Consider the following 1084676-nt stretch of genomic DNA (forward strand, 5'->3'; position numbering starts at 1 on the left):
CTGAATAATGAGAGATCAAGACTGGCCTAGTAATTTGCTACCACAAACAAGCATTTAGCAGAGTCACTGCTGCATGCTGCTCTCAGTGAGCTGAAGGCTGCAAAGACATCCTTAAATCAGAATTAAACCCAGGCTCTCTGTAGAAAGCTTCAATATAGGAATTTGTGGGCAAGCCTAATCGTGCCTCATCAATTATGCTAAGGTAAAATGTAGACACAAGCCATATCACAACAGAGTTCTGGATCTGGGTTTACTTTATCAAGAGATCTGGGACTTTTGTATTCCTCTGTTCAACGTTTCTCTCTGAAGTCTTTGCCACTTGTTTACAAACAGTAGATGTGTATTCATGGATTCATAGAATGGTTTAGGTTGGAAGGGACCTCAAAGATCATCTAGTTCCCTTCCCTCCAGCATGTCAACTGGACCACACAGCTTGGAGTCATCTGCAAACTTGCTGAGGGTGCCTCAGTGCCACTGTCTGTCACTGACAAAGACGTTCAACAGCACTGGTCCCAGTACTGACTCCTGAGGGACACCTCTTGTCACTTCATGTTGTCAGTAACCTGTGTTAGATAAGAACTGGGATATCATGGGTCCTTAGTTTTCTTTTCAAAACCAGTTTTAATTGAGACTATTCCTTCCTGGCTATTGCAGAAAGCACAATGCTTCCTTACAAAAAAAAAGAGGTGCTGTCTTTTTAACCAGATGAAGCACTCAGAGTCACCTCTTCTCATTGATACACTTTGCCTTTCTTTCAGTGCCTGTGGTGCTGGTGTCTCTTTCCACTACTTAGCTCAGTGGAATTCACTTTCATTTAATCATTCATCTGCAGCATGTCAGTGGAAAATCGGAGGCACCTGCCACTGAGTTGGAAAGGATTCTCAGAGACATTCAGCTCTTGCTATGTTTTATTTGCAAGAGAAGTCACCAAGAGGCTCCCAAAATAGCTATGTCAATAATTATGTCCTGTCTGATCTGAAAGTCTAGCTGGAACAGTAGCCTGTAAGGAATGGGCATGTAAAATGGTATTTTCTTTAAACACTGTTGTGGTCAGTGGGGTAATTCAGGACTCAAATAATGGCTGTAGAATGTATGTCATGTTCTTCTGCTGTTTTATGGCAGCTGTTGTTGGCAGTCTGTCTGAGTAGTTGAAGTTGTAGTCCTTTCTAAGGGATTGTCACGTTCCTGAGTGTTTGTATACTATGTTACATATGGAATTGCAGGACTGGAATCAAAGTAAGTTTGTTTTCAAACTGATACAGACTAGAATAAATGGAGGTGGAGAGAGGGGTACAATTCTCTTCTGTAGCTTAGGAAAAACTCCTTTTAGGTTAGTGAGGCAGTTATAATATAGCATTTCAGGAGTGTGGGGAATAAACAAGGCTTTACATTCAAATCAGGAAAGATCTTGCTCTAGCCATTTCTCTAAGAGACCTACTCTGTATTTTTAAAACATACTCCTGGTCAGCACTGAGTATTTTTTATATGAGGAGGTGGCAATTTATCTTCAGAGGTTCCTTCCAACTCCTACCATTCTAGTTTCCTACTTTAGGGGTATTTTTAATTGTTCTGCTTCAAAGGGTGATGGTGAGAAATCATTGCTGCCTTGAAGATACTGTTGTGTTGTATCTGCTGTTACAGTTACCAGAAACTGGTTACCTGTGGAGAGACCACAGGATTAGAAGGAGGTTGGCTTGCAGAACAAAGCTCTAAAGGGATGGTGAGAGAAGTGTAAGACTTTAGAGGCAGGATCTGGCATTTCTAGCTTCACTTCCCCAGTTGCCAAAAGCTTCATGGCTGAAAATATTTTCTGCTTTCAAAAATGCAGTCCAATTGGTTCTTCTTTATTTATACTAGTTGTCAGTAAAATCCATTACCCTCTAGGGTTAATGGCACTGTGTGAGTCTCTGCTATCAGAACAGCACCATTTCTGGACTATGTAAAAGTTACTGTTTGAAAAATTAAGAACACTCATTTAAAAGACCTGTAGTGACAAACTGTAAAGCACTGGTGGAATTTCCCAGACCTGTCTGTTCAAGGGAGGGAAATATTGTCCCCCTGAAACAGATTGAGGAATAGAAAAGGTAAATCACCCTGAAGTTTTCCTCTCTGACTGTTCTCTCTCCATGTGAGACATTTCTACCTACACATTTTCTTTAACGTTAAACTGCCTCCCATTCTCCCTCCAGTGTTTAGGTTTCTTTATCCTGTTATTTGGCTGCAGTTTGCTCACACTCACAAACCCAGCATTTGCTCATGCATGGGTGTTGGTATATGGTTACCTGCTTTGCAAATCCAGTGTGTGCTACTTCATGAACATGAAGAAGGGGAAGGGTATTGTTGTTTCAGCTGGTTCCGCTTGCAGCGTAGCTGTGTAAGTAGCTTGGCCAATATCAGTGCTAAGGACAGAGCAGTTAGAACAATAACGTGGATGACATAGCTTTTGTAGAGACTTTTCCTTGCTAAGGCCACGGAAATCTGACTCAGTCTTGCTAGCTCCCATTGTAGAGTATCCCCTCAGCAAGCTGAGCATAGCACGTGCTGTTGAAGGGAGGCTTTCCTGCTGTTGCATAGAAAACTGAGAAGGGAACCTGAAAAGGACTGAAAATGACAGGGTGAAGTACAAAAATAGAAAATAAAGCACTAACAGGAAAAGAGAGACTGAGGAACAATAGAGGGGGAGCAGTAAATCCCATTTGCCTTTCTAACTCAGGAAGGTGTCTTGGAATCTGTATTTCAGGGCACCCACTGGGTGGTCACCAGAGCTCTTTTGAGTGTGTGAAATGAAATGGAAAACAATAGCTCAGCAGCAATTGCTTTTTTTCCTCTGATGAGGTGTTCCTTGAATTGCCAGCACGACTCCTGCTTGATTTAGCAGTGAATACAGCCAGGCATTTCCTGAACCGACAGCGCTACATGGAGCTATTAGAAATGCTAAGTGAAAGGTTCTGCTGTGAATGAAGAAGGAAAGGGAATAGGATACGGGAGTGTGTCCCACTAAACTGTGTCTGCGGCAATAAAGGGAATGAAATGCAGCACAGCTGCACGGGGGTCATCTGCCCAGTCTGAAAATCCTCATCTCTTGGCACAAATGGATGATAGGAGCCTACAAGATATTTTAAGAAGAGATGTTTCTTTTTGGACTGGTTACAAGCTGATGCCAGCATTGTTTGTCTGCATAACTTCTGCACTATCTAATAAACTCTCACCTCTACACTTCTTCATGGGGATTTTTTTGCCAGTAGAAGTAGATATTTGTGCTCTTGGCTAGTGTCCCATTCTCACTAGTCTCCACGTATGTAGTTATCTGCTTATTCATCTGTTCCACTATCTCCACATAACCAATAAAAGTTTCCTTTCCAGAAAGGGTATCTTGTCTCAACCCTTGGGATATAGCAATACTGCACATGGTTCCAAGAGTACTGCATTGACTTGGCAGAAACTGCTGAAGAGTCACTCCTCCTCCTCCTCCCTGATTAGAGACTTCAGGAAAAAAATGTGATGAGCCCTCATTTTTTTGTTATTCAGCACATTTTTGTGGCCTTTTATTTCATTAAACCTCAAACTGTTTTTGTTTCCTCCTTGCCTCACATTCTCCCTTCAGGGTGGATGTTAAGAGAGTGCCTCTGTTTCAGATGGACAGGGAGACCCAAAAGGACATTCCTGAGACAGCTCAATTAATTATTAAGTTGTATTGAGTCTCATCAGATGCAATCTATATTTAGTAACTAGCGCTGGGTTTTGTTCAATGTCCAATCAATCATATTAGTTCTATCCTTTTGTTTTTAGACAAACCTTCCCCATTTTTACCTATAAAGGTGTTCTGTATGCTATTTTCTAGCCTATTTGTTAAAAGAAAACCCACCTTCCTATTTTACCTTCCACTTGGGAAATTCCAGGCTTTCTGAAACAGGTTAATTTTAGTCCTGCACTTACATCCTGAGTTGACTGAGCTCTTTAGCTTTTGCTTCTGCCCTGGATACATTAATTTCCATTTCCAAACTCTCATTTCCTTAACCATTTGTCAGTGTGCAACATCTGTATTTTCGCTGACACTTCAGGGAAAGGTTTCACTCAGTTTGGTCTCTACAGCAAGGTATTACCTTGCCCCACCTTTGCTCATTATAAAGCACTGAGAACTTTCATTATGGCTTTCCTTTTTCATTTATTCATCCGAGTTAAGATCCTTTTGTTTGACTCAAACTCACTTGCAAGGTCAAAAAGTGAAGTTTTACAGCAGTTTAAATACTCCTGCCCATGTTACTGTGTGGAGGAGTAGTGAGATGGTGGCTAGACAAAGGAAGCTATTGTGTATTTTTCTGCTGGGTTTGCTCTCAGCTAGCTTGGTCTCCTTAACTCCACTCCTCACATCATGTGTGCCAGTGCAAGGGAGGGGACTGAACCATGTAGCTGATCCATGACTAATCTGTAAAATACCTGTTCCATTGGGTTTCATCCTTTGTGTGCTTTGCTTGCTGTTTGGGCTTCTCTGAGCTGATTGTGCTTCAGTTCTGTCTGGAACCATTCTTGTGGTCCCAGATTTGAGGTGCCTGTCTGCACATGTATCTGAGATGTCCATCTCTGCACTTTCCTTATAGCAAGGACAAAACACACTATCAGGTCAGAACAGATCTAAGACATTTTGGTTCAGAAGGAGGATTGCAGTTTGCATTTCTCTTCATAATACAAATCCTTGTGTAGCAACAGGTAAGAAAACTGAAATTCTCAGTTCCACATTGTGGCATGGCTCAGACTTCAGTAATTCTGTTAAGGAATGAAAACATTGTCTTACAATTTGTTGCCCCTTACCACCTTTCCTTTCATATGGACTTGCTTTCTATACACCAGTAAATCTCAGTACTAGCATTGTAATCTAAGAAGGAACCGTTTCTGTAAGGCTAGGGATCCATTTTGCAGACAGCAACCAAGTTAAATCCACAATCCTGTGAGTAGCAAAAGACAAAGTATTCTTCCCACCACTGATGATCAGCCTCTGGGACAGATGGCAGTAACTGCTTCAGAGCATGAAATGAGCCTATACAGCTATCCAGGTAGGAAGACAAGGTTGCTGTGCTGAATTGAAAGTGCAGGTTAGAAAGAATGTAATCAGCTCTGGAAGAATCTGGGCAGGATGCCACAGATAATAGCTTTCTTTTTAGGAGGGACACTATAATGATGATATGGATATCTTAAATAGCTCTGTTCATTAATAACCCTGACCAGACAACCAGTCTCTTTTCCATCTTACCCAGACAGCAGCATTTTTCCCCTACACTCTTGGCTTCTGGGAAAATCCAGTATCAAGTGTTGCAGAACCAACAGTTTTAACAATGCCTCTGTTTAATTTCTTGCTATACCACCCAGTGGAACTGAATCTTCCTCTAAAATGGTGTTTGGTCCACATGGTTACATTATATTAAGATTGAGATATATATTAAGATATATAAGATTATATTCATGGGGAAACTATTTCCATGTATCTGAAAAGTTATTCTCATTGATGTGTCTTATAGAACCACCTTTTCCACTCTGTAAGCTGTGGGAGTTAGGACTGTTCTAAAATTGTTCTAACATTGAGTTGAGAAGTGTATTACAGACTCACTTTCTGGAAACCAATCTTGCCTTTATCTGACATGCTCATGTTTATTTGTAGAATGGAAGAGGAGATAAAAAACCTCAGTTTTTTATTGCAAATAATCTTCAAATAGAAATCAAGATGAATAACATCCTTTGTGGAACACCATTCTCTTTGTGAACTACTCAAGTTTGCAGCCACAAACTTGGACACATGTTTCATCTAAACATGAGGAGGAAGTTCTGTAATTTAAGGGTGGTAGAGCACTGAAACAGGTTGTCTAGAAAGGTGGTGGGGTCTCCATTTCTGGAGATATTCCAGACCCACCTGGACACATTCCTGTGTGACTTTCTCTAGGTGACCCTGCCTTGGCAGGGGGGTTGGACTTGATGATCTCCAGAGGTCACTTCCAACCCCTACCATTCTGTAACTGTGAAAACTGGCAGGTAACAGGGCACGTAGACATTGTCAGGTGGATAAGATAATGAAATTAGGGGAAAATGGGAGTGTTGAAGAATAACTTGGGGGCCCAAGAACATAATAGAATCCTAGAATCATAGAATCAACCAGGTTGGAAAAGACCTCAGAGATCATCAAGTCCAACCTATCACCCAACACCTCTTGACTAAGTAAACCATGGCTCCAAGTGCCACATCCAATCCCTTTTTGAACACCTCCAGGGATGTGGACTCCACTACCTCCCTGGGCAGCACATTCCAGTGAAAAATTCCTCTTTCTGGAAAGCATTTCTTCCTAACATCAGCCTAAACCTCCCCTGGCACAGCTTGAGACTGTGTCCTCTTGTTCTGGTGCTGGGTGCCTGGCAGAGGAGACCAACTCTCACCTGACTACAACCTCCCTTCAGGGAGTTGTAGAGAGCAAGAAGGTCTCCCCTGAGCCTCCTCTTCTCCAGGCTAAGCAACCCCAGCTCCCTCAGCCTCTCCTCACAGGGCTGTGCTCCAGACCTCTCCCCAGCCTCATTGCCCTTCTCTGGACACATTTGAGTGTCTCAATGTCCTTCTTAAATTGAGGGGCCCAGAACTGGACACAGTATCAAGGTATGGCCTAACCAGTGCTGAGTACATCAAACCAAACCCTCTGAATAGAATTCAGAGTTGATTTTACATTTTTAAACCTGTCTTGCAGGTCAACATTTTCAAATGTCAACAGTATAACAAAAATAAAGTAGATGTAAACAGTGGCAAGTATTATGTTGCTTTTATCTTGGCAGTAACCTCCAATGAAATAATAGCAGGAAATTATAGAGAAAAAAATATGATGAAATCATTCTGCAGTCATTGGGTATTCATGTGGGTCTTCTGTGTTGAGATAACACTTGGGTTTATTTGTACTACAGAATGAAAGATTGCTGTTATAATTGGAAACTGTTAAAGGTTTTGTAGCTCAGGCTAAAGGTTATCCAGGCTGCTGCAGCAGATAGCCTAATTCTAACAAAAGATATACAGTAAGGACAGAACGTTATAACTGAGAGAGTCGTCTAAAAATATACATAGCACAAGAATTCTGCCGTGCTAGGCACTCGCTAGAGCTGATAAGAGTTGTGATTGTTGGGTTTTTCCCCCCCAGTCCTTCAAATATGTGAAGTTATATTGAAACTGAATTGTAACATTGTGAGATTTCACATATGCTCTTGTCAAGCAGTACCTATTTTTCTTTCCTGAGAGATCTCTTTTGTTGCCCAAGCCTGAAGTCTCTTCAGGTTTAACCTTCTCTGGAAGTCTTTTGACTACAAATGTCATTATCACTAATGAGTTAGGTTTGAGTGTAACAGAGGGGAATTGAGACAGCTCAGAATGGTTGACCCACAGGTACCCATACATAGTTAGGTTGTTTGCCACAGTACCTGGCATGAGATCAAGATGAATGTCTCTCAGACTTCTGTCAGCTAACCTGGTTGGTTGAGACTTTAGGAACATAGGCAGCTGAAATCCAAAACGCATTTAACATTGTAAACTATTTTTGCTAGCAGATGGAAAATGCCATTGCAGGCTCTGGTTTTGTGCAGCCCCAGCTTTTGATGCATTTGAAAATCTTCTAATCATCTAAAAGAAGAACAAAAAATAATCCATGCCAGCACAGCTGCTGCTGTAGGGTGCTGACACCTGAAATTTGCATCCATGTAACTTACCCCATTGCAGGACTTAAAGTAAAGAGAGACCTTACATAGTCTCTGTTACAACTGGCATGGACTTCACAGTTTGCTCACTGGATCAGAGTCACTTTTGAGAGGGTTATTTATTGTTTGCCTGTAAAGATCAGCTACTCTAAATATTTTCTTCTGTTTTCCACTGTAAACAAACATGAACTGGCTGCATCACATCTGTTACATTTCTGTACACCAGAACACCTCTCTGTGCCATGCAAACTCTCTGCCTGGTTGGGGAAGCCCGGAGGATCCATGGGAAGATCATAGAATCACAGAAAGATCTGGGCCAGAAGGGACCTTCAAAAGTTATCTAGTCCAACCTCCCCACAGTCACAGCAGGGACATCCATCCCCAAGTAGATCAGGTTGCCCAGGGCTTCATCAAGTCTTACCTTGAATATCTCCAGGGAAGGAGCCTCAACCACCTCCCTGGGCAACCAGTTCCAGTGTTCCACCATCCTCACAGTAAACAACTTCCTCCTGATATCCAATCTAAATCTGCCTGTCTCTAGTTTGAAGCCATTGCCTCTCATCCTGTCACTGCAGGCCTTTGCAAACAGCCTCTCGCCATCCTTCCTGTAGGCCCCCTTCAGGTACTGGAAGGCTGCTATTAGTCTCCCCAGAGCCTCCTCTTCCAAGCTCCTTCAGCCTATCCTTGTAGCAGAGGTGCTCCAACCCCCTGATCATTTTCATGTCCCTGCTCTGGGCCCTCTCCATCAGGTCCATGTCCTTCCTATATTGAAGACTCCAGACCTGGATGCAGTACTCCAGGTGAGGTCTCACCTGGACTTGGAAGTGATGTGTGAGAAGGCATGGATCCACTACAATTGCTGTCCATATTAGCACTGAGGCACTTCAGTCTGCCTAAACTGAGCATATTTTTTCTGAAAGAAATAGTAGCTTTTGTGAACAATACCTCAGCTGATCATTTCTCACAAGTTGTTTGCAGTTTCTGTGGGATAGGCTTGGCACATCATATAGGTCTTGAGCACCTCAAGGTAACCAGCAACACAAACAGTAGGTGCTAGTTTGAGTGAAGCAAAGCTGTACCTCAGGCCAGCAGAAGAGGGGCTTGGGTGCAGCTGGAATCAAGCATGATGAGAAGATTGGCATGAGCCCTGGCTAGCTGCCTTTGACATAACACATGTGCTTCCACACAAAGCTCTACTACTTGCTGCTTTTCCTTGCCAGATTCTGGGTTGAAGCTACATGGTGAGCTGTGGAAGGAGGGGGAGGCTCAGTGTTGTAAATAAATTCCCAAAATGCAACAGACAAAGGACAGTGTTAAATTGATTCATGGCATAATGTCTCAATCTGTGTTTAAGAAAAGGAAAAGGTGAAGCAAGGTTTCTGTATCCAAGCAACCATGAAGTCTTCCCTGTTGCCATGGGAGGTTTTATCAATGACGCAGTGGTTGAAATTGTCCTTTTCTTATAACTGAAGGCTGGGGTAGGAAGAAGAAGGGATTTACTGGACAGAGAGCCTGTTCCTGCAAAGAGGCAGCAAGGAACAGTCTGAATCAGTCATACACAGAGGCATGGACAAAGGTCTGACCAAAATAAGAATGACAAAACTCAGTTCTAAACCAGAAGTATGAGGCTCCCTCGGGGCTCTGCTTTTGGAATGATTTATCCCATCACAATCAGGCTACAGGTAGAACAAATGCAATGTCTGACCTGAGAAAATAATTCATTTTTATCTCTTGATTAATCTAATAACAGCAGACATATGGGATGTGTCTTCCCAAGCAGACTTATCAAAGCAAACCTTCAGACATGTACTTCAGGATGTTTTTCTTTGGTATGCACAAAAAAAAAAGGAGGCATTTTGGGTGTCACCTGATGCTGAACACTGCATTAATATATTGCTGAATGTGTGCATCTATGTGATACTAAGGTATGGTGTGTAGCTCTGCCAGGCAGGATTCTCACTGAGCATTACAGATGCAAGGATCAGTTGAAGAAAGTAGGTTTAAGAGGCTGTTTACCTGCATTTGTAGTTTGAAGGATGGGCAAGGAAAGGAGGAAAAAAAAATAAATCCTTGCACAATATTTGATCAGGGGATAGATTTATAAACAAAAATCTGGAATTTCACTGGTTCCCCACCCCAGCAGTAAGATGTTTCAGTATATTCCAAAGAGCAGATGCCCCACAAACATCTTTTTGCAGGAAAAGGAAACATTTCCTTAAACATCCTGCAGCAGACGTGACTGATTGAGCTTCCTTTTCCCTCTGCCTGGTGCATTTCCCCTCTTTGCACAGACAGGATCTAACCAGATTTGCAGGGTATGAACTGCAGGTTACTTTCAAATTCATAACTATGAAATGGTTCGTTTAGCAGGACAAAGGCCAAGACCGCAGACACCCTTTTTCCAGCTCAGCATGTGCATAGCAATGGGAGGGTGGCAAGGAGCTTTTGTTAATCTCAACCCAGCTGGCAAGAATGCTGCAAAATGAAGTCTTTGAAGATGTTTTTTTCTTCATTTTTTAAAGCAACAGTTTGTTAAGAAAGCTTGAAAGTCTTGGGGGGGAGAAAGATAGTACAAAATATTGAAAGACCTCCCTGGCAGTCATCTAACACAGGCAAATTTCCCCACTAGCAATCTGCCTCTACAGTTTCCTTATGAGAGACATGTTTTTCACAGGTTCTGTTCTGCTGCATCTGTGAAAATGTTTTTCCCTAGCTTGAATGCACTTCTAAACTAAAACAAAAAAACCAAGTGGCAGAAAGGATTAGGGTATCAGGTCAGGTTGGGGCTGATCCAAGCTGCAGTGGGATTTTGTTCTTTTTTAGTTTAGACGTGTAGGAATTGAAAGCTTAAAAAGCTTCATACTTAGAGCTGTTCTCAAAATAGTTGGGACTCACACTCCACTTCCTAATGTGCTCGCATCACAAGACCAACAGCTGCTACTTGCTCTTTTGTCTGAGGCTTCAGTAGAAAGCTGAGATGCTGAGTGCTCTGCAAGGGAGGAGTCCCTCTTCCCCAGAAGTGACCCAGCTCTCCCCTCAAAGGTAGCCCAGGTGAAGGTTGCCCTTTGGACAGCGATGTTGCACCCCATCTTCCTGAGCCCAAACAATGTAATGCCTTTCACAAAAAAAAACACTACCCCTGTTCAGGGATTGGCTTAGATATTTTTATTTTTATGTGAAATCATAAATACAAAATAAAAATAGTAAACAAGTGCTAGAGATTATTTTTTTGTTCCCATTGGAATGAGGTTCAGACCTGCTCCTGAGCACTTCCAAGTCTTAAAAGTTCAGGACTTGGTCTTTGCTTGTGGAAAACAAAACATAGCAAACCCCACCTTAGACTCTTACCCTGAAGCCAGTGACATCAGTAACAGTGTTCTCTCAGGTTATTCTTTTAAAGCATAGCAACAAATAAGTATACTGGAGGATGAGATTAAATATAAACCTATTTTTTAAAATGGGCCCCACTTCCTGCTGGTATTGTTGGGAGCTGCCCCACTGACCTCAGTGAAACCATCTTACATCAGCAGTGACATGGGTTTGGGAAGATGATGCTGTGCTTCCTAGTACAGACACAGTTAGTGCTGGCTTCTTCCAAGAGGCTTTGTTGTGCAATTCTTTCGGATTTTGGTTATAAGAGGATCCAGCTCTGCCCCGACACAAAGTGACTTGTTAAGAAGTTTGGCTTGTTAACAAAAAGTCAGTTCTAAGGTGTGAGTTCCCCTCCCTCTCCTCTCCCCAAGCCACCAGTTTTGATTTGATTTTAAATGTTAGTGCAGCACTGCCCAGAAAGGTTTAATCTTCTTTTTAAACAAAGGCCAGATCCTGCAGCCCTTCAGAAGGGCTCAACAGCACAGATATGTGCAAGGGTGTCTGGTGGCAGGGGTTGGGGGTTAGTTCTTTAAAAGAGAGTGAGGTCCAGGATCTGGGCTAGTATCTGCTGACTCCTTTGAAGACACAAGAGAGATGAGTGAGGGTGTAGTGTGTCGGTGGGCTGGGTGACAACTACAGCTGGCCATTATCATTTAGCATAATACCAAAGTAATCACAAAACAAATCAAGGCACCAAACCACAATAACAAGCCAACTTTGGTTGATTTCTTGCAAAATACATGCACTTAAATACATTTACAGTTTACAAGGTTACAGTGTTTAAAAAAAAAAAAAGTTGCAATGATGAAATAAGGAATATTTCATTCTTGTACCAAAACTACATATCACATCATAACAACAGGATAGCTTTTACTTAAATGCAGGTGGTATAAGAGCTGCACCTCATTATAGAGCCAAACTACTTCTAGACATACTGCTCTGCTTTTGTGTTCCCTCATGGGCTCAGACCCTGCGATTTATCTGTTTAAACAAGAAAGCAATTCTCTTTAGAAGGGTAAACTGTGTGTTCAATATCCAACACCAAACCTTTCAGGGGCCAGGCTTCCGTCTTTTATTCAGGTCTGTGTATACATTGATATGATCAGGGGTTCACTTTACTAAGCAAGGCAAGAGCACAGCTGATGTAAGCCTGTTGCAAACGCACAGGTATGGTTAGTCCCTGGTCTCTGCGTTAGGACAGAGGTGTAAGAGTTAATGCTCAGGTTAGGTGTGTGCACTGTAGGGCTTTGTGGTTGTGAGGCACCCATGAGGTCGTAGCATTGTGCTCTGAGGAACATGTAAGCACATTTCCACACTAACTCTTGGCAGAAATACCCTTATGGCAATAGAGATCCTGCCACCATCTGTAGCAGAATTCTGCATTCATTTAAAAGCAGAAGTAATGCATGGAAGAGAGAATACTAATGGAAAAGTATCACACTGCTCCTTAACCCCTCCTCTAGAAAAGGTAATCTCTGCAGTGTAAAATGGAAGGTGTGTACTAATGTTCCAGGCTATGGTGAAGTTGAGCAGGTGTTGAGCTCAGAAAATGAGAGTTATGCTGCCCAGAGCATCCTCCTTCCAGCCTGCACAGTGTTACCAGGGCAATATGGAGGAGCTGAGAGCTGTGAGAGCTGTAACTTCACATCTCCTGATCAGCCAGCATAAAATCTCATTCAAGATACTTGGCAAAATTCTTCTAGCAATTTCTTTGTCCAATTTGGTAAATGAAGGAAAGCAAGTGTTAACAAAATTATGGTGGGGAGTCAACCAAATGCACATCCAACTGAACACACAACTCAAAATTGGCAGCAAGTGGAGCTTGGCAAGAAGGCCATGAAAGCCATCCATATAGAATACCCCAGCCATCAAAATCTGGGGCAGTTTTTAAGTTTCCAGCCTCCCGTAGTGCAGATGAGGATGGAGAGGGATGCACCACTGGAGCCAGGGCATACAAAGATCTCCTAGATCTCAGAGTCTAGTCCTCCAATAATTCTGGCAATGAATTCATATTCAAGTAAAAACAGAACGAAAGCTGGTGAAGGAGAAGGGATAAAGGATCTCAACAGGCAACCTACTGTAATCTTAGTCTCCATTAAATTACAGCAACTACCTGAATCTCTTTCAAAGGTCTCACAGATACACAGACCAATGCACTTCTCTGAGGGACTGAAACAAATTAAGAAAATAAAACACCTTTCTCCAAATAGTTTACTTGCCTGCAGGACTAAGGACCAAGGTTAGTTGCATGCTTTGGACGTTATCCCTAGTTTAGTTGCCCAAACAGAAGAAGAACAAAACCCCCGAACCAGTGGAAGTCCCACCGGCAACAGCCTGACGCAGGTTTCCAGGAGAGCATATGAAGAAAGGAAGCATCTCCTTGGTGACAGCGCACACCCGAGGTCCTGCTCCCACCAGCCGGCGGTGCCCCAAGAGGCGCCAGCAGCAAGAGCGGCCGGTGAAGTACTCACAAGTCTCTCACGGTAGCGCCGGGGAAGCGCCGGGAGCCGGGCGGGCAAGAGACGGAGCCCGGACGGGGCGTCCCGGCACATGCTGCCGCGGCTCTCCCGGGCTCGTCGGTGCCTCCAGCCGCCTCGGGCCGCGAAGATGCCGGGCCGGCTGCACTGTGCGGCCGGGGAGGGCTTTGCTCGTCTCGGCACAGCGGGCGGTCAGTACCGGGTCCACGGCGGCGCCGAGCGCGGCGCTGCCCGCAACGAAGCGGCTAGAGCCAACGAAGCTGCTAGAGCCACCGGTGCGCCGGGCGCTGCCCTGCCTACGGCTGCAGCTTTACGGGGTCCCGTTAAGAAGAGTCTCGAGGCAGGGGAGCGCTAGAGCTCGGCTCAGACTCTCCGGGCTCAGTGCCCCGTTCCAGCCCACGAGGCGGCCGGTGACAGTCCGTGTCCGTGTCCCCGTAGGGCCGGGGCCGCGGGGCAACCCCGCTCAAACGTAGTTCTTCTTGTCGTACTCGCCGTTGGAGGTGGGCCGCCGCGGCGCCGAGTACTTGACGGGGAAGGAAGTCTCGTCGCGCTGGGAGCAGGAGCAGCAGCAGATGAGGCAGCCCCCGAAGAGCAGCAGGGCCGTGGCCGCCCAGCCGATGTAGAGCGCGGCCCCCATCTCCCGCTTCTTGGACGGCGGCACGGTGGGGTCGTAGAAGTCGCTGATGACAATGTTGGCGAACCAGCAGAGCGGGATGAGAACCAGGACCCCGCAGAGGATGTAGATGGCCCCGCCGGCAATCACGATGCGGGACTTCATCTTGCCGGGCCGGATGCAATTGGTGCACTGGGCGCCTACCACGGTGACCATCAGGGCCACCAGCCCCAGCAGCGCCACGATAACAGTGAGCGCCCGGCCCGCCTGCACCTCGGGCGGCAGTGCCAGGATGGAGTCGTACACCTTGCACTGCATCTGCCCCGTGCTCTGCACCACGCAGTTCATCCACAGCCCTTCCCAGATGGTCTGCGCCACCACGATGTTCACGTCGATGAAGGCCGACACCTGCCACATGGGCAGCCCGCAGGCCAGGATTACTCCCACCCAGCCCAGGATGCCGAGCCCCAGCCCCAGAATCTCCACCGCCGCCGAAGTCATGCTGCCGCCGCTGCCTCACCGAAGCCTCCGTATAAAGGACGGCACGACAGGTCTGCACTACGGCTCCCGGACGGCTGCAGAGCCTGCTCTGAGCCGCCGCCGCCGGGCAGGGCTATATGAGGAGCCGCGGGGAGCCCTCCCACCGCCCGCCCTCCCGCCCGGCCCGGCCCGGCCCTTTCCCGCGTAAGGGGACTCGCACGGTCACGGGTGGGCGGCAGCACTGCCCACCGCCGGGGGAGCGCCGCGGGGCTGGGGGCACAGCGCTGCCACGCTGCTCACGGCTCCCTTCGGAGCCGAGAAAATGTCCCTCTGCTCGCCCTGGCACCCTGCTTAGGGAGGAGTCCGCAGGGATGCTGTTTCCTCGAGGGAAAGTGTGGGGCTGGAGAAATCCCTCAAGGAATTTGGCTGCTCAGGCTTTTGCCTTTTTTTGCCTTATTTGTTTGTTTGTTTGTTTTGTTGGGTTTGTTTTGTTTTGTTGGTTTGTTTTTGTTTTAGTGCCATTTTGTATGTATTTCCTATCACCTGACAAAGTCTGCAGCCAGACCTTTGGAGAGGTCTTGCCAGTGCCGGCACCCGGCAGTTCAGATGTTCCCATTATCAGAGCCTAACTGATCATTTCCCAAAGGCTGAGCACGCTGACCGACCTGAATATCACTTCTTGCACATTGTGACAGGCAAAAGTGTAGTCAAATACCATCAAACACCTTAGGAACCACACTGAAGATGGAAGAGCTTTGAATATGGGATCTGCACATCATCTGTCAATACCAGTAGACAGATTCTTAATTTGGTCCAGGAAGAATAAATGCTTTTATCTTACACCAGGCATGAAACTCTGTTTGGAGGCAAGAGCAAGGCAGTATATTTAAACATCTTGCATAAAGATTTCAAACTTCACTTTACTGTTTTAATTTGGTAAATATATTTCAAGGAGTTAAGTGCCTGTATCAAAAAGAGCATATCCACAAGAGGTTTCAGCAGCAGCTTGTCTAGATACTGCATCTGCTTCAGTCTCCTCATGGACCACCGATGTCTTGCATTGTTCTTGCAAACAAGCCTTGGTTCAGCTCATGCAGACCACCAGCAGCTCACAGCCCCCAGGCTGGCAGATGCAGCGAGCCTTTGTGGTGGCAATGATGCTGTTATAGCTGTAAGAGAAAGGGAACAGACCTCACCAGCTGCCTCACAGCGCTCATGGGGAGCTGTGCTTCAGTGGCTTTCCACTGGTTGCCCTGATAAAGACTTGTTTTGATTTATACCAGGACTGTTTTGGTTTATCATAAAGAAGTTTAAATGGTTTAGACAAAATTGAAAATTAAGTTCAGACCGATTTGAAATGATTATCTAGATTTGGGTTCAGTTAGCCCAAAGTGTCCTTCCAGAGCTGAAAAGAGCACATTTCCTGCCCCTGTGTGTTTTCTCTGTTGTACAGTAATTTACAACATGTATTACAGTATGCAGAGATTTGTGACAGAAATATTATGACTGATATGAATGCAGCATGAGTGGAAAAGTCCACGTGTGAAGCAAAAGCAGCAGAAGAAACAACAAGCAAAGGCTAAAGGAATCACATGCATTGACAACTGAGGACGTGACTGATGGCTTAACACTGAGTAATGCCCTGCTTACATCCTGACACTTGCTTTGATGAACCATCTGCAGAGGACCCAAGTGCTGGTAATAAGAGGATGGCAATGAGGTCACAACCCTCTGGATGTGCCCTTTCACTTCTTTTGTTTTTCCAGCCAGAAGACAAACTTTACCCACAAGACACCAAAAAAAACCAACAAACCAACATTAAAAAAAGCAGAACATCAGCAGCTTGTGGACCATCATGGGATGGACATGCTGACACATAACAACTGCAGCCCTCCCATTAAGAATCTCTGCCTGAGGAGCTGTAAACATTTCTAGCATGGAAAATGTCTTTCTAGCAGAGGCTGCCTGGTAAAGAGGAGTTATCTCCTTTTCAGGCTGTATATGAAATACATACAGTTTACCTCAATTATTTAAAACTGTAAATTCCAGTGTGCAAGTCCTGGAGGAATGTGTGACTGGGGCTGTGCAGTCTGTCAAACTGAGGCTGCTTACAATCACTCAGAAAAGTGTCAGGGAAAGGAGAATGTGCAAAAGAATCAGCCACAGAGACAGAGATATCTCAGAGGTGAACAGGAAGAAGCCCAGAACACAAGCTGAAAGTGAATAACAGCTGTATTTATGATGATAATAATGATTATACAGAAAACAGCACAGAAGAACAATTAAAAGGGGGGGAAGAAATGCCAGTTATCTTAGCCCATAAGCACAGGAAAGCCCCACCCTTGCCACTTGCCCAGGAGCACGGAACTCTGAATTTCCTCTGATAAATGGTCTGTGTGCTTCTGTGCCTGCCGGGAGGCACTCCTGGGGCCTGTGCAGCTGCCCGGGGCTTTGGGCTGAGAAGGGAAGCCAGTGCATAGCTTGTTTTACCTCTGCAGCCCTCACCCCACCTTCCCTTGCTACCTGTTACCGAGCAACTTACTCCTACAAATCACTTAATCCAAAGCAATTATTTCTCTGGGGAAAGACATGCTTAATAACAACAGGGCAAATGAACCTTTCTGCTTAGAGGCATTTCCATTCCTCATACTTCACCTTTGTCTCTTTGTTTCTTTCTCTTACCCCAGATATTTGCTTTTACCCTGTCTGCTGGCAACAACCTCCATTTTCAATTACTCTATTAAAAAGTAATCCTGAAAGTGAGTCTGTTGCACAGACTACCCCTAATGAGCCCATAGGTGCAAGGTGCTCACAGGACTGCTTACTTGACTTACTGGTAACTTGACTGATGCAACTTCTGGGGGCAGCCTGAGGACCCCATCAGCTTCAGCACATTGTGTCTTCTGCTGCTGTTGCTGTCACAACACCAAGAATTAATTCAATCCCACAAAATAAAAAGGTTCTGATGTCTGAAAAGGAAACACAACCCATCGTGATGTTTTACTTGGGATGTTAAGTGATGAAATCACTGCTTACAAATTAAATCTTTGCTGATAAAGTCTGGATGCCTTTAAATTCAAAAGTGTTTGTGCAGCAAAGTAACCCATTAACAAATGCCCATGAATGTCATCACATCTATTGCTGCTCCAGCTATGTGTTTATTAAATTATTCTGGGGGATGCAGAGGGGGGCTTTGCAGCCTGTGAAAATGGGTGGAAGTGGCATTCAAGCTGAGAACAATTGCACAGAAACCATACTATAGCAAGAGGGGCTTTGGGATTAGAGGCGATTGTGTTTTCCCTCTTTTCCTGACATAATCAGGACAAATACCAAGCACAGAGGTTCTGGGAGGGCTGCAAAGGGGGGTCCAGGCTCTCACCAGCTTTGCTTGTCCTGGCACGTGAGCATTGTACCATGGCACAGAAGAGCTGCTGTGCCCAACCCTTGAGTCTTGCTAGGGCTTAGCTCAGCCTTGAAGCATCCCACCAGCAATGTTTAGATTTGCCTTTTGGAACCTTAAATGTAGTCTCCACAGCATGCTTGGTTTATAACTTGTGGTGCATCCCTTATCTATGTGCTTCTGCTGCTTCTTGTCCCTAAAATGTTAAGCATCTGGAAGACAGAAAAGAAAATTACACTTGGTAGCAAGCTTATGCACAAAGCTTGTGTGAAAAAGCCAAAGGATGAGTCAAAAGATTAATTAAAAGCCCAGTAATCTCAAGACAGCTACCATAGCTATAGGATCAGACATATCAAAGGTCAAGAATCAGGAATCCTATTAGAGACAGATTTTGTACCACATTTTGTCTTTTAATTAGTGCTGAAATGAAGGCAAGGAAATTTACAGGTACAAGAGGATCTGCTCTTTTTTTAGAGAGCCTGAATTTTCTTAGTGAAGACTACTTCTGAGTTATCCTTTAAAGTGCCACTGTTTCTCCCAAGAGAAGAGACTTAGCTGGAGTGCATGTACTGTTTTCCACCGTAAGACAGACCTCCATGAAGCTGCTGCATGTCAGCAGTTCCAACACGTCTTCACACCAGTGGGACACATCAGAAGACTGGCACGTAGCAATGAGTCAACAACCTCAAGCAGGTTATTGCAAAATGAAAGTGCATGGTTTCACCATAGGATTTAACTCAGAATCATTTATTTTGGAAACAAGCTGAAGTGGTTAACATGAAATTGTCACTTCTTCTCTTAGTTCATCTTCTGAGCAAAGAGAAGCAATGACTAAAATGCCATACCAGAATTTTGCAAGGGGGACCAGTAATGCTCCATGATGTAGGATCCAACACCTTTTTTTAGTACAAGTGGTGCTGGTGCCCTTCAGGATTGAGAAATGGCTGCCCACACTACTCTTCCCCCTCAGCAGTGGTGTGACAGGACTTGTAAAAAAGAAAGGAAGGAAGCAGATATGTGTAGTTGGAAAACCAGTAAAAAAGGTTACAAATCTGCTTCCAGCCTTCATATATTTGCTGCTTTCCAAATGTCCCTTTCCAAATAAGCCCTAGCCCTGTATCACACTCTGCACTTTACAGGCACCCCCTCTGCTTGCACTCTTTCTTGTTGTGTGGACTGCCCACTGACACTAACAGGGAGTAGGGGGGGTCTGGCTGTCCTACACACGGTGGCAAGACTGGGACAGTGTTGTGAGCGGTCTCCTCATACAATGAGGAAATTAATTATGATGAACTATCATTAGAACCAAGTTTTACACCTCCCTGCTCAAATTCCTTTACGCAGAAACCTCTGGATCAGCATTTGAAACTTCCCCTTGGTTGGAATTGATCTTCATGTCTCTATGTCTTACTAAAGCACCCCTTGTAACAGGAATATTTCCAGTCTTCGCTGTCAGGGTCAGCTGGTTTGCTCTGGTGGGCCGCTGCACACCTAACACTTCAGCACCCTGATTTTGAATTTGGCTTTCAAGAGGATACACAGTGTCAGTGGACAGCCCTACCCTGTGTTAACAACATGTCAGGGCAGTTAACATGGTAAATGGTAGCTCTTTTCCAAAGCTTAGAATGCCCCATCTGTGGATGAGTATCTAAAGAGGCTGATCATCCCATTCAACAAGAGGTCACACTGAATACATGCTTAGGCCATGTTGCTTCAAATGCTTCAGTGCAATGGGCAGGTCTTGAGAATATACTAAAGCTTGAACAGGCCAGTGGGGGGAAGAGGGGAAGCTATACATTGTTTCGTGCCTCAGAGGCCATTCTACATCATGTTTCCTACCAGAAGTGTAGTTTAATTTTGTCCTCTTCCAAAGTTAGTCTCCTTCCACAGATTGTGGTGCCCCAGGATCCTGATAGCTCTCTTTCCCATGTAATTGTTGGGAAATCACATCAGATGTCATTTTGTAAAGAACAGCGTCAGCAGGGACAAATGCCATTGTTTTAAATATACATTGCAAAGGTTGAGAGCAATTAGTAGGGACATGACTGTGAAGTAACTGAAGGTTGTTCAGGGCTAGTGATGGGAAATGTACTACGTTTACCTGCTGTCCCAGGAAATTTGTGTTCCTGAGAATGTGAGCGGCCTGGGACACCTCTTCCGGCTATGAGAGTGAATAATTCTCAGCAGTGCTGACTCTGTTCTTAGTAAGTCTGAGACAACTCCGTCTTTGGGAATAATGTGGATCTGTTTTGTCAATCCTGATTCCCTTCTAAAAAGTGAAACTGGTTTCCAGTTAGAGGAAATTATGGCTGTTATTGGTGGAAAAGATGCAAAATGTCTCTTACTCCAGAGAAAAATGTTGAGATTTTTTGTTGCCACAGCAGGGCTTGTAAATGCAAAAGAAATACTTTCATTCCTCTGAGACTGCTATCATTCAAGCAATTGTTGTAGTGTGTCACTAAAAATGCCTTTCCACCACCCCCCCCCCCCCCAGCAAGGGAAAATACTTATCAGCTGCAGATTTTCTTAGGGCTTACTACATAACTTGTAAAGTAGCTTGTGTCAATAAATCCTGGTGCATCCACAGATACTGCCTTCCTGTTCTTACACTGCCAGAGCTCCAGCTCTGAGCTGCACACTTCAAAAGGGCTCAGCTGTCAGCAGATGTGACGTTTCCAATTCCTGATGCAGCAAGTCTGCAAAAACACAGGGATTTTGAGATGTTAGAATGACTCCACCCCATTGGTGATTCCACAGATAGAGCACTACACAGAAGAGTATCTTGATCAGCTCACCAGGTTACCAAATACTAACAGAGAATGGCAAGTTTGCCCTTTAATTTCTCTATCACCACACCCAAATAATAAAAATTAGCTCAGGGAATATCTAAATTCAGACCAGCTCTGTTCAAAGTACTTTTTTTCCTCTGCTAATCTTTTAGAAGGATGTCACCCTCAGTATGCAGCTTGTACATATTTGTTTCTAGAAGGCTTGGTCCTGAAGCCATGCACTAGAATTTAGCACAAACAGAAATATTCTGAGTCAAACACAAACTTAAATTGTATGGAAATGCAAAATTGTTTAATCAAGACTTGAGTAATTTTATCTCTGGAGAAGATGGGGAGAGTTGAAGATGCTCAGTATCTTACAGCAGTATCTCCATTATACATACACACACACACACATATATATATATGCACACACATATATATATACACATACATATATATACACACACACTCTCTTACAGTGCAGCTGTTACAGCAGTCACATCATTTTAGACTCAAGTTCCAAATATATTGAGCAACGTGAGGAACAGATTCAACTGAAAGGAAATCAAGTTAAAAGAGATCCCATAACTGAGAAGACACAGCTTTGTTTCATCTAAGCAGCTTATCTTCTCTTTTAAAAGATTTAATAGAAATCATGCCAAAGAATACGGAGTTAATTTATCTACCAAAACTCACTTTGGTTTTCAGTTATGTAGTAGTATTTTATTATAAGCAGCATCACACCACTTTCTCTGCTAAGGAGCAGAACGAAAGTGACAGAATGTCTTCTGCTGAATGGATGAGGTATTTCTAACTTGCTAAGACGTGACTCCCTACAGAGTTAAGGTTTGAAATCAAGGAAGGACTCTAATTGTACTTTGGATACTGTAAACCTAGATGTGTCAGGAACTTTTATAAAAGGCATTTGAGCTTGCAAGGGAAGAATAAAACAAAATTCTTTTAGAAATAATGATGGGAATGAATGCTTCACAGTCAGAGTGTTGACTGCATTAACACTTCCAGACTATTTAAGCACTCAGGAGGAAGAGCGTTCTTCAATACAATGATTTCTTCTCTTTGCACCTCTGTGAAAAACCAAGAAATATGCAGCATGTCTTTTGTGGGCATGCATTCTCTGTTGGTTTCTGTGATGCAGCATTCCTCAACCACATGCCCCAGACAGTTCCAGTTCTGCTGCATGGTGATCCTGCATGCTGCTGTTTCACAGGGAGTCTCATAAGAGGCTTCAAGAATAACAAAAGTACGTTTTCAGCAAGTGCGTAACACAGCATCAAATTCACTGTCACAGGATGCTCTCTAATACCAAACATTGAGATGGGTTCAAAAAGCAGCAAGAAAAAATCATGGAAAACTATCAAGCTAAAACTTCTGGCTCAGGAAGCTGCTGAGCTCCAGCTTGCCGGAAGCTGGGAGGATACACAGACACAGTGCTACTTTTATCTTTTCCTAAGCATCTGCTGCTGGGCACTGCAGAGGCTGGGCACTGACTAGAGCTGACCTTTATTCTTACCCGAAGTGCCCTTCCTTATGTTACTTTCTGACAAAATGGTACTGTTCTGGGAGGCTTGTGAGTTCCCTGAACTTTCTGTGTGACAGTTGGTCAGCCATGACCTTTCTGGGAGGCTTGTGAGTTCCCTGAACTTTCTGTGTGACAGATGGTCAGCCATGACCTGCAAAAATTGTTAAGTGTTCCTCAAAAATGGGTGTTGGAAATTTCTGGAGAATGTTTCATCTGTTGCACTAAACCCTGCCAAAGGAAAGGAGTGACAGTCACGGGAAAGCACTAACTTCCATGAGACTCTGTGTTGATCCCAGTCTGTATTTGGCATTGCTCCTGTTAATTTCTTGTAATTTCTTCAAGTGCTGAGCAGTTATTTGTAAGAGCAGGACAAGTGTGTAAAATATTGTGTGCATCATGGGGTTGTAACTTAGTGAAAGAATCACAGAATGTTACGGGTTGGAAGGGACCTCAGAAGACCATCCAGTGCAAGCCCCCTGCAAGAGCAGGATCACCTAGGGCAGGTCACACAGGAACACATCCAGGCAGGTTTTGAATATCTCCAGAGAAGGAAGTTCCACACCTCTCTGAGCAGCCTGCTCCAGGGCTCTGACACCCTTACAGTGAAAAAGTTTTTCCTTATGTTCTTGTGGAACTTCCTCTGCTCCAGTTTGCACCCATTGCCCCTTGTCCTGTCCTTGGACATCACTGAGCAGAGCCTGGCTCCATCCTGCTGTCACTGCCCTGCACATCTTTATCAACAGGAATGAGGTCACCGCTCAGGCTCTGCTTCTCCAAGCTAAAGAGCCCCAGCTCTCTCAGCCTTTTCTCACAAGGGAGATGTTCCACTCCCTTCAGCATCTTTGGGGCTCTGCACTGGACTCTTTGAAGCAGTTCCTTGAGGTCCTCCTTGAACTGAGCAGCTCAGAACTGGGGTGGCTTCACCAGAGCAGAGTAGAGAGGCAGAAGAACCTCTCTCGACCTACTAACCACACCCCTTCTAATCCACCCCAGTATACCATTAGCCTTGGCTACAAGGGCACACTGCTGGCTCATCATTATCCTTCTGTCCACCAGAATCCCTTGTCCCTTTCCCCTTTGTCACTGACAAACAGGTCAGTCCTCAACCTATACTGCCAAAGGTACTGTTGCCCCTTTGGCGATAATACAAAACATCTGTATGGATATTAATGGAAGAGTTTAAAATGAGACCTTAATTTCAAAAGAAGACCAAAATGCCATCTTTTAACTCCTCCAGGAAGGTTGTGTGTAACAGTTCTTTGTGTTATAACATTACACTGTGTCCTAGGAAACGGAACTTGGTTGCGCTTTCGTTGGCTTTTATGTTGTTCTTACTCAGATCACATCAATGCTCAGTTGATAATATGAGCACAATGTGAATTAGCAAATAATGCCAGTCTGCCTTCAGCAGCATTTGTTTCACTTCCACATTTTCCTGTTGTGAGCTGCAACGCTGTTTGCTTAACGGATGGAAATACAGACAAAACAGAAATGTTCTTCTTGGTATTCAAAATTTTAAGTCAAAACATTTGCTGCTAGGTCCCACACATGAACTGCCCTCTGCAAAATGTTCAGATGGATTACCTGGAACGTTCTCAAACCTGCTGCTTGCAACTTGGAGGCTGGAAAAAGTCTTCCTTGAACTTCTGCTGGTATTGCGGTTTAATCTCATCAGTGTTGTATTGAGTGTTTGAGCTACGTAACACTATTTCACCATGAGAAAGTGATCTGGATCTGTAATCTGACTACAGGTATCATTTACAGTCTATGCCTGTAAAAAGTCTGCTAAAGTCCCTGGTACCTCAGAGAACCTGCCAGTGAGAATCCCACACACCCTTTCACTGGTGATACTGACCAAGGCAGAACTGCTCTCACTTAGCCGGTGTGCTATGATGAAAGAGAAGATATCTATAGAGTAGGTGAAATAAATACATTGGGGTAATTTGCTTCATGTGTGGATGAGCAGCTGTAACCCAAACAGGTTTCTGTTACATACTGCATTACAATCGAACAGCATGAAGTTTTAAGATAGATTTCCCCCTGGCTATCACACCTGCCATACCAAAAGATTTTCCTCTTTGAGGAGGATCGCTAAACCCTACTTCAGGTGGAGGCAATCTCCAAGCTCACTGGTATTTGGCTAGGAAGTAGTAATCAAACAATTTGAGAAAGGGATATATTAAACAGAATGGACCCTAACTATGTTTCATTCTGGAAGGCCACTCGTGTATGTTGCTCCACAGCGAGCCCGTTTGTACAGACGGATGCCCAGTGTGCTGCTGGCTGGACGTGGAGGTAGGGTAGTAACACAAACCGGTATCATTTCAAGATCGTTAACTGCTGCAGCACTGACTACCGTGTCGTATGTGGGAGTGCAGTGACCCCCGGGAGCGGTGGCTCTGTCAGATAAGCCTTCCTCCACGTGTGTTATCGGGGGAGGACAGCAGACTCAAGAGACGCTCCATATTTTTGGGCAGGGCACTCAGGGCCAAAGCCGGGGACCAGCTTCGGGGGCTGGATGCAGAATCCTCGGGAGCACCGGCAGACTGCAGGGTGGTAGCACCGCTCCCTCCGGAGGGAATGAGGAGATAGGGAGCGTGAAGCGGAGTGGCTGCTTGGATCCGGGGAGGTGCTCGCCCGGCCCGTCCCGTGTCAGGCCTGTCCCAAAGGGACCACGGTCGCTGCCAATACCCAGGTACGCGGTGCCTCGGGAGAAAAGCATCCGCTGCTGAGCCGCTCCCATTCACCATAGCCCAGTGCCGGACCCACGCGTGAGCTCATGGCTCCCACACCGCATCCCGCCACGTCCCCTGCCGGAGTCGCCATGGCAACGCCCCGCCGGCACTCCCGCCACTGGCACTCAGGCACGCAGGCGGGGTGGGAGCGCCGCTCCGTCATTCCTCTCGCTCGTCCTGGAGCCGCGCCCCGCTGCTGGCCTGGGAAGCGCCCTAGACCATAGAGTCGAGCAGAAGGTAGGTAGGCGCTCGCCGCAGTGGCGTGTGGGATGCGGGAGGGCTCCTCGGTAGGAGGTGGCAGATTGCGGCCTGTCAGCCAGGCACCGGCGGAAGCGGCTGTAGGCTCAGGTAAGCGCCGGGGGTTGGGCCGCCTCCTCTGGCCGGTGGGTGGGCTCCTCCACCCCGCACACCACTGCGTCTGGTCACTGTCCGCGCCTGCCCTGCCCTACCCCGCCCCGCCCCGCCCTGCCCAACCCTGCCCAGCCTGCGCGCCCCCAGCAGGGCGGTGGTACCGGTTCGGCCCCGGCCCGGGCTCTGGAGCTCACCAGCGACGGCGTGTGCTCCGTGCACGGGCCCAGCGGCCTGCCGCTGGCCTCCCTCCTCTGCCCGGAAACGGGATTTCGAACCTGTTGTATGAGGAGGGGGGAAGCATATCGGGGCAGAAGCCCTCAAACCCCGCGGTCAGGCCGTGGTGCGTTGTAGGCACCCCTGTGTTTGTTGGTAAAGCAAGGCGTGCGTTACACTTGAGATGCGGACCGGGCCTCCCAGCTGCTGGGCTCTGCCCGGCATGCTGTAGCCGGAGATACGGGGCGAGGATGGAACAGGAAGTTCTGTCTCCATGGGGCATTCTTCGGATGCTTTTTAAATTGCAACACCAAGCGTCGTCAAGTGCTGGGGAGCAGGGGATGCTGCAGGAGAAATGCAGGGATCCGGCAGTAGACGGATCAAGTGATACACCTTTTTTATTTTAAGTCTGAAATTATTATTCACGTGCAGCTTGGAGGCTCCGTGGTATCATGGGATTTAAGCATGATTCGGGAGATTAAATGCTAATCTATCAATGCTTGCTGTGCATTGCCAGTATGTCCACAGTTACAGTTAAGCTTCATGGATGTGAGGTAGAGCTGCCTATGAGTGCCTGATGAGTGATCATGGCCAATATGTTTAGCTTTTTAATTAAAAAAAAGAAAAAGTATACATACTTTTCATGATTGCATGTTTGGTTTAAAGTAGTTTTCTTTGCTACAGTAGCTCTGGGAATATACTGTCAAAAGCTGCTTGTGTAGGTAGCATGCCACTGAAACTGATCATTAATGTGAATGGTAGCATTGCCTCCTGTAATGACATTATTCACTGAAATAACAGTGAGAAAGGAAGTTGTCTAATATGTTAACACTGAAACTGAACAAATAAAATATGTAGGATTAGCCCTCTAGATTTATGCATTGCATTTTCTAGGCCTTTTAAGAACAGTGCTCATATGTTCTTCTTTTTTACTTGTTGCCTCCTTTTGTTGTGCATGTGTGCTGCTAAGTCACAGAAGAGTTAAACGTTTTGATGCACAGCGATGCCTTCCCAGTAGTAATCTGTGTGGTGTGTCACTGGTTCATTATACATTTTCAAAATGAAGTCTGGGAAACATATGAATGCTGAATACTAATTAAAAGACAAAGCAGTGGTATAGACTTAGCTTGGTCTGTCTGCAAGTGCTGTAGTTGGGTTGTTGCATTTGCTCCTAAATACTGTATCTGGTTTAAGTGATGCAGTTGTTCGCCTGAGTAAGAGTAACACAGAAGTATTAGTCTGTAAAAAGGATTCCTTCAGCTGGTAACATCTGTTTCTACTGAGGAAAATCATCTGGGATTGTTGGTGTAGAGGAAGTGACATTGCTCCCTGGAAGCTTCTGGGAGGGGATTTCCAACCCCAGAGGTGAGGACTAGCTACAAACAAAGGATGATACAGGGAACAGGCTCTGTTGAACCTTTTGTTGTTTGGTGAAATTGGGTGACTCATACTATAATTTTGATAGCATAACCTACCAGAAGAAATGTTAACTGCTTAGTGTTGAATGCCCCTATATCCAGTTTGCAATGCAGTAAACTTTTCATTTTCACATAACTTCCCTGTTTGTCTGTATGCAAGACACCTGGAGAAGTTGTAATCATTAAAAATGTTATGTGCCTCAGTACTTTGATAATTCTATTTGAGTTTTTGTAGTTCTTCTTGTGAGGCACCACAAATATTGGTATTTTACTCACATATTCTTGGTGTTTCTCTATCTTCTTTAAGTCCAAAAATGTGACTTCATGTTGTTGAGACCATTTCCAGCACTTTAGTGCTTTCTGCAGTTCCCTGTTTGTCTATTAAGTACTTTAAAAGAAGTTTCAGAATTCTGGAATCACAGATGGAAAGAAAGAGGCCTCATTTGATAAATAAGACAGCTGTTCTGCTTGTAGAGATGGTTGTTAGGGTCAGTATGAAGGGATTGTTAGTATCCTTATATGGAAACACTCTTTTTCTTTGTGCTAGTTCCTATTAAGAAGCTCCCAGTCCGCCTGTTCCTAGCAGTTTACTTCTCACATCCTGACAGGAACAAAGGAAATGACCCATTTTCCTTCCCCTCTCTTTCTCTCTCACTGGAATACTGTTCTTATCAGAAGATGGTAGGATGCCATGTTCCAGGCCTCTGCATTTGTAGAGGAGGCAGCTATAGCTGAATTTAGTGCTCCCTTCAATTGCCAAACAGCACAGTGTCCAGGACAGAGATTTGCTGGGATCTGAAATGGAACTTGGTTATCCATTGTTCAAAACCTGATTTGGACATTTCTATACTGCAGCACAGTGTCCCTTTTTTTTTTTTTCTGCTAGACCTGCTAAATGGGGCTCACAGTTATTTACAAATAAAGTTTGACTGCTTTTTTTTTTTCAACTTAATGCAATTGGATCTTTCCTGTTCCTTTCTCTTTGACATATTTTGTATGTGCTGCTTTAATTATCTCATAATGACTGAAATTAGCCTTTAAAGATTTAAAGAATACTGAACAGCTGTGGCTTGCTCTGTTAATTGCAATTTCCAGATGTGAGACTATCCAGAGTGTTGTCAGATAATCAGCTGCATTTAGTTTTTAAGTTTGAGTCAGTTGTACACAGACTGATTTCAGCAGTCACTGGTGCATGGTGTAGCCTGCTTCCTGTTCAAGATATCACAGAAGTGCTGTAAGTGCTGCAGTAATTTGGAGCTGCAAGAAGATGCAGCAGAATATTTTGCTAATTTTAAAGTTCTGATCTGTAATGATAAAGCCTTCAGTAAGATGGCTTATGGTCATCTGGGGAAGTTGGTGAACTGAATAATTTTCTAGGGAACCTCATGAGGGCAGTATTATGAACTGCAAAATGTGTTGAGGCTGAGCACCTGAGGATTTGTTTGTACCTCAGTGCCTTATTTGGGTGTTATGGAACAGCAGTTTTATGGGTTTTTTTGTTTGTTTGTTTGTTAGGATATTTCTGTTTAACAAAATACAGTGGGAAATAGCTAACTGGATGCTTATACATGGAGGTTTAAGCATGCACTGCAGACAGAATCACATGGAGAAGGGGGCTGGGGTTAGGGGTTGGAAGAGACCTTGAAAGATCATCCAGTCCAAGTTCCCAGAGCAGGATCACCTAGGATAGGTCACACAGGAACACATCCAGGCAGGTTTTGAATGTCTCCAGAGAAGGAGGCTCCACAACCTCTCTGAGCAGCCTGCTCCAGGGCTCTGACACCCTCACAGTGAAAATGTTTTTCCTTCTGTTCCTGTGGAACTTCCTCTGCTCCAGTTTGCACCCATTGCCCCTTGTCCTGTCCTTGGACATCACTGAGCAGAGCCTGGCTCCATCCTGCTGTCACTGCCCTGCACATCTTTATCAACAGGAAAGAGATCACTGCTCAGGCTCTGCTTCTTCAAGCTACAGAGCCCCAGCTCTCTCAGCCTTTTCTCACAAGGGAGATGTTCTGCTCCCTTCACTGACTTTGTGGCTCTGCACTGGACTCTCTCAAGCTGTTCCTTGAGGTCCTTCTTGAACTGAGGGGCTCGGAACTGGACAGGCAGTCACGATGTGGTCAGAGCAGCTAGCCTGCAGCAACTTTTCAGTCAAAGACACAAGAGGAATGTTTGTCCAGTAAGAAACAGGCTTTGTAGATTGCTTGTGGAATGGTTTATTACAAGTTTGGCATTTTATCAGCTGACAGGCTAATTTTGAAGCCAGATGTGTCATAACAGTTGACAACAACTTTGATTCTTCTGCTTTTTAATCAAGTAGCTTGGCAATGATGGATGTGACTATGCAGTCATTTTAAAGCAGAAGTAATTAGAGAATTTGGTATACATGTTGAAATGGCAATTGTTCTCCCTTCTCACCCCTAACTATAGGCAGCTGCTCTGGGTGGCTTCTCATCTAGCATTACTGTGAGCAACGGGTCAGAAACTCTTATCTGTGTTAGTACCCAAACTGACAATTTGTGAACTTCTCTAAACCCTTGAATGATGTTGCTGATTTTTACAGGCAAGGTGACCACAGAAGTTTCCAAACACAGAAACAAGATGTGGAGCAATGAGTTACATCTGTCAGTGGGGCTGTGACTGTCTTTAAGGATCTGTGAACACTAGAATGAGCCCTTGCGTATTGGTCAAAGAAAAATAAGCTTTGTGGTTTTTTTTTCCAAACCCATTCTTAAGGGATGTTTCCCAGGCTGGTTGGAGGAATACCCAATTAGAGGCTGTCAGAAAATGGCTAGGACCAGGGCCTCCCTATTTTCCAGGCAGTGGATGTATTAGGCTTTCATTAGCAAGCAAATGAACTGGGTATGGGGATAGAAATAGTTGGAGGAAAAAATCCAAACCTTTCCTGGCTCTCAGGGTAGCTTATGTCTGCACAGCTGCCAGGATTTGAAATGCCTGCTTCAGGGCAAGTGAAATGCCATGTGAGCTGAGGACATACTTTCTTTAAAAGTCCCAGGTTGCACTTATGCTGACTTTGATTTTTCTTTTAGTCCAAAGCTTTAGCATGTCTGTGCTAGGATTTGACTGTCAAACTGCTGGTGTCAGAAGCTGGCCTGTATCCTGCTAAAACAAGTCCTGCTACCCAGCAGGAAAGCAGTTCTGTCTGGAAACACAGGTGCCTGCATAGGTCACTTCCCTGCTTTCCCAGGCCAAGAGCTGCCTTGTCAACAAACCAAGCTGTGAAGTGCTCCTGCCACTTCAGTGTTTCCTGTCAGTGCTCTCTGACCACACTAAATGAAAGGCCTCACTATTGCTGTGATAACTAATCTATAGCACAACTAACATCCTTGAGGAAAAAGATAAGGGCTTGCCAAAACTCAGCTGTTCTGGGTGTCTGAAACTGAAGAACAAATCTTTTTGATAGTCCTTTAGAGCAGGGTGAGTTTTCATCTCCAGCCTGGGTTAGCCAGATGCTGAGTTCTGCTGTGTTTGGTGTGGTGTTCACATTCAATGATAGTACTTTGAAGTAACTGAAAACAGTCATAGAATCATAGGGACCTCCAAAGGTCATCTAGTCCAACCCCACTGCAGTCAGCAGGGACATCCTCCACTATATCAAGTCGCTCAGAGCCTTGTGGAGCCTCACCTCGAATATCTCCAGGGGTGGGGCCCCAACTACCTCCCTAGGCAACCTGTTGCAGTGTTCCACCCCTTTCATGGTGAAGAACTTGTCACTAACATCCAATCTAAATCTCCTCACATTTCAAACCATTGTCCCTCATCCTAGCCCTACAGCTTGTTAGAAACAGTCCTTCTGCAGCCTTCCAGTAGCCCTCTTCAGGTACTGGAAGGCTGCTATTAGGTCTCCTGGGAGCCTTCTCCAGGTTGAACAACCCCAGCTCCCTATGTGACATTTCATTCTACTAGAATAAAGTATTATTATTTTGTGCAACATAGAAGTTCAAGTTTAATATCAATGTAGTCTCTAAGTGAACTAATATGCACTGTGGATTTTATTTTCCAGTGTCTGAAACTTGGAAGTGACGAGACATGTCTCAGTCAGGCGAAAAAGTGAAGGTAAAGAGATGGCTGCATAGCCAAAATTTTGTTTAGAACCTGTCTGACTTCTGAAAAAACAACTCTTGGCTTTGCTGAAGGGGTGAAATAGTGAAGCAATGATTGATACCTTGTTGCTTCAGTTGTGCTTTGTGAAGTTAAGTGGGAACAGAGCTTCCCTGTGCTTTTAGTATCGGACTTTTGGATGTTTGCCAAGCATTCGGTGTTTAGAATGGTGCCTTCACCTAGTGAAGTGGCATTTGATAAACCTTCTTTTCCAAAGGTTTTGCACATCTGGCTGAGTTTTAAAAGGATTGTTAGCAAATAACTAATTGCCTTTTAAGTGATTTCCCCTGTATCCCTTCCAACCTGCCCCACTGGAAGTATGGCATTGAATAAAAACTCTCCTCATCGTAAACTCATCTGTGTAGAATAGATTTGGTTCCAGCTAGCTCATAGGTCCCTAAATCAAATGTCTGATATTCTCGTTTAGGCTCCTACTAGGTTTTCAGTCAGTTGATAAGAGATGGTGAAGCAGACTGCCCTTTTTATAGCCCAAATCTCTTTGATAAGTTTTTCAGGCACACTTATTTTTCCTGCTTTTGTGTTAGAAGTCAAACATTGTGAAGATAGGTGAAGAACTCAGCAAGAAGACAGATCTCCGTGTGATTGTTTCTCGGTAATCTGTGTGTTACTATACAGCATTCCTCTTTCTCTACAGATGAGTTGATGCATTATTTTAATTGAAGATAGCAGCAGAAGATACCAAATTTGAACAGTTTACAGGTTAACAATACTGTGTTCTTGCAAGCTTGCAGATATTTTTAATTCAAGTCCAGACTCAAGGTACTTGACAGATTTCTATTCAGAGATCAGCCTGCTTGGTGAATTGCCCATTTCAAGGTCTGCCTTGCTAGAACAGCAAAACATGGTTTCATTATTTTTCCATGTGCTTTGTATATCTCTGCACTTCATTGTATAGAATCAAATGAACTCTGCTTCAACTTTTTAGGGGGAAGGGGATCTCAATTATACTCAACTTTTGTTTTCTTGGCAGTTCTCCGACTCAGCAGGCTATGTGGGGTTTGCTAATCTGCCCAACCAGGTTCACAGGAAATCTGTGAAGAAGGGCTTTGAATTCACATTGATGGTGGTTGGTAAGTGATTTGTTTAAGTGGTTTTGAGTGTTAAACAACAGCTAAATATATTTTTTTCACATAGGCATGCATGTCTTCCTATTTTGCAAGGGATTGTTAAAAAAAGGAAAGATCTTTAAACACATTCTCATTAAATCTCTTACTACTTTTTCATATTTGGTAGAAGGGAGTATTTGTAGTGATTAAAGATGATGACTTTGAGCCAGCAGGACATTCTTGTGTTCCTGACTCATCATCAGATGGAAGGGATAGTTGCTTAATCTTTCCTTGACTCCCATTTCCCCACTGAAGGCATGAGTGCACGTGGTGAATATCTTGCTGTTGAAATGGTGCTGCTGTTCTTGTGTTTTCTGCTGCTCTGTACTGACTCACTGGTATTTTGTCACTAAACTTTTAATTTGCCTGCTCTGTGAATGAGCACCTTTGATGGAAAGTCCTTCAGGCGCAAAGTTGTTTTCAGTGGCCTGTTGAATTATGCTTGCATTGAATCAATTTAATGTCATACGAGTGCAAAAGGAGTCCACAGTAGTTTCACCTTTCTGAGTAGTTACCTTCGAATTATGTGCTATTGAAAGATGAAAATGAGAAGAGATACATGACCCTGCTGCCTTATCTCTGTGCTCTGTAGTACCAGTTGAGATTATCTGGTGACAGAGCATTCAGCAGAGTCTGTACAATAAATAGGTAATTTATGGTAAGGTTAGTATCTCTTAGTTTTTAACGATAAATACAGATAACTTCATCATCTCTGAGACTGGGTTAGCAGCATCTAACATGAGAATTGCTCTAAACTCTGATTCCTTGCCTTAGGGAAAAAGTGACTTTTTGATATTCAGATTTAGTAATTACATTTGTAACATTGTTGGAGTCATAGAATCATTCAGGTTGGAAAAGACCTTTAAGATCATTGAGTCCAACAATAACCTAACTACCATGGTCACTAAACTACATCCTGAAGCACCACTTCTACAGCTTCTTGGACACCTCCAGGGATGGTAACTCCACCACCTCCCTGGGCAGCCTGTTCCAACCCCTTACCACTCTCTCAGTAAATAAGTTTTTCCTAATATCCAACCTAAACCTCCCCTAGCACAACTTAAACCCATTTCCTCTCATCCTGTCACTGGTTACCTGGGAGAAGAGACCAACTGCAGCATCACTGAAACCTCCTTTCAGGCAGTTGTAGAGAGCAATGAGATCTCCCCTCAGCCTTCTCCAGACTAAACAACCCCCAGCTCCCTCAGCCACTCCTCACATGACACCCTCCAAATCCCTCACCAGCCTCCTTGCTCTTCTCTGGACATGATTTTCTGTTCCATGTTTCATGACATGTGCCCTAACTAGAAGGGTGCAAAGTTCACATACTAGTTTGGGATCTCTTTATTCATTATCCTTCCTAACAGGTTCAATCTCTGCCTTAGGAAAACCATAAGCTCCCAGAAATTTCCAACAGGAGAGTTAAAGCTCCTGATTTTGTAGATTTAAATGAACAAACAGCAGCTTTTATTTCCTTGAAGTAACCTAACTATCTCTAGATCTGTAGTCAAAGTGCTGTGTGACCTTTCAGCTTTTATTGTGAAGTCTGTTAGAGTAAACTTAGCATTTTCATGGAACATTTGTAAAAACACTAGAGGCTTGTTTTTCCTGTGGATTTTAAATTGCTTAGCTGAACCTTTGATGTTTTTTAATCTCAAAACCTAGGGTGGATCCTGATGAACAAATTATTTTTCCTCAAAAATTGTGGGCTTGGGGAAAGAGGCTATGCTTTGAAAAGCCTGGAATAGAAAGGTGTGTGTGCTTAATAAGATGAATTTTGTTTCTTTTGCAGGTGAGTCTGGCTTGGGGAAATCCACATTAATTAACAGTCTGTTCTTGACTGATCTTTACCCAGAACGTTACATTCCCGGCGCTGCAGGTAAATGTGCTTCTGCAGTTTTGCTGTGACGTTTAATGTTCTTTCAGTTACTGTTGCTTAGTTCTGATAGCTTCACCCATGTGACCCTTTCTCTGTGCTGCCTAGGTGCATTTCAATTTTCCAAGTTATTTTTTATTTGTATTTCCTTTCAAAGGGTCAGCTGTTGTTGCTTATTCCTAAACTCTCATTATAAACCAAGCTCCCAAACCTTTTAGTTTGATTTAGTTTAGTTTAGTTGGGACCTCAGTCCCCATTTCCTCTGATATGTTTTTCCTGTAGAATCATAGAATGGCTCAGGTTGGAAGGGACCTCAGAGATCATCTGCTTCAACCTCCCCACCATGGGCAGGGACACCTCTCAACTAGATTTGGCTGCTCAAGGCCTCATCCAACCTGGCCCTGAACACCCCTGGGAAGGAGCCATCCAGAGCCTCCTTGGCAACCTGTTGCAGTGTCTTACCACCCTTGTACTGAAGAACTTCTCCCTAAGATCCAGTCTGGCCCTACTCTCCCTCAGCTTCAAACCATTCCCTCTTGTCCTGTCTCTGGACAACATCATGAAAACTCAGCCTTCCTGTAGGAGTCCTTCAGGTGTTGAAAGGCAGCTCTAATGTCCCCCCAGAGCCTTCTCTTGCCTAGGCTGAGGAAGCCCAGCTCACTCAGCCTGTCCTCATAGCAGAGGTACTCCAGTCCTTGGACCATTATTGTAGTCCTCCTCTGGACTCGCTCCAACAGATCTCCGTCCTTATGCTGGGGACACCAGAACTGGATGCAGTATTTGAGGTGGGGTCTCACAAGAGCAGAGTGAAGGGGCAGAATAACCTCCCTTGCCCTGCTGGCCACATTCTCGATGCAGGGTAGAACAGACTTGCCTTCTGGGCTGCATGGGTGCACTGCTGGCTCCTGTTTCTTCTCAATCAATACACTCAAACAATCACTACTCACAACATTGCTTCTTGTTTATGTACAGTAATGTGGTGTTCGGTTTTCGCTACCTGTCTTGGTTTTGATCTTTAAAATATTTTATGTCATGTTGCTTACAGTCTGTTTTAGATTGCATTTCCTGTTCTGTTGTTCTGTCCTGCAGGGGTTTCTGATAGGCATAATAACAATGCAAATGCTACTTTATTTTAGAGAAAATAGAGAGAACAGTTCAGATTGAAGCTTCTACTGTAGAGATCGAGGAGCGAGGGGTGAAACTGCGCCTTACAGTAGTTGACACACCAGGATATGGAGATGCCATTAACAGCCAGGACTGGTATGTATGGAAATTAGAATAAACAGGCACTAAGACTACACTTATGGCTTGAACAATCCAGTTAGAATAACCTTTATTAGAATAAACCTTTATTAGAATAAACCAAACCAGGTTGGAAGAGACCTTCAAGATCATCGTGTCCAACCCATCAACCAATCCAACCCACCCAAACAGCTAACCCATGGCACCAAGCACCCCATCAAGTCTCCTTCTGAACACCTTCAATGACGGCGACTCCACCACCTCCCCGGGCAGTCCATTCCATAGCGCAATCACTCTTTCTGTATAGAACTTCTTCCTAACATCCAACCTGAACCTCCCCTGGCGCAGCCTGAGACTGTGTCCTCTTGTTCTGGTACTGGGTGCCTGGGAGAAGAGACCATCATCCACCTGTCTACAACCTCCCTTCAGGTAGTTGTAGAGAGTGATAAGGTCACCCCTGAGTCTCCTCTTCTCCAGGCTGAGCAACCCCAGCTCCCTCAGCCTCTCCTCATAGGGCTTGTGTTCCAAACCCCTCACCAAGCAAATGCTTTGCTTGATAGTATTTCTGTCTTAAAAACTGCTCTGGTGTTTGTCTCTAACTGAAGTGATTCAGCTGGTGATCTGTGGATAACTTTGGTGCACTAAAAGGAAGCAATGTGTTCATTATTCTTAACGCTAATGCAGCATTTTCTTCAATTCATGGTAGAGGATTTTTTTCTGAGTCCTTGCAGTTAGACACAATTTTTCTAAACACACATTCTGGGTGCTCATCTTCATAATACCAGTGACATTTAGTTTAGGTGAGCTTTCAAAGCAGGGTTTCTCTTGTAATTCTGGCCTGCATTAGGAATAGTGTGGCCAGCAGGAGCTGGGCAGTCATTGTGCCCCTGTACTCTGCTTTGGTTAGGCCACACCTTGAGTACTGTGTCCAGTTCTGGGCCCCTCAGTTTAGGAAGGACATCGAAACACTTGAACGTGTCCAGAGAAGGGCAACAAGGCTGGGGAGAGGCCTTGAGCACAGCCCTGTGAGGAGAGGCTGAGGGAGCTGGGATTGTTTAGCCTGGAGAAGAGGAGGCTCAGGGGAGACCTTATTGCTGTCTACAACTACTTGAAGGATGGTTGTAGCCAGGAGGGGGTTGGTCTCTTCTCCCAAGCAACCAGCACCAGAACAAGGGGACACAGTCTCAAGCTGCACCAGGGGAGGTTTAGACTCGAGGTGAGGAGGAAGTTCTTCACTGAGCGAGTCATTCGTCATTGGAACAGGCTGCCCAGGGAGGTGGTTGAGTCATCGACCCTGGAGGCGTTCAAGAGGGGATTGGACGTGGCACTTGGTGCCATGGTCTAGTCATGGGGTCTGTGTTGATAGGTTGGACTCGATGATCCTTGAGGTCATTTCCAACCTTAGTTATACTGTAATTGTTGTCTCTAGTAAAACTGTGCTGCTTTGTGTAATTTCCTGCTTCAGTTTTCTATCTGCTTTATAAAGTTTTTAGAAGGTTTGGTTAGTAGCCTCCAGGCTGTCTGTCATTCTCCCCCCTAATCAATGGCCTGTTCTCCAGTAAGCTTGTCTGTGACAACTCCAAACAGCTTATCTCCATAGCTACTCTGATAGAATCATATCATAGAATAGCTTAGGTTGGAAGGGTCCTCAGAGATCATCTACTTCCACATCTACTTCGACCTCCCCGCCATGGGCAGGGACACCTCCTAACTAGACTTGGTTGCTCAAGGCCTCATCCAGCCTGGCCCTAACGCCAGGGAGGAAGCACCCACAACCTCCCTGGGCAACCTATTGCAAACTCTCAGCACCCTCATACTGAAGAACTTCTTCAGCTCCAGTCTAACCCTGCTCTCCCTCAGCTTCAAACTGTTCCCCCTTGTCTTATTGCTAGACACCCTCCTGAGGAGGTGAATAGCTGTTAAAGTAACCCTCTGTAATGCTGACAGAATCTTTTTGTCATCTTTTCTTGACAGAATCTGGAGAGTTCTGAAGAACATTGTTATCAGACATGTTTTTTCTCTTGTTCCTATGGTGTTCAGTAGAAACACAGGCAGTGAAGTTCTGTGATATTCTAAATGAAAGTTTGAAAGTGAAGGTGTAGAGGGATTTTTATTTTCCTCCCACTTTTCCTATTTTATGAAGTTAAAAATAGTCAAACTTTTAGACTTAGCACTAAGGCATCTTTCTGGACTGCAGCATGGTCCTGCTTATTTTGTTCACTGCTGACCAGAGCTTCCTTCCGTTGGAGCTAAGAGCTCTGCAGCCTGTCTATTGTCTTATGTAGAGCTCTTCCTGTTGATTGTGTTCTAATGCCCTTTGTTTATTCTCTTAAGATGTTTCTTAGAGACTTCTGTGTCCAGATTTTTCCCCTTTCTTTTTGAAGGCTTGCCGAACAGTGTGATTCAGTGTGATTCCATGGTGACTCAGACCCAGCAGAACAATTTACTGGTTTATACTTCATTTTCTGTGACAAATCTTAATCATCCAAATACATTATGGGAACAGATAGTACTTACATACTACACAATGAAAAGGTGTGCTTAGTTTTGCCTCACTCCGATCCCATTTTCTTGTGTCACGTAAAAAGACTTTGAGCCCTGATGAGTGTAATTCTGACTAAGGCTGTCAGCTTTTACAGGATGTGGTAGGGACTTGGATGGATAGACTCTTTGTTCCAAACTGCAGGCAAGATGAAGGCAGTGTAGTTACCTTCCTTCCTTCTTAGGGCAGAGGAAGCAGTAAGTTTGTGTTCTTAAGCTTCTGTTTGTTCAGGAGCATCTGCTGCAAGAGTGGTTAACCATTAGATGGGGTTGGTGTTGATCCAAGTTTTTATGAAGCATTATTCTGGGGGGAAGCTGTGACTTGAGCAGTCTACCTGGCTTTCAGAGTTAGAAATTTTATTGTGGTTATTTTTGAACAGAGCTAAATCAAAGTGGTACTGGAGTCTGTTTTATTGTGTTTTCTGTCATAAAGTGCTAGGAAGGATTGTCTGTTGTCAGGAGTTTGCCCAGTTAACTACAGTGATAATCTTTTAGATTCCATGAGAAGCTTCAGCTAGCTGGAGTTCTGTGTTCTAGAATCAAACTACACCTAGGAATGCTGTTGGCATCCTTCTTAGCATCCTTGGCTTTCTTTTTTGGAGAAGCAAAATCCTTTCTGGTGGGATGTTTGAAGCGCAGAATGGCTTCTTAAGGACGTGGTAAAATGCTGTGGTAAAATAGTGGAACAGGCTGCCCAGAGATATGGTTGAGGCCCTGTCCCTGGAGACATACAAAATTAAAATCAGTGTGGCCCTAGGCAGCCTGATCTAGTTGGAGATGTCCCTTCTGACTTCAGGGAGGGTTGGACAAGATGACCTTTGAAGGTCCTTTCCAACCCAATGGAATCTGTGACAGTGGGATCATGATGGAAGCGTGTTCTTAGGTAACCTTTCACCAGGCAAAAGAAAGGATCTAAGGAGAAATGAGAAAGAGGTTTGCTTCACACACAGATTTGGGATCCAATGTGGCATCAAAGGGGTGGTTGACAAAACCAGTACAGATAAACTTGATATTGCTGATCATGAGCCTCATTTCACCTTGTCTGCAGTGTCTCAGGTCATTCTTTGATGACTACTTTCTACCTGCTGCTAACTTTTTTATTTACTGGTTTATGCTAAGTTGCATTTGGTGGATTCTGGCAGCCTGGTAATGCTGTTCTTTTTCCCCCAGCTGCTTAAATGCAATGGTTGTGTTGTTTGCTGTTACAATACAGGATATCTCTTAAGTAATGGTAGCACGGTGGTATAAGCCAGGTGTTTCCCGGAAGCTAGGAGGTACAGGACACTAATGCCATATTTATAGGAAAAATTATAGCTGCTAGAACTAGGAAACTCCATGTAAACTAATTGAATTTCCAGGGAAATGTGTGATAGTTGCTTTCCCATTGTTAGTGCTTTGTTTGTGTTCTAATACTTGTATGTCTTCAGTCTCATTACCTTTCACCAGCTGAGAGTATTTGAGATCAACAGGAAGGTAAACCATGATGTCCTTTTCCACCAGGTATTAACGTGCTTGAACCAAACTAAGGCCAAACCTCAATAAATGCCTTGTTTCACTGTTTCATATTCTGCAGTATGGCTTGGAATGGTGCAAGTCTTGCAAAGATATCAGTGTGTATATATATATATTCTGCTATGGATTTTTTGCCTCATAGATACAAAAGCTTACTCAGCTTTTGAAAATCAAGTTAATTCCAGGATCTCTGCCATCGTTTTTGTTACTGGATTTCATTGTCTTCATTGCAGCCACCCAGCCCAGGTTTGAACTTCACTGCATATCATTGCATTTGCCACCACTCCATGTGTTCATTTTCCAGTTTACCTGGAAATTAATCAAATTTGTACTTTCTCAGCAACAGAAATAATATTTTTTTTTTCATATTAATCTTCCTGCTTAGTTTTTCCCTCAAGTAGTTTAAGATCTGTTCATGAGACACAATCATCTGCCTAATCTTATCTTCATCAGTGTGTTTATTTCCCTTCCCCTGCAGTACTTAATATAAAGTGTCCTTTTATATTAATGTTGTTTGCAGGTGTGTACATGCTCTGGAATATCTTAAAACAATCTTCTTAGTAATACATTGTGTTTTCTCCTTCTCTGTCGTCACTGCTCTTTGGATCTGATTATGTGATCAAACTTTGTGCCTCTCCTCTGGAGGGCATTTTTAAAATTGCCTTGAACTAAGTAGGAATTATTTTTCTTTGCCAGCAGAGAAGGATTCTGTAAGGTAACAAAAATAGCTTAATAAATCATGTGATGCTTTTGTGCATGACTTGCAAATGTATTTGCATTTCATTCAAACAGACTGGAATACCAGAATTTCCATAGGTAACTATAGAAACCTAGCCCCAGGGTCAGGGCTGTAAATCAAGAAGATATCCAGGATATGTCACTTGTCAGTTAGCTTAGAAACAAATCCTCACCCCCCCACCCCCAGAAAAAAACAATAGCAGAAAGATTCCAAGTTTTCTGTTCCTGTCTGTGTTGTCTTGGTACTGGATGCTCTTTTTTCCAAGCTTGCACTTGAACTTTTTATTCAGTGGACAGAGTAGCACTTGAAAGTAGCTCTAAGCAGAAATAGTCACTTAGTGGTTGCTATGAAAATATCTTTTTGCATTATCAAAATGCTTTTCCTCAGTAGTTGACACAATGCTAGGAAGTGAAACTTTTTGTAACAGAAGTGATTCTTCTCCTTCTGATCTTATGTTTTCATAATTCTCTTAAAATAATTTTAAAGCTAATGTAAGATGCCTCTCTTTCTTCCCTGCCCCACATCACAGCTTCAAAACAATTATCCAGTACATTGACAACCAGTTTGAAAGGTACCTTCATGATGAGAGTGGTCTGAACAGACGTCACATTATAGACAACAGAGTCCATTGCTGCTTTTACTTCATCTCTCCCTTTGGGCATGGGTAAGACAATCTCTTGAGCTCTTGTGTTTTAGGGTGTTGTATCCTGTTCTTAAGTGTATTCATTACTTGAACTGGAAACTTAACTTTAATGCTAATTGAGTTCCTTCTCATACTGTCAGCCAATGCAATTAAACTGGACTTTGGGAATGAATGCTCCCTAATTTGTCTCCTTTTTGGCATCTAATACTGTTTTGAAGCAGTCTGTATCATATTGTTTATCACTCAGAAACGTAACAGCTTTATAATATCCATAATACTCAATTTATCTAGAGTGACAGTTTTAATTGCCATTCAACCTTTATACAATCAAACTGATGAGCAAGTGCTCTGACTTATTTTATTTTGGAAATATTGTTTATGTAGATACCTGCAATAAATAATTTGTGATGTATTTGGTCTGGTAAAAAATACTTTTTGTTTTCTTTTCTTCCTCCTTGTCCCTCCTTCCTCCTTTTTTCCACTTGTTGGCAGGCTGAAACCTTTAGATGTAGAATTCATGAAGGCTCTGCACGGAAAAGTCAACATTGTCCCTGTGATTGCCAAGGCTGACACACTGACACTGAAGGAGAGAGAAAGGCTGAAGAGAAGAGTAGGTCTAACACTTGATCATGGGAACAGTGCAATCCATACAATGTTAAAGCCAAATACAAAGTAAATACTGACTTAAGAAGGATGATTGATATTGGCCAAGAACCTAATCTATGGGAATTATGAAGTGGGAAATCTTCAAAGAAGTCTAATGTGCTTTAGCAGTTAATGCTGCTGAGAATCTGGCCATTCTTGACTTCATCTGTCTTAGCAAGCAGTGCAGCCCAACAAAGCAGGTATTGAGCAGATGGGTTTGCAAGGAGGGCTCAAATCAGCCTGAAAGGCAGGTAGTGCAGCTGTAAATCAAACTAGCTCTCATGTAGTCCACTGTTCTGGATGCCTATCAGAAGTAGAGAGTGCATTAGATGTGTTCTTAGAGTGTATCTTTAGGTTTGGTTTCACTCCAAGGGGCTGGAACATCTCTGCTATAAGGGCAGGCTGAGGGAGCTGGGGTTCAGCCTTGAGAAAAGGCGGCTCTGGGGAGACCTAATAATGACCTTCAAGTACCTGAAGAGGGCTACAAGAAGGCTGCAGAGGGACTGTTTGCAAAGGCTTTCAGGGGTGGGACAAGGGGCAATGTTTTGAAATTAGAGAAGAGGAGATTTAGATTGGATGTTAGGAACAGATTCCTTCCTACAAAGGTAGTGGAACACTGGCACAGGTTGCCCAGGGAGATAGTTTGAGGCCCCATCCCTGGAGATCTTCAAGGTGAGGCTCAACAAGGCTCTGAGCAACCTGATCTAGTGGAGATGTACCTGCTGACTGCAAAGGGTTTGAATTAGAAGACCTTTGGAGGTCCCTTCCAACCTTGTCTGTTCTGTGATTCTATGTTCACTTCTGTGTGTTAACAGCAGATTTTAGCTGAAACATTGCAGCAGTGCAAGCAAGCTCGTGTCCCAGTGTGAACTGTGAATTGCTTGTTTTGCAGTGCAGTGATGCTAGATTGAGTGTTTATGATGCATGCTTACTGTGGAAGAAGAATCCCAGTTTACATACCCTGTGATGAAAGAGATTATAGGCATCCTCTCTTGACCATAACTAGTGCTGATTCATATCTGGCTCTTTCTAGTTTGAGCAGAGTTACCTTTAATTAAGTAATCTTTAAGACTGGACATCGCATAAATATATGGACAGCACATTTATGCCTTGGCTAAATGTAACAAGATGAATGCACTTCTGCTGCAGTCTAAGGGAGTGGTTAGGAAGCAGGTAAACAAGGGATTATTTTTGTACTGCTGGCAAAGGTCACTATACAATCTGAGTTTATACTAAGTCGAATGTATCATGTGGTTCCAAAGCTTTGAAAGTCTACCTACTGTATATTGTTCTAACTCAAAGCATCTTGGCTGACAGAATCTCTAATCTAGAGGAAGAATCAAAATCCTGCTTTGCTGATGCAGCTTGAAGTTGTTTTTTTTTTCAGATGTTTCTGCCATTTGGCCATCAATCTGAAGTAAAATGTTTTTGTTTTGCTGCTTTGGACCTAAGCAGCAAGTTTGTGGAGCTTGCAAAGGAAACCCAGCTTGGAGCAATTCCTGTTTGGTCTTTCTGGAATTCAAAGTTATGTTTTTGAAGCTCTTGAGTGGGAAGAAGTGCAAGGCAGTTTCACAAGCTGTGCCATGCAAGGCTGCTAAGGAAACCTGCTCAAAAGAATGACTTCATGAGAGGGAGAAACTAATATTTTGATTTTTTTTTTTTTTTTTTTTTTTATTTCCCATGGGAAGGCTAATCTTTAGGAACACAGAATCCTCTGAGGCCAATAAGATTCAGATTTGAAGAAGCAAAATGCTGTTTCATTGTTAGGACCATAAAATACAGTTTGTTTTTATTGCAATTCTTTTTCCTTTCAGGAAAGCACTAGGTTTAACAGCTGTAATATATTATTCTAGCACCCCTTGTTGTTGGCTTTCCCGTTATTGTTTCACTTGCATTTTATCTGGAAGATCTCAGCCAGGTTCAGTGTGGCTTCTTGCTTCATGAAGCTGCTTAAAGGCGTCGCACTGCAGCGCTGCCCCACCTATTCCAGCTGTGCAGCTTCTCTTGTCACCTGGGGACAGTTCAGTTACCTTCTGTTTTGCAAAACCAGCAACGCTGGGCATGGATTTAAGTTGTGTGGACGTGGCTGTTGGTTGCTTATTGGCCACATTTATCCCCAATTTTCTTTTTCATTTTCAAAATGTTGCTGGCTGTGGAGGTTCAAAACATCTTAATTCCTTGTGCACGCGTGTGTGAGTGCGGGGGATGTTAATGCACCTGGCAGGAAAGGCTGTAATGGGAATAGCTGTGCTTCATGCATGGTCATTCCTCTTCTAATGGCCTGAAGGACTGTTTTATTTTTAAACAGCTGTTTAGTAATCACCCCTGCTTGGACAGGTTTTATTTGTATGGTAGCTATTGGTCATAATCATGACAGAGGATCAAGGAACCCAACAGTATTATCATAGAATGGTTTGGGTCAGTAAGAACCTCCAAAGGTCATCTAGTCCAACCTCCTTGCATTCAGCAGGGATATCCTCCACTAGATCAGGTTGCTCAGAGCCTTGTGGAGCCTGACCTTGAATGTCTCCAGGGATAGGACCTGAACTATCTACCTGAGCAACCTGTGTCAGTGTTTCACCACCCTCATGGTAAAGAACTTGTTGCTAACATCCAATCTAAATCTCCTCTTCTCTAATTTCAATCACCCCTTGTCCTATCCCTGAAGGCCTTTGCAAACAGTCCCTCTGCAGCCTTCTTGCAGGTCCTCTTCAGGTACTGGAAGGCTGCTATTAGGTCTTCTTGGAACCTTCCTTTCTCCAGGCTGAAGAACCCCAGCTCCTTCAGCCTGTTCTTGTAGCAGAGGTCTTCCAGCCTTCCCACCCCTTGATTTTGGCCAGACTTTGTCTACCATGAGTTTGTCACTGCACCAGTGCTGGTGTGTACTTTATGTGTTGGTTGTGAGGTTGCAGTTGCAACTAGCTAGGAAATACTAGTCTAGGAGGGTTGCACAGTTAACCTTGCTCTGTTGAGATCTCCAAGATCCCTTTGAAGAGAGTTTCTGTGAAATTTCAGCATTCTTCATGGCTCTCCTCATACCACCACACTTTCTTCAGTGAGAAGTGCAGTTGGTAAGGTTTCTGACTTAAATATTTTTAATAGCATGGCAGTAGGAGCATTCCTTTCAGCTTTGAAGAAAGGATTGACTTGTACCACCTTTTGAAACTGCCAAAAGCCTGGAATTATGCTAGCTGCTTACCCCTGCAGTGATTTTATAAGGAAAAGAATGTGTAGAAGAATGAAGTTTTTTTTGTTGTTGTTAATCTCAGACACTAATGACAATAAACAAAACTGTTCAAGGATGGGTTTTCTCTCCAAGGATGATTTTTCTCTCCATGGATGGTTTTTCTCTCCATGGATGGTTTTTCTCTTAGTAGATTTTGAATTACTTTCTCCAGTTGAAGTAGATAATAAGCTTTTGTCTTTTGGATTCAAGAGACAATAGACACTGCCCTTTCAAATTCTGTACATGTCAAATAGAGGAACATACACTCTGACATGAGCTGCATGGCTTTGATGCTGTAACTAAGAAATCACTTCTCCAAATTCCTTGCTTTTACTTAATTCTTTTTTTCATGCTAACTTCACTTTAGTTTTGTCTACTTCTCTATAGTAAGAGTTTGTTTTTCCTTTTTTTGTAAACTTCAGGTTCTGGATGAGATTTCTGAGCATGGAATTAGGATTTATCAGCTCCCCGATGCAGATTCTGATGAAGATGAGGAGTTTAAAGAGCAAACCAGAGTTCTGAAGGCAAGTTTTGAGGCCCATTTATTATTTTGCTGCAGCAGTTCTTCAAGCCTACCATATGCTTAAAGATACTTTATGCTTTTATAATGTGTTGAAAACTCAAGTTTTCTTTGGATGTCTACTCCAAATAATTATGATCCTTTCTTTTCCAGCCTCTGCTTCATCTGAGTTCCAAATGCAGTGTTATAACTTTCTCCGCTTTTTTTAGCTGGGATTTACACTCTTGTTTTCTGACTCAAGGCTTTCAATGTGTGAGCAAAGAGAGGGAATGTGTTTATTATGGTTACTGTACTAATTAGCAATTTTCCTCTCGTTAGAGCAGATAGTAAAGGTTTTACTGAGGTCATTTCCTCTTTGTGCTGTGACAATTTCAAAGGTGCTTGAAGAATGCATCTGAAAATCTCCCTAGCTGCTTTAATCTGTATCTAAAAGAATGTTTCTGTTGGCTGTTTTCCATGCATGATGTGATGTCAGATGAGACATTATGCCCAAACTGTACTTCAACAGCAGTCAAGTGTTCCTAAAGCAAGGCGTCATTTCCTTTTCTGCCTCTGTTGAGACAAGCTGATCCTAACAAAGCTGCAGGTGTTGTACGTGAGGTACTGCATTGCCTGGAACAGCAGCTGGTGCTTTCCTGTTGCGCGGCTCGACCACCTCTCCGGTGAAGACAGGCTGAAAGAATTGGGGCTGTTCAGCCTGCAGAACAGAAGGGTCTTTGGAGACCACAGAGCTACATTTCAATATCTAAAGGGGACCTGCAGGAAGGGGAGGGACTGTTTAGAAGGGTCTACAGTGGTAGAATGAGGGGCAATGGTTTGAAACTGGAGCAGGGGAGATCTAGTGGTGAAATACTGGAACAAGTTGCCCAGGAATGTGGCTGATGCCCTGTTGCTTGAGATGGTCAAGCTCAGACTGGATGTGGCCCTGGGCAGCCTGATCTATTTGGAAGTGTCCCTGCTGGGGGTTGGACAAAATGATCTTTGAGGGTCCCTTGCAACCCTGTGAAAGGGTTTTAGTAGAGTGCATTTCTCAGCATTTCTTTTCCACCTTGCTGTTACTCAGAAGTTTTTGTGTCTTTATAAGAAAGACAAAACAAACCACAAAAGGAACCAGTCAAAAATCAAACCATAACTTGTTTTGCTCTATCTCAACTAGGCTAGCATCCCCTTTGCTGTTATTGGATCCAATCAACTTATTGAGGTGAAAGGGAAAAAAATCAGAGGCCGTCTGTATCCCTGGGGAGTTGTTGAAGTTGAAAACCCAGAGCACAACGATTTCCTTAAACTGCGCACAATGCTGGTGTGAGTAACGGTCAAGCTATCCCATCTCCTGTGCTGGCATCACCCTGCAGCCATGAGAGCCTTCCAACAGCATCAGGTCCTGAATCCAAAAGCAGCTCTGATGACAGCAGAGAGTGACTTTTAGCCCCCTCTAGCTGGTTTTGCTGCTGTAATCCCCCAACTTCTGACCTGAGATGAGGTTTTCTTTATTTCACGTCGCCAGATACCTGCCAGCTTTTGTGCCTTATATGAACTGAATTGATGGCTTTAGATATAAACTGAGGTGTTCTTTTAGGGCAGTGGGTAGGGCAGAGGTGCTTTTAAAATACTGCTGCAAGTGATTGATTAAACTGTGAAGAAAATCCTGAAGGCAAAGCTCAGTTTTTGCAGATATAAACTGCTGGGTACCGTATTTAACAGGATTTCCTATATGATTTTAGCAGATGCAGATGATCTGCCCATGTAGACACATTGGAGTAAATTTTTTGCTGCCTGCCCACCTTGCTTGCTTGGTGTTTGGGCTTTTTTGTTCATTTTGTTTTGTTTTGTGTGGTGTTTTTGTTGTTTGTGTGGGTTGCGTTTGCATGTTGGTGGCATGTTCATTTTTTTGTTTGTTTGGTTTTTTTCTCTTGCTGTTGTTCAATGACGTCTTGCTACTGTTGGAAATGAAACGCTGCTGGCCATTTCTGATTTCAGTGTCTCCTCTGGGCAAGGATTGCCCTCTGCTGGTCTTCGGTAGCAAGCATTTTTTAACTTCTTCCCGCAATCCCCCCCTTCCCCCCCGCCAGTCCCCGTTCCAGTTCTCAGTGTCAGCCGTTCCCTGAGCCAAGGAGCTCCACCTAGTTCTCAGTTACAAACCATAATTGATAGCACTTAAGAGTCAAAAAATACTTTAGGAATGAAAGTATCATTCTGAGTAACTGTCTTCACAAGGTTACTTTGGGTCTTTGAAGAACATAGATGAGGGGACGCTTAAGTATGAATTCAAGGCTAATAAACTTGAAAGCAACACTCTGACATTAGCTTTATGGCAATCTTAGTCTGTAACGTTTATTTTTCCAGTAAACACAGCCTGTATAAAAGTAGAAGACAAAAGAGTGTTTTTCTTCCCTTTGGAAAGAAGGACAAAGTGTTCATTATCTCTTTGCATCTTCCAGAACGCACATGCAGGACCTGCAGGAGGTGACCCAGGACTTGCACTATGAGAACTTCCGTTCAGAGAGGCTGAAACGAACTGGCAAGTAAGTGTGGGTGGGTGAGAGAGCGTGTGGGTGGGTGAGAGCGTGTGGGTGGGTGAGAGCGTGTGGGTGTGAGCGTCTGGGTGTGTACACCTTTGGGCTTTGCTGCTTTCCATTGGGACCCTGGGCTTGCTCTTCCTCCTGACTAATTCCACCTGTAACTAGATATTTCTCATGAGATTTCAATCTGTGGCATTACTGACACCAGTGTGAACCTCCTTCTTGAAGAGATCTAGTGAGGTGCTGTGCTTATGAACAGCTGTTCTTGGGGGTTTTATTCATTCCCTTTTCTCTTAATTGGTGTGTGCATAAAGAAGTACTGAGCTGGAAGCAAGATAGTTTTTTATTTAATGATGTCTACTTGGAAGAAATAAACTCTGGACACATTTAAGTAGACCCCAGCCTGTCTGATGAGGTAGGGTGTTGCTTCTCTAGTTATTGCAGGGCTGCCATGGTGTCTATTTTCTTGCTCCTTCATATAGAGGTAGAGAAGTTTAGACCAAACAATCTTTTTTTGGTAATGTATGTGAGAGTTTTTGTGGTGGGTTGGTTCAGGTTTTTTTGGCCTGTCCTTGGCAGCTTAAGGCAAAAAAAAATCTACATCTCCTTGTGCTGCATCTTTTTTGATAGTAACTTATTCTTGTCCCAATTTTGCTTGTTCTTTAAGTATTCAGCCAAGCATTCTGACCTTGAAGAAGAAAGAAATGGTTGATTTTTTGGTACCATATACAGACAGTGGAGGGAGTCTCTTGATTAGAGTAAATGGGAAAAAAAATCCCCATAGCCATAAAGAAATTTAATTTTAAGAAACAGAGAATGAATAAGGAGCCTATGAGGTAAAGAAGCATTTTACAAAAGGAAAGCATGGGCTTAAGAGTGTCCTAATTTCCCCTCCTTCAAAGAATGCAGGTTTTCTTCTTGTTACGTTACTTAAACACGAGCTGCTTGAATATGTTCTTGAAGATTTTTACTTCTGCATCTTAGACCATCAATGCATTCTTTTGTTTAATAGGCCTGTTGAAGAAGAAGTGGTCGATAAGGATAGAATCCTCCAGCAGAAAGAGGCTGAGGTAAGAGAGCTCTCCTGAAGCTGTAACATGCTGTGTTCCAGCTTCAGTATTCTGTCAGCTGCTGCCTATGGAGTGTAAGACTGGAGTTGTGAAAAATGACAGGTCTCATCTGAACACACAAATTGCTGACATGAAGTGTGCTGTTTGTAGTCACTTGCATGCTATGGGTGGTCTCTTGGTTGTGGGCAGGATATTTATCATTTTGTATGCTAATTTTCCAAAAGGATAGCTGCTATTTTTAAGTATTGAAATCAGTTTATGCCAGCAGGGCAAGAGAGGGGATTCTTCCCTTTTACTCTGCTCCTGTGAGACCCCCACCTTGAACACTGCGTCCATTTCTGGTATCCCCATCATAAGAGGGACACAAAGCTGTTGGAGCAAGTCCAGAGGAGGGACACAAAGATGATCCAAGGGCTGGAGCACTTCTGCTATGAGGACAGGCTGGGTGAGCTGGGATTGTTCAGCCTAGAGAAGACTCAGGGGGACCTTCCAGCACCTGAAGGGATCCTACAGGAAGGCTGCAGAGGGACTTTTCATGAGGATGTCTAGAGGCAGAACAAGGGGGAATGGTTTTAAGCCGAGGGAGAGCAGGTTTGTATTGGATCTTGGGAAGAAGCTCTTCAGTTTCAGTCTTCAGAAGCTCTCAGCTCAGTCAGCTGCGACTCTGTAACAGGCTGCCCAGGGAGGCTGTGGGTGCTTCCTCCCTGGTGGTGTTCAAGGCCAGGTTGGATGAAGCCTTGAGCAGCCAAGTCTCCCCATGGCAGGGAGGTTGGAGTAGATGATCTCTGAGGTCCCTTCCAACCTGAGCCATTCTATGTTACCCTGATTTAAACTTTTGGATAGGCTGCTGGTCTGATGTCATCTTGGATGTGCACTGCTTACTGCAAGCATGTTACCAGTCAGTTTCTTCTTAAGTCTTGTGACTGTGGAGCAGTAAAATGTTGTTGGGTGCTAAAAATCCAATTATATAATGAATGTGCATTTTTTTGCATCTTAATCTTGCCTTGCAGCCAAATTGATAGTATTTCTGTTGTACCTCAACATAGTGATTTGGTATTTTCAATCTCTGATTTCTGACTCTGGTTTCAGGTTCACATTTTTTTGCTAATGTTCAAAAGATTCAGAGGGTTTTAGCCTAGTGTTTAAATTCAAGCAGTACACTGCCAATGCAGTGTTGTGAAAGCTAAGACTTGCTGCTAGCTGGAAGATGCTGGCTTTGATGTTTATCCTTTTAACCAATTCAGCTTGGCTCCAAGTCCACAAACGGAGGAAGGCATGCTTTAAAAGATCAATGCATATATGCAGTGACTGGGAGTAAGCAATAAAAAACCTACAAGCACTTCTGTGTAGTACTGAGGTAAAAGATTCAGACTCCCATAGTTGAAAATTTTTGCAGAATAGTTACTTAGATCTGTGCATTTCCTTTTTCCTTTAGAGAATCCATACTTAAAAATAGCTAGCCCTGGTTAGCTGTTGGCTCATACTGGCATGTTGACAGGAATAGCTGAAGATTTTCCTAAAGGAATTGCAGCAGCAGCAGGTTACTACTATCACTAGTAGTTAATAATATGAACTGCTGGAGATTAAACCAGCTGCATCTTTAACACTTCATAACTTCATTTCAGCCACGTAACCGAGCTTGGTGGCCAAACGTGGCAGTGGAACTCCTGCAAGTATTCTGTACACAGATTAACTGCCTCCAATTTACTTCTGCATGTGAAACAACAGTCACCATCAGCTGCTTGCCAGGAGTACTACTTGCTGTGTAAATGTCAAGCATGTCAAGAGCATTCTTTGGAAATGCTTCATGGGGATTTGGGGTTTTTCTGGAGGTATTTTTTCTGTTATGGTGGTGGTGTTTGGTTTTGTTCTTTTTTTTTTTAACCTCCTTAATGCTTCCAAGATCAAGGGTTTCCAGGCTGGAAGAATTGGGGCTGTTCAGCCTGGAGAAGAGATGAAGGCTTTGGGGAGATGCTAGAGCTACATTTCAATATCTAAAGGGGACATACAGGAAGGCTGGGGAGGGACTGTTTAGAAGGGTTTGGGGTGACAGGGTGAGGTGCAATGGTTTGAAATTGGAGCGGGAGAGATTGAGGTTGGACATCAGGAGGAAGTTCAACACAATGAGAGTGACGAAACACTGGAACAGGTTGCTCAGGGATGCGGCTGAGGCCCTGTCCCTGGAGACATTCAAGATCAGACTTGATGTGGCCCTGTGCAGCCTGAACTAGATGGAGGTATCCCTACTGAGTACAGAGGGGTTGGGCAAGATGCCCTTTGAGGGTCCCTTCCAACTTGATGCAATCTTTGAATCTGTAAGATTCAGGCAGAAGACTTAGAGAATTTGTCATTACTGTTTCTCCTGTTATTTGCACTACATGAACTCTATGTTTTGCACTTAAGCAGAAACTTGGGTCCTTGAAGAATTCTTTGTCTTAAAATTTGTGTCTGAAAAAAATACCCTGTAACTAGTTCCCCTGGAAAATGTTGCTATGGCAGGCACATTACTCTAGCCTGCTCTATTCTGACCCCCCTCCTGTGAATGTATATATAGTACTTTTATTTATATATTTATGGTATTTCTTTTTCTTTATATAATATAGCTAAAGGCATGAAGTCTTGAATTTCTTTGAGGGCAGTCTCTGAAAGTTTCCTCTGGGAGTAATCATCTCTGAATAACTGCTGCTGAAGTTGCAAAGGCTTAGGTCAGAACTTGAAAAAACAAATAGATTTTTAACTTCTGCATTCTATTGTCCCAAAGAGATCAAGAGGCTTTACTGAATCTTCTGTAGATAAGCCACTATGAAATCCCTTCATCTCCATATCATCCCTAAGGTTCAGACTGGGAAAAGTATGGGGAGGAAAGAGGCACAGAGGAAATGGGCTTGCATTCCATGGCCTTTGCAGAGAAAACAAATATCCATTTCCCCTCCTATTTCGCATTCCCATCAGTAATGGTGCTTGAAGTTCTATTTACAGTCTGGTGAGGTTTATATAACCTTGGAAGGAATGAATGATTGGGCTGGTGCCAGGATCATCTTTAGCAAGGCATCACTTTTGCTAAATGATTTTGTATTATGCCAAAGTTCAGCAATTTGGAATTGCTAATCTGTCATTTTGAATTTCTTGCTCGGTCTGGTCATGCTTTTTGCTCATTTGCAAGTGGTGAGCTGTTTTTTCTGAGCTGGGAAGTGGAAATAAGAATGAAAGGACCCATGTTCCTCACTCCCCATCTGCTGCAGTCCAGCTGATTTTGATGTTGTAAGCACAAGCTTATGAAAGTTTGTAGTATTGTGCTACTCTCTTTATACTCTGAAAATATCTCATAATAAAAACCTTTCCAATTTTTGAGAGGCAATACTTGCAGAAAAATGTTAAGCCATGCTTACGTAATACAGCAAGGAACAAGCTTCCTGATGTTTTTTCCAGTGAGCTGCCCTGAGGCTTTGGACAATTCCCTTTGCACTGCTGTCTTCAGTGGGGTTGGGCAGCAGCAGGCTGAATATAGGAGAATAAATCGTGATGTTGAAATTCATTTCTGTCCTTCAGCTTTCTGAGTGTGTTTAACCCTTTGACCCTTTATCAGATGAGGTGAAGAATCCTGCTTCAGCGTGGGGGTCAGTGTGGGGGACAGCCTGCTGCTGTGTGGGGCTGCTAGTCAGGGGTCTAGCAACAGCCCTATGGGTAGGTGAGGATTTGATGTAACTGCCTGGTATGGCAGGTGTTTGTTTCTTGAAAGATATGGTGAGAACTTCCACATGGAGAGACAGTGTGACTGCTGATGGAGGCCTGCAGACCTGAGGGAATAAAAACTGCTCTGAGGTTTAATTTGTGTGGCAGGATGATGTTGCCTAGTGCCAGGGGAAGCAGGTGAGCTTTGTGCAGAATGCTTCCGTTTTCACCTGTGAAGAGAATCATAGAGGTGCAGTCTCAGTCCTGGGAGAACATCATCAGATGAAACCCTTAGTAAGCAATTAACAATGGGAATCCCTTGGGAGCTGAAATGAAGAACAACTCTTTTTTTTTTTCTTTAATTGCTTTTCTTTGTCCTTTTGAGTCGTTCTTTGAAGGAACAACTTTTGCTGCCTATGTAGACCGATGGCTGTGGCCAGAGTGACTTCTGCTATTTAAAACGTGTCCCATGAAAGACAAATGCCAAGATAAATACCTTGGTGGTAGCCCCTTTTCTAATAGAGTGACTTTGTCAGGAGGTTTTTTTCCCTCTCTTCAGTTAACAAGATTAATTGTACTCCTTGGTATTGGAAGTATTTTTAACCAGCAGAAACTGTCATGGGAACAGCCTGGTGTACTAGAAAATCTACTGTCTGCACTTCTCCATCCTGCCCTGTTCTTGCAGCCTCTTCCCATACAAACTTTGTGTGTAAAGGCAGGGGCAGAAATAATCGTACTTGGTGTGGGGAGGGGAAGCATGTCAGTGAGGTGTAGATATGGTTTGGGTTTTGATGTTTCTTATCCTGTGATAGCTGTAGGACTGCCACTGAAAAGCCACTCGCCTTGTTCAGACAGGAGCAGTGCTTGTTGGTGTTCTGGGCAAAATGTACTGCAGGTGTAGCCTTGAAGGTAGAACAAAGCTGTGTGTCTTGCTTTGGTAGTGATATGGAAGCTATTAGGAAGCTGTATGAGTCACTTTTAACTCTTTACCCTTAACTCTCATTTGAAATGTTTGTTTCTTTTCTATATTTCTGCAGTAGTTGTGTGGTCACTGCCCAGGACATAAGGGCTGACATAAATAAACTCAGTGGAGTTTACACCAAGGTTAGGTTTACTCTTTTGAATTTTTGGTATCTGGAAATTCACAGGAACTGTTTAACAGATTTGCAAACATTGTTTCCTAGCTTCCTTTTCACTGTGTGCACTGACCCTGCACTGTCCTGTAGTCTCCGTTCTTTAGGGGATGAGTGCAGAATACATTAGTGCTGCTCTTACAAGTGAGAGGGTCTACTGCTGAGCAAGATCAAAGTCATAATATGCCCTTGATGCTTATAATCCTCAGCAGCAAAGGGACCACAGATGTTGATATGACATCAATTTCAGTCCTTTGTGTGCTCTTTTACATTCAGCTGTCTTAAGGGGAAAGATGGTTTCTTTCTATGTAGTAGAAGGTAAAGTAAGGTGAAGCCATACAAGATGATTTTGGCTTGTATTGTAATGTGTAGGAGTGGTTTTTACATCCTGTCCTATACTTGAAGAGGAATTGTGGAAGAGATTGACACTTTGAGTATTGTACAGCCTGATTCTTCTTTTAGTTTTAATTTTACACTTGAGCTGACAGCACTCTTACTGTGCAAATCAACTTCTCTCCAAGATAATGGTGTGTACTCTCTCTAAGTTCAGTTATTACCTCTAACTTTAGCCCTGTAGTTATGCAGCCAGGGTGCAGTCTGTGGTATCGATCACTGCTCATGATAGACATAGGGGTGTTGATTGCAGCGAAGGTCAACATGACCAGGCAATGTGTGCTTGTGGCCCAGAGGGTCAACCATATCCTGGGCTGCATCAGGATAAGCAGGACCAGCAGGTTAAGGGAGGTGATTCTTCCCATCTCCCTTCTAGTGAGGCCCCACCTGGAGTATTGTGTCCAGCTCTGGGGTCCCCAGCGTAAGAAGGACATGAACCTGTTGGAGTAAGTTCATAGGAGGGCCACAAAGATCACTAAGGGCCTAGAGCACCTCTTCTATGAAGACAGGCTGAGGGGGTTCTTCAGCCTGGAGAAGAGAAGGTTCCAGGGAGACCTTAATAGGATCCATCCAGTACCTAAATGTGGCTTACAAGAAAGCTGGAAAGAACCTTTTTACAAGGGCACATGGTGACAAGGATAAGGGATAATGGCTTTAAACTGAGAGTGGGTTTAAATTAGGTGTAAGGAAGTTGTTCTTAACCATGAAGTTGGTAGGCATTGCAGCAGTTTACCCGGAGAAGTTGTGGATGCCCCATCCCTGGAAGTGTTTAAAGCCAGGCTGGATGGAGTTTGAACACCCTGGTCTAGTGGAAGGTGTCCCTGCCCACGGCAGGGAGTTGGAACTAGATCATTAAGGTCACTTCCAGCCCCAACCATTCTATGATTCTATAATGAATGAGATTAACACTCTACCTCTACTCTACTCTAGTAGATTTCCAAAACACCACCTGGAAATGGAGAGAGAAAATCTTACAGTCTTAATGTTAGAGCAGAGTAGCTCTCCTAGTGCTTTTACTCTACCTTACATTTGAGTCATGCAGCATCTGATTTCTTTTATGTTGTGGGCATATTTTTATCAATTAAGGTTAAGAAAATGTGAGACTCAAAGCTATAATAAGTCTTAAAATGTGCTATTGGCTATTAGCAGAGTGCTGTATTTGAGCAGTCACCATAATACATGTGCAGCAGTATCTCCCCCTGTGATTACTGAATGGTTTCTATTTTGGGAATGTTTCATGGCTCAGCTTTGAGTGCTCTTGGGAAAGCTCAAGTAGGCGAGCTTCCAAAAAAGCTACTTTTCTATTCTGATGGTAATTCTGCAGAGGCATTTCAAAAGACCAGGTGTTTTATATTTTTACAAGTTGGTCTTTTCTTGGACCGTGGAATAAATGCAACCCTCATTTCCAAGATGTTCTGCTTTTCTCCCCTCCTCCTTCCTGCAGCATTATGCTGTCTTTTGGATCAGAAGCTTTTTATCTGAAGTGTTTAGCAGAGCAATGTAGGTGGGTATGTAATGAACATTACAGACTTAGCTGCATCTCACACTGCTCCTGTGTGAATCTCTTTTTGTGGGAGTGTGTCAGTGCTGCAGTCACAGGAGCTGGAATTAGCCTCTGCTGAACCCTGTGAGGCTGCAGCAAGAGGATAAATACCTTAAGGGGGCCTACAAGAAGACCGCAGAGGGACTGTTTTCAAAGGCCTGTAGGGATAGGACAAGGGCTGATGGTTTGAAATTAGAGAGGAGAAGATTTAGATTGGATGTTAGGAACAAGTTCTGCACCATGAGGATGGTGGAACACTGGAATAGGTTGCCCAGGGAGGGAGTTGAGGCCCCATCCCTGGGGATATTCCAGGTCAGACTTGAGATGGCTCTGAGTAACCTGATCTAGTGGAGGATGTCCCTGCTGACTGCATTCATGACCTCCCTGGGCAACCTGTTCCAATGTCTCACCACCCTCACTGTAAAGATTTTCTTCCTAATCCCCAGTCTAAATCATGTTGTGTAAAAGTTGTGTATGTGGAGCTTCACCACTAGCATCTGGACGGAAACACCTAGTTATTTGTAAACCAAATTAGAGGCATTTGCATGTGCATTTTGAAAATCTCTTTTAGTGTTTCCTATTCTTTCTTAGAAACACTGGGTTTTGTGGTTTGGGTGGGGGTTTTTGTTTGTTTGGTTGGTTTGTTTTGGGTTTTTTTTCTGGTTATTTTTTTTGGAGAAGGAGGAGAGATTGTTGTATTCACTTGGCCTTTTCTGAGGAGGAAATTTAACTTATAGGAAAAAAGCCTTTAAAAGCCCCCTGTTATTTTCAGGAAGGTCATTGTTTAGATGTGAAAATATTGGTGCTTAATATGTTTAGTCTGTCTTTCCAAATTTTTGTAAACATTTTTGTGTTTGATGTAGGTTTTTTTTCCTTAAATTCTGCCTGCATGGTGCTTGGCTGTTAACTCTGCAAACTGTGGTTAACCAGATACTGCTGCTAAGAAGATGAGGATCCACACATGATAGCGTGCTTCGAGCGCTCGTGTCAGAGCAAAGCTGCGTCAGCTCACTCAAGCAGTGTTATTGCTGTCCATGTTTTCTTTGTTGTAGCTGAAATATTAAGACACAGGACTGCAAGCTTCAGCAGATTGGGATTTTATTGCTTGATTTTCATTCTAAGTGTTCTTCCAAGTCTTTTGGGAAAGTCAGATGTATTGCATTAAATAATCTGAGAGATGGGAAGAACAAAGTATTCAATCACGTGAATTATTCTAATGTTTCCAGTTTACAAAGGGGCAAATCAGATCTGTGTCCAACCATGCAAGGAAAAGATTAAGTTTTGGATTCCTCAGGAAATTGTTTGAAACATGTGGGTGTTTTTCTCTTACAGCTGCGCCGCATGCAGGAGATGATTGCACAGATGCAAGCCCAAATGAGAATGAAGCCTGGTGATGATTAAGGTGTTTAACATCTGGATGCATCAGGTATGACTTTTCTGGCTTGTTTACTTCTCTTATTTAAGATTTCTGAATTAGGCCTGAATTAGGAATAGTGTGGCCAGCAGGAGCAGGGAAGTCATTGTGCCCCTGTACTCTGCTTTGGTTAGGCCACACCTTGAGTACTGTGTCCAGTTCTGGGCCCCTCAGTTTAAGAAGGACATCGAGACACTTGAATGTGTCCAGAGAAAGGCAACAAGGCTGGGGAGAGGCCTTGAACACAAGCCCTATGAGGAGAGGCTGAGGGAGCTGGGATTGTTTAGCCTGGAGAAGAGGAGGCTCAGGGGTGACCTCATTGCCCTCTACAACTACCTGAAAGGTGGCTGTGGCCAGGAAGGAGTTGGCCTCTTCTCTCTAGCAACCAGCACCAGAACAAGGGGACACAGTCTCAAGCTGCACCAGGGGAGGTTTAGACTCGAGGTGAGGAGAAATTTCTTCATGGAGAGAGTCATTCGTCATTGGAACAGGCTGCCCAGGGAGGTGGTGGAGTCACCGTCCCTGGAGGTGTTCAAGAGGGGATTGGACGTGGCACTTGGTGCCATGATCTAGTCATGAGGTCTGTGGTGACAGATTGGACTCGATGATCCTTGAGGTCTCTTCCAACCTTGGTGATACTGTGATCTCTTCAGTGCTTTATTTTTGAATCATCCAAATTTGTTAACAAAAGCTACTCAGAAAATTGTTTGGAATATATGCAAACTAAAGTTAGAGTGTTTGAGGGCATGTAGGCTGCTGAACTTCGAGCAGGTTTTTCAAGGAACCAAACAAAATCTGAGACAAATTGTTACGCGTAGAGAGCACAGACTGCTTTGATGTCGTGTGTGATGTATTAGGTGGGACAGAGTGAGTGAAGAGCAAAATTCTTGGAGCAGGTATTCATGCTTTCTTCTGGCATAGTTTTTCTTTTAAAGCAAGAATAAAAAGTGGAAGACTGTGAGGAGTCTTGTTGCTTAATGCTTCAGCTTAATACTCTAGTTGTGATTGCTGGTCTTCTGGAATGTAAAGCTTGAATAAAATGGATTATATTATCCCTTATGACCTTGTGGCAATTGCCAACATTCCAAGCCTAAAATAAGGAGATTTCTTTTTTCTGTTGTTGCCTTTAGTTGAACCTTCAGTCTTCCTGTTTATATTGAAAAAACCAAAAAAGTCTCCTAAGGAATAAACTTATTTGTCTTTAAGCAGATGTTGATGGTTTTACTGGTATGTGCATGGTGATCTTTGAGTTAAGGAGAAAATAGTAATCCAAACTCAGGTTTCTTGTCACAGTTCCAAGTCTTGCAGATAGAGAAGTCTTCACATCATGTCTTCCAATTTCTGTACTAAGATACATTTTCCCAGAGCTGGAAATCTAAACACTGAGGATAATTTTGTGGCTGACCATGCAGTGTGTGCAATAGCAGTGTCTGACACAAGGCTCTCACTGGTAATTATACAGCCTGTTAAATATTTGAGTCTGAACTGGAGGTCCCAAATTTTCTTGATGACTTGGTTATCATGTGGCCAAACTGCTTGTGAAAATGGCTGTTTGATGCAGGCAACCTGATGTAGTGTAATGACTATTATTGGTTTTTGCAAAGGAGCTCAGTCCTTTCTGAGACTTACAAATCACGTTTGACATCCTTTAAAGGGATAGTAAGAAAAATTCACCCCCCCCAAAATCTAACAGAATTGTCCATAATTGTTGCTTCCAGAGCACAGGATGGCAAATGATATAAATCTAGTCTGAGCTCTTCACTTCCTAGATACTGGATTTGCTGTGAGTTCAACATGTGAGGGCTCGCAGGATGCAGTATTCCCACTAATGAGTAGCCAGTTATGGCACTAGAATTCACTGTGTTGCACAGCTTCTGGGAATACTGGGTATGGCATTTGTAAAAACAAATTGGAGCAGAGTTTGTGCCAGGCTGAATTTGCAGCCATGGATACATCAGCAAACAGTTGTGAGCATGCTCATGTGCAGCTTAGTAAAATGTTATTCTGTAGATACTTTACATTACTAATCTGGAATCCATTTTGGCCCCCAACACAAGAGACATGGAGCTGCCAGAGCAGGTCCAGAGGAGGGACACAAAGATGAACAGAGGGCTGGAGCACCTCTGCTATGAAGATACGGTTAAAGAACTGAGGCTGTTCAGCCTGGAGAAGAGAAGACTCCAGGGAGACCTTAGAGCAGCATTTCAGTGTCTGAAGGCTGGGGAGGGACTGTTTATAAGGGCTTGGCGTGACAGGATATGGGGCAATGGTTTGAAACTAGAGCAGGGGAGATTTAGGCTGGACATCAGGAGGAAGTTCTGCACAATGAGAGTGGTGAAATACTGAAACAGGTTGCCCAGGGATGTGGTTGAGGCCCCATCCCTGGAGACATTCAAGATCAGACTCAATGTGGCCCTGGGCAACCTGCTCTAGTTGGAAGTGTCCCTGCTGACTGCAGGGGAAGGTCAGATAAGATATCCTTTGTCACTTGCAACCTAATGCATTCTGTGAATCTGTCTGAAATATTGAATGTCTGAAATATCGAATATTTGAGAAGGATTTGAACAAGATCTTCCTGTATGGAGGTTCTGCTGTCCCTTTGGGCTCTGCTAAACTACCTTTCTGCAGCTGCTATGGAAATCATGTTGTTTGACAGGAAAGAAATTTGAACTTCTTTTGTGCTAGCCTTGAGTTATTGATTGATAGACCTTTAGTGTAATTTGTTGGCTGATGTGCACAGGCAGAATTGCAGCTGCAGTCCTGCTAAACCCCAGCATTGCTGTGTGATCCTGGCAGCCTGTTGAAGTGAATCCTCACTTAGAACTTGGCCTTAGGGAAGTTTCTCTTCTGCTTGTTAAGTGACTTTACAGTTTAGGAGGAATGATGGTTTCAACCTTTAGGATTCCTGTCAGATTTGTTTGCAGTATTTTTTTGCAAGGCAGTGTTTCCAGAGAAACCAGGAAACTTGTAATTAACACAGTAGGTAACAGAACCAAACTGGCAAGGAATTTCTATGTACTTGATAGCAATCTTTTTTGTTCTATTGAAGCTTATCTCAAACAGCTGTCAGATTCTAGTTTTACAGGGATCAGCTCTGCAAGTGAAAGCAGTCTCCTCTGTTTGCTCTTTTGACCCTTTTGGCTGAGAAAAATACACAACTTTATAGATGATTTATGTAAAAAAATAACTTTCACTCTTTGGATTAATGGAGGTTTTTTTTTTCCCTTTTTTTTCTCCTCTTTTATTAAAAAGTCCCTTTAAAATATTTCCCCCCTTCACAAAACATGGATATAAAGATGTTTGCAGATAGTTTGGGAAAAGAGAAGTAGGGTGTAAATACCTTCATAGGCGAGAGCTTGAGATTAAACAGGAGGATAATGAAATGTGGTAATACCCCAAAAAAGTGAGAAATACTTCTGATTTCAGATGTGTTTCAAGGTGGAGAGAAGGTTGTTGAATGCTTTTGGCATTTCTGGAAAGAGTCTGGCTTTGCATAATGATTAAGAAGTGCTAAAGTCAAATCCTTGCCAAAAAGGCTGACAAGTCTGTATTATCGTTATGGGATGACTGGAAGGGCTGGTTTGCCTGAGCTCTTTTGAATAGGGCATCTTGAAAGGTTTTATGGAAATAGCAAAGGAGAAGTTACTTCAGGTGGTTTCTTTTGACTTTCAAGGCTGGAGTGAGAGAAGCATAAAGGGAGTGTCAAAGGCAAAGCTTATACAAAGGGAATATGTTCAGAGTTTCCAAAGAGGATGGACAGATTGTTTAGGAGGCTCAGGGGAGACCTCATTGCTCTTCCAGCCTTGGTGATACTGTGATACTGTGGAGAAGCAGAAACCATAAAGGGAATGAAGAGGAGCACTAGTGGAGAATGGGTTAGAGGTAGGAAAGGAAGATAACTTTGGGAAGAGTAGTAACCAGTGTGCCACCTGCAGCTTTTGACAAAAGGCTGTGAGTAAACCTGTTCCAGGAGATGGTGGTGATGAAGAGCTTTTGAGAGCAGCCCTGGCAAAGATGTTGACTTACATTTTTTGTCCTTTCTTCCAATCATTTCATAGCCTCTGTGTACAAACAGGGGATGTGGAGGTGTTTGCAGCAGGCAGTGAGAGCACAGACTCTGGGAATACTCTAGGAATAAGCAGGAGTAATTGCATCTTTGTTTCACCCTAGATTTTGATATACTAATCTTACAAGTCCATGTGAAGCATGATAAAGACTTGAGGACAAGCTTGATGTTGTTCAGATCTTTTTTCTTCTACAATGCAAGACGCTGCTGTAAAGTGTAGGAGCTTAATGCTGCTCCTCCTTGACAGTTCAAATGAAGGATTGGAAAGGAAGGAGAGGGAGGGGTGGAGTAAGCTAACAAAAACTAAACCAGGTTTAGATTTAGCTTTATTTGGATACTCCAGAATGCTTGTGAAATACGCCTGCAGTAATCCCCACAGCATGTTTACCAATTCCTGAACTTGTCCATCTCAGAGGAACAATTATTGCAACAAGCTGCAAGTATTTTTTCAAATGAAGTGGTTATTGATGGGTGTTTCTTCCCTTTGTTTCTAAAAGTGTATCTCTGCAATCTGTTTTCCTCTTGTTATTCTTACAAATCTGGTTTGTCTGTCTCCCACTCAGCTTCAAGATCATACTGGGACAAACCAGTAACAGAAGCCAGCCTATGGAAAACAAACAGAGCCAGCTGGAAATGTAGCTATGGTTAGGGAAGTCTGCTCAGAAAAATTAAGCATCTTGCACTTAAAATATCTACAGGATGTTGAAAATTCTTTTAATATAGCTCATGGTTTCCATAGGTATTTGAAAGCCTCCTGAGTACACTACCACTGTTCTGATTCTTGGTAAGACCAGTACTAAAAGCACCAAAGAGCTGGTTCTTCCTGCCAATGAATTTACATCATTTAACAGAACAACAGAAAGCATTGTCATAGCAACCAGCCTGCTAAAAGGATGCTGCTGAATGCTGAATTGATCTGATGAGAAATGTCATCAGAGGAAGTGAAGATCCTGTTGTAGTTTTTGGCAGCTGAAATTGAGAGCCTAGAGAATGTGAAGCTTGGGCAAATTTGTAGTATTTGGAACAAGTGCCTGGCACTGCTAGTGGCTGTTTCTCTGGCTTAGAAGAGCACTCTTGTTCTCCAGCTCTTTCCAGCTCTCCTAGCTGTGGAGTGGTTGAGCAAACCCTGCATTGAAGGGCTATCACAAGGTTTTGTTTCCCTTAGATTAGACTTCTGTTAGAAATTTTTCCCTCTGCTACTGTACAGCTGAAGTGCTGGACTTGTGTGGCTCCATAGGACATTAGAGTTTCATAGAAAGGTCATAGCAGGGTCCTCAAGAGCCACGTCGTGTGGAGAGCTAGGCAGGCTTCAGGTGAGTCACATTATGGCTTCTAATCCTCGATGTGTAGGGCAGTAACACTTTCATATGACTTTGCTCATCTATAAATAGTACCTTACATCTCCCTGTTAAAACATACTGCTTTCAGTTGTGTTCCTGGATTGGAAAGGGAACGTAATAAAAGACAGTGTTGTACTTGGACTGGGACCTTCTCTGTTCCATGGCATCTCTGCCTGTGGCCTTGGATGGAAAATAAGTTGTGCAACTCTTCCCAAATGGAAAAAAGGTAGCACTATTAGTCAGATCTGTAAACCTCCTGTTCCTTGATATTGGCTGGCTTTTGGCTTTTAAAGAAGCTTGCTTGAGCCCCTCAGTTCAAGAAAGACTTCAGGGACAGCTTGAAAGAGTCCAGTGCAGAGCCCTAATGATGCTGAAGGGAGTGGAACATCTCCCTTGTGAGGACAGGCTGAGGGAGCTGGAGCTCTTCAGCTTGGAGCAGAGGAGCCTGAGGGGTGACCTCATTCATGTTGATAAAGATGTGCAGGGCAGTGTTGGGAGGCTGGAGCCAGGCTCTACTCAGGGATGTCCAATAATAAGACAAGGAGCAATGGGTGCAAGCTGGAGCAGAGGAGGTTCCTCATGAATGTAAGGAAAAACATTTTCTCTGTGAGCATGCCAGAGCCCTGCAACAGGCTGCACAGGGAGGTTGTGGAGTCTCCTTCTCTGGAGACATTCAAAACCTGTCTGGATGTGTTCCTGTGTGACCTACCCTAGGTGATCCTGCTCTACTAGGGTGTTGGACTGGATGGCCTTTTGAGGTCCTTTCCAACCCCTAGCATTCTGTGATTTTTATCTGTCTGCACCTTCTGTATGAAAATTATCTGGGTTTGTTAGGACCTATTCCTATAAGGAAAATGGTCTCCTAGCAGTAATGGTTCATCATTTCTAACACTGTAGGATTGATGCATCTAATAAAGTGTGTTCCCATTGAGACCAGTTTCCAGAACTGCTGTTCTTAGAGAGATGAGGAGAGAGAAATAGTCCCCAACACCTCCCAAAACAGTCTCTACCTTGCAAGCTTAAAAGAATTTCAAGGAATGACACAATGCTTGCAAAGCATAAAATGGAAAAGATTGGAACACCTGCTAGCAAGTCTTTGTGATATGTTCACATATCAGAACTAGCTAACAACGAGACGTAGCAGCAAATGCTCTCTTTTGGGAAAGATGCTGTTTCTCAAAGTTCTTGCTAATGATTGGACACTCAAAGGGCTGTAGCTACAGCATAAAAGTGGTGTTACCTGAAGAAAAAGAACTGATCAGTGAGAAAATGTAACTGTTTATAAGGAGTTTCTCTCTTTGGGAATTCAGAAGTGTACCTAAAGAGATGCTAAGCTCTGCCCTGCATTGTAGTGGTATTCTTAGAGACAGCTGAGGGGGAGGCAAACCCATGCCTTCCCAAAGCTTTCAAAACCTTTACAATCACAGGACTGTGTGAGATACCTGACCATGTGCATCAGGATGCAGGTGTACATAGTGCTGCTTACTGAGTACGTTTTGCTTTAATGACGTGCTGGAGAAATACATTGTCTGTCTGAAATGACTGTGAATTCACACTGCAGGTGGAGGTGATTATTAAAGCTGTGTCTGGATGAGCACGGTATGGTGGGAAGGTGTAGGGAGCCTCCAAGGTTTATGGACAAAACTGGAGATCAGATTTGTAAAGTATCATAGTATCAGTCAGGGTTGGAAGGGACCACAGGGATCATCTAGTTCCAACCCCCCTGCCATGGGCAGGGACACCCCACACTACATCAGGCTGGCCAGAGCCTCATCCAGCCTGGTCTTAAACACCTCCAGGGACGGCGCCCCAACCACCTCCCTGGACAACCCATTCCAGGGCTTCACCACTCTCATGGTGAAGAACTTCCTCCTCACATCCAGCCTGAATCTTCCCACCTCCAACTTCATTCCATTCCCCCTAGTCCTGTCACTACCTGAGATCCTGAGAAGTCCTTCCCCAGCCTTCCTGTAGGCCCCCTTCAGATACTGGAAGGCCACAATGAGATCACCTCGGAGCCTTCTCTTCTCCAGACTGAACAGCCCCAACTCCTTCAGTCTGTCCTCATAGGAGAGGTGCTCCAGCCCTCTGCTCATCCTCATGGCCCTTCTCTGGACACACTCCAGCACCTCCACATCCCTCTTGTAATAGGGGCTCCAGAACTGGAGGCAGTACTCCAGGTGGGGTCTCACCAGAGCTGAGTAGAGGGAGAGAATCACCTCCCTTGACCTGCTGGCCGCACTTCTCTTGATGCAGCCCAGGATCTGATTGGCTTTCCAGGCTGCAAGTGCACACTGAGAGCTCCTGTTGAGCTTCTTGTTCACCAGCACCCCCAAGTCTCTCTCCTCAGGGCTGCTTTCCAGCCAGTCACTGCCCAGCCTGGATTTGTGCCTGGGATTGCCTCAACCCAAATGCAGGACCCTGCACTTGGTCTTGTTGAACCTCATGAGATTGGCTTGTGCCCACCTCTCCAGCCTGTCAAGGTCCCTCTGGATCCCTTCCCTCCAGCGTGTCTGCTGCACCACACAGCTTGGTGTCATCAGCAAACTTGCTGAGGGTGCACTCAATACCACTGTCCATGTCACCCACAAAGATGTTGATCAAGACAGGTCCCAGGACTGATCCCTGAGGGACTCCGCTTGTCCCTGGCCTCCACTGGGACATGGAGCCATTGACAGCCACTCTTTGGGTGCGGCCATCAAGCCAGTTCCTTATCCATCTAGTGGTCCACCCATCAAACTCATGTGTCACCAGTTTGGAGACCAGGATGTGGTGTGGGACAGTGTTGAAGGCTTTGCTTTGAATGATGTCAACATAATGTATCATACATACTGTCTCAGGAGATTAGGAGGAAAGAGCAGTGAAACCACCTATGTTCTACAAGCATGTAAACAATCTTGTTGCCAGTGCTGGTAGCATCAGTGCATAGCTGTGCTTCCAACCTGAGCCTTTATGTTTATTGGAAATTCCAGCCTTTTTTGTGAGGCTGAAACCTCAGTTTCAATTTCCTCTTGAGGTATTTTCTCTAACAGAGTTAGGCAGGCAATGGCAGAAATTTAGTTTGTTTTTTATACTTGAAGTAGCAATGTAGCACAGCATTGTGAGTATGATTACTTGGTTTTGTTAGCAATGTAGGAATCTGGCTTTAAAGCCTTCGTGCTGGCCTGTTCTGGTTGGTATGGGAAGTGGTGGCCTCCTTCAAATGTGAAGTAATTGTGTGTTAAACAGAATGGCAAAGAGCAAAGGACCCTTTTGTCAGCTTTCCTTGTTCCTTATCCCCAGTGTAGTTAGGACAAGTGTTGCAGTGTTCCGTACCAATGTTTTCTAGGATGTTTCTATTTCCCCCCAGATTAATGTTTGATTATACTATTTTTCTCCTGTTGGGAGTGAGTGTTTTTGGGACTGGAGAATTTGAGGTATCTCCTGTGTTCCAAATCTGACACAGCCTCATAAGGCCAAAGTTTCAGGGAAGAGTGGAATTTGCTTTCTTTGTAGCAGCATTTTTGACAGGCAAGTAGCTGTAGAGCCATCAAAACCTGGGAGTTATGTTTGGAGTTGCAGAGCAGCACCCCTTCGTTCAGCCTTATAAATCCTGCTGTGTCAGTATCTGAAAAAATCTGTTAGATTTCCTGTTTTACCTAAGCAGTGTCATAACAGTTTGTGCATGGCATCAGATCTGCTGCTTTCTTTTAGCCCTGCTTAGATAAGTGGGTTTTATTTTCCTCACCAGAAGCAGGACTTGGTACGACAGGCTGACTGCTGTTGGTTTCTTGTGTGCATTGCCGTTGAGATGAGCTGTAATGCAGTTCTTGGGCTCTTGCAGACAGAGGGGGGAGAGCGTGCTTAAAGTATGTAGCTAAAAATAGATTCTCATTTATGTGCTCTTGTTAGACATTTGTGATAAATATTTGGGCCCAAACTGCATCTGACTCAGCTGCTGTAGTTCCAGTGCAGAAGCCCGTGATGCAGTGACTGAAATACGCTGTTGCTTGGCTTATGCTGCTTTGCTCAGAGGGGCTCCAGCTGCCTCAAAGGCTCTGACAGTGCTGAGAGTTTGTCCTTTCTAATGCTCTTTGTTTTCCGCTTCTGTTCACAGCAGCATACAGGTCTCTAAGTGGATGGGTGCAGTGCTTTCTTCGACCGAATGGTAATGTTGAAATGCAAAAGCCAGATGCCACAGCTCAAGACCTGCGTGAATCACACAAAGTCTGAAGATCGTGTTGTAAAACGCCTTGGCTTATATATTCCATGTTAATCAAGTATATTGTATCTCTTTTCTTTTGGTAACACTATCTTCATACTTATCAATGTGGGCTTATTATCCTTCCTCTACCCTTTTATACCAAAACTGATAGAGTACACTCTTTGGGCTAGTCGTCGTGCTGGGTTTGAGGAGTTAGTCGTGGATCTGCTAGGTCACTGTGAACAGTTTGTGATTAATACTGAAAGACTGGGTGGGCTGTTTACAGTAAACGTGTGTGTGTTTGCAGAAGTCACCTGCCCTTTGCAGTCATTGTGTATCATCATCAGTTTTTCCTAACTTTCTCTACGCTTTGGTTAGTTTTGAAGCTTCATCTCTGGTGGTTTCTATTTGTGTCAGCTATGAGAAAAGGTACAAACCACGGCTGGTTCACCAGCGATGCAAAGAAGCTGACTTTCCTAAATCATCGTGCCTTAACATGCCATAAACACTACACATGCCAACGGCTCCTGGGGGCACCTCTGAAGGTTTGTCTTCGGGTCTCCAGCATTGACTGCAAGAATCTGTGTCGCAGGCGTTTTTATCTGTCAGCTGAGTGGTGGCATGTGCTGAACTTTTTATATACCATGACACTAACTTTCATCGACGTTTTGTAATAAACTGTACGGATGTGGAAAACGCTGCATTTCAGGGTGGTTCTTGTAGTTCTTTGGGGAGTTCGGCTTTTTTAATCTAACCTGTGGGATGTTGTAGTGGCGTCATGTGGGGTGCACATTCACAGGACTTGGGATCTTCACCCTGGGGAAACAGAGGCATTTTCTAGGATGTCTACATGCAAACTGCTTTGATTTCAGTTCAAAACAACTTTTAAGGTGTTTTAACTGGGAGCTGGGCAGCAAGGCTTTGCATCCACTTTGTTCCACAGCTCATTAGGTACCTACTGACATACTTTAGGTGGGTAAATACCTTGGAAAATCAGATTGCTTAGTTTCTAAATTCATAGATGTTGCTGACTCCTTTATGTCTCTTCTGCATGCTCTTGTAGTCTTGTCTGTATTATACATGCATATGCTTAAATTATTTTGCAAGTATGGAATTGAGACACTTTGTCTTCTGTACTAAACTGAGGTGTCTTTCATGTAATGATTAGCCCTCATTTTGCTGTCTAGCAATGAGGGTTTAATCAGAGTAGCATCAACAAATTATTTCTACCACAGGGATGCTTATTTAGCTTGTCTTTGGAGGTGAGCTGCATAAAATGGGCATGACATTGTTATGTAATGATGTTGAAAGTGGCAGATTTGTCTTCATATAAAGTCTCATCAGGTTTGGTGAAGCTTTGAATTGTAAGCATGGCTGTCAAGAGGGCCAAGGTGAGAGATTTAACAGCAGACCTTTTCTCATTAGTTGTGTGCCATTATGAGCCCCTGTCTTGTTCTTTTTCTTCCAGGATTTTGCATCCTAATATGCATCTTGAAATGATGTGCTGTCCATTTGTGCTTGTGAAAGTCAAAACAGCCACCTCCCCCCGAGAAACCAAGACTTTGGTTACATACATTAGTTTCATACTGGATTAGCCCTCTGAACAAAGGTAACATGAAAGGAGCATCTCTATAAGCAAACTAGGACAATAGGGAAGCAGCCTTTCAAAACCATCTAGTCTAGTCCTTGTGTGGGAAGCCTCAGTGAACAGCTTTTTGCTAGTGGATAGTGGTTATTGATTGATAATATCTGCCTTTTTTCAGGCTTGTGGATTCCAGGTGGAGGACTTTGGCTGAAAATCTGAGATCTATTTAATAATTGTTCAAGAAGGGTTTGCAGTACTGCAGATACTATACCTGAGTTCTTTCAATGCAGGTTTAATTTTTGTCTTGTACTACTTCTTTGATGTTGTCTGATGTTAATCTTCAGTTACATTTACTTGGTTTTGTTAGAATACTTCACAGTATAATGGGAGATCATCTATTTAAGCCAAGTCTTTGCTGCTGTGAAGATCTCTGGAGAGAGGATCCTGGCTAGAGCCTGGTTTCTGACCTTGTGTTTCCACTCCTGTGAATGCTGGCAGTGCCAGGGCTGCAGAAGACAACCCTTTCTCTGAATTCCACCCCAGCCTTCTCTGGGCTGACACTGTCCAGCACCGGGACAAAGTGCCTACACATATCTATTTTAAGGGCTGTTCAGCAGGATCAAGGAGTGGCTGTCTGCAGTCCTTTCAGTCTTCCTGAGATTTAAAACACTGTGGCAGACTATAAAGCAACTCATGAAAGGCTTATTGGCTTGTTGGTACCTTTAATTGTGGTATAGAGGCTGTTAATGGTCTGTGGCTCCACAGCCTTTAAAAACAAGCAAATATGCTGATAATTACCTGATTTTTTTTTTCCCTGATGCTTTGAATCAATGGCTAAAAACTGAATTCAGGATGAGCTAATGGGTTTTAAAATACATTTGTCTGGGATTGCTAGCCCTTGTCTTGGTTTGTGATGTGAGAGATGTTTGGAATGAGAAGGTGGAAGAAATGGCAAGATAAATGCTGTGCTGACTACAAGAGTTGGAGAAGTTTTCACTGTGGCGTCAGTGTCAGTTTTGATATGAGAGAGGAGCATGTCCTTGCACTTGTACAGCCATCACCATGCTAAGCTTATCCCATCCTGTTTTCAGAAGAGTTTCAGGTCTGATTATTTACCTCTCCTTGAAATGTGGAAGATATGATCTTTCCCTGCAGTTCTGGAAGTTGGGGTGTCTTGAAACTTCACATCCCCTCTTCCCACTTCTTTACTGTTGAGGTTTCTGTGAGCTGTTCTTAAGTGCTACTCTACTGCCTTTGGAATGTTCACAACGGCGTCCTCTGCTTCCTTTCCTTAAAAAGTTATACTGACAGCTTTTGCCTAAAATAACTTCTATCATCTCTTTAAAATGGTTTAATGGAAGCAGAGCACACGTGCCTGCTTCCCTCAGTGTAGATGCAGCACGATTCTGGGCTTCCCACTGTACTTTGAGATGCTAAATCTGGAAGCACATTTCCTATTTATTCCATTTGTGTTTGAGGTTTTTTTTTACTGGTGTATTCCTTCTGCTGGGTGCTTGATTTCTGGCGGGGAGTAGGGAGGGCTTCTTTCTGCAGCGCTTGAGCCTGCAGCGAGCGGTACGGGACCCGGCTCCGGGGCTTAGTACGGCCTGGTGTCAAGTACCGGGCTGCGCTTGACAGCGGCGGGCGGGAACCGCCGTTCGTTGTGTCTGGCCGGTGAGCCATGGGGCAGCGCGGGTGGCTCCTCGCTCCTTGGGTCCGCCCGTCGCTCGGCGGGGGCGGGGCGGGCTGCCGGGATTGGCCGCCTGGGGCGGCTCCCGGCCCCTCGGCGGCGGCGCGGGGCGGCCGTCGCCGCGCTCGCACTCGGCCCCTCACACCCGGCGGTGCTGCGGGAAGGCAGGGCTGCCGCCGGCACCATGAGCACCGGCATGCGGTACAAGAGCAAGCTGGGCAACCCAGGTGAGGCGGCGGGGACGTGCGGCCGCTCCGCCCCGGCCTGCCGCATCCGTCACGCCTCACTCTCTCTTCTTTTCTCTCCCCGCTGCCGGTTCCCTCCGCGGGCATCCCGTCCTCGCTGACCCGCTCTGCAGAGGAGAAGCAGGTAGGTGGGCTGCCGCTCCCCCGCCGCGCCCGGCTCTCTGTAGCCGCCTGCGGCGCGGCCCGGCCCGGCCCTGCTCACCCGGAGCTCACCCGGAGCTCTTCCTGAGCTCTCCCGCGGTGATGCGGCTGCGGCTGGCGTGCCGCTACCTGGGCACAGCGGTGTTTCGGCCGTGCTGGCCCTTCTCTGGCTGGATTTAGCCGCGAAATCGGCGGCTTGCCTGCCTTACCTCCCTGGACTTTGGGTTGGGTTCCGCTTTTTTTGTGTGGTGCCTTTGGGTGTGTCGGGTAGGGCTGGATGGAGACAGGCAGAGCAAGGGCTGGCAAAGGCTTTTCAGTATTGGGAGCACGTCTGCCCATCGCGCCCTGCCCTCCGCAGCACAGATGCGCAGGCACAGCCCCGGTCCTGCCAGTCGCCACTCCTTGCTGGTGTGGCAGATCACCACCTCGCAGGCGGCCAGGACTTGGGCGTCAGGGAACATCTGTTCTGCTTTGCAAAGCAAATAGCTATTTGGAGATATGCCTTTGAGTCCCGGAGAGAGGCGATCGGGGGGTGTGGTGCAATCGGATGACATGGATGAGGCTTTTTTGTTCACTATTTGGTATTTATAGGGATTTTAGGTGTTTGACAGGAAGAGGAATTCTTCTCTACTGAGCTTTAATGCCTAGGTGGGGGGTTATCAGCAGAGTCCCGTGTGTTCTGTAGCAGTCATCATCATGTAGGCATTATCTGCTGTGTATGGAAGAGGTTTTCTGTCTCACAAAGGCGAGGATGGAGACAATGGTTAACACAACAGAGCAGTGCAGTGGGTCTCTGCAGTGGGAAGAAGTCCACCCATTCCCAGCCTGGCTTGCACTTGCCTTGCTTTTCCAGTCTTGCTCTGAGGCTCTAATTCCACATGCAGCAAATGCTATGTAACTGCTGAGACAGTGGCACTGCAGGAGGTGGTGTTTGCCTATATAGTGCTGACTTGGACACTGTGAAAAGACACCTGTGCATTTTTTGTGAGTTGTTGATTGCAGTGAACAAAGTAAATCCAGAAATAACATCTATGTAGAGTTTTGCTAGAATTTTGTAGTTATTCTTGAGTATTGCTGTTAATCCTTGTTTTATTTCTGGAGGAAACTGGTCCAGAAGATGTGTTGAAGTTGTAGAAGATCCAGTGTAAGCTGTGAACTGGAGAGGACCTTTGTGACCCCTGAGAGGCATGCTGTTGTTTAGTTCACTTGCTTTTCAATAAAGAGGGAAGGAGGTTATAAATCAAGGTAGAGATCAGAGTTGTAGATATGATCATAATTCCTGAAGGCCCTTGTCACGCTGCATAGGCAAGAGTGGGCTGGAGTCTGTACCCCAGTGAGTTTTGCCTGCAGGAGGGTGCAGTGTTCTGCCAGGACAAAGGAAGGCTTTCCTCAAGTGCCCAGGTGTGTGCATGGAACCGTGTGTCTTGTGCTGAGTGTGGAGAGGGTCTTGCATGACAGAGCATGGTTCAGGATGAATTTGTGCCAGCCCTGTTACTTGTGGATGGTGGAGGGAAACCAAGCCGTGAATACAAAGCAATCTGTTAAAATTCAAGTCAATGTACAAAAGCATCCTTTGTGATGAGGACTTTGTTCCAATCCGCTCACATCTGGCAGCAGGCACCAATTTAAATGTTTACTAAAGCTGTGATCCTTGCCTGAACTAATTTTTCAAAGTCTATGACAAAAAGAAAAAACATAAATAGTTGGGAAATGAAATGAGCTCCTGAGAGGGCAGTACAATAGGTTGCACATAAGTAGGGGAGCCTTCAGTAAAATCTTAATTATGATGACTTATTCAGTGGAAAAAAAGCTCCCAACAACCAACCAGAATTAATGTGGTGTCACACGATGTGCCTTCATCTTCCCTCATAGTGTAATCAGGGCTGATACATCGTCTGGTTCCACCTGACTCTGAATTTTAGCTTGGATCCCTAATTGCTACCATTTATGAAGAAAAAAATGGTGGTAAATTCTCTACCTCAACTATTTGCAAGGAATAACCTCTTGTTTGGTCTATTAGGCACGGAGCACAGGTGCCACTGAAGTCTGTGGAGGTTTGATACTGGTCTCTTGTGCGTCCAGTTTTCCAAGAGGAAGGGTTATGATTTAAGACCCAGGACTGTGGGGGGAATCAGTTTCTGTTCTGAAGCTCTACAGCAGCCTGGTGACACCAAACTCCTCAGTCTCTCTGTAGCTCAGTTCAGCACCTCTCCAAGAATGGTTTCTCCAGGAATTTATATACCACTGAAGTGCTGAGAGGGATTCTGGTGGTGAAGCAATGACTGCTGTCCTATGTGTTGAAGGCCAGGCCTCCTGTAAGGGAAACCTAGCAATTTGTCAAGAGTGTTGACTTGAGAAGCAAACAGTGCAAGTGCAGTGGATGGACACTCTGCCAAAGCCTGAGGTGTTGCTGTGGGAGGAGTACAGGTGAAACCTCCCAAATACCTAGTTAAACTGGAGTGTCCTGGTGCACTCCAGCAGAACATGCCTGCTAGCTTGTGTTGTTAGCTTGTGTTTGTCTGAGGTGTTATTTTGCCCTGTCTCTGAAGCTGGCTCCTGCTCATTCAGGTCCATGTTTCTAATGTTCTTTGAAGTCATTGTTTCTTTTTAAATCAGGAGGATGGGAACCTGTCATTCCCAAGCTGATTTCTCCCCACCCCATCTACTTGCAAGGTTGTTTGGGTGTGGGAGCAGAGACTATCTGGTGGATCCAGTTCTTTCAGTGGGTTTGAAATTACAGGGCTGTGCCTTTTGCGTTCAGCTTGGTCCTTTTTTTCTACTTCAGCATATTTTGAAGTGGTCTGCATATAAGTGAAAATATATATATAGGGGGTACTGTGTAGAGAGAAGATAGTGTGCAACAGGTGGTTTGACTGGAGGAATGGTTTCAGTGCAAGTCATTGCAAGGCACTGAGAACTCCTGATTCATTGCCTTTGTGTTTCAGTTGTTGACAATCTCAGGTTTATCTCTTAAGATCTTGTACTCAAACCCCTTTGCTTTTTTCTTTAAAAAAAAAAAAAAAAGAGAAAAAGGATGGAGAGAGTTCCATCATTCTTGGAACAGTAGATATTACAACAACAGCCATGTCTTCTATCTAAAATAGCATCTGTGCCAACAAAGAGCATCATTTTGAGGTCAGCCTTTGACCTTAGCTTCATCTACCAGGGGACACTGGCTGATGGAAGTCTCCCAGTTCCTTGTGACTGAGTGCTGAACTGCCTTTTCTCTACTGTGCTTATGGAGAGCCCAGGTGGGCTTAGAAGAAAGTGTACCCCCTGAAAAAGAGACACTTGTGTAGCATGGAGATACCCAAGATACTTGTAGATAATGCCCTTGACACACTGAGGGCAACTCTAGTGGAGTCAGCTATTGATGACAAAGAGCAGATTAAGAGGAGGGAGGAGTGGTGATTCCTGTGTCTTGAGCTGGTTGATGATGACCTTAAACTGACCTTCAGGTTCTGTGTGGGTACCTCTGTAGTGAAAATCAATCAGCTGAGTTCTGTGAAAGATGTAATGAGGAGTATCACCACTGGTGAGTTCCCTTGTGCAGCAATTGTGCTACAATGACCAGAAGCAGATCTTGGTAATTAGACAGCCCCCTCAGAGTCTGGAGGATTCCTATCTGCACTGTGTTTGTGGCATTGTCACCTTTCACCTAAGTGGCTTTTTGTACAAAAATGGCTCTTGCAGTCTTGTGGCTGGAGGAAAGTTCTGCTTGCTTGTGCAGGAAAGCACGGGGGCTGGGAGACCAACTTTTTGCATTTTCTCAGATTTAAACCAGTTGTTTTCTAGTTTTGATTCTTTGAGTCATTGGGAGTGGCAGTATGGTTCTGTGTTCCTGGGCTGTCTGTCATGCTCTGTATCAGTGCAGACTGGGTGGTTGTGGTGAGGGTTCTTGTTCTCGGAGAAAGCAAACGATGTTTGCAGCTGGCGAGTGGATATTTCACCACAGCTGGATAGTCTCTTACTGTGTCACATATCGCCCTGGGTGAGGCTGGTTCTGTTTGACTCCCCATCTTAATGTCTCTTCCAACCTCTCTGTTTTCCAATCCCAGTTTTGATGCCTGCCAGGAAGCGAGTAGCAAATTAGTCACAGAATCTGGAGGTCCGTACTGGAAACACTTTCAAAGCGGCACATCTCTGCTTGTTTTTCTGGTGTCCCAGTGTATCTTGGCCAGACGTAGCACAGGAGTGGAAGCTTTCACTTCTCTGTAAAAAGCCTTATGTAGTTCAGGAATTTTTTTTGGCCCATTTCAAAAGACAACATTGGTCTTTTGCCCTCCAAACTGAGCAAAGAGTCAGTGCTCAGAACAGTGTGTCTGGAGCAGGGTGGGACTACAGCAGGTCGGGGGGTTCAGCCCTGCCTGTCCTTCCACTGTGCATCTGTCTAAACAGTCCTACTGCAGGAGGCCTCTGTGTTGCACAGATGGGCTATTCTGGTCTGGGGAGGGAAGTCCATCTTGGACACTTCTTTCTTGTAGGTTTTTCCCCTTCTTTTTCTGCTTGGCTTCTTGAAAAAGGGCTCTAAAAAGAGGTCAGCACATGGCCTGCATGGTGAAACAGAGCTACTGGAGATCTGGGCACAGACCCTGTCTCCTGCTGCTGGTGGTGTCTCTCTTCAATTATTTATGCTCCAGATGGGTGAAATGATTGTTAGGGCAAGGCAGGGGAGAGGTTCAGCCCTCTCAGTGCAAGTAGCAAACTGTAGTTTATGAAAAGAAGAACTGTTTCCTGCACAGGGATTTTTCTCTCTTGAATTTCCACACATTTGTGTGAGTCCAAAACTGCTGCTCATGTGAACTGCACAGGACTGGCTTGGGCACGTTAGCCAGATCCGTAAGCGTGGCAGATGTTGCAGCTTCATCCTTGCTGATGCTTATGTAGGAGCCGCACTCATTTAACTCCAGGAGGTGCTTGTGACACTTGCTCAGCTGCTGGGTCACAGCTTGCTGGGGCATTACAAAAGGCAGCTCACAAGTGCAGAGATGAAAACACTGCTGCTATCTGAATGAAGGAGAAATCCAGTCCCTTGACACTTTCAGTCACCAAAGTCAAGGAGCCTCTTACAACTGCTTAACACCATCAAAAATGGTACTGACCTCACACTGATACCATTCTTCATTTGATTTTTATGGCAATAATTACAATATGACACTTCACTGCTAGAGTTTAAGAAAGGCAAGTCCTCCACAACTGGTGGAGTTCAGTACCTTCTAGAGCCCACACTTCCCACCCTCAGTTTCAGTCCACGTTGCTATTCTTTAAATACTCAACAAAATGGACAGTCTAGCAGAGATTCTACCTTCACCTAGCTGGCTGCTTGCTGTGCCAGGGTAGGTTGGGTCCCTGTTGCTTATCTTTAGATCTTTGCCAAATTAGTTTTAAATGCTCAATCCAAGAGGTTTCCCTAGCACCCATGGCCCACAGCGGTGGCTCCTATAACCATGCTGCAGCTGCTGCTCCTATGTGCTGAAACCAAACCTGGAGAGCTCTGCTTCATCTTTAATGCTTCAAGCACTTCTTGTTGAGCTGTCTCTTACCCAAGCCAAGAGAGCTCCTCTCCTGTTGTTTCTCTTCTAGTTCAAGTAGCTTGACTGGAGGGCACCTTCTTTGCTTACCTGTAGAGCTTTCTTGCCTGCCCAACACTTAAGACTTTGTCCCCTTCTTGCCAAAGGCAGAGATTTCCCAGAGACAGCCAAACCACACAGAACAATCCTCTAATACTCATGAAAGAAACATGTGGCATGTCTAAAACATTGGGTGACTCAGATTTTTGTGAAGTGTATGCAAGTTGTTTCATGGCATACTGGAATAATTCCTATATGGGCTGGATTTTGTCTGTGTGTGTCTACAGTGTGGTTAGCCTCCAAGCACAGGAAAAAATGCCTGCTGTTAGACATTCCTTTTCTCCCAGAGAATTATCCCTGGAGCTGTGAAGAGTTTTGCAGTCATCTTCTTCCCACAAGAACATTCAGGAGCTGAATTTGTGTGTGGTGCACCAGAAAAGCTGGGATCAGACCCCAGAACATGTGTTCCTCATCAGCATGTGTGCTGCTGTTCATCACTCAGTATCTCAGAAATACAGATTGCCATGAACAGTGGAAGGTGGCACTGAGTGTGTTGAGAGGAAAGGTTGTATATGCAGTACTATGCCAGGGGCTGGGCTGCAAGGACTGAGATCTTCTGTCACTCCTGACTCCAGAGTCCTTTCTGTTTTGAGGGCTGAGTGGGTTAATACTCTTCATTTCTTCTCACACCTGTATTTCCAGTACATTAATTACAATCTGTGACACCCTGCTAATATTCAGCTCTAGACTGCTGTGCCTTCACTCAGTCTGTAACTCCCAGCCCCTGGCCATGTGGCTGTTATGCCAGCAGTGTCACAGCAGCCACGTGCTGGAGGTGGCGGGGAAAGGAGCACACTGGAGGACTACAGGGACTGTCTTGGTGATGAGCAAAGCTTGGCTGAGTGTTGGGCAGGAGCTGAAGAGGAAGTGAAACCCTGCACAAGCATCTGCAAGGGTGCAGTGCCAAGAAAGGGAGGAGAATTGTTTAATTTCTGGCTTTAGTACAACTGTCCACTCCTGAAGTCAACATTAAAAAAGAGAAGCTGAGCCTGAAGTTCAGCTCTACAGGAGGGATGTAGCCCTGCTGTGCAGGGCAGCACACGGCAAGGCTGCTCAAGATGTCACAAACCGCCTGGATAAAGCTGTGCAGCCTTCAGATTGCATCAGCCATGTGGTGAGGGCTAGGGTAGGCTCAGGGCAAACGCTCAGCAGTGCAGCATGCTGGAGGATCTTGGGCTAGCTTAGGGCTCTGGGGGATCTCAGCCAGTGCAGGTCTAAATTGGTCGCAATGGGAAGCTGTTAACTGCACTCCAGCTTCTCACACCGCTCTGACATTTGGGCCTTTTTTCTGCACAGCTGACAGCAGTAAGTGCTCACCCTGCAGTCAGCTGATGGGGAGAGAGGGGCAGCACAGTGGCTGACCTGTTCCTGTCCCTGTGTGCCACAACGCTGACTCTGCTGTGGGACTGCTCAGAGCCAAGGAGCAGGAGAGCTGCGGTCCTTCTCTTGCCAGCTCTGTTCAGCTCAGCACTTTGCTCTTCCTGGGAAGGTTGGGAGTGCCCTGTTTATTTTGAAGCTTGTTATCAAGTGTGTCCAGGGTGTGTGTGTGGAGCTGGGATGGCCTGTCTCTGCCTGACCCCGCCTGGGGCAGCTGCTGCTGTTCTCCCAGAATGACTCCTGGCAGGGGAACAGGGATCTGGGAGTGCAGGCTGAGCAAGTAAACTGCAGGATTATGAGTGCTAGCTCCTGGAGACTGGCCATGGGGAGCAAGCCCATCCCACTGACCTATGGATATGTTCAGTGCAGAAGCAAGGGAGGGGAAAAAGATCCACGCGTCTTGTGGGAAAAGAGGCTTCACGGGCTTAGCGTCTTCCTTGTGCCTTCTGTGAGGCAAAGCCCCTGGTGGTGCAGATATGTTTTGGGCTCCTGTGACTGTTTCATTTTTTCATTCCCTGGTGTTTGGAGCTGTGGATGTACAGGAGAGCACAGGCCAGACTGTCTGCTGCTTTACTTTGTATTGCAGTTACTTTTAAGATCACACTTCAAGCAAGTCACTTCATTTTCAGCCTTTTACAATGTCTCCTGGCTATTTCCTCAGTGTAGGAACTCTTCTAATCCTGCCTGCTGCACTGAGCTCATGCTTGTTGTGATACATCCACATGTGAAGTCTCCTTAGATCCTGCAGTCTTACATCCACTTTTATTTTCAAATAAATTACATACTATGTTAATTATATATTTAGGTGAAATATGAATCACAAAGGCATCTGCTGTCTGCTTGCTCTGCATACATGGTCCCCTTGGCTGTGGGTTCTGTTGATTTTAAAGCTCTCCTGAGTGTCTGCATTGAATATTAAGTGATATGAAGTCCTGGAATTGTAGATAAGCAGTATTGGAAATGCCTATCCAGACCAGTAGTAATTTTCCTCTGCTCAAAGCCTGCCATAAAAAATGTCAGTCAGGTTTATGGCTTTTGGGATCCTATAAATCCTCAGAGGCTCCTGCTGCTCAGAGGAGCTGGTGCCAGCTGGGATCAGACAGTAATGGAAGAAGCATCACAGCCTTCAGGAGCTGATGTTTTCCCTGTTTTGTAGGCAGTGGGCTGAATCAAAGCAGCAGGGGTTAAACTTCAAGTGATGTGACTGGCCTGCAGCAAAGCCCTGCTGCTGTGACTGCACAGTGCTGAGATGAGCAAGAGTGTGTCATCAGGACAGCACAAGAGATGCTGTCCGAGATGATCTCTCATCTCCCCCTGCTTGTGCTTACAGTCCTGATGTTGCAGATGGTTTCTGCAACACAACTGAAGCAGTGCTCTGGAGCCTGGAGCTCACAGCAGGGCAGCTGCTGGTGTTTCACTCCCAAGACTGACACCTTTGTTCTTCCTCTGCTTAGTTCAAAGAGCTCTCCTCCAGTGAAAGGAGCCCTTGCCAAAGTCTGTATTTACAGGGAAAGTGGCTATCAGAGGACAGTTATTGGTGCTTTTACATGGCTGTTAATCCAGGCACATGCTTGGGAAGCACTCCAGGTCCACTGAGCAGCACAGCACTCTGGATGTGCTCTAGGCTGCAGGCAGCCCTGGGGCTGACACTTGAGAAGCTCAGAGCAGGCCCACATTGCTGAGCAGGTTAGAGGCATGTTTTCTGTGTACTCTCTTGTATTGTCACACCCATCTACTTGGGATCCTCCTAACCATCACCATGCAGCAGGGGTGAGTCCTCTTGTCACTTGGATAGGCCTCATCTGCCCTGCCCTTCCACACTCAGCTCCCCAGCTTCATGGCATTCATCTTCACAGCAGTTTAAACAAAACCTGAAGTGACTGGATGCAGCCCAGCATTTCTCTTCCTCAGTGCCTACTCTGTTCAGCACGCTGATGCTGGACCAGAGGCTGCATGTAATCTCATAGCTGTGTGATGGCTTTATTTCCAGCAGCTCTCATTAATATCAGTGAAAGCCTTTCTGTCTGAGGTGGTTGGGCTGGTCCTTAGCAGCTGCTCAGAGGTTCCAGCCAGTGCCAGGCCTTTTACTGCCCTGTTTGAAAGGCCAATGTCATCTGACCATCTCTGTGCTCCTCTTGTGGTGCCGCTGTCATGGGCAGGTGTCAGGCAATAGCAGAATTGTTCTCTTGGTAAACAAGGGATGGTGTGATTTGAGCTGCCTGTCATGCAGCAGCAGTACAGTGTGCATGGGATTGCTAACAAGGACATCTTGGGGCTCATTAGTCTGAAAGCCTAATGAACCATCTTGTATTTCTGTGCAGAGTGTGCATCTTTGACTCGTGTGTTTGGTACTGAAGTGTGGCCCTGCAAGTACAGCCCACAGCAGAGAGATGTGCTTTTGGAGGATTCAGATCCCCTCTATCAGGATATCAATGACAGTGGATGTCCAGGAAATGTCTGCATGAGACCCCTGCTCTCGCTCCCTCAGATGCCCTGTGTATGGCCAAGGACTGAGCTAATTTGTGACCCCAGTGAATCTGTGTGTATTAGGCACCTAGAGCTTCTCCCCTAGGGCTTTTCCCTCATGACAAATAACTATTTTTCATTCTTATTTTTCAAAAACTAAAATAATTAGGGCATCCACCCACCTCTTGGCTGGCATGCTGCAGTAATAGGCCAGCATGTGTTTTCTCCCACAGAGAAAAGCAGATCCTGCTTTGTATTTGTAAGGCAGTGGCTTATAAATGAGCCTTATGGCAGAATTACATCAGGAAGGAGTCCCATCAACATGTCTTAAAGCTGGGCTATGAGGTGGGAGGTGTGCAGGTTAGGGAGCAAGTTCCCTCTGACCATAAAACCAGACCTCTTCTATCCTTCCCTGTCCCTCAGCACTGGAGGTTAGAAATGCTCACATTGCAGATTTCTCCCCACCCTTCTTACCCCCTTGAGACTGGAGACAAGAAGGGAAAGAACTTGACTGCCTGTAGTCTGAGGGCACATGAAGGTACTCTGGGCAGCAGGGCAGCTGCATTGGGGACAGGACTACGTCTGCGGGTTAAGGTGGGTTTTGTGGGGTGTGGACTCAGTCTGCTGAGTCTGGCCAGTACTGTGTGACATTTAGCATGTTTGTGTGGGGATGGCATGTTGTGCCAGGCCTGCAAGAGACAGTGGCATTAGATCCCCCAGCAAAACACTAGAGAATAAATCCCAAGAGGTTGCTGTTAGGTCTTGCAGCCCAGACTGGGACTCCCTCTCCATTCTGTATGTGACACTGGCTGTGGGAGTTGCTTGAAGATTTGCTGGATAGCCTTGGATTTTTAAAAATGATAAAGCCAACCTCATGCTGTGCTACAGGTCCCAAGAGCTATTCATGGATATCTAATCTGATTTTGCACCCTGTTCTTCTTAAAGCGCTGTGAATGGCAAGTTACTCCTGGCCTGCTGTGGCTGTCACTTGAGCTGACATTGCTTGGCAGTGCTGGCTCTCTACTAACCCACTGACTGAGCTGAGTGTTCCCTGTCCTGCCTTGCTCTCCTGTCTTACCTATGTGGCTGTTTCCTTTGGGTTGCCTTGTAGAAACCCACTGTCTAGCAAATGCAATCTTTCCCCTCCATTGCTTCCAAGGTCTTTCAAATGTGGAACATTGCTATGCCTTGTGTATCCAACAGCTACAGAGTTTACAGTCAAATGACTTTCTGTCTTGTCTAATGGCCTCTTTACTCCAGTTTTGTTGCTCTGACTTCCAGAAATCCATTGCAGTCATTTCAAAGGTGACATTTTCTCAGGTCTTCCAGACTCTGCTCTTCCAGTGCTTTCTCTGTTAATGTCTCTGATCTTACATCTCACAGTGTTTGTTATTTTCAGGTGGAGCCCAGAAAAGGAAGAAATCAGCAATAGCACTAAAAAATCTGCAAGAGCAAGGAGTTTACCATTATCTGTTGCTTTGGGTCAGCACTGTATTAATGAGTCATCATTAGCATGTATTAATGAGTCATCATTTGCAGTTTGCTACAGGGCAAGAAGAGATGAATTGGTGACTCTGAATAGACTTTATAGTGGAAATCAAGACTGAAATAGCAGCAAGACCAGTGTCACAGCTGTGTTGTCTCCAAAGAAGAGATACTGTTGAGAACTCTTCAGTGTGATTTGGCTGTATCCCTAACCTTCTGTGGGTCACTAACCTTTCATGATTGCTTTCTCACTCAGTTTTTCAGGGGAGAAGTTATTTTAAGGTGGAAAGGATTTTAGGAGGAGTGGGGCAGTATTATTTAGAATGTGTCCTTTAATGACCTTCTGCAGAGTTTAGGGCTTTGGTCCCTGTCTCCTGCAAAATGTGAGCAGCCTTGCCACTGTTGTCTCCCCACCATCTCTCTGTCTGATTGAAATTTCTGTGTAGCAAGAGCTCTTGCCATCTCCTATGAGCAGGCTGCTGCAGAGGAGTTTACACACCTGGTGGCAGGCTTAGAGTTGTCTTTCATGTGCTGTGGTCCACAGATTAGGTCCAGGAAAAGGGCTGGTGAAGAAAAATACTGCAGGATGTAGGTGTCAGGTTGCTCTGAATGGCCCTTTCATCTCTGTCTCAAAAAATGAGTAAGAGCTGTAGCTCTGTGAAAATGGCTCTGAAAATATCACAGCTGTGCTCAGGAGTGATGGAGCCTCCTTGTAGGCTTCTGATTGCAAGCCCTTTGGGGCTAGGGTAGCCTATTTGCTCCAGTTCAGCACCCTGCACATGGGGATGTGCTCTCTGGGAGCATGTATCTGCACTCTGATCCCCAGATGACATATCTGACAAGCTAGGCAGTGCTTTGCCCAGAGACTGGATGCTTCTGCATCCCATATGCCTGTCTCTGCTTCACCTAGACTCTTCACAGCATGAAAAACTCACACAGACTTTGCTATTGCAGATCTCTCAACTTTTGTACTAGTGTTAACTGAGGCCATTCTTACTTGGCTGAACTCCTCCTATGCCTTGCTCTTTCTGGGTGTGCCAAGGACAGCAAGAGTAGCAGGGCAAAGAATTGGAGAGAAGTTCAGCAAAGCTTCTGTTTGCTATAGAAAGAACATCTGTATTGACTGGGCTTCCTGCAGTTTGGGGGTGGGTGCTTTCACCTTTAAAATCTAACTCTTTAGGCTCTTTCATGGGCAGTGAAATAGTGAAAGGAAAAGAGAATCCTCCTCATCCCTAGCTCTGCCAGGGCACTGATGTCCTTATGCCTGTGAAATTCCTTTTGCAGAGGGGAAGCCTGGTTTGCCTGGGAAGAGAGGTTTTTCTTTAATTAGGTTATTTTTTGTTGCTTATAATATACTAAATGATTTCACAGCATCTCTCCCCTGCCCTCGCATCTTGCTATCCAGGATATTCACCAGTCACTCAGTGGATCTTTCCAGCCAATTGTTTTGGAAATACAGGGTGTGGGTTTCAATGTTTACCTGTATCTTATCTGTGAGTTCCTCAAACACAGTGCAGCCTGGTTTTTATTAAGCTGCCCTGGGTGAAGCCTTTGCTCTCAGTCTGGATGGCTTTTATGTGGATATTGAGCAATTCAAACCCACAAATCAACAAAACAGAAAACCAACATCTCTGAAAACTCTGTGGGAGCATTAGTGCGTGCCTGTGCTCACTTGCAGCACTGTTCATGTAGGGCTGTTAGCACACAGAATGGTTGCCCACTCCTGCACACAAGGAGAAGCTGAGTGCTGGACAAGTGTGAAGTGTAGAGCGAGCAGTAGTCTCCTACAAACGGTGTTGGGGGGAGGGTTTGAGACAGAGAATGTGGCTCGGAGCTCTCCAGGGTGTCTGGGTGCAGAGCACAACCCTTCCTGAATGCCTTCTCTCCCGTGATCCTGGAGGGCTTGGCAGGCATCACTGTCCCAGCCAGGGCTGGCAGGGAGGCTGGTAATGAAGTTCTCCCCACTGCTGCTGTTGAGGTTGCAGAGCTGAAGCTCTGTTTGGAGGCATTTCTGTCTGGAGGCTGTGCTTTTTAGGAAGGATAGACAACAGCTACCTTGATGAAGGAGTGGCTCCACTCCTCGGTGAGTCACTCATGCCACAACTGAAGCTTTCCAGAGGTGTTTGAGCCTCAGGAATCCCCTTAGCCCAGCTTCAGACCTGTTGTTTCCATGCAGTGGTTGGTGTTTCTCAGGGGGGGCAGTTGAACCACACCCTGCTCATCTCATCTCTGTTGGGAGCTCACAGACACTGTGTGCTAGGGGGTTTGTGGCTTATCTCCCTGACAAGGCAACCTGTCTGCTGGACATTTGCTTCCCCACCAGGACCTCACTGTGCTGATGACTTCTGGTGGCATATTACCAACTTAGATGTGAAAACAGAATTAGCAGAAAGAAACTGGTGGGAAAGCAGCCAGGTAGTAAGAGCCTGCTGGTTCCTGTACTGAAACTTCTCTGTGCTGCAGCGTACTTATTCCTGGTCTGTGCTGAAGAGGAGCCGCCTGTACAGCTCAGATGTGCGTCAGGACTTAAGAGAGGTTCCTTTCTCTGGTGCTCACTGCTTCTAGAAGGTCTGAAACTCACATGGATGAAAGATCTTATCATAGTATCAGTCAGTGTTGCAAGGGACCACAAGGATCATCTAGTTCCAACCCCCCTGTCATGGGCAGGGACACCCCACACTAGATCAGGCTGGCCAGAGCCTCATCCAGCCTGGTCTTAAACACCTCCAGGGATGGGGCCCCGGTCTTGCTTTCATTGTGTTTTTAGCTGGTTGATATGCAGGGCTGGCCTCTGGAAAGAGGCTGAGGAGCAAAGGGCTCTCTGGAAGGAGTCATGCTACACTGCTCCCACTGTTCAGCCCCAGAGATGTTGTGTGATCAAGAGGAACTAGCACAGGGTCCTGAATGCCAGTTCTCCATCTGCTTCAAGGAAGGCCCTAGAAACATGCAGCATGTGATCCATAGCTGCTCACTCAAGCACACTCTGCCCCTTGCTTCTTTCTCTGTTGCATTTGCTGTAGCTCCCATTACTCACAGTATGGAGAAGGTGTAGTGCCCTGTGTTCTTTTGGCCACTTGCTTCTGTGGCACACATGAGGCCAAGACCCTGTGCATGGGCTGCAGTTGAGCTGAGTCCAGACAGCAGGTGGGTCAGCAGCTGTATTTGCTGCTGAAGTGACCCCATCCAATGGCTGTCATTGCAGTGAGACTGGGAGTTCTGGAAGAGACCCACAAAACCTCAGTGCCTTCCTGTGCAGAGCAGACTCAGGGGTGAGAGGAAAGAAACATGACCATGAAGGAGGGAACTGTGGGTGAGTGATGTGTCTTGGCTGTTACTGCTTGAGGCAGTGCTGGATACTGTGGTCAGTTTAGAGCTTCCAAGAAAGAAGCACTGATTCATCTGTGGTCAATGTGTTTTCAAAATGATGCCACTGAACTGTCAGTCTGGTTTCTTCTGGCCAAATGTGACCATTGCAAGGCTCTTTTCCTGAAGATTCCTCTGTGCTGCTGGTTTGAATTTCCATCCTCCTTGCTCAGCCTGGTCCCTCAGGCAGTGGGTTAAGTACTGCCTGATCCAGGTGGAAGAACTCACCTGGGCTAGTGTGGCCACCTGAGCAGTGGAGAATGAGGCTGTACTGAAGAGGCCACAGCACTGTGATGTTGGTGCTCAGTGCTGCATGAGTAGAACCAGTTACCATTGCAAACCATTTCCAGCACTGTGTGTGTGGGCAGAAAGAATTGGGCTCCTGCAGTGCAGGCATCTGAAGGCCAGTATCTGCAGCTGGGCACAAGGCAAAGTGGTGTGGCTGAGGTAGTCTGACAGCACCAAACTGTGATTTCTCCTCATGGCTCTGCTTGGATGCATTTGAGGAGCTGGGGATTGAGGCTAGTTCAGCTTGGGCCATACCCTGCTATTAGCTACAGACAGCTCCTGCCAGGTTGCTTCTTGCAAGGGCAGGAGGGGGAGTGGAGGGTTTGGATGGCAGGCAACTGTGAGGCAGAGATTAATGAAGTGTTGAGCTCTTAATGGGGAACATGCTCCACGGATTCGGGTTTCCCTCCCTACCCATCCCACACTTTTTAATCTGTGGCACAGTCTTGAGAGCAATTTGAGAATGGAAGTGATTGCAGACTGGGGATGACCTCATCCATCTCCAGCTCTGAGGTGGAGCAGCATCTGGAGCCGTGGCCACAGCTTATGCCACACTTCGAATGACGCAGGCGAGGGGCTGAGACTCCAGGGAGCCCTTGCTTCCCACTCAGTGGAGTGCTCTTGGCACCTACAGGGTAGGATCTCACTCCAAGGCCTCCTGCAGTCTGCCAGTCCCCTGAGTGTGGGTAGTGGAAAGACAGCTCCAGCCCTGGGAAATCCTGATGTCTCACCTCAGTTACTAGGATTGAGGGCTGCTTGGCAATGTCTAAGCTGTTGTGCTGCTCTCTCCAACAGTTGTGAACTCTGCAGAGAGAGGGCAGGGCAGGGAGTGTGATGTGGCCCCTTTTGTGCTGGTGGGGCCAATGTCCCCATGGAAGAACAGCAATAGTGCTGGGAACCAACCCTGTGTGAGGAAGGGTCATACTTGGGTGCTGGGCTGCAGTATGGTGCTCCCCAGCCCCACAGCTGAGGGGCAATATGGCTGTGCAAGGTGGATGTGGGGGCTTTATGTTCTCCTCTTTCTGCATGCTGGAGTGAGGGCGAAGTAGGAAGGAGAAAACAGAGCAAAGACCAAAAATCACAGCTGGAGAAGAGGCCTTTGAAGATGTGCTCAATGTGATCCTGTGTAGGTGCTGAAGGTATGGATGGAAGTGTCCCTGCTGGGATCTTTGTATCTGAGGCCCCTGTGAATCAGCTGAAAAGGTGATCAGAGCCCTCTCAGAGGCTTTGATTTCCAGGAGTGAAGATATCAGTGTGAGTGCCAAGGATCTGGAGCATGGGGTGGAAGGCAGCTGGGCTGTCAGCTTCAAGTCCCAGCCAGTGGCAGGGACCTTGGGAAACCAGAAGCAGCCATGCTGCTTGCAGAAATTACCAGAGAATTCTCCTTTCTGACATGGCAAAGGGCCCCTCTTTCTCCTGCCTTGATGTCTGCTGCTTTGAAATGGCCAAGATTTTCTCTTGCAGAGTTGGAGCCTGGAGTCCTTGGTCTCTGCCAGTGTCCAGCAAGCTCAGATCCAACCTGGCTTCTGGAGCTGCTCAGCCAGGCACAGCACTGGACTTGAGTAAATGCCTGTGTGCTCCAGGAAGGAGAGCCTCTAAGCACTGTCTCACAAGCTGTGTGGGGGAGTCCAGCCACTTCCCCTTCAGCCCAGTTGTCTTCTGGCTCAAGCTGAAGAGATGCTGAGCTGTGTTGGGCTATGGGTGGGAAAATAAAAGCAGTCTTTTCTCATGTCCCTGTGCATGTAGAGGAAAATCCCTGTATGGGGGGGGGGGTAAGTTCACTGGAGGAATTTGCTTTTCTCTTGGCCTCATCCCAGGTAGTATCAAGGCTCTTGCTTGGAGATAAATCCTCTCTCCCTACTGCTAAATGGGGAGAGTTTAACCATTTGTGAGATGTAGCCAAGAGACTTCTCTCATCCCTCCTGCCCCTCTTCCCTGTTGCACTGGGAGCAGGGACTGGAAACACATCCCCCATGATAACTGTCATGGTAGGGACAAGAGTTTACAGTCCCATTTTCCTCCTTCCTGCCTCAGAGTTGTCTCCAGGTCTGTACATGATGGAACAACATGAAAGTGCACAGACAAGCAGGAATTTTGCTTTTGTCCCTTCTGCTCAGCATCCTGCAGCAGTGCCTGCAGCACTGGCATGCAGTGGCAGGTGACTGTGGCTGGTTGGGTGACAGAGGAGCTCTGCCATGTCTGTGAAAGGGTTTGGGCCAGCAGAGCCCCAAAGGAGGCTTGTGCTGCTGTCAGTGGTGAAGGACACATGATGCCAGTGCTTGCTGCTTGGCAGGGCTCAGGACCTTGGCAGTGTCCTCCCATCTGCAGTCTCCTGTGTGTGAGCCCCAGCAGCATCCCAGAAAGGAGCCATTCAGCCCCGAGCTCTGCCTGTTGCTGGGGTCAGGAGGGCACAATAAAGAAGATGTGTTGGGGCAGCAGCCTGGAAGGGGCTCGTGTGTCAGAACAAATGAGCCTTTGTAGCAGGCACTGCTGACAGCAGGATGTTTGTCAGCTCTGGAGCTGGAATGGGGGCTCTGTGCCCAGCCCCCTGCACTGCTCAGAGCCTCCTCTGGCTCGGGGCTATCTGGGAGCCCAGTGGCAGAGTTGCTGTTTCTTCCTTCGCTGTGGGAGGTCTTTGGAGCAGGTCCTGCTTGCCCAAATACAGCTTTTCCTGGTGGGCTGAGTAGCTGCAGGAGGCAGGAGTCTCCTGGCCTCTCACATCCCAGTGCTCATCAGCATGGCTGCCCCATGCCCTGTGTGTGGTCTGAAGCTGTGTGCCCAGGCTGGGTGTGTGCCCTGCAATGAAGTGCCCAGCAGTGGCCTCGAGGTGACTGGAGCAGGGCTGTAATGGGCCAGGATGGCAGTGTCACTCTGTCTGGGGCTTTGAGGAGAGAACTATGTCTTGGAAAGAGTTCAGCAAAGTAGGGCTGAGAGGGACTGCTTGGCAATGTGTGACAGAAAAGTCAGGCTGTAGAAGTGAGGGAGGCCTCCGTGTGTGAATTGTGCACTATATATGCTGGTTCCAGGAGAGGCTTTGGAGAAAGCCTCTCTTTGCCAGAATGGGCTTGAGGTTTGGTTGCAGCATTGGTACTGCACTGGTGCAGAGCTGAGTGTGGCTGAGAGGGAGGTGCCTGCTGAGTGGTTCAGAGCTGCCCTCTCCAGAGCAATGTGGGTGGTGCTGGGGTGTGCAAAACCATAGATGGACTGTGAAGCTGGTGATGGGATTGGGGCAGTAGTAGAAGATCATGTTGGGAAGAATTCCTTCCATGAAGCTGTGGAGGATGCTCCAGGCTTTTGATTTTGTGGCAGTTTTGTCCAGCTGGCTGCTGCTGCATTTTGTCTATGGTATGTCCAAACATTTCATCCTTTCTCACCTAGGAGCACTATTCTCCAGGGAAACCAGGTTCATCTCTCTCCAAGCAAGTTGATGAAGATTTTGTTGGGAAGGAAAGGAGAACTTTGTGCACATTCTGCTATTCTCTGTCGTGGCTGTGAATCCACCACAGACACCAGCTCTTCAAAAGGGAGGAATCACTGAGAGGAGTGACAGGGCCTGGCTGCAGGCTGAGAGGAGCATAACAGCTCTTATGGCTCTGAAAAGCACTGTGTGTACCCAAGAAAGAAGCTGCAATCACAGGAAGAGGGTAGTTGCCGAACTCAAATTGCCAGGAATTAAGCAACCTGTTTCAAAGCACGAAGCCTCCTGTGGAGTGAGAGGACTGGTGTCCCTCCTGAGCCCGGTGTGGCCAGTGAAATGAGGCAGCAAAGTCCTGCAGTTCAGCTGCTAGACAGAGCCAGTACTTCCTTAGCCCTTTTCCCTTTCCTCCCTCTGCTACCATTTTCAGAAGCCACCTAGACACTGCCGTGCCACACACTGCTGTTTCTATCTCCCCTGTCTGCTCTGTGCTTTTGTGCTGACCAGGGCTCTGCAGGAAGCACCAGCACATCTTCCTCCTTTCTAGGGCAGGGGGTACATGGTTTCCCCAAGCAGCATGTAGATAAGAAAAAGCTGTGTAGGTAAAGATTTCTCTGTACAGTACAGAAAGAAAGAGGGCTGGGTAGCTGTTAATTCTGGGGTCCTGGCTCATCAGTGGCAGATTGCTTTAGGGGCTGGACCAAAGCAAAGGGAGGCTGCTGTGCCGACAGGGCACGCTGGCTTATGGCTCGGTGCTGTGGTGTCTCTCATCACCTCTCTGTTGCAGAAAAGCACTGCAACTATTGAGCTGAGCTCCCAGCCCAGTGCCCAGTTTCCTGTAGCAGACTCAGACAGGATGTTCCTCTGGGTACCGCAGAGACATCAGGACCTGTTAGTGTCCATCAGTCTTGGTTAAATAATCCATGTGGTCATCCTCTCTGTGAGTTCCAGTCCTTACATCATCACACCTGCGTTATGGAAGAGCATGAGTAGCTCTGCTATCCAGCATGGTCTCTGCTAAGACTGAGCCAGCTATTTCTCCATCCAAGATGGTCTTTTGCTCTCATTACAGACTCAGGCTAACTGTTCTCATTTTCCCCGTACTGGTCAACATCTTTGATGGGAGAAGCAACACAGCAGTTACTATTATTCTTAAGCTTGGAAGAAAGTTTCTTTCAATTCCCTTTGACAGCAGAATTTGATGTAGATCTTGAGTGGCATGGTGTTTTCTCCCATCATCATCACAGCATTTAACAAATGTGAAACTCCAGTCACACTGCAGGGCACAGAAAGGTGGTGACTTGCATAGCCAAGGTGTAACCAGGCTTGATGCTTGCTGGAGCAAGTAGATGGGGGAGAAGGGGAAAGGAAGGTGTTGGAGAGCATCTTTTTATTCCCTTTTTGATTATTCTGACAGCATAATCCCCAGCCATGGCCCCACTGTCAGCACGGGCAGGGTACAAGGAGCAGGTGTGAATGCTGGTCCCCAGCCTCTCTCTGCTGGCCTGAGCTGCATAAGCCTTGGGCTGTAAAAAAATGTTGACAGTCTTTGAAATGTAGGATGAGCACAGCTGTCTGCTGCCTTGCAGCCCTTACCTTTTCTCCTCCTTTCATGCAGTAAACTGCCAGGCTTTGTGTCTGCCTGGCTGGTCCCATAGCTATGTCTGTTGCCCACAACACAGCTGTGCCATGGAGCTCTTGGGGACAGCCAGGGCTGTGACACCCTTTGTGCCACACTGCTGCTGCTCTGATCCAGTGTGGTCACTGCTGTGCATGGTGTGCCAGGCCACAAGTGGTGGAAGAGGCACCGACTGCTCAATGGCTGCAGTGTCTTGGGCCTCATGGCCTGCCAGCAGCACAGCTGGGTAACACTCCGGCACTTGGTGGGTAGCCAGCAACAGGCTGGCATGGATCAGAGGAGAGGGAGTCTTCAGCAAGCTCTTGAAATCTTCCAAAAGTCTTTAGAAGCTCCCTTCATGGGGCAGGCAGCTGTCTGGGTTTTGCAGTGAGGTGGAGAGGAGAAACTACCCAGCCCAGGCAGCAGTGTGGAGCTGCTGGAGGCCTCAGTGGTTTGCATTAGAGGTCCGTGAGACCCACAGTGCTCTGCATGGGCTCAGGACATTGTCCATGGAGACATGCTGTGTTACGGTGTACAAGAGATCAGAACCAACAGATCATCTCTGAAAACTTCAGTCTCTGCATCTCTTGTGAAGAAGGATCAGCAGGATAACTCCTTTTCACCTGTCCTTCCAAGTGGAGCTGAAGCGTGTCTCTCTGTAGGGCCTGGGAATGCTTTTGCACCCATCAGAACTTCCCAGGAAGCCACTGTATAGTGGCAGTGGGGGAGGACAGGCAGCTTGTATGCTCAGTGAGGATCACTGCAGATGTTTCATCTGGGCACAGACTTCTCTATGTTGATTTACCCTGCTTTCATCGTTCCTCCCATCTGTTTCTCAAGTTTCCTGCAGGAGAGTGTTGTGAGCTCTTGCTGAGAGCACCTCACACCATTGCTGCTAGTCAGGTGTGATTTCTTTATTTTCAGGTCCTACCCAAAAGGGTTGTTTTACAGCACTGATCATAAACTGAAGTGTGCTAAAACCTCAGTGCAGCTCAGGGCTTATTCCTGCTGATAATTAGCTAATTGCTCCCCGTTGCCAACAACCTCACACTCACTTTAATCATGTGCATTTTCTGTGTCACCTGGGGAGAAGGAGCACGGTGCAGGTGTGGGAGGGAAAGTGACCTTTGCCAGCCTGAAAAGGACAAAAGCTTCTGCAACGAAACACTTCAAGTGTTGCACACTTTACTCTGCTGTTTATACTGAACCGAGAGCAACATCCAGGAGAGGAAAGGAGCAGAATTTCCCTCTGACTAATGCTGCTGGATTGTGCAGGGCTGCGGGGGAACTGCCAGCCAGAAAAACCATCAGGAGGAAGAAGGAAATGGAAAGGGAATCTAATTATCCATCTGCAAAGGCAGACTCTAGTCTCCACACAGGGCCCAGCCCTGGACAAGCTGATGTGGGCAGTGAGGTTTGTACAGACTGGTCATATGGCAGGGCTGGGAAATGGGCTCCCAGGGGTCTCCTCTGGGGTGGCAGATGGTCCAATGCACGTCACAGGGAGCTGAGATGGAAGCCACACAAATATGTTTGCTGGGGAGGCTGGCCTGTGCTAGGCTCCAAGGGGCAGCACTTTACATCTGTGTCATGTCTTGGTGAAGCAGTTACAAAGGGAGGAGGGTAAATGTCTGGCTGGCAGCCTCTCAGCAGGCTCATCTTGGTCAAATGGGCTGGTGGTGCAAGGTGAAGGAAGGAAGGGGAAGGTCCCTATGTGCCTCTACAATCTCTGTGAGCACACACAAGGACTGTGCTTCGTGTTAGTGCAGTGTGACTGCACAGGGACAGCTGATAGCAGGGATGGAAAGTGGGAGCTGGGGGTCTGAATACTTGAGGGAGACCTACAGGAGACTCCCTAGGATGGAGGAGGTGACTCTGTCTCCTTGTCATGGAAAGCACCAGTCTGGCCTTGGAAGGTGCAGTCTGCAGAGCTGTTTGGAGTTACACCTCACACAGACTGAGGCTGGCTTTCGTCTCCTTGGATGCCTCCCAGGACTGAAGGCTGCTTTTCAGAGCTGCCTTTTTCCCCTTAACTAATGGAATTAAAAAATAACCTGGTGAGCTAAGACTGGGCTTATTCTCCTCCCTGGTGGGCATCAGCTACTCCTAAACTTAAGTTAATTGTAGCTGGGAGATGCAGGCAGAGACTGGGAGCTGTCCCAGTACAGTTGGCTTTTGTTCTCCTAATGCTGTTTTCAGGAGCCTGCTGGGAGGACGGCAGGATTAGGAAAGACCTTGCAGAGCTGGGAGTGTCTGAGATGGGCATACTGGGGATGGACCAGGAGCACTCCTGCTTGAGTGGAGCATCCCTTTTCCAGCTTTGCTTGTCTGCTGCCTTGCTCTCCATGTTTGGTGCTTGGTGTGCTTTTTCAGGTGTGGGCTGTTTTCCCTGGCAATGCTCTTGGGCTAGCCCCTGCTGGACCAGGCATGAGTGTCTTGCAATGCTCAGAGGCCATGATGTCCTCTCCAGTTCAGGATTCATCTTTGGTAGAGAGGCCTGATCCTGCATCCCTTACTCACATGAGCAGTCGTCTCCATTTCAAAGGGACTACTCGGTGAGTAAGGATCGCAGGACTGGGACCACTACCTGTAACTTTAAAGTGGATCTTCTGTAGCATCCCATTCCCACCCTTTTTCTGTTCATGTGTGTTGATGTGCACCAAGAGCTTCCAACAGCTGCTGCTGTTCTTGTCATTTGGATGAAGACCTTGAGAGCTGGAGAAGCAGTGTCCTTCCATTTCAGAGGATAAATCGCCATTATCTTTCACCTTCTTCCACCAAACAGCTCCCAGCCAGCCAGCATCCGTGCCATGGAGTCACATGTACCTGTTCGTCTCCCAAGCATTCCTGTTCCCAGCTTCCTGGGGCTGGCAGGGCTCTGCTCTGGTTTGTGGTGAGAGGCAGGGAATCTGTTTAAGCCTGATTTGTGCTGCAGAGCTGGAGGATGAAGCAGAGGGAATATGATCAGTAGAATTGCTGAGAGACTGCTGCAGACTTTCCTGCACCACTTGATTTCTCCTTCTGTTTGAACCAGCTATTGGAATTTGGAAACCTTTCTTCTTCACCAAGGTTTTGAATGTGTTCACAACTGGAGGTGCCAGTGCCTGTCTCCCTGTGTGAGGGGGGGAAGCAGCGAGGGTTGCAAACTTAATCTGCCAATTGATTCTGCCTGGCCTTGGTCAGGGGATGCCCCCTGAGCTCAGCCCACTTGCTTGCAGGACCTGCTCTTCTGCAGGCCAGCTTCTCCCTCACGTGGAACGTGTCGGTACGGCACCAGGGCAGGCTGGCTGGAAGTGCCTCTGCAGAGAGGAGAGCGAGCAGGCGCTTTGTGGAAGAGCTCCAGCCAGCTCCACAGCTGCCCCATATGTTACATTTTGCAGTAATGGTGAGCAGAGGAGCTGGGTGTGATGAGAGCTGTCAGTTTGCTCCAGAGGGAGTCATGAGTTTAAACAGGCAGCAGGCAATTTATGGTCCTTGATCCTTTTTCAGAGCTGGAAGTGGAGGCATCTCATGAGTCATACTGTGCCTCTTTGCAAGCCTGAGGTACTTCAAGTGGAAGCAGGGAACACAAATACCATTAAAATGGAATCTGGTAGATTTCTGGAGGGATTATGTGACAAAGCAGCTGTGATCCGTGAGTGGAAAAGAAAGCTTGACTTGTGTGTCAAAGGATGGAGCCTAGCTCAAGTGTCAGGGCTCTGATGCTGCCAGTAACCATTTCCATAGATACTTGTTTGCCAATTCAAGGCTAAATTAATCTTCAGAGTTTAGATTAGCAAGGCATTTTCTCTTAGGTCAGGTCAGTAGGATCCTCAAGGTGACTGTATAGCTCTGCTGCTGATGCAGCAGACAGGTTGGTGACAGGTTGGACTCGATGATCCTCGAGGTCTCTTCCAACCTTAGTTATACTGTGATACTGTGATGCAGTGTCCAAACCTTGTGCAATTCATCTCTCTGAAGTCAGCACTGAATTTCTATGTAGTGGCAGAGAAGGCAGCAGGAGGAGAATGTGAGAACTGAGCTGTGGGTATTTCCAGCTGTGCACCTGCAGGGAGGATAGCCACAGCTCCTCAGCCTCCATTGCCCTGGCCCAAGCTGGGCATGGATTTACTGCCTGCTGCTGCTCCTATTCAACTTGAGCAAATGGTTCCTCTGGAACTGCCCTTCCTGTCCCAGCAGAAAACAGCCTGGAACCAAAGTTCCCTTCTGTGACAAATTCTGAAAATAGCTTTGTCTGCTTCAGAGTAAAACATAAACACTGTTGTGATGTGACTGAGTTGACCCTGCTGAGCCATGGATATACAGAGCTGCTCCAACCTGGCCAGAAGCATCACTGTTGGGACCCTATTCATTGACTTGGTGCTGCTCAAGAATGTCTGTCTGCACCAGGCTGAAGGTTTTCTTTCTGTGGGTGTTTACCAGGTCTGGAGGTTGAGCACTGCAGTCTTTAGGCCCTAGCACCTCTGCCAGAAACCATCTGCCCTGCAGGTGGAGGATCTCTCCTCTGAGCTGGCTGGGGCCTGTGTCCCTGCACTGTGCTTCGTCCCCTAGACACTCACTTTGATGAGGGGAGAGCTCTTCACACCTGGACCTCTGGATTTAGCTCCTGTTTGTAGTATCTCTGTTGCTCATTGCTGAGCTGATGCAAAAGCCCAGCGTGGAGGGTGCAGAGGAGAAAGCCCAGCTTTGATGGGAGCTGGGGCCTGCCAGGAGGAAGGTGTGTGTGGCTCTGATTTTTGTGGCTGAAGGGTGTATGTGTAACCAAGGACAGAATTTCCTCTCCCCATCTCTGATCTGCATCGGTTTCTCCCCACTCATCCTTGCGTCCTTGCTGCTTGTTGCTTGTCACCTCTGCATCTGCCCACTGCAGGGAGCTGTGTGGCAGTTCTTTGCCCCTTGCCACTGCCAGGTCCTGAGCACTGGCTGCTTTCCTCACTCGTGATGCAGCCCAGCCCTGGGTGTCTCTGTGCCTGCCCAGGGTGAGTGCTGCTGGTGAAGCAGATCTCCTTGTTCTTTGTTCCTGCGGCTGGTCTGGAGCACAGTGGGGAGTCTGCCCCTGCCTGCCATCCAAGGCTGATGCACTGCTCTGGGGAAACATTTCTGTGCTCCAGGCAGCTGCCCAGTGGTGCATTTTGCCTTCTGCTGAGTTTTTATCTAAAACCATGAAATCATGCATTTTCTCTTCTCTTTGTAAAGCCCACATCCAGCACAGCAGGCCAGAATTCCCTTATAACAAAGGGAAAAGTAGGACATTTCTTTGTTGCTGTTAATGTATAGTTACAGCTCTGCCCACATGTGCTGTCATCCCTGCCTAGAGCAGCTCTGGTCAGGGTTTGCCCCAAGCTGACTTTGATGAGCCAGAGGACAGAGATGTTGCAGAAGGGTGGGTTTGGCTCTGCCGTGGCCGTGTTGTTAGTGAGCAAGTGCTCGACACAGCAGCAGCATGAAAGAGCCAGGCTGTGCTAGACAGTGTTCACAGATTGCTTTTTGCCTTTCTTTTTTGCTGTCACAGTTTGACAAAGAAGAGCTGGTCTATGAGCTGGGATGGGCTTGGTGCACCCCAAGTCTGCATTTCCCTTGCTAGGTGGTCAGCAGGTTGGGACTGGGCAGAACTCTGCTCTGACAATCACAAACCTGAATTCTGCTGCCAGCTCCCCTCCTGAGCTGCTACTGCTGCTGGCACCTGCCTGGAGAGGAGCTTAGAGGTACAGGTGGGCCACAAGCCAGTGGATGCAAACACTTGGGTTTTGCTCTAGGTCTTGAATGAGTGAAGACATGCATTTCCTTGCTGCATACCATGTGAGACTTCCTGTGCACTATTTTTCTTCTCTAAAGGACGTCACACATCAGATTTCTTGTTGGAGAGGAGCAGGCCAGAGTTTACAGTGGGCATTTCCAGGGTCTGCATGGAAAGAGAGGGAGGCACTTAGAAAGGACAGGGGCAAAATAAGAGGTTGGGGTTGGGTTTTTTTTTTGGTGGTGGGTTTTGTGTTGTGGGTTTTGGTGGTGGTGGTTTTGTTTGTTTGGGTTTTTTGTGTCTGTCTCTGGCAAAGTTGCACACAGACCACTCTAAGCCAACAGCTCTGGGTGTGTCTGGGCACACCAGAGGCACACAAATGTGTCTTCTTGTTGGCTTGTCATTTCTGGTATAGTTACTCTTGATAGGAGAGGAGCCAAGATGAACATCTCTAGGAGAGGCAGAGGATCCTGAGTCTGGGACCAGTCCACCCTCCTTTAACATTTTTGAAAGCCACAGCACTGACAACTCAGCCTTCAGGTGCTCTGTAAGCAAGGCCAGCCCTTCTTGGTTTGTTCTTCAAAGCTGGTCTCTGTGTTCCCAGGCATGGTCTGCTGGCTGAGATTCCTCCCTGCCTGCCAGTCCTTAGAGCAGGTGTGATGTGTGAGAGCTCAAGGCACTCGGGAGGCAGTATCTCCTTGTTCCTTCCCACACTGTCAGCACAGCCCGAGACCATCAGCAACACTCTGGTTTTGTTGCAACCAAATCGTTGTTGACTTCATCTGTGATCCCAGCTCAGAAGAATGCTGTGATTTGGTGCAGTGGGCCAGTGGGCTTGTGGGGACACAACATGTCTCCATCTGCCCTTGGAAGATGCTTGTGGTTGGTGGCCATGTGGCCTGTAACCCTAAGACAAGGGTCTACTAAGGCATGAGAATTCATGGGGACTGGGAAAGGGTTTGCTCACTGCTCTCATGGTTTATGATGTGGAAGGACTGGTGAAACCTCTGTGCTATTTAAAGTAGGTTTGGATAATATTCCTCTTGCTGCTCAGTGCAGATAGTGTGGTACCCTCATTGTTCCTCAGTCGTGCACAAGCTGAACACCCTGGTGGCGGAGCCTTCCAGTCAGCAAAGTGATGATTAAGTAATGTGAATCTAGAAGGGGAAAAAAAAACCCTAATATTGTCATGAGGATGGCCTGACTGGGCTAGGAGGATGGTGTAGGGTTATTGGCTCCCTGAGGAATGGAGCAGAGCTGTAAAACATGGACTGAGCTGTCCAAAGGGGACATCCTCTGAGAGGTGGCAGTTCTTGCCACACTTGGATCTCAGTCCAAGCCTCCAGTTTGACTGCTGCACACAGAAACAATTGGGAACAAAACCCAATTTAAGGATGCTACTGGCAGACCAGGGTGGTTTGGGAAAGGGCTTTGTGCATGCAACGTGACAGCGGCTATACGGCAGCAGTTTTCCTGCTCTGGGAATGTTTCCCAGTTTCCCTTCATTTATTTTTCTCAGCCTTTAGGACCTTGCACCTGCAACATCTGAGGTTGCCTTCCCTCAGTGTGCAGGATGGTAGCATAGGTAAAACTTCTTTTCCTTTTTTTCTCAGCATGTGGTGTTTCCAAGATTTTTCCACTCTTACATCTGCCATGAGACTTCAGGCTACTGGAGACCTTGCAGTACCTTGGTACCTTGTAACAGAACCTGGTGTCAACCACACTTGGGGTGCATGATGGAGGCCCTGGGTTGCCCTGGGTTCTGTGGAGCCACTGCTGGAGACCTGTGGTTCCCAGAGCAGCAGCAGGAGCTCTGGCTGAGGGTGAGGCAGGACTGTGGCTGCAGAAAGTTGCCCAGGAACCTGTGTGGCAGGTGGCAGGTTCCTCAAGCACCACCAGTGCTGCTATCCTGTGTGATTTTATTATGCCTGCTGTGATATTAACCCCCCAGTTTCTGGAATCATGTGATTACATGAGATGATCAGCTTCTGTCTGTTTCAGACAAGTTCCTGTTCAGTTTCTATGGCTGCCTAGAAGAGCTGGGAAGCAGGTCTTAGACCTGGCTTCAGAACCCAAGCATGAGGTTTGAATGCCTTCCCTATTCATGCTAGGCTGGGTTCTTATGCTTAGCAAATGCACAGGTGGCACTTCAGAGCTTGGGTGGTTGCTGGAAGGTCTGGAATACATTAGCTGCTGTTCTAGCTGGGTTAAGAGATGAGGCTGCAATAGAGCCTGAACTAGACAACAGATGGACCTGCACTACGTGGAGGCAGATCCATGTCAATAAGGACTGGGGTCTGGGGCTAGGTTTGGACCCTGCTCTTGGTGGAGCTTTCCAGACCCATTAGACTTTTGCACACACAAACAGAAGTGCAGTACATTGTCACCAAGATGAGGCTTTCTGGCAGCAAACCTTTGTCTTGACCGTGTCTGTGGGGATCTCTAGGAAATCCTCCAGCTGAATAAGCCCATCTGACAAAGGGAGTTAGACTGGCGGCTGGGACAGCATCCGGTACGTGCACAGCCTCTCCGCAGGACACTGGCAGAGCGAGAGACGTTGCCTCTGGCCTGCGGCCGCGGTGGCTTTTGTCCTTGTCCTCGCTGGCAGGCTCCTCCCGCGGCACAGGCGGCGGCAGGAAATCCCGGGCAGCTGCCGGGAGCGCGTTCACCTCCGCTCGCCTTGCCGGGCCGCTGCGAGCTGAGCCAGCCCTGCCTGTGTGTGCATGCGTGTGGGCGGGGGGGGCTGCCGCATGGATTTAGTGAAGGCTGGGAGGGAACACATGGGGTGGGTGTTTTTTCCTTGGCCCGCCGTGGCTGTCCGTCCTGCCGGCCGCGCTCATGGATTCGATCATTATTCAGGAGCGCTTGGTGGAGCGGCTGCTTTCCCCGCGGACGCAGACACAGCGAAGCCACCCGGCCAAGCTGAAGGTACGGGGATGTATTTATAGCACTGTGCAAGCCAGGAGCAGCGGGGACAAGAGGGGGGAGGATGGTGCCTGAGAAGACGTGTGCGGCACAAGATGAGACCTCTGAGGAGCAGAGGAGCGGAAAGCCACCGGTAAGGGAGAGCTGGCGGGGACAGAAAGCAGGGCGGCAGCCCCTGCGGGCACAGGGCCGAGGGGCGCGTTGGACAGCTGGGAGATGCACGACGGTTTTGTGAGGTTATTTGATGCAGAGACTCTGTCTGAATGGCGTGCGGACGGGGGGGCCAGGGCAGGAGCTGGAGCCTGTGTGCCCGAACAGAGCCTGGTTTGTGTTAGTTAACGCTGGGGTTTGCTAGCCGGTTTTCCTTCTGTTGCAGCGAGCCGTAGGGGGCGAGTGGCTGCTGATACTCCCGTGGCCAGCCCCAGGCCCAAGGCAGCAGATGTCAGCGGGAGATGCCCCGGGGACTGCTGACGTTCTGAATTTATGCAGCTTTCTAGCAGTGAAAGGAAGCGAAGGGTCGGGTCTGCTCTCCTCTGGGACTGGGCTGTGCAGGCGCGGATGTGGCTGCTGTGCCTAGCGAGGGGGAAACGGCTGGAGGAAGGGCCGCCCGGGAGGGAGCTGGACAGCCTGTGCTGGAGCATGTAGCGCCAAGGCGCTCCTCCTGTAAAGTGGAAGCAAGGGCACCTGGATCCCAGCAAAAGCTTCATTTCTGGGGTTTGCTCCAGGCCTGTGGCAGGGGCTATTCTTCAGATTTTCTGTGGTGCCGTGATGTTTAATTTTAGCCCTTCTGAATATACCCAGCGAGGCCCCGTTTATCCCCAGGCTGAGTGGTGAAGTCACACGAGATCTGGATTGGTTTAAGCAGCAAATCCACCAGAGAGGCAAGGAGGGAATTGGGAAGGATGGGATCACTGGAGGCTGTGCTTTGTGCCCTGCCTTGGAGATACAGCTCTGTGGACACTTGCTACTAGGGATGGCTTCTCTGTGCACAGATCTCGAGTGTTTCTACCCTTGACAGGAACCACAGGAACAGGACTTGAATCCCTCAGTGCTTTGTTCCTTGGCTTGAACTCCCATGGAGAACACAGCCTGTCAGGGAGCCCTGGCCTCCTTGGCCAGGTAGTGGAGGATGTGAAGACAGGACACGTTACTGTGATGTCCAGTGAACCAGCAGGCATGTGCTGAGGGAAAGCACACACAGGTTTGGGTTGGCTTGGTGTGCTCTAGTTTGTAACAGGGCCTCAGAGGTCAACAACATCTCTTGGTAATCTCCACTGCAGTGCGTGGGGCACGTTCCCAGGCACGTGAGAGTGGGATGCCATTGGCAACAAAGGCACCACATGGAGGAGGTGGTTGGGAGAAGGGCTCGCTGTGCCAAAGCGCCACTGGCAGAGCAGGATGCCACTGGCTGAGCAGGATGCCACTGGCTCAGCTGGCCGAGGCCCCTTCCCGACAGCTGGGGCTGGTGAGGGAAGCAGAGAGCAGCGACCGAGCAGCTGTCCCAGCTTGTGTCAGCTTGATGGGAGCTGGCTTGTGAGGGTCAGGAGTGGGCAGAGTGGGGTTTGATCCAAGTCTCTCATCTAATTAATGGATTTTAGCTGTCTCCTTCAGTAGCCCTCTCAGCCCTGTATTCCCCCTTCAGCGTTTCGTATCCCATATATAGTTGCTCTGCAGATAGCATCTCTGTTGGGTCCTAGTGGAAATGGTGACATAGAGCTTTGAGCAAGGCAGACACTGTGCTTGGGCTCCTTAGGTGCCATGTTGCTGTTGTCACACTAGCAGAGATAGTGGCACATGGCTGTTGCAGTGCCCAAATGTGGGTGGGATGGAAGTGTACATTGGATGTCTCAAAGCCAAGATGTGGAACTGTGGGTCTAGGTTGGCTGTGGTGCAGGGACCACACCATTGTTCCTGAGAGAAGCCTGTTAGAAGAAAGAGAATCCTCCCCACAATTTCCCCTACATCTCTAGCCTTCACCTTTGAGTGACATGCTGCTCCTGGTAGGGTTCTGTAGTACATTATGGCTGGTCAGATGGGGGCATGACTGGGAACAGGGCATCTCCCCTTGTGACTCTGGTTGCCTGTCACTGCAAGGGATGCTCTTCGCTTGGTATTATGCTCAGCTCTGACCTTCCTCGCTGCAAGGGAAATTAACCACAAGCCATAGGTGAAGGACAGCATCCTGCACCAGCCAGGATTTACTCATTCCAAATGTGGTGATTCCCCTGAGCTGTGGGGAGGTAACCAGAGGCACAGTAAATCTAGGCTTCCTTGGTTGGGCTGAACAGAAACAAGAGATCAGGTTCAGCCAGTTATGCTTGGCTGAAGTAAGTGGAATTGCACCAGAGCTCAGCTCAGTGTCTCTGTTGTCATCCCTTAGTCATCCAGGTTACAACCCAGAGGAGACAGGAGAAACACACCCCAAGCCTCAGCTAGGGCTTTACTAGCACGTTACCAGGGCTATTTCACACGCCAAGTCACTGGAGAGAGCAGGTGATTGTTTTCTTTCCAAAGGCTGGTGAAGATTGGGGCAGGTCTCTTCCTGCTCCAACCCAAAGCTTGGCTGTAGGAGAAGCAGAAGGGGAAGGGCAGGTGTATGTTTGTGTCACTTGCTGAGCACTGGTGCATGCCCTGGGAGGTGCTGGCTTTGGTTGTGTTTTCCCGGAAAGGAAAGCAGCTAGGAGGTAGCCCTGGTACTAAAAGACACTGCCTGGGTGGGGCCGTTTTTCTTCTTGTCTTGAGCTCACCCTGCCTTGCACACCTCGTGTTTACCCTTTACTGAGCATTTTGGGTGGCAGTTGGCAGCGTCCCCTAGGCAGGTGCTGCTTTGCTGTATGCAGCTTGACAGAGCTGCCATCACTTCTCACCGTGATGTCTCTTCACTGCCTGCTGCACTGCTGTTTGGGCTGCCTCTGCCTTTCACCTCAGCCATTAGAGCTCCCAGTGGAGTAATTTGAGTGCTCTCTAATACTCCTTACTTCTCTCAATTTGCTCTGTCCCTTCCTGTCCTTCTGGACTGTGGGGTGGGTGAAACAGCAGTGGGGTGAGGTGAGGGAGACCAGACCTCATGGTGACTCTGTTAGGGCTAAAGTGACTGAGTTTGAGACCCAAACCAAACTTGAATTTCTGGAAGGTAGCAGAGTTATTGGCCCACAATGGCCATCAGCTGTGTCAGCCCCATCTGAGTGGGCAGCTTCAGATCAACTCTAAATTGGAAGGAGGAGGCTCTGTGCTCTCCCTGCTGTATGTACCCACCAGGACATTGCAGTTTGCATGGCTGTGGATGCCTGAGAGTGTTCACATGTGAACAGGCAGCCAGAGGCTGCAGAGGGCTGCTCAGGAGCTGTGTTGCCCACTTGCAGTATGGAAATAGGTGTGAGTCAGCACTGCCCTAAGCTAAATGTATTAGATTGTGATTTGTGTTTCTTTTGTGTGCATGTTCCAGGAATGGAGATAGTTCAGTTTAGAAACAGAGGTCTTCCCTGCTGTGTCTGGAGAACCAGCACCAGAGAGCTGCAGGGTGAGGACAGTTGTATGCTTGAAGGCTTCCAAGGCCAGGTGGGAGATAGGAGCTCCTCAAAACCAACCCTATCTCCATGGCTTTGCCTGTGGTGTGAATCCCAGGGGATGCTTATTTTTACTGATGTTGAAAAGTGGTGTGGATGTCTCTGGCTCAGGCATTTGTGAGTGACTGCTTCCCCTTGGGTCTAGCTTGGAAGGTGTGTGAGAAAAGAAGTGTTTGCCAAAGTCTCTGCAGTGGCCCTGGGAAGGGGAATGTACTGCTGCAGAGCTGTAGGCTGTGAAAGACCAGATGTGCTCAGTGGAAGGTGGATGGAGCGGCCAGGCTGGATGGTGCCTGAGCTGTGAGCACTGGACTGTGTTGAGCCCATCCTGAGGGCAGCACCTGGAGCAGGTCAGTGAAGCCTGCAGGTGAGCCATGTGCACCTTTCAGGATGCCCAGGGTGTGTGCCCCTGGGAGAGTGCTGGCTGCATGGTTGGTTGCTCCTGGCTGTGGCATGCACACCATGTGCTCCTGAAACCCACCGCTGCTCATGTTGCTCTTTGAGTGCACTTGGTGTACTTGTACACAGCATGTGCCACACTTGTGGGGTGGCTGTGGCTTTGGTGCTGCAAGAGAGCACTGAGTGACAGGAGGCTGTATCTAGGGGGTGGTTAGGCAGTAGCTAACACTCCAGTAGTGAAATGCCATCACCCAAAGAATCTCGCCTGTGTTATCAATACTTCGGCATCTTCCCACTAGCCATGCTCCTTGAACTTCTGGCTCTTCAGAAATAATACTGAGGGATTACTCAGGATTTCCTCTTACTCAGCCAGGAGTGGATGTGACACAGCAAGAAATAATCCCCACTTAGGTCAAGCAGGAGCCACTGCACCTTCCTCTAGTCACAGCTCAGGACCGCACAAACCCTGGAGCGCTAGTGACAGAGAGCTTTCTGTCTGTCACTCACAGCTCTGGAGGGAGGGATTTAGAAATGACTCTGAAAGACCTGGGGAGAAGTGGCATTTGGTGACCCTGCTTGTGAAGGGAGCCTGCAACCATGCAGGAGAAACAAAGAGTTAGGAAGGTTGTGTGTCAGTAGCAGGCCAGATGTACTTTCTGGTGGAAACAGCAGGATGTACCTCTGCTTTTCTGCTCTCTCTGCTGGGCCTTGTTGGCTGGTGAGAGCAGCTGAGCAGGGCTGTGCCTGGCAGCAGGTAGCCCTTGGTGTCCACCTGCAGGAAGGGCAGAAGTTCTTCAGCCTAGAGGAGATGTGTGCCCTGACCCACACCATTGCCAGGATAGGGACCAGCCTCTCTTCCAGCCCCTGGTTCTGCCTTGGGCTTTTTGAGTCCAGTTGCCTGATGCTGTGTGAGGCTTGAGGAAGAGGGGTGCCACACCTTGACCTGCTCCCATCCACCTCTGCCCTGCAGGACCATGAGAAGCAGTACGTGGGCTTTGCCACTCTGCCCAACCAGGTCCACCGGAAATCAGTGAAGAAGGGTTTCGACTTCACCCTGATGGTTGCAGGTGAGACTGCCCATGGATGGAGGGTGTTGGGCCATATGGGGGGCACATGGTTTTCCCTTAGTGGCTGGATCCTTCCCTCTCTCTCTTCTGGTCCTTGTCTCAGACCTTGCTTTGCTCCCCAGCCTATGTTGTCAACTGAGAGTTCCCCCAGGAGGAGTGGACCCCTCCTGAGCACTCCTAACCCAGTCCAGCATGCTTCTCCCAACAGAGTGGCTGGTCTGGGTGGTGAAGGCAGGGCCTGGCAGGGGCCAAGGGAAAGGAAGGAGAGAGAGCATAGAGGAGCCAAGAGATCACATTTCTGCAAGGATTGAGACATCTTGCAGCAGAAGTCCTCCCACTGCTGGAAAAATGCAATACCAATAAACAGCTCCTGACAGCTTGTCTCTCTCGCTTCCTCTGGCTCAGGATTCAAAGCCTTGTTCAGTTTCATTTGTAAGTCAATTAGTGGGTCTTGTTATGTGCTTTTCCCTCCTCCCCTTTGCACTCTGCCAATTAGGAGAGTCGGGTCTGGGCAAATCCACGCTGGTGAATAGCCTGTTCCTGACAGACCTCTACAAAGACAGAAAGCTCCTCAATGCAGAGGGTAAGTTGGGGACAAAGCAGGGTGAACAGTTCTGGTGTCTGCAGATCTAGACTGTGCTAAGCTCTAGTACTTTGGTTCCTTGCTTCAGTGGCAGCTACAGACTGGCTAGATCCCAGCACTGTTGTTTGGTGCTCTGCCCTCCTTCTCTGGCTGCAGAAGCACTAGTTAGTATTTGAGCAAAAAGGGTTTGGCTGTAGGACTTCTCTGTCCTGTGAAGGGAAGATGAGGCTACAGAGCAGTGCTAGCCCTTTGGGTTGAGGTGTTGAGCTTTGACTTTTGCTTTTGGGTGCTGGAGTCTGATAGGGATTTCCCTTCCCAAGTGATTTTGTCCCAAGTGGGCAAAATGCTCAGAACTGCTGGGCTCCAAGTACTTCAGAGGTCTGTATTCTGAGTCTGCCTGCTGCTGGCCTCCCATAGTACCACTCCCTTGGAGGATGATCAGAGGTTTTTGAAAGCCATGTTACTCCCTGTGCTCAGTGATAAGGAGGGAGCTGGCTTGTCATGGGTGTGAGAGGGCATCTCCAGTGGTACTGCCTGCTTTAACTCACATATTTCTGACAAAGAGAGAATCAACCAGACAGTGGAGATCGTCAAGCACACAGTGGACATCGAGGAGAAGGGCGTCAAGCTGAAGCTGACCATTGTGGACACACCAGGCTTTGGAGATGCTGTTAACAACACTGAGTGGTGAGCAAGCCACCGCTGCCTTCCTCCTAATCCATGGTCATGTCTTGTTTTCTGTGGGTGCTTCACCAGAAGGGGGTCGGGCAGTAGGAAGAGGATGATGCCTTCTCATAGCCACTTGGAGACACTGTCCTCTTAAACACGTGATTTTGTTTTCCCAGCTGGAAGCCCATCACTGACTACATTGACCAGCAGTTTGAGCAGTATTTCCGTGATGAGAGTGGCCTGAACCGGAAGAACATCCAGGACAACCGAGTGCATTGCTGCCTCTACTTCATCTCCCCCTTTGGGCATGGGTGAGAGCCCCCACTCCATGGCCAGGGTGGGACTTAGTCCCTAGGATTGCCCCACAGGGGCTTGTGTATTGGCAGGACTGCTAACACAGGAGAAGAGCTGTCTAGATGTTGTCCCTCAGCTGGGTGTCACCCCACCTCCCTGTCCCTTGCTGTGGTTGTGCAGAGTGACATCCCTCAGATCTTACAGCCTACTAGGGAACCAGGGAAATAATGCCACACAGATCTTGTGTCTTCCTACCTAGCTAAATCTGAATGATGGGTAGGAAAGGGAATTTGAAGCTGCCTTCAGTGCCTGGCCCTTGCTGACTCATGTGCCAGCCTGAGCAACTCGAGGGGCCATGTTGGCTGCCTTGCAGCAGAGGACAGCTGGAGGGAGACCCTGAGCTGTGGCTTGGGCTGTATTTGACCTGCAAGGGAACAAATACCCAGCCTTTGTCTGAGCCATTCAGCATCTAAAATCCAAGGTAGCTTTTCTGAAGATACTGCTCTAGCTGAGGACTGTCCCAGTGCTGCCCCGGGCTCTTGTGACATTGCTGTCCTTTTCCCTTTTTGCTGGGAAGGGGCTGGAGGGAGAACTGCCCAGTGCATCCTTGCTAATGGTGTCCTTCCTCATTCTTCCTGCAGGCTGAGGCCTGTGGATGTGGAGTTCATGAAGGCTCTGCATGAAAAGGTCAACATTGTGCCCCTGATTGCCAAAGCTGACTGCCTGATTCCTTCGGAGATCCGGAAGCTAAAAGAGAGGGTGAGATACAAATTCTCTGCAGTGGTGGCAGGGATGAGCTGAGGAGGGAGGGGAAGGAGAGGGTGGGTAGAGATAGATAGAATGTGGATGTATTTCTATGTATACGCATAGACAGTACCTGCAAATCTAATTGCAGCAGTTCTGTGCTGTGAGGAGGGAAGTGGTGCCTTCAGAGAGGCCAGCTCGAGAAGAAACTGCAAATCCTCTTACCCTGTGTAGGCTACAGCAATCCTGTGATCCTAGGGTGACACAAACAGGGAATAAACCCAGCTTCTGTGGTTTTCAGTGTTGTGTCCTTTTGGTTTTGTCTTGCATGGACTCAGATCCGGGAAGAGATTGACAAGTTTGGCATTAAAGTGTACCAGTTTCCCGAGTGTGATTCTGATGAAGATGAGGAGTTCAAGCAGCAAGACAGAGAGCTGAAGGTAAGCAACCTGCTCAGCAAGTTGCTGCAGAAGAAGCCAGAGCTGCCCTCTGTGTGCCAAAGACCTGCCTGAATTGGCTCGTGTGGTAGATGGCCAAGAGAAAGAGCTGATGTCCTTGTTGATGCCATGAAGTCAAGTGGAGCATGAGGACATGACACTTGTGCTCTCCCACCAGGCAGTGTCAGTTTTCCCTTGGTGTACCTCAGCCTGTATGTTTAAGATGAGGGCTGGGTTGTGCAGCATTTTTCAGCACTTATTTCTGAGCAATGCCATCAGCAAGGACAAGACATTCATGAGTTACGAGGCACCACTGTGGCATGAATTGCACAGGGGAAGACAATGTGGTCACATAGGCCTGTCCAGAGGCTCCAACAACCCAGGCCTCACCCTCTTCCAGGCTGAGCCAGACCTGTGTGTGCATGCAGTATGGCCTTCTTTCTTCTGTCAGAGAGCTGCATTGGGCTTTTATTCCTTCTGAGCAGCAGGGAGCATAGCCTGTACATCCCTGCCTGGGCAAGATCTTGGTGAACACTGTCCCACTTGCTCAGTGTCACAGCCTCTCTGCTCTGGCTTCTTTGTAGAAAAAGGGATGCAGGCACCTGCAGAGGCACAGTTTCCCTCAGGATGGCTGAGAAGGTCAGGCTGGGAATCAGGCTGCCAGCAGACCCCAGTGCCTTAGGCTTTTCTCTGCAACTGCATTGTGGTGTCCTGTGCTGTGGCATGTGTGGATGTCCCTGTGCCTATCCTACCAGCACCTTCCTGTTCTACTCTGCCTGAGCTTGGCCTTTGGAGGAGGGTTCTGTGTGCAGCCCCAGGCTGAGCTGGGCCCAGCAATGCCTCTCATTGCAGGAGAGTGCTCCCTTTGCAGTCATCGGCAGTAACACTGTGGTGGAGGCAAAAGGCCAGCGGGTCCGGGGACGGCTCTACCCCTGGGGCATTGTAGAGGGTAAGTGTGGTGCTGGGAGCTGGCACTGGGAGCAAGAGGCAGGCAGCCATGGGGAAAGGACAGGTAGGGAGGGTTGAGAGGAGAGAGCTTACCTCTGCACAGCTGTGACTGACTCTACCACCTCTGGCACATGGCAGGGCACAAGGTAGGATAGAGACAGAGGCACTGGGACTGGCTCAGGAGGTCTGTACTGGGGGCATAACAGTCAGCCAGCCTCTGAAGCCATGGCAGGCTGAAGAGAGGCTCTAGTGTGAATGGAAGAATGCACTTGGATTGGGGCTTCTTAAGAGGGGATGGTGGGCATTGCCAGTCTATTTTCTAGGAAGAAACCATTGCCCTCAGCCAAACTGAATCATAAACCGTCTTGCACCTGTGCCAGGGCCAGGGGGAGAGGCCTGAGCAGTAATGGGGAAGAGTGGAGGGAGGATAAGGAAAGGAGTCCTGGGTGGGAGAGTTTTAGTCCAGTGTGGGTAGTGGGAGGGCCGCTGAGGTGTGACGTCCAAGCACTCTCCTGTGGCTCTGCAGTGGAGAACCAGGCACACTGCGACTTCGTGAAGCTGCGCAACATGCTGATCCGGACACACATGCACGACCTGAAGGATGTCACTTGTGATGTCCACTACGAGAACTACCGAGCTCAGTGCATCCAGCAAATGACCAGGTGAGTCCTCAACCAGGTCAGGGATGTCAGTCTCTGGAGCAGCTCATCAGTCAAGAGGCTGTGGGTCTGCTGGAGACGTGCTGGGCTGCAGCCTAGGGAATGGCACCAGGAAGTATAGCAAATCCAAAGCATGTGGCCTGAACCCCTGGTGGAGATGCCTCCTGGCTGGGGATTCTCCATGCAGATCTTGGGAAACAGGCCAGGATATTCTTTTGAAGAGGTGTTCTTAGGACTTGGTGAAATACATCCAGCCTAATAAAACAAGGGATAACTATGTCTTGGATGGGTAATAGCTGTGTGCATTCTGAAGTTCTGTCCAGATGTCAGCATGACCCTTGGGATACTGCTGTTTCTCAGACAACAGAGCCCAGGCAATCAGCCAGGCTCTTAACACATCTCCAAAGATTTCTCTGCATTGTCTTCCTGTTGCATTTGATTCTCTGTGGTTTTAGTCACAGTGATCAGAAAACAGAAGACAGTGTACACACAGACGTCTCATTCAAAATTTCTTTTCTCCTGTCTCCTTTCCACGACTGAAATACTGGTCACAAATTTTAGTTTTAACTGGGTCTTGGCTCATCTGTTTTAAACCATCCCCTTTACTTCCTGCCTGAACTGGCAGGATAGCTCTGTACTGCCACGTTGCAGAGCAGAAATGGCTGTGCTGCAGCAAGGAAGAGTCTTGCATGCGTGCAGCCGTGCAGGTTAGCGCATTCTGCTCACACACAGAGTGCATCTCGCTATCTTTGCATGGCAGACAAGCCTGCCTCTTTCAACTGTGAGAACAGCGACTCCCAAAATAACTATGTTAAATGCTAGAGATCTGTGAGGAGTGTCACAGCTGCTAGTTAGGTAGGCTGTGTAGCTATTTAAAGAAGAGCACAATGAAGAAGCAACTGCTCAGCTTAAGAAAAGCTTGTGTTTGGTACTGTTTCTCATGCCATGACTAATTCCTTGCCAGTGAACAAGTCTCCTAAAACCAGAGTGTGGCCATTCCTAGCAGCAGGATAAGGGTCCTCTAGAGAGAGGTTTTGGGAAGAGATCCCAAGCTCCAGGACTAGAATTGACTCAATAATAAGTCAAGGGTGACTCCAAGTGGTGAATGCCTGCAAGTGACATCTTGAATTCCCAGTTTCAGCCCAGGCATCTTTGGCCACTGCCACCCCTTTGGTGTAAGCCTGCTTTGGATTTTCTGTTAGCTACCTGAAAACTTCTGTTTTGAAAACTTCTGTGACCTGACCTCATTCTAATCTGAGTGCCACCAATGCCAGCCAGCCCGAACCTCAACTGACTGCACTTCTGTGCTCCTTCTTTCTAGCAAGCTGACTCAGGACAACAGGATAGAAAGCCCTATCCCTATCCTGCCTCTCCCAACACCAGACACTGAGACAGAGAAGCTGATCAAAATGAAGGATGAGGAGGTGAGATACATTTCTGCCTGGGTCTCCTTGTTGTTGGGGCTGGAGTTTCTTCAGGATTGCCCTGTAGAGGCAGTCCTGTGGCTTCCCACTCTTGCCTCCCACCATCGTGGGCTCGTGATGTGGAGGACAGGGTGTGAAAGCTTGGGGATGCTTCTGTCAGGGAAACACAGCTCCATTCCACCCTAGATACAGATGCCTCTGTGCTCAGGCAGGAGTTAATACTCTGAGGAGATCCCTTTGTTAGCTCTGAGGGACTGTCTCCAGTCCCTTGGATCACCAGCTCCACAACAGATCCCTTTTTGACTACTGCTTCTCTCTCTTTGTCTCACGTAGCTACGGCGGATGCAAGAGATGCTGCAGAAGATGCAGCAGCAGATGCAGGATCAGTGAGAGGCAGGTCCTCAGAGGACAGAGGGAATTCCCCAGTGACCATCTGAGGCCTGGCAAGAGTTGTGGACGTTTAGAAAAGGTTTCCGGTTGTATAGAGACTTGTGGGCAAGAGCTGCACCCGCACCCTCTAATTTATTAGCAGTGCTGGCTTTGTGGTCAGCTGGATTGAGGAGGAGGCTGTTCACTTAACAGTTTACTGATGTGTATTTCTTTTTTAATAATTATTCTCTCCTTTCTTTTATCTCTCTTTTTTGTTTTGTTTTGTTTTTTAAGAAGCTAGCTTGGGAAGTCTCTAAGGCATCCTAAAGAAACAAAGAAAAGAAAAAGCTCTCTTTCCCATATACTAATCTGTTGTTTGGGAATGCTCTGGTATTTAAAGTCCTGGTTTCTCTGGTGTACAAACTTGAAGACTATCTGTGTCAATGCACGTCGATGTTTACTCCCAGAGGAGGTGCTGTGCCTCCCTCCCTGTTCCCCTTGTCTGGGGCCAGCATGAGCACTGTAAAGGCAGCTGTACCCTCCTGTGAGTTTGACCAACTTGGGCTCCTCAGCCTGGGGCTGGCTCTGGCCCAGACACTTGGGGCTGGGGGTTCCTCTGTGCACTGACCTGCTCAGGGGTCCTGATGGTTGCCTGGTTTCCTGCCCAGGTTTTTCTGGGTTTTATTTTGTTTAGTTGGTTGGTTTTGGTTTTCCTATCAAGAAACTCCAGGATCTTTGCACTGAGCATCAAGGGACTGAGTCTCTTGAGGCTGGTTAGAAGAAAACATCTTCTACTGCTCTCTGTTATGTCTTTCTGGCAGAGAGGGTGAGTTGTTGACTGTTGCCTGCAAGGAGGCGATGACAGGAGTGAGCACCTTCCCAGCTGTGGTTTCCTCCCATGGCATGCTGGAGGTGTTGGTAGAGGAACCCCAGGGCCCTGCAATATCTGGGTGAAGATATCTTGTGTTTTAGTTCTGGTCATCCAGCTGCAGTGTGTCACCAGTGTCTGCTCTGAAAAGCACCACGGTAGCCAGGGTGAAGAAGAAACCCCAGGGCTGAAATCCAACCCCAAATGCAGAGCTATGCCCTACCCCCAGGCTTTGTGGTCCCATAAGTGCATTGCTTGTGCTGAGCTTCTCCTGGAGAAAGGGACAGTTTTTGTAGGTTAGTACAGGAGATCTGCAAGGCACCTTTCCAGGCAGGTGTTGGGTGAGTGTGGCAGGACCGAGCTCAGCCCAGCACACTTGGCACTTGTTCCCCTGCCCCTTTCCCTGGGATTCAGCCTTTCTCTCCCCCTCAGTCTGATGCTTTTCCTGTCTCTGTGCTGGGAAGACTGGTAGGTCTGCTGAGCAGAGATAAGAGCACTCTTTGGGCAGCAGTTTCTGTCCTGTTCTTACTTCCTGTAGTATTTTTAACTTCAGCCAGAGCAGAGCCCTGCAGTGTGATGTGCCTGGCAGGGCAGGCCTCACCAGCAACACTGCCATGCTCACAGGAAGTTGGGGCTGTTGGAAGGAAGGACACCTGGCTCTTCCCTCCAGCTCCAGGGAGTTCTGCTCCTGTGTTTCCTGGCCCGGTTCCTCTGTTCCCTTTCTCCTTTTGTATCTGCTCCTCCATCTCTGGCTTTCCCCACTAGATCTCCCTGGGTAGGAAGCACATTGTTGGCCAGGAATAACCAGGCCCTAAATTCTGTTACTAGGTCTGATTCCCCCATGGGGCTTGAGAGTCCTGATCAGGGCTTGTCCAAGTGGTGAGTAGGTTGGCTGGTTCCAGTTATTCACTGTATGGATCTTCTGCTTAGCCATTACATGGGCTGTAGAGGCATAGAAGAGACCCTGGTGCAGTGTGGAAGGATAAAGTGAGAGTGGAAGCCCCTTGGCAGAAAGGTGCAAGGTGGGCAAGAGCAGTGGCCAACAATGGTGGATTTTTTTTCTTCCGTTCTTCCCTGTTATTAGGCTCATAAGTGACAGTGGCATTGCCAGCCTAGGAAAGGGGAAGGATTCTGCTTGTCTTCACTAATGTGCAGGACCAAGGTGCTTAAGGAGGACATGCAGCCTTTCTTAGTGTGATGTGCTTACCTGAGCAGTGGGCTAGCCTGACACAGGAGCTTCCTCCAGGTTTGTTGGAGCTGGCTTGCTGCTGTTTGAAGCAGGAGGACTGATGAGTTCTCAGTGTTATCTCTGCTAGTGCAAGGGGAGACACTCTACAGTACCTGTCTACTTTTTTCTCACCATGGTCCTGTCTGTGAGGAGGATGTTCTGTTGCACATGAGCCCTGTCCAGCTGGAGCTATTCCTCTTTCAAACCAATTCATTCCTAGAAGTAAAGGAGACTTTTACCTTTTAGCATGGATATGGAAGAGCTGACAGCTTTTATCTTGGGCTGGTTGTGGAAGTGCCATGTGCTGGTGAGAGCAGGCAGGATTGCTGAGGGTGAATCTTCCCCTGTACCTCTGGGTGAGGAAATATCCATCAGCTTAGTGCTCATGGCTTCTACATCCATAGTCACAAGTCTGTCCTCTGCAGAAAGCTGAGCCAGCTGGCAAAGATGATTCCAGTTGCACTTAGTAAAAAATATACAGCAGTGAGTACCAGAGATGGCTTCTGCAGATAGGCAGTGGTACTGCTGAAATCCATGTAGGAGTTTCCCTGTCCAGAGTTTGGGGGCTTCCTGGACTGAGATTAGAGACTGACTTTGGGGAGCACTAGGGATTCAAACTCTGGTCTGGGAGATGGCATCTGTTTGTGGAAGGAGGGGTGTTGTACTGCTGCCTGGAGCTGCACAGTAAGCAGAGAAGAGACTCCAGAACAAATGTGGCTTGGCCATGTGGCTCTGGCAGTGAGAATCATGGATGGGAAAGTAATTTAACACCACCCCTCATGCTACCCTACTCAGCCTCATCTGCGACCCCAACATCCCCAGGCACATTCCCATGCATCTGCCAAGCTTTGCCCTGCTGAATGCATCGCTGCAGGGATGGTGTCCTACTCCACAGAGCTATCCCAGGCTGCAGCTGGGGCTGTCAGTACATCTTGGACCCTGTGCCTGCCTGGGGAGGGAGCCATGGCATGAACTCCTGTGCTGCTGCTGTGCTGGTCCTGCCTGTGCAGTCCTGCTGCCTCCTGCATGCCTCCCCCCCAGAGAAGGAAGGGTCCCACTCTTCATGCTCTGCAATGGTGTTCCCTGCTCCTCCTCACCAACTCCGCTGTGCTTTAACGCTGGCTTGCTCTTGCCATGCAACTTCCTCACCCCCTGTTCCTTTCCTAGGCTGTTTCCTGTCCATCTGTTGGGTCATTATAATATATATATTTTTGGGGGGTAAATTTCTGTTTGAACATTTTGTCATTGTGAACAAAGAAAAATGAAACCTTTTAAAACATATCCATTTTATTAAATGATTATTGTTATTATTATTAATGTTTACTACCTGAATTGATCAGTGAAATAAATACATGCAAAACCCCAACCTCTTTCTGTTTAATTTCCAGTCCCCTCAGCCAGCATTGCTGATACATTGAGCAGAAGAGAGTGAAACTGACCCTGTTTCTCCTTTTATCTGATTCTATGGGTCCAGGCTCCAGGCAGGGCCTCCTGCATGGGATTTCTGGCCTGTTTACATCAGAAGTTAGACAAGATGATCTTGAAATTCTTCTGTCTTTAAGCTTCCCCTAGGAGCAGTGTCTAAGTCAGGTATGGGCAGCTGAGCAGGATCCAGTCCCAGGAAATCCATTTTGTACGTAACCAAAGGAGCACTGCTGAGTCTGTGCTGCATGCAGAGCCAAAAGGGGTCTGACTCTAGATTCAGCTCCATGCCACACCTGGCTTGACTACCTGCTTCTGGATAAAGGTGGCACCAAGTGAATGAGATGAGGTAAGTTTGCAGAGCAAATTTACCCTGTGGTAGTCAAGCTGTGCCCAAATGGGAAGCAGGCCCTGCAGGAAAAACTGGGTTGGTTTGTTAGCTTGAGAGTTGTTTCCCACTCTGCCTGCCTGCTCCAATGAAACAAATGGAATGATCTGTTCCAGCTTTCTAGTAATGTAAATCTCAATTGCCTTATTTAGAGCATGAGAGATTTTTTTTCCTATGGTTAAGGCCAAATTCTGCTGTTGTTTATACCCTAGATTATCTTGACATAAGCACATTCAGGACATTCATTGGTTTTGCTCTGTACAAGGTAATGGAGAGTTTGGCCCCATGGGGCAATGGTTGCAGTTGTGGTGGCCTTACTCTAAGGAGTGCTACCAATGCCTAAGGTCAGGGTGATGGCAAAAAAATGTCTGTGAAGGTACAGTGGCCTTGAGAAGACAAGATTCTGCCTAAATGTAGTTGTGACCCTTGGACTTAACCTGTTCCAGTATTTGTTTAACGTAACTTCCCAATAAAAGATGTGGTCAATCTTTTTCAGTAACTGCAAGCTGCACTTGTCGAGAGCTGCCAGCTCACTTGGCTATCAAAAGAGCAGTCCTTTGGAGCAACCTTTTTCCCAATCTGTTGTCCTTCCTGTGAAGCTATTACTTTGATGTAGACCACGAAACACCAAGAGTTCTATGTTAACAATAATGAGAGGACGCAAGTGCCAGGAAGGTTTTTCCTCTCGGTTTGGCTATTGACACCAGTGTGGTCACTGGAAGTCCATTTCTCTCAGCAGATCTTCCGCTGATAATTAAGAGTAGATTTGTGTTACTGCTGCAAGGGAAACCTCAGGGTCAGCACACTGCAAAGGGCTAAGTTTCACCACTCTGCCAAATACAGTCTTACTGATGAGGTGGGAAACCAAAGGCCACAGTGCTCAGGGAGTGTGGTACAAACCAGTCACATCACCTTCCAGGTTGAAGTGCATTTTGAGTCACTACTTTGCAGTTGAGGCTTTGAAATGTTTCTGTTGGGCTGAGCATGTGGGCCCAGAATCACAGTTATCAGTGCTGTCAGCATCTCTCCAGCAAACATGTTCTTGTGAGCAGTGCCAGCTCCTATTTCTTGGAAGACTTGCTCAGTGAAGCCCCAGCTTCCGGTGACATGCAGCAAACTTGCAGGAAGGCCTCATGTGGGAGGCGTCCCTGGGATGAGGCTGACCCTTATCTTGCCAGCCAGCTGCAAGAGGATTATCCAGGAGCTCAGCTATGCAGCTGCAAACACTCTTGCAGTGGCTGAACTGCCTTGAGACTTTCCTCTTGTGCTGTAAAGCCAGCAAGAAAGCAAGGACTGAACTACTCTGGTAAGTCAACAGAGCTGCCTTCTGGTCTTTGTTTTTTTTCTTTTCATTTGGTTGGTATTGCACAGGAAAGCACTGTGGGAGGTGTATGTAGTTGTTCTCCTAGAGAAGTTACAGCCGCTCGTGCTCAGTGATGGCATGAGACTGCAGGACGAAGAGAGTCCATTGACCCATGTCTGCTGGCATGGTCACAGCTCCAGAAGGAGATTATTCACCTGCAGGAGCAATATCTAGCACGAAAAACTCTTCTGATGTCTAGCCTCAGTGGTCAGCACCCTCTTCACTGGCCAAGAACTGTTTGTCACTTCTTTTCAAAACTGAAAATGCTGCTTTTCATTTGTGGTAACAGTACATTTATTTCTGAATCTCCTCTTGTAGTTTGCATGAACAAAGCTTTGCTCATGAATGCAATTCAGAGCTATGATAAGGCATGAGCAGTTTCATATTCTAATTTTTGATTCCTTGACACAAATTCCCTTGGCTAGCCTAGTAATGTGCCCCCAGTAATACTGAAAATACAGGCAGCTCCTGTACACTGCTGAGGACTGGTGAAAATGGATTTGATGGCTGCAGCTAAGCCTCCCAGTAGCCATCTGTTCATATCCCACCTCAAATCCATGGTTGGAAGACCTGGAACACTCTCTTTCCTGTAATGAGTCCCTATTTGTACACCACTTCTTTTAACTCTGTTCTTTCCAGAGTTCTCCCATCTCCTGTGAAGGACAGCAAAGTTACCCAGCTTTAGAAACTCATCCTCAGAACAAAGCAACGAAAGACCTGGGCTGTGGTGTCTGTCCTAGAGTGCGTGTGGTGTCTACTTACCCAGTCTCACCAGGGGAGCATTTACAAGTGAAGATGAATGGTGAAATTCTCTTCTTGTCCCTCCTTGGCTTCCTCCCACTTGTGATACCCACATGCCCTGTGCCATGTAAGTGTGCTACCAACATTATTGACTGCACATCAAAAGACCTCACTGTAGCAAAACTACCAGTTGCTTTCCGTCCTTCAGCTGAAGTTATCCACCTTGGTTACAACAAGCTCACCTCTATTCCCAATGGGCTCTTTGACAACCTAAGGAGCCTTCAAATAGTCTACTTGCAGGGCAACCCTTGGGAGTGCAACTGTGACATCCTCTACTTGCATTCCTGGCTCCAGTGGCAGCAGAACCGGACCTTATACAGGGATGTGAGATGTACGTCCCCAGCTCACCTTCAGGATCGTGTCATTGCCTATCTGACAGAAGATGAGATCATCTCCACATGCCAGTACTGGTACTGCAGCCTGGCTCTCCTCTCTCAGCTCTGCCTCTTCATTCTCCTTTTCCTCCAAGGTATCTTGGTGATCTTCATCATTGTCTATCTGCAGAAATTTCGGAGAATGACAGCTGAAGCCCGGAGCACCACCTAGGATCTACACCAGCGTGTAGATACCTGGGTATCTTCTTCAAGAAGTCCCTACAACAGTGATTAACATCACAAGACTGAAGGCCCTTCTTCTTCTTGGGTGATTCTGTGCTGAGGTCATGTGGCTTGTGATATTCAGAGGGGCCAGTTCACTGCAGCATCTAATCTGACTGCAGTCTGAAACAGGACTTGAACTAATCAAACATTTGCTGTATTTCCAAAGACTTGATCTTGTGGTTTCTTTTAGTGCTTTGAATTCTGTAGCGTGATCTTGATTGCTTTGCAGAGCTGGGAGAGGTTCTAGTTTGGTAGAATAAGGAAATCAAAAACTGCACCAACCAGAAGTGACTCAAACTGCTCATGAGCTCATTAGAGGCCTGCAGTCCTGAGTCCCTTCTATGTGAAGAGTATTTCTGTCATACTTTCTGTGATGCTTCTGCTTGCATTGGGTCAGGTGAGGGTAGAGGCAGACAGTGAACACTTAAGGTACTAGACTTGAACAGTGGAGAAATAGTTTCCTTGGTGCCGCCACAGATTGCCTTAGTAACTTTGAGTGCTTCTCCTCGCCCAGTGTGTCTTTTCCAGTGTTTGGGGGGAAGGGAATGAATGTTCAAAAACCTACCCCCTTCACCCTATCTTTCTTCCTTTAAATCTGCTTGTAGTTTAATACTGACTTCCACACATACTCAGTCATAGTGGCACCCTGAATCATTATGAGAAGTTCAACCTGAAGCCAAGAGTTGTGGAGACCAGAGGCTCTTTCTGACTGCTTGTGCAGCACCTGGCACAAGAGAGCTGTTTTTCTTTGGACCTTCACAACGCAACACCCACTCACATGCCCACAGCAGGTTCTGATGTTCCTTAATTATTTTTGGAATGAAGCAAAATTGAAATAAAATAATGATGCATGATGATGTAAGTGACTTTTTTTCCTGCTCTCCATTTGGTATCATGCATGTTCCTGTGCCCCCTCACACTCTGTGCCAAGCAGAGCAAATAGTGAAGGCTGTTACCAGAGGTGCACTACAGCGTTGAGCTATCGCGCTCCACAGTGGGCTATTCCCTTCTGGCTCCATGAAGCTGCTGCTTATTTTAGTGTGATGGGAGCTGGAGGGGAAGGGTAGCTCCTGCCACAGGAACACCTGGAGGGTGATCGCCCTGACAGCTGCTGGTGAACGCCCCGGTGCTCTCGGTCCGCAAGCACTGTTCGAGGGGTCCGGTTGTCCTCAGGCTTACACACGATTGGGGCTTGGCCACGAGACTGGCCGCTCAGCTGGCGACCGAGCGCGGGGGATGGGGCAGGGGGCGAGGGACCGGACCGGCGGGAAGCGGCGCTGCCTCGCGCCGCCGCGCGCCCCCTAGCGCTCGCGCCTGGAGCTAGCGGCCCTCACCTGGAGCCCGCGCGCTCCCTCAGGCGCGAAGCTGCAGGGAACCTGTGAGGGGGAGGAAGGGAGGAGGCGGAGGAAGGCGCTGGGCTAGGCCGGGCTCGGGGGCTGCTGAGGGGAAACGGAAGGTCCTGGCGCCTCTGCCACGGATTGCTTCCCTTCGCCTCAGCTCGTCCCAAAGGTCTGTGCCAGCCCCAGAAGTGTGAAGTACTGCAGTGAAATTTCCCCTGGCACCGGGGCAGAGGCTGAGGTGGGAAAGCGAGGCCCTCTGTGTGACGTGAATCCCCTCACTGTGCCGAGAGAGGGCTGGCTACTGCGCGGGGGGACCTCGAAAGACGTTCACCTTGCTGATGTGCCTGGGCCAGCTTGATGCGAAGTGACACAGCTCTGCCTCAGGAGCCAAAGGTATTGTTCACAGCTCTGTTCCAGGAGGCCTCTTTCCTCCCTTTTCTGTCTCTGGTCTCTATTCCTCCAACACTGCCTGTGGAGGTAGCCTGCCTGGATGTTGCAGTGTAGTACCTGAGGGAATGGAGTTCCAGCCCAGATTTGTTTTTAACTCCGAGGACTGCGCCTTGCTGGGCTTCGTAGCCAATGCTGCAATTCCTCTGCAGTGTCACCAGGAGTCCTCTAGGGGAGGCACAGCTCCTCGGGGAGCCTACTCTGCCGGGATGCCCAAACTGATGTTTCTGAAGCTCCTGTTGCTATTACATCTATAATTTTAAAGTATTAGCAAGTATTTATTTGTTCATTTTTCTCTGAGGAATAATCTTGCCACAGGAATAGCATGCCCGTTTTGTGGCTTCTTGTCCCCCAGTGTTCTTTTCTCACAATCAAGATACAGATGTGTAATGAAGAAGCACAACACACTCTCTTCCCTTCACCCTTTCCCTCTCATTTCTTTAGGTCACCTATACTGTTATTTTAGCTATTTTGTGCCTGTTATTGAAGTTTTTTTTCCTTTACTGGTACGTGCAAGGAATGTAAAAGGCCCTCTGCTTTCCCAGTGCTATTGCAAAGCACGTTAGTGTGGCAGAATGAATCCCTGGGTTTGCCTGCAGATTTTTAGCTGAGTTAAGAGGATGCTGCTAATGCACTGACAAACACTGCTACAGACACAGGCTCAGTTGCTGGGAGAGGCTGGACTGGGAGCAGGCACAACCCCAGTCCTGTCACTGCGGAGCTGCCTGCCTGTCAGCACTGCCATGGAGTGCTGGAAACCCTTAGGACTCAGTGTGCCCACGAAGAGCAACTGCTGACTTGGGTTTCACTTCCCTGGGGAGGCAGGAGGGGTCATGACTCTGCGTGGTTAAGTCTTGGCACTTGAAAGGTAAAAAGCCTTTTTGGCATCATTTGCACCTGTGAAGAATGTGACCAGCCATAGCAATGTGATAATGAATTACACCAAGCGCAGAGTGATTTGTATGCCGTGGCAGCACGTTTAACCCATAAATCTAGAGCCTGCATGTCTTGGCTGCTGCTGGCTCAGAAAGCTGCACGTCACAGATGCTTACTTGCTCCACTGACCTGCAGAGGATCTGCTGTGTTGCTGCTGAAGAGAAAATTGACTTTCTTTCTGAAGGGAGTGACTGTGCAAGGCTGTGCAGTGTTTTCAAAGAGAAAGCAGTGACGGAAATATGGCAAAGATAAATGCAAGCTATTAGGTTGCTTTGAGAATAACTTCCTAGTGTCATGCCCAGTCCAACAGGATTGGGCTTCCAGGCCAGCTGGACAGGCTGCTGAATTACCAAAGGCTCAAGGTGCATCCAAGCAGGTCCTTTCTCTGAAAGATACCAGATTAAAAAACCTTGGGAAACCACACCAAATTGTGTTTGCAACCTCCAACCTGCAGAGCTCCAAACCTGGGGTGTCTAAAAAGCAGGTCAGCACTTCCTTGGTGAAGTCCCAAATGTCTGGTAGATTATGAGGGGGGAAGAAGGCACATTGATTCTTTGTTCTTTCAAATGCCCTGGGTTTTAGGTATCTGTATGGTATTGTCACCTTGGATAAGTGCCTTGAGAGTAGCAGGCTGCAGTGTTAAAGTTTGCTCTGAAGACAGGATGTACATATGTACTGTATGTTTACATAGATCTATAAATTCCTTGGAAGGATAGACCACTGCTGGAGAGCATAAGATTTAAGTGGGTTTAGTCCAAAAAAACCCAAACCAAACAAACAAAAAAATCACCCTCTTAAATCCACAAGTAATTTTCTTCCTATTTCTGTACATGTCTCATGGCCTGCTGCTGCTCTGAAATGTTTGTGACTATTGACAAGAGAATATGCTAGGAGGTATTTCCACCAGAGAGTTCTGAAATCAAAATGCCAGGAATGTCCTCTATGGCTTGCCAATGCTTTGTGTTGTGTAGCTCTGATCTACCATCCTCATGTCCAGTAGCTGATGGTCCCTTCTAAGCTGCCCTGTTGCAGTGTTTGATGACACAGCAATATCATTTTGCACGGAGGCAGCTGTGCTCATTCTGGAGCCCTTACCCGCAGTGACACGTAATTTGAGTGTGCTCGGAAGAGGGCAGCAAATAGCTTCTCATCTCCTGTTTGCTTCCACTAGTGAAATCAACGTGAGATGTGGGCCTGTGGCAAGTGTGTCTGCCCAAACAGACTGACAGTGATGCAGCAGGCATCGCTTTTGGAACCTGTGACTCCTAGTTTGAACAGTCCTGTTCTTATTGGCATTCCAAAACATCAGACTGAAACTGAGAGGAGGAAAGGGGGCATTGTGTTGCTATGACCATGATGGAAATGTGTTGGTTCTCTGTGGGGTGTTTAGTCTGAGCTTTGGAGGGCTGAAATCCAGCCCTTGGCAAGTGGTGGTGAGAGCTGTGGGTTTCTGCTGATATGCCTGTTGGAGATGGGAAGGTGCTTGGAAGATGGGTGGGGGATACATGCTCAGAGAATACCTCAGGGCTTGGTAGGATGCAAGTGCAGAACAGAACAGAGTTATGTATGTTGGTTCTGAGTCCATGGAAGAGAAAATGCAGAGGCTGAACAGTCAAACATGGAGTAAATGCCCCTGCACTGGGAGGAGCTGTGGGATCTGAAGTACTGTGAAACTGACAACACCTCTTACAAATCATAGCACTTGGCTGTCTCTCATGGGATACAGTAAGGGTTGTGCCTGTGTTTGGGGAGCCTTTCTCAGCAGGGCTTTTACCTCCAGCATTCTCAAGCTCACCAAGAGATGGTGCGGGTGCCCACACTTGCTTTACATCTCCATTACCTGATCTTTCAACACAGTGTTAGCAAGCTAATGTTTTTTGGTGTGGGTTTTTTTTTTCCCAGGATGAGACTTTCATTCCCTCCCATTGATCGTGGCTAAAGAAGAGAGCTCAAATGGAGATTTTATTCCAGGAACAATGGCCCCCTTATGTGCTGTGTTGTGATCTTTATGAATGAACCTGTTGGTGAAATCAAGGCTTTTCCCCAGGCTGTTTTGTACCTTTCTCAGGTGAATCTTCATATTAGATCAACTGCCTGGATTCCTGTGGGGAGAGAGAAGAGAGGTTAAGCATGAAATCTTTGTTCTGTGGGGACATGAGACAAAATGATTGTCAGTGAGACTTGGGTTTCATATTTAGTCTCCATAAATCCCCATGTGCTGCAGTATTGTTGCCCACGTTAAAACTTATGAAGCAGAGGCCAGCTTCCCCGCACAGCTGCACATGTTTTTCTACCTTGTAATGATTCTCTCCAGGTCCAGTCTAAAGCCTCCACCCTGGCCTGGCTGCACACGTCAAACCAAAGCTGGCATCATCCTTCTTGCCTCATCCTCAGCTCTGCTGTGCTGTTGCCTTTTCTGTTGGTACCTGCTATTCTTCCCCACCCTTCCCAGTGCTGTCAGCATTTCTCAAGATGTGCATAAAATATAGCTTGCCACTTTCCCATGTTTGGTCCTTTGCTGGCTCAGCTGCACCAAAACCATCAAACTGATTAATTTGATGATCCAGGGCAGAAGGCTTTGAAGGCAAGACATTGATGTTCTTGATCACTTTCTCTCTTCTTGTCCCCATTGCCACTCTCTGTCAAAAATGGCATTTTGATGATCCCTTTGCTGCTTTTCCTCTTTGCCTGAGATTTACAAAAGTGCAAGAAGCAATGTGTTATTTCTGTTCTGTCTGCCCTAAACAAAGCAAAACTCCCTCCAAGTGCCTGTGCCTGAATTTCAGTGTGCAAATTCCCCTACAGTGCTTCAAGTAGAGTGGTTTGCATTTGTCCATTGGCGAGTCTCGGTCTGAGCAAAAAGAAAAAGAGACAGTTGAATTTTCTGTTTCCATGTTGAGTGAATGAGGCACACAGAGAGGAGGGAAAGAAATATGCTTATATAAGATGAAGGTGGAGAGAGAGAGAATTGCACTGTCTGTAATCTGAAAATATATCATGAGATGCATTGTCATGTGTGGATCTGGGAGAAGGCTCCACTTGAAGTGGTTTGATCTGTGTGGTAGCATTCACACTCTAGGAGAAGTCACACTTTGGGTAAGTTGCTGTGTGTTGCAATAAGCCAGTGCCCTAGTTTCTGTTCTAGACATGCAGAGAAAAAAAAACAACAATGTGGAGATGTAACTGCTGAAAACATGTCTGACTTGCAGGCCGTGGAGTGAAATCCTGGCCCTGCTCCATTCTATCATTGACTTCAATAAAGCCAGGGTTCACTGAAGGAGCCTTTGGAGCATGTGCTGGGCTGTGCACACAAACTGCCAAGATGAATTTCTTATTTAATGAGATCCAACACACAGCTGTGGGGCAAGGGCACTTGGTTGTGCGTGTCTTGGTAGTGTAACCTTAGTTATGTACAGTAAGGCAAGTATTTCTAAACTCACTGAAAGCATCTGAGTCCTGTCAAAATGAGAGGAAATTTGGATTACAATTGGGCACTATAACCCCTAAAATTGTTCCAGTAGTTAATTAGCTGTGGGAAAATTAGCATGTAATTTCAATCCCTGTTTGTCTGAGAGTCTCCAGGATTCCTACCTCGCCTTGCCTTTATCTGTAGATGTCTGTGGGGCCCCATGTACTAGGCACTCTACATTCCCAGGGATGGGTAATTGTGAAATCCATGTGGGATGGGAAATTATCTCAGATGTTTCCCATCTTAGATAGGGGGGGGAAGAGTGTCTTGGAAACATCTCAGATGAAGCCCAGGGCATACAACTGGTGCATACATTTCCATGTTCACCCTCTTGCCTACTAGCAACCCACTTGAATTTCTAATTGAAAAATTACCCTAATCCAAAACCTGAAATTTAGTATTTGTTAACTGGAAAGCAGGCATCTAAATATACATTTTATATATTTTTCATATCTATGTTCCAAAAACAGATGCTTATACCAACTGTTCTTTGGTCTTTAGGAACTGGGGGCTTCATTCTAAAATAATAATTCACTGAATGGTTTCCGCTAGCTTCATATCTGGCATGGCAAAGAGGATCTGTCTGCTGAAGTGTCTTTCATTGCATTGCTGAGATAGCAGAGGAACAGAAAGAGGAGGATGATCTTTGTTGGTAGGTAAATGATCTTTGTTGGTAGGACTGCCAGCCACCTCATGGCCTAGTGGCCTGCTGCTGTGGAGGGGAGGTGGCTTATTTGGAACCAAGCCTCTGTGGCATAGATCTTCCTGCAAGAGGCTGGATCCTGCTTAAGTTACAGCTTTATTTTTGATTTGCTGTGCAAGTGGATCCACCTGACAGAAGCCAAGCAGGACTGACAGCATTTGGGGTTTCTCCCCTGGAAAGCAGAAGAGTTCTGTTGCTCAGAGACTGAATGTTTATTAACCACAGCAATCCAGCAGGTTTTGGAAGGACTCCCAGGACCCCTGGAGGTGCTGAGCTGTGTGTGTTGACACACTGGGAGTCCAGTGCCTGCTGTGTTTCTCTTATTTCAAAGGAAATGTCAGTCAGAAAGGGAATATCTCCTGTTGGGAAGCAGCTGGAGTGCATATCAAACAGAAGCTTTTGCTGGAGTAGGAGGGCAGGGCAGGAGGCAGCCTCCAGTGGGAAAGGAACAGACAAGGATTGTGATGGCTCATCTGTACAGGGGTGGCTTGGCATTAATGCAGTCAAGGGCCTTGGGCTCCCTGCCCATGGCGAACAGGATGCAGCCCCAGAGATGTTGGGGTGATGACTCCTTGGGTTGTGCTTTGGCAGCTGGTGAGAGAAGTGGGTGGAATGTGAGAGAAGTGGGTAGGATGTAATACTGAGCTTGGGTGCTGCATAGCTAAGAGTTGCACCCAGCCAGGTATGGAGGTGGACATCAGCTCAGGACAAAAAGCATGTAAAGCTGTGTGGAACTGCTCTCCTTCCTGCTGTGACAGCCAGCAGGAGCCATGTGTAATTCACTTTTAATGACCACCCCTTCAAAGAGATAATTTACTACTGTGTGGGGCACTATTTTGTAGCCTTCTCTGAAGAACTTCTCCAGCATCCTTGGGCCATGAGCAGATACATCAGTACTCCCCGTATTGAATGAGACTGCCTGTTCTCCACCTGGCAGTTGCAGCACTGATGCAACAGGTTGTTCACCAGACTCACTGGAGGACATTGGGGCTGGGGCATCCTCACTAGCTGCCCAGGTTGGCCAGCTCTAATCCATGCTCAGAGGTCTTTTCCCTTGACTGCCCTGGTTGAAGAGTCTAGCATGGCAGGAAAGAGAAGCTCTTCTGTTGGAGTTACTGCACCCAAATCTGTCAAACTGTACATGAAATAAAACATGAAATACATTGGAGCTGCTGCACATAAGCTTGCAATGGAGAGAAAAGCAGTAGAACTTGTGGGCTACCATGAAACACCCTGTAGCTTTAGAGTAACACAGCTTTTGCAGGGACATTGTGAGCAGTTTGAAAATACTGAAGTGTATTTTGTTGAGTAGAGTTATCAAGAAACCTAATCTAGAAAGTTAAAATTAGAAGTATGTGAAATTTGAACATCTGTAAGTGCTTTGAGATTTGCCAGTGAAAAATGCTGGGCAGAAAGAGAAGATGTATCTGTGCTTCAAAGCAGATGCAAGGATACACCTCCTGCTACAGCCTGGCTATGCAACAACTTCTGAAAAACTATTTCTTTGCTTTTGAAATAAATTTGACTGCATTAAGTGGCATGGTGTTCTCAGAATGTTTTCCTTGGCTTGTCTAATGCCTCCTGGCCTCTATTCCTTCTCTTTTCCTACCATATTCTTTGCAAACAATTCTGTTTGAACCTTACTTTGCTTTGTTTAGGTTTTGTATGTCTCTCAAATATTTAAGGCTATGATGCTTATCTTGAGTAGCAAGCCAAGGAATCACAGAAATTCTGTGTTAATCCTACCCTCCTCTTGCTACGGAGAGACTTCCCCAAGCAGAGTTGTAAGCTTCTCAGCTGCTGTTTATTCCATACTAATGCAGCACAGAGGAATTGATCTGTTACCTTTTGGATGGTGGGACACTTTAATATGGTTCTAGGCACTGTTCATCCTTTCACCTACCTTGTGATCAACCTGCTTTTTTTGGAAGTGTGGAGAACATACTTAGTAAAATTAAAATATATCTCATAGATGCTTTTCATCAAAAGATCTCAGAGGGCTTTGCCAGGCTGGATATAGTTGTTGTATTAATTGCAAACATGGAGAAACTAAAGCAGGGAAATTTTTTTGATGTTCCTGCTCTCACAGAACACAGCAGCAGCAAAGCCAAGACTGAACACCCCTGCATCTTGCACCAGCTTCCTGGGACGTGAGAGGGAAGAATGATCAGCCCAACGTGGCTGTCCTGCATGTAGCCATTCCTGACTTTCTTCTCAATAATTTGCGCACTGCTGCAGAGGCACTTCTTCCTCTGCTCTTCATGGTTAATTTAATTGCCAAACTCCTCTAGAGTTCAGTAAGTCTGAGGCTGAAAAGGTTTGTGTTACAGGCTGACACCTGAGTCTTGGGGGCAGCCTGTCTCCAGGCCCTCTGCTTAGATGGGAAATGCTGCCATCTCACAGATGTCTTGTAAAATGCTACCATGAATCTTCTCTGAATATTAATACTCTGGGTGCTATAGAGATGGCAGAGAACAGGGTCATTTTTTGATGCATGCTGCCCTGGGAGGAGGTCTCTTCTACCTTTGGTCTTTATGAGCAGGAAATGTATTCTGCAGTCTGGCTAGCTGCAGAACTGGCAATGAGAACAGAGGTCTCCAGTCCCAAACACACTTAACTGAAGTGTGCACAGACATATGGGCCAGTGCCTCTTTTCGTTGGGCAAGGAAAGCCAAATACTGCTTTTATTGGGGCTGCTTAGCCTCAGAGTAATTTAATTTCTCTCTACTACACTACCATGATGCATTCTGCTCCCCTGCTTGTGAACCATCACATCCACTGAGAGTTGTGTCTTCAAGGTCCTTCAAGTCCTCAGCCATTGTTCCTGGATGTTGATACAAAGGCACCTATGATGCTTAGAGAAGAGAGAGCAGGGTGCATGCCTCTCCACCTACGCCTGGCATGGCTGTGTTTTTCTAGCTCTTTTGTGGTTTTGTTGTTCTCTCCTTGCACTTGCAAGACCCTGCTCTGGCTGTGGCAACTGGCTAACTATTTCTTATGTTCCTCCCACAGGACCCAGGCACAAGCTCAGCCAAGCTTTTCATACACGCCTGCAGATGGACCTTTGCCCCTATGGTTTTTGTGGCCCTCTCTTCACCCACGGACAGGCACTCCAGTGCATGAAGTGGACATTTTCCAGCCTTGAGCTGCCAGAGTTAATTAACCTCCTGCTATGGCCAGGCCAGTCTTTCTGGGAAACTAGATCCACTGGGTTGTGCATTCCACAAGCCTCTCTGCCTGGCGCCTTGTTTATCCGTACAGGAAAAATCCATTTCTTCCTCCATATACTTGTGTTTAGGGATTGGAGGTGGCAGAAGCCTGGGGAAGGGAGAAGGGATTGAGTTCCCCATGTCTCCCTGCTGTCAGCAACTGCCAGGAACTCACTGTGGGAGAAAACCAAGCCAAAGCTGCTGGAGATGCTGTGGCTCTTCCTGGGTGGAGGATGCACACAGCTCCTCTGAGAAAGAGCCAAGTCTCTTCTTCCTTGCAGCAGAGCTGTCTTAGCATAAGGCATGTGCCAAAGTTTTCTAGGAACTGTTTGGTGTGATAGGCATAATGTTGCTCTCCAGCTTAGCTCTTGTCCTCTCTCTTCCAGCGCTTTGAGAGGAAAGCACAAGATTTTCATCTGAAGTCTGTTTAACTTACATGTTACTACTGGTCAGACCTTGCAGAATCATATTCTTAATGTCATTACCCTTTAGGGCCATGGGACCCAATTCCCCTTGAATTTTCAGAAGTCCTTGAGATACCATTGTCCAAACAACCTGTGGAGACAGAGGTCAAGGATGGACTGGACTTTCTCTGAAACGTGCTGGGCTCCTGTAGTTGAGTTCTTGGGGCAAACTGTAGAGATGAGCGTTGAAGTCTTCCCTGGCTGATCTTTATCTTAAAGGAAAATACACCTTTTGCACTGTGCCCAGTGTATCTGTGTGTTTTCAGGCTCATACCGCCTGTGTCGCTGTGCTTCACCTTGTGATAGGTTAGTGCTGGTGCTGAAGGGAACAATTGCTGAGTTGTTCAGTCTCCTGACACATACCTGCCTGACTCCCATCGGTAACGTGCTGTTTAAGGCCATTTATCTCCTTCTCTGTGGGGCAAAATGCTCCCTTCCAAAAGGCCCTAATCAAGCAGAACGCTGGCCAGACCTCTTCCCACTAACTGAGCCTGTCTTTCCTTGTAAGAAAAAGAAGTTTAACCGTGCTGTCTTCCAAAAATAATAATTAAAAAGTAGAAGCTTGCATGAAAGTGTGTTATGCTCTGCAGAAAGAAAGATAGGGACCTTTTTGACTGGTGCTAGGGGAAGGATACAGAGAGTTGTTTGCTTAATATGAAAAAAACCAGAATTTACCTGTATGGTCCAGTTCTGTTTGGACAGAGGCTGCAAATCCCTTCCCCCCCTCCTCCATCTAGTACTGTGACTGAGTTGTAAGTTGCAGTAAATCAAACAAGCTGAGAGGGGGGGAATAGAGGTGGGTTGGGGTTTTTTTTGGTTTGGTTTTTTTTTTTAAGGGCCTTGATTGTCCAGCTATTTTTCTCCCTTGGTGCCACTTCACGCCATTTCTGACTTTGATTAATAGGTCTCTGAATAAAATGTTAATCTAACTAGGGGTTCTTGGCCCAGCCCCCCTGCCCTCCATGCTGTGCTCCAGAAATATCAGAGAAAACACACAGAGATTTTGTCTCCCTGCAGAGCACTTGTAGCTTTTGATTAATGGGTGGAAGGGCCCAGCTCCAGGTTTGTGGCATCTCTCCCGACTACAGAAAAATAAGCAAAAAGTCACCAAACATGACACAGAGAAGGAAAGTCCCAGGAGCTGCAATGAGAAGAAAGAAAGGAGAAAGAGCAGCTTATAACTCAAGATGTATCCCACTGTAAGCCTTGATATTTGTGAATCTGAGTTCAGACCTCATTTCCACTTTAACCTTTCTTTATAGCGAGCTCAGATCCCATTGCTGGATTCAGCACTTCCCAAGCTCTGAGATGTCTTAACTTCTAGTACCTGCATTGTGAACTACTCTGCACGTTGCCCTGGGCTGACACTTCATGTGCATGTGTTTAGAGTGGTTAAGATGGCTTAAAACAGGATATGTGTTTCCCCTCTTCCCCTTCCAACTCTGGCCCATTCTCTGAATCTGACTTCTTTTGGAGCTTCTGAAATGATCAGAACCACATGTTTCATTCCTGTTTTCAGGCCAGTACTGAACTGTGGAAAAAAAGTGGAAAGCAGACCTGCTGGAATTTTCTTCTTCCCTCATGGTGGATGATTTGGTGGAGCTACACACACAAGAAGCTATTCATGAGAGGGCTTGTCTACACGGGGCAATTAGGCTCAAGTGGGTCGGGGAGTCAAACTGAGCTACTCTGTTAGTCTGAAATAGGAGTATCCACTGAAGAGGCTCATCAAAGAAGCTATTCTTGAGACAGGCCTTAATTTGTGGTGTGGGATGCACATAAAGTGTGAAGGAGAGTGAAGACTGATGTGTACCACCTCTATGTTCCTCCATTTTGCAATGGAATAGCTAGAGCAAAGCTTGCATCACTTAGTTGCTGGTTACAGAGCTGGAGCATACAAGCTGGTGGAGTTTCTTGTGTATGTGCTCAGTGTACAACACTCTAACTAGGGAAAGGCTCACACCTTTGAGTAAAGAGGGGGGAAAAAATCCCTAAATATGTTGAACCTGAGGTTTTTGGTCAAAATATGTAAAGGACTCTAATTTGTGCAGCTGCAATACTCCCTTGTGCCAAGGAAAAGTCCTGCATCCTCAGCTACATGAGAAGTATTCCAATTCGAGAAGACTCAGCCTGCTAACCAGATTTACACTTTCTTTACCTGGGAGGAATCTGTGAAACAACATGGCCTTTCCTGGAACCTGTGTAGGATCTCGATGGTTGCTGTATGTTCTTTCTTCTCCTCTTGGCATCTCCCTGGAGGCCTTGTCAGTCCTTGAGGGGCCTGTCATCCAACTCTCTCGACAACTGACATGCCTGGAGGATGCAGCCGTCCCTGCTGACAACAGCTTTGTTTGCCATGTGATGGATGGCTTTGTGGCCCAAGCCTCTCCATTGTCCCCTCGACTGTGGCCTTACTTCAGTGATTCTTATCTCTGCCTTGGGTATCCACTCCCTGCAGTGAAGGTGAACAGTTGCCAGTGCTGCACCTTCTCCCTAGGTGCCTTTCCAGGACCAGGGTGGGGGGAAGGACAACGGGCATCCCCTCGAGACTGAGTGAAGCCCAGCTGTGCTGTTTACCTGTGCCTGTGTGGCATTTGGCTCTTATCGGCAAGGGGAAGGCAGATAGGAGGGATTCTTTTAGTTAGTCAAACAGTCAGTTGTATAGGCAGTGTGGAAGTCTGCTGTAATTACCATTCTCTGGCTCTCACACCCCTATCTTGTAAATCGCAGATCCATCACAGCCCTCCTCCTCCTATTGTTCTATAATTAACTGGACAAACTACAGGAGCATTGTCGTAGCTCCCCATTTACAGAAGAGGGACAAAGACTTGAAGGAAGATTTCAGTTCCCTTCAGCTTTTTTCTCCTCTCTTGAACTCTTTTTCTTCATATCTTCTCATCCATCGAATGACTAAAGATGTCTCACCTGCTTCTCTGAATGAGCACTTATTTGGAAACCTACAATCAACACAGAAGGAGTGGCCACAAAAGGACAGACCCAAAGATTTTAACCCTTCATATTCTACTACGGATGTGTGCACATGTGCTCACTCTCTAGAGCAAGGAGCAGCTCAGTTCTGAAAGAGTGCTGGACCGTCTGCTAATAAAAGTGAGCTACAGTTGCCTTATCCATTCCTTCATGAGATGCTGAGGATTTAGCTCCCAGCAAAGTCATTCACCAGGAGCTGGACACTCCCTGGGGCTGGATTAGGAGCTACAAGGGAGATGAAAGATTTCCAAAGAGTGTGGTAGTGCCCAGATGTGGGGAGTTACTGACCTGGGATGCTAGATAATATGTTTTAAGGTTCCATGTGGCTCTGAAGGATATAATAATGTTTGGTGTGGGTTCTGGGACATGGAGGGAACTGAAAGTCATTTGGGGTAGTGAAGCTGGTTTCTTTCCTGTGGACCAGATGAGTGGGGCTGCTATGTTTCTGAGCAGCATGGAGAGTTGGTTGAACTCTGCAGGAGATGGAGGCAGAACTTTTCCTAAGTTGGTCATCTTTGAAAGGCTGCTCTTGACAGCCTTTGGAAGGGCATATCCTGCTCCATCACCCAGTGAGAGAATACAGGGCCATGGGTGGATCAGGAGAACTGGACTAAAGCTCTGCTCTTTTTTCTTTATCTTCTTTCCCTCTTTTCTCTACAGGCTTTTACTACTTCAGAGCAGGATGTTTCTCTCACTTTGCCTTACAGCACCTGACATGCCATAGGCCTGTTTTCAGCTGGAAGCTTTAGGCACTGGAGTACTACAAATAACAATGTTTATAGTCCCTCTGTTCTCTTCCTCTGCAAACTTATAGAAAAGCTCACAGTTCTCACTGCTGCTGCTTTGACAGCAGAATTTAGTCCTCTGTGTTGTTAGTGTCATGCAGCCAACTTTGCTGACCCCATGGGCATCCCTTAGAGCAGATTTTGGCTCAGAGGCTGAAGATCTACTTTTCTTCCTTATTAGAGGTGTCAGGTGGGTCTGCTGGATGAAATGTATGCCTTTGTGTTCTGGTAGGCCAGGCCTAACAATAAAAGAAGAAAAAAAAAACATTGCTTATTTAACCTCCATCTCTAAAATCTTCTTTTCCAGCTCTTGTGAGCTGTAAATTAGACCTGTCTACCCCACAGGAACTCTGGAGAAGTGACCTGATGCTGACCTCCAAGCCATGGGGCACTTCTTAGTGCTACCTACATCCCAGTGACCAGGTCACCTGTATTAATATCTGAGCACATTGGAATCTCTCTTGTGAGGCCAGTGAAGCACAGGGTGTCTAAGCTACTCTTGGAAAAAGGCTTTGCCACTTCAGTACGTTTGAATGGAAAGGGGAAGACCTGTTCATGTTTATTTTGCAGCCTCTTTTATTGACTTGATTTATAGCCTGAGGCTGTGAGTTAATTGAGGTCTAGTCCAGGAGAGGGCACCTGGGAAGGGGAGGTGCTGCAGTGCCACTAAAGGCAAAACATGCAGGAAAGTGCTTTTTATAAAGCAAATGCAGGCTTTTGCTCTGTGACAGCAAGCCATGCTCTTGCCACCAGAACTGGTTCTTCTGGCTCAGGGAACGTCCTTAGCTCACTGTGGGTGGCAAGGACTGGGGGGGCAGAGGTTAACCAAGAGAAGGTGCCTTTTCTTGGTGTGCCCTTCATTAAAGCATCCTCCTGTCTCTTATGGGTGAAATTTAGTCACCTGTATAAGTGCGACTGTCATCGCCTTTTCTAATGGAGACCTGGTAGGGTTGTTCCCATGGCCTGAAAGCAGTTGCCTTTCAGTGTACACCTCCTGGGTCTTCAGAGCAGGTGCCAAAGCCAGCTCTGCTCTTTGGCACCTGAAGTGTGGGATGCAATGAATGATGCACATTCAGATGAGACAGGTAAGGAAGCGGAGCTCTTACCCAGGCCAGCTGGCTCCAAGATAGGTCTGGTAAAGTGATTCTGCAAGACAGTGCCATCCTAACAAAGAGGAGGCTGGAGGGTGGCAGATCCATCCTGAAGAGTTGGTTCACTCTTTTCTGTGTGGGTAACAGTGTTGGGACTGTGAGATTTTGCTTAGTGCTCTGAGCCTGCTGTGGATGCTTCTAAGCTCTGCCACTCTCTTTCCTTTCAGTTATTTACAGCATGTGTATATCATAGATAGTACTGTGCAGCTGCTGTGTGCTTCACAGGAAGACCCTTTCTTGCTCTGAGAAAGCCTTTTTACCTGGTTTATGCCAAGGAGGGCAAAGGGAGGAAAGATGCTGTCAGTTGAACTGCAAGGCTTCCTTCCCAGGCTTGTGTGGAGCAGGTACCGTGTCTTAGAATCATAGAATCATAGGATTGTTAAGGTTGGAAGGGACCTCAAGGATCATCTAGTTCCAACCCCCCTGCCATGAGCAGGGACTCCTCACACTAGGTCAGGTTGCTTGGAGCCACATCCAGCCTGGCCTTAAAAACTCCAGGGATGGGGCTTCTACCACCTCCCTGGGCAACCTCTTCCAGTATCTCACCACCCTCATGGTGAAAAACTTCTTCTTAACATCCAATTTGAATCTACCCATTTCTATTCTTGTTCTGTTCCCCCTAGTCCTATCACTCCCTGACACCCTGAAAAGCCCCTCAGCAGCTTTCTTGTAGGCCCCCTTAAGGTACCGGAAGGCCGCAATTAGGTCTCATTGGAGCCTTCTCTTCCCCAGACTGAATAGCCCCAACTCCCTCAGTCTGTCCTCATAGGAGAGGTGCTCCAGCCTCTAATCATCCTCTTGGCCCTTCTCTGGATGTGTTTCAGCACCTCCAGATCCTTCCTGTAACAAAGGCTCCAGAACTGGACACAGTACTCCAGGTGGGGTCTCACTAGAGTGGACTAGAGGGGAAGCTTCACCTCCCTCAACCTGCTGGCTATGCTTCTCTTGATGCAGCCCAGGATGTGGTTGACTTTCTGGACTGCAAGTGCACACTGCTGGCTCATGTTGCGCTTCTCATCTACCAGCACCCCCATGTCCTTTTCTTCAGGGCTGCTCCCAAGCCATTCACTGCCCAGCCTATATTGGTGCCTGGGATTGCCCTGACCCAGAAGCAGGACCTTGCATTTGGTCTTGTTGAACTGCATGAAGTTGTCATGGGCCCACCTCTGCAACCTGTCCAGGTCCCTCTGGATGGCATCCCTTCCCTCCAGCATGCCAGCTGCACCACACAGCTTGGTGTCATCAGCCAGCTTGCTGAGGGTGCACTCAATGCCACTGTCCATGTCACCAACAAAGATGTTAAACAAGACTGGTCCTAGTACTGATATTCCTGGTGCCTTTCATTCCTAGTGCCCAGTCACTCCTTGTGTGGTGGGTTCAGTATATCCTACCTAAATGGAACAGAGCAGCCTTCTGCTGCAGGTATGGAAATATAAAGAAGGTGAGCTTGTTGGGTTTTGGATGATGAATATCCCCATGCCCCAATATTATCAAAAGGGATCACTTAGCCCATCTTTCTCCTTCCACACAATGCTGTGCTAAAGCTTGGCAAGGGAGGCTGGGTTTCTAGAAAGAGGCAATACCCTTTTTCAGATACAGCCAGGAAAAGCAGAAAAGCTTTGGATGCATGTACCCTTCCTAAAATCTGAGTATGACCTCCGTAAGCTTATCCATCTGTAGGATGTGTGATCTCACTTCTGGGACACAGAGTTATAGTTTGGGGATTGCTTTCTGTACCTTGTACAAACTTGGTAGTGAGGACTGTGGATCAAATACCCTGTGCTCCAGAAAGCCTTGTCCTGAAGGAAGGCATATCTTGCAAGTGTCCTATGTCCTTTAGGTCCTAATTTAGCCTGAAGAAGAGGAGGCTCAGGGGAGACCTTATTGCTCTCTACAACTACCTGAAGGGAGGTTGTAGACAGGCAGAGGTTGGTCTCTTCTCCCAGGCAACCAGCACCAGAACAAGAGGACACAGTCTCAAGCTGCACCAGGGGAGGTTTAGGCTGGAGGTTAGGAAGAAATTCTACACAGTGAGAGTGATTGCCCATTGGAATGGGCTGCCTGGGGAGGTGGTAGAGTCACCATCACTGGAGGTGTTTAGAAGGAGACTTGATAGGGTGCTTGGCTGCATGGTTTAGTTGATTAGGTGATGTTGGATGATAGGTTGGACGTGATGATCTCGAAGGTCTCTTCCAACCTGGTCTATTCTATTCTATTCTATTCTATTCTAAACTAGATTTGAAGGGGGAAGGGGTTAATAGTCTCCTGCTGGCTGGTGACAAACAGAGGGGCAGCTCACCAGCAGTAGAGAGAAGGAGAGCTGGTAAGGGCTCTCAACTTGCTACCCTGAGGCAAGCCACGAATGATCCATCAGGACATTCTGTGGAAACCGAGGGGATTTGGCACAAGAGGAGGACAGGGCCAGCCCAGCTGAAGTGCTTCTATGCGAATGCGCGCAGCTTGGGCAACAAACAGGATGAGTTAAGGGCCACTGTGCTGCTGGGATGCCACGACATAGTGGCTGTTACTGAAACTTGGTGGGATGAATCCCATGACTGGGATGTAGGCATAGATGGGTATAAACTCTTTAGGAAGGATAGGCAGGGAAGGAGAGGAGGAGGTGTTGCCCTCTATGTCAATAGCCAGTTGGAATCAGTGGAGCTCCAACTGGGGAGGGATGATAAGCTAGTTGAGAGTGTATGGGTCAAAATTAAAGGCAGGACAGGGGAAGAAGATATTACTGTGGGGGTCTCCTACAGGCCACCTGACCAGCAGATCCAAGCAGATGAGGCCCTCCATAGGCAAATAGAAGCAGCTTCCAGGTCACAAGCCCTGGTCCTCATGGGTGATTTCAACCACCCAGATATCTGCTGGAGGGACAACACAGCAAGGCACCAGCAATCCAGGATGTTCCTGGACTGCATAGATGACAACTTCCTCCTCCAAATGGTGGAGGAACCAACAAGAAATGGTGCTATGCTGGACCTTGTTCTCACCAACAGGGAAGGGCTGGTAAGCAATGTGAGGCTCATAGACGGCCTTGGCTGCAGTGACCATGAAGCAGTTGAATTTAACATCCTCAGGGTAATCAGGAGGAAGTATACCAAGCTCACGACCCTAGACTTTAGGCATGCAGATTTTGATCGCTTCAGGGATCTGCTAGCCAAAGTGTCGTGGGACAAAGCCCTGGAGGGAAGAGGGACCCAGGACAGCTGGTCAGTATTCAAGGACCACCTCCTCTGTGTCCAGGAGCTCTGTGTACCAACAAAGAGAAAAGCAGGTAAGAATGCTAGGAGGCCTGCCTGGATGGGCAAGGAGCTACTGGACACACTATTACTTAAAAGGAAACTCTACAGGAAGTGGAGGGAAGGACAGGTAGAACAGGGGGAATACAAGGAAGCTGCCCGAGCAGCAAGAGTCCTGGTTAGGAAAGCCAAAGCAGAGTTTGAGTTGAATCTAGCCAGGGAGATTAAAGGGAATACTAAGAACTTTTACAGGTATATTAATGGGAAGAAGAAGACTAGGGAAGGTGTGGGCCCCCTCAGAAAGGAAAATGGTGACATGGTCACATGTGATGAGGAAAAGGCTGAGGTACTTAATAACTTCTTTACCTCAGTCTTCACTGCAAGGGCCTCTAGCCACACTCCTGATGTTATGGAAGTCAAAGCCAGGGACGGGGAGGAAGAACTGCCCATTGTAAGTGCAGATCAGGTTCGTGATCATCTGAAGAACCTGAAAGTGTTCAAGTCCATGGGACCCGACGGGATACACCCACGGGTACTGAGAGAACTGGCAGATGAGGTTGCTAAACCCCTCTCTATTATATTTCAAAAGTCCTGGCAGTCTGGTGAAGTCCCCACAGACTGGAAAAGGGGAAACATTGCCCCCATCTTCAAAAAGGGTAAGAAGGAGGAACCAGGGAACTACAGGCCAGTCAGTCTCACCTCTGTGCCTGGAAAGATCATGGAACAGATCCTCCTGGAGTCACTACTCGCTCAAAAGAATAGTGAAGAGGTGATTGGGAACAGTCAGCATGGCTTTGCCAAGGGCAAATCCTGCCTGACCAACCTGGTGGCCTTCTATGAGCAGGTGACAAAATTAATAGACGAGGGGCGAGCAACTGATGTCGTTTACCTGGACCTGAGCAAAGCCTTCGACACTGTCCCACACCACATCCTGGTCTCCAAACTGGTGACACATGGGTTTGATTGGTGGACCACTAGATGGATAAGGAACTGGCTTGATGGCCGCACCCAAAGAGTGGCTGTCAATGGCTCCATGTCCCAGTGGAGGCCAGTGACAAGTGGAGTCCCTCAGGGATCAGTCCTGGGACCTGTCTTATTCAACATCTTTGTGGGGGACATGGACAGTGGCATTGAGTGCACCCTCAGCAAGTTTGCTGATGACACCAAGCTGTGTGGTGCAGCAGACACGCTGGAGGGAAGGGAGGCCATCCAGAGGGACCTTGACAGGCTGGAGAGGTGGGCACAGGCCAACCTCATGAAGTTCAATAAGAGCAAGTGCAGGGTCCTGCATCTGGGTCGAGGCAATCCCAGGCACAAATACAGGCTGGGCAGTGACTGGCTGGAGGGTAGCCCTGAGGAGAGAGACTTGGGGGTGCTGGTGGACAAAAAGCTCAACATGAGCTCTCAGTGTGCACTTGCAGCCCGCAAAGCCAATCAGATCCTGGGCTGCATCAGGAGAAGTGTGGCTAGCAGGTCGAGGGAGGTGATCCTCCCCCTCTACTCAGCCCTGGTGAGACCCCACCTGGAGTACTGTGTCCAGTTCTGGAGCCCCTATTACAAGAGGGATGTGGAGGTGCTGGAACGTGTCCAGAGAAGGGCCACAAGGATGATCAGAGGGCTGGAGCACCTCTCCTATGAGGACAGACTGAGGGAGTTGGGGCTGTTCAGTCTGCAGAAGAGAAGGCTCCGAGGAGACCTAATTGTCGCCTTCCAGTATCTGAAGGGGGCCTACAGGAAGGCTGGGGAAGGACTTCTCAGGATATCAGGTAGTGATAGGACTAGGGGGAATGGAATGAAGCTGGAGGTGGGGAGATTCAGGCTAGATGTGAGGAGGAGGTTCTTCACCATGAGAGTGGTGAAACCCTGGAATGGGTTGTCCAGGGAGGTGGTCGAGGCCCCGTCCCTGGGGGTGTTTAAGAGCAGGCTGGATGAGGCTCTGTCCAGCCTGATCTAGTGTGGGGTGTCCCTGCCCATGGCAGGGGGGTTGGAACTAGATGATCCTTGTGGTCCCTTCCAACCCTGAATGAAACTATGAAACTATGAAACTATTCTATTCTATTCTATTCTATTCTATTCTATTCTATTCTATTCTATTCTATTCTATTCTATTCTATTCTATTCTATTCTATTCTATTCTATTCTATTCTATTCTATTCACAGTACAGCCCTGTGGTAAAGTTGTGCCTTGTTTGTTTGCGTGTTTGAAACTCCTTTACGCCACTCTTTGGAAGAGATTCTTTAGAAAGAGGTCTTGCTGGAAATGAGAACCAATTTTGTAACTTAGATTTTGTCTGAATGATGAAAAGAAATGTTGAAATCAGCCAGGCCGGAACAAGGAGAGCATATTGATCTTGGCATGTTGCTGCACAGGCCCTTTCCCTACTCCAGAGGAAAGGTTTGGAGTTCAAAGGCTAGCACACCTTTAGCAAAGAGCCCCTCTTCCTCTGTCTTCATCCCCTTCATCAGATGCCCTGCCAGTCACAGCAGCAGTTCCCAGACAGCTTCTGTTTCACCAGGCCTCCAGTCATACCACAAGCCCACAGACAGCTGCAGCAGGATGCTGCTGTCCCTGTGGAGCTGAATCTCCCAAATTCTCAAGCCTGCTGCTTGGCTCATGGGAGCTCTTCGGCAGAGATCCACGTTCCTAATTCATCAGCTTCTGACATGAGTAGGAAATAAAAAGGGCAATTTATCCTTCATTTCTTCTGTGCAATGAGCCCTTTTAAGCCATCAGCCCCTTTATTTTATGTCACCAGAGTGGCCGCAGTGCAGCCTCTTTCCTTCTGACTCTGCCATCACTTGAACTTTCAGGGTACCTGTTAGCCCCAATCAGATAATCCCCTCCTTCAGTGGGCAAACAGAACACTCCTGGGCTGTGCTGCTCCGCCCCTGTCCCACTGTAGTGCAGAGCGGAGAGGCTGATATGCAACAGTATGTGCTGAGAGGGCTGCTCCTTGTAGACAAACCCAGAGATGTTGGTGATTTTTGATGGCTGGATTGGGGCTGGGAGTGACTGAGATGCTGATGATCAGAATGACACGCACAGTCGTCCCATGTGCATGATTTTGTGGGAGCCACACTGTCCCTTTGCAGATGTGTGGCTGCATGGGGCTACCGGTCAAGCCGGCAAGAAGAATAAAGTTCCTATGCCAAAGGGAGGTCCCTACATTGTGTTTGACGCCTTCTCACGCTGGCAGAGGCCCGAGGTCTCCCGCTAGCCGCTCCCGTCGAGGGTCCTGCTGCCGCCGGTCGGCAGAGGGCACCGGTGGCTCGAGAGAGACCGGGGATGCACTTGCTCGGCAGAGCCGTGAGAGCAGGCCGGGAGGAAAGGGACCTCTTGCTTTTGGGGCAGCTTTCTCTGTCACTTGGATCTTCCCTCCAGTTGTTCACTCCACCCAGACAGCCTGGGGGAATGGCCCCAGGGGCTGTGCCCACGAGAAGATTCTCTAGATGTCGTCGCCTGCCCGCGGAGCTTGCACATACAGACATGACTCGGCCCTGCTCATCTCTGCTGCCAGTGGCTGAAGCAAATTTTGTTGACAGGGTCAGTGGCCAGATCAGAGTCTTCTGTTTTTTCTTTTACTTAATGCTTAAGGTGGTCTGGAATTGCTTTACAGGAAACACCCAACTGGATGTAATGTACTCTAGGTGATCCTGCTCTGGTAGGGGCGTTGGTCTGGATGATCATTAGAGGTCCCTCCCAACCCTTAACATTCTGTGATTATGGTGCAGCTCTTCTGCTTTTCCCCATTAGCTTGCTGGGTTTGTTTCTGAAGTCAGTTGTCCCAGAATTATGTAGTTCTTCATTACTGCTCTGATTTCTTTCATCTCCACACAGCTGTCACCGACTAGATCGCCTGTACTGTGGAAAGTTAAACAATAACCTAGCTTCATGCTTCGGATTTGGCTGGTGAAGAGAATGTGAGCTCAGAGCTGATGTTTTCTGTTGGCACCTGCTGTACATCCACATCTGGCTATTGCTAAAACTCTGACACAGGAAAGTGTTTTTGGTCTTTTGGGCTGGAGTCAATGTTTACAATGTTCCTGCTTCTTCTTCATGAAAAATCTTGGTGCAAGAAAATAGTTACAGGAAACTCTATTACTTCTAGTGCAACCTGGAAAAACACACTGCTATATTACCTTTGTGAAAACAGTGGTTCACTCCTAAGTGAGTCAGATTCTGCTATAGAAAGTGCCTTTTACAAGGTAAATACTTCCCAGGGCATGATGCTGTCGAATGTCGAATGTCCTTTGGACACCTGCACCAGGATCTTGTGAGATTTTTAGATTACTTTTTTTAAAATCACAGTTTAACACAAGGCCATAGAGAAAAGTCAAAGGAAGTTTTTGTTTAAGCATCATAATTTTAAATACCAAAGGTTGTCTTGATTTTATTACACTTGCAAAAGCTTGTTGGTTTAGATGGTTTAATTTGGCAAACTCAGGTTAAAGCCAAGGAGGGAGTAGTGATGTTCTCTTGCCATGCTGTTTGCACAAATGGCTTTACTAGGGATTGGATTTGTTACACAGGAAGAGCTAAGATACTGCATGTTCTGCAGAAATGAGAAACCAAAAAGGATGAATTCTTGTCTCCTTCACACGTGGTAGTGTGTCTTAGGGATAATCTTGGTTTGTATGTAGTCCAGTCTTGGAATGGTTATTTCAAAGCAGGAGTCAAAACCAGGTAAGGATGATGCTTTTTCTCCTGGTTCTGTGGAGCTGTGATCTGCCAGGTACCATAGACCCTGGGTTTCAGAGAGGTTTTGAATCAAATACTGTGAACCCTGTGGTTTTCTTGGAAGAAACGTCTTCTCTGGTGGCTCAGGGTTGAAGGGTTTGGGGTTGGTTTATGTCCAAGACAGAGATTTCCCTCTTCTGCTTTGTCCAATTTAAAATAATCCACATTTGTTTATATGATGCTGCCAAGAGAGGTTAGGGAATGAAGGGTGCTGGTTCAAAGAGAAACCCTGCAATGAGGGCACTGCCCCAAAGGGACTATGGGGAGTGAGGGCAGAGAGAGGGAAACAGCCCACACAGGTAATTGAAAGCGCATCTTCCCGTCAGTCATGGAGCTTGCCCATCAATCATTCTGGCACCAACAGGATCTGACATCAGTAGGGAATTAAATAAACTCCTCTCTCTTTAGGGACCTGCTGATGGAAACCCGTAGGGGGGAAGAGAGCAGAGGAGAGCAGGAAGTGTGTGCGTGGGGGAGGAACAGTCTCAGTGATCCCCTGGGATGGTGCAAGTCTGTGTCCTTCCTCTTTCTCACACCAGCATGTACAGACGAAGGGATTTTTCAGTGAGTCCCCACATGAGGTGAACTTAAAGCTGGTAACCAGGCTCACCTTGGTTTACATAAACAAACTGCTAAAACAGGATCCTAGAGTGAGCGCCTGGGGAAGCTAAGTGATGCTCTGCACAGCTGAAAAGAGCAGTTTACACTTTTGGGTGAAATTAGTGTTACTGGACTATGGTAACTGAGAGGACAGTCTGGATTAAAGTGTCAAAGTGAAACACTGGGAAGAGAAGTGCACTAAAGCAGAGAGTTAGAGGCTGAGAGCCTGTTTCCTATACTGTTGTGAATCTGTCTACGGTGGATTATGATGGGGTGTGAGTTAGTGTGTTACAAGACTGCACCTGGCTGAAATTGAAGATTCAGCGCAGATAATGTGCCTGGTATCTCTATTGGCAGGGCAATTGTCAGTCTGTCAGCTGGGGTAGGTGAGTGTCCGTCGGTGTGCATGCACGTGTGCCGGTGTGGAGGGCAGTGGAGCAGCTGGAAGCCATTCGGGCACTGACAAGTCCCCTGATGGACCTCTACTGATATGGAGCAGCTTTGGTTTCAGGAAAGCCAAAGGGAACCTGTCACTAATTAGACACACAGCTAATTAACGAGAAGCAAACAAAGAGCAGCAGCTTGTGTTTTGGGAAAGCTCAGCTTTAGTAGCCAAGGACGTCTGCTCCTCCCTTTCAAACCATTTCAAAAACAAACAAAGCGAGGAGACTTGCATTTCAAAGCAGTACAAACACAGCCAACCTCAGAAAGCCTTCCAAAAGGGATGGCCAGGAGTAGGATTTAGCAGTGAAAGGAAAAAGGGCTCTCCAGGTGTAATGAGACCTTCCCTGTCTCTAGACCAGTACCCTCTGAATCCCTAATGTGCATCTCTTATCCATTAGCTTTTAATTTTTCTTTCTCCAAATAAACATTCTTGTTAAAATTTTGGGTGGATCCATAAGAAAGAAAGGAAGGTGTGGAAACATAAGCTGCCATTTTGTGCTTTGCTGCTTCCCAGGCCTTACAGAAGTTTGTGCATTGTATTTGAATGCTGTTGTTTGCTGGTTTATATTGCAGGGTTGGCTAGAAGGGTAAGTCAGTAACATAAATAAGTAAAAATAAAATCAGTAAAATAAATCAGTAACTGAAGTAAAAATTACCATAGCTATAAACAGATGCTCTAGAGTGGATAAAGCTCTGTTTAAGTGCTAATATCTTTAATAAGAGAAGTGAGCTTTTAGGCCAGGAGGAATCCAAAGCTGCAATCCCAGTTATGAGTCCTCCAGTGACCCTGAGACAGCTTGCTCAGGGCCTGATCCTCCAATGAGCCTTGTCATGGTCCCAAGTCCTGCTCAGATCAATAATGTTTGACTGCCTCCAAATGCACTCCTGCCTACAGGATTCATTAACTGAGGTTTGCAAAGTGCTTTGAACATGAAGCACGGTAAGAATGCCAAGTTATGTGATATTTAGTGTATTTCCTAGAGCCATGCATGTAATTAAGGGAGAATCTCAGCTTTCAAAAACCAAGGCAGTTTCTAACCCTCCTTGTCATAGGAAAAAACCCCACAATATCTGGAAAACAGGACTCAAGAGTCAGATATTAGGAGGTAAATTTAAAAGAAGACAACTACCCACCAAGTTATGCTATCTTAATAATAATCTCATGGATTTGGGGACTAAATTGAATACTTGGGTTTGATACTGTGACTCTGTTTTAAATATTTATTAAAAGAAAATACATTATTAATCTTCTTGTGCACTCAATATAGAAATTAAGGTTTTGTCATCACTGTCTAATGTGGACACTTAGCACAACATTTGTCCTTAGATTAGCCTGTCAACATATCTTTGTCAATTTTCTTCTTTCACTTTGGTTAGGGAAAAGGCTGGGCTCAGTCCCAGTGCTGTCAATGGCTTCCTGGATGAGCATCCTGTGGTCCTGCTGGGATCAGAGTCCCCAGCCCCATAGGGGTAGGAGCAGGCATCAGCTCTCTAACAGACTGCAGAATGGAATAAAGGTTCCCTCCCTGCTTCCAAGGGATGCCACAGTGTTTAAATCATGAGTGTTTTTCAAAGAACTCCAACCTCCTTGACCAGGAGTCCTCAGAGCACCTGGTGTTACATTGCAGTAGTAGATCACCCCATGCACTTACATTGGGTATTTCTTTTCCAGCACTCATCTGGTTTTGCTGTTTTGTGACCTGATTTGAAATTGCCTTATACTCTGCTATCAGCATGGGTGTTTACTGCTGTCAAAGGACTTGTTCAAAGAATCAACAGAACCACAGCAGAATTCCTTCTAATATCATTTTGGCTCAGGTCTCAAAGATGTATGTACCAGTAATTAAAAAAAAAAAAAAAGAGAGAGAGAGAGAGAGGGAGAGAGAAAAGAAGGCAATGGCTTCAGGTTACAACAAGTAAGGAGCATATCAACTTTTCCAGACACAGATTGATTTCACTGTGCCTTTCCCCATGAATATCCTTAGCTTCTATGAAAAATCTGTTGGAGGCAAATACATGAAGCACTTCATAAAGAAAACATTGTGTCATTTCAGTTTCTCTTTCTGGGGTGGTACTTAGCTGTTTGATTATTGAGACACTGCAAAAATCCATCAAGGTACAAAGCAGGGAAGAAGATAATGAGAATTTGCTACCCAGCCGACACTGACTGAGGGCTGTTCCAGATGGCATCAGGTTTCTTTAGCCTACTCAGAGCTTGAAAATGTGCCCTTGATTTCAGCCCACAGGAACGTGGGCTTGTGCTGCCTTATTGTCTAATGGATCTTTCACTTGATCTCCTCATACAAACACGTTGAGCATGTGCTTGGGTCACTTAGAGAAAACTGAACCCCACTCATGTTCTTAGAGGGTAATCCCTTAATATTGATTACTGTGTTGCACAGGGGCAACAGGTAACAAAATCCATGTGGATTCAGACTGGCAGCTGATCGTCCCACACACGCACGGTTCAGCTGGTGAGCTCTTTGCAGTGTTGGGACTGCTTTGCCTAATCGCTTACCACTGATGTATGAAACTCATAAATATGTTGGAACAGAAATACCAGGCTGCAGCAGTTGTTCATATGAAGAGAACAGATGCAGTGGAGGATTTTACTATGGACTATGTTGCTCTCTACATTTATCTTGTAGGCGGCTCGTATTTATCTTTTGTCAGTTCATGTTAGACCATAGTAGGGGAACCTTTAAGCCAATGTATGAGAAAAGTATATTGTGAAATAAAGGCAAGCAACTAATTATATATATATATATATATATATATAAAATGTATAGGAGGGTGATCTAATTGTTTGTAAAAGTATCTTTCCAATGACCAGAGCAACTCTTTGATGGGATTTTACGTGTGGCTAGGGCTGTGTCTTCCATTTCCTGACACCTTTTTTTGTCTGTTTTTGTTTTGTTTTTTTTTACTTGATGGAAGCCTCATTTTATTTGTGGCTTCTGGGTACTATGTCATCTGCATTTGTAGTTGAAGTGATTTGTGGGAGATACATTATATACTTGGGTCTAAAGAGAGGTAGGAATCTCAAGAACTGTTTTAGCCTGAGGCTGATTTCTAAATATAAAGTATCCTGAGATGATCTGTAATGTTTGAGTGTCCCCTTGGTTCAGTTTAATGGAAGCTCAAATGCTGGAGGTTTGAAACACCGGAAAATGAGCCAATGGGAACCCTTACAAACACCTGAGTCAATATGAGTGACTGGTTAAAGGTATGGTCTAGTACTGGGAGATTGCTGGGCTATAAAGGGGCATCTTGTGGGGATAAGGAGGGAAGATGCCAACTGGCTTTCTACTCTGCCTCCAAATATAGCAAGTGCAGATTTTGCACCCAGATGGGCAGAGCTGCACATACAATACTGCTCATGTAATAACCATGCACTAGAATATGAAGACGCAATCTGGGGTACTCATGGGAAATGTGTCCCTTAAGACCAAGGTATCATGTTACACCCAACAGAAAAATAATTGGAGATACACATTTGGATTCATCTTACATGAAGCATTTGCCAGTTCTCTACTGCCTGATAATAAAGAATGTTTCTCTCAATAGTCCCACGTGCACCCCTTAAGTGAGCCTGTGATGTCTAGAAGCTGTGTTCCCAGCAAAATAACTCACATGATTTTGGCAGTCTAATTTCCCAGCTAGACACCCTGAGACTGGATTTTTTTCACAGCATTTTTATTTGGGGCTGTTTTGGCATGAATTTCAAACCTGAAAGCATCAGTATCCCCAGGCTATCTTGAGGATCTGATCTAATAGGCATCTTTACACTTACCCTGAAAGGTTGGAGACAGAATGTGCTGTCAGCTCTTTTAAGACCTACAGGTTTGTAATAGGCTTGCACTTACAGGTCACTGAGGATCCCTTACTAGCAAGTGAAAAAATGGCCTTGGCTGTAATGCCGATGCTGCTGAGAATCATTATATCCATCAGGGTACTCATGACTTGCACTTTGAAACTGTGGTTTTCTTTGGGATAACTGTGTTTGAAAATGATGGTAAGTGAAAAAAACATAGACATGGAATCATAGAAAGGTTTGGGTTGGAAGGGACCTCCAAAGGTCATCTAGTCTAACTCCCCTGAGGTCATCAGGGACATCCTCCACTAGATCACTTTGCTCAGAGCCTTATCAAGGCTGACCTTGAGTATCTCCAGGGATGGGACCTCAACTACTTGTCTGGGCAACCTGTGGCAGCGTTCCACCACCCTCATGGTAAAGATCTTGTTCCTAACATCCAATCTAAATCTGCTCTTCTCTAATTTCAAACCATTGCCCCTTGCCCTATCACTGCAGGCCTTCATAAACAGTCCCTCTACAGTCTTCTTGTAGCCCCCTTCAGGTACTGGAAGGCCACTATTAGATCTCCCTGGAGCCTTCTTTTCTCCAGGCTGGACAATCCCAGCTGAGTAATTACTATTAGAAACATGCATTTACAGAGGAGGGGATCCTTCACTTTCCTGGGTCAAAAGCTTTGTTAGTCTGGATTTATAGAGAGAAATTGTGTCACTTTTTACCATCTCCTGGGCAGAGCAAACACAGGAGAACATTCCATTGGATTTTCTCCTGACTGAGACATATTAAAGATAAATGTGCACTGGCCATGCTGCAAATGGAGGCTTTGCGTATCTCTACATATTCCCCTTCTCTCTACCCCTTTCAAGCTTGAACAGGTGTGATCAAACCAGGAGATTCAGTGTCTAAGTGACCTGGTTTATGCAAGAGGAGCCTTATCTCTGGACATTTGCAAACTCTTGTTTCTGAAGCTACACTCATATTTGGAGGCTGCTTTTTCAAAATTTGGCTCTCCAAATACTGTTTTTCATACTGTGTTCTAATAGCTGTAGTTAGGGCCACAGATTACAGGAATTTAAGCTGACACATTATAAAACATTAGAAGAGTCCAGTGGGACATTCAGAACATGAGTGAATTGGAGCCAGCTGGAAACAGAATGAAGGAGGTGGATTTTACTCTGGAGAGGAGCTCACAGTTCCTAGTAAAGATCAAAATGAAGCACAGCTGAATTGGTTTTGAATGGCTTCACATGAAGAGAATCTCTCTTCAGTCACAGCTTGACAGCAGGGGGATTTTTGCTTAGACTTGCTTTGTCCCATAGGGCAAGCAGAGCTCTGGGGAGGATCCCAAGAACATTTGGCAGCACAGTGCACGAGTGACCCTCTTCTGTGCTGGGGTAACCACTCCCGCACAGGAGTCAAATACTGCCTCAAAATTGCACTCTATTGCACCTTTGTGCCACATCAGCTTGCCTATGTCGCACCAAGACAACCTGGACATGAGGGTTAGAAGAATACTGCTCTGCTCTGCCTCCAGTCTTGCTTCTGAGCTCAGGGATCACAGCCCTGCTGTCAGATGAGCAGGCCAACAGCACTTTCTTTCCTCACTTTCTTGAAACTTAGGAGCCTTTAAAACATTTCTTGTTAGTTGTGATGTCTCTTGCTACCTACATTCATCCTATGACTTGAATCTTCTTGAGTTTTGTCATTTGCTACTCTTTTATGCTCATCAGCACTGCTCTGCCCTAGTACCTACCTTCTTTTTGCCACCCATGCCTGGAGGCAGGGATGCACCAGCCCTACAAGTTAGCAACAGATTAAAGCTGCAAACTCTGAGGCAGATGATTTTGCCCATTGGTGCAGGGGGTCAAGATCCTCACTCAAAGTCTGACAGCTAAAAATCTTGATTTGCTGGTAGAGCCAGCTCAGCAGTGTGCTTGGGCATGTGCTTACCTTTGGCATTGTCCTCAGAGGGCTTTAATCATATGCTAAAACACTTTTCTGAATTGATACTAAAGGGCACCACAAAAGATTGTACCACACACCCCAGTACATTAGATAAATGGTTTTACTAGATGGAGAGGGATGAAAAGTCTGCAAAATTTGAAATAAGTAACCAAAGCTCACTGGGTTACTTGTGAGTAAAGGGAGGAGGAGACTTTGTTTATCCTCACATGGGGTGCAAAGACAAGGAAGCCATTCCCCAGCAACTGCATTGCTCTGGGCTCAATCATTTTTCTTCCCTGTTACCCCCATCCCTAATGCATGTTGTACATGTCTACAGGATTGATTAACTACCTCCTCTTTGCATGCAGGGTGCCTCCAGGAGGCTGCAAACTGTGCAGGTGCTTTTTCTATATTTTATGTGCAAGTCTTGAATACATGATCCTCATCCAGCCTGGTCTGGAGGTGTTTAAGACCAGGCTGCATGAGGCTCTGGCCAGCCTGATCTAGTGTGGGGTGTCCCTGCCCATGGCAGGGGGGTTGGAACTAGATGATCCTTGTGGTCCCTTCCAACCCTGAATGATACTATGATACTATGATGCAAGAAGAACCATTTCCCTTTGCTGCTGCTTTTTCCCCTGTAGTGAACCTACTCTGCATCTGTGATGCCTCAGGATGATAGCAACTTCAGGTCTTTTTCTGATATGCTGAAATTCACTTTCCTCTCCCCATGGCCAGTTGGCTCTGAGCTTGATGGGGTAGATCCTATCAAAGAGATCATTGCAAGTCCTTTTATCCCATGCTATTCCATAATGCCTCTGTATTTTGCTAAACAGCCACTATGGCTTCTGCTCAACAAAACAGTCATTTAAAAAAGAATTTGCTAGAACTCAAGTTTTCCCTTCAGTAGTCTGATGAATGTCAGGCTACCACCTAGTGTTTCCATCCAGAATACCAGAGCACATGGGATGCTAGGGACAGGTTTCTTCTCCCTCAGTATTTTCTGTGTGGCAGACATTAGAGGTTATCAGAAGAAGTAAGCCTCTTTTCTTACACTTCAGCCACTTTCCTTCAAAGAATTAAAAGCTGCAGCCAGGCATGATTCAATGTAGCTCCTCATTTTGGCCAGCTTCCCAGTTTTGATCAGCTCACCTGAGTTTTATGTACATTCAGGTATATCCACGTCACCTGTTAGATTGGTTAATCGCAGAATTATAGAATGGTTTAGGTTTGAAGGAACCTCAGAGATCATCTACTCCAACCCCACTGCCATGGCAGGGACTTTTCTCTACTAGAGTTGATTGCCCAAGGCCTCATCCATTCTGGCTTTAAACACCTCCAGGGAGCAGGCATCCACAACCACAAATGCCAAGCACTTTTGTGTTTATTGTAATGTCTGGGTAATTTCTAAACCTTCAAGATACTTGACAATCATTTGGGTTATATTGGCACCCAGAAGCCTCAGAATCACATTGTTCTGCAGCAAAAAAACATATCACAACCTACCTGTCAAGTACAGCGCAGGCTGCACCATTGTACAGTTCCTAAGTACATACAGAGATCATCTGTTTGCTCATTGTACTGGGAAGTTTTGCTCAGTGTTGGCCCTTTCTAAAGCTAAAGGGAGAGTAGTTGTTTGTCTTTCCCAGAACAGGATCCCATTTTAAAGATGTAAGTTTTTCTGAGTTGCCAGTCTCCCTGTGAACTCTTTCAGGCAGTGTGATGTTTATGCGACAAGGAGGATTTCCATTTTTGTTGCAGAAGGCTTTTTGCCAAATTTTTAAAGCCTTAAGAGAAATTTTTTTGCAGGGGCTTGGTGAGAAAATGTTCTTTATTGTTTCAACATGTCTTGGGACAAATAGGAACAGGTCCTGAGGCAAGACAGTATTCAAAATTAAATTAATTCTCTTAAAAATGTTATTCCAAGATACCATGGATATTGATGTGTTTCCCAAAGCATGCACAGTACTGTTGGCTGTGCCCTCCTTTAATTGATGTTGCCTTATTCAGCTGATTGGAAATGAGAGTAGATTCATTTTACCTTAATTTTATTCCCTTCAGACAGCAACCCAGAGATAGCATATCCTATACACTGGGTATTTATTCTGCTGAGTATATTTTACAAACTTAAATTCACCCTGGCCCATGTACCCATACATGATTATTCACTAAGTGCATTACTGCAATTGGGCATGGCACAGTGGGTCCTAGGTTTTACCAGTGTGTGGGAAGAGACAGACTTTGCTCTCTGTGGATTGTATGCTCAAGATGGGCATCTTTGAAAAAAAAAATTATGGCTGCCTCCTTCTGCTCTCACTGTGGTGTCACAAGACCACATCCTTTTCCATGACAAGGGTGAAATTCCATGTCCACACTGGGACATGGGTTCACAAAGTCTGTAACTTGTCCATAATCTCAAAGGAAATCTACAAAGCGGAGATGAGACACAAGGTTGGAGCTTGTGCTTTAACCATGCTGCTTCAGGCTAGTCCAATAACTAAGGTGCAGAAGATCCTGAGATATTCTTGGCTAACCAAAAGAAGGAGGGGCAGGAAGAGATTAAAGGGCTCCCCAGTTTTGCCCGGTTTCCTGTGCTACACCGCCACCCGGGAAAGAGCATCTGTGGTACAGAAAAGCACCTGGGGCTTAGCATCTCTTGCTGGTTAATCTCTGCCCTGTGCATATGCAGCTGGATTCCTCAAAAGCACAAAGCACTGAGGAACCCAGGGCTCTGCCACTGTATGGAAGAGAAAAACACACAGATATTTGGGGAGAAGAGCTGTTTGTCTGGAGACACAAGAAGAGAGGCTGGGAAGTTTCCAGGAGGCAGTTCCAGGCTTGCTAACATATTCTCAAGTGTGCCAAATAGCTCTATAGATGTCTGTGGTTGCAGCAAGAGCTGCTAAAAGACGTGGCTTGTGGCTCTATTCACCTGTGATGCACAAATGTGGTACGAGGTGCTACTTTGTAAATTGGATTACAGGATTGGGAAGATTTGTTTATCACGTTTTGCCAGGTCCCAGCTGTTATCTCTGATTGCCTATAGCAAGGAAACTGCTCTGTGGGGACAGTGCAAGTCAGCTATGGGGGTGCTCATCACCACGAAGTGCAGAATCCTGACCCAGCTGCAGGTGACAGTCTGGCAGGATGAAGTCATGGGGAGGAGAAGGTTAGTAGCATGAGCGTGAAGGGACACAGCTCTCTGGACAGGCATTTGCAGTGCTGTGGAGGTAGATAAGCATCAGTGAAGATGAATAACGATGCCACACAAGGTGAAGGAAAACTGCTTCCAAGAATCTGAGTTGTAAGAAGAACACTGAAAAGAATGTCAGAAATAGTGTCTCTTCCAGCCCTGTAGGTATCTGGCAATAAAAATGTATTGATTAGCTGACATTCTTGCTAACAAATGCTAACAAAGAGAGTCTGTACTGGGCTGATTTTTTTTTTTATACTGAATCACAGCCTGTGCATTGGAGACTACTGGAAAGAAATTCCTTATGTTCATGTGGCTCTGCTCCCTTGCTGCAGCTGAGCCCCTCTTACCTGGAAGGGCAAATGGGAGTGGAAATTCCCTCTTTGCCACTCAAAAATAGTGATCTACTTTCTCCTCAGCAGATCTCTGTCTGCACTTCCCATTCTTGCTCTTATGTCTTTTGTAGCCTTTGTGGGTTATAGGTGCCTTGCCTCCTAAAGCTTGTGTCTTAAAGAAGGGCTGTTTCCTGGCACTTCCTCTGTTTGACCTGTTAATGTTAATTTCCTCTCAGGGATAATAAACCAGAGTGGCCTAATGTGTATCACATCATGCAGCAGAACAGAGAGCAAACACCTCAGGCAGTGAAGGATGGAGTGTGCACATAACTTCAGGAGCTGATGTATGTGTGAGGGCTGCATAATTTTATTATCTGTACCCAGTAGCTTAAATATGGATGAGGTTTTGGGACTTTTTATCAAAATGTGTTTGTACCTCAGAACACCAAGTTATTAGGCCAGAGAGACAGCACAGCCATTGAGATGGCTGCCACCCTGCCAAAGCCCTGTGTGTTGTGCTTTGGCTTAAGCTCATTGCAGACAAGAATCATGTAGCTTTTTGTTGCTCTGGGCCTCACTCAGCTCCATGCATCAAGAGAAGCAGGCCTTCTTCTCTGGGCACAGCTGGGGTTTTAGGAGAGATCAGAGAGGAAAAGTAGAAAGAAGGGGATTGAATCTTCCCTCCTGCCCTGTGGCTCACTGCAACCTGTTAGGTGTGTCATGCAGAAGTGACCATGCAGCTCCTTCTATTCACGTTTTGGGTGAGTACAGATAAAAAGCTCCAGTCCCCATCTTCTGTTCCATTTTTAGAGGTTCTTGGACTTCATTCATAGATAATTAGGAACTTGCTATTGAGACACAGTTTCTTGTCTAAACTCTGAATTTTGTGGCCAAATTCTGCAGTAGTTCTTCAAATTAAATCCCCAATGAAGTAATTTTTTAGTCAATCAAGTTGTAGAGAAATGGTTCACTCTAGTTTGTGGCAGCAGCAGTTCCTAATCCTGGCTGTTCAGCTGATATTAATGCCAGTCTTTCAGTAGCATTCAATAACATTTTTACTTTAATTCCTCTGAGGGGTCTGTCTCTTAGATGCCTGAAGTAAAAGCCCAATCTCTGTGTCAGGTGGGCTTCTGCTGTTTTGTGGGCTTGATAAGAAAAGCAGTTCTTTGTGGGGAGACAAGTAGAAGCTGTTTTCTTGCCAGGTGTAGATGAATTGAGTGGGTAGAGAAAAGTGGCTTTTTAATGGAGAGGCGTGTGTTAGCTTAAACAAACAAACAAGAAAAAGAACAACTAAATCTGGGCATGAATTATAGCCTGCTTCAGATTTCAGTGTGTCATGTTCTGAATTGAGCTGGAGTACTTTTGGCTTTTTTTTAAATTGCATTTGAACAAAGGTAAATACAAAGAGAAAGAAACCAGGACAGCAAAAGCCTGCAGGAAATTCCTCTACTGTAAACAAAGTCACCTTATGATTGATGTGAATGTACAGCCCCCTGTAAACATGTCTGTTTACTTGCAGGAAACCAGAAAGAACCCACATTGGGCACTGCTGATTTTATCTAGCTTTGCTTAAATGCTTTTGGCTTCCAGTAGTCACTCCAGAGGGAACACAGGAGTGATCCCTGGAAAACTAGAGTCTACTGTACTTTAAAATCTGTGCCAAATACTGCAGATGGGCAGAGCTGCATGGGAAAGATTGATCACAGAATTGGTGTCTCTCTTGAACTTCAGCATTGAAAGCTTATCAACAGTGGATGTGAAGCATTAATCCTTTATGAAGCAGCTCTAGTTCTTAGTGCATTCCATAAGGGAATTTTATATCTCTAAAAAGGTGATAATAACCCTGTGCCATGGTCTCGTCATGGGGTCTGTGTTGATAGGTTGACTCAATGATCCTCGAGGTCCTTTCCAACCTAAGTTATACTGTGATACTGTTCCGATACTCTGAGGTTCCTGTAGGCTCCTGTTGAAAACTCATTGTTCTGACATGCTGCTGAGATTGATTAAATTTTTTGTTGATAGAAAATGCTGTTATTGTTTGTGGAACAAGTTGTTTTTATTCAAAGGTTTGGTCATATCTGAGGGTGAAATCCTGGCTGTGTTGAAGTCAGTGGGAAATTGGTCATAGCCTTAAGGGGGGCTGCAAACCATGGCAAGCAAATCTGGATTTTTTTGTAATGGATATATCAGAGAAATGATGGGGAGCTATGAACTGTCTTCTGTTGAAGATGTGACATGCTACAGAGTAGCCTTACTTTATGGAGACAAAGCTAATTACTTGGGTGATAATTGGGGCTTGGTCTAGAAATACTCATTGCCAGGTGGTTGCAGTCTGTTTCCCAGGAGTGGCTGTGTTTCAGGGTTCCTCCTAAATACATTGCTCTGTATTCACATGGGCTGAGGTCTCACTGATTTCTGCATGCTGCAAACAATGACCACTAGGAAAGTGTACCAAAATTTGCAGAAAATATTACACCTGGGATTGTTCACAAAAATGTGGCTCTGGTTGTAAGCAGCCTTGCCACAGAGTGGTGTATAGAAGGGAATTATCTTTTTTTCCCTTTCTGCATACAGATTTGGAATTTGGAAGAAGCTCTTCAAATATTTCAGGCCAACAATCATTTAGTGTCACAAAGGATCTAACAGTGCATCGGTATCCTAGCTTTTGCTTATCTCATTTTTCAATGCAAAGTCTTTACATGCCTAGCAGTTTTCACAGGCAGTGTTAGTCACTGAGGCATTACCATGGCATGTTACCAACTAAGAACCAGTGCATGAAAGGGGACTCCTGCATTATCATCTTCTGAGCTGAGTAAAACCCAGAAGATGAAAGTAGGAAAAGGAGATTGAGAGAACAACAGGCAGAACTTGAGCCACAGGCTTAAGCATGCATTTAATTTCACCTTAAGAATGGTTCCCTAACTTGCCTGGTGAACTAGTAAATCACATTTGCCAGTTCATTACAGACCTCTCTGTATCTCCTCATACTGATCTCCTTTCCAGCTGAAAAGTCCTATCTCTTCAGTCTCACCTTAAATGGAAACTCTTTTCCTTGTTGCCATTTGCTGGGTCCCCTGAGTCTCTTTTGTCTTTTTAGAGGAAATGAACAGCACAGTGGGCAGTGGTCAAGTTTTCTATTCTGTTTTCTGTTCATTTCCTAACAATTTCTAATACTAGGGGGTTCTTTTTGGCCAAGGACAAGTACTGAGCTGATGTCTTCTGTGCACTATCCCCAGGGATTTCTAAATCTCTTTTTGTCCTCAGTAATACCTAACCCAGACATGTTAAAGGGTTTATGGACTTTGGATTTCTCCACATGCGCACTTGTAGTTAATGAAATGTAATTCAATCTGGTGCTCCCACAGCCTGGCAGTCAGTTTGTCGAGATCTCACTAACCCTCCTCAGCCTCAGTTTCAAATTTGATGATCTAGAATGATTTGGGAATCAATTGCAAATGTCATTTTCCTAAACACCCCTTTCCTGCATTGTTATGGATGAGTTGCACAGGACCGGTGCCAGGACAGACCTTTGCAACTGTGTCTCGGCAATGCTGTTCTGCTGTAAAAAACAAGTTTCCTTTCTTTTAACCAGTTACTATTTTGTAAGAGTTTGTTCCTTCTGACACCATGGCAACACTGGAATCTTTGGTAAGGGAGCCTCTTGAAAGTTTTTATTTTTAACAACCCCCCCACCCCCCCCCACCCCAGCAATATCAGCTAGATCATCCTTACCCATACATACATCAAGTTCTTCAGAGCACTCCAAGGGAGCAGGGCTACCATTATCACATATTGTGATTAACTCTCTTCCTTAGCATAGTTTCCACTAACTTCCTCAGTGCACAGACAAAATCTAAGTACTCAGATTCCAGGATCACCCATAATTATGTGTTTTAGTGAGCAGACATTTATGATGCCCAAAAATTTAGTTCTATGTCTTGATTAAATATGACAGTTACTCACTCTTTGTGAAGACAATCAGTCTCCCCCTACAATTATGCTTTCTATTTTTTCACTGTTTGAAAGTCTCAGAACATGTTATAATCAGAGTCATCATCTTGATGGGACAGACAGTTGAGAAGAGAGTCCTAATGGTTTCTGTGAGATAATAATCATGTTTATAGACTGAAGTTAGAGAAGAAGAAAACTGGCTTCACAGTTTTAACTTCATGAGGAAAGTTCAAATCTCTGAGACATCTGCCAGGCACAGGAGCCACGACAGCCATCTCTGGTTCCTTTCAGGGTAATGCCAGGCATGAAATCCTTGCACTGCTGAATCACTGATGTCAGTAAGAGTAATGAACTGAAAGTAAAAGGGGAATTTGGGCTAAATACAGGGAAAATTATGCATGTCACAATTCATATAGACAGACATACTTAGCTGAATAAATAGCTGTCTAGAGGCTGATGGAGATTTCGCTACTTCAGATGGAACTGAAATCAGGGCCTGTAGGTGTAATCTAAGTGTGCTTTCTGTGCTGAGGCAAACCCAGGTCCTTCGAGCAGTAGCACTGTGGTTCTGTGGCAGTGCTGTTCCAGAGACAGTGTTCTCAGTTAGAAGTGTGATGTTTTCTGACTACCAGCATTGCTGACCAACTTTTTGTGTCTTTAATCATGTGTTGTTTTGGTTTGTTAAGATGGAGAGGACAGAACAAGAGGAGAATTTATGCCAGACTGAGAACAAACATAGCTTCATGTGGGTGGTTTTATACCTAGGAGGCCAATCCCTCAGCTTTCTGACTTGTTTGCTCCTTTCCTTATTTCTGATAGGAAAACACCCCAGAAGGATGTAAATCAGGATGCAAGTCCCTCTACCCCATGTAAAAGTGAGAAACTGGAAGGGGCTGTTACATGCATACAAAGAGAGAGAAAGGGAGATGGCAGAATTAATTTCTTCTCAATAAATTTGACACAGTGGCTGGGAGCATGTTTATAAAACCCTAACTGAGAGCAGAAGAGGGTTTGTATCTTTGTTTTTTCAAAGTGCAAAATAAGGGCTGGTTTATTGGACTCGTGGGATTGGACAGTGTGTATAAGGCCACCCATCTGGAAACCAGCTGATCACTGCTGAAACTTTCTTCCCAGGCTTCCTTTGCCCTGACAAGGTGCTGGGGTTTTATGAGAGGCTGACAGCAAGCCTTTTACAGACCATAACTCCTTGTCTCAACAAAAATCGCTATAAATTAGCTGGAGAAAGGACCTGAGGGGATTGTCCCAATCTGGCTTGGGGTCTCAAGTCCAAAGTCAGCAATTCTAACAGGATAATCTGAGTTTTCAAATCAGTTGTGTCTGGAAACAACTTTATGGGAAATGGGCAAGTGGGAGGCAGAAGGAGAAAGTGAAAGGGAGGCACAGAGTGAGAGGAGTTTACTTCTCTACGGTGAAAGTGTTGACCATGTAAGCCTCTTTTCCACAATGGCTTTTTGGGGGGGTTACAAAAGAAATCAGCTAGTCTTTGGCTCCCCAGGAGTCCTTATTTCCTTCAGGCTGAAGGAAATATTTCTATATTTCTATATAGAAATATAGTTCTATATAGAACTTGGACTCATGCTCTAAGCCTGAGTACCCCAAATTTTCTAAATATTCAGAAACTGTGCTTGCCTATAACCTTTGCAGTGGATCCCACTTTCACAATGACCTAATCCTAATGCATCTTGGAAGACTTCATTCCTCCAAGTTTTCCTATCCAAATAACCAATCTACTTATGAGTTTATATCCATGAGTGGTTCAACAATAAACAGTTTCAGGATAGAAAGAGACTATCTTGAATTGTACAATGAATTAAGCTGAGCATTGTGTCTGTGTCAGCTTTGCATGAGGTATGGAATCAGTGGGATGATGCTACAGCAGAGAAATCAGAAAAAGCAGAGGTTCTGCTTTTCAAAACAAGTTAAATACAAGCTGAAACTTTGATAAGTACTAAAAATCTTTACTCAGAAAATGAAGTATTTTGATACCCTGTAGACAAGAAGTTACCCTATTATAAATACTCAAGTACTGTTTCCAGGTAAGCAGATTGGATACTTTCTAGTGAAAGCTGTTTATGCCTAAGTTAGTTTGGGAGCTTTTGAAAACATCACTGAAATAGAAGGGGGCGGGGGGAGGGATGGAATTGCCATTAAAAAGACTCAGAGAGCAATTTGCTTGGTTTAAACATAAAAAATGCCACAGCAAACCTTAGCTGAGTATTTTTGCATTTTATGGTAAACTGGTTGGCTTTTCTGTTGCACAGATGTGTTATGATCTTGATGTTTGCTTTTCAGAGTGGCTGAGTGACGAAGCCAAGTGACTGAGGAAGAGGATGGAAGCTCCTTGGACTTCTTATCTTGGAGGGAGAAGAGCATCTCTGAACAAATTGGGAAAATACTACTTGTAACCAGAGATAACTGCAAGAAGCACTTCTAAGCTGAAATGTCCTGGCAGAAAGATTAGCACAAAATTCTAGAGAACAAAATTTTCACCAACATCCACCAGCTGGAGCTGTTACTGTAGCTGCCAGTCTGCCTTGGTCCAGAAACTGCCTGCTGCTGGTTGATCTGTCGCACTGCTATGGTTGAAAGATAGAGTGAGAGGGAGCTCTTCAAGTTCTCAAAATGCATTCTGTGTGAAAACATTCAAATACACACTTAATTTAAAACAAAAGTGTTGAGAATCAGGGGGATTTGCTGTTTGCAGATGTGCCAAGAACTGTGCTTTCTCCTGCAATAGCTGTTCTATAACTTAGTTTGATGAGTGCTAGGCCACCTCCTATTAAAAGCTGTGGAAAACTGCTGGTGGAAACTGGATTGGGCTCATCTGGTGCTCTGCTGAAATTTGTGATGATATACCAAAGCAGAACAAAGATAACAGCCTCAGACTGTACATCCAGTGGGGCAGGGACTGTCTGTTTGTGTGTGTTGCATCGCGTTGAAGACATTTGTCGACACTTTAGAAATAATGACTAATGACGGTGTGAGGAGGAAATCTCTCCACTCAACCTTAGGTGTTTCTGCTGTTACATGTTGAAAGAGAAACACAGAGCTCTGAACTTTGAAGACTTGGCAGGTGAGGAGAAGGAAAAAGCTTTTTACTTCCCATTTAAATTTAAGCTTAATCTGCATTTGTTGGGCCTGAGAGAAATGGCTGAGATTTTAATTCAATGTTGTTGGTTTGGGGAAAGCTTCTTGGGATGCATGGCATGAAAACACCTGAGATATGTGACAAAGTTTTGATTTAATTTGTCCTTTCACCTGGTTTCCAGTACAAACCAGAGTAATTGAGGTAAAAGTCTGTGGCAAAAAGATAACTAGGCCAAGTGTGAATTTGGAATTTTTCTCTACAGTAACTGTAAGAATAGTCACCAGACAGGTTTCAAAAGGATTTAATATGGGAGGGAGCAAAGCTTCATGATCTTCCTAGTAGCAGTATTTCACTGGCACTATCAAGTTTTCAGAGCTCTCAAATTCAACCTATTCATATTTATTGAAAAGCTCCATTGCACACTTGAATTGCATTTGCTCCTATCTTAGAGGCTTCCAAATATCTAGCACGAGCTGGCATGTCTCTGGTGTTTGAAGTGCCCACCTCAACTGCCCACATTTTGCTGTTAAACAGCTGATTGATGGGTATGCACATGAATGAAAACTGCTTCTTAAAAAAAAGATTGAAAAAAAGAAGGAAGGAGGTGTTAAGAAGTACTTATAGAAGAAGAGGACTGAAGAGTCCCCTGGCATGGTTTCTCGACATGCTGTGTCCAGCAGTGTTTCGCCACGGATATATTGGCTGGGTTCCCATGCCTGGGCATTAGTGTGGTGGCTCAGTGTTATGCAGTGTGCAGTGTACTTATTTCCCCCTTCTCCCCTCTCCCAAACTGCATGAGCTATAAACCTGGCCACTGAATGATCTAATTTTAAAACAACACTCCTGTAATAGCACTATGGGAATGGGATAGAGCAGTGAAAGGCAAGGATATCTCCACTTCCAAGGACAGCATGCCATGAGTTTATTACCTCAGGGATACTTTTCTTTGGGTACCGCTGCAATTTTTATTTCAGATAGTGTCTTAAGGGGCAGTCACAGGACTTTGAGCTGCCATAAGGTCAGACTGGATTAAATGTCTCCACTACAAAAAGAACATTGGGGCTGTATTTGTGCTTTATTTGTGCTATTTTTTTTCGGTTGGTTGGTTGGTTTGGATTTTTTTGTTTGGTTGGTTGTTTTTTTTGTCAGAGAAATATTTGAATGTCATTTAGGAGAGCTATAGAGAAGTTGTCAGGGCATGTAGGAAGGCAACAAGGAAGGCCAAAGCCCTCCTGGAACTGAAACTGGCAAAGGAAGTAAAAGAGAATAAGAAGTGCTTCTTCAAATATATCAGTAGGAAAAGGAAGAATAGGGAAGGTGAGGGGCCACTGCTGAATCATAAGGCAGCCCTGATAGCTGAGGATGCAGAGAAGGCAGAGTTGCTGAATGCCTTCTTTGCTTCAGTCTTTACACCTAAGACTGAACTGCCTTATGGACTCCAGACCCTGGATGAAATCCTGGCAGAAAGGAGAGGTACCTGAGGACTGGAGGAGAGCCAATGTCACTGCAGTCTTCAAAAAGTGTAAGAAAGGGGTTTCTGGGAACTATTGACCAGTCAGCCTCACCTCCATCCCTGGAAAAATGATGGAGTGGCTCCTTCTGGAGGGCATCTCAAGGTACTTGGAAGAGAAGAGGCTTATCAGGAGTAGTCAGCATGGATTCACCAATGGGAAATCCTGCTTGACTAACCTGATAGCATTCTGTGAAGCCATAACTCAATGTGTAGATTCAGGGAGACCAGTGGATGTGGTCTACCTTGAACTTACCAAGGCCTTTGACACCATCTCCCATGACATCCTAGTAAGCAAGCTCAGGAAGTGTAGGATGGAAGAGCAGACAGTGAGGTGATTAGGAACTGGTAACAAGATAGAGTTCCAAGAGTGGTGATCAATGGTGCCAAGTCCAGCTGGAGAGCTGTAACTAGTGGAGGCCCCCAGGGATCAGTGCTGGGACCAGTGCTGTTCAACATCTTCATCAATGACATTGATGAGGGAACAGAGTGTCTGCTCAGCAAGTTTGCTGATGACACCAAATTGGGAGGCTTGGCTGATACAGCTGAAGGCTGTGTGGCCATCCAACAAGACTTGGACAGACTGGAGAGCTGGGCAGAGAGGAACCAAATGAGGTTCAACATGGACAAGTGCAGAGTCCTGCATCTAGGGAGGAATAATAAACTATGTCAGTACAGGCTGGGAGGTGATCTGATGGTGAGAAGCCCTGTGGAGAGAGACCTGGGAGTCCTTGTGGATAACAAGTTATCCATGGGACAGCAATGTGCCCTGCTGGCCAAGGAGGCCAATGGGATCCTGGGGTGTATTAAGAAGAGTGTGTCCAGCAGATCAAGAGAGCTTCTCCTCCCCCTCTACTCTGCCCTGGTGAGACCTCATCTTGAGTCTCACCAGTCTCACCTTGAGTCTTGAGTCCATCTCATGCTGGAGAGGGTCCAGCAGAGGGCAATGAGGATGATTAGGGGACTGGAGCACATGCCTTATGAGGAGAGGCTGAGGGACCTGGGGCTTTTCAGTCTGGAGAAGACTTAGAGAGGATTTAATAAATGTTTATAAATATCTGAGGGCTGGGTGTTGGGAGGGAGGGGCCAGGCTCTTCTCACTTGCTCACTTGCAATGGATGTAAGCTGCAGCACAAGAGGTTCCACCTCAACACAAGGGGGAACTTTTTTAAGGGTCACAGACTGCTGCAACAGGCTCCCCAGAGAGGTTGTGGAGTTTCCTCTGTAGGCTTTCAAGGCCCATCTGGATGCATTCCTCTGTGACCTGAGCTAGACTGTATGGTCCTGCTCTGGCAGAGGGTTTGGACTTGATGATCTGTTTGGGTCCCTTCCAACCCCTGACGTCCTGCAATCCTGTGAATGCACTTTTGCATGGAGGAAGATAAGGGAACTGAAAAATAAGAAACCTCTCAGGAATGTGTTATTTTGCTGTGATTTACCCCATGACAGACTTGCAGGGAAAGTGTTAGGGGACTGGGATAAGCTATCATTGATTGGGCAGTGTATGGGCATACACTCCTTGGAGTCACATCATCTGTATGTGGATTCAGTGTAGGGAGCTGGGCTACGGTCCTGCTTCCTTCAGGCACAGCAGATGCTAAAACCCCTGCTGTGAGACAGAGCTGAGGGACAGCTCAGTTTTCTCTTTTAGAAAACTCAAGTCTACCTAGTTTAGCTTTCTGGTTTGCTACAGCCAGTTTCATGATTTCTAGCCATTCATCCTAGCAATGTCTGCAACCTATAGCACAAAAAACCAAATTATTGATTCTACACATTTTTTAATGTAAGCAAATCTCTTTTTGGGAATCACCCTGTGAACACAGGCTCCTGTGCATTTAGTGATTGTCAGCTCCTGATACACTATTGTTCTGTACCTGTTGACATCAGTTGTGTAGCTGTTGAGAGAAGCAGGAAGGAAAATGAAATGCCAAGTGAATTTCAAAGTCGTTATCACCTTTTGGAAGACAGACAGTTGTCATGTGAAAAGCGACAGAATTGGCAGGACAGGATCTTGTGGCTTGGTATTTCTGAAACACCAAGTTAAAAACAAACAAGCTGTTAAACAAAGATGGAGAGAAATGGGGATGTCACATCTGCTGTGTGCAGGCTGAACTGGGAATCCAGGCTTCCAGGCTCACAATGGATGCTGCTGATTCTTTGAAAAAAAATATTTTCTGCATTTCACATAGAGAAACAGGCTCCTCTTTCTGTAGTCTGTTTGTGTTGTTCACTGAGCTTAATGTTGGCATGTTAAAAAAGCAATTACTGATCCTTACATAGTGGAAAGCTAAGTCTGAACTGTGAAGTGTGAATACTTCTGAGAGCACTTCCAAGACTTGAGATTCTATAATTCTAATGTTTTGGTCTGGGCCTGTCTCTTAACTGTATCTGAACAAAAACCTCCCCACTGTGAACTTCCTTTTACAATAGAATACAGAACCCTGAAGTACATAAGCCACACAGATTTCTGTGTGACCCAGCAAATTGTCATCAGGAGGTGATTCTGCACCCTTGGCCCTGGTTCTTGTATGGCTTGGATTTAAGTTCTGCCAGGAAAAAAAAAACAATTCTTTCTGGTAGCATATCCTGTATATCCTGAAGGACAGAGCCTCTCCTTTTGCTGGATGACACACCCCAGCTTTCCACAAAGTTAGTCCCCATACGATAGAGAACAACCCAATTCAGCAGTGAACTACGTCAGCTGGTGGAGTAAATCCTCTCTGTAGTGAATCTGTGATGATGCTGTGCTGGAATGTGTAGAAGAAGCCAAGAAACAGTTATGGGAGAGTAGAACTGCAGTGTTTGTTCTGGAGATGGGCAGAAGTGAAAAACACATGAAAGTAATCTATACATGTGTATGATAAAGCAGAATACTTTTTAGGCACGTGACACGTCTGAATACATTAAAAATTCTCATGTTTCCTTTTCTTGCCTTGCTTTTTATGTTGGGCAGTGTTCTTGTTCCTGGGATGAAGGATGTAGTTGGGGTGCTGGATCTCCAAGCTTTCTCCAGAACTGAACAGGCTGATCAGCTGCTTTTTCACTTGCTTCTAGGACAGCAGCATTCTTGTTTGTTTTTCTTGTTTGATTTATAGGATTACCTTTGGGGCAGGGAGCTCTTGGGACCTGACTGAACCAGGTTCTCTAAGAAAGAGATAAAGGCTAGAACTGTAGAGGAGATAAATGCTTTTTGGTCTTCAAGGCCATCTTGCCCTGATTGTAAGAGGTGAGTTATACATATCAGTTGTCAATAGAGATCTTCATCCTCTCCCCTTTTTCACCTGTGCAAAACAGGTAAATACCTGGTTCCATCCAAGCTGCTTGTTACTGATTTTGAAACCCTCTGCTGATTGCAGACCCTGCAGAGACAGGAGCTCTGCTCAGTAACATGATGTGCCTGATTCTGTGCCCTCTTCTGGGGCTCCACTTGTCAGCACAGAGGATGTGGCAAATTTTCTTGTTTCCACCCTCATGTGGAGAACTACTTGTGGTTAAAAAGATTTGCAAGTGTGGTGTTTTGTGGTTATGTTATTGCTTCCTCCTGTAATCCCACATGCTCTGGCACACAGGGTGTTTAACAGCATCCTCAGGTTGACTCCATGATGACTAATTTGTTCAGACCGCACAGACTGTTCATATCCTCTGGTAAGAAGCTCAGTGCTAAGGATCAGTCCTAGACCTTAGTGCAGGCTCCTGAAACAGTCTCCACTTTACAATAGGGTTAGTGTGTGAGAACAGACATCCTTCAGAGGGAAGCAGTGAAAGAGTTGGTCTGTGAAGAGCTAGTGGCTGACCCAGGCTGGTTTATGAGATGTGCAGATTGTCAGTTCTGTGCTTTTTGATTCTCCAAAGAGATTGTCTGTCAAGGATAATCATCACGCTGGCCATTCTCACCATCACAAAGACTGCTCCTCAGAGGGCATCCTGAAAACTGGCTGTAACAGCAGCCTGAACCAGCCCTCAGACCTTGTCATCCATGCTGCAAGTCCAGCAGCTTCTGCGGCTCTCTGGGCTGGTGCAATGGGTCTGGCACTAGTGAAATTTAAATAAAAAGGAGAGGAACACATGCTGGTACCAGTTCAGCTGCATCTGACATAGCCCATGTCTGCACTGGTCGACTACAGAAGTCAACCTGTGCACATAGGACCTGCCTCATGAAGCAAGTGCTTGTGACTTCCCCTGCTGTCCTGGGCTGGAAGAGATGCAGCTAGGCTTACTCCCCTCCAGCTCCACTCTCACAGCCTTTAGAGGCAGAGTGCAGGCACAAAGGCCACTTGTGTCTGCAGTTTTCCAAACGGCCAAGAATACACCATCCTTCAGCAGCCCCGCTAGAGTCCTTTCTCTCCCACTGGCAGATTGATAAGGAGGGACTTCTTCCACAACTAAGTGCTGCTCTGATTTACTGCAGCTCTTCCTTAAGCACTTCCGGAGGTCAGAGGGCTGCAGACATTAGCCCATAATGGAGGACCCGAGGTCATTTGTAACCAATACCAATGAACCTGGGTGCCATGCAGTGCAGCTGGGGGTAAATAAACCTGTCCCCTAGCTTGCTTTGTAAAACCTCTCACTAATGTGACACAGAGAGGAGCATGGAAAAATAATGGATGGTTCTCATCAGAAGAAATATAGTGCCCAGTGGCTTGTGAAGCATGTGTGTTTATCTATTATTCTTGTAGGACACTACCCTGCCATGCAGCTGTGCTCCCTGAGGAGGCTCTGATGGCCACACTGGAGACTGAGGGCTGCATTGCACATACCCAAGCAGTCTTTCCTCAGCCTGCCTTGCTCCAGCCTTGTTAATTACCATTTATAAAGGAAACTTAGAACATTTCTAATTAAAATATTATTTTTTGTTCAAAGAGCACTAAAAAAATCCTGCACTGCAGTATCACTAGACTAGACCTGGGATCATTCATAATCAATAAAAATTAACTTATGTTAGGCTGGCTATGATAGAATTGCTATTGGCAATTGGTTGTGTAATTGCCTCAGCGGTCCAAAAATCCTGTGAAAATTTATTTGGCTCAATTGTGCATGATTTTTACTTCTGAAAATGGGAACTTAAAAGACGGGAAACAGTCTTATTGAAACTCAGCCTTGTAAACAATGGTCGTGCTTAGCACCTCCATTCATCCAATAACCCCACAACAGGACCTGTCATCAAGTGGTACTCAGACCTCCTCGTGTCTACTCCGGCTTCATTACTGGAAATTAGGTCTATTTATACTGCTTTGAATGCTCCACGCAATTCAGGTCCCGAGGAGAAAGACAAACTCCCTAGCCGAAGCGCTGTTTGTTTGCCCGGCTTTGTCACTATCAGCAAAGGAAGCGATTTTCATAACCTGCGGGGAGCCCCTCCCGGCATGGCTGCTGATCGCTGCCGTGGCTGCACCTTGAGCGCCCCGTGGACCGCTCCGCACCTGAAGCCTGCCCTGGCGGCACCAAGGTGATGACAATAGGCCTCCAAGATAAACAAAACAACTGAATAAAAAGTGCTGAAAGCCAGCAGCAGGTGAACTGCTAAGAACAAACTCTGCATGCCCATCCCCCCGCCTGCGAGGCAGGCTGAGCTGTGGCTGAGCAGAGCTTATCACTTAGGTTAACACGGTCCTTTCCCCCCCCTTCTGCCTCAACACCTCCCTTCCCAACTTTCAACAATTGTTCGATTGAGAGAGAACATTATTAGTTGCCCCCCTTCCTCTTTCACAACAAAACAGAGAGGAAACTGCTCCACCGAGGCTTTGTAGAGCAGCCAGGTGGTGTTGGGTGGCTGGTCACTGCTCTCTTCAGGAAGGTAAATATTGGGCTAGAGATGATTAGATCTGTGTTCGGAGGAGCACCACACGGGCAGCAGCCTTCACGCTGTCATAAAACCCCGTGCTCTAGCATGCATTTGCATTTCTCCCACTGAACCAGCTCTTGTTGGTGCATCTTCAGCAGTAATTGGCTTAAGTCTCAAACAAACATTTGGCTCTGCTAGCTGGAGACATGGTGAACATGCAGAGGTACACTTTGTATGTACTGAGTGGTGTTTGTCCTTTGCTCCAGCCTGTTCAAAGGCAGCTGTGTCAGGAAGAGAGTAGACATCCAGCTGATACGGCCTGTGCTCCAAACCGCTGGTGTCACCAGCACTCTGTGCACTCCAGCAGTCTCTTGAGCATATTCCTCTCCTGCCATGTGCTGCCAATTGCTTGCTTTACTTCAGGTATAATTTCTAGGAAGAAAAATAGAATGAAGGAAACTGGATTTTCCCCCTAATACACTTCCTAAAACACCTCTTGTGTAAGACTCCAACAGCAGCTAACTGCAGAGGTGCTGGACTCCAGGAGGAGGCCTTTGTGAGGTGGAGGCAGTGATTACTAGGGAGACCAAATAAAATAGCAGAAAGGGAGTAAAGGCACAAAGAAGTGAAGCAACGTGGTCAAGGTCACAGAGCAGGTCAGAGCTGGGCCAGCCTCTGGGTCTGCTGGGTCCCAGGCTCATGCACTGTCTGGTGCAGCAGGCAGCCTTACACACTGTTTTGCATCAAACACAGGCACCCTCTGGGAAATAGTTTGTTGTTTTAACAGCTGCAAACTTTGTGCAGGATAGATTCAGGTTTCGTGATGCTTTCTTCCAGCTTTTTAGTAAGAAAATCAAAGTAGCATAATGGAAACTCTGGATCTTTTTGCAACAGCTTAGCATGGTGTTAAATCAGCTTTCTACTTGAGCAGCACTGTTCATGCAGTCTAGAATTTCATGAGAGCCCAGAGGGGCCACTGCATTGCAATCCCTTGTAGCTGCAGGAAGAAATGAGTAAATCTGGGACATACAGAGAATTCCAGGGGCTGCTGTCAATCCCAGTGGAGCTCAGCTGGTAAGGCAGGGAAATACTTTTATATTTTATCCCTGCCCCAGATACTTGGGTGGTATTGCCCAATGATGGGGAATAGAAGGGGATCCATTTATCAACTCTTCTATTTTCTCTTTTTATTTATTTTTCCTTTAAAAACATGTTAAAAAATTAATTCAGTGCTGAGGAAAGGTGACAGATTAACAGCCCCAGAGATTTCAGCCCTCTGTTTATCCTCTGTTGAACAAAGTGCTGTAAGCACATTCCCGGTGCTCCAGCACTGTGCCCCAGCCCTGACCTCAGGGACCAGCTCCTGAAAGAGCAGCTGCCCCATCCGTCCATCCCCTCCAACCCATCAGAGCTGCATCCCCTTGGATGGACCAAGGAGTGCTGTTTGGAGTGTGAGACTGTGCCAGGGACTCCTGCAAGTGAGGAATGGATGATGATCTGCCCCATACCTCTGTGTTATGATCCTGGTCTGATCTAGTGAGACGACTCAGCAGCAAGCTGTGTCTGCCAAGGCAGCCACACAGAACCATTGCTCCAAGTCCTCCAGGCCAGACAACACGCTTTGAGGTCTTGCTTCACTTTTCTTTCCAGTCTTCAGTCCTCTCCCTCCTAGGAGGGAAAAATGCTAATCCTTTAAGAGGACTGTAGAAAAATCCTTTGGGATGCCCGGGTGTCTGTGGATGGTGCTTTTCACCTCACCGAAGAGCAGAGTGGACAATGTTTTCATATCAACATATAGAATAAGACAACCGTGTAGCTATGGTGTGATTTGGACAGAGTTTGTTTGCAGCTCCTGCCAGCTTCCATAGATTTTTTAGATACTGTATAATAATATGGTTTTATTTAGGGAGTAAATGTGCTAAAGGGATCCTAGCACTAGGTCACCAACTTTGAAAAGGTAAACTTCATCCCCCATCACTCCAGCATTTCTCACAGACATACTTGGTTGGATTTTGTTTGATAATTCTCACTATGGGTCATTTCAGATTCCCACCATAAAGGCCTTGTGTAGCTACCTTTTCATCATCTCCGGTGTTTAGAATAACCCTTTGCAAATGAGGTACTTCCCTCTGCCATAAAGCTGGAGTGTTTGAGAGAAGAGAGGGGGGCATCCTTCACAAATGAGTCATCATGGGTCGACATGACAGTGGCACTGAGGGGGGTAAGGCTTCCTCACACACGAGTGATACCTCCTTGCAATTAGTAATGCTGCCGCTGCCCTCTCCTCTCACTCAAGAGGTGACATTCAAAGAGGTGTATTTGCTGTTTGAACTACCCTGTCTCCCAGACCTAAGGGACAGAGGCTGGGACAGCTCTGTGGGAGGCCTTGGTGTTGAACCCATTTGGCTGGTGTGCCCAAGGGGCCTTCAATCATCACTTGTCTCCATCAGAGTGCCAGCATCCACTGCACCTGGTGGTACCCAGGAATTTTATCCAGTGTGAGTTACTCAGGGAAGAACCCTCTCCTTTGCAGTTTCTGCCTGTGGTATCAGACAACCGACCCCTGACCCCCTTTTTGCTGAAGGGGCAGAAATTTGATAATAGCCATAATTATGTCTGAACATTAAATGAATGCTTTGGATCATCCCTGCTGTATCCACTTGTCCATAATTACCAGCAATGGACATGGTGGCTTCAAAGGCCACCCAGATATCATTTATGTTTACTATAAACACAGTGGCTGTTTTGGGTTATGAGGGTGGTCATTTTGCTGGAATTTGATGAGCCAGACCTTGAAATCCTTGCCTGACACCAGCTCCCTCCCTCTACTAGGAAAAAAAACTTCAGTACAGGAGTGCTCTATCCCACCTAAAGATGGGTGGGCTGTGCCTTGTATACTGTTGGGATGTCCAGTTTCCCCAAGTGCCCTCTGAATTCCAGGAGCTGTTCCATATCTGCTCATGCTGCCTGCCCCAGGACCCAGGAGTGTGAGCTGGTAGTGCTGGGGACAGCAAGAAAGCTTCATATGTTAACCAGGGTCTCTGCCTTGGCAGAGCTGCAAGCAGGGGTAGCCCTGATGGGGAGGATGCACCAAGATACTTTATACACAGCACTGCAGAATGGAGAGTTGTCTAGGGGTGAAGGAGTAATGGGACTGTCGGTTTTGGTTACAGCTATCTGCTCCTGTGGGGCAGTGCAACACCTCCCTGCAGGGATGGGCAGGACAGCATGGTGGAGGTGAGTGGGGGTCTGGACCCTCAGCAGTGGTAACCAAAGCATAAGCCCAGCAGCTGTTGCACTGTCTGGGGGTAGAGGATTCATTTCTCCTTCCCCAGGCTCCACAGACCCTCAAATTCTACAGCCTATTTATCATGCTGTGCACTGGGCCAGGACTCAGGACTCTGCCAAAGTCATCAAAAAACATACGCCTCTCTTACAGACCTGTATGGGCAAGTAGGAGTGTGACACCACAGGGCAGGGAAGGCTGTAGCTTCCAAGAAGTAGAAACCTGGTGAAACCGTGGCCTAGTGGATTCAGGGGGAGCATGGAGATTAATTTTTGTGGAAGCAGGGCTGTCCACCTTCCAGTGGAAGCTGGATCCCTTGCAACCTGACTCCAGGTAATGTGGTCTGATTCTGTTATTCATCTTCACTGAAAAGAGATGCTTCAGCTTATCTCTAACGGAAAGAGCAAATTGGCTGCTGTTTGTAGCAGATAACACCTATCAGAGTGATGTATTTATAAGGGGAGGAAAGAACAACACAGTGCCTGTTTATTTATTATGTTATGAATTACAAAGGCTAAATAGACTAAACACTCCTTAGCCCGGAAGAAACAGCATGCCAGTATGTGTGATTGCGAAATTCGCCCTCCAGTGAGGTTCAGACCATTGTAACATTCTCTTTCCAGTCAACAACTGAGATACTTCCCAGCCTCAAGTAAAAATATTAATGGAAAAGCCCTAGAGACAGGCTGCTACCAGTCCAGCCCTGTGGCAGAAAACCTTTCTGTAAGACATACCCATCGACAGGTAGCTGATGTTGTCATCCTGTGGCACGTGTGTGTTTTTTTCTGTATGTGTGGCATGTGGATTATCAGCAGTTTGTGGGTTGTCAATATTTGCAAGTGAATGTTTTGCACAAATTGAGACATCAAGAACTCTGCATCAGATCTCCTGCACCCTCCAAGGCTTTTTGGCTGTGCTCTAGGGCCAGTGACAATATTGTCATGTTGTCAAGGTGAAGATTTCAGCAAAGTCCCCATAGGACTAGAGAGGAGTAAAGAATGCAGTTCAAGGTGGATGAGGAATAGGGAATTGAAAGGATTGATTTGTAAATAAAATGTTACAAAAGCAAAAGAAAAAAGTGTCTAGCAGTACTGCACTGGGAAATGAACTTACAGTGGGGGGGAAACAGAAAGGAATAACGAGTTGCATAGAATATCACAGCAGGATACATGGAGATAATTCTCAAGGAGGAAATTTTAGCCTGCATATCAGGACATGTTCAATAAAGCAAGGTACAGGAGACTGGAAATCACAGTATCACAGTATCACCAAGGTTGGAAGAGACCTCAAAGATCATCGAGTCCAACCTGTCACCACAGACCTCATGACTAGACCATGGCACCAAGTGCCACATCCAATGCCCTCTTGAACACCTCCAGGGACAGTGACTCCACCACCTCTCTGGGCAGCACATTCTAATGACAAATGACTCTCTCTGTGAAGAACTTTCTCCTCACCTCGAGCCTAAACTTCCCTTGGCGCAGCTTGAGACTGTGTCCCCTTGTTCCAGTGCTGGTTGCCTGGGAGAAGAGACCAACCCCTTCCTGGCTACAACCACCTTTCAGGTAGTTGTAGAGGGCAATGAGGTCACCCCTGAGCCTCCTCTTCTCCAGGCTAAACAATCCCAGCGCCCTCAACCTCTCCTCATAGGGCTTGTGCTCAAGGCCTCTCACCAGCCTTGTTGCCCTTCGCTGGACACGACCAAGTGTCTCGTTATCCTTCCTAAGCTGAGGGCCTCAGAACTGGACACAGTACTCAAGATGTGGCTTAACCAATGCAGAGTACAGGGCACAATGACTTCCCTGCTCCTACTGGCCACACTATTCCTAATGCAGGCCACTAGGAAATGTATCAGAGGCATATTCTGCCTTGGCAGCATGAGAGAATGGTCACCCAAATATTTATGTTTTTTTCATTTTCAGCCTTTGCAACAGCAAAGAGCCATATCAGACAAATGAAATGTTATACGTGTTCTCAGGAGCTGGTCCACCTCCTCTTTAGCCATCAGCCTTTCAGCCCTGTCAAATTGTGAAGGACCAGCTGGAGCAGGTGTCAGCAGAGATGTATCAGCACAGAGTTTTCTGGGGTTTCTCAGAGCAAGTGGCAGGATCTCTTTTATCACGCTGAGCCTTCTCCTGTCAGCAACGCAGCCAGATGAAATTTCCTTCTCTGGAGACCACTCTCTGTTGCTGTGTAGCCAAAGGATTTTGTAGACTCCTTTACTGTCTTAATTCTCATCAGATTTGCATCATTATTCAGGCCTAGGAGGGAAAAAAAAAAGGCAACTTTAAAACAAAAATCTCTCCACAAAGACCTCACCAAGGACTTCTGACTTTGATGTGTTTGAAAATATTTTGGGATATTTTGCTTTTGAGCATTGGGAAAGTCTGGACTGAGCTGTTTGTACTTTTACAAATGCTAAACATCTGGCTCTGCTGACATTCCTTCAGGTATTAATTTTGAGTCATTTAGTGTAGCTTGAATTCATCAAGAGCAAAGGTGTTTTCTATATTTCAGTAGACATCCTTAAAATGCAGAACAGTGCCATGGGTCCAGATTTGGGATGCTCCGGGGAAAATCAGGGACTAGAGTTACATTTCATCCCTCTATAAAAAGCAGGCTCATTGGTAATTTTCAACCATGTTTAAGCTGGGGGGTTTTAATACTTTAATTTTGGGGTATTTTTGCCTGGATTGTCTTCATTTCCTACCCTTTGAGACTAGGTTGCCCAAGTGCCAAAATACATTAAACATGAGATTTAAATCCTTGCCCAGGAGCTTTGTTCTTTCTCTCAGGTGATTTGTACTTTCAGAATTTACATGGCAACAAAAATCCACATGTGGGAAGAATAATGAATTACGAAAAGACTTGGCAATCAGCTCTAGGGGGGCAATGAAGATGGCACAAAAGGCACAGAAATGGTACTTCTCAATTGCTTCTTTTTCCTAGGAGTGCTTTTCTGCAGTTCTTGTCATCATAAATTAAAGCAGATAGTTTGGGTTCATACTTCTTTACAGACATAGTTAAACGGCTTCAAGGCAAGAAAAGGATCATTTTGATCAGAACATAAAGCATCCCTGATGCCCTCTGGTCATTAGCTAGCAGGACCACCCTGTGTCAAGGCTATAAAAATAATTATGAGAACAGGAAGACTGAACTAGTGTTTCATGGATTCAGCTCTGCCATACTTGTCTGGGGATGCTGAATTGCAAACTTGTACTGCAGTGGTTGCTGAAATGTGCAACAAGGCATATTAGCTACCTGTGAGGGTGTCAGGCCTGGATAAGGAGTTCTCCTTACAAGAATGAGCAGAACTGGCACACACAGCTGAAAATATACATTGCAAGTCCAGATGTACATTTCTAGTTGCTGGCCACGCAGTCTTGCTCTAACACCACCAACATGTCATACAGTGTTTGTCTTGCATGTAGAGCCAGTACAGGGCAGGAACCCCAGAGGTATTCTATCTATAACGTATCTGGGCTGCAGCCATTCAATAGCCTTTGGTCCATAAAGGCCCAGTGGATCCTTCAAGGAAAGGGAGAACTAGGAGGAAGGCTGGGAGCTCCAGCTGACCACTCCTACCAGGAGGCAGGAATTGGCTTGTATTCGTTTGATTTATTGTCTTCTCTTTCATAAATTGAAGTTAGAAAATTCTTGCATGGATTTAAAACAAACTTTCTCTACTGAGTAGGAAATTCAGACTAGTTGAATTTCTGTCCAGAGCTAATATTCCAGGCAAAGAAATTGGTATTTGATGTGCAGGGGTGTTTATTAAACATTTCTGATAGCAAGAAGGAAATAATCAGCAACCTCTGTCTGTAAGAAAGAAAGGTTGCCCCACGGAAATCGTGACATGTTACGTAGAGGAACAGCCCCACAATCACCTTTGCAACCAAATGCCAGTGCAGTGAATGTCAGGGCTAATAACCTGGAGACTTCATAGAACCTTTTTGCTATCACTTTCAAAAAAAAAACCTTTGGATAGAGCAGGGACATAGGTGGAAGAAAGCAAGCAGTTAAAAATGAAAAAAAAAAAAAAAAAAAAAGCAGTAGTTTTAACTGAAGCATGAGATTGAGGTGTGTTTATTGGGCTGTGTGAGACCTGTCCAGCTGGAATCGGCATCAGCAGTGGCGCTGACGGCTGCTATTCAAGTGATGTCTCTATTCATGCGGGATTAGGCGGCTGTCTGCTGCGGGCTGAAAAATCATTATTTTTAGTGCCGTGTCCCTCTAGCTGGTTTTCAGTCTCCTTCTGACAACATGCAGTTGGGATACATTTTGTCTTCTTCCTCCCCTTGTACCAGGTTCTGAACAAATAGAATTCTCTCTGGTTGTTAAGCAGTTTTCTCTGGCCCTTTTTCCTTGTTTCCTACCAGTGATGGATTTGGTAATTTCTAAGGACCTTCCCAGCTGTTTTGGACATGGAGACAAAAAGAAGCTTGGAGAGATTCATCGATATTATGGCAGATTAGCCTGGGGGTTTAAGGATTTCTTTCAAAAAGAAAACTCTTTTTTCCAGTTTGATTCTCCCCTGGTGTGCATGACTAAAACACTCCTGATAGGGAATCAGTGCAAAGGCTGAGGCATCTAATCCTCAGCTGCTGTAAGCCAGCATTGCCCAGTAACATTCAGTACAAGCTCCCCAGGTTTACACCTGCTGGCAAACCACCCGAGACAGAGGCTCTGTGTCTGTTTGGGATGAGGTGACGCACAACATGGCATTCCCTCTCTGATTTTTCATCATGAGCCAGCAGTTAGGAAGAAGGCAACATATTTTCTTTGAGCTGGGGGTCTGACTGTGCCAGCTTATTGGTGACATTTGCCTTTCCTCTGTCCTCCCCATCCCGTGCTCCTTGAAGAGCCCAGCCAGCTCTCCCAGCAGCACTCAGTCTATGGTTGGAGGGCATAGCTGTCATTCCATTAGGCTTGGCTAGGCCTGCGTTAAAGCGTGTCATACAAATTGAGGGGATCCAGCATATTGACAGACAGATATTTAGCATGTAATTGCGCTGAAAGTGCAGCACAAAAGCTCTGGGAGGTAGGAGAATGGAGGATTTGAATTGCATGAGATCTAGTTGGAGTGAGGTTTGGACTTTTTTTTTTCTCCCGAGTGCATTTGAGCTCCATAACAACAGGTGTGATGGTAAGGCACAAATACATCATCCCCCAGCCACTGAAGCACTGTGTTAGTCCTCCTCCAGCCTTCCCTGTCCCCTTGAAGAAATCCTGTTTGAGGCAGTATCTGTTACAGCCAAGCAAAACCATCCCCTGGGCCAGTGCACAGCTCCTGCACACTCATACACAGATTAATTTCTCAAAGGAAGCTGAGCTACATGTCTCTGGCTGTGTCAAAACATGGCCTTCTGCCCCTTAGCCTCACCCATGCAGCAATGAATCCCAAATGCCTCATGCACCACAGGCTTTTTATCATAAAGATGGAACATAAATGTAACATATATTTGGCAGTATAGAAGGAGGATCATTTTAACTGGTGGGCTTTAGCACTGGTCATTAAGGACTAATTCCGTTTCTGCTGAAATTCCAGCTCCTCATTCCAAGAGCAATTGGGTTGTTTGTGGACTTCATACTCCTGGGACCAGTCTGGGCCCATCAGTCCTTTTAGGAGCCAAGGCTTCAGGCAGCGTCACTGGGTCTCAGAGTCCAAAATTCATCAGTGACTTTTACATAACAGCTTCTGTGACTTTTAAAATCTTTGCCCTGAGTGGCTGTCAGCCAGTGACATCGCTGGGACATGGGTCCCAGGTCTTCTGCTGGCCTAAGTGCTGCTCTCACCTGTGCCTGCCATTCCTCTCCTACAGGTGTTCTAAAGGATTGAGCATCAGTGTCACAGATTTTCTCAGGGTATAACAGAACTACTGAAGTGAAAGTCACAGGGTGTCTTCAGAGGAAGCATTTGAACTGGAACATACCCAATAAGAGAAGCAATCTCTGTCTGATAGGTCTTTGTAGTAGCACAGATTTAGATTCAAATGCTTATGTCAGCTAGTGGAGAAATAGGTGTAAACCCATTTCCCAGTGCTGGAGTCAGGACCGGTGGTGGGAAAACTTACAATGCTTTTGGGCTTCTCTGCACCATACCTCTGCTTACAGGCTTAGGTGGACTTTATCTAACAGTTCCTCAACTGGAGTTTCTAGAGAAAGCTATTAAAACAGGTTACTGAAATCTGATCTTAGTTTCTTTTGAGTATCCCTTGTGTTTGGAAGGTTGAAGTCTCTGGTTTTGCACCTGTTCAGAAAGCAGCAGGAGAAAGGTGCCAAAGGTGGAATGACTTCAGTTAACATTTAAATTGAAATTCAGTATATAATACTGTAAATGGACATTTAACACAGCCCTCAACTGACATTCAGGACATCCAGATTCTGTGGTTTCCAAGTTCTGCTGGAGACCTTGTGGAGTGTTTGCCCATTCTTCTTTCCCTTTTCTTTAGCTAAAGACTTTACTTCAGCTAAAGACTTTACTTCAGGGAACTGCCATTTGCTATGGTTCTGAAAACTTCAGGGATTATGACCAAGACAAGGAAATCCTAACTGATTTTGATCATTTTCATGAAGTGGTTCCTATCCTTAACTTCTACAAGCAGCTGAGCAAAGGCAGCATTCCCCAGTGGTCACACTCCAGGACTGGGTCTGGAGGTGTGCATTAGGTGTTGTACACACATGTAAGAGGGGAATGTTCCTGTCACCGTGCAGCCTATGTGGATGATATAATATTGCAAGGAGATGGGTGGAATGTAGCAACAAGCAGTGTGATTGATCATTGATGATAAGCTCTTGTCATGTTCACTTGATTTAGACTGTTTTAAGTGTATCATTTACCGATGTACCATTTACTGTCTCTGTGAGAGACAGACAGGAGGTTCCATGACCGAGGGTCTTTGGAAAAAAGGATGTTGTTTTGTGCCTCCATTTGTGAACACCCAAACTGAAAACATTTTCTACAGATACCAAGTTGTCTAAAACAGGGAGACATATTTGAGGATCTGAGTCTACAGATCTCTTTTGTGTTAAAGCACAGTTTCTCTGAAACTTGTGGAAGAACAGCAAGCGGAATAAGAGGTGCAGATAGCATGTGTCCATGTGGGCACATCCCAGAGAATAGGGAAGTCTAAGCAATATGGGACACACCTTGGTCCCAGCTTGTGCCAGGTGAGTGTACAGAAACTCTGTTAACTGGCATGGCAGGACTCAGCTTATTCTGGTTTAAGTGAGGCCAGAGGAGGACTGGAGGATTTCTCTGGTGCTTTGAGATCATCCAGAAAGAAAAGTGTTGAGTATGGCACAGGGACATTACTGATCAGGGGCTGTTGCTCCGCTGTTTGCAGCCACATGTTCTGTATGCTTCCTCTTTGTACAGCCTGGGTCCAGGTTGCTGTCAGGGAACATGATAAAGGAATAAATCTGCAAGTGGGATCACGTTTCCCTTCGCTCCTTGTGTGTATGTGTGTGTGTCTTTGTTTTTTCTGTGCTGTTGCTCAGGGGGACTCGTAAATCTTGGAGACGACTGTGGGGTTTTTTCTCTCCCCCTGTATGACTGATGGTGCGAATTTATGTGTGGTATTTCTCTCCCCCAACCTCACTCTGTTAAAATGAGACAGGAGGCCAGTAAATTTGCAGTGGGAGCTGTGCAGGGTTGTGGGTCCCTCACCCGCTCCTTTTTGCAGCCTGAGGGCCAGCTGTTCCTAAAAGATAATGATTTTGGGGTTTCAGAGGGTGGGATGCTGTTTGCATTGCTTTGTTTTGCTGAATGAGCATGCTTTGACCCTCTGCTTCAGCATCAGGTGGTGCTGAAGAGAAAGGTGCTGTCAGGGTAAAGACAGATTCTCCTAGGCTGGTATCCAAAATGGGGAAGGGGAACAGTTTCAGTGTTTCAAGAGTCTGTTGTGTTACAGGAGGGAGCAGGAGGTTTAAAAACTCTTCCAAAACTATGTCATAAAATTATTTGTGTCTGCTTCTAATTCCTGAAATATTTGTGAAAGGGGCTGTCCATTTGCCCCTTTCCCTAAAGTGTAGGGATGGCCTGCACACAATCAGTGTTCCCTGCCCTTCCTCCAGCTGGTTTCACCTCATTTAATCTCACAAAGCTCAAGCTGTGACTGGGAAATCCAGCCTGAAGTCTGCATGCCACCTTGCAATGGTCACTGGAGCTGGCTGCACTTGCTGCTGTATTTGAGCAGGTAATCTCAGATGCTTACTCCTTCCATGAACCATTTAATGCTACTAATGCAAGCTGCCTGGCTGGTTTATGCCTCTTCAGCTGCCTGGCATGGTCTTCTCCCATGCAAAGCAAGTCATCTGCATCCTTTCCCGTACAGAGGAGCCCCAGCTCCAACCTGAGCTTTAGGGAACCATCAATATGAGGATTCACAGACATACCTCTGATTTGTGTTTAATAACAAGAAGGTTAAATACATTCCATTAGCCTATTTTAAAAGTGTTTGGATTAAAAGATTTGGATGATTATGGGAATTATTTGTACCTCTCATACATCTGCACCTGTTGGCTCTGGCCTAGCCAATAAACCTGGAAATGTGTTTTTAAACAATCAATTTGTCTTACATTAATATACAATAAATATTTTATTACAACTAAACTGCTGTAAAGTTTTAGCTTACAGGTTACTCCGTTTCATGCCTAGTGCTTTCCCATCTCTAAAGATGCATTGCTAAAGACAAAAGAACTCAGGGACCTGGCTCAAAGATGAGGTTTAATCATTATTGTGCACTTTTTCCCACAAAGCATGATTTTTTAAAATCTTTATCAGCTCTCCTCTGGTCTCTGAGTACAAGAAACAATACAAAATAAGGAGGGTTAGAAGTGTTTGCTGTAGGGCTGCTGGCACTGTAGAGACAGAAGAGCAGAACAGCCCTAACACTACACCTTCCAAAAGCTCTTTCAGTGATGTAGAAGAATGATCCCTCAGCCACCTGATCTTCGTGTTCCCCTGATTGCAAGGCCTCGCCCAGACTCTGTGGTGGTTGTTGACCTGGCTGGGGGAATAAAGCACTTCTCTGGGGGATCACTCTCTTGCCTGTCCTCTGCAGAGGTGCCCCAGATGGGGTACAGGCTGAACCCAAGTATTCAGTACAGTCCTCCAGTCCCAAGCAGTGTATAAAGGATTTTCACATCAGTGCTTTCTAGGTTCTCCAAAGAGCTCAGACACCACAGCTTGGGAACTTAGCATTTCCCCCCTACAGGTCTCTAGGGGTCTTTGAGTTGATAGGCAGAATAATCATTTAAGGCCTTACCTCCACCTGAAGTCATAACCCATGTCACATGGTGTGGTGGGTTGAAGTGGCCCGGTTTAATCAGTTTAAAATGTCTTCAAAACAATCTGGGTTTAGCTAATCTTATTAAATGCACTCAGTGAACTCCATTTGCGGCACAGCAGAGCTGTTATGGGTTCTGCAGAGTTGAAGTGAGCCTGCACAGTGTCCCCCTGCATGCAGACTTCAGAGCTGTTTGTATAATCTGAGCTGGTTCCAGCCTGTACTGAACACAACCAAACTCTTGTGCTGCTACCCAATGCTCCAGCCCTGAGACAGCCAGGAGCTGGGTATGCTGGGTGGGACAGAAGAGACAAATGAGTACCTGGCCTGGGGCACTGGTAGCTGTCAGGTTTTATAAGGAGGTCAAATAACACTGCGCTACTTTGTTAATTTCATTTTTGTCTTTCTGATTTGAAAATAATAGGGGTTCAGGGCCTTGTTCCTCCTCTTAGGACACACCTCAAAACTGATTAAACAGACATGATGTTTTATATGATTACACCAGAATCAGAAATGTGGGCCATAGCCTCTCACAACTGTGTCTTGGTGTGAGCCCCATGTGTTGTGCCCATAAAAGCCTACAGGTCAGCTTCTTGTCTTCGCTCTGCCCTGGACCTGTAATCGGACTGTGGTCTGTCCCTAAGCCCTCTGGCTGACATTTTAAAAAGCACTCAATGGCCAACTGCAACTAAACCAGGGAGGAGTCACTCCCTCAGGCAGCTTTCATCTCAGAGCCTCAGCTGCCACACTCAAAGTATGCGGACTATATCGTTCTCCAGCCCAGCCAGACTGAGTGAACACATCTGAGCTCTGTTATCCTTCCAGAGCGTGAGGTTCACCTACCCAGGGCAGTATTTAGTTGCTGGAAGGACCATCCAGACACTCATAAATCTTTGGCGTAATTCTGAAGCAGTTTTGCTGACAAACTGGCACCCACCTCCCCCCTCCTCGCAACGTGACTCTTGCACTCAGGGCTGCTGAGAGCTATTTCAGGCCCCGGAACAAATGAAATATTCGTCTCCCCTTTGCCCTGGCTGTTGCCTCCATGCCACCCTTTCCCCTTCCCCCTGCACCCAGTGCTTTAGTGCAGAAACTCTAAGCCAGCAGTGGCAGCTGCGTAGAATGGGAACAGGCTGGATGAGGGCCACTCTCCAGCCCTTTAGTGTCACTGAGCCCTGCATGGACACCCTTCCTCTCTGTGTCCCCATGCTGCTTAGCAGCCCACCTACTGTTACTGCAGCCCTGGCCGAAAAGCTGGCCTCAGATTTCCCCTCTCCTTGCCATCATTCCCCATTAAGAAACCTTTCCTTTTGCATGGCACATGATCCAGAAATGTCTTGACTGCTCTTTGGGTCACTTCCCATTCATATTCACCAAGAGCTGAGGCACCCAGGGACTATCCTGTGACAGAAGGGAGGTACATTGGTAGAGGGGACCTAAAGAGCTACAAAATATGAGGAGTGTATATGTAATAGATGCACAGAGAAAGAGGACATTCTGTGTGGTCATTGTGATGTGCTGTTGTGACACACCAAATGTTGTATAGCTTGTGGAATAAAGACAGCAGACTGATTTTTGTTTAAAGCCTTTGCTTTGGCTATTTTTTTTTCCTTCTACTGTGCCAAAATGCTCTTAGACACACATCTGTCTTAAAAACAACAATCTCCCCTTCCATTAGCTCAGTGAAAGCTTTTCTGCAAGCTTTTCATTTTGAAAAGACAACGAAAACCAGAGAAAGAGCACAGGACAATCAGACATGTGGTTCTTGTGACAAAAACGTAAATTGAATTTTAGTCAAGAAATGTGAGAGATTTAGAACAATACACTTAAGTACTTAGTGAAATAGCTGCCTGACAAGCAGGTAAGACCAGGGTAATCCTCCATCAGTATGTAAAGCAGACACAGAACAAGAGCAAAGAAAATAGAGAGCAAGCTCTTTGTTTGACAGTTTAAATCCTAAGGGTACAATAGTGATATGGAGCAGAATCAAACACACAGCAGGAGCTGTGCCTGAGTGTACAATAACTTTCACCCTGGGCCATGGGTCTAACCTCTCTAACACCAGTCAGTGCCACAGTGGATGCGGCCATAAAACAAACTTCTCTGGCCAGTGCCATGGGCATGTCTTGTTATTGTGTGCCATCAGCTAAAGCTTTGGCAGACCTAGGGCATATTAAGCTTTGAAGACTGCTCTGCAAGAAGCTAGGAGTGTAACTTATGGTATTCACATTTCACCCCTTCTTCTGGAAGCAAGAGATGATTTGAAGAAACTGGGGGGGCTGCAACCCTCCATCCAGCTTCATATGCTGGAAAGCTCTGGTGTAAAAAGTCACTTGCAACAAAGATATTTGTTCTCACAGGAAGCTGTGTGTCAGGTGATAGCAGTATCACTACTGCCCTATGCAAAACCCATTAGCTACTGTAAAGCCAAAGAGTAGTAAAGAATTTCAGCTTCAAAGAATTAATGATACAGCCAGGCCAGCACAAGTTTATTTAGCAGAATATATTTGGTTTTGCAAAAGAAACACTGCATGGCTACAAGGCTTCTGAAAACTAGGTTCTCAAAAGGGGAACCCCACGCTAGCTCATAGACTAGCTTGTAATTGTCTCAGGTAGAATGATTTTCTGCACTTGCCAGTCATTTTAAGCCTCACATACGGCTGACTGCCTTTGTCTTCCAAGTGCCTGCTTGTACAATGAGAATTACCTGTTGTGTTATGACAGACAAGTGATTAACGTGAGAAAGACAAGTTGGATCTGGTGCTCAGCTTCCTGCATATCTCTCTTGCATGTCCTCACAGACGTTTCCTTGGAAGCAAAAGGAACTGTCTGTGCTCCTGGTTGCTCAGAGAAAAACATTTATGATGGAGTTTGACTCTTCCTGTGCTGCTCTTTCCAAAGGACTGAGATGTCCATGAGGGCCACATTAATACAACTCTATGAGCAAAAGTGCTCTCTGTCTCTATCCCTGCAGTGAAATGTAACTGAAACTCTTCTTTTCCTGGGAATGAAATACAATTTACGAGTCAGGTCATTTCAGTATAAGCTAGCTTTTTTATACAAGTGTGCAGGGCTCCTCATTGGGCAGGGTTTCTTTCCTGAACTGGGCATTAAACTGGACTTTTTGGTGGCCTGTTCAATGATTTTCCTGTTCAGATTATTTCTGCAAAGCCATCTGCTTTGATGAGTCCCACACTTTCCAAACCCTTCATGAAGATCCACTGGTACATTCTGTCTTTTACAACTTACTCTACTGTTTCCTTTTTCCCCCTGTTTGTAATGCTGTAAACCTTTTATCCAAGAATCTCTAGTAAATTGCATTTAGTTGTTTAATAAGCCAAAAATTAGCCCTGATGTACCTGATACCATGTGTCTTCTATTTTGTAAGAGCCTAGGAAGCAAAGAAAAACAAATTAAAAACTCAGCCACTACGACAATCATTCTTGACAAGAAGGATGATGTCACAGCCCTCCCAGGCACCCGCTGCCCATTGCAGTGCTGTCTGAGCCCCTGCAGAGATGCAGCTGTGATGGCACCTGTGCAGCTCGACAGTACATGGGCCCTGTGCAGCCCATGGCTCTCTTCCCTGGGACCTGTGGGATGCAGTAATGGAGTTATCGTTCACCATTAAAAACAAACAACAGGCTGTGGGAATAGGAGCAGCTTCCTTTTCCCTCCAGCCTTGTCAGGCCATTTTGGTGTCGGCTGAGCAGAGCAGTTGCACTGTGAGGAAGCACCGAGCAGCCCAGGGCTCCCAGGCACAGCACTGGCAGCCAGGGAGGATCAGGAAGTCAGGCAGGGGCAAGGTCACCTCTTGACCTCCCATTCGGCAAAGAATGCAATTTGCTGTCAGGCGCTAGGGAAGACTTTTCTTCTTTCTGCAGCTTAAGGTCCCCATGGCTGCTGATGGGAAGAAGCTTACAGCACAATTTTTGTTTTATTTTCTCAAGTGTTTTTTAAAAGGGTAGATGCCAAAGAAATAGTGTAATCACCAGAGAGCTTTGGAGAGCAGCTGTTCACTCAATGGGTAAGCAAGGGCAAAATGCTATGGCTGGTATTTCATTATGCTATATGAAGCACTGAAGTTCATTACTGCTCTTGGCATAATGTGACCATAATCTTTCAACTTAAAATCTTGTAGCAAGGGGAAATCTCTAAAACATTTCTAAGTATCAGTAACATCTCAAAAAATAGAAGTTGTGCTCTGCTTCTTCCTTAAAACTATGTAATTACATTGCCATGTGGGTTTCATACCCATATAAGCAAGAGCAAAGTCAGGTACCAGTGAGTAAGTGTTGGTTCTGCTTCTGCAGTTTGTTTGTGCCATCTTGTCTCTTGCCCTCTAGTTTGTCAAACCTGGCTGATGGGAGGGGAAAAGAGGAAGCATCTCAGCTCTCTCTGATTATAGTTTGAATATTGTTGCAAATCTGTCCATTGCAAATCTATCTTAACAGACATGCCAAGCTATCACCATGCCATTTCCAGAGACGGGGAAACTGAGGCTGAGATGTTTGTCATGACCTGTCTGGAATCACACAACTTCTTAGTCAGGGGTACAGTCCAGGGCCTCATTGTCCTCCTGCCTTCCTAGCTGGAGTTTTGCTGCCACTGTTGGGCAAAAACAGAGCTTTGTGTTTTGGATCTGCTGTTTGCTTTTTCTTAGTGAACCCACTGCCAGTCTTGGCTGGAGGAAAGCTCTGCAGTCAAGCCATTCTTCCCCAGTGACCCTCTATATCCCACTTTTTCACCTTTTATTGTCAAGAAGTTGTGACATAAGTAAAAGGATCTATTTCTAACTCCTTTTTCTGTAGAAAAAACTTCCCTCCAGGTCAGTATCCATTACTGTGGCACAGCTACAGAGCAGCATGGTCAGACTCATCTCTTCATGTACCTTGGAAATATCAGCCCATTTGAAAGTTCCCCTTTGAAGAAATACCTATGGCCAGGAGGCAAACAACCTGATTTAAATGAAAACCTGCTCAAGAACAAAGAGAAAGACATAGCAAGAGTCCCAGTTTGTGACCTGGATGCATAGCAAAGAGAACCTGGAAACTATCTTATAAATAGTCATCAGTTCGTTGAAAAGAAAACTGACTGGTGTTGGTATTGTCCTTTTTCCTGTGAGAAAGTCAAAATTAAGTATGTAGGCTCAGAAGTGCATTCTTCCTGATGCTGGTGTAAACCTAGAGAATATTGAACATGTTCATGGATTTGCTCTGAATTAAATCCACTGTAACTCTGAACAAGCTTTTGCCCTTGTCTAATTTAATTAGAGAGATTTTAAGGGCTTTGTAATTGCAGACCAAAGGTTTTCAGCTCTGGCAAGAAATCCAACAATATCTATGGACATGGCTCCTCTGCTCTGGTGCAGAAGGCTCTCCACTCCTACATTTAATCAGTGTGAGTGATGGAGAAACCATCTCTGTTCCAGTTGTGAATACTACTCACAATCAGAATGGAATGTCTTATTTCTCATATTAATTGAGAGCTTAAATATCCTGAGTTTCAGGTTGCTTTCTCCTGCAAGACTGTAAAGATAATCCAACTTGCTTCCAGATTTCTGGAGTTTTTTCCAGTGCTGGTATTACATTTTCTTCCAGGCTATTGAAAAACAATAATAGGAACCTTGTTGAACAAAAGGCACAAGCATGTATCTGCCCAGGATACTTCCAAAAACTCCCTCAATTCCTTCCTCTTAAAAAATTCTCTTTGCATTCTGTCTTTGAAGTGAATTCAGGCTATTTAATTCATCCTGCACAGATATTTGATAGTGTTATTTGTGCTCACAAGATCAGGAAGGACTCAATGTAATGCTTCTTAGCCATAGAGACGCCAATAAGGTGTCCACTGCTATAGCAGTGTGTTGCCCTGCTGTTGTCTCCCGCATGCCATAAAGAGTTGAGTGACATCTAGTAAGGGGTGTGAATCTCCCTTTACCTGGTGCTGCCTGATACCAGTGCTCACACCACTCCTAGTTCAGCTGCAAAAGCTTAGAGGGGTATGTCAGCAATTCTGATTTATTTAGGCTTGCTACCACCAGGAAAGGGGAGTAGTTCCACATTAAATGTTGAGCTAGCCTGAAATTAGAATATATTTTATTTGCATCAAAACAAGTTAAACTGCTTGATTGTAAAGTCAGAAGCATAGTTGTAAAAGAAAATCTTAACTAAGAAAATAAATTCTTAAAATACCTGAACCATAGAAGTGGTACAGTCAGAATTTGTGTAGTTTCCACAGGTGAAAAGCCAAAATCAGTGGCCTTCCACCTCCAGGGTACTGCACCCTAGAGCAGAGCAAGTTCTCAGGATCGCCCATGCTTTTCTCATACCAAAGGATTGCCAGTAGTGTTATGTCTAAATGACCCTTCATAGCAGCCATCCCCACCCACAGTCATTACTTTCTGCTGGTCAATTTAATGGCAAATTGACAAACTAGTAGCTTTGGCGCATGCTGCTTATTTGTGAGGAGGTGCAGCAAACTATTCACGTTTGTTTGGGGTTCTGAAGTAACTTTGCTCAGTCCAAACTTGTCCTTCTTCTGGTATCTAGGAGATTAACTCTGTATTCACTCCAGAAAGCATGATAGAGTTTGAACCATCTCACAATATTTTTCACTTTAGTTTCATTAAAGCTTTAAGGTAGATATGATCAGATGAGACAGTTCTTTTGTAAAGTTTTGGGAAAAGGCTGAGAGGGGATTTTCCAGGGTGACAGTCTTTGCCCTCAGGGAGGTAGGCCCAGAAGATCTGCCCCATCTTTTAACCATACAACAGAGATGGCTGAGTCAGGAACCCTGTCCCTGAAGGAGAGAGCTCCTCTAGTTGCAACTGCTTGAAAGTCCTCAGTTCCCCTTTGAATGTCTCAATTTCCCTTGCTGGTCTAGTGAGGATGACAGGAGTGGTTGGGCTGGGTGGATCTGCAGCTTTGATCCTCCGCTGGAGATTAGGAAGCGTTGTCCCTCCACTGGGCTGGGTGAGACATGCAGGTAGGCACAGCCCTGAACTTTGGGAAAGTTCATACCTGAACTTTGCATCCATAGCCAACCTGTCCTGTCCAGACGTGCTCCAGGAGAGAGTTTGGTCAGTGCCTGTAGGGCTTGGATGGGGGTGGGGGCAAGGAGCTCTTGAATAAAATGATGATGATTAATTATTATTTCATAATGAGGGATTATCACCAGGCTTTGCAACTACTTAGCAATTCTGTGCTGTGGCACTGTGCACGTTCAAAGTGCTGTACAAACAGCAACTAAATTACTGAAATGAAGAGATTATTTAATAGCCTGTGCCTTTGTATTTCTCAGGGAAGGGTGGGGAGTGTTTAGAAACTTGCCCTTGACATTGCCATGCAGTCACATTCCAAGATTGTGGCTCATGTTGCCTGCGATGCGCTTGTTTGGCTTTTATTTTGGGGAGCGAGCAGTTATGAAAATAAAAGACTTGCTGCGTACAAACGCTTCACAATCTTCCCCCTAGCCCTGCCATGCACAACTGGGTGGAAAACTCACAGAATGAGCTCTTTGGTCCAAGTGACACAAGACTCCTTTGACCCTCCAAACTTATTTTGACCCAGCACACCCCACTTGCTGTCCTGCAGAAACACCCTGCACTGCCAAATGGTATGTAATTGCTGTCTACAACTACATGAAGGGAGGTTGTAGCCAGGTGAGGGTTGGTCTCTTCTCCCAGGCAACCAGCACCACAAGAAGAGGACACAGTCTCAAAGCTGCGCCAGGGGAGATTTAGGCTGGATGTTGGGAAGAAGTTCTTCACAGAAAGAGAGATTTGCCTTTGGAATGTGCTGCCCAGGGAGGTGGTGGAGTCAGCATCACTGCAGGTGTTTAGGAAGAGACTGGATGGGGTGCTTGTGCCATGGTTTAGTTGATTAGATGGTGTTGGATGATAGGTTGGACTTGATGATCTTGAAGGCCTTTTCCAACCTGGTTAATTCTATTCTAATTATCTCCAGTGATAATATTTGGATTCCAACCCAGTGTCCCACTGCCTCTTCTGCAGTAGAGTTTTCTACAACTCTCATGGTGTTCATCTTTACAGACAACACTATTTATTATTCTTGGGTTTGTCTTATATTGCATTGCATTGCATTGCATTTCCAGTCTTCTTAGAGGGAAAAGTATTATGGCTTGGTTTGATTTTTGGTGTTTTTTTTAACCACTGCCTTGCTTGTTATAGCAACAGCATCTTCTCTTTTTAAATACAAAAACCTTAATGAGGAAGAAGAGGTTCAGGATATTTTGACAACAGCTGTAGATACTGTCTGCAGGCCCTATACTAGTGATGTGCATTTGTACAGGCACCCTTTTTCTCAGCCATCCTGGTCTACAAAGCTATTAATGGAAAAGAGCCTTCCAGTTCTGCAGCTCATTTGTTTCTAAGTCTATGAGCAGCCAGGAAAGTTTCTTATAGCTCAGTGGTTTTTTTGCCTGTCTTTGAAGTGTTTTGGTCAAGTCATATAGTATTTAGCCCTAAATTGTGCAGAAAACTATGGAATCAAAGCATGTTGAAATTTCATTTATGAAGTTTCTTGCACATCACCTAACTGGGGATGAGTACAGCAGGAAGAGCAGGAAGGCAAAGAATAAGCTCTACAGAGACCTTTGCAAAGTTGAATGTGTGATCAGCAAGAGCTTGCTCAGAAGAAACTTCTGTAAAAGGAAGCTATTAATGGATAAAAATCCATTAATAACATACTACCCCTTTGCTCCCTTCCTCCCAGACATCACATTATCAAAAATCTAGTAGACAATGAAACCTTCAGGCCCTCACAGAGCTGAGCAACACATTCTCTTCTTCAGCTCCTTCTCTTGTAGTTGTTCACCCTGTTATGTCATTAGCAGTTCTCCATGGATACTCTCAGGTGGCACTTCTCTTCAATACACAGTCATCATAAATAAGATTTTAAGGTCTGCTAGATGGCCCAAAGCATGATAGCTGCAGGCCAGGTGAGTAGGAGAGCATACTGCAGGGATACCTAAAGTAGTTAGATGTGATATGGTTGCATTAGCCTGATGAATCTGAGGGTTTGCTAGCTTGTATGCAGTGCTTAGCTCACCCAAACTGTGTACCATGGCACTGGAGGTGCTGGTTTGCCCTGAACCTACACTTTGTGTCTCTGTGGTCTTCAGTGTCTGTATCACAGTCCATTTCACAGGGCAAATGTGCCATCCACAGCTTAGGTGTGTGCTTGTTCTCTGTGTAAGCCTCCACTGCCTGGACTTCTCTGTCCTTAGCTGTGCTGCTACACTTCAGCTGCTCCGGCTGGTGTGGGGAGTGAGGTTCATCCATGCACAGTGCCTGCGGTAGCCGCTCCCACCATGCTGCAGCTGGCTGGGCTTGCACCTCCTTGGTATTATACCAGTTTGTGATCAGGATTTTGTCTGACACTAGCACAGCTAGTGTATTGACACAAAAATTGAAGTATTAACATAAAAGCATTACCATCATTTCCTACTTAATCCTGACAGTAACAGCTCATCAGAAAACGATTACTTCAATGCCCTTTTCCAGGGGATTTGGTGAGCAATTACAAGTGTTTTTTCTTTTTTCTTTCTTTTCTTTTCTTTTCTTTTCTTTTCTTTTCTTTTCTTTTCTTTTCTTTTCTTTTCTTTTCTTTTCTTTTCTTTTCTTTTCTTTTCTTTTCTTTTCTTTTCTTTTCTTTTCTTTTCTTTTCTTTTCTTTTCTTTTCTCTTCTCTTCTCTTCTCTTCTCTTCTCTTCTCTTCTCTTCTCTTCTCTTCTCTTCTCTTCTCTTCTCTTCTCTTCTCTTCTCTTCTCTTCTCTTCTCTTCTCTTCTCTTCTCTTCTCTTCTCTTCTCTTCTCTTCTCTTCTCTTCTCTCTCCTTCTCTCTTCTTTTTTCTTTTCTGCTGTTTTATCCTTCCCTTCCCTTCCCTTCCCTTCCCTTCCCTTCCCTTCCCTTCCCTTCCCTTCCCTTCCCTTCCCTTCCCTTCCCTTCCCTTCCCTTCCCTTCCCTTCCCTTCCCTTCCCTTCCCTTCCCTTCCCTTCCCTTCCCTTCCCTTCCCTTCCCTTCCCTTCCCTTCCCTTCCCTTCCCTTCCCTTCCCTTCCCTTCCCTCCCCTTCCCTCCCCTTCCCCTTTTTTTTTCCTAACAAGGCAAAAAGTGTTGGCTCATGGTATTTTTTCCCTATGGGAGAATGTATTTTTAAACTAATTTTTTAAAATCTTCTGAACTCAGCTAGTAAGTAAAAGTATTCATTGCTCTCTAATGAGTCTGATTGCTGTTGTAAGAGCACACCTAGGCACAACTCTTGTTGCCTGTTGGGGTGGGAATAAGCTGATAGGTGCTGACACAAAGGCTGGATGATTGTCTGAACTCCTGTGAGGTGTTAGGAAAAGTCCCATAGACGGTGATTTGGTGGGGTTTCAGACATTAATTCCATCTGCTTTTGGGCTTTCCAGAGGATTTGACTCTATTCAAGCTGCTTGGGAGAGAAAGATGAGGTTACACCTTAGCTCTGGGTGCTGATTGCCACAGCTCTGAATGGTTTCAGATGCTGTGAGACTTTGCAAGGCTGGGAAAATATTTCTCCACTCTGTCCAGTTGGTCCACATTGCACGGAAGCCCATGTCCTTGAGCCTGATCTGGATTTGCTGTGCTGGGGCTACTCAGTGGAGGGTCATACACCTACTGGGTGAGATCAGGCATCTGGACAGCTGATGCCTCCACCCAGGCACACTGTGAATTTGGGCAAATCCCTTAAGCCTCAGCTTCTTCATCTACCAAATATGTGTGTATATGTCAATGTCTAAGTCTAAGAGGAAAAATCACTTTATAAATGTTCATTATTTATTAAATGCAAGTCAAAGGTAGCACAGGGACTGTGGAAGATTTATATAGCCACAGGAAAAAACAAGGCATAGTTTTTCCAGGACAGTAAATGTACCATTTTAATTCTTAGAGAAATTTTTAACCCTCTCTGTAAGTAGCTTGAGAAGTCTCTTGGAGACAAGGCAAACTTCAGTTTCAGAGCTGGAGATTACTGCTGTATCAATATCTTTAGGAAAATCTGGCTCTCACTCTTGTGTAGACTTGATAATCTATGAAAAGTAAGAGGAAAATATGAGAAGCATAAATGTGGTCCTGTGGCTGGTGATAATTATTATTTTGTTTTGATTTATCGTTCACAGGAATTTTTTTATGAGAGCCTCACAGGCATAATTCTTTCTCCTGCATAGCTTATTTTTTGCCAAAACGACAAGAGGACAGGATATTTAGCAGAATATGTCTGATGGGTGGGTGGGGAACAGAGAGGATTTGGACTTGTGCCAAACATCAGGAAGGCAAAAGAATGAAAAGAACCCAACTTACTGCAATAGTATATTGCTCTTTATCTTGGAATGGGGTATTTGCCTGAAGTGGCACTCCTAAGTCATCATGGGATTTTATTACAGATATCAGTCTGTACTCCAGCTCAGTCACACCTTCAGCCATTTGCATAATTGCAAAACCTCCAGTGATCAAAATGTATGCAGCAGGCCAAAAAATCAAGACTTTAAACATATTATCTTCCTTTTGGCATCTGAGCCTTTAGGATATGTTTGCTTTGCATTTGTAGGTGTTTCCCAGCAGCGAGGTGCTCTGCTGTTCAGAGTCTTCAATCCAGCATCTGAGCTCTGTGATAGAAAAGAACAAATAATGTGATAGCTACAACAAGTCACCAGGGTTATCACCCAGCAGTTGGGCATGACAGAAAGTTGTAACTGAAGTGACAAAGAAGATTTTCAAAGGGGCACTGCTAGGTGCCAAGTTTTTTAGAAGGACTGTTCCTTATTTTGGCTATTCAAATAGAAGGTTCAAATGATGGGAGTGCTTTTGAAAATATTCCAGTTGCATTTTAGCAGCACGCAGTGCCTGCTGTCAAGAGCAAGAACTCATTAATAAGTTGTCCCAATGCCAGGTAAAGACTCAGCTTTCCAACAACAGCATTGTGGCTACAACTTCTCACCTTGAAAAGGTTTTAATCCTGTGTAGGAGATGCACAAGCAGTTATGGGATTTATGTATGCAAGAGAATCACGAGGCCTGCCCTTGCTTGCAAAAGGAGAAGAAAAACTATATGCTGAGCTCACCTCCTTCTTGATACCACAGTGACCTCAAATTACTGGAAAATGAACATGTTCATTAGAACCACCAACCTAGCCTTTTTCCTAAGGTAAAATCAGTTTGTGAGAGGGTCTGTGGAAAAATCAAGTTAGAGGAAAATAAGGAAACAAAGCAATGACTGTGTGAGGTTATTCTATTTCTGGTTGTTATTATCCTTAGTTTCAGTAGAAACAATTTTGGCATTTGGTTTCTATATGTTGTCCTGAAAACAATGCTGAAAGAGTGCAAAGATAGTTCATCCTGTGAAGTTTTATCAGCAATTGCTGTCATCCAAATGCCAGCAAATACTTCCCAGGATTTCCATCTCAAAGCCTGAATCTGGAGCACTTAGGGAGGCTGCAAGACTTGTTTCCCTCCCAGGGAGCCAACAGGAGCATGAGGAACAGCACTTGCCCAGAAGTGCAATCAGCTTGCTGCCAGCGGCAGGTGTGCTGAACATAGTCACCTTTGTGCCCAGATGGCACCTCCAGGCACAGCCCCTTGCATGCTTAGCTTCAGGAGGTCATTTTGCTCTGACTGACAGCTGATGGCCATAGACTGAGGCGCTGAGCACCTCAGTGCCCAGTGCCTCAATAAGGTGTGAAGGTGTTCAGATGAGCTCCAGACTGAGCCCTGGGGGGCCAAGGTTTCAGAGGTTCCAGTGCTGACCACCTGGAGGTACTTTCTGTGAATGTGGCTGTTCAAGGGATATTAATAAAATACTCTGCAGGAAATGAATTACATTTTGAGGCTGTTAGTAGCTTCTGTAGAATTTCCTCTATTGCTCCCATTGGAGACCCAAGGCCAGAGTCTGCCCAGCTCTTGTACACCTGACTCCAAAGCAGTTTTTGTCTTCACAAGAATAGTCTGGAGTGGGAAGTGTGTCCTGGGATGGCCTTAGGGTTCTCCTTGGACTCTGAAAAGGGATCAGCATGGAACTTCCAGGACAGGCTTTTGGCATGGTGTTACACTGTTGGGACTGATGCTAGGACCTGCTGGCTGGCCCATAGTTGGGGTTAGCTCCACACTTTTAAATGTGGAGGTGAGGAAAATGACAGGGTTCAAGGAAGACACAAAAGTGTTTCCAAGCTGAACAGCATGAAACAGCTCAGTCCATCTGCTTCACCAAAGCGAAGCCTGAGAGGTGACTCGGTTACAGTAGATGAGCAGCTTTTCAGGAAGAAAACACCAGGTGCTAAAGGCAGTTTAATCTGGAGTGGAAAGGCAGAACAAGAGTTAATGGCTGAAAGCTGAAGCCAGATAAACATAAAATTAGGCATTTCTTCTTTTTCTTCTTTTTTTTTTTTTTCAGCAGTGAGAATAGTGATCAGAACAAGGTTAGTTGTACATCTTTCTGCTTCTTGCTTCTACAATTCAAAAGGAAGTGCTTTTTCTGGAAGACGAACAGGGAGTGACTGAGCACATGGTGCTGAACACTGTGTAGAAATATCTAGATGAAATGCTGTAGTAGGGAAGCCTCTGATTGAACTGATTCTCTCTGACTGTATAAAATTGCCCTCTTCTGAAAGATCTCAGTGCTCCACAGCTGTATTTCAAGCAGTGCATGGATTTAAGGTGGAAAGAAATGCTGCTCAGCACCATGTTAGAGCTCAGAGCACTCTGCCTCGCAGCAATGAGAAGGCACTTGCACAGCTGTACAGCCTCAGAAATTCCTGGTGATTTTGCAGAGGTCAGTCCTTCACTCAAAAATGTGTTTCTGATTACATTCTGCCCCCTTGCAGATAACAATGCAGTCAGTGACAAATCTAAGGGAAGAGGGGCTTTCAGAGCAGCTACCATGCATTTGCCTTCCACTGGTCTTGACACAGCTCATCTGGTTCAACTTCAGCATGGCAGCCAGGCGCCAATCAAGCCTGGTGTGGCTTTCCTTGGAGAGTGCAGTTTGCTTCAAAAACAGTATGGCTGCCCCACCAGTGAAAGGATCTGCTCTCCTCTCACTGGTAGGACTATTACTTATAATGACTGATGTCTCGGTCAGACAGATAGGAGAGCTCTTTTGCAAATAAGCAATGCTTGTCCTCTGCAGCCAAATCACGTACTGTGAAATGGTTTTATCTCAGAGATCTCCATCGGATATTTCATAAAGCATGCCTGCGCCCTCTCAAATGGGGCAGAAAAGCTTGGCAAAGATGCATATGAAATGCAGCTGGGCTTAGTGAGTCATTTACCCTCTTTTCTGGGAGAAAACTCCTGTCCTGGACAGCTGTGGATGGAGGAATGGATGATCCAGCAATTAAGACCCTGGTTGAGGAACTATGTGACCTGAATTCAACAGGTCAGATCTTCTGTTTGGCCCCGGACTGGCTGCTGTGATTTGTTATGCCCTTGTTTTCCTGTTGAAAAATGGGGATGCATGATTAATTTGTCTGACACAGATATGGGATAGGTGATCCATGGTGCTGGGTCTTAAAATATTAAAACTGAAGAGCTTTCAGAAAAAGAAAGCTGCAGCCTCTGCTCCAGAGGCTTTTGAGTCCAAAACCCAGCTGATACAGGGAAATAGCCAGATAACAAGGCAGGGCTGGAAGGTCCCAGGTAGGCATCTCTGTCAGCAAGCCTGCTTGCTCCTTGCACTTGAGTAATGATACCAAACTATCAGGTAGGCACAGTTCAGGTGCCAGGCAGGTACCTTAGCTGCTCGCCTTGGCATCTAGGACAGGCACAGTACCCTAGGGTTTCTCCATGGCTTGTGGCTACAGGACAGTCTGGCAAACAGAGTGGCTGCCAAGACCCAGAGCTGCACTCCCTTTCTGCTTGAGTTTCAAAATGTTTTGGTTTTGCACTCAGTCCAAAACCTAATACCCAAATCCTCCATGGAGGTGCATTAGCATTCCCCCGCTGCTCTTCTAGCTCTTGATCAGCACTCAGATATATCATTTCCACTTTATACCATTCATTCTCTTTTATTTTTCATTCACAACCAATTTTATCTGGAGTTTAACCTCAGAAAGTTGCCAGTTTTGTTCTAATTACAGGTGACTCTGAGCCAAAGCCTCAGATACTATCATGTGTGAGCGGGTGGGAAAGAGCTGGGACAACAGCACGCAGGCTTCCTGGCCTCAGTGTCTCACCCAGGGCAGGCACATGGCTGGGAGTCAGGGGCTAGGCTCTAACCCCTGCTTCCTTCTGCCTGAACATGAGGCTGCAGAGCCAAGCACCCCTCTTGGTTTGGGGAACTTGTGTGATCACTGTGTTTTCATGTCTGTAGCTTGCACTCCAGGAAGAAAGTTCTTTGAAAGCAAGGCCTTAGATAGCCCTGTACCAAGTGCAGAGAGAAATGAAAGGCAGGAAGGTACAGGAGAGGCTGCAGGGAGCCAGATGTGATCAGGTCCCGCAATGTTTTTATATTGATACCCTATGGGTATTCTCTGTCCATTCCCACCTGTCTCATTTCCTAGAGAATTTTAGTTGGAGTTTGAAAATCCTCTTTTCTTTTTTTTTTAAATCTGCCCTACCTCTCTGCTAGAAGATCTTTCCTTGCCTTTGGTCAGGGATGCTGACAAAGCTCTCTGAGCCATGAGTTCCCTAGTCTTTTCCCTGCAAGATGACAAAAGGTGGTTGAAAGCACCAGGGTGGTTGATGCTGTTTTATTTTCAGCCTTCATTAGGGAAAGAAAAGAGCATGGAGAAGTGCATGAAGCGTGTCTGCAGTGGTGACTAATGACTATTAGACTCTTATTGCTGTCAGGTGAACTAGTAGCTGGGCCTCAGACATGTGGTCATTGTCAAGAGGAATTTTTGACTCCTCTCTTAGGAGCACCTCCTCCTCCCCTCCCTAGCCATTAATTACTTCCACCATCCTTCCAAACTGCCAAGGAGTGAGGAGCAGCAGAGCTGGAGATGAAAGGAAGCAGAGGCTGCCCCGGTTTCCAGGTCTTTCAAATAACCAGTCTGTAATAACTTCCACAGCCAAGGGAAATGGGCGAGTTGTGGGAGGAAGGTCAGCGCTGAGGGGAGGAAGGCTCTCGTGTAGCAATGATGTAGTGGCTCCTAATGGAAGAAACCTGTGGAATTAATCAAGCGCTGTGCCTCATTTGTTAATGACAACATGCCTGAAAAGTGCACCAGCCTCTCTTGTTGGTGGGTAGTTGGGACCCTGAAGTCCAGTCAGCCTGTCAAGCATGGGCACCAGGGTGTCAGTGCAATGAGCAAAGCCAGTGGCAGTGGACGTTAAGAGTGATGGGTACTGGGATGGAACATGGTTATCCATGTGCCTTGTCTCTCCAAGCCAGCTGCGAGGGAGCTCAGAGTGAGACTGGTGCTGACCTCCCATGCTTGGCTACCAGGCTGTCATGCGTGAAGTCGGTCACGCTCAGTTTCCCCCAGATTAGCGCAGGGTATTGAGATGATATTGTTCTGGCTTGCTCACTGCAGAAACCAACAGCTCCAACTGTGGAACCAGTTAAGGCAGTTTGGGCCCGTCTCCTCACCCCCTGCACATGCTCCAGAGTTTGGCCTTGATTTTATGGGCCAGAGATGAGGAAGAATCAAAGTGGAATAATTACTGCTAGTGCATGGGGGAAGTCCCCAGCCCCTCACTCCCAGTCTACCTCCACAGGCTGAGCACACAGACCAAGCCACCAAGGCAGCATGCAAGGAGAGCAGTTCTCTTTGCATCCTGGTGCAGGGTGCTGGCAGGCAGAACCCACCGCAACTTCTTGCTTTATGAGAGAAATTTTACTACCATGATTTTGGAGACTATTTGAGGTTTGCACCCTCCAAACACCACCTCTGCCAAGGTAAACCAGCAGAGGAGATATGTCTGAGCTACTGCACCCTCATGCCCTGCCTCACTGCTCCTGGCTGTGTTCTTACCTCTGGCAGTGAAAAACAGCTGAAAGTGTTGCTGAGGATGCTGGGGGACTGTTCTGCTCCTGATGAAGGCAAGCAGAGAAACAGAGACCAGTCCTGGCATCCTGCCGCTGGTCTTGCAGCACTGAGCTGCACTCTATGCTCCTTGGACAGAGATGAAGCTTTGGCCCTCCTTGTGTCTGATGTAGTTAACATATTAGGCCTTTGCAGCTCCACAGAGGATTGCAGATATGAATGGATAGCAAGTAATGACTCTTCTCAGATATTACAGTCTTCCTATGTATATAAAAAATAACATACAGTCTCCTTATAGGAAACATATGTGTCCTTTCTCCATAGGCTGGGCAGATTTCTGTTTGAAGAAATGACAGTCTGACCAAAATGCCAAGCCCCATTCAGTATCACATTACACCCAGGAGAGGGGCCGCCTTTGCTGAACCTAAGGCTCTTTTTAAGCTCCAGTCCCCTTCAAAGGAGTGCAGCTGCACATTGCCTGGTGGGGAAGGGTCTTCAAAATATCTGTGAGGTCACTGTCTGATCTTGGATTAGTCATTTACTGCCTCATCCATACCTCAACTTCTCTGCTGGTAAAATTGCAGTAACACCTCTTGACCTTTCAGTGGATTTTCAAGATCAATTACAGAAAATACTACAGGGCGAAAATACAGTGTAAGGAAATGTGAAAGGGTGTTTGCCAATAGTTCTGATTCCTTTTGAGGTAACCACATTGATTGATGCAGTGGATTACAGCTTGGAAAAGTCAAATGATTGGAAATAATTCCTCTGGAGGATTGGTGCATGTGGGACTCTTTCAGAAGTTGTAGTCAGAGGCTCCTTAAAGCTCACTTATTTGTGGCACAAATGTCACTATGTAATGCTGGCACACTTGAAAAGCTGTAAGTGAGATTCAGTTGCTTGGGTTCGTATTTCCCAGCCCCAAGAAATACCAAGAAGTTGATAAACATCCCGTCTGAGGAAGATGGGAGGTGCTGAGCTCTGAGCCTCATGAAGACTTGGCCTTTAAAAGCCATCCAAATGCCTTGCAGCATTCCTGTCTCTGCAATAACACTGAGCAGGGCTGGCCTGGTCTCTGCGATCTGTGGGCCATATGCCACTGATGGGGCATTTTCAGTCACACACTGCCCCGAAACGGCAGCTTGCAGGCTCAGAGCCTGGCCATTTGCAGGTGCACCAGAACACCTCCAGACTCATCTCTGAGCTTATATCACAGTGTGAGCTGGTTAGCCCAGAAACAGGCCTTCATCAGCTCAGAAAAAGCTCTTTGGAAAAAGGCAAAGGTACCACATTTCTTTTGGTGGGATGATCTTAACCTATGCTTATGCTTTAGGCAGGTAACATGGAAATGTGAACGACCACAGGTACCCCTTGTGCAGAGCGTGCTCTGACTGATGAACCTGACACCCCAGGATTCCTTCATAATTGGCTGCTGGGTGTATTTTGTCTCAAAAGAGCCCTTGTGATTTTTATTTTTTTTCCCCATTTTCAACTTAGTGATAAATTAAAGTCTTTAGTCCCATTAAAGTATTGAATTTTAGCTAAGTCCTTAATTATGCCCTCCTTGCTTTAATTAAAGCATTAAGATTTAACTAAAAGTTAACACATTGGAAAAATCTCCTTTCTCTTCTGCTCTAACTTCATCAGGGCAGGTTGTGGCCCCAGATGTCAGCTGATGCTATAAAATCAGGAGAAGCTTTCTGATGTTTTGCCCCATGTGCGTGAGCAGGTTGCAGAGCATGCCAGCACTTGTCAGCAGATCCTGGTCACCACAGATGAGCTTTCACAACGCAACAGGACACATGCAGTGCACTCAGCCTCCCCTCTGCCCTGTGAGGCAGAACCCACACGAGGCCGCACTGCAGGTAGCGTCCCCCAGGGCATTGTGTGGAGAAATCTACAGATGAACGTTTGCCCAGAGCCCACCTGGGCAGCCAGTGAGTGCACATTCCCAGCTTAGCCTTGTCTTCAGGGCCAGATTCTGCTTTCTGGACTGGCCAGGAAGAAAAGTTTCCAAGAAGAAGATTTTGAAACCAAAAGCTTTGTCCCCTTCAAACCCAGATTGTTGCTACATACCTGGATGCACTCAGGATCCTGGCTTTGCTTCAAGCCCCATAATATTGAGTACAATGTTTTATTTTAAATGGCATATTATAATCCAGGCTTTGGCAGTGACAAAGACCTGCACTGGATCAGGGAAGATTGGTCTTTCAGATGGTGCTAAGTGGTTTTGTGTGGCTCCCTCAGAGGTGTGCATGGGGAGCTCAGACTTAGAGGAAAATCCCACTCTTGGTATAACATTAAAATAAAAGCAGTAGAACTTTGAGCAGCAAAGGCATTAATTCTAAAAAGGGGCAAGCAGGTGTGAGAATCTGCCTTGTGTAAATAAATCCTCTACCTGAAAATGACAGTGAGTTACGAGACCTGAGATTGTCAGCCAGGGCTGGCTCAGTTCCAGGCTGGTCCAGCAAAATGCCCAGTGGGAGAATATGCTGAAGAATCCATCTGAGCAAACATACTCCATGTGCTCTCCTGGATTTGTTGGTGTCTTGCTGAAATCCAGCATGGGTTTCTTGATGCTTCAGTGCACCCTGCCTTGGTTGTTTCAAGAGGAGGTGAGGCACTTAGACATGGAAGGAGAAAAGCACTATGTTCTGCCTTAGTCTTTTAGTCATGTTTCACTTAAATCTTCCATCAAAATCTGCATACTCTGACTTGTCAAAACCAGCTCGTCCCAGCTGTCATTGCAAAAGCCCCTTTCCTTGAAGCAGAATAGAATTGGCAAGGAGAAAACTGTACTTTTAATAGATTGCATTTCTCCAGCACTTCTCTTCCAGGGACCTCAAAGATCTCTTGATGCTAATGACACCCTTGCAGGTCATATATTACAACCTTGTTTTCAAGTCAAGGAAGCCAAAGCACCTGGGTATAGCAATCCCCGACAGCTCCTCAGCATCACAAGTTTTAGATCCCAGTATCTCACGTTCTTGGGGACCCTGGCTGCTCCATTACAGAGCTGTACGTAAGGTCAGTGGCAGCAGCTGGCTCTCTCTGCCTGACTGCACACTTGGTGCACTGTGGCAAAAGAATCACAGGTCCTGGGGTTTGTGGCCTGATGTAGAGGTACAGTGCAAACCTGTGTGGCCTCTTCACAGGAGAACTCCTCAGCTCTCATGCAACACCCTGCACTATCTCTTTACTCAGTTTTATGAAGGAGAACAAATTTTACACCCCGGGTGTTTAGAACACGAGGCTATCCCAGGTCATCTGTGTTTTGGGCTCCTGCAACAATGACAGCTTCTTGAATAGTAGCTCTACAGCCTCTGCTTTTGACTTGAACATCTTCCTGCCCTTGGCCTTCTGCCCAGCTTGTTATGCTGCTGCCGGGGTTTGGGTACTCCCATGGGTAATGCACTTTGCTGCTGCAGTGCACAGATTAACAGCCTCAGCCTTTTCAATTTTAAGATGCTGGATCCAGCACAGCTTGGACCAGTGACTCCTGGGGCCAGTGCGGCTGGAGAGGGAACCTGGCACATCAAGTAGTCTCAGCTGCCAAACTCCACCTCAGCAGTGATTCTATGAAAGTTGTCATGTTTTACATTATCTTCCTATAGAACTGCCTTGAAGTCGTTGAAGGTTGTGATTGAACTAGTGCAGTATGGCAAGAGACTGGAACCAGAGCTGCAGCTCCGGCAGCTCATTGGCAACGGCTCTGCAAAGGGTCCCCAGGCCTGCCAGCACGGCGCTACACGAAGGGAGCGGCCAGCCCATGTGTGCCGTTCTCGGGCAGTTCCCGGATCGCTCCCGGGCCGCTCCGTTCCCGGTCTGGGCGTTGTTGCCGTGGGCACGGGGGAGCCGGCTGCTGCCGGCTCTGCCCGCCAGAGGGCTCCGTGTGCCGCGGGACGGCGGCAGGGACGGAGCGGGAACGGTAACGGCGGAGCAGTGTCCGCCGCTCTGACACACGGTAACGGCGGGCGGGCAGGTCAGAGGCTGCGGGCGCTTCCTGCAGAGTTAGGCCGGTAGGAGGTAAGCAGAGCCAGCATCAGGCCTCTGAGCAATGGGATGTGAGTTTATTTCTCTCCAAAATAAACTGGAATCCACACAGCAATGTATTTAAGTGCTGGCAGCACCCCTAGGAGCAGCAGTGGAAAGCAAATGAGCAAACAAGTAGCTATGAGCTACTTGTACAAGTAGCTATGAGAGAAAGAAATTAAACTGCCCAGCATGTTACTGGTGATCAACACCTCAGCAGTTTGTGTTCATCTTGTTCCAACATTTCTGCATCTTGGGATGGTACAAATGCCTGAAGAAACTCCTTTGCAGGTTGTCTCTGGTTTCATAAAGACAGGGATGGATAGAGCCACAATGGGAGAGAATTTCACAAGTCTCAGCAATCTGGGAAGAGCAGAGGGGCTGCGTGTGTGAGAAGGCTGGCAGCATGATCTGGGCACTCAGGCAGAGCTGGTCAGGCTGTGTTGGTGGCCCCACACCAGCTCTCACTGGGGTCCCAGCAGGGCCAGGGGAGATAATGAGATGCAAAGTGCTGCTGTTCTGGATGTGCATACACACACCAAGGTAAAAGCAGCACGATACAGAAGGTGGTGAATTCAGCCCAGATGCATTTTGACAACTGCTCCTGGAGGCAAGCTTAATGTTCAAACACACCTGTGCTTGCTCTAGAAAGAGGCTTAGAAACTCTGATATCTTTGTGCAGGAGCAAAGCTCACATGTGTGAGGCTGCCTTAGCCTGTACTGGCTTTCTCAGTGCTGCTAACTGCTAGGAATCTGGTCTCTTGCATAAACCTCGGAGCACCTCTCTGGAATCTCTTGAGTTTAATGTCACTTCTGAAAGGCTCATCCCTGTATTTTGTTGTGCCTCAGGCAGAGTTTGCCCCAAGGCTTCCAGGGACTCTCCAGCAGTGTCCCAGGTCAGAACAAGGGACTGCATACTGTGTAAGCACCTGCTTGTCATCCTGAGGTGTCTGGGCACTCAAAACAACTAAGAAGAAACCTGCACGTCTCTGCTCCCTCTTTCAATGGGATACATGTGATGATAGGAAGTGGGAAATTTGCCAGGGTATGAAAACATTTCATCCTTAAGGAAATAAGTCCCTGCAGGGAGCCATTCCTGAGGAGTGGGCAAGACAGCTTGGGAAGTGAGTCCAGGAATGTGGGATGCCTGCTTGCCAAGGAAGCACCGCATCTGCTGGCTCAAAAGGGAGGAATTACTGGAATGTTTGGGGGATCCAAGCTATGTCATTGTGAGATAGGAACCAACGGGATTAGGAATAAACCCTTAATGGAGAAACGTTACAAACTACCCCCCACTGGGTGATCATGGGAACTTGGCTGGCTCTGGAGGAGAAGAGCCAAGACTTACAAGTGGGCAGTTCGGTAAGTTGGGCACACAGCAGCATGTCTGCTTTAAAAGGCCTGAGCTGCATGATAGCACTCAGAAAAACCTAATGTTAGTCCCTCTGCTGAGGCTTACAGGAGTACCTCTCCCAGATAGTGGGGCTGTCATGCCTACTCTGCAGTGCTGGATGATGGACAGCACAGAGCCAAAAGAGCCCTTTTCTGATTGTTTATCTATAGTGAAGCTATGTTTTTTGCCAGCATGTCTATGTGATTTGTTTTCTTCGCATCCCAAACCAGTTCCTTGATGCTAGCACAATGTCCCAGGGCAGGCAAAGTCACAGCAGCTTTTGGGAAACACTTCCAGCTCCATAGTCAAAAGCTTTCATGGAACAATTGTATATCAAAACTGGTATTTTGCTTAGAAAGTACACCTTGAACCTTGGTTTGAAGAGTGGAGAAAGAAAAGAGAAGGATTCCTAGGATGAAGGGGAAAAGCTTTTCAGTTAGTAGGAGCAGGAGTTTACTGGGTCAGAGATGCATGTCAGTTCTGAGACAGACGAAGAGAAAAGGTCCCACCTGATTACTGGATATGAATGTGTTTAGCAAAGATTACTTTGCTCCTTTTTTCCTCTAGAATTAGCTGATTTTTCTAGGAGGTTGAGCCTGATTTCTCACCAGGTAAGATCTGTTCTAGGAAATATTCCTGGGGATATTGAGAGAGAATCTGGTCAGTGTGATGGTGAAGGTGGCTAAGGTGGCTTGTATTACAAGTTTGAGGATATCCACACAAATGGTAGCTCAGCCGTGGAACAATGGGGATTTCCTTTATTATTAATTAATATATCTCTCCTGGCTTCTCCCACCAGACACTTTGGATGTAGTCACTGACTTGCAGAACAAATTCCAAAGATCTGTGGGGATTAACATGATGCTGACAACCTAAACCAAATACTGAGGTGAAGGGTTGGTTTCAAAGAACCAAACCCCCAAATGTTTTGGAGCATTTAATATATGGCCAAGTACTAGGACAGCTGGCTGGTAAATTCCTTGGCGTTGGGGTACAGTTCTCAGAGCCTATTTTTCATGGAGTTGTGGTGTCTGCCTAATAGGCAACCTGTGGCACAGGTGGAATTTGAGCCAGGAGGCTTCATAGGACTTTGAATTACAGGGCACCAGATGCTAGGGAATGGGAACCACAGATACCAGCTTATAACGCACTCTCATGTTCATAGAAATTCCAACCCCTTGGCTTTTGAACTTATGTTGTACTCAGTTCAAAGACTGCCTATGGAAATTCAGAAGCACAGCATCCTGGGAGCAGAAAGGGAGAGATAGGTTGAGAAGGACGGGCTCTAGGAACACAGAGGAGAGAGGCAGAGACTGTCTTCTCTGAGAGCTATGAGCAGGAGTGAGTCTGGGAGATATTTGGAGTGCCAGGAGGCAGTCGGGCTCCTGCAATGCAGGATAATGCTGGGCAGAAGCAAAGAGAAAGCTGGGCATGGAAGAGTTGGAGGGGAAAATGGATGGGTTTCAGTGGGCTGAGAGTGCCAGGCTGCAAATATCTAGTTGGGAAAACAACCATAGGAAATTAAATTCCAGTGGCCAGCTTTATGCTGTAGATTCTGTGCTGCAAGCTCTGTAATTGCCTTGGTTTCCATAGCACACCTACCTTCTCCACTACTTGATGTCATCCTAGAGCACTTTACCAAGGAGATAGCAAAATTCCCAGACCTAAAGCAAACAGAAAATAAAGTGACTCATTTATGTTTCATCAGTGATCCTCCAGCAGGTGATGTGGGATGTGAATTCACAAACACAGAAATTTCATTGCATATATTAATTTTGTGTGTTAGCATAATTTAACAGAATGATTCTATACACCAATGACTATGGAGAGATACCCAAAATTATTTATTTTCATGAGGCTTTCAAAGAAGACTCTCTAGCAAAACTAAAGTCTAGACAGAATGATGTGACCTCTACTTAAGAAAGGTTCACCCAAAGACTAAGATTCTTCCAGTCATGGCCATCTTGAAGCTTGTAGGGAAGGGATAAGAGAATGGAGTTTGAAAGGAAAAAAAAAAGGCCCTGTTTGTTGGTTTTATTAGGAAGGCATTTTAATGATAATTTTCCCCTCTGTTCTTTCACAGAGTGATAAGAATCTCTTTTCTTCTTGTTTCTTGGAGGGCACTGGAAGGCATCATGGGTCAGCTAGACTGCCCTTTATCCTCTCCCATCCATCATGGTTCTGGCTGGTGATGGGTTCAAGGTGTTGCAGGTTTGAGATCCTAAGCAGTTCCTAATGCCTCCTCCACACTCTGAAGCCTGCATTGTTTTTTCAGTAATCCAACCTTTCCCCTTCACCCATGAGAGAGTTTAAAGCATCTGCTACCACAGCTTTCTGAAGAGAATGGGGAAACTGATAAAGAGTTTTTGTCGTGCCTTGATTTCCAGGGGAAAATGTCATCCTAGCAATAGTAGCACAGTGATGCATTTTTCTCAAAGGGTAAGAAGAAGGCATGAAAAATCCCAAGAAAATAACTTACAGCTGGTTTCAGTGCTATTATGCTGTTAGAAAGGACAAGCAGTGCACCCAAATGTTAGTTTGCAAGGTCATAAATAAGACATGGAAGCTAAATTCTACTTCGTGCAGCCCGACAACTTGAATGACTTCTGTATTGTCATGTCTTGATATAAACCAGGACTGCCTATATGTTTAGCTCAAGGTGTTTAGTTCAGTCCAAAGGGACTGAGAAGCAGCTGAGAATGACATTTTCAGCATGTTAGCACCCAGGTTGTGAAGCAAACCCCAAGGCTTCCAAATGCTACATCAAGATAATTGTTCACTTCGCAACCATGCATTGCTGTAACAGCACACGTGGTCTGATGTAGTACAAGGTGAGGGAGAGCAACAACAGGGGCACCTGGGAACGTTAGGGAGAGCATATCAACCCTAATTTGTTCAATGCTTAGCATCACACCCCTGCCATTATTTAACTTTACCTGATCTTTAACGGGATAATTGGTGTTTAACATCTGTATTATACATCCTTCTTGAGCATGGTGTTGACAGTGCTGCCTCTGACACAGCCTGAATGGTAGATACACTGTGGGTGCCCTGCCCAAGATAGAAATCTCTGATCTTTCCTCAAGCCAGACTTGCCTGTTTCCTCTCCGACTGAGGTGTAACTTCTGAGTGAGCTGTGAAACGATGGGGTTGCTGCCCTAAATGTGAACAGATAGAAACATGCAGATGTTAAGCAGGGAGAGCTTGCCAAATAGATCCTTGTGCCACTACTGTGAACTTAACAACAGTGAGACTACAAACCTGAGTACCCCAGAGTGCAGGGTAATTCTTTTGGGACAAGCATGCCACATCTGCATGAGCCTGGTCTCAGTGGATTTTTTTGAAACTCTGGTTGAAGCTATTAAATGCAAACCATCACAGGGGCAATGATGTCAAAACTCCTCCCTATTCCTTGAAACAGTCCCTAGACACCCTGCTGCAAACGGGCAGCTCTGGCAGGGTCTGAACCATGTGCTTGGAAAGGCTCCATAAATCTTTCTCGCACCTTTGGAGCACTCCTGGTCTCAGGCTGCAAAGGGAGCTTTATGCAGGATCCCTTTGTACAGAGTGAGCAGACAATGACATTTTTGTCTTGGTTTTCATTTCATATTATTGCACCAGTTGTCCTGGATAAGATCATAAACTTGTCCTCACTGGTAATGTGCTTTCACAATGTCTGGAGGAGGCAGGAGGAGTTTAAAATTCATGCACCTCCTAGCATGAAATTATTCATGGCTCAACACTTGTAATTACCAGAGCCAGTTTTAGGAAGCCCATAGTTATGAGGAATTTGATATTTTAAGACTTAAAACAAATGTTTTACCAGCTTTATCCTTTGCCCACTGCAGAATACATTATGGTCTGGCAAAATTGCAGTGTGTGTGTACCATCCCCAGCCATTCCCATCAGCTGATCACACCTGTCAGTCATTCATCACCAAATCATTGCCCCTTAGATAATAAAATTCAGCTGGGGGCGGAGGGAGGAGGTCAGCCCAGCCATTGTGCTAATTCCCCACCAAAGCCTCAGCTCCGGCAGGCCCAAGGCATCCTGTGCAAAGTTCAAAGCTCTTGGAAAAAGCAATCAGATCAGACCAATTAGGGCCTGTCTGCCTACACTGACAACTGTGTCAGGAGACCCATTCACCCCAACCCCTCCTGGACATGCCCTGACCACATTGCTGCCCTGGCTTCAGGCTCCTCTCACCATCCCAGACTTGTTCTGACATAACTCCATTGCAATTCCTGCTCATTCCTATTAATGCAGGAGCTGAATTTGGCCCCTGATGCCATTTTATAACAAAGGGACTGGCTGCAGAGTGAGTGGGGAGAAGGGCTTAATTCAATAGTGAATGCATGTTCTTAAATCATGTATCATATTACCACCTTTTAATTCCCTTTGTTACTCCATGATTTGTTATGTGTTCTGGGGACTCCCACACAACTCCTAAGTGCTTCTGCAGCTGAGACAAGGTTATTCTGCTTTCACTGGAGCCCAAAATACCACAGACCCACAGGGTTTCTATGGGTGCATTTTCACACCAAGACTTGCAGCTTCTTTGCCCTGTAGAGCTGGCAGCTGGCCTGACCAGTGCCCAAGCACCCATTACTGCTAGGTTCTTCTTTCACCAAGTGGTGCCACTCTGCTTTTCTCTCCTGTTTTGTTCAGTGAAAAGGGGTTTGGAGTTCACATTGTATTAAGAACTTGTAGAGTTGTATCACTATCAGGTAGATAAATACTTCTGACCTTGTTTAGCAGCTACAGCACACACATTTCACTTCAGATTTCCCCTTCACATTCTTCTTAGACTTTCAAACCTGGAAATGTATGAATGCAAATTTTGGACTTTATGTTCCAGGTTATCTGGACTTTTGGCAGTGGCTGAAAAAGCCCTCAAACTGCTTGGTGTGTCAGAGTTCATTTGCTTCGTGGTTGTGAAAAGGAAACATACCAGAGCTATTGTTTCTAATTGTTTGTCTTAGGGTCTTTGAGGGGATCTAGGAAGTTAGAGCAGAGGATTCCTTGGACTTCAGTGTTTTCATCAAATAGAAAATCTGGCTGGATTTATGTATTTTCAACCTGCACATACAATGTAAACTGTTACTGAATGACAACTAGGGCAGCTGATCGTTAGTGACTGCTATAGCATCCCAAGAGGTCCTCCAAAACATTCTGTGACATCTTCCTCTAATCTGGTCATAACCATTCATAAAAACCCTATTTATATGCATAAAATGCATGGGTTTAAGCATATAGACTCTCTTTAGAAGTCATTTATAAATTGGACTTTCATATGAAGCATAGCCAAAGTGAATCAGTATTACAGCATCACAAACCAGGCTAGTACTTATGAAGAAACCACATCCACTGACAAAGTTCAGATTTTGAGGGCTGCATGGGTTTTCTGGAAAGAAGAAGGAAAGAGATGGATTGCAGAGCACAGTGCCCAGGCACTTCCAGCCTCTTCCACAGACCAGCCTGGCTCTGCTCCTGGGGAAGGCCCATCCCTTTCTTGATATACAAAGGAGAAACTCATCTGATCAGGAAAAAAATAAATCTTGTTCTGTTCAGTTTGCCACAAGTATGGGACTCGCCCATGCTCTGTGATGTACCCAGATATCACCAAAAGAAGGATCATTAAAGCATATATTGGTGAAAATTCAGGAAAGCCCAACAATGTCTGAAGCCATTGGTTCCCAAATAAGCACAGTAATGCAACCTCTCACTGGGCTCTAAGCCCAGAGGCCAATGTACCAATGTGGCATACACAAGGCATTACACACCACAGAAGGGAAGGAATTAAAAATTATTTAAGACATGTCCTGCTTGGGCTGAGGTACTCTGAGGGCAGCCAAACAGCATCACTCAGAGATCTTTGCTATTCTAAGAAGGAGAGCTCCTGGAAATGGTGCATGTGACAGCCACAGGGCTAGACAAATACATTCACAGCCAGACATTTAGAAATAATGCCATGGCCCAGTGTTTGGATTTTAAAATCCCTGTCCCATTTTCAGGCTACCAGATGCCAACTCCCATCTTTCCAGGAGCAGAACTTGACCCTTCGTAGGAGGACCTGTCAAGATCTCTGCTTTAATCATCCCAAATGGCCAAAAGAAAAATCAATCTATCATACTGAGACAAAAAAACTTTTCAGATCACCCCTCAAGGAGGATTGCAAGTAATCCCTGTGCAAAGGCCTTGTAAAGTGATCTCTTTCAAAATCATATGTATGAAATTAGTTATAATCTGCATGGTAACGACCCAAATTTTCATCTTGATGTGCGTGGCATGATAAGGAGAATGCAGATGGCTCTGAAGTGTCTGGGGGGGTTTCTGCATACCTTTTAACTTGGCCATGTTGGGATCTTTTCTGCATCTAACAGGCTGCCCGATGAAAATGTGCACAATAAATTAAGGATGACTGTATTTTTCTGCTAGAGCCTGACCCTATGCCCTTTGCAACTAGTGACTAATCTCTCACTAATTTTAGTGGTACAGGATTAGCACTTCATAATTTAGGGCCTAATTTTTGTTTGCATGGAGGTGCTTTTGACATTCTAAGAGTCATGAACCCTAATGTCAAAAACAAAAAAGCCTACAGCAGGGACTGTTCAAGGAACGTGCCTTTGCAAGCAGGTCACCAGGGAGTTCTTTGATGCTTGCTGGATCTTTTAATTTTATGTAATTGTGGTGGGGTTTAATTAACCTTCAGTGTACTGCAGAGGGACAAAGTACAGTGTGATGGGGGTATGGCTTAAACAGGTCACCTTCAATGGAGGAATCATATTCCACTGCCACAGGGAGCAAGCAGCACAGCTCTGAGCTGTTCACAGAGGAAAACATGAGAGATTCAAGAAGAGGGATACTAATGAGAAAGAAGGAATTTACCAGACTATTCCACATGCACAGGGCCTGTGAATATCTGGACACAGAGGAGATGATCGTCAGGCTGCCTAGCAGCTGGATTTGCAAAGTTCTGGTCTCTAGGTCCAGTTCTCTGCCAGCTCACATCCCATTGCACATGGAGATGACAAGGAAAGGAGAGCTCGGTCTAACTGTGTACCTGCACAGCAGGAGCACACCTTCCTCTCCTGGGAAATCATCCCCAGAAATGCACAGAAGCTAAGTCATGATGTTTTTCTTTCCCAAATACACAGAAAGACTATATGATCAATGCTCATCAGATAAACATTGGGGTTTTGGATGGAGTGCAAACTGTCCCGTTTGGTGCTGCCACTGTTGAAAACCTATTTCCTAGAGCAGGATTTCTGTTGAAAGAGAGACAACAGGAGGCAAAAGTCTGTTAAAAAAAATGCAGTCAAAACAACTGGGATGAAGTGGATCTAAAATAGAAAAATTAAGCTACCAAACTGAGGACTTTAGAGGGAAAATCCACCAACTGGAAGAAGAAAAAAGCCAACCTGTTAAGAAAAGGGCAAGTGAAAAGAGTCTGTCTGTGAAAAATAAAATGCTATCAATTCTCTATATTATATTAACAGAAAATTTTAGTAGCGGTGAGGGAGCCTCCATAAAAGAACTGATATGATCAGTGGTCTATCTCCTCCGCTATCTGACTAGAGCACCACCGTTCCGTTATGTTTTTGCTAATTAGCCTTATCTCTTGGGCTCTAATGTCTCTGATAAGAGGCAAAGCAAATGCCCTGTTTTCTCCTCTTATGTTTGCAGAAGGCAAGCACCTTGCTAATTTTGTTCCCTGTTCTTCCACAGAACTCAAAGTGGGCATCTCCCCAAAAAGACTGGGGAGAGGTGGATGGCCAGGACAAGATGGTCAGGTCACAGGAGTAGGTCTTGGGACACCTGAGGACCTTTACCTGGTTCTGTCCCAGACTTACTGGATGACTTCAGCCAATTCTGTCCATCCCCTTGCACCTGTATTTCCCTTTAGTCTGTAGCAGAGACAGTTTCTGCAGTACCTGGCAGAGCAGGACTGGGGTTTTGCAAATAATACATCAGAGGAATACTTGGATATCGGAAGAGACCTTCTATGGGATAGCCCTCAAGGCAAGACTGCTACAGCCTTATCTATCTCGACCTGTTCAGCAACTGGAAAGAGAACCCAAGAGTCCTGCTTCTGAGTTCCTCACTCCTACAACACTAGAAATATTTTGTATGTAACCCCATTAATTGAGATTTTGCTAGGAGACACTTGAAATAAAGAAAACCAACACACACCTGCTGGGTCTAAAGACATTTTCTTCAGAGAAACTATTAGATCAACATACACTAAAACCTGGCCTGTAAATGTTTTGGCCTCAGGGCTTTCTCATAGTACATTAAAACAGAGTGTCAGCCCAAGTTAATCCTCCTTCTAACAGTTGGTAGATATGGTTTATCTGATCAAAACGACAGGACAAAGGGATTTTACTGACTTTATTTTCATTATCATTAAAGTAAATGTTTTCGCATCTCTGGAAAAAAAGTTATTGGGAAGTTATCTTGTGCTGTGGAATAGAAATTGTCCCATGCAAATCTTGATTCAATATTATTATACACTACTGTAAATAGCATAATGTTGATTCAGAGAGATGAAGGGGAAGGTATATTTCATTTAGTCTGTTCATTTGTTTCCAGTTCCTGCTGGGGCAGTTGAATCCAGCTGCTGGCTCTGCTGGTTATGCTCCCCTTTCCCTAAGCCTGCAGGTTCTAAGGTCAAGCAGCACTGCTAAGAACATTCCATATTTCATGACCCCATTTCTCCTGCCCCACAGTTTGTAATCCCACCACCTCCCACAGAAGAATACAGATGATGAGACAGTGAATCTCATCTACCTCATTTGTAGTAGACTGATCATGGAGTTGGTCCTAAGCATGAATTTAAATAGATACACTCAACCCTGTGCAGGTACATGAAGTAAACCACTCTGATAAACCTGTTCTCAAGAGTGCTGTTAGGTAAGGAAAGTTCTACACAACACTGAGCTTGCTAAACAGTTAACTCTCCACAATTTGCCCTCGTTAAGATAAAATTATATTATTAATGAATGAAAGGTAAAAATCCCATTAATTCCCAAAACAGGAAGGCAAGGCACCAGGCATCTCTTTTGGGAGGAGCCTGCTCGAGACAGTCTTGTATGTGATTCCACCTTGAGGTAGTTGCCCACTGCCTTGTCCTTGTCCACCCAGGGATCAAGATGTTCATCCTCTCTTCCCATTAGCACTGCCCAATGCTGAAGATATCTTCCAAGACCTGACAGGTGGCTGTGCAATATATCCCAGGGCAAGAGCCTAACTCTCTCTGCCACACAGCACTGCTAGGTAGAATAAGAAAAATGGTTTCATAAATCTCTGCAAAGCACAGGCACAAAGGGGAGAAATGGCCCCAGCCCTCCTTTTCATAGCACTGTTTCTTGGCCCATAAAGAGGGATCATTAACTAAAATCCCATGGCCTCCCAGGCTTATCTCTCTATATAGAGCTGTATTTAGTAGTAGAAATGGGATCTGGCAATTTTTAAAGATGCAGATTCCTTAATCATTCATGGTGGGAGAATGTCACTGGATGGGGATCCACGCATAAGCCCCCAAGATGGGAAAATACAGGGAGCTTTTGGTTGCTAAGGAATAAATGAGGTTAAACAGTGAATGTATCCTTTCCTCATGCAGTGCCTGTCTGGTGGAAATGAGAAGCCCTGAGTTTGGTATGCACTGGTGTGTTGGGTTGAGATTCCTCCCCCCCAGTGTTAACTTTGCCAGACCAACTCAGTTAAAAGCAAATGAAAGCTGTATTTACAAGCAAAACTACACTACAATGGAATGCAATGAATATGTACAAAATAGACAGTGTTTACAATCTTACACAGAGATTTACAATTCACAAATAACACAAACCCCACCTTGGTCAAAGAGAAGAGGGAAGCCATTCCACTGCCCCTCTCCCCTGCTCCCTGTCCCAGTAGAGAAAAGGAGCAGAGAGAAAGCAGTGGGTTAGACTTAACTAAAGAACACAGCCTAGCCAAGGTCAGCCAAAAAAGCAGGTTAATCTCTCCTGAGCACAGCAAGCAGAGGAGAGATCAGAAAATAATTGTTTTGGTACAGCCAATCTTACAGCAGATATTCCTCCAATGAATTTGTTTAGAATAATCTTGAGTTTTCCTTTTTACACCCAATAGTGCTTTATTTATATTTTTCTACTTTTCTGCTCAAAATCTGCAATTACATTTTAAAGGCATAGCCTAAAACCACCACAGCTGGTTTGGTGTCTCTAGAAGTGTCTGGATGGCAAGGCAGGAATACGACTTTGAGTATTGTTCTGCACATTTCTTGCTGCAAAGCTCTTTTTCCTCCCATCCACTCATTTCCCTCTCCACAAAAATATCTCTTCCTATGACATGATGGGGAATCCACCTTCCAATGTGTTCAGAGATTTATTTCTTAGCAGCTGTGACAGAGGTGTAGGTAGAACATACACATGTCATTAGAGGGTAACAGTGCCAAAAGAGCAGCTGCTCTGTACACACCTGCCACAGGGACAGGAAGAGGGGGGGCAGTGATTTATCTGCCATCATCAGTGTAAAAAAGCATGTACCAATCAGGCACAGCCTTCCTCCCTTATTTTCCAGATCCTCTGTGAAGGCTATTCCCATCTCCCCATCTCCCTCTTGCTTTTAGCCCATCGCAGTTGGGTTGTGCAGCCTGTGAATCCATACTCAGGTCTCTATGACAAAGGCCAAGATGTTTAATTCCAATAGAGGTATTCAGATCCCCTGCTGTGGAAGGCAGCTTCCTTCCCATGCCGATCTGGATACCAAACACCTGCAGTGCTATAGCAGGAATTTGGCCTGTTTGGAACCCAAATGTGCAGATCAGATTTCTGCTTAGAAATATCTAAATGCAGAGGAACAAGCCAAACATGGTGCTGTGGAAACAGGAGATGCAATACCATGGATGAAGGGGTTGATGAATTATTTTATAGGCAGCTAGAGGCTGTCTCCAGATCACCAGACCTTGTTCTTATGGGTGATTTTAACCTGCCTGATACCTGCTGGGAACTTAACACAGCAGAGAGGAGGCAGTCTGGAAGGTTCTTAGAGTGTGTGGAGGATACCTTCTTATCCCAGATGCTGTGTGAGCCTACCAGGGGTAAGGCTTTCCTTGATCTTCTTTCTACAAACAGAGAAGGGCTGGTGGGAGATGTGGTGGTTGGAGGCTGTCTGGGGTCCTGTGACCATGGAATAACTGAGTTTTCAATTTGCAGTCAAGCTAAGAGGGGCAGCAACAAAACCTCCACTCTGGACTTCAGGAGGGCAGACTTCAGATTACTTAAGGAACTAACTCAGGAGGTCCCTTGGGAAATAGCCTTTAAAAACAAAGGGGTCCAGGAGGGCTGGAACTACTTCAAGAAAGAATTCTTGAAGACGCAGGAACTGGCTGTGCCAATGTGCCAGAAGATGAGCCCTGGGGCAGACAGCCTGGATGGGCAAGGAGCTTCTGAATGAATTAAGGGGAAAAAAAGAGGGTGTACCATCTTTGGAAGAAAGGAGAGGTAACCCATGAAATGTTTAAGGATGTTGCTAGGTCATGTAGGAAAAAAGATTAGAAAGTCAGAGCCCATTCAGAGCTTAGACTGGTCACTGCTGTGAAGGACAACACAAAATCCTGTTACAAATATATGAATGGCAAAAGGAAGGGCAAGGACAGCCTCCACTCCTTAGTGGACATGGAGGGGAATATTGTAACTAAAGATGAGGAAAAAGCAGAGGTACTTAACACCTTCTTTGCCTCAATTTTTAATAACAAGATAGGTTGTCTTCCAGACAGCTGGTCTCCTGAGCTGGCAGATGGAGTCAGGGAGCAGTATAGTTCCCCTGTAATCCAGGAGGAAGTAGTTAGAGACCTGCTCAGCCACTTGGATCCCCACAATTCCATGGGACCTGATGGGATCCAACCCAGGGTGCTGAGAAAGCTGGCAGTTGAGCTGGCCAAGCCGCTCTCCGTCATTTACCACCATTCCTGGCTCACTGGAGAGGTCCCAGATGACTGGAAGCTGGTCAACATGATGCTCATCCACAAGAAGAGCCAGAAGGAGGAACCAGGCCTGTCAGCCTGACATCAGTGCCAGGCAAGATTATGGAACAGGTTATCTTGAGTGCAATCACACAGCACTTACAGGATGGCCAAGGGATCAGGCTCAGCCAGTGTGGATTTAGGAAGGGCAGGTCCTGCCTGACCAACCTGATCTCTTTCTATGAACAGGTGACTGCCTGCTGGATGTGGGAAGGCTGTGGATGTAGTCTACATGGACTTCAGGAGGGCCCTTGATACTGTCCCCCACAGCAAACTCCTGGCCAAGCTATCAGCCCCTGGCTTGGACAGCAGCACTCTGTGCTGGGTTAGGAACTGGCTGGAGGGCCAAGCCCAGAGAGTGGTGGTGAATGGTGCCACATCCAGCTGGCAGCCAGTCACTAGTGGTGTCCCCCAGGGATCAGTGCTGGGCTCTGTCCTGTTCAGTATCTTTATTGATGATCTGGATGAGGGGATTGAGTCCATCATCAGTAAATTTGTAGATAACACCAAGCTGGGGGCAGGTGTTGATCTATTAGAGGGTTGGAAAGCTCTGCAGAGGGACCTTGACAGGCTGGACAGATGGGCAGAGTCCAAGGGCATGAGATTTAACACATCTAAGTGCCAGGTTCTACACACTGGCCACAACAACCCCATGCAGTGCTACAGGCTGGGGTCAGAGCGGCTGGAGCGCAGCCAGGCAGAAAGGGACCTTGGGGTGCTGGTTGATAGTAGACTGAACATGAGCCAGCAGTGTGCCCAGGTGGCCAAGGAGGCCAATGGCATCCTGGCCTGTATCACGAATAGTGTGGCCAGCAGGAGAAGGGAAGTCATTCTGCCCCTGTACTCAACACTGGTTAGGCCACACCTTGAGTTCTGTGTCCAGTTCTGGGCCCCTCAGTTTAGGAAAGATGTTGAGTTGCTGGAATGTGTCCAGAGAAGGGCAACAAAGCTGAGGAGGGGTCTGGAGCACTAATCCTATGGGGAGAGGCCGAGGGAGCTGGAGTTGCTTAGCCTGGAGAAGAGGAGGCTCACAGGAGACCTTATTGCTGTCTACAACTACATGAAGGGAGGTTGTAGCCAGGAGGGGGTTGGTCTCTTCTCCCAGGCAACCAGCACCACAACAAGAGGACACAGTCTCAAGCTGCACCAGGGGAGGTTTAGGCTGGATGTTAGGAAGACGTTCTTCACAGAAAGAGTGATTGGCCATTGGAATGGGCTGCCCAGGGAGGTAGTGGAGTCACCGTCACTGGAGGTGTTTAAGAAGAGATTGAATGAGGCACTTGGTGCCATGGTTTAGTTGATTAGATGGTGTTGGGTAATAGGTTGGGCTTGATGATCTCAAAGGTCTTTTCCAAACTGGTTAATTCTGAATATAGAATCTGAATATAGAATCTGAATATAGAATCAACCAGGTTGAAAAAGATCTCAGAGGTCATCAAGTCCAACCTATTACCTAATACCTAACACCTCAGGACTAGCTAAACCATGGCTCCAAGTGCCATGTCCAATCTGTTTTTGAACACCTCCAGGGATGGTGACTCCACCACCTCCCTGGGCAGCACATTCCAATGGCCAATCTCTCTTTCTGGGAAGAACTTTCTCCTCAACTCCAGCCTAAACTTCCCCTGGCACAGCTTGAGATTGTGCTCTCTTGTTCTGTTGCTGGTTGTCTAGGAGAAGAGATCAACCCCCACCTGACTATTCTATTCTAAATGCTACACCACAGCACAGCCATCCTCAGGGCCTTCCCTTTAGTTTTCTCTAATAGGTTTGTCTCTCTGGTTGTTCCCTGGGTAATCTACAGCTGTCTGAGTCTAATGAGCTAAATGAGTGTATGAGCCTCACTTGGGTGTCCATTGGCTCAATAGTTACAGCTGCACACAGAGGAACTTCATCACATCCTGGGTTGGCTGGGCTGTGTATAAAGGGTGGCAGCTCTTTAACTGTGGGAAAGAGGTGTAGGGAGTGTGAGGCTGCCCAGACTTGTGGCACTGCAGAGAGGGACTCTTAGCACTACTAGCTATGTATTGTTAGTCTTCTTGAGAGCCTTCATATCCCCTATGCAGAGTTAAAAGTGGGTTAGACTTTCTTGGATACAGCATCAGCCGATACCAAGCTGTTCAGTGAATTGTAGCTGTTTGCCAGATTGTGGAAGAAACTGGGTGAAGTGAATGTGGAATCCAAGTGCAGGGTGAAAGCAAAATTTCTGGGAAATGGCTTGAGACTATTACAAGTGCTCATCCAGACTTTCAGAAACTGGGATTTACTCTTCAACAGGGAAATTCTGGTTTGCACTATTGCACAGAGTTCTCTGAATGCAGGATATTCTGTACACAGAGCGATGATGAAGCAGCAGCTTTAGTCAGCACAACTCCGTACACACAGGCAGCTTACCCAGTAGGAGTCAGGCAGGAAAATGGAAAGTAAATTTTATTAGAGAATGAATGATCTAGAACAAATCTTTCCATGGAGAGCAGGATCTAGTCTTCTCCCTTACAAGGCATGGGTGCAATTAAGAACAAGATTAAAAAAACCAATTTGGAACATGTATATAGAAGGACAGAAACATTAGACATAAAATACCTCAGCAATGCTTAAAGTACATGAACCAAAATAAGCCAAGTAGCAATGGTCTTAGTGATTCCAGAATGGCTACATCAGGAACCCTGTCATTTAATATGCTCCAAAAAGTAATTAGAGGGGGGCAAAAGGGCTCATTAAAAATCTGATTCTGTTTCCACATGCTTTAAAGGTCTGCTCTTATTTGAAAAACTGGAATAATAGCATTTGAAAATCTTTATGAGAAAGGGGATTTGTATCAAGAGCAAAAGGATTTTTCCATTTACAGCATCTTGCAACCATTTTACAGGACCTTGGAAATAACCAGAACTGAAGAGATCCTAATATTCCAGATAAGTTTTCATATCAGTGATTACTTTGCCTTAGCAAGGCCACATTTATAAGAACATGTAGGATTGTCTTGTAACCTAAGAATATAGTGTATGTGGAAAGGTTATGGTTGGAGGCTTTAATTGCTGCCTCCCCCCTGCTGCAGCTCAGCTGACAAACACTGAGGCAGCTAACAGAGGAGAACAGTGCTGATTGTTCAGTGTGTTCAAGAGCATGATCTGTATCAAAACACAAAAGGCTGGATGTTGCAGTATTTATTTTGGTGACTTTACGGTTTTACAAATGATGTCCAACCATTGGTACATAATGGTGCAGATGGATGGGGTTCTGTGTGCTCTGATAAAGTTTGCTCCTAATTATGATTTTTCAGTTAGGGGTCTTCTCCAGGATGCGGGAAAGGTGGCTCACTGGCATCAGTTCACTGTGTTATGTGGTGTACAGTCCCACAGAGAGATGTGGGGAGGGCTGCCAACCGAAAAGTGGTGAAAAGCACTGAGTGGGTTTAATAGGTATAAATACACTGCATCAGATCCATCATCAAATTTGATGCTTTTGGAGCAGTGTGTGTTCAACAGCAGCAATAAGAGCAATTCAGCAATACATATAGGGAAACAAATGATCTGCTGTAAACTGCAGTGGGAGGCAGAGTTGCACCAGATCTGAGCATATAGGTGAGCTGGTGTTTCACTAGGGAAAGGAACCACAGCAAACAGTGCAAATGGCAGTGCCAGTGCAAATTTACAACAAGCAGGTGGATGTCTATCCTAAGAAAAGTTATAAGGAGCATAAAAGACAGAGAATTGTCACAAAATCTTTACTATTTAACTGTAACTCAGTTTGAAGTTATCTATCAGCCAAATAAAAACTACAGATTCCTCAATATGCTTAGAAAAGAGAGGGGTTAAGGTGAGAGAGCAGCAGAAGCTCTCCCCACTTGTCCTTGAAAACAAACCAAAGCCAATTCAGAAATCCACCCAGAGATGGTTCTTCTATAAGCACCATTTCTCAAGCTCCAGAGAGGATGGCTCCAGTTACCTCATGGGAAGTGTTCTGAATGCTGAGTCAGCACTGCCACTTCTGGTAGCCCTGGGCTTTCTGCAGATGGTTCCTGTGGACTGAACAGGACTTATTTATCTGCTGCAGGCCAGCCCAGCGTGGCAGCGTTGCAGGCAACACGAAAAATAAATAGCGGATTCTAGCAGAATTTAGTCACTCAGGCCAGCCCAAACCCTGTAGAGCTGCTGCCAAGTTAGGTCACTTAAGCAAATACTTTGAACGGGTTTAAGAGACAGTTAGGCATTTTTATGAGGAGAAAGGAGATTTGCAGATGCAAAGACAAAGCAAGGAGGTGCGTTTGAGATAAACTTAAAGGGCCAGGCTCATTGGGCCAAGTGGCCATTTCCTGCCTTGCCGTTCTTGGCTTCCTCACATCTACTTACAGACAAGAGCCTGCTGTGGTCTACTGCATAGCCAGTGCTCTGAGACATGCCTGTTGCAGAGCACAGAGGGATCATTGTCAAGAAAAACACTTTTCATGGAGGATGTGGCAAAAATGGGCAGTAGAACAGTCCAGATTAATTCAAGGCTGCTCCTCAGAGTACATTTGGTTATCTCATGAGTCATTTAAGAATTCCTCATTTTCTGCACTAGAGCAAACAAGGACAAGATGGCTGGTAGGAACAAGTCACCAAACTAGTGAGCCCCTGGAGGGATCATTCCTCCTGGGACATACCCAGCTGGCATGAGAGAGAAAGCATTTCCTGGCATGGTGGAGGAAGAAATGATGACACTAACTGCCTGAAGCTGTGTAGCTCCATCGGGGCTCCAGAGTACATGGTAATGGCATTTTCTTTACTTCATGAAGTATCTCAGCTTTAGAAAATAAAATGAGCAATCAACCATCAAGTGTGTAAGCTTCCAAAGGCCTTTCCTGTGAAATCTGTCAGAGAACCAGGTCACAGAAGGAAGTGACATTCTTGCTACATTTGAATAAAGGAAGGAAATAACATGCAGAACTCAATTTCTTGGGACAGATTCTGTCAGTCATAACAGACTCTTGAGACTTGAGTCTCCCTTGCATGCTGAGCAGCATCTCTCCCTGCTACAAAGTGAATGGCATGTGTTTGTAAAGTGGGAAGGATTTTGGATGGTATTACCACTAAAGTAGGATTGTATTGTAAAGCTGGGACGTGACTGCATCCATCTTTCTCTTCTTCATAAAGAATGAAAAAGAAACACTTAAAATCAAAGGGGAAGCTTCTTCTAGGCAGAGTGGATATAAACTTTAATTACTGTAACTAGCTATTTAACTGCTGCAGCCTCATCTATCTGGAGACCAGTTCATATAGTATCCATGAAATGAAGGCCTCAGGCAAATGGTTTGCTGAGTGCATGTGCATGTGTCTCAGATGGAAACATACCATCATGAGACACAAAAAGCACAGAAAGCAGAAATGGATGTGTAGGGAAAGGGACAGATCTGCCAAGCCCCTGTCCCCCTCTTGTAAGCATCATTTCCCTTTGTAAAACTAAATACCCTTTTAATAACACCTACCCACACATGTTCTATAATGACTGAGTCCAGAGGAGTTTGGTAGGGAGGTAACGGCAGTCATCTGAATTTTCATTGCCTTTCATTCTCCCATGTGACCTTACTTGGGCTTTTCCAACCATCATAAATCCTCCTTTGCAGATCTGATGAAGCTGGGGCACTCATTAGCTGACATTTAAAGAGGATCACAGAGACTGTTTTTATTTCCTTGCAGAAGAAAAGTGATGGCTGATTATCTGCATCTCTTGTTCACATTTCAGTAATATGAACAACTGAAACAATAGCCCTGAAACAAAGTCTTTCACCTGACTTTGCAAGCCACCGTGTGCTACTGGTGGTGGTTTCACAGGGTAACAGCCCCCAAGGAAGGAGGAAGTTACTGGTGTCTTTGGGAAAAATGTCAAAAGGGGAATCTACTGCAAACTACAATCAGGTTTAGTGGTGAGGAACCACTGCTTCTGCTGACAAGATGGGTGCAGAGACATCCTTGCAGAAAGGGACTGCAGTAACAGAGCACTTTGCGGCTGTTTGAAACCATTCAGTCTCCACAGCTGGTCACGCTTGTAAAGGAGGAGCTGTAGCCAGATATAGCTGGGCAAAGAGCATTTCTTGGTAGACACTGTTTGTGCTCTAAGGGAGACTGGAGCTCAGTCTTTGGGGTTTTACCTTAAAACCATGAGCAGAGCTCCTGGCCTGGACAGCCTGGCTGCGCTCTACTGTATTCAGCCCAGATTTGTCCTGCCAACACTGAGTTAACTGGAATGCAGAAGGCAGATTTCTTCCAGTTGCCAGGAAGCTTCTCTCAGGGATGAACATTTAGTGGGCTGCCATTGTTGGTGGCTACTTCCCTGATCAGTGACTGGAGCCACCAGCAGCAGCTTTTGCAGCAGTGAGAACATCAGCCCTGTGTGCAGAGAAACACAGCAGAAACCCCAGCCAACTGAGCCTGGTGAACATTTAAACCAGATCTCTTTACAAATGAGATTAAGTTGTAAAATTCACTGTGAAACCTTAGTCCTAACTTCAGCTGTTAGTGACTTTAATGGCAGAAGTGCCCAGTCTTCATTATGGGAATCCTTTACTCCATTGTCTAATTCCCCAGGATACTGGGAGCATATTGATCCCATAGTAACACTTCAACAAGTAGCAGAGCAATAAAAAGGGGGGAGAAAGTAAGAAAAAAATCCCATGTGCTGAACAACAGCCATTCCTCTTCTGGCTTCAAGCACAGGCAGGTGCTTATGGGGTTTCCAAATCCCCTTTGTGGGAGCACTGCAGCAATGCTCTTCTTGGGATGTGCAGAGCCCTCAGCCAAAGGAGGACCTGCCTCTACCTGTAGAGAGGAAAATAATTCCTACTCCTCAGTGACAAGCCAAAATTCTTCACAAGTATGCACTAGGAATTAAAGGCCCAGCCCTATTAAGAGCAATAAATTTGTACCAGGGATGTTCTTGGCCCAGTCATGAGCGAAAATTGACACTTTCTGGTGCTGTAGCCTCCTGCCAAAGGCTAGGAAGAAGTAACCCAGGTAAAAGCAAAGTGATCTCAAAGAGGTGTTTTCTGCAGCTTGGCTTTCAGAATGAAAGCAAATTCTAGCTTTGCATGAGTCTCTCCAAAGTTTCTTGAAGCTAAAACGCTGTGCTTCATTTATTACAAGCTGTGTTTCTTGATCCAATATCAACACCCTCAGCAAGGAAGAGACACAAGGAGGGAGCAAAGAGCTGGAAGGGGCAGGCGTAAGCGGAGCGCACAGTGTACTGCATGGGCTGTGGTGGGGATTGCATGGAGCAGCTGAGAGGAAAGTGCCTTTCTCACCTACTGGGACTGAGCCAGCTGAAATGTGTTAACACGGAGTGTCAGGCTCACCGGCTGGGGGACAGGTCCAGTCCAGCTGATAGGTTTGTGCCGCACTGCGATCTCTCAAGTGTTAGCTGGAAGAGTACGTTCTGTCCATAACTGCTTGAAAAAATAGAGAGGCACCTACAAGTAGTGTGGGACTCATTTCACCTTCCTCATCTCCATGTGCTAGAAGAGGTCTCCACAGTGCTACATGTGCCTTATATTAATCTCCTGGTGTTTTGAGAAGGGGCTGTTCAAATATTTTGCCGGGAGCAGTTTTGCGGGTGTGAAAACACGCAGCTTGAGGAATGTGGCAGGGTGCTGAAGGTTGAGTGATGGACCAGCCTGCTGACAAGGGACTGGAGGAGGACTGGCAGGCCCTGTAGTCTGCAGCCTGCACAGGACTGGCAGACAGCACAGGGGAGCTAGCATCAGCATCCTCCTTTTGCGTAGGAGTTAAGGAAGCGGTGCTCCTTCAGCCTGTGCCTTCTCCAAATGGGTAGTATTTCAACTCCTTTTTCCAGAGAGATGAAGACTCATAGAGCCCCAGTAGCTGAAGAGCAGGCTCTGGCTCTGCCTCAAGAGCTTTGCAGCTCCAGGGTACTGCAAATGGACCTTTGGCTCTGTAAAGGAGAAATCTGGAAGGGATGAAGAGAATCTCTTAGTCTGGGACAGCTCCCTCTATCCCAGGTTGTGTCCAACACTGCCAACCCGCAGCCCAATGGGACATGCATGGGGTTGAAGCTAGTTGCTAGGTGTACACCAAGGAGGAGACAGGCTCTCACCCTGCTGAGCAGTGTGTCTGATTGTGCTCCCTCCTCAAGAGGATCACCAAAAAGTGATGGTGAGGCAAGTGTGGGGCTCCTCCTGTGAGAAACAAGCTGCTGCTGCTCCTTAGACTCTGTGTTAGCCAGAGCTGGGAGCCATAAGTGATGCCTGCCTGGTGCCTCCAAATCCTGCTGTTGAGGTTGGTGTTTCTAGCATCTCCCTTGAGGATACCAAAATGTTGGTAGCTTTGTTCTTGCTCCTTTTTTTCTGTCTGGGGCCAGATTTAGTATCAGCTTCTCCCAGCCATCCTCAGTGCATTCCTTTGCTCAGAGCTGAGAGCACTATGAACCCTTTCCATGCACAGAAAATCATTTCATGGCTCATGAAAAAACAGAATTTTAATGAGATAAAAGTGCTTTGTGAAAATGCCATGGATAGGAGCCAGCAGTTCCTGAGGGATAGAGATGCCTCTTCTACTTCCCTGCCTTCCCATGTGCTTGCTTTAAAAAGTATTTATAAACAAGTTCCTGAATTAATGGAATGTGTATGTGTAGTGCAGAGCACTATGGAGAGCTGCTGAAACCCTAACAGGTTCAGTCTCCTGTGCAGGTGGAGATGGAAGGTGAGGTTCTTTCCAAAAGGAGCTGTTTGTGTAGACTTGAGCAGTTCAGACCTTCTGCACCCAGCCAGGACAAATGAAGCTGTGACAGTTTTAGGATTGGTGCTCTGGCAAAGGGGGATGATTAAAGGCACAGCAGCCTTGCTGCTCTCCAGCAGGGCCCACACTGTGTCTGTAAGCAGTGCCATGTGTCTGGTGATGACCTTATCTGATCCAAGTGCATTGGAGACCCACATTTAGTTTTTCTTCCCTCCAGTGACATGGGCACTGCTGCACAAAGTACTGTAAATGAGAAAAGTCCCCTGCCCAGCTTGCATATACATCTGTGTCAACTTCTCACTGAATTCAACTCAGTGGCTTTCCTCCTGCCCTGAAAGGAGAACAGGCTCTTTAGGATTTCTCAGTACCTGCTGCACACTGGAGTCTGTGAAACAAGTTAGTTTGATAGCCAAGGGTCCAGCTCTTCACCTACAGATCTCAGAGCAAACTTACCTGGGAAACACGACGATGTTACAGGCTGATTCCCTCACTCAGTCTGGCCACATTGTGACGCTTGTTCCTTTGTGCAGAAGGCAAACCCATGGCATCGCTTACACCCTGGTATAAGTTAGTCAGGAAATAGCTGTTGTGAGGGTATCTTGCTGGGGTTTGGCATTCAGTGGGTGTGCAAAGCTCTCCCACACCCATGGAGATGCCGTGTGCTACAGGAAGAGCACTAAACTATATAAAGTGTGGCATCACCCTACAGCCATCCACCTCCACCTGAAGCCATCTTTGTGGCTTCCCAGAGGTCCTGCAGGCTCCTGGCTGGGGTCAGTTACACACTGCATTTCTGCCACATGCCAGACCGCAGCGCTTGGTCACTCACACCTGTTTTCTGACCAACACACACCCAATGTGTAACCCACACTGGGGTTTACATCACCTCTGAAGTTTCTCTATGGTGTCACATGTGTTCAATTTATCATCTACTGTCTGTGGAGCCAACAGGAGCAAATAGGGGAATCCACAACTCACTTCCCAGTGGCAAGAGAGTTTCCGTCACAGGAGCAGCAGGAATGAAAAGCATTCTTGATCCTGCCATAGCACTCTGCAGAGCTTCCCCAGCCTTCAGGCAGCTTCCCCTTGCAGGCATAGAAGCTGCCACCTTTCCGATGAGATCAGCACCATCCATCTCCCACCAAGGCTGTGCAGGCACTGGAAGGGCTCCAGGCTCTGGCATGCTGTGCATAGGTTTGCAGTCCTCTTCAAGGGTGAACAAGACACATCCTGTCCTCCTGTCTCCACACGAGGAACCTGTATGACCAAGAGATCAAGTCTCACACTGTGGGCTAAGAGCAAGCTTCTCTGAGAAGCTCTCTTTGTTAAAATGGTTGCTTTCTTCAGCTACAAATAACTTCATGCATGGGAGAGAGGGAGGGAGGTGGCGTGACCATATCCGACAGCCTCCATTCTCCTGTGCTGATTGGGACCTTAATCATCACTGTTTTGTGTGACTTCTTTCTCCTTTCTTGTTTGCTTCACTGGTGTGACTTTACCTTCTGTCTGAGCAAATATCACAGAGAAATCTCTTGTAAACAGGGAGACATGACGTTTTTACAAGCTGAGTTCAAGATGCATGCTTAGTTATTTGCTTTGGAGTTCATAGATAAACTAGGCAAGTTAGACAAACAGTGCATTACCCCACCCTGTGCCCCTGGAGGAAGCCATGCTCTATATGGCCTGGCCTGGGGCATGCAGTTTCAGCACTGACGTTATGTTGGCCCAGACCCTTCAGCTTTCCAGTAGCAGCACAGATTTTGTAGGAGCCACACAGCTCTGTGTCTGTGTGCAGTCAGATCAGCCCATCTGCCTTCCCGCTGTGATACAGCTTTCCCACCCAGTCAGATTCCTTATTCTGGTTGCAGACTCCTTGTGTGGATGAATCTCTGATACCATGTAAGGTGCTATGTGGGGATCTCATTACTTGATTGGGGTGGGAAGGTAATGCTTGGCATCCTGGCCTCACAGTTTCTTTCCCTGGCCATTCAATGGGTGACATGTTACTTTCATCACAACACTTTTCATCACACACTTTTGTGGGGCAATAGTGGCAAACTCTGCTTGTTAGATGTGGCTGCTCAAAGTGTACTTGGAACTCAGATAATAGCCTACAGCCCAGCCAAGCACCAGCCCTGCAGCTCCTCTGGGAACACATCAGCAAGAGAGGCTTTTTCTACCAGTTGTAGCTTTTCAGGACACTGGTCCTGGATTCCTTGGGTCTCACTCTTCCTGTCTCTGTTCCATCATGGGATTTAATGGTCATTTAAGAGGTTTCAAAACCAGATACTTTCATAGTGTGAATAATGATAGAGGGATTAGTGAGGAGCAGTGAGTAACATGCTGAACCAGGACTGCTGAACAGACAAGCTGCTCTGTGACCTTGAACCTCTTGCCACTGCTCTCTACTCTGACTGCCTCCCTTACTCATTATCCATCTTCCCTCTTTAGGGGTGAACTAGTTCCTATCAGAACGCTGAATAATGCCAGTGTAGTGATATAGAGACTTTCAGTAGGGCCTCGGTGTTACCAAAGCAATGACTTTTCAGTGTTATTGATGCTATTTGTTAGACTTGTATGTAAACCATCCACAGCAGCACTGGTTGTTTCTGGACTGCATTTAGGACAAATAAACACGCTTTGCTCTGCCGTGGGGCCTGCCAGCCCAGCCTCTGCAGTGCTTTCAAAGACCAAGTACCTTCAGCAGGGCTTGATGGAGGAGAAACCATTCCTTTGTCACCAATGTCATAACTCAACACAGTTGATTTATTGCTTCCTGAGTCCCTCTCTCCTGTTCCACAGTGTTAACATAGGCTGGTTGTGGTGTGTGCTCTCCAGCAGCATGACTTAAACCAGGAGCAGTTCCTGTCGTCTGCATCAAAAGGAACAAGATCAGGTTTTATGAGAAACAGCATGTGGACAGTCTGAGCAAAACCAGCATTACAAGCAAGCCTTTGCTGCTGCTGGCAGGGAGGATGAGGTGTGCAGCAATGGCTGGCATGCTGGGCAGCACACAGTGTCAGAGCCGGGCCGGTTCAGGGCACAGACTGGGATTACATGATGCTCAGCATTGTAAGTGAGTGGAGAGGGAGAGACAATCAAACACAGAACAGATCAAACATTTTACCTTCACGTTCCTTTAGTGGAAAATAGTATGCTTTCTCTCTACCTGGAAATTCCCAGAGGCAACATGCTATTTTTTTAATCATCAAAATTTCCCTTAAGAAGTATCTGCCTCTCTCCCATCACCGAAGAGAAATTAAATTACTTTTTAAGGCAAAGAAAGATTTTAAAGAAAATAGAAAAGTTGTTTTTTTTCTTGGACAGCAAATTAAGTTCCTAACAAATTCTAACCCAAATACTTGATAGTGTCACGATTTCCTCACAGGGCAGAGCCCATAAAGCACACTTGTGCAACAGCAGGAGTATCTTCTTGTGTGTCTGGGTGACAGTCAGTGCCAATGCAAGCAGAAAGCTCATCTGACAGCTTACTGATACCTATTGATCTCACTTTCACTGGGGTTTGGCTTTAGACTTTAGACTTCTCTTCTTGAGCAGACGGGTTTTCCTGATTGGGTGTGTAATGTGTATTTGTTGGTCCCACTGCCCCAGGGACTTTCGTTTTGGCAAGGAAAGAAAAGATGACGCCAGCAGACAGGAGAGGGTCTAAAACCACTCCTGGTAGATTGGAAGAGATGAGCAGCACGGTTAGTAAAGTTAAATGGTTTTGTATGACATGGTTGTCTGCGATTGCAGAGGGCTAGACCGAACATGCAGGTGATCTTTCCAGGCCTGGCTGCCAACCTGGGCATGTCATCTGGGTTTGGCTGTAAATGCAGCCTGGAGAGCCCCTCTCCACACTAGTGTCTACCACCAACCTGCTTGGGCAAGTCACTTTGCTGCTCGGAGATGCTCGAAGAGGAAGTTATATTGGCTTTGGTTGAACTTTCTTTTTATAAACTAGTGTGAGCTGCCGTGTTGACAGCTCTGTTTTCAACGTATTTCAGTGGAACCTGTTTCCCAGCAAAATCTACACAAGGGGCTGAGCCACTTTGACCTCAAGCATGCCTTAGGCTAAAGTGGCAATGATGGTGACAAACACTTCCATGTCAAATCTTCCCCACCTGGATGCTGAGCTGAGCCATGGTGTATGGGATAACACCCAGTGAGGCTCTGCCAGGCTTAGGCTTTCTCTAAACAGCTATTTTTAGGGTTGATACTATAAATCCCAGTCTCTCCCTCTTGCTGCTGCTTCTTATCTCCTTAAATCATGCATAGTAGCAGCTGCTTGGCTCTACCTCTGAATTCTCCCTCCAAAGGGAAGGGAAACTATTTTGAAATGTAATCCTTTTCCTCTTTTTTTGGCTGGGAAAGACCTGACCTGCAAAATGTGGGCCACTGAGTAACACCATCTTTCTGGTACCTCAAAACTCCAGCCCTGTCATGGGATGAGGGGGAGGATGGTAAGTTTTGCCACTCCTGGTAGGTCCCTGTGAAGTACAGCCGAGGCTGTGCTCATCTGGGCGCTCAGCCACATGGGCTGCCTGCCCTCCACAGCCCTGAGCACATGGTGCCAGGAGCAATGGCAGGAGGCAGCTATTCACCAGCTCTTCAAATTTACTGAATACAAGCAGGCTCCTTAGCTGGGACATGCTGTCCCAGCACCTTGCAGGCTAACTAGTTGGCTGCATTACAAGCATGCATGAAGGGTGCTCACTATGCTACCCAGCCTCGATTTCCTCACTTCTGCCCTGGTCCCTCCCAGAGCCCCAGGAGCAATGCAGGCTCAGCACAGGGACTCTCAGGCCAGATTGGGAGGGACTTGGTTTGATTGTTGAGGTTTGGAGAAGTTCTGGGGATTTGGAAGATTCACAGCACACGTCAGAGTTTGGCCTGCCACATCAAGCCCACTGTGTCACTCCAGATGTTGAGGCGGTTACTCAGGTGTTGGGCCACCAGGGCTGGCTCCTTTTGTATTATTTGTGATTCATGTGTTGCCATGACATCACTTTTCATTAAAAAGCTGGACTAGGGACCCAGCTCGTCTTCCACCAAAGCACCTGGCAAAGTGCCAGGCCATTTGTCTCCCCAGTGACCTGCATGCTGACAGTACAACTTGCCATCAGCCCCTTCCTCACGGGGCCCTCACAGCCCCATGTCCAGGGCCCTGGCTTGGACTAGTGGCTTGCAAGGGTGGCTCATGTGCCTTACAGTGCCTGATAGACTGAGAGAAGACACCACAGCTGGGTGGCTCTCAGAGCATGCCTGAGAAGCGGTTTGGGTGCCTCATGTGAGTGCAGTTGGTGTACAGAGTGTACAGGGTCCAGTGGTGGGTGGGAGTGTAGGTGCATTTCTGGAGCTCCCTCTGCTACTGTTTGTTCAGCTAACACAGTTGCTTTCACTCATGAGCTAAAGCACAAGGGAATAATTTGCAAATGGCAACTGTATGTTAAATACTAATTTGTATGTACATGTTTGTGTTCCTTTCCAAAGTCCATTTATCATCTCAGTCCCCCTGCATCTGCTTCTACAAGGCTTTCTGCCAGCTCAGCAGAATGGGAACTCCAGCTAACCCTGCTCACACTTGTCTTGCTCCCAGCACCTCCGGAAGGGAACTGAACGTGGCTGGGTCTGCCATGTGATGAGCCATACCAGTGTTTGGAGCAAGTTAGGGTTTCTATCCAACAGAAAATGCTAAACATGTAACGTTTATCTGGGCTTGCTGGAGTCCGTACCCATCTCCTATTGGCACTATTCTAAACCCGAAAAAGCAGCCCAGAAACTTTAGCTGATGGAAACCATGAATTTCTCAAGAATGCTAAACTTAGTACAAGTTCTGGATGTACAGAGAAGGCTGGTGTGAGACCCTCAGCCTGTGCCAGTACATGTTTGTGGATTTGCAGTTCTGCGTCTTTCCATCGGGGCTCCCACCTCATGCCACGTTGTCGACAGTGCAAGCCCAGAGGCAGCCACTCACATGGGGAGCTTGGGTGCTAAGTTATAACTGGACCAATATCTAATCTGCATAGGTCTAAAACTTAGCATTAGGAACAGCAGCCCTGCTATAAAACAGTTGAGGGGAATCTATTACTATTTCCTACAAATCATGCAGGAGCAAATCAGAACAACCCCTGCTGCCTGTGGGTGTGCAGGTGGTGAAATCACCAGCACCACAGTTGCACAAAAAAGATCAATACACTGAAGCCAGAGCCCATTTTCTGGGGAGACTGGCATTGTATGTGAACTGGAATTTCCTGTAAACCAGGCACTCCTGCAAGAGAAAGAAATGTCCAGGAAACAGCTGCACACATGCAAAGCACTTTTACTGCTTGCCTGATGTTTTGCTCAGCATCACGTTTTCATAATTTATTTTTTTAATGCTTAAATCCTGTGCAAACAAGCTTTTTTTTTCTTCTCTTTTTTTCATCAGCTTCCTGTATGACAGTAGCCAAGAGAAACAGCTTCATTTGGGGTGATCCATTTAAGCCACACACCATAATGTCTGGGAATAAGAGGACCAGGGATTATTCAGTGGAGGCTGAAAAACGTTAATATTTTATCAGCCACAGAGTAAACAGATAAAGCGGAAACTGCTTTATATTTTTCTGAAATGTTAATAATGGGCTGATAATCTCCAAAGCCTCCATACTTCCTGTGATTCAAAAGGGACTGCATGTACTCAACGTTCACAGTGCAGGCCCAGCGCAAGTTACACACCCTCTCCAAGAAAGGATGTTGTTGGTCTGGATGGGAACATGGCACAGTAACCAAAAAGCTGCTTTCTGCGGTTTCTTAATGGAAACTGGAGAGACACAGAGAAGAACAGATAAGGTGACCAGCAACCCCAGATACCTGCCTGGAGCCTCACGCACACATCTCCTTAGAGCTGGGACCTAGTAGCATTGGTCTGAGTCCTAGGAAGACTTGTAATCACCTTGGCACTTGCCTTTAATTATCTTTGATTATTGAATTCTGGAAGAACTTGAAAATATAGGTCCATCCTGAGTTATGAGAATGAGATTCACAATGAGGCCCAGCACACATCTGCTGCAGGACAGTTTTGTATCTTCCTCCTTAGTGCTGGGCCACTCCAGGATCTTGTATCAAAGACCCCATGCACCACTGGGCTGGAGCCAGCAAGCCGGCTTTGATGATGACTGGGTTTGGCATCTCTCACTTAGCCTGAACAGGGAGGCTGCTCCCTGACCACGTGAGAAGGTAGAAAATGCACAGATACCATCATAAGAATCTGGAGAGCAGTTGCATGGGGAGGACAAATCACAGGTCTCATTTGCCATGTGCATAAAGATGCTAGTTCTCCAGTACAAACATTCTAGATCCTGAAAGTCACATTAGCCTTCTCCCAAACATCAGTGATTATAGGTCTGTGCAGCCTTTAGATACATCTCCTAAAGGGGCTTCTGTTGGTGCTTATACGGTGCAGGGTGATCTCAGATGTAAAACATGACTCTCCATACCAAGAATTATTTCAGTTTTAGATTATACCCAGTCTCTGTAAAGGTAGTCAGCTCTTACACCCAGAGTGACTGTATTGAAATCAAAATTACATTCTTGTATTTGGTCTAGATACATCATTTCTCTGGCTTTGTATCTGCAACCCTGATGCTTTTTTGGCAGAAGTTGAAAGTTTCTGCCATTTACAGACCTGTGCAAAAACTGACAGGTATAAAATTCCTTTCTTGTGCCAACTTAATGCCATTTTTCTTTTGCAATCAAGAGTCTAAACACACACATATACACACACATATTTTCTGTAACTGCTGCCAAAGCCTGGGGGTGTTGCATTCTCCCCTTTCTGCAGGGTTTCACTGAGACTTGGCATTTTTTGACAAAGGTTAATGTCATACTGAAAGAGTAGAGCCAGAGCAGAACAAAGCCTGCAGCCCTAACTGGCAGCACAAGCTGACCTTTCTTTCAGGTTAGACTTTTCCTCAGGTCTCTGCATGTACATCCCTGTATCTTCATTCAGGATGTACCCATTGCCAAGTGCAACAGATAATAACTACCCTTCACTGTGTTGATGGCTCTTCCTCCAAATCACAGCTACATATCCCTCTTCCACTTTCAACAACCGAAACAAGAGGCTTCCCCTAATTTCTTGCTATTTATGAAGCAAATAATATTCCCTGGAGATCACAGCCACCATGTTTTCATTGTCTTTTTTTTCCTCAATTGAATATAACTCAAATATAAAGCAGAGTTTTCCCATGTCCTTTCATGTAATTACAATCCAGTCTTTTCCCAGTGGCATTTAAGTTTTATTATACTAGACATTTTTTTATATTACTCACTGAAACTTCATTTGTAACCATTTATAGTCTTATCAATGAAAGTCCTTTGAGTATTGTCTTCTTGTTGTTGCTGCTTTTCAGGGCAAGTTGCAAAAGAAAGGGAAGGTCAGGAGCTCCAGATCCCCATTGCCTCTTTGCTGCTGATGGGTGGAGAGATCCCTCCAGCACCACTCTGAGTCATATAACTTCGGGAACACTCTCAGAAGACACACAGTCCAAAAGCACCATGTGTGTTGCAGCAAGGCAGGGCAGACACTTAAGTTGATGTTGATGGTCACAGATCCTCTGTGTTGGCCTCCAGCATCTAATCTAAGAAGCCTTTGCATTCACGAGTTTGACCCTCTAGATATCACCCACCTGAAAGCAGAGGAGCTATGGAGAGGAACTGTGTCTATGAGTGAATGATAGTATATTCTTCCATGTCCAACCCAGAAAGCCTTATATTCCTGCATGTCTCTGGTCCTTGCTGTTCACACTCAGCCCTGATTCAGGTTCTAGGGTCAGGAAGGGAAGTGAACCCCTCCAAGAGGAGGTCAGGCTGTCCCACGAGCCCTGAACAGAAGGGGAGGTGGTTGAAAGCACCACAGCTGTGTTGCAGCATGAGGCCCATGTAGCTCTTCCAGAGAGCTGTGAAGGCACAGGAAATGCCTGATAGGGTTCTCAGGTGTTCTGGCTCCCACTCTTGCCCACAGTTTCAAGTAAACAGTTTGGTACCACTTTCCTTTTAAATTCCTGTTTCTCTTTGCAAGCACATGGGCCAAACAAACTCATGTTCCTGAGTCGAATGGGCAAACACAGCCAAATTGGTTGTTCCTTAAAATACTGCTCTCTGTTCCTTCCCTCCTCTTTATTCTTTCATTCCGTTTGCACGTGTGCTGCTGTTTCCACAGTAATGACTAAATATTGACATGCAACATTCACCCAACAAGAAAAACGAGCACATGAATAAATATGAACTGAAACACAAGGCTTTCCAATGGCAGAGCTCACTGGTCTGCTCCAAAACAGATGGTAGCCAGAAAGCACCTACCACTGGCCAGCCCTGCTTGGGACAGTGGTTCTGCCCAGACTGTCAATACACTAAATTCAAAGCTGGCTGCTGGCAGCATTATGTGTTTAATTCTGGGGATGCTACTGGGGCAAAGTGATCACCAGGGGAAAGCCTCTTCCCCTTTACCCCTAAGAATCCATGTGTAGAGTGTGAATTCACACTATTTGCAATGGTCTCCATCCATCCACTTGCCTGCAGTCTCCAGCAGATCTTTTCACTGAGTTACTTTTTAGAAAGCCAGAGTGCACCATCTGTTTTTCAACAAGATCTTGAGTTTTGCACAGTTCTGTGGCTGGGCAGGAGGCTGAGAGGGTTAAATGACTTGTTCAGGTTCAAAATGTTGGGCAGGGGCTTAGGTGGGATTAGAGCCCAGAATGCTCACAGCTTAGTCCTCATCTTCTCTAACTGTTTCTCAGCCTCCTTGGATGCATGGAGAAATTGTTTGTGACATCAGGGTGTGTCATTCTGTAGCTGCACGCACCAGCAAATGATTTGCCTAGAAAGAAACTTAATCAATCTCCAGTTAAAATTCAGCTTCATGTTACCCTTGGCATAGTATTTGTTAGAGTTGAGGATCACTGTGATGACAACAGCTCAGAGAGCAGGAGATCCATTTCATGAGAGTCAGGTTTTAAAATTTGGTTTCACTCCAAGTGAAAATGAACATAGAAAATGTTCCAGCTTTCCTCAAAGTCTGTTCTCAGCTTCTGCTCAATGAACTACATAGGTTACATTCCTTTCATTATCTGGCATAGTTTCCAAACCATGCTGCATTTAGATACATATTTCTGAGTGCACCCCAATATTTTACACATCCTTATGAAGGGTGGGTCCAGGAGCAGGGCAGAATATTCTTGCAGCAGTCTCTCTAATTCCTCAGGCAAAGATATTATCTACCTTTTTGAGTTCAAATGCTCTTAGCCATAGTTTTGTGATGATGCTTTGTGCTCCCCAGGTCCCTCCTAATGGTTTTAGGGCTTCACACCTCAGAAATGGGATCATCAGTTTCCCACTGGTTGGTTGGATTTTTTTCTTTGGTCATTTTAAGTGCATATTGATCAAATGAGCCAGAGCTCCATAGCAGTCCATGGAGGTGCTCCTCATCCTTGGTACCAACTACCACATGCAGTTGCTGAGCCAATTCTAGGTGTTATCCCTACTCACATTTACATTTAGTCTGTTATCCTTAAGAAAGAATCTGGCTAGTCACTTGTCAAGAGCAGAGTCTGCTAGGACACCAGGAGAAACAACCCCATTTCATCACAGTTCCTCATTTACATCTATTTTGTGTTCCATCAGTTCCCTAATTGTCATCAATTTACAAAATGTTCCAGTGCTTGCTATTGTCATCAGAATGTCTTGCAGGCAAACCTTATGCCTCATAGGAAACTCTCTGTATGACATCAACACCAGTATTTTCATTAATGAAGCTTGTCATTCCATCAAAAAGCAACAGAACATTACTTTGGCAAAAAGCTGTTTTCCACGACCCTATGCTGACTGGCACGAAATATGTTACCTTTAAATTCTTCAGTGCTTGTATCCAGTATCAGTCTTTCCACAACTGAGCCCAGAATCAATAGCAGATTAACTGATTTAATACCACCAGGGGGTTACCCACTTACCCTTCTTCAAATGTTGGCACAATTTGCAGTTCTTTTCAGCCTTGTGGAATTTCCCTTATATTCCAAAATTTCCTTAAAGCTGACAGGAGCAGGTCATACAGCTCCCACTTTTGCTGATCTTAAACATGTGGAAGTTCTCCCTGGTTTCTGATGGCCCAGAGAGGTTGCCATTATCACTGAAAGGCAAGAATATGCTACTTTTCTTTCTTTTCAAATTCACAACAGAAAGAAATATTTATGAGCACTCATACTTGCCTATAATGGGGTTCCTTACTTCTGGATATGTTTCTTAGTTTGCCATCACTATTCTTACTTTGAAAGGCATGTTTTAGTTTCCCTCTCACCCAAGTTAAGAGTGATTATGTTAGTAACTCCCATTAACTGCACTCTTAAGCACCATTAAACTGGGGTGAGTTAGTTTCCATTGCAGTTTGTCCCTAAGCATGTGCTTAAGGTCTGAATGATCTCTTAACTCCTAGACAGGACACCAGCAAGTGTGAAACTCTCCTGCAGAGCTACTTGGTTCTTCCTGCAGAACTTAATATGCAGTGTCTGTGCACAGTGTGACATTATATTATCCAATCACTGTTGTGCAAACCCCATCCATGGGCTTTGGGAGAGCCAGGAGGACTCCATGCTCCAATTGTCCTGCCTGACACAGAGCTTAATTTATATAGCAAATACTTTGTTTATATATGCCACTCCAAACTCTTCATTTCAGGTACAGATGCTTGTGAGTAAACATTTTGTCCCACTGCCAGATCTGTGGGTTTAGACAAGTATGAAGGGTTGTAAGCAAGATCTGGCTGACTCACAGAAATATTTTAGTCTGATAACCAACATGGAAGCCCAGTATTCAAACCAGGGTTCTGCTGAGTGCAGAGTAGTTTTCTGTAACAGGAAGTTATAGGTCTGCCAAGCCAAGGGAGCTATGTCAAGCTTATCTCATCTGTCTGGTTGTATTTTTCACTGAAAAAGGTGTGATTCTCCTTTGTCAGCTCATGCTAGGGCAGAGACACCCACAGAGGCTCTGAGCGATGCTTGTCAAAGTGAAGGGAGAGCATTAGGGCTCAATGCAGTTTTGTATCTGGGTTCAACACTGCTATAGGTGGTTCCTGCTGGGAACTCACCCAGGCTTTTCACCCTCTTCTTAATCTATTCCGAAGCAGAACTTTTGCCTCTCGCTGATGTTACCCAGACAAATCTTTGACTCTGGGCTATTTGCAAATGCCAGTGTGTGATTTGCCACCTTGTGCCCACAGGGGTGTTTTGCTCAGCTTGGCCAGTGGCATTGTTTTCAAAGGGAGGATATCAGAACTGTTTGCTAATAAAAGGCATTGATAATCATGTGTATAAAGTTCATTAATTTCCTGACACTTGCCAGTGTTTTCACATTAAGCCAGGGGCTGTCCAAATTCCTGTAAGTAATAAATCACATGCCTCACCCTCCACACAACAGCAGAGACAAGTTTATTGAATCAAATATTCACACGGTGCCTATTCACCTCCTTGTGGTTAGGACCCATTTGGGTGAGCACAGGCATCCAGTCAGTAGCTGGCATGCTGTTCGCTGGCTCAGGTGAAGGCAGCCTGGGGTTCCCACTTTGCCCTCTACAACTGCCTGAAGGGTGGTTGTAGCCAGGAGGGGGTTGGTCTTCTCTCCCAGGCAACCAGCACCGGAACAAGGGGACACAGTCTCAAGCTGCGCCAGGGGAAGTTTAGGCTCAAGGTGAGGAGAAAGTTCTTCACTGAGAGAGTCATTCGTCATCAGAATGTGCTGCCCAGGGAGGTGGTGGAGTCACTGTCCCTGGAGGTGTTCAAGAAGGGATTGGATGTGGCACTTGGTGCCATGGTCTAGTCATGAGGTCTGTGGTGACAGATTGGACTCGATGATCTTTGAGGTCTCTTCCAACCTTAGTGACACTGTGATACTGTACCCCCTGGTGCCCAAGTGGCAATGGTTTCCTTGATGCCTTTGAGAGTGGATTATGCACAGGGCAAAGAGAAGTCAGCAACCAATATAAAGCTGCTTTCTGAGCTTGCCAGAGGTGAAGTTAGTCCATTCCTCTGCTTGCAGAGGTGCTATCACCAGACCACTCATTTCAGGCTCCAAGTCCTCCAGTCCTTTTTGGGACTCTGTGTTCAAAGCAAACTGCCTGCTGCGCCCCAAAAAGCAGACTGTCACAATAAAGGTTTAACCAGAATATTATTTTTATTGGCTAGAAAGAAAGATGTTACCTAAATGATTGTTTTTCCTTGAGTATTTTAACAGAAGTTTCAGTTCAGTGTGAAGAGCAGCTTTGCCTCCTTTTATAAGAATTGGCAGGAAGAGGTAATATTTTAGCTGACGCGTAATCTATCTTGACTCTATTGCTTTTTTATTGTTTGTCAGAAAGGCCCTGGGGGTAAACATTATTTCTTTGTCTGTTTGGGCCCTGGCTTCATGCCAGGGACACATTTCTCACACCAAGCATGTTTCTGCATACCGGTGGGGGATAGACTGGGTGAGGACAAATTACCAACCCTGCACACAGGCCTCTCCGGTGCCATTTACACATCTGTGGAGAGGTCAGGGGAGTCAGAGACTGTGAGAGGGAACAGGCTGCAGGGAGCTTCCCAAGCTCCCCTGGAAGTTGTCAGCTGGCAATTTCAGTACAGCATCTCACACCTTGCTCCCAACGCTTGTGTCTGAAGAGCTGCAAACCTCTCAGCCAGCACTTACGGAGGCCAGCAGGCCAGGCAGATACTCTTGCTCTGTGTGTAGATGAGCCCAGGCAGTGAGTTAGCAATGATTTGCTGATTCAGGTGAAGCAATTTCTCTCTCTTGATCTGCTGCATCATTCAATAAAGAAAGAACTGACTTAGATTCTCAGCAAAGCTCTTGAGCTTTATAGTTTGGGAGGTCATTTCCCTAGGTACTAGCTCTGGAGTCAGTTTTCCTGGGATGCCAAACATGCAGCAATTGCCTAACACACTTGTTATCATCCACACCTAATAAATGCTCACAATTTTATGCCCTCTTCTCTCCCACAATCTCTCTTTCACCTCCTCTGTGAGCTGGTGAGATATTAAGTCTGTGCTTTTTGGCCTCTTCAGTCCCTGGAGCTTATATGAGTAGTCCTCTCTCTTTCATTGAGTGCAAACATTCCCAAGGCACAAGGTTCCCCTTCAGAAGATTACCACAGCTCTGATCCTGAAATCCAGCCCAGTTCTCATCTTTCTCTGCTCCTACCACTGAGGTAGAGATTATTTGGCCTGCTTTGACCAATGTAAATATTTCTCCTCTATGTGGTAAAACCAATTGCTCTTAGTCTTGCCTTTTGACTGTAAATGATTTCTTGACCAGGTTTGGTTTACACCTATTGCCAAAACCAGGTTAGTTCCTCATGTCATGCACTGGACTCATTGATATTAAAGGTCTTATGTTTGATCTCAACATTTTCTGTGCATGACACAGTATTGTGCAGATGTGGGCAGAAATCCCAGAGAACAAGTCTCCAAGAAGTTGCCAGTCACTCAGCCTTCTTTGTAGACAGTGGATCTCTGTACAGCAGAAGACCTATAGCAGAGGGCTGATCTTACTGAAATGTGGGATATGAACTGTTGATAGTTGTGGCCCTGGACTCTGCTTTTCAGAACTGAGCATAAAGGAAGCAATTAACAGCCAGGGGTTGTTAGTAAAATCCTGAGCTTTCAGCAGAGTGAAAGTCTTTCAGCCAGATCAGAGGTATCCACAGCCTCTCAATGTTTCTTTGCCAAGCAGTGAGAGACTTTTTGTTCAATGAGCAAAACAGAATTTGAAGCAGAGCCAGCCAAGGTATAGGAAAACCTAGCGAGTAACACATTCTTGAAAAGGAAAAGGAAAAAGAAGGAGGAAAAAAGGGACACTAGAGAAAATGGAAACACTGCCAGGTGCTGAGGTGTTCACCCAGCAGAGGATTGCCAGGGTCTGAACCACCTATCTCCATGGGATGCTTTTTCAGATGGGTTTGTCTCCCATCATCCAGAGCACAGCAACTCAAGTGCCCCCTTCCTCTTCACTGCTTTAGAAAGGTTTTTTTCTCTTGTCTGGAACCTTTCTGTCTTTCCTTTCACCAAGAGGACTGGAGATCTCATCTGGGTGTATCCAGCTTCCCAATTTGGCTCTCAAAATTTGTCTAGACTGACAACATGGAGGGACCCTAGAATGCTCCTCCTGATGAGCAAGGATCCATCAGCTCCATCTGGATCCTTCTGGGTGTATAGGTAAGAGAAGGATGCTTCCTATCTCTGCTGATTTTCCTCCAAGATGAGCAAGATCTCTGTGTTCAAACAGCTGAAAGAGGAAAACCAGAGGAGGAAGGAGCCCATGTGTCTGTACAGGATTGGTATTTCTTCACCAAACCAATCCCTGGCTGCTGACTGTGGATTGCTAGGAGCACTGGACACCTAACCTGGGATACTCTGCCAGAAGCTACTAAGAAACCTGACGGTCCTGAGTGTGAGATAGTGTTAGTTGGATTTAGGAGTAAATTACTTTTTCACATCAAATATCTTCTCAAATCCAACTCTTTGTGACTGCTGAGAGGCAAAGTGTAGAAAAGAACCCCAAACTCTTTTGCAAATGACTCAATCTTTTTTTCTTTTTTCAGCCTAAAGGGTGATGGCTCTTGGGAGTGGAGTGGTGTGTATAAGCCAAACCTTCTCTCCAGAAGTGAGGACAAAAGGCTCTGGGATATATTCCATAAAATATCATCACCTAAAAACCCTACATAAACTCACTAGAGTCTTGGTAAATAAGACATTTCTAGCATGCTTATGAGTATTTAGTACCAAATGTTAAGGGGTGAAAAAGCTCTCCAGTAATTACAAAGCTCACACCCCAGTCATGAATACTCTTCATGACTTCAGTTCTCTCAGAAGTCTTTCAAACCAAGTAATTTAGGAAAGTCCCTTTCTTTTCACAAGAAACAGCACCAGGCATTTTATTAGAATGAAGGTGAAGAATCAGGCATGTCTGCTGTGCAGAGCATAACCAGCCATCCTTCAGCCTTGAGTTCAGCTCCTGGCTTTGCCACAGACCACCTGGGTGAGTCACAAACTAACCTGGCCCTGTGCTTGTGTGTGTCTGTGGTGGCTATTGAGTCCAGCAGGTCATTGGGGAAGGCAGCTTAGGCAGCCAGCATGTGAGTAATATCTGCCCAGATCCACCTATCATCTGGTTAGAGGTCTCTGTCTCATGGGCACCCTGTGCTTTATGCTACTACACCTCATAGTAGTGAGCTAGCCTCAGAGCAGTCCCGCTTTACAAGTAGTGCTGTGTCCAACAACAGATTATGCATTCCTCATTGAAAGCAGGCAGTGATAAGAGTTAGCAGGAAATGTGACTTTAGATCAGGGGGGTTCCTTATATTTCTTTAACTACATCCATTACATTTGCTTCCCCCACATCTGGCATGTTGGGGCCTTCTAATCCTTAAATCAGCTATAACTGAAAGAATGGGGGGAAAAACCAAAATCACAAAGAGAATATGCTCAGAACTCCTGCTTTTGCAGGGGGAAAAGCAAAGAGAGAGAGATGGGAACAGGCTGATCTATTTGCTCTGTGAAGAATGGGTGCTGGGCTGTTGTTTTTGTTGAAAGCTCTGGGGGCAAAGAGGTTTTTGTCAATGTTTTACAAGTATCTGGATGACGGTTTGAAACTGCAGCAAGAAATGTGATTCCCAGCTTAGCAGACAGGTTCTGCAAGTCAAGCTTTCTGTTTATTTTAATATTTCAGGGATCCTTCAGTGTGTGTCACATGGGCAAAAAGAAAGGGGGAAACTCCTCCTCTTGCGTGAACAACACAGAATTGTCTTAAAGGTGCCGAGTTCCTGCGAGCCACATGCCAACACACACTGTCCACTTCCCACTCTGACCATCTCAGCAGGAAACTCCTGCTGGGCCAGCCCACATCCATCTATATGCTTGGCTCTGGACTGGTGCTAACACTTTGAGTATGCTCAAGATAAATAATAAATTAAAGCTAAAGGACATTCAACTAATGGGTTCTACATATCCTCCAAGGCAAGTGGAAGAAACCCCTTGACCAAGACATTTAAAAACATTGCTGATGCCAATTGCACAGAGGACTGTAAGGAAGAGTTCTGTACTGGGGGACTTGTGGGGACATCCAGGGAGTCTTCTCCACCTCTAATGTAGGTGATCAACTGAACTGAATCAACTACATAAAGACCCCAGAGCCAACTGTAGGAATGTAAAAACTCCTCTAGTTCTAAACACTTCTGGTTTTGATGGCTGTCACAGTATCACCAAGGTTGGAAGAGACCTCAAAGCTCATCAAGTCCAACCCGTCACCACAGACCTCATGACTAGACCATGGCTATCACTTGAAATTGCTGTGAGCAACCAGGAAGGCATTTACCAGGGATTTTACTACTTTGTTTGTGATTTATCCATATTTATGATTAAGTGATTAAATTAATTGACTCGTGAGCTTCTTCTGAAATTCTTCTGACTTTAAAATGGCTTTCAGATGTAGAAATGACAACTGGGCAGTCAGCTGTTGAGTCTGTGTTCCTATCAGAGCATATTTTCTGAGGAACTAGTTGATTTCTGTAAAGGAAGTGTCCCCAGCTCTAACGTGGCTTCTTGGGCTTATGCAATTTACTGCAGAGATCCAAGTCTCTTTTGCACCCCTTCTTTCCTTCCACATCATGATATCCAGTACACTTTGTGCTTCATCACTGAATTTTGAGCATATGGGGTAGGCTATGGACAATTTTCAAACAAAAGCAAAGGATGTGATGGCAGCCCATGTGATATAGCTGATACTACCTGAAATAGAGAGGGAGAATAGGGAAGTCATGTATCTTTCTCAAAGAAGAGCAAAAGTGAGGCACAGTCCAGTTAAGAGAGGAAAGATGTGCCAGTGAAATTATAATGCAGATTCCTTCACCTTCAAGTACCTTTGCCAGCTCTGAACATCTTGTTGCATCCCTGTGAAGGAGATTTCACTTCTGGGGTCCAAGCAATGGAAGGTACTACGGTGAGTCTAAAGAGAAGGAAGGTAGGTCTGAGTCAGAGGAAGCACAGGTATTGTCCCCGTCCCCCAGTCAAGCCCATTCCTCTATGGCAGGGAGTGATTGAGCAGCACCATGATAAGGACAGAGGGGAGCTGCAGTGTTTTGATAGCAAACGGAAATGCCTTTAGCCTTGATTAATCTGATCAGGTTCCCAGTTTTGAAAGGAACTGGAGGGCAGACCTGGGAATTTTAGTCAAATGAGGGGAAAAGGAATCCTTGTTTCCAACAGGTAATTAATTTAATTTTACAGGAATGTTGATACTTCGCACCTCAAAGTGCTCCTTCATAGCCCATAAAAACTTCCCAGGTGCACAGATGGTTTATTCTTAGAAAAACAAATGAAAATGTGGTCTGTTTGGTTAAAATGAGCTTCCCTATTGAGGGGAGTTACAGAACAACAGAGTAGAAATCTGCTAAACACATAATCTATAACCACTGAAAAGCAAGAAGTTAACAGAGCTTTGTCCAGTAATCTCTCTGTTACTGTGCGTCACACTGCCGTGTATGAACATCCTACCTAGAGGGAGCCATTGCCTTCAGTGGATTCCCAGATTTAGGGACAGCTCTAACATGAAGTCACTAGATACATCAGTGCTCCTTGTCTGGTCTTTGCAGGGAATTTGTGTGACCTGACAGCTCCCCAAAACAGAGGACAGATTAGTCTGGCATTGCCTATCTCCCTACAAATTCCTATGGAAAGTGCAGAGATCCAGCAAATTGTTTGCAGACTTCACAGCAAAGAGTTTTGCACATCAGCTTGTGGAAGAGGCTGCCAAGAACAACACTCTAGGTCTGGGATTTACATCCGTGTCAAACCATTTATAACACACCCCTGCGCAGATTAATAGTCTGCATATGAGCAAACGGGTGACAGGAGAGCAGGTACCACATCTGGTGCTCATGCTGGGGTTCTTCTAATGGCACCACAAAGAATTGGAGGTGTTTTGAGCAAACCTTGGATATCTGAGTAAGATCAAGAGAGGATATTTTAAGTCAGGAGAGGGCATGGGCCCTCCTGTGATACTAGATCAAGCTCAGGGGCTTGGCAGCCAGCATGGATTAGATCAGCCCAAAGGCTGCTCCAGTCGGTGTCAGAATCTGAGCAGTTTCTGCATCCTTTGAGGACTGGGACACACAAAACTGATCCAGCCACTTTGTGCTCCAGCTGCCCCAGATTTGCCAAGCCAGAGGCTCTGAGCTGCAGGACCAAGACACAGGCTGTCTAGACTGCACGTGCAGGATCAGAGGCTCTGATCTGGGAGCTGGATGACATTTCATAGAGGCAATATTATATTTTCTCTGTCGTCTAATAGCAACAGCTCCATGTGGGGAAGAACCTCGTAGGGGCAGCTGAATTCCTGTGGGAAAGCTGCTGAGCAACTCTGGGGGAGTCCCACAGCATGTGGGAGCTCAGAGGGCTGCCCAGAGCCTGGGACCCTGCAAGCACAACCCATCCATCAGCACACTGACCCATGTGTGAGTGCAATGGTTTTTCACCACCCTCACCCCTCTCCATCCCATGTTTATAACCACTGCTGGTACTCTAGGGTTACAGTGCAGAGCATCCTATGCAAATCAGGGCTGCTGGGGTCAGCCAATGAATTGATTACACCCCTGCCTTCCAAAACCAAAAATCATTGCATGCCATAGGAAACACAAATGCAGTGGAACCCATAAAGAGCTGAGTCACTCTTTTATTTTTTTCCCCCTAGCACAGCTTTGTCCTAAACAGCTGAGTTTCAGATGCAAGAATATGCTGGGTTGCAGTAAAATCATTTCAGGAAGTTTTCCTTGGTCTCACAGTTATGTCCCTCAAGTTTAACTCAAAAGATAAGGGCTGGGCTCCTGGTTTTGCACGTGCTGGCAGCACACCCACTGTATCATCTTACTTTGCTTTAGTTTCTCTCACCTATACTCTCTAGTAAGAGTAAAAAGCCCTTTTCCCAGGGATGGGCAGGCCACCTTCAATGCAAATATAGCATCCAGTGTCAGCAGAGTCCCAGCAATGCTGTTGCAATTAAAATGGAGGAAATTTTTGTTTCCTGAAGTTCTAGGAAACTAAGTGTTTAAGAAACATAATAACAAGTCACCATCTCCATCTCCCTCTCCTCTCACTTGTATTAAACATGACACATGGCCCTTGGGATGGTATCAAGATGTATTACCCATGCAGACCTCATCACATGGGTCACTACAACAGTCCCCAACTGAGAAGAAGAAGGTGCTGAACCTCAGCAGTTTCCTGGCTTCCCCTTAGGACTGGGGCTTGTAAGATTGTTCCCATTAGCAAAACTTACTGCTAAGGTCATGGATGCTATTTCTGTTGAGCTTTGCCATCACCCTCTTGTTCCTGCAGCTCTGGGTGAGTGAGCTCATGTCCCAGCTAGCTGCCTGGTGAGGACTGCCTCATCCCCCCAGCAGCTGGTGAGAGCTAAGAGAAAGGGGAGCCCTGAAGTAAACAGGGCCTGGCTACCAAAAGTGACGTGCAAGCCACCTGCTAAAGTGGCACACAAATACACCAGGATTCTGAAACCTTTCTGTGGCATCTGCCCCTTGCCATGGGCCTTGAACACATTTGCTCTGGGATCCCAGTGCTGATGGGCCCCTGGCTTACTGTCTTACTGCCCAGACAAACCTCAGTGTGACAGTGTGGGCAAAAGTCACCCCAAGGGTAACATGAGAGAGGCTACGTCCTGCTGCCAATGCAGGTCAAACAAGTTCCTGTATGACATTGTCCTACCAGAAAAGGCAGGAGGCACTGCTCAGGACACATTAAATGCAGGCTCCAGTTAATTCATGTGACCTGGCACGCTAAAAACTAATAAAACCAGTTTATACTTTCACTTGTACATGATTAATGGCAATGCTCTCTGTTGTGTAGCACAGACCGTGCCCTAGATGGGACAAAAATATACAGATTATGGGAGAAATTAGAAATTAGCAAAACAGCTGTTAGCTGAGCTAGAAATACTCTACCACAGTTCCATTATAAATCAGCAAATTGCTCTATGATGGGTCTCCCTGGCTTTTCATGTGCTGTGCCGGTTGGAGCAGGCTGAGAGCAATAGGATTCCTCTCTGTTAGATCTCAGGCTGGTGTCTGATCAGAGCAAGATATCCAAAGAGCTGTTCTTAAAGAGCTTGTGACCACAGCATAAAGAGACAATGGCACCAAGCTGGTGAACTTCTTTCCTGTATTGATGAGGCAGGCTGGTTTTCCCCTAGCTGGCAGTTTGGTGTGGAAATATCGGAGGGTAATTAATTTGCAGTAGTATTTTACTTTCTAATCTCTCCAACAACATAAAGAGAAGAAGCTTCCCCCTCCAGGATAGGCAGGATGCAAAGTGTAAAAGTCAGATTAAAAATGTTGTGGCAAAGGTCACTCCAGGAAGATGCAGGTTTCCAAGAGGGAAGGGGTGAGCTGCTAGGAGTCAGTGACCTGGAGTCACTCTGGATCACAACAGCCAGACTTGTGTGAACTCACATTCCCACAGTGCTTGGCTGACGCACCGTGCCCATCTCGCTGCAGATATTCCACACAGGCAGCATAATAAAAGTCTGCCTTCCTGCACTCTCCAAACAGGTTTGTTTCCTGACCAAGCAACATCACTGGGGTGGCAAGAACAGGCAAACAGGCACATCCTTTGCCTGATTCTCAGAGGGACAGAGGCAGACCTTGCCCAGCAGGATGTGAGGAGCCAGGGCACTGCAACTGGTCACCTGCCACCAGCAGAAACAAAACAAAAAAGATGCTTCACAATGGTGAAAAATAAAATAGAGAGTAACGAGGGTATTTATGTCATTTCCTGATGGGCTATCATAGAGCATGATAACAGGATGGGGTCCCACAGTCAGTTCCTGGATAGCTCAGGCTATTTCCCATAACCCCAGTGACCAAATAGTGCCATGAGAGGAGCCTGAAGCTATGATGCATCCTGCTTCCCCATGCAGATTTCCCCAGGCACCACAGATGACACCTGGTTTGTGCAGGAAGTGAGGAACCATCCCAGAGGTGTCGGATGCACCTTGGGAACCACAAGCCTTTCACCAACTCTGAAACTTTGAGTCAAGAGAAAACATCCAGCTTTGGGAGTATTTGCTGTGCAGAGTTGCCTGGAGACCCTGGTTGCTACTCACTACCCTCGCTGGTCAGTCCTGGCAAGGTGCAAGGACAAAACACTGAGTCCAACCACAGATCCACCAAAGCCCATCTCTTACCTCCATGCCTGGGGACAAGCATGCACCAGAAATGAACCTATTGCTCAGTAATCTGTGGAGGGGAGAGGGAGAGGGAGAGGGAGAGGGAGAGGGAAAGGGAGAGGGAGAGGGAGAGGGAGAGGGAGAGGGAGAGGGAGAGGGAGAGGGAGAGGGAGAGGGAGAGGGAGAGGGAGAGGGAGAGGAGAGGAGAGGAGAGGAGAGGAGAGGAGAGGAGAGGAGAGGAGAGGAGAGGAGAGGAGAGGAGAGGAGAGGAGAGGAGAGGAGAGGAGAGGAGAGGAGAGGAGAGGAGAAGACAGTTTATTTCTCTTTCAAAGTAAAGCCAGAGCATCAGACACATATTTTGTTCTGTGTCTTATGCTGCCAGCCAGCCACTGTGCAGAGAAGATGCTTTATTAACCTGACCCCCACCAGCAGCCCTGAGCCTGGCTCCTGTGGCAGCCCTGGCCCTACAAAACAATTTCCATCCCTTTGTGGGACAGACGTTTTTTGCCTTGTATATGATGTAAAATCAGTTTCATAATACAAGCAAAATCTATCATAATCTCTTCATGTGTGGTGCTTATTTCAGAGCCAGCTGCAGCTGTCACAGCCTAATACTCTCTGCTTAGGGTCCGTGTGTGCACAGCTGGCTCTGGCCCGAGCACCTGCCCTCAGCCCTCAGAAGCAAGCCGGTATCCCCCTGTTAGGTCTGGGCTCTGGTACTTAACTGCTGGTTTTATTTTGAAACCCCCCATTAAAAACATGCTGAGAGGAGGGTGCCCTATTCAGAGACAGACTGGTTGGATTATTTGGGCTTAGAGAGCAAAGTGTCAGGTTTGTGTTTAATGAATATCTCCATCAATCATCCTGGCTGCCCATGGCATAATTACCTTGCAGAGCCCACAGTGGCAGGTAAAGCACTTGGCCGAGGACACAGAGCAGGCTTTATTAGAAGCCTTGCTGTAACACTCACCATTATTATTGTTTGCCTTCAATTACGTTCATGGTTGGTGCTTTGCAATAGATGGCTATTTATTCCTTGTTGGGGGCTGCTTTAGCAGGTACCTTACATTCCTCTGGTGTCACAGCCCAGGGATGCTCACCCCAACCTCTGAGGCATATGAACCAAACTTGCCAGAGATGCAAGTTGTCTTCCTGCTGCATTTGGTGAAGTGCAAAGCAAAAGAACTTCAGGCTGGGATGACCTGAAGTCTTTTGTGCTCACATATCCACATGAAGATACAACTAGCTCTGGAAGTCTCTCAAGAGATGCTAGGGAGAGAAACTAGGCTAATTTTGTAAAGGCAATGGTTAAACAAAACCAGACTCATTCCTTGTGGAAGCTCCAGTGCCTGCAGTCATCTCAGCAATGAATCTGGACCCTTTCACCTCTGCTCTTGCTGGCCTTTATCCCTAAGCATCAGTAGGATGAAATGTCCAAACTATGGGCTTTAAAGGACTTTACAAGTTCAGTTTACAAGCTCCATAAAATTACAAATTCTCCCTCCCCACTGCAGGAGTACCTTGTAAAACATGTCCTGTATTGTTTCAGCCTGACAAGCCAGGCAGCAAAAGCAAGGCCACATCTGAGTGGCAGCAAGCAGAAGAGAGAGTGCATCTGGTACCAAGTGGAGTGTGACCAGGAGAGGAGAAAGGACAAGGTGGGCATGGGTGGCAGCAAGTCAAAAGAATTCTCTGCCTTTGCCTCATTGTATGGGAAAGTTTGAGGGCTAGTTCCACCCTCTCTCATTGAGCAAATATTCATAACATACATTTTGGTCAGTTTGCCTCAGGATGTGACATCCATAATCATCACTGCACACACTTTCATTCTGTTCTAGCCTCAGTGCCAAGAGCTGTACCACGGCTGAAACCCTGGAGAAAACTGCAGTGGCACTCCCCAGCAAATACCTGCCATTAACCTGGCACCAGAGCAGTAATCCACAAAGCCCCTTGCCCCATCTCAGGTAGTTCCTGCTGCTGATTGTATGCCAGAGGTCTGCAGAGGTCCTGTACTTCATCTTTCTGTGTTTCAGTTTGAGCAGCATCAGAAAATGAGCAGCAAAACACTTCCACAACCTACACAGATGTACACTAAGAAGTATTTGATGTCAGGCTGAGTACAATGAGTTATAACTCACCTTTTCACTGGAGCTGGAAAAAATACTCTGTATAGTGTCAGCACCATTGCCAATATTTTTAACACCAAGTCTGAGCTGAAGAAGAAAGCAAATAAGGTCCTCCCAGCATCAACTGAAAGACTGCCAGCAAAGCATGGAAAGAAAAATTCTGGGTTCTGCTGATGGCCTGTGCCAATCCATCATGTCCAGAAAAACACTCAAGGACCTGTCAGAATGGCTGGGCTGTGCCAGCACACAGTGAAGGTCAATCAGGGCCAGCAGTGGAGAGTGTGGAGGCATTGTGCCACCTGTGACAGTGGGAGAAGGCAGGCAGCAGAGGCATCTCTAGAGGGAAAAGCCTGGGGGAGCAAACACTGCCCCTGGAAAAAGCTGCAGCTCCATTTACTCAAATTACTCTGGGTACTCTGTCACTGGACACAGTTTTAAAGATGTCTCTTAAAATACACTTGTTCCCAGAAATGATGACAGGTAACAAAATCTCAGGGGCACCCTGAGAAGAAAAAGAAACAGAAAAAGCTCTGCCAACACAGATGGTCTGCAGATGCCCCCCAGCCCTATTGCACCCGGTGCTGTGGCTCTTCCTGAGGGTGACAAGCTCTGGCTGTCCTAGATTTGAGGTCTTATGCCAGGGCCACGTAGTTTCACAAAGCTCCACTTTTACACCAGCTCAGGTGTCTCCAGAGATCACTGTTGTGACAGTTTCACACGATGGGACTGAGCTCTCCCAGAGGCCAGATCGTTTCAGGCTGTATAGGAAAGCTAAAACCTTTCTAAGATCCAGAAATCCTTTATGTAATGACAAGACTTCCTTTTTCTCTCCATTATGGTGCAAGACATTTACAGACACTTTTTTTTGTGCCAGTTTTCTATTTCTGATACAAAATTCGGCTGATCTGAGCAGAGACTCATGGTGGAAAGGAGGACAGGGAGGGCTAGGGGTCTGTATCTTGTTTTCAAGGCTGGAGACTACCACAAGAGGCTTAGGAACATGGTTTCATGGCTTGGATTCAAGCCCAGCTTTATGCCACCCTACAGCTACCCAGGCCTTTCATAGAGAAACATCAGATTTTCCAGCGCTCATCACTCTCATCTTCCTCTGTGCTTAACCCATGCTGCAGCTTCTCAGCTCTGACTGCTCCTATCAGCCTCTGCCTCCTTCATTCCCCAGAAATCTCCTTCTGCTGGTCTCTACCTGGTCTCAGGCTCTGAGATGAATTTGAGTCTCCAGCAGGCAGGCATCTGACAGGGCTGCATCCCACAGCCCAGTCCTACCTGGCTGTGTCTGCAGGCAGAGGCAGGCATGGGCAGCTGCCTGATGGCTACTGGCCTTTTCAGCTGACTTCTTCCATCTGAATGGCAGTGCCAAGGTAGCTGCAACATTTTTCAGATGTTCAAGAGGGCAAAGTTGATATGTGATTCCCCTGCTCACCCCTCTGCTAACTTTGGATGCAAACTGTTTACAAACAGCTGTTGTAACATCCCTGAGATCCAAAGGAAAATACTCTGCTAGAGAGAAAAAGATCTTAGCATGGACTATGTCCAAGAATTTCATGAGCAGAGCCAGGAGCTTGTTCAGATGTTTCCCTTCTAGGCTGTGGGTTAACAGGGCCCATGGAGATGAGAGGGGTTATCGTTTGTAACAACTGTGACTGGAGTGGCACTGGGATACAGCTTGGAGTAGAGGACAGCCTTGAGGGATGATGGCCATGAGGGAGAGCAGCCATCAGCAGCCCAGTCCGGCTGCAGGGACTCCCATGGCAACAGTAGCCACCGCAACTTAGCCAAGACCCCATGGGATGCAGTGGCATCTCTGCTCCCACCATCAGCTGCTGAGGCAGGGGTGAGTGTGGCACATGGTCCCCAGGGTGTCACCAGGAATTCTGTGACCATCTCTCCTGGCAGCAAAACCTGGCTGGTCATGCTGAGCTGCACCAAGCTGCTGCCCCTTCGCTAGCAACTCTGCTATGCAGGCATGGACTGTGCCTGTGCTAGCCCTGTCCAGGGAAAGAGTGCTGCCCACATGATCCAAACACCAAGACCTCTGTGAAGGGAAAAGAGGTTTTCTTTCCCTGTGGAGGATAGACAAAGTCATCTGCCACTACCATCACTAAGCCTGCCCACCTGAGCCTTTGCTGCACAAGATTACTGCCTCCCTCCTCCCAGCATGCAGCACACTTACTCCTCAGGCTGCCACACCGTAGGGGTGTCATTCCTGCTGTATATGAAAGAGAAACCCTCTTGTCTTCTCATCCCTTTATTCCATAAATCTCCCCTCTCCTTGCCCCACTGCATTCACTTTCCACCAGCAGCACTGGCAGGAGGAGCTGCTTCCTCACCTAGAGAAAAGAGCTGCTCAGCCACACAAGGGGGAAAAAATAGCTTGTGGAAAAAAAAAATACAAAGAGGCAATCAGATCCCTTGAGCTAAAGTCAAGTTTTCTTTTAAAGAGTCCCCTTCTCTGGAAGCAGTTTCCTGCTTTTCTAATTGGTGTTTCTGAAGGAAGAGAAAGAGATCCCTGTTCCAGGGCTATTAAGCCCTTTAAAGATGCTTTAACTAACAAAGCAAAGATTAGAGAACACAGATCAGATGTTTTTCCTATCAAAGCCTTTTCTTTCCTTTCTTTCTTTTTTTCTTTTTCTTCCTTTTTTTTTCCCCACTGTGGATGTTTTGAGTCTCCTCTGGGCCGGGCTTCATTAAGGCTGTTAACTTCATAGTGCTGATGTCTCTTTGCCCAGCTCACAGTTTGGGTGGCCTGAACTAAAATCTCCCAAAGGGCTCATTACAGGTGGTAGGCAGACAGGGCTGGAGCCTGGGCCACACCACATATCCCTGAGAGAAATGTGTTTCCCTGACCAAAAAAGCACAATATTATATTCTTAAAACATTCCAGCCCCGTCTGGGTGTTCTCTGCATGCATTCCTGTACGTGGGATTATTATTGTAGAGAATTTATAAAGTCATTCATTTCTCTGGAAGTGTATGACATGGGTTTTGGTTGAATGGGCCCAGTGCAAACTTAGAGCCATGTGGTGCTATAAAAACACAACAGTAAATAAATCAGCAGGGAGAATTTACACTTCAGCCTTCTGATTGTTTTTACATTCGGAGGCTCAGACTCGGAGCCAGAGTGTAAAATAAATACCTGCAGCGCCGAAAATGCAGCGTCACACTCTCGCCTGCTAGCAATCAAACCGGGGCAGCCCAGAGCTCTGCAGAGCAAAGCTGTTTACAGCCAGCTTGCGGTGACCTTTTTTTTCTTTGGCTGCTTCCTATTTTTCTTGGTGATACCTCAGATCTTTATTATGGTATTGCCGGTCCTGGTGCTCCTGTGAGTGAAGGTTGCGTCAGGCCTCCAAGAGTTTGATTTTTATGGTTTTTTTTTTCCTTGGGGGTTATTTTTATCGCAGTTCTTTAGAGGAAAAAAAAAATTAACTAAGGAATTACTCCAGGATGAAACTTTCCAGCTCCTGGGTGTTCCCAGGAGGAAGCCACGCTTTTCATCTATGAAAAACAGAAATTGAAGGAGCCAGGAGATGGACATCCGGGCTCTGGGCTTTCATGGTCTTGCTCAGGGCGCCCAGAGTGGGAGAGCCGAGTCCTGGGAAGGAGCCGCATGAGTTGAGGGCCTTCTCAAACCTAACTTTGGTGGGACCTACATGAGGATCTTCTCACTCCTGCCACCTTCACACTGGCAAGGTGACCCTGCAATTTAGCACTCCTCAACAAGAGGAATTTCTGCTGTACTTGTCCCTGCACAGTGTGAGAATGTTGCTCAGCTGCAGTTTCACCCAAAAAGAGGTAAAGGGTGAAATGATCTCTGATGATATCAAATTGGCTTTGGATAACCAAAGCTGTTCTGAAATGGGTGGAACTTTTCTATACTGAAGTAAACCTTTGCCAGACACAAAAATGGATCACAAATCCTGCGAGTCAGTAAAACAAGCCCTGGATTAACCTTCTCCCTGGGAACCCCCCTGCATATCCCAGGTTGCTCCGGTCGAGTTCTCCTCTGCTGACCATTGCACAAAACCAGATTTTTGCTTTCCTGCCAGAACAGCACTAGGGTTATTTACCACCTCAGAGCTGGGGCCACTGCCAGTTCCGATGGACCATTGCTCATTAGCAAGTAGCATCTATCACACCACCAGGTGTAATATCTCCTCCAGGACCTATCTATCCATAAGAAGTCCTGATTTTCCCTGTCAGGTTGAAATCACCCCTTCCTACACAAAACTGATGCAGGGGACTGTGTCAGCATTGGGGTGATTCCAGGTGACCTGTGGCACTACAGGTGCTTTTGTAATTCTCTGGCTGCCTCTGTCCCACACTGAGGGACTCAGGGGCAGTCCCTCATGGGGTCACTAGCGGTGGCTCTGCTGAGCTTTCTTGCTTTAGGAGCTGGTGGAGGTATCTGAGAGCATAAGAGAATGTGGAATTTGGCTCACTTAAAGGAACATATTACTGGCATTTGCATTTTCCATATTTTCTTAGTAAAACAAATCTCTGGTCTAATAAAAGGATGGGAGTTAAGATAGTGTAGCTCCGTGCCTTTGGTAAAAAGAGCTTGTTAGACACATGCACCCCTCAACTGCTTGGCATATGCAAGGCTCTCCTCTTCAGGAAGGTTAAGACCTCAACAACTCTGTATTAGTGGCTAAGATCAAATTTAAGCCTGTATTTCAAATTCACATGCAAAAATGTGAAGCCAGGCTGTCTGCAGGAGAGCTTGTCCCCTCCATCAAGCAGATATTGTGGCTTTCAGTCTCTCTGAAGGTTTAGAAACTCTGAAAACTGGAAGCACATCAATCTCTGTGCATACATTACACAAGCCAGGTTCTTGTTATCGTTAATAAGGGGTTATTTTTGTTAGCCAGGCAGCAGTTATCGGATAGAAAAATGGAAGTATTTTCCTCTGGTGGGTCCCAGAACACCACCCTCCAGGAACAGCTGCCCCCCTCCTCCAAGCCCCATCCCCAAGATCGTCCTCCGCTGTGCATACACTTTTCATGGGTGAGGAAGATTTTGTTGAGTTTTTGGGTAATGGATCCTCTATGCTCACTTGCTCTCTGTTTGGATTGTGAAGGAGCCTTTCTAGCAAAGCAGTATTCAGTGGTGGTCTCCAGGAAAAGGCATTTCTTCCATTAAAAACAATAAAAGGCCCAATGTTTTACAGACAGATGTCCATCAGCAGCTGGCGCTGGAGTGGGAAGAGAACACCGGATCTTCTCCATCGTCACAGTGCTGGGGCTCTGCGTAGCCACTTGTTTATTTAACGAGCTACATTATTAAACTGGACTTGGGGTTGTGAGTGGAAGCTCAGCTCCCTGAAAAGGCACACAGATGCTTTGATCATTTATAAAGACCTACTTGAGAGACCCTGCACTTCACCAGGGCTGCAGGGAAGGAAAAGGGCAGAGGCTGCATTTCACCAGCTTTCACTAAGTTGGGCCATTGACTCAGCTTCTTTGACTCAGATGTCTTTGGGTTTGGTCTCATTTGCTCTATCAAAATCCTGCATCTGGGGCAGTGTGCTCTGCAAGGAGCACATGCACCCAGATGGGCAGAGGCCTCTCCCTGTTCAAAACCAAGAGCTCCACTGCTGACAATGGCCCTTTAGCCAGCCTTGCCCATCCTACTTGAACCTTTCTATCCCACCAGTTCCTTCTCAGCCAGGCACTGGGTCAGGCTATACCAAAGCCCAAAGAGGCCCTTGGGGCTCCCAGAAGGTGGGTAAGCCCTTGGCAGCACTGCCTCCTGCCACTGAGTACCTGGGCTCGGGCGGCTGGGTGCCACAAATATGTCAGTCCTCTATGTGCAGCAGCTGCCCCCTGACTTTGTCACAGCAGCTGTTTCCCAGGGCACAGCAACTCTTCCAGCTAGGAAGGGAACATTTTATCCATCTGAGACTGGCCAGCAGTTTAAATGGGGAAATGTAATTACCCACACTTAAATTTGGCCTTGACATGACATCTGATGTCTCTGTTTGCGGTGAGCACTGTCATGCTCCATGTCAGCCCTCCATTGCCAGGACACCTTGCTTGAGTGATGGGGACAGTGCAAGGACTTGGGAGGATAGTCTCATGTCCAGAGATGCCCTGATAATTTAAGGCAGCAGTAGCTAAGCCAAGACTTTCAGAAATATGCTGAAAAATCTGTCATTGCCTCAGGTTGTACCTATTCTCCCATCATCTGCAGAAAAAGACTTGTGGGGGAAGCACTGTGGGGACTACAGTGGGCCCTGTCCTGGGGCAGTGCTACCCTCCATGAAACCAGCATGAGGCTCCTGAATTTGGGCCCCATATTACTCCCATAAAGTCTTGCTCTCTTCAGTCACAGCCAGCTTTTGCTTGGGCTCTCATCCCCCAGATTTCTCTTGATTAAAGGGTCTCCAGGTAAGGCTGGGATCAGCTGAGCAGCTCTTTGCCATGCCCTCTCTGCCAGACCCTTGCCTTCAGAGGCACCTCTCCAGGAGCAAGGCAGGGTCTGCCCCCAATAAAAGCAGGCTCTTCCCTCTCTACACGATGGAGGTCGAAGTAGTCTGGATCAGTCCCCCGCCCCTGCCCTGCCCCGAGGCTGTGAATACCTGCCAGATGCCTAAAGAACTCACTAAGCCAAAAACCCTCTCTTGGTGGCAGTAGCTCCCAGAGCAGCCTGGCTCCCTAGCCAGGGCAGGCTGTTCCCCTAGGAATCTGACACTGACTGGATAGCATCAGTTCAGCCACCTACTAAAGCCCCCTCACTCCACAAACTGGGCAAGGCAGGCTGATGCCCCGACTGCCATGGGGACCAGGAGGGACTTTGTGGCAACCATGTGCCTTGGATAGAAGATTTTGCAAAGCACCAGAATTTCAGTGAAGAACCTTAGTTGCAGGGCTAAAGGGGGATGGGGGGTGGGGATGGGGGGCTGGGCTTCAAGCAAGTGTGCAGAAAAGCCCTTAAGCCAAGATCTCTGCTGTGTGCACTAAAAGCTGAGTGTGTTTTCCTGCCTCCTCTCTCCTCCAAAGCTGCTTGCCTTTCTGGCACAGCACAGTGCTTCCCCAGACCAGATCAAACTCCTGTAGGTTTGTCAGAGCATGAAATAAGGTGAAAATCATTAAAACCTGGAAATGGAAGTGCTCTCAGCACAGCAACACCAAGAAAAGCACAGTTTCTGTGGAGTATTTTGCAAAGGGTGCATGCTTGGATTGATTCAAAGGCATTTCACATTTAATTTATTTTCTAGGTAGCAAATTTATTCTTCGTCTGTGCTTTCAAGAAGTCTATAATCACTGCAGCACAGCACAGCCAGCTAAAAAACGTGATATTCCCAAAGCTGATGTGTAGTCCTAGGTATTTTGGACTCTACTCTTGACACAAGCAACAAAAACAAACGCTTGGAACAGATATGTAATGTTAACTAGAAGCCAGTCTAAGTTTTAGGACCATAAACAGCATAATCATTATGTATAGTTGAGTGTTTCTCTGAAACCTAGAAGTTTCTGTTGTGTCCTCACCAAGGCTGCCATTTCAGGTTGGCCACAATATGCTTCTGCTAAAGAAAGCAAATGGAAAAGAAGAGGCAGAATAATTCAGCGTTGGTTACAAAGGCTGTGTTTGCTCACTCTGAGCCTGAAGCTAATCCTGTTCCATACATACTGGAAAGGTTGCACTGGACAATTCACTTTATTGGATTAGCTTCGTGCATGAAGAGCCACCAGTCAGCTCCATTCTTGGCAAGTCCCATTGTTCAGCACTAGATCTGGCTGCACTTGCTTAGAATCCCATATTTCTCTTTCTATAGTTTTATTCTTCATGAACAACCCTCAGAATGTATTTGTTCTGTTGAGCAGCAGGCACTCAGCAGTGTTTCACCCCACATAGGCTCTCTCTGCTGGCAGCATGGACTTGGGGGGCAGGACAGCTTGGTGCGGAAAGGAGCTTCCCAGTAGCAAAAGGCTGAGAATAAGCATGGGGTCTGGCATAATCAATGCACAAATTACCTCACATCAGCTGAGCTGCTGGAGCTGCTTTTCACTCTTTAATCTGCACCTGGAAACAATGCAGTTGAGATGGACCCTGGAGAAATGCAGGCTTCTTGGCTGGTGTTTCCAGACCTGATTTAACAGCATAGATCCTACTGAGAGTCAGTGAGACTCAGGATGGTATTTTCAAGGGAGCACAAGCATTTTGGCAGCCTGCATCACATCTGCAGAACTGTATAAGGATTCCTATTTACTGCAGATAGTGCCTAGTGAAACTAATAAACCAGTCAAGAGGGCAGGACCACTAATGCTCTGATTTATTCATCCTTACTGGTCTTTGTTCTCTGTCTGGATACCTTTAGATGGCAAACCTGTGCATACTCAGCAAACATGCACTTAAGTACTTTCTCCCCTTTGAAAAGGGTGTTTCACATCCTAAATCACCAGGGTCCTGCTGGGAAGTAACCCATCATGTGTAGCAAGCAGAGTCCCTGCGCCTGCATGGAAATCAGTGGAGCCTCCCTGGCCCTTGACAGCTTCACCAATCTTCATCATCTGTCCCACATCATAAACAAGTAAATTATCAGCATTTCTGCTGTAAAACATTGAATGTCTCAGCCAGGCACATGGATCTGTGAGAGTTTGTCACTGCATGCTCTCTGCACACTCTTTCCTGTTTCAGGAGACCTTGCTGTACCTCTGAGAAGTGCCACTTCGGAGAGCTCTACGGTGTCAGTTGCTGCCATGAGGTGGGTTTGAGGCTTTCTCCAGAGGCTGAGCCGCTAACAGGGAAATCTCTTGGGCTTGGCCTCCCGGCAGACTCACATTTCCACCAGCAGACACAGGCTGCTGCGGGCTCCCCAAGGCTTTAGGCAGATTTTCCGTGTGCCGCTCAGCTCTCACATAGCATGGTGATGCCACACAGGGGTGCTAAAACTTCTTCTATAAAACATCTTATTGCAAACCCCATTGTTCGGCCATGGGAACCTGCCCCTCTGTCTGCAGGGCTGATCCAGCAAAGCCATTCTGGGGAGACTGCCCCGACCACCCAGGGGCTTGCCTTAGCCCCCACTCTGCAAAATGATCTGATACGTCCTAGACCACAAAAGTAGAAATAAGATGATTAGTGCTAAGGAGGGGGGTGGAGCAGCCTTAAAAGGGATGAAAGGGAATTTTCTGTTTATAGACAGATACAGCATTTTTAAAAAAGAAATGCACACTGTCTCCTGCTTGGTTTTCTCCTGAGGCTGTGCTTATCTGATGGGTTAGAGATTTCTTGGGATAAAAGTCGGTCAAAATGTGTGCTGAATACATGCAGATCTTCTGCAGTTATTTCAGAGGACAGACTCAAGCCAGACAGAGGATTTTTCTCTCTTAGAGCATTAATAATCCAACAGCAAGTGTTGTGGGGCTGTGAATAAGCCAGTGTACAATATTGTATGTTCAATAGGGAACACTCTAGTATTGCTCAGGGATACTTTATCTGGATCCCCTACTGTGAGAGCTGTATACTTCATTATCTTAAAGGGCAAATTCGTCTCCTCATGAAGGGGACCATGGGGACTATGTCACCCATCATGATGCTCCCGCTCATTGCCAGGGAGGGACCAATGTGTTTTCTCAGCCTTGCCTTGCTAGGAGAAGAGCTGGCCCGGAGGCCGCGCAGCCGCTGACCACTGCCTGAGCAGTAACACGAGCCCTGGTGATGGCTACAATCATAGAAAAATAGTAATAAATAAGCAGCAAAGCACTGTGACTTGACAAGTCTTGGGCATCCCTGGGGATTTGTAATGGGATATGGAAGTGTTCACCTCCTGGTCTCTGGTTCACATTTCAAATCCAGCCTGGCTCTGAAGTGACCAAAGGTCATTGCCAGGCTCAGTCGCCCATGTGAAGACATAAATGGCCTCATTTCTCTAATTCCTCAGGCAAGGCTGGGGGTAAGACTGGATTTGTTTGGGTTTCATGGTCCTGGTGGAACAGCCCAGCAGCAAGGCTATCTGCATGCCTCTCTGTTCGGTCCCTGTCCCAGCTGTATCTGGACACCTACATGGCAGCTCCCAGACACTGTGCCCAGCCCCAGCCCATACAGCACAGAGGGGCTGGCTTTGCTCTGACTGAATCCTGTGCCTTGTTTTACTTTTTCCATCCCCAAAGCTTGCACCAGACCTTTGCTGCAGCCCCTCCAGCCTGCACATTTCTCATATCGTACAGTGGGGTATAGGGTTCATTTTCCCCTTCACCAGACCTGCACAGGGCTGCAGACTGCTCTGGATTCCCAGGCACAGAGGTGTTTTATAAATATCCCCTATTATTACAGTGCTCTATTAATAACCACCTTGGGGAACAATGGGAGCACGCAACAGCTTTGGTCATCCGATGCCAACCAGCCAGGCCTCTGCAGGGCCATGGGACATTCCCAGAAAAGCATCTATTTGGGGAAGCATAGCATTTACAGACAAGCCCAGGGGATGCACAAGGCCCTGGAAGAGGCTGGGCTGTGATGCCTGCTCCTGGTGACGTGCTGCCTAGCAGCACAGATGCTCCTCACCATCCTGGGCCCTCCTCACAAAACATGGGGATGGAGCCAGGCCTGGCCTCTCTGTACCAGGGCTGTGACCTTGGGAGTCAGGTCCTGCCTTTCCTCTTCCCCAACCTGTGCCAGGTGGGCAGGGCAGGCAGGGAAGGAACATGACTACTGGTAACTTTGGTTCTTCTCTGACACTCTTGTGGTTGCAGCACTTACAAAATGTAATGAATGCTCCCAGGGACGTGTCCTGCACATTGGTCACAGCCACAATGTCTGCAAAGCCACAACGTCAGGCAGCCTTGCTGCTCAATTAAAAGGCATTTTGGGCATGAGATGGGAAGTTAAACAGGCTGATGGCATGACCTGGCATGTGTTCTTCTGCAAGCCACTGCTTCCACTTGGGCCAGAGATGGGGAGCTCACTGGGGACCTCCTGTCAGCCATTGTGGCTGCCCATGCCACCAGCATGCCCAAGCAGGGCCATGACATGGCAGCAGGGCCTAGCAAAGGAAGAAGAAAATGAAAGGAGGAAGCCCAGCTTTGTCTCCCTGTGAGAGGCAAAAGGGAGCCCCACTCCTGCCTGGTGTTACCATCCATGCTTGGGATCCTGCCAGGTTCACCAGGGAAAATGGTACCCTTTTTTCTTTCATATTGTTCCTGATGGCTGGGCACTTCCTGAGCCTTTCCAGCATCGTGGGGAAGGGGAGTGAGAGGAAAACGGAACCTTTTTTTGTTTTCCTTCCTTTGGCTCTTTCTCTGCGATCACAAAAAGCCATATTGCTGCTAATTTTCCTGCCTCCGTTCACATGGGCCTTTTGCAAGGGCACAGGAATTCCTCTGCTAAGAACATGGGCTCTTCTGATGGCCCTGCAACTGGCACTGTGCCCCACCATGCACCCCAAGTTGCCAGCTTATCAGTTTCCTGCACTCAGGAGCATGGGGTGCAACTCTGGCCTCCACATCCCACCTACTGCCCTGGCCTGTGGTGCCAAAGGCAGGGAGTGGAATCAGAGGTAAGTGCAGAGTCCATGGCCTGGAACATTCGCAGGAGCAGAAGTGGGAATTAAGGGAGGCAGCAGAGAGGCTGCACTGTAGGACTGTGACTCACCATGGGGCTGCTCTCCCTGTGAAGCTGGGAAACAGAATAGTGCTGAGAACTAACATAATTCACCACACACCACTTGCAGCTTCTGTAGCTGCAGATCTGCTATGTCACTGACAGCACTGATTTAGCCAGCTAAGGAAAGAGGTCTGAAAATGTGAAGGGAAATAACAATTGCAGAGTTTTGTGTGCTCTGTTGATGGCCAGGTCATTCAGCAAACCATATGAAGAAGTTGCAAAACTCAGCAGGTACCCAAGGGGGATTTCAGTGTGATATGAAGATGAGAAATCTTCCAGTTCATCACTTCTGGAAAAAAACAGAGCTTTTGCGTAACACAAATGTTTCCAGGGCCCCAGTGAGAGTGCAGCTCTACCCTCAGTGCAGGCAGGATGCAGCATGGATGCTCTTGCTTACAGCAGAGTATGTGGTGCCACGTTGTTTTCCTTTTGCCATGTTGCAGTTTAACAGTGAGGGAAAGCCAATAAGCCCTACAGTGTTTCAGCAGGTCTGGGCTGGGAACAGGCCTTCTTCTTGCCCTAAGCATGATCAGAGCCCTGAGTCAAGCAAGGGGACCCAGCTCTGAGCATCTAACACCCCTAATTCCTCCCCAGTTCAGCTTTCACTTGCTTTCCCTTAGTAAGGACATTCTTTTTCTCTTTACCAACTGCAAAGCTGGGGAAACCTAATGCCAGTATTAAGAAAAATACTTTTCAAATTATCCTTTAGTTCCAACAGCTTAATGTCCTTACACATGCTTAGTGTGGAGTTTCAGACTCATCCATCTGCAGCAGGACAGCCTGCCCCAGTTGGGAGCAGCAGAACCCCTTTCATGTCGACCTGTGGGTCCCCTCAGCCATCTGCAGGGAGAGGAGGCCACATGGAGTGTCAGGCCCTCCCAGGAGAAGACCCCTGAGGAGGGCTGAACACAAATAGTTGGTTAGGTTTTTAAGGTTGTGTGCACTCATGCTGGAAAAGATACAATAGGTGGAGTGATCCTTCTTTCACCTGAGTGGTGCTGAGCGGTTTTGCAGCCCCTGTGCTCTCATGTTGACGCTGAGAGCAGGACCTGGTGCCTGTGACTTCAGCATAGGCATGGCTGTGCTTCATGCCCTCTGTGTGTACAGCACTGAGTGCAGGGAAGGACTAACCCATGGCATGAACCTGGCTATAGGCTGTGCCATCATCCCCTTGAGGCGAGGATGTGAGTTATGTGCCAGATGAGCTGATGGAGAGCAGAATGGTCCAGGCAATGACATTCAGACATTCTTTTGTGTGGGCACAAAAGATACTTCCAAATAGGATAGACGGGAACAAGGCTGTAAGGTGGTCTGCTGCTGAGACCTTCCTACCTCCCTTCACCACTGGAGCCCAGAGGAAAGCAGCTTTAAGCTGGTGGGGGTGGCTGGCACTTTGTCAGGTGCTTCTCCAGTTGCAATGGTTGGAGCCTGCACCCTCAGACACATGCTGCCCTGCCTGTGCAGCTTCTCTGCATTGGCATGGCCATCCCGATTCCATACCCAGGGGTTTCTGGGTGAAGGAACATGTCACCCCAAAGCAGGGCTGCCCTCCACCCCTTCTCTGCTTCCCTTTCTCCTCCACAAATAAACAGTGAGGTGCTGACAGCTGCCAGGTTTGGCCAGAAGATTTTTGACAGAAAATTGAAGCCTCCACTGTGAGGAGGGTGAGCGAGGGGGGTAGCATGCTTGCAGGGCAGCCAGGAGTGCAGCCAGGCTGAGGAAACTGCATTGTTAAAACAAATTCAAACACCAGACTGATGCTCACCTGAGCAGAGAGAGCTGTGAAAGCCCAGCCCTATATTTAATTTCCTTTTCTCTCCCTTTTTTTGTTTTGCCTTGAAGTAACTCATACGTAACATCTGGCATTCATCTTTTCTTTCCTTCATAGGCACGACAGAAACCCTGGTGTGAGTCATGTCCATTTAAATATGGAAGCACATAATAAAACCTAATGGAGAGTCCAAGAGGTGAGCTTTTATGTGGTTAGAACTCATAGAGAGGTCAAGATTGTTTGGTTTAATCATGGGGGGTCATTCTGCTCATGAAGGTGGTCCTCTAAACCTTTAGAAAGCCTTGTTTGCTCAGGGCGAGAGCTCAGCTCAGCGCCCCGCCGTTTTACTGGCTGGCTCCCGACGGCTGCGACTGCTGCAGGGAACGGCTGCGGCACCGCAGCGCTCCCCGGCACCAGCGGAGGGAGAATATGGAGCGTGGGATGCATCCCATAGCCATGGGGAGCCCATGGCCTCGTGGAGGGGTCCCCAGCCAGCAGCAGGAGTGGGAATCGAGGCTATGCTGACGATGGGGTTTTGGGGTGGTAGCCTTGCTCACAGCTGGTCATGCTGCCTGTCTTACAAGACCAGAGGAGCTTTGTGTTTGCCCATCACCTTCAAAACCTGACATGTTTTATAGGACAGGGAAGAGTAGGAGTGTTAACAACTCATTTCTCCCCATTAAACTTCATTTTTGTTTTATTGACTCTGAAATTATTCTTGGTGACCATTTATTACTGCTTTATTGACTAGTTTATTGTGACTAAGCACACAATAAATCAAACCTTCTGGCTGGGGCTGGCATAAAGATACTGTTTGATCTCTGAATTCTTTTGCCTGGTGTACATTAGCTTAAGCTAAAACCAGGTATCCGCAGCCTATCTAGGGTCAGAGAGTCCCTGCCTGTCCCTGGGACAGAGTTTTGTCCCAGTGACAATCATTGCAATTGTCCTGAGTCCCAGCCCCGGGAAGCAAGAGCAGGACCTGCAACTCTGCTGCTGGAACTGACCAGCTCAAAGCTTCATGCTGCTCTTTGCAGATCCCCTGAACAGGGATGATTTGGGGCTGTAAGCAAACAAGTCAGCTGGGGTTATTAATCCTGGATTATACCAATGTGGGTGATTGGTGTAGCCAAAATCACATTTGACTCCCTCTTTAGTGCTGACTTGGCTGAGACAGGCACCAGAGTTGACCCATCCCGTGTCCTCAGACACCTGCTCTGAGCAGAGGCTGCAGATTTAGTATGCAATTAAAATAATGACAGCCAGGGGCAAAGTCTCTAACAACTTAGAGGCATTAAGCACTTAGGGTCTGCTCTGTCATCCTCTCTCCCTGCTGCCTTGTTTCCATTACCATAACAACATCTCTCACTACTGCTGGTGTGCCTGGTCATTTAATGCTGGTGTGAGGAGTATCTTGACTAATATAAGCCCCTTCCTCATCTGTCTTTTGGATTTTCCACTATTTAATCCCCAGTTGTCAAGTTGGCCCTGGGCTGAATGATAGTAGCCTGAATAGTCACCTCTGAGAGTAAAGGAGGAGATAACAGTCCCTGCTCAAGACTCTGGCTCTGCCTTAGTAATATATTGGCTGTGGGAGTCAGTGCAGTCAGGTTTTGGTGGGGGATCAGAGTTTCAAGAGATTCAAGGGGCAGTGGCTGGTCTTGATGGTGGTGGGGAACCTAGCAGGTAACAAATCAGCATATCCCACTCCTGACCCCAAAGTCTGAGGTCTGATCCACAGGACTGGACACCTTTCCTTCCCCCTGGGATCTTGAGTATGCTCTTCGTGCCTTCTACTCCCCTTCTGCAAATCCAAGGGACAAACATCTCATCTCATGCTGAGCTTCTCAGTGTACATTGCACTGTGTTTATCCATCACCTGCCAGGCTACTCTCGAGGAAAGCCAAGGGAAACTGGGTTCTGCACTCTGGCTCATCTGTGGCTTCTCCTCTGCTGAAGACTTTTAAGTGTTTGGGAGAAGGTGAGGTTTCATTTAACATAGCTCTGTCCTGTCACTCACTACTTCCTGTCAAGGAACTGTCAGTTCCAGCCAAGCTTCCCGTTTTCTTGTTCTTTGCCATATCATGAAGTCTGGGCTCAGTTTGTACCACCTATAATTGCAGAAAAACAAATCCATCCTACCCCTGCAGCCCAGGGCTGTGCCTGAATTTCCCTGGGCTCTGAGTTTGCTCCTCCAGTATTCATTCTCCACCAGCTTTGCCCCTGCTTGCTGCCAACATTTAGAGAAAATGGGATTGCACGATAATAAGCAATCCGGTTTGAGGTCTTGTTTGAACACAGTCAAAAATGGCCCCTGTCCAGCCTGACTTGCAGCCTTCTGCCTTGCCAAAGCTGAGAGAAATGGGGAAGAGTCTGTTAAACCTGGCAGCTTTTACACCCAGACATGCAGAAGGGATGCTGACATGCCCCTTTTTCTCCAGCTTCTCAGCAGGGCATGATGACAGGATTTATCTTGTTCCCTCAGCCCCATTTCCCTGTCACTGTCTCCCTCACTCCTTTTTCATTTTCAGGTACAAGATCTGCTAGTCTTTCCAAGGGGTTTCCATGCAGGTCTGGCCGAAACATTGCCATATGTTTTTCATTTTCAACTCCCCTGTGGTGTCTGTTATCACCCAAGTCTCTATTAAGATTTATTCCTGTTATTGTAGCAGTCATTTTCCCCAGTACATGTGCATTGTATTTGGAGAGAGTCATAACCACTCTCCACATCCAACAGATGCTATAGTCAGAGCGACTCCTGCTTCCATTTACCAGACCTTTTCGCTAATATGGGATTTCACCAATAACCACAAGTGCTGTTCGCTCCCCAAGATTTCTGCACTGTCATTTCTTGACTGCTTTAGCAACAGAACACTGATCAGAGATCCAGTCCCTCACAAAGCAAAGGTTTTGCTTGGCTGTGTTTTTCAGCCACTTTTCTGTAAAAAGCAGTAAGAGAGTCCTGCTCCTGATGGATGTAGGCCTGGGCAAAGACAGGTTTGAGAAGACACAGGGTAGGCAAGGGATGCTGCGAAAGGACCAAAAGGCTGGCTCTGCTTGCTTGTAAGATTGGATGAGAGCAGGTTGGGGAAGGGAATGGGAACTGAGGGACCTGGCATGTGGATTTAAGAAAAGGTCGAGGTGCCTTGCATGGGGCTGGACACATCCAGGAGGGGTTAGGCTTCTCTGGCATCAGCTGTGCCTCTTGGCAGGAGGTTATGAAAGAGACATCCCCTACCTATGGGCTGGCTGTGACCCTTGGCCCCACAGCTGCTTTGCTCCGGTCCCTATCACAGGCAGTAGTGCAACTTGGGCTCCCTAAGCGAAGCACACAACATCCACAGCCCCTTCTAATTTGCCCCTCTTTCATCCCATAGCAGCTTGGTCAGCTCCTACGGAAGAAAGGAGTTCCAAATGCTTTCCGGGCCTAATAATATCCATCAAAGCATTTCCAGGGCTGAGGCGAGGATATACACTGCAGCATGCAGAGCAGGAAATGGGCTCGGGTTTTCCAAAGCTGCCTCTTCCAGCCAGAGCAAACCACAAGATCACGGGAGGACAAGAGCGTGGCGCTTGTGGCTTTGTTTGCCCCAGAAGGAATTGATTTGATGAGAAAGGAAATTGGCTTTCTTTAATCTGTCCTTGTGCTAATTCCGTAGAGGAAGGCGTGAGCATTGGCAGTTCCCGAAACTGAACCACCCCTCGGTGCCAGTCGGCTCGTGCTATTTGCAGGGATGGTGGCATTTCCTAGGCCATGGCCCATGGGAAGTGCCCTCAGTGAGCCATGCATGGCAGAGGCAGAGAGCCCTGCCTCTAGGGCCAGTGGCAGCCGTGGGTCCCATAGAGCCAGTGGCCAACACAGCTTGGCCCCTGGATGTGTTATGGGTCACCTTACACATGTGTATTCCTCAGATGATGGGGGGTCCCACTAATGGCTTCACCAAGGCCAGATTTTCTCCGGTTAAAACTGTGAGGAAGAGGGCAGCTGTGCTGCTTCTAATCACTGGGAAGTCTACCTGAGCACCTTCAAATCTCTTTCCCAAGCCCTGTCTCTCAGCTCAGCAGGACAAGAAGGAGACTGTTCCTCATGCATATGCCGCATGTGTGAAAAGAGGTTAGATTCAAACACCCTTTGACATTAAAAATATTCTTTGAGAGAATCACAAGAGATGTAAAAAAATCCATGGGAATGTGAATTCCTGACCAGTTCCAGGCTGGCATTTCAAGCACAAAAGAGGAAATGGAATTAATGAGTAGGAAGAACAAGAATTAACTATGATACTGTCTGAGAAGGGCTAGAAATGGTGCAATGTTAATTTATACAACAAAACTTAAAAATACCATAAATAAATTACACAAAAAGCTAAGCCAAGATTATCCTGGACCCCTTTCAATGCCAAACAGCTTTTCCAAGGTGACTAAAAATCATCACTGTTGCTTTCACAGAAGGACACTGAGATGCAACTAGCAAAGGGATTTAAATGTGTCGAGCAACCCTGGGCACTGCATGTTGAATTTGCCTGAAGCATCAGAAAGGCAGGAGTGGGAGCACTGAGCTGTGTTCTGCTCTGCTCTGCTCCATTATGCTCTGTTTGATTAGTAACATGCCATTGTCCTTAGCAGGGCTTGTGCAGGGATGTGAAGCCTATACCCCTTCCTTTCAGTGAGATGCCCATTGTCTCCAGCCAGGGTGCCAGATCTCCACTCAGGACCCTGCAGGCAGGAGCACGCTAGGTGCAGAGTCTGTTGTGCATGTAGGCAGGGCTGCCCACCCAGCTGGCTGGTTTCTGTGCCTGGAAGGCCCTAGCTGCTATAGATGGCTGCTCCAGCAGCCTTGAACTCCAGCAGAGACAATCTGCCTGTCCCCAGCACCTGCAGCAAGGTATGTGACTGGGTTCATGGGTAATGGAAACAGGAGCCAGTACAGTGGCCTGCTGTTCTCACGTATCTTGTGCCCAGAGAGAGGGACGGGCTGTCAGTAATACAGGTGCAGGTCTGTAGGCATTCAGAAGGGACCACCAGTCCTCCTCCCCTGTCCCACCACAATGCTCTGAAAAATCCCCTAACAACAGCCACATCCACAAGTTGGTAAAGAGAATGGAGAAGAAGGAGGAGGAGGAGAAGAAGGAGGAGGAGGAGAAGAAGGAGGAGGAGGAGAAGAAGGAGGAGGAGGAGGAGAAGGAGAGAAAGAGCGAGGGAGAGACAGAATTAAATAAGGAAGGAGAAGAGAATGGAGTGGAACAGGTTGACAGAAGCAACAATGGGGGGGTTTCAGGAAAATAAGGAGTCAGGAAGTGTCTTTTTCTCATCTTCAGGTCAGGCGTCTGCTCTCAGAGACTGCACTGTCCCATATGACTTTAATGAGCACGAACTGTCCTTGGTGACTGTGCAGAGCCTGCTGCCTCTGCTGTGAACACTTTCCAGAGGGTATAGCTCCAACACTGACAAAAGAAAAATCTCCATGATGGATTTTATCAGGTTTTACATTGCATTGGGTTTGAAGAAGCAGCTGATGTCAGATGAAGCATCCATTCCTTATGGTGCTTAAGTTTGCAGAGTGTCTGATGAAATGCTCAGCAAGGCAGGAGTATTTATCCCAGTGGAAGCCTCACATTAACATGCCAAGCCCTGCCGTTTATTGTTTCTGTTAATTTTTTCATGAGCGGTGTTAGTGATTAATATGTAACATCATCTGCTACAATGTACCCCATGCAAACTTGCAAGCTCCAGAGGAAGTGATGTTGATCACTTCATTGCTGTGACAGAGGACAAGGTGGAACAACAAGGAATGTCAGGAGCCTTTTATTGGCCTAAGAGAAAACGGGGAAAAATCCTCACAAGGGAAAAAAAAAACTTACAGGACAGTCAAGAGCAACGGCAGAGGGGAAATGCCTCCCCTTCCCTCTAGTGACTTGGCTGCAAATGGGTAGCTTGAAATCGGCTCTTGCTCTGCAGACTCTCTCCAGAAGCAGAGAGGAGGCTGCTTTCCCTCTGGAGGCAGCACAGCAGGCGGTGTCCTCCTGCTCTCCGCCGGGCTCCTCGCGATCTTACCCAGACTTGTGCTGCGATAAGGAAACGCGCTTCAGCTGAGCCAGCTTTTGCACCTCAGTACTGGCGGGGGGAATCCTTCTTTCAAACTAAAAGTGCCTCCTTCTCCTGTAGCTACAGTCCCGGTTCCCGGTGCACCCAGTGCAAGAGCTTCCCCCTGCTCCCCGGAGCGTTAATGAACATTAATGAGGACAGGAGAGACAGAAAGTGGCTGTTTTTAAAGGCAGCTTCTGATGCTCTCAAAACCAGACAAAATGAAGTGGGCTTCTGGGGGAGCCCCAGGCAATGACCTCAACTGCCAGGTCCCCTTATTCAGGCCATTCCAGAGCTCCCAAGGGAGCTGTGCCCTCCAGGGCTGGGCAGGAGTCCCAAAATATGCAGCACCAAACCGTGGGCCACGGAGGGCAGCTGCACTGCAGGAAAGTATGAATATCTCGCTGGAGAAGCACGAGCAGTTGGCGGGGGCGGGGGAGAGGTGGGGTAGGGGTGGTAAGAAAAAGGGAAAAAGAGGGGGAACGCCGGCTGTGTGCTGGAGAAGAGCGGCTGACAGTTTTATTCCTGAGGATTTCCCCGTACGTGATCTCTACATTGGGATCTGCAGGGCAGTGCCCCCATAAAACCAGACCGAAATCCCAGGGTAAATAATGTGGAGCCAAGGCTGGCAAGCGGGAGGCAGTGGAAGCGCGAGATCCCAGCCCATCTCCCCTGGGCCCTGCACATCCCCGCGTCCAGCCGCGGACTCCCCGCCCTGCTCGTCTGCAGGGCCCCACGAACCCCACAAGCCCTCTCTTTCCCAAGCACGTCACTGTCCTTATCCAGGAAACAACTGTTGTTGTGAGGGTTGTGCTGGTTACAACAGTCATTAGTTGGTATTGGAAGCTTTCTTCCATGAGGTGTTTCTCTCTCCCTTTTCTTTCTTTCCTTTTTTTTTTCCCTTTCCTTCTTTTATTTTTTCTTCCTTTCCTTTTCTTTCTTTCCCTTTCCTTTTTTTCTTTCCCTTTTCTTTCTTTCCCTTTCTTTCCCTTCCTTTTCCCTTTCCCTTCCCTTTCCCTTTCCCTTTCCCTTCCCTTTCCCTTTCCCTTTCCCTTTCCCTTTCCCTTTCCCTTTCCCTTCCCTTCCCTTCCCTTCCCTTCCCTTCCCTTCCCTTCCCTTCCCTTCCCTTCCCTTCCCTTCCCTTCCCCTCCCTTCCCTTCCCTTCCCTTCCCTTCCCTTCCCTTCCCCTTCCCTTCCCTTCCCCTTCCCTTCCCCTTCCCTTCCCCTTCCCTTCCCCTTCCCTTCCCCTCCCCTCTCCCCTCCCCTCTCCCTCTCCTCTCCTCTCCTCTCCTCTCCTCTCCTCTCCTCTCCTCTCCTCTCCTCTCCTCTCCTCTCCTCTCCTCTCCTCTCCTCTCCTCTCCTCTCCTCTCCTCTCCCTCTCCCTCTCCCTCTCCCTTCCCTTCCCTTCCCTTCCCTTCCCTTCCCTTCCCTTCCCTTCCCTTCCCTTCCCTTCCCTTCCCTTCCCTTCCCTTCCCTTCCCCTCCCCTCTCCCTCTCCCTCTCCCTCTCCCTCTCCCTCTCCCTCTCCCTCTCCCTCTCCCTCTCCTTCTCCCTCTCCTTCTCCCTCTTCCTCCTTTTCCTTTCACTTTCCTATCACTTTCCTTTCCTTATTTCTTCTTCCCCAGCCCGACTTCGAAAACGCACCAAGGTGCGGAGCACAACACGGCTGCCGCGGGGAACCGTGGTCGTCGCCGTCAAGGGCAGGAGCCGCTCCTGGCGCGGCCTCAGGTGCCCGCTGCCGGCAATCCCGCCGCTGCCGCAGAGAGACGAGCCTCGGTCTCCGCGGAGCCGCGCACCTGCCGTGATGCCACCGGACGGAACGGCGTAGTTCAGATCCCCGCACAACACCAGCGGCGGGGCCGTGCGAAAGGAGGCTGCCGGGCCGGAACAGATCCGCCCGCTGCGGCTGCTTGAAGAGGTTCAACGGGGACGAGTGGAGTCGGTGAGCTCCGGGAAAACCAGCGAGATGCAGCGGCGGCGTCAGCCCCGACGAATGCCTGGGGACCCCCGCAGAACCCTGCACAGGGATGGAGCCTTGGTGCCGACACCCTGCTCGCCGTGCGGGAAAGCGGGTGGACAAAGCGGCCCCGTCGTGTGCTCGTCTTGCCCAGTTTTTCTCTCGGCTGCCCGCACCGCTCTGGCGATCTCTCCGATGTTCTTTACTGTATTTCTATTTTTCTTTCTCTTTCTGTCTTTGCCTTTTTTCTTTCTTTCGCTTTCTAAGCTTTTTTGTATTTTCTATTTTTCATTATCTTTTTCTTTTTTTCTTCTTCCTTTCTTTTTCTCTCTGGTTTTTTTTTTCCTAGTTTCATTTTTATTTCTTGTTGCCTGTCTTGCCCTACTTTCTGTCTTTCTGTCTCTCTTTCTCAGTATGACCTGGTTAACACATTTTGGGATTTGTTAGACGAATTCGTTAATTTCGCTTCCTTTAGTTCAAACGTCAGTTGCTAAATAATAGCCATAGTCGGAGTAATGAGGAGGGTATCTGTAGTTATAATAACAGCTCTCGTCGATAACGGTCTCAAATTAAATGCCAGGAAATCTCTGGTTTTCCCGGAACCCGCTGTATCTGCAGGCTTCTTTTACACTTTTTACAACGAATTCGTAAATACCCTGGACTCCCGTTAGCTGGACCTCTACCATTTATTATTGTATCGATGGCAGCAGCATCGCTACTGCCCGCGTTAGTCTTTCCAGTGCCGTGTTTCATCGCTCCGGGCGATGGGGCCGCGGCGGGCGGGGAAGCGGTGGGGCCGCGGGGTTCACCCTCGCCGGGTGGGAGGTGTGCGAAGAAATAAGCATTCACGGACGTGTGCACCGAGTGCAGTGCACTGCGTGGCCCAGTATCAGCTTGCTGCCGCTGTTCCTCCGTTAGTTATTTTCTACCCCACGGCTCAGAGGGGAGCCGGGACTGCCGTGCCAAGCCCAAGCCGGGCCGGGCCGGGCCGCCTCTAGCTCCCCTGAAGAGTCTAAGCGCCCCCCTGCAGCCCGGGCTCGCCGGGAGCCCATCGGGGGGCAGTGGTGTGGGGCGGGAGGGACGGCGGGACTGGGCAAGGGCCAGAGCAGCGGGCAGAAAGAAGGGATCGTGAGAGGGACGAGAGGAGAGATGCGAAGTGTGGACGGAGGGAAGGCGGCGGGGACGTGTCCCAGTGGGGCCCCGGCGTCGAGGGGAGAGCCCGTCAGTACCGGAGCGCACCTGCAGCTCAGCCCTGGGCTTAGCGTGCGTGGAGAAACCTGTCCTGGGGGATCTGGGCACCTCCGCAGCAAAAGGGCCGTGGTTCGGTATGAGCATGGCCCCAGCACTGGAGCGAAGCGTGACTGATAGCGCCCGGGGACACCTGACCCGGCCCACGGGGAGCAGTACCGGCGGGGAGACCCCTGCGAGGGAGGACGAAGGAAACAACTCGCGGTGTCCGCCCCGCCTGGAAGGTCTGGGGGGTTGCGAGGACGAAACGGGGAAGGGGGCGGCAGTGGATACCAGCTGCGGGGAGAAGCCTCGCCGAGGCTAGGGAAGGTAGTGGGGCAGAGGGCGGGCTGCGATGCTCGGGCCCCGAGGGCCGCACGGGAACTGGGGACTGACATCGCGGGGACGCGGGTGTCATTGGAAGGCGTTGCTTTTCCTCGGTGTCGCCACGGGTTTTTGCACCCAGAGCCCAAGCATCTCCGGGCGAAGCAGAGGGATGTCATTGGAGAAGGGCGATGGATGGGGCATGTTCTGCCTTTCTTCCCCGTGGAACTCTCAGATTTTTCTCAGCGCATAGCCTTTCCTGGTGGAGAGGCGGCGAGACATGCCCGACCTCCCCTCCCACCTGCTCGAGCGAGGTGTGAGCTGGGGGGACCAGACACCCTCCTCTCGCCCTCACCCTCCTCCGATAGCCTTCGGGCTCGATCCATTTCGACACACCCCACGACAGCCCAGAGCCGATTGCAGAGAGAGGGGCAGAGCAGCAAGGCTAACGTCGGGGTTAGCAACCCCTCGACGAGGCTGGACGCGCTTTCCTCAAGCGCTCACGAGGCTGGGCGAGGTGCCTGGCAAATGCGACCTTTCAATTTAGGCCCTTTTGGGGCTGCATGAAAAGAGACGACTCCGTTTGTATCACAGGTTCGTGTCACCCGCACCCCTTGATCGCTCTGCCGCATGTGGGTTTGCCCCCTGCCCGTCTCCTCAGCTCCGCCTGGCGCCGCTCCCGTGTGGGACCGACGGGCGGGATGCGGGGCCGGGGCGGCGAGGTCTCCCCTCTGGGATTTGGGGGTTCAGGGCCGCAGTCTCGCGGCTTGGCGGGCACGCGCCCGCTGCTGTTCGGGAGCAACGACTCCCGGCGTGTCCTGTACCCCCGGCAGACATCGCTTAGTCCGGATCCCGAGGGGCCGGTGAGCAGGCCAAGGGGTTGGTTCGCGTCAGGGCTGTTCCCGGCTTTCAGCTGAGGCTTTACCTAAAGAGCAAGGAATGGTGAGGCAAGCAAGACTCAGGCAGCAAACCCTAGCTCCCCAAATCTCCTGGGGCGCTGGATTCGAGGCTTTTGTTAATTTCAAGGGGGGGGAATATTCTCTTTTCTTCTGAGGCAGAGGCTGCTCAGAGCCGGGCACACCTGGAAGAAGCTGGTGTCCTGAATCCTTCTCTCATCAGCCCCTGGTTAACTCTCACCCGCGTCTCCTCGCTTTCCCCTGGCAGAGCGGCAATGTTGTTCCGTGGTGCCCTAATGCAAACCCTTCTTCTCCCTCTTGCATTACTGCCGGGTGAGCAGAGCGGGTTAGCACCGGGACACTCTTCGTAGTGTGTCCCTGAGGTCGAGGTAGACAATGTCCTGGCTGGGAACCGCGCTGCCATCAGCAGCGAAGAAACAAAACACCGACCGTGTCACGCACTGCCCTTATGCTGCTAGCTGCAGCAACATATGCTCAAATATGTAAGAGTAGTCTAGATTTTTCTCTGCAAATATTTTTACCACATCCAAAGATAATATTTCAACAGAAGAATCAAGCCCCGCAGGCTACAGACAGGGCAGCTATATATAACCCGCTTGCTCACTCCGGCTCTCCGCGCATCGCTTGGGTTATGCAACCCCGATCGCGGCGGTAGCCACCGGCGCGCCCCACGGCTCCGCCCGCCCCATCGGGGCATTTCCCCGGGATCTCGGTGCAGCGACCCGCCCAGTGGAACCAGCGCCGGGACCAGGGCTCGGCCGGGCCCAGCGGGACGGGCGCGCTGCCTCGCCCCGCGCCGATGCGGAGGAAGGGCCCAGGGGACGCCGCGGCGCTTCGAGGGGCCAGTGCCGGGCGGTGAGTAGCGTCTCGGCCTCGCCGAGACAGGTAGGGGAACGGGGCCGTCCGTCCCAGGTGATCAAGGGAGAGCAGGTGCTGCCGATGGAGCGGGCTGTCACGCCAGGCCAGGCAAGAGCTCGCCTGCCGCCCCGCTGGTTGCTTTACCTTTTTCAGCCTCTTTTTTTTTTATTATTTATTTTTTTGTTTGGTTGGTTTTGGCTAAGGAAAAGCTCGAACTCTGGCGGGTGCTTTGGGTTTTTTTCTTTCCGAGCTGGATGGGTCCCATTCCACTCCAGCGAGGTGGCCACCGGTACCTGCGACCTCAGCGCAGCCCGAAGAGGTCAGTCCCCCGGTCCCTGCCTGCCGTGGCAGCCCGCGCCCCGCAGTGGATGCGGGCTGGAGAAAAGGAGCAATCCTCCCTCTCCGTGCCGGACATCCGTAGCGTGACGCCGGGCTCAGCTCGGCTGCCCTGGGCTCTTCCCTTCCCTTCCCGTCGGCCGGCTTCTGGAGCCGTGATTGACACCGCCATCCCCTCCGCCCGCCCCGAAGCACATCCCATCCCTCCTCGCCGGCCGCTTGCCGTGCCCGGGAGGCGGGGAAGGGCCTCCCCAGCCCTTTGACACCGTCTCCGCAGGAGTTTCACTTCGCTTTCGCCGCCGCCGCTCCTGCAGGCAAACACCCCCGGCTTCCATGTGACGCCTCCCAGCCACTGAATAGGGGAAAGCGCCTATAAGGGAGACACTTTCCCTACGTGCAGAAGAAAAGGAGGGGACGGGGGGGCAGAAGCAGGAGGTGGTGGCTGCGGGGGAAGGGAAGAGAGAAAACAAATTAATAAATCGCAGGGAACGAAGTCAAGTGGAAAGAAACAGAGACCCTGGGAAAGAAATTAGTGGAGTTATTTATTTATTACTCCCCTCGGTCCCCTCTCGCTGACAGGGCTCGATCCGGCCGTTGAGGTGTTCGGCTCTAGCAGCGAAGGGTCCAGGGGAAATTTCTTGCTCCCCAACGCCCTTCCCGGGTGGGGTACAGAGGGTTTGAGTTGTTTTCTGTGGGGATTTGTTGTGGTGGTTTTTTTTTTTTAAGTTTCCCTCCCCCCTCCCTCCCCCGTCTGGAAGGAGGGGGGTCCTGCTCGCACCTCCCTGGATGGTGTGGTAGAAAGGAGGGGAGTGAAGGGGTAGGAGGGGAGTGAAGGGGTGGGAGGGGGGGCTCGTGGTGGGAGGCTGCCGCGGCTGCTGCTCCTGCATTGGTGTCTCCCCTATGGACGAAAACAGCCCTCTGTCTCCCAAAGCAAATGCTTTCAGTATCGCCTCTCTGATTTCAGTCGCCGCCGCCGCCGAGCACGCAGGGAAAGGAGCTCTGGAGGAGTGCAGCGGCGGCCGCAGCGCGCCCGCCCGCCCCGGCTGTCGCCCGCAGAAGATGCACTTCAGCACCGTCACCAGGGACATGGAAGGTGAGCGCCGCGCTCGGCCCCGCTGAGCTGAGGGGACGGGAGTCCCCGGCCACCGCCTCTCGAAGGGCTCTCACACGTCCCGGCCCGGCGGGGCCGGGGGCAATGCGCGAAATGCGGCCTGCCCGCGGGGCCGGCCGCAGGGGCCTTTGCGGTGCCCCTCACAGCCCTCCCTTGGAAAATAAGGCTCAGCCCGTACCCCTGTAGCGGCTTCCGACGGCTATGCCGCTTGGACCCACACCTCTTCAGAGGTGCTGGAGCATCCTCCGACAGAGCCGGCCTTGTCCAGGGCAGCAGCTGGCCGGAGCTCGGCTTCCGCCGGCTCTGCAGCCCCTGTCCGGCCTGGGAGCCGCTGCGGAGATAACTCAAGAGATCCTCAGGACTTCGAGGAGCCTTTCAGCATTGTAGAGGATCCGAAGGAGCCATCCGTTCTCCGGGGCGGCCTGTCATGTGCCACAGGGCCCGCTTGGTCCGGTGGCCGAGGGCCGCTCGGCCCTGGCTGTCCCAGTGCTCCTCAGTACGGACTCTGAGCTTTGCTCTGGTCGCCGTCTGTTCCCCCTCTTTCGGCCGGAGATGGAAAGAAGTGGGGATTGCCAAACCAGGTCCACCTTCCCCTGTCAGCCACTGCCCCGCCGCCACAGAGCGAGGGACGTTACCTGGAGCAGTGCAGCTACACGGAAATAAGAATTAGTTTCCCTCTTTGAGTTCCCCCCAGCTCCTCTTTTTTCTTTTTTACTTTTTTTGTTTGTTTTTTCTTTCGGGGAGGGGAGTGAGAGGAGGATAGGAGGGAAGTTTGCTTTGTCCCATATAGCGTACAGAGAGGGAGGACTTCTGCAGAGACAGCACAGGCTCTGCACCGCCGCGGCTCTTGGCAGATCTTTCGTGTTTGCAAAGAGGGGAAAAAAAAAAAAAAAGGAAAAAAAAAAGGGAAAAAAAAAAGAAGAAAAGAAAAGGAAAAAAAAAAAAAAAAAAGAAGAGCCCAGGCAGGCAGCAGGAGCAGCGAGCTCCCCGCCTGCCCCGGGGGGAGCGGGGCTGGGGCCAAGCAAAGCGGAAAGGGGGAGGCGCCCCGCTGGGCTGGGCGCGGGGCAGCAGAGGAGGCGGAGGGCACCGCGGAACCGGCGCGGAGGCGGGGGCCGCGCGGAGCGGCGCGGAGCTGGGGGGAAAGCGGGAGCCGGAGTGGAACCCTGACCGCCTGTTTTTGGAATGATTTCAGCTATCTCCAGCCCCTGGCTCACCCAGCTGTCCCATTTTTGCGATGTTGCAGCTTTCACGGCCAACAGCCTGAGCAGCCTGAACGCCTCCGGGGGGTACCACCTCTCCCCTTCCCCGGGGGACGCGTACGGACAGCATGAGCCTCCGCACTACGAGCCCTGCACGGCTCAGCAGCACCCGCCGCCCCAGCCCGGCTACCCCTTCGGCGGGGCGGCGGTGGCTGGGGCCAACCCACCGCCCCCAGGTCCCGAGCCGCCCGAGGGCGCCGGGGGAACCGCCGCGGGGCCGGCCGCCGTCTCGGGCTGCTCGGCGGGGGCGGCCGCAGCGGCCAAGGCGCCCGTGAAGAAGAACCCGAAGGTGGCTAACGTGAGCGTCCAGCTGGAGATGAAGGCGCTGTGGGACGAGTTCAACCAGCTGGGCACCGAGATGATCGTTACCAAGGCCGGCAGGTCAGTGCGGGCTCCCGAGCGGCCCCGGCTCTCCAGCCGCTCCCTGCGGGCGCGGGCACCAAGGCTAACCGGGGCCAGAGAGCCCAGCTGGAGGCGGTTGAATTCGCGGTCAGGGGGGAAATCAAGGCTGGCCAAGGGCGAGTGCGGAATGACCCGGCCCGGCCCGGCCCGATGGTTGCCGTCATTCGATCCTAACACTTTTCCCGGGGCGAAAGCTGCGAGTTTTTGCGGCTCGAAGGCTTCGGGTGTCGCGGGGAGGAACGCGTGGCTCCTGCGGGCTGGTGGAGAAGGCGTGCGGAGGACGGCGGGCAGGATGGCCCGGCCCGGCCTGCCCCGGAAAGCCGCGCCGTGCTCTCAGCCGCCGGGTTTCCCTCCCGGTGGAAAGGGCGCTGAGCTCCGCCGGGTGCCTTTGGCTTTTGGTTACTCCTCACGGGACCTGGGTTCGTGTTGGCGGAGGACGTTGTGTTCCTGGGGCAGGCAGCAATGGTGCAGGCCGGGAAGAAGCGACTAACAAACCCACCCGTGCAATACCTGTAACTAAATAAATTTTTAGCGCGGTCAGATATTTTCGTTCCGATGGGGACGCAGACAATAATTCTGCACCTTGAAATGTTCCCCATGACTGCTGCATTTCCTTACTGTCGAGTAACGAGCCCTGCTGAGCCCTGCTCTCCTCCGACCGCTGCTATGCGGTTCTGCTGGCGGGCCGGAGCCGAGACCGGGAACCCGCTTTGGCCAGGGGACAAAGGAAGCGGCTGATGCGAGCCTGTTAGAAACGAGAAAAATATGTTGGGGGAAAGAGGAGCCCCAGTTACGGTTGTTCATAACTACATTTAATTGCGATCTCTTGGAAGAGCCGTGGCCGCGGCGGCTTCGTCAGATCTGCGGAGCTTTCTCAGCGCAAGCTCTGGGGCAAACGCTGCCTTCGGGGAGTGAGCGAGCGCATTGTTCGGGCTCTGGTCTCGTCTCTTGACTTATATCGGTTCCGCGAGGTAAAGAAGGAAAAAAAAACCCGACGAATCGTGTGGTGCTTGTTCTCAGTTAGTCTCGGAGTAGGTTGCAGCGGCAGCAGCTGGAGCGCAGGGCACTGCCGCACTGACTGGGCTCCCTTCCGAAAAGGCCCAGCACAAGAAGTGACCGCGGCAGGAAGGTCCCGCTCTCCCCTCCAGTGGTTTTGAGGGTTCCGAAGATGCAACAAATTAAATAAATTTTTATTTACGCATTTGAATTTTTTTTTTAAATTCGAAGTTTAATAAAGGGGTTTTTTTGGGGGGTGTTTTTTTTGATTTTTAAATTTTTTTTTGGGGAGAGGGTGTTTTTTTGTGTGTGTTTTTGTTTTGTTTTGGTTTGGTTTGTTTGTTTTAATCCCCGCCGTGCCTGGCGTAAAAGCAGTGGGCAGCGGGACCGGCGCTGCGCTGCGGAACCCCGGACGTGATTTTTTTGCAGCCACTGCCTGCCGGTGCCGGGTCGCTCTGTCCTCCTGTCTCCGCCCGTGGCCGCTCAGCCCGGCGCCGGGCTCGGCACTGCTTTCCTTAGCGGAAAAGGTCGTTCAGGCTCCAGGCGGAGGCTCTCTGCAAACAAGAGCTCTTCGATCTGGCTTTCTTGCTCTCCCGGGAGAGAAAGGATTGGGAATAGCCCACTCCAAAAGGTCTCGAGAACGAACCAACTCGATCTGAATCAGAGCTTCCCCCCCCGCCTTTTTCCTTTATTTTATGACACCGACAAATCTTCAAATAGGCGGGTAAAAACCAGGAAAGCCCAGGGTAAAACCAGCAGGAAAAGGCTCAAGGAAGGCGCTGCGAAGTCTGTTCTCTCCCAGCGCCTCCGAGCTGGCCCTGCTGTTTGTCTAGGTGGGTCTTATCATCTCAGGTTGTTTGTTTTAAAATTAAGTTTTAAAACAAGAAACACCGGAACTGGAGCTAATGGGGGCTTTTACACTTTTAAAAATAATAATAACAGGGGGAGTGATTGGAAACGTCCTCCAGAGTTTGCTAAAGCATTACAAAGAGAGAGGCGCAGCTGCCCGATCCTGACACTGCCCAGCAGTGCTAGGCCCGGACTGGAAAGAGCTGCGGGGCCAGAGCCCCACTGCCCTATTGCCCTAGCCGCAGCCTTCCCTCGGCGGGAAACAGGCACACAACCAAACAAGCCCCGGGAAAAAACATAGCAGTTCCATCCCTGCCCCTCGAGAATGAGCCGGGCTGGGCTTTCCACGTCCAGGTTTTATCGGGTTGTTTTTTCATGGGGTGTTGGGAGTTTGGTTTTTCAATGGCTGCAAACCCCCTTCCCGAAATGTCGGCTGCTGTGGCTCGCTTCGTTTTCTATTTGGAAAAAAATAAACCGAAACCGAAGTCATAGTGAACCCCGGCCCAAGAGCGCATCTTCGTGGGAGAGCCGCGGACCTAGCCATGTCCCCGGTGTGTGCAGCGGGAAGGAGAAAGGGGACATGGGGCCTCCTCGGCCTCTTTCGTTAGCCCCCTCCAATTGCATTTACCCTACAGCCCTTCGAAGGAATTGTGCCCTCCCCGAGCGTGGGACCCGCGCCTCCGGCTTAGCCTGGGGTCCCCGTGGCCTGCGGGGAGCTGGAAGCAGAGCAGTGAGGACAGTCTCGGGCCGACCTGCCTTTCGCCCCACAAATGTGTGGGTATCGGGGTTCCGACTGGGCTCTGGCAACGAAACAGAGCCAGGAGCAGGCTCGCTGGGAGATCCCGTTTGCCCTCTAGTCCCTGCCCGCCGCGGGGGGTGCATTTGCCTCTCTGAGCAGCGGGAGGTCTCTCACTGGCCCCAGGGACCACACTGCTGCGGTAACGGCTGCACAGATTTGAAGTGCCAGAAGCTGTGAAAGTGGGAGCTCGGATCCCTCGCGTTACTCACAGGAGGTTCTAGACGCGTCCCCTCGGACTGGCCGAGTGTTACGGGGCTCTACCCTCGCCTCAGGTGTGGTTTTGAAGACCGTATAATGCCTTGTATCTGCCTCAAATCAGGTCATCTCGGACTATGGGGAAACCGTAGGGAGAAAATCCTTTTCACTTGTGTGCCTATGGCAAAGGTGGTGGTGGTAGCACTTGTTTCCTCTTAGCCCTTGTGTCCTGCCGCAGCAGGTTTTTTTTGGTGTCTAACACAAGTGGCCCTGCCGCTGTCGGTAGAGACGGAGCTGCCCAGCGCTGCCCCAGCTCATTCTTTCACATGCTGCTGGGTGGCATGGCATCTCCTCACCCTGAGCTGCCCGCCTGCATCTGCCTTTTCCTTCTATTCTGTTCGAAGGTTCTTGTGTACATCAGGGAGATGGAAGGGAAGAGCTGAAGGGGCTGAGGGGCTACCATACCTGGCCCCAAGCATCTCCTGCCCCCTCGGAGCTCCCCACATCCTCTCAACTCAGTTGTCCTTTCTCCTCTTTGTACCAGGCGCATGTTCCCCACCTTCCAGGTGAAGATATTTGGGATGGACCCTATGGCTGACTATATGCTCCTCATGGATTTTGTCCCTGTGGATGACAAGCGATACCGGCAAGTACCACGCTGCCCATGTCACGGTGCTCGGCTGGTGGGGTGCTGCCTGCCCCCTCTCTTCCCAGGATTCAGGGATGTGCCCTTGAGCCTGATACATGTCGGTGGGAGATGAGAAGGAGATGTGTGCTGTGGCTGCCCTGCCTCTGTTATGCATCCTTGCCATGAGTTTGGGGCTGGGAGCAGGATGTGGACCCACAGGAACCCCTCAGATTTCACACCATGTCCTCAGCAGCTGGGGCCACTGAGGCGAGACCTGCATGGGGCAGCAGGGCTGGTTCTGCCTAGGAAAGCCATCCCCATGCTACTGCTCCACATCTCCACCTGTCAAATGCCTATTCCTCTATAATAAAAATCCTTCCCATAACCCTCAACTGCTGTAGCCTCTCAGCTAGGGTAGGTGAGCTGGTGGTGCTGGCTTTGCCAGGTATCCTGGTGCTGTGCAGTGCCCACCAGAGAGCCTGCTGGGTGCTTGGGCAGAGAGAACTAGTTTTGTGCTCTGGAAATGCATTGACCAGCCAAGCCACAAACCCCTGCCCTTGTTTCCAGTGACAGTGCAGAAAGGCTTTGCAAACCAGCAACTTGCAAGGCAGCGATGTAGTCTGGCTTGGAACCCCTTTACTTTAAAGACAGTGAAAGGTGCATTATATATTTAGCTTCAGATCAGGATGCTGAGCAGGCAGCCCACATAGGAATTGCAGGGTCTCATATATAAATATTTAGACAGATATCCAAATTCTCAGGGCGTCCTAGAAATGTTTGCTTGTCAAGGGAAGTGGGATATATAACATCCAATTGAGTATATCTTTAAAAAGTAATGTTTCTGCTCAAGTCCAATGGTGTCTAATTCCCCCTGTGCAAACACTGGCTTTTAAAGTAAACACGTGTATAGAAGATTGGTTTCTCTGTTTTAAATGTTACTGTTGAATATGTACTTTGATAGAATGAAAGAAGGCTGCTAAACTCTGGATGTACTATTAATCTACACATAGCTTTCCACTCTTCACTTAAAGCCAGAGCATTACTGTATAGAGGGCCCACTTTCACCCATTTCTTTAGAAGAAGAGGGAGCTTTTGTAGCTTCTCTCCCAAATCTGTGCAGGTAGCTATACATTTCCTCTGTCCTGGAGATTTCTTGCCCACCAGCTCCATTGGTGACCTGATAAAATATCGGTTTTGCATTACAACGAGTCTGGCCGTGGAGAAGAGCTTATTGTTCTCATTACTTTAGGAAGCAGGAGTGATGGGGGTGACAGCAATGGGGGCAGCAGTGCTTATCCTTGCCGTGGCAGGGGGACCCTCCCAGGCCACATCCTGCAGGGCCATGGGGTGCTGCAGCTTGGGACAGTGAAGGATCGCCTGGGCTATGGCTGAGGGTGCTTTCCCTCCTGCAGGTACGCCTTCCACAGCTCCTCCTGGCTGGTAGCCGGCAAAGCTGACCCTGCCACCCCCGGGAGGGTGCACTACCACCCGGACTCCCCGGCAAAAGGGGCACAGTGGATGAAGCAGATTGTTTCCTTTGATAAGCTCAAACTGACCAACAATTTGCTGGATGACAATGGACATGTAAGTATTCCTGGGGAAAAGATGTCAAACATCGGGCTGTACTGGGGAGTACTTTTTGTGCTATGATCCCTGTGGGGTGCCCATGCCTCTTTCCAAGGACTCTGCACCCCTGTCCTGCCCCAGCCCTAGGCAGGGGAGCTGACGGGGCCGGCAGCTGCATTTGCCTCTCTCAATGCTCCATCTGGATCAGTTATTGTCTCCTTGCTCGTTTTATCATTCAGATCATTTTGAACTCCATGCACAGATACCAACCACGTTTTCATGTGGTCTACGTGGATCCCCGGAAAGACAGTGAGAAATATGCAGAGGAGAACTTTAAAACGTTTGTTTTTGAGGAGACCCGCTTCACAGCCGTGACTGCCTACCAGAACCACCGGGTGAGGCAGCAGCAGGGCCTGGGCAATGAAAAAGTGGGGTTTGAAGTTGCTCTGGGGGTACTGGGGGTAGAGGTATGCCTGCCTCCTGGGCTGAATGAAGGCTAGGCTGCGGGTGTCTGGCGGTGGTGGTGCTGCTGGAGGGGCTGTTTGGGGATACTCCTGCCTCCTCCTGCCCATCTGCTAAACCCATTCTGGGGCAGCATAAGGAACCCGATAGCTGGGGAGCTACACAGAGCTGCACCGCTGCATGCCGAGGAAGTGGTGTGAGCTTCAGCCCCATCAGCAGCTTCCCCTCACTCAGGGGGACCTCATTACCTATGTAAACCCGAGACCGGGGCTGGTTGGGAAACTACAGGCGCCCCGCTGTGAAACGTCACTCACAATTTGTTTGGATAAATCTGCAGTTTTACTTCTCTATGCTCGTAGTGGTCTGTTCCTACCCAGAATACAATTACACATTAAAAAAAACCAAACCCAACCAAACAAAAAACAACATAAGAAGGGCTCCCCCTCCCCCAAGGCTGCTGGGGATTTCTGAGCAGCAGATAATCCAATTGCTTCTTTAAATCTCATCAGTGTAATCTAAAGACCAGGAATTCCACGCACAAATATGATTTCATAGCAGGGGCTTTTCAGCACTGCTCCAAAATGCCTTGCTCCGTGCTGCTGCTGCAGTCCTTGCTGGAGCTGGATGGTGGGGCTGTGCCCAAGCAGTTGCTGGCAGTGCCACCCTCTGCAGTGGCTCCAAGCACATTGATCCGTGGTCCCCCGGGGATGCTGTGGTCTGTCCACACCCCGCTCCAGAGAGGCAGCGGGGCTGGAACAAGGCTGTGCCTTTAAGGGGCTCCGGAGTCTCTCCCTGGCTGGCATTTGCCTGATGGCTCCGGACAGCTGCTCTTTCTCTCCTGCTTTCTATCAGTTTGACCTCTAAGGCTGGAACTGTCACTGAGGGGCTTAAAGTTTGTTTTTCAACCCATTCCGGAAACTCACAATCACATACTTTATCCATGGATTTGCTTAAATATAGAAAATGTCCTGCCTTTTCCCCGGCGAATTAAATAAATACATAAGTAAGATTTATCCAGTGATTTGTCTTAGCTGCTCTGGTAGTGACCCATATAATGTGGCATTTTCTTACAAGTGCATTTACACAGCTTTTGCAGCCAACTCAGGCTGCCTCTCCCTTCACCTTGAACTCATATTAGCATACCAGCCTGCATTTTCTAATAGAAGGAAAGCATATGTTTGTGCTCTGTGGCAGAGTGTACCCCAGCTCCACTGGCCACGCAGGCTCTCTGCATTACACCAGTCACCACTGACTCCCACAGCCCACTCAGGGAGCACTTGCTGTCTGATCTGAGAGCCCTATGAATGCCACTTTGACACATTTCCCTGCTTCTTTTTACAGATCACACAGCTGAAGATAGCCAGCAACCCTTTTGCCAAGGGATTCCGAGACTGTGACCCCGAAGACTGGTAAGGCTATGTCTTTACTTACTTTCACTCCTAGTTTCACATATACCTGTGCAGCCTACATTTGCACAAAGATTGCATGGAGTTTGGGGAACATTGGGTTGGGCTCCATTTCCCAGCTGAAATGCTGCAAATGCTCATTCTGTGTGACTTTCAGGTCTGTATCAGTTCTCTTCTTGTTCTAGGCCTAGGAATCACAGGCCAGGGGCTCTTCCCCTCATGAGTGCTTTTGCCAGATCCCGGAATCCTGTCTCTTCCCCAGCCCACCAGAATGGGACAGAGAAAGGTGAGACCCTCAAACAGCTAGGCAAGCCTGTGACCCTAGCCCTGCTGGCCTGCACAGCTGGCCTCAGTGCATGCATGCTTGGGGCCAGCCTTGCTCATCACACTGGGGCACAGCTGCCTGCAGTGGGCACAGCTCCATTGCTAATGAGCTTTACGCTACCACTTACTTTTAAACAAAAATAGCTGCTTTCAGAACCTAATTCTTCCTAGGTCTAAACTACTAACTGTTGTTGCTGCTTTAAGAACACCTCCCTTTTCCTGTAGTGTCTCATTTTCGATTTTGCAGCAGAAAGTTTAGCCTTCCAGGTAGGGATGCAGCAAGGGCCACTGGCTCCTGCTCGTGTTGCCCCTTTAACCCACCCCAGCAGCAGAGTCAGGGCCGACCCATTCTCGTTCAAGAGCCTTGTCCAGCTGCAACAGCACTGTTGCCCATTGACTCCTTTTCCATTACGCAGAACAAACAATTGTAAAGACAACCCAGGGCCTTTCTTCCAGCACACTGCGGGCCTGCAAAATAAAGGGAAGTCTGTATTTGTTTAGTGTTACACAATTGCAAAAATGTCAGGCGTGTACCAGCTTGTCAGTCAAGTCAGTGCCATTTATCGCAGTCAGAAGGTCTTGTCCCACCAGCCCCGGGTCCTGCTGCCGCACGCTCCACTTGCAACCCCCGCGCCCCGCTTTCTGCTTTACGTGAATGTATTGTTTCAACTTGGGCCGCCGCGGCGGCGGTGATGACGCTCTGTGCCCCCGCAGATGCTGCCGAGAGCCGGCGGGAGTACGAGCGGGAGGCAGCCGGCGGGACGCCGCTGCACGCCGAAGCGGCGCACCAGCAGCTCATGTCCCGAGTGCTCAGCCCCGCGCTGCCGGGCGGTGGCAGCGGCCTGGTGCCGTTGGGCGGCGCAGGCGGCGGCCGGCCCAGTCCGCCCCACCACGAACTGCGCCTGGAGCCCGCCGCCTCGGAGCCCCTCCACCACCATCCCTACAAGTACCCGCCCGCGGCGGCCGCCGCCTACGACCACTACCTGGGGGCGAAGAGCCGGCCCGCCCCTTACCCCCCTCCCCAGCATCCGCGGACACGGCTACCATCACCACCACCACCATCACCACATGAACGCGGCAGCCGCAGCGGCGGCGGCAGCTGCCAACATGTACTCGTCGTCCGGCGCCCCCGGCAACTATGACTACGGGCCGCGGTAACGGCGCCACAGCCCCGCCGGGCCCTGACGGCGCGAGAGACTGGGCAGCGACTGGGCAGCGGCCGCGCGTGCCGCCAGCGCTGCCATTCTTCCCCTTCCCGCCTTTCCCTCTCTTCCCGCCTTACGAGTGAGCTGATAGGCCAGTTTGACCTGATCGACAATCGGAGAGCCCAGTCGCAGGAACCCGCAGCCTCCCGTCGCACTCCCCACCCATCGGCAAGCCGTGAAGGCGGGCGATGGCGGCCTGCGGCGAGGGAAGGGGGTGTTCCCTCTGCCTATTGCGGTGTGACCCGCAGCTGCACTTTGATAAACGAAGCCATATGTTGTTATCTCCCTTCTTCTTGCCCTGTATCTCCCTTCTTGCCGATGCCCCACTAGTGCGCGGGTGCCGTGGACGGTAGGGCCGCAGGGAAGCGGTGGCGGTGAGGTGATTTGTACTCTTCTTGGTCGCCCGCCGGGTCTTATGAGGGAGATTCGGTGTTGCCACCAATTTTGGCGGTGCCACGGGCTTTTCCCTGCCGAGTGGGGCGTGTAAAACTAATACCGAGTCAGGGAAGCTGCGGGGCTGGCCGTAGGTAGCGGCTGGCACCAGCCCCCAGCAGCGGCGGGCCCCAGGGACGGCGTATGGCTCCACATGTTGGTGTAAGTCGCTCTTCTACCTCGGGGACGCTTGGCTTCAGGTGAGACTATGAGAGGAAGCAGAGTTTAGCTTAAAGACATACTTTGAATCCTTAATGTCAGAAGGAATTGGCCACTCCTCTGAGCCTGGCCCGCTTCTGAATTTTGGGGTTCATTGAGGCGGCTTAATCGCAACAGCGTTTTGTGGAGCCGTTGAGAAAAGCCCACGGCCAAGAGCACAGCCGCGTACAGCTCCTTGTTTTCACAATAGATGCTAAGGGTTATAAACCAGCCTGGGGTGTGGGTGGGAATGCCTGCAGAGTTCAGGCTGTTTTCTCAGCAATAGTTTGTAAACTGGCTGCTTCCCAGGCAGCCTCGCAGTACTGCCTTCCTATGCCCTTTCCTGAGCTCTTGATGCTGTCCTGTTGAGAGGTGCCTTTTAGAGCAACTTCAGGGTTTTTTCCCCATAATGCCTCACCCCTTATATTTGGCTGACCCAAACTGTCCCAAAGCGCCTATTCTGCACCTACCTGCTTGCTGCATCTTCCCTTTAAATCTGGTAAGTACTTTAAGTTTATTTTTCTTTTATTTTCCCCCTTAATATCTTCCTTCAGTGGTCTTTCCTTAGCGTGGAAAAGATGGGCCTGTTCATCACAGTTTCTCCAGTGACATGTTTTGAATAGTTGGCTTGTGTTTTCTGTCAGATGCTCACTGAATTGCAGTCCTTTTGTGTTCAGAGAAGGTATTGAACAGCTCCTCAGCTGTGCTGGTATACAGTATTATGAACACTTGTCTGATTCTTCCATGTGACTCAATGAAAAGAAGTTTGGTTTTGGGGTTTTTTTTAAAGTCCTTTATTCATCCATGTTTGTGCATTTTCACTACAAACCTTGTGCAGGTGGCAGTGTTAACAGCAATGTTTATTCTTGTCTCTGGCAGTGGGCTTTGGGCTTCCAAAACTTTTTGGAAGGGTTTTAAGAAGGGATACAGGCTAACATGAATATTTTATGTATTATTTTTCTGTTATAAAAAAATATATCTGGATCCATGAAAGACTTGTGCAAGAAATATGTATTTTATTTGACACTTGCAGTGAATTGTGAGATTCTTAGTGTCTGACTGAACCATAATTGATGTTCTCCGAAAGGTTGATGTAAAATAGCCTTGTGCTTACTATTAGTCAGTGGGAAATGGCTCTTGGATGTGTGCTGTTGCTTTGCCGCTGTCATTTCAGAGTTTTCAGTATGATTTGTTACCTGTAAACTAATTAGTGCCAAAGCTTTGGTCTCAAACGTTTAATGAAGTTGTTATATTTATTATTTCTTTCAAAGATTATACATACTTTTTTTTCTCTTTGATAGTTGCAGCGTAGTAAAAAAGTGAAGACAACCAAAGAATCATACCTGCAAGCAGTGTAGATACCTGTAGATATTTGTAGATATATGTAGATAATCTTATTTCATTGAAATCCAAAAGACATTGGACAGTGACATTTATAAATGTTTTTCCTCTCCTTCCTTTCTTTCATTTCTTGTTTGATTATTTGTGAGTTTGTCTCCTCTGAAATCAAAGCCTCCCCGACAAAATGAGGTCATTTAAATAAGGAGGGACACTAAACTGGAGGTGTTTATTCTGAGCAAACTGAATCTCCGTGGGTGATTGCTCTCTTCCTTTTCTCTCCCTGGCTGCTGAAACTGCCCATGGTTGTAGTGCTCTGTCGTTACACAACCACTTGCAGGATTGTGGTCCCAGGTTGAAATGAATACAGTACACTTCCCTTTGTACTGATAAGCATCTATTTTCTTTAAACATATAGGGTGCTGCACTGGCTCTCAGTGCAGGCTGGTGGCACACCTTTTCAAACTTTACTGCACAAGAGGTGAGAGGACTGCGTGACCCAAGATTCCAGGACTAAACTGTGCTCTTACAGAAAGTGGCTCAAGGTTCTTGCCTTGACTGTAGGAATTTTAATTTATCTCCATTAGTAGAAAAATCCCAGAACTTCAGCCTCTGCCTGTGGGCAGTGCACCCCCAGGTAACTAGTCTGTTCTCTGTGCTAGACAAACCACTACAGAAATACTGTCTGAATGGGGAGGACACACCATACAGCAGTGTCAAGACTACAATGTAAATGATGAAATTGGTATTTCTAAGCTTCCTTTAGACCATCAACATGCAAGATGCTTACACATGCTAGCCTTGAATATGTTAGCAGTCCCTTTCATATCACGTGTTTGTCCTTAAACCAAGCTTCCTTAGGGCTTTAACTAGTGTTTCCTCCTTGCATAGCTATGTCTGTCTCACTGGATGGGAGTGTTCTAATAATGGAAAGCAAACAGAGTTATCTTTCTATCACAAAAAAAAAAATCCACTTTAAACAAACAAACCAACAAACCTGTAACACTGCACATTGACTGCCTTTGGGAAATCACATTCTGTAACACTTTAATTCCATGTTACCTGTCAGCCAGTTAGTCAAGATGTGTCATGTATAGGCCATGTCTTATTGCAGTTACATCTGAAAAATGGCTCTGTATGATTTGATTACACGTGTGTTTAAACATGCTGTCACCAATGTCCATGGCACATAATCAGAAAGAAGGCTGCAGCATTTCCAGACTGTACTTCCACTTGTGGTCACCTCAAGTCACACGTAATGCTGTGTATTTAAAAGCTGCTGGTGAAACAGGCCCAAGCACAGAGGTTACAAGCACCCTTTGTCTGTTCCAAACAAGGCTCGAGAATAAATTACCCCTGTGGCTCCATTTTCCAGAGGTACAGGTTGAGATTACTGATTGCTCCAAAGGTCTGAAAACTGTCACCTACCTCAGTAGATTAATACAGCACACACAGGTGAAACAAGGGAAGTCTTTGCTTGGTCACTTACCCCAAGCACTGGGAATAGCTCAGTTTTCAGGATTTTTGTTTGTTTTGGTTTCATTTTTTCCTTGCTAATGGATCTGATCTAAATTCAGTGTAGGATAGGAGCAAGGGGATGAGACTTCTGAATGCTTGAGCACTTCATGGATGTTCTTAGTAAGCTTTCCTCCTGTTCAGGGAGACCCTAAAACTGAAGGTGGTCTCCAGCAGATGCCTTTCAGTGTCCTGGGGTGTTGGCATCTCTTCAGTCAATCTCAAGCATGTGTGTGCACAGCCATTGGCAGGGGAGCAAATACTTTGGATGGCTTCATGCTATGGTCTGTGTAACAGTCACTTGCAATCCGGAGAATGGACCCAGAGACTGCAGTATGCATAAAAAAGCATTTTGCAGGCATCAGGCCACTGGGGGACAGTGTGGGTCTCCCATGAGTTAGGGGCTTCCCAGTGCACCCCTACAATGAGCCATAGACAGTGGGGCTACATCAGGGCGCTCTGTGCCCTCTGCCAAACGAACCTCATTCTCTCCAGCACATGGAATTCATCTTGTGATGCCTGGGTTCCTGCTCAAGGGGCAGTCCTAATTTGATCTAATCTGAAAGGATTAAGAAAAGCAGCTTCAGGTGTGCTGTGAACATTCTGGCTACCTAAAGGGTAGAGTGGAGGTAGAAGCAGAGCCCCGCTGCCCAGAGGTGCGCTGCAAGAGTCAAGGCAGCAGTACTTACAAGGCAAGGTTTAGCACCTTCCTCCGAGGAGCTAAAAACTTTGCGGTGAGCCTCATAAACATGGCTGGGGAAGAATGTGTCTGTGCACAGACGTGTTCTGATGCTTGTAGCTTTTCCTTCTGTTGTTTAGTTTCATGATGGGTTGAAAACCGACGCGGGTTTGCTGGCTGAGTGGAGGCTTGATGCAATCGTCCGAGTCGCCATTGGGGTGCCGCTGCCCGCGCAGGCAGGAGGGGCTGTGCTGCCCGGAGGCGCTGGGCTGCGGGTACCGCTGCTGCCTGCGGCCAGGATGCTGCAGATCGCAGCCTGGAGAGCAGGCTCCCTCCGGAGGGAGGAGCGGGCATCGCACCGGCGCTGGCATGCACGGGCCGAAAATCAAGCGGAGCTCGCAAATGTGCAGTCCGAGGGAAAAGTACAGCTTTGCTCCGCAAAGCAAAGATGTGATGTTTGAAGCACACGGACACAAATACGGAAGGGCAGTAATCTGTGAGTTAGAACTGGAGGATAATCAGCAATAGTTCAGCCGTGGCTACAAGATTATCAGGAGTCTAGTTTGCTGCTGTAGAAGCTTGTGTGAGTGAGTGTATGTATGGAAGTTTTTTCTAAGCGTGTGCAGGTTTTGTGTTGGTTGTTTTTTTTTTTTCATCTAATTATTCCTATTAATTGGATCAGTAAGATGTTTAATTTACACAACAAGATGAGAGCCCTGGTACCCAAAGATTTCTGATGCTGGCTATTACCCTGAGCACAATATGTGCTTATAAAATGAGCTCTCTTGATGTGAGACACTCATTGTCCGTTGGAATCTAGTTAGTTAGCATACCAGAGGGCTGCAGATTTCCAAGGGTAGTATTTCGTACCTTTTGTTCCCAGGTATGTTGTAAACACAAAGCAAGAGGTGATTTTGAAGATACACATTAAAGATGTGGACATACCTCACATACACTGTATATGTACATCTACCAGCCTGCTTTTCAAAGGCCCACTGCCCTTCACGAGGTCTGTGTGAAGTACTCTATGTGTTGCACATGCCAGAAAAATGCACTCATTCCCCCATTAACAGAAATGACCTATTATAAATTTACCAAAGATACCATAGTTTTATAAATTGGCCACATATGTCTGTGTAATATATTTATTATATCACATTTCATAGCATTTCTCTTTTATGAAACTCAGCCTTGAATATGTCACATATGTTTTGCATATATGTGCAATAGTCAGCCAAGTATATCTGAGTAAAGTATGATAAATGTGTTCTTTCCATATGGGAAATTAAATGTTTTTCCAGATTAAAAAAAAAAAGAGTTTATGAAGAGCAGCCTATACAGAATAATTATAATAAATCACTTGCTTCTAGTTAGGTTAAAATTGTAGATTTGAATTAGTAACAAAGAGATTAAGAACAAAAGTTAGAAAAGTCATATTTAGGAGCTAATTGTATGAGGAGATGGAGGAGATGGAGAACCTATGCATGTTAAGGCTAGCTGCTGCAGGGTGTAAAATCATGCAGGCTTGTACAGCAGCTTCCATTTTGTGCTGCCAGAGCGATTCTGTGCTGATAAAGGCCTCTCACCACCTCCATGTCTCATGGACAGAGCAAGTGCTCTTCAGTGTCTGGTCTAGCCTGAGTTCTACCTTGTAGTTCCTGTGTGACCAACTCTTAGTGGTCATTTGCTTTCCTGAAACCAAATGTGCTCTTCGTGAAGCTAGTCCTGGTGACTAACCCACTGGTTGGTGCAGCGGGCAGGCAGGACACTGTACCTGCCTGTGACAGGTTGATTGCACAAATGCCCAGGTGCTGAGACCCAGGCCCCTGGGCTGCAGCTATAAATTGCAAAAGGAAGTTTAAAAGAAATAAACATCACTTAAAACTTAGAGATGTCTGCATGACTAGGTTTTCCAGTGCTTTTAGTTTGGCTAATGGACAAGGGCTCTGTGCTTGTTTGTTTTTCTTTCACTCTGCTTGCCCAGTGCTCCCATTGTCCCTGTTTCTGGGGGGTAGAGGTTCCCCTGCTCCCTCAGTGCTCTCTCCTACTGGCTTTAGCCGCCCTTTGGCTGGGCTGTGAGCTCCAACAGCAGGCAGTCAGCACTGGCTCTCAGAGTGGAGAGGTTGCACACAAAGCTGTCCCATTCCAGTCATCTTAAAAGAGCAAAAGAGGGGTGGTGAGATGGGGGTGCAGCAGCCCTCCTCTCAGGCTGATTTTATTTGAGCACTGCCTTACATGTTTCTTTTATTTCAGCAAACATGAAGTGAGTCTTTCTTTCCTGCTTGTTGTCAACAACTTCAAACCAGATGGGCTCAAGAGATAAAACTATAAAGACCCAATGTCTCTATTTAGCATGATGCCAAGTCTGCATGCCATCAAAATATCTGAGGCAAAAAGCCCTGCAAGGATAATACTCACCATCAGTATTATGTTAAAAACAGCCTAGATGCTTTTCTGTGAACACAGACAATGTATCCATGAATCACTGAGATTTCATATCAGCAATTTTTTTAATTAGCATCAAGACAAATGCCATGTCCACATTCCCTGCCATGTTTAAAGTTATTACGTACACCCAACACACCAACCTTCCTCCTACCTATGTCAGAACATGTTTATAGCGAGCAGTGCCATGGCTGCCTGGAAAATGTACCTTTTGCATTCATGAGACACCAGAGCAGAGTAATGCCTCAGCATTTTAACATCCTCCCCAGATTCTCTGATCTGGACATAATCAGGATCAAAATCAACCCTGCAGCTGGTAGGAAAGAGAGATCATTGGTGTCCAGAAAGTGCCAAAGAGTTTCTGTAGCTTTTGCTGCACCAGCTTACTTAATCTGTGAATATAAATGAGGAGGAAACAGCATCCCACTATAACGTCAAAGTTACAGTTTTCTTCTCCCCCCCCCCCCTCCCCCCCCCCCCAGTTAAAACTTAAAATTGTAATAGATGGTTGTGAGAATTATTTTTTTTTTCATGGCCATGTGGCTCTCCTGTAAGGACATAGCCAGCACTGCTCTGGGATGGTTCTGCAGCACATGTGGCTGCTGAATTCAAGACCTCAGTCCCCCATGCTGCTGCCTCCAGTGACACTGTAACATTTGGCAATGCAACTGTTCATAGCAGAGAAATACTTAGACACTCCTTGGGGTGAGCACTGGCTCATGGAGAGGTGTAGGTTATGGTTTACAGGATTTCCTAGTCTTCCAACACCTTTAAAAGAGGATGCTGTGGAGATAAAAGCAAGTGCTTTTGGAAGTGAGCTGGTGTACAGCTTTAAAAATACACTGCTGTGGTCCCAGCTGTGTGGTGCAGTAATACATTGTAGTGTCAAAGTATTGGTCAGGGATTCTGTTGAAGGGGAATAAGACAGTAATAACTAAACCAAAATTTATCTCCTCCAATATGAGCATTAAATATATCTGGAGGTGTGTATCACTGCTAAATATATTCTGGGTGTGTCGCTGCTCAGGAACAAAATTCTTAGTAGGCTTTAGAAATGCACAGGGGAGCAGATGGCTCCGTCCAAACAGACCTGTTGCTTTGTAGTGTTTGATAAGGGGCAGTGGTACATAAAATCACACCCAGGAAGGGACTAACTAGCACAAGCTTCCACTACTGGTCTTGTCTTGACCAAAAAGGATGTGCAAAAGTCAGGGGACACAGAATTTGGTATCCAGAATGTGGCTACTTGCTCTCTGCCTACTTTGATCCTGTTGGGCAGATTCACAATCAGTGTGCTTCAGTCTATTAACAAAATTACATTTAGTGCAGACATGGGGTGTTTTTGTGTTTAGTTTCATATTGTGAGATCCTTAAATGAATGGCCAAAAGCTCCAGTACAATCTTAATTCTGGACAATCACATTACAAAACAAACCTGCAGCATGATCCAGAGGAGTAGGGCAGGGATTAAACACAGCCAGGTTTACTTGAAAAACCTACTGTAGGAAGGGGGACCGAGGTTGGCATTTCAGAATACTGCAAACAACAAAAGCCTCATGGCTTCTCCTCTAGGGCATCACCATCAGTTCCTTGGTAGTACACTGGTTATGCTTTGACATCAAACTGTGTCTCAGCATTGCTGTAACATTGTCTAATACTAATCCAGGCAGTCATGTGCCATGTTCTCTGCAATGATCCATACTTTCACACCCGACACACAGCCAGAAAAGGAAACACATTGATTTAGTGCTCAGTAATCCTTGTTTAATCCTCAGTCCTTTGGTTTACATCACTAACATGGCTCCTGCAGTAGTCAGTGTTCTATCTTTGTTCTTGGCAGACTGAATTAAAGGAAAGATTTATTAATTTGTATGTTGGCTTTGTAGATGCATCTTAAACGTGCTAAAATCCAAAGCCGTTCAGAAGCCAGTATTGTCTTAACTATAAAAATCTGCTATTTAAAGCTCAAATCTTTGCAACAATCCAAGTCAAGCTGCAGAGAGTAATTTATTGGCTTGCTACAGCACTACATTGTAAAGGGCTGAACTTAACAACTGTCTCATTGCAGGCCCTCAGCCTGCTTCCTTTTTCACTCATTACTACAAATACAGTTAATCTTCTTTTTCCTTGCTCATCTCTACATATGACTGCAATGCCTTATGGCTCATCTACTGATGTGAGGAAGGACTTGGAACTAATGGGTGAATTTGCAAAAAACATTTGAGGGTCAGAGATCACCACTCATTCCAGTGGTGATAAATATTCCATGTAATTGCTGCACAAACACTAGTGTTTGGGATTTATTTCTGTTAGTTTATGGATGCTGGTTGCCTTCTTCCCTCTCACAGTGCCAAAGACAGTGACTCGTGGGAGGAAGCCTTTTGTAGTAATTTAGCTGTTATCACCCTTACTCCTGAATCCTCTAGGCCAGGTACAGGCTAGCCCTGTTTCTGGCAGGTGAGATTCCAGAGCCAGCTCTAAAATTTAAGGTGGTTCTTAACTCACAATGTTTGAGTCAGCTGAAATTGCAGGTGATAACCATGCTTGCTAGAATTGTAAAGACCTTGACTTCTTTTTTTTTTCCTTCTCTCAGAAAAAAAGAACTGTTGATTTCCTAGATGCAATCAGGCAAGTGTATTTTACAGTCTCCAGCTATATATACTGCTCTTCCTTTCTACTCTGGGGAAGTCCAGGTTGGTTGTCTAAGTAAATAAACTTTCTGAAGACTGCAGCACACATTGAGACTATGGCATTGAGGCTCAACTTTGGATCAAACTAATGTACTCTGGTCGCTCATTTCAATGAAATCAGAAATTTGGGAAAAAAAGTAAAATCCCTTTACTCAGTGTTGAAATAAAATCAGCAGTGATGTAAAGTGTTAATTAATTGCATGAAAGTATCACATGGATTGGGCTTTGGGAATAGGAAGTAAATAAGGATGGGATAGGTCTGTTCTTGCAAGCAGCTCTGCAACACGTGTCCTTCCTCTGGAAGCTGATGAAACTCTGCCTACTAGTAGGATTTCAGCTGCAGTTCATGCCCTCATTTTCAATTTGTGCTTACATGGCTGAGTTTATTTTTAAATCTACCTAATCAGACAAACATAAATATTTAACCCCCAGAAAAGGGTGCCAAGTTAGCTCTGAGAGCACATAGTAATCTTCAGAGTATCTTCTGAGAGACCTCTTAGCAGATCTAAACATCCCTTGAATCTCTGTAATTACTTCAGACACCAATGTTGACAGTAAATGGCATTTTTCAGAGAGAATATACCTGAGTTCCTAACTTCTGGGCTCTGATCTAACAGCACTGGTGACAGATTGATAGCAGTAACAGAGGTGTTAATCTCTTCTTCTAGGGGACTGCCACTGTGCCAATACTAGAGTATTTGCATCAGACCTTGTTGCCTACAATGGATGTAAGGTGCATGGGCCTTCAGGAAAGATGTGGTTTGTGTCCTGCTTTGGGAGCTGAGGTCTAGAACTGTGTAGGGTGGCTGTGAGCCAGCCCATCAGCCAGGCTGCCAGCAGCAGTGCCACACTGCACCAAAGCCTTGGAATCTTACAGTGGCCCTGGAGCACCAGGTGCTCCTAACTGGCATTCAGAATAAGGGAGGTGCTGAGACTAGAGCTGCCCTGAAATGTTGGAGAGATTTCTAAGTCCTCACTCCAGTCCTGAAACTGGCTTCTCACTACTCTCAGTACTCTCTGGTGGCACAGCTGCCTTTTCCTGTCAAAAGGATGAGAGGAGAAAGCAATTACTACTTGGCCCTCCTCATTTCCTACCACCATTTGCCCAAGATGAATGGGCCCTGGATTTCCTTTCCTTTTCTGCTGGATGAACATTAAACCTACAGCTCAATTCTGGGGAAACTGCCCAACAGTGTAGGCTGTTATTTGCTGCCATGGAGAAGAGAGGAATGCTTGCACCCTCCAGGCCACTCCTCCACCCCAGGGCTACTGCAGAACAGCTCTCCAGTCCTTTGGGAAGAATGGGGGAAAATGAACTTTTCACAGAAGAGGTGCAGAGTTGAGAAAAGACACTAGGTGTGGGTTCACAGTGCAGGGACTGACCATATGGCTTGACAGTTGGGGTTGTTTGGGGTTTGGTTTGGGATTTATTTTGTTTTAATTTGATAAACTCAAAAGCATGTTGGCCTCCATCACCAAGCAACCCCATGCCTGTGGTACCAGGAGTCCCCAAAAAGTGTTCCTGGCTTTGATCCATGCAAAATGATGGTAGCAGCTGTGCCTCTAACTCTGTACTGCAGAGTTGAGGGGAGGATAACGTGCTGGTTTTTGACACAGGATGCATAGGTCCATTCTGGAGGAGATGCAGAGATGGTTTTTTTCACCTGCCAGGACAGTGCCCAACCACCAGCTTGACATGGCATGGGCCTTCATCAGCTCTCACTTCAAGGTTGTTGATTAAAAGGTGCACTGATTACACAGCTTAAAGCTCAGGGTAGGGCCCCCTCTGGAGAGGAGAAATGCCCAAGTTTCTATCCACTGGATTTTGTCTTTTTAAAAACTGAATGTGAAATTATCCCCCTACAACAGGTCACTAAGCTCTGTTTCAAGAGCACTACTCAAATGCGAGGCACCAATTCCTAGACTGCCAATGGGCTTCATATGTGGTATAGTATAAGACAGGACAGTCAAAAGGAAATCTCTTTGCAAACACCCTATTGCAAGTCCCTAGACCATAGATGACAATGGTTTCTGTATTTATTGTTCATTTTTTTATTTATGTCAATTCAGAGCTGCTTTAAGAAAGGGAATCAAAGAAAAACAGCAGGCTTGTGGAGAAGGGCCCTATCTTGTTCCAGCTCCAGGCTGCAGGCTGGAGCCTCTTGTATGGTGCAGATAGCTCCTCCTCTGTGTGAATGGTAGGTGGAGATGGAGCACTTAGCATCTATGCAGCTCTGTCTGGTAGATGTAATGAACACCAGCACTTCCCCTTAATTCAGGATTGCTCAAAATTAGTCTTTAGCTTCCAATTGCAATGTGATCCTGCATGCAGCTACTGAACAGTAAAGAAATAATCAAAGAAATGCATTATTTAAAGTGTCAGCACACTCCAATATGTGTGAGGCCACAAGCAGCCTGTGTCTGTGTTTTAATGGAAAGAACATCAGGCTTGGTGCTTGAGGCTTCTAGTCCAGCGTATTCTCTGCCTGTACAGCACAGCTGGAGAGCAGACCCAGGCCTTCACTTGCTTGTGTTTTCCCTGAAACACTTTCTAAGGGCTTTTGATGCTGGTGACTTTTTCTTTGATGTCCAGCTCGGTACAGAGGCAGAAACAAGTACTTCCAGTAAAGTATCAGCAGTGCACAGCCTGGACACAGACCACTTCAGCTTGTAAAGCTCCTTTTTAACAAACCAGTCCTTGTGAGCAGGCTGGTGTATGGCTAAGGGGCTTCCAAAGAATGCAAATACTGCTTCAGCATTCAAACAAAAATCCCTTCCTGAATGAATTTCAGCTTCCCCAGCCGTAGATGTGCCAAGTTAATGGAGCCATTTGCACAGTTGTCCATGCAGTTGCCTAAATGTTAATGGAAGCTGTGTAGCTGAATCCCAGACTTGGCCCTGCTGAAACTTACCCTTAACTCTCTAAGGAGAAGGGTGCTAATTGGATTGCTGAGTTTAAATCCTTCAGCTAGTCAGTCTATGGAAAGGATTTAGCACTGGCACTATAAAAGGCTTTACTTAGCTTTGCAGTGCAGGGGAAGATTTCTTTCTTTTTTTTCCTCTTTCTTTCTTGTGATTAATTGAGAGGCTGGAGGTGACAGGAGATGTAATGAAATTCATAAATGCCAAAGGCCGTCCCTAGTCACATTCCTGACTGTTGGTTTAAGTTAGAAACTGACAGAAGTGTGAACAAATCAAGGTTGTTCTGATAGCCTTTCAGTTATGGGGAAGAAAAAGTAACTGACAATGAGAAACCACTGGAGGTAGTGTAATGTGTATAAATTCCAACAAAGAGAGATATTTTACACTGGTTCAGATTCTTTGATACACAAATGACTTACAAACAGATGGATTCTGCCCCCCCCAGTCTGAAGGATTCCAGTCCTTTTTCACAAAAGAAGATATTGGTGCAGGCTTTTAAAGCAACCTGCCACAGAAAAGCTGTTACAAAGCCTGTAGCAGAAGTCACAGCGGCTTGTTCTGGGTCCTTGTTGGGAATTGTCAGAATCCATTTTCTTCTCTAGGAAACAAGCAGTTTGAACAAGTGTAAAAAGTAACTGAGGACTCTCACTTCACTCTGGAAATACATTCTACTGCGTTCCCACATCCACGTGTTAATTCCAGTGTAAAGAATTGCTTCACCAGTCCTGTTTTCTTAGTCCACAGCAGTGCAGAACACATCATGTCTGAGTATATATTGACCAGATACTGATGCGGTGATCTTTTGAGCCAGCTGCCATCAGTCTCTCACTGGGCTGGCTGTGATCTGAGAAGGACACACAATGGATGGTTGCTGTGTGGTAGGCCAAGACTGCTAGGGGCTTCATTTTTTTCCAGCCAAAGATCCTGATGCGATGATCCCACCCTGCTGTTGCTAAAATCTTCTTGTCTGGACGGATGGTGACATCAGATATGCCAGCATTGACAAGTCTGTGTGTTTTGTAAACCTGTGGGAGAAAGTAATAGATGAGCTCTAATTGTTTAAAACAGAAGGAAAAGGAATCTTTGGAGCTTTTAGAAGGTACAGAGCTCACCCATACACATTGGTGTCACACAGGTACTATGGAGCTTTTCACAACATGGTGGATGGTGCCTTAGTGAGAACAGTGTGACAGAGTAAGATGGAAAAGAGCTTAACTTGAGCCTCTCTTCAGCACCATTCTCCAAAAAGAAAATCATCCCTTATATGTTTTCAGTTTATATTTGCATTTAAAGCAATATTCTGTCACGTGCAAAGCTCTGAGTCAGGGTTTTGAGAACCAGACCACAACACAGCTTTGCTCTTCCAGCAAAGCCTGAACAACAACGTTCAGAACTATGGCTATATATATATATATATATAAAACAAATTTTCCCCCTGCTCCTGAAGTATTCCCATGCTGAGAGTCTGCTGATGTTTAAACTACCTGCTACTTATTTCTACTCATGTGGCCCCTCACAAAAACCCCAATAAGCTGTGGTAGCATTTACCGGAGTCTTGAGAAAGGAATGCTTCCAGGAATTAGGTTTCAATGTCAGGAAATCTGTATTTCTAGTACTTCTTCCCAAGAGACTTTTATTTACACCAAATTCCAAGAAGGGGATTATGACCAAGTTACTGATTTCAACCTTGGAAGCCTTTTGTTACTGTTTGGAGACTACTGGGGCACAAATTTCTAAGGGGCACAATGACAAGGAAAAACATCTAGCTTCTTCAGGAGGCACTGGGGCTGCCCAGCACATAGCCCTTGGAAGGAATAGTTTTCACTCTGCCAACGGGAGCTTCCCCTGGGGCACAGAACGAGAGCTCAGTGTAAAACACTTGCTCTGTTCTCACCTCAGGTAACGTGCATTAGTCAACAGCCTGCCTCTGAGCTCACAGCACAGGCACTCCAGTGTGACTGTGCGTGCAGCATGTTGAAACAGCCTGGGTTTTGTGGAAAACATCTTTTGAGTGTTTGCTGAACTTGGGGTGCTGTTATTTAAAAACACATCTGGAAATTGCACATTAATGCCACCCTCTACTTAATGCTGAAATCTGTAGCTGTCTTGTACCAAAGCATGTTTTAATATGCTATGTTTGCTGCTTTTCTGAGGTGGGAGTGGCAAGTGTATGACATCTGAGGAGCTTTCCTCCTTGAAGCACATTCCATGACACACAGGTAGTACAGGAGTGAAAATAATATATTAATTGCAGATAATTTAATGATAATGCTGGATGTGGAAAGCTGCAGCTCCAGAAATGCTGGTCAAAGTTGGTTTCAAAGGCAGTTGAAGGCATCTTGGAGTCTTACAGGCACAAAGCTATAAGCAATTATCGTTCAGCTGTGTAACAGCAACTTACTCAGACAGCAGGAGATGTGCAATCTGATGAGACAAAAGGCCAAATGAAACTTGTATGCTCCACACATTCCCCTATAAAAAAAAGACCTGACTACCATGTCTACAACTGAGAACATGGACAGCAAATTTTGCTTGAACAGTGGGAGGCTGCACATGGGCCTCTTGTGTGGCTGCTACTGTTAGAGCAGTGCTTTTTGCTAGTCCCCATCTTCTTCCAGACTCTCCAGTCAAGCTAATGCGACAAGGCTTCAGTGGGATTTTTGTTGGCATACGCACACTGGTGAGGAAAAGATTCATTACTTACATCACCAGCCTAGCAAATGTCAGATGGGCCTCACTCTGTAACTGATATTGTTAGCTAATGGCTATAACCAGTCCTGGGCGTGGTGCTTCCCATCATTACTGTCAATTATATGGGCAAGATCCATACAGCAAAATCAGGGCAACTGGGAGAAATCATATGTCATCAGCAAGTTACAACTTGAAAACGAAGCCTATAATGATGATGCCTTCTGGCTATGGAACATGAGGGAACAGGGGGCATTTGTGCGTGATCTGCAAATACAAGAGGTGAGAGAGAAAAGCAAAGTAGAACATCTTGCTCAATGTACATGCAGCTAGGTGAAATCCTAGCACCAGGATTTGTGCCATCCAGTCATTTATGGGCAACTACTGCAGTCAAATGCAAACGAGCATCATTTCCTAACCAGCAATCCTGCTTGTAACTAAGAAAACAGGGGAAAACAGTCGTGACCAGGGGCACTTGTGTCTATTACCAGATGCACTGAGAAATTTTGAGGTGCTGAGGCTAACAGATATTCCCCTTTGCTCGCTAACATGTGCTAGCTATGACTTTTCTCTCTCTTTTTAAATCTCCCTCTCCCACACTCAAATCATGTTGTCAGGTCCTGTTCCTATTAGAAAAGCAGTCAAGGTAGCAGCAGCCCTAAGCATTTGAGGGACAAACCTCAGCGATCCAACCACCAAAACGTGTGCTTGCTTGCATTACAGATTTTTTTTCTCTTCTCATATATAAAGAAGCTTCTGTGATTATCAGATTGCTTAGGTCTGCTTTGTTTATTCACTTGCAGAAGCTGTTTACCTCCTACCTTCTATCACAAACATCATCACATAATTGCACTATCTTGTCCAAATCAGAGGGCTCATAACCAATCCAGTCAGTTGCTGACAGTGATGATTTAAGCAACTTTTTGTAGAAGACAATACACCAAACTTTCCCCATAGCAATAAACTATGAAGTTGCCTTCATCATCTATTCATTGACACACTGGAACATTGCCACTCAAAACAGAGCTGAAGTAGCATCATTGCATCATTACTTCTCCAACAGCAGATAGCTGTGTGCCACATTTACTTATTAAAACCTTTTAGAATAAAAATAATGTGCCACTGAGTGGTTTTCCACCATCTACCATTACCTCAGGTACCTGGAATGTCAGGGTAAAAAAAATAAAAAATATCCCCATCTGTTTTATATTATTAATGCAATAGTGGAAAAACCCCTTAAATCTATGTCCTTGACAAGCTGGAGTGCTCCTGTGAAAGATTAGGGCATTCACACTGCACATGAAGCACAGAAACATTACTTAGAGTTTATTATGTTTGGTATTTAAATTTCTTCTGAGCGCAGCTTCTGCCCTTAGTGTGATGTGCTGAAGATGTAACTAATCCTACAGGCCTGGGAATGTGAATGCCCCATGCAAACCATACCTGGAATATTTGATGTGAACAACTGCTGGTTTTTCCTGTGAGTCCTACCTGTAACCCTCCATTACAGTTAAACTCAGGACTGAAATGTGCTGTAGGGAACAGTATTTTCTTTGAACTTAGGAACAAGCTTTGCTACAATTAATGTGAAGGAATAGCTTCCTCCCCAGCTCTGGAGTATTTGCAAGCTTTAAAAAGCTTATCATGATATCAGACTCCTAACACCTTGGCCTTGGAGAACTAGTTTTAATACCAAGTTTCTTCACTTGCTCACTTTCCTTCTACTTCTGTGAGCTAATGACACCACCTGTGTGTCAACAGTGACAGGAAAGGTGGGGCAGGGGGAGGGAAGGCAACCAAAACCCTCCTGAATCATGACAACTGTGTATCAGCTTTGGTTCATTTTTTCTTTATCACATTAGCTTAGAATGTCTTTGCTACTTACTCAGAGTCTAGAGTGCCTCTCTTACTTCATGCCATATTGCTTATTAAAGTTCAGATGTCCTCAGTGAGTGCTGTGGCCTCCAAACTTCACCTCAGCTGGATGCATTTACAGTACATGCACTGGTGTCCTAGGACCCTACCACTAGTTCTGTGGGGATGCCTAACACAGTATGTACCTTCACAGTGTCCCCCAGGTGATGAGTCACCACTGGATGAACAAGCACTTGCTTTTCTTCCTGCAACACTGTTCAGAAAACAGCATTAACTTACCACCCTACCAGAAGATCTCCACAAAAGCTGCAGGCTGGAAGAGTGAATTAGTGTATCCAGCAGCTCTTCTCAAGGATGATACAGGGGACACACAGGGACTGGCTCAGGCCCTATTTATTGTGTGTTCAGGGGACAACTGCCACTTTAAGCAGAGGCTGTACCTGGTCCATTTTAATTTTCACAAGCTTTTTATTTATGCACTTCATTTCCACACTTAGTTAAAACCTACTTAACCCCTTGACACTGTTGGAACACTTGCTAAAGTTGTCTAGATTAAACAGTATTTATTGCCATTCAGTAGCAGAGCCTGAAGTGGTGATTATGAGACCTCCTTCTAACCCAGCCCTTCCAGGTATGCGTAGCTCAGACGCCAACTGCTATCTCCAGTTAAGTTATTTTCCCTGTCTCCAGCTAGGGCTCTAAAGGCACCAAAGGACATTGGTCGCCTAAACCTCCTGTGCGTTTGGTGCGAGCTGGGCTACTCTTGCTCTTTTTGTTTGTGAAGTATTTAGTGGAGCATTTCTGCCTTTCCCACAGTGGAAAGAAAGCTCTCTCCATTCAAGCAGAACCTTTGGTAAAGCAATCCTTTGTTTCTCATTTTTATAAGTAATTTATAATGTTTAGGACATTCCGAGAGCTGGATACTACTAACATGATAAATGAAGATACAGAGGCAATGGCTTGAGTAATGCTAGGCTTGTGTGCCTGTTGCAACTTTGGTAAAACCAGAAACATGTGAGAGAAGTTTTTTTTTTTCCTTTTTTTTACATCCTCACCATCTTTTGCTAAGTCTAGTCACATAGCACAGACATTCTAACCAGTCTGTGATTAATTAGCTAGAGATCTGCAACAACTCCTCTTCATGACTAAGTATTTTTTCACTCTATCAAACTGTTAGTGCAAAGTGGGATAAATGACACTAGAGGGCCAATGATCCTGACCTGGAGGTTCTGTTGCTCATTGAGGCTCCAGATGCTAAGCACCTTTTCAGATGAGCCCGAGATCCCCTTGGTCCTCTCCGAGTCAAAGTCAAGGCTCATCACCGGCTCCTGGTGGCAAGCAAGTTGGCTCAATGCTTTTCCCATTGACAGATTCCAAAGGACCACTGATCCATCTTCATAGCCAGCCAGAAGCAAAGGTTGTGAACCACAGCTGACCTGATCAAGGGAAAAGTAAAATTGTTTGAGGAGTAAATAGTCTGTTAGGAAAATTATCACCCCCAGGCAGGTTTCAGTCCAAGCACCAAGAAAACAAATTAAAAGGTTGAGTGGTGTAGAAGTGAAAAGTTTGGAAGTCTGCATGTCACGTCTGGATAGTCCATCCACTGACAGAAAGAGCTCCTAGGTAACTGCTGATGTGCACTTATGGTTTTTACATACACATATAGCAACGTTCTCTCTGAAAAAACAGACCCTATGACATCTGAAAAAGACGCTGCCTGATGCTTTCAGAAGCTTCACTGCCTCAGTTTTGTTTGTGCTCCTTAAACGGAATCACTTAAAGCAGCTGAGTTACTGTGAAGCTACAGAAACCTGTATGGACACTGGAGGAGGTGCCGTTTTTAAAGATCCCAGTGTCACACTGCCAAGCGTGGGGTTACACGTGGGGGTCATTTACCCAAGTGCACCACAGTGCTTAAAGGTAAACACAGAACCTCTCCTCAGGAATCTCTGGGTGAGTCACCAACGGGTTAATGGGTGCCCAAGTCCCACTGTAACCAACTGAAAGCTATTTTGATTAATGATGTCACAGGTCAAAGGGCATGGCACCCTGGGCAGACACCTAATTTATTTAAGCCTCTGAAATAACTCAAAGAAGGGAACATTACTGGATTACATGTCACACTTAAGGAAAATATTCATCATTGCTCCAGCAAAAAGACTAATGACCCTGGCTGGAAGCAGTGACTGGCTGAGTGAAGATGCAAATCCCTAACCAAAAGCAACTAAAAGCCAGGCATCTGTTAGTGCCAGTTAGTGCTTTAGTAGGAGAAGAAACACCAAAGTAGGCATTGGGATTATGGCAATCTCATGCAGGCACATCTAAGAAATGTAGCCAGTGGGTTATTCAGCCCTTTCCAAATCCTGTCTGAGCCTACAGGATTTGTTCCTTTGGTATTCAGTTAAAAATAAAGGTGAAGTACACGTATAAAGAATTAATGTTTACTGGTATTGCATTATTAAACGATGGTTTTCAGACTTGCAGGCTGCCAATGTCATGATACAAACTTGCAGTGGCCAAAGCCTCACTGCCTCTGTGAATGGTCCAGACTATTATCCCACTGGTTATTATTTGTTCTAGGGGGAGTTAAACTAACAAGAGATGGGTGGTCTTGGTAATAAGACTGCTGAGTAACAGCTTCATGTTCTTACTCAGATTTATTCAGTCTAAAGAAGTGTTTAAATAAGGCATGGATTGCATGAGCAGGGAAGAAAATTGCCCATTAAAAGGAGGAAACCAGGGGAAATCCCCAACATCATCTTTCTGAACAGGGCTGTCCACACCTGGAATCGCAGGAGCCTCACTCCTTGCTTTAAGTTCCTCTTTCTTTTGGCAGGGTAGGGAACACACTCTAGCTAGAAAGGCCCACAAAGGCTCTCTGATAATGCTCAGAACTGTGCACAATCTTCCTGTCAAATTTGGGATTTCTTAAAATAATCTAACATTAGAGCCAAATACATGTGAATTAATGTCAGCCCATCTGCTGTTCTGGATGGAAAGTCCCTGGGAGAAGTTTAAAAACAATACTCCTGAAATGAGTATTTCTGGTTTCATTTATATTTAATAAAGGGTAAGACCTTTAAAGCAAAATGCAGCATTTCATAGGTACTTCCACTAAGTTTTGCAAAGCCTCTGTTTGTGCATAACCTCCACCCCCAGTTATTTGTACTGCTTTTCTCTGAGCACGACTCCTCCAGAGCCCTGGGGCTCTGAAGGAGATACAGCTGTCATCAGAGAAACAGGGCAGGGTGGGCTGCTCTGCCTGGCTCGGAGCTGGATGGCTAGATTTTCATAGGTGCTCATAGCCCTCATTAAGAAAAGAGAGACAGGTGAATGCTCAGCAACGTGGGAAACACCAAGCACAACCTTTTATTTGTGTGTGCTCTGGGCATCTCAGATTTGAAAAGCAGGAATTTGCAAGTGAGATCTAAGATTGCTCTCTTGTTTCTATGAAATGAAGGCTGCCATACTTCTTCCTGACTTTCCCTATCCAAGTGAAGTGTAGTATTTCAATGGGTACATGCAATTGAATGTAAATAAAAGCTTCTTAACAGATCAGGGGAGCTCTCAGCCTGACACCCACCCCACCAAGCCTGTTTATTTCAGTTCCTAATAACGGCCATTGCTGGTGAAAAGTCTTCACCATTCATGTTCTGTTTCAGGGGAAAAATTACATTATAAATCACTGCTCTTCCTAAGCTGAGTGTTTTGTTGTTGCATTTGGATAACTGTCAAGGAAGGAAGAAAAGGTGATCTGCTGTCAACTCAACAGGAATAATTGCTATAGTTTATATAAAGTAGTAACTCTGCATTTCCAGTTTCTACATGTATTATTCCTGTTGAATTATTTCGTTTGCACCATTACGCAACACGATGCCTTCCCCAGGGAGTGCAAAAAAATCTAAGGGAAGACTGTCCTTACTCCAGCAAATCCTACTCCACCCAATTAGTAATAGCAGGAAGGTGTGAAGCTGAAGGGACCATGCATTTAAGAATATGAACTTGCAAAAGGAAAACAGCCTCATTGAATTAACTAATACATTTAAGGAAAAAACCTCACTGAATTAACTAACATATTTAAGGAAAAACTCATTGAATTAACTAATACATGTAAGGTCAGATCTAGTAAAATGAGGGGGGAAATGCTTCAGAAAGACAAAGTGCTGCATGCTTTTTAATGCCTAGGAGAAGCCATCGAGGCTTAAATCTACAAGCCTCCATTTCCTTCTGCTCTCCAGTGAAGTTCCCAGTTCCTTCCGCTGCAGGTGAGGTGCACTGTTTCCCTGGGTCAGTTTTTTACTGGCATACAGAAAAATATGATGACACATGGCTGCAGCCCTCAGGCTGTGCTTGGACAACAACCCTGAGCATACTTCCTTCAGACCATTATGTAGTTCTCTCCATGTCAGCTTCTGTTTCAACTTGTTAACATTTACTGTGCCATAAGCAACCTCGAATAGTCTCTTAGGCAACATGCTGTCCATGAGCGCCGCGCTGGGAGTGCTCATCTCCTGGCTGGGTATTGCCCAATGCAGCAGTGTGCAGGGGAATCCTGGACGGCCTCTGCTCAGGAAGGGCTGCGCCTGGCTTAGCTCGTGTTCTGCTTTTATGCTTAGGGGGTTACTCATTGAGCTGCTTCCAGTGAAACCACAAAACAGAATGCAGAGCATCGATTTGGTACACCACATGTAATTATTTGCCCTTAAGAGAATCCTCCTCCCCATGCTTTTAAACCAAGTTGCACACATTTGTAAAAGAGCAAATACAGCTGTGAGACTAAGGGATTATCTATCCTTGCCTGCTGCAGTCTAGGAAGTTGTGGTGACTTCCCAAAGCCAGAATTTGCATGGAATAATTTACTTCTCCCAATTCCCCATACCCTGCTTTATCCCCACTTGCAACACAATTAAAAACAACATAAGATTAAGACTGCACCTGCTCTGCTTCCTAGAGGAATAGCAATATTAATGGATGTAGACAATATGGCAGGGACAGAGGACTTCTTATACCGGCAACAGAAATTTCAACACTGAACATTTCCTCAGTTATCTTCATCTCATTAAAAATGTCCAGGAGACAGACAGCCCTATTCATTTCCTGGAGCACTGAATACTGGTTGCATTTTTAGGAGAAACTTTCTGTTTAATAACAGTCTAATCAGTCTATTTAATTTTCCTTCTGATTTCTCCCCCCCAGGTTTTTAATTACAGCATGAGACTTGAACTGTGGCCTTTCCTACATTTGTCTGAAGTCAGCAACTGAATTCCTTTAGACCTCAGATTGTTCAGGACCTCGAGTGAAGACACTAAGACCTCAAATTCACAACTGACTGGTTACTTTTCCAGCTGAACTCAATACAAATGTTCAGATGACTCTGCAGGAATAATGTACTTGAAGTCAGCTCGGGTGGTACTGCAGACCTAGAACAGTATGTGGGTCAGGGGGTTAAACTGGGAATCAGTCTTGCCACCAGTTCTTTGGAGACTGAGAGCCAGCCACCTGAACTCCTTCCTCCCTCTACTGCCACCTTTTTGTATTACTTGTCTTTCACTGTTGGCATCCTATAAACGTGATTTGCTAGATACTCTGTAAATATGGGGTTTGTCATTAACTGCTTTTATTTACCTTTTTGTCCAAAGTCAACACCACCATAAGTATTTTGTTCCTATTGTGTGTCTGGAATAGAAATGTTCATAGAGTGCTTCCTTGTCCTGAAGGCATTGAGGTGAATGTAATCTGCCATTAAAATCACTGTTTTGAAGTAACCCAATCATTTCCCATCACTCGTAATGCAGCAAGAAATCCTATCAAACAACTGGCTTTGGTAAGTCACTCATTTTCCTCCTGACTGATGCAAACCCTATATCTGTCCTTAGGATACAAAGCTTTCCCTGAGCAAATCTTCCATTAAAGCTTGGAAAGCTCTGAAAGTTACATTAAGGATGTTCACAAATCTTTCCCCCCTTTAATAGTATAATTACTTGATTGGTTTGATAATAAATCAAAATCCAAGTGAGGAAAGATTCATGTGCTTCATATAAAATGAATCACAGGGAAAACATTTCACAATTAGCAGGCGCTCTTGCCTTACCTGCCATAACTTCAGACACATGGGCATGCCCAGCTTGGCACCCACCTCTGGCTTCAAGGTACAGACTGATGTCTTGGATGGCAGCTCCAAAACCTGAACCTGACATCAGGAAAACAAGAGTATTTGGTCAGGCTCCAGGTCCAAATTCTGCCGTTAAAAACACAAGTCTTTTCAGGTGGCTAAGGCTAATACAAGCTTTTCCAGTAAAAACTGTCTGAAGGAAACCGAGGAATGTATGTTAGGTTGGAGCTGTAGGGGAATGTACAGCTTTCTAAAGAAATGCATTGCTTTAGGAGAGAGTAGGCAAAGAACTCCTAGAATGAACTCATCCTCTTCTTCCAGTCTAGTATTTCATCTGCATTGCATGCAGCAGATGACTCTCTTCACAGACTGGATAATATTGCAGACTGCTGACCCTGAAAACACTTCTCTGCCTCTTCCCTCTCCCCCCTTTTCAATCTCTGTTGCTAATTTTTTTGTTACACTCACCTGTGGACACCTGCATCATCTCCTCCGTTCTGTCATGGCAACACAGGCAATGTATGTAACTGCAGTGGATTTATTTACTGGCTGACTGTGCTAACAAAGCGTAAACCCAGAATGACTTGCTAGTGCAGGCTGGAGCAGCGACGGCACACAGGTAATTCTAACACACTCGTCTGACCATCTTCAAAGCAGGTCAGTCAATACTGTGTTAAACACCTGCTCTCTGTCTATGGAGCAGAGTACTACATTGCTTGCGCTGTACTAAATTATGGACCTGATTATTATTATTTAGCATTGGGCAAGTCCTTCCTCTACTACGGAAGTAGCTCATTTTTCACCTTAGGGTGATGGCAGGTAAGATCAGGGGAGTCTGTCTTTGTGGTTTGCTGCTGGAAGATTTTGAGTCCCTTCAAGTGACACAGTAGTGCCTCACTCTGGGCTGATTCTCAAGCCTGGAACTATGGAGAAACAAGTTCTTAGGTATGAAAAACTTGATGCCAGGAACATTGTTGTTTCTCAGATGCATTCTTAAACATTAAGGTGATGCCATGGTTTGACCCCAGCCAGCAGCTAAGCACCACCCAGTTGCTTCCCCACAGTGGGATGGGGGAGATAATGAGAAGGGTAAGGTGAGGAAAACTCATGGATTGAGACAAGGACAGTTTAATGGGCAAAGCAAAAGCTGTGGACTGCAGCAAGCAAGGGATTCATTCGCCACTTCCCATTGGCCAGCAGGTGTTCAGCCATCTCCAGTAAAGCCAGGCTGCATCATGCAAAACTTGGGAAGACAAACACCACCACTCTGAACATCTCCCTTTCTTTCTCACCTCAGATTTGTATGACAATCTTAAAGGTCTTTTCCAGCCTAAATGACTCTGTGATTCTATGTTGTCTGGGATCAGCTGGGGTCAGCTGTGCCAGCTGTGTCCCCTCCCAGCTATTTGGACATCCCCTGCCTACTCACTGGTGGGGTGTGGAGCAGAAAAGTCCTTGCCTCTGTGTAAGCACCGCTCAGCTGCAATGGGAACATCCCTGTATCACTGACACTGTTTCCAGCACAAACCCAAACCACAGCTCCATACTGGCTACTGTGAAGAAAGTTAACTACCCCAGCCCAAACCAGCACAGGTGATCTTTCATTTTGATTAAAGAATGGTCTGCACCATCCTGTAAAAGTAAAGGGCTTCAGCCATTTGATAACTCCAGCACCACCAGCCATCCCAGGCTATTTCAGAATGTGTGAGAGCCTAGCAGTGCTGTTGGACAGCCCCAGTCATGCGAATTTCCTTAAGCATCTGAGATGAGCTATTACACAAATATGGCTCCTCTGGGAGCTATCAATCAAGACCACGGCAGCTGCGATGGCTTTCCAATCCCGTACCTTTAGTTCAAAGCTTGCCAGAACATCTTCCTATTTCTAGAGGTTGTCAGCTAGCCTGCCAACAGACAGCTGCGCTCCAGGACTGCGAGTTGACGCTGTGCTGAACACAATATACAGAACACTTTCCAAAGCCACTTAGCAATGGAGCAGGAAACTACTCTCCAGATTGGAGGAATGGAGACTATAGCACAGGGCCAGCCAGTACATAACCAAACCTAGGAACAGATCAGAGTTTGAGCTTCTGGGAATTCTGGTTCCTTGGAGCTACAATCTCAACAAAGGATGCTTTTCTCTTGGCAACTTCCTTGCTATTGACATAATGACCAACTTAACTGTTGCAGGAAATGTGCTAAAGCTGTGAAGGTGACCTGCTCTCATCTTCTGTCTTTCATCACGAGCTCTCCAAAATGGCAACTTTTACAGAATGAGGAGGGGTGAGTGCACTGTGGTAAATACTCTTCTGTAGGTTGAAAGGGAAAAGCCCAAATCTCCCTTGCTTTACCTTGATGAAAAACCAACAAACTGGTACAAGGGCTACAGCTGAGCTTGCACAGGACAAAGAAAACCACAGAGATGATTAAAGCTTTTTGCAGAAGGCAAGGAGGCATGAGCTGCTTTTGCTAGATTGACAATTGCAGAGACTGCCTGCATTAGAGGCAGCTGAGCCTCAGCAATAAATACTATTTCATGTACTTTGACAACTGTAACCTAAAACTTGAAGTTCTGTGTTTATATTGGTTTTGCTTAATAGGAGAAAGATTTGCCTTTGCCTGAGGTTAATAGTGTTCCTGGGTGGCTAAAACTGGCCACAAGGAAACACACCCTTTTTCTTTTTCACATTAATAAAGCTTTTAACATGTTTCTGGCAAATTGGCAAGAAGAGTGCATGTAACTCATAATTGGTGATTTAAATGCAATCATGAACAAATAAATGCCTGTTCAGATCTCATTATTTATGGACTGAACCTGTTTTAAGACAGAATTACTCTTTTTTTGGGCACTAGCCAAGCATAAACACTTATTAAGTCTTAATTTTAATCATAAGCTGCAAATGTACTGTGTCTCACACAGTGCTGCCTATCTGGAAGCACCATATATTATGGGAGCTTATGGGAATGTATTGAAACCCGACCCAGCTGTAATGCAGAGGTTCTTACACAGCATGGAATTCTTACCTCAGGAGACAGCAAATTGTTATCGCTTTGCAGGGCCCAGGCAACAAATGAAAATACAACAGAGTTGTAAGAGACACTGGAGTAAATGTCTGTTCTTTGGACCAGATGATTATTTAATTCTTCTTTACTACAGTGTGTGTGTGTTCCTTGCCTGACACAAAAACTCTTCTCCAGCTGACACAAGAATGCACTTGTCAGCTCTGTTTAACTTCAGTGTTATTGAGCACTGCTGTAGGATGGAGAGAGTTCACTGATCACAAGAAGGTACGGCGCTTAGAGTGGTTGTATTTGCTGGTGCAGTGGTTGTGTCTACAGGTTTGTTCAGTTCTGCAACAGGCTGAATGTTCTGGCTGTGAGCCAACAAAGTACTTAAACATGTACTTGACTTGTAAATAAGAAAACGCTCACATTCCCGTGCAATGCAGGTACCGTGCTCACTCGGTGCTTTGTATATCAAACATGCAGCTTTCCATTTCAAGATACACATCCTGCTGGCCAGAGAGCCTATGACCTTTTATGGCCAGGAACAGCTTGCAATTAGCTACAGTATTTCTTTCCATATTTCTGTCACTTCTTTTATTTCTTTCCCCACGTTTCTGGTATTTTTATGTCAAGTATTCTAAATTATTTTTTGTGTGATGTCCTCACATAGTCCTTCAAAGGGAAGAAAAGTAGGATTTCAGCAAAGCAGACAACAAAGCTGTCAGTCAGTGATTGCTGTGACAATGGGTATTAGGTGTGGACTTAGCCAGTAGCAACTGAAACAGACCCTACAATTATCTTACACTGAGCAAACCTCTAGCTGCCAATAGTCATTCAACTATTTCCAGCCAAAGTACCAGCTAAAGAATTAGCCTGAGGTGGAAGACCATGTACTGCATTACAAATCACCTGCACCTCCCCTTCTCTCACCAAACATGACTTTCAGCTTGAGATGGAGGATGAGTACCTCCAGCTGATGACAGACTTTCTGACTCCAGAAGGACTCTTGTACCCCTTAACAGTATTCAGCAGCACCAGAAGAGATTTCAAAACCCCTGCACATAACAGACAATCATCAGCTGCAAGCACTTAAATGTCAGACAAATCTTGGGGTGCTATCCTTGTTATTAGTTGTGCTGCCCCCTCTTGAGCATTTTGAGAGTGATGATGTTTAGCCTTCTGATCTCATTTCAAAACCAAAACAATCTCCCAAGCACCAGAACAAGAAACTTCCTACCTCTGCCAGGGCTTTGGAGGCCATGGCCATTAGCCAGCGTCCCTCTGCCATCTTTAACAGAGAGCACCTGCAGAATCCCACATTCTCTGTGAAGACAGAATCCATCACCGACGTCCGCCCCTCTGCTAAATCCCACAAGCAGATCCTCTGGTCACGACCCTGGCTGTCACAGAAAAACAAGTTGTCCATGAGCAAGCCAGGCTGAGCAGGTTCAGCTGAGCAAGCCCAGCTGAGCGAGCCAGGCTTCCTGCAGCTTAGACTCTCAAAGCTGGGTCCTTAACATGCAGCGAAGAACCAAGGGAGCTTAGTGCCAGCTACTGTTGGGGCATCAATTGGGTCTTTCAGGAAATGTGTGGGGAGACAGCATCACTGAGACCACCACCCTTCTACTAACTACAGAACTGGCCATTAGGTTCAAAAGTTACTAAGAGGAGGGAGGACCTGCGAGTCAGTCAGGTACACTGCAGTCACAGTTCATCACGGTTCTTTGTGCCTTAAGAGCCTTATCAAACAACCTGTCTGCCTGTGCGTGCACAGTTATGAGGTCTCAGCAGTGTTTGAGCATATTTGCAACAAGAATACTTGCATTTTGCCATTGATTAGATCCAATTTAAAAAGAAACAAGAGTATGCAGAGAGTAACACATTTAACACTCTTTCACCTTGGCAATGAAATAGAAATGTCAGGCAGGCTGTCAGCTGAAAGACAAATAGCAAGACAACAAAGACTGCATCAAAGATAAAGTTCTTCAGTGGTCCACTGCCTCATGGAGGGCACAGGAGACCATTAAAACTATGTATGTGGGGACACACAACAGGAGAGGCATTGGCAGTGCAGCGTGTAGCAGGAATGAAACCATGAAAAGCTGTGGTTAAAACAGCCACACCCAGAGAATCAATGGCTGTAGCATGCATGTACTGGTGCAGCTCAGGCAGAGACCCCTCTGCACATGTCTCTGTCCCACAGAAGTCAGACAGCAAGACCAAGGGGTGCAGAAAAAGACCACAGCATTAACTGCTACGTAATCCTGTGATCCCACTGGCTCTACAACAAAACTCCACCAGTCCACAAACTACAGGGTATGTGTCCTCACGTTATCACATGGGGCAAGGAGTCATCACAATCTCTCATCCAATTCTTATTTTAATCAGCAGTATCACCTGATGGAAGTATGAAACCACACCAGAGGTAGATACCAGAGGTAGATACACATCTACAAACTGTTGGGACTTCTTCAGCACCAATACAGAAACTCCCATCTGCTGCTCAGCTGAGTGACAAACTGTCAAAACATTTCTAGTGCCAGGCACACAATGCGGTACTGCAAGAAACTGATGGGATTTACCTTTTGAGCAGAGAAACAAAAAATACAGGTAACTGCTGTCCTAAAATGGCACAGCTGTGTGAACTTATAAATGCACAGCAAAAATAGAGGTATGGAAAAACCATGCTCATTCAGTATTTTATGGGGGAAAGCGTTGATAATTGTACTTAAGCAGATAACAAATATAAATGCTAATGAGTTCCACTGTATATTAGAAGAGATGTCTTCTCCAGATAAACATGTCAGAGCAGCTCCTAGTCATACAGACACTTTGGCATCCACACTAGATCACCTGTCTAATCCAAAGTACACAAATATTCCTTCCCTTGCTAACCAAGACCAGAAGATATTCTGTAACAAAGCAAAGGCTGCAACTCCCATTCTTGCTCATTTTTGGTCTTCCGTTCTCCACCTCCAATTCTTCACTTCCTTCCTTGCCTTTTCTCCTTCTCCTATTTATAAACTTCTATATCAGTTTTGATCTTCCCTGAAAACCAGTTATGAAACATTTGTCATCTTCCAATCTGATTTAATTCCTGTATCTGAAGACTTCACCTGATCTCAGTGCAGTACTAAAAGACACTATGGACCTCAAGCTGTTGTGATGTCCTCAACTATGTATCATAAAGAAATTAATTGTATCATTCTTTCCACTTTTTGTTCTACAGTTTTTCTGTATTTCTGTACATTGCCATATGTTTTGAAGAGACTTTCAGTGACCCCAGAAATGAGTGATTCCTTTTTGTTTGGTTGGTTTTTTTAACTCCAGAAATCACAGAAACAAGACTCATCTCCCAGTATTTGCCTGCTTTGCTAACCTGAGCAGTTTGTCTTTACTACCCATCGTCTCCACACAGTAGACAGAGTTTCTTCCGTGGCCGTCTAGTGCTGTGTCCACTCTGCGTGTTTTCAGGTTCCAGACATGGATAAGACCACTCTCAGACCTGGCAGTAAGAACAGATGCTTTTAGTGTGGCCACTGCAGAAAATCTGATAGGACAGTCTGGTACTTGCCTTTTTTTATTTGCAAAGTGAAGCTGTATGCACATTCCCCTCCCCAGCCCCCCTTCACCACCCAGGTGCTGTGTTGATTGACAATTTAGCTAAAGAATACGCTTTGGTTTACATGTCCCCACGATGCCCAGCTCAGCCAGAAATCCTGGTTTACTTACCCAGAGAAAAGAATGGGAACATCAGGTTCTTGGCCTCCACAGGAAAAGTGCAGCGTGTGGACTGCAGCACTGGTGCCTCTGAGCACAAACTGTGGGTCTGGAGGTGGCAGAGCCATACGAGCAATGAACTAGGGAGGGAGAAGGCACAGGCATCATAGATGGTAAGGCAGCTTAAAGTGAAATTACAGCTTTAAATGCATTTACTTTTCCTAGTCACTTTCTTCTTTGAATTCTCATTACTGGATGTTATTTCTCTTGGCCAGTGTGGCGTATTTCCTCCTAGCACTGGCTGATCAAGCAGCCTTCAAATCTGCTATTTGCTGCACTCCTTTTAAGCAAGGTACGTGTGGAGCTGGCCATGTGTACACACCTCTTGTGCACCTGGAAATACCAAATTGTTCAGCTCTTCTCCCTGCTGCAAAACTAAAAAGCTATAAAACACAAGAAACTGGATACCCATAATTTCAGTGGGCAAGCAATTTATCATTCCACTTAGCCCCTTGGCCAAGTCTTTCCCCTTCCTCCCCATAAAATACTACTTCTGTGCTTTCCACTCACAGTCAAATCATTGCTGGGAACATGCCAACCAAAAAGAATTTCAGGTGAGTGAAGACAATTTTTACACAACAATCTTATTACTCCCCAGTCCTGGAGTTTTTGGTTCCAAGCACAGTTACTTTACAAAACAGAACTGCAGGATTTCACACTAACTCAGTGACTACTGTGCTACCAGCTGTACTTCCCAAAGGATCAATAGAGAGGGACAGATGCTTGATGCTGTTGGTTCACATGTGGTCTGAGTCAGCAAAGAGCAGGACAAGTGTTTGGCAAACCAGGTGCTGTTGAACATGGGAAGTGTGACAGTGTGTGACCTGCTCAGGCACTCTCCTGCTGAGCTGCTCCTTCACCAAGTATTTCCCTCCACATTAACACCTCTGCAGGCAGCTCTGCACAAGCACCAAAGGACGAAGTTGACTCTTCTGTGTTCTGACCTGCTGTGACTGACCACCCAGACTTCAGCTTCAACTGTAGGTGCAGTTCATTGGCAAATAGATTCTAACATGCATTGCAATAAATATTTTACTGCTTTATTTGTGACATTACCAACTATGCTTGTATTTCTGATTCTCCTTTCTGACCTGGCCTCCCACAGAAAAGGACAGGTTTTGCCTCTGCAGAGGTCAGCTCTCCAAGCATGTATTACCTCAGAGTAGACAGAGAGTGTTCTAAATTCAGTGCAGGAAGCTCAGCAGGTGTTTTTTTGCCCTTTGGTTCACAGCAGAGGAATTACAGAGAATGGGAACAGAGCACTAGAGTTACAACTTACATGGTAAATTAAACCAGCTATACCTGCAATTGTCATCTCACCTCAGTGTCAGCTTTTGAGTGCTGTCTCATGGATGCACTTGCTGTTGCATCTCTGCCTTCTTTATAGATCAGTAATCACTATGGAATCTATGCGTCCTAATTAGACACAATTATCTTTTAGGACTAGTGATGAAATAGGATTCTTCAGCATAATGTGCAGTTCTCCCTCAATAGCACTGTGTAATTAGGTATGAAAATAATGAGCTCAGTGGCTAACCTCCACGTTTTAGTGCCCTGACTCATTTGTTTTATGATGTTGTCTGACTATCCAGACTCATGACAGGCTGGAGTAAATTTCCAGGTGATTACATGATGTACAGGTTCGCCCCCATGCTGAGATCCAGCTCCCTGAGATCCTGCCTGCCTGTAACATGCTTCACCTGTGTTACAAACCTGTTAGACTAAGGGTTTTGTCCCTAGAGGTCACCTCATTGGGACACCACAGCTGTATGCTGTTGTCCTCAAAATGACACTTTGTAGAATCATATAAATAAAATAGTAGCTGGGTGGCTTGTCAGGGGAGCAGGGTCCCTCTTCACAGTGGAACAATGCTGGGTTGCTGCACTGAGTAAGGAAGACAAAATAGAACTGAGTCAAGCCAGAGGCTATCTGGGATTACAAGGCAGGTTTTTAATAGCATTTTTCTAATTACTGAGACAGAAGTTTTTGCTGACAGACAGCAAGTGTGTGCGTGGCTGTGGGAAGGGTTTTACCTGGCACGAAACAGATGCTCTGGTGCATGTCTTTACAAGGACAGTATTTCAGAAAAATCCTCAGACTGGCTACAGCAAAGAAGAAGAAGGGAAAAAAAAGACAACAACTGAAAACACACTCTCAGGCTGTAAGCAAATGAAGTGACTTTTTGCTCCTTGGAGCCTGGTCCTTTGCTTCTTGTTTGCTGATCTAATACATGAATCTGTTGTTTTTTATTTGGTGTATGAGAGGACTCCTTATTACTTCCTATCATGACTCAGCAGATGAATGGCAGTGTGGAAGTATAAGCATCTCATTTTTCTTCCAACAAGTGCTGAACTACAAAATTGCATCTGTGCTGTCTTCTCCATCCATGGACTTGGACAAGTCACTTAAGACCAGAATGTAATTAAAAGTTCCTAGGTATCTAAATCAACAGAAAGTCCTATGAGGTCACAAAAAGATGAGAATTCAGTGCACAGATTCTAAGCAAGCATTCACCTGTTCCTGCTTCCTCAGAAAAAAAGACACGTAACATTCCACTCACCAGGTAGCTCAGTATCTCTGCTTTACTCACACACTGTGAGTAAAGCATACTGTTGCTGACAGACACTGGCTATATCCTACTTTGCTAAACAGGCAGCTACAAACATCTGAGTACAGTGACTGTGCGGTGGCTGAAGCTCCTGAGTAAACACTACACAAATGCCCAAGTGATTTAGAAGCCTAAGACTCATTTTTGTCTGAACTTTCAATCCTAAATCTCTAGGACTTTTTATAGTTTCACCCCATGTGTCTGAAAGTGAGTTCTCTAATTAACACAACATTTATTTTCTTGTTAACTCCATCTAGCCTCAGGGAGACCAATCTGTTCTTGTTAACTAGGGATATCTACACCATATTTAATTAAATTAATTTCCTTAGTATTTAGGCTGGTCTGAGAGCAAAATCTGGCTTAAGGGCTTGAACAAGCAAAGTGCAACCTGCAGAAGTTCATTTAAAGCATCTTGGGGCTAGACAATATGTTTGTCCCTCAGATATCCTCATACTGGGACTTCTGCCTCCTGAAAAGATACAAGTCCTTTTGCTGATGGCATTGCTTGCTTGCAAGGGGGCATTACCAGTAAGAGATGAAACACTTCACCATCTTGGTTTTTAAAAGATGCTCCACTGTTTATTTCTTCCAGCCTTCCCTCTGCTGGTAACAGCATCCTCCTTCAGGGGCTGAGCTACACTCCCATATGACACAGACAACTGGAAGTGCTTCTCACAAGGTGCACTGCAAACCCTTGGGCTCCTGCACGGAGCAAGGAGTGGGAAACCTAGTTGTGCAAATTAGTGTTGCAATTAGCAAACAGCTAAACACCACATATTAGGCACTAGAAAGGGCTTTGCCTAAAAAATTGCTTCTACTAAATGCCAGAACAATTGAATTTCCTTCAAAATGACGTTACTTTGAAGAACAATTCACTGTTAACATCCCTCACAAAACTTACTTTGTTCAGGTTGCAATTAGAATAATCTTCAAACCATTTGAATGTGTGTGCAGTGGTATTTTGGTATCATCACTTCAGCATTTGATATAAAAAAGTTAAGCTTTTATTTAATGAGAGTAATTTAAAATATGTAGATGTCAAAAGGATTACCTTAGAAAAACCTCTCAGAGAATTAAAAACATTAACAGATTCCCACAGGAAAAATTCCAGCAGAATTCAGAAACTCTCCTGTTCCCACTCCTGTCACTTGTATTTCTATCACACATTGAAGCAAAAACAAATTGCTATTAAAATATCATCCAAATGCCCTCCTCTCCCTACAGACTCCGCAGTTCAGTTTGAGATACCAAGGCTGAAGCAAAGACAAGGAAAAAAATCCTCCTCTTTGTTTTTCTTTAGGCTTATTTGGAATAGTAAAACTCAGTGGTAAAAGAGTTTTTTCAGGTATAAGAGAAATAAATCTCTCTAGGCATGTCTGGCAAACTGATTTGGGACTGAAACCAGCAGGTGTGCAGACAATTACTAAGGCAAAATATTCAACGCATCCAGGTGTGCTCACAAACAGATACATAAAACCCATGTTATTTTTTGAGAACTCCTGGCCTGCCAGGTGCCACCCTCCCAACAGAAAATTCAGAGCAAAGAATGAGTTGAGAAAGATGTGAATAAATGTTTCTTCCCCCTTTCCAGGCTGTTTCTTTCATTCATACAAAAGGCGTTTTCCAGCCTGTACTTCTGTGCCTACCTGCACTCATTCAAAAGCTTTGCCATACTCTGCCACGTTCTAGAGCATTGCTCTGTGCATGGTTGTGTTTCCCAAGTGGGTCACCAGCTGTAATAGCAGTCAGTGGAAGCAAAGGACTCCCTCAAATCAACAATGCAACACAATTTTGTGTATTCCAATACATTTACCATCTCCAGCATTAATATTCATTGGGCAGCCCCTGCAGTATGAGCCTTCCAAACACAGCATTCCCGTATTTCCAGCCTGCAAACCACTGCAGACAACTGTGTTTCATAGTGGAAGGTCATGAGGCTCTCAGCAGCACCCAATTCACCTCACTGAATGGTGCCAAAACACAGAGGGGTTTGAGAACATCTTAGACATCCCTGGTTGGTGCAAAATGCTGCCTGGCCATATGGCACTTCTAGGACATGGAGAGCAAGAGTTTAGGGCTGCAGGAACCCATTTAACGATAAACATTTCTCTATATAATGAAAAAAGATGCCAGACAGATCTGTACAAGTTGGATCAGTTAAAGTTCACCTCATCTGAGTTCAAAAGAGAGTTTTTCTAGGTTATTGACAACAAAAGGTCTGAAAGCAGGTATATGGTTTGGTAAACAATTCTGCAGACATGTTGTGGCAAATGTCTAAGCAAACTTTTAAGATTTTGCATGTACAAATCAAAAAATGGCAGAACACACTGAAACAGAAAAGCTGCCAATGGAAAAGGGACCTTGTGAGACAGTCCTCAGAAAAATCTCTTTGCACCTAAAGTGAAAAATAACTGACTGTACAAAGAAATACCTTTTTGTGTCCTGTTACAAGCTAACAGATAGAAGCCACACAGGTTAAGATCCGAAATTCCAAGCCAGGCAGCCTGCTTTTCATGTTCTTAGTCCCCTGAAATATATGGTATGTCTGTTGTGTGCAGACAGGAACATGCATGAGTGAAAGTAAAATCAATAGAAGATTGTACAGCAATTGCCTGCACAGATCAAGAGATGTGGGAGTGCTACACAAATAGTTGCAAAGGTCAGAGCCCCAGAATATATGAAAATTCACTCATCAGTCAACTAACACCACAGCTCTTGGTTTAAAACTCCCTTGCTATCTCTGGAGCCAAGTTGAGATATAAACTGTATTACACTTCTATGACTTCTTGGATGCTAATTAAAAAACCCAAAACCCAACACAACAAAACCCAACAACAGTCCCAAACACAACAACCAAACAACAATCAGACAAATGAAACACCAAAAAGCCTCCAACCCCTCAATTTATTTTGAGGTGGAAATTAGAAATCCATAGAATATTTTAAAACCAAGAAATTGATTTCAAGCAGAAATTAGGATTAGTACAAAGTTCTAATGTAACCAGCAAAATGTACTACTAGGGCACCCTCACATTTGCAGTAGTAAGGATAACCAAGTGCTTTCTCTTAACTAGGTTGTTTTTCATATTACTACATCCCTACAGCTACCAAAGAAGACTTTACTTCAAATGTGACTGCAACCCCCCCCAAACAAACAAAAATCCCACCACCAAAAAACACCACACCAAACTCAGAACAATGGGCTGGAAGCATACATTTGTGTGCCTGTGTTTGCACTGGAAAGTAGAGTGTCTAGATACTGCAGATGGATTTCTAGGGAGGATTCACTCGCTTGCAAAGCTGGTTAGCTAGAGCCACACCAATGACAAAGAGAATGCTATGATTTGAAGAAGCTATAAAGTCACCTGATATCACAGACTGTTGCCATACAGCCAGCATTATAACTGACCAGAGTCCTCCTTCTGTAAGTTGGGAACACTAAATGCTGTCACAGCCTTCATTCTAAATGCTCACCACATCATTTCTAACAACTAACCATGACTGCCTGCACAGAAAAACACTTCAAAAGTTTCATTTTGAGAAGTGCTGAGAGCCTCCATTTCCCATTGACTTCAAGGGAAGTTAGGAGCTCATCTTCTCCCAGGAGCTCCCCAAAATTACCTTCTCTCCTGACATTTCGACCATGAATGATGGAAATGTCCACATTTTAATTGTAATAGTCAAGGGACTGATAGCAAGCAAAATTGCCTATCAGCAGGTTGGTGATTCGCCAAGAAATCTTATGGGAGCAGAAAAGAAAATTACTAATAACCATTATGCAATGCAACACATTTTTAATGATTTCCTCTCAGTTACTGGCTCCTCACAGTGTTAGCACCATTTTTGTCTCCAAGCATCCCCTAAATGAATGAAGCTAAACCACATTATATTACCATTTTAAGTAAAGAAGTGTGAGAAAAATTTATATAAATGTCAGTGTGTAACCTCCAGGAATAGTGAGACCCAGGCCTGTGTCTTGAGGTTGACTTTCAAATACTTCCATCTGCAATCCTTAAAACAGTCACTGTACAATAATTATTTCCTATATGAAAACATGTATTCAGCATGGGAACAAAACTGAGAATGATTGTAATTATTTGAAAGACACTGGGTTAGCATATGGATCTCATTGCCACTTACACATTTTGGTCACTGAAACAAAAAGCTATTAATCAATATGTAAAAGCCATAAATTAACATAAACATTAATCATTCTAATACTCCCACTGTGGCGGGCTGATAATTTTTTTCCCCCTCTTTCATTCTGACACATTCGCCTTCAGCTATCAGCTGGTTGACCTTTTTAAACACAGTTAAACAGTTTGGGCATTGCAAATCTTACTGAAGTAAACATTTTGGAGACAGCCAAATAACATGGATAAGTTTATGCCAAAAAATATGGGGTCTGAAAATGTGAGTCCCTGCCTCACATGCCATTGTGCTAGCTTTTAATAAAGGGAATCTAAAATGCAGCATTGAAATACAGCTGAAACAGACGAAGTTCTGGTCTGTCATAAACAGGTTCATTTTGCAGACAAGGGGAAAGACACCCATCTGGTTTACTTTCTGAAACCATTAATTCCTTGGTAAAGTGTGATGATATAACTGCAGACAGCCTTGTTTGGAGAAAGGAAGCAAGCATAATAGCCAACAGTAGTTCAGAGCTGCAACACACCCTCCACAAAATGAATGGGGGGAGGGAGGAAAGGACGACAACAATGAATGCTTGACTTTGAAAAACTGAAGAGTATGAAAATGCAGAACGTCAGCAAAAAGTGTTTATACCACCAGACCCAAAATGAACACAAGTATGTACACTTGATAAATCGTTGTAATCTAGCAGAAAATTGATAAGCCAAGGGCCATCAAAAGATTGTTGTGAGTAGCCTCTCGTTCAGCCATGCATAGCAATCTGTCAGCCACAGGGCTCTGCCTGCCCATCCTCCTTAATTAGGGGTGCTGCTCAGTGCAGCATCAGCTACAAATCTTTCGGTTCCAAGAGCTAATAATGTCCTCAGATAGCGTGGGCTTAATTAAACATCTTCCAGATATTTTAGCAGACATTTCCTGCAATAATCTTGTTTAGTAACAAACTATTAAAAAGAATTGACAGAGAAGAAATATATCAAGTTGTTACAGCAACTGCAGTGTTTTGGTCCAGAATTATATGTCTGCAATTAAGGATTCTGTAACTCTGAGCAATTAAAATATCACTTTATTTGAAAACTAATTAATTCTAAACACATATTTTTCCCATGACAAACTTTTATGATCATTTAATTTATTTCATTTTAATTACACTTTAATTAATCTGCTCTTGTATAATAGTATACTGTTATTCTGGCATCTGACCAATGAAGACAATAAATTGATTGCAGTTCCGTTGTGCAAGAGCAGAAACTGTCATGCCAGTTTCAACACCACGTTTATTTATTTGTCTGTTCTATTACTTTGCTTTTCCTCCCACGGGGCATAGGAACACGAAGCACAGCACAAATCGGATGACATTTTGTCTTCCACCTTTTTTCCCTTTAAAGTGTGAAACATAACTGAAGAGTTTTCAGTGTTAAGGAACCGCCTATGTAACACGATATTACCTAGTAAAATATAACCTGTAGGAAATTAGCTTATCCTTCTGAAACACATCACACAATGATTTACCAGTTGCTTCCATGTCCAGAACAGCTAGAAACAGAGTTGTTTCCACTGACACTGAGCTCTGCTCAGGATCTGGCCTGATATGGTCAATAAGAAGGAAAAAAAAAAACTCAAACATTTTCCTGCTTACTTTTAAAAAGTATTCCAGGGCATTTTACAAGACACTGCATGTTAATTTTGCATCAAGTTACCTTAGATTTAACCAAACCAGAAGTATATAAATTCCTTTCTTACACTACACATTTGGACTAAATGCCAATCAAAGCAGTATACACAAATATTTTATCGCCCATGGAATCAGCACTGTTGTATTTCATTTCGCTTTCACCAGACTTGCAGTAAAAATGACTTGTTTACAGTCTGAACTCCAAGTTTCTTTGGATAGGAAGGACCCTGAAATTCACAGTTCTTGCAGGTCTGGTGGGAGGAGATACTGAGTGGTGACTCTCATGAAGACACAATGAAGCAATCCACTTTTCACGCACTTTTAATACTGCTCGCATTCTTGTCTATCTGCTTTTCCTCTGCTTATGAAATACTCCCCTGCTGCAAACACCTTACCAAGTATGAGATGTCTTGCAGAGGAGGTAGTTGAATTAAAATGCACTGCAACTAGAGCTCTGACAGGGCTTTTCAAAATCCTTCCATTTGCTTCAATCACACAGTTTAAGAGAATTTAAAAGGCAGTACAAAAAACATTCACAAAATACATATTCCTTAAAGGGCGGAGGGGGGGAAGATGCTGCCCACTACTGAACAGTCTGGGACTTAAGCAGCATGACCATAGTGGGAGATACATTTGTATCAGAGTGCTGTACCCACTTCCTATCCCCATGTTTGTGTTCTCAAAATTTGTTTAATAATAGTTTTTAAAATGTTTGAAATGGGATAAACTGATGCAAACCTAAGAAGGAATATTAAATAACTGAAGGAAATTCCTATCTGTGTCCAGCTCATGTTTCAAATTCCAAATTTTGGATCTGAACTACACCTGTCCAAACTGCTAGATGATATTGGTGAGACTGCTCAAACAAGGAAGGGTTTGCAGGATTCAGTCATCACTCCAGTATTTCATAAACCATTTTCTCTTTGGAAGGTTTCTACTTTCTTGCAAACTACAGCACATCTCTGAGACCAGAACTACTTTAGGTCGTTCTTTGCAGATGGATAAACTGAGGCAGGGATAATAAATGACCTCCCAAGATGACATAAACCCTAGAAGTGGGGTTAGGAGTCCAGGCACAGACAGCCCCATCCCGTTCAGATTCAGACGCCATGTGGTATTTTAAGGAACAAGGCACCGTGGACAGTGTTTTTATCTGCATCAATTCATTAGGCTAAAACTTTAAAGTTGTAATCAGGTGAACTCTCAAGGCCTTTCAGTAAAGACCCTAACACTTGCTGCAGACATTTTACTTTCTCCAAGAACTCCTTCAGTATTAACAAAAAACAAAACAAAACAAAACGAAGACGACAGTGTTGTGTTTATCTCCTTTAAATATAGGGGTCAAAGTCACAGATTGTGAAGTATTTCTATGCTATAAAATATCCCTCCAAATTCAAGCTTCATTATTAATAGTATCCATCATTTGTTTGTGAGGACTCCCATCCAATAGAGCTTAGGTATTTGGATAAGCCAAGTTATTGGAAAGCAATTTACTCCAAGAAACCTAATAAGGATCACTGTAATTCCAGTGCAAACAGGAATGACATTTACAAAGCAAATATTACCTGAATATCAAATTTATAAAAACAGTTTAACAGTTTAGGCTAAGCTTATGCTTTAGACACAAACCACAACTGTTCTTTCATGCCAGTTTGATCACCTAAGACTCTGCATAAGCAAGCAGGATGTATTGATTAAGTATGCTGATCTCGCAAGGCTCCGAGAGAAGAGTAACGCCACGTTAAACTGCTACGCTGCGACAGTGAGGGATATTAATAAAAGCTGGTCCTACATCTAACAGCACTGAATAATGATGCTGCTTAATTCCTACTTTCCATTACTGACTGTTTCCTCTGTCTGCCATGCTCTGAGCAGTTGTTTCTGTTTTAAGGAGTGACACTAGCTACCACTTAGCAAATAGAAATAAACCCAAAGTTACAGAATTACAGAGTTTACACACATAACTTCAAGCTTCCTGCTCGTCCACCACAGACTACTTCTGACCAAAACAAGTAGTGAAAAATGCAAAACTGTTTCACCACCTTAATTTGGAAGTTGAACAATCCTGCAGTACCTGAACTTGAACTCCCAGCCTTTGAATGTGTGCTGAACAGCCCCCCATTGTACCACAATTTTATGCTGGCAGGAACTGAAGTGTCACTCTTTCATCAGATAATCAGATTATGTCATGTTCTGACCAAATTCATTAGGAAAACTTTTACCAGTCCTATTATCTCAAACCAGAAAATCTAGATCAAAGTATAACCTATTTTACAGCACAATAAAACTGTTATAAATATTTAAACACTAATTAAAAGGGTTCTTTTGTTAAAAGTAAATAAATAATTGAAAGCTACCTCTTCTTATAAATGCTATTGAATGCAACTGTATTTATCTCATGCTTCTCAGAAAGACAGGACCTATATATGATGGGGAATGGGAAGAAATGCCCTTAAAAGCAGTCATTTGAGAAGATGGAGGGTTAGTAGACTTTTAAATCATTTGTGTAAAGTAACTTACACTGAGTACTCACTCTAGTGAGAAAGCATTAACCCCTGAAGGTCTTTGCTAACCCCATTCATCCTGGGTAGTCATATCTACTTACCTTATGCAGCTGGCTGGCTGGATGCTGCATCCAAAAGGAAGAAGAAACACTTTCTAAGGAAATGCTACAGCAGTGAGCAATTTCTCAGGAAATGCAATTATATGGTAATTTATTTTTCCTGCTATATGCATGATCTTGACTCCTAACAAGGTAAATAACGGTAATTAATTTTGGCAGATGTTTGTCCTGCTTTTGGGGCAGATAGGAGATCTGCATAAATGAACACTGAATGGGAGAGTACCAAAGATGGTCTCTTCTCCACTGCAGGTGGAGAGCAAGCATGGCATAAGAGGGAACCAAAGAATTCATATTAATATAATTAACAGCAAGAACCAGAGTTTAGACAAATCCATGAGCAGGAGCAGCGCCGACAACAAGAGGACAGTGATCAATATTGATTTCACATATTTTTCAGTACTAGAATCAGATTCTCCATCTGTAACTCAAACTTTAAAAGTATGATAGTTTACGGAAAGGAGATTAATTTAGCCATTTTGAGTCAAAGACCTATTTCATAGCTCCATCCCAAATCCTCTATATTGTTAGGATCCCTTTCCCCTTTGAAGACTTAGTGAATGATTGAAGCTTCTACTTTCTGAGAAACAGATAACACAAGACTAGTAATCTGACTCTAAGCCACTGGATAAAGGCAGTTTGTTTCCTCTTAGCCCATCTGTCAACACCTCTTCAGTAATTAGTCCTAATTATTACAAAGGGCTAGCCTCCCATTCGCATTATTAAATCAGAAATAGTATCATAGCCAGGTATCTTTCAACGCCTACCAGCCTGGCGACCTTCGATTTCATTGAATCTTCTATCAGTATCCGCCTTTGGAAGAGCCTCGGCAGTAATTTTAGCATCAGCTTCAAAGATGCAGATCCCACAGTGGAATTCCAGGGATGCATTCATATACACACCCACATCATGTGACAGGAGAGCAAGCAACACAATTGACCTTTGCATTGTTCTCTAAACTCCCGTGATATAAAACACACATCTCTGTTATATACAATACAACTGGGTTTTGCCAGCGTGCTCAGAAGTGCTCCTTTGAACTAAATGCTGAGAGGAAAAATTAGTGAAACTATGTCTATAAAGATGAAGGTCAGATCTTTGTTAAGAAAACAATACAGCTGGAAGACTTCTTATTTTTCAGGTCAAGACAAATTTGTGAGAAGTAAATAGTAACTAAAAATATGCATAAATGTATTTAAGTGTGAAGAAGATTTTAAAAGGTTCCTTTTGTTTATTTTTGTCCTCCAGTTGAAGCATGTCTGCAGAAACCTGGCAAAAAAGGACGGTGACATCAGAACTCTCACGGAACCAAAGCTCAATTAGCTGAGGCTTTAGTCAGACAGTTTAAAGCTCTTCATTTGTGTTAACATTTATTTAACTGAAACGAGAAAAAGAAAGATTCTCTTAAGAACCAAACACTCCATTTCTTTTGATTAAAAGCCAAATGTGTTTCCCGATAGCACATCTGAGACCACTGCTGAGGATTTGTTTACACTGGAATTCTCATCAACAGCAGAGCACCTCCAGTTTCCTCACACACACTGAGCTGACCTGAGCTGTACTGGTACAGTTTAAGGCTTGGGTAAGTACCTCTTAAAGCTGTGCCCAGACCAGAGGAGGTACATAATTATTCAGAAGTCTCTATGTGAACAAAGCTCACCTCCTCTAATTAAAACAGAGAATGTTTTTGTTGATATGCTTAATGTTTCAAAAAATAAAGTATCAAAAGGAAATTAAAACCAAAACAGAACAAAACTCAAACAACCCCCAAACCCTCACACTTTTCTGTGTCCTAGGTTGAAGTAAATTAGTGATTTTTACATCCTCTTTACAGGTCTCCACTAAATGCTGTACATGATGATAACAAAAAATATCTAAATAAATAAAGGATACAAATAACAGAAGAGCTGTCATATATATATATACATAGATATAGATATATATATATAAGGAGCAGTAACCCTAATATTTAGGGTTAAACTGAGGGATCGGGAGTTGAGCAGGCACTGAACAGGCTGCATGGGCAGGATGCCCTAACCTGCAGGCGTATCAGCTGCTGCTCTGTGGTGTCACTAAAGCCCAGTGCCTGGAACAGGGGCCACATCCCAAATTCTGGGCCCCTGTGATCTGTGGATGTGGTTGGCCCAAAGTCCCTCTTCTGTCTCATTCTCTCAACTTGGCCTACTTGGAACTAAGACAAAACTATCTCAGTAGCACAGTATGGAAGCACGAAGAAAACTCCAATTCAGCTTCCTGCATACTTGTCCTGCATACCTTCCTGCTAGAGTACTCATGGCACCATACAGCTTCACTGCACCTGGACAGCTTTTCAATTCAGAGATAACTAGAACTCACTGCCAAGAAAAATAAACATACAAACTTAAAGTTCATTTTCCAAGTTGTACATATTCCAAAAAGCTGCCGTCTCTGACTATCAGTGGATCAGACTTTAACACACATCCACATTTCAGGTAGCAACAATGCAGCACTGACATACTCGCTACCATTTTTTTCTTGATTATCCTTATGAGAATTCAGTGCACTAACAACAAGAACCTTTCAAAGGAAAACATTGTATGAGTCTAGTACTGCAGAAAAAAATGCCCTGCAGCATCAGGCAACTGGTCCTTCTAGCCTGATATCCTGTTTCCAGCAGTGGCATTTAGAAAATACAGAAGCCTGACTGCTTTTGCAGTCCATTCCCCCCACACGCCTCCACGCAGAACTTCTATCTTAATGATGTTACAGGGTAGATAACTTCACTGCCCATTTGTGGCTCCTGCTGTCTACAAAACTGTCTAATCCCTTTTGAACCTGCTGATACCATTGCCTCCACTACATCCTGTGGCAAACAAATTCACTATCTGAAATTTCAGAACATGAAGGAGCATTTTATGTGTTTTAAACTTGATCTCCCAGTAGCGTCATTGAGAGCCCTCTAGCTCTTGCACTGCAGGATTTGGAGGACAACAATTTCATATCTATCTTTTTCATCACTTTTATGATTTCCTGGAGCACCAGCCTGTTCAATACGATAGTTGTTCCATTTCCCCCCATCGTTTCAGTTGCCATTTTTCTGCACCATCTCTAAGTCCACCAAATCCATCTGGAAAAGCAGAGAAATGGAATGTAGTAGCACACATGAGTGCAGTGAGGTTTTCCTTAGTAGCAAAATGACATCCTTGAGGAGAAAAATCTTCACTGACCTCAAAAATAATTTCACTTTCGAAAGAGAAGTTATTTCTTTCTGCAACAGTTACAATTCCAACTAATACACCTGGCAAAGGAAGTCATCTTTGCTTTCAATAGGTTAGGATTTCTGCTGCAGGGCAAGCCAAGAGAGAAAAGGCTAAATGTAAGTGCACTGTCCAAGGATCTGCTTCCGGAAGAAAAAGCATAATATCTTAATAGCACTTCCTGAAACACCTAGACTTCCTGGAATTACTACTTAGAATCCCAGGGGAAATGATAATGTTCTTTGTCCATCCAAGTCAGGCAGAGTGCTTCCCTACACCAATGTGTATCTTTTGGGGAAGAATTTTAAAGGTCCTATCCACTCTACATCAGCGCTTGAGAGCTTTGGTTCATTTTTATAGCAGTAAGTCCTCTATCTTCTCTTGCTGACTTGGGCTCATTCTAGCAGCTGCTTCTTTCCATTCCCAGCTATATGCATTTAAGTGGCATATTTCACAGTACACCAGAACCTTCCCTGTTTTAAGATTGCTTTGTACTAAGCAGAACTGTCAGAATGGCAACAAGTTGCCTTTTTCCCTTTCTTGTCATTTGATGTAATTAACTTACATGAAAGTAAAAGTGTTTGGCAAAAAAAGATGTGACAATTATAAAAGCACATGTGCAGAATGTAATCTCAAAAGAAAAAATAAGTCAGACCGCAGAAAAAGGAACAAAAGGGAAATATATTTCTATTCCAGGTGTAAGGAGCCACCCAGGCACTGAGACGAGAGCTGAAATCTCCCCAAGACTGCACACAATGTTACTGCACTGCAACCATAGCCCTGCCTTGGCCTCATTTCTGCCACCACAAGTCTATCAGCAAGAATCTACCAGGACGTAGGAGTCACATCTCTCTATGGTCACCCAGAAAAGCCTTTCTCTCAAAATGGCAAGGAGATGAATGGATCCCATGGCCTTTTTCTGGCAGTTTTGCCCAACTGCAGAGAGGAAGATGGGGACACATGTTCCCAGTGCAATCCTTGCAGGAAATGAGATCTGGATTTCATGACATTGCTAGCAGAATACCTCTGCAAAGCAGATACTTGTTTTATACAGTGCACATTACAAGTTTTATATAAATGTACTTCTGCAGTTTTCTCAGTTCCCACTAAGGTCCAAAATACTTAGATATGCAAAGACTGCACCACTAAACTAACACTGAATTTAAGGAGGTTGCTCACACAGCGAAGATGTCTGCATACATCTGCAACATCCATGGAACACAGCAACTAGCTTTAACTCTCTCAGACACAAAAGTCCTCATAATGATGTATGCTGTATAAACCAGACTACAGTTTAACCTGCAAGTCTTTGGTGTGTTCAAGTCTGCAAGTACTAGTTTCAGGGAAGAAGCCTGTGCCAAAGTATATTATATCTATGGCAATAAATTCTTTGTGGATGAGGTTTTATACATAAATTACCTTCATTTGCAGTCTCTGAATGCTCTTCTAAATTTTATGAGATAATATGAGTTATGAGCATCCATGTATTTCTTGTAGGTATTACCTTCTACTACATGCAAAAGATTATGCAAGTGAGTTGTACTGTGCACCTCTCTCCCCAGCCTGTGCTGAACAAATGTGACAACAGAGACCAGCCAATTGCTCATAAGCCTGCTGTATGCATGCATCAATTAGGTCTATCCAGTATTACATATGAATCACTTGGTCAAACAAAAGCATTAGAAGTATCTGAAAGTTTTTTTCTAGACCTCATAAACTGAGATTTCTTAATCTGTTATTTCTTGGTTTAGTTATTGGTACATTTATGGTTTGGCAAAATGACTCCCTTTTTTTATATAAATTGTACATTTAAAGTGCACAATTTATATTTAATTGAAGCTATCACTGTAATCTCCACTAAACTTGGCATGATTTCAGTGGCTGGGCTGTAGATATTTTGGTGGTTCTGCCAGATTTCTAAAACCCCAGAGACCTGGGAATGGAATGAGTCTGGTCACTGTTACTATGAGTCTCTAGCAAACAGTGTTGGTGACCCACTGGAACCTAAACCTTAGCTATTCTCCATAGATCTGTTAAACACTGGGTGCTTTGGACTCAGTTCATACACACTTGCCTCAGAAGCAAAGTTCCAGGCTTCCACAGGAACTCTTAATTTCAGGAATCACTAGGAATGCAAAGTGGTGAACAGTACCCAGGGTCCAGTTCTGCAAATTGCTCTACCCCTACCATCTGAGTCAGCTTAGCAGTTTCAAAGGCTTCACTAGAACAGGAATTTTTCTGCAAGTATATATTCTTGTACTACACAGTAGCAACATTTCGAAATTCACCTACTGACAGCCACTGAAAGCAAGAGGTGAGACAGCAGGAATGGTACAGATGGTATGGGAACGCTTGCCCAGCTCCCATGACAGTGAGGGAAGGATCAGGCATGAAAGCTCATCAACAAGATCAGACAAAAGACAAAACACTGAATCATATTAAAGTAATTACCAGAAAATAAGACTTCTGTAAAATATTTGCAATCAGCTAGTTCAAGCCTTCAGGCTCAGTCTTGCATTGAGCTGCATGCAGCGGCACCACCCCAGGAGGTGCTCCAGGAAGAACGAGTGACTCAGAGTCACAGTTCCTCCCTGGCTCCCTTCCTCTCACATGGGAGAACAAATAATTTCACCCCTTCCTGAATGCAATGTACTCCCACATTATTCCTAGCTAACTTGATAGTACAAAAGCCATGTGCCTGCTCTCCCTGTATTTGTATGGCAGGGAAGGAAGGATCAGGCGTGAAGATTTCATTGTCTCTCCACTCCACTGTCCTTGCCTTCCCATCTCCCCACACTCAGAACTGCTCTCTAAACTGGCCATATGGGACACGTACTTCCCACTCCTGCCCCGAGGTGCTACTAGGGACAGGAATAATCTAGCATGGAATGGTATCAGCATCAAAGAGAAGAGAATCCTAGTTAGGAAGAACATATGTCATCACTAGATAATGATAACCACATTTAATGGGCACAAGCATGGAGGTATGCATTTCAGAGATTTTCCCTGTATTTTTTAAAAAAGGGGTTATTATAAAAATGACCAATTACATTGTCAGGCATTATACAACATTTATGGCATAAAATCACTATAATTAAATGTTAAGTGCTGATTTCAATTATTTAGCAGTGGAGCAGTAAAATAAGCAAGTGTCTTTAAAATATTATTTTTGCAGAGTAATCACAGAATATAAAAGGAACAAAAAAGAATGCCCTGTCAGGACCTTGGATGAGACATGAGATTTAAAGTGGGATGTTCCTCAGGCCTAGTGTCACAATTAAGCTCTCAGGTTCACTTTTTTGCCTTTTTTGGGGCTAAAAACCAGGCCTGGACAAATGGCAATAAAACCATCCAGCAAGAAGTCAAGCCCTGGTAAACCAAACATTGTACTATCCTTAATCAGGATGCAACACATGCTGTCCTGAGCAGGGATGCCTCTTGGTCAGGAAATGAAGGCCAACTGGACAGGACACCTTTCTCCATTCTTGCTGTAACTGATGTTGCTCAAAGGAAAGAGCTCCAGCACAGCTCCAGATTTCCAAAGCTGAAGTGCTGTCAGACTTACCCATACAGGATAAAATAATAAATGGATGTGGAGCTCCCAGACTGCCTTCACCTCACTTGTAAGGCTTTCAGAAGCTGGGATGCACAATACTGAAAAACGCTTCACATTTTCACATTTGGCATTATATGAAGTTTTTTTGGTAAAAAAATTAGAATGCAGCCCACTCCTGTTCATGTTTCTGACAAACTTTTGTTTCTCTAGGTATATGTTCAGCTAAACAAAAACTGAGCTGGAAATGTCCAGGTGAAACTAAATGTCCTTTAAACTACAGCTGACTATTTGCTTCCTTACACACTTCTCCTTTACCAAGAACAAAACACAACTAGTCAAAGGACATATTTTGAAGCAGGAACAACCACCATCCCCAACTCCACAGCTCCATGGTTTTTATAAGTAAAAAAAAAAAACCCTCAAAGGTCTTCCATTAGCTTTCATGGTTGGGATGGAGTGGGAAGAACACTGTGCTGAGCTGTAATGGAGGAAGTACATACGCCAAGTGGAAAAATGGACTATAAAAAACTTTTCTTACACAAACACAGGAGGAAGTAACCAACACCCTCAATTGTTGAAGTGAAAGGTGGAGGACCTAAGCACACAACTAGGAAAAGAAAAGGAAAAAAAATTTAGAAGTCCTGAATGTTTCACATGTTCCAAATTATTCTCAAATTTGAGAGCCTTTTTTGATAAGGTCAAACTTACCAACAGCAGGCCTGGCAAATATCACGCAAAGAGCATAAATGCTGTATATCAGTATCAGACAGAGCACCTTCAGCAGTGAAGACTGCGTATGACCTGTTTATGTGGCACCACACTACAGATTCTCCCTCTCTGCAACTTCAGGCACATCAGGTGGGGAGCCCTCTGCACCTAGATCAAGGGACAGAGTGCAAAAGCTGCATGTCAGGAACACATCCTCTCCAGTAACACAAGAACATGTTTGGCCAGCTAGGAATCAATGTGGCATCATCTGCTATGTCAGAGGAGTTCAAAGGGTTTAAGAATGCAGGTGCAAGAATTCAAAGTACAGCTTGCAATTGAGTAGGCCCATCACAGAAGAACATTTATTAGAGCAGATAGCTAAATACTGGCAGGCCTCATATTTTTCTGTTAAGATGAGTTTCCCTATCCCTGAAAATAAACAAACTCATGGTATTTAGCAAAATCACAATCTTCTAGTTACAGAGCTTGAACTTGTCAACAAATACTTAGTGAGTGCCATGGAGCTAGGTCAGAAAGTACATAGATAGTACAGAGGTTCTACTAATCTTTACTAAATCATTCCTTTTCCAGCCACCCACTGTATAGAAGGACATCAACCCAACCTCAAACAAGATACATGTTTGGCTTTGTCATGAACCTGTAGCTTCAAGGTCATTTCACTTAAAAATTTCTTACGTGGTCTTAAACATCCACCATGTATAAATGACTGCAGATTAAAATCAGAGAAGGTATCACACAATATTCAAGTAGAAGCAGATAGCCCTCATTCTCTCCTGCCCCCAGAGCAAGTCAGGATGTTTTGGAATTTCTGAAAATAATAATTAGAAACACACTAACTGTTTGGACAGCACAGACCTACCAATCTGGGAGAAAAAAAATATTCTTCTTCCTATGCTGCTTACATAGCAAAGATGTAAGCATTGCTTTGCCCAGGACAACAAAGATAGCAAGCTTTGGCATAGCTTAGCCATTCTCCCACCTGAACTCAACTTGAGAACCTACAGCTTTAGAGAGGTCTGTGCAGACATGGCTCTGAGCAATCTCACTCCTAGATGGCTCCTGTTATCTTACATTTATGTCTGCACTCACTTTACCACTTTGTCTCATTGTTTTGGGTGGATTTGTGGGTTGCTTTGTTTTGGTTTTGTGTTGTGTCCATGGGTTTCTCCACAGCTCACACTGGTACACCTCAAATCCTTGATATACTCGTTTGCAGCTCTATGTCTCCCACCTCCTAACACTAAGTAGGGTCTTGTTCCCCTCAAGTAGTTTCACCACAGGAAAAGTGGCACTGCAGGCTGCCAACTGATTCCTGACAATTTGTTTACATTTGTAGAGCATCATGCAACTCTATAATGTGAATTAAAACATATAAATCCTCAAATGCTTACACAGTTCTCAGGAAGTTGCTTTATTAGTATTCAAACTCAAATCCTGATGACAGAAACTTGCATTTTAAGGAGAGGCAAGCAGAAATTTCTCATCAACTGAACAAGCTGAGCTATGCTTCTGGGTAGGTATTACAATATCTTCTTCGCATCACACCTATTTTACTAAATATACAAAACACTGAGCAAGTGATAGTTTTGTCAGCCACCAGCTAATCAAATGAAAAATGATTAGGCTTAGAAAAATATTAAAAGCAGAAGCCAGCTGTGCATTTGTTGGATGAAAATCCCAGTGTCTCCCATGTTAGCTCATGTGTGTTTCAATTTCTGGGAAGAAAATAATGGGAGTTTCTCCACCCTTTCTCATGCGAGCCATAAAACAGATTTATTACCTAGGATATATTCTATCTTTTCTCCTGAGGAAAAAAGAAAGTGGGGGAACAAGTTCATTTTTTTCCCCTTCTACAACTAGGATTTTCTTTATAATAAACACAGAGCTTAATTTTGGTATCATATGGCCCTTCTATTTAATGCTCTGGTCACACTTTTTACCTTTCTAAATCTTGAATTGTAGCATTTTCATTTCATTGGGGAATCTACAGCTGCTCCAGCTGTCTGAGTGCAAAAAGTCTGTCCTAGGATTCCTATCTGGTATGTTTTAAAGCAAGTCCTGCCCGCCCCTAAATCAAAGCAATTTAGCTTCTACTGAAATTCTATGAAATAACTACAAAAAGCTAAACCTAAGTTTGTGTTTCTTTTCAAATAGTTTTTGTTCAGCCTTACCTTGCAACCAACAGTCACCCAGCAGCTCTGGGAAACTAGTCTGTACACTCAGAGGTTTAGGACAGGGTTGCACCTCATCTGGGAAGGTTTTCCTGTACAAATTACTATTTCTTTGACTGTAACATCCATCTTCTGACCTTTAAAAATAAATCATGAAAGAGAAAACTTGCTGACTAAAGGGTTTGGTTTTTTTTTTGCTCCTAAGACTCTTAATTTGCTTACAGTATGATGTTACAATTCTAAAGACCTGTGGTGGCAAATCCATTTATAGAAAAGGTCGTTTCCTCTGTAACTTAAGAGATGCAGAAGAGATTGATTCATCTTTTAAATGCTTCTGAATCATGATCTAGCTTGAATGCTCCAGTTTAAAGGCCTGGAAACTTTCAAGGCTAATATATGCCTTTTTAAAGGACATCTCATAATACCAATTTTTTAAAATCATTCTGTTGAGTCTATTACATATTGACTCAAAATATTTGTAGCTTAAGCATACTCTACAATCTGCTCTTGCTAATTAGCACCTATTGTTTTATGAGTCACTTTTCTCAACACAGCAAACCTGACATCTCTCAAAGTTCCAGTTCTCTCAAATAATCCTATGATATATGAGTGTTTACACCAAGTCATAAAAGCCACTGCAACACTTTTTCAAATGACAAGCTGTGTCATCATTAGCTGCATATTAATTAAAATGTACCATAGGAAGTGCATTCACTACAGTTGTGAAATTATTTTATTGCTTATGAACAGGAAAAAAATAAAAAGTCTACTTTTTATCATACAACTGCGCCAGCACAGAGCTCAAAAGGAAGCTGGCTTGAAGGGGCAAAAATTGTTTGGGCTTTTTTGTAGATTTATTTCTGTCTCATTGCTTTGTGATCACTTTTACTGCTCCACAGAGAACAATAATGTGAAAAAAAACCAAACCAACCACCAACCAACCCCCAGTAGCTAAAGCAGTTTTCAAGCTATTACTAATTCAAAACCTTTTATTTGTACTACCAAGTATATTCCAGTGCAGAGAAGCTGCATTCGTACAAAGAAAGCATAAATCTACCCACACAGGTATTTTGGGGATCACACCACTATTACTGCTACTAAACATACCTTTTTTTTCCTGTACAAAGGCACACACAAAACCACATAATACTGTGCTGAGGTTTCAAACTTGCACAAAAGTATTGTTGTCAATATTACAACTCAGAAGAGATGCCCAGACCCAAAGTCAATCTTGCCTTTTTCTCCCCCCCCAATCACTACTAAATTTGCCTTCCATTGTTAATTTCAATCATTACTGAATTTGTCTCCACAATCCCAGAAATCTCACTGTCATACACCTATAATCCAGCATAGCTACAACAAAATAATTTACTACAGAAGAGCAGTCATAGAATCATTAAGGCTGGAAGCTGTTTTCACCAATGAAGACAGTGCTTCATAGAATCTAATTCTGGAAAACCAGAATCTTCAGTGTTAGCTCTCCTGCATAAGGTAAGCAGCCACAACTGGCTTACAGTTCTTACTGCTCCAATGTTTTCATGGTCGAGCTCGCAGACAAACAGTAGCCAGACTAAAAAGAAAACATAATAAAGCCTGATGCACTACACGCTAGAAAGCCACAAAAGGTGTCTCTTTAGACAGCAGAACACAGACAGGTCAGTAGCTTTGCTTTACTTTGCAAAAAGAAATTCACAGTGTTCTAAAATGGTCAGCAGGGTCAGGAAAGAAGTAACGTGCTTAGGCAACAGACGTACTCCCTAACAGGACACGACTCTAATAATGCCATTCTGAAGCTTAGAGTAAGTCTCCACACCAATTAACCAAACCCAGACCATATGATACTAGAAACGGGTGCCTATTCCAGTGCATGCACCAACACAATTTCCATCTGCAGAGCTCTTTGCAATTGGTAATAACACATCCAAAGCCAGAACAAACAGCCTTAAGATTTCCTGATCACGGGATATTTTTACAAGAAAAAAACACCCTAATTTACCTGCAAATCAATAAAAATATTGATAGGAATCATTAAAAAAAAAAAACCACCACAACACTAAACCACCAAAACAAACAAAAAACCCCACCATCAAACAAGAGGTATCCCCAGTGGTTTCTTTAAAATGTAGTAATTTAGTTTTAAAAAAAATATAAATAAAATGTCCTTTACACTGCACGACACTTACAGAGACAGGGTAAATTAGTAACAAAAAAACCTTCCCGGTCACAAAGTCCCTCTCCAAAAGCCTCACAGAACTGCTGCTAAACCTGGAGGTTGGTGGAAGGCGCTCTGGAGGAGTGACAGGTCACAGAGAGACAAGCGTGGAGGAGTGCTTTCCAGAACGATTCCCCAGGTTACACAGACTTCCACTTCCCATGCCCCCTAGCTCTGCCAGAGTAAACACCGTGCCCCTTTTTCACCGCGTTTATTTCTAAGTGAAGCCACTGGACATTGGGTTATTTTCTACTCTCAAGCGGCCTGTGAAGTGGCATCTCCTCCACGTGGAACCACCCGTACTCCTCTGAAGAAAAACACACAACAAGCGAATCAGAACCTCAGGTAACAGTCCCCAGCTGTCATCCAAACGCTGCACGAGTACGTTCGGAATGCCAGCGAGATCCACGAAATGCCACCTAGATGCATAAATTGTCACCTAGCAAACACGGCCGGTGCCCCACAGCCCCGCCAAGTGCGCAAGGACCCAGCCGAACATGGCGGCCAGCAGAGGGAGCAACAGCAGCGACGCGACGCGACGCCACGCGCGCCCCGGAGCCCGCGCTGCCGCTCCGCGAGCCAGGGGCCGCCCGCCGCGCTGGGCTTCCAGGTACAAATGAGCGCACCTGGGCCTCTGCTTGCCCCTTCCACCGACCGCTCTGTTAGAAATCCGTTAAGCCAAGGTTTCCTTCCTTTTCTGATAGTAATCAAAGTAAACACCTAGCAACTTGAATAAATCTGTTGAAATGAGGCTAGTTTTGTAGACTTGCATAGGCTATATCTGGAGTTTGCATTATGAAATTACAGCGTGTGAATTGCAGCATCACAAGGTCACGCTGGATGAAAGGGACCTCAGGAGGTCTGCAGTCTGATCTCCAGCTCAAAGCTAGATCAGCTATGAGCTTGGACCAGGCTGATCTGAGCTTTATCCATCTGGTAACAGTACTTTTTTGTTTGTTTGTTTTGTTTTTCCATATTACTACATTATATGTATTATTACCAGTATGATGATTTACTTTTGTAAATGCTTTCAGTTAGAAGGTATTAAAGCACTTGTGAGCCTTCGTGAGGACTGCCACTGTAATTTTGCTGATGGGGGGAGGACAAGCAGAGGGCAAGCACCGACCCACCTGACGTTCCGCTTCCCAAGTCCAGATCTGGAGGCAGCTCCCTGCCTCACCTTGATCTCCCCAGGCAGTGTTTACATGAACTTGTGCACTATTGCTTAGTTTGAATACCTTAAAAACACTAATATCCGTTGGTCACAAAAGCAAAGCACTGGGATTATTATGGAAGGGTTGTAAAATTCGGTGCACCAGAATGCAAACTATTACTACGGGGTTTGCTGCTTACGGCTGGCAGCAAGTTATTTTATGGCGTGTATTCTTGCAGTCGGAAGCACAAGCATTAGTGTTGGAGCTATCAGAAAAGACCCTGAACGGAGACTCTCCAGACAAACTGCTCCAGAGCAGCTTAACTGCAATGACACAGGTGCAGGCTATAATCAAAAATATTACTTTCCTCTCGTAGAGGCCTCACATCAGCCACAGGCTACGCCTCCCTCAAGCATTCGTCCTAGCTTGGCCGTCTTCCCGGCCCGCTCGCTCCCCTGGAAGGGACAATCTCCGCGTACCTTTCCGGCGCTGGTCACGGCCAGGGGCAGGCGGGACAAGCCGAGCACCGCGGCTCGCAAGGCGGGTTAGGAAGCGTGACAGCGATCACTCGGCGATCTCCCGCTGTACCTAAGGCTGCCTGCCGGGAGCCAGGCGTACGCAGAGGAGCGCCGAGCGCCGGCGTAGCGCCCGCGCCGCTGTTCATGACGTCACGGGGGAAGCAGGAAGGCGCGCTCGCGCTGTCCGCGCCTGGCGGGCCCTGCGTTCCTGGCGGCGCGGTCCGTTTAGCTATGGAGCCTCGCTGCTTCCCGAGTAGCCACGGGGGCATCCGGTCGACAAGGGAGGCTCTTGTAGCCGCCGAAAAGCAGTGCGGCCCGTACTGCCGTGAGGGCCTTCGTGCTCGTCTGCTCTCGGCTTCACCCATCCCGTTACCCGTGAGGATCTTGTCTTCACCGGGAGGCAGGGCCAGGCCGGACTTAAAACGTGTCACTGCTTTGGAGAGCCAGACACGAACAGCAGGACACACGAAGGGCAAGATCTGGTAGAGAGTTTCAGCATCAACGAGGAGTGCTTGAAGCAGCTGGAGCCCCGGGGTAGGGCTCTGCTGCCATCCAGCAGGCATGGAGTCAGTTTGTGACTTAAAGCTTGGCTCGCCATAGTTGGTCGTGAAGTTTGATCAGGGGGGCGTGTGTGCCAGGCAGTGTTTTAGTCTCTCTTCCACTCTGAAGAGTGCACAATATTTGTTTGCCAGGAGGTCTGCTGAGCACTGTTTTTGCATGTTCTGAATTCACTTGTCTCTTCTGGCAACCACTGGCAGTCTGGATTTCTTCTGGGATAAAGAGAACCAAGTCTTTCGGTGCAACATAGCCAAACTTAGATCTCCAGATGCTTTCCTGCAGGAGAAGTTCTTTAAAGAAGAAAGTTATCACCTTAACTGATTCCAAATGGAAGTTAGTGGTTAGGCGTCATAATTGCACTAAATCAGGCAACAGTAACCTAGTATGTATTGTTGCTGCTAGAACAAAAGTACTGCTGTGGGATTGGAATTGTACCCTGCTTACATTCCCATCCACCCTCATTAGGTGATGGCAAGCTCAGTGCATGTACACATGACAGCACTGCAGAAAGGCATAGTCTCCCCGCTTAAGAGCCCCGTTACTCTCCAGCTACACCAAGATTTGCTCAAAGAAAGCAAACAAACCACCCTCATGTCACTAGGGGATAAAAGCTTTGCCATTTATGCAGCTTCAGAAGGTTATACTGCTGTAAATTCCAGCTAGAAAGACGGGTACATCATAAAACTAAGGCTTTTCAGTTTTCCTGCTATTTTTGCCTGCAGAGGCAGAGAGTCTCAAAATTACACCAGGAGTACCACAATGCTGTTAGATAAGTGCTGTGTTGTTCCACTTCTTGATGAAAAAATAAAGGCATGGAAATTCATTGTGTGTTGGTAAGGGTAAATATGGGACTTGCTTTTCTAGTTGGATCAAACCTCTCATCGGTAGGAAATTGGTTCCTCTGTATTTTCCTACATGTTTTGCTGAAATCAATTGAATTAAGATATCCATCGCAGCAGATCATTGCTATAAAATGCTCTGCATAGTGAAGCCACATGTGCAGTATACTTCCAGGTCTTTAATTTTTAAGAGCTAAATATTTATTAAGAATATGGTACAGTTAATAACTCCCTGCAGTCACCTTGAAAAGGAAGTCCCCCTTGCTCAAATAATGAGTTATGCAGCAAAATAAGGTGGTTACCAGAACTCAGGAACAAGAGAATCCAATTAATTTAACACAAATTAATGCAAGATCAAATTTAGTACAGTTGGATGCAGTTTGTAATTAAAGTTCCATTACAGAGCACGTTCTTGCATGTTATCTCCCATCGTGTAAAGTATCTCAGAAGCACAGATTCTCCATTTGGATGTAGCAATGTATTTATTGTACCACAAATCACTCTTCCCTCACGTGTTTGCTGTGAGGAACTTGAAACTAGCGTTTGATTAGATATTAGGAATAAATTCTTCACCATTATAGTGGTGAGGCACTAGAATGGGTTGCTTAGAGAAGTGGAGACTCCAACACTGAAACTGTTCAAAGCCAGGCCTGGATGGGGCCTTGAGCAACCTGGTGTAGTTGGAAATATCCCTGCCCATGGCAAGGGAGTTGGGACTATGATCTTTAAGGTCCCTTCCAACCTAAACTTTCTATGATTCTATGAACCAACAGCCAAGCTGTCTGTGCCCTTGCTCTTTCTCTTGGGGCCATGACTGAGGCTCAAAGAGAAACCTGGGCTTCATTTTCTGTGGCTCCTTTGCTGAGCTGTCCTTCCCTGCCTTGTTACTTGTTCATCCCTTTTCCCATTCTTCACTGTTGTAGTGGTCACCCCATTTTTTGTTTTGGGTTTTTTTTCTTTACATGGGAGGAATGAAATCAGTCCTCTAGTCAAATAAACCTTTCAAACTCCTATCTTCAAAATAAACACTTTTATTGTGGACAGTCCAAGCTCCTTAGGTAAAGCTTTAGGTCTCAAATCCAAAAGATACACTGTGTCCTTTTAATAATTTCATAGTGGAAAACCTTTATTTGCCCATTCCTTTGGTGTTACAGAGGTTTTCAATGATTCTGGTTTAGGTTTCGGGATTAGGTGAAACCAGAGTGCCTTAAACCTCTTTAGAGGTTTGGGATTAGGTCTGCATCAGGCCTAATATAGCCTTTCTGTGCAAGGCTAAATTAAATGGCAGGAATATTTGTTGTGCACTGATTCACAGGTGTTTGGCAAAATACCAGAAGACATAAAGGAACCACTGGAAGAATCATGAAGGCAAAGCCATCGAAACATGAGTATCAGCTAAGTACTGCAGTATCACTTGCAACTGTGGGGTCTTTCAGACTGCTAAGTGATTTTAAGCATGGATATTATTTTTATGTGTCTCTTTCACATGGATGTGAGTAAACTGAAGATCTGTCATGCAAATGGGTCATGGATTTTTATTTGGGTATCACATTCTGGTAATTGCTGCCTGGTTTATAGCAAATATATATTAAAATTCGTCAAACAGCTGATATTGCTGAAGCTCCATTATTTTATTGTACACATAAATTCTGCTTCTTCTCTGGGGTATGCATTGCCCTGAGAGAGCACAGGTCATGAGGAGAAAAGCACAATAGATTTATGCCTATTATTAAAACACCACCCTGTCTGGCCCAGGAGGCAGAGGCATTTGCCTCGTTGTTGACCATGTTCTAATGGGAGGAGACAGTTTCACTGTGTGGGCTGTCTACTGTAAGACTCCTCAGCACTTTTCACTAGTTTTTTTCTCTAGTAGGGCTATTTTTCCTCTATGTGCTCACCTCTAGTTCATAATACTGGCAGGGCCCGACTAACTGGCCATACCCCTAAGGTGTGTATGAGCTGAGTAGAGTTCATGAAGGAGAATGAAGAGCAGTGCAGTGCTATAGACTCAGGATTTCTGCAAACTGTGGCAGCTGGTTTGGCTGCATTTGAAGGGAGAAGCAGAGCTTCAGATGCTTGGCCCTGGTACATAGTTACAGGGAGGCAATGCGCAGAGCCCAGGGGTTAGTTCCCACAGCTGTCCAAAATCAGTTACTACCTGAGCATAACTATCTCCTCATACCAAAGCATTCCCTTCACTGATTGTGTATCTGTCAAACCTCTCCAGAACAGTGTATTTTGCATGCATTTATCTCCTCTGATTTCCATTTCAGTTGTAGACTTGCCTGTATTTAGGTCTACTACACCTCAGCATTGCAGGACTTTTCCATGCCAACAATCACCTCTCTTGCAGGCAAGCTTTTTTTGCATTCCTGCAGCAAGTCTTCCGATCAGCAATGCACACACACAGCCAGATCCTGTCTTCTCATGTCTGCTTGCAAAAGCAAAACAGAGATAGTTACAAGTTTCAGAAGACTATGTCCCCTCTAATCAGATGAGCTGTAAGAGGGAGGCTAACTAGAAGGATTTAATAATCTTAAAATCTGTATAAAACATTATTTATAGCTTAAGAGCTACATGAGGCTTGAGCCTGAAATGTAAGTTCTTTCCCTCTTTAATGGTGCATGTAAAGAAGAACAAGAGAGAAATGTTCCAGTCAAGGACAAAATCATAAAATAATGAGCAGAAGAAGAGTGAAATGAAAGTATAAGGGGCCAAGGGAGGCCGAGTGGGAGTTTGTCTTCATACATGATTGATCTAAACTTGAAAAAAAGATGCAGAAAGACTCCTTATCCTTAAATGAGACGATTACTTGAGCATAAATAACAGTCTCATGTCAAATATGCTGCTATTTCCAATGGAGTCTTTTCACTACAAAACCACAACATTCTCAGCCCTAATCTCCTCAGATAAAACAATACGGCTGGTGGCTGTGAATCAGCACTTTGAAACCGACCTTTGAAAACAGCAACACGTTCGGGGTGAAGAGAAATGGAGGAGACAAAGAGCTGCTGTTTATAGAGCTTTGCAAAGCGAGGCCCCACCTTGCTTGCCTGGAAACATGCTGTAACACCCGAGAATTGTTTTTCTGTCTGGGTGGGAAGTCCAGCTCCACATAGCTACCTCAAAGGACTGGAGCTATTGATGCATCTGTGTGTTTAGTCCCACGTCAGGCTTAGCTGTCACTGGAATCAGGATCAGCGAAACACCCAAATCCTCCTGCAGGTTTGAGCCTTGGATTATTTTACCTTTCAAAACAAGAAGGGGCTCTGACCAGAAATCTGCAGGGTTCCTGCATTTTTGGAGCTCATTGAAGGTGTGGGTGATCCCAAGCAGAGAGAGGGGGGAAAGGGGCTTGCCAACGTCAAATGGAGAATTGCTCAGCTCCAGCCTGGGGAGGAAGGGTGCGGTGAGAACAAACAGCTGGGCTCTCTGTGCCAAAACCAGCACTCCTCCTCTCCCAACCCATCTGCAGCCACATGGACACCTCCCCTCCCTCGTGCTGACCCTAGTACTCATCTGGGGAGCGTCAGGACTGATGCAAGGCAGAGGCATGGTGCCAGGAAAAGAGAGGGCCTGGGAGGGACTGCGATCACACTGGGAGAGATCTGCTCTGAGCAACAGCTCCAGAAGGAGTAGGCCTGCTGGGACACAAAGGTTTCCATCCAGTAAATGACACCTCACCTTAAGCAGGAAGCTCACTTCCCTCCACAGCCAGTAAGGGAAACCAGGCTTTTAACTACATGGGAAGATCCCCTCCACCGTTGTCCTGATTCCACAGTTTCCTAGTGTAATACCCTTAAACAAGCAGCTTTGAAATCCAGAGATGACATCCCATGGGAAGCAGAAGAAGACTTTGGCCTCAGCACAGTCCCCAGTACTGCTGTGCTCAGACTGGGAAGACCTTGCACTGGTGGCAGGGGTTGTCCTACAGCAATGACATCTGGAGCAGGACTAAATGGGGGAATACTGTGACATACACATTTTTGTGTGACTTTTAGGGGCACTGTCTGTAACTTGGGGATATTCTTTTAAGCCCATCCCCAAAAAATAGAAATGAACAGAACTCCTCAAAGCAATCATTGGAAAATGGCCTTTGGACCTGATCTGGAGACATCATCTGCACAGCCACCCCACCAATACTACTCTTGTAGCAAAGCTCCCGAGGCAGAGTCCAGATGGGAGTGAGATGCTGAGAGGATGCAAAATCCAAACCCTCTGGAACTAGCTAGAAAAGAGGACCAAGGGGCAAACCTATATCTGGGTGCAGCTGCAAAAGCCCATGCTTTTGTTAAGTCTGCACTAAGACCTTTGATCCAACCATCCCCACATGTTGGGGATTCCAAGCTCGAGTAAAAACACAGCAGTTTCACTCAGCTTGAAACACAGCCTCACACCTTTGATTTGTGAGGACAGATCATTTTTCCTGGTGTGGGGCACGTGGACAGCAACAGATACCTCATGTCTGGTTCAGACAGACCAACCAAAAGGCTTAAGTGGACACACACAGTACCAGCAGCATGTGATGGGATTTAGCTCAAGGAAATAAAACTCTCTGCCCCACCTCTTGAGTTTATCCTTTAAAGACCAGTCCTGTGCTCACAGCTGGAGTTTGTGTGAGTCCTGCCTTATTAATTAAGTGTAGCCAGTGCCTTTTCCCTCTGAATTCCAACAGAAGCAATTAGAAAGCAGATACTTCACACATAACAGCTGGTTCATTTAACACCCTCTCCATACTATTTGCTCCCCTCCCCCAGACGACTCATGCCCCCTTTTCTATGCTTTCATGTAATGGAGAAAGAGTGTAAAATCAAGGTGGCAAAACCAGGAGCAGCAGCTCACCATATTCTTATCAAAAATTGTGGTGTAATACTGAAATTGAACATTATTGAGAGCAAGCTTCTAAATAGGGAATTGTAACATTCACCTAACAGATGGGAAACAAGAACCTTAGCTCTCTACTGTGTCCTCCTTAAAAAGGGATCTGTATCAAAGTAGCAGCATATTTTCTTCACCACAGGCTGTTGATGTCATTAGAGCAAGTCTCATTTTTATTTAGTGTCAGAGTTAAGAGTCACATAAAATGGGCACAGGTGAAGGCACCAGGCCATTAAGTTGTGCAACGTGACTCTCTGGGAATTTTTCACGTGTTTATGCAACTCCAATTTATTTGTACTTGGGCAAGTCAGCCCCAGAGCCTCTCCTCCCTGTTTCCCAGTGTGAATACAGCCTCAATCTTGCCACCAGACATGCGAAAAACTCTCTCAGTCCGCTATATTTCCCCCATTCCCAGGGGAGATCCAGTCCTGCCTGCTCTGTAACATGCAGTACTGGGAAGATGCTATGGATGCAAAATTAAACCCATAGCCAAACCCACCCATCGTAACACCAAAAGTGAAAACTGCTCTTGCCAAACAACAGTGAGTGCATGTTCTTCTCCCAAACTGGTACTGTAGAGGCTGGCTCTTGATTTAAGGCAGGCAGAGCTTTTCAGAGGGAAACCATGGTAAGAGAAATAGGGATTAATTAGTCTCTGCAAAACACTTCTGAAGCAGGGAAGTGATCCAACGTGTTTGAGGCAATGGGATGTTCAAGAGTCACAACATTTCTTTTTCTAGCACAACTGGCTTTTTTTTAAAATGTAGAATTCATAAGTAAAATAGAAATCTGGTCCCACACAGGGCATCTGTCTGTGACACCAATAACCAGAGTAGACAGCCAAAGTACCCCAGTGCTGTAAGAAATGTCTGCTGGATGATTCCTCACTGATCCTGAAGTTAGGCAGCATCATGAAGACATTTCCAGTTATAAGATAAGGAAAATTTAGCTCCAGCTATAAACTTCCCATTTCCATCCTCAAAGAGATAGCTGTCTGAGAGGATGCTATTGCAGCCATCCATCCAGATGTTTGTCATCTTTATTACAAACTTTCAGGAATCTTACAACACTCACATACTCTACAGCTGCCTGATGAGGCAGCTAATACCTTTGTTACAGACAGGGAGAACAAGTTAGGAGGGATTAAATGATCTGCCCAGCTTCCCACAAGACAATGCAGGTATGACTAGAAATCAAAACTCTCAACTTCCAGTCTCTGCTGTGTTACACTAATCTGCTTTGCTGTGGAAAAACCACAAAATCATCGTGTCAGTAGTGTGTTTGTTGGTAACTAATATGGGCACTCCTGATCAAACAGAAAGATCAACATATTCTGGGAACTGTTAAAGTTAATTGCTTTGATGAAACACACCTCACCCCCTTTTTTTCCCCCCTCTAGATCTTTCTAGAAGGACAAATATAAAAGAGAAGGGCATCCCTTTATAACTGGGAGGGTTTCAGCTAATGAGAGCAGAAATCACATTTTATACTTTGGCAGTTAGTCGTAAACACTATTATTAAAGCTATAATAAGACCAGCTAATGTATGAAATATTAGTGATGTCTGAGCACAAAGAGCCCTCTTAAAATTACAAAATGATTAACAGCCCAATTAAAAACATTTTTGTTTCTGACATGATAAATTATACTTTATCTACCTATCTGTAGATATAATTGATTATTTTATCTGTTTGCTGTTGGCTGTCATTAAAAAAGAGAGATACCATGGCTTTCTGGCCTCTCTCCCGCTGAGAGAAAGAAGAAATCCTGCTATTAATGACAGACAGGATCATTATGAAGAAATTCCATTTGCCACTAGGCAACATAGCCTAGTTCCAGTAATTATTGTATTAGTCAAGCCGTTGAGAAGTTCCACAAAATTGAGAGAGTTTTTAAGGAGCATTCAACTTGATTTGGCAACTTTTATGATGTAACAATTAAAAACATGCTCCAGGCCCCAAAATGTGCAGGAGATTGCCAAAATCAGATAAAACCCTAGAGGGCCCCTGACTTGCAAAGGAAAAAAACACCAAAAAAACCCCAGAAAATCAAACTGTTTACTTTTCGGATCAGACATTCATCAACATTTGGCTTTTGTTTCAGCTAGTGTCAGATAATAACAGCACCAAGTTTTCAGTCAGCTTCTAACAAAATTCTATACAGTTTGATGTCAGGCCTCTGAAAGTTAGCTGGGGCTGACAACAGCCTTTCCTTGGGAGAGGGAAACCTCATGGGAGCTGATGCTACCAACCTTGCTTGGCAGATCAGATACCCAGGAGCACTGCACAGTACCTTTTGCAGTGAGTCACGTCTGTTCTCCACACCAGCAAACATCAGGAAATCGTGGGGCAGAAGTAAAAGGTATTTCTTCTTCTCACATCTAGGAGCCAGGCAACACCTCAAATTGTCAGCACTCCAGGGGATACAGCACAAGTGTCCTGTCCATGTACCCCATTAACCTGGCAAGGAGCCCCACATTTTAAAGCTGCTAAGGGAAATTGCTACTGAACCAATTTATGGCCAAGTTTATCACCTACCTACTTGTCTACTGCGTGGTGTTATGTACCAGAAATGAAGGTACAGTATCAGGTTTCTTCAGTGGAAGGTGAAGCTGGTCACAAAATACAGACCAGGTTTAACCTAATACAGACTACAGCAACCTCTTTGAGAGCACATTTATTTGAAAAGGAGTTCAGGTTCATCCCTTCCCAGAATAACGTGCTCAAGTCAGGAAGTCTCCATATATCAAATAACTGTGATGGGAGCAGTAGTTTCCAGGGCAAAGGGAGCTGGGATCTAAACACAGGACAAGGGGCCAGGATACTGCTGTTGTCACCAGGGAAAAGCAGTAGGGCAGGGTTTAGCGCTAGCATCCAGCCAGTCTCCACCTGGAACATGCCGTACCAAGTAGGACAGATAAAAAGATACACTGGAGCCTGCCATAATATAGCCTTTCATCACACAGCTTCCAGACTGGAGATGGCTGCCAACTGGTAGGGCCTGCTGACCTATTTAATAAAAACCCCAAACCCACAACCCTTAGCAATCCTAGCTTCTATCTGATTGAAATGGCAACAGCAGCACAGCACTACAGGGCAAGGGCCAGCCACCTGTGGTACATGGGCAGCTCCTGAACCACATCCTGTGTTGCCAAGGCAAAGGCAGCAGCTCAGACTTGTGAGAGAGAGGGTGTGTGAAGGCAAAGCTGCCACACTGTCCCAGCTCTGAGACTTATCTCGCTGCTATGCAAGGCAGGCATGCCTGAGCCCCACTAAGCTCAGGAATCAGCAAATGCTGGAAGCCACTGCCACGTTTTCCAACACATTTAACCTTGTTTGTGTCTGGCAGTTGCTGAGGTGTAGCGAGATGTGTGGCTGCAGAAGTGTAAAAGCCTCAATAACTCTCTGCTTTTTGTGAAACAGCATCGCCCTGCAGTTTTCTTCAACAGAGCTAGGGCACACACTGTGGTAGTATTCAATTAACTTGTGTTTGGAGCTGTCATCTAACGTGAAGCATCTTAGGTCAGCTCAAGAACTCAGTATCTGTCAGTGTGGAGAATGAATAACTTCAGCTCTTATTGAATTATATGAGTGTGCCAAATCTTCAACATATTAGACTAGTGGCAGCTGAAGGCTTAGGGAGTTTTTTTAATATATGTTCTTTATTAGCATGAAAACTTTTTATTATTAAAAGAGTTCTGTTACAACATAGATGCATAAGATCCATCTAAACTTAAAAGTCATCTCAAAAACCCCCTACATTCCAAGTATTTTTTTGTTAGTCTCATTGGCTTATAGCTCATGTGAGCCCTAAGTGAGGAAAACGCAAACCCCAGCACACAGCAAAGGGAACTCAGTGTCAAAAGCAGGGGAACAGAGCAGGGCAGATTGACAGAGTGTTATTTGTGGGTACCGCTGAGAACAAGACAAACTCACTGGCAAAACTGATCACTTTGTAGAGAAATTGTGAGGCCTTTGGATCAAAGGCCACGAAGAAGGGTAAACTCCCTGATTCAGCCAGCTCCCCTCAGACCACTCATGTAGTTCACCTGTGGAACAAGCCTGCACAATTCAACCACTTTCCACCTCAGCCTGGCTCTTCAACCTCCAGTTTGTAAGTGCCTGCATTTCCCCTCAGTTGTATCAGCTGACTGGTGCTTAAGCTAACCTGATTTCCAGATGCCTGCTCTTCATAGCTACTAATTAAAAAAAAAAAAGTAAAAGGTGACTTTATCACCTGCTAACACATGCCATGGTTGTCCCTCAGCACACAACAGACAGTCACAGACTTTTCCTCCATACCACCAGTATCCAGAATTAAAAAGATCAGCCCATCTGCTAAAGCCATCAGGCCCTTCGTGCTTTACTGTATCAATTCCTATTTATAGGATCCAGTGCCCTCTACTGAGCAGAGACAAAAAACCCTCTAATGTGTCCTGGGCCCCACAAAGTCATTGTTAAGGTACAGCAGTGCTAGAGATGAACAGTTGGAAGTTTGTCTCTCCTTGCCATGCCCACACATGCACCCATTGCCCCATCCACCACCAGTGTTTCCAGGTTATTGTAAAGCAACACATGGAAAGTATCGAGGAACTTGCCATGGCTGCAGAGCTGTCAGAAGAGTAACATGTCACTTTCTAGAAGGGGAAATCCATGTGGACATATGGTAGTCATGAAAGGAGCAGGGCTAGCAACCTTGGCAGGCTTGAGTTGAGCAGAAATGTTGCTGCTTTGCCTTGATCTTTATTTACAATAAAGGCCTGGGCTCCAGCTCAGTGTTTTATCTGGGAACAGCCGCCGGCGCTCCTGTGACCGTGTTCCGTCTCATTGCTGCACTGACATATTTACACGCAGGCCAGGGCCCGGGCAGCTGTGAAAAAGGGGCCATATATCAAGAGAGGAAAAAGGGATGCAAAGATGAATTTTATGAAATATTTTCCATTTTTCTTTGACTTGGTTGTGCATTTTGCTACGCCCCATTGGTAACTCACTCAGCACTTGGACGCTTTGCTCCATGCAGTCTCGCCTACATTTCTAATTGTGTCTACGTGCCAAGCCTAGCCCAGTACCTGAGGCAGCCCACAGGGAAATGGAGATTGGAAAGAAGAGAAAGTTGGGTGGAAGGGAAACTTCCTGCCCTTCAATGGCACATATCATGGGAAAGAGAACGAAGTCTTCTAAGTTACCAGTCTTTTCTGATTCCTGCAGGACACAGGCTGTTGCATTTCCACTACTTTGTGAAAGACAAATCAAGTCCCTTTTGCAATTCAAGGAGGTCACATAATCTTTGATTTCTTCTCTAGGCAATAGAAAGGGTTAATTCCTTACAGTGTTGACTTAATCCTTTCTTTTTTTTTCCCCCCTGTGGCTGACTAATAGGTTAGATGTGTTGACTCTGTTTGACCAGACAAGCTTTGGACATTAATATTAATGATATCGTATGTGCAATAACATTAGAAAACAAACACAGAGGCACCTGGGGAATCTGAAGGCATCTTCTAGCCTTTCTGGGCTGACAGCACAGAGTGGCCCTCCAACATTTCCATGTGCAAAAACACTGTCTAGCATGAGAGAGTTTACTTTGAGTGACCCTTTTGCCTTTCAAACAATGAGAAGTCAGGACCATTGTGAAGCTGAAAACTCATTTCATAAGAGCAGGTCATCGCTCAACCAGCTGAGGAGGGAAAAAGAATAAAAAAGGAACCCAGAGAAACAATTGGAATACAAAATCTGGATGTCTGAATGGAGTGACTGCTGGTGTCTTTCCTCTGCCATTGACATCCTAAGAAAGGCTGTGTGAGTTTATTCCTTTGTGTTTTTGCAAGGCAAAAATGGGAAGAGAGTCCTGTTTGTTGATTCATTTGTCTTAGAGCCCCACTAGCCCAAAAAAGTCACTTCCAACACCTACCCAAGGTTCATCCCGCTGGGATGCAAGAGCTGCGTGCTCCTTTGATAGCCTGTGTGAGATCCAAACTAGCATGTGGAAGTGCTTATTTCCCTTTTTTGTCTACTTAGTAGGCTTAGGGGAGAAAAGCACAATTCCAGTGAGGTCACCTTGGTATGGTCTGAATGCTTGGTTAGCCTAACTGATCACTTGTAGATACTATGTACCACAGATGTGTACAAGGCCTTGATACAAGTCTCACTTCAAAGACTTGTGAGGCTTTATGCAGGTGTCCCATCCTAAGTGTTACAGTACAGGCAAAATAAACTAGCTGCCGAACCATCGATTTTTCTTATGTGCTTAAATGGAGCTGAATCAAGGCAATCTCACCTTGGGTAAAGAGCCAACAGTTCCCAGGAGAAGATCTTTTCCACTGAGTAAAACATCTGTCAGTACTGCTGTCTCAGATAGTTCTCTGGAACTCTTCTCTGGACCATTTAATTATCTGCACGGGAGTAGCTGTGGAAATGAACACTGAAGGTCCTTAACCATGCCCGGAGCTCAGCAGGAGACTGGCAGGGGAAAAGAAGACAGTCATGCTTTAAGCTAAGACATGAGGATCATTTAGTGACTCACCCAAGATCACACAGATGGTGCTTACACCAAGAATTAGACTCATCAAGCTATCCAGCACCTCTGGATTGTTCACTGAGGATTAGAGTGCATTTAGGAGTCCATTTTAATCTATAAATGTAGGATTTGGAGCTATGATAGAATGGTAAATTAACTATGGAGTTTGTGACATCTCTGTTCAAAGCAGGCTAACATTTCATGTAAGGAATTACACGCTTCAGACAGTTGCAATCATCTTCTGCACAAATAATTTAAGCTTACTTCTTCTGTTGTATTTTGATTTCAATTTTTATTGGAAATATAAATACCTATGTCGGTCAGCAAACCAAATAAAACAAACATATTGAGTAGGGTCTATTATAGACTAATATGGAAACAAATAATCTCCAAGTCTGGTTTTATTTATAAGCTTATTTGAGTTTTTACTCTAGGCTCATATTAATCGGGTTTGTGGTTTCCACATCTGTACTGCTGATGCCCAGTGCAGACAGCATGCCAAGTCGGACCTGGGCATCCTCCAAGCTCTAAATGCAAAACACATGCTCCAGCTCTAGCTACCTCAAGACAAGCAGGGCAAGTAACCTAGCAAGGGTAACCACAGCGGGTGCAGCAGGCAGAGTAAAACTCTGGGGAGCTTTCTGAGGTGCCTTCTTGCAAGCTTCTTGCTTCTGACTTGCTCCAGGGGCAGCCAGGCTGCCGCCTGTATTGTATTTGCTCTTTCTGATGTTCAAGAGATACCAATTCCCTTCGCTGCCTCCCTTTTCCTCTAGCTATAGCTAGAAATTCCCAGACTGGACCAGTTAGTTCACAGTGTCAGCTAGTAATACATAATCTAGAGGAAGATGGAAGAACTCCTGCAGATGATGGCAATCCAATAAGAATTCTTTCCAGAACCCTTGATTATTTTTAATATTTATAAAAAGCATTCTGAGTGTTCACGAGAGCCATAAATATATATAAAAAAATGCCCATGCCCCTTGTCAAGCCAAAATGGATCCAGCTGTTCTGCGGTGCTGGCCTGATTGTGGAGAATCCCTGTATTAATGAAAGATGGATAAAGGGAATCCCAAACTAGAAACATGATCTCTGCTAAATATTGTTCAAATCAACTATTAGACAATATTTCAAGGCGGTGCGTGAATACAAAGCTGATTCTTAACACAGCTGAGATCTAGTCCTGGGAACCCGTCTCCATGAGGACATCTGTGCTACTTGCAGACTGTTTTCAGAGCAAGCTGCTTCCATACAAACTTTGCTTTGTGCTGATACCTCTCCAGAATTTTGTGCCAGTACGACTGCATCACTGCAAACTGAACCCCTAGGGCCCTGCAGAACCACAGCACAGTGTAAGTGCCAGACCCACTTCTTCCTTGAGCACAGGAGGGAGGCCAGTACGCAAGCTGTAGCAAAATGACTTAAATGACAGTAGTGAGAGAAAAGGAAGCAGTATTGCTGGCATAAACACTAGAAATTTGGCAAATATATTCCCTGTGCATGCTCTGATGGTCATCCAGCAGTCTCTTCCACCTGCAACAATCATCTCTTTCCTGACAGTTTTGACAAAGGTGATGCATAGCAGTGCCATAAAATTTGTTTTTTTTCTCAAGTTGCTATAGCACTGTCCCTGTGTGTTGTTCATAGAGCAACTCTATGATTCTGGCCTGCATTAGGAACAGTGTGGCCAGCAGGAGCAGGGAAGTCATTGTGCCCCTGTACTCTGCATTGGTTAGGCCACACCTTGAGTCCTGTGTCCAGTTCTGGGGCCCTCAATTTAGAAAGGACATCGAGACACTTGAACGTGTCCAGAGAAGGGCAACAAGGCTGGGGAGAGGCCTTGAGCACAAGCCCTATCAGGAGAGGCTGAGGGAGCTGGGATTGTTTAGCCTGGAGAAGAGGAGGCTCAGGGGTGACCTCATTGCCCTCTACAACTACCTGAAGGGTGGTTGTGGCCAGGAAGGGGTTGGTCTCTTCTCCCAGGCAACCAGCACCAGAACAAGGGGACACAGTCTCAAGCTGTGCCAGGGGAAGTTGAGGCTCAAGGTGAGGAGAAAGTTCTTCACTGAGAGAGTCATTCATCATTGGAATGTGCTGCCCAGGGAGGTGGTGGAGTCACCATCCCTGGAGGTGTTCAAGAGGGGATTGGACGTGGCACTTGGTGCCATGGTCTAGTCATGAGGTCTGTGTTGATAGGTTGGACTCGATGATCTTTGAGGTCTCTTCCAACCTTAGTGATACTGTGATTCGTTCTAAGAATTCAGAGCGGGGGAAGTGGGACTGTGGGGAAGATAACTAACACAACCACAGTGCCCTAGCTGTGTAGAAGGGAATCACTCTGTCATCCATTGTTCTCAGAGAACTAACTGCTTTGCCCAACGTGGCTGCTCCACTGGCTCCCAGGCACAGGCAACTGTTATGAAACTGAGATGGCAAAAGAGCAATGTCTGATAACAGAGGGGTAGATCTGTCATCAGCACAGAAGGCAGTCATTCCTTGTGAAAGTGGCTAGAGAAAAGAAGATGCAATTAATAATTAACTTTGGTAAGAGAAGACAAAACCCTTAAACCACAATTCCTACTACAGCAAACCAAGCCACAGATATAGGAATTAATGTTCAAAGTCTTGGTTTTCGCTTTGCTAGATACACTGTAAGATGAAAGAGAGTGAATTTCTCATGCCAGTTCATTCTGACTAGCTAAGAACTGGGGTTTAGCCATGCAAAAAGACCAACATTGCAATAATTAAAGGAAGTGAGAATAGCTGTTATTTTCAAACAAACCCAGCACACCTTCAGCTTTATATTCTAAGCACAACATTCAGGCTTCTCACCTCAGAAAACAAACTGGAAGCTTTTCAGTGGAGTTTCACTTTCCATCCTACCCTCACAGCTCCCCAGTTTCTGAAGTTAGAACCAAATTCACACAGAGTTCTTGGTGTGTTTGACAAGTTTGACCTCTGAGTTGCATTCTGCTTCTCCTGAACTTGCTTAATGGCCCTGGAAAAACATGGTCATTCTGGTTACACATAAACTTCAGGTTTATCTACATGCTTTCTTCTGTCATTATTCTGTTCTTCTAACTCCCTTAAATACTGCTGTGAGTGCAGCCCTGGCAACAACAGACCCAAGAAGCTGTGTCCCCAAGCAATGAGTTTAAACTATGCATGATTCAGAGGACATTATTCCTACATCTCAGGGATATTGTCAAGCACCGCCTTAGAAGGATGAACTGTAATCTCAGCTTAGAAATTCCAGCTATAATTTAGATCAATTCAACTTCATTTTCAGCAGAGACTAGATCCATGTAGTTCAGATTAGCAGTTCAGATTTTGACATCTTCCCCAAGACAGTACTTGAAGAAATGAAATTGCTCCCAGTTTTTTTTCCACACAATGTACCAAAGAAGTGTTTGATTTTTTTTTTCTATTTTTTATAGATAAAAGTCTGCATAACTTCACTATCAGTGTTGTCCACTTGACAGATGCAGCTGAGCCACACCTTGGCCTGCATTAATGGCCACAGCTGCAGATTTTCCTAGAGCACCTGTTTCCAGCCTTATGAGCATACTTCTGGTGGGGCCACATCTAGAGATGTGCAAGGAACACCATCAACTAATGTCTGCATAACAGCACTGTTTCTGGTGCAGCTGGGTGTCCTCTCCCTAAGACACCTTGGGTGTAGATTACTTAGAACTCTCACACCATGTTCAAGAACTACCTTGGTCTATGATTTCACAGTCCACAGGTGCAGGAGACCGAATCCAGCACAGCATGCAGGCCTAGCTCAACATCCTGTACAGCACTGCCAGCCATTCTTTTCTCCTTTCTTCTTGATCACTTTAGTTCTTTGTGCCCTACAATGATTTCCACTTCTATTCTGCAGCTTCTTTTTTTCCTTTTCTCCATAGCATACTACAAACTGCTATTGCAATGATTAATTTCACAACTCACACCTAATTTGACCCTTTGCCTGTGAAGTGGCAAAAGGGACAACTCCTTGTTGATCCAGACAACTTATCATCACATGAACATAATAAAAAGGCAGAGCTGGTTATCAACAGGGAGATGCCCATTAGTATTTTTACAGGCAGAATGTCAGGAGGTTCCTTATCAAGCAGGGAAAGAGTTGGCATGTACTCCAGGCAGGCAGGGGGGAGGCAGACTGCTTTAAGTCTGCAAGGCCACACAATAGGGGAAGTGGTCACTTGAAAGAGGAGTGGGAAGAACGACAGATGGTTTGTGCCTGTGCGTTTTTTCAGAGGACACCAGGTTTCTGCCATGGGAACAGCGTGGACAGTAAAGGCAGTGACTAGATGTGAAGAGTGACAAAGCAAGTCAGCCACGAAGGGCCCGTGGGAGGCCAGAGGAAATGCACCATTAGTCAAAGTTGGAGGAAAAATAAAATGCGATGACAACTGGACCATTCATGTGCTTCCCCTTCAAGGACTGACCAGACCCTTTGCAGCTCCAAAGACTCGAGTATCAGCTTCTTTTTCTCTTCAGCCAGGCTAATGTGCAGCAGCATAGTCTGAGAAACTCCCTTGCAACTTACATTAATTCTTATCTTATTGTTCTTGGCTCCACTTCAGTGAAGTACAGTGAGGGAGAACGCTTCAATCAATAATGTAGATCCAAGTGAGCACCCCCCTGGGCTGTTCTTAGGCATCAACTCCATAGCTTAAAGCAACTGTTCACCCAGCTTGTGAACTCTGGAAATATTATGGCTTCCAAAATAAGAGTGTAAGACAATGAGGTGGCCTCACAAAGATGTTTAAGCCTCAAACATGGACCATCTCATCACTCCAGGGTAGCTTTCTGCACTTCCATAATTTGATACTCCATTTGAAAAATGCAAGTCCTTAGAGCTCTCAGTAAGCACAGTCAAAGAGAAGGTGGCCTTGCATTTCACAAGAGATTCCATCAGATATTCCACATTGCCACTACTCTGAGGTGATGCTGTTGCAGCTCATGAATCTGATGCATTTTGTCGTTAAGGAAAGATGATGATCTTCAGAAGATCCAACTGCAAACACTCACAAATGATTGGTCTCTTATTCTTCACTGGGGACCTACACCACAGCTAAGGACTGGATTTATATAGAACTGCCACCTCTGGAGCTGTGGCAATTCCAGATTTGGAAAGTACAAGGCCACTCAGTTCAAGAAGGACCTCAGGGGACTGCTTGAAAGAGTCCAGCACAGAGCCCCAAAGATGCTGAAGGGAGTAAAACATCTCCCTATGGGAAAGCTGAGGGAGCTGGGGCTCCTCAGCTTGGAGGAGCCTAAGAGGTGCTCTCCTTCATGTTTATAAAGATGTGAAGGGCAGTACGGGGAGGATGGAGCCAGGCTCTGCTCAGTGATGTCCAGTGATAGGACAAGAGGCAATGGGTGCAATCTGGAGCAGAGGAGGTTCCAAACAAACATAAGGAAAAACTTTTTCACCATGAGAGCGCCAGAGCCCTGGTGCAGGCTGCCCAGAAAGGTTGTAGAGAATTTCAAAACCTGCCTGGATGCATCTCTGTGTGACCTGCCCGAGGTGATTCTGTTCGAGCATGGCATGGGGGTTGGACTGGATAATCTTTTGAGGTCCCTTCCAATCCCCAATAGTTTGTGATTCTGTGATTTATGCTGAAACAAGGGAGAACAAGCCTGATTCCCATGTTTCTTTAAAGTAAAGAGAAGAAGGATGGAAAAATCCCAACAGTCTCTCTGGTCTTCATATGATATGAAGACAAAGAATAGGTGAGTATCTTCACAGTTCATCTTTCATGGAGTATAAAGGGTTTCTTTAAATTATTATATTAATATGTTACATATTCTACCATAAACTGCTGATATTTGTACCTGGAAAAGTTCTGCACCCCATTCCACCCCCCTTAGAGATGCTGGTTCTGACAGGCTGCAATTCCCAATACCTCTACCTACCTAAAAATGCAAAGCACCTTGTTCAAACAAGACTGGTATCCATTCCACATTAACCCCCGGGGGATATCCACTTTTCTCTTCATACTGTATCTTTCCGACTGATGCAATCAGATTCTGGAAACCTGCCTTATTAGTTTATATTCCAGCCTCTTAGGGATGATGTTAATTTTCCATTGTAGGACCAGAAGATTTTAGATGTGCTAGATCTTGTCTGCAAGAAACAACAACAGAAAAAAAAATAGCATGCACAGTACCAGGCTTAGACATGGACTTCAGAGAACAGTGCTCTGTGCAAATAAAGTCAAGGGGCTACAGAAAGGATGCTCTCCTAACTCCAACAGTGCTTGAAATTACTAATTTTACAATTACACAAATATAAATTTTCTTACTTATAACCATAGAAACCATTCTATGATTCATTTTATGAATTTTCTTACTTATAATCATAGAATGGTTTGGGTAAGAAGGAACCTCCAAAGGTCATCCAGTCCAACTCCCCTGCAGCCAGCAGGGACATCCTCCACTAGATCAGGTTGCTCAGAGCCTTGTCTAGCCTGGCCTTGAATAGCCTCAATTACCACCCTGGGCAATCTGTTCCAGTGTTCCATCACCTTCATGGTAAAGAACTTGCTCCTAACATCCAGTCTAAATCTGTCCTTCTGTGTCATGAGATATTCTGCTTAATTTCTGCACCAGTTCACCTAGCTTTTTTGCTAGGCTGGTGGTTTAGTAGTAAGACTTCATACCAGAACAAGAGGACACAGTCTCAGGCTGCACCAGGGGAAGTTCAGGCTGGAGGTCAGGAGGAAGTTTTACACAGAGAGAGTGATTGCCCATTGGAATGGACTGCCCGGGGAGGTGGTGGAGTCGCCGTCACTGGAGGTGTTCAGGAGGAGACTTGACAGGGTGCTTGGTTACATGGGTTAGTTGGTTGGGTGGTGTTGGGTGATAGGTTGGACGCGATGATCTTGAAGGTCTCTTCCAACCTGGTTTATTCTATTCTATTCTACTGCCATGGCTAAAGTGTTCCATTACATCCATTCAAGATTAGATCATTTTCGTTTCCCACAGCAAATAGGATCCTGTTCACATCCCAAATAGAACATCAGTACTTGAAAAGGTGTTTTCTTAAGGTGCAGGTAAGATTAATGACTGAAATAAGATGCAGTGTTGCCACAGTATTTGTAATATGCATGTTTTCCATGGCAAGATGATTGACAAGAACTGCAGTAAGGTGCTGAAGGGGATATTTCACCTGGCCCATCAAAACTCCGTGTAGAGGATTAGAACTAAGAGCAGCTGACAATATTGACTTTGAGTGCCACAACAGAAGCATAATTAGCTCTTTGACATGTAGTGGACAGAAATACTCCATTAAAAAAAAAAAAAGAAAGAAAAGAAAAAATCAATTGAAGTAATGACAGTGTATCTGATGCATGCTACCCTGGGGGGAAAAAAAACCCTCTGCTCTGCTGGTTCCCCTCTTCCCAGTAAAACTCAAGTTTGGCACTAGAATAAATGCATGCAAACACAGCCTTTCTGCTGGAAGGACATCAGGAAAACTGTGCATAAAACTCAAAAACCTCTTTTAAAAAAGGGAGCACAGAGATCTGAAAGAATGAAAAAAGTCCATGAATTTTATACAAGTTTACTTATTGCAAAAGAAACTGTCTGCACTATGCTTATTAAAGGCATATTTCATTGCCTAATCATAGTTGTCTATTGTACCTTTTATGTTTTGAATCATAATTGCAGTCTGCTCCCCGACTGTAATAATGAAAGACATTTTGGCATGTAGCTTATATTGATTCCCCTTTAACAAAGCACTTAAGACACATACTTGCATCCCACTGAAATTAATGGCTAACCTTCATTTTGAGTACATTGATTTCACTGGGATTTAGACAGATGCCAATTTATACAGGCACAAAATTGCCTACTTTGTTGGATAGGCACAAGCCTCTGAAGAGAAGCCTTCAAACTCAAGTCTGTACAATGTGCAACTGTTTTGGTTTGAAATCCGTCGCACTGCGGCATCTCCGCTTTTAGCTGAATAACTACGCTAGCACAAAGAGTGCACGTGCTGCACCGAAATGTCTTTTCCAGTCCCCAGTCTGGAATAATGTAAACTGTAGAAATGTTTTCCAGTAGGTATAAACGACATACAGTGCATGGGAATGGGAAAAGTGACATGCAATGCAATGGGAAAAGCAAAACTTAATTGGACAGAATATTTTAGCGGAGAGAACAAGCAAACATTATATCATAACTAATGCAGGTCATTCAATTCCTAATTTATAAAGACTGTCTATATGCCTCTCTGTTATTCTTGTTTTGCTTCGAGACTAAGTGATAGATGAAAATGAGAAAAAAGCATGAAGAATTATGCTTAGGTTATTAGCCCTTTTTACAGCCACTGTTCCTGGCTATCCTAATAACTTAGAAGCTGTAATGAAACATTCCAAGAAGTAAAAACATTAAAAATGCAGAAATAATCCACAGTCTCCCTATGCAACTTATTCCAGAGTCTCACCACCCTTGTCCTGAAGAACTTCTTCCTAAGACCTAATCTAAATCTACTCACCCTCAGCTGGAAACCATCGCCCCTTGTCCTGTCTCTAGACACCCTTATGTAAAGTCCCTTTACAGCCTTTCTATAGGCTGCCTTCAGGTATTGGAAGGCAGCTCTAAGGTACCCCTGGAGTCTTCTCTAGGCTGAACAAGCCCAGATCCCTCAGCCTACCCTCATAGCAGAGGTGCTCCAGCCCTTGGATCATCTTTGTGGCCCTCCTCTGGACTTGCTCCAACAGCTCTGTGTCCTTCTTATGATGAGGACATCAGATTCCATCTACTTCTTCATTTTCTGGACACAAAACCTCAATGAAGAATAGCATCATTAAGATCAAAAAAGAAATCTTCTGTAAGCAGAAGTCATATGTACAAAATCAAACAAATACAATCCAACATTTTCTAGAAAAAAAACCTTTATTAATTAATTCACAACACAATAAATATTGGGATCATCCACATGATGGACCCAGCAATTCTCAGACTTGTTTGCACCATGGTGTGGTTTGACAAACAAGCCCTCATCAGCTGGCATCCTGAGGAGAAGCCTGACTATGTGAATTTTGTTTGCATTTTCACATGCAATCAGTAATCTGCAGAGCACATCAGTCATTTAAATTGCTGTCAGTCAGGCTGCTAAAAACAATTCTTAAAGACCATCCCTGGTGAATCCTTCAAGAAAGAAAAAAAAAAGCACAATCACAGTAGTTGTCATTGTTCTGTCTTGCTGTCGATTCTGATTAGGGCTAGGTGGGTATGAATGTATGCTTAGTTTTACTTCAGGCAGGGCAACAACATTTCCCACTAACTGAGGAACAGAACTAGGCTGCTGATCAAGACACAGCCTGAGTTTTCATGCAGTCCACTCAGCAATTCTAAAACCAAGAGAGCTCTATTACTTCTGAGAACATCACAGTTTAACAGCTCATATACTCTGAGGACACGTTTCCTTGAGATTTCTTTACTTCTCCCAAATCATCATTTTGAACTTTATGATGAATGAAATCAACTCATCTTTGATTTGTCTCGAGGGGCAGACAAGTCAGTGCTGGATGCATCGGTAGGACAGAAAAGAGAAGCAGCTTTCACATGGCTAAACGTCAATGTTTTCATTTATGGGAACAGAAGGAACTATCATAGGTAATAATTAAGGAAAAAAAAATCTTGCATGCATGCACATTACAGTTAAGTCAGAGGTGGGATGTTTCTCACAGCAAAACCTGAGGTGCTCAGTATCTCAGTGTTTGGAAATAAAATCTTTTTAAACCCCTCCATTTTACCATGACTTTTAAAAAACTAGCTGGGAAAATGTGAGTTTTTGGCTGTATCATACTCGTAAGACCTTTATTAAAGGAAGCAGGAACCTCTGAATGTGCAGGTATGCACATATTTATATGCAGATAAAAACTTTTCATCATTTCTTTTAAAGGCAGTTACAATATTCAGGCAGTGTTTCAACTACACTTGCACTCAAAGTATTGCTTTTCAACTACAAACGTATGGATGACTTCACAGATGAAAAATGGCATTAACAGATCTGACAGGGAATGCTGCTCACAGTCAAACTGTATCACTGCTTCCTCTTTCATGAACCACAAATACAGTCCAAAAATCAGGAAATTTTGTAAACAAAGCATTTAAGATTTGTTTTGTTGTTAACTCAGAACAAATAACTGAAAACTGAGTATTCCAGTATCAACGAGAGCATGGCAAATGCTACTACATCGTATTTTAGAAGGAAATTCTGATCACTGTTTAAGATTTTCTTTGACAGATGGCAAAAAAGATTGCACACTTGAAATAAACCAACCTCTTGTCTGTGTTGCATGCTGCAGCAGAAATAGCAATCAAACAAAACTAGCAAAGACATACATGATCATCAGGCTATTTTCAGGCAACAAGCGGAGGAGACAGCTATGAAAGTATCAAGCTCCACACAGAAAAACACTGATATAAATTAACTGCAAAAAAGATACACTTTGTTTCACCTCAAACTGATCTCTTTTCCTACTCTGCTGTAAAAGGTGCAATAAACTGCGTGACTCCACATAGCAAAACGTTGGCAACTGCAACTCGGATTGAAATTCAGTACTGTTTGGTTTATGTTTGCCTTTGTCAGGCTACCTGTTTAACAGCGCTCGGCAAAAGAAGCTTCACGATCAGATTACCGTTTCTTCACTGCTACAAATTAGACAGCATCTCCCCCTTCTGGTGAGCAGGAAAAGGAGCAGAAATTTGCAACACGTGAATGTTTTCTTACTCTGGCCAACACTGGGGGAAAAAAAACCCACAAAGGGGTTCTTTTCTATCTTAGTTCTGAGCAGGTCTATTTCTTTTCTAGACCACTGTTTAATACAGTTCCCTTTAGGAAAATATTTAATTAAAGCCCAATCTAAAGCCACTCTGATGTAGTATCCAGCTCATCAGTGAGAAAATCTTCAAAGCAAACCAACAAAATTCATCACTGTGTCAGCCAGATTTCCGCATTCTCTAAACCAGAAAACGCTGCCTGAGTTGGATTATTAAGTGGTTTTGATTCTACTTGTCAGCATTGCTTAATAGATGGTGTTCAAGTAGTAATTTATGAGATGTGTCAATTTAATTTGCACTGAACTGAATTAGACATTTCAAAAGCAGGGAGAGAAGTCATCGTAAAACTCAACTCCTTCTTTAGCACCTCTGAGCTCATTCTTTCTCAGCCATCACCATAATGTTATGACCAGGCTGCCAACTGATTAATCCATTGGGATTCATCCAGTAGAAGCACAGCCCCAGTGATATGTGATTTTCTATTAAATTCCTGTACATTTTAAAGAAAAGAAAAGAAAACAAAACACAATTCACAAACCCCAAAACAAACAACCCGACGACCAAAGATGACAGCTTACCCATTGTTAAACACTGGGAATTTGTTTCCACTAGTGAGTACACAGTCTCAGTGTTAAAGACTAGGATCAGCAATGAGTTATCCAAGTACTGAGGAGAAAGGATCATCACCAATATTTGAAGGGAGGCCCTGTCCAATTCCTAGCATCTGTATGAATATTATGCAGGATACTTCTGTTGGCGGTGAGTCATGCCAACTGAGAAACTCAGATGACAACTGTTCAATTTGTAGATGACCTCAGATGTCACTGGCTTCACTTATATAAAACTGTGATTATTCCCTAGCTCCCAGCAAAAGAAGAGATACAGGCCCTTTGAGAGATTTGTTACAGCAGGACTGCATTGGTTTTAGAACTGTGATGGTGTGAGGACAAGTTTTTTGTCTGTGAGAAAAAAAATCTACCTGCAGGGGAAGGAGAAAGATTCATGGAACTCAAGCCATTAAAGTTGTTTGAACCCTAAGTGTCCCTTTCCTTTACAAATCTATCTTGTGCTTTCTTTTTAATTTCTTTCTTTCCAGGGATGGTGTTTAACCTCAGCAGCCTGTGACTGTAGCATCCAAACCAGAACGCTTTGTGATGTGCAGCTTGGTAATTTCTTCAGCACAGGTAGGGTGAATGCCAACTGTCTTCATTAGCTGAGGATACGTAGCACCACATCTACAGAAAAAAAATAATAAAAGACCCACCAAGTCAAACTCTATTCACCTCCAGCAGCTATAATGTCCTAAATAAAAGAAACTCTGTTCTTGTTAATTTTATCAAGGAGGGGAGGTTCATTTATTTTTCAGACAATGCTGTCTATTATTTCTCAGGCACTGATGCAACATTTAAATGCCCAGCTTCACAACACCGTTCGGGAGGGAAGAATTGTCATAACAGTTGGGACAGAGAATGAAGCAATTCACCCTAAGTCCCAGATGAGTCTATGGTAAAAACATATGACAAAACTGCAGCCTTCAGCTTTTCTTGTACATACATGTGTGCTTTGCTAACTATGACTCCAGATGGAAAAACAGACACATACACACAGAGGAAGAAAATCTTAATTAGGATTGTTGGAAAGAATCTGCTGAAGGAAATAATACCAGAATATTCTTCCATGATCTTAGACAAAGTGTAGTGCTCACACTGGAATGATCAATGTTATAAGCAGGAGGAAAAATCCTCTCATTTGAAAACAAACCACCACCAAAACTCCCTTGCACTAAAATCCCACTTGCTTAATTCTTTTACTTGTCATAACGTTCTTACACTTGATTACTTTCCTTTGAGCTGTTGTAAGAATACTTGAAATGGCCCTAAATTTAAGAATTGTTTCAAGCTTTCTATGGAATAAATGTTCTCTCCCTCCACAAAATAAAGGAAGAGAGCCATAAATGTTTTCTGGTGTCCCCACCTATATCCAAAAAACCACTGACAAGCCAAAAAAAAAAAAAAAGCACACTGCTGAGGACAGCTGTTACTGGAGTGCTAAGTGGAGAGGGAAGATGGAAAAATCATCCTTTGGAGTGGCTGAAGTAAGACCTAATCTTTGACAAAAAATAACAGCAACTCTTATAGGGGGGTGTCCAACATTGAAAGCTCTGAATACAATACAAGAATCTGACCTGCTGAAAACCTCTTACTGTGGCTAACGTTTTAATTTCCCTCAGGCAAGGCAGAAAAGCACTCCAGGTCCACGTGCTTCCTTTTCTCTGGTTATTTTGGATAAAACTTCAAAACAATGACATCCTAAAAATGCAGTCCTAGAATCTATACCACTGGCAATTAATGGACTACAAACATATGTTGAAAATGTGTACCAAGGGTACACTGCAATCAGTGATTTCCAAGATATTCCTCGCATGATACTTGTGGTCCTGCCTTCTTAATCCTTTCTGCTTCTCATTTATGCTAGTCACTCACAATCTGAAGACTGGAGTAAAATAGTGATGATATTTAGGACAAGGAACTAACACCACAAATGGGGGTGATTTCTTCTGTCTCAGCCCACTTTCTTCAGAGAGGAGTTAAAAACTATAATTTAGTAATGTAAATACATAAATCAACATTTCTTAAGATGTGAATTAGCAGTAAGGAAATGCAAAAGAAATAAGAAATACTTGTGGCACACAAGAGGCACGGTAGGAATTCTCCACTTAAACCAGAATCATTCCTTACTTCTTCAAAGGTGGGACTTTTACAGGACTTCTGTTAGCGTTGGAGCAAAATCTTCGACGTGATCAGATTAAAGCTTTACTTGCTTGGGTAAATTTGCTATTATCAGATTGCTCCAGACAAAAATATCTCATCTCTCCTATCATCCTACAGAGGTTTCTTTCTTGCTTTATCATATTATGGTTAGTTTATACCTCAGAAATATAAAACACCATGCAAGTCCTTGCTGACCTCTTGAGGTGCAATAGCTGTGCACATTTAAAGATGAGATTAGGCAAGGAAATGCTTGGCCTAGGCAAAGACAGGTTTTTAGGAAAAGCACAAACATCCTTTTAAGGAAGTGGCTTGCAAAATGACAGTGGTTTCCTAAGATGTGCACAGAATGCAAAAGAATCTACACTCTGAGGAAACTAACATCAGTAAGTCAGTGTACCATATTATTTTCTGCTTTAACTGTATCAAGCCAACATTATATTTCCCTCAGTTCTTCATTACCTATACCCAGTGTTGCAGTAACTAAACCCAGTGCCTCTTAATGAAGAACTGCAGCATTTTCAGTGAAAAATGTGCAATACTACATAAAAGTAACAAAAAGCCTGAATTCTTTATAGTGCTGCCAAAACTAGGCAGCTATCTTTTATAATCTTACAATAACTTAAAAAGCAGGCTTTAGAAGCTAGAGACATTCTTTTGCACTTACTTGATTCCAAGAGCAAATCCTTGAATAACTTCGCCTGCATTTGGTCCAATGAAATGAAGGCCAAGTATTCGTTGCTCTCTCTCTCGTAAGCACACCATCTGAAAACAATACATTACATAGAGATCTTTTCTTAGAACATTTAAAGATAAAGCATGAAGTTGAATTAAATGAAACTAAATTGCCCCGAGATCCTAGTTCGGCTGTTTATTCCCCGTGTGCCAAGAACTTACGCACTTGTTTAACTCTTACTGACTTCAATGGGTCTTATGCTTGTCCTTAAGCACTTCCCGGTGTTGAAGCTTTATTAGTGCATTTCTTTCAGACTTCAGGGAGCCACTGACAACAACAATCTGTGGCAAATTGAATTCTTTGGGTTTTGTCATTTGTCTGAAATCCTCAAAATACCTTCTTGTAGTCTAGTAACCAGATCAGTGTTATTTTGACACTGAATGACCCCCTTTGCAATTCTCCAAGCTAGTGCAGCTACCCACCTCAGCTATCAGCTCCATTTCCAAGGATGATCACTACCAATTACGGGATAATTTGTGCCTCTGTGATACAGGCAGTAAACACAGCAGCATGTTCGGTGAGATACATTTACCACATCAGTCACACAACCTAAAAAGGAGTCAAGCCCTGGAAGCAGCCAAAGATGAGGGCAAGTTAATAAGCATTTGGGAGGGCCTGAGTCACTGCACGTTTAACTTTTATTAGAGAACTTAAAACTTTTAGTTCCTGCAAGATCACCGTCTTTATAATTATGAAAAGAACGTCAATCTCTCTCTCCTTGTGTCCTCCCATTAAATCATCACAGATGTAAGAGGTTCTGCTATGCAGTAAAGGTTTGCATTCTGTCATTACGAGTCTCAGGAGCAGCCGCAATCCTCACACAGAACTTTAAATACTGAGGTAACTGAATTTGAAACTCAAGTTTAATGTTTTTGGGAGTTTAGGAAGGACTATATTCAGTATCATTCAACAACTATCATGTAATTACTACTTCACCCTCAAATATTTACTTCCATTAACATAATTTAAAGGAAGCAACTAAAATGAAGGAGCACGAGCTTAGTTGTACTCATACTTGGGAGAGTTAAGGCAAGCTACCAAGTCACTTACACAAATGAGATGCAACAAAGTATAGTTAGAAAACACTGGCTGCAACTCTTGACAATGCATATTATTCACATAAAACAACAATAACAGCATAATGTGTGATGAACCTACAGAGGTTACTACATTTAGTGAAAAAGGAAAAAAAAGTTGCTCCCTGATACTGAGGAGAAAAAGAAAGAAAACTATGATATCTTCTACCAACAATAAACTTCACCTCATCTCAAATAAATAAGTGCATCAAAAGTCCTTTTTGACACTGAAGGATTTGGACTGCTCTAGGAAAGAACATACTACAAGTCCAACATTTGGGTCTAAACAAGGAGGTTTTTATTTTCATGAGTGCTTTAGTGTTGTAAGGCTTATGGTTGATTTTTCTGAAGGCAGCACGCTGTCCCCAAGAGATGGCAACTCAAATATTACATATAACTAGTTAAGAACTTTGCTAGGGGAAGCAGAGATTAATTTCTATAGCATTTGGAATATTTCCTAGGACCTTAAGAGCAGTACAAAGATGGTATCAATCAGCAGAATGTCAGCTCTGAAAAATGCTAATATCTGTAAAGCAATTTCAGGATGCAATGGGATACATAATGAATATTAAATATTTGGAGTTACACTACAGAAAGAACCCTGTCACCAAGAAACCAGCTCATTAATCTTGTGATTGGGTCTTTTTTTTTTGCCAAACAGTCCTCCTTAAAACTGGCTGCATCATATCTTTTGTTTCAAGTTAGAACCAAGATAAAAACCTCACAACACTCACTTTCATATAGCACTGAGTTGCATCTCTTTCAGCCACTGTAAACTCCAAAGGTTTATAATATGCGTGGTAGACCTGGTAGGGAAAACAACAACATTTTGTGTTATACCAAGTAGCATTATGTCCAAAACTGCTCTTTGGTATTATGGTGACTACTATTACTACACATTTATAAGGGCTTTGCAAAAATTGATTGATTTATAATATGTTCATTATTTTAAAAAGAAAACAGGGAAAAGACAGCAAGAATTCAGCACAAAGCTGTCTTAGAGAACCATTAAAAGCAAAACTGGAAAAAACCCAGCACAAATAATCATGTTATTCACACCAGTGCACCAAAATAAAAATGTTTTGCCTCTTTCAGCTCCTCTCAAAAGTTTAATACCTTGTTTAGTGAAAATAATGAAATCCATACCTATAATAATAATATATATATACATACACAAGACAATCCAAAATGTAGTTTCTGCATTCTGAATAGTAAATGCTTATTTTTTCATTCATGATTTTGCCTAAGACACCAAGCTGAACTTGGGTTCCAATATATACACAATAACAGCATTTTTTAACCACACATATAATTGTCTATCTTAATCAGATGAGAAAAATTTTCTTACAGTAATTTATATAATTCTAGATTCAGTGCTACCAACTGAGCCACCTTGATGATACTAGCAGTACTATCAACTATAAATTGTCAGGAGTATAAACTGTATTTCAAAAGCACAAAAGACCAATAAAATTAACTGACTGGACATGAGGTAGTGTGCTTGGCATTTCCACAGATTACTGAGTCATATGCTGACAGGCTTTTTGATGAGTGAATCAAGGTAGCACAACAGATCTCTGCAAGGGTGACTTGTCTGAATTTTTTCTTATTATCTAGTGATTATGAATTCATTCATCATATGAGAGGACTGGGTGTGAACATATAAAAGATTTTTTCCTCAATATGCAATGCCCAGGTATATTATATCATGACATTTTAGACTTACAGATGCCAGTTCTGTAAGTTCACACTTGCCAGTTTCTGTGAGTAATTCTGGGGACATCGCAAAAATGTAGACTGCAGAACTTGACCATCAGTTCTCAGAATTCAAAGGAACATGAATGTTAATTAAATGACGCTGCACAATGTAACTTCCTAGAACAGCAGCTATTTTAAAGCTGTCACACCCTAAGGATAATTTCAAGTCCACTAGGTAACAGTTTCCATTGAGCTGCTGCAATACTTTGCAAGTCATGACTTACTCTGAAGACACCAACTCCCATACTGCAAACAACAGTATTTTGTGGACCAAAAATTTTACTTGACACAACAGCAAAACTTCTGTCTTTTCACAGTGCAACTCTGACACCATATAAAATTCAAAATGCTTTCATACCTCAATATTATCTGATCCATAACATTGCACAGCTGCTTCTTCTGACAGTCCAACACAACCATATTCCAAAGGAGTGAAAACTGTAGTAGGTACCTGCTTGCAAGGAAACAGAAAGTGTTACTATTGAACCATATGGAACAGCTGCATAGCAGATACAGAAGATTTTTGCATGTCTGAGAAGTGTAACTATCTCACACATCTACTTTGGTCACTGTCAAAGCTGGATTCCAGATGACAAAATGCCATTCCTTCAGAAATTCTTAAAGAGAAAAACAACAAAAAAAGGAAAACCAAAACAAAAACACAACCCCCTGAACAAAACATCAAAAACAAACTAACAAACAAACCCCAGAAAACAAACCAACCAACCCCAAACCCATATGATTTGGGGTTTATTACTGAAAAAAGACATAACTCACATTGTCATAGTCCATCAGTTCTGATGACTTGCCAAAAAGCCGCTGAGCCAGCAGTTTTCCTGCAGCTATTGCTGTGGGTGTTAACTCAGGACGGCCCTAAGAAGAAAGCACAAAGTTTTGCTTTAAGAGAGAAGTGGCATCCAAGGATTTCCCCCGGGACAATGGTCAGAGGAAAGCCAAATCTTTGGAATTCCAGCCTAGTAGCCAGGGCTCCAAGGAGACAAGGCAGTCATAATTTCTGTCCAAACATGCTTTTAAGTCTTTGAGTTTAGTATCTGTCTTAAAAGCAAGGAACAAACACCAGGAATGTGTCGAAATCATGTGTCTTATTGTGTCACCTCTCGAAAAGCAGATGACATTCACATGGAATTAATTTACTTCTCCCTTTCTTTTCATATCAAGTCATCAAGACAGTTTTCAGAAGGTCTTTTTAAAGCAGGAAAAGCCTAATAAAGCAGCAGTGTTTTTATAATATCAGACCTTTTAAAAAAAGTTGTCCATCACAGTCTTACAGACCAGACACAAACTTAGCTATTTGTAGGCACTGTACTGACTTCCTACGTTGGTCTTAAGACTGGAGAAGTGGAACGCTATTTTGCTAGCACTGAAGGCTATAGGTTGAGTTGGTCCTTGTCTCAGACTCTGGTATTAAAGAGGGCCCTGAAAAAAGATTGCTTTTGGCAAATGCAAACTTCCTGCAAGTGAGAAATGGAATGATAGCAGGATATGACCAGGACATGCTCCATTTCAAGCCATGAGTCCTAGGTACTTTTTATATCCAAACAGGGCCATGCAGAGTGCCAGAGCCCTAATTTTAAGTGCTGGCACAATACCAATGCACCATCAGAACTCCAGTGCTAGTTTTAAGGAAACTGGAAGTTTCTGCAAATTAAAGGAAGGCATTTTCAAAGGAATTTTCTTGAAGTCTGAGGAAGAACAGTCCATGGAAGTTAACAAGAGCTAACAAACTTCATTAATCTAGTAAAAAAAGTTACTTAAGGGTTTGTCCAAGGCATATTATCAAGATGCTTGTCCAAGTTGAGGAAAAAGGTCACCAATCTAGAAGGAATGAAGTCATAGAGCTGTAGCTGAAACACACTTCTGTGAGACAACACAGAACACTTTATAAAATGTGTGAAGTTTTGATTCACACAGCTCCTATCGAGACACACTTGTCACAGTCCTTCAAAGTCCCAGCTGGAAGTAGCTGCATTAAATTCTCAAAGCTAGTTTTCAGCAGAAAATACAATAAGGATTCTCTACCACCCATGTTCAGGTTTTTCAAACCTTTTTTATTTTTTTTGCCCTGACCCTGAAGCTTTTAGCATTTACTGGAATTCATTCTTCTTTCCCAGCTTACCTTTCCTGTGTTGCTGGAGAGATTCTGAAGGCGGTATTATTTATCGTTTACTTCAGTACATGTACAGTATCAATTAGCTGCATATTAATATGCATTTATGCTTTTACCTGAGCTAATAACCCCTTAAGATAAAACTTCCACTGCAAAAAAACCCTCAAACATTAGGTCTAACTCAGTAACACAAACTGCAGTTCTTACTGTTAACAAAACCCAACCTTTTTCCCTACAGCTCATGACAAATCACAAAGCTGCAAGTTTATCTCTTTTTACCCCCTAAGGTTCATCAAGCCATGGTTTTCCAAATCTAACATTTTGACTTTCAAGTCTGTAAATGTCATTTACCAGATGAAATTTGCCATTTGCTTTTTCTTACACACACTTTGCCTGAAACGTGGCTGTCAATCATTTCTGTAGCAGGAAATACAGATGTTGTTTTGGCATTCCAGAAATGAATAGAAGATTGGAATGAGAGATAAAAATTTTGAAAGCACTGCCATGCATTCCATAAAACCCAACTAGTTACTAAACCATCCATGCAGATAAAGCCAAATCTCTCATAAATAATGACATAAAGACCTTCCCTGGTAAATATTTGAAAGGAACATTCACTTTTCAGTCATGTGTAGAACTACTCTGCTGATTATTATGGATATGAATTGTTCCTAAGAATCCTCCAATGTATTAGATATTTGAAGGAGATGGCTCCTAAGAGAGTTTAAAAAGCTTTGATGTAACGCGTATTTGTTCTAACACAATTCTATTTGGTCTTATTTCTATTCAAAGCAACATACTGCACATTCCACCTTCTCTACATATCTTTGTTAGAACACCCTTTGAAATATGACAGCTGTATAGCAGCACAACCATACAATAAACCTCCTCCTGAGAGAACTTCGTTATAGTGTATGCCATGCTTTTCGACGAGAATGCTATTGGAGGAAGAATTTTAACACAGAGTTTACATCAGCACTACATAAAAATTTAAGCTAAAAAATCCTGCTTGATCTTCCTTGTCCTTAATTCAGAAGATGAAAACACATAAATTTAATTTCACTTGTCAGTTGAATGTATTTTGCCAAAGCTTGAAAAACCTCCCTTGAGGACAGACAAACTGACTGACTGGGAGGGCTTTTCCCTTCACTTTTCTTCCAAATGAACAACTTAGATAACATTAAGATTCCATCTGCCATACAAGGGTGCAACAAGACACCCATGCACATAGTTTCCCATTTCTGCCAGCTGAGTATGACTCCCAAATGAAAACAGTCATTTTGAGCATATCAGGAAACCCTCTCTGGCCCTCTCTCACTCCCCTTCCAGCCAGGACACTGAATTTTAAAACAACAACAATAAAAAGTAGTTCTAGCTATTTGGTTGCAATTTAGTATCCACTCAGTGCAGCATGGTAAATGGAAGAGGCATGAGAAGCAGCATTTTATGGTAGCAAAGAGACTCTGACAAAGATAGAAGAGAGCAAAGAAAAATCCTGAGTAGGAGCACTGGAGAAAAATAAAATCTTATGAAGAATCACTGATGCTCATTCACAGCAAACAGAAGGCTCCTCCCTGAGCTCTTTTGGTAGGTCTCACCCAGAAAGTATTGCACCCTAAGCTCCACAGCTTCGTGTTTCTTAGCTGGATGCACTTGATTCTTCTGTGTTTATCCTTTGAGATGGGCACCAACAGAGAATTTTCTTTTGCTGCCAGTTCCCATGTCAGTGAAATTTATCATCCTAATTAATTCTGCTTTTAAAAAAGATAAAATTTAAGCATTCAAATAAAGCAAACTTTATTGCTTAGCAAGGGGAATTACATGGCTCATCTTGTATTGGAGTCAGACAAGATAGTGGCAATGATTCCTTCTCTCTTTAAACTCTGTAAGGGCATGAGTACTATATTGTGATTTAACTATATTGAGCCCATATGCAGATAAAAACTTAAGAAAATATTTCTACAGAGCACTGATTTAATCTTCCAGTTTTTCTCCAGTTGCACATGGACACAGTATAAAACTGTGTTGCTGTTTTTAATACTTCCATTTACAAGCGTCTACTGAGCAACTTGAGTCAAAAATCTGCACTAATAAGGAAAAAAGCAGGAAGAGGAAATCAAAATTTTAACAACAAAATGAAAATGGCAAGTAAATGAAGACCTGATTTTTTTGATCCAGAGTAGGAAAGAAGAGAGCATCCTGCCTCCAACTTTCTTACTTAACTAAATCCTCAAAGGGCAGAAGACACAAAGCACCTAAAAGGAAATGTCTTGCCTAAAATAATGCTGCAGACTGAGCAGCAAAATGAGCAACAGAATCTAAGGGCCTACCAGCTTTGCCTCTAGCAACCTTCTTGGATGAATTTTAAAGTTTGGGAAACAGGAGGCCCAACCAAGGCAAGTATCAGGGACAAGCAGGAGTAGGAGGTCGTTGTGAGCAAAAAGAGGACTTCAGGAAATATTCCAGAGCAAGAAGTAACAAACACAGACTGAACCTGTATGTGAAGTGAGAAGGAAGGAGATGAACTGTGCATAATCCCAAAGCTCAGAGTGACTGGACAGGACAGAGAAGATGTGAGAGTTAGGAAGGAAAAAAAAAAGGAAAAACAGTTGAGGAGGAAAGAGTTTTAACACACTTTCAAAGGAAGTGGCAAGTCATTTGCGTGACGATAGAGATAGACAGGAAGAAACACATCTCACAGAGGGGAAGAGGTCATGAATGGTCAGTAGATTTATGAGATTTCAGTATCTCTGGCAGTGACAGAGTCCAGTCAGAAATCTGCAAGGTTATTACCAAGACCTGTTAGATCCTTTCAAAAAATAGAGCACCTGTACAGTTCACAAACCTGAAAGGCCTTTAAGAGGCTTTAAACATGGGAGAATAAGAAACCTTTTAGAGGTGTCTCAAATTATCCTATCTATAGTGTTTGGCTATTGCTATTCATATTTACCAGACTTTTAAAATGGATGCCTTCACTCTATCAAAACCAATCTTGATAGGAAGGCATGTGCTCAGTTACATTAAACTCAGTAACAGGTGAAAGAATTCTGTACCTTGCAACACTCAGTCTCTGTATTCTACACATTGCCCAAATTTTTCGGGAACAGCAGATAGCTGATAAAAGAAATCCTTTTGTAACTGCACAGCTGAGAATGCAGACAAACTATTTATTTTTAAGAAGACAAAAGACTTGAAGATACCCAATTTACAGCACATAGACTCTGAGTCGTTCTGTGAACTGAAAATTGAGGGATTGAAAGTATTTGCGTGCACTTTGATCAAGATGAGACATTCTTGTCATAGAGAACTGCAGATCATCAATAGGACTAGACTAAGGCCACAGAATTCTGGCTTTGCACCTACAATAAGTAGATTATTTTGTTCAAGTTATAACAAAACAAACAAAGAAAGTAGCAAAACAATGGAACACCCACCTCATGTTCACCTGGCATAATTATTCACATCTCATGAACAAAAGTCAACTGCATTTAGTACTTGCAACAATTACGCTTTCTTATTTCAAAGGAAGACACTTTTGTCAGAAGCATTTTGTGTCAGGGAGCTGAAATGCTGTCTTGTGGCTAGTCTCAATTAAACCCCAAACCACAAAAAAACAGAATTACAAAACTTGATGTGGTCATTCCTAGCAAGTGTTTGCAACTGCAGAAGATTAAGATCTGCTTTCACTCAGCACTCACAGACAGTATAAGTGATAAAAACATTATTAGAAAGATAACCAAAGTGATAAAAATATTATTATTAGTCTCTGACCAATGAAGCATCCCCTGATAAACATCAGTAATAATGCTGAGATACTTCACAAGATTCATGTGAAGGAAATTACTGACCCAGGTGGCTGGCATAAACACCACAGCTCTGCAAAATGAAAAAGAGCAAAACACCAAGCTATATGCTAAAGCGTGACGACATCTGGGGACTAGTTATTAGTCAGGAACAAAGTTGGCTTCCTGTTATTGTAAAATAGTTTATGTAGACTCAGTACCTCTGTTATGTCTCCAATTGCATAAATGTGAGGAACAGAAGTAGCTTCACTGGCATCAACAATGATCTTTCCAGTTTCACCATTAGTTTTCACTCCAACTGCATCCAAATTGAGAGTTTTAGTGTCAGGAGCTCGGCCTTAAGGTAAAAAAAAATGGAAATTAAAGAAAGAACTATTGGGAGACTTCAGCAATGTTAATCTAAAAAGCTGGCATCCTCCACTGTGGGTTTCTAAGAACTTTGTGTTATTTGATAGTCCAAGTAGAAACATGACAAACCTTATACCAAAAAAGCTGTGAGGGTGGAAGGTATGGATATGAATTTCTTTGTGAAGTGAGCTCTATTACTATTGCCTTTGATCAGACTCAGTCAGAGGAAGTTATCCTTTAAAAATGTGCAGAACAACACCCACTGAAAAAAATGAAATGCAAACCCCCACATGGTTTAATATTTATTGCACACTCTTAAGTTCAGTTTCCTGATGTGGCATGAATCTAGGTCTAATAGAACTAATCAACTACACTGAAAATTTCCAGTAACTATTAACTGAATGGCACTCACTACTAACCACCTGTGAATACTTGGGGATAAAAAATTATTATGTTCAACACTAAACATTCCTGAAGTCCTCTCTTCTTGTTATCTGATACACTTAAAGTTTTCTTTGGTACCCTTGCTTGAATGAAAAAGTTTACCAGTTAGTTCTCAAGTCCTTACTGCTGTTATTTAGCTTAGATTCTGAATTTGAGCTGTTTCTGTAGAGTTTAGAAACACTATGTTAAATGGATTTAAAACCCAATGAGGCAAAATCTATACCAAGCCTGGATTTTATTACAGCTTCTCCCTCTAATGGTTTAAAATCCATCTCATCTTGTTAAAGATATTTTTGTGGTGTTTTCTGTATAGAGTTACCACTTAGACCACCAAAGTCTTGATAACATTACACTGTACAGAGTATCAATCAAATTCCTGACCCAGAATTTGGAATCTTACATTTGCAAAATTGGATAGGATGCATTTGAAGGGTAATAAGCATAGAGAAATTATAAGGTACTCCCCAGATTTGTAGGTTCATGTAAGATCACATGGAAATTACTACCTGAATCTATCCAAATTGAGGAAGTTTTATAACATTGTATCCATTTTTAAAGGCTCTAAATGAATGTGGGTATGTACATCTATAGGCCTCCCTTGAGTGAGTCATGATTTTGTTTGATGTTAATAAACAGCTATAGCAAAGCAAAGCAAAAAGGGAAATGTGCTTTCATTACAAAAACAAGCTCTTTGATGTTAATGTAGGAAATTATTAAACAAAAGGAAAACCTGGCTTGTCAATACAGACCTAATTATATGTAAACATATGATTCAGTGCTTTATACATCTGCCATATAGCCAGGCCCCCCAAACAATGTCACATCTGAATGCCTCTGTAAAGACTTCTGTGTATTAATTTCATCTGGTGAAACCAACACTTCCTCTGGGAGTACTGACTGAAGCTGTCGGCACTTGGCTATCTGTCTGTCTTCCCTTCTGTTGTCCCCATGGGATGTTGATCTGCTGTTCCTTCTCTGCCCCCTGCTCCCCAGTCCTGATGCTATCAGGCAACAAAAATAATAAACCTCCAGGACCTTATCTAGGCTCGGATGTGAAACAACTTCCTACCGTTGTATTTCTTTGTGTATTGAGAGTAAAGCCTGGATATTCTGCAAATGGACAACTAATGGGGTTTTCTAGTTTCCCCTTTTTCCTGCCAGGCAGAGCCAAGAGAAGGCTTAGCACGCAATGGCAGGCACTGAAAGAGGAAAAAAAGAAAAATTGTCAATAGAGTAATTTAAAGACCTGTGACAACAACAGCTGAGTTTATCAAATCTGCAGGATAACACTTAACCTTTCCATTCCAGTCTATTTTAACATGTGCACTGCTTGGTATTAATAGCTGACTTACAGAAAATGTGTTGCTACTCATAGTGAAGTCTCTCTCTCAACTTTTCTTGCCTAAATATTATTTCTGAAAGCAAACCCAAACCTTTAAAAACCTGAAGTTTTATTGGCCTTCAGCCCCACGCTGGCTTCCCTCCATAAACCAGAATTACAGTTACTGATCTTGCTTTACCTCAAATTCAGTAATTTAGGTTCATGATTATCCAATGTGTCTTGGTAAGCTTTAATGTCAAATTCAGGAAATTCTGCTATTTCCCAACATTCTTTTTCTTGTATTATAGAATCAGTTCTCACCATTTCTGAGAAATACCAAATCAGAAAGACACTTGTTTCACACCTATGACTCCTAAGCCTTTGCCATTCACAGCTTCAAGACAGTATGAGTTTACATCTTATTTCTAAGACTCAGAGGGCAATACAAAACTGTATCAAATCCTGCCAGGGACACAACACAGAGATGGTTGCCTCTCTTCCCTGCTTCCCCTAAAGCCAGCACACATGCTTTTAGTTTTAAAATGTCCACTGCCCTGAAACTGCCACAGAACAAGGAGTGTATGATTGAATAAGATACAAGACGAGATTTAGTTGTTATTCAGAACAGCAAGATATCATGCCAGACATCTAGAGGAAAAGCAGTAATTCAAATCTGACCTTTAAAATGCTTGCTTGCCTCTTGCACTTTTAATGTCACATCATAAGCTCATCTTTAACACAGTAACAACATAGATGTGAAAACCCCACAGATCTCTGCTTGCAGGGCCTGCACCCATTGACTTTTAACTGTAGAAGAACAAACAGTTTTCTGATCTGTTTTTGTAAAAGCTCTTAGCTTGCACAAATAATATTTTATGTGGCTTCCTAACCTTAGCTACAGAGAGAAGCAAGAGGCTGCTAGGGTGCTTATGCTGTGATTTTGCATTTCTGTCCCACTGTCTGCTAAGGGGCCTTGCAAATCACACCTGACAAAGGTGAAGGAAATCAGGCTGCTGTGACCTTCAGGTGCAGGACCTTTAATATGGGAGACTGAAACAGCTGAACTAAGAAGAAACCACAGGAAAAGGCATAGTCAAGTAAGTAGTAACAGCAAATGAGTGACAGCACTCTCTTGCATAACATAAGATTTCCCAAGGTGATAAAGGTGCAGCTGACAGCAGAATTTTATAATGGGTCTTCTGCAGTTTCATAACCACAAAGCTGGAATGCCTGTTTACTCTCCATCATTTGAACAATCCAAACTAGAGCCAACCAGGCATTTTATGATCAGGCATGACGCTGCAGATGGCTGCTGTGAGGACACTGCAAGTTGACAGGATGGTTCTTCTAGCACAAAACATGAGCCAGATAGTCTTCTACACTTCCTACCTATACACTGGTATTTTGACACAGTACTTCATAACTTTATCCATTCTGATCTCAGTTTGACCTTAATCAAAACCTCATTTGTGTTCCCAGTCTTGGAACTCTCTCTCATCTTGTTTTGGGTCCCTGACACTCCTCAAAATTAGCTTCAAGATCTTTCCTCATTCAAATCCCTCCTCAAAACCCACAGGGTGTTTGCTAAAATACAGCCAGCTGATGATGACTAATAAAGATCAATTCAGTGTGAGTAATGTTCAGATTACAAGAACATACTGACCAAACTAAGATTAACCGAGGTTAAAAAGTTCAGGACCCTTGCCACATTGATAGCTGTGTACACTGATTTTACAAGGTCATTTTTGAACATTTCAGTCATTACTGAAAACTTTCAGCATGCCTGCAACAATCTGAAAAACATCTGACCCTCAGTCAGTGCCAGGGTTGCAACTGGTGCTTTGCCAAGTTTGCTAAACTCTACTGTGTCCTGTAGCACTCACTAGTAATACTTAATATACAGAGAAGCCATCTCAGCACAAAGCTACTAGCAGACAGCGCAATCAGTAAACACCTGGCCATCACCAACCACTCGACATCTGGGAATGTGTTGCTTTGGTCCTACCCAAACAGCAGCATAAAGAAGCAACTCCAATTGTCATGCAACCAAATCAAAACTTTACAGTATAGGACAAACTTCTAACAGTCTTTTTTTTGTTGCTTTCAGTCCTGTATGACATATAGCAGGCTGGAAACATCTGAGAAGAAAGCTACAGTTCACCTTTACATTCATCCTCCCACACTAAGCTTGCTTTAACCAAAGATTTTGTACACCCTTAAAGGACAGCTCTGCAGTCTCAAAAATTAGTACACAGCCAATTCTAAGTGAGGTCTTCACTCCTCAGGTGAGAACTGAAGTCTTCTAAGTGAGCTTGAATCTCAGACATTTATGGGTGAACAGAACCTGCATTCTGTAGAAAATGTCACAGTAATTCTACTGATTTAATGAAATTACTTTGGAGTATTTTCCACCATTTAAAAATTAATTTAAGCCACCATTCAGGTAAAGACTAACCATCAGTGACCAGCTCAAACAGCACCTTAGTGCTGAAATTTATGTCTAGTATTAAAAGTCCATTGGTTTCATATTGAACAAAAAAATCTCAAAAGCTTATTGTTTCAGAAGAATCTTCACAAAAGTAGATGACAGAGCACTAGTAAAAGACAGGAAGACATTACAGGACTAGACAAGCAGAAGTGAATAAAGATTTGGAAAGAGCTGTTTCACTGATAACCATATAGTCACTCAGCAAATAGCACAGGTCCACAATGGTTACCTACAAAAGCTTTGGATTGAAACCTTTAAATTCCATTAAAAGTTACCAAACAGTTTGGGGTTTTTTAACTCCAAACATTTTGCTTGGTTAAAAAAAGCTGCTAGAAGAGCAAAGAGAGCATTGTGCCTGCTTTTATAGCCTTGCCCATACTATCAGAAGATATTCCAAGAGATAACCAAAAGTTTTCATAGAAACAGTGTAGTAGGTTTGTTGCTTGGTTTTTTTTCCCCTCCCCCAAAGGTTCTACATTAAGAGATAATACTGCAGCTTACAAAACTCAAATTATGCCCTACTGCCAATAAGTATTTTCAACATTACTCAAAATCCTACAAAAATGCCTCAATCTACTTACAAAAGTGAGGGAAATATCTGCTGTAATTCAGGCTACAATTAGTTAACAATAGCTGCTGCTTTTTAACTCTACAAGCTGACTTTCTTCAATCAGTATTGTAACTGGCACATCTGCAGACAGGAAATCCTCACCACTACTAAGTTTCCCAGCCTATTATCTGAGACACCTGGTGTGGGTGTGTTGATACAGAGCAAAACAATGAATCATGTGGACTGCACATCAATTAACTAGCTTTAACTGTTAATGTGTTTAATCCTTAAGGGTGGAGTGCCAATCTGAACACTAAAAAAAGGGGGGGGGGGGGGGAAGTCAACCCCCCCCAACCCCTCAAACTATTCATTTTGCAGTTTTTAAGCATGGATTGTAATTCAAATCCATGACAAAAACAATTACATGCAGTTCCTCTCTATCAAAAATAGTGAGCAGAGTCACATTACAAGTGAGTTGCCATAGTATATCATGCAATCTTATTCCATTATAACTACCACTAATCCAAGGTATTTTTTTTTCTTTTTATTTCAATTTAATGGCTTTTTTTCCCCCCATCTTTGGCAAAAGAAAACAAATTGACTTGACATTTCACAGGTGTGACTCCACCTCACTGCACTTTTACTAGGAAGCTTGAGCACAATCAAATATGGAATTTAGAGAAACCCACTTTTTGGAAACATTTTCATCTCACTTCATGAGTATTATGCTACAGTGTTCAGGATTGTCACGTCTCTGCAGAGCATGACCTTTTTTTCTCTTGGCAAGCACTAGTGCCTTTGATTGGCTCTTCTGAGCACACCCCATTATTACAGACTGTTGCCATAACTTATAGAAGCCCACTGCACTTCTAAGAGAACAGTGATCGTGACAAACAAAAGAAAATGTTTGTAACAACATAAAAATCTGCATTCTGCTTGGGGTATTGGGAAGATACAAAGCTGACTTAGCTAGGGGAAAAGAACAACAGGACAAGACAACAGAGTCAGTCCAATGGGCAAACTCCGAAGTGCTGTAAATGATTTGTTCCCATTTCCTGTAATGAATCTATTCTATGACCACAAGAATTCAACTTTATCAACAAATCAGAGAGTAATACTTCCCCCCTACTCTAAACCAGTTGTGTCAGATGAAAAGAATAGCATAAAAATGAAGCAAAAGAATTGCTAAATCTGCTAGTAAAACTGATAGCTCTTCTGCATCAAAACAGATTTCATGGGCACTAAATTCAAGCCTTTGTTCGCCAGATATGATCTTCTTGCAAAGTGTCACTACTAGCTGCAGCCATCCACTATTTATCTAGAATTCCAGATATTCACAAAGCTCTACAAACACAGAAAACAAGAATTCTCCTATTCTGGCAGGCTTGCTATCCATCTGAACCAATATAAGAACTGAGGGCTAACAACAAGAAGCAAGCAGCTTTAGTGAAGCAATGCAGTGTGTACTTTTGTTTCTGTGGGCTGGAGCCTTCTACCTCAGAGCATTTTGTGTGTTAATCCTTACAAGAAGTAGTGTTTCACTCAAAGGAGGAAAAAACCAGATTTAATTCCCATCTCTGGTGATTATGCCCATACCCATTTATCACAAAATTCTTTGAAACTGATTTACTCTGACTTAGGCATCCAATGTCTGTTTCAAGGAGCCTGAGATATATGATAGCTCCTAACCAGATTTCCAAAAGCTCAGGGTTCCCTGCAATAAGCTCAGATTTTCAGGAGCAGTTACTTCTTTCTTCAAATTTGATGATGGGTGAAACAACAAACTGAAGCAGCACAGCTTAGAAACATTCCTAGAAGAAACCTTCTTCTTGAACAGAAGGTGGTCAGGTGTCTGGATTTAAAGAACACTACCTGCACCACAGAGGTTGCTAGAATCCATGCCTTCACTCTCTAGTAAGTGTGAGGAACATTAAAATGTCTCCCAGTTATTGCAGCTCATGTAAAAGTAGTTACCACAGACTTTTTTCTATTCACTGTAGATTTCCTATGTTTTTTAGAGCAAGTCATGTGTGAAAGAAAATAATTTTAAAACTACTAACATTCAGGTCACTAAATATTTAATAAAAAAGAGGGGGTCTGTTTGTCCCTATATAATCCAAGTGCCAGGTTCTGCACATTGGCCACAACAACCCCATGAAGTGCTACAGGCTGGGGTCAGAGTGGCTGGAGAGCGGCCAGGCAGAGAGGGACCTAGGGGTGCTGGTTGATGGTAGGCTGAACATGAGCCTGCAGCGTGCCCAGGCAGCCAGGAGGGTCAATGGCATCATGGCCTGCATCAGGAACAGTATGGCCAGCAGGAGCATGGAGGTCATTCTGCCCCTGCACACTGCACTGGTTAGGCCACACCTTGAGTACTGTGTCCAGTTCTGGGCCCCTCAGTTTAGGAAGGATGTTGACTTGCTGGAATGAGTCCAGAGAAGGGCAACAAAGTTGGTGAGGGGTTTGGAACACAAGCCCTGTGAGGAGAGACTGAGGGAGCTGAGGTTGCTTAGCCTGGAGGAGATTCAGGGGTGACCTTATTGCTCTCTACAACTACCTGAAGGGAGGTTGTAGACAGGCAGAGGTTGGTCTCTTCTCCCAGGCAGCCAGCAGCAGAACAAGAGGACACAGTCTCAGGCTGCACCAGGGGAGGTTTAGGCTGGAGGTTAGGAGGAAGTTCTACACAGAGAGAATGATTGCCCATCGGAATGGGCTGCCCAGGGAGGTGGTGGAGTCACCATCACTGGAGGTGTTCAGGAGGACACTTAATAGGGTGCTTGGTTGCATGGTTTAGTTGATTAGGTGGTGTTGGACGATAGGTTGGACACGATGATCTTGAGGGTCTCTTCCAACCTGGTCTGGTCTATTCTATTCTATTCCATGAGAGGATTTAATTTGCAGAGCGGCAAGCATTGAAAATAAAGATTAATCAAGTTTACCTACTGCCCATATCACCGTGTCAAAGGAATCAGTTTCTTCTGTGCCCAGGTCAGTATTTTTCCAGGTGACTTGCAATCTGTTGCTCTCCAATTTTTCAACTTTGGTCGGGGAACATCTCTTCAAAAATGTTGTGCCATAAGATTCCATGTGGTCAGTTACTAAAGATGCCATTTGCTGTTGAGTAGGGGATATAAAATAATTGTTCATTCTTAGATATATGACTTTTTAAATATGAAATCCTCTTTCAGATGTCTTAATGAAAATCCAGTAATTACACTGTGCATTGCAAACATTCTTGAGCACTTGGTGACTGTGCATTATCAACATGATAATTTACTGAGCCACTATGACCTGCAACTCCATTCCAAGAGGCAGCTACATATAAATATCCAAGTTGTTGGAAAAGAAAAAAAAAGAAGAATAAAACAGATGCTTCTAAATAATTTGTTGCTTATACAGAAATAGCATCTTAAAGCAATTTAACATTCCCATAATTACCATTTTCTGGCAGCTTGTTGAGAATTAAATACTTTTATAAAGCTAAGGAAGAAAAATAATTTCCTTTTGCCATGACACCTGTCATTTCTCTGCAAGGACTATGAATCACCAAGCTTTCCTGGGAAGTTCTAATACAAAAAGGAAATAATGCTTTTGTCCAAAGAGCTTGTTTGAAACAATGCACACCACAGATATGTTGTGACATGTCACACTGATAGGTTTATCCAAAGGTGTCATTGTTCTTGACTGCAGTGATTCAGGTTGCACTTTGTCAAAGAACAACTCAAAGGATACTATCACAAAACCACTCACACAGAACAACTATGTGCAAACTCTCAGCTTATAAAACTTTGGTTTCAAAGTTGGTATTAACTAATACATGGGGTTTATCTCTTCAGAAACATGACAGCTCACTAGCTAGTTTCCATCAGATCCAATGTGGCTACAGACTGAACATAATTATCTCCATTAATATTTTCTTAACTTTGAAGTGTCCATTGTGCTTTTCCTGCCTACAAAGGATCAAGCTCTCAGAGAAAGCCCTACTGTGAGTGTCCTATGAAGTGCCACACACACACACTCTTAATACTATTCCCAGCTTGCTCAGATCTCACGCTGCTACAGGTGTAGATTTCTTCAGTCACTGCAAATCTGAAGACACACTTTTACACAGTATTTTGCAAGCTCTGGTACACACACCACTACTTTTAAGGAAGCCACTTCAAAGTGGAAGCAGCTGGCATGTAACCAGAAGTTGACACTACCCGCAGTGGTAGTTGTCAGTGTTGCTTCTCACAGCAATACTCCCTCCTCAAAAATGCTGCTACACATGAAAATATTTTTCTTACACAACGTATGTAAAAAGAACTTAAAAACCAGCTCATAGTTCTAGCCTTCTTTCATCAGCTTTGGCATGTAAATGTTTTGCACTATTGCAATTAAACATTTAAAACCCCCAATAATCCTAATTCATGATACCAGCAATATTAAATTGACATGCACCCATTCCCATTCTGAAAACACTATTTTCAGGTGATTAAGACGACAGAGTCTTCAATCTTGAGTCTTAACATTTTTCAAAGTTATTTTCCTGAGGAAAAAAAAAAAATATCAAACTTTGAAAACTTCAAAGAAAAAGTGAAACCCCAGGAACTCTTCCACTGCTTTAAGGGAATTGTAGAAACTATTCCTTCAAAGTGATATTAGCATCAAATCTCACAGGGACAGAGGATTCGCAATCACCTTTAACATACTCTCCATGCAGATCTGGAGATCAAAAGGACTACCAGGCTTCTTTAATCAGTTATACCTTTACACAAATCCTATATAAACCCTTTGTCATTGCTGCCTTTTCTCATTGTTTTTTCTAATTGCTTTTATTTTTCTTTTTATTCTGTAGAGTCCACACTCACCTGATCAAACCCACGAAGTGGGATACTTCTCATCATGACTGTAGTGTCCAAGCCAATACCCGTTAGAAAACCAGCACACTCAAGTGAAACATCTGGTGTAAAATGAGTTGAGGATATACCACCAACAATTTCATATCAATGCAATCTCAAAGGGTACCATAACAAGTGGGCTTTTTACCTAGAGCTGTCAGGTTTTTCCTCACACAGACAACATCTTTCATTTGCTTTTGTTGCGCTGAATAAAACTATAAAGCCTTAGAATATTGTCCTCACAGTTTTTAAGATCTTGAGAATTTATCCTCAACTGACCTTAACTCCCTTGATGCTACTATCAAGAAAACCGTTACCATTCTGGTACCCACTCAACTACAGGGTATGGAATTCTGAAAACTCAACTTTCCTTATAATTTATAATCATAAATCATCACAGTTTTTGCAAAGGATACAGCTAGCTCCAACAACCAACCTGTTAGGTGGAAACAAAAAAAGAATAAAAGCAGTGGAATGAGCATATGCTTTTTTCCTGCAGAAATAAACAATTCTTTCCTGAAGTATGTGTAGCTACAAAATTCTAGATTTGAGGAGTGGATCTGATGTTGTTTGGTGGGAAGAAAGAGCATGGCTTGTCAACTCCAACAAAGGCAACACTGTAACATGGATTTATTTTATTAACAAAATAAAAGAACAGTCTTATAAAACATAAGCAATTTGGTTTATACTGTAAAGTGACATTTAAACACATACTCTGACAGACCAAGTGAAGAAAGCCATGAAAACCTCAGAGAAATGCACAAGTATCACATAATTCCAGTTTCGCTGGAAACACATGGAGTAGACACTGACAGGTTTTGGTCACAGCACTTATTGCTACTGATGTCTCATCTTTACAGGGCATCTTGGCACCACTGCCTCTGAGACAGTAGGTGACATGTTTGACACACAAACATTCACCAGTCTTTTAAGAACTGAACTATATCCCAACATTTCTGGAGATATCTGAATTAGTAAAATGTATTTTTAGTTTTTCTTAAGAAAACACAATCAGAGTTAAGCACATTTGAAATTCATCATCTTCCCATCAAGCAGATTGCAGTGCCCAATATAAGATGTTATTCAGTGCTAAATTTCATTCTGCTTTTTAAGCATTGTATTTTTCAAAATGCTAAATATTTGCCCCTCCTGTCCTCAAAAGTTTGTGTACACAGTTATAAAAAATCCATTTAATGGACTTATTATTTAGCAAATATATCCATTTCAGATCCTAAATAAAACTACAGCTGCCATCTCTCCCCATGTCTCACTCCCTTTCAACCAAGAGTATCACTAAAATTGTCCATCAGCACTTAATTTAGGAGGTCTATCTGCTCTCCAGCACAGCAGTTTCCATGCCTGTCCCCAGATGCCCTATACCTGCAGCAGTCCCCTGTGTCTTCACCACACGCTCAGTTCCCTACACCTGCTGGGTACACAAAAGGCAGAATGTTCTGTCACTGTCCCAGAGGTTAAAGTGGGTCCAAGTGGCCAGTCACTGACACTCAGCTGGTGGGCAGACTGCACATCCCTTTGCTGCTCAGGTGTTCTGCAGATTTGTTAAGATCTCACCCCTTGGAGATGCATTCCACACTATTTCAACTTGCTACAAAGTTTTTTTGTAAAGTTTTTGAATTAGGAAAGAAAGCAATACTGCAAGGGAGAAGTAAGTCTTCATACAGTCTTTTCTCTGCTAAGAAAGCAAAGAAAAATTGTACATGAAATATTGGCCTGTGGCTTACAACTTGCCCTAAACCAGTCTGCATCATCTCCTAGTTCTAACAGAGATGCTTTTAAACTTCTGGAAAGTGCAGGCATGGGGGCTGCAGCTCCATAAGCCCCAGGGATTGGAGAGTCAGTACAACATGTCTTCTCACAAAGATCCTAGATAACAACTATCTATCCTATAGTAAAAACATACAAGTTCTGAAGGTGTACAGAAAACAGGTTGAGCTAAAGAGATTAAAATCTACTAGCCTGGGGTATATGCTTGCCAAACAATTTAACATAGTGGGAAATAAATTTTTCCAGCATTAGGGCATCTGATTCATCTGTGAATGGACAATCACCTCCTCTTTTAGCTCCTGAGATGTGCTGGAAAAGCCCACAAGCTCCCCATATAGAAATATCTACTGAAGATTCACAGGGAATAAAATGAGAATAGCTGCAATTTGGGCATAGGTTCTGTTTCATCAGATGAAAAAATGTGATGCCAGCTGGCATTCGTTCGTAGCATCAGCACCACATTATTCACAGTTTCTTCTACAAAGCAGAGGGTTCCTGGGCCTTGTCAATGTCTAATAGAAACATTAAGAAAGCTGAACCTAACCTCGTTCACACCTGCTCAATCTCTCACTCATTCTGAACATATTGCAAGGCATCTTTTCTAATTCACTCTGCCAAAACCCTTCATCTCAGCAGTGAGAGTTTCTTCACAGTGTTTGTATATCTAAAGGACTTTTAAGTTGGTTAATGCTTTACCTTTTTTTAAATATATAATTATGAATAACTGCAGGGCTGACAGTTCTACAACCCCCAAGCATGTCATTTGTAGCTGAGATGTGTACATTTGGAGAGGGAGAAAAGAGAGAATAAGCGCAACGCAGCTCAGACTGAAAACAAAAGGTGTTAAACTGAACCTTGGGAATATTTATAACAGCAACAAATCCAAGAGAAACCAACCTTTAACAACTCCTTCCTTCATTTGCTAGGACACAGCCTGATAAAGCACAGAAATGCTACTGTAGGCCCTGCAGGCTTATTTTGACTAAATCTCTGGAATGCAACATATAAACACTAGACTCCCACATTACACTGTTACAACTTGCATTAGCAGCAACTGGACAAAAGCCACATTTTCACAGAAACATCTTAGAGGGATAAATCTTATGTTTAGGGTGGTGGGGTGGAGTTGGTGGGGTTGGTTTGTTTTTAAAAAGAAAAAACACACCACAATTTCTTTACATAAATCATGCTCTCAAAATTTAAGAGGTGACTGATATGCTACAAACAACTTTGCAAATTTACTTTTCCTTTTTAAACGGTACCAAGAAGCTCTGTTTATCTACTTCATGTTTAACATAATGCATTTTTATATTAGAAAGTCACAGCAATGAATGGCATCTCTGTTTTCTTTCAAAACACCAGCATTATAGTTTCCAGTATCTTGCTTTTATATATATCTATATATATATATAGATATCTACTGCCTTTCTGAAACTGCTTAGGGAAAAAAAAAGTTATATCTGACCTTCATGCTAAAAAAAAAAAATGTACATTTCCTATCACAATTATCTGCATCAGGAAATTGCTCTGCAGTACAGTGTTGACTCAGAATCTCACTGTGCAAATCTGCTGTAAAACAAACAAAGACTATGGCATTTCAGTATTTCTATGAAAACCAATTTTTTAGTACTTCAGTTAAACAATAGCTCTCAAAGCATAAGAAAAAACAAAGGTAACCCAATTGTCTCATTGTATTTTCTTTTGTAAACACAACTGCAACCACTTAAGAAAATATATAATTATGTTGGGGTTTCTTTCCTAACTGCTGAGAAATTCCACACCACCCACAGCAAAGAGTAGGGGCAGTATAGCTCTCCTTTAAGTTTCTGCTGCCCTCTTGTGACTTCTGTCTATAATTGCTCCAGCAAATGCTACCCGAGATGGTGAAAATGTATATTTAATTTGATTTTAGAAGGGAATTTCATTGATGGAGGAGGGAAGAAAAACCATTAATTACTAATGAAGGTTGGTAGTGTGATGGTGATGCATAGCAAAATAAAATCTCAGATGGAAAAGAGAAGAATAGAAAAACTGCTCTGTAAGAAGCAGTTCTGAGCACTTTTTATCTTGCTATAAAGAAGGAATACCAAAATCTGTTAAAGCCATGAAAAGGTAACTTACGTTTTCCCAGGAGATTCTTTTAACCAGAACAAATCATCACTTGTGATTCCATACTCCAGTGCACCAGCAATCTATGATCACACAAGTAAGACCTTCAATCTATGATGAAAGACCTGGCAGCAAAAGTAGCTAACAGCTCTTTAGGCTGTATTAACCAGCAGGCCAAGAGAGATATATTTGGGGTTGCCCAGGTGTGTTATCCAGACTTCACTTTTGGAGGTTTTAAAAATCTGGGCTGCAAAATTCTCAGAGCAACATGATCTGACCTCACAGCTGACTCAGTACTCCATAGCTGACCCCAACTCCCTTGAGCAGGAGGGTGAACTGGATGACCACGAGAGATCCCTTCCAACCTGAATTACCCCACAGCTCTACGCAACATCAACACAGTCAATTGATACAAATTGTTTCCTGTGGCTAGGTTTGTTTTCTTTTAAAAAAACCCTGTGCTTTATATAAACAATATTTTTTTCACATGACACAAGTACAAGAATCTCTTGTCTGTTATATTTACATTCTTTATCCTCCAGAAACTCCTTATAATCTACAATCAAACCAGTAAAGCCGTTGGAGTTGATAGATGGCAAGCATAACTTACGTGTGCAGGATACTTTGGTCTTCCCCCAGTAGCAATAACAATATTTTCTGCAGTTACAACAGTCTACAAACAAAAAAATTGAAATCAAGGATTTGAAATTCTTTATCTGACTTTGGACTTTGATGTGCAAATGAGTGATAAGCAGGAATGCTGCCACTACCATCTGCTACTCATATGACAGAATAATGAGCAATGCATTAAAAAACAGGACAGAGATATTAACTAATGCATGCAAGAGTTTCTCCTACACATTCTCTATCAGTTTTTGGTTTAATATTAAGCTTATAATTGTTCCTATTGTGGACAAGATTCTGATGACTCCTTGGAAGAAGCAGTTGTGTACAAATGGCAGATTTAGAAAATCAATTTTTGCTTAGGACAAAACACACATCACACCAAGTCAATTTTGTCTCCAAGGCCTGAAGTTAAGCTACCTCAAAAGTAGCAGGTTTTTAGAAAACACTAGTCAGGTATTCCAATCAACTTTGGCTCTATCAAGCTGGTATTAACAGTAACATAATTAATTACCCTCAAAAAAGGCGTTAAAAACACATGCTCAGTCTCTTGTTCAATAGGCAGAAATGCTCACCATTCTGTTACGTGTTTGAAGCTGTGCATTCAGGGTAACTGTCTCCCACACAGTTTTGTGTTGGAAAGATAATCATTCTTACAGTTCTTCTGAAGGAGGAACACATCTCAGACTGATGCTTACATCTCTGTAAGCATCTATCAAAGCAGTACGACCACATACTGCACATAGAATCATAGAATCAGTCAGGGTTGGAAGGGACCACAAGGATCATCTAGTTCCAACCCCCCTGCCATGGGCAGGGACACCCCACACTAGATCAGGCTGGCCAGAGCCTCATCCAGCCTGGGCTTAAACACCTCCAGGGATGGGGCCTCAACCACCCTCCTGGACAACCCATTTCCAGGGCTTCACTGCTCTCACAGTGAAGAACTTCTTCCTCACATCCAGCCTGAATCTCCCCACCTCCGGCTTCATTCCATTCCCCCTAGTCCTATCACTCCCTGATAGGACCCTAAAAAGTCCCTCCCCAGCATTCTTGTAGGCCCCCTTCAGATACTGGAAGGTCACCTCGGAACCTTCTTTCCTCCAGACTGAACAGCCCCAACTCTTTCAGTCTGTCCTCACAGGAGAGGTGCTCCAGCCCTCTGATCATCCTCATGGCACATAGAGGTTAGGGATTCAGTAGGCAATGGTCAAGTACAAAAACATCTTCTCTAGGTGTAAAATGCAATTCTCCCTCACCAAACAATACAGAATACCTAAAGCAATCTACATCGTCCCTGGAGGCGTTCAAGAGGAGATTGGACATGGCACTTGGTGCCATGGTCTAGTCAGGGGGTCTGTGTTGATAGGTTGGACTCAATGATCCTCGAGGTCCTTTCCAACCTAAGTTATACTGTGATACTGTGAAAAGTGCAGTCTAGCTCCCAGCTGACCTGAAAACCAACAAATGAAGACCTGAAATGTCTGAAGTCGGTGATATTGCAGAAGTCAGCACAGCAGCTCACCTCTTTACCTGCTTTTGTTAAACCATGGACTGTATGCGGATCAGAAAAACTCCCTTTCATGTTGAAATACTTCACCTTCCTGTTTAGAAGGAAACAGCAACATAAATGGACACTTAAAAAACAGGACTGAAATACAATCACCTGCTTTTTTCCATATCTGAAGTGCTACAAAGGACAGCAAGAGGGCACAGAAAAGGAAGAAAAAAAAAAAGTCACAGAAATGTTTCCAGCACTGTCACATAACCTAAGTCACTTAATTCTTGTGTCACACTTAACTCCTCTATACAGTAGACTAACTAAAAAAACATCAGCTGGTCTAGTACAGTGTTATCTATGAGGTTGTAGGACATCCAGCTTTTGGTGAAGAAGATTGAAATTATACTGACTACTTCATGTTAAAACTTCTCCAGATTAAAGAGGGTAACCCCTGATTACTATGCTGTTAAAAGGCTTTCATGTATGCTTCCTTTCAATCATTATTTCCCAGGGGGGAAAAAAAACCAAACCAAACCATTTAAAATCACTGACAATGGCAAGGCCACTTACAGTTCTGAGCAGAAAGGATTTACAACTCAAAATACTATCTTTAATGCGAGACTCCAAAGGCAACTCAGCAATTCTACATGGAGCAGAAGAATTCCTTGACTACAGGAAGATGAATTTCAAAGTCTTATTTACTTGTCTTGTAGTTGCACTCTGTGTCCCCAGTTCAAGGATTTCACATAATTCTGAACAGCTTGTGCCATCACAGACCTATCACAATAAAAGAAACCGAGCATGAAGTCGTCACATTATAAATTCAGATTATGCTACTCAAAGACAGAAATCAGGAACATTCTACAGTACTTTTTGCCATAAATTATCAAGCATAAATCAAGCAGTCTAAGAAGCTTCATGCAAAATTCACTTCCCTAACTGTGCTTAAACAAACACCAACTGGGAAAAGCTGTCACACATTTGCAGCACACAGGAGCGGATTAGGGCAATAAACTTTACCAGGTATGATGAACAGGTTGGGCTATATTCCAGCCATAGTGTTGGGCATCTTTAAGGGCACTCCCTAAAAGGGCTGCTTGATGCATAAGCTTTTTAGGAATGCAGCCAACATTCACACAAGTTCCACCAAGTCCCCATTTGGTTCCTTGGGAGAAAAAGAGAAGAAAAAAAAGTCAGTGCTTCAGGTTAGTGTAACTTCATGCAGGTAGGCTCCTCAGAGAACTAGGTTGCTCATGCAATTAGTTTGAAAGCTCTGAAACCACAGTTTACTATCACCTACACGTGTCCAGATATTATTCTAGCATTTCTCTTCCATACCTTGTGGAGATGGTTCCACATAATCCAAAACAGCCACTTTCTTTCCAAACTGAGCAGCTTTAAAAAAAGAGCAAGAGGAGGTATTTACAGGAGGAAAAAATCCACAAAAGTAAACATTTTTAGTAGCACAAGTACAGACAAAGACCACAGGAGATGGTGGCTGGTGGTTTTTACTGTCCCACTCAAGATGCCAGACTGTCTCTGGAGTCAGATTCTCCAGAAGGCACTTAATAACCCATACTAGAGCCTCTAGCTTCCACTGACCCCAAAAATGCAGTATGACCCCAAATGAGATGTTTAAGAACCTTGTGGGTTTTTGAGCATGTTACACTGAGTTGAAAGGGGCAAGGTTCTCTATAGCCAGCAACCAGTTTTTAGAAGCAGTCTGAAAGGACTGTGGTTTTATCACACAAATAAGACACATTAATGTGAGACATGAAAAAAGTACTGTACCTATGGAGGCACTCAGAGTACTTCACAGTAACAGCAAAATAGAAGCCTATTAGATTTTTCCCATGACAAAAGTACTTTTTAAAAAGGTTAATGGGAAGTCAAACAAGATCACCCTGCCTGAGGGTGTTAACTAATCTGTAGATTAGCTGTATGGAGCTGGCTGAGTTAAAGATTAATGTACAGGGACTGAAGCACACTATGTTTCTTTAAAAACTTTTTCACTAATAGTACACTTAGTTTCCATAAACACCACTGAAGCTTAAACCAAACTTTTTTCCAGTCACTTAGATACACAAACCTTCTTTTGCACAAGCAAGGCCTCCAGAACCTCCCCCAATTACCAGAAGATCATACTCATTCTTTCCTGTGAAGAGAATGTGAAAAAGGGAAAAGAAACAGACAAAAAAGGAAAAGATGGAAGTAAGTAAGAAAGGAAATATCAACATGTATACTGAATTTCACAATTCACTATTGCTGGTTTTGGCAATAATTGATTACTGGGTTTTCCTTACTGGAGCACTGTTTTTCCAGTTTTCTTAACTATTCTCAAAATTGTTAAACTACCTAGTCTGGTTTTGTGAATGAAACATGGAAAACAATAAAAAATAGTGAGGACATAAATTAGTTTTTTTGTTTGGGTTGTTTGTTTTTTACTCAGTGTCCCAAGAAGCTCTTTTGCATGGTTAGTTACAACTGGAATCCAGTATAGATCTTCTATCTCTGCATTACAGGCAGAAAGCTCCATATGAAAGTTTTTCAGTGGAGACACCTTGTAAAGCTACAGCTGAAATACAGGCTTTGCAGGGTCGTGGTGGAGCACTCAGAAGGAAGTTGTCCCTTTTGCTACGTCAGCCTTCCCACACATCAACCGTCTCCTAGAGCAGTTTTGAAGTAGCAGGAGAAGCACACAGGTAAGAACTCGTTTCTTAGCAAAGGCATCGGGACAATCCCTGTCGAGAGAGCTGCCAGCGGTTCAGGGAAGGCAGACAGCTGTTCTGTTCAGTGGGGAGACTTTTCCTAGCAGTTCGGAGTGGCTAGGCAGACTGGGATGACTGATAGCCCCCAGTCGTTTGAGTCAAGCTTGGAGGAAAGGTTTGGCTGCCTCTCGGGCTGTCCCGGTACGTCTCCGGAGGGCCCCCACGCAGGGGCACAGGCGGCCTTGTCCTCTTCATAGCTACCTGCGACCCGGGACCCCCTAGAAACGTAGGGCGGAAAGACGGGCTCCTAGAAAGGTACTGAGGCGAAGGGCGCTCCGACAGCCGTTCCGGATGGCGGCAGCCCACTACCCTTCCCACTCCTAACCGCTCTGGGGAGAATGGTGCCCCCAGGGAGGGCTGCGATCTCTGATCCCCACAGCGGACGCGCAAGTAAGGCGCGCGCGGGCCTTTTCCCACCGTGCAGGTGGTGGGAAGGGCTCGGGATCCTCCCCTGACGCTTTTTGTGGGGGCTGGAGAGGACAGTCCGCTTCCCGCCAGGAAGGGCAGAGGCACGGCCCCCGCCAGGCCCGAGCCCAGCGGGCATCTTGTACCTGAGAGGGCTCGCACCGCATGGTACAGCCGCGACACTCCCTGGAGAGGCTCCCGCCTCCGCCACAGCGCCGCCATGCTGTACGGCACAGGACCTCCGCGCTGAGCCAGGACCCCTGCGAGGTGGCCGAGCAGCGCCTGACTGGAGGGCTACGACACACCGGGTCGGTGAGGGCTGAAGTCCCGTGAGGGCCGCGGGGTGGGGAGGCGCGAGGATTATCGCACGGCAGGTGCGGGCGCGATGCCCGCCCGGCGCGCGCGCTGTTGAGGGCGGCAGCCGCTGCGGGAGGCCTAGCACAGGCCTGGCGTTCGAGACGCGCGTTTGCGTTAAAATCAGACGTTTGGAAGGGGAAGGGGGGAAAAACCCCACGCTTTGTTTGACTGGCTTCCTCCCGAGATGCTGCTGCAAAAGGGGCTCGGGAAAAACCTTTTGGGAAAGAAGAGGAACGTGATGGTTGCTCAGAACCATTATCGATACTCAGAGCCCCGTTTATCCCCTGTGAAACCAAACATCCCCTTGTCACAGACAGGGTGAGGGATGCGCTGTCACAGACTGGAAGTTGAAAACCTCTGAGAAGGTGGTTTGAATAAAGCCTCTCCCTTCTGAGAGGTATTAGAGGCAGTACATGATGTTGCTCTGGATTCCTGTGGCCAAGATGGATTCAGCCTGGGGAGCTGGTGTTAGGGTATCAGAGAGAGGAGGAAGGCTGCCTCAGCTGAAAGGGTGGAGCTGGGCAGTGCTGCACAGGTCAGTGAGCAAGACCCACAGAAAGAGCTGTAACACCTGGTTTAACTGCTGTGGTACAGATACCTGCACGGGATGACCCGTTGGAGCACCTCTGATGCTTTGCAGCCTTCAGTAGTGTTTCCTATCCCTGTGCCTCCATTCATTAAAGAGGAGTGATGTTGCTGACTTACTTGGGATGAGAGTTGTGAGAGTTAATGCTCGTAATGTATTCTGGCATCTTAGGGTAAAAGGCCTTAGAGTAGGCATCGATCAAAACGAAGTGCTGGCTCTTGTGGCCTTTACTCAGGCATGGCAGTGACCCTGCCTGCAGCTGTACGTCGTGAGTCATCGTGTAACGAATACAACCATAGCCAGATCAGAGTCTGGGACAAAATCAGCTGCTTCTTCTTGGGGTCATGGAGCTGGGGACAGAAACTAGTTCCAGGCAGTCGCGGTTCGGCTGACTCCGCAGCAAGAAAGCAGCATCACCAGGGGGCAGCATCCAACCATTTGGTGTCGGAAACCATCCATTATCTGGGCCAGAGTCGAGGCGAGAAATGGCAGGAAATTAGAATGCTCCAAAGAAAAGTTTTGTGGAACTAACGTAACCTCCATTCTAGGTCTGATTAATTTTATTTAACAAGACTATTAATGTTTGAAAACACATGAATCAACAATCCCTTACTAGCACTTCAGTAAATGGATTGATGTCTCGCTTGTAGCCTCCTGCAGCACTAATCAGTAAATCACTAGAGTGCAGTGAGAGGCCTTTAATTAAAGAAACTTCAAACATATTCAGATGCTAATCATTTATGATTTTCAGGTATATGCACGCAAAGCTATTTTAGCTGTTCATTTTAGCCACTATCCCAGGCTGACTCAAGCAGCATTAGGCATATGCTGTTCACACAACATTTAGTTCAGACATGCGGGATCAAAGATAGAATTGAATCTTCCCAAACACAAAACAAGTTTATGTGAAGAGATGTTCCCTGCAGCATTATGGTATTTTGTAATAAGGAAAAGTCTTAAATATAACAATGCTGTTAGAAAACATTACCTTTAAACAGCACCTACTGTAGCAATTTAAGACTTGATAAATTTGGAGTGATGCTTCTCAGCTCTTGTAAGGGTAGGATCTTGGCCAAGTGCCCATATAACAGCCATTGATTGCTTTTATTATTTTAAAGCTCAGAGTCTAAGTGAACCACAGCCTATACAGCAGCGGTGAGATTTCAGTTTCTTTTAAACATTTGCACATCAGCACACACCCTCTCTTTTCTATCTCAAAAGTGATTCAGTTGGTTTCCCTTAGCATCCTACTTAAATCATCAAGGAACCATAACTATCCCTAGCTGCTGCAGTGCCACTGGCAAGCCATGTGAAGCTGGATGTCACCAGCCCTCTGGCTGTATCTCACAGCTAGTGATGAAGCACTGTGCATTCCCACAGGCTGGGGCTTTCCCATCAGAACTGCTATCTTCAGAAGAAAGTACAAAGGCAGTGTGTGTAATGCTGATCCACTTGCTCTTGTACATTCTCACAAGCCTGATTGAGTCTGGTAGAGGCAAATAATTAGCAGTGATGAGTAGGTTTTACCTGTGATAACAATATCAGTAAGTGGCTATCACATTAGCCACTCCCAGTTGGTGCAATCAGCATTGAGCAGGTGTGTCTTGCTGCACTTCAAAAGTCTTTCCTGGGGACCTGAGGCATATTCTGGTTATCAGGTGTGGTTTCTAATGTGTCTTTGGCTCATCTCCTATAGCTTTGTACTCTTTAATTATTTTGTGGTTAGTGGTATCTGAATAATTAGTGACAAATTTTATTTTAACATACATATCTTAATTTCTTTTAAGAATGCAAGCATTGAGTCCTTCAGTGGCAAATACAGTCTAGTATCAGGAATCATTTACATGAAGCATCATGGTGTTTCTGCAGTGAAAGCTTGTTTCTTCAAATCTTGGGATTAAAAACACCCTGCTTACAAGATAGCTATCAGAGTGAACAGCACATCTCCACAGAATTTTGTCAGGTTTAGCTAGTTGTGTTTAAAGTCATTAATTGACTTAGTGCCTTAGATGTGGTTTGGTTTACTTCCAGGGGGAGATGGTTATTCGATGCACTGTAAACAGGGTGGTATTAAAAGGACAAAGGAAACACCACTGTAGTGTGATTCAGAAATGTATGTAAATCCATTCAAGAGAAATAGGGGGTATGTGAGGCATTCATTAGTTCTGTCAAGGGGCAGATTTTCATCTTTTGAATTTATTGTAAGGACAGTTTGGAATTCTGTACTTTCCCTGTTCATCTGAAATGCTGTTTGTTACATTTGTCAATGGCTTATTTAAATTCTTCCTCTTGAGGACAACCAGGACCAAATACCTCCTCTACCTAACATTTTAGACATTTTGACTTTTCAAGCACATCTTCTTGTCTGTCCTGTTTGTCAGGCATGGTTTGCTTTGTGTCTTACATTCTCAGATTAGCAACCTAGAAGGGAAAGAAGAGACGTGTCAGGTAGATACTGTCTTGGAAGTCATCACAGTATTTCTGGTTCAGTGGGTGGGGTGGGAAATGGAATATGTCATAGGTTGTATTTTGTGGCATGACTTAATGAATAATTTATTAAGTGTCACTGAACTGTACTGGAGCAGTGGCAGTTCCAACTAAGAGCTCTCTGCATTAGGTAGGATATTTCGGTTTCTTACCAGCTCTCTTGTTGTTGATTGCACTTCTTTGGTTGTCGTTTTCCTTGTTCCTCTGCTAGTGTATAGTATAATGTTCTAAGTATGAAGGAGGGGGGAAATGAAGAGCATGTGGAAGAAAGGCATGCCAGGCAGTGAATACAAAAGTGGAAGTAGTGATACAGACCCTAGCAATTGAGAGAACTGTATCCCAGCACTACAGAGAGGACAGAATAAAGGGTAGCAGGGGAGGAGGGGTGGTTACCAGCTTTTTTTTCAAAGCAAGGTATAACACTCTTATAATTCAAATTGCTAGATATATGGGTAGTGTTCTAACTTGGGAGTTCTGCTGACAAGGACCCTTGTTTGAAGAGAGAGATCCTAGGTAAAGTAGAGAAGTATTTTTACCACTTCCATTTGAGGCTTCTTAACTGACTTGTCTAGCAAGAATTTGCTTATAGTACTTTTTGTTGGGCATAGGCATGAAGGAATCTGTGGCTGCTTGCTTACAGTCAAATTCTGTTGTATTTCTCTGCATTTTTGATATCTGCCTTTAAGAGCTTTGACCAATCAGTCTTGAGGAGTGTTAAGTCAAACTGATAAGAGAAGAAATGACTAATTTTGGTTTGTGAGATCAAGGTTGTGATCAGATTTCTATGTGAAGTCTAAAAAGTTTACAGTGTTTTGTTAAGTTGGGACAAATATATCCCATTAGCATAATTTCTGAGGCAAGGTCTGTAAGTGTATCTAAAAGAGAGGTAAGAAAAGTACACATCTCATAGACTAACTTTAAAATGGGTCATAATTTAAATGTAATTCTAAAATGTGATTCTAAGAGAAAAACAACCATTCTAATATTTGCCAAGTGCCCCCAAAGGACATCTTGTTACAAAGAACACACCCTTCAGATAGCTGCTTCCTCTGCTAGACATTTGTGCCTGAGTTCATAAACAAACAGAGACGGGTTCATAGTTCAGCTTTGTTGCTTTGTTTTTTTGCATTTTCAGGAATTTGTCTGAGAGGAAGACTTGCTGTTGTTTAGGATTTAATCTATGCTAGTTTATTCCTTCCTTAGCACACAATCTTCTGTTTATAGTTTGTCTCAAGCAGCTAATTGATTGCAAGTGAGGGAGAACCCAGCAGAAAGAGATGAAGCTTCAAGTAAAACCAATTTTTAATTTCATTAAAATGCTTCAACATATATTCCCAAAAAAGTGTGTGTGGGGGGGAGAAAAGACAGAAATGTTGCTAGACTTAAGAGAGCTGCAGAGTTTTCATGAGGAGTTAAAAGTCTTTGAAAGCAGGAAGTTTTGTTAGTCTATGTGATAACCTTTAAGATGCACAGTAAGCACAAAATAGTCTAACAGCTTGAATAATGTGTTAAATGTTAGAGCACAACTCTGCTGGCCATCTTTCTTCCCTTTTAGCTGTTTTCTATTTTAGATACCTCCAGGCAGTTTCCTGATTCATTTCTGCTTCCTTTCTTAAAATTCCTCTTTTGCATGTTTTACAGCAAGAGAAACTAATTTGACTGTTGAAACCAGCAAATTCACATAAAAGAAAATCCCTCCTGCTGTTCTGAAAATGCAAGCTCAAAAGAATTTTCTTCCACTCAGTGTTTCACATGATCTGTAGGGTTTATGGTAATGTGCTAGCTCTCCTGTCTCCCTTTGTTTAGGCTTTTAAAAACCAGACTTTGGCCAGGATTATTAGAAGAAGGGAATGCCATTTGTTGTTAGGCCAGGCATGGATTTACTGAGAAAGCTTTAGCTTCGTGCTAGGCACAGCAAGTGGGGATAGCACTGCCACAATGCATTATGTGAGTGCAGCTGTGGAGCCTCCATTCGAGACTGGGAGCTCTGTACATGAGCAAGGCTGCTCAACTTTGTGCAGGCAAATCTGAGCTTAATTCTGTATCTGTCAGAGTGAGTCAGTGAACTCGCCAGTTACCTTGACCCATTGCCATTCATGTGATGTTGCTCCCAAGCTAAGGCGTCCTGGCTCTACATCTTCCCACAGATGTGCCCTGTGAAAGCACTATCCTGATGTTCTGCAATACCAGAACCATCTGTTAAGATCTTGCCTCTACATACAAATTGTGTTACCCTAACACTTACTACAGTTCTCTAACCTGCATATGTTGATATTGGGGTAACATTTTACTATCCAGAGAAGGGTGAGTGATATGAATAGTGTATACAGGTGTACACTCTCGAATTTGCAGCATTCTTATTATGGCAGTAAAATCCACACCTAAATTGGCCCTGTCTTGAGCAAAAGGGTGCATTTAAGGAAGGGGTAAGCCAATGTCTAACAGCCTGCCAAGCCAACTGTTGCTTTGGAGGAAGAATATCCTGTAATAACATACTATAAGATCTTAGCTTTCTATTAATCTGGAAGCAATTTACAGAGACTAGACACTATCACACAGTCTGAGTGGCTTAACTAAGTGAATCTCTGACTTTATCTAATTTGCAGTTATTGCCATGCACCATTTTTACATGTGTAATGAAGTATCTAGGCAACAGAAAGGGTTACTTTACAGGCATAGCTTTTATTGTACAAGTAAACAGTTGTGGGCAGGCAGAAGCAAGTTTGCTCCTCCCATGCTTCTAGCCTGAAGAATATGATTCATCTCAAAGCTGGAAGTCCTTTAGAAATGTTGTCATGGGATGCTGCTCAAGCTGGTAAAACTTGGCGCTAATTTATGTTGCTAAGCAGAAGCTGGGCTGATTCCACCCACCATTTCACAACTAGCTGTAGTTAACTCCAAGGACTTCTCCAAAGGATAGCTGTATGCTTACAGAACCAGGTTAGTGCATAGAATGTTTTACTGTTTTAAGCTCTTTCCTCTACAGCCCACCAATAAAAGAAATTGTCAGCTAATTTTAACTGAGTGGTGTCAGGGGTCATACAGACACAGCCTGTCACAACCAGCTTGTGACCAGACAGGAAATTACTGTCAGGGAAGCTGGAGTGCTGTATTGCTTATTTCATTCTTTGTTCTGCTTGCTGTCTGGATTATAAGAAAATATTTGTTGAGCTTAAGCTCTGTTATACATAGGAGAGATACTTCAGAGTTACCCTGTATTGACATTAGGTACTGTGCTATATTGCAGGGTCTTAGTTATGTTTTGTTTGGAGTTACTAGAACCACTTTGATCTGCCCCTACCTACCTTTCTCTCCCCCCTCCCCCCCCCCCAATTCTTTATTCAATTCATCCACTTAAATGTTTTTATTCTTCTCTTGTCATGCTCTCATGTACTCCCTAATTTTTTCAAGGACCTCCCTGCTCATGTGACAAAGCCTGCTTTCAGTTCTTTCTGCCACTTTTGATACAAACCCTTTCTTTGATTCTCTACACAGTTTCAAACACTTGCAGACGAGGTAATGAGGCTACAGCAAAGAACTACTACCACATGGTTTGGATTTTGGTTTTTCTTATCTTTTGCAGTATAATTTAATTGCAGCTTGATTATATTGTTTCCACCTTGAAGGAAACAAGATAGACAGTCAAGCCAACAACAAGGTTTATTATAATAAGCCTCTCCTTTTATCTTAGAGCTATTTGTAGCAGAATATTTTTCCACCTAGAAGCCATAAGAATTCAAGTGTACTATATATAATGTATTGATTGCACCTCCTTCTGTAGTTGGTGTTAAGCAATTTGCTAGATGTACCTCCCCCCCCTTCCAGCAGCAAGCTATATTTAGTCCACATGCCTAGGTCTTGTTTCTGCAACTTCTGCACTGGCTGTAGCATGCCACGTCTGAGCTGAAAAAAGAAGTAAATCCCTTGGGCCAAATTCATTCCTGGAGTTGCTTGACTGAACAGAGTGCATTTACACTGAGCACAGATTTGGCTCATACCTGACTTTGTCAGCATTCACTGTGCTGTAACTAAGTAACAAGAACACTGTCATTAGGGGACAGATGAATAGCTTTCTCTAAGGTTATTAGAGCACTGAGCACCTTTAAGGAGTGCAGAAATCTGTGAAAGGAGGAGTTGGGGAAAAGGACACCGCTCCTTTTAGAGTCTGTGTGACAGAACTGATAAGCTATTCCTGTGATGTGATCGAATGTGACTGAATACTGCAGGCTCTTGGACTCTTATTCTGTAAAATCCACATCAGAGCAGCACAGGAAAAGATTGGAGAGAACAGCTTCTGCTGTACTGGGAAAGGTACACATTTATATTTTCTTATTTCTCAGACTTGACATGCTTTGTTAGCTTAGATAATGTCACTATTCTAAACAGTGGTGAATATGAAAGTGGTGTTTTCCACAGCCTGACTGGTATTCATTGTCACGAAGCCGGTCCGTGGGCAGCAGCAGCTTTCACAGAGAAAGAGTAGGACATGTTTGTGTGTAATGCATTTGTACTGTATTGTAAACCTTGACAGTTGAAAGAAGTGAGATGAGATAACCCCGACTGAATTGAAAATGTAATTTATAGTTGTAAGTATGCTGGAATTTGGGACTCATTTGTATTCAAGAAAAGGCTGAATGCAAGTCAAGCTTCAGTTCAGTCATATTTGACTGAATTGCTGCTTTTATAAATGCGTTGCCTGCAGCTGTATTTTATGGAGGTTTTCATTCTCGAGAGGGAGTTCTGCTACAGCAAAATGTCTGTGAAGAACACAGAAAAAGCTAGTACTTCAGCTTGCTAGCCCTGTTGCTACTTAGAGAGTACCTTTTTGACACCCTTTATGGACATTCCTTACCTTCTGTCCTTTAAAAACAACCTCCTGTTTACCAGAACTATCAACTGCATGCCATATCAGTGACCTCCATAAACAGCCTTTACTATGTCTCTGTGGTTAAGCTCACTTTTTGCTGCTTACTCAGCCACGGACTCCTCTAACAAAGCTCTCAGGTTGAGCCTCTCATGCATTTGCATGTTTAAACATTAAAAAAAGGAAAACTTTCCTGATGTACAACTTTAGTTTGCATCAGTGGAAAAAGAGTTTAACCACATTAACACTGCTAACAATTTACTTGTCGCTCGAGTTTAGCGATATTTCTTAGCAGCCCGCAGCTGGTATCGGGTTTGGCTCTGCCAGTCCCACAGTGTTGTCTTTTAGCATTCTTTCAGGATCACTGGAATTAGAACTGACTGGGAATTTTCTGAAAAAACATAATTTTGGCAGCACTTGTTGAAACCAGATATTAATGTGGGAGGCCATCTGTACCAGTTTTTCTAAACCTCTCTCAGGAGAGTTTTCACAGAAAGCAGTTTCTAGCTTAAGTAAGAGACCCTCTGTGCCCACTCCAGCTCCTTCTCTGGGGAAGACATTCACTCAGGATCTGAGACCAAGCTCTCATGTCCTGTTCTGTCTCAGTTAGGCTGCTTCTTCCCACACAATGCTTTGGTTGCCTGGTGTGCTGTGGTGGATCCCACTTTGCCAGGCCTGTTAGAGCTGTTCATTTCCATAGAAATAAGCCAACATTTCAGCAGTAATTTCCTTGCCACTCTTTCAGGTCCCTCAGTGGGTGTCCTTACAGCCAAGTTTTGGTGTGTGCTCCCCCAGCCTGAAGAGCAGCTTGTGGAGAACAGAAAGCTTTGCTGGGAGACAGACAGATTGATACTAGATCATCTGGTAGCCTGGGAAGCAGGGCAGGACCACACAGTGGGGATTTGGGACACCGAGGATTCGGCCCTTGATCTTTGTCGTACAAAACACAATGAAATAGGGTCTGTCACAGGTGATTATGCTGAGGACAACTAGCCATTTTGATCTATCTATTTCCCACCCTTTCTCTCTACCTCAAACTGGGACAAAATCATTCAACAGAAGCTTGTTTTACCTTCCTGGGGAACGTTAAAATTTCAGCTGAAAAAACTTCACAGCTCCTAGTGTGCTGACAGGGCAGAGCACTTTCTCCTTTTAGCATCCCAGGTGGGATTTGTACAATTCAGCTAAGCTATGCCAACCACTGGCCTCAAACACTAGTACAAATACTACAAAACCATCTAGAGTTCTGGAGTGGGAATAAGGACTATGAGAAAAGAATGCTTCCTGGGGGTACCTGAAAGGATTTTATTCCTGAAAAGCTGTCTGCTTGAGGCCTGGTAAAAGTGCATCTCTTATCCTTGAAGAATTCTCTTGCCTCAAACTTTCTCTTTAATCATTCAGCAGGCTCACTAGGCCAGTGTGGATGAGAACACTACAAGATCCACAGCCTGTGTGGCCATTTTATTGTAAACCACCTTCTTTAGGGGGCAAATAACCATTATATAAACCTTTGGCTGATAGCATGCAATACCACTTAGACGATGGCTACTGTGAAGCAAGTTTCAAGTGAGCATTAATTATCCTAATTGAAATCTTTCTGGGGAAAATGGATTAAAGCATCTGTATGAAGCTTAGTTGATGAGGCTCCCTAGTAGGCAAGAGGCACTCTTCTGTTCTTTTCCTTTTATTCAGGAAGAAACAACCTGTATTTGTTTCCTTTCAACTTGAGAAAAGGGAAGAAGAAAAGATAAAAGGCCTAGGGGATGGGTGGGAAATCATCAGAGCTCTGCTTTTATAGAAGTCTGAATTTTTATAGTCATGGTAATGAAGTGAAATTGTAGTAGTTTGAAAAAAAAAAAAACTAGGTAGAGGGAAATTGAGAGTTCATGCAAGAAATACTTAGTGAAAAATTACATAAAGTCTGTTCAGCTTGTTTTTATGATGTCAGTGGAAAATCTGAATGTCAAATTCCTGGGCTACGTTTCCACTGAAATACAAGTTCTTCACATTTGGCAGTATGCTGATTATTCTTGAGTCTTGCACATGTTTGAAAAAGCCTGATCAATAACAACAGAATAGGAGGTAAAAATAGTTGTGGAGTTTTTTTTTTAACCTTTAAAAGTACTAAAAGATGAAGCTGTTGGATTGTGTTGCCTGGAGCAATGGGGTAAAGTATGTGTGGCAGAATTTAGTTTAGCCTTTCTGACCAAAATACTCTGCCTTTCTTGGTCTGGGAAAAGATCAAGACAAACAAAATACCACAAACCAGAGATGGCCTCATTCAAGACAGCACAGGACAAAGAGCCAAGAGCCAGTCACAGTCATAGCACAATGCAGATCTTCTCTGGCTCAATGCAGAGCAAGAGGCATTGTTAAAATCATGTGTAAAAATGTGCTGACTCCTCTGCATTGTTTTTGCAGTGCTCCTTACACAGCTAATTTATCCTTACTAATAAGCAAATGATCTGCATTCTTTTAGTGCATGAAATACTTAAAGGCCTAATTTCAGCACAAGCTTTTAGAGTTTGGATTTTTTAACCCTGTTCTAAAAAGAGGGTACAACTACCTCCTTCAAACAGGAGGGTTTAGTCTGTTCACTTGTGTGGGCTTTGTAAAAACCTCTAGAAAACTGTTTTATTGCATTCTTCTCTCTGCAGACTTAGCAGCAGGGAGTGTCCCTTCAATGAGTTAGGCCTTGTTGTCCCCAGGCACTCTACTGCTGTAGACCATTTCTACCACCAGACCGTGGAGAGATTCTCCTGTGAAGAAAGGCTGAACGCTATAAATTTACCAAGCACTTCCCATTCACCAAGTTGTGTGAGCTAACAAAGTCTAAATTAGATTCTAAACCCTTTAACACCAGCATGCTAAAGTAGTGTTTGAATGGTTGGAGACTCAAAAGAAACTCTTAACCAACCAGTACTTGGAAGTTAGATTAAGTGAATGAAAAAGTGTAGCAAGATTGGGAGCGACATGGTCTTTCCTCAAAGGCCTGATGTGTCTTCAGACTAAAATCATGTAAGGAAAGTGTCTGAAGCACTATTTGTCTCTACATTTCCCCTGTTGGTCATAAACTGAAGAATAATAACATCACACAGGTGTTTGCTGTCTTGGTATCTCAAGATTGTTCTCTTCAGTTAATGCAGATAGAATCACTTTGCCTTTTCTCAGGTGTTATTCATCTACACATAGCAGGGACTTTCCTGACAAAGATGAACTCTGCTCCACACCACCTGGAAAGCAGCAGTAACTTAATCTTGTGGCATCAAAGGTGTGGGTAAGACAGGTCAGCCAAGATCAGATCAGAAAAATACTGCCAAAATGAGTCTCAAATGTAAATCTACTGGCTCAGGATCACAAGGTTTCACTTTTACTCCAGTCCTAGAGAATAGCAGTCCAATGTACCTGCTGTTTTTATAGAAGAGATTTTTTTTGTGTGTGACTGTGTTTGGGACCTCATTTTCACAGTATCACTAAGGTTGGAAGAGACCTCGAGGATCATCGAGTCCAACCTGTCACCCAGACCTCATGACTAGACCATGGCACCAAGTGCCATGTCCAATCTCCTCTTGAACGCCTCCAGGGTCGATGACTCCACCACCTCCCTGGGCAGCACATTCCAATGACAAATGACTCTCTCTGTGAAGAACTTTCTCCTCACCTCAAGCCTAAACTTCCCCTGGTGCAGCTTGAGACTGTGTCCCCTTGTTCTGGTGCTGGTTGCCTGGGAGAAGAGACCAACCCCTTCCTGGCTACAACCACCTTTCAGGTAGTTGTAGAGGGCAATGAGGTCACCCCTGAGCCTCCTCTTCTCCAGGCTAAGCAACCCCAGCTCCCTCAGCCTCTCCTCACAGGGCTGTGCTCAAGTCCTCTCCCCAGCCTCGTTGCCCTTCTCTGGACATGTTCAAGTGTCTTGATATCCTTCCTGACCTGAGGAGCCCAGAACTGGGCACAGTACTCCAGATGTGGCCTAACCAGTGCAGAGTACAGGGCAGAATTCCACCCCTGCTCCTGCTGGCCACACTCTTCCTGATGCAGGCCAGGATGTCCTTGGCCTTCTTGGCCACCTGGGCACACTGCTGGCTCATGTTCAGGCAGCTGTCAATCAGCACCCCCAGGTCCCTCTCTGTTTGGCAGCTCTCAGCCACTCTGACCCCAGCCTGTAGCTCTGCATGGGGTTGCCGTGGCCAAAGTGCAGCACTCGGCACTTGGACTTGTTGAATGCCATCCCATTGGACTCTGCCCATCTGTCCAGTTGGTCAAGGTCCCTCTGCAGAGTCTTTCTACCCTCTAACTGACCAACATCTGCTCCTAACTTGGTGTCATCTGCAAATTTGCTGATGACTGACTCAATCCCCTCATCCAGATCATCAATGAAGATATTAAAGAGGATGGGGCCCAGCACTGATCCCTGGGGGATGCCACTGCTGACTGGCTGTCATTACAAAGCAAAGCAATATCAGCTAAAATTTTAATGAGAGCTTCTGTAATTAGGCTTATAAGGATTTGCCTTGATCAGAACAATTTTCTATCCAACAGTTTTGAATCTCCCAAGTATTTTAATGTCTGTCACCTCTTATTTTTGCATCTGTAAGGAAATGAGGGTTTCTTAACTACTCATATCATAATGAACTCAGTTTCAGAATAGTTAAATAACAACATTTGATACTTTTTTAATCCCCTAAAAATCAACAAGGCATGTGGTTATTAAAACTCAGGAGCATTTAAAGGTGCTTCCTTTCATCGTGCTTTTTTTTTTTCTTCTCAGTAAATACCAATTTTTAGCAGAGGGAGGTTGTTTTGGAATCTGGGAGAGAAACAGTAGCAATCAGTAGTTTAAATCAAATCTCCATACACCTTCCTCTAACAATGTTATGACAACTTTCTCAGTGTTTCATAAAAACTCTATGAAAAATCTCAGTTTGAATTACTCTAGTTACTCAGAGTTACCTTAAAAATTGGTGTTACCAATTGTTTTCCTTTTCTTCACGCAGGGGAATTCTAGGACAAATTATTTTTTAACAGTATTTGGAAAAATTTACTTACTGAAGGATCCTTCCTGTAACCTTTGGTCAAATGTCTGGAGTCACCTGTGAAAGAATAAAGAACAGGGTCTATTGTTTCGTGCTCCATCCCATGGGCATTTTTGTTTTCAGAAAGGCTGGAGACCATATAATAGTAAGGGGGTGTTGAATCCTCAAATATGACAACTATTGGCACAATAATAAATCCCTAAGTCTGAGCCAGTCTCTTGAGGATTCTTTTATAGCCACTGGAATGCCTTAGGTATTTTATCTTCAAGGGCATATGAGTTGGGGCAGCAGATTCTCACCATTTGTGTTTGCTTCTTGGTTTGAAAGTGTCTTTTAAAATCTTTGTAGCTGAAACAAGTATACTCCCATTCCAGTGCTGATTGTTTGATTATGGTTTGCATCAGGGGAAAACTGCTGAACTGCATTACCAAGTTATGATCTGGTCTTATGAAACCTGCCAAAATGAGTAAGATGAGATGTGTAAGAAAATAACCCAGTGCTTTGGAACGGCTCTCATCAGTACTTTGACAGGTTTGGGCATGAAATTTTAATATGTTTTCTTTTAAACCCTGTCTTCTCAAAACCAGACTTAGTGATAGGTGTTATTCATTCCCTTCCACGGTGTTATCCCTCCAGTTTTCTCTTTATTCCATTGCTGAATTTTTCATTTTGCCTACTGTTTTCCACTTCAAATTTAACCTTTCAAAGAGAAGCCTCACTTTATCATGATGCTTCTAGCACACAGAGGAGGTTGCAGTGCTAACCTCAGTACCAGCATTAAATAACAAGAGTGCCTGCATGGTAATAAGTGGTTATGAGAAAGCTGGCTATGTGCAAGTTCAGTTTTATTTCATATTTAATGAGCCTCATGAATCCACATTAAAGCTAAAATTGCAGTTGCATTTTCTAAAGCTGTCATAACATGACTGTCTCTTTGGTAGTGGTAGTTTTAAATTGGTGGAATTATGCACTTAATTTTCATAACAAATATTTTCCAGCTAAGAATATGAAAGAAATTACCTGGTTTTGGTACAGACTTTTTCCCCCCTCTGGGTGCATGGCCATCACCGATGCATCTTGCTCTTGGCAGTATGCTTTTTCAGTCCACTGCTATCACTAGATTTATTTTCACATCTAAAAAGACAGAAAATAAGAGGGACAAACTTTGAAAAACCAAGTGTGTTTAAAAACTACATAAAAGAAGAAAAGAAGAAACCCAAGATATGTCTGATTTGCTCCTTTGAAAAGTTACCTTCTCTGGAAAGTGGTTTGAAGGATAATTGCCTCCTAAAGGAGCTTTTTTAAGAGCAGTCCATACTGTCACTTTAAGAGGGTGCTGGGTTGCTCTGCAGGAATAATAATACTACTCCCAAGAGTTAAAAGACATTCCTTGATGAAGCAAAAATAAGTTGACTTGTCTGGGAATAAAAAAACCCCAACCAAACAAAAAAACCACCAGCTTTTTGCTGCCTATGAGCAACCTCTAAGGATCTGTGGAGGCTCTGCTCCTACAGTGGAATTCATGTTAAGAAATAGCATTTCACAAGCTGCAGACAATGTAGATGCTGTTCTTCTTCAATACATGGGCATTTGAGCACATGATGGCTTGTAATTTTGGCGTCTAAAGCCATAGCAGCATGGGAAAATAAGACAATGGAAATCTGTTTTGCTGACACACCCTTTTATGCCTGGGAAGCAATGTGAAAATGAAGGAACAGGGCTTTACTGTCATAGAAACATAGAATGCTTTGGGTTGGAAAGGAACTTAAAGATCATCTATTTCCAACCCTCCTGCCATGGGCAGGGCCACCTCCTACTAGACCAGGTCAGTCAAGGCCTCCTCCAACCTGGCTTTGAACAATTCCAGAGTTGGAGACTCCACAGCTTCTCTGGGCAATCTGCTTCAGTGCCTCGCCACTCTCATGGTGAAGAATTTCTTTCTAATGTCTAATCTAAATGTGGCTTCTTCCAGTTTGAAGCCACTACTCCTTGTCCTGTCATTACATGCCTTTGTAGAGCAGGTCCTTTTTGTTAAGGCATGTGAAGAAGTCTTCACAGTCTGTTCCCTGTCTAAGAAGTCTCACCACTCCTGCAGGACAGGGGGTGGGGCTGTTTGCCTGCACGTGCTCTCTCTCCCTGTTTCTCAGACCAAATGGTCTCATATCTACACTAAGCAATAAAGGAGGAAAGCTGTTCTTTGGAAAATATGCTACCTACTTCATCCTGCAGCTATCATCCATTTTGGCTGCCCACCAGGTCTTTGAAGGGCAGCCCCAAACATATTGGCAGAATCTTGTAGTGCCAAGGCAGCAGCCTGTGGTAAGTTGTACTCAGAGGATGCCAAAGCATCCATTGTAACCAGAGGATTATGTCTAGCAGTAGTCTGAAATAATGCTGAATGCAAACAGTCTTCAGTTCTGGAGGGACCTGAATACAGCTGGAGTGGCACCAAGCGAGTCACGGGAATGCAGGCTCACATGGTTTTCCTTGTCCAGAGGCAGAAGGGTTAGTTAGATACCTGCTGCTCTCAGTAAATGGTTTCTTGGCTCTATCCATTCATTGCAGTGCAGAATAATTATTTCTCAACTGTGTCAGTAATGCAAATCTATCAACAAAGGCCATTCAATCAATAAGCTGTGAAAGCCAGGTGAAGACAGACCCAGTGAAGCCAGAGAAATATTTTTCAGTTAAACTAATGATATTTTCAGACCAGTTCAAGTTGTTAATGGACAGATAATGTGGAACATCCTAATGTAGAAGAACTAGAAAGAGCAGAAGCCCCATCTGGCCTGTCAGGACAATTGGGCCTTATGAGGACAACTACCAGGGCATAAAAGGAAAGAAGAAAAATTGACATCCAGGCCTACATGATCCTGTTGAGGCAAAGAAGCAGGTTCTTACTAGCTAAGAAACAAAATTCAGAAAGCCAAGAAGTCACTTTCTCATGTGCTAATGGTGGTGGAAATGTCTGGGGTCAGACTTTGCAAGGAAAGCATTAAAGGTAACTGTTAACATTGGTGACTACTTAATGGCAAGAGAAGCAGACTTTTACCTGCTCCAAAGTAATCATAGTTGCTGTGCAGCTGAGATAAGCAGATGGGTGAACACACAGAGGCTGTACTGTAGGTGAACATATCTCCATGGAAACTCAGTCATCTTCTGAACTCTCAATGTCTTCTGCATGATGATTCAATTTAAAGCAGTGGGATAGATTTTTCCCATGTGTAACGTGTGCATGCCGAGTCCCACTACCGCAGGAAGGTCTGACCACCCATAAAATTGAGTATTCTCCTGGGACAGTTTTGGGGGAAACAAACAAAAAGGGATGGAAGAGATGTGGGGGAGTATTTGCCTAATCATATAGCCCTTTTACCTCTGCTCTTGGGCAACTTAGGCAAAATATTGATAATGTATCTCCTGTTGAAGCAATGGTTTTGCTGACCTCCTAGTACATTAAGACAAGTGCAAGTGGAAGCTGTTCACCATTTTGAGCAATCTGGAAGAGAGAGAGAGAGAGAGACTTAATAAAAGATTTGGAGACAGAAAGAGTGTCTTGTTCTTTAAAAAGAACAGTTTAAAACCCATTGCAACTCAAGCCACCCTGCTGAGGTTTAGAAATTGGCTCAGAATCCTTTAGACTTGTATTCAAGTGTCTAATTAGACCTAAAAGCCAAATGAACTTGGCATTCATTCATCCCAATATTAACTGGAGCACATTGCAACCATGCTGTCCTCCTGGTGTGCAACTGTCAGCCCCTGTTTGTGGGAAGCAGAGGTAAAAAAGTCGTGTTGTTGTAAGCTGCACCATCAGAAATGAGGTGTGCTTTGAGCTGTGCAAGAGGAGCTTCACAGGCAGAGACTCCTCAGGAAAACCCAATGCTTAGTTTGGCATCCTCACACAGGCCAAATCAATTAATTACCTTTAAGAACCTTTTCTTTATCAGATCTTTTGTGCTGTGACTTCTGCATAGAAGAAGATGTACCTTCCTGTATCCTGGCTTGTCTGAAATCCATCAGAGTAAATGGCTTTGACAGGATTTATTGCTTGACCTCTATAGTGACATGCATCCCATCTGCTGAGCTTTAGGTTCAGATGCCCTAAACTCTCAGACAGAAACACACACCACCCACTCTGCACACCTGCAGACACTGCATTTCACCACCCACTCTACACACCTGCAGCCACTGCATCTCACCACCCACTCTGCACACCTGCAGCTGTGACGCTGAATTTCAGAGGCAGAATAAGCATAATCCCATCAGATAATTTGAACTGGCCCATGGAAGGAGCACAATGTGCCTTTTTGTTACATCTCTCACTGTCAAGAGCCTGGGCTCTTCTCTGATTCAGGGATTTGGTTTTATGCTTGTCTAAGCAGTGAGAAAGCAGTCCTACTTCATCAAATAAAAAGTATCTTTTGTTCTGAAAAGGAGCAAGTTGATGACTCACGTCAAAGGTTTTATGAGCTACTATAGGCTACTATCTCCTGTAAACCATTCTGATAGAGAGAGGGACGAGAACCTCAGTAGGTTTCACCTATTATGCTTTTATTGCAGCACTGGACTGATCAAATCCTGCTGGGACATCAAGCCCAGCTTCTCTGCCGATTGTGCAGGGAGATCAGGTGTTAGCAGAGGCCTGCATGCAAGGTAATAGCTTAGGACCAGCAGACTGATTTGAAACAGAGTGTTACCTATGGGCGCCCAGTGTCTGCTGATACTGTGCTCAAAACTAAAAGGCAAAGACGTTCCATATTTTGCTAGCAGGCCATCTTAGAAGTTTCCCAGTGCTCAAAAATTAGGAGAGCAGGATCACATACAGGCTCTGATTTAAGATTTAAAATCTTGTGACAAACGGTTAGAAGGGTTGTGATGCTGAGAGACTCCTTGTGCAAGTGGTGTGCTCGGAGCCAAGAGCCAGCAGCTGTGTGGGGGAAGGGACCAGAGCATTAAGTAAAGCTGCTCGTTGAGGGCCTGTAAAACTGGCTTCTAAAGGCAGTGCCGCAAAGCACCATCCATTACCAAGTGACAGAGAATCTTTTTCAGCTACTCTGGACAGTATCACAATAAACCTCTGCGTGTTCCTGTTCAGTATGGTGGGTTGTGAGTTATTCAGCTTAGTATTTATCAAAAGGATAGCTCTCTTCCGTGCCACCTTAACCCTGGGCTGTTTTTTTTCTTTCCTTCCAGATGCTGGAGAGCTCTTCAGTCCTTTTGTTCATTGTCTTCCTCCTGCTTTTCGTTTTGCTGCTTTTTGTGGTGCTCATCAGGAATAATGCAGCTGCTGCCCTTATCTGGCATGAAGTAATCCGGGAGAAAATAACCAATTTCATCATGAATCAGACCAAAGAACAGAGAATTTTAAATTTTGTGCTGCAGAATGCAGTCCGAGGAGACCCCTGCAGTGTGTTGGAGACTGTAGATAAGTACTGCTCCGAGAAGGAGTGGGCCATGCATGTCGGCAATGTGAAAGGTAATTGCAGCAAGGGTCAACACTTGAAAGATCCATAGTGCAGGACATTTTACTGTATTCATATGGTAACTTCTATCTGCTGAAGAAAAAAAATCCACAGCAGCCTTGTGGACAGTAGAGTAGTTGTGTAAAAGTAATGCATGCTTGTGCAGAGGTCTTTTGAGGAGTGGTATCCAGACAGTAATCCAGGAAATCAGAGGATCAGCACTGGGGCTGTGACCACTCATGGGAAAAATCTAGTGTTGTGTTAGACTGCAGCTCCTATACAGGGTGGCCTTAAGCCATAATACTTTAAGTACTTTCAGATCCCAAACTGAAAAATAGTAAACAGAAAAAGAAGCATTTAAAACTATACTCATTCTGTATAAGTTTCAAGTTACTGTTGAAGGGAGAAATCCCACCCATAGGACACAAAAGCAGCTTTCAGATATTGTTGCATCTTAGGAAGTAATTGTCCTATTCTTGCCTCCTAAAGGAAAATACCTGGACAAAACATATTTTTTTTGTAGCTGCAGGAAAGTGGCAATCTTTTCCCAAAACTGTAATGGCAAAACCTTAACATGTTCCCTTGTGAATCAGACAATGAAGTACCTCTTGCTGGGAAATTGCAGGGGGAAATTTGCCTCGTCTGGGATTAATACAGCTAATGAAATGCAGCTGGAAGCACTGTCATAAAAATGCTTCTCTGTCATGGGGACATTTTGTGAAACTAGCTCCTCTGCATACCCCTAAGCTGGGCTGCTTAAGGCCACAGAACAGTAGGTGGTGGCTGAGGAGTAATTCTTAAAGCTCTAAACATCAGTCATTTGGGATTATATTCTTAAAAATGTCACTCTGGTTTTGCTTGGACAAGATGGCTTTCCCTCAGGTAAGAGCCATCAAAGATAATGTGTCTTCAGTTCCTGAGATTCTGAGTGTGACCACACGACCTCAAGAGGCAAGCATCATCAGAAAACTATTCATAAACAAATTCTAGCCAGGAAAATATGACATAAAGAAATATATATCTACACTGAAAAAGTCTGTGGAGCTGAGTAAAATCCCTTCAGATACATTTTAAGATTAGTTAACTAGTTTGTAGCCATACGAGTGAGAGGAGACAATTTTCTCACAAATAAATCCTTCCTTCAGAAGGACTGAATACAGTAAACTGCCACTTCTGTTTGGGAACATTCTTTTGGGTGTTAATACTTGACTCAGGTTTTCCATCCCCTAAATTCATCTGGTGAATCCAAATGTTTAGCAGTTTTATAACTAGTCTTCTATATTTCCCTTTAAAAACAAGTGTCTAGGTATGAGAAGTTTTGTGTTGGACTACTGCATGTAACATTTACACTAAATATGAGCCAGCAGTGTGCCCAGATGGCCAAGAAGGCCAGCGGCATCCTGGCCTGCATCAAGAATAGTGTGGCCAGCAGGAACAGGGAAGTCATTGTGCCCTGTACTCAGCACTGGTTAGGCCACACCTTGAGTACTGTGTCCAGTTCTGGGCCCCTCCATTTAAGAAGGACATTGAGACACTTGAACATGTCCAGAGAAGGGCAACGAGGCTGGGGAGAGGCCTTGAGCACAGCCCTGTGAGGAGAGGCTGAGGGCGCTGGGGTTGTTTAGCCTGGAGAAGAGGAGGCTCAGGGGTGACCTTATTGCTGTCTACAGTTACCTGAAGGGCAGTTGTAGCCAGGAGGGGGTTGGTCCCTTCTTCCAGGCAGTCAGCACCAGAACAAGGGGACACAGTCTCAAGCTGCGCCAGGGGAGGTTTAGGCTTGAGGTGAGGAGAAAGTTCTTCACCGAGAGAGTCATTCGTCATTGGAATGTGCTGCCCAGGGAGGTGGTGGAGTCACCATCCCTGGAGGTGTTCAAGAGGAGGTTGGACGTGGCACGTGGTGTCATGGTTTAGTCATGAGGTCTGTGGTGACAGGTTGGACTCGATGATCTTTGAGGTCTCTTCCAACCTTAGTGATTCTGTGAAAATTCAGGAGTTAAATATTTCACACATATGGTTGTGTTTGCAGTAAGTTCTTGGAAAGAAGCATTGCATTTTCCCCTTGTAACACTATAAATATCACAGTATCACAGTATCTTGGTTAATTCAGGGCACTTCCTTACTCAGAAATGTTTATATTGTGAAAATAAGTAAGATTTTTTTTTTTTAGTTGAAAGTTTGCAATTTCAGACTTAGAATGTCCATGATTGGCTTGATCACAGATAAGCCAATCTGCAGAGGCTATGGAATATAGCTTGAAACAACCCTTAGTTGTTCTCCTGAGCAACTGAGTATGCAGCCTTGCTAAGTTTCTTCTCACTACCTTGCTCTTCTATATGGGAATCAGTTTGATTTTGTAAAAAATTAACCTATTTCTATTTTATTCAGGTTTAATTCTGGACAAGGCAGTGGAAGAGGTCAATCCATCAGTGGTACTGGAGCTGGGAACCTACTGTGGCTACTCAGCAGTTAGGATAGCTCGGCTGCTGAAGGCAGGAGCTCGTCTCTTCACTGTGGAGTTCAACCCAGAATTTGCTGCTATAGCTAAACAGATGATTGAGTTTGCTGGAGTACAAGATAAGGTAAATACCATTGGTGTCTGCTTGGTAAGAAGGGGCAATACATGGAGAGCAGGACTTCATCTGTACAAACAAGAAGTCTGTATTTGGTTTTCACTAGTCAAGCAAGTATGACAGCCTGGCTTTACAGCAAGGAAAAGCTAAGTGTCTGTTCTACATAGAGTGTAAGTTAGTTCTGTTGCATCAGTCAGGGGTCCAAATGTCATGCAGACCCAGCTGAGAGTCAGGGTAGAGTTTGAGGTTTGTCAAGATGTGTGTGACCAAATCAGTCAGGGCTGTTCTCTGAAGTTCTTTGCTATGTGAGTCAGGATGAAGATTCAGAGGGGCAAGACCAGAAACAATCACATGTACCCATATGTCCTTAACATTTTGAAAGGCTTCATCTTCCAGTGCAGTCTCCTCATTGTTCACTGGTTAGTATGGCAGACAGGCCATTTTGCCATTTGTTGAGAGCTGGTTTCAAACCCCACAGTGACTTGTAAGGATAACATAGGCCCTAGAAGGAGGTTCCAGAGTCAGTTATTTCACTTGTTATAGTTGCAGGACACCAGCACACACAGTGCTTTTCATAAAATTAGTAATCACTGCTGCAAAATTGGTTAGATTTACTGCCATTATTCACCTGCAGGACTGCCCTGCAGATTCCTTCTCCTGATAATCAGAAGCCTCTCTAGGATTCCATCAGGCATTTTTTCATTGATATTTTATTGGTGGTGGTTGTATTTTTTTTCACCCACAGTCATTAATTTAACGAGATCTCTGCCTAGCTACAGTCCCTGACCTCTCACAGCAGTACAGCTGAGGACTGTTCTATGTTACCTCTCAAAAGCTAGACCAGAATACTGGGTTTCTGTGCATAAACCAGTGTCAAGTCTGAGTACAACAGAAAAAATGAACCATTATCTAATTTGTGAAGGAAAGCTCACAAGAAACAGTTGCATTATGTGCAATGGACTGCAGATGAGATGTACTTACCCTCATCTAGATGGGCACACCTAAATTTTGTGCAATCTGAGGTGTCTTCTCTGTGCAGTTGGTTGAGGTGCAGGTATTTCCAGTCTATGATCCATCTCAGCCCAAGGCAGGAATCTACAGCAAGTGAGGAGATTCCTGTCTGAGAAGTGCCTGTCTCTGTGACTCCACAACTCATTTCAACACAGATAATAAAACTAGAGGAAGTAAATCCCACCATGAGATCTTTTCATGCATTTCTTAACTCCTTGAACAGAACCTGAAGTCCTGGTGACATCTAAAATTGCATTTTCCCCATTTGATTTAATCTGATCAGCCATGAGTCATAAACCAGACAAAGTTCCTTTCCACTTCTGTCCTTTGATCACAGTATATGGTGTTTGCTTAACAAATCAGTGTGCACCTGCTTCTTTCAGTTGAACAGTACCTATGCCAATAAACCTCTAAGGAAGATGTGGTAGCCTCTTGTCCTGCCTTCCTCCCTCTGCTGGCCATATCAATTTTACATGCTATAGCCACCTTCTCCCTGGGTTGTTTGTTTTTTTCTTTCCTTGGACTACAAAATTCAACTTGAGATGTAACTGAAAAAAAATAATTGAAAGTATTGTTTTCAAAAGGAGATTCACATGTTTCCAGTAAACAATCACACCATACAACACAAACAACAGGTCACCTTTTTTCTGCTGTTATTAAAAAGAACACAACCAAACCCCTACCCAAACCCACATTCAGGAACATAATTTAGTTGAAATAATTCAACTGAGGCAGTATTGAGCTCTAAACAGGATCACTGATGTCTGGCCAGGATTTAAAATGAGCTAGGGGCATATGTTTTTTTTCTTAGTGGTTCACAATTCATCAGATGGATTTGCATTTCAGGTGAAAATCCTCGAAGGCCCTTCAGACAAAATTATCCCCGAGCTGAAGAAAAAATACGAAGTGGATACTCTGGATTTTGTCTTCCTGGACCACTGGAAAGACAGATACAAACCTGACACCATTCAGATTCAGGTCAGTTTGCACAATTCCAGTCTTAAAAGTAGGAAATGCCTTGATTTCTGAGACCTGTAAAATGTCCTCTGTAAAATGAAGAATGGCAGCCCAAGTAGAATCCTTCCAAGAAAAAAAGGGATTTGGGGGACAGGATCCCAAACTTTTGCTAGGGACAGCTGCTGACACAACATAGCTCAGGACTTGGCAAATGCTGTTGAATCATTTTGTTTCCTGTACAAATATATCTGCAGTAAAAATCCCAGCTGGAGGAGTGCATGGTCTGGGTCACTAACCAGAACATCTGACCCCAAAACATCCTGACCACAGGAGCAGGTGAGACTTAGGACCTGCATATGCCAGTTCTACCTCTCTGTAATTTCCTCAGTATCCTTTTTGATGTGTCTGTGTGAGGCTCTGTGGTGCCAGCAGGTGCTATTGATGAAGTACTCTTTTGGTAGCACAGCTGGGTATCATCTTTCTGGGAGTCTTTATGCCATCTAAGTAACTGGCTGCAATGCAACCTTCAGAGGAGTGCAGACTGCCCCAGCCAGGCACTTGCTAGGGAAGCGCTGTCCAGCTCTTATCTCCAGCCCTGGATGTGTGAAAATCCAACCTGTTTCTTCCCAACCCTCCTTACCCATTAGTGACAGCACTGCAAAGCAGGCTGGCTGTAACAGCAGTAAGCAGTGACAGGTGAAGTAACTACAGCAGGACTTCTGGATAGGAATGTATTTTCAAGTGTTAAATAACAGAGATTCACAACATCTCTATCTGTCAGCACAGCTTGGAGCTGCAGGCTGATTAAATCTTCCACAATTGCCTAACTATTTGTACAGAAATGTCATTTTCCAGTTATTCTTTTCACAAACATTTTTTTTGAGGCTGCCTCTTACACTGAGAAACAGCCAACTACTTCCAGACTCTGGCTTGAGGACTATGATAGAATTTTCTTATCCAGGCTCCCCTGCTTTCTAATTTCAGCCCTGTCCCCCAGATGCCTGTTTGAAACAGAAATTTGTTTGGAGTTACAAACAGCCAGTACTGAATTTACCCAGCAACAGCTGAAGAAAATGGTCCCTCCCTATGCTTATTCTGTACCCAGTGAATGCTTTCTTCTAAACTGGCATTGTGAGGATGGCTGAGCTCTTTACACTGGGAAGAGCTAGCACATCCTTATTGGAGGTTGACCTTCACAACACAGCCAAAGCAAACAGGTAGTTTAGTTTCATCGTAGTGGTCAGTCTGATGCAACTGTGACCAAGTTGTTTTGCTTAAAAAGAACCTGAAAGAGTGGAACCATGAAGAAAAGATCCCCACGTTTTCTCAGGCATCACAAACCTCCTAACATCCAGTGTTGGCCTGTACTGCAATGTGAGCAGTGTATATGAAAGATGAATATTAAATATACATTGAAAGTGGTCCAGACAGCATTCCTTACGATGCACTTCTAGAGAATGCTGACTTGAAGAGCAGCTGAAATCCTGACGACCAGTGGAATATGCAGGATGTTGTCCCTTCCAGGTTTCCATAAGCTGCACAGCAGACTAGAGGACAGTTGCAATGGCTTTAAAATTGCTTCTACTGTGCTGACTGGTGTTCAGTCACCAGAGGCAAGAGCAGGAAGCTAGACAGTCTCTGCAGCATGCTCATCAATGGAGGACTTCTCTAATATACTGGGAGCAACAAAAACCACCCTGTATTTTGGCTCCTACTGCTGCCTGTAAACACAGGATAACAACCAGCCTCATTAACTTCACACTGTTTGAAAACAGCTGGCAAGCTCAGATAAGCAGCTTCTACTACTCAAAAGTACCAGTGAAAATGAGGTTTGTGGGTTAACTGAGGATAAATATTGCACTTGAAGTGAACACTGCAAGTTAATTATGCCTTATTGGAAATTTGTCCAGCTGATCTTCATTGTGCACAAACCCTGCTTCATGCCCAACACCTCAGGGATGCAGCAGAAAGTTGTAGAAGATGAAAGCATAAAGAAGTGCAGAAAATCTCTCTTACTCATTTAGCAGTTGTGGAGCTTGAGACTGGCCAAAGCAGACTGGTATGTGCCAGTCTCTCAGGTGAACCTTAGGAGCTACGACAACATTTTAATGTGGCATTGAAACAATTTCAAACATCAGGCATGAAAGCCAAAGCAAAACTATCTTAGTCATAATGTAGACAGAGTTAGGAACAATCTGAGCAACAAACTGCACATTTCTACTGCACTTGTGTTGCTGTTCAGAACCTGACCAACCCAAAGCATTATCAGCATCTCTAAGGCAAAGGCAGTGTATTAAGCACGACCGCAAAGAATCAGAGAGTTACTCAGCTTCTCCCATGGCTTTTCTTCTCTCCAAACCCAGAGTACGAAGGGGTTTTTGGAAGCAGGCATTTGAGTATGACATAGCTAACATGAAAGCACATTACAATCAAGCCAATGTCTGCCTAACAGCCACCATGAAGCCATTTCTCTTCTTTCTAGGAATGCAACTTGCTGAGGAAGGGCTCTGTTCTGCTGGCTGACAACGTCATCATCCCCGGAGCTCCAGACTTCCTTCAATACGTCCGCAACAACCCCCAGTTCCAATGCACTAACTACCCTGCTCGTCTGGAATACATGAAAGCGGGTGATGCCATGGAAAAGGCTGTGTTCTTGGGATAAAGGGAGCCATTAATACTCAACCGTTATTTTAATTGACATAAATGTAACTGCACAGGTTAATTTGTCCATGCTTTACATATGGGGGGGGTTGTATTTTGGAGCCTGTAGTTAAAGCAAGTGCTAGTGAGAGTCATTTTAGACCAGGTGAAAACCAAGGTCAGGAGTAAGTAGGGTAACTGCTTGTAGGGCTGTGCCATTGTTTCACATAATTCAGCAAGTCCAAGGTGATGCACATTGCCTTGCCTTCACCAGCACATCATCAAACAACACAGTTTGGCTTAGGGTGGGGTGCAGAAAGTTGCTGCAGCTTCTGAAAATGAGAGTCCCCAAGCTCAGCTGATTGTTACCAAGAAAAGACTATTTTGAGCCTTGATTTTGCTACATTACTAGCATGACTCAATACAGTGAAGGCTTACAGCATGGTATCAGACACATTTTTGCACAGTGACCACAAAATTATCTCAAGCTAAAGAAAAGGGCATGCACTGAAAGGAGGCTGACCCATGAAGTGACAAGAAAATAAATCAGAATTTTGCAAAAGACAAACATGTAAAATTTTGCCCAGGTAGAGGTGGGAAAACTGAAGTAGTCAATAGGTTAAAATAGTGACAGAAAACAGAAGGAGTAGGCTCTTTACAAAGCAACATCAAAACTACCTAATATCAGACACCTTAGGAAGATGCTGTTTATCCCCTCACATTTACTTATCCCTCATAGTATATATACATAGCTTATGCTTTTAGGGGCAGGGCAATTGCTTACTCTGAAGTGCTGTGTATGTTTAAGATGCTGTATAACAATAGAGACCAGAGAGAATGGGTCTGACCAGGTGGATCCTGCACATCCCAGTTAACTTCAGTGTTCTAAACACTGTATGGAGAGTGAGGCTTACCACTGAGAAGACACAAAGCCGAATCTGAAGTCTCTAACTTACCTAACATTGCAACAATCCACTGGCACTTCCTGTCCTGTCCTGCTGTGATTATAGGAAATTATGGTGGCATTTATAAATAAAAGTGAAAAATCAATGGAAGAGGCATGTGACTTCCTTTCTTCCCCTCCTCCCATGAATTCTGCTGTGTACTTGAGGTTTGCAGCCACAGGAAGATCCAGCTGCTGAAAAATCAGGCTGCAAATCAGGGATAACCATTCTCATCTTTCCCATTATGGAACCTTTCAGCCCTGGTCTCAACTACTTCTTCCTTTTATAGCCCTCCTTACTGAAGTGGTATCTACCCTGGCCTGTGTGCTACAGAAGGTTTACCTCCAGGACACCAACAATGAGCAAAGCAGAGAATTGTGCCACAGTATAGAAGAAAACTTAGAACAGGCTGTGGTGACAGAGGCAGTTTAGAAATGGACCAAGCAAACCATGGTGATCCAGCCAGCTTGTAACATGTGCGTTTCACCAGGATATGGAAAGCAACATTATTAGAATTTCTGTAACAGTTTAAACTGTCACACTGAGAGAGACACAAGATTTACTGTGCTGCTTAGACTGTGCAGAAGTAGCCCCTTGTTGTGACTCCCTTGTGCTGACCTGTGTAGGAGCAGACACTGAGACCTAACACTCATCTCGCCCTGTAAGCCCATGGTTTATTCTGTAGCGTTGCTTAGCAGCATGTTCCCTTAGAATTCAGGCTCAGTTCAAAGTCCCTGGGCCAATGTCCTTTGGGTGATTCCAAGCAATCTTTGCAATAAAACAATCTTCAAGCCAATAGAATAGAATAGACCAGACCAGACCAGGTTGGAAGAGACCCCCAAGATCACCGTGTCCAACCTGTCATCCAACACCACCCAATCAGCTAAACCATGCATCCAAGCACCCTATCAAGTCTCCTGAACACCTCCAATGGTGGTGACTCCACCACCTCCTCGGGCAGCCCATTCCAATGGGCAATCACTCTCTCTGTGTAGAACTTCCTCCTAACCTCCAGCCTAAACCTCCCCTGGCACAGCCTGAGACTGTGTCCTCTTGTTCTGGTGCTGGTTGCCTGGGAGAAGAGACCAACCTCTGCCTGTCTACAACATTCCTTAAGGTAGTTGTAGAGAGCAATAAGGTCACCCCTGAGTCTCCTCTTTTCCAGGCTAAGCAACCCCAGCTCCCTCAGTCTCTCCTCATAGGGCTTGTGTTCCAAACCCCTCACAACTTCGTTGCCCTTCTCTGGACATGCTCCAGCAAATCAACCTCCTTCCTAAACTGAGGGGCCCAGAACTGGACACAGGACTCAAGGTGTGGCCTAACCAGTGCAGTGTACAGGGGCAGAATGACCTCCCTGCTCCTGCTGGCCACACTGTTCTTGATGCAGGCCAGGATGCCATTGGCCCTCCTGGCTGCCTGGGCACACTGCAGGCTCATGTTCAGCCTACCATCGACCAGTACTCCCAGATCCCTCTCTGCCTGGCTGCTCTCCAGCCACTCTGACCCCAGCCTGTAGCACTGCATGGGGTTGCTGTGGCCAATGTGCACAACCTGGCACTTGGGTGTGTTAAATCTCATGCCATTGGATTCTGCCCATCTGTCCAGCCTGTCGAGGTCCCTCTGCAGAGCCTCTCTACCCTCCAGCAGATCAACTCCTGCCCCCAGCTTGGTGTCATCTGCAAATTTACTGATGATGGACTCAATGCCCTCATCCAGATCATCAATAAAGTTGTTAAAGAGCACAGGGCCCAGCACTGATCCTTGGGGCACACCACTAGTGACTGGCTGCCAGCTGGATGTGGCACCATTCACCACCACTCTCTGGGCTCGGCCATCTAGCCAGTTCCTAACCCATTGCAGTGTGCTCTGATCCAGGCCATGGGCTGATAGCTTGGCCAGGAGTTTGCTATGGGGGACAGTGTCAAAGGCCTTGCTGAAGTCCAGGTAGACTACATCCACAGGCCTCCCCACATCCACCAGGCAGTCACCTGATCATAAAAGGAGATCAGGTTGGTGAGGCAGGACCTGCCCTTCCTAAATCCATGCTGGCTGAGCCTGATCCCTTGGCCATCCTCTAAGTGCTGTGTTAATGCACTCAGGATGACCTGTTCCATGATCTTGCCTGGCACTGAGGTCAGGCTGACAGGCCTGTAATTCCCTGGCTCATCCAACCGGCCCTTCTTGTGGATGGGTACCACGTTGGCCAGCTTCCAGTCCTCTGGGACCTCGCCAGTGAGCCAGGACTGCTTAAAAATGATGGAGAGTGGCTTGGCCAACTCCTCTGACAGCTCTCTCAGCACTCTAGGATGGATCCTATCTGGTCCCATGGACTTGTGGGGAACCAAGCGGCTGAGGAGATCTCTAACTGGCCCCTCCTGGAACAGAGGGAAACTGTGCTGCTCCCTGGCTCCTTCTGCCAGCTCTGCAGGCCAGCTGTCTGGAAGACATTCCGTCCTGCTAGTAAAAATTGAGGCAAAGAAGGTGTTAAGTATCTCTGCCTTTTCCTCATCCTTTGTTACAATGTTCCCCTCCATGTCCACCAAGGAGTGGAGGTTGTCCTTGCCCTTCCTCTTGCTATTAAATATATTAATAGAAGGACTTTTTGTTGTCCTTCACAGCAGAGGCTAGTCTAAGCTCCAAGTGTGCTTTTGCCTCCCTAATTTTCTTCCTACAAGACCTAGCAACATCCTTAAACATTCCATGGGTTGCCTCACCTTTCTTCCAAAGATGACACACCCTCTTTTTTTCCCTTAGTTCTGTTAGAAGTTCATTGCCCATCCAGGCTGTCTGCCCCAGGGCTCATCTTCCAGCACATTGGCACAGCCTGTCCCTGTGCCTTCAACAGTTCTTCCTTGAAGCAGGTCCAGCTCTCCTGGACCCCTTTGTTTTTAAGGGCTGTTCCCCAAGGAACCTTCTGAGTTAGTTCCTTGAGTAGCCTGAAGTCTGCCCTCCGGCAGTCCAGAGTGGAGGTCTTCCTGCTGCCCCTCTTGGCTTGACCAAATACTGAGAATTCAATTATCTCGTGGTCACTGGCCCCCAAACACCCTCCGACCACCACATCCCCACCAGCCCTTCCCTGTTGGTGAAGAGGAGGTCATGGCCCCCAAACACCCTCTGACCACCACATCCCCACCAGCCCTTCCCTGTTGGTGAAGAGGAGGTCATGGCCCCCAAACACCCTCCGACCACCACATCCCCACCAGTCCTTCCCTGTTGGTGAAGAGGAGGTCATGGCCCCCAAACACCCTCCGACCACCACATCCCCACCAGTCCTTCCCTGTTGGTGAAGAGGAGGTCAAGCATAGCCTTGCCCCTGGTAGGCTCTCGCAGCACCTGGGATAAGAAGCTGTCCTCCATGCACTCTAAGAACCTCCTAGACTGTCTCCTCTCTGCTGTGTGGAGATCCTGGCAGATGTCAGGCAAGTTGAAGTTGCCCATGAGAACAAGGTCAGGCGATCTTGAGACAGCCCTAAGCTGCCTATAGAATGACTCATCAGCATCTTTCTCCTGGTTGGGTGGTCTATAACAGACTCCAACCAGGATGTCAGCCCTGCTGGTCTTCCCTCTAATTCTCACCCACAAGCACTCAACCCGATCATCCCTGATCTCCACCTCAATAGCATCTAGTGCCTCCCTGACATACAGGGCCACCCCTCCACCCCTCCTTCCTTGCCTGTCTCTCCTGAAGAGCCTGTAGCCGTCTATTGCAGCGCTCCAGTCATGTGAGTTGTCCCACCACGTCTCTGTGATGGCAACTACATCATAACTTTCCTGCTGCAGCAAGGCTTCCAGCTCCTCTTGTTTGTTGCCCATGCTTCATGCATTAGTGTACATGCACTTCAGCTGGGCTGCTGGTTTCACCCCTGACTCCAGCTTACCACCCTCAGACTCCTGTCTGGGGAGACTGGTTCCAGCCCCTTCCCCCTTCAAATCTAGTTTAAAGCCGTATCAATGAGACCTGCCAATTCCCTTCCTAGAATCTTTTGCCCTTTGAGGGGTAGGCCATTCTTGTACACTCTGATCTTTCCCCTCCTCTGGGACAGATGTGCTTCATCTGTTGGCAGCTGGCCTGGTGCAGTAGAAAGTTCTTCAAGATCGAAAACCCTGGAATTCTTTTGACTGCACCAGCCTCTAAGCCACTTCTTGACTACAGCTGCTGACCTGTTCCTTATGGTATCCCCTCCTGCAACTAAGGGTATAGATGAAAAAATTATTTGTGCACCTGACCCCTCAACCAGATCCCCCAGGGCCCTGAAGTCATTTTTTATAGCCCTGGGAGTTCTGGTTGCAACATCATCATTCCCTAACTGTGTAACTATTAAGGGATAGTAGCCAGAGGGCTATTAAGGGATACTATACAGAAGCTTCTGAAGCACACCAGAAAATAGGGATACATACAGTCAGCTGGGATTCTTTTTCTTTCCTGTACCCCTGAAGTCATGACTCCAAAGAATCCTCTTTTGTTTCTAGCTCTAAACACCTTTGTACCTAAGCAGCCACTCCTGCCATAGCAGGGCACTTGGCACATACTAGTACAAAGAAAAGTCTCTGATACTTGCTGAAGGATGTGTAGGAGTAAATAGGTAGAACTGTTCTGCACTTCTTAAGAGAGGATCCCCACTGCTAGGTAACAGCCAAAATGACCCTCTCAGAGACCTCAAGAAACTGAGAGAAGGAGAGAACCTGGATAGTTCAAAAGACATGTGAGTGAAGAATGCATGTGTAGTACATGTGCAAATCTAACAGCCACCTTTTAGCATATATAAAAGAAGAAAACTTCAATAGAAAGGATCTCCCACATGGCAAACTAAAAATGAACAGTGTGTGCATCATCAGCTTATTTACAGAATTCCATATGCAAGCAAAATCTTTCCATTCTGCCACACTTCTGAAATTGTCTTAATTATTTGTGGCAAGGAATGAAAAGGGGAAAGCCTGACTCAATTTGCATGACTGACAACTAGTAAAAAGGCTTTTGGTCAGTTGAGCATATATGATCTGGAACTACTGACACACAACTGTGAAATCTCCCAGGGAGAAGAGTTCCTTCTCAAAGTCAAGTCATGCTTTGAGTTCTGGGAGAAGCAAAAGGCAGACAAGGCTCTGCTAAATCAAACACAGTCTGAAAGCCTGCTGAGTGTTACTGCAACATCAGTTTGTTGTAGCTACAAGGCACAACCTATTCTGGTCCAAAACAAGGTATGCAACTGTGCAGCTGAGAGATGCCCGCTGAGGAGTGCACCACTGAGAGAAAGCTCCCAGTGGGAGAGGTCCCCAGGACAACACACAGCTTTCAGCAAATTCTCACAACTCATGTCACAAATGCTGTGGTGGTCCCACCAAATACTGGAAATTGAGGCTTGTTCTCCAAATGACAGCTACTCTCTTAGCAATTCAGGGGCAACACATCAAAGGGAATTCTGGTTTCTGCCTGATCCTTGCTCTTACCTCAAAGGGACATGATGTTGTCTTGCAAAATACTGAAATGGATACTTTAAATCAGTGTACAAGAGAAGAGGATTTATGAGGAAGTCAAACCCAGCATTAGTCCTTTTTGCTTCCTAATTCAGTAATGAATTGAGCTTAACAGTGTCACCTTAAAAATGAGGCCTTAAACCTGTCCCTCAACCTCACATTTCAAAAGACTTCAGCCTTGCATTTCAAAACCAAGTTTGTGTTTCCCATGAGCTCAGTCCCTGTTTTGAACTATCTAGAAAGATGCTCACAAGCTGTAGAGCAAGATGATTGCACATGCTGGTTTTGAGTTTTTCTTTGGTTAGTAAGTTAAACAGACAAGAAAGGGAGTTACGGTCTGAAGTGTGGGAATGGTTTTGTAAGGGGGCCCCCAGACTATCTGTGCGGGCACAGGTGTTCAAACACTTCTATGAGTCATACCCCATGAATTTAATGGGTAGGAGGAGTCACTGTGTTTGGTATGGGTGACTTTGTGAAAGCTCCTGTATAAATAACTGAAAACCTCAGCTCAGGGTCCCCTGGGGACTTCGGGAATGATCCCCCTGAGGGTGCTTATTTAGTGCTAAATGGAAATGCCGCTTCTTGGCTAAGAAGTTTTTTGACTCTGGCATGAGCAGCATCCATGGAACAATCCTTAAAGCAGCAATTACTCATCAGAGCAAACAGCAGTCAGCAGACATGGGTACAGGAGCTGGTGAAAAGCACCCCAACTGAAGAATGTTGAGCAAGTAGTCAACCATTAGATGCAGAGAACATAAAGAAACCTCTACAAGAGGGGCACGAGAGAGACCACCGAGATTCCAACTCTCCCACCAAAGGTACCATCACCAGGGCAGTCATGTGTGCTTATTTGGTTGAGTCAGTCATTAGGAATCAGTATGAATGACCCCCAGCTATGTCTGCTGTGCATGCAAGTTAACCATAGTAGAAGAGGTTTAGCCTTGCCCCTGTCTCTACAGCTCAGGTAACGATCCCATTATAAAACAACTGTGCACTGTAAAACCTCCCCTCTGCCAGCTCCTACCAGAATGAGATTCTGCCATTGCTGTGCTTTAGTTGCACACACACCTCACTGGAGAAGAGATCCACAAGGACAGAATATTCCCCCAAGACACCGCTGGAACCTGAAACAGAGAAGGGCTGTGATATTTCTTGCCAGTTGTTACCAGGTTAACCTTTCACCTGCAGGACTCACTGCTTCCATTTACCCAACCTGTGATAAGCTGGAAATGAAATCACTTTGACAGCTATAAAAGGTCAGTTGTGGAAACAACGTATTTGTTTTATTTCAGTACCTTACCTACAGAACCTGCTCTTCACTGCCATGTTAGTGCATCCACACAGGAAAACAATCAGGCTCTTCATTGTAGCAGAACACCCATATTACCTAGGAGCAAGATGCTAAGCCCAGGAGCCCATCTCTCACCACAGCAGTTGTCAAACTAGATCCTCCAGCTGCAAAAACACAATCTGGAAGTGATTTTACAAAACTCCTGGGGATGCAGTTCAGGACATCTGAAATAAGGAGGAAAGGCAGGCTGAAGAAGACCTTCCAAGTGCTGTGTACTGTAAATGGAACTTTACAGCGCTGTGAATGGCGCAATCAGGGATCGGCACACAGCAAACACTGGCAATGCTTCATCAGCCTTTCATCCACCGAAACCCTGACCTTCACTCTCTCTGTAACACCTGGCAGAACACTTCATGTTGAGATTTACTGGGCTCTGTCCTGCTTCGTGATGGCATGGCAGTAAGCATGTTGTATTTAGGTGCATCATCCTCCCTGCTGATCTTGCCAACACAGATGAATGTGCCAGGGAGAGGAAGTTCTCAAGAGAGTTTGCATCTGTATCTGGCTGTTATTTGAAATACATGGCTGGCTTTGCAAGCAGCAGGATTTTTTCTACCCCCTCAGCAACAAATGTAAATTGTTTGGCACATCCCCAGAACAACAACTCATGTCAACCAAACCTCATCCAATGAGCTGAACAACTTTCTGTTACTCTTACACACCTAGGAGAATGCTTGTACACATTTCAGGAATGGGAAATCTTTGCAAAGGTACACAGCCTTTGTGACTGAATTGGGAAAGGTTAATGACTTCCCAAATGGAAAAGCCATCAGCCATTTAGGCTTGTGGTCCCAAACGTGCAGGCCTTCGAACAGTGACACAGATGTCTTGCCCACAGAAACAGGCTTGTATATTAAAAAGGGGAAAAAAACCCCCATGATCTACAGCCCAGGGACCTTACAGGACCTCATGCTGCAACCCCAGCATATGGCACTGAATCAGAAATGATATTCCAATTGCCCTCATTACCACTGACCTTTTGCTAACAACCAGTGCTGACCTGAGCTTGGGTTCAGTAACCTCCCAGCACAGAAAACTGCTCTTGCAAAAGCCAAAGAATGTTTGAGATACCTGATGTAACAAAAAGATAACCAGGGGCACATGTATTCTTTCCAGGCATGGTTTATTGAAAACACACCAAATTGTTATCCTACATACCTGGTTTCTAACAAGCATTCTACTTGTCTGCGTTATGGAAAGGTCCTATTAGAATAATAATACATTCTGTCACGGTAACATTTGTTCTATGAAAAGCATAATCCACCTTTTTTTTCTCTCCCTCCCCCACCCCTCACCCCCCCCTTGTAAAATCAAACCATTCTAAGTGTTTCAGTTTATAGTACAGTGTAAATACAATGCAAAATCCCACCAGTCTAAACTACAGAGAATGTTGAGCAGTATTACAGAAAACACATTGTTGATTTTTTTTTTTCTCTTTTTATTTCTCCTACCATGAAAATTTTAAGGCACATGATAGTTACAAACACATTAGCTACTAATTACCAGTAAGCTTCTTAGTCTAGTTATTTTGTGTGGGGTTTTTTTTTTGTTTGTTTGTTTTTGAACAGCAAGAACCAGATTGGCAGGCCTTGTAGTATCTGCACTACCTTCCTCCTCACCTTGGGACTTTCACAACATCCTACCCTGATGTAAAACTTAAAAGAGGAAAAAAAGAAAAAAAGAGGTTTGTAATACCTCAAATGCACTAAGTTAGTTACTGCACCAATAGAGCAGAGAATTCCTCTGTTAAAGATAAGGAAACACCTGATTTTAGGGGCACCAAAACAAGGAAATTTTGCAAGAAAACTATGCCTATATAAACAACTTCAAAACCTGTGAGAGCACAACTCCACCCCAACAGCACGAAAACGCTGGCTGAAGTTATTGGCACACTGTAGCTTTCACTGAGTGGGCAGCGGGGCAGCAGAAGAGGCCATCACCACGCTCACGTGCCCGTTTGGCTTCTGAAGCTTTGCTTACTCAAAGGGTTTAAGATGTGCACCTCTCTCACAAGTAGCTGAGCCCATATGCTCAGCTTTAAGGCAAGTAACAGAAGGTAACTCACCACCCTCCATCTCCTGGAACTGCTCTAAGAGTGAAAACTGCATTGCCCTGCATAAGCCTTGCATGCTAGAAAGCATTACTGAAAACTGCTCCTCAGAGCTGGCAAGAACTTCCCAATCTGCTGTACCAAACGTGCCACCCCCTGCTTTCTGATGTGTCATTTACAGCAAGCCAACTCCCAGTCCCTAAGCCAGTCCCTTTGTCATGTCTTGGCAGCACAGAAAAGATTTGCTTTCCTGCTACAGCCACATTCAGGATCAGCACGTCTGAGTGGCACAAGAGCGGGACTAGGACAGGCAGGTGTTTTGCCCAGAAGACACTGAAGACCAGGACTCATGGCTGCCCAAGCTGTTCTCTGGGGAGCATTTCAATCTGTCAAAGTTACACTTATGGCTAAATTGCTACTTCAAGACAGAAACAGAATGTCCTAAAGCCTTGTCTTTCCACTCTCCTCCTCAGGTTCTGCAGACGACCCAACCTGGGAAGCTGCAAGCACAAGTACAATTGCTCACACACTCAACAACCAAACAATGCTTCTCCAAGGGAGTCTTGACAACACTATGTTTGTTTAAATCTCCACAACTTAGTGAAGATGCTTGGGAGATGGGCAACACATCTCCTTGGGAAGAAAGTTCTGCAGTAATCACATGCCGTCAGAAGCCTCCCTCTCTCAACTCAGCCCTCACTGGGCCATCTAATTTCCTCCTCTTCTTTAGCAGGAGTCTTGCAACGCCATCACTTCCTTCCACAACCATCCCTCCCACTAGAATTTCTGCAGGTAGGAATCTCTTCTACCCCAGCCCTTTGCAGGCAGATTCCCTCCAGTTTTTACAGCAGAAACAATAGGGCTGACATACCTGAGCCCTAAAAAGCACTGCCTGCCCTTCAGCAGGAGACTCTAGACCCTACTACAGCTTTAGTCACACACACTGCCGCTTTCCCTTCTTTACATACAGTCCTGCTGCCAAAGTACGACAGTTACAGGTTCATCCACCCACATCCCAGAACAGCTCAAACAGCCACACTTGTGCCAACAAGGGGAGAGGTAAGGACAGGTGTGGGCACACATCCCACCAGCAAGGACATTAGATCACCAGACCCACCTCAAAGTATCTCGCTTTGGATGTCAGCTGATGGGCTGATAACACAAGGCAGTCAGTCTCACATGCAAGTCACCCCCCAGTCCATTTTCCTTCCTCAACATCTAAACAGTTTGTTGAGAAGGCAAAACCCAGAGTGAAGGATGGGTTAGTGCCACATACTTGGGAATGAGTCACTACTGTAAGGCATGGGAAGGGCAGGGGTAAGACATACGATTCCCAGGGGAAGCCTTGGCCCATGGAGATTGGATTTCTGAAAATACCATCCTTGGCTTCTCTGCAGCAGTAAACCCACGTTGGCAGCTCACTGCTACACTGGCTGCCATGCATACTTACCCCCCAGGAAAGTGCTACAGTGACCCCGGGTAGCCAGCGCCATCTGACCTGACAGGGGGTTTGCTCATCACAGGATGCAGCATAACTACAAACAGGACTTCTGGGGGAAAGTGGGGTAGGGTCTGAATTTGCTTTGCAAATACTCCTGGCTGTTGTGAGCCCACTAATGACAGAGACCAAAGCAGATTCCAGTCTGGATTTTCAGGGTCCCTGTAGTGTCCCACTGAGAGCCATGGGATATCTGGAATAAGAGGTCACGGACCTAACTGGCCCCTAGTCACTTTCCTTCCCCCTACCTGCAGTTCTCTGTTAGCCTCTTGCTGGCTTTGAAACACCTGTACAGTAACTAAAGCACAAAGTCTTAGCAGAGACTCCTTTCAACAGTCAGGTTTTTATTTTCAGTGAACTTTTGCTCAGACTCCTTTGGTAGATATATGGTTTGAAGTAGATCAGGGACAGACTGACAGCACAGCCCTTCTCTTACGCTGTTCTCATCCACTACAAAGCAGGTTCCACTGCGCATCACGGAACGTGTTTAAAAAACTCCTTTCATATACAAAAAGAATACACCAAGTACATAACCCAAAGTGATAGAAAACTCTTCTGTGGAGCTTGGATAAAAGGGTCTCCGCGTATTGGCAGAACAAGTATGAAAAGAGCACCATTGATAGAATACAGTCAGACGATGTATCTGGGTTCGTTGCCACACTTTATGTCTACACACAGAGAGACGCCGCCCTGACACAGATAATCACAGATGTATCTCTTTGCTTCCCTTGATCCACTGAGCACCTTTGGCCCAAGAGGACTCTTCATGCAGGTAAAAACAAAAACAAAACCAAAAGAACCTACAATTCTGATTTATTAGTTTGCTCCAAGCAGCTTCACCTTCCCCAGGACCCAGAAGCGACCACTGCAACGTGCGTGGGAAGATGAGGGGCAGAAAGGGAGGGTGTGAAGGAGCGTGTGTCACCCAAATCACCGACAGCTTCTGGCACCAGTCTTTTTCCCTGAATCAACAAATGCTTTCCCTCTCCTGCAAACTATTTTACATGGTTTGGTTAACCTATCCTCTGCACAGCAATATATATATATATATATAGATATATAGATTTTATTTATTTATTTATATATATGTATTCATGTCAAATTTGTAATAGACTCAAGAAGATACAAAGCTCTTGGTACTTGCCTTTTTGCTTTGCTTTTTTTTTTTTTAAAGTTTTTAAATTTATTTTATATATATAAAAAAAAACAACTTAGCTGTTTACTCTTACAGCAGTATTTTGGGGGAGGTGAGGTCATTGGATATTTCCCCTCCTTAATTTACAAAGGAAACGGCAGGCACTGAAAACCTCAGGTGATGTCTTGCTGGGTTCGGAAATGTGCTTTCCAGTCACACCGTTTTTAGGAGCTTGCTTTAAACTAAATGTGGTGACCAAATAAGATCAGCAAAAGTCCTCTGATGCTACCTGGGAGACGCTTTGCTTCCTGGTCTCATCTGCTGCCTGCCCTGGATCAATGCCTGGAGAAAAATCAGTGATCGGGAGTCTTTTAGTTCACGGCATTACCAAATACCATATGCAGAGTTATGTTCTTCTGAGGTAAAAATTCCCCCTCATACAAAGCAGGCCTTGGCATCTTAGAGGAGAACTGCTGCACGTGGGTGATTCTCACACCAAATGAAATCTGTAAACCTCAAAACAAAACCAAAGGAACAAAGAAATCATGATGATGATGACGATGACTTAAAAAACGCCAAACCAGTTCCCTTTGCGGCGTTCTTCCTTAGGATCTGTAAGCCCAAAGCAAACATGGATCTGAGAGTGATAAATTTAGCATCAAATGTAAGTGACAGACCCATCTAAAACTTAGAGCATGATCAAAATAAGATATCCTACCAAAAAAAACCCCAAAACAACCAAAAGACATTCTTCCAATTTGCTAACAGCTATGGCAAAAGAAATTGTTGATCATCATCAGTGCCACACCGGCACATTTGAAATGTAAAAGCTCCTTGTTGCAGCCTCGGAGAACGAGAAAATCAAAAGCCAGCAATTCCACAGCAGAGATTGCTGCTGAACCAGGAGCACTTCAGTGAGCTGCTCCTCAATATGTGGAAATAAAACCAGAGCCATTACAGAATTCCAAAGGCAGAAGTATTGTACACCAGATTATAATGATAATACAGCACTGTGATTGATATAGCTTACTCTAAAAGCAGATTATACAGCTTGCATCAATTCTGTCCTCTACCCTCCAGTCCACTGGACTAGCGTTTAACAGTTTTTGTTCTGCATTTTCTCCCTTCATTGAAATCCAATAAACCCACTCAACATTCCTGCACTTTCTGTGGAAATAATAAAGAAAACCTAAACGTTGGGGTTTTTTTTTTTCCAAAGCCTTTAAAAATGTTAGATTCACAGTTCAAAGGAAATCCCCCAAACCAGAAAAACAAAACACATGAGCCCCAAACCAGGAAAGTGCTATTCTCATCTTCATGGCTACACCTATTGCTGCAAATATTCTGCAGTTTCATTTGTGAAGCTGTCTTTGCTGCTGCACGACCTTTTCTTCTCACACTTGGCACCATCCATACCTAAGAGGCACCCTAAGAATGCAGCCAGCTAGATGGAAGCTTGGATTCTCTTTTCTTGCTTGCTTGCTTCTTGCAGGAGTGGGAGGGAGGGGGAGGTGGTGGCTGTTTCTGGCGGGAATGTAACCGAGTTAAAAAACAAATTGTCTGGCTGTAAGGCATGGTGCTCCGGGGGTGGCAATTGCAGTCACTTGTGGTTTCTTTCTCCCCTCATCCTCCTGGAATCTGCAGCCTGGCCAGTGAGGCAGCGCCCTCCAAATCTGAATGGCAGTGGTGACTGATGAGATCCTCTGTGTCGATTCGATGTTTGTTTCTCCCCCTCGACTGAAAAAAATGTGGTTGGACTCTAGCCCTGTAAAATAAAGTCACAACTAATTAATACCAGCAATAACATGACCCTGGTGATCTCCATCACCCATATTGGACAGTGGTTGGGAACACCAACCTGTCCCAAATCTGTGGGTTCCTTGAAGGGTACGGCCAGGGGAAAGGGAGCACGGAATTCACTGTTCGAAGTCTGCACCCCACTTTGCAAGCCTTCGCTGCTCAGAGTGCAAGAAGGAAGCACATGGCCACAACACACATTTATCTCTGCTCTTTGGGCCAAGACTGACCACAGCTGTGGGAAACTCATGGTGCCAGAGTGCTGAAAGACTGCTCTGGACAGGTGCTTCCAACCCCGGAACAGAAAGAATCTGCAAATGCTTAGCACTTATACTGGACCCTTAACTGATAAAGGTGTGGGGGGGTGGGAAATGAATTAAAAAATCCAGCAACATCACCCAAACCCATACAGGAGCTGCCTCTCCTACTAATGCAATTGTTTTCCACGTAGAATTTTGGGAGCCAGTGTGGTTTGGGAATTGGGGCCTTAAAGGCCTATTGTCTGCTCTGATGGGAAAGTTGCCCAGTGCCTCCACAAGTCACTGAGATTCTCCTTTAGTCATAGCCAGGGGCACAAAACCTGCTGTTCCAAATGGAGTGTCACATCTGATGGAGTGCCAGAAGGTAAACCCAGGGTAGAGGGCTGTCTAGCAAGACGGCAGGAGACAGATTAGCAGTGGCAGGAGCAAAGAAAGGCTCAGTGACATTACCAAGAAACTTGGCACGGGGCAAAGGCAGAGAACTAGAAAGCGACAGAGGCGACAAAGAGGCACCACAAAGGCACCACAAGGGCACCTTGCTTCAGCAACAGGAAAACAGAACAAAGGGATGGAGGAGCTGGAGTTGTGGCTCTGTGTTTGTTGCATAACCAAAACCATCTCTCCTTCCAAAGTAGCTTGTGTACAACCAGCAGCTTTCCTGCAGATGGGCAGGGCTGTGCAATGCAGGGGAACCTCAGGGGACATCCATAAATAGTCAAGGATATGCTTTTCCTTAAGTCTCAGGCTAATCCTTATAATGAGCATAGAGGGGAGAAAAAAATGGTTTGGAACAGGAACACGCTATTGAAATTCATTCCTATGGCCTAACAGCAGAAATCTTTCACATTTCAGCTGACAACCAATCACTCAGGATATTAATTTGCTGTCTAGTTATTTGACAGGTTATTTTTTAATCAAACACTGGTGTTTGATTGCATTTCATTAAACCTACACCGAATAATACAAACAGCACTCTCTCTTTTTTTTTTTCCCCTCTCCCAAATGCATTTTCATTTGTCTGAAAGGACCCAGTTAGCAGTTAGCCTTGAAGAGATTCCACAGAGATACAGATCATGCATGAGACAAGTTAATCACTAGCAGCAATTACCATGAAAAGGACCTACCATGCATGCAAATTAGACCCAGGAGTCAACAGGCTGGGGTTTAATGTCACGGGCATCCACCAGATTCACCGAAGCCCTGTTACTCCTGTTAATGTTTTTCCTATTTGTGTCATTCTGCAGCACAGGGTGAGGAGTTAAAGGCAAAACAGAGCGGATTAATCAAACAAAACCACCAAACAAGTCAGCTTACTGGAGCACAAGGGAAAATTAGTGGTAGAGAAAGAAACAAGATCAGCAAAGGCACAATACTGACAAAAGCCAAAAGGCTGCACGCTTCCCTGCCGTCATTGTTCACCAGTTTTGTCCATTCCTGAGCCTCAGAGCCACAGTTCTCAAACAGTTCACAAGCCAGAAGACCCCATGGAAGACCCCACAGACGCATTTGTGTTTCACAACACAGTGAGAAGGGGGAATAGTAGCTACTAGGCTCTGCCCAAGTGCTGGCATGGCATACCTTTGATGTGAACAACAGGCTGAATTCAGGTTACCCTCTGTCCTTAAACCAAGAGGCAGCACAGAGTATGGGAGACACATTGTCGAGGTGAAATATTTTTTCTCTTTTCCTTGGGAAAGCAAATCAGCTACTCAGTTTACTCTGGGTTGTGCTTCACTTCAGACACACTGGAATTTGGGCTGCTTGATGTGACTTTAAGAGTTGTATCAGACCACTTAATGAGCTCTGAGTAGCAAAAATAACAAAGCATTTGTTAAATTTTCCTGCTGTAGCCTATTTTCCTTAAAGACATTTTCTGTTGAGCTCCTACTGATCAGCATTCTTCTGTCACTCAGTGCATCTGTTCCCACTGCAACCTTGCAGAACATCAGACCTGCAAGGAGAGAACTAGAAAGCTCATGTTGTTGACTCTGCTTCAAGCAGGGCCGCCTCTTGCCACACTGGAGCAGGGGGGAACGCTGCATGACTTAAATCATCAACTCAGTTTTATCATTTCCAAAACCAAATGAAGGAGCACAACCACCTCTACCACAAAGTCTAACTGGGCAACTTCCAACAGGCTGCAGCTAAACCTGGCCAGCTGAAGAGAGTAATCTGTGCTTAAAAACATGTCCAGCTGGGTTGAAGCCATTCTCCAGGGTGTACCTGCACAGAAAGGATGGACACAGCAGGAAACGGACGAGCAGGCAGGTTAACACAGGCAGGCTGATGCAGCAGGACAACCTCCTCATTCATGATCTATGAAAGTGTGTTTCTTCCCATCACATTTTTCATTTCTCTTGTTCAATAGTAGCAGGTTTTCCTTTCAACTGACTGAAGCTTAATTGTTGCCACTCAAAATGGATCACCTGGATTTTCTGGTATTATCAGCGATGTGCTGAAGGTTATTAAGGACAGTCCTCTGCAGACTAACAATGGTGCTTCCTACCACTGACTCTTGGCTCAATGAATTCTCCCCTTCCTCCTCAAAATTGCTTCCCCAAGGGAAAACACAAGCTTGTTTTGAGCCCAGGGAGAACTGATGGTCATAGCATTAATCAAACTTTTGAAAGGGCTACTGAAAAGGTATAGCAAGCCACATTTGCACACAGCCCACAGTACAGAGAGCTCTGGGAAGCAAGATCATCATTATTTTTAGTCAGAAAGTTGTCTAAATTTGTGTGGCACACAACTAACAGTGCATGTCTCTCCCACCCTCCCCATCTCCTTGGCCCATGCCTGCAGTCCAGGATCAGGACTGTGAATGAGCACTGTAGAAATGAACACGCTGCTTAGCACACTGCTGTACAGACACACGAGCTCCCACCTACCTCTCATGGTGAAAACAATAAAGCAGTCTGACAGTCTGAAGGGGATATTTTTAGAACAAAGTCTGAGCACAGCTATACACTTTGGGGCTAGGGAATGCTGCCTGGAAGAAGGTGACAGAACAAACACTTCCCATTTTTACAACCTCATCCACTGGCAAGAATACAGCAATTGCTTGCCTTTGCTCTGTGCTTTGCACTGAAAAGCAGCACTTTGGTTTTGCTTCTAGTCAATGCTGACTTACAAAATAATGCCTTTACCTAAAAAAACCCAAAACAACAAACCCCCCAAGCAGCTGTTTTCAGCCCCCTGGCGAGTGACTGCCCCATAACCCCATATTTGTTGCTAAGGACACCAGGCTTCCTTTCTTTTAAAGGCACCAACTAGCATTCAGCAGTAAGGAGAAGCTCACTTTTAAAGGTTCTTTCTCAGAGGCATCCCCTGTGCTATCACCGGTCTTGTATTTGCGCTCCTTGTCCCGGTGATCGATGGTGGAGTACCCATCTGAGGAGAAATAACACAACAGTCAGGTATGAAGCACAAATAAAAGCAGAAACAGAGCTGAAACAGGCAGAATTCTTTAGCAAAGGAACAGGAAAAGAAACAGTCCCAAACCAAAGATGCTGGCAGCCTCCTTTTCATATGTGCTTCAGCTCTGGAACGTCATTTTTGCCAGCTTCAAACAAACCCAGCAAAACTCTCTTTTCATCTCATTGCCAGATGCTGGCACTCATTAGCAAGCAGCACTGTTTTCATCCCAGCCTGCTGCAGGTTTCAGAGTGCCCAAGGAAAGCAGCAAGTTGTCATCTCACGCCCTGTGGCTAATGAGCTCCAAATTCAGCCTGTATCTTGTGTTCTTTGCTTAGTAGCCTGATTAATTGGCTGTGTTCCTTCTCTGAACACTCTGCAGCATGTGCCCACTCTTTCTGAGCCTGACTACTAGCAGGACACGACAACAATTTGGAAGAGACCCCTCCAGAGTGCAGAGGAAAAGGACCTGTTGAGTTGGGAGGAAATCTTGATGCGGCCCTTGCTGTGCTTGGCCTGTCTTTCATGACAAAGCAGCACCTGTTGGTACTTTTTTTCCTGCCAGCTAAGGAGCAATATAAAAGTGTGATGAACACAAGGCAGAAAAGTGTGAGAGGGTTTTATAAAGACATGGCTCTAATTATTTCAGAGCCTTTGCTTTGAATCATTGTCAGCCAATGCAAATCTTCATTTATTTTCCTGATGCACCAAATTTCCCTCATTATCAGTGACAAATAGATCCTCTCCTGCTCTGACAGCATTGTACATCTGAAGTAAATGACACTCAAATTTATAGCTCCCTGTAGGCTTTTGTTTTCCCCTGTGTAATTGAGGGATCATTAATGTTTTCATGTCCTGACAAACTGGGCTCTTAGAACACCACACAAAGGTTTTGTATAAACTATCAAAATGCTCCTCTCCTGGTTTATTGCTTGCCTGAGACAGGGGGTTAAGAAGGGGTCAGTTGTGTTTTGTGGAGTTCCTGTGACATGAGGAGGCACTGTTTGCCCACATGACTGAAGCTCACATGTCTACACTGACCTGGTCCATATGCAGTCACAGAGCAGGGCCATGAACACTGCTTGTGCTGGCCACAGCCAGGTTAGTTTTAGAAGAAATACAGGTCTCCTATACACCTCAAAATGCATGCAGACCTGCCCCAAGCACCTCAAGCAGCTTGTATTTATGACACTAGGGATACTAACATTATTTAGCTATGCTTCCTAAATACCACAGAATGGCTTAGGCTGGAAGAGACCTCAGAAATCATCTACTCCACCCTCCCTGCCAAGGGCTGGGACACCTCTCAACTAGACTCAGCTGCTCAAGGCCTCACTCCACCTGCCTTGAATGCCTCCAGGGAGGGGGCATCCACAACCTCCCTGGGCAGCCTGTTCCAGAGTCTCACCACCCTCATACGGAAGAACTTCTTCCTAAGATCCAGTCTAAACCTAAGAAGATTCTTTTAAACTCCATGTTTAGCCAGGACAGCAGCAGCAGGATCAAGCTGTTGCACAGTGCCAGCAAGCTAACAACAGTCAAGAACTTTGCTCTTCATAGCAAGTTCCAACATATTTTACAATTCATCCTGTCAGCCTTCTCTTGTGTGGTCTGCATGATAATGGTGCAATCACATCAGCACCTCTGGATGACGTGTTTCTAGAAACCACACACTGTGGTATGACTCTGTCGAGATAAGCAGCAGCAGAGATAAGGAAGTTAATGATTGGACCTAACAAAATGAGTAATATCTGGAAGGAGGTTGCACCAGAGAAGTAATACTTCTGCTACCTCTGCTCCAAGGACCAAAACTCTACAGAAATTAGAAACACTGCTTCTCCCATGCTTCAGATGAATTCTAAAAAGTGATCAGAATTAACTCTGCTTCCGTGGCATTAAGGAGACCTTTACAGACCTTACTGCTCCCAGGTATAAATGCATTCTTCTGAGCTAATACAATCCAGTGTAAAGACTAAAGTTGTATTGGTCAACAGAGGCACGCTCCCTCTTTGGCTTATTCTTCTCTCTCAACTTTCACAGAATGGTAGGAGCTGGAAGGGACCTGTGAAGATCCAACTCCAACTCCACTGCTAAAGCAGGTTTGCCTAGAAGAGGTTGCAAAAGAACATGCCCAAACAGGTTTTGAGAGTCTCCAGACGAGGAGACTCCACAGCCTCTTTGGGCAGCCAGCTCCAGTGCTTCAGCACCCTCAAAGTAATGAAGTTTTTCCTTAAGTTCTAGCAAAACCTCCTGTGTTCTAGTTTGTACTCATTACCCCTTGTCCTGTCACTGGCCAGGCCACCACTGAAAAGAGCCCAGCCCCATCCTCATCACCCCTACTCCTTAGATATTTGTATGCATGTATAAGATCCCCTCTCAGTCTATTCTTTTCCAGGCTAAAGGCCCCCAGGTCTCTCAGTCTCTCCTTGTAAGAGAGAGGCTCCAAGTCCCCTCATCACCTCTGTGGTCCCCCATTGGACTCTCTCCAGTCCCTCTGGAACTGAGGAGCCCCAAACTGGACACAATACTCCAGGTGCAGCCTCACCAGGCTAGAGCTGTAGGCTGTATTGCTGCACTGAGTATCTCCCATTCACTCTGCAGCAACGTTTTTATGCCATCATGCATTAGAGGCCCAAATGAATGTCAGTCCATCTGTGCCCTCACACAGCTCTCAACTTTTAAAGATCAAACTTCCAAACACCTCAAAAAAGAGAAGGAGAAAGGAAAAGTTATGCCTGAAGATGGGCATGTAGGACAGGGGCATTTGAACTATGTGTCTCTGCTCTGAACACCTCTCAGCTCACAGATGCTCTTGTCTGACTGACTGCAGGCTGAGGCACAGTGTCTTAGAGACCTCACAAATGTGTCACACAGCCTTGAGATCACAGTTCTGCTGTTCCTGCAGACAGCTCAGGGTCACAGCCACCCTCAGGCAGGACCATGACAATAAGTATTGATGATCTTCAGATTACTTGTGCAGAGCCACTTGCCTGGAGCTGATGAGGTCTGACAGACCTGAGCTATTTCTGTATTGGGCTGTCTAATGCATCCCACAGTAACTCATGAGATGTGTTTTCTTCCATCTCCCAGGACATCCACGCTCTCCCCAGGCCCTCCTATTGCTCCAACAACAGGAATCTCGTCCAGTAGAGTCTGCTGATGGGGAATGTATCTTTCTGCCTCCCAAGTTACACTATCTCCTTCACAGAGAGGGGTGACCCCCACAGGATTACCAAACAAGCTGAGATACCAACAGCAATTTTCTTTTGGCTATCTTGAACAAGAGTCAACATGGGTTAACAGGAGAGGCCAAAGCACCGAGACAGCTGAACCCTGACAAGAAGATGTGACAGATGATCCGCAGCCAGGTGGCGATGCCCCAGAACAAGCAGTCTTGTGCGCTGCAGGGGAGCAGAAGGAAGACTCTGCTGGAAGGACCTGGCTGAATAGGATGGGTACCTCCAACATGTGTGGCATGGAAATTCACTTTGTTCTCCACACCCTAATGTGTTTGGGGTTATCACAGTTCAGTACCAGAGCAGTGCAGCAGAAAGATAACTACGCAGCCTGGAAGTATCTTAATTAAATGAAAAGGACAATAGAAAGCTGGAGACAGATGACAATTCCTTAACAGATAGTGAATATAAAGTAGAAAGGTCTTAGGGCAAGCAAAGACAGAAAGAGAGAAAGGCAAGGGAAAAACACATAACTAAAAGCATGACACAGGACCTTCTGCAATACAAGATAAGCTGGGATGCCAAGCAGCTTTCTCTGGTGTTCTGTCATGCATTTTCTTGGCTAACATAACGGAGGTCAGAGTCTCCTGGAGGCTTGACAGACTGGTGTGGATGTGTGGGGATACTATTTCACTGTTTACTGGAGGTACAAACCCAGAGACAGCACACTGATGTTCCACTCCTCATATCTGCCAGGTATGAGTGGAAAAAAACCCACCGAGAACTCCTGAATACAGGAGTCCACAATGAAGTTAAAAATCAGAAATAGGCTCCAGCAGCAATTCATGTAAAGATGCCCATAGGACAAAAAACATGTGGCATCTGGAAGAGCCTGAAGGAAAGAGATTAAGTACCAAGTTGTTATTCCAGCTCCTTGACATTAAGGATAGTAAATTGGCTAATTAATTTAGTTGCTTCTCAACTGACCTCTGAGACAGAACAAAGTTACTGTCACACTGGAGTTAAAAAGCACTCAACAGCTGGGGTCAGGAAAGCTTGACAGATTTAATCTTCTAATAGTGATAAAGAGACTGAAGAACAGAATGGCCCAGAGAATCTGCCTGATGTTGTACACATGCTGTTAATTTGCACTTCATTTTGTACTCAGAGCTGTACCACTAACTCCTGGAAGCATACGACAACAATTAATATTGTGACTATAAACAGTCAGCACTGCCCATACTGCAGCACCTGCTAGCACACAGCTATCCTGCCAGGCAGTCTTCTCTGAAGTTATTTTCTTCCATTGTGAGAACAAATGTTTCAGTGTTCCCTCAGGCAATGTACATCTGGACAGTTGATTCATGGCAGGTGGCATCTCATTTTTCTGAGAACACAAAAGGTGATATATACCTCTCCTCTTAACTTCCGAGCAGGCTTGGCTTTCAGCTTGGTTCTGACTTGTTCTTTTTCCCAGCTACAGTCACAAACAGCAGTATATCAAACTGTTTGACTTGGAGGCATTAATAGAGGTATTTAAATAAAAATAATGGCACCTGGAAGAAGGAAAAGTAATTCCCAAGAGACCACACTGCACCTTTATCTATCTTGCTGAAATAAACCCAAAACCCTCTACAAGTCTTAAACTACAGCTATTACCAATCCCAAAGCCCTTCACTGGTGTTTGATGGCTGCTCTCCAGTCTATAAGAAAGGCCAGATGCAGCTACATGCAGATGAATGGAAGGTGGAGCCAGGATTATCTACACTAACTGATTTTTAGTGTTATCAACAGGAAAAAAAAAGGCAGGGTGGAGTCAAACACAAGTGTTATATTGAAGTTAATTTTCAACTCTTTTTCCTTTTGAATCCCCAGCCTTCCATATCTCTACCACAGAACACAGCTGCCTCAAGGGGCAGAGACTGGTATGAAAGCTAGGTCAGTAGATCTCCATTATATGCTTACAGAATTGGGGCTGGGGAGGGAAGCTGAAGACCCATTTTTTTGTAAGGTAATGTTCTGTTTTTAAATGTCAGCTTTATCCATCTGAAAGAATAGCACCTAGAGAAATAGTTGAACTTTCCTGTGAGTGGCAGTGTGCTCTATTGAAAGAGACAGAGGGTTTGCTCTGTGACTGAATTTACCTGGGCCAAGTTCATCCATAGGTATCATGTCCCGACTCCCAGCCTTCTTGTTATCTGGAAAACACAAACACAGGAACCACCTGAGCTACATTTGCCTTTCTCAGCACCTCCTCCTCAAATTAGTCACAGGACCAGAGAGGTCTATAAAGTAATAAACATAGAGACTATTGTAAAACAACTCCCAAACCATTCAACTGCTATCTATTCAGGAAGGGAAATCTAAGCTCTCCAGGGAGCACACGTAATCCTCGTATTTTCTGCTGTGACACTGGAATACACAATTCCTTCTCTCCCTGTGATAACACAAACCACAGCCCTGTTCTGAACTACCTACTGCTATTAACCAGCTTCTCTTTGGTCTCCCCAGAACAGAAGAGAAAGAAATTAAGTAAGGGTGCACACAATCCATGGTGTGCAGCCTGCTGAGCCAAGAGAAAGCTAACCCACAAAGCAAACAGTCAGCAAATGGATTCAAACCACCCTCTGTCTGCATTATGTGCAGGGCCTGATCAAAGACAGGGAAGGTGGAAACAGGCAAAGCAGTGTGGGGTTGTCTTTTCTACAGTTAGAGCAGATAAAGTACCACATGGCAAACTCTTGACTTAGGAGACAAAAGATTTCTGAAAAGAAATTTTTTTCTCTCCAAGTGTTAGAAACTAGAACCAGAGACAAAGCAATCACAATGGAACTGGAGCTACACCAGTGGTGGTGTGGCTGCATCAGGCCTGATGAAGAAGCACAGGGAGGTTCAGCTATAATTTGGATAAACCATCTCCAGTGAAAAACCTGCAGAGTGGAGCACGAAGCACTGCCAAAGCAGGCACTTGATTTAAAAACAGACAAGCCCTCACTCCTAAGGAGGGGTAAGGCCAAGCCCACTGCCCAGCTGAAGGCTGCATTTATTAGTGTGTGTGTACACATATATATATAAAAACGTATATATCACTGTCAAACAAGGCTCTTCTCATCTTCCAAAATTCTAACTCAGTCTATCCCAAACTCTCCCAGGTAGACTGAACTGATTATGCTGCATACAAGTTGAGAGGACAACAACAGTAATGTGCATTTCACAAGGGAAGGAATACTATCTGTATCCAGCTAATAGGACTGATCATTTTGGAACTGTGGGGTAGAAAGCATCACATAAATAATACATTTTTACCCCCTCATTCCTGGCCCTATCACTCCCATAACACAGATGTGGCAAATCCAGAAAGCAAGCAAAGAGAGCACAAGCAGAAACAGATAAAGAGAAGGACTGACCTTGACTTTTGTCCACTAGAGGCAAAGTGCTGTCGTCATAGCCAGACTTGCCAGCAGTACCTTTGGAACCCTTTGGAGCTGCAGAAACAGACTGGAAGACAAAAAATTACATAACTATAAAATTCCCACTCAAGAAAAATTAATAACAAACCCCCAACAGTCTACAGAGAGATTACAGACCACTGCTAGCCCCCTGGCTGTCGATGATGTGGCACTGGGGCATTTTTTATTCTCATTTTTCCTCTTCTCTAAATGGCAGCATTGTTGGTCTGTAAAAGGAGCTCAATCTTTTCACCAGGAAAGATGAGGAGGCTGCATGTCAGGAACAGGTGGCTGCCCTGCACTGCTAGGAATGCTTCAACCAAAAGATAACTGAGAAAAGCCCTGCTAGTACTTTCTCCAGAAAAGCATGGGCATTAGGCCTGTATGAGGTGACAAACCTCCAATCCCTGAAGAGCTACATTTCACAGACTGCTGGAAAACACACCCAGCAGTATGTGAGTGAACAAGTTGCAATACACTGTTCTATCACCTACAAGAACAGAACCAAGGTCCACAACAATCTAGCACAGTGCAGTATAAGACTAATTTAGAACAACTTCCACCCAGACTGAGTAGTTATGGCAATGCCTAAGATCCAGCATCATTACCTGGAAGTGTGATTTGTTCCACCCATCCTTCTGCAGGGCATTTCGTAGCTCTTTATAGCTCCAGATCATCTGAAGAACGTGAGATGCTGCTTTTGTTTCTCTGGGAGACTGGCTGATTTGCAAGGTGAAATTAAGAGCTTAAGTATCAAGCAGTGTAAGATCATTCAGATCACAGAATCACAGAATGTTAGGGGTTGAAAGGGACTTCGAAAGATCATCCAGTCCAACCCTCTGCCAGAGCAGGATCACCTAGGATCACCTAGGTCACACAGGAACACATCCAAGCAGGTTTTGAATGTCTCCAGAGAAGGAGACTCCACAACCTCTCTGGGCAGCCTGCTCCAGGGCTCTGGCACCCTCACAGTGAAAGAAAAAGTTTTTCCTCATGTTCATGTGGACCGTCCTCTGCTCCAGCTCGCATCCACTGCCCCTTTGTCCTACCACTGGGCATCACTGAGCAGAGCCTAGCTCTGTCCTCCTGATACTGCCCTGCACATCTTTATCAACATGAATTACTGTACCCCATTAACCATTTTACTTAAAAGAAACAGATTTCATCAGTGGCATTTTGGGAATGGAATGTTGCCACAGGAAAAAGGCCTCCCACACTAATAACTAAAGATGATAGTTTCACTGAAAATGATGCCTGCTAGATGCAAAGATGGTGCTAAGACGTATCTGACAAGAAGAGAGCATGTCCTAACGTGACTGAAGTGACTACTCAATTAGATTCTTTAATTAAGTCACCCTATTAAGGGTGCTGGCTGTTTTTACTGCGTCTATTTTAATTGCTCTGAAGGGTTAGGATTGTTGCCTAGTTTCACCAAGCAAAAGCTGCTGTTCACAGTGACATCTTCATGTTTCCAGTGAGTTCTTATGCATTTTGCCCTCAACTGTCACTTACCTTGACTTGCTGATAGCTACCAGCTTCTGAATGCCCTGTGTCTGGATCAGAGACCTTGCATTTTCTGAGCTGTCAGTAATGATTTCATGGATGGTATTCAATACTGCAACCACTGTATCCTCTTCCAGGTTCTTTGCAGATCTCTGCTGCCTGCTGGGCAAATTTCTTACCAGCTCACCCATAGCATAACTACCTAGATAAGAGGAAGAGATACCATTAGTCAGTCCTAATAAACATTTCAGCTTCCCATCCTAAATGATAAACCTCCAAGGTGTTTGCCATGTTGAAAAACTTTATGATACATGTGTTTTGAACCTCAAGACTGTAACTTTGCAATTTATCATTCACATCAAGGGGATTGAGAGTTGATACCCAAGAAAAAGTCCTCCGTGATGAATGGTAAAAGGTATTGAGGGGGGAAATAAAATAAATCTTTAGTGAGAATTTTACAGCCAACATCTATCATACTTTGCAATGCCTGAGGCAAAAAGCATCCAGTAGCTGCTGTTAATGCCACATATTCATGCTAATACACGCACATGGCTTACTCAACTTAGCCTTGTAATAGGCCTTCTGGGGCAAGGTGTGCAGACATGCATTTATTAACCTTCCCCCCACAAAAGTAAGATGATTTCCTCCTGGGTGCAGTTAGCCTTCTCAGTGTACAGTACTGGAGAAAAAACACAGAGTCCAGAGTTTATTACTCCCAGGTGCCTGTCTGTACCATTTGCCTAGCTACACCTCTGAACTATTGAAAAAGAAACTTGATATATTAAGACAGAATCCCACCTTGCTACTTGTTAGTATCAACTTTGATGATAGCCTTTAATGTGACACCAGTATTTCCTGGCCTGACAAGGTTACAGTTTAAACAAATACATCAACTAAGTACAGAAGCATCCAGAAGAAAACCCAACTCACAGTGGAATCTATCAATATTTCTGTGTGGGCAAATGCTTATTTAGCTCCTTGAAAAGAAGTCAGTGAGCAGAGTTTAAGAACTAACTGCAGGAAGAGTAAACAGTTTGGTGTCCAGCTTCTACAAGTACCTACCACACAAAATAACGAGAGGGGAAGGAAGAAGCGCAAAAAAGAGGCAACTTTAGAGCCTGATGTGCTTCCTCAGGTGAAAGTGCTACTCTAAATAGCAGGCCTAAGGAGCAATGTCTGTGTAATCACCACGTGTGACTAGGATGTACAGAATGCTAGGGGTTGGAGGTCATCTAGTCCACCACCCATGCCAATGCAGGGCCACAAATGCCATGCCAGTCAGAGCTAAAGTAAAGTCAAGAAACTTCTTAACCCACCCAATCCTGTGCACATCGACACATGCTCCCCCCTCCTGCAAAAATCTCCATCTGTTTTTACTCTCAGAGATTCTCCTCAAACCACAGCTTGTATGACTAGGCTGGAAAAACATTTTGAGATGACAGCTCTCCACTTGTGCCTACAGAGTAATCTTAGATAGCATGGATGGAAACAGGATACTAAAGGAATCTTCACCACAGATGACAGAAAATGAGGTCTCAAAGGCACCCAACATCCCAGCCAATGCAAAAGTGGAGAGGATACCTATAAGATCTTTATTGCGATGATCCATGGAAAGGTTTCTCAGGGCAATTGACACAGCCCTCACCACCTTGTCAGAGTCAGACTGGAGCAGCTCCACAAGCACTGGTAAGCCTCTCTCCTTCCGCACCGTCGCACGGATGTAGGTGGACCACTGATTGGAACACACAAGGGAGAGAAGAAACAAGACAAAGGATTGTGAGTTCATACCCTGCCCTCTCCTTGCCCATGGCGTTTCTTTCAGTGCTGTACTACGTTCATTTTCCCTGCAAAGGCTACTTAGGTTGTGTGCTGATGCATCTATAACTTAACCCATCATTCAAGTTCACCAAGCACCAAGGCAGAAGGGATGTAGAAGTTCATAGTAAAGCTCGGCAAGCCGCTGGGGAAAGTGGACAAAAACAGAAGGAAGGAGCATCATCTGCCAGCATCTGTTCTGTACACACCTCAGAGTGAAATACATCCCTCTGGGTTAGGAAAAAGGAGGTCATTTGAATGGAACAGGAAAGTATCCAAAGCATCTGTTATCTCTCCCCAACTCCAATTTCATGCTTTTATTCTGTTTCACAATTGGGTTTTTTAAGTAAACTGTATCCAAGACAGCTGTGGAACACCACCCTGCTGATCCTCAGGCTGCTGATCAGTCCCACTTTGCCACGTGGCTCTAGAAGCAGTCAGGCATACCTTTGGGAGAACTGCCTGATTAGTGCTGGGGATGCTTCAGAGAGGATATCAGAGGACACTCTGGAGTGCAGTTTCCTGAGCAATCTGACAATCCAATGAATTCAGGACACAATCATCTAACAACAGGCTTTTCTAGATGGACAAAGCAGTGGTTAAGTGGTTTAAGCAGAAAAACCTGCTCATGATTAAATTGTCATAAGCTCAGTGACACTTCCAGCATCTGTCCAGAAGATGCAAAGTATCTTAAGTGGGCAAATAAAATGGAAATAATTTCTTTGGAGCTCTCACCTCCCTTGTTTTTCAAGGAGATTTAAATGCACAAAGGAACAGCACGTATACATAATGGGACATAGCTTTGTTCTTTATTTACACAGAGGAAACAAAAGAGACTAAAGAGAAGACTGTACTCACTGTCCAGTTGCCAGCACTGAGATTCTGCAAAGCCCCTGCTGCAGCCTCCAGAGTGTTGAAGTTCTGACTTTCAGTAAGGATGGAGAGGTACAGTCGCACCACATCTGGCTGGTACAGTAATTCAAAGCCTGCAGGTGAGGAAGGAGAAAAATAAGAGCAAAAAGAAGCAGAGAAGGCAATGCCTAAATAAACACATAACATACCTTTATTTAATCACACACACAGCCAAGAAAAAGCTATACCACAGGCAGAAGGGCTTCTGCCATGTCCAGAACATTTTATTCACTGTTGAAAATGGTGCCCACAGGAACTCATGCACTGAACATTCAACCTGGGCTGAAGGTCCCTTTGCTTGTCTTCAAGTTGACAATTCCTTCTGAAATCTGTCCTATGCTGTACACTGCCTAGCAGGCTGAGTATACGAGTGCAATAACAAGGCTGTTGGAAACAATGTTTGATTTCTTAGTTTGCACCTCTAGATTCACCCTCCACTCCTGTGTTCATTCAAAACTACCTCAATACCATTCCAGACAAAAGCAGGGCCAAAAATAGCAAGCTACACAATCATATCTGCCACCCACTTCTCACATCTAGGTGACAACAGCCAGAGTCAAGTGTCAGAGTGACTAGAATCTCCAACTGGTATGTCAGGGAGAAATGCTGACTCCAGTTCAAATCCTAGATAAAGAAATACACCAGCATAGTAACACACTGAGAGCCTGGGACAGACACATATGGTAACTAAATATCTCCAGGGTCATTGTATCAGCTTTGCAGCTGAAGCACTGCAGGAACAAGAACTATTCTCAGCTCTGCCACGGATTTCCTTTTGTCATGTTGAATAACTGACAGCAGCATCCCGGCCTTCACTTCCTCATCCACTGGATTAGCATTTATCTGTCTACCCACATTAAAAAGAGGTCCCAGGCAAGAACTTCTTCATTCTGAGTTGCTGCATATTTGGAAGCAATTCTGATCCACCTTTCCTCACAAGCTGCATTGATGAGGGAAGAGTATGCAAGCATCCAGTCAAAGCACTTGCTAGACAAACATGATCTTCAAGATCATGGTGCTGATCAGATTATGGGAACACAAACCTAAATTCCCCAAAGTATTTTGGTGAGCACAGGAAGCCACAAGCAACCTATGGTCAACACAGACTCATCTGTAGTTACCGTAGCTAGAAGGTATTTCTGGCTTTGTGGCTTCTATGGTGTCTGCATAAGTTCAGTAGGCATGACTGAAGGAAAGGATTTCTGGAAAAAAACATGGCATGGGAACAAGCATAAAGGTGTGAATGAGCTAAGAGGAAATTTGAAGCTTGTTTGGAGCAGAATAATTGTAAAATATTATATATGCAAAGGAAAAAAAATGTTTTTCACAGGACAAGATGCTGTCCTAGAAGACTAGCATAATTCAAGGCAAGTTTTCCACTAACAAGAGAGGAAACCAGCAAATCACTTCCCATCTTCAGTCCTTTCTCTTCAAAATTACCCATCTCTCATACACACATTCCCATATCATGGATTACTGTTTCAGACACCTCAGCTCAAATCTGGAAGCACACAAACTGCACAATGCTCTCCTATCCTGTGCATATGCCATTGATATTTGCTTTTAAAAACTCTCTGCTGCTGAAGGCTTTCTGAAATGCAAGTCTTATGTTTAACAATCTAACACTCTCTCTGTATGTTTCATACTAGACATTGCTGTGGAGCTAGGCTAAGGTCTCAGATCTCTGGACTTTATACCGTGAATAATGCTACCATAAACACAGGCCACATGACTCCCCTGGATACACAGGGCTTATTTAGCCCATTGAAAGCAAGAAAACACTTCATCAGCCACGGGTTTCTTTGCTCCTTACCAAAAAGCTGATCTATACATGAGGATCCCTAAGCTGCCATGTGCTGGCTCACACTTTCCTTGCTCACCTCCTCACATGCACGCTATCACGCCTGCATTCTTCCCAACCCACCGGATAGTTAACCTGCTGCATGAGTCTGGGACTAGTTTTAATGCCACCACTTGCTTGCTATACGACACCCTACTGATATGTGCAAGCTGCAACAGATGGCAATCCCCAAAAGGCATCCTGCCAATCCATACCACTTACTTTTCTCTTCTCCAATGTCCTCTCCTTGAGTTGGGATCATTGCCCTCTATATTGAATGCTGAGAAAAACTATAGTTACTTAATACATGAAGCATGAACAGTTGTATAGCTTTGCTCCATTCCTCAAATAAGTTTGTTATTATGTGACTCCAGCATGACCTTCATATCACCTTCTTACTCTGCCACTTCACAAGGTGAATTGGCAATCTAAGAACTCCTGAAGAAAGACCCCTGCTGCCTGCTAAGTGTGCAGTATTCCTTTCCTGAACACTGATACTTGGAAAGTCTCTTAGGATAGCCTGCTGAGTTTGGACACTGTTATCTCTTAAGGAAGCCTTGCTGAAATGTAAATCAGAACAGCAAAAGATGAAGCTGGGGTCATCAGCAGATAATATCCATGCAGAACATTTATCACTTCTGCACTTCAGCTCAGCTTGGTCCGTGGTTGAATAGTAAGCAATCGCCCTGCGATGGCTTTGTTTTCAAGTGTCCAGCTACAATATTGGCATACTTGGGAACAGCCCAACAGGTTCATCCTCTCCTGTTCCTGAAGTGCAGTCTACAAAGTGCCCTTTCTGCCAGTCTGCACATTCCTTTTTGGCTGGACACTCTTCCTTCTCTGCATCTCCCCACATATGAATACTAAGATGCAACAACCCTCTCACCTCTGCTTACCTCCTGTGGACAGAGCTGCATTCCAGTCATGCACCTCCCACCCGCCTTCTGTCATGACTTCTCTTCATGCATGAGAGCCTCTCCCCTTCTTCCTACTTACTAATGTGAGAGCAGCTCAAAAATGTTTTCACCTTCTCTCTTCAATAAGGCACAGCATCTCCTCTACCAATTACCAGTACATTCCTGCTTTGGGGCATAACCCTCAGCCAGTCTGGTGGATGATTCCCACCTTGCTCCACGCATTCCCATTTCCCAACTACATTTGTGCTTCTGCCCTACTCGAGTTAGCAAATGCCATGCACCATATGTGAAATTCTGTCCTCTTTCACTTTTTCTCCCTGCTCTCCTCAACTGCTTCATCCTTCCAGCACTGCAGCACTTCTGTGTCATTTTGCCTATGCTAGCAAAAGGCAGGCAGGAGTAGCTAAAATAAAGTATTAAGAATGTCCCTCATGGATGGCTGCTCATTAGCAGAGATGAGAACCTAATAGCAAGAAAGTTCCTGCTGCACCGGAGGGTTTTTCCCTCATTGACAGCAAGCTGACACTTTTCATAAGCATTAGAGTCCCTTAAAAAGCAACAAACAAGTTTTGTATTTTCTCCATCTGCCTCCTGTCCTAATGAATCCAGCTCTGCTATTTATAGGATGCAATTTGTCTGAATTATTAAAACTTTCCTCCCAGTGTTGCGTGGAGGCCTTGCACGCTTCTCCATGAAGCACTTGGAGCACCTTGCTGGGAAGCACAGCTGGTCTCACCTCCATTAAGCACCTGCTTCTCTTCAAAACTGATTTCCTTAATTCCAAGATCATCTTCATTATTTTTTTCCCAGGTAATGTTACTTTTGTGCACTGCATGGCTAGTTGCTTATAGCCATGTTTTAAAATGGAAATGAGAGAAGAGGGTCACCAGTGACAGGCAGCACATCAATGGAGGAAAACAACTGCTGGTTTTGCCCTTTAAAAAGCTGGTTTGATTATAGCCCAGTTTCAGCACCGCCCTTAAAAAGACAATTTCTCCTGGAATAAATGAGACTTTTCCATCAGTTAGAGATTTGTGCTGAGTTGCAATCTACAGTGTTTCCTGCTGGAAAAGCATGGGGATAAGTCACTTATTGCTTTTTGTCATTGCAGAAAGCAAAGCAAACAAGTTCACTATATTAGCTTTTGCCTTTTAGAGGAACAGAAAATGCCTTGGACGCTGATGCCATTGTGAGTGTCAGACATTTTACAGCATCTAAGCATTCCTGCCAGCTACTGGCACCAACGTGCAGATGAAGGAAGATCTTCCACGTCAGACTCATCCTCACCAACAGGCTGTAGTCTTATCTTTCCAGATAAAAAAAAAAGAGGAGGGTGAGCTTCTTTGCAGCAGAGTTGCTCAAAATTGGCAAATGGATTTGTTCACACTGGCAGGAGATGCCAGGTGGATTATCCTTTATTTGCCCACAGACAGTGACAGCGCAGACAGCAATTTCAATCCTGAACGGGAAACACCTGAGGAATTAACGAGGGCTGATTAACCATCTCCATCCACTCAGCCCTCAGTCCCTGGGCTGAGAATGATGCAGCAATTTCTGTATTATCTCCTCCACAAACGTCTTTGCTCTCATCTTGGCAATGCAGATCCTGTACCTATACTTAGCTGCATTCTGGCAATAACACAGATTACTGCACCAGGTGCCTATCTCTGATACACTAGCTTCGTCTCAAATTCTGACAACTGTCTTTGCAGCAAGGCTGCCAAGTCTGTTCCACTTCACCCATTCCATTTAGGATCTATTCTCTCCCTACAGGCATGGGAAACTACACTCATGTGGATATTGGTCAGAGAGCTCTCCTACTGCTGTAGCAGAACTGTGCTGTCTCATTTCAAACAGAAACTCTGAGCTGCTGTTTGAAAAGAGAGACAAGTTTCCTAATAAGCTTCAAGGAGTCTGGCAGAAGTTGAGGAAAAATGAAAAAAACCCAAACCCTCAGCCCTAGGAAAAAATAATCATCACCAAAATGAACTCTGATAGCTACTCATTCTTGCAGGTCCAGAGGCATCAGGTTTTGCATTCAGGCCTCTTTGGAAGCAATTTAGTATCATAGTATCATTCAGGGTTGGAAGGGACCACAAGGATCATCTAGTTCCAACCCCCCTGCCATGGGCAGGGACACCCCACACTAGATTAGGCTGGACAGAGCCTCATCCAGCCTGGGCTTAAACACCCCCAGGGACGGGGCCTCGACCACCTCCCTGGACAACCCATTCCAGGGTTTCATCACTCTCATGGTGAAGAACCTCCTCCTCACATCTAGCCTGAATCTCCCCACCTCCAGCTTCATTCCATTCCCCCTAGTCCTATCACTACCTGAGATCCTGCACTTTAGTTCCCAATACAGAGAAGTCACAGCACCACCTGGAATTCTGGGATGACACTAAACCAAGAGGTGCCTTCCAGGACCACGGCGAGGGTGTGCCAGCCAGTTCAAGGGCTGAGCTGGCGCTGTGGTGGTCAATTTCAAGCGCAAGATGTGACAGCTACCGGCAGATGGAGCGAGAGGAGCCCAAACCGCAACTTCTCTGCAAGGTCATAGACTAAGAGAAGTGTAGGTTAAGAAAGCAGCTCCCTAAGCAACTGGGAAGGCATGAGCAAAAATAAAGACACTGGGGGGAGAGGGGGAAGAAAAGGAAAGAAAGAAATAAATTAAACAAAAACATCAGTAAAAGGAATGAACAATTTGCTTCTGCCAGAAGAGAAGCTCCACAGATTCTGGGCTCCTGCCCTCTGCTGACAACAGGCTGGTAACTTCATTACAGCCCCTCAGCCCCTGGAGTTAATTGTTTGCAAGCTGAACAGTTGTAAAAGAGAGGTCAGAATTATTTGCTGCAAAACCGTTTTCAGAACATGCAAGCAGCAATTCAGTCCAGCAGCTCAACACTCCCTTTCCAGGGGTGCCTCACCCTGCAGTATGGTTTTGTAGCAGCCCCCTAGGAGGCTGGGGGGAGCCAGCTGGTTACTTCAGAAAAACAGTAATCACATCCTTGGAAAAAAGACCCATCAGCTCCATTCCATCTGCATGCTGTGCTCCAGCACCCAGTGCACAAAACAGCTCGAATGCCAACATAAACTTGCAAGGTTCTTCTAATTGAAAGGCTTAACAGTAGAGGAAACATAGCCAGCTCCAACAGAGCCAAATGCTTGGCACAATCGATGGAGAATGCAGCTCGATGCAGATACATGTAGAATACTAAGTGTCATACAGCAGAGGCTGCCAACTCCTGCAACGAATGAAGGAGAAATAATAGGTGGAAAAGTTCTGAATAGTCCCTACAGCTTTCCCTTCAAGGTACAGCACGAGTCAGCACAGGTATTACGCTTACTGCGGGGATCCAATCATGAATGCAGCACCCACCACTGAGCAGGAGGCTCTGAAGACAGAACAGCCTTTGAATTGTATTGAAAAGAACCAGCAGAATAATATGGGACACACGAGACTCCAATCAGGCTTGAAGGAATGTTTCAGAGGAGTTTACCTATTTAAAGAATGAGCACCAGAGTGTGTGACCTTTCCAATTAATCTACTGAGTCACACCAATTCTAAATTTACATAAACTCTCCCCAGCTTACCACAATGAAAGAAGCCATGGCACACTAGTTAAAAAGGAAAGCAGACAACCCCCCACCCCACAGGATGGAACAGGAATGTCTCCAGCACTGCCAGGCATGGAGGTATGCAAAAAGACAACACAAGGAGCTTGGCTGACTGTAGGGAAGACAGAAAGGCAGCAAGGAAAGGAAATGGGAGGGCAAAGCAGTGCAGGAGAAATAAGGATGCCTGGGAAAGCAAGCTGTCTTTTGCTATTTCTATTACTCTTTACATTTCCCAAGCCCCACAAGCTGTCATCAAAGGAACTTCTCTTACAGAGAGTGCTTTGTAAGAGGTTGGTCATATTCCACTTCATATCCAAAGAATATGCAATTGAACAAAGAGGTGGCTCGATTAAACACAACCCATTCTGACCCTGTGTGAGTTCCAGCACTTCTGTTTTCTGTGAGCAGACATTTTAAAGCTAATACAGCTTTCCCTTTCCAGAGGACTTGCAAGCAGCATTCCTCCCAGCAGCGTTTGACAGGCTGCCCAATAACAAAAGCTTTTTCAAGTGTATGCAGCTAAGTCTCTTGGCAACTGGAGATGTTCCGTTAACAACCTTCTCTCCTCAGTTCGCTAATCAGCAGTGAAAGCTCTGGAGGACCAATACTTAATAAGTATCTGAAAGTTGCAGCAGATAACTAGAGCACTACCCAAGCTCCTAGTTCAAAAGGGGAATGTGCTGTCCCCGTGGACCCGTTACCGAAGGGCAGGAAATGCCTGGCAGCCAGGCTGAGAGACGTAGAGCTGCCAAAGGTCTCCACTGAAAGGTGAGGAGGCATGAGGGTGAGCAGCAGAACATCCAAGCATTTGTAAGTCACCTTTTGTTTGTTTGGTTTGGTTTTTTTTCTGTTTCTGAGAAACACCCTTGTTACAGGCAACAATTCTTCGGACCCAGAGTTAACATTTAGCCCTCTGGCTGCAAGATCAGAATGGATGGTTCATGTAAATAGCTGCCTTTACTCTAGTCCCAGAAGACTTACATCTGACCTTGGAGGCTTTAAGTATAGCACATTAAATGTTAACACTTGTTCTCTTGCCAGTTTCTCTGACCCAAAGTTATTTTTATTTACTTCACAGTGATAAAGGGAACAGGACAATGACATTCTATGATTCTGTTATTCCAAAAGCAAGTGTTTTGAAGTGCAATTAGTACCTAAAAATCAAACCTCAAATAACATTCACACCCTCTCTCACGCACAGAACACACACTGGCCTGGCTGCTTTGTGAGCTACACACCAAACACGGTATGCTCAAGTGCAGGTTCCCCTTGTCACCCTACCAGCTCCCAGAATGCACTCCAAGCCCTGCATCACCACTGCAAAATCTCAAAATGGGACTTGGTTCAACTCCTGGCTCACATACACAAGGGAACAGCAAACTAATTTGCACCAAAGGTCTGCCAGCTCTGCAGGGTTTCCCAGTGTGACATTGCTAGCTGTGCAAGGGTACTGCACTCCTGCTGGCTCAGCCACACCTGACTGTAAGCTACAGGTGAACACTTTCTTGCCTGGAGAAAAATTCCCTGTCTGCAGTACTCTTAGAGAGTAAGGGTTGTCCATTACTCTCAACCACTACAGTATTTTAGGACAAAAAACAGATGAAGCTTATCAGGCTGGTGATCTCTGTGTGACAGTGGATCAATATGTCAGGAGAGCAGCAATGCAGATGCTCCTAGATGTGGGCAATCCTGCCTGCTGCCTCCAGAGAAACTTGTTCCTGAAGTGTTCAGGTTAGGTTGATAACAAAAGGCCACTGGGCACAGTGATGATGTGCATTGCACTGGGGATTTCTTAAACAGGCAGCAGCTTGGCCCATGCCTACAGGATCAATACCAAGCGTGTCATCGATCATGTTATGTTTCCCTGGGAGGGAAAAGCTGAATTTCCAGATGCTGTCTGCTACATAACAGGAATATTAGACCAACAGTGGACAAGGTCAAATGTCCATACTTACTCTTTTAGAGATCAGTGCTGCTGCTACTATTGACTAGGGGTGCTTGTGACACACCTGTCTCTGTCTCTGAGAGGGCCCAGAAATACACGACTGACTTGTTTTCTTCCTCCTCTCTGAAGGGCCCCAGATGGTAGTGCTTGGTGACTGTTCACATGCCCTGAGGGGTGTCTCCTTGTGCCTGGCACCAAACAGCTCTATTTTTTCACCCCTCCTTTTCAGCCACAGACAGCAATTGCAAGGAGTGCACAATCTATGCACTGCCCAGCCTGGCTGCCTTGTCTGGCTCCAGGCGTTTGGGCCAGTTACACCAGTAGAAAATGTGGAAGCTCAAGGAGGTGTCAACTTAATGTCCTCAGAGTTACAAGCATGAGTCAAGAACATGCAGGTATGCTGCAATAACCCAAATCCATCTTTGGCTCTGCTATGTACAGCTCTGGAAATGTGCCAGTAAGAAGGTGCACTACAGAAAGCCAAATTTGGTAAAAGCAGGTGTGGAAATGGACCTCTCTTCTTAGAGGGAAAAGCTCTTCAGTGGAGGAACTCTAGGCTAGAACTTGCTTACTCTCTGCCTTGGTAGGGCTTGAATTCACAGTATCACAAAGGTTGGAAGAGACCTCAAAGATCATCGAGTCCAACCTGTCACCACAGACCTCATGACTAGACCATGGCACCAAGTGCCATGTCCAGTCCCCTCTTGAACACCTCCAGGGACGGTGACTCCACCACCTCCCTGGGCAGCACATTCCAATGACGAATGAAGAACTTTCTCCTCACCCTGAGCCTAAACTTCCCCTGGTGCAGCCTGAGACTGTCCTCTCTTGTTCTGGTGCTGGTTGCCTGGGAGAAGAGACCAACCCCTTCCTGGCTACAACCACCTTTCAGGTAGTTGTAGAGGGCCATAAGGTCACCCCTGAGCCTCCTCTTCTCCAGCCTAAACAATCCCAGCTCCCTCAACCCCTCCTCATAGGGCTGTGCTCAAGGCCTCTCCCCAGCCTTGTTGCCCTTCTCTGGACATATTCAAGTGTCTTGATGTCCTTCCTAAACTGAGGGGCCCAGAACTGGACACAGTACTCAAGGTGTGGCCTAACCAATGCAGAGTACAGGGGCACAATGACTTCTCTGCTCCTGCTGGCCACACTATTCCTAATGCAGGCCAGGATGCCATTGGCCTTCTTGGCCCCCTGGGCACACTGCTGGCTCATGCTTAGGCAGCAGTCAATCAGCACCCCCAGGTCCCTCTCTGTTTGGCAGCTCTCCAGCCACTCCAACCCCAGCCTGTAGCTCTGCATGGGGTTGCCGTGGCCAAAGTGCAGCACCTGGTACTTGGACTTGTTGAATGCCATCCCATTGGACTCCTTTATGGAGCACACTGCAAGCCTTTTCCATTTAGCTAAGCTTTCCCAAAGGCACAAAAGAAACAGAGATATGTCTGGCAAAACTAATGAGGACTGGGAACTTGAGGAAAATTATTACTTTTCACATGATATAAACAAGTGTTTTTACAACTGTACATTCATGTATGCATGCCAGGATGTCTGTGTTTTCAGGGGCTATTTTAAACTGAAAACCCCAAACCCAGGTAAAAACATTTTATTTACATCCCCCTCTCCCCCAGCTCAGTAATGCATGACACTGCTTCTCTGATCATAGCTGCCATGTGCTGCAGCTGAACAGACCTCAGATCTGAGACAGACTCTGATTACTGCTGTACCTAGTGCAGATGCCCAACTGTCAGAAGGTTTGAGCTTACTGTGTAAAATGTGTTTATTAAAGAGAGAGATACTGACTGATCCCCTGAAGGAAAGCCCATTAAAAAACCTATCAGCTATGTCCAGTAATGAGATGCAGTTTGTTAGTATCTTATCAACAAGTACAAGAGGTTCCTAACAGAAAAAAAACATCTCAGAATTAGACTCATCACTGAAAAGCAACAACACTGTTAAGGGACTCCTTCCTTCAACTCGTGGCTGCCCGGACCTACCATCTTCTTTCCTCTAGTCTTTTGTGTGTGTTTAGCTAAGGATCATGTGTTCCAAATCACTCTTTTTTGGCCTCAAGCCCCTGTAAAAATCAGCTCTGCAGTTCCAGATGCCAATCAGCTGCTTTGACTCCACGAAGCTAACGAGCTTTTAGCTTCCTCCCAGCTCAGTAGTAGAAACCTGTCTGCAGAGAAAGCTTATTGCCAAAGGAATCATGTATTGGTCCTTAGCTCCAGATGCCACTTCAGTACACTTCTTTTATTAAAAAGATTCTGACATTATTCAGAACTAGATATTGAAAACCTTCATAAACTTACTATCAGAAAACTCCAGCAAGTAGGGAAGCACTGAGAAGTGGAGAAAACACTACAGAAGACAGTTGCAAGGCAAAACTTACTTTGCTAAAACATCCACACTTCCTCAGACATTAAATACCAAGTTATGCAAGAAAGGTGGGAAAAGCACCAAACCCTTTCTCACCTCTGCAGACCTTGTGAGGATCTTCTTTCCTGTCTCCAAGAGAAGGCCATATGAAATGTACTGGATCATGAGACTGGGTGTAATCTCACTATTGCACTATATTGGACACTATACCACTGTATTTGACATAGCAGGCCAGGAGAGCTCATAAACGGTTGTGGAGTGCAAGAGAAGCCACAGTGCTACATAGTGCAAAGCTGTAAGGTTCAGCATCAGGTGGGAACCAGCTGTCAGACTGGAGAGCTCTTGGACTCCCCACCCCTGAAGTGGTACTGCAGAGCTGGCAGCTAAGAGAAGCAGCAGCCAGCAGTCTTGGCAGTCTGGCTTGTGTCAGGGAGAGTGACTGCAGCAAGCAGCCACTGCTTTGCCTGGATACAGCAGCCACACTCCTCCAGACCTCCATGGATACTATTCCTCCCCAGCAGGCCTGTGGTGAGGCAGGGTGTGGGGGGACCCAGAGCACTCTGTGGGACTAGCCCTTCTCTGCCTTCATGCACTGGAGTGCTGGCACTGAACCATCAGCAGTGAGGCAAAACCCAGTCCTCCATCACTCGGGAATTCGCAGGAACAGGACTGCTTTGTCAGGTGAGGGACTACAGGGGTTTCCACTGGCTGCACTTCAAAACACCGGCCTGCTGCTGAGGGACCTTCTGCTCTGCTTTGAAAGCCTGCAGGCTTCTGACAAGAGTTTGGATGTATCAGTAGTGGGCGCTGCTCAGAGCTGCAATGGACAAGAATCAACACACAGGGCTTCCACTTGGGCTGGCACCTGTCAGGTTCTCTGCATCCTGTCTTGAGTTTTACCTTCAGTGCCAAGGGAGAAACAACTTCAAGAATAACCCCTAATCTTTCAGAGCTCACACACACTGAACTACTCTTGGAAGCCAATTTCAAACCTTCTTTCTGGGTTACTCATGCTTCACCAAGCCTCCCCATACTCCTGCTTCTCATCGTGATTTCTATATAAAGTCTCATAACTGGTCATAAGCCATTACACAGGTATTTGGTTATTCAGATCACTTCAGCTGCTTGTTAGAGGCCAGTCAGCTTAAGGCAGTGAAGGGCAGCACAACTCTACAGCCTGAATCCCTTGAATAAGTAGGAAGAATAAATCTCTCTATTCTCTAGCGGATCTACCCTCACAAAAACATAGAACACTTCCCAGTAGGAAGAAAATATTTGGATATAAACAACTAAGCTCTTTTGGGGTAAATGTTACCATAACACAGGCTGAGAAGCAACTAGCAGGTCCAGTCTCAGGCTAGAGAAATGAAAGGTGAGTGATAGCCAGTCACCTAGCCTGATAAAGGCAGCCTGTTTGGTTCATTACAAGCAGAGTCCTGCAATCTTGCCTTTAGAAGCATTTTATAAGCAAGTGCCATATGGAAAGATTCCCTCGTGTTATTAAATAATTTATTATACTCCAACCCCAACACTTCCTCCAATCCTGTTTGTGTCCTCAAATTGCTAATTAATTCCTGCTACAGCTTCCAAAGTCTCTCTCCATTTCATGAAAGCTTCCACACGCACCCAAAGGCAGCCCAGCGCCTCTAATCTGTCTCAATTACAGTCACCATGCTGCTGTCAGGCAATTCAAGTATCTCCCAAGCATCCAAAAAAAGAACGTGATGTTTTCAATGTCAAATAAATGTCAGTGGAAGCAGCATGAAGAAAACGTTTCCTTCAACTTCTGTAACCAAAAAAATGAGACTTGCAGCCCAGGTTTGCAAAGTATAGTATTTGAGTACTTAATTCTCGTGGATTTCAGCATAAGCTAGAAATCTTAATGCCTTCAAGAACAGAGATTTTTCACCCACCCTCAAAGCACTGTATCCAGGCAGGGACTACAGATAAGGCATCATTTCACAGTATCACAAAGGTTGGAAGAGACCTCGAGGATCATCGAGTCCAACCTATCAACACAGACCTCATGACTAGACCATGGCACCAAGTGCCACGTCCAATCCCCTCTTGAATGCCTCCAGGGACGGTGACTCCACCACCTCCCTGGGCAGCCCATTCCAATGGCGAACGACTCGCTCGGTAAAGAACTTTCTCCTCACCTTGAGTCTAAACCTCCCCTGGCGCAGCTTGAGACTGTGTCCCCTTGTTCTGGTGCTGGTTGCCTGGGAGAAGAGACCAACCCCTTCCTGGCTACAACCACCTTTCAGGTAGTTGTAGAGGGCAATGAGGTCACCCCTGAGCCTCCTCTCTTGAATTGGGATGCACTGGGACACAGCACACTGAAGGCATGGAGTGAGGGGGTACCTTCCTCCTTTATGCCAGCCATTCTTTGCAGCTTATAGAAAACAAAGGAAGTTTCTGTTAGATGTGAACAATTCTGCTGCTCGATGCACTATCTGAGAAGCAGAACCTGACACCAAATCAGCTTTGTCCATAGAATTACAGCTTTCCTGGAAACAGACACCTTGCTATAAAACTTAAATTTGGACCAAAACCACGTGATAAGACACCATGATTTGGAGAGCAGTAGTTCTCTGAACTCAGCTGGCCAACCACACAAGCATTGTATAGCCACAAAGAAATCTATTTGCAAGTTTTAAAAAAAATAAGAAAAAAAGGAAAAGAAAAAAAGACTTGGGGCCCCAGAGTGCAGCAATGAACACAATACACAAATAAAGTTCAGTCTTCAAGAGGCAACAGGGGAACACTACACAGCGTCCGACTGCAGCCTGGCCCCAGCTTTACAGGAAAGTGGAGAGGGACTCTCCATAAGAGTGTTTAGTGACAAGGGGGAATGGTTTGAAGCTGAGGGAGAGTAGATTTAGACTAGATCTTAGGAAGAAGATCTTCAGTATGAGGGCAGTGAGACTCTGGAACAGGTTGTCCAGGGAACTCGTGGATGCTTCCTCCCAAGGGGTGTTCAAGGCCAGGCTGGATGAGGCCTTGAGCGGCTGAGTCTAGATGAGAGGTGTACCTGCCCATTGCAGGGAGGTTGGAGTAGACAATCTCTGAGGTCCCTTCCAACCCAAGCTATTCGGTGATTCTGATTCTATGATCCTGCAGGAATGGCTGCACCACAAACCACCAGAAAGTCCTATGAGAAATTTTACAACAAGCCCCAGCAGACACTACCTCAAAGCAGCTCTGATGGCTTCCTTGAAACAACTTCATCACCATTAAAATGGTACAAAGACCCCTAACCCAACAGCTGCTTTGTTTAAGACAATTTTCAATTTCAGTGAAGCTTTCCTCTGGTAATATTATGCAATTAAAAACTAAGCTTAAAACTACCCATGGAAAAGATTCTAATCAGAAGCTGACATTTACTGTGGAGGTTGTTCATGCCTATAGAAAACTCTGCAAAGGTCAATGTCAGTGTAAATAAAGGGAGATTCTTCCTCAAGAGTATCAGAACTTCCATCGTGTTACTACCTATATCCATACAGTGTTATGAATGCCCTGATGGCTTCTCAAGGGCCATCTGAGTCTGTGGCTGGATTTAGATACAGGCCTACAGACTGCAGTGAGAGGAGTGGCATCTAAATGTTTCAGGGAAGCTGGGATCTAGCCACAGAAAACTGCCAATACAATTTATTTTCCATGAATTTAATCTCAGCATTGTTTTCAGCATGCAGGATTTGGAAGGGACCTGCTTGTTAGGATTCAACTCTTGAGCAACACCTGACAGAAATGCCCAAATCCAGGTCATGCATACCTTTACCAAGGCTGAAGTTTCAAAGAGCAGCACTTACCTGAAGGGAAATACTTTCTGGGAATCAGCACTCAGGTAATTGAATAAATGGGATTAGGTCTCATGCTCCTTACATCCTCATTTTCTCATTCCTTAAGAAATCCCAAACACTGCAATGCAGCTAACACCTCACTCACCCTTGGCATTGCTCATCTCTCTCCTCTTACATTCACCTTTTGTGCTCTGCAGTGATCACACTTTACGACTTGATGTGCAAAGTATCCCCGGAAGGGGAATGGGAAACCTACTTCTGCAAGGAATACAACCTGCCGATTTCCCAAGTGCTTTAAAGGTCATAGGGGATGCTCTGGTTAGGTCTTTTGTCAAGATCTTACTCTTGTCCTCTCACACTTCAAATGAGTCTTTGGAGATGCTTTCTCTACTCATCACTTCTAAGCTCTTACCAGGACAAGATACCATGGCATGCGCACTTGTGATTACAGATTTGCTGGTTGCAATTTTAGAGGGCTCAAAACAAAACTCATTAGATGAAATAGTCTTCCTGGATTGATAGGAGAGGAAGAAGAACTGACATTTCCAAATGGAGTGTGCTTGTTAGCATGAGCCAGCAAGTAAGGAACCAGGTGCTTTAGGAACCAGGAAACCTCATCTCTGTTTTCAGGTCTGAAGTGCTGTGTAACTGCACAACTGACCTCAGCAGTCCATGTCTCCCTTCCCCTTCCCACACTAGCTCTATCTGACCTATCTAGACTTGGCCTGTGAAAGCAGACTGTCACAGTATGTCAGCTACTTACACACTACTAATGCTACTAGTTAAAGGAAATAAGAAGTTGCTCTACAAAAGCAGCAATATATTCAGTGAAAGGAGACTGCAAGGTGTGCAAAGTGTGACTGACCTGGACACGAGGTGGAAGGATTGCACTTCACACATCCTCCTTCCAGGTAAGCTTGAACCATGGTCTATTCCTACACAGACAAGCAACACTTCACACTGTTACAGGCATTCAGCCTTCCCTGTGGCCAAGATACTGAAAATCCAGAGCTGAAACTAATGGGCTGAGTGGCTGAAATAAAAATGCTCTCCTTTCTACCACATACTGCTCAACATTCACACTGATCACCAGAAAATGACTGGGTAAGCAATCAAGCTCTCAGTGGGCTCAGAGCAATGAACAGTTGGATTGACATGGCTTTCTAAACCATGAGAGGTAAGATTCCCCCCACCTCTAGTTGACAGGTAAGGGTCTGCATTACAAAGTAAAGTTCCTATCTCTATTCAAGGTTATTTTTCTTCAATTCACACTCAGAGGTACATGGCACATTAAGCTGTATCATTCCCTGTCACGTTGGAGAAGGGGGGGATTTTAAGGCTGTGCACAGCACTCAGGGTTACAGGAAGAAATATGCCTCTATATAGCAGCTTTCACATTCAAGGTATCTGAAAGTGGTTCACAGAGTAATGAGTCAGATAATAGGACTGCAGCAGCTGTGTAGTTAAACACGCTAGGAATTAATGCTGAGAAAACAGAAGTCTTAATTTTGGGGTTCTCTTTATTTGCCTTTCTGCAAAACATAAATGCAGTTCAGTCTGACTAATGAGCATCAGTGGCTTCTACAATTTAGAATGAACTGGTTCTCTGACATTCCAGCTTATTCTAATTTTCAGATTAACTCCATGATTAAAGCTCTCCATTAACTATAATGAATAGTGTTCAAGCTAGCCACCTTACCACACGTACCTCCCCTGCCCTGGCTGCATTATAAGGAAGGCCTCCTTGCCTGATCTCCAGTACCTTAATTTGTAATTAGTTCAGAATCACACAGCTATTTCATTTTTATTGCACTTTGTCTCCCCCATCATTAGCTGTTACAAGCAGACCCTTAAAGAATGATTAAGGAAGTGTTGCGAGGACTCCATGGTTTACTGTGCTGGTGTCAGAGAAAGACTGTATTAGAGTTAGAAAGATGTTTGTCTTTCAAAAAAGCCATACCTTGGGGGGGGTGTGGAAAAATAGCCATGAAAAAAACAATTAACCCGAGATCCACTGGTTAAGGTGCTCCTTTCCCAGGTTCCATGGGCAAATGGGCTCTCTCCTTCTTCTTCCCCTCTCAGTCACCTAGCCAGCTGTCACAGGAGTAAGATGTTTTGGAAAAACATTCTCTCTTGAACAACAACAACAAAAGTGCCTTTTTTTTTTCCCCCCCTTTCTTTTTGGCTGGCTTTGTAGTCAGTTAAGAGTCATACAGGGCAACTAGGTTGAAGCACAGGAGGTCACCCAAGCCAGCTTCTTGCTTGAAGCAGACTGAGTGCTGAATTTCAACCAAGTTATTTATGCCTTTGTCCACTCAGGTCTTGAAATGCTTCAGTGATAGAGAACCTTTCAAACCTCTCTGAGGAACCTGTTCTAATGGTTAATTACGGGGCATTAGCCTGCATTTTTGTGGGCAGAACACCAGACAGGATAGCCAGAGTATTCCAGACAGATGCTTTAAGTAAGACTGGAGAGATGTCTGTCTAGCAAGGCATGAGTCATGTAGGCCTCTGTGAAAGCTCTGCACAGTCCTATTACTCCTGGAGGCACAGCCTGAAGAACGGTCACCTGGAGCTGCAGCTACTTCCTTTCCTCATGCATACACTATTTCTGGAAATCTGGCAAGGGATTTAAAACAACATTAGACCATTTTTCTGCCTCAGCTGTTTTGAAACTTTCACTGTTCTCTTAACTTGTCAAGCAGCTTTGTCAGCAGAACTTCGCTGCGGTACTTTTGACGGACACTAGAGACAACCCTAACTTGGTGCAGCAAGGTTCCTGTAATTGATTTGGATGTGAGATTTCATCTCTAAATTCTGACAGAAGCCAAGCTCCTCTTCCTGGCATGTCATGATAATGCTAGCTAGGCAACAGGACAACTTTCTGATTTGCACACCTCTTCAAAGCATCACTCCTATGAGGACAGACTGAAGGAGTTGGGGCTGTTCAGTCTGGAGAAGAGAAGGCTCCGAGGTGACCTAACTGTGGCCTTCCAGTATCTGAAGGGGGCCTACAGGAAGGCTGGGGAAGGACTTCTCAGGATCTCAGGTAGTGATAGGACTAGGGGGAATGGAATGAAGCTGGAGGTGGGGAGATTCAGGCTAGATGTGAGGAGAAGGCTCTTCACCATGAGAGTGGTGAAGCCCTGGAATGGGTTGTCCAGGGAGGTGGTTGAGGCCCCGTCCCTGGAGGTGTTTAAGACCAGGCTGGATGCGGCTCTGGCCAGCATGATCTAGTGTGGGGTGTCCCTGCCCATGGCAGGGGGGTTGTAACTAGATGATCCTTGTGGTCCCTTCCAACCCTGAATGATACTATGATACCTCATTTTCTCACAACCATGCTGAAGGTGGGAGAAAGCATCTGAGCTTTCATGGTTGATTCTTAACTGAGTAAATGGCATGGCAGAAATCTGACATAATGCAACAGGCAGGGATGGATAGATGAATGGATGGAGTTTTTACTGCAGTGGCTAAGTCTCAGGACTGAGGCAGTTACTTATATGGCATAAACACCTTCCTGCCAACTCCTGCTTTTCTCCTGGCAGACTTGCTTGGCACATTCTCATTTTATAAACGGTCCTTGAGCAGCATCTGTATGATGAGCTATGCTCTGTAGTAACAGGCATTCTACTTTTGAGAGCAACAGTTAGAATTGCTTGTAGAACAGAAATGCTAAATGAGACATGCAAAAACATACACACCAATCAAAGGGTGGGGAAAAAAGAATATTAACTATTCTTAGCTGGGGCAACCAGCTAAAGGAAGGTTGTGAAAAGAATAAAATACAACTGACAGCTATCACATTCCAACATTAACTGTTTTATCATCAGAAATATTAGCCAAGTATAAAGGACATGAAAATCCAGTCAGTGGCTGAAAGGTTAAGATCTTGCATTGCCAGAGAGCACATATTGCTGTACCTGAAGTAAACATCTTAGCTGGGCTGTAAAACTTGCCAAGGCCTTTGAGTTATGTTTAGGTTTCTCTGTGTACCTGTTTATACACAGCATCATAAATAAGACAGCTGAAATTCTCCACAAAAATACAAAGTGTAACCATATGCATAGCAAGAACACAAAGCAATTCATAGCACTACAGACTTTCAAAGTCCTCTCTACAGCATGAACTCCTTGGTAATTTCACACAACATCCCTCTGGGGCCAGCCAGCACCATCCACCTTCAATAGAAATTAAGTTTTTATTTGATTGTTTTATCCTGTGGTGCTCACAGCAGTTGGGACACACAATACTCAGGCATAATTCTGCTTTTTTCACAAACATCTCATGTACACTCCATCTGCACTGGTTATCACAGCAGCAGTGAAAACACCAGGAATTATGCTGGTGAAGGCACTGGAAGCAGACACCTCATGAATGAGATCACTACAGCTCTGGCATCTGAATGCTATTAACTTGCCTGAGGCCATGCAGCAAATCAGTAGCCATGCTAGAATGTGAAAATGAGACTTTCTTACTTTCAGTTCTGTCCTTTGCCATTCCATCTCTTTAGTAGCTGCTGTAATTATCAGGTGCTTGACTGGAGTTCCTGCTGTTTAGTTTTTCATAGCCTACTTTATTATGCAGGTATATAGAGGCTGGTTTAGTTTAAGATGTTACAACCACATGCAGAAGTCTCATTTTCTGAGCATTTGTAACTTGGCCACAAATTCACATGAAGCTGGAAAGGGAATTCACCAGCTGGGATTCTTGTCTTCTGAAGACACTGCTGGTTATTGCAATGGATTGTAATTCTTAGGTGTCAGCCTCAGGCAAGGAGGAGCTGCAAGCTGATTAATGGAGTTATTTTACAGGCCCATGAGAAGGGCAGGTGAAAGGACCTAAAGGTGGAGAGGGAGGAGAATCTTGTCTCCAACCACCAGCTTTCCCCCTCCATATACTAAGGAAGGCTGAACGCTCAAGAATTCAAGAGAAGGATATAGAGGAGGAATGTAAGTGTTCTTTCACTTTTTGGTGTATGCACCTTAGGAGGTGAGTCAGAAGGAATAGCCTGAAACAATCCAGAAAGAAAGCTGTTTTCCTAACTCATCATGCATGTGACCTCTAGCCACTGAAAGAGAGGTAGAAGGCAAAGTGGAAAAGAGCAGCTCCACAGGCAAACAAATTACAGCAGAGCCAAGAAGTGATGGACAAGAGCCACCACCTTATGACTTTGTGAAGAGCTTCATGTTCTTAACTCTGAATATAGAGATGAATGTATTTCTCAGATCACTACAGTCAGTCCTGTTGTCTCACACCACCCCAGCAGTTATTCACCACTGTTCTCTCAGCTTAGATTTCAAAGCTGCATAATCTAAAACTGAAAAAGACAGTCACACCATGAAGTGTCCATATTGGGGGTGGACAGGCATTAGTGGCCTTTAGCTATCACAGCTAAATTTGTTCTCTGGTTTCCATTGGTTACATATCTTCCACGTAGCAGCACTATTCAAGCTCCCAAATCAAACCATTCCAACAGAAAAGTAAACCTCTTTTAACTGGGCCATTTATAGAAGAGTCACATAAACACTGAGCTTCCCCCTACTACAGCTGCAAGAATTCATCTGTTAGACTGATGTCATTTTACCTCTACCAGGAACCACGCCTGTCTCATCTGTAAATACCATTTTTGCCTGGATGTCCCTATGGACAAAACAAGGGACCAGAAAGCAGGGCTCAGAGCTGCAATGCTGAGGCCTTCTCAGAAGTGAGCAGTGATTTGACAAACATGGCAGCAACTACCAGAATGCAAAGCCAAAACTATTTTTCACATTCCTGAGCAGGCAGAGTAGGAGCTGGTCCTGTAACGGTCTCATATTCCTCTCACATGATTCAGAGGAATAACTAAATGCCACACAGCAGAGATGTGAGAGTCTCAGCAGCACTGCTGCACACCGTGCAGGGTTTCAGTCACAGCATTACTGTTTCTCATCAAAAAATGTTTACTTCCTTGTAGTCTCCAAAGCAAGTACATCTATGCAAGAAAGGAAGGATTCACAGCTGCCTGCTCTGGATTCCTCTCAGATGCTGGGAAAAAGGATAAGGTACCAGCCTCAAGAAAGTTTGGCAAGTGCAGGCTCCATATGGGAATCTCCCTGCTCAAGGTAATAAATGTTCCTTGACTCAGAGCATTGTAAGACAGATGAGAGATCTTTCACTGCTTTGTAAACTACTAAAAACACACAGGACCAAAATGAACACCCTGCTTAGTACAGCAACAGATGTGAGAGATACTTAATAACTCTGATAGAAATTCTCAACGTGCATGAAAAGCTTCATGTTAATACCAGAATGTGTTACTTGCTGTCACAGAGGAGATCTTCCCAGTCCCTCAATTTCCACTAGCAGGCACAGGAGGGGTGGGGATGGTTCCATTAATCAATCAGTTCTACTCACTTATTCACAATAGGACAATCAAAATTAATGATTGAAGGGAACTGGAAAGGGCAGGTGAGTGCTTGAGTCAACTTGTAAAGATTTAAAGAAAGGGAATTAAAACAACAGTGAAATGAGAACAGCAGCTAATCTTAATTACAAACCTGAAGTCAGAGGAAAGCTTCAGTGAAGTTTCTCTCTCCCCCCACATGTTGCCTTTAGCTGAAGATAAATTGCTGGCATTTTTGTAATCTACTAAGTTAAAGTCATTACCCTGACAGTGCAGGGAAGTCTAATTTCCTGGAGCAGTAACACAAAGATTTATAAGTGAATTTAAACACTTACCTTCTGGAAGAGAAAATCTATCATGGGCATCAGGCTACATGGAAAGCGGCTGAGAATTTCAGATAATGGAGAAGGAACAAATTCACCTGCTGACAAGTTCACCCCAAATCTCATTCCCTACCTATATAGGCTGCTGACCAGGGTAAGTGTGCACACAAAGCTGAGTTTTCAAATAAATTTTGCTTTTCTGTGAGGTCCCTGCTGCAACAAAACAGATTTGTTCAGCTAGAGGCAGCTTTAGCCCTAGTTCAGTATTTTTGCTTGGCTCTCTCCTCAACTTCTGTTCCCATTAAAAAGGAAAAAAGCTTAAAGAATTGAAATGGAAAAGATAAATTAATAACCACTTTAATAATTGATTTACAGGAGGGTGAGTTATCTCATCACCAGGTCTGAAATGTACCTGTACCTGTCATTTTATGGCTGAAAACATTCCACTCCCTAATGAGACAGCTGAACTTCACCACCCAAAGCACATTAGAGCTTTTATACACTAGATGTATGCGTGCAGAAACCAAACCCCGAGACTCGCTTAAACCAAACAGCACAGAGCTCTGGATTTAATTAGGAATAACCTGCTGATTCCACAGAAAAAGCTGGTCTGTTCTTCTGGACTTTCTCTTCCCATATTTCAGCACTGATGAACAGAGGTGGACAATCTAACACCTTCACATCAGGAGGATTAGATGTTACAACCTTTATAACATCTTCAGAGGGCTGACACAAATCAATGCTGATTCTTTTCAGAGAACCTTATCTCGGTCTGCCATCTGAGACACTGCTTTCCACTGCACAGGTATGATTAATCCTGATCTGCCCCCCAGTGCATCAGCCTCCTGTCACTGTTCCTGCTCAGAAATAAGGACTCTGTGAACAAAGCAAAGGAATTTACTATGCTACGTGTTTAATGTGTACACAGGAGAAATCACCATTCAGACTGTGGCGGTGCAGAAGAGAACACACTGCAGAGACAGCCAATACCACTATCAGTGACCTACTTTATACTAGGGAAAGGATTTCAGCCAGACTTTCCCCCTAAACCCTCACAGACTCCATTTTTGGAGGTACTAAATTTAGCAAGGTCCCAAGGACAGCATTCAAAATTTCTTGTCACTGCTGTCCCCCTTCTCATATGGCTCTATGCAAGCTCTCATTGCTTCCCCCCCAACATTTCTCCCCTCTCTCTTTGACTGCCAGAAAGAAATATGTTCCTTTCAACAAAGGGGAAAGAAGAAGCTTCTCTTCTGCAATCTTTCCTCATGAGGACAGCAGTGCTCTGGACACTGCCAGAGCATATATATTTATTTTTTAACATCAGATGAGACAGCTTCTGAAAGCACTGCAAGCTCTCCCCACTGACATTATCCAGTTTACCACAGATAACAACCCTGAACTGAAAGCCTTCCCCTGCCAGAATTTCTAGCACATAAAATTCTTAAGGCTTAGAAATGGTTTCAAGGCTGCTCAAATGCTGTGCTGCAGTGAAATCTGATTTCCATTAAAAACCAAGAGCAATTACAAGAAAAAGAGACTATCAATTTGAAAAACCAAAATGGTAAACACCAGAATTGCCTTCATTCATTCCTTCCTTCCTTTCCATAAAAACAAATTTCAAGAAAACACCTCAAATCAGGCAGTAACTCAGAAGACTCTTTGGAGTGTTCAGGATATGCAAGCGTTCCTAAGCTGGCCTGAACAAAGACTAAGAAAATCTCTGCCTTCCACATGGACAATAACCACCACCACCACCTCTCACTAGAAACTACAAAGGTTTTTGGGTTCTGGCTGCAGGATAGGCAGCCATTCCTGCCACTAAAGACACTTGGAGACCAGGTGAAATTTCCAGAGATGTTAGCAAATCAGTCTGCAGCAGATCACTGCTTCCACTTCATGATTCTCCAGGTGATCACAAGCACACAATCAGTTGAGCTCAGTGATCACACCTAACAATATTTCATAGGCAAATCCTGATGTCAAGTTCTTGAAACCTCCTTAGACCCACCGGATAAGCCCCATGGATGCTGACTCTAAGATTACAGGGAACTTAACAAGACTGCATCCCACTATTTGTTAACTACTACAATGTTCATTTGCTGCATTGCATGAACAAATCTCATTACTCCAGCTTCATTTGCCCACAAAGATTCCAACTGAAAACTAACTTTCATATGGCTTTAATAATACATGAAAGAGATTAATCTATAATTGTTGATTTTTGAAATAGCACTTCATTGTGTCACTCAAACTGAGTGCTTTTGATCATTAAAACTTGTGTGATTTTTTAAGTCTTAGTAACGAGGCTCTGCTTCAGCTGCGAGCTGATCTCATCAGAGCCAATTATCCTCCCTGGCACAGATCTGACCAGAGCTTTTAAGGGGTTTAAAAAAGGCAATTTTATTTTTCTTATCTTACTGAACAATTGAAAGACCTACCAATCCTGTTAGAACCTTTGGTATCCACAGGAACTCTGAGTAAACCAGAAGCCTAGCAGCATACTAGTAGTAAAGAAGAGAACAAACGTGCAATCACTGGATTTATTTTCCAGTCGTGGCACACATGAATAGTTTATGTCTTTTTCCTTGTCAAAGGGTTTCTTTTGCTGTGGGATTAATCTCCTGATGTAATCTAGCATGAGATATGCAGTCAGAGTAAAATCTGTTTGGCTTGTATTAAATGGGGGTATCTCAAACCTATCAAACCAAACCTTTTCAAGAGTATATGACCTCTAGCAGCCGAATAATGAGCTGTGTACGCTCATAGAGAAGTCTCCCATCCAATCTGCCACAACAGTTCTACCATTAACAGAGCCACAAGACACTTATTTGCAGAAATCCTTCACCTCCATCTCTTCCCTTTAGTGGCACCTACAATTAGAAAGGAACAAAAGTGTAGAACCCTTTGCTGTATTTTGTGTTCTGTTCTTTTTCTGCATCCTTAAGATATTTCCTTACCTTGCAATGTAATCACTGCACAGCCTAGACTGATGGCAAAGTGAAGGCTGGCTAGGAGAAGGTTCCTGCAGCTCTCAGAATAGGAGGGCAATGCACCTTGTAAGAGGTGCATTAGTATCTTGTGTAATAATGCATCAAATGGAAATTAATGTTTAGACATTAGCCTAGAAACTGCACCCATTGTAAATGGTGCCTGTAAATAGATTAGATCCATCTATATATTTGGATTACTTTGCATATCATCAATCACAGGGCCATGAATTCAAGGGGGAGTGAAGCACTTTACATGCACAATTATTATACCATTACTATCAGTATATCTCTAAGGATGTTAAACTAGGCTCTGTTGTTGCCCTCAGCTAACAGAGTAAGGAAACTGAAGCACAAGGTTGATTCAATTGAGGTCACAGAAGGAGCATAATTCAGGTATCCCAAGACCCAGGATCTCTCCCTTGAATCACACTGACTCTTCATACTCTGCAAAACAGGTGATGCAGGAAGAGTGTTAAGATTTTCCTGCTGAAGGTTACTCTGGTAGTTCACAGATCATTAGGGTGAGGGTGCTATGGGAGAGCTTCTCCTGCAAGGCTAGGCTGACAGGGCAGCACCACAGCAGTTGCCATGACGATGACTGGATCTTTGCAATGACACTGCACACAAGTCAAATGAAAACCTCTGCAAGCCTCTTAACGCCATCCAGAAGTCTGCTGAGCTCCCAAACCCTCTCCTAATCTCCAATTAAAAAGAGTCCCACCCATGCAGGACGGGAATGCAGAGTGTGTGTGAAAGATTTCACTTCTGCCAGAGCTGAAATATAAAAGTGCAGTACAGAAGAACTTTTCAGTAGAACTCCTGATTTTGGAAAACTACTCACTGCAGAGGGAGGAATACTGCATTCAGGAGAAGGGGGCTGTCAGAAAAGACCAAAAAATGGGATTCCTTCCCTGCCCTCACTCTCCAGGTCATTAACACACCAAAGAACTGCCAGGGAAGAGGCTGGTGCTAAGTACACATAAAGCACCTCACATCTAGTGCAGGTGATCTGCAATGGAGCTGTGAAGGAAGAGAGCAGGCATTCACCCCTCTGTGGAGTTACAATCACCTAAGACCAAATCAGATGGGCTTCTACAAGATCCCATCAATTCAGCAGCTCTCTATAAAAGCTGATTATACCCAGTATTAATGCTAGATAACAACAAGCACTGACATATCCATTATTTCAATTAACTGAGCACAAAAGGAAGATCAGCCAGATATGCTCACATCTCATGTCCCTTTAAGAGCCTTCAGCTCCCATGCTACTTGTTATTTCCAAAAGCACAAACATTAGCATTACCTTTTGCTGCTTCAGACCGCTTAGGCAAATCAAGTGTATCAAAATTCCTGTCCAAATCTCCATTCTTCTTTCCTGTGCAAAAAAAAGAAGGCAGAGGAAAAAGACTGTCAGCATACTGACAGGTGAGTTACTGTCAAGATGAGAGAAGATACAGACTCAGAATATAAATCACAGACCGTTACCTGTACTTGTACATCTGACTTGCAACCCAGCTGCACAGCTGTAGTTTTAGCACAAGCAACTTAGGGATAAAAATCTGTGCTGCTTTCAGGTTGATCCACAAACATGCTTAGCAGTAGCATTTCAGCAGGTCTTAAGAGTGCTTAAATATTTTGGACACTTGGGCCATTTCCTTTCTTGGCAAAGCCCCTCTTTCAGAAGCCCAGCATTGATATTTTCACAACTGGATCTGAAGCAGAAACCGAGCAGCCGAGCAAAAACCAGACTTGCTTTGCAGCCTCTACTCTACTATGACTATCAGGCAGGAAAGCCTAGATTAAATAACATCTTGTACAGACAGCAGCCAACAACTTAACCTTGAATTGCCCTTCAATCAATAAAGTGCCTATTGGACTATTTATTAGAAACTAACTTTGCTAGGAGACACTTTCAAGCCATTACATCAGCTTTAATTTATACAACCCTTCACAGAAAGCAGAACAAAACCTTGGACTTCAGTTTTAGTTAGGCTGGGAATTCAAGGTTATGTAAACATCTGGGGAGGGAGGACTCATTTTCATTCCTTTTTCTCCCCTCAAGGAGACACTGCCTTGGGTAAGCCTGCATGGATGCTGTGGGATAAGCAGGCACCTTAACATCACAGAAGTACAGCAGAGAGAGATTTGGGAGGAAGTGCAGGAATCTGCACAGCTTTTGAGGATAGCAGCATACGGTTTAGCTTTCCCCAATCACTTTGAGAGGGGAAAATCAAGTTGTTTATTCCCTCTCCCTCGAGAGCAGGGGAGGCAGGTGTGATGGGATGAATTCAGAACAACACAATTTAAGCTGCCAGAGGTGGCTTCTGAACAGGGACTCTACCATGTTGTTAAGGGAGGTTTAAGGGAAGGGCTGAAAGCTCCTCCAGTGAGGATGCCTAAAACCAAAAGGGAAAATGGTCCTTGGAAAACAGAACATGATTACTCTGACTCTTGACTGGGAACAGCTCACAAAATGGGAAAGACCAATCTCTGCCCTCCTACTGCAAGGAGCTGGAACAGCTTCTGCACAGTGAATTCAATGGACCACTCTACATTCCCTCTTGACAAGAGGATAAACACGTGCAGTACCACACAGAGAAGAAAGAGCTTTTAAATACCAATAGGAATATTTAGAAATAACATCAAGAGGGAAAAAACACAACTCAAGGAAGCATTCCATCCCCTCCCTTTCTTTGGGACTATCTCCACACACTTGTTTTGAAATCCCAACCAACTTTAACTGCTGTGCAGAACAAAACAGGCAGCTAGAAATTCTGTTCATCTCCAGTAACTGAATTCAAGTATGAAAAAGCCCATCTAAGCTGCCAAGAGGTCCTGCAGCCAGGTAGCATGCCACTGTTCTGGAACACATCTTTTCTAAAGGAAGGGACAGGAATTAGCTGCACTCTGCAGCTCTCTATCAAGTTGTTACTCCAGGAAAGAACTTGTTGCACAGGGAACCAAATGCCAGAAACAAAACTGCTGTGCATCACCAAAGGACACTGCATTTCATAATAGCAGCTGAACCCAGTTACTGGCTACAAACCCTTGTTGACCCTTAGAGCATTGACAGGAAAAAAGCAGAGCAACAGGAGGGGGAAAAACCCCACCAAAACACAGCACTGAAGGAAGCCAGCATTTAGGAAAGATTACAGACTCGAGGCAGACCAATAAATATGACTCCATCTTACCTCTAAGCAGGACAAACTGTTTTTTCACACGACCCTGAATTTCATGACTCTGGCATTAGCTAGTTCAAACCTCAGGACACGTATTTGGAAAGCCAGACCTTACTCAACACAACTACTCATTTCAGACGTTCTCTCTATACTTTAAAGGTTGAGGTTTGGTACTTCTATTACCCTGCAGAACTGAGATGGCACAGCAGGAGCTCCCTCCTTTGCAGAGCAGTGTTTAGCAAGCAGCGTGTATTTGTGCACTGCTTTTTTATGGAAGAGATTGTCCAGGAGGGCAGTGCTGGCTGCTACATCTTTTGAGCTAGCAATGCAGAAACAGCTGCCTATTTACTAAGCCATCTTTCATTAGGACAGCACATAACACCTGTGCTCTGATCTGCAGTCACTGCTTCACAGTTTCTGGGCCAGACTGCAAATACTGGCCATCTTCTGTGAAACCTTTGCTAGTCTGTCTCAGCCCTCTGAGAAACTAACCCATCTTGCAGGCAAACCCACTTCTGTTCAAACCCAGAGCTGCCAGCTGTTTGCAAATGGAAGCAATTCAGAGGACAAAGGGGATTTCAGCTCTAAAAACTACTTGCTTATTCAAATTCAGCAAAGGGCAGGTTCAGAAATACCCAAAGCACCTACACCCTCCAGGGCTTTCCTATTGAGAGAAGGGGACCAAGGTGTAAGAAGACTTGAGAGAAACCCATCTAGAAGGCAAGGGTCTCAATCTGCAGCCCAGCTGGTGTTTTTCCCATTTGATTTTCACAGGACCCACACACATTGGTCTGGAGTGTCTAAGAAGGTGACCAAATTTAGCAGGCTCAAAACCCCACCAATTACAAACCTGGCCTGACTGATACCATAGAAAAACCAACTTCACTGCTAGCTTCTACAGCTCTGAACTGTCCCTCAGACCTGTCAGTAACTTTAATACACATGAATGCTGAAATGACACCAGCAGCAGAGTTTAAGACCCTGGTTTTGTACATTCCATTTTCTGCCATTCTATGCATTTCCCTGCTCTCCATCTTTTCCAACTCAAGGTATGCCAGAGGGAAGATGATGCCATTGGATGAGAAGCATAGCTCCAAACTTTGCCAAGAGACAGACAGCCCAGAACATGCCTGCTGACAGGTCTGTTTTATGAGACCTGGCTGCAGGAATTGGCACAGAACTCTGGTTTGGGAAAAGTGCCTGACGTGAGACTTGTGTGTGTGAGATGCAATTTACAGTCTCTGCAACAGTGGGATTAAAATTCTTTCCCTCTCCCCTTCCCCCCCCTCACTTTTCATTATGTAAGAAACAACCAAAACATGACCTTCGGCATTTTCCATCTGTCAGAAACTCAGTGTGGACTTTGAAGTGTGACCCAGAATTATTAACCACTAATGTTGCTATTGATCTTCCTCAAATGTCGTTTTGCTTTACTGGATAATCAAAACAGCTCTTCAGCTAGACCTTCTTTTTTTTTTCCTGAAGGATTAATTCCCCAATGCTTTCTTTCTGGTTCAAAAATAAGAAAGTTGACGGGAAAGATTCTTCATAACAACCCCCCCTGCCAATACTGCGCTTGTTAGTATAGCCACTGAACCAGACTGCAGCACAGCCAGGAAAGCAAGGGCTGAGCTCTGCCTTGCCGACATGCCACAGGCTCACCACTCACGGCCTGAAAGCAGAATCTCACAGGCATCATTTGCTGGGTGGAGCAACTGGGGTGTTGGTGTTGGTTTTTCCCCCCACACTGTTCCTTAGTAGGCTCAACCCTCCAGAACCCCCTGATCTGAAGCAAGTGTCACAAATTGAAAATGACTTCACCTTTACCGGCACAAGTCAGTCTCGGTAACACCATGGAAATCCCCAGGGCACTCCCAGCCTAACAACTTCCCAGCTGAGGAGCGAGGGAGGCAAACTTTAGCCTCAGCCTCATGTATTCCAATGGCAATTTTACTTACAGTGCTGGGATGAGAAACTAAAGGGCACATCCCCCAAGGCACTTACTGGGGGTAGCTCCATCTAGCCAGTCTGAGTGCCAGTAATAAAGACTCAGCAGCCCAGGCATGCATGCTCATGCAGACAGAATCTGAAATACACATCCAAGCTGCTGAATTTTCACAGCTACTGCTACCCACACCAGCTAGCAAAGCTCTGTTTGGTGAGGCAACTTGCATACTTAGGTGTTCCCTCTCTCATGGGGTTATCAGGCCAGTTGCAAATCAATTCCCTTCCTGCACTTACAAGGAATGAATTAAACCTTGTCTTTTCTACTCTCCTTGTGAGAAGACCAAACTGCAAATGCTCACTCAACTTGAATATTTCCATGCCTACTGAAATGGATGGGAGGATGCACTGGGGAAGCAGAGGAGAAGGTGAATGAAGAAGACCTTGATCTCAGCTCTCAGCCTTGCACATAAAAGCTGAACAAAGCATATTATGGTGATGATGAAAAGAAAGTATTGCAAAGACTCACCTTGATTGAACCACTCCTCTAATTACCAGAAAAGCAGCAAAAGAAAAACAAAAATTTACAGGAAGGAAGAAAAGACAAAGGAACAGTCACAAAGAGGCAGAATTTCACAGCACAGGTTCAAAACCTGAGTACTACGAGAACACTACAGAACTTACACCAATTTAAAAGCCAAACCAAGGTATTCCACTTTCTCTCTTTTGTTTCTACTGAAACACCTCCCACCCCCTTCCTTTTCCTGCATAGCCTTTCTTTTCTTCATCTTTTCATGAAAAGAAAAGGTGCCCACAGAACTGAGGGGACAGAACGATGCCTAGCTTTTTGCAGAGGTGTTTGAAAGGCTGTGAGCAACGACCAGGAAATAAAATAAACACGAAAACACTGCAAGATCAAGTGAACAAAAAGGGGAGAGTATAGCTCTGTTTTAAGCTCCTAGACTGAGAAAAATCCAAGACAGGTTCAGACCAGGTATTCACATAAATTTAATAGTGAGAAAAGAAAGCTTTTCTTTGTAATTTTAAAAGCACCTTTTAAAATGGATTTTAGTTTTTATTTTTTAATACACAGCAGTTGCCTGTCCTCCTCTATCCTTCTGATCTACATACTACCAGCTGTGAGCTCAGCATTATTACCAGTTGATTTCCCTCTAGAGCACACTTTGAAAAGAGCACTGGAAAAAGGTAGAAAAAAAAAACCCATGTTGAAATATACTTTGGAAATTGTCATTTCCTGCTGAACAGGCAGAGCCAAACCCAAGCTGTCACTGAGTGCCGGCATTGCTCACTGAAATCTGTGGGGTTATCCTCAGTGTCAGATAATTTTGAGACCAATTTGTCCAAAAAGACAAGATCAGATGCTCTGGATGATAAACAGAAGCTATCAGGGCATGCAGACACAGAAGGTATCTCTAGGTCGGCCCCAGAGGAAAGCAGCAGACGCTTGACAAAAGCCAGCCACCTGAGAGCGCTCTCCTTTCACTGTCACCAAGAGGACGATGACAGTTCTCAATCAGCACACTCCCCTCCTCCCACAGTGCACACTTAGAGCTTTTATGTCTAAAAATGTTTCCATTGACTGTGTTGCTCTCGAGCAGCAAAACAACAGGGACTGCAAGTGGCAGGGAACAGGCTTGAGTCAGCACTCATTCAAGGATTCCAAAGGATAAGACACTGAAGGTTTAGTCATTCACTGAGAAAAGGCTGGCCAGGCAGGTAAAATTCTTTCTTCAGTTTCCCCTGCACTCATTAAAAGATTCCCTAACTTTTTTTCATTTGAAACATGGTTTAAATCAAGTGGATGACACTCAAGTCTGCAAAAGCAAGTTCACCTTGTGATGACTTCCCTAACACATGGGAACACAACACATTAATAACATGTACAGGTCAGATCATAGTAAGAGTTATGTGCTGTACACAGACTGTCAAGTTCAAACAATTCTATATAGGCTCTCCAGGACCAAAACCTCCTTAAACCTGGCTATAAATATTAACCTGGATGTGAGTACACATGAGTGAGGGGAATGGAGCCTACACAGCAAATGGAGTTAATTATCCCTAAATTCAGTCTATAATAGTAATTTCTTCAAAACAACAAAGAAAACAGATATAATTTGAGTGTCTCTTTCTAAAGGGAAGATGGAAGGGGAGTTACTGAGACTATTAATCCTCTCTTGTAATGAAATTCATTTGCAACACTCATGCCCCAGAGGAGAGAACAGGTCTAAAAGTGACTGACAATTAAAAGCTGTAAAATCATGTTTGCAATTTAAATTACTGAAAGAGTGACAGAACTGGGAGGTTGTATGTTTTGGTTGTGAGTGGGAGGGTAGGCATTAGCTTGTTTTCAAATGTGAGAGACTGGAGGCATGAAAGACACACAGACAGGGCTACCATGCATGGGCATGAACACATGCCAGCCTGGCTTCCAGGAGACGCATGCTATACAGCCTAACAAGTGGACTCAGCATAGAATTGACAGATGCAAGAAGACTGCAGCACAGAGGGGAGACATCTGCCTCTGTACAACAGCAGTGTCATCTGTCAGCATGCTCCACTCGAATTTAAAGCCAAACAAAAGTGTAGCAATTGCGGAAAACACTCCCAAATATCTAGCAGCAATGCAAGGAGAGAGACAAACACATGCCACAAGACTACAAACACAGACTGCATCATTCTATACCAGCATGATGAATGTGCTTGCAAGGGCAGCCTGTACAGCAAAATCTCCCCCCAAATCCATTTCCAGATCTGAGCTCTCTTCAACACATACCTTTAGCTTTTTTCCCCCCAAAACAACCAGCATCATCTTTCTTCTTCTTCTGAGAGCCTCCTGTGCTTGTAGTCTGATTGGCATCTAGTTCTTGGTACTTATCAGCTCCCGGGACCTCTTTGTGGACATGATAGGAAAGGTTCCTCATGATGCATACACAGTTCTCCACAGACTGTCACGGAAAAGTTTATGTTACAGTAACTCTTGCACTCTTGTATTTGCACATTATATAGTGGAGGATTTGGAGAAGTTTATAAAAAAGCCCACTTGCCCCAGGAAAAGAATGCAGCTTTTAAGGAAGATCCCTTAAATTAAGGTTCATTCTTGTTCTAAAGCCAATTTTATTCTGGCCAAAGTGAGGCGCTTCACAAATAGTATCCATTCAAAATGAAAGCTCTAATAAAAACTACTCCCTGGTCTTACATCAAGAGCACAATTCACCAGAAGATCAAAAACACGGTGGAGAATGATCATATAAGGATCTTATTTTAATATAAGCCTCTCTCTCATTCTTTCAACCTTTACAATCCCCAAGGGGCCCATTTTATTAAATTTTCTCTAGGTCAAAACCTAGGCCTAGTGAGGATTTCAATGAGAACACACGTTGTCCTGTAGAAATAGCTAATCCACAGCACATCAGGTTTTGACAAGAGCAGTGCTCTCTAGGTTGCAATGGAAACCACCAGGTGGTTACAAAATCCACTTGCAAAATTATCTGATTAAGTGACAGGGCTTTAGAATTCCCTCGTACAGTCCATCACATGGTGAGACTCAAAAGGAATAAGATAACAATGCTTTACAAGCCTTCTTGGTGTTGTAAAGCAACAGTATGCCTTTTCATTTTTAAACAGGTTAGATTTATGATATTCCTTATGCACAGAAATATGTCTTTAAGCACCACAGAAAGGGATGTTCACAAAAACAGATGAATCAAAACCCTGCATTAAAAAAATAAATAATCACAATGAAAGTCTGCAAGTCTGAAGAGATCTTAATGTCCAAACACTACAGTCTTTAGAGGTGGTGCTGAATCAAGTCTTTAAAATGGGAATTGACTCCTTGGCTGGTATTGTGCAGTTCTGATTTGGAGATGAAGCTCACAAATGTCAATTAAATAATACAGAACAGCAGCAATAATGTCACTGACAATAATAAAGGGCTCCTCTCCTCACCTAATCACAACTACTTGTCTTTGCTCACCCCATCAGACACACACAAAGTAACATAGCAGCTGCCCAGGGAGGTGGTGGAGTCACCGTCCCTGGAGGTGTTCAAGAGGGGATTGGACATGGCACTTGGTGCCATGGTCTGGTCATGAGGTCTGTGGTGACAGGTTGGACTCGATGATCCTCGAGGTCTCTTCCAACCTTAGTTACACTGTGATACTGACACCCCTATCAGTAGTACCGTGGATATTCTGACAGAGATGAGAGAAAGGTAATCACTGTATTTTCTGAAGCAAGCACAATCCCCTTCTGACAATAGCAAACAGAAGACAGATCCCTGTGCAGCAGCTCTGCCTAAGCAAATGGAAGCATGCATTAGGTTTTAATAGTCAAGCTCACCTTATTGTCTGTATCCTTCTTGCCAACTGCAGACTGTAGAGCATGAAGGAGAGCATCCACCAAGCCATCACATTCTCTTAGCCTTCTGCGTGCTTCTGCTCCATCTGAACTTACATTCCTAAAAGGAGAGATTTGAAAGAACATTTAACTCTCTAACTTTCACCATTGAAGTTGAAGTTGCATCCATTTATACTGCAATCACTGAAGAACTCATTATCTTGGACAAATAATTTGGAAGCAGAGTAGTCTGACAAGCCTACTAATTCTCACCAAATATAGGCAATGCCTATTAAATCTCACCAAATATAGGCAATGCCTACCTGCAGCTCCCTGAACCTGAACAAAAAGGGGAACACAGTCAGAGAAGTACCTAAAAACCCACTTTTGTATCTTGTTGGCGAGTCCAGTGGTCTGTCCAGGAGTTTTCAGAGCAAACAATAAACAAAATATTGAAGAAACAAATAAAAAAATTGAATTTCAAAGCCAGAATATTTACATGTGAAGTACTTTCACCACCTGAAGAAAAACATGCAAAATCACAAGACTGCTCAGCAGTATCCATGGCCACAGAAACTGGAAAATGAAAAAGATGAAACCCAGGTGTACAAGAAGCTGCGTTTTATTTGATCGACCTGTAGAGAAAATTCTTCTTCACTTTCTTTGGCCTCCTTCTGCTCCAAAGAAGTCAGATGGGAAGTCACCAGGTAGAACTACTGTCGGCTTTGTAGTTCAAAGGTTCTCCAAATCTTTTCTACATTCTCTAGCTTTCTGACTGGAAGTTATTGACAGCCAGTTTAAATCCAACATTTTGACATTTAAAGCTCACACTGTGTATGGCAGAGTCAGCACAAAGCCTGGATCAGTCACATTTAGAAAGCAAAAGACAACAGTCAGTATGTTTAGATGGCTTTAAATGTCTCAAAATTGCACAAAAGAATGACCTAGGCAGATGATGGGAGACAGAGCATTGAAAGGCTACTTGGAGTTGTTAAAGCTGTACAACCCAATGACTGCAGAAATGGTTGGAAGGGAGCCTCACTTGTCCAGGGTGCACACACACTGTGGGTTGAAGCCCCAGCCTTGCATAAGCAGCAACATATTGCCAAATAAATAAATGAAGTCAATTTTCCACTGTTGCCTTTTCTTCTCTCTCCCTTTTTTTTGGCAATTCTTATTTTTTGGGGTGGGAATGGAGTGACAAAATGATTCTTAACTGGCAAAACCTATACAGAAAGCTTTCTCAAAACTGAACTGCACTAATTTAGACAACAACCCAGCCAACCTTTAGGCTTTCAGGGCCTCTAAATTCCACAAACCCATGTACAGTTAGCTCGCAAAAGCTCAGGATACAATTATCACCTTCTGCTTTCACCGTCATGCAGCCAGTTTTAAACTAACTAGAGAGACTGCCAATCTCCCAATAATTAATCAATCAACCATGGTCCCTTCCCATGTCTCCCCATCACCTAGCCAGGCTGCTATGTTAATTGGATGGCCAGGCAAAAAATCCCCACATTTTCTCAGAGACCTCTCAAAATCTGGAGACACTTAATTGTGAGCTGGCTGCTGTAACAGCACATTAACTTTCAATTAAGAACACAAATGAAATACACAGATAAATGAATCCTTTCCCTAAATCCTAACACAGAGCCTCACCTCTAGCAATAGCTGATACAAGGTTGGTAATATGGATATTAAAACATGAGTCCAAAGGATATATGGAAGACAGACTTCTACACACTCTTTTTCCATCTCTGTTGTACTAATCCTTTCATATCAAAAGCCCAAAGATGAATTTTAATGTAAAGTCTTTATGGAACTGAAATTAGAATTCAAATCCTGCGTGATACCTTTCAGGAGTTCTAACAGACGATAGCAGCTCCACCTCCAAGCACATCTACTAAAGTGGAACATTATTTACTGAGCATGAGTGGGACAGAAATTCACTAAAAATGGACTTATCTGGAGCTCTGCATCATGCTGCTCATCACCACATTAAGCCTTAGAAACAATGAGCTAAAAGAGATAAGAAATGCAGCCTTAAAAAGAAATAAATATCAGGTTTTGCCAAAAGCTCCCAACCTTCACACCTTTCTTGCCCCAGTCCTAAAGGATTTTTTTTTTAGGGTCCATTTGTGCTAGAATAGAATAAACCAGGTTGGAAGAGACTTCCAAGATCATTGTGTCCAACCCATCAACCAATCCAACCCACCTAAACAACTAACCCATGGCACCAAGCACCCCATCAAGTTTCCTCCTGAACACCTCCAATGATGGTGACTCCACCACCTCCCCAGGCAGCCCATTCCAATGGGCAATCACTCTCTCTGTGTAAAACTTCTTCCTAACATCCAACCTGAACCTCCCCTGGCACAGCCTGAGACTATGTCCTCTTGTTCTGGTGCTGGCTGCCTGGGAGAAGAGACCAACATCTGCCTGTCTACAACCTCCCTTCAGGTAGTTGTAGAGAGTAATAAGGTCACCCCTGAGTCTCCTCTTCTCCAGGCTAAGCAACCCCAGCTCCCCCAGTCTCTCCTCATAGAGCTTGTGTTCCAAGCCCCTCACCAACTTTGTTGCTCTTCTCTGGACACACTCCAGCAAGTCAACATCCTTCCTAAACTGAGGGGCCCAGAACTGGACACAGGACTCGAGGTGTGGCCTAACCAGCGCAGTGTACAGGGGCAGAATGACCTCCCTGCTCCTGCTGGCCACACTGTTCTTGATGCAGGCCAGGATGCCATTGGCCCTCTTGGCTGCCTGGGCACACTGCAGGCTCATGTTCAGCCTACCATCGACCAGTACCCCCAGGTCCCTCTCTACCTGGCCACTCTCCAGCCACTCTGACCCCAGCCTGTAGCACTGCATGGGGTTGTTGTGGCCAATGTGCAGAACCTGGCACTTGGATGTGTTAAATCTCATGCTGTTGGACTCTGTCCATCTGTCCAGCCTGTCGAGGTCCCTCTGCAGAGCCTCTCTACCCTCCAGCAGATCAACTCCTGCCCCCAGCTTGGTGTCGTCCGCAAATTTACTGATGATCGACTCAGTGCCCTCATCCAGATCATCAATAAAGATATTAAAGAGAACACTTGTAGCACAGGATTTTGAACCTTGCTTTCTTATTTCTTGATCTGTATTAGGATTCAAGTAGACACTGACAAGGTCATAACTGAAAAAGAGAGCATAGAAGTGCATCAGTAAGTGTGGCTAACTGGTATCACTTGCTGCATCTTCAACTTACTGAAAATGAATGCCTGAAGTCAAAATTCCCACATATATATCAGATGTAAATGAGCATGAAAACTTTGCAGCATCAAATTAATAGCTAATTAATGCTATGAATAAGTTACCCAGACATCGAACTTTGCGGTTTTCATGTAACTAACAATTCAGAAAATGTATCCTTATGAGCATTTCATGCAGAAACATCTGCTCTATAAATACCCAGCACTCTTGGGACTCTGCTAGTCCTCCCTCTTTGGGTAATGCAGTTCCTGAGGCCCATGGGATTTATCTATCATGGAAGAACAAAACCAATTCTATGTCTGTAACTACAACCCAGCCCTACTGGAGAGCTCAGCTCACCTTCTCCACACAAGTCTAGCTAACAGATCTCAAGAGGACCAAAGCTCAGATAGATCAGCACCTCCTTCAGAGAGTCTGCTCTTCTTGCTGCTCCAACACTGCAAACTGCAGCAAAGATCTCCCCAGTCCCACAGGAATATTTGCCTTTCAGATACACCATAAGTATGCCAAACTAATCACTAAAGCAAAGGTGAGCAGGATGAAGATGAAGACAAGTGTGCTTTGAGCAAGTTCTCATCTGACAATCCCAGGAGAAGTGCTCCCAGGGTTGGTTTCCACAACCCAGAGCCATTTTCAAAAGCTCCTGCAACCCAGGAAAATACCAGATTGCCTTTCTTTATCTTAGAATGCTGAGACTCTACACTATCTATATCCTTGAAAAACATCACCTGGCAGTCATTGGTCAAATTCACATCTTGGATCTTCAGAAGGGGCTGTAGCATGGAGACAGAAGTGACCACATGTACAAGAGAGAGAGCTAGTACTGGTCACTGAAAAGGACAGAAATGCCATTGGAACAGCCAAGCTGGTATTGTCCTCCACTGGCTGGAGTCAGGAATAGTATGTTCTTATTTCCCATCTGCACTGGAATTGGTCTGGATGCATGTTATGGAATTGAGGATGTTACAAAATCATGTTCCAAAGGAAACTTTCAAAGTAAAAGGCAACAGATTGTAGCAGCCATAAACAGAGGATCTGCAGGGCAACTGCAGAGATCATACAGGGCAACACTCCACAGGAGGAATGCAAAGCCTCACCCAGGGCAAAAACTTCCTGAAGCTCATGCAACACAGATAGCAACATAAGGCATCCAGACTTGGATCAAGCTGGGGTTTGCTTCCCACTGAACTTCTCTGTGCATCAGACAAGCATCCTTTTATATCAGAAGAAATTCATTCTTTGGTGGATGGATTGTTTGATACCAGACACCAAACAGAATAGGAAGCCAAAACCCTGGCTGAGTACTTCTGAACTCTGTTAACTCTGTTGCCATGCAACAACTGGAACAGCACCAAGATCTTGGAATTAAACACTTTATCTCAGTGACTTGCCTGCTGGGGCAGTTTAATATCAAACCCCTCTACAGATGAAGATATGTTTGAGCAACTTGAAACAGGAACTCCACAGGGTTTTGGAGGCAGTGATGATGGGCAAAATGTTGTTATAAATGAAAATAAAGTTGACTGCCTGTTCAAATGGGTGGGAATGGGGTACTGCCTGATTACACAAACCAGGGATGCATGATACCTGCCATTCATCTCTGGTGCTCTGTACAGTCTACTTCCCTTGCCTTGTTTCTTCACCTCCTGCAGGCCTCTGCAGCTTCCTCTGCTATTCAATACTTGTCCAAGAGTCCATTAAATAACAAAAAATGTATTTTAAGAACAGCAGTAGTATCTTCCTCACATCACACTGCAAAGGGCAACAAAAAGCTTCCCAGTGTGCTCAAAAGCACAATTCTAGAAAAAAGTCATGGAATACCCATCCCTGTTACTCAAAGTACACAGGAAGGAAATCAACTGCATGACTGATTGTATATAAAAGAGTAAAGCACAAATCTCACTCTAGAGACTAAATCCCCACTCTTTAGCTGGAAAAAGCAACCTGCATTCTCCCTCAAATTCTTGGAGTTCAGACTGTAGATAGGACTAGTGGAAGAGGATTTGTAAGGCTGTTCAAATATATGCTTTTCCTGGGAAAACAAAACACAGGGGCACTGAGTAAACCTTAAATGAAGGTAAATACCTAGCAGCACAGAAACACATCAGGCTAGGAATCCAGTCTGGTGGCATTACAGGCTGCAGAAAATGGTGGGGAACGTGCTGAGAAATCTGTTCATACTGTACATCAGGTTATTAGCACCAAATAGTCTTCTTAATAAGATGCAAGTCTGAATGTAACATTTACATCTGCATAACAGAGTTGGTATTCATTACCTCCAGGATAGGAGAGCTGTGTGCCTGTGCCACACACCAAAATTATCCTCAAGAGAAAATATTTTAAAGTAATTAAATGCATGGCACTTAATTGTCACTACTTCAAAGCCAGTCATGTAGCAATGCCCCCAGTGTGCTCCCTCAAACAATCTGAAAGGCAATGTGGAGATGTGGAGAGTTTGGGGGGGTTGATACTTCCCTCTTCCCCCCCCCCAACAATAAAGAAACTTGAAAATACAAGCATCAAAAAGACATATTTTTTTCCTCTGAACATTAAAACTAGTATTTCCAAAGCTATTGCTGTTTGCCACCTGGCTGGAAAGGGCCATCAGCTGTTAGATCACAATGCTGCAGATGAAGCAGAGGTTATAGTACTATTGAACACTTAACCATCCTGCATCAGCTCAGGGGGTGTAAGCAGCACTTTGCTTAGAGATCCAGCTGGGGATGAAGACAACAGGTTGGGAGATTTTTTATATAAATAGAAGGCTGAACAAGAAATTTTAAAATATATTCTCCTAGAAACATTTCCATCTTTCTCTGGAAGAAGCATGGCGCAAAGCTGCAGCTGTGACAGCCTTGAGCACAAGCCCTATGAGGAGAGGCTGAGGGAGCCGGGATTGTTTAGCCTGGAGAAGAGGAGGCTCAGGGGAGACCTCATTGCTCTCTACAACTACCTGAAAGGTGGTTGTAGCCAGGAAGGGGTTGGTCTCTTCTCCCAGGCAACCAGCACCAGAACAAGACAACACAGTCTCAAGCTGCACCAGGGGAAGTTTAGGCTCGAGGTGAGGAGAAAGTTCTTCATGGAGAGAGTCATTTGCCATTGGAATGTGCTGCCCAGGGAGGTGGTGGAGTCACCGTCCCTGGAGGTGTTCAAGAGGGGATTGGATGTGGCACTTGGTGCCATGGTTTAGTCATGAGGTCTGTGGTGACAGGTTGGACTCGATGATCTTTGAGGCCTCTTCCAACCTTGGTGATACTGTGACAGCAACAAGGTCTTTCCAACAGCATCTTTGTGCACATTGCAGTGTCTCAGACTGCCCAACTGAATCTTACTTATCATTATAAACAACCTTCCAATGGCTACTTTTGTATTGCCAGGGTCAAAAGGAACTGGATCCTATATAGTTACAAGGTTCTCACAAGTCTAATTCAAATATATTAGTTGCTTCTATCCACCTGCTGTGAACCTTGGCTCTAAAGACACCCTTCCACACCAATCCTTTGTTTCACTATTAAGAAGTTTGGATGTCAACAAAAGGAGATTGATAAATAATATGGCAATAAGTGTATTCTATTTCTGAGCAGATTTCTCAGCACTGAATGTCCCAAAGCAAGAATGCACAGCATTAAAAAACTATTCCATTGTTTCATGAAGAAATAGAATGAATTCCATACTTCAGCTCAAATGAAATACCAGAAAGTTTAATTGGTATTAAGTTAATTGTTCTAAAAATAAGAGAAAAAGAAAGCAGCTGCCTTTGACACAAAGACAGCCTGATCAAGGCAGCACTGGTCAGACACCATACAACATAATGGGGTTTGGCAGCAGGCAGTTGAATCAGAAATCAAGCAGGAAATGTGGTAAAGAATCCATATAACATGAACAGAAAGACAGGGGAGCTCTGCTGATGATGACCTTAGGTAGGGAGCAGCTGTTCAGCTGAGAAAAAAGTGTATCAGGTCTGAGCAAATCCCACTGGAGATTTCTGCTCCACTTAAGCATCCAGATAGACCAAAGAGACAAGCAGTGAAGCATTGCCAGTTGCCTTGCATGTAAACCTCTTCCAGCTACTGGAATAAAGATTGGTTTTGTTTACTTGGTCAGATGCTCAAAAGAGGACCTACCAGGGTGGCTACCCCTGGAAAAAGGCTTCACAAGCTTAGTCTGTGCTCCAGTAACACTGGCACGGAGCAAGAGACTCACAAAGCAGAGTTACAGGTCTCATGTTCACATTGGCACTGCCTATAAGAGCTACCTGCAGTAAGCAGGGGCTCAATAGTCAGCAGTAGAGCTTAACAAACAAGGTACAGATTTCAAGTACATCCTTTGCTATTTGGGGCTTTCTACATCCAAAATATTGTGCAATACCTTTTCAGTAAAATTCTGACTGGCTACTTGGAGGGCCTGAGCTTGCTCTCCTGTAGTGCAAAATGATGCAGAAACACTACACATCCGAGATGCCCAGCAACTACTTAGCTTCCAAATGATTCCAGTCTCTGCTTGGAGGAAAGGCCTCTGCTTCCTTTGTCACACATTCTTGTTGCAATGCAAAAAAAGAATCATGAAATCACAAGAAGGAGTGGTATCTATCTAACAAAGGTTCATGGTCTACCTGCCTTCCAAGCAAACTATGCTCATTACAGTGACTGTAGTGAGCTTGCTTTCAGTCTTGCTCTTCATCCCACCACAATGACACATTTTTGTAGACTCCCTCCCTGACAGCCAAGGGAAAAGGGACCTAGATTCATTCCTAAGTAATGACAGAAGGCAATAAGCAAGTGCACAACTTTAAATTTATACTCCAGATTTGATTGTAAAGCATTAAGGTTGCATGTAAGTAGGTTATGTCTCTGCTGCTAAAATCTATGCATAATTTATTTATGTTACAAGCTAAACATCAGGAACTGTCAGGAGAAACCCTAACAGCTCCTTACTAGCACGAATTAAACGCTCTGCTCATCATATAAGCCCCAGGACAGCCATATGCTGTGATCCTGCACAGTATCAGTAAGCTAATTAAGAAACTGCCTTTGCTCACTCCTCTCTATTGTGTGGGTTTTTAATTTGAGTTGGTTTTTTTCCAGTCTGGGTTGGGCAGATAAGCTTCTCCCTTTTCCATCCTCCTTGCTGCCTCCAAAGTGAAGGTTTACCAGCAAATTTGTTTGGTTTTTATCTTTTTCTAAAGCTATTTCCCTGAAAAGTCCAGCTCAGAAGTACCTGTTGCACAAAAAAAGTACTGACAGTATCAATAGTTCCAGTTTCTGGAGCAGCAGACTCCCAAAAGCTGCACCCAGTATGAAAACAACCCGAGTGCAGTGCACCAGCCTCCAAGTGTGGTGTGTGGATGGACAGAGACAGCACCTTCCCCCACCTCCTCTGGTGCCACAGGAAAGCACTAAGCTTTGCTAGAAGTTCTCTCCAGCCTTCTGGTTAAACAACTGCCCTACAAAAGAACCTCTTGAACTGTGATAAGGGAGAACAGCTAAGAGGAGAAGTCAAATACAGGACTGACTTAGTCAAAGAATCCTTTTTGCAGTAGGGAAGAAATGCAGCTGCTGCACTGAGGGCTCCATACTAATGCCAGGCTCGTGAAGCTCAATTACTAATTTGCTGCCTCAAAAAAGGACAAAATAAAAAGCTGGCACCTGAAAACTCACATTAAGGTATCTTCTCTATTCTGCCATGCTTCAATAAGCAAAGTTCCCTTGAACACCAAAGGTAGCTTGGCTGGCAGCTCTGTAGCACAGTATCACCTGAACTTCACCTCCTGTGCTCCGCTCTTCACTAGACAGCGCTTCCAGGTCAAAGATTCCCACTTAAGTGCTTTCTTTCTTCAGTCCCTTGGAGATAAAGGCTGCCTCAAGTATATGAGAGTGCAGGTAGGACAAATATTATTTGACTGTCACCACATACCATTATCATGCCTACAGGATTTAAAGATGGATAGAGCTTGAAGGTAATTCACTTTGAACGCTCTAATTCCCAAGCACTTTTCTTCAGAGAAAAGCCACACATTAATCATTAATAAGAAAGGAGGGCACAACCACCTGCCTTTGACAGGCCTTTTCCCCATCCTCAAATTCAGCATGCAGAGATGTACAGAAAAAAAGGACACACCAGTATCACTCTGTCATTCATAGAGTAATTTCTGAGGTGCAAAGACAGAGAACCTTTCTGCCAAAACACCACAGATTGTGATCTTTACCTCCCTGTGCCTCAGCTGCACACACTCCAGCTCCAAACCAGGTGTGCTGTAGGTGTTTGCATGCACACACACATTCATAATGTATAAAGACACTTCCCTTATGCAGCATTAGGTATGACTGAAGCACTGCCAGTTACACCTGCAGCACAAGGTGTACATGCATGGATCTTAACTGTCCTCCTCAAAAGGAGGCTGAAAACATTCTCATACAAAACCTTTATTTGGTACACCCCAAGTGTTAATGATTTACCATCAAGTGCCTGCAGTCCTCTTTCCTTTGAAGTACATATCAGGAGCCTTCAGACACTTATCCATCATTTCTTATCCTGGTGGAGTATGTTTTCAGCTCTGAAACTACAGAGTTCTCATCTCATCTTCAATCATCGTATCTCACACTTATAACCCTTAGGTTTTGATTCCATGAGACCAAACTCTTAATTCATACCTAGAGGAGGTGCTTATCTTGGGTTGTTGTCTCTAGGATCAACCACTTCAACCTCCTTGAACTACTGGTATTTACCAACTTCAGGGGAAGGTAAGGACAGAGGTGCCAAATCCCACACTAAAGACAGAAGAGTGACGATCAGTGACTGAAATTCACATCCACTCAAGCACTTAGGAGCTCGAATCTCACCAAACCAGGAGGAGATAGGGCTATTAAAAAATTAGACCACAAAAAGGTTTGTATCATTAATCTTGTCTGTAATTGCCAGAATAGCAGCAGAACAGCAATTAAATCCCTACTTCTCAAGTCCCTTGTTACAGCTTTAACCACCAGGCTGTCCCTTCTCTTCTCAGGAGCTGATGTTGGACAAGCTGTTATGTGCAGCTCTGATCTGAAGAATGCATGTTTTTAGTGGAAGTCAAGTGGGTGCAGTTTGTTTGTGTTCGCACACCCATGGCCAGGTCTCTGAACCCTGGGGCTATTTGTGAATGTGAATTGCTGTGTACTTGGAGAACTGACAAGAAATGCTGCAGCTACAGATGGTACCCTGGAAAAAGGAGCACTTTGCATCTGTTTGCTATGCAAATTAATTCATTTAACATTTGTTGACAGCAGGTCAGTTTAGCACAGGAATCAGGCTAGAAAGTTGGCAATTTAGGAACCAAGTTCTACTCTGTCCTCTTAGAAGTGAAAAAATCCAAGGGAGAACTAAAAGTAATTAGGCAGAAAGCAGCAATTAAGCCCCAAATGAATTTTGGTTTTAAATCATTAAAATTCTTGCTGCTTCCAGAGAAGCAGAAATGATGGTGGATACCTACACAAACAAAACATGAAGTGACTGCAGCTGACTCACAGACATGGCCCTTCCCCTCTAAAACAGAGAAACACTTGAGAAGAAACCTGGGGAGAAATGAAGCCCCTGGCCATGCCAGGGTGCAAGTGAGGCAGCCTTAGCTCCATCAGTCCTGCAAGGGATTCGGTTTTTACTCTCCTCATAAAGCACCTTCATATGACTGGGTCAAAGCTGTAGGGAGGAATCATGAAATGGCCTTGCTAAGAAGCACCAAATGATGACATTATTTAAACTGGAAGAGAGTGCAATTTGAAAATGAATACTTCTGGAATGCAAATCCCAGCAGGGATTGAGGGGTTTAAAGAAATAAAAAGACAGTTACTAGAAGAGACATTCTCCACATACCTAAGAGAATAAAATTCAATGCAAAGACATGAAACTTGTACTCCAAATGAAATAAAGGAACATCTGCACATGGTTAATGATTCTCCTAGCAAATCTCTTTCTTACTTCTTCTCCAGTCCTACTTTTTCATGCTCAAAACCCCCACTTAATTTCAATAAATCAGTCTTTGCTTTGTCTTTTTACTGTTCCTTTTCAGATTTCCATTATATTTATTTCTCTCAGCAGGTTCACCTGAATATAAGAATATCTTTATTTCATAAAATTACACCCAGGGCAGCATCTATCCATTTTAAGCAGTAATTTTGTTACAGATACAGCAGATCCATCATATTGGGTCTGCCCCTAGAAATGGAACACAGCAGTGTAAGAGAAAACACCTTTTTCCTGATGTCAGGGTAAGAATGGAGACAAAATTATCACCACCTGCACTGTTTCTGAACACTTCAGTGTTTCTTGGTAAGGATTACAGAAAAAGCACCTCATGAATTTCATTATCAGATCATAGTTTGCAAATTGCCTGTGCTGTTAAATCTTTATTTTGCTAAAGGGAATACAGGATTCCAAAAGCATTTGTTCAAAGAGAGGTTTTGGCAAGCCAAGTACAGAGTGGGATGGCACACAGAGCACATTTTCCATGTTCCAGGTGATACCAGGATTTAGAAGATCCTTATAGCAGCCACAGACATGGGAGGAGTCCTTAAGGTAAACACTGGTCTGCAAAGCCAATCTCAAACTTAACCAGTTGCCTTTTCTTGTTTTAGAACCATAGAACTGTCTGGGCTAAAAGGGACCTCCAAAGGTCTAGTCTGACCTCCCTGCAGTCACCAGAGACATCCTCAACTAAACCAGGCTGCCTGGGGCCTGATTTTGATTCTTAGTGGCTATGTGTAGATTGTCAGCTAGCTGTGGTAGTTTGATATGGATGTAATTAAGTATCAAATGCAACTCCAGATTATTCAGCTCATGGTATAAGAGGGAGTATTTGAATGGCTTTCCTGAGGATAACAAACTCTGCACAAATTTTGCAGTTTCTCTGATTTCCAGATCCAGTGTTACTCAGTATCATGCACAGGACTTTCTCAAACAGTATCTCAGGTACATCCCTTCCTAAACAGCAGTCCTTTGGCCATACAAATTGAATTCCAGATCAAGCATCACAGATGGATTTTTGTTATTTCCAAAGGTGGGTAGGATGCAGGGCTATACAAAGTCAGTTAAGTACCTCAGCTACCTCAGGAAGGGGCAAGATGAGTGCATGAATCAGTTCTTACCCTGAAAAGTTAATTTCCAGAAGAACTAACTCTGGTGCAGGTATAGATGTCTGCTAAGACACTGCCCCCAGTTACTGACCCCTCTGATAAAGCATCCTTCCATCCCACACACACCTGCAGCACTGCACTATCTGCTAATACAGGAGAGGCTGAGGGAGCTGGGATTGTTTAGCCTGGAGAAGAGGAGGCTCAGGGGTGACCTTATTGCCCTCTACAACTACCTGAAGGGTGGTTGTAGCCAGGAGGGAGTTGGCCTCTTCTCCCAGGCAACCAGCACCAGAACAAGGGGACACAGTCTCAAGCTGCGCCAGGGGAGGTTCAGACTCGAGGTGAGGAGGAAGTTCTTCACCGAGCGAGTCATTCGGCATTGGAATGGGTTGCCCAGGGAGGTGGTTGAGTCATCGACCCTGGAGGCGTTCAAGGGGAGATTGGACGTGGCACTTGGTGCCATGGTCTAGTCATGGGGTCTGCGGTGTCAGGTTGGACTCGATGATCCTCGAGGTCCTTTCCAACCTAAGTGATACTGTGATACTGTGATACCAGACATTAATCCACCCACAGGCACAGGCAGGCTACCCTGACTATGTAGAATACAATTCACCCTGCCCTACTCAGACCTGGACATACACCAACACCTGAAATCCTAAAGGGAAACTTAAAAATAACACAGGGAGAAAAAAGGTGCCATTGACAGGATGGGACTGGAAAGGAATATGAGATTGATCAGGACTTAAAGAGGAGGTAGAAGCAAGTAAGTGTTGGGTGGTTGGGGTTTTTGTGGTTGGTTGGTTTGGGTGTTGGGGTGGTTTTGTGTATTATTTTTCTTTGCTTGTGGTTTTGTTTGGTTTGTTTTTTAATTACTTGTTTTCAATTATTTCAAAGTAAATGTTTCTAAGGCTCCACATTATCAAAGAAGAGACCTAGATTAAGAACAAAGTAAAGATGAGAAAGCGGGGCGGGGGGGCAGGGAGGAGCGAAAAGGCAAAATAATTAACTGGCTGTTCATGCTGTGAATCACTGAGTTTGAAACAAACTCATCCACATCTGTTGATAAACTTCATTAAGTGAAAGTATGATAGCAAAAGGAATTACATCCTGCATGCAGTGTGCATGTCTCCTGCTCAGGTATCTAAACTGCAAGAGTAGCTGAAAGTTCAGAGTTTCAAAGATTCTCTCAGATGCTAAGGAAGACAACACAGCACACACCTGAGGCTCACTTCCAAAGGGGACAAAGAAGGCTGGCACACCATCAGGAGGACCAACCTCCCAATTAACTATCAAATTGGTAAACTGTATGTAGTCTGCATTAAGCTCCATTCATGGAAAATTGAATTTCTAGGACCAGCTACCCTGTCAACAAGAGGAGAGTAGGAAAAGGAGTTTTTAAAACACTGATGTCTGTCAAGACAGATGGCTGCAGCAATTTGTTCTCTGCTGGTGTTAACTATCTTACCTTCCTGGTGCAAAGGACTTCAACAAACAATGCAAAATGATTTCCAACAGTGGTAGCAAAATTACTTTTGGCAAGTCCATTTTTATCTTGATATTACATACAAAAGGTATGTAGTATCAGCAGTGCTGTAACAAGAAGTAAATCAGTTCTAAGTTCATATCTCACCGACTCCTGCATCTTTGCCTGTTGGCCTGGACTCACTTTAACTCACTGCAGGAAGACACCAAGACAGTCCTGCACCATTCCTATGCAAGAGGATGCTCTCTCCAGGGCAAAATAAAAAGACATGGACCAATGACCTTTTTCAGATTACCTTTCCCTGCTATACCTCTCACCATTTACCTTAAGCAACTACTTTCAAGCAAGGAATCACCTTGTCCCACATCTGACTGAAGCTTCAAATTTTCCACAAGGAAGCAGATAGTCCTCCATGACTATGACAGCCAACCGCAGATGAAAGGAGTGAAATGCATTTCCCCTCTCCAAGAACAAAGGCACTCACCATTCACTGGCTGCTGTCCTGATGCACTTTTAATTACCTCAAATTCTAATTCCCTAACGTATCTCAGTACTACTTTACTTCACAACCCTCCATTAGCTTTAAAAATACAATGTCCAAAGTGGCACAAGCTTCTGAACCAGTATCTCACTTTAAAATGAAAAACCCTACCAGACAACAACCACCACCTCCACTCAAAGCTATCATGGAATGCAGAAGCTCAAGTGGATCCACATATACTAATAGAGATTAGGTTAGTCTACTAATGATCAATTTATTGTCTACACTTACTAGAGAATCTCATAACAGAACAAGAAGACACAGTCTCAGGCTGTGCCAGGGGAGGTTCAGGCTGGAGGTGAGGAGGAAGTTTTACACAGAGAGAGTGATTGCCCATTGGAATGGGCTGCCCGGGGAGGTGGTGGAGTCACCATCACTGGAGGTGTTCAGGAGGAGACTTGACAGGGTGCTTGGTTGCATGGGTTAGTTGATTAGGTGGTGTTGGATGATAGGTTGGACGCGATGATCTTGAAGGTCTCTTCCAACCTGGTTTATTCTATTCTATAATTCTTTTATTTCCCTCCTCCCCTCCCTAATTTACTCTTGCAGAACATTATTAGAATAGCAGACAACAGTAAGTAAAACCCTATGATGTCTGGAGCCTCCTTAAAGGACCTCAGGTTCCAGTGGGGCAGCAAATAATTTCGGTAATGGGCCCTTTCAGAACACTTTTCACTACGTTCTTCATTTGTCTACTTACTCAGGGGAATAGCTACTGCAATTTAGAGACCACAAGCTCAAGAAACCATTAGCTTAAACTACAAGTGTGCTCACTAAAGTGTGCCTCAAACTGGATCCACATTTCAGGCTCAGTGTAATTCCATGACACCAGTTCCCCACACTCTGCAAAAAGCTGCCTTTTGATAGAACAAGGCCCAGCCCCAAGAAGGGAGTAATTTGAAAACACACATTTCAAATAAAGCCAGCATCATCAAGGGAAGCAGTGTTTGTAGAATCAGCCCAGTGATCACAGTACAGCAGACAAATACAAGCATGATTCTCAGTACTTGGGGCTTTTTCTGTCCTCAGTCTGGCAGTTAGCCTTACCTGCATCACTCTCCATCATATTATCCACCACCCTATACAGATCCACTTCCCCCATCTCTTTGCACTGAACCCCCACTGGACAGACCTAAACTGACAAGTCCTACAAGAGAATTCATGGCAGGCCAGTACCTCCTGCTATTGTGGCTGCTGAAAGAGAAATGACACTTTATTTCCAACCAAAATCCTAAATGGAGGAGGTAGTGAACAGATAAACACTCCACAGCTCTGCCTTACCGCAAGCAACCAGAAGTGTTCTTGAAGACAGTTGTCCACTCAGCATCACGAGGCTTAGAGTCCTCATTGGGCTCACTCTCCCAACCTGAATGGGGTATAATCACCTCATTGGTAAGGGTCTGCAGTCCATGGTTGATGATGACCATCTTCAAGGGCTCATAGGAGGATAAGTTCCACAGGGTGCCTGCAAGACAAAGAGTGATTGTTAAACAACAAGAGAATAACCACTATCTAAAATCTTTGGATTAAATAGAATTCCTTGATTTGGAGAGAATCACTGGAAGGTTAAATCACAAAACTGAATGAAAAGGCAAGACCACTTGAGGAAATGCTGGACTAGCACATAACTCAGGGAAAGTTCCACTGTCAGTGCAAAGGAAGCATTTCTAAAAGCATGGAAGGACTTCCATCATGACATGGATATTTCTGAAGCTACCAGGTAATGTGCTGGTGGAGATCAATAGAGTTTTTCTGCTATATACAAATTCTAAGTCTAGCTATACCTCATAAAGTAAAAATTCATCCAGCGCAGTAGACAAGTATATTGAGCAAGTCTTAATACCAGGGGTGAATTTATGGAGGACCATTGATTTTATGCTGATCCTCTGGACAAGACAATATTTCATTCAAGACTCCTCTCTATTATTTACTTTCACATTTTCCTGTCACAGAAATTATCTGTGTTCAAATCACCTGGTGCCACAAGGAACCCAAGACTTCCCTGTCTTCTCATATTTATGAGCCAAAGCAGACAGAATTCAAACATCAGAACAACTAAAGAGTCCTACTTACTTTTGCTTAGCAGTAAAAATACCCAGTCTTGCATAAGTGATAACACTTCCCACAGAGCCCTACCAGTGTCCTGACAGTGACTGCTCGCCAGGTTAGGACTAAACCAGGACATTCACTTCAGAGATAATTTCTGCATAGGCCCAGCCTGGTGGCATTTGACAACTATCAGTAACAACACTTGGAGGGAGCCAGATAATCACTTTTGATCTCCAAGTTAAAATGCGAAGGAAGCAAAATTTCAGAGACCAATTGGAAAAGCTGGATTCCCCAGAGCATATAGGAAATCTTCCCTAAGTGGACAGAATATAAACCTGAGGAATCCTCTGTTTTACTACAACTGTGAGTTTGTGCAAATTGCAGATACTCATCCCCCTTACCATATATGTGTAAATCAAAACACAGAACAACAGGACAGGTGCATCTTCTATGTTTCAGTCCCTTTCAATCACTCCAAGATTCACAGACTGTATTAGGATGGAAGAGATCCTCAAAGGTCATCTTGCCCAAACCCACTACAGTGAGGAGGGGCACTTCCAACTAGATAAGGCTGACCAAGGCCATGAGTCTGATCTTGAACGTCTCCAAGGACAGGGTCAGTATTTCACCACTCTCACTGTGAAGAACTTCCTCCTGATGTCCAATCTGTATCTACCCTGCTCCAGTTTCAAACCACTGTCCCTTGTCCTGTCAAGGGGCATTAAAACATATGAAGTTGAAACACTTAAAAATCACTGGAGAAAGATTTTGGATCTGTTACTTTTGCATGGCCTAAGACACAGACTCTCTGGACCCCATCAAGGCAAAAGCTGCATGCAATAGAGAGAGAGGCCTGCAGTGCGTGGAGGGCAGCCAGAGCCACCACCCCTACCTCATGTGAGCCAAGGCTGCTATCTCGTGGGAACTCTCCTTCACACTCAGGCTCTCACTGCTAGAAGTTCCAAGTGTGAAATGCCAAAAGTCCTATTTTAATATCAGAGCATTATCCATATAGGGTCATGACGGGTACCAGGGACGGGAATTTTATCTCCATTTGAGTAGTGACTGCCACTTACACAACCACCTCCAAGGCTGATGATTAGCAGGGCCTCAGAAGTCAAATGCTGGGGTGTCGTCTATTCAAAGTGATCTTTACAAAATCCAGGCATCTGTTCAGACTTTGGAGACCATATTAACTAATAAAGAAACTCTGAGGCAGACAACAGAATGAACATCAATGTTTCCATCAGTCTTTTCCTAAACCCATACAAAAATACTGTGGGTTTTTTTGGCCTGTTGTCCTTCCCATTCACAGACAACACACTGGATGGTGTTTTTACAAGCCACTTTTTTTTTAGCTTTCAAACAAGACTGTATAGGTGAAATATGAATTCATTTTCTCTTTGTATCTTTTACAATAAGTCACCCTTTCTCACAGCAGAACACAAAAGAATGGCTACTGGGGGGGGAAAAATAATCTCAAAACTAAGCAGAAAGTGCTAATTGCTCCCATTTTGTTGTGGAAGAAAGCCTTTAGTTTTCCTAACAAACTGGCTCCAAAATACACATTTATGCAAGAAACAAACACAAACAACTGATACTAATAATAATTTTTTCCTGGAGGAGTGGCATAATGTCTGTATCTGGATAGTAAAACTACAAAGGCAAATTTTACTCCTTAAGAAGAATCAGGCAGACATATAATTAAAAAGCCAAAAATACCTAGCAAAAATATTCTGAGAACTCTGTTATGACAGGATTGTACTAAAGTTTCCCAGTGCTCAAATCTTTGTTTTAAGACTTAAAGACCTGTGTCTAGATTTCAGTAAATTCAATACCAATGTGTAAAATATAACCACCACCTCCAAGGGAAGTGAGTTACCTGTATTTTCCATGCACTTTCACTACAAATATTGGCCTTTTGGACCACAAATAGCATGAATTTTAGGACTAGAGAAAGAAGATGACCTACTGCTTTTCAGAAGATGATCACAATGATGATCTGCTCTGCTGAGATCCCACCTTGAATACTGCATCCAGTTCTGGTGCTAAAGAACTTTTTCCTAACATCTGATCTATATCTACTCTAATTTCAAAACATTGCTCCTCATACTATCACTACAGACCTTTGCAAACAGTCCCTCTCCAGTCTTCTTGTAGGCTCCCCCTTCAGGAACTGGAAGGTGGCTGTGTCATAGAATACACCATGAAGAGAGACCTTCTGAAAAGCCTTCTAATAGAAAATGCAAGGAGAATGCTCATCTGTAATCAGAAAATTTTAGAACAGCAGGGTGCTTCAAAGAGAAGTTAGCGTCTGATCAGCTGACAGCATCTTAGCATAGATAAATGCCCAGAAGGTGTGAATTCTGAGCAAGCTGATCAATCTGTGAGTTTCTATTATAGTATTAGATCAAAATATTTCCTCTGCAGAGCATTTTGAAGGTCAATAATTTTTCAATTAAAACCAGTTTGGCAACACAGAGCATCAGGAAAATCACGTTCTGCACCACTTAAAATCACTGCAATGTCATTAAACAACAAAATTACTTTCAATCTTCTCACAAAGAACAAAATTATTCATTAAAGCTACCAACTCCTGATTGCTTTTCAAAGAATGAGATAGAATTTTTGTCCTGCATATCTGATGCGAACATTTCCTTCAAAAAAACAACCCCACTCTCCTCATGACTCAAGATAAAACATTTGCAGCTTTCCCAATCAGAACAGATTTAATTCCTTATCAGCTTAATCCTCATTTATCTCCATTGCTCAAGAAAACGATCCACTGAAAGTTCAGCAGTACAGTTCCAAGGCTAATAAGGGATGCAAGGAATAGTTCTCATCACAGCTCTGTTCATGATTTGCTTATGGCAGCTAATGGTTAAATAGTTGGGGTGGGTTTTTTCCAATGCAGTAGATGGGAAACATTTCATAACCCCACACTTCAAAAAGCAAGAAAAATGAGATCTGTGGCATTTTATGAATGTACCTTGAGTTTTGAAGCTACTTTTCCATGCCTCACATGCCTTACCTTGAAAGACAGCATGCTTTAGTGCCATTTGCAGATTGGTGAAACAGAGGTGGCATTAACCCAGAGGTGGTTTTCAAATTGTGCTACAATTATTGCTATCTGCAAGTATAAAAGCAACAGCCTTTCTTTGTCTGGCAGCATTGTTGTATCAGTACACTCAGCCCACTTCCAAAAGTGCTTATCAATACCTTTTGGTTCTTCAAAACATGTATTCTGAGAAGCAGCCAAGTGAACACACTTCTGATACATCAAGTCTTGCTCATCCAGCATGGAGCATCACACACCTCATTCCTCCATCACACTCCCTGGCCACTGCATCTCTCCCTGATGTATTTTTTTATATATTGGTGTGGCTCTTGTCCCACCCCATTAACCCACAGACCAGACCCAGCTGGCTGGGGCCTGATTCATACAGTTCTGGACAGCTGTGGCTGCTGCCTCAGATCAAGTCAATCAGAGGTCATGGAGCTGTGTTAAAGCCAAGGGCTGACTCTCAAATTAGATGAGAATGATCCTCTCTTTTGCCAGAAAGCTTCCCCCTCCAGCTGCAAATAACAGGTCTTATAGGTATGCTTTCATGTACCTCCTGTTCTGCAGGCAATGTCCCACACCCAGAGAAAAAAAAGCTTCAGAAGTGCTCTTGAATTTAAATTTCTACAAATTACTTCAGTCTCTTGGGCAGGTGGAGTTATTTTGTCATTGGTCCACACCTGGGATGACCAGCTGATGGTTACTAGTCAATTTTCAAAAAGCAGCCAATATTGTGTTAAAGAAATAAAAAAGCAAACTCTGTATCTCATTATCTTTTCTTCCTTTTTCCTTCCTCCTCTCCTTTTATTTCTTGCTCCCTCCCTTTTTCTTTTCTTGCACTGCTGCAGAAGTCCCCAGAGAGACTAAGAAACTTTCATGGCAAAGGCAGACTTTGGTTTATAACTTGGGAAAAGTACCCAGATAGGAAGCCAAGAACCATCAGAAATGTGATCTAAATTTTTGAGGCTGCAAAAAAAAGTCCTTTTGTAGCTGCCCTGGATGAATGCTCCCTTTGCACTTCAAGCTGGCTCTTGTTTCTCTGATGACTTTTGAAGCTCTTTTTTCTAATGGACAATTCCACATTATCAGCTGAGGCTTTGAACCCTGACTGCAAGCCCACCAGCATCAGTCACAGAGGCATTGCTGAAATACTCTTCTCTTCTATGCTGATGCTTGAATGTCTCACACCGGATCTAGTGGTATCATTTTAGAAGTGGAATGAACTTATTCCTGGTTAGGTGGAGATTAAATGCACATCACCTGTTACTGGACATCTGTTTAGGTTAATGCCCTCAGTATTCCTGGTGTCTCTCAGTAAGGGGAAATAAAGACCTTTAAACAGCAACACCTAAAGTGCAATAAAAAGACTACATTTAATTAGCAGCAGCTACTGTCAAATAAAATGCACTGGAACTGTAAAAACAATTATCAATGGGAAATCAAAGAAATCACCATTTAGAGTGAGAAGTGAAAACATCCAGTTTGCTTTTGCCATCTCCAAAGTGACTGATTACAACTTAGCATTATAATGATATTCCTTCAGAGTAAATTATAGACTGGCTTCTCTTATCTTGCATCTAAATAAACAACTTCATTCCTTTTCAGCACTCTAGAGATGAGTTTTGAGTAAACCAGAACAGCAGATAAATAGATACTACTTAAAAATAAAGAAATAAGTGTAAACCAGCCATCACACTAAATGAGTGGAACAAGTGGACCTACAGAGCTTCCATGAATGAAGAGACAAAGCAAAGCCATCACATGCTCCTTACAGACTCTCTGACAAAACAGACAGCTCACTGGAAAATATCCTGCTAGTTTCTACATTGTATATTTAGATTGAGTTTGCTGAACATCCTATAATGCCTGGAGAAGAACAGTTGGAACACCCAAGGCACTGGTCATCTCAGAGAATTGTGATTACCAGTAAAAAGTTGGGAGAGCTGCTGTAATTGTTTTTGGAGAGGATTACAGAATTACGACGTTTACTTTTAATGGCTTAATCCATGTTTGCAATAGGGCCTTGCTGGAGAGTCCAGCACTGATAAAGCAGCTAAATGTTTAGTCCTGGACCCATTTCCACACTCACAAAACTTCCTGAAAAAAATCTGTTCTGGCACTGAAATTCATCGCAACTGACCTGGTCTCCCTCCAAACACCTCCAGCTGATTCTGAGAAGAGAAAGGGAAATCCATTTCACTCCTCACGAGTTATAGGAGACTGAAGAACAATCTATTTCTCCTTAGTTTAAGAGCTGACATCCTTTTCTACCCTCTTCCACTTAATGGCTGAACTCTGAAAGTTGGCATATACTTTATTGTTCTTTTTGGAAGATATCCAAGACTATGCTCAAATAAAAACCAGGTTGAATAATGGAGTTCTAAGTGATTGAAAAACCCCTGCAAAGTGTGTGCTAACTCAGTAACTTTAAAATGTAATTGTCCCTCTTCTGATTATTGCAGAAGCAAACCCCACACCTACAGCATCACAACAGCAACCTTCATACTGCTTAAGATCAGCCTGGAAGCACTGCAACTTTATATACAGCCCCAGAAACCTGAAACTGGGGCCTGAAAGTGTTCCTGAGGAGACTGACTGTTCTACCAATGTGAAGTGGTGTGGATGTGGCAGCAGGATTGTTCTCTAAGAGATTAACAAGACAAGCTATAGATTAGCATATTTTACCTCATGATTACAACATGCTGAGGGCAAATGCACAACAAATTACCTGTCAATGAAGTTGCTAAAACTCATTTAATCTTCAGTACCTCGACCACATGCAGTTACATGCTACATCCAAGAACCATCATCCATCTCTCAGCAGCCACTGAAACCTGAGTGCGCTACATACACAGATGATCTCCATTTCCCCCTGATAGGCACGTTTGCCTTTGGCTTTCTCACTCCTCAAACCTGGTGCAGCCAGAAACAGCTGCAGCCAGTGATCTCAATTCTCCTTCAATACTCTAATCTCCAGAAATTCTTCATTCCTGAGGCTGAAAGGATCACAGGATGTTAGGGGTTGGAAGGGATGTCAAGTCCAACCCCCCTGCCAGAGCAGGATCATAGGAGTCTAAAGAATAATCAATTAAAGAAACTACAGACACTGACCTGTAATTAGCTCTCTGACTTCCATGTCATTTGTTTTTCGCAATAATCTGATCAATGCAGGGATCCCATCACAGTTCTTTATAGCCACCTTGTTTTCATTGTCTTTCCCATAGGAGATGTTTCTGAGAGCCCCACAGGCTTTACGATGCACCTCTGGCTTTGGATGATCAAGCAGGCCCACCAAAATAGGAATCCCTTTAAGGTGCCTCACGTCCTTTTTGATTTTATCATTCTCATAGCACAAGTGCTGCAAGTAGGCTGCAGCATTGGACTTGACTGGGTCAATGGGGTGGCTGAGCATGGCAATGACTTCAGGGAGGTCGGGGTCCCTCCAGCGGGGGTCTTTACGAATGCTGTCAATGGAGGGAGAGCGCTTCCCCAGCCGGTCAATGCTGGCCATGCTTCCTCTCTCTGGCTGTGCCAGTGGTGCTGCGTAGCCACCATGAAGGTAAGGTATCCTCTCTTCAACCATCTCTGTCTCGACGGGGTCATCGTAGCCCCTGTAAGAAGCAACAGTCCCAAGAGAATGGGTGGGAGGGGAGAATAAAAAACAAAACAAAGAGCACATTTAAACACTGTGTGTCCCTGAGCCAGGGATTTCAGCTATGAGCAAACCTTCCACGATCACAAACATCATTAGGGACAGCATATTTATGCTTTCAAGTAATTTATTTGCAGTAACTTGAAAATTAACCATAGCTGGGTACTCAATGATGGGACTACAGCACAGTGTTTGTTTGGCTAGCAATGAAAGGATGACAGCAACTGCAAGTCATCAAACAGATTGCTTTCATTTTGGTCACTTAGCAAAACAATTATGATAGAGCTGGATTACATTTAGTAGGAAACATTGAGCTTCATTAATGCTGCTACTTCTGCAACAAACCCAATCTCTAATTAAAAGCACTCAAGGCTTGGGCAGAGAACACACTTTTCAACAAGTCTGCGAAGTTCCACTCTATTTCCATGTTAATGCTCACACAAGCATGCTGACCTCATCAGTGTGTGTAACAGTATCAAGTGTGGTGGAAAGTCTAAGTCCTGAAGTGCAGCTTGCACTGAATCATTCAGAACACAGGTAAGAACCTTTGGTCAAGAGAGCTGGCTCAAACTTTTAGCACCAGAGTAATCTGCTGGACATTCAAAACAAGTCCAGTACTCTGAGCTTTCCTGAGCAGTGACTAACCTGGATGTTAGACACTCTTAAGATCATTTACAACATTAAAATGAACGGCACCCATCTCCTTGAGCCATAATTGACTTGGTGTGACTGAAGTAAGATTGGTCATGACCAGTTAACATAGATAGTAAGGTGTTACTGTCTTTGTTCAAAGTTAGAAGCAACACACTTGAAACTATTCTACCACATCGTACTCTCACACTACAAATGCCCACATTCTAACACCACCACCACGCAACAGCAACATCAGCATTTGTGAAGCATTTTTCCTTTAACCACCACTGCTGCAACTATAATTCTCTAACCTCTAGAAGATCTCCCCCTCTGATCACTTTTCCCACTACTAGCTGGTAAGAGAGACTATTTCTGTAAGAGATTTGTAAGGAAAGGCATTTACAGCTTCAGCTAGTGAGGCGCACTGATAATACTTCACCCCTTATTCACAGGGAGACCTTGCACCCTCCAGAACATGCAGTCTTTGTAAGGGAGCTTCAGTGCACATGTGGTGCATCAGTGAGATAACACTTAAGTCCTTAGGAAAAATACAAAGGGAAATCAGAAGCTTGTGCACAATGACCCCACTGGTCACAGAGATGTCAATTTTATATGTGAGTAAAGTATTAACACATAAAATTGACAGGCTTTGCCCCAAAGGCTCTCCCCAACTCACTAACCTGGATGAGAAGATGATGAGCTGAGATAACCCATCGAGGAGCTCAATCAAAACTTCAACCAATCCCATTATTTTAAACCTCAAGTCTACAGAAGATTTTCCTTCTTCATCCTGTATTCACTCTAATATTACTTTTAACAGATGTTCAAATAAACTGACTTCTTATGTAATCTATTTTATAAAACAGTTGCAGCTCTTCGCCTTCCTGTTTTTCCCTGGCCAGAAAGCAAGTAGTTTGAAGTGCTGCAAAATGATTCTTAAAAACTCTCATTTTAAGCACTGACTGATGTTACTGAACAATTTCTGCTGCCATGCTGAAGGAAGTATAGACCATTAGAACTCAGAAAGAAAATGGAGCATGCTGTTATCCTAAAGCCACTGCTAATTAAACTAGACTCTGAGGAGCAGAGCAGCCGGAGGTGGAGACTGAACTTAGTCCTGCACAATTAATGCTTTTAATGTTAAAAGCACCTCTACTGACTTTAACTTGCTTTAATTGCTGTTCTAAACCATAAACTGAATGAAAGGATAAAACCGGGCCAATATCCAAAGCCCAGACTGAGTCTGAGGAAATCCTTTTATTGACGCAGTTATTTGTGTGTGTATAATTCAGTCCTTGCCCTACACAGCAATTTATAATGTCTGGACAGCCCTTGTGTTTTCTGCTTCAGAACAAAGCTGTTTCCATCATTCCAAGAAGAAAGTAGCAACAGTGAAAAGACTTACTTTTGTTCATACACACAGAGCAGAAGTAATAGAAAACCCCCTCTAAGTACTCCTCCAACACAATTCCTGGTCTTACATATGCAAATTTGGGACAACCAGCATTAAAACTACACCAAAACCTCATTTCTCAAACTCATCCTCATGCTAAATTCTCGTTGCTTGCATAAAAGAAAAGTAGCAGAAGATTCATTTTAGTAATTGCCCTCTGAACAGCTGTTGCTTGCTCGACTTGGTAACTTGCACCTGAGTCCCATGATCTGCCCGTGAGATAACTGCGCAGCACCTCAATTACACCTGCCCAGCTAGGCTTCTCTCTCCTCACCCATGCAAATACACAAAGATAATTATTGTCTTGGGATGCAGTTTGTTTGCATTCCTTCCACAAAGCCTTCCAAACAGAACCACACAGATAGGCCCATCTTCCTTATGCTGCATCCTCTCCCCCATGCCACACAAAGCTCCTTGTTTTCACTGCAGTTGCCCAAAATAAAACTTCAGAGTTAGGACTTGAAAGTGCAATGCTGCCTTGATAAGAGAGCACCACAGAGCTCTTGTGCCAACAATGCCAACTCTTAATTGCAAATGATTAGGTATGCAATATCAATCTGAAGACCTAAAGAATCAGTCATCAAAAGAAAAAGCAGCTCACATCCCAAGCTGCTACTTATTCCAACAATGTTTTTTTGAAAAAAGGTTTCCTCCTTCCATTGTTCTGAAACAAAGCTACTGATGCACTGGAGACAGCCAGGAGGCTTTGATGATCCTCCTTCTGCTGAAATCCCCAGGACACAGCTGGGCAGAACAGGACATGGGAAGATGCCGGTTTGTGCTGCAGGGAAAAGGCTGCATTCCAAAGTGCCAGTGGATATGAAGAGCTTCAGGTGCTTTAGGAGGAGTCATGGAGGTGGTGGTGGGGAGGGCAGCAGAATTTAGAACCCACCCACCTCCCCTCCTTTGACATGGGGCTTGGGTACCAGGGAGCAGACTAGGCAAAGAGTAGAGACGACAAAAGCAAGTATCTCTGACAGTGAAACACACCCAGTTTCTGAAGACAAATGAGTAAAATTAGCAACACAGTAAAGAAATCATCTTTCAGAGTCAGGCTGGTGGAGGCCAAATGCGATTTTTCACCTTCACGTCAGCTGAGCAGCTACATTGGAAAGGAAAGGCACTTGACACAGAAGAAAGACTACTGAGAGTTTCAGGAGATAAAATCACCCATGCTCAGGAGGCCAAGAGCTCTGTACTCTCAGGACTGGAGAGATTTGGTAGCATGCCAGAGTTGCTGACTGCAAGCATCTTGCCTTCCATCTGTTTGTAGCAAGGCAGCTGAGTTTTTAGGATGTCTTGGGTCTCACTAATCACCTGTCTCAGGGAATTGATCAAAACACATTCTAGCATAGATAAAAACTGGGAGAGAGCTCGTGGATTTATCATCTTCCTTGTGGCTTCAACATAAGAAGATCTGAGGAAACAGGTGAAGGATTTGCACATTTAATCCTCAAAAACTCATACAAGTGTTACATTCATTTCGCAGTTTGCAGCTGGTGTCTGCTTAGGATAAAAGGCCAGAAAGGCTTGGGATTTCAGTAAGGAACTTTGTGCCAATTGAAGAGGCACTCTAAAGACTTTGTAGAATGAGGTCTTGCTTTTGCCAGGCTCTGCTTCCCCTCAGGAGGACACACAAGAGGATTCAAAACTGGACTGAATCCTCTGCTGAGGCTGGTGATGACACAAGGAAGGCATAACAGATACTTATCTCTGTTGGAACAGGCAACGGATGGAAAGAACAATCTGTACTTGCAATCCCCTTGAGCATCCTCCCCTCTAAACACAGCTGAGTTGCCTCCTTATCATATAGGTTCACTACTACAGATTCAGATGAGAAACCTCCATTCAGTCCTCTCAGAACAGCATCAAAACTAAGAAGTGACAGTAAGGATCCTTAATTTACCTGTAAGTTACTAACAAATGAGGGCAGCACTTACTGGGGAGAAAATGAGAGAACAACTTAAATTCATACAGTGATTTAGCCACCAGAAGAATCCATTTCCACCATGATGGAAGACACCCAATCTGAATGCGCAGAAAAGCTTCCAGCAGTGTTATTATCCCTGCTCTAGACATACAACTTTAAAAATCAAAAGTGCTATCCATTTATCACATTTATTTAATCATTTTCACTAAGACCAAGTGATTTTAAAAATCCTAGAGAGGAATAATCAAGTAGTAATTACCTTCATCTAGTACAAAGCACCATTTGTAGTCTTTAGTTTCCTGCAGATCAGTGGCAGATCTGAAACGCAGGTTTATTGAACTGTTAAGTATTTGTTTGAAATGTCAAAAAGTAACTACTTGGGAAGAGGCCCCCATGCAATCTTCTGATGTTCTCACCAGCTAATGTTTGCTGTCACAGTCAGGCTAATTACTTGTCAAAACCTCTTGATCATACTAAATATAGAAAAGAAACTCACAACAAAAGAAGTGTAAAACAAAAATAGTGAATTGGTCCTACCCCATCTGCAAGGAGCAATAAATCAAAGGGATGCTTAAAAATCCAACAAACTTTAAAAATGCAAATAGTATGTTCTAAGAATACCTTTAATTATTCATCAGGCATGCAGTTGGAAACATTTTAATAAAAATTTAAAAGCACTGCTGCCTGGCTGTTATTAATGAGAACTGTAAACTTGCTTAGATACAGGGGAGCAACAATCAAAGCTGATGGACCCATGGGTATTTTGGCACCCACTGGCTGCAGGTATTCCCTATAGCCCCATAAAATGCTGATGTGGTTCTACTGGTTAGTAAGCTTGCAAGATCAAAGATGTCATGAGGGACTTAGAGGAGTTCTGAGAGATATGCTTTGAAAATTATCCCCTCCCCCCCTTTTCTTTTTCTCCAATACAGGTGTGAATTCACAGGTGCTTGACTCCATTTAGCTTTAACATGAACTTCCAGAAACGTGAAGGAAGATAGAGCCACAAACATATAAATGAAATGATAAATGACATAACATCTCCAAGAAGAATCACAGAATAGGTTGGAAGGGACCCCAGATGTCACCTACACCAACCTCCCCACCATGGGCAGGGAAGCCTCTCAACTAGATTCAGTTGCTCAAGGCCTCATACAGCCTGACCTTGAACACTCTCCCAGAGAGGAGGCATCCACAACCTCCCAGGTGACATTCCAGTGTCTCATTACCCTCATACTGAAGAACTTCTTCCTAAGACCTAGTCTAAACCTACTCTACTTCAGCTTCAAACCATTCCCCCTTGTCCTGCCTCTAGACCCTTTATGGAAAGTCCCTTTCAAGCCTTCCTGTAGGCTCCCTTCAGGCACTGGTCCCCCCAGAGTCTTCTCTAGGCTGAACAAGCCCAGCTACCTCAGCCTATCCTCATAGCAGAGGTGTTCCAGACCTTGGATCACCTTTGAAGAATGCCTACCTTTCAAGAGCCAAAAGTCCTACCCAAATTCCAACAACTACTGCTACTGAATTGAAGCCCTTGGTCAGAAATACTCAGTCTAAAGAGCTTCTGCAGACACAGGGGCAGGTGGGTTCCAGACTCTCTTTATGGCTCTAAATTAAAAAGGGTAAGAATGAGAACTAAACCCACATCAAAACATGAAACATGAGGGTATGACTTCATGTAGGCACATGGAAGTTTGTACACAAAACAGAACATATAAGGTTTTTCAGGTTCACACTCAGGCATTCCCAAGATTGGCTTATTTATTTTTTTCCTTCAAATGCAAGAGCTGATAGCTGCAAGCCCAGCAAACAACAACTAATATCAGAAAATTAGGCACAAAATAGAACACGCCTTGGAAAGGGGACCGAATCACGAGTAATTTGTGAGACTGGTCACTTCAGTTACATTAACTGCACCACAGATGCTCTTACCTCCTCTTTCTCTAGGCACAGAACAAAATAATGATCTGGTCTTACAAAATGCTGAAGTGCTTCACAGTGAGGTTCAGCACAACTTGGTCATGCAGCCTAGAGTGTGCAATTAGCGCAGGATCAGGAGTTGAGGTTGTCAAACACCTCACAAGACAGCTTTTATGTAACAAGGCATCCCTTCACTGCCAGGTAGCAGCTCGTCTGCAACCCCAGCCAGCTGTTCAAAGTATTTGTTTGGCAGATGTGCACATAACGAGACCTGCCAGAAGCCTCACAGATTACAAATCCCTCTTTTCACCTTGCTGGTGTGAGATGGCTCTAGGACAACACAATGTAGTCACAACTCTTTGTTTTAGGAAGAGAAAAAAAGTAGCTTAATCCTCATATACAAGATTACTGCTTTCTTTCTGAATTCAACCTAAATTATGCAGCTTTGAAACACAGTGAAAAGGCTCTTGAGCAGCACCCTCACTCTTGTGATTTTCATGTGCATTTGCAGTCATTTAGGAGCTAATGGAATGGGGGGGTTCCACCCATCTGTCAGTCAAACAACTCCAGAACTTACCAGACCCTTAAGAGCTCAAATAAGCAAAGCAGGCGCAGATTAGAATGATGAGAAACAAATGGGTTTTACCTTCCTTTGTGAGGTCTTCCTCTCTCTGGCACACCTGCAGATGTCCTCCGGTTCACAGTGGAGTAATCAGGATCCAGTTCATACCCTTCATCGTCTACTCCAAGGCTGCGGTTATCATCTTCCAGTCCATAGGGCTCTGGCTGGAAGCGTTCTGGCTGGGAGCGGTTCAAGTCAACATTGCTACCCACTGCCACCTGAGGCTGGGCAACAGGTCCATAGTTGTCCCTTCTGCTTGGCAAAGTGAAGCTACCATCATCAGGCCTGTAAGTGTTTCCTGGCATGTAGGCGTAGCGAGGCCGGTAGTTGACACCCCGAGACAAGCTGCCGTAGTTATCAGATAGCTCTCCATAGCCATCGTGGCTGACGTAGGGGCGGTACTGGCCTTCATGGCTCTCGGGGTAAGGATCACTGTAGTTGTTGTAAGACCTGGTTAAGGTGGATGATGCTTGTGGCGTGATATACCGCTCCCCGTTCTTCATGTACCTCCTGTCTATTGAATCCGTGTAGCTGCCCATGGGAGATGAGCCATCCATTGAGGGCAGGCCGTCGGGGCCGAGCGGCACCTGGCGCACTGTTCTTGTCGTGACTGTTTTGACCATTTTGGTAACCTGGGAAGAAATGGCAAATCATTATTTTCATTTTCTCCTTGCTGCACAGTGTGGTGAGACACATCAGGAGGTAGAACAGTGAAAGGGGGAGAGAGCATCACAAAGCATTCTACATAACATACCTTTTGAATGGAAGCACTGGTGTACTCACAAGCTTGTCTGCTAGGTTGGGATTCAATAACGGCAAAATATGTCTATTAAAAGCTAAAAGTACAGGTCATGGAGGCAGAGTCAAGTAATTATGGAGCTCTTAGTACCAAATCAAAACCACAGAATCAAAGGGACCACAGAGATCATCTACTCCAACCTCCCCACCACGGGGATGCCTCTCAAGTAGACTTGGCTGCTCAAGGTCTCATCCAGTATTGCCTTGAATACTGCCAGGGAGGAGGCATCCACAACTTCCCTAAGCATGCTATTCCAGGGTCTCATAACCCTTGGACTAGAACTTCTTCCCAAGATTCCATCTAAACCACATGACAGTGCATGCAAGCAAAGTTATCACACCAGTTCAGATTTACCCCAGATGTTTCCAGGAAGCATCTTGCCTAGAGTAGACTTTATGATGTTGAGGAGCCACAGCCTGGCCTCCCACAATTACAATACCACATCACATTTTCTGGTTTGACAGAAATACAGACTCCTGTACTGTAGGCTCCCACCTGCTCTGCATCAAGTTCGCACCATTGTGTAATTTGATGGAGCTCCCATTTGGCAGCAATATTTAGGAAACCAAGATCTCAAACACAAACATTTGGGGCTTCAAGCTTTTAGATGGGGTGAATACTTTCTCTTTTAAGACCTGCTTATGTCTGACCATCATCATAGACGCCAAACAGGTAGCTGTTGTCATTGCACCATTTCGGTGACTAACAAATGTGCAGTAATGAACACTAATGCCACACAGTTTCTGCAGCTCCCATGAGCACACCGGCATAGACAAGCTTGTGTAAAACATGAAAGGAAAATATGTACACAAATACAACTTTATCTTGTTTCCAGAAATCACATTTCAACAGATAGAATCAGACTATTTCCAGTAACTGACAAAAACTGGAAACTGTTAAGTGTCCAGAGGGCACTTGCGTTCAGGGTTCCTTGCTAAAGGGCAAGAACAAAAAGGCCTCAAGAGCTTCCAAGAATGTTCTGCCTCATGGGAAAGTTCTGGTAATCTGTGTAAGACAGTGTCAGACAAAAGCCACTACTATTTACAAACCAGCAAAAGACCTTCTATTTTGGTTGGTATCTGAGGTCTGTTAACTTCTGTACTGTCTTCCAGAGTGACCAGCAAAAGCTCCTTTGGGGAGAATACAAAGACAAGCAGAAGGCATAGAATCATGGAATTGTGAGGGTTGGAAGGCACCTCAAGGATCATACTTGTACAGTTATTCTTTTGCCTCAGCAGTGCCTCCAGGAGGATCTGCTCCATGATCTTACCAGACAGTTCTTTCTTCCAGTCCCTGCCATTATTTTCCATTATTCTGGAGTGTGCCTGGAACCCTTGCCAGTGAAAACTGAGGTAAAGAAGACATTGAGAACCTCAGCCTTCTCCATGTCACTCATCACCACCTCACCTGTTTCCTTTCTGAGGGGGCCCACACCTTCCCAAGTCTTCTTTTTACCATTAATATACCTGTAGAAATTTTTACTGTTCCCCTTGATCTCCCTGGCTAGATTTAATTCTAACTGAGCTTTAGCTTTTCTAACCAGGCCTCTTGTTGCTCAGGCAGCTTCCTCACATACCCCCCATTCCAGCTGTCTCCTTCCAGCTTCCACTCCTTGTAGAGTTTCTTCTTGTGTGCCAGCATGTCCAGAAGCTCCTTGCTCATCAAGGCAGGTCTCCTACCATTCTTTCCTGCTTTCCTCTTTGTGGGTATACTTTGCTCCTGGTCACAGAGAAGGTGATCCTTGAATACTGACCAGCTATCCTGGGCCTCTCTTCCCTCTAGGGCTTTGTCCCACAATACTTTGGCCAGAAAATCCCTGAAGTGATCAAAGTCTGCATGTCTAAAATCCAGGCTTGCAAGCTTGTGATACATCCTCCCAGTTGCCCTGAGGATCTTAAATTCTATTGCTTCGTGGTCACTGCAGCCAAGGTTATCCTTGACTCTCACACTGGTTACGAGCCCTTCCCTGTTGGAGAGAACAAGGTCCAGCATAGCACCTTTTCTCGTTGGTTCCTCTACCATTTGCAAGATGAAGTTGTCATCTATGCAGTCCAGGAACATCCTGGAATGCTGGTACCTAGCTGTGTTGTCCCTCCGGCAGAAGTCAGGGTGCTTGAAATCCCCCATGGAGACCAGGGCCTGTGAAGATAAAGCCACCTCTATTTGCCTGTGCAGTGCCTCATCTGCATGGTTTTGCTGGTCAGGGAGACTGTAGCAGACCCCTACAGTAACATCACCTTCCCCTGTCTTCCCCTTAATCTTCACCTATATGGTCTTAACCAGCTCATCATCCTTGACCAAGTGGAACTCCACTGATTCCAGCTAGTCACTGATAGAGAGAGCAACACCTCCTCCCCTGCCTGTCCTTCCTAAAGAGCTTATACCCATATATCCCTACATTACAGTTGTGGAAATCATCCCACCAAGTTCCAGTGGTAGCCACTATGTCATAGCATCCTAGTAGCACAGTGGCCCTTAATTCATCCTCTTTGTTGCCCAAGCTGCATGCATTTGCATAGAGGCACTTCAGCTGTGCTGGCCGTGCCACTCTCTTAGGTGAATCCCCCTTGATTCCCTTGGGGTGTCCCAGTGCTTTGTCCTTGGCTTGCCTCAGGGCAACAAGTGGACAGCCCTTGCTAGCATCCATTCCCCTGTCTCTGATGAGCTGCTCCAATGTTTGTCACAGGCAAGCATGAAATTAACAACCCCTTCCCCGTTCAAATATAGTTTAAAGCCCTATCAATGAGCCCTGCCAACTTCTGGCCTAGAATCCTTTTGCCCCGCTGGGACAGGTGCATCCCATTGGTTGCTTGCAGCTCTGGTAAACTGAGCTGTGATCCTAAAATCCAAACCCCTGTCAATGACACTAGTCCTGGGGCTATGAATTGACCTGTTGGCTCTTCCTAAATGTTGCCCACACCATCAATGTCAGAGGGATGGAGGAGAATACAGCTTGAGCTCCTGATCCCTTTAGCAGTTGCCCCAAGGTCCTGAAGTCCCTTTCAATTGATTGTGAGCTTCCCACTGCTGCATCATCACTGAAAAACCAGCAGTGAGTAATAGTCTGAAAGACTCACAAGGGTGGGAAGTTTACCTATGACATCCTTTACTCAGGCACTAGGGAGACAGCAGACCTCCCTATGAAGTGGGTCTGGTCTGCATATCAGGCCCTCTGCTCTCCTCAGCAGGGAGTCACCTACAATGACCGTTCAGTTTTTCTTTCCAGGGTCAGTTTTTGTGGCTGGCCTGGGGCAGGCCGCCCTTGGTGGTACCTATGGCCTTTGTGGCACTTTTGGCCTTCAGGAGTCCCCATCCTTGCTTGCAACCAGTTCCTCCTTCAGAGCCTCATACCTGTTCTGCAAGGATACTCTGGGTGGTGTGCTTCTTAAAGGAGCACATTTGCTCATTTTGTATTGTTTGTCTTGTTGGGTAGCTACCTGTTTCCATTGACCCTGCCTCTGTGAGATAATGCAGGAAGACTGGGGGATACCTGATGAGAGGATATAGAATCCTCTGCTCCACTAAGAGTTGACTTCTATTCTGTATTTGTAAAGATCAGTTTGTGAAAGTCACCCATTTTCTTCTCACTCTCCCTCATGCTTCTTAACCTACTGACCTCTTTCCTGAACTCCATCACTTTATCTTGGAGCTGTGACAAGCAGCTAAGCAGGTCAAAAACTTGCTCACACCTCACACACCCATAGTCGGTGTTGCCCCCTGTTGCCTGTAAAAGGCTGCAGCATTCCTCACAACCTGTGGCCTGGGTGCCAATATCCATTTTGGTAGGTGCAGAGAGCACAGTCTTCCTCCTCCAAGTAGCCACCGTTATGCCTTCAGTAAGACTGAAGCACCTTGTGTCCCACCCACACACCCTGCTCGTGCCAATTCAAAAGGAGCCCCTGGGATACTTCACAACCCACTCACTGGGTTCCAACTCAGCTAATTCAAAAGGAGCCCCTGGGGTAGACTGAGTCACTGTTTGCACTCCCTGTGCCTTTTAGCCTGCCTGCACCAACGGCCTGGTGCTCCCAGCTGTCTGACCACGGCCCTCCCTCTCCTGCCCCACTCCCTCTGTTGCAACTAGTGAGAAGGCTTCTGCCTCGCAGCTCGCAGCCCGAGAGCCTCTGCCGGTGTCACCGGGCTTTAAATTTCCCACGGCTTCTCCCGGAACGCCCCCAGCCATGTCGCCCTCTCAAGCAGCGAGAGCCTCCGAGTGGGGTCGGGTCGCCTCTCCTCTCCCTCTCTTTAGCTCTCGGTCTCCCTGTCTCCGGGAGCTCTTTCCTCTTCTAAAGATCTCGGCACAGCACGGAGCTAGCCGGTGCTGATGCAGTTGCCTCGCAGCTCGCAGTCAAACTAATCGTGGTTACCCTAACCCTAATACATTACTTTTGACAGGTTAAAGTTACCCTAACAGGAATACCTGCTGATTTTGTAAGAAAAAAAGCCCAAGCAACAAAACAAGACACCCATGAAGATGAGAGAGAGAATTATACACAGGGGCAGGAGGAACACAAACCAAAATTGTTAAGGGATATTTGGGATTTAAAAGTATTATAGAGGTAAAGGAAGCATCAATACATTATAGTTTTCTTCATGTAAATCGCAGAATGAAATGCATGCATCAGAAGAAGCACTAACTGTAACATGTATTCCTGGATCACCCAGTGTCTCTGAAGTCCAAATAGCTATTTTGACCTATAGCCTTGGATGTAAACATTTAGATTGGCACCAGATTACCCAAGTTGTTGCTAAAACAAAATAATTAGAATACATCTCTTGAAGCAGCTCCAGACATGTCCTCTAGCCAGATGTTTTCACACAGAAACCCTAAACAGAAAAAAAATCACCCAAACAGCATTTCTTTTCCTAGAGACATCTGTGAGCAAATGATACTTCAGCCTAATGAAGTAATGAAATCCTGCAATACTGAAAGCAGCACAAATGGCTCTCCACCACTGGCATCATTAAACAGCAGCACAATGCTGAATAAAGCATAGCCAGGTACCCCCATGACTGTAGTATCTAATCTGGGCCACAGAGGAAAGAATTTTCTTCAACCCAAAGGCATTTTCCTTAGCAAAGAACCATCAGGGAAGATGCTAGCTTCTGGATCTCCAAATTGAAGTGAACACTGTAATAATTAAAAGAAACTGGACACTAAGCATTTTTTTCATGACACAGACCCCAACAAGAGTTTTGGCTTATTACCTATACACATCACTTCTACTTTGCACTCAGCTCCCAGCATGAGAGCTGCCATGGCATTTACAGAAGTGGGCAGCAAAAGAGCTGGCATATCTGACAGTAGCTCTTTGTAAAGAGGACAGGCACAAGGCAACACAGCTCAGTATTTTCCTACTGAGGGCTGAAACAACAGTTTTATTCAATGGAGTATGTTCATAGGAGTAGAAAAAGCAGCATTTCTCAGGCCTGGAATATGCCAGCTTTGCAAAGTGCTGGGCTTGTGCATTCTTGAATTTGGGAAGCAGTAATGGGAATAACAGGATGCAAGGTGGTGTTTCGACAGCTTGGTGAATCAGAAATGGACACTTTTGCCTAGGAAGAAACAAGGAGACAGCTTCTAGGCGCCAAGAGCAGCACTCACATAACCTCATAAAGCTCATACTTGCAGCACCACTCAACAGGAGACAAATATTTTCAATCTAACTCCAAGTTGTGATTTTCAAGACCCATGTTGCCATGCATGCACCGTCTGTCAGATGTTAATTTTCCATACAGCTGTCAAGGTCAGACAATACAACAACCTAGTATACCACATCTGGCTGCAGCAACAAGTTCTGACCTGCAGGATCCTCAGACAAAGGCTTTGCTGCTGTGTTTTCACTTGGCATTCCAACTGTTGATTCTGGACTCTCGCTCATATTTTAGTTGGATTTTTTGTAAGAATCATCCTGTCAAACAGGATGAGGTAACACAACACAGGAATGTTATGGCAAGGACAATTGTCCACCAATATTCAGCACATGTACACAAAAAAGCCACAAGAATTACCGAATGCTGTGAAAATCAATTCCTAGACAATTTGTGCCCTACCAGACATGTAATGAATTTGTCACCACGCTCTCACAGAGTATTTACAAAGATCTGGGGGGTTTAACATGACCAAGACAGAATGCAGGGGATTCATTTGCAGTTTCTTCACAATTTGCCTTCTTTTCCTGTATCTGAGTGCAGCACTGACAAGTTTTCAATGGCTGTGACTAGTCAAAAAAGAATCAGTGCCAGCCAGCACATGTAAGAACAAGTTGACAATGTTAGCACAGTTTCACCTCTATTACTTTCTGAATGCTGCCCCTGTTAATGAGTGGAAAGAATCAACCCCCCCTTGTCAGACACGTAAAAAGGAACATTTCACTCAAGCAGTAAAGAAGACATTTCTCATAGCATAAAAGCAGTCAATAATGGTACAGGTGTTATGGTGGGGCAATCAAACTGAGTCTCTATTTCAAGAGAGTATTTCACTCATGCCTCATTTGTCAGGGTATAGGCATGGAGATATATGATTTATCATGTGATAAACAGACGTTGTTGCCTGCAGGACAATAAAAAGAAGCTTTTTGGAAGTAATTAGCACAGAGAGGAAGGTCTATTTATTTGGGGGGGGGGGGGAGGGGGGAACCAAAACAAACAACCCCCCCCCAACCAAAAATCACCCCACCCACCCATCTTTATTTCTGGAAATGCAGCTCAAGGGAATATTGTGTTTCTATTTCTTAAGAGAACAGCTGACAGCACAGCAATCTTCTCTCCAGCATTTTTTGTGGTTTCCTTGATACTGATGCATTAGCCAGAGAGAATGAAGCTATTCCAAATGGGAGTCCCACAGACTCTCTTACCTGAGGGACACCTGATCCTCCAGATGCGCCCCACCTGGAGGAAGATACATTAGCATGAACTCCTCACTACAGATAGGTTCTAGTGGAAAACTGAGAGATACAAGTTACTTTGAGAGAGTGTCATCTGACTTCCCATTTACTTTCCATCTCTAAAGAAAACCTATTTATAGGGGTTTTTTAGCTCAATTACAAATCAAAGGTGCTCAATTGTTTCAATGCTACAATCACAGAATACCAGGGGAACGCTTCAAATGTGACTCTTTATTCCCTGTAAAATATATTAAAGCTTCAACCACAGCAAAAAACGTTTCCATGTACCAACTTATTCAGGCCCTCTGCAACAAAGCCTGCAAGTTAGTGCTGTCATTGCTGCTCCCTTCACTCCAGCACAGAAGTACATTCCAGGTTTACTGACCTTATCCTTGCTCTCCCCTGAAGATAGTGGAATTATTTAACAACATAATTGCTGCAGGCCCCAAGATAATGTTTTCTCTAATTGTATTTCTGGAAGTCTATTTGCCAACAGAACACAAAAGGAGTATTTGTGGATTTGAAGCAGCTTCTGTATTTTTCTGTTCTTGAAGGGTGGGAGAACAAACATGAGAAGATCCAACAACTAGAATTACTGGGTGCATGTGCAGGTTGCACAAGTGTATCCCTCCAAGTGCACAGACAGAAGAGAAGGCAAGACAGTGCTGTGATGGCTGCTAAAGTGAACAGGTACCTATATTTTGTCTTTGCTCCAAGACTGGCAGCGCTCAAAGCCAGACTGGATGGGATCTTGAGCAAGCTGGTGTAGTAGGAGGTGTTGATGCCCATGGCAGGAGTCTGGGGATTTGATGATCTTTAAGGCCCCTTCCAACTCAAACCATTCTATCATTCTGTTATTGAGTTTGGTTTTGGTTTGCTTTTCTGTCTTTGTTTTTTTTTTTTTCCCCTTGATGAATTAAGTGCACTATGAAAGCTGACAGGGCTAAAAGTTTTGTTGAAACTATGTCATAAACCAAAAAAAAAAGGAAAAAAGAATGGGAGAGAATGCATGAGGATAAAAGCATTCTGACATTTCTGAGAGCTTGTTTTTCAGCTGCAGACTGCAGAAGTTAATCAACCCAAGCAGGTTGAAGCTATTACCTTTCTATTAAATGCTGTGTAAGAACTCACCCTGTTGGTTTTCAAAACATCAGCTCAAATTTCTCCCCTTCGACTTTAAGCTTGAGGTTTGGCATTTTGAAAGGGCTGTCAATTTCACCCATTCCTGCTCTATTACCTGATGCCTTTGAATTTTCTGCAAAGTTTCAGAGAGCTGCACCTCAGGGTACCTGGCACTGCCACAAGTGAAAAATTTCAGTCAGAAGCACTTTGCCGTTGCTGGCACTAGGAAGCGGAATCAGCAGTTAATGGCTCTTGGGGCAGATCTGGCCTTGCTGGGTGTTAGAAAGCACCAAGCAAAGGGACGGACTACAAATTAAACAACTTTGTACACAGATTGATTTCACAGTTCATTATCATAAACCATCATTTTCAATAAATAAGAGTGACCTAAATTGCTTCAATCTTTTAGCATTTCAAAGATAAAAGGTGCCTGAAGGAAGAAAAGAGTAAACACCACCACAAGCACACACACATCTAATTTGCTTTACCCAGCTCTCTTGAGCCACTTCCAAACAGGCTCCCTGTAACACATGGCAGAGATCCAGCTGACAGGCAAGAAGCAGCAGTCTCTCCCCAAGGTGACTTTCACTGTTTTAGCACGATAGGTATTTGGCTTCCAGACAGATTATAAAGTTGAAATGAAGTATTATCTGCTACATCTTTTGTGCAGTGAATGTTATGTAGGGACTTAGTACAGTACTAAGAGAATAACAGTTTGAGGAAAATGACTCTGAGGTATCTCATTTTGAAAAGGCAGATGTTCTCTATTTAAAACATGTCAAACAGTAAATTCTATTATGCCTTCTTCCTGCTTCACTGCTACAGGCAGCTTCAAAGATGTGGGGAAAAGCATAGCATAGAAGCTGTCAATGCTTCTAGATTAAGGTTGTTTACTTAATACGCTGCTGAAGAGAATAATCTCTGTAAATTTCACTTTTGAAACAATGGGGGTAGGGGGAATAAAGGAACAGCAGCACACAGGAGCCTTCACAGATACAGCTCTTGCTATGCTTCATTTCAGGAAGCATTTCAGAGGCATCGCTCTCCAGCAAGCTACAGATTCATACAATGTAGCAAAAATAAAGGAAAATTTGCTTTTGAAGAATCAAAAAAATGCACACTAAAGGGCATTAGGCTGACTAAGCCCCACATCAACCATCCAGCAAGGAAAGCTCACATTTGGAAAACATCTCTGCTCTCTTTGGCTCTCAAAAAAACATGACCTGTGTTATTTACTCAGTCACAGGAAGCACCCTGTGCTGCCAGCTCCTTTGCAAGACAAATACACATTACCTGTATTAAGTAACATATTAGTTATTACTGAAAACACATATGAGGATTCCCACCAAAGGAAATGTTTCTCTTTTACAAGCGTAAGTATGTGAACACTAAAAGCAAGGCTGTATTAGTCAGTGGGGTTTGGAAGGTTTGGGGGGTTTGGAAGGTTTGTGGGTTTTGTCTGTTTGGTGGTTTTGTGGTGAAGGGTTTTTTGGTGTGTGGTTGGTTGTTGGGTTTTGGTGTGTGTTTGTGTTTTGGTGTGGGGTTTTTCCCGTATGTGTGGTGTTTTGTGTGTGTGATTCAGAGTTTCTTTGTTAGTGTTTTGGCGTGGGCTTTCTGTTTGTTTGTTTGGGTTAAGGGGTTTTGGGTGTGATTTTTTTTTTTCCTTGTTGTTGTTCAGGTTTTATTCTGTCAGGGTGAGAACAGGCAAAGACACAGAACAACAGTTCCTGGGCTCAACAAAAATCCTACTACTGCACAGAGCATGCTCAGTGCATGTGCACCTCTCACCCTAGAGAAATGCCTTCCTTTGCTGTCCTCATCTGAGCATCAAGGTCAGAAATCTGCCACTGCACAGAGATCCCTTTCTCTGTAAGGCTCTCAACACAACAGTATGATTTATAACAGCACTATGATGGTACCTATTAGAAGTGATATTAAGTCAATTCCAATTAACTCCAGGACACTTGAGTACATACAGTGATGCTACTAAACCCCAGTGACGCATTTCACATTCCTTACCAAAATGAAAAGCAAACCAAAGACCAACGTGATTAAACCAAACAATAAAGTCTGATCCCAGATTCATGTCTAAGAGCTGTTAAACCCATGCCATGTTAGCACAGCACAAAACCCAAACCAAAACAAAGCCATTCCTGAGACAACCACCACCTTAGCAATGTCACAGCACCCCTTCTGGCAGAGTTAGGGCCAAGCCAACCATGACATTTCAGGATCACTTCACTCAACAAATTACTATTTTATTATTACTACCATAATTTTAAATTATTTTAAGAGTTGGTCTTTTTAGCAATGAAGTATGAGGACACATCTCCAGACAGCATGTTAAGTTGAAGTCAGTGGCATTATTTGAAACAACAAGAATGCAGAGCAAGGCAGCTATGTACACTCCCCCCCATTCTGGACACACTTTCGTGTCTGGAACGAACTCCAGTAACAGCAGCATGCCTTGCTCTTTGAATGGAACAGCAGCTCTGGGGTTGCTGCTTTTTCACTTCTCCCATATGCAGACACAATGCCTGTTTTGGAGGTGCCACTGTCTTTTTTCGTGGGAAGATGGAAAACCAGCAGGTACACCACACATAGGAGCAAATCTCACCTTTCAGGCCATGACAAACACGCAGGCCAGCGTTATCGGCGGCATGACTATTTCAGACAAACTATTTCATTCCCTGTGGCCCTGTTATCTAGGGCCTCTCCTCTATTTTTACAGTCATAGCTATTGTTTTATCCACTTGCATATCTACACTTATAGTCTCCTAAGACTATGCACTACTGTTAGTACATACAAAGAGGTGTCCATCCCCACTGTAATTTTATCACTTCCTTCCTGCAAGTAACAGTAGCTGTTGCTGCCACTAGAGAGAAACCAGCATTTCTTCCAAAGAAGTCACAAACTAAACAGCACAGCTGATAAGGACCAAAAGCAGACAGAGGTGAAACTGAAAAAGCCCTGAACTCAAGTTTGCTGGCAAATGGAACATTCAAAATCACCGCAGAGCACAACAGCATCATTATCACTGCTCATGCTGCTTTGTGCTACTTCCATTCTTTTTGATTGGATGGTGTTTTGCCATTTTCCTCATTGCTTATTCACCTCTCACCTTGGTTTCAGTTCTTCTTGTGGTTCCATCTTCAGAAGTGACAATAGACACATGGGAAGTGGGAGTGCCTGGGTCTTCCTCCACAGTGACTGTCTCTTCCACCATTTCTTGAGGCTCTTGCATCATTGCTATTGATGTCTGGTTACTGGGGCTTTGTTCCTAAAGCAGCAGGCAAAAAAAATAAATTAACTTTCTGCTTAACCATCATAGCATTAACTATTCTGTTCATTTGAACATTCTCAGTTGAAAAAAAAAAAACACCTTTTGCCCAACAACTTGCAAGTAGACATTCAGAGAAAGAAGTATTTACTCTCTCAAGAAAGCTGGGCTCAGCTCAGTCAGTGGAAATCATGTGAAGCATCTGTCAATACTTCAAATTTATAGGTCACTTACTACAGATTAACAAACATTCTAAACTTATATTTAAACCTGCTTTAAGCTTTCTCTTCAGTGCCCAGCGTAGGAGGAGTGGAATTTTTGCCTGTAGAAACATTCATTCTGTTCCACAGTGAACAGGACCATTGCCTTTCAGAGTAGTTAATCTTGCACACCATTACAAGTTTATTTCCATTTGGTAAAATGCAGCCAGCTGCAGACTACACAAGGCTATAAAACATCGAGACCTACCATTAAACTGACACCTTCCTCAAACTCTCCAAAGCAATGATAATTTGAAGAAATAGCTAAAGATTAATAGCTGAATCATGGGAAATGTTATCCTTCTGCCATCCTCCCTTCACCAAGTCTGGAACAGCTAACTGGGTATAAGTTTATTTAAAATTTATAACAGATAGACAACATAAAGAAACACTAAACAGAAAGCAGATCAAAGGCTGGTTCTGCCCAAAGGACATATTTCTGCTTCTCCCCAGCACTAATGCCTGTCCTTTCCTTTTTTCTTACCCAATTGTATCTCAGCACAGAAATCAGAGAAGCTCCCCTTTGGTAGATGAATGCATTTCAGAAGTTTCACAGCAAGAACTGGCTTGCATACCGAGAAGGAAGACTCTTCCCCAGCATTATGAATCCTCAGTTCCATAAAATGAAATGACAGACTGTTCATTTCATTATAAACCCTGAAGGTATCAGGCTACAGAGGCCTCAAAGCCAAAGCAGGGCTTTTGTTTGCACATCTTGTCAAACAGGAGCACAAGGAATATCCTTTATTAATGAATATCCACACACACAAAAATATCAGCACAACACTTATTTTCTGACCCAAATTGCAGGGTGAACACATTTTCCCTAAAGAAAACACCTTGGGTACATTCAGTATACCTGCCCACATCACAAGAAAACAAAAAGGTTGCATAAAGGTTTAAATATTCTCTGTGATCAGCTTCACCACCACAGAACTACCATCTTACATTCTGCACTATTTTATAGAGAAAAAATTGCACTTCATTCCAAAGATGAACTCTGGATGGCTCCTTTAGCTGAGCCATGTTTTATGCAAGCCCTGAAGGGCAGTATCTTCCCAAGTGACCTTACAGTACTGAGCAGGAGCAGGGTACTGAGGTGTCATTAAGCTTCACAGAGAAAAGTGTCATTTAATCCTTGCATGAGCCAGAATTTCATCTGAAACAAGCTGAGATGCCCCTGTTCTGTTTCCTTTTCTTACAGTTGTATTCTGACATCCTGAAACTTGGAAATACAGTAAGGAAGCCACTTCCCTTTTCAGCTAAGTGCTAATAATAACCAAGAAGACAACAATAAGCCTCAGGCAATCATCTCAGTCAAACTGCAACAAGGACAAGGACAGCCTTCAGAGATAACACACACTGGACCACCAGAGGTGATACAAGCAGGCACTACTTTCACTACCATTGAAACCACAGAATAACTCAGACTGCAAAATCAATCAATGGGAGTAAGGCTTCTGAAATTCTGGAGAAAAATCACTCCTTCCAGCCTGCAGTACTTCATTGTTATGGCCACAATCAAGATACACACTGAATACTGTATGGGAGAGCTCAGATGTCACATTATGTCTTCTGCCCACATCTTCAGAAGGAAACTAGCACCTGGGACAAATATATGAATCCCTTCACATTCTTCTTGAAGATACTATATTCTCACCCCAATTCCTGTCCCGCTCTAAACCACGACACCTCAGTCACAGTAAAACCTCCAATTAAACAGAAGAATTTATACTGTACTGCAATACAGTAAAGACGCAGAACTTCTATTCATCTTCACACAACCCCAGCCTTACCAACAGCAAAGAAACTAATTACACTGAGATTTTTTTTCCAACCTGTCCCTGTACACCACATCATCACCTCCAAGGCACGAAAATGCCAGAAGTGCTTCAAAGTAGGACCTTATCACTCCCTTCACAGGCATATGTGCAAACATACATCCATCATTCTAGTATCTAGCTGCATCTTGAGGTCATTGCATGAATTTACATCTCTTCTTTCCCTTCTGGATTATTCAGAGGCCAACTCCACTTTGTGATAACAAACCTGAGGAGATGGAAGGTGGAAAGGAATATTTTGCTCTTTGGGCTTTTGCAGAACTTTTTCATTATGAAAAAAATAAAGTCTCCCTTTGTGTTCAGACTGCCTGTAGGCAAAGGAAACCTTTAAATCTGGGCACTTAAACATAAGCAAATTGCAAAGTAGAGCATATTGACTTTAAATGAGCACTGTGCTGGTTTTTATCCTTTGGCTGCTTCTAAAATGAAGATTCAGGGAGATATATTACAGATCTGAATTCCTACAAGAGAAAACTATTGTTAGCAAGAGACTGTCCTAAGCATCAAAAAGAATAAAAGCTTGCAAAGTTCAAGGTAGATATCTCCACACAGACAACTATAGCCAGACTAATCTTGTTTCTTCCTTCTTACTTTGTGAGCTACTAAGGGATGTAGTGAGCAGAGAGGAGAGTATATCATCCAGTTTAGGCTCTGATTTAGTTTAAGGAGGTGATTCTTTGATCTCCAAACCCAGTACTTTCTCCACATGGCTAACCTGGAGTTTTCATGAGCTAACATTAATGGAGAAAAGATGCAAAGATTTTGTTATCTGTTTTTAGTTCCCATCATTAAGGATTTTAGGTCATCAGAAATTGTAGAAACTGGGACACATTACCCCTTTCAACTGTCTTCCTCTGTGCTCAGCTTCTGAGTCAGTATTTAGGACGCTCTTTTGCTAAACACATCTCAGCAACTCAGATTTCAAACATTTGGCAGGTAAGTCTAATTATTCAAAGTGAAACACAAGTTACCAGACAGTTGGAAGCTGACACCCCTAATGAATAATCCTACCAGTAAATCCCTGCCTACTAGAGGTAGGCAACTCCAGTTTGGAACAACACACATTCATTGACCTTGTTGGGGCCTTTCAAAGCAAAAGCAACCAGACAATTCCTCTTTTCCTGTAACTGGCCAAGACCATGTGGCCCTTCTCCTACTGTCACAAAGGGGGTGTTCCCCAGCACAAAAGGGATCTGCCATGCCACAGGAATCCCTGTCATCAACTGAGCATCTGGGAAGACCAAATCTAAAGGGAGCTTCCTTCCAGCCCTCTTTGATGGAAGATGGTCAGGATCCTTGATAATCCTGCAGGTTGGCTCTCTTCTCCTTCAAGGAGAACTGAAGGCACAACAGCCAAATTACAGAAATCCTGACACAGGGAGCTTCAATGGCCAGCAGCTCCCTAGAGGAGAGGAATCGTTTGGATGGCTAAGCAGGGGCCTATTTCCACAGCGGGTGAGGAGGGTGAGCAGGACCGACCTGGTATGGCAGTCAAGCTCAACCAAGAAGCAGTAACAAAGTGATGAGGGAGGCTCAAGGTCAGCCTTGGAAGCAAATCCTCAGGTCAGTGGTAGCCAGATAGGTCCACAGTGACAAGGCAGGCCTGAGGTCAGGCTGGGCAGTCAGTCTGCAGGTCTGGATCTGGATGACTAGGGTCCATGGCCAGGCACAGGCATAGCTGCAGCTCATCTGGAGACCAATTCTTCTACAGCATAGCCCAAGCATGAAGTGAGGGCTCAGGGCAGAGTTTAAATAAGTACAGTTCTCAGATCTCTGGGTGGAAGCTCCACATGAAGGTGGCCATGGCCACTGAGGTCCCTCAGTACCCTCAGAGCCTTGAGGGATCCCCCCCAACCCCTCTAAAAGGGCAGGACTTCTCTTGCAATAAACACACATTTCAAGGTGATATCCTCCCCAAAACTGTTAAGCATTACCCATGAGGTTCCTATCAATGACCTTTATCTCCCTCCAAGAAGATTCCAGAACACTACCAGATGATGAAGACATATTCCCATTCAGTTATTGGATCTGGTGTCAGTAGCTATGGCTTATTTCCCCTGCTTTTCTGAGTACCAAATGAATCCTATCCTGTTGATCTGTGCTTGCACCTCCAGTGTTCTTTACAAAACCCAAGCCATTTAAAAAGCAAAATAACAATCAATTTATCCCTAGCCTGTAAAAGTTAAGTGCAGATGAAACAGCTAAAGACCTTGTAAAAATAGGCAGGAATCATAAAATAACAGTAATTCTTGTTCTGTTACAAACCAGAATGATTTACCATTTAGGGCACATATCTCCTAGGGCTTATTTTGCATTAGAATACTACAGTTCCTATAATCATCACCATTCCAATTCCTAGGAGTTGTATTTCCATCAAAGTAGCTATTTTATATCTTTTTTTAATAAAAGAATAACCTCCCCCAGGAGGATTAGACATCCTACTTTAAGACAGTAAACAAAGTTCTTTATTCTCTGCCTATAAAACAATTTAAACCAGACTGGAAATAATATAAAATTGCAGGAGATTATTACTTCCACTACAACAGTCCCTCTCCAAACCCACTGAAAACATGTACATGGAATCATCATTCTCCCAGAGATACTCTTTGTTCAGTAGATTGCAATGCAGGCTATTCAGGCTACTGCTTACTCCAGGCTACTGTCAGACAGCAAATTTGAAGGGTTTTGCAAAGCACAAAGGCTGGATTCTACAACAGTGGACATACTTGTCCTCAGCCAACCTCTGCACAGACAAGGCTCAAGTGTATCAACTCCTGTGAAACTCATTACAAGCCTGGGCATAATTAATGACATTGGACAACAATGCTAATTGAATTAAATGAGGATTGTCTCTCCTCCTACTACTCTTTGTTTAAATTACTTATTAAAGCTTCAGTCTCTGCAAAGCATGAGATTATTTATAAGTGCAAAGCAGGCAAACATTGGTTTTGTCAAGGGTCAAGTCTGAGGCTGATGTTCTGCCCCACTGATCTCCTTCCAGCTTAGGTCTGCACTTCCAGTTCAGTCATGTCCTCAAGCTGTAATATGCTGAAGGCATGTGGAGGACAAAGGAGACAAAAAAGGCGAGTTTGCAGGAACACACCAACTGAAAAGTATATCCTGAGATCTGCATTAGCTTGGTATCCCAATGGGACATCAATGAGGAAGAAAAATCACTGGTGGGATTTGTTTAACTTGGTGCAGTTGTAGCAGATCTTTCTCCAGTAAAAGATCCATCTCCCCAGCAGTTAGAGACTCTCAAATCTGATTACCATCACATCTCCTGCCTTGGCAGGGCTGCCTTTCTTTCAGCACACCCAGAAGATCCCAGCCTGCTGTGCTCTCTGCCCTGCATTTGTCCAGAGAGCTTTCCGTGCATCTCAGTTGGAACCCAGGCTAACCAGAGCCTGTGCACATCACTGAGCCTCTACCATCTGACAGGAAGCCACACAGGACACCGTACAGGACTGCTTTTAGATGGTGCTTCGGGAACAGAGAAATAGGCAAGCCCTGACAAAGCACTGCTTGCACTACTGAGGCAGGACACCATCTGAAAAAACACAGAGCCTTATCTTCAAGATTTGCCACATACTGCACTCCTCCAATACAAACCACAGCGAGGTCCAAGTCTTCAGCACGAACAGCACAGGTCACACCTAACCAAGTTCTTCACCATTAGGGGAAACACTGCTGCATAGCTAGCATCAAATGATGACCCAGTGAGGCAAAAGGGCTCTGGAACAATGTGAAGCATAGGGAGCAGCCCACGCTGAAACCCAGGCAGGACACAACACTAGGTGGAGAGGTCGCAAGATACATAATGACTTCAAGGCAGGAATACATAAATATCTACTTTGCTGCATATAAACTGTTCTCCATTTAGTAAGTCTACTTCTCTGGTTAAACATCATGTAAAACAAAACATGTTTTATATATCTATATAAATACATAACTATGGCTATATATACAGTGGATTCAGCTCACTTCAGTGCAAACCCAAACACATTAACCTATGACAAGCTTCGAGCTCTCTGTTAGAGCTCTCACACAAGCTCTGCCCTAAGGCTGGTCCGTTCAGAACATAAGGAAAATGTTAGCCCCAAATGAAAGCAGGCAGTCCTGGCATGGGGCACCAGAATGAACTCAGCCACACACCACAATGCACCAACTGTTTCCTGAACACTTACACACTTCCTTTGTCCTTTAGAAACACACACGACAAGCGACTAACAAATAATGCCAAGAGCTTTTAAAGCACCAAGGTTAAAAAGGAACATTTCAGCAACTGGAAAAGAAAAACCTCAGCTACAGAAGTTTTGAAAAGCCACAAAGAGCAGCTTTTTTCCTGCAAGCAGGCATGGTAATTGACCATCTCATAGCATCACACCTTTCAGGGAAAGCAAGAGGCAGAGGTGAAGGAGAAGGAATCAAAACCCAGACAAGGCCTGCGGTAGCAATATTCATCCCTCAAGTGCTGCAAGACACACTGGGGTTCTGTTCAGCCACGCGGTAACTGCCCATCACAGGGAAATCCACAGTGCTTGCCCAACGGTCAACAAAGAGGGCTTTTATGCTGTTTTAAACAGATCTGAAGTGTCTCAGTTAATGGAAGACTGGGCAATTGGCCCTCAACTATTTCTAATTGACTGGAATGATGGATGAAGCTAAAGGGAAAGCTGACCCACTGAACTTTTCCATACAAAGCTGGAAAACTGAAGGAGATTGTAAACAGTTTATAAGAAAAAGAAGTGGGAGCGGCAGAATCCCAGAGGCTTTGCTCCTCTCAACCTGCTGTTGTTTCAGACTAAGGAAAACAAAGGGCTTCAACTCAGAGCAACAAACAACAAGAAATACAGGGGAAGGCCTAAACAAATAGAGTATTTTTCCCATGCTCCCCTCCCCTTTCTCCAGTAGCTACTTAGCTCTGCCATGCAAGCTGGTCCTTTGAATCAGAAAGGGCAATTTGTCACTTTGACAAGTAAGATGTCTCTCAGGGCTCTGTATTGCCTTGCCCTGCTTTCCAGATTGACTGGGTGTTAACCAGAGGTGTCAAGACATTACATCTCGGGCAGCTTCAACAGATGTGATAATATATACTTAAAACTTAGGTGTTAATCAGTCCCACTAAAGCTAATGCTCAGCGAATCAAGCATGCCCATTGATTTTTCAGAACAAAGCAATCACCAGCAGCTTTTGTACTGCAAAAGGGCAATACTGCTGCAGTGTGACAGAGCAGTCTGCTGACCTAAACAGCTCCTAGGAGAGACAAGTGTGGACACATCTTCCAGGCAGGAAAATGGATGCATAACAGAAATTCAAATTCACAGCAACTACCTTCATGCATCTCAGTGAGGTATCTAAATGCACAGTATCTTATTTATTCCATTTATTCAAAATGAAGACTAGGAGCTTCAGAACAGTTCAGATCTTGCACAGTCTAATCACCTCTTTGGACACACCCAGCTCTTGCCACTGGTTCTGCAGGTAAATGACATCAAGCACTTCAAGAAAGCATTAGAGGTGGAGGATGAGTCCAGGCCTCGGAGCCGCAAGATGTCAGAAGTCTGTGGTAGAACCCAGAACTGGAGAAGGGTATCACAATTCATCATTCTGTCCTTTAGCCACAAGCCCTTTTTCTCCCTCAGTGGTTCAGCAAGATAAAATAAAATATTAGCCATTATTTCCCAATATGAATGTGAGAAAAGAAAAAAGAACAAACAGCCGGCACACAGTGCTAGGCCTAGCCCAACTTCTTTTAGCTGTCGGCAGCATGGCTACTTCTTATCTGGAAAGTCTGCCCACTAGGAAACCGTACTAAATGAGCAGGAAATTACTGCTTCTCACCAAGATTTGTACAGACAGTTCACTCTGAGTTGCCAAGCTACCTCCCAAAGACAAACACAATGAAAATCTGCATAACTAATCTTTGACCAAACCCAGAAAGCATCTGACTTGCTTCCTCTCTGGAGTCTTTCAGATGAACAAACTAAGGCTAAACTAGGGAGAGTTTTGGTGAGATGAAGTTACACCATGGATTACAATTTTCCAGTAAGCTTTTTCTTTCATCTCCACCTGCTGCCTCTACAATGCTGGCATGAAGAGTGGTGTGGGATGACTCATTTGTACATTCCTTTCTGCAAGAGAGGCGTTCAGCTTTCATTCCTTTTTGGCCCCACGGAGTTTGGGTCATAAATTAAACGGATGCAAATACTGCTAGATACCAAGTCCACAAACTTCACATGCACATAGGAGTCAGGAAGCACAAGCTAGGGCCCTCATCTAAAACAAAAAAAGAGAGAGCTGTCAGTTTGGCAAATTACAGCAGCAAGTTTCTTTCCACTGTCTGTGTGTCCCAGGCTCTAGCTCAGCCACTTGAACATACCACTACTGCATTAAACCAAGACCTGCCAGAGCCAGCCCATCAATTCTAGGCTAACACAGCCAGGGCTACCTGCACGGCTCAAAAACTACCTTAGAGAATTGCTTTTGAACTTCAAGGCAGATGTAAACCATCTCTGCATTCTCTGAATTATGACCAAGACTGGAGTATTATTTGGGTGTTCCAGCAAGCAGATCAGATCAGTGTTAAATTTAACTGATCTTCTCACCCACCCACAATCTCGCCTGTAGATCTGAACTATGCAACAAAAATGCTTTTTGTGGCAAAACAAACTACCACAACACGAAACCCAAGCAAACCCACGCTTGGATAATCTTGAGGGACACAGAACAAATGGATCACTAATTATTTTTTAAGTCTGCATTCCAAGAAAGAGGTTTCTTACATAAATTATTTCTCATTCTAGGGAACACAAAAGGGATTGACAACATCTCCCACTATCAAGCACCACAGCAGGTTTGCTTGGCACCAAGACAGCAGGACTATTTCAATCCAATCAGCTCCCCAAGTGACTACCTCCTCCTTCATTCCGTATTTCACCTCCTTCCCCTTCCCAGCTCCACACTAGAGCCACCATCTGATGAACAAAACCTAGCAGGAAAAGTGCAAAGGGCTTCCAGCAGAGGCCAGGCTTTCAGCGTTACGTAACTGCAGAGAGCAGCAGGAAAGAAACTGTGCGGGAGGTCTCTGGATGACTACAAGTCCATTTGAACACCAAAAGACACAAACAAGCCAACAAAGCCAGAGGCCACTCCATCTGCTGTAAATCTTCCAAAAGGAAGAGATTCCAGCAGAAAGACAATTTCCCCAAGAGAGAGGCAGTTACTGTGCTATTTCAGCTACCCAAGGAAGTTCACCAATGGCTTTTTTTCTCCAGTAGTCTGTTTACTTCACACATTCTCTGTTTATTCTGTAAGACTGAGCTTACAATCCCCACTTGCACATGAACAGTCCTCACACAGACTGGGAAGACAGCAGGTAGACTTGCTAAGTCAGTGTTAAAATAGCAATAAACAGTAGAAAGAGAAGGGGAAAAAAAAGATACTGGGGAAAATGCTGACTATGAACATTTCATCATCTCTGTTTGGCTTCCACACAGTAACTGCTGGCACAACCTGTTCAGCTCTTGCATCCTCAGCTGTGGAAGGATGCAGATACACTGCAGAGGGCTCAGAGCACAACCACACTGAACAGCTGAGAAGGATCAAAGAACTCTCATCCAGCCTTAAGGTCCAAGCTATTCATCTTAAAGAGAAGGTCCAAGAGTGGATTGATTGCAGTTTAAATGCCTAAGGGTGTAATGGAAAGTTGATAGAGAAGCCTTCAGCCTCACAGGTAAAGGTTTAACTAGTCCCAATGTGAGGAAGCCAAGGGCTGACAAGACACACACACACATTTTAACTTTTCAGATAGCAAATGTGAGTGATGCAAAACTTAGTAACATTTTCCTAACCACTTAACAGGGCAGACCCTTTTCTTCTCAGGAAACCTGTTCCTATTTGATCAGAAACCCAACAATGGAGAAGTGCTTAAGTGCATGCACACAGCTATTACTTGATTGCAACACTGATGTGAAGACTTTTCCCACCAAGAACAAATTATTTAAAGCTTGTGAAGGATGGCCCTCAGCAAATTATACTTAAATGCAATAATTTTTATCAGCTAGGGAAGAGGCTAGGGAAGGTAGGCTGATCAGCAACAGTTTTGGCTTAAGGAGTTCCTTCCACTAGTGAGTGCTGGTGAATCCCCTTGCTAGGCAGGCCAGCAGTACTTCAAGTAAATCCAAGCTGTAAATCAGCACACTGTGTCAGATCAACTGAGAAGCCACCATCACCAAGCAATGACTGCCTGTCCCATGCTTCAACCTCTTCTATCTACAGCATAGCTCCCCAAACCAGTTTTGCCAGCATAACTGAGATGGCTGTGTAATAGTAGAAATCAGTAACTGAGGGAAAGGGTAAAAAAGAAGAGACGAAGACGATTTAGACAGGCACTATCACCCAGAAAACTCATGGAAACCCATGGGAGTCCATTCTGTGTATACTAAGAATGCTAACCCAGGCCACTGAGCAAGGACTGCTATTACCTCATGACGAGCATCAGCTCAGAAAGGAAAAGTCATTTAAGCTAAGGTGCTGGTTATTTGCCCAGAGGTAAAGATCTTCACTAGTAAAGTAAAACAAATTTCCATTTCTTAGTTAAATGAGTTTGGCTTTTCTTCATTTCCCATCAGTGGTGGCTAAAGCACTGAACATAGTTGCTGGAAATAAGCATCATTCTGTGACCACTCCTGCTGGCACTGTGCACACAGTCAGCACTTCTGGATTAAAGTATTTGAATTTTAAATCCAATCACATTTGCCAACAACCCAATTATTTACGTGGTATCTTTTTCATTATTAGTTCTGATGTGCTTTTGTTTGGCACTTGACAATGGAATTCAAATATGATAAAGATTAGGACAAGACACAGCCCTAGAGCCAGCAATCAAAGTCTCTTTCAAACAGGTTCTCGGAGGGCTTTTCAGAGAGCCATTTCTCAACTGAACACACAGAGATAACAACAAGGGATCACACCGGATGAAATTAAGGACTTGCTATGAAGGAGCATCAGTCAGAAAACTCAATTCATGCTCCAAGTGCTGTACCTCCCTGCAGCAGAAAAGCTGCAAGAATGCTATTTCAACCTAGGACAGTTGTGTTTCACTCCCACTCCTTGTTGTGGTTTTATGCCAGGAAAGGGAATCTTTAGTTTTTCCATAGAAGCCCTGCCAAGCTGAGGCTGCAAATAGGATATGGTGTGCAGTTTTTAGCCAGCTTACTCACACCCTGGCCAGAACTCATCAAAATGCCCAATTCCCTACACACACACTGGCAGCAGTGACTACTTCCCTTTCAGGCAGCCCAGCCTCCCGTGTTAAACAACTTTTTTTTTATTCAGGACCGTGCAGGATGGAGAAGAGGAGACTCAGGGGTGACCTTCTTGCTCTCTACAACTACCTTAAGGGAGGTTGTAGACAGGCAGAGGTTGGTCTCTTCTCCCAGGCAACCAGCACCAGAACAAGAGGACACAGTCTCAGGCTGCGCCAGGGGAGGTTTAGGCTGGAGGTTAGGAGGAAGTTCTACACAGAGAGAGTGATTGCCCATTGGAATGGGCTGCCCAGGGAGGTGGTGGAGTCACTGTCATTGGAGATGTTCAGGAGGAGACTTGATGGGGTGCTTGGCTGCATGGTTTAGTTGATTAGGTGGTGTTGGATGATAGGTTGGACATGATGATCTTGAAGGTCTCTTCCGGTCTGGTCTGGTCTATTCTATTCTCATCTGTTTTGGTAGAATACAGCAGCATCAAGGTACCCAGTCTTGCCTTCTGTCCTTTTTATATAAAAGGAACTGGTTCCATAAGACTTAACTCCACTAGAACAAATTTTGGTGGAAAAAAAAAAAAAAAAGCAGCTACTTTTTACAGTCCTACTCCTCTATGTGCATTAGAGGAACAAAGTTCTCCATAAAGCATTAGAAGTCCTTGTGTCATCTATGCACACAGCTGTCTTTCCCAGAGTTCAAATGAAAATGTTTTATTTTTCTTCCAGCTCTTTGCAAAGATTCCAAGAATAAACAGCCAGTCATCCCACCCACCTTTATTTTAAACAGCTGGACAGACTCAATCAGTAGAAGTTGAGCAGCAGCAAGCCCACCATCAGCGATGGACACCCTGCAATGAACAGGGTTCCTGCCTCCAGAACTCACCCTTAGCACAGCCCTGGAAACCTGCTCATAGAAACACACTAGCAGACCAGCTCCATTCTCCTCTGTTTTTCAGCTCTTGTGTTACCTTGTTTCTAAGGGGAAAATGGTGCCTTCTAATCATAGAATGCCTTAGGTTGGAAGGAACCTCAGAGATCATCTACTCCAACCTCCCTGCCATGGCCAGGGAAGCCTCTCAACTAGACTTGCTGCTCAAGGTATCATCCAACTCGGCCTTGAACACTTCCAGAGAGGAGGCATCCACAACCTCCCCTGGTAGCCTATTCCAGAGTCTCACCACCCTTGTATTGAAGAGCTTCTTCCCATGATCCAGTCCAACCCTACACTTCCTCAGCTTAAAACCATTCCCCCTTGCTCTACTGCTAGACACCCTTATGAAAAGTCCATCTCCAGCCTTCCTGTAGGATCCCTTCGGGTACTAGAAGGCTTCTTAGTCCCCAGCAGCACAGAATTGTTTCCAGAAGGTACTGCTGAATCCCTGAGTCAGGTTTGCTGATCTAGTCTAATATTCTTAAACGAAGATGTCCTCAAGAAGAGTCTAACAGAAATCTGTAATATTCCACAGTTCAGCTTGTGAGATCAGGGAGCACAACAGTTATCAACAGATAAAGCATAAGCGTGGAAGAGAGTAAGCTGGGCAGAAAGTTGCAAAAGTGACACTGGGAGCCAGAAGCACACCAGGAAAAGATGGACAAAGCAGAAAACTTAAAAAATGCACAAGTCTGTTCAAGGAGGGGAAAAAAACAAAACAAGGCATGGCAGGGAAAGGAGAAAGCAGAAAAAAAACCCTACTGAGGACAGAATCTACACCATGGGAAGTGTCATGTGAGAGCCAAATCAGTGGCTTTCACAAAGGAAAGAGGAAAAAAGTGGTAGGAAAAGGAGAGAAATATTTTAGTCCTAAATGTCATCATGCTAACACTGCTTTAGTTCACTGTATAAAGCTCGTGACAAGTAGTAGCTCTCTCCACACACTGCACTATATCAAGGCTCTTTTTTAAGGCTTCCCAGACAAGGCAGTGCCATTCCTGGGCTTTTTATGTGGTTTGCCTAGCCTGTGTTTTTGTTGCTATGCTCCCATTAGATGTGTATCTTGTACTGGTACTTTCTGACAAGGAAGAAAGCAGAAAATACAAGAAACCCAAACACAACCCCAGCATTCGATTTGACACAAGCAGCAGCACAGGGCTGTGCTTGTGGCTGGGGGATTCAGGATGAGCTGATTGTGCCTGAACTGTTCCATACCAGCACAACAGCACTTCATTAAGGAAATGACAGAAAGGGTCTTTTTGAGGCCCTCTGGGAGAGCATAACTGAAGATTCAACAGGACCCATCTCCCACACCACAAGCTCATGTAGCCACCCCATTTTCCAGCCTCCCTGCAGGCTGGCTCCCTGCGTCTGCCACATGCGCTCTGGATGGGGCAGCAGCACTGCCGCGAGCCACACACACCAGAGAAGTGCAAGAACACAACACAAAGACAGAGCCACATTAATAAATCCTGCTTACAAGGGATGACAGCAAGTCAAGAAGAGCAAATGTAACACTCTAGCTATTTGGGTGGAAGACAAAGGTTTCCATCCACAATGGCAAATGAACACCTCACACACCACAGGCAGAAACCCAATCTGATTCTACATTTAATCCAATTATCCATGTCAACAGTGACCAAACACAAGGGTATGTACACCTTTCCATCATTTATCAGTTCTCATATGCAGAAATTGTATCAGCTTCTGAGTAAGGAAGCATCAGCAACTCTGATCACAATGAAAACAAGAAGAAGAAGCAAAAAAAAGACAAGAAAACCTGGAAAACTTTTTTTGCCAAGAAGTTTAAACTAAGTACAGCTGCATTTCAAAAATGAAAGGGAACCTAAGGATAACTGTACCATTCACTTTAAAAAGCCACCCAACATATTATAACAGGCTCTTAGTATACATCTAAACTGTGTCTGGAAACCCAGAAAATATACCAGATAACGTGCTCTGTATACCCTTAGCAGCAGGCATTACAGCTATTCTTAATCCTAGCTTTGTAAACCTTGTAGACATAATTCACTGTGCTTTTGGATCCCTACTATTTTGCAAAGCACTGCAGTTCACTGGCTTATAAACGTACCCTGCCAGCTCGCTGGCTAGAAAGCTTTCTGCTGACTTCACGTGTCATTTCAGTTGCACTCATCAGGGATTAATAATTTCCCCTGCTAAGGATATAGGCTGCAAGTACTAAGTAGAAAAGGTTATGCATGTCTGAAAAAGACTGGTGACATTTTGATAGGTAAGATTTGACTGTACCAATAAAGACATTAAATATAAATTGTACTAATGAAAGCCATGGTCCTTCATTAGAAAGTGAAAAGCACATAAACAACCCAGAGGTGACTGAATACTGCACAGCAGTGCTTGGAGCACTGAATCATGCTCTGAAATAACCAACTGATTTCTTATTTACTATTCCCTATTTATAGGTGTATTCAGAGAGTTTTTCCTTGAGAGTGGGAAACAGCTTGTGGCAGCTGTTCTATCAGACTAATTTATACATGATCATAAATATTCAAACATTAATAAAAGATGCTCTATTTTCAACTAGTTTACTTTAAAAATCTCAAACTTTTTGACAAGCTGCTGAATTAAGTCCTTCTCTAACCCAGATACTACTGCTCTTTAGAAGATGAGACAATTCGACTCTATTTCCTTTGACCCGTGGTGAGCAGTTGTGATTGTACTAGCAATGGCACAACTTCAGAAAGTACCCTGGGGAAGACACAACGCAGCTACTACTGGGAAACAGACCTCTTCCAGTATTTGTGTCCTGCCCTACTGCCTCCATTCATTCTGACAGTAATCTGAATACAGGAAAGCAGTCCAATTCACAATGAATTTTATCTGCAAGAGAAGGTGAAGTTGTCCCTTGCTAATGATATTTTGAAAACCCCCAAAGAGCTGGAGCAGATGATCTCTAAGGTCCTTTCCAACCTTAAGCCATTCTATAATTCTATGAAAAGCTGACAGTAAAAGCCATATAAATACATACAACAAAGAAGTACTGAAGAAGCACTTCACTATTTCTTCCATGAAGTCCAAATAACATATTTAAATTCCAAGTATTTTGGGCATTGGACTGCTTTTCAGAAGATGCCAGTGATAAAAATAGCTTTGTCATCATAAATGCATTTTATACCCACACCTCTCTGAGAGGAAGCAAGATCATCAGACAAGCCTCTGTATTCTCTGCAGACCTTCATGAAGAAATTTCTCTTTTTCACATAGCTGCACACACACCACAAGGCCATTTTTCAGTGGAGAGCATTCTAATGAGAAGAACCTGAGAAACCATAAAGGGAGACTAACGCCAGCACTTCTGGTTCAATCCTCTAGCAGCAAGGTCACATCTCAGCACACTGTCAATTCTGAAGCAGTGCTGTATCGTGCAATAAGGTGGATTTTCCATCCTAGGGTGTTTGCATTCCTCTAATAGGTTTCTATCTGTCTGTGTGGCAGGACGCAAAGCAAATAGCAATACAAATCCACACAGTTAGTCAAATGGAATTGTACACAGATTAAAACCCCTTCAGAACAAATCACCGATCGAACTGCTCCAAGAACACTGCCTTCACACCTGCAGCAACACCCCAGCAGAAGGGATCATCAGTGAAGTCCCTTGCTTACAGCATTCAGCAGCATTTCACAGTTTGGGCAGTTAAGCAGGTTCAGGTGGTCAGTAGCAAATAGCTTTTGTAAACCATTTATATCTTATTACCACTAAAATGTTTCAGGAGAGAACTAATTTCTTATCAAGACCAGATGGAGAGGTTTTAACATCTTCACCATCAGTCACCACACTACAACACAAGCATTAGATTACTGGTCTCTCTTGGAGCTATATGATCCTGATGACAGACCAATGGGCTTTTTTTCTAAAAGAAGAGACATTAAAGGGAAGCCTGGAATTCAGCTGGCTTGCCCTGCAGTGTCTATTAACTATGCAGCCTGCTCTGCTCCTGTCAGCACAATACCACATGCAAACAAAGCTGTTTCATGTTAAGAGGAAGGCACAGACAATGCACTCTCCATTCATGCAATAGCTCTTTTCCACAAGTGTATGGATATGCTTCAGCACATAAAATAGCTATATTCAGAGCTGATCATTCCACACGCACACCACTGAAGTGTGTTTCTCAAAACAAAGAGACCATAGACTGCCTGGAGCTGGCCAGACTCAGCTAAGCAGTCCACAGGGCAATGGTGAAAACCGACATGTGTTGACATCAGCTAGATGTGAGAAGGCTGGTGGCTGAGAGACAGCTTCAGCATTAGCTGCAGTCTGCTCTTATAAAAGCCTGGCAGCAGTATTCTAGAGGAGGCAGTCCCCAGCCTATCAAGAGAAATAACAAGTGACAATTCAAGAAAGCATGTTTGCTATCCATTCATGCATGCATGCAACCCTGGGCCGAACAGCAACGTGCTAAAAGATTTTTCCCCAGAGGAAAAGTGTTTATTAATTAATATCTACTGAATTAATTGGTACCCCATATGCTTTGCTGTGCTTTTAAGACTGCAGCCCTATCAACATTATAGACAGGTGTCAGGTGTGGTGACTACCCAGAAAGTTCATCAGGATACTTCAATAAAAATAAAACAAACCCTACCCACAGTAAAGTATGTGGTTTTTTGTGCAACCAAATTCAAAGCGTCCATTATAGGTCCATATATGTAGAAGTCATGAAAAAAACCTTTCAAATCTCCAAACCATAGCCACTTAGCCAATACATGCTCTCACTGCAGACACAAGTGTGGCATCTAGCAGAAAAATAGAAGCTGATGTGAGGCCATCAGCTCATCTTCTGGCCCATTACCTGCAGTAACCCTGGTGCTCCTTTCATATGCTTGCTGTTACATTCCTTACATCAACCTGCTCCTATTAGCTGGTGTCCTTACCACCAAATGAATCTGTACATCCACCATATCCACTCCTCCTACTCCCTTCCATCACTGCAGGGGAGGTATTTTTGGATTCTGACTACACCTGGCACAACTCTGTACATGATGTGGTTTTTTCCAACATTATCAGTCTCATGGAGAGACTTTATCACACATCAATGTCAGCTGTCAGGGGCCACAACTCTACTTACTGATGGTATAGTAGTCATCTCTCACCAGCCTGCACAAGCTCAGGCTGTAGTAGCAGAAGAGGGAGAACAATGCCACAACCGTCCCCTTGTGAAAACCTAGCACAAGTTGTCCATTCTCACCAAGATGTTTCTCCACTACTGCACTGCCTCCTCTCCCAAATCCCCTGGATACACCTGCATAGGCCAGCAAACCTTTGTCAGATGAGGCTCTCTAGCATATTCAAAGGCTTTTGATGTTTATTTAGTTCAAGTCTCCAATTTCAGCAAGCCCTCACATATGCAATACCCACTTAATCCAATTCAGAAACCTGAACACCAACTGTAATTACCACACCCAGTAGAATTCAGACTGCAGCACCAGCATCTATGATGCAGACAAAGCTAGCTGCCCCAGCTCCCTGTCAGAAATATCCTCAAGTTGACATCTATTGTAGAAAAGCACTGTCCCAGCTAAATTATAGTCCTGTGCTCCCAGGTCTTCCTTCTGTACCACCAGTACAACACACACTGTCTGCTGCAAGCTCAACAGGCACAGGGACCAGTTATTTGACTGCTGCTTAGACAAACTGTTCTTGCAACATCAGAAATGTCTTGGGTGCAGCTTTGATACTATGCTGGAGATCTCAAGAAAATGAAGGTGAAAGTAGCCTACTTGTAGAATTTCAGCAGGATAGCTCTGCTTCAGAAAATGGTTAAAGCAGGCCATAAAGGCAACACCTACTGATGCACAGAGGTGTGACTGCAGCATGTTCAAAAGTGGCTTCCTACAGAGGTAGATGCTGCCAGGTCATGCTAGTAAAAAACAGAAAGGGCTGTAGAAAGGCTTAAAATCACATTCCTAAATCACAAGCCTTGGTAGCAATCATTTTTTAACAAGTACATAATAACCAGAACAAAAGGGAAAGCTGCCTTCAGAGAATAACATTTGCTGTGAAGCAGACAGCAAATGAGAGGCAGCAGGACCGGCACTGTCTGGCAGACACATTTTCATTTATATGGGGCACATGACAGGCAAGACTTTTGAAGTGATCCATATAAAACATTAGTGCACAATGCAGTGGTTAGTAATGCAGCAAATGAAAAAGGTGGGAAGATTCCTCCTGTCTGGGAGAGTTGTTGTGAAAGATTTGCAACATGCCATATGGAAGCAGGTACAGTACTTCATCTTTCTGAGAGCTGGCAAATCTCTCCTAAAGCTACGAACTGCTCCTCTTTAATTCAGAGGATCTGTCCCATCCAATGATTAAATCCTTTGACATTTCATTTAGGAGGAGGTATTTCTCTTCCAGATGCTAGACAACAAAAATGATAAATGCTCAGTTTCCAGCCCCTCTGATACAGTAAAAGGCTACATAAAGGATTTGAAGGAGCAATAACCACAGTACCCACATCACCGTGTCAATGCAACCACAGTAACCTCTTTGCATACTGACTGAGCTGTTCCTAGAGGCACCTATTCAAGGCTTGAGGGCATCTTTTCTACGCACTTCACTGTGTTTTGGCTCACTGGCCTGCATGCAAATATGAAAGACATGATATCATAACACATTTGTTGTCCACCTGGAAAACATTAATGATTAATTAGCAAGTAAATCAAACACAGACAGCTCTTGAGCCTTCCTCTGTTCCTTCACTGCTTGCTTGGAAAAAAAAAATGAAGAGAAACATCACATAAAATCCAGCTATAGGTATTTCTAAAATTGCAGTATTTGTAAGTCTAAGCACAATAGGTGGGGAATCAAAGGTTTTAATAAAAACATATGGATTAGGATAAATAATTTTAAGTACACAAAGTGTGTGCCAGATGAAATCTTGTCTTCTGCCACGTGAGGTGACCATTATACAATGGGCTAATTTGCAAACATTGGTTTATATAAAATCCAGTTAAAACAGACTAGGTGGAAGAACGTGAAGATGTGCTTTGTACTGCCAGCTTCAATCCTAGGAGCACAGCCACCAAGGAGCAAGTGACAACTTACAGGAGGTCCATGATGGAAGCGGCTCTGCACGTAGCCACAACTCAACTGGTGGTGAAAGATTAAATCCACCATGACTCCCTGCCCAGTCTTTTGAAAGATGTCATATTTGTTCTTTCATGTCTGCAATGCAGCTCTGGGGAATGGCTAAACATAGCCCAAAAGGCAGCTGACAAGGAGGAAGGAACACACGCTCACTTCATTAAGCACCAGTTCAGACCCTTACAGACAGCTCTTCCTCTAAAGGTATTTCTGAGCAGCTAACTTGAGCAGACCATGGGAAGCTAATGTACCTCCTCTGCCAGAGCCTGAAAGCATCTGACAAAGAGAGGGGAGAAATACCAATTAGGGAGTGGTAAAAAGGGAAAAAGCCACAGCTCCATGTTAATTACCTACAAACCCATAGTTTGTGCAGGCTGTGGAACAGAGCCATTTGATTTAGATTTACCTCACCTGTCAGTGCCTCTGCTCTTGAAAAGGAAAATACTGTTCAGGTTTTTCAAGACAGAGATGAAAGGAACCTCCTGCGAAGATCTCCCCAGACAAAAAGTGCCAACGACTTCTTGCAAGATATAAATATACCAAAATCTATCCAAAAGTTTCTGTCTCCAACTTTTGCTTTCACAGTACAGGTTGTCGGAAGAGCTCTTGATGTCTTTTGTAGTCGCACGTTACCTGGAGGCTGACTGTAGGAAAGATACAGCTACAACTTCTCAGAGTAACTCCTGATGCAAATACTCTGTCCTGAAGCAAAACCAATGCTCTTTTAAAATAAGGTTAAGCAGAGCAATTACTCTGGAGAAAAGCCACTTTTAATAATAACAACAATGAAATCCAAGCAAGGACAACTGCTTTGTATAAAAGTTACACTGCAATAGGCTACACAGAGCATCTATCCTGACTCATCTTTGTCCAAATTCACAGGACTTTTCCTTAGCATGAAGGCTTGCAATAGGAACTCAGGAGAATACATAGGTGACAATTTGCTATGTACAACACAGAAAACATCAAAATACAAAGAAAAATAAAACCAGGACACAACTTTCCTTCCCCTCCTCCCCACCCCACCTCCCTGCCTGAATTTTGCTCCCTGATGGAGCAATCTACAATGACAAACGACAATTCCTATCCAGATCTGTGAGATGTTCTGGGACCAATGGGAAGTAAGAGTCTCAGCTGGATGACAAGGGAATGCAAAGTACTAACTGGCTGGATTGCTTTAATAAGAAAAGGCCAGGTGAATATGCACACACCATGCAAAAGACAACAGAGAAATAAAATTGCCTGGATTGATCTGAATTAACATTGTTGAAAAACCTTTATTTAGAATAAACCAAACCAGGCTGGAAGAGACCTTCAAGATCATCACGTCCAACCCATCAACCAATCCAACCCACCCAAACAGCTAACCCATGGCACCAAGCGCCCCATCAAGTCTCCTCCTGAACACCTCCAATGACGGCGACTCCACCACCTCCCTGGGCAGCCCACTCCAATGCGCAATCACTCTCTCTGTATAGAACTTCTTCCTAATATCCAACCTGAACCTCCCCTGGCGCAGTCTGAGACTGTGTCCTCTTGTTCTGGTACTGGCTGCCTGGGAGCAGAGACCAACATCCGCCTGTCTACAACCTCCCTTCAGGTAGTTGTAGAGAGTGATAAGGTCACCCCTGAGTCTCCTCTTCCCCAGGCTAAGCAACCCCAGCTCCCTCAGTCTCTCCTCATAGGGCTTGTGTTCCAAGCCCCTCACCAACTTTGTTGCCCTTCTCTGGACTCGTTCCAGCAAGTCAACCTCCTTCCTAAACTGAGGGGCCCAGAACCGGACACAGTACTCAAGGTGTGGCCTAACCAGTGCAGTGTGCAGGGGCAGAATGACCTCCCTGCTCCTGCTGGCCACACTGTTCCTGATGCAGGCCAGGATGCCATTGGCCCTCTTGGCTGCCTGGGCACACTGCAGGCTCATGTTCAGCCTGCCATCGACCAGTACCCCCAGGTCCCTTTCTGCCTGGCCGCTCTCCAGCCACTCTGACCCCAGCCTGTAGCACTGCATGGGGTTGTTGTGGCCAATGTGCACAACCTGGCACTTGGATGTGTTAAATCTCATGCCCTTGGACTCTGCCCATCTGTCCAGCCTGTCAAGGTCTCTCTGCAAAGCCTCTCTACCCTCCAGCAGATCAACTCCTGCCCCCAGCTTGGTGTCGTCAGCAAATTTACTGATGATGGACTCAATGCCCTCATCCAGATCATCAATGAAGATGTTAAAGAGCACAGGGCCCAGCACTGATCCTTGGGGCACACCACTGGTGACTGGCCGCCAGCTGGATGTGGCACCATTCACCACCAACAATTCACAGCTCGGGATTTCTGAGTAACATCCTCCCAAGAAAGCTTTCACATGACAGCTCCAATGCCAACCTCTGCTAACATTTTCACAAAGAAAACCAAACCACAGCTGTAGTAATATGGTGATGGTGTTCAATCACCCTACAGCCACTACAAGCACAGCTTCTAGGCCAAGATGTTACCTGGGGAAGACGTTTATTATGTTGCACAGCAAGGTTATATACTCTTTTAGAAAGCATGTGTGTCACATCTTAATTGATTATTTTCTATTGGCATGTGTGTAATTGAGGCATACAATAGGTTAAAATAACAAAACAATAGTTCAATATGTCCAACCAAATTATGCCAAATCTTTCTCTTCAGTTACAAGATGCTTACATTCTTTTCTAAGTCAAAGATTAAACATAACCTTCTCTAACTCAAGCAAGGGAAAATCTTCCTTTACATTTCCCTCTTTCTTTCTCTCAGTTACTGATAAAGTGTGCATTCCTAACTCAAGGGCAAAACAGAGCTGTTCCAAAGCTATCTGAAAACAACCCTTCTCCTACACACAGCTCGAGCACCTATAGCAGCATCCACCCCCAGTACCGGTCTGTGCAGTCAACTTCCTCAGACTTTCCCCTGCTGTTCTTTAAACAAAAAAGAGGGGAGAAGATCTCATCTGTGACATACCTTGAAGTATCAGAACCTCGGTCAGCTTTTGCAGCAATGTGAATCACTACTGAACCAAACAGCTTAAGTCTTCTTAAACTAGCTGCACTGAGTAAGAATCATAAAAGTTATGCAACATAAAAGAAACTGTTAGGTTCAGTTAAGCTGACATACACTGATCAGGACAAGACATTAGAATACTGCCAGATTTCCAGTTTAGGATCCAGTCACCAGGTGTGAAGTATCTGAAGTGCTCTTGCTGACCAAGGGTTGCAAGAAGAATCTTTGAGGGTTCTAGTGTAAGCAGCTCTGCTGACTGATGGCTCAGCACTGAAAAATGGTTGAGGGAAAAGAAACAGCAGCCTAGAGAACAGCAAAAACGTAGACCAGCTTCTACATGTACTCTAGCAGTACCTGGAAAACTCTGTAACAGAATCTAATGAGTGCTATATATCAACATGTGATGAGCTGATTATCTTCACTGCTGAAGCAAAGAATGTGAGAACTTTTGGACATCTAACAAAACCAAGAAGGTACTTTCTGATTCTGCATGTGAGCCACCAACAGCCTCTGATGTTCCCCCTCTAAAGGAAGCAGTTGATGGTGCTGTCCTTCCAGTGAAAGCCACACTACATTTTTCTGACTGGGGTGTTTATACATTAAAAAGAAAATATTTTAAAAACCCAAACTCCCTTCTGCCTGGGCACAGCTCATGACAGAAAGCACTACCACATTCATCTAAATAAAGCCAGCTCTGAAGTCTGCAATAACCATTTTAGTGCCTAGTTTGTTAGTTATTTCACTGTTTATCTAAGTCATTATGAGCATCTAAATAATAAGCTCATTCAGCATAAGCTGAGATGAGAGACATTGAAAATACCTGTTTAGACTACTTAACTAGCTAACCTTCTCCTTATTCTGGGTCTGTCCTCTGCAGCCTCACCCAGCAGCTTTACAGTGTTTCAACCCCATTCCACAGCTCAATACCGCACAGCTTTATGAAGGCTTCTGCTGTCCCTTCCAACATCAGTTCCTCTGTAGCCTTTGGGTGAACTTTTGGGGTGGCTAGCTCCAATTTTATTTCAGGAAAAAAGGTTGCCTTCCAGAAAGGACAACACTCCCCAAAAGAGAGAACATCCACTTTCCCTTTCCCTCACCTGTTGCTTTTTAAAGCCTTATTTTGCATACAGCTGCAACAGCAACTGTTCCTCTGAAAATCAGGATCTGTATAAACACAGAGCAGAGTTCACTTAGGAAACAATAGCAGCACACCTCTGAGAAGGCACATGGGATTGCAGCTGCCCTGCATTATAGCCTCCATCCACTCCCATTCAAAAAGGCAGGGCACTTGTGATTTCCTTAAGAGAAAGGCAAAGTGCATTTCACCTTTCTGTTCTTCATTTCAGTTTGGCATTTGTATAGAAGATAATGACACCTTTTCTGGCAATTTTAACATATGATTAAGTTTGCCTCAAATTGGGGTGCTTTCACCTCATTAAGAGATGGTAATTGAAGTTAGGTACTGGCCTGAGAGGTTGTATTAGCAGGTCAAACACTGTTCTCCTCCATTCTTGAGGAGTGATCTAATCTTCAGGTACAGAGCAATAGCTGGAGCCTTGGAGAAAAATATAAACAAGGAAGTGACTTGGTGGACAAGCCCAGGACCACTTCAAGTGACAAATCACAACTGGAACAAATCAAAACAAAGCCCCAGCCATGTCTGAGTTCCTACTAAGGGAGTGGTGTTTTCCTCAGCTATTTCCAAACAGCAGTCAGTGTGGGTGGGTGCGGGGAGTCAAAGCCTTCAGTACAAACTGTTTATTTAAATAACCCCTTTTAATTGCCCTTCCTCACAGCAGTTTTTAGCCATGGACTCACTTGTGATGAGAAGAGGTGAACACAGACCTTTGTCACTGTAATTACTGCACAATTACTAACACCAATCTCTTAATTAAATAAAAGCTCTTAAGCAAATAATGAACTAAAGCATTTAAAAGCAGTGAAACTGATTTTCCATTTAGCAACGGTATAGAAGCTGCCAAAAGGTTTACTCCTGACTGTTGACTGAGCGCCTGAAACAATGCAGAGCATTTTATATCCAGCAAGCATCAGGGATGGGTACCTGAACATTAACACAGGAGGCAAAAACCCACTAGATGACAATCTAGCCAGAAAATGCAACTGTACATCTTTATATAAACCAGTATGCTCTCCTGAAAAATTACCATCATTTGGATGTGACAGAGTGAGAAGACTTAAATCCAGCCAAATATTGGTAGGACGAGTTTACTCAGCACAGCAAATGCCAATTAGAATTGGTAAAAGCAAACCATCTTGGCCTGTAAATGTTTGCCTCCCAAGCACTGTGTAGGCACATTATTTAGAGCAGCTGGGAAAAAAAATAAGTAAAAGCTCTTCTGTACACACACAGAGTTTTCTGCAGAACTTTGACCTTCCAGGGATGGACTAATAGGCCAGCAGAACCTACTTGACTACTGTCCCAGAGTTAGCACCACAAGAAAAATTTGTCTCCAGCATCATTCTGTTAAGTGAATGTGGCTAGATGCAAGTCAAGAGCCAAGTCTGGCTAACACAGCCAATGCACAATTAAGTATCAGAGGAGGAAAATGTTGGAAGGAAATTTCTCAGTTGGACGTTGTAAACTGGGAAAAATAGAACACAGTGGCATCTTTGAATTACAACTACATCAGAGTTAAGCCACAGATTCTCAGACACTCCATAAAACTGAGCAAAACTGCCATCGCTGCCGGTTTTGCAGGTGGGCTGCTGCCCACCAAATGCTACACCAGCACCTGCAGTTAGAGATTGGAGTTCAGCTCTTTCCTTTTGATCCCCTCCTGTGTCCCAGGGATTATTTTTACCTTTCCAGGAACTATTTTTTTTTACAAACTTGTTGGATTTAGTTTCAGTCTATTTCTTAACTTTTCCTTTAAAAGACCTTTTAGCAATCTCAGCCTGCCTAACTCAAGCCAATACCGCAGCAGCTACCCTACCAAAAAAAAAAAGCCCAGCCTGAGCAGAAAGCTTAGTGATGCAGGACACCTTTTATCAGCAAGTCTCATTTAGCTATCACCTACACTGGCATAGCAGTACCTGAAAGAGGCCTACAAGAAGGTTGCAGAGGGACTGTTTCCAAAAGCCTGTAGTGACGGGACAAGAGTAATGGTTTGAAATTAGGGAAGAGCAAATTTAGATTGGATGTTAGGAACAAGTTCTGCACCATGAGGGTGCTGCAACACTGGAACAAGTTGCTCAGGGAGGTAGTTGAGGCCCTATCCCTGGATATATTCAAGGTCAGGCTGGACAAGGCTCTGAGCAGCCTAATCTAGTGGAGGATGGCCCTGCTTACTGCCAGGGGGTTGGACTAGTTGACCTTTGGAGGTCCCTTCCAACCCAAACTACTCTACAATTCTATGATCTCAGGCACAGCTCTGCTAAATCCATCTCAGCAGTACAAATGAAGGAACACATTGGTTCTGCTAGAATAAAGCCATCGGAAGAAAACAAAAGCCAGAGGGGAGGGAAAAAAAAAATCCAACTGAAAGCTTTTATAATACATTCTTGAGTGTTATCCTGCTCTCTTCCACCTCTGAAATGGTTCAGGAACTCACACAAACACATTCAAAAACACGTATTTGAAGAGACAGAAGCATATAACAGAGTTTGTCCTGGAGGCACAAAACAGAACTGGGTTAGAAAATTGGGTAACATTTGACTTGCTCAGGCCAACACAATCAGGCAAAAAATGAAGTTTTGATTGGATTATGGCCATGCTGGCTTGAAGCAGTTATCTCCTACACTGACTTCAGTACTAAGTGCCTTGAGCAATGACACTATCACGTTCCACATTTTGAAGAGGATGTGCTTGGTTTCATCTCTTTATGTTTGCAGAACCACAGCATCCCTTCTACACCCACCAGCAAAAAGCAAAAACCTCTCATAACCTTTTCCTGAGCTTAACTAAAAATCACCTGGTACTTGTCAACAGAAGCAAGAGCAGAGCAGACAAATGCCATCTTAGAGCTGGCACTTGAACCTCCTCACCCTATGCAAGTATTGTCATTCCTGTTACACCGTGCAGTGAATATTAATGGAGCCCTGAACATCCTGATTCTCACCATTTAAATCAATTTTGAATACCACGAGTATCTTACTATGAGATAACTTCTAGAATGGTTAACTCTGCACTGTTTTCCCTATTCCAAAATTTACACTGCTTCTCTGCTGCTAGAATGAGTCCCAGGGGTAGAAATTTTCAGATCTGTTCCTGTCCATAATTTCTCTGTTATGGGCATTCTATTCCAGTCTCTCCTTTTTGTTACTTTTATTTTGAATTTATTTTTCTCTCCTATATAAAGACAAGATTTACTCCCCCCAAAATTGTTAAATCAAGACAGCTAAACACAAAAAAGAGGAAGCAGTGGGAGAGTAGCAGACATGGATAAACACTGAGGTGAAAGCGCAGGGGTGGAACCTTGCTGGGAGCCAGCGTAAGAGCTATTAACACCACGCAGTGCAAACCATATTTAGACAAACCCCGAGGATACACATCTGGATGGTATTGACAGAAGTGACCTTGCTCCGAAGTAGGGACAGGAACAACTCTCCAATGCTGCAGGAGGTGTCCCAAGCAAATAAAGGCCCTGTTTTCATTTGTATTGTATAACCTGAAATAATTTAACCACCTTCAAATAGTATTTTACAGTTCACAATCACCACCATCCCCTCATCCTGAGAAGTTCAAAACCAGCATTCATTTCAAAGGTTACTTATTTCAGAGAGAAGCAAACTGGGGCAGAGCATCAAGAGATTATTCTCCCGTGTTTCAATGCCCCCACTTCTGCTAAGTTCGTGACATCAGTTGTCAGTCACAGCAAGTCTCAAGCGTCTGACAAACACACTTCTGTCTCTCCCCTCAGTCAAAGAGAAGACTCCAATTCTTTAACTTTCCAGGCTACCCTAGAGTTAGACAGATCTGGGTTTTTTTTCCTGTTTGTGCATCATGTTTTGTGACATGTCCCCCAAATGGAAGGTTGCCTCTGGAACTCATTTACCAGGAATTTCAGCAATGCTCTACACAGATGTTATATATCACTTTAGGCTCCTGCTAAAATGCAAAATGTTGCTAGAAGGATTAACTCCGCTGCAGAACTCCCATGAACACTAAGTCCTTCTCATGGCAATGAGAATATGCCATCAGTACACGGTGAAACCACAGAAGTGAAAAACGATGCACCTGACTTGGGCCCTGAAACCTTTCCTTATCTCGTCCTCTTCCCCTCACAGTTTTATTTCCTTTCCTTTAAATACAATTCGAGTTATTTGTGCTGAGCTCTTCCTAAGCATTCTGCACGCCAAAAGCACTAGGTACTGAGGATAGCAAGTGTTATGGTGCGCTCCAAACCCCCTTCCCCCATCTCCATGAGCCGAGGTCTGAATAGAGAAAGACAAAGGCATGAAATTGCCTTCCAAGGTGCTAAATTGCCTGGGGACAGGTAATTAGTGCCCATTCTTCCTGCCAGGGAGGAGGTTCCTTCCCCATGGGGGAAGTCTTCTGGGTCTGGGAGCTATGATTAAGTGGGGTACTTCGCACCCATTACACATTGGCCTTGGACACATTGTCTAGAAATGCCTTAAATAGAGTGACCAGAAAGTGATTTGGGCTCTCACCATCCTCTTGCTCCTGTTCTTGCTCTTATCATCATCTTGCTCGCTCCACCCGGACCTGGCTTCGCCCCGGACCCTGCCTGCTGTGAAACCCGAGGCTTTCTTGCAGAGCTGCTGCTCACCAGTTTCCCCTCGTAGCAGCCATGTCTACGGACACTTTGATTCTGGTGGATCCTTTCCTTTGGATTGTGCTGCATTATAAAACCTGCATTTCCTGGAGCCTGACGCCAACGAGATACCTAGGGACCATCGCCAAATTCCTGCTCCGTCCTCATGAGTACAACCTAGTATTCTTATAGGCTTTCCCTAAGGTTCCTGGCTTGCCTCCGATTATAAGTGGGGTGAAGCTATTTTGTGGCTTAGCCTTTTCCATTTTCTGAATTCTCTAATTGTACTAAAGTTGCCCATAAGCATCCTAGTAGAATTCGTGACCAAATAGAAGCTGTAAATAATCAATTAAGTTTTATACCTAATTTTGGGGTGGGGGTTGTTGGGAGAAATGAAGATAACTGTATTTGTATAATTTCCACCTCATTAATTCAGCCCCTATCAAAACACCTAGTCAATATTCTTACTTTCTCAACATCAGCTACCCTTCTAATCTCATTCACTATATTCTAGCAGCCTTCTCCCCCTCTGCTTCTTCACTGCCCACCTTACCTTAGCATCTGATGCCCAACATCCATCTCCTTCAGTACATGCCTGAAGCCCTCAGCCTCCCATGTAGTAACTCTGAAAAGCCAGCCAGCTCTTCGGCCAACACATCACCATGAGCTATTTCTTCCTCCCTTTTCACAACCACCTTTTACAACCATCAAATACAAGTTGCAGGAGCTCTGTCTCAGAGTTTTTATTACCAGCCCTTTTCAATCAAAGGCACTGGGCCAAAATAAACCATCTCACTTATTAGTCCTGCAACATACTGTTCATCATAGCCATTCCTAGCATGCCTGGTTCTGCTTTGCACTGTGTTTCAGAGGTTGCTCATTTTAAGAGATGTGCAGGGAACAGGATACTCAAGTGGGACACCTGACTCCAGCAGTGGCATACTGGAGAGCCTGCAGAACCCGGATTTATAGCATCTAACCCAATGGCATCCAGCTATAAAGGCAAATAGACAGATAGGTGTATCTCCTTTACAAGAAGCTTTATGACCTGTGGCAGAATCATCTCCTGACCTGCTGGCCCCCCTTCTTTTGATGCAGCCCAGGATGCACACTTACAGGCTTCTCTCAAGTTCTTTTTGGAGCTCACCAGCTCACTCCTAATTTTACTTCTTAGGGCTCCTTCTGGAGAAAAAGGGGTTCTTTTTGTTCTTTGCTGCTGCTTTCTGTGTTAATGAATCAATAGATGTGGTTCACTCTAAGCAATCATTCCTTGTTACTACACGGCTCACCACGGCACTGGTCCCGCCATCTGCTGCACTGGTGAGGCTGGCTTGTACAACAGGATCTGCTGGCAGGCTGTAAGGCAGGCAGCCAAATAGCTGCTGGCCTAACAACATCATCATCCTTCTCTGTTAAAAATACCACATCCTTCTCCCACGAAAACAGAGCAACTCTTCTCCAACTGAGTCATGCAAATCACTCTGCTGCCTTTGTGCAAAGATACATCCCGAGCTTTGAAACAGAATGGGTTTGCATCTGAAGGATGTCAGGGGTTACATACAGAAACCTATCCAAATATCTCCCTGTGCTATTGGGAAACCAAGCACAGAACAGCAGTCAGTCTGACAGACAACAGGCCAGGACCAATTGTCTACAGCAAAGAGCCATTTGGTTGGTCAAGAGGGTGGTTTGACAATAAGTTATTTATACGGTGGTTGAATGACAGCCATAAAACTTGGATTTGATGCTAATTTGATGCAGACAAAATAAGTCACTAAATAGCCCCAGTTTTACTGGCTTGGTGTTTTTCAAGCTGTTGTTTGTTTGTTTCTAGTCTATTTTGCACATTTTTCAGAAGTACCCAGATTCTGTTAACACCCAGAATTATTCCCATCAGTGTAAGCCAAAGCGTATCTGGAAGCATTACAATTCTTTACAACAGCAAAGCATTAATTTGCTTGTAATAAGCAAAGAAATAAAACCTTACAGTAATGAAAGATTTCATCTCCCATGCACAGGAAAGCATAAACAGGGCAACCATGGTCTAAGGAGGTGACAAAAGATGGAGCAAAGTATTTTGGAACCAGCTTCCACAACAGCAGCCTATGTATGCACAAACAAATGTGTGGCTGGCACCCAGCAGTGTAAGAAAGGCTTGTGCTTCAGCCAGCTTCTGTATGAACATATCCAACCACTTACCAAAACACAATTAGCTTTTGCTGCTCTTAAGCCCAAAGGGGCCAGATTCTTCACCATGGTAATGCAGTAACAGAAGACAATTCCCTTAACATGGTTGCATCAAGGTGATACAGTATGAAACCCACAGCCCCTGGATGTTTCATCCTATAGTAACACCAAGTATTTTCCATCAGAATAAGGACAGTCTTTCAGTAGTAGAGTAAGATTTGGGGGGGGGGAGGAGGGGAGAAGCAGATATAAAAAACCACCCAAACCAATCTTTTCCAGTTTCTTAATAGAAAAAGGAAAAAAAAAAAGGCATTTACTGATATTCTGCCACTTTACTCTGCTCTACTGAGACCTCACCTGAACTACTGTGTCCAGCTCTGGAGCCCTCAACACAGGAAGGACATGGACCTGATGGAGCAGGTCCAGAGGAGGGCCATGAAAACGACCACGGGGCTGGAACACCTCTGCTACAAGGACAGGCTGAGGGAGCTGGGGTTATTCGGCCTAGAGGAGAGAAGGCTCCAGAGCGACCTAAGAGCAGCCTTCCAGTACCTGAAGAGGGCCTACAAGAAGCCTGCAGAGTGACTGTTTCCAAAGGCCTTTGGTGACAGGATGAGGGGCAATGGTTTGAAATCAGAGAAGAGTAGATTTAGGTTGGATGTTAGGAACAAGTTCTGCACCCTGAGAGAGGTGGAACACTGGAACAGGTTGTCCATGAAGGGAGCTGAAGCCCTACCTCTGGATTCTGGGTCAGGCTGGACAATGCTCTGAGCAACCTGATCTAGTGGAAGATGTCCCTGCTCACTGCAGGGGGGTTGGACTGGATCACCTTTGGAGGTCCCTTCCAAGCCAAACCATTCTGTGATTATATGACAGCCTTGCAGAACAGGACAATTGAGACCAATTCTGCTGTCTCTACTTCATGGACCAAGGAGATTTTGTAATTTCAAGACAAAGTCTACCCAGTCTATCATGGGGAAAGAAGAGGAAGGAAAGGGGGAAATAGTTTAATTTCCCTCGCTCATCTAACAGGCATCAAGTGAGTCTTTCAATAACCTCATAAAAATGTTTAAGGCAGACAGAAAGCAATTTAGGATGCACTTAGAATCTATTGACTTGACCTGGTCATACATTTGATAACATACCTTGCTGCTGGTATGGCAAGTGGGGAAAATAAAATTGGAGCTGATCTGTGGAAACTGGCAGGCTTACTTTAAAATGGCACTTAAACCTAACCCAAACCAAAACCACCCTCTTACCTCTCTTTGGAAAACACTCCTAAACACCTCAAAACTCTCTGTACTTTCTCTGAAGAAGTTTCTTAAACAAGAAATGGGCACAAGAAATGCAACAATTCATCCTTTCCCAAATCCTTCTTCGTCACACAGCCAGGATGCTGGCAACTTTCTCACCATGACTTCGCATAGCAAGAGACTGTGCCACTCGCCACCACTGAAAAGCTCTCCACACCTCCTGGGGAAGCTCAGAATAGAATAAACCAGGTTGGGAGAGACCTTCAAGATCACCCTGTCCAACCTATCAACTAATCCAACACCACCTAATCAACTAACCCATGCAACCAAGCACCCCATCAAGTCTCCAACTGAACACCTCCAATGATGGTGACTCCACCACCTCCTTGGGCAGCCCATTCCAATGGGCAATCACTCTCTCTGTATAGAACTTCTTCCTAACATCCAACTTAAACCTCCCCTGGCGCAGCCTGAGACTGTGTCCTCTTGTTCTGGTGCTGGCTGCCTGGGAGAAGAGACCAACATCCACCTGTCTACAACCTCCCTTCAGGTAGCTGTAGAGAGCAAGAAGGTCACCCCTGAGTCTCCTCTTCTCCAGGCTAAGCAGCCCCAGCTGCCTCAGCCACTCCTCATAGGGCTTGTGTTCCAAACCCCTCACCAACTTTGTTGCCCTTCTCTGGACACGCTCCAGCAAGTCAACATCCTTCCTAAGCTGAGGGGCCCAGAACTGGACACAGGACTCAAGGTGGGGCCTAACCAGTGCAGTGTGCAGGGGGAGAATCACCTCCCTGCTCCTGTTGGCCACACTGTTTCTGATGCAGGCCAGGATGCCACCAGGCCTCCCCACATCCATCATCCATCAGTATTCACTTGAATTACTTGGAACTCTGGTGGTTCTACAAAAGAGGTTAAAATCCAAAACCTTATGTTCTCTCAAGGCTGGAGTGCAGAAAGCATACTAAGAAACATAAGAGGCTTCCTTTTCCTTATGTTTTTGTTTGGTTGCTTGTTTTTCACTCTTCAAACATGCTAACTTCTCTTCTGGACCTGGGCCGTTTCTGAACCCCCAAGTTGTCAACAGCACACCAACCAACACACAACTGGAGAGAAGATAAGGGTACAAGACAACCCAGACATATTCTTCAGTCCCTCTAGCCCATGTCTGGAGCAAATTATCTGAATTTCATTGTGTTTCGAGAGAAACAAACTAGAACACTCTGGCTTTTGAAAAACTTTACTTTGGAATACTCTTGTGAGAAGAGTCTGGGGAAGAAGCTTCATGTTGCAATGGGAAGCCTTTTGCCTTCTAGCTAGAGAGAAAGCAACCAGCCATTTACAAAAACAAACACAGCAGAAAAGAAAAGCAGCCAAAAGCTCTTGAAACTGATTGAGCATAGTGTTACTTTGCACTCTACCTCTCGATTAAGGAAGAAGTTTAGGATGCTTCAAAGGGTACAGATTTTGATTGAAAAAGCCACCACCTCATCACAGACAACAGAACAGCAAAGCCTGCTCTGGGTTCAGTGCTGAAAGGCACCAATCTCAACAGCCTGTACCCAGAGGATTATCTTTGTAGCCTCCTATTCAATGCTGTTTAACAAGCCACAGCACACATTTTAGCTGCTAATTCAACTCTCCAGTCAAAACAAGCAAGAGAAGCAAATGGATCGTTTCTTCCCAGACCATGATTTTAAACCTACAATCATTTATTTATGCACAGCAGTGCTCACAGATTCATCCCCAGCAGCCTCTGAAACACAAAGCTCAGTAATCTGATACAGTTAGCATGAGTCTAGATGCACATACTGAAGTAGGGCCCATCTGAAGAAATAAAATAAGCCCCAATAAACTACAATGAAGATGATGATGCTGCTGCTTCAAGGCATGTAGCACATTTCTCCTAGTGATCATTACACCAGTTTTTCAACTGAGCCACAAGCGAAAAGCCAATTTAATAAACACCTCTCATTTCAACAAGCAGGACACCACCAGGCACCAAGAAATGTGGTGGCTCAGCAGAAAGCAAAGGCAGAGCTTGTTGTGTGGGTACAATAAAGGGATTATTTTACAATTACAGCAACAATGAAAAAAGCAATTTATAGAGTAACACACTGATGGACTGGCAAGCGCCCCTCCAAAGGGATTAAATAGAAGTCTGACACAGACCACAGACAGAAGAATGTCTTCAGCAAAAGGTTTATGAACTTCCCTAGACAGCCATATTTCTGTGCCATATCCCTTGAAGGCAGTGTTTTGCATTTAGATCCATTTTAGAGAAGAGGCACAATGCACAAACAAGAAAGAGCGAGCACTTACTGAATCCTTATTTAAGTAAAACCACGTACGGAGAGGGTATCACAGTATCACACTATCGCCAAGGTTGGAAGAGACCTCAAAGATCATCGAGCCCAACCTGTCACCACCGAGCCATGACTAGACCATGGCACCAAGCGCCACATCCAATCCCCGCTTGAACACCTCCAGGGACGGTGACTCCACCACCTCCCTGGGCAGCACATTCCAATGATGAACGACTCTCTCAGTGAAGAACTTTCTCCTCACCTCGAGCCTGAACTTCCCCTGGTGCAGCTTGAGACTGTGTCTTCTTGTTCTGGTCAATTCTTGTTGCTTCACAAGGCAAACTTCATCAGCCCCCCAAGTATCTTAATTTTTTGACTTAAAAATGGTCAAGGAATATCAGAGGGGACACTTGGTAGCTCTTAGGAAGTCACTGCTGCAGCAGTGGCTTTTATAAGAGTATCTCAGAAGCCCTTAGCAGGGAGTAAGAAGCAGCCATCATGAGAGAGGACAACTAGCCAGGAACACCATGTGGAGAGAAGGGTTCACAACACCCCATGTTGCCAAAGCAACTGAAAAACATCCACTTAACAGAAACAACTAGCAAGAATAACCTGCAGGTAGATCAGGCACCCTTTCAGAGCAGGGAAAATCCAACTGAGAGAAGAAAAACAAATGTGTTTCAGAAGAGAAATTCCAGTAGTTCAAAGGGAGGGCAGATGAACATTTTTACAAACCACAGAGCTTTTAGCTCTGGTTGATTTATTAAATGGGTCGTCCTCTTTTTACTATCACTTCAGGCAACAGTTGAATTATTCAATGAGCTCCAGTTGACTATGTTGTTTCTAAAAGACTTGGGCCACCTCTAGGGAAGGAAGACAGAAGGCAAAGGGGAATAAAAAACATGTTTAAAAGTTAAATTCTTTAACTGAAGTGGGTCCTATCAATTTATAAGAAGTCTCAAAAGCAGGGAGGGAATATATCTCTTAGCCTTCTACTAAGGCAAGTTGTACTACATAGGCACTGCCATGAACTGGAAGTGTGCAGCTCAGCTGTAAAGCTACCAAAAGGTAGACAGCCTTGCCTCCAGCACGAGCATGATAACGCTACTGCAGCTCCAACAGAAGAGGATACATGACTTCGACCTTAGGGACACCAGCCATGTGTCTCCATGTGTTTGGAAATAAAGATATGCTTTTCCCTCTGGAAGTTTCCCATGCCTAGAAGAACTGTCAGAAGAATTTCTCCTGCAGCCCAGCAGAATGAAAAGCTGTTGTCAGACACCCCTTTGAAGCTTAGAAAATGCAGCACTTTTTGTTGCCAACTCAAACCAGAGTGACCCTAACTGGACAGGAAGAATAAAGGTGAAGCCAGTCTCTAAGTGAGACAAATACCAAACCACTAGGCTAACTACATTCCTCTGAACACACAACTTCTGATGGGTCACCAGTTCCAGCACTCAACTTGATTGTGGTTCACAGTGGCATTTAATCACATGAGCATCACATACAGTGTTTTCAGTAATCAGTGGCTAGTTTCCAGATTTCAGAAGTAGCAGAAGTGACTGGTCATGAAGTGGTAGAATAGGTCCTTCTCTGCTAGGTTAGGAAGTTTTGCAGAGGCACTTGCTCTAGAGTAAAAAAGGAGCTTGCTAGAAGAAAGCCTGCTGACAGCAGAGAATCCTGCTGTCATTGAGGCCTAGTCAGTCATCAATCAGAGCTGGTTGTAGGAAACACCAGGAATCAATCAGCATGTCAAACCAAAATGAAATTAAGACATATATAAATAAATTAATACAATCAGTAATGTGAAGGGCCTGGCAGCAACTCACTGAAGCCAAAACCATGCACAGTCTGTCTTCAATGCGAGTTACTTAAGTCTGCAAATAATTACAATGCCAGGCAAAGATTTCCAAAAGTCAATGAAGGAAGCAGGTGTTTATGAAGATCATGTAAAAAATGGTCAAAGTCAGCAAAATTTAGTCAGAGACAAGGAACAGAGGCCCAGATCTGGACCCTACCAAGGACCAGAAGCTGGTTATTGAATTACCTTTCTCTTCCCTCAGGTTAGAGGAGGAAGAGCTGACACTGGATTTACCTTCCATGAAGAATTCCCATTGCTTTCCATTTCTGTCTTGAGCACTCCATACCCCACCTGCTGCATTTGGGGATTGTCTTGGGAATCTGATCTGCTTCTTCCTGGTATATCCTACATATTTCTATTTACAAGACAGGCAACATCCTTTTCTAGAAATCTTTTCATCTTTTCTTCCTGTGTCCTGATCTTATTACAAGTTTTTCCTTGGTAGCCATTTATCTTTTGTACAGATGAAGTTGATTAATTCCATCAAATCCCTGCTTTCTCATTACTGCAGAAATAGCATTGATGAAGGAACTTCAAAAATGTGGGTTTAGTCTGTGCATGCTCATTGGGATAACTATGAATGCAGGGCAAGAATTACTCATTACAATGATTTCAAAAGGATACTTTAATAGCCTCTATGTAAAAAAAAAAGAGAAAGAGAAAAAAAGTTTGCATTTCTGAATCACCCACCTTAAAAAAAAAGGCAGATTTGATTGTTTTAAATAAGAACTTAAGTCTTTTTGTTGATTCCAGTAAAGCTGCTTCATTGTAACCATGCATATGGCACAATAGCAATTTTCAGGCTCTAGTGTCACTGGGAAATTCTCACTTGAGTAGCTTCCATTCAGTCTCAGCCAAGAGCATTAGAATCTGTATTAAGCTGACATACCATTACCCAGAGAACAGCACCCTAACCAATTCATTCCAAACAATCAGTGAAGTTTATTATACAGACCCAAAATTCGATATTGAGCACACATCTTTGAAGTAATCCTGAATACAAGCACTGGGTGAAAAATACTCACTTTAGCCACTTGCTTTTGGGGTTATTTTTGCCCTTTTAAATAACTAAACAAAAGGATGAGTAGATCTGTGGTTCTGGGCTGCTTTTTCATCTGAGAGGGAAAGATCAATTTGGAGGAAGCAGGCAGGAGACCTTGCTTCTTGCTGCACAGCAGCATCACACATCTATCTACAAATTGATCTCATCTATTATTTTACCACCCAGCAGAAACAGGTCAGATGTCCAAGTAAGTGCAAACCCCCCATACATCTGTACTCTGTGGGCAGTGTTCACTACTCATGTTTCACTTGCCATGTCTTTTACCACCTAGTGAATACACAGGGATAAGCATCTGGAAGCATCACTGTTGCTGGCAACACAGATACAGCTACAAGTCCAATCTTGAGCCCCAGAGACATGCATCCTCCCTGGCACACCTCCTGCTTTCATCTAAGCTCACATGGGGCACACATTATTTACTTTCTCAAAACGTTCAGAGACATTTAACCTGCCCAAGGCCTGTCCACTTGCCTTCCTACAGGGAAGGAGACAGAAATTCATCATTATGAAGAAATACTCCTATAGCTCCTTTTTCTTTCTGCTCTGAGGGCTGTGCCTAGCTGAACAGATTACAGCAGAAAGAAATTCCCTGAGCCTTTAGAGGTAAAATAAAGTGAAGAGGGGGCTCTCATGATCTAGACCCCTGAATAGGGCGAGAGATGATAGCATGTGCAAATAGATCTTCATATTGTCACCTGCTTATCTGTGAGTTCTAGAACCTTATACAGGATTCAAACCAGCAGACTTAGTACTTTTATCATCTCAGACTTTGCACATCCAAATTTTGAGAATCTTGTCATTGGGTTAACTTTTCCTCATATTTTCTTTTCGCAGAGCCAGTTGATAAACACAGAGGATGTCAAATGCATAGAATGCTATGAAACATTAGTTCCCCCCAGTTGTGCTACATCACTTTTCTAGAAGTAACACACTAGAGCAGGGCTCCCCAAGACAAGATCCAGCACCAAAGCCTTCCTCAGCCTGGTGATGGGCTCTCAGAGCTTGTACTAACTCTGGGCAAGAGAAGCTCTACCCTTAAGTACATGTGGACTTCAATTATTGTTGTTTTTTTTTTCATGTAATTAAACAAGGCATAAACCATGGAAGATGGAAAGAGGAAGAACAACTCAGGATCTTTTTCTCAGATTCTTTCTTTACAAAAATACATTAAGCCAGGAAGTCTTATGGCATAAGAGGTTCTCAATGTTTCTGGTAGACTTTTCAAGTGCAAGAAAGGAAAACAAAGACATTAATCCAGGCAGCAGAAATGCCAATGGCCACATTCCAACAGCCCCAGTGCAGTTAAGGTACCTCACTGCTCCATCACCATCATGCTCTATCTTCATTGCAGATGAGAAACACGGAGTTAGAACTATTCAAGATCCCTGGAATGGAACTCTCACAACAATTGCATGAAAACACAGTAAAAATAATAATAACTTTAAAAAAAGGTCTTACTGTTTCTCCACTGGATTGGCATCTGTCATATTTAAAGGAAGACAAAGAGAACAACCAACCCAAACCCCTTCAGTCCCTTCAAGTCTGTAAGCTTCACAGGGAGCATTTCCCCAGCAATGATCCTCCTCGACTTGGCTAACCAGACTGCTGCCATTCCAACTGCCTCTGGAAACATCAGCAGGATCCACATACCACAATTAAAAGCTGGCCTGCACTCAACCACACTGCTGAACTACCAAATGTTTGTGCTGCAATTACTGTACAACAACTCCCTCTGCAAAAATGCCCCTCCAACACTGCAGTGGGCACTGGCAAGAGTCAGTTTGGGAAGTTTCCAATAGCTGTAGTTAGATGTACCACTTCCTAGAGAAAGTTTTTCTAGACATAGTGCCATCCATTTAGCTCTAACTCATAAAAGCTTTTTAAACCTGACTTCAAGGCTCTCCTGCCATTCCAACTAGCTTTTATTGGATAAAAGTAGATCTTAGGGACTTTAATTTATGTCCTTCTGATGCAACTGTATTCTGTCTTCATCTCCCACACTCAACCTGCTAGAGCAGACATTATCATTAGCTGAGGCCTCATTTTCAATCCAACCCACAGCATAAAATTGCAGAAATGGGTAACTCAGAAGATGGGGGGGAAGGGCTTGCACCACCACACATAGAATTTGTATCCAACACAGATGAGATATGGCAAAATAATGGTACACAAAGATGTTCAACCTTCTCTGCAGTGCTCTGCTGCTCCAGCTCATGGCTCATGAGCCTCATACAAAATGCCTCCTCTAGAGAGAGCAGAATGGGACTTTGGAAGAGGCGTCTAAAGGAACAAAAGTCAGCTACTTGTAGATCTTCAGCTATGCAGCAAGCACTGACAATGCACCACCACAGCAGAAGAGTCTTCTGCCTTCTATATTCTTGCTGTCCCCAACTCTTTTGTCTTACCCTTCTCCCAGGCAGCCAGTACCAGAACAAGAGGACACAGTCTCAGGCTGCGCCAGGGGAGGTTCAGGTTGGATATTAGGAAGAAGTTCTATACAGAGAGAGTGATTGCCCATTGGTATGGACTGCCTGGGGAGGTGGTGGAGTCGCCATCATTGGAGATGTTCAGGAGGAGACTTGATGGTGTACTTGGTGCCATGGGTTAGCTGTTTGGGTGGGTTGGATTGGTTGATGGGTTGGATGCGATGATCTTGAAGGTCTCTTCCAACCTGGTTTGGTTTATTCTAAATTCTAAATAAAGGCTCAGGAAATTTTATCACGATTCTAGAGATTTCACAAGAACCTGCTGTTATTCCTTTCCTCAGAAATCTTTAAATAAAAAGGTAACATATACTAATGACAAGGGAACAGAATCCTGCCTCTGTAAGCTTACAGCAATTCTGATTCAATTTCAGCTCTGCTTCATTTGAAACATTTCTGAACACAAAGAAAGACTGATCATTCAGAGTTGAGTTTCCAGCCTAAACTTTCCATACTGAGCCCATGGCTAAAGCACCCACACTGGCCTGAGAGGTCCTGCACTTCAATGAGGACCTATTAAATCCTGCTGAGGTGGGCCATGAAAAAGCCTGCTGAGGACAAAGCAGGCTCAATATGAAGTCCAAAACCATTAAAGATGGAATGAAAAACGTGACCTGGGCACTTTTTGGTTAAAACAACTGCCATCCTTCTCTCACTCAAAAAGTGTAACATATCCTACCAGACAGGTACAACACAAGGTTTTATCCCATGCTGAGGGCACACTGTCATTGTGTGAGAACAAAACTCCCCAGCATTTGGCTGTAAATCATGGCTCTCAGGGATTTGAACCAAACTCCTGATGTCAGTAATGGTAGTTCAGAGCCAAAAACTCAAGACTAATCTCTTAATTTTCACTGTCACTAAAAATAAAAGTAGCACTTAGCTTGAATTGTCTGCCTTTGCTTCCAAATCCACCTCACAACTCTGTTTTCCAGTCTGTTTTGGCAGAAGTGAATCTACATTCAAAATCCTTTTTATCATTTTCTAACAGGAGGTAAAACATTCAGCTTTAATTGGGAGGGAGGCAGTCCTGACATGGGCACATGCTGGTTATCCATACAGGAAGGAAAAAAAAATTAGTAATATTCCACATTAAGGCTTTAAGGTGCTGATGAGAAGTCACTCACTGATTACACTCACTGATCAAGAGTGAAGCACAAACCTTAGGAAGTACCCAGTTTCATTTTACTTGTCGCCTAGATGAAAGGCAGTGCAGTATGAGAAGGATGTCTCCATTTCACATCTTTGCCCTGGAAGTCCAAAGTGTTCAAAGCATCTCTTTCTTTCTCTGCTGCACTAGAAAAAAAATTCTGAAGTCCTACAAGAAATTATAATTAAAATCTCTCTCCTGCAGTTTTCTTCCAATTTAGGAACCTTGCTGCTCTTCCACACACCTACAAATAGTCACTGAGGTTTCACAAGACCCTGCATTCGTCATTCTCTCCCTAGTTGTACCATGCAGAGAAGAGAAAAAGAACACCAGGGTTATTTTGCCTCGTGCAGGTGCATGAGATGAGCAGGTGGAAAGCACAAGCATGCCCCTTCCAGCAACAGTAAGTCTTTGGGGTGCACAGAGCCTCAGAAGAGAGAGATTAATTGGCTCCTGGAGGTGTTTATTCCTTTCTGCTAGCCAAGAAGCCGCTCAAGGCTTCTCAAAAGACGTGAAACACCTACCCATCATTCAGAGGTTCCCAGTTCAGTGATTCAAGCTCCACTTACCCAGGTTTCTTTATAAACATGGAGTTTAAAATGTTGGTCCTTTTCTCTAAGTTCTGAAGTGCAGAAACAAAGATCTTTTGATGAATTTCAAAATGGATGTGCTAAAACTGAGGTTTGCTTGCAGTTTCTCTGGAAGATCCTTGTAACTGCATGAACCAAAGAACAAAACCCTACCCCCACTGCACAATCAATCTAGATCTCCCTGAACAAACAACATTGACATGGAAACCATAAGCAATCAGCTTCTGCTCAGCTCTAACATCTCCTAACAGTTTGAAACTTTTCTCCTTAGAGCTGGTCACTTCAACAGAGGGTTCTGGAAACAAACAGAATGCCATCAAAATCATATTCTGTTTGCTCCAAGCTGGGTGAATTAAACACAGATCCTTCCAAATCAGCAGATTGGTTTTAAAAGCATTGTCTGAGCTCAGGGTCTGTGCACCAGAGTTCTTTTGGTTTGTTTTTGTTGGTTTTTTAATAGGCAATGCCTGGACTTGTTCAGCATTTTGTTTGGCATGCCCACAGCATCGTTTTCCAGTGTTTCAGACCCAAAGGTATTGTTTAAAACCAGCATGTAAAGATATGCCAAAAGTGTTCTCACTTCAATGACTTTCACCTCAAATTTCACTTTCAGTTCAACAAGGTGAAGTGCAAAGTCCCACGAGCGGGGAGGAACAGCCCCAGACACCAATATATTCTGGGGCCAGCCAGCAGGAAAGCAACTTGGCAGAATGCTGGGGGCAGGGGGGGGCTGGCAGACAGCAAGTGGAATGTGGACCAGGAAAGGAGGAAGTGAATTCGAGAGATCTTATCAGTGCAGATAAATACCCGAGGGGAGGGTGCAGGGATGACAACAGAGCCAGGCTCTTTCTAGTGGTGCCCAGCGAGAGGACAAGAGGCAATGGGCACAAACTGAAACACAGGAAGTTCTGGCTGAACATCAGCAAAGATATTATTTTTTTTCCACTAGGAGGGTGACTAAATACCAGCACAAACTGCCCTGGGAGGTTGTGGAGTCTCCATCTTTGGACATATTCAAAAGCCATCTGGACAAGGTTCCGGGCAACCAGCTCTAGGTGGCCTTGCTTGAGCAGGTGGGTCCAAACAGAGAACATCCAGAGGTCTCTTGCCAATTTCAACCACTGGGTGATTCTATTGTTCCATTTTAGCCACAAAAATATATCCTGCTGGTTCTGAAATTCTAAATCTGCATTCCAGTTTCTCCCTAGACACTCCCCACCTAAAAGAAGCCAACAGGAAAGAAAACCTCAAAGCCTTTCGGAATCACCTCCCCCACATTCGGATCTGCAGCAGCTCTAAATGCATGCATAGTAATTATCTTCTTTACTTGGGGCTAAATAAACAGACTTCAGTCAGCACTGCTTACTTACTGTGACACAAAAGATCATGAGTTTCCTTTTGCTCATCAGACAGGCAAATGGATATAAAAATGGAACACTTTAGAACAGTTTGACTTCCACATCTCTACTCAATCCACAACATGTCTGTCCAAATCATTATGTTTATATGTGATAATTTGAAATGATAGACATTAGAACAAGGAATTCACCTAAACACCTGTTCAGCACAGTTTACCCCAGATCTCTACCTCCTTTCAGGTACAGTCTGGTCTGAAAGTCAAACTTCTCAAATGCCAGAAGTAGTAAGGTTTTTCCTCAGATAACCCCAAAGTTGCATTCCCTTCTCTCGTACATTGCATGGGGTTGGAAGGGACCCTCACAGGGCAGCTTGTCCAGTCCCCAGCAGTCAACAGGGACACCTCCAACTAGATCAAGCTGCCCAGGGTCACATGGAGTCTGGTCTTCAGCACCTCCAGGGACAGAGCCTCAACCACATCCATGAGAAACCTGTTCCAGTATTTTACCTCGCTCTTGCAGAGAGCTTCTTCCCTATGTCAAACCTAAATCTACCTTGCTCTAGTTTCAAATCATTGCCCCTCATCTTATCACCACAGGCCCCTTCTAAACAGTCCTCCAGCCTTTCTGTAGGTTTCCTTCAGATATTGAAGTTTAGCTCTAAGGTCTCCCCTGTTCAGGGTTCTCCTCTTCAGGCTGAACAGTCCCAACTCTTTCAGACGGTCCTCCTAGGAGAGGTGCCCTCCTCTGGACTCTCTCCAGCAGGTCCATGTGTCTCAGTGGATCCAGGAGCTGTAACACCCTTATCTTTGTCTCAAAGTGTTGACAATTCCTCCAGAAGTCATTAACTTGGGTGAAACACCAAAAGGATCTTTCAAAATTATCTTTAGCAGTTGACCAAGAAAGTGGAGATGTCTTTAATGCAGAGACGCATGATGACTGCCTGTTTTCATCTCCACTCCTCCCAGCTACATCAGATGGCCCGGCAAAGCTACGTCTGCACACCTTCAGGCACTGTCATCCTGCTAACATGATTGCTTTGAGGAGTCAAAGCATGCAAACATACACTCCATAATCTCTTTTAAAGAGCTCCTTAAAATCCAGCTCTGCAATCATCATTATAAACCCCTTCCACTCTCTGCCTGACTTAGAGAATAGGTTTCTGAAGTTCCCATCTTGCAAATAACCCCTTCAAATCAGGCACTTCAAATCAGATGGTCCCAGTTGAGGGCTGAGGCATGTCCTCATGTATGTTCTTTACATTTGCAATGTATTCTTACCAGTAGCACAAATACGTGCTGTCACATTTCTGTGCTTGCTTAACCTTTACATCATTGCTGCCTACAATTAATTTTATATCATTTCCAACAGGCTGTCTCCATGGTATTGACACATCACCCCATAACATTATACACTGACATTCACAGCCACTTCAGGAGCAAAAAGGTCCTTGATTAGATTCTAACTCAGCAGCCACCGCATGCTCTAATGCACCTCCCGCTAGATTGATCCTTGCTATCGTCAGACTCAAAAATGCAACTGATACACTGCACACAACCTCCATTCATCACATTTCAATTAAACTTCTACCAAGGAAAGATTGAATCCAAGACTGGCACCACTAGCACCAGATGGCTGAAAGTTCAACTCAGCACCAGCGAAAAATAACTTGCTGTGCCATCAACACCCTGCTTTTAACAGCCTCCAGCCCTTTTTTTGGTAGCAACTCACTGGCCCACAATGCAAAAGCTTCCAAAGATAACACAGAACCTGGATCTAGTCGGAGAGTTGGTAGCAGTTAAGCCTCCTACAAGGCCTTTTGGAGTGTAAAGCTATTCCTCAAAACATCCCATTCCTGAAAACACTCTAAACAGGTTTACCACATCCCTAGGGTGCTTCCGACATCATTTTCCACTCAGCAGTGACCTCAAAGTCTATCAAGTGGTGGTGGTTACCAATAGGTATCTACAGCAAAGTCCAGGAGCAAACTGGGGAAGGGCTTCTTTAAACACTAGAATATTAAGAGATATCTTGGCACTCCTACTGCTTTATTTGCATTTCAAAACCAACTCAGCAGGAGGTACAGCTGGCTCTCCAGAAGGGTCACACTACTGCCTGAGTCATTCCTCAGCCATCATCACTGAATCTGAGGGACAGCAGAGCCTCCAGGCCCCAGTGCTATGACGTACTTAGGTACTCTTGTAGATGACTTTCAGTTCTGGAAAACCATAAGGAAGGCTGAAATTTGCAAAAGCATATCCCAGTAAGGCAGGCATCCAGTAACTCCCAACTTTCTTTATAGTTGACAGACAGCTTTCTGCACTTCCATCAAGTTAAAGGCAGAAATATTTAGCTGCTTGCATTTTATTGTCCTTCCAAAACAAAGAGGATCAGACTATCATTTCTAAATCTTATATTACTTCAATAGACAGCTAAATATAGTAAATGGTGATTATTTAGCACCTCTTTAAAGGAACAATTTCCCTCTCAATTAATTTCCAGTTCCTCAGATTAATTATCTACTCGAATTTTCTTGATGTACACACCACAAGAAGCTGCATGCATTTCCCATCAATTAATTGCCTTCAGAGATAATGATGTTCCTAGAAGAACTTGGACTAAGCAGAGCATCAAAAATCCAGTCCATTGAATGCACCTGCCTGGGTAAAAGGCAAAACCCCATGTCTCTGGACAGTGAAACTCCAGAGGTTGAACCCACACAATAAGCCGCTTTCACTCGTCCTCAGGGAAGTGACCCTAATGTAACAACAAGAAGCAGGTCCTCCCTCACTGACCCAAATAGGAAAGAAACTCAAACAAAAAAAACCCAAACCAACCAACCAACCAAATAAACATAAGCCAAAAGCACAATCACAAAACCACTCAAACAGAAAGTAAAAAATAATAAATTACTATTGCTCACAACTTCAGCCACTGTGGACCTGTACTCAGAAGGCTGAATGTCCACTGAGCCTGCAGATGCTGCAGATCTGCTTCTGTCACATTCACTGGAAAATCTCCTGTAAATTCCTCTAATATCTGACTGGAAACTTCTAGAGAGAAGTGGAAAGCAGACCCTCTGTAGAGGCATTCTTCTCTATACCAGCCCAGAAGTACCAAAAGATCAGCTGCAACTGTACACTGCTGCACTCAGGAGCAGGAAGAAGGCAGCATGTAAGCTCTTCTCCACCCAGAGCCAGGAAGAGATTCTTTCAAACACATCTGTATCTTTTCTTGGCATTTACTCTCTTACTCTGTGCCCTGATCCTAGAAGGCACTGTGCTCCAAACTCCAAGGAACATAGCAAGAGTTGTCCAAATTCAGTACATGTAAAAATCCCTTCTCCAAGAACAGAAGCTGTATTAGAAATGTTTTGTGGAACAGAAATCACTCTCTTTCCAGGGAGGTGAAAAGCACCAGAGCCACTTCTCCATCTCAGTGCAGGAGAAAGGGAACAGAGCTCCCTGTGGCATTACAGAGGTGCCACCAACTCACTGCTGCAGTCTGCCCTATTCAAACTGCAAATGCAATCAGTTCCCCTGTCTAGTTTCTTATGATTCTTTCAGATTGTTTTGTTACTGTTGAGCGTTGGAGTCCAGTTCTAGTAATGCTTCAGACATATGACCACAGGATACACTGACTGCTGTGCAGAGACTTTCACAGGACGCACTCCTTGCCCAGCTGCGCCAGGACTCAGGTTGAAGCAGTGTTCAAAACCTGCCTTTGCACTTTATCCTGTTGACATGCTGGAGGCATGAGGAGACAGAAGGCACCCCTTACACATACAAGGTGACTCCAGCATCATACAGTTAGAAAATGAAGAAAAAGTCTCTTACTACTCAAAGCCGTGTCTTTTGAGCACAACAAAACAAACCAAACAAAGCATGTCTGAAATAAAATATCAGCTAAAAGCCTGCACACTTCAAGGCTGTGTAGATTACTAATGAGGTACAAGTGGAAATGCACAATCAGACAAGAGAAAAGGCAGGGTTAGTTACCACACTATACACTGATCTTAGGAAATATTTAGGCAAAGCATATGGCCAATAACAAGCACTTGGGCCAAACAATAGGCTGCACAAACAACTTTCTTTCCCAGGACCATTAGCATATAGGTATGGAAGGAAGAAAGTAAGTTAAAGAAAGGAAAAGACCAGTGTACATCCAGGGATACATTACAAATACTACAGTGTACATTTGGATTCTGATGCACACTGTAGTTTAGACACAGACACATGTACACACTAACAGGTTCTGAAGCCTTTAGAGTTTGTGGAGGAAACACATAAAAGAGGAGTGATTCTGTTGAGAACAAAGCTCTCCTACTTACCTTCAGTCAGCATCTTCAGCAGGCTGTGTTCTGCACTGGAGCTGGATAAAACCAATTCGTGTTTTAATAATTGATAAAGCCACCACCCCAGCTAAGGCAGTCAGTCAGCTGGGCAAGGGTACAAACACATTAATTTACAGCATTTTTAATTCAGCTGCTTGAAATTCAAAGAAAGAATGGCTTTTCAAAAGGAAGCAGAACACCAAAATACAGTGACCAGGTAACAGAACTAAATTTAGCTTTTCTTCTGGATCACACAGATTCACAGATTGCTTGGGTTGGAAGGGACCCCCAAAGATCCTCTTGTCTAACTCCCCCTGCAGTAAGCAGGGACATATTTCATCCAATCACAATTGGTTTTCAAGGAATGACCCACAGACAAAGCCCCCTTCCGCTCCAAACCCCAGACCAGAAGAAAAAAGAAGCCAGTAGTGACACTTCCTACTAAGGAACACCAGGTCAGAGATGCTGACTATCTGCACATCTTGCTATTATGCTAAACAGACTGAAATCAGGCAAAAGCAAGTTCTACAGGAGTTCATCCAGGACACTAGTTGCCTAACAGAAAGCAGTGGAGAGTCTGCACACAGGAAATATTCTAAGTATAGGTATGTGACAAATCAATAGAAAAGTGATGGAGACTGTAGGCTCTACAGTCATTATACAGGCATTATGAAATTAATGTAAGCTTAGGGACAGGCATTTCATAAGTAGGAAGCAGAAAAAGTGGCCAAGAACCACACTCTTGGAACACTGTATGGAACTGTACCAGCCTGACCCATCAGCTGCAAAGATAAAAATTAATTCAAACTCCGTTGAGGAATGAGAAACTCATGTTAAACCAGGCCCGAGTTTTCACTTGACGTTTCCCCCTGCCTCCAATAGAGTTGAAATATCCACACCACTATTTACACCACTAAAATGATTACTCTTCTGTTACTGAAATTGTATAGGACACCAAGGCAAGGGGCTAACACTGCCATGAAAGCATCACTTCTACCTGTTTTGACAGGCATGAGGGGAGTAGAGGAAAGAGAGAGAGGCAACGGAGGAAAAGGATCAGATCACTAAACTGAAATCCCAGGAGGTGGGCAACATCTTAGTTAGGGAGAAATTCATTCAAATTTCATAGACTTATTGAGTGAATAAGGAGAGTAGAAAGGATGCTGGTACCAAAAGGGAAATTAATGATGACCTGAATTTAAACCACAGAAACCGCCCACACAGAAACACTGCCTCACAAACATCTCTGCTGGAAGGATTCAGAAGAGAAGGTTGCATTCTGGGACATGTCAATTAAAATTAAGAATGGAATAACTCTGTGCAACGGTGCTGAATGGCATTTTCTCTCAAGAGACTACAAGTTCAAATAGAGATTTCAGCTGTGCAATCAGATTTCTATTCTTAACTCTTTCATTTCCAATGCAATTGATCAGCTCATGATGATCTTCACTGTCCTTCAATTCTCAGCTAAATCCACAGATATTTTGCAGAGACCTGTACGCTGGCCCAAAGTCCAAACTGGGACAGTGCTTCTACCAGAGTTAATGAGACAGGAGTTCTGCCAGAAAGCCATCTCTAAATTGCTACAAGCACAGCCAGAACCAAATCTAGATCTTGAGGGAGCAGCGAAAAAATGAAGCGGCACTGCGACAGCCCCTGAAGTGTTCTGCTCAACTAGTCCAACTGTGCAACAGCTCTGAGAAACTTCTCCCTAACAGTTGCCAGGATCAATATGTAGTTTATATTGTCCAATGGAGAAATCAACCTTCATCGTTCCACATTATTTCCACACACTAACCAGTCTGATCCCAGCAATGTTCACAACCTGTGTTCCTGGTGGGTGGAACCAGGAGCCCACAGGATCCTATGGGCATTCACACTGGATTCTCACCACCACTGTAGGAAACACAAGCCAGCAGAACCATAGAACAGTATTTCTGCTTGAGCTACACTACATGAAGCATCAAAGCTCAACAGTTTTCCTCAGGAGAACATGGAGTTGAATTTTAAGAGGGAGGAGAAATACCTTTTCTCCATTTGCTAGTCACCCAAAAAACCAATCTCTGTACTCCACAGGAAATATTCGAAGTCACTCTGGTCCACACGGTGCGTTTGTCACCGTACATTTGAAAGGTGTCTCTAGGAAAAGATTTATCTATAATTCTCCCTGTCTCTTTAAAAGAAAAATGTGGAATTTTTAGAAGACTAAAACAAAACACTTGAAGGAATCCTAAATACAGGAAGGAGGGATAAGAGCATGGGGAAAGAACCCAGCAGTGCTTATAAATATTTTTGCAACTCCAGTTGCCAAAACAGTATCCACATAACGCACCCAGGCCAAATCTGAACACAAGAACATTCAAAGAGCAACAATTGCTGAAACACACCCACAGAGTTGCAGTGTATTTACATAGGCATACCCAGCACTTCAGCTGCTGCAGACATGACTCCTTTGTTATCTTGATGCTTGGCGGTTGTTGGTTTTACCAGCAGCTCTTTTTCTGCATCCAGTTCTGTCCATCCTAAGAAGGATGCAGAGCTATGACAGCAAGTCCAGAGGAGGGCCACAAAGATGATCCAAGGGCTGGAACACCTCTGCTACGAGCATAGGCTGAGGGAGCTGGGCTTGTTCAGCCTGAAGAAAAGAAGACTCTGGGGGCATGTTAAAGCTGCTTTCCATTACCTGAAGGGATCCTATAGGAAGGCTGGAGAGAGACTTTTCATACGGGTGTCTAGAGACAGGACAAGGGGGAATAGTTTTAAGTTAAGGGAGAGTAGGGTTAGACTGGATCTTAGGAAGAAGTTCTTCAGTACAAGGGTGGTGAGAGTCTGGAACATGCTGCTCAGGGAGGCTGTGGATGTCTCCTCCCTGAAGGTGTTGAAGGCCAGGTTGGATGAAGCCCTGAGCAGCCAAGTCTAGCTGAGAAGCTTCCCTGGCCACAGTGGGGAGGTTGGAGTAGATCTCTGAGGTCCCTTCCAACCCATTCTATGATTCTGGGAAGTCTCTGGAAGTCAGCCAAGCTTGGGATGGCTGTTACACAATATTTGCTATGCCTTTGGGTAGAGGCAGAAAAGGAAGGAAATTACATTCTGAGTATTGAAAAGTTGGCAATGGCACTGTTAAACTGAAATTTTAAAGTGTCAGCTTTGTAAAAGAAAGAAAAACTGATCCCATGTAATTGAAACACAAAGATGATTTTGACTGGAGTCTCAAAAGCCAAGAAGCAGAAAAAGACACCGGATTAACAGCGTGTCACGCGAGATCTAAAGTAACTCACAAGCAGATGTTTTAGTCCTTACTGAGACACCAAAACCAGCTGCCACATTTTCACAATTGGTGGTGGATTGATGCAGCACTCTGACTGATCTCTAGCTATATTTGGAGTTGGTGTAAACGTGAAAAGCCTGTCCCTCGTTTTGGGTTTGTCTACATAGCAGCAGTTTTCTCTTTGAAAAGTTGGCCTTTGAAGATTTAAGCCACGTTTTTAAATCCAACATGTTAAAAATGGCCATAACGTTTTCAACAATGGAACTGAACAACCTGCACATTCTCCAAGCTGATGGAAAATACTGATGTTTTTACATCACAATACAAAGGCTGTGAGTGCAGACACAAAGGTCTGTCTGTCACCATTACACAAATAACAAATTAGCACCTTGCATCTCCTTGCACTGTTGCAGCCAAGAGAGAAGGGTGTAGTGTCACCTTCTGTTTGCTTCACATTTACTGAATGTTATCCAAGGAAGCCTTTTTTTGCTATCTCCTACATCTAAAATGATTGATGGCTGCTACATTTGATGTAATTACAAATGGCTCTTCCCTCCAGAAATAACCTGATAAAAAGAATATTGTACCTTAGGAGCAAAGCATTACCCTTAAAAACTGCCAACGGTATGGACTAATACATAGCCCTGGTATTACTGTGCCACTAGCTGGTGTCATGACTGTCACTGACAGATGAAAAGCTGAATAGGAAAGAGAAAAGAAATGGGATGTGATAAGATCACATCATAAAATACAAGATAAATGTGTCACCGTGACCAAGATGCATTCTAACCTCAGGTAATAAAACAACGTGTCATGGCAGACAGAGAAGGAATGACCCAGATGAGGTGAAATTGCTAAGGACAAATGTGGAATGTTCCTTATCTGGCATACATTTCCATATATTTACTCCCATTTAAATATGCTAACATGAGAAACTGAATTTTTTGGAGCACTTGTAAACACACCATAGTCCATTCCTTTTGGGTGAAGGGAAGAATGAAGAACCAGAAAGTACAATAAGCTGATTAAAATGCATGGGGGGAAGGGGAGAGGAGAGTATGGGGTTGCAAACTTCCAACACAGTTATTGCTAGATCACAACCATCCTGCAGAAGTGAATTAACACACTCACTAGCAGAGGGCTAGAACACAACCACCCTGCAGAACTGAATTAACATCCTCACCACCAAACTGAAGGAACTTTTTACATGTTTTATTAAATATCTTCCAACTTGCCTGCCAGTGCCAGAAGACAAGGATATGCTTTCCACACACCTAATTCACTGAAATTTCACCTAGAAAACTATGTGCTTAACTTCACCCAACCACCAGAGGTAGCTGATATCCACTCCCACTGTCCAGGCTTGCAGCCTCCCTTCCTAAGGAGGAAGGCAGAACTTTGTTTCCTCTCATACTTGCAAACCAGCTGTAGGGTTCATCCGTAACAGCCCATAAACTACACAAAGCTCTTTTGCAGCCCTTATCGTGGCAATGTAGGCTTCAACACACATGTAAAACACAGCATTATGCATATCTTGAATTCTTAAGTGCTGGGAATGTTTTAAGCATTGCCATGCTGATGCCCCAGTGAGGTGAGGCAGTTACAATTTCACACCAGTCATGAACAGGGCACTGCTCTCAGGAAGAGCTTCCACCTGCTCACTTTCTTTACCCAAATGAGCAATGAGTGAGAACCCAGAGGGAAATCTCTCCCCCATGAAGTCAAATCACTTCTCTCATGAGCATTCTCGCATCGCATAATTCTCTTATGATATGAAGACCAATTCTCCTCACCTCTTGAGATATGACTGCATTTGGAAGATGTAGCAGCAAAAAAAGGGAAAGGCAACCAGACAGCAAAGAATTCCTTTGCAGCACAACAGCTAATTTAAAAAAATCACCAACTCAAGAGAAAACAGCCAAATTATGATAATGCACAAGCCAGGCAGCTTTTAAGGGAGGTAATGAAAACATATAGCTTTTGAAGTTACCGGCACAGAAATAAACATTCCCTTTTCATTGAAGGCAACTCTTAGTATCAGCAGTTACTCTTAAAAAAAGAAAAGCCAGGAGTTCAAGGGGACATCAACAGCACCACTATGTACTTTATAAATAACATCCATAATTTACAAAGTCACTCCTTACTTTCACAGCGTCTGGCATTTAAGTTGAAATCTTTTACAACCCAAGAGAAGAGTATTTATAACCGTTCCCTCATTAGAGCATCATAAAAGAGGATCTGTGAAGAGTTGCATTCTTAAGCTTGTAAAAACTATATCAAGGGTTCATCAGAGACTTAAAATGGCAGAGAGATCACCAAGACAGCCCAGCTGAGCAACACTGGTCTCCCACAAGATAATTGCTGGTTTTACAGATGATCTGATAACCAATATAATTGAGGCCAGGAACACAAAGCATCTGCTGGATTAAATTTAAATGGTAATACATTCCTCCTAATTTAATGTATGTGAACAATAGGAGAACGATTCTAGGTACCACTGCTACCATTAGGGGTAAGGTTGAAGAAGGACAAAGTACTAACAAAGCCAGCAAGGTGACTGGAAGTAAATGACGTATTTGAGAGAACACAAGCATGACCTGATGCAGAAGCTGAGCAGTTGTTCCACAGGATTTATGTCAATATGAGAGAGTGGTGCCATGGAAGAGCTTCTAGCCACCATTTCAGTTTAAAGCATTAGGGTCTGGTTTACCAGTAATAAACAAGGACTCAGGAATACTTTGACAGAGAAATCCAGCCACCTGCATAATTTGTTTTACAAATAAGGCATTTTGTCCACACAAAACCAACCAACTTGAGTTGCACTCTTGTAAGCCAGTCCTGTGTGAAGTACAATATACAGACCTACAGACTGCCTTCCTTAGCAAACACTTCTCCACAGCTACTTGCAATTGAACATCCTTTCAGTAGCCTGCATTAAATTCCAGCTCGTTCAGATATGGAAAGCTCCCATTGCCACATAACATTCTGGTATCAACACTGGTTTATGTCTTTTGTTAAATGCATCACAAACCCAACCAGCTCAGGCTCACATGCTGCCATGCCTGGAAGCCCAAAAGGCCTTTATTCCCTTAACACTGAATTCGCCTGAGAATCCTCTCATCAAAAGAGAGGGATGCAAATAGCTTCAGATGCAAAACCTGCTAAAATCATTTGAAAGATTTTACAATTCAAACAACAGAATAATCCTGAGCACACAGAGGAACTGTTTACATCTTGGGGCTCTCCCATCCACAAACAAATTGTGCTGCCTATCTTCTATCAGCTCCTTAATGAATTACAAGTTTTTAAGCTGAAAAGCCTTCTCAGTGTTTCAGATCATTCTGAGCAGTGTTAGGCTACACACATGCAGAGTAATGCTGCTTCAACCATGTTTTCATCTCCTCCATCTACAGGTTTTTATACATACATATATATATGCATATACACACACACTCTCTACAGTAGAAAAAAGCCCTCACATACTGTTCTCATTTCAGGCTTTCAGGAACATCTCTTTCTCTGAACATTACAGTAGTCTGGCTGTGAAAGTTCTACTAAAAATAAAAGTTCAGAGCTGTGCCAAGTGATTTAGCTTGCAGAGGCAGAAATTCCCAAGCTCAAAAATTCTCCAGGTTTACTTAAGAACAGTTTCCACTTTATTTTTGAATGCCAAAGAGAAGTGTTGTGATGCTAAGGATAGATGTGTGGGATTAGCCAAAAGGGAAAACTCAGGCATTTCAATTTCCTGCTGTAAGCAGGTGTGGGCTTGACTCATCAAAGAGGCAGAGAACATACTGTAAGTAATGAATTTTCACATTACTGTGGTATACAGGGAGCACTGAGTTTGTGGAATAACCACCCCTTAGCAAGGCAGAAGAGATCCTGCCCACCCGTTTGTAGATAAAAAAGATTATGATTCCCTAGGGAAAGTGAGATTTTAGCCTCTGTGTGCCATCAAGCTCCTTCCAGGTACAGTTAGAGTTGTTCACTGCCTAGGCACGCAGACAAATGAATAAAATCAAATCCCCCAGCCTGGCTGCAACCTAACGAGATACGTGGAACACAAAAGACAATGTGAAATTCAAAACTATCAGCTTTGGAGTCTCAGTTTTCCTTTTATCCAGGAATTTGAAATACACTCTCTCTCGCCTCAGGATTTATTTCAGGGACTCCATTCACTCATAAACCACTCCTCTTGCTATTTATTCCATGGCTGGGACACAGATAGGAATCATCAGGTCAGCCTCATCCTTATAAGGAAAAGCAAAACCAAAGAAAACTCAGTAGCAAAATCCTACCTTCCTTTGCTCACTAGAAACAAAACCTTTGAATATAAACTAAGCTTCACCTCTGCTACCCTGACCTTATCACGATTAAAGCCACTGCAATATTTATCTCATTCTCTTACCTCCTGTAGCACAAACAAGTCTGTGCAATGCTATGACAAATACAGAGGCTAATACGAAATTATGAGCAAGACTCCTATTAACAAAAGAAACCCCCAACAAAATAAACTAACAACCAAGCCAAAAAAAAACCACCAAACTTGGAAGGCAGAGTTAAGCAGCATAAAGTTCCTGCCCACTAGGAGCTCCCACACATGCATCTTTAACTTCTTCCACAAAGTCATTGTTGGGCACAGCTGAGCTTTGCTAGACAACATCAGTCTCACAGAAGATGCTGCTGGAACAACAATAATTTTGAGAAATACAAAGAAGAGGGCCTTCTGAATGTTCTGCTGGGTCCTTTGGAAGATGTGACCAAGCCAAATGTATGCAGAGCTGCCAGGCCAAGTCATCTGAGATAGGAAAAGCCCTACACTGTCATCTTGCTTCACCAGCAAGAGATCCCCCATACATGCCTTTGTTTATTCCTCGTGCTTTTCTTTCTCCTGCTATACTATTCAATACTGAGCCTCTTCTCTTCCCTGTTCTATCCCAGGAGCAAGATGCAGCTCTTCCAAGGACCTAAACCAGTCTGGTGGCAGATGCTATTCCTCTTTTCTTAAAGCATGTAGGGTCTGCTTGAGTTTCTAACCTGGATCAACACTGGTCTTGTCCACAGATCGGTCCTGAAAATGTTTGCATAACTGAGAGGAAACATGTTGCATCATTTGGGAAACCAGCAGCAGAAGAGATAAATAGTACATACTGAAGTCTTCATACTCAGAGAAATGCCTTGCTAACACCCAAAGATAGAGACATTTTATATGCCACAACTATTTTCAATCAGAGATCCTGATTCTATTCCTACTGAAGTCAGTACCAAAACCTAAGTTCAGTGGCAGAAGTGAACTCATCAGAAAAGAATATTTGAGCTGGCACACAGAACTGTCTTGTTAGAAATGTCCAGCCAGTGGAGTTGCAAATGTGACTGTTTAACATGCTTTGCAGTTGGCAAAAAAATGCAGCCAGCCTGATGCTCACTCACGACTTTTGGGTCAGGTGATTAAGCAACATAGCCTCAGGAAGTACAATTGCTGGGGTACTCTGCTTGAGTTATAAACACGTGTACAGACAGAGGTATGCCAATAGCTCTGAGAGCACACAATGGCACTTTTAAAAGAACATGGCTCTTGCAAGAGCATTTCAGAAACAGAGCACTTCCATTCTCACAACCTACAGTGTCCCATTGCAGCTCCAGACCATCTCAGTCACAGTGAAGGGCCCCACTGTGCAAGCCCCTGTATCAGGTTGTAAAGGCACATCACCAGGTGTGAGTTCCACATCTGAATTGGGCAGTAACTGCATAAAGAATTACTACAATGTCCACCCTCCCGCAGGGAGCTACTGTCTCTGCAGCAGTTTGTAGCTCAACAGCTCAGTAACTGAGTCCCAAAAAATGTTCCCTTTGCCCAGCTCTGCCACAGAGGTCACAACTGCTGGCAAAAGATTTGCTTTGGGGATGTGGAGGAATCTGCACTGTAGACTGCTGTATCTCTTTACTCCAAGGGAGTAGAGGGCTTTAGAGCTGTTTAGGCCTATGCCCACACTGCGCAGCTCGTCATATGAGGGAATCCATACAAAGACCCATATTAAATATTAAGCTTCCTTCTGCTTTCTTTTTTCTAATATGACCTGCCCAACTGTTTAGAAAATGATGCTGTTTTTTCATGTTGCACCTCCATGAACGTTTCGTCCACAAGACTTCTATCAGTGCTACAGCCTCCTATCAGGCACGGCACTAATGCGTTAACCACACGTCCATCCTGCCAGATCTAAGATTTCATCCTCTCTTATGTTGGTGCCATCCTCTAGTGAGACACATCAGGCACAAAGTGCTGAATTCAGGCAGCCTTACTGAGTTCAGTGCCTGAATTGGGAAAGTTAGCCAAGTATTTTCTGAAGCAGCAGTAACACAGAACTGAAGAGTTTTTGATAAAAGTCACTTTAAGTGACTCCTTTCCCCTTCCTCACTTCTTGGCCCTGAGGCAAGCTAGCTCTTAAGGTTTCAGATCCAGACCAAAGCTGTATGTCATACAGTGACCAAACTTAGTCTAACAGTTCCAGACTTCAAGATCCTTCTTGAATTTCATAAACTTTATAGACTCACATTCAGGCCACTGAAAGAAGTCAGACTGCAAATACTCAGCACAAACTTCAGCAGCCTTCATCCCTCATCAGCAGGAAGGGGAACAGCCAAGTGAGAATGCCAAGAAGGTGACACTTGCCCTGCACATTCATGGCAACAAGAACCATCCTTTCAGCATTTTTCTCTACCAGTGCTCTCAGGTATAATGCTGCTCTTCTGGCCCAGGCCCTCAGGAATCGTGACTATTCCCAGCAGAAACCAAAAGGACAGCTAGATGCTACTTTTGCTTCTTTTTAATTACAATTTCATGACTGTCTTTACTTAGATTTTAACATGAGGAGTCTCTGAACACATTAGGTGTGTGGCAGAAGTCCCTTCTAGTATCTCTCCCATTTCTGTCTGTATGGATGGTGTAGATTTGCCATTCACCTCAAAGTAATGTATCCATTTGGCTTAGTTTTACTTAATTGTGATCATTAAAGCTAAAGGATTACTTTCTAGAGGCCATGTAACTGCCCAATACATTTCTCTGACAACTCACAGTTGCCTTTCATTAAGCCAAGCATTATCTAATACACTGCTGTGGAAACAGACTGATCAACTATACTGCAAAAAGACCTCAAAATACATCAATACCCCTTGTTTCACCACCAAAGATAACATAACATATTTCTGTCTGATCCTCAACTATGATAGGCAGCAGAAAGATTAAAACCATGAGATTTTTGTTTTGATATGGAAGAAGAATTTACAAGTGCACTGAAATGCATGACCTTAAGTGATTAACTATGATCTTCCACTCTCACTCAAGCTTTTCCTCCTATCAAAGCAGAAACCCAGAAGACAAAAACACAACTCTATTGCCAAGTCACAAGACATTAAACACACCTTTTTTTACAGTTAGCATTCTGCTCCTTACCTCCAGGTTTTTCTTCATGTACTGGAAAAACACAACCAAAACCCCAAAGAGCTGGTAACTATATCTATCTATCTGAAAATCAACAACCCATTGCTAGCCATTTGACAGCTGCAGTTACTTCATGTCGGGCAGCACGAACAGGACTGCATATACAACCAAAATCTCTTCCTCCTTAAGAAGTCCACAGGTAGCACAACACACAAGCATCCAAAAGCAACCAGGACTCGGTCACCTCTAGCAGGCAGCGCAATGATTACAGGAACTGCCATCAGACAAAGAGGGCCCAGCTGAAAGGGCTACTGCCCCTGAAAGGAACCAACATCCTATTTGCATTGAGAAATGATTCAGCCTTCTGTTACTGAGACAAACAAGTTGGACACAGCATGCTCAAACCAAACTAAGACAAAAATAAGCTCCAACAATTCCAGTGCCACCTATGAATAAATTCATGGGTGTATTGCCAGTGATGTATTATCACTGCATTTCCATATCCTAAAATAATCTGTTTTAAATTAAAAAGGCAAAGAAGGAAAAAGAGGGTTAAGAAAAAGACAACATCTCACACTAATTTGAGGAGCAGCTCTACCCTGCCGACATCTGAATTTATACGGTTTCCTGAGGCTTACAAGGTAGATGAAGAAGGTTAACAAGGTAAGCATCTACAAATTACAGGAGTCTACAGGATCTCTATTTATTTAAATCTAGCCTTCAACAGCTTTACTCTGCAATGACCAATGACACTCCAAGGTAAAGAATAATATCTGAAATCTGGTTGTGCACAGAGCTGCAAGTCCATTGTAATTATTCAGATGACAGCCAAGAGACTGTTGGGTTTTTTTCTTTAAGGCAATGCTTAGAGTGAAAATCTGAAGTTATTTCCCTGGTATGTTAAGCAACAAAACCAAAGAGAAAGCAGTGCAACGCTGTATGGGAAAAGCAAACATTTAACAAAAGCACAATAGCAAAGCTTTCTCTTTAAAAAGCATTATTTCTAGCAGTTCATGTCAAAGAGTTCCCTAGATTGATTGAGCAGGACAAGGAGGTCAAGGAAAACAATGGCTTGCTTTTTTGGGTGTTCCACCAGTTAACACAACAGAGACAAAAGCAAAAATCTCTCGAATGCTCTGTCAGAAAGAGCAGTTCAGCTTTTGCTCTTAGTTCTCAGCTACAAAATGAAAACACAAGTAAACAAGCGCTTCCAGCTCCTAAGAGCCTTCTCCTCTCCACGCCACGGGACCACTGCACATGCGGACGCACAGAACTGCCAGAGCCCGAAGGGAAGGACACAAGTTTAGCACTAACCTGTTTGAGTTCTGCAGGCATTTATGCGAGGTGCCAGCTGCACGATCCCTAGCAGAGAACACCTCCAGCTTCCTGTGAACACTCTCTGGACCCAGCCTTCTGCTCTGACAGCCTCCCGAGCCTCTTTCCTCCGTGCAGCTCGCTCCTTTTGCAACCTGACCGGCAACCTCGCCGCTCGGGAGTCCCTCGGCTGCCTCCCTACAGACAGAGCCCATCCAGGGCAAAACCACCACCAGTCACCACCGCTTCGACGGCAGAAGGCGCTTGTTGGCGGCTCCCGCCAGGGACGCGCCCCCTTCACACGACTCTCCCCCTCCACTGCCCCGGCACCCGGGAGCCTCCGTCCCGGGGGGCGGAACTGACGGGCAGCCGCAGCCGGAGCGGGGCCACGCCCGGGGAGCGGGGAGCAGGCAGCGCCCGCCGGCCGCAGCTTCTCTCCGGCGCGGGGGATGAGCGGGCGGGGCGCGGCCGCCTCTCTCCTCCGGCCGGGCGCGGGAGGGCGGCGGCCCGCGGGCACCGACCGGCGGCGCGCCCGGAGCCCCCCGGGGTTCCCCCGCTCCCCGGCCCGCCCCCTCAGCTCGGAGCTCTCCCGCAGGATTGCGGAGACAAAGAGCGAGAGTGGCACTAACAGGGCGCCCGTTCGCAGCGTCGCTCGCAGCGCTGGCTGCTGCTGCGGCGGCACAACCCGTCAGATGCCGCCGCGCTGGAAGCGCAGCTGCCTCCAGAATTCCAGGGAGGTCTCACAAAAAAGCACACGGAAGGCGATTCTCTTGTTTGCTTACTTTTTGTACTTCACTTCCAGATGAATGCCATTCCCAGTGCACGAACAGCGGAGACAGAGGATCTTCCATCAGCCTCCTCCCTTTTCCATCTCACACAGATACAGTGAGGTTTAGAGCTCAAACCACAACTGGCCTCATTTTCTAAAACCATTCACCTTCCCACAAACCTGTCCTCTATTCATTAAAAGACTGTCTTGCTAAATTACTCATTACCAAAAATTACTGCCAGATGTGCTACACCTTGCACAGCATCCTGGCACAAAACCTAGGACTTCACAGCATGATACAGCATGGTTTTCACATCCATTTACTGCCAGTAAATTGGAAGTACCCAGCTTTTCATGTCTCTGACCAGGCAGCCAGGTTGCAAACCACCATGAAATCCCTGGAAAGGAAAGCCTCCCACACTTCTTATTCTAGGATCTGATCCTTCTTTCTTCCTTTTCCAAGAAAACACAAAAAAGGGACATATTAATAAATATACTAAGACATGAAATCTTAGAAGTAAGAGACCAATGTAGGTGTAAACCCGTCTTAACTAAACCTGAAGATATTTTTCCCCTCTGGACCCACCCACAGAAGCAGAAGGGCCATGCTTATGCAGCACTGGAATTAAAACCTCACCCTTCAGATGCAAGCAGTTAACTAGGTCTGAGAGGCAGCCAGCAAAGTCCTTCCCCAGTGCTCAATAACCAGCACTGTTTGCAGTCACCAGCCAAGGAGCAATGGTTGGTTTTCCTTTTTGTACTGGGTTCCTGCAGCAAACCAAAGCAATAACTAAATCCACCACTGGAACAGCTGGTAGCTGAACAATGGTAATTAGAGACCAAAAGCTACTGGAATTAAATTAGAGGCTATCCCTAGAAAACAAGGATAGTCGGCGACAGCAAGACCAGCAAAAAGGAAAGCACATTAAACTTAATGTCCTTAATTATCAGAATAGGCACCTTTGCACAAAAGCATCTTTTCATCCCAGCTTCAGGTTCCCTAAAAATTCTAAAACATGCTTCCAGTGTCAACATAATTAACATGTTCATTAATATCCTACCAGATGAATGTGAAAAGGTGGCATCTCCTATGCTGACATGTAAAACAGGAAGGAGTGCTTCAGAGCCATTTAATCCTAATTTCAGCCTTCCTGTTACTGCCAGTGTCTGCATTCCAGCTGAATATTAGCACTAAGGCTTTGTATTTTACAGGCAAAGAAAAGGGCAGAGCTACGTTACCAGGCTCTGATCCTGATTTGTTTAAAGATAAATACCACAAATGTTGACAAGGGCAATGCTAGGTGTTCCATAACATTTACCTGAAGCAAAGTATTTGCTTCATTGGAGGGAAAAAAAAAAGTGCTCTTAGTCTATTTAAAAGAGTGGAATAATTTAGAGCAAACTGGTAGCAGCCATTAATGAAATACTTCCAGGCCAAAGGAAAAGGAAAACTTTTTGTAAAACACTAACAGACTTGAGATTCATAGAATGGTTTGGCTTGGAAGGGGCCTTAAGTATCATCTAGTTCCAACCCCCTGTCATGGGCAGGGACATCTCCCACTAGATAGGGCTGGCCAAGGCCTCATCCAGCCTGGCCTTGAACATCTCTAGGGATGGGATATCCACCACCTCCTTGGGCAACCTGTTCCAGTGTCTCCCCAACCTCACTGTAAAGAATTTCTTCCTAATTTCCAGTCTAAATCTCCCCTCCTCAAGCTTAAAGCCGTTTCCTCTTGTCCTGTCACTACAAGCCGTTGTAAAAAGTCCCTGCCCAGCACTCTCCCTGCCTTCTCCTTGTTCAACTTTTCTTCAGTTAACAACCTAAAATAGCACAACTATTGTTGAGGTTATGCTGGCACAGGAAAGTACCATTCAACTTAGGCATGCATGTGTCTATGTGCCAGACCTTTATACACTGTCAAAGAAAAAACCCACTATGAAGTCTGTATCCATAGGGCACTGAAGTAGCTACTCTTGCATGCAAAACGACCACATGGAAAACCTTCCTGGATGGACTTGCCAATTCTTAACTCACATAAGAAGTCCCTCATGTTGTAAACCCACAGGTATTTGTGCAAGCCACGCAAGATTAGTGTTGCTGATTTTGAAGTCTCACCTTCTGGAGTCAGGTTGTTATTTAAAAACATAATTTTCCTTTTAAAAATATAATGTGTAGGCCTTCTGGCTATAAAGTAAATTTTCAAAATGTTTTGAATCAAAGCCAAAGATTTGGGGAGGGGGAAAAAAGGAGAGAAAAAAAGGCAAAATACATCCCATGTCCAGTTACTTCTTAGCCACCTGCAATATTTTACCAGCTCATATAATTATGAATGCTTGGGTTTGGCAATGCTGAAGTAAAAGAACTAATTACCTAAATAAGAGTTATGGATTAGATCTCTGAGGTTACACTGAACTTCCAAATTCTGGCAACAAACTCTCTATCCATTAGTATCAGACTGCTGACTATATCACAACCTCCCAACCCATTTTTTTATAACAAACCTTTATTTCTTAATCTGTCACTTTTTTTTTCCCCAGCTGCAGTAGGGAGAAAACCTTTCTTCTGAGAAATTAAAAATTTATAAATAGGAAGAGATTTAATTCTCTGGAAGATGGAGTCGTATACTATCTGGGCCAAGCTCTCTCTTTTATTCTTTTTCATTTTCTCCCATTATCCTTAAAAAATTCTGCATCACGAGTGCTGCACTATAGATTGATCCGCTCTCAGAGGCAGTAAAAATGAAATGGTTTATTACAGCTCTGCCTGGAAACATAACATATGGCTGGGGTGATATGTAGCTTCCATAAACCCAACGGAGCAAGAAGGCACAAGATGAATCAAGAATCCCAGCTAACCATATAGGCAAAAGCACCGTGATCACCTATGGCAACTCTCAGAATTAGATATCCATATAGGTGCTTCCAAGCCAAGGGTATCTTGTTGTTGTCCTCTGACTTTCATGCAGCAAATAAGCAAGTAAAAGAACTAAAGTACACCAGGATGTGTCAGTGTGCCCTAGTGTCATGATTTTAACACAGACAAATGAACACAGAACATTGTAGGGTGTCTTTTCCTATTAAGCATTTCCACCCACTGGGAAAGTTACAGAAGCCTTTCCAAAGCAGCTCTACTTGCTTCAGAATGGTTGCATGACTCTAACAGAACACATCCACCAGGACTTTTCTTACCCTTCCGTCAACATGTTTTTCACAATCTTTCTGCCTTCATATTTCAAGGCTAGAAATGCAGATGAATTCCGGGGAGACCTAATAGAGGTCTGACAGGGGCCTAGGAGAAGGCTGGAGAGGGCCTGTTTCCAAAGGCCTGCAGGGACAGGACGAGGGGCAGTGTATGAAATTAGAGAAGACCAGATTTAGATTGGACGTTAGGAACAAGTTGTGCACCATGAGGGTGGTGGAACACTGCAACAGGTTGCCCAGTGATGGAGTTAAGGCCCATCCCTGGAGATTTTCAAGGTCGGGCTCAACAAGGCTCTGAGCAACTTGATCTAGTGAAGGATGTCCCTGCTGACTGCAGCAGGGTTGGACTAGATGACCCTTGGAAGTCCCTTCCAACCCAAACCATTCTACGATTCTATGAAGCTAGATTGCCTCAGTCAGGGAGCAGTTGTCTATAAATGAAGGATGATATTGTGCCATCCTTATTTAAGAATCCTGTATTGAAGAAGGAGGCTGAAGAACAATATGGCAAAGACGAAGCAGACCCTCTCTGCAGAGGGTCACCATTAGGCATTTCAGTAAATTCAGGGGATTTTCATTTGTGTACAAACACAGCTTCCATCTTGCTCCATCTATTATCAGTCAATTCCATTTCATCCAAGTTGTCATATGACAGGATGAGAACAAGGACAGACTGGTGACAACACTGCTTACATTAGAAATAAAGGACAGAAGAAGCTACATGTCACTGCATATAAGTCGCAGTTGAATCAATGACCTATGTTTCTTCCCAGTGGCTTCATTTAGATAAGAATCAACTACATTTTACAGGGGTACAAATAGAAAAATCTCTTCCAGTTTAAGGGAAGGTGAAAAAAAAAGGCATTAAATTTCTAATAGAATGACAACAGCAAGGAAAACAAATTCAATTGAAGGTTGGTACTGTGACCATAATTTCATGCAGTAGTTATTGGAAAGGAATACAAAGACACTCAATTGCAGGAAAGAAAGACCTGGTATTACCCAGTTTTCATTCCTTAGATTTTGTTTTGGCTTGGGGATTTTCCAGATGATTTCAGGACACACATTACAATTGCTTGCTTACCAGATACCAGCTTAACATGTCATTCTTCCATTCAGAGGGCAAAAACGTGGTTTGCCGTTATGCAGTGGATTGATAGCTGTCTGCACAATCATCTGATTTTTATGGTAATTACTAGTCTCCTCAAAACAAAACCTGAAGCTGTTCTTGGACTATCTTCTGAAGGAAGAATTAAGGACTCCATGTATGAAATTTTATTTCACACCAAGTTTCTTGTACTTGAAATATTTACATATGAAAAAAAAAGACTGCAAAGAGGAGTAAGAGCTAATTGAGATGGGTTAGATACATGGAGGCTATAGTTCTTTTCCATTTTTAACTACAATAGTCAAAAAATGTCACTCTGCCAGCAGTTAAAGATACATTTCAGACAAAGTCCCTCAAATGAACTCTTAGCAGTATTCTACAGCATTCCCCAGTCACCACAACTACAGATAAAAAAAAACCCCAAACCATTCTCTTCAACTAGTAATTTGGTAGCTTAAAAAGGGAAGCTGTTTTAGTTTTCAGGGTTTGTTTTATACCCAAATTAAAGAAAAAGAAGGTAGTAAACCGTGACATTTATTTAAATCAAAGGCTTTAATTATATTTGGCACAGAACCTCAGGCTGCCCGTGGCCATCTCTGGCCCCTGTTCTCAGTCACAGTGATGACTTCAGTGAATTGCTCCACATTTGTGACAAAGAGAGCCAGAGTCTAATTTGAGCCATTAATAAGATGGCCTAAACTAGCAAAAGACTCGGTAATTTATCAATGTCATCATAACCCAACATTCATTTTGGGCCCTTTCAGCATTAGCTCAAAAGAGTTTAGAGAAACTGGAGACAGCTGAAATGGAACTGTAGCGAATTTTCTGTTTTAAAAGACAGGTTCAACCCTTCAGGTCCAAAGCTCAAAAGGCTCAGGGGAAGGGGAAATTGCCTCTTTGCCTGCTTGTTGGTTTTAAACTTTCTGCACAACATTCTTGCAGTTCCATGTGGATCTGCAAGGGCAGAGGCTTACAAAGACCAACTAGCTCCTGTGCAATGCCTTGTAGGGATAAAAGCCTGCCTTGCTAGTACGTGTATGGATCAAGGCCTGTATTAAGAACAAAATCTTTTCATAAAATTGAGAGATACAGTGCAAAAAGGGGTTGTGAGGCTTTAAAATCGGTTGGTTTTTTTTTTCCCTGCACATCTCATGTGAACTAGTATAGCAGCGTGCCTGGGAACTGAAAAGCAAGAGAATTAAATATCTTTAAAAAGCCAGTACAATTAATCGTGTTCTGCTGAGCTGAGAAATAAACAAGCAGAACATGAAAAATAAATGACAACTTTAAAATGTAAGAGGTTTTCATGTTAATTATCAAGGAGCTCATGTGGTAAATGTGACTTGAAGTAGTTTTAAAAAATTCCTGTTAAACCTGATATTACACTTTAATGTTTTCATGTTTTCATTTGAATGTTCATGGTTTAAGCCATTTTTAATAATTACTTGCAGTTATAGTTACTGATCTTGCAACACTCTGAGACATCAGGCAAAGATCGACTTGTTTACCTAATAAAGGTACACACAGCAAGCAGAATTTATTTGTAACGTGTTTCTCTCATGCTTACTTATCATAGTATCAGTCAGGATTGGAAGGGACCACAAGGAACATCTAGTTCCAACCCCCCTGCCATGGGCAGGGACACCCTACACTAGATCAGGCTGGCCAGAGCCTCATCCAGCCTGGGCTTAAACACCTCCAGGGATGGGGCCTCAACCACCTCCCTGAACAACCCATTCCAGGGCTTCACCACTCTCATGGGGAAGAACTTCCTCCTCACATCCAGCCTGAATCTCCCCACCTCCAGCTTCATTCCATTCCCCCTAGTCCTATCACTACCTGAGATCCTGAGAAGTCCCTCCTCAGCCTTCCTGTAGGCCCCCTTCAGATACTGGAAGGCCACAATGAGGTCACCTCGGAGCCTTCTCTTCTGCAGACTGAACAGCCCCAACTCCTTCAGTCTGTCCTTGTAGGAGAGGTGCTCCAGCCCTCTGCTCATCCTTGTGGCCCTCCTCTGGACATGCTCCAGCACATCCATATCCCTTATCATGGAATGGCCTAGGTTGGAAGGGACCTCAGAGATCATCTACTCAACCTCCCCACTAGGACCAGGGAAGCCTCTCAACTGGACTCAGCTGCTCAAGGCCTCATCCAACATGGCCTGGACCACCCCCAAGGAGGAGGCATCCACAACCTCCCTGGGCAGCCTATTAGAGTCTCACCACCCTTGTACAGACGGATCCTCTTAAGATCCTGTCTAGACCTACTCTCCCTCAGCATAAAAGCATTCCCTCTTGTCCTATTGCTTGACATCTTTAAGAAAAGTCCCTCTCCAGTCTTCCTGTAGGATGCCTTCAGGTATTGGAAGGCAGCTCTAAGGTGCCCCTGGAGTTTTCTCTTCTCTAGTCTGAACAGGCCCAGCTCCCTCAGTCTATCCTCATAGCAGAGGTACTCCAGCCCTTGGATCATCTTTGTGGCCCTCCTCTGGACTCGCTCCAACAGTTCTGTGTCCTTCTTTTGATGGGGACATCAGAACTGGACACAATATTCAAGGTGGGGTCTCCCAAGAGCACTTGTAGAATAAAACACAGTTCTGTTAGTTAAGCAACATAAAATAATAGAAAATTATTATGAAACTGTGTTTGTTATTCAAATTAAGTAATTTTAAACTTGGCACAGTTCCAGGCCAGGAAGGCTTAAAGTTGTGAAAGATTATTCTTTCACAAACCTTGGCAAACAAAGTAATGCAATCCTTGCCTTTCAGTTGCCTCCAAAACTTCAGTTAAAGAAAAACTCCCACAAAACAAAAGAAATTGAGATTTCAAGGCCAATGAAACTGCACAAATATTTCTGAAATGCTTAGGGTAAACTTGGTCATTGCTTTGCACTGTTACAACCATTAGCATAAGCCAGTTGCTGTCCTGCTGACAAACATTAGATGGCACTTTGGAATTCAGCAGCTACCATCTGAAGTTGCAGAGCACACACTTAAGAGATGAAGTGTGAGACATGCAAGTGAGGTACTGTTGATGAAAGCAAGTGAGATTTCTGCAAATGCATGCATCTTGGAGCTCGAAGATTTCTTTTCAATCTGCACATGTAAAAATGTAAACTAGTACATAACTAAATTTTAGGGAAAAAAACAACAAACAACAGTCACTGTGTTAGAAAGATTAAAATCCTCCTTTCCTTATCAGACAGAGGGGCAGTTTCCCAGCTGCAAGGTTCTTCCCTCTTTTAAAATTTTTAATGAATCCTGTGGGATCTACATTTTAAACTAGATTTGCTGACAGAGCTTTATGCAACCCCTTCATCAGATTTGGAGTGGATTCTGCTGCATGCCAGAAGATCTTAGACCCAAATAATTCTGATAAGTGGGGTTTAGCTGGTTTCCTTATCAAATAAATCTCTTCTGGAAAGCACTTCACAGCCTCTATTGCAGCTGGTCAAATCTTCTTAGTTGTTGCTAAAACTGATGCTAATATTCCCAGTCACTTTTGTATCCATGTTTTAACCATCTAAGGCCTTAAGTGAAGACTGAAGAATAATCACAGGGCAAAGGTATAACAAGAAATATAAGAACCAGGAAATAGAAATTCTCACAGAAATTAGTGGAGTCCATCTTTCAGAGGCTCTCATATGAGATATACCATGATGCCTGTTGCACAAACTCTTTGTTAGCCTCGTGCTACCACATTCCTCCTGCAACAAAGGAAGCAGAGCAGGTTCTAGGATTTCTTTTGGAATTTGCGTAATCCCAGCAGAAAGGCAAACGGGAGGAACTCCCTGAGCTCACAGAAGTGCAAGATGTCACTCTGTCACTTTGGAAAGTCTCTATTTGAAACATCTGCAGTAATTCCTACCCTGGCTCAGTTCCTGTGAAGCGCAGGCTGGCTCAGCAACTCTGCCTTCTGTCATCTGCTGTACTCAGCCCTGAGAAACATCAGTTCCTTGCTGAGCTATCAACAAAAGATCCTGACTCTTATTGTAACAGAGGAGTTGATGCTTTTACAGAGATGGGACAATGTCTATTTAAAAGGTAGCAAAAACTCCAGCCTCCAAGTTAAACTCCACTATTACATTCAGCAAAAGCCAGGGAAAGGATCATACCTCATGCATGTGGGACACATCTCCCTGAGAAGTAGCTGAGTAATGGCTTCTGGTCCAGTTCTTAACAGTGCTGGGTACTGAAAATGTCTCTCATCTCATACTGAATTCTGATCTAAGAACTCATTCTCCCATGGGAGTCATATTCCCAAATGTGCGCCCCCCTCCTACCTCCCTGGAACCTTTGAATAGTTGCAGATATGCAGAAGCTGAAACCTGACCCAGGTCATTCCTAGAAATTCAGTAAGACCACTCATACATACTGAATTCACAGGATCAGGCTGATGGCATAGCTGGTGCATGTGCAACTGCACATTGAGCTGTGGGCCAAAAGAGCACAAGAGCTGAGTTACAGAGGGAGGGGAGCCGAGGGCAGGGGCACCAGCAGCTGGCTGGAAAACAGGGCCTGATAAGACTGACACAAAACTTTACTGCACCCCTGAATCAGAAGTTACATTTCTACATCTTCAGCTGGTTTTGTAAAGGAATTAGAACTATCCCTAAAATACTTCCAACATGTTGCAGTCTGCTCAGGACCAGCAGAAGTAGAACATTCATGGGTTAACTACAGATGGGGCTTTTTTTTCTGGGAATTTGGCACTGTAGCAGGAAACAGTACTGTAACACCAGGGAGCTGTCATGAACCAACAGCATTGTAGTCTGTACCTGACCTTACCTGTAAGGCAAGGGGAAAAAAAAAAGCAGTAATTTTCCATGCTGTCAGTCCCATAATATGAGCACAAATATGTTATATAAGAATAGAAGCCAAGAGGCACTACAAACTAGAACTAATTGCATAAAATTTTACATGGAAAGATGGAACTGCATTCTGTAGGAAATGGGAGAGGAGAGAAGATAAGTCAACGACTCAGGCAAGCTCAGAACCCATTTTTATTCAAAGTATACACAATATTACTGCACCCATGTTCTATCAAAGCACTGGAACCAGTCTATAGTCTAACAGTCTGCACTATGTCAGCATGGAGCAGAGAATCTTAAATGAAATACAGACAGAACAGAGTTATTGTTGCTCAAAGTGTAATTCAGAAAGGTTAACTTGATGGGATTTTCTCAGAAAAGCAATTTGAGGTAATCTTCTTGTATTTTTTTAAATTCTTGCCATGTGTTCTGGTGTGCATTAGAGTTCACCTTTTACTTGAAACCAATCCTCAAGGCACAGAATGTCATTTTTGGCAGCAGTCACAGGTACCTCAGATTAACATAAAGACTGAAGAATATTGGTGCTTAATTATAGCTACAAAATACCTGCCAAAAGTTTGGGGGTTTTTTTTTGAAAAGGAAAATGTTTTTGTTAGTTTTTCAACAGGTGTTGTTTCTCTGGCACAGAAGTTGAAATATAAATGATCCAAATTGTAACTAGGAAAATATTCTGGAGCTTTCCCCCATAATCTGATTTTCCCTGAGCAGGTATAATCACATTTGTAAAGTGAAGAGAGCATGGATTTTATTACCCTGGTCAGTTACTGACATTTCAGGCTGGCCTTCTGGGGCATTATTTGTTGGGAGGTGATTTGCAGGTCTTTTTTGGTTAGAGTATTAATAGAAAACAGCCCAACAAACCAGTATGTGATTTAAGTTTCTTCCTTTTAGTTCTATTTTGTTAACACCTTGGTTAAACACAAAGTTAGGGAACATTTGCACCAAAACTAGATAGCACTTGATGAAAGACCTTGCTCAAATATGTCACACCTGGAGAAACATATCAAACCAAAGCTTCTACTAGTTATAGAGATATGACAGTAACTAAACACGATAGAGAATTTTGGGCCTGTGTTTACCATACCTCTTAACAAATGAATAATCACAATAGCAACAAAGTCTGACTCAAAACCTTCCTCACTGTAGTTTCTTGCCTCTGATTTGTATTTAAGCAATTTATTATTGTGTGTATTTCCTTAGAATCACAGAATGGCTCAGAGGTTGGAAGGGACTTCAGAGATCACCTACTCCAACCTTCCCGTCATGGGCTGGGATGCCTCTCAACTAGACTCAGCTGCTGAAGGCATCATCACACCTTTTGTAGACAGAAGAGGTTTACTGAATGCTCTTCTTCATTTTGGTTATAAAACATTAACAGGAATGGAAATTGTCAGTGTGTACCAACGAGGAAACAAATTTTGAATGCAAACCTTGTTCAGCTCCCCAGCTGATCAACCTTGGCAGAGTTTCTCTGCACACCGTGGCACCGTGCCAATTTAAACCAAGTCAGTCACCCTTTCTGCAGCGGTCGTGGTGATATCTCAGAATCAGCATCAGTAAGCGCTGCGTGCTAGATCAAAACTAGACCGAGATAGTCAGGAGACTTTCTGAGATACTCAGGAGACTTTTCTGGCAGCGGGCAGGCAGGGTTTGAGCGACAGCCCTGGACAAGGCACCGTCAGCAAAGAGAGGCAGAGTCAAGGCGGCCGCGAGGGGGCACTGCTCTCACCCAGCGAGGGCCACTGAAACGGCCCTGGGGAGCGCTGGGACCGGGGTGGGCAAAAGGGGCATGGCGGGGCAGTTGGCACGGGCGGGGCGAAATCTCCCTCTCAGATCAAAGGCAAACCAGCAAGTTCAGCAGGAGTGAGGCCGCTTAACCCTGGTATTCACTCGCAGAAAAGGCACATCCTCCTCTGCACTTGCTACAAGGGATGCATGGGCGCAGACTGAGCTTCCCCCAATACACGCAGCTGGCCAGGGCTCTGGCTGCAGGGAGTGCCAGAGCCTCTCTGTGGAAGCAGTTGGAAGACTGCCGAGACTCCGCAGTTTGCCCAACTGTACTCAAATAGATTATTCATAATACATTTAAATATTCTATAAATTTCAAATGGAAAATCTACTACTTGAGTTATTTTGTGCTATTATTTACAACAGAAGGTTGAACAGGGTGCTAAGCAGAAATCGGTCAGTCCTCACTGAAACAGCTCCAGAGAGTTGCATTTCACTACAGTGTGTGAGCATCCATACAGGCAGCAGAGTACAGAGTGCCTTTTGCTTGTGTATTCTTAACAATGAAATGCAATGTGAAATAGTGAAGATGAAATCATTAGATATTCTGCCTAAGACCGAATGTACAGCTTTCATCCTTCATTTAAACACATTTAATTAATTCTAGTAAGTCAGAGAGGAATTTGGCTCTCAGTACACTTGATGAAAATTCACACAAATAACCTTACATTAATTCTTAACTGTGCATATTTAGCTATTCAATCATTTTATTTCATATACAAGCTGCTCTAAAAACCTCAACACCAATTATTTATGAACTAAAGCTCCCCTCACGCAGGGGCAATGAGCTGAGTGTACACAGATTCAGTCTGAGGTCACTTACAGGGCCTGTTTCTCCATAAGAATCACGTAGAGCCTAGTAACTTAAACCCTTTTATTAAGTTTTCTTGGAAGTGGTTAGACCTTAAGCCATAACACCACCAAAAACTCATGCTTCATCAGTTTTGTGGATAAGGAATTTCATTCTGGAGCTATTAATCAGACACTTTGGACAACAAAGTCATTCAGAAAAAGTGAAGGTGAACTTGTCCTTCTTCTATAAAAAAAATACATAAGCACCATAAGCACATCTCTCTCTCTCCAGCTGAACTGAGGATAACAACCTACAGCTCCTACCAGACTTTGAGCCTAGCCAGTGGAAGCTGCTCTTTTCACATGAAGTCCCATATTCAAGCATCCACATGTCCAGGAACATGGCAGCTCTTAATAGGAAAACTGTGCTAACATAACCTAATGCAAAGTCTGCCTGAACACAGCTCAATGCAAGTATAATTGTAAAACAGTCTGGTATAATTGGGCAACAGCTTTCAGAATGCCTACAGCCCAGAGTTTCTCTCTGAATTGAGCAACGTGTTCTGAGGAAACAGACCTTCACAAATGGTACTATTGCTTCTGCATGACTTACCTTGCATGTCAGAGTGATTTGCAAGCTTAAGTAATTTAGAGATGTAAATAGTTTATCGTTGCACATTTAAACAGTTAAAGAACACATAGCGAGCAAAACAATCTTTGAAAATCTAAGGCTACCACAAAGCATCGAGAAAATAAAGTCTATCAATACAATAAACAAGAGAAGAGAATTATGATGTCCTCCCTACACAAAGACTATGCAGGAGGGAAATCCCTTCTTTTCATGCTGTTCCCTCCATTCAAAGTCCAGCTATTTCTAATGGAAATTTTGTTTGCTATGGAGATTATGATTCAGCCTTGTTTTTCAATCACCAGCACATCACCATAATTACAGCAAGTGCATAGATTTAGAAGGGAGAGTGAAGATCTCTCTTCAAGATTTAATTTTCAAGGATGCATACAGTTTTAAAAGTATCCCATGAGCTAACAAGAAGTAAAAGCAACTTCTAAGCCAAGGCTCTGAAGTCTGAGCTACCAAATTAATCGATGAAGCACACCAAGCCTGGAATATCAGAAGACAGAATGAAATGGTGATGACAAACAAGATGCACCTGACTATCCGGAAGAGGTGGACTCTAGCAACAGGTAAAATGAGCAGGCTGTTACCTGCAGTACGAGCTGCTGCCAGGCGGTTGCCAGGGGCTGCCCATTGCCAATGTTGCAAATGCTCATTCGGTCTGCTGGCTGATTGGCACGCTCAAGTTGCAAGGAGACATTGCGCCGCTCTTCCTCGAGTGCACGGGTAAGCCGCTCGAAACGAGCTTCTTGCTCTTTAACAGATGCTAAAATGCTGGCAGCAGACCTGATATCATAGTCATCCATGATTGTTTTCAAATGCTCCTGCCTGTTAACTGACCAGGGCAAATGGAAAGGGTTAGGTAAAAGGGGTCGGGAGGGCACAGGTCAGAGGTTAAGAATAAAAATGCACATTGTTAGTCACCTGCTAAAACACCGTTCACTCCAAGAAGCAAACTGCAGTGCTTTTCGAACAGAATTCCTTTCCATCCACTGATTTGATTTTAATTAATCCAAGGCTACTCTACCCAAAAGGGAAAAAAAAAAAACAAAAAGCCCAGATGCTCACCTTGGAGAGAATTTGTGTTTTATTCCTTTGATCTTTTTGCTTAAATACGCTCTGACAAGGGTTTTCATCCCTCTTGCAAAGCTAATTTCGCTGTGCAAATAATAATCTACTTAAAAAGAAACATCTATTAAAAGAGATATGGTTTTGGAGGGAATGAAGAACACAATCTTTCTCCCCATAGACACCTGGAATTTCTGTCTTGAACAGGCCAAATGAGAAACTTAACTTTTTTCTTTCTTCTTTTTTTTTAATTGGTGTAAGAAAATTGCTGTGCCCACATTTTTTTTTTAACAAGTGAATGGAACACACATCCTCCTCCCCTCAATTTAGCAGGCAGCAGATGCAAACAGTTTTCACTTTAAAATCATAGGAGTACACTGCAATATGGAAAATCTTTTTAAAAGCAGCCAGTGCCATTGCAGTTGAAATGGGCTTGAGGATCGCAGCGTGGTAGCCAGTGAAACAGTCTTTCATGCAGCTGTTCACTAATAATGCAAATGGAAAAGCCAAAATCAGACATCACCCATGGAAAGCACACAGCATTGCTCATCTCTCAGTGCAGGGAAAAGAACTCCTCAGAAACCACCTAGATGGGGTATGCCTTCTACCCTCGGTCTTCTCTAGCAGGGTTATGGAGCATTCCATTAAAAACCCTATCTCCATCTCTGTGGTGCATGCAGCAAACCACCCCCCTGCTTCCACAGATCTGTAATGTGAACATCATTTTATACTCATAAGAGTATAAAATTAGCAACATAAGCTTTAATGATGGCTTCAACTTCCTAAAGCTAAGTATCTAGTTTGGTACTATTTACTACTAAACTACTTAGAGCACCTCTGAGATGAGCACAGAGGTGCAGTTTTCTCCCCTGTAATTCAAGAACAGGTAAGAGTTCAGTCCCTAGAAATTGTCCCTTGATGTGCAAATCAGGAGTGATTCTTCCTGCTGCCAGAGTTTCTTTGCTTTCCATTTATCAACAAGGATTTCCATGAGCACTAGCAGTACCAAGCCCTGCTTTCTTGTTTTGCATTTTGTCCTTCAGTGGCTTTAGAGGATGCCTGCTTTTGACTGATGTGTTTTCCACAACTTACATTTATCAGATCTCTATCCTGTGCTGATTCCTTGGTAGTTAATGTGGCCATATACTGTTAAGTTCCCCAAAGAGGGTTATTAATAGATACTAAGCTGCATGTTTTCAGAAAGGTTGTTGGAAACTCTTGATGAGGCCCAAGGTCTCCCTCCTTTGGTCATACATGGTTGAAATCATGGGAAATAACCATAGCTCTGTGGTTCATTGTTAACTCCTAGGGAGTTGCTGCTGGAAGGAACCAGGGTGATAAGAAATGATGCTGGAAATAGTGTGTCACCATGTATGAATCTCCTGGTGTTTGCATAGAGCCACAATTTGAGCCTTTCATGTTTTCAGACCTGTAAGCAGAAGTCACTTTTCTCATCTATGCATTGATTTCACTTCTGCTGAGATTCCACAAGAAAACCAAAAACCACCGAAGGGTTTTCAATATGTCACAAATGAGTCAAATATAGACCAAACTGTCAACCTCAGAGATCTTGTGCTCTGGGCCTTGTTTTGCTAGATTATTAAAAGTCTATAAAACCTTCAGAGAGTACATTGGTTTCTGCAGAGGAGAATCACCACCATCTAAAAGGGTAGCATGATCCACAGGAAGCCTGTGTAAGGCAGGACAGGGCTGCATGACTCACCTGCTACATCTCAGCATGATTTAGCCCTGGCACAGCCACACATAAACACAGCCAGACTTTCTGGACCTAAACTGCTCATGTGCAGCCAAGTTGCACGTTTCTGCTTTTGTGCTTCCCTGCTTTGCACAGATGGAAACAGCTCTGTTTGTTGTCTTTCCTCCCTGGAGTGCTCACAGGCTCCTAGGAGAGGGTGAAAGAAGCGGGACTTCAGAGGCAGGCATTAGTCACATTTTAGGGAAAGCATACATGGGGGTTGAAGCAAGGAGCCTTTTTAGCTATATGTTCTTAAAGACAGCTACCTAGCTGCTAATTATCACTGCTCCTATGCTAGAGCAGAACAGCCTGATACAGCTCCAAATATACCTCAGGGGAGAGGATGCTCCACATTCCAAAAAAAAATAAAAATAGTCCAATTGTGAGAGGGATTAATGAATGGAGAAGGCTCCTCAGAGGTGCTGCAGAGCAGGAACTCAAGCTTCCTCAATCACTCCCCACGGGGGACCATCTTTCAGGCAATTCATTCTCTGCAGCTAAACCAGCTCCTTCTCACATGTGACTGTGCTATGACATTGGCATTAGCTCCTAGGGGCCCAAGAGGCTGGAGACTTCTATGGACCAATTGTAAAAAGTGAATGAAGCAGGGGTGTAGGAGGAAGAAAATGGCAAGATGTAAGCTACTGTAACTAAATTCTAAAGTAAGTTCAGTTTAGAATACAAAATGTGAGTTTCTGTTCTGAGGAGAAGCATCACCAATAGCAGCAGGAAAAACCAAGAAGCACCCCTTCTCATACAGATTCTGAAGCAGTATCAGCTTCAGTAATAAAAGCCACAGCTGATGACAGAGCTGGTATAAAACTTTCAAGTCACATTCTAAGAATATGACAAAGATCTCATTCAGAAAATTCTTAATGAGCTGTAAGCCCTTGATGCCACACCAGAGAACCTAGAAAATTTGGGTTCTATAAATTGTGCTAATCTCTAAGGAGCTACAGAGATCTCCATGCAGAAAATATGTTAACCTCCTTACAACCACAAATACTCTGCTGCTTCTCTCTGTGCAGAGAAAAACACAGGCAGAAAATAAACTGCATAAATTTTCAGATGTACAATTAGTGACCATAAAAATCCTAATTGCTAGGCAGAAACAGCAGCAGGACCAATAACTGCCTTTTAAGAACTCTTGGACAAAGACAGACTTCTGCATTTCAAATGCTTTATTAGCAGATAAATACTTGCTTGCTGTTGATTGCACTCCCAATTATTTACCCAGGGTTTCAACAATTTACATTATCAGCAGTCTAGACTAGAGGAGAAAAATAAAAGTACTGACTCATGAGTTACTTGCACAGGCTGCCACTTGCAATTTGCTACCATTTGTAAATAAATAAAGTGCACTGAAAAGGGTATAAATAAATGAAAATATTAGACCCACAGCAGCCAGGTAAAGATTATTCCTTAGGCTGCACTTCTAAAGACAGCAAACACTTGCCTAGAGAGTGTCAAAGGCTACGCTGACAGCAGCAAACCTCTCTCCTGCCTACGTGACTCCAAATATATTAGTGTTGCATTAGAGTTAGAGCAAAGTAAGAGGATCTGGTGTTTCTGACTGATCATATGAAGAATTAAGGCATCAAAAGGGCTTCTATAAATCAATATAGCTAGAGTCCTCAATCACCCCTGTGCAAAGAGCCAAAAATGGGGTTCTATGCACTAGTACCCCAGCTCGTGCCCATGTTTGAAGGCCCTTGGAAACAGACTTGTCTGGGGTCAGTTAGTACTCTGCAGAAATGCTCGTTAACCCTGCACGCTAATTTTGCTACTACAGGATGTAGCTGATAGTCAAGAGTTTTTGAAGAGCCCCTGAAATTAAGGAGGGGTCAAGTTCTGTGACATTCAGGCACTGGAATCCTAACAAGTCCTGAAGAACCTCAGATGCACTGCACTTTTCAAAGTATGCTGCCTGCCTAAGGCAACAGGTAGTTGAATGAGCTGCGTTTGAAGAGAACTGTGTCCACCAGCTAGCTGCAGTACCTCACAATGGGCTTCACTCAGTGAGAAGGGAGTAGATTTCTGGGATCCAGTAGTCTGAGTACTGAGCATAGCCATCCCACTATTGCTGTCTCCCAGCCCAGTTTCAAGTCCATTAGGTCCTGCTGACCAAATGGTGCTATGATGAGCAACAAGAAGCTTGTAAACAGCAAATCAGCAGCTGTAGGAGCAAACACAAAGGCCTGTAAGCACAATCAGGAATGGAAGCTATGTGCTTCTACAAGAAAGCCATCAGAAAGCAAATATGGGGTTAAAATAATCTATGGAACTGAAGCAAAACACATGCTAATTGTATTTTCACCTAATGTGCCACAAGAGACGAGCAGTATAAAATGAGAGCTCCCCTCCACCCCATGCAGTACAGAGAAGCATGCAGAGCAAACCAAGCAATACACACCGAGTAGAGTACCAGGGTCTGAGTGTTACAGCTGCTGTGACATCACCCACTACCAATAGAAAAGTACAGAAAAAGCAGGAGAGCAGCCTCAAGCAGAACCAGCTACAGGAGAGAGGAAAGAGAAGACAGAGTTAGTTATTAAGGTATTGCAGCCTCATCTGTACACACTCATCTCACCAGCTCTCCTCACTATGTTATATAAATTATTTATTACACTGTTTTCATCCTAACTTAAGAGGAAAAAGAAACCATCTTCAGTGATGCCAGTGCTAAGATTCCTACATAAAAAAAGCCCAAGCAACCCTGGTTAATCTGATTTGTTGTCAGTGATCAATACTTGCGTGTTCCTGTGAGACTTTCTGTTAATGTCCTAACCCAGGGAAAACTGCAGACTGGAATGAGGATTTGGAATGTTACAAAACTGGATGTTGCAGCCAAACACTTTAAAACCCAGAAATCCAGCATGACACTCAGAAATGAGAATAATTATTTAGGTATGTAACTTCAGGCCCCGTGTCTGATGTATGAGCCCCCAAATGGCTCAAGATCCTTTCACAGATACCACTTAGAGAGCAAACATTCGTTTCTGCAAGATGCATAGTGCACAATAGCTTACAGCTACTGTGTTTGGTGTAGCTGCCTGTAAGCCAATCCCTACAAATTCCTATACCAAAGTTTTTAGGATAAGGGGTCATCTGTGTAGCTCTGTAAATCTCTGTCCTGTTTTGTCTCACAACATTTAGCACCAAAACTCCTCTGGGTCAGCAACTGCATATTTACTACCTGCTTTTGCTGAAGACTGTAGAGAGCAGGACCCATTTTGCAATGGCATGGTTCTGTGAAGCAGTATGCCCAGTTTTGAGCTCCTACCACATCAAAAGTGTTGCAGTCATGAAGTGCAGAACCAGTACGAACTCACTTTGCTGGTTAAAATGTTTTAGAACATTTTCAGAGAGTAATCTTGCCCCAGTAGATTTTATGCTTGACCAGGTACTGTCTGCCTTCCTGAAGCCAGTACAAACACCAAATTACCAGAAACATCATCCTTTCCTTGCATGGATCCAGTCTCAAAGGGCATGGAACAATCAAGCCAGAAAACTCATTTTTCTTAAACTAACAGAAGTAAGTTATGTGCTCAAAACTTACCAGATATAACAAAACTTTGCAAAGACAACAGCCAAAGGTGAAAGTCAAGAGGCAGAGGAAAGACTAATTCTCAAGTAAATGACCAGAGGGAATAAATTAAGCATGATTCAGTTTCTACAGACAGAAGAGCAACACTTTGGAAAATAAAACTAAAAACACATCTATTACATGTAACAAATTCCAAATAAACTGCTTCTCAGACCTTATGGAGAAATCTGCCTTGAGCCTGGCTCCTCTGGTTGCTGCTCTGGTTGACTGAGTTCTAATTTGACCCTTACGTGACAATCTCCACCAGTGAATAGCAATGAGGAATTCACAAAGCAAGCTATTGCAGTGTAGTTCTCTCCTAGACACAGACAGACATACTGGGGTGGTGTCAAAAGAAACAAAACCCCAAAAACGCTGGTTGGGGCTTTTTTGTTCCTTTGGACAGAAGCAGTCTGTGAAACAAGACTTAAACTAGGGAAGAAACAAGGGCAGAGGAAATGCTAACAGGAAAACTCCTTGAGAAGGAACTTTGGATCCTGAGGCCATAGCAATGAACACTGCAGCTCACCAGTTCTGTTACTGCAGTAAACAGGTCAGTGTGTAGTAACCGGGGTCTTACATCAGTAGGAGATTGCATTCAGTCATCTAGCAGGAATCCTTTTGTAGAACTAAATACATTCTGCAAATAAATCTGCAGAGTATCTTACCCTGCCCTGGCTTTGGCAACACCAACAAAAAGATCCAGGCACATCTCAGTACAGACAATACAGCTCCAACACTTCACTCGCCACAGAACTGGCTCAGGTCAATAGCACCACAGCATCTCCAATCTTGCCATAATGGTTGCCAGTCCATTTAAAAATCAATACTTTAATCAACCTTTTAGTTAAAAGCACTGAAATCATACTGTATCAACTTATGTAAGCTACAGCCCTCAGCATAACAGAATTGTCTTATATCTATCTGAACCTCTCTTGTGGATTAATCATTGCATGTTTAAGTGACACCCGTCATCTTCCTACACATTCCCTTCAGCAGCAATTCCTCACTTCAGCATTTTGCTACTACGAGTTTTTTGGGTTTTCCTTCCAAATTTGGATGTAGTATTTTCAGGGCTTGGTGATACAGTGTGCCTACGCAGCTTTAATTATACTGTAGCTCTATTTTCCTAATAGACACATTTCAGTTGCTCCACTGTACTCCCAAATGGAAAGGCAAATAAATTAGAGCAATGCAGATCACCTTTCTAACAACTGCATGCATATAATAGCATAAATCATTCAGCAATGCATTAAACTTCAAAATGAAATCTTTTTACAAGGGCAATTTTTAAAGTAAATGTCTTAGTTTATGATTACTTTCAACCAACATAAAAGATTTCCAGATCCCCCTGAAATTTGTCATTTCTAGACCAGCACGGTGTACCAGCACCTTTGTGAAGCAGAGCTCCTGCTCTCCAGGACCTGTCTACACTGAGAAAGTTGAGCTGCCATCACAGAGCACTCATTGTGCCACACTTCCTTCAAAGATCAGTGTTTGTGTTAATTAAGCATAAACCAGCACAGCAAAGTGGCATCGTGCTACCTCACACCTGCCAGATGTCCGTGCTAAGGTTTAATGGGGTATGCGATAGGCTATAAATTCACACTGTGCAGAGGAAAGTCCCTGGGCAAGCAAACCCTCCTCATTTATTTTCAAATGCAGGTCTAGGTGGAATAGTTTTTTTAAACAATCCTGTAAGAATCAGAAGACTGAACAAGGTAGAGATGGCTGAATTCTGACCACAGGATGTGTCTGCTCAATTTGACTGTGCCAGTCAGAAGCCCTTGCTATGACAGAATTCATTCACAGAATACCAGGTGTAGTGGTTTCAGCCTTAGCTGGAGTTTAGGAGCTCAGATAGTAGCAAAAGCCCAAGCATTCCTCCTTTTCCCTGATAAGGCAAAAGGAGAGAAGGGGGGAAAAAGAGGTAGGGGAAAAGAGAAGGAGATAAACTTTACCAAAAAACAATCTGGAGTCAGTTTGGAAGTAGGAGAAGTAAATTTTTTAACAAAATATATATACACATAGCAGCAACAGGGAGGATTTACACAGGTAAGGAATAAGGATGAATAGGAAAATACACAAAACCAAACTTGCATGGCCTTGTATCTCCCTCAATGTACGTGGATTTCAGTCCTTTAGAGAAGCTTGGATGCGATCAGGCCTGACCACGTGGCAGACCAGGAGGCTCCCAGCAGCTGTTGGTCCTTTTGAACAGGAGAGGCAGGAGCAAAAAAGAAACAAATGGCCACAGCGCCTTCCTTTTCATAGGCTTGCTGGACAAGAAGGGGGAGTGGAATACACCACCTTTGACCCTGACCTGGGGGACCCCTCCTCCTGGGAGGGGAAAGCCAAGTCCCTCTCTATTCACCTGGATCTGGTTTCTTTTGTCCCCTGGGGAAGCAAGGCTCTTGCAGCCCTCCCCCAGGATGGGTGCCACCCAGCACACCGTGTTGGAAGAGACCTCAAGGATCAGCTAGTCCAACATTTCAGAGTAAGAATACAGTTTAAATGAGATAGCCCAGCATTCTGTCAAGCTGGGCCTTGAAACTGTCTAATGTAGGGGAATCCACCACTTTCCTTGTGAGTTTATGCCAATGTTTAATACGTTCGAATGGTGAAACAATTCTGTCTCAGTAAGTGTAAATTCTGTCAGTTCAACCACAACCCTGAAAATTTCAGCATCATTAATACTTCATTCCCTACACAAAGAGAATCACTGTTTTGAACAACTTCATTTCTATCTGCTTTAGTTGGGTAGCATTTGGAAGACAGCGTTTCCCCGTCCTTCCCATATCGAGAAGCCAAGTAACCAACTGAGCTGAATGATGTGCAGAAATCTCATGGAAAAAATCAGAGTATTATGATGATTTTAGCAATTCCAGTTGCTTAACCCCTTACCTTATAATGAACAGGCCTATGTTTAGATACCCTCTGACATTTTTACATTTGTCTTTCCAGTTTTTGTTTTTCTCCAGAAATACAATGACATTTGGAAGTTAAAGCTGAAATGAACAAGATCATAACTTTGGTATCTCTTCTGGAATATGAAACCTCTGACCCCTTTTCCTCTGCCCTGGAAGTTTCCTAACATGATTGCTACGAGCTTGATTAGTCCATAGGCTGATCACTTTAACATCCTACAACACATGTCACTGAATCTTAAAGCTGCTGCATGTCATTGATTTTTCAAAGGTCTTCCCTGCTGAAATCAATAAGGAGTTCTACTCAGAAATGGATTGCACTTTGTGGGCTCTTTCTGACTCATACATATTCAGTTCTCCAAGTACTCTCACAGCTGCTTTTAGCAGAACATGTGTGGACCAAGCTTCACCACTTCCTCTGACCCCAGTCTGATTCTCACTGACACTTAGCTGCTGTGCTTCTGCTGTGAGCAGGAACAATCTGTGCAAACTTTTATTGAGCAGAAAATTCCACTGTAATCCCTTTACTAGAATATTGTCTTCAGCAGTCAGGAAAAACCAACCTCAGGCTGCTTATGTGACCGCTAGATAGTATCAGGCATTAAATTAACTATCAAGGCATTGGTGTCTGCACAGGGTTGTGTGGATGGACATGGTCTGATCTCACTTTCAGCAGCAGTACCTCCTTACTGTAGAGGCTACCTTGCAAGAAGTGCCACCAAAAATCAATACATCTATTCTCAGAACAGGGCTATTTCAATGAGAAAAAGATAAAGATCAAACCCAGCAAGTTTCTAACTTCACTCCCTAGTCCTTCCCCATGTATTTTAAAGCTTGCCTTCATTAATATACAACCTAATATGGCCACAAAGGAGCCAACCACATGAACAAACTGTTACAACCTTGTGCAATTACTTCCACAGAATACTTAACAGATTTCACTAAACAACAGTACAAGTATCCTAATTTTTTTTTTCCTTCTAAATGTTTTGAGCTTTGGTAAAAGAGCTTCCATTTTAAGAGAAAAGCTACTGAAGGAATGCAGCCTGAAATGGTCAGTATGTGAGGAACTACAGCTGAGAGCAGCCATGTCTTCACAAGCATTAAATCTCCATTTCACAAAGCACTGGAAGAAGAGAGTCAGTGGGTAGGCAGCAATTTCTATAGCCACACCAGTTTCTCATTGGCAAAATGGAGTAACCCAAATCTTACAGCAAGGCTGGAAAATCCTGCAGATGGTCAGAATGATGCTTTCATAAACGATACTATTGTACTATCTTCTAACAGACAGAATAAAGAAAAAGGCAAGCAACAAAGATCAGGTCAGCTCTGCAGTTAGGGAAATCAACAGACTGCTTCATCTGTGCCACAGCGCCAGTGTCAGCAGACAGTGCATTCGAACCAACTGCCATGAGAAAATCCTCATTTTGCTAGGGTTTGAGAGGGAAAAAAATCCAACTGCGACCCACACAACAGTGAGTGTTTAAGCTCAGCAACAGATGTGTCAAATGACTTATCCCAACCATGAGGAGTTAATTGCTGCTATAAATAGCACTCTGCAGATGACAAAAAAAATAACAAAAAATCCCCTTAATTCGTGTCTGCAAAGCACACAGTGTAGCTTTGCTTATCGGTAAAACTATTTCCCTTTAAAGAAGGGGGCCTGGGTGTTTAACATGTAGATTAGCACAGAGAGATAATTTGATTTCAGGCTATTGAGAGATTTCCTTCCTTTTATGTTTCAGAAGTACAGGGCTGCATGCAGCTAAATGAGATCCATAGATTACAGGAGAAGAAAGGCTAATAAAACTGCATAGCTATATTCCTAGGTCATAACAAATGCTTTTTAATTCTAGGGCTCCAATCCCAGGGTTTATGAGAGTATTTCCAATTACTGCTTTTAAGATTCATGTGAATAAATGCACTGAAAGGAAATAGATCTTTTAACCTATCTGAATCAAGTATGTGGTATCTCCCATAGCATTTTAACCAGGAAACAATCTGGCATTGCTAGGAAAAAGAAAAGTATTAGAACTCAGTTCTGAAGTGTTGGGAGCAAACCTCCTCCCTGTGGTCTTCTTACTGCTTTCAGAAGAAAAAAAGCAAACCAAAAAGCCCTCTCTTTCTCTAAACGTGTGTCATGTTTAACTTTCACACATGTATCTAGTTGGTTTTGTGGCTCTAGTGCTCTACCAGGGACCTGAAAACACTAGTATAAACAAGAGAGGGAAAAAATGGCAATGTCCATGTTTAATTCTTCAAGTTACTAAATCAAAGTAATTCTATTATGTCTTTACCAACCAATCCTACTGCATTACTCTCCCATACTTCAACCTCTCTTGTTAAAATAACCAGATTTTGACCTGACATTGCTTTAAAACAGGCAGAGTATCAATGAAGAGGAGATTAAAACAATACAAAAAGAGGGAAGAAACAGAACGAGCGCACTAGCTCTAATTCTCTCCAGTAACATCTGTCTCATTCTAAATCAAGTCTCTTTTCCACCAGGCTAAATTTGGAAGCCTGAGGCGCTAAGTAAACCCACTCCATTAGACCAAAACTATGGATCTGCTTTCTGCAATGTATGTGCAGCTTGAAAGATGGCAGTGATGGATCCTTCACTGTTCCAGCATCTGTACATTTAAAATGCAATCCAAGTTCATTTTATCCTTGTAAGTTTAGGATGCAATCCAGATTTCTGCTGATTAACAGCAAAGCTTTATAGTGTTACAAGGCAAACAGGCATTTGAGAACTAATAAATATCATCTGAGCAAAATAAAAGTATTTAGCTCATCTGATGCCTTAAACAATCATCCAGTTCATGCATAAACATTGAAAAGCAGGCAAAGCAGATACATTTCAATGACAGTCTCAGAGAGACTCATCACTCCATATGATGGATTTTGGCACATAACATCCCTCAACAGAACAGTCTTTGTTACCCACTGCAAAGCCATCCTGCTGCAGAACACTGCTGGCTGTTTGAGGGGCAGAAAGAATGCCAGAAGAATGGCAATTTAACTTCTGTTTCCATGTGCAAGGCACTGCTGAATCTTCAGAGCAGAAATCTTTATCAGAAGCATTTTCTGTTATATTAGCCAAGCACACTGGCTTCTTTGGGGTTAAACTGTCAGTCAAAATAGCCTTCAGAGAATGACATTCAGGACATGCCTCATTCATACCACTGAGTAAATCAAGATGCCATAGTAACCCCATTGATTAGTCCAGACTCAAGTGTTCTCTACTCCTTTAGATTTTTGCTTGCATGAAACAGAAATGCCATGCTGTGCTTAGTCTGCAAAGTGTTACATTCATACATTTATCAAAAACTATTTTTAGTACACTGCAAGAAGCAATTTTCACTACTAAGATTCATATCTTTATTATGAGAGCTTTTTATTCATTGGCTTGTAGCTCTATCAAAATTGAAACATTTGGGTTGAAGTTTTCCCTGGTAGATCTTTCCTTCAGGCTAAATTTCTCTTTTAGAAGAACTTTAGCTAGAATAATTTCACCATTTCTTGTATCACTTAGGGAAAATTTTGTGTGAGTTTCTTCCATCAGTGGCTCTGAAGACAGTCAAGCATCTGGCTATCAGTCAGCAACCCTATGGCTCTCAGCACTCCATGGGGGGACAGTGTCTGCCCCTCAGCACTGGTGTGCAGCTCAAAGTGGCAGAGGTCCCCACAACCTGGGAATTGTACTAGACGTTAGGAACAAGTTCTTTAGCATGAGGGTGGTGGAACAGGCTGCCCAAAGTGATAGCTGAGGCCCCATCTCTGGGGATATTCAAGGTCCGTCTTGACAGAGCTCTGGGCACCCTGACCTAGTGGAGGATGCCCCTGCTGACTGCAGAGGGGGCTGGACTAGATGACCATTGGAGGTCGCTTCCAACCTAAACTGTTCCATGATTCTATGACTCCCTCTGTTCCCTCCCCCCCCCCCCCTTTTTCTGCTTATGCAAGCTGTTCTGAATCTGACCTCATCATAGCCTCCACTTCAACTCGACAACTACCACAGTTGGCTTCTGTGCTGAGACTGACCTTGATCTGAAATCCAGAGGGATTATGGGAAGTACTAGCGTGGAGAAAAACAATAATTGTGCTTTAACTTAAAATTTTAAGCCAGATTCCCTCTATTATATCAAAATGAGAATCCTGCACTGTATAAACAGGAATGTATTCCAGCTATAACAAACACTTTTCAGTCAGGTACTTAAGACTAGATGAGCAACAGAAGTAAGTAGCAAACAATTCCCACAGTAAATACAATGTAGACTGTTGAGGTTGGACTGGATGATCTTGAAGGTCTCTTCCAACCAAATACATTCTGTGATATATTCTGAGAATTCTTCCTACAAGCAACATGGAACCTTTAAATGGGCTACAGACCCTCTCAGTTTTAACATATATAAAAGGGAAAAAGTTGAATCTAAAAAATAATCAAATGAAAAGGGAAAGAACTTTATTAAAATCAGTAATGTGATACTTGTTATTCAGAAGATTATTTTTGAAGAATGCTTGGCTAAAACTATAATCCACCCACATAGAGAAAAATAAAGTAGTACACAGAAAAACAAACATCAGAGTACTTTAATATTTAAACCCATCGTTCACCACCAAGCTCCCAGATTTAAAACAGACATAACTGAAGTACTGAGGTGAATTCACAGCAGCTGAAAATGCTTGTGGCCATTCTCTAAGCAACCAGAGAACTGGGGGTTTGATCTCAAGAATGGTTGAAATGTATCTAGCAGGGAGGGAATGGCGAGAGGAAGACACATCTGAAGAGTATGACCCTTACCCCTTACTGCAGAGCTGGGATGCAAGACATGACCACAGCCTTTAATCTAGCTTGTTCAGGTACAGGAAAGCCATAGGAAAGCACCAGCACAAGCTGAGAAACAGCATGGGAAGCAAATGTTTAAGAGTGCTGTAAATGGAGCCATAGGAAGAAGCTGCACAGTGAGAGACATCCCCTGGTCTGTCAGGGGTAAAATGAAACTAAATGAGGATTTCCATGGTAGAGGGAGAAGGGAGACATGGATCAGAGATGGTGTGAAGTCACACAAAAGAAAACTGCCATTCTGCTTTGCTCAGCTAGCTCTAGTATTTTACCCTCACCAGTGCCTCAGCTCTCAACACAATATAGAAGTACAAAGGTTCTTGTCCTACTTCCACACTTTTATCAAGTTTACTTCCTTCCTTCTGCCCTTCAACCATTCTACCAGTCTTTTAAAACAAATGCCAGTAGGCTTTTGATAGCATGGAAACTAATGAATATGTAAGAGTTGTAAAGATAATCACTTAAGAACAAAGCAGCAAAATACTTCAGCTGTGCTGAGCAACTGCAGAAACACAGTACCTTTCAGAGTGTGCCCTTCCTGTAGTGGCTTTAAGATAGAAACTCTCCCTTGGTTTGATGATAACTCTGTCAGAAACAGAACAACAAAAAAAAAAAGAGACATTTTTATTCCATCTAGAGGAAGTTGGAAGAGGGGATCAAAATAGTGTTACCTCTGACATTTATGCCACTATCACCTGAAACCCCCCAAAATCCCACAGAACTGGAGTACAGACATTAAACTCCATGGATAGAGCTCATTAGGCTACCCAGGTTTATTCCAGTCATCTTCAAGTTCTGTCCCAGTGCCCCCATATGTGCATATATCAAACATTTCCAAACTTTAGAGTTTAATCCCATATATATTTAATTCCTTAACTGATTCATAGATTTAAAAGCCAAGAATGTTTCCTTCACAAGTATACACCATAGCATTTTGAGTCATCCAGGTCTAAATACCATCTAGTGACTCTAAAAATGTCAACTGTGGCTACATAAATACATCTCATCCCATCTGACATTTTTCCTTCTAGCAGTAAGAAATGTAAGAAATTAGTGCAGGAAAAGATTCACCTTTAAAATCCACCAGAAGGAACTCAACATTTTTCAACATCTCTTTTGTTTGGGTTTCTTTGGGGTTGGGTTTTTTTTTCGGTTTGAGTTTCAGGCACCATTTCCACTACAGCATTTCTGGTCCTAGAAATGTCTCAGACAGATAACATCAGGTTCCTCTGTCTCAGATTCTCAGTCACATTCTCTCAAACCAAAAACATTTCAAGTAGATGATACCTGCTTAGTTCCACTCAGGCTGAAGTTTACCCATAAAGCAGACATCACACAGTATCACAAAGATTGGAAGAGACCTTGAGGATCATTGAGTCCAACCTGTCACCACAGACCTCATGACTAGACCATGGCACCAAGTGCCACATCCAATTTCCTCTTGAACACCTCCAGGGACGGTGACTCCACCACCTCCCTGGGCAGCACATCCCAATGACTAATGACTCTCTTGGTGAAGAACTTTCTCCTCACCTCGAGCCTAAACTTCCCCTGGCACAGCTTGAGACTGTGTCCCACACAGTGGGTGTGCCACAACCCTTCCACTTCTAGCCTGCAAGATGGCTTCAGAATTAGATCCTTCCCTTCCATTCCTCCTTTGGTTGAAAGGTGCAGTAAGGCCAAAAGCATCAGTGGTCAGTAAGGAAAAGCCCTTCAATCCCGAAGGCTCACTGTAACCAAACAGGTGCTGATCCAAAATGAAACATCTCTGATGTAGGATGAGGACTTTTTTGAAGTCTAATTTCCTTTAACTTTTGTCTCATAACAAGAATCTTCTCAAAGTAATATAATTCTCTGTATTTTATTCAAATAGTCTCAATTTCAAAAGTCAGAAACATTTCATTGTTTATGTTCAGTGCTACCTGGAGCAGACCAAAACTACTGAAAAAATACTTTGCTTGATTTTTCCTTGCTCCTTTCCACCTGTATTTTCTCTTCTGGTTGATTCAGAGTCAAGAAGACAAGCAGCCTAAGGCATTTGTCTTGACATGTGACATCCTGGGTTAAGACCCAGATCCACTGTAGCCTTCATATATAGCTGTGGGCTATTTAACCTTTTCTAATCATATAATCTGGGAAGAAACTGCATTTTCCTGTTTCATAAGATGGCATTAAATAAGTAAGTAAATAATTATAAAAGTCATGAGGTATCAGGTGCTTCAGAAAAGAAACACCCACACTCCTACTGGTGGGCTTCTAGTGATAATCAAGATATCATAATAATATCATTATCTAGTGATAATCATAACCATAACAAATGTCATGTCTGCAACTTAGTGTTGATATCAGGAAAGGCTACTTGGCTTTTCAAAAGCATTGTTTTGTTTTATTCCTTAAGCAGAATTCTTTGTTAAAACATTCAATACTTTGTGCAGCCAGAAAGCTGGAGGCAAGGCTGGAGGAGGCTTCATTGCCAAGAAAACACATCCAATGCAGTGGATAAAACAAAGAGATAGGTCAGCAGGAGTTGTGACAGCAATTCAGAACCCTGTGGGCTGCCTCTTCTTGCAAGACAGGCACTGTTCTACCTAGTCTTGTGTGTGGCAGTCCCCAGTGTGCTGTCTGGGTTATGGCAAACAACTGGATCAGCTAATGCTGACTATCACCATGTGAGCGCAGTCTAACTGACATTGGGAAAATAAGTGTTGGTTTATATTGGCTGATGCCAGCTGAGAGTTTGAACCCAAACCCCTGGAAGGCCTGGAGCTTGCTGAGGCTCATGGTTATATTGCAAAGTCCCTTTTTCAGCTCTTGGTTACTGTCCATTTGGTAATGTGACCTCTACTGCAGGGGAGAGGGAGAAGGGAAAAAACCTACCAGCTTGGACCACATGACATTTAATAAACCACCTGTACTTCATTACAAAAATGCTATTTCATTCCAGTGATACACTTTTATTGCTGATTTTAATCAAGTACCTTACAGCTCTCAGATGAGAAAGGTGGAGAAAAACCATTTCAAATGGCTTGTTATCTCTCACTTGTAACTAATTACCCCGGTTACACTGTCTGAGATTCTGAGCAGTTTTATGTTTGCTCACCAACAAAAGACTGGAGAAAAAAAACTGAAATGAAGACAATTAGTCTCTAGCTATAATAACTAATTAAGATAAATATTTTCAGAATAAAGAACTGAACAGAACATCAAGATGCTGACACTGCAAAATGCATGGGAAAGTAAAGCTTCTATGAGTACACCATTTCTTGACACTCAGTGAGTTCCACAATTGTATCTCAACCACCACTTCATTCTTGTCCTACTCCAGTGAACTTAATTAGTTATTAAACCTTCCATCTAACGTGATGAGAATGGGAGTAGTTTATTGGACTGTGGGAAAGCTCAGGGACACATTCTGATGCTGCACCATTGCAAGTACATGCAGCAGTGATGGGCCAGTATTTTTACACAAACAGCATGATGCAAAGCACTGTAGCAATCTCTCCTACCATTCTTTTTTTTCCCTAATGGCTTGCTTTGCCATTATCCACCAAGCCCACACTGTGCCAGTAATCTATAATCATTCAAGTCTTGGTCCCTTACCCCAAAAGCTTCTGAATGCAGTTCTTCAGAATGATTACAGCAGTCAGTTGTATGAGAAGCATACTCCAGATAGGTACTGCATGGGTAAATCCACTGAATTCAGTGTACTTGCTTAGCCTTTGGTTCACAGGGTGCCAGCCTGCTGATTAGACAGCATTACACAGATCCACTAATGAAACACATTCCGTGGCACTGAGCAGGTCCCTTGCCCCTGCACAGAAAGAGGTGCAATTAAAGCTGCCAAGTGTGAGGCATGTAGTAAAGTCCAAAATAAATGAGAGAGACAATAAAATGGTGTGGACAGACAAGCAGACTATTTCTCATTTCAGCTGCAATACTACTATGAGCATGTATTGCAAAATCTTGCCAAGGGCATGAATGGAAAGGTTGTAGCTTTGGCTCCTTCCTGTCACTCAAATGAGCTCCTCTTTGGCATTTCTGACACTAAAGTAACAAATAAAGACTCTGGATGATGTAATTTATTTGGTAGTAGAAAACTACATGCACCTGTACCCTCACTGCACCCTTAAAAGCCCAAAAGCAGCCTTCAGGAACTAGTTTCTCTTGCTTACAACAGCGTATCGCAGGCAGCCTGCACCAGTGAAAAGGAGACCAATGGAAAAGAGCTCGCTTGGTCCCAAGTTAACGTTGTCTTTCCATTGTTTTGTCCATACTGACTGTAAGAAGCTCATACCCTTCAGTTGTATGTTTTCCTTGGCAAGGGGCTTTGTCACAGATAAATCACCAGAAGAACAGGCAGAGCTGAAGGGCATTCTTTGAGCTGTATTTTGCATCTGCTGTGATTTATTTTTCTTAACCAAGAGACAAGGAGGTGAGGAGAAGGAATTCCCCCCCCCCAAAGTTCTGTCTTCCTTTACCTTATAGCCTTATTTACCAAACTGCTATTTTATTTCACAGAGAAATGTAGGATACCCTGACTGACAACAGAGTTCTGCTTTTCTATAAGCTATCAGATGGCAGACAGGAGGTACCTAAATTATACAGCTCAGTATGTGGGTATATACTCTGTCACAACTTGCATCAAAACATATGAAACAGTCATGGGAAGCGAGGTCTCTCCACTTAAAGGTGTGATACAAACACAGCTACCACTCAGCAACACTGTACACTCATTACAAGGCTTTCCATCAAAAGAGGCAGCTTACAAGCTGTTTGATATTCCAATATTTACACTCAATTATCTTTAGAAATGTATTTAAAACAGCATTATTTTCGTGTTACTTATGAGCTTTGTGTTCCCTTATAAACTCCTACTCGTTCTTCATTATAATGTAAATCAGCATGTTAACATCAAGCAAGCAACCATTAACTAAAGCAGCTGATACAAACGTGAACAAAGTCTGGACAGGAGCAGTGGCAAAACGCCCAGAAAGTTACAAACCCCCTCTGAAGAGCTAGCTCAGTCAACACAGAGAGATACACAGACCTTTCAAGAGAGATGCTCTGGGTAATAGCAGTTACTGCCAATAATGGTATACAAATATTACAAAAGCAGAGAAGAGCCTGTGCATCAGTACACAGACATGGAATGGGTAAGAACTGAGACTGCTTAAAATGTCAGGGCTGAAAAATGTACAACAGCCTACAGAACATTGCTGGAGTCACTGCATGCTAACGATGATGTAAAGCATTGGTTAAGGAAACAGCTGGCAAACTCGATGCTCCTGTTTCCTCGACTGAGGCACAGAATCATAGAATGGTTCGGGTTGGAAGGGACCTCAAAAGGTTTTATCTAGTCCAACCCACCTTCAGTTAGCAGGGATATCCTCCACTAGAGCAGGTTGCTCAGAGCCTTGTCCAGTCTCACCTTGAGTATCTCCAGGGATGGGGCCTCAACCACTTCCCTGAGCCACCTGCTGCAGTGTTCCACCATCCTCATGATGCAGAAATTGTTTCTAACATCATCTCAATCTGCTCTGCTCTCATTTCAAACCACTGTCCCTTGTCCTATCACTGCAAGCCTTCGTAAACTCTCTCTGCAAGCCTTCTTGTAGCTGCCTCCAGGTACTGGAAGGCCACTTTTAGGTCTCCACAGGGCCTTCTCTTCTCCAGGCTGAATAACCCAAGCTCCTTCAGCCTGTCCTCGTACCAGAGGTGTTCTAGTCCCCTGATCATTTTTGCAGCCCTCCTCTGGACCCTCTCCATCAGGTCCATGTCTTTCCTGTGTTAAGGGCTCCAGAGCTGGACACAGTACTTCAGGTGAGGTCTCAGCAGAGCAGAGCAGAGCAGCAGAATCACCACTCTTCATCTGCTGGCTGCGCTTCTTCTGATGCAGCCCAAGATGCCACTGGCCTTCTGGGCTATGAGTGCTCACTGTGGGTTCATGTCCAGCTTCTCACCCACCAGAACTTCCAGGTACTTCTTCCCAGGGTTGCTTTCTATCAGTTAGTACAGACTGTGTCAGTCTGTTGCTGAAGACATGGCACATTAGAATAAAATTTATGAAATGCCTACCTACAAAAGTCAATGTATAGTAAATCAATGTGTTATGATACAAGCAAGAAAATTAAAGCTAATCTTTCCTACTGAAAGAAATGTCACAGTCTTTATGTGTTTGGTAAATTAATATTTATAAGCCAGTTTAGTGGGTTGAATATGGGACCAGGATTTTCTCCTAAACATCAAACAGCAAGCTGCATTAAAACTGCAGTTCCTTGATTGCCACAAACCTAAATGACAGCATTTTCAAGGTTTGTTTTCCATCATGTCATATAGATTAGCAACTGTACACAACTGGGGTATTTGCAAAATCTGCCAAGTAGCCATGAATTATACATTCCTAACTCTTTAAAATTAATGCATTATAATCTTCCTATCAAGAGGCTGCTGACAGCTGCTAGTACTATTTTCCTAATATTCCTCATTACAAACACAGACATCTAGGAATGGAGAAACAAGCAGGTATACACAGAATCTAGCACCACATCTGTATTGCACATAGAATCACTGGTTCATAGAATGGTCTGGGCTGGAAGGGACCTCCAAAGGCCATCCAGTCTAACCTCCTTGCAGTCAGCAGGGACATCCCCAACTAGATCAGGCTGCCCAGGGCCTCATTGAGCCTTACCTTGCGTATCTCCAGAGAAGGAGCCTCAACTACCTCCCTGGGCAACCTGTTACAGTGTTCCACTACTCTCATAGTAAAGAACTTCTTCCTGATATCCAAACTGTCTCTAGTTTGAAGCCATTGCCCCTCGTCCTGTCACTGCAGGCCGTTGCAGTCTCTCTCCATCCATCTTGTAGCCACCTTCAGGTACTGTAAGTCTATCAGGTCTGAACAGAGCCTCCTCTTCCCCAGGCTGAACAACCCCAGCTCCCTCAGCTTGTCCTTGTAGCAGAGGTGCTCCAACCCATTGATGATTTTCCTGGCCCTCCTCTGCACCCTCCCTATCACATGTAACAAGTGAGACTTCACCAACAACATTGTTTTAAGAATTTATGTAGCAATAAAATTGCAGCTGAACACCTTTCATGAAAAATGCAATTTAAAATTTTACAGCCTAATATTCCTAAGAATTCATCACACCCAATTAAATTAAAACACAGCACTTGATCACCTTTTATGCATATCTTGAAAAGGAATTTTGTTATATTGTGCTAATATGGAGTTTCATCTAATTTAGCTGATGAATGACCTAACTTTGTTTACCAGTAGACTCAGGATATCCCAATTGAACATGATAGCTTTTCCTGGAGTAATCAAAGTCACCTTAGATGTATTACAGAAACAGGACAAATTTAGTAATTGTAAAAGGAAGGCAAAGGTCATCTTCCAAAAAGTTAGAATTGAATTTAACCTGGGAAAAAAAAAAACACTGAAAAAGAATCCTGGGTTTAGTGATAACCCAACAATAGTGGCTGGGATGTACACAACTGTGGGGAACTCTGATTGCAGCTGGTTATATTCTCCAGGGGAGAAATTCCTCTCCTCAAACAAGCCAGACCCACTGCTGTAATCACTTTCATGACTGTTTAGCCTGGACGGAGATGGCACAGTTGGGCTGGTACCTGCTGCTTAAAACCCTCAAGACAACAGCACTGAAGTTACTGATTGAACGCCAAGAGCCGCTTAATATGCTTTTGCTTCATGTTCCTAGAAGCTGTGTGTGCATCAGACTACCCCAAAATCAGACCTTTATCATCATTTCATAGTCCTGAGGAGCCACTTCAGCAGGTTTAGCTGAATTACTGCTAATTCATATGCCTCTGGTCAACAAGAACGGGAGACACTGGTCCACAACATGATTATAGTGCAATATGCTTGTAAGTGCAATGCCTTCCAGAGCATCATGCAAACCCAACCCATAATGGACAAAACAAGAAGAACAGCAAGTGCTGGTGACAGAGTTATGCTGAAGAGAAAGCTTTGGGCTCATGACTGTAAATAAAATTCCAGACTATTTTATTACTCTAGGTTGAATTACACACCTGAATCACCCACCATATACAGATGCCAGTTGGTAACAAATCCCAAACCAACACACAACCCTTAGAAATGCTGCTTCTGAGATGTTGTCTCAACTGCTCATGGTAATAGTAGATGAAAAGAACTGAGAAATTCAGCTCTTTCATTTGGCCTCTATTTGAAAATGTTTTGATGAAGTAGAGAAAGGTCTTGCCTAAAAAAGGGGAAGTTTAATACACGTATGCCATGGTTTCCCTGGGTTTTAAACTCATTTACTGTGCAGTCAAACTACAAAGTTAAGTGTGCCTTTAAATAACTCTTTCAGCACAGACTTCCCAAAGCAAGCTGCAATTTGCAGAAATAAACTATAAAAATAATTTTCAGTAGTAAACTGTAAAAAGAAAATTTTGGTTGACAATTTTAATTCAAAAAAACCAAACCTGCTATTTACAATTAATGTCTTGCTGTACTCATACAACACAGATTAGCTGCTATGAAACAGCACAATGCTGTAACAGCTTCAATATGATTACAACAAGCAGAAGCATTCAGCAGTCAACACTGTCAGATGTTTCTGTGTTGATCTGACATCATTCTAGCATGTCAATTACCTGTGCTGGCTGCCAGTGGCTAACATTTACTGGTTTGGCAATTAAGCTGGCAGGGTCTCAACTCTAAACAAAAGGCAAATATCAGATATTATAGAATAGAATAGAATAGAATAGACCAGATGAGGTTGGAAGAGACCTTCAAGATCATCGTGTCCAACCTATCATCCAACACCACCTAATCAACTAAACCATGCAACCAAGCACCCTGTCAAGTCTCCTCCTGAACACCTCCAGTGATGGTGACTCCACCACCTCCCCGGGAAGCCCATTCCAATGGGCAATCACTCTCTCTGTGTAGAACTTCCTCCTAACCTCCAGCCTAAAACTCCCCAGGCGCAGCCTGAGACTGTGTCCTCTTGTTCTGGTGCTGGTTGCCTGGGAGAAGAGACCAAACTCTGCCTGTCTACAACCTCCCTTCAGGTAGTTGTAGACAGCAATAAGGTCACCCCTGAGTCTCCTCTTCTCCAGGCTAAGCAACCCCAGCTCCCTCAGTCTCTCCTCATAGGGCTTGTATTCCAAGCCCCTCACCAACTTTGTTGCCCTTCTCTGGACACGTTCCAGCAAGTCAACCTCCTTCCTAAACTGAGGGGCCCAGAACTGGACACAGTACTCGAGGTGTGGCCCAACCGGTGCAGTGTACAGGGGCAGAATGACCTCCCTGCTCCTGCTGGCCATACTGTTCCTGATGCATTTCTTACCAAATATATGTACTTGAAAAATGTCCAGTTCTTTCTAAGCACTCTCTGTGGCCTAAATGAAGAAGAAAACTAGCCTGAAAGACAGCTTAACAACTATACTGTCTCCATAAACCTGCATCCATACTGGAAACTCTTGCTAGTCTAATCTGACAACTAGGACACTTCAGGCAGTCACTCACATTTATTCCTAACTCCTGTAACTGGCATAAGACCTTTTGCCATAGGTAGACAGATTACCACTCTATGCCAACAAAGTTAAAAGAAAAGAATGTAAAATGCAGGTAAGATTGGAAAAATCACATAGGGAATGACAGACTGCTGAAGGTCAGAGCCATTAGTAAGAAGCCAATCTTCTGAATCTCAAGAATAATCCTTCACACGTAAGTGATGCCTTCCTCTCACCCTTAAGAAAGATGGACAGTTGAATGAGACCCCAGTCACATCTCCAGCTCTTAGAGTCAGTCATGTGAAAGCAGGATTTATTTTTAAACAAGAACACACAAAACTGGCTTTAAACCACTCAGGCACCATGGCAAACTTGCAGAATTCACAGCACTCTCATGGATGGGAGAAGATTGGCTACGGCAATCCCATGCAGAGCTATAGGCTGGGGTCGGAGTGGCTGGAGAGCTCCCAAACAGAGAGGGACCTGGGTGTGCTGATCGACAGCCACCTGAATATGAGCCAGCAGTGTGCCCAGGTGGCCAGGAGGGCCAATAGCATCCTGGCCTGCATTAGGAATAGTGTGGCCAGCAGGAGCAGGGAGGTCATAGTGCCCCTGTACTCAGCACTGGTTAGGCCGCACCTTGAGTACTGTGTCCAGTTCTGGGCCCCTCAGTTTAAGAAGGACATCGAAACACTTGAGCGTGTCCAGAGAAGGGCAACAAGGCTGGTGAGAGGCCTTGAACACAAGCCCTATGAGGAGAGACTGAGGGAGCTGGGATTGTTTAGCCTGGAGAAGAGGAGGCTCAGGGGTGACCTCATTGCCCTCTACAACTACCTGAAGGGTGGTTGTAGCCAGGAAGGGGTTGGCCTCTTCTCCCAGGCAACCAGCACCAGAACAAGGGGACACAGTCTCAAGCTGCGCCAGGGGAGGTTTAGACTCAAGGTGAGGAGGAAGTTCTTCACCGAGCGAGTCATTCGTCATTGGAACGGGTTGCCCAGGGAGGTGGTTGAGTCATCGACCCTGGAGGCGTTCAAGAGGAGATTGGACGTGGCACTTGGTGCCATGGTCTAGTCATGGGGTCTGTGTTGATAGGTTGGACTCAATGATCCTCGAGGTCCTTTCCAACCTAAGTGATACTGTGATACTGTGATACTGTGAAGATGCAAGTATCTTCCAGAAAATGGATCAAAGGGATGCAAGTGTGCGCAGCTAAACCTGATGAACATCCCCCAACTAACCAACTGCATGCAGATGGTTAGGAACTCAAAAGGTACAAGCAGTCACACTAGTTCAGATGTGCTGGCATTGGCAGAGAAGTATTGGTTTCACTAGTGAGGCTTTGGCTAGTAGAAATTGCAAGGATGTGAAATCTGTACCTGAGTGACAGGTAGCAGCATGTCTGTTTGACCTGCACAAAAATTCTGTGTATTCCATTTAATTGCACAGCAATGATTCAATTTGTCTTTGCCAAAAAAAATAATTTCATCAGTTCTATTTATTAATGATGACCTGAAGGGAGAAGCTTATGTGAAGAGGGAAAAGGAGGATTTCTGTTCAGTCCTGTACATAAAACAGTGCCACGTTGGCACAGATTACAATCATTGATATAAATTGCTTCCCAAAACAAAGTGAAAATTAAAAGTGAAGGACTGGAGCAATCTAAAATGAAAAACACTTGTCAGGGAAAGAGTGAAACGGTATCCAAACTCACTGCTCTGTGTAAATTAAAGAGGAAGGAAGAGGAAGAATATCTAAGTGCAGAAGAAATACACCGTTTGTCGTTGTTACAGATCAGAGCTTAGTAACCTGTCCTGACAAACTGGGAATTTACACACCAAGCTGATACTTGACTGAAGAAGGAAATAGGAAGAATGTTTGTATTCCAAGTCCCAGACCCTTTAGAAGCTGTAGACTTCCTTTTAATACACACAGGCTACCAGACAGTCATATCACTTAGGCTATTTAAAGACACAGCAACTCAGGTGTATTTAAAGAAACACCAACTTATTAAATTACTTGGCTACAGCTTTTGCAATTCCCAAGACAAACGAGAGCAGCTAAAATGTGCAGCACTGGCTTCCAGAAGTACATGGTTCCACATTCAGAACAAGGTTATCTAAATACCTATAATCTCATAGTAATTGAAGTATAGTAAGAACATATTTATTAACACAGCTTGTTTCCTAGTGCTTTGAGTTTGTTAAGTTTAAGGATTGTTAACAATTAGTGGGGTTTAATCTGGTCTTTAAATGCTGAAGAGTTCAGCCTCTCCTTTTTAAAGTTTTCAAATGTGGTAGTAGTAGGCCTTTGGTTATCCAGAGCCTTCTGAAGCAATATTATTTGCTTTGTCATACTGTGTCCTTTTTTATGGAGCCTGCTCTCACCTCTTTTTCATGTATTAGTGTAGTTATCTTCATACAGAAAATTTATTCCAACCTTACTGTAAAGAAGTTGCAATGATTTTTTTAGACCCACATGTTGTCTATTTATCTTTAAGGCCCTGAAGAGAGATTAAATGAAATCATATAACTAAAGCTGTGACATCTTGCTCACTGCAACCAACTTCTTGTTGTTTTTTCTAAGAAACATTGGAGGGTGGTATGTCACAGGAAAACTTGATGGCAAAGATTTAGGACAGTACAGTAAGTCAGACTTTAAAATAAACAAATACCTGCAGACTTGGATCACTAGAAATTTAACAATTAGAGTAAGTGGATTAAACTAGTTCAGTGGCATCTTGACCTCAGAGTCCAAAGAAGTGTTTTGTTACTTATAGAGATTCAAACAAGAGAACAAAGGTGTCTTTGGAAGGCCAAATTAACCATCCCTATCCAGCAGAGGTGGTATTGAAGAGTACAGCACATGATAGAAAGCCTAGCCACAAAACATGCTAACACCAAATAAATTTGTGAGTGGGAAGAACATAGAAATACTGGCAAGGCAGGGCACTAAGGAGACCCACATTTCCACTGTAAACAAAGGCAGTAGTGCCAAGTGTGAACTGGCACCAGGAGCATGTGCCAAAGTGTGATTGGAGCTAACACCAGGGAACTGTCAGTGCGCCTGTCGGTAGTGCCTGAATCACTGTGTTTAGCTCTCAGTGGATGCCTTTCATCTGGCTGCTGTGATAACTTGCCTAGATAAATATTAGAGGGTATGAAGTAGCAGTGGACTAATTAGTACTAATTAACATTTTTGATACCTGATTTAGTGACTGCAGAGAACTTTTTTGGTGGCTTGGCAGAGGAAAAACAAACGGAAGAAAAAGAACACACACCAGCAGGGAAACAAGGAAAATAAGGAGAAGAGTGAAGAAAGCACACACTGAGTCTGTCCTGCAGAGCTCCCACTTGGTCAGGAAAGGGAACAGGTAATCAGGAGAAGAGAATAAAGGGGTAAACAATTCACATGCATTTGTGCCATGCTACAGGTTCCTGCTATCCATGACAATAGCAGCAGTAGTGTACATTCCTGGTAAGGTTATCAAATGTGGAACTGCATAGCTTTTACCATGATCAGTATACATTTGCCAGAGCTGTTGAATCAGTTTTTCAGCACCACATAACCTTTCTCCTCTTGCTCCCAAAACAAAGAACAATCAGAACAAAAGAGGTCAGAGAAACTAACAGTAGCATAGAATTTGAAAGTGTGGATACACTGTGCTGCATTCTTGATCCCTCTAGTCTTGGATGTAATTGAGATACTGTGCCTTAAAGAACCTTTCTGTGGAAGCACACTGCTCATTATAGTTCAGACTCACAGGAATGAAGCAGGCAGAACAGGGAGTAAGACAACACAGGAAACCACAAAGCAGTAAAAGAGCTGGCAGATCTAATTTTAGTTCTGCCAGCCTGGACAGTGTCCTCATCACAAGCACCACATGTGTCAAAGCTGATGAACAGGCCTAACTGTCAAGAATACAGGAGCAATAAGTATCACACAAGTCTTACTTGCATCTTAAATATTTACAGTCTTCAGATTTAAGAGATAGAATATGGCTGCTCATCTGTTCTTTTAATCTGAACACATGCCTTTTAATGTAAGCAGCTAAGCAACTGCAAATACTACACTTCTGCAGGACGTTGCAAGCCAGCTTCCAGTCTGACTCCATCATTACAAGGCTGTGGCAGACCATCAGTGTTCAGATGCTAGTTTTCCCCTCTCTCATTATATTATTCTTCCTGAATGATTCAGTGATGTCTCTGATTTCTGTGGCATTGAAAACGCAGCAAAGGATTGATGAGGCCAAAAATACTGGTCTCAAAAAACCTCAGCTTGACTAGTTACACATTAGAGAAAGAAAACATACTTCATACAAGTACCTTGGAAACCAGCAAGATGCTTTGATTTCCAGTCACAAGAGTGTCACACGTTGTAGGTGCTTCTGAGATTGCAGAGCATAGAGAAATTACATGGATCCTCTGAAGACAACATCAGATGTAAGGACACTGAATCAGCTTTGCAAAATTGCACTAAAATATCCTTGTTTGCAACTTGCCAGAACAATAATAATGACCAAACAAAGAATATTTCATTGATGCCCAAAAAAAAATAAGAATAAAAGTAGGTTGAAGAAAGAATTTGCAAAGTTTCTATATATTAAACTGCTCCTAGAATAGTACCACATCTCCATGGTACAGTTGCTACTCCCTCCAGGCCTCATCTAAGCCTTTGCTTTTTTGGTCCCTTAGAAAGGGAAATGGTTTTTTCTGCATATCCAGAGGTGACCATGATACTGAAAGAAAGCACAGAGGCAACTATGCTCTCCACTGGAACACTGCTGTTAACTTTGATTAATAGTATCTGAGTTATAAAAACATAAAGTGAATTTTATGTTGTCGAATAAAGCCTAATCTGTCATAAAATCTCCATAATTTGTGTACATTTTGGTAAAGCTATAGCATATATTTTTTTCATAATTGGTATATGCAGAACCTTATTATTAAGAACCTAATAGTCTCTCCAACTGTTAGCCATGCACAGCTCTATGTGAAGGCAATAGGAAATTAGATTGTCCAAGAACTAGAGAATTGCACTCTAGATGTTAATTAAAAGAAATCACTAAGCCCATGGATGTTTAAATCAATAACAGAATAAAAGTCCACATTTAGGTGGGATCAAAATTGAAGACTAAGGCTACAATAAATCTTAATATTACTCTGCTGTGTTTCCTGTTGTTGAGACCTACAAATTGTAATACCTCTCCTGATGAAAGTCACAGTCTAACATTGCTTCCAGGAAAAGTCATCACAGAAGGTGACTGAGCTTTCTTTGGGTCTCTGCAATTTACACTTTTGAAGGGCAGATTTTAATTGTATGTCTGTCAATCATAAACCCATCCAATTGTCATGGAAACACACAGCCATTCCAATGAAGAGCCAAATTATTAACTTGGCTGCTGGAACAAAAGTTTTATTGCTGCAATTTACTGAAACTGTCTGCTTTGCATATTAAGCTGAAGGGAATCACAGTAATGGCCACGCTGCTGGACCCGGTGCTCTGCCAAGACCTTAATGGATTTGATACTTAAATTCTTTGGAGAAAACATGCATTATTCTGATTGTACTTAAGCCAGCAGGATGTTACAGGGTATACTTCAATTCTGTAAGACTCCCATATTTTTGTCCACTCTCAAACATGACTAATCAGGTTAACTGGGTCAAATGAAAATTCAAGGTATAAGCAAGACATACCATACTTAATATTCTGCTGCTTTGACACGTAAGTTATACTAACAGTTGATGTGATACCCCTGTATTTTTGACAGGCCATTTTCAAAGCACTCATGATAGTCAGGTTAGATATGCTTTTCCAAATCAAGAAAGCCATCCACTTGGCTACCCTTCCTCAAAACTCTGCCTCGTGATCAGTAATCACAGCTACCCACGCACCAGGATGTGCACTGCTTCTGAGGCACTGCAATGCTGGAACGTATCAGTCAGTTACTCCAGGAGCAAAAAGGCTAAATAAAGTCATCTAGCATCTTGCCACATTCCAAACCAACAATTTGGAAAGAAAATTAATTCACTGAGTTCTTTGCCACAGACCTCTTTATAACCTGCACAGGCTGCTGTCAGCTCTGAAGTTTCAAATCCCTAAGAAAACTTGAAATCCTGTCTGATGTCAAAGAAGGAAGCATGCTGAGTATACAAAAAGCAGAAGAAATCATAACAATTCCATTCATCAGCAAGAACTTAATGAAATAGCACCATTAACATCATAATGCAAACATTTAACATTTATAGAGCTTTTTTACCTTGAGACTTCAAGGTATTTTCCTGAGGGAGTAATGTTATCATCAGTAAGACAAACCATAATGTATCCAAGGCAAAATGCACAGCAAAACCTGGGATTAGAAAGAATTCTTCACTTTCATATCCATATTCCTATCCTCTTATCACCAAGCTGGCTCCTAAGAATGGGGCTGCTCAAAAGGGAACCCAAAAAGATCCATTAAAATTCAAACCTGTAGATAACAGGGATACATTTCCACATGCATTTAAAATTGCCTACACACACATACTGGGGTGTTCAAACATCTTCAAAGTAATTTTCAGAGCCTCTGTGAGAATTTAGTAACTGTAGTCCTCATTAACTGTAGTTTCAATGCATGTGAGTGCCAGGAGATGGGAGCAGTAACCAGGCCTGCTGCACACGTTGGCTGAACAATGACACCAAAGCTGAAGATTTTACCTTCTTCATTTTTACCCTAACTATGGCAGACAAACACAAAGGCTTCCACGTGGTAATGGGCATGCTTCAAATGAGAATGATACTGCTGAAATCTTATGTAATTTTAGGGGAGGAGCAGATTTTCTTTTTCATTCAGTTTATACTTATTTTTAAACTCCGCTGTTTGGCTTCAATGTATATAATATTCTCTTCAATTTATACACAAACACCAATGATTTTTCATATGATAGACATCACCTCTTTTGCTATAAAATTAGACCATCTTCATTTGCTATAAATAGACATCATAAACTGGAGAAGGCTCTGGGGAGACCTTAGAGTGTCCATCCAGTACCTGAAGGGGGCTACAAGAAAGCTGGGAAGGGACTTTTCACAAGGGCTTGTAGTGATAGGATGAGAGGGAATGGATTGAAGCTTGAGGGAGATTTAGACTGGAGATTAGGAAGAAATTATTTCCAGTGAGGGTGGGGAGCTACTGGAACAGGTTGCCTGGGAAGGTTGTGGATGCCCTCTCCCTGGAGGTGTTCAACGCCAGGTTGGACTTAGCCTTAAGCAACCTGGGCTAGTAGAAGGTGTTCCTGCTCACGGCAGGGGAGTTGGAACTAGATGATCTTGAAGGTCCCTTCCAACCCAAACCGTTCTATGAATCTGTGAACTATCCAGGCTAAATCTGGACAACTGGAAAGAGAAGAAAAGGATGAAGATTTTAATCAGGACTATAGATCAAATACTTTATCCAGCACAGGAACTGGTGTGGGTTGGGCTGGGAGGGTTGGCTAGTTGGGATTTGTTTTGGGAAGGGAAGAGGCAGTGTTCATTCAGGTTTTTTTTGGTCTGAAGTTTGACTCTTTTTTGACAAAAGTGACAGCAGTTTCATTCCTACCTTGGAACCCCACTGCAGCAGTACTGGAGCAAGGAACAAAGAATAGCCTGGTGTGTTGCTATTCCCAATGAAGTTGGCTACAACATTTCCCCTCTCTTGATGTACCACCAGTACCTCAATGTTAGAAAACTACTTTGAAATAAGTCTCAATAAAAATTACCCTATTTTATGTGTGCATGTCAAGTCTACACATAAGTGTCTGGTGGAAACAACATCTACCCACATTCATAATCCATAGAGTTGTTACTGAAGGTAGGATCAGATGCAGTCACTCTCTTAGTTATGGAAGTGAAAAGCTGGAGTAAAATAAAAGCAACCAAAACTGGTCAAGTTGTATATGGAACAGGGGCTTTTTAGCATCCCAGTTAAATGGAAATAACTAAAGGAATTTTAAAAGGTAGAGGAATACATTTCATGATTTAGGGAACATTATTGCCAAGTGAGTATGTGATCATTTTGTTTCTCTTTTGCTAAAGAGGATGCAGTAAAATCAAATGAGGTAAACTGGGCACAGTGTTCGTCTTGAATCACATCTAGTAATACAAGTTGCCCAGTCATAACCCTGAAAATTCATTCCCCTGCCATAGCTCTACTAAGTGTTTACATCTCCTGTAAAATTGTGTAACCCTCACATTATTCCTTTTCTATGTGAAATTGCTCTTTTGAGTCCAATTGAGAAAGAAATCAAATCATTACAGAAATCCTCTTTACCCAGAGACACATGAACAAAGCTAAAAATGGCATTCTAAGTGCCGTGTTTTCCTTTCAGTTTATTATATCAATTTACTCAGAATTGCTCACCATGAGCAGCCCCTGGACTTAAATTTCTCCCCTCGTTATTGAAACACGTACTGCCCAGGACAACAGGTACTAGGCAACATTCTCATTACACAGCCAACCATTCACCTCTCTTCTTGGAATTTCTAAACAAACGTAGAGCCTGTGACAAAATGTGCTCTGAAGAAGAAAGCTGTGACAGTTAACATATTTTATTAAATAATGAGAAAAGAATGGATGCAGAATTGCACCCTGTACTCACACCATTAGTCCCGCTGGAGCTGGCAAACTGGCCTCATGAGTGCTACTGCCCTGGAGCCATGGGTTGGGGGAGTATGAAATTTCATGCTCCAGTATCTAAAAATATGGAGAAGCTGGAACAAATTCATCACTGCAAGTCTACTGAAGTATAACACTGGCCCAAAACATTTCAGCTATTCCAGTACTCCAGACTCCTACTCTCAAACACTGGCCAAGGAAAAGGGAGACAAACTTACAGTAGGACTTTCTCAGGGTAACATTAGGCACAGAAGGAATGTAGGTTGCCAGCCTGCACGGTGAATCGAGATGTTCTACTACAGCAGAAGCCTCTACAGCACAGCCCAAATACTACAGAACTGCAAAGCAAGTGCTTGCTGAACTTTTTGCAGTAAGTTTCATTAAGATGACACAAAGAGATTAAATTTGAGTCTCAGCTTGTAGCTTTCGTGGTAACTTCAAAATATTAAATGGTCAGTTATAAATCCCTGCCTCTAAGACCTGAATGCAGTACTGGTCCACAACTAGGCAGCAGAGATGCTACCAAATCAAATAGAAGAAGAAAAGCTCATAAAATTAATCTAGTACTTTTGGGGGCATTCAATAATTACTCCAAATCTTTCTATAATAATTTGATGATTCTATGATGATTCTATGAAATCTTCATATCCATTTTCACAGTATCACCAAGGTTGGAAGAGACCTCAAAGATCATCGAGTCCAACCTGTCACCACAGACCTCATGACGAGACCATGGCACCAAGTGCCACGTCCAATCCCCTCTTGAACACCTCCAGGGATGGTGACTCCACCACCTCCCTGGGCAGCACATTCCAATGACGAATGACTCTCTCAGTGGAGAACTTTCTATAAACAAAATGACAGAAGGGAGATTAAAAAAGAGGCAGCAATCACACTGTAAATTTTGTGTGACCCATTTTTTTAAATATATCTAAGATATGTCCCCCTTAGGCAGCGTCCAAGCAGCTAAATGGTGAAAATTTATGACATTCTCTTGCCTTTTGGTGTGTTGTTTACAACTTTGCTTGCTGGTTGTTTATTTTTACTCCACAAAGTGAGATAATTCAGACATTTACTGCAACAATCCTTGCAAAATCTTGTTTGACACTACAAAAAAGCCCCAACTAGTATTTAATCACCAGAATTGTCCAGTAGTGAAGAAGCTACTGCTATAGAAACGGGCAGCAAACGCCTGCGGCAGAATTCCACTTGTTTGGATTGTTTACTAGAGAGATCTAATTGACACAGCAGCAGGTTATTTTGCTGTCTCGCTGCCTGCACTCTGGCTCAGCTCACAGATGAATCAATGATATTCAAATCTTATTACCTGTCTCTGTGGCTGCAAACATCTGACTGTGCAAATTATTATTTTATCCCCTTCCATTGGGTAGGCTAGCTGTGTTATGCACAATATTGTCATAAAGAGCTATGATCTCCCCTTTCAGTAATTCAATACACCTCATAATTAAGAATTATTTATTAATATCCCTGGTACCTGTCAAGCCATTAACGCCACACAACACAAATGAAATTAGATCTGCCAGGAACCTTGGCAAGACAGAGTAGGATCACGATTAAAAATCTTGCAGCTACTCTTCAGCCCTCTTTTCTAGGGTAGTCACAACATTTTGGGAGCAAAATGCCAAGAGGATTCTCTCTCTGTAAGACCGAGCAGCCTGTCTCAGAAACTGGAAAAATGCCAAGCCTTTCTCTGGGCTAATGCCTGAAAGTGCTCCAGCTCTGGAGTCCCCCAGAGTATGGCAACAGGCAGGACAGCAGTGGGAGATACTTGCTCTGGATAACACGTGCCCTCTCCTGGCAGATCCAAGCAATATTCTAGGATGGATGGATGGAAAAAAAAATTACTCCCTCTGCTAATAATATCAAAGCACAGCACTAGAGGATTTGTATTACTACTTTTCTAGTAAACATTCTGTTCTTAACACTGCAGAAAATACAATGAATAATGTCTACTCCAAATAATCTGGCATCTTTCAAACAGGTCCTTAAGAGTACACATGGAAAAATCACAGAACAGCTAGGAGGTGTTAGTCTTAGTCATCAAAATACCCATGAGATTACCAAGACAGAGGGAAGAAAAAAACCCTTGTCTTGGTTTTGATATTTCTTGTTAACAATGGACACTACTCTATTCTGTTCTTTAGCTCTGGATCTGCTTAGCTCAACTGAAGTACTGTCTCCATAAAATCTATGCTGCTCTTTTTCCCTACAAAATTCTGTCACTCATGAGCAAACAGAACAGCAAAAGCAGGTTAGAACAGAAGAGATGTTGGTTAACAGCACAGGTTTAATTGACCAATGCCTTGAAGAAGGTTCCATTGAGCAGTCCAGCAAATCTGAGCAGAGCTGCTTTGAAACTACCCTCCCTTGAGAAATGGATTTCCAGACTGTCAACAGAATTTGTATTGTGCTTTTTAACCATTTAATTGCAGCAGATTTAGAGTAATTACCTCAAAATGTTTTATGGGACTCACTGTTTATGCAATTTGATAGTTCTCAGTAGTTTCATGCTATATCCACTTCCTTAAGTATTCAGGTGAACAATTTTTCCAAGAGACCATTTACAGAAATACAAACATTGAATAAAAATTAACACTGTACTTGATAAGCAGGGTTTAAATCACTAAGCAAATGCCATATGATGTATGTATCTTATGGCTCACACACTTCATCAAAACCAGACCAGCTTGAATTCTGAATATTAAAAATAGGTTGTGATTAAGGAACTGAATTAGATGCTGAGAGAAGCGAAGCTGATCCAAGTAAATAAGCAGTACCTTGTATTTAATGTCTCATCACTGCTAAGAAACATCTAAGGCAAGGAGATCAAACTGGTTTGTGAAATAATGGACTTTGAGACAATAATATGAAGACTCTTCCTAGAAGACATAAAGGAATGAAAGTCCCTAGAGAAAGGACAGATGAGTTTATGTCTCCTGATTGGCATTCCAGTGCCAAAAATTGTGCAAGCCTGTATTAATCTGATAATTCATCCGTATTAATCTGGTAACATTAATCTGATAACAAAGCCTTAACACCTGGAACTGATATATTTGCTTGAGTCAGGAAGTAAGACATCAAGAGAACAACCTGTGTCTGGACTAAGGAGGAGGGAGTGGCTTTGAGGTTTCTAAGATTTCTCTGCAGATTAAAGCAGAGACTTTAACAAAGATTTCTTGGTTGCATGGGTTAGTTGATTAGGTGGTGTTGGATGATAGGTTGGACGCGATGATCTTGAAGGTCTCTTCCAACCTGGTCTATTCTATTCTATTCTATTCTATTGTATTCTATTCTATTCTATTCTATTCTTAAATATCCCTAAAAGGTGGAGTGCAAGGGAAATGGGCAAAATAGGAAACACATCATAAGTACAGCAGAAAAAAGTAATCTATTTGTCCATTGCTTGAACCACTCTGTTGTTCTCTATCTTCCTCCTTTTGGTGCAGGCATGAGTTCTATCCAGCAAGATCCTTACAAGACCATACACAATCTCAAGCCTACTACAGTCCCTTTTATTTCCCCTCTTCTGTACCTTTCCTGCATTTTCCCAAGGACACTGCCCATGTTTGCACATTTGCCCATATGGAATTACAGTAAGTAAACAAAAATAGGAAATGAATCCACTCCTGCAGAGGGACACATTGCTCTGGGTTCAGAAGGACACCAGGCTCCTGGAGGATGCTGAAACACTGTTCACTCACCACAAAGCAAGTACCACTGGTTAAGACAAAATAATGCTTCATTATGAAGTCTGGAAGTGTTATTATTTTTTCAAGCTGGCATAATTCTTCTTCTGTGTCTCCTCTATACTCCCTTTACCTTCCACAGAGCATCAGAACCAACTCAGTAACATTTTGGTTAGAGGAGATTGCTTGTTCCAGGCAGTGGTCATGTTCTGTACCACCCATCCATTTCACCAAATCACTGGTGGTTTACAATCCTTTCCCCAGCTTATTTACCCCAAGGAAACGGGAAAATAGGAAATGACAAAATGTTTCTTGCCTCATCTGTTCCCCCTTGGTGCAGAGCTCTACAGCTAAGATGCCATCAGAGCCAAAAGCTTGGGTATGATTGAACTGCAAGCAAGCTAAACATCAATTGTTTTCATTCATAGACCCAGGAGACCAAGTCAATCACAGAAGACTAAAGTAAAATTAATTTGCCATTCAAAGCTGCCTGTGAGACATGCCTACCCTGAAAAACATAAACAAATATTAGAAGGTAGATTGTGTAATTGCTTCCTTTGGACAAAATGGTTTAAAACTCCATCTTCATAGTGGTCATATATCCAGAACATCTCTTGCTCCATTCAGGTATTAAATTTAGGATTCTCTTCCCCTCATACCATGCCAGAGTACTGCTGACTTAGATGAACACTGAATATACAGCATCTCATGTTGTACTAGATTCATTATCTCTGTAACTGGACCGACTACCTCTGGCATCTGTTTGGGAGGCACAGCATAAGGCAAGTTCATCAGTTTATAAATAGATGCTGCAGATACATTTCAGAGCAGACATTGTAAGACTTTTCCATTTGAGAACTTTGCTTCTTTTAGGTAATGCACATTGAGAAGTACAGAAGCTTAGTGTAACAGTCTGGTAGATTTTAAGCTGCACATGAACTTGCAAGTTTAGAACAGCATCACAATGTTCATTAGATTCAGCTGCAGGTTAACAGTGCCCAATTTTCATGTCTGTGATACGGTGGTTGTTAAGCTCATGTGGCATCTGGATCATGTCTGTGATATGGTGGATGTTAAGCTCATGTGGCATCTAGATCAAAAGGTAAGCTGCTAAAATGAGTAACTATTGTCAGACAAAAACAGTGTGCAGTACTACTGGCTATCTTCCCATGAGCAAAGTCACTTGGGAAGGGTTGTCTATGGTTCATGCCACAGGTATCTAGCTTTCTGCCAGTCAGATAGGTCCCTACATCAAAAACAACAATTCACTTCCCAAAACTAAATTGCCTCATAAATTCCAGTCATTCAGTATTGTAATTGTGTTTCTGGGGCTTAGATTTTGGCAATAGGGAATTAAGCAAGCAGGATGAGGAAGCTAATCAGGAAAGGTAACAATCCCTTTTATACTGAAATCTTTTTGCTATGAATAACAAAACTAGAAAGGAAGGACAACCATTGATGAATCAGTGATGGAAGAAAAACTTAATCATTTGCTGAGGTCATTTAGTCTGTGGGTACTAAAAGATTTTGAAAGCTTCTAATTCAGTTCTTCACAAAAGAAGTTCCCTGCAGTTAAGAACTTCACAATGAATTTTCTGTACTGTGGCTACATCCTATCAAGTACTAAGTCAAACACAAAGTTCAAGCTCTGGGCAGAAAGCATCACCAGCTATTTACAGTTTAGACAATTTCTTTGCACAGATAATAAATCAAAGCATGTATCTCAATCCAGCAGCTGAAGCCTGATAACGGAAATATTCACTCAGAGGAGCTCTGCTCCAAACAGCATCCACCAGTAATACAAATCAAGTGCAAAGCTTATCGATGCTACTTTAGGTGCCTTTTGCTTCTGTTTCAGTAGGTGTAATAAGAACAGTGGTCACAATGATATTTAAAAAGAAATATATATATATATATATATATATATATATACAGCTAGGGGTCTGCAGTGACACAGAATGCAATCAATCTGCTCACACCTCACATATGGCAAGTTTGGTGTGTCTATAAAATGCATTCTTATGTGCTAGAAACATCCACATTTTCACCTCCTTACTCTCTATACAGCAGGAGAATGGAACTGCTCTCCTGAGATTTATAAACAGATTTTGATTTCATGCAGGAAAACCTCCATCTTCTCTTTCCAACAGAAAGTTCTCCCACCTCAACCTGTTCTTTGCAGCTTCAATGTAACAGTATGATTCATGGCTTTGTGGATGGTGCAGTAAGTTTACATCACAGGAAAAAAAAAACCAAACCCACAGCAAATAAGATTTTCTGAGAGCTATTTACAGCTTGTAAGACAAAAGAAATGGAGATACATTTATATTAAACAAGTGTACCTTGTCCTTATTTCTTAGGAGTTCCATAAAATACTTTTTTTTGGAACTCCACATATTCTATGCTTCTGTATAATGCCAATTCCATAAGCCCTTGACTCAAAGCAAGTGACTTCTACTAGCCAAAGAAATCAACCCTGCCTGTGCTTTGGGAGATTTGCCAAAACAAAACAAGCTCCACGGTAAAGGTCATTAGGAATAAGAGATACTCTTTACACTGCGCTGGTAGGAAGTATGGAGGTAGGGGATGAGCAAGCATTGGTTTCAGACTCTTCCACTCCTGCTTTTCTAAATACATTCAGGGAAACAACCATTTTGACCTGCTTTTGTTTGTGATGTCATGTGCCACAAACCCCAGCATTATGCTTACTAGGACAAATCTATTGTGCTACACTGGAGATCCTCTCTAATGGTGTGGGAGATGGTAGCAGTAAGGGCAGTAAGTCAGTTGGCTGCTATCATCAATCAAGCATGAAGGCTCTCTTATTCTGCAGCCTGAATTCTTTATCTAACTGATTAGTCATACAGGCCAACCGTATTACAGTACTGCTTCCCAACTCCCATTACAGAACTCTTCCATTTGAGTACTAAGAAACCCAGCTGATGAGCTCAATGTTGCATGAAACACACTTTGGAGAGGAAGGCGAGGAAGCAAGGCAGCAGAGGACAGAGGAACAGACACAATCCTCTTATCCCCACAGACCTTGATGCAGAAAGGAAGCAAGTGAAAGCTTGCAAATCAATTCCAAAGCAAGTAAAACAACAAGAGGCCACCAGGACAAACACCAGAAAGCTATTTTAAAGTTCAGAGTGAATTAAATGTGCAAAGAAATCCAGCATAGCAAGGAAACAATCTTGCTGGCGCAACTAGCATTTCTTTTCCTGTTTGTCAGACAACTGAGAAAGGCACTTCAGAAGAAGGGTATCACTAACATAACTAGGTTGAATTTACTTTTTGCTATGCTCAGGGAGGTTTTCTATTTCAATAGCCCTTCTTAGAAAAAGAAACAGACCCCTTAAAAAGCATTCCCCTGTTATTTTCTCTCTCACATTCTGCACAGTTCCCCATAGAGACCTTATGTCAAAGGTGGCCGCTTTTGACTTCACAGAAAAGTTACTGCTCAGCTATTTCTCCTCTCCAAGAAAAAGAAAAACACCTTGCCCAAGAATCTGATTTCTGGCCTGTAACCTATTTCCCTCTCTCACCACACACCCCTCCACAGGCATGCCTGCCTGCCTGCCAGTGAAGCATTCATTCAGGGGCCCGACAAGAAGCTATCGTACTTGGGCCTGGAATCACCCTTCTTTCTGCTTCCCTGACCTACACAAACCTACTTGATATGCTCGTGCAGTTTCTGCTGCATTTTTGGTTTTCTGCTGGAAGTCACACTTGGTTACAAAAACCCTTTGAACATAACAAAAGTCCCAGCATATCACAGCCAACAACTTAATTTAAAGGGATAAGCATTTACCATAATGATCTTCACATTTTCCAGCAGACAGGCACTAAAATAAGACGCTTTACCCGTAAATGTCTACTTTTGGATAAATGTCTCTCATCTCACACCCTTGCCAAACAAAGTTTTTAATTTAGAATTACATCCATCTTGTCTAAAAGTAGTCACCAATTCAGAGATGCCTGCTTCCTCTTTTTCTGGGCACCTAGCACCACTCTTGTTTTAGAGCTCTCTCATACCCTGCAAGTCCCAGTCACTTCTCTATAAACAGCTGTACCCTAAGCGACTCTCAAAGAGCTTTTCTCTCCAGTACAACCTATAGAGAGCTAGATATTATACACTACACCAAGTGTCTCTTCTGCTCTTTAAAATATTCTATTCTCACCATACCTGCTGGTTTCAATATTCAGAAGTCTAAGCACTGCTGAGCAGGCACCCAGTGGGATTTCAGAGCTGAATGTAAAGTGGAATTACTTGGGGAAAAAAAAGCCTGCAATGATGGAGTCCTGCAGTCTGAAAATGCTCCAGCTGCATACCCCTCTCCCACCAAATGCTGAGGATATGAGGGGAAAAAGGAAAAATGTATCAGGCTTGCCCTTCCACCCTGGTCAGATAAAGCTATGAAATACTGCTCAGAGAAGAGTCTATAGTATGTGCCAGAGAACTAAAACCACATCCAAGCATATCTACTATCAATATGCAAAGCAAACATAACAAACATGTTCTCTATGTGGATGCTCTGTTGTAGATTCCTCTGTTGCCTTCTATCACACACTGATACAGATAAAGACAATTGCCAAACAGGAAGAGGAATATTTTGTACTTTATATTCTTTGTAACAGGAGCCTGCTCTTTTTCAGCTTAATATGCATCCACAGAGACATAGCCCCAACTGTCATTACAGCCAGATTTTTCTCTAGTGAGTTTCTTGGGAATGGACTGACTTAATTTCCCTCATTTGTACTGTGCCAAGCACAGTATGGTCTTAGTTCCACTTGAGGCCTCCAGGCACTGTCACAACATAGTCACCAGACAAGCAAGTTGATGTGCTCGATGCAAAATCCCTCTGTTTTTGCAGGCAGCTTGAAAGACAGGAGGATAAAGCACTGCACCAGTGTAAACATGGCTTGATTGTACTTTTTAAATAAAGCTGCTTACTCCTGCTTTCTGCTCCTTACTCCTCCATTTTCTCTCCTGTTTCTGTTACTGCCTCTACCTGGGCATACAGTTTACAGATATTATTCATTTCAAAAGCTGCTTAGCTTACTCCAGGAACAGCATAAAATAAGAACTATATACAGTGGGCCAGAGGGTTAAAATAACCCTTCTGTCTTTTTTTTTTTTTTTGCTCCATTGCTGAATAAAAAAGCTGAAACATTTATTTTTTAGCCAGTAATGGCAGAGTAAGCTGTCAGACATAACCCAAAAAAGTTCCTCCTGATTTCTCTGCAGCTTTAATCCCTGTTAAATTTATTCATATTTGATTCCACCCTCAGAAAGCCAGTCCTCTTCTGTCTTTCATTGTTTATATTAGATATAGTGAGTCATGGAAATAAAGTGACACGAAACCACATTTACACTAAAGAAATCATCCCACATCTTTTCAGATTCTCTTTCCTGCTATTTCCATAGCCTGCTGCCTATTGAGTCTGTGAGATTGATCACCCAAGCAAGGGCTAAGCGCTTATTCTTGACTCCAGTTATTTAGCTGCTCACATTCTCATCTTGGCTTGCCAATTTAGAGGAAACAGATACACTACCCATCAGTTATACAGTCTGAATAAGCGTGCACAGGACTATCTATCTGGCCTGTGCCTATAAACAACAAAGTGACAGCAAAGCTAAGCCGAGATAATAATCTAAATGTGCCATTACTTTCCTCTTTCTCTGTTTGCAGAAGTTATGAGCACTCTAAAAGAGATGACTATCTGCATATAAGAGATCAAGGGCAATCAAATGCACTATGAATGCAGAGTGGAACATCTGAAAACTAAAACTGGTGTGTTTAAGGTATCAGGTTGGCCCTAGACTCTAAGAAGGAACAGCTCTCGCTTTGCAGTTTTGTGATCACTTCTTTTTCCAACCAAACACTATTCTCTCTACTACGGCAGAAGACAGAGGTCACCTGTGCTTTTGCTGACTCAATAAATGAATGAAGTGGGTGTGCAGCTGACAGAGGAAATTCTCTCTCACAAGTCAGATCCCTTCTGCAATAATCCAGATGTGGAAGTCAGTATTAGGCATTTTATTTATGTTCTTTTCTGCACTACAAAATGGTTCAGCTACATGAGATGCAGTCCCAAATGTTCTACACACTTAAACGAATGTCAGATTTAGCATAGCAACTTGCATGCAGCAGCTTACATGCTTTCACTTGGCCACACAGTCAAAAAATGTCCAGCATGTGACAACACATTAAAATCACAGAATGATAAAATCATTTAGGTTGGCAAAGACCCTTAGGTCATCCAGTCCAACACTAGCCCAACTCTGCCAAGTCCATCACTAAATGATGTCCCCAGGTGCCACATCTACCTGTCTTTAAAATACCTCCAGGGATGGAGACTCAAACACTTCCCTGGGAAGGTTGTTTCAGGGCTTCACAACCCTTCTGGTGAAGAAACCTTTCCTAATATGCAAATTAAAGCTCCCCTGATGAAACCTGAGGCCATTCCTTGACCTTGTTACAGCCTCCTTTCAGGTAGCTGTAGAGAGTGAGGTGGTCTCCCCTGAGCCTTCTTTTCTCCAGGCTAAACAACTCCAACTCCAGTTTCCTCAGTTGCTCCTCTTAAGAATGTGCTCTAGACTCTTAACCAGCTTCAGATTAATAGGCTTACAGTTCCCTGGATCCTGCTTCCAGCCCTTCTTGTAGAGGGGCATCACATTTGCTATATTGCAGTCACCCAGTACCTCCTCAGTTAGCCAAGACAGGAATTACTCAGTGGAGGTCTGTTTAATCCATGAGGAGCTCAAATGAGGAGCTCAAATCAGGAGCTTTTTGCTCCTGATCACCTTTGCTAGCTAATGCAGTACACCCAGCCAATGTCTGAAAGTTACGCTGCATGGGCATTAAAAACAAAGTATGTTCCCTTCCCTTGTTCATCCAGCTGCCTGAAGTGGTACCAAAAATATCTGCACCCCATCTTTCATACATTTCAAACTATTTATAGTATTGATATGGAGCAAATATCAACACAGATGTCCAACCTCTGCCATTCTTGATTTCATGTAACTGTAAGGACACCATGGACATCCTCTACCTTCAGCATCAGACCAGGGTTACCTCATAATGTTCTATACACTTAGAGTGCACAGCTTTCAGAAAACTTATATCCAGCTAGTAAAATTCAATTATCTTTATCTTATACACCAGAAAATACTACTGTCCATCTCTTCCATCAAATACATTAATGATGTGATTAGAAATAAAGAGACCACTTCAATTTTTGCAGCAGCTACAAATGCAAATGCTGACAGGTGTTCTACTTTAAGCAGATCTTCAGTAACCTTCCAAACTGCAAACTTCATCTTGCTCCATGCATCCTGCATGGATCAGCTTTGACAGCACTTGCTCTCAATTCTTTCAACTAGCAACTCCCTCCATCATTATTCAAGCTAGTGTTAACTCTATTTTGAAAGTGATTCTGCTCCTCGCCCTTTTGCATGTTGTTTCTAATGACCTTAAGATAAAGAGTTTTAAATTACAACAAAAATTGACTGCTCAACATTTATATCCTCTTTAGCTATTATGCCATGAAAAACTTGTAATTGCTGTAGCATATCAGTTTGCAATTATTTTCCTTGCTATTTATCTTTTTGTGTATCTGCACTAGAAATTCTGTTCCCAAATGCCATAACCCCCTGGCTGGTCAGTCTGCAATGACAACAGTCACAACTTCCCTCCACGGTAATTATCATACCAACTGCTGCTGGTGTGTTTCGACATGAAAGGTATTTTAGTGCTGTTTGTTTGCTGTGGAGAGTGTGAGCACTCACTATTTGAAGGTGAGTTTTTTCTCACAGCTCAGTTCAAGCTAAAAGGGTTACAGTTTATGGTTTATGACTGGATTGAACCCAACAAAGCTTCAAGCTACTCTTATATGCCCAATCTTACAAGGATGTGATAAAAGGTTTAAAGACACTGCTTTGAGCAGCGGTTGGACCAGATGACCTCCAAAAGTCTCTTCCAACATAAATTATTCAGTGGTTCTAAGACAAAACACACTCTTGGTTTCCAAAGCCTCCAGAAAGAACCCACACCTTCAGGCTTCATTCCTCTGAATTTTCAGGAGGTCAAATGCTGACAGAAATCAGGCATTAGCAATTCCTTTGAAGTCACTGGAAATTACAGCTCCTCATCCCTCCAGTGGCTTTTGGCTTAGAGATTTTAGCATGGCTACTAACATGAAGACAACCTTTGGTGTAAAAACTCCAGTGTAGCTTCTTTTACTCTATCCCTCCCATCCTAACATGGTTTACACACACAGTCTCCATCACCTAACCGGACATGCTTTTTCATTCTATTGATCTGCCTTACTTCCTTTTACTACTAAATAGCAGAATCAGAGCACAGGGATATGACAGGCACTCAAAGGCTGACTGGCTTACCTCGACCATCACTCCATGTTCCTATCAGCCTACAAAGTCAAAAGTTGCTAGTCATGAGATAATCTCACAGAAAACATTTAGTACACCCTATTAATTACAGTTTCATCAGGAGGCTGTGAACATTTTTACTCAGAACTAGCACAAATGTTGATCTCTTCACATGTAAATGGCAGAAAGATCTCCTGCTTTTCAAGATACATTTACTGTTGTGAAGCTTTATTAAGACCAAATAAAGGCAAAATGAGACAACAAACAGTTTCAACATTTTTAATTCCATACCTAGCCTGCATGAAGTTCCAGCTGATCACTCCAAATTACCTTCCCTTACTGCAGCAACAGCACATGATAGTCAATACAACATATCAAGAGGGGAGTCCCTACAAATACCTTTTAACTCATGTGACAACATGTAATAAACCAGATCTGGTTTGCAAGTCTCAAAGCACAGTATGTATTTCCAAAGCATTTCTGCAATTACAGTGCACAAATAACACATTCTCCTTCAATTTCCACTGCTATTCTTTTAGCAGATTTCTGTATGGAAATTCCACTGAGTGGATACTGCTCCATGCACAGCACACCACCTGCACGATCACTACTGCCTGCAGCTGCAAGGGATTGAGATGAAGACCAGCGGGGGGGGGAATTCCTACTCAAAACAACTACAGCATTAATAGAGGCAACAAAGGATTGTCTCTCCCTGGACTCACTAGGATCTTGAAGGTCCCTTCCAACCCAAGCCATTCTATGATTCTATGAATTGTTCCATCTTTGTGACACACAAAATAAAATTTGACAATAAATGGAAAAGTTCCATTCTGCTGATGTTTCTAGAAGTATTCCAGACTAGACAGAAAAAATCGTGTGGCTTCTTGCAGCAGAGTCTCTCTGAATCACAGAAGCAGGATGGGCTTTCTATCAGATGACAGGAGGTTTTATCACTGTTACTGATTGGGTTTATGGCTTCATTTTTTTATTTCTGTACCTGAGTTCTCTTTATGAAATGAGAACACCACCCACAGAGGACCATTTCAACTGTGTATATGTAGCTAGAACCCACATTTGCTTTGATGTCTATTGCAGCTAGTTATATTTTTTCAAACGTGATGCTTTCTACTTTCCTGAGAGAATTAAGAGTGAAGAAGCTAACAGGCCGAGAATGCTACTAAAGCTCAACTGTGTATGCACCAGACCCCCAACATTCCTTGCTCCTGAGTGCACTACAAAATCAAAAAGTCTTCTGACCAGTAATACTCTAAACATCATGTTTGATTTATTTACTTAATAACAATGCAATCAATAGACAATCAAAATGTTACTCCCTGTGTTGTTGCCTGGAAAGCAAGTGTGGGGAGTAATTGCCAGTGGTCTCTTAAGTTACATTTCACAGTATCACCAAGGTTGGAAGAGACCTTAAAGATCATCAAGTCCAACCTGTCACCGCAGATCTCATGGCTAGACCATGGCACCAAGTGCTACATCCAAACCCCTCTTGAATCCCTCCAGGGACGGTGACTCCACCATGACTCCAATTTGGTTATTGTCCTTCAGCTATACCCCTAACCATTCATCAGGGACAGCAAATACTCTTTTTTGTTTGTTTGTGGGGTGTTGTTGTTTTGTTATCATCTATGAATGGGGGAAAATCCCATAAACCCAAAGCAAGTTCTGGAACACATTTTCAAACCTCAGTTTTTGAATCAATAAAGACAACACACAAAAAAATAACAACAAAAACACCACATGCAAAAAGAAAGCCCAAACCCAGTAAAGCAACACAATATGGATCTGGGGAAAATGTCAAGTGCTTTATTTGTACTTTCAGGGCATAATTAATGCTATGCAGAACTTCCTCTGCAGCTGAGATACACTGTGACATCTCCAAAAGGGTCATCATGGGAATTGAGGGTTTTATTAAGTCTGTTTAAGAATTACAGTAATGAAACAAGAAGGTTTAAAAGCTGAAGGATCTGAACATGAATTAAACATCACCCTTAACCCTGGTGTAAAATAAAAATGTTTATTCTTGCTGTTGATTTTACCTACTACTGCATGAAAGGTGAAGGCTGACCATATATTGCCCTCGTTTTTATTTGACTAAGTCCCGGTGGCACAGATACACCCACCAACGTGGACAATACATGTTTGTTAAGCTCCCAGATCAATTCACACCACTTTCATGGGGACAGATGACACTGAAGTGATGGAGGAAACTGTTCTGACTACCTCACTGCAGAATGTCCCCCTGAATGCTTCACTCATTCACACTCTTCAATCAATCCTGTGGCAACTTCATGCTTTCACATAAGCAATTTTTAATCCTCCCAAGCACAATCCCTTCCGTTTCCACTTGTCTATTTCAGACCTGCACAAACAGGGAGAATTAGAGCTTGTGACCTCCTGACCAGCAGACAATGCCACAAGGTCTCTGATCAGGGCATGTGGTATACCACAGCACAGATACAATTACCAGCACCAACAACGTCCATTAGCTACAGAATCTTTTTGTCTGATTTATTGTTTTCCAGTTCTACTAAAATTGGATTTTCTTTCAGATGTTAATAAAGTTATTTTCTCAGCCAGTCTGGCTCAACCTTCAAATGCTGCTCTAGGACATAAAATGGAGCTGAAATTCCTTTTAAACTACCCCAGAAGACATGGATGAATCCCAACAGAGATCCCATGAGATCTGAATGGTCAGCAGACCCAGTTCAAAACACCAGCTCTACAACCTCTGTGAGAGATCACAGTATCACAGTACATTAGAGGTTGGAGGGGACCTCAAGAGATCATCAAGTCCAAACCCCCTGCCAAAGCAGGATCACCCAGGGTAGTCTGCACAGGAATACATCCAGGTGGGTTTAGAAGTCTCCAGAGAAGGAGACTCCACAACCTCCCTGGACAGCCTGTTCCAGAGCTCCATCACCCTCATGTTTCTCCTCATGTTGAGGTGAATCAATTCACCCAGAAAATAAGTGGGATTTCTAAGCCACAGCATTCATGTTATAGTCCTTTCAACCATTTGCCTTTAAGATTGCAGGATCATGAAACTCATGAAGTAGGAAAGGTGAGGACACCTATAAAGTCTATAAACGGCAACAAGAGGAAGAAGCCCGTCAGTGCATTGCTACAGTGATCTAAATGACAGCTAAGTCTGCAGAGGCTACAAAGGATGCTGTGTAAGTCATGAGTGACTTATGGAGATAGGAAGAAGGCAGCCTGGTAAAAAAAAAAATCTGAGAGGCAAAAGCCAGGATGTGCTTAGATGATATGAAAAATACAAATTGCATCCACATCTTGTTTCAATAGCCAGCTTCTCAGCAGAAAAAAATACTTCCTTTGCCCTTTCTTTCTCTCTCCTCAACACTTCTAAATGTCCTACAGCTTTGTAACCCCTTGGGAGCCCTGTGTTACATAGCTCCCTCTACCATCCCTAAGGCAGATGGTACTCCCTTCACACATCCATCAAAACCATGCCTGCAGGAAAATGCTTCTGAGGGACAAGGCAGCACTTTCCAGCTTTCCTTGGAGCTAGCAACTGGCTCTGCAGCAAAAATATATTCTTTTGATTATGAGAAAAACTCTGGTACTGACCTGACCAGGTTTTGATTTGTTCCTCTGGTGTATCATTATAGCTGCAGATAGGCAACTATTTCAAAGAGGCATAGAAACAATGATATGCTTGGTATGCGAGTCCCAAAAGCATCTAGTGCTATAATTTTCTTTGTCACACATCAGCTTTTACTGTAACAAGACCTTGTGTCAGGATAAGGGAGGAAGAAAAAAGAAGAAAGAAAGGGGAAAAGAAATCAATAAGGGTCACTGAACCTCTGCTATGGCCAGATGAAGTACCAGGTTTCAACAGCAGCAGGTCTCCTATCATCAAACAATAAAACAACTACCTATTAAACCCAGTCTGCAGGTCACACAGTGGTCATTGTTCTGCTCACACTTCATTCTATGAAATCACTCATTTTCATGCATGACTTCAGAATATGTTTTACCTGAGACACAGTGAAGGTGGTTGTGCACACAGGCAGGAAGAGAGAGAGTTATGTCAAAAGCAGCAAATAAAGACTACAGATTTGTAGGGATTAATTTATTCTTGCTAAATTCCCTACAGTTTTCAGCAGATCCACTTGAATTTCCTTTAAGTTCTAGATCTTCACTCCAAAAAACTATCACTGTGAACCCACTACAACTCTGCAGCAGATGATCCCTTCAAAGAATGATACATTTATTGCCTAGTCGTTAAAAGCAACCATGCTATTCATGCAGGCTCTAAAACATGCAATAGCCATCTCCATTAACCTCTCTCATCCATTAGACACTGAGGCACCAGGACAACGTGAAGAATTTCAATTACAGCTCCAGGATATGTTCAGGGACAATGGTTATGCCAATGCTTTCAATGACCCACAAGTAGGATTCAGCACTTCTGGTGGTAAAGACTGACAACTGTTGCATGCGTGGTACCAGGGCAAGTGAAGGAAGGATTTGACTGGAGATAGATTTCAGCAATAAAAAAGGGGGACTTTCATTTCATTTCATTTTTTAAAAAGACATTTGCAGGAAATTCTTACCAAAAGCTCTAAAGTTTACCTTCTTACACATCTTTTCTTCTCATAATACCCATATCCACATTTACCACTGAGACATTCATAAAGACCAGTTGTAAAGAACACAGAGATCTGCAGGAAGCCCCTGCACTCCCTCTGCACTCCCAGCAGTGCTGTTTTCTGGAGGGCAGTCTCTGCCCATTCTCAAGCCACCTGGAAGCCACACAGCCAAAACTGAGAATCCACACCAAAGCCTGGGTTCAGCTGTACTCAGGAAGTTGTATGAGCAAGGCTCAGTGCCACGCTGAACATGTTCACAAAGATTCCAGACAGGAACTGGTGCCACCCAGCTGGCTGTGCCATAAAAGCAGCACATAGACTTAAGAAGCCTGTGCAGCAAGCAGTATTCTACTCATGTTATACATTATGACCATGCACAAAACAAGCTACAAATAAAAGCCATGTTAATTCTGAGTCCCATGCTTGTTTCAGTAGAACATCAGTACACAACTAATTTCAAGCTCTACTGGAAATGCAGCAAAATCACAAACCCTTCTGACAGGCAGAACAAAGCAGAGGCTTCACCCTTCAAACAAGTTCTGAATTTGGATGTTTCAGGGGTCTCAAAGAGGGAAATTAGGTGACAAGACAGAGAGAATCCCTCTCAAATATTATGAGCAAAATGGCATGGAGAAAAAGTTGAAAGTTAAAAATAATGAGAGGAAAAATACTGAATGATCAAGTTCTTACATTTTCCTTCTAGAGGACCTAAATATAAATCATTTGTGATCTACCAGAAGCAAGAATGTAGACACTGTCCTGTTAAAGCGATCATGCAGGCAGCAGTACCTCAGCTGTCAAGCTAATGGTTTCTGCTACTGATACCAGCTCCACTCTGCGCAAAACTGTCACTGAAGGAACACAACTGAGTAAGAGATCCCCACCCCTGTGAAAGAATCAGGGTTACTGGCAAAGATGCACTGTGAGGATTTGCAGAATTCCTACCTCTCTCTCATGTCAATACAATTGTGAGTGCACTGATTATGCTAAAAGTATTACACCAGTTGGGCTACTATGAACATGACTTTTAATCAAGCTGTAAAGAAAATTTGCAGTGAAACCTCCAGTACTTTCATTCTTATAATCTCTTCAGTACTTTTCTCCTGTTCTTGGAGTACCTAGGATCAAACAGGATCACAGTGTTTGTATCTAGATCATTCTCTGAAAGTGATGAGCTTGAGAATAACTGTTCTGTGACAGAATTAGCTGTTGCAGTCTAAAGAGGACACTAATCTTAATTGAGTAAAACCTGTGTAAAGAATAAACTTATGTTGTCCCAGCTGGCCCAGCAGCGCCATGTCCCAGACACTTAGGTTTGGGAAGTAGCCACTAAACATGGCTAACTAAACACTGAACATGAGCCTGCAGTGTGCCCAGGCAGCCAGGAAGGCCAATAGCATCCTGGCCTGCATCAGGAACAGTGTGGCCAGCAGGAGCAGGGAGGTCATTCTGCCCCTGTACACTGCACTGGTTAGGCCACACCTCGAGTACTGTGTCCAGTTCTGGGCCCCTCAGTTTAGGAAGGAGGTTGACTTGCTGGAACATGTCCAGAGAAGGGCAACGAAGTTGGTGAGGGGCTTGGAACACAAGCCCTATGAGGAGAGGCTGAGGCAGCTGGGGTTGCTTAGCCTGGAGAAGAGGAGACTCAGGGGTGACCTTATTGCTCTCTACAACTATCTGAAGGGAGGACAGGCAGAGGTTGGTCTCTTCTCCCAGGCAACCAGCACCAGAACAAGAGGACACAGTCTCAAGCTGCACCAGGGGAGGTTTAGGCTGGAGGTTAGGAGGAAGTTCTTCATAGAAAGAGTGATTGCCTATTTGAATGGGCTGCCCAGGGGAGTGGTAGAGTCACCATCATTGGAGGTGTTCAGGAGGAGACTTGACAGGGTGCTTGGTTGCATGGTTTAGTTGATTAGGTGGTGTTGGATGATAGGTTGGACACGATGATCTTGAAGGTCTCTTCCATCCGGGTTTATTCTATTCTATTCTAAATGCACCACTGCTACTGAAGAATGTCAGTTGTTCACCATCTACAACACCAATAAAGCACCCAGGGGTACCAATAGGCAGGTTCTGGAATTGAATAAAAGACTCAATACAGAGCCGCCCCCCATTCTCTAAGCCAGGGAGCATCATACTCCTCATTGATATTAAGGACTTGAAAAAACTCTAGTAGATACCTACTCGCACCTTTTGATCCCTGAGCAGCCTTGCAGATCCAGCTCATCCTGTTCTATCTTGGCTTTCCACAGATGGTGCTCCTTTACAAAGTATTTTTCCTCCACCCCATGTCACTGATGCCTAAGGAAAGAGCTATGAACATCTAATGTCAGTACCCTGGCCTCATTATTTATACAGCTTTATACTAAGGCTTTGATGAACTTCACCAATGTCCATACTCCAGATGGCTGAAAAACTGCAACTATAAGGCATCAACTCTGTTGGAAGGATCACACAGGACTGTGACCTCGGCAGGGGAAGAAGAAAGAAGAAAAAAGAGAAGAACAACAAACCAAACTCAGATGACAAATCCAATACCACCTTTTCAGTAATGTGCCAGTGTAACAATGGGACCACAACTGTAGGCAACAAAGACTTCACCAAGTGGTGTAGGCACAGTCAAGAAGGGGCAGCAGCTTTTACAAGCAGTATCTTGTTCAAAATGGCTCTTCACATATTGCAAACCTGTACCCAGTATCTACAACATATTGCTAGCAGCTGATCTTTTACTAATGAGTCTGGTTTAGGCATAGAACAACAGAAAGATAAGGTGACACTCAAGAATGGAGTTTTAGCATATGGTTTGCTGTAGTACCAAGTACTGGAGACCAGAAGTCCACACCCAGCCACAAGCTGAATGCCTGGAATGCAAGCAAAAACTGGTGAAGCCAAACCTGCTTTAGAAAACCTGCACATTCATTTTTTCATTTGTCATCTCTAGATACTTACATTGAAATGGTATATGCATGTTCCCATGGGCCTGCCAGAATTAAATAAACAAACTGAATAAAAAAAATAAAAAGCTAAAAGTGGAATTGACAGCAGAATGTCACAGGCTTGGTACCAGCCTTACTTAACAATTACATTTAGAAGTTGATGAAAAAAAACCTCACCAGCGCCACAAGCTCAGTAGCTATAGCAACGTGCTCAGCTTCTCAGAAGAATCAAGTAAGATAACCTGCCCTAAAATAGATGCAAAATAGCTGTCATTGCACATGTGTAGTTTCAGGGGCAGAACACACCATAAAAATGAGATTTTTTTTTTCCAATGTACAATGCTCCCTTTCACATAAGTGAGAAGCTACCCTAGAGGCAGTGGGTGAGAATTGAGCTTAATTTCTTAACTCTCAGTGTTCTAAAACCTAAATCGTTTATCTCAAAGCTTAATTGTGCCTTTTAACAAATTAGGCTTCACTGGAAATCATTATCTGTTTTCCCTCCTCCTTGTTACAACTCAAAGGCAGCATCTGTTAAAGAGCAAAAATGAACCATTTCCCCCTCATTACACAGAGTTAAAAGTCATCACAAGTTCATATTGCTTCAGAAGGTAATTTCTGTTCATCAGAACCATTTGGTATGTGTTCATTCCTTCCTATCCAGTTTTGCAGACTAATTTCCTCAAATATTTAGACTTGACTTGGTTTGTAACCATTAACTATGATCATGTTGCAGAAACTGCATGCTTAAGTTAGTACTTCTAAAAATACTTTCTGTGTTGTAACCATTATCCCATGTATTCCTCACAAAGCATTACACACCAAGAGAAACAAATCCCAGCATTTTCCAGAGCCCTTACAGGCCATTGATCCATTCCATATCCTGGAGTTCAGAAGCAGCTGTCTTGCTCAGGCATCCCCCTTCTGCAGGAGAAAAGAAGGAAGCTTCTCTCTGCCCTCTACCAAAGTGTTTTCAGAGCAGTAGATGAAGCTCCAGAGGAAGGCTACTAACAGTGACTGCATCCTATATCATCAAGTGGGTGACAACTGGCCTAAACTGCACAACTGAGCCTCCTTGCTGCAAACAGCCTGGCTTAAATCAACTGCTCTTTTTACAGCATGAAGAACCACTGCTTGAGAATTATTAAGTACAGTACATGGGGAGAAGAACAGCCACCAGTACATCACCAGGAACCACCTCCGGAGTGCAGTGGTTCTCTATTTACTTTATAGAACAAAGCTGTATAGAACAAATTCCTTTACAGGACAAAAGCTATCCTGCCCCTTCCCAAGGAAATATGGGAATACAAGATAAGGTAGTGAAGACTGCTTCATGCCTTTGGAAACAAAGAGCAGAGAACAGTAAAGCAAAGACCGGATTTCACTCCACTGATAGGAGTTTGGGCTTTGATTACCAAGCAGGCTGGAATCGCAGGGTGTAGTTTTCTTTTTCTAAAGGAGCATATATCACTATGCTTCACTGTGAGGCCTCTCCTGATAGCTAGAAAAGAAGGGACACTTCAGTCACTGCTGCAATATAATCCACATACACACTCTGTAACTAGTCCATGAGTTCCCATCCCACCTTGGGTTTGATGAAATGCTTTCATTTGGTTCATCCAATTCAAAGAATCCCATGAAGGTTTACTGTTCATTTGGACAGCTCACTTTGTAATGCTAGGCATAAACACCAAGAGAGGGGCACAAATCTCTTTGTCAGCAAGGATGAAACTATGTCCTATTATTTGCAACTACCACTATCTACACACGAGTCACCTGGCTGTTAAAAGAACATTCAGTAGCACAGACTGGCAGTATTGCCACAGTAAAACTGGTGGCTATTACTAACCAGAAATTGGACAAAAGTCCTTTTAAAGTCATCACTGATTGTTAACTACAAAATTAATTTATCTGGACTGAAGGTACCACTAAAGTTCCCATTGCTGGCATTACAGTTGTAGAACTAGCAGAATCCTTCTGAGCACCTGGTTTTAGCAGACAAACAGACCTGACTCTTGTCCTATTATCTCTAAAGGCAGCACTATGAGCCAAGTTAAGTGAGATGAAGATTGGAACATTGCAAGGTAATTTTAACACCATCCTGTAGCTGAACTTGTCTTATCCATGAGTCTAAATCACAAGCTCTTTGAAGCAAATGGACAGCACAGAACACTGAAAAAGCAGGAAAAAAGAGCCCTTCCAAACAAATGCTAACAGAATGCAATTTATACTACACAAGGCAAAAATGTGTGTGTTTATATAATATATAAAGAAAAAAAAAACCCACAAATATAAATCAGTAACTACAAGTGCTAAATTTCAGAATATTCCATCACTTTTGAAAAGCAGCCTTTCACAGCTAGTGATAAGGGGAGACAGGCATACAATTGCTGCTAAACAATAGTAAAAAGGAACTAGAGCTTCAGGATAGAATACAGAAACTCTATTCTGAATTCACACTCAGAAGATGTAAGCTACAGCTTGAATCTGATCAACTTCAACAAACTGAACACCACTGCTGTTGCATCAAGTTCCAACAGAACTGTAATAAAAATGTGTTTCACTTCCACAGGCAAGAATTTGCCAGTATTCTACAAACTTAAATACAGAACATCTTTCAAACATTATTCAAGAAGCCATTTAACCATCACTGCTAACTCTCTTCGCATTTTTCTCCTGTTTATAAACAGCGTCATTAAAGGCTCACACAGCATAAATGAAATGGGTAATGCTGCAGCAAATCAACAGAAGAGCCAGGCATAAAATGCAGACCTCCTGGCACTAAATAATTTCTCTCCCTCACTAGACCATGCCCCTGATTTCAGCAAGTTACATTTTATACTCCCAGCTACTCACTACACTTTCATTGAAAATCCCAAACATCTGTTAAACACCTTGGGCAGCCAGGTTCCTCCCTGGCCTACTCCAAGGCTGCCAGGAGCAGCCTGACAAGTGCACTCTGGGAACAGAAGATGAACAGGGTGAGCACACCCTGCAGGAGTTGAAAGGTGGCCTGAACAAGCTGCCTGGCTAGCAGTTCAGTCCTGGCAAGTGGGTACAATGCAGACAGACATCGGGCCCCATCCCAGAGGCCCAGGCTAATATTTACACAGAGATCAAACTTAGCCAGCCCAGTCCCCATTTCCTAAACACACAATCTCAATCCTTCCCACCCACCCCTCTCTGTTTCTAGGAGCTCCCCACTCCAACAGGCTCAGCAGTTTCTGAGGCACGAGATTCTTAGCCAGAGCCGGCATTGTGCAGTCAGTGCTAAACCACTTGCTAGGCTCTAGCCACAAGCTCCCAACTCTTCACAAAGCTAAGCAGTGCTTAAGAAGGCATCTTCAAAAGACTCTGACTTGCTCCTCAATAAAAGCTCCACCTTTGCAAAAGTCTTTAGTTACTACTGGACCAGAAAGCCTTTAAATGTTCATAAATCAGAGTTCCATTAGAGGTGTTTACTGCAATTGTTGCAGTAATTCCCCCGGAATCACTTCTTACTGAGTTTAACCAATTCTAGAAGCTCTTCTGGTAAGTTTGGTGACTTAAAAGTACCTGAGGTTCTGCAATTTAATTTGGTAAAGTTAATGTTTAACTTAATAAATAAACTTAATCATTCAGAAGGCTCAGTTTAAAAGACCTTGAATATGCAGCATTAAGTGAACATTACAAGCTGGACTAGCAACTGTTCCTCTTCTCCCTAAACTACCACAGGATGGAAGTACAAGGCCTGAGTACTGTTACACACTAGCATTATAAAATCTAAGTCTGCTTCAATAAAGTCTTTTCTGTAAGAGGATTCTAGTTACATAAGGTGGCAAAAATTGAAGAAGGCATAGCTTGTCCTTGCTTGAAAGTAAGATAAAACTCTCCCTTCCAAGCCACAAATCAGTTTACACTAATGTAAGCTGGAATCTCAAGGTAGAGGTAGCCTGACTGTTATCTCCAAGCAACCTAAACTAACAAGTTTTGTAGCTTTTCCCACATTGTGCATTTGTGATAACCTTGTAGATCCAGCTGTCCTGTTAGGAACCATTTACAAACACCAAGGGCCATTTAGAATGACTCTTCAGTACAAAGTCTCTGCTTCTCTGCTCACTTACACTGCTCTGGCTTGTCTTTTCTTGACAATAACATGAGAGAAAGCCCAGGACCAACCATTAGAGTTCTGGTGAGGTTTTTTGGTTCAGTTGGGTTTTTTGTGGGTTGTTTGGGCATTTGGGTTTTTGTGTTTGTTTGTTTCTTTGGTAAGAGTAAATCATTTTACTTTAGAATATGTAACAGATTAACGGTGCATCAGTAATAACATTTCACCATTGTGCTTAAGCCAGCCTATGTGCCTTTGGACAATGGGTTGCACCACCCACAAAAACAGGACCTTGAAACTCAAGATAGACATTGTATTACTGTCACTTTTCCAGAAGAATCTATACTAGCATCAGAAAGGGGCTATTGTTTCCAGGGATGGGGAAAGATGAGAAAAGCAAGAGGAGGATTGCTCAAACAGCAAAAAACCTTGAAGAACAAAAGCATTTTCTGCAACAAAATGAAGTACACCAGAGTCTTGGTGCCGCATTGGGTTGGTTTCCTCAAGTTTTAGAGCAAAAAAGAATGATTCTTCCCTGAAATTCGAGGATTATTCTCCCTAAGAAACTGTCAATTAGCATAACTTTGAACCCAGCAAAAGTCTTTCTGACTACCAGATGTAACTATGGCAACAAGATCCAGGAACCTACAATAAATATGATACAGTGTCAATAACCCAGTCTTTTTTCATGTAAATAGATTAAGCACAAGGAAGACAGAAGACCAGTTCCAGTGCTTTAGATCCATTTTTTCAGATCTCTTCAATGCTAGGAACGTTACCACATTCCAATGACTAGTAAAATAAAGAGAAAAACAAAGAGAAAGGAAACAACACAACTGTCACACAAGAACTATTTAGAATTTAAGAAAGAATAAGACCACATTTGGGGACTTTTTCCATTAAGCCTGTGAACTTTGTTACCCAGATAGAATCTCTGCTAAGTTCTGTAAATAGGTTGGAAATTGTTTCAGAACACCTACTCAGTGTAATGAATAAGTGAGTAAGAATTTTTAAGTCGGCCCTAAAAATAAAATAAATAGAACAGAAAGCTTTATTTGGCTGCACCTCCCAACTGCATCTGTAAATGTGTTTGAATATACAGGAATGTTAAGTCAGAGCTTTAAAAAAGAAGCTTTCACAATCCTGAATTATTGCCTAAATAAGTCCCTTCCCTCATCCAGCATAGTATAGGAACTTCATGGAAAAGTGAAAAACTTCTGTCTTCACAACTTAGAAATGGCTGATAGATGGCACAACAAATGCAGCATCACCCAGAGAGTATTTAGACCCTGGGAAACCTAAAAAACAATGGCTGCCTGTCACCTAAAGCCTCCCTTCCCTGAAAACTAAAATAACTCACTAGAGCAAAGTACCCCCATGTCCTCTGACTAGCAATATAATGCATGAAGCATGCAAAGTGTTGTCAAAAAGTAAAACCCTAGATCAGAAAACACAAAATGAGATAATGAAACTGAACACAGGGACAGGCATGAAACTAGAAACTGAGGGAGCTGGGGTGAAACAGGCAGGGAAAAGACACTTAGGCAAAAATAAAAATGGAACACAAAAGTTCAGGGAGAAAAAGAACTGATGATGGACCAAGAAATCCTAGACAAGGTGCAGAAATGACACCAAGGAAATGAAGGTTCATTACAAACAAGAGAGTTTCAAGCTGTAAAGTTATGAAGCCACTGCGTACCAAAAGGATCCTAATCCAGATGCCATTTCTGCCTCCTGATATCTCTCAGCAAGCGTGCCCAGCTATGAATAGCTTACTCCCTCCTATCCTAGTATAAATAGCTTGAAGCCATGCAACTAAATCCTAGCAAGAGCTTGAGACACATGCTGGCCTGTGGTAACTAAATGAATGCAATAAAGACAATTCCATCCCTACACAGATGGGTCTTCAGAAGGACAGTCACTTGTCACCCTCTGGCTGACTACAAAGATTTGCTAAGACATGTCTGCATCCACTAACATCCTAAAAGGGACCATTTGAGTTGTATATTGCCTCCAATTAACTGCTGTACTGTTTCCCTTAAGCGTAATATTCCATTATGGCTTGGGTTGCCTGATGCAAGTCAAAGCATGCAGAATATACTGTCTGAATATTAACCAACATGATGCATATTTTCAGAAACAGTATATAAGGATACAAGTTAAGAAAAATAAATTTAAAATTCATAGCACTGCATCAAAAGACTAAAATTAGCTCTACAAAAAAAAGACTCATTTATTGAAATGGATATAACATTTGTACATTTCTTGCTATTCAATGACCTATTTTCTTATAGCAAAACAGATTATCAACAACTAAAAGCACATTTCTACTTCTGTTCTCCTCATTTGTGTAAGCTTTGCAGCCACTACTACACTGTGGATCATAACCTCACCAGAACTCAGGTCTAAGGGTTTTCAGCTTCACACCATCCTTGGACTGACATGAAGTTCCCTTGAAAACTCAAGCATCATTCTCCCCAGACAGTCAATAAAAGTTATCCATCCCTAGATTCATAGAATGGTTTAGGTTGGAACAGACCTTCAAGATCATCTAGTTCTAACCCCCTTGCCATGTGGCAGGGACACCTTCTGCTAGCTCAGGTTGCTCAAGGCCAAGTCCAACCTGGCGTCGAGCACCTCCAGGGAGAGGGCAACTATGCCCTCCCTGGGCAACCTGTTCCGGGGTCTCACCACCTCCACTGTAAAGAACGTGTCCTAATCTCCAGTCCATGCTGTCAGGAAAGGAGATTTAGCCTCTATACATTCCAGTTGAAAAAGATCCCACTGCACAAACAACAATCAACCCCCACCACCCAAAAAAACCCACCACGCAACAAACCACTCAACCAAAACCCAAACCCACCTCCTCCTCACTCCCCCACCATGCCTAAGTTCAAATATCCCACTTCAAAGTACAGAGAGCAGAGTTAACTGCAGGTAATACACCATTTCATTTTATGTCCTGACCCAGGCTGTGTGAATAATTTATTTCTCGGTTCAGCAGATGGAACCAAACTTGACACAGTTCCTTCCCTTGCTCAGACCCTCTCCAAATTTCCTTTTGACATGACATGTTCCATTTCAGACTTGTAACAAAAGCTGTGAAATGAAGGCCAGACTCAAAAATCAAGAGAAGAGAAAGAGGAGTTCCCTTTTATAGAAAAGCTCCACATGCCTCCACCTTCCCTCATCCCTGTGAGCCCACAAGAAGGCTAAGCCAATGCAACAGCTACCAAGTGGTGAAAGGAGACATCCTACAACCTCCCCTTCTCTGCTGCCTCTTTGAAACACAAGTAACAGTGAAGAAAGTGAAGGGGGAGACATTTTTGGTGGCACTACCTATTAGGTTAGCTTAGACCTACCTCAAAACTGGTCTCTCCATGATCAAGAGCTGAATTCAAAGTGAATCTACCTCAGTGAAGAGGCCAAATGAGACTTATCTTAGAACCAGGCAGTTAAGACATCTTCCTGAACTCACATCTAGTGTCCTGTCACTAAAATCTAGTCAGTCTTCAGTTAATTCAAACAGAAAATCTGAGGCAAGTTGGAACATTTCAATTATCTTGGAGTAACAGCAAGAGAACAAACTGAGAGTGCCTGGGTCAGGGAAGCGTGCAGTAAGCATTTGTCCAAGATGGAAGAGGTATTTTTTACAGTCTCTGCTGAATCAGGTTTCCCACATCCTGGGCAGTACTCTAATAAGTACACTGTGGGATAAAAGGGAAAGGATGTCTGATTTTCTCTGGTTTGGATATCCAAACTCAGTTATTTTCCTGTGCAACATTTTCCAACAATTTCAGAACCTATGACATGTCATTTTTAAAGAATCTTCCTCTTTGCCAAAACCTGGATTGCTGTAACAATTCTAACACCCTGCATATTGAGCATAACTCACGTGTGGATGAAAGGTCTGCATCTACAGGGCTGAGTGCTACAAATGGAAATTTGGTGTTTTCAAGACATGCTGCACTTTCCAGCAAGAAATGAAACAGCAGGAGAAGTCAGCCCTCATATGGAGGAGGAACAAGGCATCAGGACAAAACTGGAATCAGCAGAAGATAACTGAAAACTTCCTGCTTTTGCTAAGACACTAAGCCAGGCAGCAGCCCTCAGAGCTGCCAGGGCAGCTGACAAACACCAAGTGAAGATGAACACGTGAGAGTTCTTATTTAAGAACATGATCATGGGGCTTTAAAATTCCCTTGAATTTATTTCTATCATTAAATGAACAAAACCATTAAAAGGAAGAGAAAGAAAGCACATTTCATGAAAGGATCACTGAATACCTCATGTGTGGAATAGCCACTAAAAATATTCAAATCCTCACACCTCCTACTCCTGAATGGATTTGTTAAAAAACAGGATCACCTGTGCTCCTAACTTTCTGAGACAGTAACTTTATTACTCCAATCATATCTCTGCTCCTCATAGAACTGATTCATCCAAGGTTACAAGCTATGCCTCCTGACACCAGATTATACTTTAAATTTAAACATGTCACAGTTAAAGGTGAAAGATGCCAGCAGTAACTCAGAACTAGGAGCTGCAGCATCACCAAAAGACAAGATACAGATGGTAGCTTGCTGATGGTCTCTGGCTCTAGGAGTCAAAAGCATCTTAAACATTCTTAAGATGTCAGCTGTCCCACATGTCAGCCCTGCCACACTTCATTCAAAATCTGCCTGCCTGTCCTGAGAGCTAGTATCTGCAGTACATCACATGTCCATTAAGCACAACTAAGACTTATGAGGACTGCGCAGTTAACATAGATCCTTTTTTCTAGCACAGCATATGAAAGCAAATGAGCTACTTCTGATGAGCAGTAACAACTATCACCAAACTCAAAACTGCACATCTGGAGTACTGTGTCCAATTCTGGTCACATCAGTTCAAGACGGACCTCAGGGAACTGCTTGAAACAGTCTAGCACAGAGCCACAAAGATGCTGAAAGGAGTGGCACATCTCCCTTGTGAGGAAATGCTTAGAGAGCTGAGGGTCTTGAGCTTGGAATAGAGGAGCCTGAGGGGGTGCCTACTGGTAAAGATGTGCAGGGCAGCATCAGGAGGACGGAGCCAAGCTCTGCTCAGGGATGTCCAATGACAGGACAAGGGGCAATGGGTGCAAGCTGAAGCAGAGGAGGTGTTTCATAAGAAGCAAGAACATAAACAAAATTTTTTTCACTGTGAGGGTGCCAGAGCCCTGGAACAGGCTGCCCAGAGAGGTGTGGAGTCTCCTTCTCTGAAGACATTCAAAACCCACTTGGATGTGCTCCTGTGTGACCTGTCCTCGGTAATCCTGCTCTGTCAGGGGGTTGGACTGGATGATCTTCTGAGGTCCCTTCCAACCCCTAACATTCTGTGATTATGATGCTCAAGTTGATTATCTACACCTGAACAGCACTATTCGGGACAACAAAGAATGCAGTTCTCCATACATTGCTACTTCTGCTTAACTTTGAAAGAACTCCTTCAACAGCCTGCTGTGGTGCTTATGAACAGTTAAGCCAAGTACTGTCAGGTTTCGCCACATTAGTTATTGAATGTATTAATAATTTACTATAACTTCTAGCACCATGGTTCAAAATAGTTCTCCTATGACCTTTTAGTCTGTATCAGATATGGTGGTAACTATCCTCAGAATCTAAATCATTACAATAAAAACAAAGAAATCAGACTGAGCAGAAGCAAAGCCAAATTTTCATCTTTGTAACATTCCTCCCTTTCACTCAAATCCCTGCACTGAAGGCCACTAAAACAGAGCTAGTTAGAGATGGTAGCAAAATGAAGAAAAGCAACCATGCAAAAGGTGAGGGAAAAGAACCATCTCTCAGTCTGTCTTACTACATGAAGAATTTCAAATCACCTTCTTTGCTTTCTTCCCTCCTATTTGTTGTTTGGTTGGGGCTTTTTCCCATCCACAATGCCCCCACCTACCCACAATCACTATGGAAAATAAGCTCATCACAGTGCAGCATGGGTAAGCAACTGCAGTCAGAAATGAATCAACTGATCCAAAGCTTCGTATTAGTGACTGCCACCTGCATCACGAGGGAAGTGTGATGGCATTCCCTACAGACAGTAATCTATACTGAAAAGAGATCCATATTTGTCTTGATGAGTTTATGTTACCAGAGCAAATGTTTTTCCCCTGCCATCTTGCCAGGATTCCCTGTTATAACACATTAATCTCAATTTCTGTGGTGAACATGCTAGATTATTTTTTTTTCCTACATTAAAGCTACCTAGATGAGAAGAAATGTGGTTTGAAGACTTTGCAATCACAGCAGAGTCAAACTCATCAATATCCATACCCCCACCTTCTCTCCAGGAAGTGGTAGCACAGTTACCCCCCATTTTAAGTTATTTTAGCTTTGTCTCTGTAGGCATAACTGACAAACAGCCTCTTTGCATTTCTTCATATTTAATTTTGTCAAAGAATCTGGGCCTGACTCAGCCGAAGTCAAGAGAAGGACACAATTAATGCGATTTTGTCTCAAGTTTGTCATGTGAGATTTATGTTGCCATAACAGAGATTTATACAGCAATAAAACTCCACTGTTATTAAACTTTCTACAGCATATCAGTAACAGAGATTGGAGAAATCATCTCCTATGAGGAAAAGCCAAACCCTGCTGCCTAAGAATTTCTAGATGATAAGCATTTTAACACAGTTAGTAGCTCTTCTAAATAAACAATGCTCATTTCCTTGATTTGGTTTCTATGCAGTAAATCAAGAGCAATCTGGACCTTCACTTCTTAAGAGATGTTAATTGCACTCAATTTGTTATGTAACAAGTATCTGCAAAGGGAAAAATATTTACCTATGAGTAACACTGACAATTAACATGAATAGATTCTATTAAAACCACTTTTTTTGGTAGGCTTTAAAATGCTCTGACAGATTTTCTGTGTTTAAATCCAAAAGAATTCCAAAGAGGTTCACAAATTATGTTTGCAACGTCCCTTTGCATATCTCCTCCCATTTAAAATTCAGACTGTGTGCAAAGTCAAGTGACACTGTACTCCTCAAATGGCACCTTCAGCATACTCACTGCATGGTGAAGGACCTTAGTTCAGAGAGGATAGATGTACCAAATGAGTTGGTAACATTTTGGCTTAGCATGCAGGTAAAATTAGCAATCCAAGCTATACCCAATATTGCTGGATAGCTGCAAGGACAAAGGCAGGGCTGAGAAAAGTATTTGATCCAGCACACCTAGTCTTCCTAATACCCCAGTCAGCATGGAAAGCAATGCAGAGAACAGAATGTGTCTAAGTGACCTGCTAGCAGTGTGCAGGCTACTGAGTAACTGCCATGGGTCTAAGGTGCTCCCACTCACCCACTCCTAACTTAGGGGCTCACAGGTGTGTGCTGCAAGCTTGGACAGCAATAGGTTGTTCCCTGGAAAATATCATGCTGCTGTAAAAGATGTTGCTGAAAAGAATGAATCCACTTTCAAGTCACTTCTTTCATGCTCTGAAGAAGGCCTTCAGCAATACTGGTGGACAAAAGCAAGCTGAAATCTGGCCAATAAATACTTATTGCTTAGACCAACAGCAATACCACAGGCACATATATTTCATTTACAAAGAATCACAACCAAATATTTTCTACTTTTTCATTTTTTATTTAATACTGCTTGGCTTTCTTTTTTGTCTTTAATCCAATTACAGTACTACAAGGTTACAGTACTAAGGGTATGTGAAGAGACAGGGGCTTGTAAAAGTGAATCTCCTGTGATTTCTGCATGGAAAAGAAGTGCTGCAGTTTCCCCAAATATAAGAGTCCTTCATGCTATTTAAGAACAGTCTCCACAAGGTACCAGAAGAAAACTATAGGCCCATTGCCATTGTAAAACTAATCAGGATCTATTTTCTCATTAAAGGAATTCTCTGTGCCCCTTTAATTTTCTTTTTGATGTTTTTTTGGCTGAAATCCTTACAGATGCAAGACACAGAAGACACAATAAGGATGGAAAAGCAGACATTTTGAAGTGCACTCACAGATCTTTACAGAATCTCCTTGCCAGTTTTAAATTAAATACATGAAGACTTCAACGAGGAATTTTTGAAAGCCATAAAAAACAACTGGAAATTAGATTTCCCTCACTGGTCTGTTTTAGCCTTGTTTCAATTTGTTTTACTCTGTGATATATGAGGCTTTAAAATGCACCTGCATGTTGAACATATCCTGTGACAACACTACAAAGAATAATTCCAGGACCTTAACTTGACTCACCTGTCTGGAATTAAGCTACATTAACTGCATTCAGCTGAGAAGTACCTGCATGACCAATGCAATTAAAAGGTAGTTTAATGAGTTATCAGGCTCCAACAATCTTTTGAGCAGTGACAACCAACTGAACAAATTAACCAACTCCTAGCTAGGCCCCAGATCAAGATAATGATTTTGGGCTGCTTTAGCACATACTCTCCACAGTATAATTGGAGGGTAGAGGTTGGGGAGCGGAATGGTGTTGAAACAAAAAAAGGGCAGAGGGGAAAGCTCCCTTTTTAGCTGTTGCTTAAAATCTCTTGGAATAAATTACTGAGATATAGGAGGATTAGGACTGTGACAGTGGTGACAGTGTTGCAGCTGGAGCTGGGAGAGAGACTGAAGATATTACTGAAAATCTTGCAGAGTAAAAATGAAAAGCTGCTACCTGGAGGTGTAAGTGCAATAAGACATGTGACAGGGTGGCTTGAGAATTCTCAGATTAGTGGTTTCTTGATCTCTTGGGTTCTGTATCTTTCTCCTTCAACTGCCAGCCCTTCCCAGCAGTTCTTCTTGACCTCACAGACCATGAATAAAACACAGTTTGAGTTTTGCACCCTGTCATCCATTCATCACTCTGCTAAGTCCCTTTGCTGGCTCTGTTTCCCAATTTATGCATCATAAAATTCTGTCCACGTTTAACACAGCAGCAATTTATAAATAGCTTTTATTACACAAGGCAGGCTTGATGCTCAAACAGGAGGTCAGAGACACTAGCACTCAATTCTTAAACTTCTCCATTCTGCTGTTCCTCACAATTTCTTGCAACCAGCTGTCCTCAGAGGAGAATGTTAATGTTGATTTGCAATTACATTTTCTCTTTGATGAGCCTGCTTCCTTAACAGTGGGCAGTGTCTCCTGAAATATTAGAGAAATGAAGAGACCAGGCAGTCATTCCCACCCCAAGTCATAAATCAGCCACAGCTCTACTATGTGAGTTCGAGGCACAGATTCCCATGGCAACATATGGATTCTTTGTTACAGGATCACTTTGCTCAGATATATATTCTGGAGATGGGAGAACCTACTGTAAACAACAAAGCAAATCTGCTCCAGTGGTAGACTGAACTGAAGCAGGGCCACTGAAATAGCAAAGGAGCAGGGTATGGATTTCATACCTAGAAACCACTACTCTGTACCAGTCGATGACAACCTTCTTGCATCCATCTATTACGGCTTCTTGCCAAAGCCAATCTGAGCCCACCGCTTTCTGCACACCTGAGAGGAAAGTGCTTGAGGAGTTATGAGGCTGTCACTGAGAATGAGGAGTACTGCAGTGTACTGAACCGGTGGCTCCAGAAGAGGTGAAGTCTACACATTTGCATGGGAAGAGAGGGGGTGGAGCCACCAGGAGCTACAGGGTAGTGTCCACAAGCTAGGAATTGCCTGTCTCTTAATTAGTGTTACACATTAATGGAATACCTTAAAATAGCAGAATAGTGCTGGAAACAGAGTCCACAAGGGAAAAGAAGCTGTATGCTAATGTCGCTCCTTGGGGAGATCCTTTTTTGCAGTCCTTAACAACAACAAACCTCTTCCTCTCCTGGCTTACCAGTTTTTTGTGCAGGTATTGCTACACCAGATACTGGTTTTTCCCACAGCACAACCACCTGTCACTATGCTTTAGAAAATTAATCCAAAACTGAGGTTCTCTACTGAAATCATAAGTAAATTGTAGGGAAAGCTCATGAAGAAATGTAAGAACTCAAAACACTTGCTACTCAATTACCACTTCCTGTGCTGCCTAAAAAATGCTAAACAAAATTATTATGACTGGGCCACTCCTAGCCCAGCCTGCTAAGACACCCACTGATACAAATACTTGACCCTGCACTTACGTATTTAAATCATTTTAAGGTTCTCAGCCCACTCGTCCCCCCTTGAGGTATCATCTGACACAGAGCCAAGAGGGAAGGCTGTTTAGAGCTCTAATAGCACAGAAACCCATTTGCAATTGCCCTTTTCATTTGTCCTCTATAAATCAGTCAAGGACCCAAGCTCTTGAAGAAATACTGCTGAATTGGACACTGGTATTACAACAATTGCTCAGTAGCAAGGGTGTAGATGGAAATGATTCCCAAAGACTACAAAACTTCAGAGTAAAAGATTGATAAAGAGGAGAAAAATGTGAAGTAAGCCTCCCAGTGGCTTGCACTCAGCATGTGCTGAGCCCTTCTCCTCCCTGATCTGGCTAGTGAGAACTGGTAAAGCTCCACAAATGCCATCCTTTGTTGCACCATCTTTGATATGAACATTCTTCTCCTCAGTGTATGCAGCAAGAATGTCACTGCAGAGCAAAGCAGACAGCACCAGAACTGGCTCACCAGCATCAAAGGAGTGTCCTCAACCCTGTAGGTTGTATGGGGAAGTAGCAAGAGAGAAGGCTATTTATTTGGGAGCAAGTTCTCCCAGAACTCAGTATCTTCTTCAACAGAGATGAGAAAAAGAGAAAGGTGGCAGGGACAATAAGGTCAAGCATCATCAGGTTTCAGTCAAGTTCTCAGTAATGTTCTTATTTCAGAACCATTAGTCTTACCACTTTGAAAAGAGGAACTATTTGTGCTTTGGTAGGACTCAGGACAGTTCTACCCATTAGAACAACAAGCATCTCCTAATCACAGAATGGTCTGAGTTGGAAGGGACCTCCGAAAGTCATCTAGTCCAACCCCTGAGTGAGCAGGGGCATCCTCAACTAGATCAGACTGCTCAGTGATGGTGCCTCAACCACCTCCCTGAGCAATCAAATAGTGAGGGACAAAACACAAACATTAATTTGCTCTTAGCAGTAAGTTTGATGCATTCAAATACATAAAACACTATGGTTGTGATGTAAAAGGACTGGGCTTGGCAACTCTTTTCTAATCTATCCCAAATTGAGGCTATCTACTTCAGAATGTAGATGTGCAACTCTGCCATCAAGAGGTGACATCTACAAAAAAGGCAGAGGGTAATATTATTATATAGTCCTACATTGCTTCAAGTGTATTGTACATTAGAATGCGCTGTCTAGGGAGGTGGTGGAGTCACCATCATTGGAGGTGATCAGGAGGAGACTGGATGGGGTGCTTGGTTGCATGGTTTAGTTGATTAGGTGGTGTTGGGTGATAGGTTGGACATGATGATCTTGAAGGTCTCTTCCAACCTGGTTGGGTCTGGTTTGGTCTATTCTATTCCATTCCATTCCAGGAAACCTCACTAGAAATATAACTGATAAAAACCAAAGGAGATGGGATCTAAAATGCAGATTCTAACAGGCAAAAGGAGCAGTATCTTAGATTAATTCCTTACTTAAGTCCCATGACTTGAACAGAATGCAAAGTGCAGCAATTACATTCAAATACAATGAATGCCATAATTATGACTTCAGAGATAAGTGGAAATATTTTGAGAAGCAGTAGTTCAACTAAAGCCATATTTAAAACAGGCAGTGGTAGACTACCTACTATAAAACAGTCAGAAGGGATTCCCAGTGCTTGTATTTTTAATTGTTTGTGTCTAATGGATGTTGTTTTGGAATTAAAGTAATAAAACCTCCTGTCTTACACACTACCACTAATTACTGCTACTATAAAGACATTAAATTCTCCTCTCTGAATCAAGGAGGAACTGGTACCCAAGTGTTTTAAGGGACACTACGTTTTTCACCGAAGACTTGTAAAGCTGAGGTCTTCAATGCTTGTGGTGACTATCAATGATTAAGACTGACTTGAAAAATAACAGAACATGCAATGAATCCTTTCCCAGGTAATATCACTTCCTCTAATGTTCCTCCAAAAAGGAATTTCAATGTCTGTTCCACAATTATATAAACATGCAGGAAGAAAGGAAAAAAAAAAGGCAATTATTACAAAGTTTGATAAGGATGATGAGAAGACTGAACATCTGAGACTCCACCTGGAGTACTGTGGCCACTTATGCTGCTCCCAGCCTACGAGGGAATTGCTGGAGTGGGTCCATGGGATGGCCACAAAGATGATCAGAGGGCTGGAGATCCTCCCCTGTGGGGACAGGCTCATACAGTTTGGACTGTTCAGCCTGGAGAAGAGAATGCACCAGAGAGACCTAAAAGTACCCTTCCAGTACCTGAAAGGATCTACAAGAAAGCTGGGAAGGGACTTTTTGCAAAGGCTTGTAGTGATAGGATGAAACTGAATGGCTCTGAGCTGCAAGAGGGGAGATTGAGACTGGGTATCAGAAGGAAATTCTTTACAGTTAGAGTGCTGAGACACTGGAACAGGTTGTCCAGGTTGCAGATGCCACCTCCCTGGAGGTGTTCAAGGCCAGGCTGGTTAAGGCCTCGAGTAACCTGATCTAATGGAAGGTATCCCTGTCCATGGCAGAGGGGTTGGAACTAAGTGATCTTCAAGGTTCCTGCCGACCTAAACCATTCCATAAATCTATGGATTCTGTGAATCTGTAACTGGAAATCCTTCCTTAGAAAATGATGGCAGGAGAATGATACCTTTCACAAGCCACAGGGGCTGAAAGTCACAAGAGGACAAAGTGATTTTCAGCTAATGTGGTATTTCTGATTCTGAGATTAACAACATGGTTTTCTGATTTAATTTGCTTTGTTTTAAAAACCCCTTCACTGCACATGAACAGTCACCTTTGTTGGCAACATGGATAGTGGCATTGAGTGCACCCTCAGCAGGTTTGCTGACAACACCAAGCTGTGCGGTGCAGCAGACACACTGGAGGGAAAGGAGACCATCCAGAGGGACCTTGACAGGCTGGAGAGGTGGACCCATGACAACCTCATGAGGTTCAACAAGACCAAGTGCAAGGTCCTGCATCTGGGTCAGGGCAATCCCAAGCACCAATATAAACTGGGCTTGAAAGCAACCCTGAAGAAAAGGACTTGGGGGTGCTGGTGGATGAGAAGCTCAACATGAGCCAGCAGCGTGCACTTGCAGCCCAGAAAGCAAATCGCATCCTGGGCTGCATCAAGAGAAGCACAGCCAGCAGGTCTAGGGAGGTGATTCTACCCCTCTACTCCGCTCTGGTGAGACCCCACCTGGAGTACTGCATCCAGTTCTGGAGCACCTATTACAGGTAGGATCTGGAGGTGCTGGAATGTGTCCAGAGAAAGGCCACGAGGATGATTAGGGGGCTGGAGCACCTCTCCTATGAAGACAGACTGAAAGAGTTGGGGCTGTTCAGTCTGCAGAAGAGAAGGCTCCGAGGTGACCTAATTGTGGCCTTCCAGTATCTGAAGGGGGCCTACAAGAAAGCTGGGGAGGGACTTTTTAGGGTGTTAGGTAATGATAGGACTAGGGGGAATGGGAAAAAAATATAAATGGGTAGATTCAGATTGGATGTTAGGAAAAAATTCTTCCCTATGAGGGTGGTGAGACTCCAGAACAGGTTGCTCAGGGAAGTGGTGGAAGCCTCATCCCTAGAGGTTTTTTAAGGCCAGGCTGGATGTGGCTCTGGGCACCCTGATCTAGTGTGAGGTGTCCGGGCCCATGGCTGGGGGATTGGAACTAGATGATCCTTGAGGTCCCTTCCAACCCTAACAATTCTATGATCTTTCACCACTATGAAGACTTTTGATTTCAAATGAGTATACTGAAATTTGTGACAAGCAGCAAAGCTTAGAAAGATGAAGCAGAAGACGAAACGAATGTGAAGGGAGAAAACAGATGCATGGATTTGTAGTACACCTCTTTGAAGGACAGAATAAACAGAAATTTGAGAGAACTACTGAAGAAAGGATAGTCAGCTGGATAAGAAAATTATGTTGGATAAACCAAGCAAAGAAATGTCAAGGACTTCACAAGAGATCAGGGAGAGGTATGAAATACAGGCACAGCAGATTATGCTTTGGCAACTGAGAGGACAGTTTTCATTACAGAAATTAAAATGAAGCACTATCAGAAAGCAGAGTGCCTGGGTGTTAGAAGACAAAAGCACAATGTTATACAACTGCAACAAAACCCCCCAAATGCATAAGCCCACACAAACCCCCAAGGATCCTAATTAGAGAGAACAGGGCTGACCCATGGTCCTATTTCCTTTCATATATTCAGCCAACACACTGCAGAGAATTCCAGCAGCTAGGATTGACAGTGACATTTTAAGTCAATGAGAATCTATTTTACTCTTCCTCCCACAACACAAATGAATAGTAGTGCTAATGAAATTCCACTCCTATTATAAATTGACAAATACAATCCTGCACTTATCCCTTCTAGCAAAAATTGCCTTTTAACAAACTCTAACTGTTCTGAAATGCTCTGTGGTTACAGTGTGACAAAACACAATGCCACTGTCTCCTGCACTGCCCCTCTCCCAATTAAATTGACTTTAGTGGACAATGATAATTCTTTTCCTACTACATTTTATGCACACGATTTTGGATGAGTCATATTTCAATTTATCACTTCAGTCACAGACTTTAATACAGTCTGGTTATTTATTTCACATTGGATCAAATGTTTCTGACTGAGGATGGGCTTCTCATTCACTACACCACAGTAACTTGCTTTTTAAACAAGAGGAGAATAAAAAAATCAGCAATCCCTACACAATGGTTTCCAGTGCTGCCCTCCCCAAAATGCAAAGGATTACAGTATCTGCAGAAATAAAAAGCATTGATTTGACTCTGAACCAAGATGCAAAGGGTAATCTAGGCACATTACTGTTCAGAAAAACATAAGAGACTGTATTCTTATTCCTTTTTTTATAAATCAGTTTCCTCAGAAAGGCTAGATAACCTTTTCCTATTAATTTCCTAATAACAGAGGGGGGAAAGCCCTTTGTATCTCTTCATCAGAACTGTACAGAGAATTTCATCTATGTCTCTTTCAAGGAAAAAAAAAAAAAAGGAAAAGAAAAAAGAAATAAAAATAGCTGTAATATTTACCATTATTTTATTAAGAATGGAAAGTCCAGTCAAGAGTGAAAGAATGCAAATTCACATCCTAGCTTCTTTCACAGGACTTCCCTCATATATAAAGTCACTTTCCCACACAGCCAGAGCTATTCTTATTTCTTTCCCTTCATCATTGTTGTCTTTACTGAGCAGATGATGCTTTGTCTTCATGCCCCTTGGAATAGAATTATGTACAACCACAGAACTACCTAGAGACAATTATATTACTTTCAGGCTTTGGCATTACCTCCCACTCACAGGTGTAACTGCATTGGAAGGAAAACAAAAAGGAATACATGCAACTGAGTCTCACATTTGCAAAGTAAGCTCCTTTCCTAATCTGTCTCCATACATAGTTTACATTTACTAACATCACTCAGATGAAAAATCATCCTCCCATGATCATCTGCTCCTCTGGTTCAAGACAGCACAATTTCCTTTTCCATTTTATTCCTTTGATTCAGCTGAAAAACATCACTGCTGGTAAGTATTTTGAACAGGAAAATATCAGCCTCTAATACTTAAAAAATAATTACCTCTTTCCTATTCACTTTTATTTCTAGAGACATTACTGCTCATGTTCACTTGAAAGAAGTGTTCCTTTTTGTTTAATATGTGACTATGTAAGAAGGCTCTGTGATGATGCTACAGCACAGAGATGGAACACTTGACAGGTCCCAGAGCAGTTAGGCATCCACAAAAGAGTTGAACTTACACTTTTGGCACAGCAAGTTCCATTATGATGCAAATCGTATACAGGATTTTCACAAACCTTTGGCTGCCGTGACCGGGAGAGAGACATCAGCCAGCCAAAGACAGAAGTCAGTCAATGGATGAGCTGTATATAGATATTTCCACCTGCTGGCAGAAAGTGTTTACACAGCAGCAGGATGCTTTTTCTGTGGTTGAAGTCGGGAAGAAGGCCAGTAAATGAGGGGAATTTCTCTCGGTTAAAAAATGAACATGAAGCAGCTTTTATCCTACAATATCACTGGCACACACAGATCATTACAGAAAGTCTGCTTTTGATGAGGCTGTGTACCTCCAAATGTTGGTGGAACACTGCTATGAGTTGAAGCCCCCTCTCCAGATATCTTCAAGGCCAACCTGCACTGCTCACTGCAGGGGTGTCTGATCAGATAACCTTTGGAAGTCCCTTCCAACCCAAACCATTGTATGATTCTAAGAAACACCTCAGGAAAGCAAAAGAACTACTACACACTAGACTACCATTTAATTAGGAGAAGATAATGTCAATGGGAGTATATGCTAATGATCATTTTAATCAGATAAAATATGCCCTTGCATCCCCAATCAAAAATGCCCGAGATCCATCTTGACAACAGTAGGTAGCAGCTGCAAGAGACAAAGTCTCCCTTTCTACTGATGTGAGCAATGCTAAAGCTGCAACAATTACTGGAATTCCAGTCCAGAAGGAGAGGAGGAACAAGCGATGCTTTTAGCTTCTGAGACGTATCAGGGTGTATTTCCCTTCTGTTTCTGAATGCACTGCTTCAGACAAACAAGCCCTGCCAGAACTCTCACGAGACAATGCATCTCCACAGTTGTTCAAGCATAACCCTCCAGATGGAGAGAAAATTCAGCTTTAAATCTACGAGGCAAAGGCGATTGTTTATTAGCGTTTAATGCTCTTGATATTACCACGCAGGTATTTTACAAGGCTATGTCAAAATGTAACAAAGTCATCAGGTTTTTAAGAGACAAGCCCTTTAAGCTACAGAAGGCAAATGTCTGACAAAATTCTTTCTTACAATTTTCAGCAAGTTTCTAGTGCAAAGCTGGCAAGTCAGCTTTGGAAGACTTGTTCTTTTGAAGCCAACAGCACCAATTTGTACACATATATAGCTTTAAGGGGGAAAAAAGTCAATCTTTAATCAATGCTTACCATCAAACTTTTCTAACTATAATTTGAAAGTTTACAATGAAAGAATAATACTGGGATTACAAGAAATCAAGAAAGGAGCAAAACCCAAATAAAAATGGCTGTCGTCTTTTACAGGGTGTATTTTTTAACACCTGAAGAAAGAACCAACTAAACCCACTCAGCACAGTGCAGCAGCTGCCAATTTCAACTGCATCTGTATCCATTTTGCAATTCACAGTTAATTAACCATAGAATCAATGGCTTAGGTTGGAAGAGATCATCTGCTCCAACCTCCCCACCACGGGCAGGGACACCTCCTCTCAACTAGACTCGGCTGCTCGAGGCCTTAACTGAAGAGGATGAGTTTCTGATGGGGACCACACTAAGGAGCAGGTGTTGTAAGGTATTTCTAAGATAATCCTTTGTATTTACTGCTTAATTCTTTTCATTATCTATGTTTCCTTTATCTGCTTGGAAAGGGCTTTACTGGATCTAAATAAAAAGAGAATTTTTTCCTAACATTTATGCCTTGCCAGTTCTCTTATACGTTGCTGTAAGAAATGTAAATCAAGAGGTTGGGTCTTAAAGTTTTATTCACTGTAGTTTTAATAGACCATGCCAGTATTACTCCAGAATTGCCAGATGTCCCCAAGAACACTGAATGAATACTAAGAAGGTCTACTGATGACTCTTGCTAGGGAAGCACAGATCCAATCCTAAATTTTTAATCTGCCAATTGTGTCCACATGGGGAAATGCAGTATGGCTTCAGAGAATATGCCAGCAAAGACATCACAGAGTTACTTGTATGTTTGACCTGATGGAAACACTAAGAGTTACATCCTGGGTGAATAGAATAGAATAGAATAGAATAGAATAGAATAGAATAGAATAGAATAGAATAGAATAGAATAGAATAGAATAGAATAGAATAGAATAGATTGGACCAGACCAGGTTGGAAGAGACCTTCAAGATCATCATGTCCAACCTATCAACCAACCCAACCCCCCTAAACAACTAACCCATGGCACCAAGCACCCCATCAAGTCTCCTCCTGAACACCTCCAGTGATGTTGACTCCACCACCTCCCCGGGCAGCCCATTCCAATGGGCAATCACTCTCTCTGTATAGAACTTCTTCCTAACATCCAACCTAAACCTTTGACTAGTGTGTGCAACGATGTGCAAAGATCTATTGCCCACAGACAAGCAGTATTTTGGGTCCACTAAAGCATATTAATTTTGAATACTAATGCATTTTAGAGGAATGAAGTAAGGCCATAAAGTAGAACACAAAAAGGCACATAATAAAGTATCATGCAGACTTCAGCTATGTGAAAGGCTACTTTTAAGGCAAACCTTATCCATTCAACACCACCATGGGGATTAAAATTGTGTGGATAATAATCAAGGCAAAATAAAGCCTCATTATCAATTCTGAAAGGCTCATATGATCATTAAGGTAAATTCTCAGGCATCCAACACAGAGTAAGTCATCAGATGTAGATTGTATGCATGTCCATGAGCTGCAGGGACAATGGTAGAGGTACAAATTCTGCAACAACAAACTTGCTGTCAGATCAGCCAGATAAAACTAATCTCCAAGAGCTGCACATGACAAAAATCACTGAGCAATGTCTATGTATAATACACACTGCACGGAAGGGAAGTTCCTTTCTAAAATTGCTTAGCTCTGACTTGTTTATGCTGCAAATGTTTATAAACCAAAATGCTCTTTGGGTCATATCTTCCACTTCCTGAGCGTGACAAAGAATCTGACATGCCCAAGGCTTAGTTTAATAATAAATTTAATTAGATTTCTTTTTTTTCCACAAAATAGCTTGCTCAAAAGAAATATCAAGCATATTAAGTAGTTGGATTAAGCTAGAGCAATACATCAATTAAGTAAGATTAATTTACTGTTCTTGATTGTTTCAGGAAAGATGACAGAAACTCAAAAATCAGCAGACATTCATCTAGGAGCGATGAATTAGGGGGGAAAGGTAATTACTAGAGGAAAAATGGTTCTAACAGATTAAAAAAAAGAGTGTTCTGGATGGCTCAGGTCTGAAATCTAGCAGCCTGGAAGGGACTTCAAACCATGTTAACACCATTTTTCACATTACAACCAAACCCTATCATTTAAATCACACAACTACAGTTTTATTTATAGTATTAGCTTCTGAAAAAGTCACTATTTTGTGGAGTTTAGGCCATGCCTACCCTTACGCCAGTATTCATCCTGCAACTCTCTTTCTTGCCTTCAGACCTACTCCTGAGTACAATATAATAATACACAAGCAAAATAATTACAGATGACCGATGTTTATGGTGCAATGATTTTCAGTTGTAGATATTCAACAACAAAAACCAAACCAACAAAGAAACAAAAAAATCACTATGATTGCATGGCACAAAAATGGTTAAAACTTCTTTCTCCCACTTGAGAAATAACTTTTTTCCATAATCAAGTAGTGTAAGAATTACTTAGTTCCATGTAACCCTAGCTATAGGAGACTAGGAGTGTTTTGAAAGAAGATGGAAAGTCTTCACATTCAGTTCAGACAGTGCAACATTACTCCCACTGAAAGCCACAGAAATGCTACTGCTGACCTCAGTGGGAGTGAAAGCAATTCCAAACAGCTCCAGTTTTTCAGACTTTTCACAAAGACATCTACTACCAAAAAAAAAAACCCAAACCTGCAGTTCTATTTTATCCCAAAAAGCTGCAAACCAATAACTGATCAAAACAAATTGTTCTGTAAGTGAGTAGTAGCAGCCAATGAGTTGCACTTGTAAAGGAACTAACCCGTGTTCGGGGCTGACAAGCAATAAATTGAAAGCAGCATCATTCTGGCAATGTATGGCACTCCTGATTAAGGGTGACATCCTCCTTCAAATGAGTACAGAGCACACCTCACTTCTGAAACAAGCAAATCAGTCTCAGTCATGAACTGTGTGAAAAATATCTTTGGTAATGATAGCACAAGTACTACTGGAAACAGGAACAGTTTCAAAGGTGCACATTCCTTCCATTCACAAACATGCTGCAGACTGAAAACAGGTTGACCATGGATCCACAAACAGCATCTCATTTCATAGATTCATAGAATGGGTTATGTTGGAAGTGGCCTTAAAAGTCATCCAGTTCCCAAACCCCCTGCTATGGGGGTTGGGACACCTTCCACTAGATCGGGTTGCTCAAGGCCTTATCCAACCTGGCCTTGAACACCTCCAGGGAGGGGATATTCACAACTTCCCTGGGAAACCTGTACCAGGGTCTCACCACCCTCACCGTAAAGAATTTCTTTCTATTATCCAGTCTAAATCTCCCATCTTCCAGTTCAAAGCCATTCCCTCTCATCCTCTTGCTATACGCCCTTGGAAAAATTCTCTTCCTCTGTCTTATAGTCCCCCTTCAGGTACTGGAAGGCTGCTATTAGGTCTCTACCGGAGCCTTCTCTGCTTCAGGCTGAACAGCACCAACTGTCCAAGCCTGTCCCCACAGAGGAGGCTCTCCAGCCCTCTTGATTATCTTTGTGGCCCTCCTCTGGACCCACTCCAGCAGTTCCATGTCCCTCTTAGGCTAGGGGCACAAGAACTGGATGCGGTATTTGATAGCCTGGTAATTTCTACCTGATTTTGAACGAGTAGTGAGGCTATTTGGTAGGAGATAACTCCTTCTAGAGTTACTATCATTTTCTTCCCTTTCACCCCTACAATTATTTTCCTTAGCTCTAAACAGAGACTTCACCTCAGGCTGACTGTTCCAGTGAAAAATCTCCTAAAAAAATCTCCCACCTCTTCTATATTCTTTGGAATATTAAGCAGCAGTGACTTGGCAGTCTTGCTTGTGCAGTGTAAACTGTATTCCCAGATTTCACCCAAAAATTCTGCTTTCCCCAAAGTAAAGTTAGAAAGAGACTATTTAAAGAAATTAAATCAGAAAGTTAAGGCTCTCAAACATTTGTATTATTCAGTCAATTGTATTCATTTAGCAGGTACAGCTCTCTTCTGGGTTTAGTCATTTGAAAGACCAACTTTTAAAACTTATGCTTCTTTATCCTAACGTAGATGACTTTTCCTCATGTGAAATAAAAGCTTCTGTCTGGATAGTTGTCTCATGAATAACTTCCCAAGTCACTGGAAGTCATACAGGTTAATAAATCACCTAACCTTCGATGATACTGACTGCACTGTTCTGACCAGGAGCCCTCACTTAAAACCAGTAACTTAGCAGAAGGGTCAAACGCTGCAGAAAGCCAAACATCCCATGACCCAAGCAGAGAATTCCAGAATTTATAACTGAACATTCATGTGTCACAGACTCCTGCACAGAGAGCTCAGATAACCTCAAATGAAGCCTGATGGGACAAACGAAGACAAAGCAGTGTGGCTGAGAGCAGGCACTTCTGCCTGGGAAGTCAGTTCACCCCCTATCTAAAAGCAAGACAGCAGGTGAACAAAACATTTTGAAAAAGTCCATTTATAAAGTTTTGGAAGCTTCATATGCAGCCAATTATTCTACATTTTGATAATACAGACATTTTGGGTTATATGGTGGTTTGCTACTCCAAGCAGACTACTTCGAACTCTTGTGTATTTTAGCCACACTTAGCTCAACAGCCCTACTGTTTGAGGAAAAGGCCACTACAGACTATGGCTACAAAATTAATTTAGTCTGTCATCACTTTATTGTTGGCTAAAAACGACAATTGTGAGACTGTCTGGAACAACAAATAGCAAAAAGGATTAAATTAGTAACAATTTTGCCTTCTAGAATTCACAGGCACGAACATGTGGAGTTGATAAAATAAATACATTTGACAACTCTTACCACCCTCTCAGGCAAGTTGTTAGGCCCCTTTCCTTGTTCATAAAGCACAACTCAAAGTTATGGATATCCCTGAAAGACATAAGAGACAGATCAAACCCTGAAACTCTCTAACTAATGTGACTAATGGCTTGCTGGCCTGAGTGATGGGACAACTCTACAGACAGCTTCACAGCCCAAACTCGTGCCAAAATACACTGCTATCTGCAGACTGCTTTTATGAAGGAAGACTTTGGGGCTTTCCCCTCTGGTTCTTGTAAGCCAGTCAGCATTTGGGTACCTTATAAAAACTTCTATATTCTCCACTCGTGCCTTCACCTCCCAGGGTAATTTTTATGTTTCATTTAATAATTTACAAATCACAAAGCAACACTAAGTATCAATACAGTAATTCCAGTGACTTTAAGATGACATTTGATGAAAGTTTATCTAGTTAGTAAATAGGACGCTTTATCTATCTTCAACTCTAATAAGTAAGCACTTTTTAGTACTGTAGAATAAAGGAGAAACCTCATCACAGTCATGAAGCCTATCAAGCAGAGTACATCCATGGAAATTCAGTTTGTCACAAAATGAAATTTCATTAAAGGGGTTATGTTGTTCCAGAAGCAGCAGTGAGGGAGATGGTAGAATAATGAGAAATGTGTTGAATCAGTACAAATCCAACCTCAGGCAAGAATTTTACTCAAATTTTCATTTTTATTTGCAATAGACTTTGCTTGCTGAGAAACTCAATCCAGAGGTCAGAAACAAAATCTTGCCATTGTCTGCCCTGTTAAAAATGTCTTCCAGAAAAATAAACACACCATTTCCCCTAGCCAAAAAGAAATGCAAACAGTGATAACAATCAGAAATAATATTAAACAGCTGTTAGTGGGGAAATATTACAGATTTTTTTAAAAGCCATTAATATCTTGATCAAACTTTAAAACACTGCAGCAAATCCTAAGATGACCCTTCAATATTTTTGTAAGTATGGCAATTCCTTATAATCCCTTTTAAAAGCTTTTAGTCTTTTTAAAAAAGGGGGAAAATAGGGCCTATTAAATCATCACTAAGAACCTCAGTGAAAATCAAAAGCTGAATGGCAAGCTGGTTTAACTTATACTTTCATTAAACACCAAGGTAACATTTGAGCTACAAATCTCGGTACACCGATACCTATACATGCCTGCAGCAGTTAGAAAGGTTTCAGGAGGAAATTATAGCTCTCTCTAACTTACATCTCTCTACTTTACAATTTATTATCTTTGTTTTGTTTTTTTTTAGCAACATAGAGAGTATGTTTCATATTCTGGTAATCTCCTCTTGATTAAAAAGCTAACCACTGCTCAGCAACTGACTCATGGGAAGAGAAATTCAAGCGTATGATACATGCACCATGAAAAGATCAGACTAGAGCAACTCTTGATGAGAAAAAGCACCTGCTGTTAAATCATAGCCCTAACTTTTTGCAATAATACACTTTTAAAATGGCAATGGGGAGGACATAATGTGATTTTGGATATCCTTGTACAGTACAGCTGAGCAAAATGCTAGGTAAATCAAGCAGCAAAGCAAGAGAATGAGACTTCCAGTCTTCACCTTAGAACCTTGTTTAAAAAGTTTAGTCCCAGAAGCTCTGAATCTCTCAGAAGCCAAGCCAATAAGAAACTACAGAAGCAGCAGAAGTGGAGCTGTACTTTGAAATTGTGAAGTAAGTATCACAGCTTAGCACACAGCACTAGAGAGATGATGAGAAAAGAGCACTTAAGGAAGTACTGTATCATGAGCTTGAACAAGCTTCTTTCTGCCAGACCAGTTACTGAGAACTCTGAATGTTAAGCACTACCTTGAGAAGTCTCTTCTAAATATTCAGCAAACCCACTGTATTTGCAGTTCCAAACATAGTAAAGGGTGAAGGTCTCTTAAAGAACACCTCTAAGCATAACGCAGCCAATTCTGACTGGAACCTTATGCTGAACCAATCCCAGCTGACAAGGGCATGCCCTTCGATTGATGCTGAAAATGATGACTTGGTTCAAAAACTGTTTCGTTTTGCTGCCACAGACAGAACAACTCAGGCTCTGTCCCCATGAGATGAGCAAAACATGCTCATTAGGTAACCTAGCTCCACAGACAGAGGATTTTAAACAAAGGCTTAAGCACCTTTATTTCAATACTACAAATATGTCTTCAAGATGCTTTAACATAGACCAGTTGTAGAGCTGAAAACCTCTGGTCCCATGACCATGCCGCTGTGCCACATTCCCAACAGGCAGACTGCACTGATGAAAGCTCTGGGTAACACTATGTCAACAAAGAGCAGCAACCACTGAGCAGAGAAGTAGAGCTCAATAAACCATCATGGCAAATCTGAGGCTCTTCAAGAATGTGCAGAAATAAAAGGAAATTAGTTTTGCTTTGTTTATCCAGTCTAACAGGCAAAACAATTATGAATTATTTTAGCAAATTCTTTCAGCTTGGTCCAAAATATTTACTGCCCATTGTTTTCATCTTCCTAGTTACAGACACGCCAATGACAGACAGTATCTGTTACAATCAACGTGGATTTACTATTCCTACCATCTGTCTTAAGTCTAACCAATAAAGTAATACTGAACAAGAAAAGAGGATGAGAGCAAGGGAATCAGAATACCACAAAGATAAGCAGGCAGTTATTTCTTACTCTGACTGCAATAACGAGAGCTCTAGAGGCCAAAACGTTCCAGCTGAGCCAAGTATGGCTTCCTGCTGCTGTTACTAACATGGAACTGTAAAAAAGTAATTGCAAATATTACTCACAAAGGACAAAACACCAAAGAAAAACAAACAAGATAATGGAACAAACATGTATGTACTGGCAAAGCCAAAACTCAGAAGATTATATTCAACATGCTTTAAAGTCAGCTGTACAAAGCAGGAGTGGAAACCTTGACATTGAAACCTTTTTAAATTCTTTACTTCGTTAAAAGGAGAACTTTAACCCTAAATGTTAATTGCAATGGGTACAACTAAGTTGTTAAAAACCAAGAAACACATTAAAAAACAAACAAAAGCAAAACAAACTGCAGTTTCATAAGTATGCCTGCTAATGGTACTCAGTAACTGCAGCCACATCCCAGCCTGGCCCACAGCTCTGTCCATCCAGCTCTCCATCCACACCCCTTGCCCATTCTGGGAGATTCACTTGTGGGTTATTTTCACCAGGAAGATTTGTGTTTCATCTCTGAAACCTTCTGCCCTTGGCACCATCAGGATCCTTGCAACTTTGCTGCTTCTTCTAGAAGACAGATTGAAATACGACTTCTCCACTTTGTACCTATCAGCATACTAGGCTGTGCTGCCTGTTGTAGTATTCTTGATCAGTATGAGCTGCTTAAATCAATGAGCTCTGAAAATGACAATGAGATGTATAACCATGAAATTTATTGAACATGCCTGCATGCATTAGTAATGACATAGTATGGCCTCTGGGTCCAATAATGCAGAGAGCTGGATTCCTTCATCTTCCAATGACTGCTCTAAATTCCCTAGTCACACAAGGGCACACAAAACAGGCAGGAATTTTTTTACTCCTGGCTATTACACCTAGTTTAAACCAGTTGGGTTTTGTCTTATTACTGTACATACCCAGTAAGTTTATTTCCATGTCATAGCTTCAGACTTTAAATTATTGGTTTCTCACAAAGAATCTGCTGCTTACATTCCTTGTCTCAAAATACAGGCAAGCTGAGGTGGAACTAGGAGAAACCTGCATAAAGTCACTGCTCTTGAGATTTCCATCAGAAACCAGTCACTTAATTTCAAGTGAAATGACAAGAATGCACACATATTTTTTTGTTCTTTATTACAGAAGTCTCAAGTGACATTTGCTGTAAGAAGGACAATGTTAGCAGGCAGGGAAATGTCAAAGGTTTCCCAAGAAGTCAATTCTGTTCATGATTCTCCTCTTAAAACATGTAATTCATGTGTATTCAGTTAAACTGCACCTCTGGGAGGAAGAGAGAGATAACTATCAACTGGCTAATCACTAATACTAACCCAGTGTAATTGTTGTATTTGTGCACAGCTCCTTTCTCATTTTGTATTCTCTAGAAGAAAACTTCTTGAGATACTTCTTTCTCACATCAGAATCCTCCAACTTGCTGTAAATATTTTATATCCATGCAGCTACAAAAGTCACTAAATTATCAATCTTGTGCTCTAAATTAAGCCAGCCTATTTCAGGGTTTCCCTCCACCCCCCTTCCTCACTACAGCTATTTTCATTCTGGACTCTCCACACACTGTGTGCACCTGTAATCTGTAGCTCCATTGTATTAGTAGGATCCTCCTAATTAGATTTCATTTCTTCAGGTGAGAAAAAAAAGTGACATGCTAAGCCTGCTGGTTCTTTGAAGAACATCCTAAAGGTCAAATGGTGTGGATAAGGGCATCATGATCCGTTTGACACAAGGAAGATAAGGTTGGTCAACATTTCAGATGCCTCCAGTAATGAAAAGCAAACTGGTATTGATTCTATCCACATCAATCTCAAAACAGTAAACAAAATAATTATATTCTCTGTATAGCAGCCTCATGGGTACATGCAGATACACTTAAGACATGTGCAGACAGGAGAAAGCTCCCTTAAAACAGACACCACATGAAATTCTAGCTTTCTTGATTGAGCTACTATGCAGACAATAGAGCTTCCAAGAGCTCTGCATCACTTACCCTTTGGATTTAACCAAAGTCAGAAACTCTCAGATCATCAGAACTTTTCCTATAGATTGCAGCTCCAAAGTTTACCTACTCCTGAAACAATACCTCTGCTCTTTAACACAGACACTTACAGTACTGCTTTTGGAGTTTTACAATACCAAAATATGCTGCTTTGCTGCTTAAAAAGACTAAAAAGTATCACTCCTTTCTTTGCAAAACCTGCTGCTTTCCCCTACACTTCAGCCTTTTTTCAGATGAAATAGTTCTGCTTACTCTGTAACTCTTACTAATCACAAAACAATACTGAATCTATGGCTTTGGTGTCCATTAAAAGGTGTTTTCTTTGTACTGTCCCCCCGTCTTGGAGTTGAAGAATATAGTATTTCCTTTTTTTATAAACAATATGGCAACATTAATCAAAATATTAATAACCTTTTATTAATAGGAAACTTGCCAAAATTTATCAAAAGGTTTGACGTATGGTTAGGGTATATGTGCAATGGGAATGTACAGGATTTGGGCAGCCATAACCATTCAACTATTTTATGCAAACCGGGAGGAACAGAACAGAAAGAGAACACCCTGGGAACGAAACGGCGCTCGACCACAGTGGGGGGAGACTCAACAAGAACCCTTATGCCAAAGAGGCAGTGAATTAATTACTCACAACCTGTTGTACCCAAGTAGGGAGTGCTGCTGCTGTGTATTAGAGGCTTTGGGGCGCTCCTGCGCCCGGCATGGCAGGTTGCCAGCAGGAATGCCATGCAGTCGTCGATGGTCTGGCTTCAGCAGACAGCAGGCTGTTAACGATGCTTTTCAGTGATGGGCGCTTGCTTTGTCCTGGGGAAACTCAGGCACAGCAAAATCCTGGTTGCAAGGGGGAGAAGGCTTGGCTCCAACTCCTAAGCTTGTCGCTTCTCTCGTAGCCTGCGGTGTGTACACTCGTGGCTTTATCCCAGGCACTGGACTGGGCAACTGAAAGCAACTTCAAGCCAGACAAGGTCCAAGCAGGTTCAAGCATGCAAGGCTTGAGCAAGGCACAGGTGACTAGAAATCAGCCTGTATATAAATCTTGCCCAAGACCAATTGGGCCAATAGGGCACTGAAACCAGCACATAGTCACCCAATGGGAAGGGGTTCTGCCAGGCTGTGGCCAGAACACATGCCCTCACCATAGCTACAGGGTTGTCTACCAGATATTCATGGTCCTGTCCCCTTTGTTCCTTTTCCCACATTACCCTGGCTTTCTGCAGGAAGGAGTGGAGAGAGGGGCACCATGTCTAGACACCGTGGTGTCTGTCTGGGTTTGTGCTGGGGACATTTGGCTCTACCATGACACTTAGTTATATCTTTCATAAATTTCAGAACATTTAATTTGTGAAACTTTCTTCCTATCCCTTTGTGGTACAGAGAACCAGCTTCCATTTACTTCTGCATTCAGATGGCAAATGTGAAGCAAAGTTCTTATTTAGAACGTAAAAAGATTTAATCCAAAATGAAGAGAGAGAATACAAAGTCAAAATAATACAGACAAGTAAACCATCTTGTAGGAGAGGGTTTAAGACACTCACAGTTCTATTGGCCAATGTTAAGGTTACCAACATCACTACCCTCCTACAGAGAGGGAAATGAAAAGAATTTGCTAAATATAGCTAGAAGTGTTTGGAAAGATGCCTATCCTTAGTTGTGCATTCATCTGTTTAATTGTGGGCAATACAGCCCACTAGACAGCCTGGAGCAATTGTGGATATTCCATATTCTCTGTATTACACAATCTCAACTGGAGATTGGACTTAATTACATGGTTTACAATAGTATAAATGAAAACTTTGTATTTTGAGAATCCTCAGAGGTGCAAGTGCCTTTGAACTCTTTTTTACTCACGCTCCAGTAGGAAATGCCTTCAAAGCTGTGTGCAGTTTTAAACAAGCATGGTGAAAAAGGCCACAGGATTCATGTGTTTATTCTGTGACCTCAAGTCTTCCAAATCCAGATGCATATAAATATACATTTATATCTCAACATCAAAACCCCAGTTTTATGTCAAAACTTCCTCTTGGTTTGGTAGCCTGGAAGCTGACATTTTTTTCTCCCATTGCTCTGTAAGTGCAGTTTTAAACTAATTGCAATTACTTAATTCTTTAACACATCTGACAATACATTGCACCAAATTAATCAAAGCTGAAACAACCACACATACTTAAAAGAGACAAGTCAAGGGAAGTTTATACTTGCAGTCCAAATCTCCAGAGGGATTCCTAAACTCCCTTGATTTCAGTGACAATGCTATAAAGAAATATAACAGAATTTAACAGGCACTGGGAGCTTAAATCCCTTCTAGAATGTGGGTCTAAGATCCTAAAGGACCACTAGAAGGCTCAGGCAAGGTATCAACTTATTTATAAAACACAGAGTTTCTCACATATTCCTTTTACTCAGAATTCAAAACACCACTGGCCTTCTTTCAAAGGAAATCTGAGCAAGTCAGGCTGCTCACCTCATCAGACCTCTGCTACTTGTTAGCAGAAAGTCCAAGAGCTCAAGAAATTCTTTCATGAATTTTCCATCCCCTCAGTAAGGCTTCAAAAAACAACAATAACTGTCCAGACAAAATCAAACTTGAGATGACTCCTGTTGACAAGCTGTAGATATGTTTGGACATAAAGATGGTAACACCACCAGAAATACAATGCTGTACATCTAGGAAGCCAGAGCATGCAGTCCTTGCAACTTTGAGTTTGAGAGTTAAGTGTACATGAGCCTGTATGAACAATTGTGTTTGCGGTTTCATCAAGACTTCTCATGACTAAATTATTTATAATACACTGTTTAAATTTTCTTATCATGCCTAAAATCCACCAAGATACTCCTTTCAGTATGAAAACACAGTAATTTCCCATTGGACTCGTGGGTGTTGTCTACCTGGACTTTAGTAATGCTTTTGAACATGATCTCGCACAGCATTCTCCTCAAGAACCTTGAAATGGACTCTTTGCTGGATTAAAAACTGGCTCACAGCTGGGCCCAAAGACTTGTGAGTTAAATCCAGCTGGAGGCTGGTCACAGGCAGCATCCCCCAGGGCTCACTATTGGGGCCAGCTCTGTTTAATATCTTTGTTCATGATCTGAATAAGGGGATCGAGGGCACCATCAGCAAGTTTGCAGACAGTAAACTGAGCAGGAGTGTTGATCTGCTCAGGGGAGGAAGGCACTGCAGAGAGCTCTGGACAGACTCAATCCATGGGCTGAGCTCAATGGAATGAGGTTTAAGAAGCCCAAGGGCCAGGTCCTCTACTTTGGTCACAACCCCATGCAGCACTACAGGCCTGGGGCAGAGTGGCTGGAAAGCAGCCTGGGGAAAAAGGGTGCTTGTGGGCAGCTGAAGATGAGCCAGCAGTGTGCCCAGATGATCAAGGCCAACAGCATCCTGGCCTGGATCAAAACCAGTGTCCAGCAGGAACAGGGAAGAGATGATGCCACCATACTCAGACCTGGTGAGGCCACAGCTTGAGTACTGGGTTCAGTTCTAGGCACCACAGGAAAGACACTGAGGTCCTAAGAGAAGAGCAACAAGGCTGGTGAGGGGTTTGGAGGCTGTCATATGAGGAGCAGATGAGGGAGATGGAGTTGTTTAGTCTGGAAAAGAGAAGGCTGAGGGGAGATCTCGTTGCTCTCTACAACTGCGTGCAAAGAGGTTCCAGTGAGGCTGCTGTTGGTCTCTTCTCCCAGATAACCATTGATAGGATGAGAGGAAATAGGTTTAAGTTGTACCAGGGGAGGTTTAGATTGGACATTAGGAAAAACTTCTTTAGTGAGAGAGTGGTGAGGGGCTGGAACAGGCTGCTCAGGAAGGTAGTAGAGTCACAATTCATGGAGGTGTTCAAGAAGCTGTAGATGTGCCACTTCAGGATATAGTTTAGTGGTCATGGTAGTTACATTATGGTTGGAGTTGATCTTAACGGTGTTTTCCAACCTGAATGATTCTGTGATTCTAACAAGGTTTCAAACTTACGGATTACACAATTCAATAAGCTTCCACCGCCACATCAGATGAAAAACAGCATCTTACCCTTCACCTTTAAAATACTGCCTCAGGAGAGGGAACACAGTTTTTTACTTCCATTATCTTTCAGCCTGGAGTAAGGAAGTGCCTTGGTCCTGAATCAGAACCCACAGGAATTTAGCAAGTGCTATTTCTGCTTGTAGTAAAATCTTCAATATGTAATTTACATCTTGATATGTCATCATTTCTTGGTATTTAACTTAGTAACAGCTTCTCTAAAGTAGAGATTTTATTACATAAATTATGGAAGTAGCAGACTGGGTGCAGTGGAGACAGTATAAATTCCTGAATCAATACAAAATATGTCGCTGCTAGTAGTTGTTATTCTATGCAGGTGTGTTATTGATTACAGTCATAATGGTCTCACTTTACCTGCCGTCAATAACTCACCACTTGTATCATCACACTGAATTAAAGAAGAACCAGTCTGAAATACATGGAGAAGTTATACCAGCATGGCATGAGTCGGGCTGTGGCGCAAAGATGCAGAACCCTGCCTGTTTAAGTTAGAATTCACGTCTGAGGCTTCACTCGACACGACATTGACAAAATAAAGTCAGATGTGAGATTTATTCAGGCAGAAGCGATTACAACTTAAACATACTGCAAAACTCTTACATTTATAGCTACTGCATCCAATAAACCAACACTTTCAATACCTTGGGACCATTACTAGGATACACTTACGGATACGCCAAACTGAATCAAAGCCTTACGGATGGTTTATTGTCGTTTTACCGATCAACATGAGTGAAGCTCCCTTGCATCAGACTGAGATTTGCAGAAGGGATGTTGCATTATTTCACTTTTTAAAATAGAGTTGATTTGCAAATCAAAAATTGACAACAGCAGAACACTAACCACAAGGCAAAGCTTTGTGAAGCATTGAAAATATAGACAATGTTATTGCCACAATTCAATGGAACACTTTAATGTTCACATACAGAATCCTTTTCTTTTACATACTTCAGAACAAACATCTCTCAAAAGAACAACACTCATTGTCACAAACCTATCAAAATGGAGAAATGGATCCAAACACAAGAGGCAAACTACCTCCTACTTTCAACAAGCTGATCTTCATGGCATTTTAACCAACTGCAGAAGATGAACAGAATGTTAGGGTTCTGTATCAAAGGAAAGAACAGAGTATTGTTTAAAAACAATAATCAGTGTTCTGTACACACTCTGGAGAGGCACTGCTTTAAAAACAACACCAAACCAGACCATTTTAAAGGAACACTGAACACTGGTTTTGAGGGACACTTTAATTGCATTTAATTGCATTTCCTCTCCTGTTGATTTTAGAGGGATTCTGCTTGGCAAGCCATGGTATAACACGGTGACTTGTGCTTATGCCCACATTTCTCTCCATATGCCCTTGTCTAAGGCCTCCTGCTCTTCCCAGGAGCAGCAAAACAGAACGTAGCAAGCCTATGGATTCTAATAGACTGCTACAAGTGATGCTATGTCAATCACATCACAAGAAATTCAACCAATCATTACAGAAAGTTCTGACAATGGCACAAAGTGACCAAAATTACCATTTTTCCCCTCATACAATTAACCTCACAGGTCAGATGCATGAATAGTTGTCTAAACAAAAACTCAGGCTATCAATGAGCAATTAAAATACCCACCACATGAATGTTCTTCCACATTTTGATGTACACACATCAAGAACAATATTAGAATCATAGAATGGTCTGGGCCAGAAGGGACCTCCAAAGGTCATCTAGTCCAACCTCCCCACAGTCTGCAGGGACATCCTCAACTAGACCAGGTTTCATGTTTTCTGACTTCCAGCACCTGTCCTACATGCTCAATTTAGGAAACTAGCCTCCCTATACTATCTGTATTTGCTACTCAACAAAGAAAGAGTAATCAAAGTGGCAGTTAAAAGGCTTGATACAAACTCCAACTGAATCAACCTCAAGAGAAGTCTCTCTCCACTGTTGTTACTTGCAGGCATGCCTGAAGGTGTTTTAACTATCCTGACTTAAGTGTTACATCTCAGAGCCTCCTTTCTCAAGACAGTCCATGCTTTACAAACCGCATTGGAAGTCATTCTGCAGTTCACTTCCCTGTGGGGTATCTTTGCAACCTTTACTAGTCTGCATACTGTCAAAAAGGTTCTTAATTTTTCATTTAAAACCTGCAAAAATAAGTCTACCCAATATCACTACATACATTCAGCTCTCATCAGACTGTGAATCCAGTAGACATGGGTAGTGCTGATTAGTTAAACACTGCAATATGGTTTCTTAGCCATAGGAATAATCCAGTCAAAGTCTGTGTGATCATTTCTGCACTGAGTAGCAGTTATTTAATATTTCATCACTACAGAATCCAAATTAAATAGAGAAATTTTACTGTAATGAGAAGGTCCCATGAAGGAATTGTGGCAATATGCTTCCAGCTCACAGGTAGAAATTATACCACTGGTGAAGCTGAAGAACAGGCAATTAAATTACTTGAAACAGTAGCTCTGCTTTCACTAACTTCACATTGCAACAAATGTAGATCAATTAAGAAAATACTTTCTTATAGCAACAAGGGAAGGAAGCATTTTTCTGTACAAAAAAAAACCCCCACATGATCATTTCTTCTATGACAGCAGAAATGAGGATCAAAAAAACTAATCTTAGAAAAAAGGGTAATGTGATACAAAAGCCAGATGCTGTAAAAGTATTTGGGGGGGGGGGGAGGGGGGAGGCAGTATTCTGAATTAAGCTACTGCTCAGCACAAAGTCAGTCAGTACCACTGCACCTGTAAGAATTCTTTCAGGGATTACTTCATTAGGTAATTCAAAATATACCCAACAAAAAAGGCAGGTATCAGGATATCGATCCCCTGGTAAATCCACTCTCAAGGATGACTGTCCAAGGGAAGCCTAATTCTATACTCCCAAATTATTTATCTCTGAAGCAAAAAGGGACAAGAAGAAAAATTTTGAGTTTGCCATAACCACACAGTGTCATAACTGCCCCCAAACTGATTTACTCCTTCCCTCTCACTGCTTGCAATGTTTAAGCTGTAACTCTTCAGCAATGTATTTCAGAGGACAGTAAATGCTTCACAACTCTTAAATAAACCATAAGCAGCTAAACAGTAACTGCTCTGGAGGACAAAGGCCTTTTGGCAAGGCACTAGACTTCAAGCTTCCCACAGCTTATGATAGCAATAATAAGACAAACAAAATAAATAATAAAAATGCAATTGTGAAAGATACCTTGACAGAGTCCTTTTAATCTTTAGCCAGCTCGGGATGTCATGTAAGCACTGAAGCAGCAAAGAGATGATACTGCTTAGATAGCAAAATCTCAGTTTCTCCCTGACCTACAAATCATAAGCTAACAGATTAGTGGTGCACAGGCATATATCCACACAGTAGCTCACAGAAACCCTGTTGCAGCTTCTGAAACAAAATGCACTTGCTCTGAGATGCAGAAAGCCCATAATTGTAAGTAACATCAACTGAAGCATGCACAGAAGATTCTGACACTGCAGTCAAGGATCTTATGAAACAAAGATCCTAACTATCTAAGAAAGCTGTCGTACCTGTAGATGTAAGGCATATTGCTTATAGTTCAGAAAGAGAACTGCCTTCCCAGTGCAGTACAGACTGGAGTGTGAAGCAGAGAAGCCTATTCTGCCCACATGCTCTTAATGGATCAGCCTGCAATACCACATTATCACAGTTAAGATAAGTGATGGATGAACAGTGTTTGCTTGGGCTACTCAGGCTGGAAATCTGGGATGTAAACAATACAATTTTGCTCTTTCTGGTTATACTCTATATAAAAAAAAAATACTCAGTTTGTCTGCTGGTTACTAATATCAGCTGATTACAGAGGATTAAGACCTGCAAAATCAGTCCAAGAGATCCCTCACAAAGAGGTATTTGGAGAGATGGCAGAACTGCAGATACTCAGGTTCACAGGTTCTCTCCTCAGTGTGCTACTGCTAGTAAGTATTTTCTATCTCTGCAAAAAGCCTACACCTGAGACATGTTTAGGTATCTCTAGAAGTACCCACCAATTTTGTTTTTTCTAGGTGAACTGTTTGAAGGGCCTGATTTTGAGAGGCATTATTTAGCAGATTCCTTGACTTCATTGCAGCCAGCCACTCGTAACCGGTTCCAAATAAGAGACATCTAAAGTTGGTTCTATTTCCATCAATTGTATCCAGATCGGACAACAAAAACATAACAGCATAGCAAAAGATGAGGGTATAATACAGTAGCAACTTTTACAGAATCTGATAAAACAGTCATTAAAATTAAAAAAAAAATACTAAATCAATAAAGCTAGTCATGTTGAGGAGGTAATGGTACCTTGCTTAGTTAAGGTTCATTATTTTCAGAAAGAGGCCATTTGTTTCAATAGTGACAACTATGATCAGAAAATATAGTCAGTCATGCTCTTTGTAGGAATGACTAGTGACTTGATGTGAGCTTCATTAACTAAATGGAAGCATTCTCCACAAGAGAGTAAAATATTTTATGAAGACAGCCAAATAGACATTCCTACTGGGTCTCTTGGACATTTATTATTTTTTTTACCCCCAGGATGAACTGATGTTCCAAGAAAGGCAGGATTTTTGGTGGGCCAATTATGTCAGACTATTCTGAGATACAGGAGCAATCAATGAGTCTCATAAGGATTCTAGTATGATACTTTGCTTGATGTAGTGTGTACAAATTAATGATGCTGTCCACTTGCCATTAAATGATTAGCCATTCATGTAACACACACCAAAAACGATGCTTCTTGAAAATGTGCCTACTAAAGTGTTGACTGCCAGCCTTTCAAAAGGCTGGGCATTCCTAAATTGAGCTGCCTGTTCTTACAATGCTGCAGAAAAGCAAACATAATTACTAGAATTAGTTATTTCTCTTACATGCTATTTAAAATGAACACAATCTAACCCAATGCATTAGACCTTTAGAACCTCAGCATACAGAAACAGAAGTGGCTTTACAGCTTGGTTTGGATTGCCCGTGAAATGCAAGAGTAAGAGCAAAAAGAAGAAACAAGAAACTAAAAACCTGCACCACAGCTTTTGGGTTTGGCTTCTAGACAAAATAGTTGAGGGAAAGAAAAACCACCAAGTAAGATGGTTGCTACTTAATTCAGATGTTGAGATAGGGTTTTTGTCTTTCTTGCTTCAGCACACAAGTAGACCGCATCCCACCTGAAATTTAAGAGTGCTTCCAGGATGTCCTTGATCTTATTTTGTTGCTTAAGCCCATTATGTTGCTATTGCCTTCTCCTGGCGATGATGTTTACCAAGTGACATGCACACTCTGCATGTTTTGCATTATGGAAAGAACACTTTTTCTAAAAACACACAGATTTTAATCTTAAGAGAAATCTCAGTGCTAATTTCCAGGTGACTCATATGAAGGCTGAATAAGGTAACCGCATGCAACACAACTGATAAATTCTTTCCTCACCCATACCCATGTGGCCTTTTTACTCCTTCTGTAGAGATGGGTAAGAATGTCAAAAATTTGATCTATTCTTTCTGCTTTGAAGATTACTGCGATGGCTATTAGGAACAGAATGCACTCAGACTAGACAAGACCCTGTCATACACAGGTTAAACGGCAAAGATATAAACATAACCTCACACTCAGCTGCTCCAGCATTTGTTTACAATGTTTCTGTCAATGATTTATACTCACACAATAAAATATTAAAAGCAACAAATTATAAACCCGGTAGCACAGAAAAATCTCACAGGGTTTCCTCACAGTGTATCAATTCTGACACTAACCAAGATCCAGAATTTTGCAGAAATTATCTGTTGCATTACATAAAAATCAAATACAGAAGCTTAGCTTTATATAACTGTAATATGCAAGCAGATGGTCTTCATGATAAGAAGACCATCTTCTCTAAACTGCAGTTTGTGAAAAATGTGAAGTACAAGCAAAAGGCAGGAATTTTGCCATTTCTAGTGCAGCACCCTAACTTACAATGGCAAATTCTCTCTATTTGTAACTCTTACCAGTTTGTCTAACATTGAAGAATTGCTAAGACTAAATTCCATTGCAGAGATTTTGATTGAAGAGATGAAAATCAAAGAAGGAAACTACTTTTGTATCCATTCTAGCTTAAATCTACGGCTGTATTAAAACTCAGTTATTTGTGTTGACAGCAACTATGGCACAAAATCAGCAGTCAACTTTATAAAGATCACCAGTGTCAACTAAAACACATTCTATGCATTGCTGAACAACACACAAAGATAAACTATGCAGTGAAACTATGCAGTCAAAATGCATTGTCCCTCTAAACCTTGCCCTCCCCATACATTCTTTCAGCCAAGCAATGGGAAGATAAATCCAGTTGCCTAATGGAGCATGTAATTTAAATATTTCAGACAAGCATTCAGGGATGTTGCTTCAAATAAATTTAACAGCCATCCAACCAAATATTTTGCATGATGAAGACCACAGCATAGTTTACAACTTATTTTTTGCTACAGAAACTCCAAAGTCTCCAGCCCTTTCGGTTACTTTAGTTGCCATGTACATCCTGCCTTACTTTAACAAATCATTTTTTTTCCCCCCAAAGCAGATTTAATATGAAGCTGCATATTTTTTTCTTTTTTTTGCAGAGCCTTGCAACATTGCTAAAGACACAAAAACGTCAGGTTTTACTACTGCACTATGCTGTCCTGCACAATTCTGTAAACAAAATATGTTTAAATTTAGGGAACCTTAAAGGGCTAATGTACTTAATACAGACTGCAGCACTTCATCCATAAGAAACAATCAGCCAATGTCATTATTCTGTCCTTTAGAATCACAGATTTTACCATTAAGTATTCCACAAAATAGTAGGGGGGGGAGAGGAATTCGCCCCCCTCCCCTCCCCCCCCCCCCCCCCAACTTGATTCTGGTATTTAAGATGTTATTAGTATAAAAACAGGTCTTCCTCTGATATGAAATAATCTGCTTAGAGATTGGGTATTTTAACACACAAAGGACCATATTTTGTTTTGTGACCTACCTAAGGCACAACACTATACTGTAAAAAGCAAAGTACAAGAATTCCCCCTTCCACATACGCAAACAAGTGCCTACATTTAAAAAAAGAGAGAGAAAAAACGGTAGAAAAGTCTTTATTATTTGCATACTAGAAGTCAACATTTTTTAAAGAGTTAATCGATCAAGTTTTGCAGACATTAGATTTTAATCTCATACAACAGTAGTGCAGGGAAATGGAAAGAAAGGAAAAAAATCAACAACTAACTTTGGCTTTTAAGTCTATAATGGATTTCATGTTCGTGAATAAACAGGCTAATTTTGTTTGGTCTTTGCTACAAAGAGCCTCATCTCCTATGGATGCCACAAATAACCTGAGCAATGACTTCCTTCCATGACAAGAACTGCCCATCGTATTGCATGATTAATATAACGCTGGTTTGTTTAGGGGCTGCTGGTGTGTGTGGCTTGCGTATGTAATTTTAGCTATTCATATACATCAGCTCCTCGTTGCGCATCTCACAATAAACTGATGAACGCTGTTAAACCTTAAACAACAATGTTTAGCAAACAAAGAAGGCTAGTCTGCAATCATGATGCAAAAATCATCCCAAACGTACTACACCCAGCAAGAACCGCTCACAGAAAATAGCCTGGCAACCTCATTCATTCCCCCCCCCCCCAACCCAACGATCTGCTCACCATCTCCTCCGTCTTCTATTTCTCTGTCCTCAGCTTCTTTTCCTCGCTCCTGCTGGCTTCAAGGAGGCAGTTGTACCACACAGAAAAAGAAAAAAAAGAAAAAGAAAAAAACCGAACAACTCTTCAATAAAATACTCAGCAACCGCTGGGCAGCGTATCAACGAAAACCCCTCGCTTCCTCTGTCGCTCCCCGCTCCCGGGAGCAGGAGCCCCCGCCGCGGTGCTCCCCGCCCGCCGCTCACGCCCTCCTCGCCCCAGAGCAGCCCCGCGGGTGCCCGGCTCCCGCGGAAGGCGCGTCCGTGCCCCCGCGCATTCTCCCAGGAGAGCGCCCGGGCTGCAGCAGCCTCTCTATCGCCTTCTTACCCACCAGGACAGCATAGTAGACGGAGTCAGGCTGAATTTCCCCTCCCACCTCCACATTCCTATTTACAAAGGGTATCCAAGACCGTCTTTATCCAGCCGGGGGCAGGAGGGGGAGGTGGAAGCAATCGTTAACCCTTTTCTTGCATTTACCTTTTCTACTATGATTTTTGGCTGCGTTTTTAGCGCGCACGGGGGACGTCGCCTCTCTACAAAGCGCATTAACTCGCTGCCATCAGGCCTGCGGGTGCCCGCTTCCGCGCCCCGGCTTGGCTGCTCGCCACCTCTGGGGGAGCACAGTCCTCCCGACGCCCCCCAAAGCCACTCCGGAAAAAAGGTCCAAGGGCAAGGCTTAAAAATGCATGCCCTTCCCAAACTACTTTCCGGAAAACAGCGTCCCTGAGGAGAGACCCAGAGGCAGCGGGGAACGCATTTCCCCCCTCAGCCCGTCTCTGTACCGCCTGCCCAACTCTTTTTAAAGCAGGGCGTTATCATCCCTCCACATTCACACCTCGAGGGAAAGTACTAGCGGAAGAGAAGAACGATCCTCATCTGCCGCCGCCCCATGGCCAAGGCAACGGTCTCCAACCCCCGCCCGCCCGCGCTGCCGCCGCCGACCCCTGCCTCGCGCTGCCTATCTGCGGCCGACACACAAACCGGCGTGCTGCTCCCGCGCCGCGAATTTTCCTATTGGGAGGTTCCTTTGCGATCGCGCCTAGCAACCAAAGTCTCATTGGTGTATTTCCACCCCGCTCCGGTCAGTGTCTGGGCGCTCCCGCGGCATTGGCCAGCAGGACTGTCCGTCCGCGTGCGACCCGGCCCCTCGGTAGGCGCGCGGGGCAGCAGCGCGCCAGGCGGCCGCGGGCGGCGGGAGCAGCGCCGTGCGGTGCGGCAGCGGGAAGGGGCTGCGCGCCTGGTAGAGGGGTGCGCTGACGGTGCGCTTTCGGCTGGAGCACCAGGGACCATTGTGTCACTTCAGTGGATGGGCAGGCGAAACGGCACTAAACGGCCTGCATCACTGAGCCTACCGATGTGCAATACCGTCCTGGTCTCGGGATACTAGAGAATACTTCTCACATCTATAAACTGAGATATTCCGGGCCCAACCGATGTCCGAAGTGCGTGCTGTGACAGAGGGCTCGTCAGGTGCAGTGCAGCCAGGTAATGCTGGCCCGTGATCCCCAGGGATTTGTCTAACTTGACCTTTTCACCATTGCAGTGGTCTCTGGGCTGTGATGTCACCTCACAGCTTCTCCTGGATAAGCTGGACGGCTTGAGCTTCCTACACCCTTTTATATCTCGTTATCCATCCCCTTCATTATTTTTTATGTTCCTCTGGATTATTTCTAGCGGTTTTAATCCCTCCTCCCTAATCACGGGTGTCAGAAATGGTGCAGCGTTGCATGTTAGCAGTGCTGTGGACAAAGGCAGTATCACACCCCTGCCTCCTCTATACGTTCTTTATTTTCTACATTAAAGGATTACATTAGTCAAGTTTAGCACAGTATTACCCTAAAAGGTCATGTTGAAATAATTATATATAGTAATGGCTAAATTCTTCTCTCAAGTACTTTTTGCCAAGCTAGCCCTCATCCCTATTCTTTGTTTCCAGGTGCCTTTGCTTGAATTTTGTGACCATTAAAATGCATCTTATTGGTGTAGGAATGATATTATTGAGCACATCTGATCATTCTGTAACCAATCAGTCATATGAATTATCCAGCTATGTACTAAACTACAGATTTTACTGGGAAAGATATTACATCATCTAGACAATTGATAAAGATATCGAATAGGCTCAGTGCAAGAACTGATCTCGAGAAAACTGTCCTGTCATCTTCAGAAAATACTTTTTGAGAGCTCTGAGGGAAAAGATACTTAGTCCTTTTAAGTTATGATTTAAGCAGCCAAAAAAATATGCATTCCAGCTCTTAAAAAAAGGAAGATCAAAGTTTTTAAACAAATGTCAGGACCCTTAGTTTTTGAGACTAACTCAAAGCAATTCCATAAGCTTTTCACTAAGCTTCTGCTTGTTTTGTTATCTTTCACCAATAGAGGTTCTGTGCCAACAGCCAGTATCACTCTCTTCATTAAAGATCCTTAAAGTGGATACAGAGTCACCAGCTACTTGGGATCAGACTATTCAAGTCTGGCAAACAATGGGAGCTATACACAGATCCCCTAGGACAGGGTCTAAAAGGGACAACAATAACCAAGCTGTTGTATGGAGAACAAAAAAGTGGACACAAAAAAAATAGAGGGGAGAGTCTGAATGTCCACAAAATCCAGTATTCACAAATCCTTGCAGCAGGCTGTTTCTGTGAAGCCTTATAAAAAACACTTTCTAATTACTCTGAAGTGATTCCAAATTCTCATACATATTTAAAAAATAAAAAAAAAAAAAATCAGTAAAAGCCAGCACCACTAAGTTTTAACCCTACAGAGAGTGTGGGATAACTGCCTAGTTTACCATGAGAGAGGAAGGCAAGTTGATTTAGCAAACTTTGGGACAAAGGTAATTTGCAATAAGCAGGTGTTTGTGTTAAATGCAGATCAGTGAAGCTGGCCTGCCAAAGAGCTGAAGGAGGGAGTCTTATGAAGATAAGATTGCCCTGTTTTGGCTAAAACTGATGAAGCAAGGCTAAAATAACATAAACACACAACTTCAAAACAGATTTTGAGTACCAGGGTGCCCAAGCAAAGACCTTTGCAAAATTAACTACAATTTTAATATTAAAGTTGATAATGCTCAATATGCTGAGGAGCAAAAATGAGTACATACTGAACATTTATGACTATGCACACAACTATTCTCCCAAATCATATATGTTAATATTTCAGTGTGAAAGGACAAGGCGATGGCTCGAATTCACACCATTGCAAGCTCTGGGCTTAATGACGTTGGGGCCTTTGGAAATGGAGTCTCTCCTACAGGGAGTCATGTTAACGTGCAGCCCATCCAGTGCCTTTATTCAAGAAGTGGGTAGGTATCTACATCCAAAATCATTAACATTGCCAACAGCCCAGTCCTGGGTGTAGAGGTCCTCAGAGGCTTGAGCCCTCTGACACTCAGAGCAAGCTTCTGGAAGGAAATTGTACTAGAAACAGGCTGAGGCAGCCGAGCAGCAGCCCATGTACTGTCCAGTACTGGAGGTGACTACTCCAATCTGCCATGGTGGACATGGCACATGACAGTGGTGGAGGTGTAGTGCCTCTAGCACCCTGGCCAGATCCTCCTCAGGCAGTGGCTGCAGGCCGCGGAGTCGGGAGGGCAGCAAGAGGCTGCAACCTTTCTTACAGGAGAAAGGGAGAGGGCAGTGCCCACCGGGCACCTCTATGCGAACCAGCCAATGACAGTTTGAGGAGAGGAGGCGGGGCATCCGTCCCCCAATAGTACGCGAGGGACGGGGCACACGGAGCCAATAGGAGTGGGCGTTGTTTTGAACAGGCTGCGCTCCCGGAAGCGGAGTGGTGGGGATGTGCTGGTGTCCGCAGCGGGCGCTGGGTGAGTGTGGAGGGGTTGGTGGAACCATTTCTCTGCGGGGATTGGTGATGTCGTGCGCCCCGGACCCATTCTCCCGTAACGTCTTGGCAGAGTCACTTCGGGCTGGTTCCTCTCCTGTTTCGCGCTTCGGTGGGAGGCGAGGGGGTCAGGCTCAGAAATAGCTTCGATCCTCTGTCACAGGTGGGGAGCCCAGGGCGCAACGTGGCTGGGCGCTAAGGGGTTCCTGGTTTGCGAACGGGGTGGGGGCTATGCGTGCCTCGGGTAGCGGGGGGCCTGTGGGTCCCTCCCACCCCGGCGCTCCGTAGCAGTGCTGATGGCCGCCCCTCACGGCGAGTGGCGCAGAGGAGAGCACTACTGCACAGCACGTTTCACTCGAGAAACTTTGTCCGAAATTTACCCAAGAGCAATTACTGGCATGTTTTAAGGTGTCACCCACCACGTTTGTTTTTTTCTGTGGTTATATGATGTCATCTCATTCTTGCGCTGGAGGTGGCTAGTTGGTACTTGTGTCACATACGAGAGTCTAATAAAGTAATTTTACCATGTGGTGATCCTCTGATGGCAGATTGTCAAGAAACAGTCACAGAAAGACACTTCAGTTCATATGTGCTGAAAACACGGGGGTGGGTTTTTTTGAGAGATTGCTTTTGCAATTGTATGATGCCAACAGGACACAGGCTTGAGGCAGACTGAACACTAGCTCACTCTGCATTGTGCTGGTTTTAAAGGTCAAAATATGTAACACAAACTTGACTTCCTTCACTTAAATTCATTAATTATTTATTTTTTGCCACTGAGTTGCTTTTGGGCTTCCCATAGTTCTTAGCAGCAGCTTGACTGAATTGATCCTGACTATACAGAGATTGATGTATCTTGGCTTTAACTGAAGCCAATTTGCCATCTACTTTCATTAAAAATACTCAATTAATATCTTAAGTGAGGTGGCTAAAGGCTGGGCTGGTGTTTTCCTCTGTAACTGTTCTGGTATCTTTGGCAATGCTTCCGTGCAGTTATGTACCTCTCTTGTTATCTACTTACACTTGCTCCAGAACTCAGTAATAGGATGTCTACCATCATAGCTATGATACTCTTGAGTGTGGAAACAGCCAGCCATGTACCATACCTGCAGTGGAGTGAGTAGGCCTAGACATTAGTGTTGCTCTTGTGAGAGCAATTCCAAGTGAACCTGCTGAATGCTGATGGTGGTCAGCCACATTATTTTCATGGCCATTGTTTTTTTTTAAAGAGCACATTAAAATTACCTTTAAATAACTTTGTTAACAGTAAAACTAATACAATTCTTGCCTCATGTCTCCTAGAAGGATTATTTTAACTCAAAGCAATAAGCTTTGAAGCTCTTTTTGTATTGCAGTGCTCATTTTCTATCTGCTGTCTTGAAAGGAATGAATATGTTTTTTAAGCAAGGATAGATACTTGCAGTGCTTCTTTCATCTCCTTAACTGCTGTGGGCTTGTGTGTGTGAGGACATATAAGTGATATATAAGTGATGATTGCAGCCCTTCCTTCACAGGAAATTAAGCTTAAGAATCTAAAACCAGCAATACTGGGCCAGGTCAAAGGTCTAAACAGATTGGTATCTTTCTCTGGGAGGGCCTAGAGAAACACTGCTAGAGAGGAGTATAAGAACAGAGCAAGTATATATGATTATTCCACTAAGTATTTCCTCCAACTGCTTGTAACATAGACTTTCTGTAAATAAGAAATGGAAAAGGTATTTCCTTGCCCAAAAGAATGATTCCTAGTTGAATGGTTCCTCCCTGAAGAAAAGTCATGTATTGTAAAAGCTAAAATCAGCAGTCCTGGCCTAAAAAGAGTAAGAATTCTAACAAAAGACAGCCTGCAGATCTGTGGCACAGGAAAAGCTTGCCCTCTTGAGAAACTGGAGGAAAGGGTTGTTTTACTTCATCTCTTGGAAATGTTTTTAAAGCTTGGTTTTGGGGAAAAGGTGATGTTTACTGATCTTTGTTTCTCTTGGGAGCTGTACAGTGGACTTTATCCAATAAGATGCCAGAGAGAGAGAAATTGAGCACCTGAAAATAAAATTAGCTCATTTAACCTGGGAATGGGATGCACTCTACACATTCCGTTCTGTGATTTCATAACTGTTCCACTTCACATTGCTGTCTCTTGCAGTGAAGACTGTCTCTTCACCTTGGTATGATTACAAACCTTAGGTTAGTTAAATTTTTTCTTTATATAGAGCAACCTGAAAGGCATCAGATCGTGAAGCTATCTGTTGTACCTCATCTTTATCATTGAGTATCAATATTAGTATGCAGGAGCATGTACTACACATGGGGAATGCAAAAGCAAACCAGTAAAATGCTTTAAAGAAGGCAATCGTGAGACACTTTTCTGTGTATCACGACTTAAAAACCCATCAAGCATCTCTTATTTTCCATGATTTTACAGTTTGGTATAAAATAAAATTCTGATTCCACTACTGCAAGAAAATGCATCCAATTTTATAGGCATTTGATGAGTGTAGTGCTCAGTTTCCTTTGGACAAAATTAGACGTAGTAAAATAGTTTTAGACTCTGCTGATCACAAGATATGATTGTAGTACAGTAACTATTAGAACCCAGTGAGTTCTGCTCTTTAGCTTTCTCTTAGACTGCACCTAAACAACAGTTTTGAATCAGTGGAGAAGCAATTGAGATCACTGCGGTAGCTGACAGATGTTATTTATGATGCTTCATTTATGAAAACAAAATACATAGCAAATGGCTTCATTTTTCAAAGGCTGCTACTGGGAGTTCTTAAGGGTAAAATGGGCTTATGCCAAATTGTGAACTGATTGCTTCTAATCAACCAAATGATGGTAGAACCCTATGAAAAGAACATACACAATCTATCATGGTTTGGTCTCCTGATAGTCCCTCTAAACGCTACCTTGTGCTGGCATGTATCCACTCAGGCTTTTAACAGATCATTAAAATGAGCAAAACAACACACTGTACTGTCTGACAGAGTACAGTAGCACACAATAAGAATGTTGGCTTCTTGAATGTCATTTCCAAATCAGTAGTGCCAGTTGGAGCAGAATGCTTAATTACAGGATGTTTGTAATTTTTGTCAAGCTGCTTTGTGTGTATTAGGCATAAGTTAGCAAACTAGAAACATATTACAGAAAGAGGAGATTGTTGCTATTATTTAATCCTTGATAGCTGTTGGTTTACTGATTAGGAATAATGAAACTGGATTTTGTAAAAGCTCATTATCCAGAAAGCATCAAATCTTCACTGTCTGCACCTTGGAGTGTTTTTTCCCCTCATTCTGTGGACCTTTTCTGTTGTGCAGTATGCATGTTCTGGCTTGTATTGTCTTCACAAAAGGAAACCACAAGGCATGTGTTATGCCACCACTTAGCCTTTGGTATTTAACTACGCCGCTTCTTGCGTTTCTGGGGATAGTTCTGAAGACACATTTTCTATGGAAATGGAGCTAGAGAGTCAGCTTTTGATCAAGCTTTGGACTTGCTGTAGGATCAAGTTGCAAGTGTGGACGCCAGTGCTGACCTTATCTTTTTCATCTTTCTCTCTCCTTGATCTGTGGCAAAGCACAGGTGAATGATGACAAGACTGAGCTGAGCACATCTGCTTTGTAATGGCAGCTCTGCACAATGTGCTTGTCTCATCCTCATAGTTGCAGCAGCCTCTTTTATGTGAATATGGACTTTAAAAAATGACACTTGTATAAAGATTTTTTTTTAATGCAATATTAGGTACTTATGTCTGTGACATAAGCACAGTATAGATGGATTATACATATGGTTTATGACGTAATCCTATTTCTTTAGATGTTTATTAATTGTTTTAAATTTCAGAATATCCAAATTTGAGTCAGGCTTACAGTGTGTTTTTATTTAAGAATTTTAAGGCTGACATCCAGCCCTGGGTATAAAAACCCAACAGGTGTTGGACAGTGACTGGCTGGAAAGCAGCCCGGAGGAGAGAGACTTGGGGGTGCTGGTGGATGAGAAGCTCAACATGAGCTCTCAGTGTGCACTTGCAGCCCAGAAAGCCAATCAGATCCTGGGCTGCAGCAAGAGAAATATAGGCAGCAGGTCAAGGGAGGTGATTCTCCCCCTCTACTCAGCTCTGCTGAGACCCCACCTGGAGTACTGCCTCCAGTTCTGGAGCCCCTATTACAAGAGGTATATGGACATGCTGGAACAGGTCCAGAGAAGGGCCACGAGGATGATCAGAGGGCTGGAGCACCTCTCCTATGAGGACAGACTGAAGGAGTTGGGGCTGTTCAGTCTGAAGAAGAGAAAGCTCCCAGGTGACCTAATTGTGGCCTTCCAGTATCTGAAGGGGGCCTACAAGGAGGCTGGGGAGGGACTTCTCAGGATATCAGGTAGTGACAGGACTAGGGGGGAATGGAATGAAGCTGGAGGTGGGGAGATTCAGGCTGGATGTGAGGAGGAGGTTCTTCACCATGAGAGTGGTGAAGCCCTGGAATGGGTTGTCCAGGGACGTGGTTGGGTGTTGTCCCTGGAGGTGTTTAAGCCCAGGCTGGACGAGGCTCTGGCCAGCCTGATCTAGTGTGGGGTGTCCCTGCCCATGGCAGGGGGGTTGGAACTAGATGATCCTCGTGGTCCCTTCCAACCTTGACTGATACTGTGATACTATGCAATCTCATCTTCGATTGAAGAAGGTACCAAAATACATTGGTGGCCTCCTTTGGTAATTAAGTATCGCTGCTGTTTTAAAGGGTAGCACTATTTTACCTGGCTTACACTTCTGTCTGAAAATTAAAAGAAAGTAAATAAATAAACTAATACATAAATACAAGGTCAAACTCTTTATGTAAGACTCTTTATATAAGACATCAAACATCTATGCTTGTTTCAAGGCCAGCAGGTGGACCCCAAGAGAAGTAATCCTGTTTTGATATTCAGAGTCACTAAAAGCAGAAATAGCGCTTAAAGAACTGTACAAAGACCAAAGAGGGTTGCTGGGGTAACATCAAGATACTTCTGTCAAAGCAGTGCTACCCAATGGATTGTAGAAAGGCATCAAAGTGTTGAAAATATTTGTCCCTCTAGATGGTTGTGGTGCGTGTTACAAACTTACTCTGCTGTTGTTTCCCGGCTGGCAGTTTTTGTGTAAGCTCTGTTGCTCAGTGACTTTGCACTAACAGTTGGACTGAATTGATTATTTGGAGGGAATTCAATAAATCAGCTAATGGAGCCTGAAACCTGTTTATTGAAACAGTAGTCTTATAAGTGATAAATTAGCAACAGGTTTGGTTGGTTGTGGTTTGTTGGGGTTTTTGGTTTGGTTTTGGGGGTGTGTGTGGGTTGTTTGGTTGGGTTTGGTTGGTTTTGGTTGGTTCTTTTTGAGTAATCAATTTAATTATCTGGCAGGCCACGTAATGAATGCTGGGAGCCATCTCTCCATGGTCAGCAAGAGTAGTCAGGGAAAGCTGCCCATTAAAATTGTATTTTATATCCCTGCTTTCACCAACTGGGCTTCTTTGCACTTGATCAAGAAAAAAAGAGAAAAGTTTTAAGGATTACTTAGCATATTCATGCTGATGCTGCAAATGGGTACCTCTCAGCTGGGGAGCTGAAAGGGATCTCTTCAGTGAGTGTTGTTTCTGAAATAGTCTGGCATGGCTCAATATGCTCAAATGTCCATCTTGATGCTCACACCGAGGAAAAGATGAAGAGAACAAAGCTATGACATTTTGTCAAGCAGGGAGCACTGACCAGTAGTGTACAGTGTTGTTCTAGTGTACTGCTTGCTTCATGACCACTCTTAATGCATTTTATTCAATGTGGTTTATGGACAGTAGTTAACTTCTGATAGGCAGACAGTAATACAGCCTTGATCATAGAAGCTATATCCCTTTACCTTCCAAAGGATGTGCACAGTTGTAGATATCATGGAACTGCTTATTCAACTGAATTGTAAGTCACTGTCCTACTTTTGTAACAAGTTGCTCAATAAACAGGCAAGAAGTCACTCAATCTAGATTATTTTACATATATATATATGTTGGCACATGACTTAAAACCAAACTAAACCTCTTTGAGATTATGCTTGCTAAAATAGAAGGCAAATAATCTGTCCATTTTTTGGTGGGCCTCCAAGGAAGATATTTGCAGCACAAATTCTCAGAGCCGTAGTTGGGATCAGTCTTGTGTTGCTGCTTCTTTTGCAAGTATTTTTCCAGTATTAATTCTGATCCTTTTGGCATCATCAATGTGTCATGTGAGTCACTGGCTAATGCTTGACTCTGGTGGCTCTCTGGTTCCGAGACAAAAAGTGTACATCCCCTTGTAGGCTCTCCGACTGGGGAGAAAAGGAAAAGATAAACCTAAGATTTTAACTGTAAAACTGAAATTTGCATAACTGGACTCTAGCATTCTTTTGGTAGAGGTGCTTTTTTTTGGGGTGCAGTAACTTAGAGTATATTTAGACATATAACCTGCAACTCTTGTTCAGATATTGGGGCTTGGGGAGAGGGGAGAAGCTGTTATCTACAGAACTTACAGTAGGAAGGAGGAAGTCTTGCCCAGCCTTGAGCCTAGTGCAGCATAGTTGTTCACTGACATACCTTCTGCTCCCAATTATTTGTTCAGTCAAGTTGTTGCCAATGATGGAGTGCCACTTCCATTTACTTGTGGAGCTGTCTGTGAGAAGATTGCTTGAGGAACAGAACAGTAGCAATCAGTCAGCTAAAATAAACCTCTCTTCTTAGTTTGACATTTATTGCACTGTTCTGCTTGTAATGTTGGGGGTGAGGGTTGAAAGGTCTCATCTGTCCTAATTTGAGCTTCTCTTCTAGGACGACTTCAGCAAAAAGATTCCCTTTAGGTAGGAAAAAAAAATCTGCTGTTGGATTTCTGTGTACCCTATGCACTGTTACATAAACAATAGCCACTGAGCTTTGCCTCTTTTGGGAATGAGTAGGGCCTGTTACTTGCCCCAGCTTCACTAGAGGCTTGTGTGACACAGGATTGTGCATCCCTGGGAAGATTCTTTAGGAGCCCAGCCTTCTAATGGGGAGAAGAACCTGACAGACTTGATGATATTCTGGGGTCCTGCAGTTAGCCAGTGTTTCATTCATCCACTAGGCTGATTGGACTGACAAGTGCGTGGTAGGGACCAGTTTGGAAGATGCTGTACAGTGAATAGAAGTAAGTCTTCTTGACTACATTTGGCTGGACAGTAAGCATGCTGAAGAACCTGAGCCATGAAGAAACCCATCTTCCATGTTCTCTGTGCACAGAAAAATTACCAAACGGGGAGAAAAAAAAAAGTCCAATGACAAAGCAAATACTTAAAGGCAGAGTAGGTTTGGAGGTAGAGAAGGACATGAACAAAAAAGGTTCTGGACAGAGACCAGACAAGGTTGAAAGAAAGGTAACTGGTGCAGAATAAAGAACAATGTAATGTTCCAGAGGAGAAATTAATGGGAAGATATGTAATTTAAAGCCCTTTTGCTAGAATAAATGATAACCTGAATTAAGAAACTGAGGTAAGGTATGGCATACAGATACTGCCTGGATATCTGAACAGCATCAGAAATGTCAAGTAAAAATAAGTATAAAAGAGTTGTGTTATGTTTTAATTATATTATCAGGAAATGGCACTCTGCTCCTGTTCATAAACTGTCTGTTGCTCTAGGAAATTTGTGCTCTGTCATCTGAACTGTGACTAATTTTGTTTTAGCTTCAGTTTCTCAAGAGTTGGAGTGGAAGGTGTGAACAGGTCAGTGTTGTTTGCATTTAGTGATATCAAGCAGCTGGGGTACAAGATCCTGAATGTTGTGAAGAACTAACAGGATCTCTATGTAGAAGATCCAAGTCTTTCTGAACTAGTAGTTCAGTTGTGCAAGTCTAGTATGATTGCAGCCTATTGAAAACTCAGGAGTCTGAGAGTGGTGATAACACCTTCTCAAAACTGATTGGATTTGCTAAATGAAGCTGGCTATGGATCTCTTTAAACATGTGGCTAGTAAATCAGTTATCCAAAATTCAAATCTGCAGCTTCAGTTTAGGATTAATTTCTAATGCAGTTCCTTGGAGATTGACTTCCTAGAGGTGAAGGCATCCTGCAGTGTGATTTACTTCTGCTTTCTCTAATGCCTTTTTGTGTAACCTGTTACACAGAAAATAGTTGGGATAAGTTGGCTATTGTTGCTTTTAGCTGGTGAACTATGAAGTCACCTTGGGAGGAGTATTCCTTTTGTCACAGAGCTTAAAATACTTTGTAAATTGGAAGGATACACACGTACTCTCCTTTGACGAATCTTCTTGTGCTTTGGCAGGCATGTCAGAAGTGTTGCACCTTGTTTTAAGTCATTTCGTTTCCTGCAACAGAAGAGTCTCTGCAGAATATTAGATTGCAGGATTGAACCTGTGCCATGACAGCAACAGCAGGCTGGTTGTAGTGCTGAACTGTGACTTAACAGGAGCCAGCAGCTACTGGCAAGCTGTTAATTAAAAAAAAGTGCATAAATGCTGCGCTTGTAGCTCTGCTTCTGGTAATATGAAATGTAGTCAAAATTTCTGGGTATCTCTTAAGGTAAATGATGTGGAAATTTAGGTGCAAGAGAGACACTTTCTACATATCTGAAGTATCATTAAAAGTCCTACTTTTTTGTACAGCTGTTGCTTCAGTCACTAGATTGCTCAGATAGCCTTGTGGCTCTGAACTCTGCTTGTCCCACTCCCCTGTCCACCTATAGAGGGGAGGAGAAAGTTCTTCACTGACAGTCATTCGTCATTGGAATGGGCTGCCCAGGGAGGTGGTGGAGTCACCATCCCTGGAGGTGTTCAAGAGTGGATTGGACGTGGCACTTGGTTAGGGTCTAGTCATGAGGTCTGTGGTGACAGGTTGGACTCCATGATCCTCGAGGTCTCTTCCAACCTTAGTGATACTGTGATACTCTTGCATGGAAAAAGCTCTCAGTAGCAGTAAAACTTGGTTATGTGTGGTTGGTTGATAGCATTCTGATAATGATTTTAGCAGCAACAAAAAGTAAGAATTGAGCTGCAGTTTTATTACCAGAAAACTTTTCATTGGGGCAGCACAAAAAATTTGAAAGCTGTTAATGGGGTTTTGAAATACAAAGCACATTTGTTATGCCATCTGAGCACAGACAGGATTTTAAACATACCACAAGTGCTGGAAACTAGTCATCAAAATGTACACTATGGTCTAGTACAGGTTTTTGTTGGTACCTGATATTTTTCCTGATGGTAAACAATAATACTTTACCCTTGACTTTAATAATAAGCATATTTTATTTAGTATCATAGTATCAGTCAGGGTTGGAAGGGACCACAAGGATCATTTAGTTCCAACCCCCCTGCCATGGGCAGGGACGGACACCTCACACCAGATCATGCTGGCCAGAGCCTCATCCAGCCTGCTCTTAAACACCTCCAGGGACGGGGCCTCAACCACCTCCCTGGACAACCCATTCCAGGGCTTCACCACTCTCATGGTGAAGAACCTCCTCCTCACATCCAGCCTGAATCTCCCCACCTCCAGCTTCATTCCATTCCCCCTAGTCCTATCACTACCTGAGATCCTGAGAAGTCCTTCCCCAGCCTTCCTGTAGGCCCCCTTCAGATACTGGAAGGCTACAATGAGGTGACCTCAGAGCCTTCTCTTCTCCAGACTGAACAGCCCCAACTCCTTCACTCTGTCCCCACAGGAGAGGTGCTCCAGCTCTCTGATCATCCTCCTGGCCCTTCTCTGGACACCTTCCAGCACCTCCACATCCCTCTTGTAATAGGGGCTCCAGAACTGGAGGCAGTACTCCAGGTGGGGTCTCAGCAGAGCTGAGTAGAGGGGGAGAATCACCTCCCTTGACCTGCTGGCCACACTTCTCTTGCTGCAGCCCAGGATCTGACTGGCTTTCTGGGCTGCAAGTGCACACTGAGAGCTCATGTTGAGCTCCTCCACCAATACCCCCAAGTCTCCCTCCTCAAGGCTGCTTTCCAGCCAGTCACTGCCCAGCCTGTATTTGTGCCTGGGATTGCCTCAACCCAGATGCAGGACCCTGCCCTTGGTCTTGTTGAACCTCATGAGGTTGGCTTGTGCCCACCTCTCCAGCCTGTCAAGGTCCATATGGATGGCCTCCCTTCCTTCCAGGGTGTCTGCTGCACCACACAGCTTGGTGTCATCAGCAAACTTGCTGAGGGTACACTCATTGCCACTGTCCATGTCATTTATAGGCTTGGGAGTGTCTTAGATCAGACTTTATTTTCTTCCACAACAGCTTGAGTCTTATTTTCTTCTTTATTCAAACAGAAGCATATTTCCTTACTTAAAAGGGGGGCAAATATTGATGATGAACAGAAAATTACATAATAGTCTTTCCTTCATGTATTGCTAGCACTTTGTCTGTATTTTCTTGATGCTTATTTCATTCCTAAAAAGCTGAATTAGCCAAGCTAATAAGAGCCATAAGAATTTTGTTAGTAAACCATCCATTGGGGGAAAAAAAGTATATTTTGCAAGTCCTGTTTTATTTGTTTGTTTTTAGTGTGAGCTGTTAGTGAGAATGTTTCAATCTTTAAGCAGCAGTTGAGAAGCAAGGTTTTCCTTTTATTATTTTCAGCATAACAGATAATCTTCATTTACTTTCTAGGCTAACCCAGAATGACCTTGCACTGAGTCCTTGTGGAAGAAGCAAGATTTAAGCATCAATTCTTCAATGTGCATCATTCTATTCAAATTTGACCCCCGGCCAGTTTCAAAAAATGCATACAGGTAAAGGTGGTTTGAATGGGAAAAACAAACAACAATAACAACAACAACAAACCCAAACAACAAAAAAACCCCACACATTTGTTTCATAGTATCATAGTATCAGTCAGGGTTGGAAGGGACCACAAGGGTCATCTAGTTCCAACCCCCCTGCCATGGGCAGGGACACCCCACACTAGATCAGGCTGGCCAGAGCCTCATCCAGCTTGGGCTTAAACACCTCCAGGGACGGGGCCTCAACCACCTCCCTGGACAACTCATTCCAGGGCTTCACCACTCTCATGGTGAAGAACTTCCTCCTCACATCCAGCCTGAATCTCCCCACCTCCAGCTTCATTCCATTCCCCCTAGTCCTATCACTCCCTGATATCCTGAGAAGTCCCTCCCCAGCCTTCCTGTAGGCCCCCTTCAGATACTGGAAGGCTACAATGAGGTCACCTCAGAGCCTTCTCTTCTCCAGACTGAACAGCCCCAACTCCTTCACTCTGTCCCCACAGGAGAGGTGCTCCAGCCCTCTGATCATCCTCATGGCCCTTCTCTGGACCTGTTCCAGCATGTCCATATCCCTCTTGTAATAGGGGCTCCAGAACTGGACACAGTACTCCAGGTGGGGTCTCAGCAGAGCTGAGTAGAGGGGGAGAATCACCTCCCTCGAGCTGCTGGCCACACTTCTCCTGATGCAGCCCAGGATTTCTTATTTATATATATGTACAAGTTCTTGTTGTATCCAATGTTTGAATTATAAACTCAAGTCTCTATTATGTGTTCCGTGATGGTTTTTGTAATGTTTAACTTCCTGACTTTCTCCACTGGAAGACTTCAACCTTTTGAGAACCCTTAGTTTTCAGACTATATCAGAGGACCTGGGCTTTGTAATTGTTGATCTTTTGCTGGTGGTCTGTCATGTGGTGTACAGCAAATCTTTTAAATACTGTAATCCAGAGTTTGAAAATCCTGCCTTCTACTTTATAATTTAAAACAAGAGGAATTATGTTTGTTGGAGCAGCTACAGCTGTACCCTTCTTTTAGTAGGGTAAATACATTAATGCAATACTCCAGATATAGTCTCATCAGAGCAGAGTGGCAGAATCATCTCTCTCAATCTGCTGGCCACACTGCTTTTGATGCAGCCCAGGATAATAATTTTCTCACTCATTACAGCCCTTAATTCTAAAAGTTCATATTGAACATCAGTATCTTTGAGTACCTTCAGTATGTAATAGAGAGATAGCACTTCAGGCCAGTGAGAAAGCTGTAGAATTCTATTGCCCACTGTATTTATACATACTGTATGGGTTCCATATTACTTTGTGGGGTACAGGTGTTTGTATTCATCCAGAAACAGCCAGGATGCTCAGTAAATCACCATGCCTTTCACTGTCTTGTTCCTCTGCCCTTTTGTATTGAGTAGCAAATGCCATTCTATAGCAAGAAAAGAAATGAGAACCAAAACTTAAATCGTCCATGGAGTGCATTCCCTTCTGCATCTGGAATTGGCCTTAAAGGAGGGTTTGTTTATGATGGGGCTGGTGATGAATTAATATATCCATTTATTTGGTCTGACTTTCTTTGTGTTACCTATGAGCAAAAGACAGGTTCATCAATTTGATGCCTCTTGGGAAAATCCTTTGGATGTAAACTGTACTTTCTTGGCAAGAGAACTTTCTGCCACAATCAATATTTGAAAGTACAGTCTACAGTAGCTCACTTGCTATAAAAACAATTGCATCAAGATTGAAATTATTGATTTACAGCAGAAAGCAGGTTGCTTTCAGTGTTAAAATAGGGAAGCATTGTTGAGACGGTTTGGCCCAAATTCAGGAATATTTAATTGTATTTAGCTTTCTCGGTACCTTTTGTTAAGTGCTTTTTTTTATGCCTCTGAGATAAATTGCTTTGAGCCGTCTGTTTCAGTGCTAAGTGCCAGGCCACAGTGTTCTTGGTGGCAGATTTTCATAGAATCATAGAATCGTGGAATGGTTTGGGTTGGCAGGGACCTCCATCACGTAGTCCAGCCCCGCAGCGGTGAGCAGCGACATCCCGCACTAGGTCAGGAGCACCAGGCTCTTCCCGCTTCGCCACGGCAAGTTTGCCCGCCCCGGTCCCGGCGCTCCCCGTCCCGGCGTTCCCGTGCGCGTTTCAATGGCCTGCGCTGGGTGAGAGCAGCTCCCCCTCGCTGCCGCCTCGGCTCTGCCGCGCTTTGCTGACAGGTCCTGCCCGGGGCTGCTCCTTGCCAGAAAAACCTCCTGAGTAGCTCGGTCTAGCTTTGATCTAGCACGTAGCCCTTAGCCATGCTGCATCCGAAAAGGGTGACATCAGATACATTACTTTAGTCTCCTTTTTTTTCCTTTAACACATAATAACTATATCCTTTTTCCCTCTCCTTTAAGGTTTTTTTTCACCTTTGCCTCAGCTTTCTGAAGGACGTATGTCTGAATATCAGTTGGGAATGGTACCAAGCCTTCCTAATTCTCTCAACAGTACTACAGCCATTAGACCAAGTTAAACCTCTCTGTGCTCATCTCTGTCTTGTAGCTAATAAACTGATGTTCTCCATAACACTTAGGAGAGTTTTCCATCCAGGTAGACTTTGGTTCCTAGAGCAGTATGTTGGCCAATGTTCCTGAGCACCTAATTAAGCAAAAAGCTTACAGTTCACCTTTGTGATACACTAATGAACCTACCTTCCTGTACCCTTGCAGCTTGCTGTTCTACCTTTTTTCCTCTGTGTTCTTTCTCCAGGCCCATTTGTAGTAAAGTTTAGTGTGGTGTAACAAACTAGTTTACTGTAGTCCATTATTACTGTCAAAGGTAACACAGTGCCTTTACATCTTTCTGAACTCTGCTGTGTGCATCTTACAAATAAATACATGTTTCGAGCTTCAGAGCTATAATCACACAATCTTTTTTTATGGAACTGAATTACATTGTAGGAAATTGCTTTAATGGAATGATTTCTCCTGTTTTCATCCCTCTGCCTCAACAGTAAAATAAATCTTAATATGTAGGTCCTAATACAGTTGAATTATTTCAGCTATAAAAATAGCTGAATAGGCTTTTTGCAGTTTATTAGAAGATGAGGGTCACTTAATGCTGCTCCTTTTCAGTATGGTTATGTTTCATATAAGACAAAATGAAGATGTTTTGATTACAGCAATCCTATATACTAGCTTTGTGCTAAATTTGAATGCTGTGTATTAAACTTGAGATGGGGAATATTTAATCACACCAGAAAGACTTTGCTTATTTTTAGTCTTGATATACTATAAAAAACCCATGGTTGCATGTCAAGAGTTATTGAAGGCAAAATATAATTGGGGCTTCAGGAAATGAGAAATGCACTTCTACCAAACTATTTTTTAACAGTAGAGATGTCTGTTTAAATAAAAATCTGTAGCAGGAGGATGCATGTGGTAAACACAGGATATTCAAGCAAGACGACAGAAATTGGGTAAACCAGCTGAAAGCCAGATCAAATACTAGAAAAGCAGAAATAATGCAAGTCTGAAAGGCACTGGAAAGATTAAAATGTACATATGCTGTGCTAATAGATGGTATCTCTGGGCAAAATTCTAAGCCACTTCCTTACAGAAAGGTTGCCATGAAGTGTTTGCCTTCTTTACTTTCTTTATAGCTGATTATAATGCCTTATCTGCAGTATTTCTAATGTGCACCTTCTGATCATGTTTAAAAACACTGTTCTTGAAGAGATGAATTTGCAGGCAGGTCCAGAAACCTGCAGAAAATGGTAGTACATTTGAATACTGAGTTAAGTAATGAGATTCTGTTGGAATTGATTCCTAAGTGCTGTGGCTTAAAAATGAGAATGAAAATTGTGTGGCCTGACTTCAGTTTACAGCAGCAAACTTGGCTTCTGCTGTGTAATTTTAATTTGCCTGCAGCTAATGAGAAGAACTGACAAGAAGGTACTGAGGTTATAGGAAACTAGTTAAGAAAATCTGCAGGTTTCTGAAAGATGGTATTTCATTAAAATTAACTGTGAGCTGGAGAGAATGGGGAATGCTCACAATCTTGCCATTGAAATAAAGGCAAGTCATTTTCTGGGTAATAATGAGCAGGACTTTGGAAGCTCTAGCTGCTGGATCATGGTGTGGTGTGGTGGAGTGCACAAGTGTGTCTGCAGTCACCCGTTTCCTTGAGACTCCAGCATATGCCTAGGGTTTCAGTGGTCTTTTGTCCTTTACTTGGATCAGCCAAATCCATTATCTGCTCTTCAGGAGAGGATGTGCTACTGATGAAAAACACTTGAAAAAATAAGTTCCAAAATAACAGGTTTAAAAATGGAGTGTCTGAATGCTGATTCTCAGCATACAAATCCACTAAAGTTATTTATTTATACACTGTGTATTTATTTGATGCTGCAGTGAGCCATTACATTTAGTTTCTGATACTGTCTTCCACTGCTTCTGAAGAGCAGAAAATGTTGATGTTCTCACTTGAAAAGATGGAAGATCTGCACAGTCAGAGTAGCCTGGACTTAAGTGTTGGAGCACTAACTGCTACTGCAATGACTAACATCCATGCAGTTGAGGCATTTGTATGATCTCCAGAGTACACCAAACAAATTACTTTGTCTGAATAACTTCTGCTGGATGAAATGGACAGATAAATACTTCTTGATTTTCAAAGGCCAGGAGCTAATACTCTTGTATATGGTTTTTTTTCAAGTCTGCAGATGCCATTTATGATCATAACTAATATACAGAGATAATTATTGAAGTACAAGTTTTCTAAACTTATCAAAATTCGCATGGCTTTTGAAGAGTTACAGCATGCTTTTTATCAGGACAGCACTTGGTCTGGGAGAGTGATGTGTTTATTTCTAAATATAAATAATGGATTTCATCCAGCATCATTTTTCAATTACATATTATTTTTCATAACTTCTCCCTGCCTCCTGAATGTGTAGCCTCCAGGGCTGCTTACAGTTTCTCTGCTGCAAGGGCTGACTCTCATTAACAATTCAACTACTTCTTCTTACTGTTCTGGTAGGACTCAGATTATGCAGGCAACTACATGTGCAAAGAAAACAGCCCTAAATCACCACCACCACCAAAAGAAAACTAGAGAGCAAAAGCCCCAGTTAAATACCTCTTCACTGTTACAGAAACCCATACATTTCCCCTTCACTTCTCTGCCTCCCTGAGCATGCTGTGGTTTCTTCAAATGAATTTCAGTGGGGCTGGACTTTTGAGACTAGCACAAATCTGCCCCGTTCTGAGTACTTACAGACAAAAGCATCTGTCTTCTATCTTTGAACCACATAAACAGAGCTTTAGGTGTCAAAATTAGGTTAAAAAATACAGTGAGTACATGATCCTAAGTAATGATCCAGTAAAAACCTACCCTCATGCTGCTGCTTTTTTTTGTTGTTGTTGTTGATGTTACCTGTAAATGTGTGGGTTAGCTTTAAATTTTCTTTATGCTTTAACTTCACATGAGGAGGAATCCTAAGACTGCTTAGTTCAGTCTTTTGTGTTGTAAGTATTGTTCTTTAAAAAATAATAGCTGCCCCATTGCCCCAAGATAGACTTGCTGATGTCTCAAGATGGCGAGAGAGCAGCCTGCTGTCAGATGTCATTTGAACTTTGCGTGATAAAGGTGAGATGGGAGGATAAAGGATGGTTTCATACTTAAAATGAGCTAATGCTGCAGCAAGAATTGGATTCTGTTCCTGCCTGTACTGTGAAGTTCCAGCTTGTGAGTAATGGTATCTTTTTCCTCTTCTGTCCTCCAGGCTTATTCTAGCAGCTAATAGAGATGAATTTTACCACAGACCATCCAAATCAGCCGATTTTTGGGACAGCAGCAATGAGATCCTTAGTGGTATGTATGTATGTCTTGCTCTTTCCAGTGGGTTTCTTACAATTTATAAGGAAATTATGGCCTGGAGTGTTTGTTATTATGGTGGTGGTGTTGCATTTCTGCTAGGAAATACGCTTCTTCCCTATAGAATAGAATAGAAATAGAATAGAATAAACCAGGTTGGAAGAGACCTTCAAGATCATCGTGTCCAACCTATCATCCAACACCACCCAACCAACTAACCCACGCAACCAAGCACCCTGTCAAGTCTCCTCCTGAACACCTCCAGTGATGGTGATTCCACAACCTCCCCGGGCAGCCCATTCCAATGGGCAATCACTCTCTCTGTGTAGAACTTCCTCCTGACCTCCAGCCTGAACCTCCCCTGGCTCAGCCTGAGACTGTGTCCTCTTGTTCTGGTGCTGGCTGCCTGGGAGAAGAGACCGAGCTCTGCCTGTCTACAACCCCCTTCAGGTAGTTGTAGAGAGCAATAAGGTCACCCCTGAGTCTCCTCTTCTCCAGGCTAAGCAGCCCCAGCTCCCTCAGCCTCTCCTCATAGGGCTTGTGTTCCAAGCCCCTCACCAACTTTGTTGCCCTTCTCTGGACATGCTCCAGCAAGTCAGCATCCTTCCTAAACTGAGGGGTCCAGAACTGGACACAGTACTTGAGGTGTGGCCTAACCAGTGCAGTGTACAGGGGCAGAATGACCTCCCTGCTCCTGCGGGCCACACTGTTCCTGATGCAGGCCAGGATGCCATTGGCCCACCTGCCTGCCTGGGCACACTGCAGGCTCATGTTCAGCCTACCATCAACCAGCACCCCTAGGTCCCTCTCTGCCTGGACGTTCTCCAGCCACTCTGACCCCAGCCTGTAGCACTGCATGGGGTTGCTGTGGCCAATGTGCAGAACCCGGCACTTGGATGTGTTCAATCTCATGCCCTTGGACTCTGCCCATCTGTCCAGCCTGTCGAGGTCCCTCTGCAGAGCCTCTCTACCCTCCAGCAGATCAACTCCTGCCCACAGCTTGGTGTCGTCAGCAAATTTACTTTGGAAAACATGTCAGCAGTTTGAAAGATGAGTTGTGCTATTACTATCTTATTTGTGTTTAAATGCCTTGTGGAGTTTTTGAGTGTAATGTTCTTTAACTGATTTCAGTCTGAGCAGCGCAGTGGAAAGAGATCAGATTAATTTGTCCATCAGTAACGATTACTTTAGCATTGTCAGATACACTGAAATACCTCTTAAAATGGGTGGAATTATTCCACAGGCTCATTGTCTGTAATAGTGATTTGAAACCATTAAACCAAGCCTCAAGAAAGGAAAAAAAACATAATTTGTTATTGGTTAATAATTTATAGGCTGCAGAATAATTCAAGGTAGTGATCCATCAGTTTATTAGTTTTTGTGTCTACATTTTGCTAAACTGATGGTACGGTCACCCAGCTGTCTGCTGCTGCTTCGAAGGGAATTCAGCTGTAGTCATTTTTAAGCATAATCAATACTTCTGCCTTTTCTCAGAAGCAGAAATGATGCTCTGGAAGACAAGCCATTGTTTACATGCAAGGTTTTGACTTTGCAAATACTCTTTGTTGATGCGATGTGTTATTGTCATTGGCAAGGAGGCCTGTGAGGATAAATGACTCCTGCTGCACTAGAGCTCCATTGCTTCTGAAGTTCTGGCTGACATTTCTGTCATGTGCCAGACATTCTGGATGCTGCTTCCCCAGCTATGTGGCAGCAAGCAAACAAAGAGCTATCCTGAGAACTGAAGGGCCCTGAATCTTTGTCTTTTATACCCTCATCAGCTCGGTCCGTATTTGGCATAAGAAAGTGGTTTGTTCTCCATCTGGCTGCTGTATTTGTGGAGACCCCATGTATATATGCCTCCAAGTTAATAATGCAATTTCAAACAAAAGCAACAAGTGGAACCAAAATAAACCAACTTTATTCTTTGTATGACTTAAAAATGACAAAATAGTTTGCATTTATAGCAGTTTTGGAGAACAGGAATTGCTGTGTGGTAATCACTGGGCATTGTTCAGCAAAGCTGTGTTTTTCTTTTGTGTGCCTTCCAGTTAAGGAAGAGCAGCAAAAGTATTGTCAAGATATGGTGTGGCTAAACTTGAGACTGAAGTTTTGGGTACTGAAGAGAGAAAGGGGTTTCTGAATAAGGATCCAAAACCTGTTATTTTGACCTTCTAATGGGAGTTATCTTGTGACCTGATGATCCAGAATGCAAAGGTTTCTAACAGTATGCACGGTGCATTGAACTGGTTCTTGCTTTTCCATTAAATGCTTGTTGGTTAACATGAGCTCATTAGAAAGAGGCAGTCATTTGGGTGATTTTTTTTTCTTTTTTTTCCACTTGTACTACCTTTGAAAAGATTTTGATGGGGGCTTCACTTTTGTTAGTCTCCCTCCTCAATGTAAATTACCATTTTAAGATGTTGGGTAGCAATAGGACTAGGGGGTAGATTCAGACTGGATGTTAGGAAAAATTTCTTCACTATGAGGGTAGTGAGATACTGGAACAGGTTGTCCAGGGAGGTGGTGGAAAGCCCCATCCCTGGAAGTTTTTAAGGCCAGGCTGGATGGGGCTCTGAGCAGCCTGGTCTAGCATGAGGTGTTCACGCTCATGGCAGGGGGGTTGGTGGCCCCTTTGAGGTCCCTTCCAACCCTGACAATTCTATGATTCTGTGTAATACCAGGGTCTAATGTTTTTATCACTTACCTATCTTAGTCTAAATTTTCTTAGTTACTGATTATATTTAAACTTGAAAATAACAATCTTCTGAGATTTGCTTTTAAACATTCTGAGCCTGCTGGAGTTTTGTATGTATTTTAGCATATACACAAAGCTTATCATTTTACTTTTACTTCCCCCCCTCCACCCCTCCTCTCTCATCTGTTATTGCAGTAGCCTGGAAAATATTTGATAGTGCAGGATTGGAGGGCAGGTAATTTTAGCTGTCTGAACATGAGCCAGCAGCGTGCCCAGGCGGCTAAGAAGGCAAAGGGCATCCTGGCCTGCATCAGAAATAGTGTGGCCAGCAAGAGCAGGGAAGTTGTTCTGCCCACATACTCAGCAATGGTTAGGCCACACCTTGAGTACTGTGTCCAGTTCTGGGTCCTCAGTTTAAGAAGGACATTGAGATACTTGAACGTGTCCAGAGAAGGGCAATGAGGCTGGGGAGAGGTCTCAAGCACAAACCCCTACAAGGAGAGGATGAGGGAGCTGGGGTTTTTTAGCCTGGAGAAGAGGGGATACCTTTTTGCTCTCTACAACTAGCTGAAAGGAGGTTGTAGACAGGTGGGGATTAGGCTCTTCTCCCAGGCAACTAGCAAAAGAATGAGAGGACACAGTCTCAAGCTGTGCCAGGGGAAGTTTAGGCTCAAGGTGAGGAGAAAGTTCTTCACAGAAAGAGTAATTGGTCATTGGAATGTGCTGCCCAGGGAGGTGGTGGAGTCACTGTCCCTGGAGGTGTTCAAAAAAGGAGTGAATGAGGCACTTGAAGCCATGGTTTAGTTAGTCATGAGGTGTTAGGTTGGACTTAATGATCTCTGAGGTCTTTTCCAACCTGGTTGATTCTGATTCTATGATTTACCTCACTTATCCAGAAAGGCAGTCTTGTACCTACCTACCTACCTTGGTATTTTATGCCACCTGATCCTGACTCAGGATTTACATTAAGAAATCCTGATTTGAACTTGAGATATTTTTTTAAGTGAATGTAATAGTCTAACTCTTACTTACTTGTCCATTAGGTCTGGATATGGAAGAAGGAAAAGAAGGTGGAACGTGGCTGGGAATCAGTAAGAAAGGCAAGATGGCAGCACTGACAAACTATATGCAGCCAAAGACTGATAAAAATGCAAAAGGAAGAGGTATGAGGGAGTAGAAATAAAGAAGAAAGGGACAAACAAGCTCTGTTGTCCCAGTACAATAGTGATGATTACAGTATTGATATTTTTAACACCATGAAATGGTTATGTGCTGTAAGTGCAATTTGTGGCCTGCTGAGTTTGAGTACCTGTGCCTGGAGCCTGAAGTTACATTCAGACAGGACATGCAGTACTGTGTTCTCTTGAAAGTGGTTCACAGAATCATAGTACATTAGGGGTTGGAAGGGACCTCCAGAGATTGAGCCCAACCCCCCTGTCAAAGCAGGATTACCCAGGGCAGGCCACACAGGAGCACAACCAAGTGGGTTTTGAAAGTCTCTGGAGAAGGAGGCTCCACAACCTCTCTGGGCAGCCTGTTGCAGGGCTCTGTCATCCTCACCATAAAGAAGTGTGTCTTCATGTTCAGGTTGAACCTCCCGTGTTTCAGATCGTACCCATTGCTCCTTGTCCTGTCACTGGGTACCACCAAATAGAGACTGGCACCTTCATCTCAGATACTAGTAGATCTTGATAAGATCCACTCATAGCCTTCTCCTTTTGAACAGGTTGCCCAGGGAAGTGGTGGAAGCCACATCCCTGGAGGTTTTTAAGGCCAGGCTGGATGGGGCCCTGAGCAACCAGATCTTGTATGAAGTGTCCCTGCCCATGGCAGGGGGGTTGGAACTGAATGATCCTTCAGGTCCCTTACAGCCCTAACAATTCTATGATTCTATTAATTCTGTAGAAAATCTGAGCAAGAGCTTTTGACGGAGTTCTTCAGAGAAGTCAAGTTCTTAGTGTGAATGGGATACAGTACAGTAGGGCTTCTAAAGTCTGGCTGGATGGTCGGTTTTGTGGTTGAGTTTTTCACTGCAATATGCTGTAGGTGACAGGAATCTTGTATCTTAATTTGTTGTTTGGGACCTGTCAGAACAGTGAGTTCACACACACAAGTTGCTCTGTGTACTTCTCTTTTGTAGGTGCTCTTGTAACAAACTTCTTGACTGCAGATCTGGACAGCTACTCTTACTTGAAGAAAGTTTCAGCAGAAGGACATCTTTACAATGGATTTAATTTATTAGCCGCTGACTTGAAGTAAGTCTACCAAACATCACAGTTCAAATGTCAAAGGGAGAAAACTAATAGCAGTGACATAGGTTTAGTTATCACAGAAGTGTGACAATACAGGAGGCTCTCAGAAACCAAAGCTTTTGCTAATTGGCAGGCAAGATCCTAGTGTTTCTCTAGCCATCTTTTCCATTGTTATTTTGTCATCTTTCAAACACTGGAGGGCTGTCTTGTATTCTGTTCATTGCATCCCACTAAACTTCTGTGACTTTTTCCCTGAAAGGCCATAGTCAGTTTTGGTTGGTTGGTTTTTTGGTCCTGAGAGGTGATGTGCTGTGGTAGGATTATAACAGCTGAAAGCTTTCAAGCTCTTGTTCTTGTCAGAGTGGCTGTATCACTGACCTGCTGAAATGTGAAAAAAGAATTGGTACATAATAAATACATTAACTTCTTCAAGTTTCTGTAGCTGAAGAAACAACCTTAGGTACCAGATTATAGTACACGTGGTTGGCAAGGTTCCTTCCACTGCACGTGCATGTGTCTGTCCACAGGTATATATGATGAGTTTCATTTGCATTATGCCTGATTCAGAAGGATAGAAATCCAGGGGTAAGTCATCTCCAGGTTGTGTGTTCTCAGGTGCATACTTCCTGACCATAAGGAGGTATAAAATGCCAGGAGCACACTGCTGCTTTGGCACACTTTCTGCAGAAGCATTAATCTTACTAGACAGATGGATGGTGCAGGGCCTTCTCCCACTCAGCTTTTCAGCGTGCTTCTGAGGAGCCACATACACCTAAAGCAGGAGGTCATAGCATTTGCTGTTTTCAGTGAAAATAAAATCCAGCACCCTACAGTAGCTGGCCTTGTGTTTACATTACTCACTTTCTGTATTAGACCACATTCAGCTGGTGGTTCAGGCTTATCAGTCATTTCTTGCCTACGCTGCTCTCCCACTTCCCTGCAAGTGTTTTATGAGGTGTGGGGGTTTTGTTTGTTTGTTTGGATTTTTTTGTGGTTTCAGGTTTTTGTTAAGAAAGACCTTTGTTTGCTATTGTGCCAGGTTATTAGTTTTCATTTTTTTAACTTGCTATGATATGATGGGAAGCTGGCATGAAACTCAAATAGATGATTGAAGTCTAAAAGGGTGACTACAGGAAGGCAGACATGCAGCACCTGTGAAGATACCAGGACTTTATTTCTGCTTTGTGTGCCTGCTTAGAAGCATTTACATTATGTTTCCAGAAGTTTAATCCAAAAGCAGGTGAGGAGATTACAGGCTTTGCTGCTTTTCTGTTACTTTTCATCTTTACTTTACAAAGTTCATTATCCTACCAGACACTTCCTATTTTTTTTTCTGTTGCTTACATCAATTTTCACCAGGGTCAGAGGATTTGACTTTTTGTCCTCCCTTCTTGCATGTTGCTGCCTGGCTGGCTTTCATAATTTGGAAGGCTCTCAGTAACTGAAAAGATAATAGAAGGAATAGTAGTTCCAAGCAAACATGATATTCAGGGTATGACCTAGCAAGCAGAGAGTTTGTTCTAATTTAGTTAAGTTGAATAGTCATTGTGGCTGCTAGTATAACAATATTGAAGTAGATGTATTTGTAAAGGCAGTCTTTCATATGTCAGTTTTGTTTGTTTATTCCTCCATGCTAAGCTGACAGGGAATTGTATGCTCAACTCAACAGTCTTGCTGTGGTGATGCAGTCATAATTCTTTCTTGATTATCACTCTAAAAGCTGTATGTGTTGATTAACTTCTCCATTTTGATATGTCCTTAGCCTTGGATACTCTCTTGAAATTAAATTCTTGGCAAGCTAATGATGCAGAGCAATTTCTGTTAAGATATGTAAACTTGTCATTTTAGGAAATGAGAAGTACTCCAGAGAGAAATGTAGTGTACAAATGGAAACTGGTTTTCTCTGTAAATAGAAAATATTATTGTAGTTAATGCTGTTTTGTTGGTCCATGCTACTGTTCAGACTGAAGACTGTACTTAGGATGTTCTTCTGCTGTGTCACAAACCCCTGTTTGCTACAGGGGCTCTGTTGTAGTTAATGCTGTTTTGTTGGTCCATATTACTGTTCAGATTGAAGACTGTACTTAGCATGTTCTGTTGTGTCACAAACCCCTGTTTGCTACAGGGGCTCTGTTGTAGTTAATGCTGTTTTGTTGGTCCATATTACTGTTCAGATTGAAGACTGTACTTAGCATGTTCTGTTGTGTCACAAACCCCTGTTTGCTACAGGGGCTCTATTGTAGTTAATGCTGTTTTGTTGTTTCATATTACTCTTCAGATTGAAGACTGTACTTAGCATGTTCTGTTGTGTCACAAACCCGTTTGCTACAGGGGCTCTGTTGGCTCTGTTAGAGTGGTGTGAAATGGAGAGGAACCTCAAACTGAAAGTGTAAATGAAGCACTGTTGAGAGGGGTATAACTGAGCATGTGGTGCAGCTCAGTTTAAAGAGAGATTTACAGTGTTTGAGGTTTCAGGTATGCATTTCAGGAAAAGACATTTTTATCTCCTCTATTATAATGCTGGCAAGATGCTAGATGATACAGGTGCAGTGGTGTGAGGAAGGGAGAGCTGGAAACAACTACAGGGGTTGTAAAATGTGCTTGTTTATTTCCCCAGCTTTGTGTGACTCTGGAAACAGGGATAGGGTTTGATGCTTTAAGTGTAATCTGTTTGCTCTGTGGCATCTCATGATGTCATTTTAAATTCTATTAATTTCTCTTATTAAAAAGAATAATGCATTGGAAAAAATACTTAGTGCTTTCAGTTTTCTAATCTCTTCAGTTTATCATCTTGCTGTGGCTGCTGAGCAGGAGAGTCATGAATACCTATTACAGGCTAAATGTACTTTAATGTTTAATGTTGAATGTATGGCATATGGCAAACAGTGTTTGGAGTCTTGGGTATCTGCAAAGTTAGCTTCTAAGAAAGCAGTGTTGCTATTCCTCCAATTTTAACTATCAGTTGGTCTGATTAGAGAGGAGCAAGGTGGGACTAAGAAAATGTTTGCTTAAGATGCAGAGCAGTTTCTGTTCTGTCTCCCTTTGTCATGTGTGAAGTAATAGTGAGCTGCTTTTATTGATGATGGAGATAGCATTTCTGTCTTGGGGAAACCTGTGTTTGCCCAACAAATCTAGCTGCAACAGTTGCTCAGACTTTCCTGGGTATCTCAAATTTATGTTAGGGCTGTTGTGGCAGCATCTTACTTGTGTTCCATGCTGACAAGCGTGTAATACAGGCTGCCCTGAAGGACAACCTGAAGTGGCAGCTTTTTGTCAGTCATCCAGCAAGTATAGAATCTCTGACAGGTTCTCAGTTAGAGTCCACATTGTTTATGTGCAATAAGATCCCTGTGTGGTAGGAATGAATCACTTTCTCCCTAAGGAATAGATGAATTGTCCCATACAAAACAAGCTGGAGGATGCTGCAGGAAAAGGCCTTTCATATAAGCTTTTCTGCTTTCCCTCATGACAGGCAGTTTTCAGGGGAAATGTAGTGATTTGTGCCATCACTTCTGTTGACTAATTTGGTAACACATTGGAAATAGACATTGTGTACTAGAATTCTTCATGTTCTGATCTGGAGTGTGAAAGCCTTGATGTGATGATGGATAGGTCTGAGTTCCAGTTGAAACTGCAGACTCCCAGAACAATGGGATTGGAACGTGTGTGGGGAGAAGGGGAATGGATACATAAATATATAATAATAAAATATGTGTTTATATGAATTCTGTAGAAATACCAAGAGACTCTTTTTATTTTTTAATATAGAAATCTGCATCTGGTTAGTTTTGTAGTAACATGATTGATGAGGTAAAAAAAGCATACTGAAGAGAAAGTGTCTGGGAGAAGAGTTAACTGTTGATAGTGCAGTGCCTTATGAGATTAAAGCAGCTGAATGGTGTGACCAGGTTTTAGAGACATGGCCTGTCTTGTTCAGTATGGTTATCAAGACAAGGCAACATGGGAGCTCTCCAGAGATTACATTTAGGAGCCTTTCCAGGGAAAAGTGAGATAGGGTCAGACTTGGAGTGTGGAAAGAATGTAGATGGGCAAGTCATCATGATTACTCTGTAAGCTCACATTTCTTCTCATGCGTCGTCTGTCCTAATACCACCTTTTGCAGAGCACATTTGTCTTGCTCCTTGTAACTTCCTCATCAAAATGAGGTGTCCAGGTACTTCTCTAACATCTTCTGTACTACCACTTGAATGTGTCCAGAGAAGGGCAATGAGGCTGATGAGAGGCCTTGAGCACAAGGCCTAAGAGGAGAGGCTGAGGGAGCTGGGATTGTTTAGCCTGGAGAAGAGGAGGCTCAGGGGTGACCTCATTGCTCTCTACAACTACCTGAAGGGTGGTTGTAGACAGGCAGAGGTTGGTATCTTCTCCCAGGCAACCAGCACCAGAACAAGAGGACACAGTCTCAAGTTGCACCAGGGGAAGTTTAGGCTCGAGGTGAGGAGAAAGTTCTTCACTGAGAGAGTCATTTGCCATTGGAATGTGCTGCCCAGGGAGGTGGTGGAGTCACCGTCCCTGGATGTGTTCAAGAGGAGATTGGACGTGGCACTTGGTGCCATGGTCTAATCATGAGGTCTGTGGTGACAGGTTGGACTTGATGATCTTTGAGGTCTTCAACCTTGGTGATACTGTGATATTTCTGTGTAGATCTTCAGTCATTTGCAGGCCTCATGAGATGGATGGTCCAATGTCAAAAGAAGGAAAAAAGCTTGTAAAACATTTTTATTTTATTTCTTACCTGTGGTATCATTTTTTGCCTGGTTAAAAAAATGAGGACAATACCAAAGAAATGTTTAGGTATCCCCAACAAAGTCAGAGCAGTGCTTCAAAGCGGGCTCTGTGGGCTGCGATATCCAGCAGTATTCTTTCCACCATTTTATCTGATGGTAGGTTGTATAAGTACAAAAATGAGTGGGTGGTTTGGTGTTTGCTTGTTTGCTTTTAGCTTCAGAGCAAAAAGTTTTCTGATGAGCTCATGAACACTGAAGAAAAGAAAATTAATCTGTGAAACATACTACTCAGTCAAAACTGCTGCTCAGCATTTCAAGCTGTCAGTTTCATTTCTCCTTGCACAAAAAATACATGTGCACATTATACATAAAACAATCCCATGTCCTTGTTTGAAAAATATCCACCCTGTTAGAAGATTAGAGCTCAGTGCCCAGGGGAGTGATAGCTTGGTGATAACCACACCCTGTGGAGCTTTACTGCCTCATTACTTTTTTTCTTTCCCTGTCTGTCAGTGCTTTTGTTGAACATGACTTGGAGCCACCTTGAAATTGAAGCAGGTCAGGGTTGCAGAAGGACATTGCTTATTTCATCAGAACTAAGAAGTAATTGTGGCAAACTCTGCGTGGCTTTCAAGTTTCTGTGAAGCATCACAAAGATGATCCAAGGGCTGGAACGCCTCTGCTGTGGGAGTAGGCTGAGGGAGCTGGGGTTGTTCAGCCTAGACAAGAGTGAGCGGTAACCTTAGAGCTGCATTCCAATACTTGAAGGGATCCTACAGGAAAGCTGGAGAGGGACTTCTCATAAGGATGTCTTGCAATAGGACATGGGGGAATGGTTTGAAGCTGAGGGAGAATAGGGTTAGACTGGATCTTAGAAATAAGTTCTTCAGTATGAGGGTGGTGAGACTCTGGAATAGGTTGCCCAGGGAAGTTGTGGATACCAGGTTGGATGAGTCTAGTTGAAAGGCATTTCTGCCCACGGTAGGGAGGTTTGAATAGATAATCTCTAAGGTCCCTTTCAACCTAAGACATCCTGTGATCTATTACTGCTGAGATTTGTGCTGCCTAGAGTATTTCCTATAACACTTATTATTGCTTACAGGATTTTTGACAGGATGATGTATCTAAGACCATGAGTTTTTCATGTAGTTTTAGTTTCTTCTCTTTCTACTATCAGCTATGGCTGGGATTTGAAAAATAAATTAATCTATCTGCTGGGTCCTATTGTCATCACTTTAATTATGCCTTTATTACTTCTCCAGTGAAATTGGTATCTATACTTGTAAAGCTGGGAGGGAAGAGAATATAAGTCTGGGCCAAGATTTTGAGGCTATTGTTATGATCAAGCTTAGAGTGATTTCTATGGTTTTGTTTTTGGTAATTACTCTTTTTTTGTCTTGGCTTCTGCCTCAACATGCAGTACTGAGTGTCTGTAAACAGTAGGGAAAGTACAGCCAAATGATAAAAGAAAGAGTAGCTAATTGGCACAGTGATCTAAATTTTGAATGTATCCTTATCTCAGAAGTCTCTTGAAAGGCTTCAGTCTTCCTTTGACAGAAGACAGCAGCAGTGCTGCAGTGGAGGTAATAGAAAACACACACCTGGGGGAATGTGGAGTATAGAAACAATAAGATACAGATGTCCTGAATTAGTGATCCTGCAGTTTGTTCCTATTCCCCTTCTTTTTGTTAAACTCCAGGGGAACATGTTACTGAATTTGTTAGTCACAAGAATCTCAGAACAGATGCTAGATGATAATGTTCTTTCACATAAAAAGCCACTGCTAAAGGAAGTCAGTAGTGCCTACTTATTCAGCATGTGTTCTCATTTATGACAAGGCTTGTCTTACAGCTGTGTTCAAGGGCTTGCTCAGCCCATTTGTCTACCTTTCCATCCAAAATCTATCTTTTGAGACCTCAGGTGATAACAATTGCTCTGATCTGTTCATAGCCCTTCTACAGGAGATACAGGTTCAACAATTTGAAACGAGAACGTAAGGCAGCAGTAAACTAGTTTGTGTAGTTGGTGGTGCCCTAGCTAAAACCAAAAAACATGTCATGGCCTTACTGATTTTGCTTTATTTGCATAAATATATTATTAGCCCTCCTCTGGACTCACTCCAACAGTTTTAGGTCCCTTTTATGTCAGGAACACCAGAACTGAATGCAGTATTCAATGTAGGGGTCTCACAAGAGCAGAGTAAAGGGGAAGAATCACAACATAAATGGTTGGCTCCATGAAATGCACTGATTCAGCAACTTCAGATGACCTAAAATCCTTTCCTCACACATTGCTGCTTCTGTGCTCCTGTTCACGTGTGGTGTGCCAGTGTACCCTGAAGACTATGTAACTTGTATCCTAGTACATGGCTGGGACCAAATCAGACTGGTATGTTAATGACAGCTCAGGTCAATGCTCTCCTCTTCTGGTTGCTGGGGAATTCTTTCTAGTATTAGTAAATGTACCCATCACAACCAAGTTTGGAGGAAGATGTCTAAGCCCAGCTGGGATAGACATGCATCATACACCTTAATTTCCCTTTATGCTAGCCAGTAACTAGCCATGAAGATGATACAAAGAGTGCTGAGGAGGGGAAAGACCTGAAATTGCTAAAAGGGCCAGCTGGTCCTAACCAAACACTCAGAAACAAGACCTGGAGAAGATGAAGGAACATTCAGTTCTCAGCCTGGGTCTAGCCTTTGTTTATGTATAATGCTCTGCAAAGGCAGTAACACGCTTGAGCAAGGCATGCTTGAGCAACACTGACCTCTTTCCAGAGGTTTCAGTCTTTGAATAACTGAACTGATGCACCCAGATCTCCTCATACTTCTATTGTTGATCCTTTGAACTCCATTCAGTTTTACTCCCGCAAAGTCCCAGATCACAGATATGTAGCTTAGTATCTGCAGCCAAATACAATATGGCTCAACTGCTCTGATTATCTAAAGTTTTTCCTGCTTCCTTGAGGACCAGGCAGAATCCAGGGAAGAAAGTATGGGAGGCTGATACTTGAAATATTAGAAAATGTTTAATAGTGTCCATCTAGCCTAAAAGCAAAATGTCTTGGTCATTTAACCAAAGGAACTAATGAAAGAAAAAAGGCTCAAATACTTCTCATTGTATATGGTATGACTAGAAAGCTAGTTTCAGGAAAATAAATGTCTTTTAAGCCACTAGAAAGGAGTTCAGAAAATGGCACATTTCTGTAAATAGCAGATAAATTCTAAATTGAAGAACTGAGAGCTTCTTATGTGAGATTTAACAATAAAAGCAACAAGACACAAGTGTCACCTGCTGTAGCTACTGTCTTGAACTGTGCCAAAAAACTTGGACATCTTTCTGTAAAGCACCAGAAGGGTCCCATGGATTTGGGAGGAAGAGGAGAAGGAAAGGCAGTTTTATTTTTGCTTTGTGTGGTCAGGTTTTTTAATCATTTCTCTTGCCTTTTCTGACTTGGATAATTGGTAAGGTAATGTTTCCCTCTTCATTTGGCTGTCTTGCAGAGGATGCTGTAGAATGTCTTTCAGAATGCCTTTGCATGAATATAAGCAGCTAAATCGAGACTGTTTTGCTTGTTATTAAGGTTTGAGTAGCGGATGTTAGGCAGAGCAATTTAACTTCCAGTACATCATTAATAAGATTGAATTCTGTACAATCTTATTTGCATCAAGGCACAGCTATATCTTTTTACCTTAGGAAACAAAGGGGAGCTAGAAATTACTTTTCTACTGTATTATGTTTTATGCTACTCAGTCCAAATTCAATTTTAGCTGCGAGTTTTGTGTTTGTTTGTTGTTTTTTTTTTAATCCAAGAAGTTCATCTGCTGTCTAAGGAGCTAGAGCTTGAGGGACAAATTGAAAGCTGAACTGCAGTCAGAATGCATTTGTGGAACTGGAATAATACCCTTTTCCACAGTGAGCAAGCAAATCACTAGAGCGGAATACAGAATTATGTGTTCTCATGGCTGTGTCCTGACAAATTAAAAACAAAACAAACCCCTCCAACCAAACAATAAAAAATTCCTCCAGCAACCAGTAGCAAACTGGTAGGAATCACTTTCTCATGTCAGCTCACGGGTTTGAAGGATGTCGAGAGTGAGCCATCTAATGGCAGTCCAGTCAATTTCCCCACAAGGCTTATTGATGATTCAACTTTTCTCCCTCCCCCCCCCCCCACCTTCTTATCAGTTGATTTGGTATTTGTGTTGTCAATATCTGCACAACTACTTAAATTGCATTATTTGGATATGCCAGTGAGAGGTATTTGCAGCTGTCTGAACATGTGGGGTCCTCCCTGCTAAACTCTGCACAAGAGGGAGCAACTGCTGAAGCCATTAGAGAAAGGGGGGGGAAAGCTTACAAGCAGTAACTAGAATTACCTGAAATCAGCCTGAAAATGCCTGTCACTTAAAGGACCAAATATGCCCTGCAACATTGCCATAAGTGGGCCTTAAAATTTCCTTTGTTTTAATGTGCCCCCTTTCCCCAAGTAGCTAAATCTCCAGTTATTCAAAAACCACACAGAGATTTTTCTCGTTAAGCCTGGCTACTTTCTATGCAGCAGTTCTGGAGGTTTATTGAATTTTATTACCATGATGTTTATAAATTATAATGATACTATTTGACAGTGGTATAGCTAATAGGGTATCTTGACAGGAGATTAATGTAATTCATCAATTAATCTCTGGGCAGTGATATCATAGAAGTAGCAGTGGAAGAAACATCTTGCTGTGTTTGAAGACTGCATGAAATCAAAGCATAATCAAATATAGAAGCTGATGGTTTCTCAAGGAGAAATTCTTATTTATATTTTTCAGCACCACCAAAGGAGATGTAATTTGCTACTATGGAAACAAAGGAGAACCAGAACCTGTTTTCCTCAATCCTGGTAAGCTTTCATCAGTAAGGTCTGAATGTTACTTTTTGTTATTTTAGAGAATCCTAGAATCATGGAATGGGTTGGGTTGGAAAGGATCTCCAAAGGTCATCTAGTTCAACCCCCCCACAGTCAGCAGGGACATCCTTCACTAGGTCAGACTGCTCAGAGCCTGACCTTGAATATCTCCAGCCATGAGGCATCAACTACGCCCAGGGCAACCTGTTCCAGTGTTACACCACCCTCATGGTAAAGAATTTATTCCTAACATCCCATCTCAATCTGATTTTCTGTAATTTCAAACCATTGCCCCTTATCCCATCACTACAAGCCTTTGGAAACAGTCCCTCTGCAGCCTTCTTGTAGGATCTCTTTGTGTACTGGACAGAATGTAGCTTTATTGCTCTAGTCATTTAGCTATTTAAATATTGTCCTCATCTTTTTTCCTTTGCATTCTTTCAAAAAGGGGGGGGAAAGTGTTCTTATATTCCTTTAAATATTTACTAGTTTTGGTAAAGACTCAGTAGTGTAGTAAAAGCTTCTATCTATCTCAGTGTACCTACCTGCGCTGCCATTAGGGGGATATGGCAGAAGGGCAGAAGTTTATCTTCAGGAATGGAATTTTCAAAGGTTTTTAGACTTGACCCTAACTCTCCCTTTTATTTAGTCCATTTGGGAGCAGCACTTACAGAAATTAGTTGCTTACGTAAAGGCTGGAGAAAAAAACCTCAGCTTTACCCACAACAGGGGAAAGGAGAGGAAAAAGTTATTCTAGGTCTAAGATCAAGGCAGCTTTCTGGAAAGGAAAAAGTCTTTTTACAGGGGGAGCTGTCAGCTCATATTACTAAATTGCATCTTTTGATTATATGAGAAATAATACTGCTTTTATACAAAGCATAAATGATTAAAGACTTATTGCTCTCTACAACTACCTTAGGGGAGGTTGTAGATAGGCAGGGGTTGGTCTCTTCTACCAGGCAACCAGCACCAGAACAAGAGGACACAGTCTCAAGCTGCACCAGGGGAGGTTTAGGCTGGAGGTTAGGAAGAAGTTCTACACAGAGAGAGAGTGATTGCCCCTTGGAATGGGCTGCCTGGGGGAGTGGTAGAGTTGCCATCACTGGAGGTGTTCAGGAGGAGACTTGATAGGGTGCTTGGTTGCATGGGTTAGTTGATCAGGTGGTGTTGGATGATAGGTTGGATGCGATGATCTTGAAGGTCTCTTCCAGTCTGGTCTGGTCTGGTCTGGTCTGGTCTGGTCTGGTCTATTCTATTCTATTCTATTCTATTCTATTCTATTCTATTCTATTCTATTCTATTCTATTCTATTCTATTCTATTTACCCAGCAGTGTTAAGGGCTAAGTGTGACTGCGCTCCCCTAGGGACAGAATTTGCTATAAACGTACAACCAAACAAAATAATAAGAAAATCTGTCTTACCAGGTGAATTGTTTTAAAATATTCAAACTCAATAATAATTTGCTAGCCCCCAGAGCAATACTCCAGAATTCATCACCAAAAAGCCAATTTAAATGGACACGTAGAAGGCTCTGAGCAGTGCAGTTGGTTGATAGCAGTTAATGGCAGTGGCTTATTTTGCCTGTTTAGACTAATAGGCAAAATGTTTCTGCCAATAGGCAAATAGTTACTGTAGCAATTACAGCATCAATTCTTGGAAACAACTGTTAGATTTAGCACAGCTACAAGCCAAAAGCCAGGTTTTAATACAAATATTAAAAAAATAAATAAATTAACAATCTTGCAGCTTGCTGTAATGACAAACTGAATCATAAATTTCAGTTATCTGCATACTGTAGCAAAGGTAGCTCTTGTCTCCTTGCTTCAGAAACAAATGACTTTTCTGTGTAGGTGGCTGCCTCTAAGGAGAGATGAGGTTTGTTAATCTTGGTGTTTGTTTGGAATGTGGTGACAAATGCAAGGTAACTTTTAAAATCTCCTTGTCATCAAATGTTGCTTTTCACTGTTTTCCAAGAATGAAAACAGAATCCCTTCTGAATGATAGTTAGGGGTCCACATGGAAGTGGTCTCTAAACAGTTGATTGTTGATAGAATTCCAGGTTGGAGGGAGCTCAAGGATCATCTAGTCCAACCTTTCTTGGCAAAAGCCCAGTCTAGACAAGATGGCCCAGAATGAATCCTAGGTGTCCAATGTCAGGGACTCCACCACTTCTCTGAGGAGATTACTCCAATAGCTGCTAGTTCTCATTTTTCTTCCTTAGTACAAATTTCATGACATGTAAAGCTTGAAAGGTAAAAGTTGCTTTGCAGAAATACACTCAACAACATTCTGATTCTGAGCTCTTTTGTGCTTAGGTTAGATAATACCCTAATGTTTCTCTTTGTGTTGTGTTCTAAAGGTAAAAAATAAAGGAGTTTGCTGGTTTGCCTGATTTCATACCACAGTGTACATTGTCTTAATGGCAGTGTTGAAAATGAGCTGAATTTAAGCTTTTAGTGCACTTACAGCAATAATGCTCTGAAGTGGCTGGGGTTTTTTTCCCCCTTAATAAAGCAGAAGTAGTGGTCCAGTGGTTGAGACATAGTTTGGTTGCTGAGTTCTACACCTAGGAAATTTTTACTAGCTGAAGGGGTGTTGTATATCATGTGATTAAATAATTAGAATAGAACAGAATAGCATAGCATAGCATAGCATAGACCAGACCAGGTTGGAAGAGACCTTCAAGATCATTGCATCCAACCTATCAACCAATCCAACCCACCTAATCAATTAAACCATGGCACCAAGCACCCCATCAAGTCTCCCCCTGAACACCTCCAGTGATGGTGACTCCACCACCTCCCCGGGCAGCCCATTCCAATGGGCAATAACTCTCTCTGTGTAAAAGTTCCTCCTGACCTCCAGCCTAAACCTCCCCTGGTGCAGCCTAAGACTGTGTCCTCTTGTTCTGGTGCTGGTTGCCTGGGAGAAGAGACCAACCTCTGCCTGTCTACAACCTCCCTTCAGGTAGTTGTAGAGAGCAAGAAGGTCACCCCTGAGTCTCCTCTTCTCCAGGCTAAGCAACCCCAGCTCCCTCAGCCTCTCCTCATAGGGCTTGTGTTCCAAACCCCTCACCAACTTTGTTGCCCTTCTCTGGAATTACATTTTTGGTACATAGTTCAATGACCTCTCACTGATTTTTGAAGCAAAATGAAAGCTGGAAATAGGATGAATATGCAAATCATAAGGAATTAATGATAGCATTTGGTTTTGTCCCTCAGACTCTGTGGGCTAAGATAAACTAGAAGTTATTTTTTGCATAGTACATAAGTTACTTTTCTTCATTCCAGACCTTAAGAAAGGGTTTGTTTGTTTTTATGTGCATAGGAATATATGGATTGAGTAATTCTTTGTTGGATACTCCATGGAAGAAACTTCAGTATGGAAAGCAGCTTTTCACAGAAGTGGTCAAGAGAAGTCAAGATCTTACAAAAGAAGACTTGGTGCAGGAGCTTCTTACAGTGATGAATAATCAAGAGCCGTAAGATAGCCAGAGCTTACTCAAAATGTGATATGGCCAGTTCAGAAATGGCATATAGAAACTATTTTGACACTAAAAGAAACTTGAGCCTTGAGTTAGCTGATTAAAGCTGATTAATGAAGGGCAAAAGTAGTGTTCTTCAGCAATATTGATTTTTAAGCAGCACAGTTAGCATTATTACTGTGCTATACTGTGTATTACTATACACCGATTTCTCTGTGCCCTTCTAAAGATTGCACTTTTCAGTGAGGGGAATGGGTGTAGGACAAGTTGCTTGCTGTGAGTTTTGTGAAGGCTCATTCTAAGGGTAAGGTTCAGTTTGGTACTACACACAGAGTAAACACTTGTTTACATGAGTTGTGGTGGTAGCTGATGGCTATTCCATGTTGCTACTCTTTGTTGACACAAAAAGAGTTTCTGGACTCTGAATGGAAAAATGCTGATTTATGTGGTGTGCCTCAAGTTTCTTGATCACTACTTCCAAGCCCTAGTATGCTGTGATTAGTGTGGTAGTTGAAAGTAAAATACAGAGAGACAGACAAGCAATAACAAGGAAAGTGTAAAACTTGTCAAGATCCACAAAATACTTCTTGAAGCAACACAGAAGTTGAAGAGCTTAAATGAATCTCTTTGGGAAAGAGCTGATGAGCTGCTTGATCTTTGGTTTTCCTCATACTGTAGGTCTGAACACAGTTCACACTTTTGTACCTTTTGAAAAGTGATTGTTATTTATCACCCACTCTTGATACCAACACAGCTTGATTCAAGAGGGATGATGTGACCATTGGAGAATTCATTTATATTTTTTATTGCTTTGCTACTTTTTTCAGTCAATTACCAGACCCTGCAATTGAAGACCAAGGGAAGGATTATATACGTCCCATATTGAACCAGTATGCAGCTGTGTGTGTTCGCTGCCCAGGTTATGGAACAAGGTAAAAAAATCAGAGTCAAAAATAGATGTGTGCTGGATCAAGGCATATCTCAAATCAAAATTATGCTGCTGTAAGTCGTTTGTCTGTGGTCCAGTGTCCTGTCCCTCCCTCGCCATCAATTACCTAGTTGCAAAACCTGGAGTTTTTGTGACTTAACCCTTTTCTTTTGACAACATGCGACTATAATTGTATGCTCACACTTATATTTACCTTAGCAACCTGGCTCAGTGAATTGAGATTGTTAATGAGGCCTCATGATGTTATTCTGAGGAAATAAACTACTTTTTTATATGAGTGAACAGCTGCAGAAGGCCATCACTTGAAAAATGGAGAATCTGCATGTAAAAGTGGAAAATTCCTACTTCTGTCAGTCATTGCTCTCTGGTGGGGTACTGCAGTGTCCATAGAGAAATGAAAGCTTACACATGGCAGAGTGACATAGATGCATGAGTGGAATCTGCTTTTCATGAAAACAAATTTTCTCTTTGGGAGGTTCCTAGAGAAAGGAGTTTTTTTTTTCTGTGGCCATGTATCAGTGTCCTATGATTAATGGATAATTGAAAGACTACTGATAGGAATCCTGATGGCATCAGGGTATGTGTAGGATGTGGAAAAAACCCTTGGTTTTATGCTACTTCTGAATGAAACACTTGGCACTAAAAAAACTTTAACCTTTTGTCATACTCTCTGGAGATGAGCAGCTCTGTGTGTAAGCTACTGCAAGTGCAATAGGGAATCAGAGTAGTGGAGCAATGAAGAAGGGACTGAAAATGCCCATCTGAACTTGGCAGGATGATTTCTGTCCTGCTAGTACGGTGATGATGCGGTCAGGGGAGAACAGGGGGGGAAAAAGAGCTAATACCTTTGGGCATGAGGCATGAGACCCTGCAAATGTATATAATGGACACAGGGCTTAACATTATGGTATGTTAACCTTATGTTGTTTCAGGACTAACACGGTGATTCTCATAGATTCAGAAGGCCAAGTTACTTTCACAGAGCGCAACATGATCAATGAAGATGTCAACCAGTGGAAAACAAGCACCTATGAATTCAAACTGTACACTTAACTTTCCACCTGAGTGGTTTGTAATAACAGCGAGGATACAACAAGCCATTATGATCTAGTAAATGTTTTGTGCTAGCCTCCACCAGCTAAAAATAGCAAGGAAAGCAAAAGTTTAAATAAACTGGTATCATTCTCTGTCAGGCTCACAAATCCTGCAGATAAACTCAAAAGAAAAAAAACCCTGGTGTTACATCAAGTAACAATCAGAAATAAAGCTTTTAATAACACCCTGCACTCAGAACAAAGTGCCCAGGACAAAGTCATTGCTCTGGTTTGTGTTGTGGTGTTTTGGTTCTGGGGGCTTTTTTTTGTGAGCGGGGTTTTTTTTTGGCTCTATATTTTAAAGATGTTCTGAGTAGACTATTCAACATATTTTCAGTTCAGGGAAACTTTTGTTGTTCTATCAGAAGGTTTTACCAAACTTTGCTTTCCCTTCAACATATGCTTTTAAGATTGTGCAGCTGATGCCAATGTAGGTGATCTTGGGAGCATGAAGTGATTTAGTTAACATTTAAACTTTTCAGCATTGCTGTGGTGCAACGTTCTGCCTGGGGAGGACAGAACACAGGGATTCTTTTACCTTTGGTTTCCTGGAAATAGCAATATATCTTGTGTCTAAAACCTGATTTGAGAGTATAGAGGATATTTAGTTCAGCTTCTGTTCATGGGAGCAGACTTGCTTATCTTTGACTGGAATAAAAATATTTGTATTGTGGTATCTTGTTTCCTCATCATCTAATTAGCAGTGTTCATTTTCTTTTCTTACCCAGCAGGCAGGTAAGGAATAGGTATTTGTTTGCCAGTAGAGGCTGAAGATGAAGTTCATATAAATCACTTGGTTTATTCCCATGTAGTTTTGGCTTCATTTCTTTATTGGTATTATATGTTAAAGCCTGGAGTGACTGCTCATAGATTTTTAGTAAAAATAGTTATTAGTAGTAAGGTGACATTATTGCAGTCTTATATTGCTGAAAATGTTGGGTATTAAGATGCACTTTGTATGTTCTAACACCTGTGAATTAAAAAGCCATTTAAATGCATGCTTTTTTCAATTATTCAGTGCTAGTGCAGGTGAGAGAAGATTCTAGCTAATGCCAAGGTATTTCAAACCCCAAAGTTACTTTGCTTTTATTGCTGTTCTGTTTGGACTTATTTTGTTGAATATGAAGTTAGTAATGGATCACTGCTGTTGTTTTCTCTACGTAGGTTGAATGTATTCTTTTTACAAGCCTGTTATATTTACAAAGTAGCAGGATTTCTGATACTCTTCACAAGCCATGCAGTTATTCTTCTGTACTCAAGCTTGTGTGTTCAAGAGTTCTCACCTCTGTCTGTCTGTCTGTAATAGAGGCAGCAGTAAATTAGACTTGCCGTCGAGCTGAATTACTGTGAAAGGCCATTCCCAGATTTCTAATTGCCAGGACATGCTAAAGCAGCATTTATTCAATTATTCCTTTTGTATTTGCATATTTAAATAGGTTCTAGAGACCAGGGCTGCTTGCAGGACTAGTCACAGATTAATTTAGTTTCATATAAATGACTTTTTGACCACCTTGAATGCAAGGGGATCAACACAGTCTTGTTGGGCTGTACGTGGTTTCAAACCTGGAGATTCCAGGCTGTCTTTCTGAGCTGTAGGAAATGGTTAGCCCTATTCTATTTTTGTGATGACTGTTTAAACCATATATTTGTATGAGTAAAATGTTTCTCTTATTTTCAGGTGCAGAGAAATAGCCATAGCTGTCTTACATTTGGATTTCACAAATGCATATTTAAAAACAAAACTCCACTCCAGTGGCTTGCTTTTACAGAGAGTTTGCATAGCAGACTTCTCGTATCTTAAGAAGGTGTTCTCTTTGAAGACATTGTCTAAATGGCAAACAAAGTGCTAAAAAAAATGCTAAAACCATTTATAAACCTTCATTTTTGTGGTAGTTCTGTAATAACGAACTTATTTATTACATACAGGCAAAAGGAAAGCAAGTCAGAGCTTGGATGTGAAAGCAGATGATTGATAATGTCTTTTGCTTTGCTTGAACCAAAATTCTAAATCTGGGATTTGCTTTTTCTGACAATTAAACAGTAATGAACAAGCCCTCTGATGCTTTTTATTTTTCAATATGTCAGAATAGTTAACCAAGTGACCTTTTTAAACTTCTTTTGAAGCTTCTGAGTTCTGCCGTTGGCTTCGGTGGGAAAAAAGATCAGGACTGCGGTGCAGGTAGCAGCAAATGGTGCTTGTCTGTAGAACTTATCAGGTATCCATGAAGTGCATCATTTACCATGTACAAATTATAGCTGCAGTGAATCAGGTGGGAAAAGTAAACTGTGGTGAAAGAAAGCCTTTTATTTTTATAGAAGTATTTTTAAGAATGGAAAGGGATTTAAAATAGCAATTATAAGGGATATAAAGGAAACAAAGTTTATCTAGAAAACCATTACATGGCATTTTGCTAAATTTGCTTATGTAGAAGATGATTCTCTAAGCCATATATTTGCAAGAGACTTTTGTTTCCTGTCTTTCTTTCCTATCAAAATGGTGTAGTGGAAGAAAATTTTAAAAGATCTCTAAAAACTCAGTTATCATTTTTTTGCTTGAAATCGTTTCATTGTTGTTCTTTACATGTTTGTTCAAAACTAGAATCCAAATAAAGTCTTATCTGGTGACCACTCTTTGTCAACAATAGGTTGTGCATTTTTGCCCATTTTATGCTAACTTGCCTGTAATGTTGTGTGATGAGATAAAATAAAATCTTTCATGAAGTATTAGCAATGAAAGAGCTTCTAAGTCCATTTCTGGTAGCTTCTTCCCTTTGTGGAGTGCTGTATTTTTCTGGGAGTGTTGGTTTCTGTTGTTGTTTGTTTTTCTTTTTAATTCTGTGCTGTTACCTTTCCAGGTAAGAAACTGGAAAATATTTCTTTAAAGCTAACAATCCAGGTTTGGGGCATTTTGCTTTTTCCCCAGGTTAGTAAACAGGTTATATTGACTGGAATAGTTACAGCCCAAGTGTCACAGTAATCAGTTCTCTGACATACTCTCCAACTTTTGGTGACCAGTAAGTGCTCACCATCCTTCTTCCCAGAAGAAAATGTCCTCCTGTTATTGGCCCTGGTCAGATTCTGCAAACAAGCAAGCAAACAACCCCCCCAAACAAACAAAACCAGCTCTACAACAAACAAAAAACACACACACAAACAAAAAAAGACCAAACAAAACCAAACACACAACTCAAAACCAAAACCCAGACTGCAAAGCCTTCATTAAAGCTATGTTTGTTACGTAGGTATGAGATTTAAACTTCTTTAAGTTATTTTGGATGTCATAGAACTGATTGTTATGAAAATAATTTATGCCGAATATATTATTATCTAAGAAAATTAATATGAAATGTAATTATGCTGCTGCATGGTTGGTCTCTGCAGTTATGATTGTGTGATAATAACTGAGAGTTTAAACAAATGTATAGATGGTCTTCATGTGAGCACTTAGAAGCATATTCAGTCCTCATTTATCTTCCTCTGAATTACAGGATCTTCAGCACATTCTTCATAATCCTTTTGCTTAAATATTTGCAGTAAGTTTTTGTGGAACTAAGCTGGTTTTATGAATCTTCATTTTATGAGCTTGTTCTTTTTGTAGCCTCAGAACAACAGTGCCTACTAATGCAATAAGGCGCATTACAAGCTTTGCCTGTGGTGACAGGGGAGTGTTGTCAGTGGATATCTCCCCTGACATGCTAGCCCTTGCAGGCACAGAGCCAGCCTTGGTCAGTAACTTACCAGATTGGGTAAACACATTGACTGCTTCTGTTCAGTGGAGGAAGCCACATCACTTTTAAAACATTAATTAAGATAGATTAAACAATAAACTGGAGAATATGTGGAGCCAGTAGCATTTCTTCTTGTGGCACAGCATTATAATCAGTATCCAATAGTTGAGGCTTTTGCCTCATTAAAAAGAATGTGCCCTCTTAAAAAGGTGAATGAGGAAGTTGGGGGCTTTCTCTCCCTGTACCAGCTCTGCTGTCAGTAGGTACTGGAAGTAACCATAGAGCCAAGGTCCTAGTAAAATGCTTTCATCCCTCTCATGTTTGTCGTATCTTACTTGAATGACTGGCATCTAGACAGGAATTAACTGTACCTCAGTTTGATCAGCAGTTCTCTGAGAGGATTTTCCTGATAGTCCATGTTTACTGTGCCTTGGCTCCCATTTCAGGGCAACCTCAGCTCATAGGAATTAAGCTGTTTTCAGATGGAATGGAACCAGTAGATGTGCTTCAGGAGTGCACTAAGAATACTCCAACAGCTAATAGGTTTAGCCTGAAGGAAAACTGTCTGAAATGCATATAGCATGGAGATTGATTACCTGGTATCAATTGTTTTGCTTTATAAATCTCCTTTTGTTGGTCTACTTTACTTACAGATGCAGCTAGTGTTAGATGGGAGTTTGTATCATTGCAATGTGGCAGTTTCAAGTTTTTCTATTTTCTTCAGCAATATATTGTGCCAGTCAAATCTGAGTACTCTCTGGGTAGAATGTGTGTGTGTGTTTAGACTGGCAAAGCAATCCCTGAATGGCAGTTATATAAAAACCATACCAGCACAATTGTGCTTTCAGAAGCATAACTTATTTTGTCTCTGTTGGGGAAAACAAAGGTACTGACATTTATGGGTTTGCTCATACAAGTGCAATTACACTTGGATTTTTGGCAGCCAAAGATTATGCTCTTGATTCATGTCTGCATGCCACCAGCAGTATATACAGCAGACCAAGCCAAGGAATTAGAGCAATGGGGTTTTTTTCAGCTGTAGTTTAGAGCAGTCCTATAGAACAACAAAGTACACTTTGCTATCACAGTTTGAATTGAATGCATCATGATGTTGAGTTTTACTCACAAGAAAAACTGGTACTCAACAGAAGTCACCAACTACAGAAGTTTGGGAGAAGCCAGAATGTCTAAAGCAGTAGTTTTCAATGGTGTACTACTGTAGCTCTTGAGAAATCACTAAGGTTGACTTTGCAGAGTTAGTTTAACAGCTGAGCAGTAGTATATGGTAGAGATGTGTGAGGCAAAAGCAGCCACAAGGCTAGCTCAGAGGAGTTCAGTTTCTTTTGTGCTTAAGTCTAACAGCAGATAAATATTATCTACTCTAGAAAAATGCTCTAGTTTGAGGAAAGGTCCTGTAGAAAGCAAAATATGAAGGTATTTATTTTTATCTAATATTTTCATGGATATATTGAGTGTATTTAAGATTGTAAGATTTTCAGCCCTAGGAATAAGTTTATTTAGTGTATCATGAAAAAGGAACAGCAGCCTCAGTCACTGTACAGTGGCACCAACCCAGACCCAATAGGAAGCTGCAGCGAATCTTATGACTTGTGCAGTCCAGCTCCTAATGTGAAGGTCACCTAGTTACTTAGAAATTGGCATCTTTGGATTCTACTTTTTTTTTATTATTATTATTTATTATTTGACCTCTTAGTCATCCCATCCCACTTCAACAGTGTCTTCAGAAAAATACCTGCTTTATTGGACAAAACGCTAACAGCAATCTGAAACTTTAGAGGTGGAACCAACTGGCTGAGGTTTTTTCCAACAGAAAAACTGGAAGTTAGATTTGCTTCTGTAGGCCACACAGTTTAGTTTGTCTTAAATTTGCAGGGATGGCAAGTGCAAGATTACTAATTCCATGGTACCAGTGAGCCAAAGAATGTGTCTACTTTGATTATCTTCCATAGCAATCAAACAATTCTTTTGGCATTAGAGAATTGATCTGAGCTTGCTTATGGGGTCCTTTTGACATCTTCCTATTGCTGTCAGGTTATGACTGACAAGGTTAGGTTGAGGAGAGATTTCAGCCAGAAGTGAGACATAGAAATGTATATTGCAAGCAAATAGCAGCTTACCAGTATCAAAAAGAAAAAAAGTTGCAAACCAACTTGGTTTACTGAAACGTGGGCTGAGCAAAACCTGTCTTTCAGTACCTTCCACTGTTGGAGCAGTGCAGTGTGCAATTCCTGACATCATAAGACTATGAAGAAGACACTGGCTCCACCTAATCGTCATTCTGATGAATGCAGCCTGCTAACTTTGTTAGGAAGCTCACAGTTGTTTCTTTTCCTTATAGGCTTGTTTATGTGTTCTGTGTTTTCAGCAATTGCTTCTGTCCAGCCTTCTTATATATTGTACAGGGAAATCTTCTTGTCATTAGGAACTGATTTTCTTAGAAGATGATAGTTCATGATACTATTGTAAATCATGATTGCTCTATGCAGGTAGACCTTCACAGGTCTAATTCTATAGTCTAGATGGAAGACAAGATTTTTGTGCATGCTTAAGCAGTCCAGGTGATCGAAATTTTCAGCTGAATTTGCAACTTGTCAGACATAGCAGATCAGATTTCATTCTCTGTGATAGAAATTTAACCATGATTTTAACATTATTTTGGTGTTTTGCTGCAGGATTGTTCTAAAATGAATTGTAGTGTCAGCATCTCAAAAAATCAGCTGTTGCATTGCTGCTTTAAGTTATAGTATTCTGATTCTCTGAAAACAGGTGTACAATGGAAAAACTAACATACTGGTTATTTTTCCACTTTCAAAGCACTGAAAGCTTTTTAATTCTTCCAAGTCTAGGCAAAAATGTGTGTCTCTTCTGTCCCCAAAGGAATTGTTGCTGTTTATGTACATTCGTGGCATGGAGGAAGGAAGCAAGCTATTTTCTGAAGCGTGCAATACTTCAGTTAGACTCACACAAACTGGATGCAAACGAGTCACCAGACTTGCTTTCTAGGTAGCGAGTGCAGGGGAGAAGCCTTGAGCAGTCCCTATCAGCTGTGATAAAAGGTAATTGACTTCCTCCCCGCCCTTGCTTCTGCTGCACCACTTCTAATCTAAACGGCATCTAAAGGACAAGTACTCAGAATCAGGCAGCCTTACAGATCATCAAATCTCACGTCGTTACAACAGATGAGTGAGGCAAGAACCTGCTAGCGATTGTCTTCAGTGCCCTGTAGGGGTAAGGAGTCCTTACCGCTACGTGCTGTACTGCACGCAGACCCCCGCAGCTAGCTAAGGAGCTTTGGGGGCTGTACTTTGGATGCGGTGAAACCAAAGGCCGCGCCCCAGCGGCTCGGCAGCACCTGGGCGCCTGTGCGCCGGGGAAGCGGCGTTGCCGCTCCTTCAGCCACGCCGCGGCTGCCTTGCCGGCCCACCTCACTTCAGCAACCTCCTTTAGCACTGCTCCTAGCCGCCGATGAAGTCTCCCTGGAGACGACATGATGGAAGCGGCGCTGGCACCGGCTCGAGACTGCCCCGGGGCTGCGCGCCCACGGCGACAGCTCCCGCGGCGCACCACACAAAGGAGTCCGCCTGTCGCCCGTCATGCTCGGCCGCGCCCGCCCGGCCCTCGGGCCCACCCTCGCCTCCATCTCATTGGTCTCTTGCTGTGCGGGTGTATGCCTTTCGCGTTTCTATTGGCAGAGCAAGTTAACATGCCAGGGAGTCTGCCAATAGTCATCGAGATTTCAAATCTGTGACAGAGGAGGCTGGGAAGGCAATTGGCTTCCTGAGCGCGGAGTCCTGCCTGCGGGGACTGGAGTGGCTCGGGGCAGGCGTTTAAAGATGGCGGCAGCGGCGCGGAGTGGGGGATGGTTTTCGTGAAACGGCCGAGCTTGCCCTCCTCCTTCTCGACCTCCACTCGCGGAGGAGCGGCAGGACACTGGGCATGGCTCAGGTGGGTGTCGGCCTCGTGGGGCGACGGGCAGGGCGTGCACGAGTGGGCCTGCGCGGCCCAATCGCCGCGGCGCAGGCTGTAACCCCTCCGTCCCCACAGGCCGCGGGGCCCGCCGCGCTTGTCGCCGCCTCTGTGGTGCGGCCTCCTACCCCCGGCCTGGCGCCGTGAGTAGGGAGCTGTGAGGAGCCTTTCCTTGAGAGGCTGAGGCGAATGTCGTTCGAGCTGCCTTCCCTGGTGGGTGTCGCCGTGCGGCTTTTCCCTCTCTCTCCCTTCCAACCCGCCCCCGTCTGCAGCGGCCTTCCCTTGGAGCTGCCGTTTGGTTTTGTTCAGGGATTGTTTTAGAGGGTTGTTTTTTTCTTTTCTGCGCCCCCCTGCCTCCACCCTACTCGCTTCTATGCTGTAATTGTATTCAGGGTAGTAGAAGGCAAGGAAACGCCATGTCTTTATATCGTCCACACCTGTCTGATAGTGGGGTGATGGAGTGTGTCAACTCTGGCATTAAGTTTCTACACAGCATCGTGCCTCACAGTACGCGTGTGGGGTGAAGGGATGGCGGGAGGGAGGGTTTCCGCTGGACACATGCATTTGTAGAGGGGCAAAGAAAGCGCGAAGCTGGGAAGGCAGCCATTCCCCGAGCGTCTGCAGACTCTCACTCACTTTCTTAAGTTCTGGTACGTTGGGACGATGGAGATAAAGCCCGTATGTCATGCCGTAGCTCTCGCGATTCTTCATGTGCTTATTGATAGTGAATTGCAATAGTCTTCCTTTAAATTTTCTCTTTAAGTTTCGTGCAAGGTTTATTCCTCTAACATATTGTTCACCTTCCCCCCCCCCCCCCCCCCCCCTTTTTTTTTTTCCTCTCCTTAATCTACAAAATGGAATTCTTTTTTGTACCTCATTTCTTTAGGATTCAGGTTATCTATAAAGTCTCTTTACCTGCTGAGAGGATGGGCTCCCTCACATCCAGGCATCACTGCCTCATAAACGGGAATGGAGGCTTTGCTGCATGAGCCTAGTCAATTTCTTTATTCCCTTTACTTGCGAGTTGCAAGATGTTAGAATTAGGTCTTTAAATCTTCTCTTGTAAGTGTATTCTTTCTCCTTTCTGTTTGGGTGATTTAACGTAAGGGTTCCTGTTTCCAATCTCTGGATGAGGAGTTAGGTCACTACTTCTTTTGGGCAGTTTTAGTTTTTTAGAGAATAAGAAGGGGAGTTGGTTCCTTATGCCTGTTGTTTTTCTTTAGAGGTGAGGAGCCATTTGTGATGTGAAAGTAAGACTATTTTCCTCCTTCATAGGCTCTGATTTGCAGATAAAAACCCAAACCAACCCCAAAGCAAAAAAAAAAAAAACCCTAAAACAACCAAACCCAAACAACACAACAAAACCCCAGATAAAACCAAAACAACGAAAGTTTTCCTGTTTTACACAATTAATTGAAACTGTCATAACCCTGCTAGAAAACTGGCCAAGCTATAAAAGCAGCAATTCCTTTGCCATTTCAGATGGTGCCTTTGCAAAATTATGTACTGTGTTCTGAAATGGAATGAAGCCTTATGCACTAGAGAAGTTCTGTAGCCTTGTCTGTATTTGTCACTGATAATGTCGTGGTTGGGCCCTGACTGCATTTTCTTAAACTACCTTGATGACTTACAGAAATTGGTTGTTTCCTTCAGAAGCTTTCCATTCCAAAGCTGGTAATGGGGAGAGAAAAGGGTTCCTGTATGTATTAGTTAACTAACATAATGTTTTTCTTGTGAGACCTCCTGTTTTGGTTTAAAGAAAATGGACTGGCTTGTTGGGTTTGGGGGCTTTTTAGCAGTTGGCAATAAATAGTATTATCTTAACTTTAGGATCTTTCAGCATAACCAGTGACTCAGACTCTATTCTGTAGAGTTGCTATTTGGAGCTGGAGCATGAGGACTTTGGGTAGCAAATGAGGAAAGTTTACTCTGAGCCACTGTTCTCTTGGGGGTCTGCTGAATGTCAAGTAAGCAGTTCCTGACAAGCAATCCAATTTCTTTCTACAAGTGATTTTTAGGAGAGAGCATCTGTGGTATGCTGTTCCTTGTTTCTGATTGCAGCCACAGGTATTCATAAAGAAAATATGTTCTTTACTGGACCCGCTTGTAAGACTGATGATGCACAAAGCACTGAAGGAGCTCCTCTGAGTTGGGCAGTACTGGTTACACAGTTAGATTCTGATTTGTTTTTTCCTGTCTTGAAAAGGCAGACCTTGAGCTGTGTGTTCCTATTTTCTGCAGGGCATCCAGAATTCCTGCAGTCTTTTGTGCTGTCTCTTGCAGCTGTCGATGGGGTTGTATGTCTTTTTAAGGAGTCCTTCTAGAAACTGTTGATGGAATTTGGTGGAGCTTTGGAGAATAAAATTTATTCTTTCAGGGTAAATTAATTAAGGATGACAATAAGCAGGCTATGTTGTATTCTAATAACCTACTATGCTAAGTCTGTTTTTTTATATGTGGTGGTTCAATGCCTTAGATCTAAGGTCTGTCTGTAAGCTTATCTAACTCTTCCTCATAGGCTTCATCCCTTGTCTTTGCTTTCAAATATATAAGTTAAAATCCTTCCTGGGTTTGTTCGTTTTTTCCAACCCCTGATATAAAGGGCACATTGTAACATCAGTTGGCAAGGAAGTAGTTGGGAGGTGGACCTTGTTACTCCGTTGCTCCCTAGCTTTTTGTAGTTTATAGGAAGGTATTGTAGCCCGGTGTGTAACTTCAGGGGGTCAGGCTGTTACCTTACCCTGGGGAAGTGGCAGGTTTATGGCTGGAAATGCAAACACTAGTTTAAACTCATCTTGGTCTGGTACTTTCTCTGGCCGCAGTACATGTACTGAGCAATAGACAATCCATGATAGTGATTTGGTATGCTGCTCATTGTCTCAAGGCCAGCAAGGTGGGAAAGACAACAAAATTTTCCTTGTTAATCGTGCATGGATAGAACAAGAAGATATCTTTTCTGCAAAGAGCAGAGGTGTAGTGCCAAGGAACTACCAAACTAAGGCAGGTGAAGGTTGTTTTGACATTGGTGGTGTTAAAACACTCTTTAATGTAGGAGCAGGATGTGTATTGGGAGTATTGGAACTGCATCCACAATCGCATCTTACAATTTGTCAGTCCTTCTAGTTGGACCAGGTAGCTCCTTGGTATTCCTGAATTCAGTCAATTTCCCTATTTAATTTCTGTGTAAATTACTTCTTTTTGGTCTTTGAAAGAGTATTCTAAAGACTTGAAGGTAGAAAAATTGGATGACTTAGGCACTTAATTTTCAGAAGTTACTGAACTTGTACTGTGACTTTTGATTCTTTTCTTCAGAGTTAACAATGAAGACACTAATGATTTATTGTGGAGAGTTTAATTTATCATTCACTCTTTTCTTTTAAATCTGAAGATGAGGAACAAATGTATACAGAACACTTCTAGAAATTTATTAGGTATTTTAGAAACTTTTGAAAGAAGGAGGAAGGAGGAATTGATCAGAACTTTAAATGTGGACAGATAGATTGAAATGTATAGAACTACTTGTCTTACTGGTTGATGAGATGGTTTTCATCCTGAAAAGTCATGTGTTTGTATCAGAGAAGATGGAATTATTTTAGAGGTTTTATCAAAATGGATTTTCCTTGGTAATTCTATAGTGCATGATGAGCTCAGGATATTTAATGTGTCACAATTTTGAGTATATTCAAAACAAGCAAACAAAAGAAAAAAACCCAACCAAAACACAGACCCAAGCAAAATAAAAGCCAACCAAAAATATGAATTAGTGCTTCAACAAAACTTTCTTTATTGACAGATCACTAAAATAGGAGTTTGCTTTGTTGTTTGTATATTTTGCTTTTCTTTCAGCTTCCAGGTAGGTAGCTTCTGTCTGCTGTTGAATTTTAACTGACCTCATTATAACTCCCTATTCCCAGCTTCCTGCCTTGCCCCAGTTGGTGTTTGGATATTGCTGTTGGTTTGTTCTGTCTGGACTGGTGTAGACATACATTAGAGAACTATGTTTGGCTTCTTTGAAGTCCCTCATGACAACCCAGACTTTCTGCTCTGTTGCCTTCAAATGTTATGCAGCAACACTGAGGACTCAAAGCTTGTCTTCCTAGAATACTTTCTACTTTATGGAAATGCTTTGAACAGAGCAGATTCAGCCAATTGTCTTGGGCAGAGTTATACTGCTTTGTTTTTAGCTGGTAGGAAGATTTAAACCCAGTTTGGGATGACATAGAGGGACTTGGAGAAACCAAAACAGCAGGTAAGAAATTCTGCTTTCTTTCCCTGAGTGCTTATAGTCCTCCACAGATAACAAAAATATAATTGAAGAAGCCATCATTGATCCGGTAGAAAGAGCCCACTATGTGAAAAACAAAGAAAGCCCCATAAGACCATAGTTGTTGAAACCTTACTGATTTTGCAGATTGTCTTAAACTGTAAGATAATTGTCCTTTCTGCTGTGTGGGTAAGTATGGCTTGAACACCAGGTTATTTTAAATCATGGGATAATCCCCCCCAAATGCACATTTATGAGTCTGGTTCCTGCACATGCCATACTTCATTCCCAGCCTGCTCACCAAGAAGAGATAGTCCACAAATTATACAGGTGAATATGTGACAGCAAGTTCTCATGCTGGTGTACAGATCAAGCAGTAAAAACAAGTCACCCCATTCAAAATAGTACGAAGATACCCTTCATTTTTCACTGTAAAAATGTCGCTCTTCTACTTGACATTTATGCTGGAAGGAGTGACATTTTTTCCTTTTTGCCTGGGAAACTATTTCCATTTATTTTCTGTGACAAATATCTTTTTTCTTTTTTTTTTTTTTTTCTTCTTGTAGGTTGAAAGAAGAAAGGGAGATCTGCTTGTCCAGTGAAGATGCAGTCTTAGTCTTCAGCTATTTAAGCTGAATGCATTGTGATTTCCAATAATTGAGACAGTGATTCTGAAAGCTGTCTACATTAATGAAAAGAACAATGTAGTCAGCTTAACTGAATCATCAGTGTTGCATATTGAATAGAGCATGATAAACCAATCTTGATGGACTTATGCATGTTAGGAATATAGCTATAAGCATTTATTAAAGATTGTCTTTCTTAAAACAGTAGTTTTAAAAATGGAGAGCTATGAAAATGTACCACCCCTCCCTAAAGAACCTGCAAGAGAAATGAATGTGGAGAATCATACTTGTCCCCCACCTCTGCCGCCTAACGAACAGCCTCCACCACCTCCCCTGCAAACGTCCAGTGACGCAGAGGTAATGGACGTTGGCTCTGGTGGTGATGGACAGTCAGATACCCCTGCTGGGGACACGCACAGTATCTGCAGAACACAGCTTCTCACAAAGGGATCTGCCTGCTACAAAAGCCGTCTTATAATAGACCCTAACAATAGTGACCAAAGCCCAAGAACTGCTCGTCATGCACCTTCAGTTCGAAAGTTCACCCCAGATCTTAAGTTACTTAAAGATGTAAAGATTAGCGTTAGCTTTACAGAAAGCTGCAAAAGCAAAGATAGGAAAGTTCTGTACACTGGAGTTGAGCAGGATTATAAGGCAGATACAGATTTTGGTATGAATAATGTCAATGGGGATTTGCATGTTTGTCCTTTTGGTGGTAGTAATGGTAAAGCTGCAGGGATAGGGGGTGAAAATGATGATAAGAAGGATGATGAAAACGATATTGATCAGGAAAAACGAGTGGAATATGCAGTTCTGGATGAGCTAGAAGATTTTACCGACAATTTGATGGAAATAGATGAAGAAGGAGGAGGGTTCACATCTAAAGCAATCGTTCAAAGAGATAAAGTGGATGAAGAAGCTTTGAATTACTCATATGAGGTAAGTAAATCCACAGGTTTTTGATGGGCAAGGGGTTTCCAAGTGAGTGAAAAAAAAGCTGCAAAGGTATTCAGTGAAACAGTCTCTTCTAGAAATGTGCAATACTTGAGTCAGGCAGAATTTCCAGAGACTGACATTTGGCTGAAAACTTGTCAGTTAATTTGGTCAAATGTCTGAGTTGTGTGGCAGCTTCCATAATCTTGTCTAAACCCAATGTTTAAATAGCTTCTTAGACAGTTGTAACTCGTTTCATTGTGGAAAAATACCAGTTCTTGCTTACAAAAACTTACTTTCTTATTTTTCAGTCTTTTTACTGCAATCGTTGGAAATTTCTAGTTTCTCTCTGTATGGAAGTACCTAGCAAGATTGTGCACTTTTTCTTTGCAAGGGGAAAGGGAGGCTAGTAGACTCAGGAGGATAGTGTCTGATAAAGTCTCTTTCAGGATGACTTTGATAATGATGTGGATGCTCTGCTGGAAGAGGGTCTTCGAGCACCCAAAACAAGGAGAATAGAAAATGAGAAATATGCTGGTGAAAGTGATCACCAGTCTGATGGAGAAACGAGTGTGCAGCCAATGATGACCAAAATTAAAACTGTACTTAAAAGTAAGTTAATGTTCATTAAATATCTGCAATGTTTGTGTATGTATGTCTTATGTCTGTAGAACAAGTGTCTATCAGCAAGCAGAGCTTAGGATAGCAATTCCTGTGAAACAGTTGTGTGAAGGCTTCCTGCTATAGGAGATAACATTTTCGTGTTCCTGAACGGTGAAGCTGATTTTTGGGAGTGCTTTTGATCTTCACCTTTTGTATGTCATGAGAAATGCATTTTAGTGTGTGGATTTGTATGAAGTATTACCTCAGTGGTGAGGAGGTGAGTGTGGGGTTTTGTCTCCAGTACTGTGAAAGAGCTGAAGACTCTGGTCATTGTGGGCTTCTTCCTACTTTAGTTACAGCTTCTGTTGTTGAAATTGCTCTGTGTGAAGTCTTTATTCATGTAGTACTAGGGTGAAAAATAATCATTAGAAAAGTCAGTGACTTGTGCAGCAGTTTCATTGGCTAAATGTTACAACTAAAGAAGAGCTGAGAACGTGAACCAATCCAGGAGAACGTAACTGGAAACAGTCTGAATTAGAATTTGGATCCTGTTCTAGGGGATTATTTTTCAACTTATTCTGAAACAATAAACCAAGCAAAATTTCCTCTGGAAAATCTTCCACTAACACAGGAATGTCAGGAAGCTCCCAGTTGGGTTTGGTCTCTGTAGGAAAAAGTGAGACCATTTTTTGATTTCTGGAAGATTTTCTGGAATAGAAAGGAGTGAGACCATGTATTATTAACTTGTGTTGAGTGTAAGCATTTTACTGCAATATCATTTCTTTTTCTGTGTGATTCTTCATATTGGTTTATTGTGTATTGATCTTATTTTCTGGAAGTGGTAGTATTTTAAATATAAAGCCTTGTACACTTGATCCTGAGTTTTATTGTTCATTTACTGGCAAATATGACAGGGAAGCCGTGGCTTTACAACCTAACTCATTGCTGGCTGTTTGGGTCTGTGGGTCTGCTGGTGTCTCAGTGTAAATTTGTCCCTCAGTGTCAAGTGCAAACATTTTTAATGGAAAACTCATTTGATTCAGAAGGCAGTATGACTCTTCCATAAAATATAATGGTGCTTGTGATTATATCAATACATAAAGAAGACTAAGGAGAAGAGAAAATTCACTGGTGAACAAATCAGTCTATATAAAAATAAGTGTTACTGTTGCTGCTCAGTTGAAAACATAATGGAACCTGTAATTTAGCAGGTTTTATCGTGGATTAGTAGCATACACATTTTTATTAAAGCAAAACAATCTTCCTGCAAAACTTTTTTTGTGTCATTTTATCTTTTGAGACAGAAAAAGCAATAAAAACTTTATTCCTTTTCTATGCTAAGCAGTTGATCCAAGTTTAAAGTCATTCTTTGCTTTAAAGGTCGTGGCCGCCCTCCTACAGAACCTTTGCCAGATGGATGGATCATGACATTCCATAACTCAGGCATTCCTGTGTATCTGCATAGAGAATCTAGAGTTGTTACCTGGTCTAGACCTTATTTCTTGGGAACAGGAAGCATAAGGGTGAGAGCTGTCAGTTATTTCAATACTTACTGAGAATTAAAAATTGGATACATTTCTGTAAACAGTTGAATGTTTTTCTGCTTTATCAGGCTGCTTTCCAGTGTTACAGTTAAGATCCTTGACAAAGAAACCCCTCTGATTCTGCAAATATGATACCAGTTTTCTTAGAGTATTTTGTTTTCTCATTTTTGCAATGGTTGTGGGCAGCTAAAAGTGAGTGAGGTGGTCTTGTTTGGTGTTTCTCTTGTTCTAGGATATGGCCAAAAAATGTTGGGTTTGTTCCACCGGAAAAGTATATTTTGATCATTTATTTGTAGCTATAAACTAGCCCAAGCTGTGGCTTATGGTTCCTATTTACAGAGGTAAGCATGTGATGTTCAGGAACCCAAGGAATCTGCAGAAATTTGGCTTAATGTCATGGGCTTAAACCCCAAGAGAACTGAATGGATTTTTTTATGAAAGCATGTAGGGTTTGCATGTAACTGAACAGAAAATAGTTTGGATCTGAACCAGCAAACACTTTGAAGGTCAGTGTCAGTGTTACACAGTGCCAGGATACCACAGGAGTGGGTGTACTTGGCCCTTGACCTCATAGAAGCTTGAGCCTGGAGTGAGTAAAAGTAACTTCCATCTTGATGACAGCATTTGTTTTTATGCTTGGCTTTTGGTGACCTGAAGGTACTGACACCTTTTGTATTTTTTTATATTTGCAGAAACATGATCCTCCCCTTAGTAGCATTCCCTGCTTGCATTACAAAAAAATGAAGGAAAATGATGAAAGGGAACAAAATAATGACATCACCCCAAATGGGGAAGTATCACCTGTAAAGCACTTAGATAAATCTTCAGAACTGGACTGCCAGACAGAAGAACCAGATTCTACTGCTGCTGATTCTGGGCCTTTAGATGACAAAGACCCGTCAGGGGGGGATGCAGCACAAGGAGCCTTAGGACAAGTTAAGGCCAAAGTTGAAGTATGTAAAGATGAATCCGTAGGTATGTATGGAAGATGGAGTCTTTTCTTGGCTGGAGTTGGGGCAATGGCATTTGGGATATATGTCCTTTATTCCAGACTGGGCAACGGAATGTTATCTTGCCTGCAATCAAGTGGTCCCTTGGCTTTCTGCACAGTCTTTTGGGAGAAACAGATCCTGTGTTAAACATCAGTTTTGATTTTAACAGGAAGAGAGTCCTTGTGCAAAGGTTTCAGACAAAACATGAACATGTTGAAGTTTGTTCTGTAGACTTGATCTCAGTTTAAGAATCAGTGAGGTTAGTGTGTACGTATGAGTTGCTGTTGTCAAGCGTTTGCATGATTTCTTCAGACTGTTCTATGCAGCCTCCTTATGCTGCAGACTAAAACCAGATTGCTCATGGATCCACAAGTAGCATCTAATTTCACAGATTAATAGATTCTTGGAATGGGTTAGGTTAGAAGGGACCATGAAGATCATCCAATTTCAACCTCCCTGCCATGGGCAGGGAGACTTTCTCCAGACCAGGTTGCTCAAGGCCGCATCCAACCGACCCTGAACATCTCCAGGGAGGGAGAATCCACAGTCTTCCTGGGCAACCTGCTCTAGTATCTCACTTCCCTCACTGTAAAGAATTTCTTCCTAATATTCAGTCTAAATCTGTCCTACTCAAGCTTGAATCCATTGCCCCTTGTCCTGTCACTAAAAGACCTTTAAAATGTCTTTTCCTGACTTTCATGTAAACCCCCTTCAGATACTGGAAGGATTCTGTTTGTTCTCCTGGAGCCTTCTCTTCTCCAGGCTGAACAGCCCCAACTCTTGCAATTTGTCCAAAGCTGGTTAGGGCTTAGTAAAATCTTACAGAATTAACCAGGTTGGAAAAGACCTTTGAGATCATCAAGTCCAACCTGTCACCCAACACCATTTAATCAACTAAACCATGGCACCAAGTGCCTCATCCAGTCTCTTTTTAAACACTTCCAGCAATGGTGACCCCACCACCTCCCTGGGCAACCCATTCCAATGGCTAGTCTCTTTCTGGGAAGAATTCTTCCTAACATCCAGCCTAAACCTCACCTGGTGCAGCTTGAGACTGTGTCTTGTTCTGTCACAGGTTGCCTGGGAGAAGAGACCAACCCCTACTTGGCTACAACCTCTCTTCAGGTAGCTGTAGACAGCAATAAGGTCTCCCCTGTATCTCCTCCAGGCTAAGCAACCCCAGCACTCTCAGCCTGTCCTCATGGGGCATGTGCTCCCCTCACCAGCTTTGTTGCCCTTCTCGACATGTTCTAGCCACTTGGCATCTTTCCTAAGTGGAGGAGCCCAGAACTGGACACAGGACCCAATGTGTGGCCTAACCAGTGCTTAGTACAGGGGCACAATGACTTCCCTGCTCCTGCTGGCTGCACTGCTCCTGATAAGGCCAGGATGCCATTGGCCTTCTTGGCTGCCTGGGCACACTGCTGGCTCATGTTCAGCCTACTATCAACCACTACCCCCAGATCCCTTTCTGCCTGGCCGCTCTCCAGCCACTCTGACCCCAGCTTGTAGCACTGCGTGGGGTTGTTGTGGCCAATGTGTAGAACCTGGCACTTGGATGTGTTAAATCTCATGCCCTTGGACTCTGCCCATCTGTCCAGCCTGTCAAGGTCCTCTGTAGAGCTCTCCTACCCTCTAAGAAATCCACACCTGCCCCCAGCTTACTGTCATCTACAAATTTACTGATGATGGACTCAATCCCCTCATCCAGATCATCAGTGAAGATATTAAACTGGATGGAGCCCAACACTGATCCAGGCCTGGGGCACACCACTAGCAACTGACTGCCAGCTGAGTGTGGCACCATTCACCACCACTCTCTGGACTCAGCCCTCCATCCACTTCCTAACCCAGTGTAGAGTGCACCTGTCCAAGCCATGGGCTGACAGCTTGGCCAGGAGTTTGCTGTTGGGGATGGTATCAAAGGCCTTGCTGAAGTCCAGGTAGACTACATCCACAGCCTGCCCCACATCCACCAGGCGGGTCACCTAATCATAGAAGGAGATCAGGTTGGTCAGGCAGGACCTGCCCTTCCTAAGTCCATGCTGGCATGGCCTGATCCCTTGGCCATCCTGTAAGTGCTGTGTGATTGCACTCAAGATGACCTGTTCCATGATCTTGCCTGGTACTGAGGTCAGGCTGACAGGCCTGTAATTCCCTGGCTCCTTGTTCTGGCCCTTGTGGATGGGCACCACATTGGCCAGCTTCCAGTCCTTTGGGACCTCTCTAGTGAGCCAGCACTGAAAAATGATGGAGGGCAGCTTGGCCAGCTCATCTGCCAGTGCTCTCAGCACCCTAGGATTGATCCTATCCAGTCCCATGGACTTGTGGGGATCCAAGTGGCTGAGCAGGTCTCTAACTGCTTCTTCCTGGGGAGCTATACTGCTCCCTCACTCCATCTGCCAGCTCAGGAGACCAGCTGTCTGGAAGACAACCTGTCCTGCTGTTAAAAATTGAGGCAAAGAAGGTGTTAAGTACCTCTGCTTTTTCCTCATCTTTAGTTACAATATTCCCCTCCATGTCCACTAAGGAGTGGAGGCTGTCCTTGCCCTTCCTTTTGCCATTCATATATTTGTAACAGGATTTTGTGTTGTCCTTCACAGCAGTGGCCAGTCTAAGCTCTGAATGGGCTTCTGCCTCTCTAATTTTTTTCCTACATGACCTAGCAACATCCTTAAACATTTCATGGGTTATCTCCCCTTTCTTCCAAAGATGGTACACCCTCTTTTTTTTCCCCTTAATTTGCTCAGAAGCTCCTTGCCCATCCAGGCTGTCTGCCCCAGGGCTCATCTTCTGGCACATTGGCACAGCCAGTTCCTGCGCCTTCAAGAATTCTTTCTTGAAGTAGGTCCAGCCCTCCTGGACCCCTTTGTTTTTGAAGGCTATTTCCCAAGGTACCTTCTGAGTTTGTCCCTTAAGTAATCTGAAGTCCACCCTCCTGAAGTCCAGAGTGGAGGTTTTGTTGCTGCCCCTCTTAGCTTGACTGCAAATTGAAAACTCAGTTATTTCATGGTCACAGGACCCCAGCCTCCAACCACCACATCTCCCACCAGCCCTTCTCTGTTTGTAGAAAGAAGATCAAGGAAAGCCTTACCCCTGGTAGGCTCACACAGCGGCTGGGATAAGAAGCTATCCTCCATACATTAAGAACCTTCTAGACTGCCTCCTCTCTGCTGTGTTAAGTTCCCAGCAGATATCAGGCAGGTTAAAATCACCCCTAAGAACAAGGTCTGGTGATTTTGAGATAGCCTCTACCTACCTATAAAATAATTCATCAATCTCTTCCTCCTGGTTGGGTGGTCTATAACAGACTCCAACCAGGATGTCAGCCTTGTTGGCCTCCTTTCTAATTCTCACCCACAGGCACTCAACTTGATCATCCTTAATCTCTAGTTCCATGGTGTCTAGAGCCTCCCTGATGTACAGGGCTACCTCTCCACCCCTTCTCCCTCACCTGTCTCTCCTGAAGAGCCTGTAGCCGTCAATTGCAGTGCTCCAGTCCTGTGAGTCATCCCTCCATGTTTCTGTGATGGCAACTACATCATAACTTTCCTGCTGCAACAAGGCTTCCAGCTCCTCTTGTTACCCAAACTGTGTGCATTTTAGTGTACATGCACTTCAGCTGGGCTGCTGGTTTCACCCCTGACTCCAGCTTATCACCCTCAGACTCCTGTCTGGGCAGACTGGTTTCATCTCCTTCCCCCTTCAGATCTAGTTAAAGCCCTGTCAATGAGTCCTGCCAAGTGATGGAGTAAAATGCTCTTTTTTGGTCGGTTTGTTTTGTTTTCCACTTAGCACAAACCTTTTATGTTTGACCCAGTAAAAGGCAAACTTGTCTTTAGTTCAGTTAGTGTGAAATAGCATCTTTGCTCTGAGTGTGTTGCTTCTGCTGCTGGCGTAGGTGCAAAAAAAGACACTGATGTTTAAAATAGTGGAAATGCAGTTAATGCTTGCTCAGTGGTGGAGAGATTAACTTGCTTATGTTTCTTAGATCTGGAAGATTTTAGGCGCTACCTTGAGAAGCGTTTTGACTTTGAGCAAGTTACTGTCAAGAAATTCCGCACCTGGGCTGAGAGGCGGCAATTCAATCGTGAAATGAAGCGCAAGCAGGCAGAGTCCGAGCGGCCCATCCTGCCTGCCAACCAGAAACTCATTACATTGTCTGTGCAAGATGCACCTACAAAGAAAGGTTAGTTTTTCTACCTGTAGTTCAAGTACTCTGTCAAAGACTGATTACAGCTCAAAGCTTGACTGACTCAAAGTTCCGGTAGAAGTCCACTCTTCTCTTGTTCTGGGATTCTGCTCTTGCACCCATCATAATATTTCAAAATCTACTTGCTGTTTGAAAGGGTCATTCCTACATGAAAAGACTTTTGTTCAAGGTTGCAGTTGTGGTAACTGATTGCTGCTACCTTCACCTACTTGGTGCTGTGGTTGCACTGAAACTCCTCCTGCCCAGTCACTCAAAGTTGCTGCCTTCTCAGTTCTGTATCAGTTCTAATTACTCACAAATTAGAGACTGCTTACCAATGCCAGGAATGACCCAGACTAAACCCTACAAATTAAAATGCAAATTAAAGCAGTTTGATGGATACAGTTAAGAAATAACAGTGTGTGCTGTGGTGTCCTCAGTGGTCATCACATCTGATGGAAAAACTGGGGGGGGTTTAGCTCTTATCTGTGTTGGCTCTGTAGCTGTAACAGTTTGTGTAACTGCAGTCTCATATTTGAAATGGCCATAGACCTTTGATGTGCCTCTTGTTATGTTTTGTAATTAGTCATGTTTCTGAGATTTTTCTCCTAAGCAGACTTGAAGCTTTTGAGTTGTGTTGGCTATTCCCTATCACAGGGAGGAGCAGTTGAATTTTTAGTTAATACACTTTATCTTAAATTCTGGGTTTAGAGCCACATTGAAATTATCCAAATTAAGAGCTTAATTGCACTTTATCTAAATTATAACTTTTTTTCCTGTGGTGCTCCCTGAGGCAGGATTTGTGCCCTTGACTGACAATACTACTGCAGGAGGGGGGGAAAAAGAACCTTTCAGATATAAAGAGGACATTCAGGGAGGGGGTAGTGACCTGCTCTGTGGCTTGCTAAATAGGATTTCATACATGGGGTTAAAAACTCCCAATGAATCTGGTTTGTGTGTTTCGAGTCTACATGCCTGTTGTTAGAGGGGAAGCAAATTAAAGGATTTCTAATGGATGTTAGCTGCCAAAAATGCTGTGAAGAGGTGCAGAGGCCATGAAACTGCAAACATTGAACACAGAATATTAGACTTAGCTCACAAGTGGTGTGCTTCCAGTTGGTGATGGAAATTTCTCACATTTGCTCCTCAATAGCTTTTTCCCTAGAAAATGAATTTTGAGGTCGTAATTACACATATCTGATCTGACAGCACTGCATGTCATTTGAGCAGGCACTGATACTTTAGAGCTTGTAATTTATTTATGTATTTATTTGTGGTACAAATTGCCTTTTAAAGCCCAGAACTACTTAGCTGTCTTCGCCTCTTGTCGCCTTTTGCAGAATTTGTCATTAATCCCAATGGGAAATCTGAAGTTTGCATACTGCATGAATATATGCAACGAGTCCTAAAGGTTCGCCCTGTTTACAATTTCTTTGAATGTGGTAAGTCTGTGAAGTTTGTTAATCCATCAGATGTTGCTTTGAAGGGCTCATCTCATGCTTAGATATCTAAAAACCCCACAAACAATGGTCTTGTTTTCCTAGGAAATGTCTTGGAAGTCTATTGTGAGTCCAATTCTAGCTAGGAAGTGTTTTCTGTATCTCAAAAATGGCTTTTGAGGGTGGAGAGCAGTCTTGTATTTAAATCTGTGTTTAACAGGGTAGGTTTTTACTTGGAAAACTATGGCTAAATGACAATGGATTTGAGCAGCTTCCATCTAAAAGTATGTCTTGGTGAAACATGGGCAATTACAGCTTTGTTGACTGAGCACAATTAATATTTATTTGATTTTCTTGTCATTTATGTCCAGAAAATCTTACTGTAAGAGGCACATTGCTTTAGTGAATGGTCAGGATCCTGGTTTAAAAAAAAAGAAAAAGTTGAATACTAAACCAAAATAGTTTCTGATGAGAAGTGTGAAGGCCATCAATTAGGAAGCTGTTAAGAATTCAAAAGTCCTGTGCAGACACACATGGACCCTCTCTAAAGCTGCATTGACAGCTTGCTTTTACATTCCTCTTCCATTTCCAGAGAACCCAAGTGAACCTTTTGGAGCCTCAGTGATTATTGATGGAGTAACTTACGGGGCAGGAACTGCCAGCAGCAAAAAGCTTGCCAAGAATAAAGCTGGTAATGCTTTTTTTTTCCCTTTCTTAATACCAACTGCTGAATTGTGTATCTGTTTTAATTTCTGCTCTGAAGATGACATGTTTGCAGTAGTAACTAGGAATCGTTTGGTGAATATTCAGAGAAGGTACATTTGTGTCTTTTGATGGTGCTGCTGGAGAAACTTTTCTGACATCTGTGAGGCTGTTTTCTAATGTGAGTGGATGTTTCTAGGTGAGACTGAGGCTTGCTTAGAGTGCTTCATTGTCCTCCTTTACAATCACTGCCTAAAATAAATGTAACCAAGGTGTTTAAATGTGTTCTGCAGCTCGAGCTACACTGGAAATCCTTATTCCTGACTTTGTTAAACAGACCTCTGAGGAGAAGCCCAAAGACAGTGAGGAACTTGAGGTACTGAACTCTTGCTATCTGTCTGTCATCATTGCAGTCTATTTTAAAAACTTCACATGTTCAGTGTCAGAAATATTTATTACAATTTGTAATGCTCCTTTCTCAGTCAGATGGAAATGTGAAATTCTTCATTTACAGGAAGATCCTTTCCCCTGTCACCCCCTTCTTCTACTGGAATTGGTTAGAAAACTTAACTGTGCTGCAGAGAACTTGTTGAAATACCGGGTCACATACTGCAGATCTGAAATGTTCCATGATACTAGGCTGCCTGTGCTGTCCTGGCTTCCGGAGTGCTCTGGCCTGATGCCTTGGAAAGCTCAGAGCTAGATGCTGTCTGACTCTCTGATCCAATTAAGAACTAAAAGTGTCCAGGGTTCTGAAACGTTTTTTACTTAGTTATGAAAGCTACTTAGTGGCAGATCAGGCAGATCAAATTTCAGACTTGAAACAGTGAAAATTGAGACTATCAAAGGAAAAGTTTAAGTGGAGAGCAAGTGCTGTACTTACAGACATGGGAAATGTTCAGATGGCTGCTGCTTCAGTTTTACTTTCACTTTCAATTCTGCGTATAACACACCGTCAGGAAGGAGTATCAGAAATTGGTCATAAAAGCCTGAAAATTAAGTTTCCGTTTTAAAAAGTCTAATGTACAGAATGAGTTCTTTGTACTTGACTTTCACTTAACACCGTATCTTGTGCCCTTGCATCGTTTGAAATGGTCATTAAGAAAATGCAGACAATTCCCCCCCCCCCAACTGTTGTAAAATAAAATACCAAACATTTGATAGCTGTTGTGTTTTCTTCTTTTAAACAACAGCATTTTGCCCAGTAGAGTTTTGTAATTAGCTAAATAGCCTTGCTCACAGGGAGAGTGAATGGTAAAGACTGTATTTTTTTTTTTCTAACTTGTGTAGTGTAAAACTGGAATTAAAATAATTAAATTTCTGCCCACAAATCTATGATGTCGTGGCAGGTTTTATGATGTTGGTAAATATTTGCATTGTGGGTTTTAAAATACTATTTTAAGTATGAAGCATAGGGTGACAGAATTTATTTCGGGTTGCAGAGGAGAGGTGAGGGTTACAGGTAACATTAAGGTCCAACCACAATAACCCTTTCCAATTCCTTTGTAGTATTTTAACCATATCAGTATTGAGGACTCACGGGTATATGAACTCACCAGTAAAGCTGGACTCTTGTCTCCATATCAAATTCTCCATGAGTGCCTTAAAAGGTAAGGCTGCAGATAAGGAGCAAATTCTGTTGGGCACAGATGTTCAGGGCAGGATGTTTGTGTAGTTGCTAGTAGCTTCGGTGTTTGTCAGCTACCTGGGTGTTTGTGGGCTAGCTGAGCTTACTGAGGTCACTGTTGCTTTAAGAGACATGGTGTGGACTGGGCTGGTTAATGCTGTATCTTCCTTTAATTCATGTTTGCTGTCTATGCCTCTTGCCTTCTGGGTTTTGTTTGCACCGGCATGCCTTTCAAGTTACTGATCTACAGAAGTGTTTTGTATTCATTTGTGTGTCTCCAATCTATTATTGCTGTGTCTAACTTCCATTGCAATAACTGTCAGAGTTATTGCAACCACTTCAGTTGTTTGTAATCTTACTTAGTGTATGATACTGATTTTGTTTGTGCTTAAGAAACCATGGAATGGGTGATACATCCATCAAGTTTGAAGTGATTCCTGGTAAAAATCAGAAGAGCGAGTATGTCATGACTTGTGGCAAGCACACGGTGCGAGGCTGGTGTAAGTACACTACTTACTGTGACCTCTGGTAGTATCTTCTCCCTCTTAGCCCTTTGTTATCCACTCTGTTGGTGCTTTTTAAGCCCTAGTTTGTTACCTGCTTATTCTGCTCTTCTGTATCACTCTCTTGCATGATACAAGCAAATCTTGGTGTTCACTGAATTAGGCAGTGTGCCAGCACTGACACATTTTCATGATTATTTTTACAGGCAAAAATAAAAGAGTGGGGAAACAATTAGCTTCTCAGAAAATCCTCCAGCTGCTGCATCCACATGTGAAAAACTGGGGCTCTCTTTTGCGTATGTATGGTAGAGAGAGTAGCAAGATGGTTAAACAGGTGAACATGATTTTGTTTGGTTGTTACCTACTTTGTGATTTGTATTTTTGGGGTTTGTGTTTTTCTGGGGTTTTAAATTTAGTCCAGCAAAGCTTTAATGGTATCTATTGGCATAGTTGTGGTGCTCCCTATCACAGAAAAGGCTGTGTATATTTGAGCAGCTCTTAGCTCTTCTGAGTTGATTCTCATACCTCACTGTTGCCAGAACATGAGATGAGTGCTTCCACTGACCCTAATAACTGTGTTCATGTTAACCCTTCCAGGGCAAAATCCTGTAACCTATTTAATATTTAACTCATGGAAATAGGTGTTACTAGTTAAGGCAGTACAGTGACTACAGGTTAAACTGCTGATCTACATATCTTAATGTCTTATTTCCATCAAAAAATCTTACCTGTTGTTGTTCATTGCTCTGTTGAATAGGAAACCTCTGATAAAAGTGTGATAGAACTTCAGCAGTATGCCAAAAAGAACAAGCCAAATCTGCACATCCTCAACAAGTTACAGGAAGAAATGAAGAAGCTGGCACAGGAAAGAGTGAGTAGATGGTTTCTTGGGTTTACAAATGGGAGGAAGGCCATGGGTCCCACTTAAAAGCATCCAAATTTTTGCCTGTTTTACATGGTGCCTTGTGTAAAGAGAGCTGTTCAGAACTTGATTTTCAGAGTGGGGCTACGTTTCAGGATTTCCATTCTCTGCTTTCAAGTGCTGTGTAACTTCATTTTGCCTACCTCGTTCAAGTTATTTTTAGCATGAGAACAAAAGAGCTTTTCACAGCGATTGGCACAAGTTTGGCTAAACCAGCTACAAATGGCAATAACCATGTTTTATTACCATATTCTTACGACTGTGGCTTGTTTCCTACCCTTGTAGGAGGAAACACGAAAGAAACCCAAGATGACGATCGTGGAATCGGCTCAACCTGGCAGTGAGCCTCTCTGCACTGTTGATGTGTAAGCAGAAAGTCTACGAGTGGGGAGCAATAACACAAACGGAGGAGCTAGATCTTCAACAATACTTAAACATTGTTTGCTGCAGAATGCAAGATAACTTTTCAAATCCAAGCTGCTTCAGTTTATGCATTGTTCTTTTTGCATCATCAGGGCAATATTACTTTTTTTTTTTGTTTTAATACCTCTAAGATATGTACGTTTAAAGGATCGATCCTAAAGATCTCTACTTGGGCAAAATGCACAGAGGACAGGCATGTTCACACAGGATAAAACCAAGCACTTTGTTTTTTTTGTCTGGAAAGCTATCCATTTTAGTTTGAAATGGGTATGTTCTAAGGATGACATTCAAAATACCTATGTACAGGTTGAAGCTGATACTCTCTCTATCCACACATTCAAATGTATATATCCAAGAAATCTATGGACGCCCTCTTGTATGAACATGCCTGCAACTATTTTTGTGAACAGTTTTGTCGCATTTCAGCACATAATAATATGCACTGATAGGACACTTTGACAAACACATGAAAGTGATGAGCAATGTTTTCTTTTCATGTCATAGGATTAGGCCAGTAATGCCGTTTCTTTTTTGGTTTGTTTGTTTTGTCTCCTGCCAGGCTTAGTTAACTCAAAATCACAGTATGCGGATTTTTTTCTTACTTGAAAAGAACAAGTATACCTGGTAGTGTTAAGAGCAACAGGCTGGATATCTAAAATTAACTGAAAAGAGCCTAGGTCACTTTACAGGTGGGTTGAAAGAGGCAAATAGGACCCTATTTATTTGATGACAGTGGAAAAACTGTAATTGGAAAGGCTGTTTTCAAAGCTCGGAGCCAAAATGCAGCTGATGATGGTTGACAGACTGAAAATCTTTTGCCAATGATGTGTTTTTAAGGACCTTCCATTCCCTTTTCCCAGCAATAAAACAATTTTCTTCTTCTTTTTTTTTGAAGTCAGAATACATCTGATCAGTTAAGTCTTAATTTGCTCCATAAAAGAACAGAATAAACATAACAACCCTAAGAAATACGAAATAACTGCAGCAAATTAGGGTTTTTTAATGAAGCTGTTTTGTTGTGTTTGGCTTTTTTTTCCTTTCTTTACTTTTTTAATTACATTTTTAGGTTTTTATGAAGTGTAACTTCTGCAATGAGAATTAGAATGTAGATTTGGAATATTATGACATAGAGTAATGAGTAGAGTGAGACCATAACAGGTTATACTGAGAAATCTCAAATATGCAACTACTCTGAAATGCAATCCTAGCAAACAGGCAGCACTCACTATGTCATTGAGGCTTTATGAAATTTAAGCACAGAAGAAATAGTTTTTTGCTGTAGCAAAAGCACTGCATAGTGGTTTTGTTCCTCGTATGGAGTGCTTTGCTGGGCAACTGCAGTAAGTCTTCACTTAGAACCATTCTGGGGGTTCTTTGCTTTGCTCTTAAAGAGTCTGATCACCAAGCTTGGTGGTAGTGCTTCGATGATTGTCCTGGAGTTGTTCTGCTGTTGTTGACACAGCCAGTTCTTGTCATTGCTGCAGCTTCTGGTACTTCGGGGCTTTGAGGGGTTTTTGGTTTGGGGTTTTGGTGGTTATTATGTTTTGGTTTTACCATGTTCTACACAGAGTGCTGCAGTATAATGAATTTAGTGCCTACTGGATTTTACCAATATTGGCATCAGTATTGTAAGAGCTCTTTGTAAGCTCACCCATTCCTTTGGAAATAGGTACATTTCAGTTTTAGCTCAAACTAGTGCTCTCTACCACACATACAATATTTGAGGTGAAACAGGAGGAGTCTTGCCTGATTCCGTGTTTGAGTGGTATGTGGAGAGGTCTCTGCAAGCAGGAATTCACCCATTGATGGTTTTTCAATATTACTGTGTTTAGCTTTTCAGTTCCCTGAGTTGTAATTCTGCTATACCAGGATACGGGTAGTTGGAAAAGTAGACATAACCTACTGCTTAAAGAAGTGGCCTATCTGAGAAAACAGAAACACTGCCTCTGCTTTCTTTTTTTGGTATGGCTTTAATGAATCTCCATCTTTTGCAGGTTATGTAATATTGGTGCAGTAGTGACAAGCAGTGATCACTGTTTGTCTCTCTTTCTGTTGTTTCTTTTCTGTTCAGTTTTATTTTGTTTTGATAAAGACAGGGCTTATCTCTTCTATGCCTACGTGTATTACTCTCTTAGGTAGGTTTTTACTTCAGCTTACGTGTTTTCAGGAGAAGAATCTGTACTTGGATGGCACTATAAAAGAGACAAATCACCCTTGCAGATCTTTCTATTTTTCTGAAATCGGAATGTCAATGCATTTGCAGGTCACCTGCAGAAGATCCATAGATGCCTCGCTTACAAATTTGTTTTCTTTCTTTTTGAGAGGATTGCTGTATTACCTCAGTCTGCCACGATCAGAATCACAAGGTGACCATTGCCCTTAACTCAAACACCCAGAGATTTCATTGTGAACCAAAGCCTAGAACGTATATTATGCATTCTAAACAAAAACAAATAAAAAAGATGGTATTAGACCTTGCTGCAGCCTTTAACTGGAGAGATGTCCAGGAAATAGCGCAATAACTGCTGGAACAAACAACTTAACTACTGTTTATGTCATTGTGAAGTATTCTTGTGTTTTAATGTTTACTATTGTTTGGAGTGTAACAGTCTTGCATTTGCACATAAGCACGAGCTGCTGTGATAGAGGATAGTTCATTGCATTAACTTCAGCTTCTGCATGAACACTTAACGGTGTGATTCAGGATGTATCCTAAACTTGTCTTGTAACTCTTGTGTGTTCTCTAGGTAATCGGCTGTAAAGGTTTAGATCTTGATTGTATGAATGCATAAACCAACTGCTGCTTTTGTCACTGGTATTTGTTATTTATCCCTTCTATAGCCAGAGGAGGATGGGTATTTTTATAAGGATGGAGTGTATTTTTAAGAACTGTTCCATCCTGTGGGAATTAGACAGTTTTTGCTTTGCATATTATGTGCTTCTCACCAGAAGTGTGGTATATTGACTTTAAGGATTACATTAGTATGCATTCAAATCTTCATGGTACTGATGGAAAACTTAACTGTGACTTCCAATGAAAGAGTCAGATGCTACCTATTTAAACACCAGCCACATGGCTTTCTCTCACCTATTTATTCAACCAAACCCATAAAGTAGTTGGGTACTTGGAAGTTTGGAAAGACTATTATGCATAAATGTAACTGTTGTATGTAAACTTCCACTTTCCTGTGATGCTGTTAGGCTTTATCTGAATATATTTGTAACATCCAAGTATTTGCGAGCATCATTATTATCTCTAGACTGTACTTTAGTTCTGGAGTAAAAGTCAGGAAGTGACAGCCTCCTACCATTCCATGGGGAGAAATGTGAAGTGCAAGAAGCCATGCTGTTGTTAACCAAATAAAATGATCAGCTGCAGTATTCTGATGTGTATCTGAGAAAGTGGGAGAAAAACCCAACACAGCAAAATTCATTCTTATTGCCCAAGTAGGTAACAGTGGTTGCTGTTTGAGTTGTGCTGGGTGCAGTTGCTTGATGCCAGTGCTCAATTGGTACAACTATAAAGCCTCATTTTCACTGAGCCTCTGCTTGCTTTTTTTATTTCTGCACAATCATATAATCCTATGTGTTTGGTCTTTGAGTACTACATGTGTATTTTTCAGATAATTAGTTTTGAGCAATAAAGTTTGATATTATAAAATGCTCTGGTGTGATCAGTACCATGACAGCTTAAGCACATTTAGGAAAATAGAGCTCTTCTTCCTGGCTTGGGGTAGGGATACTCTTCACTCCCCTCAGAGTATGTATGGGATGCAGCTTTCTTCACCTCTATCTGGAATAGTCTGATGACCATACCAGGCTAGGGAGTTTCCTGGTGCTATCCCTGACTCAGGCTCCAGGAAGCCTACAGCCTTCCCTATGATGAGGGTCAATCTGGCATTTTGGGCCCTCTGTTCCCTGTAGAAGCAAGTCTCCAGCAGCTACAACTCTTCATCCTTGTGGCTGAGGCTGTCAACAGGGCTTAGCTCTTGATAAATTGCAGCCCTTTCTTGAGGTGTGTTGTTTCATACCACACTGGGATAGTGTTGCACTAAAAACCAGCCTTGGTGTCAAGAGGGCCATGCATGAATGTACTTGTAGAATACTTTGTCTAAAACTCAACTGTTTAAAGAATGAGATTTGTCTCACTCAACTGAATTTCCCCTTCAAGACAGGAGAAAAGCAGGATATGACATACTAATACAGAATGAAAATTCACTGAGACTGGTCTGATGAAATAACCTGAATGCCTTGCAACTGCTCTGTTGTATGGAGATTTATTACCCAGATGTTACAGAAATAATGTTCCTGAAGCAGTTAACAAGCAAAAGTGGGTTCTGGAAAGTGTCTCTGAGGAGTTAGGTTGATTCCCTCTCTTCAAGTGCAGTATCTACAGGTACAGAAGTTGCTTGGCTCATGTCAGTGTTAGATGGGTCAGTGCCATCCAGGCACTCTGAGTCATATCCTGCTGTTGTGACTTGAGTAGCATCAGGTGTTGCTCCAGCAGAGCTTCCATTTGCATATTCAACCCTTTCAAAGAATATCAGTAACTCGCAGTGCCTGGTCTGAGGGAAGAGGTCCACAGCCATCGCTTTAACAGGACGGAAAGCAGCTCCTTTGACCCTGTTGGAAGGGGCCCGCCCAAGGCTTGATAGAAAGGAAAGAAAAAGAATGTTAATAATTCTAGTACTCTGCTCAGCACTGCTGCTCTTCTAAGGCTGGGTTTTATTCCCTGAGTTATTTACTACCCCAGATACTTCTGTTATTACTTAGGGCATTTCCATGCTTGCGCTGCAGCAGCTATGAGCCATTTCTGGTGAGAGGTAAGCCTCACCAAGGAGCACATCCTCCTCTTAGCATATTCACTAAGTTAACTTAATGCAAGACATACTCACTCCACAAAGTTATTCATTGCAGCTCTGGGATTGCAGGATACATAGATCAGCTTCTTCAGATGTTCAGCTCTTCTAATGGCAAGAATTACCTTGGAATCTAGATGATGAAAACAAGCTGCTTACCAGTTCTGGTTGCAGCAACAGACTCACACAAGACCTCCAGGTTATACTCCAGCATGAACAAAACCTGTTGCACTACCCAGCTGTTGAAGCTGCACCTGAAGCCTCTTGCTAATTTATTCCATTGGCATTTCCTTAGTTCACCACCAAACACCCACCTAGAAGAGACTTAAAAGAGAACTTACGCAGCCCTGCTCGTGGTGGATCTACAATAGTAATCAGGTTCTGAGGAGCTAATAGGTTAATTAGGGATGGAACAATATCTTCAGCCTTCCCACAGTGAAATTCAATGTTATCTAGTTCTGTTGAAAAAAGGAAAGATGTTACCAGAGTTTTTACCAAGTCAAAGTATCTTTCAGTAAGCTCCAACTGGATATTAAGTTTGGATGCCTTATAAACTACAAACTGTGACAGACTACCCTGAAATCAGTGTCATTTACACAGTATGCTACTTCAGAGCACTTAACAGTAACCTGAGCATCTTCCATCACCTGGATGAAAGCAAAACCCCACAAAACACAAGTAACTGTGGCTTCATCTCACTTTTACACTGGAATGTTTCATTTTGGGGGGAAAAACCCAGAGCTGTTAGTCAAAAGGCAAATTGATCTCGCAGACTAACATGGTGTTTGTTTTCAAAGGAGATTAAATGTTTAAAATGGAGAAGCTTACTATCAACAACATGTAATTCCAAGCTGCTTAGATAAGGCAAAGAGAAACCATGCTCCTTAAGCAACTGATCTTAGCATTTCAGTTTAACTAACCATTAATCTGGGCGTTCACTTTGGCGTCCTGCACGGCTTCTTGGCAGAGTTCAATTCCGATCACTTTCTTTACTTGCTATGGAATCAAGGGAGAAAGACCTCTAGTCTGTAAATGCAACCACCCTTCACAGCATAAGCACCTTCCTAGACGTGAATGTTGACTACTACCTGGTCAGAGAATTACTGCCTTCCAGCCAGAATAAAGGCTGAGAAGGGACCTGTGCAAATAAAGAGGGACTTTTTAGGTTGATTTATCCCAGCTTTTATGTTATAAGACACCAATACAACTGAAGTCTGTCAGGGGCCATACTACTATGGTCTAGCAGATGTTAGTCAGTTAGAGGGTAGAAAGGCTCTGCAGAGGGACCTCGACCGACTGGACAGATGGGCAGAATCCAATGGGATGGCATTCAACAAGTCCAAGTGCCAAGTGCTGCACTTTGGCTACGGCAATCCCATGCAGAGCTACAGGCTGGGGTCGGAGTGGCTGGAGAGCTCCCAAACAGAGAGGGACCTGGGGGTGCTGATTGACAGCCACCTGAATATGAGCCAGCAGTGTGCCCAGGTGGCCAGGAGGGCCAATGGCATCCTGGCCTGCATTAGGAATGGTGTGGCCAGCAGGAGCAGGGAGGTCATTGTGCCCCTGTACTCTGCTTTGGTTAGGCCACACCTTGAGTACTGTGTCCAGTTCTGGGCCCCTCAGTTTAGGAAGGACATTGAAACACTTGAATGTGTCCAGAGAAGGGCAACAAGGCTGGTGAGAGGCCTTGAACACAAGCCCTATGAGGAGAGGCTGAGGGAGCTGGGATTGTTTAGCCTGGAGAAGAGGAGGCTCAGGGGTGACCTTATTGCCCTCCACAACTACCTGAAAGGTGCTTGTAGCCAGGAAGGGGTTGGCCTCTTCTCCCAGGCAACCAGCACCAGAGCAAGGGGACACAGTCTCAAGCTATGCCAGGGGAGGTTTAGATTCGAGGTGAGGAGAAAGTTCTTCACCGAGCGAGTCATTCGCCATTGGAATGTGCTGCCCAGGGAGGTGGTTGAGTCACCGTCCCTGGATGTGTTCAAGAGGGGATTGGACGTGGCACTTGGTGCCATGGTCTAGTCATGGGGTCTGTGTTCATAGGTTGGACTCGATGATCCTCGAGGTCCTTTCCAACCTAAGTTATACTGTGATACTGTGAAATTCTGTAAGAAACATTGGTTATTCATGTGCAAAGCTTTCTGAGAAAGCCCAAACTAGTTGATAGATTGTCATAAATTTTGGCTCTCCTTGAGAGCTACTGCCTCTTTTGACTAAATTAGTTTCAATATAATTTGGGCTGCTCAACACAGGGATGAGCTTTCATAGTCATTTGGTTGCAGACAGTTTAATTAGAAATTAACTAAATATATGTGTTGCACTTTAAGTGCACCAAGTTCTCTCTTTCATTGTAAGCATGACTAAAGAGCTACATCTGCTAAAAGTGGCTTATATGATGGAAATCACTCACCTTTGCCAAAGAAATCCCAATAGTTCCTGTACCACAGCAAATGTCAAGTACAGTGCTCTCGTGGCTCAGCTGCGCCCACTCCCTTATCGCAGTATACAAAACTTCTGCAGCTTGTGTGTTCACCTGTGAAATTGTATTTCAGATGGGTCTGCTTCTCCATAAGCAGTGAAGATGTTTGAATGAGTCTAAGAGATAAGTGAGCTTCACACCTCAGTTCAAATCATGCACACCTGACCTAGACTGGCATATGCTACAAGATCACGCTTCCATGGAGTCTTGCTCCACTCTAAGCAGTGCATTTTTGTTATCTATGTCCAGTGACAACATGATAACCTATAATCTATGGCAAATAATAGAAAATACAGTTTAGCTTCAAGGTATATGGGACACCAAGTGATAATACACTTCTTCCCTACTCCAGTACTTTCCATTTCGGTGACAGAATTAAGCTACCTGTTGAGGCTTGAAAGCGTTGGAAGGGCAGAAATAACGTTGTGGAAAAAGCAAACACAAACTAGCACTACAAAGATTCCTGAACTACATCTTGCATGTTCCATATATGCAGTGGCATATGTATATATGTATATGCAGCAGACAAATGAGAGTCAACTACAAAAAAGAGAAAGAGTTGTCTTCAGCATGCCCCCAGCAAGTTCGCACTCATTCACTGGCTGGTTTTACAGGCAAACATAACACTCAAAGGTATTTAATCACAGCAAATATACAAAAGATTAAAGCTCTAGGTATAGAGTATCTTGTCACGTAGCATTAGCCAATCTTAAGGGCAATAATGCAAGTCCAGTTAAATTAGCAACTTCCTATCATTCTTACTTGAAAAAATGCATGAGGAGAAATTCGAAACTTCAGGCCAAGAAGTTCTTCATATATGTACTTATCACCAGCCACGTGCTCCAAAGGCAAGTCCTCAAGATTGGGAGATTTCCTGGGGCAGGAGGAAAGGCACAGGGAAACACAAAGAACAAGAGATGAACATGTTTGTTACAATTTTTACCACAGCTGTCTGTAGTCATCTTAAAACCTCTGTATTAAGCAGTAATTCAGAGGGGGCCAACATTTATTCACATCCTTTTAGGACTATTTTCTTAATGTGTACAATTGCTCCAGTGACATCAACAGCAGGACCTACACTGCCTCTAGGGAAAGACAGTGTGAGCCTTGGGCTCTGTGGAAGAGAATGGGGAGGTTGTAGGGAAAAAAAGGAACATGAAATAGGGAAGAAAGGAGGCAGAAGTTACTTGTTGATAGTAAATACCCATTTGCTGCAGTACACACTTGCACAGCCTTCACAGTCAGCAACGAGCAGTGGGTTCCCCCACTGACACTCTACCAGCCTTTAGACAGGGAATACTACAGGAAAAGAGGAAATTTCACAAGTCTTTTGTGGACAAAGTAGCTGCTTGACAAATTACGTTACATTGCTGCTACTTGTATGAAATATGCAAAATAATGGTGTGGAAGTGCTCCCTACTGTTCTCTTGCACCAAAATCCTCCAAAGCCAAGTCAACTCCCTCACCTTTGTCCTTCCTCCACGAAGTACAACGAAGTAACGCCACTACTCCTTCCCGTCCCTTCTGTGAAGTATCTTGCCAGAGAGCTTTTCAGGTCAGCTAGCTCTTCTTTACTTAATTTCTAATGGTTTCATTTGAAAGAAGGGAGAAGAATCATCTTGGTCACTTCAAAACTTGATTTGGTGCATGCCTTCTCTAAGCATATTATTACTCATTCATTTCTATGTATCAGATTGATCTAAATAGAAGAGTAGCAATGCAAGGTAAGCTACCAAATAATTATTCTCTTTCTCTTTTGCATGCACTATTCATAAAACCAAATTTAAATGATTTTAAAGCTGTGTGCCTGGGCTGCATATTGTATATCCACTTAAAATACCTGAGGATTGAAATAAACAATTGCCATGATGTGGCCATTCCTGCTGGTACGGACTGTGAGCTGCTTCCAGTGACCCTCATAGGTTTCTGGGCTGTATACTGAGTAAGGAGTTGACCTGCAATTTTCAGAAGCTGAATTACTTAACAGAGAACTACTTTTCTGCATTAACACTCCACATTTTATTGAAAAAATAAAATAAGCTCATCATGCAAAGTGACAAAAAATGTTAAGCACACAGGCTACACTGATTTGTCAAGAGAAGAATGACTTCAACATCTGAATTTAACAAAGAAAAAATTATACTGATAGAGATCTCCTAATGCAAAATTATCTCTCCCTATCTCTCACAGTCCCCTTACCCATTTTAAACCATCCAAAATTACAGACAGGACCTGAGCAGCCATTCATTGGACTGAGGATGGCACATTCCATAATGCCTTTGCTGGCTGCTGTACTTCATTCCAAGTTCAAACTTTCCATCTTTATGATTCTTCTGAGGTTTCCATTTTTGAGGAGTGAATACCTTCCTAAGGAAAGCACTCCTTTTTCTAACAAATACTGCTGCCTGAATGTACAACTTTGGGGTTAATTCTTTGTTGTAGGATGCCTCTTCTCTTCATCCAAAGAAGCAATTGACTTCTGTTATTCAACTTCCTCTTTTCAAAAACCTTTTCCCAAGCATTTCTTTTCAGTTAGTGGAATAAGCTTTCAAAGAATAGAGGCTTTTTATTGTACACTTACAGTATCACAGTAGTATCAGTCAGGGTTGGAAGGGACCACAAGGATCATCTGGTTCCAACCCCCCTGCCATGGGCAGGGACACCTCACACTAGATCAGGCTGGCCAGAGCCTCATCCAGCCTGGTCTTAAACACCTCCAGGGATGGGGCCTCAACCTGGACAACCCATTCCAGGGCTTCACCACTCTCACGGTGAAGAACCTCCTCCTCACATCCAGCCTGAATCTTCCCACCTCCAGCTTCATTCCATTCCCCCTAGTCCTATCACTACCTGAGATCCTGAGAAGTCCCTCCCCAGCCTTCCTGTAGGCCCCCTTCAGATACTGGAAGGCCACAATTAAACATCTTATTGCTTATAATAATGCTGTGTTCAGCTGGTACCTGTCCCTCCACTTCAGAACAGCTGAGCAAGAGGAGAATACTGATGAAGGCACAAAATGAAAGCATCAAGCAATTGCTGAAAATTGAGACTGGCATAGCTCAGGTCTCAAAACTCAAAAAAACCAAACCCCAAACCACTAAGCTTTTCAGAATATTTATCACGATTCTTAAGTAAGACATCAAAACTTTTTGAGAACTCATTTTACTTCTGCTCACCTTATGTAGTCTTGGAAAGCTTTGACTACTTTTTTGGTAACAGCAGGAATGTGAATAGTGTGAAATGGTTCCACTACAGCACATGTACCACCCTTGTATTTGCCAAGACGACAACCCACAGTTTTGTCTTCTTGATTTACACCAGTCCCAATCAAGAACTCACATTTGTTGCGATATTCTGTCTAGATTTAAAAGACAGTTATGTAAGATATCTACAGAGCACTTCTTTGAACTTCTCAGCTCTCATCTGGTCATATGTATTTGCAAATGGACACAGTTCACAGGGAAGATATCCATGGGTTTTGATGCATGAGAACTAACAGCAACACTGAACATGTATTAGTAAGTCTTGTTTAAAGAGCAATACATTGCCTCTGTTGAAGAATGTCTGCACTGGCCTAAAACACAAGGTCACAGACGTCCTCCCTCTTAGGCCTATGTTGCAGGGACAGCATCTTAATTTCGAAGTTCAGATTATTCAGTCAAGAGTAACTATTCTGCACAATATTTAAATGAAAAGCACCAGTGTCTAAGATTCATCACATTCTGCTTTCTGCATTTCCACAGTATTTAAACAAAAAGCACCAATGTCTAAAATTCATCACTTATTATACTATGAAGTCTGTACATTACAGGTCTCCTTCATTACAAGTGGAAGTTTGTCCCCTGTCTCCTAAAACCAAACGATTACTTTAACCTTAAGCTTATTAACCCCATTCCATACTTTACCTAGGATGACATTACCTGCAGAGGTGATGCTTTCACTCCCTCTATCGGGCAGCACAATTTATTGTACTTCTGCTTCTGCAGGAACAGCCAAGGCAATAAAGCTCGGTTGTTATTTCCTATTTCCCTGCCCAAATCAGAAACGAAAATTGTAAAGTACACATTTATAAAGAGTGAGGTCAACAGCTGCACAGGACTGGGGGTTTCCATAGGGCATACAACTATCAGATTAAGTCTGTTTCTTCCAGTAGAATTTTTAACAGGTTTACCACCCCCCAACTTTATAAGAATTGTGACCTGGCGGAGGGAAAAAAAAGTTAAAGATAGTTATAAAGGTAGGTACTAGATTTATCAATTTCACCTATGTAAGTGAGCAGAGCAAGAGACAGAAGTGGTTGGTACTTTCATCCACAAACACCAGGCACAAAAAATTCAGGGCATTTTTAAAGAGAAAAGTCCTCACAGTAAATTACCATCGTTACAGATTGTTTCACAGCATTTGACAGCGTCAATTTAAATTTGTTTTTTAAGGGCACAAACATCCTCCCTCTTAGGCCCATGGAACAACAGCCCTTAAAACATTGCCCCTTCATTTACCAGTATTTCAAGGCTGATGCAAGAACAGCAATAGCAAGTTTAGGTTTGATTTTGCCAGCTGGAGCAGTTTTTAAGTCCTATTACCACAGATGATTTTTTTAATTTACTTTCTCAGGGGATCTGGGTTTTGACCTACCTCTAATTTACTTCATTTTAGAGAGGACAACTTAGCTATATCCCAAAACAAGTCAAGTCTTGTAAACATTACAGTAGCTTTAGAAACAGGAATTACTTTGTCAGCTTCTGCAGCACTTGTTCACATTCCTGCTTCTTTTTGGCCAGCTGCTCTTCATAGGGCATGTTCCACAGCGGGGTCACCACATCCGCTATTTGCTTGCTCAGAGGCTCCTCTTCACCGCCTTGGGAAGGAGCCGGTCGCTTCACCTCTCCCTGCTCCATCTCCTCTTCTTTCTTCCTCTTTTTTGCGATGGGGTCAGCCTTCGGCTTGGCGAGCCTAACGCTCAGGTGCCGGCTTTTCCACAAAACCCCATGGAGGACCTTCATGGCCTTGTCCCTCTCCTCCTCACTTTTAAAAGTCACGAACGCGAACGTCTGCTTCCCAAAAAGTTTTATCTTGTGAGGACTAAGCCCGTATTTGGCAAGGAACTTTTTCACATCGTTAAATCCGATGTACTTGGGAAGGTTTTGTATTTCTACTTTATATATCTCAGAGGTAAATAAGTCTCCTTTAATGTATCTGTACACGTCGGGGCAGGCTGCGGGGCTCTCCGCGGGGTCACCCCCACCTCCATCGGCCTTGCTCTCCACTTCAGCCTCATCTTTAGTCTCCGGCACAGGAAGCACGACGCGGCCGGGCTCGCACCGATCACTCTCCTCCGCCATGCTCCTGCCAGCCCCGCGGCCGCACAGCCCGGCGCCAGAATCGCCTCAGCCCGGTCACCAGCTCAACTCCCGCCACGCGTGCCCCGCGCAGCCCGGCGCTTCCTCCTGCCGGGCTCCCGGGGGCGGGGCTGTGTCGTCACACACACGCTGCGGCAAGAGGCACGGCGCGGAGGGAGACGTGGTGTTATCTGCTTTTTTTCCTTTAACGTCTGTCCCTCACTGCTACCGCTCCTCTTATGCGGGTTCTGCTGCGTCTCGAAAAAATCGTAATGAAAGCCACTAAAAGATTGCCCACCCCCTCCCCGGTCACGCACGTGGGCGCCATCTTGGGTCGGGACGCGGGGTGGCCGCCGCCATGCCGTGAGGGCTGATGGGAAGCGCCTCAGTAACGGGACAACAACAACAAAAAGAATCTTCGCCGGGGTCAGGCCGATCCAGGGAAGGGGTTCTGCGCCTCAGGCCAGTGCCGGCACGGCTGAGGTTGATGGGAACTGTCTCTGCACCGCGCCCTTGCCGGATCTCCGCCCGCCGTGGCACGCCGGGAGCGTCGCGGCAACGCGGCGTGAGGGAAAGTGGGTGTTTCCCATCGGGCCTTGCGGCGGCAGCGGCGCGGGCTGCGGGAATGAGGTAAAGGCGGGAGGGGCGGGGGCGCGCGGCAGGAAGCTCGTTGGACAAGCAGCAACGGCGAGCAGAGCGGAGTGAGCTTGGCCCCATGGCGGACAACAAGGTGAGGGCAGCGGGCGCTCTTCTATGGGCCGGGAAGCCGGCTGCTGGGGTGGGAAGGCCTGGAGCTGAGGGGGAAGCAGGAGAAGGGGAAAAGAAAAGGCAGTGAAAGCGGGAAGAGTAACGGAAACAGGTGGGGCCCGGCCAGGGGTAGAGAGGGCCTGCAGGCCTGCCGGGGTGGGCGGCGTGGGGTGGCCTTTGGGAGCAGAAGGGCTTAAGCGGAGCTGCCGACCTGAGGTCAGGCAAGGCCCGGGATCGGGAAGGATGGGCTCGGGGCCTTCTCCGAGAGCAGTCCAAAGGCAACATTGCCTTGTGTCCGCCTGGCTTAGCGCGGCGGGGCTGGGGATGCGCGGCCGCGCCAGGCGGCTCGGGCACGTGTGTCTCGTGGGGCCTGTCTCTTGCAGCCGACCGTGGGAGGCGAGGCGGTCCGCGCGCGCTCCGCCCGGCCTGCGCCGGCCCTGCCCGTGCGTGACAAAACCGAAGCCTCTCGCAGGCACCACGGCTTCGGCTGCGATTCGGGCGCCTTGCAGTCATCTCTCTCCCCGTTTCCCTCCTTTCTTCTCTTCTCTCTCCGCCTCTCCCCTAGCCCATCTGCCCGAACCCTTCGTGCGGCGGCCCGGAGAGAGGAGTAGCCCCACGTGCTTTATATCCCGGCAGGCAGGGATCTTAACACGACAACGGGGTCTGTTTTCTCTCACTTGTGGCTGTTGTGCGTCGTGCGTTTCTCACGGCCTCTAATTAATTGGCCAGCCACAGGACGGATGATGTACTGCGTGGTATTTGGGGAGGCATTATATAAAAATTCGGCAGTGTTTATTTTCAAGCTTCTTTTAAAGCAGTTGTGTTAACATCCTTCTCGTTGTTTTTTTGTCTTGCATACTGGAACACGGGCAAGATAAAAGTAATGATAGTTATGATAGTTGAACTTTTTTTTTTAAACTGTTTTCTTTTCCCCAACATTTCTACAATTCCTTCTCCTCCCTGCCCCTGCTTTCAGTTTTTTTTTTATATTTAGTAAAAATAAATTGCGTTATTTCAGCTGCTTTCTCCATGTGTGGTGTGTACCTGCTCTATAAAGGATATTCTAAATAGACCGTGTAAAAGTGACTCTTTCATCTCTAAAGTGCAAATAAAATTTAAGTGTCTTTGAAGTGTGTACAGATTTTCCTTTCTCTTTTCGTTCCTTTAACCTGAGATAGCTGTTTGTGGCCTCATCAGACTTGCAGATTAATCTTCCTTCTAGGCTCCTCTACTAAATGCTTCTTAGCAGTGCATATGTATTAAGTATTAGAGATGTTTATCATTTACTTCCTAGTCGCATACCAAAAGCAGTTCTTAAGCTTAACGAGTGCATGGACAGATTCCCAAGTAAATAAAGAGGAAGCAGTATTTTAGCCATTTTCCCATAACCTGAAGTTCCCCAATGAGACTTAAAGCCAAAAACCTTACATTATTTCATGAATGTTGCAACTGTGCTTTGAAATTAAGTTTGATTGTCAGTGATTCTGATACATAAGACTAAAATAGTGAACTTCTGGATGTCATGGTTTCCCTGTGCTGGGTTAGTTGGTTGCTTTAGGGTGTTTGATTTTTTTCTCTTTACCTGTTAATGATAGGTCATTTGGCACTAAAAAACAGTAGTGCTTTGGTAGCATGAAACACGTTATTTAGGAAAAATAGTTGAAATTATTTTCCCATAACCAAGAGGCCTTGCTGCAAGGCCAAGCCTCTGCACAGTTAATAAGAGAGGTTGCATTAAGGAAAGTAGCACTGCAAAAGCACTTCTTTTTTTTGAGTATAACTGTATGTTGACTTTCATTACAGCTAAAAACAATAGGCTTTATTTTCAGTTCTTGTTACAGGGTATTTTGGCTCCTGATATCTAGCTGTTCAATAGTTCTTAAGTGTTTTAAACATAAATATGAGTGCTTAAGATTTTAAGCACATAGCAAGTTTTATCCCTTTTCTGTGTTTTGGTGTTTCCCTCTCTCCAGGAAACACATGAAGAGCATGATACCTCTACCGAAAATGCAGATGATTCTAACCATGATCCTCAATTTGAGCCTATAGTCTCTCTTCCTGAACAAGAAATAAAAACTCTGGAAGAGGATGAGGAAGAACTCTTTAAGATGTAAGTAGAATAATTTTGTATGTTATCAAAATGTTTATTAGACTTTATCTTGGATGTGTTTATAAAAAGCTGTGTAGCTTCACAGACTCATACAAGTGGGTAATCTAAGTTGGTTAGTGTTTACTGGAGTGGCAGAGACTTGAGTAGGGAGATGGGTGATGATAATGCCCCAAGAAACTGAAGTCTTGAACAAGAGAAGAGGGTTGGCTGTACAGATCTGGCTGTAGGTTGGTTTTTTTTCAGTCTAAAAGAATACATTATCTTGGCTGGTAATTAGAGGTTTGTAATTGTGTGATCACAATCTAAATAAGTGTCTTGGGGGGGTAGAAATGATATCTACACAGTGTTGCTGCCATGCATCACCAGCTGTAAAGAGTGATGTATGATATACTGAGACAATAAAAGCAGTACATGCAGTACAGTATTGGGGCATTTGTAGCAATATCTTTCTGTTGTCGTAAATCTATTTCTATCTTCAGATTTGGCTCACTGTCAGGATAGCTTGCTGAAGATGTTTCTTCAGATAAATGATACATGTAGGCTAAAGGCTTAAATGTTTTGAATTTGATCATGAGTTTACTTTATGTAGGTATTGCTTTTTCTTAATCACAGAAGGGTATTGGTATTGCTCATCTGGAAGAGAGATTTGAGTTCTTGTACAGAGTCTGGTAAAAAAAAGTGACGGTGAGATCTCTGGCCATTAGACTTCTGCACATGTAATGTGCAGTATCAGATTGAAAGAATTTTTTTGAACTTAAAAATGGGGAGGGCAATAGTAGGGTAAGTTCCAGTGCTCTGTATAGGTTCATTTTTATGTCTGCAGGGTGGTAAAGAAGGAAAGTGGTGGTTGTGGGTTTTTTGGGTGTGGTGGTTTTGTTTGGTTTTGGGGGTTTTTGAATGCTGGTTGTTCCGATAGCTGAACTTAGGGGAATTGCCTACTGAATGCCATCTTGGAACAAAAAGTCATCTGCATCAGAGCATCTGTTAGGGTGGCTTGCTCCAACATCTGCCATCTTCTTTAGAAAGACCTGGCTTATTACAAGTCCCTATCCTTTCTCTTTTCTGTAAAAGTATATTTTCATATGTCTGTAGTGTGAGCAGGTGCTTCCTTTCCTACAGCAGTGTCATAAACTCCTTGCTAGCAGAGCTCAGACTGTCTCTTGGGTCAGCTTTGACTAATGTCCCAAACTCCTGTTTCTCTTTCGGCACACTGGCATCTTGGAAGATGAAACAGTGATGTTCTGAAACAGGTATGTTGCACTGCAGTGCAGCACTAAGCTTCTTGTATTCCTGATTTAAGAGTGGCAACAACTAGGTTTTTGGAGGTATAAACAAAATGAGTGAGTAGATAGTGAGGCATTCGAACAGTTGATCAGTCATTGGGCTTGGAATTGTACAGGAGTCTAGCCTCAAGTTGCTCAGTTTCTTGATTTAATTAATATTGTTGGCTGTATTCATAATATGTAAGAGCTCTAGCTACAGCAAACTCTGTTAATTAGCAACTTTTAAGGTTGCAAACACCGTGTATGTTTATTGTCTCCTAAAGATGTGTCCAGGACCGGTTGAATTTTAGTACAGCTGCTAGGTGATTCCTAATATTTTGTTACTAATTCTGAATGTATTTCAGTTACTGAATTTGTATGCTGAAGTAGAGCATGGAGTCTTACAGAAGGAATTGTTGTTCTGTTTACAACACAACTGTGGTGTTGAGTGTGCTGTTTTGCTAAGTGTTTCTGCATGTGTGCTAACTCCTTCAATTCTCTCTTTAAGGCGTGCAAAGCTATTCCGATTTGCATCTGCGAATGACCATCCAGAGTGGAAAGAGCGAGGAACTGGTGATGTGAAACTCCTGAAACACAAGGAAAAGGGAACAATTCGCCTCCTCATGAGGAGGGATAAAACCTTAAAAATCTGTGCAAACCATTATAGTATGTTATACATTGCTATACTTCCTTTTTATGTTTTGAAGAATAACCTTGTAGAATTGTACATTGTAGATTAAGGGCTCGGGGCTTTTTGGTGGTAGCTAGCAATTTACTGTATGCCTTTAAAGAGGCACCAGGTTTATAGTAGACTGTAAGTGTAGGTGTCTTGCTCTGCACGCATGGCTGCAAGCATCAGAAGCATCAAGTGTATATTTTTATTAATGAAAAGAAGCTGTAGTTGTGTTTGGGTATTTCCTGCAAGGCCAAGGCTAAAAGTTGTTGTTTGGTTGGGGTTTGTTTTTCAGACTCGGATAATGTTCTAAACACACTTCAAAATTTATCTGGGATACACAGATATGTGATTGTTCCCTGTGTGTAGTTTTTAAATGATTAATAGTGTGGAAAGTACTGTTCAGGATAAGAAATTAATGTATACCAGCTCATTTTGATAAAAGAATGAGACAAGCAGTCATGTAACTTACTACTTTGAGATAAATGTTTGAGTTGGTAGAAGCAGTTGCCTAATAATCATAGGTCCTGAAATAATCTGTGGCTGCCTTTCCCTGCTTGTGAAATAAACTGAAATGCACATGGTATATTCAACCAACTCATTCAAAAAGAATGTGTATTGAGAGCTGATGGAGCAGGAGAGGTTTGTTACTCTGATCCTCTGAATAAAAAATAGACATGAAAGGGCAAGGGAGACTTGAAAGTCAATATAACAAACAAGTAGACTAATCTGGCAATGCTTTAGTAGTATTAGGGAGTTTATGTGAAAAGTATATAGTATTTGGTGTAGCTAAACTGCATTTAGATAACTTGAAATAACTTGCTTGAAGTAGTTTAATACACATGTGATGTCAGAAGCAATAATGCTGGTTTTCTTTGGGCAGCCCAGGGAGGTGGTGGAGTCACCATCCCTGGAGGTGTTCAAGAGGGGATTGGATGTGGCACTTGGTGCCATGGTTTAGTAGTCATGAGGTCTTGGGTGGCAGGTTGGACTTGATGATCTTTGAGGTCTCTTCCAACCTTATTGATTCTATGATCTCTTCAGAAATTCAGACTCAGAGGACACAGGTGTTCCTCTTCAGTGAATACAGTGGCAAACATGAAAGCAGGGCAGTCACCAATCAGTAAAAAGAGCCCTTTTGCTTAGGAAAACTAATGTTGCGCATATACAAAACAGACTTGATCGGTGCTTAGTTTGTCAACTGTTTTTCATGGAAAATCTGCTTTCAGCATAGATTTCTTTAGGGAATTTGTGTTGACTCACAGGCAGACAAAAGGATATATTTTATTTTTGTTTGTTTTTCAAAGTGTGGAAAGAAATAAAATAGTATTGGATCTTTCAACTTAAAAAATGCAAAAAAGTGAGTAGCTTCTTCAGATTTCTTCTGAACTAAATGAAGGATGCAGGGGTTAGGAAGGAAAAAAAGAGCCCTGTTTCAACTGTGTAGTGTAAAAAGCCTTAGAATAGTGAAAGAAGTAGTGTTCCAACTTCCCCAATCAGTCAGGTGAAATAATTAAACTGTCCCAGAGAGAAAGGGCTTCATTTACTGAGGAGGAACAAGGAGATTGAACATACACTGTGCAGCACTGCAAGATTCTGTCTTGTAGTAGAGCTTTATACTTACCATCCAATCAAGTACATTTTTCTCTTACTGCATAAAAATTACTTTAATAAAAATTTGTAGTTTTAGTGTCAAGAAGAATGTATGCTGCTTGTCTGGATGCTTTTTCCTCCAAAGCCATTTGATTGCTCAGAGTTGTGCTTAGTGTCTGTATCTCTCCTAGTATCAGTATCATCTGTTTTAAACAAGAATTGAATCCAACTCAGTTTCTTAACAATAGGGAGTCTGGCATTCTTTTATACAGTAATAGGCTTGCATCATGTCATAGTTTTCCTTACATCCTCAGTTATATGGACATCATTCTCATCTGTTTCTCTAAAAAGTAAACCTGCTTAAAGTGCTTTTATATACGTTACAGTCAGTTGTCAGTAAGATTTAGGCTGATGTAAAACATTTGCTGTTGTGCTGTGTACATCTTTTAATGCTTGCTTTTTCAGTCACACCCGTAATGGAGCTGAAGCCTATTGCTGGGAGCGACAGGGCATGGGTCTGGAACACACATGCTGACTTTGCAGATGAAAGCCCCAAGGCTGAACTTCTGGCAATCCGATTTTTAAACGCAGAGAGTGAGTGGACAGGCATTGAACTTCCCTTGATTCTGTGCTGTTATGTTATACTACTTGTCTAAATGCTGCTGTAGACCACTTGTTTAGATATGCTGTGTCTTACTGCATGATAGTGTTAGCTAATTACTGCTCTGAGAGAAGTCAGTTAATCACTTAACTGTATGTGTTGACAAACAGTCTACTAATTAGGTCTCCAGTCATATTTATAGAGCTTTCTGCCCTAGGCACTTTTTTTTTTTAGCTTCAGCCAATTCATGCAAGCATAGTGCCAGTTAGAATAAAAATGAAAGCATTAACACTATGGAGTAGAGACTAATATATGCAGCTTGCTTTGGTTTATCTGAGGTGCTCAGTAGTAGTTAAGATTACATTTTCTTCATTAGGAGCAGGGAAATACTGACCTGAGAATTCTGTACAACTAATGGCTATTCTTTTCATGTAAGGTATATAGTGCTACCTTTATTTTGCTTAAATGGAGCACTCAAGGAGAAGTACTAATCAAACCCAACTAGCTGGCTACTTGGTGGGTTTTCCTGGAGTGACTTTTGACTATCAGAAAAGGAAGTAGGTCTGTAGTTACATATGGATCAACTAGTAGGGCTGAATGACAGGGTAGCTTTTCCAGGTCCTTAGGACAAGATTGAATCAGTGGAGTGTTCCCCTTGAAAAAAGAAGCAGTGTGGAGGAGGAAAAATTTTGCATTTCCCACTTCAGCATTTGTTTGCCTCAAGTTTAGTGGCTTAGCCACCTCTTCTCCCAGTGTACTTGATGGCTAGTAAAGTGGCTGTGTATTTTAAAATGAGATGAATTTGCCTACATCTGGGAAGAACCTAGTGTATTTTGCTTGCTTCCTTCTTCTCAAGTCTCCACTATTGAATTGTTTAGTCAAATCTTCCTGATTCACCTGCTCAGTGCTTGCTTTTTCTCTTGTTCAAATAAGAAATCAGAAGGCTTGGTTGCTATTTGGTCATCTTTGAAAAGTCTTCCTCTTTGTCCTAGAGGTTGTTAAGCTTGAGTGTTTTGTCTTGAGGGAGTGGTGCCTTTGCCTTTTTACCCTTTGCAGCTCTGACTAAGCAGATGACAGGTGAACGGGCACAAAGTGTGCCCTTTAAGTATCTTTCCTTTTGGGAAATGTTTGATGCATATTCTTCTAGCCAGAGTATCTTGTGAATCCCTGTGGGGAAACAGTGACCTCATGTGGTCAGTCAGACCAAGTTGGCATACCAAATTACTGGTGCCTTTGTGTCTTGTTGTTTGTATTACTGTTGTAGAAAAGTGATTGGAACTTGATCATCTGCTTGGAATGGCTGTGACTTAGACCAGAACATAATGCAGGTTATGCTTCCTTAGCTATTGTAGTTGAGAATAGCTTGAGTCTGGGCCCTTGGGCACTCAATCTGCGAGCTGTACTAATGAAGCAGACTCTATTGCTTTCTTAGTGCTAAGGAATTCCAGCAACAATGTGGAGGTCTTTTAGGGCATAATGTAGCTGGCAAGGATGGCAGTTCAAAGCTAATCTTCAGTCTTTTGCACGCAGACAGTTGTATTAGCAGCCTCTGACATAATATTCCTGTAGGGTAGGGACAACTGGGGTTGTAATAACTATAAAACAGCTCCCTTTGGCATTGTGTTTTAAATATTTTACAAAATAGGCTGCTTTAATAGACTTTCTAAAGAAAACAAACTGCTGCTGCACAAAGGCCTACTTCAAGAATATTGTGTAGTACTCAAGTTTTGTGTATGGAATTTATCAGTATCTTTCCTCCAGATTGGAAGTATTCAATGTTGCAAGGAGGTAAAACTAATGAAAAACATTCTATCTTTACTGAAATAGATGCACAGAAATTCAAGGCAAAATTTGAAGAATGCAAGAATGAAGCAGAAAAGAGAGCAAAGAAAGGTAAGGTTAAAAGTGTCATATGATGCTGCTTTTTCTAGTTGGTTGTGTTTATAGTGCCCTGGATCATCATTGTTCTTTAGCAGACTCACTCTGTACTGAACTGCAGTCTTCAGTTCAGGTGCTTTTCCTGTCTGCAAGAGTAGTGGCTCACAGGAGTGACAACTGCCTTCTTTCTTGTAGGAGGCTGTTGTAACAGCTGTTGGGACATTGCTTTTTTGGAAGGACTATGTAAAGGAGTATTTTGAGTTTATAGTACACAAATGAGCTCTGAACGCTGCAATGACAGTGGTATTCCCTCCTGCCAGTTCCCTTTCCCAAATTACACAAATATAAAATCATGCAAGCAAAATACTTAACTTTCATAGTTGTTAATGTGCATGAAGCTGTGGTATTTCTTCACAGGTTTCTTGAACACCCCACCCTGTAGAACTGTATAACTACGTGACCAGATAGCTCGTCAAGTGAAATAAACACTTGCTAAAGTACAGATCACTAGTGGTCTGCAGTCCATGCTTTTCAAGAGGTATAGGTGATGGGGGTTTTTTAGTGTTGAGAACTTCCCATTCCATAGTTTTAAACTGCTGAACTTAAAAACACACCCCAAAAGTCAAGACAGGTAAGAAATTAGGGACTGGAAACATTTACTTTATGATACTGTATGGAGTCTGTTAACTGATGGCAGCAAAGCTAACCAAATGGTACATTGTTTCTTAGTCACTATGATTAGGCTCCTCATTGAGTGATTAAAATATGCAAATGTTATTTAATTCTGATATCTTAGGTAATTTCCAAAGGGGAAAAAAATAATCAGTGCTCAGTGGAGAGTTTCTTTACTTTTGTTTTTATTCTAAATGCCAGCAGTCTTTCACCATCCCACTCACTCTCCACTCTCTACTATTTCCCCTTTAACATTACTGCTTGTGTGTAACATTTTTTTTTCTCCCTAATCAATCTCTTAGCAGGCACAGACAAAAATGATAGTGCTGATAAAGTCGCTGAAAAACTAGAAGAGCTTTCTGTAAAGGAAGAGAGCAAAGAATCGGAGAAGAAAGAGACCAAGGAGAAAAATGAAGAAAAGCAATAAATCATCCTGGGCCTTGCAGTTTTCCTTTATCTTTTTTTTATGTTCTTTTTTTTTGTTTTAATTTTTACAAGGGACTTTAAGGAACTGAATTCTCACCGTTTCAGGTTGTTTTTTCTAAGCTTTTGCCCTTTTGAAGATGTCTTCAGAAAATCCATTCCCCAGTCATGAAAATGTACTGTGCTAACTTTCTTTTCCATAGTGGAAACACTTATTTATAGTCATCTGAAAGAGTGAATAAAGCAAACTTGAACACAGCATCAGAGGACAGAACCGAGTTTTCTATGTGCTTTAAAGGCTTGTTTCATTGGGTGTTGAGATGCATATCATCATAACTTGGGATTATGTAGGTTAACAGGCTTTACCACCAGGGAAGATTAAGGCAACATAGATGTTTCTTACATGGCCTCTAAAACTGTAGCATAACAGACCTTCCACCCTTCCTGAGCAGAGAATGTGCCTGTGATTCTTGAAATGCAGCATACTTCTGGAGTCAGGTTCTAGATCATACCTGGCACACTCCTCCATCAGGCACTAAAGTTGAAGGTGGGAGAGGAAATTTATTTTGTAAGACTCGAGAAATATTTTCCTCTTACAAAACAAAATCTCTGCTTCCTCCCCAAATTTGCTAGTATTACAAATGCTTGACAAGCACAAAGTTGTTGCTGTGGTCCCGGATCTTCCAGGGTGTGCTGCTTGCTGACCAAAGGCAGTAGCAGCAGCCTGTTATACTGTATACAAAGATATCTTAATTGCTCAAGTACCTTACTATGAGATTGCCTGTCAGCATATATTTGAGTACAACTTTTCATTTTGAGGTTGTTTTGTTTTTCAGGGCTTTGGAGCTTGCTTTGTTTTTTAGTAACTGAAGGGATCCTGAACTCATAAGATGCATGGTGGGAGGCTGTGCCTCATGGAGAGTGGTGGTCTGGCATTCACTTGGGAACAGCTAATTATGTTTTATGTGAATGAGGGACACCCTCCTGACTAGAATGGGCCAAACTGACCAAATCTCTTCTCTGCAAATGTTTTCTGTTATCCCATCCCAAGTTAGTGCTACGGAGTAGGAAAATAGTAAGCAATAAAATCAAAGTATTTTTAGTCTTGATAGATTGAATTTTACTGTTAAGCAGTAAATACAAGGACAGTGTTAGGTTAATGATGGTATTCTGTGATACTTCTTCCAAAGGAATTACAAAAACTGGACAAAATTTGCTAAACTTTTAAGACCATGTGCTGTGAAAATTGAATGGCAAGACCTTTTTATCTTAGGAAGCTTTCCAAGTAGGTTAGGCTCTGCAGTCCACCTGAGAGAATTAACAGGTATAAAGAAAAACCTTATTTAGCACTGCCTTTTGATGCTACAATGAATCATCCTTAAATTGGGAGCTGTAATTAAGGTACTTACTGAATTCAAACAAAATAATTCTTTTGGTGTTGTGCATGTTCCCCTTCAAGTACAGCAGATACCAACTTAATTAACAAAGATGGTTGAGAGGCAAAGTAAAATGCTCTTTAGTGTTTCTGGTTTGGAAATAACAAGACAAAGCTATTATGAAATACTTAAGGTTTGAATGTAAAAGCCAAATCTTTATCCCTGAGTCGCTGTAAATTCTCTGATCTGATGATGTCAAACAGTGTGTCTAAATTGACAGGAATTACATTTTAAGAATTTCAAAATAAATTTAAATTTTCATTTAAAGGATTTGCCTTTTATTTGAAGAACTCTTACTGGGAATGTATTTTTAGCCTGCAGGGGCATAGTGATGAAGGCAGCAAAATGGGTGAGTTTGATTTCGCTGTCAAACATTGTACAGAAGAGGGGAGGAAACACTTGAATCGCTTAATTTATCTTAATCCTAAAATTGGCAACTGCTTAATTATGTTACACTCTCTTCTTCCCCTCTTTACTTAGTCATGCATGCTTAAATGATTTCAAGATGTTTCCATTCCTGTTTAGGTTAACTGATCCATGTTTACACTTCATGGATTACAACCATCCTTGAGACAAGTTCTGCAATCTCGGAGACAAGTTAGGAGGAACGACTTAAGTAAAATAATTTCTCTGGATAGCATTTGAATGAAGAATGTCTTAGCCTTCTAAACTAAAGGATGGTTAGTCAGTGTTCTGGTCACTTTAGAAGCCATAGGTGTGCTGCTCTACAAGGTAAAAAGCAGTAAGTATTTTTAAAATTGATCTCAGTGAAATAAAGCTTTTATGTAAGTCACTGTAATTAACTTTCCTATATGTAACATAGTCTACCAAGAGATGTCCCTGAGATGTTTTTGTAGCTTATTGTATAGCAAGTGTTTTAGAGTTGTAGCTGATGTTGTCTTGTCTCCCCAGCCCAGGTCATCAGTTACTCATGCTTTCAAGCCATCTTCACTGCTGAGGCTTATTGAGATGATAAAACCTGGCCTGTCTTGTCAAACAATATAGCGTCTTAAATAATAGCTTGGCTCAGAAATTGTAATAACCCTTTTCAGAAAAGATGGGCTCATAGTGCAAAAGCTCCTTCCTGAATTTGTGGGTAACTACTAAAATATATCAGTTGCCTTATACTTGCTTCTGAAATGGCAGTAACTTCAGTGTGATCTAAATGTCTGAACCAGGTTGAGGGTATTGTATCAGTAAAAATGATCATGGAGAAGCTTTTCTAATTCATTGTTCAACCACTGTAGAGAATTCACTTAATCTTTAATTTCTGCACTTTATAGGGGTGTGTTGAGACTTAATTTGTCTCTAGGGTCCTCAAGACAAATTGGGTTCTAGGCTATTTTAATATATGCTGTGGAGTAGTGGCTACTTCCCTTTTTATTCCCGGTGAGGCAAGGTAACTCCTAAAATAATGGGGAATGTAGTTTTGTTGGTGCAGCTGGCTAAAGAATAAAGTCTTTTTAAGTACTTAGTGTTAATGAGAATATAGCTGAATCTTGGAAAAGGTATGAGGGAAGATTTTTAAGAGGTTTTAATCCATTTTCAGTAAAAATGGAATTGCTAGTTGCTGAAGTCTGTAATTTGTACAAATCCTGCTTGCTTCAAGCTCATAAAGATGCCATATAGCCAGGCTTAATAACCCAGCCTTTGTTGGTACTAATGGTTTTGTGTGCATAAAACTGGATGGAGGAGTGTCTGAGGACACCTGGATAGTGAATTTAACTGAGAAATAGTTACATTTTGAAGAGGATCAAAATAAAATCTTAACAAGTAGTTAGTCTTGGGGGGGGGGAAAAACAAACTAGGTTTTATATTACAAAAAATACTTCCAAATAGTTCTCTAAATCCCATGTTAATCATTCTGAATAGATGTGGTTTTCTTTCCAGGCATAAGCTTGTATGAGTGATACTAAATGTCTCATTTCACAAATTGCAAACCACCCAATTTGCTGTGTTACAACACTGTAAATGATGGATATTTTTTTTTCCCCCTGTGTGATAAGGTAGCTTGTATCGAACAACTTCTCTGTGATACCAAAAACTCAGAAAATTAAAATTCTTCTCAACACTATGCAGGCATGAGAATGTTGTGAATCTTTCTTTGATGCTATATGCTCAAGAAGTACCTTCTGCTTAAAGGGCAAAAAACACAAGGCTAAACAGTTCTTTCAGTTGTGTTACATAAATGTCTGGGTACTTGTTTAATTGAAAAATTTGAAGGATTTAGCTGAAAAAGAGACTGACTTGTACACATGACTTTTTCATGGAAAGAACTGTGATAGGACTGTGCAGAAGAGGCAGAGGAGGGGTGAGATGTGGAAGTATGCCATCTTTTTCTCTTTTTTTTCTCTCACTCTATCTTGGTATTCTCTGTAGAATACCAATACCATGTTTTGGGAGGGTTTTGGTTCAAAAAGCATCCACAGCTTGAGCAGTCCTTCCCTGCCTATGAAGGGGCACCTGCAGTCCAGACCAACAGTGCCAGTTAGGGGAATGGGTTTCCCAGTTTGAGAATCTGCTAGATGCAGAAGGTGGATACTGTACTTCATGGCTAATGACGAGTCATGCTGAGCTCTTGATTCCACACAATAGAAATGCTATGCCTTATGCTGCTTCATCTCAATGCATTCCTTTGGATAACTTAATGAAGTGTGAAGTCAATAGACACTTTAAGACAAAACTGCTTCAGAGTTACTGAATTGCAACTCTGAGTAGAAATGGAGGTTGTAGTGGAGATAACATAAACTGCCTTACTGGTTTTTGATCTATACAGATTGCCATCAGCCTTTCAAAGCTGAGTACTTAACAGTGGTGAGGTTATTTCAAATAAACCCATACCTCTCTCCAGTTAATCTCTGTAGCTCTCTTCATTTCTGCCCATCTGTTCGCAGTACTCCTATCTGTTTTGAGTGGTCCTGCTTGTTTCTAGAAAGCTGTATTTTCTAAGGTGTCTATAGCAAACTAGTTACTTAATTTGATTAGCCAAATTAATTTCAAAGTGTTCTCCAGTTGTCTGTGACTTGCATTAGTTTAGTGAAATGAGGTGTGTATAAAGGATTTATTTGCTATTAATTTGTGCTTTTATGGTGATTTATTTAGTATTTACTTTAAAGGTCTTCCTAACTAGATTTAGCTGAAATTATTCTTGAAAATAGAAATGAAAGGAGTTGCCAGTCTTTCACTAACCTCTCTGACAATGTATCCTTTTCAAAGTCAGGAGATAAAGCTAACCAACAGATCAGTTATTTTGCTTGGTGAAGAAAAGTTTGAGGCAATCAGCTGTAGAGTGGTTTGTGCATGGCAGTGATCTCTCACACTTCAGTTCCGATGAAAACAAACCAGGTGCTTGGGCAATTACATAATAAAGAAAGTTTTGAGGTTGTGAAAGCAGAAGAAAAACCTCCTTCCACTCAAGAGTTCCATAGTTATTAGCACCTACAGCTATGCAGTGGATTTATGACCAGTGATATTTTTTTCCCCAATATGCAAATGTAGGTCTGGAATAGCTTTGTCCTCTTCTATCACAGCAGGCATTAACCACTGACCAAAGACCTACTCCTATTTGGTAAGACTTGTTTGTGTAACTAGTTTGCTATAGTCTCCCACTGAAAATGCAATCTGTTAGATGCATAACTAAATGATATTTGTAGCATTTAAGTATTAATGCTGAAATGGGGAGTTATGGGGTATAGTTTGTCTCTTATGCTTCTAACCAGTACAATGACAAATGGGCTTGGTACAAACAGGTGCTCACACAATTCTAGATGAGATGTTAATGTATAGCAAACTTTTTATTTTGTGGAAGGTGTCTGACTGCTACCATTATGAACATTCTAGTCTTAAACTTATTTTCAACTTTCAAGCTGAAGAAGTCCAGCTTTTTTGTGATTGTTGTTTATCACAACAATTGTTTGTTGTTGTTTACTGACTACAAATATCCATCAGCTGCTTTACTGTATTGTAGATATTAATGTTGTATCAAGATATACTACTTACTTATGAGTTAACAGAGAAGCTAATGGTGTCACAAGTTCTTGCCTATTCATGTTGTGCTGACTGTCCTCATTTCAAGTAGCTAAAAGGAGTTTTCTAGCATTGTTTTTCCATAAAAGAATTATAGCTATGTAAACATCAACAAAGATGGACTGGACATTAAAATGAGTGACTGTTTGCGTTCTTTAATGGATATCTCTCAAGAGTATTCTTCTAGGTATAATTAAAGTTACATTGCTTCATATAAATAGTTTATCAGTTTTAATACCTTAATTTGTTTGCTAGTACATGAACTGCTGCTGGCTTTCTGAGTTTCTGCAGCATCATTTAGAGTGGTATTACATCTCAGTAGAGAAGAACTGCACTTTATTTGTGGTTTTAAACAGGATGGTGGGTAAATCTTCAAAACTATTCAGAGGCCTACATGATTCTAGTGTAAATAGCTCCTTGGAAGAATGGTTTAGGACTCAATCTGCCTAAAGTAATCACTGTCATAAATGCAACTTGAAGTGTCTCATCTGTGCAGTAGGGAAATACATGTTAGATGAGTTTTGCTCTAAGCCAGTGTTATTCCATGGAAAGTACCTGTTGGAAGCCTCTGGAAAATTATGTGGGTTATCTGTGTGGTCTGCTGAAAAGTCATTATTGGGCAATAACTTTGTAATCTATCTAGTGTAAAAAAGCTTGAACTACTACATGAAAACTGTCCTATTAAAGTTCCAGTGGGTAGCTTAGAAGGCCTGGCTTGTACCCAGAGCTGTGGACCCTTTCTTGGACTTTTTGCCAGCACTGTGCTGCACATGATCCAGATTTCCTCTGTAGTGAACGCTGCAAGTTGGAGGAGAAAAAATAGCTTTGCTGATCCTTCAGGGTCCTGTCAGTGACCCTGAACAGCTTGCAGGTTGCTGCTACTACATGGGATGGTAAATGCATTTATTGTAGTAAGCAAATCCAGTGAGAAAAGCAGAATTGTTTATTCTGGTCATTATTTAATGACAGCAGCTAATACCAGCTACAAGCTGAAATGCACAGTGACCAGTAAAAGATTCCATGGATTTTTCACTACTACTGAGTATGCCAAATATTAAAAAAATCATAAATATGTAGCTAACATTAGTGCCATGATTTGATATGAAAATTGCATGGCAATCAAGATTTCTTGGTGCATTTCTGTCTTGAGCTTCCTTTGATCTTACCAGCTTTGAGAATGGTACTCTGGCATGTGGCTGCAACAGAGCTTTTGTGGTTAGCCCTTCCTTTTGGGGCAAAACCTCAGAGTAAAATCTTGCAAAAGACATGCAATTACTAGTTGTATTCTGCCAGATTATTTTTAGGTTGTTTGCAATTGTATTAGTTCTTCGGGTAGTCATTAAATCTTTTCCGAACTCATTCTGCCATTGCTGTTTGCCTTAGTGCTGCCAAAATCTTCTGGCATGCTAATAAGGCAGTGGAAGTCCAGAAACTACAGTCCTTGAAATAAAGGTGTTCCAGGAGAGCAACTTGTGTCCACAGACACCCTTACTGTTTGGGTAGTGAAGTCATCTCATGGCTTTAAATATACTTGCATTTTAATAGTGAGATAGAACAGTGCTTTATGATGCCTTGAGTCAAACCAGACTATTCTCAAGTACTGGAATGTTAGTGGGGAGGAAGCGAGGTGAACCAAGTTAAAGAAACTAATTGTTTTCTGATAGGTGATCTACAGTGTGCAGCAGGAAAAAATGTAATAACCTCACAACACAATTCAGCCTGACACTGTAGCCTTGTCACATGGAGTGTCTCAGCTGTCATTTGGCAGTGCCAGCTCTGCCTGAGTACACTGTTGCACAGCCGAAGTGTGTAGATCCACAGGATGTGACCAGGCTTGCACAGTGACTTTTAAGATGAGTTAAGGTTTGGAGATGTACCTTTATTGTTGCTATGAAAGTTGTAGTTATTTGTGCCCCCTGGTGCCGCGTGGTCACACTGTATCTAAAGTAGACTTTTGATCCATCTTAATATGCTAGTGTAGATGTGCCTGAAGGCCTTTTCCATTAGTATGCAAGTCTGGTTCTTTGTCAAGTTGCTGACCTTCTGATTAGTCACAAGGATTTTAAGAATCACTTATTTCAATAAGCTGGCATGACAAGGAGTAGTGAAGCATAGGAAACATTTAGTGCCCCCCACGCATTCAAAAATAAGTAGATGCTGTCCCTCATTTTCCTCAAAACCCTAAGTCTGGAGTTCATTTTAGGTTGCCATTTGGCTTTAATCCCTTTTGCATAAAACTCGACAGTTTACAAAGTTGTTCTCAGAAAGCTGCAGAATACTTTATTTCGAAGGGGGCAGATGTTAGTAAAAGCTGAGATCTTGCCCAACCATATGCCTTCAGGCTGAAACTTGCTGGATTTGCTTATATTAAAGCTGATGCTCACAATTATTTTTTTTTATCCCCCCCAACTGCAAAGCTGAGGACCCTTAGTTGCTTTTGTTGGTTGGGTTTTACTTGTTCTTAACTCTAGGACTGTGGTGTTCACCTAGTCTTTTAAAATGGGAAATAATGCCTTTTCAGAACAGAACTGGAGTGATATACCTGCAAGGGCAAACTTAAAGAACACTCAAGCTTCAAATTTGGTTACTTTTATCTGCTTATTGGCAGCTGCAAAGTGGGGATTAGCTGAGGACGAAGGAATGAGGAGGGGGAGAGCAAGCTCCTGTTCCTGGTCTTGATTTCTAAACTTCCAAGTGATCTTAAACCCTTCCTTCTGTCTGAAGGTTTGCTTGTGGCGAAGGAGAGCTTCTGGGTGGTACCCTCTGAAAGTGAACAGAAGTGCTATTCACACGAAGCTTTTTAGAAAGCCGACTTGGTGAACTTTCTGATGTTACCTTAAATTGCCTCTTTTTTCTGCCCCCTGATGCTAATGGATAGATTTTGAAAGAACCTAATTTATCGTAATTTCTGTTGTTTGCACTCAGTTAAATTTGGTAGAGTGCAGCAGTCCTTGATACTGTAAATCTGGAGTTAGCTGGGTGAAATCGAGGAGTTTACCCACTGAGCAATGCACAATTTATGTCCATCCTGACTACTTCGGATTTACTGCAGGCCCTGATCCTGCGAGGCTCCTCCTGAAAGGACCCTCTTGGCACAGCCCTGCTCGTTCGGCGGGGCGCTGCTGCAGGGCGGCAGCTCGCAGGGCTCGAGAGCACTGCTGTAGAGCCAACTGCTCGCACAGCTTTCATGTCCCACAAAGAGCTCTGGGGAGCTCGATACATTCCCTCTTTGGTGGTTGGTGTGTTTCTTTTTTTTTTCTGTTATCCTTGTAAGAGGGAGAGAAGGAGATCCGCGCCGCCAGCCAGGGTTCTCGCGGCGGGTGGGTGCCTGCTGCAGGAGGGGCGATCCTTGGGCAGCGGCGCCAGGCTGCGGCTGCCTCGCGGCGCGCCCGGCCCGCTCCACTCTGGCCCGGTGCGCTCCAGTCCGGCAGTGCCGCCCGCGGGGCCGCGCCGGCTGCGCGCCCCTGTCTCCCCGCAGCGCTACCTTAAGGGGCTGGTTGACATCAGCCGAGTGGGCTGGGCGGTGTGGGTGGGATTTCCTGTGCTGGAGGTCAGCTGCTCCCCGTCCCTCTCCCGTCCCTCCCTGCAGCCCGGGTCCCGCTCTCCCCGCGCCGGAGGGTCCCCTCATCCTCCCGGCTCCCTCCTCTCGGGTCGGATTTACCTAGTGATGTGTAAGCTACAGGATGCCCAGCAGCACTGGAAAGAGGTTTAAACCTACTAAATACATCCCTGTCTCCACAGCAGCTGCCTTATTAGTGGGTTCGACTACTTTATTTTTTGTTTTCACGTAAGTACAGCTCTGGCGGAGGGGGGCCCGGGTTGGGGCCGCCCGGCCTGGCGGGGGGAGGCGGCCGTGCTTGACAGCTGCTCCAGGCCCTGCCGCTGCTGGTCCCGTTCCCTGCCTGTCTCCCGCTATCCCTTCCCGGCTTGGTTTTGCAGAGGCTTGTTTTCTCTCCGTTTCACGGAATGTGTCTGACAGTCGGATCCACCATTTCATGGCACATAAATCCGATCAGCCCCCTGCAGCTGCCGGCTGTGCACATCAAAGGTGCCGGTTAACCGCAGCCCCGTCTCCCCGGTGTGTGGAGTGGGGCTGGTGCACGGCAGGCGAATGCACCCAGCGCCACAGCCGCCCTGGTGCCGGCAGCCGCGAAGCCAGCCTGCGCTGTGGCTGGCCGGAGTCTCCTGCTTCAGGAGGGAGAGCTGGCCTTTTCCAGGGATCTCTCCGGTGTTTCGTGAATCATCCGCCAGAGCCTTTGGAAGTGGAAGGAATCCTGCTCTGAGCATTATGGATTCTACCTGTTTTTATATAACTGTACTTAAAAGCCTGAGGATCTAATGAACAAATTTAGATTTGCTTGAAGAAGGGAGGGGGAAACTTTACCCCCCTCCCTTCTCGGTTTCCTCTTCTCTCATTCCCATCTCCCTGAAATGCAGAATTGAGCTCTGGCGGTCAGCTTGCAGATCTCCTGTGGTTGTATTAATATGTGAGTGATGTAGTGCTTTAGCTTTTTGTTTCCTCTCCCTTTATATAAACTTGGGCTATGTAGCTCGCTAACCCTTCCTGTACTGGGGTAACGGCAGCTTCCCTGCAGAGGCGTTGGTGGTATTTCGGGAGAGGTGCTACAAAACCGTGCTCTGAAATCAGCTTTGACTAAGCTGCGTTTTGGGAAGGTGAAAGATTGCTGTTGGGTATTGAGATTCCTTATTTCACTTATTTTGAAACTGTTTTCCTTGTTTTGCCGTTGCAAATTTGAAGGTGAGCTCAGTGAAGCTGTTCCAAAACAGAAGACTGCATGGCAGTGGGAGTATGTGTCAGTGTCTTTATCCATCTTGGTTTGGCTGTGAGAGGATTCGATCCCCGTTTCAAAACTCTCATCATTATTGATATGATAATCTGACTGGAGGACTTCAGAATAAAATGCTGAATGTTGTTTTGCCTAACAGTTTCGTAAATCAGAGCATCTTTTGACACTCGAGTTACACTCTTGACTTAATGTGACTTGATTTCTTGTCTCTTGTTTTTAATGCATTTGACGTGAAGCACTGGTAAATCCTATCAGGTTATTGCAGTGTTTAGAACTGGTGCAGACCCCAAGACTGGTACAAATGTAAGCCCATCATTCATCATTTGGGCATCTAATTATAGTTTGGGGCTCACAGGCAAACACAAGGCGGAACTTGGCTTCTTGTGATGAACCTGGGTGTCACTGGTGTGTGACACGGGTGTGAATGGTTTTTAAATGGTTTCATAGTGAAGAAAAGGAAAGGAGGGGGGGAAAAAATGGTTCTTCACGCTGACATTTACCTTGCCTACGTTTTGAGAAATGGATAATGTGTGCTAAGGTTTCTGTGGAAGCTGTATGTTTGTTTTCACATCATACTTTCAATGTAGAGCTACAAATGGCTTGGTGATGTAAGACTTTCCTGGTAACACAGTTGTTGTTGAAACATCCTTTTGGCAGCAGGACATCAACTGAGAGGTTTGGTTTAGAATTTGTTACTGTACGGAAGACGCGATTGGCTTCAGTCTGTTACGGATTCTCAATCTTAACTCTGCTCCCTCTGCTATCAGTGAATAATTACATGCAAAATGAAGTATTTTTAGGATCTCTCCATATTGTAACTTGGCCTATGCATCTCAGAGTGTTAGTAAATCTTTTGAGGGCTGTCCCAGACATACGTTCTCTGCTGCTGCCAAGTCTTGTGTGTAATAAAAGTAACACATAATTGAGCAACTGTTGTCAGGCAGTATCCGAAGCCCTGTCCATTCAAGAATACTCAGCTAGGTTTGTATGGAATTGCTGCTATATTTTATCCTGGGCATTTTTAGTAACATCTATCTTTGTCTTGGAATCAAAGCAAATAGTGTGCATTGGATTAGTGTCTTCTGGGTGCTGCTGGGTTTTTTTCTTCCTTGCCTGAGCATCTGTATTAATTTTTTCTTCCACACGCACTGTTTTGTGTCCTGAAGATCTTTTTGTTGTGATAGGTTATTAAAGGCTGAGATAGACCTGAATTTCCAGGGATGTTGATTTGCACAACTCTTTTGATTTTTAGGTAGATCTCTGATATGCAGCAGTTGAGGCACTGGCCTAATAATTGCTTTAAGCAGTGTTATTGGTATGATCTGTGCCTGCTTGGCATAGCACAAGAAAGATGAAGATTTACATGCGTGCTTATTAATTCCTTGTTTGCATCATTAAGCTTTAAGGCAGCAGTGTTTGCTAATGAACTAACCTGTGCATAAACCCATGAAACTAATGAGAGCTGGGACTCAGATACCAAGTTTTGTGGTGCAGATAACTCGGTGAGATATCAGGGACATGAGCAACTTCAGTGCAGGGGAAGTGGGTAATGGAGGTTAATAGATGGGGAAAATGAAAACCCTGTTTTTATTAAAACAAACCCAAACCAACAACAGCAAAAAAAAACCACCAAATAACAAACAAACCAACATTTACTGAATACAAAAAGTAATCACTGCAACCATTTCTGAGTAACGTGTACAAAACCCAGAGGCTCTGAGTCGACTTTCTCCCTAGATGTGCGTGTGGGCTGAGGCCACATGTTACGAGTGTCTTCCGCTAGATGAAAAGCTCTTTGAAGATGAATGCCAGGGCTAGTGTTTTAGCAGCATGTCTTTATTTTTAGCTTTTGTCCAAACACCTTTGCTAAACAGCAGCACATGAGTGCTTGGAATGCATAGTCTCTGCCATTAGTTCATGGTGGTGTTGGTCAGTGGTACTCTTCTGCTTTCGTTTGGGAAAATTCCGTTCAGGATTCTCCTTTTATTCTTTTACTCCTTAGCTAACTATTTAGGATACACTGTATCACTGTTATATTCTTTCTGATTTTATGAGAAGGAATTAAGTTATTTAGCTATCAAGATTATTGCCTGGAAAGGCAAGTAAATATCACAGTCCTGTTGTGGCAGGCTTTTAGCTCTCTCTGTGTGTTCCCTTAATAATAAGTACAAGTGCATGAGTAGGTGATCTAACTGTCACAGTAGGAGAGTAAACAAGCATTAACTCTAAACATTGCACAGGAATGTATCAATAATGCTATATGTAATTTTCAGGTTCATTTACTTACATGAACTAATCAGATGACATAATGAAGGATAAACTAATTTTTCTTAACAGTGCAAGAGCCCAGACTGATTCAGTTCTGGCAGAGCTGAACTTATTTCTACCAAAACATTTTTTTCCTCATATTTTTCCTAAGGCTTTTTGTTAGAGATAACAATTTAACCTATTTCAATGAAGTCTGGCCTTTTATGTCTTGGGCTTGTGACTGCCATGGTATGAACCTCAGTGTGTTTATTCACAGAATCTGAGTATTGAGAACTTCCCACCTTATTTCAGGTTGTCTCACTCCTGTATTAGTAGAGAGTGCAGCCAAATTGTCAGTGAGCATAATGCTCTAAAGCATAATGTTGCCCGATGAACTATTACAGCGGGACTCCATGAATTTAAAGGTCATTTTTCCAACCTAAGTCATTCTGTGATTATTCTGCAGCTAATGGTTCTCTTCACCTGTTTAAATTGTGCTGCTTTTCCTGTAGATTTTAGTGCTAGGAACCTCAGAGTTAGTTTCACAGCTGTAGCGCCTGTATCTGCAGATTACGCAGCAAGCTAAAAAAGCATAAGGCTTTGAGGAAAAAATGTTCTTATTTTAGTAAGGAGAACAAAAGCTCTTCCTGCTCTCACTGAATATTGTAGGCTAGAAATTTCTGATAGAATACCCATTTTCAGACCGCTTTCTGTAGCGTTCAGTCACTTGAGCATGTTTCCTGTGGCAGAAACACCCAATTCATAACAAAAGTCCAGGTGCCATCTTTTTGATAGAATGGTAGTAACACTGCTGTATATTATTCCCTTAAATGGGATAATAAACCAGGTAATTTTCTGTGTGAAATGAAAGCACAAGTAAGATTCATTCAGTCGATACTGTAAATGAGACTTCAGCTTTGTTCTTAGAAGTCATAATGGGAGGTAATTGTAGGTATACACCACAGATATGTACTTAGCTCTCTAATGCAGTCTGTGCCCTTCAGAAAACAACTAAGGAGTAATAAATTGGTGTAGAGGAGCAACTGAAGTTGAAGTCACAGTAGGGATGAAAAGAAAATAGAGAAATAGCCTCCAACTTTGCTATTCAAATGGTAGAAAGAGGAAGAGTGGCTAGGAAGCTGTACTGCATAGCCAGGCTATAGGTGGATTTACCTTAGCAAAATGGAAGCTTGGCTGCATTAATGTTTAAAAAAATCTCTTGGTATTCCTCCCACATTTGTATAGCATGTTACTGTAGTTCATGAACTAGGACAAGTCAGCATTTATGCAATGGCTTAACCATACAGGTTAGCTGTATATGAATTCAGATAAATTATGGTAAATTCACTTCTTAAAGCCATAAGCACTAGCACCCTCCACCCCACAGTTATCTGATCCTGCACTGAAATAGCCCTGAAATAAGTATGTAATGGCATCTTAAAGTTCAACACTATAGCAACCATTCTGGATGGTAGTTAATGGAAATATAATTATATGTGTACTTGAACCCTCTATTAGACCTCATCCTCCCGTGATTTGTATGTGTTCATAGATCAAGAAAGGGGAAGGTATCACTTGCTTTTTGACTTGGGTTTGTTTAGTCGCTATCAAAGGTCAAGCTAATAGGAGATCATCTTTGCTTTAGTGAATTTGGTTTGTATCCAAAGAAGTTTTTCCTGCCTAAAGTATTTTAAGGACTTTAGTGAACTCCACTTCCAGATGCTCAGAGGTTCACTTCTGCCAGTTCAGTGTTCTGATTTCAATTAAAACAAATGATACAATGTGATTTACAATAGATATTACTGATGTTCTGGAGCTTCATCTGTAGCACAGGTGCATTTTATAGCAGCCCAGAGAAAAAGAGAACTGGATGCTGGTTAGTAGATACACAAATAAGGAACTAAAGATAAAATCATAGCTTAGTTTGTTTAAGTTAGGTATGCTGGTGGACAGCATGAGTCCTGCCATGAAGTGTGACCTTGCATCCCTCTTAAGGCTTAACCTCTGCCTAATGACTTGCTGAGGGATGCTTGTGGATTTGGGTGTAGCTGTGGTGGCAGTTTCTTGTGACATGATGCTAGAAGATCAAGGCTTACTGTGGTGTGTATGAATGTGCACAGGAACATTGCCATTCTGCTTAGCCACTTCTCCCTCATACTAACTGAAGAGTCACACAGACATCCTTGTAATTCTGAAACCTTTGCAACACAAAGTTCATCTTCCTTGCTTGTTCCTGGCTATCCTAGGGGTTAATTTGGTACTGTTAATGCTAACTGTGAAAATGAACAAATTTCCTGTCCTCAAACTCTTTCCAAACTGTGTTTCAGTACCTGGAGCATTAATATATTTCTGGTTGGTTGGTTGGTTGTTTTTTTTCCCCCCTTCCCACATGCTAATTAAGAAATTGCTGGAACTGATAGGTCACCAAGTATAAATTCACTGTCAGCCATGCAAGGGGGTGCAAAGAGCATGAGTTTAATCAAGTGAATTTCAAAGCTGACTTCACAAACACAGCACTGAGATACCATAGCATCTTCTATCTTGAACACAGCCTTACTGGCAGATTTTCCCTGTCTGCTCAACTTGCGATCCGGAAAAGGCAAAGCTTGCCAGGCTGACCCGAGTCAGCTCAGTTGTCATGTCTGTCAGCTTCAGAAAAAATATTTATTCTTGTTGTGACAAAGAAATCTCCTTTGAAGCTGTGGCAATTTCCACCAATTTTTGTAAAGAGAATCTAGACAAACTTGTCACACAAGATAAAGAGACAGGCAGTCTCAACAGGAAAATCCATTTAACTGAAGTGTGAAAAGTCCCCTTCTTTAATTTCTTTAATGATGTAAGAGAGTTTTACTGCTTTGAGTTAGTTGATTATGTCATCTTTTCTTCCAAGGGGACCAACAAAGTTGGCCATATAGCTGCTGAAGGCTATTAAAATCCAGTCTTTTAGGAAAAAAGCCCAGTGTTTATTATCAACAGGGTTTGTATTTTTTTCCCCTTTCTGTAGTTTGGGAGAGGGGAAAGGAGAATCATCTTTGTAAGTAAGTAGGTAGACATCTTCAGCTGTGGAATGCACAGTTATCTGCAGAATCACAGAATAGATCTGGTGGTTGGAAGAGGCTTTCAAGTGCATCCAGTCCAACCTTCGACCCAGTGCTGGAGGGTCAACATTGAACCACGGCTCTGAGCCCCAGGTCCACTTGCTGCTTGGACATCTCCAGGGATGGTGACTCCATCAGTGCTCTGGGCAGACCATTCCAATGTTTGAGAACCCTTTCAGTGAAGAAATATTTCCTGATATCCAGCCTAAACCTCCCCTGGTGTGCAGCCATCACAGTGGCATTTCAGTGCTCACTGTAGGTCTAGTTGAACGGCCTAAGTGTTAATGCAATGAAAGTTGTTCCTGTACATCCAGCCTGATCTAGTGTGGGGTGTCCCTGCCCATGGCAGGGGGGTTGGAACTAGATGATCCTTGTGGTCCCTTCCAACCCTGAATGATATTATGATACTATGGGCCATCCACAGCTGTAGGCAGTGCATGATTTATGCCACTGGCAACCTCCTTTCTATTTCCTCATGAGCAGAGATTAAGCCTGTGTGGAAAATAGGAATGACAGTGTCCCAATCAGATCAGGGTGGGCCTCTCCACCTTTAGCCATGAATATACAAGCAATTTTTCTGTTTTTGCTTATACTCCTTTTCAGGATGCTAAACAAATACTGTCCATGTTTGCCCAAGCATGCCATACCTGTATCTTTTTATAAATAGAAGCCATCTACAAAACTGCTCAAACCACGCTGGTTTGTCAGTGGACTAAGGAATGCTACTGTTCAAAACACAAATAAAACTTACATTGAGAGACAGATAGAGGTGGTGACCTCGTGGCTCTGATTTTTGAGGTTCATTATCTGGGGCAGTTGCTAATTATACACTTAGCATTTTTGTGTAAGCAACTCAATCTCTTACCAGGTGCTTCTTAGCTGCAATTAGCTGTAGGACCCTGTGGCATGGGGAATCTATGTGGGACCTGTGAAAGATGAGACAGGTTTTCTGTTCTTACCTTACTTGCTGTATAAGCTACAAGAAAACTTTCCAAGGCCTACAAAAGGAAGCTGTGAGTTTTGTTTAGCTTGCATTAGAAGATGTCTGGAATACAGTAATAAGGTGATATAAGACAATGAAGGACATGAAATAGATGCATACTGGAATGGGGAGAAGTATCTTAAAAGCTGAATGAATGCCTCACTTGTGCAAAAGTTCAACACTGATTTACTGGCCTTTGGTTTGAGCCAGTAGATACAAGACTTTTTTTGCTCCCTAATCCAAGAGTAATGTTCAATTTGGCTGCATTGTTACAGAGCTGCTATTAGTTAATCACTTGTCTGTGGGAGCTGCTAATGAAATGGAAAGGAAGAGGCATGGGGGCTGAAACATTAATGCTGCAGATTTCAGTGGAAATTCTGCAGTATTCTTTTGCGAGGAATAGCAGAGAGTGGAAAACCATGGTCAGCCAAGTTCTTGTTTTGCTGCAGGACAGGCAGTTTTGGGGTCCGTACTCGGTGGCTGCAGTAATTAATTCAAACAAGTACACCAGAGCATAGGAGATGCTACATAAACCTTCAGCCAGTAATCTGTATCCAGGAAGAGGATTTAATTAGCGTGTGATTGTTCTTCTGCAATTGCTAACGCGATTTAGCTGGACTTGCTTCAAAGCTGTCCGAAGTGCCTAAAATTCTGAGCTCCAAACCTGTTACATAGACATTAGCGGGTCCTTGACTCTTTGTTTTTCTCAGGATGGATATTATGGAATAAACTGTACAGTAACCCACACTTGGATATTGCAGTGGTTACCATGGTTTTCTGTTCATGAAAGTGTAAACTGAGAATTTGTGGACTTAAAATGCAAAATCCTTATGAAGTACCTGTGCTCTGCTGCTGTCTGTTGAGATCATCCAGCAACAAAGGACAGTGGAGCCAGGTGCAGAAAAAGAGAGCTATTGAATATTAGATCTAAACACCAAAGCAGCTGTTTCCAGCATTCACATGCACCATTTTGTTATGCTCTTTAACACTGTGTGAAGTCACCTAATCAGGAAATGCTGCCCTTTGTGCAAGAGGACAACAAGCTCTGTGGAGCAAAGCAGGCAATGTGAAGATGGGAATATGTGAAACAGAGATTGTTGTCAAGCCACATGTAAAGTGATGTCATTATTTTTTGATGAAGGGAGGTGTTTGTAGGGGCTGGGGAAAGACTTCTCAGGATCTCAGGTAGTGATAGGACTAGGGGGAATGGAATGAAGCTAGAGGTGGGGAGATTCAGGCTAGATGTGAGGAGGAGGTTCTTCACCATGAGAGTGGTGAGACCCTGGAATGGGTTGTCCAGGGAGGTGGTTGAGGCCCTGTCCCTGGGGGAGTTTAAGAGCAGGCTGGATGAGGCTCTGGCCAGCCTGATCTAGTGTGGGGTGTCCCTGCCCATGGCAGGGGGGTTGGAACTAGATGATCCTTGTGGTCCCTTCCAACCCTGAATGAAACTGTGAAACTATGAGACTACTTGGTTATTCCCATGGCAATAAGGTTTGTGTGTCCCACTTTGAAAGGAACACTCTGTAGAAAACCTCTCCACACTTAGACTAAACTCATCACAGCGTGTTCTTAAATGAACAAATTGCTTTTCAAGTTGGAGCTTAACAAAGCGAACTTGAAGCTGCTTAAATATATAAGGGCTTTCATAAATAAATCAGACAAAACCTTACTCTCACAGGATTGTTAAAACTAGATTAGCATTTACATTAGCTCTTTTCCATGCCTTCAGGACAATAATCTGGTGTAATATCTATTTCAGCACAGTTTAAGTGCAGTGCTGGGAATAAGGAAGGCTTGGGCGTTTCTCTAAACAAGCATCATTTTAATTTAAGCTTGGGTCGATCACAGAAGTGCTTCAAAATGGAAAAGTCCATCTGAAGACTTTTCTGCCTACACTGATCCCAGTCAGCTGGGGGAGGCAAGTATTTTCTTATAGAGAAACACTTCCTCTCCTCCTTTTCAGCCAGTTCAGTTTCAAGGGTTATTTGGGATTATTTTCATTGTGTGTCATCTCCCTTTCCATTTTTTCTTCTCATGAGTGAGTGTTCGTTTTGCACGCTTCGCTTTCTCTGAAGGGTAATGTTTGCCTTAGCAATAAGGTTCTCCAGATGTGTTATGATCTAATAACACCAAGCACCAGTGGTTAACTCTTGTCTGCCATCAGCAGCTTGCTGAGCCACCTCCCAGCAATTGATGCTGGTAGTGTCTTGGCTTCAGGTGGCAGGAGCTGTTAGCTGTGTAGGCTCTCCCTCCATGGGGTTTGTCCAGCATTGAGCTCAGGAGACACTGCCCACGGACTTTCCCCTGGAACCACACTGTTAACTTGGCTTCTCCTCCAACATCCCAAGGCACAGTGCTTTTGGATACCTATGTGGTCAAACCTGTCACTCTAGGACTCTAGGATTACTAATTTCATTTCCTTTTTTTTCATTATCTTCTCATTGCTCCCTTTTACAATGCATAAGTCTCACATCTGTCTCCTCTCTTTGACAGTCTTGCTGCAACCCTGTCCTTATCACCTGGCTACATGGAAGCACATTGCTTTTCTAATGGCTCACTCCTTGAATATAGCTTGAGGTTAGTGGTTCAAGCTGGCCAGTCTAGGTTCACTTCTAGGGGTAGTCCCTGTGCTTTATGTCTGTAGCTCACAAAGGTCTCCAGGATGGAGCTGGGGGTTTGGCCTGGCAGGACTCAGTTGGAAGGCAAGACTGTAAAAGCACAGAGTGGGAAAATGCTCAGTTGTGTCTTGTCTGTGTGGATGGATTTAAAAACTGTTTTGTGGTTAGGACTATTATTGGGGCAGCCTAGTGCCTGGGCTCAGGTCTTAATCCTGTAAAAAGCTTTCTGTACTCTCTCTGGCAAGTCACTTAATCCTTCTTCTGCATTAAGTGCAAGGTTTTATCTGTGGTTGTTTCTTACACTGGTAGTTAGCTGGAGCAGAACTGTGCCACTCCCTGTGTTGATGTCTCTGTCCCATCTGGTCCCCAACAGCATAACTTGTGAAGTAAGTTGCCAGTGCTGTCATTCCTGTGCCTGAAAGAGGGAAGCTGAGGCAAAGAGACACTGTACACCTGGAGCACTGGTGTTTAAGAAGTTTCACATATATGTACCAACTCCAGGCTAATGTCCTGTGAGCCCAAGACTCCCTGGAGATGATTCATTCAGAGGGGGCTGCTGAAGGTATGGTTTATTCTAGAACTTCTTTTCCATCTAATGTCAGTTTAAGCCATTCTCAAATGCCAGGGAATGTCATGCAGCAAGTGTTTCCTTTCTTTGACACTTAAATCTGCATGAGTGTATGACTGTGGAGATACATGTACTAATGCTTCATTGTGTGTCTTTAAAAGTTTAATGATAACATTGTAGTATTTAAAGTTTCATTTGCATGTCACTCCACGATGATTCCTTGCTTTTGCCAAGTAGGTTTTCTTGCATTGTATTACAAAGGCTGGTGGGATAGAGCTCCATGGTATCTGTGGTTCAAAATCTGAAAAATTAATGGCACCTTTTTTATCCTGCTGTGTTTGATGTATAATTCATATCTGATAAAAGAGAAAAGCACCTCTGAACCAGCTATCACCTCTCCATTTACTGTCTAGGTGGGGGTTTCTAACTCTTCCCTTGCTGGATGTTAGGGATTTGTGAATTTTGGGCCCTAGAGTGCACCTAAAGAAGGTGGTTGCCAGACTCACATTTTCTTCACCTGTCACTTCCTTCAGACTCCTCATCCTTTGTGGTATCTGGCCTCAGGACTTGTGTTGACCCCAAACTGCATTGCTGCTGTAGCAGACCACTGCCATGACCCTTGACTTTTAGTATAACCTGAGTTTGTGGTTTACCCTTTCAGAGGCACTTGCCAGCAGAAGGAAAGAGAAGTACAGGGGTTTTAAAAGTTTCTCACTACTTACAACCACTCTCCATCTCAAAGAGATGTGGGTCTGGACTAAGCAGTAACTCTTATGCAATACATCCCTCATGTCTGGTGTAACTTCTGAGTGGTCTCTACAGTCCTCTGGGTGTCCCTAGGCTGTCTGGCTCTTACACTGTTCTTGTTGATTGTTTTTTTGCTGTTCTTAGTCTCCCTCTTGAGAGGTGACCTCCAGATCAGTCTGTTCAGGTGGATAAGGCTTTTTGCCCAGTAGAGACACACTGGATGTGCCACTGCTTGTTTAACGTCTTCTGAAGTGCCAGAGTAGAGATAGAGGAATCAGGGTTATGAGATGCAGTTCATAATCTTCCTGTCTGTGGAGCTGGGGTGGCTTTTATATGTTGATGCAACAATTCCTCTGTATGGAAACACTAAGTGTTCTCAGTGGGTCACTGTCTTCATTGTGACACACATTTGCTATCCTCTCAGAAGAGGCTGACCAACTGTCCTGAGTTAACACAGCCTGCTCTCACAAGTCCCTTTCCCCTCACACAGATGGGAGGAAAAGTGACACCAAAAAAACATCTGAGTTGAGATCAAGAGTTTTACTGGAACTGATCCAGTGCACCAGAAGCCAGCAACCTCCCCCCACCCCCTGACCCACAGCCAGCCCAGCAGGAAAGACCAGCACCCCAAAAACTGGAAACTGGAAGCAGCAACTGGAACAGGAAGCCTCTTGTGTTCCAATCTGAACTTCAAGCCCCATGATAATTTGCTCCAGCCAGCACTTTCATTTTGAAGCTAGCATGTCAACAGCATGGTATTAAATGTCAGCATCAGATTCAACTCAGCCCATGAAACCATATTTCTCTCTTATTCCTCACTATTGAGTTCTGTGTGCTTAATCTGTTGAATTTACTTGATCCAGAAAAGTAAGGAGTGTTGTGTCTGGTCAACAAGGAAGGAGATGCCTAGTAATTGAACAGTTACATAGTCCTCTTCTGAGCACAAGAGCTCTGTGTAGTGGTGTGGGGCACTGGATCCTGATTTTTTGTGAGGAATGTGCTCTATGCTTTTGTTTGCATCTTTCATAGTGGCATTATTTATTTTTGTGGCTTGAACTGCTTTCAAAATGAGGAAAAGCTATTTTGGGATTGCCACTTGGCATTAAAAAAGTGTCTTTTCTTGCCAGTTTTCTAGTTGGGTCCCCCAGAAATACTTTTACTGTTGGCCTGTTTCTGCCATTGAGCGTGTTGTGATGTGTCTCCAAAAGGGCATACTGTGCATGTATGATGGGTGGATGCCTGCATGTCTGATGAGGGATTGATTTCCCTGGGCGTGCAAGTCCTGCCAACTCTTCAGTTACAAAACTTAAGGTTTTGATACACATTCAGTCTCTTAGTCCCACTTTGGCTGCCCCTTTTGGAAGATGTTTCTTTGGAGCAAGGAATGATGTACTGTGTTATTCTATTTATTTAATAAAAGCAAGTTTACACTTACACTGAGATCCGGATCTAATTCAGACTTCTCCCCTTAGTTCCCTTCTCACTCTTTCTTACTATGTCTGCTTAAATAGCTTGAAGCTGTATAAGAACCTGATTCTGTTCACTTGGCATGTCAGTTAAAATCTCACCACAGAGTGATTATCATAGGTATTCAAGTGACTGCATGCTTGGTTTAAAGCCCTTGGAGGGCTGTTGGTCCTCCTGGCTAATTGCATTACTTCAGCTGTCTCTATCACCCTGCTCATCCTGGTCCATAGCCTTCTGAAAGAGGACTATCTGCTGCCTAAGGACAAGATCCTGTTCTATAAATTAGAAGGGATGAGTATTTCCAAGCATAAAGAATAACATTCTTCAGCTTCATTTTGGAAATGACTGAATCATTTTGGGGTGGTGTCCCCCAGGGATCAGTGTTGGGCCCCATCCTGTTCAATCCTGTTCTTTACTGATGATCTGGACAAGGGGATTGAGTCCATTATCAGTAAATTTGCAGATGACACCAAGCTGGGGGCAGGTGTTGATCTGTCAGAGGGTAGGAGAGCTCTGCAGAGGGACCTTGCCAGGCTGGACAGATGGGTAGCGTCCAAGGGCATGAGATTTAACACATCTAAGTGCCAGGTTCTACGCCAGGTTTAGGCTGGATGTTAGGAAGAAATTCTTCACAGAGAGTGATTTGCCATTGGAATGTGCTGCCCAGGGAGGTAGTGGTGGAGTCACCATCCCTGGAAGTGTTTAAGAAGAGACTGGATGGGGCGCTTGGTGCTGTGGTTTAGTTGACGAGATAGTGTTGGGTGATAGGTTGGACTCAATGATCTTGAAGTTCTATTCTGTTCTATTCTATGACATATATTTTGCTTGAAGGGAAGAGCTAGCAAAAAGACTGCAGTCCAACAGTTAATTTGGCAAAGTGATTTAGGACGGAAAATACCATGCAATGCTGCTCTACACCTGTACACTGTCAGTACCATCAACAGATACCTGAACACACTCACATCAGCTTTTCCAGTGGCTGCTAGTCTTTAGATGCTTTGTTCCACTCCCCAGTTTTCAAGATGCATTTTCAAGAAGTACTGAGCTTACCCTCTGTAAGTCAGCCCTTTGAAATCTGCTTTTTCCACGGGGTGACAGTCTTTAAAAGGTCTTCTTTCCTATTTTGGGTTGGGTTTTTTTTCAGTTCAGAAAACAGTGATTCAAATTAAATTATCTCTTTTAGAAGACAATTCAGACAAAGTGACCAATCTGCCTCCCTTTAATTGGTAGGAAACAGGATGGAAACACAGGAGAGGGTAAGATACTTCTGTTGTGCATTAATCCTGCTACAGGCAAGGATTTCTTTTGGTTTCCCCTACCTTAGTGTTTAGAGAAAGGAAATTTATCCAAGGAAAAAGTTACAGAGCGGTAAGGGATGTTCTAATTTCCCTTCCCCACAGAAGGGATTTTATTTTCTCCAAGAATATAAGAATACTTGACTATCACTTCCCTGACTTTACCTGTGATACTTTGAAGGCTGCTGTAGGAGAGGTACATCAAGGGAGGCCTGGACTAATGCTGGTTTGTACTCTGTGCTGTAGTAGCCTTGTCTGGGTCCATGTTCAGAAAGCAGAAACGTGTCAAAAGTCAGCTCCACACAGAATTTTCAAACTGCTATTCTACATGTAGATTACCTTCCTTTTGAGGGTATCTTGGGTGTAGCCTCCTGAAAATGTAATCATTAAAAGAACACAGGATGGCTGCTGCACTGAGCACACTTAAAATGCAGTCATGTATTTAAAATCTATAATTCTTTAGTTCAAACTAAAGAAAACCGAGAGAAAAGACAACCAGAGGTCCCTCAAGGGAAAGTACTGCATGTTCAGGTCTCTTGTCATGGCCTATTTTATTTATAAACACAAAAAATGTGAAGTCTATTTGTGTTGTGGAGCTACAGTTTGTCCAGTGTTCTTTGTCATTCTCTCAGGTTCTGACAATCCCAAAAGCCTGATCCCATGCTGACACTGTGAGGTTTTAGGTGCATTCTAGTATAAATGTCTATCTGGAAAGAAACTGCCAACCCCCATTTTTGGATGAGCCTTAAAGGAAGATTCAGGCACAATAAACCAGACTTGTTCAGTGACAGTTCAGCATCACTTCACTTGCCATCTATGATCACCCTATCAAGAACTGCATCCCGCTGTGATGACAGTTTGCTGGAAACTCTCCACAGATTCATTAGAAGTTGGCTGAGCCCCAGCTCTACAAATTAGTGGTCAGAAGAGACTGTAGGGCACAAGTCTATCCAATTTCTAGTGTTGATTTGATTCTTTCTTTCTTTCTTTCCCTTTTTTTTTTTTAATTAACACTTTAGAAAGTGTGTCAGCAGAGTGCCAAAGAAGACAAGAAATGATCAGCTAAAACGTTGTATTGCAGCATATGATGCTGTTCCATATTGTCATGAGTACATGACACTGAAATATGGCAGTGGGGTTTTCTTTCTGTTACTTTTGTTCATTTTGTAGTCAACAGCAATTTATTTGGCTCGTGGCTACCAGAATGGACCTAATATGGAACATGCTTACAGTTTCTTCAGTCTCAGTTCCAGAGGTGCTTGTTGGTCCACTGTTCACAGAGAAGGAACTGCCTTTACTCTGGAGTAGTGGGACCAGGATCCTCCTGTGCAGTTTCACTGCTGTGCATGTAGCTAAACAAGGCTTGAAACAGTCCCTTCCACTTTTCCTGCAGTCTTGGGCTGAGCAGTCCCAAGATTTTACACAGAAGTAGACAATTACTAAAGCAGTGATGGAACATAAGCAGTGATTAACTATTTCCATCACATTAGTTGTGTATATTTCTAAAGAACACCATTGCCCTTAGGCCTATCCCTACAGGCCTTTGTAAACAGGTCCTGTTCAGCCTTCTTGTAGCCCCTTTCAGATACTGGAAGGCCTCTACTAGGTCTCCCTAGAGCTTTTTCTTCTCCAGGCTGAACAATCCCAGCTCCCTCAGTACGCTTTCAGAGCAGAGGTGTTCCAGCCCCATGATCATTTTCGTATCGATGTGAATCGTTGCATCTAGGAGGAAGCAAAGCAATGAGAGTGACCACAACATAAAAAGCCCTCTTGACATTCATCATCCCAGCTGCTCCACTAAGGTCAGTTAAACAAGTGGATTTTGTTAATTATTTTTTTCTGCCTATGAACTACTAGGGTTTTAGCAGCTCTTAAGAAACACTCTTCAAGAAAATGATCTAATGTGGGAGTGCAGCGATGGCTCACTCTGATTTATGAATTCCATCGTGATGCTGTGAATCATGTTGACGTGGCTTCTTAGATGTGATTCAAGTAGCTTCCATTTGCATGGCTTCCTTAATAGCCTCTCTGTCACAGTCTGGAGGTTGTTGGAGTCAGAGTTGGGAGTTTCATTCAAGCCAAAACAGCCGTCCAGTACCTGGTGGGGGCCTACAAGGATGGAGAGAGGCTGTTTACAAAGACCTGCAGTGACAGGGTGAGGAGCAATGGCTTCAAATTAGAGATGGACAGTGGTGTCAAGAAGTTGTTCTTCGCTATGAGGGTGGTGGAACACAGTAACAGGTTGCCCAGGGAGGTGGTTGAGGCCCTTTCCCTGGAGATATTCAAGGTGAAGCTTGTCGTGGCCCTAGGCAACCTGATCTGGTTGGGGATGTCCCTGCTGACTGCAAGGAGGTCGGACTGGATGACCTTTGGAGGTCCCTTCCAGCCTGGACCATTCTACAATTCTATTTGAGAGTTGTCCCTGCCCATGGTGGGTAGTTGGAGTAGCTGATCTCTAAGGTCCCTTCCAACTTAAGCTATTCTATGTTGTTGAAGATGAGCTTGCTGATGGAAAGGCAGGCTGCACCAGCTGTAAAGTGTCCTCCCATAAGGGCTAGCTGCAGGCAATAATACTTAACCTCAAAAGTCAACTGTGTTAATTCTGGCTGCATTTAAAGCCTTGTTACTCTTGCTAATGTCAGAGAAAACCTAGTGTTTTATTTGGGGTATAATTCATATTGAATGCTGGATTTTGGTTACAGGCCTGAGACTTTTTTTTAAAAGCCGTTTCTGAGTGTATCTGCCTTTCCTCTGGCAGCAGGAAAAGGTTTACAGATGTGGAGGCTGTACTATCACTCATGTAGTAGAAGAACAAAATATGAAACATTTGCCACTGGTTTTCCAGGAATTTGTTTGGGTAACTTTGGCAGCTGTATCCTTTTATTGGAGAAGAGAGTACACAGGAAGGGACAAGCAGAAATAATAATCTTCTCTCAGTGTCAGTAGAAGTGACTGGGTCAAAAGCTCTGTGAAAAATGGAGTTTCCAGTGCAGACATACTAAAGCTTTAGCCTGGTTCACAGTTTTTCCTTTTCCTACCCTGAAGCACTCCATCGTAATTGCCTTTTGCTCATACTACACCTGTCAAAATATGACACTGTTAGGCACTAAACTCAAGAGGTGTGACAGCTGTGTGTTTTGCCCTGCCAGAATGGAGGTGGCATGCATCCATCTTCTAGTACTTGCCCTGGTCTGCTAGCTTTTTTCCCCGCCTTGATCTAGAGATAATGCCAAACAATAGTATTTTAACTGTTTCCCCTTTGGCTAATCTTCCTGCTAATGTAGTTGTAAAAGATTGTTCTGTTCCTTGTACAGTTGTAGAACCATGTCTTGGCACTGGTTTTGCTCAGGTGGGACTACCTGGAGCCATCTAGTCTGAATGCCCTGGGCAGGTTTAGGTATCGGTAGGGAAAGTTGGTGGTTTTACCTGGTGGTAAAAGACTGAATGGTCACTGTGAACAGTGGGAACACTGTGATGCTTGCTTCTAGGAAGCTTACTGTGATATCAAGAAAGATAAAGTATTGGATGGAGGAGTTGCCAAGCTTGTTCAGAAGAGCTGTTTGGTGATAATTACTCAGCCATTTTTCACTGCCAAAGGTATGCAGAAGTAAGTAGATGTTGTCTATTGCTCCTAAGCCCTGCAGGGTTTGCCTCCACTCACTGATATGTCTTTAAACCTGACTAGTGTCTATATCCAGATTCACCTTGTGTGCATAGATACTTGCTGAAAAAAACTAGTTCTTCATAAACACTGTGTCATTCAAGAAATTAAAGGGAGTCTGCTAGGGCATTTGGGATTTTTATTTTTTTTCAGCACTTTTACTGTTTTTAGCCTTGTTTCCTACCTAAAAAAATTTAGACTACTATCTTCATTCATCCATCCATTCCTTCTGTTCTGAACTATCAAGTTCAATAAGGGCACTGAAACCATTAAGATGATAAAAGAAGTTTAATGCCTGAGCATGGGAAAGAAACCATGTTGAGCAAGAACCTTATTGGGGAGGTACCTTTGACGTGAGCTCAACAGTTACATCTGACAGATCTCCCAAGTTTGCCAGCCTCACTGGAAAGCTGTTCAGCCAGGTCTCAGGTGTGATTTCTCTTGTTCATCTGTTAGGGAACATGGAGGGACACTGGAAAAAGAGTTTATAAGACAGTATTGTGAAAGAGGATGTGGAGACTTTGGTAGATAGGTATACAGAGGCAATATACAAAGGAGAGCTCCCAAACAGAGAGGGACCTGGGGGTACTGATCGACAGCCGCCTAAACATGAGCCAGCAGTGTGCCCAGGTGGCCAAGAGGGCCAATGGCATCCTGGCCTGCATTAGGAATAGTGTGGCCAACAGGAGCAAGGAAGTCATTGTGTCCCTGTACTCTGCATTGGTTAGGCCACACCTTGAGTACTGTGTCCAGTTCTGGGCCCCTCAGTTTAGGAAGGACATCGAGACACTTGAACGTGTCCAGAGAAGGGCAACAAGGCTGGGGAGAGGCCTTGAGCACAGCCCTGTGAGGAGAGGCTGAGGGAGCTGGGGTTGTTTAGCTTGGAGAAGAGGAGGCTCAGAGGTGACCTCATTGCCCTCTACAACTACCTGAGGGGTGGTTGTAGCCAGGAAGGGGTTGGTCTCTTCTCCCAGGCAACCAGCACCAGAACAAGAGGACACAGTCTCAAGCTGCGCCAGGGGAGGTTTAGACTCGAGGTGAGGAGAAAGTTCATCACAGAGAGAGTCATTCATCATTGGAATGTGCTGCCCAGGGAGGTGGTGGAGTCACCATCCCTGGATGTGTTCAAGAGGAGATTGGATGTGGCACTTGGTGCCATGGTCTAGTCATGGGGTCTGTGTTGATAGGTTGGACTCTATGATCCTCGAGGTCTCTTCCAACCTTGGTGATACTGTGATACTGTGGAAATGTTGTAATGAGCGTGAGCAGCTAAGGTGGGGTTGATGCTGCTCCAGGATGCATGTCCATGGGAGGCATTTGTTCATCTGCTCAGGAAATCTATTGCTTCATCTTAATATAGAGGAGTTCTCACATCAGCTCCTGGTATAATTAAAAAAAGCCCCAAACCACAAACACATTAGGTGTAAAGCCAATTGACTGGCCTTCCTGGGCCCCTTTAAAAATACAGGAGAACTGCTTTTAATGCATCTGTTTATTTTGGTACTGTATCCAGACTGCTGGAAATACATTTATAGCCTAGCCTAATGAGCTGAGGCTCCTCTCTAAGATTCCAGTGCCTCTTGACTGGATAGAAAAACCTGATGCTCTGCAAATGCATATTTATGTCAGACTCTGGCTTGCACTAACAGTTAATGCCATGAGAAACTGCCTATTCAAGGACACCTGGGCTAAGCTTGAGAAGCATATGATACAGAATGATCTTAGTTACTCATTCACTTCTGCAGTAGTCAGATTTATCAACACCTGGTCTGTGTTGTGAACATCACCAATTGTATTAGGTCATTTGTGTTTAAACATGACAAATTCATGGGAAATCAATTTACTGTCCTCGTGTGGAACACTAATTCCAGGTCAATTTTGAAACCTGGTTAACTTTTTGGATACAAGAAGCCCAGCTATATGAAAATAGTGTTATTTACATTGGGCTGGAGTGCTGAGAGTGCCTGGAGCAAATTTAAGTGAGGTATAAGCTGTTCTTGAGCATGCTGACAGGCTTTCTGCCCCCTTTAATGCAGCAATTTTAATCTTCTAGGCTTCATACTTCTCCTTTTTCAAAAAGGAAGTGCATTTTGTCTGATGCACAATGACTTAATTAACTGCTAGACAGGTTTGGAAACTGTACTTTTTGGTAGAAACAGCTTTCACAGCAGGGAGAAAGACGTTGGAGCCAAAAATAAAATAGAAGTTTGTTTTAAAGCACAAAGGTTATGCTTTAATCATTGAACAGATACTCTGGAACAGTGCAAGGCTGGAGTGACTTGGGTCAACCTTGCTGCTGGTTTAAGAAGCCAGTTTGCCATGTTGCTCTCCCTGCCTGTTGCCATTGCCCCAATTAGTGATACTGTGTATACCTTAGTGATACTGTGATACTGTTTGGCCTGGAGAAGAGGAGGCTCAGAGGAGACCTTATTGCTGTCTACAACTACCAGAAGGGAGGTTGTAGCCAGGAGCGGGTGGGTCTCTTCTCCCAGGCAACCAGCACCAGAACAAGAGGACACAGTCTCAAGTTGCACCAGGGGAAGTTGAGGCTTGAGGTGAGGAGAAAGTTCTTCACAGAGAGAGTTGTTAGCCATGGGAATGTGCTGCCCAGGGAGGTGGTGGAGTCACCATGCCTGGAGGTGTTTGAAAAAGGATTGGACATGACACTTGGTGCCATGGTTTAGTAGTCATGAGGTCTTGGGTGACAGGTTGGGCTTGATGATCTTTGAGGTCTCTTCCAACATTATTGATTCTATGAGTCTATTCTATGTTTCTGTGATTATCCATGGCTTGCAGGGGATTGGTGCTTGCTCTCCCTTTTCTGTCCTGACTCAGACAATTGGACTCCTCAGGTATTTTTCCCTGAAACCAGATGATACTCTGCCCTTGCTCTCCCAAAAACTGACTGCAAGTGTTAGTTTGCTGGTGGTGCAGCTAGTGTAGGTAGACTATGGAGAATTTTGCAGCCATGTGTGTTGGAAGGAACCAAACTGCCACATTTTTCCAGCTTGCCTCTGAAAAGTGCCTGTCTTACATTCACTTTCAGATCTCATGCAATCTAAAAGCTAGCATTAGGAATGAACTGGCTGGGGAAGAGAATTGATTTAAGGTATAGAATAACTTTTCTGTCAGTGTTTTGGCCAGCCCTGCTTAAAATGAGTAGTAGTTAAATACTTCTGAATTTCAGGAGAATGTAGGCATTTAGAATGATTTACAGGTTTTTGAAAACACTGTTATCATAGCATGACAGCATTTTAATGAACTACCCTTTTGGAATTACAACTGGAACTAATATCTGCTGGAATAGTAGCTCTTTTGGCAAGTAGGGGAGTTGTTGCCAGGAATATATTGAATATTTGAAGCCCAAATTGGATATAGTGAATCTAGTTGGCTCATTCAATAACTTACTAGCAAAGCATAAAAATCCTGCTGGACCAAACTCATCCTTTGCTTTCGAAGAACATTCCTGTTCTTTATTAACAGGATGAAAATTATTTAAGCAGTTCTGGGCTTTGGGGGACAGAATGCCCTTGTGTATGCATGGTTTTTTAAGGCCAGCCTGGATGTGGGGCAACCTGATCTAGTGGAAAGTGTCCCTGCCCTTGGCAGGGGGGTTGCAACTAGATGATCCTTGAGGTCCTTTCTAACACTGACAATTCTGTGATTGTGTTAGCTGCCTTCAGTAGACCACTGTCTGGTTGGGGCTTTACACTGATTAGCTGTATGGTGCAAAAGACGGGTTTTTTTGCTGTCCTACTTCCCCTTTTACATGCTGAAGTTGCTTAACATCAGCTTCTCTGAGGCCCAGCCAGATGGCTGAGCACCTGCATCACCTAGAATCATAGAATCAACAAGGTTGGAAAAGACCTCAAAGATCATCAAGTCCAACCTGTCACCCAAGACCTCATGCCTTCTAGACCATGGCACCAAGTGCCACATCCAATCCCCTTTGAACACCTCCAGGGATGGCGACTCCACCACCTGAAAGGGCAGCACATTCCAATGCCTAACAACTCTCTCAGTGAAGAACTTTCTCCTCACCTCGAGCCTAAACTTCCCCTGGTGCAGCTTGAGACTGTGTCCACCTGCTGAAAGGAAGGGTAGGATTGCATAGAGATGACTTATAGGCACCTTCTACTCACTCTATGAGAAGCAGAAACTGCCACTTCCTGAAGCAGCCAAACATGACCTTTTTGTACCAAGTTCCACTTGAGGCTTCTGGCCCTTTGTGAGCACCTGCCAATGCACAAGGCTGTTGTCTTATTCTGGGGTGCACTGGACTATCCCTGCTCTTTGCTTTAGTGGTTGTTACTTAATCAGTTGAACCCCAAATGAATGTGGGTTGGTTGGTTGTTTTGCAAAAGTGACTGGTAGTCATTGGGTGTTTAATCTGTGTTCTTCTAATGCTCTAACAAACAGTGTGATTCCTCACACCAGTTGTTTCTGCTGACTTGTAGGACAAATGTGCATAGGAGGGAGGAGGAATGAGAGGTAAGGTGACTCTGATGGCTTTGGTGACAGTTCTGGGTCTTCATTTAGTATTGGCAATTTCAGAAGAGTGCTCAAGGGGCTGGCAGGGAGATTTTGCTCCCCAGGAATGATGCCTAAGAGATCTTTCTTTGGAAGTCCTTGGGCAGCAAGTGAGAGAGGGAGCCGAGAGCCTATCCTGTTGCATCCTGTTTTGTTTCTGGGGAGAAATATGACCCAGAGTGACCAGAGACAGGTGGACTGTCTCAGAGGTCCAAAAGAGGCGGCTAATAAAAATTCAAATCCTAAGGCTTAAATGTTTTTAACACATGTGCCAAGCTATGTAAAGAGCCGGTCCTGTATTAGCTATTTAGACACATTAGAAAAATTAAGTGACTCTCATGCATCTGTTGCTGACTTCTATATGAGTGATTTTATTGATTTAAGGTAGTGCAAAGGAATATTTGGGATTTTAGTGGAACTGATGTGTTTCTTTGTGTCATCCTGAGAGAATTATGAAGCCTTGAGTAAGCCTCAAATGCAAAGGACTGAAGTTGTGGTGGTATTTAATAGGAAGAAGAGATCTGATCACAACATGGGGGGGGCTGCATACCTGGTACATCACTGAACAGCAAATGTGCACAGAACAAATGTAATAGTTGGCTCATTTTCATGCACCTGTAGTACCACAAAGAAATACTAAGTGATAAACTGCACTACAGTGATTACCAGTCTCAATCCTCTAGCTGTGAAAAAGTAATCTTAAGCAGGTGCTAGCATGGATGGAGACCAGGAGTGTGGTGTAGTTTGCATCTTCTTCAGTCACTAGTGTGTACTGAATTAATTTTATAGTCTAGCTACAAAGTCTGAAAATGTAAATTCTCTAAAAGCTGTGTTCTTAATGAAAAAGGGAACTTGGCTGGAGGGGTGTCTGCTCTTCATTGCTTTGTGGTGGAAGGCAGAAGGTACCTGGCCGTCATAAGCTCCTGTGCCAAGAGTTCTTTTGAGAAACAAACAAATAATATTATGGGCCATAGTTATTATCAGCAGGGCCTTGTTTGGAAAGTAAATAGGACTTAAGATTAAATAATTGTGCTCCATGTATAGCAAACATGTGCCTTTCCTTCTCCCATGCACGCTGCCTTGTTTGCTCAGGGCTTCAGTGTTAAACTAAAACCCCAAGAGCCAGGATGCGCTTGGATTAATCAATGAAAATGGCTTTCATTAATTGCTCTGGAAATAAAAGAATTAACTGATTTAATGAAGCCAATGGCATGTATATCTAGAAGAGTGGCCATTGATCTCCATGTTTTTAATTAAAATAAAGAGCTTGCAATTTCTTTTAAAACCTTGGCTTTGTGCTCACTGGTGTGGGTAGGAGTTCCCCAATTGTGCTCAGCTTCATTTGGCAGGCCCCTAAACTCTGATGGCTGGGACTGGCACACAGGCACGAGGCAGCAGAATACAGAGCTCCAGCTGGGGCTCAGAGATGAACAATGGCATGAAGAAACACTTCAATTTTCTACTATTTGTTCCTCCATTTGAGCAGCAAGCTTGTCTGGAAATCAGATGATTAAAGCAGTAGGAAACCACTATTTGTTCTATGTTCTGCTTTTTAAATAGATGCTTTCAAGGGGGAACCCTTCCCTCTGACTTTCATAACTCATGAGAAGCCCTGTGAGACAGGGGACATCTCTTTTTAACTGTTTTTGTCTTCTCTGTTTGATTTACTCTGTCAGCATAGACCAGATCACCTGCCAAGAGTGGAGCTTTCTATGTTGACAGGAAAGCTTGTATCAGAAGCACAAAGTTGCCCAGCTGGAGTAAAAAATTCTTGTAGTCCTGTTAAAAGCAAGTAATGCTGAGATGCTTCTCCAGCCCTCAGCCAGCCTTTCCTGTCTCTTACACTTGCTTTCCTCACTTCTGTGTGGAAATTTTCCGAAAGTAAGGTTATTGAACAAATAAAATACAGACTGTTCTCCTAATTTTTCCTGGCCATCTTTGGATGCTCTCTGAATAGAAGGAAAACCATGGCAAAGCAGAACTTCAGGCAGTCAAACAGATACCAGCTTGACCATGTTGAAGACAGAAGCGAGGACTGAAATCACTCAAAACTGCAGGAGAAGTGTGGCTAGCAGGTCGAGGGAGGTGATCCTCCCCCTCTACTCAGCCCTGGTGAGACCCCACCTGGAGTACTGTGTCCAGTTCTGGAGCCCCTATTACAAGAGGGATGTGGAGGTGCTGGAGCGTGTCCAGAGAAGGGCCACAAGGATGATCAGAGGGCTGGAGCACCTCTCCTATGAGGACAGACTGAAGGAGTTGGGGCTGTTCAGTCTGCAGAAGAGAAGGCTCTGAGGTGACCTAATTGTGGCCTTCCAGTATCTGAAGGGGGCCTACAGGAAGGCTGGGGAAGGACTTCTCAGGATCTCAGGTAATGACAGGACTAGGGGGAATGGAATGAAGCTGGAGGTGGGGAGATTCAGGCTAGATGTGAGGAGGAGGTTCTTCACCATGAGAGTGGTGAAACCCTGGAATGTGTTGTCCAGGGAGGTGGTCAAGGCACCGTCCCTGGAGGTGTTTAAGACCAGGCTGGATGAGGCTCTGTCCAGCCTGATCTAGTGTGAGGTGTCCCTGCCCATGGCAGGGGGGGTTGGAACTAGATGATCCTTGTGGTCCCTTCCAACCCTGAATGAAACTATGAAACTATAAACTATGAAACTATGTTGTTTAATGATTGTCAGGAGCTGACTTACCCTGGGCTGCTTCTGGCAAAGGTCCCATACCTTCTTCCCTGTCGTGGCCCTTCACACCTTCTCTTTGCCAGCAGTAGTCTTCCTGTGACAAAGCGGTGCTGCTTTTCTTCCAGATGTGTTTCCTTGATTCAGTTTGGTCTCTAACCAGGAATAGAGGGGGCTGGGCTGCTCTTGCCACAGTTGCCACTGATTGTTGGCATTAAGGTTTTGTGAAACTGTGCCCTGAGACTCCCTTGTGCAGCAAATCACTGTTTTGTGATTTGAATTACAGGTTGCAGTCACAAGCTACCTTAATCATAATTATCCCCAACACTAACATTATAAGACCTTATTTTTTAATTCTGTAAAGCTAGCCATTTGGGCCAAGAATATGATTCATGCTGGGGGGGATTCTGTGTGTGCTTTCAACCCACCACATGAGGTTAAACCAGAATGGTGTTTAAAAAAATGCTTTACCTATCAGAACTTTCAAATTCAAGAGAGTAAACCACAGGGACCTGAAATGGGACACCAGATTGGCTTTTGTGCTTGGCATTCTTCTGCCCTTGTGAAGATCTTCCTAAGCTTAGCCAAGCTTTTAAGTGTCCACAAAGAGCAGTGGGGTTTTTTGTAGGTGACTGCTGCAATCTCTTAATGCTTCACCCTCACAGAGCATGGTCTGCTGCCCAGGGAACTCTGCTACCCACAATGGATCTGTCCAGTCCCAAGGAGGCTGCTTTGCAACGCTATGGAGGAGACATAGGGCAGAGAGGGCACTTTACATTCACAACTCTTCACCCAGGCTTTGTATCTTGCTTCCACTGAAAATGAGAGCAGGAGCATTTCCACTTGTGTTTTATCAAGGCTTCTGTGGTGGGCAATCAAGGAACAAGGTGAGGGGCAAGGAAGTAAATGTGGGTAGGTTGTTCTCATATCAGCTTGTAATCTTGACTGCAGTCTTGGTTTTTTGAAGAGCAATGTAATATACTTGGGCTTCTAGCTCTGAACGCTGTCAGCTTTGTGTTATGTTTGCATCACAGCTTCCCCTGACAGCAAAATGCCAAGATCTCTGAAAATTCAGGTTCTGGGGAAGACACAACATTTTGGGTTCCCATCTGCAAAATCAGACCAAGATGGAGAGATTTTAACCACTCCTAGGGTGTTACAATGATGAATGCTAATGTTAGCAAAGCGTTCATATGAAGTTAATTATAACAGAACATCCCAGAAGGAGAAAAATTCTATATTGAGTACAGAATGTGCATAGCATGCAGCAAATATGGCCTGAGTCCATACATTGCCTGGGTAAAATGAAAAGAAATACTTAACAGCTACCTGCTCAGCAAGCATGCTTCAAGTAGTAGCAGCCCTTGAGGGAATACAGGCAGTAAAGAGATTAAATTTGGGTCTCTTGTTACATGCAAGTGACTTTAACGATTCATGCAGAGTTTTATTCCAGCAGTCCAATTTTCTGAGCACTTGCCTTTGTGCCAGGCTTGTCACTGTAGTATGTTTTTTCAATACAATGAGGAATATGAACTTTAAGTGTCCAGTTGCAAAAACAAGAGTTGGGCTTAGGGTTTTTTTCGGGTCACCATCACTGGAGGTGTGGTGTTCAGGAGGAGACTTGATAGGGTTCTTGGTTGCATGGTTTAGTTGATTAGGTGGTGTTGGGTGATGGATTGGACACGATGATCTTGAAGGTCTCTTCCAACCTGGTCTGGTCTATTCTATTCTATTTTATTCCATTCCATTCCATTCCATTCCATTCCATTCCATTCCAAAAATCCAATACAGTATCTATGGCCTGGGAAGACTTAAAGGCTACCAAGCAACTTGGCTTGCCTTGGGTTGGTCTGGATTGGTTTGGTGCATCTTCCTCTTTCTAGTTGAGATCCTCACAGGAGATCACAGAGCAAGCAAGAGAGGTTACTGCATGCAGAAATGTTAGGGAAAATGCTGCCTTCCCCAGGAATTACAGTCAAGTCTATTAATCTTAGCACACAGACTATTTTTACAAATAGAATTATGGGTTTCAGTTTGTTGTGGACAGATTTCTGCAAGATTAACTTGGATGGTTCCATCTCTCACTTCTAAAAAAGGGGATCATATGATGCATTAAGCAGTATCATAAATTTAAGTCTTATATTTTAAGAACCAAAGCTTAGGCCTCCTTGCCTTCTCCATTAGTCATAGAATCACAAAATAGTTTGGGTTGGGATGTTTCACAAGTTTGACTCTTTTTCTCAGTCCTTTTTGACCTTGTATGTTGTGGGTTTATGGATTCAAGTTTAAAAAAAACCTAATGTTTTTTTTTATAACCTCACATAGATTGAAAGTAATTATTATTCTTTGAAATAATTGCAAGCAGAGCAACTATTTGAGACACAAATAACTGGGATTTCAAATTCTTGCATGCAAAGCTATTCATCAATTAAATAAATCAGTCCTTGTTGGAAAAGGGGGAAGGAATAATCACCATGCTTTTGTGGCAGAACAGAACAAGGAGAATATTGTGTCCTCAAAGTCCTACTGCGGATTCCCCACTCCCCTAGTATTTTTCACTAAGGACTGATGTGGGACAGAGGCCACGCTGTGTATTTCTCAGACAGAAAGAAGAGGATAAGTCACAGTATCACAGTATCGCTTAGGTTGGAAAGGACCTCGAGGATCATCGAGTCCAACCTATCAACACAGACCCCATGACTAGACCATGGCACCAAGTGCCACGTCCAATCTCCCCTTGAACGCCTCCAGGGTCGATGACTCAACCACCTCCCTGGGCAACCCGTTCCAATGACAAATGACTCGCTCGGTGAAGAACTTCCTCCTCACCTCGTGTCTAAACCTCCCCTGGCGCAGCTTGAGACTGTGTCCCCTTGTTCTGGTGCTGGTTGCCTGGGAGAAGAGGCCAACCCCTTCCTGGCTACAACCAGCCTTTATTATAAAGAATTTCAGAAAGATTTATTTTCATAAAATTTTGGTTTTAATCAATTTCTGATTTAATCAATTACTGAGGATAGTACTTCACAGTATCACAGTATCACCAATACTGGAAGAGACCTCAAAGATCATCGAGTCCAACCTGTCACCACAGACCTCAGGACTAGACCATGGCACCAAGTGCCACATCCAATCCCCTCTTGAACACCTCCAGGGATGGTGACTCCACCACCTCCCTGGGCAGCACATTCCAATGATCAATGACTCTCTCTGTGAAGAACTTTCTCCTCACCTTGAGCCTCAACTTTCCCTGGAACAACTTGAGACTGTGTCCCCTTGTTCTGGTGCTGGTTGCCTGGGAGAAGAGACCAACCCCTTCCTGGCTACAACCACCTTTCGGGTAGTTGTAGAGGGCAATGAGGTCACCCCTGAGCCTCCTCTTCTCCAGGCTAAACAACCCCAGCTCCCTCAGCCTCTCCTCATAGGGCTGTGCTCAAGGCCTCTCCCCAGCCTTGTTGCCCTTCTCTGGACACTTTCAAGTGTCTCAATGTCCTTCCCTTCCATTCAAGTGTCTCAATGTACTTCCTTCCTGTCAGGAATCAAATGAACATTGGTAGATGCAGTGGGAAGGGTGGACAGGAGTAGAATTAGAGGACATCAAACTAGAGAAGAGTAGGTATAGATTTGCTCTCAGGAAGAAGCTCTTTACCATGGGTGTGGTGGAACACTGGAACAGGTTGCCCAGGAAGGTGGTTGGGGCCCCATCCATGGAGGTATTCAAGGTGAAACTCAACAGGGCTCTGGGCAATCTGATCTAGTTGAGGATACCTCTGCTTACTGCAGAGGGAGTTGGGCTAGATGGCCTTTGAAGGTCACTTCCAACCCAGACCATGCTGTGATTCTCTGTGATTCTGTTACATGCTGCTGGGAAAGTGGTCACTGTTCCAACCTGGAGTAGTGCAATCAAAATTTCTTTATCTTATTGCAAGAAAAAGGTCAGGAAGACAGAAGAATTTGCATTATTTGCTATTCAGACTTCTGTATATGCTAACATTTGTTGGTTTGCATTGTGAGAATCGTGGGTTTCTGTCCATATTGCCAGTGTCGCCTCTGTGTCTCCTGGTTGCGTGAGCAACAAACCATATGCTTAAAACTTGTTAATTCCCTAAAGAACAGAAGGAACTATTTGGACCATTTATTTCAAAAGATAATTGTTGCTTTAAGCAACCCCTCACAGCTGATGATTAGAACTGATGCTGTCAAATTAATTTGAGTGTAAACATAGGAAAAATGATATGATACTGAAAAAAAGAACTTTCAGACTAAGAATGTCTGTTGTGAAGCAGTCACAAGTTTTAAATCATGCTTGCTCTTACAGGAGCCCTCTTTCTTTTCTCTGTGTAAATATGGGCGAAGAGTTTGAATTGTGGTTGTCTGAACTGTAGCTAGATGAACAGTGTGGGAAGGCTAGTTCTGCTGTGGGACATGCTTTGGAAGTTTCAAAACTTGCCTGTGTTGTCGTGGAAATAAAAGTTTCAGAGTGAAGCAGAATATTCTGTGAGATGCCAAGCCACGCTTCCGACAGCCGTGGGATCTTTCAGCTAGACTCCTGCATGTCTGGAGCTTGGTCTTAATATAAATTTCATACAAATTTAAAGCCTGGTTTTGCATCAGCATTAAAGAAAAAAATATAATCTCCAGTGCCAAACTGAACTAAACTAAGCAATGCCTTGCCTTGTGGAGAGTTTACAATAATTTCTGGTGTTTATTACTTGCTTTCCTCCCTCTAATGTAATTGATTCGTTGAAATGTAAAAGCCCAGTAAGTGTTGAATGATCTCATCAAAGGAAAGTTATTCCAACCTCTTTTGACAGGGGAAGAGGTGGAAAAGGGAAGGAAAAGTCTGCATATTCTACACTTAGGAAAGGATTTCTTGAGAAGCCTTTTACATTATCAAGCAAATATTAGCATGCAGATGGATCCTTCTCTCTGCTTCTTTTTGTCTTTTCACGTTGTGTGTTGTACATGCAGAGGTGTTTGAAAGTTCAGTGCTGCCTAACCTTCCTCTCCCCCTTTTATGCTTTTTTTTTTTTTATTTATTAGGTAATAATTCACAACAGGATATGATGATGATGTTCAATCTGGCCACACCTCATCTGTTCTGGGACAGACTGACTTCATTCACTGGTAGGTGTGGTGATTATTAGACAGTTTGTCACCACACCCTGGAGTGTTTTATTGCAATCATAAAGTGGTTGAGCTAAAGGAAACATCACTTTTCTAGAGGGAAGAGAGGAAAAAAAAAAAAAAGGGAACTTTCTTCTTCTAAAGAACTCATTCCAGGAATGTGTAATGTAAAAAATTCACAGCCTGGAACAATCATTGAGCTTGTACCAAATACACAAAGAATTGCATGTGGTTGGTTGGTTTTTTTTTCCATTGAGTAACAGTGTACCTCAGTATTTTAAACTCATTATCTTGGTTTGTATGGTCCTGAATTTTCATCAGATCTTGAGTAGAATGGCTGAAGGCAGGGCTCACATTTCCCTTTCTCCTCTGGCATACAGAAATGCTCCTTTTATTGTGTGAATTTCATTGTGGATAATCCAGAAGGGAAACTGCTGAACTTTGGGAGTGGAAATATTTTGCTTTTTGGCTGGGAGGTTGTTTGTGGCACAAAGGAACACTAGAGGGTAAGAGTAAATAGAGTTCATCTATGTTCCTGCTGAATATCAGTGTTAATTGGTCGAACATCAGTTCAATTTACAAACCTTTTTTGCCCACTGTTAAAAGAAGCCTCTAAATGAAATGATGAAAAAAAGCTGCTGTGCCTTGCAGAGCACCAGAAATGCAGCTGGTGAATGATCAGGCCAAGGTATTTTTAAATTCAGTCTTGCTATAATGAGCTGGAGTCAGTTCCAGGTAATTAACTTAGGAGGAAAGACCTTTTCAGAATGGTATCGGGGATGAAGCATATTAGGACTTGCTAGTTTCTTATGAATGCAGTTACACTACTGCGTTTATTTCCCTTGATTATAACTAGGGAAATTGGTTCCTACTAAGCATCTGGGGGTGTGAATTTCCTGTAGAAGAAGGAAAGGACATAAAATTCAGTTTAAAGCTGGCTTGGGAACTTGAGGAAAACAAGATGAGACAAATCATAGACTTTCAGGAAGTAAAGAGATGCTCGTATCAATCGTGTGGCCACCCACAAAGGATATTTTCCTTTATCTTTGAGCTTCATCCCATCTTGCTGACCAGCCAGTGCTGAGATTCCAGAAGAGCATAGCATAGAGGGGCAAGCCAGGCTGAATCTCCATAAAGAAAATTACTAGAACTCCACCTTATCTGAGTTTGAACTGTGGTAGTGTGGTAGGTGAAGACAGAGGCACATTTAGAAGAATTCAATCAACCTGATAGCCTTGTGTTTGTAGAAGAGGAAAGAGAAGTGAGTAATACTGTTTCCCACAGCTGAACTGTGATGTTGGTCTGTCTGTGAAATGTTTTGTACCTGTGTCACATTATTTTTTCAGAAGGGGCTGACAGCATTGTTGTTGGGAAGGTCTTTCATTTTGTTTATTGCTGTTGCAAGAAACCTGCTTCTGCTGACACTATGCTTGAATAGCCTTTTCCAAGTCCTTACACCTATAGTGTCCTTTCCTGGAAAAATTTTCCCAGGAGGGAGAGCATGCTAGCATGGACTGCCTTGCTGTGTGTCACTGTTCAGTCCCATTTCCTCAGTTTCACTTATAGAATAAAATATAGAAGCCAAGTGTGTTTGTCATGAGCATTTGGAGGGTTTAAAAGTCTGGTCTTTGTCATGAGTTGAGAAGCAGTAAGAAATCATGGCTGAAAATATAGGGAAGCAGCAACAGTGGGACTGCTTTGAGGCTAAGGAGTAGCATTTATAGGATGTTGATTTCTTTTCATTTGAAGTGTATCTGCATCATGATCAAGGGAGCAATCTCCACCAATCTAAAGTCTCCCCTCTCCTTGCAGTCAGTTGTTCTTAGCTACCATGCTGTTTCATGTGTCCCTATCCATGGCAAATTCCTTTTCTTATGAAGAGAACATAAAAGAAACCAAGATCTCTCCCTGTTTCTTCCAGCCATAAGGCCATGTCCAGCTTCTGTGCTACACACCTTCTATCAAAAGAAGGAAGTCTCATTCCCCACGTGTGTCTGCCAGACAGAGCCTGCACCAGAGCACATCAGAGGATCCCACCTGGGGTTCCACTCCCCAGTTTTCTTTTCAGGACTCTTGAGTGGCTGAAGGAACTAAGGAAAAGATGCTTGCATACATCTGGAAGATAAGATCTGTTGGGTCCTGTGTGGTATTTTGGGTGACTTCCAGGCTCTTTTTAATGCTGGAGGTGTTGTAATGCCCAAGCTTCAGGCAATTTGGTTATAAAATTAACTCTTGGCAAAGGTGGTTCTTTTTATGTTAAGTGTTTGTGCTACCTAACTGTAAATCACAGACATTTCCTGAACTACCAGCCTTTGGGATAATTTATAGCTTTCAGTTCTCTCTTTTATTTTCTTTCATTCATTAATTTTTTTTATTTTTTTTTTTAAATCATTTTGTACATTATTTCTTCATCAGTGTGAAAAATACTGTCTGGAGAGCCATAAAGCAATCAGGAGCCTCACTGTGCTTGTGTACAGTAAGGCAGGAAATGGACCTCCTAAATGTGTGTGCAGGTGTGACCATAAAACTGCTAGAATGCTATTCTTCATTTGAAATGAGTTCTTCTAGTGAAAACCCCGGAGTCCTGGAATGTTTTGGAACCAAGAAAAATCTAAACTTGGCAGAGTTCTCCTTCACAGACCCTGCAGTCTGCTGCCCCTTCTCTAGCTTGATTCTGCTCTGTAAGTGAACCCGCACAATTTTTTCCCCCCCTTAAGTTGCTGAAAGCATTGTGGACCAAAGAGAGCTCATCTCTTCACTGCACTTGGGATTTGCCTTATTAGGAGACAATCAGACAATTTTGTGCAAGTGTGTCATTCACTTTGGGCCCTTCTTTGTACCCCTTTTGTCTAGCGAAACAACAGAAGAATTCCTTAGTCACAAAACCCCAAAGGACTATCATGCTGTTTTCTTTACTTCTTTCCAGTGTATCCCCCATAAAGGCCCTGATCAAAGGCCAGGGAGCAATCTGTCTTATTTTGTCTTGCTATTCAATGGTGGTGAGTGTGGAAAGGGTTTGATTCTGGTTTTAGTGAATTGATCCCCCTAAAAACCTGGCAAAAGTAGTCTGGCGCAATCTCCCATTTGGCTTAGGGGTCATTTGTTTCTTCCACTGACCACGCTTCATATGGATGACAAATCAGGTTGCCAGTCTGTTTCACCTTGCATCTGCCTGTGGGAGAGCTTTGAACTGAGTTTAACGGCTGCACAAATTGCGTAGGTATGAAGCCCTCCCTCTTTTTGAGGCTGTATGAATATTTTGCCTATGGAAACCAGAGGTGTGTAGTAAGAGCTGTTTCTCTTGCAGAGCTGTAGAAATAAGACAGCTTAACATTAGGTCTTTTAAAAAGTGTACTTTCAAAGAAACATTTTCTGGAGGGAAATGTCACCATTTATTTATGTTCCTCTAGGGGAAGGACTGGAGGTGGTGCAATACTTTGGTATTTAATATCTAGTGGAAGAGAGAGCTTCACTTTCATACTAAAGGTGTTGTGTTAGTAGCAATGAGACCATACACCTCTGTGCCAGCCATTCCACTGTGCAAAGTCTGCTCTGTGTTCTTGGAGAACCTAAACAGGATTTTCTCTTCTGGAAGGATATTTTGTCTAGTCTTTGGCACTCTGTATTGGAAATGTAAGAGTTTGGGAGCACAAAGAATGTGCTTGTAGAAGAAGGCCCTGCTTGAGCAGGGCTGTAAAGTGAGTGAATAGGTGCATTATGGGGAGGCTGTTTTTTCAAGATTTCTACCAGACCATAGCTGTAAAGCTTTGTAAACAAATAAAAATAAAACCAGGAGATAGAAGTAGAGCCTTTAGTCCAAGTTACTACTTGGAGAAGTGTTTCGCTGGGATAATCCAAGTATGTTACTAATTAAAAAGGATTTTTTACAATTCTAGGTTTTCAGAAATTTTATTTCTATGAATAAGTTCCTATTTATTGGTTCCCTATAATGATAGCAGTACAATAAATATCCCTTGATAAAAGATACACAAAGATTCATTTTGTGTATGCTCAAGATGGTTTATTTTTGTTTGGTTGGTTTTTTGTTTGCTTGGGTGCTGGGGTTTTTGTTTTGGGTTTTTTTTCAGTAGGAACCCCGAAGAGATTGATAAATTCACTGTCCCTACCAGGAAAAGTATATGTTTTGAAAGCTCTTCTTGGGCTTTGCTTTTGATCAACAAATGGTGAGTTTGCTTTTTGGCTCAATTAAAGAACTGATCCAAAGCCTATTGAATTTAATTGGAGTGCTTCCAGTCATTTAAAGAGAGTTCTGGATCTGGCCCACATTCTTAGCAAATAAATGATGAAGGATGGTAGTTAAGCATCTGTCAGTTCTTTCTAGCAAGATCACATCTGGATTCTCTTGTAACTTGTTTCTCTCTTTTAGATTGGTGTTTTTTTTTATATACTATTGTTTTTTCTGCTTCTCCTCTTCTTGAACAAGCATCATTAAGCAAGCATGACAACGTACCGGTGTATAAAACATAAGATCTGTCAGACTTTGCATGTTTTGGATCTCTCTTTGTGTTTTTCTTAGATTTGTTTTTGCCAACATCTGCCTCCTGTGTCTCTCACTTATTTGCTGTTTTTCTGAGATACTGGAGGAAAGTGTCTAAGAAAGAACACCACAGATGTAGCTACAAAACTGAGAGTTACTCCCTTGATGGAATTAAACAAAACAAAAGGCAGCTATGAAACAGTCTGCCCAGTTGGGATGTTAAGAGAATGATTTAGCCTGTCTGTTGCATCAGGTTGTTTTGCAAGTGTGTTGTAAACAGGAGTGTGTTACAGTATCACAGTATAACTAAGGCTGGATAAGACCTCAAAGATCATCAAGTCCAACCTGTCACCACAGACCTCAGGACTAGACCATGGCACCAAGTGCCACATCCAATCCCCTCTTGAACACTTCCAGGGACGGTGACTTCACCACCTCCCTGGGCAGCACATTCCAATGATGAATGACTCTCTCTGTGAAGAACTTTCTCCTCACCTCGAGTCTAAACTTGCCCTGGCACAGCTTGAGACTGTGTGCTCTTGTTCTGGTGCTGGTTACCTGGGAGAAGAGACCAACCCCTTCAGGTAGTTGTAGAGAGCAATGAGGTCTCCCCTGAGCCTCCTCTTCTCCAGGCTAAACAATCCCAGCTCCCTCAGCCTCTCCTCACAGGGCTTGTGCTCAAGTCCTCTCCCCAGCCTTGTTGCCCTTCTCTGGACACGTTCAAGTGTCTCAATGTCCTTCTTAAACTGAGTGGCCCAGAACTGGACAGAGTACTCAAGGTGTGGCCTAACCAGTGCAGAGTACAGGGGCACAATGACTTCCCTGCTCCTGCTGGCCACACCACTCCTAATGCAGGCCATTTTTAGGACATGCTTTACAAAAATGTTTTCCTACCTATGTAAGTCCAGTTTCACACTCCTAGTAGTTTCTTTGCAGGCAGCTAGATTTGGTTCTGAGTTACTGCATGTCTTCAAAGTGCACCTGAATATTAGGATTTTGTATCAGAGGCAGTGCTGGAATACTAGTGTGTGTTGACACAGTATTGTAGACACATGTAGCTCTTGATTTAAACAGTCTTGGGTGTAAAATTAGCTTATAGATGTGTTGGATTGGAGAGTAAGTAGCTGCTGGTGCCTTACTCTTCTGACAGGCACTGAATGCTGGGGGCTTGTGAACACTCTTTATATAATGCTCTTAGAGAGGCTGGCTGTTGCATAAACACCAGTAAAGTGCACTGATGAGGGTTATTGCTTTTGAGCCACTCGTCGTTCTTAGTAACTTGCTCAAGAATCTGTTAGGTAGGTTAAGATGAATCTGGCTTTGTGATCCGCTTGTTGTTCAGCTGCTGGGGTGTTTGGAGGAGGCAGGTGGGAAGAAAATGGGAAAGAATTCAGAAAAAAATACCACAGGGAAAAGTTACTGCAAAATTCCTAACAGACAAAACCTTTAAATAGCTTGCTGTGGTGATAAAACATCAATTGGGATGCATTGCTGCAGAGTGGAATTCCAGGCAGTCTCAACGTTACTAAGAAATGAAGAGTGACCCTGTCTCTTCTTGTAGCACTCACCACTCAAAACAGAATGCTAAATCCATTGGTTGAGGTGTAAATGGGACATGAGTAGGACCCAGTTTCTTGTGTTAACATTTCTGGAATCAGAACACTTAAGAAAATGTCATTTCAGGTGCCTTTCAGTTTCCTGGGCCTTGTAAGACACTTCAATAAGGCCTTAATGTGGCTGGATAGGGAAGCAGAAGAGTCAGCATCTCTCTGTGGTGTATTCAATGGTTTGTGTGGCACTAACACATGTGTATAGAGACATATACCACAACATACTTATGTATGTACATATATATATATATGTATCATAGTATCATAGTATCATTCAGGGTTGGAAGGGACCACAAGGATCATCTAGTTCCAACCCCCCTGCCATGGGCAGGGACACCCCACACTAGATCAGGCTGGCCAGAGCCTCATCCAGCCTGGGCTTAAACACCTCCAGGGACGGGGCCTCGACCACCTCCCTGGACAACCCATTCCAGGGTATCACCACTCTCATGGGGAAGAACCTCCTCCTCACCTCCAGCCTGAATCTCCCCACCTCCAGCTTCATTCCATTCCCCCTAGTCCTATCACTACCTGAAATCCTGAGAAGTCCTTCACCAGCCTTCCTGTAGGCCCCCTTCAGATACTGGAAGGCCACAATGAGGTCACCTCGGGGCCTTCTCTTCTGCAGACTGAACAGCCCCAACTCCTTCAGTCTGTCCTCATAGGAGAGGTGCTCCAGCCCTCTAATGTGTATATAGATATAGATATAGATACACAGAGAGAGAGAGGAAACCCATAACAAAGGCAGGACAATTCTACTTATTTCAGAAGAGTCGACAGTTTAGTTCTTTCCTTCTCTCATGTGCAGTTACCAACCCATCGAGCAGCATTGCTCTTGACTTCCTTTCTGCCTCTCCATTAGTGCCATTGACCTGGCACAGCTCATTGTTCCCTCCTCCTGCTGCATCTAAATGGTCTTTTAAATAATTTGTGTATGAGAGATGTGTGAGTGAAAGCCACGTCCAAACAGGAGACAGTGTTTTGAACTTTCCAGGTGTTTGAATAAAGTATTGAAACTACTCCAGAACTTTGTTTGATTTGGAAGAGGAAACTGGATTTTTTTTCTCCTGGTAATAAAATCTATAGGGTGAATTTGGATGGCTGAGGTCTGTTTTTCTGAATCTAAGCATCAAATATGTTTACCTGAGATGTATGCTAAAGCAACTGGAACTACTGTGATTGATCCCTTGGAAAATCCTGAAGTGGGGCTATGCTAAAGAGTGAGAAGTGTGATCAGGGGCTCATGCTTTGTACTGTACCATTTGACTTTGGTCCAGAGGAGTACAAGAAGATGTGGATGTCTGAGCAACATGCAGCATAGGAAGCTCAGCTAAGGAAGCTCTAAGAGGGTCATGATGATACTGGACAGAGCCAGTGATTGGTTTTAATATTTTTATTAAAGAAGAGCTGAACTGATTGGATCATAGAATAAGAAGGATACAGGGAGAAAGGAGGAATAATTAACAGTGCACAAGTTGGCATGTGCTGTGGACTTGTCTGGCTGAGAAAGGGATCAAGGGATGTATGTGCATAAAGCTGTTTACTAGTGGCTGGGAGCTGGTTAACTGCTAATCCAAGAGCTGCAGGCTGCTGGCTCTGAAGCTGCAGACTTTTACTTGGCAACAGGATTTTGAAGCACTTGGAAAAGAATGGGACTTGCTCTTCTTGTGTCCTTGAAGAGTGACACATGCTGTTTATCATGGCTGTGCTGTACAAAGAATGAGAAATCATTTCTGAAGGAGGAAAAATAAATTTATAGCAGACATGAACATGTAGTGGAAGTGATGGAACTCTATATATGTAAAAGAAAGAGCAGAAGAAAGCATATGCCTGGAACACACCTTCGTGGTATTCTTTGTCAGGTAACTCTTCATACTCTCTATCAGCACCTGCAGTGGTTTTGTCATTTAATTGTGCAGTATTTGGTGAAAAGACAAGGCTTTGGCCAAACTGTTAGCAGAGGTATGGGAAGAGGCAATGGTCTGGGCTGTGCTGCTTAGGGAAAATCCTCTCCTGCTGCAATGAGGAATTTGCGCAGCTCTACTCTGAAGTAGGAGGGCTTGGTTTAGGGCAGCTGGTAGGTGTGGAGGGAATGTTTCCTAGTGAGATGGGGGTCTGGGAATAGGACGATTTAAACTCATAAGCAATCCTTGCCCTATCCGTGAGAAAGTGATATTAGAGCTTGTGCAAGGGTTGAAATTACCTATAAATAATGAGATAGAAGGGCTTAAACCAGAACATGTATTTCTTTGCTGACAGTGTACAGCATCTGCTTCTGCTTGAAGCAGGGACTGAAGAGACTTGGCAAAAAAAAAAAACCAACAGCCTTTGGCATCACATGCACAGGGAGCTAATAAAAGGCTATAAATCAAGCAAATATAAGGGCCTCTTCACATTGACATTTCCCTTTGAGAAAGTAGTTAGGGATGGGGATGAGATTTTTAAAGAAAACACATGCTCTGGGAGGCTTTGAGTGGATCTCAAACAACAGAAGAGCAAAGAATGTATCAGTACTTTCTTGTGGAGTATAAAACATCTAGCCTTTAGAGACTGTGCTAGGAGTCAGAAATTTTGCCCCAGACTCTGCTGCCTGCTTATCAAATGGCTTAGCCTATGGTGTGCCTTCCATTTCTGATGAATCTTTGAAGTCTACTGTGTTTCTGGATGAAACACATGGTATTTATGTTTTGACAGCAAAACAAATACCAAGTATTCATATGCTTGGACACTAATCTTTTGAAGAGAAAAACAAAACCCAGGCTCAGCCATGATAAAATCTTGGCAGCAAAGTAGACCCAGATGAACTGCATTTTGTATGCAGTACAAAAACCCTTCAGTTTCTTCTTCCCCTTCTCTGGCTAACCAGCCTTAACACTTTCCAGTGGATAGTTTGCTGTTGCTTTCAGGCTCTGTCACAGGCTGCAGTTAGCTTTGTGCTTACAATCAATAAATTCCCTTGATGGTTGTAAGGAGGGTCCATGCATGCAAGATGCTACAGGACAAGCAAGCCATGGAATTTCTAAAAGAATAACTCTTGGCTGTGGCTCAGATTGTCTGCAGAGCCCTGAAACACTTCCAAGACTGTATGTGGTTGTACAGTGCCTTTCTCGAAAGGGTATTGCTTCACAAGTGGTAATTTTAGGTGGGACTGCGATGCAACTGGTTGTACTCGGCAAGGTTACAGCTAGAGCTCTGCAAGATTGAGTTATCCTTTTCTCTTTCTCAAAAGTTTTTTTATTCAAGCTATATCTGAAACAGTATTGAGTGAATTTGAGCTTCCCAGGATCTGCTGGGAAAAAAGGCAGATAGAGGGGGAAATAGCCCAAAACCACCATGTGCTCTGTCCTGTATATCCCTGATGTAGTAAGGGCTTTGAGCTGAAGTCTTGATTTCTGGAGATGGAAGTTCTATAAGTCCTGCTCTGCAGTCAGCTTTTTAGATTGTCTTGGAAGGCTGATGACATCCTGAGAAAAAACTGCATTGAAGGAAAGCCTCTGCAATACTTGGTGGTTCTTGGAAACTCTGGCTTCAGTTTGCTTAACTCTTTGGCATGTGTTAGACCCATTAATTTTAGTGGGGTTTAAGCAAGATCTTCACTGTAACAGAGCACGCTTGCTGGCCTTTGGTTAGCGAAAAAACAGGATTTAATACCTTTTCTGACAGTGTGCAAAGTACCCAGAGAATTTGTATAGGCATTAGCAGTAAATGGTAATTACTCTGGCTTCTTAACCTAGCAGAGACCCTGCATGCTATATTAATCTTCTGACTGGAATGAAACAGAGGAAGGTGTTAGGCTGTGGAGGCTGCAGTGTGCAAAGCTTGAAACAGATCTCAGTTAATAGATCATCATAACCAGCTACTGCCTTCTGATCAGGAGAAACACAAGACTTAATTGACTCAATAGCAGGACATGCATGCTGTGATTTGCGATTAGGTACCAGGTAGTGTTATTCCATCAGTAGATTTCTGTAGGAGTTGGCAGTTTACACTGCATAGTACTGAAGGACTCCTGTGTTTTCAGACAGCTCAGATGACAGGTTTAAGAAGGAGCTGTTTTGAAGTGTGTCTTCATTCTGGTGACAAAATTCTGCAGAAGAGCACAGGGTGGTGTGTTAGTGAGAGAGGCTTGGTTGAAGACTGCTGCCCGGCTTTCCATAACCTGAGTGTTCAGGCTTTATGGTTTAGCACAATAGAAGCTGTGTATTCATTTTATAATATAGCATGCAACAGAGGAATGGGGTTTTATCTACAGAGAGTGCTATAATTAAAGTAAGGGCTTTCAGTGAAACTTGGTACTTTGAAACATACCTGTAGACACTTTAAAACTTCATGCTAACATCCAGTTTTACTATGTGGACTGCTTGCTGGCCAGGGGTCTTTTAGCTAACACATTCAAGATGTTTATTTGGCAGGGTTTAATTTTAACTGCCTGGATGGGTTGAAGAGCTGAGTGCTTTATTATCCATCTCGTACTGGGACTGCTCTCAATGCTTCCAGAGGTGTGTCACTTATTGGGTGGGTTGTTTTTTTTTTTTGCTTTTAAAGTTGCTAGTAAAAGTCTGGGACCATGTTTTGGCCAACTAGAAAGCATTGGAAAATCTCATCCAAGAAACAGAACAGTGCAATCTGTTATTTTTGTGGGATGGTGGGTGGATTTACAATGTAGTTGAACAAAATAAGATCTTGCATAGCCTTCTGAGCTCTGTAGTAATTTCTGCTTCCTTGAAAGCTCCGCTATTATTTTAGCTTTTTGTTTTGTTTTGTTTTTGTAAATTGTCTCCAACAGTACTGATTGAAACCTATTCCTTGAATGGAAATTATTGGTTTAGATCTGGCAAAAGCTGATCAGACAGTAAATTGCCATCAGCAGCAGCCAATATGTTCAGACCAAATTTGCCTGCAGAGACACAGACCATAGGGTAAGAGATCCCAGGTGTCGCAGAGCTGAATGAGTGATACATTCTCTTGTCTAGTTAGCTGTGTGCATACACTAAAATCCTTTGATCAGAGTGAATTTTTAGGCCTTTTTTTTTTTACTAGTGATAGTTATCTGAATGCCAAGGTTCTACAGAATGTTTTTTGTGCATCTGGGTGAAGATGACAAAAGAAAATCTTTTGGTTTCTTACTTTTTCCTTCTCTCTCCCTACTTGCTGGACTTGAAATCTGGAAACAGGCTAAATAAATCCTCTTTAACATCTCAGATGCTCTGAATCTTAGTCCCTAATGATGTGTTTCAGTCTTGCAGAGTACTCAGCTTCTCCAGAGAAGATCTGTATCTCTGCACTTAATTCCTTAAAGACTGTAACTCTGTTTTTAAAACCCACAACATACCGGAGGGGCTTTCTTTGGTGCTCAGTATTGATCATAGGCATAATTGAATGCTCTGCTTTTGGAGCTTATACCTGAACCAATATAGAACAGAGCATCTTAATTTAGCATTCAAATACTGAAAACTTGGCCTACATTCTGAAACTACAGGCCTTATTGCCCTAATCACAAAATAATGCAGTGCTTTGAATTTTTAAGGACACTTTCAGCTGTGATCAGGTGCAGTCCACCTAGCTTCTCCTCTACCCCAGCTGTTTCCTTTCAGTGACAGCATGCAGAGGACAATGGTAGACCTAATTCCTAAGAAATATGTGCTTCTAAAGTACAAAACTTCCAGCCTTAAGTGACCTGCAGCAAGTTTCTTGACATAACAGGGTATGTAAAGGTAAAATTTGGCAATTTAGTGAGCCTTTAGAAAACCAGAGCCTTAAAATAATAATTGCTTTGCTTACTAACTGAAAACTAGTTTGCAGTGCTATTAGTAAAGTTAGTTATGTTCAATATAAAATTAGCTGTTCTCAAGCATGCCACTTGTGAAGGAAATGATTCTGGTAATTCACTGTTGGTGTTCTGAAACATTCTCCTTCTTTTACCCCACTTAAAGCACCAGACTGATAGGCCCAGAAAAGGAGGCAGTGTTCAGTCAGGTGGACACAGTTTACTGCATAGATACTGTAAATTGAAGGAAATATGAGAGGCAAACATCTGAAAGTTCTTCAGATGATTTATGTGTCCAGTAGGTGCTAGCAAATTGGCCTATTAACCACGGAGAAGTAGTAAGAATGGATCTTACTACTTGCCACCTTTTTTCTGTGGGTTTGCTTCCCTTTGTTCCTCCACTGTACAAAACCCCCCAACCCCTTATTAGGTGAATTACAGCAAATGAGAAGCACTATTAGCCTGGTTTTCTGGGAGGTGAGTTTACTCATGAGTTAAAAAAAAACCAAACTGTCTTTAGATCCCAGGGATCAGTTCAGTCCTCATTTTGATTTGTAAAGAAAAGCAGTCTCTTGTTTGAGAGACATCCTGCCTTGTATGGTCTTTCATAAGAATTGAGATGCATTTGAAATACAAAACAGATGCATTTGAAATACAAAACATTCTTTTCAAAGTATCTTCTCAACTAGGGATAAAAGTCACACCTGCCAGGGTGGATTAGTGTTATCTGCGGTGAGAGTCACTCTTCAGCTTGAATACTGCTGTTCCTCTGCTCGTGATTTCCTGGACTTCACACTGAACTCAGAAGCAGAAGGACTCTGTATTGGTGCCTGGTGATATATTTCACTCCCTTTTTAGAGCAAAGTGGTGCCCTGCAAATTTAAATGGCTAGGGAGTGCATGGTGAATTGATTGTAATGGAGAGGTTTTGCTGCTCTCTGATCTTTCCTTTATGTGCAGGCATGTGAGTGGTTCATAGCATGTAACTTCCAATATTCCATGAGGCATAGGGCAGCCAAGTAAACAGTGCTTAAACCCACCAACCATTCGTGTCCTCACTTCAACCGAAATACTCAGTGTCAAGCCTTTTAGCTGGAGGGTGATCAGAAACACCCTTATTTTAGCATCAAGTTACAGCTTGACTGGCAGCATCACAGGAGCTAGAGATCACAGTGCTTGGTTTGCATGAGAGAATCTTTCATGTATGAGTGTCTGCTTGATGCAGTTGGATATTGAGAGGGTAAAACAGAGAGAGAATGGAGAAGAAATGTCAGTAGCCTATGAAGATTTAAACATGGACTACATTCTTTGGGGCCTGAATTTGACAATGTTCCTTTTTAAATATAAGTGTTATTTATCCTGTGCTTTACAGGAGGTATAATATGCTATGCAATAATCCTTGCCCTGAAGAATTAGCCAATGCTCAGTGAGTATAAAGCATCAGAGAGCCATGAAAATGACACTACTGATTTGAAGATGTCCCTCTGCCTAAGAAGCAATGCAATGAAAGCAGTTTGCACTGTAAGATATTTGTGGTCAGGATCTACACTTCCCTGAAAACACTGGTTTAGAGGCTCCAGAGTAGTGGTGACACTGACTCAGAGACTACCAATATTTCAAGGCTCAGGATACAAGGGGAATGGGAAAAAGAAACCTCTTCTTTGCAGGAAAACTAAAAGTAGATTAATAAGCAGAACAGCTGCCAAAACATGCTTGACTTCATGCTTGACTGCAGGTAAAAGACAACTCAGAGAACAGTAAGATCTTTGTATATTTTCAGCTGCCATAAATGGACTTCAAGTGTGGTAGAGCTGAAAGTGAAGGAGCTGAAATGAAGGGATGTTACAGGTGATTTTGAACTATATGTAGATGGCAAAGACTGTGGGAAAGACTTAGGCTGTAAGGAGCAAAATTTTGTAGTGGCTTGAGTGCTGCTTTAAAAACTAGGGAGGAAAGAAGCAGCTGTCAGTCTGTTGTAATTGTGTAGGTAGAAACCGGCTATTTATAATTAGAATTACACCTCAGTTGTACTCTGCTTCCCAAAGACCTAAAAACCATGGACCTTGGAGCCTGTGCCCTTCTGGGAGTTGCAAGCAGCAGAGCAGTTGGAAGAGAGTATTGTGTGGGAGAAGGAAGGCAGACTTGTGATCGTCCCTCTCAGTGTGATACAGCTGCAGTCACTGTCTCTGCTTCACTTTTCAAAGGGATCCCATCCTTGGGCTGTGTGGCCCAGGGTTGTGCACACAGTGCTTCTCCGTTTGTGATTCCAGGAACAGCACACTTTAAAGCTGCAGGCAGAGCTGAGTGAATGCTGCTCCAGATGGGAACTGACAAGTTTGAAAACATGTCAGCATGCGTGTATTTTTAATTTCAAAGGCATCACGCTAGCGTTAGAGAGTTGCTTTAGTTCTAGAAACAGCTCTGCAGAACTAGACGATCTCTGAGTACCTCCACGCTAGCACAGGCACATTGATATGTCCCTTTTGGCCACGGGATTTCTAAGCCAGATCAAATGTTCTTACTCTCATCTTTTGGACTGATCAACTATTTAGTGAGGATGTTCTTTGGACTAATCCTGACAGTACCTATACCAACTGTAGAACACTAAGGGGGAAAAGTCTTTTTTGGATAGCTGGCTAAGACTGCCTTTTGAAGTTCAGTCCACAGAGTTTGGTGAGGTTGAAAATGAAGGTAATTCTAAATGGATTCTATTAATAGTGACGCTGCTAGGAAACTGAGCCTGCATTCTCTGTACAACAGCTGATGTGTGTTCTGAAATATGTTTGGTATTGGTGCTTGAGATGTAGATTTGGAGGTGGGGAGAATTCTCAATGCAAAGTTGCATCACAGGTGGTTATTTTATTTTCCAGTTGACTCTACAGGGTGACACTGTCCTCCAAAGCCACTGCTTGTTAGTAGGGACACTCAAAAGGGGGTGAAGAGTGGGCTTCCGCTTTTGATAGTGGGGGTCAAAGTATGGAACTATTTGCAGCTGTTTCTCACTTCCACATCTGGTGTTCCTTGTCTGTTGGCAGGAAGGCAATGAAAGGCAAGATTGAGTGCTCAGTGTCTGTGGGTATTTGAGAGCTCTGAGAACTCTTCAAGCATGCCAAAATGGAGATCACACTGAGCTATCTGTGTAAACACCTAGGTTCAAACTTACCTGTACCAACATTCCTGAGCTACAAGCTCAGGAATCTGAGTGCCTGACATCTTCTATGTTACTTCAGATCTGATCATGCATATTTGTGAAATAAAAAGGTGGAAGTGTTTGATATTGTTATCAATATCCCAATTCATGGCAAACACCACCACCACCACCCCCAGCTGTTATTTAATTAATTAATTTTTAATTGGCATTCCTAAGTAAGTGATGGACACTGCTGCATCGTGGGCCTTACTAAGAATGAATGGGCTTTGTTCCTTTGATACAGCTTCTCAATATATCTGTATTATTGCTTCTGTGCCACAAATCTTAGAACCACAACCTGTGACAGTAACTGTGCAGTACAAATCGTCTCCAGTCTTAATCAGTGCCTCCATCAGTTGCTTTCATCTCGATGAAAAGAATAGAAATAGCATCTGCTGGAAGGATAAACCAAGGTCCTGCAGCTGCCATCAGCATGTGAACTCCAGGGTTTCCTTCAGGAGCAGAGTTGCTTCCGGAGGAGGCCATGCATTGTTTCAGGTGTGTGGAGAGCAGCCCAGGCACTTGGTGAGTGCCTCTAGTGATTGACACTGGAGGGTTTTGCCTTGTCTGCCAGGATCTTTTTATTGCCTTCCTGCCTGAGAATAATGAGCTTTTAGTTCTGATGCTTAGTGAGATTAGACCTTATACAAATGACCCTTACATAAAATGCAATAGAATTATGAAGTTGCCTAATTAGTAACATATAAAGCAGACTATATAACTGCATACAAAGAGAGATGTGCAGAAGTGAGTATCTGGGCCTGCTGTGTGATGTTATTTTAGAAAGCCTGAGTTTCATTTATGTTTTTTTCATGGGCCTTGTGTGTAACGTCAATATGCCAAATGGAACTAAATGACACAGAGAAGAGACTACCTCAAACCTGAAACAAGTTTCCTCTGAAATATAGCTATGACCCTTGGGTTGTTTTTCTTTGGAGCTCATCTGACTGCTTGAAGTCAAAGAAAACAAAGTGCTGTGTGATTTGGTAGCATTGCAGGGAAGAACTTCTTGGGTCATCGAATCCAGGCCTGTGCAAAAAGCACATCCAGCCAAAAGCACAGTTGATAGATGTACCTGCCCTTCATCTTGTGTCTTGAACTGCTTCAAATTTCTGATAGCTTGGATGTCTTGTTTGAATGTGAATGGAAGATTTTATTGTTGGTGCTAAATTATGATCTTGCTAGCTCTGTCTGTCCTGAACTTTACCATCAGTGATGCAAGAACACTAGAATAGATAAGATGTGATGAATGAGTAGTTCTTAAGTTGGGTTTTTTTTCCCCCTAAGCATCTGCTGTTGGCTACTGTCAGAGACAGGAGGCTGAGCCTGATGAACTTGTGCTCTGATATGGTATGAATGTTATTTTCTTAAGAATTTTGAAAACCTCTCTTTTTGAAGCAGAGGAGAGGAAGATGAGAAGTCCTGCATGACTGGCCTGCTGCAATGCGTTCTACACAGGCCAAGGAGGAGGACTGCAATTTCTAAGCAAAGCTTCCCTTTACCAGAGGTCTAATGGCTGCTCATCATTCTTGTCTGCCATACACCACTTTCCCTTGCACCTGTTCAGGCAAGCAGCTTTGGCAAATGTTTTCTTCCTTTATTATGCTTATCAAAAAATACCTGTGGAAATGAGAGGCTAATCAACCACATTCATATGTTGAATGAGAATTGGAGGGAAATTGATTCGGCATTCACAGTGTGCCACCTTTGAAACACAATGTCTGTTCTTATCTTTGACTTTGCAAACCAATCTGTGGCCTAGCCAGAGATTCTGGTTTGGGTGTTTGGTTTGTTTGGTTTTTTTTTTGTTTGAAAAGCATGACTGGATGTGAAAAAGGCTGAATCAGGAGTTAGGTATCCAGGTTAGGACTGCAAACAATCCTGCCATCTATCTCATAGCGAAGTTTCTAAGGGGGTCTCTAGATTTCACTTTGCAAATGTGAATGTTTTGAATATCTGAAACTGCAAATAAAGAGCTAAGCATGTTGCTATGAGTAATAATGTTGTCACCAGTAAATGGTTGGAGTTTGCTGTTTCGCTGCTTCACTGCCTCTCCTCCCTCCTTGATTAATTTGAATTTCTAAAGTTTCCTGACTAACATCTATGAATTTAAAAACCTTGATCCTGCAAATGCTTGTGCAGCCATACACACAAGGTGACTTCAGCTTTTGGCATTAAAGCTTTGTGAGAAGTGAAAAAAATGGAATAATCTTAGTGCATCTGTTCTTAACTGGCTGAGTATCCAGGCTCCTGAGTATCCAGGCTCCTGAGTATCCAGGGCAGTGGGAAAATCTCTGAATTAAACTTTTTTTTTTCCCCTTAATAAATGTTCCAGTTTCGTTGGCTTGAGCCTTAATCTTTTCAGTTACTCCTTAACAGATCATATTGGATGAGCCTTGCACAAGGAACATACAATGATCTCTGATATTGACAAATCTTGAAAGCTGCTGAGTAGAATAAATACCCTTTTGGCCTTCTCATAGATAGCCCTTTTGCCCTTTTTAGAGCTTGAAACTAAGCCAAGGAAAGAACAGGAATTAGCTCAGCCACAAACAAAACCTGACTACTTGTGTTTGCTCCTGAATTATGAATTGAAACTTGATAATGGAAATTTGAAGCCAAGTAATCTAAACATAAAAGTTGCCTTGCTGTGGTTTTTGAATGAGTGCAGGTAGTTCTGCTAGGGCTTTTTTTTCTGTGGGGCTTGTGCTTCCCTTCCTGTTTCATTCTTATTTGTTTTAGTCCCTAATTGTGGCATGCAATGAATAGAGCAAAATCATAATTAAGAGGCCTATGATACAGGAAGTTTTCCAAATGCATGTAAGATTTGGAAAACATGGAGCTATTTAACTTCATGTTGCAATGTTCAGTGTGATAAGAGTTGACTGCAAGACTATCTAAATACACATACAATACCAAACTAGCTTTTATCCCTGTTTTTCTCTATAATAGTCAGAGGAGATTGTAATATTGATGCCCAAGCTTTTATTTTCTCCACCAGCAACAAAACAACAGTTTATACTGCTAGAAAGGAGGGTGGAACTAAAATCCCTGGTATGCTCAATGTTATCTCAAAAATTAGCCATGAATTAAATCTGCCTCAGTTATATGTTTATTTTGGCTAAATGGGAATGTCAGCACAACAGATGAATACAAAAAATAGTTTGAGATTTCTTTTTTTTGTTCCTTTTAGTTCCTTTGAGGTTTTCCTTTAAGGTTTCATTATTCACAATGAAACAGCAACTTGCTCAAGGGCAGAATGGTGCTCTGAGAATCATAAGTGTGGTTATAAAAACATTTTTTTTCCCCTCCGCAGTACAGCAGATAGCTTAAATTTTAACCCTGTAAATCAGGATCCATAAATTGAGCCATATGAATTCTTGCTGATAAGGTTTTGAATTAATCCCATTTTATACAGACCTGTGCATGCAGAAGCTTAAGGAAATTCATCACAGTTGTAGATCGTTTTCCAACTACTATGCTCCTGGACTGTGAGGCCTTTCCTTTTATGATAAATGCATAAAGGTTTTGCTTAACTTCATTTTTGAGCCACTCAATCTCTAATCTCCATTGCTCAGTTTTTAAGTAGGCTTTGGCAGTCTGGCTGAGCTATAATAGTGCTGACATTGAAATCACACAGCATGATGTTGGGGGGAGGGATGTTAGATGAGGTTCACTGTAGACACAGCTTAGATTTTTCCCTCCCCTTTGATACAGCTGAAACTCTTATTTCCTGCACAGACAAGCAGTCAGGGTGATTTTTGAATATTTGGATGGAGGATAATATACAGCAAAGTAATTGAACTGTAATCCCTAAGGATGGGATAACAAATAACATCCCTGCTGTACAGACAGCTGGAATAATTTAGAAGGTGTAAAGGGGCTTAATTTTCTGAGGAGCTGCCTTTATAGGGTGCTTTTGAGTAGGCACATCTGTAACTTTGCAGCTGAAATCACTTGCAGGCACAGAGGTGGCAGCTGGCTTGTTTGCTCTGTTGAGGAGGTGACTAAGCATCTGTGGCCTGCTGGCAGGTGTGCCGAGAGCTGCAGGTGTGGTTTCCAAGGCCAAGGTGATCAATGCATTGTTATTACATGTCACTGTTGAGAAGATGACAGCATTAAGGAAATATTTTTCCTTACAGAAATGTTATTGGTTTTTAATTTGACTGGATAAGGGGGATCAACGGTAGCTCTAGGAGGAGCTTTAGTAAAGAGCTCTCTGTTGTGTGTTTGGCACACCACCATTCTGCTCTCTTTGGGTGTACCAGGGCTGAAACAGGGGCGGCCAAGGGGAAATGTGGGCCAGCATTTATACTGCCACTTCCAAAACTTAGGTCAAAGCATGAATGGTTTTAAAAATCAATGTTTCCATTCCAGGTTCCCTACTGTCTGTAGCAGCAGACAGTAAAGTTTGAATTTCTCCAGACTCAACAAGTACCTTGAGATAACTGCAAAGGGAAGGACTGTGTGAAGAGATATTGATAAACTGTTCTTGTTTGTGAGGACACCTGAATAGAGAACTAGCCAAGCATTTTTTATATTGCATGTCTATCTTTGAACCTGCTGTATCCAGATGACAAGCTTTTGCTTTGAAAAAAATCCAGACTCAAAACTCAGCTATGTAGCTGCATCCTAGCTAACATTTGTTAAGAGTCTGCTTGTTGTAAAGGATTGTGTTGGCCTGCTCCTTGTTCCATAGTTTGGATTTTACAACCTGTGGTCTGGTGTTAACCCAGGGCAGAAGAGGAGCTGTGGGAGCGTGGGAAGTGTGCACACAGACGGAATGTTGGCAGGTATCAGCTGCAGGCAAGAGCTCAGTTTCCAATCCATTCAGAATCAGATGGCCCAAACTCACCCCAGGTTTAGTCATATTTCTTCAGCTTTCTGTTTAATTCCTTATTTCTTGCTGTTGCCTAATTTAACTTGGTCACAGAATGGAGGTTATATAGCGAATAGCAATGAAATGAAGTGAGATGGAAGTGGGTGATGTTCAGTGCAGTTATAGTCACTGAAAGGCTTTGGACAAATGAAAAGGTTTTGGGTTTGTTTTGTTGATTTTTTTTTAATTATTTTTTTTCCCCTGAGTAGGTATAAATGAAAAGTGCATGTTTTAAACAGGTGGATGTGTGAAGAGTGCACAGGTAATCTCACCTGTAATTATAAATAGAATTTTGTCTACTTCTGGCTTCAAGTCAAAAAGCATGAGATTTAAGAACATCATTTTCAATTAAAACCCCCTGCTTTAACTTGAAAATAATTTCACTTCTGGACAGAATATTTCATCCTGAATGACCAGCGAGAAGCCTGTAGCCTCACAAAGCCCTTGGTGAGAATTACTTTTCAACTGAGCAGCTCTGTCAGGCATGCAGATCTGAAAGTCACAGCACACTCAGCCTCTGTCCTTGTTGCCAAAGTTCTGCAGGCCAAATTATTCCCAGTATGACACCTAAAAAAAGATTAATCTATGTTGATTTGTATTTCCTCTTACAGTGCTTTTCTTGCAACTATTACTTCAGCTTTACTGGGTCCATCTAGCCCTAGATCCTGTCTTTGAGTGTAGCCAGTAGCAGTTGCCTGAAGAGGAGTGTTGGAACAAGCCAGATGAGAAGTGCAGCCAAAATATTCTCCCTGCTGCCTACAACTGTAGTCCAGAGCCCTCTTAAATCAGCAGTAGTTTCTTTTTTTCTTTTTTTTTTTTTTTTATTTGCACAGTGTCAAGTAAGGATCATGGAACTTGTTGCAGAGTGGCCTGGCAGTAGGGCTGGTGCCAGGGCTGGATCTGCCAGCAGTTCACTCCTTGTGTGGAGGAGGGAGGAGATCCCGCCCCAGACGTCTCCATGGAGAAGCTGTGCTGGTTACCAGATTAGGAGGGATAGTCTACTCAGATGGGCATGTGGCTCCTCCATCATCATCAGGTCCTGGGCAGCCATCCCACAGCAGAGCAGGCTACACATAGCAGGTCTGGGAAGAGAATTTGCTTTTCTGAGCTCAAGCAGTAATATGTTTTGGGCCTATTTGGAGAACAGATTCTAGTGTAAATAATTATTGTAATAAGACTAAGTAAGTTAACAGCATCTTCTGCAGTTGTCTCTCCAGCTAAAGTGTAGAGTTGAAATATGCAGAGAAGTCTTTTCCAGAAAAGCAAAGGGATACCAGATGTTTTTGGGGGCTGTTTTGCTATCACAGGAGTGCTAATCCTCACTCTGATTTTGCATTTTTAGGCTGCTTTTCTTCCTGCAGGTCATTGTCCCTGAGGAGGGTGTGAGAGGTCATATGAACTGTGGCTCCTGCTAACAGCCCTACTATTGGAAATTTAAGAGAGCTTTTCAGTTTGCCAGACTTCTGGTGAAAGCCTCTCATCTGCATTACACAATTGAGTCTCAGTTCATGCTTGTTCTGGAGGCTGGTAGATGGTAATGTGTGGGTAGGCTTCAGTCTGCCTCTGAAAAGGTTTTGTTCAGTGTGTGCCTCTGCTCAGTTCGTTCAGCCCTTGCATGTTTCAAAATGTTAAGTAGTCAGCTCTGCCCCTCTACATTATCTCACAAACCTTCTATTGTTTGGCCCTTCTCTGAAGAGCGCATTTAGTGCAGCGGCATGAACAGTGGCCAGACCCTATCTGTAGTGCACGCAAATGTGCTCTGGTCTTGAGTTGGTGCCACCCACTGTTGGGCTGGGTGTTGAACTGTCTGAGTCAGGGGTGCTTTGGACTTACCCTTTTTAGCTTAAACTTGTGAATGAAAGCATAAAAGTACTGTGGCCTTTGTTCAGTGGGAACAGACAGTGATAGGTACATAATGCTCCTGTTCTTGGGAATTGGCAGACAGAAGGGAGCTAATATGATAACCCATAATACTTTGTCTTCTGTGATCTTGAGAGATAGCTGTGCTTAAAATCTGATTTCCAATGGAGAAAAAAACCCTTCAAACTCACTGTTAAGGCTGAGACGCAGTCTGGCCAAGCTGCTGAGTTTTCACCAGAAGCAGGAAACAGATGGGCACAGCTGCAGAAGGTGCTGCGACTCCTCTGGAAAATCAGGCAGGCATGTGCTGCAAGCAGGGATGGCAGCACAGTGCTGCTGTTCTGCACAGGGCTCCTGCTCAGTGCCAGTGGATGGATGGTCTCGTAGCCCATACTGCTCATGGAGATGCCATTTCAGAGAGGAATCTGCCTGGCACTCCTCCTGGCTCCCAGTGCTGTATGCCTGCCTGGTTCCCAGGGTCAACTCACTGTAGAAAGAAGAAAAATGCATTAAAGCCTTGTTAGTTCCTAAGTCTCACAATTCTGCAGTATGCTGGGGGCCCTGTTCTGCTGAGCTTACCCTTACATCCTTTCCAGAAGCACCTCATTGCTCTCCATTTCAGACTTGACAGTTGCATGATGAAGAGGTTTTGTAACTTGGCGGGGTCTCAAGAAGCAACCAGAGAAACCTCTGGGATGTTCTTGAGTGATGTCCTGTGGGAACAGAATGAAGCTGGAGGTGAGGAGATTCAGGCTGGATGTGAGGAGGAAGTTCTTCACCATGAGAGTGGTGAAGCCCTGGAATGGGTTGTCCAGGGAGGTGGTTGGGGCCCCATCCCTGGAGGTGTTTAAGCCCAGGCTGGATGAGGCTCTGGGCAGCCTGATCTAGTGTGGGGTGTCCCTGCCCATGGCAGGCGGGTTGGAACTAGATGATCCTTGTAGTCCCTTCCAACCCTGACTGATACTATGATACTACTATGATGTGTCTTCTGTTCTTGAAAGAGAAAATAGAAGAAGGTGCAGCAGCCAAGCAGTGGCCCCAGCCTCTGCCTAACCACTCATGCAGAGCCAGTCTGCTGTGCAACCATTGCTCAAGAGCTACACTTCAAAAATTAGTGCATGTTCTTTATCTGGCACCTACAGCCCTTGACTTCTCCTATTTACTTGAAAGGTGCAAATATTTAGATCTCTTCCAGAGCAGTGTATTGTTGTTATTCAGGACGTCTCTCTTCTGAAAGAGTTCAGTGATTTCTCTTCTTTTGTGTAGTTTTGGTATAAATTAAAGATTTTCCAAGCAAGAAGCCTATGTAAGCACAACTGTGTAGCGGGAAAAATGTGTTTCTCTGCTTGCTTTCCCTTTTCTAAAGACAAAAGAGCCTTATTGAAATGTGCTTCCTTTCTGACTACTAATGGGTTTACCTTCCTTCCTCCTTGCAATGAGCTTAACATTCTCCCATCCTGTGCAGTATAAATTTTAGCCTGGATTGTTTTCCCTGTTGAGGTGTTGAGTCACTGGCCTTGAATGGGAACCTGTTGTGAGATAGGGAGAAGTCAGGGATTGGGAAGAAAGAGGTTTTCCAGCAGTTTGAGGGCACATGGGTGAATTTTAACAACCAAGGATGAGGTGGTTATTAATTTTTGCCTGTGTCTGCTCATATTCTCTTTGCTTAGTTTTATTTCTGGATGCTTTCTTACGTTGGATCTGGATAAATTCCAGGACATTATACACTAAATTCCTAGAGGAAGAGCTGGTTCCTGCTCAAGAACAATGTTCCATTTTAAGCTGTCTCAGGTTAAAGGGGGGAAAAAAAACCCAAAGATGCCATTCACTAGAATCTGTTTGTCTCCTGGAGGAAAGATGCTGAAAGTCTTGCTTCAAAGGCTCTGTGTGGGAATTATGTCCTGAAGCCTGGATGTTCTCCAGGGCTTAATTGTGCTTATTCATAGAAACACTAAACTTTATGAACTGGACAGCAGACCTCTAAATTTGGCTCTGACTGCAGAGAGGGTATTGGTTTTGCACTCTCTGATTAGCAGCACTGAGTACAGATAGACACTTTGGAATAATTAGTAACATAGACCGGAATTAAAGCAAGCTTTGCTTGGAACACAAACTAGATGTGCTAAACAAGTCTTCTGTCTGTCTGAATTTCCCAATTAAGTAAGGCTTCATTTTGTGTAGTGCTGGGTTGTGTGACATGGAGTATGTCTTGTCTCTCTGCCGTAGAACTTCTGTGTGCTCGAAAGACTACAGTGGCAGACTGCAGGATAAAAATCTGCCCCTTGTGCCATATCATCTTGCTCTGCAAGATGAAAAAAGAATAGGGCTGAGCAACTTAGTTAAAGCAACAAGAGATTAGGTTACTGCCTCACCAATCTCAGAGCAATCTGAATACAAGTGTCTTTGTTGCTAATATTATCTCTGTTTTGGAGGTTGCTTTTGCCTTTTTTTCCCAAACAATGGGGATGAGAAACTAAGTTTAAAAAGGAAAACCAAACCAAAACAAAACCATCTCAAATTCACATCATTGTAAGCTATCTGAGCTTGTGTGAACACAAACTATTGTTTATTTGGTAGAAAAGCTGTTAAGACTTCAAAAGGAGCCAGAACAAATGTGTACTGCTGCCATGGTGGACTTCCTTGGTTTGCAGTGCTACCTGTGGAGAAGCAGGGGCTTTGCAGAGGGACCTCGACAGGCTGGACAGATGGACAGAGTCCAAGGCCATCCAAGTGCCAGGTGCTGCACTTTGACCGCAGCAACCCCATGCAGAGCTACAGGCTGGGGTTGGAGTGGCTGGAGAGCTCCCAGACAGAGAGGGACCTGGGGGTGCTGATTGACAGCTGCCTAAACATGAGCCAGCAGTGTGCCCAGGTGGCCAAGAGGGCCAATGGCATCCTGGCCTGCATTAGGAGTGGTGTGGCCAGCAGGAGCAGGGAAGTCATTGTGCCCCTGTACTCTGCATTGGTTAGGCCACACCTTGAGTACTGTGTCCAGTTCTGGGCCCCTCAGTTTAAGAAGGACATCGAAACACTTGAACGTGTCCAGAGAAGGGCAACAAGGCTGGGGAGAGGCCTTGAGCACAAGCCCTATGAGGAGAGGCTGAGGGAGCTGGGATTGTTTAAGCCTGGAGAAGAGGAGGCTCAGGGGTGACCTTATTGCTCTCTACAACTACCTGAAAGGTGGTTGTAGCCAGGAAGGGGTTGGTCTCTTCTCTCTAGCAACCAGCACCAGAACAAGGGGACACAGTCTCAAGCTGCGCCAGGGGAAGTTTAGACTCGAGGTGAGGAGAAAGTTCTTCACAGAGAGAGTCATTTGTCATTGGAATGTGCTGCCCAGGGAGGTGGTGGAGTCACCATCCCTGGAGGTGTTCAATAGGAGATTGGATGTGGCACTTGGTGCCATGGTCTAGTCATGAGGTCTGTGGTGACAGGTTGGACTCAATGATCTTTGAGGTCTCTTCCAACCTTGGTGATACTGTGATACATTGGTCAAAGCGAGTAGCATGCTTTGCTGTTGTCACAGCTCTGTGAGTGCTGGGACAAACTGGGAAATGCCTTCTGTTCAGAGTTCCAGCCACACAAAATTGCACTGCAAATTAAATTTTAAATTTGCTGCTGAAGGGAAATTAATAAAAAAAAAAAAAATCCAATGTGACAATAATTTTTTTATCACCTTAACAGATAAAAATGTTGAGTGAGTTTTTTTTTCTTTTTGTGATGGAAGTCATAACATTTAGACATGTAAGAATGTAAGTGCCTCCTAAAATGCAAAATAGCTTCATGAGACTACTTAACTATCTGTACATGGTATCCTCTGGGCTCCTTAACTAATGTTTGCTTTTTCAGTGAGATGAAGCAAGGATTTGAAAATGAAAGAGCAGTTGCTATCAGTGAACTTTGTTCCTTGGAGAACTAAGACCACAGAGCTGGTGGCTTTTGAGGGGTTGAAGCCAGGCATGTTCAGGTCTTGTTTTGAAGGATTTTGATGATCAAGGATCACTCGTTTCAATGACCTATTTCAGTTTCTGTCTGTGCTTTAAAATCATGAAAGAACCACACTCTGGAGAGGAGCTAAACTAATCTGGATTAAAGAGGCTGCACTCTGGGATGGCTGAGAGTCTCCTTACTATGGCAGTTGCCTCGCCAAGCGTAGATGTTGCCAGTACAGCATTCTCGCCTCTTGTAGTTGCTGATCTGAAGATTTTAAACTAACGTGGAACAAGTAGCATCATCTTTCTTATGTGCTCAGTATTTGTTGTGTTTGCTTCTTGCAGGCAGTTTGAATGTGTATTTTATGTCCTATATCCTGCTTTTGAATTTGCATAGCAATATCAGGGTACCTCATCTTTCAGTGGAAGAGCCAGATTTAAGATGAAGCCTAACCTTAGCGTTACATTACTCTCTCTGTCTGAACTGCTTTAGAGATCAGCCCAACTGAATTCTGATTTATGGAAGAAAGTTTCTCGTGCTCCTTTTGCACTGTACACCTTTAGGAAGACTTGGAAAACTTGGTCTTGAAGTGTCATTTAGGCTGATTATTCTGTTTTTGTGATTTTTTGCCTGTGAGAGCCCTTGAACACAGAGTATTGAGGAAAGAGGTGAATGGAAGTAGACTATGGAACTCTGAATCCACATTGTATCATATATCAAGAGAGTAAACTCTCTAATTAAATAAACTGAACAACTCTATCTGAGCCTCTTCACAGGTCAGTTCTGATGTTCACTATTGTGATGGCAGCCCATCTTGAACCATGTGTCCATCAAAAAAATTCAGGGTTAAGCAGGCCCAAAGCTACCAATCACATCCATTTCTGTTGGAAAGGGGAATTGGAGTGGGTGGAGGGATAAAGGTCATTATGAAAAATATCAGACCAAGTGACAGTATTATTCCATCCCTGAATCAGGGCACAATAGTATATAGCTGCCACAGAGTCCAGTCCTGCTGGATGAGCAGCACCTGAGTCAAGATCGATGCTGGGGTATTCACCTTCTGTACTTTTTTATTAAGCCCAATCTTTGGACAGAAGTCATTTTAGCGATTCTAGGGGGATTTGGGAACTTTCCTCTTCCCTGCCCTCTGCCTTAAGTAAGGCTGTAGTTCCCCTGAAAACTGAAAGTGCCACTTAAAATCACAAGCCTCTGTGACAAGTGAGTAATCTGTCCTTAAGGAAATGGCAGTGACTGAGAGGGGCAAGCCTGTCATCTAGGCAGGGTGTGGGGAGAGGACTGTGAAGTCTCATCGACTGCTTGGTTAATGGCAACATACTGAACTGTCAGGCAGGCTCATTAGGGACACGCTGTTAATTTGGTCAGGCAAGCGCTGCCAGGCTGCATTGTGTGGAGTTAAGCTCTGTGAATAGAGCCCGTAAGCAAAGCTGCTGGAATCCTCTTTTGTGTCCCCTTTGGACGGCTGTCCCCTGGTTTTGGCTTCTTTTCCAGTTCAAAGTGGCCACGTGGAGTTTTGGCACTGTTAGTGTCGCCCAAAGATTAGTTATAGATTGCAGAAGTAGTCTAACTTATGTGCAGATAAGTTACTCTGCGTCTCAGCTCTTTTTCCAGACATATATTTAGTCAATGTCACTTCCCTACTTCTGGTGATTTAATTAGAAATGGATTAAGGCCTTTCTCTTTAAATCCCAATTTGAAATTCTATAGGTATTTTCCTTATCTTCACTGCTCACATCTGCTAGGCACTAGCTATATGGCAATTAAAGTTTGCATTTCTTTTCTACTGTCCAAAGATAACCTTTCTCCCCTCCACTTCCCACAAGTCACAGAGTCCTGCAGGTGGTTTTTGGAGGTACAACAGTATGTGCTTTAAAAGTCCACAGCAGTCCTGAGAAGAGCTCAGCAGTGAGTTGTAACAGTATGGACTGACCCCTCTGGGGAGAGAAGAGGGAGACCAATGGTGGGGAAAAACTGCCATGTGCCACCTAGCTGAGTGGATGTCCTGACTCAACTGATTCCTCATGTGATAATTTAGCAAGGGCAAGAGATTATTTCTGTCTCCTAAAGGGAATAACCAGCTTGTCTCAATGCTGTCTCCCCCAGCCTGTTAATTTATGAGTTGGAACCCAACAGAGGATTTTTCTGATTCTTTGTCATGTGTTTGGTTTTGTGACTCCAGTTCCTCTCTCATCCTTTGGGGATGTTTCTCCCTGACATTGTCAGTCTTATTGAAACTTATTTTTGTTTCTGCCTAGTCTTCAGTCAGAGAAAATGCTGAAATTGGTAATTTTCTGGTAACCATTCTCTACATTTTTACCTGATTTATCTAATTATGTTAGGGCTGAGTCAAATACTCCATTAAGAGTTTCAGATGCTATCAGAGCTGAAGCAGAAAAAGGTTTCCCAGGAGATGGACTGTGCATGCTTGTGTGGAACAGACTTAGCAGGGAATTGACCTGCACAATTACTTTGCAGAGTGCTGCACAGCTCCAGCAGTTGTGTCACTAAATACCTGGGGTGATCATTAGTTGTGAATAGGCAACGTCCTCCACCTGCTGGGGCAGACTCTGTTATCACGCAGGGAGGCTGCCCTCCTCCCCAGAAACAAGAGGAATTCCTGCCTCTGCCTGGTCAGACAGAGGGAGATCTATTTAATGCAGTGCCCCATTCAGGGAAGCAGTGTTTTTCCAAGGGTGGAAAAGAGAAGATTTTAAACTAACCCTTTTCCAAGGGTGGAAAAACACTTGCTGTGTGGTAGGGAATACTTCTTGCAAAGAAGCGCTGAGTTTCCTCATTTTACTTTACCAGAGATTTCTATTAGGTTAAGGCTGGAGGGAGGGAAATTTGGAATGATTCTGGGAAGCTTTGACTCAGGAAGGGGAGAATGATTCATAGATCTTTATTATTGTTATTTATCAAGGAGAACTGACTGTTGAACCCAATCTTTGCTTATTTTTCACTTTGAAAACTTAAAGCACTTACACAGTGACCCTAAAATTGTTTTGTGGGTTTTAACCAAGGGCCTTTTGGTATAAAAGCATACAACCCAGCCTCGGGAGGTAGCCTACAACCATTTGAAGGTACACTTATTCCTGCTATCAGCATATTTCATAAGTATTTTAATATTGAATCCTGAGTGCCTCCTTTCACTGTTTTTTAAGTGGGGTGGGAAATAAGTTTTTCATGGGCATTAGGGGCATCAGAGGCACTTCACATAACTGAGATCTGTAATAAATATGTTGCACAAAGTTAAGAAGTCTCCAAAGCTTTGGATAATCATCAGAAATCTAATTAAGTTCAACCCCTGATAAAAATTCATCAGCAATTACAGACATAGAGTTGACATGTAAGCAATTCTCTGAGGTCACCCAAAATAATATCTTGGTTCATACCTGATAATGCAGTTGAAACTTCTGCTTAAAGGTACAAAGTCATGTCAGCCACAACATGGCAGTGGAAGAGATGTGATGAGGCATCAGAATGAACCAGTCCTGTGTCCTGTCAGAGAATCTGCTGGCTGTTTTGGTAGAAATAAGACCTCTGTCAGGGTTGTTAGTGTCTTCTGAAACTGAACTCAAAATGAGCCATACAGTCAGACACTGGAGTGTAAGGGTGGAATTACAAGGAGAGGCTGTATAAGAACAAACATATGTCAAACATAGGGTATAGGCTTCCTCCTAATGGCCTTGGACTTTGTAGCCCAAGTAGGCTGCCAGAACTGAACATGATACACAGTTTGTGGCTTTTGTGTCTTATTTCTTAATGCAATGTGTAATGTACAGATCATACTGCAGCAAAATACAGGCATCTACAGTTACCCTAGCAAGTGGCCTGTCTCCTGTCCTTGGTTTGACCTCTGGTGTCTCCTCAGCAATCTCTGCATAAAGAAAATGAATATCGAGATCAACCCCCACAAGAAGGATCCTCATAATGAGACTAAAAGCTCCATTTCATGGAAAGATTTTGTCAGTCAGCAACATACTAAAATCCACACTCCAGGCATTACATCCCAGAGATCATTATTAAGGCTTGTAGTTAAAAACTATTTCCCTGGGAGTGATTTTGCTGCTTGGGCAAATCTCTCACAGGTGCAATCTGTTAGAGAGGCCAGACTGCTTCTTATAAACAAGCAAGCAAGGACAATCCAAAGACTAGGCAATGAGGTGTTCCCTTGCCAGCGGGGAAAGTCCAAGAGGAGACTGCAGATTTTAGTGGAAGTAGGATTTGGCAGGGGAAAATCCATAGCCTGTTAAGGGATTATTGAAATGAACAGTTTATTCTGCACAAAATTGTCCAGTCTACAGAACTGGCACCCAAATTAAAACGCAAGCAATATAACCTGCTTATTGAATGAATGTTGCCCCCCCCTTTTTTTTTTTATGATAGAATAGGTGGGACTGCAAGCAGGTTTAAATCATCTGCTGTGCAATGTCATTTGCTTTGCCATAGCCAACGTTAACTGCAGCAGCCAACACGCATTGCTCAAGGTGGGCGACACTAGCGTCTGCAATCTGAGAGGCAGCCTCCTTGCTTTTTGTTTGTTTGTTTATTTGAAGATGATCAAAAGAACCAAAATTACAGGAACCTTCCTCACCTGAGAGACACCCAGTTAGGTAAGTAGATATTTCTGCACATTCTCTTAACAGCACACCCCCCCCCCCCTTCAGCCTAACATTACAACACTGATATGTTCCTCTTCTCTCCTAGGAATGAGAAAACAAGATCCAGCAAGCAGGTAAGCTGTGTAGTTAGTGATAACAATTCCCACATCCATTCCAAACAAACAAAAACATTAAAAAAGAAGCCACCTAGAAATCCTTTCAGTCTGGAATTCAAAGATTGGATTCTGCAAAATTTTCTACTCCATTTCTTCTTCTGTAATACCTTAAAGTCTGTGTAGAATGTGATCATTTCTTCTTTTGTTTCCTTGGCTAAGGAGAATTCAGGGTGGATGGTGGTTTTTTGCTTTACCTCACTAGTTTGAGTGATTTATCTTGCCTTCCAAAATTATTGCATGTCTATCAATCCAACCACAAACCCTTTTTGAAATCTCCTTCCCTCTGTTATATATACTGAATAAATTGAAGCCAAACTCTCTCAAATATACGTTTCCGTGACACAATAAAATGATTGCTAGGATTAGGACTGTCTGTGGCTGGAACTGAGAGCTATTTCAGCACTGAGCAAATAAACCAACCAACTTTCCCATTCCCCACCCCTTCACTAAAACCACTGGAAAGTGTGTATAACCAGGATTTGATCTTTCTCTGCAGCATCCAGAGGAGCCTGCAGCATCCAGAGAACCACTTCAAACAGTTCTCGCAGTACTTTCCACCTGTAGCCTCATGTGTTTTATCTACAAATAAAACTCTTTGGGCTTTCTCCTGGCACTGAGTCGCTCTACTCATTGGTAAACATTTTCCCATCTGGTTTTGGCTCCACACCAGATTTCTCCTGGACCCTGAAAGCGGTGAATACTTTTGAAGGAAAATGACCTGACTGAAGGAGAACAATTTGAAGAGCCCTCCACGTGTTATTGCTAAATCCTGGAAGCCTTTCTTTGGGATTAGTGTTTCCTTTGTGGCTTCATTGGCTAGGGCTATCTGCACTCTGCTAGGCAGAACAGGTCTCAGGTGGCTCTGGTTTTGCCTCAGGTTGTTTTCACTCCTCTTTCCTCAGATCTGTCTTTCTTCCTCAGCTACTTTTCTTCCTCTCTCATTCATGTGGTGTGGCTCTTTTGTGCAAATACACATACATCATGGCTGTTCTGGTTCCACCTTCTGCTCTTTGTATTTGAGTATTAAACCTCACTTTATTTTTAACCAAACCACATCACATTTCTTTTTTTGGGGCCAGAGAAGCATGTTTGGCATGTTTAATTTGCCGCTGTGAGGTTCTCCTCCAAACAGAATTCAAACCATTATGTTACAATCTGTACCAGACCCTTCCTAGCAGCTGTGTTTATACAGCTCCTAGTAAAATGGGTCCCTGATTAGGATTTTTGAATAGCTCATTCACTGAAAAAATGGTGTTTTGAACCAGTGAAAGCTGTTTTAAAAATTGGGATAATATATGATTAAAACTTCTGGTTTGAAGAAATGTCAGTGGCCCAAAACCTCATCACCATTACTCTAAGTTACTGGAATTTAATTGGGCAAGAAGCATTTTTTCTTTTGCTTGTAAAAAGTAATTTGACAGAGACTGAAATTGATGTGTTCAGGGTAGTCACCCAAAATGGTTGAAGTTTGGCAAATTGTATGAAAGTGAGAGCAGGTTCTTTATCTTGGAATGTCAAGCAACAGTAATTTGGGCAAAGCTTGGTCCAGAATAAAAAACTGAGAGCAGTTCTGGGGCTGTTTCACAACTATCAGGCTGTTTGAGAAACCAAAGCCCATCCTCTCTTCTGAGTGACAGTGATACAGACAGACCCTGAGTGTTGGACAGGTGGGCTGTAAAGACCCAGTCTGTTCCTGCCATGCCAGGCAATCTCTTTATGAGGTGGGAGAAGCAATGGTTGGTGTGCCAGCAGCAATGCCTCCTGGGGTGCAGGGAAGCCTATAGGCTTGAAGAAAAGTGTTTAAGCTGTGAGGAAAAGGTTCCTCATCTGGGCTGTTCCCTGCTGTGGAGTTAGAAGCTGCATTTGCAATATTCTGCAACTTCGGTTATGTGCTTTCTTGCTGTAGACACTGTCAGTGAACAAAAGCAGTCAACATAGAGTAAAGCAGGGAAACAAGTGCTGCCTCTGCTCTGTTAAACTGGAGCAGTAGATTGAAGGACCAAAAGCTACCTCAACCAACTGACTCCATACTTAAATGTTTTTCAAATCATAAACTAAAAGCAAACATTTGTAAGTTTGTGTCATGGTCCATAAATCTAGGTCTTCTGTCCTTTTGCTTTAGACAAATGGCTTGTAGAGGAAATTGTAGTGGTTTGGATAAGTCTGGGTTTCAGCAGTCAGCCCTCTTAGGGCAGACATGTAAGAAACATCTGTAATTGTTTGAGGAATTTGGCAGACAATCTTGTACTCAACTCACGTTTTCCCCTTAGAAAGTTGGAAATCTCCAATACCTAAATGAGAGACACAAGCTGCATACCTCTGCACTTGTGGTATTAGACAAAGTATCAACTTGCTGTTACCTTGCAAATCCCACTGCAAGGGAAGAGCAAGTCAGGAATTTAGCTGTAGTAAGAGAGACCAGCTTAATGTTCTTTAAAGCTATCTGCGTTTTGCATACCTCAGAGTAAAAGCTGCTAGTTTTAAGGAGAGTTGCCGTTAAGTGGCAGGCAACTCCAGTGTTCAGAATTTGCCACTTGGATTTTGACTAAGACTGAAATCACACAGAATCACCAAGGTTGGAAGAGACCTCGAAGATTATCAAGTCCAACCTGTCACCACAGACCTCATGTCTAAACCGTGGCACCAGTTGCCACGTCCAATCCCCTCTTGAACACCTCCAGGGATGGTGACTCCACCACCTCCCTGGGCAGCACATTCCAATGACAAATGACTCTCTCTGTGAAGAACTTTCTCCTCACCTCGAGTCTAAACTTCCCCTGGCACAGCTTGAGACTGTGTGCTCTTGTTCTGGTGCTGGTTACCTGGGAGAAGAGACCAACCCCTTCAGGTAGTTGTAGAGAGCAATGAGGTCTCCCCTGAGCCTCCTCTTCTCCAGGCTAAACACCCCCAGCTCCCTCAGCCTCTCCTCATGGGGCTTGTGCTCAAGGCCTCTCCCCAGCCTCATTGCCCTTCTCTGGACACTTTCAAGTGTCTCAATGTCCTTCTTAAACTGAGGGGCCCAGAACTGGACACAGTACTGAAGGTGTGGCCTAACCAGTGCTGAGTACAGGGGCACAATGACTTCCTTGCTCCTCCTGGCCACACTATCTCTTTGAATAAAACGATACAAACCCTCCTATCCAGGCAGAATTGGTAAGTTATGTGCATAGCTGTCACGTGCTGGGCCTCTGAGTACATTTAGTTGTGCATAGCCTTGTCTGGAACCATCTCATCCTGTAATGTGATTTCAAGGCATATTGCATTAAATCCTGGTTTTCAGGATTATACCCTGCAAATTTAAAATTGCAGACTATAAGAAAGGCATAATGTTCCTGACTGCTCAATCTAAAGATCAGGCCCACCTCATTGTGAACTAAGTCTCTGGTTCTGCCACTGAAAGCAGTATTCAGTAAACAGACTTCAGTGGGAGATTCAAGCTGATGGCTGCTGACCTTTGTCAAGCAGAACAAATGATTGCTCTATTTGCTGGAATTGTATTAGTGCTGGATGCTTCTGGCACAGCCTGAGCAAATGAAGTTTAAAAATCTGGCTATCAGCAAACTTTGCCTTTTGATTGAGTCTACAAATGCTGTAGCATAGCCCTTCCAGGCAGGAATTTGAGGCTCTGCTTTATTCGATTCCAGGTCCTATGTTTCAGAAAGTGATTTTGCTTGTAATAGAAAAGTATAATGAAAACAGGCAAAACCCTGAGTAACGTGTTGAAATCAATTCCTCTGTGTCAGATTCCTGCACAGCATGTCCTTTGGTGGACACAGTATTGTCTGAACAACCTGAGGAGGAGGCTGTCAGACAGGTGCTGCATCTCTGTGCCTTCCAGCTCAGGAATGACAATGCATAGCTAATCACCTATTTAAGCTTAGCCCGACTGAGGGTGAACAAAGAGCCAAAACCAGGCAAGAAACCTCCGAAAAGAAAGAAAAGCTAAAATTTGCCACTACTTGTTACATTCTTTTCCTTTTTTTTTAATGAATAACCTGTAAGAACTGATGGTTATGCTGACAATTCAGAGACTGTGATGGTGACCTTGACTGCTGAAATGCTGCTAAGGTTACTGTGGCAGTGCCTCTGGTTGCTTTGAGCTCAAGGATGTACTTAGGTTTTTGTATGCCAGCACTGGTATGTCTAAGCCAGCTGCAAAGCTCCCTGCTCCTCCAGACAAAACTGAGTGCTTGACTGGACTCAGCTGAGTATCTCTCCTTTGGGATATTCTTGGGGGCTGCTGCCATGCTCAATGCAGCGTGGCTATTTCTCTGCTTGTGGTGAGGGTGGCAGGAAGGGTTGGCATACAACGTGCAGAGCCAGCTGGCATCTCCCACAACAGTGGAAGAATAAAGGATACCCTTTCAGGAATATTAAGCTGTTTGGATGATACTTTTCACATCCTTAGGAGAAGATGGTGTAGTGTTGCTCTTGCAAGCCTATCTGAACCATTTCAAGAAGTTGCAGTGAGTATGCTAGAGCTGGCTGGCAGTTGTCAGTCACAAGATATAAATCTTCAATGTTTTTCTTAGGCAGGCTGGATTGCCTGATCCAGCTCCCTGGAATGTAGCAGGAGGCAGTGCAGCATTTTCATTTAATTGCTTGTGGAGATAGCTGCAGGATTGTGGTGTCAGAAAATATTGCTAAATCTCAGGGGACTTCTTGGCGTTTTGTTGCCACAATAAGGTCATAGTTGTCACAGTGGCTTAGTACAGCCACGGAATACATGTGCAATTATTTATGCAGCCTGAAAATGTAGTGCAATAGCAAAATACTGTATTTATGTATCTGTGACTTGCATTCATTTGAGTCTTCAGATGCTACTTTTGTCCTTTTGTTGTACTGTTTAAATGCACATTTCTCATATTTGAGACTTAGGAAGATGTTAAGAGTTGTGTGCTGTCAATCTGGTCATATTTTGCAACCAGTCAGAAATATGATCCTGCTTGTGGGTTTGTGTCTCTTAGCTGTCTTTATTACCCAAGCATTTCAGTTTGGTAAATCCATATTTATAAGGAATTTGTTTCACAGCAGAACTGCTAGTGCATTGTTAATGCCAATTGACAAGTGGCCTGAAAATGAGGTGTCAAGCAAACATAGGCACTTTCCACTTGACTTTTTTCAACTGTCTGGAAGCCCAGCCCATCTATGTTGTGGAGCATTTGCAAAGTAAGATTAATGCAGTGCAGAGCTGCTGATGAATTGCCATCACTTGAGCCAAAAATGAGGTTGCAGTGTCTTCACCTCTCCCCTATCAGGTCAGACCCAAGCTTTGAGAATGTAAAGGCATCAGCTCCTCTGTGTGTCGTGGCTGAGATCTCCTTGTTCAGGTTTGTGCTTGCTGTGTGCAAAATATTAGTATGCATCAAGAGTGGATTTTTCCAGAAGAAATTGTCTGAGTTGCAGAAATGTGGCAAGAACTGTCTTTATTTTGCTTATGAAGATCCTTTTCTTACACTGTAATCTTTGTGGCTCCCATGGGATCTTTCAGTTTAAGCATTATGATTGTCAGAAGAGCATTCACCCTGTGAACACCACGAAGAATACTCCAATTACCTTCTTACTTGTATCTGTGGGATTAGACCATGAGCTCTTCAGGTGAAAACATCCCTGGCAGGTTGCTCATATGCAGAGTCATTCTGGACCAACCAGAATTGGTTACAGAAGTTTAAAAAGCTCAGTGTGATCTTGGAATACTACTTAGCAAGGTCATGGGCACATAGGTCATGATAGAGTGTTGCTGGAGGAGCTGTCCTGTTGTTTCTTTGTGCTTTTACTATTTCCATTTGTCACAGCCTTGGTGCTTCTCACTTCTAGGCTTGTTTTTACTAGGGGCTTTGTTTCTCTGTTATGATGCATTGGAGAATTCACTGCTTTTTCTCCCAGAACATAAACCGGAGAGAGATTTCTAGTGTGTTTTGCAGAACAGATCTAAAATCCAAGCTAATCAGACTAAGCTGATAAAATAGGGTTTAGAATTAATCTAACACCAATCTGCTGCTCTGTAAAAAGCATACATAAGGAGTATTTATTGTCTTTAGCTGCAGGAGGGGGAATAAAAAAGCACCCACGTTTAGGATGGCTGCATTCAGCTACTGCAGCAGCAAGGATATCCTAAGAACTCTGAATGTAATAATCACAGCCCAGTGCTGATAAATGTGCACAAACCCAGCCTCTCTCAGAAAGGAGAGACTGGGCTCAAAATCATCCCTGGAAACCTGGAGGATTTTTAAGATTAACGGGGAGAAGAGGAGGAGTTCAAACAGGATCCTCAGGCTGTAAGGAAAGATGGCTTTGGAGGGCGTGTGCATGTGCAAAGAGCCTGAGGGAGGAAGTGGAAGATTGGAAATCCAACGTCTTTGAACACTGACAAATCACCTGGCTATGCTTAACGATTTGACAACATCTTCTCAGCAACTGCATCAACATTAGGGGCTGTTCATCATCACTTTTATAGATTCATAGCATTAGGTAACACAACTTTTCTATCAACACATGGTTTTTCCTGCCTGTACTGAAGAACAGCTTCTTATGGTTACTGGGGGGGGAGGCACACAGATGAACGTGTTGTACTCCATTATGTCTGCCACAACCATTTGTAGCTTGAGAGGTTGATTCCAAAACCTGTTGCTATTACTGCTATTCATCACCAGAAGCTTGGGCAAAGTTTTCTTCTGGCTGAAATACTTGTGTCTTCACCACCTTCTTAGTGAGACTTCCCAGTGTCTCTTTTGACACAGTTTAGGAATGGCTGAGAGTAATAAAACGTACAAATGGAGTGGATTTCATAAAGGAAGCATTTGGGGAAGCAGTGGTATCTTTACCATTAATTACTGGGAAGCAACTATGTCATCACACTTGTTGAGACACAGCTGTACGCAGCTGCTGGATGGGACTGATTTTTAGGAGCATTGTATAGGAAGCATCATTCATCACACATCACACTGAGAGGCCTTGATGCTGCCCAAACTAACGAATATGTTGTAACATCATCAACCATCTTGAAATAAGACGTTAGAATCATTAGAGTTTGCATTTCTTCATGTTTAAAATGTCTTCCTGTGGAGGTGTGATTGATGTTTTTGGTGGTGATGGTAGTTGCATTGGTCATTCACATGATTTGCCATGGATGATAGCTTTCTTGAACCAGAAGGACTGCCCAGTGCTTACGCTGTCAGACTTTAAGAAAGTACTTCATCTATAAAGCAGTGAGATTTTGTGGTCAGCTAAAGAATGTGTGGAAAGAGGGAAAGTAGGACTGGAAGAGCAAGGGTTCCATTTGCAAATAACTTAGAGGCCAGACCCTACTGTTTATAGTATGGAGTTTCTGTCAAATTCCTTTAACACAATGATGGAGAGAAGTCATTCAGAAGTGCATGCTGATTTGGCCATGCTTAGAAGCTTTCTTGTTTTCACTAAGTGTTTGAATTTCCCTAAGGAAGACCTTGTAAGCAGAGTTTACATGAAACTTTAACATTTGGCAGAATAAAACTGAATGTTGTGTAAGTGATTACTGAAGCTACAGTTGATGCTCGAGTGCAAGCAGCAAAGAGGATGTTGGGATAACAAACACAGTATCCTATGCAAATATTCATAGTTGCAAAGGAATTAATCCCTTTCCAAAGGGCCAGCACCAATCTTTCAATGGCACATATGCCTGCTTTTGAGGGAGCAGGTGCTTAGCAAGCCCCAAGGACTCAGGTTTCACAGCAATCCATGCTTTGTGCTGACACATGCAAATATCTTAAAAACAGATTTTCAAACTCTTAGCTCTCTTAGAAATTTTCTGCACATTCTCTGCTTTGTGAATTTAGCTGTAACTTCTGTGGCATGGTAAGAGTAGAGCTTTGATCATCTCAGTCTGGAGCTGGACAATATCACCTTTAAGTTGGGGTAGAACAAAGCTGTGATTGCTGACTGGTCAGGTCTCCTTGCCAAACTGCTCATTTTGATCATTCATAGCAAGAGAACCTCATTTTGTAAAAATCCTTTTGTTGGTGAAGACAGCAGACAGGTTCTGTTTTGTCCTCAGAGAGGGTGGCATGGTGCCAGTGTCAGCAGCCAGCAATCCAAAGTGTTGTGTTTAATCACAAGATTAATTTTTCCTTTTTTTTTGGCTTTTCCTTTCAGTATCACCGAGCATGACATGCTGTAAAACAGTAACACTAGTTGAACAAGGATTGGCTAACATCTCTGAGCCCCCTGGCTATGTCGATAGCAAAAGGAACATTTGTCTTGATGAGCAGCCAGTGCACTCCCAGGAAACCAGTCTGGGAAAACACACTTGTCAATGGTTGGGCCATGTGCCTGGAGAAGAATTAGTGAAGACGAAGCAAGATGCATCCAGGTGTAAGAGCTATACTGGGGCTTATGTTCGTACTTTCTTACACATCCCAAGCACCTGCACGTCCAATAGCATGTCATATACTTGAGTCTTCCAGGTACAGATCTAACCCATTAATGGTGTGTGGCTACAGTAGGATATATTTATCTTAGCCTTTGTCTGGCCATATGCAAGTGAGCTTCCAAAAGGAGGTGGTAGTAGATGCAGACTGAGTTAAAAATTTGTACTCATCCTGCTGAACACAGTGACTGCAAAAGGTTGTGCCTTGCTATGCTGCATGGTGATGGTAAAGTGATGGAGACAATGAACTACAAAATGTTTCTGTGGAGAGCTTTCCCCTGAAACTTCACTGACTGCTCTCATGCACTGTCTCACTGCCTGCTGGGAAAAGGCTTCTGATCAGCAATATAAGTGGGTCACATAAGTTTCCTGCATCTTGCCAGGCCCCCAGGCAGCTCTAACCAAACCTTTTTCAAAATGCTTACTTGGTTTCTGAATATAATTTATCAGCTGGCATGGAGCAGTGATTTAACTAGTTCAGTCCCTGATGCAACTGGATGTTGTAGGAAGAGCTGTAAAGGTCCTGTCTCCCTTTCCACGTGCTGCTCTGTAGAAGAGGCCGTCTGGTACAAGGAGATGTTGGTGACAGTGTTGCTGGCCATGTTCTCTAGGCTATTGTCTTCCCTTTTGAGCAAGGGTGAGGCTGGTTCCAACTGATGCTCAGCTCCAGCTGTGCTGGCAGGTAGTTTTTGGGTGGGGTTTTTTTGTTTGTTGGTTGGTTGGTTGGGTTTTTTTTGGTGTACTTAGCACTACAGTCCTGTTTATGAGAGATCTTTGTTCGGAAGAAAGGAATGCACTGATGCACAGGAAAATCTCTCTCCTTGTGTGCTTAGATGGAAGTGCTGGTCTATTAGTCTGTTCCACATTATCAATGAATTTCAAAGCCCACATATTAAATGTTGTGATTTGGTTCAAATGTAAATGTGGAATGAATTAATGGAATGAATGAATTAATGGAATGAAGCTGGAGGTGGGGAGATTCAGGCTGGATGTGAGGAGGAGGTTCTTCACCATGAGAGTGGTGAAACCCTGGAATGGGTTGTCCAGGGAGGTGGTCGAGGCCCCGTCCCTGGGGGTGTTTAAGAGCAGGCTGGATGAGGCTCTGTCCAGCCTGATCTAGTGTGGGGTGTCCCTGCCCATGGCAGGGGGGTTGGAACTAGATGATCCTTGTGGTCCCTTCCAACCCTGAATGAAACTATGAAACTATGAATGGACCTGGAGCCTGACACAGAGGAACTGCAGCTTTGGTTGCAAAAGCTTTGGAGGGCTGGAATTCACAGCCACATTAAGACAGAATATAACTGGGAGTAGCTGGAAGCTGGGCACATTTAAACCATTTTCTTCTCACAGCTGTGATGGTAGGAGATGATTTGAATAGAAACAGCGTGGTGTTTCTTCATGCTTGTTTAGTTCCTGTGCTGTGAGTATCTCAGCAGTCTGCAAACACTGCAGGCACAACTGCTTTTACTCTTTCAAACCACAACATTTCAACACACAGACCACCTGGTAACCAAGAACTATGACAAATTATGAAGAATCTCTCCCCATGTGGAAGGTGATGAGCAGCTAACTAGTGAAGTTGCTTCTGTTACTGAACTTCAAAATATTGAAGTGAACTGGTGACACAGGCTTCAGCATCTGCATTGCAGATTTGCACTGATCCAGGAGATCGATCTTAGGCTTAGCTATGTTAATGGAGTTTTCTACCAGACTGCAGTTAATTTCCTGGTATGGGCTGGCAGCATCCACCTGTAAGGTTGTGTCCTTTATGCAGAAAGGGGATGCTTAAGGAGCAAAATATGTCAAGGTGACACACAGGGTCCAGCCTCCACGTGTGAGTGCTGTGATACAGCAAAGTTCCTATAGCCCTGGAGACAACTTAGCAACAACTAACTGACTAAGATGTGACAGTATGAAAACTGAAAATTGAGGGGAAGGTAAAATAACAGGTTAGTGTGGTGCTGTGTGCTTGCCTTTCATCAAGTACACAGAAAAGCATAAAGCATCTCCTCCTAGAAAAGTCATAGAAAAAGGACTTTGTGCCTACTGAAAAATCCGTAAGTTTCCAGAATTCAGAAGTTGCCCAAGAAGTAATGAGCAAAGGAGTGTGTCCCTTCTGGAAACCTCTTATGATCCAGAGGATGCAGTTCTTATTTTGCCTCTTTGCCTTCACTGACGTCTGTGCAGTCACACTGCAGTTAGACTGGATGTCAGGCCGAACACAACTGGTTTTAATATTGTTTGCACACAAAGGAAGGTGTGGTGTTAGAAGTAGCTTTTGATGCAAAAGCAAATGTCAAGCAATAGGTGCCACTAAGAGGAGAAAATGTTGTGTTGTTCAGCCAACAACTTCACTGCTTAGAAAAACCCAAACAAAAACCTGACCAAACCCAAGGCCTTTTCAATAGGGGATGTCCAACAAATCTTTCACACTGTTTTCAGTCTGCAAATCAACTTGTCACAGATTTCTAACATTTCAGAGCAGGTGGTAAATGCTGGACTTGAACTCATTTAGGACCCAGTACCAACAACCACACGAGAGTGGCACTTTTACCATTTAACGTGGCTCTGTGAGGCAGCTGCAGATCATTTACTCTGTCTCCTGAGTCACAGTTTAGGAACCCTTAATCCAAAACGAATGTTGTAAATCGTCCCCTGTGGACCTGGGGAAGTCATCCAAGCTGAAGACGGATGGGAAATTACAATAATCTGCAAGAGAGATGTTCCAGAGAGGTTCTGCTTTTTTGCGATATGTACTTGGGGAGGGGGAGCTGGAGATTGAACTCTCCTGCAGACAACTGCTCAGAGCCTGTGCGCAGAGCTGCTCTGGAGATTGCCGAACGCGGTGTGGTATGAGTGCATCACGGGGTGGTGGAAAAACAAGTCATGCATTCTCTAGCCTGTCACCACGGCCCTTTTTCCTGCTCGAAGGGATCTGAGCAACTGAAGTTCTTTGTCGCTGGTTGTGTTGTCGTAAATGAGCAAGGCTCAATTGTCTGTAATTGGAGCAATTCACCGCCTGTGTGTTTGTGAAGGCGAGCGTTTGAAGTCGAGGTGAATATGTGGGAAACAAAATCCTGGTGGAAAGTGAATCTGTTTCTCCTTGCCTGCCCCTCCCCTCTGCTGCCCAGGCAGCCTTGCTGCCAGAAGTGCACACCCAGGCTGACTTTTCAGAAGGGCGCAGCTTTGTTGGAATGGTTTGAGTGCACAGATGCCGTACGGTCCTCACCCCGTGGGGAGGGGTGGTACAGCGGCTCCGGTGGGAGCACACTCTGGTCAAACTCTTTGCTTTTTCTAGCGCTTACAGGATGTTCTGGATTTACTTTAACCCCTTCCTTATCTTGCTGGCACCAACGGTATATAATTTAAAACATTTCCAGTTCAAGGCTGGGTTCTTCTCTCTTGTCATCTGTTGCTATTCAGGATGAAGACACTTGCATTTTCTTGCTGGCTGTGTTCACTGTATCTTTTGCATAACCATATCATTACCTCTAGCCGTTTTTCTCCCCTCAACATCCACAAAAAGACCCTGGGAAAGTAAAGCCACAGTTAAGTGAATTCAAGAGAAGCAAGAAATACTAAAGGAGCTGCTGTGTGTCAATTAAAGACACATGGCAGATGCCTTTTCTCATTCTGCAGTTAAGATAACTGACACAGAGCCTTTGTTTTTGTTTTTAAGAACCTTTTGAAGGAGGGCTCTTTTCTGTAGAGCCTTTGCAAGCATGGAATTTTGCAATTCAGAAATACTAACGAGTCTGAAGTATTTATTAATTAAGCAAAGATGATTGCTTTTGTTCATGGCTGGAAGGGATTCATTCAAACCACAACCTCCAGATGCCCGAGGGACTGTGGTTTGCCTTGAGCTGCCACAGAGAGGGAGAATAGAGAATATGATGCTTCAGAAAGTAAACATAAAGTTAAAGTGTCTGTATGTGCAGTGCTCCATTTTGAGGGAAAAAGCAGGATCCAAACAGTCTTCTGATTAATTACAAAAAAAATCAAAGCAAAGCACCATGAAAAGCAAACAGATTTGTTAACTTGCCAATTAGTTGATTGATCTGATATGGTAAAAAAATCTAACCCCCTGCTGATATCTGTGTTTAATGTTGAACAGCAAAATGTTGAAGAGCAGATGAAGTGAGTGTGCCTCTCATGGCTGAGGAACAAACAGTAAAAAGGCTCTTTTCCTAACTGCAGTGTATGGAAACAGGCCTGTTAGTGTGTCAGAAAATTAAGTACAGTGTAAAGGAGAAGCCTTGGGAAGGTTGCTGTGATAGATGAGGAAGAGGATGGGCCCCACTTCACATCTGCATCTCCTGCAGCAGTGCCAAGATATTGATTTAAAGACTTGCTGTAGTGTCTGTTGCTGATAATCATTGATTGCAGCTATTCTTTCACTAAATCTGTGTCTGTCCTTAGTTGATCAGCATCTCTTGAGACTGGCTGTAGCAATTTCCAGTTAATTTTTATTGACATATCTTTGTATTTGTTTAAAAGGAAAACTTCCCCAGCACTGCTGAGGGAGGGCAGTTATGGCTAAAGGTGAGCTGTTCCTTAAGTGAAAAAACTTGCTAAATTGTGAACTATATATAGACAAACTGGTGGAAAAAAACATAATCCTTGACTAGGTCACTTGTTCTAACTACTTGAGTGTACTTCTTCAAGTGAATAAGAAAGAGCCTTTCTGAAGTCCATTGGGTGGGTGGAAAAATACTTTTGGTAGGATTCAAATATGCATCCTGGAATTAAGACATGAAAAAAGACTTTTTTTTTGCTCTGGAAAAGAAATTATTTTTCATATTCAAAGAGTACTTCAGGAATTTAGCTTCCCAGAACATGGTTCATTTCTAGCATGGTGTTGCTCTCTGGAGTACAGTGTGCTCCATTTGGAGAAGTTAGGAGCTTCTTTCAAGAGTTTTCCTTGGAATATGAATTGCAGCTCTGTGTTTGGATTTTCCAGGAGTCATGTTGAAAACAAAAAAAATCCCTATGAAAAATGTTGCCAGTGATACATGAGAGCAGGAAGTTTTGAGCTGCTTGTGTTATGTCACAAATTCATGAGACAGCTTCAGGAAAGGTCTGTAGTGGTTGCAATACTCTGATTTGTTTGTTTGTTTTCCTCTCCCTCAAATCAAAGGAGATGAAAGCACATTGGCAGATTTGCTTGTGTCTCTGTGGCTGTTCTTCTGTGGTGTGCAGCCCCACTAGACTCTGTCTGGTGTTGAAGAGGAATGTAAAGGAAAGTATCTCAGAGTTTAAGATGTTTTGTAGTATAATCCAAAACTAGTTTGCTTGTGGCATGCCTTTCAGGAACTGTTCAGGAGGGGAAGAGTAGGAGGGAGAAGGGGTTCAGAAAAACTGAGCAGTAAATCATTTTAATTACACCATGACAGCTGCTCAGCAAGAAGTAAATGTTCATAGAATTTCACAGAATCAATAAGGATGGAAAAGATCTCAAAGATCATCAAGTCCAACTTCATGTTTTTCTGAAAAGCAGAATGATGGTCCCTACTTTTTGGATGAAATCAAGGCAGGGGGGTGGGGAGGTGGAAAGCTTCAGCAAGGTTCAGGAGCAACTGGGTATTGTAAAAGTATGCATACAAATGCTAGCTATTGCTATTGGAAGCCATGATGTAACTCCACAGACAAGACTTCCCACAGTTCAGATCTGTATCCAAACCTCTTACTTGAAAGTTTGGCCTGGAAATTTCTCAATGGTTAAGTCATAAGATGCTTGATGCTTCTCATTCTGGTCCCAGCTGGGAATCTGGGAAGTGTAATGCTGAAGATGAATATTCACTTTGATTCTTGGAAATGACAAGAAGTTTCATCACAAAAATTTGTCTTCTTTTCTTTTTCTTTTCCTGACTTGGTTTGCCTGCTGCATATTGTTAGCAGATGGTGACACACATTGCCATTTCCACAATCTTCTATTTTGGTACAGGAGCTGCTAATTGTCCCATTTTGACTTGGGAGTGTATTAAGCTTTGTTAATGATCTCAGGTAATTGTAATCCTGGCTTATGTTCCTGAATTATCACAGCAGAGTTGGAAGATTTTTAGTTCATCAGGCCTAGAGCATAACTGTAGCTTTACTGATAACTTTGTGACTTAAAAAACAAACCAAAACAAACCCCACACCCCAAACCCACAAACCCCACAGGCTTTTAGTGAATCCTCAGGTATTAGTAGGGACGACAGCTTCCTTGGCAGTATGTGAGCAAGCTGCTCCTCAGCCTTTAAAAAATTATGGGGTTTGGGGTAGAGCAAGTTCAGTCTGGAGAAGAGAAGGCTCCAAGGTGACCTAATTGTGGCCTTCCAGTATCTGAAGGGGGCCTACAAGGAGGCTGGGGAGGGACTTCTCAGGATCTCAGGTAGTGATAGGACTAGGGGGAATGGAATGAAGCTGGAGGTGGGGAGATTCAGGCTGGATGTAAGGAGGAAGTTCTTCACCATGAGAGTGGTGAAGCCCTGGAATGGGTTGTCCAGGGAGGTGGCTGGGTGTTGTCCCTGGAGGTGTTTAAGAGCAGGCTGGACGAGGCTCTGGCCAGGCTGATCTAGTGTGGGGTGTCCCTGCCCATGGCAGGGGGGTTGGAACTAGATGATCCTTGTGATCCCTTCCAACCCTGACTGATACTATGATACTATGAAATAATATACAAATAAAGTAATGACACTTCCCCTGCCACGGTGGCTGCTGCTGACATCCCTGCCTTGCTGCACTTTAGAGTGGAATTGGCAAGAAATAAATACATCTCCCAGGCTGAATCCCATTTCCCTGTCCCTGTAATTAAGATGTTATCATCTCTGAGGATGTTTTCTAAGCAAAGTAATTTTGTTTTCTGTCAACCTGAATTTAATACCTGTGCACCAAAACAAATACTGGAAGACTCCCTTTATATTTTGTCCAAGATGACAAAAGCATTTAGACCTAAGATGGTGATGCCGTGCTTCATCATTTAAATAAAAAAATATGACTGCTAATGTGGCAGTCACTGTGGACTGGTTTAGGCTTTTACTGCTCCCCAAAAGCATTTTTGGTTCTGATAGGTCCTGTAATAAGATTTTACCTGCAGAAGCAGCTGCCTACAGAAGCCTGCCCTAATCCTGTTAGATGGCAAGCAGAGATGTTGCAGTTGATGATGTGCAGGCAGGGAAGCTTGGGACTGGGGCTTGGTTTGTGCTATGAAATGGGAAATGCCTCATCTAAGCCAGGGGGTCACAGGCATTCAGGAATGCTGTGGCTTTGCTTCTGCTTTAGTGGTTCTTCTTTGTGTCTGTTGAGAGAGAGCATGGCAACAGCCATGAATCTCCTGCATGTGTCACCTTTCCCTCTGAGCCTGGATCATCTTTCTGCTGATGTGCCCATGGGCTGCAAGATGTGTGGAGGCACCTGAGAATTTGCCCCACGCACAGATTAAAGCAGCAATAGCACCGAGTTTGTCTGCTGTATCAGGTTGTGGATGTTGGTGCTCAGTCAATTCATTTAGCAACAGGGCAATAGCAGGAAGGAAAGAGGGAAATGGAGCTCACAAAGTTATTCAGTGATTTCTCTGGGAGACTCAAGGAACAGAGAACGGCTCCAAAGAGGAAAAGCAGTTTCTAGTGGAGATGTTCAGAAAAAGGCTGTTCTGACCCTGCTGCTGCCTGGGGTTTTTTCTTTCCCAAAACTAGCAACTGAAATGAAGATGATGCTACTGGGGAAGAGTGGAGATGAGAACAAGCTTCAGTTTGATGCAAATGGAGGGGTGCATTTAGTTCTGTAGCTTTTCCACCAGGCTAAGCAGTGTTATTTTGCTTTATTATTGTTATTGCACCCTTGGTTTGGTTTGAATTGCATGCATGTCTTGCTTGCAATGCAACCTGCCACGTTTGTTTGCCCTCTACACTACCCTCTGCTGGATTTCAGAAGGATATTTCAGCTGTGTCCCTGTCCCTGGAAACAGTCCCAATCCTCCAGCAGAGACAGGCTGTGAATTGGTTTGGGAGGACCCCAGTTCTGCCCTGCTGTTGCTGGCATCCATCCTGCAGAGAAAAGACTTGGTGTATAAAATGTGGCTTGATTTCAGAGCAGTGCATGGCCGGGCAAGGTGGTACACGATGGGGCTGTGATAGCAGGGGGCTGAACAGGATAACGTGTCCTATTCTGCTTTATTACTTTGGCCATAGTTGTTAGGTCTGTTCCAGCTTGTGATTAAAATGTTGCCAAAATAGACTGAATCACTGGTGATTCTCTTCTGATCTCCTGTCTCAAGAGGTGGCTGATGCCAGCTGGTGGCTTGGGAAGGGGTAAAATGTCTCAAAGCAGGTGACCATAAGGGCGTGTTCTTCCCAAATGCAAAGTTTGGTTTATAGGCTGAAGCATGAATGTCTCTTGTGCTCTTCTTTTCTTATTTAAAGCATTTTTTTAACCTCCATTAAAAATACTGATGTATTAAGGCCCCCTTATACCAGCTATGCAAATACTCTTTTTCAGTGCAGTGAGAGTCAGGTAGATAAATGTCACACTCCCAGTTCATAAAACCCCTTTGGGAGGATATTCCAGAGATAAATTAAAGATGGGGTTCTAAGAGAAGCTTTTGTTTTATTATTGCATATTTGCTCCAGTAGTTGGTAGATGAGAATATTTACCCTTTCTACCCTATCTTCTGTATCTTTTTGCAATAAAGGTACCTCTATCTCTTTGTTTCGTTCATCTCTTCTGTAAAATATGAAGTCTCTAATCTTTTTGGTTCATGCAGGGAAGCCTTGCAATAACTGTTGTAATTTTGAAGCATATGTGTCTAGAAATCTTCAAACAAGAGGGTTGGGATTGGGACTGGCTTCCTTTCCCTGCACAAGCAAGCTATTACATAGATAAAAAGGACTTGGGTAGCAGCTCTGAAATGTGTTTTTCAGGCCATGGACAGGTATTGTTTCCAGATTTCAAGGCACTACATGATCTAGACAAATCTGCTAGTACCTCTGGCCTTAGTTACAGATTTCCTGATCATCTCTCTCAAGTCATGGAAGACATTTAACTACTATTAAGCAGCCTCACAGGACTTTTCCTTCCTCTCCTTTGTACAAGTCTTTCTAGGTGCCCCAGTGCTGCAAAGAACAGCTGGCAGACAAATGTGTGTGCCTTCCCCAAACACCTGAATTGTAGTGGCAGCTGGATGGTCCTTCATGGCTTTCTAGCTCAGGCCATGCAACATCCCTGACAGAGCTGGCTGGCATCTCCCTGCCAGTTCATGAAGCAAGTGGCACACATGGTAGAGAGATAAGGTCCTCTAATAGGATATTCCCTACTAGTATCCACACTAGACTGTACCTTTACACTGATGTCACCATCCCCCTCCTTATCTCATACTATTTCTTTACCTGTTTCTCTCTCTCATTGCAGCACACTTATAATCAGCTGCCTTGTTTCCACTACATCACTGTCTCATTAATTCAAAGACTGAAGGTGTGCTAGATGTGTTCTGCTGGTGTGTGTTTGGGAATGCAGTGAGCAGTCCGTACAAATCCTTCTGCGTCGGTAGCTGAGGTCACCTCGAGTGTGGCTGAATTGGGCTGCTGATAATTTGACTTTAGTTTTAAAAACAGCTCTGTCCAGCATCCCAGAGCCACTCACACTTCTGCATTGCTGGTGGGGACAATATGGGCAACAAGGCTGGTGAGAGGCCTTGAGCACAAGCCCTATGAGGAGAGGCTGAGGGAGCTGGGATTGTTTAGCCTGGAGAAGAGGAGGCTCAGGGGTGACCTCATCGCTCTCTACAACTACCTGAAAGGTGGTTGTAGACAGGAAGGGGTTGGTCTCTTCTCTCTAGCAACCAGCACCAGAACAAGAGGACACAGTCTAAAGCTGCGCCAGGGGAAGTTTAGGCTCGAGGTGAGGAGAAAGTTCTTTATGGAGAGAGTCATTCGTCATTGGAATGTGCTGCCCAGGGAGGTGGTGGAGTCACCGTCCCTGGAGGTGTTCAAGAGGGGATTGGATGTGGCACTTGGTGCCATGGTCTAGTCATGAGGTCTGTGGTGACAGGTTGGACTCGATGATCTTTGAGGTCTCTTCCAACCTTGGTGATACTGTGATACTGTGATGGGAAAGCTGGAGAACAGCCTTCAGTCAGGGAGGAGCTACCCCGTGCATTTTTTCCATCAGAGAGGCAAGCTCTGGCAAACACAGTTCTGTCTGTTCAACAAAAAACTTGGGTTACAGATTGCTGAAAGGTCTGGAATATCATGAGGGTCACTAGTGGTGTAAAACCCAAGTAAACTGCTCTTCATTACTCAAGGAAATGCAACTTCAGTGGACTCAAGCTGGGGGCCTGTCTCTTGAGCACTGTTATAGTAGATACAGTATTAATGTAACAATTGAGATGTTTACAAATTAGAAACCCTCTTTTGCATTCCACATGGCATCTCTGAAAATGCTCAGAAAAACTCACTGTGTGCAGCATGTGTATCCCTTTCAGACAGAGGGAAGTAGCTTCCAACCTCCCTGCACACCGTGCTGGGCAGATGGACTGTTGCTGGAAGTGGTGCTCACTGAAGCACAGACTGAGAGCAGTGCAGCTACGTGCTGTGTTATGAATTACTGCTTCATCCAGCATCTTTTGGAGGTAATGCTCCAATTTCCCATTTAGTAAGGTTTCTGTGGCTTGATAGTTCCCTTATGTGAGTTTTGGAACAGGCTGGAAGTTATTCAGCTGTTGCAGTACAGAGATGCTGGTGGCTAGCCATATGCAGACAGAACTGCAAAGGAATGTTGCTGGGCAGCAGTTCCATCTTTTTCTAACCAAATGGATTTAAAGCTTCCAGTGTGACAAGACAACTAGTGTCTCTCCTGGTGTGGTTATTTTGCAGTGACTCCTTACTGTCATGACCTGAAGACCAGCCATACACTCAGCTCTCTTATTACCTGCTGGAAACAGTGGGGTTTGGTTCCAGCTGCCCACTGTGGTACTAATAAAAGGTTGCTGCACGTTTGAGAAACCCTGGATTACATTTGTCCTTGGCTCTTCCAGCTTGCCTGGCATTTTAGGCTTTGCTAAATCCAGAACTGAGAAAGCAAACCCAGGAGTTTCCCATAAGGGTGTTTGTCTCTGGATTTGTGCACTCACTCTCATTTGCCCATGCACTGGCAATCAGCTCCTTTCCATGAGGCACCAGAGGGTTTACTGCTGCCAAGGGTGACTCTGTTTGCAGTCCATTAGATGCTTGAAGTGCCATGAAGACCTACTGGCTCACTTTGTTGTGAGCATTATCCTTCTCCTAATACAATGTTGCTGTGTACTCCAGCCTATAGCATGGGTGTGCAGTGAATGCCTCCAATTACAAGTGCACACGAAAGGCTGCGCTTCTCCAGTGCTGCTACACTGCTACGGCTTATTCCTTTTCCTGGGCTTTCAGTGAGTGCTGATGGGTTCTGGGTGGGCCCTGAATCCACTGCAGAACACAAATTTCAAAAGCACTGTGTTATTTGCAAAGAAGCCCAGCCCCTGCCTGCCCAAGTCCTGCTGCTGTGAGCATGTGAACGCAGTACCCAATGTTTTTGCTACTTTTATGGGTGCTCTACCAGGTTCCTGGGCTCCCAGCAGCTACTGACCATGCAGAGAGCATCTCTGCACAGCATGTACATTGAGTCTAGCACAATCAGTCCTGTCTGCTCATGGTGTAGTCACTCTGTGTGTGTAGCTCCTAAAAGCTTCCCACTGGCTGCAGGGTCAGTCTGTGCCTTTGCAATAGGTCTGGGATGGCTGGGTGGCTCCTGAACTTGAGGATGATGATGGATATGTTTACCCCTGTGGTTGTCTCACTCAGGATTGGTTATTGGTATTCCTGTTCCTTCTCTATACTTCTTCCACATCAATTCACATGACAGTAGTTTCTTTTCTCAGATACTTGGAGACTTTAAAAGAGGAGAATGGGAACATGCTCCAGGAGCACTCAAGCAGCTTTGTGAAAAGGCTAGAGTGTATTTTACTTTGGGGGTGGTATATGGCCCAGATAAGACTTTTTGCCAAGGACCATCGGATCTCAAGTTAACTTTTTAATTGATTTAGCTCCTCTGATCTGTACATTGCCAGAAATGAACCACTAGCCTTTGGATGGAGTCCAGGGTGTGATGGAAAATTCACTGAAACCCCATCAGCCCTTGTTAAACCTGAGTAAATTTCAGCCCAGCACATTTCTTGTGAATAATTAAACAGAGTTGAGCAGGTGATGGATTTGAACATCTGTCTCTAGTGTTCAGTTATATTTCAATTAGGAAGGGGCTCATGAAATTCATGAGGGTTTTGGTGGTGGAGTTTTGGGGATTTTTTGCCTCTTGTGATGGATAACTGCACCTGGAAAGCCGGGGTAGATTTTTGGTATCTTCCACTGATCACCAGCATGAGCTGTTCCATCTGGCACTGGGTTCTCATCCGCTCCTGAGTTTCAGTAGTAAATACTTCAGTATTTACTTCTCCTTTCCCCCATTTTTAAGTAACATTGAGATTTGTTATTCTCTGTTCTGATATCACATTCTATCAGTACAACTGCTGTACTCATAGTGAGGATGTAGTGCTATGGCAACAATACTTTATCTGCAGTCTTGCCAGTGAGTAAGATATGGTGCAGAAATTAGCTCATTTATCAAAATCTGATGTGGCAGAGCTGAGCAAAGGACCTGGCTATCCTGAAGCTCCTGCTATTTTCAGAAGACCTGCCATTCTGTTTCACATTGGTTTTGACACTCAGATACATTCTCTCCTGACTGTCTCCAGTGATGCCTTGTTAAACCTACAGATGTCTTAGCACCTTGGAAAATAATTTTAGATATACAATAATCTCTAAGCTATCTTTGGTAGCCACAGAAAATGGAAAATGAGCTTTCCCCCCCTTCTGTTACTATTCCAGAAAGGTACTTTTCTGTGATCTCAGAGTAGGAAAGAGGATATAAATGGAAAAATCTCTCCCAGACTGGAGTATGTGAGGAATGTGTTAGATTTTCACTGCTAGAGAATAAAAGAGACCTGCCCTTGTCTGCTCTGTAGTGCAGGCTGGACCATGTACAGCCTTCAGGGTGCTGTCTGGCACCTTCTCTGTCCTGTGTACACACTGGGAGTGGGCTTTAAGGTACAATGTTTACATATCATTCCAAATTCTTCTATAATACAGGTCTTTAGAATCAGTCCCTTGATAGCCCTTTCATTTCTGGTCCAGCTGATATGGTACTAGATTGGAAGGACTTTCACCTCTGTGTGCCTGCCTCTCCTCTGATAAATCATCTGAGCCATCCAGGCTGTTGTGTCTGTCATGGTAGGGCAGCTTTCAGGCAGCCCAGGATGCTGAGTCCAGCTCCCAGGGTTGCTGGGTATCAAGATAATAGTAGAAATGTTAACTGTTTGGTCAGAATTGTATACATGGATGTTGCAATACACAGCTTGGTACTTGTTCTTAACTGTCAGGGTTTAGCTGGAAACCCTTGGAGAGGAATCACATGAAGACAGGTTGCTACAGACTGATGGACACAGTCTGAAAGTTTTAGGTGAAATTAGGACCAGTGCTTAGTCAAATTACTTTTGCTTGTTGACTCCTCTTATCTAATTAGGCCCTTCTTCGCTGAACTGCTTCTACTTGTATGCACTGAATCAGCTATGCCATGATACTGGTCTGCCACTCTAATGGTGGAAGAAATTAACCCAAGTTAGGAGATGCTGTGTTCCATGTTATAAACCTATGCCTTGTGATTTGTGCAGAATAAATCATCTTGTTGCCTATCAGCTACCTGTCTGAAACCGAAGGGAGTGATGTGTGGTAATCTCAGATCAAATATTAGGTGCAGCTGAGCAGCCAAGTAGACAGGTCTTGGAGTCTTCTTATTAGGTGTGGAAAAGAACCCATAGTTTGCCTGTCTGTACTCTTGATGTTCCTACACCTTCTCTCCTCACAAGTAGATTTCACTCTCTGTCTTGTTGTGAAGCGATGCTTCATGTTCTGGTCCTCTCTGACTTGTAGGCACCCAGCACTCCAAAGAAGCCTCTCTGTGTGTGTGCTTGTTGTGCTGCAAGCTGAGTGTAAAATGGACCATTTGCCTTCTTCACGAGGTAAATCACAGATGCATCCTGGAGTGGTATGCCTCACACCTGCCCAGTTCACGGGAGGGTGCTGGGTGCCCCAAGCTGGGCTCCAGGGAAGCCAACACTAAGGCCACTGTGCCCTAGCACAGACACTTTGAGATCTGCAGAATCAAAGGTAATCTCTTCTCTGTCCTGCAGTGGGCAAAATGGTCTGTCAGGAGTTTGTGTCTCATTTACAAAAACTCTTAATGGGTGAAGTGGGGAAACAAACAGCTTTTAATCACTCTACAGCCAGTGTCAGAGCCAAGAGTAAAACTCGGCTCGGCTCTTGAAATCACAGGGTCCATCTGTGGCCTGCTGTCTCTAAGCCTGTGTAAGGTTTTAATGAAAAACATAAAATCTTAATTCAGAGCAGGATCCAACAAAAACATCCTATTCAATTACATAATTATAGGTAAACTTAATTATAAGGCACAAACATGTCTTGCTGCAAAGCACCAAGAAAAGAAAAAGAGAAGGCAGAAAGGATTATTTGTTGTCTAATTTAGCAGAGGAAGGCAGCTGATGATGCCTAAGTCTATCTGACACCTAGCAAGTCTTGTGATCCTATTTGTTAATCTTTTTAACTTTCCATTTTATTAGGATAGGGTTTCAAGAGCAAATAGGATAAATGAGATTAAATCTGTCACCCTGAGTTACTCTCCTTTGAGTTGTGAACAGAATCACTCTATGTCAGGGAAGTATAATTATGAGGGAAATGCTGTGTATGTAATTGTGTGCTTCATTCAGAAGAATCAGGGCTCCATAATTATCTCTACTATGCCAGGGTGGCATCTGCTGGCTCTTAATTTCTACACCAAACAAAACCATTGAAGGTTTCTCTCCCGAGCCATTCCTGGTGTGGCATGGCTGGTACCTGCAGCAGTAGCAATGTTATCCTTCAGGTCTCCTGGGTCAAATGAGGGATCCAAACTAACTTGGAACAGAGCACCCTCCATACATTTATTTTCTCATCTACCTTGAGCTTGAACATGACCTTTGGAGGTCCCTTCCAACCCAAATCATTCCTCTATGACTCAATGACTGACTCTGCATTGAGGAATAATGGCTGTGGGGAACAGAGAGTCTTCTGAGCTGGACAAATGCCAGGTGAGGTGTATCTACCTGTTTATGCAAAAAGCATATCATGGCATATCTGGTGCTGTGTTCACTTAACTTTTCAGTGCTCTAAAGGTATTGCCTTTGACCTCTGCAGTGACCATGATTCTGCAAGTGCTCCAGCACACACAAAGGGTGCAGCTTTCTTTGACAATAACTAAACTGTAATAGAAGAGCTCTGGGGTTGGACTGGAGGTTTTGCTCCTAGATGTCAGGGTTCCATTTTTCTCTCAGAAAAAGCTGCTGGTGGTGCTCCATTAAGGAACTACTCACTGTTCTTGCCTCTATTTGTATGGCCCTATAAAGTTTGTGCAACCCTTCATGCTGTGTAATTCCACTGTGAAAGGAGTTGAAGACACAAGAACGTAGCCTTCTGAAATGTTGGGTTGAGTAACCAAAGAAAGCTTTGACTGCATGTGTTGTTTATCTGGATTCATAACAACTTCTGTTAGAAAAAGCACCTGAAAGGTTCAGCCACTTTTGTCCTGTGGATTGGCATTATTGCTGCTGGAGGCAGATCTCCTGGAGGGAGGATATGCACAAAGTTAAAAAGAAACTCACTACATGTCGTGGCCAAACATGTCTGCAGCTTTCTTATTGAGGCAGAGAGTCAGAAGCTCATGGAATACAAATGACCTGTGGGCTATCTGGGATGACTGAAAAGCTCCTCAAAACTGCCTGGAAGGACATGCTGGGGATCTGCTCCCATGCCAGGGATTGGGTGGCAGTGTGCTGAACAAATGCTCCCATCAGATCCATTCCAAGTAGCATCTTCTATCCAGGCGGGCTGAGACAAAGATGATGGCAGCTGAAGCTGGGGATGCGCAAGGAATTGTCTGGGAGGGAGCAGCAACAAGCTTAGGGGAGGCCCTGCAATAACCTTAACTATGGGAAGGGCCAGGGGAGGTTCAGACTGCATATTAGGAAGAAGTTCTTTACAAAGAGAGTGATTTGCCCCTGGAATGTGCTGCCCAGGGAGGTGGTGGAGTCACCGTCCCTGGAGATCTTCAAGAAAAGCCTGGATAAGGCACTCAGTGCCATGGTCTGGTTGATTGGATAGGGCTGACTGGTAGGTTGGACTGGGTGATCTTGGGGGTCTCTTCCAACCTTGTTTATTCTATGATTCTAAGATTTTGGCATGATGGCTTAGTGATAAAACAACCTGCTGTTACTTTGCCTAAAATGATGTGTGCTTTGGGGAAGAGGGCCAGGGAACATGCAGCATTTTTGGGGGGAATCCTAGCACTAGTTTTATTTTCTTTTTCAGACTTTTTTACAGTTAGGAGCCAGGCCTTGATTTCCACATCTGTTTTTATTGGTCAGTCTAGCTTCCAAATGAGGCCCCTTTTGGCCCTGCTAATTTGATGTAATCTGGGATGCTGCATAAAGATTCTAGGAAGGAAACATGGAATGGTAGTGAACAGCCCTTCTGGCTAATATGTATCATAACTCACTCTACCCTTAAGTTCAACTTTCATGAAGTATTTTCAGGTACACTGTTTACCCATTAAATGAGTTGTTCAGTTTATCTTATGGCTAAAGTTTTTCCTAGTATTTTGATGTATTTGTTGGGACCATGACAAATGCTTACATTAATCATCTCAGACAGTCTCTCATAATATTGTTCTCAGTTACTAATTATCCATAAGAAAGGGTTTCCTGTCCCTTGATTTGCCAACTTACTTGAGTTTGCTGCCAAGGAAGTTTCTCTTCCACACTTGACAAGCAATGGGTAACTTCATAATCTTTCTCTGTGTAGGCAAATTCTTCATGGGAAGAAATTAAGTCTGTCATGCCCATTACTAAATCTAATTTTACTATAATGTAGAGGAAAGAGTCTTTGCCTGGATAGAATTCATCCTAAACTGCTTACTTCAGGATTTCTGTTGCTTTCCTTCAAAGGATCTGGCAGAAACTGTTCTTAGTGACAGGCCTGCAACTTTTCATTTCATGGCAAGCAAGAAACTTCTGCCTTGCCTTGATTTGCAGTTGTCAGCAGCTGCTTTGAAGAAAACTGAGCATAATAGCAGGTCAGAATGATCTTGCTGCATGTTGAAATTCCACCTGCTGGGAAACGTAAGGGTCTTGGGGTACACCATGGACTCAAACTGTCTTCACCTGGGTCTGACTGAGCTACAGTATCATAGTATCACTAAGGTTGGAAGAGACCTCAAAGATCATCAAGTCCAACCTGTCACCACAGACCTCATGACTAGACCATGGCACCAAGTGCCACATCCAATCCCCTCTTGAACACCTCCAGGGATGGTGACTCCCCCACCTCCCTGGGCAGCACATTCCAATGACGAATGACTCTCTCTGTGAAGAACTTCCTCCTCACCTCGAGCTAGTTCATCTCTATCAGCTTTCTCTTCTACAAGACCTGCTCCTTTAACCCAAGCTCCATGACCACCTGCATGAGACTCAAATTCAAGAGAAAACCAGAGAAATGAAACCCTTCTCTGCTGAACTACCAGTCCTTTCCTATTCTCTTCATAGGTATTAATTTCATAGGCCTTTGTCTACTAAGAACAGTCCCAGGACTGTTGCTCCAGGTCAGGCTGATTGAAGCATACACAGGGAAAGGTCCTTATAAAAGCAGTTTGCAGCAGCAAAGTATTAAAAGCCTGGCTGCAAACAGGAGGGAAGCACAAAACAATCTCTTCCTGCCTGTTCACAAAGAAATGGGAGGAGAAAACATGGTGTCCTTCTAACACTGGCCACAAGAGCGTGGTTAACAGTGTCCCTTCAAGGTCAATAACACCATTCTCAGCTGTTCAAAACAGCCTATCAGTAGCAAAAGCAGTGCAAATTAGATTTGGGAGAATGCTGGTTGCTTGTTGTTGTTTTTTTCTTTCTCCCCACAGGCTTCAGCCTGGCAGACAACCAGATTCAGCTGTAGATGTAATTCAGGCTCCCATCCCAAATGCGTGTGCTGATGTCTGATTTGTGCTAGTGGCAGCAAGGCTATTGCTGCTGAATGGCTATCTGCTTGGCAGCTTTGGAGGAGTCCTGCCTGTCAAGGCAGGTGGCAACCGAAGGAGCTACTCAGTCAGGGGTCTCACTTTTGTACTTTTGTCAGAGAGATTCTTTGTCCAACTTTTCCCCTTAGTTACATTTTCAGGGTTCATGAGATTGATCTGATTTTTCCCCTCAGCAGCCCTGCAACAGACCAAACCTTTTCATACAGAAGAGTGAAGCAGATTTAGTCTAGTGTTTAGAGAGAAACTCTTAGAGAGGCTGAAAACGGATGAGTGAATAAACACTGCGTTTTATTGGGTAAAGCGGCCTGTGAAGCGGGCTCTTGTCTGCCTTGGTCCTGCCCTGCTCTACTGGGAGAGGTGTTCTTCTTTGCAACTAAAGCTGTCTTGCTATAACAAGCAGGCATTTCTCCATCCTCTTTCCAAAGTCTCCTACTTTTTCTCCTTTATTTTCAGCTCCTCTCAGTTGGTTTGCTGGGTGGGCTGCAGCCTTTCCAGTGTTTCTGGAAAGTGTTCACATGGCAGATGCCATTCACTTTTCTCTTTGATATGACATTCTCACATACTGCTCATACCTGCAGAGCTCCTGCTGAAGTCTGACTTTCCCCCTGGAGTGGTTTTGTAGTGTTGGTTCTGAGTGTTATTTGGAGTTGAAAAGCACTCGGGGAAGCGTCGTGCGAAGTGAGCGTGCTTCACTCGGTACCTGCTGCAGAGATCCATGGCTTAAGAATCCCTGTTCAGTTTTACACCAGTGAAAACTGAAAGTGACACCAAGTGCAACAAGGCTATATAGCAGATAAACAGAAATGCAACAATGGGATGAAGCTTTTACAGAGAGAAGCCAAATGCCATGCTGCAGATAAGGCTATAGAGCTGCAAAGCCCTATGAGCCTTGTGAACAATTGGTGCTTTCTGTGCTGTGGAACAAAGCAGCTTTACAGAGGGTGTCTGCAGGGTACTTTAGATCACTCAAACTGGCTCTATGGAAATTTCTGTTGTTAAATTGCAAATTCAGCCTTTCTGCATGGCTGGTGGGGAGGGAATGAGACAGGCTACTTGGCTATGTGATGATGGTGAATGGGAAGAATAATCATAAACTACATATTGCAGCTGAAGGGGCCCTTACCTGTAACTTTTCTTCTCCACAGGTGCCCCTGGTTGACAAAAGCCATCTCCCCAGCCATCCCAGTGTACAATGGGCTCGTGTTCTTGTTTGTACTGGCAAACTTCAGCATGGCAACTTTCATGGACCCTGGAGTTTTTCCAAGAGGTAATAGAGAATGGGACTGTCGGGGGGTTGGTGAGGGGTATCTGAAAACCCAAGCCAAAGGATGTGTTAGGTATCTATATACACTGTTTGCTGACTAATCCCTTTCTTCTGGTATTCTTTCTTGTGGGTGTTCTTTACTTATTTACTGTACTCAGGTGGCAGTAGAGGTGAGATGGTAGTGAAATGCTGGATACCCTCCATCTCTCTTCTGAGCTAGGAGGTGTCAGTTGTCCTTGCACTTTCTGAAACTGGCAGTCGAGGGCACAGGCTTGCATACAATAGTTCTCCTGGAGTAGCTCTCCTGACTGATGTGATTTCAATTGCCATGCCCTGTCTCCTGCTGGCACATTGGATTTAAGTCACTGTCTTCACAACAGGGGAGAGGCTAAACTTTCTGAAACAGCTTCATCAAAAGCAGACCTTCCAAAAAAGCCTTAAAACAAATACAAAGGCATTGAATACTAAAGAGATAATGATTAAGGCTTGACATAGAGTGTCTAAAAATGTCTACATTTAGAAAGCTATGCCTGCTTAAATTAGTGCTGATTCACAGCTGATTAAATAAGATAAAAATCGCTCAGCTTTTGCAGTGGGAACCACAGTGCAGCTATCTCTTTTAACACATCCTAATGAGAGAATTATCACCTCATTTTATCCATCTTCCAATAATTAATCACATGCAGTTTGCAGCAGAGACTGCTCTAGGCAGTCCTGCTAAACTGATAGATCTGTGCTCTCTGCAAGATGTGCTTCCTCACCTCTATTCACTGAATTCAATATCTGTTTTGAATCCCTACCTGACAAGAGCAAGGCACCTGTCCTGCTGGCTTCCCTGAACAGCAAGTGCCAGGTTCCTCCAGGTAGCAGCATCTCATAATGAGCAGCTCTCTGCCATTCCTTTCAGCTGAAGCTTCTGAATCCCTGTTCAGTGTTGCAGCACTGCAGTTAGAGAAATAATTGTGTGTAAAGGCAAACTAAGGCAAAGGCAAGAGACAGTCATTTGTTCAAGATTCTCTTAACTTAATTTTGCAAGTTAGTTCTTTATTTTGGACTTTGCTTTTAAAGGAGAAATACACAGGGAGAACAAGTGAAACTTTCTCATCACCTTCTTTCCCTTCTCATGTCCCTTAACAGAAGGGAATCAAGAGCAGTGCAGGAAGAGGAGGAGTTCCTACAGCTCTTCTGTCTCTTTCTCTTTATTTGTGGCCCAGGCCTTTTATCTCTGTGCTGTGCATGTGCTTGTTCTGGAAGAAGCTGGGAGCAAGGGGAGTGAGGAAAGGATGAGAAAAAGGAGGGAAGCCATCCTGGAAGAAAGTGGTGGAGTAGGAGTTTAGATATGTGAAGGAAGCAAACTGATAAGGAATAGAGAAGATGGAAAAGACTATAAATACCAGTGCTGGGAGGAAAGAGGAGCAGATGTTATTGCAGATTACAAGTGTGCATGTGAAAAAAACTATCACCACCCCACGCCACCCGCAGAGCTGCCAGTGCAAGGGGTTCAAAAATGGTAGGAGTGATTTAAAATGAACATACAATAGATCTATTTGCTTTCTGTTATTGAAATTAAGCCCAATCTTCTTCATTTTCAAGCACCTTAGCGGATTTTTGACAGTTACAAAGTTATTTCCAAACCAAAACAACAAATAAGCAGCACAAAAGCTGAGATGCTAATGAAATCAAATGATTCCTGTGAGGAACCACCAAAGCCCCCAAGATCTGTTACACAAATATAATAAGACTTGGCTACCCTGTGTCAGTGGGTCAGAGTATTGGAATCTGTGTAGTCAGATACATTCTTCTGCCGATGTGTTCTTCTGCTAGGATCACTGAGAGCTGGAAATGCATGTAGGAGCTTACAGGATCCCTGGCAGATAGAACTTGGGCGACAGGGGGAAGCAAACCAAACTCATTCTTATGTTGTTGAACAGGGCCTGAATCAAACACCCAGGTCCTTTACTCATTTTTGAGTGAGTTTTTAAGTTTGTTTGCTTTATTAATGTTTCTGGTATGAATCAGGATTGGCTTTGTGTGAGTGGGTTGCCATTAAAACACTGAAATGAATGAGAAGAAAAGGAAGTATTAAATCACTGAAGTTGGGGGTACCCTGAGAAATGAGATTTAGAGTCTGGGTTGAGACTGACAACATTTGTTGCTGAATAGGCTCCAACTACAAACTGCCTTCCAATATTTTTGATAGGAATCTATTTTGTACAAACTCTTCAAATGTGTGTCAGTTCTGCCAGACTGGTATGTTTCTGCATAAGTAAATATATACAATGTACAGACTTTTTGTCTGCACAGTCAGTATTTCACAAGAGCATTAAATGGTTTGACTGTTCTGTTGTCTTGTTTTCCTATGCCCATATGCCCAGCATGGGCTAGTTTATAATAGCACTGAAGAACCTGCAGATTGTATTTATAAAAGTGCCTAAGGGATTTAGAGTCTAGCTCTCACTAAGAGTCCCACTGACTAGTTATGAAGGCAAATTGTAGAGAATGGTGCCAGCACAGCACTCTGCTTCCATGCACAGACGTTAATCCAGAGAATACTCTTGCAAGATAAATACTGCAGCTGAGCCAGATCCCAAGCTCATCTAAGTGAAAGGAGAAAAATCCCTCTGAAGTCAGTGGAAATTGGATCATGATAACACATCGAGGGAAGATTTAATATAGAACTAAATGACAGTGATTGATGCCCTGTTGGGAAAATATTATCAGATTTCCCCTAATTTAGAGCCAGTCAGCCAATGCCAGCTGTGCTATAATGCTTAATGAGGTGTTCAAGAGATGTAAACTTCTTAGATTTTCTCTGGCAGAAGGAAACAAATAAAGATCATAGGCATCTAGAATAAAAGATGAACTTTCATGAATGCCATTCTCCTTTTGTTCCTTGTCTTCACAATACATATTTCTCTGTTATTGACAGGCTTCTGTTTTGTGCATTTATTTTTAAATGGCCTCTTTTCTTAAACAGGGCAGTGCTTAGCTGAGATGATAAACCATCTGCCCTCTGTGTTGTCCCTAATCAGGTGACTGTCATATTGCATCCTCATCTTACTAAAGGCAAAGAGAAGCTAAGTGAGTAGCTAAGGGCCACAGAGTGAGAAAATTAGAATACAGATTGAGAATTCCTGACTCTCAATCCTGTGCTCAGAGCAGTAAACCATGCTTTCTCTTTGAGAGGTGAGATCCTCCCAGTTATATGTCACTGCTAAAGAGTGTTCTGGGTATGCTGTGCGGAGGTGAGCATGGGATATGCTGTAAGAAAGTAAGCGCTGATGCGAGGACTTCTCATGGGCACACAAATTGGTTCAGAATGGTATATCTCACTGTGGCATCAGACTTCCTGGAGCAGCAGGGCTTCATCATCATCCTGGGCTGGCACTAAAGTGCTGAACATATCATCATCACTTAGGGTCATCTGAGTTGGTTTCTGAGGTTTGAGTTAGCACAGCCTTCTTCTAATAGTTCTTAACGTAACTCATTTCACTTTATGCACCGGTAGACTAGCATTGAATTAATCCCAAACACGCACAGCAGAACTCACAACAAACGCCTGGCTGATTTCCATCCCCTCTTTGACTCTAGTCTGCATCTCACCTCATTCATTTGCATTGTAGATGCCGGCTAAGGTAAGACTCAAACACCTCTGTTTGTCCAGGGGCTGATGAGTAAGACAACACAGCATCCTGAGTATGGGAGGTGCTAAAATGAACCTTGATCACTGAAGTGTTCTGCAGTCCAGACAACCTGTTCTGACAGTCCATCACTTCCACCACTCTGTTATTTCTCTGACAAGCCCAAGAGCACATGCAGTTCCCCTGCACCCAAGGCACTGCCCGTGTTAGCTCTTTCATCTTTAGCCTCTGTTATTTCCACTAACTTCTAGTTTTGCATTGAGCAGCAGATGAAGATGAAGATAAGGACGATGACTTCCGAGCTCCACTCTACAAGAACGTGGAGATTAAAGGCATCCAAGTACGGATGAAATGGTGTGCCACCTGCCACTTCTACCGCCCGCCGCGCTGCTCCCACTGCAGCGTCTGCGACAACTGCGTGGAGGTAACGCTGCTGCGGAGTCCACCATCTGCTGGCTTTGCCTCACTGGTGGGGTTGCAGAGGCTACTGGCAACATGCAGTTTGGGCCTTCCCCCGGTATTTCAGTTCTTGCAAGTTCCCAGCTGCAGCCTTATTGATTGATTTCTAGTAACTAGTATTGTTTGAAAGACAGCCCTCAGTTATCCCAGGATGTTAGGGGTTGGAAGGGACCTCCAAAGATCATTGAGTCCAACCCCAACTTATGATGTTACATGTGCAGTAATGTTTGATGAGTAGGGAACTTGAGCATCTTCCCTATGAAGAGAGTCTGAGATCCCTGGGGCTCTTTGTTCTTGAGAAGAGATGACTGAGAGGGGATCTCATCAATGTGTATAAGTATCTGAGGGGTGGGTGTCAAGTGGAGGGGACCATGCTCTTTTTGGTGGTCCCTAGTAGTAAGGCAAGAAACAACAGGTTCAAACTAGAACATAGAAGATTTCACCTCAACATGGGGAGAAACTTCCTTACAGTGGGGATGGCAGAGCACTGGAACAGGCTGCCCAGAGAGGTTGTGAAGTCTCGTTCTCTGGAGATTTTCAAAACCCACCTGGATGCATTCCTGTGCAGGCTACTGTAAGTGATCCTGCTTTAGCAGGGGGGTGGGACCCAATGATCTCTGGAGGTCTCTTCCAACTTCTGATATACTGTGATACTGTGATGTCACCTCTGTTGCCTGTGAAAATTAAACTAAGAATGTATCATGCTGGCTATGCCTTCCTTGAAGTAGCTAAGGACTTGTGTTGTAAAAAAGTGATGAATGGAAGGGTTGAGGCAGAGGCAGAGTTCAAGAGGCTGGAAATTCAGGGTGAGCTGTTGTAGCTTATTGTGTGTGAGCCTAGAGCTCATCATTTAATTTGAAACAAACTGGTGGACAAGCAGAGAAGCTAGAATGGTGTGTGAGCTTTAAGAAAGTCAAACTCAGAATTCAGCAAGCGATTCTCCACTCAGTAGAAGGACCCCATGTTTGTTTCAACACTCTAACTCAAAGTATGAACCCATGCATGATCCTAATGTTGGTCACTCTGAAATATGGGACTTCCATGGCTTTTGGTAGCCCCAGGGTCTTGGTGAGGCATGTGGGAGTTCTAAAAAATAACCCCCAAACAGTAAGATGTCCTTTGGGGCTGTAAACATCTCCCAGACTTGTAAGTACAGAGTACTGTATCCACAGCAGTGTATTGCCAGGGGGGATTTTTTATTGCTGAGCTAAAAAATTCCACTTCTAAAGGATCATTTCTGCTGCAAGGTCTATTTTTTTTTCCCAATAGAAATATGAAATCTTTAATATGTCTAAAATATATTCAGTTGTGCCATTAAAATGAAAGGAATTACTGACCAGAAAGGGAAAAATACCAGAGTCAGCTGGAATGCTGCATACACTGTCTTTGTCCTAATCCTCTTTGCCATAAGCAAGAGAATGGTCCCAAAGAAGGCAGCACAGTTATGTGTGAGAGAAAGGTTGCTTGTGTTTGTCTTGTGTCAGTCATTCTCTCCTTCAGGGCAGTATATATCTAAGTTACAATCATCTAGAAGCAGTGTTGTGCCTAGTAACCATCGATAAATAGGACAGGGCTGTCCTGTTATGGAAGGCCTTAGAAGGATGTGAGGTCTGAGAAGATGGAGAGTAAGGACCTGCTGAGGTGCCTGGGTAGAGGGGAATATCCATACTGGTTTTCAGACCACTGTGAATTTTTGAATACAGTTGGATTTTTGGTAGCAAACCTGAGATGCATATTCCTAGTTTAAAAACAGAAATATTTTTGCTAATTCTAGACTGTGAGGATTGTTTAGATGCTGGTAAATTCTCTGTTGTCCCATGGAATTTATTTCTTCTGCTCTCCCCAGTGGCTCAGCATGAAAATTCATTTTCAACAAATGAAGTAGTCTCAAAAAAAGATTGCTCAAAACTCACTGATATAAATACTTGCAATTTCATGCTGTCATAAGGCCTCCAAGGGAGTCAGTGCTGCAGCAGCAATGAAAATGGGAGAGAATCCAAAAGTATCCTAAATAAAATAGCAGAATGCAAGGTGACTCTGCCTCGCTCTCCAGAAGTTTTAGTGATCGTCGGAACAGTTGAATGTTCCTCACTATGCTGGTGGGCAAGTAAGAAGCTCTGCTTTGCTAATTAAATTGTGACTGCTGTGGAGGAACATAGGCAAAAAGGAATGGAGTGGAATGGAATGGAGTGGAATGGAATGGAATGGAATGGAATAGAATAGAATAGAATAGAATAGAATAGAATAGAATAGAATAGAATAGAATAGAATAGAATAGAATAGAATAGAATAGAATAGAATAGAATAGACCAGACCAGGTTGGAAGAGACCTTCAAGATCATCGTGTCCAACCTATCATCCAACACCACCTAATCAACTAAACCATGCAACCAAGCACCCTATTGAGTCTCCTCCTGATTAATGACTTTTGAATCAACACATTGTGATCTTAAACAGCATGCTTTTTTGGTTCTCCTAGTGCTTATTTCCCACTCACCTGTCTGTTTTAGAAGAGCTTGGTGACAGTTATAGGAGCAAATCTACTGGCTGTTCCAAGTGAAACCCTTTCAGGGCTGTAGTTCACATCTCCTCACTTTCAGTCTAGAATGTGCAATAAAAATTCATCCACCAAGTTTAAAGCTTCTAAGCTAATTTGATGCAAGTTAACAAATGACAAAAGCTGACAACACTCAACAGAAATCAAATTTAAAACCTAAAGCCTGCTATGACTAGAGGGGGCCCAAAAATGAATCTGTGACAAAAGCAGTCAGATTTGTTTTCGTCACTGAAGTGTTTGCAGTGGGTACTTAAATAGGTTTATAATCCATAGATCTTTTGGGCTGCATAATGGATATGCTGTGTCATCATTTCACATGCAGCCTGAAATGCTGTTTATTAAATTGCTCCCATCACTTTCTAGTGTGCTCTCAGAAACCTCTAAGCCATTTTCTGGTATTTTGTAAATTTTTGGTAAATACATTGTGGAAAAACTTACAAATACAACCCCCCCTTTGTCTTCATTGAGGAACATTTAAGAACAGTATTGACACAAAACAAAGAATAAACAATTCATTTGGTGGACTCTTTGAAGGTCCCCTGCAACCCTCACCATTCAGGATTCTATGATCTGTTCTACAGGGCAGATAATAGAGAAATCAAAAATGACAGAATATTAGGGGTTGGAAGGATTTATTTCTTGCATCTGATCTTCTTTTCATGTCAAGAATAATCCCATTGAAGACAGTGGATTTGTCTGCTTTACAAAACTGTGGAAAGGCACTTGAAAGGTGACTGTGGCTTGCCCTCATTATTAAATCTCCTGTTAAAAGGGATCTCATTTGATGAGGGTCTTTGAGCTTTTGATTGAGACAATTAGTTAGGTTTGGGTTCATAACTATTAATGAAGTTGTCTAGAACTTTCCCTGTGTCTTAATCAGCTGTGGCTTTTCTTTGGGGACCTGCTTGATAAAGAAATATCTTTTGTGGTTGTTGAAAGTGGGCTCATTCATACAGCAATATGGGGCAGAGAATTCTGCAGCAGTATCACAGTATCACACAGTATCACCAAGGTTGGAAGAGACCTCGAAGATCATCAAGTCCAACCTGTCACCACAGACCTCATGACTAGACCATGGCCCCAAGTGCCACATCCAATCACAGTATAACTCACAGTATAACTTAGGTTGGAAAGGACCTTGAGAATCATCGAGTCCAACCTATCAACACAGACCCCATGACTAGACCATGGCACCAAGTGCCACATCCAATCCCCTCTTGAGCACCTCCAGGGACAGTGTATCATCTTCAGAATTTTGCAGGTTATAGCTCTGTCATTGTAACTGACTCCTCATGCTAATGGTGATAAAAACTAATGCTTCTGCTGCTAGCAGATAAATAGCCTGAAATACCTCTCCATCCATAGGTATGGAAACCAGCTGATCCTGAGAGCCTTATAGAGCCTAGCACGTTGTAAAGCTGCAGAACTAGCCTGATGTAATTTTGGATGACACTGTTTCAGATTTACCTCTTCAGAAAATACAGTTCTTCTCAGCATTTGGATATTTTTTCCCTCTCTCTCCCTTTCTTTACAAGGATTTTGACCATCACTGCCCATGGGTCAACAATTGCATAGGACGGAGGAACTACCGCTATTTTTTCCTCTTCTTGCTGTCCTTAAGCACGCACATGGTTGGAGTGTTCACCTTTGGGCTCATCTTCGTGCTAAACCATATGGAGAAGCTGGGAGCAGCTCACACTACCATTACGTATCCTTCTTTTTGGTCTTCCAAGACTCAAGGTGGCCTTGAGGAAAATATGAAAGGATGAATCTGAAGATTTGTCCTTCTGGAACTAGTGGGAAAATTTCTTCGGAGAAAGAGTTGCCAAGCCTTGGAGCAGGCTGCCCAGGGAAGTGGTGGAATCATCATCCCTGGGAGTACTTAAAAGATGTGTAATTGTGGTGCTTTATTTTCCTTTTCATTTCCCTCTGCTTCCTTTCACTCATCCCAGTTTCTTTAACTCCTGGGTACAGAATGGCTGTCATGTGTGTAGCTGGCTTATTCTTTATTCCAGTTATCGGGCTCACTGGCTTCCATATCGTTCTAGTGGCCCGAGGGCGCACAACGAATGAACAGGTAAGGAGCAACCTCTTCTCTGGGTTTGTGACTAGGATGTTGAGTTGGGAAGTAAAGCTGGCAAGTCAGCTTGGGTAAAGCAAAAAGTGATCCAAATCTTAGCAGTAACACCCTTAGTGCAGCTTTTGTGCAGAGCTAGGAAGATTCCCTAGCTTTTTATTTTCAGATTATTTTTTTGCTTGAGTGCACTATAAGCAAATATTTCCCCCTTCTTACCACAAAGGATCATCCCAGGTTTATTTACCATTAAAAATCTACTTGTGGCCTTGAAATAGGTTTTGTGTGATGAGTGTTGTCAACCCCAGAAATTGGAACTTTATGAGTCAGACCGAACAAACCATGAAATGGAGAGAAAGGAAAAGATTAAATCATGCTTTTGCCCTGTCTCCTGGTATTTTGAACTCCCCCAGCTAGCCCACACTGCACATAATAAGGTCTGACTGAGCTAGCTCTTTGTCTCACTCTCTTTGTCTCTCTCTTCTGCTCATGCATATGTGCACATGCACACTGAGAGCCTATTGGACCTGACTTGTTTTGCTTCTTCAAACCAAGTGCCAGCATGACATCTTGTGCCAAAAAGCCTGTAAAACTTTCCTTCCCCTGCAGTTACTCAAATGTATACCATCCACAGCCCTTGTGTGACCAATCCACATCTATATGCATGTGCTTGTCACTGGCATGATGTGGGTGCTAGTGATCTAGTCACAGCTTCAACAGCATGCCCCTGTTTGTGGGGGGCAGCACCCTTAGAAAACTTCACACTGGGTCACTCAGTATGGCAGCCATCTACACACAGGATTTTCACCTTTCTTCCCAAGGCTAATGAATTGTGTGCATTCCAGTTCTTTACCCTTTCATACCTCCAAAGTGCCCCTCACACCTCTGCAGTTTTCACTGCTCTGGCATCTCTGTGCACTCTCCAGCTCATGCTGAGCAGTGTGCTGCTGTGTCTGACCTGCAGGCTGATGGCTTCGTGCTTATGAAGCTTGCATGGCTGCTCTGCAGACTGTTAGAGCTGAAGACATTTGTGAGGCCAGGCCTTTGTCAACTGGGATGAGATTGTTTCCTATCCCACAGGAGACAATAAAAACTTTTCTCCAGAATAGTGTGGGAGGTTTACATAAGCAAAGAATCTGAAGTCATCCTGAATTGTTGCCTAACATGGCCTTTGATTAAAGCAGGCTTACCATAGCTTTAGATCTTTAGAGGTTTTTTGCTGTCCTACTTGGAACCAGCAGCTCTGGATTTTAAAACTGATTTTGGCCAAGTATTAGGTTTGATGGTACTAACCATAGTTGCATGAAACCCAGGGCATTTCAGTCTCATAGCCCAAATCCTGGTCTGCCTTAGACTTACCTTTGTGAAGTGATGAAAACTGTCCATGAAAACTTTAGGCTGAGGAGGAAGGAAAAATTCAAATGAAAAAAAAAAGGGGGCATACAATATAGTGTCTTATGTTTGTGTCTATGCCCATTTGGGTGATTGGAATAACTATTGGAAAATGCATCCTGGCTTGGTTTGGTTTCCTGAGATACTGTTTGAGATTAATTCATTGCCCCATTATGTTTTCTGAACATTAAATATAACCTGGTGTTAATATCTCTTTAGTTGTATGTACTGCCTATCCGTGACTGGAGGATGGATGTTCCTAGCCTTCAGCTCCTTTTCAAAGGAGCAATATCTAAGTAATTAGAGCACTAGACCAGGAGTGATGCATATGAGATCTGCCCCTGGCTCTGATGCCTTTTTAAAGCATTCACTTTTCTCCTGCCATCTAAGTATTGATTCTCTTCTCTCACACGGTTACCTGCTGTCAGCTTTCCAGCTACAGCATGCTCAGACACACTTGCCTTCTTTTCCCAGTACATTTTATAGGCCAGTGGTACAGACATTTTTGGTGTTCTACTGTTTATTTTTGGTATTCATTCCAGAGTTTGTAGGTTTTCATAGTAGGCAGACTGTGATTTAGGAGTGCATAATGGCTGAGTTTAGATGTTTGTGAGCTTTCTGAATGCCTCTGGAAGTCTTTTATGGAATCAAAATAACTCAACATCTGCTCGTAGCCTGGTATTTTTAGTTTCTGAATAGAGTAAATAAATATCCTTCCTTCTGAATGCTTTCTATCAGTGGATTTCAAACTCTTTTGGAAACAAAACTGATGTAATTAGTAATGTAATCTGGGAGTTTGAGAAATGTTATTGTCATACTGTGTTTGAGAAAATGGGCATACAGATGTGAAGTGCTTTGCCAGCATCTGGCACAAGTCATCTTAAACCCAGTCTTGAGTGCAGATGTGCCAATTGTCCCAGTCCCATGTTTTACTCATCAGGTTAGTTTTCCAACACTCAGAACTTCCAGCATTTCGCTCTTGGCCTTTTAAAGAGGTTTATGTTATGTCAAAGAAGCCAACATACTGTATTGCATAATCATTTAATGGTTGTTATTTTATGTGCAAGTCATTAAAGTGTTTCTGGTACTTTGTAATGCTACATCAGAAGTAGGAGTTGATGAAACTGCATTGCTTTGCATACAGTGACACTGATGCTTTTAATGGCAACCACTATTAATCTCTCTGGCTTTCTTTGTATTTATCCCCATATGGTTACTTTCAAGTATCTGCCTGTAGAGTATAAACCCTTTTTAATGCTTATGAAGCTTTGAATGGATCCTGCCAGCCTAATGAGGCTTGGCTTTTATTAAACTAGCTCATTTCCAAGCAAACATCATAATCATATGGGAGTTCCTGGCACCCTCCCACATAAGGCAGTGGTTCAGACTGATTGCCACTAGGGATGGGATGCTGAGAGAAGGGAAACATTGCTCTCATTCAACATTACGGATGTTGAATTGACATTCCTGTTTGTTTGGAAGGGACTTGCCAAGGCAGAGTGGAAGTGACAGGGGAATGAAAGGACCAAAACAGGATGTCTGGCTGACAGCAGGCACAAATCTAATGCAGAAGCAACATGGAAAGGTGAATCTGTTCACTTTGAAACCTAGGCACACTGAGCTCACTGCTCTTCTGGAAGGGATCTTTAGTTGGTGTGTCTTTCAGCCATAAGCAGTGATGGAGGTAGTGAGTTACAGCAGGAGAGAGGAAGTGCAGCATTCAAAGAAAAACAGCCTGTTTGGGAAGGACAGAGCAAAGCGTGCTTGTTCTTGGATTTCTTAGGGTTGGATGATGACTTTTCTATAACCAGAGCTTTGAGCACTGTCCTCAATACATTTACAGGTGACAGGCAAATTCCGGGGAGGAGTGAATCCTTTCACGCGAGGATGCTGTGGAAATGTGGAACATGTGCTCTGCAGCCCCTTGGCTCCCAGGTAAGAGATAGGCTCTCAACTGGGAATGAGTGATGTAGTGTAGCTGTTAGGAAAGAAGAAAATGTGCTTTAGTTGACCTCACAAGTGAAACACCATTGATGAAACAGCAGGAAGTAAAGCAAAGCATTTGTTGAGGCAGCTCTGCGATAGCTGTGTTGCTTCACTATTGCATGACTGTGACCTGTCCAAGCAGTTGCTGTCTTCATGTAATTCATAAGCCTCATCCCAGAAATGTTTATTTGAGATGAGCATGTCAAATTATATCAAGAGCTGATGCCTTTGTCTTTGCCAACTTGTTTATCCAGTGGATTTCAGTAACAAGCTAGGTTACCATATGCTGTCATATTCCCCACACGACTTTCTGCACTGTACAGTCAGTGTCCAGATCCTCTCTAGTCTGCTGGAGAAAAGGAAGGAATTGAAAGTCAGCCTTTGTCCTTAAATCTAATTTAAGGCTGCTGTGGTTTTCAATTTCACTGGCACTTTCATTATCATAAAAGAGATTTTTCAATGAGATCTATATCATGGAGCTTGGGGTTTTATCTATGGCTTTCTATTTTTGGGGGAAAGGATTTATTGTTTCACATTTTGAAATGGGGATTTTATCACAATTGATCAGATGGAGTAAAAATATCCAGGATGTTGAGCTGACCAGCCTGCAAACATGTTAATAATTGTACTGAAAGAAGACTTACTTGAGCCTTTTCAGGGTATTGAGGAACTCCAGACCCTGACACCATTATTTGCCTTTTCCCTCTCCCTTCACTATGCAACAAATAAGTTCTAAAATATACATGTTAAAGGTAAAGGCACCAGAAAAGCTGTTTCTCAAACATAGAAAAACATGATCAAGATATTAAAAGAGTGCCAGATATTAGAAGCTGGGAGACACTGCTGTTAAGAGAGAGGTGTGAGTACTATCATCATGGCTATTCTCAGAGTTTCAGCAGGTAGAGTGTTTGTGCTTTGTGAAGAGCTGTTTAGATTGTCCTGTATATTGAAAGGCACTGAGGCATCACTACTAGAGTATCCTATTCCCTAGATAAACCAGAGAAAGCTGAGTATTGACATTTATGCGTTCTACAGCCACTGCCCAACTGCATTTACAGAACTCTAGGCCACTGGGAAGAAATTAGATATCTAAAGTCATTGAATCATGTAATCATAGAATGGTGTGGGTTGGAAGGGACCTTAAAAATCATCTAGTTCCAGCCTCCCCTGTGATGGGGAGGGACACCTTCCACTAGACCAGGTTGCTCAAGTCAGTCATTTCATAGTTTCATAGTTTCATAGTTTCATAGTTTCATAGTTTCATAGTTTCATAGTTTCATAGTTTCATTCAGGGTTGGAAGGGACCACAAGGATCATCTAGTTCCAACCCCCCTGCCATGGGCAGGGACACCCCACACTAGATCAGGCTGGCCAGAGCCTCATCCAGCCTGGTCTTAAACACCCCCAGGGACGGGGCCTCGACCACCTCCCTGGACAACACATTCCAGGCTTTCACCACTCTCATGGTGAAGAACCTCCTCCTCACATCTAGCCTGAATCTCCCCACCTCCAGCTTCATTCCATTCCCCCTAGTCCTATCACTACCTGATATCCTGAGAAGTCCCTCCCCAGCCTTCCTGTAGGCCCCCTTCACATACTGGAAGGCCACAATGAGGTCACCTCAGAGCCTTCTCTTCTGCAGACTGAACAGCCCCAACTCCTTCAGTCTGCCCTCATAGGAGAGGTGCTCCAACCCTCTGATCATCCTTGTGGCCCTTCTCTGGACACGTTCCAGCACCTCCACATCCCTCTTGTAATAGGGGCTCCAGAACTGGACAGAGTACTCCAGGTGGGGTCTCACCAGGGCTGAGTAGAGGGGGAGGATCACCTCCCTCGACCTTTAGATTTGTTGCTTCCTACAGACCTGTCTGTTTCTTTTGCCTCCATTTATTTGAACACTCTAAACATGCTCCAGAACACATCACCATGTGGTAAGCTTGAACTGGCAGCACAGCATCTTCTCCATGTTAACTTCCCATGTGCTGGGTCTTACTCACCCAGTCACCATCTTCCACCACAGGGAAGCTGTTTCATGTTAACTAGCTGTGGCTTCCATTGGTGGCAGACCTCTTGCTTTCTTCAAGTGATCTGTGCTCTTGTCCCTTGGTGCTTCAAGCATTGCTTGGATTTTATAACACATCCTCTCCTTTGACTCACTGAAAACCACATTGGTCTTTTTACTGCTTTTTTGATTACTACATCCATTGAAATAAATGGAGTTTGCTTACCTATATTCTGACATTTTTTTCATCATAGCCTGGAAGCAGGAAAATTTTCATGTTGTCTATGCCTTGTTCTCAGCTTAATGTTTATTTTAATGACTGTTGAACTGTTGAATCAGGTACGTAGTTGAGCCCAAGAAAAAGCAAGCTGTGAGTGTGAAGCCTCCTTTCCTCAGACCTGATTTATCTGAGCGGCAGATCACAGTGAAGATCAGTGACAACGGGATCCAAGCCAACCTCAACAGGAGCAAGGTGAGGTAGCTTTCAAGTGCTGCTTTTGAAGAGTGTGGGTTGAGCATTATCAAGTCTGGGAATTACTTTGTAATTGAAAATCACTTTGAGATTATGCATTTATTGGAGATGATAGAGGTTGAGTCCTTGTCATGTGCTTCATCATCCTCTGAAAGTAACCCAGGTTTAGTAACAGCACTCTTGATCCAGTAACAGCCCTTTTTCAACTTCATAGTAGGTGGCTATTCCTTGCAGTAGTCTTTGAAAGAGTTGCCACTTCTTGGTGTTCAAATTAACTGTAACAAACCTTACACTGTGTGAGGATCCTTGTACCACCAGGTCAGCTGTTCTGCTTCAAAGAAGGTTTTGAGCTTCAAGACTGCAGGAAAGCTTGGAGTCCAGTGAAATAAATATTGGCTCAGAAGCTGAGTTCTCTCTTCTTTTTTTCAGCTTGTCTTGGCATGAAATAGAGAGCAGGATTTGTTTAGTCACATAAATAGAAGTGGATACAAAAGAAGCCACCTCAGAAGATTTTTGTAGGTAGTTACTTGTTACACTCTTTGGGCAGTTACTTGCTGAGAGCTGCCTGGAAAGTTGCTGGAAAAAATGCTAAAACCCACCACTGTCTTCTACCACAAATTAATCAGCATGATGGTAATATTATTTAACATCCCAACTAGACTAGGCTAGAGTGTTTTAAATTACACTGGCTTGTTATGACGATGCTAATTTTACACAGTCCTTGTCTCAGTGGATGCTAAATCACGTTTGTCATTATAGGTATAGGTAGCTCTTGTTCTGTGGTACAGCCAGCGCTCTGACACATGCCTGTTATTTAACCAAGCTGATTGATTCTGTGGTCATTTTCAGTCTAAAATTAGCCTGGAAGGTCTGGAGGATAAAAGTATGGATGTGCAACCACCTCTACCACCCAAAGGAGATCCAAGCAAGTACTCTGAACTGAAAGGGCAGCTGGGGACGAGTGAAGGTATAGTTGCCTGGTTGGTGTTTTATTAATAAGAACATATTCCAGCCTCTTAAAAAGGCTTCTGGTATTCTTTCAAAACAGTAATGGCATCTGGGTGAAAGAGATTGTTCTATTTATAGGAAAATTATTCTGAGTGAGGGGGTAAAAACAGCAGGAAAGGGAGAGAAAAGTCAGCTTGAAGCGGTTCATTCAGGCATGGATTGGATAGTTCCTATCTGTTTCACCAAGTTTTTAAACCCTTTTAAACCCCTTCTTAAATTTTTGATCAATTATCAACCAAAAACTTTCAGTTTGAACTGGGGAATCAGAAATACTAACAAGAAATGTTTAGGCATTACAAACAGAATTAATGGAAATGTGAAATTAAAGCTTTGATGTGATTATAAAACCTTTTTTTCTTCCCAGACAAAACTTGTAGCCGACTTCAGCTCGAATACCTAATATTTCCAATGATGACAAAATTACTGTTCACCAAAAGGCCACCCCACTGAGTCTGTTACACCTTGTTTTTTCTCTTGAGATTGCTGATCTGGCAGCAATGTTCTGTTATTTCCACAGGGACCGCATTGATTTTGGCAGGATTCTGCACAAAACTGCTGCAAGTTTTATTCTTTCCAGAGCAGCTCTGTTTGCAGAGCACTATGGATAGCAAGGAATTGGGCATGAGAACTTTCTGGCACACATTTTCATTGATTTGGTTTTTTTTCTTTCTTTCTTTTGCAGAAGGTGGCCTTTCACCCAAACTCATCAGCCCCCCTACACCTGCCATGTACAAGTATCGACCGGCTTTCAGCAACAATCCCAAAGTCCACTACCATGCTACAGCTGAGCAGGTGAGTGGGCCTGGGAGAATCTGCTCCCAGCTAACTCTGGGCAACATGGAGCTGCGGATAGATTCGCCACTGGCCTCTGGTGAACGTCAGAGAGTAAAAGTAAATGACAGCCCTTGGCATTGTTGGGCAACAGTGTACATTTGCACTGTGCTCCTCATGAAAACATGTCTGCTTTTGCAGCTTTCTGCTGTTGAGCCTGACACATCTGTCCCGCTGACAGGCGTGCACTGCTGCTTTATCAGTGTCTTGGCCTGATCCTGAGATGCTGAGAAGTGTCACCTCCCCTTGGCTTCTCCTGACATGGATGCCAACTTGCATTCACTTCAGATGGAGCTGGGCATGCTTAGTGCTTTCCTGGATCAGCCCCTTTAGCCAACAGACAACATGTTCAGTGATTCCTTAAGATGGCAGCTTGTAAACAGAAAGAACTTTTAAAGCATCCCAACAGATATTTTAGTTAAAATTAATGGAAGATTCCTCACGTTTGACCTTCCTTAGTGCCTTTTCAGTGCACTTGGGTTACGTAGTGAAAAAAAACAGCTTCCCAACACTTAGCATTATTTCCTCCTGTCTGGAAAACTGAGGTCCTAGCAATTAGAGAGACTTGTTCTGGAATCTGTTTCCTCTTTTTCTCAGGAGTTTTGCAGCAATTTACACTTCTTCATTTGGAAGCAGAGAGCAAATCTAAACCCGCTGGTAATAGGCTTATTTTTCTCATTTATTTCTCATGGATTTGTTGCAAATAGTCCCTGGCTCCCTGGGACCTGAGAACAGCAGTTTGAAAATTACTGATCTAACTTGTATATTTGCAATGAGTATCCAAGTCTTCCCACAGCAGTGGAGATACCCTTAAAACACAGGTACCACACACAGTGAATTCTCACAATATATTTTGTCAGGTCCTCCAATATCACCTCTGCAATAACAGGACATATGTAAGGGAAGGAAAATATGGTTGAGCTATATATAATTGACCCTTCAGTATTGAATTGAAGCTTTGACTGGATGCACTTTGAGGTATCTTCCAACCAGATCTATTCTGTGGTTCTGTAATTGACTGCAGCAACACTGGGATAAGACAGAATGTTCCTGAAATAGTAAAGAAAACATTTCTAGTATCATTCTCATTTAGAAGAAATTCCAGCTACCACCAAGTTTGGGCTTTGGTCTGACTACAATAATTGTAAATCCTGTTCTCTAGATTTGTCCACTTAGTGAAGAAAAGATTGGCTTATGAAAGAGAGCTAAGAACAGCAGTGTGTTCAGTGTATTTCAAGAGTGTGATACCCTATCGTCTTCACTCTACCACACGAAAAATGGCTTGACATCAAATTAAAAATACTATATTTGCAGGCATCAGCCAGCAATTTTGAGCTGTGTAGCAGCAGTATTTTGGGTCATGATGCAGTCAGAGAGCTGTGGAAGGGAAGATTGTTTTATTCCTTCAGGATATAGTCCTAGGTGCAATAATGATACAGGATAGGTTCTGATTAGGCCGGCAGAATGCGCAGTGCTATGAAATGATAATAGGGTACAGCATCTTCACTCTGAGGCTGCTGTTTCCATCCCAACCTAAAAGAGATGCTGTTACTATAGGCTGACTGGTGTGCATAATGTGGAGTTTTTTTTTATGCAGCCTTGTTCAGTTTTATAGTAATCACAAATTTCTAGTAGTCAAGTGGGAATATTATAGAAATGAGTTCACTTGGCAAGCTGACAGGGTAGCATGTCTTTGTTTGCCAAGCCATACCTAAGTAAAAAGTGCAAATCATGTGGCCTCTTCTGTACCAGTTCTTCAGCCTATCAATGTAATTCTGCATTTAAGCAGTGAAAGCTGTTAGGAAAGGGGGGTTGTGGCACAAAGATAAGTAGCACAAATATACTTACAAGCTACGTCATTGCTCTCTCCTTCTCCTTTACAGGCTGTCACTTGGTCTCCTTTTTTCCAGAGAAGGCCAAATTTAGCATGTTGCTCTAGAAAATAGTGAGCTAGTTTGCATATTTCCCTATCTTCTGGCTCAAGAATGAAAAAGGAAAGAAACAACCCCCCAAAAACTCCTTGAAGAAAAATACAAAATAAGCCACAATTTAGCCAGCTAGGCTTTTTTTTTTTCTTTGGTGGGGGGGGAAATAATTTTCCTTTAAAATAAATTAGATATAGAACAAACTGTGTTGACTGCATTTCTGATTAAACATGGGACTGATAATAAATCTTTCTCTGCACAACCAGTGTAGCTAATTTATTGTGCAGCATGGCAAACTCTTCCTTAAAAATAACAGCAAAAATGGTATGCTTAGCACAGAATGGCATTTTAAGTGAGCAGAACTGTAAGCCATCTTTCATAGAATAAACCAAAGTCAAGTCCTATCTGTTTTCAATGCACATGTATATATTATGCCCTGTGTTTCCTTCTCTGGTGTGACACTAAAAAGGAGAAAATTGCTTCATTTTGATGTTTAAGTGGTGGGAAGGAGCCAGTTGGCTTTAATTAAGCTTAGGTGGTTAATTTCAAAGACCTATGACCAGAAACTCAGAATTACTGAGTACTCAACTCTGAATAAAGTGGTTAAGAGCGTGCTGGTGCTCAATGTGTTGAAATGAAGCCTAAAGGATTTCTGACTCAGCATGCAAAACCAGACATCCCTCAACTCAAAAGCTATTTGTAGAAGATTCAAAGTGGTTTTTCCAAGGCTGCATTATCAGATTACAATCTGATTTACCTTGACTGAGACTTGGGTCTTAGTTTAGCAGGTCTCTCACTCTGTGTTTTCAGTCCATGTATTGACATATCCATTACTGTCAATATTATTTAGCACTTAGGAACAACTCGTCCTTGCTTCTAAGGTGCTTACCCATATACTAGACTGGAGTTAGGAGATTACTTGTAACAAACCTAAGTCATAGCTGGACTGGCAACCTGAGAGAAGGCCTCCAGCTCTGTTCTTGTGCACTCACCATGGAGAGCAAACCTATTGTTACACATTGTTGACTTTTGTTTTTCATATTCACCTCTGTTTTAGATCACGATGCAGGAGGGTCACAGTCAAGGAGCTCTGATAGAAGAGGATGGCAGGAGCCTTGATTACCAATCCGAACCGAGCCTGGACATCCCCAGCTACCGAAAGAGCTCTCTCCATAAGACCTATCAGTCTTCCCCGCTCCAGATAGATTCCTTTGCCATCAATTCACGATCCCTGAGCCTGAAATCTGCCGGCAGGAGAGGGACAGAAAAAGTGCCCCTTCATCCAATTAAGTCTGAAGGGGCAGCTTCCACCCCTTACAGGAGCATCTTTTCTCCCAATTCCCTGTCAAACAGAAATGGGAGTCTTTCATATGACAGTTTGCTAAACCCCATGTCCCCCTCGGGGAGGAAGTGCATCGCCCATTCCGCGGTCAGCTCCGTCGGGTACCACTCCCCCTATTTGTCAGCCAAAATGTGCCACCTGCGAGGGAGCGAGCTGCAGCGCCAACCACCACAGAGCTTCAGCCCTGTGCTGGGGGGGCCAGCTCCACATCAGCGAGACCCCTCCCCAGTCCGCTACGATAACCTTTCCAAAACCATTATGGCATCCATCCAGGAGAGGAAAGAGATGGAAGAGAGGGAGAAGCTCCTCCACTCGCACCCTGACTCGGTGTTTGCAGACTCAGGTGTCTATGACACCCCTAGCTCTTACAGCCTTCAGCAAGTCAGCACACTCTCTGAAGACCCACGCAGCATGGCAATGAGATATGGATCTAGAGACAATCTGATGGCTGCTGCCACTTTTAGCACAAGGAACCCTATACTGCAGTCCTCAGTGTCTTCACTCTCAAGTGCAATGACAAGAGCACCAAGGACTTCCACAACCTCTCTGCAAGCTGATTTAGCCAATAATAATGTCCAGTCCCATCAGGCACTGCAGGGCAGGGTGAGCAATGGTTCCTACAAATCCCCAGGCCACCAGGTCCCATCATCCCCCACAGGAATGCCTAGGTCACCCTCTTACGGAGGCCCGAAGGCTGTCTCGTTTGTAAACACTGTGGAAATTACAGAGGTGCAGTCAGTGGGAGCACAAAGGTAGGTACTGCTCGAGGTGCTGCTCAGCAATGTCAGTGTCTGCAGGCAAGTGCAGAGCACTTTGCTGGAGGCATGACCCTCATTACATGTTTGCTGGAGGCCAGCAAGGGTGGGAGGTTTGTGGGTGCTCTTCAGTTCTGCAACACCCTCAGAGCAGCCTCATCATGACAAAATGTTTGCATGTTTGCTGGAATTTGAACTGTGGGTGGTCAATTGAGCTGTAAAAGTCACAGGGATGTAGTGTCTTAGCAGAATTGGATAATTATTTGCAAGCTGTGAGGCAGATTATCCCTCCCTTATGCACAAAATGGTGGAGCTGGTTTAGTTTGCAGCCTAAAGGGAGGCCAGACCCAGCCATTGCTTGGGCACACAATCAAAGATGGGATCATAGCATGTGCAAGTGTACCCTGCATTAATGAAAACAGAGCTGAGGCCAGTCCTGGAGACTGTGCTTGACATAAAGGGCTGTGTATTCAGCTGTGTTGAGTGTCCCATGGTACAGAACTGGGGACAAAAGCACAGACATCTCAGCATTGTGTTATGGCCTTGCTGCCTCTTTCCTTTCTGAGAGAAAGCTTAGGAAGAGAGGATTTGCTGTGCTGAGTAGGTGGCATCTGAGCAAGATCCCCAGCTGCAGTTTCTGCATGCATTTATCTTTCTTTTTCTCTTCCTTCTGGAGATTATAGAGCTTGAAAAGTCTGAGAAGAGGTACATGATCCCACCGAGGATGCAGTGTTTCAGCCGAGTTGGGGCCTGGAGGGCTCATCAGAAATATCTAAGTTTTGTTTGCATCTGGCATTTACTGCACTATGCTGTCCTCTGGTTAAGGTCCCAGGTTTCTCACTCCAGCATTATCCAACACTTTTGGGAAAGGTCCTGAAATGTGGGAGATCTTTTGAAGTTCAGTGCCAGCAAGATTTTCCTCAATGTTGTGAAGTGAATTGTAGTTGTTAAAATGATTTGTCTACTGGTGGGAGATCTAACTTCCAGGAGGTAGACAGCCATTTTATTTCCTTTTCCCATGTGTTAAAGCAAAAACTCTGTTTCAGTGACAGAAAATCTGTGGACATTCTTCTGTCTTTGTGCCCTCTGAGACCTGGATGTGTCAGCTGCTGCTGTAGGAAAGATGTTAATATGAAAAGCTGTTTGCCTGTTCTTCATCTCAGCTTCTTGGTTATGTTATCATCCTTTTGATGCCACTGCTCTTACATTGTGCTGGTTAAAAATGTAAAGCCTGTAAATTCACTATAGTCCAGCTCTTTGAAGTAATGAAAATTACAGTGTTTGGCAAAAGTGGTCTAGCTATTACAATAGCTATGGATCCCATCAGATATTAAAGTTGCAGACACCATGGCAGAGAATCTTTATTGACGTTCCTGAAGTCAAGTACCTAGATTAATACATAAATAGCTTAATAAACTTCAAGTCTTTCACCAAGTGAAGTAAACCTCCCACAGACACTGTGCTTTGTAAACCAAGCACATTTTCCCTATCTCTAACACTACAAATCACTTTCCCTTTCCCCTAAGACTCCCCAGCTCCCTTTTTGCCTGATTTCAGGAGGCAGACTGTGTTCTTCAGGGGAATTTCAGCACTGAATTAGGACAAGGTGAACATAGAATTTGTTCCCTGCATATTTCATCTGTTCAGGGATACAGTGTTTTACCACAACAGGGTTTTCTCTCTTTCTGTATGTTCAGATCCCCATGACTCCATTTCCTAATGCTTAGCAGAAGCTGGGTGGGACCTGCTGGACCTGCTGCTCCAGGGTACAGCTGTCAGACCAGGTTGCCACATAAAAAGTGCTTTTAGTTTTGGAGCTATTCTGAGCTATCAAGCTGTGTAAAAGTCCAAGGTACTTTGGTTTGTTTTGCAGACACATGTAAAGAAAGAAAGTGCCTTTTGAATTTAGTGAATCCATCAAACTGTCTGGCCTCCAGAAAAAGCCAGAGTTGTCTGAAATAGTTCAGACAACTCTGTTTGCAGGCAGACAGGAAGTGTTCCTTTCTAGAAGGTATTTCAGGCCCCAGTCACTGATGCTGGCATGAGCCAGTCTTACACCTCTGACTGAGGGAAACCCAAGCAGACATCCACTGCAGGAGTAAGGTCATAGAATCATATCGTAGCTTAGGTTGGAATGGACCATAAGATGTGAGAGTACAGCAGACCCAGGTTGTGCTGGCACTCCCAGAACATCCCTAAGTTCCTTGATAGGCTTTTAGCTAATTGATTTGTGAGTTTGGGGGAAGAGACACATTAAGCTTTAGTGTGTAGTGGCCTAGATTTAAAAGATCTTTTGAGGAAAGTCTGTAGTCCTGCTCCCTGGGAGCAGGTCATAAGACAGGAAATTAAAGAGTCCATCTGGAATATGGTCTTTAATTACAGGCATCCTAGAGTGCTTCCTGACTTCATTCTCTTTGTGTCTTCTGTCATGAAGAAGCCTTACGCTTCACTTCTCTAATGTCTTTTAGAGATGACCAACATCATTTTAACTGGATATTTAACTGAGAAGTGGTTTCTTCTGAGTATTTTATTTCTAATTGCAAGACACAGTTTGGCTTAAGGTCAGCAGTGGTGGCAGTTAAACCCTCCCACATCCTACAAATGCTCATGCAATTAGTTTGGTTCAACAAAGCATTTAAGCAAGTAATTAAATGAATTCTCTCATTTCAGTGGCTTTCCTTCAAGTTTTTTGGCTTCAGCCAGGCTGCTCCCATGCTTGATATTTTGCAACAGTGGGTCTCAGAGTAACAAGAACTGTTTCTTCTGAATGAAGCCATTCTGCTGTCACGCTTTGATCACTAACATTGCATCTTCTGATATTTCTTTTGATGCAGGGATGACATACAGTTGAAGACACCTCACAGTAAAGTAAATGGACAGCCAAAAGGAATAACCAGGTTGGGTTCAACATCAAGTTCCCAGGGGACACCTGTCAGCCCTGCTAGACACTCAAACGTTAAGAAGGTATCTGGAGTTGGTGGAACAACCTATGAAATTTCAGTGTAAAATAAAATTAATTAAAACTAAAGAGCCATCCACTCAGCCAGCCATGAAGCTAGGAGCACTGTGAAGACTCAAAATAACAACAAAGAAGGAGCAGCAGCAGCTGGCCACTCTCCTTTTCATGTTTTGGGTTTGTTCTATTTTCATCTTTCTCTTTTGGCCAAAAAAGCAGCTGCAGCCTTATTCTTGAGGGAATAAAATTGTACAGTCTATCAGACTCTTCCAGAACCAACGGGCAAGAGCTGGCTGCGACCTAACACCACACCCACAGAGCGGATTCTTTCGTGCAAGAGAGCGCTAAAGCCATTGTGCGTGTGTCTGTCCAACACACCTGTTGTGTACCAGTTGTGCTGTGAAAAAGTATGCTCGGTCCAGGATCATTCGGTTTTTCCCATGCCCCTTCCCAGTTCTTCTGGCCAGCAGTGTGTCCAACAGGAGTCAGAGGCCCAGCTGCTGTTTTCCTACCAACATGGAAAGCTGGCTTCCTGTGGCAGGCAGTCTGCCTGTGCGAGAACTGCTCTGTGTCCCCAAGGTGTGGCTGGTTGGTTCCTCCTCCTTGGAAGGAGCAAGGCAAGGGCACTTGGGCCATGAATGCCATGTCATTTTTCAAAGTCTCCCTGATCACAGATGGAGGCAGAAGAAAGGATAGCAACAGCTTCTCACTGTCTGCCACTCGCCTCCCTGTGTGTGAATTGTGTGTGTGTGTGCGCACGCATGTTTGTCTCTCGTGGAAAAGGACCGCAACACCAGTAAGGATCTTCCACTCTGACCTCTTGCTCCCTCTGGTTTTTAAAGGCTTCTCTGACTCCAAAACAAAACCAAGCAGATAAGAAAGGAGAAATGTTTGGATGGGAACATAATTTAAACAGCTGTCAGCTGCTTTCTGTGCACCCTCCTTGTTACCTGTTGGATTTAGGCAATAACATGGTTTACTGCCTTGCCCTGGTGCCGCCTGTGTAATCCTGCAGCAAGGTTATCATGATCTGTTGCATTTACAGTGTGTGTAAGTGAGCCAAGAATGCATCTAATGGATATAAATTTTCTCTCTGCCTAATTACTAGCACATTCCCTCTGGTCTTCAGTACTGTTAGACAAAGGATTTTCCATTTGGGTTTTTTTCCCTTGGGGAACAACTTTTTAAAGTAATATCAATCAAATCTGTTTAACCTTCTGAGGTTTCCTTTTCCTGTCTCCAGAAAACTACATTTACTTTGTTGGATTTAAAGAAACTTTACTATTAAAAAACAAAAAACCAACCCAAGAAAGGGGTGCACTACTTTTGTCACAAATATGTGGACTCAAATTTGGGGACAAATGGATATTTTTTGTCTTTTCTCCATTCTTTGTCTCCTTTTCCTTCCCATTCAGTTATGACCTCAGAAATCAAAAGTACTGAGAGCTGGATCAATGCTAACCAGCCAGGCCATGTGTGTGATTGAGAATATCCTGATTGCCAAAGTCACTAAAAATGATTGTCACTGAGCCAATCAGCATCAAAAACCTCCACTGCCCACCTGGTTCTCTTGGTGAAGAATTTTGACTAGAGAGCTAAATTTGTATTTATTGTTTTTCAGGGTATTTGTTTCAAGGGGTTGAATCCTTTTCAGTCCTCGACTATAATGGAGAGCTCTCCAGATATTTGGTAGCAATTCAGAATGTCTTGATAACATCTTACTTGTTCTCATGTATGTTGAGATTACTTATTCCAGAAGGCAAATGTTGACCTCAGTTTTGCCTGGGTAAAATTTATCTTTTGATTTGATAAATCTTGATGTCTGCTGCAATACCTGCTTATGATGTCCCTTGTATATCAGATCTTTTATTTTTGGATAGACAGGATGAAGAGAACATAAGAAAGTTAATCATCTCTCTATGTGGCCTGAAGGGAGAAACCTGGAAAGCAATGCAGCTGCAATAAGCCAGCATCATGAGAGTGAACTAGAAATCAGTGTGCATTTTATTGCCTTGGTGATATTTTAAATGCTTAGTGCAGGGACATGGCAGAGCAGAGAAGCAATAGTCTTTCTATGCAGATTTGCTCACTGGCTTGTAGAATATTGTCTTTAGTTGGAGGCACCACAGTAACACAAAGATACAGGCAAAGTGGATCAGGTATAGATGGAGTAATATGTATTACAAGACTGGATGCACTGGCTGATGAGAAGGTTTAAAGGGCTAAAAATATGTCACTGGCAAAGCAATGAAGTGGAAATTGAGTATGAAATTTTTACAAGTACATTAGTTAAAAGATGTTAAACCAAAGGTAAATCAAGGGATTGTCACCGGTAACCAGTGGTTTATGTTTAGAAGGGAGCAGAAAAGATAGAGGGGAAGGGACAATGGAACAGTCTTCCAAGGCAGAGTATTGGAGACTATTGAGGACAGTCAGACAGTGTTTGGACATGTCCTTAAAAACAGTTCTGTAAGAAGTGAGCCTGCAAGGGCAAGGGGCTAGACCAAATGGCCTTATTGATTTCTTCCATCTTTAGCTGTTATTAATCTGCAACTATACCCTGATGTTAACTCCTCAGGAAGATGCAGTACTTCCTCAAGGACTGGAATTCACTCTGGTGCATAGAGTATCACAAGACTTACTTGTTTTCAAAGTATGATGTATGCCATATGTAAGCCCTGACAAAGAGGGGATGTGGGACACACTGAATATGGGCTCAAGAGCTAGACAAGGGCACATTTTATCATGTATCTTTGAATATGTACATGAAATTCATGCAAGCAGGCTGAAAATTTGCACCATTGTAATAGTTGAGATTTGCATCCCAGCGGTGCTCCACTTTGATTGTTCTTTTCTCCTGCATTTATAAACATAAAAGCTACTGAGGAACTTGAAGGGCCAAGGAGCCTTTGAAGTTAACTACATTAGTTCATGAGAGAATTTCTCAGTAAGACTAAACACAGTATTGTGTGTATGAAGCACTAATATCCAGGGTTATTTTGACATAGTTCACAAGGGGTAAGGGAGAAAGAATTGACTGCACTGTGTCATTACAGGTTCAGATGTGAGTAGTTTTGCCCACAGATGGGAGATATTCGACTTGTTAATAGGTTTACAATGGTACCAAAGTATTTGTTTTCCTTTTTGTTTTCCTTTTGAGGTTTGCATATAATTCAGTGCACATAGCCTGGAGTAAATTATTCAAATCTTCTGAAAGAATAACCTAAACAGAACTGTTAAGAGGAAATTGCATGCAGCAAATCCAGCCTCATTTCCATCCAAGGCACTGAACCTGCAGCTATTTTCTCATCAATGTTAGTGTCTGTTTCCATAGCTCCTATTGCGGGACTGGGGACTTATTTTTGAAGTCTAATTTTTGGAGCAGAATCCAGCTCATGTGAAAACACAGTTCTTCAAGAGTTTCCAGATTAGCAGTAAGGTTCTTCTGCCCAGGTAGTCTCCATTTTTGCAGACACTGCAGGCCAGATCTTCAGCTGGTGTAAATTGGTGCAGCTCCATCAAAGCTCATTTAAGTGATGCTAATTTACAGTAGGTGGGGATTAGCCATGAAAACCCAGCACAAGTTAACACACCTGGTAAAGCAGCTTCTTCTTTTTTTTGCTCAAGTTTATTTCATGTCTCAGAAGTCTTAAATCTTTTTAACATGTTTTTATCTTTTAGCTGTGGATTGTATTACTTATTAAAAAAAAACAAAACACAGCAATAGTTTTTCTGTAGCTTATGCAGCAGTTTTCATTGCATATTGCATTTTATTAGCTGTTTGTGCCCTGTTCTTACAGTCCCATTTAGCCTCCAGGTTTTCATTGTAGTACAACCTGCCTTGAAAAGTTGGATCTCTGTATCTTTAAGTGTGTAATATATTGAGTATTATGAAATTAAATGTACCTTACTACATGGGTGGGAGAGAGAGGAAATATTTTTACTTGAAGCCTTAATATTTTCTTTCTTTCTTTCTTTTTTTTTAACTACTTTGTTTGTTGACCTCATAGGAAAGTCTGAATAGCAAAGACTTTGAAACTGGGCCAAATACTGCACTGATACCCAACCAGTATTTGGCCCCCCCTATGTCAAAACTGGATGCAGACATAACCTGAAGTGTACAAGGGGAAAACCCTGAGGGTGGCATATTTTCCTGAAGCTCATTAACAGAGTCTCAAAACGTCTCTGTAAGCAGAGTACCTTAAAGAAGTCTTCGAGTCTTGAATTTGTAAGAAAGGTGATAGTGGGAACTGCCCTCACCTCTTATGTTTGCACTTGCTTTTTCAAATCAAACAAACAAACAACAAAAATGTAATTACTTGGTTTGGTTCAAGTCAGCTCTAAGGGCTGCACAGAGCTATGTGTCAGTAGCCATGTGCAGCAAATGAACTGTGTGGTGTTGCTGTTCTCAAATTGCTAACCATGCATAATGTTCTGTCAACTCGGCCTAAGATAATCACCTCCCGGGTGTTACAATGGACCTTCCTCAGATGATGCCTATTCTCCTAGAAGCCTAATGTGGAAATTGCAATGTGGTTTTCTTTGGACTCTATCTGTGGTCCAGACTAGAGATATAGATATATAGATATATATATATTCTTTTTTTTTGGGGGTTGGTTGGGTTTTTTGTTTTCATGTGGGAAAGATGGGGTCAAGGTTGCTGTCTCTGACAGTCTGGAAAAGTTCATGTCGAACTGTTTTTATAGTCTGTATTTCACCTGTTCTGCCACCTTGAATTGTTGGAATGTATCTGTGCAGGCTTTGTGGAGCTCTGTCTGTAACCTTTTTTGTGGCTCTCGTAATACATATATATTTTTTAAACCTTTGAGTCACTTCAGTATTTTCAAGTGTTTGGTCTACCCCGGTAAGTTGCAGATGCATTTGTTTGCCAAGATGGTTCATGGCGTACTGCCCTCTTCTGCTGATGCAAAACATGAACTGAAGCAGTAGAATTGGAAAGGCCAATTCCAGTGCAAAATTCATAGAATCCTGGAATGGCTTAGGTTGGAAGAGACCTGAGAGATCATCTACTCCAACCTCCCTGCCACGGGCAGGGATGCTTTTCAGCTAGACTCAGCTGATCAAGGCCTCATCCAACCTGGCCTTCAACACTCCCAGGGAGAAGGCATCCACAACCTCCCTGGGCCACCTATTCCAGAGTCTCACCACCCTTGTACTGATGAGCTTCTTCCTAAGATCCAATCTAACCCTGTTCTCCCTCAGCTTCAAATAATTCTCCCTTGTCCTATTGCTAGACACCCTTAGTGACTGCAAGTTAAGTCTCATTTTCAAGGTGCTTATTGTAGAGTAGAAAATCTGCTGAGTCTTTAAGAGTGTGTCCTAGTTATGACCAATGGAATGATGTTAAATGTAGGTTTCTACACTGATTTTTATTGAAGGTGTGGGGTTGAGTGCTGGGGTCCAGCACAATTGTGCATCCTTGCTACAGAGTAACTGTGGCAGAAAAAAATGTTAAATTGGTATTTGTTGAAATGTTCTATCTGGGATATCTGGATTTACATATCCTAAAGGTGCACAATTTCCAGTCCATCTTCATCTCTCTGTTTCTGGCCTTTGAAAATACACCCATTTGATCTGCAAGACTGGCTTCCAACACAATGGCCAAACCCTCCTAACAGCAGCTGCTGCATGATTTCTGATGCTGTAATTTGCATATATAGGCTAATTACCTTAAGCATGTTCATTATAGATGCCAGTCATGTTTGTCTGCCGTCTCGTCTTCACAAGACAGAGATTACCTTATATATCAACCGGCCACAAATGTAATCACCAGGCTCCACTGATGTTGGGCTACATCAAACAGAATTCTATAAGCTTCTGATCTGCTTTGGTGCATTTTATTTAAGCATAGCATGGCTTACAGCAATCTTGCCTTTCCTCTCTCTGGGGAATGGATCAATTATCCATGTTTGTATTCATTTCTCCATTATTGTGTTTTGGGTTTTTTTATTCGGCAGGACGAGCTTCAGTTCATATTTTGGAACACAATGAGGAGAGACAAAGGAAACTATTTCTGCAGGTGAATATATCTTTTAAGGGAGGAAGAGTTCTATAATAAATAGATTAGAATTACTGTCAAAATAGATACTCTTGTCACAATGACTTGAATTTTTAAGTGAGACTTATTTCACAGCTGATTATCTCTGTACCCCTGAAACATTTTTAAAGTGTCTTGGTTAGACATTTTAAATTATATGAAGAACTGTAATCTCCTTTTGCAGATTAAAAGCAGCCCTAGAGAAGTGATGGTACATTTTACAGTGCCTTGCAGATCTGTGTGTATATATAATGCCTATATGTCTATAAGACATCCATAACTGTGTACATATATTCAAGTAAAACCAGTTATTAGCTTTGCTAGGGGTTCAGGTGTGTTTTAGAGTGACAGGGATACCACAGGTAAGTCTTGTAATTTAAAGAGTCTTTCCTTTCTGGAATAAAACAATTTTACAATTGTAAGTCATTCAAAAGCCTTCCTTTCAGCAGACTGTGAAGTATCTGCCACGTGAAAACTGTGAGGGCCATGCACTACCTCCTGAAGTTTATTTCACACCTCTAAACTCCTAACCTCCACATGGGATTTGTATTATCTATGCATTTCTGCAATGTGGGATAAGAACAGGATTTTCAAGGATGCATTTGAGCATTGTCTCTGTGTGTGAAACCCTTCCACTGAATTCAGTGGCAATTGAAAGAAGTGATGGGGAGGATGTGTCTCATTAGCTGGAGAAAGGGCAACGTCTGGAACACTTTAAGGGAAAAAGCAGCCTTCCATGCAAATGAAGAACTATCATTTACTTAGCACTGTTGTTTTGGAGCTAAAGCATGCCCATGAGTTTGTGTTCAATGAGTCATGTCATTACACAGAGTCAACAATGTAGGGCTTGCAACACCAAAATCACAAGCCTTGAATATCTGAGATGAACACCTCAAGTGGGAATTCTTGTTTTCAGTGTGGCACAATAGTACATTAAGCTCATGTGTGCCATGCCTAGTTCACACTGAAATCTTAGCTCCCCTGAAATCAATGGTAGTTATTTCCTTTGATGTTAATGGACTGTCATACTCAGCAGGCCATTGGGGGTTGCAGCCACAGGATTTAGCTCACTGCCATGCTTCATTGACATTAGGACTTCTTCAAGCCTCTAACCTGGAGCAAACTTACCATTTGTTTTTCCCACGACAGGGGACAAAGGGGAAAGTGGAGTTTCACAAACACATCCCAGTTTTGGGCCAGCTATTTTTAATGGAACTTCTGTCCCTGCTACAGAGAACATACAGAAATATTCTTCATGTAGGCATTTTTGAATGACAGGCAGCAAGGAGGAACTTGTGTTTACTAGTGAAGCAGCAACATGGTGCTCTTCTGCCTTCCAGCTTCTTTCATGTGGTGTGCAGGTAAGTGTCTCCTAGGCAGTGTTTTCTTCCTGCAGTCACTGCTTTAATGGATGTGAAGTGGACAGCCCCTATGTGTGCCAGTTACAAAGCACACCTCCCAGCCATGGAGCACACATGTTGAAAAGCCTCTCTCAGTTCTGTAGGTGCTGAGCAGATGGGGATCTTTGGATCAAAGATGACTGTAGAAGCTCATAAAATGGCATCATAATCTGGTTGTAGTCCTGGCACAGGTGGTTTAGAGCAGCACAGCTTTGCTGTCAGCTTTTTCTCTTGTACAGTCATTGGAACAGATGGTGAAAGAGCTTTTGTTGGTTTGTGTTGGGTTTTTTTATAAACACAAACCAATGCTAATTTTTCTTAGGAAAAACTCACCTTGTAGAAACTGCAGTGTCTGAGTAAGTTCGGTGAGTAACAGCGTGATCCTGGTTTTGCAGCTCAAATATTATGAATCTATGTGGCCTTGAGATCAGTCCTTACTGTTCCATTGACAGATGTCTAAGATAACAGAGAAGTTAAGTAGTTATAAATAGGTGATACTTGGTTATGACTAATTTTTTAGGCACACTGACATAATGCAGACAAACTGCTCAGTTGTTGGCCACAGTCTTCTATCTCAAAATGCACATGCTTTGTACTGCTATCTTGTTGGCAGTTTTCTAGTGTTAAGAGATGTACCAGCTAGATGTTCAGCTGGAAGCATGGTCTACATTTGAGGCACAGGGATGAGCTTCAGGCATTCTGGCACCGCTTCCTAGCTCCACTACAGATTACCGCTTACTTGTACATCTTTCCATGCCTGTTCACTCCACATCAGATGTGACTTCCTGGCCTCACAAATGTGTTTGTGAGAGGCTCAAACCACATCAATCTGCTGTCAGCTGTGTAGCTGGGGCCAAGCAGATGGATCCCATAGCTATCCAGGAGGAATAGGGCAGATGTGGGGCATATTTGACCTCAAATGAATGCTTCAGTACTGGTCATATTCTTGGGTGTTTGTGTGATAGGTGTTGCTGGCAGAAGTCTTGGTCTGTTACACCGGTTGTGGAGAGCTGGTTTTGTAAATATATGAAAGATATTTCTGCCTCCACCTTTCCCTTGACCTCCTGCATATTTCCTTACAATCCAAACCTCCTGTGCAATACCCAGCACTGTCCTCATTCCAAGAGCCCATATGCTTCATTGCCTGAAGCAATTCTGCTCCTCCCACATCTGAAATCTGTTGGCTATAGGGCACTGCTTGTTAGAGGCTGTATGATGACCATACCTATGGACACTCTGCCTTCTGGCGGATGTGTGAGACCTCAGAGGGCATTCTTACAGTCCCTAGGTGAGGTCAAAGAGAAAGCAGAGGTAATGACCCAGGCAAAAGAAGCACCTTTGGCTGACATGAAATGGAGCAGGCACTGGTAAAAGACAGCAAAGAGCAGTTGGGTTTATTGTTGGAAAGAAAAATTTCTTCCGTTTTCTATCAGCATGAAGGATTGATTGGCTGGGTCAGGCAGCGTGCTGTTAAGTACATGGAAATCCATCTGGAGCAGGAAGAAGAGATCTTCTATCATTATTTTGCAGAAAACCAGAAGGCTTTAATGTCGGCAGGGCCTTGATGAGAGCAGGGGTATAAGGTATAAATCTTCAGAATCTTATGACAGGTTTGTCTGGGGACTGAAAGCCGGCTGGCAGGGAATCGTTCAAGTGGAGCTCTGTCCTCACAGGGCAGCTATCAGGTTTTGGCAATTCTGTGTTTCTCTGTGCTTTTCTTGGAGGGACACTTTCAGTATAAAATGTGTAATTCATTTTTAAGCAATACTTAAGCCTTCAGTGCCTTGTGTTTGTCAAGTGCACACAGGAATGCACCCAGGTGCCTTTTGAAAGTCTCCAGAGAGACTCCACAACCTCTCTGGGCAGCCTGCTCCAGGGTGCCATCACTCTCCTTGTAAAGAAGTTTCTCCTCATGTTGAGGTGAAAACCCTCTATGTTCAAGTTTGTTTCCATTGTTCTTTGTCCTATTACTGTGCACCACTGAAAAGAGATTGGCCCCCTCCACTTGACACCCACCCCTCAGATATTTATAGACATTGATCAGATCCGCTGTGTCTTCTCAAGACTAAACAGCCCCAGGGCTCTCAGTCTCTCTTCATAGGGGAGATGCTCAAGTCACTTATCTGCACAGATATTTATAAAAGCAACCACAGGCTTTCAGTTGTGTGTGCTGTGATTCAGCAGCAGCAAGAGTTTTTGGCAGGGACAAAATTTCAAATCTTCTGCTGAGGATGCCTGCCAAAATGTTGTTGGGCAGAGACAGGATGGAGAAAGTTATTTATAAATGGGGATAATTAGGTCCTGTGCTTATTAGTGTTGGGAATGAGACAGGAAGGCAATGTCATGTAGTAATGAGTATTGTAATCTGAATCTGCTTATTGATTAGGGGGAAAAAAATATGATTCTCAGATGAAATAACCTCATTATGTGCTGCTCCCAGCTAGGAGGCTGAGGCTGTGGGAGTGTGTGTGTGTTATGCTACAGGACAGGTCCCAGAATGACAGTTTGCAACACTTTCAGGGGATCCAGGTGCTGATTGTTCTGAGATGAGACTCAGTTCTGAACTTTGCATTTTGTGTTCAGGGGGGAAAAAAATAAAAAACCCACCAGCAGCAACAACAAAAAAAATCATGGACAGAGAGAAGAACTACACTAACTCTTATTTGCAAGCAGCGGCTCTCAGGGAGACAGCACTGCTTAGTCTGATGCTTTGCCCATCATGTCCCTCAGCAGAGGCAAGGCTATTTCTGTGTCTCATCAGTCATGTAGATGTACCTCACATCCTCTTGGTTTTTCTTTTCCTGAGAAACGCTGTCACTGGGGACAAATTGATCATTTCAGTGCCATTCATTCTGGTATAAACCCAGCAAACACAAGATGAAATTCATCCACATGGGGGCTGAAAGAAGCCAGTGCTCACACAGTCTTTGTAGAGCACCCAGGACAATGCTCTCAGGCCATTTATTACTGTCACACAGTAACTCAAGAGAACAGCAATAAATATTAAAGATTTCTTAGGTCCTGGCTTTATACCAAGCTTACAAGGTAGTGTGACTAATGTGTAATAAGATGCACACATCTGTGCTAAACGATTGAATGTCCCATTAAATTTTCTTACTTCTTAAGCTATTTGGACTGATCTCACCATGTTTGGGATTTTTAAGGCACTAAGATCCTGAAGTCTCAAGTAAACACTTCCTTATGAGAGGGTTTCAGCAGAGGTGGGGAAAAAAATGGTCTTCTGCATCAGAGAGAAAAGCTTGAAATACATAAATGCTACCTTTCCAAAACCTGAGAAAAATAGGTGTGAAGCTCATTATTCCTCCTGAGAAGTGGGGGTGGATTGGAGGTGGGGGGTTAAACACTGGCACAAGGTCTACTGACTTCAGAAAAATGACTCATGTATTTGAGGACAGGTGCAGTCTAAGCCAGTGTTCTCCTTGGTCTGGGCTTTAGTCTCTCTGTTTGGAAAGCTCATCAAGCTAAATCTGAGCTGCAGCTGCTATTCCTGCTGTGCCACCAGCAGAGAATGTCCCCTGTGTGGCTATCCTGCACGCTCCCAGACCTGGAGTTAGCATCACTTCCCCAAAAACTATTTCACCCTAGGGCTTTGCCTACACAGCCTCAATGCAGCTTGTGTGTGAAAACACTGCATTTAAATGCTTGTTTCCAAAAAAAAAGGAACAGTGGGGCTTAGAGAGCCTGTGCCAAGCTCATCCTTAGGGTAGTTTTTCTGAAGGCAAGGAATATCTGAAACAGGTCCTGACAGAAATAGGAAAGAAGCTCCATTTGGTGGCAGCTAGGATTTTGGTTCTGTATTTCTTCTAAAGCATGAAAGGAATCTGTGTAACTAGAAATCTCCTGAACTGTCTAATTAGCTACATCACTATCATTACTTCCCAATGATTTTGCAAGCACAGTGCTCTCTTTCCTGCTAAGTGAATGTTACAGATCAAGTCTTTTAATGGTTTGACAGTGCACCTCAAAGCAGTGCTGGTTTAGGCATAGACTTGTAGCAACTTTTCCTATCAAATGCAATGAAAGTTTTTAACAACTAGAAGTTTGGGGTTTTTCTTTTCCTTTCTGAAACAAAACAAAAGTAAAGAGAGGCAGTGTAAAGAGAGATCAGCTGAGCTTTGCCAAAGCAGCAAAGCAAATGCTGGTTAATGAGGATTAGAAATGCCCAAGGTCTGTGTCATTGTTGTGAGCTATCGGCAGCACCTGTGCTTCAACAGAGAAATAAAAGTTTACTGTTCTCCAAGACAAAAACGCTGAAGGGGAAGAGCAGTCCCTGAAGCAATAATGTCAATTCCCCTTTTGTTTCTCTGGATAGTGATTACAATAAAATACTTTGCTTATGTTTCCATTCCTTAGACCATCTGTTTCGAATTAAACCCTTCTGGTGTGATACATCATCATTTATCAGAGCATTACATTAGTGTTAGTGTTGCTCTTATAAACTTAGTTTCACAAGGGGCAGAACTGGATGTGTTTATTTCATGAAAGGCCTTGAGACTCTGTTAGTAAAATGGAATTTTACCAGTTCAGAAATTACTACTCTCATAATGAAGATCTTCTTCCTAAGACCCAGTCTAAATCTGCTCACCCTCAGCTTAAAACTATTCCCCCTTGTCCTGTCTCTAGACACCCTTATGAAAAGTCTCTCTCCAGCCTTCCTGTAGGATCCCTTCAGGTATTGGAAGGCAGCTCTGAAGTCCCCTCAAGAGTCTTCTCCAGGTTGAACAAACCCAGCTCCCTCAGCCTGTCCTCAAAGCAGAGGTGCTCCAGCCCTTGGATCATCTTTGTGGCCCTCCTCTGGACTCACTGCAACAGCTCTGCGTCCTTCTTATGATGGGGACACCAGAACTGGACACAGTATTTGAGGTGGGGTCTCACAAGAGCAGAGTAAAGGGGCAGAATCCCCTCTCTCGCCCTGCTGGCCTCACACACTTCTCTTGATGCAGTCCAGCACATGATTTGCCTTCAGGGCTGCACGAAGGCACTGCTGGCTCATGGTGAACTTCTCCTCAATCAACACTCCAAAGTCTCTTTCTTCAGGCTTACTCTCAAGCCACTCTGCACCCAGCCTGAATTTGTGCCTGGGACTGGCCCAACCAAAATGCAGGATCTGGCATTTGGGCTTGTTGAACCTCATGCAGTTTACTAGTGATAACCAGAGCTACTACAGAAATTCTTTTCAGCCTATTTCAGCTAGAAAGAATGTGACTGTGAGTGTAAGGGTAAGAAATGGGTGAATCTTTTGTGACGCAAAGACTTTCTGTGCTCTGGATAAGGTGAAGCCTAGTTTTAAGTATGCTTATAGAGAGCATGTCTGAGGAAGAGGACAAGTCTTTCATCTAAAATGAGCTTCTCTCCCTCCCTTTTTTTTCTCAGATCAAAAGAAATATGAATGATCCTGGAGTGATTCACAACACCTAGATTAAATTCAAGATCTGAATCACTGCTAACATACATACATATATATATACACACACACACACTTCCTTTCATGCCAAAATCTCCCTAAATTTTGTGCTGTATTTAACTAACACAGTACTTGAGTGCTTGTGCTTACTCCTCAGTGAGGCAGTCAGAGATGCTCAGGATGCCAGCATATGCTTCAGAATCTTAACTTGTTTTTCAAGTGATCAAATCATACAAGCCAAAGTTACTTAAAGGCAGTATTTTCTCCTGCTCTCTAAAAATAAAATGTATTCAGGGAGCTTAAGCAGCATCATTTTATAACTAACAAGTTTTAACTGGTCTATCATTTAAATTCTGCTGGGTCTGAGGAAGGCCAAGATTACATCAATATTCCTTTAAGAAGGCCAGCAGTAAGTCCACAGTATTTGTCTGAATCCCTTTGGATCAAATTACATAGCATTTACTTTTCTCTCTGTCTCTTTCAAGAACAAATTTACAGCTTTTTTTTTTTTCCCTTTATTTTACATTGGGAAGGTGATACAGGGTGAGCAAATGTGCTTGGGGTCATGCAAAAGGCTTTTCCAAACCCACATTTCTCTTGTTTCAAATGTCCTTTTATTACTCCATGTGTTAAAACAAAAAGAATGCCTGGAAGGTCATAAATTTTGCTTGCCAGTCATAGGCTAGAGACCTGGCAAAACATCCAAACACTGACTCATCCCTGTAGTGATCCAGGTCCCATGCAGGCAAGAGAAGATTCTCACATTCCTCATGTAGTGAAGGTATCCCCAAGGGCTGCTGCTGCTCCAGCTGTCACCACAGGGTGTTTCTGCCTGCCGAGGGAAAGTGACACCTTTGTCAGGCCACATCTCTACTGACTTTTCTGCCCACTGGACTGGCTTTCTGACTTCTGTTTTGCTTTGTTCTGGTCACAAGACAGTTAAGAGGCCACCTTGAGCACCTTGCTCAAAGTTCTCTCTGCATCTAGCCACAGAAAAGGGATAACTCCCTGGCAATCATGCCTGAGTTTTGCAATCATTGCAGAAGCATTTACTGGTTTAGCTAACAGCATAATTCCATTAGTGGGCACCATCAGTAGGTTGCTATCCTTTTATATGGATTTTCTGCTCACAGCTGAAATACAACACAATAAAATTGGATTAGAATAGTAGCAGTAGGAATACATGTAAAAAAACAAAGAGCAAAAAGTTATTGATGTCTTGCAGGACTGAATATTGAAGTTAGTGGTAACACTTCAACAAATTACTTTTAGAGTTTGGGGTGGGTTTTTTTTAGCCTAATTGAATTGCAAGTTTCACAAAGTGGTAAAGATAATCTAATCAAAAATACCATTTCTAGACTTTACTGAGCAAACTCTAAAATCATCTCAAAAGACCTTTGACATAAGGTGTCTCAGTGCATTAGTACCTAAAGCAAACAGACTGCAGAATGTGAGCAGGAGAATTCTGATGGGAAGTGTTATCACAGAAGAGTGACATTCAAAGTGCAGCTCTGAGGCCAACAATCAATATTATCCATTTTTATTTTCTAGCATGATGACATTGCCCAGATGTTCTGCAACAGATTTTTGCTGAGGCAACTAATTTTGTTATTGTTTAACAGGGTTCTCAGGCTTTTCTGGTGGTGGTGTAAGTTGGTGCCACTGTCATTGCACTCAGCAAACTTGCCTCTGTCTGTAGTGGGATTTTGACCAAGTCTTAGATATTTGCACAAAGAACCTTTAATGGCATTGAAGTTTCAAACTGAACCATGTGATTTCAGAGCTCAGTTCAAGCAACTAGAGAGATTTATAAGGACCTGTACTCTTTGTCCCATCCAGCTTCAGCCCCAGCTGAATGTATCAGGTGCTGATTTTCCCTTAGTTTGTGAGTTGTTGGGAGGTCAAATACTGCAACTGAGATTCAGGTTAGAGGGCAGGCTGCAGGGGAAGAAGTAGGATACAAGTGGGACGGTTAATAGAGAATGAGTGTTATGAGCCATAAAAGAGAAAAGGCATTACTGGGGGGGACGAGTTAGAAGTCATCTGCAGGAAGCTAGGTGACTAAGAAATTGGGGGAGAACTCTGTATGAAAAACTGGATTTGAAGTTTTGAAAATAAACTTTTTCCTCCTGAGCTCTTTACAAGAGAGAACATGGACAACACAAATACACATCTGCCTCTGTGATAAGGATGAATAGTTTCAAGATAAATAAAAGTAATTAAATTAAAAACATAAAGCTATATAAAAAGAAACAGAAAAATGGATACCTTAAAGAATGAGGCAGGCAAGAAGACTAAAGGAGGTGGCAAAGAACATCTAGTCCAGTGCAAATTTTTATCAGTGTCATCTCCGATTCACTTGTCTCACCCCTGGGTGCCACTGTTGATAAGTAAAACGTCCAAGAGCCAAGGGACTTGCACCACAGTCAGATCTTTTTCTCCATCTTGCACCATCTATGCGTGAAACAGAGACACAAAGTGGTGGACAGGGGAAAGACACTAAGCTGGGAAGTGATTTAACTTCTTTAGGAGAAAGAGCATTTTCGTTTGGGCAGGCACAGCATCTTTGTAGTTTTGCTTTAAGTCCAGCAGAACCACAACTAAGCAAACAGACTCTGTTTTCAGTTGCTCTGGAGTCCCTCACACTGACTGAAATATGGCTGCTGGAAAACGTCTATCCAGGTAGCATATTAGAGGAGTTACACAAACACTGCAACCTGTAGTGTGAGGAATGTGAATAAGGAGGCAAAGCTGGAACAGGTGGATGGGAATGATAAGAATGCCTGATTAAATATGCAAAGGATGACTAATGGGTTCTGCAAAATCTGCCAGCATCCTATGATCCACATGCAGTGGCATTTCTGTCACCCTTTACAAACTGCTGAACTTAACAGGTAGAAAAATCAGTGTGGGATTTCAGATGTCAGCTCAGGAAAAAGTTGCTCTGTGCTGTTTCTCTTTCCCCAAGGCGAGGTGAAGCCAGTACCGTTGCAGATAGCGAATGTACCCGTTTGAGCACATAGCTGCTTCTGCACAACACAGTGCTGGCGGCCCTAAACTGAGATCTGGCTGCAGAAAGGAGTCGTCTTGTGAAGAGAGGAGCAGCGTTGAGGGAAGAGGGCACAGTGCTGGTCCGCTGTCAGGGCTTGGAAGGGACCTCTGAAGATCGAGTGTTGTATGAAGTGGAATGAGAATGCCCATCCCTGGTGCAAGCCACCTCTTGCATTTCCCAGTTTCTAGTGCCAGGAACCAATGGTGGCTGCAAGAAGCTGATTGCTATGTAAGTTAGTTCAGGACTTGTAATTAAGTAAGATGCACGCTTTGGCCATGAAAAGTTGCAGCTTGCTGTTCATGCTGCAGAGTGCTCACATTGCCACCTGCAATTAGGTGGTTAAAACCTGATGGTTTAAACTCACCTGCCCGGGCTCCGGCGACACAACTGTGAACTGAAACCGGTTTTCGACTGGGCAGGCAGGATCAGCCCCCTCAGCTTGCTGCCCAAGCCTCCGACTGGATTGTAGAGCCGGCCGGGCTGAGGGAGGCTGAGCTAAGACTGCACAGAGGACAGGCTCAGGGCCGAGACCACTCCCCAGGCACTGCCCCAGCGCCTCAGACCCGGCGGCTGAGCGAGACGCGCTCGGCTCTTCGCCACGAGGAGGGGCAGGGCCCGGCTTGGCGCAGCCCCCACGCCCGATTCTGCCCTCCCCGCGCCGCTCTCGGCGCCTTCGCAGAGGAATCTTGCCCCACTCCGCGCTCCGTCCGGGGCGGGGCGGCGCGCTCGGCGCCAGGGCTGAGGGGCACGCGGCTGCCGCCTGCGCCATGTCGTTCCGCCGGGCTTTGGCGCTGGCCGCCTGCGGGCTGGCCGGTGGCTCCGTCCTCTTCTCTGCTGTTGCCGTGAGCAAGCAGCCGGCCCGTGGTGGCGATGCCGAGCAGCGGCCGGGGGGCTCCGCCGCCACCGCTCCTCCCGCCTCTGCCGCACCGCCAGGTTTGCTGCTGCTGCCGCCCGCCGCCTCCTGCCCGCCGGCCCCTGGCTGGATAGAGAGACCCCCGGGTACCGGCGGCTACTGGGACAACAATTGGGACAGGTAGGTGCAGCGGAGCTGTGGTGGCGAGGTCTCACTCCCCCGCCTGGGTGGGGACCCTGCGCCTGGACGGTGGCTGTGGTGAGGGGCCGGGAGGGACCCCCAGCTGCGAGGGGGCGGCGGGAGCCCCCTGTAAACCAGCCCTGTCGGAGACTTACGAGGAGAAACGGACGTTGGCGAGCTCGGGGCGAGCTAAGCTCTCTGACGGAAAGGGAGAAAAGAGACCTGCCGTCCGCCCCCGCGGGCGCTGCCTCGGCGCGGCCGTGAGTCCCCCTGCCCCGGCCCTCCTCTGCCTGTCTGCCTTCTCCCGTGGCCGGGTCGCGCTGCGGCCAGTGCATCGGTCCGGGCCACGGAGCTCCCGGCGCTTCAGCCTTGAGTCAGGAGAACGCGGGAGCCGTCTCCAGGTGAAATCCCGGGGGGTAAAGTGCTAAAACAATTCTGACATTTTGGAGCACCTGAGAGCTCTGAAGGGATGCCAGTTCAGAGACACACACACACACACCCCCGCTGCAAAGCTGCACGGGTGTCTCTTGTCCTGACGCTTTCAGCCAGTGAGACGGTGAATCAGGTGAGCACTGTTAGAAGGCACGCCTGTTGGGTTTTTAGCGGGATGTTAACAGTGTCTCGGTGTTAGTTATGTCTGCACAAAGATGTATCCGTTTAATTGCGGCACCCCTGTGGGTGACAAACGAGCACCTGTGCTGGACCTGTAGCAGGCCTGCTACTTAGGTTCACCATGGAACTGCAAGGCAGTGTTCTTAAAGCCTTACGAAGATAATTGTTGCCGAAATACAAGGGTTAATTGCCCTTTTCTGGGTGAATCTTTAATTAGAATTTGCAAATATCTGCCTTGAGCTTTGGCTCATTTAGTTGCCGTCTGGCAGAATTATCTCCCTGGGGATACTTATGTCAGGCTCCAGTATAATAATAGTAAATCCAAACTTAAGCACTAACAGGTTTTTATTGTGTAAGACATCCTGTTTTGATTTTTGAGAGGCTGCAGAATGAAATGCTTACATAAAAAGGGCAGTGTCCTCCCTAATTACAAACCCCAAACTTCTAATTAAACAGGGTTATACCTAGTTACATGGAGGGAGGTGCTGAGGCTGTTTGGTTAACTGCAGATTGTGGCCTTTCTGCTTCTGCTAAATGGTTGATTTTCTTTAGGAGTTCCAAAGTACTTTCAGACCCTTGTACTACTTTCATTTATTTTTTTAAACCCCTTCAGGAAGCAGAGCTTGTGCTATGTCATGCAGCTGTCACAACTGCCTGAACAAATACAGCTAGATAACAGCTAATAGCAGTCAGGGCTAGTGTGCTATCATCACCATTCACCACAGTGTGCAAACAGTGGAAGTGCATTGTGTAAATACATTATCACAGATCGGGTTTAGTTTTTCTGTTGCTTGGTGCCTACCAGGGTGGTGTGACACAGCTTTTGCTATGCCTGCTTAGGGTCTTAATCTTGATGTTTTTGTGTGCCATAGGCAGAAACGTGACAGGCAGAAGAATTAAAACATCTGCCAGGCTGACTGGTGTGTTCCAGGGGTGTGCAGGGTTTCCTGGGAGAACACTGGAAGTCCACTGCCATGGGTTAAGTGGTGCTTCTGTTTAAGTGAAGTTTAGACAGTCCTTGGCATTGCCCCTGCTTTTTAGCAAAGCTCTGTCCAGCTACAGTCTTGATTAATTCTTTTTTTAATACATGCAGGTTAGTTTTGCTTGTCAAAACTCCTGCCATTATACCTGTGACTGAAAATGAGTGAAAATCCCCAGGACAGCTATTGACTCAACAGGAATTAAAATACAAAATCTCTGCTAATATTTATAATCTCCTTCTCTGGGCAGGCTGTACGTAGCTTCCATGTATTTTAGTGTACACCATCTGTTTGCTTTAGGATTTAACTCTCTTTTTTTTATGGTGTGTTTGTCACTTTCTTCTCCCCCCACCTCCCTCCCAAGAATTAATTGAGAGGTGTCCCTAAACAGCAGATCTTTCTGTGTCAGTTACACCTTTTATCCCATGTCATGTACTCCATGATTTTATGCAGGCTTTTCTTTACAGCTCTTGCACAGTGGCTTGGGTCAGTTTTGTCTATAAATGGCTGACTAGTCAATTTTAGTCATAGAATCATCAGTCAGGGTTGGAAGGGACCACAAGGATCATCTAGTTCCAACCCCCCTGCCATGGGCAGGGACACCCCACACTAGATCAGGCTGGCCAGAGCCTCATCCAGCCTGGTCTTAAACACATCCAGGGGTGGCGCCTCAACCACCTCCCTGGACCACCCATTCCAGTACTTCAGCTGGATCTAGAAGTAAGACAAGACTAGCCCTCTGCCAAATTCCTCTGCATTTTAGTGTCCTGTATCTAAACCCTGACATTTCAAATGTGTGTGTTTAGACGTGAACCGCTGGCTCTTGTCAACCTCAAGAAGAAAAACGAAGAAACTGGGGAAGAGGAACTTGCCTCCCGCCTGGGTCACTGCAAAGCGAAAGCCACCAGGCACATATTCCTCATCCGCCACTCTCAGTATCATTTGGATGGCCGGGCTGACAAGGACAGAACTCTGACCCCACTTGGTAGGTGGTGCTGGAAGCCCTGGTAGGTAGTGTCTTGAGAAAACTCTTTTTCAGGTGCTGCTGATGAGTACAGATCAGCTCTGTCCTGGCTCTCACTGCCAAACCTTAATCCACTTTCTGGATCTTTGTGGCAGAAAGTTGTCATGGATAAGTTGTGGGGTTTTTGATTGTGATGGTTTAAGCCTTAACTGGGAGTTAAGAGCTCAGATGGGGGCAAGGCTAAGGCTGGAGAAGAGGAGGCTCAGGGGTGACCTCATTGCCCTCTACAACTACCTGAAGGGTGGTTGTAGCCAGGAAGGGGTTGGCCTCTTCTCCCAGGCAACCAGCACCAGAACAAGGGGACACAGTCTCAAGCTGCGCCAGGGGAGGTTTAGACTCGAGGTGAGGAGGAAATTCTTCACCAAGCGAGTCATTCGTCATTGGAACGGGTTGCCCAGGGAGGTGGTTGAGTCATCGTCCCTGGAGGCGTTCAAGAGGAGATTGGACGTTGCACTTGGTGCCATGGTCTAGTCATGGGGTCTGTGTTGATGGGTTGGACTCAATGATCCTCGAGGTCCTTTCCAACCTGAGTTATACTGTGATACTGTGAATCTCTCCCCCACTCCCCCCTCCTCCCTCCCAACAGAGAGGGGGGGAAAAAAGAAGGAAGGAGCAAATCCACCAAACAATAATTTGGAGTCGGCTTGGAAGTAGAGAGGTAAAGAGTTTTCTTTAAACAATATATATATAATAATAACAGGTAAGGGTCACAAGGGCAAGGAACGAGGATGGATGGGAGTGGGACAAAAAAAGAGTAATACAAAACCAGTCTCTCTAAAGAGGCATGGAGGCAACAGGGAGAAGGATCAGGCCCGACCACTGGCAGAGGAGCAGGAAAGCAGCCGCAGTAGCTCTCATCCAGGAGAGGCAGGAGCCAAAAGGAGAGCTAATAGCTGCAATGCCCTGCTTTTTATTCCCTAGCTGGGCAGAGAGGGGGGAGTGGAACAGACTCACCTTCCCAGGGGGAAAATGCCCTGCAGGGAGGGCAAAGCACCCGCAAGCCCTCCACCCTGCTTTGTTTTTTGTTTTCAGAATGGGCGTTAACCCACCACACTGATCCTCCAAATCCAAACATTAAGATGAGCTTTACAGAGCTCAGTTGTAAAGAAACCTAACAAAGGAAACTTCCAACTATCTTGATGTTGCTTGAGCAAGCTCTTGTGCTAGCTGAGCTACCTCCTCAGGCCTGAGGGTTTTAAACTTAGCTCCAGGACTGCCTTTGTAGCTTTCTCTCCAAAGGTGGATTGTGTTTCTGTTAATTAATTTGCTGATTTATGTTCAAAACCAGAAATTGTCCCCTGACTTCCCTTTCACTTAAATGCTTTTAATTATAAAACATCTCCACTTTTGCTGCTGAGCACTGTTCCTGGGAATACTGCTAATCCATTATGTGAAATGAGGATAACCTCTGTGTTAATCTTTATTCACTGATCCCATGATAAGGGCTCAAATATTAATTAGTGTTGTTTTTAGTAGTGCACTTTAAGAACAGTGGACACACTCTCCACTGTATGTATGCCAACACTGTTTTGAGAGGGGAAGAATTGTTCAGTGCTTGCTTGAGGTTTTGGTACCAAACGTTTATTATAAAGCCCTGTTTTGTCCCCCCAAGTCTTAATTATCAGGGTACAAATAGAAGTGAAATGCTGATTTCAGGACTGACAGTATAGCCTTAGTCTTGTCTTATCCTGTGCCTAGGGTAAGTTACTTCAACTATCTGTTGTCTTTGCACCTGGAAGGTGGAATGCAGCCTTCCTTAGGATATCTCAATGCTGTGGTTCTTAACTGAGCCAAGCTGGTGTTGCCCTTAATGTTGTCAGGTGTGAGTGGGTCTGTTTGACACAGCCTCCTCTGCTGTGCTCCCTGAGCACTGAGATGCCAGATGGCTTGGCTCAGCACTGGCTTTTATTGGAAGTGGCTCCCTTGGGATGGGGCTAGCAGGGATATTGAGTACTTTGTTGAAAGTCTCTGAATAAGCTTTGATATGTTTTGGAGGGTTAAATTAAAAAGAGCCAAACAGCTGATTTTTTTCCTCCTGGCTGAAATTGTCCAGCCAGTAAGCTTGATCTGGGTGAAAAGTGACTCTGGCAAAAATGTTTTACAGTTACTTACTGGAAAAAAAAAAAAAGACATTGACATTGATGGAGACCTTTTATATCTACTGGACAACTGTTTTGGTAGTTTGTGTGAGGCACTTAGAATAACATCACCAATTTATATCCTCCCATTTTTAAGGTCGAGAGCAGGCTGAACTGACCGGACACAGGCTGGCAAGCTTGGGATTAAAATTTGATCAGATTATCCACTCCTCCATGACCAGAGCAACTGAAACAACTGAAATTATAAGCAAGCATCTCCCAGGTAAGTGACTGCCCTTGAGTTTGTATGGTCTTGTGATCCTTAAAACTGATTCCAGTGTAGCATTCAAAGCTTGTCCTTAAGGTTGAGATGTTACTTAGTCAATTCCCAGCCCTCTCTGTCTGCTTATAGAGAATGCAGCAACCCTGATTCTGCTTGTTTCCAGCTCTTTAAAAATACAAGAGGGATCTGCCCCTCTCACCAGCTGCTACCTGTAGGTGCTGCTGTGTAGGAGAACTGCATTTGCTGTTCATTTGCATTTTGTAAAGCAGAGACTCTCAGAGGAGTGGGTCATAAACTCCAGTTCTTGTGTGGTGTTTACTGGGTTAGTTAAGAGGCCCTTCCTGTGTGCAGGGGAAGATGTGGCACACCCACAAAAGTGTGGGGAGCTTCTGATGTGGGTGTGTGGCTGCTTTGTTTATAGAGGTGCTTGGGTTGTTGTTTAGAGGGTTGGGTGGTGGTGTTTGTTCTCCTGCTGCTCAGACATACCAGAATTGCAGATAAAGGTATTTGACTGTAGATGATTCTGTCTGGTGTTTTAGTAGATACTCAGGTACAGAAGAGAGCTGAAAGTCACTCTGTGTTTGCTTTCTTAAATGAGCTGCTTCAAAAAAACCCCACCCTCAGAGTAAGAGAGGCAAATATTAAGTATTAAAAGTGTAGTATTAGCATAAATTAGTATTAATTAGCAGTAAGCATTAACTGACAGCTTTAGATTAACATCTTTGCAAGTGCATTTCTTCAAAGTGTAGCAGACTGGGGAGATTGAGCTCACTGTACCAGGCTGGTCTGGCTGTTCTCAGCTGAAATAAACTTTGCCTTGTTAATGACCAAACAGTTGTGTTGGAGAGGGGGCTTGACAGGAAGTGTGTAGGCTGAAGTGGTCTTTGGGATGGAGAGGAAGACTTCCTTGAAGAAAGACCATGAACAATGTATTGCTTGCAGAGCTGTGGGCCTGTTTGCAGTGGCATGTGAAAGAACAACTTCTTTCTGAATGTGCATTTGATATTTCAGGAGTCAAAAAAATTAGCACTGATCTGCTGAGAGAGGGAGCACCTATAGAACCAGACCCTCCAGTCTCTCATTGGAAACCAGAAGCTGTGGTAACTTTTTACTTAAGTTTCTACCTTTGCTTGTTAGGTTTGGGCTTTGAAAATACCCTTTCTATTGACAGTAGTGATAACTCACAGTGTCTGAGCTGATCCTTTTCATGACAGACCTTAGGTCATTGCATACCTTTTTCCCCCTCCCCATAAGTGTGCAGAACAGTTAAAATAACTCCTAGTCCTTGAGCGTTATTTCAGCCTCAGGCCTGCACCCCTGCCATAAAGAAGAACTCCTAGGACACACAGCCCAGCTGCCAGCACAGAGCGGGGCAGGTGCTGCTCTGAGCAGTGTCCAATTCTCAGCTCTGTGCCTTTAGCAGTATTATGAAGATGGAGCTCGAATCGAGGCTGCTTTTCGAAACTTCATCCATAGAGCTGATGCAAAGCAGGAGGAGGACAGCTACGAGATCTTCGTCTGCCACGCCAACGTCATCCGCTACATCGTCTGCAGGTACGCCTTGGCTCTGCCCTGGGAGAGCTCAGCCTGCTGCTCGGGTGGTGGTGGTGTGTGGCATTGCTGAGCTTGGAGGTGGCTTGTTTGAGGTGGTTGCAGCTCAGTGCCTGCATTGTGAGCAGCTGCTTCTACAGATACAGGACAAGCCTGAATATTAGAACACATGCCCTCATTCATGTTTATAAATACATGAAGGGTGAGTGCCAAGAGGATGGAGCCAGGCTCTGCTCAGCGATGCCCAATGACAGCACAAGGGGCAATGGGTGGAAGTTGAAGCACAGGAAGTTCCATAGAAACAGGAGGAAGCACTCTTCCACTGTGAGGGTGACAGAACACTGGAATGGGCTGCCCAGGGGGGTTGTGGAGTCTCCCTCTCTGGAGGTATTCAAGACCTGCCTGGATGTGTTCCTGTGTGACCTGGTACAGGTGATCCTGCTCTGGCAGTGGGACTGGACTGGATGATCTCTCAAGGTCCATTCCAGCCCCTAACATCCTGTGATTCCATTCCAATTCTGAAGGGGAAATGGCTAAATTGGTGAGACTCCAAACCTTCCTGTTTGTCTGAGCAGCCTCTTTAATACCATATGCTTCTGCTTTCCATGACGGTGAGGACAGTGCCTGTGTGGAGTGTTGGGAAAGACAACAAACAGAGCATCTGACTAGGTGTTTTGATGGAATGATTTAGTTTTGGGAATGCTTTACTAATGGAGTGTTTGCATGATGTTCAAGTTGTCTTGGTGTGCTTTCTTAGTAACACCCAGGACTGGATCAGGAGATTGGATCCTTCTCCTAACATCGAGGTCATTCGTGAAGGAGAAAAAAAGTTGTGGATCTTTGTCTGTATCCAGTCAGCTGAGCAAGGTTTATTCCTCTTCCCTAGCAACAAAGCACTGTCTGTAAGATAATTTGTCTTGAGCAGACAGATGTGATTAAACTTTAATCTGATCAATATCTACAACAATTTCAGGTAGCTTTATTTAGCTGAGCTAGTTTAATGCTGGCTTGTCTGCTCTGTGGGACTGCTTTAGAGCTCTTCAAAACTGTTATACTTAAAATTATTGATCAGGTAGACAGAATGCTCTTCCCTGTGCCAAAAACAGATGTCCTGTTGCTACCTCAGCTTTTTCTGAAATACTTCTATGCTTTTTGCTGTTTCTTTCTGAACTTCCTCTTTCATGCCTCCCATCCCAGGCTAACTGATGGCACTGTGGCACACAATGCGTGTTGCCTTGGAATCTACCTTGACTTGGAGCTGTTATTTAATTTCTCAGCCTTTCTAAAAGACTGCCCTAAGAGCCAAAACCAAGTTACTCCTTAGTATCTGAGGCAAAATGTCTTTAAGAGGACATGATGTATTTTCTATCTGTTTACTACCATCAGCTGACCTCCTGAGGCTGTGGAGTTAGGAGGTTTAGAATAGCTGGAGACTGTGATTTCTGTGGCAATACAGCACCACAGCTGAAGTACCTTTTCTTGCTGCTTCTGGGGAGCAGTGCAGCTGATGGAAAGTAGTTTTGGTGAATTTCTTTTGTAGGCACACGTGGGCACAACTAGAATGAATCATAGAATTGTTAGGGTTGGAAAGGGTCTGTTTCATTCCCTGCTTCTCTGCTGCTGTTGCTTACCTACCTGTGTTGGTAAGGCTAAAATAGTGCCTTGAAGTGCTGTTTGCCACTTGTGCCTTTGGTCTGTGGAGGAAGTCCAGGGTATGGTGAGCCATCTTCTCTACCTCTCCTGAACTACCCAGGGTTTTGTAGTACTGCAGCTGGCTCAGTGACCAACTTTGACCTGTGCTGTCTTAGGTGTTTGTTAGGAGTTTGCTCAGTGCACTCCCAGCAGCCTGACTGCATTACAGCTCCTGCCTTCTGTCGATTTGAATTAATCCTGTCTGCAATAATCATACCCATCTGCTGGGCTCTGCTTATGCAAGGGCACTGCTGGCACTGGTCCAGGTATCAACACTGCCTCTTCATATCAGTTGCACAAGATTTTTGTCTCAGGCTGACTGACTGGGGGAGCATTTGCACCCAAGCTGTAGAATGCCCAACAAATGTCTCTTTCTTCTCATCTGGAACAGAAGATGATGCTGCTGTGAGGTCATGTTACTACCTGTTTATGAATTAATACTCTCTCTTTTGGTTTTGCTAGAGCACTGCAGTTTCCCCCAGAAGGCTGGCTACGAATGTCTCTCAACAATGGCAGCATAACTCACTTGGTGATCCGGCCCAACGGGCGAGTGGCACTTCGAACGCTGGGTGACACAGGTTTCATGCCTCCAGATAAAATCACACGCACCTGAATGAGCCAAACTGATGGCTGGCCAGCAGCTGCCTCTGCTCTCTTTGCACTAGTCATTCAGCTATGGTACCACTAGGTTTTTATCTGTTACATTGGGGTGTGATGCCGTCTTCAAAACATCCCTTAGCCCCCTTCCCCTTTCATACATACTCATATCTGCCTTTCAGTCCAGACAAGACAAAATCTTTGTAAGCTTGAAGCTGTCCAGTCCTCAAGTATTCCCCAAAATGCAAAGCTGGGCTGTGGAATACAGAGATTGAATGTCTGTGTGCTCAGCAGTTGCAAGAGCACTGACCTTCCCCCCCCGTGTGAATTTCTATAACCAAAGCGTGCTCTCGTGGGTATTTCTCTTGTGCAGGAAAGCAATTGGTGTGGGCTCTGGAAGGAACAGCCTTGTAGCTCACTGCAGCTAAAACTGAAGACAAGCCAGCTGGTTTCAGCCCCTGCAGAGGAGGTGACAAACAGGGTATTCTGCTGCTCAAGGAACAAAGGGATAAGGCTTCAGTTTTTGTAAGCTGCTGAGGATGTGTTTGTTGGTTCACTGTTCCCCTCTGCCCTCCAAAAAGCTCATGTAAACTGTGCCTAGAGATTGTAAGCATAAAGCAGAGGGTAACCCCCCTGCTCTTTGCTCCAGAGCTGTGGTGCTAGAATTAACTGCTGCTTCTACTAAGTGTTCTCCATCCTCAGGAAGTGCTTTATTCTGAATGATGATTTTCAGTCTCATAAAGCCTTTAACTAAAACTTGATCTGTAGCAGGATGTGGGGATGTCTATAGCAGTGAGATGGAAGGAAAGCAGCCACCTTCTGAAAGTGCTTCCAGTTGCTGACTTGGCATTGAGTGCTGGTTCCTACTGATCAGCATTTGCTGATGTCCTGCTCTTGGGGAACTAACACTGCAGGGTTCAAGGCAAAGATACTTCAGGTCAGAGGGTCTGTAGTATTTGGACAAATTGCTGGTACCTGAAGAATAAAAACGTCTGTGGGAAGACTTTTCTAGACCAAGTGAGTAGTACAGAGGTCAGGCAGAATGCTTTATGTGGCTCTTGTACAGCCCTGGCCTGCTGGACTTGCTCTAGGAAATGCACAGGTGGCCAAGAACTTGGTGTTGTAGTGAGGGGAGGGCTCAGAAGCATTTACTCTTAGGGCTGGTTGCTGGGCACCTGAATCAGAGTAGTAAGTGAGCTCACTTAATACCTGGAATGTTGGGAAATGTCACTGTACCCATCCTGTCTGGGTGAGAAAGCACGAGCCATAGGGCAGCAAACACAAATAACTTGTTTGACAGGTGCTCTTAGCACTGAGAATGTCCATGAGATCCTACACTCACTCCTGTCAGCTGTGTGAAGCACAAGCATGGCACACACCCTCATGAGATAAGGTTTAATGGTTTGCTTGGTACAGGACTGCTACATCAGGATGAGGGAAACTGGGGCTAGGGGGGGAACAAAACCTGATCATTGTGTAGCGCAAGGTGTGGGGGCAAGAGGAAACCATCACAATGTATCTCATGGATGCAATGAGAATAATTTATCAGTTTTTATCTATTAACTTTTTAAACATTTTGAATAAAACAACTTGCCTGTCTGTCTTGTCTCTTCAGTGGCAGTGTGTGTGACTGCCTCCTGGTGTGCAGTGAGGTGTGCTTCTGCCAGCTCAGACAGTGCCCAGAGCAACTGTTCCTTAACAGGCTGGAGGTCCAGCTTGAGAGAGCAGCTGGCCCAGAGCAAACTGCCTCTACACATAGGTGGGTGCAAGCACAGCAGCGTAGAGGAGGGGACTGCCCAAGCCCAGGTACACCCTTTGGCTTTTGGGAGTTGCAGGGCTCTGTCAGCACAGCATGGAACAGGAGCATGAAAGCCAGGCAGATGAGAAGTCTGTGCATTTTTATTTGTGTGTGTGTGTGTGTACACAAACCCTCTTAACATACAGACCCTTTACACTCCCATGCCAATAACTAGGTTCCTGGTGGGCAGCCAGAGGACACAACTCCTCTTTGCCTGTGTACAGAAATAAACTGACAACATTTGCAGGGGCACTTAAGGGTGAGGGGGAAGGAAATTCACCATTAAGTACATACATCATTTTTACAGTGCTTTCACTGCTTGCCTTTTCAAGGTTTGGAACGTCCAAGTCTTTAGTGGCACAACCCCATGTCACTGTGCACACACACACCAAAGTACTTGTGTCAGTAAGGCCTAGACAAAGCAGGGATTTGCCATGTCAAGATCCCAACCCAGCTCCTAACCCCTGTGTCCCACACTACAGGCAGTGTGATACTTGCAGCTACTCATTCATCTTTGAACAGCAGGTGGGGTGACTGCAGGTTTAATGTGGCATTTGGTTAATTAAAAAAAAACCCAACAACAAACAAAAACCCCACAACTGAACTTTTGCAACTTTATAAGTGACCTTTTGGCCATGAAAAGACAATTGAAACACTATGAACCTCATGTAAGGTGTCTCCACAGGCTCAGTGTGGAAGAGCTGTCTTCACAATCACAAATGACCGAAGGGCTACAGCAATGGCTGTTAGAAAAATGACCTCTTGAGATGCAGCACAACTGGACTAATGCACACCATATAATACAACTTAAAATATTCTCTTGACCCAACCAAAAGAAAAATGACAAAGTGACAGGCAGGGGTTTGGTGACGTGTGAGAGAGGAGTGTGTGTGTTTGTATGCATGTACATACCAGTAATATACAGTTACATAGTAGTAAAAAAAGAAAGTGTGTAACAAAGGTAGGGCAAAAAGGAATGAGTCCTAGAGTGTTAGTGTCAGGCTCCTGGCTCTGGAACAAACTCCTACCAAAAGGCCAATAGGATGGCTCCAGAGAGAGCAGGGTGGAGAAGAGCGGCTGCACACACAGCAACTTAGCACATGAATCTGAAACATTGTTTTAGGCAATTACTCATCAGTCAGATAATTTCTCCAGAATGACAAAGACTTCATTTACATTAAATTATTAAAATTAAAAAACCTTTTAAAACCAATCAACAACAACAACAAAAAAAAAAACTTTAAAATAAAACTCTAGGAATTAGGGACCTAAAAAAGTTGAGACCACAGAGACTGCTGCACCTGAAAAAGTCCATTATTGGTAACAGCTGGTTAATGGTCTCAAGTTTCTAAAACCTCTCTTAAAAAGAATTACACCCAGCCCAGCTGCTTGTCTGGAGTAGCACTGAATGACACCTGTGTAAAATAGCTCTTCCTCATGTCCAGTTCACTGGAAATAGGCTTTGTTATAGAGAGGTAAATAAGCCTTTCCTAAACCAGGAATGCTCTCCCCCAGCAGAGAGCTGTGCACCGAATAACCAAACATAGAAAGAGACATTAAAACAGGTTCTGTTTGGAAAGCCCAGAATCAAGACTGGATCTTATGTGCCCATAGTAAGTGGATACCACTTTTGTTTTAAACTTCTAAAAGAACAAGAATTCAATTGAAAAAAAAAAAGGACGTTACAAAAGGCACTATCGAGCTTGCAAAAGCATTAGTGCAGTGTCAGGTTAGTTCCCAATCACGAACCTGTTCAGGGGGTGTATGTTTGTGTACCAACAGTCAATGCCGTGTGCAACAGCCTGAGAGCCTGCCCAAAGCCAGCCCCTGCGCTGCTGGCTAAGGGAGCAACCAGTCCTGCATGGCCCCATCCCGCCTACAACCACAGGGGTTTAGACAAACACCCTGTGGCCAGGGTGGTTCTGTGCTTTCTCCCTCACTGCGTGGCACCAGTGACTCTAAATCCATCCCTTTTTTACCAGCACTGCTCAGATGTAGGTTGTTAGATGCTTGCTTTCTTTTTAACGAGGGTGCTCTCAGCACTAGAGAGCTCTGTTTCTGGAACCCTTTGCTCACATTACAGCCATTAAGCTTGATGGAAAACTGTCTTGAGTTTTGAAAAGCATTCTTCAGTCTGGGCATTATACTGTCCAAACAAGTCATTCTTGCAGAAGGCTACAGCATAGAACTGCTCTAACAAAAACACATCAAGACTAGAGCTTAGATTTCAATACAAGTACTTGTCCTCCTTATTCCTCCCTCTTTTCAGTTGGGAACTAAGGAGCCACACCCTGGGCCACTGACTACCACTCGACTGCATTACAAACTAGACCATTAAGGTAGACCATTTAGGTTACGTTGCTGGTAAAACTGGTCAAATTATTGCTGATGTGTTTTTGTGCAAGGTCTATTAACATCTGCTCATGTTAAAAAGCTGCTGTGGGGAAAAGAAACCAGCTGATTTTTTAACTTAGCTTTTTTTTTTTTAACATCTTCCCACTACCACTGAAAGGAACCCCACTCATTTCTCTAGTGCCCCCTGACTAAAACACTCAAGTGGTGTCACGGTGTTTTAAAAGCAAAGGCTTAAGGTTTTCTGTGTAAGTAAGTGCATAAATACACACAAATAGGGAAGTGTGTGTGTGTGTATTCAACCCTCTACACCCAACTGCTGGCTATAAACACTTTGTTTATGCACAACCTATCAGAGTCATTCTCAGCACAACAAAGCTGTCATCACCTAGGTTTTGTTTTAGGCTCTTCAACTTTGAGCACTCCCCCTGCATGTAGAGGAAGGTTTTATTTCTTGCCATCAATTTCCTCCCCTAAGATTTCTCTTTACTGATGATGTGCTTCCTCCAGACTACCCCAGCAAAAGCAAGGCAGTTGAGGGCTAAGAGATTCATTACAATGACAACTGGTGAGGGGAAAATCCCACCACTTCTAAGTAAAGGTTCAGCTCACTGCTTTACTGGCAACGAGGGTTAATTCATAGCTACAGGACAACTGCACTGTCACTAACTTCTTGCATATCACCAGTATTCTATCCCATGTATGGCATAAAGACATATAGTCAACTTCTTTTTTTGAACATATGTTTGTCCTCCATTGAGGAAAAATAAATAGCCAGGCACAAACCTCATGTCACTTTAGTAACATTGTAGTTTTTTTTCCTCCACTCTACCAATGAAAATGCAACTGAAGTCCCAGGAAGATGAACCTTGTTTTAGTGGGCAGCAGGCTCTGAAGAAGAACGCGGTCTCAGCAGAGCATGGTTGACACCAGCTGGACTGTAGCGCCCAGGACTCCCAGGGTCTGGAAAGAACGAGGTGGCATTGCCATATTTTCCTGGGCTTCCTGTTATGGGACTATTTCTTCCTGAATTAGAATACACTGAAGCATTTGGAAGGCCAGGAGCCATGAGCTTCACCTTTTGTGCTGAACTTGGCCAGCTGAAAGAAACAAGAAGTCATTTGGTGAGAAAGCTGCAATAAGGAGAGAAGTGCTTTAGATCTCAGAATCAAAGCACCATGTTTAATAATGTTTAACACTTCTACTGACAACTTCTTAGTGAAAATAGTTCTCATAATACCTGGGATTTCATGCATTTGTGAAAGCTAGCAAAAACAACATGAGAAAACAAGTCAGTACAGGGCACTGGAGGGTTTTCTGCCCCCTTTCAGTCTGTTGTATGGCACTGGGGATGCCTGATGATACTAAATGCACTTTACCATCACTGCACAACCCAAGCACCTCAAAGCAATACAACATTCCTGCACTGTGTCCCCAACAGCAGTGAATTACCAACTGACACCACAACTACCCTTGAGACCAATGAGGGATCCGCACAGAAAGCAACACATCTGCAAACAGGAATCTGCCAACTAGAAAGCTTGCTTTTGAGATCTTCCTCTTGTCTGATTTGTCTGTGCAGATATGCTGAAGTGATCTGGAACTGCAGTGTTGTGGATGGAATCTGACTGCAGCACCAGTAAACACTCCTTGTTACTAGATGCCAGCCCCAATAGGCTTGGTGATTGATTTCAGAAGCATACCAGTAGTTAATACAGTTGAATTTTTAAAACCAGTTGCTCATAAAAACCAAGGCCTGAAATTCCAGCTACTGCAGCTGTTCTGCAGCTGACCTGCTACAAAAACACTTTCAACTCATTTGGCTGAATTTGCAGCCATACCTTTGCCTGTCCAATGGGGAGTATGACTGCACCATGTGTTTCCATCTGGAAACAAAGGGATACTTCTGTGGGTCGACCTCCACTGCTTCTATAGCTGCCAAGACATCGCTGTCCAGCTTTGAGGGCTGCTCCCTAGAACAGAAACAGGACTAGGTGAGAAGGGAACAATGCTTTTGTTCAGGCAATAAACCAGCCCAATTCCAAACCGCGTATTTTTGATACAAGCAAACACACTGCTCGTGCTCCCCTCTAAACACAGCTTCCCTGTGAATTCTCTCCAGCAGCCTCACCAATATCACACAGCAGTTTCATAAAACAGAAGTTCTGAAGATGTAATCTGAGGACATCCCAAGAGTGCAGTAAACACTTTGTTCATCTAAGTCAGGCATGCTGTGGAGTTGCAAGCCTGCCAGATGAATGGTAAACAGCAAATTAACTGCAAGTGATTTGGAATCAAAGAATTCTCTTCTTTTTCCTTCTGTTCTAGAGAAGCTGTTCAGGCAATTAGCTGCATCCCCATGTGACTACTGTCCAAGCAGTGAAGCACTCCAGCTGACTGCAACTAGAGTTGCTCAGTATCACATCATCTCAACTTTGCCATGTAACAAAACCCAACTTGTTTTGCATACATAAACCAAAGGACAATGAAGTGTCAGAAAAGCCAATTCTCACCCAAGCAGGAACAGCTTCCTCCAAGTCTCATTTGCGGGCGATGCCTTCGAAAACAATTTCTGGGAAGAAAGTTCCTGACGCTGTTGTGCCTCGTTAGTTTGAATTCCAGATTCCACGACCAGCCTCTCCTTTTCTAATGGTATTTTGTGTTCTGTCCTTAACTTGATCTCTCCAGGTTTACCTGCAACACCTGGCTCAGAACAACTGGCCAGTGAAACTGCAGAGCAGGCCTTATCCATATGGTCCTTGGGTGTTCTCCCCTGACTCGTTCCTTCAGCCACAACTCTCCCTTCCTCAGTTTTTGCACCAATTGTGTTTGATTCTCCTGCAAGCTGTTGCTCTTGGACAGAGAGACTTTCAAATTCTGACATTAAATTGGAGACAGGTGACGATCCAAGGCATCCTCCTCCATCACGCAAATGCTTTCGGTCACCCTTCATCCTTTCGGTGGCCACAGGATTGCAGAATCCATTTTTGCTGGAAGAAGCTGCCTTTTCATAGTGTCTGGGGTGATCTCTTGTTTCTATGATGTTTACTGCCCTCTCCATTGACAAGATATCACACTGGGCATTTCCAATCTCACTGATGCTGGGCTCCTGGGACACTATAGGGTGGCTGATGTTCCGTGCTGCGTTCTGTCTGTTTTTAATTTCTTCTAAGCTCATGTCATCATCATCCTCATCCAAAAATGCCCCAACAGAAATAGAATTGCAGCATTTCTTACTCTTGCCTGTAAACAATTTTAGTAAGAGCAACAGATATTAAAAGACTTTCAACAGAACACCAAAACAAACTAGCAAGAAATCCACACTTTTTATGCCTATTAATCGAAGCCCTCTCTAATTTTGTTCCTGCAAGAGCATGAACTAACCTAACTAAAGCTACAAATGCAAAATTACATCTGTATCATTTCTGCAAATAACCTTTTATCTCCTACTGGAGAACTCTATTTCCCACACTCCTCACTTCAAACATTAACCAGTGACAAAGGCTAAGCTCAAGATAAAGCAGAATAAGGCAGGAAAATATTACTAATATCAAACAGCTTAAGTTTTCATCTCTTCCAAAGCACAAAGGCTTATGACTAGTCCAACAACCATCCTTCAGGGTCTTGTCAGCCCAGGCTTATTCCATTATGAGAGCCACTTCAGATCTATCATCAGACATAGCACAAAGCTTTATGACCTGTGTGCACCTTCCATAAGCAACGTGTGTGTGCACCATGGCAAGCACTGATTTGAGAAGGCACAAAAGCTTTCCTGAGTTTTGTTCGGTGTATCTCTCACCCTCAACTGTGAATGATTTTTCTGTTAAGAAGTTATTTACTCTCTATCTGTGGATTACAAAATTCTGTACTCCAAGCTGAATTCCCAAATGCTCCAAGTGAAAACATACTGAAGATAGAGGTTTTCTTATGGGAATTTCATTTGGAGCCTACAATCAAAATACTTTGATATGAAAGGTAACTAACAGCTAAGGAGGTCTGGTCTAATTCTCCTGCACTCAGCATTGTTAGCTCCATTTTCAGCACTACAATCAGGCTGTTTGGATAGCAGATTAATAATAGCAACCACCACAGGTAAATGCTTCCCCTGGGCACCAAGCTGCTTCTCTCCTGCTTCTCCCCAGGTGCACCCCGTTGTTTGTCGCATTTGCCCTTTTCTTACCAGGAAGATGCAGAGTTTTATATCTATTGCAGGTTTCATTTTCCCCTGTTCCTTGCTGAGCCTTTTCGCTCATTTCCCGATGGCTCAGGTACTCTTCTAATTTTCGCAACCCCTCCTGGGAAGACAGATCAACAAAACAGCCCAGAAATTCCCAGTATTCAACCCACGGGAACCCCAGCTCATGAGCTAACTCCCTGCAATAAATAAAATAGAACGAATCATTTGTGGGGACAGACAGATTAGTTTGACAAGCATTTGTTTTGTTTTTCATTCTGAACACATTTTTATCATCTATTAACAGGAGCATACAAGTGCATCTAGGCAACACAATTCCACAACAATCAACAGACTGCAAAAGCGACAATGAACATCCTCAGCAAACACAGAATTAGTTCACATCTTTTTTTCTGTACTGTTTATCAAATTTCATAGAATCAATAAGGTTGGAAAAGACCTCAAAGATCATCAAGTCCAACCTGTCACCCAACATCTCATGACTACTAAACCATGGCACCAGGGGCCACGTCCAATCCCCTCTTGAACACCTCCAGGGATGGTGACTCCATCACCTCCCTGGGCAGCCCACTCCATTAAACTATTACTCTTAAGTTTAGAACCATGAATATTGCTATTTTTAAGCTGTTTGTATCTAGACACCAGGTAGAGATAAATCCCCACTGATGGAGGCATGACCTGAACAATAACTCCTCCATTCAATAGCTTTTCCTACTTGGGAATGGCAGAAGGTAGGAAGAAGCCAGGGGTTATTTCAAAGAAAGAAATCTTATGAGGTTTTAATAAGATATGGGGGGGTAGGGTGTCCATACACTGCTGACACAAGGTACTGCAACAACAAGGACACAGCTTTTATAAGCAGAACACCTGTGTTAGGATCTTCTTGTTCTGCTATCTTTCTAACAAGCCCTCAATTTGCAAGTAAAAGCAGGCTGCCTGTAACTTTACATCTGACAAAGCAGCCAGCTAAATGTTTGAGAAAAGTACATACACAAACCCTCAACGACAGGATCTTTATTTTCAAAGCTGAGAAAGCTTGCTCTCACATTTTTAGCTGTTTTCTTTACCCCAAGCACAATACACTTCATAAAATATTTCTGCCCTAGGATATTGTTCAGTAAGTAAAAAAACCCCACACTTCTCAGCACAAGTCTTTTGCTTTTCATTGCTCCATTGCTATTTTTTTTTATACTGATAAGTCTTTTAGATACCTTCCAACTCTTTCAACACCTCTCTCCAGGTCAGATTTCCTGACATTACGAAAGAAGCCAGCTCTCTCTCGAGGTGGAGTCTTCCAAAGCCTGCGGAATTCTTCAGCCTTTGAAAAACAGAAACAATGTTTTAAACACCCCCCTCTTCACAGTATGAAGCTAACCCAGTGGTGGCTAACTGTTTCTCCATAGGTATGTAACACATTTAGCTGTGTGCTGTCTACAAGCAAACAGGCTCAAGTTCTGCCACAAGTATTGCTCAACTCCAGCTGCAGAGAATCTCATACCGGCTCTAAAATGACTCCTCCCAGTGTCACTGGTTACTTTGATCTTGTAACTGCATATTAGAAGAGTAAGGATCATAATGTGCAATCATCTTAAATTGTATTGATACTAAGCCTGCCTGCTTTTAATTTGTTTTGCAGCAGGGAACTCTGCCTTTTAATTCTGCCACGTTATTATAAATTTATTTGATGACAAATGCTCTCTTGTTCACGGGTTTCTAGGATGCAAAGGTGGTATTTTGTATGTATACACAGAATTACATAGAATAAACCAGGTTGGAAGAGACCTTCAAGATCATTGCGTCCAACCTATCAACCAAAACAACCCACCTAAACAGCTAACCCATGGCACCAAGCACCCCATCAAGTCTCCTCCTGAACACCTCCAATGATGGTGACTCCACCACCTCCTCGGGCAGCCCATTCCAATGGGCAATCACTCTCTCTGTGTAGAACTTCCTCCTAACATCCAACCTAAACCTCCCCTGGTGCAGCCTGAGACTGTGTCCTCTTGTTCTGGTACTGGTTGCCTGGGAGAAGAGACCAACATCCACCTGTCTACAACCTCCCTCCAGGTAGTTGTAGAGAGTAATAAGGTCACCCCTGAGTCTCCTCTTCTCCAGGCAAAGCAACCCCAGCTCCCTCAGTCTCTCCTCATAGGGCTTGTGTTCCAAACCCCTCACCAACTTCGTTGCCCTTCTCTGGACTCGTTCCAGCAAGTCAACCTCCTTCCTAAACTGAGGGGCCCAGAACTGGACACAGTACTCGAGGTGTGGCCTAACCAGTGCAGTGTACAGGGGCACAATGACCTCCCTGCTCCTGCTGGCCACACTGTTCTTGATGCAGGCCAGGATGCCATTGACCCTCTTGGCTGCCTGGGCACAGTGCAGGCTCATGTTCAACCTACCATCGACCAGTACCCCCAGGTCCCTCTCCACCTGGCTGCTCTCCAGCCGCTCTGACCCCAGCCTGTAGCGCTGCATGGGGTTGCTGTGGCCAATGTGCAGAACCTGGCACTTGGATGTGTTAAATCTCATGCCATGCTACAGTTATTAGAATATACTCTCCTTGTATATTCAGAAGTTTGAATTTGAACTCCTAAAGGAAATAAATGAATGTGTTTTGGTAAAGTCTCAACCTTTGTGCCTTTCTATGACAAAAATCAGCAACAATGACTAAGAATTACACTAAGAGATTAAAGGTATCTGCCAGCAATTAAAATACAGCATTAACTATGCACAGTTTACACTCTAGGGAAAGCATTTCAGAGTATAAAATATTTTTACCTCTGCTCAGGAGAACTGAGCACTGTGTACATCTAGAAGAAAAAACCATTAAGTTGTGGGTTTTATTTTAAACTCTGTCCTAGAAGAATTCAAGCATCAAATAACAGAAAGTCATCAGTTGTATTTATTCACTATTTCTAAAGCTGTCATAATCCAGCATGTTAACATTAAACAAATGAGTCAAAGAGATGTCTATAATTTTATACTCTGTGAAGCTGCTGTCCAAGTATTCCTCCTGAAAAATAAGGACTTGGCTTTTCTACTGCACAAGCAACACTTTTCCAGAACACTCCCCACAGCTACCCCTTGCTCATCAGTTTTCCCATTTAGAAAAAAAGGGTAAGGTTAATTCAGCACCCAGAGGTGGCAAACTGCTTCTAACATCACTGTCAGTTTCTAGGAAGGAGATAAAAATACTGTTATGTTTCTTAACCAGATTCACAGCCACATTGAAAGACTGTTTTAGATTAGAAAGTTGGAGCAATTAGCTGCAAGACAATGAAAGGTTTGCAAAGAGCACTCTTTGAACAGGAAAGAGAACTAAACAAGTCTGTTGTGACTGAACTTTCACTCTTCTTATTTATACCACAGGTTTCTATGTTTTCAGCAACAAAAAGTATTTAGAAGTTTCTATGCTCCTCTTTCTCATCAAGAAAAAGAGAGCCACAATCTCTAACAGGAGCAGGCTACGCCACACAACGAAGCATGGATGGAGCTCCTAATGGTCCTTGATGAGAAAAAAACCCAAACAACAAAATAAAGGCACCACAGACTCACAGACTGCACTAGGTTGGAACAGATCCTCAAAGATCATCTTGACCCAACACCCCTGCAATCAGCAGGGACACCTCCAACTAAAGCAGGTTGCCCAGGGCCACATCCAATCTGATCTTGAATGCCTCCAGCGACAGGGCCTCAATCACATCCTTAGGCAATCTGTTCCAGTATTTTACCACTCACTGTGAAGAACTTCCTCCTGATGTCCAACTTACACCTCCCCACTCCAGTTTCAAACCACTGCCCCTCATCCTATCTCTACAAGCCCTTCTAAACAGTCTTTCCCCAGCCCTCCTGTAGGTCTCCTTCAGATTTTGACAGCTCTAAATCTCTTCAGAGCCTTCTCTTCTCAGGTTGAACAGCCCCCATTCTTTCAGCCTCTCTTCACAGCAGCCCTCTGAACATCTTGGTGGCCCTCCTCTGGACCTGCTCCAGCAAGTCTACTTCTCCCTTTTGTTGGGGCCCCAGAGCTGCAGACAGCACTCCAGGTCACAACATTACAGTTATATGCAAGTCCTCTCCTTACCTTTGAGGGGCTCATGGGGCCTGCAAATGCTCTTATTGACAACACTGGATCTTTGGGGCTGCCAGTGTACTTAGATAAAGTTCTTTGGGGGCTATCATCTGTCTGATCAGGTGACCATGGAGCACCAATGACAGGAGCTGAAGAATTGTCTTCTGCTCTCAAGAGTGGTACATAGTATCGACCTGAAATATAAAACAAAAAGCTTTCTTAACACATTTATTGCATCAGCCTGCTCCTTCTTCCTAGAGTATCAATACACTCATACACTTAGCCATCTGACTTGACTTCATTAGTAAAACTACTTGCCGTTCACAGCCCTCTTACAGACTGGTTTTCAGCACAGGCTCCCTTCTCTCACACAAACACCTGCACTGAAACATGCATCCCTTCACTAAGGATCATCAACAAATTTCAAAATCTCCTTTTGCTTAAACCCACAATGAAAAGCTCTCTGTCAAAGAAATTACAAGACTCCCCCAATGGAACAAATCTCTTGCTCTGTCAGGATCTTTTGTTTGCTTTTAGATTGAACTTTCTGCTTCAGGCTGGCTGAGTAAAGTAAGGGCCATGCCTGTGTTACAGAGCAAGGTAGGATAATGTTGTGAGGCAAACGGCAAGAGTTCTGACTAATTTAAAAGACAGGAAGTTGTCTGCTCCTTGCCAGCTTTAGAGTTTCTCTCAGAAAACAAAACAGAATGGGAGTCAGCAAAGAGGCAAAATGCAGGCCTGACAGAGCATAAAACTGAATACAGACCTTTCAAGTACTCTCTTAGTTTTTCTTTCAGTTCTGCAGATTTATTCTTGCTTCTTTCACAAACTACCTGTTAATAAAATTTCAGGTGTTTGTTAGTAGAGCATAAGACTTCACCCTCAAATCAACTGCAATCAGTTACATTACTGGCCTCTACCCATCTCACCCAGTACTTACAACTCACAGTAGAACAAACCACTAAAACCCACCCATATCTGTAAAACAGACAGGGTAAGGGCAGTGAAACATAAAATCTAGAACGTTACCCCAAACAATGTAAAATACTTGCACTGATTTCAAAGATTTACATACTATTATGACACTAGTATCTCTGAACTTGAAAAAAAATAATTAGATGTAACATTTCTGGGTGTGTTGTGGACATGGAGAGACTTACTTCTGCTGGAGTCTGATCATATTTGTTTCTTGGATTTTTTACAATAGCTGGATGTGAGGTAAGCACATTAACAACATCCAAATTCCCAAACTTGCAGGCAAAATGCAAAGGAGTATCAAATCCCTGCAGTGGGGGAAAAAAAGGGAAAATTCACATCTATTTGGAAACACAATGAGGTCAATCCCAAATAAATGTCATGGCTAAGTATGAGAGCTCCTAATAGATCTTTTCCCACTGTACTGCAGAACAATGATTATTAAAACCAACAAAACTCATTAATAGCTCATTCTGCCACAAGTCTCCTGTTCGTTTTCCTTCTCCCTTACACATCCTTAACAGCTTCCAGCTGTTTCCATAAGACTAAGAAACTGGCAAACCCTCAAACCTTACCATTTTATCTGGTGTATTAAGGTAAAGGTCAACAATGTACTGGATGCGATTCTTCAGCATTACATCATCGTCATCTGGATACATAAGCCTCATAAACTCAGGATTTTCCAAAGTATCCAGTAATAGCTGGCAGATACCAGCTTGGTTCTCCTTGGCAGCAACATGCATGACATTGTACCTGCACCCTTCCTGGAAAACAGGGACAAACATTAGACTGAACAGACACAGCTTTCTTACACCCATGTGCTCACCTGATTTAACTCTGAAAATAGAAAGGTTTCCACGCTGAGTTTGGTATTTAGATTTATTTTTTTGAGAGGAGGGGTGGTTATGGAAAAGATGTTTATAAAGTAGTTCATAAACATTCAGAAACCTGGTCTAGTGGAAGGTGCTCCTGCCCACGGCATGTGGATTGGAACTAGGTGATCTTTAAGGTCCCTTCCAACCCAAACCATTCTATGATTCTAAAACTGCAGCAAATTGTAGGACACTGTAAAGACAGGCATCTTTATACACACATTCTTACAAGCAGCAAAATTATTCTGACACTCAGCTAGAGTCTTTTCTTACATCTAGGGCAAAAACATGGCAGAGAAGGTATATTCAGACATCACATAATAAGAGGAGATAGGAACTGGTCAAGCAGGAAAGCACAGGTATGTATATATATAAAAAAATTAGTTTTGCTGTTACTATTTACACACAAAATTTCAAGACCTTCACAAAGCTGGCCTGACAGAAGGCATCTGTTAAAGCAAGATTGCTAGCATCTGCTAAATGGTACCTTACACACAAGATTTTGGCTGCAAAGCATGTCTGGTGCCTAGGTAAGCAGTGCCTTAGAACCTCAGCCACAGCCGAAGCACTGCTCTCTTCTTTCGAATCACTCTATTTTTAAAAGACTAGAATCATTCTAAGGAGATCAATACTATTCTTCCCCCAAAGAACTGCACACATATTTTGAGCTCTTCTAGAGCAAACCGAACCCTCAGTTATGATGGGTGACTTACACAAGACTTCTGCCATGTTCCTCTTAGCTCTCACCTAGTACCAATAAACATCGAGAAACTCTGCGCTAGTGGAAACAAGACCTCTTGAAGGAAGAGTAGGCAACAACAGTCCTTCTAGTTCTGCTTAGCAGGCCTCAAAGCTAAATCACTTAACCAGAACTTGGATTTTTCTATTTATTTTTACCTGTACAACTGTTGGGTTGTCTCCTGACCCAATCAGATAACGGGGGTTACTCCAAATAAGTTCTGAAAATGTTGCAGTATCTCCTTTCTCCACAGCCTTCCGAAGCTTAGCAGTAAGATCTTGAGTACGTGGACTTTTATAACTGTTGGCTCTCTCCTTATTAGCAGTTTCAGTCTCAGGAGAACATAAGCCATCTGTCAAAACATAAAGTAATCTATTTCTAGATACACTCTTTTCAGTGATCACAGTTTTCATACCCATATGAAAGTAAGCTTTTTATCTACGTGCATTAACTTTGCAGCTTTCACGTACAAGAGAAAAAAAAATGAGGTCAATGACCAGAGATGTAAAAGTATCAGTAGTTAGTAATAGGGAGGGAGAGGAGTAAGACTTAATCATCTTGTAAAACTGTTTCAGACTTTAATAGGGACAGGTAAACTTTAAAATGACTACTCTCCTTCCTCCAAGCTTAAATGCAGAATTCAACAAGAGGTAAGAATTTTCTGAGTAGGTTTTTTGCAGTTTTGTGACTGAATCCTTTTAATCTAGCAAGTAGGAACACTGAAATATGCTCAGTGGTTACCACTTTATTTCTGGACCTATGAACTTACTTAATAATTAAGGACAGTTTCAATAGACTGTGCAAATTTATCAGTGTCTTGGTCAAACCTGAAAATCCTGCAGTCTGTGAGTAAAATCAAACCCTGCCCAATGTAACCACAGACTGCTAAGCAGTAGGTCCATGAAAGCCACCACCAACACTACAGCTTTAGAAGAATAGCAACAGTTTTTAGTGTAAAATTCACATGAACCAGAATAACAATTGCTCTTAAGAGGAACCTGTTTAGCTTATCATAACACAGACCACAAAGACCATACACTGCAGGCCAAATCTTCTGCTTTAAAAGGCAGACCCCAGATTTTCACATGATTCCTGAGGCTCTGGTTTACTTCTGTGGTAGTTCTTTACAGAAGAAACAGCAGGATTCCAACGTATTCTACTTCTTGTACATAAACTTTGGTGCTCCTTTCTTGGCAAAACCATCAATTAACTTTTTAAGGCTGACTTCCCCAGTACAACTTTATACAGAAGTAAAATGAGATGTGAATCCAAAATTAAAATATACTTTTCATTGCCTGTTTCAAACTTCTTTCACAGAAAAATGTCATTAAATACTGGTTGGCATATCTACTCATACAGTCATTTCATTTGGTCAGAAAGCTCTGGAGCTGTGATCTAACATTTGTCTACAGCTTGTCTTAAACACCACCACTCTAAAGGAACTTCAGTTTATGAAGATGATTCACCCCTTCAATTTTTGTCTGTTGGTGTATTGGTTATGAAGTTATTGCTTCTACTCTCACAAACAAATATCAGAGTGTATATTGCATCTCCTTTACAGAGATGAACTTACCTCTGTTAAATGATGTCATTTTCACAGGAGACAAACATAAAGAAGACTTGCTGGGAGACGGGAAATAATCACAGATGCCTTTAGCAAATTTTTCAGCATCCTCTCTGTTTGAAAAAGCTTTAAAACGGGAACCCTTAATCATCTTAACAGCTTGGAGAGCTTCCTTTTTATCTTCATAAACATGTATTCTCTCTGCAACAAAGTACAAGCAAAGTGAAATGATTATTTCAATAATCTCAGGTCTGTTCCTAGAAACAGATTACAAAATTCTCAGACTATCCTGCCAGCTTTGGTCTCAAACTGGTGTAAGACTCAAAAGCCCTTTTAAATTTTCTCTCTTGAAAATGGAGTAGAAGAATTTTACAGGCTCCAGCTAAGATCAGGTGCTATCTGTATGGTCTTTGGCCATTCAGATCAATATCTGAACATCTTAACAGATGGGCCAGAGCCAGCAAAGAAGTGTTTCACATCCATTGTGACAAGCAAACTCAATTCACAAGCAAATTCAAATTCACCCTGCATCACTTTCCATGTTCTCTTGTCCAGAAAGATCAACTGTGATCCATGGTCACAATGTTAAGACTTCTACACAGAGCCTTGGATGTTAATGAAATCTTTCTTTCTCCTCTCCATTTGCATCAATATTATCTGTTCAAATTAAGACATCTGAACATCCTTCTAATGAGAAAGAATATGCACTACTGTAATCCCACCACTTGGGAGTTTAATAATTGCTTATTGCAGTGCTCATCAACAACATGTGACAAATGACTGATCCATCTAGATACCATTTGGCATTAAAGTAGGAAAGAAAATACAAAACTCTGTTAGAAGGGAGCATTTAAGCTTCAACTAATGACAGTCTAAATAGATTTTGATTGTTTCTTTGTAGGACTACTTTTTATTCTTGAGAGAGATTGAAGACACAGGATGGGCATTAGAGTAGCAGAAGGAAATAACTTTCTTCATCTGAGCTACCTCAAGCAGAGGACCCTTAAGTGTATCAACTCTGACGGCAGAACACCTGAGATGTCTCTGAACAGTGTTTCTATGCCACAGATCCAACAAATACTATTTAGAGAAACACACAAAAATGCTTTGAGTAGTCCTTGAACATGAATACAGTGGTGTTCATATCACCTGCTATGCAGAAAAATGTCCATTTAGACAAGACTGCAAAAAGCTTATCACTGGAAAGAAAGAAAATGAATATTTACCATTTCTTGCCAAAATGTCGTCATAAACCGGACAAACACCATAGAACAATGGAGGCTCTTTGGACAGTGCCTGAGTACTAATTTGTGAATCAACATATCCTGCTCCACAGACAGGAGCTGAACATTTCATGTGGATCACATCATCTTCTTCTGGAGGGTTCAGACCTACACAGTACCCAAAGTCTGTGTCTTCAGAAGCACTTCCGTGACTGTTGTGATTCACCGCGGTGCCTTTCAAAGCCTTCTGTGCTTCTGCCCGGCTGCTATCAGATGCGGCACTTCCAGCAGCCTCCTCTGACAGAGATCCTTTGCCCTCTGAACCTCCTTGCTGCTCCAACAATGCCTGAGCCAATTTTTTTTCAAAAATAAACCTAGTAGTGGAGGTAATGGGCCCACACTTCAGTCCTGCTTTTACAATTTCTTCTCTAAGCTCATCAGAGCTGAGCTGCTTCAGTCGGGATAATATTGCATCCATTGTTATCTCACCTACAGGCAGAAAAGACAGGAGAGAAACTGTAAAGAGCAACACTACTTTTTTTTTTTTTTCCCTCTGCTATTTAAATGCTATATTAAAACCAGGGGGAAAAGTCTCATGGTTTTTTTGATTCTGAACAAATGATTACAGTTGCAGAGAGGACAAAATATTTTTCAACTTAAGCTATCAGACTTCTTGCAAGAGTTTATTTCCTCTCCTCTCACAGCTACTTGAAAGAGTATTTAGAGCTTCAATTTTATTCTCCTTTGTCCTCTCCAAATTTCTTTTGGATTGAAAATTACACTCAGAGTATCTGTGCATAAAAATTTAGGGCAGGTTGAGAAGCATTTGATTTCTGCCAAGAAAGGTACAGTCTGAATGGAATACAAGAACAGGATGAGTAATTAGCCCCAGGAAGAGACTCTGGTTAGGCAGCATCCAAAGCTAAGAGCACAGCATTATTTCTGCTAATTCCTTAAGAATTTCTAGGTGACAAAAGCATAAGGTTTAAGTATGATGCAGCAACCAGGGGAGCCTGTCTCTGGCCACGATGCGGGGCTGGTATTGTTTACACAACATGCTGTTTCCCAGCTCCCGTTTTCAGAGCAAACAGCGGAAGAACAGCCCATCTGTTCAGATTTCCCCTCTCTGAAAAAGAACAGGGTCTGGAAGAACATCTCCCTTTCCAAAGGAAACGTCTTCCCTCTTGTATGATACTACAAGTCCACCAGCTCACCACCCGATGTGTAATTCACACATTTACCACCTCTGGATGCTCAGCAAGAAGATATGAAACCAATGATGCCAATACACATTTCCTGCTGTGGAAAACACTACTGAAAAAAATCAGGACTTGGGCAGCTTGAGAACACAAGAAGCCTTGAAGTTATCTCATCAGATACTGCATCCATGTATCCACAGAGGCTGTGCCTTTTTCCTGCTATTTGGAAAGGACAGCTTTAGGTTGGATGACTGGTTTTGCATCCCTTCAGCTTGCTTTCATTGCCTCCTTAAACTCAGGCTTCCTTCACTGACTAGCCATTTTATGGGATGTACAGGTTTGACAGGTCTGTATAGCACTTTTAGTACTTTATTTCCCACTGCAGGTTCCATCCTCGGTATATGACACTTAAGACTACCAAACACACATTTGTAACTTTTCCACATGAAGTGCTCTGCATTTATTTTTTCATCAGGCTATAGTTGTAACGACACAGGTCCTAATCTAACTCCACTAGGGACCAAGCAATCTCTCAGGTATGAAATCAGCATCAGCTGTAATTTCAAAATAAACCTCCTCAAAAGTGGATGCACAAATCATGAGAAACGTCCCCCACTTATGAGCTCTCCTGCTGTACGAAGAGGGTGCACAAGGAGTCCTTAACACAAGTCAGAACATCCATTCTGATGGGCAAGAACCTTGGGGAAACTAATGTGAGGCTTGAACACTGAATTGCTGCACCCTAACGTAGCACAGGACGCAGCACTCCAAATACTGGATGCCAGTAACTTACTTGTTCATTTTGTTAGAGTGTACAAACTCAGAGGTAATTCCAGAACTGCATCTTCATCACAGACTCACAATATAGTCAGATCCTGGGCTACATCAAGAGAAGTGTGGCCAGTAGGTCAAGGGAGGTGATTCTCCCTCTCTACTCAGCTCTGCTGAGACCCCACCTGGAGTATTGCATCCGGTTCTGGAGCCCCTATTACAAGAGGGATATGGACATGCTGGAGCATGTCCAGAGAAGGGCCATGAGGATGAGCAGAGGGCTAGAGCACCTCTCCTATGAGGACAGACTGAAGGAGTTGGGACTGTTCAGTCTGGAGAAGAGAAGGATCAGAGGTGACCTCACTGTGGCCTTCCAGTATCTGAAGGGGGCTACAAGGAGGCTGGGGAAGGACTTCTCAGGATATCAGGTAGTGATAGGACTAGGGGGAATGGAATGAAGCTGGAGGTGGGGAGATTCAGGCTGGATGTGAGGAGGAAGTTCTTCACCATGAGTGGTGAAGCCCTGGAATGGGTTGTCCAGGGAGGTGGGTGGGGCCCTGTCCTGGAGGTGTTTAAGACCAGGCTGGATGAGGCTCTAGCCAGCCTGATCTAGTGTGGGGTGTCCCTGCCCATGGCAGGGGGGTTGGAACTGGATGATCCTTGTGGTCCCTTCCAACCCAGACTGATACTATGATGCTATGAAACTCCCTCATTTTCCCAGGTATATTGCCAACAGCAGCATCACTAAACAAATCAACAAAAGGGACACAATTTGGGGTCTTAAATCACCAGTAAAGAACTAAGCTTTTCACATATTAAACCCAAACACATTCAGCAGTGTTTGTGACTTTTACCAATAGACAATACAACCAAACAAAATTTGCACTGAAACCTGACTTCAAAACTGTTACATTTCTAAAAAGAAATATCACAGAAAAAGATGCCAGCACCAAATCTGAAGTGGGTTTTCAGTTATTATTCCAACTGGATAGTTGTATGAGCTTGAGGCTTGTTTTCTTGGAGGGCCATTTCCTTTGAGAGTTGCATTTTTTTGAGCATACAAGTTTATTGGGTTAGAGAACACACCTGAGTATCTGAATATTTAATGAATATTAACTGAAACCTCACTTAAATGATGGGAAATCAGAGCATTTCAGTTGGAAAAAAATATAAGTCCACACTGCAGCAACATCACAGTTGATGCTGCTGAGCTACCTCCCCAAGGTATTCTAGCTCCCTTATGATTCCTGAACCTCCAAGCAACCTCATTGTTACAATGATCTGATTTACCCAAAAGACTACAAAGACAGATGTGAAAGATCTTCTCACTTTTTTATTGAGAGCCTCTATTTAAAAATAAACAAATAAATAAAAATGCTACTATTACATTTCAATGAAAGGATAAAATGTGGCCCTGAGGTCGATTGCAATACCAAAACTTGCTGTCCTAAGGCTTCTCTTTCTGAGAGAGCTTAACTAAAAACAAACAAACACATAAACAAAACACACAAAAAAAAAGTTTATTGCAGAAACAACTCAATGAAAACACACCTAAACATGAGCCATTAGTGTGCCCAGGTGGCCAAGAAGGCCAACGGCATCCTGGCCTGCATTGGGAATAATGTGACCAGCAGGAGCAGGGAAGTCATTGTGCCCCTGTACTCTGCATTGGTTAGGCCACACCTTGAGTACTGTGTCCAGTTCTGGGCCCCTCAGTTTAAGAAGGACATTGAGACACTTGAATGTGTGCAGAGAAGGGCAACAAGGCTGGGGAGAGGCCTTGAGCACAAGCCCTATGAGGAGAGGCTGAGGGAGCTGGGATTGTTTAGCCTGAAGAAGAGGAGGCTCAGGGGTGACCTCATTGCCCTCTACAACTACCTGAAGCCAGGAAGGGGTTGGTCTCTTCTCCCAGGCAACCAGCACCAGAACAAGGGGACACAGCCTCAAGCTGCACCAGGGGAGGTTTAGACTTGAGGTGAGGAGAAAGTTCTTCACTGAGCGAGTCATTTGTCATTGGATTGTGCTGCCCAGGGAGGTGGTGGAGTCACCGTCCCTGGAGGTGCTCAAGAGGGGATTGGATGTGGCACTTGGTGCCATGGTCTAGTCACAAGGTCTGTGGTGACAGGTTGGACTCAATGATCCTCGAGGTCTCTTCCAACCTTAGTTATACTGTGATACTGTGATAACATCTTAAGGAAATAATTCTGGGAATTCTCCTCTTTCTGGGGGGTCAGAACCAACACAATCATTCTGCAGAAGAGCAGACACATACACCTGTATAATTCATATATGTGGAGAATGCTGGTACACACAGGAAGTCTTTCTTCTTGGCTTGTGGTTAAGTAAAAAATGTCCTGAAGGAGTGATTTCTCTGGTAGCTTATGTTTTGACAGAGCTTAGCACCTCAATTTTATTCCTCAGCTATGCAAAAAATAAAACTGAATTATTTTCCATGTCCATTACAACCCTGGCAAAGCTCAACTGGAGAGTGAAATGACAAAGCAGACCAACAGAAGGAATCAGTTTTTGGTTTAAGGTCTACTGCTAGCACAAAGTGTCTTCTACAGTAAGCTTGCTGTGGAAACAGGAAAAACATTGTTGGAATGGCAACAGCCACTCAGCTGTCACAGAAACAATACTCAACTGACCTCCCAACTTCTTTCATGATGACAACTATTTTCCTGTCCTGAAGCAGCAGGTTAGTTTCTCAAAGCATCAGAGTTGCTGGGAATGCCAAAGCAAAGGCATTTTCACTGACCAAGTGTGTTGAAACATACATGCACTTTGACACAGTGCCACTGCTTCACAGCATGTCTAAAAATCTTTCAAACAGAATGCCATCAATTTTAATGAGCCTCAAAATTTACTTGAAAGAGAGAACTTGCATCAAATGTTTGTCTTCCAAAATTAAGCTTTCAGCCAACGTGGACATGCATTTATTAATTTTTTTGACTGTGTCACCTGTTTTGATCTGTACAAAAGACGTGACTTGCAAAGCTCAGAAACTGCCTAAGTTAGTCACAGAGTGGTTTGGGTTGGAAGGGACACCTTCCACTACACCAGCTTGCTCAAGGCCACATCCAACCTTGGCCTTGAACACTTCCAGGGAGAGGGCATCCACAGCTTCATTTGATCTGTTGCTAGATGCACATGTAAAAGGTGATTACTTGAACCTCAGAGCACATTTTACATAACTTCAAATGATCCATAGCACAGCCAGCACTGAAGCACGCACCTCTTCTACTTTTGCACACACAGTCTTGCTTTACAAATACAAATAACTACTGTACCAACAGCAAACAAATGTTCAAAGCTTCTTCCAAACGAACCAAAACCCTGAAAGTATTAATATGAGATGTACTTCCTTCGTCTTACTGCACCAGTATGAAACAGCAGGATCTGTTTCCAAAAAAATTAAGACTAGCATGAATGAACAACTGATGTTTAAGGATGTAAGAGAGCACTAGTTTTGCTTTTTGAGGCAGGAACTGAACGAGAAACATTCTGTCTCTGGCCATATTTTGGCTGCTGGGACTCGCACGTGGCAGAATAATTGTTGCTATGCTGCGGGTATGTGATAGTCCATGCTGCCTGCTGCCAAATTAGCCAACAGTTATGAACTACGTGGCAGCAAAACAACCGCAAAAGAAACTTGCATTAAGCTACAGAAAAGGCAGGATTAAAAAGAGAACAACAACAACAGCAGAGATGACTTCTCAGGAAGGAGAAATAAACACGTATTCCTAGAGCTAGTAAGGGAAGGCAGGCTGGGCGTGGGGCAGGATTCAGGCAGCAGAGAGCGGGGACGCGCGAGAAGGGTGGAGCAGGCAGCAGCCGGCCCGCCGCCGCGAGCCGCGCAGGGGCGCGCGAGGGGAACGGAGAGCAGCACCGGGGGCCGGCCGTGACAAAAAGGGGTCGGCGCGCGCAGCAGGGCCGCTGCTGCGGGGCCGGGGCCGGGCTCGGCGGGGCCCGCGGGCGGGCACTTCTGAGCTTCGCCCGTGGGAGAAGACCCCCGGGGGCCGTGGAGGCAGGAAGGCCCAGGCGGCCGAAGGCTTCCCTGGCCGATGCCCGATGCCCCGCCGGGTCTCTCAGAGCAAGAGACAGCGCCACTCCCCGCCGTGCTCCCCCGAGTCTCTCACCTGGGCGGCTCCCGCTGCAGCGCCGGCTCCGCGCAGACAGCGGTGCCGGGGAAGAGATGGCCGCCTCCGGCGCCTCGCGGCCCCCCGGCCTCCTCTCTAGCAGCCGCAGCAGCCAGCCCACGGCGCCGATAACCGCGCAGGCGGCCAGGAGCTCCCAGCCCTGCCAGCGACCCCAACCGGCTCCCCAGAGGGAGCCCCAGCCCCCTGCAGCCCCGACCCACCGCTCCATGCCCTGGCCCCGGCCCGCCCGCTGCACACAGACACTCCCCGCACGCCCTTCGGGGACGGTACCTCAGCGGCCTCCCGGCTTCCGTCTCTCCTCCCCTCCTGTCCGCCCCGCCAGGCCCCCGCCCCGCCAAGCGCCAGGGCTGCCCGCCCCGCTGCCTGACAGAAAAACACCGCAACCCCGCCCCACGCCCAGGGGGCAACGGGGGCCGTGTTTGTATCCCTTCAGCTTATCCGAGCTAGAGCTGTTTGTGCGGAAGGCTGTCTTCAGTAAACAAGCGGTGGCACTTGGCCTCGGAGTAGGTGCAGAGTCGAGGAAATGCACAGGGAAATGCTTTAACAAACGCAGGACTTGACAATGGCAGAGCAACTCACTCCCTCTAAAGCCTAAGGCTGTATATTTACAGTGTTTATTGGCATACAGCGTTCGTATTTACCGGGCAGGAACGTGCTAGCTGCTGTACGTGTAGTACTGCGGAAGGCTCAAACTCAGCCGCTGTAGGAGTCTGGAATAAGTCGGCTGAGGTGCAGAACCATGAGGGAAGATGCTCCACACGCATTACAAAACAAGTTCCTTCACAGAGCACAGCTAGGCAGCCCCTCGGCTGTAACATCACTACCTTTCACGTACAGCTATCTGTACCATAGGTAGGTAAACCATGCAGCTGCTGGTTTAAACAATGAGAGAAAATGCCAGGCCTTGAAGAAGTTGACAAGATCCCCTGCTGTTGACAAATTCAAGCCAAGAGAGACAAAAGCATTGTGTTTCTCCCCTCACAGGTTCAGCAGACAAAAAAAAAAGCAGTAGAATAGAAATGCAAGAATCATCAACTTCAGAGACGTGAAAAATCAATACACACTGATGCTGTCTTTGAAAAGAGGGTGTTCAGTCATAAACATAAAAATTGCTGCCTGAAACCAAAGAGAAGGTAAATGTCTCTTTAAATGTAGAAACAACATGGAACCCTTTACCAAAAATAGTTTATTGCACAAAACTTTTAAAGGAAGTTTTATAATCAACATGCTTTGTATGATCATAAACATTCATTGTACATAGCATAACTCCTCCATCCCCTGGGTTACCCACTCAAGAACATGAAACAACTTCTGTCTTTACAAATACAGCCTAAGAAGTATTTTGTTTACAATACCCAGAACATCTTGCCCTCCCCTAGAAATACGTGCATCTGTATTGGAAATCAGGCTGCCCTCCTGCCCAAAACTGAAGTGTTATACATTCATAGGAGACAAGAATAGTCAGAGGGTCAGATGACAGCTGATGAGCATTAGGAATTACTTTGGACTGCAACTGCTTTCACATGAGAGTATTTAAATGCTCTGGTCACAGCAAGTTACATGCAACTACTGGTACTTTCCCAAAGTTAATAAAACATACATCACAAGCTTTTGCATCATCAGTAGTCAATTTGTGATCTTTGAGTTAAATTTATGCTGTCCCTTTAATGTTGTCATAGGCAACACTGACACACCCACACCACTGCAGTTCACTCCTCTAAGGAGGAATAATTAATCCATGAAAATATGAGCACTAGAACTTCCCCTTCTGGATATTACTCTACATATATGAAATGCTCACAGATTTCAGCTCAAATATTGCCTGAATAAACTGTAAGTGATCAGATCCTCCCACTGCATGAGTGGGTAAGAGGCTCAGCTGATCCCAATACAGTGCACAAATATTTCCAAGGCATCTGGAAGACAATAGAATGGATCATTATGCAATGTTCAGCAACACTGGAGACTCAGGAACTAAGGGCTTTTTCCACTGTAGGGCTTGCTGGTTTGGGGTTCCTTTGTTTTGTAAAATGCACAATTATTCAAGAATCCTCAAAAGCCCAACAGCATCTGGAAAAGTAATTGTTCTCCAGCATTTACTATTTTTCATCACTTGGGCAATACTCTCACATTACAGTAACATTTCTCCTTCATCAACAAGATTTGGTTTAACAGGTAGCAACCACTGAAGGAACAGACATGGAAAATACATTCTATTGCAGTGCTTGAAAAAGGAAAAGAGAAAAAAACTAATGTCCAAGAGATTATTCCTCAGATTTTCCTCATATCTATTTGGCAGTGCTACAATAGGCAGAGGGGAGACAGTTCTCATTCCTATGTCTAGTTTGTTTTATTGCCTACACAGCAGACACTTGAAACTTTGTAGAGTGAGCATGCTCAGCCTCAGGGTGAGGCTTTTTAATAAAACAACAACTATTTCTCTGGCTAATTAAGAATCTGAGCTGATAAGCTTCAAAGAAAAAGCCTTGTTTTTATAACACTCTGCATGCTCCTTCTAGAAGGCTTCCCAGTGACTTCCATAACTTAACTGATTTAGTACCTCACCAGATTTTGACCCTCAAGTCTCACCGTCTGTCTTTCATTTCAGTAAATGTCATGGTGCTTCTGTTTGTGGAAAAAACACATGCTGAGTATAAAAAGGAAATAAATCCTGTCCAGGTACCTGCAGTGAAAGACAGGTGTGTCGCTGCAAAAGTCTAATCTGAGCATTTCACAACCCCCCTCATCTCCCAAAGGGAAATCATGTGGCTATGACTACTTGGTTGTATAGGCTCAGACGTCTTTATAGGAGCTAGTGAGAAAATGCAGTGCTGCACTGGCAACAGAATGAACTGTGAGAGGAGAGCAGACATTCTGAAGAACAATGAAGGATTCTAACAATTCTAGCTTTCTTTGATACCAGATAAAACCTTTATCCATACAACTGTTGCCAAACTTAAGAGATTAAAACCTAATGGCTTCTTAACCGTAGGCCATGTATTCACCAAAATGAACAGCAACACTAACACTGCACAAGTGGTATTTTATTTAAAATCCTAAACATCTGAGAGCTCTTTTTTTTTTTTTTTTTTTTAATTGAATAGTACTAATTATGAAGTTTTAATTTTGTTCTTTAACAATACTGCTTTTTTTTTTTCTTCTTTGAGCTTAATACACAGGCAACTTCAAGAACATGACAGCAGCAAGCTAATCAGTACCATTTACTCTGCACAGTAAACTGCACCATTATGCAGACATTAACACCTCTAAATTAGGCTGAAAAGCTTTTGACTTGCCTTTGAATTGTTTGCTAATTCTCTGTGATGGACACCTAATGTCACATGAACGCATTTCTTTCTTCACCAATTTCAAAACCTCGACTTTTTGCATCACTTCACTCTGATCCAGATTTTAAAAGTTAAGATCCAGTAGCTGAGGGGCATGAAATCAGTCAGTATAGACACACTGAAGTGCAAAGTGTTCAGCTGCTCTAGAGCTTGAATTAGTAATGATGAGAAATTAAGACTCTAGATAAAGAGGGGTGGGTTGGGGTTTGTTGTTTGCTCAGTTTTGCCTTACTGCTAAGCAAACTGGAACGGTTTCCCCCTCAAACAATCAAACCTATCCGAAAGCAGCAACAATCTCTTTGGAAAAAAAAATACATGAACTGGAGTTTGGTTGGGTTTTTTTTTGCCAGTCACTTAACCTACTTGTACTTACTAGAATTTTTAATTTTTTTTTTTTAATGCAAAACTATAATGAATATAATTGACCTGTTTTCTTTATCTTTTAAAGACTAAAGCATACAATATTTGTCACGTATCTTTCAGTTTGTGCTTTAGCAGTTAGCACATTAGGCAAAGCAGTACCTCCACACTCCCAATTCTGAATGAGGAGAGGGTGGGCTGTGAACCACATAGAACAACAGGACCAAAAGGGAAGGAATCTAAACTGGGCTGCTTTAATCATAATCTAGGCAAGGTGCTCTGCAGAGAGGCTGCCACGGTACAATATTTCCATTCAGGGTGGACAAGAGGGTGAAAAAGTAGAGGAAGTGTGTGGGAGAATGGAAAGCTAATAAAAATAATAATAATTTTATAGGCATCATAATTTTGTCTTTTAAAGTAAAAATTACATTTCTAAAAGCTGTGGCTTTAGGGGCTAATTCCCCTAAGCCATTTGTACAGTATGTCAAAACCCAGCAAACTTAAATGTAACGTTAAAACAAATGACAGTAACAAAAAAACCCTCATGTCAGCCTTAGCTTACAGTTTATAAGCATCTTAAAACAGATATTCAAAGTCAGAAAATTATTCTTTTTTCTTATATATATATATATATATATATTACACACATACCTTTTCTCAAGGGTGTCTACTTCAAAAGTTGAACTAAAAAGGTGCAATAAGTGTCTGTGCAGTGAAGCAAAGCTCGCTACTGGCCTGCAGCTGTAAAAGAATAACTGATACTTCAAAAAAATAACTCAGGCAAATCTGCCAAAGATACACACTGGTGTGCATGGCTTTACAGTCTTGTTGCTTTTACTGTAGGGCAGAGATTATCTCCGTAACTAGGGGGGGGGAAAAATAATCATGTGAAGCCAAAATCATTTGAAGCCATTTTCTTACATACAGATACATGTAACTTGAATTTCAAGAACAAGAGATCACAGGATGGAGCAGAGAAGATACTCAGAATATCCAGGTCTCAACCACTGCTAATGACTGAACATGAACAGAACTTATTTTGCCCTGTGACGTGGATACAACTCAAGGTAGGAGAAAACGACAAAACACCACCCCCTCCCAACATTAAAAAAACCCACCACCAAAACCCAGATGTTAAATATTTAACAGTCATTCCTTAACAAACTCACCCAGACTGAATAAATACAGACCTGGAACCAGGTGCTCCTCTTGACCTCATTTTAAACCTTCATCTGAATATCTCTTTCTAAACCCCAATGATGTCCCCAACATGACAGAATTATTATGGTAAGGGTTCAAACAAACGCTTAGAAGAGAATTTTCTGCACTTACTGTTACACCAGTTTCTCAAAACCACGCCCTTGGCTCCTACAGACAAAAGCACAACTCTGAACATCATTTTTTAAAAAGGAAATAAATAAATAAATTTGATAAAGATTTGTTTACATACTTAAAGCCATAGGAAGAAAGACAACCGATAAGGAGGTTATAGTGTCAAAGCTTCCTTGTCACTAATGCTACAACTCTGATTCTTTTCATCTACAGTAGGGATCTCCTGCTGGTCTGATGCAGTTGCAGGACTGGTAGAGGTAAGGTCCATTAACTGCCCCTCAATCTGAGTCCACGAAGACATTGATTCATGTACTGTAATGGTGTGTTCCTCCATCTGACGCTGAAGGCTGTCCATTTCTTGCCTTTTGAAAGCATTGAGAACAAAAAAAAAAGGCAAAAAATTAACAAGCAGAAAGCTGTTACATGCAAGATCAGAAAATGACTTTCCTTATTCTCAATACCAAGACTATGTAATCTAAGATATAGCTGTACACCAGACAAAGTAGTCTAAAGCTTACATTGTCTTTCTTTAAGAGGAAAACAAATGCAGTATGCTTAATTCAAAAGTAAGGGTCAACAATGCAGCAGCTCCTTTGCTGCAAGTACTCATTGCCAGGGGTGATGCAGCGCTATTTCCTCAGTACAGGCCTCGGAGGCTGCAACCTGATCAACGTGGTAATCTTGCAGGTATAAAAGACAACGTGGGAGGGGTAGAGGTGACCAAAGCAGAAAAAAATAACTAGATAAACCCATTACTTAGAAAAGGGACTGGTCTGGTAGTATAGGATCACAGAACAGTATCATAGGCTTGCTCCCCTCAAACACAGCTGAGGTGATAATAGCAGCTCAGCTCTCTTAATCTGACCTGCCTGTCTTCCTAAAGCTGTGGCTTTCCTGCTCAGAATCTCATATGCAACCTTGTAAGGGAAGATCTGAAAACATATTTTTGGCAGAATGAACTTCCTCTGCAGAGATTTCTTAACACACTGCGGGGCTATCACAGGAAGCCTTTCTGATGCTGTGAAGAGAGAAACACCAGCTTTTCACCAGTAAGGACAACTAGAAATAGCTGTTCCTGGTGTGTTCTGCTGTGTCTGATGGACATTTTGTCTAGTTCATTGTAAAGGCTTCTTTCCCTATTTCACTGCCACATATGTAAGCACCTACAACAGAACATCCTACTCTCCTAAATATAGTCCAAATAAGTCCCATATCCTTTTTTCCTTAGGCTGGCAGCTGGTTTCTTGGAAACATTTTTAAGAGCATTTAATGTGGTTGAAAATAACAGGTCATACTTCAATTGCCGGAGACAGCTGTTCAGATTTTTTAAAGGCTCCTTGCTCACAGCTGTTGGTTTCAGCAGTTCTTCCAGCAAGGCAGCAGGCACTGGACAATCAGGAATCTTGACTGGAGTCACAGGATTTGAGGAGTTATTCTCTCCTTTCAGTTCTTTCCTCTAGTTAAAGTTAAAACATAAGAGCCAGAAACACAATTAAGTAATTTTTACCCCATAGAAAGTCTCACATCAAACTGCTGGTACATATCTGCATTCTGGAGCAGGAATCAGAAGCTTTGAGACTTCACATATTCATGGTCACAAGCAAAAGTTCCTAACTTAATGTCATCTAGCCATGCTCAGAAATAAACAAACAGCATCTAGAAGAACCTACTCAAGAACTCACCCTACTAAAGAAACAAACCAGGGAGGATTTAAAGCAAATTACTTGGATCTTCACAACAAATTCTAGTAACTTTCAGTATACTTAAGAGAACAGTTTAGGAAGAAAAGAATCAGTTAAGTAGAATCACACAAGACCTTCTGGAAATTCTGGAACCTGCAGGATGAGGTTATTAGGATCAATGTCTAAAGGAATGAAATGGAGGCTTCCACATGAAATCCTGCCTCACTAAGTGAAGGAATTGCTTCAGGGAGGAAAAGAACAAGAGCTCTGCTAATACTACATTCTCTGTGTACTAGCAGCAAGTAAAAAAAACTCAAAGAAGCCACTAATAGTTACCTTTTGAAGCTGTGGAATGATGACAAACTAGACAGTAAGGAGAGGATAGACACATGAACATTAAGAAAGTATTAACTATGAGAAGTTCTTAATTCCATATTTGCTCATGATTCATTACTTAAGTGCTACCTTTTTTTGCTTTATTATTGTAAATCAAAATGTAAATGTAAGATACCTTAAACACAAAGATTTCTCAAGTGAAAGGTGGGAAGTCAAAATCAGGACAGTTACTTTTGCCTGCAAACCTTCCCATATTTATCATTTCAATATAAGAACAGCAGGAAGTCTGTATCACAGGCAGGCATTTAAATTCAGAGTTTTCAGAAGGTTTCCTGCAGCAGAGTATTTTCTGGTACCCTGTAATGTCTGTGCTTCCTATTTAAATACCTTCTTCATCTTGCCATGCTTCAGGTCCAACTTCAGCTGCTGGTTCTGCTGCAGCAGTGACTTCATGCTGTTCTTCAGTTCAGTCACTTTAGCCTGCAGCATAAACTTATCCTTCTGTGTCACTGACAGGTCTTCCCTTACCATTTCCAACTCAGCCTTGATGTTCTAAATGGGAAGAGAATCAGCATGATACAGGGAAACAGGATAAAAATTCCAGCCAGCTAATGTTTCTATCATCTTTTTTCATGTCCAGGGGAAACTAGAAAATGAAATCACATTTAACACTGCTATTTGAAACCAATTTGCCCTGGCAGAACACCAGAAATTAGGTTTTAAACAGTCAGTAGCCTATTTTAATGGTATAAGGTCAAGGAAATAGAAAGCTAACAACACAGCCAAAGAAAAACTGAAAAAAAGTGAAGACATTGCAAAACACAGTGAATACATTTTGATTAACAAATATTATTTACAAGCATGAGGAAAATATGATTTAGACAAAAAATATGGTTTAATTCTTGTCCCTACAGCAATGCCATCAGAATAAATACCTGCAAGACAACTTGTATCCCTTCTAACTCCTTGTGGCTGCGCTGTTCACTCATATCCAACTGCTGCTTCAGGCTTTCAATTTCTCTTTCTTTTTGTTCTACTTCCCATTTGAGGTCTTCCACCTACCAGGGTATAAAAAAAACCCAAAGAAACAAGAAGACCAACCACACAATTAAAAAGATACCTGGAATTATCTGTAGGTGAAATCTGAAATATATTGTCTGTCTCACAAACCCTTGCTAGGTTCTGAGAAAACCTAGCAGAACTTCATTTAAAAAAATGAATTAAAGACAAAGCAAGCCACAAAATGCATCATAAATAATGAGAAACATAGTGAATGTGCAAGTTTTACCTCCTGGTTTACTACAGGCTGTTCACTAAGCTTATCATCCAGCTTTTTCTGCAGAAGTTGGAGCTGAGACCTGGCTTCTGCCAGCTCTTGTTGAAACTGTGATACTTCCTGGGAATGTTTTTCATCCTCTGTCCTGCATAGAAGCATTAACAGACAGTTCAACAATCTGTTCTTTAAAACAAGTACTTAACTAGGTTAGCTATGTAACCACAAATGACATGCATAGAACCTGGTTGGTTATAGCTTTGACTGAAGGCTTTGCCTACAGGGACAAATTCATGGATAGAGACCTCCATAATAATATTGGAGCGCTAGTAATAGTCCAGTTACAAACAAAACAGACAAATTATGGAGTAAATAAACCCAACACAACAACAAAAAACTAACACCTGCAACACCTGTCAGCCTTCCTAAAGAGGAATAGGGTTAACCTTATAACCATTCTTATGTAGGTCTGATACTTTCCTAAATTATACAAAAGTGATCTTCTATACACAAAACCAAACTGAACTTGAATTGAACTCCCCCTATGTAGCTGCTTGAGGATGTGAGAGAGAATAATAATAGGATAGGTATGGAAAAAAAGAAGGTAGTGAAGACTAAACACAGTGCACTAGCTGAACTATGGAGAGAGAAAAATGCAAGTATTCACCTACAGTCCAAACATAGATCTTACAGTGAGGCTCAGCTGGGGCACATTTCTTGCCACTCAGGAGTGGCAGAACTGCAAATTCAGTAAAGTATGGCTTGTTCAGAGGATTTCTTTTATTTACTATTCTCTAAGACCTTGGACATTTACTTACTGCAGTTTATCCACTTCAATCTGAAGGGCTTGGACAAGCAGTTCTTTGGCATGTAGATCTTTCTTGATTTCACTGAGCTCAAGCATAGCAGCTCTGTAATGACGACGGTTATGTGCTGCATCCGCTTTGGCTGCTGCCTCCTGCAGTTCAAAAAAGAAGCAGTTTATCCCTCTAGGTGAATCATAACAGAAGCTCAGCTAAAGGGGTACAAAACACATCAAGAAGGAAGTTGTGCAGCTGTTAACACTTCTCTTTTTGTCTAGAAGACTTATTATTAGTGGTGTTATTCTTATTAATGCTAATGGTGGTTAATAACATATATAATGGAAGAAGCACGTTTGCCAGACAGCTGCTTTATGATGTCTTGTTGGATGACACCATCACTTCAGGATGCATTACAGGTCATAATGAAACCTTCCTGGCAGTCAGTCAGTGAACTGAACACCAGGCACAACAGAGAAGAGATCAACTGATGTTTCAGCACCAGTCACCATGACAGAGACCAAGCAGGCAGCAGTATGTCATAGCGCACAGATTTTGTTTCAGCCTGCTTTTTAAATACTTGGCATTTAAATCACCTTATAAGTAAATAAAATAAAAGATGAACTATTACCTGCTTCTTAAGGTCTTTAACTTTTGCCTTTTCTTTCTCTAAGGAAGCCTGTAAAGCTTGAATCAATTGCTGCATTTGCTGATCTTCTTCCTCTTTCCGCTTTAGGACTGCCTGAACCTGTATCACATCACAAACACAATGCACATTTTTTGCAGGCTCAGTGGAAGACCAGAAGTGCCAGTAGAGGAAATATAAACACAAGCCAATGCAGGGATTACAAAACTCTCTGCTGTTCAGTGCCAACTCTTTCCTTGTGTACCCTTCAACCTTCAAAGCAGCCATGGTTAAATGGTATTCATTGCCCAGATTTCCACTTGCTCATGAACATGTTACTCTTTGCATAAAAATTGTTCATCTCAAAGAATCTGTATGGAACAGTTGGCATGTTCCAACTAACCTAAGCAAGCCATACTACTGCAAATACTTCAGTGTAATTTTCTTTTTCCCCCAGAAGAAACAGCACTATTTGGTGCAAAATCTCATTTCTGATCTTATTTAGCCCCCTGTATTACTGCTGTTATGCAGCACACTGGAGACACAGATCTAGAGAAAATGCACCAACCTTGTATCACACGAGTGAAGAGGTCTACATTATCCTATCAGAACTATCACCTAATTGCTTTAAGATATCGTATCAAAAGGTCAAATACCTGTAGATTCAGTTGCACCAAATCTGCCTCTCTTTTTGCTAATGCTGTTTCGAGGATATTGTTGTGCTCCCGCAAAGCAGCATTGGACTGACTGAGACCTGTGAGTTTTCCACGTTCGTGCTCCAGTTCAAGGGCCAACTTCTTATTAATTTCTTCTAAACGTTTGATCTTCTTCCTGAAGCCTCTAGATTCCTGAAGCTATAACCAGAGGGAAAAAAACAAATCAAACAAACCCAAAGAAGTCCAGATTACCAAGACAAAAAAGTTGTGACCTAAACTTGTTAAACATCTTGCTTTCCCTTGGTGAGGTTTTCCTCCCCCCACCCCCTTTCTTTTCTTTTTTAAACAAACACTTCAATGTAAGTTCAGTTAGAGGGTTTTTTTGTTGTTTGTTTATTTGGAAGACAAAAATGCTTGCTAGAAAGCAGAATCCAGGAGTACTGGTCAGGTGAAGATCAAGAGTAGTTGACAGATATATATATATATATAGCTGCCACCCTGCCCTCAAAGATCACTGACCATCTATGACTTCAGATAGTTCCAGAAGACACTGATTCATGAATCCTCACTGTCTCATGACCAGACACATTTAATACAGGAATGACTTCTCTCTCATCTTCTTTTCCTCTACACAACAATGATTCATGAAACCAAAAGAACCAGAGCAGGGCACCAAGATTGGCAAGTGTCACCAATACAATGTTTCCTGTGATTTCCTGCACTGTTGGACTACAGCTATGGTACTATAATTTCTCCCTGCCTCTCAGGCACTTTTTACTGTCACATTCCCATCTACCATGCAAATTGAAGCAGTCACCTCATCCTCAAGTTCCAGCACTTTCTCTCTGTATTCTTCAAGCTCCTGGCTGGTAAGTGAAATCACTTCCTGCAGCTCTTTTTCCAGCGTCAACTTACTGCTGCTAACGGCTTGCAATTCTGTCTCCAGAGCTTGAATCCTTTCCTAAAGACAAATGCATGACAAGTGTGATTAATGCATCCCCCATCTAAAGGAGCAATTCTGGTTTTCTTAAAAAGCCTACTTCTCTAGCAAATATTAAAGGAGATGTAGTGGTTAATGTAAAGTTCTTACTCAGAGCTTTCCACCCTTGCATTCAGCTACTGCTGCTAATGTATTTGATATTTTGCTCCATTGATCCAAGAAATAGGAGCTTTCCCCACAAAATGAATTTTCTTATCATAGGCATAACGTATATGAGTAAGAGATGGCAACCCTGAACATTAACTGTTAATGAGAAAAAACAGTAGGAAAGTGGAAAAATCTTCAGATGCTGAGCCTTTAAAAAAAAAAAAAGGGGTGGGGTGTGGGGGTGAGGCAGGCAAATAAAAAAAAACAATCAACAATAAAAATTAACCAGGAAATGTAGCACTAAGGCTCATCCTCCTGAACTTGGAATATAAGAAAGAAAAAAAACCCCACACCCACTAAGCAAATCAAAGCCTGCCAAATCACCTCTCTCAAATGCAGATAAGGAAATTCTCAGTGCTCAGAACACTGCTACAATGTCCTTATTGAGCTTGAGAGTCCAAATATTTTCATCTCTTCAGTGTAAAACAGTTCAAGGCTTGTATTTTGCAACAAGGTAGCTCTTTGTACTAACAATGTTAAAAGACATTTGCATACTTGAGCAATCTGGTTGTTTCCACCATCAGTGATTTGTGCTTTCAGTTTGCTCAACTCAGCTTCAGCAGACTCCTTTGCAGCCAGGGTTTCCTGTAGCCGCCGACTGAGAATGCCGACGGCGTTCTCATAGGCTTTATGCTTTGCTTTCATCTCTTTCTGAGCACTTGTCAGATCTGACCCTAGACGCTTCATTTTCTGTTTCTGCTCAGTAATGGCCCTGGAGTAAAAGATAAAACCTAAGGTTAAAACAAAACCAGCCTGAAAACAGTGCTAAAAGATTACTTTTTCACATGCCCTACCAAAAAGCAACATCCATTTCTCTCCCCTTGTCCCAGCGTCACACATCTCCTCAGAGAAAGCCATCAGGTTGAAAAGGTACAGTGTGGCCCTTTGCAAAGCAATACTTTGAAGACTCTTGAGAATATTCTAAGACAATACTTAGAGGTCTTTGTCAGAAGTATTAAAACTCCAACATGAAGGAATATAAAAATAACACAGACTTTAGAGTAAGAATCCAATCCAGTCTGAGCTCCTTGGTGGATGTGTCAGGTATCACAAAAACAGTGATCACCAGTGGAAGACAAAAACACCACCAACTGCTTCTCACTCATGCCAACATCTTAGCCAGTCAGGGCTGAAATTCAGCAAGTGGTTACTAGGATTAGCTCCAGTATGTATGTTGTATGTCAGAGACTGCTGTCTAAAAGCATAAGTGAACCAAAAGAGGAGCTGCAACTCCTGTGGAACATGCAACCACCACTTTGCCATGGCTATGATTCTGTGACACTCTTATCTAAGTTTTTCAAAAGAGAGACAGGGGAATAGGGAAAAGAGTGATTGTGAAAAAGGTGAATATGCAAAACAAATGCTGCAGTTCTTTTGTCTGTGCTAAAAGAACACTTACTTTTTTGCTTCTTCTTGCATTTGTTCTACTTGCTGTTTTAATGCCTGATTTGCCTCAGCCAGGGATGCCATTTGCTCCTTATCGAACTGCAAAGACTTAATAGGAAGGAAAAAAGCACTCATGAGATGAGGAACAAAGGATACTTCTTGTTTGTTGGGTTATAAAAGAGTAAACATGACATTTCAAAATTACTTCCATCTCTAAATACAAACTGTTCCAAGAGTCTCCATGTTTTTCCTCTTCAGCAAACAGCCTCAAGTTGCACCAGATGAGGTTTAGGCTGCATATCAAGAAAAAATTATTCACTGAAAGGATTTTAAAGGCCTGGAACAGGCTGACCAGGATAGTGGTGGAGTCACTGTCCATGGAGGAATACAAAAAAGATGCAGATGTGGTGTAAAAAGATGGTTTAGTGGTGGACTGGGCTAGGGTAACAGTTGGACTTGATCTTAAAAGTCTTTTCCAACCTAATGGATTCTTTGATTCTTTCATTTCTTATTTAATTCTTCCCTCTGTTGCCACCACCACATCATCTGTGAACTGAGTTCTAGTTAGGTCTTTGCTCTCAGAAGGAGTTCACTCTGGGAGCAGGAAAACTGCTCTCACATCACACCTCTACCATTTCTATAGTGTGCTTCTTCCCACATACACAAGATGTTGATAAGCCGATGTTGATAATTTTGTTAGGGATACACTCAAATAGAATAGAATACAATTAACCAGGTTGGAAAAGACCTTTGAGATCATCGAGTCCAACTTATCATCCAAACATACAGACAATAAGAAATATGTAACCAAGAAGCTTAGCTCTGGAAAGAGCCAGGATGCGAGTTAATAGAAATGGCAATGTCTTCTGGATGCAACACTTGCAACGGCCAAAGCTTAACACCTCCTATACCTGTAAGCGTGTTTCCATATCGTCTCGCTCTCTCTGCACTGACTGAAGTTGATTTTCTACTTCCACCATCTGCTGGTGAACCTGAGACACCTCCTTCTGTAGTTTGGAATGTTCAGATTCCAGCGACTGTTTTTCAACTTGAATTTTCAGTAGCTCTCGTTTCAAGTCTTTCACTTCTGAGTCCAGACGTTTCTTTGTAGCTTTCAGTTCACTAATCAGCTGGTCCTTAGAACTGGCATCTCTGCGGTAAGCTTCCACCATTACCTTTGGACACAAAAAGTTCAAGAGGACAAGGTCACCTTTGTTACAACTTTCTAAACTTAACAGTAATTTACTATAAAGTGTTTACTGACATTACTTCAGGCTGGGGAGAGGATGGGAGGTGTGTGTCAAAGAATACAAACCAGCACCATCTTCTGTAACATATTTACTCTGGTTCAAAGCCTTTTATGTAAGCTCAGATACCCAAACTCACTCGTTATGAGCAGATGATAAATCCCTCCTGAGTAAGAGTGTCCATAGCAGTATGGGGATACTCTTCTGCACATTCTTTATGGCACTGCAGCAATTATGTGCCATTTTTGGAAGCTGACCAAACTGTAAAACGTTAACCATCCCATGCAGACATCAATGACGTTTGCCATGAAAAGAGGGCTTGACTGTGAGTTTAAACAGTCTTCCCAAACTTAAACCACTAACAAGCTAAAACAACCTTTGGGATTAATAAGCAAGCAATGGGTAAAAATTAATGGTGCCATCCACATATATAAGTGCAACACTACCAGCATATCAATTTCAAATGAATGCTTAAAAGCTGTGTAAATTCAGAACAAAACCTGCAATAAAGCAGTTGTTTTCCATCTAACTACAAAAGCAACTATACTTTTTCAAAGCTGCAGAGAAATGACAACAATTAAAGATTTCAGTGAGTGCTTCTGGCAATGCAAAACTGAATGTGGTGGATCATTCAGCAAACTCCCTGAAGGCCAGTGACAGTAGGAATTGGTTGGTGGATCTGCTTTTACGTTAGTTGCAAACAAAAATTCTACTGTGTGAAATACAGAAACTGTGTAATTATGTCACAAAGGTATTTGATACATCAAATTGATCCAAGTGTCCTCAACAAACCCCTCAGAAGTAAATGAATGTGATTCTGTGTCTTTGAAAGTTTGCTTTTTCTTACCTTCTGCTGTAGGAACTGTTCCTTCACTTTCTGAACCTGTTTTTTAAGGCTGGCATTTTCTTGTTGCAGATTTTCCACCTGCCAGAAGGGAAAAGCAGCAAACATATTGCTTTGCATACCAAATGTCACGTTGTACACTATTCCAAACAGTGACAGTGTCTTTTCCTGTGATTGTACCAACTGCCTAATTTAAGGAGGGTCCTTCTTCTGAAAAGGCTTCTCAATGGCATTGTTAGATAACACAATGTTCAGTCTGGAGAGAAGAAGGCTCTGAGGAGACCTTATCAGGGCCTTCAAGTATCTTAAGGGGCCCTACAAGAAAGCTGGTGAGGGACTTCCTAGGATGTCAGGTGGTGATAGGACTAGGGGTAACAGAGCAAAACTAGAAGTGGGTAGATTCAGATTGGATGTTGGGAAGAAGTTCTTCACCATGTGGGTGGTGAGACACTGGCACAGGTTGCCCAGGGAGGTGGCGGAAGCCTCATCCCTGGCAGTTTTTAAGGCCAGGCTGGATGTGGTTCTGGGCAACCTGATCTAGTGTGAGGTGTCCCTGTCCACAGCAGGGGGGTTGGAACTAGGTGATCCTTGAGGTCCCTTCCAGCCCTGACAATTCTATGATTGTATACAGAAAAAGATTCACAGGTCACCACACAGTGAGCCGTCTCAACCCTCAGGAATGCTCTATCATGTAGCTGTGGCAAAACTTCCCTGCAACAGTTACTTTAAGTAAGATATTTGTAGGGATTCGTTACCTGGCTTGACTTGACTGCCATTTCTTGCCTCAGTTGTTCCAAGATTTCTGATGCTACTTCAGCATCTTCTCCAAGACGTGCTGCTCCTTCATCAAGTTGCTCTTTGCTTGCTTTTGCTGCCTGCAGAGCTACTTCCAAGATAATCTTTTCATTCTGCAAATACTGGATCATGTCATCTTTAGAAGTAGCATCACTTTGGAACTCTTCTAATCTGGCCTTCAGTTCATCATACTGTGTTTGCAGGTCATCCAGGGACTGCTCTTTGGTGTGCAGTGTCTCTTGGGTCAGAGTGAATTGCTTCATGAGCTCTAGGTGTTCGTGCTGTAAAGACTCGAGTTGCTGATCTCGCTGTTGCAAAGTCAACTTCACCTGAGGAAGTATTTTAGAAAAAAATATTTTATTTACAAATGCACTCCAATCAAAATAAAAAATATTTTAACTAATCTTTTCATTTCTAGGAGAAAACAGCAGAAGGTGAAAGTATTTTTTAAACTTTCTCAGGCCACTTCTTCTATTTGCCCTACTAATTGCATTGATTGCCTTCTGCAGCATCTGTAATCTTCCAGATAAGCAATGGCCAGAATGGAAAACCTAAAACATTCTTAAGATTCACAGTATTCTAGATTTTTGTTTGAAGAAATGTGTCCACAGTAGATATACTGGTTACATTCAGTGTTGTTAATGACAGTGCTATATATTGACAAGGATAAGGGTGTCCAGCAATAGGACAAGGGGGAATGGTTTTTAGCTGAGAGAGAGTAGGGTTAGACTGGATCTTGGGAAGAAGTTCTTCAGTACAAGGGTGGTGAGACACTGGAACAGGGTGCCCAGGGAGGCTGTGGATGCCTCTTCCCAGGGGGTGTTCAAGGCCAGGCTGGATGAGGCCTGCCTTGAGCAACCAAGACTAGATGAGAGGCATGCCTGCAGGGAAGTTTGAGTAGATGACCTTGAAGGTCCCTTCCAACCTAAGCCATTGTAGGATTCCAGGCCTTGACTTGTTGCCTTTGTGATGTTACAAAGGCAAAGCAGGACTCTGTAAGCCAAGTGCACATCCATTGTGCCCTACCTATGTATAGCCATATCCTGGCTGTCTAACAGCCTTGAACATGGACCTGTGCTTGTCTATACTTAGATTAATCACATATTGAGCTCACTAGAAAAAAAACAGCCCTGACAGGCAGTAGTTCTGAAATTAAAAGCAAAAAGAACTGTTACTTAAATGGTTGAAAACCAGGGAGCCTTTTCACCTGAGACACTGACTTTGATGAGGACTTTGGTTTTGCAGCAATCTTTCACATTTGAAAAAAGAAAAAAACAGAGCTATTTACTATAGCCTTTGCAACCAAAAGTTTCCCTTGAAACTCTTAGGAATTACTTAACAGTCTACCTGATTCAGTTCTTGTTCCAGTGTTGCTGCAGAATCAGCCATTTTCTGAAGCTGTTCTCTCTCATCCTCAAACTCCTCTAGTTTTCTCTGCAAGTCTTCTTCCACCATGGTTTTAGCCTCCTGGATCTGCATGAAGGCAGCTTCTTGATCTAACATGTCAGCCTGCACAGAAAAAGCAAGGAATCAACTTCTAGAGTTTCAATGGAGGGGAAGGGGTGGGAAAAAGAGGGAAAGAAAAAGGTGAATTATCAAGAAAGCTTCTAGAAAAAAGACACAAGCAAACACGATTCTGATGTCTGCCTTACACACCTTCTGTCATTAGACAAGTCACCTATTCTACACTTATGACACTTTAGAGTAACAGTGAACGTCTTGTCTACTTGTGACAACCAGAATTCCTCTTGAATAACACCATACCCTTTCTAAAGTAATGAATCAAGTCATAAAGAAAAAGAATCTTTACCAAAATCAAGCTGTTTCAAAAAATTCTGAACAAAAAAAAGGATTCCTTGGATGCTGCAACTATTTCATGAAATAGCAACTCCTGTCATTTATGCAACCACTACTGTTAACACTGGAGATGGGATGCTGCCACTAACCTGCTGCTTTACTGCCCCCTTTGAGACTTAGAAGCAGGAATGTCAGTGAAACTCAACAGGATTTAAGGCTCTAAGTGCTTTAAAAGTGACTGTACTGCACTTGCACTTCAGATTTTATCCATCTCCTCTTACTGGAGGGCAAGAAGGACAAACTGATTACTGAGCAATTTCACACACTTAAGAAGGGTATTACTGACTTAGTTTCACTTCCATTTAAGTTGTCTCTTGAAAAAAAAAATTGTGAATGAGCAAGGAAGAACATTTACATCCACCTCTAAAATTCAATTAAATACCAGAGCTGAAAATGCAAGTATCACCTTGGAATGGGAAACACACGGTTTTGCTCCCTCTTACTGTTTGTAATGTCATGCAAATTTATTTATTCTGAGATATTCACTGGTTTTTATAATGCAGCATTTGAACCAAGTCATAGGAATTGTTTAGTACTTTGCCAGGATAGCCTTGAGTTTGCAAAACCTAAATACACAGCCTAGGCTGTTATGTAGGCATCATTCATGAAGACCACCCACAACCATACCTCAATATTTTGCAGCTGTGCTGCAATACGTTCCTTTTCTTTAATGGATCTGTGCTGTGTTTCAGTCAGCTGCTGAGACAGTGTCACATTCTCTAGTTTCAAATGTTCCAACATTCCTGCTTGAGTCATTTGTCCAGCCTAAAGAAAGGAAATAAATCAATCAATCATCTGTTGAATACCAAGAGGCAAAATTTGGCCAACAAATTTAAGTTTTTGGGGAAAAAAAAAACAAACAAACAATGCTGACTCTTATCTGGGCCTTGTCTCAGACACTACTTTTATTAACTACAGATCGATCTTCACCCACAAAAGGCAAGTGCTTTGGCTAAATCTATGTCTCAGCAGTCAAGTGAACTCGTATGAGTCTCACGATGAAAACAAAACGCCATCCTCCACTGCTTTCCACCTGAAGAATACATAGGTGAGAGCACCTCCTTTATCCAAGGTCATAACCAATGTCCTCTGGATAAAACTAACATAAAGAACAGATCTCAGCCCTCCCACAGGCAAGTAAATCTAAACACCTGTATGTTGGCCATCTCACTCTGCAGCCTGACGCGGGCCTCCTGTGCTAGCACAAGCTGCTGCTGGTACCACTGCCGCACGTTTTGGAGCGATGTGATTTCTGTTTCTGAGGCCTTCAGCTTGTTGGTCAGCGTGGTCCGCTCCAGCTGCACCTTCTGCAGCTGGCTCTGCAAGGCAGCCAGCTGCTGCCGCAGATCATGAACTAGAAAAAGGGAAAGAAGGAAGAATCTGGACTTGTGCACTCCAGTGTTCTATTTTTATGCACACCTTTTCAAGGGTTATTCTCATGTTCTTAGCTTTTTATTTTCTTTTCTTTTTGAACAAAACCATGTATGCCTAATTACAGAAAGATTGGCTTGTCCTGCAAAAGTGAGGAGAAGTGCTAGAATCCAAAGTACCAGGTCATGCACAGAATAGAATTAAAATCAGTGAACCACTTCTCTAAGCATTCATAGTTCCTTAAAGGCAGAAAAATATCAGCTAATTAAAAACCAGGAAGGAGCTCTCCTGACATGCAGAGACATCATTACATACAAAGCAGGATTTGTAAGATTGTCTATAAACCATTAGCCCACTAAATATTTATGCCTTCTTCTCCAGCTGGCAGAGGCAGATTGCAAACTGTAGTACTTCTGAGACACAAAACAAAACATAGTCATCTTAAAATTCAGACCATTCCCTTAGTATGACATTAATGAAACATAAATTTTAACTCCTTCTTCTTCTTCCTGGACTTCAGATTACGTTGAAATAAAAAGATTTATGGAATAACAAATTGTAAAGACTGACATTTACATCATCCCACCTGTGCTGTCTCTGGTGAGGACATTTTTTTGCATATCTTCAACCTTCAGTAGGAGTCTTTGGTACTGCTCCTCTGCTAACTGCAAATCATTATTTGAAGAAGCCAAACTAGCATTCTTTGCTTCTAAGGTGTTTTGCAGGTCAGCCATTGCTCGCTCCAGATCCCAGCAAGACTGCTTTAACGTGGCTACTTCTGAGCTCAGAGATTCCTGCTTTTGCTGGCTACTTTGGCTGTGTTCCATCTGTGCCTGAAGCCTCATGTTCAAAGCTGCAAGTTGTGCTTGTAGCTCAGTCTTCTCTTTGAGAGCCTGAATGTGTCCGGATAACCAAAATACAGAAGTTTTAAGAGAAAATACATTAAAGGTTGACTAATAATGCCCAACAGAATGGCTTTGCTAAGGTAAAGACCACTTGCTTGTAAAAAGTTTTTTAAGTGGCAGTCACCTAGCAGGTATTTAAAATAGTCCAAAAAATATAGAGGAAAGCACAGGCAGGATGCATAGCACTCCAGGTCAAAAACTGTGGCGGGATTATTAAGGCAGGTGAGAAAGAATGTTTCTCTTACATGTGTTATACCAGCAATCCACACAGAGAAATACAATTACACTGACATTGCTAGCACTACTCTTAATGTGACACAGGTCCTGCAGACCCAATGAAGAGAGAAGCCCACACTGAAGCAGTTTTGTTTCTGAAGAGCTATACCCTGTGGACAGGATCCAATGCTTGAGCAGTTTATGAAGATCTGCAGCCTATGGGAAGGACTCAGAGAAGTTTATGGAGGACTGTCTTCTGTAGGAGGGACCCTAAGATGGAAGAGTATGAGGAGTCTTCCCCCTGACAAGGAAGGGGTGTCAGAAGCAATGTGATGAACTGACTGCAACTCCCATTCTCTGTTACCCCTGCCCACTTTTGGGCAGGAGGTAGAGAATTTTGGGGTAAAGTTGAGCCTGGGAAGAAGGAAGGGGTAGGGGGAAGGTGTCTTAAGATTTGGGCTTATTTCTCATTATCCTACTGTGACTGGTAGTAAATTAATCCAACATCCCCAAGTCAAGTCTGCTTTGCCATTTATTGTATTTTTTTCTCTCCCCTTTCCAGCAGAGGAGGGGAAGTAACAAAGGAGCTTTGGTGGGCACCTGGTGTACAGCCAGAATCGTCTTATCACAATATCCTTGCACAGTGCAATATGCAGGAGGCTCTTGAGAATTTATTAAGATATTAATATAATTTGCTAAACACTGAAATTCAATTTCATTTACTACCTGATTAGCTTCTAGTGAGAGTGCTTCTAGTTGCCCTTCAAGTCTCATCTTCTCCTTCAGAACCTGCAACATTTCATCATGAGTTCCTGCGATAGAGCTTTCCATAGAAACACTGCAGACAGAGACAGCACACACACAGTCAAAGGGTTAGAATACAGCACTCAGCTAGCTGCAGGAAAGTCAAGTTGAAATTAAGAGCTACTCAAGATTCCACATGTCACCTAGAATTTAGGACATTTTTTCTGGCTTTGTGATGGATCCAGAACACAGTGAAACAACTTCTGTTACTGTCCAAAGAGATAAAAAAACCTATCTTCAGGCTAAGGCTTCCTGAGTTAGTTACCTATATTTGCAGCAGCTAAAACCTAGTGTGGCACCCACACATTTACAGAAGTGCAATAGTTGACTTCATTACATTCTACCTGCATATCCTACTATAAGCAGACAAGTGGACATAATGGGAGCACAAAACCTCCACAAGTATTGTCTGCAATGGTCTCTTTTAATGTGAGAGTGCCTGAGAAATAGCAATAAATTTTGCTGCTGCAAAAGAAGGAAGAACAGGCATTTGGTGTAAGGGATTCCTCATATTCAGCTACAGAGTCCAGAGAAAAAGATCTCTCTCTCTCATTAGTGTAAGAATTAAGACTAAGATGGAATAATTGTTGACAACTGATTTTACCTTAACATCTAAGGGCATGACACTTTATTCCAACCAAAATTAAAAACAGGGGAAAAAAAAAGTAGTTCATTTCAAAATTAGCATGTTTAAAACAGACACCTGCAGACAACTGATAAAAACCCAACTGCATTAGGAGCTTTACCAGTCATCCACTTGCTTGCTGATTCCCAGTTTAATACCTATGATATACACATAATCTCATCCCAAAGGGCTGAAGAGAGTAAGAGTATCTAGGACAAGACTCTTGCCATTTCATAACTGTTTGAGGTCTGAAAGGTACATTTGTACATCAGCAAAAGCACAATATCAGAGTCTGCACTTTTCACACTTTAATGCCACAGCAGTGATGCAGTGAACGAATGCCTCCTTCACAAGTAAATGCAGATAGAAGCAACTGCTAGCAGCATGTTTAAAGCACCACTGGCAGTGGTAAAAATGTCTTTCTCTAAAGATATAGTGAACAGGTACACAAGTGAAGTGACCTTGCAGTTTCTTTAAGAACAGATTTGATCACAATGAATGCAAGTTAAAAGTGGATCCAAAGTTAAGCAGAGGGTAAAAGTAATAGGCTGTCTATTCCAAGAAAGTGTAATGCCCAATAGTGGTCTCACTGTACAGTGACCTTTCTTACCTGCTAGAAATACTGTCTCTCCTACTCTGCACTTCCCCATTAACTTCTGGCTCTTGGGCCTGATGCTCCACTGCTGCAGCCTGCAGCACCTCACTGATGGAAGGAAACTGCCCCATTGCATCAGGATGTATCTTCTGACCATTTATTGTATATGGAACACCCTGTTTGCCTTCTGCATTCTGTAAACTGTTACACAGCCCCTTTCCTGAGACACTGCTGTAGGTAGAGCTGTCACTCTCATTTCCATCCAGCCTCATTCCTGCTTCACTCCCATCAAGCTCTGAAACGCTATCTCCTGCCAAGGAGGAATTCTCTAGTCGATCATCCGTGTCAGAGGGCAGACTGATCTCAGAAACAACTGATGTTGGGCCACTTCTACTCTGCTTCAGAGTCCCGCCAGATGCATCTGTAGCCATGAAATTCCCAGCAGCATTTCCAGTGCCTGAATCTTCAGTTCTGTAGTCAGCCAAAGACCGGACCTTACTGGGCTTAGATTTTGAACTTCTTCTCTCTTTTGATGATGCTGGAAGTCCCAAGCTACCCAGCTTTGGCCCCCTGGGGACACTGGTCCGCATAAAGGAGTACTCTTTTGTCATTGCTACAGTGCTGGCTCTAGGCAAGATTTCTGGGTTTAACATCAGCTCAGGATCCAGGGTGCTGGAGGGCCGGTTCTTGGATGCAGACTGATTTGACTAAAAGAAGCAAAAAAGAGTCAGTGATGAATTCCAGAATGCTACACCTGAACCAACAAAGACTTACATTAATATGCAAAGCTCTACACTTTTGCATGACTATTTAAATATATGCAGCATTTCAATAACAAGCTGCATTACATCAGTAATTAATCCCAGCAAGGCTCAGCATATACTTGTTGAAAATTATCAAGGTAGACTCCACAGACTAACTGAAAAACAAGAAAAATCAAACCTTAAGGTTATTTAAGTTTCAGGCTTGGGTTTTTCCCCCCCCTGTTTTAAGTAGCACAAAAGGATACATTATCAATGAGGGGACAGAGAAACGAATTTTGCATGTCCAGAAGAAAAAAAATGGTTTCTGACATTTGAGAAAACTACTGAAAAGACTAATTTAGAGCACAGAAAGGATAAAGGTTTCAAGCTTCTCAACAGCACCCTGAATCTACGAGATCTTTCCTGATGCAGCACTCACTCTTTCCTGATGCCTCTTCACTCTGTATTGTTTGAGCTGTTCTTCCAGCCGTCTCCTTGCTTGAAGTCTTACTATCTCTTCCTTCTCCAATGGAAGTGAAGATTCTGCTGAGCCTGTAAGTGAAAGGTGCCTTTACAGTCAAACAGAAAACTCCAACAGGGGCAAAATAATGCAAAAAGAAAAAGCCCCTTTTACCATCAGCAACATGCTGCATGCTTAAGCAAGGAATGGAAAGAAAGCCCACCGGCATGCACCTCAGAATATTGCCTTCTAACACACCCTTGTGCAGGCATTGACAAAGCCTGTGTGTTTCCATTGCTCAGTTTGCAAATGTGGTAGTTCCTCCACATATATATGACAAGAAATTACAAAGAACAAAGCTATTACTGTCATTTAACCTGCACTGCCCTGCACTTCTGAGAGTGCTAAAATTATAACACTAAGCAAGACCTAAGCCATCCACTCATTCCCTGCAGGTCAGAGAATGATCCTGCCTAGATACATTTTCTATCTTTTTGTGAACTCACATTGTCTTCCCCATAGTAAGGTTTTTAAAAGCCATTATTTTGGAGAACTCCTGCACTATAATACAAAGGCTTCTCCTTTCTCTTCCCTTTATTGCTCTTTTCTTCCCCCCCCCCACTTTATTACTTAGCTTAAGATCACCTGGTTCTGCTGTTTTGTTGCAGTTTTTTAATGTCACGTTTTACTTCTAATAAGCAAGAAGAATAGAACAGCATCAGCCCCAGGAAGCATAAATTCCCCTCCAGCACAAGAACAATTTTTAAACAGTAAGGCACGTGCCTCAGCTGCAGCAGAGGGTGGTTTACAGAAAGAAAATGAATTGTAGTTGAAAGTAAAAGCTTACTGCGGAAACGAAGTTTAGTCCAAGCTGAAATGATGTTATAGGATTCTAGAGCCAGGCTCAGAGTTAAAGCTTTATGCAGCAAAGAGAAAGCAGGGGCACCACCATAAACAGATGCTTACACAATTCAGTTTCTTGCATGGGAAGACTTAGTTTGAGAGACTGCAAAGCTTCTTTTCTAAGAACTATGCCCTCAGCACTAGTTCCCTGAGACTTCCTTAGGCTGTCATGGAAACCAGTCACACCTGGGGACAACTCTTGACCCTGCGCACTGCTGGTGGGGTCAAACGATACAGGAGAGTTGGGGAAGAGCGACTCTGGCCCATTCTGGCAGGTGTCCACTTTGGTGGTTATCTCCAGACTTCCCTCTTCATTTGGCACTTCATTGATGTTAATACTGGTAGCTGGAAAAGAAAGTTTCACTGAGCTACACTTCAAGCCACCCCATTTCTCTTCACACCTCCACCCAAATACAATGCTACTACAAGTACTTTCAGACTGCAGGAACATGGAAAATGCCAGGGGCAGCAACTGGCAGGAGGAACTTTATAAAGGACTTTTTATTCCTCATTTAAAAAGGCCAGAACAAGCACCTTTCATTTGCTTTACCATGCTGCCTTCAAGCAGGACCCCAAAAGTGATCACACAGTATCTTCAAAACCTCACGTGGGATTTCAAATCTTGTGAGGTTTAGAAGCATTGAACACCCACACCGAGTGGCAGCCTACTACACGTAAGACTCAGCAACTGCAGGCCTGTGCTGAATGATTCAGCTATTTGGTATGCTGCTGGGCATCCACTTCCAGCCTGGGCCAAGCAGAGCTTCTTGACTTTATACTCAGTTTAATTTTATTTCAAATGGAACATCATCTTCAGAAGCACAGTAGCAAAGCTCACACGTATCAAAATAATAGCTATGCCAATCAAAAGGCAATTCAAGAGCTACTTGAATATGAATTTTATCCCTACTTACTAATATTGGATTTTTCTTCTCCATTAGGAAAAATGCATCTTCAAAACAACCTCAGCACTTCAGAGGATTTCTTACACGTTTGTACCTCACTTGGTTGGGGACTGCTCACATTTATGAATCTGTTATTGCAACAAAACTGTGTATGCGTGTTATTATAGATCTCAAATGAGAGCAGAGCACTGAAGAGGACACTTTTTGTTCACTCCCATACCATGGATCACTGGAGTAACTGGAACTCATTGGATAACATGGAAGATTTCATTATTTTTCATTTTAAATGCTTGGAAATATTTAACATTTATGATCACAAAGTATTTGCAAGTTCCCTGTTTCCTCCTCTCGGTGCTACCAAACTGAGTAAGTAGTTTGGGGTTTTTTTTAAGACTGCCCAAAGAAGATTTGGAGGGAAAGAAAAAAAACCAAACAGACCAGAACTGAGGATCATATCCTCCCCAAAGCAAGCATTTGTAAGATTCACATACAGAAATATTCTGTAGCCAGGAAGATGACTGCAATTTCACAAAGACTGTTTGAAATTGTTTTCCCTTTTGTTACTGAAGACCACTTTCACTCCAGAGTACTTTAAAGGGGAAAAGATTAATTTTCATCTCTGTTTGTTCCTACCTCTGCAGTGCATCCTGCCTTAAGCTAGTTCAGATGTTTGTACAGTGAACCAGCTCAGAAGAAACTAAATGGGGGTAAAAGAAAAGAATCAAAAATGTTCAGCTTTAGGTTGCCAAAACCAATTGATTCAGTAAGATCTGAATGAAAAACGTTGAGTATCTTATTTATCACATGGGAGAACATTTTCAGGCCATTTTAGCCTGAGTCAGTTTTCTGGTCTAGTTCATCATGTGGGCACAATAACACTTGCAGAGATGACAGAAAGGATGGGAGCAACAGGGATGCAGTAGACGGAAGAGAAGACTGCTTTGTTTTACAACTAACCAACCAAGGACAGAGTTTAGAGCACTTTAAAACTGAAAGTCTGTCAAAACTAAATCTAAAATAGAAGTCAGTACTAAGAACAGCTGCAAGAAACCACAAATAAGAAGATACCTTGCACATTCAGTAATACTGTTTCTGCCCATCTTTCAAAACAGCAGCTAAGACTGCATCAGGTTTATACTTTATTTACATTTCTGTCTTCACAGTTGTGGGTGGTATACATATACAAGATGATGGAGCAGAATTCTGGAGGAATGGTTTCCTGGCAACTTCCTGAGGCCATGAGATACTCAGAATCTAAATGCTTCCTTGAACTGAAGTAATTTATTGCAGTAGTGTTAACACAATTGCAGGTTTTTTTGGAACAGTGAGGGAGGAGATGCTATTAGATTAAAAACAGTAGAAAGATACAGGACCTATTTGTAAGACACAAATCAGTTGTTTGGACAATGTCCAACACAAGGGAAGATAGCAAAGTGTGATCTCCGACTCCATAAAAGATGAATGAATCATCATATAACTACACCCTGCCAGCCTGGTAATAGGAAGTGTAAGAAATGCAAATAAAGTCTCAGGTCTCCACTTCCTTGCCAGTGACAAGATGCCAAACCTGTGGTATGAGGAGGGTAGAAAGCTAACAACTTCATCACATGATCGCCTCCTTTTACGCAAGCAGCCTGCACACTTGTGTGTATCCACGCAACTGCAACATCCCCTCCACCCATCTACTACCATATCCTCATATACCACCATATCCTTAGATGACTGCACAGAAATGGGGAGATTGCAATTCAATACAGGGAAGAGATTTTCACTATGAAAGAAGTTAAATACTGGAATAGGTTGTTGAACCTCTCTCTGGAGATTGTCAGAATTCCACAGGCAATCTGATCTAACTTCACAGCTAGGTCTGCTCTGTGCATGAGGTTGGACTAGATGAGTGACTGACTGAGATCCCTCACAACTTAAGTTTGTTTCTATAATCTACTCAGATCAGCACTCTCTGAAGATTCTTGTAAACAGCTGCACAAGTATTTATCTTTTGCTAGAATGAAGTACTCCAGTCATGACTTTACTCCTTAACGATTGTTTCAGAACTGCTAGTTCTAGAGAATTTCAGGTAAACACTCTTGGAAACACTATCAGAAGAGAGAGTTACTCCCTAAGCAGAACATACTCCCCTGCTGGTTTTGTTTTGAAAGAAGAACTTTTAAATCAAAATACTTCTCCCACACACAGAGCCATAGTCTTCACCACATTTGCTTAAAATAAGTACAAGAAAGATGTACAATAAATCAACAAGAAAGTCTTCCAGCACCACCTGAACAACAAAATGGTTGTAGAGAAGCCTGGGTAAGGCTAGGAAATTATGTGGTACACATAAAGCAACTTACTGTTAATTTCATCTGTTGTAACAGGCAAATCTGACTTGGCTTTACAATCCAAGAGCTCTTCAGAGCTGCTAGAGGCCCCATTACTGCTTCTGTTCTGCAAGTGAACATCCTGCTGGACAGACAAGGAGTCCATGGTAAAAATGATCCCGATCCTTTGGAGGCTTTTCTGCTGAATAATTTGCTGCCAGGCGAGCTACCAAGTCCTGTTTCTCTCCATCAGCAACAGCAGCATCGAGATGTTGAACAGCAGCGCAGTTCTGAGCTTTACAGCTGCTGGTGTGCAGCAAGCAGCCAGTGTTTCCAGAAGATCACGAAAACAGCTTGCAGCCAAAGTTGTAATCATCAAGAAGTTGCATCTTCTAGAAACAAAATGTAGTAAGTTTACAAATGCTTCTTAACAGATTCAAAACCAGGAGTGAAAACACAAGGAGTGCTCAGAGATTACCCACCAGCCCAGCTTCAACGCACAGAACCAGGATATACGAGCCACTATCTAGCTTTTGTGAATAAGTGATCTGTTTAACAGCCTTTTTTATTATCATTTTTTGTCAGTAGCATTCATACCAGCATAATGATGCAAAAAGACAAGAAATACAAATAATCATGGCAAAGAAAAGAATATTCAGTGAGACAAGAGTAATGTCCTTTTTAAAGATCAGGATCCCTTTGAATGGAAATGCCTCTTCAGTGTCTGCTTTGACAAGCAAGCTAGTACCCAGAGTAGCATTTTGTTCTGTAAATTACAGTCTGGATTTTCATACCTTGTATTTCACTTCAAGGCCCTCCTGCTATTTAAGTTTCAGTAACTTCAGCTAGAATGCAGCATGGAATTCAGATTTATTATTTAAAAACCGGATGACATCACTACTATTTATTTGTCTGCACAGCAACCAGCATGCATCACTATGCAGAACCCGACCTACTAATTACAGCACACACTGGCAGGCAGAACGTGGCCTGGGCTACAGTTCAACACCATCATCTCCTACGGCAAGTCAAGAGGAGCATTTCCAAGCATAGTTTATAGAATCTGCAAATGATTCCCCAGACATTCAGATCTTTGGGTATAGACCCAGACAACTAGTACAGTCTGGCAGAAGCTGTTGTACATAGTCACTCCAAGTATTTAAATGTTATTCACATAGTTACTGACAGCTGAATTCAGATTACAAAATGTTATGATTCCTATTTGTTTAAAAATGAGACATAAGAAATCCCCCGTTAAAAAAGGGGAGGAGTTGTGGGGAGAATGTCAAGTCAGGGATATTTTAATTGGGTTTTTACATGAACACAAACATTTTTATCAACATTCCTTCTGTATCTCCAGAGAGTACTTGTGTAACTGCTACTGTATTAAACTGCCTGAGGCACCCAGCAACACCACCAGAATGTTAGAGAAGGTGCTAACAGCCCAGGATACTCAGGCCTAGAGGAATATGCATGTGACCCTTATGTAGGTGAGCTGCGATGGAGCCAGAAACCTGAAGCATATTTCTAAAGGAAAAACCTTCACCAACACTTAAGAGTAATACCTTTGCTGTGATTTATTATTGATTTATAAAGCTTTCTGTAGAATAAGGTTTACAATAAAGCTTCTGGAAGAACGGCCGTTGCACAGCAAATAAATAATACATGGCAAGTCATAGAGGTATGGCAAACAACAGGTCAGCACAATCTAGACTGCTTTGGCTAAGCCCTGCCAACGTTAGATAGTCTGTTATCCCTGTAATTAAACACCTTTTAATAGTCAGCCATAAAGAATGGCTCTCTCCTGTACAACACGCTCCCAAATATCAAAGGTTATTTTGCCTTCGAAGTCCTTTCGCATCTCTGCTGAGCGCAGGCAGACACACACACCCCCCCGCACAGAGGTACGCACGCCACAGGAACCCAACAGGCACACCACAGGGAAAAGCGCTATACGAAACGAAAGCGATTTTGTTTGGAACACTCCCCATAACCAGAGGACAAGGGAGCGCGGTCCCAGGCTGGGGGCACCGCCCGACGAGACACGGCCGAGGGCTCCCCGGGCAGGGGCCGGAGCATCTCTCCAGGGGCCCAGCAGAGGCACCCGGAGGTCCGGGGCCGCAGCCCGCGGGGCCGGCTCGGCTCCTCGCACCCCGGCAGGCCGCAGGAAGAGGAGACGGGCAGCCCCGAGCGCGCCTCCCCCGCCCTGAAGCAGAGCCCGGCCACCCCCCGGACAGAGCCGCACCTCGGCCGCCCCCGCACCCCGCCGCCACCCTTCCCAGCGAGACCCCCGCAGACCTGCGGCTGCCCGCCTGGCGCCCGGCTCCTGCCCGAGACGTGGCGTTCCCTCCGCCGGGAAGGGGCGCGGCGGTGCAACGCGGTTCTCCCTCCCCCGTCAGCCGGGCGCCGCCGCCGCTGACGGCCGGGTCGGGTCCAGCCCGACCCGCGGCCCCCTCAGCCCCGGGGCAACACCGGCGCTGGACAGCCAGGGCCCGAGCACCCCCGCGGGGAGCCGCGGCAGCCTAGCGCAGCAGACCGGCGGCTGCTGCCAAGCAGGCCCACTGGGCAGGCGGCGGCTTTTGCAGACGGACTCTTCCGGGAGCGGCGGGAGGGGGAGAGGCTGTTCTCGCCGGGACCCCCCGCAGCCCGGGCTGGGCTCCTCTCAGTGCCGGATCGGGGTTCGGTGGCGGATCGGGACTCTGTGCAGCGACGTCTTGTCTGCCCTAAGGAGAGCCCGCAGTGGGGCCGGGGCCAGACTGGCTTAGGACTAACTCTCTCCGGGCAGGACTTCGAGGGCGACAGCCGACCTGCTAAAATTTAAATACGTTAAAAATTAAATCTGTGCATGAAAGCGATGATATGTCCTGTCAGTGCCGTGTTTCCAGCATTCGCTGTTGGCTCTTTTCTCACAAATCAGTCCTTGGCATTGGGCATCCCCACAGACCCTCCAGGGTACCGGGAACTGGTGCATCGGGATGGTGCTCACACAACTGGTTCTTCCTACACTGCACTGGTGGGGTTTGCTTTTCCATTGGTATAGTGGCTTATCTTGGTACCCTGGGATTATTTGGGGGCTGCTGAAGAGCTTATTGTTTAGGTAGATGTTTCTCCTAACTGTGCTAGAGACTTGGTATGGACTGGGACATTGTTTAGTAAATGGGTATGGAAAACTCTGGAAGGTCACATTTTTGCCCTCCCACACAGGTCATAAAACTCCAAACACTTCCATTTTCATAATGAAAACACCTTCTGACATCATATTGTTACCTTCAATATAAATGCCAGATAAACATACACAGTCCACTTTTCCAGGTATTCCTGTTTTATCAACCTCTCCAAATCACCTTTAATAAAAACATGAACCCACTGAGCTGTTTCTCTAGGAAGACATGAAGCTGTTGGACAAGTCAGGAAGATAAACCCAAACCATTAGCAACTCCAAATGTTTAAATTGCAAAGCTGTTAACTGAGCTCCTGGCACATTGCTAATGACAGTAACCAGGTGTTTTCCTGTGCAGAGGCAGCCCTCAAGTCATGATTTGGAAAAGAATATTACTTTGCAAACTATTTTAGGAAGAGGACTATTTTCAAGTGCAAATGCATGGATCTGAGAGAAGCTAGCAAGTGTGTTCATCAAGCGTGGACTAAGTGAGCCCCAACAAGGACTGCACAGTGCATGCCTCAGCACAATATTCTTAGAGACTCTACTGATGAAACAAACACCTTTCACTGTTCATGAATTTGCAGACAGTAGGAGATGTGCACAGGTATCTGGAGAATGTGGATTTGTGTTCAGAGACCAGGAGCCTCCTGCTGTTCTGCTGTTGGAGCCAGATGCCTGTACAAGTGGGCAGTCCAAGGCTGTGTGGTTCAGCACCAGTGTGAACTGAAGCTGGACCTTCTTGGCTGGATGCACATGTTCTGCATTGATCTTCTGAACCATATGTGTGGTTTGTATGGGTGAGGGAGAGTGGAGTGTAAGGGACATTAATAGAATGAGACCCTGTGGAGAGTGGAGAGGAAGTCGCAAGAGCTCATGTGTCTGAATGTGTGTTTCAAATCCCTCAGCAGTGACCTTTGCTGGATATTCTTCCACAGAAGATGTCAAGGGCAGTATGGTGTGGTAGATTTAAATGCCTAATATCCATTCAATGTTGCTTTGGGACTTTTGGAACTGTTGAGTCACTGATGTAGCTGTTCAATTGGAGTGCTTGTCTATGTTTGCTTCTTGACTTTGATCCCATCTCTCTAGGACAGTTTCTCACTTGGGTAAAGTTCCAAAGTATCTCTTTTTTTAGTTGTTAGCCTGCCACATGGCACCAAGCCCTCCAACTACAGGAATAACCACTTGTTTAGAGACTGCCGCCCAAGCACAGTGCAAAGCTGCAGCAGGCTTAAACAGGCTTCTGGAATGAGAAAGAGGATCCTTCATACTGAAAGATATCTATCATTGGTAACAGAAGTTTTAGCACAGCAGAGGAATGTTGTGGCAGTTGTGTAAAAAAGCCAGAAAAGCTGTTGAACACTAACACAAATGGGGCCTTGAAATGCAGGGATTCCTGTACATTTGCAGGAGGCTGTGTAAACTTCAGTCTCTGCCTCCAGCAAACAAAGAGCCTTTGGCTTATCCCAAAGACTACCTAAGTTCCTTTTGCAATCAGCACCAGAACAAGAGGACACAGTCTCAAACTGCACCAGGGGAAGTTTAGGCTCAAGGTGAGGCAAAAGTTCTTCACAGAGAGAGTTGTTAGCCATTGGAATGGGCTGCCCAGGGAGATGGTGGAGTCACCATCCCTGGAGGTGTTCAAGAGGGGATTGGATGTGGCACTTGGTGCCATAGTTTAGTAGTCATGAGGTCTTGGGTGACAGGTTAGACTTGATGATCTTTGAGGTCTTTTCCAACCTTATTGATTCTATGATTCTATGATTCTTTTATTCTTCAAATGTTAAAATCAGAAGATACTACAAAGAGCTCTTTAACCACAGCTAACCACAGCATTCTTTTATCCTGCAACTAGGCTGCCTGCAGGAACTGTCATGCTGCCTTCTCTCCAGGTGAGCTTCCTGAGACCTTAACAAGAGATGTCTTTTTCAGGATCCCACATGGCCTTGGCCCTAAAAAAAAGGAAGGCAAATTAATTAATCTTTGCTCTGAGAAAAATAAGAGGGCATATAATGTAAATTAAAGAGCTGAGGTAGTGATTGAAATTCACAGGGAATGATAGACCACTTGCAGAATCACCTGTCCAGCAGGGTATTGTAACTCGTCTGTGTGTGAGAGAATAGCACTAGCAAAAGAGGAAGAGTCAGGTAGGAGAGCAAGGCTCTGTATACCCTGCAGAAACAGAGGGTGGCACTCTCTGCACAGCACAAAGCCCGTGCCTGGTGCTTTCCAGATACAGCTATGACAGCTACAAACATGTTTTTCTAAATATTTCCTTAGCAAAGATCTTGTTCTCTAACCACTGGCAGCACCGTGTTCCAACTCCCTCTGCTTACTGCATGCTTTTCTGCTTACATATTTCTATTATCTGGTGTCACTCAGTCTGCAAAAACTTCATTAAAAAAGAAACCTGTGCTAACCACATATAAATAGCTCTTATTACTGGCAGACTGCAATCAGGCTGAGGCGTCCAGCTCTTCTCTCACAGGCACTAAGGAAAAAAGAAACCAAACCTGTATTAAGTACAGACTATGGAACTAGAATCCAGGTCCTCAGAAATGTGGTTTGTTAAAGATTGCCTTAATATTTTAGTTATAAATTTGATTTACTTACAGATTTTATGTACATATGTGAAACATTTGTCCAGCATTCTACCTAAGCAATTTCTAGCATGTCTGTTTTAGCATAGATAATTATTTAAAGTGTTACTTTCCTGACTCATTTCTATAAACAGAGGAGACACTCAAATATAACTGTGGCGTGTCTGCTATAACAGCGTAGCTCAGAATGGATTTCATCAACCTCTACTCTACATAAGAGAAGGCTGGGAGGGCATCAAAAGCTGGGTTGTGCAACCTTAAGGTATGCAGAGGAGAAGTCTTGCTGAAAGTATCTTACAAATGCCCCCCTCCTATTTGAAGCTAGATTCAGTTTGGTCACAACAGCTGTTTTGGAAAACAGAAGCTGCTAAGAGCTGCATTCATTGCTGTGGGACATTCCACCACAGTGTCCCTAGGCGAGGAGGGTTAGTTTTGGTACCAAGATGCTTTACATATTTAAGGAAATTAATTCAGAAAGTTCTCTTCCCATGTATCAGTGTGTGCGTCTGTGTGTGTGAGTGACTGGATGGAAATTACTGTTGAAGAAGTTTGCCTTGTCTGTTCAGGGATGTACACAGTTGCACCTGCATCTCCCCTTCCCATGCACTGTGAGAAGGGGGTACAGCTCTGATCTGGGCTAGATGGCAGCGATGTAAGAGGTGGAGCTGTAGAGGGTGAAACATAGGGAATAAAGAGGAGGCAGGAAGTAAAGTCCCTTTTATTGATTTGTCCTTTCTTGATCCTTCCAATAAATCTATTGCTGGTCTACCTCCAGCTGCCTTGCATGGTAGTCTAACAAGCAGTTGAAAGCCAGCTTCCCAGCTAGATGTTCCCTGGAAGGGGCATTGAAAGTCCTGCTTGCAGGATCGGTGCACCACTTGCAAGGCAGTTACCTTTGATGAGCAGTTAGACAACTTTTGGACCTGGTTACATGCTGTTTCCATACTAAATTGCCCTTGCCTGTACCAAGTCCCACTGCCTGCTCACAGAGGGAGCTCATAAATATAAAATATAATCTTCACAAAAACTATGGTTTGAAAGGATTACCAATCTGAGCTGGAAAGTACTTGTGAGCAGACTACTATAACTTTGATCCTTAATTCTAGATGCTAAGCCATTGCTAAGCCATAGTGATGAAATGTTGCGTGGACAGGTCCTGCTAGCATAGCGGTGTTGAGATAAGGGAACAAAGGCATTGGCAGAATTAGATGGGCCAAAACTTGAGTAAACACAAACATGAGAAATCAGCATACGTTTATTTCTGTGCTACATGCTCAAGGTCTACAGCTTGCAGCAACAACGTAGCCCACACAGGAGCCTCTTTGCCCGGGGAGGATTATGGGTGCCTGTACTCAGATGACCCCTGGAAAGGAATCCAAATAACAAGGATGTAAGATCCTTAAAAAGAGAGCTGTATTGCTAGACTTGGGCATGTCCTCTCCCCCTCATTTTGAGATTTTTTATATTATTATTCCAGCCCTGTCCAAGTGAAGAAAAAAAAAATAATCACTTTTCAAATACCCTTTTCTGCCAGCTAGTCCTTGACTTACGTCCTCAACAACTGTGCATTAACATAAGGAAACAGCAGATGGAATCTCTGTATTTACTTCTGTCACACTGAGCCTCAGTGTGGAAGAAAACAAAACAACAAGAAAAGTGGATTTCTTGTTTGGGGGATTTTTCAGAGCTTAACATACATTTATGGTGACATCGCCTTGAGATTCAGCTGTGAGTGTTAAGAAAAGCAATGCACCACAGCACTGTGCTATGGAGACCAGACTGCCCTTCAGGCAGAAGTGTTCTGCTTGGAAAAACATCTCTTCTCTCCCCAAACCCCCTCTTGCCAGAGAAGCCAAGTGTCCTAAGTCATGTGCATTCACAACAGATATCATGTAGTTATAGATGCTTTTTCATTTGACAGGTAACTCAAGGAAATATTACCCAGGAGGAGCAAAATGTGAATCTGAACATGAGCAATCACAGTAAATAACTGACAAGGTCATAGCCTCAGAACACTCTTTACACAGAATTTGCCCTGAAAAGAGAAGAGTGAAGTAAGAGTTGGTCACACACAAAAAAGAAAAAGAAAGAAAAAAAGATTTGCATCCTCCAACTTCAGCACGAGAAATGAAAACAACCCAATTAAACTATCAACATACTCCTTGTGTAGCCCTTCATCAAAGGGCTATTTCTAGATTAGCAAATGCAAATTTCCCAGGGAGGTGGTGTGATCCAAGAGGGCAGCAAGCACTCCAAGTCCTGTACTGATTTCCTCTCAGCCTTGGGCTAATCACGTTGTTACTTTTTCTAGGTGTCCCGGGTTTGTACAATAAAGGATAACAGGCAGCTTCATATCACAAGCACTGCAGGGATTACATGGATATCTGTTTCACTTCTGTGGGAGTCAAGGATTATTTTCTACAGACAGGACATCAAACCCGTAGGGTGGGTGAATAGCCCTGGATTCCACATGAGCTCAGCAGCAACGTGCCTCCAATGCAAGACTGCTGCCTCGGTGCCTTCAACCCACAACAGTGCCTGTGCCCAACCTCTCCTGCTTTCATTACAAAGTATAAATTCAAGACATTACTAGTGATCTGTACAATGAAACAACAATATGGGAAGTCAAATACTAAGTACATTCAGGAATTTGTGAAAAAAGAAAGTTTTGACACCACTCCTCCAACTTTGACAACTCCTCCAACTATATTTACCCACTTGGGCACCAACTGAATGTATTATCCTGTTGTTTGTTTGTTTGTTTTCCTATTGATTATGTTGTTCTCAGAAAAGCAGGTTAATCTCTGCTCTTCAGGAAGGTGGAATTCAGGAACTGGTATGCCAGCACAGTCCAACAGCATGGCTAGTGTGTTGTCTCTTTTCCAGTAGTGGCTGGCACAAGAATGTTTTGGAAAAGGTGTAAGAAACCCCATAACAACCTGCTGCTTGGCAGGTTCCTCTCCCATGCCTGACAGTTAGAGCTGGATCTGTGAGGGCTCCTTGGTGCTGCTTACTGTGAGGGTGTAACAGAGCCAAAAAGAAAAAGAAAAAGAAAAGAAAAAAAAGGCAGCTACAACTGTAAACCCACAGTATTTTGTCAAATACTTCCAATTTAAAATAGATTTTTGCAACTCTTCCTATAGAATAGAGGAACTGACTGCAGCAGTATGTGTTCACTGCCAGCTGCAGTGGTTGTTGGGGACTGTGGGGCTGCCTAACACTCACTGCAGCATGTGGGGTACAGGAGAGGGTCTTATTTGGAAAACCAGAAAACTGCCTCAGAAGCAAAGGGTGTCCTCTGTCCTTCCATGATCTCCAGAAAGGTTAAGCAGCTGCAGTATCCTGACCACTCGTTTTTGTGCGGCTCCTTCGCTTGGGCTCCCCAGGATGTCCAGGAATATTCCTTCCCTCTCCTTTACGCTCAGATGAAGCTGGGGTGACTTTGACTTCTTGGAAAGACCTCAGTCCTTCTATTTCCCATTCCTCTGATAATGCACTCCCCTGACTGAGCTCCAGGATCTGGCTAGGAGATCGAAGCACTGGCCAGGTAGGCTGCCCAGGGCAGCTGCCCCCACTATAGTGCCAGGGCAGCAGCCCCTCCATCTCCCCACCTCACAGCTCTCCGCGCAGGAGTCCGCTCACGGCGCTGAGGCTTCCTCCATCCTCGGCCGTTCTCAAGCCCGCAGAGAGCACAGCCCTGGGCACCCTGCTCTGACTCTGCTTGCAGCGGGGGAACTCGGGCCAGGCTCCTCCGCTGCCCTCTAGCCCTGGTTAGCTCCGCGGCCACCCGACCCCCTCCGCACCCCGCCGAGTGCCGCGCCGCAGGTGACCCCCCGGGGGAGGGCAGGGACCGGGAGGGGCCGGGGGAGGGGGCGAGGGGCGGGGAGGCCGGGCTTGGGGGGTCGCTGTCAGCGGCGCCCGCTCGGGGCACGGCTCGGCACGGCACAACACGACACGGCAGCTCGAGTCTCTGCTCCGCTCGGCGCAGCACGGCTCGGCTCGGCACGGCGCAGCGCCCCGCGCCATGGTCCGGAGCTTCCCCGGCGCGGGGCTCGTCCTGGCGGCGGCCGCGGCGCTCTGCCTCGGCGAGGCGGGAGGCAAGGTAACCCCACCGGCACCGGGCGGCCCTGCCCGCCTCCACCGGCACCGGCGGGCCCACAACGCGGTGCGGACAGCGGCGGACACGACGGAGATGGGGTGCCCCGGGGCTCGGCGTGCATGGGGAAGGGAGGTATCGGGAGTCCCAGGAAGACGGATGCAGTGGTGCTCCCGGGAGCGCCGGGACGAGGGATACTAGTGGTGCTCCCTGGAGGAAAGAGGGATGCGGTGGGACTGCCGGGGCCAGGGCGGGCTGCGCTGTCCCTTTGCCTGGGACAAGGGGGTCCTTTCGGCCCCTGCCTACCCAGCGACGGGGTTTGGGTGCGCCTCTTCAGCGCTGGCGGGTGACTCGCCTCGTAGCCCAAAAGGCACCGGGACACACGGTGCTTCAGGCGTTTGTCTCGATCACCCTCTCTGCTTCTATATAGCCAGACCAAAAAATCTGATGTAAGCCCCTTGGAAGCCGATAGAACAGCATTTTCAGCAGAAATCAGAGCATTTGCATCCCTAACAAGGTATCCCTAGCGAGGGCTAGGCTGGCATGGGGAGTCCAAAACAATCATCAGCCTAACTCTCCCCACGTTCTTGTGCACCTCGTCTGTAGTACGGAGAGCAAGTAAACAGCGAAAATCAGAGCTACAGCTCTCAGGGATCTCAGCACAGGCTGGGAGCCACTGAGTGGGCAAGAGGGGAACCAGAACACTGGTGGAAAGGCAACGAGGAAGCACAGAGTAGCCCACATTTAGGAGCAGTTACAGAGCAAACAAGTTGGTCTGAGCTTTGGGCAGGGTAAGCAGTCCTGGTCCCTCTCAGGTGAGTGGGACTTTTCTTCTGGACCACGACTGGAGCAAAATTTGACGTTTCTGAAGTTTTCAGGTCTATATATCATGAACCACTACAGTATATGAAAATAATATTCCATACATTTATGTCTCTTGGGTTTTTTATATATATATATAAAAAGGTGGGATGCTTCTCCCGGGCGAAAACAGCGTTGTAGTTCTGCCTAATACACCAACTCCCTGTCACAGCACTCAGGAACACAGCAATGACTTTGTGGTTGAAACGAAGATGTTTTATCTCACTTTGGTATCCTAGCGAAGATAGCTACAGCAAGAACCTAATTAAGCTACATTGCTGGCACTGAAGGACTAGGTATTAACTTTATAAAGCTGCACACTTAAATCTATTGATTGTACAGTTGTGGGGTTTTGTTATTTCTCTTTTAACTAAGAATTGCATCACACAACCTGCAAGTTCACCCTCCCTCATCCAGCTGCATACTTCTCTTATTAAACTACATAACTTGCTTATTGCCCTATCCTTCTTGTGCTAGTTTTGTTCTGACTTTGCCTGTATGGTCATGAGATAGACCAAAGATTAGCTGCGTGGTGTGTCTGCAAGTGTGAGTGACAATGGTGGGACACTGAATACATCAGCAAGCTGCATAATTTTTTGGTTGATTGGGGTTTTTTTGTTTGGTTGGTTGTTTTTTTCCCCCCTACATTTCCTAGCCAGGTTATGTTGTTCTTTAACCCTGAAATCGGGACTGCTTCATTTCCTATCAGGCAGCGTCTGAACTAAGCATTGACCAACAGTGCTATAGAACAGTACTCCTTGATGAAGAAGCAACAGCCTCCTGCATACTTTCCCCAGCATGACTTCTTGTGGTAGTTATTCTTCGGCTCACGTACTGTCTGTAGTCTCTTAACATGTTGGACAATTTATTCTACAGAATGAAATTTAGGACTTTTCTGTTGCTTGTCTTCCTAAATACGACAGTGAAATTCTGTGTGTGCAAACACACTGTTTTGATTTGGTTGGTTTGTTGTTGTTGTTGGAGGTTTTTTCCTGAGTAAGTTGCACTTGCTCTTTGCTCATCAAGGACTGCACTATGCTGCGTAGGCTTCATTATTTTTATCTTTTTTGGCTGCATTCTGATAGTATTGCTCTGCTAGTAAAAAAAAAAAAATACACATCCCACTCTAAGTTGGTGGTTCAAATGTAGTTCAATTTAGCAGCTGAAAAATGATATTCAAAGATTTATGAGAAATTAATTGTCTTCTGGATTAGAGTTAACAATACAAAAGCGTAACAGAAACTCCCTTGGCAATGGCAAAGCCTGCATGCGGTATAGGAAACCAAATTGCTCTTTTCATCCAGGAAGGTGGTCTCTGCCACTCAAAGTTGAGGACTTTGGGATGCTGTGAGGTAGTGTGGATGTTTGAAGCAAATTTTGTGGCAAAGTAGAGCTCTCTCTGGAATTCTTCACTGAGTACTACAGCAGTATAAAAATAGGAGTTAGATCAAATGAAAGAAAATTTGAAGATAAGGTGTATGATGTTTCCTCCTGTGTGTCTGTATCAGATGAAGCAAGATGTGCAGATTAAGTGGCTTGTTTATCCTGAAGGAAGAATGTAAGCCTGATGAAAGACTAGCATAGTCAAAATTGTGTCTCTCTATGTCCATAAAATGTTATCTGTTTGATCAAATCCTTGTGGAGGAGGTCTCTATGCCAGTGCCATTCTTCATCTGGTATTCCTCTGTTCACATGCTGTCTTAAGGAAAAAAATAACATCTTTTGTGTTCCTGTTAAGAGAAGAATGTTAGCCATCCTAGACCTGCTAGTGAAAGTCTTAGTCCTGCTCCCAGTGAGGACTATGGCAAAATTCTTGCTGGTTTCAGAGGGAGCAGGATCCTTCCCAAGATCAGTGAAGGATTACAAAAAACCAAAACCAAAAACAAAAGGCACACACAAAAATCACTACTCAAATATGCACCTCAATTAGCAAAGAATGTGGCCTGATTAGTAAAGTGTATGAAATTTCAGCTATTAAATTCTGCGGCCCTGATCAACAAAGCATGCTGCACAATTGGCAATGTATCCAGGATCTCGACTACTGTACTAGTCTCCTGCCAGATCAATCAAGCATGCAGCTGAATCAGTAAATTATGCAACTGGAGCAGCAAAATATGCACTTCGGATTGGGGAGGGGGGAGGATATGGAAATTCTCAAATGTTTGAAATTGACAGACAATAGGTCTGTTAGTGGGCAGCCTCTGGCTTGAGAAAAGGGGAGGCAAAATACATAACTTCTATCAAGTCTTTCCAGACAATTGCTGGATTGGAAAAGTATGTCCCTCAAAAGGCTAAATGTCTGCTAGCAGCAGCCCCTTTTTAACCAGCTGTAATGCATGCCTGGTTCCAACCCCAGCTGCTGCCAGCTGTGGGGATTATTTCACTAACACTTTAATGGGATTTTTAGGTCCAGGTAGCCTTTGCTTTACAGGTTGCTGTATGCACCCCAGGCAGTCTTTCTGCCTCAAGAAACAAAGCCAGTCAAGGCAAATAAGGCACCTTCAAAGAATTTGAAAGTTTTGTTGGCAATGAGCTTAAAATCTATTAATCTCTCCACTGTTTGTGAAGGTACTTTGTGCCTTAGGAGGAGAGAAATGATAGATCTTTCTTAGTTTCTTTATATCTTCCTTAACTGCCATAGCTGCGTCCTATTGCATTTACAAGGTACCTTGGCAGATATTTACTGTGCAGTGAGTTTGGATGTTCAGCCAGTTTGGGGAACATCTATTTTAATCTATTCTGAAGCAGGAGAGCTTTAAAAAGAGAAAAATCCAGCCATGCTGCAGTAGTTGGTTCTGATCTGCAGAAGCTGGTTTTGCTTTAAATTGCTTTAATTGGTTTTTTTACATATATACAAAAGGCCTGCAGGTTGTCCTGTCTTAATAAATATGCAGTTTCTGGATTGCTATAATCTGCCTTTTTCTTTTTTATGCCTGGAATTAAACTATGTTACACTGCCTGTGCTCAAGGAAAGCATGAGGAATGCTTCATTCTACTGCACTGTTTGTTCATTTTAATACCCAGAAGTCTGAAATATTGTTTGAGCCTAGGAAATGTCACAGCTTAATTATTTTGTTGGCTTTGCTTGTTGGTTTGTTTTGGGGGCAGGGGGTGTGGGTTGGTTTTTGTGGGTTTTGTTTTGTCTTTTAGTCCACTACAACTGGTACATAAAACTGACTTATCATAGTATCATTCAGGGTTGGAAGGGACCACAAGGATCATCTAGTTCCAACCTCCCTGCCATGGGCAGGGACACCCCACACTAGATCAGCCTGGCCAGAGCCTCAGCCAGCCTGGGCTTAAACACCTCCAGGGACGGGGCCTCGACCACCTCCCTGGACAACACATTCCAGGGTTTCACCACTCTCATGGTGAAGAACCTCCTCCTCACATCTAGCCTGAATCTCCCCACCTCCAGCTTCATTCCATTCCCCCTAGTCCTATCACTACCTGAGATCCTGAGAAGTCCTTCCCCAGCCTTTCTGTAGGCCCCCTTCACTGAACTTATTTACCAAATTTCTGTCTCACTTCCAGGTCAGTTCAATGAATGATCCTATTTAGTTCTTTATCCTGTTTAAAATATTTCTTACTGAGTCCAGAGCAATGCCCTTAAAACATAATTAATTTGGGTCATTGAACCTTTATTTTTCATGCATGTTAGCTTGCATCCCACCGCTGGTCTGACTAGTACTTCAATTAGAAAAATGCAGGTGGATTTCTTCTAGAGGCTAAAGTTCACGTGGAGTCTCTGGCTAAATAAGATCCTCGAGTACATATCCCTGGAACTGGGCAATGATTTGTAACTTCTTTTTAATTCTCTGTCTGGCCAGAATGTTGTAAACCTGGAGCTCTCTTGGTAGCTTCACGCTAAGCTGCGATAATGTCCACAGTGTTTTAGTCCTGATAATTCTAATTACTGAAGCACTGAAGAAGCTGAAAGCTGAGGAGATGGATGAGGCTGGCCTCAAGTCCTGCACAGCACATGAGACTCTCTTTGTGGAGCTGAACCATAATTCTCCCATTTGCCAAGGCCAGAAATGGAAGCAGCAGCCAAAGTAAGAGAAGGAGCTGTAAGAGTGCAGTACTTCTGGAGATGCCAGCCATTCTTGGGATGAAAACACTGAAAAAGTTTTGGTTTCTTTAAGTAAGTTGAAGCAAACAATCCTGTTGCTCTTGCTTAAAAAGATCCAGCAAAGAAACTTTCCTGTGGTAACCAGCAGATAAGTACTGTTCTCCCCATCTGCTTCTTTGCATAACAGACCAGGTATGGTGGTAAAATGTTCAACTCTTCCTGTCTCCCTTTCTTCTTTAAAAGAAGAACTTGGGGCATGTTTGATACCAGAGTGGCTACCCAGCAGTAGTGTAACTAGATCAGATCTGGCAGAGCAGCTCTTCCCATTACACAATGTTCTTATTACAAGGTCAGTCTGTGCATTGATATCTCAGGTCTATGAATAATAAATATTTGACTCTGTGTTTAAGCACTTGTTTGAGTGTGGGAAGTACTCAAGAGAAAAAAGAATCCTCTTCTACTCGTACAAATCCGTGGCAAGAGGAGAGTGGAGCAGGGACAGGACACTATAGGATTTTGCATTAGTACGTGCAGCCATAGGGAAAAAACCTCCCTGGCAGCCTTAGTTCTCTCAGTATAAGAACATTATCATTCCTCTTACAAGCTTTCATCAGCAAATGGCCTTATGGTTTATTTTGAATATCCTTACTCCCATTGCTGCCAATGAAAAAGAGGTTCCAATTTTGAGAGGCAAAAAGGCTAATTTGCCTATATTTCCTTTCTAGAATTACTGAGGCCCTGCTGGAGCCCATAGATGTCATCTGGAACTTCGGGAAGATTTAAATCAGGCCATAAGTACTCCTGGCTTGGATTAGTGATGATGTATATTGAGGACAACATCTGTATTTGGGTTTGGGTGGAGTCCTTTTATGGTAGAAGAGTTGGTAATACTTTTACAGCACCTTTCATCAGAGGATTTCAGAGTTTCACAAATATCTAATTACAGAAACTATTAACTTATGTGAAATCCTTGGTCCTGGGGGAGTACAGGCAGCACCATTAGGCTTCAATATAAAGCAGGGGTGGGTGGTGTTCAAAGTGGCAAAACAAAAGCAAATTTGCTACATGCAAGCCATAACCTGCTGCACTATCTCATTTTCATCCAGTATTTTATTCTTCTCATTTCTTTATATTAGCAGCCAGGTTGCAACATCAAACCAGCTAAACAAAATAGGCTGGTACAAGCCTCTATTCAGAACTACTGTCAGCTCTGAAGAATGGACTTCTGGAACTTCACTGAGCTGTTTCCATAGTGTTTGTGTTTCATTATGCTGTCAAGGGGTAGCAGGTCTGTATCAAGGGTCAGTGTCAAGGATGCCAATAAGGAGAGAGTCCTGAATAGAGGAGATCTGGGATGAAATGCCTCTGAAAGTTCAGCCTGATTTAAATCTCAGAATGTTGGTTGCTCAGCCCTTCCAAGAAGGGTGTGCCTGCTCTGCACCATACTTAATTTGGGATTAGCAATGGAAGATCTAATCCACTTGTTCTACCTAAATCCAGCCCTCTCCTAGTCTTGGTTAGTAAATATTCCACTGTTTTCAATGACTGTTTAAAGTTTTATTGGGGAGATTGGTTGTGGTTCCCCCCTCCGGCTTTTCTGTATTTTCCATCTTTGTTATTAGAACTGAGGCTTGAAGCCCAGGCTGCACATCCCCTTCTTTCCCTGCCTCTCTTCTGGATCTACATGGGTGAGCAGTTCAGGTGAATCCAAGACCTCACTATTTGAATACAAGGGCCAAGGACTTGCTCATCAAGACTAACTTTAAATGCAAGCTCAGCAGGCTGAACACTTTGATTTGCCTCTAAAATCAACAGTAACGTATTCCAGGTTTCCTGCTTGAAACTTGAATGGAGAAGAAGAAAGGATGTCTGCAAAGCAGATTTACTTGGAAAAATAAACTGCTCACTGGTTGGGACTCTAACAACAAACCCAGTGCTTGGTTTTTCCTCTGGCTGCAATATCTGCAATACCTTTTTCTGCTTTCTCCCATACTCTCCCTGCTGTGCCCTCATGGTCTCTCCTTATGTGTAGGCAGTAAAGCAAACTTTACAAGCATCCTGCCCTCCGAGATCCTGGCAAAGGCGGAGTCTTGGAAATTTCCCTTTGCAGAGTGCACAAGAGGAGACTAATCCTGGAACAATGAGGTGGGGAAAAGCGCTGCTGTTTGTATATCATCCAAGACTAAGGATGTGTATTCAGACCACAACAGACCTCTGACTGGCCAGCCTCAGCTGTAGCTATGGCTCATTTGGAAGCCTAGTTAAAAAAATTGTTCGTAAGGGAGCGAGTTTTTGTTTGTCTGCCTTGTAAGAATCACTATCCATGGGTTTTGCATAAGCCCTCTCCCTTGCTATGTGACATTTAGTGAAGCAATGACCCCGGTTCCCAAAGCAGTTGCAGCAACAGGTCTGTAGCCTGCTAGTGGAACTATTTCCAGGTTTTGGCTTTCACATGTGGAATATTTCCTTCTCCATGTGTTTGTACAACAGACTTCCAATATGTGCAACATCTGAAGTGACTGGATGAAACAATGGGACAGTGCAGCTGGGAATCCAAGCACAAACAACTAATTTTTGCAAGGCCACTTCGCATGTATATCTCTGTGTGTTTTGTTTGCTTTTAAAGATCCATATTTATTTTCTGGGGAATGGGCATTCCTCTTTCTGGTGCTTTCAAAACAAAACAAAGCATTTTTTTGAGCACCTGAGCTGCATGTGGCTTTGATTATTTAAAACTCCCCCATGTATTTGGGAGGTTGTGTATATAACATTAATTTGAGGGCAGCCTTTTGACAGATTCCTATGAACACACATAGCTTGCCCAATGGACTTTTAGACAGAACTCCACATGTAAACTTTTACTGCAGTGCTATGGCTTTTGCTTTATTATATATATTTCATCTGGCTACCAAGCAGTTCAAACAATCCCACCATGTTTTCTACTCTTTGATTTGAGCTGCTTTGGCCTGTACAATTCACAGAAAATGAAAACCAGGTTGATCTTCTGGAAACTCCCTCTTCACCCCTGTGAGTGTCCATTAATCCTATCGGTCACTGTTAATTTCTTCTATGGTGTGTTGTGTACACTTTGTTAATGAGAACTTGCTCTAGTAGAAAAAAAGACCTACGCTGATCTATTAAAACCCTGAAGCCAATGGCCATGGCATCCTGAGCTCTTCATTACACTGCCTTACTTTTCTTTACCATGGTCCCATCATATTCATAATTATTAGCCTGAGGAGACACCCTAAATGATGTCTTTGTTTCTCTTCCTAAGAGCTTCACATTTTTTCCCTATCTTTGAATGAGGGTATTTCCTGGAGAAAAAAAAACCACCACCACCGCAAAAACTACCCACCCACAGCTAGAACAGAGAGAGCAGCTGTGTATAGATGCAGGATTTTATTTGCTATGGCATCTTGCATCTTTGTTGGAGGATTCTTATTTGTGTCCAGTCACAAGAGTTGGCATTTTTTTCCATCCTTTCCCCATAAGGATTATTCTGAGGATTGTAAGAGAAAAAAGCTGGTTGTTGATGTGAATTGTAGTACTCCCTGCTGGATGGGATTTAACACATCCAAGTGCCATGTTCTGCACATTGGCCACAGCAACATATGCAGTGCTACAGGCTGGGGTCAGAGTGGCTGGAGAGCAGCCAGGTGGAGAGGGACCTGGGGATACTGGTCGATGGTAGGCTGAACATGAGCCTGCAGTTTGTCCAGGCAGCCAAGAGGGCCAATGGCATCCTGGCCTGCATCAAGAACAGTGTGGCCAGCAGGAGCAGGGAGGTCATTCTGCCCCTGTACATTGCACTGGTTAGACCACACCTCGAGTACTGTGTCCAGTTCTGGGCCCCTCAGTTTAGGAAGGTTGACTTGCTGGAGCATGTCCAGAGAAGGGCAATGAAGTTGGCAAGGGGTTTGGAACACAAGCCCTATGAGGAGAGACTGAGGGAGCTGGGGTTGCTTAGCCTGGAGAAGAGGAGACTCAGGGGTGACCTTATTACTCTCTACAACTACCTCAAGGGAGGTTGTAGACAGGTGGATGTTGGTCTCTTCTCCCAGGCAACCAGTACCAGAACAAGAGGACACAGTCTCAGGCTGCGCCAGGGGAGGTTTAGGTTGGCTGTTAGGAAGAAGTTCTACATAAAGAGAGTGATTGCCCATTGGAATGGGCTGCCTGGGGAGGTGGTGGAGTCACCATCATGGGAGGTGTTCAGGAGAAGACTTGATGGGGTGCTTGGTGCCATGGGTTAGTTGTTTAGGTGGGTTGGATTAGTTGATAGGTTGGACACGATCTTGAAGGTCTCTTCCAACCTGGTTTATTCTATTCTATTCTTTTTTTTTCCATAGTTACCTCATATAGGTTGTGTTCTTCCTTTGCCATTAAGACCAATGTTGGGATGAAAGGGGAAACCTTTCAGACTTCTCACCTAATGATTTATCTCATTTGCATTTGTTGCACGAACATACAAAAATAAATGTACGAGATACTAATGACAGGTTTTGGCTTAAAATAGTTCTGGGTTTATGAGTAGTTACAGTCCCCAAAGGAACACTGCCTAGTCAAATGGGTCTTTCCAAGCACTGGATTTGCATATTTTAAATAGATTCCCCCCCCCCAAATAATTTAATAGAAAAACAATCTGCCTTTTGTCTCTTTCACACTGAGATGAGAAGAATGAAATTAATATTGAAAAGTGGGGCTGTAACAAAGGATAAAAAGTTCAGAATAAGAACTGGCATTTAGTTTCTAGTAAAAGCTCCTGGATCAAAGATCTAAAAGATCCTGGATCTAATAAAATGAAAGAAAAAAATTGATGCTGTAGAATGATAGAATGATTTGGGTTGAAAGGGACCTTAAAGATAATCGAGTTCCTATGCCTAATATGCTGTTGTGAAATGTCCTCTACCTTGGCCTACATCTCTTCCAGAGTGCTTCCATCTGTATTTCACACTGCTAGCAATATTTTAGCCACTTCATGAGCACATCTACACCTTGGCCTACAACAATGACTAAGTAATCAGTGAATGCCAGAGTTACTCCTATGGTGGTAACTTCAACCTGGGAAACTCTCAGGTAGCAAGTGTACCCATAAACTGCCAGACTGCTGCCAAGCCCAGGGAAAAACTGTCAATCAGAACAATTCATAGCCTTAAAAATCTAAATAAAAGAAAGAACTGGATAAGGAGAGAGACCTCTGCTTAGCCAGACTTACATACCTGTAGCTTGCAAGATGTCTTGTAGGTGACTCAACTCAGCCTTCAATTAGAGAACTGAAAGGGGAGGAGTAAGTCTTCTGCCTATTTCTGACACGGAGAAAAGGAGCAAGAATGCTTTTATCTTCTCAATATCCTGAGATTTCACCTAGGACTCTTTAGACAGCTGAGTTAGCCAGTCAGCCTCCTAAAGTCCCACCTCAGCTAGGATGGGGAGATATTCTTCAGAGGGCTGTTAAGACCACCTCTAATTCCTGCTCTGAATTTCTCCCTGCAGGTAACAATTCTGGCTTTTGTAGGTGGAAGGAGGCAAGACAGATTAGCCAGCAAAACCTCACACCAGAGCTGGGTGATCTTCATTCATGGCCTCACGTAGGAACCTACCTACTCAAAATATGCGCAGCTACTGCAGACCATTGCTTATAACTACAGTGGAGATTGGCATCTGTGGCCTAATGAGGCTAAATTAGTTACACTTCTCACCTGAATCTCCCCAAACAGTAGAGCCTCAGGCTGCCTTTCCTCTGGTTGCTCCTAAGACAAGCACAAAATGTCAAGTTACAATGTATGCCAGCATGCACATCCTGCTAATCACACTATGGAAAGCTGTGCTGTTCCATGGGTTTGGAGAACAGCCCCTGCTTGTGTCTCTGGAAACAAGCATTTTTTTGTGAAGAGAAAAAGGCTTTACATCTCTGGAGTTAAATGAGGAGCCCTGTTGTTCTCCACAGAAACTGGAGGGTGTTGCTGTGCCTGGTGGTTGTCAGAGTGCCTGTGTTTGGGTTTTTGTGATTTTTTCTTTTTCTCCACCTCCTGTTCTCAGAGAGGATCAAGGAGGAGGGATGATGACCTCATGGTGCAGTTATGCAATCTGCTTGAGGCCAGGTATCAAAATACACTGCAGCTGTGAAGCTGGGACCTCGCTGTGGCTGGGGGGCCCGGGCCTCCTGGCTCTAATGAGATCGCTGACCTTCTCCTGCCACTTCTTCTGCAGCTGCTTTGATTCGCAGAGGTTTGTTGTGGCAATGGGCTGCCTAACGGTTTGCCAAGCTGCCGCAGCAAACGCTGCATCTCCAGGACGGTGCTAGCAGCTGGCCGGGAGACCTAGGGCAGGTGAGCATGTCCTTGCCCCTGTCAGCCTCTTTCCACCCTGCCTGCCTTTGCCCAAGGGTATACAAACATTACCATTCTCCCTGATTTAATTTTTTCCTCCCCCTAAGAAGTGAGAAGGTTGGCTGTTCTCTGGTGAAATAAAGGAGTGCCCTCCAAGCAATCTTCTTGTGATGCTTGAGCTCAGGGCTCAGCTGCAGCAAAGTCACAAATAAGAGAAAACAGCATACCTGCAGTCTGAGGAATTTTGGGGTCTCCAAGCCCTGAAGTCTCACCCAGACTTTGCATTCTTCACTCTAACTGCTACACTTCATCCTGTTCCCCCCCTCTACTCTTCTAACATTTTTATTTACTTTGTCTTTTGCAGCAACAGGCTTCCACAGTCCCCTGCCCTTCCTACCCTTCCATTAGTTCTCTTCAAGTGTCCTGCAAACCATTAAACCCCATAAAAATAGGAAACTTTGTAATACATGTGAAAACAGAGCTCTGCGAAGCTGTCTGATGTGTGCCAAAAAGGAATATAAGACAAGCTGCGTTCTTGCCTGAGAATGGGATTTGCAGAGTGGAAATAGCACATCCATAATCACTTTCATGTGGTGGCACTGCTGCTGCCCACCACTGAAATAGCAGAGCATCTGGTAAAAAATGCAGTTTTGGTTTTGCTTAAACCAAGAAATATCAGACAAGGGTTTAAAAGGCATGAGTGCAACAGCTCTGATAGCATAAAGGTGTTAAAAGCAAATGTGTGCTCAGCCCAGTTTCAGAGTCCCACAACTCATCTCTCTCTTCCGTGCTTGTTTATGTGACTTTCTTAGAGAGCAAGGGAAGAACATGACATGTGTGTGCAGGTATATCAGTTTGTGTTGGAGCAGGGCTAGTGGAAGAGCAAAGGAGACCCCTTACCAAGCAGGATAATTTTGTAATTGATGAGAACTCTTTTGGAGATCAATATGAAAACTAAACACAGTTAAACACTAGAAAAAGAAGGCAAGGGAAAATGTCTGCTAGTAACTAAGCAAAGTGTTGGCAATTTTTGTTATACACTGTCAATCCCACATCCTGATCTACTTCTGCCAGGTCTGCTACCTTAAAGCATCCAGAGGTACCTGAAGAATTGCCCTAATATAAGATGAGAGTCTCCTTTTGCTGTTGCCTCATGCTTTAGACAGCAATGGCGATTTGGCAGAGAGAGGAATGGCAATTCCAGAAGCACTTCCAGGAATTCTTGTACTGCCAGGTAGAAGAATAGGTTAGATGTGCTGCTGCTGTATCTGGTTCATGCTAAGTAGAGCAAATAAATCTTGCAAAGATGAGCTGGAAATGCAAAATTAAGAAGAATGCTTATTTTATGAAGTTTCCAATTAACTTTGTCCTCCACTAGGAAAAACTCCTATGAGCTTTGATCTCTACATCAGCCAGATAGTGAAGTAAATGTGGTCACTTCTTGAACTGACAGACTAGAGTTTTGTATCTTACTCGTGGGATAGTCTTTTCTCAGATCCTGCATTTCACAAGTATCCAGAAAGCTCAGACTTCCCTAACTTGGAAATACAGTGAGAGGAAAATTTGAGGCTTTTGCTGGGAACCACAAGAGTTGTATTTCTGGTAGGTTTTCAACTAGTTCCAGCCACATCAGCGAGTGGAGGCTTGTCTATATTTTGGGTTTCCCCCTCAGCTAGGATTGTGGAATGACCACTTTCCCTTTTTGCCTTTCTTCTTTTCTTTTGAAAACCCTAAGTTTAGCACTTTCTTTCTTCTCTGGCTGATAGTTTGGGCAACTTCATATGTCATCACAGGAGGCTGGTTCTGTTCAAATGCCTTGGTGAGCCTGAGTGAACTTTAACTCTGAATGAATCTCCCATGTTTGGAGGGGAGAAGAGGGAAGTAACCAAGATACCATACCTCACCCTGCATGTGTTGAGCAATTGCAAAGATGCTGGTGAAGCCAGAGTTTTAAAGAGGTCCCTGGGGCAGAATAAAATGTGATGGAGCTGGTGAGGTAGTCTCAAAGTGTTGCCAACTCTTTGAAAGAAACACACATGTGCGTGCATGTGTGCACATAAGATGTTTTTAATTTTGGAGGAGTGAGTGATCCTAAATAGAGCTTGCTGGATTTTCACCCCACTGATACTTACAGTGAGCTCAGATGGCTAAATTTAGTCATCTAGACTGAACAATCTTGGATTCTAAGACTGCATCCATCTCTGTCCAGAAACTAACTGCATACCTCTGCGGCTGCTGTTGAACCAGCTGCAAGCTGACAAGATAAGGCTACTATAGAAGTGCCATTTACTGCCTGCAGTCCTGTTCTGGGCCCAGGCATCTGCAGTGGAATTTGGTTTTTAAGTGAAGCAAAAATTCCTTGTGGGGAGAGGGTCTCCCTTTCCAGCTCTGAAAAAAGCCAAAAAGCTCTATGCAGAATGATGTATGCAGTGGAACTATTTTACAGGAGGAGACCAAACATTGAAAAATCTTTTTTTGGTCAAAAGCACAGAATCATAACCAAGTATTTTGACTTCAGAGTGATTTATTTTAAGGGCCTAAGATCTGAACAAATAGCTTCTACCCTCACCTTCAGTCACTAGTGTTAAATCTTTCTAGTACAGTCTTTGAGCAGAGCCCTTTAACATGGGTAAGGAGATCATGTATGCCTGTTCCTGAAAAGACTAATAAATGCAGCATGTCTTAAATGCTCAGACAGTTTGAAGTAGGGTGGATTATTCCTTTGCTGTCATTTCTAAAAGCAAGTGAAAGTGACATTTGTAAGTCTGCCTGAAACTGGAAATACATGTGAGAAAGGCACAGACAGGGAGATGAGCATAAAGCATTAATGAGGGCAAAGTGAGTTATGACCTTTGCACATTATTTCCTTGCATGCCTGCAACTGAGAATCTCTATGAAGTGTGTGGCTTGGCCCCTGAGAATGTCTTAAAAACTGCAGTGCCTCAGCTGTGTGTCTCCAGTTTCCTTTGCTGAGGTTTTCAGTATAATCCTTGGAATGCATCAAGAGAATTTGCTGTTTTCTTGGGTGAGTGTGTTATAAAAGAAAACAAGTTCCATTGGACAGGTCCTAAGCCAGAAAGTCTGAGATTGTGTTCACAGAGGAATGACAAACATCAAGACAGGATGTCTTCCTGCCTTTTCTTTGAAATAACTACACTCTAAAAATAAACAGTCTTTGGGATGCAAGCAAAACAGCATGCTCCAGGATGGTGCAAACAGCAGCTCCTTGTACCTAGCATTACATGAATGGAGATAATTTATCATCACTTCACCTTTTTCAGCTTCAGCAAAAACTATGAGCACAAAAGAGCTGAGACAGGACCTTGCATCACTTTGTTTCCACTTCTCTTCAGCAGAGCTTATGTCTTTACAAGCTAAACCACATGGCCATGTCACCTCCATTTACCAGCCACATATCACAGCATGCTCCCCACATTCCCTCTGGGCTTCCAGCATCACCTCATGCCAGAAGCATTTGTATCTTGGAGGTGGGACAGAGGAGCTTGAGAAACCGAGCCTTATCTGCTTCTAGTGGTTCAGACAAAGGATGGTACCCATCTCTAAAGAGTGCTCAAGGACCAGCTAGAGGCTGCTGCAGTTTGCCATTCATGGCTTTTTGAAAGTCCCTCCAGCAGGTTTTGAGCTTGGCTTCCTTCTGAGGAAGCAGCCAGGAGGGTCTCCTGACTTTGATGTAAGTGGCTGCAAAACAAAGAGCTTGCTTCTGTGCGTGCCTCTGATCTAGCTCTAGTCAGGTGTCTTCTTTGGCAGTAATTATGATTAAAGAAAGGATGCTAACTAAATGATTCTCTTAGTGAGCGGGATTCCCTTAGAATGTGTTAAATTCCCTGACGATGTTCCTACTGGAATATTGTAGAGGCTCCAGGGCTTCACATGAAGGTGTTGTGTGAGTGGAGAGCAGAGCTGAGGGATATGTTGCTCAGATGATGACAACTCCTCTTTCCTGTGCATACACTTGGCTGGACCTTATTATAAACTCACATCTGACAAAAAGATATATTATTTCCTCCTTTTCTTGTGTGGGTCTTTTTATCAGTGGCACTTGCTTCTCAAGAGTTCTTTGGTGTGCACTGTGCAGCTTAAAGAAATCATGTAGTGGCTTTGCTCTTTCAGTGAGAAACGGTGCTCCTCAGGAAGCAGATGTTAGTGTCTGTGGTGAGACTTCTGAACAATAACTTGCAGTCCTTTGTGGCCACATCTGTACCGACCCAGCACAACTTAGTGTTTTAAGAAAACTTCTCAGTCTCTTTACAACTGCATCACACATGGGACTGCTTCAAGCCTACACATCAGAGGGCATCAGCATTCATCATACCATGAGGACACCACTGCCAGAAATAACTACAAGGGATTAGCACAAGGTCTTCTTTGTACTCCTTAGCCCTGTGTTTCCTGGTACAGAGACCTTGTAACTCCTTACATATGTGTATCTTAATTAAGTAGCTCAAAGCAGATATTAAGCCAATATTCACTACTCACTTCTAGAGAGTCCAAATGTCAGCAGGAGGTAAGTGCGTGACAATGGGGCATGTTTTAGTAATGGGCCTGGATTTAAGATTCTAAGTGAGCTGTGTAGTGTGAAAAGGGGGAATGAAACATCCTGACATGTTCTGAAATACCCAACTATTGTGTTTCGTGGCCAAGAAGCAACAGCTGAGACTTGAGTTACTACTTTCCTGCAGCCCTCCTAATTCACGGGGCAGGTCAGGCATGTCTGACCACAGCAGGCTGAAGGTTCAGTTCAATACAGCTGTTTTAAACATTTGGGACTCCTAGCCAGTGTGGAGAGTACTGAAAAGAAGATGAACAGGACTGCTAGTCTGGTTCCCCCTTCTCATAACTGACCTATTTGGTGTGGGCATAGATCAAGTGTAGTTTTTAAAAGCCCAATAACTTATCATGTGCGAAGATTAAGAAATGTGACAAAGTTATGCGTGCCTCTGTCAAAAGGCCATGAGTCTCTAACTTGTTGCAGAAGGGAACATCTGTGTCTAATTGATAAAGCTCAGCCTTCATAATGGATGATTCAAATGGACTGAACAGTTTTGTCAGTCATTCAATCGTGGATTATAAATTAATCAGAAATCCACCCCCCCAAATCTGTCTTGCGTTTCCTGTTCCTTGTGGTTTTTCTTTCCCTGGTTTCAGAGCAGTTCTTGGATCTTTTTGATCTCCCAAGCCATAGTAAATGAACAGTTCCCCCTTTCACAGGGGGGAAGTGATCTTTCAGCCATATTTGTAGAATGCACATGTTGCACAAGTCCCCACTGGCCCAGGTTTGGGGACCATAGAATCATGAAATGGTTTGGGTTGGAGGCGACCTCCAAAGGTCATCTGGTTCAACACCCCTGCAGTCAGCAGGGACATCCACTAGATCAGGTTGCTCAGAGCCTTGTCAAGCCTCACCTTGAGTATTTCCAGGGCTGGGGCCTCAACTACCTCTGTGGGCAACTTACGCCACTGCAGCACCAACCTCATGGTGCAGAACTTGTTCCTAACATCCAGTCTAAATCTTCTTTAATTTCAAACCATTGCCCCATTGTCCTATCACTGCAGGCCTTTGCAAATAGTCCCTCTGCTGCTTTCTTGTAGTCCCCTTCAGGTACTGGAAGACTGCTAGTAAGTCTCCCTGGAGCCTTCTCCAGGCTGAACAACCCCAGCTCCCACAGCCTGTCCTTGTAGCAGAGGTGTTCCAGCCCCTGATCATTTTTGTGTCCCTCCTCTGGACCCTCCCCATCAGCTCCACGTCTGTCCTGTGTTGAGGTCTCCAGAGCTGGATTCAGTACTCCAGGTGAGGTCTCACCACAGCAGAGTAAAGTGGCAGGAACACCTCTCTCAACCTGCTGTCCATGCTGTTTTTGATGCAGCTTAGGATGCTTTTGGCCTTCTGGGCTGCAAATGCTCATTGCTCGGTCATACACACTGGGTACTTGTTGGGGTTCAGCTAGGTATTGCAGCTGGCCAGAGCTACATCTTGCAGGGGAACAAGAGGCATTTGTGTTTGAATCAGACTTTTTGGATGTTCAGACTCTAAAAGATATTTCTCTTGAAATGATGACAGATTCAAGTTGAAAAGAAGACAGGAAAGAGAGCCCCTCCTGAGAGTGGGGGATATATGGGGGCATGCACTCACCCATTCAGCACTTCGGTGATCAATCCCACAAGATCCAGTGAGCTGATGGATGCTGCTTTTGGGTGTTAACAAAGGCTTCTTGTAGTAGAGGTGGGGCTGTGAACGCCTCCAAGCGCCTTCTCAGTGTCTGAAAAAAGACAACTAGATCAGTTCACATATCCCCCAGAATAAAATCTCAGCCCTCAATCATTGCTAATTTAAGGAGGTTTGGGCCAATCTGTAATCCTCCCACATCCAGGAGTACCATCCTTCAGCAGCTCTGGGCCACATTCTGGCTCCAAATCTGGGTACGTATTTCAGCTAAAAAGCCAGGCATCAGTTGCTGTGTCTTCCTATGCAAATACCTCATTTAAAAGTGATCTGTAAAGACCAGGGTGGGATCAAGGCAAATCTATACCGATATTCTGGAGCAGAGGAACGGAATATGAGAAAGGACACAGAAAAGTCCTCTTTCTTTCTTCCAACAGCAGGAGCAATCTTCTCTGAGGGCAGGCAAGCATATTCATTGCAAACCAGCTAGCTTTCAGTAAAATCCAAGTGACAATAAATATATCTGTAATTCAGCTATGGATTATCAAATAGATGTAAATGTTAGGATCTGTCACTTCTTCACTGGACATGACATTATGCTCTTTCCCCTTCTGCATTTTGACCACAAATTAGCTAATTCAGACTAAACCCCCAAATTTTGCCTCCCACAGAAAAGATCAGTAATTTTATCTTCATTTCTTTTGGTATTACATGCTGTGGGACTCCTAAGGCATTTGACAGAATGAGACATATTTGACACATGATTGTGGTTCCTTTTCCACTTGAGATTTCAAGCCACTGTTCAGCCCAGGTGCCTTAAGTGAGGAGCCTGTAGTTCATTCCACTGTTATTAACATAAGAGAGAGTAATTTGCCACTGGAATGTGCTGCTCAGGGAGGTGGTGGAGTCCCCATCCCTGGAGGTGTTCAAGAGGGGATTAGATGTGGCACTTGGAGCCATGGTCTAGTAGTCATGAGGTGTTGGGTGACAGGTTGGACTTGATGATCTTTGAGGTCTTTTCCAACCTTATTGATTCTATGATTGTATGATAAGCTTTGATTTAAATGACACTTAAAAGTCAAGGATTGGATTTCAAGTTCAGAATACAATTTCCACCCATGTTGCTGTTTCGGTCCTTTTCCATTGCCATCCTGCCATCTACCCAGAAATCACTCAGCACCTGCTGGAAGCAGTCTTCATGCCTTGAAGAACAGGTCTGCCTTTGTTTTACTTGTATTTAAAGGCTTTTAACATTTGGCATTTCTTCCCCCCCACCACCTCCCTTTCCATTTCAATATGAGCCAAGAGAAGGGACTAAGAAAAAACCCTAAAATCTGGAGTATTTTGATCTCTGTGGCTTTATATGGACTTCATAAGCTTTGTTTGTTCTACTGCCAAGCTTTCTTTGTGTTTAAATAGATAACAGACCAAGACAACTAATAATTTCCAATAAAAACCCCCACCAAACTCAAAGCATTCCCTTTCTCTTCCAATTAATGCCTGTAAACCCATGCTCCTAGGCAGGGCTTGTAACCTAAGTACTTCTTAGGCTACAACAAAATTGGTTTTTTCCCTCCTTTTAAAAAAACAAATTGCCCCAGGCACAGACACATCTCTGAGCTCTCCAAATGTAGGGAATATTCTTGGAAAAAGGCTCAGAGAGTGCCTTTAGGAGAGGTAGTTGTAAATACGATGCATGGAAGCAGCCTTCTGTACCTTTAGCGAAGCAGCAGCGTGGTTGTTAGTGCCACCATTTATGGACTTCCTTCCTCTTTGGAGTCTGAAGGCTGTTTATGGAGAAAGAAGAAATAGCAAATTCCTCATGGGGCTGTGTTATGTAAAATGCATGTTGGTTGCTAGTTTACTAGTGAGAGATGGTATCTGCTAGCACTATTTTGAGAGGCTTTGCATTCGAAGAGACAACTTGCACAATCAAAGCCACCTAGATTTTACTGCCTACTGAAGTCAAGAATGCTGAATGCCTTTGAAACATAAGATGAGTTGGGTGGATGAATCATGGATAATCATCAATGCAAGGGTTTGATTTCTCTTTTTTACTTTATATAAAAAAAAATGGGGGTTTTGTCAGGAAAATAACACAGAGATCAAGATGCTGTGGTAACACAGTTTTTCTTTAGCTTCCTAAGACTTTTGTCACACCATCAGCTGTTTAACACAACACATTTGGGCTGTCAAAAAGTTATGTGGTACCCAAGCATAGAAATGGATATTACTGTGATCTGTGCTAGAGAGTGAGAATTGTGTTTAATTACTCATCCAGGCTATATTTCTGTGGAGCTTGACCATTCAGTATACCCTCCCATACACTCCAGGAGTGGCTTTCCATGTCAGACATATTAGACTAATGCTCCAAATGGGAAAGTAGAAAATTTGCTTAACAAATTTCCCTTTCTTGAGGCTATTTTATACCAGTCCCTGAGGGAAAGAAGAGAGTAGGACCTTCAACAGGTCAAACAGACTTCATCCTGTATGGCACCTCTGGCAAGGTGTAAGCTTATTTCCTTTCTTTCCCAGGTGTATTATTCCTGTGGTGCAGTGGTGGAATCAACAGAAAGAGGCCTGATTTTATCACCAGGGTTTCCCAACAACTACTACCCAGGGACACACTGCGTCTGGCAATTTTTCATTCCCATGAGAACCCACCTGATCTTGGAAATTTTTGACTTTGACATTTTTGAGAGCTCTGGTGAAACTCCAACCCCCTGGGATGGCTTTTCAGCCCCTACTAAGACAGGAAATAAGGACATGCCTTCACCTGGGGAAAACCTGGACTTCACTCTCCATGCTACCAAACCTTCTCTCCAGACCTGGGTGTCGAAGGTGGCTCAGAATGTGAGCAGCACAGGAGATCAGTCAAAGGACCTTGCTAGTCACCTGGTTGAATTTCCAGGAACTGCCTCAAAAAAAGACGAAGCCAAACAAGCATCTGAAGAAAATCAGTCAAAACAGGTGAAGGAACCCAAAGCAATTACCAAGACTCAACCAGAAGAACTGCCATTCCCTGTGGCTGGTAGTGCTACAATGCGGATGCGAAATACCAGCGGCCTGGAAACAAAGGAAGATTTGAAAGGGAAAGTCTTGCTTGCCCACCTAGCTGCTAGGGAGAGAGGTGAAGTTACAGTAGAGAGCTGGACTCTTCCGACAACAGTAGTGCCCATGGAAATCTCCAGCCCACAGCCAGCAGTGGACATCTGTCCCCATGATGTACTATATGTTTCTGATCTCATCACGTTTTCCTCTCGCTTCTGTGGACCAAATTCACCTTTAAACAAGACCATGGTCTTTGGTTCATCTCTGGAAATGGTTGAAGTTATCATGGAACTGATCACCACCACAGACCGGGGCCGAGGCTTTGCAATGCTCTTTGAATACAAGAACATCACTGAACCTGGCACTGTAGATGCTCTGAGGCAGGAGAGAAAGGCAAACCTGATGATGCTGGCAATTATAACAGGGATCATCTTCTTTGGCTTTGTTTTGCTCTCTGCCCTCTGCATAGCTTGCAGGTAAGGTGATGCATATCTGAGCTGGAGAAATATCTGAAGGGTGAGAATTTTCTTGGGCATTATTTTGTTTCCATGATAACTGTGCCTCTGAACTCTGGTTTTGGGATACTAAGTGGCCAAAGCAGACAAACTCAGAACAGAAAGATCATTCTTCCCCCAGTCTCCCAAGCAGACTGAGCTGACAGCCACTGCATCCTTACACAGCAGTGACACAGTTTGACTCTAACCTTCACTAATGCTCTGCAGAAAAGGAAATACTAACAAAAGCATTATGTTTTATCCAAGAGACTGCAGACATTTTAATTCTGCTGCACTTCATGCATTAAGCATCCATCTGCACATCCCTTTGACTGCTAGGGAAGAGCTGAGAGCCATGCTGCAGTACCTGTGATTGTCCTCAAATGTCATCCAAAATGATGTGACCAAGTGAGCTGATTGACAGTCAGGCTGAGTTGCTGTTTTCCAGGTCCTGCTGCTGACTGGTTTAACAGCTCAGCTCAGACAGTGACAAAAGCATCTCTCTCCAGTTTATTGCTTTTATTTTATATATTTCTTTTCCCTCTCTATCTGTCAGGACAATGCTTCTCTACCTCCAGTATATGTTGGCATTTTTCTGTCTAACTCCCTAGTGAAAACATTTTTATAGAAACAGTGATTCATTTATACACCTTTTTTTTCTTCCCAACACATTCAAAGCAGAGCTCAAGCTCCCCAGGTTTTTGTCAAAACAAACAGTATTTCTCAAATGGTTTGAATTCAGTGAAAACAGCAGGTACACTGAAATAAGTACTGTCCTTTGCAGGGCTCCACTCTGCTGACTGGCTGTTAGTAACAGCGTTCCCTTCCCAGTGGCTGCATGCAACTGGTCTCGCTTCACTACTCCTCCATCTCCTGCTTTATCTATCGTGCCTCCTCAACCCCAAAACACCTCTTGATTGCCCAGCCTCTCCTAGTCATTGAGGTTGGTTTGACAGAGGAACTTTGTTTTCCTTTTCCTTTTGGGAGCTGCATTTCTAGCTGTTGCTGAATAAATACACAATATAGGCCAGCATACTGGTTATGAGAGAAGGGGGGGCAAGGTGGCAAAGCTTAAATATAAACTGCTGCATATGGAAATTCCTGCTTTCAAGGCCTGAGCTTTTCCTAGTTTCAAGAGTTAAACTTGCATGTGTAACATCTAACTAAACTTTTTCCTTTCTAAAGTGCTTGCAGAATGCTAATTTAGACCACAAATGTTTGCAGGCTCTAAAGGAAAACGTCTGGTGGAAAATGTCTTCCAGATACCAAATACTTTGTTTTTATAGCCTTGCCAATCTTCAAAAGAGACAGGAACATGCTCCCTACACCATGGCAGCAGTCTGGGCTGGTGCACGTGTTGAGTCAAGTGTTCTTGCTCCATTACCCCTATTTAATTTCACTGTTACTATCTGTGAGTAATACTCAACCCAAAAAGTACACCAGCTGGCTGAAGTTTACTCTGTGTGGCCTGTTGGGAAAGTCAGGCTGTGCTGCTCACATGCACAGTTTGTTTTTTTTTTGCTTGTCAGATGTTTACTAAATAAAGTAATATTCTGCTCTTGCTGGCAAACAGGGAAAAAAAAATCCAAGCACATTTTCCCCCTCCCCTGCAGAAGTGTTCTGGTCACTGTGAACACGTTCTACCAGGGGTCTTACAGCACAGGACCAGGACTAGACTCACTTTTAACATGACCTTTATGCCTTTTCATTGTTCTATGACTTTTTTTTTTAAAGGAAGCCATGCCTCAGTCAGTTATTGATGATATATAAAGAGAGACTATCCCTCAACCTTCAGCCTCTGGAAAGGCCATGTGCCAGCCTAGCTGCCTATGTTCCCTGCATGCTATTCCAGGGAGGCTTAGATTACAATATTTTATGTCTTCTCAGACTTCAAGCATTTAAGTGAGATCTGACACATGTGGAAGCAATGCCATGACCTGTGCCAAGTACCTTGCTTATATCACACTGGAAGAGTCTTATTTTCCACGTTTACTGGGCTAACTGCTTCCAGGATATTGGTCTCTGGCCCCAGAAGCACTGACACTGGTTGGAACTTGCCTATGCTTCCCAGCCATGCGGTTTTAATGCAGCTTAGAATAAGGCTGCAGAGGCCATTAAGCAAATCTAAAGTTTTAGTTTGAGTCCACCAAGCTCTACTTTACACTTCTTGACATAAACAGAGGCTTGAAATCAGGTGTTCAGTGTATATGAACCACAGGCTGTCCTCACTGCAGAAAATAGCAGGCTGGCAAGGGGTGGTCTGAGGGCAGAGAAGAAGATGCTCTAACAACACAGCATGCTTAGATATGGTACCAGCTGTCAGAGGCATGGCAATACTCATCCTGGCTGGAGCCTGCCATTGTGAAGGACACTAATGGTAACCATCAAATTCTTAGCATTATGAGCTTGCCTTCCGCTTTCTTTTCTCCTCATCCTTTACTCATTCCACTGGTACCAGGTTTAGCTGTGGGGTTTTTTTTGTTGTTTGTTTGTTTTGTTTTGTTTTTTCCCCTTCAATTTCTATCTGCTGCTCTTGCTCAGCTAAAAGTAGCAGGCTCTGCCTTGCCAGGGATAGAAATGGCCTGGTATGGGCTTGGAATCTACTGCCACTCCATGCACCAAGTCATCAGCAGTGTCTGCTTGGGCTCATTGCATTCAGCCAGGGCAAAGCTCTCTGGGGAAACTCCAAGTCTCTGCCACACTGCTGCTTTTGTTTGCTGTTTGGGGAGGGAATGAAAGCTTCAGTTGTTAGTTGGCCAATAATTCTAATTACTTTTGGCCATGGGGCCTGGCTCTAGTAATGGGGTATTTTTTATCTTCTTTCCCAAGCCCCAAGAACAACAGACATGTCCTCCTTATTTAAGTTTAATTCTGTCCAATGCAGTCAGACTTTTGCTCAATGGTTGCAACCCATGGATTGCAACTGCATTTTACAACCCCACTACATGCCCATCTCTCCATGCAAGCTGCCCTGCCAGTCACTGCCTGAAGCCTGCCCATCACCTGTGAAACTTCTCCTTTGTCATATAATACCCTCCTAGAAAATCATTGCTTCTGGGCTAAATCCAGACCGTCTTCATGCTGGGCCTCTTGTAGCCACATCCTCCAATTCTGTTCCTCTACACACTGGGCTAGTTTAAAGACCCCAGACAGCTAGACTGAGCTGGAGCTGCCTGCTGGGGAGTACAGGACAAGTTTCACAAAATTCCCAACATATTTAAGTCTTTTTGGTTTACCTGAGAAGTTTGTAAGTGCCTTTAAAATCAAAATAAAACAGCTGCAACTTCTTTTGAATGATGGACATTGCAAAATTATGGAGCCAGCACCTTGGTTGTTTTATATCCATGAGCTCTCTGATCTAAACCACTGGTCTCCTTTGTGGCAGGATACTGCAGTGTGCCACAGATGTAGTTCAGCTGGGAATGAGCTAAAGAAAGAGTAAGATACCCCAGTCCTGCAAATGAGCACATCGCTCTAGGCAGTGTAGGAGCAGCTCAGAATACAAGGCGGGGAGAGAGGGAATCTCAAGTTTTCACCAAAATTGTTGCTTTTTAACAGTAAGTCAAATTCAGACACTCAATACCCAAAGCATGAGAAGGGAAGGAAAAAAATAAAACTGGGGGCATTTTATGCTGTTATCACTTTTTAATCCTTATTTAAACTTTGGGAAGAGCAGGCTTCTTCCTTCTCTCATTCCCCTGTGTTCTACCACACTTGCACAGAAGACATCCTTGTCATGTGCCCCTCACTGTCCCTTTGGTTCGTGTACCAAACTGCAGCGTGGGGTTCAAGGTAGTTTTGGTGTCTGCTGAATATTGTAGAGAGGAACAGTTACAAAGAATGGCAAGAACAGGAGCCAAATGGATGGGAGGTATTTAAATGTCTTAATGCAGAACTTGCTCTGTCTCTCCATACTTTATCACAGCTGCCAGTTGCTGAGGCTTTCAAAATGCCTATTTCCTCTTTTCAGCTTTGTCCCAGAGAATATGAATGCCTTGTAAATGGGACAGCTGGAGACAAGAATCTGAAGAACACATTTTTATTTGTGTTCTTCAGAACTCAAACATTTTAAGTCATATTCAAAGTTGAAATAACAACCCCCAAAAGTGAGACCATCCAGATAGATGACTAGAAGTGGGGACTGCAAATGCCTGATGCTAAGTGTGGAAGGAGTTGTTTTTTTCTTAGAGGAGAACATTTCCTTTGTGCTCTTTAATCCCTGGGTGGGGATATTTTAACAAATTTGCCTGTAACATACCAGTTAGTTATTTGAAATGAGTATTTCATAGGAATATATCAGGTTTGGTTAAATTTTTGTCATGAGCTTTGTCAGGAAAGAGGTGGCAGGGGAGGAAGAGATTTTAAAACATCAATGCAATGTGGAGAACAGAGGGAACTGTGTATAGCTCTCCCAGCATCCATGTGAATGCCTTGACCACCACACTGATTCGTTATTTTGGAGCATGTTTTGTCAGGTCACTCCTGCTGAAATGCTTCTGGTGCCCAATAGAGCTTCTGGTGTGTGTATTTCCTGCTTTGTTTGTTCTTGCTTGATAAGACAACACCAGTCCCACTTGGAAGCCTTTCCCTGCTCCCCCTTTCTGAGTCTAAGGAAGAGCCAGCCTTCCCTGCTTATGCCCTGAGAAGCCCAAGCTCTGGCCAATGCCATTATGGCTCCTGGAGTAAGAGCCACCCATCTTAACCTCTTCTGGATTAAATTCTCAAGTGCCAGCTCCCTCTCCCTTTTTCTGTAATCTTCTGTGTATTCTCTAGCAATAGCACTGGGGCACGCCATGGGGTTTTGTCTCCCTCAATTCTCTTGTCAGTCAAGGAGCATTTTTTAAGCAATCCAATGATATGGTGAAGGAGTGAAACCCACCATGCCCTAGATGGCTCCCAGCCAGCCTCCTTAGCTGGCCTCTGAGCCCCCATTCTTAAAAAGAAACAGTAAAGAAATGCTGACTGAAAACATGGAAATCTTGGCTTCAACACACCACTACCAAATAAAAACTTGCACAGAGGAGATTAAATGCTTTAAAGCAAACCACCCCTCCAACAAGAGGAGGAAAAATATCTGCCAAGAGCACAGGTTGTAGGGAAAACATCAACATGGGCCACATCTCACCTGGTCAGTGCCTTAATGCTCACATGTTGTCTGCACAGTCCCCTGGAGATCTGCTGTGCACAAAGTCAAACCACACTTGCTTCTGCTATCATGTTCATTACCATCAGCCTTTCTTTGTGACATCTTGATTTCTTCTCCATCCAAAATTCAGTAACACCATTTGGTTCAGAATCTCAGTTTTAGTGAAAATGTGCAAAAATGATTAAGAACAGGCTTTTGCCTCCCTTCAGCCAAGAGGCATGTTTGCCCAGGGACCATTTGCCATACTGCTGGCTTCTCATAAAATGTTCTTACAAATGAACAGCATCTGATGCTCTCTGCTTGCTAAGTCTGAGCCAGCACACAAAATTGGCTATGGAATATTCTAAGAGGCTAAGCTGTCACTGCCCAGACCAAAGGCAGGGGTTTGGTTCCACTCTTTAGTTAGTGATGCAAAACAGCAGCTGGCAAGGGGAGCCTAGTGGGACTTGGTAGAGGTCTGAACTCAGTTCCTGATTGTGCACTGATGATGGGAAGAAGATGACAGATCCTTCTCCAGTTGACTTTCCATTATTCCACCAAGAGTGTGATTTTCTCCTCTGGCTTTATTACCCTAAGTTTTGCCAAGGATTTTGGATGCTCCTGTAGGCAGAAGAGCCCAAACTTGCTGGGTTCCCCTTGCAGGACAAGCAGAGCTGAGACCTTCCCTTCTGTGAGTCTTTAATGCACTCGTGGGCTTCTTCTTGTTGTTGCTGTCTCTCCTTTTCAGGCAGAGAACGTGCCCCAAAAGGAGCTCATCCAACGCACGCAGTGACCAGGAGGTTAGTGCTGATGGCTTGAGAGATTTCTGTTTCTCTCTTTCATATTGGCTGTTGCACTGTTTATCTGACGATGTTTACTGGGGCATGTTCTGAGTTGTAGAACGGGATCCAGAACTCTGCCGTCGATATCAATGAGCTGCAGCTTGTGGTGCCAAGCCGGGAGAATGAAAACAACAACCACTCTGTCAGCCGGGGGCAGGCGGGTAAGCCTGGGGCAGCGGCCGCAGCAGGTCAGGGCACCCTACCGACCCCGGGCAGTTAATCAGATCGTTTCCTCCTTGCAGTCCTCCTCATTGTCTCACCCCCGCACAGCTGGAGAACCACTTCACAGCTGAGAGTCTTTGTTGGGGGAAGTGTTCCTTGCTGCTCTCCCGCTATGCTGGTAGGGTAATTCCCCTGGCAAGGAGGACAGGCAAGCACAGCTCCAGGACGCTGCCAAGGAAAGCTGTTACAGCGCATGGCTCTGCAGAGACACTGGGTTAGCAGAGCAAATGCCTTGGGTTCAGACTGCTACAAACAACTTACAAAGATCCATAAATTGTGGACAAGTTTCACCTGCCCTGCTACAAACAATTTAAAAAGAGCCAAGTGTGGATGAGTTTCACGTGCCCTGTGCCTAGTCTTGTCTAGAGAGGATGGGGTTTGTGATGCTGGCACCAGGCTTGCACAAATCTGACTCCTGGAGCTAACTTTTTCTGAACAGCTTTATGGTTGAGACTGCTTGAGATGACATTGACTTCACAGTGTGTTTGAGAACCAGAGACCCCCAGCTGAACTTGCTGCAATTCTGAGCCAAACACACGAATTATATCAGAGCCCTTTTTGGTTGGCAAAGGCCAACAGGGAGCTCTGCTGTGGTGCTACACCATTTGTTTCCCACTGAACCATCCACCAGTACACACAGGTCTCACAAGGGATATCTTGCTAAAGAGCTAATTCTGTGCTCCAACCCATGGCAATCTCCCACTTCCTTCTTTGGAAAAGTCATCAAAAAGTTTGTGGCCACAGGTCTCCTGGCCTGGATCAGATAGCTGGTGAGGCCTGGAGAACACATGCATGCACCTGTGGCAGTCCCTGGACAGTAGGGCTGCCTGCAGGAGCAACATCACTAGGGCTTAAGCAAAAAGCAACATTAACAGAGATGAGTCAACACAAATACACAATGGGTTGAGCAAGTCTGCAAGTTTCTGATCTGTGGGCACAACCTTCTCTCTTTAGTATAAGGGATTCAGTTTCGGTCTCTGTTAGAAAGAAGACCCAAGGGTGTTCCTCCTCTCCTCTTTTGTTTTATTTTTTGAAAGTCTGCAGTTTCAGAAGCGCAAACTGTTGGCTTGGATTTTGTTCTGGCTGGTGCAATAGAGAGCTGAAGCCTGCTCTGGATTGTCTGGGGAGAAAGGGAGGAGGGTTTGTCATGAAGGAGTTTGGAACAGATGTTTTGGACTCTTGCAAGCAGTCTTTGATTTTCTTTTATTGTCAGTCCCTTCCTGTGGAGGCAGCACAGAACGGTCTCCTCAGGACACTGACCCCGATGTGCCCTCCTCCGTATCTGCAGTGACAACTGAGACCGGGAGCGATGAAGTGTTCATTATTTCTGCTGGACCCGGGGCCAGTGGGCTGAGCTTTACCACCTACAGGATACAGGTAAAAGTGCACTGTGTTATCTTAGCAAGCCATGGGATGTCCTTCTTGGACACCACTTGTCATATATGTCTCCTTATCCTTCCACTTTGTAAGACAGGGAGTGACTGAGCCAGGCATTTTCCTAACCCTCAAGTTGAGCTGCTATCAAGTGATGTGGTCTGTGGTCCCTCGAGCCAGTACCTTCTCATCTTGGAGAAAAGCAAGTGCAGAAGTCTGCCTTAAATCCAAAGGGTGATTAGTTCAGAAGTCTCAGGTCTGGCTGCCACCTCTTCAGCTCTGAGTGTAGTGCCTGACGGAGCACATCCACTACAAGTCTGTACCAAAGCCTCTCCCAGCTCAGTTCTCTCCTCTTCAGTGCCCTCTCCTTTTTTTTCCCCACAAGAAGAGAAACAATCAGTGCAAGAAACTCACATGCCTCAGGACAGCCTGTGTAATAGCTCTGTCACAATTCACAAAGCAACATCTTTCTGCCTCCCTGCACTTGATTAGGAAATTAGCCAGGAGGCCAGAGCGCTCAGGATTTTCCTAGCTAGTGTCAGGCATGCTGAGCTTTTCCTTCAGTCAGTCACACTGACCAACCGGGAGAGGAAAGGAAGAGAGAACAGCCCTGGTGCCTGCCTTTGCCCAAACATTTTACCTTCTGTGGGCACCTTTGAACACCCCGTGGACACTCTTTCCAGTGGAGAGAGCTTCACCTGGTGGCAGTCACACACAAATACAGCTCCTAGAGAGGAGGGAAATTTGTCTTCCTTCCTCTTTCCCACAATCTGAACCCCACATTATTCATCCTCATAGTTACCTCCAGTATGTCTAGCTCAAAACCAGCGGTTAGTTTTTACACCAGTTTGGAGGTACTTAAAATAATATTAGTGTAATAAATTCTAAGACAGCCTGAAGAGGCTTCTGAGGGCAAGGCAGCTAGCTTATATATTTCTAAATAAAGATTGTTACTTTAATCAAATCTGAGACTAAGAGCTTAATACTGAAACAAACTTAGCCAGAGCCTGGAGCCTCTCCCAGCTTCCTACTGAGATCTTTTTTTTTCTGCTGTAGCAGCTAATTTCTTGCCTCTCTGCCCATACATTTCCAGCATGACATTTTCACTAAATAGTTTCTTTGATTTGCAGAAACTTGAGAGATTCAGTTTCTCAGAAATAACAAATGACAAGTTTCTGGTTTCTCAAGACTTTTAAATCCAGGACACTGCAGGATTTATTTCAGTCCCACTTTGGGAATGTGGATTTTGCATTCTTTTCATGACAACCATACTCACACAGCTGAAAATTAAAAATACATATAGAGTTGTGGAATAGGAGGCTTATATAAATAGCAGGTGAAGCATTAGTAAGGAGGAAAGGAGAGTCATAGGACAGTCTTTAACTTTTCTGGCTCTAAACCCACATCAGTATTAAGGACAAAAAGTGTGATTTTAAAATGCAAGATCAGAACACATAAATAAGGGATCTTCAGAAGCCATTTGTGGTTCGTTCCCCTGACAGATCAACTCTGCTTATACACAGAGATAGTCTCACCATCTGATGATGCCAGTTTTGTACCTGTCTGAACGTCTTGTTCTACTGCTAACACACAATTCCCACCTGGAATGCATTTCTTCTGTGAAATTAAAATCTCCTTGGCTTCAGACTGGGTCTTGTGCTTCTTGTTCTGTTAACCACAGATAATGAGAACAGATTATGCCTTTTCTCTTTGTTTTTAATTCTTTTTATATGCTTGATTCTTCCCTAACACAGGATAAAGAGCACCACTTACTTCAGTCTTCCCTCCTGAACTGTGCATTTTTGAGACTTCTGATTCTCTTGTTGCCTGCTTCTGGCTCTCCTTCAGCAGGCTCCCTCCACTTTAAAGTTTTATTTCCCCAGACAGACACATCTGGAGCCTTCCAAGAGCCCAGCAGAGCAGAAGAATTAGGTTTAACACATAAACTGGGAAGCAAGGTGAACCTTTTGTCCAGGGAATGCAGTGAACTTCAGGCAGCATGCTGGAAGAGCAACAAGAATTTGCCTTCCTGTGTCGTGTCCTGAGAAGGGAACCACTAAAGAAATGAGTCTCTTGCACCAACAAGTGTCTTTTTAAAGTGTTTTAAAAGCCTTTTGATGAAAGATGCTGGAAACAATCTGTATTTGCTCTTTTCAGGACAAAAACCTCAAAAGAAGTGTCACAAGCCCAGCCTCTGTGTCTGACTGGCTGACTTCTAATCACATGGCTGCAGGAGCAGATGCTGTGGAGAAGGGGAATGTGCAGCTGGAAAATCACTGCCCCAGACAACGCACATGGAGTGCCCGCACATTCCACGACTTCCTGGCTCCAATCCCACAGCTGCAGAAAAAATGGTGTAGCTGGACCACTAACAGTCCCTTCACAAAGCTGGTTGACAACAGTGTAAGTCTTGCAAGGAGGGGAGGACATGGTTAGTGCCTGAGCCCCAGCTGCTCGTTGATGGGATGCCCTTTCCCCTTGGCCTAATGCTTTGCCTCCCCAACCTGAAATACAGCTTCAGGCCACCTTGCTTGGTGTTTGGGAAACTCTTTTGCCTAATCACCTTATAATTTATTCAGACTCTCCTGAAGTGCTAACAAGCTGTCATTCCCAGCACTTAGCACCTGGTTTAGAAATGATTCCCAGCCCACAAAAGCCTTAGAAAATGCCTTCAGAGTCATTTATCACTGAATGTTCTGCCATGTACCTTTCCCCCCCCCCCAGTTACTCCTTACATTTATTTGTACTTGATGTATTACTGTTGCACTGTGAGGAATCTGTAGGTGTGTGAGGGTTATCTGGGTCTCACTGTGGGTAATCACCAAACCAATGGCCTGTTGCAAAGCTAGTTGAGGATGTTCCTTCCTTTTTAAAGTAATAACATAGATTTTTGCTAAAGAATGCATCTTACCTCTAACAAACCCCAGAGTTTTAACTTTTAGTTCCCCTAGGATCAAATTTTCCCAGGATAGCAGCTTTTCACAGTATCACAGTATAACTAAGGTTGGAAGAGACCTCGAGGATCATCGAGTCCAACCTGTCACCACAGACCTCATGACTAGACCATGGCACCAAGTGCCATGTCCAATCCCCTCTTGAACACCTCCAGGGACGGTGACTCCACCACCTCCCTGGGCAGCCCATTCCAATGCCGAATGACTCGCTCGGTGAAGAACTTCCTCCTCACCTCGAGTCTAAACCTCCCCTGGCGCAGCTTGAGACTGTGTCCCCTTGTTCTGGTGCTGGTTGCCTGGGAGAAGAGACCAACCCCTTCCTGGCTACAACCACCTTTCAGGTAGTTGTAGAGGGCAGTGAGGTCACCCCTGAGCCTCCTCTTCTCCAGGCTAAACAATCCCAGCTCCCTCAGCCTCTCCTCATGGGGCTTTTCATGGCATCTATTAGTATTACTACTACTGTATTTTTTAAATTATTATTATTCATTATTATTGTTATTCTTTTGGCAGGGTTTTCCTACAGCTGCAAGATCCCAAGGTGTCCCAACCAGAAAGGTTATCTCAGCCACTGAGATAGAAGGAGCATCCAAGACAGTTTACTCTGATTCATCTGTCAGTAATGCCTCATACCCCCTCACGCTGTCTGCACAAAGGCAGCGGAAGCTAAGCTCCTGCAATTTGAAGAAATCCAGGTTTGGAAATCCTTATTTTGGATTTTCAGCCTGTTCTCCTGACAGCAAACATGTGAGGTCCTTGGATCCTTCAAGACATCTAGGAGCAGCATCTCCAGTTAACAGCCAAAGCCCCAAAAACCTTCTAGAGAGCTCCAACCCGCTGAAAATCAACTTGGTCAATGGGTCAAAAACAAAGGAGCTTATGGCAGAAGCAGATAAAAACAAGCCAGTTTTTGTTATTTCTGAAGAAGGGGATGATCAGCAGCCTCTGGTCCTAGCAGAACATCTTAGTCACTGTGGAGATCACCTGCCAGAGCAAAATGCTATGTATGCTCCAGCTGTGCCAGATAAACAGCCAGTGGTTCTGACTGTTGAGGGGAGCAGTTCTGCTGATTTCACATCAAATATTCCACTCTGGGTAAAATCCCCTGCTTTATACATGGGTCACATGAAGGCCTCTAACTCTTCCAGGGACCAGCAGAGCTCCTCAGTTGTAGATGCTAACACTACTGAGACCTCACAGAACTGTGGTTCCCTAGCTGCTTCTACACCATGCCAAGCTTCAGTGCAGTGATGCCAACAGAGGCACCAGGGATGTGATCAGAGTGGAAGCTGTGCCAAGCAGCTGAGTGTGGCAGCCACAGATGGACAAAACTGTGTTACAAGCAGTCTTTGCTTTCCACCCTATGAAGATGCATAGCACAAATGCCATCTTCATTTGTGCTCACTAGTGTCACCTCTATTCCTCTGCATGAAATTTTGATGTGGTTTATACAAGACAACATCCTCTGAAAAGGTACCTCAGACTGCAGAAAACCTTTCCTGGCTAAAGAATTGGAAGTCATCTGAGATGGTTACCTTGTGGTTTATGTCTGAAGTGTAAATCAGTCCTCTTGCCAGTGTGGTATCACTTGAGTCTTTCTGTTGAGAGCTATGAGAGAAACTCTGTTTATAGCTATGCCTGTACAATCCAAGCCTTGCCACGCCAAGGGTAAGAATTCAATCGTGCATGTTTGCATACAGTTCTGTAAGCTTCTTTTTAAGCATTTCATAACTTCTGCACTCTAGCACCAACTTTACCAACCATTAGCATCTCTAGCATTACAGATTATGATTATCTCATATCCTCATATTTTTAAGTGCACAGACAAGCCCAGCAAACCAGTGCTGGATCCTGGTTCTATGAAAGTCTGATGTAGCTTTGTCTTTGTTAGATCTACATAGGCTTAGCACACCTCAGTCCACTGCATTTTTAAATAACTCCTCATGGCAACAGGAACATGTGTACAAAATACTGAAATACTAAGAATAGTCTTCAGCATCCAATACTTGGATATTTGCAGCTGCTCTGATCCTATATCCACCAGCTATTTATTGCTGGTAACGCACACTGACTAGAGAACCATTTCCCTTCCTTTAGCAGGCAAGACTTACAAGACAAAATGAAGTGGAGCAAACCTCCAGTGCTCACTTTCTTTAGAAATGAGCTGCTAAGTGGCTGTGCCTCCCTGATTACAGATCCAGGGCATTCAATGGAGCACTGAACCAAAGGGAAGCCTGCTAGCCCTATTGTTTTTAATAGCCCCAGATCAGTATTTTAATTGCCTCCTGGTGGTATTTCCCTGTCTGCAAGAGACTCAGCAGCCCAGAACTTCGAATTATTTTTTTACTTTCTTAAATGAAAGAAACTCCCTGTGAAGTAGTATTTTGCAGCTGACACAGCACATTGTTTTAAAACACTAGTATGTCATAAAACAGGTGTCAGAGAGAAACCTCCCATACACGTCTTCCTTCCGCTACCCTAGCTACAGCATGCATGGAGTTCTCTTAATCCTTCTCTGTGAAGGCATTTAAGTCCAACTCCTGAAATATTTAACTTATGATTCCACACTGCTATTACAGCTTCCATTTCCCACCTATTAATGCCTGAGATACGTAATACAAGATTATAGGTTTTGCCTTATACTTCATGTGTGTGTGTTTGTGTCTGCAGAGACAGAAGCCTTGTGTCTGGTAGCGGTGGAAGCAAAACCATCTATGCCCTTTAGCAGCTGACTCAAACACGAACAGCAAACAAGTCTCTGCTTTTGTCATTACCGGGCTCTGCTGAACAATTTTGAAGCAGAGAGGTCTGGCTCCAAGTTAGGATTCTTTTTGTTGCTGTTTTGGTTGGTTTGTTGGGGTTTTTTTGTTTGGGGGTTTTTGGTTTTAGATTGTTTGTTTTGTTTTGTTTTTTAATTAATGCTACACAATTCAAAGGGAAGAGTTAATATATTCAAGAAAATTTATTACTTAAGTCTTCAATACTCCCATAACAACTTCCACTGCATTAAATTCATATACATTGTAACTCAGAGTCAATGTTCTGTTATTACATCTCTAAAGACTGAAATACTAAAATCTACTTTTGAAAAGTTCTTGTGTTCAGATGTTGCCAAGAGCCACACTTGAAGGGCTGGAAAAAAAGTGGCTTTTTCAATAAAAGTGTGTCTAACTATTCATTTTCTACAACTTAATGACACTTCTATGGTTTTGCTGAAGCACTAAGTTGCATGGGCATTGCCGCGGAGCACCAGAAACTGGGTGGTGTGCAGCAGTACAGCAATCTCCCTAGCAGCTGCTGCAATGAGAATTGCATTAAAAGCTGCTGTATCACTCAGTCAGCAGGATTAGACCCTGTTTGCACTGACTTCCTTTACTACCTGTCTTTGTAACCTGGAACAGACTTGTCTAACCCTGTGAAGATTGCTGCCAAAGGCTGGTTTCTGTGGGGTTTGGATCTCCTTTCATGTGTTGCTTCACTTCACACTGCACCTCTTCCACCACTGGCCATGAGCTGCCAGAGCAGGCAATCATACAGACCCTGAATCAGGTGTCCTGCATTGAGCACAGACTAGACACATCTGCAAGTTGAGAGAGGGTCTCCTCTTGGACAGCGACAGCAAGCAGGGCTGCTTATCTCAGTTCCCCACTGAGAAGATGTGATAGCTGCAGACCCCATGAAGTGTGGCCAAACAAACCTTGGTAACGTGAGATCCTCAGATAGGGGAGAAACAGACTGTAGAGTAGGAAGAAATTCTTCACAGTGGGAGGGGAAGAGACACTGGAACAAGTTGCCCAGGGAGGTTGTGGATGCCCCCTGCCTGAAAGCGTAGAAGGACAGATTGAACCAAGCTTCTGAGCAATCTGATCTAGTGGAAGGTGTCCCTGCCCATAGCAGGGGTTTGGAAGTGGATGATCTTTAAGTTCCTTTCCAAGCCAAACCACTCTACAAATCTCTAATATACCGAAGCCTGACACCTAACTGGTGTGTGAACATCCCCTTGTTCTCTGCCAGTCCTGAAGAGCCAGAAGTACAACATATGGGAGCCTTCATCTTAATTTCCTGACATGCCTTTTGAAGTGCCTTTTTATTTCTTTTTCCAGGCAGATCACTAAAATTAACTGCTAAAGAGGTATTTGTGTTCTATTTTGTACCTTCAAAAGAACTTACAAAGTATTTTCTTCCTCTTGCAGCTAAAATAACTGTTTTGAAATGCTCCTCTTTCTTTTCCCCACCCCTCACAGGGACACAGCTTCCACCCATCCTCTTCAAAGCCCTAGCACAAAACTTCAGAAATTCTGAAAGCTCCAGGAGGAATAGAATGCTCTAATACTCTCAGCTGTAAATATTGACTAGGATTAGGTTTTAAATAGCATTACTTATGGCATTTATTTTGCTCTAATAGCTCCATTACTTCTGAGAGTTACACTGCCAGTTTTTAATGTCAGAAAAACCTGTGCATGGGCTCAGGCTTCAGTGTTACCTTTGTGGTAATGCAGTCACTTTAAACTGGGCTGTTTTGCATACTGTAACTAAGCAGCAAATGACATAAAGATGCTAAACACTTGTTGAAGAGGAGGAAAATTATTTCAATCACAATTGCATAGGGGGAAAAGAAAAAAGAAGTCTAAAAATATTATGGAGCTAAGAAGTAGAATTATTCTTTTCAGTGAAGCTGGATTTGAATATTGTTCATAAAAAAAAAAGTAATTATTCTGGAATATATCAGGTAATTCCTTCAGCCAGTGTGTGTTGGGCAGATTGAATAAGACAAAGATATGTAGGCATTCCCTACTTTTTCATTGTGGAAACAGATTCAAAATAAAAGCCTGAAGCCATGCAAGCTGAGAGGAATCCTGTGCACGAAGTTTCTTCCTGCCAGGTAGTTAAAGTGGTTGAGAATAGAGGCTCCGTGGGAAAACAATCCAATTTACCATGCAGCTAATGCATCCAAACTTGGAGGATTCAGAGTAGCATTCAGCAAGAAAAATCCATTTATAACTTCTCAGCAGAAAGATGAACTGAGGTTTCCTTTCAGAAATCCAACTTTCCTTTAAGAGCATTTGGCTACAAAGCATCCTACTCAGAGCTGTTTGGGGTTTTTTTCCCCCATTGAGCCATAACAAAGCACATTTGACTCACACAGTCTGTTCAGTTACTAGATTTTATTCTAAACAATTAAAGACTAAATTGAATTGCAAGGGGGGAAAAAAAAACAACCCAGATAAATCCTAAGCCAACACTTACCTAAGGAAAGCAAGCAACTGAAAAGAATACCCAATAGAGACCAAATATAGCTTCAACATATATTCATGCTCTGTCTAGAAATGTCTTTGATGTTAAACTTCCTATGGCAGACTTAGCATTTTTTATAATTCATTTCCTATGGAAACTAATGAGCTTAAGGGTGAAATTACCTCATTGAAAGTCAAAATGGTGAAGTGTGAAGAAAAGAAGGATGACCTGAAAAGCAGATTTAGAAGCAATCTTTGCATATTAAGCATTGCTGTGGGAAATAGTATAATTAGTTTTCTTCAGAAGTTATTCCCTGGAATTGTGTAAGTGGTATTTCAGCTCCCCAACATCATGCAGAAAGAATGTTAGATAAAATAGGTGGAAAAATGCAAATACCCCACACATTCTTTTTTTAAGAAAATCAAGAGGTCCTTTTCCTAGCTTCCAGCAACAGTGACTGCTGGTTTATTTTTAGAGGGCAGACTGTATAAAACAAGGCCCCCTTCCAGCAGAAATGTTTAAGAGACCACAAGAAACCAGGATTTTCAGAGCATAATTTAGAATTGAGCATTCTCTTCTCAAATGCCTAACTCCTTTTACTTGAATCATTTTATTTCCCTAAGCTCTTGCTGTAGGCTAAGCCATCTGCACCACACAGTTCTGCAGAAGACTAGAAACTGATACAAAATGGATGCAGTTTGTTTGCAGAGTGAACAAGCTGATGATTGATCTCCAAGTGTGGAGGGCAACTTAAAGATCATCCAGTTCCAACTCCCCTGCCATGGGCAGGGACACCTCCCACTAGACCAAGGAGCTCAAGGCCTCATCCAACCTGACCTTGAACACGACCTGCCTGGGCATCCTCTTCATTTCTATGGTGAGAGAATATGCCACAGAAGAAACAGAAACAGACAGCTGCAGTGATGTTTTTGGTTTTTTTTTTTTCTTTTTTAATTAATAACTTCTTAGTTCAGGAAAAAAATAAATCACAAAAGAGAGCTGGAAGAACTACTCTCCACCTTCTTTATAAAAGAAACTTTCTCCAAAAGAGAGACTACAGACCTTGTTCACCACTATGTCAAACCCTATCATAATCACCTTGGTTTTCACAACATCTATTCTACCACATTTCATGCTTAACTTCCAAATATCTCTTATAAAGGAGGTGGGGGTGTGCTTTAGACAGGTTAAAAATATGCTGCACCTTTACAGTATTTAAACACCACCAAGCATAGTTCATACATTTATCACATTAACTATCACCTGGTAACCATATATTTAAAAGGGTCTAATGTATAGAGTATGTAATACCCATGACAGATACTCTTACTTACTTAAGAGCATATAAAGATCAGGATTTATTCACCCTCCCCATCAGCAAGTTAATTTCTCATCTCTTCCTGGTACAATATAAATGACACACACAAAAAAACCAAGATCCCTTCATTCCATTGCACTACCACAACCCTATATGCATAGAAAGGCAGATTAATTCTCTGTAACAGGGAAAAGGAAGAGGGCTTTATAAAAGGAATTCAAAGAACCTCTACTGCACAGGTAGTTTAGATGTTAAGTACATGAGTTTTCTTGTTTGGGGTGGTTTTGGCCCATTTTCTTTCCCCCCCTCCTTTTAAAGCCACATAATACATTCCCTCCACAAACATAACTTGAGTAAGTGCAGGCGAGGTTGTACATAAGACTGCAGATATGTTATTCTTGACCAACAAAAAAAAAAAGATTCAGCACAAGAGGCTTGAACACTAACACAGTGACAAGTCTAAGCTGAAAGCCCATCTGGGGTGTGGGAAGTGGCGAATGAGAATGCAAAGCACATTTCTGCATATAATGTGCAAATGCTTGATCTCCACAACTGCATTCAATTTGCTACATGCACAGCCAGAGATGAAAACAAGATCAAAAACAGCTGGGAATGGTTGTCCTGAGAAGATACAATAACCATTAAAATAAACCCACAACCCCAAACAAACACCTAAACATAAAATACAAATTACAGAAGCAACAGGACATTGTTAATAATAACACTCCTAAAAGACAGAAACACACTGTTGTTGTTAAAAAGAAGTTTTCAAGTATTATTCCAGATCCAATTTCAATCCTACTCACAGGAGAAAAATGCCCAGAGATAAGGAAGAAGAGTCCACACCGAAGTGTAGTTTTAATAGCACATGGGCATGGCGAACAGACCCATCCTTGCACCAGCTATTCTCAAAAGTAAAAAGATCTCAACAGAAAAGCATCATTCTGATCAGCATCCAGAGGAAGATGTGCGTTACTGGAAACGGCTGCTTCGCTCCTTGACGCCAGCCGCCGCCGCATGCTGCATCATTTGTGCTCCATTAACAGCTCACAAGACATTGTGTGTACAGCTTTTGAACAGCAAAGTGTAAATCCTGCTCAGAAAATAAGGCATACTTAAAAACAACATGGAAGCTACAGAGGTAACTTTGGATGCCACCTTCTCCTTCTCGATTTGCAAAACAAAACAAGGGGTCCCGCTTGAGGTTTGTCAACACCAGCTACCAGATTATGAGCACACAAGTTTGGTGGGAGTGGGTGGGTGGCTTGACTTGGCATTTCATTTTATTATTCTTTTTTAAATGATACTTGGGACTTTTCCTGAATGAGCTCTGCAGAAGGCATGAAAATAACCCCCCTGTTTTTCCCTATCAGTGACACCAGTGCTCCCCTTCATCAGGGGAAGTTTTTCCTCATCTCCAAACGAACCCTCCCCATCCCTACCCCTATCCAGAAATGCCTCCATATTGCTACAACTTGTCCAAACAATCATTTTTTTAAGATTGCTCCTTCCAGTAAAGCTGCTGTAGTCTAGTTTAAATTACAGCTTTTTCTACATTTTTCACCAGTGTATGCATGCTGGAGAACAGCTGCATGGCAGAGGTACCTATTTAGCACACAGCATCAAAAAAAACCCAAAACCAAACCAAAACAAACAACCCCAACCTCCCCCCCCAAAAAACCCAACCCCACAACAAAACAAACCCAAAAGGAATACAAAAACTAAACCAGTGTGTCCTACTGGCTGCTCTACATCCAAAGCACTGTTTGGTCTTCTGATATAAAACACTACAGAAGTAACATTAGCAGAAGTCTGTTCTGCTTCAAGTATTACCCCAACTTTAAATGTGATTTTCAAATTCTTGTGCAATTCTTTCTTGTCATTTCATGTGAATAAAAACATCAATACCACTCAACTAAGAAAAGAAACTCTACTACTTCCACTCTTAACACTGCACAGATGGCAGAAGCTTTAAGTTGAAAGAGCTGCTCAACGGATGGAGCTTTCATCTGAAGTGGATATTAACATGATTTCTAGCCCAAATGCAATGGGATAGCAACAAAACATCAGACTACCAGTCTGAAGTTACAAATATACACTGACAACTTCCTTCTTAAATATTAATGGCTCTTGAAACATCTATCAGACACTTTTAAACAAAACATTTCTATTTTAAGTCTAAGGATTTTTCTTAAGTTTCTTCACAAGTAGTGCAAATACACTCCTTATTCTTAGGTCTTCCCAAGATATGGCTGGTTTGTGTGTGTGTTTGATTTCTTTTTGTGTTCCTGACTGAAGTGATACAGGAACACTGTAGTCATGAGGATGGAATGCAATGTTTGCTGGACTTTCTTGGAACAAAAAAAAAGAGAAGAATAAAAGTCTACCTTATTGATGTACAGCTGTAAAATCCCACAAATTAAAAAGCTCACACCAGATTACCTGATGCAAAAGTTACTGGTTCCCTGCTATGGGAGGGAACTGAGAAGATTCCCCTGAAAACTTAGAACTGTACAAGCAGTGTAACAGGGATCTGTCCCTTCTCTACAGACTACAAGTATTCAGTTCTTGAATCGTGTTTGTTCACAAATGTGATTGAATTTCCTGAGAAAGAAAAAGAAAACAAAGAGTTAAAATGTAAGAGAGCTCTCAGAAGTCAGGCAACAAAAGAGTCAGCATTTTTCACAGGACGTTTTCAGTGTTGAACAGTTTAAAGCAAAACATTTACAGGCTAAGATATCTTTTTTTTCCAGAACCTGCTTGCATGGTACTCTACCACCATGTTACCTGTAACAGGATTTTCAACATCTCTCCCTCCTAATCCTTGTTAATTTTATTATGCATACAGAAAACCAGTTATTAAAAGCATTCCTCTGTACTTCTGCATACTTCAAACCCAGAAGGCAATTAAAACAGGAATCAGCAATTAATTTTGCCCTGTGAGACATAAGTAATTTTTAGTAGACAGCATTACACAAGCCACTAAGAACAAAAATTAACCAGTCTAATAATATATTTCAACATAAACATGTTCTTGCACTGGTTTAGAACCAGCTTCTGGGAAGAAAAAGAAGTTTTTCTCATGCTACTGTATTATTTAAGCTTTCCTTTGGGAATTAAATAGACAGCACAATTTTGTACAAAGCAGTTCTTGCCAAGTCTCACCAACATCCAACTACTCATTCTTCGTTTTCTCTTACTTAGCTTGTCCAGTCCCTGATCCAGAACTGAAACTCAGGTGTTAAGTGTGAATAAATAGATACATGTGGAAGAGATGATGCAAGAAGACCATAAATTTTCTCCCTGTTGCTGAATTAGATCAAAGATTAGAAGGAAGCCTTGCTTACATAACCAAAATACTTAGCAAAAGATTAGCTCCATAAGAAAACCAAACCCAAACTTAACCGTACATCTATGAATGGCATAGCAGGATTGTTTGGTCTTAGGGATTTTAGGAACTAAGAGCAGCAGCCAGTAAAGCTCTAGGCACACCTCATGCTTTAAAAAAAATAAATAAAGAAGAAAACAAGGAAAAAAGAGGAAAAAAACCCTGAGTCATTTCTACTCTAGATGGAACTATGCACCGTGACACAACCAAAGACAAATGGCGAGTACTTTGATAGTGCGTTAAGTCTCTAACACATCAACCCAATAATTTCTCTGGGAACATCGTCAGTCCTATACTGTGAAGTCAGGGTGCTTTGAATTGCACCTGCAACTTAAATCCCAGATGGTTTTTGAAAGTGATTTGGTAAAATCCTCTGCATTTCTAAGAGATTGGGAATGAATATTTTACAAGCCTTCCTTATCATCTGCTTGCCTGAGCAGTACAGACCGGTTACTTTCAACCTATACTACCTGAAATATTAAACAAATGATGCTCAGTGTATGTTGATGGCAGCATTAGGAAGACACTGCAGTCTCTACTGTTCATTAAAGCAATTTCACAATAATGGGGTAACAGCTCCTCTACCTGAAATTGCACTGAGAATTTAAGAGTATTATTCATAGACCAAGAAGGATTCTTCTACCTGCCTTGGAACCAGTTCACTCTGATGTAAATAATTTGTGTTTTGTCGTGCGAGTCTTCAATATTTTTCTTACCACACATACCTCTGTTTATAAGAATGTGTATTGTTTATAAGTGGCCTTGAATTTCATTAAATCAAGGACCTTGATTTATTTTTGGCTGGCTATTTCTCAGGAATGACCAGATACCAGGAGTCCACATCCCCTAGCTGTATAAATACATTTGAGAACTAGAGGGTTGATCTCTTTTCAGGCTCAGTATTCCATTTTCACTGTATGCCAGATTGCTTGGGTCTGAGGCATAAGACCTCAGAACATCCCCAAACCTGGGAGCTGCCAAGCCACACCAGGTTCCTAATGTTACATGTTCCAAACTTCTCTCGTTGCAAATTATTCTCATCGACTTATCCCTTTAAAGTCTGCTGCACTTCACTAGGAGAGTCTCTCATAGTTTCAAATGGAAATTGCCCAGGGATAATTACTGCACAGACAGTTTTTAAGAAGCACCCAGACATGAGAAAATGAGATGCTGCTTCAGTGGGAGAACAGGAATGAAGGGGGAGCTGTGGGTGGACAAGACTTAAGAAGTGTCAGCAGTGGGTTACATCAACTTACCAGTGCCAGCACCGTCCTTCTGATGGGCACAGAGTTGTGTTATAAAGAAAAAGGACCCAAAAAACCCTCAAAGCTCACCCAACTTTGCTTACACTGCAGCAGTGTTACTCATGCAATTTCTGACACTTTAAAGGTCAGGCTTTTTTGTTGGTGGTGGGTTTTTTAAGAAGAAAGCAACCTCCCAAACTAACTTACATGGCATGATGTGCTTTGACCTGAGTCCGACAGTTGCGTCCCCAGTAGCAATCAGGACGTGATGTGACAGTCACTACAAAAAGAGCAAATAAAAAGCTGCATTTACTACCAAAGGTATTAAATAAGGTGATGCAGATTAAGCCACTGCTACTGGTGGTTACTCAGAGCAGGCCTTGTAGAGAAACAAGGCATAGCTGGCAAGAAAATGACAGCAAACTATAGCACCTTTCTAGAAACCACGCAAGAACTCAGTGAAGGACAAAAATTCATCCTGAATATTAGGCTCATACAGACTTAACCATGAAAGGCTTGGGTTCTCAGGGCTGTCAAGGGACATTTTACCATTCAGTTTAACAGAGATGGGCTTTACAGTTTACAGAATTGGGCATATGTCTAGGTGCATTTCCATACAAAACTAAAGGGTTACACTTGAGTAGTTAGTTGGTTTTCCTCCACTTTTACATACATTGTAACTCAGCTGTCCAGCAGGCCACTACACTAAAATTCAAACTCATACTAAGGAGAAAGAAGGTAGACTGACTGCCTCCCATTAGGCACAGCAGCAGAAACAGAGTTCTCAACAGTTAAAAGCAGGGAAGCTGTTGCTAACAACAGGAACTGAGTGGAAAAAAAAAAGCAACATTTAAAAGAAGACTGTTGGAAGAGCTTCTGTTCCCAACAGATTTAGGGCTGAGGGAGGCACAGTTGCTTGCATGCTATTTGATACTAAAACTGTAACTGTAAACAGATTTAGAATTAATTTTTGAAAACATTCTTGTTCCTAGCTGAGAGTTAGTAAAATGTGAAATTGTTCAGGAGGAGCATCATTTTATATATTTCAATGGGAAAATAAATGAAATGATAGCAACTAGTTCCTGTTGACTATATTCTGGGTTCTACTGAATTCCTCTTTTCACTATGCAGATATTTATTCTGCAGATGAGAAATCACACAGAAAGAAAAAGCTTCTGTTAGGGAGTCTGACAGTAATTATATGCAAGCTTAGCAGCTGACAGATAACGCAATCAGCATTAAGATATTAGCCCTGGGCTAAAGGAAGGTGCTAAAATTCCAGGAATACAAGGAAAAAAGCTGACTTTAACTCTTTAAACGACTTTTCTCCCTCTGTGCAAAGCAATCCCCACCTGGCAATTCAGCAACAGGAATATTCTGCCTGTACTGGTAGGCAAGTTCTCGAAAGCTGCGAAGGCCACAACAGTAGCAAAGCACTGTGTTCCCAGTGACTCTGTAATCTGGGGAGGAAACCAGTTTGTACATCATGTCAGTGTGAGGCTTGAGAAATCAAATTTAACAAAACTCTTGTGATGGCACTGGCTATGCACACAGAACTTCAAACCTCTTGATAACAGTGCTGAGTTATAAGTGTGACCAAAAAAATGAGTCTAACACATACCTGACAACATAAAAACTCCTCTTTGAAGAGCTAAGAGACTTTCATTTAACATATTTTTCCATGTCAAACCCCTGGATGCCAGGTAATCCTGAAAAGAGAAATTTAAGTGCTTAAATTAGAAAAGCCTCCAACATTAAAGAGTGACCAAACCATTTACCCCCTCAGTATTCCCAAATCTAGATCTGATCAGGTTTTCAAAATGGATTAATGTTGATTACAAGTAAAACCTCAGTATCTTTAACTTAATTAGCATGACACTTTCAGATCACCAATAAAACCTTCCACTCAGTATCTTTTATTTTCTTCCCACAGAAGATCCCCACTTATGTCAAAAAGAATCCAAATACTTTCAATGCAGTCACTCATTTACCTTAAATTAAGACTTAATCCAGTTTACTAAATTTAGGTAACTCAGCTGTGGTAAGGGCAAAATATTTTCTATGCAACCTAGTATGAAATAGAACTTGTCTGGGAAAAAGAAAAACCAAACATTTAATAAGCTTTGTTTTCCTAGTACATTTTTAGATTTCCCCCCCCCTCTTCATTAATATTTTCTCTGTTACACTTTAGACTGTAGAAACCAGATTCCCTAACTGCTTCACACAAGTAGAATTCTTCTGTGATCTAACAATCAAACATATCTGATGCTACAGTATGTCTGTCAGTCATTTAACTTCAAATTCAGAGTTATGTCTAGAATTATGGCCTTTTGGGGACCTGTCAGACATACACAGGAGAGAAATTAAACACTGGGATTGCACAAATGTGGTTGTTTCCTTGTTGTTAATTTGGGTGGTACAGGAAGAGCTGATGCTAAATAGAAAACATGTCTATAACACAATACTCTCTTACAGAGAGACTGAAAGAGCCAGATTATCACCACAAAATACTTCCAGTCTAGACAGAGTTGTAACTTTGGTCCAGTTGAATGTTTAGGGCTCATTAAATTTGCCTTTTAGTGAGTCAGTGCTGCCACCATAACAGTCAGGCAGCCCATCACTGTTGTTTCACAAAGGAGTAAGTCTTAAACCTTGTACATTTATTGTTATACACACAACGATTTTTAAACATACCTTCAGGATATCTGACTCGTAGTGGTTGTTATTTAGGACTCCATCTAAACACTTATCACCAAGATTTATTTCTAATCAGAAGAAAAAGAAGAAGAAAAAGAAGAGTCAGTATCTCTTCCTCTACTCCCACAGCCCTCATGTTTTCTGAAAGTTCTTGCATCCTGAAATAATGTCTACTGACTTATGTGACACCCAAAGGAACCACAGAATGTTAGGGGTTGGAAGGGACCTCCAGAGATCATTGAGTCCAAACCCCCCGCCAGAGAGACAGTATTCCAGGTGTGGTCTCACCATGACAGAGTAGGAGGGGAAGAGAACCTCTATAGATCTGCTAAACCAGGTGATATATAATGTCCAGTAGTACTCAAAACCAAGATGTTGAACTTTTACAATTCCACCTTTAGCCCACAAGCACTCCTATTGACCTGCACAAAATTAACAGTGCTATTAAAGCATATTTCATTAGCTTCAAACTGCAGCCAACTCATTTCAACTGTTCTAATGTGTGTTTTTTTAAAGTGTCTAAACCCTTGAGTTTCAGAGGGCTGCATGTTTAAGAGGGCAATGACCTTTTCTAATCATAGCATCACAGAATGGTTTGGGTTAGAAGGAACCTTGAAGATCAGCTAATTCCAACCCCCCTGCCATCGGTAGGGACATCTCCTACTAGACCAGGTTGTCAGGGCCTGATTGAACCTGGCCTTCAACACTGCCAAGCTTAGAGCTTCCACAACTTCTCTGTGCAACCTGTTCAAGTGCCTCACCACCCCTCACAGGGAAGAGCTTCTTCCTAACGTCTAATCTAAATGGAGTTTCTTCCAGTTTGAAGCCGTTATTTTTTGTCCAGTAAGATTCTCTTACTAGGCTGAAATACACCATAATCCCATAATGCTTTTTACATGGAAAAACCTTGTGCTCAAGAGGTACAGTTTTCAGGCCCAATGTGGTATGAAGAGAAGAAGTTAAATCCTCTCAAAGTTAAGACACATCCCACTTGAATTTTTTTGCTCGTCGTGCAAAGATACAGCATTTGTTTCCTTTAGCATGACTGTGCTGCAAACTCATCTGTTTAATTTCTGAAGTTACCTAAAGACAGACAGACATTATAGTAAACTGAGCAGGCTCATAAGAAACAGATTATTCCACAGTACCACAGAACGGTGCCAAACAGCCAAAGCATGCCATCCGAGTGCAGCCCCAGTACAAGTGGCAGAAGGGTTGCAGACAAACTGTACCTGTAAAATAATAAAGAGAGCACCTGTAAGGACCTGAACACAGCAAAACTCAACAGTTATTGTTCTTATCAATCAGTAACAAGAGAGCCCTGATAAACTTGGTTAGAAGTACTACTTTGTCATTTGAAATACATTCCAGAGGAATAACAAGTTTTATAAAGGAAGATTCCTTCCTGCTGTCACTACAAGAGCCCAGATAAAGAATACTGAAATGATGAAGGCCCTCCAAAGTAAACTTCAGCTTAACTAAAAATAATGAGAGATTTAGATCTGTAGCTATGATTAAATAAATACATTAAAAAATGCACACACATTGCTGAGGAGCAACATGAGGATTCTGTTCACGCTCTGCTCTCCGGTCAGGCATTGGCTGAAAGCAGCAGGTGCATATTACATGACTTCCTTGAGCAGGACACACATATTCCTGGACAGCTAAATGGATTAAAAACACAAAGAAAGAATAAGTTATAAGACTGGCCAATCTACACATTTGCAATCTGGATCAGGAATATTAGCAATATGAAACCCTAAGTAACAAGCAAGCAATGTAATTTTTATGGAGATCCTAAAAAGGCAGAAAAATGGCATTTACACTTCCAAACTAAGTAGGTGTGTAAAATATTTCAGTATGTAGAATAGTTTAAGAACTATTCACAGTATCACAGTGTATCACAGTATCACTTAGGTTGGAAAGGACCTCGGGGATCATCGAGTCCAACCTATCAACACAGACCCCATGACTAGACCATGGCACCAAGTGCCACGTCCAATCTCCCCTTGAACGCCTCCAGGGTCGATGACTCAACCACCTCCCTGGGCAACCCGTTCCAATGCCAAATGACTCGCTTGGTGAAGAACTTCCTCCTCACCTCGAGTCTGAACCTCCCCTGGCGCAGCTTGAGACTGTGTCCCCTTGTTCTGGTGCTGGTTGCCTGGGAGAAGAGGCCAACCCCTTCCTGGCTACAACCACCCTTCAGGTAGTTGTAGAGGGCAATGAGGTCACCCCTGAGCCTCCTCTTCTCCAGGCTAAACAATCCCAGCTCCCTCAGCCTCTCCTCATAGGGCTGTGTTCAGGGCCTCTCACCAGCCTTGTTGCCCTTCTCTGGACATGCTCAAGTGTTTCGATGTCCTTCTTAAACTGAGGGGCCCAGAACTGGACACAGTACTCAAGGTGTGGCCTAACCAGAGCAGAGTGCAGGGGCACTATGACCTCCCTGCTCCTGCTGGCCACACTTTTCCTAATGCAGGCCAGGATGCTATTGGCCCTCCTGGCCACCTGGGCACACTGCTGGCTCATGTTCAGGTGGCTGTCGATCAGCACACCCAGGTCCCTCTCTGTTTGGGAGCTCTCCAGCCACTCCGACCCCAGCCTATATCTCTGCATGGGATTGCCGTAGCCAAAGTGCAGCGCTCGGCACTTGGACTTGTTGAATGCCATCCCATTGGACTCTGCCCATCTGTCCAAAATAGATTCATTATTAGCAATCTATTTTGGACAATCACAGAAAAAACAGTGCTCAAATCCCACAATGTTTGTAAAGACACCTATGTGAAGTGGTGCTACACTCACAGTGCTGAGAGTTTGCTTAGCTCCCAACAGCTGTGTGAGTTGTAGTGTTCTAGTATCACACTAGTGAGAAGAATTCACCACACTGACCTGCAGGGAAGTTGGCAGATGTAGATGGTGCATCTCCCAGTGCTTGCATTCCCCCTGCTTCTGTCTCTTGGCCTGTGCCAGGCAGAGTTGGAACAGAGTGTCTCCGATACCCTGGGCACTGTCTGCACACTATATATGGTTGGCTGAAAGGATAAAAAAAAAATCAGGTCACAAGAAATCCAACCCAACAAATGCAAATAAACTTGTATCTCTATGCTAAACAGGGTTGGTCTAAACTTTCAAAGGTTAAATTTTGTATTTCCTTATCCAGTTACATATGGAAGTTAGTACCTCACAGCTGTGAAGCTACTGTAGTTGTACCAAACAAGAACATTGCATTTTGTAGCATTCTTGAAGCAGTGGGAAAAAAACACAACAATCCACAAACAACCAAAAAACCAAAAAAGGTAGAGTGGTTGAAAGTGAGATGAACAAGGTGAGAACAAAGCTGGAATAATTATTTACATGAAGAGTTCTTCTGTTCCACTCTAGACTTACAGTAAAAAATGTTTGTTGTAGAAAAACAGAGGAGACATTTTGGTGCCTGGGAATCCCTAGGTCAAGCATCAGCTGCTTTCAGAAGCATACATCTGGTGAAAGCAGCATTCCAGACACATTAAAAAAAACACACTCATTGCAGCTGCACTCATGGGGTCACAGACTGTTGTATCTCCTCTAAGATGTTACCAGAAAAATGTTTTCTCTGAGGCAGCAGCAGCCAATTTGTAACAGGAAAGGGTAATTTAACACATCTTGCATGAAGCTGTCACACATTTCAGGGTAGGACTGTTGCTCATAAACTGAATCTTGCTGGAGTTCTAGGAAATTCTAATTTAATTTTTTTTCCCCCCTTTTATTGACTGTTCAAGGTTCAGTAGGATGGTCACTAGAATTGCCAAGATAATTACTGGTAAGAATGAGCTTACCTGAAAACAAAACCCAAGATTTATTCTGGCAGTCATGGAAAACCAGTCAGCAGTAACAGCTTGTGAAACTAGCACCGTCTGGGGGTTTGTGCATTCAAACAGAAGTAAACCCAATTCAGCACAAAACTTAGACATACCTGATATCTGAAGATTCACTATCTACATCTGACAACTCCAGTAAGTCTTCAGAACTTCCTTCCTCATCTGAGAAAGATCTGCGCACCTTGGGCTGCAACATGTCTTGAGTAATTTTGTTTCTAGCATCCATGCTGCGGACGTCATCTTCATTACGACATTTATCTGACATGAGAAGCAAATTCAAATTTCAAGAGGAAAAATAAGACCTCACATTCCTTAGCCCTGTGTTTGTGTTTCCATAAAACTTACTTCTGGATAACAGAGTTCTAGATTATCATAGTCACATTACCTTCTCCTGTTAACGGGGACGTTATCAGGCAACTTAACTTTGATCATGGCTTCTTGAAAGCAAAGCTTAATTAAATCCCCATTAAAGTACATTTTCCAGAAGTATCTGAGTTTAGGTGGCCCAATCAGTCAGTATGACATAACTGATAAAACTGAACCCTTCTCATGATTAAGCAGCAAAATGAAATGAAGAAGTTTTAGCATATCCAATTATGGTTTTAAGTAAGTTTTCATTTCTCACTCAGTATTTGAAGTATTCCTGCAAGTTACGGCGTCACATTAAATGGACTTGTTTTCCTGCAGCCATGTCAGAGAAATCAGCAGAGTAATGAAACATACATAGGAATTTAAGAGACAAGAGTTTGTGCACACATCAATTATGCAGCTAAGGAAAGGGTAATTAGACACTGGAATGGACTGCCCAGGGAGGTGGTGGAGTCGCTGTCTCTGAAGGTGCTTAAGGAAAGGTTGGATGTGGCACTTAGTGATGTGGTCTAGTCGATGTGGTGGCATTAGGTCATTGGCTGGAATAGATGATCTGAGAGGTCTATTCCAGCCTCAATAATTCTGTAATGTGGGAAATACTGATCAGATTCTATTCTATAGGCTGCACAACTTGCCTGGGTGCTGAATCAGATAAGCTTCAACCAAGTTGTTCAATATGTGATTTTTACAAATCCGTTCTACTGGACAGCGACAAGTTGGACATAGAGAAGATCTTTCCATCCATCCTGAGTAGCAGGCAGCACAAAAAGTATGCATACAAGGCTGCAGGCTGGGAAACACAAACATGAAAATAATGAGAGAAATGCAGTTAAAAATATAAACCTTTCATTTTTCAGACAGGTTCATAATGCTCTAAAAAAACCTGTTCAGCATTGACTTGACTTTGTAGACTGGGGGAAAAGGAAGGAGACTCAGAAGGGCTTATGAAAACCCTAAATATCCTGGCCTCAAACAGTTGCCACTGAACTCCTTACATCATTCTGACAGGATCACAGCCTTGTGTTAGTCCTACATACCTTACACAATCATGCAGCAGTTCTTGGCAGATAATGCAAGTTAATGTTTCCTCCATCTTATCTGGTTTCACATTCGATGTTTTTGCATCTTCAGAGCCAATTTTAATTATACATTCACTTGGAGCTGCTGGTGAAAGATTTGGACAAGCATCTTCATCTACAAAGGCAGAAGATTCCACAGGATATAGTTTTTGAAGTGCTTTTCAATTTTAAGTGTTTAAGAAAAAAAAAGAGCTGAAAGATACAGACTGATTCACTGCTCACTGGCCGTGGTTCCATTAAAGCTCCTTGCTTACTGCTACTGAAAGCATGATTTTCACTGGACAGTAAGCCAATAAGAAGCAAGAAAAACTGAAGGACTGATGACTCAGTTGTGGAGGGTGAAATTGTGGGGGGGGAAATTTTGCTTTTCTAATTTCACACAATAGTAAAACATAAAATAACATTGTGAGGAGGAAAAGTGTTACCTATTCCCTAATTACACAACCTTTGAAGACCCTCTAGGTGTGATGTGTATATTTTGCATTTATTTCATATTAATAACAAAAAGTAAGTACAGATCCTTATGTTTCTGTTAATCCCACTGCACTCCCATGAATTACAAAATTAAACTCCTGTCCATTTTTCAGTTTTTTATATTAACTTTCAGCAATACACAGAACAACACTGTAGTATACTAGCCTCCTTTCATTTTCTTCTTGGCAGGTTCCAAACCTTCCTCCTCCCCTGTCCCTTGGGAATCAGATTCTGTATTTTCTTTGTCAGTGATTTCTGAAGTGATTGCAGAAGTTTCAGTGTCCACATCCAGCTTTTCACGTTCACCATGCAGTGCTCTCAGACACACAGATTCTGAGATGGGGAAAGCAGGCACAGGAGTGAAAACTGAGGGTTGTGATCCTGCAAAATAAAACCAGAAACATGAACATACATATTCACATGCCCCCATACAGATATGGGATGTGTGGAAACAAAAGTTACTTTAACACTGATGATGCACACAGAGGAATGTGAAACATCTGAATAGAAAAAGGTGGAGCAAAAAAAGCAGTGTTTGTATAGCTGTACTAAATGTATTCTGAGCCAATCTGACTAATTGGAAGACCCGGGGGATAAATGAGGTATTACTTGTGTAAACCTACTTCAAATCCCCATTCCACTTTAAATTGTATTTATTCATAGGACTATTATCCACACCAGGCCTTCCTGGCAAAGATACCAGGCAGAGGGCTTATGCAATATTGATCATGAATAACAGGTCAGGCTCACAGCACAGGGCAAAGCTTTGTTTTCTTAGGAGCATGTTTACAAGTCCCCATGTACTGATGACAAATGCCACTTTATACAGAGCCGTTCTTGCCCCAGTTCTATTTTAAGAGTTAGACAGCATTGGAGTATTACATTTATCAGTATAAGGCAAGATACTAGACTAGAGATCCATGAGGGGTACTTTGGCCTTAGAGCAAGGGAATGGGGACTGGTGAATGGCAGCAGTTTCTTGGAGTGACTGCATGAGCACTCATATCTTGCTTTGTTACATGAGCCACAGAGATTTGCTAAGTTTTCACCAATGCTCCACTACAAAAGTGCTCTGCAAAGATTGGTTTGGGATTTGTGTGTATTTTCTGCCCCTCTGAGCAATTCTCACAACTGTCTTCACTCATCCACCAGGATCTACCCTGCCTATTCATACAGAGAAAGTTAAAATGCACATATCCACCCGGTGCTTTCACTAGGACTTTATAAAGCAAATGCTAAAGACCCAGACAAGGGTAAGAGATTAATCTATTCAAATTCAAAAGTGGAATAACTGTTGATGGGATATCAAATTTTAAATACTTGACACAATTCTTACCAGATGTAGAAGGATTATCCTGCTGAACAGATGCAGACTCAGTAAGAGAGGTAGAAGCAGCATTAAAGAGGTTAGATGTAGAAGTAGATGGCTGTGGTTCCTCATAGCAAGACTGAGTAGCTGACAGTGATGAGGTAATTTGGGTCTCATCATTACTTCTTCTGGTACTTGAGGTATCTTTGGTCACATGGCATTGGTTTTCTACATTAACTTCTACATTTGGAAAGGAGGAAGAGGGAAGAAAAAGATCCATGACAGTCACCACATGATGGCTTCAAAGTTTCAAGGAATCAAGTTCAAGAGGGTTACGCTAATAAGTGGAGCTCAGCTCCTCTTCACAGATCTTGAATTACTTCCTTACCTACTGGTTCTTGAGTTGCATCATGTTTCATGTTTAAGGATTCATAAAGATAAGCAACATCTGAAAGAGATTTAAAAACACTAATCAGAAACTCTAGACACATATTCACTAATCTTAACCTCACATAAACAACTTCAGTTCATGAGTGGCTGCTTCCCCAAAGTGCCTGACAATGGAAGAGGCAAATGAGGAGTCACCTCCACAGTACAGTGTTAATATTTCTACTTAGAAGGCAATTAGGAACAGCACAGCAAGAGCTCTTCCCAGGAAACCAGGCAGAGCAGCTTTTATGTGATGTGTCAGCCATGGAACCAGAGGCTTAATCTTTTCTTAAACCTAAAATCTGCTCTGTGTCAGAGCTAACTGTTTTGTTTTTCATTGATACTCAAATGAAAGTTCTTTGAAGAAGTTACTTTTTCTGTGCTCACCTCTCAACTTCTTCAATGAATTTTATTTCCATTCTTTTTGAGATGCATGAACTCTCAAAAGCAGATTAAACATGCCATAGATTTCATCCCCAAACTAATTTAGTATCTTTTAATAAGACTGTCTGGATAACATCCTCTTTCTTCTCCATCTTACTTCAACCTAATACAGTTCCAAAGATTCTCTTAACTTCAGATTTTTTTTTACTCCCTCCAGCCACCTAGAAAAAATAAGGTACTGTTGGTTTATAGCAGTACTTTTTCTGACCAGAAGTTGATGGGCTGCCTTCCTTCAGAACTATTCAGAACAGCCAAATACACATACCAAATCTAAATTCTCTCTCTGCCTTTGAAGATGAAGAAGCTGTAAAAGCAAAACTGGAGGCTTGGTAATTCCAATATTTGTTAACCCAAACGAAAATCAGTGATTTGGTTCACTACAAAGTACCTGGAAAATTTGTGTGAGTTCTTCCAAGTAGCATAAACTGCACGAGTGCCACCATAGAAAGGATTTGTGAGATAAATGAGACATAAAGATGTCTTATACAGCTTATGCCTGCTTCCTGTAACATTTACATCAGACAGCATAAACCTGTCTCGTGTCAGCATCGAAATTAACAGCAGCTTTATGAAGAACTGCAGTACTGAGTATGCATCTAGAATATTTTTGATAAACAGTTCATATGTCTGTTATTACACAAAATAAATGCTCAATACAGTTTTGTGGTTTATATTAAATATCAGGCTGTAAACAGTACCTAATACTACACCCCTCCCATTTCCCAGTACATGCAATTAGCTTCACAGCAATAGGGGAGCTCACGACCATACAAAGTCTGTCTGTTTGCCTTAAAAGTTCCACTTCAGAGCTAAGAACATACAGCAAACGAGAATCAACATTTAAAATGCCTCTTTCATCTAAAGCCTTTCCCAGAAAGCCAGTGCTTTCTACTAAAATTTAAATACTACTCACTCCACGCTTAAAAGCGGAATGGCAAGCTAATGGACAGAGCAGTCAGCTGGGGCATAATCATACATATGTAAAAACAGAGCTTGCCCACTCCCTCTGTCTCCCCACCTTTATCAAAGTTGAACCCCATCTGTTATTTCATAGTAACGAGCAATTAAATTCCTTCTGTAAATCCTTTCAGTCAGCGTTGGATTTAATGATCCTGTATCACTGCAATGAAATGGTATGAGCTGAATAGGTATGACATGAGAATTTTGCTGCCTCCATAGTTATCATTTCCCAACTCATTTATTAACATCTTTAAGACAGATACAGCACAGATGATTAATTAAGTCTGTTACTAATCCCATTCCATTGCAATCCCTGACCATTTACACCTACACCTTGGTCCCTGACTTCTGCTCAGTTAACATATGAAAGAACATTACCTCCTGCCCAGCATCAACTAGGCTCACTTAAAAACCTTTGAGGAAGGACTCCTATTAATATTCTTCTCTAACCAAAAAACCAAAAATCCCCCACTAATTATGTTATTTCAATTACATCACCCTGAAAATAATTATAGGTGAGGCATGATTCTTCTTTAAGACCACACAAATACTCTTCCAGGTTTACTAACTCCACTTTTACTGTAGGGCTTTCCCCACCTCTCCTTCTGTTTTGCCTCTCCCCTTTTTAAAACTGAAAACCAAAACAAACCAAAAAGATTGTGAAGCCTTTTCTGCTGGTGCCAAAATTGTTTTAAGGTGATATATAAACACTAACTACCCCAGCAATTTGACTTCTAAAGGAAGCATTGGGCCTGTGATAAGGACCTCATTAACCACCATTCTGCGCATTATTTCTTCCAAAACTACTTCTAGGCACGTTTCAGTTTCAGACAGGTGCTCAGACTTGTCTCTATGAAAACTGGCACATCCATGACCTCTTCTATAGAGAGTTGTCTTTAAACATTAGCAAATTGTCTTAAAATTGAATCATTCTCTTTCAGCTGTCCTGATATTTATTTTCTATCATGACTCAACAAAACAAAGAATGATTTACTTACTGTTCTCTGGCTCATTTTTTCTGTAAACAACGTAGATCACATCCCCCGTCTGTAAAGGGTATGTCTGCTTCTTAACTACTTTCAGTTTGTTAATTACTGTTCCATTTGTACTGGAAAGAGAAAGGAAAGATAACTTGGCATAAATGGCCTAATTGTTTTCATGTAAGTACATACAAGAAGGAAAGGGAAACACAAGCCACTGGCTCAGAAAAAAAGTAAACCAGGATTAGAAGGGAAAAAAGAGGTGCCAAAATAAAAAATGTCTCCCAAAGACAAATGTACAGAGTTACTAGGACTGTAAAGCTCATTTGTAGCTACTGGTAAATAGATTGCAGCTGACAGACAAAGACCCCTAACATTTGGCCAATGTCTCAAAATAATTAAATGATTGTTTCTGTACAATAATCTTCATCCTTCAAATATAAAGCGGGAAAGAGCAATGGCAGTTCTATTAAAAAAGTCCTAGGTTATGTTTCCCTGTTAACATTGGAATTGGCACAAGCCAACCTCATGAGGTTCAACAAGACCAAGTGCAGGGTCCTGCATCTGGGGCGAGGCAATCCCAAGCACAAATAAGGCTGGGCAGTGATTGGCTGGAAAGCAGCCCTGAGGAGGGAGACTAGGGGGTGCTGGTGGACGAGAAGCTCAACATGAGTTCTCAGTGTGCACTTGCAGCCCGCAAAGCCAATCAGATCCTGGGCTGTATCAAGAGAAATATAGGCAGCAGGTCAAGGGAGGTGATTCTCCCCCTCTACTCAGCTCTAGTGAGACCCCACCTGGAGTACTGCATCCAGTTCTGGAGCCCCTATTGCAAGAGGGATATGGACATGCTGGAACGTGTCCAGAGAAGGGCCATGCGGATGAGCAGAGGGCTGGAGCACCTCTCCTATGAGGACAGACTGAAGGAGTTGCGGCTGTTCAGCCTGGAGAAGAGAAGGATCAGAGGGGACCTCATTGTGGCCTTCCAGTATCTGAAGGGGGCCTACAAGAAGGCTGGGGAGGGACTTCTTGGGATATCAGGGAGTGATAGGACTAGGGGGAATGGAATGAAGCTGGAGGTGGAGAGATTCAGGCTGGATGTGAGGAGGAAGTTCTTCACCATGAGAGTGGTGAAACCCTGGAATGGCTTGTCCAGGGAGGTGGTTGGGGCGCCCTCCCTGGAGGTGTTTAAGCCCAGGCTGGATGAGGCTCTGGCCAGGCTGATCTAGTGTGAGGTGTCCCTGCCCATGGCAGCAGGGTTGGAACTGGATTATCCTTGTGGTACCTTCCAACCTTGACTGATAACTATGATACTATGAATCTCCTAAGACATTCTACAACAGAAGAACTTTTCCTGTATAGCCAAGAAGCCATGCGGCATTATTTCTTTTCCCCCTCTTGCTTCAAATAGTGAAAAACCTAAATTCTGAGGTTGCTTAGATTGTTTGCAACTCAAAAGCAAGAAGTGAGTAAGATGGAAACCCAGTTATGCATAATTTAAAAATTAATTCCAACCAATTATTTTGATACTGATAAGAACTCCAAAACTCATGGAAGAAATTCAGCTGGGGAAGAGGAAAATGCAGAGCATTGCTGATTAATGGAAGTGATGTTTTATACACAAGCTATTAGTGTTTTATAACCGAGTCATTCAAGTACAGAATAATTCCAGCTCAGTTGCAATAAGCATCTTTCAGGGCTGCAGCATTCTAGAATTTCAGACTTCTGCCATTCAAAATCTCAGCAATTAGCATCAAACAAAGGAAGAGAAAATCTGCTTTTTTTCTCCACTCGGTTGAACAAACTCCTACCTGAAATAACAACCAACCTCTGCTGCCACCTCCTGGAGACCACCACTTGTGCCTAGAGCTGGCAGCCTGCCTCAAACCAGTTACTAGGGCACTTAGGCAGTTATTCAGAAAGAAGCAACTTCCCTTCTTCTCATGATTTCTCTTTTAAAAGGCAATCTTTTCATTTAGTAACATGGACAGAGAGAGGAAACTAGGACTTCATACTGTTGGCCTTTTTGGACAGAAAGTTAAAGAATTAAACAAGTCAAAAGGAAAAGTGAGTCCTAGTGAATGACTATACCAAGTCTTTGTCAAGGTATCAGTTCTTGCTCTTACCTCTGCAGCTGCTTTCACTATCTACATGGTTGAATCAACTAATTCAACATAAATAATGGGATAACAAAAAATTAAAACGCTACTTAAAGCATCAAGAAAGAAACAAAATCTTTAGGTCACACTGATATTAGATCTATTGAAGAATCTTCAGGAAGAAACCTATTTTAAACTTGTCTTTTTACCTCAGATGTTGACTAGGCTGAAAGACACAAGCACCAACGAATCAGCAGAACAAAAGACATCACTAAAAGAAACTTTAGCAGTTAAGAGGGGGGGAAAAAAAAGGGATTTCAGGCAGTCTGTTAAAAACTGTTCTCATTTTTAACACTGATGCTAGTGATATTAAAGAGGTTACACAGAAGCAAAACTTGCACCTCCTTGAATTGTCAAAGAAACAGTAAAAAGTAAACCCATGCATTTTAACCCCCACTTCCCAAGCCCACCCGTTATGCAGAACTGATAGGAACTGCGACATTTCACTCACACCAGGCTTGCTTTTGAAGGTGAACAAGCTACATGTTGCAAGAGACTTTGGTATCCTTCTGAGATAAATGCCAGTCTGCTACTTTTGAGTAATTACAAGCATCCATTCAGGAAAAGAATGTATTTCATGGTAAAGGTTCTGGATTCATAGTTCGAGCAGTTATCTGTTACTTGAATGCATATTACCCTGAATACATCAAATTGAAATTAGTTTTGAATTTTAGTGAGTTATAGGATCCTTTTGTCATTCTTCATGCTTTTAAAGTTGACAGAAGTCTTTCTGACTGGTTGGGTGAGGAAAATTTAGTAGCAGAAAGGACTCCTATTTACCCACAGAGAGGGAACATCTGTTTGCCTGTCACATGAGTATCAACCTCGTGTAAAAAGTTTTGTGGTCCAAGACATCACTTAATACTTATAATCCTTACTATGAAATAAAAAAATCCTAGAAGAAAATGAGGTGAAGTCTCTAAAAAAAAAAGTTACCTCAGCTGTGTTTAAAACTCCTTGTTTAAAATGGAGACTCTGACAATTGCTTTTACTTAGGGCAAGCCAACTGCCTCCCAACTGTGTTAGGTCAGCTTGTATAATTTCTTTTCTTTCAAGCAGTCTAAAGCAACCAGTGCTTGGTTTGGAAAACAAAGCAGAAACATATCCCCAAAGAGGGTGAGCCTGTGAATATTTAATTGTATTATTTGCTAACTCTTGGCTTTTCTTACATGCAAACCTCTATTAACTCAAGAGCTTCCTACACATTTTTCCACCTGAAAATGTATGGTAATTCTTTCCAAAGTAGATCCAAGAACTCATTATGCTATCAGAAAGATAAAAAGAAAACAGAGGGGGCTCTCTACATACATTTAATGATATGCTTTGGTTTAACTACAACACAGAAACAAAGTCCACTCAGTTTGACTGTCCTACACTAGCTGCCTCCCTCAATGCATTCCTCTTCACCAGAAAAATCTGAACTTGACCACAGCAATGTTTCCAAACTATTTTCCACTTTGGAGAAGAAAAAGCTGACATTGCAGTAGGTTTCTGGGACTCTGGGCATCTGTACTGCCAATTCAAACATACCAAAATCATCTTCTTTCAGCCAGCTTGATGTTTTGGAGCTCATCTGATATTTGGCACAAATATTGGAAGACCTAGAAGAACCAACAGTCTTCTGCAAGTAGTCATATCAACCTCTTCAGGCTCTTGATTCAGCAAATGCTAGCCACACTTCATACCAGCTCACAGGCAAGCAGCACACAAAGAACCTTATTCCTTCTTACTAGACACACGGAAGCCTAACATGCATAAGCAGCTAATTAGTAGCACTCCATAGGTGCAGCTTTTCTGTTACACTACCATTATAACAAGCCCCACCTTTTCAGGAATGTGTCATATAGAAAATTAACTGTCATTAGGCTTTGCTAGTTTTCTGCTGGCTGCATATTTTGCCTCAGGGGAGGGGTGTGTGTGTGTAGGAAAAACATTTTCTGTAGCTTGTATTATCAGGACATTAGTCTAATTCTACCAGCCACATGCAACCAATACGAGGGATGATTTCTCAGGCTCACTGTTATAGCTATGCTCTGAGAATGCCATGAGAGGCAAACATTGCCCAATGTGTTCCTTGAAACATCTTGAAAGTTGGGATAACATCAGAGGATGACAATTATAAGCTAGGCCTGGTATTTTTCCCTAAAATGCAGCATTCTATTCCACAATTTCTGGGAATATAAGCCCTTCAGGGATCTCTTCAGAGACCCATCCTGGTTATTTTCTCTGTCCACAACCCTCATCAAACTAGTGAATGAGATCAGAGGCACTTAGGCAGGATAGAGGAATGGGCTAGTAGGAATGTCCTGACATTCAGCAAAAACAAGCCTCAAGTCCTGCATTCGGGACCTGCAACAGTACAAGCTAGAGATCAACCAGAAAGGGTTTTTGGTGGATCTTACGACTAAGCATAAGATCATAGACCTTGGACTTATGCCTAGGCTTCAGTCAGCAGCATGCCCTGGCAGTGGTGAAGGCCTACAGCATGCTTTCCTCTCTTACCAGGGGTGCAATCAGCAACTCAGGTGAAGTGGTTATTAATCCCTCTACTTGGAACTCATTAGTCTACATCTAAAATAATCTATCTAGGTTTTGGGTCATTTCTTAAAAGGAAGGTCTTGATAAACTTGAGCAAGTACAGCCACCAAAATGGACTGGAGCACAAGAGCTGTGAGCTAAAGGGCTAAGGGAATTGAACTTGTTTTGCTTAGGAGAAGGCCTGGTGAGCAGGGGTTCTAACAGCAGCCTTCCAATACTTATGAGGAAGTTACCAAGAAGACAGAAGCAGGTTCTTTATTGAGGTGACAAAGGTCATAAAACAAAACAAAGAAGATTCAAATGGATGCAAGGGGGGTGGGGGGTGGGGGGTGGAAAAATCTAAGTCACCATGAAGAGAATCAAGGCCTGGAATGAAGGCCCTGAGAGGCTACAGATCCCTGTATTTGGAGGTTTGCAAGACCTGACTAGAGAAAGACTAAACAACCAATGGGTGGCCCATCTTTGACAGAGTTTGAACCGACTTCCTGGGGTCTCTTCCAACCTGAATAATTCTGTATGTTCTGTTTTACCTGAGGAGATATTTTTTGTCATGCATAAAAATAAATGTAAATATCTGGAATTTCCTCAGCCTAAAGAAGACACATTTGAAAAAATCACAGCTACTAACTGATCAAGAGATGGAAAAAGAGCAGAAGTGCAAAAATTCTGCTGAAAGAAAAAAAATGATCTTAAGCTCATATATGCTGCTAGTGCCCCCCCAAAATGAGCATGCCATTCAGTCAGACAGTTCAAAGGTTTTTCAGGATATTCTTGGAGGGGTTTTTGTCAAAAGCTCAGCAGGTATTTGATGCTAACCCTGAGTCACCAGAACAATATAATTAATTGCATGCTGGTATGTTGGAACAGGGATTCAGCATGAGACCCTTCAAAACGACATGAAATTTCCTCTTTATGTATGTATTTCAACATACTTTGAAGTGTCATCTTCATCTTAGGGTAAAATGCCTTGCAGACATGAAAAAGTGAGGGGAGCTGGCAAAAAAAGTATTATTTGTTTCTTTACTGACTGCAATAACCTGGCAGAAAATGAATGTGGTTTAAAGAAGCACTTTAAAATGTCACAGAGTTCTTGAAATGTAATAAAGCAGCAGCTTTTGGCAATCTTAGACAAAACATTCTGTCAAAAATGAAGCAGATGAAAATCTGAAGAGGGTTACAATCTCCTCCTATGAAATACTCTGCCATTCAAATTCCTATCTCAGATTTTGTAAAAGAAACTAGAAAAACAGCCAAAACCCACTGGAAACCACCCACAACCCCTCCAGTGCTGTTTGTACTCCCACAGTAGCCTTAGAACTCTACAGCAAATAGCCTCCACCGCTACAGCAAGTTCACTGGCCATCAGTATGTGAAGTAGGTAATTAACTTTATATACTAAAGGTAGTTCCACTAAATGAGCTTAGCCTTTTAACAGTAGTTCCAGTGAAGTATGTGCTTATGTCTTTCTACACTGAGGGCTTAAGTTGTCACAGCCCTAACACAACAGAAACACACAGACAAGAATCATTCTGGTTAAACAAAAGTGAAATCTAGGAAATGTATTTTAAATTGAACAGGCTGTAATCTCCATTTGACATGCCCATCACAACTGCTAGACTACTACAGTACTTATCCTAGATACACTATGGATACTTTGAATACCAGAAAGTAGTATAACAAGTACTAATTTTTCACTCCAGATCTTTTTATGCTTTGAGATCATCACTAAGTATTTTCTTCCCTACATAAGTGCCCTAAATGAGGCATACTCATGCTTGTGGCTTTTAAGAATGCTGCCATTGCTTTTTTCACAAATCTAAAGACTACTAAAGTCACAAGAACTACAGAACTATTACGTCAACCAGTAGGCTATGAACTCCTTTTAGGGGAAAAAAAATATTTAGGAAGAGCCAAAACCTACCCCAAACTTCGATGTAAAAGAGGGGGGCGGAATAAAGAAACAAAAGAAAGAAGCATTTACTATGGATGCCTTGACCAACACACAAGATTTTACTTTGCACACTAAAAAGAAGATAAAAGTAGAAGCTCACAGAAGAACGAACCTTGTATCTTCCAATGACACTTGACCAGATTCTTCATCCACTATGATTTTACAGTGATCTCCAGACACCAACTTGTTGCCAGGGAAAGATAAGTCACAACCTTAAAAAGAAAGCAGATTTTCCAGTGTGCTTAAAAATACACATTACACAGACAGATCAGCATTCTACATAGCTATGAATGCACCACAAACTGACTTGTACATCTGCAATAGTTCAAAACTTCTACTGGCATATAAGCAGCAACAAAGTCTAGTATGTGATATATAATAGCAGTGGGGACATAGCCCCCTGTGCTCATACAAGCTTATTTCAACCATTTCAAGATGGTTTAGCTGCCTTTTTTCCTCCTAATGCTAGGCTTTAAAGATGGAAATCACATCACAATTACATTCACACATATTTCAAGTGTCCAATCTAAATTCTAGAGGCATACATCACAGATCACCCAGCTCTTTACCCAGATCACTGCAACACTCTCATTGGGTTTAAATTCTACATGGCTCTGGTGTATGGGAGGGAAGCAGAGGGAACAAAGAACTAGTTATTAACAGAATGAGTGTTCTATGCTTAACTATTTTTCTTTTGTTTTTAAATAGGAAGATTTTCCTCACCTCTGTTGACAGCAATACTACATTAATGAAGCTGAAGGGAGATTAAAAAAATCTAGAAGTCTAATGGCAATATTAACATGGTAGAAACCTTCCTACCTATAACCCCAGGACTCTGAGCAAATCCAGTATTTTTACTTCACTTTAACAGTGAATTTTCATGGCAGTGGTCAAGGTGCCCTACGCATCCCTCCCAAGTGACTGAATGTACTTGCTCACACAGAAGTTATAATTAACCAACGTGATTCACTTCCACCTACTCACACTGTGGGTACACTGCAAGAACAACACATCCAGAAGGAAAGTAGTAGCCACTATGCACACTGCAGGCAGCTTATCACTAGTCTACTTCTAGTATTCAAGGAACAATCCACAGCTAACAGGGTTAATTGTTCCCACACAACTTCTGATGCTAATAAGCCTACTGAAAGCAAGTGGACTACATTTTTCTCAGGAGCGTGACAACATTTCCATCAATCCCACAGTTAGACTTTTACATGGGAGCAGGCAAGACAAAATGCTCTAAACAAACAGTTTTAGTGTTCCACAAGATTTTCTAAACAATACTTAGAATTTTTCTTCCATTAGATTTTCGAAGTAACACTTAGAAAATACATAAAGCTTGGTGTACTTCTAGCTGCTTATTTTATTAATCCATTAGCAAACAGTTATGGAAGTGATGGAATATGCAAGAATTCCCTTTTTTTTCCTCTTTCCCTGCAAGATAATCCTTAACTAGATCTCAATTTGAAGCATCTACCTAAATCTTAGGCAGCGATAAGCAATCTAAATGTATATTACTAAAATGTACACAGGCTGTTTGGGTGGGTTGGATTGGTTGATGGGTTGGACGCGATGATCTTTAAGGTCTCTTCCAACCTGGTTTGGTTTATTCTAAAGGTTTATTCTAAATAAAACATTTTTCCTGCAATACAGTATCTGAATTCCTTAAAAAGGTATCTCATCTAGCTACAGTGTTTGTTCAAGACTGTTTACAGAATGTGACTGGTCAGTCAAATAGCCTGAACTGATGAAGAAGAAACTGAAAATTAGTGCTGCCAGGGCAAAGTGGAAAAAAATACATTAAAACACTGTAATGACTGTTTTAAATACAGTAAGCAGGGAATCCTTCAAAATAAAGGCAAGTTATAAAAGCCCCAGACTCTGGGAATGAAGCTTTCAAGTGCACTCTCAGAGAAACTTTCAGTAATTGCTGGCAATCTTTACGTGGCCAGAAGAATTAAGGGCTTTTATGTGGGTGTTTTCTTTCCTGTGAAGTACAATATTTTGCATTGCAGTTCCAACTTCTTTCAGCCACAGAAACGAAAAGAAAACGTAAATAGGTCTGATACACAGAAACTCTTCTGAATCAACAATCGATTTTTTCTCATTTGTACAGTCACAGAAAACCTAAAACGTATATTCACTTTTAAACGTGCACATGTCACAAGCTGCTAAGAAAAGGTCAGTGAGAAACTTCCTCTTCACAAACAGCCAGAAGGTAAACTACTAAAAAGGGACCACCTGCCGAGCACATCCAGCCAGTTGAAAGCACCAACCCCAACTAGTCTAAGCCACCCCCTTCCAACGTTTGAAAGGCTATGGGTATGGCTGCTGTCCCCGAACACCGCGCCCTACGCCGGCGCAGCGTGTCCTGTCCCACCTTTCTTCCGACCAATTGTCCATTCTCTTTTCAGCAGCAGGACGTGCGGCTCAGCCTCATCAGTACCCAGCCGGATCAGCTTCCCCCAGGGCTGCTGCTGCTGGCTCTGCTCGCCTCCTTCCGAGTGCTCCATTTGGATTCACATCTGACAAAAGCAAACAAAGCGAACCCAAACCCCACCATTACACAGCACCCGGGGAAGGAAAGGGTTCGCCCGGGGCCGACAGCCGTGACTGCAGCCCCTTACCCTTTCCCGAGGGCGAGGGCCAAGCCCTGCGTGCCACCGCCCCGCAGCCTCTCACAGCCCAGGGGGCTCTCGCGGCCCCTGCCCTGCCCGTTTCCTTTTGTGTGGAGATGGAAAGCCCTCCCCCTAGGCCACTCGGCCCCCCGCAGCCAGCCCACCCCCTTCCCTTAGCCCCCACCCTACAGAGCCTCTCCCCGCCTGAGGGGGAGCGGGATGGGGCGGCCTGCCTCCCCCTCCTCCGCTCACTTCTCTCCCCAACTTTCCGTCCTCCGCCCTCGACGGGTCCCGCTCCCCCGGCGGAGAGGGGCGGCGAAGGGAGGGGAGGGGGTGCCGCGCCCCCAACTCCCCGCGGCCGCCTCCGCCCGCCCTGCTGGCCTCGGGCCCCCTCCCCGCGGCGCCGGCCCTTACGCCCAGTCCCGCAGCCGAGGCGGCTCCTGTCAACAGACATTGCCACCATCAGCTGATCAGGGCTGGGCAGGGCCAGGCCTACCATTGGAGGCGGCCATAGGAACGTACAGGAGGGAGAGGCAGAGGCGGACCTTCCGCCGCCCACCAGCGAGACAGAGGGGCCAGAGAGTCCTGTTTTCCGAGGAGGCGGGGGCGCGCCGCGGTACATAGGGAAGAGAACTGCGGGAGCGAGGCTCCACCACCGGAGACGCCTGGGCGGACATCTTGTGTGAGGGCCGGCTCGCAAGCCGGACAAGGCCCTCACCGCCATTTTTGTTACGGGCGGATCTAGCTCCCCACAGCGAGTTGTGTGTGCTGGCCGCCGCCTGAGCTCGTTTAATCGGCCAGACAGCGTGAAAAATAATGGTGATTTTACTCTTCGATGTTCAAGAGTTACTAGTTTGCCAGCAGGAACTTGCTGTTCCAGGGACATGCTTTAGAAGGGAAGTTCACACCGAGGCAGGCTCAGTGTCGGCTGATGAGGGTTCATGGCTGGAGAGGGCAGCCCCAGTTGTAATCAAGAGGCAAGTAGTACCCAAGCCTGCAGGTATCGAGGACAAGAGCAGGCAGCGGAGCTACAAACAAACAAAACAAACCACAAACAACAAAAAAGGACCCCAAAACAACAACACCGCCCCCTTCTGAAAAACAGCACACATAAGATCTCATCAGTTTCCCAAGGGCAAACCCTTTGTGGGGCCCAGTTCCTGGTCCCACTGCAGTAATCTAGCCTTTGTAGGCCATTTCCCCAGGTCCGTGCTTTGTCCTCCCACCTTCACACCACTGGGAGCCACCTCGGAGAATTAGAATGACCAAAACCAAATCATCCCCTTGCTCACTGAGACGCTGCTCCTGCCTTCGGCCAGTCTGAAGCCCCTTGGAGCAGCACCATCTCTTCACATCACATCCTCCATGCTGCCGTCACCCACCAGCCTCATGTTCTGGTTACCTCCTGCAGTTTCTCCTTGCACCTGCCTTCTTGGCTGGGCTTGGTGGGTTTCTCGCCAGCAGCTGCTTTTCCTCTGCCAGATGTGTTCAAGTTGTTGGAGCATCTTCCTCACAGACTGCTGAAAGACTTCCTGTGCATCGAACTTCCTTTGAGATGATTGAGGATTCCATGACTTAATCCAAATCAGGTAACAGAACCAAAGGGTATCACAACCTGAAATTTGATGGTTCTTTCTCCCTTTGTGTAAAACACTGTCGCTACTACCCACTTGTTGATCCTTTCATCAGAAGAGGAGGAGGAAGAAGAAACTGAACTATTCCGAATCTCCCTGATGATTAGTTTCTTAAGTTAGTCAAATAACACACATAGAGATAGTGCACCTCTTTTCCCTGACTCCCTATTACTAAAATGAAGTTGGGATTAAATCAGAAGGCATGAAAACAGAAACAAAACACTGAAAACACAAACACTTGCAGCTAATTGCTTTGATACTTCTACTTGGTTCACAGGCTTGAGCTCTCAGATTCTTCCTTTATCTTGATCCTTCCTGGAAACCACACAGGTCCCCTTGGCCACATGAATCCCACAGCATTACCAGCCAGTGCAAGAGAGCCACTGGTACAAACCAAATTATTCAAATATCAAAGTGTTTTGGATCTGCAGTTTTAAGTGATACCTAATGCACAGCATTGCTTCACAGTTCTCAATGGTATTTACCTCAGCTCAGGAGAGATTGGAAGCACGTATGTAAATAAAAATTTATGCTTTGCTTTGTTTACCTTAGTCTATAACTCTTCCCTTTGTAATATCACTATCAAAAAATGGCTCCTTGAGGCCTGTCTTCATTCCTCTGAAAGGATTTGCCTGTAAAACACCCTGCTTACTTTCAACTTTGTCCTCACTGAGGACTAGTGCCTTTTATACATTTGAAGAGAAGTTACAATCACTCAAAAGCATTGCCATGGTGCTTCATTTTTATTACTGTTCACAGCAACTGGTAATTGTTATCTCTGAGTGGCAGAGGAAAATACCAGCACATGGGAAATGCAACTAAAAGCCCAACAACCAAATCTTTTGTGTAAACTGTAGCATTAGCTGAGGGAGGAAGTTGTTTTATTATATTGTGGTATTGAGAAAACATATTTTCCAAATATTCCTGCCAAGAGATCCCTTTGCAATCACATCAAGGAATTACTGCACCTTGGTGATAGCACAGTGCAGGCAAACGATTGGTTCTGCTCTTCCAGCTCTCCCCCAGTATCCATGTATGAAGACAGCAAGTGAAACATACAGCTAGCTTAACGAGTCCTGTGTGGATAGGAGACTCAATTAAAATTAAATTATACAACAAATTAGGTTCTAAATGCTGCGCTGCTTAGCCAGCCAGACAAATAATAATTAGAGATGTACTGATCTGCTGCTATGTGCAGCTGAACAGCAGACTGCTATAAATGCTTCCAGTGTACACTGATGATACTTCCATCCCAGTTTAGGGTAGTTTTCTATGACACTGCAAATCAGCCATCCCTCTCAACAAGCCCATTTTGTACCTGTCACCCTTCAGAGCTGGGCAGAATGGATAGAATCTTCTTCTAGAGTCCACCCTTCCCATCTATTCCATCAGTTAATATTTCTATAGTAATATACCTCTCCCTCTTTCTTTCTAGAATCTGGGTCATTCTAGGTGGAATTAGTTTCCAGGCTCTGTGTTGTGTAGTATCATAGTATCAGTCAGGGTTGGAAGGGACCACAAGGATCATCCAGTTCCAACCCCCCTGCCATGGGCAGGGACACCCCACACTAGATCAGGCTGGCCAGAGCCTCATCCAGCCTGGTCTTAAATATCTCCAGGGAGGGTGCCCCAACCACTGCCCCAGACAACCCATTCCAGGGCTTTACCACTCTCATGGTGAAGAACTTCCTCCTCACCTCCTACCTGAATCTCCCCACCTCCAGCTTCATTCCATCCCCCCTAGTCCCCCTGAGATCCTGAGAAGTCCCTCCCCAGCCTTCTTGTAGGCCCCCTTCAGATACTGGAAGGCCACAATGAGGTCACCTGGGAGCCTTCTCTTCTCCAGACTGAACAGCCCCAACTCCTTCAGTCTGTCCTCATAGGAGAGGTGCTCCAGCCCTCTGATCATCCTCATGGCCCTTCTCTGGACACCTTCCAGCATGCTTATATCCCTCTTGTAATAGGGGCTCCAGAGCTGGAGACAGTACTCCAGGTGGGGTCTCACTAGAGCTGAGCAGAGGGGGAGAATCACCTCCCTTGACCTGCTGGCCACACTTCTCTTGATGCAGCCCAGGATCTGATTGGCTTTCTGGGCTGCAAGTGCACACTGAGAGCTCATGTTGAGCTTCTTGTCCACCAGCACCCCCAAGTCTCCCTCCTCAGGGCTGCTTTCCAGCCAGTCAGTGCCCAGCCTGTATTTGTGCCTGGGATTGCCTTGCCCCAGATGCAGGACCCTGCACTTGGTCTTGTTGAACCTCATGAGGTTGGCTTGTGCCCTCCTCTCCATACATACACATATATTATATTCAGGAGAAAAAGCAGCTACAATTATTTTTTTTCCTTTCTTCTGTACCAGTAGCAGTACATGTACCAGAAGTTTCCAAATACTCCACAATGCCTAGAGGGATACAAGCCAGATGCTGGTTCTAGGGAAAGAAATTTAGAAGCTGATCCAGAGCAGACTAAGACAAAGGTTTGGTCTGTAAATCCAGGCACAGCCCTACAGTAAGGATGTTCTGCCTGGCATATGCCCACCCTAGCCATGAGAGTCAGTATGTATAGTGATTCTTACATATCTTGGACCAGATTCAAGCAGACCTCTTTAATGACTCTTCTTGACATTTAGAGGTGACATTCTAAGTTTTCTATTCAACATTTTATTCATGACATTAGAGACATTCTCCAGCACTTCCCCAGTCCCAGTCTTTGACATATTTAGTCTGAGGGGGGGAAAAAAATTTGCATGTATTATCTCAGGATGAAAAATTTGCTAGAGAAAAATTGCATTCATATTTCTGCAAAGACTCCCTCTCCATAGATAATTGGGAAAATTTACAGTCTAGTTAAAGAATCGATTGCATCAAAGAGGATTTTAAAGATATTTCCTTCCTTTCCGTGTTTTCAAACATATTTCCTCCAGGGGGTGCCAAATTAACACCACTGGAAAGTAAAAATGTATCAATTATCCACAGCAAGGGCATAACAGCTGTCCGCACTGTACCCTTGTGAGTGATGCACCCCTCCAGCCTGAGCCAAAGGCACTAGGATTTAGAGTGAAATTTCTCAGCTGTTCACTTGTGAGTCTCTCTCAAAGTCAGAAACAGTGCTGGCTGGTCCTACAATTAATGTCGTGCACATTCTCTGCCGAGTTCAGGTAGGACACATCCCTTGCAAAAGAGCTTTAAGAGTGGCTGGGTGGAGAAATAAATCCATCTCAGTCTTGAAAGGAGACCCTAGGGAGGGAATAAATTACAAATGCAGTGACAGCTGTATGTAGCTTCAACCAGCTTATGAATAAGGGCAGAAACCTGGACACAAAACCTAAAATTAAGTAGAAAAGCTGAAGTAAAGATGGTCAGGAGTGTCATCAGGTTTTCTACACTGTCTGCAGGGAATGTCAGCCCCAAGTAGGATGTCTGCAAATGTCGTTATGGCAGAGGAGAAGTTTCACGTCTCAGAAAATAGAGATCTATCACTTAAAACAGAAACCCTGATTTGAACAAGCAACCACTTTACGCTTAGGGAAGTCTATTTACTACATGAGAAAAATCAATCTCATCACTGTTACCAGACAAAGGAGCAAGAGCAAAAGAAAATTGCTGAGAAGTAATATAATAATATATCTATATCTTTTCCACATTTCACTGCTGACATTTTTCTTTTATCTATGCAGCTGTTAAAATAATCACAGTCCAGCTATTCTGTAGCCTTCACCCCCTGCATTAGAAATATTACTGAAAGAGTGCCTGGTTATCTTCTGCTTGACAATAAAATCTCTGCTGGATGGTTATTTAAGTAGAAAACTTCCAGAAGACTCCAAAAGTAAGAAACAAAATCCCTAATATGTGTTTACTTTGTCCCTTCATTTCAAAACACAAGTTTACTATTCTTACTTTGAGATTATCAACAAAAGCCAATTCTGGTGGTGAAAACCAGGATAATTAATCTATAGCATCAGTGGATGTTGTCAGAATAAAAACAAATATTAATCCATTGTTTGGGCTGTCAATTAACACTGTGCTGAGATGCAGAAGAGATGCTTCTTGTTCTAGAAAACCACCTCACTAAACTGTCTGTGTATACCAGTAGAGTACCACTACAGCCACTGATAAGTACCTTTGCATCAACTGAAGATACAATCTTGTCTACACCAGGCAAAACTTGGAATTGCTGTGGAAGCACAATGAATTAAGGAACCAAGTCCTTGAATGCTGGGAGTGATTTCTGTGACTATGCAGGGAGCTGTAGCCATGGACTCTAGAGGGAAGGCTTTTCCAGTTGTCCTTCTGGAAATTAGGTGCTGAAAGTTTTCAGCTGTTGGTTGGGGGTCAAGAGAGCATGGTGGAATTCAGAGGGAAGCAGCTCACCCACCCATGTGCCCTGCCTTGCATATCCCCTCATGGCTGAGTATTTTTGTAGTGGGTTGTATGTGTGCTATACAACACACTGGTACAAGGGGAATGAATCTCTTTCCAACATATCCCCTTTTCAAGCTAGATATGGAGAAAGGGAATGCAGAGGCAGAAGAGGTAACTGAAAGAAACAAGAATGATGGGCTGAGTACAGTTCTTCCTCCCAAGCTGGTGAGGTAGGTCTTTAAATCACAATCTGACAGAGCAGGCTAAGCAACATACAGTCAAGATGCTTAATAAGATTTATTTTTATTTTACATACTGTACAGTGCAATGATCTGTGAATTGACTGGTGTAGACACTGAACCAGAGCTGAGTAGATAATGATTAGATATCACCTGCAGCACGTACTTGGAAGTTCAGTCATTGTTTTTGTAAATGATAGCATGCCCTAAATTGCATCATCTTCAGACTAGACAGTGGGATTAATGGAATCTCTTAACTTGTTTCTTGCTCTCTCTCAATGCCATATTCTATAGACTCTGTTATTTTTGCTTTGCATTACCTTTGGAGATGTAGGCTTACACACTAACCTGGTTTACACTCAATTGCCTCCTGAGAAAGAGGCAATTCCATTTTCAACAACCTGTACAAAACCAAAAGGTCCCATAACATCTTGTCTGGCATATTGCTGGCAGGCAGTCAGATCCAGCAAGCCCGAGGGATGGGGCAGCATTTTGTAATATTTTTTATTTGATTTATTAAAAATCCCTGCTGTGGCTATTAAGAGGAAATCGGCCATAATTCAGAAGCAGTACTTCTGATGGACAGTGAGACGGAAGGTTTCATATTAAAGCCTTAGGAGGCCAGAAAGAAAATTGAAAATCTGTAAGTATCAGCTGATGGGCACTATACTTTTGTTATAGGGAACACCGAGCTCTATAAACCTCTTGGTGGGAGGGATAAGAGTAGAATCAAGACAATGACCTTGAGATCAGTCTCAGGCTAGGTAACAGCATGTTTACAACAGATGCCAAGTCAAGGAGAGGAAGAGGAAATACAAGTCAGATGTCATATTCACCTTGGACCTCATTCTGAGCCCTCTTGGTCAAAAAATATTCCACATTTATAGTTTCTTCCTGTCTAACATAACAGATACAGAATCTTTTCTCTCCCTCCATACAGCTAGAACTCCTCACTAGGTTCTCTTTGCTTTGCATCTCCACTGCTGCATCATTCTCTCCTGGTTTTGTGATTTGGTATCTTCTCCCATTCCTTTTCCTAGCCAGTGCCTGCTTTGACCAGATCACTTTCTATTTACATCCCTCCTTTGATTCACTGTCCTCTGCTGCAGCAAGCAAAAAGCTATTTGGTTAATTTCCAAGACCTATTTTAACCTATGTCCATTCAGCCTATCACCTTAAATTCACTTTCAAGACTCAGAGCTCACCTCTGATGAGCCACACTGCCAGTCTCTCGCACCTCTTTGTTACATTTTCTGACAGCTACCATATGCTTTTTTCTCCATTACAGGAATATTCTGTAACACCTTTTATTCCTGTAATACCTAGCAATACATTTATCACCAGGTGACTACATGGCATGTCAAGAACATAAGCTAATACACGAACTGTATCTTAGTTTTAGCTTGCACTCTTCCATTTGCCTTTTCCTGGTGTCTATTTGTTATCGCCTGTCACATGCTTGGCTTGGGTGATCTTTGGCATATAAACCTTCTTCCTGTTTTCACACATGCACTGAATTTCACATAGTAGGACATCGAGACACTTGAACGTGTCCAGAGAAGGGTAACGAGGCTGGTGAGAGGCCTTGAGAACAAGCCCTACGAGGAGAGGCTGATGAGCTGGGATTGTTTAGCCTGGAGAAGAGGAAGGTCAGGGGAGACCTCATTGCTCTCTACAATTACCTGAAGGGTGGTTGTAGCCAGGAGGGAGTTGCTCTCTTCTCCCAGGCAACCAGTACCAGAACAAGAGGACACAGTCTCAAGCTGCACCAGGGGAAGTTTAGGCTTGAGGTGAGGAGAAAGTTCTTCACCAAGAGAGTCATTTGCCATTGGAATGTGCTATCCAGGGAGGTGGCAGAGTCACCATCCCTGGTTGTGCTCAAGAGGGGATTGGATGTGTCTGTGGTGACAGGTTGGACTCGATCTCTGAGGTCTCCAACCTTGGTGATACTGGTCAATACTTAAAGTGTTCAAGGACTGTAGCAATGCAAGTAATACACAACAGTCTTTCCTCACTTCTAACTGAAAGATGTTGTCCTCCAGTTCACCAACAGCAAAGAGATGAGTGGGAGAAGGTGTGATACACTACTGTTGTATAAATGCTGGGGCTAGAAAGGCTGTGGAGCTCAGCCTGCTGTGGTGAGGATGATGATAGCAGTCTCTCAGCCAGGAGAGAGGGTTTCACAGCTTTGAAAGAAGTAGCAGTTCTCGTGGTATGGTGCATAAATCAATGCAGGAAGAAAGTCAATTAATGCATACATTCTATCCCACGTTTCCTCCCAAGTCTGATTTCAACCTAAAGAAACCATGTGGTAGACCCTTATTTGGGCAAGGCTTAGAGAAGCCAAAAAAGCATGTATCATTTGATAGCTAAAGCTCTGGAGGTTATGATTTATGTAGGTGTTGGAACACCCACAGCTCAGCGTGCACAGCCACTGAAACAGCATGACAACGTGGGTGTTGTTGGTACATCATCTCCATGTATTTTTTCATAGATGTGAATGCTGGTTGCTTTAACACCCTGCATTCAGGTTTGACACACTGAAGTACTGAAAGCCACAATATCCCCAAAACATTGGCCTTGATGTTACTGATTTTATGGCATTGTCATCATTTACAGCAGTGTATACATGGAGGAGTCATCCTTAAGAACTCATCTAAATCATTCCTTTCCATCTTATGGTCTGCAGAGCCTGGCAAGCCCACGGAAAACTTCTAAAGAGTCTGCAGAAAGTGATTGAGAAAAAGCAAATTCATGTGCCAGACAACAATCTACATATGTGAAATTCCTAAAGGAGTCTGCACTACTGCTGGAAATTTTTTTAGGGGTTCACAAATCATAAAAGGTTGAAAAACCACTGACCTAAATCTTCTCTTGCAACAGCAAATGGCCTAGAACTGCAGCAATATGAGAACTTGGCCCTAAGAAATAGTAGGACAGCTAAATGGCACAAAAATCTCTGCAGCTTCTCACAGATGGAAGTGGAAGCAAGCCGGAGAGACACTTATCTGTTTAGCTTTTGTAAGTATTTGTTCAGGGATTAGTGTTAAAACAGACTCAGAATAAAAAAGGGCAGCCCATCTCAATGCTAACTAAAGTAATCTTGACGACAAATTACAGCATGCAACAAATCTGGAGATGGATGTGTTCCTTATACAGACTGGTCACCTCAAAACCTGAATTTACACACACACACACACACAAATAAATCACAAACCCACTACCAATAAAACCAAACAGACAAGGACAATGCCTATTAAGGCATCATGCAGTTATTTCAGTAGATTCTCTGGAAATGAGCTTGTTTCTGTGCTAATTTTTCTTCTGGCAGAACCAATTCATTCTTGGCCTTTACAAGCTGGTCTTTTACATTTGATTCAAAATTGGATTTGGGTCTCTGGGGATATCTGATGTCAGCCTTCCTAATGTAGTGTCAACATGAAGACACAAAGAGATAAAAAGTCAGTTTCACTTAGAGTTTCTTTCTTCCAGGGTCTAATCTGGATTTTTCACTCTCACTTTTGCACTCTGGATCACTGCATCTTCTTGTCTTGAGTCACATTAAGCAGGAGGGCAAGAGAGTGCTTAGCCAAACTTCTTGGTTTATAGGCAGGGTCACTAACACAGCTGGAACACATACTTGTACTTCATGATATCACCTCATAAAACAATCACATTGCAGACAAATTTTAAGTGCATATTTGAAAAGCAGAGACTCTGGGGTCAGGATGGCATAGATTGGAGGAAGGGTAAATGTAGGCTACAATAAGAAATAATGAGACTCACTTTGCTGGAGGAAATGGTCAAACATTAGCATTTCAATAGAAGAGGTCAAACCATTTCATCCAATACAGGATGTAGTTTCCTGCAGACCAAGCTAATACAGCCCATAACATCTGCATTTTGCACCACACTTTGCGAATATGATGCCCAAACTGTAGGCTACTTCCCACAAAGACTTATAGCATCCCTCCTGCCTCCTTTCCTGGCCCATCACACAGTCTGTGCTCATCTGGAAAAGGTGAGCCACCCAACTGAAAATGGGATGCAAAGGCAAAAGAGTAAGAACATAGAATCTCACAAAGCTGTTAAGAAAAACAGTACATAGGCAATGTAGCTCAGGGCTTCCATAACACACACAGAGGAAGACTGAATTATGATTCCTTGGACAACGTTAGTTGTGGACTTTCCTGACACACACATGACTGTGCAACAATCAAGACTGTGTCCTTCCTCAGGACAATAATATATGTTCTTTTTTCAGACTACAAGCTGATAATTTTCTCAACCTAACGAGCACTAATGATGTATTTTTTGCATTTGCCTGTGAGAGGCTTTAAGTTTCTATTCTCTTGCAGAGGATAACTGGGAAGCAAAATGGCTATCTCTTATTCTTCTGAAGTGGCACAGCCTGTGTGTAGAGCTGACTTAGAGGGGGCATAGCACTGATGCAAATAACATGACAGTGAGTAAATGCATGATACAGCAAGCAGGATAAAAAAATAAATAAAATCACACATGGCTGTCATAAGCTGAAGATTTCTGATCCAGACAGACTCATATACTCTTTTTTTGGAAGAGGAAAAAAAAATTGCTATAACACACACCAACAATAAAAATCAAATCTGCATTTCCCAGCCTGTAGCACCTTCATGGTCCAAATACCTACAGACTCAAACTCTGGTTCACATCAGCACTGCAGAGCAGAAAGTGGAGCTGCTTTGTGCAATGGCTTACTCCTGTCTTGCTTAGCATGTTAGATTCCACAAAAGCTGTACGGGGAGTCATTGTGTTCCAGGTCTAACACACGGTAATTGAGACAGGATTTTATGCCACAGGTAGAAGGTAACCTTTCTGCCATATTGCCTATCTTCTTAAAGTGATAAGGAAAATCCTTACATTCAGATGAGCTGCACAGCTGCTCAGTTTTGCGGCAGACATGCAAGTTTTCCTTGATGCTGTTTTCTCTATTGCTTAGACTTATGTCTAATTTGACATCTTCTATTCAACTATTTTCTCAGCAGTTGCTGCCCAACAGCGCATCCTCCCCATCAGCTTAGCAAGCTTCGCCAGCCACAACAATGTTAAACAGTTGATTGGTTTTAGCTGGGTCTCTCTGCATGTGAATACAGTTTCTGAAAGATGGTCTGGATATCCAGATCAATCACTTGCCAGAAAGAGAAAAAGCACCATCACATCTTTCATAGTGCTTTTCTGCAATGACATTTCCTTCCTTCCATTAAGCAAATGTCCAGGGGAGATAAATGAATGGCTTTGTCTATCTAAAGGATCTTTGAAATCCTTGGTCCAGGCTAAGTGTGCAAGAATGAGAAAAATAACAGGGAGCTGAATGGAGAAAGGATGTTTAAACACACAAACTCTCAGACTGCAAAAAAAATATTAAAGAACTAGGAAATGGAGGCATGGCAGAAATAAATAACTGAGACACAGGGATACTCCAAAATAATCCAGCTGCTAGAAGTATGTGTGTGTGTGTGTGAAACCAACACAAAAGATCCTCATGCAGTAAAGGAAGTGCTGATCTTCAGCAATGCTAAGAAATTTCAATACTGATGTGTAAAATTAAACCATGACAGCAGAAGAGGCTTATCTGCAAGCGTCACGTTACCTCCCCTGGGATCGCTACCTTCCCACTGGTGCTTCTGTCATCTTCTCCAACACCCCCTCTCCCCCGCCAAATCTCACTTGACCTGAATTCTCATGATTTGACTCTATAATCCTCTGGTTTCCACTGTATGCACACAAAAGATTATTGTACAAAAGCAAATTCCCAGGGCCTTGGGCTTTGCCTTCCATTTAGTTAAAGAATTATCCTACAGTAGTTTAGGTGCTGGGAAACTTGTCCTGTAGATCATTGCCTACAGGGCAAATGCTGAGGAGGTTGCTAATGAGAGAACAGATGTTCAGTGGCTTATGAGCCTTGCTGAATGTAAAGGTCTTCAGCACAGTGCTTGTCAATAAGCTTCTGCCTGAGAATCACAAACCTTATGGAGAAAATTCACACCCAGTGTAAATGCATGGGCTTAAGCAGAATTACACTGAGGAAGAAGCTAGTCCTTGAATTGCTTCAGAGAGCCAGAGTTTAAAACCTTGTGCAGAAATTGAGACTAAGTATCATGAAAAACTAATATTTTTAAACTATGCCTCTTTCTAAGAGAAAATGGAGCTCTTGGATCTCTGAGAGAACAAGAGGACACAGTCTCAAGCTGTGCCAGGGGAGGTTTAGGCTGGATGTCAGGAAGAAATTCTTCCTGGAAAGAGTGATTTGCCATTGGGCTGCCCGGGGAGGTGGTGGAGTCACTGTCACTGGAGGTGTTTAGGAAGAGACTGGATGGGGTGCTTGGTGCCATGGTTTAGTTGATTAGATAGTGTTGGATGATAGGTTGGACTCGATGATCTCAAAGGTCTCTTCCAACCTGATTAATTCTATTCTATTCTAATGTTATGACATAGTGGTGCTGAAATAGATTTCATTGAGATATTGGTATTAGTAGTAACTCTCTAAACTGTTGGTTGCCTCTCTAAAAGGATGTTCTGCTTACAGGCCTCAACTTCATCCAGTGGATGTTGTCTTGCCAGACAGCAGCTATTTCGGGGGCTGTAATTGAAATGCTTTGAACAAATGCAAAGTTTCAGCTACCAAAGCAGCACATTTGCTGCCCACTTCCCAATGAGTGACCTCCAGAGCATATACACTTGAGTGAGGGTTGAGGAACTGATCACAATCAGTTGGTGCTTCCAAGTGGCTTTTTCTTTATGAGGTTTCTTGACCGAATACTGATATGTGCAAGGAGGACACTTGCTCTCAAGCTTTACCCCTTCCAGCCACCCTTCAGGCAGCAAGGGCAGGCTGACCTTACTCTGCACTTCATCTTTGCTATGGGAAAGCTCAGTTGTACCTACACTGCTGGACAGCCACCAGCTCTTGCAGGTTCATAGTTTGCCAGTTCACTGTCAAAGTTTAATAACTGCCCTCTGTCATCGAGTTGCTTGGTAAAGTTTTAGGGATCCACTAATGAATCTTTCCAGGAAAGCATGCCAGCTCTCCATGTCTTTGCCAAGTGATGCTCAAAATTCCCACTCATGGCATGAGTAGGGAAGGCAAACGAGCAGGGTTTCTCTTCTATCAATGAGCCCATGAAACCGTGAAGGGGCTGTTTTTCCTGGGAGTGCTTTCTTACAAGGGCATAACCGCAGCCTGAAAAATAAACAAACTCCATCATGTATGAACATTTAATTTAAAAGACTGGCTGGCAAGCCAAAACTTGGGAGACCTGGGTCAGCTACTGAACTGCTTTATGATGTGGAGCAAATCACTTTGCTTGCTCACTACTGTCCCCATCAGATTGCTAGCCCTGTGCAGACAAGGCTGAGTTTTATTAAACATATGTACTTGATCGAGTACAGCCGAGTCTGTCTCACCTGAGGCTTCTAGGCGTTCTTGCAGCACACAGAACACGTAACAGTTCAATCTTATGGTGAGAGTCCCATCAAAGATATTTAGGACCTGCCTTTCTTTGTGTATAGAAAAGTGCTTGGCATGAAAAGATGCCCCAGAAAACACTGTAATTATGAGCTAGTCTTTCGGAGGTAGACTGATCACCTCTGGGTGGAAAGCAACAGCTGTTCCAGACCACACAGGAACAGTAGCACGCTGCCAGGACCAACATGGAGCATCTACAGCAAGAACATGGGCAGGACCCAACCTGCTCAGCCTTGCTGCTTCCTCATGCCCTTTCCCTGCAGGAAAACCACAGCTGGCAGAGCTGAGCTACCCTAGCTGGATCCTGTCCAGGACAAGAAGGATGACACCCCAGTTCTCACTGGAGCTATTAGTGTCTATTAATAGCTGACCAAAGTCCCTCTGCGGCATCATTATGCTCTGGTGGGGTAGGTCTGCACCCCACCCAGCCTCTGGGGCACAGCAGGGTCATGCAGCCAGGCTGATGGTAGAGTAGGTGGGAGGTATATCAGGGAATATGCTGAACCTTTCTTTAGCTGTGTTGTATATAGTGCGAGATCATTCATAGCTAGTCTTCTGAGCCTAAACAAAGCTATTTGCTGGCACCAAACTGCATCCTTTAGCACCACATCTCTACATCTTTTAAACACCTTCAAGGTTGTGGACTTAACCACCTCACTGGGGAGCCTATTCCAGTGTCTAAGAAACCTTTCAGTGAAGAATTTCCTTCTAATATCCAACCTAAACCTTGCCTGGTACAACTTGAGGCCATTTCCTCTTGTCCTGTATCACTTGTTACTAGGGAGAAGAGACCAACACCCACCTCACTACTCCCTTTCAGGGAGTTGTAGAGGGTGAGAATATCTCTCCTGAGCCTTTTTTTCTCCAGACTACACAACCCCAGTTCCCTCAGCTGGTCCTCACCAGACCTGTTCTTCAGACCCTTCTGTGCCCTTCTCTGGACCTGCTCCACTGCCTCCATGGCTTTTTTGTGGTGCTTTGGGGCAAAGCAGGATCTGTAGCAGGGTTGCACATGACTCGCTGGGTTTTGGCAGATTTACTGCCCCGTCTTAGGCTTCAGCCTTGCATGTTACAGCTTCCAGGGCGAACAGTGCCCCGCCACCTGCACGGGAGCCTGAGCCTGCCGGAGGGGCGATGGCTCCTGGCTGTCTTTGTGCTCCTCTGGCACTAGATGGCAATGTGGGTCTTCAGCAGCTATGGAAACGCAGCCGTGGGGGAACCCGCGGGGGTTGGTACCCCTGAGCATCACTTTACATCCCTGCATACCCCTCTGCATCCCTTCCTGGAAGCCTCAGAAGACCTCAGGCAATCTGCTAAACAAAATGTGGAAAGAAAGGCTCCTCAGTGGCTGTCATTGTCCTGTGCCTCCAACAACTGCTTCTTTCCAAATTGGATTTTATCCATCTCTGGAAATAAAGCAAGCAGCAGGGCTGGTTAGTGCTGGCCACAACACATAGTTCTGTGGATGGGGAATAAGCAGTGCATGGCTGCCCAGCGTGACCTTCTCATTGCTGGGCCCCACAAGATCTGGGGGAGACAATGTGTGGGGCAGGAAACCTCATCTGCAGGCAGCAAAATGTGCCTACATTGCATTTGTGCCCAAGCTGTTGTCAGGCCACACACCCCTGCAGTTCTGCCTGCAGCACTGGTGGGAAAACACCAACCTTGTCACCACTGACACTGGCTGTCTTCTGTGGACTTTTTTTCCCAGAAAAGGCTAACATTTCCTTTTCTGAGTGTAGAATAACATTTCTGAGAGTTTGTATCTCGACATTTCATTAATTACCCTTAATCCAGTGGCTTTTTCTTAAGAAGAGAGCAGTTGTCTGACAGAGCCTTTTCTGTTACTGCCTTTGGATAGTTCTGTCAGTCATGGGAAGGTTTTTAAGAAGACAATTGAAAGAGAAGATGAAAAGGCACACCTTGAACTTTGTGACACAGACAAGATCTGCTGCTAAGTTTCTAGCTTGCTGTTTAGTTTTGAAACCTGCCATGTGATGGAACATTTAATAGTTCGGTTTCAGTATTAATGAGCTTATCTCTTATCTTACACCTTGCCCCAGTGGTGGTATGCATTATGAGTTGCTTCCTCTGAGCTTGTCATGATTCTGTTGTACCTTCTTTGAGCTGCCTCCACTTTGTGTTATCTCTGTGCCGATCGCACCGCTAGAATTAGCATTTCCCAAGCCAGAGGTTGCAGCAGCGCTCAGCAGGGTGAGCAGTGGCTAACAGTGGGCTGTCAGCGCACACAAGCAGACTCCCCAGCCTGATTTGTGCTGCCTGTTGCACTAGGGACTTACCATTAACTCTGTTGTCATTCCTTGTCTGCTTTAACATGATTGCTTTTAAGATTTCTCTCTCCATGAGAACATCTGTGTTTTGGATTAGTTTTCCCTGGACAGATTTACTTACAGTTTTTCCACATTAAATCTCTGTATTTTGTTGCTTTCTAGTCCCTATCTATGTCCCTGTTTTTTTTTGGGTATTGTTCCTCCAGGTGCATTCTAAGTCTCCCCATTTAGTGGAGTCAGAAAACTGCTCTGGTATCCAAATTTACTCTTTGTATTAGACTAGGAATGAATTACACATCCCTGGATGTCCTTCTGTAGCAATGCATTCACTTCTTGCAGCCCTTTGTTTACAGTTCATGCTTTTGTCATCTGCATGATTGAGACAATATCCAAAAGGATTTAAATGACTGTTTCCATCAGGCACACATGAAAAAGCTATAAACCCAACATAACTCCCCCAACTGTTCTGCTTACCAGTCACAGTTGTATTAAATTCTGAATGTTACAAGACTTTCCTCTTTGTATCTGTTTTATTTTACTAACTGTAAGCTTACACTATCTTCCAGACCCCTATTGATTCCTGTTTGAGAATCCTTTGGATAGTTAATTTTCACCCTATTTTCTGCCTGTATAATATACATTTTCCATTGCTTAGTTGTAACTGTTGGAAGATACTTCTTGACCTTTAATTCCTGGACATAACACTATAAATATGGCCATAAAAGGAATTAAAAAAAGAATGTCAACAATGACAACAGAATGAAATGAGATGGTGAATGAATTTAGAGCTTAGTTTTCTGCTCACTGTTTTATCCAGGTGTTGGATTCAGGATGAAAGCATATGAAGGCTCATTCCCTTTTCAGCATTCCTGTATCTCATCCAGATATTTTTCTTTCTCTGTTTTCTTTGATGTTTTGAGGTGAAATACTACACAATCTGTCTTGAAAAATGGCAGAGTTGGAGATTGTGGCTGTGCCAGCATCTTAGGCCACCACAACCCCAAAGCTCAGCTTTCTTTAAAGCATATGAGAAAGCTTACACTGAAGGATATGCACATGGCAAAACTGCCCAGGGTGCCTATCTGGAGCATCCCAGTGACTGCCAGAGAAGTAGTGTTTCTGGTCTCTACAGCTTCACCTGGCCAAGGAATGAGGAGAGGAAGGAGGCTTAAGGGCTACCTTGCTGTGCTCCCTGCTGGTAAAGCAATGATAGCTACACAGCTCACTGGCGTTATTTTCTACTTCATGTCACATCCTTGCTTTCAGCAAGAGCTATTTCCATTTCCCTCTGCTCTTCCCTTTTTTCATAGGGAGCCAGATCCTGCATCTTCCATTCACTCTTAGTCCTGGTAGATTTGCAATTTGAGCACTTCAGTATGATTTACTCCAAGGTCTTGTTCTCTCAAGGCATTTCATTGCCCTTTTCTTTTGAATGCACTGGAGAACCAGGACTTGGGTAGTGTATCCTTCTGATGAGTCCCAGTAAGAAGATTTTAATCTACAACTAGCCTATTGACCAATTAAGTCCTCACAGCAGGCACAACAAAGCTTACCCAGGCTGCAGTACTTCTCCCTAAACTCAAGCAGCCAAGGGGCTTCACCATCACTATGATACATGACTCACCTTCCCCAGACCCAGCCATCCTGTGGTGGAAAGTGATAGTCAAGTGTTCCTAAGTTTCCTTTGTCCATTATAATTGTAAAGCTGAGCATGGATCAATCAGCTCAGTTCCCAGCGGCCCTTTTGGCTGAAGCAGCAGTCACACTAGTGCCTTCCTTCCGCTGACCGCCACAGGCCTTGAAAGCACCCTTCATGTGGGGGAGGATGCAAATGTGTATCTAAAGACATTGCTTAGCCTGATACTGATCTTTGAGGCCATTGTGCTTTGGCTTTACACCCATTCTCTAGATCCTCCCACCCTTGCCCCCTTTATCTTTGCTGAGGATGATAGCAAAGTGTGGGCACAGTGGGAGTTGAAGATTCACTGTGATCATTTGCAATAGCAATTAGCAAATGCCTGTGATCACCTGAAGGTTCTATGGCATGACAGAGTGCAACAAATGTCCTTCAAATCCCATCTCTGCTCCAGGCTGTGTAAAGTCCTGTAGGATCAGGGCTCCCAGCTTAGCACTGCTGACAAGCAGACAAAGGCAAAGGCAGACAGCCCTCCTCTCTCGCCCTTATTCAGTTGTCCTTCCTCCTCCTTCTCCTCCTACCTTCGAGGCTGTGGTGGGTTGAAGTTTCCCCCTCAGCATTAACTTTGCCAGACCAACTCAGAAGCAAATGAAAGCTGTATTTACAAGCAAAACTACACACTGCAATGGAATGCAATGAATATGTACAAAATATACAGTATTTACAGTCTTATACAGATATTTACAATTAGCAAACAACACGAAAAAAACCCTGGTCAAAGAGACCAGAGAAGCCATTCCACTGCCCCCTACCCTCCTGTCCCAAGAGAGAAAAGGAGCAGAGAGAAAGCAATGGGTTAGACTTAACTAAACAATGCAGCCAAGCCAAGGTCAGATGAAAAGCAGGTTAATCTCTCCCGAGCACAGCAAGCAGAGAAGAGATCAGAAAAGAGAAAGAATTGTTTTTGGTCCAGTCAGTCTTATAGCAGATATTCCTCCAGTTAATTTGTTTAGAATAATCTTTAGTTTTCCTTTTTACACCCAATAGTGCTTTATTTATATTTTTCTACTTTTCTGCTCAAAATCTGTAACTAAATTTTAAAGGCATAGCCTAAAACCACCACAGAGGCTTTTGCTGTGCTAGAGCTTAGTGCATTCAGCTGTCTTTCACCTCCATCATTGCTTTGATAAGTGATAGCAGGGAAGGTATTACTTAAAGAATCTGGGTGACTGTTAGCAAAATAAACAGGAGATGAAAGATAAGGCAGTCTCCTTGGTGCATAATTACCTTAAATGAAGGTCTGTTTGCTAATACTGTTGTTTTGATGTGCTAAATAGCTTGGTCTTAACACCCCAGCAGATACTAAACCAAACTTAATTCCTGGTGATGTCACACTACGATTACAGAGACTGTGGGGAGGCAGAGGTAGGGGAGGAATATCCACAAAGCAGTTATGTGTAAGAAGAGCTCCCAAATCACCTGGTGTGGTGGGCAGTAAACTCACCCTCACAGACAGCTCTGTCCTCAGTGTAGGCTTGCAAAATGCTATGAAGCGATGCTTCCAGGCAGGTGAATAGCTCTTTCAAGGGCAGCTACTCCCTTCCAGCCAGTCTGGTCTTGAGGGAAGTCTCTCTGGTAAGGAGAGTTCTTTCCATTCACACTGCCATGCTCTGCATGGCAGCACTTGCTCCCCTCTCCTTCCTGTAGGAGGGGTGACACTCCCTTTGCTCTGAATTAGGCTGAAAAATGCTGCAGCTGGTTTACCTGCCTTTATACATAATCTGAGCTGCATGTGCTTGCAGGGTTCCTCTCTTTTATTTAATTGTCTGCCTGGAAGCATCTCCTGACCTAATTATGCCTGCAGTTGTGTCACTTAACTTGTCCTGTGTGCCAAGTGGCATAGCACTAGCAGGGAGCTCTGTGCACACACTCTCACACGACTGAGCTAATAGAGACTGACAGGGGGCATCGGGTTTTTTAAGACTAAGAAGTCTCATGGGGTGTTACTAATCCCCTAGAGGTGCCATTAGCTTATGATAACCACACCTTTGAAATTGTTTTATTGCTTTAATAATGTGGTGGTGATGGAAAACGGGGAACATGCCACATTTATTATTTATGCTGGTAAAAGATGAAAGTTAGCAATTAGAAGCTTTAAACCACAGGTTCAGCAGAACTACATGAGTTACATTTATTCATTTTTGGACTATCCAGCCCAGCACTGGAATGCCTTTGCTGTCCAGGTTTGTTAAGTTGGACTGCCTACATAAACCACAGCAAAGTGGCAGGCCAGCACAATTAACACTGCAAGACAGATACACATCTTAACTGCAGGGATGGGGGGAGATTTCCTGGTGGGGAGCTGCTGGAAGTGGAACAGTGCTTTATGATATCTGAACTAATCTTGTGCTATGATAATTCTGTCTTGCTTAAGTGCTTGCAGCCTCTCTGTGCTGCATAGTCATGCTGTGGCAGCTGCTGTGTGCATCTGATCCAAACTTGCTGCTTCCCCACACTCTTAATTGCTAAAATTGCCACCTATTGTTTATAAAAAAGCGTGGAAAGAGCAAGCAGAATCTTGGTCCCCAGAACAGTAGAGCAGTGACTCTGCTGCCACACAGCTGGGAATCACACTCTGTCAGCTCATGGCAACACAGGGAGGATGCATGTTGTGCCATATGTGTCATGACATCTACATCTGGAGTAGAGCAGCTCTACTGAAATAAAAGAAGCTGGGGCAGCTCCTGGTAGAGTGCAATATCAGTTTCTTCAAGGCTGCCATGCTGCCAAAGTGTGGGATTTTATCCTGAGCACCTGCAGGAAGGGACATCAACACCACCACAAAACTGAAGGAAAAAAGAGGAAAGTCAATGCTTGTTGTAAAAGAAACTTGCCAACACAGCATATGTCCACACTTGGAGCTGTAATGGAAGCGATTTCACTAGTCTGCCTTGCAGCCCACTTGCTCATTCTGTGTGATCCCTCAGTCAGGTTGCAGGCTGCTTTGATCGCTTCACCTCAGGATCAAATAAGCAGAGGGCTGACTGGGTGTTTTATCTACAGTTGGCAGGAAATGGAGGTGAGAGAGAGCAAGCAAAGAAGTTTCTGTTAAGAATAGAGAGATTAGTGCACCAAAATTTAATTGGAATTGCACAAGCAGGCAAGAGGTGTCAAGCTCTGAGTTCATGCATAGATTATGTGGGTGTCCTATGCACTACATTTCCAACATCTGCAGTGGGACTATCTCAGCCTTGTACTTTGGTCCTTTAAATGAGCTTTCATGTTGGGTACCAGTATTGTACATCCTTATTTCTTTTGTAGATCCTTCTGCCCTTTACTCATTGCACCCCACCACTCCCCCTGAAAGGCTGTGCACAGGCAAAAGTGATGCAGGGACCTTACCTGTGACTTGCTTTCCCCTTGGCTCCAACATAGTTACTGTTACCAGTGTCACACCTGTGTCCTCCCCACTGCCTGCAGAGAAGCCCTTTCCCTGAAGTAAATACTGAAGCAAGCTTAGGTCAGCTGCAGCCTATGTCCAAAGCCTGGTGTTCTTGTGGGTGAGCAATGCTGACATGCAGCAGCTGGCCATGCAGGGCAAAGTGGGACCCCTGAGGTCACTAGCATTCTTCTAATGAGCATGGGCACTCTTGTATCAGTTTGTTGTTAATTGGGATCCATATTGTTCCTCTGGAAGGCTGATTCAGTGGCTTAACACAGGAAGATCACGTTAACATCAGACACTGACATCCACATTACTTAGGTAAGATGACCACACATATACAACCTGGATTCTCAACCTGTATCCCACACCTGACAAGCTCTTGCTTTGCAGGTTCTGATTTACTTTGTGGGTATCTCTTTTTCTCTGAGTAAAGTCCTACAAGGCTGCACATCCCTTCCTGAAGAAATTACACAATTCCAGCTAGACTGCTGAAGGGTTAAAGCTGCTACAGTCAGCACTGCAAGGGTAGGCTGCTACCACTTAAAGAAGGTTGTCGGGTTTAAGCCCATTCATGACCTTCTTGCATGAACATCGCCCCTTTGACAAAGGCCCATGCCTTTGGTTCAGGTTATTCCTGTAAGGCTGGAGTTTAGCAATGGCCATGGGCAAAGCTGAGCCTGGAAATGGATTTTGTTTCTTTCCCTCGAGGCTGCTGGAAGCCTTGGCCACACTCTGGGTCCTTCTCCAGCAGCGCTAGCTGGCTAAGGAGCCCACCCTCACTCAGAGGATTGTGCTGTGCTAGGAAAAATGCTTCTGGCTCTTCTCATGGGTATTTGGGGCAGAAAGAAGGTGTAGTTTAGATTAGAGCGCTGCAGCTTTATCAGTGTTTATCAGTGTAGGAGTTCTGCTCCGCGTAGCATAACAGCCTCAAGTCCTTTTAAATGCTGACATCAATATGTGGTGATAAGATAACACTGGTTATCCTGTACCGGTTGCTCTAGATAAGATAAACCCTTTTATTCTTTAAAACAGGACTCAAAGTTTCTGTTATGTTTTCCTTTTAATGTAGCAAACTCCAGAAACATTTTATTTCTAAGGGAGTGGTTATTTATAAGAGCAGATAAAAATAGTACATATCAGAAATAGGAGTTTCCAAACCTGCCCAAGGAGCATTAAACATTTTCTTTCAAAGTCTAGATAGAAATGAGCTGGTAGGAGGTAGCTCTCAATGTCTTAGAAAATCGTTGGATTAATTAGAAGCTAAAATTATTCCAAGTAAAAGTGGTCATGCCTGCATTTGTCAGAGGCGTGTCCACACAGCGATACTTCAGCAGCAGTGGATGTTAATTTTAAGGTGGTTAGTTTTAATTAACATGAAATAACTTCTGTAGAGGTATTGCCTGAGACAGCAGTATGGGGCATTTCCATTTTGATTCAGAGCTGGACCCAAATCTCTCTGTACAAGCCAGGATATCCATAAATCTACAGCACTGACTCTTCAAGTAGAGACTACATCTTTGGAGAGTTTGGAGACACATCCATTCATTAGTGAGTTAAAATTAATAACTAGGTCCTTTATGAAATTTAGCACTTTAGTCTTGTTTGTCCCAAATGATTTTAACAATGGAGTAACAGACTCTTCACATTTTCTGTATAATTAAAATTAATTGAAATGCTGTGCATTAGTTGTAATTAAGCAATGCAGCTAAGAGCGGTTGGATCTAATTGCTATGATTATATAGGCTACAAACAAGCTCAAGTAACCAAAGTGGAGTTATTGTGACACAAGGACTCAGCTGCCCGCCACCTTCTCATGACTGAGGGTCTGCAGAGGGGGAAGGATGTTCCCTGGGATTGAGGCAGTGTGATAGCAGCAGGAGATGCTTTGATAGCTGAGCTGGCCCAGCTGCACCTGTCTTTATCTTCATGCTTGTGCCCAAAACCTGAATAGTAAAGGCTCCCACTGTGCCCTTTGCTCAGATTTGATGTAACACTAGTGGGGCAGAAACTGAGGCAGGAATGCAGCTCTTGTAGAAGCCTTTAGTGCAGGGTCTGGCACAGCCTATAAATCACTGAATTAACTTCAGATTTAGCTGCATGTTTACCAGTGCATCCCAGTTACATCAGGCAACCTCTTAACCCAGTACCAAATGCACTTCAGGAGCTGTGCAGTGAGTAGAAGGTGACCCTCTGACAGTGGTAGTGAACTCCTGTTTCCTGTGGGAATGTTCTACAGCTGCAGAGCACCTCCAGGCTGCTTTGCACAGCTTCTTCTCACTGAATCTGCCCATAGCAGTGCTGCAATGGGACAAGAAAACAAAATAAAAGATGCCCACATTGCTCCATTAGCTCTTTGAAGCTCAATTTGAAGTAATCAGGCCAAAATCACATATTGTGGTCATTATGTAGGTCACTGCAGGGTCAGGTCGAGGTTGCTTTGGATGCCATACCTTTGCAATCACTTATTTTTGTGTGTATGTGCCCTGCTTAGGCTTTACTGAGCAGTGTCTTGAAAGTGCAGCTCTAATTGTGGCTTTGTTACATTTATAATGGATGGTTTAGGGGGAAAAAAAGTCCCTTATGCATTTTTTTTTCCTACTTTTTTTGCTTTTCAGAGCCTTGTGAATATTGAGCTTCATTTCATGAAAAACCCAGGGGAGAATTGTTTGTAGGCTTTTTGGTATAGGAACACAAACAACAATTTGAACTGATGCTGTTGTAATCTGCCCTCTCACCACCTGCAGCTGGCTTGTGCCTGACAGACCCCAGAGCACAGGACTGTGCTGTGTCTTGCAGGACGTGAGAAAAATGAACATTTCAGCAAAGCTTCAGCCTCTGTTGCACATGGGAGCAGGAGGGAGGTGGCTTAGTTTTGCCAGCTGTTCACGTGCCCACATCACAAAGCAGAATGGCCACACAAAAGCCTTTGTCTGGTACATGAACAGCAGGGCAGAATGTGAAAGTCTATGCTCAATACGCAGCAGCAGGCAACAAAGAATTATAAACTGCCCAAATTGCCCTTCTTAGAGTGCACTGGGAATGATTGACAGGGCTGCCAAGCAAAGCCTCTTGGAATGTATAGCACATGGAAAGCTTCCTGTTAATTAAGGGGGATTGTGCTTTGGGCAAGTGACTCCTGAAGCCTTTTTCCCACCCTGTGTCTATTCCTTGCTCAGGGCTGGTCTCTGCTGAGGAAGCTCTGTTTTTTCCCATACTCAGACACTTCAGATGAAGCTGTAACCTTCAGGCATTCAACCTTGGATAAAAACTGTTGGCCTGCCTCATCCTGCTCCCCCATAAATCCCAGGAATCCATTTCTTGCAGTACTCTTCTGTAGCCCAACATTGCAATATCAGTTTTATCCTTGAAAGGCTCAGCTGTCTACCTTCAGGCTTAGCAATGTGGTTGCAAGAAAATACTTATTCTTTACAGAGAATTGTAAAGAATACATAGTGACCCTCTCTCACCCAAGTGTGGTGATCTGTCTGGCTTCCATCTTATAATTTCTTTGATGACCTGCACACTGTGAAGTTTAGGGTAGAGATTTAGACAGCCCAAGGAGGAACCACAGGGCCCATGTGTCCTAGCACTAGTGGAACTGCACTAATATTATTACAGTGGAGAAGCAGAGCCTTTAAAAAAAAAAGCAACAAACCACTTGGGATGGACAGACTGGTTGGGGTGTGGGTAGGAGAGTGCAGGGAAGTGAGAGAAACCATTAACATTGTGCAGCATTAGTCAGGAGCCTGGGGACCTGCTCCAGAACAAAAACAAACCAAAACAAAAAAACCCTAACCAAACAACCCAACAACAACAAAATACACCCCAAACCCACCACAAGAAAATAAATACACCAACCCAAACAAACCCCACATAATTTAGTCAAGGGAATTCAGTCAAGGAGAGAAAGTGGTTTTTTTCCCACTGGATTAACTTTTTACTGCAATTAATCTCCACTTTAACCACCTGAACAGATAACAGAAAAGTACTGAGAGGTAGAGAAGAATTGGCACTGAAGTAAAGGACTGAAATAATGCTCAGAGCCGTGAAGGCATAGTCACAAGCAACAGTTATCCAAGACACCAGAGAAACCAGGAGGCAAGTAAATCAGGACTAAACCAGATCTTCCTACCCTGTCCCAGAAAACAAGAGGAACCTGCTGTGCATTTCCATCTGGCAGCAATGCAGAGCATCACTGGATCTGTGTACACAAGATCCTATCAATAACCCCCTAGGCTCCCAGACTCAGTAACCTCCAGTCTCCAGCTATTGCTGCTGGAAAGTTCAAGTCACAAACTCAGCGAGAGACATTGGACTGTGACAAAGGTACAGCTCTTGCCATTGCCCCCTCTTACTTAGAAGAAAATATTCCATTTCAGATTTTGTGTCAGTGAAGCAAAGAATCTTAGCAGGAACAAGGACAGACTCTGACATCTCATTTATTCTGTTTAAATAAATGCCTCCCCAGGAGCAGAACTTGCCTCCTCCACTTGCATGAAGTGGTGCAGTTGCCCAGCCACTGGGATTGCCACCCTGCCCAAAATAAAACTTCATTAACAGGAAAGGCAGATGGTACATGAGGTCTAAATGGAGCTGTGTTCCTGTGATGGGCACAGGGCCACAACACTGATGGATTCATGAGGAATGGTACAAACCAGGTTGAGCCTTCAACCATTTTAGGAGGAGACGTGAAGTAAAACATTGTATCAAAGCATTCAGGGAGGGATTCAGCGTGGCTGAATATGAGACATGCTGCTGGAGGCTGGCCAGGAAGGGGGCTTTTAGCACAGGAGGGCTGCAGGGGGAGCAGGCAGGGGCTGGCAGGAGCCCAGCAGCTGTCCTGTGGCACTATCGCAAGCAGAATGAAGCCACCAGCGATCCTGCTGCTGGTTAGTCCAAAGAGAGAGAAGGTAGAAGTGTATTGCTATTGACGTGGCCTTGTGAGCAAGCCAGAGAGACCAGGACAAGAAGCTGGTCTGCTTGTGACAGGCAGCACTTCTCCCACTGCCTGACAAACCCTCTCCACCTGTGCTGTGGATAGGGCTGCACAGGGGGCAAAGGGACCAAAGCGACCAAAGCCAAGCCAGACCTGACTTGGAAGAGCCAAGTCTGCAGGCTGAGGTCAGCCACCCTGCTGCTTGGCAGGCAGGCTTGAAAGGATCTGCTGCAGTGAGGGCATTTTCTCCAGGCTTTGCAGGATATTTTAAAACCCCCTCTGCACTGCAGGTGTGCAGGCAAGCAGGATTACCTTCCTGACTGGAGAGACATCTCCGAGATTTTTAGTACCTGCTCTCGTGTGAGCTGAAATAAACACACTTTTGGACATTTCCCTATCCAAACCAAGTGTCTCATGCATAAAAACCAGTGACATGAATAGGATATCTTCAGATATAAAAAAAATCTAGATTCCTTAAGTGTGCATGCCTCTTGACTGATCCTGGTTTGTACTGTACTTGTTTAGCACTTGATAGCCAATTTTTCTTTAAAGGTTGCATGGTGTTCTTTCCCCTTTAAGAGCTATGTAGTTTGAAAACATATCCTAGTTAAGAAGTTGGGCCTTTGGTATCTGGACTTTCTACAAACAAATATTTCCTATCTTCCTTGTGGCTACTCCCTTAGCCTCCCCAAAACATTGAATACATCTTAAGAGTAATTGAGAAGCTATGGCAACCGCTCCTGGCAGGAAGCTTCTGAGTTGTGATCCAGAAGCCTGAGCAGCATTATTTGGAACAGATGCTCTTTCAGCTTTGTAATTTTCAGCCAAAACCAAGGGCAGTAAGTAAAAGTCAAGCTGTAGGTCGAAGGAAGGCTAAACTGTATGAGAATCATACAAAAATATTTTTGATTTCACACATCCTCTCACTTCCAACACATGCTTCTGAAATGATCTGTGAACCCTAACATGAAGCTGCAGGTTTGGCCTCCTGGGTTTGCTACCAGTCAAGACTCACAGGGAAAAGCCAAGTGCAAGGTCACCATCCTGCTGAGCCCTGGGCACAGGCTGTCCTGCATGAGGAAACCCATGAGATAGGGGCCAGACCCAGGGATCTACTGCTACCTGTACCTCTACCCCCATCAGTCCATGGGAAGGGCATTAGATGACATTACTGGCCGAACAGGGGAAGGTTGCAGCTAGATAGCACCTGGCTGTGTAAAATCTTTTGGCTTACCTGTGAGCCAAGAGCAGTCACCAAAGCAGAAAATGAGGTGGCAGTCTGCTTGCACCCAGGAGTTTGTGTGGCTTTGGGGAGGAAGGTCCCATGCTTGGGGGATCCCAGGGCTGCATGGGACAGAGCACAGGACAAGGGCTGCAAAGTAGAATGAGGATTTCAGTTATTAGGGCCAGGCAGGCAAATTTTGATCTTCCCAGCTGGACAAAGGGTCCTCTGGGCTCACTGCCGTCCCCTCCCTTTGCTCGGCCTGCTCGGTTCCACAGAGCTCAAGAAACGAGCAAGTCTCAGGAAATAAATGTTTTCAGTCTCTCTTTTTTATTGCCTGTAAAATAGCAGGGGGCTTTCAAAGCAACAGCAAATCCTGTTAAAAAAAAGCAAAGAAAATTAAAGAAATGTTCCTTGTCTCAGATCCAGCCCTTTTCACCTTAACTTTCCATCATGGTACATAAAACTTTTGTATATTTTGGCAGAGCAGAGGAATAGCTTTCCCCCCTTCTCTTCCTTGCAAGGCCAGCAGCTCCGGGTGAGCTTTAAAACAGAGTTTTGCACAAACACAGAATGGCCAAATAATAGAGCAAGAAAACAGCATTAAAGTTTGTAGACAATCAACTTTATTCTGTGCACAGCAGCTAGTTTCTCCCTGCTCTCAGCAGAAATAAAAATTTACAAGTGTTCTGGGAAAGCATTAAAACCCAAACACGTCCAGACAAAGTCTAGTGTAAACTACTTGGAAATAGATCTGTGCAGCACCTTCTGAAAGGCTCATTCCAGCTGTGCTTCTGTAGCCAAGCTGACGGCATCCAAACCAAATACACCCCGAGAGTTCAGGATGGGATCTTGATGCCAGTCACCCTTGTGTCCTAGAGAGGCAGTCACAGTTCTCTGCTGTTGTGACTCTTCTGATCAAAGACCTTCTCTGTATCATTGCTTGCACACTGACATAGAGGATGGATGGCTGTGTATCTGGGAGAAGGTGGGCACTCCCAGTTCTCTGAGAAAAACCCTGCTCCTATAGAGAAGGGATCAAAGATTAGAGGATAGGATGCATTCACAGGCACACACTCCAGCCCTTTCCATAGGGAGCATATTAGGTCTGCTGTACACTCTTACTGCACCGAATGTCGTCTTCCAAGCATAGCAAATAACATTTTCATAAAGCACTGCTTTTAATCAAGCACAACCTTTACACCCCCAAAGGAGCTATCTGGAGTCTATCCCTTTTCTCCACTGTTCTTTTTTTTGCCCCCTTTTAACTCCCTCCCTTAGAGGCTTGTGCCTCCAGCAAGGAGGGCTCCATGTGGTTCCCTTCGGAGCTCATTAACACAGGTCCATCCATCAGGCCACGAGGCTGTGAGTGGGATGCATGGTGCCCAGGGTCTCCAGGGACCCAGCAGGCAGGCTGTGTGCAGGGCTTGGCTGTCGCGTAGTGATGCATTAATAACCCTGATGCTTACGTGGAAAATCAGCCTGGGACCTGATTATACAGCCCTGTGCACACTGGGACACTTGTGCAGGATGCCAGTCTTGGAGGAGCAGTGGGATCCAGCAAGCCTCATACTTACACAGTATATTAAAAACACTAATTACGCTTCAGCGGCATCCAGAGTGGGTTGTTTGCACACCCAGTCACTGTTGCAGCTGGAGTCAGGGGATGGGGTGCCTGGATTGAAACTGCCTCAAACACATTTTAGACTATTAATCCAAAACAATACTCCTGTTGCTGCAGTGATGGAGACCAGGCCCTTTCCAAGAACCAACTCCATGACCTTATGCATAATCACCAGTGAGCCTGCTGACTGGTGAGCAGCTTGGGTGGATGAGAGCAAGACCAGCTTCCCAAAGAGTCAGGAGGTTATTTCCAGCACGGCAGATGCTTTTCATCCAACACAAGGAGAAAAGACTCCCAAATATGTTTGTTTCTTTTGTGAGTACTAATGCTTGGGGAAAGGGTTTGAAACCCTTTTCCATGCACAGTCTGCAGTCAGTAACTGCCCCTGAACAGAAAGGCAGAGCCACTATTGGCTGTACAGATGACAGGAGTGATGGCTAGTAAGAGTGGCCAAGGAGCACCGATACAAGCGCCCTTTCAGTCACACATAGTTGGATTTACCTGTTCTCATGTCTGGCTCTGGGCATATCTGAATCTCAGAGCACAAGAACTGATCAGAAACACAGTCAACTGAAGGCTTTTGCTCTCAGGTGCAAATGGTTCATTATGGCATTTCTCAGACTGCGCTGATGAAAGGAATCACTCTTTGCTGATGAGAAGTCCTGCTTTGTTCCCTTCCCCCATTTAATAATGCACAGTTTATCAGGCTAAATTGGCAAGCCTGGTAGCAAGTGATTCAAATCAACTTCAGCAGCTATGAGCAATCACATATACTTGAAGAAACCCACTTATACCTCTTTCTGCAAAACCTGAGGAAAGCAGGCTATGAATGCACCACCACAGCCTATTAATGCTGAAGAAATCCCATTTAAATGAACCTCTAATGGCTGATTGAGTCTTCTATAATGAAACTCCTAAAGAGTCAGCTCCCTCCTTCAGGCTGGGCAGGCCTAGTGCCTCCCTCGCTGTCTTGTTAGTTGGGGGCAGGAAAAGAAAATTGATGGAAGGGCAGCTGTGCTGTGAGGAGAAAGCAGGGAAGTCTCATGGTTTTCCAAGGGTTGACACCCTCTGATAGCCTCACCAAGAAGGTCACAAAGTGCAAGGTCTCACCTGTGTCTCCAGATACTGCAGGAAATAGTTTATGGGGTGCAGTCATCGCTGTGTACAGAAAAGTTGGCTCACACCATCTTTTACTCAAAGCACAGAGGTGTCTCAAGATGCAGAGAAGAAAGTCTGAAGTTTCACATAATTTTGCAGGCTAAGCTGTGTCCTTGTTTCCATAGGAGACCTGCCAGGCTACATTGACAGCTCAGCTGATGGAGCCCTTCCTCTAATTTGCCACTGAATCAGTGACCCAGCAAAGGGCAGTGAACCCTTGAGGGTGCTCCGACTCCTGATGATGAGCAGAACAGCCTCCAGCACACAGTTGCTGTGATGGCACAGAGGGCACTTAATCCTTGATGACTGGTCTGCATTTCACCTTGAGGTCAAGACTGCCCTACCCAGCTCATTTATGCTTTTGCCTTCCAGTGAGGGCTGAGCATTTTCTTAGCTCAGAACAAATCCTGCTGACAAAACAATGATGTTCTACTGCAATGAAAAATGCACTGTCTCGTGGGCCCATCCATGGTGTAATCAACACCAGAGCAGCAAGAGCCCAACTAAGAAACACCCCTCTGGTCAAGAAAGAACAGCCACTCTTCCCTCTTCCTCCCAATATACCCTTCAGGCTCCTGATGCCTCCTAGGCGCCCCTGTTTGGGGCAGATTAACCATTGCCAGCAGCTGGGGAGAGTTTGTCAGGCACTGTGTCAGCAGGCTGCTGGCCACAGGATCCTGTAAAACCTGGGCTGAGGCATGAATCTCCTCCCAAGGCTAGCCCTCCTGTGCCCTCCCTGAGCAACGGCCACCAGCCCTGGTGGTCCCTGAGGACTCACATCACCCCACTTGAGATGTGGGTGGTCGTCAGGATGGAGCTGGGGTTCTGCAATCAGCATGCCTGGGCCCTTGAGCCCGGAAAGGCTGTGGGTGCCTCCGGAAAATGAGGACTATCCTCCTATTGCTGCTTTTGTAGTAGCAACTGGTGCGCCGAGATAAAAGCTTTTGTTTGCCTTTTCTCTCCTACATTCCTAATCTCCCTCCGTGCTGGTCTCCCCTATAGTCCATCAAGCACTTTTAATCTCTAATTGCATATGACTGATGAGCCTGAACTCCATCCACTGTGTTGCCAAGAACCACTTTTTTTTCCAGAGCCTGCTTTAGCTCTTTAGGCCAGTCATAACACACTGCAGGACCATTAAGAGTTTATAGTTTGTATACATAACACCCTCGGAGTACCAGAGGGTGGTTTATCCAAACAGTAAAGAATTGAGATGAATGAATGCAGAAATGACTTTTGGCCAGGAAATACTTTAATTTTAATTAGGGGGGAAGGGGGTGAGAGAGGAATGAAGAGGCTTTCTTCTCTCACAAAAGACAAGACTAATGAGTTTACAGCTGCAGGGGCTGACCTTGGAGCATCCCGTATAATGCTAGTGCTGAAATGTTTGGATGTGATGTTAGACCCGGTAACCTTGCTTCTAAAAGGAAGAAATAAAGGGAAATGGCTGAATGGGGAGAGATTCATTTCATGGGGATGTACAGAGGTATTTATTTATTTCCCCTCCCATTCTCATTCAGATGCCTTTGGCGGCGCAGCCGTTCGCCCAGCTGCTCAGCTTCCTATGGGCCTCATCTGTTTTTCAGAAGAAATAGCCGTTTGCAGCAGCTTTCCCATATTTAGGACCCTCCCTCAGCACAAAGCCCCTCTTGCAAGCTCCCTCCTCTCTGAAGCCCATGGCTGGAGGGAACAGGGTGCCAGAGGTCTGGGAAGCTCTGGTGCTGGGCAGCCATGTGCACAAGGGAAGAGGCAGCCAAGGCTCCTGATGCTTGAAATTGGCTGAAAGCCTGAAATTATCCAAGCTGGGCACAGCCATCACCACCTGCTTTGCTTGGTCACTGGCTGGTGGCATTTGAGTCTGTGCCAGCGCCCCCAGCACTGGGCTCACAGTTGGCTGTGGCCTAGGATGCTTCTTCTCCTGCCCTGTCAGTGTGGCATGAGGACCCCTGTCCAAGCACAGTGAAGCCAGAGCTGTGTGCCCACAAGACATGAGCTGACCTGAGCTGTCAGCAGGGTCTTGAGGCATGTGCTGGAGCAGAAGAGACCTGGCCATGCATGGCCCTGGACGTGCTGGGCTCTCTCTTCTCCTCAGGGGCACAGCTGCTGGTGAGCAATGTGGTTCATGACAGGCTGCTCCTGCACTTCCATCCCTTGGCACCGTGCTGACTTCACAAAGGGTGCAGGTTGTTCATCTCCCCAAAACTGCAGAGCTGCTGGTCCCACCTCCCTCTTCACCCTGTTTTCTTTGGGCTGGGGTACATTGCCCATAAAGTCTCCCGGCAGCTTCTAGGCACCCTGGCATCTCCATCCTCCCCCAGAGCTTTTTCAACAGCCCCATAACACATCATCTGGCCCTGCAGACCCTGCCATGGCTGCTGCCACGCTGCAGACATGGCAGTTATTAAACTCTCGCACCGCAGCATGAAGCTGCTGTGCGCTGTCGTGGTTGTGAAGCTGGTTTTGCCTCTGGGGAATCAACACCCCCTGCCCTGCTGAGTCAGCAGCCAGCTGGGCTGTGAAACAATAGTGCAAGTTAATGGAGCAAAACAACCATTGGTGTTTCCTATTAAAAGTATTTTGATGATGATGATGATTATTAATATTATACAGCGGCTGTAATTTTCTCCTGACTCACTCCAACATCTCACAAAATAAACAGTTGCTGTATTATCCCCTTGTAAATGAGACCACAGGATTGTAAACTTTAATTTGTTACTTTTGGCTGCTCTAAGGTTTGGCAGACAATTAAACCAATTCATTAGTTCACAGAGGCACATTTTTGGCTATGTCTGGCTGCGTGAAGTCATCCAGTGAACACATTGGAGGCAGGGTGCACAAAAACCACACAATGTCCTTGCACAGGCTCTTTCAGCAGTGGTCCAAATAAGGCTGGAGGTGGGCTGAGGTCTGCTTCCTCCCATTGCTGTGTCATGCCCAAGCATGTGCCATTAGCTTGTGGCCAGAGATGTCGTATCGATCCTGTGTCTGACTGGAAGGCAGCTGGGTCGTGCCTGAGGCTTAACCTTTAAATTCTGCAGAGTTTGATCAGTGAAACTCCATAGGACATGGCAGAAAATGCTGAGCACTTGTAAAGGCTAATCTGACCATGCATGACCTCCAGAGCCATCTCCACCAGCTAAATTAATTCCTTGAATAGCTGGACTGCTTTCCATCCCTGCTTGCTCAGCTGCAGACACATAGTTACCCTGTGTGGCCCCATGACAGCAGTGCAAGGCTTTTAGCCTTTTCAGGGCCACCAGCCATATGTGCTGAGAATTAAAGTGTTGGAGGGTTTTTTGTTATTGTTTTAATGGAAGCCATTCCAGTGTATTTTATGGTACTATCACCTCCACTGTCCAACTGTCCAAAGAGGAGTGCAAACCAACAACCCAATAAGGTCACCTTTTTAATTTTTCACATGCTGTAGTTTCTTAGCTGTCCATTAACAAAGCAAAAATCCTGTGCCCCCTAAACCATAAAATCCCTCCCTTTTCCTTTGTTCGCTCCTCAGTAGGTGTAGAAGCCTCAGTGCCTATGGCCAAGTACCATCATCAGGCCAGTGGAAAGGCAGCTGATGTTCACAGTGGCCTTGATGGTGGTGTGCATTGCTATTTGTTACTAAAATGTGGCAGGAAATTTGCTCCCTTATTTTCCTCTCTTTCTGCTAGCCCTTTGTTGGCTGATAGACAAGGTATGGCTGCCTGCATGCTAATGGGTTTTGTGGGAATCTACAGGCAAGGGGCTGAACACATCCTTAAAAGCAGGCAGGAGGTTTTCAGCTTGCAGCTCATATCAGAGAAATACAAAGAATAACACACATTCCAGTAGAGAACTCAAAGTGCTTTAGGTCAGTTTTCTTCCAGCTTTTTCATTCAACAAGCCATTAAGGAGACACTCTTAAATCCTTTGTCCTCCTTCCTAAAGCATTGCATTGGCCCCGTGTCAGTGACAGTAATTCAGCAAGCCCCCAGGAAGGATTTTACAGGTGATGGTGGTTCCTGTGTTTCTGTTCAAGAGCCATTGACCTGGATGAAAGGATTTTCCAAGCCACAGAGGTACTTGATATAGAAAAGAATCTTTTCCTCATGGTACAGTTGGGGGAAAAAAAAAGAAGGAAATTCCAGCATCTCCAGTCTGCTGGTACCATTAAGCCAATGTGGAAGAGATCCTGACCTCATGAGGCTTGGTTTCACTTAGCACAAGGCTGGGCTCATTCCCTCTCAAGTTAAAATTAGTCATTCCTTTATTTCAACAAGCAGCCTTTCTCTCAAAAATCACTCATCTCAGGGGTTTTGTATTTATTTATTTATTTAATGCTACTTAATAGCACTCAAAATGAAAAGAAAGCTTTTTGAATAGTGAACCCTAAAAGCTTCCCCAAACTAATTCCCATCACTCTGTTCCTCTCTGGCTGGCACTTTGAGTTTGGATTTGCACAGAGTTCTCCTCTTCTGCAGTTTTCCCTGAGTGATCCCACCACTGCTGGCGAGCCTGGGGAGTGTCGCTGTTGCTGGGCACTGGCTCCTGGCTCTCCATCAGCTTGGCAGTGTTGGAGAGGAGGAGAGGCTGGGGCAGGGAGCAGCACCTCTGTGAACAGCTGGTTACTTCCCTCAGCGTCTAACCAGGTTTTCCTTTCCTGAAATAGTAATATTTATTAACAAAAGTGTTGTGATTAACCAGTGAGCAAGCACTGCAGAAGAGCTAATTATGACTTGTCTTGTGACAGCTCTTCTGCAAAACAGCAGCTGAAATCTTGTCTTGCAGAGCTCCTCCCGATGCTGGAAAGGACACACGGTGTATGGCCAAAGCCAATGCGGGTGTGAGCTGTGCCCCAGTCTCCTTTGGGTGTCTGATACATTCTCTGCTCCTCAGACTCCTCAGTCCCTGGAGATGTTCAAGAAACATGTAGACATGGCATTCTGGGACATGGTTTGGTAGCCATGGTGGTTTTAGGTTGCTGTTTGGCCTCGGTGATCTTAGTGGTCTTTTCCAACTGAACCGATTCTGTGACTGCTTTTGGGAAGGAGATGAAGAGCTTCACTCCACTGTGCGCAGCTGCAGTTCACTCCATGGATTTGTGTCAGGGATTGGAAGAGGAGGATGAAACTGGCTGGGTTTTGAATCAAAAAATAAGTTCTCTATTTTCCTCCTTTCAGCTGTTTATCAAGGCTGAGAGTAAAGGGCCTGACACCCATCCAGTGCGGCCTGGCTGCTGTCATCTGTGTGACACACAGCCGCCACCGAGCCGGTAATGAGAGACCTCCTGCTCAACGGCCAATTGAGCAGCCACTGCCTGCCCAACAGCTTCATCGGTGGAGGGCTGGCTGGGTATATCTTTATTTTGACACATCCTCGCTGAATGAGGAAGAGAACGAGCAGAAAATGGCTGATGATAAATGCAGCAATTAGGGAAGCTTAATGGAGC

At 43.8% G+C, this 1084676-nt stretch overlaps 20 protein-coding genes, 2 long non-coding RNA genes and 1 other non-coding gene across 52 annotated transcripts; 12 read left to right on the plus strand and 11 right to left on the minus strand.

Moving 5' to 3' along the window:
- Positions 1 to 11516: 11516 nt before the first annotated feature.
- Positions 11517 to 14765, minus strand: CLDN5 (claudin 5). The gene has a single exon (XM_068157294.1). It carries the CDS (start codon positions 14673 to 14675, stop codon positions 14025 to 14027), a length of 651 nt encoding a protein of 216 aa, XP_068013395.1. The 5' UTR covers positions 14676 to 14765; the 3' UTR covers positions 11517 to 14024.
- Positions 14766 to 15600: 835 nt separating this feature from the next.
- LOC137450589 (uncharacterized) lies at positions 15601 to 20532 on the minus strand. Its single transcript, XR_010989605.1, has 4 exons — positions 20156 to 20532; positions 18034 to 18266; positions 17489 to 17623; positions 15601 to 15823 (listed from the first exon to the last, which is right to left on the minus strand). It is a non-coding gene; the product is annotated as an uncharacterized lncRNA (long non-coding RNA).
- A 4763-nt stretch (positions 20533 to 25295) lies between these two features.
- On the plus strand, positions 25296 to 67311 carry LOC137450587 (septin-2). Of its 4 annotated transcripts, none has more exons than XM_068157299.1 (13): positions 25296 to 25337; positions 31107 to 31159; positions 32196 to 32295; positions 34124 to 34210; positions 35344 to 35467; positions 40771 to 40905; positions 41377 to 41494; positions 45178 to 45279; positions 46432 to 46577; positions 47714 to 47797; positions 48807 to 48864; positions 56938 to 57031; positions 66522 to 67311. In XM_068157299.1, exons 2-12 carry the CDS (start codon positions 31133 to 31135, stop codon positions 57004 to 57006), a joined length of 1050 nt encoding a protein of 349 aa, XP_068013400.1. In that variant the 5' UTR covers positions 25296 to 25337; positions 31107 to 31132; the 3' UTR covers positions 57007 to 57031; positions 66522 to 67311. The 4 variants fall into 4 exon arrangements, with proteins under 4 accessions (XP_068013400.1, XP_068013399.1, XP_068013403.1 ...); XM_068157298.1 differs by lacking the exon at positions 25296 to 25337 and adding an exon at positions 25345 to 25448; XM_068157302.1 differs by lacking the exon at positions 25296 to 25337 and adding an exon at positions 25345 to 25448 and having other exon boundaries at positions 66525 to 67311.
- Positions 67312 to 70006: 2695 nt separating this feature from the next.
- SEPTIN5 (septin 5) lies at positions 70007 to 113191 on the plus strand. Of its 3 annotated transcripts, XM_068157297.1 has the most exons (12): positions 70007 to 70110; positions 70242 to 70252; positions 103506 to 103602; positions 104099 to 104185; positions 104749 to 104872; positions 105031 to 105165; positions 105790 to 105907; positions 106231 to 106332; positions 107182 to 107278; positions 107804 to 107939; positions 109258 to 109360; positions 109694 to 113191. In XM_068157297.1, exons 1-12 carry the CDS (start codon positions 70068 to 70070, stop codon positions 109748 to 109750), a joined length of 1110 nt encoding a protein of 369 aa, XP_068013398.1. In that variant the 5' UTR covers positions 70007 to 70067; the 3' UTR covers positions 109751 to 113191. The 3 variants fall into 3 exon arrangements, with proteins under 3 accessions (XP_068013398.1, XP_068013396.1, XP_068013397.1); XM_068157295.1 differs by lacking the exons at positions 70007 to 70110; positions 70242 to 70252 and adding an exon at positions 98440 to 98576; XM_068157296.1 differs by lacking the exons at positions 70007 to 70110; positions 70242 to 70252 and adding an exon at positions 98600 to 98706.
- Positions 113192 to 113288: 97 nt separating this feature from the next.
- Positions 113289 to 117243, plus strand: GP1BB (glycoprotein Ib platelet subunit beta). Its single transcript, XM_068157303.1, has 2 exons — positions 113289 to 114941; positions 115638 to 117243. The coding sequence occupies exon 2, from the start codon at positions 115794 to 115796 to the stop codon at positions 116343 to 116345; it is 552 nt and encodes a 183-aa protein (XP_068013404.1). The 5' UTR covers positions 113289 to 114941; positions 115638 to 115793; the 3' UTR covers positions 116346 to 117243.
- A 151929-nt stretch (positions 117244 to 269172) lies between these two features.
- Positions 269173 to 284244, plus strand: TBX1 (T-box transcription factor 1). The gene is given in 10 exon segments (XM_068157304.1): positions 269173 to 269710; positions 270692 to 270820; positions 272082 to 272478; positions 275883 to 275984; positions 277379 to 277550; positions 277772 to 277927; positions 279336 to 279403; positions 279586 to 279686; positions 280439 to 280737; positions 280739 to 284244. Coding segments are annotated over 10 exon segments (1806 nt in total). The 5' UTR covers positions 269173 to 269472; the 3' UTR covers positions 280883 to 284244.
- Positions 284245 to 288025: 3781 nt separating this feature from the next.
- GNB1L (G protein subunit beta 1 like) lies at positions 288026 to 335273 on the minus strand. Of its 4 annotated transcripts, XM_068157305.1 has the most exons (9): positions 333901 to 333993; positions 331349 to 331485; positions 329157 to 329324; positions 310558 to 310685; positions 310205 to 310330; positions 308063 to 308225; positions 303802 to 303900; positions 298931 to 299146; positions 288026 to 294172 (listed from the first exon to the last, which is right to left on the minus strand). In XM_068157305.1, the coding sequence occupies exons 4-9, from the start codon at positions 310671 to 310673 to the stop codon at positions 293906 to 293908; spliced, it is 987 nt and encodes a 328-aa protein (XP_068013406.1). In that variant the 5' UTR covers positions 310674 to 310685; positions 329157 to 329324; positions 331349 to 331485; positions 333901 to 333993; the 3' UTR covers positions 288026 to 293905. The 4 variants fall into 4 exon arrangements, with proteins under 4 accessions (XP_068013406.1, XP_068013407.1, XP_068013408.1 ...); XM_068157306.1 differs by lacking the exons at positions 329157 to 329324; positions 331349 to 331485; positions 333901 to 333993 and adding an exon at positions 335194 to 335273; XM_068157307.1 differs by lacking the exons at positions 329157 to 329324; positions 331349 to 331485 and having other exon boundaries at positions 333705 to 333979.
- A 21640-nt stretch (positions 335274 to 356913) lies between these two features.
- Positions 356914 to 390533, minus strand: TXNRD2 (thioredoxin reductase 2). 2 transcript variants are annotated; one of them, XM_068157311.1, is made up of 17 exons: positions 390458 to 390533; positions 389228 to 389293; positions 388477 to 388533; positions 388159 to 388303; positions 387841 to 387915; positions 387163 to 387241; positions 385624 to 385686; positions 385026 to 385096; positions 381536 to 381555; positions 381090 to 381181; positions 379179 to 379353; positions 371289 to 371425; positions 365935 to 366030; positions 365516 to 365608; positions 364134 to 364205; positions 362255 to 362352; positions 356914 to 360054 (listed from the first exon to the last, which is right to left on the minus strand). In XM_068157311.1, the coding sequence occupies exons 1-17, from the start codon at positions 390531 to 390533 to the stop codon at positions 359931 to 359933; spliced, it is 1539 nt and encodes a 512-aa protein (XP_068013412.1). In that variant the 3' UTR covers positions 356914 to 359930. The 2 variants fall into 2 exon arrangements, with proteins under 2 accessions (XP_068013412.1, XP_068013411.1); XM_068157310.1 differs by lacking the exon at positions 390458 to 390533 and having other exon boundaries at positions 389228 to 389507.
- Positions 389763 to 417325, plus strand: COMT (catechol-O-methyltransferase). Of its 5 annotated transcripts, none has more exons than XM_068157316.1 (5): positions 389763 to 389840; positions 408829 to 409111; positions 411483 to 411676; positions 413525 to 413656; positions 416118 to 417325. In XM_068157316.1, the coding sequence occupies exons 2-5, from the start codon at positions 408829 to 408831 to the stop codon at positions 416295 to 416297; spliced, it is 789 nt and encodes a 262-aa protein (XP_068013417.1). In that variant the 5' UTR covers positions 389763 to 389840; the 3' UTR covers positions 416298 to 417325. The 5 variants fall into 5 exon arrangements, with proteins under 5 accessions (XP_068013417.1, XP_068013418.1, XP_068013415.1 ...); XM_068157317.1 differs by lacking the exon at positions 389763 to 389840 and adding an exon at positions 390541 to 390619; XM_068157314.1 differs by lacking the exon at positions 389763 to 389840 and adding an exon at positions 393796 to 393871.
- LOC137450595 (uncharacterized) lies at positions 391865 to 424199 on the minus strand. 2 transcript variants are annotated; one of them, XR_010989606.1, is made up of 7 exons: positions 423995 to 424199; positions 412649 to 412762; positions 410772 to 411073; positions 406691 to 407134; positions 404659 to 404772; positions 403652 to 403695; positions 391865 to 393675 (listed from the first exon to the last, which is right to left on the minus strand). It is a non-coding gene; the product is annotated as an uncharacterized lncRNA (long non-coding RNA). The 2 variants fall into 2 exon arrangements; XR_010989607.1 differs by lacking the exons at positions 406691 to 407134; positions 410772 to 411073; positions 412649 to 412762; positions 423995 to 424199 and adding an exon at positions 404891 to 405209.
- A 6201-nt stretch (positions 424200 to 430400) lies between these two features.
- ARVCF (ARVCF delta catenin family member) lies at positions 430401 to 686983 on the minus strand. 3 transcript variants are annotated; one of them, XM_068157318.1, is made up of 21 exons: positions 686777 to 686983; positions 670332 to 670400; positions 597626 to 597727; positions 592979 to 593216; positions 520352 to 520510; positions 508446 to 509053; positions 501326 to 501825; positions 494386 to 494569; positions 478731 to 478848; positions 477166 to 477337; positions 474901 to 474918; positions 470552 to 470623; positions 445001 to 445128; positions 443909 to 444059; positions 442337 to 442529; positions 441433 to 441544; positions 440783 to 440873; positions 439520 to 439573; positions 434084 to 434175; positions 431910 to 432023; positions 430406 to 430493 (listed from the first exon to the last, which is right to left on the minus strand). In XM_068157318.1, the coding sequence occupies exons 2-20, from the start codon at positions 670370 to 670372 to the stop codon at positions 431922 to 431924; spliced, it is 3135 nt and encodes a 1044-aa protein (XP_068013419.1). In that variant the 5' UTR covers positions 670373 to 670400; positions 686777 to 686983; the 3' UTR covers positions 430406 to 430493; positions 431910 to 431921. The 3 variants fall into 3 exon arrangements, with proteins under 3 accessions (XP_068013421.1, XP_068013419.1, XP_068013420.1); XM_068157320.1 differs by lacking the exon at positions 431910 to 432023 and having other exon boundaries at positions 430401 to 430493; positions 686777 to 686982; XM_068157319.1 differs by lacking the exon at positions 474901 to 474918 and having other exon boundaries at positions 686777 to 686981.
- A 3000-nt stretch (positions 686984 to 689983) lies between these two features.
- Positions 689984 to 728007, plus strand: TANGO2 (transport and golgi organization 2 homolog). Of its 3 annotated transcripts, none has more exons than XM_068157322.1 (9): positions 689984 to 690119; positions 701281 to 701402; positions 707158 to 707246; positions 710991 to 711110; positions 712088 to 712202; positions 721762 to 721832; positions 725167 to 725320; positions 726151 to 726255; positions 727205 to 728007. In XM_068157322.1, the coding sequence occupies exons 2-9, from the start codon at positions 701347 to 701349 to the stop codon at positions 727323 to 727325; spliced, it is 831 nt and encodes a 276-aa protein (XP_068013423.1). In that variant the 5' UTR covers positions 689984 to 690119; positions 701281 to 701346; the 3' UTR covers positions 727326 to 728007. The 3 variants fall into 3 exon arrangements, with proteins under 3 accessions (XP_068013423.1, XP_068013422.1, XP_068013424.1); XM_068157321.1 differs by lacking the exon at positions 689984 to 690119 and adding an exon at positions 690569 to 690641; XM_068157323.1 differs by lacking the exon at positions 689984 to 690119 and adding an exon at positions 690680 to 690821.
- Positions 728008 to 734927: 6920 nt separating this feature from the next.
- Positions 734928 to 757521, plus strand: DGCR8 (DGCR8 microprocessor complex subunit). The gene is made up of 14 exons (XM_068157324.1): positions 734928 to 735060; positions 739912 to 740910; positions 741354 to 741516; positions 742888 to 743030; positions 743744 to 744026; positions 748035 to 748232; positions 749576 to 749677; positions 750267 to 750365; positions 750670 to 750752; positions 751886 to 751986; positions 752397 to 752503; positions 752713 to 752840; positions 753264 to 753377; positions 753714 to 757521. The coding sequence occupies exons 2-14, from the start codon at positions 740188 to 740190 to the stop codon at positions 753795 to 753797; spliced, it is 2328 nt and encodes a 775-aa protein (XP_068013425.1). The 5' UTR covers positions 734928 to 735060; positions 739912 to 740187; the 3' UTR covers positions 753798 to 757521.
- A 591-nt stretch (positions 757522 to 758112) lies between these two features.
- TRMT2A (tRNA methyltransferase 2 homolog A) lies at positions 758113 to 767069 on the minus strand. Its single transcript, XM_068157325.1, has 11 exons — positions 765921 to 767069; positions 765110 to 765218; positions 764366 to 764547; positions 763030 to 763144; positions 762656 to 762771; positions 761952 to 762063; positions 761121 to 761243; positions 759631 to 759706; positions 759052 to 759168; positions 758747 to 758843; positions 758113 to 758498 (listed from the first exon to the last, which is right to left on the minus strand). The coding sequence occupies exons 1-11, from the start codon at positions 766529 to 766531 to the stop codon at positions 758210 to 758212; spliced, it is 1947 nt and encodes a 648-aa protein (XP_068013426.1). The 5' UTR covers positions 766532 to 767069; the 3' UTR covers positions 758113 to 758209.
- RANBP1 (RAN binding protein 1) lies at positions 766925 to 778190 on the plus strand. The gene is made up of 6 exons (XM_068157326.1): positions 766925 to 767258; positions 769249 to 769385; positions 771156 to 771313; positions 773379 to 773507; positions 775342 to 775407; positions 776367 to 778190. The coding sequence occupies exons 1-6, from the start codon at positions 767244 to 767246 to the stop codon at positions 776489 to 776491; spliced, it is 630 nt and encodes a 209-aa protein (XP_068013427.1). The 5' UTR covers positions 766925 to 767243; the 3' UTR covers positions 776492 to 778190.
- Positions 775487 to 775619, plus strand: LOC137450643 (small nucleolar RNA SNORA77). Its single transcript, XR_010989614.1, has one exon. It is a non-coding gene; the product is annotated as a small nucleolar RNA SNORA77 (small nucleolar RNA).
- Positions 778191 to 785543: 7353 nt separating the features above from the next.
- Positions 785544 to 902375, plus strand: ZDHHC8 (zinc finger DHHC-type palmitoyltransferase 8). Of its 4 annotated transcripts, none has more exons than XM_068157331.1 (12): positions 785661 to 785736; positions 845970 to 846255; positions 874036 to 874157; positions 878062 to 878219; positions 882347 to 882519; positions 882786 to 882888; positions 886121 to 886212; positions 888605 to 888737; positions 889587 to 889704; positions 890428 to 890537; positions 893559 to 894595; positions 897433 to 902375. In XM_068157331.1, exons 2-12 carry the CDS (start codon positions 846230 to 846232, stop codon positions 897602 to 897604), a joined length of 2244 nt encoding a protein of 747 aa, XP_068013432.1. In that variant the 5' UTR covers positions 785661 to 785736; positions 845970 to 846229; the 3' UTR covers positions 897605 to 902375. The 4 variants fall into 4 exon arrangements, with proteins under 4 accessions (XP_068013428.1, XP_068013432.1, XP_068013430.1 ...); XM_068157329.1 differs by having other exon boundaries at positions 785677 to 785736; positions 845912 to 846255; XM_068157328.1 differs by lacking the exon at positions 785661 to 785736 and having other exon boundaries at positions 844201 to 846133; positions 846228 to 846255.
- Positions 902376 to 910875: 8500 nt separating this feature from the next.
- On the minus strand, positions 910876 to 914258 carry LOC137450496 (serine/arginine repetitive matrix protein 3-like). Its single transcript, XM_068157102.1, has 3 exons — positions 913854 to 914258; positions 912806 to 912891; positions 910876 to 911269 (listed from the first exon to the last, which is right to left on the minus strand). Exons 1-3 carry the CDS (start codon positions 914256 to 914258, stop codon positions 911206 to 911208), a joined length of 555 nt encoding a protein of 184 aa, XP_068013203.1. The 3' UTR covers positions 910876 to 911205.
- PGAM5 (PGAM family member 5, mitochondrial serine/threonine protein phosphatase) lies at positions 914203 to 924938 on the plus strand. Of its 2 annotated transcripts, none has more exons than XM_068157335.1 (6): positions 914203 to 914522; positions 916921 to 917099; positions 919374 to 919499; positions 920511 to 920599; positions 920923 to 921053; positions 923205 to 924938. In XM_068157335.1, the coding sequence occupies exons 1-6, from the start codon at positions 914257 to 914259 to the stop codon at positions 923353 to 923355; spliced, it is 942 nt and encodes a 313-aa protein (XP_068013436.1). In that variant the 5' UTR covers positions 914203 to 914256; the 3' UTR covers positions 923356 to 924938. The 2 variants fall into 2 exon arrangements, with proteins under 2 accessions (XP_068013436.1, XP_068013435.1); XM_068157334.1 differs by having other exon boundaries at positions 914204 to 914522; positions 920920 to 921053.
- On the minus strand, positions 924295 to 947583 carry ANKLE2 (ankyrin repeat and LEM domain containing 2). Of its 2 annotated transcripts, none has more exons than XM_068157332.1 (13): positions 947530 to 947583; positions 941133 to 941618; positions 939916 to 940107; positions 938501 to 938694; positions 937307 to 937495; positions 936917 to 937039; positions 936523 to 936589; positions 935769 to 935950; positions 932896 to 933002; positions 931670 to 931863; positions 930003 to 930732; positions 929331 to 929462; positions 924295 to 928589 (listed from the first exon to the last, which is right to left on the minus strand). In XM_068157332.1, the coding sequence occupies exons 2-13, from the start codon at positions 941605 to 941607 to the stop codon at positions 928364 to 928366; spliced, it is 2811 nt and encodes a 936-aa protein (XP_068013433.1). In that variant the 5' UTR covers positions 941608 to 941618; positions 947530 to 947583; the 3' UTR covers positions 924295 to 928363. The 2 variants fall into 2 exon arrangements, with proteins under 2 accessions (XP_068013433.1, XP_068013434.1); XM_068157333.1 differs by lacking the exon at positions 947530 to 947583 and adding an exon at positions 947239 to 947482.
- Positions 947584 to 948426: 843 nt separating this feature from the next.
- GOLGA3 (golgin A3) lies at positions 948427 to 977153 on the minus strand. 3 transcript variants are annotated; one of them, XM_068157337.1, is made up of 24 exons: positions 977090 to 977153; positions 974825 to 975183; positions 971755 to 971913; positions 970645 to 970757; positions 969478 to 970169; positions 968165 to 968276; positions 966904 to 967210; positions 966098 to 966300; positions 965574 to 965711; positions 964437 to 964598; positions 963050 to 963418; positions 962298 to 962375; positions 961115 to 961378; positions 960217 to 960311; positions 959313 to 959529; positions 958488 to 958631; positions 957671 to 957868; positions 957021 to 957137; positions 956408 to 956547; positions 955605 to 955737; positions 955252 to 955374; positions 954704 to 954868; positions 953594 to 953754; positions 948427 to 952660 (listed from the first exon to the last, which is right to left on the minus strand). In XM_068157337.1, the coding sequence occupies exons 2-24, from the start codon at positions 974955 to 974957 to the stop codon at positions 952453 to 952455; spliced, it is 4431 nt and encodes a 1476-aa protein (XP_068013438.1). In that variant the 5' UTR covers positions 974958 to 975183; positions 977090 to 977153; the 3' UTR covers positions 948427 to 952452. The 3 variants fall into 3 exon arrangements, with proteins under 3 accessions (XP_068013438.1, XP_068013437.1, XP_068013439.1); XM_068157336.1 differs by having other exon boundaries at positions 971632 to 971913; XM_068157338.1 differs by lacking the exon at positions 971755 to 971913.
- A 7335-nt stretch (positions 977154 to 984488) lies between these two features.
- LOC137450606 (uncharacterized) lies at positions 984489 to 1019343 on the plus strand. Of its 3 annotated transcripts, none has more exons than XM_068157340.1 (7): positions 984489 to 984656; positions 1004632 to 1005623; positions 1011515 to 1011566; positions 1011667 to 1011769; positions 1013044 to 1013207; positions 1015362 to 1015607; positions 1016669 to 1019343. In XM_068157340.1, exons 1-7 carry the CDS (start codon positions 984579 to 984581, stop codon positions 1017404 to 1017406), a joined length of 2373 nt encoding a protein of 790 aa, XP_068013441.1. In that variant the 5' UTR covers positions 984489 to 984578; the 3' UTR covers positions 1017407 to 1019343. The 3 variants fall into 3 exon arrangements, with proteins under 3 accessions (XP_068013441.1, XP_068013443.1, XP_068013442.1); XM_068157342.1 differs by having other exon boundaries at positions 1013119 to 1013207; XM_068157341.1 differs by lacking the exon at positions 984489 to 984656 and adding an exon at positions 984717 to 984785.
- A 2831-nt stretch (positions 1019344 to 1022174) lies between these two features.
- CHFR (checkpoint with forkhead and ring finger domains) lies at positions 1022175 to 1049702 on the minus strand. 3 transcript variants are annotated; one of them, XM_068157344.1, is made up of 18 exons: positions 1049619 to 1049702; positions 1048967 to 1049111; positions 1046696 to 1046795; positions 1039957 to 1040066; positions 1037514 to 1037573; positions 1037153 to 1037365; positions 1035982 to 1036197; positions 1035301 to 1035457; positions 1034899 to 1035053; positions 1033990 to 1034152; positions 1032927 to 1033069; positions 1031582 to 1031701; positions 1031186 to 1031269; positions 1030035 to 1030105; positions 1028962 to 1029049; positions 1028693 to 1028800; positions 1027548 to 1027620; positions 1022175 to 1025312 (listed from the first exon to the last, which is right to left on the minus strand). In XM_068157344.1, exons 2-18 carry the CDS (start codon positions 1049097 to 1049099, stop codon positions 1025270 to 1025272), a joined length of 2037 nt encoding a protein of 678 aa, XP_068013445.1. In that variant the 5' UTR covers positions 1049100 to 1049111; positions 1049619 to 1049702; the 3' UTR covers positions 1022175 to 1025269. The 3 variants fall into 3 exon arrangements, with proteins under 3 accessions (XP_068013445.1, XP_068013444.1, XP_068013446.1); XM_068157343.1 differs by lacking the exon at positions 1049619 to 1049702 and adding an exon at positions 1049457 to 1049610; XM_068157345.1 differs by lacking the exons at positions 1039957 to 1040066; positions 1046696 to 1046795; positions 1048967 to 1049111; positions 1049619 to 1049702 and adding an exon at positions 1039017 to 1039151 and having other exon boundaries at positions 1022176 to 1025312.
- Positions 1049703 to 1084676: the final 34974 nt, after the last annotated feature.

The sequence above is a fragment of the Melanerpes formicivorus genome, unplaced genomic scaffold, assembly GCF_026170545.1.
Source record: "Melanerpes formicivorus ecotype bairdi unplaced genomic scaffold, bMelFor1.0.p_v2 SCAF_36, whole genome shotgun sequence".
Classification (NCBI taxonomy): domain Eukaryota; kingdom Metazoa; phylum Chordata; class Aves; order Piciformes; family Picidae; genus Melanerpes; species Melanerpes formicivorus.

What these genes read in the sequence shown, in the direction of transcription:
- CLDN5 (XM_068157294.1), bottom strand. Translation starts at nt 14,675, where the DNA reads ATGACTTCGGCGGCGGTGGAGATTCTGGGGCTGGGGCTCGGCATCCTG.
- LOC137450587 (XM_068157299.1), top strand. Translation starts at nt 31,133, where the DNA reads ATGTCTCAGTCAGGCGAAAAAGTGAAG. An exon ending in AGTCAGGCGAAAAAGTGAAG is followed by an intron (nt 31,160 to 32,195) that starts GTAAAGAGATGG and finishes TTTTCTTGGCAG; the next exon opens with TTCTCCGACTCAGCAGGCTA. An exon ending in AGCAAACCAGAGTTCTGAAG is followed by an intron (nt 45,280 to 46,431) that starts GCAAGTTTTGAG and finishes TATCTCAACTAG; the next exon opens with GCTAGCATCCCCTTTGCTGT.
- SEPTIN5 (XM_068157295.1), top strand. Translation starts at nt 98,487, where the DNA reads ATGGATTCGATCATTATTCAGGAGCGCTTGGTGGAGCGGCTGCTTTCC. An exon ending in AGCAAGACAGAGAGCTGAAG is followed by an intron (nt 106,333 to 107,181) that starts GTAAGCAACCTG and finishes CTCTCATTGCAG; the next exon opens with GAGAGTGCTCCCTTTGCAGT. An exon ending in TCAAAATGAAGGATGAGGAG is followed by an intron (nt 109,361 to 109,693) that starts GTGAGATACATT and finishes TGTCTCACGTAG; the next exon opens with CTACGGCGGATGCAAGAGAT.
- GP1BB (XM_068157303.1), top strand. Translation starts at nt 115,794, where the DNA reads ATGAATGGTGAAATTCTCTTCTTGTCCCTCCTTGGCTTCCTCCCACTT.
- GNB1L (XM_068157306.1), bottom strand. Translation starts at nt 310,673, where the DNA reads ATGGCTCTGCCACCTCCAGACCCACAGTTTGTGCTCAGAGGCACCAGT. An exon ending in GTTCCCATTCTTTTCTCTGG is followed by an intron (nt 310,331 to 310,557) that starts GTAAGTAAACCA and finishes TCTTACTGCCAG; the next exon opens with GTCTGAGAGTGGTCTTATCC. An exon ending in AGTAAAGACAAACTGCTCAG is followed by an intron (nt 308,226 to 310,204) that starts GTTAGCAAAGCA and finishes TTTCTGTGACAG; the next exon opens with CCAGGGTCGTGACCAGAGGA.
- TXNRD2 (XM_068157310.1), bottom strand. Translation starts at nt 389,375, where the DNA reads ATGTTGATATTTCCTTTCTTACTTACTTCCATCTTTTCCTTTTTTGTC. An exon ending in GACCAAAGTATCCTGCACAC is followed by an intron (nt 385,097 to 385,623) that starts GTAAGTTATGCT and finishes GTGTGATCATAG; the next exon opens with ATTGCTGGTGCACTGGAGTA. An exon ending in CAATTGGAGACATAACAGAG is followed by an intron (nt 366,031 to 371,288) that starts GTACTGAGTCTA and finishes CTTTCTTCTTAG; the next exon opens with GGCCGTCCTGAGTTAACACC.
- COMT (XM_068157316.1), top strand. Translation starts at nt 408,829, where the DNA reads ATGCTGGAGAGCTCTTCAGTCCTTTTGTTCATTGTCTTCCTCCTGCTT. An exon ending in TTGCTGGAGTACAAGATAAG is followed by an intron (nt 411,677 to 413,524) that starts GTAAATACCATT and finishes TTTGCATTTCAG; the next exon opens with GTGAAAATCCTCGAAGGCCC. An exon ending in CTGACACCATTCAGATTCAG is followed by an intron (nt 413,657 to 416,117) that starts GTCAGTTTGCAC and finishes TCTTCTTTCTAG; the next exon opens with GAATGCAACTTGCTGAGGAA.
- ARVCF (XM_068157318.1), bottom strand. Translation starts at nt 670,372, where the DNA reads ATGAACAAGGAAAGGGGCCTAACAACTTGCCTGAGAGGGTG. An exon ending in AGTCAGAGAGCTAATTACAG is followed by an intron (nt 494,570 to 501,325) that starts GTCAGTGTCTGT and finishes TTTGTCTTGCAG; the next exon opens with GCACCCTGTGGAACTTATCC. An exon ending in GCGGTCTGAAGCAGCAAAAG is followed by an intron (nt 445,129 to 470,551) that starts GTAATGCTAATG and finishes CCTCACCTGCAG; the next exon opens with GCTTTGAATTACTGTACCAG.
- TANGO2 (XM_068157322.1), top strand. Translation starts at nt 701,347, where the DNA reads ATGTGCATCATTCTATTCAAATTTGACCCCCGGCCAGTTTCAAAAAAT. An exon ending in TTATTAGCCGCTGACTTGAA is followed by an intron (nt 712,203 to 721,761) that starts GTAAGTCTACCA and finishes TATATTTTTCAG; the next exon opens with CACCACCAAAGGAGATGTAA. An exon ending in ACCTGTTTTCCTCAATCCTG is followed by an intron (nt 721,833 to 725,166) that starts GTAAGCTTTCAT and finishes TTATGTGCATAG; the next exon opens with GAATATATGGATTGAGTAAT.
- DGCR8 (XM_068157324.1), top strand. Translation starts at nt 740,188, where the DNA reads ATGGAGAGCTATGAAAATGTACCACCCCTCCCTAAAGAACCTGCAAGA. An exon ending in CTTTGAATTACTCATATGAG is followed by an intron (nt 740,911 to 741,353) that starts GTAAGTAAATCC and finishes AGTCTCTTTCAG; the next exon opens with GATGACTTTGATAATGATGT. An exon ending in GTAGCAAGATGGTTAAACAG is followed by an intron (nt 752,841 to 753,263) that starts GTGAACATGATT and finishes TCTGTTGAATAG; the next exon opens with GAAACCTCTGATAAAAGTGT.
- TRMT2A (XM_068157325.1), bottom strand. Translation starts at nt 766,531, where the DNA reads ATGGCGGAGGAGAGTGATCGGTGCGAGCCCGGCCGCGTCGTGCTTCCT. An exon ending in GTGCTGCAGAAGCTGACAAA is followed by an intron (nt 765,219 to 765,920) that starts GTAATTCCTGTT and finishes TGATTTGGGCAG; the next exon opens with GGAAATAGGAAATAACAACC. An exon ending in TGAAAGCATCACCTCTGCAG is followed by an intron (nt 764,548 to 765,109) that starts GTAATGTCATCC and finishes TTTTAAATCTAG; the next exon opens with ACAGAATATCGCAACAAATG.
- RANBP1 (XM_068157326.1), top strand. An exon ending in AATCTGTGCAAACCATTATA is followed by an intron (nt 771,314 to 773,378) that starts GTATGTTATACA and finishes TTGCTTTTTCAG; the next exon opens with TCACACCCGTAATGGAGCTG. An exon ending in AGAAAAGAGAGCAAAGAAAG is followed by an intron (nt 775,408 to 776,366) that starts GTAAGGTTAAAA and finishes TCAATCTCTTAG; the next exon opens with CAGGCACAGACAAAAATGAT.
- ZDHHC8 (XM_068157327.1), top strand. Translation starts at nt 785,633, where the DNA reads ATGCCCAGCAGCACTGGAAAGAGGTTTAAACCTACTAAATACATCCCT. An exon ending in ACTTTATTTTTTGTTTTCAC is followed by an intron (nt 785,737 to 874,035) that starts GTAAGTACAGCT and finishes TCTTCTCCACAG; the next exon opens with GTGCCCCTGGTTGACAAAAG. An exon ending in GCAGCTGGGGACGAGTGAAG is followed by an intron (nt 889,705 to 890,427) that starts GTATAGTTGCCT and finishes TTTCTTTTGCAG; the next exon opens with AAGGTGGCCTTTCACCCAAA.
- PGAM5 (XM_068157334.1), top strand. Translation starts at nt 914,257, where the DNA reads ATGTCGTTCCGCCGGGCTTTGGCGCTGGCCGCCTGCGGGCTGGCCGGT. An exon ending in TGGGACAACAATTGGGACAG is followed by an intron (nt 914,523 to 916,920) that starts GTAGGTGCAGCG and finishes GTGTGTGTTTAG; the next exon opens with ACGTGAACCGCTGGCTCTTG. An exon ending in ATTGGAAACCAGAAGCTGTG is followed by an intron (nt 920,600 to 920,919) that starts GTAACTTTTTAC and finishes CTGTGCCTTTAG; the next exon opens with CAGTATTATGAAGATGGAGC.
- LOC137450496 (XM_068157102.1), bottom strand. Translation starts at nt 914,258, where the DNA reads ATGGCGCAGGCGGCAGCCGCGTGCCCCTCAGCCCTGGCGCCGAGCGCG. An exon ending in TGTCGCCGGAGCCCGGGCAG is followed by an intron (nt 912,892 to 913,853) that starts GTGAGTTTAAAC and finishes TTTCACGCATAG; the next exon opens with ATGGTGCAAGATGGAGAAAA. An exon ending in ATCAACAGTGGCACCCAGGG is followed by an intron (nt 911,270 to 912,805) that starts GTGAGACAAGTG and finishes TTCCCTCGGCAG; the next exon opens with GCAGAAACACCCTGTGGTGA.
- ANKLE2 (XM_068157333.1), bottom strand. Translation starts at nt 947,467, where the DNA reads ATGGAGCGGTGGGTCGGGGCTGCAGGGGGCTGGGGCTCCCTCTGGGGA. An exon ending in ACTAAGAGAGTACTTGAAAG is followed by an intron (nt 935,951 to 936,522) that starts GTCTGTATTCAG and finishes TTTATATTTCAG; the next exon opens with GTCGATACTATGTACCACTC. An exon ending in GCCCCATGAGCCCCTCAAAG is followed by an intron (nt 933,003 to 935,768) that starts GTAAGGAGAGGA and finishes TGTTTTTCAAAG; the next exon opens with GCTGAAGAATTCCGCAGGCT.
- GOLGA3 (XM_068157336.1), bottom strand. Translation starts at nt 974,957, where the DNA reads ATGGACTCCTTGTCTGTCCAGCAGGATGTTCACTTGCAGAACAGAAGC. An exon ending in CCTCACCAGAGACAGCACAG is followed by an intron (nt 966,301 to 966,903) that starts GTGGGATGATGT and finishes CCCTTTTTCTAG; the next exon opens with TTCATGATCTGCGGCAGCAG. An exon ending in AGCATGGCAAGATGAAGAAG is followed by an intron (nt 953,755 to 954,703) that starts GTATTTAAATAG and finishes AACTTTAACTAG; the next exon opens with AGGAAAGAACTGAAAGGAGA.
- LOC137450606 (XM_068157340.1), top strand. Translation starts at nt 984,579, where the DNA reads ATGGTCCGGAGCTTCCCCGGCGCGGGGCTCGTCCTGGCGGCGGCCGCG. An exon ending in GCCCTCTGCATAGCTTGCAG is followed by an intron (nt 1,005,624 to 1,011,514) that starts GTAAGGTGATGC and finishes TCTCCTTTTCAG; the next exon opens with GCAGAGAACGTGCCCCAAAA. An exon ending in CAAAGCTGGTTGACAACAGT is followed by an intron (nt 1,015,608 to 1,016,668) that starts GTAAGTCTTGCA and finishes TTCTTTTGGCAG; the next exon opens with GGTTTTCCTACAGCTGCAAG.
- CHFR (XM_068157344.1), bottom strand. Translation starts at nt 1,049,099, where the DNA reads ATGGAGCACTCGGAAGGAGGCGAGCAGAGCCAGCAGCAGCAGCCCTGG. An exon ending in TCATGTTGCTCCTCAGCAAT is followed by an intron (nt 1,031,270 to 1,031,581) that starts GTGTGTGCATTT and finishes ATTATTTTACAG; the next exon opens with GTACAGTTTGTCTGCAACCC. An exon ending in AGGAGTTTTTATGTTGTCAG is followed by an intron (nt 1,028,801 to 1,028,961) that starts GTATGTGTTAGA and finishes TTTCCTCCCCAG; the next exon opens with ATTACAGAGTCACTGGGAAC.